This window comes from Caretta caretta, chromosome 4 (genome assembly GCF_965140235.1).
Source record: "Caretta caretta isolate rCarCar2 chromosome 4, rCarCar1.hap1, whole genome shotgun sequence".
In the NCBI taxonomy this organism is placed as follows: Eukaryota; Metazoa; Chordata; order Testudines; family Cheloniidae; genus Caretta; species Caretta caretta.
Window position 1 is genome coordinate 61,350,274 of NC_134209.1, and position 916,267 is coordinate 62,266,540.

The following is a 916,267-nucleotide window of genomic DNA, read 5'->3' on the forward strand; positions in this document are numbered from 1 at the left end:
CACTGAGGTCCATGCATCCAGCTTCAGTGTTATACTGTTGCGCTCAGAATAATTCATGTAGAATAGCACCCGTATTAAGGTTGTTATATGATTTTCATCTATGTGGCAAATATCTGTTAGCTCAAAGCATACTAACTATGGAAGATACGGCTATATGAAGCAATATTAAGAACATATATGCATAGCTGATTGCTAAAGGATAGTTTTTGCCATCCATATTCATGAGGAGAATTACCCTACTTTGACTATTACACCATGTTAGCTATTTAGGCATCCTCAGCATACGTGTAACAAACACAACAAGAATACTCCAAGCATTCCACTTGCCTGCCTTTCCTTGCTTATGCTCTACTTCATCTGCACCTGTATAGAGAGGGTATTATCCTGCAGTTCTATCATTTATGCGGTTAGTTACAGCACAAAAGTTCAGGACAATTTTTTTCCCCATGAAATATGTGTTCAAGACATGGGCAGCTCAAAGCTTGAAAACCACCAAGTCAGCAGAAAAGTTATGACAATTTTGACTTGACAATTCACCCAGCACAACATCAGTGTATTACTTTATGGAGTACACAAGACAGTCTGATAAGTGCAGATGCCGTATCCTTAAGTGAGCACAGTCTCCTCATTATGTTTCAATAGCCCAAAGGTATAAGAAATAGAGAGAAGGCTGGGTATTCTGTGCTTTGTTAAAGTGAAGGGACAATCAACATCGGGAACATTAGTGATGGCAGAACACAGGATTGCTCAACAGTGTATGAAAAGAAAACTAGTCATCTGAATTGAATTTTCAACTGGGGCCTGAGAGGCCAAATTTAATCATCCACCTGAAATGATCACACAAGTCAATATTCCCTCCCTTTCCTTTGCAAAAAAAAAAAAGGAACTGATTCTCTCTTATTCAGTCAAGCAGGTGGTCTTGAGGCAGCTAACCAGCTGGCTGAAATCTAAATACCTTTGCCAAGACAAAAGCTAGTAACATGATTGATTATCTTCCTCTTGTACTAGAAGTGGACCTTCCTGGCCAATCAGAATGGAAAGCTACTATCCACTTATCACACAGTGAAGCTATTCTTGGGAGCTGATAAGTAATTGTTGCCAAATCCCAGGCTCCAATTGGCTGCCACTTCAAATACCAACTCAGTTCAGTTTACTGAATTTACCAGGATAAAAAAAATGTGTTTGTTTCTAAATCTCATTTTTAGAGACTCTAGGTTAAAAATAGCAGTGATCACAGCCAGAGAGACATCCTGTTTCACCATTTAAAACACTAAGTTAGAACTACTGCACTTCATTCCCTATAATACCAGCCATAGTCAGCTCTAGGTTTTATGGACCCTATGTGAAGAAACATACATAGGGCCCCACCTGTCCTTCCCCTCACCCCATGACCAGATCCTAATCTCCATGTACACACAAAATCCCCCTGTCTACCTCCTTCCTATTTTGCAACCCCTCCCAGTCTGTGGTGAATCTACACACACCCCTGTTTGTGACGTTTTGCTGTCTGGTGATCCCTCACATCTGTGTTCACGTGCTCAAGCACAGGGAGGTGGAACCAAAGCACAATTTAAGGCATTTAGAGAATTCAATTTCTGTCAATCTTTTACTACCAGACAGACAGGAACACAGACTGGGAACCGCAGGGGGTAGTCTGGCCCTAGGCTAGGAGTGAGTAGTGTGGGCACCCTGAAAAAACAGGATTCCATGTGACTAGACAGGTCACCAAAACCTTACACCCTAATGAATTTCTGAAATTCGCACCCCTGACACTGTGTACCCCTTCCCCTCAAGAAACCTGGGAGACAAAGCTCAAACTAAAGACCCAATCTTAGTTCTTTGACTTTCTATTTACTGCCTTTCACCTACCACAACCGCATTCCATCTGGTCTCTTCTAATCATCCTGCTGACTGACTTACATTCGTGATCTGCCTCTCCAAAAACTGAACCTAGCATAATTAATCTCCAATTCTCCCACTCAGATGATCCAACTTGAACTCATGGCTGATGTACTTTGGAATCAATCTAAAGTACATCCCTCTTCCTACTCAGCTACCCTTTCTTTCCTACATGCATGGTCAAGTAAGCAGAGCAGGGGGAGTGTGTCAGGTCTTATAGAGGTAGAACTGGGTAGAGAAGCTGAGACCTTAAGCAAGGTACTTTTAATCTGTGCCCATGTATCAAATGTGTAATATTAATATCTATCCCAGAGGGGTGTGGTGAAAGTTAGAGGTTTGGGGGATTAAGCACTATTCAAGTGCAAAATATTTTTAAAAAATAATTACCTGAGTCAATTGTTGTCACATGTCACTGATCTCATCCCATCCAATCCAATTTTTAATCCCACTCTCTGTAGGGCCCTGCCACTGGTACTATCCACCATAGCCTTTATTCTCTGCTCAGGGATCCTGTTGCTTCCTAGATATGAGCACACTGTAAAGTATTAATGAACAAGTTTTTTGAGGTGTGGAAGCATTGCAGAATGTCTGACCAGGCAAAGGGCAATCAAATTATAGGTGCAGTGTCTGGGCCTGAGGGAACATGGATGAAAGGTAGAATGTACAGAACTGATAGAAGTAATTAGAAGCAAGAAAGGAAAATAAATTATCTTGGGGCAGGTATATTTGATAAAGATTTCCTTGAGATGCATAGACACAGCTGGGTACATGGAGGGAAACAAGTCAAGGACGGTTGTTTTTTCGTCCTTTATCTCATCCAAAACAAACCTTTAAAAACCCCACAGGTTTTGTTTGACATCTGTGATGTCCAATGACTAAGTCAGTTGAGATGTTTGTAGCTGCTACAGCATGGAGATTTATTTGTGTGTGTGTACACACATAACAAAAGATTCCATTTCACCCCATAGTGGGCCTGATCCTGCAAACAATGATACACAGAAGCGACACTGCTTAAGTGAGCAGTTCTACTGAGTTCCCTCAGTGCAGCTACTCATGAACAAAGTTATTCCCTGCATAAGTGTTTGCAGGATTGGGTCCTCTAAGGGCACAAAGAGTAGTGAGAGGTATTGCAAAAACTGCTGCCACAGTGCGTAAAATGCCTCTGACTGATGCCTGAGAATGCATCAAGGTCTCCGGAGGCATTTTCTCATACCAGCTCTCTTACTGTGTCACAGAAACATTGTTTACTTCATTTTATTTTTCAGATCAAAGGAAGAAACATTTCAGACATTATTTTCAGTAAGACCATCTGCAATTCAGGGAAAGAGTTTGCTGTACCTTCCATGTTATTTTTTCATTTCACAGGGGACAACAGCAGGATGCTGGGAATCGTGGAAACACAATGGAACCCAGGCAAGTCGAATCTGAAGACCTGGTTCTCTCTCTTTTGCATACTCTGCAGCACAGGCCTGTTATCTAGCTTTGTCTAAAAATAAGACTACAAACAGAGCTCCCAGGGTCAATCCTGCAAGGTGCTGAGCGCTGAAGTTATTGGGATTACTCGTGTGTTAAGCAACGACTTAAGTGCTTTGCTGGATCAAGTCAGGGGTGCTCAGCACCTTGCAAGATTGAGCTTCTAGTGAGCAGGGGGGTAGACTGTTGGGCTTGTATCTGACTATAAAGTTGAAGTACACAATATACTATAAGAGATAAGCTTGAGTAGACAGAGAATCCAAAAGGAAGCCACTGGGTAAATTTCTGGATTTGCTTTCCCTTTCTGTGTACATGTGTGATTGAAAGGTTAAGCAACTGACCATGCTGAAAGCTGAAGTACTTTGTTTATACACAGAACTGGTACAGTTCATGGACTGTGTAAGAGCCTCCATTTTATGCCCAGTCACTAACTTCCTTCAGTCACATTCCAAAAGAGCAATATCCCCTAATAGTGTTAAGTGAATTGAGCTCCATGCTTCAGCTGTGTGCAGAAGAGTATGTGAGCAGAGTGAAATAAGTCCCTATTGAAAAGTAGCTTTTTGATAGGTTACAACTGAATGACAAATGAATTTCACTAAGGACTAGTTTTCAAGGAGAGAGCATAAGTGTTTATGTATAGTAGGGTGAAGGAATTTGCTTATATTCTATGAAGGCCTGTAAAAAATATTCATAATGAAATTGAAAAATGTTGACATTTGAAGATTTGCATTTCATAGAAGTGACTGAAGTGGGCCTCCAGAATTTTTTTCCCCCTCCCTCCAAAATTAACTCATCAGGATCCCATTTCTGAGCACAAGCCTCAATTTTTTGGCAGTGTTGAGTTTCAGAATTTCACATTATCAAAAGTTAGAATGTGTGTGTTGTGAAACCCACCCACCTCACAAACATTTAATTGAAAGTACATTTTCTACATTCCGAACTGGCCCTGGGCACAAATATAAAAACACTGAAATATCCCAGAAGTTAAAATTCATTATTCTGCACACTAATAAATCCATGTTTATAGGAATCATGAGGACTCGGTATCCATAGTCACAGAACCTTTCCTGTCAAATGCTTTGTGTTTTTCTCTAGGTATAGTATCTGTAACAGCATGTACCTCAATACAAAAATTAGTCTAATAAAATCAAAACTATAAAACCAAAATGTGAGGATAATGCAACCCTTGCAAAATCTGGTAATACTTTACAATATGTAACCTAGGGAGCACTAGCCATTCACAGCAAGCTTGTGACACACACACACACACACACGTGAAAAACACCCTAACAAATTACACAATAAATTTTTTATTAGTGATCCATTATCAACCACCTTCTGCTACAAGGTCAAAGACCAAACCATACAACTCCAGAGGAGAAACATTCTTGCAATCCTCTGTTCCATTTCAGCTCCATCACATGGAAACGTTTTCAGAGTCTAAAGAGAAGAAAAGAATGAAATTGTTTATCAGAATAGCACAAATGGTTTGGGGACAAAGTGTGTGTCAGATGCCAAAAGGTGCTAACGCATCTGTCAATCATAAATTCAGATAGCAGAAAAGTAATGTTATACAGTACCAGTTGGCCTGCAGGCAGTGAGGGTAGGTGTTATCCAGAGAGTGCAGTATGCGCAATTACAGAAAATGATAAAGTATGTACTAAAAATATAGAAAAAGAAGGAATCTTTACATCTGGAACATCTGATTTTTTCAGGACGTGGCAAACACTGAGCCCATTTTGGGGATAAAAGAAATTAGGGGCCAGTATTATACTAAGAAAGATAAAAGGGTTGGGTGATTGGAGGTAGGGAGGAGACAAAAAAAAAAGAGTGGGAAAGTATTATGTTTGATTTTATCCAGAGAAGGAAAAGGAGATCAGATAATCAAAGTCAATATTAGAGCAAAGGTCTGAAAGGGCAAATTCAGTTATCTCCACGTATTGATGTTAATGGGGATGTACAGAAGTAGCTGGGGTTAGAATTTGGCCCTTTGCTTATATCATTCACTCTGGAGGTGATGGAATACCAGAGAAACAACAAACCTGATTCCAAAAGCAGATAATTCATGAACCTCTCTGGCAAACAAGACAACTTCTGGCCCACTAGCTAGCCAGAGTCAGCTTTTTTTCCTGATCCTGAAGAGATATTAGGGAACGGCAAATCAAAACAGACACCACACTCCTTCTTTTCATCCTTCACCTCACACTCACTCCCAAAATGTTTGTATTTTGAAGAACCTTTTTACTCATTAGATTTCATTTTTATTTATTAGGATTTATACAAATGCTACATGGAAACAGGGCTATCCAGGGCTGTAAACACTGTCACATATTGGAAATACACATACCAATGCAAATAAATCCCCTACATTCAAGAAAGAAAAAGAAAGCCCGTCAACTTCCAGTATGTATGTCCTAGTCATGTGCGTGTGCGCACACACACACGCACAGAGAGAGAGAGAGAGAGAGAGAGAGAGCTTTACAGCCATGCCTGAAAGTCAACAGATTTGGGCTAATTCAGACCAGCTAAGGAGAGACTTCCCAAGGTCTTCATAGACAATCCTGACAGCAGTTGAGTCAATACCACCTCATAATCAACCATATCAACAGCAGCTAATAATTCCACCAAAGTCAAAGATAAAAACTTCCATTGACTTCAGTGCGGCCAGGATTCTAACCCTGATCTTCATTCGCTGTCAAGACACCCTCTAGTAAAGTCACCAGTACAGTCTTTGAGCCATACACAAGCCTGCACCCAGATCGATAAATGTCAGAAGTATCTGAAGCATGTAAATACTCCGTAAAGCTTCATACCATTTGGGTGGAGTTCTGGGAGAGGGTGTTTAAGTAACTGGGGTAGCCTGGCCGGGGAGGGGTTAGCATTGGTCCTGGGGGCCAAGGAGCTCCATTTCTGAGAAGGGGTGGCCGGCCCAGATAATGTGCCAGGGGCCAATGAAGGAACCAGTGCTGCAGCCTGCTGAGGCTCCAGAAGCTTGGAATACCCAGGAATCCAGAGCAGCAGAGGCTTGGATTCCCCTCAGAGCAGTCCTAGTGGGTGACCAGGAGGAGACACTCGCTAGGTTCTGTGACAGTCCATAGCAAATACTGAGCTGCCACAGAAGAATCATCATCAGTGTAAACGCTGAAGTCACCAAGCACTGTCAGCCTTGAGTAGACTGTGCAACAACTGATTTTTCAGATCACGGGCTGATCAAAAAAAATTTTTTTAATCATTTAGTGTTAACCCAACTGAATTTTTTGGCAAACCCAAAAAAGAAAGAAAAATTGGGGTGGTGTCAAATGAAGTCTTTTGTTTCGTTTTCTAGTTTGCTTTAAACAAAGGGGATAATAAAATTGAGGCAAATTTCAAAATGAAGTCATTTGGAATCGTAAAAATCTAGTGTGTTTTTTTTATTTGAGGGGAGGTTGAAATTTTTTGTTAGTTTTCCACAAAAACAATGTGGCAAATTCAACACCAGATTCACAGAGTATTTCAGTCAACCCAAATCTGCCTTTTGTTCACAAAATATTTTATATACTTTTTTTGTTGGAAACATTTCACCCAGCTCTAGTCTTGGGTCACCCCAACACCAAAACATCAACCATTCAGGCAGTAACTTCACAGTGCAGAGGGACATCTATATATTTCTGCTCTCTGGAGTTCTGGCCAGGACTGGAAAAATAAGTGCCAAAATGCTACCAGGAAGGCTCATCTCAATATTTCCACCCTAACCAAAAATACAAGGTATCAGGAAGCTTTTAAAACAGCCTGTTTTGATGAGATTTCTAGACTGGCTTTAGATCTAAGAAGTTTGGACAAAAATCAGAACTTCTGGGTGGCTGTCCAAACCTTTTAGATTTTTCTCATCAGATTTGTTCGTTAATATTCATTCAGACAGTGACTTCACTGCTCCACCAATTTTATCAGCACTGAATCAAGGAATCACCTTAAGAATCAGAAATCACCTAATGAACTTTAGCTCAGAAGAACCCCAGATTATAAAAAAACAATTTTTAGCAGGTCTGTTTCCAGCAAATTGTGTGTAACGTTCGGTGTTTAACACCACTCACCAGGAATACTGCAGGAGGATATATCAGCAATGGCTTTCAACTGTTACTATTATTACTACTGCTGCTAAGAGCAATATGCTCAGAGCAATATTAATGCCAAGAGAAAACTGAAATGTGGTTGGTATAGGCCTTACTTTTATCTCCATTATCAACATTACTAATTTTTTTATATCACATTACTACTACCATGGGAGCACATAATGTGAAAGAGTGGCAAAAAAGCAAGAATCTGTTTCTGTCCTTCACTGGTTTTTATATCTAAACTCCCATCTAATAACGACAATGACAAAACAAGACAAAAAAAATTGAGTTTTAGTTTTCTCCTTAGCTATACTCCCATAATGAGGCAGGTTCTCTGCAAACCTTTCCCTCTTACCTGGATGTTCTGTCATAATGGATCAGCATGACAACATTTGTGACACGCCTATATGTTCATTTTTTAAGACAAAGAATAACTCTCTATATCCAGCCTGCCAAGACTGTGGCTTATGCGTTTTCATTCCCTCATGCTATCAGTCCTGCATTTTACTGCAAACATCACACAGATGTCTTGGTCAATGCACATTAAAGGCTTAGCTTGTCCACTTCTTGGAAAGGAAACCTAACGTTGGGAACATGCTAGATGTTAAAAAAAAAATAATAATAAAAATAAACAAATAAATAAAACCACCACACAGCTTCCTCTATTGAAAATGAAACTTTATATCTTAGGGAAAAATACAACATATAGTCTGTAGGGTGCATTATGAACCTGTTATTGCATATGGGATTTATGATCAAGATCTCTCTTCCACAAGGATCCCTATATGACAAACAATCTGCTTTGCAAAAGCCTTTTGTGCCATCTAGTGGCACTTCTTTACAAAACCCACACAGTCTTTTCCGCACAGGCTGTTTGGAAAAGATGAGCCAGGTTGGCAGGAAGAACAGCCCCTTAAGGCAGTCTCAGTAATGGATATTGAGCATCTTTTTACCATACCAAACCAGCAAAAGCTTATTTGTAAATCACAAAACTGTGCTGCATTTACAACAGATTGCCAATATGTTCATGAGATTCTGAAAGGAGAAGTCTGAAGTGTACTGTGTGTTTTTTCCCCAGTCACTGTCTCAACAGTATCATCTTGAAGCATACAGATAATGGCCAAATTCTGTTCTCAATTACAGTTGCATTGATTGGGAGTCGCACAGGTGTGTGGGAAGGACTTAGCCCAGAACAGCGCAGTGTATTGCAGAACAAAACAGATAAGAAGAGGTCTGGTGAGTTGAAAAGGTTTGATTTATCTTTGAGGTGAACAAATTACTAACTGAAGGAAGATACTCACAATCAGCTCTTAGAAATATGTTCTACAAGCAAGTAATTGCTATCTGCTAACTCTTAATTGCGGAAATGAATGCTAAGTTTGTGACTAACAATAATTTGTTTTTGTGGCATCTCCCCTCTGAGGATCTCAGTGTGCTTGAAAGACATCAGTAACTTCACAATCATGACACCCTTGTGACATAGGCAAGTATCATTATCCACACTTTACAGGGAGGGAAACAAGGCAAAGTGAGGTGAAGAGATTTGTCTAAGGGCATTTGGGAAGTGACATAGTAGGGAGTGGAACCCAAATATCCTGTCTCTTATCCCCAGATGATGCCCAAAAAGCAAGTTATTGATAGCAACATGCTTTACATTGCCTAAGAGAGGGGTAACAAATGAAAACCATTTTAAGTCCAATATTTATATAGTAACCAATTGGCTATGGGAAGAAACTTTATCAAATACACTTCTTAATATTGTATCACCTAGGAGCCCGAGTCAAGGACCAGACCCCACTTTTCATTGGCAATGTAGAAACACAACGACACTCCTGACTACAAAGAACTTACAATCCAAGTAATACCATGGAAATAGACACAAGACAAATGAGAAAAAATCAGAAGGGGGTAAGATTAGGTAAACTACAAGGCTATAATTCTCTAGCCCTTTTCTGACCTTTTTCTTCCCCTCCCAGCCCAGTGATCCATGTCATCTTGCATAAAGAATAGTTTAATTCTCTGAAGATATCTAGAAAGGAGTGATTTAAATGATTAAAGAAACCCATTTCCTTAAAACAGGAATTCGCTAAGAATGAATCCAGGAGCCTTGGAAACATTTGTTTCTTGAACAGCCTAAGCCCTTGAATCTTCTCCAAAAAGGTGGAATTTAGGGGTGGCAAAACCCTTTGCCAAACATCCCACCCCACCCCAAATTTGGGGTCCTAGAAACACAGAGCATCTCTGCTTTCATTTTTAAAAAATTTAAAGTTTCTTGAATTGAGGCCTATACAGCTTCCTGTTCCTGTGTTTTGGCCTTGTCAGTATATTATTTTTAACTGCTTGCAGACACATTTGCTGGCTAAATGTGGCTGGGGAAGGGAAGTCATCATGTGTTCAGTAGAATCTTCTGAAGACAGCAGCTATAGTTTTACTCTTAGTGTATGTGGTGGATAGAAAGATACGAGCTTTCCTGAGAATTTTAGAGCACATTCATTTACATTACTAATCAAGGTTAATGATCAAGAAATCACAGTCTGACTCGTAAAACTTTGCTATTGGAATCATTTTCCCTTTCCAGCTATTCTTTTTTAAACCTGTGGCTTGTCTTTTCCTGGTATTCCTACATGGTCTTATTTTTTAGTGCATACTTAAAGCATACATAAGCTTTTGACCCATGAAACACTGAACCCTAAGTGTTTTCTAACATAGGAATGCAGATGCTCTAACTAAGGTTTATAATCTTCCCCTCCCAGAGCAAACTAAATTATATATAAAAAAAAAAAAAAAAGATGGTCACAAGGCAGATCTCACACCTCCGTCAGCTTGTACCTGCATGTGCCTAGGTCAGATCATAATGATCTATTGTATAGATGATTAAGTGTAACTCCCAGAACGGAGAGGAATTGTATGGGATGGTCCAAGGTGGTTGGAGTGACAAAATGGATGCAATGAGGAGAAAAAGAAAAAAGGAAATTTAAATTGACTATCGAGAAACATTTCCTAACAATTAGACTGTAGAACAGCCTCTCTGGGGAAGTGATGAAAGCATCATTGCCTGTGTCATTTGCCTCAAAAATGGAAAAGCACTGGAGATTTGGCAAAGGTGAACTATAAAACTCAGGGCTAGACTGTCAGTTTATAACCTGCCTTGAGTACTGGGCAGCTGATAGTTGCACTACCCCAGGAGCAGACTAGGGAGAGAATTGTGACCTGACCTCCCTCTTACTTCAGGGAGAAGGAATCTGCTACCGATATATACCAGTAGCAGATTATGTCTCTGTCATTACTGGCTCAGCTATGCTGACTAGCACATAATAGGGAAGGAGAGTCAGGACTCTGCGCATACAGTACACTTGCTTGCCTACTCCATACCACCTGTGCGTGAATGGAGTAGCAGCCACTTGGGTTGGCCCATTGCTTAATAGTGAGGAAAACAGTATAAGATCCTATGTAGAACAGAACAGAACCCTGGAGTATGTTCTAGAGTGAGCTGCTATGCAGGCAGCCCACACACAGAAGTAAAGGGGCACCTTACTGTCCCTTACTCCTGGCTGAAGGTCCATAGGGTGAGCCATGGTCTTGCCCAGGTGACTGAATAGTTCCAGCTAGTAGACTCATTTCTCATCTCTATAATAATGTTTCAACTGTAGCATCACAAACAGCAACTAACTAAATATTTGTCATCACCCAGACAGTTGGATGAAGAGTGTGAAAAATTATGAGTGAATATTTGGGTAAGCTAAAGAGAAAGTCTGTTCAGTGTATTTGCACCACTTTGTATACTCACTTCTAACAGATATCTGTTAATCAAAGTTGTGTTTTACTTTTTTTTTCTTTTTTTATTAATAATTAGGCCCATCGCCAAAATGTTGTTTTGTCTCCAATAGAATGACTTTCAGGTGAAAGTATTAGTACTCAGTAAGTGGATGAAATTCTGTTGCTATGTCTACACACTTCACGCTGTGTGTGTGATCCCCAGTTAGAGGAGACCTGTTCCCATTAGCTCTCATTGATTTTGCATGCTAAAAATAGAGTGTCATCACTGCAGCATGAGAAGCAAGACAAGCTAGCGTCTCCAAGTGCATACCTAGGGTCTCAGACACATGTATACTCACAGCAGCTAGTCCAGTGGCTCTCAGACTTTTTTACTGGTGACCCCTTTCACATAGCAACCCTCTGAGTGTGACCCCCTTTATAAATTAAAAACACTTTTTATATATTTAACACCATTATAAATGCTGGAGGCAAAGCAGGGTTTGGGGTGGAGGTTGACAGCTCATGACCCCCCATGTAATAACCTCGCGAACCCCTTAGGGGTCCCAACCCCCAGTGTGAAAATCCCTGAGTTAGTCCCTCCAGCTACGCTCTATTTTTAGCATGCTAGCTCAATGAGAGCTAGCACAAGTATGTCTTCTCAAGCTAGGAAGCACACCCCTGCTCCAAGGGTAGACACACCTTGAGCTATGCAGGAGGTGAGACTAGATGATCTAATGGCTCCTTCTAGCCCCTTTTTTTATTATTATTTTTAAAAAAAACCCCACATACCACACACACAGAAATTTTCCCGACCAAGATAAAGCAGCTATAACAGGGTATCTTGCAATGTCATGCAAATTACCACCACTAGGCCAAGGGGCCAAGATATCTATGGGTTTTAGGGCTCATTGGTTACAAAGACAACCCAATGTTAGCATATAACTCCCTGGCAATATTTATACATTTAACTACCACAATTGGTTATATTTGTGTATGTAAATAGTCATTTAGCTGACCCAATGACAATTTGCATATTCCTCTTGCTATGGGAGCGTAATCATGATTCTTATGCTCACAAATTTAAGCTCAAACTTATGTATGCATTTTGCCCACAGACCTATAGCCTTCTGTAAAAATATGGCCCTTAAATTCCAGGGGTTTTACATTACTCCTGGCCACATGCAGCTATGAGTAATTATATCATTTTTTTCCTAAAAAGAGAGACATTTTAATTATGACAAAAACTGAAATTGGAAGACATAGGAGTAGGGAAATGGGACATTTTATGGAATATCCCAAAATATTAAACTAGAATTACACTATCGCATACTTTGTTGCTGATGTGACACTGTTATAGTCTTCAGGAGACCATTGCTCTAGTCTTTTCAGAAGATCAGGCCTACCATGGGAACACTTATAACCATTTGGTAATTGTAGAGATAAAGACATGCAAAAGTACATACGCAATACTAGAGGTGAGAGGATTATAAATAAGGCTAAATTTTTGTCAGATATTTTTAGTAAAAGTAATGGACAGATCACAGGCAATAAACAAAAGTTCACAGAAGCCAGTGACCTGTCCCTGACTTGCACTAAAAATATCCTTGACAAAAAGGATAAGCGAGTTCAGCACCCACCCAGCTGGGCAGCTGCAGGGAGTCCCCCTACCCCCAGGAGAGGGGCTGAGAACTGCAGCCCCAGAGCAGAAAATGTCACAGAGGTCAATGGAAGTCACAGATTCCATAACCTTCATGACACAATCATAGCCCCTTAACTATAAATGAATAAGATTATAAACATTGGTTTGAACTAGATATGAATGTGTGTCATAGGAATCACTACTGGGGCACCTCCTTGTGGCTGAATCTGGGGAATAACTCCACCCAGTCTGACACCCCTTTCTGTCTCTTGCTTGTGCAGTCGCCTCCTCTCACACTCCAGAGGTTGCAGTGTTTCTTGTTTGTGACTCAGGATGCTCCTTCTTTATGATTTGGCCCTCTAGCCAAGTCACTATAGTTTTCTCCTTCTGGGGTATCAAAGTCTCCCTGGATTGGCTGGCTAGGAATCATTCCAGGCAACCCTACACTTCAAGGCTATGCCACTTCCCCAGTGGCTTGTAGAGTAACTCAAGCCTCCCACTCCTCTGAATTCCAGCTCAGGGACCATTCAAATCAGTAGTCAAGATCTACACCATCCCATACCTTGCTGCTGTTTCTCTGAGCCTTTTGCTACTCCACCTCTATCAGGCTTCTACTCCACTATGCTTCTGAGTAAACTTTTCCTTCAGAACCTTATGCCTTCTATTCTCTCCCAGAATTTTCTCTTTTCCATCTCTAAGCCCAGAGACTAACTACAAGCTTCCCCACTTCAACCTCCTTCTGCCCTCATTTTCTGGCCATATGCCAGTTTCCCCCCTCCACCTCCTTCCTGTCCAGCTGGTCTCCATCCTCACTTAGTGCTTGCTCATCAAGCCTACCACTCCCTCAGGTGTGGCCTATCAGATTGTTTAACCCTTTCCAGGCTAACAGAGTGAACATCACAACATCACAACATGGGTGTGAAATCTAATGCCTTGAGTTGTCACACTGATGAATGTACTGAATAGACTAAAGTCTCTTTCAAGAACAACCTGCTGTATGATCAACTGGCTGGATTTTCTTGAAATCGTTAATGTACTATACAGATAATAAAATGTGTCTACATTTTCCATTTATAGTAAGAATATGTGCTATATGAAGATGCATCCTGAGTGATCCAAGACAAATGCATTAAAATGACAGAAGCGTTACTGAGCCACTCTGTTCCAAACCTCCATGAAAAAAACATTTACAGTCTGAAAAAATCAAGAGGGAAAGAAAAAGACTTCAGATTCCTAGTCCTGCAAAGACTGATCCTCAGCTCCAGCCTGTACTCTATTCCTTTCAAAGATCACAGGATATTTTCTCAGTTGCATGTTTTCCTTATATTGTCACACCAGGGCACGGGTGAAAGTAAAATTGAAAACTTATCGGTACGGGGCTGGCTCCCCCAGAGGGGGCGGAGCCTTAGGTGGAAGGGATGGAGGTCAGCATCCCCCAGCCAGCCCTTCCAGGCTGCCTGGCCTGGGGCTCCAGTGGCTATTTAAAGGGCCCAGGGCTCCAGCCACTACTGCCAGCGGCCGGAGCCCCAGGCCCTTTTAAATCGCCGGCCCCAGGGCAGCTGCTCCTTTTGCCCCCACCCCCATTGGCAGCCTGGGGGGGGGCAAAAGGGGCAGTGACAATAAAGCTCTGCTCCTTTTGCACTCCCCTTCATCGGCTCTTCTGGGTCGTCGCTGCCCCTTTTGCGCCCCCCTCCCATCGGTGGCCCTGCTGCTAGGGACCTGGCAGGGCCGCCAACTGGGGGTGCAAAAGCAGCAGCGACGTTAAAGCGCTGCCGCAGCAGGGTACTTAAAGTGCTGCCACGGCAGCGCTTTAAAGTAAGGCGTTAGGGGCCGGTACCGGCAGCCACTTTTTACCGGTACGCCGTACCGGCCCGTACCGCCTTACCTTCACCCATGCTCCAGGGAAATCTGTCCATTCAGTCTTCAGTGTCAATTGGTTATTCAGTCCTTGGAATATTTCAAGATCTCCCCCACATACACTCTTTTAGAATACCAAACGCGAGGACTAATAGTTGTTTACATCCATTTAAACATTTCTAATGACTCCACAGAGACAGATTTCTATAACCTAGCCCTCAGGTACTTGAGGAACAGTCTTGCCCCTAAGTTCCTCCATGGAGAGCAGCTGGCTCATCTTTACTCCATGTCCCCACATTCCAGTTGGACTGAGCTGGAAATGGAGCCTTTTCAGTTCACAGAACACCCTGCCTAAGTAGTTGCACCCAAATCCCTTCTTAGCTGCATTCAAGGCTCAGCAAAAGGCCTTAAGGTCAGTTAACTGTTCACTTTAGACTCCCTTTTTCACTAGAAGCAGAATCTTAGTACTGTGTCTGAATTCATTATAAGTGGACTTCTTTGTATTTACCTACATTATTTTAAGAAGGGTTAGGAAAAGCTCCTACAAAGATAAGGGTAGAATAATTTCTGGATTTTGTAATTATCATCCCTTATTGCCACGTTCTCAGCTTTTTTCTTGCAGTTAAAACCTCAGCTTCTCACAACCTTCAGACATACCGCAGAATCCTAATCTTTTGTGCTTGTTCCTCTGGTGCTTCAAAAGACTCACTGAGAGATTACATAAACAGTGGTTTATGTGGGGCTTCTGCCATCTAAGGAGATCAGTCATAAATGGCTCAGAAAGCAACAGGGAATGGGAACCACATTTCCCTCTCCTTCTTGCACCCCTATACTAACAGCTGCTGATGACCTCCTTTGGGGCTGCATAGCCCAGAGGTTAAAAAAATTGCTTTCTCACTATTCTGTTGCTATTTTCTTCTTCCATTTTAGATGGCATCTTTCAGATAATTTGGTCTAAACAGTATCTCCTCACCTGAGATGCCTACACACAAAATGATCCCTACAGAGAAATACTATGCTTTTTCACCGTGCCCTCTGCAGTCAACATTATACTTTGCATGCAATTATTTTGTGTGTATACCAGCCATTAAGAGTTTATTACCCTTTAAGAACCACACTCCCATGGGACCAAATGGTGAACCTCTCTTGCTCACCAATAGGAGTTTCACAGTCTAGCCCGTTACTGTTACTTTGAAATAACACACTGGAGGCACAGCCTTTCCTCTTCCTCCCAGCAGACATTATCCATTTTACCAAGTACCAAGACGTGGCCTGGTTCCAAACTTGAAATTCAAACTCAGCACCGGCTTTAGACAGCCTTTGCACATATTGGCAATGCTCCCTGTGTACGACAATGCACGACAAAGCCTGTATTCTCAAATTTCATTGTCTTAGGGTATGTCTGCACTGTAGTCAGATATGTGATTGTAGCACATGTAGACATATTAGAGCCAGTTTTGATCTAGATAACTTGGATACCAACAGCAGAGAAGTGAGTCTTAGGTAAGCTTCATCACAAGACAGCTGCCCAGATACATACCCATGTTCCCAGGCAGGATTGTACAGCCTGTACCAAAGTTTGTACTACCGTGGCTTCACTGTTAGTGGCATCCAAGTCTATGCATGTTGCCATCACACACCCTAACCCCAGTGTATACATATCTGTCACAGGGCAGCTGGTCTCTGTAGAATGACTGAGCCTAGCACCTCTGGACTGGAGCAGGTGAGCCTAATCCAGCTAATTAAAGAGGACTGGGCTACACTTGGGCCTATAAAGAGCTGCTAGTAGGCAGCTGGAGGGAAGAAGGAGTGAGACAGGCTGAGATCTAGGGTGCAAAGTTATGCTGGAGTGGAGTTAGTGCTTGGCGTGAGGCCCAAGGGTTCAAGAAAGCAGCCCCACAGATATAGCTCCAAGGGGGGAGCAGAGCTGGTGGAGGTGAGGAAGCTGCCAGGAGCTGGAGTGCTAGAGACCTCTGGGAGGGGTGGCCCTGAAGCCTGGTGGCCAGGTATTGAGTTAAGACTGTCTGCTCTTTGTTATAAAAAATAAACCTCTTTGACTGAAATGGGGCATGGCAGCACATGGTTGGAGCTGGGAAGTGGTAATCACCTCTGGTGGCACCATCCTAAATTAGAGAGACAAGGTGTGTGAGGTAATCTCTTTTATTGGACCAACTTCTTTTTGGTGAGAGAGACAAGCTGTCATGCTTGAGGACCTGAAGAAGAGCTCTGTGTAAGCTTGAAAGCTTGTCTCTCTCTCACCAGCAGAAGTTGGTCCAATAAAAGATTACCTCCCCACCTTTTCTTTCTAATGTCCTGGGACTGACACGGCTACACCACCAACACTGCATATCCTAATCAGGGGTTCCCAAGCTTGGTTTGTGGCTTGTTCAGGGTAAGCCCCTGGTGGGCCACGAGATGCTTTGTTTACCTGAGCATCCTCAGGCATGGCCGCTTGCAGCTCCCAGTGGCCGCAGTTCGCCATTCCTCGCCAACGGAAGCTGCAGGAAGTGGCGAACTGCGGCCACTGGGAGCTGCGAGCCACCGTACCTGCGGACACTCAGGTAAACAAAGTGTCTCGTGGCCTGCCTGGTTTACCTGAACAAGCCATGAACCAAGTTTGGGAACCCCTGTCCTAAACTAGACATTAAAAGATAAACAAGAAAGATGTTTAGTATTCTAGAAAGAGATGCTGTGAATCTTAAGACCACAGAAAGAAAGCTAAAAGGAGTTCTTTCAGAAGTTAAAATGTATGAGTATTTCGTTTTGGTAGAGAGGGAGAAGCAAGGAAAGGAGATGCAGAGATACGTTCTAGTGCTCCCTAGACTATGAAGTAGAATGCATGCTTCACTAACTAGTCACATGGCACTTTTCACCTTTCTAAGCAAGGATGCTTTTAAAGCTTCCATATCTGTCACTCACTGCTAATTCATGCACCCAAATGTGACACTGAATCTAGTGTCTTCTCCCCAGCTGCCATATGGTACCAGTGATAACTATCACCCACCCATCCCCCAGCATCCCTAACCATCATCTTTCCCTTATGAAATGATTATGTTTTTACTGTGCAGAGTAAACAAGTAACCGAGAAAAGGCATAGTGAAGAATTTCCTCCATTCTGATGTCCTTGACTGAAAGTTGAGATTCAATTGCTTTTCTTTCAAAGCATTCTGTATTTGATAAAGAACATCAGTGGCTGCAAATCCTCTCATCAAAGAGGCATTGACTTTTTAATTTTATAAATGTGGCTCTTTTCCATGAGGAATACAGAGAATTCATTAATAATCACACAGTGGAGAGTTCTTCCACCTACATATTCTTTTCCTCTGGCTATTGTATAATTACACAATCATTTCTTATCACAGAAACTTTTCTCTTTAACTTCTGTGTAATGTTTGACTGTGGCTTTTTCCTGTACGTCTCATGAAGAGAAAGAAACCCTGAAACATACATGTCCAGGGTATAGGTTTCAATTTTGTGTGGTTTTTCTTAAAATAAAACAAAGAGGACGCAGAGCGAGAGAAATAATATTCAGCAAAACATTCCAATCAGCTAGTGACAAATACACAGCTACTGGTGTAAGAAGTAACAGAGCCCTCAGGAAGCTGCAATCCTTTCTCTATTGGTTTCTCTTTTTTTTCTTAATTCCTTGTTGGTATTTTGTTATTAGTCCCCACACAGTAAACAATGGGTTGCAAATTCTGACAAAATAAACTGCTGAAATGATTATTCATTCCTTCATGAGATTACTCTGTGAGCCAAGGACTACATGTTCTGCATTCTGTGACTAAGATACAGTCCCATGTGTTTTCCCAGTTCAATCAAGTGTGCTAAGAACTGTCACAATAGTCCTTGATGCCAAGAAAATAAAATTTAGGGTAGAATTGTAAACCTGAGTTGCATTTTAATGGATTTTCATTTGCACCTGTTTTCTCCACTCTTTATTTTACACTTTTTAAATTTTTATTGACTATCCATTACATTCTTAGCATCCCTTTCAACAGCAAAAGAAAAGGAAGTTGTTATTTTACCTATCTGGATAATTGTTACTGAAATGTTGTCAAATTCTTAGAAGTGGCTATATTTCTTTCATGTCAAACTACTGGGACTGAAATAAAAATCCATTTGCAGGTTTGTTTGCATCTTTTGTTCCTTCTAGAAGAAGATGTTAAAAGAACAAATAAGTCAAAGTGATAAATTATGACAGAAAAAAACCCAACATTTGAATTGCATGATAATAGCAAGAGCATAGGGGTCTGAGGGAGGATTCTATCAGCATCAGAAAAGAACAGTACTGGAAGTTATTTAAAATTGATAGAAACCCTCTAGGATCCACAATCCCAGAGTTGTTTCCCTTTGGAAAAGCAGTTTTCAGAAGCTTCAATTAACCTTAATTGAATTCTGCCTTAGTAGTATCTGGAATTTTAATTGACTGGGAAGGTGATCATAAATCTCTGTTCAAAATACAGCTTGGCCATTAGCAAATCCCCTGATGACAAAGCAAAGTGTCATAGAGAAGGACTTAGCTATTCTGCAGGTAAGGCCAGCTTTTAGATCATAAAACAAACATTCAGAAGGAAAAATCCCCAGTAGTAAGAGCCAGTCCTATGAGTAGTCATTGTTCTCAGTGCTAATTAGCTATTAATAAGAACTAGTGACTTATTCCTGTGCACAGCATTCTTAAAGGAGTTACTTAAAAGAGTGCTTATCACACATTTTGCTTTTCCACGTACCTCTTCCTGCCAATATTCAATTATTCATCTAGGCCAGAGGTGGGCAAACTATGACCTGCGGGCCACATCCAGCCCGCGGGACTGTCCTGCCCAGCCCCTGAGCTCCTGGCTGGGGAGGCTAGCCCCCGGCCCCTTCCCCGCTGACCCTCCGCCCCCGCAGCTACGCTGCCGCGTGGGCAGCACAACTTTGCACCCACCCACCTCCCAGGCTTTCCAATAAGCCTCTTCTGCTGCTCTGAGCGGCATAGTAAGGGGGCGGGAGGAGGTGGAGATTGGATAAGGGGCAGGAGTCAGGGGACAGGGGGCGGTTGGATGGGGTGGAGGTTCGGGGAAGGGGGGCAGTCAGGAGACAGGGAGGGGGGGTGGATAGGAGGTGGGGTCCTGGGAGGGCAGTTAGAAATGGGGGTCCCAGGAGGGGGCAGTTGGGGGACAAGGAGTAGAGGGAGGTGGATGGGTCAGGCATCCTGGGGGGCCTGTCAGGGGGTGTGGATGGGGTCAAGGCAATCAGGGGACAGGGAGCATGGGGAGGTTGGATAGCGGGTGAGGTCCCGGGGGGGGGGGGCAGTCAGGGGCAGGGGGTCCCGGGAGGGGGCGGTCAGCAGACAAGGAGCAGGGGGTGTTGAATGGATCAGGGATTCTGAGGGGGGCAGTCAGGGGCGGGAAGGGGGAGGGAGTGGATAGAGGATGGGGGCCAGGCTGTTTGCAGAGGCACAGCCTTCCCTACCTGGCCCTCCATACCATTTCGCAACCCCAATGTGGCCCTTGGGCCAAAAAGTTTACCCACCCCGATCTAGGCTGTGGTTTTCAAATGAGTCCAAGGGAGTTAGGTGCCCAAATGTGATTGGGGTTCACGGGGATTTGAATGTCTAATTTCCTTGGACTGTATTGAAAATCCCCATCTCTATTATTTTTCCTTAGCATGAGCTTTAGCCTTGGAGACATCTCACAAATTTTGTGATCTCTGAATTGCCATAGGTCTTCTAACAGTATTGCACACTTATCACATACTACATTTCAGGCAGGAAATAAATATTTTTTCATGGTTAATTATGCACTAGTTAACCCTAAGATGAGTGTTCAGAGTGTGGTTGAAACTTATGATATGTCTATACTGTAGTTTTAGCCCATTCTCTTACACAGTGTTTTCCTCAACTACCCCTACCAGCTAAGCACAAAACCCTCAAGCAAATGTTTATTTGTGCATTATTTGATCAGTCATTAGGCATTTCCTATATAACATAATTTGTTGGTCTTGGTAAGCCAAGGATTTAGTGAAACTCCAGTGTTGGGTATGACAGACTGGAAGACATTTGGGGGGAGTAGCTAAAGCACACAGAGTGATTTCTCTGAAAGTCCATGTAGACCCCTAGACTTAAATGAAAACTTGTTACTAGAAGCAAAATTTAAACAAGGATATGTTCAACAATTAAGTTTAATTATCCATATTTAAATATTTAACTAAAATACCACAGTTTTGGTTTTCCATTTCAGAGAGTAGGAAAGAAGGTTCAAGATGGTCACCAAATTTTAACCAATTTTAGCCCCCTTTCTTCAAAAGATTGATTTTGAGAAACAAGAATTTTGTATGTAATAGCAAGGTCTTTAGGTCAAGGGTGTAGGCAATGTGGCATAATATACTGTAGTTAGAAGTGAGGATTTAATAGCCTATATCAGAGGTGGCTACATAAAACAGGGCAGCAGAGTGAAAATGTGATGTGTTTTGGAAAATGATCAAATGAATTACATTCCATACCTACAGCATATTCCAAACTTGATTGTAATGGTGTAAGTAGAAAAGGAGAATGACATTCATGATGGGCAGGTTGATGTTGAGTTGAGCATCTGTCCCCAGAGCACCTGCAATTTTACTACAGATTGATTTTATTGTTTTTTCCCCCTGTTTAAAGCCTAAGTGTCTTGCAGAGAACTCTGCCTTCTCTACAAGACTCATCAATAAGAAAGAGAAATGTGTCCTTGTCAAGGCTGCAGGACAGGTGTCTATACAATGGAGCCATCAGCAAGACTTCTCTGGCTTTTCAAACAGGTTTAGCAGTATTAATCCCTATTCCACCTCAGCAATGGAAAAAGCAGTTTAATGAGTCCGTTAATAGCAAGGAAGACAGGCTGAGAAGCTGTTTTTCATCTCTGCATGAGAGTAGGGATCAGGCCAGGAATCATCTGACTGGGTATGAAAGTTAGTTCTAGAACTGGACGTAGATAGATGATTTACAACTTAGTGATTATGACAAACTTAAGTTATTTTTTCCTAATTAAACATTTCTTGACTTAAGCATCATCATCTAATAGGTGACAAAGGATAGAATTACTGTGATTGCCTGATTGCCATATGCAGTTTACAGGGTTATACAATATGGCTGTGTGGTTTCTATAAGAGCAGCATTTTATGATGTTGAATTACACATGCAGATGACCAAAATAAGGAGGTATAGTGAATCTATAGAAGCATTAAAAATAGACTCCAAATACCAACAAAATTTAGGGGGTGTTTGAAATCTGGATCAGAATGTTATGGATTTGGTCCATCTGCCATATCAATTTTAATTTATACAAACATATAGAGTACACATACTTTTTAAAGACACCATAATAGAGGTTCAACTTAAATATATACCCCAAATTAAAAAACATAGTAAGAGAACCAAAAAAGTGCCACCGTGGCTAAACAACAAAATAAAAGAAGCAGTGAGAGGCAAAAAGGCATCCATTAAAAGTGGAAGCTAAATCCTAGTGAGGAAAATAGAAAGGAGCATAAACTCTGGCAAGTGAAGTGTGAAAATATAATTAGGAAAGCCAAAAAAGAATTTGAAGAACAGCTAGCCAAAGGCTCAAAAAGTAATAGCAACATCAATTTTAAGTACGGTATATCAGAAGCAGGAAGCCTGCTAAACAACCAGTGGGCCATTGGATGATCGAGATGCTGAAGAAGCACTCAAGGACGATAAGGCCATTGCAGGGAAACTAAATGAACTCTTTGCATCGGTCTTCACAGCTGAGGATGTGAGGGAGATTCCCAAACCTGAGCCATTCTTTTCAGGTGACAAATCTGAGGAACTATCCCAGATTGAGGTGTCATTAGAGGAGGTTTTGGAACAAATTGATAAGCTAAACAGTAATAAGTCACCAGAACCAGATGGTATTCACCCAAGAGTTCTGAAGGAACTCAAATGTGAAATTGCAAAACTAATAACTGTAGTCTGTAACCTATCATTTAAGCTTCTGTACCAAATGACTGGAGGATAGCTAATGTGATGCCTATTTTTTAAAAGGGCTCCAGAGCTGATCCCGGCAACTATAGGCCAGTAAGCCCGACTTCCGTAAAGAACAAAATTGTCAGCTACACAGATGAACATAATTTGTTGGGGAAGAGTCAACATGGTTTTTGTAAAGGGAAATCATGCCTCACCAATCTGCTATAATTCTTGAGTGGGAGGTCAACAAGCATGTGGACAAGAGGGAACCAGTGGATATAGTGTACTTAGATTTTCAGTAAACCTTTGACAAGGTCCCTCACCAAAGGCTCTTAAGCAAAGTAAGCTAGCTGTCATGGGATAAGACGGAAGGACCTCTCAAGGATTGGTAACTGGTTAAAATACAGGAAACAAAGGGTAGGAATAAATTATCAGTTTTCAGAATGGAGAGGTGTCATAACCATACAGCTAAGGGTAGCCTAGAATTCCTGCTTACCTGTAAGGGGTTAAGAAGCTCAAATAACCTGGTTAGCACCTGACCAAAAGGACCATTGGGGAAAGAAGATACTTTCAAAGTTTTAACCTAAGCTGGTAGAAGTAAGCTTAGAGGGTCTTTCATGCGGGTCCCCACATCTGTACCCTAGAGTTCAGAGTGGGGAGGGAACCCAGACAAGAGGTAAATAGTGGTGTCCCACCAGGGTCTGTACTGGGACCAGTCCTATTCAACATATTCATAAGAGATCTGGAAAAAAGGGTAAGCAGTGAGGTGGCAAAATTTTCAGATGATACAAAACTACTCAAGATCGTTAAGTCCCAGGCAGACTGTGAAGAGCTACAAAAGGATCTCTCAAAACTGGGTGACTGGGTAACAAAATGGCAGGTGAAATTCAATGTTGATAAATGCAAAGTAGTGCACATTGGAAAACATAATCCCAACTATGCATATAAAATGATGGGGTCTAAGTTAGCTGTTACCACTCAAGAAAGAGATCTTGGAGTCATTGTAGATAGTTCTCTGAATACATCCACTCAATGTGAAGCAGCAGTCAAAAAAGTGAACAGAATGTTGGGAATCATTAAGAAAGGGATAGATAATAAAACAGAAAATATCAAATCCATGGTATTCCCACATCTTGAATACTGCATGCAGATGTGGTCGCCCCATCTCAAACAAGATATATTGGTATTGGAAAAGGTTTAGCAAAGGGCAACAAAAATGATAAGGGGTATGGAACAGCTTCCATATAAGGAAAGATTGATAAAACTGGAACTTTTCAGATTGGAAAAGAGATAACTAAGCGGAGATATGAGAGAGGTCTATAAAATCATGACTGGTGTGGAGAAAGTAAAAAAGGAAGTGTTATTTACTCCTTCTTATGACACAAGAACTAGAGATCACCAGATTAAATTAATAGGCAGCAGGTTTAAAACAACAAAAGGGAGTATTTCTTGACACAACGCACCATCAACCTGTGGAACTCTTTGCTAGAGAATGTTATGAAGGCCAAGACAATTACTTATTAATGGGGTTCAAAAAGAACTAGATAAATTCATGGAGGATAGGTCCATCAATGGCTACTAGCCAGGATGGGCAGGGATGGTGTCCCTAACCTCTGTTTGCCAGAAGCTGGGAATGGGAGACAGGGAATGGATGTCTTGAATGCAGGGAATGGTCCTGTTCTGTTCTTTCCCTCTGGGGTACCTGGCATTGGCCACTCTCAGAAGACAGGATACTGGGCTAGAGGGACCTTTGGTCTGAACCAATATGGCTGTTCTTATATAGAATATATATGTATTATTGACTATATATATCATATACTTTTCTGTGTAGGCTATAGACAGAAAGATACAAAATAACATGTAGGCTTGATCCAAAGCTCATTGGAGTAAATGGAAGGATACCCACTGATTTCAGTGGGCTTAGGGTTGGTTCCTAAGGTTACCCAGTTAAGCACACAAAAGTTAGGATACCCAAAAATCTATGTTAAGTGTGCAACCTTAAATCTATCCCTTTGTGCCTACACATTACAAATAAGTCTTTAATTACACAATCATATACTGCTATATCATACAATTATCCTACAACCTTAGATACATACAAAGCATCTCATAATATAGTTTCATTCTTTGTAAATTTAAACAAATTTCCTTCCCATAATGACTAACTACATCTCTTTCAGCTTACAAATTTTACATAAATTTTCTTCCTTAAGGTATGGATTTGAATAATTATATTAGCACTGATGCATTATACATTCAACGGGATATTTTTGTTTTCCCTTGGCAACAGATAAATCTCTGAAGAGTAAACTATTATTGTATTATCTCACAAGCAGTTTCCCTTGGAAATACATGATACATATTATTGTATTAACAGTGTATGTGTTCTTATTTGATTAGATTTAATATAGAAGTGAAATAATTTGTATTTTCATGTTGCCTGTCTTCAGAGTTGGTCAGGAATTTTCTGTCAAATGCTTTTTTCATAGAAAAATGCAGTTTCTACAGAATAGAAAATTTCCACTGGACATTCTGTTCAGGTGGGGAGGGTAGATTTTCCATCAGAAAATCAAAATTAAATCTCTCATTTCAGATCATGTCAACCAAAATCTAAACATTTTGGTTTGTTGAACCAAATCAAAACATTTCTGGTCAAAGTAATGCAATGCATCATGGGAGTTCCGGGACCACAGTGCATCATAGGAGATGGAGTCTAGCCGGGAAGCATGGTGTAAAAAAAGGCAAGCTGGCATGAAGTACTTGAACCAAAGCTCCTATAAGTTCCCACAGCAGTTTAATATTGAATGAAGGTGAAACTAAAAAAAAAAAAAAAAAAATTTGGGAGTGTCAAAACATTTCAATTTCACATTTCAAAACCAAATTTTTTGGAACTTGCCTTTCCATGAAAAAACTTTAAGGTTTTGACTTTTTGTCCCAACTCAGGATGAAAACAAAATTTTGAAATATCAGAATTTCTCATGGGATGGAAATTCTAATTTTCAACCAGCTCTATTATTTTCAAGCATTGGGAGTGGGGGTGAGAGTACATTAAATATGGCTTGATACGTGCAAAGAATTAAGATTAGTCAAGGTATGATGTAGAAATAAAAACTCAAGACCACTTGCCTCCCAGCTTTGTGCATTAACAATGCAGAGATCACTGTGGCTAGATCCTCAGCAGAGAGGAAGGGATGCAGTTTTGTAGAAAGGGAAAAGTAGAAGAAGGAATTTCTCACCACTTTTGCTGTCTGAGTATCCAGGACTAGTGATGAGTCCAGTAAGAGCTCGAGCCTTTGTACTACTTTGATGTAGAGAGCATAAGTGTTTAATGGAGGTTGAGATGCAATGTCTTGGCTAGCTGCTCGGTTTGCTCCTCTTATTTCCAACCATTGTCACTTCAGTCTGGTCAGGATTTACTAAATTACAGCCCGATCATGCAAGGTGTTGCATGCCTTCTGCCTTAGGGCTGAATCTGTGGCCACGAACGCAGTCAGAACGTGGCAAGTTGCGCTGAGCACACTGCAGGATCAAGGCCTTAACATGACAATATAATTTAAGTGAACAAAGAAAAATTAGTGTGCCTGATCCTGCTTTCTGGTTTGCACCATTGTAACTCCACTGACTGTGGTGGGATTAGCCCTGGTTACACTGTTGTCAATGCAAGAAGGATCTTGAGGTTGCTTTAAAAATAAAGGGTGGTGGGGAGGAAAGGTGATTTTGAAAAATTGGTAACAAAATAATATACAAACTTCAAATCCACCTAAATTTGTAATCCAAAACAGCGCAAAGCTGCAATTGAATCTGAGGTCTGTAAAAGTAGTTGAAAGTCCTACATATGTTGTTAGACCACTAATCCACTGTACCTGAAGACTAACTCCCAGTTCCAGGGGAAACTTCAACATCAGAGGAACAAGTGATTTTATGGACCTTTATCATGCTGGCTTATTGACTGATCTCAGCAGCAAAGGCAGGTCACTACCCTGAGATGGAAGAGAAAAAAAATACACTGTTCTTTGGATCACTTAGTGTCTGTACCAAGAATATGAGATTTGCCAGGACTAGCTGCTTCTAATAAGTATCACCAAAAAGTAGTGGTGTAAAGAAGTTTCAGTATTAATATCAAGTGAAAATGGAGAATAATGGTGTCAGACATGTTGATTGGAAATTGGATGTAGCAGTAAAATCTACGTATAAATCAACCTGTGAGAATAAAGCAACGCTTCACATTTTTAATTCATTGCAAAAGCGGCCTGCAAAGGAAAAAAACAGGGCTGTCTTTTTTGTTCCTTTCTCGTGAATAACAGAATACCTGAAAGGCATTTACAAAACTAGGGATATTTTTCCGCTTCTTTTTTATGCAGATCTTGTTTACCCTGTTTTTCTTGAAAGACTTTATGGCCAACTGAAGAACTAGTGGGATGAGGACATCAGAGATCCCCTGCAAATGAAAGCTGGTTAACTGACTGGGAAAGTGATTTGTATTCAGAATGTTTAACACAATTTGGGTATTTTGTTTGTTTTTGTTAAATAGATATTAACTCAAAAACCTGAGAAATATTATTTATTATTTGTATTACCATAGCACCTGGGGACTCTAATCATAGATCAGGACCCCACTGTGCCAAGCACTGTACAAACACAGAACCAAAAGATGGTCCCTACCCCTTAAGAGAAGAGATGTCTTTATTAAAGATTCAACATCCCTGTGACCCTTAAGGGCTGAGAAAGTCCATGCTGCACATTGCTGATACAATCATAGAATCATAGAATATCAGGGTTGGAAGGGACCACAGGAGGTCATCTAGTCCAACCCCCTGCTCAAAGCAGGACCAATCCCCAACTAAATCATGCCAGCCAGAGCTTTGTCAAGACTGACCATAAAAACCTCAAACCTCAAAGGAAGGAGATTCCACCACCTCCCTAGGTAACGCATTCCAGTGTTTCACCACCCTCCTAGTGAAAAAGTTTTTCCTAATATCCAACCTAAACCTCCCCCACTGCAACTTGAGACCATTACTCCTTGTTCTGTCATCTGCTACCACTGAGAACAGTCTAGGTCCATCCTCTTTGGAACCCCCTTTCAGGTAGTTGAAAGCAGCTATCAAATCCCACCCAAGAAAAATCAGTGGAGACTAGATTGTATATCCCTGTAATTTATAAAAATAAAAAATACCAGGAAAGCGGGAGGAAGGGAGGGGACATTTCCAGGGCTTCTTTACACATCATAAGGAAGCAAAAAGAGGGATACACACAGTATTGTTTCCTTTGCTGGTGCTCAAATAAATTGGTTAGTCTCTAAGGTGCCACAAGTACTCCTTTTCTAGTGTTAGTGAAAAGTTCCAGATCGTCAGTCTATTTATCCAAAGAACAGACCCAGAAAAGACAGTGACAGCACAACCCTTCCCACACTCAGGGACAGATTTAAGATAAAGGCCCAGCAGATAAATGAACAGGAGGGGGAGGGCAGGTAGGCAACAATAACATTGAGCCTGGGGTTTGGAGAAGAGAAAGGGATAAGACTTGGAGATTAGGTTTTGGGGGTGGAGACCACCCTTCTTATTCCCCCATCCCATTTTGTGTCTCAGAGCCCTATTCCTTCCCTCAATCCCCAATCTCCCTCTCTCGATCTCTCCTTCCTTGTGTACACTCTCACGGGCAGCCGCACTCTCACCTCATCCCTTTCCCATTCATACATCATTCTATCTCATCTGCACCACATGCACCCAGTCTGCCACTCAGAGAGAGATGGCACCATCACCTCTGCTGCTTGGATAGCAGGGTGCCACAAACAAGATCATCACACCCCTCCAGCAGTGCTCAAATTACAGAGGAGTCAGAGGAGGCCAGGCCCCCTTGCTACTTTTAGGGCAGAGATGGGCAAACTACGGCCCAGGGGCCACATCTGATTCTCCAATGTTTTAATCCGGCTCTCGAGCTCCCGCCAGGAAGCGGGGTCCGGGGCTTGCCCCGGTCTAATCCTCCAGCCGGGGAGCGGGGTCGGGGTCTTGCCCCAATCTGCACGACTCCCGGAAGCAGTGGCACATCCCACTCCAGCTCCTACATGTAAGGGCAGCTGGGGGTTCCATACGCTGCCCCCACCCCAAGCACTGCTCCCACAGCTCCCATTGGCCAGGAACTGCAGCCAATGGGAGCTGCAGGGGCGGCACCTGCGCACAGGGCAGCGCGCAGACCCGCCTGGCTGCGCCTCCGCATAGGGGCCAGAGTGGGGACATACCGCTGTTTCTGGGAGCTCCTTGAGGTAAGTGCTGCCTGGAGCTTTCCCACCTGACCTTCTTCCGTGCCCCAACTCCCAACCCCAGCCCTGATCCCCCTCCCACCCTCTGAACCTCTCAGTCCCAGCCTGGAGCACCCTCCTACACCCCCAACTCCTCATCCCCAGCCCCACCCCAGAACCTGCACCCCCAGCCGAAGCCCTCATGCACTCCTGCACCCCAACCCCCAATTTTGTGAGCATTCATGGCTGGTCATACAATTTCCATACGCAGATGTGGCCCTCGGGCAAAAAAGCTTACCCACCTCTGTTTTAGGGGCTACCTCATTTCTGTCTTATTCAAAGGCGCTGCAGGGGAGGCATCTTTTGGCCTACTGACTTCTTACCAGTGGTGTAGTGCTGCTCAGCTGTGTGGGTGGCATGGCTGTGGCTGTGGCATGGATGGCAGCTTGGGCTAGCTGCCCAAAAGCCAGCCCGCCTCCCTGTGTCTGAGCTCAGGAAGCTAGCAGCAATGCCCATTTGTGCTCAGGAGACTACTATTGCCCTTGGGCTGCTGCTGCAGCCTTGCTCTTCATGGAGCTGTAGGGCATGGTGCCATCTCCCCCCTGCTCCTGCTGCTGATTGCCTCTGTGCTAAGGTAAGGGACAGATGGGTTGGATGCCCACTACCCGCTCCCATGTGCCAGAGCAGTGCAGGGGGAGAAACAGAGGGCTGTTTCAGGATCCATCAAAGGCCATTTACACTCTGCTGCTACTGGGCTGCTCTGTTAACTCAGACCTGGAACCATAAGCCCTTGTAGAGTGATGGATCCAAAGCCTAGAGGCAAATATATCCTGCCACTGTTAGTCTCTCTCCACTGTTTGTACCAAAGGCTCTGATAACAGGCACATTCCCTGCCTGGCTGCATATTCCTTGCCTTAGTGCCCCTTATACTTTCCCCAGGATTAATCCACCCACCGTTATAAGACTCAAACTTTTCATGTCTTGTCTCTTTCTAACAATCCCTCCTGCACCGTCTTAAAGTTTCACCATCAAAAGCTGCCCTGGAGGAGGGGAGAGGATAAAGCCCTGGAGACAGATGTCCAGCAGCCCCAGTGATATCAGGAGGGGCAAGTTGGTTTTAAGCCTTTTAAATGCTCAGAAAATGCCCTTTGCTTGAAAAAGGAGCAGCCCATTTTCCCCTCCCCAAGTTTAAGTCAGTGTGTCTAAGTCAGTTCTGATCCAGAGGGAGACTCAGGGGTGGTGTTTGCTGGGAATCTTTTATTGTGCTATGTGAAACAGTATCAAGACGAGTGCTAAACTCCTAGAAATGTGCTCTTCTTTGGTAAATTGATGAGGGGATTGACCCAGGAGCCCTCAATCCAGCGAACAGTCCCAACACTTGCTCATGTTCTAAAAATAACGTTTTATTTTTTCATTAAAGACCCCCCCCCATCTTTTTCCACCATCATTTGAGCATGGCTCTCCAGGCCTGGAAAGGGGTACAGCCCTCTGAGGAACTTGCTCCCTCCACACGCCAGGTCTAGCGTGGGGCCCAGGGGTGGAAACTACATTGCAAGAGCCTCAATTCCTTCCCCCCGCCCCACAATGGACAAGGAGCATTACTGTAGGAGGAGCTTCAACGCCCTCAAAGCCTGGGAGTCAGGACAGCTTTGGAGGGATCACCCAGAGGAGTAGGTTCCCAAACTGTTTACAATGTTTCCAAACTGCCTCTCAGATAAAAGGGCTGGAGTGTTTCAGGGATCCAGCTGACAAATGTCAATTATGCCACCTTTACAGCCACCCCTGCTTTCACTGTCCCAGCAATGGGCCACAACAATGGGACCTCTAGGGGTGATGGCATAGCTCAGACTCAGTGTCCATTCAGCCATGCCTTCCTTTTGATTTTGGGAGGAATCCTCCAGGAACCTCTAACTTCCCCACAAAAGCACCCCCAGTACAGCTGAGGAGAACTGGATGTGGTCCCCTTTATAGTGAATGAACCTCACTCAGAGTAGCAGCCAGATTTAAGTCAGCTGAAGTCAATGAAAGATGCTGCCTCCCCATTTTAGGGGCTGAACACATTTCATCTTCATGCTCCTGTACCTTGTTGACACAAAGCTTGGACGCCCCCTTCAGGACAGTCACTGGACATCCCTAAATCTGCCTTTAAATACAACATGCAGCTGCATTTTGTATAGGCAGCCTTAAGAAAGATGCTATATTTTTCACTAGCAGTTCACTCATGAGCTACTGAGAAATGAGCAAGTTTGCCTTCTTGAAGGTAACAACCTAACATTTATGACACAGGAAATATTGATTGCATCTCTATAGCGCCCAAATTCAGCTCCTTTAATAGAGGTTTTCTTGTTGTTTTACCAGCATATCAAGTGAGAATGTCTCTTTTAAAATATATCTAGCTTGTTTGGTCGCAGGGATGGTCTGTTTCTTTGGCAGTAAAATATCCACACTGTCATCAAGTTCCTAGCTGAAATCAATCCAGAAATACAATGGTTGTTCAATAATGACCCACTTCAGCCAAATAAATCAATGCTTACCTCACCGCAAGCATAGCTCATGCTGCAACCAGTCAATTATTTTGAATGTGTTATTTCCCATACAAGGCTGCGTACCTATTTTCAGGTTTGGCTGTTTTTATTAGGGGATTTTTTGTTGTTTTTGTTTTGGAGGGTGGGGTGTTAGAAGGGTACACACTGGATCTCCCCCTCTTTCTTTTAATTGTGTGTGACTATTTGATGCTCAGCTATAAGGGCCTTGTAATAGAAGCAATGCATCTTCAGAGAAGGAAAATGACAATCAGAATAAGACTACTAACCCAATTCGTCACTTAATGCAAAGTGTGATTGTGTTGCAACTAAAGCATCACACTGGGACCGATTACAAATGAGATGACACCTCCCACAGGGACTACCTGCAATATTATTATAAATAAAGACCCATTCATTTTGGAGTCTTTATTATTGCAGAGGATAAATTGTACGTACCTCAGAGCCTTAAGTACATCGCAAATATCCCACTGAGTACAATGTTCCTTATCTGCCAGCAAATGAGTTTTGTCTCACATAATACAGTTTCATAAACAAGATAAGGCTCTAGACAAGCACCAGGAGATCTAGAGAGAGCTTGATTGATATTAAGGAACTATTTCCATGAAGGACATGCTAAAAATTCAGTCAGCCTTTATTACAGGAAGCATGAGGAGTGCAGCAGCTGGAGAGGACTTTTGCTTGCTGACTGAAGGGGAGAAGGCCCTAGAGGCCTGTATTAATCCTTAAGGGTCATGTTTCCAAGACAGACTCAGTCCTTTTAATTTTCAAACATCTAAACATCCCTTGCTAAGTCTGCCCTGAATCTGTCATTCTGCAGCATTAAAATAAATAAATAATTTCCTAGGCAAGGAAAATAAAAGAGCTATTGAAAAACTGTAGGGTTACATTTGAACTGCCTGTAATAACTCAGATTTTATTTTAACCATCCCACCCCCTGACTTTCTCCTGACAGAACAGCTTTCATCTCTGCTGGGTGTAACACAAGCGCCCTCTGCTGAGCAAACACCAGAGTACCTTTGGACTCTGTTGGCACAGCCTGGACAATAGTACATATAGAGCTAGAGACAGATAAATAGTCTTCTGTCTCCTAGCAAACATGAGAAGCACTGTTAAAATGAATAATTTATTGACCCACAATTGTTTATCAACCACCGTCCTGTTATTTTCTCTTTGGTTTTTAAACACTTCACTATGTGGATAGTTGGCAGCTTTTAGCAACAGCAAAAATCCCCAACATGCACCACCAGCACCATTCTCCATCACCCTCTTTCTCAGCTGCTTTTGTTGGCTGAGGGTCAAGTTAAGCAGGGTGTGATAACCTTATCAATTCTTTGATTATATCCTGTCACTGAAAAAAAATGCCATCTGCTTTCCTATTGCCACTTAAGCTGTTTCGAATGATCTGCCAGGATTGAGGGTTATTTGTATAATGTTCTGTCAGTCTAGCACAGCTCGTGACAGCCACTTGAAGTCAAATGAAGAGAAAAAAAAGCTAATGGCTTTTATTAGTCTCCATTCCATACATCAGAAAACAGAAGACACCCATGCGAGGCTTCCCTTATATACAGAAATAGGCTAGGAAAAAATGTCACCTCCTCTATTCACAAAGCAATGAGCAAGATTAGAAGAACTGTTTTATGTAAGTATGGTAATTACACCTTTTCACCTTCCATGAGTGGCAATGTCAAGAAGTTTGGGGGTGGGGGTGACTTCTCTTTGATATCACAGGCATTTCTTCTCATTTAAAGGGACTGCAAAGTTCAGTATTTCTCCTCCTTTATTAGTTGCCAAGGTCCAGCTGATTCTACAGATGAGCTTTAAAAAACATGCATAGAGATGAAGGGCTATCGTAATGCCAGCAGAGTCTCTGACTCTACGCTAACAGAAAAGAGCACAGCATTTATCAGGATGTGAACATGATATGAGTATACACATGCACTGACTGACATCCGTTTACCTCTGCTGTGCCTCTCTGCTCTTTTCTAGTTCATAGACAGAAAAGCAAAACATTTACTAGATTTCCTCTTCATAAAAGAGTCCTCAGCAGGATTCCCTCCTTCAAAGGAACTCAAGATGTCAGTATATGGAGCCAGAAGGCACTGCAAAAAACACCCTATCCCACCAATGGTAAACTCATCAAAAAGGACAAAAGAAACAAAAAACTCCTCTATTTCTCCTGTTTTTATCTCAATTTCTTTTCATTGATTGGATTACAAAAGGAAGCAATAGCTATAAAGGCAGCTGATTTTCCCAAGTGAAATATTCTCACTTTCTCATTCAAAACCAGATAGTCTCACGCACCTCTAGCCGCTCCTGTTTTTCAGCTCACCTTTCCTCTACCCCAAATTGAACAGTTCAAATGGAGAGAAATTTTAAATGCTATTTTGGTTTTAACTTTAAAAAAATAAAAACAAAAAAAATCTCAAACTTTCCAAATCCCCTAGGAAGTAAGAAAGAATTATTGTCCCCATTTCTCAGATGAGGAAATTGGAGAACAGAGCAAATAGAAGCCTGATCCTGGTCCAATTGAAGAAGTAAATGGGCATGGGATCATCTGGCCCAAGTGTTTTCAAAGTCATACAGCAAGTCTATGGCAGAGCCAAGAATAGCACCCAGACTTCCCAGACCCCAGTTCTGTGCCTTAACCATTAGACCATCTTTCCCCTCTCTTTGGTGGTCCTACTGCAGCACCACCAAGTCCCTGTGATACTGAAGAAAACACTAAAAAGAAATGGCTTGTCTCTGTACTGGAGCTGGTCGACATTTTTTATTTAAAAGTTTTTTCAATGAACATTGACTTTTTGGAACAATACAAAAGATTTTAAATGTTTCTTCATTTAAAGTGATTTTTTTAAGTTCTTTTGTCCTCCCCCCTCCATTTTTCCTATTCCTCCCTCTTCGCTAGTGTAGGAACAAACCCCCAGAAAGAAAACCAAGCAAGGTTTTATTTTAAAGCAGGCAGAAATTTTTCCTTTTGATGAAAAATTCCAAACAAAATTAATATTGTACAGTATTACTTTGTTACACACCATTTATATGCAAGGCCTTTCTGGATGTTTCATGAAAATATTAGCGGATGTTCATCCCACATGGAGCTGCTCTTTCCAATTTTTTTCAGTTTAATAGACCAAAGGAAAGTGGCAAGAAGATCTTAGGCTGCTGTGTTTCACATGTTCCCCAATTTTTCTTTCTACTGTACATGAGAAATCTGTTAGTGAAAATATTGCATAAACACAGAGTAGATGCTTGTCAGGTTTACTTCTAGCCAGTTTCCATGCAGCTTCCCCTTCACATAAAGCACATCATTCTAGTGCACAGCCAGTGTTCAAGGATCATATTAAAAGTAAACAGAAAAGAAGATAGGAGTTCAGAGGTGTTATGGCTCAATGATTCTGGGAGCGGGAAAGGGAATGTATCACTTTCACGCTTACTATTCACTATGCTTTGATTAACTGTACTCTTGGCCAACTCAGATAAGGAAATTTTGGCCTGACCTTGTAAACAGGAGTTTCTGCATAGGGGGAGCACCATCTAGAACTGGCCTATTCCTCTTCATTGCTGTTTCCAGACTGGTAGCTCACCACTCAGAAATGAGCGTTGTTGCTATCCAGGGATTACGCTGGGATGAAGAGGGGGAAATGGTGGTACTCTATTCAAGCTCCATCAACAACCCAGGAGGATGTTTCTGCTAAAATGATCTTCAGCAAAATTCTTAATAATGATTTGCCATACTGCCAAACTCCTGTGTGATGTGGGACTTGGCTACACTGGAAAGTTCTGTTGCCTTATCAACTATACCAGTATACATATGCAGTTATAGTGGTATAAGAGTACTTCCAGAAAAAACTATACCCGTGTTTTAGGAATGCTAGGTCTACACTAGGAGCTCAGTGCTAGAATAGACTATACTATATACTATACCAGCAAAATGTTCCTAGTGTAGAGGCAGCTATATTGGCAAAGCTCCATTTTGTACAGATCTAGTAAAACTACCCTCCATGAGCAAAACAAGCTATGCCAGCAAAACTTAGTTTTTAGCCAGATAACTGTACCTCCCCTAGGGCTTCAGCCAGCACAGCTATGTCAGTCAGGGATCACACCTCTTTACACTACTGACCAACGTAGCTAAATTGGCAGATGTCTGTAGCATCAACCCACCGAAGCCAAATAAGCTAGACAGGTATAAGGTATCTTTATACCAGTAGAACTGCAACCCCACTAGGGCTTATACCAGGATAGCTCTACTGGTAAAAAATTACACCCCTAAACAACAAAAGTTATGCCAATACAATTTTTCGAGTGCAAACCAGGCCTTGGCGTTTTACTTAGAGCTCCAGCTCATGGAGACAAGTTATTACGTGGCATGATTGAACTGAAAACATCAAAGGGAACTAGATCATCTGGCCCCAATGACTTCAACTGATTACAGCTTTCATTTAAAATAAAACAAAAATAAATGTAAGTGTCTAGTGCTCGTGGTTGCAAGGAAAAGCTTGACACATGACCTGAGCACACCCTGAAGGCTCAAAAATCAGAAACCAGATAAAAAGAGCCCTTATTTATTTAAACTTTTGATTTTTTGAGCCCTGACTCTTGCTTTCTGAAAGTTTGGGGTTGGCAACACTGCAATGTCGACTTTCAATACTTATTATTGTTCAGAATTAATACCCCATGGAGAAGAAATCAGTGGATTTATATCAGGGAGGAGTTTGGCCCATAATATTTTTTTTAAAGACTAAACATTAATTGCTAATGTTACCACATTGTCACTTTTCTCCTATTGGATGTCTACCAATAGTTTCAGGTCTCTGTTTATCATGGCCATTAATATAACACAGAAGATGGCTGCCAGACAGACACTATCCACGTATCTGTTTATTTACCACATCTCTCCTACTCTGATTATAACCCTGAACTCCACTACTCTTATCTACACTAAAAAAGTGCAAAATTGCTTATTTGGTAAAGTGTCATTACAAATTTATTTGTTGAGAAGTAGTAATTACAATGAAATATTCAGGAAACAGTAGTGCATGCATAGGGCCTAGTGTTAATCAGAACTCTCCACGTTCATTCTGTAGGGTCTTATACTGATGAGAATCTGTTTACCAGTTTTGCCTTATCACTAGTAATTAAGTCTTGGTATTAAAATATATTTCTTGCTAAATTGCTAATATGAGAGTAGATATGGACTCTAGCAATTAAACTCAGATCCAGATGTCATACACCTCAAGTGTCAGGCGTGTTTGGGTTAGGATGACCAGATAGCAAGTGTGAAAAATCGGGACAGGCGGTGGGGAGGTAATAGGTACCTTTATAAGAAAAAGCCCCAAAATTCCGGACTGTCCCTATAAAATTGGGACATCTGGTCACCCTAGTTTGGGTTGAGTCTGGGGTTTTCTTTCAGTCCATTATAATAAATAATAATAATACCTAGCTCTTAAATAGTGCTTTTCATCAGGAGATCTTAAAACACTACGAATGTAGTCAATATCACTATCTCTATTTTATAGAAGAGGAAACTTAGGATCTCAGAAGCGAAGGGACATGCCCAAGGTCAGTGGCACACCAGTAGCAGAGCTGGGAATCTAACAGGTCTCTTGAAACCCAGTCCAGTGTGTTATAAAGATAAGGACCTTTTGCAAAATTTGGATCCAGATTCCAATTTCAAACAAATCCCCAAAATTGGGGGTGGGGTTGATTTGGTTTCAGCAGTGTGTAATAGTAACTTGCAAAACTGCTAGAAAATAGTGGGCCAAACAATATAGGTATTTTACTATCTGACCTGAACTCAGCAAAATAGACAACATAGACCAGGGATGTCAGTATACAGACTGTGGGACAAATGAGTGTAAAGGGTTCTACAATGCACGTGCACAGTTATCTTCAGTAAAGAAGTGCAGCCAACAGCAAGTACAGGCAATGCTTCACCATGCAACATCCCATCATGATCTGAGTAGCCATGATGAAGATGCAAGCAGCTGCAGTCTGTTTTCTGTCATACCAGTTTGGTGCAGCCTTCAGCTTCCTGGCAAGTTTCAATGTATCACTTCACTTTTTGGGCAAGATCTGCCTTTTTAGCACATTCTTACATTGTTATACCAATAAATTAAAAACCAGCAGGATCTTATTAAAGGGAAAAAGGCAAAATACCACACTTATTGTGAATACAGAAAGAATCATAGTAAGCAGTTAGTTATAGCTATAACATTCCATTCAATCTCATATTTATTCACACATTCATTCATACAAACACACACACACAGATTCTGCAAGATTGTTATCATAGTTACCAGCCTTAGAGTTGCTCATGCCAAGCCACTGGCCAGGTGGCCTGGACATGAGGAGGGAGCAGGGCCTTGTCAGATGCTCATCTGATGCTCCTGGAAGTTGGTTTGCAGAATCAGACCCCAAAGTTCTCACTTTCTAGAGTCTATTTTTATAGGAATTTCTTCCTATGTCAGTCTATGGGAATTGCTTCATCATGCTGTTGCTGAATCAATCAGCAGATGGCACATTCCTGACTGCTCCATGCTGCTAGATGTTATCTTGTTCTTTGGTTCTCCCATTCTTGAGGCTGTTGGGTGGATACCAGTCTGCCCTCCGGGGGGGTCCTCTGGTTATTTCCACTTGACGCCTTCTTCAGCCGATGGACACTGGATTCTTAGGCTGGCACCTCCCTGATCATTCAGTTATTATCCACACCAAGCATCCATCCACATACATCCTCTATCTCTGTTTTAATCACAATTGTTAATACAACAAAAGGGCGGGGAGTCTCTGGGTGCTGTTTCTGTTGTTACAGAGTATTGCTTTGAGTCCCTCTCTGTGTGAATTGCTTTGAGAACAGACTCTGTCTTAGAATGTACTAACACAATTAGCAGCTTGCAAGTTTCACACATAGAGGGAGAGAAACAGTACCAAAAACCAAGAGACCTCTTAATTAGTAATACCCTGGAATTTAAATTCTGGGGAATCAAACTCATTTGTGATTTTAATACAGAACTTCTTTAATATGATCCAACAACATGAGACATCACTGTAATGCACATAAGTGTTTTCATTTTGTCTTTTTAAATTTAAAAAACACAAGCTAAAATAAAAACACAGATAATAGGTTTACATGCCTCAGGCCTCCCCAAACTGAAATGAAGCAATATTCTCAGCAGAGCTCTCCACTGTTCTCTACTCCCTCTTAGAAATTTGAACTTGTAAGAATATAAATTCTGTAATTTTTAGGGGCCATCTTCGGTGCTAAATCCCACATGAGAAGGTAAACTGTAACAAAAGACAGACTTGCCTTGTAATCAATTCTGTCTAAAGTGCTATTTATTTATGTCACAACTAACCGTTTGGTGCTTCTTTAAGACTGATTTTAAAAAAAAAAAGTTACAGGAAGCCATAAAATAAAAGGTTGTTTATTCTTTTCCTTTAGACAACATAAAATCAAAAGCTAGTACAGCCTTTCAGAACTGTCTGTCCTCTGTGGTAATATTTTGTATTTCACTCACACTGTCATCTTAATTAAATGGTTTATAACATTTTGCTTATAATGGGGGAGATGAGGAAACATTAAAAATCAAGAAAATAGAGGGAAATTATGTCAGTATTCTTTCATTGCAGTCAGAGGGAGCTTTTATTATTTATTTATTGCTCCGTGCCTCAAGAGAAATACAATTAAAATATAATCAAGCCCACCACCTGTATTCTGCAGAAAGGAGAAGATAACCAGGAAAATATGTTTTGCAATCCAGCTGCACACCTGTCTAACTCCCCACTGCCAAAGGGGATGGACAAAGGAAAGATTGCCATGGTCTTTACTCTTCTTTCTTTTAATGGGTTTTGAAGGGTTTCATTTTACCGAAGCACTAATGAATGTCTCTCTTGCAAACTGTAGAGGGGGGGAAAGGTTCTTATTTGGAAGTAATTGAAAATGTGTTTTTGCAGCCATTTATGCACTCTCCAAATAGCCTTCCTTTTTAATTAAATTACCCGATCCACTGGCTTCTGAAATTCTTTTGTATGTAGAGTGACATCTAGTGAATGAAAACTGAATTCCTTGCAGAGAAGTAAAATGAATTGCACATGCAAAAGACAAAGATGGAGGTTTGGAAATAGAAGAATTTAGATTATAATATACTAGCAAAATAATAGGATCATGCTAACAGTACAGCAGACCTCACTTATTCCCACTAATTATGAGGAGCCTGATTGCAAGTTACTGAATTTTATTAACCTGTAAATAACTTTAAAAGCAAGGATAAGTATACAAAATGGACTTGTTCTTTAAGCCCTGATCCTGCAGTAAGCCCCATTGAACTCAATAATGGTGTGTCTGAGTGCCAGGCTTTCCCTGAACAGCTCTCCCTGCAAAACCAGGACCTTATTTGTCTGTTGTTTACATTACAGAGGTTGCAGCCGCTATAGTTAAAGTTGCAAAATGTTTCCATTTTGACCCTGTTTTTTCCAAATGCTCATAACACTGTGAAGCTTTGACCTTTGGGGCAGAAGTGTTTTGTGCTTTGTCTGTCCAAAGGCGTGTGTGCGTGTTTGTTTTTGTAAGTTTGACCAAAAAGTCATATAGGCTATTCTGGAGTTATGAGTATGGAATATTGTTATCATAAAAATAGTAACAGTAACTTCCTTTTCTACTCTTCAATACCCTGAGGTATACAGTATCCCTAAAGACAGCTGCTTTAAACCCAATACAGAGTCTTTCAAAGCTTTCGGGGGGAGCGAGCAGAGATGCCAGGCCCACATGGCAGGGCCTAGGCCAGCCACCGCCAGGGGCAGGAAAGGAGCGCCACCTCCACCCCCTGACTCACCTCAGCAGGCCACCCAGGTTGTGGGTCAGTGTCAACATCTGCCGTGGTTGTGCTGATTTCTGCTCCCAACACCCTTTGTTCCCAACACTGGCTCTGCCCCTAGAGACCGCCACCCGTGCCTCCCGCAACCCTGAAAACCTGATGGGGGAGGAGGGGCAGGTATTTGGCCCTTTTAGCAGTGCAGGTAGAAGCAGCCTGCTGCTGAGGAAGGCTTGGCTGTACCCGTGTAAGTATCTATGTATTTGAAACTTCCAGGTGTACATAATTTACTTAGCTGTGTTAGGGTCTCTGTTAGGTTGATGAGAAGGCTATCAAGCATACTTTTGTGTGTGTCTATTTTTGTCTGGGTTGAGGAGGTGCAACCAAAAATTGTAAGTCAAAGGGGGGGGAGGGGCTCAGCTCAAAAAGTTTGCAAACCACTGCCCTAACATATATAACCATTCTTAATGAGCAGCTGCAGCTTTGGCAAGTTCAAAAAAATCTCTGAAGTAATCAAGTTATAAATATTTGAAAGTGTGGGACTGAACAGAACAGTTAAATCATTGGCTGTTCACATAGAGCCAGATTCTTCAAAAGAGCTTAGAGCCAGATTTTTAAGAGCTCAACACCCATAACTGAGGGCAGATTTTCAAAAAGGCTCAGCACCCCACATGCTGAGCTCTCGTGAAAATCTGGCAGCTTACTCTGGTGCTTAAGTAGGACCTGAATTCTTATGCAAATTTGGTCTGTAGGGCTCAGGTCTGCTCCTCCTGACATCAATAGTAAAGCTCCGATGGGAGCAGGATTCAGCCCTAATGGTGGATGCAGCGCTCATGCATGAAGTGTTTGTTGAGTGTGCTGCTATACCCGCATTAGCTGAAAAGCAAAGGCAAATTGATTAACTCAAATATCTTAAGAGCAGCCCAGAAGGATCACTGTGACCATATAGTCTGACCTCCTACATAACACAAGCAATAGCAGTGTGGGAGAACAGTTCCATAGACTTCAGAATTGTGAACACTTGGGGACACTTCTCATACTCAGACAGATCGCTGAGCAAGGTCCATGATTTTCTTCTTTGCTTGTCAGGGTTGTGTGGGTGGAGGCAAGAGAGGTGTTCTGCTTCAAAGATTTTGAGTGCTAGAGAAATCACACAGTCCTAGATCCCTCCCTTATGCAGAAAAACCCACAATTGAGCCCACACAGTTCCTAATCCATCGTTCCCAGCAGATGGCTCAATGAGGAGAGAGAGACTCAATTCCCTCCCATGGAATGAGCAGGGGGGTTCAGTAGATTTCCAGAAATCAGCATGGATCCAGGAGTGTTGCTGATGGCCACAGCCATGTGCATAGAGGCCTCCTTCTCCTCTCTTCTTCCCAGCTGGGCTGACAGGGATTCTCCTACCAGCAACTGCCCTTTAGACCCTTTCCTAAAGGTGATGGGGGCTAAGCATTGAGGAAAGAGACCCTGTCAACCTGAGGTTTCAATAGTTCAGCTTTCTAATAGAGTGCCCCTATAAATGACATGTGCAGAAAAAAGAAATTTTTTAAAATCTCTTAAGAAACATTATAAGGCTCTTTGCATGGCTCCTTCTAATAAGCAGGGCTTCATACATTCTGCAGCTATGGAATTTACCATGGCATGCACCTGTTATTGCAGAACTATTTTCTGGATTCTCAGCTTTCATTTAAAATGAAACAAAAAAGACCCACAAACAAATGTTTCTAGCCTTCATGGTTGAGAGGGTAACTTTGAAAATGCAAACCAGGGCAATGCCATCTTCCTGACTCTTCACCCCTCTGGGAGCTATTGTTTCAAGTTGTCTGAACTGCCCTATTCATCTCAGTGGGTTTTGAAAGCTAAAAATATCATTAACTCTTTCACTGCTGATTATTTTAGAAGTAATATCCAGCTCACGGGCCTTGTTCTCATGTCTGTGATGGCTCCTATGCATCTCTCTGCTGGTGCAAAGTGGATGAACCCAAGAGGACAGAGAGTAGAGTATCTCTGCTATCCATCCTTTACAAATCTTAGCTCCCCTGTAGGAGGTGGAGCCAGGGAAAAGGGGGTAGAGGCTTAATTGTCTTTGTTTCCCAGATATTCCTGAATGGTGATATTGACCCAAAGGCCATAAGAAGACAGGCATAAGTTAAAACAGCCCTAAGACTGCTCTAACTTATGCTGTGGGGCTGAACTGATACTTAGGCAATCCCAAAATTAGGACTAAGATGATATAAAGTCATCTTTTCCCCCTTTTGGATCCTGTACTGAATACAGTTTGGCCATGCCCAAGAATCAGAATCAACATTTTTATCTCAACCTTGAACTCTCCCATGGGCCAAAAGCCCCAGCTGTCCCTACCCAGCTGCCAAAAACTCCAATTCCACCCTCCAGCCTCCTGTTCAATGCAGTTCTGCATTGTCAGCACAAATATCTGCAGCACACTGAAGAATGAAATTGTGGGGACAGCATAAATGTAATATACAAATAAACAGGCACTACTGTAATCAGAATATTCATAATTAATTTGATTAAAAACCCAAATTTTTAAAATGTAAATGAAGCTGCTGCAGAATGTACCATCTGCCTCAACAGAGTGCTATATAATTAGGTCCAGCTTGCTGTGCAGTACACAGGAGAAAATGGTGGGCCCAAGAGTAAAACCAAATCTGCTCAGGCCCAATCCTTTCCCCCCTTTCTCTCTCTATTTTCCTGCCTGCTATCTATTCAGTTTCATTGCTGTGTTTATAGGGGAAGAGTGTCCGTTTAATATCGCCTCAGGCTGTGGTCACTTCTCACTCAGTTGCCACTGGTTTCTGAGCGAAAGGGAACTCTGCACAGCCTGCTGCTTCTTCCTGCAGGTCTCATTGCATGGTCAGGGCAAGAGAGTAGGGTGCTAAAGAGGCACCTGACCCCTTTCTGTACCACCTGTTGTGATAATTGGGCCTACAGATTTACTTTAGTTGTGAGCACAACTGTACAAAGTATGTGAAAGTTCATGTCACAATAACCTAATGGGAAAAGGTATGAAAGAGACAGAAAAAATAAAGGAGTCTAAACAAAAAGGCCTGGGATGGGGTGCTTGCCCCCTACTGGCAGAGACAGATTTAATAGAGCGTTAAGGAGACAGCATGAAAAGCAGCCAGTCAGAGGGGCTGTGAGGAGCAGCCAATCAGGGCCCAGCAGGCCCATATAAAAAGAGCCTCAGGGGGCGATCAGGGTCAGTGGCTGCCTAGAGCTTGAGGAAGGAGAACTGTCTGGAGTAGGCTACAACCCTGTAGTATCATGGACAGCTTAGTGCGGGCAGGAACCCAGGGAAAAGAGAAGGAGCTGTTGAAACTGAGGAGGGTGTTGTGGCTGCAGGAAAGTGGCCCAGGGAAATGCAGTGATAGTAGAGGCAAAGGAGTGCAGCAAGTGACACTAGTTTTGAGGGTCCCTGGGCTGGGACTTGAATTAGTGAGTGGGTCTGGTTCCTCCATCCCACACCCCCACCCACTTTTGCCACTGGGGAAGTGGCTGGACTAGGAGCTATGCTCCCCTGGAAAGGGGGGGACATAGATAGTGAAACGGCCGGGGGCCACACCACAAAGAGGATCTGCAGTTCCTGACATTGCAAGAGGAGTTGCAGGCGGACTGAGGAGACAGAGTGAGGGGATGAAGACTGTGGACAGGGGTGTTGGCCTTGAGCTAATCCCTAGAACAACCAGAGGACCTGTCGGAACAGCAGTGAATGAGAGGCCCAAATAATACAACTCAAAGACTGTGTTAAGATCATACTTGATCAACAAGAAAAGTGAGATGCTGGAAATTAATGAACCAAAATTGGTGATATTAGGTCTAACTGGTAGACAAAATAATGAGGGGATGAACCATGTCATCCACTTTTCTCCTTTTTGGAGTTCTTAAAAAGAGACTTGAGGGAGGGAAAAAATCTCATCTTCCCTGACCACAAGACAGAGGGAGCAGACCAGACTGAAGGATTTTATTCCTGAATGGAAAGGCCATCAGGCCTTGCTCTTATTTAAGGAACTTTGTTTTTCACCCATGAATCTTGAAAATCATCATGATATCCCATCAGCAGGGATAGCTAATTGCCAGCACTGGGGAGGCATGCAAAATCCTGTTCTAGTCTCCTTTCCCTGGTTCTGTTACTTTCTGCACCCTAGCTACCATCTCTTACTCTCTTAGCTTTTCATCGAATCCTGAAATCGACCTCACTGCATTGGCACAGCAAGATGAGATGGCCACAATCCTGCCTTGTCTAAGGAGGAACGACCCAACCAGATGATGGAATGTGAACCAGGGTCCAAGCAACAGATGTTGTGGTTGACCTGCAAGCCCAAAGCATCCATTCGTGACTGACTAGCCAACCAGTGTTCCAAAGACATCAACAAAAGCCATATTTCCCCTGCACACACACTTTTCTATCCTCTCTCCTCCTTGTTCTTGTATCTGTTGGTTAGAAACAAAAGTGAATACCCTTCACGAAGCACAGCTGAAAGTAAAATTAATCCTTTTCATCAAAGAAAGGGTGTTAATGAAAATAAGACTAACATTTTGCCTCCAAAAGGAAATACACTTTAAAGGTTTTGAGTGTTTGTTTTGCATAATCACTCAATGTCCATTTCAATATAAGTGCTTGTTTTAATTTCCTGAGTTTGATCAAGAGACCCAACACTTACCCCAGATCAACCAGTACTCCAGATCTTACACCAAAGACAACAACATTGGCAGCCAATTTTATAGTAAACTATCTATAGGTTTATTAACTAAGAAAAGGAAATGAGAGTTATTGAGCAGTTAAAGCAGGTAATATACAACAGGTGAATCACAGTTTGTAATTCCCAATGATGGCAGTGATGTAATAAACTGCCAGGCTCCCAAAAATCTTTTCAGGGTACCCAGATTGTCTCTGGGGATCTCTTGTATCTGGTACACTTCCCTGTAAGAGTTCAAACAGTCAGAGATAAAGTATCTTTCTTTGAATCTATATTTAGTGTCTTCACACAAAAAGCAAGCTAACAGTGTCTCTACCCATACAGGCTTTTCCTTTGATGACCATGAGTGAGGAATGCACTTAGTCTTTTAACCTCTGACCATCATACATAATGGCCACTTGCTTTGAAATTAGCCTTTTCTGTTTAAGGTCTTCATTTGCATTTCAGAAGATTTCTTTGACTTATTTAGTTACAGGAGTATACATAATGTAAATGTTTGCTGTTACATTATAACAGGAACAGATAAGTTAAAACACTACAAATAACATCCCATTAGTTTTCATGAAGTTTAAACACCCAATACATTCGTACATCTAACCACTATTTTGATCTATAGTGATACACAAATAAATTGGCCTGTGGCCCTGATCTGCCAGCGTCACATCTCTGTTTTAAAGTTGGACAGCAAAAGAGTTTCTAAAACACATTTAACTCTTTTGGCCCTTGAGATCAGTACAACATCTGGATATCCTATGGGCCTTCAGCCCCTCTAGCCACAGAGAAAGAGGGGTGATTTGTCTCATCGAAATTAAAGATGGACAAGAACTATTGGGTCTTCTAGTCCATCTTCCTGCCATTTAAATATCCCATCTGATGGGGCTTCATTTCCCCCTGGAGAAAGCCAGCCACTGCAATCCACAATGTAAAAATGCCATTTATTAATATCAAATACTAGCTTTCCAAAGTTTACCAGAAGAGTCAATTTTGTATTTTTAGAGGATTCCTGCCACCCACAGTTACCGTTTTTCAGTCTGGGAAGATTAGCCTCTTGGTAAGTTAACAGTACCTCATATTTATCTTTGTGTTTGTCCTTGTAAGTATGTTTATTCACTCCAGGAGGCTTTTTCTGAATACAAGGTGAACAGTGAACCTAACCTCAAACTGTCTAGAATGTATGTCCTCAGATGATCAAAGATAGCATAATAAGTAACTTATACAGCCTGAGTCAGGGTATTCTAAAACTGCTGATTTGGATTAGAATCAGATGCTTATTTTGCTAGACTTTGGACCATTGAATCGAAATGCTGACTGGTTCAGGAATTAATGATGAGACATGGACTTTGCCCTCCAGGTCACTTGTTCAAATCCAGCACAAGGCAGTAACAATTCAGAGTCATTACCACCTTCTTCTCCAAGTGGAAGGTGCAGTCCTTTGACCTTGCCTTCTCCAACATAAATACATAGCAACATGAAAGAAAAGAGACACTCCACTGCCCGTATACCTCCCACTGCAGAGAAGATGAGAGAACATATAACACATGACAGATGTTACACTCTGGACAGATGTGCCTCCTAGTGGCTGAGTGTGGCCCTTGTCCTTCTCCCCTCTCCCCCGCTGACAGCCACATCTGGCCTCCAGTGGTCTGTTGCTTCTTGTGACCTAGCTGGAGTGCTGAGTCACATATAGTCCCACCCTTTCCAGGGTAAACAATAGTCCCACAAATCTCACAATGAGCCTTTGGCCCAACTCCAGACTCACTAGTCCTTACCCCTCGTATTAGGGGGCTTCAAAAGTCAGCACTCTGTGTGTCCAGAGGTTTCTGCCCCATCTTCCTCAGTGCACCAGTGAGGGAACCCAGGCCCTCCCTTTCCTCTGGGATCCAGTTTACAGAACTTTTAATATGCAGTCAAGACCTGACTCTACTGACCACTTGCTGCCCTCCCTGGACCACTTCCTACTGCAACCTGTCTTAGGCCAGTAGCCTCATCCTGGGATCACTGTTACTGGCATCTCTCAGCTCAGTGGCAAGTTTTGACTGTCCAGCTCAGTAGCCCAACTCAGCCCCGTGGCTCCAGCCAGGCGTCTCTCAGTGAGTGAGCCAGTATTCTGTAATCCTTTCTGGTCAGCTCCCACCTGAGTCATGGTCAGCCCCCCAGTGTAGTATCAGTCATGTTGCTCAAGAAGAGCTTATAGAGAAGACATGACACTCAGTCCAGTTCCAGACAAGGACACACATCACAGAAGCAGCCAATAAGTGATGATTCTGAAGGCTATCAGCAGAGAAAGATTAAGTGGGAATAGAGACTTGATCTTGAGAGGTTATTTATTCCTCAACATCAAGATTGAGGCACATTAGTGGGGCAGTCTGGAGAAGGTTTCTTGGCTGCTACCTACCACACTACCAATTAGGTGAATAGGGAATTTCACTCTTTAGGCCTACTACATTATTTTGTTTCGAACATATGGACCAGAGTGCTTCCATTCATATATATTTCTCTGAAAATATCAGTGGCCTACTGCATTCTACAAGACAGAAGCCAAGTATCCAAAGCCAGTACCACAGTGACTCTGACCCAAGTCGTTGCTTTAAACCTAAACTAGCTGGCATGGCTGGAGACCGAGACAAAAGGCTGGTAACTCATCCACTTTGCAGTGTGGACACAGGCTACCTCAGGTGCTGACAGTCCTCCAGTACCTTACCACAGTTCCCTCAGGGCCTTATTTTCTTGCCCTCTACCTACTCCCTTCTTTTGCATCAGAAGTCTTCTATGTATTTAGAAACATCAGGTTGGCATTTAATATCCACATCCTCCCGGTGTTCTGCCAGCTGGCCAGATGTTGACACCAACTTTCTGGTGGATCTTTAGTGTGAAAACAGTAAGGCCCACAATTTGGAGGGAGATGTACCCAAAATCTGCAGTTCTGCAAGGCCATCTCCAAGAAGCTAGAAGAAGAGAGGATTCAGTGAGTGGGACCTCACTTCTGGAACACAGTCTTGAGGGATTTGATTTTCTCCCTGAAGACCAAAGATCACAATGCCCTGTCCAGCAATTCACTGAGAATGTGCCATGGATAGTATCATGATTTATAATCCAAGTTGTTGTGAAGTGTGTTTATGTGGCTTGCCAATATTTTTACCAAGAAGCCAAAAGATTTAAAAACCACATAGATTTTCTTACAACTTTTCATCACCCTGGAGCACCCATCATCATGATTTCATACCATGCACTTTTAATATTATTGTGGCTGAGTAATATCAGGGCAAGATGTTTTCAAACTTCTATAGCTCAAGACAAAACTCTTGGCCAACATCCATTGTGTCACTATTCATTGAGAGTGTATGCACTAGTGAATTAGTCTGATCTAAAAATATACCTTAGAAGCTGTTTTGCATATTATGAGTGCTAGTTATTCAGACAAGAACTATTTAGGACTCTGATTTATAACAGTTGTAAATAGGTGAAAGTAAGTATTGTGCCCTAGCATTGGAAAATTGCTTTTTCTAGTTAATTGGAATTTATAGTGACAAAAGACTGGATGACTCCAGGAATTGTTAATAGGGTTGTGAGCCAAATAGCTCCTAACTACTATATATTTATCATACCTTTCAGCCTTCAAGCCTGCTGATGTGTGATCCAAACAAACCAAAACATGGAAAGATGTGCAACATCTGGGTTTTGGGGCACAGGACACCAGAATTGCCTTTTGTTATAATGTTTAACTTTACATTAAAAAAAAAAAAAAAAAAGGTAGGGATTCTCCCTTCTGCAATGCAGCCTCTATATGCCATTTGTGCTAGCTGTCCTTCAAAGGCTCGTGGCAGGGGTAAGGGTGAGAGGGAAGTCCTTGTAACATACACCACTATGCGAATGCTGGCCCTAAAGGTGCTGCCAAGAAGTAGAGCAGCCCAGATTCAAATGGATCCAAAGAAGGGTTAAAACTACCTTTGCCCTCGCTCCACCATGGTGCCATTCTGGCAGCAAAGAATCTCAGCCCATTTTTAGGATGTTTTCTCATTGTGATAAGAGCACAGCTGCTCAGGGCCTGCTCTATTCCCTCTCTCCTCTCCTACCCAAAAGCTATCTGGTCAACTGGGCTCCTTCAATCAGAGGCCTCTCTCTTCACCTTGGAGGGGAGAGAAAGAAAAGTATGAGGGGTCACAATAGCAGGAGAGGATCTCCTCCTCCCTGCATACCAGGCTGAAGCAGCCCTGAGTGAATGGAACAGCCCCTGTAGTGGGACAGGGAGGATGACTGCTGCTGTTTAGAACATTCTGTGAAATATGGTACATTTAAGAGTTCTGACACTCACTATAAGGTGTGCAAAGTCAACACATCTTAGGATTTGTTTTAACAAAAAACATTATTATATAAAATTCAGGCCAGGCACTTCCTTTCCCATGGAGCCTAACTTCCTCTTCCCAAAGGGCTCCACCCATCCTAAAGAGTGACTAAGTCACTTTTGAAATAGGACTTAGATGCTTTTGAAATTTGTACTCATCATGATCTATAGTCAGCCTATTACTATCTATACTTTAGATGTTAGACAACTATCCTCTGCTCCACTCTCTGCCATCAGGCGAGCCAACTAAGAACATAAGAACAGCCATATGGGGTCAGATCAGCGGTCCATCTAGCCCAGTATCCTGTCTTCCAACAGTGGCCAATGCCAGATACTTCAGAGGGTGTCACAGGGCAAGCATGCCCCGTCCCCTCATGGGGCAGGGTGAGGGTTATTTCCCCACAGCTGAGTCTGTACAATCACCCCTTGTCTTGGGATAGCATGGCCTAGGGGCAAAGGTCAATATGACTGCCCTTTCTTAGGGTCTGTGGCTAAATAGCCAGCATCAAATATGGCTGCCCTCTCCCTCAGGGCTCAATGGCCAGAGTGAATACAACTTCCCTCTTCCTCAGGGCCCTGGAACCAGTCAAGGGGGTGGGCCACCACCTATGTGTGAATGGAAGCCAGGTAGTGGGACCCGGGTCCTCCCAGCTCCACTGGATCCCAGCTCAGAGCCCCAGCACTGGCAAGTGTGTTCACGATTGGGTCAGCTAGGCATCAGTCTGAAACACACTGACACCACCCAGCATATTGACTAATTCCCCCTTAGCTACTTCCTACCCTGTCCCTGGTGCAGTAGTCCTGGAGTCTCCAAGGTCTTTGGGCATCTCCAAGGTCTTTAGGCTCCTCGGCCTCTGCGGATCTCGGCAGCTCCATCGCTCCTTGGGCATATGCAGAAGCTCGGGCATTTTCCTGGGTCTTGGCGTCTTCAGCTTCCGCCACCAGGAGCCTCAGTAGTTCCCGGGCTGGAGCCTACAGAATGCATCCTACTTCCTCAGCAGTCAGTCCCAAATGGGGCGAGATGCTCCTTTTTATGCCTGGTCTCCAGCTGGAGCATGCCCAGCAGGGCCGAGGGGGCGTGGCCTCCTCAGCCCAAAGGGTGGAGTTAATCCTTACAGTACCAGTGCAGGGCAAGCATGTCCTGTCACAGAGGGAATGAACAGAACAGGGCAATTACTGAGTGATCCATTCCCTGTTGTCCAGTCTCAGTTTCTGGCAGTTAGAGGTTCAGGGACATCCTGAGCATAAGGTTTCATCCCAAAGGGGCAGCTACCTACAAACCTGCTCTAGTCAGTGCATACATCTGGCAACCTCCAGGAGTCACAGCTGGAATTACTTACAGAGCTGCTAAGAATTCTGGTCACCAGGGGTCAGGAAAAGCACAGTTCTCTCTGCAGAATGGAGACAAAGGGCAGCAATCTTTTTCTTTTAATCCACAATTTACATTATTTCAGTGATTACTGCCTCCCATGTAAGGGTCATAGAAACAACATAAATAGTTTATTAAAAAAAAAAGTCATGTTCTCCCACAACTGGCACACAAGTGGTGACAGACTTGCTACCATAGCAATAATTAATGAGATTCAAGGTAATGACTGGCTAGGAGGAACTAATTGATCAAGGAGCAGTAAAGATCATTAACCCCAGCCAGTATTTAGTCCCAAGGATACACAGTGTGGGGAGATAATTAATTCTGTTGTATACTGAGGGGAAATGGGTATAGAGATTTTTTGTAAGTGGGTAGCACAGTTTCACAGATGTGGTATTTACATGGCATTGCAAGAGAGGTAGGACCCCTGTTATGTTAGCCACACTGATCGAATCATCTCCCAACGTTCTGTTCATCTTAGAATGGCTGTTTAAATGCAAGTTACCCAAGAAAGACATTTCACATAGTTTATCCATTTAACCAGCCTGAAAACCAGCCTTACTCAGGGCAAATATTCATTGTTCCAGGCTAGTCTGAATATTGTTCAGTTGTACCTCTGCTGGCCAGGTGTAAGGAGAAGAAAGAGTTTTTTTGGGCAAGCTAGGTCAAATATTTCCATAGTTAAAGGGGTCTTTTATACTGGCATGTAGGAATCCATTTTTGCTAAATAATATTATTGCTTTAAAAGCATCCCTCTGTGTGTCAACCAAATGCGGACTCATCTTTTGGAACTAAATCATAGTTCCTCCTGTCTTTATCAGAGGAAGTGGTAGGTGTGGAAAATAATTTGGTACATGCCAAAAAGCTTTTGTTTCTTTGAATAACGATAGATGCTGTCCTACTGATTTGTTCACGTACAGCTTAACAACCCTAACTGCATAGAATAACACATTTAATACAAAGAAAGTAGTAGGAAGCTCAGAAGACTCATATTGAGATAGTTTGGCCCATTTCCAACTGCCACCCTGTAGTGAATAAATTGCATAGTAATCAAATGTTTAACATTTAATCATTAATTATTTGATGAAAAATTAAATCTCATATGAGACACTAGACTGGGTTGGAGTGGTAGATAGGAGGTAGAGCAGGAGGGTTAGATGGAGTGGCAGCTGTGGGGGCTCAGTAAAAGCTAGGCGGACGCAGGGGCAACAGATTGGAAGCAATGGGATGAAGGATCAGATGCAGGCAGCCTAGAGGCCAGTGGGGCAAGGATTTCATGGAGTGGGAGAAACAGGGGAGAGGAAGAGACTGGCAGGCCCAGAAGTAGCCAGATGCAGGGCTAGTGATGATGTGGAGGAGAGATGACCAGGAGATACATGAGAAATAGCGCACGTTACAGAGAAGCAGCATGGTCTAGTGGACTGAGCATGAAGTTAGGAAGTAGAAAATTCTGAGTTCTAAGGCTGGCTCTGGTACTGATGACTTGCTGTGTGACCTTAGACAAATCATTTTATAGATATAGAAACTGAAGAGAGGTTAATGAGGATAATAATTATTTACTTCAAAGGAATTACAAAGGATTAATGTTTGTGAATTATTATTTTAAATAAAAGGTTGGAGTATGCAACCCATTGATTAGAAAGGCCACTTCTACTCCCAAATAGGCACAGGATTGTTTTTTAAAGGAATGATGCAATTTCAATGGTTATATAGTCAGGCCTTGATTTACACGGTACTGTATACAGACTTTACATTTATATAGCAGTGTCTTTTGCCTGAGGCTCCCAAAACACCTTACAAACATTCATTGTCACAGCATTCCAGTGAGACATCTGAAAATCAAAGCACTTATATTTACAAGCACTGAGCACCCATAAATCCAGGTACACAGCATCTTTGATATATCAGGCCACTTATAATTAGGCTCCTAAATCTATAGTTAGGTGCCTAACTTTCAGCAGCCTGGTTTATAATTTGGCTGTTGAATATAAATTCAAACTTACATGCTTTTTTTAAAATGAAAAGCCAGTGTCGAGAGCAGAGCACTAGGATGATGTGTTCACAGCAATCTGTGTTGCTTAGTACATCAGCTGCTGTGTTTTGTACCAGCTGGACCTTTTTGAGGGTATGTGGTTTCATTCCTAGATGAGTTGTAGTATAGACCTCCAGGCTCCAAATGTATGTATAACTGTGGCCATGTTCACAGCCATTAGGATGGAGAAATCTTCTAGCAGACACAAATGGAAATGGGCGATTTTCACATCCCCGGTTCTTGAGACATTCAAAAGCACTGAGGGTGCCAAGAGGACCTCAAGTTTACAAAACTAAGAATGGCCAGGGGCCTTCAGCAGAGGAGCATATCATGGAGGAGGTGAGCTCTTTGAAGCACTTACTTTCCTCTTCTTACCAGTATCAGCTCAGCCTTGTGGAGGTTCAGCTTCAGCCAGCTACTCTCCCTTCAGGTGCTGAGCTCTGCTAGTCACTGGGCGATCTGAGAGACGGTACTATTTACATCTTTTGTAAAAACATTAAAGAGGTGTCTACATATTGCTGGCATTTCAGCATACATTGTCTAACTAGCTCTCCATGGCTTCGTGTACATTTTCAGCAATATGAAGGGAAAGGGCTGAATCTTGTGGGCCACTAAAGGGGAGGGCTTTGGAGACAGTCATGAGCAACTCTTCCTCAACCAGTTGGTTCTGTTTGGAGAAAGAGCCTGAATTATTTATGGGGATTTCCATTCATACATGCAGCTGCTTGGAGGCAGGCCATGAGTATTTGGTGATCATTCCTGTTTTATGCCAGGCACAAGTCCAGCAAAATGAGTAAGGATGTAACTTCCCTGCCTATGAATAAGAGAAGGTCATCTGCTAGACCAACAAGAGCTGTATAAGTACCATGCACTGATCTGAACTCAGAGAAAAATCCAGGATACTGACAACTGACAGTGGGGTTGAAAGCTATTTTTGCTAACTTCTCAATTAACTTGCTTAGGAAAGGAAGTTTTGGTGTTGTGTGGTAATTGTCAAGATTACCAACAGCAAATGATGGCTTTCTTAGTACTAGCTGAGCTCTTGCATGCTTTGGAATGGAAGGTAGACTCCTGTCTTCAAAGGAAGTGCTGACAGTCTCTTTTAGTAGGGATCTTGAATATACTCTACTCTCTTTTTCCAGCCTGAAAGAACGGCTGTCAGAATCACACATGGTGGTCTTAACTGAGGTCAATGCTTCCATGACTATTTCTTGTGTCACTCATTGGGCTGAATTTTTGAAAGGAAGGCATTGTAGGTTGGATCTTGCAAGGCCATTCTGTACACGGATGATCTCCTTGCAGTGAGTGATGGGAGAAATGATAATTCCTTGTAATGAGAGATGGTAGGTTTCAGGGGTGCTGGAACAATTTTTATTGTGGGGGTGCTGAGAGCCATTGAACTGGACTGTAAAGCTTGTATATAATGGAAACCACTTCAATCCAGGGCATGCTGCAGCACCCCCAGCACTCCTACTTCCAGCACCTATGATAGGTTTTGAGGTTGAGTGGAGTCATTCCAGATTTACAAAATTATATAAAGTCAAGTGAAAAATGTTACAGAACAGTTCTGAGGGGCATGACTTTTTTGCCTCCATGGTAAAGGAGAAACAAGCTTTTTTCCCCTTCTTCATAGTTGCAGCACAGGTTTGTAAAAATGTCTTGTGGCAAATGCTGTCTGGAATGAACTGTGGTGTCCTCCAGCAAAGCTGAAGTCTTCTTCCTTCCCTTTTTGCCTGTCATAGATCATCTGCAGACCATGGGGAGATAGAAGGAGGCACTCTGACACCAGCAGTAGGCAGACAGTGGTGGTTGTGCTTTATTCGCTTTTCTATTTCTAGACTTCCTTGTTGGGTGAAGTTTCCAGAAAGTAATGTGGAGTCTGAATTTTCCAGGGTGAATTTTGGTTGTAGCTTCTTCCTAATGAAGGCAGGGAGGCTTCTTATTGTATCCTGCTTGGAGCTAGCATGATCATCTGCCTGGATGAGTTATTAGTAAATATTTTACACTGCATCTTTGGGCTCAGCTCTCGCACTAGAGCCAGTTGAAAATGTTCCTTCTAAATTGTTTTTCAGTAGAAAATTGTGTTTTCATCTAAACAAAAGTTTTCACAGAAAGTGTCTGCTTTCTGTAGGAACCTTCAAATTTTTATCAAGAATCTGAAACTTTCAGATTTTCAACAAAAAGTCAAAATTTTCTGTGGAAATTTTTTTTAAATGAGCTTTATCTTGCACTTATTTTTAGGATGCTACCGGGTTATCATGCATACATAAGGATTTAGACCCAGATCCTGCAATGAGCTCCACAGAGGCAAATGTCTGTGCCCACATGGAGTCCCCACTGACTTCAATGGGGGTCCACCCATGCTGAGCTCATTGTGGGACTGGGATTGTAGATGCTTAATTTTAGGCATCCAAATGTGTAAATTTAGCCTGTGACTCACCCAAAGTGACCCCGTGAATGAGTGGAAGATCTAAGAATAGAGACCATGATCTCTAATTTCCATTTCCCTGTTCTAGACAACACTTTGTACATTAGCCTATCAGATAGCTTGACTCACTGTCAACTTCTTGTTTTCCGTTCAGCTTTTAGTAACAGTTACACGCCTGATTAGATCAGGTGCAACAAGGTTTTAGAAAAGAGATTTACATTTTTTTAAATTCTTGTAAATTTTTACCGGGGTGTAAGCATTATTAGATGTGGGAAGGGGAGATAAGGATTTGCTATCAGTTATATTTTCTTTAACTAAAAAGGCAAAAAATAAAATGTTGATGAGATTTGTTTTATCTTTCCAATCTGATCATTATGTAAAGTTATATTTTCATTTTATTACTTTATATGGGCAACACTAGACTTGGCAGAAAATACACTCCTGTCCATATGAAGAAAGAAAGTGTCAATTATTAAAATCTCTGGAAGTACTTCAGCCTTTGGAGTGCTTCCTGCAGGGCCGGATCCAGGCACCAACTTTCCAAGCAGGTGCTTGGGGCGGCATTGAGAATGGGGTGACAGACGCAGCTCTTCCCGCCGCCGCAGCCTTTGGGCAGCAGCTCTGCAGCTCTTCCCACCGCCGCGGCCTTTGGGCAGCAGCTCTGCAGCTCTTCCCGCCGCTGCTATTGCGGCGGCGGCAATTCGGTGGCGACTGCTCAGTGTGGCAATATTGGTAGAGCCGCCCCTGGCTTCCTGACTGCAATGTTACCAAGATTAAAAAACAAAACGAAAACAAAAAACACCTCATGCAGTTTTACACTGAATACCACTGCATCTGCAAACAAAAATCAAATCCTATAAATGTGAGGACCCCACCACCACCAGTGCTGGCTTCTGACCCCAGGGTGAATTCTGTCAGAAGCACAGGGGTAGTTTGACTTCTATATTTGGAGAGGCAGCTCCAGTCAGGCCAACGGGGCTGCATACATTGGGGGAGTGAGGGGGACACAAATTCTGTGTTTGCCCATAGGGGCACCATTTCAGATGGGGGTGGGGGGCACGCAATTTTAAAGTGATTCCAGGAGGTACTTAGACAAATGAAAACTCTAGTGTTTTTGCAGATAATAACTTCAAAATATCTGACTGGAGCATTGTATCTAATTCCTATATCAAGAAAGAAAATTAAATAACTATTAGACCCACTCAGCTCTAATACTAACATGTTCTGACATCTTGTGGCAAGTCACTTATGGAACACTGGTTAGGTTTAAAATTGTAATATATATTCTTACTCAGATATGCTTATTAGAGTCAGAAGGGACCATCGTGATCATCTAGTCTGATCTCCTGCACGTTGCAGGCCACAGAACCGTACCCACCCACTCCTGTAATAGACCCCTAACCTCTCGCTAAGTTACTGAAGACCCCAAATCATGGTTTAGAGACTTCAAGTTACAGAGAATTCACCATTTACACTAGTTTAAACCTGCAAGTGACCCCATGCCCCATGCTGCAGAAGGTGAAAACCCCCAGGGTCTCTGCCAATCTGACCCAGGGGAAAATTCCTTCCTGACCTCAAATATGATGATCATGTGGGCCTAAGCATGTGGGCCAGACCCCCCAGGCAGACATTTAGGAAAGAATTCTCTGTAGTAATTCAGAGCCCTCCCCATCTAGTGTCCCATCTCCAGCCGATGGACCACACACCATTGTAGGCAGTCTTGTCTTACTACCCCTCCGTAAACTTATCAAGTCTGGAAGTCAGTTATGTTTTCTGCCCCCTCAGGAAGCTGCTCCAGAACTTCACTCTTCTGATGGTTAGAAATCTTTCACCTAATTTCAAGCCTAAACTTGTTGATGATCAATTTATATGTATTTGTTCTGTGGTCCACATTGATGCTTAACTTAAATAACTATTTTCCTTCCCTGGTATTTATCCCTCTGATGTATTTATTCAGAGTAATCATATCTCCCCTCACCCTTCTATTGCTTAGATTAAACAAGTAAAGCTCTTTGAGTCTCTTCTCATAAGGTAGGTTTTCCATTCCTCAGATCATCCTAGTAGCTCTTCTCTGCAACTATTCCTGTTTGAATTCATCTTTCTTAAACATGGGAGACCAGAATTGCAAACAGTACTCCAGATGAGATCTCACCAGTGCCTTGTATAATGGTACCAACACTTCCCTGTCTCTACTGGAAATATTTTGCCTGATACATCCTAGGACTGCATTAGCCTTTTTCATGGCCGCTCTGCATCACATCGATGGCTCATAGTCATTCTGTGATCAACCAATACAACCAGCTCTTTCTCCTCCACTGGTCACTTCCAATCGATAAATCCCTAGTTTATAGCAAAAATTCTCGTTAGTCCCTAAATGCATGACCTGGCACTTTACACTATTAAATATCATCCCATTTCTATTACTCCAGTTTACAAGATCATCCAGATCTTCTTGTATGATATTCTGGTACTCCTCGGTATTGGCAATACTTCCCAACTTTGTGTCATCTGCAAGTGTTATTAGCACACCCATTTTTTGTGCCACGGTCAGTAATAAAAATGTTAAATAAAGTTGGTCCCAAGACGGATCCCTGAGGAACTCCACGAGTAACCTCCCTCTAGCCTGACAGTTCACCTTTCAGGATGACCCACTGCAATTTTCCCTTTAACCAGTTCCTTATCCACTTTTTAAATTCTCATATTAATCCTCATTTTCTCCAAATTAACTAATAATTTCTCGTATGGAAATGTATCAAGTCCTTACTGACGTCCAGGTAGATTAGACCTACTGCATTTCCTTTGTCTAACAAGTCAGTTATCCTCTCAAAGAAAGATATTAGCAACTTTGTTAACACCTCTTGAATACAACACTTGAAAAAATTTGTAGAAAAATCTACAATTACTCTCTACCATTTAGGCTACTTACTGTTTACAATTCACCAAGCTTGGAGCTGATCATTTAACTTCAGGAATCGACCTATTAAGATAAGCCCTTTCTTATCTTAATCATTTGTTAATCACTCTGTTTATAAACAAAATTCTGACTTTCTGCCTCAGGGTGCCATCTGGGAGCAGAAAATCTCCTGTCTTCTCTGCAGAACTCCTTACATTGCAGGCTCAGGCTGCCTGCCTGAGGCTTGGGGGAAAACGCCCTCCCATGCCCCCCCCCCCCAACTCTGCCCATGGAAGCACTTATTATCACTATGGATGGACACACACAGTACCATAAAGTGTGCATGTCACTTCACTGAAAAACTTCAAAGGACTATTTTATGTTACTTTTTACAAAGGAGGGAAATCATCCAAATGTGAATTACCAAAATCCTTAAAAAAATGTATTAAAGCTAATGTTAAAAAAAGTATGTAATACATAGGGCGAGGAAAGAGAGTCTGTACATCTGGGTATAGTGCTTAGATTATCCACAAGGTAGTACTACTGAAAAGGGATCTGGCAAACTTAGATGCCAGCACTATAGAAGGATACTGATCAATATGGGAAGGGATCCAAGTCAGAGCATACACAGGAGAGAGGGCTTTGTTGTAACAGAACATTTGGAAGAGTTTACTTTTCAAAGTCAGCGAATTTCCAGGGTGAGACACCATTTCTCTTCCTTTCCATCTAGTCTGCTGTAGCGCCCCCGCCGCAGGCTCTTTATGCTCCCACCTTTACCCTACATCCCTCCCAGCCAGTCATTCCCCGCCGGGCCATCAGCTTCCTCTTTCTGTGTGGTTTTCTGTGTGATGTCAACTGCAGAGCATGGTTTCGGAAACCCTTTGCGAGCAAGCCCACGTCATCAAACGGCAGAGGGGGTGGACTGGAAATTGCCCAGCTCCAGGCAAGCTCACCAGCCCCCCTCCTCTCCAGCCAAAGGCCGCCTGAAGCCCGGTAACACCGGGCCACACGAGAGGAGTCCCAGCCCGTCGAGTCCAGGCTCGTTGTAGGGGAGCGGAGTCTGCGTGGAGCGTTCCCCGCCCCTGGGCTGAGCGCTGGCAGCTGCCGGATGTGTCGGAGGCGCTGGGAGCCGAGCTGGTTCCTTGGAGTCCCCGCCGCGTTGGGTGGGAGCTGGAGGCGCGGGTGATAACGGGAACTAGCTACTGCGTGGCTGGGGGCGGCCTTTGTTCCTGCCGTTTCTGCGCAGCGCAGCGCCGGCTCCTTCTCCCCCATGTGTACGTATGTGGCTTCCCAGTAACATCTGACCGGCAGCTAACGCTAGAGGAGGAGCTCGCGGCAGCCGCAGGTGAGCTAACCCCGCACGCCGCGCCGGCAAGCCTTCCACCCTCACCCGCTTTTTGGTGCCCTCGTCTAGCTTTTCTGGGGGACAGCGGGATTATGTATCAGAGCCCTGCTAGGTCCCTGTGTTCGGCCCTGTCCACTCTCTGCTGTGCCCCTTGCACCACCACCACCTCCTCCTCCTCGTCGTCCCTGCTGCTGCTCCGATCTCCTGTTCCGGTGAAGAGAGCGCTTTCCCCGCCTGCCCTCCTGGGCTCTTCCTCCTCTGCCGCGCCTCGCTGTGGTTGCTGTCACCAAGGGGCCTCGGCCGGCCAGTGCTCTGCAGCGGTAGGTCCAGGTGTTGCGAGTTCCCGAGCAGGTGAGTGTTTGGAATGTTGGGGGTCTGAAGCTTCCCTGGATGGAATGTGGGCATTAGAACGTTCTAATCCCGGCCAACGTAGGCTGGTTTTAAAGGAATACGGAGTGGATTTAAACAAAAACCTAATCTTTCTCTGAAAGATTAAAAAAAAAAAAGTGTGTTTTTTAAATCAAAAAGAAAAGGAATACTTGTGGCACCTTAGAGACTAACCAATTTATGTGAGCATAAGCTTTTGTGAGCTCCAGCTCACTTCATCGTATGCATACTGTGGAAAATACAGAAGATGTTTATATACATACAAACCATGAAAAAATGGGTGTTTACCACTACAAAAGGTTTTCTCTCCCCCTGCCCCACTCTCCTGCTGGTAATAGCTTATCTAAAGCGATCGCTCTCTTTACAAAGTGTATGATAATCAAGGTAGGCCATTTCCAGCACAAATCCAGGGTTTAACAAGAACGTCTGAGGTTCGCTTCAGGTTGGGGGGCTGCCTACTGTCCGCTATTCCTGCCTACATGCCTCCAGCTTTCACCCTGACCACACCACACGATCCATTGTCTACAGCCAAGCTCTGCGATACACCCGCATTTACTCCAACCCCTCAGACAGAGACAAACACCTACAAGATCTCTATCAAGCATTCTTACAACTACAATACCCACCTGTGGAAGTGAAGAAACAGATTGATAGAGCCAGAAGAGTTCCCAGAAGTCACCTACTACAGGACAGGCCTAACAAAGAAAATAACAGAACGCCACTAGCCGTCACCTTCAGCCCCCAACTAAAACCCCTCCAACGCATTATCAAGGATCTACAACCTATCCTGAAGGATGACCCAACACTCTCACAAATCTTGGGAGACAGGCCAGTCCTTGCCTACAGACAGCCCCCCAACCTGAAGCAAATACTCACCAGCAACCACATACCACACAACAGAACCACTAACCCAGGAACCTATCCTTGCAACAAAGCCCGTTGCCAACTGTGTCCACATACCTATTCAGGGGACACCATCATAGGGCCTAATCACATCAGCCACACTATCAGAGGCTCGTTCACCTGCACATCCACCAATGTGATATATGCCATCATGTGCCAGCAATGCCTCTCTGCCATGTACATTGGTCAAACAGGACAGTCTCTATGTAAAAGAATAAATGGACACAAATCAGACGTCAAGAATTATAACATTCATAAACCAGTCGGAGAACACTTCAATCTCTCTGGTCACGCGATTACAGACATGAAAGTTGCGATATTACAACAGAAAAACTTCAAAACCAGACTCCAGCGAGAGACTGTAGAATTGGAACTCATTTGCAAATTGGATACAATTAACTTAGGTTACCTTGCATAATGACTTTGGATACAATTAGAGACTGGGAGTGGCTAAGTCATTATGCAAGGTAACCTAAGTTAATTGTATCCAATTTGCAAATGAGTTCCAATTCTACAGTCTCTCGCTGGAGTCTGGTTTTGTACTGGAAATGGCCTACCTTGATTATCAGACACTTTGTAAGGAGAGCGATCGCTTTAGATAAGCTATTACCAGCAGGAGAGTGGGGTAGGGGGAGAGAAAACCTTTTGTAGTGGTAAACACCCATTTTTTCATGGTTTGTATGTATATAAACATCTTCTGTATTTTCCACAGTATGCATACGATGAAGTGAGCTGGAGCTCACGAAAGCTTATGCTCAAATAAATTGGTTAGTCTCTAAAGTGCCACAAGTACTCCTTTTCTTTTTGAGAATGCAGACTAACACGGCTGTTACTCTGAAACCTTTTAAATCAAATTTACTTTTCATACTGATCGTTGATTTTTTTATTTTCCACAATTTTGCCCGGTTGATTAAAATAATTTTTTCTTAGTTTTTTAGCTAATTTCCCTTTATGGCTGTCCATGTTCGAGCCAGGTGCTAATATGATTTTTAGTTGAAAACACTGTAGCAGAATTTATAAATCTTCCAAACTGTTATGTTTAAAAAAGGAATTTTTAAAAGATCCACAGAGACTTATGTTTCTTGGTCTCGCTAGAATCGTACTTCTTGCAACTTTAAATTTCCGGCCAGTGCTGCTCTTTAACATCTGAGTCACACTTATAAAACTCAAGATATTTAGAGTTAAAACTTCTTGGTACATCCTCACCCACTTCATGCCAGGGTATTGTGTCACAATATGGTTAAAAACATAAATGATCTGTTCTCAAACTTGATAATTCTTGTACACAAGCGGTGAAAGAGAAGATTAGACTGAATGCCCTACGTCTGAATTTGCTCACTTGAATGAATATACATATAAGACTTTGATCTAGCTTTTTTGCAGTTAGCATCCTGTAAAAAGCAAAAACAAAACATGTTTCTACATGCAATATTAGGCTTTGTTTAGACTAATAACTGTGCTGGTGTAATTAAAGTTACTCCAGTGGAAACTCCTAGTATAGTTGTGCTGCAGAGGTATAAAGTTTAATCAGGAAACAAATTATAGGAATGATATTCGGACTGTAAATCAGAGGTTCTCAACCTGTTTACCACTGTGGGCCGCATCCATACTATATATGCACACACACACACACACACTACCTCTACAAAAAACATACAAGGTTTTTCATCATACATCTGATGAAGTGAGCTGTAGCTCACGAAAGCTCATGCTCAAATACAAGGTTTAGTATTTATTATATGACAACAATACAATTCAAATCAATATAGTACCTTTCATTTAAACACTGGCAAATGTCTACAAAGAGCATTTTAAACTAGCAAAATAAGTCAAAACATTCACTATTCAAATTAATTTACTGTGAGGGTGGCATGGTATGGCATGATGTATTGTCACCCTCACTTCCATGCTGATAGCATGGCTGGGCTAAGCGCCCGGAGAGCGTGGCTGCGTAGCCTTCCTGCAAAGATGGGGAGCACTGCCCCCCATGCCCATGACAGTCCCCAGACTGCCCCCATCCCCAGCTAAGGAATACCCCCTATCACCCAACCCTCCTGGGACTGTCCCCCCAGCATCCAGCCCCCCAACACTGGGCTGGCACACATGCCTGCCCTGCAAAGACACGGTGCCCTGTCCAGGGCAGAACGGTTCCACCAGGAACTGCCACCTCCAGCATCCAGGCCCCCAACCCAGCAACTATCCCCATGCCCCCAAAGATTTGCCCCCCAGCACTCAACCCTCCCCCCCATCCATGGACTGCCCCCAGCCACTAGTCCCCAACTAGAGTCTGTCGCACATGCACCGGTTGCACCCTCTTCCCATGTCTCTGTGCCCCCATCCCCATGTTCATTGGTCTTCTATCTTGGCTGCATATAGCTCTGCCATGTAGCCCACTCTGCCCGCCTGCTGCTGAGGTCCTAGTGCTGGGGAGTCTACTCCAGCTGGGGTCACTGAACCTGCAATTCTGTGGGATTAAGGGGTGCTGAGCCCCCCAGCCTCCAGCCGATGCTTCTGGGCCCAATCCTGCCAGGGGCTGATGCTGCGCCACCCCATTTTGGCGCCCACGGCAGGTGTCCCTCCCCTAGTTCCAGCCCTCAGGAGGTCATATGGGCTGCAGTTGTGTGCTGCTTGGGCTGCGGGTTGAGAATCATTGCTGTCAATACTTAAATTCATCAGTTTTTATAGTATGCTTGTTAGGGGGCTTATTCCTTCACCCACTTACTTCCCTGGTCCTTCTCGCATGAACAGAGAGCAACAATACCCGAAGTCCAAAGGTGCAAACAATTCAATGTTTATTGGGGTGAACTTCCAGCAAACATGATTCCAGTTTCCTTCCTTAGTATCCTCCTTCCCAGCTCTGACACCACAGAGCCTTACACCCGTGTCCCTGTTCCCATTCCTGCCCTTAGCAAAACATGATTCCAATTTCCCCACCCCCATTCCCTGTTCCCATTTTCCACACACACACACACCCACTCACTTCCTGATTGACTGCAGACTATATAGTAAAACTTGAGTTGAGCTTAGCTATACCTTAACCAATCATTTTCCTGAAATTTAACTAACCAATCCTAACATATTGTAACGTGATTATGTAACCAATTATATCCCACCACCTTGATTAGTTTACACCCAGCAAAATTAATTATACAGCAGACAGAAACAATCACAGAACCAGACAGAGATTATACAGACAACCAATAGCAAAGTGGGAACTATAATGACAAAACAATACAGAAGTGAGGATTTCACATCCCAGCTATTGATAAGTGAGTTCTTGCCAGACAGGATGCTATCAAACTAAGTTTCCTTTTACATTTTCTAGGCACTTCCCTTTCTTTGGAGGTGATAGGCACTATCAGGACAGGATTGTATTCCTAACAGCCAAATAGTCACATTGAAATAAGGTGCTAGTTTGGTATGTGAGGATGTGACCGTTTACTTCCCAGTTTATGGCTGCCTCTGTTGCTTAGCCAAAGGCCTTAATCTAAGAACAGGGCCTCAGACTGTCACAGTCAGAGAAGGACCTTACACTGGCAGACAGTGATTTTGATTCTTTCTTTTATACCTCTAACTAGCCAAGTGATAAGAATACACCTAAATTCTTCTAGTACGGGCCTTTACCGACAAGCCTGAATATCTGTATCCTAACAATGCTGACTATTTCGCTTTGGAGACTGATCCAACTCCTGATTAAGTCTGTGTCTTTCCACTGACTTCACTGGCAGTTGTATCAGTCTCACTTGTGCCCCAGTCATACAACCGGTTCTACCCAAGTGGACCAGTGCACCTGAATGGAACCCCATTAGTGGAGTAAACCGAAGGATTGAGTCTTAATCTTTGCTAATGGTGGCACTTGGCATATATTACTACTTTTGCTGAGCCCTGAAGATGTTCTATAAATCTATGGACAATAACACATTAAAAACCTAAATATCCTGATTTTTTCCCCCTGTTAAATTAATAATATTTTGAATTATCTTGGATTGGGGGCACAGGGTTGAGTTCTGCCAAAATAGACACGTCAAGTCTTGATCCTCACTAGGATGTGGCCATTCAAGAGGGTCAGCACTAGAAGCTGATAGGTTGGATAAAAATCAATGTGTTTTTTTAATGAAAAAAATATATTTTTATTTTAAATTAAATACAAGCTTATTTTTAAAAAATAAACCTATTTAAAATTAAATTTGAAATTGACAGCTTATGCTAAGGCCTCAACTACTTATAATCTATTAATAATTTAAATACAAAAAATATTAAGCAGTATATAGTTGAGAGTATATAAGAGAGCTTTAAACTAGGAATTTGGGGGAGATGTCCAGGTAATCTCCGTGCCGGATTTTAGCATTGAGAGGAAAGAAAACGAAGTAAGAAAGGATACAGCCATGGGTAGGAGGAAGGGCAGTGTAGATACCAGTCTAATAGGTTATACTGGCTGTAGAATGACCATGCCTAATAGGGTACAGAATGTGAGTGAGGCCAAACAGCAAAAATTAGGATGTTTGTATACTAATGCAAGGAGCCTAGGTAACAAAATGGAGGAACTAGAGCTACTGGTGCAGGAAGTGAAACCAGATGATATAGGGATAACAGAAACATGGTGAAATAGTAGACATGACTGGACTACAGGTATTGAGGGGTATGTGCTGTTTAGGAAGACCGAAATAAAGGTAAAGGTGGTGCAGTAGCATTGTACATCGATGATGAGGTAGAATGTAAAGAAATAAGAAGCAATGAAATGGATATGACTGAGTCCGTCTGGGCAAAAATTGCATTGGGGAAGAAAACTATTAGAGCCTCCCCTGGGATAGTGCTTGGGGTGTGTTATAGACCACCGGGATCTAATTTGGATATTGATAGAGCCCTTTTTAATGTTTTTAATAAAGTAAATACTAATGGAAACTGTGTGATCATGGGAGACTTTAACTTCCCAGATATAGACTGGAGGACGAGTGCTAGTAATAATAATAGGGGTCAGATTTTCCTAGATGCGATAGCTGATGGATTCTTTCATCAAGTAGTTGCTGAACTGACTAGAGGGGATGCCATTTTAGATTTGGTTTTGGTGAGTAGTGAGGACCTCATAGAAGAAATGGTTGTAGGGGATAGTCTTGGCTCAAGTGATCATGAGCTAATTCAGTTCAAACTGAACGGAAGGATTAACAAAAATAAATCTGCAACTAGGGTTTTTGATTTCAAAAGGGCTAACTTTCAAAAATTAAGGAAATTAGTTAGGGAAGTGGATTGGACTGAAGAATTTATAGATCTAAAGGTAGAGGAGGCCTGGGATTATTTTAAATCAAAGATGCAGAAGCTATCGGAAGCCTGCATCCCAAGAAAGGGGAAAAAATTCATAGGCAGGAGTTGTAGACCAAGCTGGATGAGCAAGCATCTCGGAGAGGTGATTAAGAAAAAGCAGAAAGCATACAGGTAGTGAAAGAAGGGAGGGATCAGCAAGGAAAGCTACTTTATTGAGGTCAGAACATGTAGAGATAAAGTGAGACAGGCTAAAAGTCAAGTAGAGTTGGACCTTGCAAAGGGAATTAAAACCAATAGTAAAAGGTTCTATAGCCATATAAATAAGAAGAAAACAAAGAAAGAAGAAGTGGGACCGCTAAACACTGAGGATGGAGTGGAGGTCAAGGATAATCTAGGCATGGCCCAATATCTAAACAAATACTTTGCCTCAGTCTTTAATAAGACTAAAGAGGATCTTAGGGATAATGGTAGCATGACAAATGGGAAGGAGGATATGGAGGTAGACATTACCATATTTGAGGTAGAAGCGAAACTCAAACAGCTTAACGGGACTAAATGGGGGGCGGGGGCCCAGATAATCTTCATCCAAGAATATTAAAGGAATTGGCACATGAAATTGCAAGCCCATTAGCAAAAATTTTTAATGAATCTGTGAACTCAGGGGTTGTACCGTATGATTGGAGAATTGCTAACATAATTCCTATTTTTAAGAAAGGGAAAAAAAGTGATCCGGGTAATTATAGGTCTGTTAGTTTGACATCTGTAGTATGCAAGGTCAAGGAAAAAATTTTGAAGGAGAAAGTAGTTAAGGACATTGAAGTCGATGGTAAATGGGACAAAATTCAACATGGTTTTACAGAAGGTAGATCGTGCCAAACGAACCTGATCTCCTTCTTTGAGAAAGTAACAGATTTTTTAGACAAAGGAAACGCAGTGGATCTAATTTACCTAGATTTTAGTAAGGCATTTGATACCGTGCCACATGGGGAATTATTAGTTAAATTGGATAAGATGGGGATCAATAGGAAAATTGAAAGGTGGATAAGGAACTGATTAAAGAGGAGACTACAACGGGTCGTACTGAAAGGTGAACTGTCAGGCTGGCGGGAGGTTACCAGTGGAGTTCCTCAAGGATTGGTTTTGGGACCAATCTTATTTAATCTTTTTATTACTGACTTTGGTACAAAAAGTGGGAGTGTGCTAATAAAGTTTGTGGATGATACAAAGCTGGGAGGTATTGCCAATTTAGCGAAGGACAGGGATATCCTACATGAGGATCTGGATGACCTTGTAAACTGGAGTAATAGTAATAGGATGAAATTTAATAGTGAGAAGTGTAAGGTCATGCATTTAGGGATTAATAACAAGAATTTTAGTTATAAGCTCGGGATGTATCAATTAGAAGTAACAGAGGAGGAAAAGGACCTTGGAATATTGGTTGATCATAGGATGACTATGAGCTGCCAATGTGATATGGCCGTGAAAAAAGCTAACGTGGTCTTGGGATGCATCAGGCGAGGTATTTCCAGTAGGGATAAGGAGGTTTTAGTACCGTTATACTAGGCACTGGTGAGACCTCACCTGGAATACTGTGTGCAGTTCTGGTCTCCCATGTTTAAGAAGGATGAATTCAAACTGGAACAGGTACAGAGAAGGGCTACTAGGATGATCCAAGGAATGGAAAACATGTCTTATGAAAGGAGACTCAAGGAGCTTGGCTTGTTTAGCCTAACTAAAAGAAGGTTGAGGGGAGATATGATTGTTCTCTATAAATATATCAGAGGGATAAATACCGGAGAGGGAGAGGAATTATTTAAGCTCAGTACCAATGTGGACACAAGAACAAATGGATATAAACTGGTCATTGGGAAGTTTAGACTAGAAATTAGACGAAGGTTTCTAACCATCAGAGGAGTGAAGTTTTGGAATAGCCTTCCAAGGGAAGCAGTGGGGGCAAAAGATCTATTTGGCTTTAAGATTAAACTCGATAAGTTTATGGAGGAGATGGTATGATGGGATAACATGGTTTTGGAAATTAAATATTCATGATAAATAGGCCCAATGGCCTGTGATGGGATATTAGATGGGTTGGGATCTGAGTTACCCAGGAAAGAATTTTCTGTAGTATCTGGCTGATGAATCTTGCCCATATGCTCAGGGTTTAGCTGATTGCCATATTTGGGGTCGGGAAGGAATTTTCCTCCGGGACAGATTGGAAGAGGCCCTGGAGGTTTTTTGCCTTCCTCTGTAGCATGGGGCATGGGTCACTTGCTGGAGGATTCTCTGCTCCCTGAAGTCTTTAAACCACGATTTGAGGACTTCAATAGCTCAGACATAGGTGAGAGGTTTTTCGCAGGAGTGGGTGGGTGAAATTCTGTGGCCTGCGCTGTGCAGGAGGTCAGACTAGATGATCATAATGGTTCCTTCTGACCTAAATATCTATGAATCTATGAATATTTGCTGCCATTACTTTAAAGAAAGCTGAAGCACTGAACTAGTGGAAGTACTAGAACTGACTAAGCATCTGGAGCTAGAGTTCGTTGAATTAGTAAACCAGCTTTTGTCAGCAGTAGCTTCTTCTGCAGATGCAGAAAGAAGATTTTCTTCATTTCAGTTCTATGACCAGTTGATTCAAAGGTAAGAAACCAATGTGAGCTGAAAAAACAGGAAAGCTTTAAGAATCAAATGTAAGAATAAAACTGGGTGTGAGAGGATGAGATCTACTATTTCTAAAATTTTGAAGGACATGGTGAATAGAAATAACCAGTTAAGTTCACTAACTGCAGCTCCTACTTCCTTTGTTTAGTAAATCAGTTATTTTTAAATGCAAAACATGTTTTGATACTTTTTCTTATGTATCTAGCACATTTAAGGTAGTTTTCTTTAATAACAAAAAATTAAAATGGTGTTTAAGCATTTAAATTGAATTTGAATTTCCATTCATGCAGAACTTGACACAAATCAGAAGACAGAAAATAATCTAATAAATAAGAAGTGCATCATTCACTATTTTCTAACATAAAAAATGATAATCTGAATAAATAGAGATATAGTTACTTAAACGTGTTAAGATATAGTGTATCCTGGATTGTAAAAAAAAAGCACAAAATTTAGTTCAAAGGCTATATTTACTTACAAATCAGCATGTTTTAATGGTTACCAACCATGGAGAATCAGCCTTTCTTTAGAAAAATAAAAGTACTAATGCAAGATATGATTAAAATCAATTATGTAAATAAGGTTTCCTGCTTGCTGATTTAAATTGATGATTTAAATCACTTTGACTTAAATCAATCCACAATGGAAGCTGAAGAATAAATTTGGTATTGTGCATCCAAGGGCTGTGGGACTTTAGAGCAGTTAACTGTTTCCTGCTGTAAATAAGTGGCCAATACATAGTTCCTCATACTGTGTAATTCACAGAGCAGCAGTTGGTTCAATTTAAGCCTGGGAGAGGCCAAATAACCTGGCTTCAGTGGTGCCATGCTCTTGTTGGAAGAAACAAGAGCTCATCTCTAGCAACCACAGTTACCAGAGTTTTCACAGGAAAAGCTGATCTCCTTTTGAAAATTCAGATTATCAGGGGTAAGTATCCTTTTCCTTCTAGATCTGCTACAGAAATTGTGCCTCACTTCACCTGATAGGAGCAGAATTTGCATTATGACTGTTCTGAAATACACTATATTGCATAGTTGGAGAGCACTATAATTGCTCTCTTGCTGAAGACCTGGATCCTGACTGTTTCTCTTATACTAGTGTACCTCCATTGGCTTCAGTTATCCTAATTTACATGGGTTGCTGAACTGGGGATGAGGTGCATGATGATGTCCCCTCTAGTGGCACTGAGACCACTTAGAGATTAATGAGTCTGCTACAGCCTTAGCTAAGAGCCACATGGCTTTAGCTCATGCAGTAGAGGCTCATAGGCTAAGCTCCAGAGTTCTCAGGTTGAGGTAAAGATACTGAATTGGACTCTTATATACGAGATCAATTTTTCTGTGGTTGTTGTATGAATCCTTATTAAATACACCCTTAATAAAAGGGATTAATTGTAGTGGTAGAAAAAAGAGTGTCTCTTACACCACACTCCTTTTTGAGGTGAGATCTACTAAAAGGGAGCACTCTAATAAACAAAAGAGAAAACTTTGACAAGAACTAGAAGAAAAAGGAAGCATGTCCCACGCTTCAAAGGCTTCCCAGTTGATATCCCACACGAGCCCCACTTGTAATGCTGACAGACCCTGGTCGTTGGTGAGCAGGATTGAAGCTGGGACCTTTGAAGCTAAATGCATAAGCTTTGACTGCATAAGCCACATGGCTTTTAGCTAAAGCTGTCAGATTCATTAATCTCTAAGTGGTCTCAGTGGGGACAGAACACCACACCCAGGAGGTGTGTGGGTTACATGGACACTATGAAGACAACACCTTGAAAGATAATGTATGGCTTAGGTGACTTCAGCTGCGATCTCCTCACATACCCTTGCACAGAAAGCAGCAACGTGATTGATGTTTTGAATAGTTTTGCCCAGGTTTGTCATTTCTGAGGCAAACCGGCACAGACTTGGTATAAGTGGAAAGGATTTCTGAAACTGCAGCCAGTTACTTGTGGGACGGGAGACATTAGAGAGAGCTGTGAGTCTAAAGTGGAAACAAAGGTTTCTTGTGTGAATTAGTATTCTCAGTTTAAAGAAACATTTGCTTTAGTTAAACATGTTTCACTCCAAATAGAAAATCTGTTTCTTATCTCCAAATTATCCATAATAACTTGTGTAATTGGTCTTGCATAACTAGCTGCCTGTGCCAGTTTGCACCCCAAGAGGTGGTCTAGTAATTAAACTCAGCCTCTTACAGTACAGGAATGACTTTTGTATTAACAAGTGGAATAGAAGGAAGAAACTATTCAAATCCCTGGTCGTTTACCATAAGTGCTGTTGAATACCCTGTTTTTTCTCTGGGCGCTCTACTGTGTTCTGTCAGTCTTACTGCCCAGAGAACTAGATCGGTGGGCTGAGACACAGACTATATTTTCAAGTCCAGCGCTTAGGGTTAAAGTTTTCAAAAGGGCCTGAGTGACTTAAGAGCCTATTGGCTTAGCTGTGCCAATTTAACCACTTAGATTCTCCTCAAACCTTTTTCTTGTACATGACACATTGTCCATCATGTTCAATTTAGGGGTAAAATTTTCCAGGATGCTTGAGGGATATTTTACTTGTGGTCTGATAATGTGGACAGTGTGTTATGTACAAGACAAAGATCTGAGGAAAATCTAAGTTATGATCTGTGCATCGCATCACCGTGGAAAACACATCAGGGTAGATGTCAGGATAGTGATAGATATGTAAAATTATGGCTCTGGCTCTCAAATTTGAGACCAAGGATTATTTACCATTTTTTTCCAAAATTCACAAGACAGTCCCATTAAATGCTTTAACAATTAATCAGAACGTCTCTTTTTCTTTTCTTTTCGGCTCTGCTGTATTATCTCTGTCTGGGCTTCCCAAGGAACTCTTCAAACTATCAGGTTTCAGAGTAACAGCCATGTTAGTCTGTATTCGCAAAAAGAAAAGGAGTACTTGTGGCACCTTAGAGACTAACCAATTTATTTGAGCATAAGCTTTTGTGAGCTACATGCATCCGATGAAGTGAGCTGTAGCTCACAAAAGCTTATGCTCAAATAAATTGGTCAGTCTCTAAGGTGCCACAAGTCCTCCTTTTCTTTTTTCAAACTATCAGGCAGTTCAAAGGCAAAAACATTACATTGCAATTTAAAAGACTTTCTTGAAAGACATGATCAAAGTACAGCAAGAACTATGTTGAGACCTAAAATGCTGAATAAACATCAAGCAAAATATTTTGATATTGCCTCTAGAAAAAATGACTTGGAACTTTAAGATGTTGCGGTATCATTCTGCATACAATGTGTTTGTGGGGTTAGATTTGTTCACTGGTAAGATTTTAATTTATTATCCTAGACAAAATCTGTATACATTCTAGATCTCTTACTAGACACATGAACAGTATCTAATCTCAGCTACTTTTTAGGTTTGAACTCAAAAATAATCTCTTTTGCCCTCTTAAATCTGTTCACCTCTTTTGAATAAGTTTTCTCAAACTCTCCAAAAAATACTCACTTTGGGTCAAGACAAAACCTGAAAAACTTTCAGCCTAAGGTGACTTCTAAAAAGGTATGAATATATGTTCTGAGGTTATAATGAAAGTTCATTCACTGTAATCTCTATTGAAGTCATTTTTATGCCACTTTTTTCAGAGTAGCAGCCATGTTAGTCTGTATCTGCAAAAAGAAAAGGAGGACTTGTGGCACCTTAGAGACTCACAAATGTATTTGAGCATAAGCTTTCGTGAGCTACAGCTCACTTCATCAGATGCAACTCACGAAAGCTTATCCTCAAATAAATTTGTTAGTCTCTAAGGTGCCACAAGTGCTCCTTTTCTTTTTATGCCACTGTTATAATAAAGAATACTTTCTAACATGATGAATGTTCAAGTTGCTCATCTTTTGGTACTAAAGCTGTCCACAAAGCCCATATATTAACTAACAAGCATAAGAAAAAATTTCATTCAAGAATCTTTTTCTTGACTCAGTGTATTGGTCACTGTAATAGCTTATTTAGCTTAGCTCTTTACTATAAAAGTTCACTGTAACCACTTAACCAAAAATATTTTTCACCCTAGTCTTGATTGTTTGAAGCAATTCTGCCAGTGGCCACTAGATGTCCCTACTTGACTAGTTTGTTCAATAAAGAATGGTCATGTGATGTAAGAGCTTATATTTATGTACCTTTCACTATTTAACTTTGTTTACTGTATTGGCACTGGTGATTCCTAGCGGCTTAGCAGGTGCGTACGCAAGATAACTATTCTCTTTGTTTACTGTTTTGGAATTCTGTTGGAGTATTGCAAAACCTGTGCTCAACTTAAATGCTGAGCTCTTGGCAGTGCTTAATTTGTAATGAAAGAGGGGCCGGGACTCAAGCAATTTTCTTACTTTCATAACTGACACGCGAAGCCCATCAGGTCGGGGCTACAAACTGCCAGCCTAGAGGTGCTGGGTCTGAGTCCTAGCAAGCCCCATCACCAATTAAGCACTGTTCTTGGGTAATACTGGAAGTATTTAGAACCTTCCACATATGTACAAACTAGGAAATGTTTTATATAGTTAATCAGGTATCTGACAGCTGTAAGACAGCATCTCCATGTATTTCTGTGAGAAAGGACAGCATGTATAGATAACCAATTATTTTTGAATATATTTAAACTTGATGTTAATTTTAACAGCTGTATGGGGCTTTAAGTCCTACCAGAAGCTTTAAGTACCCAACCTGCTATCTTCCTTCTAAACTACTACTAAATATCAGAATTTAAAAAATATGTTGTGTAATCTTATTTATCTCAATGCTAAACAAAAAATGAGAGAGCCAGTTCTGCAAAGAATCTGTTGGGGGAGAGGCATCCGCTTCCTCCAGTGTAGAAGGTCAGACCACTTTCTTTTTTTATAATTAAAGTATAGATCTGCTGCTTGATCAGGAGAAGCAATGGCTGAAATCCTTTATAGAAAAGTATTTCACTATCCAGATAATAATACTATAAGTAGAGGAAAGGCACAGTTGGGAAAGAATAGATTTAAAAAACAACAACAACAAAAACCCAAACACCTAGACAACAGGAATGTATTTAAATAGGCAAGACATGATTTAAAATTTACACTGGAATGCTAAAGCAGAAAGTTATTGAAATAGTCAGCTTTTTGGATCAGGGACTGTATTGTCCTATATTTATACAGTGCTTAGTACAGTGGGACCTACTGTAGTAGAGAATAATAGTAGCACCAGAATCATTGGTGGTCATTCTAGAGAAAGTACAGAGGAAAGGTACGGTCAAAAAAAAGTGGAAAATGGTAAACATCATATCTACTCTTAGAGAACAAAAAGGGGAAGTTGTATTGAGGAATGATCCAGGCAGTGGTGCAAGTAGGACAGTATGGTACAGTATGCCGTAACATTAAGATATTTATTGCCGGTATGCCGGAAAGACACAGGAGCAGAACATGGGGCCTCCGGGCAGCCCCACACCCCATGGGGCCTCCGGGCAGCCCCACACCAGCAGCTCCTTTGGCACGGCTGTCCTGCCCCAGCCCCCAACCCTGTGTTCTGTGGGGCTGTACAGACCTCAGACAGGAGACGCAGCTGCATGGAAGGACTGGGGGTGGTACAGCCGCACCAGAGGAGCTGCTAGTGTGCGGCCACCCGGTGGCCCCATGTTCTGCTCCTTCGCTGCTGTGGTTCTGGAGAACGCTGCAGTTCCGAAGTCTGTATCCGGCGCAGTGGGAGGACAGAGATTCCCCCCAGCCCAGGTAACGTGGGATGGGGAGAACACAGGGGCCCTGGGCAGGGAGGAGTCACGTGGGGGAGTTATGAGCCCCCCCTTTAGCTGGTGCCCCCCATTTATGTCCCTCCCATGCATTGCCTGTGCACCACTGGATCCAGGAAACTGCAGACCAGTAAGCTTAATACAGTTTCTGCTCTGCAAAGGTACTGGGTGGGAGGGGATGGAAGGGGTAGGAGATTGTACCATGTTTCTCTCTGTTTCCATATCAAATACGATCAGTTTATAAGCTAAAAGGTGGGGAAGTGGGAGTTTTTAGTTGTCAGCCCTGCAGACTAATCCTGGGCTTTCAGAACCAAGATGATTTCTTTCCTTCTTGCACATCATCGAGGAATAAAAGGCTCTGCAGATACAATTATGCTGTTAGTGACCTCTTGCAATTCCATAGCAAGCCCATTAAAGCCATGGGTATAACCTATCTGAAATGACCAAAACCATTCTGTTGGTGTGAAAGAGAACAGAACCTTCTTAGCTGTTTTGACTCTGCAAGGCTAATATGAGTAGAAAGTTAACACTTTTTTTGTCATGAAAGACAGCAGGTGTGATTATACAAGAAGCAGATCTCATGGGTAAGAAGGTGCACTTTTATGTACTCTTAAGAGTAGAAGCACAATTTTAGTACTTTTTCTAGCAAGTAATGAAGCGGTCCCTTTGTAAGATCTGACATGAAAAAGGGTAGTCAGAGAGGTGAATGGCAACTAGGGCTCTAGTCAAGCAAGTCATCATGACACTCTGGTTTTATAACAAGCTGAACAGAAAGTGGGTGAACATCTCTAGCCATTTTGTTTGGTTCCACATGGCCCTGGGAGTCAACCTAAAGATATTGGATTAGATTAAACTAAAATACTCATTAGGATTTAAAGGAACATGGTCATCTTGGGAAATTAGTCTTTTTTAAAAAAGTAACATTTAAGATTACCGTAGACCTTAGTTCCTCTTGTGCCGCTGTCACATTGGGGAGTCCAGCTCCTCCGTTGATTATGGTCACTTGCTACTAGCGGTACTTCTTCCTAGGTGATGCCAGCACGTTCAGTATCCTCTGTGACGGTCTTCTGCCCATTCTTCCTGGGCCTTCCTCGCTTTCTTTCCTCCCTGGGTAAGTTCAGATGGGGGATAATATGTGACTTTTCCCCGCAAGTTGATCAGTTTGCCTAGACACCAGATGCTGTCAGATGTCCAGTGTAATTGTTCCCTCGTTGTGTTCCTGGGCACTCTTTTAAACATACTTATTGTGGTTTTACAATGGCAGTGGGACTCTGGCATGCGGGTGGCTTCTGACACGACTTCACACACCTTTGTTTGGGTCCTGTCACTACGGGGAGGTGCTGGGAGTACTGCCTCCCCAGTCAGAGCACCTGGCACGCTGTTCAGAATGCCTGCTATCCTGACCTCTTGGCAGCAGGCTCCAGTCTCTGCTTTCTGTCCCTGCACTGGGCAGAGCTGGGCCCAGAAAGCTACCTCCAAAGGAGCACCAAAGATGGGGAGGGTCTTCCATGGGCCATGTGGAAGAAGAATGGGTGGAGGGAGTGCTGTGGCTAGCCGTGGGACATGTGGGCAGAAGAGGACTGCAGGGCAAAAGGGGGGCACAGATTTTGCAGGGTACAGGTGAAAAGGCTGCCTGCAGGGATCGCGTTACTAGGGATTGTGGAGTACGGTAGGGTGGGAATCATTGGCGCTAGACGGCTGTTGGGGGCCTATGGTGGGGTAGTGAGAAGTGCTATGGGAGCAGAAGTAAAATGTTCACAATCAGAAGCGATGTGGGGGTAACTGGGCAGACAGACTTTGAGGGGAAAAGAACCAAAGGTGGGGAGGGGTGGGAGAGGGAGAGAGAGTCAATGAGAGCACCTAGCTGCCCAGCATTTCAGATCAAGTTAGGGTCTAACCTCCTACTCTGATCGCTGAAGGCTTTAGCCTGGGTAAATAAGTAACCCTACTCCTCGTTCTCGAGGCAGGAAGCCCACGGATTGAGTGGATCCATAACAGGCATAGGGCAGAGTGCATAATAAGCACCCTCTTGGTCAAAGGTACAGTGCTATGTATGAAATAAGCTCTGACTGAAATTTATCTGCTGGGCTTATTCCCTAGAACTCAGTTAATGGATTTCCGCCATGACCTCAGACTGTAATGGGGGAAAAATTCTAACTCTACACCCCTGAATAACACTCTTCCCTTTTCTCCCTCAGCCAAAACGAACAATGTAGCTGTCTAACCTGCAACTATCCCTCTGTTAATAAGCAAAACAGGGGGCCAACATCTGACAGGATTCCCACCTCCTGCTGCTTAGGTTCTGTCACTGCAGAGAAGCAGCACTGGCTGGGGAGTCAAGAGATCGGAGTTCTGTTCCTAACTGTGCCACTGACCTGCTGTGCAATCTTGGATGAGTCTCTTCCCCACCAACCGTCGGTCTGTCTTGTTTGTTTAGACAGCAAGCCCTTTAGGATGGGCTGCTTCTACAGTGCCCCGCACAACAGGCCTCAGTCTTGGCTGGGGTCTTCGGGGCTATTGTGATATAAAGTAACCTTGCCTGATAAAGTTCTGAAGCCAGAAATGTAAATTCTGTTGCTGATACGGTGCTTGGAAGGGGCAGGGGAAGATGAACTGTTTAATGAGCAGAAAGTACAGGGCCTATAAAGGAAGGTCCATCTCTCTGATCTATGTCTGAGGCTAGAATGGGTGAATTGGCATTCTTTTGTGTGGTTTTGAAGAAGGGAATATCCATCTGCATATTCACCCTCTTCAAGGTGGGTTTAGCTCCTAGTAGGAAATTCTTGAAAATAATTTACAGTACATGACGTGGTAGTGTACTAAAAGTACAGTCCTTTTAAAATAACCAATGTAGAGTTGGTTGTAAAAGACTGGAATACAAATTTCTTGTGGCCTCCAAATAGCATCAGTTCTGGTGCTCCAAAAATGAAGTACCTTTCGAACATGAACATTGTGCATGTAAATCCTGAGTACCCACTTTGGAAGGTTTGGCCCCTGAAACTTTCCTCTTCGTTGCTATAGAGCAAGATGCTGCTACTGGCTGCATCGTTAAAATAAAAGGACACCATATAAATACCTAGGTGAAAAGTATTTGACTTATCTGACTTTAAAATCTACTAAGAATTTTTTTTCTCTAATGGAAGATATGTAGGTGGTGAGGGGCTTGTCAGATGCATTCTTAATTCTGGAGAAGCTGAACTTTTCAGAGGTATATCTCAAAAGAATATGTATGAGACAGGAGTCCTAAAACAATAGCTGTCCTGAAGCTGTGCAATTCAGATCTCAGAGTATATGAGGAACTATGAATTTATCTGCTTCTCCAGTGCAGCTTAACTTCCACAGCCATAATTGCAGAGAGAGGTTATGTAACGTATGCTCATGGACTCCCCTCCTCAGAGGGAAGAGCAGAGACTACTTATTTAGAGGTTTCCACTGGTTTTGTTGTCAAAGTTTCCAGGAAGGGAGCAACAGTTCCTTAAATGGAATAAGTAGGATAGGTGGAAAGCAAAACTCAGTAGCTCTGTACAACGTAGGAGAAACATGATGGAAAATATTTATAAGAATTTTCATAGGGAACCCTGAAACATAGTAGGCTTGGTGGTTCTTTAGCCCATATCTAGGATGAAGGTTGGATATGCAGCTCATACTCAGGCTCTTCAAGCTTCTGAAGTTTTCAGTCCCTTCCCTGCAACCACTTTATTTTTGCTCAAGTTTAAAATGTACCTTCTCCCCTGAGGTTTGTGTTGCAAAGTGAACAATGCTGTCTGTACAATGCATTGGTGTGGTGACAGGGAGCTGGCTGGAACATTCAGAGTGATGCTCTAAATCTGGTAGAGCAGTGACTTGAGTCTGGGGTTCCCACGTACCAGGCCAATACCCCAGCCACCAGGCTATAGAGTGGGAGAGAGTGTCATCAGAAGTGACTGGTACCCCCCAAAACATCTACCTAAATCAAAGGCGCTGGTTTTGCTCCAAAATCAACCATTTTGGCACAATTCAGTTTTTGCAAAACAGTTCAAAAGGCTTTGGGTTTTTTTCTATCGCGGAATGAAAATACACTTCTAAACCTTAAGTTGCAGTGTCTTCTTCCAGCCAGCTCTAATGATGACACAAGTTAGTTGGGAAATTTATGAATGTCTTCTACCTCCCGAGGGAATCCCAGAATTTAAATAACTTCTGATGTAGCAGTTGCCATGTTAGCATAACTTTTCTCCTGAACATTACTAGGGCAAATGTTACATTTTTTCACACCCCGGGCAATCCCACTGATGTATGAGGTACAAGACAAGGCAGAACTTTGCTTGCACAAAGTTAGCAGCACCTTTCATAGCTACTGGTCCTTGCTGCATCTTCTGACGAAAGCATTTCACTTCTAAGAAATTTCCTATACTTCATTCTATTGCCTCTATTTTCTTGAATTGTCTGAGATGGAAGGCTACAGTATGGAGAATACTCTTAGCAGTTTGCACAGCTATGATAGGGTTGTGTGTTCACACACCCAACTTTTCTGTGGCTGGTTTACGATGGAGATCAACACAGTGAGTCAACCCTATTTGTCAGATTTTTACACTGTGCCCGCGCAATGTGAATAAAATCCTCTAGACAAAGCTACATAAGGAAATGGATGGAAAAATTGAAGATCATTTAATTTGGTCCTATTTGGTTCAAAAGCTGAAAAGAATTGTCATGACAAAACATTTTTGGAGAATCATGCTAATAGGGGGAGGGAGGATCTTGAAGCCAGTTTCTGCTGGTCTCTTGGTTTCTGTCCAAGAATAAATAGTCCCAGGAACCAGCAGACCTGTTCGTTACATACCTCGCAACCTGGTAAGACCCAGATATGGGCCACTATGTGACAAAGATCTACAATGAGGGACAAAAAATATGATTTATGCAGGAAACTTAAAGTGCTGTGGGATTCCTTGTTTATGAATGCATTTATTTGTAACTTAAATCTAACTATTAGCCGTAGTGTTCATTGTGGAGTTTTTAAAAATTATAGTGCCTAGTCAGTTCCCCTTAAGATGCTATGAAGATGTAAGAAAACATAACTTTGAGAGAACCCTAGCTGTCTTTTTTGATTATGTGCTGCAGCCCTTTGAAACATTCCCATACAGTGAGGGGCAAATGTCAGAAGTTTCTGGACTTTTTGCAGTACTACCATTGATTCACTAGCCTACTCTGATTTGGGAGGTGAAAGATCGACCCTGTATTTGAAAATAGGGAAGGGGAGTTAATCATACCTGATGCTGAACTGTCACTTCCTTCTTTCCAGCGTGTTCCATGGGAAACAGTACGAGCAGGCTATATAGCGCTCTTGCTAAGACGTTGAATAGCAGTGCTGCCTCCCAGCATCGGGAATACTTGGAACAGTCAGACTCTGAGCAGGTGGATCCCATAGATCCTAAAGATCTGCTTCAGGAATGCCAGGCAGTTCTTCAAAAACGCCCTCCCCGACTCCAGAGAGACTTTGTGGACCTGAGGGCAGATTCTACCAGCACCCATCGTCCCATTAGGGTCATGCAGTGGAACATTCTTGCGCAAGGTATGAACCTCATATAAATCTCCAACTTGAGGCAGTCCCCTTGTAGCTAGATGCTGTTAAAAATTAATTGTATATATTTTTTTAAATGTAGATATCGTGTGTTTGCACAGAGTACAAATATATGGAATTGGGAGGGTTAGGGTAGAGGCAAGTGTAATTCGGAAGAAATAGCAAAAATAGAAAACTTCTGGGTCTGAATTCATGTGACCTTCCCTGCACAACAGTCACACAAATATTTCCTTTTCTTGTACTTATAAAACTGAAGCTACTTCTCCTGTCTCCCCATCTTTATGTGAATACAAGGCATCTCCTATTACATTGAGACGCACCCCAGTATTGGATCCTTAGTGACCTCCAAAAAGTAGACTTGCCCTCTATAATTCTTCTTCTGAAGTTGACTTAACACATTCAGATCATCCTGTGGCAATGTATTCACAAAAAAAACTAGTTAAACTTGGTTCAGAGTTCCAGGAATTTTTTCATTTATCTTGATTATTGCTACTTGGAAAAGCACATTTGAAGTGGAATAATTGACAGGAATAATTATGTTTATAGTGGTATTTTCCACATTGTGCACTCAGTGCCGAGGGTTAAACTGGGCACATTGGCCTCATCTCCCCTTCTCTCTGCACAGGTTTTTTTTTAAACTTTTGAAAAGACTATATTGAGATTAAGAATATTGTCAAATAGCTCTCCTATCTGGAGTCCTTTCTGCCTTGTAACACCTTCCAGATGATAGAGTAAACGCAATAGCATGGAAGAGACTTAACAAGAAACACTACAAGGTGACGTAGCAGCCACATGTACTAATCTAGTTTAAAGCAACTTGTAATTTTTTGGGGTGCCCTGTGTGACACACTTCTTTACAAGGGCCTCGGTGTGTAGAGGTTGTTTATATTTTTCTTACCAGGCACTTCTGAAAATCACACCCCTTTAAGGCATCTCAGATTGGGCATCCAAAATCAGTAGTCACTCCTGAAAATTGTGGCCACAAGTACTTGTAACTGGGTATTTTGGAGCCGCAGCTCCAATCCAGTCTGGTATCCATGGCCTCGGTGAATGCCACAACTTTTGCACACATGTATCCTACAAAGCAAGGTAATAAATTCTCGTGGCAAAGTGAAGACAATAGGTCCTATAAATCACACTTAATTTTAACTTAACCCTTAAATCCATTTGGGGTTAGGTCCAGATTTTGAGTAGAAATATGCATACTACTTACCCGTAGCTGGCAGTATGTTTACAAGGGAGTCCCTTATTTTCACAGGCCCATGCAAGTCTAAGTTAGGGAGAGGCTGGTTTGCTCTGGCAATTAATAGGTACTGATGGATTTTTCATTCCAGCTCTTGGAGAAGGCAAGGACAACTTCATTCAGTGCCCCATGGAAGCTCTCAAGTGGGAAGAAAGGAAGTGCCTCATTCTGGAGGAAATCCTTGCATACCAACCAGACATTTTGTGCTTGCAAGAAGTGGACCATTATTTTGATACCTTTCAGCCACTCCTTAGTCGGCTAGGCTACCAGTGTACTTTCTTCCCTAAGCCATGGTCCCCCTGTTTAGATGTGGAACATAATAACGGACCAGATGGCTGTGCCTTGTTTTTTCTCAAGGACCGCTTTACATTGACCAACAGTGTTAATATCCGTCTGACTGCAATGAAGCTAAAAACCAACCAAGTGGCCATAGCCCAGACGCTGAGATGCAGTGAAACTGGGAAGCTGTTCTGCATTGCAGTCACTCATCTGAAAGCCCGTACAGGTTGGGAGAGATTTCGATCAGCACAAGGCTGCGATCTTCTACAGAACCTAAAAAATATTACCCAAGGAGCAGAGATCCCTCTAATAATTTGTGGAGACTTCAATGCAGAGCCCACCGAAGAAGTTTACAAGGAATTCTCTACTTCCAGTCTCAACCTGAATAGTGCTTACAAGCTGCTGAGTGTAGATGGGCAATCAGAGCCTCCTTACACTACATGGAAGATCCGGCCCTCTGGAGAGTGCAGGCACACACTGGATTATATCTGGTATTCCCAGCATGCCTTAAATGTAAACTCTGCTCTTGGCCTGCTGACTGAAGAACAAATTGGACCCAACAGGCTGCCATCCTTCAATTACCCTTCAGACCACCTGTCTTTGGTGTGTGACTTCAGCTTTAATCAAGACCCTGACAGGCTTTTATAACTTGTTTAAACTCCATATGGTATTGCAGTGTCTTAACTTGCCATTTTTAAGGAAACTTTTGATGAGGTTGGATTTACTTAAGGATGGGGGTATATGGATGACTTAATATATTTTCAGGCATGTACTTGTAAGTGACTTTGATATTCAAACCTTATAATTTGAAGCCTCCAAAGGAGGGGAAAGGAGTTGACTGCCAGTTTTTGAGTTGCGATGGTTTTGTTCAATGTGTGCTCTGCCACATCTTACTTTGAAAGTTGGAGGGGAAACTCCGTTCTTTCTCCTTTCATTAACTCCTTTGTCTAAGGACTGGATCAATCCTGAAATGAATGTTCAGGCCTTAAGTTTTCAAGCTAAGAATTCAGTGAATATGTAAACAAACAAAATTAGCATGCTGTCAGGGCAAGTTTTAATGTTTCCCATTGGTGCGCACACAAGGGTAAGAAGCTTGACTATATAAGTGTTTTTATTTATTTTTATATTGATGTGTAAGCAATGCAATTGACCAAGTTGTGTGAAGTCTAAATGTAGGAAACTTAATACATTTCAGACACCACAAGCAGATCTAGGAAGGCCCTAGTAATTCTGAAATGATTTTGAGATGGGAGAATTAATCTGTGTTTAAGAACTGATAGGAGCTTCCATAGAGCATGTAATGTGATGCAAAGCCTACTCCAGTAGAAGTGCCTAAGAGAGGAGACTTGACCAGAGTGGATGATGTAGTAGCCCCTTCAGTTCTGCAGAAAATGTGCCTGCATCAATGCATATATGGCCTATAGAGACACAAAGCTGGAACTACTATCTTCCCTGCACTTCCTTTCAAAGGACACACTTAATCCAGGAATATTTTGCCTGTCAGTTTAGTGCCACACATTGCTGAATGGTTTAAATTTAGAGTCTTATTTAGTCTTGTCATAGTTCTACTAACTGTTTGGATAAAGGTCTGATCTTCATGTTAAGCCCCACTCCCCCTGCCTTTTTTTGTGTATGTAGCATTGTATTTTGAAGACTTAACACTGACATTTTTAGAAAATGATAAACTTAATGTACTGAGGGGGACTGATGGCTCTGCCTCTGCCATTATAAAACACAGGACAAAAAGGGTTGGCAGCAGTCCTGAGTTGCTCTTTTCTGTGGGTAACTGGAACTCTAGCAATGCATTTGAACTATGGGAGGGAGAAAAATATTAGTATAAGCAGCTCTTGCCAGCCTTGGGGAGTGCTTTTCTTCACCAAGAAGGCCCTGTAGCTATGGGTTGTGAATACAGCAGTGATGGTTTTTGTTAAAGTAGGGGTGGGAAGGGGGGGAACGGTGGCTGGAGTGGGGAAGCCACGGGGCTGACTTTCGGGGGGATTGGGGGGAAAAGGAACCACACATAGGACAATTCCAAGCTAAAGCAGTATTTCAGTTCAAGTAACATTACTGGCCCATTATGAATTGTAAGTGTTCCAGATACATTAATAAACGGTCTTTTAAAAATAATTATCAACGCAGTGTCTTCTTGCTAAAGTGTCCAAGTATCACAACTTTCTATTAGACATATTTTTCAGAAATTGTCTGTGGTGGTGACATTTCCAGTCCTCATGTTAGTGTTACCACCACCACAAAACTATAGACTTCATTTGGTGAGGCAGGGACAAAAAGGCATCCAGAACCCACAAAGAAAACTCATGAGAAATTGGCATTTGTTTTTGCTGGCGAACTGCCTTCTCTGGTAGTACAGCCAAATGCATCTAAAAGTTACAATAGGCTATGGCTGTATCCTTCTTTTAGCGACCCTAATTGACGTACCGAATTCCACATTAGCAAGCCAATGGAGCTGGAGCAAACTACTGTCTTTTCCCCCCCTCCCAGATGACAGCAGGTATTTGCATTCTATCAATTTGAAAAAGCAAATGTGGCTACTTGCTCATGAGGTGAGCATTTTCACTTAGCGATGCTAAGTGAAATAGGGGCCCTCTGCTGCAGATATGTGCCCACTGGCTAGCTCCCTCCATTCCAAACAGGAATGGTTGGAGTGGGAGAGTAAACACTCCAATCTGATACTGAGTTGTGCACTGCTTTGTCTTACATTCCTACCCCACTACCTGCTTGCTCTGTGTTACCAGAATCACAGAAGCTCATTCTGCCCTGCCTTTCTCTGATTCTTCTCTGAAAAGTCTTTAAAGTTCTACTCTTCTGCTAGTGTCTTGAGCCACAATTTTGTGTGTCCTTAATCCCAGTGCAAAACATGCCTGGGTGTCAACAGAATTGTGTAGATCACAGACGTAGTATGACCCTTCACTTTCACTGTGGAGACTTACTCATGAATCACGGGTCGTTTAAACTTGGGCCATCAGCCTCAGCAATTTGAAGTTCCTCAGTGAAAACTCAACCAAATAACCTCAGAACTGTTTCCTCCTGCCCCTTGCAAGCTGCTGTATGAAACACTTCCATGTTTCCACTCCAAAGTGCTGTTTCAGAAAAAGGTCTCTGTCAATGTGTGACAACACACCTGTCTACGGATAGACTGAAATAGTGATGGGTATTTCTAAAAACAGTATTAAAACTGAGATTATTTATCTAACACTTAAACCTGTAACAAATTGGATCCTTTCAAAATTTCATCTTTCATTTCTTAATATTAAAATAATTTTAAAAAAACCACCACCCCAGTCTCATCAGAAGCCAAGCGCCTATTCTTCCCAGCTGGATCTTCCAGCAAATTGCAATTCCAAAAGTAGAAGTTGTTGCAATCAGGTATTGGCCTAACTTTTCAGCTGTGATATTACATAGTCTGGGTGACTTGCTATCATAGCTCCAGTCAAGCACCCACGCTTGGCTACTCACCAGGCTACTTTGAGGGGATCCAGATGCTGATCCCCATGTGTTAAGCGTCTGGAATCTGAAGAGTCTGCGCATTGTCCCCTGACTTGGGGATCCTAGGCAGGCCCTTAAGGTGCAGTTCCTCTATCTGGCAGCCCCTCCCCCGCAGCTTAAACACAACTTTTCCCAGAATCCCATTGCAGGTATGAGCCTTCTGGTTTACCTCTTCAAGGGGGCATGTGTTAAGTGTAACTTTTAAAACACACAGACCTTTTGCACAGGCTTCTCAACACCACTGCTCTTGCTTTAACAAATAAAGCACAGCGTGTTCAGATCACATAGAAAACATCCTAAGCGCAATCTCCCTCACCCGAACTCACCCTTTCCTTGAGACATGGGCTGAGTTCAGCTATGCAGGATTTCCCCTGCCTCAGACTCCTGCAACAACTTCTCTCTGCTTGAGCTGGTGAAAATGGGTAAAGACCTCAAATAGATCAGCAGCTCCTGCCCTTTTATAACCTGTCTGTCTGTCAGGTGACTCCTGGATTAGCCTCAAGTGATCAGACCTTTGCCACATGATCCACCGCCCCTGACAAACCAATTCTTTTGTGTGAAATCCAGCCTGTTGTCTCGGATGCTTGTATTTAGCTGGAAAACCTGAGTTAATGTCCTCTATTGTCAGTCCTGTATCACTACCACTTGGAGTTTCAGTCCAACAGGGAGGCAAATAGACACTAGAGATGACAACTAGTCCCAGCATACATAATAGAGTTTGCAGTCTGAAAGATGCAAAGATTTCATAATCTCACACAGAACTCAAATTGTGCACAGGTTCCCTATGTTATCACACATGCCACAACTGGAAAACAAATGATAGATCTTCCGTTCTGAGCCAGGTCCCAAAATGCTGCAAACCATCCTTTTTCTCCACCACCACCCCCTGCACTTTTGTTAGAAACATTTCCCTTCTTTTGTATGTTCATGCTGCTGGAAAAATTCTCTGGCTTTGCTCACAAATGCCTCCGCTGTGATTCCCAAACTCTGGGGCACTGAGCCACAGCACAGAGGCTGCAATACGTCTTGTTTACTAACAGGACCTAGGAAGCCAAACTATCATGCGGATAGGCCACAATGGCTTTACTGATTGATGGACTGCCTCTCACCCAGGAGGGGTGGGGGTGTTTCAGAAGATCCGAAGGATACTTTTACCGTTTTGTTTGGAATCTCACCATCAACAGTTTAATTTGTTTTTCAAATAAGAGTTAAAAACCACTGTCATATTTTTAACAACAACAAAAAAGTTACCTCCATTTGTTCTGTGCTTGATGGTCTGATTTCTGTGCAACTGTCATCACTGCCAAATCTTTATATGGTGATCCTTCGGGGATCGTCTGCAACTGTTGCATGTCCTTGGAGACTGATGATGAGAGGGAAGCAAGAGGCGGGGCACCGGATGCCAGAGGGCTGGAAAGCAACTCACTTAATTCTTGATTTAACAGGCCCAGAAAGTTACAGCTCTCTGGTAGACCTGCAAGAGGAGATTACAACTTCTGTAGTTGCAGATGTGTTGCATTCTCCCTCAGCGTACCTATTAAAGCTGGGCAGCATTTGGCAATGAACCACTGCAATCTAGGTCAGCTTCGGCCTCTTAACCCAGCTGCTGCCTTAAAGTTTTGTGGGTACCCGCCCTGAGGAAGACTAAAATGAAACATCGCCCTTGGTCTCTTACTATTCTGCAAAAGAAGAGTTTGCAGTGGTGAAAGTGCTTTTGTTCTTGTATTGATAGTCACTGGTCATTTATCTGAATGAGCAGGAGAGCAACGATCTTTGTTGTTGTTGTTTTGGGGGATGGGGGGAGGACTCCATGCCACAGCGTGACTGATTCTAAAGTACAAATGTCTTCACCACCCAAGTTCTTCTGGGACTGTGCCTGCTCTGTGAACACACACTACTCAATATCCAGTGTCACATTCTCGGTTTTAATCTTAGGTAGAGGCTGTGTTAACTTTTATCATCACTGAGCCCTTGTCCCCACCCCAAAGTTATACTGGAGGAAGTAATGATGAAGTTATTTCATTGTCTGAAAGTTTGTTTTTAAAAAACAAAAACCTGCTGCAAGTTCATCTTTCAACACACACAGAGCTTAAACAATTGGATTCAAAGTAAGGTCACTTGCCCACCCCCCATCCGCCCCCCCAAAAAACCCCTAATACCCACTAATAGGTTTACATGTGGCATAAACTGAATTTAACTTGTTCTGTCTATGATCATCTTTGTTTGAAATGGGCATCTACGTTCAACCAACTTCCAGTGAGTAAGGACTGAGATGTCAGTCCCCACAATACAGTAAATTTACTTTTTCTTAATATTCAAGTTGATATATGACACTGTCTTTTATCCACTAACTATACTGTACCCCTAATCAATCTCTGCTGTTATTCACCAAGCAGAGGAAGTGACAAAGAACATAATTTTTGTTGGGAGGAATTTTTCCTCCAAAGCAGCTTTTCAATATTGTTGAAGTCCTTGGATCAGTCTAGTAACAACTGACTCCTCTCCCTTTAATCAAAGCTAAGTGTAAGATGCTGGCAACTATCTGCTAGAAAAATGCAAACTCTTGTTCTGGACTGTTTCATGCTAAGAAGGTGGACTTCCTCAAACTGACAAATAGGATAGGTAACATGACAACCGATTGTCTGTTTCACAGTTTGCAGCAGTTGCCATGAGAACAGACAGTTTTGAGCAGATGGCATAGGATTCCGGTTTTGTAATTGATAGACCGAGGCCCCTGCCACAACAGGCATTAATAGTCTGATATTCAGCTCTCTATTCAAGGTCACAACACAGGAAAGGCAGCCCTCTATTGCCACTCATGTTTGACCTAGGTCTGGTAGTCTGGCTTACACAGAAATAGAATATCTTTGCTATAAAATGCAGGTCTCATTTGAGAAGTGACTTTGAACTAATGTCATTGTGGGATTCCAGGACCATGTCTCAATGGCTTCTGTATCAAATGTGCTCATTTTACAACTAAAGATGTTCTTTTGACCAGCACAGGCACCCCGGGCTCTGAGTCAAGCCTGGATTCTTTCTACCTCGAGCAGCAGCAGGCTCAAGAAGTTCGGCCGACCAAACCAGGACTGCGGTTACACAGGTCCAAAGGTATTTAGAGATGCAGATAAGCACCAGGATCTTCAAAGGGGTCTAGATGCCTAATTGCCATAGCTGCTTTTGAAAATCCCATTAGGCACTTTTAGAGTCTGCATGTTTAGACACCTAAATAACTTTGAAAATCTAACCTAAACCCTCTTGTCTTCAAATCATGTCCTCAACAACCCCTTCCTTGCCTCCAATGACGTTGTACAGGTGTCATTAACTGGAATTTACTAAGTAATATGGTGGAGAGTGGGGAAGGAGAATTGTAGAAGTAGTAAATTTTGAGCTTCAGTTAGGGGTGAGAATTTCTTTCCTTCAAGCATGATCTGTAAAAACCATCATCGAGAGGCTGCTGTTGCTCTAGTCACTCAGGGGTTTAAGTGTTAGTGCTACCCCCCTCTCCAAACTACCACCAGCCTAAGCTGCCAAACTGAGCAGAGTACTGTGTGGGTGCTCTGAGGAGCAACTTTCTTAATTTCAGGGTAGCTTAAGAGAGCTTCCTCCCGTAGCTCTCAGATATACAGTACCTTGATAGTGACCAGAGCCTGCCTATCCTTCTAAGAGGCAAGTTTAAAAAGAACTAGATAAAGGGACTGGATGTTTGAAGTGCACAGTAAGCATCCCTTCCATTTCAGCCATAGCATACTCATGGAGGCTTTCAGATTTTAACAGCATTTGCTGTGCTTCTGATGAGTGATCTGCAGCAGCATTCACAAGTGTGCCACACTCACTGCTGGAAAGAGGGGACAGCCAAGATAGTGGCAGCTCAGAACTTAACTTTAGGCTGTTGGGCTCAGAAGTACAACTTACATCTGCTCTCTATCCTTTTATTTTTATGATTGCATGAGGAAGAGGTAGAGGAAGTCCTGACTACAGTCTAGTAAGTGTCATCAAGTCTGGATCCTTACTTGTGTATAGAAACTTCACTCTAACTAGAGTTGTACATTAGGTGGAAGGGAGTTCCTCTGAACTCCACGTATTCAAAGGTTCATAAAGTTTCATGCTGTGGGCCATATCTTAACTGTCTGAGTGACGTCAACTTCTCTCAGGCATGGTCATGCAACATCCCTTTGGTTAGCAATTGCTTATATGGAAGACTTATAAAAGTGTTCTTTAAAAAATATGACACTCTCCATTGCATGTTCTCTGGTTCTTTCACCTCTGCCTCTCAACAGTGGTTCTAGGCAACTCCAACCCTACTGGCTCCAGTTGGCAAGGGCAGCTTTTTGTTTTTGATTCTCTCCTTCATAGTGGCAAGATAAACGAGACGTAGCGACTGTAGGCTGGGTGCCTTCTTTCCAATCCCTTCCACGCACCTCCAGGTTCTCGAAATAGGAGTCTGTGGAAGAGGCCAAGAGGAGGACACAGTCCCACTTGACATGGCAGCTCCTCAGGGACTAGTTGGCGAGCCTATCAACCACCTACCCAATCCCCTTCACACAAATAAGCTGACCAAGGGCATTGTATACAACGTGAGGATGCTGTCATTTTTTTTAATCCGGCCTCCTCTCTGGTACTGCAGCACTTCACCAGCAGCAGGGTTCAGCTTCTTCATCCTATAGGAACCTCTGATTCTAAGGGTTAACCATTAGGACAAAGGATGCCCGACATCCACACTGAATGCTGCTCCAGCCCTTTCCCTGAGTCAGTTCTCTGCCTCTCAAACCTCTCTTCTACTGTGAGTATATTCAGAGGGTGCTCACTATACAGCAGACTTTATGCTTCCTACCCACTGGCTTACCTGTATGAAGTCAATCTGGGTTCTGTATCATCTCTTCCTGCCTGAAGGGCTTGACTTGGTCCTGGTTCTGGCCTGACAACTCCCATTCTCCTTCACTACTTCCCCCTACAGACATGCAACCCGGATTAGCTGGCCTTTTTAGTTAAGGTGCAGCTTTCCTCTCTTTACATCTCCTTTATTGATCCACAAGCTCTCTAGACTATAAACTCAGACTGTGCTTAAGTGAATCTAGAGTCTGTACAGCCCTCTGCTCTCAAACTGTAATAACCATGCAGTATCCCCCTCTAACCACTGTTGTCCATCTAATTCTCATATGGATACAGAACTCTGCTACGTATTCCTGCCAACACCAAAAGTTTAAAACATCAGCTGAACAAACAAAGTGGACAGTGAGACATGCCAAAACCCAAAGTTAAGCTTAAGCCTCAAATTTTAATAAATGCTTTTTGCTGAACTTCTTCTGCCTGCCCAAACCCTGTCACCAGAAAATACAGTCTCTCCACCCTGCTAAGAGAACAGGTTTTGTAGCTGATCACCACTATCTGACTTCTGTGGGAAAAAGGGAAATGAGCCACTAAGTTATTTCACTGTTTGTGTGTGCACAGTGGTTCCACTGACATTGAGGGGCAAAATTAGGACTCTCTGAACAGCTACTTCCACTAAATCAATGATGCTCATGATCACAGGCTGTTTCTCACACCCTGCAGTGGTTCTTTCTCCGGTTCTGGTCTAAGAGGGCTTTCACTTAAAAAGGTTCATTGGAATTTCATACATCCGGTAGCACACAAAGGAAACAAGTGACAGAAAAAAATTTTAAATAGATTGTTCAGACACAAAAACCTTACCTGAAATCCTCAGACTTGTGCTTGAATCAGATGATTGACAGCCCTGTGTTGGCAAAATCCTCAATTATTCAAAGGGAGTTGAAAAATACCTTTTCCCTTTTGTTATTGACTGACTGCAGCACCAGAATCACCTATAGCATTTAATCAGAATAACCTAAGATCTCTTTTTTGTAAAGCTTCCATGTATTTTATTACATCATTTTGTTTTCCACCCACCTCCTCGGAAATTTGAAACAAATTGTCACCCCAATTTTCTTCTCCCTCATAAACAACTGAAAGAATCGAGTCAATGTGATCCAGTGTATAAGAGACCTGACTGGGAGTCAGAAGACTTAGATTCCATTCAAGTCTCTGCTGTTGTCTTGCATGTGACGTTGGGCAAGTCACCAAAAAACAAAACCACAAAATAAGACACTCCACTGTATACAGTTCTCCCCCTGAGGAGAGAATGAGAGAACAAATCGTGACAGTTGTAGTCATATAGCCTAATGAACTACTGGAAGGTGCTCAGATAAGAGTGATGAGCACAATGTAAGAATCTATATACAACAGAATTTAACAACTTAATCTCATAAAAGACAGAAATAGAAGGACAAGGACAAATGATTACAGCAAAGAGCCTAGATGAATAAAAGGGACAAGATAGAGGTATATAATATAAATGGATATAAAAGATAAGGGACCCGGTAGAATTCATGGGCACTGTTAGACATGTATATGGATAATGAACGTCCACAGAACTTTATAAGGAATATAAATCCTCATATTTCAGGGCATATGCCAGCCATTGACTGATGGGGATGAGGAAGGAAATCTCCCCTGGGGTCAGGCTGTTCCATAATCAGCCACTCTGGGATTCTTACACTGTTTTCCTTTGAAGTGTAGAGTACTAGCTACTATCACAGACAGAATACTGCACTGGATGGGCGGGTGGCTTGATTGAGTGTTTTATTCCTTATTACTGTGTTAAATCTGTTTTCTCTCTCTGTAAAATGAGGATAACATTCATCTAGGTTCGGTAAAGCATTTGGAGAGCTAAAGATGAAAGTGGCATATAAAAGGAAATATTTCCTTATTATTTTTTATGTTTCTAATCCAGAGAAAAAAAAGTGCCCAGAGAGGTGGTAGAGGGGACAGTGTGAGTAAGGCGTACTAACTAATCTATACTCTTCACAACCTCCTGCAATGAACCTAAGGGAATTTAACTTTTCCTTCAGCCACTCCTAGTTCTCACATTATGACTAAGCCCCACTTGTCCCTGTGTTATGTCCTTATCATTCACCCTCCTGTTTCCACTCACATCCTAACCCACTCTTTTCCATCTTCCCTTGCCTCATCTACTGCCCCACAGACCAGGTCCTCCAAAACACCTTTGCAATTCATTTATATATAACAGAATCTTGAAGGCATGCACATGACTATCCAAAGTAACCACGCTCTCCTTTTTGTAACCTTTGTTGTCCCCAGTCTCGTCTCAGTTTTATCATTCGTGTCTGATCTTAAGAACTGGAACTGTCTTATCAGTGTGTAAAAGTGCTTAGTAATACTTTGGACACTACATAAATAGTAAATAATAACTGCTGTGTTACCACTTAATGCTGTTACTCAAAAGTGTTCCGTTCAATCGAATCAATGTAATATCAGCTGTACTCTGCCAACAGAGGATTTTACACAGCACATGTCCATCAGCAGTCATTAGGTTAAAAAATAAATTGCCAATTATTCTGACGACCTGCCTCACAACACTATGTGTAAGGGAGCAGAGTTCTTCCATCAAAAGTGTAAGGGAGCTCCAAACTACCTGACTGTGTCACCGCCCTCTTAGCCTGGTGACTGGAGTATATCAAACAAACAGGTAAGTAGTTGGAGAGAGGGGAAACAAGTTATCTTCTTGTTTCCTTTTTTAAGAAAAACAAACACACCAAAATCAATTAAATTTCATTTCTATATTTCAGTAAAACCTACTTGAATACACTTTGAAACAAGAGTACAACAAAATAGAATATACTTCAAATGTTGAATATACAAACTATTATAGTTCATTCTGAACACTGGTACTTCCCTCTTAACTTCAACTAAGAAACTGTACAGGTTTAGAACTACCTGACAAAAATTCATGCTGAGCGTGACCTTTCAAGTGACAGAGTGGAGCTGAAACTGAAATGTATGCACAGATGTCAAGGCTAAGTGAGTGACATAGGCATGTTACAGCAAAAGGCCAAAAGCCTGCTGCTATTTTGTCCACAATTAAGAAATTTAGACAGACTTTAACTACCATACAAAATATGTTACATGTAATTCTATAACAATACTGTGCTAGGTACAAGATTTTTAAAAAATTTGTTTTAATAAAAAAGCTTTACACAAACAAGCCATTAGCTTATTTCAAGAAAGATAACTGAAAATCAGTCTAAGGCTTTCATTTTAAATCTGCTAAGCTGTATGATACAAAATCCCTCTAGGTCTCTTTGTCTTCTTTTAGAAGCTCTTAATCCTCTCCTTTAATTCACATTCTAGTATACCTAGTAGCAGAGTTTTTCACATAGCACCAGTTGAGTACTGTGCGCACACAGTAGTAATTGCTGGTATGCATACAAAAATGCATCAGATTTGCCATTTGTAACAATGAGACTCCTCTCCCCCTGAAAATTAAACCAAGACAAGCCTCTCACAGAACTCATTTTAGTGTTCCAGGTCTTAGTGTAACTTGATATCGTAGTGAACTGTTTGGTCCCTTTCAGTCCAGTCCCTATAGTTTTCCTTCTTCATAGGTTCAGTTGTTTCCCAACTGAAAGAGGCAGTTTTCTGTCAGCATATGAATGTGTGGTTCAATTCCCACTGAAACATGGGACAGTTAGTTAATTTCCAGCAAGTCTCTGATATACGCATGTATGTTTACATTTTTAAACTCTCATTTTTGACTTCTTGATCATGTCCATTCCCCCACCCCACCCCAAGTCTGTCAGAATGCTCAATCAATAAAAGTCAGGAAAATCCATGTTGGTAACTGCCTTTTCTTCATTTCTCACATGTTACTATTCCTTCTGTTTTCATTGTTACAGGAAGGGCAATGGCTGAGGGCGTACTAACTACTACAACATGCGTCACAGTCTTGCTTCCATCTGCTGGCTTTTCTTCTTGCACAAGTTGCAGTGTTTTCATTTCACGTTCCTGTTTTAAAGCCACTGTATCTGTTTTCACGTCTGGCCCTTTTATGACTGCACTAATAACTCTGGGAGGAGTCTGGCCAGATGCCTGCTGGGCAGGCATTGATAGTCTCATTACTGGTGTCCCATGAGCTATAGACACAGGGGTAAGTGCTCTCACAGCCAATGGGGTTCCGACTATGTTAATACTTCCTGACCCAGTCAGGCCTGTTTTTGTCTGCAACTGACACTGTGCGAGTTGCGTAGCAGGGATGGTAATGATTTTGGCAGGCTGCATTGTGATTTTATCTCCATTTTCAGCAGATGCTGGCATCACGGTAGGGATTGTCTGGATTACTACCTTTGGGGTTGTTGCCGTTGTTGGACTTGTGCTGGTTATTAATGGTGACCCTGCATTTACTGACTGTACTGCCACAGTTGAAATTTTCTGCCCCAGAGATGTCATTACGACAGGCACTTGCATCGCCACACGAACAGTCCTATTGAAAGATTAATATATATGTATATACATTCATTGTGTTAAAACAGCTGTCAGATCACCACAAAAATTAAAAGGGATAAAAATGCCAGGATTTACAGGGAGTTGTGCCAAAAGAAAACTGTACCATTTTTGATACACCCAGCAATCAGAAAAAGCATTCACATCCTTTTTCTTCAGTTAAATAAATCATCAGATTATTTAAAAAATGAGTCTGGTGGCAAGCATTCTGATAGCAGCAGCACAATGAGTGGGCTGCGAATCTGTCACAGAGGTCATGGAATCCGTGACCTCTATAGCGGCTGGTGCTGGCCCAGGGACTGCCCGTGTCGGGCAGTTTGGGTGTGTGGGATGGTGCTCAGGGCTAGGGCTAGGGGCAGGGGTTTGGGGAGGGGGCACTACCTGGGTTTGGAGGCCCCCTCTTCAGTTCCCAGGCGGCGGGGGGGGGGGGGGGGGTCTCCGCACCGCATGCTACCAGCGCCTGCAGACACTGTCCCCACAGCTCCTATTGGCTGCGGTTCCCAGCCAATGGGAGCTGCGGCAGCCGGCGCTTGTGGCAGGAGCAGCAAGCAGAGGAGCCCCTGCCCTGACCCTACCTCCACTGCCTAGGAGCTGCAGGGGCACAGAGCCGGGTAGGGAGCCCCGCCAACCCTCCTACCGCCCAGTACCAACGAGGGACACGTGCTGCAGCCCGCACTGCCCTCCCCCAGCACCAGCGGGGGTCCTGGGCTGCCTGCTGCGGCCTTTCCCCCCAGTACCAGTGGGGGTCCCGGCGTGTGCTGCAGCCTGGCCCCCACCTCCCCCGCACCAGCAGGGGTCCCAGGTCACCTCCCCCAGCACCTGCAGCATCCCAGACCGCTCCCCCCCGAGAGCGCCCCTGCCCAAGTTTTAGTCACGGTGGGTATTCTTAGTAAAAGTCATGGACAGGTCACGGGCCCATGGACTTTTGTTTACAGCCCGTGACCTGTCCATGACCTTTACTAAAAACACCCATGACTAAAACATAGCTTTAATGATGAGACATTATCATGAGATGCTTGCAATGGGCTCTAGTCCCAGAAGCTAGACTGGTAAATCAGTTTCCATCCGGTAATAATGCTATTTTGATAATCTCAAAAAATTCAAAAATTTTATGTTTAAAAACAAAATCTGTTTAAATCAGTGGTCCCCAAATTGTGGGGAGCGCCCCCCAAGGCAGCATGGAAGAACATTCGGGGGGGGGGGAACAGCAAGGCCTGTATCAGCCCACATGGGGGGCAGACAGGGAGTGCCATGCAGCCCTGCTCTGCCCCCAGCTCCTTTCCAGCCCCACCCCCAGTCACAGCTCAGGCCCCAGGAGCAATCTGTTTCTTGGCCACAGCGGTGGCTCTAATCCTGGCCCCGTTACCAGCTCCCAACCACGGCCCCCAGGAGGGGTGCGGACAGGTTCCATTATTGGTAAGGGGGGTGTGATGGAAAAAGTTTGGGGACCACTGGTTTAAATAGTAAGGCCAAAGCTTTCTAAATTAAGGGAGTCTAAAGTTTGACTCCTAAATAAGTGGTCTCATTTTTCATGAGCTGAGTACTTAGCAGGTCAGTCTCACTGACTTGCAGGCTTCTCAGCCCTTTTGATGAATCAGTCCACTTATTTAGGAGCCTAAATATGGACCTTGGGAGCCACAAAATCCTATTTTTGAAAATCTTGGCCTAAGGGCTTCATCACTGGAGACCAGTTTACAACCACCTATGCTGGGCTCCCATTACCACAAGTATTGTTTTAGCAAGGTGGCTGACACCAGCTTATCTGTAGGCACTATATTACAACAAAACTCAGCTTCCTGACTGAAGGGTTCAGCAGATGACAAACAATGTGGCACGAACCTGGGAGCTGCTGTTGCTGGAACAGTGGTAGTGGTGGTGGGAGGACGAGATGACGTTTCATGCCCTGGAGAGGCAATATTCACAACTCTGGTGACTGCCTTCTCTGCTCTTGTACAATTTAACAGAGAAGAATTTTTTCCACCACGTGCAGATGCTGCTGCTTTCAAGAGGCTTTCTGCAGACAATGACACTCGTTCCAATGACTTCTCATCTGTAGACATTGATAAATCTTCATTGCAGGATTCACTTTTGTCATCATCTATGACCACTATGTTTTTTGGCATCTCCTTAAACTGATATACCAGCCTTTGCCCCTCAACCTTTGCAAGAATTCCCCTTTGATAGTAATATCTGCAAGGAAAAGTACAATTATGAAGTAAACAACACTGATGGATGTACATAGGGACTCAACATTTCAAACTTGCTTGTTGACATAGATCAAAAACACACTAATTTCTACAATAATAGGAAAAAAAACTATCAAACATACTGGCTAAGCATAACTATTCAACAATCATGGCTTAAAAGTTTGGATTGTGGTTTTTTTTAAATCATGTTTATACAAAATATTTAAAAAATAAAATATATTCACTGGGAATATGAAAAAGCCATGAAAATGGCAGAGATTATGATTTATAGTCTACAGTTGCATTTTAACTCTTGTAAAGAGTTAAAATCTAGTAGCTATAGAGAAATTTAGGTCAGATGTTTATGATCATACTTTTTTGGGTTTTTTTTAAGTCTCCGATTTAAAATGACTAATTATATAATTGCAGATTATTTTGTAATTAAAGGAAAGCCCCAATATTCTTCTCCTTCATTTACCTCAGGGCCCTTCCCATTGTCTCATAGTTCATGTCAGGTTTGTTCTTGTGCTTTCCCCATAGCTTGGAGACCGCTTTGGAGTCCACAAGTTTAAAGATGCCCTTCTCTCGCTGAGTCCACTTAATGTATCTAGGACAAGTATTTTTGTCCTGAAGAAGATCCAGAAGGAACTCCCACAAATACGTTGTATTTCCTACAAAAACAGAAAGCATATGAACGTTAGACAACTTACACTTAAAGATATTAAAATCCTCTCCATATATAGACATACAAAAGTGCACTTCGACAACTATCTGATACAGAAACTCTGAATGACTACATTACATACCATCCTCTGCCTAACCTTCACTTGTAATGTGAATGTATTTGTTCACTCTGATAAATTTAGGAAAGATTTCATAAATATTTACATTCTGAAACTCAAAGGGGCTAGCACTAGAACTGTGCTATGCCGCATGATGTGGGAGACTCATCAAACCAAAATTAGCTTTCAACTGCTATAAGAAAGGGAGTGATGGAGTCCTACACCACCAACACTTCCTGGCTGCCTAGAGGACATAAACAATGCTCTGAAAGGAGTTCTGTTCAGCTCTTAAGACCGCAGATAGCAGTTCCAGAACATAGGCTGTACATTCTCGGATGGAGTCTGGTGATGAGAAGAGAAGAGGAGAGAATAGAGAGATTACTTAAGGAAAGGGAGACTTTTTCTTTGGCAGAGGACAGGGGGAAAAGATATCCCCATACAGAAGCCCCTAGAAACCACCTTCTTTTTGACCTGCCTCCATCCCTCACCTTTATTACTGGGAGTTCAGTGTTCACAAGGTGTCTTAGCCTGTTCACTGGACTCCATTGCTGCGCTAAACCTTCCCAACAGTAACATCAGAGTGCCTAAAACACCTCTAAATCTCCATGCCATTCCCCTACCATGTAATATTATTTGTACTGCAGTAGCCCACAGCCATCATAGATCAACACCCCATTATGCGATGCAGTATACAAACAGAGAAGAAAAAGACTGTCTCTACCCCAAAAAGCTTACAATCTAAGTAAGTGTATGCTCTCAGGTTTCAGAGCTGTAGCATATGTAATAGAGAAGACCCAGCACTGCACTAAATTTGAACAGAGAAGCTGCTTGGACGGTCCAATTAGACCACTTCCATCTGGGAGAAGGGGGCTAGGAACAGAAAAACGCAGGCCACATTCTGTTTATTACAGGTGGAAGGAAGTGATTATGTGAACAAATCATCAAAATAAGAAAGAAAAGGAGTACCTGCGGCACCTTCGAGACTAACAAATTTATTTGAGCAGAAGCTTTCGTGAGCTACAGCCCACTTCATCCGATGAAGTGAGCTGTAGCTCACGAAAGCTTCTGCTCAAATAAATTTGTTAGTCTCGAAGGTGCCACAAGTACTCCTTGTCTTTTTGCGGATACAGACTAACATGGCTGCTACTCTGAAACCTGTCAAAAAAAGAAAGGAGAACCTGCAGAATCATGCGATGGGAGAGCAGGGCAAGGACTGTTGAATGCTGAAACACAGTTAAAAAGTTTGTCAATTTTGAGATTTACTCACACCTAAAAAAATAAAATAAAAAGAAGCCCTTCAATGAGAGTACAGATTAAAATCTGACCATCCTATTAAAGGGACACTCAGTCAGAGTCCCCAGATTTTGAGACCTGACCAAGTTTTCAATCCTGGAGGAAAGCAGGAGCCCAAGTAAATAAACAAAAGCCCATTAAAGAATAAATCTGTTTGTGCAACATGCTGCCATATCAATTAACAAATACTCAAGCATTCGCTCCTGAAACTTGGGGACAGCATCACTGAGGCTAGACTATTACAAAGTCTATGATAAAAGCACTGCAAAGTACATTTACTTCCCTTAGAGGTAGTTTAAAGAGTGCCACAGTCCTCAAAATTCCTTAAAATTTACTAACCCTTATCTGGGGAAGCTATTATAGTTCCACTTTATATTTCCACTTTACAGAGATTAAATGACTTGTCTAAAGCAATACAGGTCCTGATCCAAAGCGCACTAAAATCAATGTGAAACTTCTCACTGATTTCAATGAAATTCATATCATTCCCATAGTGAGTAACAGTCAGGAACACAATCTAGGAATCCAGTTCTCAGTTCTAACCAAGAGACCACACTTCCGAGACACTCCCAGATCTAATCATTTTATTCTGACTTGCCAAATGAAATGGAAACAAAGTTCCAGTACTAAGTGCTGTTTTTTAGATATAATACTTAATAGCTGTTCTATCTGCCATGATAAAAAAAGCAAAAATGAGTTTTCAATTCAATAAATTGCTCCTACTAGAAAAAATTAAACCGTTAATTTGCCGTAAATTCTTTGGAATTCTTTTAACCATTATTGACTTCTGGTCCACCCAGATAGGATTTCTCCAATGCTCATTACCAACATGCTAAACCCCAGCTATCAATGCTATCTGTCTTTCTGCAATAGCTTCTGCACTGAGAAAATGAAAACCTCACAGCGTTAAGCGAACAAGAATTTCAACATTTGTTGTTTCCCGTGCAAAAACACATTAGATCCACAAAGTGCCAGATCAAAGGAAATGGCCCTCATTTTGCTGCAAGAAGTGGTACTGGTGATTCAGTAGGTGGCACTCTTCCCTCATAGTCTGCATTGAACTAAATATGTATATTTCCATCAGCAGGAGTTTGGGACAGCCATATTAATCACAAAAGAGTGCCAATAAAACTAGATTATACCACTGCATATACCACTGCAACTATAATCTAAAACTAGATTATACCACTGCATATTCTGTAGCTATTACATATTTTCTAAAATAGTGTTTTTGTTAATATTTAATATAAATTTTAAAACATTTCAATGGGATTTTTTTAATCCCTTCACTTACAAAGCCAGGATCCCTTAGTGAATCCAAGCATACAGACCTCTGAGGAAGAGGAAATAATGCCTGAAAACCTTTTTAAATGATCTAAACTAGGTTTTCTTTGCACAGAAGTGTCACAATGGTAAAGCCCAATAGGGCAAGTCCTTCCAGGGCTAACGCACATGCTGTATCTCACTGGAAAGCTATGAACGTGCTCTAATGACTCAGAACCCTATCTGTGATTCAAGAAAGATTTGTCAAAACCGAGTTGTTTTCACACAAACGGTTCAGTTTCAACAAATCAGCGTTTTCAAGAAAAACTGTTTCATCAAAATACTTCCAACGACCTCTAAGTCATTCTTTACCACCTAGGGATCCCGCCCCCCCCACAATAAGGACTCCTCAGGGGACCAATTAAGCCACGTTTACAGCTACTTTGCACTACCACAGCAGCTCAAAGCACCAGGGATGCACCAGTGAATCAGTCTACATCTTTGTGTGCATATTATATGTATAATATAATCTTTGACAGTTGTAGTCCAATATGAAACTGGTTGCACACCATCTGCTGTCACTCCGCTAGTCCCTGAGAACCTTGCTGTCAGTGCTGAATTGCGTAAGGAGTTCCCCAAAAGATGCCAAATGTAAAAACGAACCATAAACATGCAAGAAACTCTTGAATACACAACAACCCCACAATACATCCCAGACAATAAACAAAATATACATCTAGCCAGGCTCAGGAGGAGAGAGAACTCTCCCCAATAAATCTTGGAAATTGAGAATCCTGTGAGATGACCCCTTCAAATAAGTACAATTACAGGTTAAGTAATTGCTTCTTCTTTAAAAATTCCAGGACTGTCAAATTCTTATTCTTGGAGACTAAATATTTTGAGAGATGTTAAGTTAGCCAATACCCAGCAAGATACATGAATTGTTTTTAATATAAAAGAAGGGGTTAGAGACACAAGCAGAGTCAGTCTCAAAGAAAAGTGTCCTCAGAAAAATAAACTTTCAAAATATTGGTCAACTAAAGAAGAGATCCCAAATGGAGAAAACACTCAAGGAGACAGGAGTTTAGACATTCTTCAGAAACAGGTTCTCTAAAAGGCCTAGAACTAGGTCACTTCCCTAATGTATTCTTCAAGTAATGGAAAGCCAGCTCGAGTGAAGCCAGTAGAAAGGAACAAAGTACATCAGCTAAATTTTAATGGAAATTAAGAGGGCTAAGAGGATGTTGAAATGCAAAGTGCTAAAACACAACACAAATGTATTCTTTAAGGGCAACCAAAAATCTGTGACAATCAATGGGGTTCACTGGAATACCAACAAGTAAAGGGAGCAATTAAAGAGCATAAGGACACTGCAGAGAAGTTAAATGATTTATTTACAGTGGTTTTCACAACAGACTTACCCTGGTCACACTACTCCTCCCCCATTCTCCCCCAGACACCTGCTCGCAAACACCAGGCCTCTGGAGCTCTACCCTGATAAGGAACCAGGTAAACAGGAGGGGACTCCTGGATTAGAACAGAGCATGTAGAGTTCTCTATTCTCCAAAGGAGGAGATTCTGCACTACCAACTACACTAGAGCTGAAAACCATACATGTCTCATTCTGTATGTTGCTATTAAGTTCACTAAACCTTTGTCTCTCTTGAGTTTGGTTAAGACCTTTGCTACCAATTGTACTAGCGGACAGGTGTACAGGAATTTCTCTCCTTTTCTCTTCTTCAACATAAAGAAACAAAAAGAAAAGGAGTACTTGTGGCACCTTAGAGACTAACAAATTTATTTGAGCATAAGCTTTCGTGAGCTCACTTCGTCGGATGCATTCAATGGAAAATACAGTGGGGAGATTTATATACATAGAGAACAAGAAACAATGGGTGTTACCATACACACTGTAACCAGAGTGATCACTTAAGGTGAGCTATTACCAGCAGGAGAGCTGGGGGAGGGGGGACCTTTTGTAAGTGATATCACATTTGTAGTGATAATCAAGGTGGGCCATTTCCAGCAGTTGACAAGAACGTCTGAGAAAAAATGGGGGGGGGGGCGGGGGGGAGATAAACATGGGGAAATAGTTTTACTTTGTGTAATGACCCATCCACTCCCAGTCTCTATTCAAGCCTAAGTTAATTGTATCCAGTTTGCAAATTAATTCCAATTCAGCAGTCTCTCGTATCCAGTTTGCAAATTAATTCCAATTCAGCAGTCTCTCGTTGGAGTCTGTTTTTGAAGTTTTTTTTGCTGAAGTATTGCCACTTTTAGGTCTGTAATTGAGTGACCAGAGAGATTGAAGTGTTTTTTCCGACTGGTTTTTGAATGTTATAATTCTTGACGTCTGATTTGTGTCCATTTATTCTTCTACGTAGAGACTGTCCAGTTTGACCAAAGTACATTGCAGAGGGGCATTGCTGGCACATGATGGCATATATCACACTGGTAGATGTGCAGGTGAACGAGCCTCTGATGGTGTGGCTGATGTGATTAGGCCCTATGATGGTGTCCCCTGAATAGATATGTGGACACAGCTGGCAATGGGCTTTGTTGCAAGGACAGGTTCCTGGGTTAGTGGTTCTGTTGTGTGGTGTGGTTGCTGGTGAGAATTTGCTTCAGAAAACAGTATCCCTTACTTAGGGTGATCTTTTCCTTATGCCACAAGCAGAAGTCCAAACCACTTTTTGTTTAGTAAGCAGCAAAGGCATCCATGTTTTGTGTCTTCCACTGGAGGAAGATCTGATATATCACATACTGATTCTGAGGCAACTTGTGAATACCTACTACCACCACCTTTCTGCTGACTGGAGGGAAGGGGCAGCAAGGAAGGATACTCTATGCATCAGTGGAACTGATGGTGAAAGCATGGCTCTTCTGACCAATTGGTCAAGAAAGAACAACTGGAAGGCTCTAAGGTAGTGACAGTTGGCAACACAGGGGCATGTATGCATACACACAGATAGGTGACGGTGGTCGTGCACTGACAAGCATTGCCTCGCAGGGCCAAAACACTTCACACTAAAGGCATTCTCTTCCTGCCTCATCTTGTGGACACAAAACCAAGTCTTGTGATGTAAGAAAATATATAATAATTAGTTTTCCACCTAGTTAAGCCAACCACTGAACCTACTGCTAAGGAAGGGTACTTCCTTGTGTATATTTAAGCTACTGCAGAGGCTGAATCCACTACTAATGCAACAAGCTTCTCTGAACATTGAACAGGGAGTCCATAAATGTATTATTATACAGCATAAGTGCAGACACACTGTCTTGCTTGCTCTGCCCGACCACAGGCTCTCCAGTGGCAGCGTAACAAAGCATGCGTCCAGCAACAAGCCAACGGGGAGCACAACACCCAGCATGAAGTGAAGTCAATATGTGCAAACAGAATTTCAGATGAAAATAATCATAACGGCAGTCGTTATGATTATTAAATATTGATATTACAGTAAAACCTAGAGGCCCCAATTAAGGCTTCAATTTACTAGACCCTTTACAAACACATACTAAAACATGGGGTGGAATTCTGGCTCCGCTGACTTCAGCAAGGTATTTACAAATCTTGGTATTTTACAATATGTATTTAGTACCAGTGCATGAAAGATGTATTGGGATTTTTAGATAAAATGCACTACATTATTCTAAGACTTAATACATGGAAGAAATTACCTTTGCCTTCTCTGGGTTTCTTCTTTATACCTAAATCTGGAGAACCATTGGAAATGGCTGACTGTTGGGTCTTTGGTTTACGGCCAGCTGTATATGATATTTAAAAAGAAAATTGTAAGACATACATATAATAGAAATAATTAACATCTTATGTCTGAGTGGTAATTCATGTTTCTCATGTTATTTCCCTTATTACATTGTATGGACAAATAGGCCTTTATCAAGTAGGCTAATTTAAAATCTTATATTATTATAAGGTAAGATTATTTATTTTGCAAGTCACAACACTAAGTCACAAAGTAATACTAAGTTTGATTGTGGATTTCGTAAGTCAACGTAACTCAGTTCCAGATGAGTTAAATATAAGGTATGCACTAAACATAAAAATTAACACACTTACAAGTTTGCATTCCTTTGGTCTGATGTCAGTAATAATTATTGCTATATTAATTTAAATATCTTGTCCATTGTATTTTATGCTTCCTTTCAGAAGAACTAATTTGTTTTATAAAAAGATTAATAAATATAAGGAAAACAATTTTTTAAGAAATCTGACCATTGAAATTGTACTTTTTTTTTTTAAAAACCTATATGGAAAACAGCTCTTACATTAAAAATCCCTTCATTACTATGCAACTGTGGAGCAGAAATACATATTACAGTAGAAGAACATTACGACACCACTGAAGCAGAGGTCAAAACATGAAGTACTGCATCCCTTCATTTCTCTTTAACCTTTTGTCCGTTAAAGGGCTAGGAGCGAGAGTCTGTGCTGTACTTCTAAGAGGCGCAGCACCAAACTCACAGCGCACGTAGAGGGGGGGCTAAGGTGATTGTAAGCCAATTTTCTACTTTCTTGATGCTGGGCTGCTTTCCTTTGTGACTCTCAGAATTATTTAGACAGCCTTCGGGGCCTAAGTTATAGCATCCTCTCTGTGGCTGCCTATTATTCCCCTGCCTGAAATCTCTGCAGTGGTGCATGCTATGGCCATGCCCTGACATGCCTTTCCTGCCCCCAGTTATGCTCCCAACAGGAGGGCTTGCGAAGTGGGGGCCTAGGAAGGCAGCTTTACAGTTGATTTCCTCAGGTTCTTGTGCCAAGGGAATCCTTCCCCAGCCAGATTTGGTGCTTTCAGAGCCACTCTATGACCCTTTAACTCAGCATAAAGGGGCCAGAGCAAGGGGTGAAGATCTCACCTTAGGTCAGCAAGCTGAAGAGAGTCTGTGTTTCTGTTCAAGGCTAAAGAAAACTTCAACCAATACCTCTCATATCTTAGTAACATGAACACAAATTACTCCTGAAGAAAAGTATTGTGCATCAAACATTGAAATTTAACGACATGTATTTTTATGGAGGTGCCAGTTGCAGTTCCATAGTTAAGGCAGAATTGAGTTTTACACTTACAGCAGGGTATCAAACTCTTTGTAACGTACAAAAATAGAGCATATCCCTCCCAAAAATCAAAGAACTTACTCTTTGACTATAACTCTGCCTGGTAGCGACACAATAGTAGGTTAGGGAAAAGTGTTTTTAAAAAAGTCTGTTTACTCTCATCTGGGACCACAAACATTAAAATTACTTAATCATAAAGATCACTTCAGGAAGGAGCTACAGTTGTTTGGATGCCTTAATTCTGCATTTCCATACCATGTTTGCATTTCTGTTAAGTTAGCCATAATGAACTCCTTGGATTTATACCGCTTTATCCCTGTACTGTACTTTATCCTAAACTACTGCTGGGTCCTCCATCTTAATGTACTTTTTGTCTGTAAATCTTTACAAATCTCTGTCATACAGAAACATCTCTATATATGTGAATGATTCTGGTGCCTCAATGAAAACTGCTTATTTTACTAATTGCCACAGGGAAGACTAGCCTGCTGCCGTCCTCTGAAGGCAGTGCCACTTAGCAGATGCATATGAGTTTGGAGAATTTCAGTGTTTTAAGATGATTTACATTTGCTACATACATTTTTCTATTAAATAAAATATACAAAACTCTTCTTAAAACTGTACAACTCTCCAAATTCATGTATTCCCCTGCTGAGTAGCATTTCCTTCATCAATGGGTGTCAAGCAAACAAGCAAGAAAGTAACTTCTTCCTTTAATAATTTAATTCTTGTATTTATTTTTTAAAATTGGTGATTTATGGATTTTATAATTTGATACAATGGTTAAAAAATTTACAAATTAGAGTCCAGTTAGTCACATAATGGACCTGAAGCTTATAGTGACAATGGAATATTTACAAAAGACATATACTGAGGAGGATTACTGCCCACTGAAGGCAAATTTTTAAAGGAAAATACTTTGCTGAGGCTATGGTTTAGTCATGCCTGCTTCAACCGAGGCAACAGCTAAACTACTAAATTCAGAGGGGAAGCAGGATTTTTTTAAAAAAATAAAACAATAAAAATGAAAAAGTGGAAAGAAGAGACAGAGACATTCTGTGGAAAGAAGAAAGTCCCAAAAGGCGCACACACACAATTGGCTGCACTGCAGTTGTGTAAGGGCATGGCTACACTTGTAGATATAGAGCACTTTGAGTTAAACCAGCCTTCGTAGAGCGCAGTAGGGAAAGTGCTGCAATCTGTCCACACTGACAGCTACAAGCGTACTGGCATGGCCATATTAGCAGATCTTGCAACGGGCAGAGAGAGCAGTGCATTGTGGTAGCTATCCCAGCATTCAAGTGGCTGCAACGTGCTTTTCAAATAGGGGTGGGTGGGGTGGAGTGTGACAGGGAGTGTGTTGTGTGTATGTGGGAGGAGAGAGAGTGGGTTGGGGGGGGCTGAGAGTATGTCAGCATGCTGCCTTGTAAGTTCAGACAGCAGCAGACACCCCTGTCCCCCGCCTCTCTCTCTCACACACAGCATTCCACACTAATGTCTCAGAGCAGATAAGCATGCCGCCTGTCAGAAACGGAGCTTTCAAAGGGCATATCCGCATTCCTACAGCAAGTTCAAAACAATGACAAGAGTGGCCACTTGACTTAAGGGGATTATGGGTCGTTTCCGGAGGCTGATCAGAGCGCAGTAATGCAACACCTCGTTCACACTGACGCCCGGGCGTTTCAGCCAAGGCGCAAAAAGCGTTAATCTTCTCGCTGAGGTGGAGTACCAGGAGCGCTCTAGCCGTGGAGTCAGAGCACTCTACGTACCTTGCCAGTGTGGACGGGTAGCGAGCTAGGGCGCCCGGGGCTGCTTTAATGAGCTCTACTTAGCAAGTGTAGCCAATTCCTCAGTCTTTCCGACCAACAATTAGACATTCAAGTTACTGGCACCAAAAACTTGGCCTGCTTTAAGGTTAACTGCTAAGACAGCTTTAGTAACATGACCCAACTCTGGTAAATCTGACTGTTTGATAGAGAGAGATTTTGGAGGGTTGTAGATTTTATTTTTCACTGGATATCTGAAGCATCAAAATGGCTGAACAGAGTATTGTTGTAGCTACTGCAGAACTCATTATGGCATTTGGATTTTGACAAAGTTATTTTTCTCCTCATGGTGCTGACAGTAAGAACAATCTTACTACTATATTCAGAAAATAAGCCACAGCTAATGATGGCAAAATGGAGATACTACTGGAAGTTCAACTACAGTGTCTTAGGTGTTGTCTACACTAAAATCTTAAATTGACCTATATTAGGTCGACGTACAGCACACTACCCTCCTTGGGTCCGTGATGCGTGTCCTCACCGGCAGTGCTTCCACCAACCTCAGAGAGGCAGTGTGAGGAGCTGAAAGTCCAGTCTCTCAGCTCTGCTGGCAGCTCCCCACAGGCTACTGGGCTCCTGGCAGGCTGCACCCCACCTCAGCTCCTCATTCCCCACTGGGAGCAGGGGAAGCCGCCTGGGGAGGCTTCTCACCTCCCCATTCCCTGCTAGGAGTGCAGTGGGGGGTTGGGGGAGGGAGTGGGGAGGAAGCTGCCCGTGGCTTCTTGCCCCCAGAAGCGGGATCCAGCTGCCTCGGCTTCTCAGCCCCTCGCTTCCCCTACTGGGAGTCGGGCAGCCTTGTCAATTTGACAAGACAGCCAACAGCCAGGAGCAGGCACCCAGCCTCCTGTGCTTCTTGCCCTGGCTCCCAGCTGTGAGCAGGCTCCAGCTACCCAGCTCTCCAGGAAAGTGGGGAACAGTTGTGCTCTAGCTGCCCAGCTTTCTTGTCAATTTCACACTCCCATCCCATTTCTGCTGGAGAAATGAAAGCTCCATGAAAGCCATGACAAGAGAGCTAACAGCCCATGTAAGTAACAGAGTGTCTACACAGACACTGTGTCACCCTAGCTACACCATCATAAGCCCTATGCCTCTCATGGAGGTGGAGTTATTATCTCAGTGTTCTGGGGCACTTACATTGGAAGGACATGGCTGTAGTGTAGACACTGACATGATACGGTTGATGTAAGCTGCCTTACATCCACCTAACTGTGAATTGTACACCAGGCCTTAGCATCTAGTGTGAGCTGTGAACCTCAGCCCTAGGAGGAGGAAAAGGAGCATGTTTCAGCCTATAAAGTCACTGTTCACAAGGACCCACCCACAAACACTTTCAATGAAACACCTGGCGCTAATGTGCATTCTACAGTTCTTAAACCCCCCTCTCCACCCCAGGCAATAATTTATACAGATGTCATTTCCTCTCATGGTGGCCTGAACTTGTTTCTGATGTGGCATTTGGAATGACTTGAAATGGAATTTAAGGCAACCATATATTAAAAACAGTATCTTTAAAAGGGCCCTTAGATAAGCAAGAATGTCTAACACACCAAGATTTTCACAGGTTTCAACTATTAAAATGTTTCAAGAAACTTAGAATTTTATTTATATTTGAGATACTCCTTGTGACTTATGGAAGAAATTACACATATTCCAGAGAATATTTACAGACAAATTCTGTCTTGAATCCTTTAATTTTTTCCAGTGTTGCCTCCTTTTCTTAACCTTATTTTTTCAATCTTTTTTCTTATGATTTAACAAACCATATTCTTTTGCTTATGCTTTCCCCCTTCTTTTATTGCATGCTCACAGCTCAGAGTTCACTTTGTACACATTAGCATATGAGTGGGGATACTGTCAAAACTACCTCCACTTGAACCAGAAACTTTGCATACAATACTTTGGACTAGGGATAAAATATGCTTAAAATCTCTTACTTTAAATAAAAGTCATGTGTACCTTTTTTCTTTTTCATTGGCTCACGGATATCAGGGGATGTTGGAACAGGAGACATATCCATTGGTTCAGACTCCTCGGTTGACACCTCCACTACAGTCTCTGTTATCACATCTGGCCTCATCGCAGCATGGATAAACTCTGGGGTTGACACACAGGGAGGGACAAAGACTTCCACTAAAGAAAAAAAATGCACAAGATAAAGTTTCTACCCAGCTCCTTTATTATGTCGTAAATAAAATTATTTACAGCAAAGAACCTGGAAGGGACCTAAGATTCAGGTACCAAATCATGCAAACTTTACATAATTTGTCACTCAGGAGCTCAATCCAGTCCCCAAAACATGCATATACAAGTCAATGTTATTAGACATATGGCAAGGACAGGTATCTAAAAGTCCAATCTAGGTCTCACTAAAGTCAGTAAGAATGTTGCTATTCACATCAGAGGGAGCAGCAACTTGTCTAAAGGGCAGAAATAAGACTAGAGACTTAAATAAACTGTTTGCTGCAAGGTCAGTAACATTCTTTATTAACATAGTAAGAAAGCATTCTACAATATTAAAAATAAGTGAAAGATAAATGGCTGCATTTTAAATCAGATACGTTTAAGTACTAGTGAAACTTTCCACGTTCCTCTTTAAAGCCCAAATTTAATTTTTTCAAAAATGGGTAGGAGTTAAGATGCGGAATTTTGATATTTACTGACGTTAATGGCCCACCAGCAGTTCTATCATACTCCTATTTTCATAAGTTTATAACTTATCCATGACAGGTTTCAGAGGAACAGCCGTGTTAGTCTGTATTCGCAAAAAGAACAGGAGTACTTGTGGCACCTTAGAGACTAACCAATTTATTTGAGCATGAGCTTTCGTGAGCTACAGCTGCTCACGAAAGCTCATGCTCAAATAAATTGGTTAGTCTCTAAGGTGCCACAAGTACTCCTTTTCTTTTAACTTATCCATGATTACAAATTCTACCATAGAACTCTACACACCATTAAGTTTAATCAAAATGTTACATATGCATATAGGAGAGTCCCCTTTGTCCCCACTTAAAACTATGAAACTGTTTATTCAGCATATTAAAAAAGAGATTAGCTTAGAATTTTAGTTGTATTTTTGCCCATGTATTTCAAAAATCGTTTTTAGGTGAATTTTTGAAGACTGGTCATCTAAAACGTACATTCAGGCTTATAAGTATTTTTTGTTATTTATTAAAAGTAGCCAGATTACCTTTTTACGGCTACTGGACATGAACTATTGTCCTCACTTGATTAACTGATTTTCATGTATAACTTGTATCACCCCCTAGCACAGGTTGTATGCTACATTATATCACCCAACAAACTATATAGTACATAATGTCTCCAAAGGAGCCATTATGGTTTACCTGGTTGGAAATCCATTTTTTTTAATAAATACAGATTCAGCCAAGGAGCCATAACTGTTGTAAATAGGACTCTAGTAGAGTTAGGGGGCAACTATACATTCGTTATATATTTACACGATAGGAAAATTTCTCGAGCAAACATTAAAATATAGCAAAACTCATGAGAAACTTATAATCCTTAAATATTATTACAGTACTTGAAAAAGGGATAAACTTAGCTACTAAGAACTATGGCCCCAATCCCACAGAGACTTAAACTCATGCACAATTACACATGAGTAGCCCTAATGAAGGGAACAGGGCTAATCACATGCATAAAGTTGAGTACATGCTTATGTTTTTGCAGGATATGTTATTATGGATTGGATTTCAACCAGAAAAACAAAATTTAAAGTCAAGTTGCAATTAATGAGTTATACTTTTGATATATACATATTTAAACAAAAAATATCCAAGTTGTATTAAATATTTTTAGTTGATTTTAGAATGGCCTAAATTGAGGGAACAAAAAAAATCATCTCACATCTTTTGAAAGTGGCTTCTTTCCCAAGCATTCAAATGATTTCTACATTCACCAAGTATCCAAACTTTATAATGTGACAGATTCCCATTTGTCTTTATTACAGGTGGGGCTCAGAGCAGTGCCTATTATTAAGGTTGCCCACACTTTCCAACTGTTTTCAGATGCTTATAACTTTGCAAAACTCTTAACAGTTTGGGCTGAAATTTTCATGCCAGGTGTCCAGATCAGGCTGAATTTTTTTGGAATATTTCAGCCACAACAATTCAGTCATTTCCAAAAATAAGGCTATGGGGAAATATGCTGTTTTGCCCATATAAAAAAAAGATCTGGCAACTTTTTTGTTTTCGTAGCTCCTGTGCTCATCCACTTTGGAAAAGCGACTTGAAATTTGGCAAGGGGTGGGGGAGGACTTTATGTCAGGGACGTGCCTTTTCTATTCCTGTGAAAATACACCCAAATTTGGCCAAGTTATAAATCTCCAGAATCGTGGTTCACAAAACTCAGTAGAGACTTGCTAGAGCTTCACAGTTAAATTCCCTGAAGATTCCACCTGCACTGAGCATGCTCCAGCCTGGGTTCCGGCAGGACTTTCCCTGCAATTGCAGCTGAGTTGCCACTGGAACAGAGGTCAGAGAATCTGTCTCTCCTGTGCACTCAATGCTCCACATGCTGGGCCCAGGAAGCATGGAGGAGGAAACTGCCCTATTCTTCTAGTGCAGAGGAGACAAGAGCCAGAACCAGAGGAGGGAGGGGAGTAGACTGAGACCAGGACCCTGGGGGCAGGGAGAGAGCAATCTTAATTAGGCCTCCATGTGCATAGGGATTATGATACAGTCTTTAATTATGACCACATGCTATTTTTTCCACAAGATCCCTGCCTCATTCAGTTCACCAAATGAATGGTGCTCGTTTAATAAGCAGCTATTCAATATTTTGGTTTCAATGTATTGTTTAAACGAGTGATCCCATGCCTTACTTACTATACACTATTCAAACCCAACTCCAAAGACAGAATTATCTTTGTGGGCTTTCCTATGGCACTCATCATTATGCTGAGTGCTTCACAGATATTAAATTATTTTCACAACACGCCATAGACATGAGGAAGTATGGTTATCCACATTTTATAGATGGGGAACTGAGGCACAGCAAGATTAACGTCAAAAGTATCCACTAATTTTGGGTGCCCTAGGTGAGATGCCTAGGACCTGATTTTTCAGAGTGCTTAGCATAATATAGCATTTTATAGATTCAAAGCACAGCTTCTATACATGTGAGTTGCAGCTGTGGGCACTCAATACTTCTGTACATCAGACCAAAGGGTCGGAAGTCAGGCACCCAGAAAATAAGGAACACACAATTAGTGAATACCTGTGCAACGTTTGGTTAAAGTGATTTGCCTAGCATCACAGAGGGAGGGACAGAATCCAATTATCTAGGGCAGCATTCAACTGCCTTAACCATGAGATCATACTTTCATCTCCTACAATCCTCTGCCTCACTAGCTACACACCTTCCAACTTCTTCAACTTGAAGCAGGAGTCCTACAGACAACAGACTCCTTCATTATACAACCCTGATTTATCTCCAGAGTAGGTCCATCCTGTGCAAAAAAAAATAGTAATGATATGACCACATAAAGACTGTATCATAACATATACACACAAGGGGTCCAAATTAATATGGCACCGACAACTTACATTCTGGCATTTCCTAACTTTTGAGTGCTTGACTTTGCAGCCTCACGAATGTTCTTTTAATGTAGTTTGTGTGGTTGTGTAATTATACTAAGATATATCGGTAGCTACTTTTCAGAGGTGCTGAGAACCCTCAGTTCCCACTGAGTTCAACAAGAGTCTTAGATATCCAGCACTTCTGAAAATTAGACCCACGCCTTCTGTGTATGATTTAATCTCCTTTGTAATAAAATGGAAAAGTTAGACTGGAATTCTCTTGTAGGAATGTAACTTGGTTCTTTATCAGGCAAATTAGGGGTCAGGCTTAGAACAATTTATGAAACAAACTAGAAACAAAGCTGACTGGTGTAAGTTTCATGTCTGCAATTTTTCACGCCCAAAAAAGTTTTATGTATAAATCTAGCTAAAAATGTCATACTTTAGCCTTTATAAAAGAGAAAAAAATCATCATGTATCTCCATTGTGTGTGACTGAAGGGATAACCTATTTAAAGACTCATGGACACTGAACGGACCATGTCTAACAGAAAGCACTATTTACAATGGTTTTAGAACTACCTCAATGCTTTTGATCCTCAGCTCACTAGGATGAGAAAGTTTCTAGAAGTGAGACAGTCCATCTGAAGGAAGAATTCACTGTCACTTCGTAAAAGTACCACGGTGCCTATTGCTTTGCAAGGAAATAAGCGTTAGGCAAAGACTTTTCAAAGCTATCCTACCATTAAAACTAACTAATGTGCCAAGATCCTGCCTCAGAAGGGTGAAAACTGTTAGGAGTATATCCCTTTCAGGACAGAGACACCAAATAAAACCTCTCACAAACCTGGGGAACTAAAACAAATCAAACAATTGTTTTGAAATGAGAAAACAAATGTATTTAACATCTTACAGTCCTCAATATAAGCAAGCTCCTTGTAAATCTGGTTATTAAATTAGTGAAGGGAGAAAGATCTTATATAATATGCAACTGTGGTTGACATACCAGGACTCCTGGCATCTCTCAAGCAGGTAGGAGACTCCATATGAAGCAAAGCTTCTGCAGCTTCAATTGTTTTATCTGTGCAGTGCACATTGCTGCCATGAACGGATGCTTCCACTGCAAAATAATACAAAACATAATCATACAAGGTTATTTATAAGAGGGTCACAGGTGCTGTAATACAACCTCCTTACATGATTCAACATACATTTGAATTGTGTTGTACAAGGTGAAACCCAAGAGAAATCTGACAGATGTCATTACACCAAGGGCTTCATGCTAATAACAATAAAATATGTTTTAGATAGATCAAAGGCAACTAGAAACCAATGTCCCCACTTCTTAAACTGGATTTTGGTTAGTCAGTGAGAATACAGTTCCTGGTAGGTAACTAAGGGATTACAAGATAGGCCTTTGAGATTTGACTTCTGCCTTAATTTTAAACCAGACAAAACTGATTTTTAATAGGGATGGTTATAGATAAACCATTGTCTACACAAGGAGTTACTATTTAGATGCATAGCCAAGCACTGTCCCATTAAAGCCCAAGGGTCACCTAGTAATGTTTTCAGTTCATTTGGGCAGAACAGGTAAACAACAAAATATTTAGTTTGCATAACAGATCTATCTGGTTCTATGTTCTATTACCTCACCTTAACTACAACTTCACAGAGATGGGGGTTAGCAGTTTTCTACTATGCAGCTTTACGCTCTTAAGTGAGAGCTGGGAAGAGAGAACGAAGTACTGAATATTTCACTTTCAACTTAAATCTTGCAAACACCAAGTTATTAAACAAAAAGTTTTAAAATTAAATCTAGCTGTAGCATACATTTCAAATTATACCTTGACACAGGACACGTGTGTTAACATGAGCACAGCAATAGCCTTTTTTCTAATAATAAGCAAGCTGAATTTTAAGTTTAAAATATCATTACATTCAAGGCCAATTCTCTACTCCTCTCCCTTGGACAAGGTTTTTAAAACCAGCAACTCCATAAACACCTGTTGCACATCATTGACACTCTCACCAAGGTACTCTGTCCCTCTCCAGTTACTCTTTCCATTTATGGAAATCTGCTCAAAGCTAAATCGTTCCTGCAAGGCAGCCAATGTCTGAGCGAATCTATCTTTAGAGTAAGCAGAGTCACCTATCTCCAGTGTCAATGAACTAAAGAGGATTCAACTAGTAACCCTACTGGAACTTCAAGACACCTATCCAATTACTAAACATTCTGGTGAACAACCTGACATCATTTAACTAAAAAGTAGGGAAAATACCCAAACTATGAACTATTACATCTGGTGCAGGAAAAATAAATTGTTCAGATATATACAAAGTCATGTGATACATGGGGGGAAGAAGGTGTCTTTCTAGCATGGTCTCCAGTTAATGTTACTAAAAGGCAGGGACTGAGAAATATACCGAACACCTACTTGCCAAAGGACTAAACATACTAGTCTAGAAGCACATACAAGAAGGGCATTATCAGCAAGGCCCTGGGACAATGCAGTGCCTTGATGAAAAACCTCTCCCCCCAATCAGCTGGCTACTGACATTTCTAAGAAGGAACTGATCCTGGACTCTAGTTATGGGCTTATCTTTTTGCAGTAGTAGGTGCCTGGTAAATTTGATGTTCCATCACTACTCTATAGCAGCCGGAAAGAAAAAAAAGCTCACTCCAGAGCATCCAGATTGCTGTGAGTTGAAATAGTCTCCACTACTTACTCATCCCCCCTCAACCTTAGCCGCTGTAAGAAGAGGAGGAAGGAATTCTCCAATTCCCTCCCCACCTTCCTATGGCTGCTATTTTTGGATCTTCCTGCCTCTGCTGCTGCTCCTGCTAACATTTTCCCAAGCAGCAGCAACTTGAAATTGACATGATTCTGCCAGTTTCACTGGTGCCCAGCATTCTGAAGAGCAGCAATGAAAATTGACCAGTTTTGCACTGTCACTGTCCCTACACACGCAAAACAAACCTCTGTGTAAAAGCTTCCATTATACAGAAGTTGATGGCTCAGCCCCCACACTCAATAGGTAAAACTTTCCTCCAGTCAGTCATAAGTAGAAATAAGAAAAGGAGTACTTGTGGCACCTTAGAGACTAACCAATTTATTTGAGTGTAAGCTTTCGTGAGCTACAGCTCACTTCATCGGATGCATATTGTGGAAAGTACAGAAGACGTTTTTATACACACAAACCATGAAAAAATGGGTGATTATCACTACAAAAGGTTTTCTCTCCCCCCACCCCACTCTCCTGCTGGTAATAGCTTATGTAAAGTGATCACTCTCCTTACAATGTGTATATTGAGGTGGGGGTATTGGGGAGGGGGGGAGAAAACCTGGATTTGCGCTGGAAATGGCCCACCTTGATTATCATACACATTGTAAGGAGACTGATCAATTTACATAAGCTATTACTAGCAGAAGAGCGGGATGGGGGGAGAGAAAACCTTTTGTAGTGATAATCACCCATTTTTTCATGGTTTGTGTGTATAAAAACGTCTTCTGTACTTTCCACAGTATGCATCCGATGAAGTGAGCTGTAGCTCACGAAAGCTTATGCTCAAATAAATTGGTTAGTCTCTAAGGTGCCACAAGTACTCCTTTTCTTTTTGCAAATATAGACTAACATGGCTGTTACTCTGAAACCTGTCATAAGTAGAAATGCTATTCAATCAACTAATTATACAATTTCAATTCCACACCAGTCTGGAAACTAAAAATGCAAAGTTATATTTAATGGCATGTTGCAGCAGCGTTGGTCCCAGGATACTAGTTATATTTTAGATAAAATAGACCCTAAAAAGCTTCCAAACAAGATCTCAAAATTATTCTGATACTTTCCCCTGTGGTCAGCTGTGAAAATTTTCATTTTGTTTTCATTTGTTTTGTCTTAGGAATTATTGTTTGCAGTATTGCTAGTTAGCAGCCTATACCTTTTCAAGATTTATTGTTCTGTACATAAATGCATTATATGAATACAAAACAATTTATGATGGATTTAAGTTCTAAGTAAACTAATTTATACTACTTCTAATTTAATAAAATTGTGTACATCTGTATAAATTTCACATCTGAAGTTGTTAGTCATTTTTTACAGGTGGTACTGGGTTCTGCTCTGCAGCTGAGGAGCACTTGACCTATCACAGGAGCAGAGGCACAAAAAATACCTTCAAATCACTTTTGCACATCCCCAGTACTGAGGCTGTTTGGGTGCCAGTATAGTCCCAGCTGTATGTAAGAGCAGAGGTTCTCAACCTTTTTCTTTCTGAGTCCCCCGCCCCCCAAAAAAATGCTATAAAAACTCCACAGCCCACCTGTACCAAAACAACTGTTTTTCTGCATATCCAGTAAATTAAAAGCTGTATTAAACGGCTAGTTACACAGTTAAACACACACAAACAATATTTTAAAAAATGGACAACAGAGGCACAAAAATTAAAAAACTGAATTTTTTTTTTAAATTCTGTGAAACTTGTTGAGGGTGCTAATCAACAATTCTGTCAAGACATGGGGGAGTATCTTTGACATGCACAGGTCATGGTCAATGTTCATCCTGATTTGGTACTTCATTTTCATTGATGTCATGGCTGAAAATCTGGCTTTGCATAAGTACATGGTATTAAAGGGGATCAAAATTTTCAGCACAGCAGAAGCAGCATTGATGAATACATCAGAACACTCATATCAAAATGTCTCCAGCAGCATGTATTTGAACCTGGTTCTGAGGGAGCTGTCTGACAAAATGTCAGTGAGCTCTTCTAACAGTTCTGATGGCATGGGAATGGAAGTTTATCTTCAATGTTCTCATTGTAGCCCACATGTGTGTAGCCGTTTCTTCTTTTGTGAGTTCGGAAAAATAATCATTAAATTTGTTAAGCAGACTAGACAGAGGCGCTGCTAGCTGAGGTTTAATTACGTCCAAGTCAATGTTTCATTCCTGAATAAAAGAAGGTATGAGCTCAAACATATCAGTAGTGCCCTTCCAGACATGAACTTTCTAAAGTTGTAGTTTTCTTTTGAATGCCTTAATTCTTTCATGGTGGGCAATAAAATTAATATTCCCATCTTGCATAGTTTCATTCATCTTATTCATTGAATATGTCTGTAAGGTAACCCAGTTTTGCCAGCCACACGTGATCTCAACAAGTTCAGGATTCTTATCATCTAAGAAAGTACGTAACTCTTCCTTGAGATTAAATATATGGGCAAGCATTCTGCCTCAAGATAGCCATCTCACCTCTGTATGCATGACCAAGGAATGGTGCTCTGTACCCACTTCCTCACAAAGTGCAGCAAAACAGCTGGAGTTTGTTGCTCTGGATTTAATAAAATTAATGAGTTACTGCTGCATTCAGAACACTGTGAAGACTTGGTTCAATATCTTTTGCAGCAAGCACCTCTTGGTGTAGAAAGCAGCGTGTCCAAATAGCGCAAGGTACAAAGGCTTTTATTTTTTGCATAACACCAGACTGCTTTCTGGTCACTGCTGTGGCTCCATCAGTGCAGACCTGAATGCAATTAGTTCAACTGATTTTGCTGAAATCATAAAGTCATCTAACAGTCTGAAAATGTCATCTGACTTTGTTGTTGCCTTGAGCTCTTTGCAAAACAAAAAATCTTCATTTCCTTATTCCACACACACCCCAAACACAGGCAAGTAAATGGGACATTTTCTAAATGTCTGTGGATTCATCTAGTTGTATAGCAACATCATTGTCACGCAGCCAATCAATACACTGTGAGACTATGTCTTCTGACATAGAAGTGATCCGTTGTTTGACAGTGTCATTTGACATTGGCATTTTTGTCAGTACCTTGGCCTTCTCCTCTCCAAACACTTCCTTTGTTATTTCAGTAGCACATGACATTATCAAAGTCTCAGCAGTTGTTTGTGATTTTTTTGTTTTAGCAATTTTCTGCGCTACTATGAAGGATAACCTTAAAAGCTTTTCATCCACAGTAGTTATGGATTTCATTACTGCTTTAGTACCAAGCACTTCCTTGGCCTTTCGCTTATCCTTATATAGTTCATGTTTTGTAATTAAATGTTTCTGTAATTTGGAGGGCGTCAAACATTCATTGGACAGTACTTGTGCACAAATTTCACACTACTGTTGAGGTACATCTCCACTTCAAGAATAAAACCAATATTCAAATAGATGTCTTTGTATTTCCTAAATTTTGCAAGGCTAATAGCTTTAAGTTTCTTAGTCACATCACCTCCTCTGTGTTCTTCACCCCTTATGGTAGCTGAACATGTTGAAGGAAGTTCAGTATTATCACTCTGTGGGTTTTGTTGTTTTGAAGCTGATGGTCAAATTAAAAATGTATCCATATTTGATATATATTGTTTACATTTACAACAATTTTCCCTGTCCTGTGTAACTTGTCCTGCTCCCACTGAAATAGATCCTTTACACCTGGTAAATGGAGCTATGTAACCTGCAAGGCTGGTGTTAGACTCACTGGGCCCAGGGAAGAAGCAAACTGGAGTGACCCTTGCATGCTCGTCTCTGGAGGAGGAGCAAGTGTTGGGTGAGAAGACACTGAGGCTGACCTACAGGCAGGGTTGCCCCCATCCCAGGGGCTGATGATGAAGATTGAGCCCCACCTCCCAGGGGCACAGGCTTTGGATTCAGCCCAATGTCAACTGTCATTAAATAATAACTGTCCTCTCCCATTGTCTGATCACCCCCCATAATTTCCCCAAACTGAAAATTGATAAAAATATAAAAATTCTTAAAAATTAACACTGATCAGTTTAAATTATTAAAAACAAAAAACCCTGAATTCTGCCAACCCTAAGTACACTATTTTTTAAAACTCCTCTCATCTACCTCTGCATACGTACTATGTGTGTAAAATTCTGTAAAGTACTTAAGTAACCATATAAAAGCATCAGACCAAACATTACAATGTCCCCATCTTGATGGACAAAAAGGGTGTGTTTTTCAATCATGTTAGTTTAATCAAGTTATCTTAAGATGATCTAAAAGCCCTTTTAAACATTCGTTAAGACAGAGGCCATCACCTTTAAAGCCATGTTAACTAGCCATACTCTTCCCTAGGCTTCAACACAGCCACCTAACACAGCTTCAAAACTGTTAGTCTGCCTAAAGAGCATTAAGAGGGCTTTTCAAACATGCAAAGTTAATATAACTGAACACACACAATTGCAGGGAGAAAAAAAAAATCACCCTATATGGTAATTTTCATTTCTTAATGCCAAACATGTACATTTGTGCTTGATCTCTTAAGAGGCACAGTCCAGAACTCACAGCCCAGGCGGAAGAGAGGTGCTTTTTGTCCTCCTCCCAGGCATTTCTGGGGAGTTGGAGAAGCCCTTGTGGTAATTCAGATAGCTCTGATGACCAGTCTCAATTACAGTAATGTGTCTCAATCTCTGCAGCACTCCCATTCCAACCCCTTCTTTGGCACAGGCTTGTGAGAGGTCCCAGGATGGCAACTTTATGGCTATGTTCCACGGTTCCTGTGCTGGAGGAATCCTTCCCTTCCTGAAACCATTTTAGAGCCCCTTTACATCTCTCCAGTCCCTTTTACACTAGACCAGTTTTGTCAAAGTCTATTCTGGAAAGTCTTTTTAATTCTCAAAATTGTAGTGTGTGTCTGGCAGGAACAGAACCTGGTGAAGCTTTGTAACAGAAAGGGGAACTATAAGAGATATCCTGGAGATTTAATTGGGGAGAAGACTCCCTTTGCCAGCACTGCCATTGCTGCCAAAACAGCAGATGAGACAAATAAGCCAGTTGGCTGACCTTGAAGACACCAAGAGATCTGGGTGATAAAGCAGAGCAGGTCATTAGACTGCACTCCTCACCAACACCACCACCTTTTTTATCATGTCACCAGGTAAGAGTGGTAAAGAAGGGAGGAAAACAGGTGCCCCAATAAAATCCAAAACCAGTCATAAACAAAACAAACACTCTCACAGGGAAAAATAATTTAGAAGGCGCTACACAGCAAAATGCCTTTCAACAATATTGAATGACTGTCTGGGGTAACCAACTTCTATTACGTTAGAAACCTCAATTCTCTCTCAACACCTATCATCATAATACATAAGCACTGACACCATAGTAAGACAATCTCCTTTTATTTGAGGAAAAAAATACTTCTTTACATTTTTAACGTACATGCATAGGTACCTATTCAGCGCAAACGGAAATATCTTTATAACTATACTACTCACTTGCACGTCTGAAAAACTCAATGTAATAAATATCAACTGTACTGATTAATCAATTCAATAAAGACCTAGCTCTGATACCTTAAAAAAATCGCCTATGAAGGAATTACTACCTGCCCAAAGGAGACTAAATAATTCGCTCATGTGGAGATAAATTTTGTAAAACTGGGTAACAGAATCACAGGAAATGACACTTACCTATTTGGAATAGTTAAAAACTAACATGACGCTCACATTCCATTCTTTACACCAAGTTTTATCTTACTACGTATATGAAACAACTTGATTCTCTGGCACCTTTTAGACAGTTTATAAAATGATGGCATCTACTGAAATGCTTTGTGGAGAAAAAAATTAATTCCTCTTAAAAAAAGAAGTTATGAACAATCCAACATGCCGAGTGGCTCTTTCTAATCCCTCACCACTAGGAGAGTTAACAGAGTAAAGAAATCAGGAGAGTTTTAATTATTAAAAAGTAGTAAGTACGTCAGTGTTTCTGTTCACTATTACCTAAATGTCATCTTATTTCATTTCCATCTTTCTAAACAAACATTATGCACAGTAGATTATACAAGGCTCTCAACAGCTGTTACAAAACACCAAACTTGGTAAGTAAGTCTGACAGTGCTGTGCTTCAGCATTACAGAGCAGAATACTGGCAATGTATCCAGTTTTAAAACTAAGAGCAGTTACAAATAATATATAGTAACAAAATGAGCTAAAGCAAATAGAAATAAAGCCTGGATTTTTTTTTAAGGCTAGTTTAAAAAAACAACAATTATGCAACAGATCCCTTCCAGTCTTTTTATCTTGATAGCTATCATTACATGGTCAACATTTAACTGCTGCAGCTGATTTACAATACCTTATTATTTAATACCATGTCGCAACTAGAGCAATACTTTAGTGAAGAATTCATAATTCCAAGCATTGAAAATGGACAAATACATGAATGGCAAATGTATTCTAAATGATTTCATAAAGTTCTACAGAAGAACATTATTTTATTTCAATATTTCATATAAAAGAGAAAAACTAAATGTTAGTATTTAAATGATAATTTAATTAAATAGCTAAACTGTGTCTAGATGTATTCATTTAATACTCAGGAACTTTCAGAACAGAATATTCCCACTTGCTGACAGCAATTTTAGACTATTCGGTGGTTCTTGATAGAAATTTGTTCAGAAATCTAAAAGGGCAGTTTATTTGTAGAACATTTTGAATTCTAGTAATCTGAATTAACTACTTTAAGATTGTCATCTGAAAAATACTTCAGAGTGATAATGAAATCACTGCAGAAAAACAAAACTGAATAGTAGAAACAAGAATAAATGTTTCCAAACACTAATTTTTGTACAGATATTAGCAAATTATCAGGCCAACATCGAGAGAAATATTTTGCTCTTATGGCCACAATTTTTTTTTAAAAAATTTTAAGATCAATTCATACCACCAAAGATCAGGATGAACTTGAGTCTTGCCACTTTTGGGGTGCGTCTTTGCCCAGGCCTTCATATAGTAACCATAGACTAGCTAGAAATTTTTGATCTCAGAAACACGTATTAGAAGACCTCCTGAACAGAAAAGCCAAAGCACTAAAGAGTACAATTTCTTAGGATAAAGGCTTCGTTTTCCTAAATCAATTTGACATCATGTAGATACATTAAAATAAGTAGATAAATATGGTGTCTATATACTATGGTGATGAGCATACTAGAATTGTACAAATAAAAGAAGTACTTGTGGCACCTTAGAAACTAACCAATTTATTTGAGCATAAGCTTTCGTGAGCTACAGCTCACTTCATCGGATGCATACATAGCTCACGAAAGCTTATGCTCAAATAAATTGGTTAATCTCTAAGGTGCCACAAGTACTCCTTTTCTTTTTGCAAATATAGACTAACACGGCTGTTACTCTGAAACCTAGAATTGTACAGATACTCATATTGCAGTCGTGGAAATGGCTATCAGTTAGTTAAAGGGTAGATAAAGACAGATGTTGTGCCCACCACTTCTGCTAAGTAAGGAAATACCTTGCAAACATCTAGGCCTATTCTACTCTAAAGAAATTAAACCAGTGAAAGGTCCCAGCACATTTGTAGAACACTATGTCCACACACAAAAATACCCCAGACAGTCTACCAAGATCTAATAACTGGTTTAAGACACTTTTTAGCAGGCTTAATAAAGTCAAGTCAAAATCATCTGGCTGCTACTGTGGATGCACATAAACTGAAAGCATTCAGCTAATGCTCCCACAATTGTCCTCGTGGCTTTGTGAAACCTGCCAGAATGCACTACTTCTGGGAGCTCAGCTAGGATGAATACCCAGCAGGAATTGAAAAATAAACTCTTTAGGACAGGGCTTCTGTAAATGTGAGGCAAAATTTATATTCAGGATGGCTAGTGTGAACACACTGTTTATGCTTAAACTGATTCAGTTACAAACAGTTCAATTCTCTAGTGAAGACAAGGTCTTGGGCCACAACCAGCTCACCCTAGTCACCTTTCAGAGTAACAGCCGTCCTTTTCTTTTTGCCTGTTCACCTTTGTAAGTCCCACTGAAGTCATTCGGCCTACTCTACTTGCCTAAGGCAACAACGATTTAATCTTCAAATTGCATCTTTCTAAATGATTTAACACCATTAACAGCTCTAGTATTAAGAACAAAAGATAAAAGAACACTAAATTTAAATACACCACTAGTGTTCATCAGGCAATCCTATCCCTACTATTCTTTGTATTCTCTTGGCATGCTTAAGATGATTCAGACTTCAGTTGTTCCTAGTTTCATACTCTTTTTTTCCCCACTAGTGAAAACTGTGGTAACCATTCGGATTTAACCAAATTTAGGTAATTTTATGCAGAATATTTTGGTTAGCAAGGGGCAAGTTCTGTTGGAGGTGAGCTGCTCTTTTTCCTGCATTTTCTTCTTCTTCTAACTCCTATTGGAGTGTCTATTGCTTTTGATTGACAGTGCTTTTTATTATAAATCCAAACACAAATATTGCTCTTTTAAAAATCTGAATTTTAAGAAATTAAATGAAATAAACAAGCTCATCTTAAATAGTTTGAGGTGTGTGTTGGGCACAGGAGAGACGGGGAGTTCTGTGTACAATAGAAGAGATCTGATTTTACCAAAAACATTTTAATATTCCTTTAGTACACTGATAGACAACAGAGCATTTACATATCAAATGTGTCCATTGTAGTTGTCTCCCAAAGTAAGCAGTAACAATTATTAAATAACATTTAAAAAAAATCAAATTAATATTCAACTTGTCAGAGTCTGATTGAACTACATGGTGGTGTCTAATTCAAACTCAAAATTCCAGAGACTTCTTGACTCCATCCTGCAATCCATCCCGCATCAATTGCCTCCAGTTTTAAATACTAGGCCTCTATGAAACCTTCTATGTGACTACTCATGAGTAAGGACACCAGAATTGTATCCTTAAGTTGTAAAGGAAGGACAATGAAGAGAGAAGCATGCCAAATCAACCCAACTGCCTTCTCTGACAAGGTTAATGGCCTAGTAGTGGGTGGGGTGATGCAGCAGATGTTATGTGTCTTGATTTTAATTAAGCTTTTGACACAGTCCCATATGACATTCTCATAAACAAACTAGGGAAATTACAATTAGGTGGATATACAACTATTAGGTGGATATACAACTTGTTGAAAGACCGCACTCAAAGAGTAGTTATCAATGGTTTGCTGTCAAACTGGGAGGGCACATCTAGTGGGGTCCCACAGGGGTCAGTCCTGGGCCTGGTACTATTCAATATTTTCATTAATGACTTGGATAATGGAGTGGAGAATATGTGTATACAATTTTCAGAGGACACCAAACTTGGAGGGGTTGCAAGCACTTTGGAGGACAGGATTAGAATTCAAAACAACCTGGACAAATTGAAGAATTGATCTGAAATCAACAAGATGAAATTCAATGAGGAAGGAAAAATCAAATTCACAACTACAAAATGGGGAATAACTGGCCAGGCAGCAGTACTGCTGAAAAAGATCTGGGGTTCATAGTGGATCACAAACTGAGTATGAGTCAGGAATGTGATATGGTTACAAAAAAGGCTAATATTCTGGGCTGTATTAAGAGGACTGCCATATGTAAAACACAGGAGGTAATTTTTCAGCTCTATTCAGCATTGGTGAGGCCTCAGCTGTCCTTCACTCTTGGCAGCATACTTTAGGAAAAATCCATACAAACTGGAAAGTCCAGAGATGAGCAACAAAAATGATAAAAAGTTTAGGGAACCTGACCTATGAGGAAAGATTTAAAAACTGGGCATTTTAGTCAAAAGACTAAGGTGGAACCTGAGAATGCTCTTCAAATATATTAAGTGCTGCTATACAATTGTGATCAACTGTTCACAAGATTCACTGAAGACAGGACATAAAACAATAGGCTTAATCTGCAGCAACGGAGATTGAGGTTAAATATTAGGAAAATCTTTGTAACTGTAAGGATAGTTTAGCTTTGAAATATGTTTTGAAGGGAGATTGCAAAATCCCCATCAATGGAAGTTTTGAAAAACAGGTTGGACAAACACCTGAGAAGTGGTGGTCTAGATTTACTTGGTCCTGCCACAGTGCAAGGGGCTGGACTTGATGACTTCTCGAAGTTCTATCCAACCCAACACTTCTATGATTCTATACCTGACATCACAGCCCTAATGATGAAGTCAGCAGTAAAATGTTTATACTGTATCCCATCTTTAGTTTGTTCTTAAAATGCTAATGAACATAGATTAATCTTTGTTTTCAAATATTTCTAAATACATTTCCAGAATGTTTTTGTATGGTATAATTTTGTTGTCATTCATGAAATATGTTCCAAAAGGCATGCAACACCTTAAAAATACTTTAATTTTAAGTCAAAATTTGTACAATTTACATTTTAATCAAAAAAACAGGGACCATTATGTGGATTTATGCCTGACTTTGTATACATTTAACAGCATTCCAGACAGGTGTGAAGTCTCCAGTCTCAATACTCTAACAGTGGATTCTGTCTATACATCATGGTTTTACAGATAAGGAGAAGTTATGGGAATGAAGAAGAAAAGTGTTAATACTGAACCTCTACAGACATGCAAATAAAATTTATTTTTTATAGACTTATAAATGAAAGAACATTAGCATCCTACTGCTGGTTGTGCAGATAATTTCTTGGGACAGTGGTTCTCAATTTTTTTCCAATTCTAGGACTCTTTCTATACAAGGAAACTGCCTTCCCCTTGCTTCCCAGGTTCTCCAACCCATCTTCCTGGGACCCTGTTCTCATTTAGCAATATTGGAAGGGCAATGTCACAACCCTGTTACACCTGTTTGAGACATACGTATACACAGACAAGTTGAGAACCCATTATTTTGAAAAATTATAACACTGCTATATTTATAATTATTTGCAAACAAAAAGTAATAATTTCATTCAGATCCTCTGTCACCCTATGCAGGTCCAACCACTTTTTTCTCTATTCTCCCCACCTCCACACTGAATATACAGAATGGTGGCTTCAGTGTATAACTGATGACCAAATGGATTTTCCCTGGGATATGTCTAGTTGACTGGAGGCATCATTGTTGAGCTACATAAGATTACCTCTCTCAGTGGTCTGAAGATGCTACTTCATTACATTCCCAGTATCTTTTTTTTTTTTTTTTTTTTTGCTTAGGAGCCACAAGAACCGATGCCTTCTATACAGCTAGGGGTGAATAAAGGTAAGAATACATGGTTCTGGGCCAGGAGAACGCAAGATTTGTATCCAAGGGGGGGACCCACAACCATCCTCCATAAAAAGTGGGAAGCAGGACAGCAGTGGCAGCAAGGCAGTAATGCTTGGAGAATTTTGATTTACTGTAGAAGATCCTTTGGTTGAAATGAATGTGATCCCCTTAATCCATCCCTGCAGGTGGGACGGCAAAACCACTCAAGTGATATTTTAATCACAGGGATGTTAAGGAGACAGCTTTCAGTTGGGCTAGACTACAGAGAGAGACTTAAGTTTGCAGGTTACTCTGTTAATGTAACTGTAGAAGCGTGTTCTGTACGTCTGTGTAGCACACCCTGCCCAACTCTTTCCATTACGTTCAGTCTGCTACAGACCACCGTAGCCCCTGCCGCACATATACCCTGCTGGGGGGCGTGGCGGGAAGGTCGAGTCTTCCTTCCGGGCCGTAGGGGGAGGGTGTTGAGGCAGGAGCCCCACGCGCGCTGGTGGAGAAGCGGAGCTGCCCGCTGCAGAGCCAGTGCCTGAAGCATGGGTGCATGGACCCAAACCCGGGCTGGGCCCGCTCACTGCAGCTCCAAGCGAGGAGCAGGCAAAAGTCACTCCCACCCCACGAGGAGACTGTCCGCTTCCCTCGCCTCTGGCCGGCTTGACATTGAACTTCTCCCGCGGCCAAGCAGGGAGACGGCCCCGTCCCAACCGCGCTCCCCCCAGCACTCAGCCATCCTCTTACCCCCCCCCCAACTTCCGTGTTTACAACCCTCTTCCCTCCAATTCCATACGCGCATTGTCAGCGCCACGGGAAGCTGCCACTCACCCTCCTACGCCGCTCGCATTGGTCCGGCCGGGCCGAGCCCCGCCTCCAAAGACCTTAGCGTTCTGATTCCGAACGTCCCCGGTAGTTGATTGGTGAGCGGGGCTCTCACTCCCCCCGAACTCGGGCCCCTGAGGGTGCTCGGCGCTTCCGCTATGGGGTTTTGTGGGGGAGGGGGAGACCGACTTTCCTTTATCACCCCCGTGCACTGCCCCCCCCGGCCGCACACGTGGGCCGGGCAATCTCCCTGCAGCTCCCGAGCCTGCCCCGCCGCAGCAGCACAGATCCCAGCCCCTGCGAGAGGGGAATTTAAAGGGCACAGGAACAACGGGCTCAGGGTACAGCACCGCCGGGCCGCACGAAGCCCGCCAGTCCGAAGAACGGGGCAACTGCCCCCACCCCGACCAACGCAGGGAGGGGACAAGTGTTTGCGCGGGGAAGCGGCTGCCCACGGCCTCTCTGCTCAGACAGCGTGGCGGCAGCGGCGGGAGGAGGGACGGGAGGGAGGGAGGAGGTCGGACAAACCCACACACTTCCTGGTTCTCTCCCTAGCAGCACAAACCCCACAAAACTCCGCTACGCGCCCCGCCACAACTTCCCCAAAGGCAGGGGCTCCCCTACACAGACACAGGTGCCCGCCGGCCTGCTGCCCAGCCCCATGCCAACCAGGTTGCTACCCAAGGTGATCACTTCCTGATTTGTCCTCCATTGCTTCAGCACTGCAGCCACCCCCGGCCCAAAGGGTGCGCAGCTACCCGCGCAGCCCCCGGCGCGCACCCCCGAGGCGGAGAGGAAACTTCTGCGGGGTACCTACCGGCTCGGATGAGCAGGTCGAGCTGGTTCGTGGGCCCCTCATGCAGAGAAGTCGCCATGTTTATGGGGCTGGAGCAGCTTCACATTGACTCGCAGGGAGCGCAGAGCGGGCGGGCTCGGTCACACGCGGCCCCAACGCGGGGTGGGCACACGGCGCGGATCCTTCCGCACACCGAGCGGCCCGCCAGCCAGCCCAGCGCGGGTCACCCCCACAACACAACGCGGCGGCTCGGGAGCGCTTCCTCCAGCACAGCACACGCGATCCTTCCGCCGCCAGCCTCAGACAGGAAGTGGCGGGCTGCCACTCACAGCAGCAACAGAGAGCAAGCGACGGAGCCCGCGGCGCGGGAGGGGGCAAGGGCAGGCCGGGAAACAGACACCTGCGGCTGGGGAGGAGGCAGGGGAGTGGCACCGCTGCTGGCTGCACCGAGTAGCTAATGCCGTGCCCGGTTCCCCTCGACAGGCTCCGCCAGCCCGGGGCAGGTCCCAGCATTCCCTTTACTAACGCTGCAGTCGCAGCGGAGGAGCCCTGCACAGCTCGCCGTTGCCCCTGTGCAGTAGGCAGGACTCCGCACTAACGCAGCGGCCCTGCCTTGGGTGTCTGCGGACTGTGGGTAGCGGAGGCTCGTGCCCATTGCACTGCGGAGCATCCTCTCCGCCCTTCTCAGCTCAATCGGGAGCAGGCAGGTGAGCGACAACTGTCTTCAAACGTCCCCGCTGCCAACGAGGTGGCACCTGCTCGGCAGGCGAGAGCCAGCCCGGAGGAGGGCCAACGGCGGGTCCCTGTGCGGAGAGAAGCGAGTCCGGGGCCGACAGGAAGGATCGCGCAGAATGGCAGTAGGCTCCTCACCCGTGCTGTCAGCGAGGCGGCTTTCCTCATGCAACGCACCTTCCTCCGAGGAGTCTAGCCTTTATATGAAAGGGAGGGAGCTTCGTGCCATTAGGTGTCCAGGCTCTGTCTCCCCATTCCTCCTGGAGCACAAGCCCCTCGGGCCCTGAGGAGTTGGAGATCATGAAAGGCTTCCCAAACGTCCACAGACCAGAATCAGGAAGACCTATGAAAGTCAGCCGCAGGCTAAAATGCATTCTTCCAGCACTGCGTTGTTGCCAGTCTCCACTCCAAAGTAGTTTAACAAAGAAACTTTGCAAGAGATTGGTAAATTAGGTTGAGATTCAGTTCCACAAACAAATTCTGGATGAGCCTTAGCTACTGCCATGGATGTATTAAAAAAAATTAAGCTGACCCTCAACTCTAGCCTAACTGCTAAACTCTGTTTACCTTCACCTTTAACTCAGCCACAACAGTTGATTATTTCAAGAGAACTGGGATTATATTATAATTCACTGTAGTCTCACACTTCATAAATACAATGAGTTACTCATTCAGATTTGTCAGAAATATTTTTTCTGGACCAGCTAGCTCTGTGAAGTCCATCTCTAAGACTTGTTGATAGAAGATGTGCCAAGGTATAGCATTTCTCCCACTGCATGTAGAATTCCTCCACCTGACAATAATTCAATCACAGCATCTACTTAAGATTCTGATTACTGAGAGAGAACATAGATACACTGAGGTTGCTAGCTTCCATCAGTCTTAGAACTGGAAGACTCCAACAGCTTTATAACCTTCCCTCTAGGAATTGTGAAAAGTTCCAGGTCTTGTCCTAGGCAAACTCCAGGTCTTCATTTAGACAAATGAAAGGCAGCCACTGTGCATTGAGTTTTCTATGAGAAAGATCATGTGCAAACACGGTTAGGTCTAGCTACTAGTTGTCTACCAAATAATGGCATGACTCTTTCTTAGGAAATTTTAACCCTTCCCACCAAATCAGGTTAAACCTCATAGCAAATGAGCTGTACTTATATCAGATTAGCAACTGTAGGCACCTTGATCCTATATCAATAAGCATTTTGACTTTAAGTAGTGTGATTCTACTCTAAAAACTGAATAACTGTTCTTTAATATCTAGAGAGCAGATTACTTAGTGGCAAAATCCAGCCTTCCACTGCCTGACATGAAAGGAAGTACCTACAGAAGCAATACTGAGAGAATTTCCATCCTTTGTTTACTGATAAGAGTCCACCTATAAACTAAACTGTAATCTAGCTGAAACTGAAACAGTGTGTACTGGGAGCAGTTATCAACATCAGCAAAATTATGCTACATATTGAAGTTTTTTCAACAGTGTCTCACTGTGACTTTAAAAAGTACCCAACTGGGTATAAGCACTATATCCAGTGCACTGGGACTTTTCAGAAGGAATCTTTATCTAGACCAAGGGTTCTCAACCTTTTTCTTTCTGAGGCACCCCACAACATGCTATAAGAATTCCAGGCCCTGGCCAGGTTGGGGGGAGGGACGACTCAGGCATAGGCATAGTTAGACTTCTATTTTGGGTAGGCAGGGGCCAGCTCTGCACAGCAGCATCTGGGGAGGGAGTGCCACTTCTTCTCCCTGACTCACCTCAGCAGACTACCTGCCTGTTTGGTGGGGTGGGAGGGGGAGGACACAACCAAAAATTATAACTCAAAAGGTGGGGGGCTCACCCCAAAAAGTTTGAAAAAAGTTCAAGGAGAGGGATAGCTAGGGGCTGTGTGCAGGCAGGAGGGTAGCTCAGGGTGCAGGAAGAGGGGGATGGCTGGGGCTGTGTGCCAGGAGACAACGGGGGGGAGGGGGCGGGAAAAGTGTGGAGCTGCCCCAGGACTGCCATGCTTTGTGCTGTAGTTTTTTTGGGGGGTGGGGCAACAGTCCCTGTGCCCCACAACTCTACACATGGGCTCAGGGCTTCTGCCCCATGGAGGGCACTGTGGCTTGGGGCTCCCAGATTCAGCCCCGCTGGGGATACCTAGGATTGGAGCTTCAGCACCACGGGAAGTGCTAGGGCTCAGGCTCTGGGTTTTGGCTGTGGGGGCCCATGGTCCCCCAGAAAGGGTTCATGGACCCCCTGTTAAGAACCGTTGATCAGGACAGTATGTTTTGCTCAAAGCAGCTTCTTTCATACATCTGCCAGCTACACAGGGCCCCATCATGTGTAGAGTAAATGTCCTCCTATGGCTTCCTTTAACTTTTTTAGAAGGGGTCTCTATTCCTTCTATCAAGTTTTTTTTTTTTTTTTTAAATATAGCAGTCACATCAGCCAGAAAGCTCTAGAAAGTCATAAGACCGGCCCTACTGGGTCAGACCAAAGGTCCATCTAGCCCAGTATCCTGTCTTCCGACAATGCCCAGTGCCAGGTGCTCCAGAGGGAATGAACAGAACAGGTAATCATCAAGTGATACATCCCCTATTACTCATTCCTAGCTTCTGGCAAACAGAGGCTAGGGACACCATTCCTGCCCATCTTGGCAAATAGCCATTGATAGACCTATCCTCCATGAATTTATCTAGTTCTTTTTTGAACCCTGTTATGGTCTTGGCCTTCACAACATCCTCTGGCAAGGAGTTCCACAGGTTGACTATGCTTTGTGTAAAAAAATACTTCCTTTTATTTGTTTTAAACCTGCTGCCTATTAATTTCATTTGGTGACCCCTAGTTCTTGTGTTATGAGAAGTAGTAAACAACACTTCCTTATCTACTTTCTCTACACCAGTCATGATTTTATAGACCTCAATCATATCTCCCCTTAGCTGTTTCTTTTCCAAGCTGAAAAGTCCCAGTTTTATTAATCTCACCTCAGCCGGAAGCCATTCCATACGCCTAATAATTTTTGTTGCACTTTTCTGAACCTTTTCAAAGTCCAGTATATCTTTTTTGAGAGGGGGGTGACCACACCTGCATAAGTATTCAAGATGTGGGCGTACCATAGATTTATATAGAGACAACATGATATTTTCTGTCCTTTTACGGAAAGTAAAAAAAATAAAATAAAATCCAAACGCTAAAGTATTTAGGAGAGTTAGCCCATCAGAGTTTGCATACTGGCAGTGAGGGATCTAGATACTGAAGACCTTTTGTTCATCCATCGGATGACATGAGTCACACAAGGCAAACAGATTCTCTTCTGCACATAGATTATCTATGTATTAGGGGCATTTGAGGTGGACACATCCCCTTAACAAGCAACCTGCAATACAGCCACATGGTCCTTCATAAAACACTTGTTGAGATGCAGGCCTCAACAGGGGAGGATTATATTGCATACTCTAGTGTCTCACTCACTCCACCAGGAAAGCCTACACGCCTTGTTTTTTCAATTTTCAGATATGTATTAGGGAGGAAAACAATTTAACCTGTTTACATGCTGCTGCTAAACTCAACTCTATGAACCTTTCTGTGCTGAAGAACAGGAAAATGGGCATGCCTACAGAAACTTCCATCTTCAATTAGTGACGTCCACATCTATAACCAACTCTTAAGAAATAATTATTTAGTAGCTAAGTCAATAATAGTTCACATTCCCAATGTGCTATAGGTATATTAATAGATTATTATTAATATTTTACTCTTAAGAACTTCAGAGTAGTAGAAAGCTGGGAAATCATCTCACCAAGATAATCTTTCTTCCAATAAGTAGAGACCTTGTGGTTTTTATATATACAATCATCACTTATGCTGGGTCCAGAAACCTGTACAGCCCTCTTGATTAAGGGCCACTTTTATACAAGCAGCCCACCAAACACCAGATGACAGCTCTGAATGCCACCCTGAGCCTCTAGGTATGCTCTAGGAGCTAGCAGCCCTGCCAAGGTCCCACCTTCTAGTAAAAGAAGTCCCTCTAGCTTTAAGCCTTTTTCTACTGAAGCTGAGCCATCACCTTCTCACCTGTGTGGAAGGAAAAGATCCAGGGCAGATGTGGGAAACAATACTCATGTAAATAGAGCAGTACAGAGCATATAGCAGAAGCAGCCCAATGATACACTTCATGTTCGATACGCTGTCCATACAAGTAAAATTCTAGTTATGCCAAAACTACAAGTTTGAAGAAATGTCTACTTTAAAGCTTGAACCCACAACAGACCGCTCCTGGAAGGTGGATTTACAGCAAGTTACGTGGCAAGTAGTGCTTACACAACGAGAATACAATTATCCTGTGTCTGAATACTGTCATCCATAAACAGGAAAAGTAGCTCTTTAGATAGAAGAGTATTGTGAAGATGCACTGCCTAAATTATAGCCCCATCTATTATCATGCAATGTAGTAAGACTTTGTAGGGGCACAAGCAGGTATGGACTAAAACTTTCACATGATAAAGCCCTGTGATTTCAGCTCAGCCTGGCTGCTTACCAAAACTCTCTCTCCACTACTTGTCCAGTTAGCATTTAGAACACTAATGTATTCATGTAGTTAGATCTAGGGGAAAACAGGGTTCACAGACTGCATTTAAGCACCAGTTCAGCTATCTTACATAAGAATGGCCATACTGGGTCAGACCCAAAGTCCATCTACCCCAGTATCCTGTCTTCCAACCGCAGCCAATGCCAGGTGCTTCAGAGGGAATTAGCAGAACAGATAATCAAGTGATCTATCCCATCGCCTATTCCCAGCTTCTGGCAAACAGAGGCTAGGGACACCATCCCTGCCCATCCTGGCTAATAGCCATTGATGGACCTATCCTCAATTAATTTATCTAGTTCTTTTTTGAACTCTGTTATAGTCTTGACCATTACAACATCTGGCAAAGAGTTCCACAGGTTGACTGTATGTTGTGTGAAGAAATACTTCCTTTTGCTTGTTTTAAACAAGCAGCCTATTAATTTAATTTGATTCTTGCTTTCCAAGAACTAGCTCCTTAAAGGAAATGGATCGCTGTCCCTTGTAACTCCATAAAATAAGATTTCCTTGTAATAACTAAAACAAGAATAGGCTGTTATACCCTATCCATTACTGTAATATCTGAATAGGTACTCTGCTCCCTATAGTTATGTAAACCTTTACTATGATCCTGCAGCTTGCTATTAATCATGGCCTTAAAATGCAGCTCAACTCTGAAATATGATTATTTAAAATGTATTTTTATAGATCTACTGACTTTAGTGATTAAAGTAAACTGTTTAACTATTTAAGTCCATTTAGTACTGCAGAGCCCACCAAGCTTTGATAGTGAACTGGATTTTATTCTGACTCATGCATCAATTGTTAAATAAGTTCCAAATAAAGAAAAAATGCTGCTGTGTGTTCACCTATGAAATACTGTGGGACTCAAGGGATAGGATGCAACTTGGACAGACAGTATGAAATTGGATAGGTATAGTAAAAATTTGGCTTGCAGAATTTTATTTTATTTTTTTTTAAATACACACAGGTAGCAGTACTGCCTGAACCAGAAAGAACATAACTTGACTTTTCAGATCCCAAGTGGAGTCTTCAGTATTTAAACAAGCAGCTTATGCCCCAAACTTTGACTGCCCCACAATGCTATTTTTGCAGTTCTATGCTGGAGAAAGACTATTTGAACAGGAAGACGCTGCTCAGCAAGAGGAACTATTAACAGAGAGCTCTAAGGCAGACATGTTATGTTCTATTCCAAAAGCTTCCTTAGAGTATCCTTGTAGGCTTTAGATTCCAAAAGTTGACTGTTTAACAATGGTGAAGTACCACAAGGACAACGGTCGGGGCTGCTTCTTCCTGACATAGAAACAAGATCTAAAAGTTACATTGGTTATGTTGCTCCCTTTCACTCCCATTTTAATTTACAACATGATTTGAGTAGTCTTATCACAAACAGACATTTGAATGCAGGAGTTTCAGGCTTTTCCATTTCTTCTATAGCAGTTTGAATTCAATTTGGGAGTTGAGGGGATATCTTCCAAGTTAGAATTATCTGAATTTAAGGTCTAGCATTTCAAAACCTATACAGACCTAGTAGAAAAGACTACAAGAAATCATATTCTCAGCCATAGAATGGCACATAGTTTAATTTTCCATCCCTGAATACTTCTGAAATTAGCTTTTCAAGTCATTGCGGACACATGTTGCCAGGTCAAAAGACAAACCCCGGACCTGTAAAAGGGATAAAAAGAACCCTTACAGGACTGCTCCTACAAGTGCACTTCAAAGAGATGAAAAGGTGCAGATATAACTATGGCACCCAATGTCTTACTAGACTATTGCTTGTTATTTTCTCAAGGAAGGAAACACACCGGAGTTGCATGGCAGAAGATGGCATCAAAGATTTCAGTTTTAAGGGATGCCTGCTGTTTATGAACTGAGAAAAGAGAATTCACCAGTGCATCCATCACTCTTTGGTTAGTATAACTGAAGGTGTAGAATTAACAATTTAATCCCCATTTTCTTATTTGTAGATATAGAGATAGAATTTATGTTCTAAATAACTTGTGTATATACTAGGGTTGTTAAGCAATTAAAAAAATCAATTGCAATTAATCACGCTTTTAAACAATACTTACATATTTTTGGATGTTTTCTATATTTTCAAATATATTGATTTCAGTTACAACAGAATAAAAGTTGTACAGTGCTCACTTTATTTTTTATTACAAATATTTGCACTGTAAAAAAAACAAAATAGTATTTTTCAATTCACCTAATACAAGGACTGTAGTGCAATCTCTTTATCATGAAAGTTGAACTTACAAATGTAGAAATATGAACCAAAAAATAACTGCATTCAAAAATAAAACAATGTAAAACTTTAGAGCCTATAAGTCCACTCAGTCCTACTTCAGCCAAATCGCTCAGACAAACAAGTTTGCTTACAATTTGCAGGAGATAATGCTGCCTGCTTTTTATTTACGTCACCTGAAAGTGAGAACAGGTGTTCGCATGGCACTGTTGTAGTGGCATTGCAAGATATTTACGTGCCAGATGCGCTAAAGATTCATATGTCACTTCATGCTTCAATCACCATTCCAGAGGACATGCATCCATGCTGATGACGGGTTCTGCTTGATAACGATACAAAGCAGAGCAGACCAAAGCATGTTCATTTTCATCATCTAAGTCAGATGCCACCAATAGAAGGCTGAGTTTCTTTTTTGGTGGTTCATGTTCTGTAGTTTCCGCATCTGAGTATTGCTCTTTTAAGACTTCTGAAAGCATGCTCCACACCTCGTCCCTTTCAGATTTTGGACAGCACTTCAGATTCTGAAACCTTGGGTTGAGTGCTGTAGCTATCTTTAGAAATCTGATATTGGAACCTTCTTTGTGTTTTGTCAAATCTGCAGTGAAAGTGTTCTTAAAACAAACGTGTTGGGTCATCATCAGAGACTGCTATAACATGAAATATGTGGCAGAATGTGGGTAAAACAGAGCAGGAGACATACAATTCTCCCCCAATGAGTTCAGTCACAGATTTAATTAATGCATTATTTTTTTAACGAGCATCATCAACATAGAAGCATGTCCTCTGAAATGGTGGCAAAGCATGAAGGGGCATATACTAAACATTCGTATCTGGCACTTAAATACCTTGCAATGCTGGCTATAAAAGTGCCATGCGAACGCCTGTTCTCACTTTCAGGTGACAGTGTAAATAAGAAGCAGGCAGCAGTATCTCCCGTAAATGTAAACAAACTTGTCTGTCTTAGCAATTGGCTGAACAAGAAGTAGGACTGAGTGGACTTGTAGGCTCTAAAGTTTTACATTTTGTTTTGTTTGAGTGCAAATTATGTAACAACAACAAAAATCTACATTTTTAAGCTGCACTTTCACAATAAAAAGATTGTACTACAGTACTTGTATGAGGTGAATTGAAAAATACTATTTCTCTTGTTTATCATTTTTACAGTGGAAATATTTGTAATAAAAAAATATAAAGTGACTACTGTACATTTTGTATTTGTGTTGTAAAAGAAATCAATATAATTGAAAATGTAGAAAAACATCCAAAAATATTTAATAAATTTCAATTGGTATTCTATTGTTTAACAGTGCGATTAGTTACAATTAATTTTTTTGAGTTAATCACGTGAGTTAACTGTGATTAATCGACAGCCCTAGTATATACATATGATGTGCAGTTTGGGAAAATGGGAACTTAGGCCAGTGCTGCTGCAGCATTAAGTGTTCAAAATATATTTTTTTAAATTCAAGTTTCAAAAATTAGTTCTTAATCCCCTCTTACGCTTAAACATAAAAGTTTGATTTATTCATTAAAATAGATACACCATCTTTTAGCCAAAGTTTTTAGATAAATAGAAAAAGTTTTGTAAAGTACTACATTTTTGCTCCCTGATGAAAGGGTAGTAACTGATATTAACTTTGCTCGAAAGAGCTGAGTGCTTAAGCAATTTTGTAGAGCTAACAACTGGACAGCCTCGTCAGTGCTTAGATCTTCCACAACAAGCAACACTCGGTTTATATTTTTTAAACTATTCTCAGTCAATTCCAGGAAACAGTATTTTCCTACTCTGTCTGAATTCTGTCAATGGGATACATCTCAACCACTAATTCTAAAGGGTTAAGGAAGCAAATGTTTCCTGAAAATGTAGGCCAGATGTCCACATTAGAGTCTTGCTAGTAACACAGCTTAATCAAATGTCTGGACAGAATGGAGGATAATGTACTGTTTTATCTTGTCTCCTCCTCTTCTTCCCCCTCCCCCAAAAAATCAATTCTAATCCAACTACAAGGTTTAAACCTAATTTAATGTTCAGTGCTAAGCATACAATGTATCAAAACTAATGCAGACATATCCAGACCACTGTAATACTGCTTGGAGACTCAGAGTCAGAAAGGTCAAAAGTAGCATTTTTAATTAAAATGGAAAAAGGTCTAGGAACACAAACAGGTAAAAACAATTAAAGACTTGAAGTGGATGTACAGAATTGGTTCCCACAGCAGTAGTAGTGTATGTAGTAATCTGAAATTTCATCTGTGAGAGAGAGAGAGAATTTGTTTTAAAATAAACAGTTTAATGTATTATATTGTATAAAGGGATGGGGAGTTCTAAGCTTTACTCCACTGTTTACTATTCCCCCCTCACTTTTTAAGGATAACCATGAGCATTTATAGGATAACTTTAAATAACTAATCTTCCTATCTAGCTTAATTTCTAAATAAATTATAAACAAACATACCAGCATCGTTGTCTTTCTAGCTCAATATTTTTGATCACATGGTAATCTTGAAGCGGCTCCTTTGCAGATCCCAGTTTTTCAGGTAGGTCTTCTACCTCCCATGGCAACGATATTTTTAAAATTAAAACATTCACTTTTTGCCACAAGGAGGATTTCTGATGGAATGCCAAAAGCAAAAAGGAGCTGTCATAGTTCACAATGAAGTCAAATGAAATCTCAACTTCTCTTTAAAAAAAAAGTTGGGTTTCCTCTTGATTGTGATCTGATTGTTCTGTAAAATCTCAAACCTGTACTCGCTTATTTTCGCACATTTAAAAACAACAAAAAACAAAAAAACTGCATGCATACAACTGATTAGTAGATTTTTGTCTTGAATTACCTGAAACACGATACATATTAAGTATCAATATGTTCTTAAAAAGAAAAGGAGTACTTGTGGCACCTTAGAGACTAACCAATTTATTTGAGCATAAGTTTTCGTGAGCTACAGCTCACTTCATCTGTAGCTCACGAAAGCTTATGCTCAAATAAATTGGTTAGTCTCTAAGGTGCCACAAGTACGCCTTTTCTTTTTGCGAATACAGACTAACATGGCTGTTACTCTGAAACCTGTCAATATGTTCTTAGTTTACCTAGTCTTTGAAAAGGACTTGGAGAATAAACATTTTCTTTATTCATTAGAGCAATATTTTTCAAAATAGCTTATTTAGTTTACTGCACAGCAAAAGGTATTTTAAACACAACCTGACACGGTTTCTGAAGACTCAACATGCAATAGCAAACAAATCAGCGCTGACACTATTTTCATGTTAGCATGATCAAACAAGGTTCAACAAAATAATAAAGCAACTTTCCTGAAGTATTCCCAGAGATTTTCTGTTGTTGTATTTTTGAAATAGCATTATTTTAGTGTTTTATCTTTACTTAGGACTGTCATAACAGTGTGGCATTTTACCAAGCATCCAGTATACCAAAAGAAATTTAGTGATGTTACATGAATATAAACCTACTTCAGCAATGCAAGAATGGTAAATTAAGTTTGGGTGTTCTACTGTTATTAAGTCTCAGACTTAGTCATAGCCATATAATTATCAACATTCAAAATATATGTACGATCAGCAAAGAGATTTAGGTAAACTTTATTTCAGAGAGTGGCTACATTTTCTTAAATGGAAACACCTTCTGCTCCTACTAAGGGTGAACTGCAAAGGTTTTGCTGAAGGGTATACAGTTTAACAGAAACCACCATTGCATTTTAACAAAACTTTAAGACAGCAATGTCTACACTGCAGCTGGGAGTGCGCCTACCAGCCAAGGGTAGAGAGACACGCTAGATCAGGGGTCGACAACCTGCGGCACGCGAGCCGATTTTTACTGGTACGCTTCTGCCAGCTGTGGTGCCAGCTGCCGGCTCCGCTCAGCCCATTGCTGGCCTGGGTGAACGGAACCCCAGGCCGGCAGCAGACTGAGTGGGGCCAGCGGCCAGGACCCCGGCTGGCAGGAGCTGGTGGACAGAACCCCAGACCATCAGCAGGCTGAGCCACTGCCGCTGGTCTGGGGTTCTGTCTGCCGGCCCTGCTCACCTCGCTGCTGGTCTGGGGTTCCAGCCACCCAGCCCCCTGCCAACCGGGGTCCAGGCCTCCGGCCCTGCTCAGCCCTCCTGCTGGCTTGGGGTACCGGCAGCCAGCCCAGCGCTCTGCAGACCTTATCAAAAATTATACTACAATTAGCTTAAAAACTTGAAAACTTAAAAACTTTGTATATTACAGTAATCGTTAAAAAATGTATAATGTTAATAAATACATAGATTTGATGACATAAAAGTAGTTGTACTTATGTGCCTGTGCTTAATTTGTGTTTTTGATGATTTACCTTCAAAAAAAAAAAAAAAAAAAAAAAATCTTGCATGTCTCACACCCCCAGAAAGGGCATCTCGCACCACCCACAGGGGGTGCGTGCACCCGAGGTTAAGAACCACTGCACTAAACTGATAAGATCTGCATTTTAATTTAATTTTAAAAGAAGCTTCTTAAACATTTTAAAAACCTTGTTTACTTTACATACAACAATAGTTTAGTTATATAATGTATAGACTTATAGAGAGAGACCTTCTAAAAACGTTAAAATGTAGTACTGGCCCGCGAAACCTTAAATTAGAGTGAATAAATGAAGACTCGGCACACCACTTCTGAAAGGTTGCCAACCCCTGCGCTAGATCTATTTGAACCAGTGTGCTAAAAATAGCATACCTGGGTGGCTAAAGCATGTACTGCAATGTCTACGCTGCTGTTTTTAAGCGCACTAGCTCAAGCAGAGCTAGCTTGTGTCAATCTATCTGAACTGGGAGGCATGCTCTCAGTGGCAGCAAAGCCATACCCTGTGAGTCTAAAGAAATTGGATTGTAGGCTCCCAGGTTCCTCCACTAGAGTGGCACCACGTCTATGGTAAATATAAGTTAAGTCAATCTAAGCCCTACGTTCTGGCTTTGGAAGCTTACATAAAGCACCCACTGACTTCAGTGGAAATGCCATGTGTGCATAAAATTTAACCCTCAGCTACTTTCTTATGGTGTTCCTGAGGGCTGAAATTTTTCTACTCTCAGTCAACTGGTGGATATTTCTGGAACATTCAGAAAAATGTCATTTGAGCTGTTCTTAAATTTTTCAAGAGTATGAAATCCATGTCCCTTTTAAAAAAAAGGAGATGCTTTTTTGGTTGTTGGTTTTTTTTAATACCCTGATGATTTATGCTGGTCATGGATGGAATCCTCAATAAGAATTAGTATCTGATGTTTAAAGAAACTTGGTATGACCAAAATAAAAAACAAACAAACAAACCCAACCCGTACTGCTAGCATTAACTGACAGTTAAGTACTACGGATTTCCATTCTTATGCTTTGTTTAGTCGAGTCAGTACTTATTTGAATCACATTCTTCAAATTCATCAAAAGCACAGTCCTTGATGACTTTTTGCTAGAATAAGCCCGCACCACAGGCTGTGATAGTACAACTGGCGCTGCACTGACAGACACGAGGGTCCACACAAGCAGATCTGATGCCTGTAGCCTCTGTCTTGTAACCATTCTTCACTACAAGGTATAAACTTCAAATTCTCTCTCAACGTTACAAGTCCATTGTGTAAACCTTACCCTTAACCAACCCATTATATTTGGTAAAAAGGAGATTGTCCCATATCACTGAAAACAAGGAATTTGTGTTTTAATTATATGCTTGTGAATAGATTAGTTTCGAAGTGGTTCAGAGCTTTTAGGATATTCTGTGCTATTTACATCCTGTGTTACCCTACAGAAGTCAATGAATTGCAGTGGTTTGGAATCTAGCCCACTGATTACATTAGGCACTCAGATACTACAGTGAGTACTACAGAAATACTTACAGACAAGCTATATATAATATTCAGTAGTGCAGTTGTATAATGAAATGTGAACTTAATGCAATGTTTAATTTTAAAGCCTGTATGAATTTTAAATATTGATTTTCTATCCTCTAGTACCAACACCCACAGTTGACTAGTAAGATGACAAAACAAGTTCATTATACAGTGGATTCCAAAGCTGTACAAGTGATTTCTGTTAAACTTTACTCCTACAGCATTATGTTTAATTTTATCCAAAGAACTACTGTATATTTAATGGTCAACATATCACTGAGCAGTCTTCTTTGAGAAGTTTAAATAATTTCCACACATTAGTAAGAAATACATTTGAAACATTAAGTTATTTGAAGTCTGCTCAGGCTAAATTATTCTGTCAATTTATAATACCTGAAGTTTTATGTCTAGTGTGAAAAGTCAAACCACAATATTTGTACTCCTGGTTCAAGTACATCAGCATAACTTAATCATATGATCCTTGGGAAGCCAACATGTACTCTTTCTTCTACTCTTTAAATTAGTATTATAGACTAACTGCTGCTGTCGTCTAACAAGTGCTTTCCTTGTTATTTAATGTATTGTGTTTATCATTTAGATGCCTGCTTTATCATTCAGTTTTGTACACAATACCGGTCACCAACTCCTGCAAGCAGCTATTTTCCACTCAAAGCCCCAAATCCTATCCCCTGCACAAAAACATTCCCAAGGTTACAGCTTACTGCATCTCACTAGTTACTCTTACAGGTTACCACCTTTGGTTTACCCTTCTTCCACTGCAGCAAGTTTCCCAGGCCCTGCACACCAGTATTCTGAAAGAAGTACCTACACTTACCTTAACATTGGATGTGTAATATGCCTAACAGAAAAGATTAAATGACAACAATACTTAACAGATTATCTTTACATAACTTTGTTAAACTTGTATGTCTTGACTTAATTACATGAATTAAATGTTGAGGAAGCTAGTTATTGTAAATATTAACATCAAGTTACAATCATTGGCCTATATCCATTTTAATGGGCTGATGCTCCCTTTGGAGCAGTTGCCTGAGGGAACTAAGGCCCAGATTCTCAAAAGGTATTTATGTATCTAACGCCTACAGATTTCACTGGAAGTTAGTGAGTAAATATCTTTGCACATCTGGGTATAAGTAACTCTGCTTTTACTGAACTACTTTAACATCAGGGTCCTAAGTTTATTCCCTCTTAAGTTAATGGAAAGACTTCTATTGACTTTAATGGGAACTGCATAGGACCCCACGTCAGGATCTCTTCTTGTGGGTGAATATAAAGTCACATTCTTCTGGGAGTGCTCGCCCTGAACTCATGGGAGGAGAGGGAGAAGAAAAGTTCATTAAAAACATTTAAAAAAAAAAAAAGTCTACCTGTTTCCACAGTTTCAGTCTCAATTTCTTGTTCCTCTGCTACATCTTGCATCAGGTAAGTTTCATCATCATAAACCAGGACTTGAGCGGCATAACCCTGCTCTAGTCTCGCACTAGGAACTGGTTCCACAATCACTGCTGGGTATTCAGAGACTGGCTTATTTTCCTATAGGGAGAGAAAAAGTCTTAAATATTGAACCACCAAATCTAAACTAATGCTTTCCCCTTCTTTTCTATTGTTTTTTTTTTATATATTTTGTGGAATACCAATACAAAATATTTGTAAAAAGTTATTTTTTGTGGAAGTTAAGGTAAAACTTTTAAAACAAAATTAAAAATAAAGGACCTATCGTAAAAGAAGAGATACTACCAAATCATAACTTGTTTTATATTTAAAGCCAGACGATAACAGCAGAGTTTTAAAATATTTCTATTGTGACAATAAATTTATTTTCCATGAGAATGTTGGCAGAGTGTGTTACGTTTTCCAGTAAAAAAATTCAGATATGAGAAGTAATTCTCTCTCTCCAATGAAATAATTTACATGAATCAGTTTTAGACACGATATTTCCTTTCTGGTAATGTACTTGTTACACCACAGGGTCTTTGGTCCCTATCTTGCAAACACATATTCGCATGCTTATCTTTATGCATCTGAGTGGTCACAATGAAGTCAACTGAACTACTCAGATGTTTAGAGGTAGGAACATATAGAAGTGTTACATACTTAAATCCTGAACCTGCGAACATACTTAATGAGCCAAATTCTTCTTAGTGGTGGGGCACAGGTATAACTGAGTGGAAAATCTGATTAATTATGAACACTATACACAAAGTTATTGCGAGCCATATGACAGTAACACACCTCATTGCTTAACAATACAAAATATGATGATTTAAAAAGTCTTTGGAGCTGGCTAATTTTAAAAGCCTCTGGTCTTCTCTCTTTATATTATACAAATATCAAATTGGAACCCAAAACCCTGTTTAAACTTTTAAAAATGCATTTTATATACAATTCTGCAGTTTAGCAGAAAGTACAACTCTCCATTTCTTCTCTGTGATAAGAGAATATCTAATAAAGGATACTTTTAAAATTGACTAATATCCTGCACTCTTCAGCAACTACTAACCTATTTTACAAAGCAAGTTTACAGTAACCCTTGTTTTTTATATTCAGAGTGATATGAAGTTTGTAGGCAAATAAGTTCTATACAGATTTCTAACCTCCTGATTTTCTACTCCACTGTTGTCAAACTCCAGGCCAGAACCTCCACTGTCAACCACTGCAGATGTCATGGTGCATTCCTTGGAGGAGCTTTGAAAGTTGTTAGTGATCCCAAAGACAGTAATGCTGAAAACTTGAGGTACCAGAGGCTTAAATTCAGTATCCAAGTAGCATGTATCCAGAACACCAGGTTTTTCGTACTGCTAATCAGAGATGCTGAAAAACAAAACGATTTGAGAGAAAGGTATAAAAAAGGAAAATACAAGTTTTGTAAATTCTCAGTTTTGCATTGTTTAAATTTACATTCAGTGCCTTTAAATTGTTACTACTCTCTTCATCAAGAGGGCACCAGCGAGCACTCTACTTCAGACACAATGCACTGATCTTGATAGTTCAACACTCTGAACAAGTAGTCATTTACCATCACACACACAACAGTATTTCCATACCAGCTTTTAATGCTGAGGGAATAAAGTTTAGTTACCTGGAAATTGACAAATAGTTTTACATTTACCTTAACTATATGCCATCATGTGCCAGCAATGCCCCTCTGCCATGTACACTGGCCAAACCGGACAGTCTCTACGCAAAAGAATAAAATGGACACAAATCTGACATCAGGAATCATAACATTCAAAAACCAGTAGGAGAACACATCAACCTCTCTGGCCACTCAGTAAAAGACTTAAGGGTGGCAATTTTGTAACAGAAAAGTTTCAAAAACAGACTCCAAGGAGAAACTGCTGAGCTTGAATTAATATGCAAACTAGATACAATTAACTTGGGTTTGAATAGAGACTGGAAGTGGCTGGGTCATTACACATATTGAATCTATTTCCCTATGTTAAGTATCCTCACACCTTCTTGTCAACTGTCTAAATGGGCCATCTTGATCATCACTACAAAAGTTTTTTTTCTCCTGCTGATAATAGCTCATCTTAATTAGCCTCTAACAGTTTGTATGGCAACTTCCGCCTTCTCCGTATGTATACATATATCTTCTTACTATATGTTCCTTTCTCTGCATCCGATGAAGTGGGCTGTAGCCCATGGAAGTTTATGCTCTAATAAATTCGTTAGTCTCTAAGGTGCCACAAGTACTCCTGTTCTTCTTAACTGTTCACTGTCACTGTCCTTAGCACAACGGAAACATTCTCTCCTTGAAAACCAGAGGTTCAATTCTTTTGGGGCTACTTGTATGCATCCAATCAAATATAGTTTTAAAAAGTTAATTTATGGGACAAGTAACTGTCAGAACAAGTATTTAATAAGATTTTTCTATATTACTCTTTTTCTTTATTGTTTCCCAATACAATAGGGAAGGAAGGAAAGGAAGACGTAAGGTGAACTGATTTTGTAGAAAATGTTGTGATTTTGTTACATGATTTTGGGAAGGAAGCAAATATATCCTATTGCTCTGGAAAGTTTTAAGAGATGATTTATGACCTCAGTAAATACTGTGGTCCAAATCCTCTGGTTTGGCTAACCTATGCTGATCATAAGTCAAGATGAACAAAGTGGTTTGAAGACATTTCTACAGTCCCTAGATTCTGAGGCTGGTCCACTTCCCAGTGCAAGGTAGAATAACATTCAGGCTACTTATTTTACCATGTGTCAGCTCCCAATAGCATTTACTAGCAATTCCTCCATGTCAGGGGCTACAAGGAGGAATGACTCTATTCCACCTGGGAATTCTCTTATGCAGCTGGAATCCTCCAGTGGATGGAGCCACTGGATTTAGTGTTGCCTTGTATTACCCAAGTGATACAAAGAAGCCCTATCACTCTACAGAGCTCGGTCTAGTGTGTGTGTTTCCCTTAAATTATTGTGATAATCAAACCCTTACTAAATACATCAATAAAATTCTCTGACATGGGAAGAACACAGACTGCCTGGTTAGGAAAATGGATCTTACCAAGTCACCAAGCCATTTAATCTCTCACAGAAGACACATCTGACAGCATTAATATTAAGGAATTATCAACTCCCTCCACTTATTAATATCAGTACAACATTTTTAAAGATTGGTAGTGAGCAATTAAGGGAATTAATGATAGGTAAGGAACATGGTATTCAGGTGCAATTACATCTCAAATGGAGTATGAGAATTTTTTAAGTGTCTCTGAAGAAGTGACGAGATTAAAAATAGGATTCAGAGGTCATTTGACATGGATTGCATCAATTTTTGAGTATTTAAGGTTATGTCTACGTGGAGGATTTGCTCACTCTACTGTTGTTGCTCTAGAGCCAATGCATCTGCAGAGATCACTAGCAACAACAGAAGCACTAGTCTCAACTGGTCAGAGTTTTTAGAACTGCGTCACCTAACTAGGCTCAGAAAGGGTCCAGATGATAACAGAAGTAAAGACACCAGTGAGTGGGTCTACATAAGTGCTATAAGGAGGGCTTTGGGATGTATGGTCATTGGGAGGCATTCATGGATAGAGAACAGTTCTCTCGGGATGGACTTCATCTGAGTAGGGAAGGAAATAGACTTCTAGGATGGAGGTTGGCACAACTGATTAAGAGAGCTTTAAACTAGGAATTTGGGGGAGATGGTTGGGAGATGTCCAGGTAATCTCCACGCCAGAATTTAGCATAGAGTGGAAAGAAAATGAAGTAAGAGTGGATACAGCTGTAGGTAGGAGGAAGGGCAGTGTAGATACAAGTCTAATAGGTTATACTGGTAGTAAAATAACCGTGCCTAATAGGGTACAGAATGTGAGTGAGGCCAAACAGCAAAAATTAAGATGTTTGTACACTAATGCAAGGAGCCTAGGTAATAAAATGGAGGAACTAGAGTTACTGGTGCAGGAAGTGAAACCAGATATTATAGGTATAACAGAGACCTGGTGGAATAGTAGTCATGACTGGGCTACAGGTATTGAAGGGTATGTGCTGTTTAGGAAAGACCGAAATAAAGGTAAAGGTGGTGGAGTAGCACTGTATATCAATGATGAGATAGAATGTAAAGAAATAAGAAGCGATGAAATGGATATGACCGAGTCTGTCTGGGCAACAATTAAATTGGGGAAGAAAACTATTAGAGCCTCCCCTGGGATAGTGCTTGGGGTGTGCTATAGACCGCCGGGATCTAATTTGGATATGGATAGAGCCCTTTTTAATGTTTTTAATAAAGTAAATACTAATGGAAACTGTGTGATCATGGGAGACTTTAACTTCCCAGATATAGACTGGAGGACGAGTGCTAGTAATAATAATAGGGCTCAGATTTTCCTAGATGCGATAGCTGATGGATTCCTTCAGCAAGTAGTTGCTGAACCGACTAGAGGGGATGCCATTTTAGATTTGGTCTTGGTGAGTAATGAGGACCTCATAGAGGAAATGGTTGTAGGGGATAATCTTGGCTCAAGTGATCATGAGCTAATTCAGTTCAAACTGAATGGAAGGATTAACAAAAATAAATCTGCAACTAGGGTTTTTGATTTCAAAAGGGCTGACTTTCAAAAATTAAGGAAATTAGTTAGGGAAGTGGATTGGACTGAAGAATTTATGGGTTTAAAGGTAGAGGAGGCCTGGGATTATTTTAAATTAAAGCTGCAGAAGCTATCGGAAGCCTGCATCCCAAGAAAGGGGAAAAAATTCATAGGCAGGAGTTGTAGACCAAGCTGGATGAGCAAGCATCTTAGAGAGGTAATTAAGAAAAAGCAGAAAGCATATAGGGAGTGGAAGAAGGGAGGGATCAGTAAGGAAAGCTACCTTTTTGAGGTCAGAATATGTAGGGATAAAGTGAGACAGGCTAAAAGTCAAGTAGAGTTGGACCTTGCAAAGGGAATTAAAACCAATAGTAAAAGGTTCTATAGTCATATAAATAGGAAGAAAACAAAGAAAGAAGAAGTGGGACCGCTAAACACTGAGGATGGAGTGGAGGTCAAGGATAATCTAGGCATGGCCCAATATCTAAACAAATATTTTGCCTCAGTCTTTAATAAGACTAAAGAGGATCTTAGGGATAATGGTAGCATGATAAATGGGAATGAGGATATGGAGGTAGACATCACCATATCTGAGGTAGAAGCGAAACTCAAACAGCTTAATGGGACTAAATCGGGGGGCCCAGATAATCTTCATCCAAGAATATTAAAAGAATTGGCACAAGAAATTGCAAGCCCATTAGCAAGAATTTTTAATGAATCTGTAAACTCAGGGGTTGTACCGTATGATTGGAGAATTGCTAACATAGTTCCTATTTTTAAGAAAGGGAAAAAAAGTGATCCAAGTAATTATAGGCCTGTTAGTTTGACATCTGTAGTATGGTAAGGTCTTGGAAAAAATTTTGAAGGAGAAGGTAGTTAAGGACATTGAAGTCAATGGTAAATGGGACAAAATACAACATGGTTTTACAAAAGGTAGATCGTGCCAAACCAACCTGATCTCCTTCTTTGAGAGAGTAACAGATTTTTTAGATAAAGGAAACGCAGTGGATCTAATTTACTTAGATTTTAGTAAGGCGTTTGATACTGTGCCACATGGGGAATTATTAGTTAAATTGGATAAGATGGGCATCAATAGGAAAATTGAAAGGTGGATAGGGAATTGCTTAAAGGGGAGACTACAACGGGTCCTACTGAAAGGTGAACTGTCAAGTTGGAGGGAGGTTACCAGTGGAGTTCCTCAAGGATCAGTTTTGGGACCAATCTTATTTAATCTTTTTATTACTGACCTGGGCACAAAAAGTGGGAATGTGCTAATAAAGTTTGCAGATGATACAAAGCTGGGAGGTATTGCTAATTTAGAGAAGGACAGGGATACCCTACAGGAGGATCTGGATGACCTTGTAAACTGGAGTAATAGGAATAGGATGAAATTTAATAGTGAGAAGTGTAAGGTCATGCATTTAGGGATTAATAACAAGAATTTTAGTTATAAGCTAGGGACGCATCAACTAGAAGTAACGGAGGAGGAAAAGGACCTTGGAGTATTGGTTGATCATAGGATGACTATGAGCTGCCAATGTGATATGGCTGTGAAAAAAGCTAATGTCATCTTGGGATGCATCAGGAGAGGTATTTCCAGTAGGGATAAGGAGGTTTTAGTACCATTATATAAGGCACTGGTGAGACCTCACCTGGAATACTGTGTGCAGTTCTGGTCTCCCATGTTTAAGAAGGATGAATTCAAACTGGAACAGGTACAGAGAAGGGCTACTAGGATGATCCGAGGAATGGAAAACTTGTCTTATGAAAGGAGACTCAGGGAGCTTGGCTTGTTTAGCCTAACTAAAAGAAGGTTGAGGGGAGATATGATTGCTCTCTATAAATATATCAGAGGGATAAATACCAGAGAGGGAGAGGAATTATTTAAACTCAGTACCAATGTGGACACAAGAACAAATGGATATAAACTGGCCACTAGGAAATTTAGATTAGAAATTAGACGAAGGTTTCTAACCATCAGAGGAGTGAAGTTTTGGAATAGCCTTCCGAGGGAAGTAGTGGGGGCAAAAGATCTATCTTGCTTTAAGATTAAACTCGATAAGTTTATGGAGGAGATGGTATGATGGGATAACATGGTTTTGGTAATTAAATATTCATGGTAAATAGGCCCAATGGCCTGTGATGGGTTTTCAGATGGGGTAAGATCCAAGTTACCCGGGAAAGAATTTTCTGTAGTATCTGGCTGATGAATCTTGCCCATATGCTCAGGGTTTAGCTGATCGCCATATTTGGGGTCGGGAAGGAATTTTCCTCCAGGGCAGATTGGAAGGCCCTGGAGGTTTTTCGCCTTCCTCTGTAGCATGGGGCACGGGTCACTTGCTGGAGGATTCTCTGCTCCTTGAGGTCTTCAAACTACAATTTGAGGACTTCAATAGCACAGATATAGATGTGAGGTCTTTTTTAGGAGTGGTGGGTGAAATTCTGTGGCCTGCATTGTGCAGGAGGTCAGACTAGATGATCATAATGGTCCCTTCTGGCCTAAATATCTATGAATCTATGAATCTATAAGTGGAGCACTGGTTTGCCTCATTAATATTCACCAAGTACTGATACGGGGGAGAGGCAAACATATAACATATTAGAGTCTAGATAGTTATCTGAGATACTCAGCAGGAAGGCAGATATCTCAATTTTTTAAAAAATGTTTCCAATTTTGCAAACTTTATCAGGACAGGTTTTTTGGTTCTGGGCTTTTTTAAAAAAAATTCTCTATATACAATTATGTTCTTCTCACTGATATTTATCAGAGACTAGTCCCTAGCTGTGAAAAAATTAATTTACACAAATGCAGTGCTCAAACAGGTGTATAGTACTTGATCATGTCAACACCTGATAAGGTATGAAAGAAGAAATATACTTACTAACTTCTACTAACAACATTTTTTGGCTTTAATACAGTTAAATACTAAATTACTCCTAAACATAAATTAATGCATTAGCCTTAACATATGTTTCCAGGAATATTGTAGATGGGAAGATGTAAAGACAGAAGGAACCACCAGATCATCTGACCTCCTTTCTGGATTTTTCCCTAAATGGACAGTGAACTTGAAAAAAAAAAAAAAAACATGCCTCAAATTTTTTTCACCTACTGTAGTAACAATACCTACTATTACTATAATTTTTTAAAACGTTCAATGTTTGATTTGTACATTTGACAGCACACTGCGCATAGTCAGTTTCACTGGTTCCCTTGGCAGTCAGCCTTTTCTTTGGTGAAGAAGAAGTGAACCTCCAACACATAAGCAGTATCCACTGGAGCCATGCACATCTCTTCACCACCCAGGTTCTGTGAATATAAAAAGTGCCATGTCCTCACCTGTCTTTCAGCTCCTTCACTATTCAGAAATCCTTAACTGAAAATTTTGAAAAAAAAGTGGCCGAAGTGGATGAAGAGTAGATCCATTAACACGGTCCTCTAGGAGAGCCACATTTACCAGGTAAACAACCATTTTTAGCTTTTCTAGAATTTCCTGTATGGATCCACACTTGGGAGATTAACAAGCAATAGTGACCCTCAAGGAGGGGTCTGAGTTTGAAATTGATTGATCTGGGCATCAGATCAAAAGGCCAAATTGAGGAAGTAATGCCATGTAAAGGTATATACAGAGCACCAAGTAGAAACTTTGCATATTTCAAATGACACATGCACCATGAGGACATGCCATAAATCTATTTATATTAATATAGTGCCTAGAAATCCCAGTCATGGACCAAAACCCCAGTGCTGACGGTACTGTAATCCCCCAAAGGTGGCTGAACAGCTGCCAAGTTCTAGCAATCAGGAATACATAGATAAATTTGGACAACGTACACTGAGATACTGACCCCAGTCTTTTCCTTCTATGGCACAAGTAGTCTGGGGGACTTCTAGATTGGTTTGGTCCTATTTAAATAACTAGGGTCCTTCTTAAAATGCACCTAACCTGGCTGTCAATGAGGTGAAGGAGAAACAGGAAGAATGGCAATGGCCTGAGTGTGATGGTCTTTGGTTTCCATCTCAATGAGAAATTCAAGGGGAAGACACAGGACCACCTTATTCTTACTGAACACAGTGTACACATCGGGCCCTGGATCTCACTAGCCCTTTGCTGGGTTAATTTATAGGTATGATGAATGCCATCTTCAGAGAAACAGTCGGGAGAATAGTGAACGAACAGTCAGGTTGATAAACAGATCTGACTGTTTTAAATCAAGTAGAAAGACCAAAATTAAGAGAATACAGGACTGTTGCATATCTATCCATTTCTGAGCTGCCCTGGTGAAGATTTTTTCCATTTCATTAAGACAAATTTTCTTGTAGAACACTTCTTGCTTTTCAATAGAATTTTTGGACCTCAACAGAACACTCAGTCTCGTGACCCCACCAGTTCAGAAACTGAACGGTCAGCCTGCGACTATGGCTCCAAGAATAGAATCTCATTCCAACCCTGAGATAAAAGATCCGGTAGACTGGGAAGCAGGACTTAAAGCTCCAATATAAGTTCCACAAAGTTAGAGAACTCAGACTGTCAAGCCCAGGACAGGAATATTAACAACATAAAACTCTGTCCTGTTTGGCTTTCTGAACAATAAGGGTCAGAGGGAATGTGCAGAGCAACTATTGTCCTCCACCTAGGAGAAAGGCACCCATTAGAGATGCTGGATCCTGCCTACCCCTGAAACAAAGATGGGGGCATTTAGGTATTTTCCTAGCTGGTTTACAAATCTAATTGAGGCCCTGCCCCATTTACAGAACATATAACAAACAACTAATTTATGAAAACTCATCCCCTAGATTATAATTTCTGCTCTTGATGGAGAACTATCAAGGTGATCAGATGGTGATTATTTCCCTCCCAAATCAAAATCACTGGGGACGGCTGCTACTAAAGACCCTAGAGTCACATGTGGGTAAAAGTACTCAAAACTTTCTAAGGAACTTAATATTAACGGTTTGCCTTCTTTGAGACAGGAGGCAATAAAGAGCCCACACATTCCATCTCCTCTATTACTGACCACTCAGTCTGAGACTACAGCTATGGAGATGCCAAACTGGGAGCATAAGATTAAAGGCTAGATCATTTTCTTAGAATGATTCTCAATCTTTTCAATCCCAGGACCCTCCTCATCTAGCCATAATTCCACTTCCCACTTAACAATATGGGGAAAGCAAGGTGATTGCAATGCCCTAACACACGGGTCGGCAAACTTTTTGGCCCAAGGGCCACTTCGGGGTTGCAAAACGGTATGGAGGGCCAGGTAGGGAAGGCTGGGCTTTCCCAAACAGCCTGGCCCTTGCCCCCATGTGCCCCCTCCCACTTCCTATCCCCTGGCTGCCCCCCTCAGAACCCCCGACTTATCCAACGCCCCCGCTCCTTGTCCCCTGGGACCCCCCTCCCCTAACTGCCCCCCAGACCCCACCCCCATCCAACCTCCCCCCGCTCCTTGTCCCCGACCGACCCGACCCCCACCCACACCCCCGCCCCATGACAGGCCCCCCAGGACCTCCGTCCCATTTAACCCCCAATCCCCCCCCACTCCTTGTCCCCGACCACCACCCCCCAGGACCCCTGTTCCTAACTGCCCCCAGGACCCCACCCCCTATCCAACCCCACCCCGCTCCCTGTCCCCCGCCTTCTGGGGCCCCCCGACCCCACCCCCTATCCAACCCCGCCCCGCTCCCTGTCCCCCGCCTTCTGGGGCCCCCCGACCCCACCCCCTATCCAACCCCGCCCCGCTCCCTGTCCCCCGCCTTCTGGGGCCCCCCGACCCCCCCCATCCAACCCACCCCGCTCCCTGTCCCCCCCTTCCGGGACCCCCAGACTTCACGGGACCCCCACCCAATCCCCCCGTTCCCTGTCTCCTGACCACCCCCCTCCCCGAACCTCCACCTCATCCAATTGCCCCCTGACTGCCCCCCGGGACCTCCTTCCCCTTATCCAACCCCCACCCCCTTATCATGCCACTCAAAGCAGCAGAACAGGCTTATTGGAAAGCCTGGGAGGTGCGTGGGCGCAAGCCATGCTGCTGGTGTGGCTACAAGGGAGGGGGACAGCGAGGGAGGGAAGAATGGTCCCATGGGCCGTAGTCTGCCCACCTCTGCCCTAATACCTGTTCAAAACTCCAAGGCTGAGAACCCCCGCTTTAAAGGACAGGCTTCTACGTAGAGGAGAACTCAGCCTATTCCTCTCTGGAGATCAGGCCCCTGGCTCTCATTCCCCAAGACTGAGAAGGTCACAAAAGCCAAACAAGGCCAAAGGCTCATGGCTCCATAAGGAAAAGAAGGTGCAGAAGGTTTATAAGACTCCAAAGAACCTCTAGAGATACAGTTCAGACAGGGTAAATGCTGGTCCAGGATAAAAATTGTGTTGAATTCAGACACAGTGCAGCCAGAAAGATAAGGCAAAGCTTAATTACTCCCTAGAGAAGTGTGTGTGCCAAAGCTTAAAGTGGAGTAAAAAGGGGAAAATCCATGCTAGAGTCTATGGGGAGGAAGACGACAAAACCACTGTAACTAGTATTAACAAAGGCACAACCGGCATCATCTCCTCAATCTTCCTGGTTTACAGAGTATCAGCAACACTGAAGCTCCCAGAGCAGAGTTAGAATACTAACATTGCGGGAGCAACAATGAGGCATCATCCCCTTGGTAACAGAAAGCAGCTCGGAGAGTGACTTGGTACCATGTCTTCTGTGACAGATAAGTAGAAATGGGGAGGGGAGAAACACCTGTTACCAGAGCCGTCCCTTGGGTAGGGCAAATATGGGCAACCACTCCAGGCCCCGTGCTTTGGGGGGCCCCGCAGGCCAGTGCGATTGGCTGGCATGCTCGGTCCCAGAAGAGACGAATCCATCACTTCTGCCCGGGGCCATGCACCCCCATTGGGATGGCCCTGTCTGTCGCACTGTACCTCTTCAGCTTCTCCCTCTTGCCATGAAATACTGAGTCTAGATGCCAAGAAACTGCGTTGGAGTTGCAAGTCCATTTAGCTGGGCTCAGCATCAAGGAGCTCCTGGCACTGACATTTACACTCCTCATAGACAAAGGCGAGACTGTGATCTTTGTTGCTTTTGGTGGTCCAAAAAACCACTTCTGGCAAGGAGATAAGTCTCAAGACTAAAGGCTACTTGTCACAGATGGTGTCAGATGTTAAGTACCAGACTTAGTCAACTAGGCCTATCTAGATATATTTATGGCCCACATCACTATAGTATCCGAGCATCTATCCACAGGAATTTGAGACAGCCCCAATAATATTTTGAATACTGTTGGAGAAGATAAGAAATTTAGCAAGTCTAAACACTAGTCTTCTCCCAGTCACTGAAGTCAATGAATCATCAGTGACCATCATCACTGGATCACATGAAGCCCAAGGCTTTCAGTCTATCCTGGTAGCCATGATGCTACTTGGCAACAGACCACTAACAAGGCCCAATTAACCCAACAGAGCAGAAAAAAGAAGAAAAAGGAGCATTAGAGGGATGGACCCTGAATGACACAGGTACTTCAAAACCGAGTTGTTGGGTTTAAAAACAAACACAAACCACACAATCTAGACAAAAGCACTGCTTAGAAAGGCAGAAAAGGAACAGCAGCAGCAACAAATAAATTAAACAAGGGAAGCTTTAAGGATACTGAGCTGTGCTCAGACATCTACTTTTGCAGGAGACAGAAGGAACTTTGGGTAGTTGAAACATTAACATCTTTTATACCCAGAGTGTGGGAGATGGATTTTGATCGGTGCCCACATGGATGAAGTCAGCAGCAATGTAGTATACTACTTTTCAAAACAGCAGCAAAACTTCCACAGATGCAATTCACAGGATGGGGCAGTCAGCCAAGAAACTAAATTAGTTACAAATTCAGGCCCAAATCCTGCACTGGGATCCACTAATCCAGACCCCCTGAAGAGTCTCTTTACCTGTAACAAGATTTCACATCTGCACAGGGGTCCAATTTAACAAATACAGTGGTTTCTGTATCCCAGCAAATTTTCACTATTACTCTCTGCTACACCTGCTATAATTAAAGTACTTATGAGAGATTTTTCCCCAGATGATATTCAAACTCTGGTTTAAAAAAAAATAAAATTGGCATTTGCAGATGAAAATTTGGATCATTGTCATTTGCTGTGAAACTCAGAGAATCATTACCCAGAAAGAGAAGATGTGTTGTCGCGTCATCAGCGCTGGGAGAGAGCTCTCCCAGCACTGTAAAAAAACCACCCCCACAAGGGGAGTAGCTCCCAGCACTGGTGCACTGTCTACACTGCCACTTTACAGCATTGAAATTTGCATCGCTCAGGGGGGTGTTTTTCACACCCCTAAGCAAGAAAGTCTCAGCACTGTAAAGTGGCAGTGTAGACAAGGCCTTAGATTCAGGCTCAGATCTTCCGTTACAGCTGCTGAGCACCCACCACTACTGCTTAAGTTAGGGGATGCAATAGTGGTCTTCGCAGTCCCCAGTCCAAGGCCATCTGTCCGCTGAGTCAGTCCCTCAGTGAATTCAGAACAGCCCAATGAGTTGTCAAATTATAGCAGTTGCCAGTTCCAACTTGCTAATACAAGAACTAAGAATCACCAAGGCAAAAAATCCTGGCCACATCCCCCACACCAGAAGCTCTACGCCACCAATGGATCCCCCTGCATTGGGGTAATCTTTCTGTGGCCAGTTACATAAGAACTGCCACACTGGATCAGACGACCAGTCTGTCTCATCTAGTAACCTGTCACCAACTGCGGCAAGTACTAGTACCTTCAGAGGAAGATGCAGGAAACCCTACAGTGTAGGCAAAGAGTTTCCTCCAAAATCTCAGTAGTTAGAGGTCATCTCAAGCTCTGAACCATGAGGGTTTCTATCCCGTCAAACCTTTTTTTTGGTCAGTATTTACTATTATCACTGGATATTTTTGTTATCCATACAAATGACTAATCTCTTTCTTCATCGAATGCATCCGATGAAGTGAGCTGTAGCTCACGAAAGCTTATGCTCAAATAAATTTGTTAGTCTCTAAGGTGCCACAAGTACTCCTTTTCTTTTTGTGAATACAGACTAACACGGCTGCTACTCTGAAACTAATCTCTTTCTGAATCCTGCTAAACTCTTGGCCTCCATTATGTTGTGTGGCAGCAAGTTCCACAAGTTAATTATGTGAAGTTATTTCCTTTTAACTGTTTTGAATTTGCCACTTTTCAATTTCATTGAATGTCCCCTGGTTCTTACTTTCTTAGATAGATCTGAAGCTTTGATTCACCCTACCTTTTCTGTACTATTCATTATTTTGTATGCTTTTATCAAGTCCCTCATATCTCCTCTCTAAGGTAAATAATCCCAATCTTTTCCATTTATTTTCATAAGAGTTTTTCCATGCATCGACTAAACCTTTCTCTGACCCCCCCACTTCAGCAATATCCTTTTATACTGATCTTAAGAGTTGTTTTTGCATCTGCAGTGTGGTACAAAATGGCCACATCATAGCATTTAGGCCTATATCGCTTAGAGCAAAAGAAATACTTGATTATTAGAATGTTGTTTCAAAGCTGTTTTCTTGCATTTCAGATTTCCACATACCAGAATATCACCTAAATTTGTGTCTGAATCCTGATTTCATGCCCTTTGTCTCGACTAATTATGATATCAGCATAGAACTTTGAGACTATGGGTGCACCAAGAAATACCTAATAACCGTAGGTCTGATATTATGATCCAAATTTACTGTAGCATTGATAGCGGGAATACTAAATTTAAATTCTGAATAACTCAGCATACATTTAAGAAGTTGACTCTTAGATGGTACGACAAGGACATAATACAGTATATCCTGTGGAAAAAATTATTTCACCAAAATAAGGCTCTTTAGACTACTTTAAAAAGTTGTTGTTGCTGCTGTTCTTTGTAAAAGAGATAAAATAGTTAAATACTGTTTGTGGAGGACATGGTAGTGACTAGTCATAGGTAGGGAACAGGAAAGAAGAAATGAGGAATTAAATTATTTTAATGAAAACTTTAAAGGGACTAGTAAGTAAAAACAAATACAAAATTGATAGATCTTAATATATTTTACAAAATATTAATATATACAGTTCTATATAAGCAAGAGTTCAAAAAGAACATAAATGGACAATCTTAGAAATGAGCCATGATAGTTTAAAAATAACAATATTTAATTACTGTTACAATAAGAGAACACGATTAGGAAAGGAAGGGTGGCAGAAAATAAATGTTTTTTAAAAGTAAACTTGGGAAAAGGCTACTAGCTAACCAGCCATCATAGAGCAAGCTAAGGCTGCCATCTTACTTAGCCCATCCTGTGTAAACAGAAGAACGTTTCTATAATATTTTTCTAATACCCTTTCAAGTTACTATGCAAACATGGAGATGTTCATATTTATCAATCTGAAGTTCTGCTTCTGGACTGGCAAGTAACATGAAGAAACATGGAATAGGTATTTTCATGAAAGTAGGAAACTAAACATACAAAGATTCCTGAGGCTATGTTTATACTGACAGCTAAGAGAACTGCCATCATGCCTGGCTGAGAATCTCCCCTCCCCTTCCAGGATATAAGCCCTCTGGTGATGACTCCCTAACATTTCTGTGTTTAGTAGGTCATCAACGACAGGACGGGAATCCCCATGAACAGCACCACCATAAAACCAAGCAAGACACATCAAAGAGCTAGAGCAGCATAGGAACTAAATCATAGGGAAAAACACAGACTAGATGGTCTCAGTTACGGCGCTCCTACCCTGGAAAACATTCGTGTGTGGACTGCAGGCTGATTCACGCTGCTGTTCTCAACAGAAGTGAAAAACACTTCCAAGCCACCAACTCCTCGGCCCAGCACGCACGCACACACTCACTGTTTAAAAACTGACTCCCAGAACTAGTATCACACAATCCACAGCTACTCACAGCCACGAAGAAAGGCAAATGCGATTATCAAGCCCCCTGCCTGAGTGACGGTTCCCCGAGGAGTTACACGCAACGCCGAGCAGGGAAGGGGGCGAGTAAATACACATGAAACTGAAAGTGCAGGCGGCTGCGGGGGAGGGGATGGTGTTGGTGTAACGCCGACAGCTCATTCGCCAAGGACCGATTCAAACTGCTCCATTTCAGTCCGCTCGGCTGCAAAGCAACACGATGGCCTCAGTCAACCCCAGCACGGAGCGGGCAGGCTGTTGCCTTGCAGATCACTCCGGCTCTCCGGAGACGTCTCCCTCGAGCCTGTTTGTTTGCATAGCACCAAACTGCGCGAGTGAGAGCGGGGCAAGTTCCCCCCGCCAGCGCCTGACTGCCCTTCCGCGGTGGTAAATACCTACAGCACCTGCCCCCCCCCCCCCGTCTCCTATTGCTCCGGCTGAGGGTGGAAGCCGCGCCGCTGTCCGCGGGGGCGCTGCCCAGGCAAGTCCTTGTTCCTGCCCACGACACACGTCCGTAGTGGGGGGGAATTTACCGAAGCCTCCGGATAAACAGCGGCGGGGCTAAGCACATCCCAGCCTCCCCCCGGGGAGGGCGAGGTAACATCCCAGCCCCGCTGGAGAGGGCCACAGCGAGACCGCGCCGGGAACCGGCTGGGCGCAGGCAGACACCAATCGGCCACCTGAACCGGCCCCTCCATCCCGCCCACCATCAGCCCGCTCCGGCCCGCCACGCAGAGCCGGGGAGAAGGACTCGCCCGCCCGCACCCAGGCCGGACTCACCCCGAGTCGCTGCTGCCAGGGTCGCTGTCGCCAGAGGAGCGGAGCGGAGGTGGCAGGGTCCGGCCCCCTGGCGCACACGGGGAGGCGGCGGCGGCGGCAGCAACACCCCTTCTCGCCTACCTCGTTTGTGTGTCGGGGCAGGCGTCGCGTCACCCTGTCTCCCCTAGGCCGAGAACCCGCAGCCGCCCGGAGACTGAGAGCCGGGGCCTCCCCAGCAGTAGCAGCCGCCCCGGGGGGTGGGAGGGGGCTTGGCCAGTGTAACAGCAGAACCTGCCCTGCCTCAGAACGTGCCCCGTTCCCTTCTGCACATGCTCGCACGCCGGACGGGGCCCCAGTGGGCATGCGCACAGCCTCCGCACATGCCCACTGGCGACGTGAGGCTGCTGCCCTCACCCTTTGCCTCTCTCGGGCTCCTGTCCCTGGCCAAGGTAACGCCCGCAGCGAGCCGGGCAGGAGCGGGCTGCAGCAGCGAGCACCAGCAGCTCACCAGAGTCCGGCCAGATGGGTGAGTGGCTGGGGAGAGGAACGGATCAGGAGACAAAGGAGGAAATAGGGGGCCGGAAGGATGAAGGAAGAGGTCGGGGTAGGTGTTTAGGGAGCAGAAGTGGATCGGAAGGAGAGGAGGAACAGATCGAGTTGGGGGACGGAGGAGGCTGGAGCAGCTTTTGGTGATGGAGCAAAAAGCTGGGGTCTGGGGGAGAGAGAGAGGGAGAAACAGATCGGGGATCCGAGCGGGTGGCAGAGGAGAGAACGGGAGTGGGGGACAGTGAGGCAGATTTTGGAGGATGGGGGTGATGGAGGAGATCGATGGGATGCAGAGATGGGTGAGCAGATGTAGGTTAAGGGAAGGAGGAGCAAAGGAGGGAGAATATAAGAATAATAAAATGATTTTATTGGATTTGGATTGTCATTACTGGAACAGAAGGAATCTAGATTGACGGGAAAAAACTAGAATACAAATATTCAGTGTCCGTTGTATGCTTGAGCGGTTTCCTCATTGCTATGATTAATTGATAGTGCCTGTGTATTTGATGTCCATGATTTCCCCTGAAGATGACCCAGAAGATGCATCCGATGAAGTGAGCTGTAGCTCACGAAAGCTTATGCTCAAATAAACTGGTTAGTCTCTAAGGTGCCACCAGTACTCCTTTTCTTTTTCCAGAATTAGGTATGATTTCTGTTCTGATAATTTTATAATCTACATTAACCAGATGTATCAGTTAAAACATAATAAAGTGTCTCACTTTCAAGTGACTTTCAAATTAGATTTTGCTGTGGATTTTTTTCTTTCTGTATTTCCATAGTTATTTGGTTTTATTTATATTGGGTGATGTTTCTAGTCATATATTTTCTCTCTCAGATTAATAGCCCTCCTTTTTCAGAAGTAAAAAAATATGTTTAAATTTCAGTGAGTACCTATCATAAATATAAATTGTCTTGCTGAAGAAGTACTTTGGCTTTTCCTTCCAACTATTTTTGAAAAAAAAATCAGTAAACATGTTTTGTTCTGGTAATGTGTGATATTATAACATGTGTTGTTGTTTCTTTGTTACAGAAGGCATCTATACAAAACAATGTCATATTAATGGAAATGGAGATGTACTGGTAAATTTAATGATATCAGTGTAAAAAGAAAAAAATCTGAAAGACTTGTATGGGGTTTAAAGCTCTGATGTTTGGGTACCCACACATTTATAGAAACTGATTTCTGCTACAATAAAACAATGATTCTTCGTCGCAAGAGCAGCTGTCACTTGCAAAATAGAGGCTGTACATTAACAGTCCACTTACTATTCATGCTTGTGACAATGAAAATCATAAAAAGAATACTTTCAGTGACAGTTTCTGTAAACATTGCTGAATCAAATAGTGACTACTTGCACTAGGCAAGATAAACACCTCCATATGTTTGTAGGATTGGCACTTAGGCAGTTTGCAATAAGATGACATAACAATCACATTTGGTTCTATCAAGTTTGATTAGCATTCAACCTAAAATAATGAGATTTGTTGTTTTGTTGGTCAACAGCTTATATTGAAAAATTCCCAACTTTCTCTTCTCTCCCCTCTTCCTCTCAAAGCAAGTTCACAGAACTTGAGTTGGTGGTTAGTTTTCCATTTCTGCTGTGGTGCACATTGATCAGATTTTCCCCTGGATAATTTCCAATGTAATAACCAAGGGAAAAAATGAGATCTTAGTGGAGTAGTATGACATTACAAAATTATTGCATTCAGACCCTTGTGGTGATTCCCTCACAGAGATCTCCCTCATGTCATCCTGGCAAGGAAATGGGGATTCCCCTCATCCAAAGGAAAGGGTGTGGGACTGTCTCCAAGCCGGAAGGTTCCTCAGGATCCACAGCATGCCTTTGCACCAGCAGCTTGGCACTTCTGAAAACCAGGCCACTTTCATTTAAGTACCTAAATATGTATTTAGGTGCTTAACTTTAAGGACCAAAGTTTGAAAAGAAACTTGAAAAGGTCTTAAAGAACGAGTGAAATGACATATGAAAAGAAATTAGCACATAAGGCTATATACTTTCAAAATCTTCTCTGTCAACATTTTTATATTGGCAAAAAACTCTCTGAATCGGCTGAAAAAAATATAAAAAGTTAATAAATATAGAACTAATGTATGCTTATTTCTGAAAATGAAGGGAGACACAATGTAAACACAAACTCATGTAATAAGAGTTCCTTTTGAAAACAGTTATGTTAAAAAATGGCTTAACAGATAAAATGTAGTGACAGTGTTGAAATGTCCATTCAAGTTTTCTACAAATAAAAAAACCACACGATTGTTAAAATAATCCAAATGTATAATACATTTATCATCCCCTCAGTGATGTGGCATGTCAATTCTTGGCCTGATTTTGCTTTCATACTAGTGTGTATCAGGAGTAACTCCGCTGATGTCAATGAGTTACACTGGTATAAAACAGCTGTGCGCTCCAAATTGAACCCTCTGTTTGCAAATATTAAGCTTTAGCCAGGCTAAAATGCCACGGTGTTGGCTGTGATTTAAGACCTTGAATAGAATAGAAATTTATGTACAGATTACACACACAAAACTGTGTTAAAATAACTTTATTAAGATTGCCTGTGCAACCTTAATTCAGCCTCCTGTGTTTGCATTATGATACAGTCTTTAATTACATGATCACATACTATGTTTTCCACTAGTCCCTTCCCCTTCCTGGCTCCTTGTCCTAATCCTATTCTCCCCACCTGGCCAGTCCCAATCTACACTGCTCAGGCTGCTCATCCCAGTCTCAGTCTCCTTGCCCTACAATCCTAGTCTCCCTTTGCAGATTCCTGGTCCTTTTGCCTAGCCATTCGCAGTCCCTTTCACCTTCAGCTCCTTGCCCAGACAGTCCCACTTCTCCTTTTCAGCGCCTCATCTGATCCATCTTTCTCCCCAACCCTGGCATCCAGTCACCCTACCCCAGTAGCTCCCTCTCCCAATCTCCCTCCCCTGGCTCTTTGTCCCAGTCTTGTTGCCTGGTCAGTCCCAGTTTTCTCCCCATACCCTGACTCCTTGTCAGATCTGTCTCTTCCCCTTAACTACTTCCTCCACCCCACTGGTTCTCAGTTCCAGTCTCCTTACCCAGCCAGCCAGACTGGCTCCCAGTCCCAGTCTCTACTCCCAGCTCCCAGTCTCTTTACCTAGCCAGTCCCAGTCTCCCCCCACTTCAGCTACCAGTTCCAGTTTCCCTCATTCCTACCAACCTCCAGTCCCAGTTGCTACCACTCACGCTCCTTTTCCCTAACTCATATCATCACTAACCTCCCACAGTCCCAGCTCTTGGACTCTCTACATTCCAGTCCAGCAGTTTCCTCCTCCACACTGCTTAAAGTTTGGCAAAGATATAAGCAACAGACAGCACGATCTTACAACTGGCAGTGTGGAACAACTTTAATGTTAGATGGTGATACCAGCCCCATCTGTAATGCAGCCAATTTACATGAAATCGCCACTATTGAGGCATATACTTGGTTAACAGTTGTTCGTAAAATATACACACTGTCTCAGGAAAATTAGGTCTTAGCATCTACAACTAGCCTGCTAGTACTTCAACTAGGCGTGCACTTCCATATACGTGATCAGGAGACTTACACTGAATATTTTAATGAATAAATTAAGCACAATCAAATGCATATACACAGTTGTGTGTGTGTAACTTTAAAAATCTGACCACATCAGTTTTCAATGTTATGATCAGTCTTAAAGAGAAAGATTATAATAGCAATCAGTAAAGAATTCAGGAAAATAGTTCAGAAATTTTTCGGGACATAGATTCCAGTTTTCTGTTAGAAATCATAAGAGAGTTTCCAGTGCTTGTATTATTGTGCAATGTATTTGTTTATGATGTTTTAAAAGATAATTGAAATGCTAATTGTGTAGACAAGGATATACAGTTAGAACCCCACTGATGATGCATTGAAGATAATTGCCTTCTACAACTGTAGAATGAAAAGAAACAATATAATTTGCATTTCCTTCAAACTGCAGTTAAGCTTCAAAATCAAGCCAATTTTCTCCAGTAAAAACCATAAATTATTCATTTTTGTCTGCATTGTTCAGCTTCAGGTTTTCTGTGTACTGGAAGGATCCTCTGTGATACTTTTCAGCAACCTTGATGCCTTTGATTTAGTGCCCTCTTCTGTTTGATAGTGTCACTACACATGAAGCCAATGGTTTGTTGTCTTCATTTAGCCTAAACAGAGATAATGCTACTAAAAACTATAGGGAGTGGAAAGAGGCTGAAATGTTTTAGAAGTTGAAAACTACAAGAGCACTAGACATAGGAAGAAAAGCTCCCCTAGAAAATTCTATTGTGGAAAAAGCCATAAAATCATTGCAAGCCTGTATGTCCCTTTCTTTTAATGTAATTACAATCCTTCAGAAAATGCCCTTTTTTGGAGTAATCTTTGCTGGCTATATATTGCATACTTGACAAGTGTTTGGGCTTTCTCCTTTTCCACTTGGTCTCTCCAATTTATTCCTATGTCGTTTCCTTTTGTTTACTCGTTTGCAGAACTGCAGAATTTTTGCTGAGACAAATTACAACTCATACCACCTACTGAGCTGAGCCAATGAAGCAGTGGCAATATACAGTACTTTCCTTGGTGGGACATCTGGGTTCATGTTTATATCATAACCATGAGGTAAGGAGGCCATAGGTATTTGGAGTGGGGAAAGCTAATCACCAGTACACTACCAACCCTTTGAGATATTTAGGAACACTTAATCTGTACATGAAGCTGATACCTTGGGTTTATGTCCAGCAAAATATAATTAGTTGGCCAAGTACAGCAAAGTCCTACATGCAACTTGATGATATTTTTCTGTTTGTCTGTGTGTAACATGGTAACTTTAGAACACTGAATCTGATCAACTACAAAATTTCAGGGAATGTTCTAGGCATTAATGGGCAGAATCCTATTGAATTTGGTAAAAAAACAGATGGGGAAAATGGGACCAGCTCCTTTTGTCGGGTTAGCAGACCAAGCAGTTTCATCGACATCTGTAAGTGTCTGTAGATCAAGGAACTGGTTCATGGGATCCATTAACAGTTTCTGGCAGAATAATACTCCAGATCAGCTCTCCTCACCATCCCAATGTTAAAAATGTTGACAGGTAAAAATAAAAGAAATTAGAATGGTGGAGGAGAAGGGGGGGGGGCATGGTAGGGACCCAGGAATAGGGAGGCACAAGGAATAGGATCCACAAAGGTACTTAGACACCTAAGTCCTGTTTTTGGCCCCACTATAATCCACAAAACTCCCTCCTGGCTGCTGCCTATCCCTGTATGTGCCTAAATTCGCTTGATGTCTAAGTTTTTGCCTCTGTGCATGTGCACTGCAGTCTCACTCTAGATGCCCAGATGCCTATCTCCTGCCACACAAACTGGGAAAGATAGGTGTGCAGCTGCCCAAGTCACGTGTGGGTGGGGGGCGCAATCCACTAGGCTTGCTCAAAGGCTGCCTACGGGATTGGGCCTCTCAGGTGAGCTTATACAATAGCAGGTGCAGTGGGGAGGAAGGAACTCCCTTGTAATCCTTAGTGGACAGGGTACTTACCAGGATGTGGGAGACTCCCGGTCCAAGTTCCCCCTCTTCCTGAGGGGGAAGAAGGGATTGGAACAGGGATCATCTACCTCTCAAATGGGTGCCCTAACCACCAAGCTAGATAGTCATTCAAATGCTTTCTTTAGCCCAATTAATGTTTAGATAGTCCGTTGTTTAATTTAAGTGGACCAACTTCAACAGAGATTGAGGGAGCCCCACATCAGAATATCCTATAACCTAGTGATTAGGGCACTCACCAGACTGCAATGAGTGATGTGTTTAAGACATACAAAAATCAAGGCCAGATAAGACCACCAAACTTATTTGGGCTGATGACCTGACTTTAACTTTGAGGAGATGAAAAGCTAATGCATTAACCCACACCAAAATATGCCCCCAGCTATTTTTTAATATTTTTGGCTATTTTAAGGATTAGAACTTGGATGACCTCATTCTAATTGCTGCCCGCAGCCCCTTTTATAGGCACAAAATGGATCAATTCTTGGTGTTCATGTTATATTGATCCTTAAGGAATAATAAAATGATGCTGATATATGCCTGAACATAAAGAGTAGACAGAGTTACAATATAGTATTTGATTCTGTTGGTATTGGAAAAGTAATGGTTAAGAGAAAATAATTTCATACAAATCCCAGTACAAAGTACTAGCTCATTATTGCTTGTAAATCTGCTAATCATGCCATTGTACCCTAGCTGAATGTCTTTTCTATTGATATGCATGAGATCTAAATTTGATTCTCACTTGACCACCAAAGAACTCAGAATAAAGCAAGGAAATGCACTCTGCCCCTTTCAGAGAGCATTTTAAGTTACTAAACACTAACCCTTCCAGTTAAACAGTAGCATTGATGAGCCGCAAAGACAATCCCATCCATTCTTTCTTAGGGGGAAAGATGCTGGGTGAGATTCAGGGCAGCAGATTCTGTGCTTCCTATTAGCCATGTTGCCACGGTCTAGAAAGCTGCCAGATCTGGCCAGGCTCCTTATTCCAATCTACTCCCTCCTCTAAACTCTTGTCCCATCTCCATGTTTCTCCTCCATGCTGCCTGGGTCATTTCAAACACAGGAGAGACAGGCTCCCTACTCTCAGTTTAGGTGCCTGTGCCAGGATCTGAATCTGGATCCAATCAGCCCCTGGCATCCAGGGCTTTATTGCAGGGAAAGTTCTGCTCAGCCCTATGCTGGAGCATGCCTAGAGCAGATGGAATCTCCAGAGAATTTAGTTGCTAAAATCTAAGGTCTGGATCCATAAAGGGACAGAGGCGTTGCAATGCTCAGTGTCACAATGCTTAATTGTTAGACACCTAGAAAATCACAGGAACAACACTGTGATCCACAAAACCTGAATTAGGCACCTTGGCTCCCTATACAATGAATGGGGAGAGATAGGCACCTTAGAATGTGATCAACAAAAGCCAGCAAGTCATTAAATTAGTCAATGGGAGATGCCAATGACAGGGGGAATGCTGTTCCATTGTCTCTAAATACTTAAATAGTAATGGGCCGAGAGAGAGAGAGGCACCTAGGAGGTGGGAGACCAAGGTCCAGTGCCCCCTACTCCAATCACTCTTTCATTATTTATCCACAGTGGAGCAGCTTACACAAGAGAGATTGAGAGAGACCCATATCAGAATAGCCTATAGCACCATAGTTAGAGCACTGCTGAGTGGTGGGAGACTCCTGTTCAAATGCTTTCTCCCCCATCAGCCAGAGGGGGCAATTGAACCTTGGTCTCCCACATCCAAGGTGAGTGCTCTAACTACTGAGCTAAAAGTTATAGGAAGACACCACTGCCACTGCTGAGCACATGTACCTGATCAGCTGCTGCCTGGAGATGGACGAGTGAGTGAACACCTATTTCCCCCCAGTTTGTGGATCACTTTGGGGCTTAGGCAGGAAATAGGCATCCAGATGCCTAGGGTGAGGCAGCAGCGCATGCTCCCAGTGGCAGAAACACAGATGCCTAGGGAACATTTACCCTGAAAACTTAGGCACCTGGAGCACCCGGATCACAGTGGAGCCTAAGATTGGGACCAAGATTTAGCTGCCTAAGTAACTTTGTGGATTGGTGCCTGAGTCTCTACGGAGCATATGCAAACTATGATTTTTTAAAGGCTTAGAACTTGGCCAAATTTGGGTGGGTTTTGACAGGGGCTGCCAAAGGCACGTCTGTCACACAAAAGCCACCCCCTGCCAAATTTCAGATCTTTGCTCCAAGCAATGGAGGTGCTAGAGATTTTCAAATAAAAGTTTACCAGAGTTTATTTAGATGGACAAAACAGCATGTTTTCCCCTGACCTCACTCTCAGAAACAGTTGAACTGTTTTGGCTGAAATTTTCCAAAAATAAATAAAAATAATCAGCCGGAGGCAGACAACTGGAACAGAAAGTTTCAACCCAAATGGTTACAGTTTGGCAAAGATATAAAGCCACTGAAAACAGGGCCTCAGAGTATTACATAGAAAGACTGTAAGCTTTCTGCAGCAGTGTCTGTCTTTTTGTTTGCTGTTTGTACAGCGCCTACCACAATGAGGTCCTGGTCTATGACTGGGGCTTGTAGATTCTATGGCAGTACAAACCCAGAGTTAACTCAGGTCTGGGCAGTCAGGGAACCTGGCTTAGCAAAGCCTGGGTCTGAGTGTCCACACTGCTAAGCCACCTGTCCTGCCTGCGTAGTCACATCCCTACTGGCACTGCCCTAACCCAGGTTAGGACTTCTGGGGGCATATCCCATGGTTCTTAGCTCTGCACTAAGCTGCACCACTCTATGAATTGTTTCACAGTGTGTTGTGGGAGAACTTGTCTGTGCTTGCCTTCCCCCTGTGTAGAAGGACTCTTAGCCTGTTAACTCAGTAAACTGAAGTACTTCTAGACACTTGGAATGTGGGTTTAAATACTAAACTGGTGTACATAAACTGATAGGTGACTTCCAGTGCAGAAGAAGGGAGTAGGTAGAAGGGCAGGAAAATATGGCCCAAGAGAATTGTGGGAAGGCATTGGAAGACTGTCAGTACCCATGTTAAATAACTGGTTTACAGCCTGCATCCATCCTGCAAAGTACATGGGTTACAGCCCAAGTTCAAGCAGAACCCAGGCTCTAGTCTATACCCTCAGCTGGGTAAGTTAGCTCACATTCAAAGCACCTCCAAACCCAAGTAAAAAGTTTTCATATGTGAATAGTCAGGGACTCAGGGCTAAAGCCCAGGCAGGAGTCCAGGTTAACCCTACAGTGAAGGCACACCCAACACTTCCAATGAGAAAGATAACCTTAATAATAGGCACTACTACCAGCTCCACCTATAAGTGTTTTTAAAAATAGGTGGGGGAAACCTTGATGCATTACGGTGGTATTAATAATAGTGCACTGTTTTGATAGAGAGGTCAAAGACAACCATTAAATGATTCTGACATTAACTTTCACTTTAGTTGAGGTTTCTCCAAAATCTCATTGTTAATTATGTTTGTGGGGTTTTGGTAACTGATGTATCAAGACATATCAATGGAAGTCATCTCTTACACAGCAGCTCAGCCAGTATAGACACCAGATATTAATGATTCAACCAACAGCACATCACCATGGTAATCTGCACATGTATAAGTAAGGAAATTTTATAGACACTCCAAATTCTCATATTCCATCATTTTTCAAGGCCTAGTTCATCCTTTCTTGACACAGCCAAATGCACAGATGTATACAGAATATCTCATGTATTTGTTAGAATTGTGGAAATGCCTGGTTATGGAGACTCCATAGTTAGGGTAATGTTCAAAAATAGGGCATAAATTCCTGTTTTTTCTCCAAAAGTGTATCGCCAGTTAATGTGAAATTTAAGATTGGGTTAATGTTTTTTCTCTTTGAATTTTCTATGTAGTTTTTGTTTTGTTTCTTGTATTTTTAATGGTAAGGGTTTGAAACTTGGGCTCTGGCTCAAGATCTCCTTGGCAGTTCTACTTATAGTTTATCCACACAAAAACTTGGTAGAGGTGGATCCTGCAGAGAACCGGGGCAACAGAGAAAATGTTTTAACCGAATGTGGGATTTAGGGTCATTTTTAGCTGCTACTAACATTGTAACTGAAAGTTCATATGTACTGTGCACACAAGCATGATCGATGGAGTGCAAGTACACGATAACACAATTGATTGTGGCAGTGAGGGTGTGGGGGGAGGATGTGCACAATATTGATTGATTGATGGTGGGGCATGGAAGCCTGATTATTCTGAGGAGGGGAGGGCAGAAAGGGGCATTCACACAACCCTGCTTGGTTAATGGGGTAAGGCAGGAACACAGAAGGCTGATTGGTTATTTGGGAAGGAGTGAACGCAGACAAAACATGATTGATTGATTGGTGTGGGGGCATACAAAAGTCTGATTAATTAGAGGAGAGTTTAGGGGTGGGCACATGCTATCCTGACTGATGGTGGGGCAGCAGTGGGGGCAAGCACAACCAAACCTTATTGATTGATGTTAGGGGAGACATAGAAACCTGCTTGAGTGAGGGGGAACAGGCATATGCAACCCTGACCAAAGGGGTCAAGAGTCCAGACACACTTAAAACTATCTCCGGGAGGAGCTGACTTTTCTGTCAGATTTTTGTCCTACAGCAGAAAAGGGTTTGTGTGCACAACTGCTGGTATGGGAGGGTTCAGACAGAGCTAATGCCAGATAAAATATTTTCCTACTTCATTTGTAGCCCCGCAGGCCCACTCCTCTCTGCTCATCCACTGCCCACCCCATTAAGCACAGAAAAAACCTTGGAAATTAATACACAGCATACTGAGCATCAAGTATCTGGTGTGTTGTTCTTATTAAGACATAAAGAGCTTAATAGTTAAGTTAGTTTTATTTAAATGTTCCCTAACAGCCATCTGAGCCAGCTATAGGCATCAGACTGCCAGGCTGTCTGCCCTCTGCCTTCCAGATGTCCGTGTTCTAAAACCTTAGGGTTCTGGACTCACTCCCACATCCTTACATAACCGTGGCAGCTACTCCATACACAGCACAACTGATTCAAACCCACAAAATCGAGGTCATGAAAAGTTAAGCCACTTGACAGCAACCATTATTCTGCCCCCTAGAGTTGCCAGCCTTCAATTACCCCCTTCAGCTGCCCGTCTGTATGCAATCCTTCATCAAACTATCTTCTCTTAATGTAATCACCTACTACATCAAACATCCACAACTAGTTGTGTTGTGGGAAAATAAGCTGGTAGGAATGTGTACAGAAATGTGAAAATGGAGCAGTGTTACGGCTGCTGTGCATGGTTTGTGGTGTATGACAGTTGTAATGATACTTAAAGTGAGTGCTTGTGGGTGGAGGAGTAGAGGGTATGTACTGTTAAGTAGCTTATCTTTTAATTTCCTGCCTTTTGTGTGTACAGCAACCCTGCTTCCCAATGAAGTTTTGTGTATTAATATATTAATAATGCTAGCCACTTTAGATTCTATAAACAGGTAGAAGATTGGAGAGCGGGGGATACAGGCATAAATCCACCAGAATACTCACAGTTCTCTGCTTAGTGAGGGTCTAGTAGCCATCAGCCTTGTCTTATTTGGAGATTTGTCCCTTGATAAAAATATTAGATGCTGACAGCTAGCCAAGGCCCCCAGTACAAGCGTATGGGCCCCACTTCTCTGACAGTAGACGAAGCATTTTCTTTAAAATGGCTCAGTTATGTGTATTAGGGGGGCCCAGACAGGTCATCCTAAACTCCCAAAGTCAGCTGTGGGAGCATCACAGGATTTTGTGAACTGTTCTGTTTACAGACATAATAGAACTTTTTTGCACCTTTCAGATTTGTTCAGTCTCAGGTATTACCATTTTCATGAAAGCACTGCCTTCTGTTGGAGGGGGGAAAGCCCTTCCTTCTTCTCTAAATGTATTCTGTAATACTTACGACCAAAACTAATTTCATGCAACCAGAACTACCTCGATGCTAAGAGAAGCCCTTAACTGGCTTCGCTTGATGCCTAAATACTACACTAATGAGCACCCTCCACTTACTCAGAATAGGTATGGATCTTATCTGGAGGCAACATGATCCAAAACCAACGAGGACCTGGACAGGAATTGGTAAACCTGTGTTCTACTCCCTGCTGTACCATTAAGCTGTTGTGTGACTTTGACCACCTCAGTTACTTCAGCCACCTCAGTCTCTGTTTTCCTAATCTACAAAACAGGGATAATTATATTTACCATCCTTTGTAAAGCACTTTGCCACCTTCAGATTATAAGCACTAATTATTATTCTTGCTGTTGTAGAGAGTGGTGTGATCATATACAAGGATACATTTTATCTTTACATTCTAAAACTTCTTTTAAGTGCTTTACATGTTGTAGTTTGCTATTCTATATAGAGCACCACTCTACATACTATGAAATACCATCACACGTCAAATCCATAGCTATCCAGGTGTTTTGGTAGGCAGTACTGTATGTTGTGCTAACATGTAGTCACAGCAAGACTTTACAGTACAACCCTGGATTTCTTGTCACATAGGTTGCAGAAGCACTGTGGACATATTTTCAAAAAAAGAGCTATGACAAGAAGCAGCTGTACAATTTGCACTGGAGTGATTAGATTCTTTAGTTTGGTTAAAAAGCCTCTGGAAACCCTAAACAAGTCCTGGATTGAGGTCTGCTTCTAAGGACCTTTCTTCTTGAAGGCTGACAGACTTCTCACTCTTGTGAAAGAGCAGCTTCAGAAAGCAACTGAGCATTCTCCAACACCGACTTTTTGAGAAGTACAGTCAGCACTTCCTGAAAAATAAGTCTTTTTTTAATTTTTAATGTTTAAAAATAGGTACAGCATGTTTAACATTTGAAGTAAGTTAGGGTACAGATCACAGCCACAGAAATATCAGATTAAGACTTTTATTCAAAACACGTCTTCCCACAATAGTATTTGTTTCTAATCAGAATAGCACTGTTTTAAAGTGAAAGTTTGGGGTATAGATTATTGAAGTTCAGAAGCCCCATTCTGCCTCTGCATTATACAGGGTGCAGAGACTGAGGCCATATATTCATCTTGACATCATTATATGGGTGGTGTGGGGGAGCGATAACTCAGTGGTTTGAGCATTGGCCTGCTAAACCCAGCATTGTGAGTTCAATCCTTGAGGGGGCCATTTAGGGATGTGGGGCAAAAATTGGGGATTGGTCCTGCTTTGAGCAGGGGGTTGGACTAGGTGACCTCCTGAGGTCCCTTCCAACCCTGATATTCTATGATAACTTGCTGCAGGATGTCAGGGAGGGAGCATACATTCGTATGTAATCAGAAGGAAGAATTCCACATGTAGACTACACTACATTGATTTTTGATTACTACAACAAAAGGCTTCCCCCCCCTCCCCCGCTTTCCTGCTGGTAACTCCTCACCTTACCTGATCACTCTCCTTACAGTGTGTATGGTAACACCCATTGTTTCATGTTCTCTGTGTATATAAATCTCCCCACTGTATTTTCCACTGAATGCATCCGATGAAGTGAGCTGTAGCTCACGAAAGCTTATGCTCAAATAAATTTGTTTGTCTCTAAGGTGCCACAAGTCCTCCTTTTCTTTGGCTGCTACTCTGAAACCTGTCATTAAATCTACTGTTTTTCTTGGTAAATAGATTTAGTGTGTACTGTGTGGTACCTTGACCTATATTACTGTATGCTGTGTCTCTGATTCAGAAAGAAGCATATCCACTGCAAAAGCCTATTGCTCTCGGACAAACTATACCATGTTAGGTTGTCTGTTGTAAGGAATGAATACTGATCAAAATATCAAATGCTAGCCCTAACAAGCAGTTTTAGGTGCAACAACCTGCAAGATTTGTTTTACATCTCCAAAGAATAACATTAGGTTTCAGAACATCAGCTGGTTGATTGTCATACATATTTCTGTGAAACTCTTCAAAGGCGTCACTGTTGCTCACTGGGAAAAGAGAAAAAAAATACACTGACGTTTTAGAGAGAGAAGAGTAACTTATGTTTAATGGTAATAAACCTGATGCACCATCACTTCCTGTGCAGCTATTAGAAGTACCACTGTATGTTTAATTAAACTGGCTTAAGAACATAAGAACAGCCATAGTGGGTCAGACCAGTGGTCCATCTGGCCCAGTATCCTGTCTTCTGACAGTGGCCTGTGCCAGGTGCTTCAGAGGGAACAAACAGAATAGGGCAATTATTGAGTGATCCATACCCTGTCATCCACTCTCAGCTTCTGGCAGTCAAAGGCTAGGGACACCCAGAGCATGGAGTTGCATCCTGACCATCTTGGCTAATAACCATTGATGGACCTTTCCGCCATGAACTCATCTAATTCTTTTTTGAACTCAGTTATAGTTTTGGCCTTCACAACATCCCCTGGCTATGAGTTCCATAGGTTGACTGTGCATTGTGTGAAGAAATACTTCCTTATGTTTGTTTTAAAACCTGCTGCCTGTTAATTCATCGGATGACCCCTTGTTCTTGTGTTATGTGAAGGAGTAAATAATACTTCCTTATTCACTTTCTCCACACCAGTCATGACTTTATATACCTCTATCATATGCCCCCTTAGTCATCTTATTTTCAAACTGAAAAGTCCTAGTCTTTTTAATCTCTCCTCATATGCAAGTTGTTCCATACCCCTAATATTTTTGTTGCCCTTTTCTGTACTTTTCCCAATTCTAATATATATTTTTGCAGATGGGGCAACCAGAACTGCATGCAGAATTAAAGTGTGGGCATACCATGGATTTATATAGTGGCATTATGATATTTGCTGTCTTATTATCTCTCTCTTTCCTAATGGTTCTTAACCTTGTTAGCTTCTTTGACTGCTGCCGCACATTGAGTGGATGTGTTTAGAGAACTATCCACAATGACTCTAAGATCTCTTTCTTGAGTGGTAGCATCTAATTTAGATCCCATAATTTTGTATGTAGAGTTGGGATTATATTTTTCAGTGTACATTACTTTGCATTTATCAACATGAGTTAGCTTGTGCAAGCTAACTGACTAAGCAATAACTAAAGAAATCTTGGGACCTCATGCCTCAATCAGGAGCTAGCTACACTAAAGATTTGCAGAGAATAGGTGTACAGTTTGGTGTATGGATGGGCTCCACCTAAACCAAAATGGAACCAGATTGATGGTACTTAACATTAAAAAGGTCATAGAACAGTTTTTAAACTAAAGGCTGGGGGAAAGTCGACAGGTGTGGAGGAGCACATGGTTCAGACATCCCTTAGGGGAGGATCTATTAAGAGAGAATCTCTATGTCCTAGTGAGGATGAGAGGATGGAAAATGATAAAATACAGGCAGGGTCTGATCAGAAATAGACAAATAAAAAAAGAGTCCCATTCAATTACATCATGTAATGACAGACAGTCTAAAGGAGACAAGTTTTTATAGTGCTTATATACCAATGCTAGAAGTCTAAATAATAAAATGGGTGAACTAGAGTGCCCCATATTAAATGAGGATATTAATACAATAGATATCACAGAAACTTGGTGGAATGAGGATAATCAATGGGATACAGTAATACCAGGGTACCAAATATAACGGAAGGACAGAACAGGTCGTGCTGGTGGGGGAGTGGTATTATATGTGAAAGAAAGCGTAGAATCAAATTAAGTAAAAATTTTAAATGAATCAAATTGTACCATAGAATCTCTACGGATAGAAATTCCATACTCTAATAAGAATATAGCAGTAGGCATAAATTACCGACCACCTGACCAGGATGGTGAGAGTGACTGTGAAATGCTCGGGGAGATTAGAGAGGCTATTAAAATAGAAAACTCAATAATAATAGTAATTAATAATGGGAGATTTCAATTATCCCCATATTGACTGGGTACATGTCACCTCAGGACAGGATGCAGAGATAAAGTTTCTTGACACCTTAAATGACTGCTTCTTGGAGCAGCTGGTCCTGGAACCCCCCAGAGGACAGACAATTCTTGATTTAGCCCTAAGTGGATCAAGGGTCAGGATCTGGTCCAAGAGGTGAATATAGCTGGACCTCTTGGTAATAGTGACCATAATATTCTTAAATTTAATATCACTGTGGCAGGAAAAACACCACAGCAGCCCAACATTGTAGCACTGAATTTCAGAATGGAGAACTACACAAAAATGAGAAGGTTAGTTAAACAGAAATTATAGGGTATAGTGCCGAAAGTGAAATTTCTGCAAGCTGTGTGGAAAGTTTTTAAAGACACCATAATAGAGGCTCAACTTAAAATGTGTACCCCAAATTAAAAAACATAGTAAGAGAACCAAAAAGGAGCCACCATGGCTAAACAACAAAGTAAAAGAAGCAGTGAGAGGCAAAAAGGCATCCTTTATAAACTGGAAGTTAAATCCTAGTGAGGAAAATAGGAAGGAGCATAAACACTAGCAAATGAAGTGTAAAAATACAATTAGGAAGGCCAAAAAAGAATCTGAGGAACAGTTAGCTAAAGACTCAAAAAGTAATAGCAAATTTTTTTTAAATACATCAGAAGCAGGAAGCCTGCTAAACAACCAGTGGGGCGACTGGACGATCGAGGTGCTAAAGCAGCGGTCCCCACAGAGGGGTGCGCAAGACAATCCATTGGGGGGCACGGCAGGAGGAGCGCCACCGGAGAAAAAGGTGCGGCAGGAGGGGCACCACTGGAGAAAAAGGGGGGGGGGCCGGAGGAGCGCCACCCTAAGATTGGCTGGAATGCCGCCCCTTACAGTGTGCCACCCCAGGCACATGCATCCTACGCTGGTGCCTGGAGACAGCCCTGTGAGGTATCCTGAGGGAAGAGTGGGAGTTCCACAAGTAGAGGGGTTGACAGTGGCGCCCTCACTCGTTCATTGGCTTTCAGCGTATTGCGACGTATTGCAGTTTACATGTGCCCGGTTAAGTGGATTTACGGATTATATTATTTATTTAGTTTTAACTAAAACTAACCCTCACAAAATGGACAAGTGGCTTAAAAAGATTCCTGCAAAGAAACCGCGGATTGAAGAGAATACTAATAATGCGAGCACAAGCAAACAAGAAGAAAATGGCAGAGCTGACAGTTCTCCTACTCCTAGTACGAGCTCTTCGTCAGCCACATTATGAGGTGAAAACAACAACGATATAATCAGATCTGACAAGAAGTCAGCCAAAAAAATTTGAAATTATCAAGAAGACTATTTGAAATATGGATTTACATCCACTATATTAACTATGAACCTCGCCCTAAGTGTGTATTGTGCCTTGAGATATTAACTAATGATAGGATGAAGCCCTCACAATTAGCAAGACATTTAAAAACTAAGCCTCCAGAACATGAAGACAAACCTGTACCATTTTTTCAGCGATGTTTAAAGTCATGCGATACTCAATCCAGTACTTTACAAAATTTCACTAAACTTAACGATAAATGTTTAGAAGCCTCTTTTGAGGTTTCTTACTGAATAGCAAAAGACAAAAAGCCACAAACCATTGGGGAAACACTTGTTCTTCCTGCTGCGGTAAAAATGGATGAAATAATACAAGAAAACAATATGGCGACAAACTAAAATGCATTCCTTTGTCAGCAAATACTGTTGGAAGACGCATAGAAAACATTGCTGAAGATTTGAAGAAACAAGTATTAGAACAAATTACGCAGTGTGGGAGGTTTGCTATACAGTTGGATGAAAGTACAGATGTTTCTAAGGGTATGTCTACACTACGGAATAAGGTCGAATTTATAGAAGTCGGTTTTTTAGAAATCGGTTTTATAAATTCGAGTGTGTGTGTCCCCACAGTAAATGCTCTAAGTGCATTAAGTGCATTAACTCGGCGGAGCGCTTCCACAGTACCGAGGCAAGCGTCGACTTCCGGAGCGTTGCACTGTGGGTAGCTATCCCACAGTTCCCGCAGTCTCCGCTGCCCATTGGAATTCTGGGTTGAGATCCCAATGCCTGATGGGGCTAAAACATTGTCGCGGGTGGTTCTGGGTACATATCGTCAGCCTCCCGTTCCCTCCCTCCCCCCGTGAAAGCAAGGGCAGACAATCATTTCGCGCCTTTTTTCCTGAGTTACCTGTGCAGACGCCATACCATGGCAAGCATGGAGCCCGCTCAGGTAACCGTCACCCTATGTCTCCTGGGTGCTGGCAGACGCGGTACGGCATTGCTACACAGTAGCAGCAACCCCTTGCCTTGTGGCAGCAGACGGTACAGTACGACTGGTAGCCGTCATCGTCATGTCTGAGGTGCTCCTGGTCGCCTCTGTGAGGTCGATCAGGAGCGCCTGGGCAGACATGGGCACAGGGACTAAATTTGGAGTGACTTGACCAGGTCATTCTCTTTAGTCCTGCAGTCAGTCCTATTGAACCGTCTTATGGTGAGCGGGCAGGCGATACGGACTGCTAGCAGTCGTGCTGTACCATCTTCTGCCGAGCAGTCATGAGATGTGGATGGCATGCAGTCCGTCTGCTGCCAGCCAAAGATGTAAAAGATAGATGGAGTGGGTCAAAACAAGAAATAGACCAGATTTGTTTTGTACTCATTTGCTTCCCCCCCCTCCCCTGTCTAGGGGACTCATTCTTCTAGATCACACTGCAGTCAAGGTGCAGCGAGGTAAATCTAGCCATGTATCAATCAGAGGCCAGGCTAACCTTCTTGCTCCAATAAGGACAATAACTTAGGTGCACCATTTCTTATTGGAACCCTCTGTGAAGTCCTGCCTGAAATACTCCTTGATGTAAAGCCACCCCCTTTGTTGATTTTAGCTCCCTGAAGCCAACCCTGTAAGCGCCCCTCCCAGCGTCAGAGCAATGGCAAACAATCGGGCATCTGAGAGTGCTGTCCAGAGCAGTCACAATGGAGCGCTCTGATGGGGCTAAAACATTGTCGCGGGTGGTTCTGGGTACGTGTCGTCAGGCCCCCGTTCCCTCCCTCCCTCCGTGAAAGCAAGGGCAGACAATCATTTCGCGCCTTTTTTCCTGAGTTACCTGTGCAGACGCCATACCACAGCAAGCATGGAGCCCGCTCAGGTAACCGTCACCCTATGTCTCCTGGGTGCTGGCAGACGCGGTACGGCTTTGCTGCACAGTAGCAGCAACCCCTTGCCTTCTGGCAGCAGACGGTGCAATACGACTGGTAGTCGTCCTCATCGTGTCCGAGGTGCTCCTGGCCGCGTCGGCTGGGAGCGCCTGGGCAGACATGGGCGCAGGGACTAAATTTGGAGTGACTTGACCAGGTCATTCTCTTTAGTCCTGCAGTCAGTCCTATTGAACCATCTTATGGTGAGCAGGCAGGCGATACGGACTGCTAGCAGTCGTACTGTACCATCTTCTGCCAGGCAGGCAAGAGATGAGGATTGCTAGCAGTCGTATTGCACCATCTTCTGCCAGGCAGGCAAGAGATGGGGATGGCTAGCAGGCGTACTGTACCATCTTCTGCCAAGCAGCCATGAGATGTGGATGGCATGCAGTCCTTCTGCACCGTCTGCTGCCAGCCAAAGATGTAAAAGATAGATGGAGTGGGTCAAAACAAGAAATAGACCAGATTTGTTTTGTACTCATTTGCCTCCTCCCCTGTCTAGGGGACTCATTCCTCTAGGTCACACTGCAGTCACTCACAGAGAAGGTGCAGCGAGGTAAATCTAGCCATGTATCAATCAGAGGCCAGGCTAACCTCCTTGTTCCAATAACAACGATAACTTAGGTGCACCATTTCTTATTGGAACCCTCCGTGCAGTCCTGCCTGAAATACTCCTTGATGTACAGGCACCCCCTTTGTTGATTTTAGCTCCCTGAAGCCAACCCTGTAAGCCGTGTCGTCAGTCGCCCCTCCCTCCGTCAGAGCAACGGCAGACAATCGTTCCGCGCCTTTTTTCTGTGCGGACGCCATACCACGGCAAGCATGGAGCCCGCTCAGCTCACTTTGGCAATTAGGAGCACATTAACCACCACACGCATTATTCAGCAGTATATGCAGCACCAGAACCTGGCAACGCGATACCGGGCGAGGAGGCGACGTCAGCGCGGTCCCGTGAGTGATCAGGACATGGACACAGATTTCTCTGAAAGCATGGGCCCTGCCAATGCATGCATCATGGTGCTAATGGGGCAGGTTCATGCTGTGGAACGCCGATTCTGGGCTCGGGAAACAAGCACAGACTGGTGGGACCGCATAGTGTTGCAGGTCTGGGACGATTCCCAGTGGCTACGAAACTTTCGCATGCGTAAGGGCACTTTCATGGAACTTTGTGACTTGCTTTCCCCTGTCCTGAAGCGCATGAATACCAAGATGAGAGCAGCCCTCACAGTTGAGAAGCGAGTGGCGATAGCCCTGTGGAAGCTTGCAACGCCAGACAGCTACCGGTCAGTTGGGAATCAATTTGGAGTGGGCAAATCTACTGTGGGGGCTGCTGTGATGCAAGTAGCCCACGCAATCAAAGATCTGCTGATATCAAGGGTAGTGACCCTGGGAAATGTGCAGGTCATAGTGGATGGCTTTGCTGCAATGGGATTCCCTAACTGTGGTGGGGCTATAGATGGAACCCATATCCCTATCTTGGCACCGGAGCACCAAGCCGCCGAGTACATAAACCGCAAGGGGTACTTTTCAATAGTGCTGCAAGCTCTGGTGGATCACAAGGGACGTTTCACCAACATCAACGTGGGATGGCCGGGAAAGGTGCATGATGCTCGCATCTTCAGGAACTCTGGTCTGTTTCAAAAGCTGCAGGAAGGGACTTTATTCCCAGACCAGAAAATAACTGTTGGGGATGTTGAAATGCCTATATGTATCCTTGGGGACCCAGCCTACCCCTTAATGCCATGGCTCATGAAGCCGTACACAGGCAGCCTGGACAGTGGTCAGGAGCTGTTCAACTACAGGCTGAGCAAGTGCAGAATGGTGGTAGAATGTGCATTTGGACGTTTAAAGGCGCGCTGGCGCAGTTTATTGACTCGCTTAGACCTCAGCGAAACCAATATTCCCACTGTTATTACTGCTTGCTGTGTGCTCCACAATATCTGTGAGAGTAAGGGGGAGACGTTTATGGCGGGGTGGGAGGTTGAGGCAAATCGCCTGGCTGCTGGTTACGCGCAGCCAGACACCAGGGCGGTTAGAAGAGCACAGGAGGGCGCGGTACGCATCAGAGAAGCTTTGAAAAACAGTTTCATGACTGGCCAGGCTACGGTGTAAAAGTTCTGTTTGTTTCTCCTTGATGAACCCCCCCGCCCCTTGGTTCACTCTACTTCCCTGTAAGCTAACCACCCTCCCCTCCTCCCTTTAATCATTGCTTGCAGAGCCAATAAAGTCATTGCTGCTTCACAGTCATGCATTCGTTATTCATTCATCACACAAATAGGGGGATGACTACCAAGGTATCCCAGGAGGGGTGGTGGAGGAGGGAAGGAAAATGCCACACAGCACTTTAAGCACAGCACTTTAAAAGTTTACAACTTTAAAATTTATTGAATGACAGCCTTCTTTTTTTTGGGCAATCCTCTGTGGGGGAGTGGCTGGTTGGCCGGAGGCCTCCCCACCGTGTTCTTGGGCGTCTGGGTGTGGAGGCTATGGAACTTGGGGAGGAGGGCGGTTGGTTACAGAGGGGCTGCAGTGGCAGTCTGTGCTCCAGCTGCCTTTGCTGCAGCTCAACCATACACTGGAGCATACTGGTTTGGTCCTGCAGCAGCCTCAGCATTGAATCCTGCCTCCTCTCATCACGCTGCCGCCACCTTTGAGCTTCAGCCCTGTCTTCAGCCCGCCACTTACTCTCTTCAGCCCGCCACTTACTCTCTTCAGCCCTCCACCTCTCCTCCCGGTCATTTTGTGCTTTCCTGCACTCTGACATTATTTGCCTCCACGCATTCGTCTGTGCTCTGTCAGTGTGGGAGGACAGCATGAGCTCGGAGAACATTTCATCGCGAGTGCGTTTTTTTTTCTTTCTAAGCTTCACTAGCCTCTGGGAAGGAGAAGATCCTGTGATCATTGAAACACATGCAGCTGGTGGAGAAAAAAAAAGGGACAGCGGTATTTAAAAAGACACATTTTATAAAACAGTGGCTACACTCTTTCAGGGTAAACCTTGAAAGTTAACATTACATACATAGCACATGTGCTTTCGTTACAAGGTCGCATTTTGCCTCCTCCCACCGCGTGAACGGATTTTGGTTGAATGCCAGCAAACATACACTGCAATGCTTTGTTCTACAGTGATTCCCCAGTACGTGTTGCTGGCCTGGAGTGGTAAAGTGTCCTACCATGAAGGACGAAATAAGGCTGCCCTCCCCAGAAACCTTTTGCAAAGGCAGAACCGCAAATGCCAGGGCAAAGTAATCCTTTCACATGCTTGCTTTTAAACCATGTATAGCATTTTAAAAGGTACACTCACCAGAGGTCCCTTCTCCGCCTGCTGAGTCCAGGAGGCAGCCTTGGGTGGGTTCGGGGGGTACTGGCTCCAGGTCTAGGGTGAGAAACAGTTCCTGGCTGTCGGGAAAACCGGTTTCTCCGCTTGCTTGCTGTGAGCTATCTACAACCTCCTCCTCATCATCTTCTTCGTCCCCAAAACCTACTTCTGTATTGCCTCCATCTCCATTGAAGGAGTCAAACAACACGGCTGGGGTAGTGGTGGCTGAACCCCCTAAAATGGCATGCAGCTCATCATAGAAGCGGCATGTTTGGGGCTCTGACCCAGAGCGGCCGTTCGCCTCTCTGGTTTTCTGGTAGGCTTGCCTCAGCTCCTTCAGTTTCACGCGGCACTGCTTCGGGTCCCTGTTATGGCCTCTGTCCTTCATGCCCTGGGAGATTTTCAGAAAGGTTTTGGCATTTCGAAAACTGGAACGGAGTTCTGATAGCACGGATTCCTCTCCCCAAACAGCGATCAGATCCCGTACCTCCCGTTCAGTCCATGCTGGAGCTCTTTTGCGATTCTGGGACTCCATCATGGTCACCTCTGCTGATGAGCTCTGCATGGTCACCTGCAGCTTGCCACGCTGGCCAAACAGGAAATGAGATTCAAAAGTTCGCGGTTCTTTTCCTGTCTACCTGGCCAGTGCATCTGAGTTGAGAGCGCTGTCCAGAGCGGTCAGAATGGAGCACTCTGGGATAGCTCCCGGAGGCCAATACCATCGAATTGTGTCCACAGTACCCCAAATTCGAGCCGGCAAGGTCGATTTAAGCGCTAATCCACTTGTCAGGGGTGGAGTAAGGAAATCGATTTTAAGAGCCCTTTAAGTCGAAATAAAGGGCTTCATTGTGTGGACGGGTGCAGGTTTAAATCGATTTAACGCTGCTAAATTCGATCTAAAGTCCTAGTGTAGACCAGGGCTAACATGTCTTAGCTTATGGTATTTGCTCGATTCTGTTTCAATAATGAAACACATGAAGAACTACTTTTTTGTGAGCCATTAAAGGAAAGATGTACCAGAGAAGATATATTCTCAACAGTAAATGACTTCTTTAATAAAAAACAATGTTTTATGAAAAAATTGTAAGTGCAACCACTGATGGAGCAGCTGCTTTGACTGGAATAAAGAAAGGATTCCGGGGTAAGGTTACAGAGATAGCACCACACGTGAAATTCATTCACTGCATCGTTCATAGGCAAGCTATTGCAAGAAAGAAGTTGGAGCCAGAAGTGCACAAAGTGCTATAGGATGTCATCCATGTGGTTAATTTTATAAAAACAAGACCTTTAAATAGTAGAATCTTTACAATACTTTGTAATGAGATGGGGAGTGACCTTGAAAACATTTGTACCACACACAGACATTTGCTGGTTAACTCGTGGCAAAGTGCTTAAAAGAGTTGTCAAACTTAAAGATGAGTTATGCATTTTTCTTTTAGAAAAAGACAAGGGTTCCAAATTTGCTGACCTTTTCTGTGATGACAAGTGGCTGTCAGTAGTGTGCTACCTAGCAGATATTATCGAAAAAATAAACACACTTAATCTGTCCCTTCAAGGTAAAGGGGACGTTTTAACAATGAGTGAGAAAGTAACTGCTTTTCAAAAGAAACTCATGCTATGGAGAAAGAATTTTGAAAACAGATGTTTGGAAATGTTTCTATCGTTATGTAATTTTGTTGCCGAAAACAATCTAAGTGTGTCACCTATAAAAACCTCTCATATCTGCACACTTAAAAAACTTGGAAACAGAATTTTCTAACCTGTTTAAAAATCTTCCAAATGAAGAGGTTCAGTGGGTTTTGAACCCATTTGTTAAAAATATAAAAATGTAACACCTTCCCATTAGTTAGCAAGAACAACTGATTGACATCAGGGAAGATGGAAATTTACTAGCCGAATTTCAACAAAAACCTTTGCATAATTGGTGGATGGGATTGAAAAATGAGTATCATGATTTAGTAAGCACAGCAAATGATGCGCTTCTTCCATTTGGATCTACGTATCTTTGTGAGGCATCTTTTTCAGCTATGACAGCCATTAAAACCAAGGTGCGAAATAAACTGAATTTAGAACCAGACCTTCGAATCGCTGTATCATGAAGTGTTAAACCAAGATTTTCAAAAATAATGAAGCATATTCAATCACATTGCTCTCACTAAAAATATTAATAATATTTTTTTAGTGAGAGCAAAAAGTTTTTTTGTACTGTTAATAAAATAAAAAAATATTTAAAAATATTGTTTATTTAATCTCTCATCCTTTTTTAATTTCTATTTTTGTGTATGTTTTATAATGTACATAATAGTGCAGTAGTACAGGTATATAATTTATACATAAATATACATATATTGGGGGTGCGTGCTCAAACATTTTTTACTGATAGGGGTGCGCGATCAAAAAAGTTTGGAGAGCACTGTACTAAAGGAGCACTCAAGGACGATAAAGCCATTGCGGAGAAACTAAATGAATTCCTTGCATCAGTGTTCACGGCTGAGGATGTGAGGGAGATTCCCAAACTTGAGCCATTCTTTTTAGGTGACAGATCTGAGGAACTGTCCCAGATGGAAGTATCATTAGAGGAGGTTTTAGAACAAATTGATAAATTAAACAGCAATAAGTCACCAGAACCAGATGGTATTCACCCAAGAGTTCTGAAGGAACTCAAATGTGAAATTGCAGAACTACTAACTGTAGTCTGTAACCAATCATTTAAATCAGCTTCTGTACCAGATGACTGGAGGGAGCATAGCTAATGTAACACCAATTTTTAAAAAGGGCTCCAGAGGCGACCCCGGCAATTACAGGCCTGTAAGCCTGATTTCAGTACTGGGAAAACTTGTTGAAACTATAATAAAGAACACTATTGTCAGACATATAGATGAACATAATTTGTTGAGGAAGAGTCAACATGGTTTTAGTAAAGGGAAATCATGCCTCACCAATTTACTAGAATTCTTTGAGGCGGTCAACAAGCATGTGGACCAAGGGGACCCAGTGGATATAGTGTACTTAGATTTTCAGAAAACCCTTGACAAAGTCCCACACCAAAGGCTCTTACGCAAAGTAAGCTGCCACAGGATAAGAGGGAAGGTGCTCTCATGGATTGGTAACTGGTTAAAAGATAGGAAACAAAGGGTAGGAATAAATGGTCAGTTTTCAGAATGGAGAGAGGTAAATAGTGGTGTCCCCCAGGGGTCTGTTCTGGGACCAGTCCTATTCAACATATTCATAAATGATCTGTAAAAAGGATAAACAGTGAGGTGGCAAAATTTGCAGATGATACAAAATTACTAAAGATAGTCAAGACCCAGGCAGACTGCGAAAAGCTACAAAAGGATCTCTCAAAACTGGGTGACTGGGCAACAAAATGGCAGATGAAATTTAATGTTGATAAATGCAAAGTAATGCACATTGGAAAGCATAATCCCAACTATACATATAAAATGATGAGGTCTAAATTAGCTGTTACCACTCAAGAAAGAGATCTTGGAGTCATTGTGGATAGTTCTCTGAAAACATCCACTCAATGTGCAGCAGCAGTCAAAAAAGCGAACAAAATGCTGGGAATAATTAAGAAAGGGACAGATAATAGGACAGAAAATATCATGTTATCTCCATATAAATCCATGGTATGCCCACATCTTGAATACTATGTGCAGATCTGGTCACCCCATCTCAAAAATGATATATTGGAATTGGATAAAGTTCAGAAAAGGTCAACAAAAATTATTAGGGGTATGGAACGGCTTCTGTATGAGGAGAGATTAATAAGACTGGAACTTTTCAGCTTGGAAAAGAGACAGCTAAGGGGAGATATGATTGAGGTCTATAAAATCATGACTGGTGTAGAGAAAGTAGATAAGGAAGTGCTATTTACTACTTCTCATAACACAAGAACTAGGGGTCACCAAATGAAATTAATAGGCAGCAGGTTTAGAACAAATAAAAGGAAGTATTTCTTCACACAACACTGTCAACCTGTAGAACTCCTTGCCAGAGGATGTTGTGAAGACCAAGACCATAACAGGGTTCAAAAAAGAACTAGATAAATTCATCGAGGATAGGTCCATCAATGGCTATTTGCCAGGATGGGCATGAATGGTGTCCCTAGCCTGTTTGCCAGAAGCTGTGAATGAGCAACAGGGGATGGATCAGAGAATCATAGAATATCAGGGGTGGAAGGGACCTCAGGAGATCATCTAGTCCAACCCCCTGCTCAAAGCAGGACCAATCCCCAGTTTTTGCCCCAGAGCCCTAAATAGCCCCCTCAAGGTTTGAACTCATAACCTTGGGTTTAGCAGGCCAATGCTCAAACCACTGAGCTATCCCTCACTTGATTATCTGTTCATTCCCTCTGGGGCACTTGGCACTGGCCACTGTCGGAAGACAGGATACTGGGTTAGATGGACCTTAAGAATGGCCCTACTGGGTCAGACTATGTTCTTATGTTTGAAAAGCAAACAGTTAGTTTTAGCAATAGTACTGGATTCTGAAAGGATGGATAAATCTAGCAAAGTTATTTCAGACTTATATGAAAGCACATATTAAAAATTCCTGTCAAAAATGAACTCCATGCATTAATAACTGAGCTTTCCTTTTATAACAATATCTTATGAATTAGTTAAAAACACATATAAATATTATATAATAGTCATTAAGTTGTAAACAACGCCGAGAGTCAGGTATTCAGTATGCATTGTGTTAAATCAAATCATCATATATGTTTTCGGAATTTACAAGCCACCGCTTCCTGTCAACCCCGTTTTAGATCATCTGATAGGGAGGATTTTATCCAGCAGTAGTATTTGTATACTATAGATCTCTTACATGCTGGTTTACAAATTCTTTGACCGTTAGCACAATTAAAACTGCCAGACCTTCAAGGAATGTTTAAGTTGATAAGACATTCATGTATTTTGATACACGCTATGGGCATGCCACTTAAGCCCAGATCCTGCAATACACACAACATTAAGCATTTAAGTAGTCCTATTGTCTTCAATGGGACTATTGATGGGGTAAAATTACATATATCTAAGTGTTTGCTGGATGGGGGCCTTATGCAGTAGCCCAGTGCAGCGATGCCAGTCAGTGACCAGCGTAACTACCCCCAACACCGCTCCCCCCAGATTTTTATTTTAAAAAAATAACTGTGGATTCTAACACCTAAAATCAGTTGTGAAGCTACTGTTCTGCTGTGTCTCTATAATGTGCTTCTGCAAAGCTATATAAAGCAGATATTATGACACCCTTTTTGTTGGACCATCAACTAACTTAAGAGAGACACTTGGTGAAGGCCAAAAGAGAGAGGTGCACCATTTCCCTTGTCAAAGCTAAAGTAATTGGGACTTTGTGCCAGGACCTATACAGGGTTAGGGAGACTGATTCAGTCTCAGACCCCAGATAGGCTGTGGTGCTGCAACACCACCCCATCACTGTGCTTGCCCTTCTTCCCCACCTCTCAAGGCACAGTTTTGGGCCACTGGAACCACTGAGTGTGGAGCCACAGGCTCTTCTCCATTACACCCTCTTTGGCATCATCCTATTGGAAGACAATACAGATTTCCCTCTGCAGTGTGAGGGGTTGTGGATGCATGCCTTGCCCCAGAGCCTCTCCACCAATGGTGTCCTGCATGGATCTATCCAACCCACAAGGCTTAAGCAGAGTGAAGGGCCTGTTGTGATAATTGGGCCTACAAATTAACCCTGATTGTGAGTTCAATTGCAAAAAGTGAAAGTTCATAAACTGTCACAATAACTTATAATAATAAATGCTGATGGGAAAAGGTGTAGAAAAGAGACAAAGGCTGAATTAGTCCAAACAAAAAGGCCTACTGATAAAACTCAAGCACTGTGTTAAAATCATACCCCATAACAAAAACCAGAACAGTGTGATACTGGAAATCAATGACCCAAAACTGATAAGTCAGACATTAGGCCTAACTGGTTAACAAAATAATGAGGGAGATGAGCTATTCCACACATCACTCCCTTTTAGGGTCCTCAGAAACTTTGCAGGGAAAACTGACTCCTGCAAAACTGGCTGACAAAGAGGAGAAAGGATGAAGCAAACTCCACCATGATGGCTGCCATCCCCACTGCATCCTGGACCCTTGACCTTCTTCATCCTAATCCTGAACAATGTCCTGACCAGACCATGGAGAGGGAACCAGATGACATTGCCACCTTCACTGGCTCTGACTAAGTCCTGAATACCACTTGGAATGTGAGACTTTGTCTCACATACACACACACCTCCCGCATGTGTTCTTTTCCTTCCCTACCATATTTCTTCTCTTTCCTATCCCTCTCCTTTTTCCTTCTGTCTAATACGAGTTTGGCTTAGTCAGTCAAGCCTGTATATTGTGCAACACTGTTGAAACCCTGTGACCAGAAAGAGGCTGCTACATGCAATGCCCTAAACAGCCCAAAGCTGGTACAAATTTGCCAGGTCTCTGAGTGGCTGATAAGACGCCTGTGCTGTGCCTGTGTTTTTCCAGCAGTCAGATTGCAAGTGAGAGTCAACATCAGAGACAGAAGTCACATCGGCTATCTTTGCAGTTCTTTGCCCTCCTCCTTTTAAGTGTGTTTGTCTTGTTTTGTCTTCTAGGAAACAGGATCGGACTTTAACAACAACAGCAACTCCAGCCCATCTCAATGGCTTCTTCTCGTTTCCCCAAAAAGATAGTTATTACCATTTAAGATGGTCAAACACAGGGGATTTTTCCTTCTAAAGACTGTCTCCAGCTAAGTGGAAAAGGAACAGGGGATGTTCTTAAAATTAAAGCCTTACTTAATACTTTACATTTCGAAGGCTTGAAGTGTTTTTCTTTCCCCCTCTCCAAACCTCCCCAGAATCTTTAATAAAGGTTTAAAAGGTTTGTAATAATGTGTTTGCCAAGACAACATGCAGGATGAGGTCTCTGTATTCCAAACCCCAAACTTTGTTTAAAAAACAGGCCTCATATAAGCCTCTTCCACACCTGAATGATTTTACTTTGGGGCCAAACTCTCACCCAACAGGCATATATTGAAGCATGGCTCTACTTTGAAAAGTAACTGTAAAAGTTACATCTTTCAGTGTCTATTCAGAGCCATAGCTAATGACTTCATCAATTAAAATAAAAAGCTTACCATCTTGTTAACTATGTCCCGAGTGGAGAATCTTTATTGCTAGTGATGCGTGGGGCAGAAAAACCCAGCTTGCCTTTCAGATTTCATGCTGTGTTTGCAGCACTGGCAGTTAGAAAAATACATCCTTTTATTTGTAAACTAAACAGGATTATATATGGAGTCATTTGGATCCCCATGATGCTATTTTGTAAAAGTTGCTTTTTGGAGTAGAAGCACATTTTAACGAGTAATATTTGCAGCCATATTCTAGTTGGTAACAACCACATGCACAGACTCTCCCTTACTGCTCAGAATAATTTTTCCTTTAAATTTGGAGTTAGTTCAAAAACGGATCATTTACAGTTGTGTGTGTTTATTATTCCTTAACAAATGAAATAATACTGTTACTACCTCTACATTCATTAAGGTGACTATGTTTTCAAAATCAAAACCTGGGACACCTTTATGGGAACAAGTAGTTAGGATTGCAAAATCTTCATGTAAAAACCAAAAATACATTTCCTTTTTTAATCTATACTAGTGTTGTTGCTGTCGCCTTATGATTCAACAATATGTTCACATTTCTCGGCTTGCAGGATAAATTCCAGTAGGTTCGTATTCTCAATGAATTTGTCATGACACACTGTGTCCACTTTGAACAAAAGAACAGCTTTGCCTGTGTCAACACTCATTCAGATTTTTTCTGCACTCCCAACATGTGCATCAAACAGAATACCTGTTCCACTGCACCATTTTATTCCTGGTAAGTAGAGAGCAATTTCTATTTGGAACAGCAATATGTCCTGAACAAACATTGTGTAGTTATTAAAAAATGTTTGGATCAATGAAAGGAAAAATACAGGACATTTCAGATGATCCAGAAATGGTTTTCGGGACATATCAGATGAAAAACCAGAACATATGGCCTCTCTATTACAACAATACAAAACAATATTTGCCCTTTTAATCACAAGATGCTGACAGGTATTGAGTGATATTACATAGTGCCATGTAATGGACTGAAATTACTGCATAGTATTTCTCTAAACAAAAACTCACTGTTGTAATGAATATCATTTTGTCACTGACATATACATAGCAATGATTTATAAACCTGTTAAAACTTGCTAAATAAATAGATAAAAAAATTATGAGACCATTGATAGTGTAATAAAGCTATGCTTCCTCTGGCTCCAATCAGATGTCAATAGAACCACTGTGATTCTTGAGCTATTCAAGACACTTCAACGAAGTTATTTTTTACCATTTTCTTTTATGGGGGATGGAATGTGAATTCACAATCAATATCTACGTGCAAAGTTTCAACATGGCCTGATTGCAAATAGCTGAGAAAGCTTGCAAGTTGGAGGTTAAAATGAAAATGGCGTGCTTGAATATTCAATATACCTTTAAGAATCCTTAAGAATTTCTTGAGATCCCGTTGTTGCCGAAGAAGCTGGAAGACAAAATACAAACAGTTGGAAATATTTCTGTTCAGTGGTTTAACAGTGTAGCTACAGAATAAAGCAAACCCTGTTTTAGAAATAAGAGAGGTACTTTGGATTCATGGATTAAAATTTTCAAAGACATCTAGGGGATTTGGACACATACTGGTCATTAACTTTATTTTGTTTCTAATTTTAATGGAAGATGTATTTACCCCTCTAGACTGCTCAACCATGACCCATTCCTTCTAGTTTAGTTATATCATATTACTGTTTAAGATAAATGAGAAATTAAAGGTACCATGACTGTATTAAACATTACATTGCTTATAAACAATAATAAAATACCCCTTTAGCATATTGGTCTTTTCATCAGCTTCATGTCAGAAGATTTCTCCTTTCAAATTCAGTTAGGTTAAAAATTCTTTATCACAGCATGTGACAAAAGTCGAAGTTTTCTTTAGGCAGTAACTTTTCCATCAAATAATTTTGCTACCTGTCATGAGGAAATTGCAGTATGCTACCCCCAAAAAGCTCTGGGGGTTTAACTTATTAGCCAGAGCTTAATAAAAGCTATTTTCAATATGTGGTGATGATTTAAAAATTAAATTGACCTACAAAAGACATTTTAAAATGTATGGTATATTCGTTAGCATATATATGGCTCCACTTAATTTTTCTAGACAACAGTGCAGCTAACCCAAAGCAAACAGCCATGACTTTATTTTTAAAATAAAACATTTTAGATTAGACAATACTCTGTACCTTCTGAATCCTGCCCAGACTCACCCTCAACAGCCTCTTGGTTCCTTGAGGATGTGTCAGGCATCTCTTGAGCTGCTGAGGCTGTTCCTTCTTGAATACCGTCTACATTGTCCTCATGAGCAGAAGGTGCTGCAACATCCAAGCCTTCACCCACAACTTCTGTGAATTAGAGAGATCATTGTCTTTTCTTTTTTCTCCATTTGCCAGTACAAATGAAGCCCCATTTGAGCCCCAATTCAGTAAGCATGGTTCTAATTTTAAGCATAAGCTGTTGAAGTAGATAAGACTATTCAAGTGCTTAAAGTTTAAGCATGTTCATAAGTGTTTGCAGGACTGGAATTTAAGATACTATCCACTGTTTTTCGTTGAATCCGCCTACCCTTAGGGCAGAGAAATATAAACATTGATTAACTATTTTGCTAATTATTTATAATATTTTTCTAGCCTGACATGTGTACTTTTGAGAAAGTGTCTCCTGGTGGGTCATTTTATTTTCAATTTTTTCTAACCCACATTGCACAATGCTGATACTTAATTTGGGTGAAGAAGCTTCAGTGCAAACTGGGTGGGATTGGATAATCTACTGTTTGGGGATTATATACGATGTATTTCCACTTTCCCATATTTTATGGAAAATGAAGATACTGTTGAGCAGTTCTTTATGTAAACTAGCCCTTTTAACAGCATGCTTGGGTGATTGGTTTGAGATCTGCCATAGCATGAATGCTATTTAACCTTGATGGGCTGTATTCCTTTGCCTCTTTCGGGCTTGTCCACAGGGAGACTTACTTCAAGGCTAGCCAGGGTGTAAATGTACAGCACACCAGCCTGTCAAGCACTAAATCGCCATGTGGACCCTACTGCCATGCACTGAAAGTTCTGTCATGTGCTTTGACCTACTGTCTGAAACAGCAGTACATCAGTGCGTACTACAAAACTTAAACACCAAGACCAAGATGTTTAACAAAATAAGCTCTAAAGGCAAAAGACCCACCATTAAACTCAGCAGTATAAGCTAACTTGAAACACCTTAATTCACTGTATTGACACCTTAAATGAAAAGGTTCCTTATGGAAAATGGGGATGCCAGATTGCTGAAAGGTAAAGTATGTTTAAAGCTCAAGAGCCTTGTGTCTTTTCCCCTCCGTCTCCATCCCCTTCCATATGGGCTCATCCCCAGAATGACAAAATACATGTAACCATTCCAGGTTTCCATGACTTACCTCCCTAGTCTCTTACTAAGACTTTTTTCTCCCACATGAAACTGCAGTTGGGTGTGACTATTTGAGGCTATTTGATCACATTTGTTTCTTAAGAACATCACCTTGTAGATAAGACTTAACAAGTTCAAGCAAGATCATAATTTATGTCCCATAAACATCACTGGCATCGGTTTTGTAATTGCAAGTACTGCATTCCTATAGGCCACTAGAAAATTCACAGTCTCGTGTTGTAAGGTACTTTTATCCGAGCTATAGCACAGTTCATTTGCTTGAGTATGTCTGGATAACTTTTCCAGTAATTCATTTGTGGTAAGATGGCAAGGAACTGATGTAAGACATTTGATACCATTTCTTTTGACAAACAATTGAAACTCTTCAGATGTGAATTGCATTCCATTGTCACAGTCTGTTCAGGAACTCCCACACATGAAAACAATAGTCTTAATACTTATACCATCTATGTTGATCAAGTTGAATTCAGACAGAATACTTAGACTCATAGAAGCATAGGACCGGAAGGGACCTCGAGAGGTCATTTAGTCCAGTCCCCTGCACTCATGGCAGGACTAAGTATTATCTAGACCCTCCCTGACAGGCATTTGTCTAACCTGCTCTTAAAAATCTCCAATGATGGAGATTCCACCACCTCCCTTGGCAACGTATTCCAGTGCTTAATCACCCTGACAGGAAGTTCTTCCTCACGTCCAACCTAAACCTTCCTTGCTGCAATTTAAGCCCATTGCTTCTTGTCCTATCCTCAGAGGTTAACAAAAATTCTTCTCCCTCCCCCTTGTAACAACTTTTTATGTACTTAAACTGTTATGTCCCCTCTCAGTCCTCTCTTTTCCAGACTAAAAAAACCCAGTTTTTTCAATCTTCCCTCATAGGTCATGTTTTCTAGACCTTCAATCATTTTTGTCTCTCTTCTCTGGACTCTCCAGTTGGTCCACATCCTTCCTGAAATGGAAAAAATACTCCAGTTGAGGTCTAATCAGTGCAGACTAGAGCAGAAGAATTACTTCTCGCGTCTTGCTTACAACACTCCTGCTAATACATCACAGAATGATGTTTGCTTTTTTTGCAACAGTGTTACACTGTTGACTCATATTTAGCTTATGGTCCACTATGATCCCCCAGATCCCTTTCTGCAGTACTCCTTCCTAGGCAATCATTTGCCATTTTGTATGTGTGCAACTGATTGTTCCTTCCTAAGTGGAGTACTTTGCATTTGTCCTTATTGAATTTCATCCTACTTACTTTAGACCATTTCTCCAGTTTGTCCAGATCATTTTGAATGATTTTGAATGACTTCCGGCCATTTAGAATGGGCACCTATTGCAATCATAGATGTCCCAAAAACTGTCCAGCCTTGGCTATGTGGATTCATTGCCACTGCATAGGGTGCTGTCAAGGCTGATTCCCAACTCTGGCAGTTGGAGTGCAGAAGGTGAGGGCCCGCAATGATTTTAAAAATTAATACTGGCCACTCTAGGCTTCTATTAAACTCCCAAGGTTACAGCTTCTCTCTGACCTTGGATGGGTAGATGCTGCCACCACCCAAATGCAAAACCCCTGAGGACCCAGGAAGGTGTACGTGGGAATTCCTTCCTGTGGGGTACCCTCAAGCCCTTTCACCCACCGTCTGGGGAACAGCTGAGAAAGAAGACAGAGGAAATTAGCCATTGCCCCCAGCTAATTAAACAACATATGCACAAACCTCTTAGGACACTAAAAATCCAATCCTGTTCTTTAAAAAGGTAAATTTTATTAAAAACAAAAAGAAAGAAAATACATCTGAAACTTAGGCTTTGCTAGATTAAAAAAACACATTTACAAAATTAACATCAAGAATAACCTTCTTGAGGTCCAGCTTAAAGGTTACAAGCAAAACAAAAGCATTTGGGGTTAGCACAGCGGAGTTCACAAGCCAATAAGAAATAAACAGAAAAACTTAATTGCATCTTTCTAGACATTTTCTGATTTATGAATAGGTTCTAGGTATGATTTGATGATTTCCATACCTGACAAAAAGCTTTTTACAGCATAGTCCCAACCCTGTCTGTGCTCTGTCCCCTCTGGAGAGCGACAGCAGAACAGACAAAGGGAAGTTTTTTCCCCAATTTTAAAAAGTTCTAGCCCTCCCATTGGTTCTTTTGGTCAGGTGCCCACTCCTTTCCTTTTACCTGTGGGCTTTTTAACAGGTAAAGCAAGTAGAGAACAGCTACTAAGAGGGATTTTATAGCTAACTGGCTCACTCGGTGTCCATAAAAGGGAGCTCCCCCCCCACCCCCCACTTCATTTATCACAGGTGCAAAGGAGCATGTTTAAGCATTTATTGACAATCTCATCTGTGTTTTCACCATTTCCTCTATTTGTGTATCAGTCCCTGGCCACCACACAAAACTCCTGCCCAGGACTTTCATTTTGACAATTCCCAAATGGCTTTCATGTAACTCTTGGAATACCTATGACTTGAGATTCATAGAAGTAATCATGCTGGTGCCACAACTTAGGGAACCATGATGTACACTTTACTATTCTTTTTAAGAAAATAAAACTGGAAGAGTTGTTTGTAGGCATATGTCAATTCATTCATTGTAATGTCATATACTTCAGCTAGCAGTGGATCATTTTTTGTTTTGTGTTGCACCATGGCCTTTGTCACTGCCAAGGGTTCAGTTTGTACCACAGAAGTCATATCTACTGTCTCTGGTTCCACTTCAGTATCCTTATCTGCTATTGCCAATGGTAGCTGTGACAAGCAATCTGCACTGGTTCTTTGAACTCAGTATTGTAACAATGAATGCCCAAGGTATCACCTAGCTCTGTAACTGTGCTGCAGCCATTGCCGGTACTCCTTTCTTTGGGTTAAAATTTTAAAGCAGCAGTTATGCTCTGTCTGCACTCAGAGTAAAATTTTTCCCATACAGATATTGGTGAAGTTTTTTAACTCCCCAGACAAAATTCAAAGCTTCTCTGTCAAGTTCAGTATAGTTACATTTGACAGAGGTTAGAGAGAATAGGCCTTTCTGTACAACCTTCCGTCATATGAAACTATTGCATTTATTCCATGTTGGGAAATGTAACAAGCTAACGTTTTATGCAAAGATGCACTGTGGTACGTAAAACCCTTTCAGATGCTAAAAGCTTATTGGCTTCATCCAGAGCTTTGGTTTGGCGTAGACCAACGCCATTTCTGTCCATTGTGTAACAGTTCATTCAGAGAATGTAACGCTGTTATAATGGTAGGCAAGAGTCTATAGTAATAGGTAATCATTCACAGGAAGGAACATAATCATGACATGTTTTGTAGTTGTAGTGCCCGGAGGAGTGCCTTTGGCTTTATCTTGCGATTCATGCAAACCATCTTTGTCAATGGTACAGCCACAATATGTAACAATCTTTGAAAAATTCACATTTTCCCTTATTTGCTTTAAGGCCACACTCAGCCTTCCAAGTGGAGATTCTCAAGGTGTTCATCATTAGCTTCTGTGAGCAATATATCATCCAAGTTAACATGAAGTGCCAGGAATCCCCTGTAATACCTGGTCCCTGGGTCACTGCCAAATAGTTGGTTTGGAAGCAAGCCACACACTAGCCTGTTATATTGAAATAAGCCCTTGTGTGTGTTAATCACAAGGTTGTACTTACCACTGTGTTCAATCTCCATTTGTAGATAGAGTTGGGCTAGGTTGATCTTGGAGAAATGCTTTCCACCAGCTAATGAGGCAAATATATCTTCTATTTGCGATAAAGGATATTGATCCTCCTGCAACACTGGGTTAGTGGTAACCTTGAAATCACTACTGGTAGGGACAGCCACATTCTTTTTCATTACTGGTACTACAGTGATGTTCTAGTCTCTCCTTGGAAATAGTTCCAGAGTCCTATAAATGCTGATGCTCCACCTCTACTTTTGGCTATATTGCAAAAAGTACTGGACAAGCTTGGTGAGATTTAGGAATTGCTCCTTCTTCAAGCAGAAATTTTTGCTTTCATATGTTTTAAGGTTCTGATACCACACTGAAAGACATCAGCTGCCTTGTCCAAAAGTTCATCTAATTTTTCTTTTGTGCTGAAGTTTATAAAATTAGATTTGGTTTTGTTAAGCCGGCAGACAATTCAGGTGTTTCTAGACCAGCTGAATCTCTTTCAGCCCTTCACTTCACAACATAAAGGTTTAGCACATCTTTAATATAAAAAGTGATACTTTTACTGTAACAACACCCAGGGAAGAAAGGATTTCCCCTGTATATGTTTTAGTAGCAGTGAGATTTTCTGCAACTTTACCTCTCGGTAGCCTGTGATAATCCTACAGGAACAGCAGACCCTGTGTTAAGGTTTAAAATGGAGCTTATTCATTCCACTTGTAATGAAATCCAAATGACACTTCATTTGTCTTAACAATTGTAGTGACACTAACATTCTCTGTGGATTCTATATCAGTGGTTCTCTAACTTTTGTACTGGTGAACCCTTTCACACAGCAAGCCTCTGAGTGCGACCCCCTCCCTTATAAATTAAATACACTTTTTTATATACTTAACACCATTATAAATGCTGGCGGCAAAGCGGGGTTTGCGGAGGAGGCTGACAGCTCGCGACCCCTCATGTAATAACCTTGTGACCCCCTGAGAGGTCCCTACCCCCAGGTTGAGAACCCCAGCTCTATATTGTCATCTGCCAGCTGATGACTTTGAAATCCTCTGATATTGCTCTTGTGGGGAGGTGATTATGCTTTTCCCAAAACCTGCACATTTTCTGCATGCATCCTAATTTCTTCCAGTTTCTACAGATTGTGCCCTTAAACTAACAATCATTTTCATTTTGAGACTGTTTCCCACAGTGAAAGCCCACAGTCTTTGAGCATTTTCTGTTGTGCTTTCTGTGTGACCCTCAGTTTATTTGTTGCACATATAACATGATGCTGTTACAGCTCCATGGCATCTTTGATAGCTGTCTTCAGCAATTTTTGTATGTTTTAGAGTCAAATTAGCCTTGGTCAACTGGTGTTTTGGGATTTCTTCATGTTGAACATCACATACTAACAGCTACCTTAATTCATTATTTACAGTCTTTCCAAACTGACAGTGCTTTTTTAGTTTCCTTAATCCAGCCCCAGATTCAGAAATTGTTTCATTTTCTTCTTGAATCAGTTTATAAAAGCAGAAACACTCTGAAATCACTCATGGCTTTGGGGTTCATAGATTCCTAGATATTAAGGTCAGAAGGGACCATTATGATCATCTAGTCCGACCTCCTGCACAACGCAGGCCACAGAATCTCACCCACCCACTCCTGCGAAAAACCTCTCACCTATGTTTGAGCTATTGAAGTCCTCAAATCGTGGTTTAAAGACTTCAAGGAGCAGAGAATCCTCCAGCAAGTGACCCGTGTCCCATGCTACAGAGGAAGGCGAAAATCCTCCAGGGCCTCTTCCAATCTGCCCTGGAGGAAAATTCCTTCCTGACCCCAAATATGGTGATCAGCTAAACCCTGAGCATATGGGCAAGATTCACCAGCCAGATACCCAGAAAAGAATTCTCTGTAGTAACTCAGATCCCACCCCATCTAACATCCCATCACAGGCCATTGGGCCTATTTACCATGAATATTTAAAGATCAATTAATTACCAAAATCATGTTATCCCATCATACCATCTCCTCCATAAACTTATCGTGTTTAATCTTAAAGCCAGATAGGTCTTTTGCCCCCACTGCTTCCCTTGGAAGGCTATTCCAAAACTTCACTCCTCTGACAGTTAGAAACCTTCATCTAATTTCAAGACTAAACTTCCCAATGACCAGTTTATATCCATTTGTTCTTGTGTCCACATTGGTACTGAGCTTAAATAATTCCTCTCCCTCTCTGGTATTTATCCCTCGGATATATTTATAGAGAGCAATCGTATTTCCCCTCAACCTTCTTTTAGTTAGGCTAAACAAGCCAAGCTCCTTGAATCTCCTTTCATAAGGCAGGTTTTCCATTCCTCGGATCATCCTAGTAGCCCTTCTCTGTACCTGTTCCAGTTTGAATTCATCCTTCTTAAACCTGGGAGACCAGAACTGCACACAGTATTCCAGGTGAGGTCTCACCAGTGCCTTGTATAATGGTACTAAAACCTCCTTAGCTCTACTGGAAATACCTGGCCTAATGCATCCCAAGACTGCATTAGCTTTTTTCACGGCCATATCACATTGGCGGCTCATAGTCATCCTGTGATCAACCAATATTCCAAGGTCCTTCTCCTCCTCCGTTACTTCTAATTGATGCATCCCCAGCTTATAACTAAAATTCTTGTTATTAATCCCTAAATGCATAACCTTACACCTCACACTATTAAATTTCATCCTATTACTATTACGCCAGTTTACAAGGTCATCCAAATCTTCCTGTTTGATATCCCAGTCTCTCTCTAAATTGGCAATACCTCCCAACTTTGTATCATCCACAAACTTTATTAGCACACTCCCACTTTTTGTGCCGAGGTCAGTAATAAAAAGATTAAATAAGATTGGTCCCAAAACTGATCCCTGAGGAACTCCACTGGTAACCTCCCTCCAGCCTGACAGTTCACCTTTCAGTAGGACCCGCTGTAGTCTCCCTGTTAACCAATTCCTTATCCACCTTTCAATTTTCATATTGATCCCCATCTTTTCCAATTTAACTAATGATCCCCCATGTGGCACGGTATCAAATGCCTTACTGAAATCTAGGTAAATTAGATCCACTGCGTTTCCTTTGTCTAAAAAATCTGTTACTTTCTCAAAGTGTGGGGGGTGGAGGGTGAGAAAACCTGGATTTGTGCTGGAAATGGCCCACCTGTTGATCACTTTAGATAAGCTATTACCAGCAGGACAGTGGGGTGGGAGGAGGTATTGTTTCATATTCTCTGTGTGTATATAAAGTCTGCTGCAGTTTCCACGGTAAACATCTGATGAAGTGAGCTGTAGCTCACGAAAGCTCATGCTCAAATAAATTGGTTAGTCTCTAAGGTGCCACAAGTACTCCTTTTCTTTTTTCTCAAAGAAGGAGATCAGGTTCGTTTGGCACGATCTACCTTTTGTAAAACCATGTTGTATTTTGTCCCATTTACCATTGACCTCAATGTCCTTAACTACTTTCTCCTTCAAAATTTTTTCCAAGACCTTGCACACTACAGATGTCAAACTAACAGACCTATAATTACCCGGATCACTTTTTTTCCCTTTCTTAAAAATAGGAACTATGTTAGCAATTCTCCAATCATACGGTACAACCTCTGAGTTTACAGATTCATTAAAAATTCTTGCTAATGGGCTTGCAATTTCATTTGCCAATTCCTTTAATATTCTTGGATGAAGATTACCTGGGCCCCCCCGATTTAGTCCCATTAAGCTGTTCGAGTTTCGCTTCTACCTCAGATATGGTAATATCTACCTCCATATCCTCATTTGTCATGCTACCATTATCCCTAAGATCCTCTTTAGTCTATTAAAGACTGAGGCAAAGTATTTGTTTAGATATTGGGCCACGCCTAGATTATCCTTGACCTCCATTCCATCCTCAGTGTTTAGCGGTCCCACTTCTATAGCCATATAAATAAGAAGAAAACAAAGAAAGAAGAACCTTTTACTATTGGTTTTAATTCCCTTTGCAAGGTCCAACTCTACTTGACTTTTAGCCTGTCTCACTTTATCCCTACATGTTCTGACCTCAATAAGGTAGCTTTCCTTGCTGATCCCTCCCATCTTCCACTCCCTGTATGCTTTCTGCTTTTTCTTAAATCACCTCTCTCTCTGAGATGCTTGCTCATCCAGCTTGGTCTACAACTCCTGCCTAGGAATTTTTTCCCCTTTCTTGGGATGCAGGCTTCCGATGGCTTCTGCAGCTTTGATTTAAAGTAATCTCAGGCCTCCTCTGCCTTTAAATCCATAAATTCTTCAGTCCAAACCACTTCCCTAATCCACAATCTCAGCAAATGTTTTGTCCTTGAGCTTAGCAGGACCCGTTAGCTTACACAGCAGATTGTAAAATTTTAGCCCCCCCATTACACTCCATAGAATTGCCACCTGTTTTCCCATCAGGTATTTCATTAGCTATCATAGTGTTCCAGTATAGTTGGGCCAGTCATCCACTGAGTTATCAAAGAAGTCTGTTTCCCTCAAACAGCCAGATATTTCAATTTTTCTCTGAGTGAGCAGTTAACTCACAGTTCCAGCAGCTGCAGTTTCCTTCTCAGTTTCATTACTTATTAGGCCCCTGTAGTCACACTTTGTTTCACTGTATTCCTGGACTAGGGGCCTGTCCTCGTCCCCAATTGACTTGTGTGCTTTAAAGAACAGAAATGTAATCTGAAGGAACCACAGGGCTCAGCGGGGTCCAAGTATCTGTTTATTAACGACAAACAAGGCCTACCTACTTCTACACACAGCTGCTCAGTCTGGCAGGGTTCCAGTGGCTTTTAAAACACAGAAGATACCGAGGGCCATTAGAGTGCTCAAACTTTTTTAAGGGATATCTACTCTGTTCCTCTCCAGTCTTTCACAATTTAACTAAACGCTTAAACTACACTAGTTGCTTACATATCACACTGCTGACATCTAATGAAGATATTTTCTATACCACACATTTTTTGTTGTAGTATTGTCCATGCTGACTAATTTCTGTCCTGTTCTTGGTATAAGAGGACAACTATTTTGGGAAGAAATATGTCCTTCCAAGCTAATTTTATAGACCTAGGGTTGCAAACACAAAACGTGACTGAGCAAGTGCCATCAGTGCCCTTGGACTGCTATCAAAGCAGGGGATATCAAACTATTCGTTATAAACACAAAATTCTGTAGGTAGTTATGTGGAGGAGAGGAAATTGCTTATGAGAACAAAAGGAAATGGCAGATTATGACTGAATGCTTAGGAGACGGGAACTGTGATGCTCCCAATAGCTTAGTTCCAATGGAATGAACATGGTATGAATCTAAAGCCTGCTTCCACCCTGAGAGCTGGGTTTATAAAAATGCCCCTACTTACTCAATTGACGATCTGCTCCCTGGATATATGAAGAATCAAATCTGCTGGATTTAAAGACGTTTTTACTCCTAGAATCATTGAGCACCAGCACAGTTAAAACTGTGACAGAACAGGATTCTCTATTCTTATGTAGCACCCACAGAATTAATTTGTTTCATCAGCCACAATTGCAGTCCTATTGAAAGTAATGGGACTCAGGCCATGATTGCAACAGAATGGCAGGCAGAGGTGTAACTGAGGGCCTAATCTGACCTGCAGAACCTTTATTATGGGTGATGACACATGAGAGAGAAAGAACCCAAACTAACTTTTAGAGTCAAGGTTGAGTTTTGAGGGCTAGCCGTTTGGAAATAGATTTACTCAATTTATTAGTACAGTATGAGATATGGAAATTTTTGTCAGCTTTTATACATACCAACAACATCCTTACAGCCATGTTTCAGGTTACAGACATACTTTAAACTGGCAAAGATTTCTTTCCTGAGTAACCTGTGTCAGTCTTTTAATAACACTTACATAGCATCTTTCCTCTGAGGATCTCAAACTGTTTTACAAACAGCAGTGAATTAAGCCTCACCTTTCTTAAAAGATTAGATACTAGCCCCATTTTACAGATGGGAACTTGAGGCAGAGAGGTGAATTGACTTGCTTAAGGTCACAGAAGAACAGGATTATGAAAAATCTTCTCTCTCAGGAAACAACGCCGTCCGATAGGTTTTTCCTACTTCTCCCTTTATTTTTTTAACTTGTCCCTCTGAAGTAGTTACGTGAATTGTAATATTTATGAAAGTTTTTTGACATTAGAAACAGGCTGGAATTTCTATCCATGAATAAAAACTTTATTCTACAGCGTTAAAAAAAGTGGTGAGGACAGCAAGGCACTTTTACCTACTGGGAAACAGCGAGTTATCGAATTGTCTATTAAGTAACAGGTGAAGGGGGATGGGTACAGTGAAGGCCATGGCAAGCATGTGGAACAAACTCTCAATGGATGTTGTTGGAACTGGGTGGATTTGAGAACGGTTAGGGACTTGGTTTAGTTAATTAATAACTTTCCTGAGTGTCCACATTTAGACAAGCCCTGAGAGACCACAAAGAATACGAGTGCTCAAGGTCAACTGTGCCGTTTAATGAAGCTTTATCCATTAAGCAGAATAGAACAGAACATTGGTGAGCTCGACAGTTCTGGAAGTGAACTGTTTTCAACAGCTATGTTGTAATTAAAAAGTATCCAGGATGCTAATTTAAGGCACTGTTTTAAGCCTTGCAGCAACTATTCAACAACACCAGCACCTGTATTTAGGGGAGGCTCTGTACATGTTCAAATACCCCGACTCAAAAAAAAAAAAAAAATTCTGATTATGCTATAAGGAAAACTAAAAAGGCAAATACTTGAAGGTTTCAACTTTCTTCTATAACAACAACATGACCTTAATTTAAAAAGAAATAAAGGTGACACTTTATCCTGTGGAATTAATAATGAATTCCTTTCCTTCTTAGCATTTAAGATGGAAGATGGTGGCAGGGAAGGTTGTGTCACAATTAGTTACAGCAAAATGATGGAAGTAAAAATAGGACTATTGAATTTGGAATTGTCATAGTGTACAAAGTGTTCAGCACTTACCGTTCTGCCAGCTCGGTAGCAGTTCAGCATGTTTATAGCACATGGGGATTGCTTTGGTTGAAATTTAGTAATAGTGTAGGTACTGAAAGAAGCAAACAAGTTGCTAAAAGTATTGCTTTCTAGGGCCAGATACAAAAGAGCAGTCGGCCTAACTATCTAACTTAACTTGGTTATTGTGTTCTTGTATCTTACTTACGGGAGTGCAAGCTTTTCAATGTTTGAGGAATAAATATATTCACAACATGATTATTATGTATTTTCTTCTTCCTCCCACACCCCTTAAAACTTGGGGCTTATTCACACATTTTCCCCCCTCCAGAGAGAAGAGAGGGAAATTTTTTTGCAGATAGGGAGAAGTCACAAACAGCCAGAAGTGGAAGACTGCAAATAATTCAGGAATAGAACTCATACTTCAGTTCACAAGTTCTTTCTGCTATTACTTGTAAATTCTTCCTAGGTTTTCTTCCTGCTTAATAGGAAGCAAGGTTTAACTGTTAAACTCAAAGAGTGATGTTAAGCTAGAAATAAACCAGGGGACACAGAGGGGGAAAGGAATCTTTTCAGAAGTAAGAATTTACACTGCTTAGGTATTTAAAGCAATGTTTAAAAAGCAAAGGAAACGCTATGAAAGAGACTGACTACTTCACTCAGAACCACATCTTCCATTTAATCAGTTAACTTTTCAACCAAGAGAAGTCTGCTCTTTCTAATGCAAAATGTCATGTTCAAATAGTTCTGCAAAGAGTCTTTGCAGAACTTATGAAGCTAAAATAATACAAGTTGGCCAGCATAATACAACAGGAATCTGCCTGGAGCTATGCATGTGAACAAGAGCAGGAGTGCAATGCAATGTCTTTCACGATTTAATCTATCTACAGTGTATCCAGTGCGTGCTGCACAGAGCAATGCAAAAGAAAAAGATTCTCTCATAACAAACACTTATGAAAACAGAAGATAAAATATTCTGTTAACAATTGTTGAACACTGTAGCTAAAAACCGTCACATTCTAGTGCAACATAGAAAACAATCCTTCAGTCTAATCTCATGCCTTAAATACGAGTTTGCTGAACACATTAAAGGGGCAAAGCCTCAGGGTAGTTTCTATTTATGAATGAAAGCTACATATAAATTAATTATAAATAAAATTTACAGCAGAGCTCATAAAAAACGGAAAGTTTTCCCACCCCATCCCTTCAAAAAAAATTAAGAAAACTTTTGTGCACCCTTTGAATTGTAAAGATCGGCAAATTTTATGGTAAGTATATTTCAAGAAAGTTGATTTTGTTCTTTTTTTAAAGGGTAATGCCATGTCTACACTATGGGTGCTACAGCAAGATAGTCATGCTGCTGTAACCCCATAGCGTAGATGCAGACTCCAGCGACAGAAGGAGTTTTTTCCATCTCTGTAGGAACTCCACCTCCCTGTGTGATAACTAGGTTGATGAAAGCATTCTTCTTGTGACCTAGCTGCATCTACCCTGGAGTATTTATTTTCAGAGTAAGCTACTTTTCTTGCCAAACATATGCCAGATGTAGTTTAGGTAGAGGGACCCCCCCCAAAAAAAACCTCCAAAAACCCCAACACCTCCCAATTCTGGATACAGTTGAAACTTGGAGTCTCCTCCTTTTGGCACCACACTAATTTCATAACTCATCCTGAGCACAATGCTCAATTAATGTCCAAGGGGTTCTGAGGAAGTGAAACCAGAATGGAGAAGGCTTGGGATTCCTGACCCTTTGTGCCCCTATAACTCAGAATGCCAGCCTTTTCTTTTATAATTCATCCATAAACCCTCAGAACAGAAACTTGAGGAAAGGCTCCATCCAGAGACAACTATCTCTGGATCCTAACTCCAACAGTTTAGAAGTACATTTAAAAACAACAAGCAAGGAGTCTGTATTTCTAAAAGTTTGAATTTCTAAATCCCTGTGTAACAATGAAATTGGTTTTCCAAGCAAACATCCTGCATGTTATTAGTCCCTAAGGTAGGTCATTAGCTCCTACACACATACACAGCCCTCATTAATTCACATGAATGACTAGAAGACCCATGGCAAACTGGTGAATTTTGTGAGTTAGCAAGTGAGCAATTAAAAACCCAAGGATACAGCATTGTAAGATATACTTTATTAATTTGATAAGTGTAGTTTAACGTTATTGGTGAAAATTCATATTATCACAAATTTAGTAAAAGTAGGAAGTATTTTCATTGTTAGGAACTCAGGTTTTTAGGTTTGTTATGTTTTATAGAAATAAGAGAACTCACATCTTAACTGTTCTTGTTTTAATAAAATGTTTTCCATAGTGGTCTATTCTGATCTATTACTGACAACTTAATATCTAAAACTAGTAACTAAAATTCATGTGGCTCTAACAATCAAGTTAATGTTACATAGTTTACATCTGAAAGTGGTCAGTAAGAAATAATAGGATTTATGAAATCTTTCAAAAGTTTTTATACCATATTTCCCCTCCCACCAAGATGCATTTATTTACTATAGTACCAGTCAGACTCAAGATATACAAGTGAATCCACTGAATTACACTAATGTGGTGACTGTTTCCAAAGGAGCAACCAATGTGCACTTGTTACAGTAACTCCCATGCAGTTTTGAAAATAACATTTACTGCAAGGAGAAATGTTGGCCTCAAATATTTCCCCCCAATTATTTAGAAGAAATATCATGGGATTTTTTAACTTGCATTTGAACAGCCACTAGAAATGAGCAGAAAAGAATTGGTTTTAACATTGTTCAAAGAGTAGCATCACTAATATTCCCCAAACACTGCAGTGCAGTAGTGTCCCTAGATGTAGCCCATGTACTGTTCAGTGTAAGGTAGACATTAGCAGAGTTTAGGTTCATCCAGGATAAAACTGTTTTCTATTCTTTAAAATAGTACAGTTATCCCAGGCTCAGTCTTGGCAGGAGTGTCTATATCTTTTATAGTTTTGTTAGCCTAGATAATGTAACTGCAGATGATCATTTTATCATTAATTATAAGCCATTTGTCTCAGTATGATTCATGGCCATGAGTTTCACATGTTAAATCATTTTGTAAAGCTATTTCATCTGAATTAAATTATCGTCTTTTAATTTCACTGCCTGTCCCCTTGTTCTTTTCTTATAAGAAAAGATAAATAGAAGCACCCAAACAACCATCTCTGTACAAGTCATGATTTTATACCACTATCATTGTAGTACCTATTGGTCTTCTCTTTAAACCAGAAAGCTCTAGCCTTTTTAATATTTCCTCACATATGGTTTTCCCCATTCATCTAATATTTTTATTGCTTCTCTCTGACCCTTCTCACATTCGATTAGATCATCCTTTTCTGAGATCTGTTCAGTTCTGGGCCACCATTCATCCAACTTATAACTTCAGATTCTAACAAGCTCTCTGTTTTAAAAAGCCTTCCCTAGAGTCCTCCCCCAAGGATTTGGAACTTTGTTATACTACAATCACTATTACTCAGTGGCTCAACTACAAGGGAAAGAGAGAAAAGAAATAGGTAAGCAGTGGTCAGTGTATTGCAGTAGCACAGATGAAGTACAGAGGTGGTAAGAGAAGAGAGGGGGCACATGAAACAGCTTGAAACTGCCTAGGCAAGACCTTTGGGGGGAGGAAAGAGAGAGGCACAGAGACAGGAAGTGACTTGCCCAAGGTTAGATAGCAGGAATCGACCCTAGGTCTCCTGAGTCCAGTCCAGAGCCCTCTCTGCCCCTCACCATAACATCCAATGTGGAAGAGATCCCAAAGTGCAGGCAACTGGGTTTTCCCTCCAAGTCACACTCACCTGATTAGGAAGACACATCCTCACTCTATTGAGTAGACTGAGGGTTTTTTTTAAATTGCTATGAAAGACATCAATAGTTTCATCAACTAATATTCTTCAAGCAGTTCTCAAATGCCAGTTTATCCTTCTCCCATTATTAGGGTTGACATTAAAACAAAGGTGGACATGCACACGGGGTTGACATCACACCAGACAAAAGGATAACATTTACTTAGATAGGTTTTTTGGGCCATTGTGTACAGAGATTTTGCTGAACCTTATTACAAAAAAGCGACTCTCCAGTCTACTGCAATCTAGCCCCATTGCTTTGAATGGAATCAGTGCACAAACATTTAACATGGAAAACACTGGCACATTCACACACTAATCCTCTCCAAACCCACTTTACTCACCCTCCCTAAACCTCTTCATGAAGGACAGTACTCGAAACACCAAACTGACAAGAGAGTCTGTACTCAAACATTTGCAAGATTGAAAATTAAATTACTTCCACTGTCTAATTCAGAGGCTCTCAACTTTTCCAGACTATTGTACCCCTTTCAGGAGTCTGATCTGTCTTGCCTAACCCCAAGTTTCACCTCACTTAAAAACTACTTGCTTACAAAAAGAAAGGAGGACTTGTGGCACCTTAGAGACTAACCAATTTATTTGAGCGTAAGCTCAGACAAAGATACAAAAGTGTCACAGCATACTGTTACTCACAGATTGCTTACTTTCTCGTTTTTACCATATATAAAATAAATTAATTGGAATATAAATATTGTGCTTACATTTCAGTGAATAGTATATAGAGCAGTATAAACAAGTCATTGTATGAAATTTTAGTTTGTACTGACTTCCCTAGTGCTTTTTATATAGCCTGTTGTAAAACTTGGCAAATATCTAGATGAGTTGATGTATTCCCTGGAAGATCTCTGCATGCCCCATGGGGTACGCATGCCTCTGGTTGAGAGCCACTGGTCTAATTTACTGCTTTAGAACTCACAAAATTCTGCAAAATGCCTGTTCCAGGGGAAATGGTTTTGTTGCTGCAGTCATTAGCACAAAGAGATCAAGAAAAAAAGTGTATACACAAGATGTGTTGGGCAATATTTTCAGTAAGTTATCATTAAACAGTACTCAGATTGGAAGGAAACATAAGTGTGATGTACCTATTTCATTTGTACTTTCATAAATATTTTGGGTGCTGTACAAATAATTATGATAAGCAATTTTTAGAATTTTTCCTCCTATTTTCAGTCAATGAAAGTAAGAGGAAGTATAGGATAACTACCTACAAGCCTCCCCCAACCCAGTTCAAGCACTTTGAAATACACCAAAGCCTGCAACCCATAAGATATTTAAGACTGTTAGGGTACTCACCTTTTATGAAGAACATAACACTGCTCAATCTTAACAGGTAGGTTCAGATTAAAACATTTAGCTTTTGTAGTTTACCTTCGCCACTTTTGCCAATTCTTAGACGTATGCTCTCAAGCATTTCCTGCCCCATAGCCCATAGTTAATCTTGTCCTCCCACTTGATCCCAGATTGAGAGCTGTCCTAACAATACTTAGTTACAGATATCACAATCATTTCTATGGTAAGAAACTGAGAAGCCTGAAACACAGGATTACAATTCTGTGCAAGATCAGGAAGTTAGGTTAAGAGATCTTATACGTAGGTCTGCAACAGCAGCCAAGTACAAGAAAACACACTTTTTATTCATCAACTTTTTGCATTTTTGTTTCACTGTGAAAGTACTCAAGTGTACATTTTTAGTTAGCTACTTTAATAAGTTATCTTAAAGTCCAGCCGCTGTTTACGTGGCTTTCAGTTTATGTTGATTTTCAATCTGTTTAAGAATCAGGTTTTGATTAAAAAAATAAAGCTTAGAGATCCACTGATGAAGAGTGCTAGATAAGAGTAAATATTTTTCTTTATACCATCACAATAAATATATGGAAGTGCTTTGTACTATCTGTCAATAAAAGTGGTGCTAAACGGGTATGCCTACAAGCAGCTGTGCCAACGTTAGTTATCTGACTCTGAATCTACAGATAAATAATGGGAAGGAAGTAGGTATGTCAAAGCCTAAAATACATAGTAACTAATGCCTATTCTGAGTTAACAAAACATGTTTCTGCTCCTGTGCTATTAATACCAGAGTGGGAGTAAATATTTATTGCATAAAAGCAGTCCAAATGCTCTCATAAATAATGAGACTCTTAGTACAAATGACAGGTTTCAGAGTAGCAGCCGTGTTAGTCTGTATCTGCAAAAAGAAAAGGAGGACTTGTGGCACCTTACAGACTAACAAATTTGAGCATAAGCTTTCGGAAGTGAGCTGTTAGTCTCTAAGGTGCCACAAGTCCTCCTTTTTAAATACAAATGGTGTCCTATCAGTTCATGCATTGTTTAATATCTATACTGCAAGACTAATGGACCTTATTTAATGGCCTCTGAACACCTAATGCATGATTGTAATATAGACTGATACTAACAAGTTTCACACAACAATATGGCACTTGGATAGCTCAACTTCTATGATCAGCCATTACTATGCAGAAAACTGGAGTTCAGAGTAATTTTCAATCTCAGAAGAGTAACATGGAGGAGCGATCATGGCATCTCTAAAACATTAGGCCCAGACCCCAAAAGATTCCTCTTGACTACGGTGGAACTAAGGCCCGCATCCTGCTCTCATTGATTTAAATCAAACATAATCAGCTCTTCATTGTGGCCAAAATCATTTGCAGGACTGGGCCAGAGAAAGCAAAACTTGCAATGTGAAATTAGAGGCAACATATTTCATAGTGTTATCTTGTTAAATATACAGACTGACTGTCCAGTCTCCATGTATCACAGGTACCACTCAAGGGTTACGTTGGGGGTGTGGAGAGAATTCTGACTGGTAACTAGCTTTCATTTACTTGGTAAAATTGTAATTATCCTAATCACTTGAATCTAGCCCCTTAAATATCCCTTTTTACACCCTAGACTAAAAGATGGATGTTCACAAACTGGATTCTTTATATTTCCAATTATATGGCAGAAGAACTTGATTTATCCCATGGTAAGTAGTGAAAGTTGGTTTGTATTTAACCTCCTAGAAAAAATACTTGCAACACTGTGCAGAGGCATGTCGACCTACCAAACACAAGCTTTGAAAAGGGTACTTCTTACTAATAATTTTTTAATATGCAAGTATTTTAGTAAGTCTGCCTTTTCATTATCAGTAGTAGACACCTAAACATTTGAAAGGAAAATATTGCTATATCTGATTCAGCGAAAGCTTGTCAAAACCTAAGTTGTTTGTTTTTAAATAAAAAGGCTACATTAAAACACTGCAGAGGATGGTGTTACCAGAACTTGCTTGATAAAGCAAAAGAAAAATTAAATTTAAAAAAATGCAAACTGTTTGTTTACTGCAGGTAAGTCCCTTGAGCAATAACATCATTACCCCAGTCCTTGATCAGAGATCTGTTTGAAATTGACAGCTATCAACATGAGTTAGAAAACTTTCTCCTTGTAACATTTCAAATAAGGGATCAGTGTTTTCTGTATCTTCTGCCAGGAAAGAGGGAATTGCAGTTTTTATACAATTTCAATTTCATGTTATGTACTCAAAGAAGAAACTAATATTTAACCACTGAATATCCTTGTGATCCAGTGTATAGTTCAGCTATATTGGCCAAGGGTCTACATAGTGACCAGTGGAGTTTGGCATTATCTAACAGTTTGCAGATAAAACTGGTCTCTAGAGATGCATTCAGTGCCAAATTATAGTAAAGGTAAAGATCATAATGTATCAAATTCAAGAGGGGACAGGCAGTTGCTACATTGGACAGGATATACCCTTCTATGAGAGCATGACACTATTCATAGGGACTGTAAGAACATGGTGGTGAGCTAAACTTTCAGCTACCATGTAATATTTTGTGACTAGAGTTTAGCAGAGAGAGGGCTGAAAATTGTGAAAGGCTTTTTTTCCCCCTTGAATGGTTCATGCAGTTTCACATCCCAAATTCTGAAACCCTTGCAAAAACATTACATTTTTTTCCAAAATTAAACAAGATCTCAGTCCCTCTTAATCAAACATTTGGAAGGCTGGGTTTGCATTGGTACCGTTCCGCTTTAGGCCTCTTGAAAAAGATAGGGCTGCAAGTCAAGAATACTATACCTGCCTCTGATCAACTTCCATAATAATTTGCACTTACATAGTACTTAAACATTTAAGTATGTCTCATAACACACCATGAGGAATCCAAAATTACTATGTCCACAATTAGACCATCAAATTCCAGTCTCACGCCCCATTCACTAGAGAATAATGCCTCCCAGATAAGTACCTGGATCTTAGTTTCCACATCTATAATACAGTGGCAATTACATTTACCATAGGTAAGATGCACAGTATTTAAGATGTCTACAGCTATACATAGGTAGGTAAAACAGGAAAATGTATGAACTGCATCCAGATAAAGGAAACAGCAGAACAGACTTAAGAGAAGTTCTGTAATTATTCTGCAACAGGACAGGGCATATACTAAAAGGGGGGAAAAAAGTTATACAACTTCTAAGAAGAGCTATGTAAATATTTTGCTGAACCCTGTGTGTCTTGAGCTCTAATCTGCCTATGTTATTATAGGTTGCACTGTATTTCCCATGGAATTAGAATACCAGTCTGCTAGGATTGTATAGCAATGGAGATTTTGAAAGATTCTCGGCTATTCTTTAATTCTGCTTTATGATTTCCTTAACTTGCTACTTCATATGCAGAATGTAAGAATCATTGCAGACATATTCATCAGATGAGAAAAAAACTTAAAGAGAAGCCACCACATCTCAGTGACACAGGTAATATCTAACAGTACACTATTATTTTGAGAGCTTGACTACCCCACTGAATTGAAGATGAATGAGTAATAGAAAACTGCTTTTTTGTTTTAAACTACATTTATTACTCTATACATATACTTCATAACTGATTGCTTTGCAAACAATTGTCTGTAGACACTCTTCAAACATGAAAGAAAAATCCATACAGATCCAGAGATTTTACAGAAGTCTGCAATTTGAAATCCTATGCAAAATGTACCTCTCTGCTTTATTTAGTAATAGGCAGTTAACACACACAAACTCAGCATTCTGTTTGTCAGTAAAAAATGCTCTATGAGCCAAAGTGGGTAAGCAGATGCAACTTGCGAGGTCAAATGAAGTTGTGTCTGCTTATAGCAAAGCTGAAAGTAGCCCTGGTCTTATACTAGTCACTTCAGTATTGTGAATGCAAGACTTAGCCGACACACCTAATTTATGGAGGGCTTTTCATAGTCATTACTAAAAGTCCATTTCAAATCACCACAATTGACAACATGGCAGTCATTTAAAAAAACCTCTGAAATCTGCTTTAATGTATTCCATTAGGCTGATGCTAGCTTGTTTGGCTGAAGAGGTACCATGCATACTCACATCGCATCCAATGAAGTGAGCTGTAGCTCACGAAAGCTTATGCTCATATAAATTGGTTAGTCTCTAAGGTGCCACAAGTACTCCTTTTCATTTTGCGAATACAGACTAACACGGCTGCTACTCTGAAAACAGTACAAGATAAGTTCCAGGAATAGTACAAATAATACTCACTTCTCCTATCCACCCAAGATATTCCTAGACTACATTGCAAATCATATTGAAAGCTGTATCGATGTATTTTTCATCCACGTTACATTCACACTAAAGACTAAAAAAAAAATTCTTCCCTTCAAGACAGGAACTGAGACACTGCACAACAGATCAAGTGCATATGTCTGTTTTTTTACAAAAGACCTTGGATTTACGTGGATGTTACTTTCCTATCCACCATAAAATCATGATTGCTTTATGTCTCCCTACTGATATTAGCTGTTCCTTTATGGAAGAACAGGACAAATAGATGCTCTATATTTCCAGCCCAATCACAAGATTTATGTTACTAAAATCAATTTAAATTATTTCTGTAGTTTTTAAATAAAGTCTCATTTTAAAATCATTGCATTTCAACAATGTACTTGTTGGTTTGCATTTGTATTGCTTTATGATAAAGAAAATAAAACGTGTTAAGTGAATAACTACTATGTCCCAAACAGGGAAAAGCTTCAGAAGACTTGAAACTTAACGAGATAAATAGCCTCCAACAAACCGTTTTTTGCCATCCGCAGCAAAGTCATTAAATACCTAATTCTGATATTTTTTACTGCACTGTAACATATGATCATCAAACTGACAGTTGTATGTCTTCTTGTGAATGTTTTAAGGTGGTATTTTCTTTAAGTCAATGAGGGAGAAGTTTATTTTTGGATGACAAGCAGTGTAGTAAAAATATAGTTATTTATTTACATAAAAACAATTAGATGCTTCATGTGCAAGCCTAAATAGTAACCAACGGAGTATTTAAATTCCTTATGAGGGAGCGCTAACACATCTGTATTCCTGTCACGCTATTTGCCAGTGTTACTTTAAAAACATGTGGAAGAGACATGGAATGTAGAAGTAGTAAGGACCAGTCATTCTAATGGTCTTAAGCACCAACTCTGGTGCCCCAGGTGCTATGCTTTTAGAAGAAAAAAAAAAGATTACTGCAGTACACTACTTGAGAGTACAATTAACAAAGCTCGTGATTTGTCAAGCAGATGATGGAATTAGTTTTCACTGCAGGTTAATTCCACTAGGAATACTACACTATTCGTTGTGAACAGTACAGAACTCCCTGCAGTAAAATATTTTTTTGTTTTTGTTTTAAAAAAATAATAATAAATTAACCTTGCATTTGGGCAGCCTCCAAGCTAGCAGTGGCTTCCTGCCGTGCTTCTTCCACAGCAGAGGATGCATCTGCAACTGGTGATTCTTTTTGCCCTTCAGCTTCAGTGGATACCATAGATCCTTCATTCTGTTCTGTTGATTCATCAGCAGTTAGTCCTCCAGCCTCTTCTGTAGGTACCTCTGTGGCCTGCTCGCTTGCTTCAGTGACTTCAGCCGTCTCCAGTTCATCACCTTTTAAGGATTTATTTAATACAATAAAGCAAGTGTAAAGTGTATGCATGCAACAGGAAAACAAGTTCACCAATTGCTTTCGCCATCTTATTTAAACTTAAAATGAAAAAATTTTGTTTGTTTTGTGGTTGAAATTTTCCATATAAAAGTCAAGGAACTCAAAGTTATGGTCCCCACATCAGATAATGTTTAAAATATCATTAAGCCATATTCTCAATCATTAGCTTAGCTTTACTACCATGTCACTATAATGAAAAGGAAAATATGGCTTAAAGCAAGTGGTTGACAACAAAGAAAATAATAGAATGAGCGTGCACACACAAACTGAAACCATGCCAGAGGGATGTAAGATTTATGAGTCCAAACTTGTTCTCATTAAAGGACTCAATAGGAAAATGGTTATTGACTTCTTTGGGATTAGGATCAGAGTCCACATTCCAGTTGAACCCAGTGATGAAATTATCTAAACATCGAATACAACACATTAACTTTCGTGCTTAGAAGCTCTTATGCAGTTTAGCACCATTCAGAGTTTCAGTTCAAGAGGAATGGCATTCATAAATAATTAAGGAAAGTAAAGCCCACTCTATGGGACAAACAAAAACAACAAAAGACACTTATTAAAAAACTAGGTGTGTAAAATGGAGAAAAGTTGTAAACACTAAACCATAGTTGATCATCCAGAGACACTGGAGATGCATGCAGCCACTTACAACTGGTCATTTTCTTGTTTGCAAACCTGAGCTCTCTCTGTTTGAGGTTTGCCAGCATCTCTGCGTATAAAATTGTTCAGAAGCAGTGAAACCCCATGTTGTCTCATAGAATGAACTAGTTAAGCCTCAAATGGGATTAAAAAAATAATTAAGATGAATACAGTCCAAGGTAGGAGGGCATGCAAAGGAGAACACACACATGTACATGCACAAAAACCACACAAACATGCATACACATCACACAAGTTGGCAAAATGAAAAAGTATGCCATGTGTTCGTTGTTAGTTAACCCTCACACCAAATTCATCAGGTGCAGAACAGAACTTGAAAGAGTTGTATAATAGTTACAAGCAGGAAGAGAGAAAAAATAAAAAAGCTTAAAGAGACATTGTCTGGCTAAAAAAATAATCCTGTTTTTAAAAATGTTAGTACTTTGGATTAAAAGGGAGGACCATATGCCATTTACTTACTCTTTGCATTTCACTCAGATAGGAGAATGAGAACAGGTGCGGGGGAAGGGGTGAATGAAACTGACCAGTCAGTTTCACTCCCTGGTTCTCATGCACTTGCACAGGGAGGCATTGTTTGGGTTTAAATTCAAACAAAATTTGATTCCATTGTTTAAAAAACAAGACAAAAAAAAACCCCTTCACAATAAATAGGATCAAGTTACCTGACTGTGTCCCTTTAAGTGTCCCTCAGTATCTTTCCAACAAACTAAGCTTTATCACACAAAGACCAGAGTAACAGGCAAGCTCAACACTTTATTGGACAGTCAAATAATATACAAGTGCATTCATTCAAAACAGTCAGCTCCTTAACAATCTCAAAGTTGCCTTCTACAGGATATATTCAGTAGCTCAATATGGTTGAGCCTTGCAAATGTAAAGATAGTATTTTTTAAGTCTCACAAGTGTGAAGTTTTACAGTAGAAGGCATAAAGTCATCCCAAGGTAGGCTGCGAGGTATGCAATGGTGAAGGATTATCTCTTTGTTTGTATTTTACATCCTCAGGTTTGGAAAGACAGATTTCCCTTGTATTTTATTCTGGAAAGTGTAAAAGTAGAGTAATGATTAGAAAGGCTGAATCAGCTTTTACAATTAAAAGTTAAATTAAGAGAAAATTACCACTAAAAAGCAGATCAGAAACAAGTTTGAAGAAGGGGGCACATTAGAACAAGAAAGGAGGACACATAAGCAAATACATGCACTCAGAGGATAAAAAATGAAGTGTATTCTGTTGCAGCAAACATTCATTTCACAATAAGTTAATTCCCTAAGATTTTCCACCATTGTTTCTATTCATGCTCCTCCCAGAGACTTTAAAACCCACTATTACATTCTGTGTTTGTTAAAGTTTGGTTTATAGATCAATAGGAGTTTAAAAGGTTTGTTATTAGAGCTGGTTGCAATTTCTCAAGTTTTCAAATAACCAAATTAAAAATGAACTTGAAAAAAGCATTTGATATTTTTGACCATTCTGTAGGTTTTTTTGTACAAATTCTTTTTGGGAGGGCTGTGTGCCGTCTGAGAATTGAGTATTTTTGGAAAAAAACATTTAACAGGGAAAATGACATTGGTTACTTTATGGAAAAGAAAAGACAAATGCCTGGGAGAAAGTGAAGGAAATTCTCCCTCTAACCTAACCATCCATTCCCTGGTTGTAAATTCCAGTCCTTCTAGCCACATGGTTGCCCTCTCCATGTTATATTAATAATAGTAAGTAAATATAACTATTATTTGTATCATGCTAAGAGTGTGTACTGGGATGTGTTTACCTCTGTCCACTGTTTTGTACAGTTCCCCAACATCCCAAAAAAAGCAGAAATTTCTCAAATAAGTCACTACCCGTAGCATCACCTAGCTTTAAAGGGTTAGATTTTATGTTCTTCTGAGTGGCAGGTTCACCAGTTCTCTAATTAGTTATTTCCACAACAAGCACTGTGAAAAATAAGTATGACTAACTGCACTCAAAGGAGGTGAGGGTGGCGAAGCTGTGGGCGCTGATTCTGTGGAGGCAGGGAGGGGAAGCCATGTAGCACTGCTCTGTGATGAGACACATGCTAACTACAGGATTAGGACTACACGTAGAAGAAAAAAATGAGAGAGAGCAAAGACATTTGAGAAAATGAAAAATGTTAATCTAGGGGATTCTAAGATAGAAGGGAACAGAAGCCAGTTTAGGGAACATGGGAGAAGAATTTGGGGGGGCATGGAGAATGGAAGGGGAGGAACAATTTTAAAAGCTATAGAAAGGGTAGAAATGCGAGAGCTGATTCAACGGTGGATTTGTGTTATAAATTGAAGTTACCGCTATTTGAATGCTGAATTAAAAGTGAAAATCCCAAGGCTGACATTCAGAGTCAGGAGTGTGATTCTGGGAAAGAGGTTGGAGAGAGGTTTCAGAATGTAAGTTAATTTATTAATGGGCATGGTCATTAAAGAAGAGGACAGTTGTGAACTGACAAACAATAGAAGAGAAGTATCTGAGCATCCTCCATTGATGGTCACTTTACCGCTTCATCAGATCTTTGTGAAATACATCCAGGAGATGAAAGATATTAGGTATTATATAGTACAGATTTAAAGCTGTGGGAAAGAATCTTGAAGATAGTTACAAAATCAAGGCTTGATCCTACATGGTATAAAGTACTCTGACCCCAATCCAAATACATGCTTAACTTTAAGCATTGAAGTGGGCCCATTCACTTTAGTGGGATCACACTCAAGCTGAAAGTTAAGCACATGCATGCTCTGCTGGATTAGGACCAAAAGCCCCAGCACCTTGTAAAATCAAATCTTCAGAGAAAGAATCCAGTTAACTACCTTATGAAGTTCTACTTGCCACTGCTAGACTGTCTACCCCTCTGTAGAGATATCAGGCTTTTCAGGATAAAATTACTCTAAGACCATCCCAATATTGTCAGGAAAAGGCAACATCTTTTTTGGTCTCATCACAGAAGTATTTTAAATTCTCACACATTTATCAAATAAAGACTTACATTTTGGGAAGAGCCTGCCAATGTTTGTTTGCTTTTTGTATTTAAACTAACAAGTCCTAACACCTAGAGAGGAAATTTAAAAACTTACCATTTCCAGTTGTTTAAGAATAGGAAAGAAATATACATATTTGATCATTTATAAGAGTAGTGTTAAAATCCTTTATTCTTAAACTTTAGAACTAGTGAAGGAAGTAGGATATAACTTTCCCTCGCAAAGTAATAGCAATCCAGTACAATTCAAGAGGGGAATCAACCTTTACAGAAGCAATCAGTTTTAAGAATGCCTCTGTTCTGAAATAAGAAAAGGAGTACTTGTGGCACCTTAGAGACTAACCAATTTATTTGAGCATGAGCTTTCGTGAGCTACAGCTCACTTCATCAGATGTATACCGTGGAAACTGCAGCAGACTTTATATACACACAGAGAATATGAAACAATACCTCCTCCCACCCCACTGTCCTGCTGGTAATAGCTTATCTAAAGTGATCAACAGGTGGGCCATTTCCAGCACAAATCCAGGTTCTCTCACCCTCCACCCCCCCACACAAATTCACTCTCCTGCTGGTGATAGCCCATCCAAAGTGACAATTCTTTACATAATCAAGTCGGGCTATTTCCTGCATAGATCCAGGTTTTCTCACATCCCCCCCACCCCCATACACACACAAACTCACTCTCCTGCTGGTAATAGCTCATCTAAACTGACCACTCTCCAAGTTTAAATCCAAGTTAAAGCAGAACATCTGGGGGGGGGGGGGGTAGGAAAAAACAAGAGGAAACAGGCTACCTTGCATAATGACTTAGCCACTCCCAGTCTCTATTTAAGCCTAAATTAATAGTATCCAATTTGCAAATGAATTCCAATTCAGCAGTTTCTCGCTGGAGTCTGGATTTGAAGTTTTTTTGTTTTAAGATAGCGACCTTCATGTCTGTGATTGCGTGACCAGAGAGATTGAAGTGTTCTCCGACTGGTTTATGAATGTTATAATTCTTGACATCTGATTTGTGTCCATTTATTCTTTTACGTAGAGACTGTCCCGTTTGACCAATGTACATGGCAGAGGGGCATTGCTGGCACATGATGGCATATATCACATTGGTGGATGTGCAGGTGAACGAGCCTCTGATAGTGTGGCTGATGTTATTAGGCCCTGTGATGGTGTCCCCTGAATAGATATGTGGGCACAATTGGCAACGGGCTTTGTTGCAAGGAACTGCTGAATTGGAATTCATTTGCAAATTGGATACTATTAATTTAGGCTTAAATAGAGACTGGGAGTGGCTAAGTCATTATGCAAGGTAGCCTGTTTCCTCTTGTTTTTTCCTACCCCCCCCCCCCCAGATGTTCTGGTTTAACTTGGATTTAAACTTGGAGAGTGGTCAGTTTAGATGAGCTATTACCAGCAGGAGAGTGAGTTTGTGTGTGTATGGGGGTGGGGGGGATGTGAGAAAACCTGGATCTATGCAGGAAATAGCCCGACTTGATTATGTAAAGAGTTGTCACTTTGGATGGGCTATCACCAGCAGGAGAGTGAATTTGTGTGGGGGGGTGGAGGGTGAGAAAACCTGGATTTGTGCTGGAAATGGCCCACCTGTTGATCACTTTAGATAAGCTATTACCAGCAGGACAGTGGGGTGGGAGGAGGTATTGTTTCATATTCTCTGTGTGTATATAAAGTCTGCTGCAGTTTCCACGGTATACATCTGATGAAGTGAGCTGTAGCTCACGAAAGCTCATGCTCAAATAAATTGGTTAGTCTCTAAGGTGCCACAAGTACTCCTTTTCTTTTTGCGAATACAGACTAACACGGCTGTTCCTCTGAAATCTGTTCTGAAATGGGACTTTCAAGATGGTGCTTTCTTACTCCAGAAATCTGCTCTCTGTATGTATTCAGTTGTATTCAGCAAACTTTAGCCACAAAAATCACATATACCAGCTAAGTGCCATCTCTCTATTTGTGAGCTGAGCCCATTTGGCAATTGAAGCAATATATATATATATATTATATTATTATATATATATATAAATATGGATCCCTACAATACCATTTTACAGTTACTTTTAATAATGGAACTGCATTTAAAACCTCGGGTCATTTTTAGCCTAATTTCCCTCCCCACCATCTTTTTTTTTTTTAATTTTAGTAGTATTAGGTTGCAATATACATTGTGCGAACCCGGGCATGTACAAATAGGCCAATATCTGAAACAGCACATATAAATATGGGCAAAGTACACACCAGGGGAAAAACATAGTCTAATATAGATGGAAAACTAACTGATTAATGAAAAAAGACTATAAACTTCTGTACAATAATAATGTTAAAGAACAAGAAGAATGATGTCTCTGCTCAACCTAACAGACCTCTGTAATCCTCTAGTTCACTTAAATTGGCTGTAAATTTAAATTATGTCAGTTAGTTTAATGTTAAGATTAAGCCAATGCTTGGGAGGCGAGAAGGCAGGAGGAAGAAATGGGTTTTATACACAGTATTTTGAAAACTTAAACAAATTTCCCTCCCCCCAGCCTGCTGAGATCGGACTGTACAGCAATTGTGTTCACTAATGTATGGCCTGGAGCCAAACTGTTGACCAGGACAAAGACATAATTTTGCTTCACAAACAAACAAAAGGACAGAACTGGTTTTGACAGCATTATTCATTTAGACTTTAATTAAGCTTTCAGTCATCAAGTTCTATCACCCTGTCTGCTATTACTGGTTCCTCTGTTAACCATTTCCTTTCAAATGGATTTTTTCTAATGGGGTACCTACCAGATTCACTGTCTTCTCATTAAGTTTTTTTTCTCTGCAATTTAAACAGCAGCAGAATGATTTAAACTGATAAAGCAAGTAAAAAGCTACGGACTGTGGAGGAGACAGAGTATGGTAGAGGTCTGACTGTCTAGTCTAGAAATAAGCTCCATTTCTTGCAGAATTCTTGTGTGCTGAAAGAAACATGGTAAAAACTAAAACAAAACAAAAACACCACAACTTACACTGGGGTGGCCAGGGTTTTGGTTTCCACTCAGCTGTATTACTCTGCTGAATAGCATGGATACGTTCATTGTACCTCTTTTTGTCTGACTTGATTGTTCTGTAGGCCTGAAAATAAAATTACATACCTGCACTTATTTCCATAGCTCTACTACTAAGTTAAAAAAAATATATATCATACTTTAACCAAGTGTTCTTCCCTATATTGAAAGGCCACCTTAGATTATTTTTTAAAAAAAGTAAATCTGCTTTAAATAGTTAATCATACAAATTTTAGTTTTAAATTTTGCATTTCTCTCCCCTTGCAAAGTGGAAACAAACTAGTCAGTCTCACGTTCACACAATACTGAATTGCTTAGGAATTGGAGGTGACTATTTAAAAACAAGAAAATATTTCTGTTAATCTTTATGCTTTATAAAAACGCTAAATGTGGGGGTCAAAATTGACTCAGTCTTCATTTAATAAAAAATACTTGTCAATCAGCAGTAGAAATCATTACAAACCACTTGAAGTAGAAAATTAAGCCTAATGAAAATAATAAAATGAGTATATTTTTGAATACTCATTGAGTGATAGATTCCATTCACCCACCAGAAGCTGTTATATTTGGAGGCAGAAATTAGTGGCTGAAGAAACTGAGAAATGAAGGATTTAGCGAGATGAAGTGGAAGAAAAAAAGCGTGAAAGACTGAGGGGGCGGGAGGAGACTGACTTCGCAAAAGGGGGAATAAAAAAAATGCATCACTCCATCATGAAAATGCTACACATTCACAGAACTGAAGTATTTAGAAGACTGTTATAGTCTGACATCGGTGCTTCAAAAAAAATGTGTCCTCAGGGAGCAATCTATTCAAAGGAGAATGGGTCTTGAACTGGGCCCAAACATGGTTCGTTCAGACATGCCTGTAATCTTTATACCTGTTTTCTTATTAGCCAAGAACACAGAAAGAGGAAAAAGCTTGCTCTCTCTGCTTCTGTACACCTCTTTTACATTATCTCACTGCCGATGTAGAACAGCATAATTTGGTATGAAATTCCCACTTCAAGAATCTCCAAAAGAGAAATTCAGCTTTACTTTGGGACAAGAGATTTCCCTCCCTTCCCCCCGCCAACTTGAAATTTAATTATCCAGAACCCATCATCTCATTTCTCTGGTATGGAAAGAGAAGAGGTGCTTGATTCACCAAGGAGCTCTGTTTTCATATTTTAAGTCCATGTTTGATTACGTGATCATGCTACATCTCCCCGTCTTTCATATACTCTTAAAACACAAGGCACTTACATAATATCCACCAGCAGTGCACGCCACACCAGCAAACAGATAGTAAATCAGGTTCTCTCCAGAAGAGCCAGGGACGCTGCCAGATGACATCTGGCGAAGAGGTGCTGTATAAAACATTAGATATTTTCTGTTATTTTATTAGCACTTTATTTTAACATTATTTTAATCTGAGATGCAGAGTGATGAATCTGTAGAAAGTTGAAACAAAGTCAGCTGGCAAAAACAAAGAAAATTAAGCAAGTACTTTAACTAAATGTAGCTTCACACTTGCTAAGAGGAGTATCTCACTATGAGAACATTACATGTGTGGTCCATGATGTGCACTGGCTGTCTATTAATTTAAGCTATGAAGCCCTAAATGGAACATACTTATGTGTGAGAATGACTGTCCCTTTGTGACTCTGCCATAGTTGTAATCAACAGAGGCACTGGGCCCTGTCACTTTAAAGAGGAAGGATTACTGGCTGTGCATTCTCTGGGAGGAGTCCTTGGCTTTAGATTTACATATTCCTGGTCCCAATAGCTCAAACTTGGAGGTCACTCCAAGAGTCCTAGTCTGGGACATCCCGCAAGGCCTTGTCTCTCAGGCATTTGGGAAGGGTTAAGAAAGGGTGGGGTATTACACCACGTTATCAGTAGTGGTTGAAATTTATTTTGTTATAGGGAACAGTAGCGTTGTTAGCTGGGTTTGTTTTTGTCTGTTCTGGTGGTTTGATGCTCACCCAGATGTAGATCCAACAGGCACCGCCAAGGAATTCTATTGCACATCAGTTTAAATGTCAAATAGAGCTTAGAAAAAACCATACATACTACTGTGACCTAATGAAGATTTTAACTGCACTCTGTAACTGCACCCCAAATTAATAATATATATTAAGTGTTATGTTCTTTAAAGATCTTTCAATAAATATAAAGCTGTTCTGTCGTCAGAGTTGTAACTAGGGTATTTAGGGAGGCAAAATGGACTCAAGCCTCAAAATGGACTCAAGCAATATAATCATACATTCACAGGGTCTATTGCAATTCAAAATATATGTATATTGTCCAGTCATTTCTGCAGCTGTATACACACCAGTGTCTGGAAGAAGAATCTATAGCCTCATTCTATAATAAACTATTACCATCATGTACCAGATTATGTCTAGCAGCATTTGTCTCATCACATGCTATGCTGACTCTTCTCTTGGTGCAGGAATCTGATGCATAAATATTGATGAAGCTCTGTTGCAAGCGGTTGCTGCAGTGTTCTGTGGGTAGGGATTCTCAGTGTGGCTTGTGTGTTATTTGTATGAAAGTATACAGTTAGGATGAAAATATTCAGTATCGTTGAGAGGCATTGCTACGGGTTATACACCTCCGGAAGTGTCAAAAAGTATCACTGCTATGTACCAGACTGAATTGTATTGTCATATTCAGAGAGAAAAGCTGAAGTTTGGACACTACTCAGAGCCTCTTCTTGACTATTTTCATTCAAATTACAACAAAACAAACAAAAACCATTCTAATCTAAATATATAAATGCATTTTCTTTTGAGTGAAGACGAGGAATACACATTTGAACCACTGACTCAGAAGATCAAGCAGCGAAGTGCACTATAGGAAAAAAGTCAAGAATAAACTGAGTTTTGTTTTGTTTTTTATGAAGACTTGGTCATCTTCAATAGACCAGTTGTTTTTAAACACAGCAGTTACTCTACACAAAATATTTGTCATTACTAGAGAAGACTAGGGGAATGTATTTTTCAAAGCAAACTTTTGCTATCACCTTTGGCTACTTGAATCTTAAATTTCTATCCTTATCACTTATTCTCCTTCCCTAAGCAAGCACCAAGGTGTCATCACTGAGTTGCTAATCATTACCTTTAAAAAATTAAAACAAGTTTTGTTCTTCCAAGATAACTTTACATGGACTTTAGAGACATATGGGGGAAAGATAAGGTTATAAGGCCAAAATATAACCTAACATAGCAAGTGCATACACTCAGATAAACACAGAGCTTATTGCAATGCATCTAAATTTTCAGGAACAACAAATGAAATGGATCAACGCTGGCTGGAGGCAGCAGGTTTTGGTGCTGAACCACATGAAAATTCTGTTCTTGCTCGTTATTCCAACCCAGCCACATTCAGAGCTCCAAATTATTCACAAAATCGTTGGACCTTGTTTGCAATCTCCTGTATTTGTGTCAGCTGGTTACACCGAGGATCCCTGTAGGGCGCAGACTGAGGACGTCTGGCTTCAATTGCACAACACCCTCACAATGCTCAGTTGGCATGTTTATAGACTCGTGTCCCCCCTTTTCTTCTTCAGCAAAAAATAGCCCAACCCACCCTACCCTCAGTGTTCAGCACGACATAGAAATTAAAATCAGCGCAGAAGGATCCGGTAGCTCAAGACTGAACGACACCTCTCGGTCAGGCAAATAGCAACGGTACAGGGAGAGGCGGGCGACACCTAGATATGTCAAAGGAGCAGCTTCCAGGCCTGGAGCCGGTTGTTTCGTTCCTACCTCTGCCTGGCATTCCTCCTCTGCAGGACCTGGCAGGAGGATGGCGGGGCTGAGCTGTAACTTACCCCCGGCTGGGCTCCATTCCCCACCTGTGACCTTCACTTCTCCTCTCCCCGGGCATTTCACCAACAGGCACGCGCGGGGCGCCCTTCACCAGCACGATTTCACCTCCTCGCCCAGCCGGGGGCTGCAGATGACCGAATGGAGCCGTGACTATGAATTGCTGTTGTCTGACCGCTACCCCAACCTGCCCCGCAGCTCAGCCCGTCCGCGCCCCGTCCCCATGCGCTCGGCTGCCCGGCGCTCTTACCATGCTTCCTGAGAAGGGTGGCCGTGGAGGACACGCTGGCCAAGCGAGCGGCTAGCGCCTGCCAGGCAGCCCTCCAGACGTACATGGTGGCTGCACTGCGGCGGCTGCACGGAGCGACTGGGCAGAGCGAAGCTGCGGGATTGAGCGAGGGAAGGAGGCAGCGGTTCCGCATGAGTGGGAGGGGAGAGAGCAGACCCGGCCCACTCTCCTCCTCCCGGGGCAGGGCCCCACCTCTCCAACCAGGGCCCGGCATCCCTTCCTTCTGACCGGCACCTCGGCTCCTTTCCTCCTCTCTGCTGTCCGTGAAATGACCCCACGACGGCTGAGTCACGAGCCACGCACGGACCGTGTGGACCTACCAGTCCTTGGGGGATCGGGAGCTCTCCCATTGGGAGTCATTTATATAACTAAAGGGCTAGGGTGATTAGAGGAGAGGTTTTTTAAAAAGTTGTAATCTGAATAATGCGCGCACACACACACAAATCCTCCAGCACACAAGGGATCTCTCATGTTTGTGATGTAGGATTTTGCTAGTCGGGTCTAACCGATTTAAAAGCCAGGAATGCAAGATTCTTGAAGACCATAGGTTTACTTATTGTGAAGAAGGGTTTTGTGGTCTTTCCAGTTTCCTATCTTACTTTATTTTAATCCTCTGCTGCAATTTGTTGCAGTCAGTGCTAGAGAAACAAAATATAGTTTGAAATTTTCCCACCCTATGATTGCTATTTATGCCACAGTAGGTTGAGCAGTACTGTGTTCCATCAGCTAAATCAAGGGTAATCTATTTTTTGTCAAGGTCCAGACTCAGAAAAATTTAAAGATTTCATGGTCTATTCAAAAGCATCTGTCCATCCAGATTTGGCCCCCAATCTTCTTCTTAACCACCCTTGAGCTAAATACTGTCAGAGCAGAACTTCAAGCTGGGCCCCATACTGCCAATTCTCAACCCTCGTGGTCAAACTTAATTATTGTCACCCTTTGAGAACTCCACACCTTCTGGAGAAGTCAAATATCTGAAAAAATTTCTATAACTTTAGTATAGGGACCAATGCTGCTTCATGAACACTGACCTGTAGTTAAAAGGAATAGAACATGATCTAGATCTATGGCTCCCAAACGCACAGAAGATTAATCTCTATTAGGCCAGGCTTCTGTGAATGCTGAAAGACAGTGATGATCAGTTTTAGGGGTTGATGCAGCAGCCCTTGCGAATGGCCCAAATAGGAAGGTCCCTTGAAGATTTTTCACTGGAGAACCATCTTTCCCCAGTGTCCCTCATTTTGAGTGATAGCACTCATTTTAGTCCCAATTTCCTATATTTCACACAGATTTGGTGTCCTCTTTATTTGTAGAAAATTTACATTAAAATAAAGGTTATTTTAGTAAAGAAAAAAATCCCACAGCATTTTAAATTTCATGCATAAATATTATATTGCAAGTCTTTGTCACATAGTGTCCCAAGTTTGGGTCTTGGGAGGTTCAGAGGTATGTTAGGAACAAGGTAACAACTGCTGATTTCTACACTTGTATCTGATTGAAAGAAACAGGGCACAGAAGAAAGAGATTAGCTGGATAATCACAAAGGAGTTGCTGGAATTTTCAGTAGGGTTGAGTAGTCTTCATTTAAGGCAATAGAGCTTGTCACACAAATAAGGTCATTAACTATGACCTGAAAAGGAAACAAAATAGCTCTGTACCCTTTGTTGCTCTGTGATTAATCAAGCAAACTTAAAGCCCTTTCCATACCCCCAAAAAGATTTGTTCCACTTACAGAAATTCAGGTTTTGTCTGACCTTAATTTCATAAAAGGCTTGGTGGCTGACTGCAAAAATAGTAGGTTTATGACAACACAGGTTTAAAGGAAATAAGAACTGGATTAGTTGAAACAGGAAATTATTTTAATTCAGTCTGATTAACTTCTTAATGTTAGCATCTATTTAACTCAAACAGCTAAAATAACAGCTTTCTCGGAGACTTGGCATCCTTGCTCCTTCAAGGGCTTTCACTGCAATTCTTTTAAGACTGGACTAGATTAGATGTATGCACTGGTGTAACCAGATAGATTTTAAATCTATCTAGTTACATTAGTTCAAACCCTTAATAATGTTGATGCACTTAACCAGTTTAAATCATGCTTAAACAGATTCACTGATTTCAAATGGTTACATGCATCTACAGGCAGCATGATCCACTGGATTAGGTGCTGGACTAGGACCCTGGAGCTGGGTTCTATTCCCTACTCTGCCTCTGGCCTACTAGGTGATCTTGGGCAAATTACTTCACCTCTCAGCCCCAGTTTCCCCATCTGAAAAATGCGGATAATGATACTGTGTAAAGCAAAAGGTCTAGGTATTATACTAACCATTTGCACCCCAGTCTAATAGATAAATTAAAAATTGATGTAGTTACCCTACTGTAATTTTTCAAAGAAAGACAATCCCTTAGTCAAAGGGAGAGAAGACTTAATACAGTAAAGAAAAATCAAGTAGAAACCATAACCCCATTCCTTTTTCTCTTTTAAATGAAAAAACCATTTCACACTTTCTCTACATTAAAATAAGTTTTTTAAAATAAAAAAACCCTCACAAACCCATTTTTACCCTCAGCAGCCTTTAAATAGGAGGAAACTATTCTCTTACATAAATAGAGGTCTTGAAATGTTTTATCATTTAATGCAAGAACATGTTAACAATTACAGACCACCAAATATCAGTTTAAGACTTCTGAGTCACCATCCTATCTCAGAGAACATGTGATATCTTTAGGGGTGGACTGGTATGCAGAGGTGAAAGTAAGCCAGTACAGCGTACCGGCAAGAGCCAGTGCGCCATACGGGGGCAGCCCGGCTTCCCCAGGGGGCAATTTAAAGGATCTGGGACTCCACATGCTGCCCCCGCCCCAAACGCCTCCCCTGAAGCTCCCATTGGCCGAGAACTGCAGCCAATGAGAGCGGCAGGGGCAGTGCCTGCGGACAGGGCAGCCTGCAGAGCTGCTTGGCCACACCTCTGTGTGGGAGCTGGAGAAGGGACATGCTGCTGCTTCTGGGAGCCGCTTGAGGTAATCACTGTTCAGAGCCTACACCCCTGAGCCACCCCCCCACACCCTAATCCCAGCCCTGATCCCCCTCCCGCCTCCAAACCCCTTGGTCCCAGCCTGGAGCACCCTCCTGCACCCCAAACTCCTCATCTCCAGCCCCACCCCAGAGCCCGCACTCCCAACCGGAGCCTGCACCCCTTCCCGCACCCCACTCCTCCGCCCCAGCCCGGAGCTTCCTCCTGCATCCTAAACTCATTTCTGGCCCCACCCCGGAGTCCACACCCACAACCTCCCACACCCCAGCCCCAATTCTGACCCCCCTCCCACACCCCAGCCCCAATACTGTAGCATTCATGGCCCGCCATACAATTTCTATTCCCAGATGCAGCCCTCGGGCCAAAACGTTTGCCCACCCCTGTGCTATATACACTCATGAAGGGGAAAAACATGGAAGTATGTTTCTCTTTGCACTATTAAACTTTTAATTTAAGAGCTTGATTTAGTGTGTGTTTCAAATTTTATGATTCAAGATAAATATTATTTATAATCAGTCTCCAAAAAATTAGTGTAAAAAAAATCATCAACTCCCTTTCCTCCCATACAGAATTGTTGAAGGCTAATTCTGCTTTCATGATTCTCAATGGAGCACTTCTAAAACAGGGGATGTAGGGCAGATCAGACTAACTTCAAAGTTAAGACTAACCCTTCATTCCATATTGCATGACCTTCAAAAGAGACACTACATAGCATTTCTGTAATTTACATAGCATTTCTCAAAAAGCCCTAGAAAGCAAAAGCTCCAAACATCCACCACACCAAATCCAAAGGCTGACTATACCTCTGGTTTTTCTCTCCTAGCTGAATGAAGGTCTACATCTTTGCTATAGGGCAATGAACCCAGTGTGCATCTTGCAGAGCAGACAAGATTGGAGAAGCACACTAGTACTCTAAGAATGACTTCAAGCTTGTATGCAGATGTGTAAATGTGAGTTGCAGTAGCTCCTGAAGCAACTCTTCCAAGGCCAACTGGAATTTCAAACAAGACTTATAAGAAGAAATTATTTTCAATGTACAATATTCACAAGGTTAAAAACCCTGAAATGCACATTTTAGCATTTATATACAGATTGCAACTTTGTTAGTGCTCTTCTTTCATGAAGCATGATTCACTTTTTCTAAGTGAATCCCCGACACTTATGAAAGTCATATGGTTTATTTTCTGTACTTTTAAAGGTTAGTGACTGAAATGATTTAGTTAATGACTTCAGCAATTTGCTACATATAAAAATTCAGAGAGAGTGCTATTTGAACTCCACCTTTCAGAATAACTGAGGTAATCTCAAAAGCACAATGATTTCTTAAAAATTAAAAATCATTAACTCTGAAACAGTAACACTGATTTTATGCAAAGGTGAAATATCAGTTGAACACACTTTCTGCTAGTCTTCAGAATAAAACACATACAGCAAGAAAAGAGATCAACCACTTTCTTCCATATTAATTGCTGTTTATTTCACAGTGCTCTGTACAAAACATTCAGAACAGATAAATATCCAGATATATTCTGATACCCTGTTCATCATTTCCTTGTGGATTACAATTATCGCTCAATCACTTCTTAGAGCATATTGTCAACCTAGGAAAAAAACATACTTGTAAGGTTGACATGAAAAATTAAATACGTTCAGTAAGTGTGATGAAATGTTTTCTCTATGTTCATTCCATTTTTAGCTGCATAGTAGAGGCATTTATAGAAAATTGAAAGAGTGACCATCAACTGTGGGGTTTCCCAACAAAAAATGTTCTTTTAAAGCTGCATATTAACTGCTCTGAACCCATAGTTGTCAGTTAATTATGTGTTTTGTAACAGTAAAGTAAATAAATTACATTTAAACACAGATTATGAGTGAAATATTCTGATCACCATTATGAGGGCTATTACCTTTATATTTAAAAAAATCAAATGGCCCAATTCATATGCATTGATTTAGAGTTTTGGTATCCTCTATGTACCAGGCTATATAAAATACAAGGCACAGGAAAATTCTCTGATATGTGAAATTAAGAAAATATTGATTTCTATTATGGGCCTGATCCTACAATAAGCTGAACAGCTCCTTCGGACACCTTATTATCAAAACATATATATTATGGTACTGGCCATAGGGCTCAATAAGGACTGAGGCCCCATTGTCCTGACCATCATACAAACGCTCAGACACATACATGCACAAAGAGAATTCAGGACTTGGTGGGCTTACAATCTAAAAGCCAAACACAGATGAATTGGCACAGGTATCTTAGTTATTATTTGTGTTGGACTTTTTTTCTTTTTTAAAATTCTTAATGAGGGGTTGAGTTAGGGAATGGGGGATAGTGAGTAACGGGTAGAAAACAAGGAAAGAAGAGGAACAGACAACTCTCATTGTTTAATTGGCAAGACAGGCCAGTAAGCACCTTGCAGGAGGTAGGCTTGTCTAAAAAGAGATATATCAGTCTATGTATTACCAGTCTGTATTTGTATACTTACTATGAACATCCTGTACATGCATCACGTTTCTCTCTCTCTTCTCTTCTCCTTTCATATTCCATTACATCTTCATTATGTTGCTTGAAGAGCTAGAAGGTGACAATATGATTAAAAAAGCCATATGGGGAAGCAGCAAGCTGGAACCAGCATTATTGTAAAAATAAATAAAAGTAAGTTTTGGAAGAGAGAAAATCTCCTGATACAGGATGTAAGTCGGTGTTTGACAATCGAAAGATAGGAGGAGACTCCCTGGGATGAAAGATTATCCCACTACTACCCACAGGGAGGTTTCTTACACCTTCCACAGCATCATCTTGTGCTGATCACTGATAGACAAGACACCGGATACTGGACAAATTGGGAACAGTGAAACATTTCTCTGACTGCTGCTTATTCTGCATAACATGTTCATTTTACCGTTACTACATTCTCCCTCCACCTACTATGTCTTGCCACTATCCTGGACTATGATGCCTCTCAGGAAAGAAATTTTAGTTAAGAATTTGCGCAGTGCCTTGCACAATGCTGCCCTGATAGTAGACAGGACAAAGCTTTAAAGTAGCAAAAATAGGAGTGTCTGATCCAGTCATAAAATTATGATTTTCCTAATATATTTAAAAGAAAAATAACGTTTTATTACGGCCCCTCCCTAAAGCATGTCTAGTTTTTCTTGGAGCAGAAAAGAAAATGCTGTTAAACACATCTACACAAATATATACATGCCCACCCCTTGTCTGGGAGAGAAGTTGGTAGATCTGTAGAAAATCAAATCTTCAGTGTATGGTTGTTTGGAAAGTTGTAGCAAAGAGGAATAGCTTCATGAATTTCTAGTTTATAAAGGAATATTACAAACTACCTGGGGCTTCAGAGAGACATATCTGATCTACGTGTATTTCTTAAACCTTGACGTTTCCTTTGGTTATCTTATCCATTACAGCAAATGAATCGGTATTCATATACAACCTTCTCTTAACAGAAAGAAAAGGAGTACTTGTGGCACCCTAGAGACTACAAGTACTCCTTTTCTGTTTGCGAATACAGACTAACACAGCTGCTACTCTGACACCTTCTCTTAACAGTAGCCTCTGTCTTAAGATTTCTCTAGTGACTAGTTAAGTATAGTGTAACAATGTGAGAATACTTACTAGGACCCACAGAGCTGCAGCAGTGCCAAAAGTCAGTCCAACCTTTCCCCAGTTTGGTTTAGTATGGTCAGGTTTTCTTGCAATGAATGCAGAACGAGTCAATGCTAAAATACAGGAATTTCATACACACACATTAGTTTCTGTCAAGTCTATTAGATTATCAAACCAATTCATGACAGTCTTGTCTGATCTGTATTATAAAAGATTCTCTGAAAAACTATATTACCAATGTAAATGGTTTTCCAGCCCTCTCATTTCACCCATTTCTGCAAAGATCATTCATTGAGCACAGGGATTCATCAAGGGAAGGATGAGCAGCAACAACGATAACACAATTCCAACTAAATTACCTATTTCCATCCCTCTGGGAATATAGGATTGTACCCGACTATATTTTACTCAATCAGTTGTCTCACTTTAGAAGTCCTAAGCAATGGGTCTTCCACCACTTCCCTACATATATCATCACACTGTGTATTAGATCTAATCATCACAAGGAGGAGAAAGGGAAAAAGTCTTTATTATGGTGAAGATTATTTAATCAGGACTTCAAGAGTCAAAAAGTAAAAATGCAACCAAGAGTGAGAAGATGTGCATTTTCAGGGGGAAGGAATTTAAGATACTCAGGGAGAGGTTAACCAATTATTTTTGATGATAAAAGTAATAAAACCTGGCTAAGCTAAAGGATGATAACAAAGAAAACCTTCCTAGAAACAAATGTGTGTGTGAAATAAAAACAGCTCCATGTAATACAGGCAATAATATTGTGCATTTCTATATAAGTGCCTTGTTGCTATTAGGGTGACCAGATAGCAAGTGTGAAAAATTGGGACAGGCGTGGGGAGTAATAGGCACCCATATAAGACAAAGCGTCAAATATTGGGACTGTCCCTATAAAATCAGGACATCTGGTCACCCTAGTTGCTCTGGTGATTGGTGCTCAACAAAGTAATAAAGACAATAAATAAGTTATAACTTCTTTCATCCAGTTTTCTCAAAGCACCTTAAGTGTTTCAATATAAAGGGGGATTAGGATAGGGATTTCACTATTATAAATGTTATATGCAAAAATTAAAAATATTTTTAAAACTTAATCCTAATATTATGAGATAGGCCGTATTGTTAACCTGAGCCAGCTCACAGATGGCAGTAAGAGGTTGAGGGCAAAAGCAGGTTAAGATTTGCCTCTGTCTGTTCTAAGGTATGTGTGAAAATATAGAGGAAGGACAGTCTGGCAGGGAGTTGGTACAGAACTTCTCTGGGATTTACAGGCACCAGAGGAGAGGGGTCAGGAGAGGTCGTTTGTTTGTTTGTGTCCACAGCTGGCCCCGGCTAGCCCCATTTAACAGATGGGCTCATGGGCATTGAAACGACACACACAGAATAAATATAACGGGCAAATCCCGTCAATGCGCACCCTCCCCAAACCTCTTCCAAAGAGGGGACCCCCAGTCTGATCACCTACCTTCGGAGGCAAGAAAGGGCTAAATCCAAGACAAACCCTATGTCGCGGGCAGGCACCTACCGTGCAAACCCCCTCCATCGCGGCCGCCCTCCGCTGAGCCGATACAGGACACAAGGCACCAAATGGGGGGAATCTCCCCACACCGATCCTGCCAGCCGCATCCCGCCTCCGCCAGGGACAGGGGCGCGCGCTGGCCCAGCGAGAGGCTGAAGGTCACTCCCAGCCCCAAGCCGGGGGGCCGCCAGCCCTCCCCGCGGAGACAGCGGCCGGGGAGGGGCCCGCCGCTCCTCTCCCCTCCCCTCCCCGCGGCTGCGGTCCGGTCTCCCCAGCCGCCATGCCCGCCAGGGCGGGGCCCGCGCGCACTCACTGTGGCTCAGGCTCCCGGATCTCAGCAACAGCCGCTTCACCAGCCCCAGCGGCGGCGCCATCTTCCCGGCCCAGCTTCGCCCGCGCCGCCGCAGCCCGGCCTGAGCCGCCCAGAGGCGGGGCTGGGGCGCTTAGGGCTCCCCCTGCTGCGGAGAGGCCCTAGCACAGCGCCCGGAAGCGGGAGAGCTGTGGCGGCCCGCCCAGGCCGTCTCCTCTCGCAGGGACCCTCACTCTTCTCCTTGCCGGGCTGCTGAGGCAACAGCCTGCCACTCTCACTGCGGGGCTCATGGGCTGCCTGGCGGCCCCGCCTCACTCGGTGGATGGGTGCAGTGTTTAATTTGTGCCAGGGCTCGGTAGTTCATAGCCCCGCCGCCTCTGGGCTTGCTGCATCATATGTGACTGTACAAGCAATTGCTTGAGCCCTGGCACCTGTTTCATTACAAATGAAGCACTTGGCAGGTGCCCAGCAACTGGCCCCCAGGAATGCCCTTCGCGGGCTGCACACTATATAAAGCAGCATTGATTTCCATGCCCCCCTATTGTTTACCCTTTCATTTACCATTCAAAGCAGAGGGACAAATCAATGTTCACAGCACCCTTCCTACTTTTGAGTATCTCTTCTCTAACTCATCACCTACTTGGTGTTAAATCATCCTCATTTTTTGGCCTCCTTTTGTAACCTACAAGTCTCATCCTCTAAGCACCATCTCTGCACCTTTTCATTTTCTTCTGTATTTTTCCACTTGAAACCTTCAATTAGAGAGTAGCAAATTGACAGAATTAACCATCCAATGAGAAATAATTTCCCAGAATAAAGTGGGAGGCATAGCAGTGCCAAACCCAAGCATTCACAAATCATGTCAGGCCCCCCAAAATCTACTACTGACTTAAAAATCATTACATTTACAAATCTCACATAATCGCATGGCTCTAGTAGCTGGGGCCTTAGGGAAAACACCAAATATCATGATACTCATCATAAAATCACAACAGTCTGGGTGGTGGAAAAAAGGTATTTGAGGGACAAAAGTCAAACAGATGGAGTATAGATGGGGTGTTGAATGACTTTGTTTGGTGGAATATGCCATTTAGCAACTGTAACTTACAGTGGGCTAAGTATTTTGTGTGGAGATTTCCCAGGTTTTTAAAGAATTGTGCATCAATATATAAAAATGAGTCACATGGGTCCCAACCCTGCAAACACTTATACATGTGCTTAACTTTATTACCAGGAGTAGTCCTATCAAAATCAGTGGGACTATGCATTGTAACTGTGATGCTGGCAGACCAGATGTCAGCTTGTGCCAAGTCCCAGGGCCTCACTGAATACAGACCTAAGCATAGTTGGAAACTTACCTGTGGGTTAGTATAGTTAAAATAGATATTAGTTATAAGGAAGTGTTTATACTTTATGGAATGCTTGTAGGATGCTACATGTGTTAATCCTACTCATAATATCTGTATCCCACTTATAAAGTGCTCACCAAACAGGAAAAGAAGCATTAATGAAGGTAAAGTGTTCATTCTGTACACAAGATGGCCCACTGAAAGCAAATGAGGCATCGTGTAGTACCGAAGGGTAGAGAGACCTTGTTGATTGTTTTCCCAATCCCCTCCAAGAACGGGAGGCTTGCACATGAACTCATCCCATCAGCTTGGATTCTAGGTTCAGGGGCAATACAAATCCCTAATAAGGAGAAACTGGGACTCTTTATGCCTGTCCTGAGCCCCCTGCCGCACCCCACACCCCTGACCCTGCACCCTGACCCCCTGCTGCACTCCGAACGCCTCCTGCACCCCCTGGGGTGCAGGGAGGGGGCGGAGTGGGGGTGGGGACTTTGGGGAAGGGGTTGGAATGGGGGCAGGGAAGGGGTGGGAAGAGGCAGGGCGGGGGCAAGGCCTCATGGAAGGGGTGGAGTGGGGGCGGGGCCGGGGGCAGCGAGTGGGGGGGTGTCAGTGATGCGGCCCTCAGGCCAATGCACCAGTCCTCATGTGGCCCTTGTGGTTATTTGAATGTGAGGCCCCTGCTTTATGCTGTCTGGACTCTGAGGTTACATCTACACTGCAATTAAAAACCTGTGGCTGGCCCGGGCCAGCTGACTTGGGCTCGCAGACCATGGGCCAAGGGGCTGTTTAACTGTGGGGTAGATGTCTGAGCTCAGGTTGCAGCTCAGGCTCTAGGCCCTTGCAAGGTGGGAGGTCCCAGAGTTCAGGCTGCAGCCCGAGCCCAAACATCTACACTGCAATTAAACAGACCCTTAGCCCAAGCCCCGTGCGCCTGAGTCGGATGGTATGTGCCATCTGATTGCAGTATAGACATACCCTAACCAGCCATGTAGCCAGGTGGAGGGAACAGGGGGAGCGATCCCAAAAAAAGGTGCTTTTACTCACCTGACAGCACTCCGGCTGCTGGCCAGGGTTCGGCAGCAGGCTGAGTGGGGCCGGTGGCTGGGACCCAGCAGGCAACAGCGTGCCATTAAAAATCGGCTTGCGTGCCGACTTTGGCACGCATGCCATAGGTTGCCGACCCCTGATCTATCACATAGTCTATCTTGCCTGGATGGCAAGATAAATTGGAATGCCCAAGGGGACTATCTACGACTCTGTGGTAAGACTATTATAGTGCTTCAGGAGTTCACACTTGTTTTTAGGCTGGTGAAAACTAATTATAGAACATACAACCAGTTTGGGATTTTTGCCCTGTTTTTTGACAGTCTGCCCTGAGGATGGCATTTATGGTCGTGAGCTACTCCAGTCAGCATGACAACAGTAAAGTTAAGCATGTGCAATGTGCATAAATCTTTACAGGACTGGGATCTTAATCTTTAGTTCCTTCTGAAAGCTTCTCAGAGCACTCTTTAGTCTCTTCATATGCAAATTTTGTGTCCCGGTGTCCATTCCTTTTTCCAGATAATTAATACATATATTAAACACCTCATACAGCCTTATCCAAAACCCACTGAAGTAAAAGGAAAGAATCCCATTGATTTCAGTGGGCCATAGATCAGACCCCTAGTGCAGAAGCAAGGCACCCCATTGTTAACTTTTGCTATGTTGAAACTAGACTGTTTCTTCCTATTGTTTGTTTTCTGTTTCTTAGCAAGTTTCTAATCCATAAAAGTACTTTAACTCTCATCCCATTACTAATTTGGATGTTAAAAGCAGTTCAAGACTTTTCATTATTTAGGGTACAAAACCGTTTCACAGTATCATCGGCTGAAGGCTTGTGGCACAATAGGTTGAATGTAAACTTTTCATTAGACAATTGGGTTCAAATCCTGCTGAAGTTATCAACAAAAACTGAGGATCTCATCCTAATTTGCATTTAAATACCATACAAAATTCTAACACTGCACATAAGAATTGCTTTACAGACTTCCAAAAGTGCAACAGTTGTGTTTTCTGTGGTTCCATGGCCCAAGAGGGAAGCAGAGGAGAGCAAACAGTGGCCTGAACCACTGTCTTGGGGCAAGAGTTGACTAGCTTCTGAGTTGTTTTGCTGGCACAGCACTGTGAAGGCGGGACCCAAAAAATAGCAGTCATTTGCCTTTTTTGTAACTGGTTCTGCAAGGTTGGAAGATAACAGGGTGATGCTGCAGGTGGAGGTGGGGTGTCAGAGCCGTGTAAGGGGAGCTGGCACTGCACCAAATGCCCACATATGGTAGCGACTCATCACTTTTGGTAAAAAGCCAGAGAGGGAGGTACGGTATGTTCCTGAAAACGGCATCCACCCAGGCCTGATCTACAGTAGGATTTAAAGGCACAATGTTAGCACGAGCTAACAATCTAATAATTCTAATGTAGCCAACGCGCAGCCCCCCGACTTTAGCCCCACCAGGCTGACACCTTACAGGGAGCGGGCCTTGTTTACATTAGGCTTCTACAAAGTGCTGGCTAACTCAGGCGATCAGCACAATTAAACCCTAGTCCAGCCGGGCCGGAGCTGTCCAGCCTCTGGTGGGAGAGACGCGCCTGCAGCCAGCTCGCGGGACCCGTAAAACCTGCCAGCAGAGGCGGCCCCGGAGCCGCTGCGGGGCGACGGAGGGCTGGTGCCGGTTGCTGGGCTGGGTGCATAATGGGGCGTGCAAAGCCCCCGAACGGCCTCATTCCACCCTCGGCTTTTGCGGCTGCGGGGGCTGGAGGCGAGTCACGACAACGCCGGCCGCTCCGCGGGGGACGCCTGGGACGGGCTCTGAGTCACCAGGGCGGACCACGGGAGCGGCCTCACTTCCCAGCATGCCCCGCACCGACTCCCGAGCCGTGCTGGGCCACGGGGTCGCGGCGCATGCGCGTTGAGCAGCGTGACCCGGCTGGGGAAGCCGTAAGGGGCGGCGGCCATTTTGGCGGTGCCTCTCTCCGGCCTGTTCAGTTACCACGTGAACTGTCGCCTGGGACTCGGTGCGGGGCAAGGGGGAACCCAGCGCGGATACGGCGGCCTGGAGGAGCCGGGCCTGGGACGGAAACGAGGAGGGGGCGGCCCGGCAGGGAGTCCCGGGAGGCGGCGGTGACCGAGCAGTGGCAGGATACACCCCGCCCCCCGGAGCCTCCAAGCGGAGCCGGAGCCGGCCGCGGCAGCAGCAGGAGCGATGCCGTCCGTGAGCCTCCCGCCCAAGGAGAACGCGCTCTTCAAGCGTATCCTGGTGAGTGAGCCGGGCGGGGAGCCCTCGGGGGCGCCTGGCCAGGCCCCTGCCCCTGGTGAAGCGCAGGGAGCTACAGCCCTCGCTGCTTCGGTGGGACGGGACCTAGGGAGCCCCCACACCTCTGCCTGGGCCCTGGCGCCGGCTCTCGTCACCCCCTGCTCCGCTGGTTGCTACATCCTCCCCGCTTCGGGCTCTGTCTTTCCCCCGCTGCCCCTGAAGAGGATTGGGAGGACGGTCGAAAGCCCCCCTGCTCCCCTGGTGCTTGGGAACGAAGGACTTCTTAAAGCATCCCGAATTCACTAATTCTGTTCCTACAATAGTTGGGGGCCTTGGGATTCCTCTGGGTTTTTTACAAAGTCAGATTTGGGGAGATTAGTTCTTGCTATTCAGTGGGGAATGTGTCTTCGGCAGGAGGAAATGTAAAATGGTGAAGGTTTTAGAGTGACTTTTCCTAGACTAACTGAGCAATTAAGCCTTGTCTACATAAAACATTTTGACAGTTAACTTTCCCTGGATTCTAATTCTGGCATGTGTCAATGAAACAAACTCTGCTCCAGAAAATAATTACTGAGAGTACAAACTAAGACATTGTACTTTCCTTTTAAAGTATGCATAAAAGGAATACATAATTCACTGTACAAAGCAATATAATAAGTGCACATCAGCTTTGATTCAGTGCAGTATGAAATTTGATTATAAGGCACTTGATGTGCATGGAGTATTGTAAGGAGATGGATACTACTGAAATAATGAAAAATATCCCTTTTAATATACGCATCTTAAGGTTTTTTGTGCAAAACATTCTTACAATCTTCTATAAACCTTTGCTTTTAATGTATCATATGTATTCTATTACTGAGAGTTTAGTTGAAAAACACTACATTGGAAATAATGTACAGAAGTGTAGATAACTGCACAATAGTTAATAGTGCAAAGGTATGTATTATCATCATGAAACACATAACTTCAGTTAGTACTCAAGAACAGAAGTCACCACCCAAATGTGGACACAAGTACATTCTAAATCCTTGCTATGTAGTCTCTTCAAACTTCCTTCAAAAAGTTCCTCAAATGTCAAAGTTGTCTTGGCATTCCACTTTGAAAGGTGTGGCTTGGAGTGTTCTGTCATAGCTGGAATTTAAAGAAGATGGCATTAAGGAACGAAAAAGTCAGCCTAACCCAGCTTTGAAAAAGTCAGCCTAATTTGATCTAGCTCAGAAAACTTGGTTTTAGGCTGAGGTCTGTTCCAGACTAAGCAGATTTTGTTTAGCCTGTTGTTTTTGTTCTGTTTTTTTGTTTGTTTGTTTTAACTGGAAATTCTGTTGTCATCAAGTTGTGGAGGAATGTTTGTAACCTAAATAACTTCAGTTCCTGTGTGATATACAATTTTACATTTACACCTCTACACTGATATAACGCGGTCCTCGGGAGCCAAAAAATCTTACTGCGTTATAAGTGAAACCATGTTATATCGAACTTGCTTTGGCCTTGAGCATTTCCGTTATTAATAGTCACTTCCCACCCCCTGATTGATCTCTCAGAGCCCCCAACCCATCCAAACCCCGCCCCCGCTCCATGTCCCCTGACTACCCCGACCCCTATCCCCACCCCCTGACAGGCCCCCCAGGACTCCCACGCCCTGTCCCCGTCCCCTGACCACCCCACCCCCAGAACCTCCGAGTCATCCACCCCCCCCTGAACACCCCGCCCCATGACCCTCTGCCCCAATCCAACCCGGCACCCTTAACATGCCGCTCAGAGCAGCGTGTCGGAGCCAGACACACTGATCCACTGGAGTGCGGAACCCCGTCCCCCAGAGCACTGCTTTACTGCGTTATATCCAAATTCATGTTATATCGGGTTGCGTTATATCGGGGTAGAGGTGTATTTTGTAATGCTCCTCACTCTTTCTGCACCTTTCCGATTCATGGTATTTGAGCCCACGACCACGGTTCACGTGTGTAGACCGCTCTGTGGTTTTCTACTTTGTTGCAAAATAAAATAGATAGATTGAAAAATAAGTTTTTCAGTATTCCTATTGAAAGCTTGACCAGTGAACATATGGAACATGCCACCTTGTTTCAGGTATGTCATTTTTTCGTATATATCAAGAGGTGACTTATAGCTTCAAGACTTTTTCAGCAGACACTGATGTGGTCTAACCTACAGGGTACCCAAAAGAGGCATATTGCCCTTCAATAGATAATATTGTTACACAAAACTTTTATCAGAATACAGAACCATCTAAACTGCAGTTCTCTCGGCTGTTGTAAACTCAGTAGTTCAAGCAGGTAAACTGCCATTTTATTTTTGTAAGCAAAGGTTAAAACAGACAGACATTTTGGAGACTAAACCAATTCTGTATACTTTGGAGAGGGGTCTCATTTATTCATAGTGTTAAGAAAATTTACTCTTAATTCAAAACTTGAATGTTATGCTTTACAGAAACAGAACAAAAAGAAAAGGAGTACTTGTGGCACCTTAGACTAACAAATTTATTTGAGCATAAGCTTTCGTGAGCTACAGCTCACTTCATCGGATGCATGAAACAGGACAGGATCTCATCAGTCTGTTGGGAAAATAATTTACCTTTTAATCTTTGGAGGTTTGGAGCAGTTGTCAGTTTTTTAAAGCTGTCAAGATCAAAAATCTGTTACAGAAATCTTTATGTAGAAATCTGCTTGCAAACCAGTTCTTCCACTTATCTGTGTCTGTCCTATCACTGTTTGCTAAAAGAACTGAATAGAGTAAGATTTTCCTAATTTGCTCATAGATGTATGGCAGTTTTACTGGGAATGTGCTCTGTCTGTAGCTCATTTAACATTTTGGCACTACTGTAATACAAACAATCAAGGCTTGAAAAATCCACTCACCCTACTCAGTATGAGTAAGAGAGACTCTCCCAGGAAGTTACCACTTTCTGCTGAGCTTAAGTTCATTTTTGAATATGTTTCTCTAGCCCTTAGAGATATGAAGGTATACAAGTGCAAACCAAGGTTAAACTAATTCACTGTTGTCTTAAATCTGCAGACAGAGCGCTCCAGTACCTCTGCTGTTGCTCAGGGCTTCCACAGGGTGCAGAAGAGGGAAAGTGGATTTCCTAAGTTGTCACTTTTCACTGTTTCTTTTTGATCCTTGTGGGCATCAGTGAAACTGACATGAATTGGATATATTTCATTCAACTGTACTTGGACAAGCTATGAGCAAGGGCAGAGGCTAACACTGGAGCTGTTTACTGAAAGGAGGACTCAAATTGGGGTTGAGAAGAGGGAAGAGTAATAAACACCCCTTTCACCAGCCAGAAAATTGCGGGAGGGATGAAAAACCATACACCCCCTTTGCGGTTGCTGGTGAGTTGTAATGTAAGGAAAGGAGAAAGTGGAGTGAAGAAAAAGACAAAAAAAGTGAAACAAAATCAAGGCATGTAGGAGGAAGGACTGGTTGAGTTGTAGTTTACAAATGACTGGTGAATTTTACACGTTTTTGGCAAATATTCAGTTAATACTTATGCTATTTAACCAGCTTTCGTGGTATGACTAGCTGGTCAAATACAACTCAGCAAAGGTATTTAGATTAGTACTAATTTGATATGTCAAATATTAAATGAATGCTTTTGTTTGACCAGACCTTGTATGCATTTAGTGGGGGAGGGAAATAAACAGAGAGCTGATTTGCAATGATAGTTAAATATGGTACATGATATTACAAAACTTTTTTATTCTTTCAAATTGCAGAGGAAATAACTTTGGGGAACAATATCCTTTTGGGAAAGCATGGTGTCACATGTACTTTTCACCCTGGCTAGTATCATAGGCTTACTAGGTGTAAGGTAACTTTTTTGAGCCTCAAATATAACAATATTTAATTTCAATTTTGTAAAGAAAACATTTTCAAATGAGGAAATTACACCTAGGCCATGTCTACTATAGGGATTATGTTTTTCCAGTGCTTCAAAGCTTTGTACTAGATGTGCTAAAATAAGTATCATATTAAAAATATTCCAAGTATGTGTTTTAGATCTAGTATTAAGTACATACTGTGTGTTGTTCAAGATATATTCTTTTATGCCATGCAGCAGCAAGCTGGTCCAAGATTAAAGATTGTGATAATTCCAACTTCTAGTGATAACCCACTGAGTTAATATGCTATACACCAACGATGATGATTGCTACACCATAATGTTACTGGTTACTTGAGTATGCTGAACTCTGTAGTTTAACTCTATGGATCACCATGCTTCAAATGGGTAGGGATAACAAGATATTACTGTATTGGTTTCTGGTTTTCCCTGCTAGGAAGGGTATTTTACTAATATATCTTTCCAGTAATTAGGTGGAAGTATGGTCTTGTGGTTGAGGCAGTGGGCAGGAACTCAGACCTAGGTTCAGTTCCTGTCTCTTACACAGCCACGTTTGTGACCTGACTGCTTCTGTGAAAATGGGAATATTATTTCCCTACCTCATAGGAATGTTGAGGATCAGTTTATTAGTGTTTTGAAGGTCTTGGGGACTACAGGTCATGTAAGTACTTAAGTAATTTAATAAGCTTGTTTACCAACTGAAATCGCTGTCTAGCATCAACTGTATCATGGATTTTATGCACAAAATTCCCTGCTCAAAAGTTCATAGTATTTATCATCATTTGATTCTCTGTTTTCTTAAGTGTGAAGGAAAAGACCGTTGCTTGTGATCGAAGAAGCTTCTACCTAAGGCCCTTACCTGAAAGAAATAGAAAAAATCTCCTAGTCAGCCATAGCTGTAAATACAGGAATCTAGGAGCAGATATGAACTTAGCAGAATTCAGAGATTGTGCATTGCATTACAGTCTGAAGTGGGGAATAGTCTCAGTGAAGGAGATACTGTACAAAACTGGTTGAGTTTGGATCTATCTTCTGTCCACAAATACTACCTTCTCTCTTGCTCCAATTGAATCTAACCTAGCAATTTTTGTTCCAGTACTTTGGTGTCAGAAGGGTCTGCTGGTTTTGCTTCTGGACATAGTTTAGATAACCACATTGATTTATTGTGTGTTATCACTTTTAAATGTGTCACAGACATTGAATAAGAGCAGTAACAAGACTGAACTTTTCTGGACTTGGCAGATTCAGGTTCTTGGAGAAGGTGACCAATCATGCATTGCTACTCTTATGGTGATTCTGTTCTCAGACCTAACATGTTTCCATCTACTTCTGTAAGAGTCTGCATTTGAGCTAGCAGAACCTTGTAATCCATGATGTTGAAGAATGCCAACAGATCTAGTAGTATGGATCTTCATCCTCCATTCTGAGAGAGATCATCCATCAGTGCTACCAGTGTGATCTTTGTGCCATATTCAGTCATGAAGCCTGATTGAAAAAGATCTAGAGTATTGGATGGAAGTCAGCTGTTGTTGTTTGGCCCGCTGCCACTTTTTGAATAACTTTTCCAAGAAGGGAACACTAAAAATAAGGCAATAGTTGCTAAGGTAGTTGATGCTGAAAGATTGCTTTTTGAGCAAGAGTCACACTTCCATGATTAAGGATTATGAGGAGTTTGTCTTTTGTCAGCATCTGTTCCTCACTAGATTTCACCAACAATGAATGGAGGAACAGTTCAGATGTTTGTACAGATTCTTTCTACACCACCAGAAAAGAAACATCCACTTCATTTCTTAGACTCGCCTGAAGTTAGTTGGTGGGGAGGGGAGGGAGATTTTTTTCCCCCAAGTGATTCCGGTGGACCTGTGATACTTTGTCAGTCTCTTCTGAGGAGTAAGACACAAGGTTCTTTGCAGCTGGAGGATTCTTTAGGCTCTGGGACTAGTGTAGACTGCTGGGACTGTTTGCGATCCAGAACAATTTGGTCTGCCAGGATTTTTCCATCAGTGGCAGAAGACTATTTCTAGTGTTTTATCTCTGTAGCATAGGATTAATCAGGTAGTTTGCACAGCTGGTTCAGATTAAACACATATCTTTCTGCTGAGGTGCTCTAATCTCCAATCCTCCATTTTATATATGTCATTTATCATTGAACCAGGATCCCCTGTTAGGATGGTGTGGGGGTATCAGATGCCATGGGGCTACTGTGTTATTTGGTAGAGTCAGGGCTCAAAAAATCCACTTGCTCATGTGTAGTGGTTTTCATATCAATGTCACCAACTTTTTCAGAATCTTGGGCTTGTCTTCACTGCCCCAGGGAGCTTGAGTTAGTACACTGGAGTTACTCCATTTGAGCAGTTAGAGCAGTGGTTCTCAACTTATTGACCATTGTGGGCTGCATATGTGGTCCACAATGTGTTATGTGGGCTGCATCCAATACTACTTGTATGGCCCTGAGAATGTCACGTGGGCCGCAGCTGTATGCTGTTTGCGCCGCAAGCAGGACGTGTGCCGCAAGTTGAGAACCACTGAGCTAGAGTGAGTGACCACATTGCAAAACACTCAAGATACACTGTGATATTAAGAGTGACTGGATTAGCAGCAGATGATTTGTTGTAACTTGAGCTACAGCGTCTCCACTGCATTACTAACTAGAGATTCTTGTATGTGGATGGAAGTCGGGTTGGGGCAAAACTCAAGTTATAGCTTGAGTTAATGATGCAGGGAAGACAAGTCTGACACTTTCATTTAAAGAAAACCTAGTCTTTATAGTTGCAAAGAGATTGTTCCCAACATGACCCAAATGTAAACTGTTTAATTATCATTTTCCTATGATATGTCATCACTGCAAAAAAGTGTGTTCTTAACTCTCGTTAGCTAACACATATCAACTAACTCAGGTTAAAATAGAGGTTAAGGGCTTGGCTACACTTACATTTTATAGCGCTCTAACTTGCTGGCTCAGGGGTGTGAAAAATCACCCCCAGGAATGCAGCAAGTCAGAGCGCTTTAAAGCGCTAGTGTAAACAGGCTCCGAGCACTGGGAGCCGCGCTCAGAGCTAATCCCCTCATGGAGATGGATTACCAGGAGTGCTGGGAGACCTCTCCCAGTGTTCGCGTGGGACCACACTTGCACTTCAAAGCGCTGCTGCAGGAGCTCTCCCGCGACAGTGCTTTGACGTTTCCAGTGTAGCCATGCCCTTAGACAGGGCAGCGCTGCTTTCAACATGGATTAGCAGCTCAAATTCAGCCTAAGGCTGCTGTTTAGGCTTCAGCTCGAGTTGCTAACCGGAGTTTAAAAATGTGACCATGTCTTCACTGCTGTTGTAACCCAAGTTAAGACCGCACTTTTCTTTTGCAGAGAAGATAGACCTTAAGGCTCCAGTGTCATTGCTGCTCACAGCTTTTCAAGTGGCAGTAGAATGAAGACAGACCATTGTCCTGTCAGTTTTTACTACTCCTCTTAGTACCATTATGGGCAGTAGTGGAAACTGACAAGAATCAGTGGCTCTTTGAGAAAGCAATGTACAGCAATGGAGGCAGGCACTTGAGCCATTTGGGGAGGAAAACCCAAGAACAGAAGTTTGGGAAGAGGTAAATTAGCAGAGACCCTCCCACTACCATCATCATAGTAGCCAACAAACCACAAGTCTGAGGGGTATAAATGGTGCGAGTATTGAAACTGTTACTGCTTGCTTCAAGCAGCCAGAGAGAGTCAGGTTATGTCAGGTTAACACTGCAGTTAAATACCTGGGGCTGGCCCATGTTATCTGACTCTGGTTTGGTCTATGTGGCTGTTTAATTGTGTAGATACTCGGGCTTTGGGACCCTGCAATGGGGGCATAGAGTTACAGCTACTGGTAGTGTGATCATTAGTGAACATGGAAGAGCTTGTTCACTGACTGAAATTTCTAGGCAATAAACTGAGTTCTTAAGTGAGGACAGCTGTTGAGTGTCCTGTCCAAGGGATTGAATGCATGCACAATAGGAAGATTGCTGGTACTTTGTGGCAGAAAATGACCTACAGCTGTATCTTTTTCTTTGAAGCAAAGATATATGAAATGCATCATTGTCTTAGCAGCTCATGCCATATCTTCGACACTATGATTCACACTCAGATATTAGTCCTTTGCTTGATTTGTATCCTTATGCTTTAGTAGAGAACATACATACATGGCCATTTAAATTAAAACTCAATTTTGAGAGAAAATAAACATATGTTGGATGGGTAAGTTAGGGCCAGAAAAGTCCATTTGCCTACTTGCCTCTGGTGAGAGGGAAGAGGGAGAATTAGTGGAAGTAGCTTTTGCAGATTATTTAAAAAAAAAAAAGTTTATAGGCTTTACAGGTGTGAAGATAAACTTTCCATATTAATACCAAGTGTAAAGTAGTACATTGTTGTCTTATATCTGTAGACATGTGACTTTAGTGCTATTGCTGCTGCTCAGAGCTTTCCGAAGTTGTATCAGAGTGATCGCTGACAAGACCTGTCAGTTTTCATTGTGGTTGTTTATAACCTTGTGGGTACATAGTGAAACTGATGAGAACAAGTCAAGTTTTATTCTGTAGCAGTTTCTTTGGGAAGCTCTGAGCAGCAGGTGAAGGCACTAGAGATATTAAATAGAGAGGAGGAACTTAAATTGGCAGCTCTGAGAAGGATAGAGTAATAGAAATGACCCCGTTGCATCAGCCAGAGTAGGGCTGGGCATTTGAGCAGTCAAAAATAATTGGTCAATTGCAAACATTGGTTAAATGTGAAAAATGGTCAAATATTTTAAAGCACTGATTTGTTAGACAATAACAACTATAACAAAAGGAGTAAGACTTTATGGTCTCCAGTAGGCTTAGCCTTAGATTCTTATGCCTAATTACAAAAAAACAAGTTTTGTAACTGCATTATTTTAACTCAGAAAAATGCAAAACATAATTAAATGAAGTTCTAAAAAATGAAACTGTTCAGTCTTGAATAATTGTCACATTCTTTCATTATTGCTATGTTTGCTTTTCTTTTGTAACAGAAATAAAACAAACGTAGCAACTATAAAGGAAGTCATTTTTAAATGTTGTTCTGTGCAGGCAGTAGTAGTATACAGAAGTATTAAAAGAATTTCTGCTGTTGCAGCTAGACTGCAAGTTGGGCATGACCCTTTCCACCATGATCGAGAAAGTTGTTTTCATTCAACTGCTGGGATTGCACTCTGGTTGTTTTACAACTGAATGGGATACTTCTTGCTTTATAATTTGCTACTTCCATCAGACATGTTGGTTTGTGTGCATGTCCTTTAACACTTGCAACAGCCACTATGAGGTCACCAGATGAATCAAATTAATCATCAGAAAGGTCTTGGCCCTAGTAGTGTGGATCAAGAAGATAGGCAGCATTATGGGCAGGACTGATCACCTGATTTTTTTTTCTGTGATATTTTGTTTGTCTTTTTCCCATCAGCTTTTGTATGTGTACTGCGTTCAGTATTCTCACAAATGTTTTTCATGTTCAAGAATCATCCTTGGCATCAGACAATATAGAACTAGAATTTTCTGTATTCTGAATGGACTGAGCTCCGAGTCCAAATAGTGAAATGAATTTTGGATATGCATCCAAAAGACTGCATCATCAAGAACATGAGTGACGATTACTTGAGGGTAGCACCCAGCCACCCCTTTTTGAAGTCTGCTTGCATATTGGAAGATCTTTGAGGCATTTAATAGAAGGAGCCCCATTGAGTATGCAAGACTTACTCAGTGTGGATGAAATTGAGTGCTTTACTAAATGATGCAGAGAATGGCTGCTGGTACTTTATTTTTGAAAAACTTGACAGTGCTTTTTCACTTTTCTCATATGTGATGAGAAAGTTGTCAAATCTTCAACATCACCAATGAAATGCTGCCTCCTCAGAGCAGCGTGCTCATAACACAGAATATGTGGATACTCATTTATCAGCAAAGACTAAGCTGCTTTCACATTAGTCATGTTCTCAGTCACAACTGAAATAGCCTTCTGTGTGGACCCAATTCATTTATTGTATTGTCAGCAATATTGGGCTGCGTGATTATGCCCAATTGTGCATTGGAATGAGTAAAACACTGGTTGTGGAGTTGTTACCGTGAAGTTGATGATGATCTCACTGTGAATATTGCTTCATCCATCAGATACTAGAGACACATAAGGAGCTTGAGGAATAAGAACACCAATTCTTTTTCACATCCACTTTTGGCATTCAGAAGACTTTCCTGAAAGCTGTTTCCTACTTCGTAAATTGGACACAACTTATGAAAAAAATCTAATATATAAGGATTTTTTTCTATATGAAATGGTTTATTGCTGGCATTAATACCTCTAGCGAGCGTATGGTCAGGTTTGTTTTTCTGGTCCAAGGACACTATCAAAAAACCTTTTAATGCCAATTTGATGAACATATGAAGACTTTCCAGGAGTAAGGAATTTTTGATGCTAAAAAAGATGGAGTAGCAAAATTCTTAATATGAAAAAATGGAATTCGCTTCACTTTCATTGTTATTTGTATCACTATCTTCATCAAAAGATGCCACGCTCTGTGATGCAGCTGCTGAGGACAAAGTAGAAGAAGAATGCACAGAAGAGAAATGTTGATGTAGACCAGTTTTATGTTTCTTGCTGTTTAACTGCAATAATTCTTCTTTGACAGTAGCTTTACGTATATCACAAGAATTTAACAAGCACTTCTCCTTTCTATCTACATGTATCACATAATCAGAAGCACAGTAGTTGTGTTTAGCTTTAATTTTTTTCAAAGTTTGTGGAGTAAAAAATTTCCATACAAATAATTTTTGGCTTCCACTGACTCTGTGTATATTATGATGTCACTGTTAGCATTCCAGAAGTAGTGAGACATTAATATCTACATTTATGAAGTATCTCGTGGATTTCAGTCAACCGGTAACCGTGCAGTTCTGTTTCTAATGGCTGCTATATCAGAAGATTCTAGGCATTCAATGTTTTTGGGCATGCTGCCCTCTCCCTCCCTCCCAGGAGCCTTACAGATTAGATGGAGGGGAAAGGTGGCGGGCAGTCCATCTTCTTGCAGCAAATGCAATGGACTAATAAGCAGCTGCAGGAAGAGAGGGTCTTTACAGAGATGTAATGTTACACCTCCTTCATTAGCCTAGAACTTTGCATATTATCAGCAAAGTATTGCTGGGGATACACGTGCGGTATGAAGGGAATTCTTGTTGAGGGGGAGGAGTGAGGGTTTTCTTACATGGGCATTTAATGTAGGTTATTGGGGGAGGGGAGTATTAGGGGGGTTTAATAGCTGTGTTACGTTTGTTTAAGGGAGAAGCTTAATCGCTGCACATCTTTGCGTAGAGGAAGGAGGTTTAGTGACTGAACGCCCCACTCCCTTTTCAGTTAATTTCTGTATGTTTGCCTAGTCACTTTAGATTGTAAACTCTTCAGGGCAGGGGCCATGTCTTACCTTGTTTAATGTGCTGTTTGTAAACTGCTGTGTGTGTTGATGGCATGGTATTCAAATAAATCTACACATACGTACAATGTTTGTTCTAGTATATTGCAGCCAATCAAGATGCTCAACTTTCAATTAGTTCACCTTTTTCCCAACAGGTGGCATTAGTATGTAGTATAGTAAGTGATCCAAACATTTAAGTAGGGCTTCTTAACAGATGGCACCATGATTCAGTCAAAAATGTAGGTCACTACCTACATGAGGGTATTCTTGCTGGAATACTTAACTATTTGACCATGCTCAAATAATAGTCAATTGACCAGTTTGCCAAGCCTAATCCAGAAAGTTGAAGGAAGGGCACACCTTCCTTCAGTCCCCTGTTGCAGCAACCAGGAGTCTGAGTGAGGTGTAAAGAAGCGAAGTCCCTCCATCTTATCCTGCTGGCAGCCAGGAGGCTCTGAATGGGAAGAGGTTGGGGAGAAACAGAGAGAAAGCTTCTTCAACCTTTTAACATCTGGAGGGTTGATTGTGGGTGGTGGTAGTAAGGATGTATTTATTGTCCATTTGTTAGATGAAAGGTGATTCAAAAGGGGTGTCCCTAAATCCTGCTTGAGAGTCTCTACCCATACAGGGATGTGAGTCCTTGCCCGTTCTCAACATGGGGGTGGAGGATTGGACTTCTTACTAGGATATTATAGGTTATAGATCCCACTCAATCTGTTTTATATGGCTCAGTCTATCTAGTACACATCATACTTCCAAAGCCCTGGAATAAATGTTTCATGAAAAAATAAATCAATAAAAATCAGGCTGAATAATTTAGTGTTTAGAGCAGGGAACAGTAGGCACTGTGAGTTTTGTTCCCATTTTTGCCACTGACTCAATGTGTGACTTTGGACAAGTCTGCCTCATCTTATATATAGTGGTGTCCCTTACAGTCTCATGAGCAGATACCTCAGTTATTTTCATGTAATAAATATAGAGAATTAACTGAGATGTATCAGATATCACCATATAATGGTAGGTAACTTAAAAAGTTTAAATTTTATGTCCATAGCACTCATAGAAAGGGATATCTACTCATGGCTGTAAAACCCTTGGTGATTTATTGTTTGAAAAGCCCTGTATAAGTGCAAATAATTTAACGGATACCTGGGGAAGTTTCAGCATTTCTGTGCCAGTTGATAGTTTTTTATTTATTTTGTATAAGTTGCCTGCAAACTATGGCTTGGAGTCTGCCAACTAGAGTGCCCAGAACAGTGGGTTGGGGCCTGTTGGCAAACTTCAATGAAAGGACATTTTCCCATTTATTTAAATGGGGGGAAATACATCTCCCTTAATTCCTCCCCTACCCCTTCCCCCATTCCAAATGGAGTGTGTACAGACAGACACAGGGATTGAGAAAGCTCTTCATAAAGACATGTTTTTAGGGTGGATGATACTTGTTTGTCTCTAAAATTCCTGAACACCATCTGCCTTTGAAATAAACAATTTTAAATAAAATCATTTCAGCGTGCATTTAAAAATATGCAGATAAACTTATTTATAAATATTTTTCCTATTCAAGGGTACTTTGCTATTTTTATTTAACTGGTTCACAGGGAAGATGGCAGTCTCCATAAAGTCAATGTATCTTTCCATTTTTATTAAAAACAGATTTAAAAAAATGATTTTACACATGCTAGTCAAGTTTCAGAATTACACAATCACTGAAGTTTTCCTTTTACAAAATGAAATAGATTGGAGAATGTGAACCAGGAAGTTCGGAGATATTTCATGTAGGAAATCCGTGTCAGACCAATTATCTTCCTTTGGCCTACCAACATCGGAGAAAACAAAAACAGCAGCCTAGAATTCTTAACTACCCTATCTATAATCAGTTTGTTCATTTCCCAAGAAAGCAAGCAACTACACCGGACCGTCGCTAGAACACGGGATTTGGGATCCATGCGCAGTACCACTTTAATGCAGGGACAGCGTTATAGCGGGGACCACGTTAAAATTAATTGCAATTAAAGTATTTAAATTTGGGATCTATGGCCGCGAGCGCGTTATATGCGAATTCGCGTTATGTAGATGTACGTTCTAGCAAGGATCCGGTGTATTACTGCTGGGTCCTCAGTTTCAGCGCCTCAGGTGTCAGTGTTTGAGTTAATTTGTAACAAGCTCTTAGGGTCTTACCAAAGCTCATTGAAGTCAGTGGGTGTCTTTCCTTTGACTTCAGTGGTCATAGGATCAGGTCCTTAGTTGTCTAAAAGAGAAAATTTGCTGTCATTCTTAACTTGTGTTATGCTGGCCATCATAATAATTTTAGAAGATGCTGAAAAAGTTTTATCTGGACATCTAAAACTTGTGTAGACATTTTCCTACTTCTCATGAGTATAATATGCATCTTTGTTGACTTGCCTTAAATGTCAAGATAAGACTTCTGTCAAAGCACATACAACTAAACTGCCAAGAGGTAAGATCCAGTGTTTCTAGCAGGCAAAGTAGTGTAACAGTTGTACTTAAAGCTGAACTGCAAAGCCAAAAATTTGTCCCCTTCTCTTTATGGTGTTATCTGTGTTACTATTGCAAGCTGCACTTTTAGGCGCCCCCGCGCACCCACCCCCCCTTTAGTCCCTTTGATGACGGAATTAGAATGGTCAGTTTATTTGCTTTGTGTCATACATAAGCAAACTATTAGGTTTGGATTTTACAAAACTGCAGAGGAATGTTTAAATATTTCAAAATAAAAATCTGTTAATGCATTTAAAATTCGTATCATAGTCTTTGTTCTAAACACATCCTAAATTTCAAATCTAAACTAAATAACAAAACCCTTCAAACTTTTAGGTACGAAAGGGGAACATATATTAATCCTGACTCTTTTTTTTAAAGTGCTACTGAAAGCTATGTTCTCATCAAGATGACCACTTCAAAGAAAAAAAGGGAGAAACTGGAGAACATCTGCAGCTTTAGTAGATTTCAATAGCATTTCCATCATGGTACTGTTAAAGGAAAACTCCAATGTAATAAGAGCAATTGCATCATGTAATTACAAAGAAGAAATCAAGTGTCTTGTATATAATAAAATAAAACACACACACAAAAATAACATCCTCTGTGTAGTGATCAGCTTTTGCTGTTAAAGTGTTCTCTTATTTAATTAACTGCTGTCCAACATATTACAAATCATTGGTCTTTTCCTTCACACTTTCTTATTTCACAGTGCATCTTATACAATGATCTCTTACGATCTATTTAAATAGCAGATTCGGGAAATCCAATTTGTTATCCTAGTTAGACATTTAGGTAATGTCTGTAGATACAGCGTTGCAGCAGCGCATATAGTGAAGATGCTCTATGCCGATGGGAGAGAGCTCTCCCATCGGCATAAAAAACCCACCTCCACAACATAGCACCGTGCACATGGATGCTTATGTCAGTGTAGCTTATGTCAATCAGGCAGTGGAATGTTCATACCCCTGAGTGACATAAGTTCTGCCGACATAGGCTATAGTGTAGACAAAGCCTTAAAAATATCTTGGATCCTCTCCTGCTGAATATGGCATTCTGAAACATCTCTGGAAAGGTCACAGGTTCCATATCTGTGGAAGGCTATTATACTAAGCAGGAAAACTACCTTGCTCAGTTTTTTTTAAAAAAAGAACAGTTCCACAGCTCAAAGCGGAGTAGTTTCACTTGGAGAGCTTATTTAAATAATTTTTTTTAAAAAAAAATAATAAAAAAAAATAATTTTTTTTTTGGAGAGTTTCCTGCTCCTGTTACAGAACCTCAAGGATTGCATTCAGGTAATTGTTTTTGTTGGAGTCATGAGGAAATATAGTATAAGCCCCAAAGGTGTGAAGACTTAAGCATATGTGTAACTTTGCACATGAGTATTCCCATGGGCTCTCTGCTCCAAACTACTCCACAACTTGAATCAGTGGGGCTGTTCTCACTGTTTATATTGGTGAAACTATACCCAAGTGTTTCAGGTTGCTCGTGTACATGTGCCTAAGTCTTTGTGGATTTAGTGCTACTGTGATGAAAGTATTAAAAGAAGCAAAATGGATCTGGTGTTATCCTAGTATTCCAGAAAGGAGAAAAAAATGTGTACAATTTAGTATTTGAGTCTTGCTAGTGGTTTCCCATTTGCTGAGAAAAAATCTGTTTCAAATATGTAGTTGACTGTAAACATCTTAGTAACAGTTTTAGAAAATTATATACCATACAAATAACATTTATTAGCTACATTCAAGTGAATCTAATTAGCAAGAACAAGATAATAGAAGGGAGAATCGGAAAGGAGGTGGAGAGAACAGGAAAGGATACCATATGCAATCCTCATGATACAGACTAACACCTTATTGCTGTAGTGCGTCTTTACTATATACTTCCAGGAATGAAGACCATATTTCTTCAAAGGAAGCCAAGCTCTGACTTACCAAGAGGAAAACTCTCAAGACTTACTAGGTCATTGAACTTGTACCAGACACTAATAGGAAACTTCAGTTTTCTGCTTTCCATTTCTTTGCAGTATGATTTTTTTGTGATTTGTGTGGGTTTGAGAAGTAGATAAGTCCCTCAGTTCTCTGTTATATCCAGGAATAAATAACAAAGGATCACATGATAAACTGAAGATCAAATTCAAATTAAACTAGATAAATATTGCCGGAAACCTTTATCTAATAACCACATAGCATATATCTGTGGCCTGGTCTACAACTACAAAGTTAAGTCAACATAAGTTGCTTTGCGTCAACCCTATTTGTGTATGTGTCTACGGACTACGTTCAAATTTGTCTCCGGCCAACATAAGTGCCCCGTTACAGCAACACAGTAAAACCACCTCCCCCTACGGCATTGAGTCCCAGTCGACCTACTGAGTTTGATGTAGTGCGAGTGTAGACAGTGTGTGACCTGTGTTGATCCTAACAGTCTTCCAACAGCTGTCCCACAATGCCCTGTTCCCTGCTGCAGTAGCCACTTCAGTCACAATTCTGAACTCGACTGCCAGGGTCACAGACTGGAAGCCACCCCCACACCCTATTTAAAAACACCCTTTGAAGTGTCTTTTCCTGATTGCCCAGCATGATGAGCACACCTAATAACTCTCCTTTGAGTGTGCAACTGCCCAACCGACCATGCTGGTGCCCCACACTAGACTCCTCCATGGAATAGACAGGATGTATGTATCTCCTGGGCCTGTGAGGAGAAGAGGCTATGCAAACATTGCTGTGGACCAGCTGTAAGAATGAGAACATCTACGAAAAGATTGCACAGGGGATGCAGGCAAATGGGTATGAAGTGCCATGTGAAAGTAAAGGAACTACAACAGGTATATCACAACAATTGATCTTGTGCTGAGCTGCTGACCTGCCACTTTTACACCAAGCTGCATGCCATATTTGGCAGAGAGCCCAGCAGCTGCAAGCAGACCACCCTGAAAACTTTGGAGGAGTCTGAGACCCCCTGCCCATGAACAGTGAGGAGAAGGAGTGGGGAAGTTGCAGTGGAGGGATCCAGTCATGCCACGAGTCAGAACCTGTTAGTCTCCTCCACCATCTAGCCAGTCCTGCCAGCCAAACACAGATGAGCCCAGTGAAGGGGAAAGAACCCTGGGTAAGTGTGTGCATCCATTTTCCCTTGCAATGTTTTACATTTAAAGATGGCACCCTGCCAACAAGTTAACAAGACACAGGTATCGACTTTGCGTTGTTTTACTCGTAAGAGAGGAGGTTGTGGTACAACAGAGTAGAGTTGGTATCTGCTTTTCATTTCCTTATTGGTTTAGGCGGGGACAACCTGGTGGAGCAGTTTGTTTATGTACATAGGGTATCCTTGCATGACATCTCAATTAAACTTTCATGCAGATACTCTGCAATCCTCTCCCAAAGGTTTCTATGGATGGCTGCCTTATTTTTCCCTCCACAGTAGGACACTTTCCTATGCCATTATGCAATGAGTTTGGCTGGCCACCAGTGCATTAAACAGGCTAGTGGCATACAGGTCGGGACAGCAGTAGCAGCTGTGCTCTCTGTGCCTTTGTTACCTTCAAGAGTGAAAGGTCAGCTAAAATCACCACCATCTGTAGTAAATAGTGCCAATATTCAGTGCCATTTCCCCTATACTTGTACCCATGGAATAAGGACCAAAATTTTGATTCAGACAATCATAAATCTTTACTTCCCCCCCACTCTTTTCATGGTGGCTCATACTCACCATGGCTGGGGCTGGAGGTCAGTGCTGTGCAAAGTCGCTCCAAAGCTAAAGTGTTAATAAGCATGTCATTAAGTTTTTTTTAACCTGGAATAAGGGAAGGGAGTTCTGAAATTTCTTTTTCCTTTTCCATTCTGACTGCACATCCAGTGATACGCTTCTCTGTTTTAATCACAGCTGCTGCCACTTTGGCCTTGATGGGTGCCCCTGCTACACTCTCAGAACACCTTAACTTGATGAGAAGGAGAAAGAAGAGGACGTGTTCGCAAGATCCTGCAAGCCAGTACTGCATCAGACCATGAACAAAGGGCGTGGAGGGCTGACATTGCAGACAGCAAGAAGAGGGATAGAGTGGAAAGGAGACAGGGCCAGGAATCCCAGCAGGAAAAGGAGAGGGAAATGCACTAAGACATAATGGGGATTCTGAGGCAGCAAACACAAATGCCACAGAGCCGATGCTGGTTGACATACAGGTCCAGCAATCCTGGACTCCCCACCCTTTGCAGTTGTTTGAGAATTGCCTGGTACCGGCTCCTTGCCTTCCCCAACATTCCATCTGGTCTCATGGGCCACCTATTTATCCCTACTATTCCACGCTAAGGGACAGCAAGGAAAACCACAGCTTCGCATATGCTGACCTATGAGAGCCATGGTTGGTGTATGTGTAGCCACAATTTTAATTACATTGCTATTTTTTTGCACATTATTTTTTCTGAACTGTTTTTACTACTCCAATACATTTCAATTTTTTTTCCAAATAAAATGTTCTTTATTAGTTCACAATACATAGTGCAGAATACATAGTGGTTCTCTAAGCACCCAGTACTTGAGCTCTTCTAATGGCCCACTTGTCTGGCTGTCCAAACTTGTCTGCCTGTCCAGACAGTCTCTCCACTTCTGCCCTCCACTCTGGGTGCAGATTTTCCCCTTTACCTCACAGTTACTATGCAAGACACAACAGGCAGTTCTAACCATTGGGATATTTTTCTCACTGAGATCCAATTTAGTGAGTGAACACCACTCGTGTACCTTTAATCTATCAAAAGCACATCAAACTGTCATTCTGCACCTGCTGAGTTGGTAGTTGAATCTTTCCTTGATGCTCTTCAAGGTGGCCTATGTATGACTACATGTGGGTACTTCTGGAGGGTAGGCACAATGGTTGAATTTAGTAGTAAAAGCTTTAATCTCTGTCCTGTAAGATCAGAGAGGGTGAACATGTGGCTTACCCAGAGGCTCATCCCTTATGTCATTGGACATCTGCAGTGGCATTTGGCAACCTAATTTAGAAACTCTTTACTTTCAGAGAGATTATAGAGATCTGAACCTTGCTGCTTTTCCCAATCTTTTCTGCCTACATGGCCAATAAAGATTACATTTCACATTATTAACTTCTGTGACAGAGGCTCATTGGTGACAACTGGCAGAAGGGTTCAGTTTTCTCCACAGGCTACTCCTCTCTCAGACCTGACAAACTCACTGGACCTAATACATCACTTTCATGGTATTTCTCAATGAAGGGTGAGGTCTGTACTGCACGTTTGTAACTTACCAGTACTCATAATCATTATGAGAAGTATCAGAGGAACAGCCGTGTTAGTCTGTATTCGCAAAAAGAAAAGGAGTACTTGTGGCACCTTAGAGACTAACCAATTTATTTGAGCATGAGCTTTCGTGAGCTACAGCTCACTTCATCAGATGTTTACCGTGGAAACTGCAGCAGACTTTATATACACACAGAAATCATGAAACAATACCTCCTCTCACCCCACTGTCCTGCTGGTAATAGCTTATCTAAAGTGATCAACAGGTGGGCCATTTCCAGCACAAATCCAGGTTTTCTCACCCTCCACCCCCCCACACAAATTCACTCTCCTGCTGGTGCTAGCCCATCCAAAGTGACAACTCTTTACATAATCAAGTCAGGCTATTTCCTGCATAGATCAAGGTTTTCTCACATCCCCCCCACCCCCATACACACACAAACTCACTCTCCTGCTGGTAATAGCTCATCTAAACTGACCACTCTCCAGGTTTAAATCCAAGTTAAACCAGAACATCTGGGGGGGGGGGGGGTAGGAAAAAACAAGAGGAAACAGGCTACCTTGCATAATGACTTAGCCACTCCCAGTCTCTATTTAAGCCTAAATTAATAGTATCCAATTTGCAAATGAATTCCAATTCAGCAGTTTCTCGCTGGAGTCTGGATTTGAAGTGTTTTTGTTTTAAGATAGCGACCTTCATGTCTGTGATTGCGTGACCAGAGAGATTGAAGTGTTCTCCGACTGGTTTATGAATGTTATAATTCTTGACATCTGATTTGTGTCCATTTATTCTTTTACGTAGAGACTGTCCAGTTTGACCAATGTACATGGCAGAGGGGCATTGCTGGCACATGATGGCATATATCACATTGGTGGATGTGCAGGTGAACGAGCCTCTGATGGTGTGGCTGATGTTATTAGGCCCTGTGATGGTGTCCCCTGAATAGATATGTGGGCACAATTGGCAACGGGCTTTGTTGCAAGGATAAGTTCCTGGGTTAGTGGTTCTGTTGTGTGGTATGTGGTTGTTGGTGAGTATTTGCTTCAGGTTGCGGGGCTGTCTGTAGGCAAGGACTGGCCTGTCTCCCAAGACTTGTGAGAGTGTTGGGTCATCCTTTAGGATAGGTTGTAGATCCTTAATAATGCGTTGGAGGGGTTTTAGTTGGGGGCTGAAGGTGACCGCTAGTGGCGTTCTGTTATTTTCTTTGTTAGGCCTGTCTTGTAGTAGGTAACTTCTGGGAACTCTTCTGGCTCTATCAATCTGTTTCTTTACTTCTGCAGGTGGGTATTGTAGTTGTAAGAAAGCTTGACAGAGATCTTGTAGGTGTCTGTCTCTGTCTGAGGGGTTGGAGCAAATGCGGTTGTATCGCAGAGCTTGGCTGTAGACGATGGATCGTGTGGTGTGGTCAGGGTGAAAGCTGGAGGCATGCAGGTAGGAATAGCGGTCAGTAGGTTTCCGGTATAGGGTGGTGTTTATGTGGCCATTGTTTATTAGCACTGTAGTGTCCAGGAAGTGGATCTCTTGTGTGGACTGGACCAGGCTGAGGTTGGTGGTGGGATGGAAATTGTTGAAATCATGGTGGAATTCCTCAAGGGCTTCTTTTCCATGGGTCCAGATGATGAAGATGTCATCAATATAGCGCAAGTAGAGTAGGGGCTTTAGGGGACGAGAGCTGAGGAAGCGTTGTTCTAAATCAGCCATAAAAATGTTGGCATACTGTGGGGCCATGCGGGTACCCATAGCAGTGCCGCTGATCTGAAGGTATACATTGTCCCCAAATGTGAAATAGTTATGGGTAAGGACAAAGTCACAAAGTTCAGCCACCAGGTTAGCCGTGACATTATCGGGGATAGTGTTCTTGACGGCTTGTAGTCCATCTTTGTGTGGAATGTTGGTGTAGAGGGCTTCTACATCCATAGTAGCCAGGATGGTGTTATCAGGAAGATCACCGATGGATTGAAGTTTCCTCAGGAAGTCAGTGGTGTCTCGAAGGTAGCTGGGAGTGCTGGTAGCGTAGGGCCTGAGGAGGGAATCTACATAGCCAGACAATCCTGCTGTCAGGGTGCCAATGCCTGAGATGATGGGGCGCCCAGGATTTCCAGGTTTATGGATCTTGGGTAGTAGATAGAATATCCCAGGTCGGGGTTCCAGGGGTGTGTCTGTGCGGATTTGATCTTGTGCTTTTTCAGGAAGTTTCAATATTTAAGGATTAATATAACTATATGGAAAAATATTCCGTTATGGTCTTGGAGTAAAAGTTAGTCCCCAGGTAACCATGTGTCTTGATGATGACCCATTCATGTGGGAGGGAGTTGTCACCACACCCTGGGTAGCCAATTATGTGACATGTTCGATTGCCCACCCTTACCCCATCCAAGAATAGTCACTGGAAAACTACCAAAGACAACTGCAAACAATCAAAACCACTTGGAGGTAAGAAGAAGCATTGTAACAGACAAGCGCTCGCCCTGCCTGTGAATAAAGACAAAAAAACTTGATTCAGTATATGTGGGGGTGGAGAAAGACCCTCTGCATCCATTCACTGAGGAGAAAACTTGTTGAAAGGGGGTGTATTTCATGAAAGATTAGATCTGCAAGAGAATAAACTTTGGGATCGGGGGGAGAAAACTACTTTATTTGATAGGAAAGTAACTTAATTGTAGGCCCTAGTTTGTATTGTATGAATTTATTTTATATTGTAACCATCTGTTTTCATCACACTTTCTTGTTTTTAGTGGAACCTCTATTCTTTTTCACTTAAATCTTTTTTATTCTGAGTGCTCACAAGAGCTGTGTGTTACAGAGGAGTGGTGATTTAAGGTAAAACTGGTAAACTGGGCTACATTATTCCTGTGGGAGCAGAAGACCTGTCATTTCTATGAGCTGCCAGTGTCAGGAGCTGGTTATCACACGGGAATGCTTCAAGGGGGCTCAGGAACTGGGGTGCACCACTTGTTAACCTGCAAGGTGAAGTGAGGTCTGGCATAGCCTGGAGGAGGTAAGGAGCTAACCCGGAGCTGCCACAGGCAAGACTCACTCCCGCTGTAACAAGGTGACTCTCAGCTCTGGGTACCCCAAGAACCATCACAACCGCCCTTCTCCCCATTTGTCCATCTAGAATATTTGTGTTATGCTATATCCCCTTGTGAAGAGGCATTATGCCAAAGTTGATTGAACACTTGTAAGGCATGTTTTTTTAATAAAAAAGGTAATCTGTTTTAAAGGAGTTGAATAGGTCTGATATGGCTTTCATAATGTAGAGTCTGAACGAATATCAGTTGTTATACAGGAACATTATCTTCAAATATGAATCACTTACATTGTGATAAGTATTTAGATAAACTACTTAGCCTGAGTATGGGTACAGTATGAAGATGTTTTTTAATTTTGATGAAGTGCCACTGATTCCTATTGTAAGGTTAATAAAATTGCCAAGGACATGAAATACTAGCTTTTACCGCTAGAAAAACTATATTGCTTAATGACAGGTTACAGAGTAGCAGCCGTGTTAGTCTGTATTCGCAAAAAGAAAAGGAGTACTTGTGGCACCTTAGAGACTAATGAATTTATTTGAGCATAAGCTTTTGTGAGCTACAGCTCACTTCATCTCTAAGGTGCCACAAGTACTCCTTTTCTATATTGCTTAAAGCAATAATATCCAATATGTTGGTACAAATGACTGATATTCTTAACATTACAATGGTATGTTAATGGACATAGCCCATTTTTTTTGAAGTCCAAAACTGTCCACACAGACATTTCAATATCTGAAATTATAGTGCTTTAGCTTTTTGTTTTAACATTGCATAACATTTGTGAATTAAATTACTGACTTTGTTGTTCTTCTACAGAGGTGTTATGAACATAAACAGTACAGAAATGGGCTGAAGTTTTGTAAACAGATCCTTTCTAACCCAAAGTTTGCAGAACATGGAGGTGAGGCTTCAGATGGAATATTTTAAAACTACCATAGCCTGCTTATTATATGCTTTAAGACAAGTAATACATATTTTAAGATATTTTCCATAAAACTTCATAAGTCTTTCAGCATCTTTTTGTTCATCCTTTTGGATAAGTAATTTTAAGGGGAAACCGATGAAGTACAAAGTGTAACTTTTGGAAACACTGCATCATAATGTGATACTTTATTGCTGATGTAACATTTTTAAAATCTGTCCTTAATCTTTTTATTTTTTCTCTGTCTCATATCTGAACAAGCAGTACAGTATTTGGGGAAGGGGTTGGGTCGAACAACACACACAAATTGCGGTTAGAATTATCTTCATCCTCCAGTGAGAGGGACACAGTTTGGAAGAGAAAAAAGGGTTTTTTGCCACCCAACTTTTTTTTTTCTTCTTCACTCTTTCGGTTAAACCTCTTTCAAGTACTCAAAGGAATTTCCTTTTTACCTGTTAAACTGGCATGACTGTCCTTTTCTGGAATCCACTTTAAATGACTCCCTTTTCTGTTAAAGAATGGACTGTTTAAACAGACATGGCACTCCTTTCCAGTAGAGAGAGACTATGTCTGCCTACCAGTGCATACAGGGAAAACCAACGTGCTTTAAAGTAGAATACTGGTTCCTTTTTTTAACTGATTGTTTGAGCCTCATCTGCTAACTGAATAAGCTATAATGTAATCTTTTGGACCTGAAAATAGAATAATTGGAATCTTTGTGCTACTAACTTTCCTGAGTCTAAAGTCTTATGTATGAATATTTATATGCATTAAGTTATTAGTTTATATCAGGGGTGGGGAACCTACGGGCCAGATTTGGGTCTCTGCTTCATTTCATCCAGCCCGTGGCAAGTCACTGCACTGTGGGCTGGAAGCCTCCTCTCCCCCCGTACGTTAAAAGTCCGGTCGGCTCCCAGAAGCAACCGACATGTCCCTGTAGCCCCTAGAAGCAGAGGAGATAACAGAAGCTCTGCGCGCTTCCCCCAGTACTGGCTCCGCAGCTCTCCTTGGTCGGGAACCGTGGCCAATGGAGCTGTGGGGGCGGCGCCTGCAGACGCGGGCAGCATACACCATATATATACGCCAAGGGGACGGATATAGCAGCCCCTTTGGGGAGCAGCGCGGAGCCAGGGTAGGCAGAGAGCATTTACTAGATAAACCCCCAGCCCTGAGCCCGTCTCACACCCAAACTCCATTCCAAAGCCCACACCCCGAACCTCCTCCCAGCCCTGAGCCCCCTCCTGCACCCCAGAGCCCACCCCCATCCCAGAGCCCACACGCTCAGCTGGAGCCCTCCCTCCCTCCCACATCCCAGCCCAGAGCCCCTTCCCACACCCTAAACCCCCTTTTCTGGTCCCACCTGGGAGCCTAGAGGAAGCCCTGAGTCTCCGCACCACCCCGCGGGGCTGTGTGGCCCGCAACTGATTTTTTTCTGTGGGTCAGTGTCCCCTGATAGAAAAAAGGTTCCCCACCCCTGATTTATATAATGTCTCTTGTGTTTAATAAAATAATAGATTGGTGTCAATTGAATCCTAATGTTTTTTAGAAACTCTGGCAATGAAAGGACTAACGCTGAACTGTCTAGGGAAGAAAGAGGAAGCATATGAACTAGTGCGTAGAGGCTTACGGAATGATTTAAAGAGTCATGTCTGTATCCTTTTTGAATATACCTTCCATTTGTGAATGCAGAGAAGGCTGTTGTTGGAGTAACTGATTATTTTATAGAATGTGAACAAGAGCTAACATCTATCACTGTTCCAAAACTGAAAGTGTACAACTGGTACTTTTAATATGCATATACATATACAAGTACATTTTGTTTAAACTTTTCTTGAACAATTTCATACCTAAATTTTGTGTCAAAGCTATCCTTCAAAGCACAAGCAATTAAATACACATTCTTGCTTTTGTGGGAAGAATTATAGTTGTTGAATCAAAATCATGCTGTTCTTTTCCATTGTATTTGCAAGTGTAAACTTTTTCCTTCAGAATTGCTTGCTATGGCCCTGATTTAAGCATGTACTTGAGCATGTGCCTAACTTTAAGCACACGATTATCCTATTGATGTCAGTGGGACTAATGACATACTAGAAGCTTAAATACATACTTAAGTGTGTCCCTGAGTTGGGGCCTGTATTAGGCAAGTTAAAAAATGCAGGTAATACAAGTTGATAGTCCTGTCAAACAGTAGGAAAATGAATTGCGATAATGTCCGTCCATCTCTCTCCTTTCCACCCCACACCGTGTTCCTGTAATATCAATTGGTGAAAAGCTTTATATCATCAGTTTGAATGTTCTGGTGGTGTTACTGTCTGTTACAAAGCTGGATTGATTATTTATTTATTAATTATTATTTTATTTTATTTTACCTAGTAGGCACGCTCTTTGTGCCTTTCTGGATTGATTTTCTTCACCCTCAAATGCAGTAGTACCCTTAACAAAGTTTTCCAGGCTGGCATGTCTATGGTCTTCTCCAGAGGTCAGACAAGAAGTATGATGAAGCTATCAAATGTTACAGAAATGCACTGAAATGGGATAAAGACAATCTTCAAATCTTGAGAGATCTCTCTCTGCTACAGATTCAAATGAGGGATCTTGAGGGTTACAGGGTAAGTAGAGTATTTATGTTGTTATTGGTTTCCAGGGAAACAGAGCAAAGGGTTAGTGCAATAATTAGTAACTTGCATACGGTTTCCTCGGGTTAAAGACCATAGGAATCAAAACATTAACCCTTATATGCTTAACACTTAGACATTCATACTCAGATATGCAGAAGACTACTTTCATATAAAGAATATAATTTGCTAGGTTATCTTTCTATTAAAGCAGAATTGTTCACTGGTGGACACTTTGAGTGTTGTCTAGTCTATAAGTGTCCCAGGTGTTGATAGGGCTTTTACCACTTTCTTTTGAAGACTGTTCTGCTGCCTAACAAAGTTTACTATCAGGAAAACTGTCCTGATATTCAACCAAAGTGTTTTCCTTTCATAACTTTCTCCCATATACTCATATAAGCCTCTATCTATTCCTCTCATTCCTTGGTTTTAGATTTTCAATTATTCATAGACTGTTACCATGTTTCTCCTGTTGATTATCCTGTAGCCAAACTGAACATATTTTAGTTTTCAACCTTCTGTTTTCCTTTTAAGCCAGTTTCTTCAGCCCCTGACTAAATGTGTTGCTGTTCTCTGAATTCATGTCAGTTTGTCAATAGTTTTCTGGTAAAATGTTGCTTAGAACTGAACATGCTATTCTAGGTACAGTCGCACTATGGTGTTTTGTTTCTGTGGACAAGGACTACAACCACTGCTCTCACATCTCTGCAAATGCATCCCCAAATTGAATTGCCCTTTTTTGCTGTCCTGTTGCATTGTAAACTCATGTCTGATATGCTGTAATTAAGAATTACTAGTTTTTTATCTCCCCATGTGTGTTGAAGGTGGAATATTTTCCAGCAAACATATGTGCTCATATGTTTCAAGTTGAATCTCATATGCTGTTCATGTTTCTAATTTCTCCAAGTCCCTTTGTATTTAATCTGTCTTGACTGAAGCTCAAAACTCATCACAATTTTGAATCTGTGAATGTCATCATGCAGTTTTCTACTGCTAGGTCATTTAATATAAAGGTTAATTAAGAGTGGACATAATGCAGCTCCTCCCAGTTTTATGCATTACTGTTTATTATTACTCTTAGCTGTTCTTCATGATCCCTTTCTGTTTATTGCTCATGCTTGTTACCCTCTATGTGTATAGTGACTTTTTAAAAATATTTTTAAATTACTTGCTGTTCCAGAAATCTGAGTCAAAAAAATTCATGACTCCCTGAAGAGTCATACAGCTAGGTTCAGAAACTAATTAAAGGCCATTTGCAGATGCAACTGTAATCACCATAAAGATGGATGCCATTTACACTAGCCATTCTTCATGCAAACACTTTTATGTTGAGTTGGGTAGAATCTCTGATTGAATACATACAGGCTCCTTGATAAATCTGAAGTGTCATTACAACAAGAACTTTTCCCTAGGTCCCAAACTGAAACATCCTGAATGATGCTTTTTATTTAGTAGTTTTAGGATAGAGAAGAGCATGCCTTGATACCTACATTAATGTTAGCCTGGCTCATGAGGACCGCTTAGTTGGAAATAGGACCTCTTTAGTACTGTTTTAGTTAAATGTTATCTTTTTTCACTTTATCAAACTTCAAGCTTTTTAATTTGGCACAATTGCTATTTTTTCCTTTGTACTGTGTCAAGTAGTCTTACTAAAATATATTGAAATGTTAAAGCTACAGTATTTTATGGAGAACTTTAGCATCCATGAGAACAGGAAAATTAGTAGTTATAACTGTGTTACAGGAAACCAGGTACCAGTTACTTCAGCTCCGACCTGCACAGCGAGCCTCGTGGATTGGTTATGCTATTGCTTATCATCTGCTGGAAGATTATGAAATGGCAGCAAAGATTTTAGAGGAATTTAGGAAGACTCAACAGGTATAAAAAAAGAAAACATGGAATTCTTCGTTTTGATTAGTTGTGAGCCAAAAAAAGTAATTGTCTTTCAAACACATAAACAATTTAATAACATTTAGATTTTTAAAACCAAATGAATTCAGTTTACCTTAAGTTTAAGTATATGCTACAAGGGTGAACACTCATCTGCCTTGTTTACATTCAGACGTCTCCTGATAAAGTGGACTATGAGTACAGTGAGCTGCTGTTGTATCAGAATCAAGTCCTCCGAGAAGCAGGACTCTACAAAGAAGCCTTGGAACACCTTGGTACCTATGAAAAGCAGATCTGTGATAAACTGGCTGTTGAAGAAACTAAAGGTATTTTGCCTCTTCAGGATGCTGTCACTCTTTGTGCTTATACATATCTGCATTATGGAATCTTGTGTGTGGTTCCTGTATATGCTGTTTGAGAAACGAGCTATTTTTATATGACTGAATTATGAAGTATACCAGACAGGCCAGTTTAGGTCTACAAGAGTTAGCATTGGGTCTACTGTTTTCACTGGACTTTCTAATGTTCTTGGCAGAATTTAGCTCTCTTCTGGTGAGATACTACTTCCTGGTCCTGTCATGCTGGTGGGTGGGCCAGAGGTGTCTCTCCATGGTTTAAGATTATCTAAGGTGGCTGCTATGTGAAGACCCATAGCCCAAGTTAACATTTCTGTAGTAAGCACTAGCTTGTGCTGTGAAAGTTGCTGGAATAGAGGAGAGGGGTAAGACTTTGCTCTTTTCTTCCTTTCTGTAGAGCAAAATTTCACTAAGTTATTGAGACTTTCCTCTAAACATGATTCCTTCTTAATTACCAGATCACCTCTGATGAATTCAGTCAAGTGTGCTTACTTGAATGGGTGTGTGAGGGGGAGGTGTCATCAGTTACGTGATGTCTAGTTACTTTTAAGTGTGTGTGTGTGTGTGTGTAAAATTACTTTTACTGTTTTTTAGCACTGCTAAGTCAATGCAGCTCTGAAATAGGTGGATTGTGTTCTGGCTGTAGCATCAACAGAAATGCTGGTTACACCTGCTGGTCCAAATTCTATCTTTGTTATCACTATGCCATCCCATTGCCAGCTGTCAGTGAGGGAAGAACTTGCCTGCAGAATCTCTCAGTACAACTCACAAGTTAGACAAATAGCTGATGTACAAATCTGAAAAGATGATTTTTCACACTCACACTTTGTAAACTTTTCCTTTTACTTGCAAACTGAGCATATTTGATTTTGACATCAAGAAACTATAAACATGGAATACCACGTACCATTTTTAATTACTTTCCATAGTAGAACTGTACTTAGTTCTTCAAAAATTTTAATCAAGATACATCTAATTTTTGTTACTCACTCTTAATGAAGTAGCTTCTTCTACCTATATAAGTCTTCAACTAAAAAGCTTAATGAGTTGTTGGCTATGAACATGAAAAATTGTTAAACCTCAAAATTGAAGTTCTTGTCAGTCATACCATTGATACTCATGTCTAGGAAACGTAGATTAACAAAGAATTGAGGAATGTCTAACAGTCAAATTAGCACTACGGATGTTTAGCTGTTGCATTCTTCCTCACACTCAGTGTATAACTTTATGAATTTTAAACAGGAGAACTTCTGTTACAACTCTGCAGGCTGGAAGAAGCAGCTGAGGTGTATAGAGGATTGCAAGAAAGGAATCCTGAAAACTGGGCTTACTACAAAGGCTTAGAAAAGGCACTTAAACCAGGTAATGATTTTACAGCTTGTAATAATAGAGTATCAAGAATCTGTTTTTGCTCAGTTGTCATTTACTTATGCATTGAAAACATGCATTAAGTACGTTCTTAAAGGGACACATATATTTGACAACTTCTAGTCTAGTTTTTGATATGTAGTAGGGATTTATTATGTTTTTGTTACTAACATTATCTTGAAAAACTTGCATGACTTTTTGTCCTGATGTCCTGTTTGTCTTCATTGGGTAAAAGATAGATAAATAAAAAATGGCAGATGGTAAGAGCTGTAGTCCTTCTGTTTGTATGAATGGTAGAAATAGAAGGCAAAGTCCTTTTTTTAGAAGGGACACTATCAATTAAATTTTTTTCTCTGATCTCATTTATGGTAATCTTGTGTTTACAGTCAATATAATTTTCAGGCAGAAGTATGATTTCTTTGTTTATTTACTTTGTGCCTTTGACAGCACTTCAAATACAATCAGTTTAATTGCTCCATCTGTATAGTTGGTTTTCCTCTGTGTGGGTCATTCACCCAGCAATGGAGGATAGAAACCTTTTTTTAAAAGGGGAAAATGCAATCAACAAACTTGCAGGGGGACTCATAACCGTTGTACCTGAAACTACTTTTTAATGACCTTTCAAAATGGACTACATTGCAAATTAACTATGTTACTTAAAGTATACAGCTACTACTTGCTATGCATTCTGGGGAGGGTGTAATTTAATTACCAGAAAAGATTCTTTTTAGTAGTTCCAAATTTTGTTTTGTTGTAGCCAATATGCTTGAGAGGCTGAAAATCTATGAAGAGGCCTGGACTAAGTACCCAAGGGGACTAGTTCCAAGAAGACTGCCACTAAACTTTTTATCTGGTATGTGCATTTTTGGCAAGCAAATAAAAATAATTTCACTTTTTTATTTCTTTTGCTAAAACTTCCTATTTAACAATATAAAAAGTTAAAATCTCAAAGTAATATTTGGTAAAAACAAAATCAACAGATCTTTTTCCCCCAAAGGTGAAAAGTTTAAGGAATGTTTGGACAAGTTTCTAAGGATGAATTTCAGCAAAGGCTGTCCACCTGTTTTTAATACTTTGAGATCATTGTACAAAGATAAAGAAAAGGTAAATGAATCTTTCCAACAATTTGGGTTTATTTTTATACACTAAAGGAATAAAAGCAACTTTATATTAAGTTGGAGCCTACTTTGGCCTGGAATTTCAGTGCTTAGACTGGGATCTCCCAGCTGACATTACTCTATTACTGTCACTGACTTGATTTTTCTCATTATTCTAGGTCACAACAGCAAAAATCCAGTTCTACATTTCCTATTGTGCAAATTTACATAGCTCTTTTCCAAGTCAGTTGTACCAAACCATGAACTACTTAACAGAAATCAATTAAGTGTATGTGTACACAAAATTGTCAGGATTTCTCTCTATATGCCAACAGGAGAGATGGGAATTGAGCACATTCCCCTCTGTACTAGGACTTAGTATATTGCAATAGTAGATCTCTTATTGTCCGTGTGGATAACACCAAGGACGTTCATGTTAAAGTGAAATAACACCTGGATCACTAATATTTCTTGTTTTGTCTTTGCATGTGGAGGTGGTAATTATAGAAGAGTTGGTGGTAGGTTATGAAACTTCTCTAAAAAGCTGCAGGTTATTTAATCCCAATGGTGAGTAACAATGATTTAATACTTTATGAAAACACTGTGCCAATCATATGTTATATGTAACAATTCAGGCAGGGGTGAAGGAATAGAAAAAAAACCCTACAAACTTTTGAAAGTGGAGAAGTGAGCTGTAGCCCTCCTTACAATTTGAGTACCATAGTATGTTCTCAATCTGTACTCAGAATGTATGCTGTTTTAGCCTAGGCAGCAGTCCGCACTCACTTCAAGATATCATACGATGGGACACCCTTAAATGTGATGAGGAAAGAATTATAATTATGGCAGCTATGTGAAATAAAAATGGATTATGTTGTAACTGTATTGATAGTATTTAGTATATACATTGTTCATGTTACAATAAAACTTTCTATTTACAGAGAAGAACTTGAGATGTAAAATTCCCATATTTAGATATCTTGGCCAGTCTGTCTTTTTCCAAGAAATGATGACTGTTTCACAATCTTGTAAAGACCTTCTTTGGGCAGTTAATTAAAAATTCATCCTTCCTTGAATGTGAAAACGTTGTCTACATGTAAACTTGCACCAGTTAACAAAAGATTTGTTTTTCAAACCAGTGCAAGTAGTGTGGAGATGCTCTTTAGCTAAGAGAATGGCTTACTTTATTTTGGCTTGGTTTTTTTACAATATTAAGCTAAACTGAAATAAGCCAATCTTTCAAACTGAATTCAAAATTTAAACATAAACTTGTATTGGTTTTTTAAAAAAAACTTTAAATTGGGGCACATTTGTGTGGACATGGCTGAACAAAACTCAATCTGTTTAATTTTCATTGGAGAGAAAGTATTAAAAGTAAAAAGATGACTGTGGGGTAAATCATGTCATATGTAAGGCTGTTTTAGTCATGGGTATTTTTAGTAAAAGTCATGGACAGGTCATAGTCAGTAAACAAAAATTCACAGCCTGTGACCTGTCCATGACTTGTACGATATACCCCAAACTAAAACTTGAGCCCGGGGGCCTGCGGGCGCTCGATAGGGGAGCGGTCAGTGGCGCATGGGCCGGGACCCCCACAGGTGCTGGGGGGAGCAGGTGACAGTGCACAGCCAGGACCCGTACTAGTGGGGGTGGGCAGGTGGTGGCACACAGCCTGGGACCCCCCGCTGGGGTGGGGATGGGTGGCCTGGGACCCCTGTTGTTGCTGGGGGAGGGTGCGGGGGGCGAGACGGGGTTGGAGGGGCTGGCAGGCTCCCTACCTGGCTCTGCACAATTCCCTGGAAGCAGATGGCATGTTCCTGCAGCTCCTCAGGGGAGGGAAGGCCTGGGGGATGCCGCACACTGCCCCTGCCACAAACTCTGGCTCTGTAGCTCCCCTTGGCCAGGAACCGCAGTCAGTGGGAGCTGCAGGAGCGGTGCCTGCAAGCAGGGGCAGCACGCAGAGCCCCCTCACCCTCTGCCTAGCAGCTGCAGGGACATGCCAGCCGCTTCCGGGGAGTACCATCCCAAGGTAAGCACCGCCCTCCACCCCAGCCCCCTGAGCCAGCCGCAACGGCCGCCGCAAAAGTCACAGCGGTCACAGAAAGTCATGAAATCCGTGACCCTGACAGACACGCAGCCTTAGTTATAGGTACAGTAACTCCTCACTTAACGTTGTCCAGGTTAACATTGTTTCCTTGTTATGTTGCTGAACGATTAGAGAACATGCTTGTTTAAAGTTGTGCAGTGCTCCCTTATAACATCGTTTGGCAGCCGCCTGCTTTGTCCACTGCTTGCAGAAAGAGCAACCCGCTGGAGCTAGCTGGTGAGGGCTTGGAACCAGGGTGTACCGGCAGCCCTCCGATCAGCTCCCTGTTCCCCTAAGGTCCCTGTGCGACAGCTGCCCAGCAGGCTATCAATTGCCAGCAGTTCAGCTGTCCCTTCCCGCACTGCCATGTGCTGCTCCTGCCTTCTGCCTTGGAGCTGCTCCTGGGAGCCTTCTGCTTGCTATGCAGAGGGTGCGGGGGGGAAGAGGGGTGCTAAAGTCAGGGTGTCCCCCTCCTGCTCCCCACTCCTGCCCTCCATCTCTACAGAGCAGGGGGGACACGACAGGGCTCAGGACTAAGGGAACTTGCTGGCAGCAGCTGCTGTCTCAACTTTCTGATCTACTTAAAGGCAGGTTTCAGAGTAGCAGTAGTGTTCATCTGTAGTCGCAAAAAGAAAAGGAGGACTTGTGGCACCTTAGAGACTAACAAATTTATTTGAGCATGAGCTACAGCTCACTTCATCGGATGCATTCAGTGGAAAATACAGTGGGGAGATTTATATACATAGAGAACATGAAACAATGGGTGTTACCATACACACTGTAACCAGAGTGATCACTTAAGGTGAGCTATTACCAGCAGGAGAGCGGGTGGGGGGGAAAACCTTTTGTAGTGGTAATCAAGGTGGGCCATTTCTGGCAGTTGACAAGAACGTCTGAGGAACAGTGGGGGGCGGGGGTGATAAACATGGGGAAATAGTTTTACTTTGTGTAATGACCCATCCACTCCCAGTCTCTATTCAAGCCTAAGTTAATTGTTTCCAGTTTGCAAATTAATTCCAATTCAGCAGTCTCTCGTTGGAGTCTGTTTTTGAAGTTTTTTGCTGAAGTATTGCCACTTTTAGGTCAGAAACTGAGTGACCAGAGAGACTGAAGTGATCTCCGACTGGTTTTTGAATGTTATAATTCTTGACGTCTGATTTGTGTCCATTTATTCTTTTACGTAGAGACTGTCCAGTTTGAGCAATGTACATGGCAGAGAGGCATTGCTGCACATGATGGCATATATCACATTGGTAGATATGCAGGTGAACAAGCCTCTGATAGTGTGGCTGATGTGATTAGGCCCTATGATGGTGTCCCCTGAATAGATATGTGGGCACAGTTGGCAACAAGCTTTGTTGCAAGGACAGGTTCCTGGGTTAGTGGTTCCGTTGTTTGGTGTGCGCTTGCTGGTGAGTATTTGCTTCAGGTTGAGGGGCTGGCTATAACCAAGGACTGGCCTGTCTCCCAAGATCTGTGAGGGTGATGGATCGTCCTTCAGGATAGGTTGTAGATCCTTGATGATGCATTGGAGAGGTTTTAGTTGGGGGCTGAAGGTGATGGCCACTAGCCATCACCTTCAGCCCCCAACTAAAACGTCTCCAGTGTATCATCAGGGATCTACAACCTATCCTGGAGGGCGGACAGACACACACACACACACACACACACACACACACACACACACACACACACACACACACACACACACACACACACACACACACACACACACCCCTGTTTCCTCAGACGTTCTTGTCAACTGCTGGAAATGGCCCACCTTGATTATCACTACAAAAGGTTCCCCCCCGCCGCTCTCCTGCTGGTAATAGCTCACCGTAAGTGGTCACTCTGGTTACAGTGTGTATGGAAACACCCATTGTTTCATGTTCTCTATGTATATAAATCTCCCCACTGTATTTTCCACTGAATGCATCCAATGAAGTGAGCTGTAGCTCACGAAAGCTTATGCTCAAATAAATTTGTTGGTCTCTAAGGTGCCACAAGTACTCCTTTTTTTTTTTTATTTTAAAGGCAGTGTACTTAGAGTGGGGTCAGCATACTTAAAGGGGCAATGCTTGTCTCTCTCACACAGGGTGTGTGTGTCTGTGTCTCTCTCTCTTTCTCTGCCATGCTGTGTCTCCTCCCTCCATTACTGCTACCTTGTAGAGTGTGAGGCTACATTAACAACAATGTGTTAACCCTTGAGGGCTCAGCCAAGTGCTAGTTCATCATTTAGCAGTAAGGCATTCCCTGGGAAATATCCCACCCTCTGACTCCACCACCGCAACCAATCTTCACAATCATCATTGCTGTGTACAGTATTAAATTGTTTGTTTAAAACTTATCGTGTGTGTGTGTGTGTGTGTGTGTGTGTGTGCGCGCGCGCGTGTGTATTTTTATATATATGTATACACAAAGTATTATGTCTAGAAAAAAAAAATTCCCTGGAATCTAACTCTAACCCCCCCTCCCCCGCCCACCCCCGCGATGTACATTAATTCTTATGGGGAAATTGGATTCGCTTAACATTGTTTTGCTTAAAGTTGCATTTTTCAGGAACATAACTACAATGTTAAGTGAGGCGTTACTATACTGAAGAATTAAAGCCTTTGGACTTGTTCTGGTACTGGGCACTCCATTCCCAATTCAGAGTGAACTTAACTTTAGGCCTTGAGTAGTCTCTACTGACTGGTGCTTAAGTGCTTTGCTGGATCAGGGGCTCAGCGTGTTGCAGGATCAAGTCCTTTCAGAGTCATGGTTTGTGTTGCACACAAAGGAGATATCTTATGATTTAGGGTTACTTTGGAAAAAATTGGAATACATTTATCTATTCAAGGTGGGTTTAATCCAACGCCAGCTATGTCCAAAGCTTTTTAAAGATATTTATAATGAGACCAGAATAGATTGGTGCCACTTAATCTGAGCTAGTTAAATATTTAAAGTGCTTTAAATTGGTGTATTGAAAATATACTGATGTAAATGCCGAACACAATGATATATTTCAGTTGCTAACATTTGCAATTGGCATACTATGTCTTTGACCTAAATCAGTAATTTACTGTAAAGTGCTAAGATTACTCTCCAGATAAAGTAGACATGTTTCCTACTTTTGTTTATCAGTGGGTTGAGAGGTAGATATAGAGATAAACAATGAATTCTGTACACTACATCAATAGGATATTCCTTGTGCTATATGCTGGTTAAATGGAATATATGACATCTTTTCCCCCCATAGATGACGGTAAAGAAGAACCTCCAACCACTTTACTGTGGGTCCAGTACTACTTAGCACAACATTATGATAAAATTGGGCAGCCATCCATGGCTCTGGAATACATAAATGCTGCTATAGAAAGTACTCCCACCTTGATAGAACTCTTCCTTGTGAAGGCTAAAATCTATAAGGTAATCTTGATTTGTTCTTAATTATCAGATATGACTTTTCTCTTTTATTTTGCAGTGAAACCTTTAATCATGACTGTACTTCCCTGTAGTGGTTCAGCACTAATATTGGTTGAGGAGTCGGGTTTTGTATGAGCAGACTTTTACAAAACCTAAGACCCATAGAAATGTTTCCATGAGTTCTTAAAATTCCATATAGTAGAACCTCCCTAAATTTACATCAATTAGTTTATTGCAAATTAGTAATCATTACTAATTATTAGTAAAAAACAATTAGAAAGGAAAAGTGTTATCACAAAATGTACTTGGTTGATTGACGGTTATTGTAATTTTAGTTTACTTTGCTAAATCATAATAAATTAGTAAACTTATTAATTATTTTTAAATAATCATGTCCTAAAAACACCCTAATCTGACCCCAATTCTCTGTAACAACTCAGAAAGTGCTGTAGTGAGGCCTAGTTTTATTAAGAGGTCTTAGGCTTGTGAATTAGCAAAATATGGATTAACAAGGTCTGTTTGGAGACAGTAGTGTCAAAGGAGGGAAACTATAATATTGAGATGCAGTTGTATCGCCGCTTTTTTGTTGTGAGGTATGGTTTTGTTTGTTGTAAGAAGACTGTTTCATAAAGTTTTTGGTACCTTGTTTAAATTAACCCTATTTTATAATATTTAATTTGTTAATGAAGAGTGGGTGGATAAGGCTAAACTGTATGCATTTTATAATTTCCTTGCTTACTTGATTTGAATTTTTCTTTTTAAGCATGCTGGAAACATTAAAGAAGCTGCGAGGTGGATGGATGAAGCCCAGGCTTTGGACACAGCAGACAGATTTATCAACTCCAAATGTGCAAAATATATGTTGAAAGCCAACTTGATTAAAGAGGCAGAAGAAATGTGTTCTAAGTTTACAAGGGTTTGTTCCAGTTACTATAGTTTTTGATGAATAAAATGTAGACATAATCAAGTGTAAAGTATGTTGCATATTTTAGCTGTCCTTCTGAGCCTCTATTTTGGTCAGTAATTTCTTTCCCTGTTCTGGCTGAGTTATGAAGGTTGCTCACTTCACTTGTAGCAGTTTGTAGCTAAATTTCATTTACATGGTGATAATGGCTCCATAGTTAAGGTTAAGCTGAGTTTTGCACTTACAAGGATTCAACTTCTTTGTTACATATGAAAAATGCAGTACATCCTCCCCAAAAGTACAGCACTCTGAGTACAGAAGTTTCTGCAGACTTACAGATTAATCAATTTAGATTTTAAATTAATTCTTAAAATTCCCTTACAAAATTTAGAATCCTTTGTCAAATCCTTTTTTGTTCCAAATGATCTCAACAACAGAGACTATTTAAACTTTCCTCATAGAAGTTCCATATAGTTGGTAATAGTATTCTTTGAGGTCCCTTATCTCTGGAACAGGCTATCCCCATCCCATATGTCTGAAATATCCTGAGTATAACGATTTCCAAGGCATACTCCAAGGTGCATCTTATTTGTTGGGCTGCTGGGGAGGTGGACTTTTGAGAGTAATCGGAGTTGTGGGGAGGACAGTTTTGTGTTCTGCAGGTTGTTTAATTTTATTTCTTCTTGTTTATGGCAGAGGCATCTTTAGCCTTGGATAGGCGCTCTGTTTTTGTTTTATAAATTAGAGGCTAAAATGCACTGAAATCTTGATCATGGGCTACATGTGAAGAATTTTTGAGAATTGACGGTCACTTTTCGCCAGTGTTCTTCATAACTGAAAGTTTATTTTTCAGCAGAGGCTGGCATAGTCTTTCATCAGCTTGCTCCCTTTCAAAATGGTTGCTCTCTTATTGTTTACAGAGGCACTGAGGCCACAAGCTGCCGTTAGTTATTGCCTCCATTGCTCTGTTCCCCTCTTCCTTCAGGGAAGGCAGGAGGGAGGAGAAAACTGAGGTGTGCCTGAGCAGAGAAATGTTTTTGGATTATTTCTAATATTTCTGTTTTGCTTTTAGGAAGGAACCTCAGCAGTAGAGAACTTGAATGAAATGCAGTGCATGTGGTTCCAGACAGAATGTGCCCAAGCTTACAAGGCAATGAATAAATTTGGAGAAGCACTTAAGAAATGCCATGAAATCGAGAGAGTATGTATCTAAGTAATTTAATCTGTTAAAATTTCCAGTTTTGCTTTACTGTCATTGCATGTTTTCATCTAAACATTAACATCTCTAGCCTGGCCCTTAGAAACCTTGTAATTTCCTGTGGCATGCTGTGGCCTTCCAAGTGTGAAACAGCAGCCTATACCCATGTCTAATTGTAACTGTATTAAATAAAGCTCTAATCCTGTAAACACACGTGTTTAATCTTACTCATATGAGTAGTCCCATTGTGTTCAATGAAAGTACTCGTATGAGTAAAGTTAAACATGTGCCTAAATGCTTGCGGGATTGGAACTTAATCTGCATGGGTCTTGACAAACAAGGCCATTGTAATGACTTTTTTAGTCCTAAAATGCCAGAAAGCAGCCAGAAGCTCAGAATGATTTTTCTCTGGTTTAATTGTTGGAGGAGAAAAATTGTGCCACAAGTCAAAACTTTGTTTGGTACTCTGAAACTACTCAACTTGTGTGCTTAAGGCTCGACCACTCCACAAAGTCTTCCATGGCTTTTTTCTTTAAAATTTATAGTTCATGTTAAATTCTTTCTCACAAAATAAATATTCTTTTACAAGTTTGTTTGTTTTCCAGCACTCTCCTCTCCTCTATTCGCTGTAGTAGTGTCTGAAAGTATTAAACTTGTGCTTTTTGGTCCTGACTTGTTATACTCTACATTGATCCTGGAGTAGTTCCTTTTTTGACGTTGGGTATTAGGCAGTTCGTGGAATTATTTTTGTCAGCTTTTAGGAGAAAAACGTCATTTTGTAACTTCACCCATAACTTCATACATTTTTCTTAAGTCCAAGTACCAAAACTTGAATGACACTCACTAGTTGAGTATGTAAGGCACTGATCCATTATCAGTTGGCCGGTTTTTCTTCAGTTGCAATTTTTTTCCATAGCTGCGTCTAAGAAAATATGTATTTGAATTTCAGGTTTGTTTGGTTCTCTAACACTTGCTAAAACTTGCTGTTTTCTGTTAGCATTTTGTAGAAATTACAGATGACCAGTTTGACTTCCACACTTACTGTATGAGAAAGATTACACTTAGGTCTTATGTGGACTTGTTAAAACTAGAAGACGTACTTCGGCAACATCCATTTTACTTCAAGGCTGCACGAATTGCCATAGAGATATATTTGAAGCTTCATGATAATCCTCTAACAGATGAGAATAAAGAACACGAGGCTGATACAGGTATAAGAAATTTCCTGGATTTATTTTGTGTGCAGTTTATGTATTTGGGGTATATTCTGTAGATATAGATATTTGTATGTTTGACATTGATAGTTAGACTGGAGCTCCTAATTCAGTGGTAAAAGTTGCAAGCCAGAAATTGACTTGTAACAAGTGTATGCTAACTTAAAAATAGAGGCAGTGTATCCCAGTGGGTAGAGAGCTGGACTGAGACTCAGGAGATCTGGTTTCTATTCTGTCACTAGCCTGCTTGGTGACATTGGACAAGTCACTTTAACTCTCTGTGCCAGTTTCCCCATCTGTAAAAATGGGATAATGATACTGACCTCCTCTGTTCAAGTGCTTTCAGATCTACAGATTGAAAAATGGTGTTATTACTTCTACGCATTCTGTTTATACAATACAGATTTAAAGTTAAAATCCAAGTAGGATTTTGATGGGATAATTCTAAAACACTTTTTCAAACCCTTTTATAATTTCCAAAGAAAACCATTCAAATTTCATTTGAGACTGATCAAGAAAATGCTGCATATTCATGGTCTCTTGTCTCGATGAAGCAGATCTCAGGGGTTGCATTTGAAGCAGCTGTTCTTCCAACAAGTTTCAGCACAATTCGAAGGTGACCTGCAAAAGGTAGAAAAATTGAGTTGTGCTGTTGTGACATTCCCCAGGGTACAATCTAGACTGATGGACAGCTGTGACCCTGCAATTCTCCGGTGCCTTTTACACTGTGTAGCTGTGACAGCATCCACTTGTGGTCAGCTCACACACTGCTTCCAGCATGTAAATCGCTTCTGGCTATACTGTATGAGTGCTACAGCCACGCATTAATTACACTGCAGGGCAACACCAGCAAACTCCTGGTCCCAGACTTTCCCCCAGAACTGTGCGTCTTGTACTGCCCAGCACCTTCCTGGACAATACAAGTTTGGTGTAAAGTCCATCGTTTCATTAATAGAAATTTATATGCACAAATCTTGTTATCTCAGATGAAGTTTCTGAAATACTTCAGTCCAAACACACACTGGTTTAGATAAAACAATAAAACAAGTTTAGTAATTACAGAAAGATAGATTTTAAGTGATTACAAGTAATGAGGCATAAAAGTCAGAATTTGTTACAAAGAAATACAAAATAAAATGTAACTGACACCTACCTTAACAAGCTAAGTGATTTCAAAGCAAAAGTCTCTCACTACATGTTTTAGCAGTCTTACGGACTGAAATTCTTTCAGCCATGATCCCTCCCCAGTCCATTGATGCTTCCTTTGTCTTTCAAGTGTTGATGATGCCGTCAGTAGAGATGAAGGGAGAGATATTTTGAGGACAAGAACCTCTAGCTGTTTCTTTGCCAAAGTGTAAATTTCTCACTCACACCCTTCTTCCTGCTGAACAATGGTCGTGTAACCAGGTGATAGTTCATTTGATTTTGTTTACACCTGGCTGAGGCATCAGTTTGCCTTTTGTCTTTGAGGAACTGGTTTGGGCCTGCTTTTCTAAACTTGGAATGTGTCTCAGTAATGTTAAATCTTATAACTTTATATATAGTGTTGCCACGCACAATTTACCAGGACAATAATGATCAGGAAATTGAGTTTTCAAATAATACCTCACAAGGCATACTTTGTACAAAATCCATTATAGTTTTGTAAAAGGGGCAAACATGAGGGTACAGACTGTCACAGATGTCTTCTGCTTTTTGATCTATAAAGTCCTCAGTGTTAAGTATTTGGTGGGGGGCGGAAGGGTGTTTTTATTATTAAAATGTCAGTCTGGCCTTCTTAACTGAAGGACAACTTGGATGACTTGTGGACTGGGGACTTAATAGAGGAGTTGAAAGGAAGGGTACTGAATCTTTGTTAAAGAAATAGGAATGAACAAAACTAGACAGTTTAAAAAGTTTAGTGAAAATTGCTTCTCATCTCAGTTTCACTTGCATAGCTTCAGGTCTAAAGAAGCTGGAAAGGGCACAAATGCAATATGTTTTTACAGATTAATTTTTGGATTTTGTTTCAAACTTTCACAATGCCTTGGTTGTTACAGAAATCCCAAATGTGAATCAAATGTAAACTGATGCAGTGTTACCTCTCAATTCTGCCTATTCATCTGTGTAGGCAGTTAAAAGTTAAACCTAATCACACCATATATTTAAAAATTTAATTGTTTACCTCAAATATTTTTGCTAAATGTTTACGTAATTTGTTAAGCAGGTGCTTTCTTTAGTTGTTAGAACTCAAGGATCTGTTCTCTGCTCTGAGTTCTACTCCCAGCTCTGCCACTGACTTGTTAAGTCAAAACTTTTTACAAATGTAATGGCAGCATTACTTAATAGGAAAAATATGGGTTAGAAAATAGACGTGGAAACTGGCAGTCGTTTGAAGTAGAGTAAATTCAAATATGTAGTTTTAAAAAAATCAAATCTGTGTCATCACCCATTTATTGAAACATTGTCTGTGTGCAGCAAATATGTCTGACAAGGAGCTAAAGAAGCTTCGCAATAAGCAGAGAAGAGCACAGAAAAAAGCACAACTAGAGGAAGAGAAGAAGAATGCAGAAAAAGAGAAGCAGCAGAGAAATCAGAAGAAGAAAAAGGATGATGATGATGAGGAAATTGGTGGTCCAAAAGAAGAACTTATCCCTGAGAAACTAGCAAAGGTACTTGCCTGACTGTGTTCAGTAACTGGCTATCAGATTAAAATCAGCTTTGCAGCATATTATCTTGAACTCCAGAGAGCCATTAAATTTTATTCTTGCATAACTTCTATTCAGAAGTGTCACCATTTCAAAACAAAGGTTTCTGGAACAATTTCTTACCTGGTTTGTAATCTACAAGTTTTATGGAGGAACTGAGTTTGTCTCTAATCCTTCAAAGACCACATGCATTGCAGCAAGAACTGTTGTTCAGTCACTCACAATAAGTAGAAATATCTTCATAAATGTGTTGTACTAGGTCACTAATTAGATTTATCATCAAGTTTAGCAGGTTAAAAATCTTCATATTCTGAAGGTGAGATCGATACATTCATTTTTACATTCTTCACATCACATAGTAATTTGTATTTGCAGTTTGTCAGGCATTGTGGAATTTGTAGGAATCAGGAGGTAACTGAAAAAGTTTCAGTAAAATGATTGAGAAAATTGGGTGAAACATTTGTTTGGAATTACCTGGAGGATGAGTTTGAGGTTGGATTACAAGTTATGGAATAATTTACACTCAAAGAAACTGCAGTAGGTAGAGGGAGAACAGCGTATGAGAAGAATGTTCTATGCTTCTGTTCTTGTGAAACATAGGCTTTGAGTAGGAGGAATAGAAAAACATTTGAAGTGTAGGGAACAGCACGGAAGAGTTTAGGTTGGACAGGTAGGGAGAGCAGACTAATTCCATGAGGATCTTGAGTACTATTGTAAAAAGAAAAGGAGTACTTGTGGCACCTTAGAGACTAACCAATTTATTTGAGCATAAGCTTTCGTGAGCTACAGCTCACTTCATCGGATGCATTCAGTGGAAAATACAGTGAGGAGATTTATATAAACACAGAACATGAAAAAATGGGTGTTTATCATGCACACTGTAAGGAGAGTGATCACTTAAGATGAGCTATTACCAGCAGGAGAGTGGGGGGGAGAAAACCCTTTGTAGTGATAATCAAGGTGGGCCATTTCCAGCAGTTAACAAGAACGTCTGAGGAACAGTGGAGGGGGGGGGGGGAATAAACAAGGGAAACAATTTTACTTTGTGTAATGACTCAACCACTCCCAGTCTCTATTCAAGCCTAAGTTAATTGTATCCAGTTTGCAAATTAATTCCAATTCAGCAGTCTCTTGTTGGAGTCTGTTTCTGAAGTCTTTTTGTTGAAGAATTGCCACTTTTAGGTCAGAAACCGAGTGACCAGAGACACTGAAGTGTTCTCCAACTGGTTTATGAACGTTACAATTCTTGACATCTGATTTGTGTCCATTTATTCTTTTACGTAGAGACTGTCTGGTTTGGCCAGTGTAGATGGCAGAGGGGCATTGCTGCACATGATGGCATATATCACATTGGTAGATGTGCAGGTGAACGAGCCTCTGACAGCGTGGCTGATGTGATTAGGCACCTATGATGGTGTCCCCGAATAGATATGCGGACACAGTTGGCAACAGGCTTTGTTGCAAGGATAGGTTCCTGGGTTAGTGGTTCTGTTGTGTGGTGTGTGGTTGCTGGTGAGTATTTGCTTCAGGTTGGGGGGCTGTCTGTAGGCAAGGACTGGCCTGTCTTCCAAGATCTGTGAGGGTGATGGGTCGTCCTTCAGGATAGGTTGTAGATCCTTGATGATGCATTGGAGAGGTTTTAGTTGGGAGCTGAAGGTGATGGCTAGTGGCGTTCTGTTATTTTCTTTGTTGGGCCTGTCCTGTAGTAGGTGACTTCTGGGTACTCTTCTGGCTCTGTCAATCTGTTTCTTCACTTCAGCAGGTGGGTATTGTAGTTGTAAGAATGCTTGATAGAGATCTTGTAGGCGTTTGTCTGAGGGGTTGGAGCAAATGCGGTTCTATCGTAGAGCTTGGCTGTAGACAATGGATCGTGTGGTGTGGTCTGGGTGAAAGCTGGAGGCATGTAGGTAAGCATAGTGGTCAGTAGGTTTCCGGTATAGGGTGGTGTTTATGTGACCATCGCTTATTAGCACCGTAGTGTCCAGGAAGTGGATCTCTTGTGTGGACTGGTCCAGGGTGAGGTTGATGGTGGAATGGAAATTGTTGAAATCATGGTGGAATTCCTCAAGGTCTTCTTTTCCATGGGTCCACATGATGAAGATGTCATCAATATAGCGCAAGTAGAGTAGGGGCATTTGGGGACGAGAGCTGAGGGAGAGCTGTCACCTACTACAGGACAGGCCCAACAAAGAAAATAACAGAACGCCATTAGTCGTTACCTTCAGCCCCCAACTAAAACCTCTCCAACGTATCATCAAGGATCTATAACCTATCCTGAAGGATTACCCACCGCTCTCACAAATCTTGGGAGACAGGCCAGTCCTTGCCTACAGACAGCCCCCCAACCTGAAGCAAATACTCACCAGCAACCATACAACACAACCACTAACCCAAGAACCTATCCTTGCAACAAAGCCCGTTGCCAACTGTGTCCACATATCTATTCAGGGGACACCATCATAGGGCCTAATCACATCAGCCACGCTGTCAGAGGCTCGTTCACCTGCACATCTACCAATGTGATATATGTCATCATGTGTAGCAATGCCCCTCTGCCATCTACATTGGCCAAACTGGACAGTCTCTACGTAAAAGAATAAATGGACACAAATCAGACGTCAAGAATTATAACATTCAAAAACCAGTCGGAGAATACCTCAGTCTCTCTGGTCACTCGGTTTCTGACCTAAAAGTGGCAATTCTTCAACAAAAAGACTTCAGAAACAGACTCCAACGAGAGACTGCTGAATTGGAATTAATTTGCAAACTGGATACAATTAACTTAGGCTTGAATAGAGACTGGGAGTGGTTGAGTCATTACACAAAGTAAAACTGTTTCCCTTGTTTATTCCCCCCCCCCCCCCACTGTTCCTCAGATGTTCTTGTTAACTGCTGGAAATGGCCCACCTTAATTATCACTACAAAGGGTTTTCTCCCCCCGACTCTCCTGCTGGTAATAGCTCATCTTAAGTGATCACTCTCCTTACAGTGTGCATGATAAACACCCATTTTTTCATGTTCTGTGTTTATATAAATCTCCTCACTGTATTTTCCACTGAATGCATCCGATGAAGTGAGCTGTAGCTCACGAAAGCTTATGCTCAAATAAATTGGTTAGTCTCTAAGGTGCCACAAGTACTCCTTTTCCTTTTGCGAATACAGACTAACATGGCTGCTACTCTGAAACCTGAATACTATTGGGGGATTTTTAACTGAAAGCTGATATGGTGGCAGGAAGCCAGTGATTTGAAAAGATTGATTTGGTTTTTGGTATGGAAATTAAATAAATACAGATTGAGCAAGTTGAATTTTAGAGACAAGGCTGAGCAAAACCACAGAGAAAGGAATTACACTAATGCATATTAGTTCTGATGAAGACCATGGATAAGAGCTGTGGCAGAGGAATAGTTGAGTGACCAGTTCTGATTTTGTATGAAGCTTATCTGCGAGGAGTGAAGCAAAGGAAGCTTTGTGTGGCAAGTGAAATGCCAGCATTGAATGCAACAAAACGTTGTCTAACTTTAAAATTCTCAGTCGGGTAATCTCTGTTGACAGACCTTAATTAAAACTTAATATTTGGCTTTTGGCAGAAAATGACTTTGATTCTCCTGTTTTTGAAAGAGTGTATTACCAGTGATAAAGGCAACAGCTGGCTCTTGTTTAAATTGCTTCAGTCTCTAAACATTAGACATCTGAGGCTACCATGAGTGTTCAGTAAGTGTTTTAGCACCAGGGCCTCTAACTAATCCCTAAACTAACCTGCAGTAAGGCAGACTTTCTGTTTTATTAACCATCAGAGAGGGATCTCTGGTAGAACAAATCCTTCAAAATGGTGGATACTGCAGATGCCTTGTCAGAAGAATGCTGACTGCACTAGTCATGTTAGCTGAGCTAACGGCAGCTGCTCCCCATGCCTTTTTTGGGCCTCTCTGCTCATAGAAATGTCAGTATCTCCATATGCAGGCAGATACTGTGGGATTAGTAGAGGTGTCTCTTGTCCCTGGGCTAATATGTATCAATATGTTTTATTTCCTGCTCTGAATTTATCTTTTGTTCCTTTTCAATTGGAAAAAACTCTCCTTGGGCTCTGAGAGATTATATTAAGGGTCCGCCTCAGAGAAACAGAAGTGTACAACTACCACTCTGTTTCTGCTATGATGAGTAAGAGGAGCAATGGCTGCAGATAGTGATTTCTTTTCCACTGGCACTAGCCGAGTGAGGCAAAGCCCCTCCTTTGGGTGCATTACATACATTTATGAAGAATCATGGTATCAGGGAAGCAGTGTTTGGGTATGTGATCTGAGCTAAATGTATACACAAGCTATTGTTGCATCAGCAGAATTCCCTTCTACTGAACCACAGGAGGTTTGTCAGGTGGAGTACCATTGTGTTGCTTCTGTATTGTCTTGCAGCCCTGTGTAGTTCCTGAGTGCCCTTCCTATTTGGATCTTTCTGCTCCTGTGACATCCAAGTAAGGTGCTCCTCAGCCAAACTTCAGCTTCTCCCCCAAGACTCCCTTTTCCCACCAGAAATGTGGTGATTTGTGGAAACTGCCAGTAGCAGGAGGAGTGAGGACATTAGAGGTGCTTGGGAGCAGATCAGAGGAATAGCTGGAAGAAGTGGGGAGGAAGCAGTAGCATTTCCTGTCTTTTCCACCTGACAGACTTCCTTTGGTTCATTAGAGACTCCTCTTATAATCCCAAGATAGTTGGAAGACCTCAGGAAGGTTGGAAGACGGGGACGGGAGGTGACTAACTGAGAACATAGGGCTTGGGGCAGTGTGAGAGGAGCTAGTCTTTTGGAATGGACTTCCTAAAAGGCTTCAGGAGAGAGGAGAACCCCCAGTGAATCTTAGGAGACTCAGCAGGAGCGCTCTCAAATCTTTTGGAGAGGAAATTGTTTTCTACTGATGAGCCCCCCCTGTTGGCTAGTGAAATTTTGAGATCCATCTCTATAAGGGAAAGGGCTAGAGAAGTTTTTAATTTTTTTTAAGTGAATTAGACAAAAGATTCCTAAATTATGACATCCAGAGTTGTTCAGAAATCCCAAAGTAAAATTGTTGCACTTCTTAGAAAATAAACACAAAGCAGGAGAGAAATAAAACTTTGTTTACTGGACTGTTCTAGCTGGGATCTAGTGACCAAGATCAACATTTAGTCACTTAAAGTCTACCTTAAAGCTTATCAGTGTCTTAATTGGGACTGGTGCTATGGGTTGACAGCTCCAGTGACTGTCGAGTGGCATGTCAACTGAGTGCTAGATACCTGAGGATACTTTTTTTTTAAAAAGGCCACCAAAGCAGGCTAATACTTTGACAATCCATGTTCTTATACCAATATATGAATGCAATATCTGACATGCAATATATGAAATAATATACTTTCAGGGCATCCAGTGTACATCACCCTATGAGAGCTGTCCTATTGCTGGTTTGATTTCAAACTAGAAAGTTCATATTCCTATTGGTAAAGAAGAAAATTAATCTTAATTCATTTTATTCCCATTTGAATTGCATATTTCTTGCCTTTTTAGGTTGAAGCACCTTTGGAAGAAGCCATTAAATTTTTAACACCGTTGAAGAATTTGGTGAAGAACAAAATAGAGACCCATCTTTTTGCTTTTGAGATTTACTTCAGGAAAGGTAGGTGAGAGAACTAATAGAATAAAGAACTTTGTAGTTATCACACTAGAATAATTTTCATAGATATTACATTAATCATCACTGACCTATACTGCTGTAGTATCACTAGTTGATGCAGATTGCTTTTAATTGGACACATCCCCTCCCCTGATTGTTCTGTGGAATAACAAGGACCACCTTTTTCACAGATCTGGAAGAGCTGGTGTTTATCCAGTTTTTTTGCTGTATTCTTTAAATCCTTACGAACCAGAGATAAATACGCAAACTTTCACATTCCCAGTGTGCTTGCTTGCACCAATAGTCATTCATGCATGCAAGTTAAAGGTATGCAGATTTTTACATTTGGATTTAAGTGTCCTAATCTAATTTCAGGCTCATGTTCTTATGTAAATATAGGTGATATTCAGGTTTCTTTCACTCTGATGTGTTTTGTAGCAGAAAGATCCTCACTGTGTTGAATCAGGACACTCGTAAGTCAAAATGGGATATGCTCTTAACATCTGTCATAAATATAAAGGGAAGGGTAACCACCTTTCTGTATACAGTGCTATAAAATCCCTCCTGGCCAGAGGCAAAACCCTTTCACCTATAAAGGGTTAAGAAGCTAAGGTAACTTCGCTGGCACCTGACCCAAAATGACCAATGAGGGGACAAGATACTTTCAGATCTGGAGGGGGGGTTTGGTCTGTCTGTGTGATGCTTTTGCCGGGAACAGATCAGGAATGCAGCCTTCCAACTCCTGTTAAGTTAGTAAGTAATCTAGTTAGAAAATGCGTTAGATTTTCTTTTGTTTAATGGCTGGTAAAATACGCTGTGCTGGAGGGAATGTATATTCCGGTTTTTGTGTCTTTTTGTAACCTAAGGTTTTGCCGAGAGGGATTCTCTGTTTTGAATCTGATTACCCTGTAAGGTATTTACCATCCTGATTACAGAGGTGATTCTTTTAACTTTTCTTTAATTACAATTCTTCTTTTAAGAACCTGACTGATTTTTCATTGTTCTTAAGATCCAAGGGTTTGGGTCTGTGTTCACCTTTACCAATTGGTGAGGATTATTATCAAGCTTTCCCCAGGAAAGGGGGTGTATGGCTTGTGGGGGATATTTTGGGGGAAGACGTCTCCAAGTGGTCTCTTTCCCTGTTCTTTGTTTAAAATGCTTGGTGGTGGCAGCATACTGTTCAAGGACAAGGCAAAGTTTGTACCTTCGGGAAGTTTTTAACCTAAACTGGTAAGAATAAGCTTAGGGGGTCTTTCATGCAGGTCCCCACATCTGTACCTTAGAGTTCAGAGTGGGAAGGAACCTTGACAACGTCCATATGTGATCAGTACAGTTAAGTTGCACTTAGGTCAGGGCTCTTCATTGAGGGGTTGTGGGCAGTGTTCTCTTCCCTCCTATTGGGTCCAGACTGAATAACAAGTATCCTATTGCTGCTTAGGATTCTGTGACACAGACCACGTCAGTGTTATCTACACTTGCCTCTGTGGTGACTTCAGCACTGATACCTCTGATGTTGTTTTTTTTTCCTGCCTTTCAGTTTCAGCTAAGAAAAAAAAAATTGTGATTTGAATGCCCTTAGGCATTTCTGCCATGCACCAAAACTGAAATCTGCAGTACCTTCTCACCATAACCTTAATTTGGCCATATTGTACTGTATTGAGATACTGTACTACCTGTACAGTAATATGAAACACTACAAAAAGAACAAGATACTCAATTGATGTCCAAACTAGAAAATTTGATTGCTTAACTTTTGTACATTTAAGTTATCAAATAAAACATTGTTTTAGTTTGAATAGCTTGTATTTTCATTCACTCACTAACTTTAATGAAGTAGGGGTGAATTACTTGCAAAAGAAGCAAAGGTAATACATTCATCTTTGATTTGTTCTGGTCATTGACATTTCAGATATAATTTTCTTTCTCAATCTTAACATCTAAAACTTAATTTGATGGTTTCATTTAAAAGATTTTCAGAGAGAGTTCTATAACCACCCACCACCATTATTTCATTTACAGAGAAATTTCTTCTGATGCTGCAGTCTGTGAAGAGAGCATTTGCTATTGACTCCAGTAATCCTTGGCTTCATGAGTGTATGATTCACCTCTTTGGCAGTGGTATGTATCTGTCGTATATATCTCTACGTAAAGTATTCCTAGAGGAATTCTGCACCAAAAAATTAAAAATTCTGTGCCAAAATTTTTTATATTCTTCACACGAGTTGTTAAAATTATGCAAAATTCTGCATATTTTATTTGTCAAAATAACACAATATAATCATGTCAGTTTCAATTATTTTAGTAATTTATTTCAAATTAAGGGATGGTCTAGATAATATTTAGTCCTGCCATGAGTGCAGGGGACTGGACAAGATGACCGGACAAGATGACCCCTCGAGGTCCCTTCCAGTCCTATGAATCTATGATATCTGTCAAGAAGTATGTCTATAACAATACAGTCCACAAAGAAGATTCAGGAAATGTTTTTTGACAAATACATTCCTTATTAGGCATATTAAGACACAACTTTGAGTAATAATTCATTTAAAACTACAATACAGAAACTTATTTCCCCATTCCCCTCAGAAGCAGTGAAAAGGCTTGGGTGGGGAGGCAGAGGTCAGGGTACTGGAGGAGATGAGGGAGAGGGAAGTAATTCCTGGGAAGAAGCTTAGAAGTGAACTTGGAGGGTTGTTGAGTGTGTGTGGGAGAAGTATGGAAGAGTTTGGGGTAGGGAGGTTAGGGGGTGGAATTGCTAAGGAGTTGGGGAACCTCACCCATGCAGACTGTGGCTGACCCCTAACCTCTTTCATTTAGTCAGACACATCTGCCCCTGTCCCCATGTGTCCCTGCACCCCACTCCCATTCATCCCCCACCTGTCTGTCCCACACTAGCCCTTCTGAACCCAGGTCTGACACCCACCCAGAAGTCCCATGTGCCCCATACTGTCCGTCCCCTCCATATTCTGTGCCTCCTCACTTGGCCCCATAGGCAGGGTGCTTTGAGGAATGCAGCTTTTTCTCCTACATATCCATAGAGGGCTGCTCCCACCTGGGAGCAGCTGCCCTCTGGTCTGGTTCCACAGCAGCCTCTGGTGGGCAAAAGAATGTATTTTCTGCGGAGAAAACAAATTTTGCCGGGGACATGAATTCTGCACGTGTGCAGTGGTGCAGAATTCCCGCAGGAGTAATATGTATGCTGTCTGCAGCTATCTTTTGTGGTAATCTGTTTCCGTTTACAAACTATCAACACAATTAATTCAAAATATTTAATATCAAATGTACATGCATTAGAATGCTCTTTAAATGACTAACTTCATGTTGCTAAATTAACAGTACAGTTTTGGCTACTACAGAGTGACTTAAAGGAGCGCTGTGATATTAACAATCATATTCTGTAAACAAACTTCTTAACCAGTGCTATTAAAAGTAAGGAATTTTAAGTCAAATTTACTTCCTGCTATGTAAGTTCTGTTGCTTTTTTGCATTTCTTGCAGCTATGATAATGAAAATCAGTGAATACAGATTTACCTTTTCGTAAACATTTTACCTTTTCGTAAACATTTTACTTTCATGTTTGTAATGCTGCAGTCCTTGGGTTACAAACGCTCCATGAGAATACTACTTTGTTTTTTCAGAACTTTAATTTTGGCCCAAACTTATGTTGACATTATCCTTTTAACTAATGTGATTTCCTCAGTTTTAGAAAACCCTTTGATAATTTTAGAGGTTTTTTTCCCCCATTCTAAGGCAATGGTACCTAAAGCAATTGGTTTTGCAGTTAAATGGCTATGGGGTTGGAGAGAGGTGTTTTCTTTTTTTAAATGTGGCATAGCCAAAGTACTTGTTTGTGTTTGGTGGTATAAAAGATTTTGTGGGGATCTTGTATGTCCTGCATAACTTGGGAGTGGTTTTGCCAGTTCTTGGCATCAAGTGAAGTCAATTGTGAGTAGTTGACTAAAGTGGCCATCTGAAACTCATATCAGCATAGTTTTATACCACAACATGCCTTCATGAATTTTGTATAAAATGTATACTCAACACCTAAATCTTGCTATTTGTTAAGAAGAAAACATTCTGAGACTTTTTTTTTTAAACTTTTTATTTAGGCAAAGTTGCACTAAAATGTTAACATGCTACATCTTACATTACTGATGACTTGTTCAGGTTAATACTTTTAAACTGTTCAGTAAAATATTTTTAGGAAAGCCTCCTGTGTTCTGTGCACTTATCCATAAAATAAAATATACAAAAGGACTGTCCACTAATACAGTTTTTCAATGGCCCTGATTAACTTCTGCTGACAAACTCTTTAGATGTGATCTGCAAAGCGGGGGAGGAAAAATTGGGATTGTGCACTTCTGCTTCTTTATGTTTTTAGGACACCTAAAGGCTAATTTACATGCTGCTAAGAAGTTTGTTGGAACCCCACCTCTTCTCCAATCCTGCTGGAAGAGTAGAACTGTTATATCATAGGGCAGGCAATTTCTCCAGTTAGGAGGTGTGCTTATACAAAATGTTGCTTAGAGTACTATATGCCCGAAGTCTACTTTGGTGAAAGAGTCTAGGTGAATTTAGAAATGGTTGAATGTGTGGGACAAAGAACAGATGGTGGTCCTGTGGCTCTATACTTCCAGCAGGATGTGGGAGAAGAGGACAATGGATCTGTACTTTCAGCAGGATGGAAGAAGATGAGGATGGGTCAACAAAGGCTTTTTATTTCTTTTAATTTTTTTATTTTTTTTTTTACATCGGGAACACAGGTCTTGTTTTGAGAAGAACTGCTTATTTGCTGTATTTAAAACTTGTTTAAGATGAAATACCTGAGCAAAGAGTTAGAAGAAAAGTTCTTTTTTGTTAAAGGTTCAGCACTCCTGCACTTTTCGTTAAGGGGTCCCAATCTACATCACTGCTTTCTGAAAAAAGACCCATAAGCAGAACAGGGAAGCTGTTTAAGGGATCCCGTTCTCTGTACCCTCCCTGACTGACACACATCACAGATGCTTCAGGGACAGCCAGGAGTGCCCATCTGAGCCACCTGCAGATGCAGGGGACATAGTCTCAGGATAATCTGAAGTTACTGATAGAAGTCCCGGAGATGAGACCCATCAGGCTTCCATGCATAATGTTTCTGCCTGTTCTGCAGGAGTGCACAGTGGTGCAAATCCTGACAGTGCATCCAAGATGTACTATATAAGCAGAGAGGAGCTTGATCATGCTTTGTCTGCCTGGAAGCCATTAGGCTCTGGAAGTGGAGTCATCAACATAGGATAACCCCGCTGGCTCTGGGCATCCCACTTTCCACTGGCAGACTTGTTAATTAGACATGCAGTGACCAACCATAAGTGGCCAATGAAGAAATTTGTCATAGATCCCATATTTCATTTATGAGGAGCTACCATAGTAGACTTGTTTGCCACAGGGGACAACACCAAATGACAGACTTCTCCAGAGGAGGCATGAGGCAAGGACCATTGCTGGACACCTTTCTTTGGTGGTATCAAGGACTCCCCTTGTCTTCCCACAGATTCCCCTGATCTTCAGAATAGCATCCAAGATCAGGAGAGACCACACTACAAAAATCCTGATAGCTCTTTACTGGCTGAGACAGATTTTTGGTTGTTGGATCTTCTGTAGACATTCACATGACCTCCCGGGCACCTCATGGCCTACTTTGGACATAATATCTTGGAATCACAGTCAGTTCTTCTTTGAGTAGTGTCCCTATGGATGCTCCACTTCAGGTGTGCTTGTGCCTCTTGAGCCTTGATCAGAGATTTTCCATTAGCAGCATCTGTTCAGCCCACATATATGCATGCCACACACCAAGGGTATATAGAGTTGCGCTGGCAAACCGCCCTCAGTTTCTTCACTACCACCTTGGTCTGAGGCAGAGCTCCACCATGCCTTAGTATGTTCTTCAGTTGTTTTTTTCGTTAATTTAGTGTTTCTAGTTAACATTAGTTGTTGCTGTTAGTAGTGAGAGGTTTGGGGGTTTTTTCTCTCCCTTTTCTTGGGAGCTTATATGGCTTGGCTGGGCATGCCTTGCTAGCCAGGTTTCATATGTTGCCTCTGTTGTCAGGAGGCTGTCCCAGTCAGCGAGAGCCACTCTAAGTGTATCCATTGCTTGGAAGAGTCCCATATGTCCTAAGAGTGTAACTTTTGCCTAGCTCCCAAATCTAGAGCACAGAAGAATCAGGAGACCAAACTGAGGCTTCTGATGATGGAGTGCTCCCTTCGACCCACTTCTGAGTCAGGACAGGAGTGCGCACACACGCCGTACATCTGTCTCTTGCCAGATCCATTGCCCCTTTGACCTCAACCAGGTCTCTCCTAAGAGGGGCAAGATTTCAGAGAACTCTGGGAAAGCTCCAAAGAGGAGGAGCTTGGTCTCCCACCACAAAAAGCTGGCTCCCAAAAAGCTCCAATCTCACACTGAGTCTATGGTGTTGGAGCCCTCAATGGCTTGGCTCAGTACTCTGGAAATGAAGGACTTTTCTCTGGTACCAGCAGATTTGTGAGATCCCAGAGTGCTTTGGAGAAGCACAGCTCTAGGAGGCCCGCCGTTATTGTCTGTGAAGGACAGGGAGGCCTAGGACATACATTCCTCTAGAACGGCACCATCTGCATCAGACTTACTATCAGTGTCTTCTCATTCGGCACCGTCGGTCCCAGGAAAATTGAAGCACCAACAGTTTTGGTCCTGGCTCCAGATCAATGGTATCACCCACCTCAACTGCTCCATCAGTAGTGACCCACTCGGTACTGCAGGAATTCTGCTACTCCAGAGACATGCCAGTTTTAGATGATCCAGAGTCCCCACTTCTTAGGGATACTGAATGACTCCCAGTACCGGGGCCCCAGTCTTTGGACTATCCTTCCTTCCTGGTATTTTTCTACTGCCCCCCGCCTTCCCATTGGAGGATGCTGAGGGGGAGGCTGAAGACCTTCAATCAGTCTCCTCATCAGTGCAGGGCTCCCCTCCACATCCATACAGTAACCCATACTTTGACAAGGATCCTCACCCACAACAGGGATGGAGAGATCAGTATTGCGTGCCAGCCCCTCTCCAATATGCCTCCCCGCCCCCCATGCCATACTGGGATCCTTGGGATCAGCAACAGTTTGCCAGATCTCTAGCTCCATTGCACTGAGAAGCTAGGGCTAAACAGTGTGTTCTATCAAATCCCCAACATGAGATGACCTTTGAACAGCAGGAGACTAGGGTGGATAAGGAGGCCACCCTTTGAACTCTTATTTCATCCTCGACTCTTAGTGAGGCCATCTTGCTTACACCACTATCAATGGCCAATGATTTCTGACAGTTCAAAAACCTTATGAAGAGGGTGGCTGCCAACCTTCTCAAGAGGTATCTGAAGGATAAAGGCCCACAACACAAGCTCCGTCCAGCTCTTTCAGTCACCACCACCCACATGGGTTGTGCTATCTGTTTAATGAAGTGCTCCTAGATCCAGTAAAGACTGTGTGGCAAACTCATGTCACCATCCCACCAACTTGCAGATAAGAAATATTATGTCTCTCCCAGGGACTCAGAATTTTTGTTTTCCCACTCACTCACCTAATTCCATGGTAATGGAAGTAAATGAGAGGGGTAAACAGGGGTAAACTCACTCTAGGTCTACCCCTTATGAGGACCAGAAGAGGTTAGACCTCCTTGGCTGAAAGGTTTACTCATCTGCAACCCTCTAGTTTTGGATAGCAAACTATCAGGCAATCATGGCCAAGTATAACTTCACAAATTACATCAAGTTTGCAGCAATTAGTGAACGTTTTCCATAGGAGCATAATAGAGAACACTGCTTATCCTATGCCCTCAAGATTTATTAAGGGTTTAGGGAACCTTTACCCCCCTGGTTAAGGATCCTACTCTTTCTTGGGATCTCAACTTTGTATTTAGCTACCTCATGGGGCCTCTGTGTGAACTTACGGCATCCTGTTCCTTGCTTCACTTAGCTGTGGACAGGCCATATTCATAGATATCACATCAGCCTGCAAGGTTGGGGAGATTGGGGCATTGTTCACAGACCTCCCATTTACGGTATTTTTCAAGGATAAGGTCTTACCTAACGTGCTGTCAGATTTTCATCTTAACCAGGCCATTCATCTATCAGTATTTTTCCCTAGTCCACATAGATCTCAGTATGAGACCTTCTTTCATACTTCGGATATTATACAGGCGTTGGCCTTTTATCTAGATGGGACCAAACAATTTTGGAAATCACCTAGACGGTCTCCATCGCAGAGAGATCCAAGGGGTCCACGATCTCTACACAGAGGCTTTTAGGTGGATCTCTGGATGTATCATCGCAGCTGGTGCTCTGTCTCCCCAAGCGATAATACCACACTCTACCTGGTCACAGTCAACTTCCCCAATTTTATTCAAGAGCATTCCAGTGTCTGAGAGATGCAGAGCTGCTGCATGACCCTCATTGCATACTTTTTCTAAACACTGTTCCGTGGTCCATGCTGTCACATCTGATGCAGTTCTTTGTATTGCTGTACTGTCTTTAGTCTTGGACTCGATTCCGAAGCTCCCTTCTCCCTGTGGGGATACTGCTTGGGAGTCACCTGTAGTGGAGCACCCATAGAAACCCTACTTGAAGAAGCAGTAGTTACTGACCTTGGGCAGTAACTGTGGTTCTTTGGGATGTGTGTCTCTATGGGTGTTCCACTACTCACCCTCCTTCCCCTCTGCTTCAGATTTCCTTGTTGAACATTCAAATAGAGAAGGAACCAAGGGTGATTCGCACTCACAGCTCTATATACACTCAGTGCACAGCACAATGTTGTGTAGAGCGCACACACGGGCAGAAGAGATGCTGCCAACGGAAAATTTCCAATCAAAAGCTCAAGAGGTGCATGCACACCTGAAGTGGAGCACCCGAAAGGACCCACTTCTCAAAGAACCACAGTTACTTCACAAGGTGAGTATCCTCTTCATCTACCATACAGACCTCCAGTCATTGCACCTGGCAGCTTGGATGTTGGCTGGTTGAGCAGTACTAATAGGTTGCTCCCTTCAAGTTTCATTAATTCTCATACAAAATAGAAGGTCCTCCATCAGGAAGACTTACTCTCAAAGTAGAAAAGATTTTCCATATGGTCAGCCCAAAACAACTTAGACTCAATTGAGGCACCAATACCAAAGATACTAGATTATATGCTGCTCCTGAAGCAAGTGCTTGGTTCTCTCAAGGTTGAGCTAGCAGCAGTATCCGCTTGCACATCCGTCCATAGGATCTAGGCGGTGCTAAGACTGCACCCCAAGTTCATCCCTAAGGTAGTCTCAGATTTTTACCTAACTTTGCCAGTGTTCTTCCTGAAATCACACACAATAGGAGAGAAGAAACTACACACACTGGACACCCAGAGCATTTACAGTATTACCTTAATAGGACCTGATCCATTTTAGCTGTCTCCCTGCCTCTTTGTGGCCCTTTCTGGTCCATCCAAAGGCCAAGCCATCTCATCACAAAGAATCTCCAAGTGGATTGTGCAGTGCATTTCCATTCTGTATCATGCTCAAAGAAGGAGAGAATGATACTTACCCAACAGTAACTGTGGTTCTTTGATGTTGTAGTCAGTGTAGATCTGATAACCTGCCCTCAATCCCTGCTTTTCGGTGTTAGACACTGGCTTCGAATTGCGAGGGAACTGAGGGAGGGTCATAGCTGCCCCACCCTTTATGTCTTTGTATGACATGCGCACCCTTGACAGACACTGCTACTTAAATTTCTAGTCTTGGGTGCATGAGATGTATGCACACCGTACAGTAGGATCCACACTGCCTACAACATCTCAAAGAACCACAGTTATTGTAGAGTAAATCGCTGTTATTTTTGTTAATTTCTGGGCACCAGCAATTGTTACAGTATTTGGCATCTCTATAACGAGGTAACCTTTACCCTCAATATAATCTGTAAAAGCACAGTTTGCAATGCTTCGTCTGTAAAGGCTTATTAATGATAAAGTATAAAGAGGAAAAAATAGAACTTCTTGGTTATTTACCTTTTTTCATCTTAATGAATTTTCAGTTGATGCTGATTTCTTTCAATTACACTGATACAAAAATGGTGGGTGATATTTTTCAAGTCAGTTATATTTTGCTGTGATTAATGGTAGAAAGTATCTATATTTGTGTTAAAGATTTTTTTTTTCCTTTTTACCCAATAGTATCTGAAAGTAAAGATCTACCTGATACAGTTAGAACAGTGTTAAATCAAGAAATGAATCGGCTTTTTGGGGCAACAAATCCAAAGAACTTCAATGAAGCTTTCCTTAAAAAGAACTATGACTCACTACCACATAGGTTATCAGGTACTTTGTTTTTGTTGTTTCTAAATTATGTTTCCTGTTTTTGTGGATTTATCTCAAGGACCCATCTCTTTTTCTTTCCCACTTCCTATGCTCATGTAACATTGGCCTCTCTCTGTTCCCACGCTGTCGGTGTGATAGGCTGCTCTTTCCATTTGGAATGGCTTTCTTGTATCCATTTAAATTCTCAGTTGAAAACAGCTTTTTCTCTTTGCCTATATATCTTAATAATCTCTCCCTCTATGCCTCAATTCTTGGCTGCACTGTGTAAAAAATCTTTGCATCATCTCTGGCCCATAGACATTTCTAGTGTAAGTGAAGTGTCATGAAAGATCTTTTAACGCTAACTGTTGTTTAACTCTGTAAAATGTTTTGGGATACGGTTTATCTGAATGACACTTGACAAAATAATTGTATTTTACTGATTCATTAATTTTAAAATAGCCTGGTGATGGGAAGTTTCCATAAAATGGAAAAACTTAATATTGTGAAACATTTTTCCAGCAAGCTTTCTTTCTAATTCTAGCAATAATTAATTGATTTTAAAATCAAAGTGATCCTTCAATGCTGGTTTTATGTTTCTGAAATTGTTGGATTAAATTTGGTGCAAATCCGAGATTATAACTGCAAATGGTATTGGCAACAAGTGGTATTTGATCAAAATAGATAATAAATAGTGGGTCCAGTAGTCTAGATATGCTGCACTTAAACATTCAGGCAACTGCCGTCTCTACTGGCTCAACATAAGTGCTGTTGTGTCATGGAAAAACTTCTGCTTCAGTTTGTACTCAATCATTGTCTGAACTGGTTGGTTCCAATAGGAGGGCAGAAACCTGTAGAATGGTTTGTAGCCACTAGAGAATACTCTCTTCCTTTATCTGGAGTTGCAGCCAGGTGTCCTGAGTCTGTATATTCTTCTGCTGTCAGCAAATAACTGTGAAACTCACTGGCAAAGTGTCTCATCCTCTTTAGTGGCTGTTTCATGTAGACAATAACAGTCTACTATCCTGCTACCAGTTACACCATTAGCTGAAGAGGTTGATGTCTGTGCTGTGTGTCTAAAAGTCTCAGTCTTTCTGATGACCCAAGTTGAGGATCAGTGTGATTCCAAGTGATAGATTTTCTGTCTTTAAGAGGTGTTTTGTTTTTGTTTTTAATTACAACAGTTTTGCCCTTGATCTCTTTGTGTCTCAGTTCCCCAGTTGTATGAATGCCACCTAATCTCACTGGGGTGCTGGAAAGATAAATTAATTGTTCGTAAAGTACTCAGATAGTATGGTGAACTCAGGATCAATGTTCCCTCTAATTTTTGACGGGCCGTTTGCGCAAAAAATTTCTTCGGTGCAAATTGTGCTTCTGTGCAAATTTTTGTGCGCGTGGTGTTTCGCCATGTGTGTGGGGTTTAGCATCTGTGTGTGTGCGCGCACACGCACAGCTTAGAGGGAACAGTGCTCAGGATACACACTCACCAGGAAATTAATAATAATTTTTTTTATTCAGTGCAGGATTTAGATGGTTTACAGTCAGTGTGTGACCGATCCCTTGTTTAATGAGGAGGATAAATTAAAATACACTATAACTACTCATTTACTGTATGAAGCCAGGGTCCTGAGGAAAATGTAACATAATCATGATAAAAGGCTATCCTGTATATGCACAAGAGGCCAAACTAAGGTTGCATGGGTAGCGTGGATTCTGTCAGTTTGGAACTTCTGAGTGCTTGACTTCTGAACTGAAACATTCTTTTAATGTAGTTTTTAAATATTATATTAAAGCATTAAAATTAACATTATACATGACGATAGAAATGCTACATATAGACAAGTGGCTGATTTGTAATAGCTGTGGGAAGCCAAATTTGAGTTTCTTCATGTATGTCTGAAATGTCAACCATAGTATTATATTAATGCAGGTTTCCTAAGATGTGTTAAAATGTTCAGTGCTGGTGAAACATCTCCAAGGTGCAGACAGTAATTTGAAGCATACAAACCTCCACTTTTCCTGCAGAGTTGCATAAAGGATTGGCCTTCTCATCAGGGCATTGTTCCCTTGACCTCACAGAACCCAGTGTTGCTGGAACAATTTTTATAGTGGGGGTACTGAAGGCGGAAACCATGTATTTGGGTTGTTATTACTACTTGAAGCCAGATGGTGGGGCAGCACCCTCACCAGCCCTAGTTGCAGCACCGATGGTAGAACCTTCCCTCTTAATCTCCCATGTTTACTTCAGCCTAATAGTTTGTCATCCAGTTATTAGGTGTTCTCATTTTTCAAGTCATGGTTTACCATAGCACCCTTTCCCAATGGTGATTACGTATTATAGTGACTACTGCATTACAGCCTGGGCAGTGGTGACGCAAGGTTCCCAACACAGCCCTGACATTGTGCCTCAGCTTTGATCTAGAGGGGCCACCACTAGCATTTAGAGGTTAGTACATTCTCCATGCCTATTCTGTATTTTGAAACCACCACCAAGTGTGCCAATCTTAATTTGTTTTATGTAGACTCTTACGCATTAAAAAGTAGACAGAGAGCACCATCTATTTACTCTAATCTGGAGAACATGGAACATAAGACTCCCAAAGGTAATCCCTTTGGGCCAGTTTTGAATTTTGATCTAGAACTCAGTATCCTATTTTTTTCAGAGCTGTGCAGTCTTTATATTGTGTAATACAGATTCGTTTGACTTGATATTATGCTGGAGAAAATTATTTTTCTCTTGCAGCTGCCAAAATGGTGTACTATTTGGATCCTTCCAGTCAGAAAAGAGCAGTAGAGCTGGCAACATCCCTCGATGAATCCCTTACCAACAGGAATCTTCAGGTAAAGAGGGTAGATTTTTTTTATTTTTTTGGACCTTGCGATTTGCCTCTTATAGATAATTGGAACCAGGAGTGTTGTTCCTATGTTTTGTCTCCCTGCTGTATTAGCCCCCTTCAACTTTTTGGTTCTGTAAGCAATATCATTTTGGTTGTTTGGGAAGTTTTGGATTGTATTAGACAGTTGGTACATCCATAATCTGCACATTTAATGGTATTCTGCAGATGGGCAGAAATCCTAGTTTTAGGATGTTTTTGTCAGTCATAAAAACTGTTAAAATAGCTTTTTTCCCATCTTACCTGCTTTTGCCACAGACTTAGGAATCTTTTTATCCTGCCCTTTCGGGGGGCGTATGGACTTCAAATCTGTGAAATACTCTCTCTCTTTCAGGAAGAAATAATATAGGAAAGAATTAGGACAACGTGTATCTGATGAGTGAAAATCTAGTATTGAGACCTCAAATAAAGGTCATTATAGTTGCAGCTATTTTGAACAAATCAGAATGGACAGATCAAAACTGTCTGGATTAATGTACAAAACTCCTCTGAATTTCCTCTTTCTCCTCCCTCCTTCAATGCCAATGACACTTACTAGACGCTTGACACTTACACGTAGGTGTTGGAACTAGAGATGCGGGGGGTGCTGGAGCACCCCCTGGCTTGAAGTGGTTTCCATTATATGCAGGGTTTACAGTTTGGTTCAATGGCTCTGAGCACTCCCACTATAAAAATTTTTCCAGCACCCCGAACTTACTAGAAAATGTGGTTCTTCAAAGGCTGTTCCTTTTCAGTATGCTCCTTGGCTCTTGCTCCTAGTGCTTGACTGGAATGCCCATAGCTCAAAAAGCTGAGCCATTAGGCTCTAGCATTGTATATAACCCCAACTGCAGAACCCAGGTGTCTCTTGTGCTGCCAGCTGTCCAGTTCCTTTCTTACTACCGAGATCACTGTCCATCAGTTGTTGTAGCAGACCTGTTTCCTCTTCACATTCTTGGAAGAAAAAACTCAGGTTTTCTTCAGCAGAATTCATATACTTACTATATAACTTAGTGCTGTTTCATGTTAAACTAAAAATAAACCATTTATCAGCATCACATGTTACCAGTTTCTTCTTCCCAGTATAGTAGACTAGCTGTGGAGTCGGATTTTTTCAGTATAATAGACCTAAAATAGAAAATGTTTTTCAGTGATACTTTGAGAACACACTTTACAGGGCTGCTAGCTGATGGAGCTGTTGATGCTTTCCAGCATTGTGGTACTATTTTCTTAACCAGTGAAAGGAAGTCTGATTCTGAATTTTAGTGACTTAATGATTGCTTGCATTAAAAACAGACTAGGAAAACATTGAATAGCCACTTGAAGGGTGGGATTAATTATAGCATTCTCATCATCCAAGAACCACTAATTATCAGGCAGTCACACATCTTAAATACCCTTAGCCTGACAGTTCCAACAATTAGCAGTAAATAGAAATTAGATTTTGAGCTACTTTGTGTAATCTTGGACTCACATGAAGATCTTTATTCTTTGCAGTGACTGCAGCCTGCAGAGAATGTGGATCAGTTCAAGAACTGTTGAATTGCTTTGTAGACCACTGAGCTGGAGCCCGGGCTCTGGGACCTTCCCCCCATGTGGGGTCCCAGAGCCCAGGCTCCAGCCCAAGCCCAAAGGTCTCGACCACAGTTAAACAGCTCCATAGCCTAAGTCTCTCAAGCCTGAGTGAGCTGACATGGGCCAGCCGTGGGTGTTCAATGGCAGTGTAGACATACCGTTTGAATCTATCACTATAAAGCAGGTTTTCTAATCCTTTAATCATTGTCGTGACTCCTCTCTGAACCCTCTCTAATGTATCAACATCTTTGAACTGTGGGCACCAGAACTGGACACAGTATTCCAGCTGCAGTCACACCAATATCAAGTACAGAGGTGAAATAACCTCTCTACTCCTACTTAAGAATTCCCTGTTCATGCAAACCAGGATTGCGTGAGCTCTTTTGGCCACCACATCACAGTGAGAGCTCATGTTCAGCTGATTATCCACCACAACCCCCAAATTTACTTGTCACTGCTTCCCAGGATAGAGTCCCCCATCCTGTATGTATGGCCTACATTCTTTGTTCATAGATGTATACATTTACATTTAGCCATAGTCAAATGCATATTGTTTGTTTGCGTCCAGTATATCAAGAGATCAAGACCACAATGAATCAGTGACCCATCGTTTTAATTTTTTATCACTCCCTCAATTTTTGTGTCATCTGCGAACGTTATCGGTGATTGATTTTGATTTTCTTCCAGGTCATTGATAAAAATGTTAAGTAGCACAGGGCTAAGAACCAGTCTCTGTGTGATCCCACTGGAGAAACACCAACTTGATGACGACTCCCCATTTGTAGTTACGTTTCGAAACTTCTCAATGAGCCGGTTTTTAATCCGTTCAATGTGTGTCATGTTCATTTTATATTATTCTAGATTTTTAATCACAATATTGTGTGATACTAAGTCAAATGCCTTACAGAAGTCTGAATATATTGTGTAAACACTATTATCTTTATCAACCAAACTTGTAATCTCATCAATAAAGATACCATATTAGTTTGACAGGATGTATTTTCTGTAAACCCCTGGTGATTGACATTAATTACATTACCCTTTAACTCCTTATTAATTGAGTATCAGCTGCTCAATTATCTTGCCCAGGATCAATGTCAGGCTGACAAGCCTATAATTATCCAAGTCGTCTCATTTACCCTTTTTAATAAATGTAGGGAAACTACATGGAGTTTTCAGATGCTCAAAGTATTATTGCTTGGATTCAGCCGCATAGTAAAAATCTAGATTTTTGCCACCAATGTTGTAAGTCTTTGGGTTATGGATGCTCCACCTGTTATACCTCCCAGATGTTTTATTTATTTAGTAGATGTCTTTATAATTTGTAGATGGTTCTCCACAGTTTTCTCTAAACTATGTCATTCTTCTGGTCGAGTATCTTTTCCCTGTGTGGTTATCAAGGTGCCTTCAAGTATTCTTTCCAAACTCTTCTACTTGCAGGCCCAATTTAATGCAGAGTTCTATACCTTTTTTTAACAAAAGGCACATGATTCTTGTAACTCTTTGAGTCTCCAGGGACTTGGATCTATTGCAAGGCATCTACATTTGATAAAAAGAAAATATACTTCCCTGTAATTTTTGAATAGTATTTTTCTGCCTGTAACTTGACCTCTTTTTGCCTTAGAGTTGGGGATTCTGTAACAGTTTTTTAAGAATCACACCTTTTACGTAGGAGCTAATACTTGGAAGCACTGTGGCTTATGTAGAGCTCCGCTGCACTGGTTCCTTCTGGAACCCATTGGCTGAGGTTTTTGAGCAATGAGGTCCCACTAGTTATGTGTGAGGAGTGTTATTGCAGGAATATGGATCTCTTGCAGTGCAAAACACCTATACATGGAAAAATAACGACTGATAAGTATTTTCTCCTTGGTTTTATAAACCCTAGGGAGTCCTAGACACAGTCACATAATGGTACGGTCCAAATATTTAGGAAAAAATACTTCCGATTTCATCTAGAATCATTGTGTAGGTAAAGCTAGAAACAAAATTTAAATCAAATGCTTTATCACTGGAATTGCTGACCTCTGGAACTGTGTGGTATTGACCCTTTGATACTCTTCCAGTTTTTTCTCTCAGCAAAGTCAACAAAGTGAAGTGATAATTATTTGTGTTAAAAGACTCTGCAACTACTTGATGCTTTCACTCTAGAGAGTAAATTTAGTATTTTTACAATATGCTATCAGAAGGCTTTTGCAGTAATGCCCTTAAACTAAGTCTATAAATGTTCATACAACTTTCTCAAATATGCATAATGTTCTGTATATGTATTTATGTAGAAAAATACACATTTGAGAGTAGGGCAGAAGCTAGAAAATAACTATATATTCAGAAGTATTATATCTTTTAATGAAAAAAGAAAAGGAGTACTTGTGGCACCTTAGAGACTAACCAATTTATTTGAGCGTAAGCTTTCGTGAGCTACAGCTCACTTCATCGGATGCAAGTACTCCTTTTCTTTTTTGCGAATACAGACTAAGACGGCTGCTACTCTGAAACCTATCTTTTAATGAGTGTCACAGATGAATATAAGAAGATTTAACACTTTGTTCTTTTGTTTTAATTAGACTTGTATGGAGGTATTAGAAGCTTTGAGTGATGGTAGCCTGGGAGACTGTAAAGAAGCAGCTGAAACTTACAGAGCGAATTGTCATAAGCTTTTCCCTTATGCTTTGGCTTTCATGCCCCCTGGATATGAAGAGGATATGAAGATCACGGTTAATGGAGATAGTTCTGCAGAAACTGAAGAACTGGCCAATGAAATATGAACAACTTTGTTTAAAAAAAAAAAAAAAGAAAGAAAAGAGAGAGTGGAATAACATTGGTCCATATCTGGTGTATAATATTTTTGTCACGCACCTGCTGAATTGTTCTAACTTACACAGAGAAAGGAAGGAGTAAAAATGTTGCCTTCAAATAGTTTTACTTTTTTTATCCTGCTGACAAAGTATATATATAAAATATCTAACATATTACTGGATATAGGTTGTTCAGTTTCTTAAGAAAAATTAAAAGCTGCTAAAATTGAAGAAAAAAAACCCCTTATCCTTACCTACCTACCCCATGTTTTTAAACTAATTTATATGAAATCTGGAGGCTCATAACCCTCAGAGCAGGTGTGTGGCAGAAATATTACTTTAAATTTGTCTTGTGAGATTACTATTATCTCAGACAGCAAAAACGCTGTTTTAGCACTGGATTCTTTCACTGAGCACAAAGAGTTGTTGGGGCTTTAGCATCTGACTGATTTTGATACGGAGATGATTCTATTCATAGGAAGTATTCATTGTGAATCACTATTTACAGAGAAACCTACAACATACATGTGATGTTGTAGAGGCTGGGACATATAGATACCAGCCAGAATTAAGAAACATAGGGTGTTCAGTAAGCTTGTTGCGTCTCCGAAGTTCACTGTGCATGATTAGTTTGGTGTTCTTGCACCACAGGTTTTAACTGAAGGAAACCAGTTAGAACAATCTCTTCATTTTAATTAAACTTGAAAAGAAAAAACACTGCTGGTTTTTGAGATGAACCTCACAGCATAGTTTGGCCAAACTTGTTAAAACTGTAATGCAAGAACCAAATGAAATCATGCACTGTGATGTGGCACCAACTAATTAGAAAGATAGTGTGCATTTTTCACAGAGAGTGAAAACAAAATGAGAACATACTATGGCTTGAAGTTACAAAGAGCGGAACTCCTGACTACCATTTTATGACTGATCAAGAGACTAATAGTTTAAAACCTCAGCAGGCCTTGTTCACGTTATGCAGAGAATAACAAGTGCTGCAGTTTAGATACCTCTGGAACTTTTCCACAGTGTCACAGGTTTGTAATACTTGAAGCCCTACATTTCTAAGAATATATTTCTTGCTCAGTTGTTTCAGGCAAACACAAGACTTTGTAACTTTTAAGGGGCCCAAGATTTTTTTTTCAAATAACAGACCAGATTCTTATTCCTGCAGTTACAGATGTAATTTCCTTTGTCAAACATAAGGTACCAAATATAATGCAATAAAATGTTTTGAAAAACAGTTGTGTGAATATTTTAACCAGTCTGTGTTGGACTTTGTAAATTACTGGCTGAAGAGAGAGGTGCAGTTCAGAGTTGATTTAATATGCTGTTCAGTTCCACTGTTAATGTGTCACTGCTGATGGGTGGACTTTGATTGTATATTAAATGCTAATGCATTATATTATTAGTGCTTCATATCAGGGAAATCCAATAATACAAAATGCATTACTACTTGGCTTCAGAATCCCAACAACAAAGATTATGCTGACAGCTATTGTGGACTGCAATTCGTCACTTGCAAAATAAAGTTCAAGCAACCTGCATTAATGGTATAGATGAGAGAAGTGCCCAATGCTTTTATGGACCATAAAGCAATGAAAAAATTGACCACAGGCTAAAAAGTCAGTGCCTTCTTTGCAATATTTCAATTATAGAATATCATAATGAAGTGAAAGTATAAATTGTATCTTTTTTCATATTGTGGAATTTAATGATTGACACTTTTTATAATTGTGGCCTTTAGGGGGGCTACTTGTTTCTCTAACCCGCCTCTTAAAATAGGAAGGGCAATTTTTACTATTGATTTTTGTCCATGTAATGCATTCAGCATCACTTATAAGCATGGTTTTCATGGATACAGACTTATTCTTGTGTATGCAAATGGTCTAGTTCATATTGTTAATGTAGTGAAATGTAAGTTGCATTGCCATATATGTGTTTTAATCTGCCAGGCTTTCAGGAACTCAAATACCTTGGAAACTTTTTAACTGACTCTGCGACTGGTGCTGATGTATAGAGCCTGACCCGTCCTTCAGTCCCAAGACATTTGGACTACACCTCTTCTGCAAATACTGAAGGCAATTCAGCCTTGTCCATAAGGGTCTGAGTTTTGGCCATGCTGCTTCAACTATCATGCCACTTTCTCTGCCTCTGGTACTGTAGGCAGGCAGTTCTGTGCTCCTGCCTTTTTGTAGTTAATTGTGAGTCAGCAGAGAGCAAAATCTTTCCCCCCCTCATTCTCTCCGTTCTGGGGCTCTGCTGTATGAATGGGACCACCCTCTAAACTCATTCTCTGTATTTGTTCTCTCTTCATCATGATGGATCAGGCAAAACAGGGAATGCCAAGAGGCACTCCATCACCTTCACTCTGCCAAGTGACTCAATCAATAAGGCTTGTTTGGGCCTCTGTCTCACCCCCCTCCCTTTCCCCCCCCCCTCCCCAAGCTGTGGTTACTAGAGCCACCGCCACACCCTCTCTGTTCAAAGCTTCACCCCGATCAATCCTTCAGGCACAGTGGTTCATGATAAAGAGTTCTTTGATCTGCTCTGGGAGGACTGTGCACTTATAAGGCTAGATAAGCTAAAGTAATTTTCCCTATGTGAAGAAGGCTTTTAAGATCCCAGCACTGATCTTTGAAGTATCACATGGAACAAGTGTGTCATCCATCCATCTTTACCTTAGCTTCTGTATGTTCTTGTTTCATGCATAGAGCATACTTCGTGGGCAGGAATGTATTGAGAACTGCTGGGATTCAAGTTTTGGAACCATTTCCAGCAAGAAATGCAGAGCAATGTGAAACTATCATCCAGAATAATTCATTCCTTCAGCTGGTGGCAACAAAGCCCCCCTGATGGTAGGAGCCTGCCTTCCTATTCTGAACCCCAAAATACTCGCCATTGACACCAGTCTTTGAAGGTGAGGAGCACACTAGGGGCATCACAATACACAGAACATGGTCAAGATCAGGAGGACTTCAGAGCCTCAGCTTCCTAGAGATGGTAGCAGTTGAGTTGGCTCTTTGAGATGTCCGATATCACCTGAGGAAGGAGCACTTCCTCGTTCAATCAGACAATATTACAATCACAGCATACATGATATAAGAAGCTGAAGTCTAAATGTCAAAGCCAATCAGGCTCTGTCCCTGACAGAAGATCACCTAGTGTGCCTCAGGGTAATCCACATAAAGAGGAGACTTGCTACAAAAGGTAACAAAGTTGTCAGCAGATAAAGTGGTCCCTGAACCAAGATGGTATTTAGGGAACTAGCCCAAGATGCAAAGGGTGAGACTTTCCATAGGAGATGCAGACCAAATTTCATTGGGAACACAAATGGCTGAATGGGTTCTCTGTGCTTTCCCCTCCTCATTTTGCCTGAAGTTCCAATACCCAAAAAGAAAGCACAAGAGAAGAGCAGGAAAATATCTTAGTAGAACCAATCAATTCAGGAGTCCATCTTTGTTTTCTTTGGCCTTAAATGCCTGCCTTTGAAAGCATCAAAGTAATGCATAGGTAGGTGCATCAAGCTCTGCAATATTGAGTTCTATTACACCACTGATAAATCAATTTGAGAGAAAATCAGAGCCCATGCAACACATTCTGTGGTGGCATCCTGAATAAAAATGGTATTTTCCACCACAGAGGCAATACATAAAGTTTCATCTTCCATCAATTCTTGCAGTACTACATTCTTCAGCAGGGAGCTGCTCCAAGCAGTGATCCCAAAATAGACTAATACTACCAATTGTAAGGAAACATAGAACATTTTCCCCTGTTTATCTCTTTCCTTCCCCCCCTTCATTTTTTTTTTCTGCTTGCTACATAAATGTATATGACTAGGGCAGATAGAGTGGAAAAACTGTCACTTGATTATCCTTTCTGGAATTTACCCTCTCCTGTCGGTCCTATCCACGTTCTTGAGATATCTGTACCATGCTTTCTTTGCGTCTTGTACATATAATTAACAGTGCTATTTAAAGTTTAATAAGTAAAAGGTTCAAATATAAAGCTAAGACCTTTGATAAGATGTTTTCTTATAAGGCCACTATAACCAGTGCCAACTTCACTGCAAAATTACCATTCCAACAAGGATGGTTCAGCTGGGGTTGCATGCCACCAGCCACACAAATCGAAAACAGTTTGGTACAATACTGTGATCTAAATGTACTGAATTAAAATTAAACACTGAATTGAAACTCGCCCTTGCATGACTGGTTTAAAAATGGCTTCAGTTTGAAGTAGTTTAGAACGGTCTCTCTTTCTGTTCCGTGGGAGTAGGAAAAAAAAAGACTCATTACTTGTTTTCATAACTCATTTTGAACTGGGATCTAGTCTGCACTGGCAACATTGAGTAACTCTACAATTGACTTTTTGAGTACTCTAGAACAGTCCCAAACTACCTGTTTATAAAGTTTTTGGTGAGGGTGTATTGCTCTAATACAGCTTTAAGAGGAGATGCCAAGGTCATTCTTCCAAGGACATTGATCATCTTGAGTACTGGGCATGAATAAAACCTACTTACTTTAGCAAGCTCAACAACTATGGGGTAAAAGTAACGTACATATACTGCTGCAGGCATTTAAATGTCTGTTCACTTAAACCCTCTGAAAATTAGGTTGATATAAGCATTAGTGAGAAGTAGTTTGACCTGCCTTGCTATAAAGAGATTAGAAGGAACATGGAAATTGCCATAGTAGATCAGACCCAAAGTCCATCTAGTCCACTATCCTGTTTCTGACAATGGCCAGCCCCAGATGCTTCAGAAGAAGGTGCAAGAACCTTGCAGTAGATGGATGTGGAATAATCTGCCCTGTTCCCACACACACATACACACACATTATATCTCATTTTAATCTCTAACAGAGATTGGCTTAAACCCTAAAATAGGTTTAATATCCCTTCCACAAAACCACACAATTTTTGTGATAATTAGGATAATTTTGGATATTCTTAAGATTCAAAAAGGGATTTTTATAAGGATCTCAAATTCTTGGCTTCAATGACTAGTAGCTGATTTCCTTTAAATTAAACTTCAGTACTATGAATGAACACCAAACCTGTGTAGGGTGTTGAAATTTAAGGACTAACCTCAGTTCCTTTCTCCAAACACTCAAATCAGTATTACAAATATAGCCTATACCTGACACTGACAAGGCAGGTCCGTTTTGAAGTGAAATAGTTTAGTTGTACATGATGTTAGTAAACATTTTTTTTCAAATATCAATGGCCAAGTGCTGTGGGATCCTCTGAGGAGAGGTGCTGTAAATGTAGACAAATGGTAATAGCAATAAGGTGCAATTGTTAGGAGGCTTATTCCTTCACCTACTTACTTCCCTGGTCCTTCTCGCATGAACAGAGCACAACAATACCCAAAGGTGCAAACAATTTGCTGTTTATTGGGGTGAACTTCCAGCAAGCATGATTCCAGTTTCCTTCCTTAGTGTCCCCCTTCCCAGCTCTGACACCACAGAGCCTTACCTGTGTCCCTGTTCCCATTCTTCACCACTTAGCAAAACATGATTCCAATTCCCCTACCCCTGTTCCCGTTCCCCCACTTATTTCCTGATTGACTACAGACTATATAGTAAAACTTGAGTTCTGCTTAGCTATACCTTAACCAATCATTTTACTGAAATTTAACTAACCAATCCTAACATATTGTAGCATGATTAGCTAACCAATTATATCCCCACCACCTTAATTAGTGTACACCCAGCAAAATTATGCATACCCAGTTTCCACGGTATGCATCCGATGAAGTGAGCTGTAGCTCACGAAAGCTTATGCTCAAATAAATTGGTTAGTCTCTAAGGTGCCACACGTACTCCTTTTCTTTCTGGAGGTGATAGGCATTATCAGGACAGGATTGTATTCCTAACAGCCCAATAGCACCTTATTTCAGTGTGATTAGTTTGGAATGTGAGGATGTGACCGGTCGCTTCCCAGCTTACGGATGCCTCTGCTGCTTAGCCAAAGGCCTTAGCCTAAGAACAGGGCCCCAGACTGTCACAGTAAGGGAAGGCCCTTACACCAGCAGACAGTGATTTTGTTTCTTTCTTTTATCCTTCTATAACTAGCTAAGTGAGAAGAATACACCTTTACAGCTTTCCACACAAAGATGGACTACAAGCCGTCAGGAACAGTATCCCCGATTAATGTCACGGCAAACCTGGTGGCTGAACTTTGTGACTTTGTCCTCACCCATAACTATTTCACATTTGGGGACAGTGTATAACTTCAAATCAGCGGCACTGCCATGGGTACCCGCATGACCCCACAGTATGCCAACATTTTAATGGCTGACTTAGAACAATGCTTCCTCAGCTCTTGTCCCATAATGCCCCTACTCTACTTGCGCTACACTGATGACATCTTCATCATCTGGACCCATGGAAAAGAAGCCTTTGAGGAATTCCACCATGATTTCAACAATTTCCATCCCACCATCAACCTCACCCTGGACCAGTCCACACAAGAGATCCACTTCCTGGACACTACGGTGCTAATAAGCGATGGTCACATAAACACCACTCTATACTGGAAACCTACTGACCGCTATACTTACCTACATGCCTCCAGCTTTCATCCAGACCACACCACATGATCCATTGTCTACAGCCAAGCTCTACAATACAACTGCATTTGCTCCAACCCCTCAGACAGAGACTAACACCTACAAGATCTCTATCAAGTGTTCTTACAACTACAATACCCACTTGCTGAAGGGAAGAAACAGATTGACATAGCCAGACGAGTACTCAGAAGTTACCTACTACAGGAGAGGCCCAACAAAGAAAATAACAGAACGCCAGTAGCTGTCACCTTCAGTCCCCGACTAAAACCTGTACAACGCATCATCAAGGATCTACCACCTGTCCTGAAGGACGACCCATCACTCTCAGAGATCATGAGAGACAGGCCAGTCCTTGCTTATAGACAGCCCCCAACCTGAAGCAAATACCAGCAACCACACAACAAAAACATTAACCCAGGAACCTATCCTTGCAACAAAGCCCGTTGCCAACTGTGCCCACATATCTATTCAGGGGACACCATCACAGGGCCTAATAACATCAGCCACATGATCAGAGGCTCGTTCACCAGCACATCCACCAATGTGATATATGCCATCATGTGCAGCAATGCCCCTCTGCTATCTACATTGGCCAAACTGGACAGTCTCTACGTCAAAGAATAAATGGACACAAATCAGACGTCAAGAATTATAACATTCAAAAACCAGTCGGAGAACACTTCAATCTCTCTGGTCACTCGATTACAGACCTAAAAGTCGTAATATTACAACAAAAAAACTTCAAAAACAGACTCCAGCGAGAGACTGCTGAATTGGAATTAATGTGCAAACTGGACACCATTAAATTAGGCTTGAATAAAGACGGGGGGTGGATGTGTCATTACACAAAGTAAAACTATTTCCCCATGTTTATTTTTCCCCCCTACTGTTCCTCACATGTTCTTGTCAACTGCTGGAAATGGCCCACCTTGATTATCACTACAAAAGTTTTTTTTTCTTTCCTGCTGGTAATAGCTCACCTTACCTGATCACTCTCGTTACACTGTCTATGGTAACACACATTGTTTCATGTTCTCTGTGTATATAAAATCTCCCCACTGTATTTTCCACTGAATGCATCCGATGAAGTGAGCTGTAGCTCACGAAAGCTTATGCTCAAATAAATCTGTTAGTCTCTAAGGTGCCACAAGTCCTCCTTTTCTTTTAACTAAAGCTGTGATCAAAATTTGGGTAGGTGGTATTGAACTTGGTGACATTTTTAGAAATGTTTCAATTGCAGAATGTCTATTACTGGATCATTTGAGGGACAAGAGTATACATTGTCTTATCTGAATCTCATCATTTACTTGGAAAGTAAAGCTACAGTGCATGAGCAAATCTGGTAAATGGTGGAGGGACTATGTGCATAGGCTCTTCCTCTCCAGAACATACAAGCAGCAATGAGAGTGGAAGAGAGAAGTTGGCAGGCAAGGGGAGACTGAAAGCCATGGCATAAAGTAGCACAGTCAAGATCCAGCTTTTAGGCTGATTTGTAAAAAATGCATTCTCAGTGTGTGTGTTGATATGAAAACGTAACTAGATCTGCTGGACCTGTAAACTTAGCCATGTTGCAGTAAGAAAACTGCAGGAGTGTGTACCATTTTTCAGTGGTGTGACAAAACCATTCACACAAATGCCTGCTTTCAATGTTGGTCTTTTGAGATTTGTTTTTAAGGTTAAGAAGGGGGCTTGATCACCTGCAAGTCACATTATGGAGGGGGGCTTACGGAAGATAGAGAGTAAGACAACCAGCTGAATTACAAGGCCATACATCAACAGGTTTGTAAGAAAGCTACACGACCACGATTCAAATGGGTTGCAACATTATGAGACAAATCCAAGATGGTTTAGAATGGCATTCCTAAGCTGCTTATAGTCTAATGCATTAACAGGGCAGTTAAAATTGAAATACAAAAATACACTTTAAAAAACAAATATATACCTTAAAAACAATACACTAACTCCAAATTCAAACCCTGCCCAGCACCAGTCCCATTCTCGCATGGATTTCACAAAATTTTAGTCCTTTATACTTTAATTCACAAAAAAACACAATGTTCATCCGCCCGTCTTGTGACAAGGGTTTATTTGGCTTATTTTCGTTTTTGAAAATTGAATGCAATAAAAATCTCACCTATTATGTCCACTGCAAGCTTCATAGTCTGTCAACTGCAGCAACATCTGCAAGGTGCATGCTAAACTGCAAGTTCTTAAGTTGTAAACTCTGCCAATTTATTCACAATTGTACTGATGTTTTCCTTTTTTGTCAGCAGTGTTGCAACCTGTTTTTTACCCATTCTCCCTTGTGAAGGCAGAGTTTATATTTGACATGAATAATAAAAGCACTGACTGTGACCTTCATGGGGATTTGAAGTACAGGGGCTAGGTAAGGTACCATTTGTACAGTGCTTTGAATATGTAAACGGCCAAGTCTTCTTGCTCCTTGGTATATCTCATTTCCATCAAGTATGAATGTCTCTCCAACTTGTACATATTTTTCTAAGTTGTTTTGAGGGTTACAGACCCTCTAAAAGATTAATAAATATCTGGTCCCTTTGATGTCTATACAGACCAAAACTTTTTTGTCTATGTCACTGCATCTTTTCATTGTTTTTATGGATATTCTGGAGAACTCTGCAAATATCCAACTACTTCTTCAAGTAGTGTCCCTGTGGGTGCTCCACTGTAGGTGTGCCTGGGTCCCTGCGTTGCTGCTTGGAGAACTTTGCTAGCAGTGTCCATTAGGCCCACGCATGCGCTGTTTCTCCTCGTGCCTGCCACTAGGCTAGCAAGTGCGCCCAGGCTAGTCCCCCTCAGTTCCTTCTCAACCACCCCTGGCTAGAGAGAGAGCCATTAGCAGTCTGTTTGTGATCATTAGCTTCTTTACCATTTCTAGTAGTTGGTTAGCTTACAACTAAGACTAAGGAGACTTTCTTCCTTTTATGTTCTCTAACCCCAGTCAAAACAACTAAACAAAAGTCTTTATTCATTGGGGACCATTTCCTCCAATGGGAAATGCCTGGTTCACCAGGCTTCAAGAAGTGCCTGTCATGCAAAGAGGCCATCCCTGTGGCAGATAAGCATTTACACTGCCTCGGGGAAGGCCACATCACACAAAAGTGTGGTCTCTGCCAGCAACTTAAACCCAGGTCTCAAACGGACAGGGAGTTGAGACAGAAGATCATTTTTATGGAAGCCGCCCTCCAAACTTCCCTAGACCCACGCTGAGTGTCATCTGGCAGATGTAAGTCTTCCCCACAGCCCTCAACATCCAAGGATTGTGGGTCAAAGAAATCAATGGTGGACCCCTCTCGTAAGTCATTGCAGAAGAGCATGGTGAGCCCCAAGCTAGCTGCACAAGATCTCTAGTAACATCAATACTGTCAGCACCAAGACAATCCCAGGCCAGTACCCATGGCTCACAAAGATCTGGAGCGGCTGGCACCATTGACATGCCTAAGGACCTGCTGGGCACAGGCATTCAGACAACAGTACTGACTGACAAAGACAGGCGTGAATGGCATACCAGTATGAGGACACTGCCAGTATGCAATGTATCGTCAGCACCACCATCAAAGCCTCATTTGGTGCCGGAGTGGTTGGTATGGGCGAGATCCCCAACGCTTTCTGTACTACCATTGGTACCAGGTCGGTCAGCACCACCGGAATTCCAGCATTCAAGAGACCTGTAGCTATCTGACATACCAGAGTCTCTCCTCGGCACCAGGACCTCAGCACTGAGTCTCCTCCTAATGTGGGAGTCTTCTCTCGTACCTTGCCATGCACCTCCACTTTCAAGTGCAGAGTCAGACAGTGAGCCAGAGGAGACCATTTTCCACTACTCCTCCTATGCTCCCCACTACCAAGAGGGTCCTTGAGTATAACCTCAGACAGCCCCACCACCACCTTGATATGCTCACTCAGTTCCACTGCCCCAGTGGCCACACTGGGATCCCTGGACTGCATATCGCCCCCACGCTTCTCGAGCTTCCAGCCATCGCCTGTGAACCCTCAAGATGTGCTCCCTCAGCTACAGCATCTAGAACATGGGAACCTCTAGAGATTGCTGAGGAGCAGGAGGGTGAAATTGAGGAATAGGTGACTCCGAGGACAACATATTCTCCTCCTCCCCAGATGAGGCTCTCATGCCCCGGCACTGTCTTTAGCCAAGGATTTCCAGCTTTTCCAGGTCTTGGCAAAATGGGTTGCAGATACACTGTAGATACCCTTGGAGGAAGTCAATGAATCCCATCACAAACTCCTTGATATATTATTACATGTGTATTTGAAGATTTTTAACTGACTATAGACACTTCTGTAGCACAAAAAATAGTCTGTGGCCTAAAAATCACTACACTATATATGAGTGGACAACTAATTTCTTATCGGATTTGTAGACACAAGTGGCCAGTTGACACAAAAGACCTGCTTCAGCTGTGACTTGTACAAATACTGCCTTTCTACAAATGATATAAATAGACATGTAGTGTCTTTTCAGAAAAAATTGGGCATATCAAAGGTGGATCTGACAGTTAATTGATTGGTTATCACTTTTGTCTAAAAGCACACCTACAACTAGACCATGATCTCTTCCTACCTTGTACATTTCCACGACCTTTGTGCTATTTGATTCGCTCCTGAGCCTCTCGGAAACGAGAGCGATGCCTTCTCATCTGCACCAGAACACCACTATGGTGGCAGATCTGTGCTTGCTAGTGTAGCAACTTAAAATGGGAAAGCTCTTCCTAAGTAATTGCTTTGATCAAATGCATTGCTTGGAAAAAAGAAAATGTAGAATCAAAATATTCTTAATCTCCAAAACTGTCATTACTCCATTATATTTGTTTTTCTTGCAGAATAAATAATTGGGTTTTTTATAAGGTATCTTTTTCATTTAATTCAAAGCCTTTTTGTAAAGTTCTAGACTTTTAGCTGTTTGGATGATTGTTTATGTAGAGCTGTACTAAAAAAAATGTTTTTGCAGGATTCCAATCAGCAACATCCATGAATTAGCATTTTCACTTAATTTTATTTGCAGTGTAGATAATTTCAATTTTGTAATAGGACACTTATATTTTGACACATTTTAGCTGTGAATGTATCTTTGCTTTACTGCAAAATGGACCTTTTTGGCTTGGAAAAATTCCTGTAGTTTATTTTTCCTTACAAACACTTGTCAGGGATGGTCTAGATAATATTTAGTCGTGCCTCTGTGCAGGGGACTGGACTAGATGATCTATTGAGGTTCCTTCCAGTCCTACATTTTTAGGATTTTTCCATCACGTCACTTGTCTTACACTTTAGTTTGTAAATTCTTCAGGCCAGGGACCATCTGTTATACTTGTTTGTACAGTGCCTGCCACAATAGGGCTCTGGTCTCTAGGTGCTACTGAAATACAAAAAATAACCTCTGATATCAAGTAGATGTACTGGTTGAATTGATATGGATTATTTAACTAAATACTACAAACCCTTGTTCATGTGAGTAGTGCCAGCGATCTCAAGGACTATGTGCATAAGTAAGAGTTTGCAATACCAGGGTATAAGTTTGTACTTTGTGCGGTTCAATGTTTATTTTGTGAATTACTTATGAGACAGCCCTATCGTGTTCTTATTTGTTACCTTTAAATAAGCAGGCTCTGACCCTATCTTTATAATTTTCTCCCCAGATATGCTAACAAAAGAATCAGAATAATCCCCACAGTCCAACTCAGCAGAATGATTTTTCTACTGTTTTCGGATTTCAGCCTATTTTAAAACAAAGCCAAAATGCTCTTTCTACTAATAAGGCAGCTTTCGTGCCAACTGGCAAATTCAGCTACAGTAAAATTAAAATAGTAATAAAACAAGTTTAAAAGACTGCTGAACTGGGGGAAATTTCACCTTGAAGATTAACATATCTGTACATAATCGTACAGCTGGTACATTGTCTATATTGTCAGACTGCAAATAATAAAGTTCTCTCTCTTTTAGGAAAATTGCCTCCTATTCAGTATATCTGGGATTATAAAAAACATATTGTAACAATCAATCAAAGCCATTTTAATCACTCTAGATAAATAGAATGTAAAGGCACACAGAGTTCAGAAGAAAGCTATATCTTTTTTTTGGAGCCTGATCTTCAGAGCGCTCGAGCTAGAACAAAATATGATTCTGTATTAACTGTCATCACTCATGCCACTTCATAAAATCCCAATTTAGCGGCATGATAAGACTTTAAATATTCAGATTATCAAAACACCCTATTAACAACTACTCCTCAGTTTTCCCTTGCTAGAAGGCATTCTCTATACAGCTAAAACAATGGAGCTTATCGATGGTGCTTACGTTTGCTTGTGGCCCATCTGCTTTCTATCGCTATTTAGTTCAACCTGTGTGTATTGGACCAAATTACATTATAATCTTGCTTTAGCCTATCCTCAGTCTGGGCTAGAACAAGTTGTTTTAATACAGTTTTGACATTGTTTAGCCCTGTCCACACGTGTTGGAACTGTATTTTACCACAGTGTATGGGTTTGTTTGAATACCTAAGTGTGGTATACAATTGTGTTTTCAAATGCCTGCGTCAATGATTTGGGTTAGCACAATTCTCAGCAAAAGGCCCTGTTCATGCCTCTCAGAGAACCAAATGGTGAAAAACCTGTGGAAATTGTCAGGGAGGGGCATTCCCAAGGATACAAAAGTGTTCCATACCATGTAGTTGCCTTTTATCTCATTGCAGCGAAGGGAGGCAGAGGTGGGGCAGGGAGTGACTGGTCAGTGGGGCATGTTCTCTTTTTAAGGCTGCAGCATTGCTGATTCATTCTGACAGCTTACAGATGGTGACAGACTACAAGAAAGTATAGGCAGATGGCTAGCAGAAACTGAGGGGGCCCAGCAATGCCAATGGGGGCAGAGAGAACAACTATGGTGTGATCAGACTGAGGGTCATAGGACATGGTTCTGTTGTTCTCCCAAATCTCAGCTGCTTGTGACAAATGGCAGCCTTGCTTCTTCCAAGTCCATTTTGCTGTTGACCCTGCTTCCTAGAGGGGGCAGTGCGGTTGAATGGCAGCCCAATGAGGAGCATGTAACTGGGGTGGGGGGAGGAGGAGGCCACTTTTATGCCTGAATGGAGCCCTTGGCCTAGTGTTGCAAATCATCATGCAGAAACCTAGCTCGTTGAAGACAAAAACCAGCCCTTCCCTGTCCCCCACTAGCTTCTGAGTTCATGTTATTTAGGGAAGCAAGTCAGAATGCTGCTGCTGCAGGTTTCCTCAAGTGTATCAGATGGCTGTAGCAACCTGCATGGAACTTGGCGGGAGAAGCATGGGTGAAGGAGGGAAGACTGTTGCAGGCTCCAGGGAGTCAGTCTGTGCGCCCAGGCTTAGGAATGCTAAAATACAGCTGGCGCAGCTCCATAAATAGTTGCTTTAACACAGAGAGAGAATTCAGTTTAATCAGAATTGAGTCCTCCCCCATTATGACACTGCATTCAGTACATTACATGTGGTGGCAGTGGTCAGTTTAGCAAGACCCACAGCAAGGAAAGATTACAAGGTAGTATGGAGGCATGCAGCCCACCAGCAAAGCCGGATTCCAGATAAAGCATATGAAACAATGTCTGCAGAAATATATCTAAACCTCTGGCCTGCCTGGGAAAAAGGGGGCCAGGGCAAGTGAGCCTGCTGTCCCTCACCCTTTTGATGAAGTATTGATAGGCACACAAATGTAAACATGAGTGCAAATTACTTATTGTGCTCTGAAAGTACACCTGAGGGAAGAATAAATGGGGATGGAGGAAAAGATCTCTACCGGGATTCCATAACACTGAGTGAACAAAATGGCCAAGCACAGGGTCATATATCTTGTGGTCTCTCAATGCAGGATGTTGCTGTTGACAATCTGTTTAGGGGAATGGTTGGCAGCTGAAAGGCTGACATAGGTTGATGGACGGGATGATGATATGAAGAAAAGGGGAAGCGCTGGATAGAGTCTGATGAATGTAAATCCGTAATGTACTTGAAAGACAGGCAAAGGTGCGGGGAAAATGATACTGTATTGAATATTTTTCCAGATAAACTAATTAAAGCCAAAACTTCTTGCCTCTTCTCCGTTTAGATGCCAGTGTGGAAGGGTATTCCGACTCTGACATCAGCACAGCCAGAAATACCGTTTCTTAAAAAAATCATGGCTCTATCCTGCAAAACCTTACTACTTACTGATTGTGATGCTCACTGCCGGGAGTAGTCCCACTGAAGGTTAATCCTGGTAGCAAATGCCAGGAATAGTTTAAAAAAAAAAAAAGTTTTCATCAGGCCCTATATCTTCATTTTCCCCATCTATGTTTTTAATCTTTACTTATCTTAAGCAATTGTTTCGGTAGGAGATTGTGACCTGAACAGCACAAATCTGCACCAGAATTTGTTTCCAAACCTCCTTTCGCTACATCACTTTCTTGAAACAAATGCAATTGTGTGTGGATGATAGCTGTGAAGACTGCTGTTCTGATCAGACCAGATGCACTTCAAGCCACATCCTGATCTGAAGGGAATGGGCTCTCTAGGTAATAAAGTAGTTCTGTCACCGTAGCCCATGCACTTCCTAATGCCTCTAAGGAGAGTTGCCAACTAGTGCCACTTGTGTTGGGGGTGGGTTTGGGTTTTTCTGAGAACATCATTTTATTAAATTGTTCATATGGGCCTCCATCCTGCTGTCCTTGAGCCAGCAGCAAAACCCCTATTGACTTTGGTGTCCTCAGAATTGGGCCCGAAATGAAATTAAGGAATTCGAAAAAGAAACAGAGAAAGTTCAGGTCTCAGTCTTGTTCTCATGGAAATCAGTGAATGTTTTTCCATGACTAACATGGGAACAGGATTGTGCCTTTAAGTAACAAATGGAAGATTGGTCAGGCAGGGAAAAAGTTTGCCAGCCTAAGTAGAGTGATTAAAATATATTCTAATATTCTTGCAATACTTGTATTGGCAGCTGTTGACTAACAGGAAAGGAGATGATAAAACTTCAAACCAAACAAAGTAATGAAAATACATTTCATGGGGATCAATATCCTTAATGAATTGGGAACTTAGAAATTTGGCCTAATTGGTGGCTGAGCACTGTGCTACCAAACATGATTTATTAATGGTTGTAGGACACACAGAGATAATTATAGATGGCTCTTGACATTACTTAAAACTGTCTGCAGTGCTCATGCTGCATACAGAGAGAGCCTTCTGCACACAGTATACAGAATTGCATGTGGTCGAAAGATACTGGGAACATGGGTTTCGATTATAAATGTATTTCCTGGATCAAAACATTCTAAAATAGCTTTAATGGCTCATTGTCAAAATTGTTCAAACCTATTGTCTAGGTGTTTAAAATAAAGTTGTCCCATCTCCCTTGGTTCAACATCACACTAAAACCACAGGAACCACTTTGGGGAGATTATTTATAAATCTAGAGGTTGCATGAGGTATGCATACAATTTTTGTCTATGTTGATGACATATTGGCCTAGCACAACTAACTCCTTTTCCAATAATAATCTGTATACATAGAAGTGATTTGGTTACCACCTATACTATAGAAACTCACTGACTAGCTAATTATTTTAGTCCTCTTCATGACAAGTTTGCCACTACACTGCCTTTAAACAGACTTCTGTAGCACAATATTGTATTTAGGCACTAAGGACCCGATCCTATAACCCTTATTCTTACTAAAAGGAATAGTTCAGTTTGCAACTACTCCAATCAGGATTACTCACGTGAGTCTGGATTGCAGGACTGGAACATGAATTCTCTCTCTCAGTCTTTGCTGTGCCTTTACATGGGCAAAATTCCGCTTGAAGCAGGCTTTGTTTGTGTAAGGACTGAGTAATATCTGCAGGATTAAGCCTATTAATACCCATAGCACTTGAGAATATATACAAATATGAAGCCCCTTTGCTTCAACAAATGAGAGTTAAACACCTTGTCACTTATCTAGAGTACTTGTGTTTATAAATATGAATATCTTATCAGATTTCTCTCATGTTCCAGGCAAGGCATTGTCACCAGCTAAACAAAGGTTTTAACTCTGAACTTCTGTGGTACCTTCTAAGGATTTCAATGGGTTTTATAAACATTGCTTAAGTTTCTCAGAATGCCTATGAGCTGGTAATTTCACAGATGAGGAAACTGAGGCACAACGGTTAGACTTGCCCAAAGTCACACAAGATGACTGGCAGAGACTGGAATAGAACCCAGGTTTCCTGACTGCCTATCTCAATCACATAACCATCCTCCCTGCCAAGGAATCATAGATTCATAGACTCATTGAGTTTAAGACCAGAAGGGACCAGTAGATCGCCTAGTAGTCTGACCTCCTGTATGCTGCAGGCCATTAAACGTCACCCAATTACCTCGTATTGGGCCCAACAATTTGTGTTTGGCTCCAGAAAGGCAAACCATGATGAAGAACCCATCACATCCCTTGATAGTTTGTTCCAATGGTTAATCACCCTCGTACTTAAAAACCTGTGCCTCATTTCAATCAGCCAACTAATACATTGATCTATATGGAATAATAAAAACAGAATATTTAGTTCTTAGTTTTTTACCCAGAGCTGGTTTCTCACATTTTGAGTGAGATTTTCAAATGAGATCAACTTTAGCCTATTGAAGCCAAAGGGAATGTGTCACCACTGACTTTGATGGGACCCATTCTAGGCCAAGACGGAGTGTTTTTGATACTTCCATCCTAACATATGATCAGGTACCACTTTTTTAAAAGATTACAGAAATAGATGATCCTGGGAACAAATAGCGATATATGGAACCTCTATAACTGAATTGTTATAAACAATTTAAAAGCTTAGATCAAATTACGTAGGAAAAGAGGGACTGTTTGGTAAGTTGAATTAAAAAAAACAAGAGCTAATCAGTACATTCTCAGCCTGAACCCTCTTAGTAATATTTGTCTGAATTTCCAGTATTTTACCTTTTTTAAAAACTGACCATAAAATTTCTAGGGATTCCTCTTTCCTATCACCATTTTTGAGCATTTAATTTTACTCAAAATAATCTTTGAATAAGAATAAATACTCAGCCCTAAACATGAGACAGTAATGTTCCAATGATGCAATATGGCTCATCATCACTTCTTCACAGAATCCGCATCTGGGCTCCTTTTTTTTTCACTCCCTTGGAGGACCGACAGCAACAGCAGTGGATCTGCCAGCAGGAGTGAAAAGTTAATGCTCTCAGATTTCTGTAAAGGGGGTTTCAAGTGATCTCAGATATTGTACTGTCCCTGTAATATGCAAATCCAAAATAACCTTACTAAATATACTGTACTGCCAGAATTACTTAGCTACTTCCATTTAGATGGCAAATTAATACATTTATTTTTGGCATTCTATTTACAAAAGCTGCATGATTAGAACGGAGATAAGTGAGACTCTCTTCCACGTTCCAAGATTGCCAGATGGAAATCAATTATTCAATGACCATGGAAAATGAGACACGATAGTACATAAGAAAACTGTGTGAAGCAATGTAATCTTTCTATGTGGAATACAAATATTTTAAGGGAGTTGTATTTCTAATCTATAATAGCCTCTCAGGATACACAAATGGCAGACGTAATTTTTGCTCATCTTCTACTGACTATTCCCCTATATTCCATAAGTGTTTGCATGTACCATAGCTAGGGAGTGAAACTATATGCTTCACTGATCCAATCCTTTTTTTAGATCCTCATCTCATCAGTCAAAGGGAGGCCTGAAGGCCTTTGCCATTTAATACAGCATCAAACTTTAGATTGCTGGTATTTAACTTTGTGTGACACCCAGGCTGCTTCATTATTCTGGCCAAAAATAGGCACTACATATTGCCGAAAACCTGTTTGATCAACCAATAATTAAAAGCTGCAAGACAATAATGAGCTTAAAAAGACATATTTGGAGGTAAACAAATATTGGAAATGACAGGTTTCAGAGTAGCAGCCGTGTTAGTCTGTATTTGCAAAAAGAAAAGGAGTACTTGTGGCACCTTATTTGTTAGTCTCTAAGGTGCCACAAGTACTCCTTTTCTTTTTGCAAATATTGGAAATATAATACAAAAATGTGAATAAATCCATTATGGAATTGAACAAAATTACTAGTAATAAACAACAAATAGAATCATAGAACCATAGAATATCAGGGTTGGAAGGGACCTCAGGAGGCATCTAATCCAACCCCCTGCTCAAAGCAGGACCAATCCCCAACTAAACAGGGAATGAACTATTGAAAAAGGGTGACCTTTCTCTACTAGCTCCAAGGATTTGTTTTTAATCTCTCTACAGAAGATGTTGTTCTCACCAACAGAAATGTCTACATAACAGTAGTTTTGTGTGTCTCGTGCCAAGGGCATTCAGAAAAGGTCTAAGCAGTAAATGAAGAGATTTAAGAAGGTTCACAGTGGGCTGACGATGGATTGATTTATAGACAGAGATAAGTGGGACTGTTCACAGGACCCTCTTCTAGGTACGTTGTTGTATAAAATACAGTGTTATTATACTTCCTAATGTTCCATCAGGCAAACACTTTACTACTGAGCACAGTGGTTACTATCATGAAGTTCAGTGGGACTCTTCATGGTAAAAACGCACTATGCTTGATAGTCAGTTTTTTCTGGATTGTGCCATTAGTTTGTTTAAAAACAAAACAGAAGTTGTAGGAATATAGACACACATTAGATTTGGGTGAACCGTCGTATTAAATTGAATTGGGATATTAGCATTAGCAATAGGCCCCAAGCATGTGAGTCAAAAGCATGAGATCATGAGAAAAAAGAGTTGTTTTAAACTTGTAATGACCTTTGAAATACCACTGTTATCTTATTTAAGGTTTGAGCTATAGTAGTAGAAATAAAAAAGGGTTAAATAGGTACCAAATGCAGTAAATAATTGGCTATATAAGAAATTCCTTCATCTGGCCTTAGCTAATGTCTGATAATTGGCAATGACATCACTTGTTTGTTAAAGGGTATAAAAAAGTAAACTTTTAAAGGCTTCAGGGCTAATACCTGCCTGACCACATTGGAGCCAACCAATATGGGCTCCCTGGTTTTAGCCCATTTGTAAGAATCTTGAGCAAAAACTTATAAATATTTTGTTGCTGTTAGGATGTAGTAAACTGCTTATTATTTAGGCTTTTGAGCATGTTTAGAGCAATTATATAAAACCATTTGGCCTTTAGGTTTAATAAAGGAATTTATGGTTAAAGTGGTGTCATGGTAATACTGTGCACAAAGAATAATTCCACTAGAAAGTACTGCAAGTTGTCACAGGGATCTGGAGGACAAGGCTCTTTAAAATGAGGACTTTTTATGCTATGGCAGATAATTGTATTTTGTTTGTAAATGTAAATATCATTTACAATGTTGGGAAAATGAGTTTTAAGACTCCATAAGCATGCTGCAAAAACCTATGAGACTTTTCTTTCATTAAGGATTGGGGGGTGCAGGGCGAGGGGGGGGGGGTTTCCCTAAAGTGTACTTTCAAAGATTGGGCCAGATTAATTTCTGGCATAATGCCATTCAACTAAATGGAGAAAAGATTATTATTATTACTGCACAGTTACAGTGCCAAGCTAGGATACAGTAGATGTCATTTTTTTAAAAGTCAGTGATATCACAGTTATCTCATGTCATAAGTAGAACTACTGCAGTATCTCATCATATACCACTCTGCGTCAGCTGCTGGTTAAGTGTTGACTTTCTCGTGGCAACCGCTGCGATAATTGCTACCTATTGCTTGAGTTTTGGTCTCTGCTATTTTGCAGAGCACTGAGACTTGTCTAAATTAAAATAAATGTACATTAATCTAGTATTGTTTACTGTATCCATATTTTAAAATTGTGCAGCCTTGAAGGAATTGGAGTAATTGGTTGTAGAATAAATCACGCACTGTCTAGAAATCAGTAGGGTCATTGAGCCTTTTTACTCTGGAGATCTGAGTTTCAAGATGATTTTGGAGCCATCGTTATGAGCAAAACTCCAACTGATTTCAATGGGAGCAGGTTCAGGCCCTTAATTAGCAGCGCTGTCTAGCTTTCTAGCATGCTTGTTCAATTTGCACACCACCAAAGAATTTGCTAGAATCTCTGATGTAGATAAACCCAGTACTGGAATACTCTGGATTGAGAGCCACACAAGATCTGTGGCATACACAGCACCTGCTTGAATTGAATTTGATTCTAGCCAGAGTTAACAAAGTCACTTTCACAAATTCAAAAGGGTTATCACCTACGGAGAGTTTTCTGATTCCCCCCTCAGACAATGACAGTGGAAGAAAGATACTCCCATATTTAGTTTTTAAGTGTAAATTTATTCCTTAATTTTCCGCCAAAAAACCCTCTAGACGTTAATTTTCAGATGTAAACACTTTCTTCCATGTTTATATGACTGACAAGTTAAAAAGTGTCTCTGGGAGAATAATTATCTAATCTTGCAATGATGAGCAAATCCAGAACATTTTGTAACTGTAGTTTCAGGAAGCCTCTTCCTTAGAATTCCTCTACCTCTGCCAAAGAAGACTATCAGCAAACTTATGCTCTTGCACATTTGCATACTGAACACATTTGAATGCTATATTCAAAGCATTAGTCTCTGTAAAGAAGAAAAAATGCTTTCTCAGATGATTGAGTAACAAGAAACATTTAAATGTATTCTCTTATTTCTGTGCATTGTTTTCTGTGTACTTGGAGGTTGGTAAATCTTAAGAGGCAATACAAAGTTAAATTTAGTTATGAGTGCTGAAACAAATGTCAGTGATTTAATCTTCATATTTTAAACTTTAAGCTACTACCTATCTGAAATGGAAAATACTGGAAGATTACAACAGAATGGTCAACATGGGGATGGGGCTGATTCTTGGAGGTTTTGTTGAACTCCCACTAATTTGATTTCTGTGGGAGTTATGGTGCTATCTAGCTGCTAGTATCAGGCCCAAATTTAGAAGAAAACCCAGCAGACAATTCCAATCTTAAGAAGTGATAAGCCCCTCTTGGGAACTGCTGAATGCCCTTATAAACTTTGAGGCCAGAAAGAACCATCATGATCATCAAGTCTGACATGCACATTACAGGCCACAGAACTTCACCCGCTACTCCTGTAATAGGCCCATAACCCCTGGCTGAGATACTGAAGTCCTCAAACCTTGATTGCAAGGGTTCAAGTTATAGAGAATCCACCATTTACTCTAGTTCAAACCAGCAAGTCATCCATGCTACACACTATAGGGGAAGGCAAAAAACAAACCCCATGGTCTCTGCCAATCTGACCTGGGTGAAAATTCCTTCCCAACCCCAAATATAGAGATCAGTTACACCCTGAATATGTGGGAAAGACCCACCAGTCAGACTCCTTGGAAAGAATTCTTATAGTAACTCAGAGCTCTCTGGAACTATTGTCCAATCTTTGAAAATATTTGCTAATAGTAGGTCCGGATGTAAGGTGTAAGGCTAAGTTTTAGTCATGGGTATTTTTAGAAAAGTCATGGACAGGTCACGGGCAGTAAACAAACATTCATGGCCTGTAACCTGTCCATGACTTGTACTATATACCTCTAACTAAAACTTGGGCTGGGGGCTGTGGGTGCTCTGGATGGGGGGCGGTCCAGGGGCTGTGACTTCCTCTGGTTTGGAGGGGGAGGTGGGTGCCGGGAGTGGCCTGGGACCCCTGCTGATGCTGGGGGAGAGGCAGGCAGTGGCACACAGTCCGGGACCCCTGCCGGTGCTGGGTGCTGGGGGGAGAGTTGGCAGAGCTGGTAGGCTCCCTACCTGGATCCATGTGTCCCTGCAGCTCTTAGGGGGAGGAAAGGCCAGGGGGCTCCCCGTGCTGCCCCCACCATGAGCTTCGGCTCTGTAGCTCCCATTGGCCAGGAACCACAACCAATGGGACCTGTGGGGCGGCGCCTGCAGACACGAGCAGCATGTGGAGCCCCCTGGCCCCTCCACCTAGGAACTGCCTGGACATGCCAGCCACTTCTGGGGAGCCCCCTGAGGTAAGTGCCGCCCCACACCCCAACCCCTTTCCCCAGCCCTGAGCCCCCTCTCACACCCAAACTGCCGCAGCAGCAGCCAGTGCTGCTGGCCCAGGGGCTGCCTGATCTGCTTGGGAAGCCCCAGAGCCAGCCGCACCGGCTGCTGTAGAAGTCACGGAGATCACGGAAAGTCACAGAATCTGTGACTCCCGTGACTTCCATGACAGACACACAGGCTTAGCCATATGCCATTGTAGGCAACCTCATCATATCATCATCTCCATAAAATTATCAAGCTCAGTCTTGAAACAAGTTTGGTTTCTTATCCCCACTACCCCCCTCCCCCTTGGAAGGCTGATCCAGAACGTCACTCCTCTGGTGCAGGTGCTCCAAAATAAATAATGAAAAAATGTTAAAGCTTAAATTAGAAAGATGCTTCAAAAACCAAATGGTTTATTTCACTTTCTAATGAGTGGTGGTACCTCATGTTTGTCTCCAAAATTAGTTGATCTTAATTTACAGATGAGGTAGATTAGAAATATTTGTTTTTATCTAACAAATAAAACAGGGGAAAGAGCCTCATATTTCACAAGAGTTGTGCAATCCTTCTGATATGAAACTCTAAACAACACAGCTTGGTGCCTGGTTCTGCACCCATTGAAGTCAATGGGAATTCTGCCATTGACTTCAGTGGAAGCAGGCAAAGGACCTTGAAACTTAGGCCAAGCTTGCTGGAAAGTTTGCAAACCTGTTGTGGAAATTTCAAGCAGAATTGGGATGATTTATAGCTTTCCCATCAAAATGATATAGTTTAGGGTTTGCATGGTTTTCATGCAAAATCAAGTGAAATGCAGAAGTTTTGACTGAGTTTGGAATTTGGGGATTGATTTGAGGAGGAGGAGCAAAGCGGGAGCGAGGGTGTTGAGGCAGAGGAAGACACCCCGGAATCCTTAGATGCATGCAACCAGGAGCTGTTCTCAAGCCAGGAGGAAGGTAGCCAGTCACAGTGGCCGGTGCTTGGGGAAGGACAAACACCAGAGGAGGTCCCGGTAAGTGGCTTTTATTTTGAGAAGGAAGTTATTCGATGTGGGATCTTGGGGCGAGGAGGGTTAGGGCTGCATGCATGCCGAGATGCGGAATAGGGCGTTGATGTGGTCTCTCACATCACGGTAATCGGCCTCAGTGATCTCTTCAAAGGTCTCATCCAGAACTTGGGCATTGCGCTTGCGCAGGTTTCTCGGGAGAGCCACTGTGGTCCTTGTCCCAGTAAGGCTAACTTGTCCACGCCACTGTGCTGTGAGGAGCAGGGGGACCATTGCTGCACACAGGCAACTGCATATGGGCCAGGGCGGAAGCCACATTGCAGTAGAAGACCCTCCCTTGCTTCCCAGGTCACCCTCAGCAGCGAGATCTCTTCCAGGATGAACTCCTGTGGAAAATGTGGGGACAGTGTTCAGTGTAGAGGCCCCCTGCCACTGCTGGCTCTCCTCAAGGCACAGAAACCCAGAGGACAGCACAGCCGGGAAACAATCAGTCACACTTGACCCTGTGCTTACTCACCATTTTGGGGTTCCCGTGGGTTATGTGTGCTCGCTTTGGGATGGGCAAATTATGCTATTGTGTAGACTGTGCTTGCTCTTAAGTATGGGGGAATCATTGCTCTGTCTGGTATGAACAATGCTGCCTCTGTTAAGTGTTGCATTTTGCCTTTACAGATGCAACCTTGAGATCTCAGCTGTCCATGTTATCACCAGCCGAAAGACTCCAAAGAATCAGAAAGAGGCCACGCAGAAGCAAGGAAGACATGTTGCATGAAGTAATGCAGCATTCAAGTAATGAAAATCAAAAAGTGCAGGAGTGGCAGAACAGTGAAAGGAGGATCCACCAGCAGAATGAGGATTGCCCCACAAAAGTGTGGTGCTCCGGCAGCAAAGCACAGATCGGCTGATAAGCATAATGGAGCGCCAAGCAGACTCTATCCAGACGCTTGTAGCCATGCAGGCAGAGCACTACCGTGCCCACCCCCCTAGCCCCCCCACAGCCCTTGTCCCAAAACTCTTTCCCTTGTGCCCCCATGTCACCTCCAACCCACTTTCCCCAACATCCGGGTTCTTACTGCCACCAGCTGCCCTCAACACCTGTAGCTTCACCACCGAGCCCTGAAAACTACAACCCTTACCCACTGTACTCAACCCCCATCACCATGCAGTATAGCCATCCTGAAGTGCTGCACTCATTGCACAGCACTCCAGACAGGAAGACTGAGTATGATAAGAGGACATACGCAAATCTATGACTGTACTGTTCGCCACCTAACCCCCTTGCCCTTTCTGTTTCCCAAGCAGTTGTACTTCTTTTCAATAAATGAATTTTCTTTTCAATAAATGGATTTTTTGGCTTTGAAAACATTCTTTATTATTGCATAAAGTAAAAGATACCTTAGTCCAGGAAAGAAACAGGCACTGCAAGTCAGCGTAGCAAACACAGATTCCTACTAACATTGGAACCACTGCAGTTCACTCCTATGCAGGGCACCAGACATTACTGGTGACTTTCAGCCTCAAATTGGTCTCTCAAGGCATCCCTAATCCTTGCAGCCCCGTGCTGGGCCCCTCTAATAGCCCTGCTCTCTGGCTGTTCAAATTCAGCCTCCAGGTGTTGAACCTCTGAGTTCCAAGCCTGAGTGAATCATTCACCCATCCCTTCACAAATGTTATGGAGGGTACAGCACGCGGATATAACCGTGGGGATGCTGTCATCAGCCAGGTCCAGCTTCCCATACTGAGAGCGCCAGAGGCCCTTTAAACAGCCAAAAGCACACTCCACAGTCATTCTGCACCAGCTCAGCCTGTTGTTGAACTGCTCCTTGCTGCTGTCAAGGCTCCCTGTGTAGGGTTTCATGAGCCACGGCATTAACGGGTAAGCGGGGTCTCCAAGGACCACAATGGGCATTTTGACTTCCCCTACAGTGATCTTCTGGTCTGGGAAAAAAGTCACGGCTTGCAGCTTCCTGAACTGGCCAGTGTTCTGAAAGATGCGTGCATCATGCACCTTTCCAGGCCAGCCTGCGTTAATGTCAATGGAGCGCCCACAGTGATCCACAAGCGCTTGGAGAACCATAGAGAAATACCCCTTCCGATTAACGTACTTGGAGGCTAGGTGGGCTGGTGCCAGAATTGGAATATGCGTGCCATCCATCACCCCTCTGCAGTTAGGGAAACCCATTTGTGCAAAGCCATCCATAATGTCATGCATGTTACCCAAAGTCATGGTTCTTCTGAGCAGGATGTGATTAATGGCCCTGCAAACTTACATCAGCACGAGTCCAATGGTCGACTTTCCCACTCCAAACGGGTTAGCGACCGATCGGTAGCTGTCTGGAGTTGCCAGCTTCCAGACTGCAATAGCCACCCACTTCTCCACCGTCAGGGCAGCTCTCAGTCTTGTGTCCTTGCGCAGTAGGGTGGGGGGAGAGCTCCTCACACAGTCCTATGAAAGTGGCTTTTCTCATCTGAAAGTTCTGCAGCCACTTCTCGTCATCCCAGACTTGCATGATGATGTGATCCCACCACTCAGTGCTTGTTTCCTGAGCCCAGAAGCGGCGTTCCACAGTGGTGAGCATGTCCGTGAATGCCACAAGCAAACTCATATGCATTACTCGACTCAATATCATCGTTGGAGCCTCACTTTCACTTTGGATCATAAGGAATAACTCGACTGCCAAATGTGACATGCTGGCGAGACTCGTCAGCATACTCCTCAGCAGTGCAGGCTCCATTCCCGCAGACCGAAAGGGAAGACAGAGTGCCCAGTACAAAAAACCTTGAAAGATGGCGCCAAATGTGGACGGAAGCACAGGGATTGCTGGGATGTGAACCGATGCATCACGGGGTGTTGGGACAGGACCCAGAATGCCCCGCACCCTTCCCACAAGCCACAGAGCCAGAATAGGAAGACACGCTCTGTGGGATAGCTGCCCATAATGCACCACTCCCAATGCTGCTGCAAATGCCGCAAATGTGGCCATGGCAGTGCACTTGCCGCTGTCAGTGTGGACAGACTGCAGCGCTTTCCCTACTGCGCTCTCTGAAGGTGGGTTTAACTCAAAGCACTCTACATCTGCAAGTGTCGCCATGCCCTGAGTGTAGACAAGCCCATAGGCAGACTGGCTTGCTGGAGATAGCAGCAGCAGGCAGGAAACTGTGCAGCCTTAAGCCCGCCTTCCTTCAGAGGGGAGTGGGACAAGGGTCTTTTCCCAGAGACAGGCTATGGCTGCAGTCCTGACTGGAACTCCTGGAGAGGGCCGCACAAGGGGAAAATACTGGAGCAGTTACTCTGCAATGACAACTAGTACATGGATTAAAAGGAATATCAGGCTTTCTTACCACTCCCACTCCCAGTGTCAAGAACATCTAATGTTGATACTTCTGTTGACCTTGTTGTCAATAAAACAAAGGTTTAGATTACTGGCTTCTCCCTCATCTCCAAAGAGCTTGCTGACAAAGCATTTAAGGACAAAGTGTGAGGAGTCCAACCCAGTTGCTGTAAAATTAAAATTGAGTCAAAAATTCTGTGGCCACTAGATGGCCTACAGATACTGTAATTGAAGGATCTGATAGATGCTGACATTAAAACCATGTTTAGAACTCAGTTTAAGCAACTGAAATCTAATTATAACACAATTTGGCCCTGTTCCCATATACCAAAACAAATAGTGTTAACTGAGGTATGGTCAAATCATGCTGAACAGCTGTTAAACTCTTGTTTTAGCAGGGTAATCAGGGCTCCAGATCAGAGCTTCTCAAACTGATCCATGGAGATTCTTTCAGTGGTCTACAGAGTGATATGGTTGGCTCAGCCCTCAAGTGAAAACCCAGCTGCCATGTTTAAAAGCTACAAGCATTACAAGACTGAAAAGTGGCCAGGCTCAGGATCAAGAGGTAGCTGCTACCACAGGTACCCCTTGGGACTCCTCACAATCATGGAGGCAACAGCAGTGAGGTAGCTGAGCATCAGTGCCAGTGGCATAGCAAGGGTGCCCTATATTGCGGCTGCTTCTGTTCAGTGGGGATGCAAAGCAGTAGCATTGCTACAGACTCCTTGGTGCACAGGAAGTCAGCTCCCCCTGACCCCACATGCAGAGCTCTGGATCTCCAAACTTTAGCTCCCTTCCCCTTCATGCATTCCTGATCTCCATCCATCCCCATTCAAGGAAGTGCAACTCTGTGGGCAGGTGTGGGAGGGAGAGAGCAATTTAGCAGGGAAATAGCATGTGGGAATGTGAAGGGAAGTAACATGGAAGAAAAAGTGAGGCTTCAGTCAAAAGCTGGGATAAGCAGAGCAGAGAGGATCCCTGATGAATATCTGGTGTTTTATCTGCAGCTGCTCTGATGAACCATGGGACGAGATTTCACTTCTCCCACCCAGGTTCCCACAGAGCCCAATCCTCCTTTCTCCCCTGTAACACTGCCTCTGTGATCTACATCCCAGATCTCCCTGGTCAGTAATGTACCCTGACCACATCACTGCTTCCCACCATTCCCCGCTACAGCATTCAGCTTTCTGAAGTTATGTAGCAATGTGGTCGTGGGGACATATAGAGGGGGAAAGGCTGAGTACATGCATGTAGAACATGAGGTAACAGATGGAAGGGTAATGGGGCTCTGGAAGGGACATGCTAGAGGAGCACAGCTATGTGATGGGTTGGTAAAGGAAGTGGGCCTATAACAGAGACTGTGAAACACATGAAGGATAACTTACTCTAATGTTTATAGCTATCCCTATGAACACTGTCTGTGTTGATATACATCCATTGTGCAATTCTCCTCCATTCAAAAACATTAACTTAGAGTTAAGAATGTTCGAGGACAGATCCCACCATAGCAATTATTAAAAATCAAGACAGTCAACCTTCTTTCACATTCCTTGTTAGCCAAACATCGCAATACCCAAACAAGCTCACAGACTCCTTTCCTCTACATAAGTCCCTTGTGCTTTCAACATATGATCAGCCGTAATGCACATATCATCAAACTTCACTAAATCACATGGAAATGCACAATCTGCACTCTGGCTGCATATTTTTCTGTGTGCACATATGCTCAAATAACACTTTCTCTACTTTACCAGAATACATATATCTGGACAGACTACATCTTAATCTAGCTATGGTAGCAAATAAGATTGTGCATTTGAGTATGATGTAAAGGAATTGTGACACTTACTGGCTTTTAGATCCTTGGACGAAATGTGCTATATTGGTGCAAACTATTATTTTAAAAGGGGTGGGGGAGAGAATGTTCACCAGACTTCCACACAGTCAAAAAAAAGTTCAGATTGCTGGAAAAGATCAATTCTTCAACGTGAGAGAAATGAGACACACAGACAGACCTATTTCAGAGTAGCAGCCGTGTTAGTCTGTATCCGCAAAAAGAAAAGGAGGACTTGTGGCACCTTAGAGACTAACCAATTTATTTGAGCATAAGCTTTTGTGAGCTACAGCTCATTTCAGCGGATGCATTCAGTGGAAAATACAGTGGGGAGATTTATATACATAGAGAACATGAAACAATGGGTGTTACCATACACACTGTAAGGAGAGGTTTCAGAGGAACAGCCGTGTTAGTCTGTATTCGCAAAAAGAAAAGGAGTACTTGCAGGTAAGGTGAGTTATTACCAGCAGGAGGGGGGGCAGGGGAGAACCTTTTGTAGTGATAATCAAGGTGGGCCATTTCCAGCAGTTGACAAGAACATCTGAGGAACAGTGTGTGTGGGGGGGGTGGAATAAACATGGGGAAATAGTTTTACATTTGTGTAAATGTGTCAGTCATGACACAAAGTAAAACTATTTCCCCATGTTTATTCCCCACCCCCACCCCCTACTGTTCCTCAGATGTTCTTGTCAACTGCTGGAAATGGCCCACCTTGATTATCACTACAAAAGGTTTTTTCCCCGCCCCCGCTCTCCTGCTGGTAATAGCTCACCTTACCTGATCACTCTGGTTACAGTGTGTATGGTAACACCCATTGTTTCATGTTCTCTATGTATATAAATCTCCTCACTGTATTTTCCACTGAATGCATCAGATGAAGTAAGCTGTAGCTCACAAAAGCTTATGCTCAAATAAATTTGTTAGTCTCTAAGGTGCCACAAGTCCTCCTTTTCTTTTTACGGACAGACCTAGGATGTTTTTTATTTGCAGTATCTACACTGTTCCTATTCACCATTAAATAAAGATAAAAATAAAATAAAAACAGCAACAAAACTTATCTACAGAATTTCAGAACTTCAGCTAAACATTTCCTCCTTTGTGTTCCCTAACTCACCTTCTCTTAGTGCTCTTTCTATACTGCTTCTCTCAGTTGTAAGTCTTTGTACCTTATCTCTATCCCAAATGCATTGAGTTTAGTCTGTCACTCGGGGAAGGGAGGCGTCATTTAAAACCACTCCCCCTCAACCAGGTAGCTAACTGTACAGTGAGAGCCAATGTCCAGCCAAATTCTCCTTATCTGAATTCTCCAATCAGATCATGACTGGGGGAGGCGCTGGTTGTTCACCACCACATAAACAATAGCTGATTTTAAAACAATAGATGCCAGTGTGGCAACTAATGTGTAAGCATCTTACCCAAATACCTGTGCAGGATTCTGTGTAGGGTAGGTCAGATATTTTTTAATGGTTTCATTTCTCTACTCTCTTTGCCACAATAATATTTTACTTCTTCATGTGGTAATTTTCTTTGCAGTTTTTACAGATGGAGTTTGTTTGTAGATGATGTCTACATAATACCCCCTCCGAGGCTGGAGGACCTGGGGTGCCTCAAGCATCTGCTAATAGACAATGCCCTGTTTCTCATCTCATTATGAGATATGTCACTCATTTTAGGCCTAAATGTATCTCTGTCACAAATCAACTTGTTATCTCATTTGTTATAGAAGATGACAGGAGAACACTCAAGTGCTACATTGTGAGACTTTAATGTCAAGCTTTACCTTCCCCCTTCTGCCCATACACAAGAATGCAGCGTTGACAAAATGTCAGCAATGCCATGATACCACACTGACTGCCCCAAAGCTAACTCAGGGCTCGGAGAATTTCAGCCTCAGATAGACTTGTTGCCTGCTTGAGAGAGACTTGTTCTGATTACATATGACTTGATAGGCGTGTTGCCTAGTATCAGCAGAAATGCTGAATCGTGAAATTATTGGGGAAAATTTTCTTGTTAAAAATAAACCCTAATGATTTCAGGCTTCGCCTTATTGCTGATATCTTCATTGCTCTCAGTCCAAAGGAGAATCTGACTTTTAAAGTTTAAGCTACTTCACTTTACATTTATTTTACTGTTCCCTAAATTTAAAAATTCCTGTGGTAAAAAAATTTCCTGTGACCTAATATACGCAGCTAAAATAATTGAAAGGTAACCAAAAGTAACAATTCAAACTGGTTTGTCAAAAAAAATTTACACTGATCAAAACAAATGAGCAGAAGCTTGAAGGAAAATGATATATTATATTTAGTTAGATGTTCAAATAACAGCAGAATGTATCATTACCAGGGAGTGGCACACACACGATAACACTATCAGATGCACCAAAAAATAATCTCTGTGGACTCTCTTCAGCACTTACTTGTTCCTTACTTAGACTATGCAGGGACACCATTTAGAGAGGACAGGAGGGGGGACCTGCCCCTCCCCCACTTTCGTACCACCAGGGATGGCCTTACGGGTGAATAGGGTGACCAGATGTCCCAATTTTATAGGGACAGTCCCGATTTTGGGGTCTTTTTCTTATATAGGCTCCTATTACCCCCACCTCGTCTGATTTTTCACATTTGCTGTCTCGTCACCCTACGGGTGAATGATGTGGGGAACTGTCCAAGGCAGTGCAGTGTGCAGCACAGAGGTGTGCGCTGCCAGTGGGCAGGGGAGTGCCTGGAGCACTGAGTGACAGTGGGGAGTGCTGCGCTCTGTTCCGCAGAGGCATCAAAAGGGGCACCCATGGGGAGCCAGGAGTGGCCAGAGGGCTGAGGATTGACCATGGACTCCAGCAAGATTCAGCCCCTGTATGACAGCACGGAGCCCGCCTTGAGCCACAGGCCGAACACCAAGCACCACGAGCCACAACAGTAGCAGCAGCAAATGCAGCTGTGGCAGAAGCTGAGGGAGCTGCTAGCGCTTCTGCAGAGCAGCTCACGCTGTGGAGGAACCCGCCACTGGGGGCTGGATGAGTGACCCACCGACCCTGACCTGCCCTTCAGCAGCTGCCCCCTTCCCCAGCCACTGTAACACCTGAGGGAGACTAGTGGCCTCAGTCCCACTCCCTAAGGTAACTGCTTGGGTAGAGGAGTTCTGAATAATTACCCCTTTCCTTCCCCTGTGCAGGAGGTCAGTTTGACTCTGGTGCTTGTGGCCAGGAGGCTGCTGAAGGGGGTGGGCTCTCCCATGAATCACCAGTGCAGGTGTCCTGTTCCTAGAGACGAGCATTTCTTGGAAGAGGTCTGTGCCTTCTACCGCTCCTGAAATAACCAGCTTTGGAATATTCCCTCCCTGCCTCTGTGATCTACAGGAAAGTGGGGTTTGCTGCATGGTTGAATGGCGGGGGCTGTGTACAAATGCTGGCCAGGTCTGGTTTTCTTGGTGTATTCTACCTGAGTCTAGTGTAAGCCCCACCAACAACCCCACAGTAGGGATGGCTTTTTGGACAGCACATTAGTCAGTGAACCCTCTCTGCTTGAGTAATGCTTCATATATGCACGACAGGAATTATTCTGAAATGTATAAGTACGGCTGGATGGGAAATAGTTTTCCCATCCTGCAAAACTTCAAGATTTCAGAATGTTTTCTGTTGGGACCAAACAAGGCATTTTGAAATCTCTTGCAAAAACCAAGTGGGGTGCAGAGAGAGAGACACCAACCCCAAAATAGCTAATAGTCCAGTGGTTAAAGCACTTGTGGGAGACTCAGTTTCACTGTCCTAATTTAGTCTTAATTAATTTGTGAGATAGTGATTTATTGTTAATTCCTATTTTGCCAGTGGGGACATCGAAGTATAGAAAGGCTAAATTATTTTCGCAGGTTCACTCAGCAAGAGTTTCTCAGGTCCAGGATGGAATTTCTGGTCAAGGAGAGAGACCCAACCTACTCGTTGCTCTCCTTGCTTATGAAGCTGTCCATTGGCCATCTTGACAGCACTAAGGAACAATTCAACTACCAGCTCAGCAAGTGCAGAATGACAGTTGAATGTGCTTTTCGTCAATTGAAAGGACAGTGGCATTGTTTACTCACAAGATTGAATCTTGGTGAGAAAAATATGCCAATGCTTATAGCTGCCTGCTGTGTTTCGGCATAATATAGGTTAAGCAAAGTGGGAAACCTTTCTGCTGGGGTGCAGGGTGGAGGTGGAGTGGTTGTCTGCTGCGTTTGAATATAGATATAAGGTCTAGTAGAAGATTTCAACTTGGAGCTAGATGTCTCAGGCAGACTTTAAAAGACCATTTTAACAGTTAGCCACAGTAACGCATTTTGTTGTACTGTGTTCTAACTGGCCCTGCTCTTTTGTGGCCTGTTAGGAATCGTATGATGATTATTGAGCAAATAGGAATATAACATTGTCAATACATCTATTAATTTTGTTTGTGGCTTACCCTATGAGTTGTGTCACACTGTCAGTAACAAGTAATTGGTTGTTTTCAGACCTGCTAAGCACGCAGTAGCAGATGTTGCAAACTAATAAAGATGAGTTAATATAATAGACAGGTTTTTTGCAACAGAATTCAGTGCAGAAAAAAAGAAACCATGACATTTTAAAACAAATATATTTAAAACTTAATAAATCAAGAGAACAGACTGTATGAAGAGGAAAGAACGTTCACGTCCATTTCAGCTACATCTTCACCGACGATGGCTTTCACAAATCAGTGTATGTGAAGCTGTGATTGTCTTTACTGTCCCACGAAGTGGAGTGGGGGGTAGTGCAGTGGCCCCTGATGCCACTTGGAACATTGGTGGTGGTACAGGGAGGTCCCAAAATTAAGTTTTCAATGGGCTGCAGAGGGAGGCAAGCCCAGTATTGTTGAATTTGCAGTTTCACCAGAATCGGCAGTATCTGTGTTTGCTGCCCAAGAAGCCCCATTATGTCCAGGTGCATCTCCCTCTCCTTTTCCTGCACCTTTCTCCTCTCTACTCTTTCCTTTTCCAGGCTGTCCTCAATGTTCATCCTCCAGGCGCTGTGCTCACAGTCCAATGCAGCACTGGCTCATAGGATCTCACTGGACATGTCATAGATTCATAGATACTAAGGTCAGAAGGGACCATTATGATCATCTAGTCCGACCTCCTGCACAACGCAGGCCACAGAATCTCACCCACCCACTCCTGCGAAAAACCTCTCACCTATGTCTGAGCTACTGAAGTCCTCAAATCGTGGTTTAAAGACTTCAAAGAGCAGAGAATCCTCCAGCAAGTGACCCGTGCCCCATGCTACAGAGGAAGGCGAAAAACCTCCACGGCCTCTTCCAATCTGCCCTGGAGGAAAATTCCTTCCCGACCCCAAATATGGCGATCAGCTAAACCCTGAGCACGTGGGCAAGATTCACCAGCCAGATACCCAGGAAAGAATTTTCTGTAGTAACTCAGATCCCACCTCATCTAACATCCCATCACAGGCCATTGGGCCTATTTACCATGAATATTTAAAGATCAATTAATTACCAAAATCATGTTATCCCATCATACCATCTCCTCCATAAACGTATCAAGTTTAATCTTAAAGCCAGATAGGTCTTTTGCCCCCACTGCTTCCCTGGGAAGGCTATTCCAAAACTTCACTCCTCTGATGGTTAGAAACCTTCATCTTCCTGAGTCCTCTTCTTTCTCCGCCTTATCTGGATTGGGCATTCTGCAGGTGCAGACGGGGAGACCCTCAAGGCCACAATGGCTGCAGCTGCAGATAAAACACAGAGGTACCACTGTCAATATATTCAATATGTAAAGCGAAACTTAGAATGCAGAACTCACTCCTGTTGCTCTCCTAGTGTTTTAAGTACTACGTTCTCCTTGTCAATTCTGCTTGGGAACGCTTGTGCACTGGGCAAGTCATGGTGAGTATGGCCCAGCAGGGGTTAGGCAAATAAGAAGGGAATGGCTGGGTTGAATGAAACTAGTAGCACAGGGCAGTGGCACCGAATATTGGCATCATTATCCACAGAGCATGGTGATTTTAGTTGATATCTCACCCCTGAGGGTAACAAAGGCACAGAGAGCACTGCTGCTGCTGGCATCCTGAAGCTGCACAGGCCGGTATGCTGCTAATCTGCGTACTACAATAGTGCCTGCTGAAATTAACGCTGACTGACGTGGGAAAGTGTCCTAGCATGGAGGAAGAAATAAGGCTGCCATCCCCACACACCTTTCATCGCAATCTCTCAGGAGGATTCAAGGGACATCCCTATATACAAACCCAAACTGCTCTGCATGGCCCCCCTGTCTAATTCTAGAGGGGACTGAAAAGCAGATAGCAACTCTACCTCTCTTGGTTGTACCACTATCTCTTACAGCACAAGTAAATTAATTAAAAGTCAAACCCTGTGTCCTGCTGCTTTGGAAGCGGGGCATTCCTCTAAAGGAAAATTTATGTATACACTTACCGGAGGCTTCTTCCCCTAACCCTGTGCTTGACTGACTGGACTGTGTTGGAGTCAAAAACAGTTCCTGGTTTACTGCGCAGCTGGCTCCCTCGGTCACCTTTCCCTGATCCACCTCCTCCTGCACTCTGTTCATGCCGGGGGCCTGTGATTTGGGCTCCTCAGAGGTATCGCTTGTGGTATGTGGGGTTGTAGTGAGGTCTCCACCAAATATGGCATGCAGCTCATTGTAAAAGCAGCAGCTCTGTGGCTCAGCACCAGATTGATTGTTGGCCTCTCTGGCCTTAGGGTATGCTTACCACAGCTCCTTGGCTTTCACATGGCACTGTTGCAGGTCCCAGTTGTAACTCTTCTCCTGCATCCTCCTTGCAATCTGCTTGTAGTTGTTGACATTTGTACAGTGGGTTCAGAGCTGTGCCTCCACAGCCTCTTCTCCCCACAGACCCAGGGGATCCAATATCTCTTGTCTATTCCAAGCCAGAGTGCATTTGGAGCATGCAGCTGGCATGGTTAGCCAGGCAGTTGCACTAAACAATGGAGAACTGCTATGTGTGGTCACCAAACTGGGAAATCAGGAAAAGGAATTTCAAAAATGTGTAGGGCTTTAAAGGGGAGAGTGACCTTCTGGTCTACATGACCCTGGGACAGTGTGTCGGGATATATAGATATATATATATATATGCATTGTGATTCACATATCCATGCAATATGTTATAGGTCACTGAGGCCTGGTATGAATGAAGCATGCTTGACATGAATACATGCATTGCAAGTTGGCAACCAAAGTAAGAACTTAAGGTCAAGAACTATTAGAACTATCTGTGCAAAAACAATCTTGTTATGTTTCGAGAAAAATACAGAGAATCAGCAGAAAAGGAAACAACACCAGCTGGATTGATATAAAATTGTATAAGAATTGGAAGAAATGGCACGACTTGGATCATGGCAGCCTGCCCAGGATTGTCTCTATGGAATTGTGTGGGTAGAAGGCCTAGTAAACAAAGGCAAAGAACAGATGACGTGATGGAATGGACTATAAAATATTGCCAATGACTTCCGCAAATAAGAGTAGTTTATCCCGTGTGGATATAGATGTGGTTTTTGCCAGCTCCTGGCATTTTATGATCTTATGGATGGAAGGAATCTCAACTGGCCATCGGGACCATTCTGACCTTTGGACTCTGGTATAGTATGTTTGGTGTATGAATGTGGAGTGAATAAGGTTTGTTTTGTAATCAATAAAGAGCATTTAGCGTATTATATACCAACACTCTGTCCGGTATCTGCCTGCTCCCCATCCCATAGGAAGACCTCTATTGCGGGTCTAACAAGTGAAGTTCACAATGGTGACCAGAGTGGTCAGTGTAAGGCATTGTGGGAGAGTTGCTGGAGGACTGCTAGGCTCCATAGGTAACACAGTCTCTACAAGCAAGATGTGTCGACCTCATAAACTTTGGTTCCCCACTGCTTGGAGAGGTGGTGTAGTATGTTGGCGTAACAGGGCACTTACACTGGTGGGAGACAAATTTAAGTGCACAACTAGGTTGACACAAGGCAGCTTGTGTTGGCCTAACGTTGTAGTGTAGATCAGGCCTTAGAGCAAACTCTTAAAGGCTGGACTAAAAAGGGGCAGAGATTATTTCAAAGTGACTGTGAATATGTATAATTTCTGAGTATGTTATTTTTTACAAAAGCTATCATTTCAGCTATAAAAAAAAAAACTGTGGGCAGATTACAGATGAAAAGTAGTCAAAGGCAGGGGGAAATGTTTCAAAGTTACCTTGCCATTATCAGTGACATGTAATATTAAAAAAATACTGTCATTTTTAAGGGGGGAAGGTAACTTTCACAACCTCATGCTCTACCCACCTCCTCGGCCCCGCTTTGCATGGGAGCCCCGATGTGGCACATGGGGGGAGGCGGAGGCTACGGTTGCCAACTTCGGTTGGCTGTATTCCTGGAGGTTTCATCACATAATTCCTGGAGATGCCAGGGCAATCCTGGGGGGCTGGCAACCCAACGGCCCTGGCGATTTTCCGTTCGTGATTTAGTAACCGTCAGGATCAGCCGCAGCTGGCGACTCGGGGCATTATTCCAGGGGGCAGAGCGCGCGGCCTGGCTCGCGCTGGCCCGAGGCGACCCAAGCCACGCGACCGCCCAGCGGGCGAGGGCAAGGGGAGGGGCGAGAGGAGGTGCAACCGGGCGATGGGCGGCGCCGGCGGGGGGGATGGGGAGGACGCGGCCTGCGTGGGCCTCGTCTGCCCCGTTACATTCAAGCTCCCAACGCCGCCCTACCCTACCCACTCTTGAAGAAGGGGCCGGCAGCGCCCCGCTCGTAATCCCACTTCTCGCGATATTTCTAATACAACGGTGCTGTGGCTACCGAGGGAGGTTCTCGCGGGAAGTCTCCTAGTCCCCGCCACTCAGAGGCTTGACCTGCCCTCGGAGGGAGTGGCACAAATTACCGTACGTGGCGGGCGCGGGCGTTGTTACTCCGAGCCTTGGCCTGCCGCGGCAGCGAGGTGCGGACGGTTGAGCGGCTGCTGCTGCAATGAGCGCGCGCCAGTGAGGAGCCGCGCTGAGGCTAACGGGTGGGCGCGCGCCCGCCAGCCAGCGAGGTGGCTCCGTCCCCAACCGTTCCATCCGGGAGGAGATGGAGGCGGCGGCCGATCTGGAGTCCTCGCTGGAGCTGAGCTACTCCGGCGCGGGCCCTGGGGGGCTGCCCCCTGCGCGCTCCCGCATCTTCAAGATCATTGTGATCGGGGACTCGAACGTGGGCAAAACGTGCCTGACCTACCGCTTCTGCGCGGGCCGCTTCCCGGGGCGCACGGAGGCCACCATCGGCGTGGACTTCCGCGAGCGCGCCGTCACCATCGACGGGGAGCGCATCAAGGTACCGCCGGGCCCCGGCCCTGCGCTCCCGGACGCCGCGGGGGGAGCGGCCCTGCTGTGCTCGGCGCTGCACGAACACCCGGGACCTCCCCGCCCGCTCCCCCTCCGGCCCTGACATCCCGGCGGCAGCGGCTCCCTTCTGGCGTGGGGGCTTCAGGGCCGGCCGGCCCCCCGTGCGGCCCGCGGGGCTGTCGGCGCCGGCGGGTGAGAATGCGGCTGCCCTGGGGCTCCTATTGCCGTCGGGCTGATTGCCTGATAGGGTAAATAGGAGCTGCCATCCCTCGGTGCAAAGGGGCAGGCTGAGCAGGTTAGGGAGCCCATCATACGGGGCTGTCGTGCCGCCTAGTTAAAGCTCGACTCTTGCATGCTGGGATCTGTAGTCCCTTCAGGTTACATTTCCATAGCAGGTTTCAGAGTAACAGCCATGTCAGTCTGTATTTGCAAAAAGAAAAGGAGTACTTGATGCATCCGTTGAAGTGAGCTGTAGCTCACGAAAACTTATGCTCAAATAAATTGGTTAGTCTCTAAGATGCCACAAGTACTCCTTTTTTGTTTCCATAGCAAAGCATCAGGGGACCATATTCTAGAAGTCCAACCATTGTGGTATAGCCACACCTGCTTCACAGCTTTGTGCACAATTCCTTGTGAGAAACGTGCATTGGTGTAACTAAACTGATAACCCCTTAGCTTGGCCTCTGACTGGTGTTAAAAAGGACAAGACTAGCCCTTTAAAAAGTGTCTTGATTTCCAAACTCATCTACTGAGAGATGTCAGTGTTTACTGTGACTTTGCTTTAGATGCATATTAACAGTGAAGCCATGTTTCAGTGTAGCACCACCAATCTTCCTTGTAAAGTGCAAACATTCACGCCATATGGGTGCGTGCCACTGTTCTGGAATGTGCATTTGGGGCTTTGGCTGTCAAGTTATTCTGGCAGTGGTCTGAAATGTTTCCCAAATTAAGCTTCTTTTGTAATGCAAACATAAATCCCAAAGGTGATGTGCAGGAGGGAGAGGGAGAAAGCAAGATTCTGTTTACTGGGACACTTTATCTCTAGTGTCAGTTTCAAGATTTATCATTTCTGATACAAACAACTTAACCGAAGTGAGAACTCTACAAATATTCTATATCAAAATAAGAGATGTATCTAATAACAAGACAGTGGAGAGGTGTGAGCTAATGTGGATATTTTACATGTTAGCTCAAGGTGTTCAGTGTCAGTTTTTAACAATCAAAGAATGTAATGTTCTTCAATGACAGATGTACTTCATTCAGATTGTCACACTGCTAGGGGCAGGAAGGAGGGAAATTGAGCTTTGGAATGTGGCAGGTTGGATAGCTAGATCACATCTCTCTCACTTCTGAATCTTAAATTTTGTTTAAAGATTATTCTTACAAACCTAAATTTAGGGTGAAATTTGACTCAAGGGTGAACCTTGGCCCTCAAATTCCTAAAAGCAAAGGAACTGAAATATACTAAATTTATCTAATAGGTAGGCACAATGAGGCACTGAAAGGCGAGAGTTAATTTCAAGCTCTGATGATAAGTTTGTGTTAAAAAAACAAACAAACATATTGTTGTTTGGATATAGGAGTTGATCTTAATGTTTTGTGGAGGGAAAAAAAACATACCCTTGGGATTGCTCCATTGAATTAAAGGACAGTAAACCCTTTATCCGTTAATATGTAGCTGATGTTTATGCTCTGTACTTACGTGCATTTGTTTGCACGGCTTCTGATTTAAAAAAACACCTGGGAAGTCTCCAAGTCTTTCTGTTCTCTCTGGTTGTGTGTGTCTCTTCCCTTCTGAGGATTTTCTCTTCACTTCATGTTCTGTTTTTTATTTTCCTACCATTTTCTCTTCTGTAGTCACACATCCTTCTGTTTACCAACACCAGGGGTCTGCAACCTAAGGCACACGAGCCCCCAGCAAACAGCAGCATGCCATTAAAAATCTGGCCTGGCCCGGTCTTCTCCCCCTTCCCCTGCCTCTTCCCCCAGCTTGCTGGGTTCCTGCCCCTCCTCCTCTCCCTCCCTGCGGCCAATCGGCTGACGGAGGTGGAGAGGGAGGTGCAGCATGCTCTCTGCTCCGGGGACCTTGGGCAAGGGGGTGGAATTGGCATATCCCCTCCAGCACCCCCACGACTCCAGCCCACACCCCCAGCCCTCTGCCCTGAACCCTCCTCACAGAGCCCCAGCCCCGTGCCCAACCCTGAACCCCCCACACCTCCCAGCCCTCTGCCCTGACCCCTGCACCCCCCCACAATCCCAGCCCTGACTCCAGCACCCACCACACATACCCAGCCCCCCTGCCCTGACTCCTGCACCCCCACACCCCATGCCTTGACTCTTGCACTCCCCACATCCCCACCCCCAACCTGAGCACCAAACAGGAGCTCCTGCACCCCCACCCGCCACACACACACATTCCCACCTGCACCTCTTCCACCAAATGGGAGCTACCCAGGTAAGCACTCCACACCTAAACCTCCTGCCCCAACCCTGAGCCCCCTCCCTCATTCTAGCTCCTGGCCAGACCCTGCACCCCAACCTCCAGCCTGTTCCTTCATCCTCAGCCCTGTTCTCAGCGCACTCCCACTCTCATCTCAGTGCAGAGAGAGGAAGAGAATGGCTAGAACCAGGGAGAAGGTAGGTACTTACTCTGTGTGGGCAGGTCCGGGACCCCAAGCCAGCAGCCGGGACCCTGGCTGGTGGGAGTCGGCGGACAGAACCCCAGACTGGCAGCGAGCTGAGACGCTCAGCCCACTACCAGTGTGGGGTCTTGGCCGCCAGCCCCACTCAGCCCGCTGCCGGTCTGGGATTCTGGCTGCCGACCCTTTGCCTGCCAGGGTCCCAGCCGCAGGCCCTGCTCAGCCCGTTGCCAGCCTAGGTGAACAGAACCCCATGCTGGCAGCGGGCTGAGCAGGCCGGCAGCATAAAATCAGCATTTTAATTTAACTTTAAATTAAGCTTCTTAAACATTTTGAAAACCTTGTTTACCTATGACAATAGTTTAGTTATATAATATATAGACTTATAGAGAGAGAGCTTCTAAAAAACGTTAAAATGTATTATTGGCATGCGAAACCTTATTCACTTTAATGTAAATGAAGACTCGGCACACCACTTCTAAAAGGTTGCCGACCCCTGACCTGCACTATTCTGCTTTGGTCCCTTCCTTTTTTATGGGAACTGCAGAATTCTTTCCTTTAGCTCTTCTTTATTCTGAGACTGTACATTTTTCTTCCCTAAGCTGAGAAACTGGATACTGTGTTCTCTGGCCTCTTGATATCCATCTCTTGTCATGAGGTGGCCTCTAAAGGGTTATCTACCTCCCCCCAGCACCATGTAAGTTGTGGATGTGTTTACTGTTGATAAGGTATTTGTAGGTGCTGAGGAAATGTGGGGGATCCAGCCTGGTCCTCAATTCTGAGATACTTCTAGTAGGTCATAGGGCCATAATATTATCGTATATATATTTTAGAGGAGGCTACCTACAGGGGACACCAGTTCCTTCAGTCCTCCACCTTCTTCGTCAGGAGACTCCTTCTGTTCATTCCATTCCCATAAAGCTATATGATGATCTGCTCTAATTAAGTCTTTTCCACTTGTCATGAGTCCCAGTGTTCTGGCTGATAAGGGATTGCCACATGCAGGAAGGGTGCCATGTGCAATCATACTGTGCACATCCATAGGACCCCAACTTCTTATATTTCTTTCTTTCTTCTTTTTTTTTTTTAATTACCTAACCTCAACCCGTTTCTCTGTTTTCTGGCTCCTGCCCACTTATTTTCTTGTATATGGTGGTAACACCTCTCAAGCAATGCCTGCTGGAGGATCAGAGAGGGAAACTGGTGAGCCTAATCGCTCTTGGGCCATGTCTACACTACAGATTTAAAGTCATGCCAGCAGGTTGGTCCCTGGTGTGAAAAGGTGAGATCTGACTGACAGTAGCTGTGCTAACAAAAGCATCTAGTGCAGACACAGTTGTACCAGCAAAACTGTGCTTTTACCATTCTAGCTTGTTTCACTGGGGGGAAGTAGGCTATGCTGGTTACAGGACAGCTTTACTGGTATAAGCTGTGTCCGCAGCAGGAGTGCTTTGCAGCTCTCTCCTAGACTAGGCATGGCTGCTGTTCTTGCTGGGCCCTGGAGGAGCTGCTAAGAATAGAATTCTTACCTTGTTACTCTGGAAGGGTTTATTACATATAAGTCTCCCCTTCTTCTCTGCTGCTGTTCTCCGCTCCTCCAGGTAGCTGGATGGTTGGTCTTTTGCTGGCTACTCATGCACAGAGCACTTCCCTTGCAGCTGTGGAAATGCTGTGTCATTGGTAGTAAGTAACACAGGCACAATTCTTTTCTGCAGGGTTTTGTTACCTGGGAATTTAAAAAAAATATAGGGGCAGCCAGTGTTCATGTTACATTTGTATTGTAGACTAATGACCTTTAGGTCTTTTTGAAGCAGCAGTGCTTAGATGTGATATACGCACTAAAGCTATCTCAGAAAATGAGGATCTTCTCAATTTTAACTTCTTATCTGTTTGATTTGAGCTCTAGAAACCCATTGTCTTAACTCTTTTTATTTAATTGAGGTAAATAATGACACAAATAAAATAAAAAGGAGGAAATCCCATAAAGCATATCCCATGCCTTAGAGCGCCTCACTGATTTGCAAAGCAAAATGAGGTGCAGAGAAATGTATGAATTATCTTAATCAAAAGGCCATTTATATTTTTAAATTGGTGTAAACGGTGCATACAGATTGTTCATGGTGAAGAAGCCTTTTTTAAGAATGCTCATCCCATCTAATTCAACCCCAAGTCTCTTTAGTTTAGCTTGAGGGGAAGGTGTTAAGTCAACATATTGTTTAAATACCTATCCCTCAGCTTCAGTAGTTGAATCATGTTGTTGTTTTTGCCTCAAATCTAATGTCCCAACGGGGTCTTGGCTGCATTATACTTTAAACAAAAATGCAACCCCTTGATGGACGGTTTATTTAAATAATGATTGAATCATAGTCTCAATGTCAGTCTATCAATATGCATTTTTCAAAGTGTGTTTAATCATCTGTGTTGTGTTTGTGAGGAGCCAGGGAGGGGGAAAGTACAAAAAGCACTCTGAGTATAGTCTGCAGAATCTCAGATAAATACTGGAGTGTCTGTAAGAGTTGGCTGGCTAACAGAAGAAATGCATATATAAAAAGTGAAAAACTTTGTGCAGCACTAGAGAGCGACAGAAAGCTCATGAAGCAGATAAGTGGCTAACATATCAAGAATATATCATAGAATCATAGAATATCAGGGTTGGAAGGGACCCCAGAAGGTCATCTAGTCCAACCCCCTGCTCGAAGCAGGACCAATTCCCAGTTAAATCATCCCAGCCAGGGCTTTGTCAAGCCTGACCTTAAAAACCTCTAAGGAAGGAGATTCTGCCACCTCCCTAGGTAACCCATTCCAGTGTTTCACCACCCTCTTAGTGAAAAAGTTTTTCCTAATATCCAATCTAAACCTCCCCCACTGCAACTTAAGACCATTACTCCTCGTTCTGTCATCTGCTACCATTGAGAACAGTCTAGAGCCATCCTCTTTGGAACCCCCTTTCAGGTAGTTGAAAGCAGCTATCAAATCCCCCCTCATTCTTCTCTTCTGCAGGCTAAACAATCCCAGCTCCCTCAGCCTCTCCTCATAACTCATGTGTTCCAGACCCCTAATCATTTTTGTTGCCCTTCGCTGGACTCTCTCCAATTTATCCACATCCTTCTTGTAGTGTGGGGCCCAAAACTGGACACAGTACTCCAGATGAGGCCTCACCAATGTCGAATAGATTTAAAAATAATGGTAAAATCATAGATTTCAGGTCGACAGTCTGAATAGCTGCAAGTAAACAAACTGTTCTTAAATTGCAGCTTCTCATAAAACTTTTTTTCCCCTCTTCTAATGCATCAGCAAATAGTAGTAATGCTCTGGGTCTCATCTTTGCTGAAAATCTTCACTGTCACTTTATTATCACTTAGTGTAGTTTTTATAATCTCCACTTTTTGGGGCAGAGTTTCTCTAAGTTCTGCAGCTGCCCAAGTAAATAAGTCAATTTTAAAATCTAGTATTCAGATCGTGTATCATAAGGCTGTTCTGTAACTCCTCAGCCGCACACTGTCCCTGCATAGGAGCTACCTATTTTATCTGCCCTTATTCTGAATTGAAGAAAACCCTCCCTAAATCTCTTGGCTTTTCAGGCTTTCTTTCCAAATCTCTAGAATCAGATCCCAGGAAAGATGAGAAATATCGAGTAAAAATAGCTTCCTTTGAGCCAGCCTCTGGGAAAAATGAAGGGTAAGAGAGAACAGGGTGGGTCCTCAGCTGGTGTGGATTGTCATAACTCCATTTACTTCAGCTGAAAATCCTCCCCCTGGTCTGTTATTTAGTGAACTTTGTGTTAGAGAAAGATGCCAGACTGAAGTCCTTTAATTGTGGTGAAAAAAAAATTATTTAGGTGCCTCAGTTAGGTATCCAATTTATATTTAGTCACAAAACAGATATAGCTCTGGCAAGAGCAGTGCAGCCTCCTTACCCCTTGATACCAGCTAGAGGAGAATTGACAGCAAGGAGTCTGCTGCTCCTGGTGCCTGCTTACCACAATGGACTCGGAAGTGGGGAGAAGTAGTTGCAGGGGCAGTCCTATTCAGCCCCTGTAGCCCAGGGGAATGTTCTCAGTTGAACTGTGGGCATGGTGCGCAGTCAGTCTGTTCAGCACGTAGAAGCAGGGTGGGGATGGAGCATGCTCAGAGCAGGTAGACTCTTGGAAGAATTGAGCAGCAAAGCTCTTACTAATCTCTGCTGAGCATGTGCTGCTTGGAATTTTTTGGAGGTTTATAACTTGGCCAATTTTGGGTGAATTTCCAGAAATGGCAAAATGCACATCTCTGATGCCAGGGGGAGCCCTTCCCCCACCTTCCTCCAAACTTCAAGTCTCTGTTCCAAAGCATGGAGGTACTAGGGCAGGGGTGGACAAACATTTTGGCCCGAGGGTCACATTGGGGTTCTAAAACTGTATGGAGGGCTGGGTAGGGAAGGCTGTGCCTCCCCAAACAGCCTGGCCCCTGCCCCCTGGCTGCCCCCCTCAGAACCCATGACCCATCCAACCCCTCTTTCCCCCTCTCCCCCCCGCTCCTTGTCCCCTGACCGCTCCCTGCCGGGACCCCCTGCCCCCCCCCCCGGGACCCCCTCCCATCCAATGCCTGCTGACCCCTGATTTCCCCAACCCCTAGCCACACCCCACCCCCAGATAGGCCCCCTGGGACTCCCAAGCCTAGCCAACCGCTCCCTGGGACTCCCTGCCGCTTATCCAACCCCCCCGCCCCACCCCCTTTCCATGCCGCTCAGAGCACCAGAACTGGCAGCCGCTTCGGCATGGCTGGAGCCAGCCATGCCAACGCACAGTCTAGATCACCGGGGCAGGCCAGCAGCTCTCACAGCTGCGCTGCCTGGCAGGAGCTTGCAGCCCTGCCACCCAGAGTGCTGGCCGCACAGCAAGCTGAGCTGAGGCTGCAGGGTAGAGAGGACAGCAGGGGAGGGGCCAGGGGCAAGCCTCCCTGGCCAGGAGCTCAAGGGCCGGCCGGATGGTCCCGCGGGCCATAGTTTGCCCACCTCTGTACTAGAGCTTCTCAATGGAACAGTTGTAAGATTTTTATTTTGTAACATGGACAAAATATTTTTCAGTAATCTTTCTCAGAAACAGCTTGAACAGTTTAAGTTGAAACTTTTCAAAAAGTTCAGCCTGAGCAACCTGGCATGGAAAATTTCAGCCCTATTAGCTAAAATTTGGCTTAAGTTATAAGTAGCTATAAACAGGGTCTCTTAATGGAAAGTGTTGGGCAACCTTATCTGCCTATAATGGTGCTGGTATTTTTTCTTTAGGAAATGGACTTAACATGCCAACTTGTGGCCCTCTGAATAGACCTCCCACACAACTTCTTGGTCACCACTTGTTCACACTGGTTTAGTTTTAAACTAGTATATTAGAGGTGTAAAGCTGATAGCCTAATCTCATGATTCATCCAGTTCCTTTCAGAAGAGGATTCTTGAATCTGCAGGGCCCCATGTTCTTTTCTCTGACTCTTAATTGCAAATCACTATCATAGTTGGAGGGAGAAGGAAAGTGAAATAATTTTAAAAATAGCTTTTTTGCGTTTAATTCAGGTGCTAATTGCAATAATAGGCTCCTTTCCAAGAATACTGTGCATATATCAGGAAAGCAGTTAAGAGAAACACTGAAGTAACATCATAAAATGTGACAGATATCAAGTGATCTCTCGTTATGCTCAGTCCAGTCTCCCAAAGCTGTATGTTCCCATAGCTAAAGCAAAGTTTTATTTATAAGTAACATTAAATAGTAAATTTAAACTGGACATCTTTTATTAGCAACAGCATAAGATATTATTATTCCACATAGTGCACCTCATAGATTTGTAGAGAGTCTGAAAGTCAAGTGCCATTGACCTCTTAAGTGTCCTACTTCCTGCACAACCAAACTCTTGGTTGTAAAAGGCATTTTATAGGCGTTTTTATAAAGAAATGCTGTGTAAACTAAAGACACTTTAAGGGATGCACGTATAAAACCTAGTCAATTTAAAAAAAAAATTAGTTTCCAGTACTACAGCTGCACCTTAATCACCCTGCCAAATCTTAGGGTTTCCGATTACATCTCCCTATTTTGAAATTGTTACTTTCCCTTATTGCTGTGTGAAAAACGTCTGCAAACAAGCACAGCTTACAAAAGTATTGTCAAGTGGACAAAGTAAACAAACAAGGTTAAAAATAGAAAATCTGTTTTTCTGCTGGAAGAAGTAGTTTTTCCAGAGGAATTTCTGAGAAGTTAAAGGAAGAAAAAATATTAGTCCAATTTGATCTCCTGATGTTGACCAAAATTTAATTATAGAGCACAGAGGAAGTCCACTTTCAGTGTAGATAGACATGGTGGGAATTTGTTCCAGAGTTCCGTTTCTCTGCTTTCTTTTGTTTATGTACACTACTGACAAATGTATTTAAAAAAAAAAAAGGGGGGGGGGGTGACACATTTACAGTTAACTCATCAAGCTATACAATTATCTGCCATTGTGAATAACTTGGCCTTGTGTGCCGAACTTTGAAACCCCCAAATCTCCTGAAGTCCATACCTTGAAAATGTTCCCTTATTCAATTACTGAAAAGGTTGTAGGTGTGGAAGCATGTCTGGTGCAGAGCTCTATCCTCTGACCAGCTCAGTACTATCAGTGCTGAAGAAACCCTCTTCAGCAAAATGAGTGTGCTAAGAGATGTCTATTTGTTGCTACTTCAGTATCCTTTGGTGTAAGATTTTACAAAATATCAGTGTCCGTAAACTCTTACAGAAATCTGTAGTGGTGATCAAGCAAAACACAACACTAATTTTTTCATATCTTTGATTATGAATAGGTGGCTCTGAAAACAGTATTTATATAATATTTTGGAACCTTCAAAAACTATGGTGAATAGCCATAGAATTTTCTTCAAGAACTAAACTTCCCAATATGACTAATACAGAGATGATCTATGTGGTTTTCATAGTTCAGAATGATTTATGTTGTTGTCTAGCATGAATTGAAATCAGTTCTGCTTTTGTTTTCTCTGTTCCTTTTTGCCCTTTTAGATCCAGCTGTGGGATACAGCAGGACAGGAACGCTTCAGAAAGAGCATGGTGCAGCATTATTATAGGAATGTACACGCTGTTGTGTTTGTGTATGACATGACCAACATTGCCAGTTTTCATAGTCTGCCATCATGGATAGAAGAATGCAAACAGCACTTGCTTGCCGGTGATATACCACGGATTCTTGTTGGAAATAAATGTGACCTAAGAAGTGCTATTCAGGTGCCTACGGACTTGGCCCAGAAGTTTGCCGATACTCACAGTATTCCACTGTTTGAAACCTCTGCTAAAAACCCCAATGACAATGACCATGTGGAAGCCATATTTATGACACTGGCTCATAAGTTGAAGAGCCACAAGCCATTAATGCTTAGTCAACCCCCAGATAACGATAAGATACATTTAAAGCCTGAGCCAAAACCTGCCACGACCTGCTGGTGTTAGATCACAGTATTCATGCAGTTATCACCTCGTCTTGTTTGCAAATACTCTAAAAATATGATCTTGGCAGGTTTTAGTATCAATTATGTATGATCCCTTTGGCACTTTAATGTGTGTTTTTTCTTGTGTAGATGTGCCCCACTCATATCTCTGCACTTTGTGTTTTCTCAATTACTGAAGCTTCACTGTACATATACAGAAAAATAGACTTTCTAATGAAGTTTTGATGCAGCAAGTTCACTTAAGTTACTTGCTGCTTGAGAGCATTTCCATCACTGATGGTATGGTTAATAATCCAATTTATTTATTTTTGTTTGTTTGGTTAGCATTTCGTTGGTCCTCCTGCATTATACCAGAGTTTTGGAGTAGCCAAAGGACTCACATCTTTGGCTAGCAGCGGATGAGTGTTGTGAATTGTTGGTTTTGTGGGTGTCTGGGATAATGACACAGAAGACTTAGACGTTTCCACTGCATCTCAAAGTAGCTAGAGCTGTAGATGTGTGCTATGAAAGGAAGGCCATCAATAAAGATCAACCTAGAATGTGAATGTAGGGGAACACCATTGGTCTCAGTAGTTTGTCATTCCACCTCAAATCCTGGCTATTCATACATGGCAAAGGTGGGAGAATCCACAGATTGTCCTTGCCCTCAGATACTTATTTAAACCCTAAAACTTGATAAATTCTTTGTAGTTCACACATTTTTATCCCACAGGCATCCTTCTTATGAAAGATAGTTTGGTTAAAGCACAGGGATGGGATTTGAGGGAGGATCCAAGTTTCTAATCTCGAGTCAGGACTTCCTGCACTCATATGCTGCAGAACAGGGAGGAGAGCTCAATCAAACTGCTCTCATAGAAAGTGAATTGGGTTTGGAGAATGTTGTTATGCAGTAACATCACATGAGCTCATGTTGCTTCTGTGATTTCAGTGAAAAAGTTCAGCTCCACGCAGCACTTGAATAGTTGTAGAGTTAGAGGCATCATTGCAGCATGTTCCCCTCTCAAAGTAGCATAATGTTATGGTGTATTGTACGTCTGGTGGCAAGCTAATATCAACAGCCATAACTCTCATGACATCTTCCAACCTAATTCAAATTTCTTCACTTGGATCATTTAAGAACAAATGCTGTCTCTGAATTGTGTATCCCAAGGTAAATAAATGTACTCCAGTAGTCTAAAATTTTAGTAAGGTTGAGAGAAACAAATACTGACTTTTTCAGATTATTTTAAAAACAAAACGCAATTTTGAAGAGGAAACTTATTATGCGTTTTAGGGACTAAAGAATTTTGGAAAAAGTGCTAGTTCCGATGCCCAGTTGCCACATTCAGACCTGTGCCTTAGCTTTTGAAAATGTCAAGGTCACTATGTTTTAATGGTAGTAAACTGGTCTCTGCCAGAAAAATGTGAAGGCAGATGTTCTGGATAATTGAACTTCAGGATAAACTTCCAAATAGTGTTCAATTCATTCCCACTTGCCCACTATTATAGTAGAATGATATATTCTCTTTAAAGAACAGAGAAACTGGAAATCCTTGAAAACATACTTAAATACAGAATCGTGTAAATTAAGTATGGAGAAGACCTACCATGTCATTTTGTTCATCCCCAAACAGATTTTCCTTAATAGATCTTCAGGTTAAATCCTGCTTGGGTAACCCCTTAGAGTTCTTTTGCAGAAGAAAGGTGAACTGGGTTGGATTTTTAGAATCCTCTGCTTCACTTGGTATTGAGAAAGTATTGCAACCATTTCATTTCAGTTGTTTTTTGTATGCTGGTTTGAAGGTCATGTTTCATATTCGAAAGCATTCTGGATTGCACATAACTGTATGGTTACATCAAAAGGGAATGTAAGCCATAGAACTTAATTCAGCATATAACATTCATATGCAGTGATACAACAATAGCATGCTTGATTATTATGTGTTCAAAGAAAAGACTTATAAATGAGGAACTCTGCTTACAATATATGTATTGTAGGATGCTGACTGGAAACTAAACACAAAGGTCATTTTAGAGCTTTGTCAACTATTATCCTGATGGTCATATTATAGTAACTAAATAACTGAAACAAGGTAATTATATTAACCAAACTATGAAAAGTAATAAAGGATGTAATTATTCTATTACACACTGCATTGGTGAAAGAGAAAATCCACTGGCTTTATTCTAGGTTTAGAAAGATCTATTTGGCCTAATCATATTGGAATTAGGATTTTTAGGATTTTTTTCATTTAGAAACTATTTTTGTAATGCCACAGCTGTGACCGTTTTATTTATGCAATACTTGAAAAAGGGAACTCTGTTTTATCTGTTTCAAACCCTAAATAGAATTTGATTTACAGTCCTTCTAGAAATAAGAGCTTTTTAACACTAAGGACCTTAATGATTTTTAAGAAGGGATTGATCTTAAATGTATTTTGTAGTACTACAAATAAATATGGTTTACAGTCCTCCTGAAGGATTTATTTTTTCACTCATGTCCTTAATCCTCTTTCAAAGGACCGATCTGAAGTGTTTGTATAGTATTAAAGTATTTCAACAACCTTTCTAATCTTATTTTTTTATTTTTTAATATTCCAAAGTAAGAGAACTGGAGTAAGGTAGTAAATCATGTAGACACAATATAAATGTTCAACTCTCAGTAATAAGCAGCTGGGAATCTAGCATAAGTTTTATTTAAGCAAATTACTTACAATTTGTAAATAAGGGCCCTGAATCATAACCACATGAAATAATGTTTAGCTATGTAATCTAGTCTTTTCAGTACCAAACATGTTTTGATTTTCCTGCCCTAGAGACAGTGTGGTCTTTAATTCAGGATCCAGTATGCTTCCTGGAGTAATGTTCTACTCACAGAAAGGATGTCAAAGGTACTGAATATTTTGTGTATGTATTTTCATCCTACCAAAATAAAATCATATTTTGTCTGTTTTTATAAACAAACACTGGCACAATCCCAGCAACCTAATAAATTGGCTTTGTCGTAAATAATGTCCTTGGTCTTCATTTGTGTTATATGGGGGACATGATGAAGCTATTTGTTGGTATCAACAATATAACCAGATAAAAAGGAATCCCTAGTCTTCACTGATCTGGACAGCAACCTGGTGAAAGAGACTTTCAGTGCTTGGACTTCTACTTCCTGCTCCCTTGCAGAGTGACTTTCTCACTACATGAAATAGACATGTCTGGATTTACCCTAATCTCGGCTAGTGCACTCAGTCTGTTGTTCCCTTAAGTGAATAATATTCTGCTCATTACCTTAAATGGAGTTACCTAGACACTTCAACTTAAACGGGCTGGATCAGATAAAACAAGTTTAACTACAAAGAGAGAGATTTTGAGTACAAGTAATGAAGCATAACAATCAAATGGTTACAAGAAAAAATATAAAATACTTTCTAGTGCCTGCTTTAACAAACAATATTAGATTGAAGCAGTTTCTTACCACATGCTTCTAGCAAATTTACTGACCAAACTCTGGGCCAAACCCCTCCATCAGAGTTAAAAGGCTGTTTCTTTTGTCATCCTTCATGCAGAGAAGGTGATAGGTGGTTAGAGAGGGGAGAAGTCTTGGGGTGTTTACCCCTCCTTTTTATAGTTTCAGTCCTCTTTGAAAAGCATTTCTATCTTGAGAACCAAGAGACAGGGAGTGGATGTGGAAGGATGTTCTCTGCCGCTTCCTCCCTCCCCCCACCTGTTTGAACTTCATTTGTTTTCTTCCTGCTTGATAACTCTGTTTAGTGCTTAAATGCAAATTAAGGCAAGCATGCATTCTTTTGTTGAGGACAGAGCTGTTTGCTGACTTCAACCTGTGGGGTTTGGAACATAGGTTAATAACATCATACAGGGGAATCTAATAACTTCGCAATACAATGTTGCCACACATATTTTTATCAGGACAATACTGACCAGTGCAAGACACACTTTGTACAAAGATTACTCCAGTAGCGTGTAGGGTGTGAATACAGGGGTGTATTCCATCACACTCTCCCCAACCCCTCAAAATACACTGTAGCTGCTAGTTTTTCATACACATAGCCCAGAGGGTTGGGGGATGGAACTAGTTGTTATAATGCTGAGAGGTGTGCAACTTCTGGCCTCACTCCTGCTGCAGGAGGAATGGAGCAGGGGACTGCACTTTTGAGTGGAGCTAGATTTCTCCAGTCATAGTCTGCGCTGTCTGAAGACTGGCATGGGCAGTTGGGCTGCTGAGATGCTAGTGGAGAGCAAACTCCCTCTCCTGCCTGCTTTGGAGTGCAGCGGGGGCTTGTCCCTAAAGCTGCCTCTGGAGCTAGGGGTGCCAGCTCCATTCCAACAGCTAGAAGCACTGTAGCCAGAGTATACCTCCCTTCCCTCCACTACCACCATCCTCTCCAGCTCCCTCCTAGTGTAGAGCTGGGGGAGGGGAGGAGGGTCTTAGGAAAGTGTGCTCAAGGCTTCCACTGACTCTGTTAGTGGTGCACATATGACTTCATTTTGTCCCCAAGTATGTCCTTAAAGGGCAGTGTGAAAGATATCCTGTCTCTCTCTTGCAAGATGCCACCGCTGGCTCCTTGCTTACCTAAGGGTTTTATAAAAACACTATTTTTGAAAATCCATTAAATAAAGGATCAGTTTCAAAAGCACTAGGGCCACCTTCCTTGCTCTGTAGAGGCATACCTGGGGCCCATGGAATCGTCTCTGTCCCCAGCAACCCTTATGTACCTTTCAGGCTGTCAGAAGCACAGCTGGTAAGCAGAACCTCACTCTTTGAGTGTTTGCAGACATGTATTCTACTTGGGTATGCATGCATCCAGCACACTGAAGCTGGAAAACTTAGTTTAGCAGTACCCGTTGGAATAGGGCCAGTGGTAACGAAGGAGCTACTCTAGGTGGATTGCTTGGAAGGGTTCTTGGGATCAAACAGGGAGACATCTCAGGTAATCATACCTGATGATCATCTCATCAAGACCTCTTCGAGATCACCTTCATTATTGGGACCGGTACCATTCCTGCAGTAGGGCCAAAAAGCTTCCTGGGCTAGTTCCTACTGGCCACTGATGCCTAACCTCTGCACAATGGCCTCCTTGGAATCCCTGTGAGGTTCCTTGTTCAACAAGGTCACAATCATCTGCTCAGTCCAGGGCTATATCCTCTGTTTCTCTGGTACTCTCTCTACCTGGGCCACATCCATAGATTGAGGAGACTCGCTCTGACTTCTTGCAACCTGAACCCTTGATGCCGTCAGATGTGTTACCATAAGAGATTCCGATGGTTCTGCTTCCCTCTTCCCCAGATGATGCTATGGTTCCCAAGTCTTCATCTCTGATACCAGAGGACTTTATATCTTCTATGACCACCTGAGATGAATGGCATCATCCTTGGGTATGCAGGGTGAGTTTGTTCAAGAGACCACCCTAAGTTAGTGGATATTCCACAGTCCTAAGCTCCTGGTGGAGGTTCTACAGACCACAGAGAACTTACCATTTGGTGCCATTTTTATAAGGATTCCTAAGTGACTTTTGAGGTTTTTACACCCAGGCCCCAAAGAGGTGTCATTTTATGGGTGAACAACACCACCATCAATCTTGCTCTCAGCAATACTTCTGTCAGTCATCCTATCCTGCTAGGCAGCTACACTTCCCTAGAAAAGGACATAGCCTCATAGAAGAGAATCACCCCATCCTCCTCCACCGTCAGGCAGGCAGCCTATTTGACTGAGAGCAACATTCCAGTTGTGAATGTCTCAACTCTGTCTCCTCAGTTTCAGGACAGGGTATCTTGTTTCTGCAAGTGCTTGGGAAACAATAACATTGAACAGATAGGTCCTAATCACTTTGGGATCAGGTTATACTATTCAGGTGCAGATTCTGTGTGGTCTAGGGGCTATAAAGGAGGTTCCTCATCATCATATGGAAAGGTGAGTCTACTCCTGATACTGCCTGATCCCCAAGTCCAAGGGAGGGATGAGACCTAGCCTCCATATTCACGGTCTCAACAAGTATATCAAGTATATGACATTCCATGTGGTTACCCTGACTATGACTATTCCCATATTGAACCACAATGACTGATTTGCTGCGCTTGATCTTCAGAGCACCTATTTCCACATGATAATTTTCCCAGGTCACAGGAAGTTCCTGAGCCTCTTTGTCACTGGTCAAAACTATCAGTACATGGTTTTTCCCTTTTGGCCTATCATCAACCTATATTTCTTTACCATATACATGATGGTGCTAGCAGTCTTTCGCAGAAGGAGGCGATTGGCTATACAATTGGTTAGTGAGACGCAGATCTGAGGAAAAAGTCCTCAGTCATGTCCAGTTTACACTGGACCTCTTGAATCAACTGGCATTGATTTTGAACAAAAAGCTGACATTGAATCCAACTCAAAAAATTCAGTTCATTATGGACCCTACTAGGTGTATGAATTCAAGGGCCTTTCTCCTCCATGAACAATTCCAGTCAATTCAGCCCCTTTGTCTGGACCTTCAATGTCATCCTTTGGGCACGGTCCATGTATTCCTGAAGTTAATGGGCCATATGGCTGCATAAATTTACATGGTTCAGCATGCAGAATTGCATATTTGCCATCTTCAGTCATGGTTGGTCTAGCACCAGAGTTGCCAGTCATTGGACATGCTTATCCAATTGCCTCCAGAGATCCTGGACTGTGGGCGCTCTACAGTGGTGGCTAAAACAGAACAATATGTGCCAGGGTGTTCCCTTTGCCCATTCTCCACCGACCAAGACTGTGGTCATCAATGCCTCCTCAGTAGATTGGGGAGCACACATAGGGACATTAAAGGTCCAAGGTTTGTGGTCAGAGCAGGAAGCATCTTTTCATAATGGCATATTGTGACTTTGAACCATTTACAATGCATGGGCAATCGGACAGGGAGAGCAGTGGTTCTCATGCTCACTGACATCACCACTGCAATGTATTATGTGAATAAGCAGGGAGGAGCCCACTCCAACCAGCTTTGTCAGGAAACAATAAAGTTTTGGCATTTCTTCAGGAAGGAGGATGACAATCGCACAACAGCACATTTACTGGGCTCTCAAAACCAAATTGGCCAACCGTCTCAGTAGGACATTCTGCAACAACTGCAAGTGATTGCTAAATAGCAGTGTGATGAGGTTTCTGTTAGGGAATGGGGCATCCTGTCACTCACCCTATTTGCAAGGAAAGACATGAAGAAGTGCTGTCAATTTTGTTCCTGATGGGGACTCAGTCCAGGATCTCTAACTGATGCCTTCCATCTGAACCTGATGTATGCCTTTCTCCTAGCCCACTCATCTCTCAGCTTATCCTCAAACTGAAGTTAGACCATGCCATTCTTACACTGGCTTGGCCAAGACAGTGTTGGTTCTCCAACCTTCTCAGTCTGTCTGATCTCTTCCTCCCTTCCCAACCTGATGACTCAGCATCCTGGCCAGGTTGTTTAGCCTTTGCTGAGCAACCTACACTTCACGGTCTGCATGGTAAAAGGCTTGAGGAGGAGGAAGGCCGATGTTTGGAAGCAGTTCAGAGGGTCCTCCTTAACAGTAGAAACCATCTACTAGATCTACTAAGTGGGGTATGTGTTGAAGCCGAGCAACAGCCAGCCAGCACATCAGGGATAAAAGCGATCCTATGGGCAGAACTTACAAAATTTTGTATCCACATCCGAGCCACAATCTGCAAAAAAGGTCTGCAGATATCTGCAGGTATCCACAGATTTTCAGGGCTGTACCTGTGGGCTCAGCTAGCCCATCCCTTTATACCTGCAGCCAATGCCAGGCTTGGAGGGAGGGAAAAAAGGAAAGAGTCTGGCTCAGTTTGGGCCTGACCAGTAGAGGGGCAGCAGCTAGCCACCTCGCTAAATGTGGGGAAAGAACACTAACCTGCCCACCAAGGCAGCCACCTGGGAGGAAGCACTGTCTCCCCAGCCAAGGGAGACTCTGGAGCAAACCTAGGCTCCTCCACCTCGGAAGTCAGCTGAGTGGGTGAAGCCCGGGGACATTGTGGGACTCAGTCTCTGTGGCGGATTGGTTCACAGAAACCACCTTGGACCTGCCACCTGATGTGCTGGGACTACCTCTTAGCCCATTTTCCCTGACAGCTTGGGACTTCGGTACCTTGCCTGGTTGTGCCAGACATGCTAGCCTGTACAAATACAAATACAGACCAAGGTCTGAACCACGTCCCCAAAAAGCTGCAGGCTTAACTGAAAACAGCTTAAGAAGTGTTCCTGTCTCCAACACCCAGACACCCAGTTCCCAGTGGGATCCAAACCCCAAATAAATCCATTTTACTCTTTATAAAGCTTATACAGGGTAAACTCATAAATTGTTCGCCCACTACAACACTGATAGCAAGATATGCACAGCTATTTGCTCCCCCAGGAATTAATTGCTTGCTCTGGGTTAATTAATAAGTAAAAAGTGATTTTATTAAATATAAAAAGTAGGGTTTAAGTGGTTCAAAGTAATAACGGACAGAACCAAGCAAAATAAAATAAAATAAAACACGCAAGTCTAAGCTTAATACAGTAAGAAACTAAATGCCGGTAAATCTCATCTTCAGAGATGTTCCAATAAGCTTCTTTTACAGCCTATACTCCTTCCTAGTCTGGGTCCAGCAATCACGCATACCCCTGTAGTTACTGTCCTTTGTTCCAGTTTCTTTCAGGCATCCTTTAGGGTGGAGAGGCTATCTCTTGACACAGCTGAAGACAAAATGGAGGGGTTGCCAGGGGCTTATATAGTCTTTCGCTTGTGGGTGGAAACCTCTCTCTTCTCCAGTGTAGAATCACAGCTACAAGATGGAGTTTTGGCGTCACATGGGCAAGTCACATGTCCATGCATGACCCAGTTCTTTATAGGCCGATATCATTGTTTACATATTAGTTTGACCGTTCCCAGGAAAGCTCAGCTGTGGATTGGCATCTTTCAGTGTTCAGTGTTAGTTAAGTATGCCTAATTACTTGAATAACCCCTTCACACTTTATTGACCAAATCTGTCTTATCTGTCAAATCTGTCTTGTCCTACAGCAAACACTTTAAATACAAGCACAGAGCCAATGCTCATAACTTCGGATATAAAAATGATACATGCATACAAATAGGATGAATCCATTCAGTAGATCATAACCTTTGCAAAGACATGGTTACATGGCATATGTAGCATAAAACTTATTCCAGTTATATCATATTTACATTCATAAGCATAGTTCTATAAAGCATTATGGGGGGCAATGTCACAGCCTCCCCAAACTGTGGCCACCTCCCTGAAGGAGCCTCAGACTATGACAAGGTGCTACTCAAGACCCACAAGAAAGACCCTATGGGAAGCAGGCCCCCCCCAACTAAGTGGACTAGACGGGCCATGCACCAAAACGAACAAGACTGGTTCGAATTTAGACTCCCTACTAGGAGGGCTGCGCCTGTTCAGGAATGATGAAAACAAGGGACCCATCAGACAGGGAGGGTCTGGATTTCCCTACCTCCCTGCCCTTAAAGACTGATGCCTGACAACCAAGCAGGGGACCGGGAGCCAGGCACTCTAACCACGAGGCAATCTGGCCCTCCATGTTTTCAGTTTGATCATTATCTAAGGGGATATTACACCTCAGTTTGTGTTCAGGCCATTTTGCAGTACCTCTTATATTTGAAATCATTGGGGGGGGGTCACACATGGATCATTGAGCATGGGAAAAATCAATTCGGGGGGGTCAGCCAGGATAACATCAAGGCTGGAGGGGGGGGTGGGGGTTCCCCGCAGGAATCAATTAAGAAAAACTTGGAGGCATTTGGGGGTCATGCAAGATCAAGGACGTTCACAATCAACAAGGTGGCGTCACACAGTGTGAATGATTGGAAGGTGGAGAGGGGTAATACAAAGGTCAATGTGGAAAAATGTGAAGGCAATTTGAGTGAATTAGGGTAAATAGGAAGGCAGTGGGGGTCATGCAGGGTGATAGCAAGTGTAGAAGTGCTGGGGTTTATGCAAGGGTCAATGAGGTATAGTTTGGGGGAAGTCATGGTCAATCAGAGTGAATAGCAAGGTAGAGGGGTTACACAAGGATATGGAGTGCAAGTCTTCAAGTGCTTGGTGGTCATCCAGGGGTCAATGAGGTGTAATCTGGAGGCAGTCAGTGTCAATTAGTCAATCGACTAGGTGTCATGAACAGCAGGACTTGAAGAGCTGGGGGGGTTGTACAAGGGGATCAATGAGGCATAATTTGGAGAAAGTCTTGGTCAATCAGGGTGAATAGCTAGCCGGTGGGGGGGGGGGGGTGTCACACAAGGTCATTCACAGCAAAGCCCTTGACATGCTGGGCCGGGAGGGGGGAGGGGGCATGGTCATACAGGGTTCATGAGGATGAATAACAAGCCTAGTGGGGGGGGGGTCACATGAGGTCAGGCACAGCAAGGCTCAGAGTGCTGGGGGTAATGCAGGGAGTCAATGACACATAATTTGGAGAGCGAGCGCGTCAACAAGCCTGTCGGGGGTCACGTGAGGTCAGGCACAGCGAGGCTTGGTGTGCTGGGGGATCATGCAGGGGTCAAAGAGACATAATTTGGAAGCTGTCAAGCTCAATCAGGGTGCATAGGAAGCCTGTGAGGAGAGGGGGGGTCACACGGGCTCATGCAGTGAGGCATAAGTTGGAGGCCCCCCCCCACTGCCTTCTTGTTCACCCTGGCTGACTGAAGCAGCCTCCAAATTATTGACCAATTTGATGACCCCCCCTCCCCCCAATATTTATAGTCTCATTCAAGACAGCAAAAGCAACACCAATTGCATGTCTCCATGTTCTTTGAATAGTGAATATGTCCAGCGCTGCTCTGTTGTCTTCTGTGCAGACTTTCACCAAATATCATTACTGCCAAAGCAGCTCAAGCTGAGTCAAACTTTGGGAAGTGCATTCTGCAGACGCTGTACAAGTGGAGGCTGAGCTCCACCGCCTACTGGAACTGCTTGTGAGTCAGCTGACTGAAATGCACATCTGGAACCAGTCCAAGCAAAGATGTCTCCTTGTCTGTATTGTAACTGTTGTTGTTTGAGTGCACGTGTGTATTCCACATCCGACCCTTTGATTCCAACATTGGGGTGTGAAGAAACTGAGGAAGTGCAAGGTGATGCTGCCCTTATATAGCCCTGAGGACCTGACTGCCACTCCGCTGACTACTGCTAAAGCAGAGCTCTCTGGCTTTGCCGTTCACACATAGCTGCCCTTTGTGTGCACCCCTATCCCAAATAACAGCAGTTACAATGTATGGAAGGAACTGTCCTTTATTATTTGGGTTGCAGGAGTGCCGAGGAGCTCCCATGAGGCCCTAGGTCCCAGGCTCATCTGTGCCCCACAAGTTTGTTATAGTCTTCTCCTGTTATTGACAGCTGCCATGCCTTTATATCCAGGGTCACTCCTCCTTCCTGCTGCTGCTCCCCAAACTTCCTGCCTTTGGTGGCTCAGGCTGATTGTGCTGGTCTCCTCTCCCTGCCCCTAGGATGGGTTGGCATGGGGGAGATATGGGTTTGTCACTGAGGTGAAAGGAAGAGTACAGGGGCAGTTGGAACAGGCAGTGACAGTTGGGGACAGAGTAGAGCCTAGGAGGAAATTTGTGAGGGCAAGGGCAGCTGAGGTGAAGGTAGAGCAAGGATGCAATCTCTACCCATCGTGAGTGACAGATGGCCAGGTAATCAAGGGCAGGGGTGTAGGGCTGCTGGACTGTGAATCATGGGGTTGCATGGGTTCTGAAGATCCAGCGAACTGTTGGGAAGACTCAGATCTGAAGAGTGAGGCAGCCCCTGCTGCTGACAAAGTTCCCTTCGTTTGCTGAAAAGGAGTTCAACTTCTGATGAAGCAGGAATTCTGTCAGAGCCGAAGGCTGCCTCACTTCTCGGCTCCGCATCTCCTCAGCTCCACAGAAGTTGATGGCCTCTGACATGTTCCCCAGACCTTGGAATTCTCACACTGTGGTGCTTCACCTGTCCACAAGGGTCTTCTTCAGCCTGTAAGACAGGTGAGTCAGCCACCACCTTCCTCCTAGCCCAAGAAACCGAGCACGTTCACATGCACACACTTCTTTATGGTGAAGTTAACATGACTGCCCAACAGTGTATTCTGTTCCCCATACCCTTCTGAAAGGATGGACTTTCAAAATCAAAACTCAAACATTAAGGGCGGGGAAAGGTAAAACTGAGCTAAGATCTACTGCATATCCCCAGAACTAATGTTAGTGTTAACAAAAACAAAACACACGCACAAACACACCAAATGTCATGAAAACCAGGACATGCAGAGCTGTGGTGGTGCTTAACACAAAAGATAGCCACCTACCCTTAACTCTACCCCTTTAAGATAGCAATAGGGACTGGAATGCTCAGAATGGACCTGATTTTTAGATATATCAAAGCTCATTTTTGCTGCTCAGTGGATAAAAAAGGGAATTAGTGTGAGAAGCAAATCTAAAGTCTCACTTCCCCTTCAGAAAAAATGCCATTTTCTCTGTTTGCACTGTAAATCCAAATCAGGACTCCTTGTCAGAGGATAAATAGAATCATCAATGCAGCTTGTGAAGCACCATGAATATGGAGTGTAATTGCTGCTAGTTTCCAGTAATCACATTTGACATCTTTTCCTTGCTTTTCCCAGCTGCACAAATCTCAATTAAACAACATATTGGAGAATTTCCTAAAATCTGGTCCCTGCAGTTTAGGCAAATATTCTCCACATTTGAAAGAATGATGCATAATGTGCTGGTATAACAGTGATGCAACCCCACTAGGTTCTAACAATATCTGGACTGCTTTTATGCTGCATCTATGTAATCCTCTTGTTAATGAGACTGTTGAATGAAATAACTTCCTTATTACTAATAGGGGGTGTCATAAATATAAAGGGAAGGGTAACCACCTTTCTGTATACAGTGCTATAAAATCCCTCCTGGCCAGAGGCAACATCCTGTTACCTGTAAAGGGTTAAGAAGCTCAGCTAACCTGACTGGCACCTGACCCAAAGGACCAATAAGGGGACAAGATACTTTCAAATCTTGGGGCGGGGAGGGGGAAGGCTTTTGTTTGTGCTCTTCGTTTACGTGTTTATTCTCTCTTGGGACTGAGAGAGGCCAGACGAGAAATCCATCTTCCCCAACCCATCCTAATCCAAGTCTCCAATATTGCAACCAGTATAGGTAAGCCAGGCAAAGTGGATTAGTTTATCTTTTGTTTTATGTGAATTTTCCCTGTGTTAACAGGGAGGTTTATTCCTGTTTTCTGAAACTTTAAGGTGTTGCCCAGAGGGGGATCCTCTGTGTTTTGAATCTGAATCTGTAAAGTATTTTCCATCCTGATTTTACAGAGGTGATTCTTTTACCTTTTCTTTAATTAAAATTCTTCTTTTCAGAACCTGATTGATTTTTCATTGTTCTTAAGATCCAAGGGAAAGGGGGTGTAGGGGTTGGGGGGATATTTTGGGGGAAGACGTCTCCAAGTGGTCTCTTTCCCTGTTCTTTGTTTAAAACGCTTGGTGGTGGCAGCATACGGTTCAAGGCCAAGGCAAAGTTTGTACCTTGGAGAAGTTTTTAACCTAAGCTGGTAAGAATAAGCTTAGGGGGTCTTTCATGCGGGTCCCCACATCTGTACCCTAGAGTTCAGAGTGGGGAAGGAACCCTAACAGGGTGTAATGTAAAAGGAAAGAAAAATTTTCAATTATTTCAATAATTACTCAATAGAACGTAATCAAAACACTCACTCTCTCTGTTCCCAGTGTCCCCACTGCTCCTCAGTCTTTGGGACTGTTTATAACAAGTGCAGTTTTCAACCCTTCCAAATCCAAGAAGTTTGTAGTTGTCTCAAACAGCATCCTTCACAGACCAGCAAGTAAGGACACTGGTGAGATCCCCTCTCTTAAAGTCAAGGTTAACAGGCATATACACTCAGCTCTAGGAGATCTCAGATCTCCAACAGCCTGTTTTTCTCTGCCTCGGTCCACCCAGCATGCTCGGTTCATTGTGAGCTGCCGAAGACAGCTAGGTTCCTTCTGCTATAGCACCCTAGACAAAGCAGGTTACACGAGCACCCCACAGGGACAGAGTTAAAGTTATGCGGCTGCAGTGCAGGTGAAATAGCACCCTAGCTGCTCATTGTATGGTTTCTATAAATTTGTATTTTGTTTCTCTTGTAACTAACATTTTAATCAAGGCATGCAGAATATAGCATATGGAAATTGGGAAGCATCCCTCTAACTAGGTTGTGAGCGCGCTCCAGTGGCCTTCACTGTAATCTGTGGTTTAGCACCCACCAGAGTCCTCTCATAGCAGCAGTGTATATGCACTGCGAGGAATTGCCAGTTGTATACGTCTTTAGTATACACGGTTATTTAAAGCCCACCAGGCCTCAGTGGTTCCTCTATACTACAGATGTTGTGTAAAGAGCAAGAGACACATTAGCTCAGCCTCTCCTTGTTTTCTATCATTTCAGTTTTGGTCATCTCACCTTCCAGAAGGGGGAATAAAGGCAGCACTGGTGCGAGGTAGCAACCTAAATTCCACCTTCACAACGTTGGCTGTTTTTGGTTTTGGTAAGTGAATTTAAACAGTTCTGTAAGCAAACAGGGAACGCTATCAAACAAAGGCCATTTCTACACTACACCGTAACCAAGATGCACAAGCAGGAAAAGCAGCATGGCTGCTTTCAAGAGTGTCTGTATAAAGAAACCAAGAACCATCCAGCCATAGCCTGTGATCCTTTTCTGCTGTCTTTCATAGTGCAGCCTCTGTGTTTACTTTGAACGGTCCAGGAAGGGAGAACACAGTATTTTACATACAATAGCTTTTCCTTCTCTCTACTACCACACACTCAATCAACCCTCTCAGAAATTGGAGACAGCAAAGGTTTCTAGACTGTCATGGCTGAACACTCAGCTGCAAGAAATAGCCCCGCAACCGGGCAAATGTTTCCTTGTTTCCCACCTTTAGATTATTCATTCTCACTGTTGCTATGAAGTGTTAGTGTGGGTGTTGCAATAGCACAGTCAGGCTACCTACAGCACTATTTTCAAATCACTATTGCCAAATCCCACCCTTTTATCAGGAGTGTTGCAATTCTTGGTGCTTTTCATAAAGTTCCAGCTCCTGGAGGCAAGTGAGGAGGACAGGACTTTTATTATTATTATTTTTTAATTAAAGTTTCTAGGCAGCACAACTGTGGAGAAAAACTTGTGACTTGCGTTCACAACTTGAAAGGCAAAATTAAAAGAACTCCAGCTGTATTTTTTTAAAATCCTAGGTTTTAAGTAAATCTCATTTTTGAACATTTGAACGCAATCCCGGAATGTACTCTTTGAATAGATATTAGCACTAAAGGAGAAACTGATCTATGCAACATCTGTATTTAAAAGTCTCACATGACAAATGGAAGAGAGAGAAAATCATAGAATATCAGGGTTGGAAGGGACCTCAGGTGGTCATCTAGTCCAACCCCCTGCTCAAAGCAGGACCAATCCCCAATTAAATCATCCCAGCCAGGGCTTTGTCAGGCCTGACCTTAAAAACTTCTAAGGAAAGAGATTCTACCACCTCCCTAGGTAACCCATTCCAGTGTTTCACCACCCTCCTAGTGAAAAAGTTTTTCCTAATATCCAACCTAAACCTCCCCCACTGCAACTTGAGACCATTACTCCTTGTCCTGTCCTCTGCTACCACTGAGAATAGTCTAGAACCATCCTCTCTGGAACCACCTCTCAGGTAGTTGAAAGCAGCTATCAAATCCCCCCTCATTCTTCTCTTCTGCAGGCTAAACAATCCCAGCTCCCTCAGCCTCTCCTCATAACTCATGTGTTCCAGACCCCTAATCATTTTTGTTGCCCTTCGCTGGACTCTCTCCAATTTATCCACATCCTTCTTGTAGTGTGGGGCCCAAAACTGGACACAGTACTCCAGATGAGGCCTCACTAATGTCGAATAGAGGGGAACGATCACATCCCTCGATCTGCTGGCTATGCCCCACTTATACATCCCAAAATGCCATTGGCCTTCTTGGCAACAAGGGCACACTGTTGACTCATATCTAGCTTCTCATCCACTGTCACCCCTTGGCCCTTTTCCGCAGAACTGCTGCCTAGCCATTCGGTCCCTAGTCTGTAGCGGTGCATGGGATTCTTCCGTCCTAAGTGCAGGACCCTGCACTTATCCTTGTTGAACCTCATCAGACTTCTTTTGGCCCAATCCTCCAATTTGTCTAGGTCCCTCTGTATCCTATCCCTACCTGCCACTGTATCTACCACTCCTCCTAGTTTAGTATCATCCGCAAATTTGCTGAGAGTACAATCCACACCATCCTCCAGATCATTTATGAAGATATTGAACAAAATAAGTGAACCTAGACTATTAAAATACTTGAGCAACTACAGATTGGTTAAAGAGCATCATCTCAGATTTGTAAGTGTGAGAAACTTGTAAACACAAAGACAGTCACAGCAGAGCTGATGGTATGCACAAAGTGCTGGTGAAACCCCCATTTTGGAAGTCATATTAGATAAATTAGATGATTTGTTCTGTCCAAAATATTTAAGGGGCCTCCTATTGTAGCTGCTGGGGAAGACTAGGAAATAATTTCTATTTATCTGAAAAGGGAAACCAGAATAAGCCCACATGATTTCATTGCATACTTTCCACTAACACAATCTTGATTGTGCAGAGAGCGCATTGTAATAAACGAGATAAGGCCACTTCAGCCCCAACACCGTACATTGTTCTTTGGACAGACTGGCTGGATCCTAAGCCTAGGTCGCTACGTAAATCTACTTACATTTAAGATATCAGCTACCCCTCTAAAGTTCAATGAACAATTAGGAAATACCGCCTGAACAAAATACCTTACTTTACCCAGCCCAGTAGCTGCCTTGACAGTTCAGGCAGCTATCCACCTCCCTTTCTTAGGGCAGACTACCAATCTCACTGGGTTTTAGAGTAACAGCCATGTTAGTCTGTATTCGCAAAAAGAAAAGGAGTACTTGTGGCACCTTAGAGACTAACCAATTTATTTGAGCATAAGCTTTCGTGAGCTACAGCTCACTTCATCGGATGCATGAAGTGAGCTGTAGCTCACAAAAGCTTATGCTCAAATAAATTGGTTAATCTCACTGGGGTTACTGCTGTACTTTCCCACCCTCTTTCCGGTAGGGCCAGCTCTCTCTGCTCAGCCTTTGTGGCCCAGCTGACACCACTTTCAGTTCTGCATGTGTTACAGATTATGGGTAGGAAGGAGTAGCCGTCATGCTTGTGTGGGGATTGTAGCAACAGAACTACAGGGGCCAAGAGAGACCTTGGTGCTAAATGGCCTTATTTATTACACTCCTGTAAATGTGCCCAACCATGCAAATATAGAGCTTGTTTACCTTTCACTTGCACACTTCTGCACCCCTATATAACAAGCGGCCTATATTTTTTGTCTGGTGAGGCACAAACAACAAAACAAAAAAATAAACCCATTGGTCATTTACCACCTTCAGTATCAGGGGTCAGTTTATGCCTGCACAGGAGCCTGACTTTAGAATTACTACACCACACAAGGACATTTAGTCAGGTCATCCCTCCCTAAGTGTTACACGTTCAAATTTATGAGCATTTAATCACAGTCAGCCACTGGACAAAGTTCCATGCTATCATATCCAACCAACGTACACCCTCCTCCCCCAGCCAACCATGGCAGAAGTCTACCTTACCAAAGGTGGGCAGGGAAAGATTTCTGTACCTTCTGGCTTAGCGTACAACAACCTTGTCTGTCTGTCAGCATAGCCAAAGGAGCCAGGGAAGCCAGTTCATGAGGCACAGGAATCCGCTACCTTGGAAGAGCCTAGAGGGAGCAAATGAAGCTAGAGGAAAGGGAGTTTCTAGCAAGGAGTGTATGTGAGGATCCCATCAGAGAAAGCGAGGAAGGAGGAAAAACATGAAATGTCAGAGTTCTGTTGGAAAGGAGGGATAACTAGCATGTAGAATAGGCTACTCAAAATAGGACTGGAAGCTGCAATCGTGAATATATTTTGTGCAGTGCAAGGCAATTGGGGGAGGAGGAGGTGACACTGAATGGGTACTAAACTTACGCAAAATTTCTGCTGCAGCTGTTCTCCTTTGCTTTAGTGGAAAGAGATCACTGTCATGCATCACTGACTGTGGGGTAGTTAAGAGAGATTTCCATAGCAATACCATAATAACCATGTTGAAATTATACCCACCGGCAATGAACAGATGTAGAAAATCAGTTACACCTTTTTATTTATGAAGTAGAGAGGACCTAATTCTCTTTTACACGGACATGCCTTGAAGGGTGTTAGAGAATAATTTACATCCAATTTAAACCCTCTTTACATTACCAGCAGATTGTTAAGGAGCCTTTGTGTAAACCAGAACCAGGCTTAGAGTCCCTGCAAAGCCACCTGCAATGAGAGGGCCAGATCCCAAACTGATGCAAACCAGAGAAGCTCCATTCACTCCAATGGAACTACACTGATTCACAAGAGCTGAGGCACTAGCCCAGTACGTGTCTTTTCTAAGAATCTGCTTCTGATAACATTAATTTGATGAGTAGTTCCCAGTTCCATTTCAATGTGATCATTTCTGATCAAATTATATACAGGTGTTACCAATAGCAATGTATTGCAATTGCATGTCTGTACCTTTAAGTTTCCCTTTGTTAGTTAATGTTCTACCAAAACAGTATTAATTATAGAAACAAATCAGTGTTTAATTGCTTGGAAGACTAATTTTAACATAGTTAGTTGAATTACTCTATAGTCAGAAAGAAAAGGTGTACTTGGGGCACCTTGGAGACTAACAAATTTATTTGAGCATAAGCTTTCGTGAGCTACAGCTCACTTCATCGGATGCATTCAGTGGGAAAAAAAAAATTCCACTGAATGCATCCGATGAAGTGAGCTGTAGCTCACGAAAGCTTATGCTCAAATAAATTGGTTAGTCTCTAAGGTGCCACAAGTACTCCTTTTCTTTTTGCGGATACAGACTAACATGACTGCTACTCTGAAATCTATAGTCAGAGATCCCCTTTGACCATTCATTAGGTTAAGCAGCTTCTGGATGGGATTCAAAACTTCCAAACAGAGATGACAGCTGTAGCTAAGCAGTGCTTGTTTGGGGTCCGGACTTTCCAATATGTCTCTTCCCTCTACAGAAAAACATCCCATTTTAGAATAAAGGAGAATCAAGGCTATGCACTTGCTCAGTTTATTAAACACCATTTTTTTCAGGGACTCTTATTCACTTCCCTCAATGGATTTGTGGTAGCAGCTAATACGGACTACAAAACAATAAGTGGAATTTATCACAAACTAGATGAATTGTTTTGAGCTCTTCCATAACCTTTCTAGGACTATAAAAGTAAACGCTTCATGCTTTGTGTCTACTGTTAACATTGCTCGTTGCCAATATTTGGACTGAAGAACAAGGCACAACACATCATATTCTGTTCTCTGCTGGTAGCAATTAAGTAATTAAAAAGCCGAGACCCAAATAGTCATTTAAGGGTCAGTCAACTTAAAATCTAGCTAGTTTTTAAAATTTAAAGGAGATTCAGATGTTCAAGTTGCTTCTAAATCAACTTGTGTGTAGCTTTATAACGATATATATTTATTTTAATTAAATGTTTCTTTCCTGTGTTACTGAGGAAAAGATCTACTCAAGCCAGGAGAATGGGGAAACTAACTGAAAGCATCAGAAAACATGATTTTTCTTTGATCTATTAGTTATGATAATCTTAGGATTCACTTGTGACAATTACATTGAAGGTCAAATTTGAACACACAAGTATTAAAGTTCGCTGTGCCCATTTGTAAAAATACTTTCATACAATTAAAGCTGCTAAAGCAACAGCTTTGGAGTTTTCAGGTCTTTATTCACAGAACAAACGCAATAGAGACAAGAATGCAAAGCTCCAGTGGTTGAGATAACAATAGATCTTAATCATTATCTTGAGGATCTGCCTTTTTGCTCACTCTCTGGACCTATTCATCCCTTTGGCTCTGCTACAACTGCTAGCAAGTTCGGCAGTAGTGTTTACTGCATTAGTGATGCAGATACCGCTGCACTTACAACCTAGACTGAAACCATCAAATCCATTTAACATAAACCAGCAGCTGGATGCAACCTTCAGTCACTGCTTCTCTAGCCTGGATTTGAACCAATATTAAAAAGTTATTATCCAGTCTCCTGAGATATCCCCATTAAACATACACTTCAAACAACATAAAAAATAATTATACAACCTTAGGTAGAAATGTGATTTCTGAATAGTCCAGATCCAGTTAGAGTCATTACTCAAATATTTTCACCTGCATTTTAGTTGCTTAAAGCCTGCAAATCATAGAAATGTAGGACTGGAAGAGACCTCAGACAGTCATCTAGTCCAGTCCCCTACACTGAGGCAGGACTATGTATTATCTGACCTGTTCTTAATCTCCAGTCATGGAGATTCCACAACCTCCCTAGGCAATTTATTCCAGCGCTTAACTACCATTACAGTTAGGACGTTTTTCCTAATTTCTAACCTAAACCTCCCTTGCTTCAATTAAAGTCCATTGTTTTTTGTCCATTCTCAGTGAATAAGAACAATTTATTACCCTCCTCTTCATAACAACCTTTTACGCACTTGAAGACTTATGTCTTCCCTCAGACTTCTCTTCTCCAGACTAAAAACCAATTCTTTTCAATCTTGCCTTGTAGGTCATGGTTTCTAGACCTTTAGTCATTTTTGTTGATCTCCTCTAGACTCTCTCCAAAATCTGCATTTTCCCAAAGTGTAGTGCCCAGAACTGGACACAATACTCCAGCTGAGCCTTTATCAATGCTCATTGGAGTGGAAGAATTACTTCTCATGTCTTGCTTACAACACTCCTGCTACTACACCCCAGAACGATGTATGCTTTTTATTTCTGCAAAGTATTACACTGTTGACATTTATTTTGTGATCAACTATAACTCCCAGATCCCTGTCCGCCGTACTCCCTCCTAGGCAGTCATTTCCCATTTTATATTTGTGCAATTGATTATTCCTTCCTAAGCGTAATAGTTGCATGTGTTCTTATGGAAATTCATCCTATTTATTTCTGACCATTTCTCCACTTTGCCAATATCATTTTGAATTTCCAATCGTGTCCTCCAAAGTGCTTGCAACCACTCCCAGCTTGGTATCATCCAAACTTTAAGTGTACTCTTTATACCATTATCCAATTCATTTATGAATTTAAATAGAATTGATGCAGGACATATCCCTACAGGTCCCCACTTGATATGCCTTTCCAACTTGACTGTGAACCATTCATAATGGCTCTGAGTATGCTTTTCCAACCATTTGTGCACCCATCTTATAGTAGATTCACGTAGGCTATATTTCTCTAGTTTGTTTAAGAGAATGTCATGAGGGCCAGTACCAAAAGCCTTACTAAAGTCAAGATATCTCACACCTACTTCTCCCCACAAAACACAAAGCTTGTCACCCTGTCAAAGGAGGACATTAGGTTGGTGTGATATGATTTGTTCTTGACAAATCCATGTTGGCCATTATTTATCACCTTATTATCTTCTAGGTGCTTATGTATTGTTTGATTTACACTCTTCTTTCTGGGTACCAGTGTTAAAATGACTGTTATATAATCCCTGGGGTGTCCTTATTCCCCTTTTTATAGATAGGTACTATATTTGTCCTCTTCCAATCCTGTGGGATCTCTCCTGTCCGCCACAAAGTTCTCAAAAGTAATTGGTAACAGCTCAAGGACCTGGTTGAAGAGATCTTTAAGTATTAGGATGCATTTCACCAGACCCTGCTGATTTGAAGTCATCTAACCCATGTAATTCTTAATGTGTTTTGTCCTATTTTAGCCTCAAATCCTGCTCCATTCACATTGATCACTATTTTAGTCATCCCATCACTACTAACCTTTTTGGTGAAAACAAACAAAAAGCATTTAACACTTCAGCTATTGCTGCATTTTCTGTTGTCGTCTTTTTCTCCTCATTGAATGATGGGCCCACCTTGTCCTTGGTCTTTCTCTTGCTTCTAATGTATTTGTAAAATGTTTTCTTACTACTATTTATGTCCCCTACCTAGTTTAAGCTCATTTCATGCCTTGGCCTCTTCAGTTTTGTCCTTACATTGTTGTGTTTTTGCTACTCATGATGTTCATAATTTAACTTCATTTTCACATTTTGTAGGATTTTTTTTCCTTTCCTTTTTTTTTTTTTTGAGTTTCAGATGGTTGATGTTCTCCTGGTTAAGCCAGTGTGGTGTCTTACCATACTTCCTATCTTTCCTACACATTAGGATAGTTTGCTCTTGTGCCCTTAACAACACCTCTTTAAAAAACTGCCAACTCTCAACCATTGTCCAGCTGAGAAGTATTAAGTGTCCCAACTTCCTGAGCACACTGGAGTTCTGCTGGCGTGATTGCCATTTGAAACAAGTCTTATGTTGAAAGTTCCAACCTTCCATACGTTAATATCAACTATCACAATGACGTTCTCCTGAAGTTAATGTAGAAAGTAACCCCTAGAAAAGTCACCATAGAGACCCACAAGGCATCACGCATCTTGGTATTGATGTCCACCCTTCTATTAAACAACAAAGCCCTAAAGCAGTAATGGTATTACCCCACTATACAATACACTTGGTTCCAAAACCTGACTGCCTTCTTAGCCAAAGGGCAAGTAATAAGGTCAACCTTCTCTCTGCTCCAATGATTCAACTTCCATTCTTTATGAAGGAAGTGGGCAGGGATGTCACTAGCTCATTCATAACTATTATTCCAGGCCTGGGTCAATTGAACCCAGATTGACAGCCACTGCAACCCTTAACATGATTATAACTTAGGTAAGTGATTGATACTAGGATCAGACCTGTCAAATACCAACTAATGACCCAATTTTGCAGTTACAAGGCCAGTGCACTAACCCTATAGCACCACAGAGCAGAGTGATTTTTTCTAGCCAACTCCTTAGCTGTTGCTAGCCTAAGAGGTTTGGCTAGGGACTAAAGCATTTATCGGAATTTGTGTTCCACCCAAGAGTACTAGCCAATCAGAAATTAGTACACATTGACCGGCACTTTGTATAGACACTGAGTTGTTAGTGATGGTATTGTAAATAACCAGAATTAGGTGCATTTTTGTTTGACAAACTATGAAATACCTCAGGGTGAATGTAGAGGGCAGGAGAGTATGTACCAAACCCCCAAATATATGCGGATTAGATGGTCATGTTGAAAGAGAATGATGTTAGCCTAGCAACAGCTAGGCTGGGTTCTCTAAGATAGAATTATTTAGAGCATTAAACCACTTCACCCACTATAACATTAAAATCTTATATGAATTTAACATCCATTTTCTTTAAAAGTAGCACACTGGAATTATAGTCATGCTTTTTGGGCTACAGCTTTAGTTAGTATCTGTTCTTGGTCCTATGTACTTAACAGACATTATATACAAAAAAAAGCAGGACTTATAAATGAATATCCCTTTTTCCTCCAACCAAGGAATTAGGACCATAACTCCCCAGTAGAACTGAAGATGCACAGAGATGCTAACAGTTAAACAGGAAGTTGTAGCACTTCACAAATAGGACTGGCTGTTGTGAATAAAACTCCCATCACGTTAAGACACTGATGAGCACAAGCCAGAAATCTAATTAAAATTCTGTTTTATTAGGTGTCCATTGATAAAACATAAGATTTTTTTTAAAAAAACACAAAACTGTTTGACAGCGGCATTTCAAGTTTTAATTCCAGACATTTTAGCCTGTTCCCCAAGAAAGATGGAAGAAGATGGTTGAATATCCAGTGCAGTCTACAGAATATAAGAAATTATGTCTAACCATAAGTGGCTCCTTCATTCTAGTATAACTTGTTTAAAAGGCAGAAAAAATACAAGTTATATTTGAGAAAAATATAGATGTATTAACAAACATTTTAAAACATTCAATATGATTTAATATTTGAATGCGCAAAGCTAGCACTAATAAACTGAAGCTGCAAGACAATTCCATTGTCTAGACTTAAAATATGGATCTCATCTAAATGCTGCAGAAGACTGGTTCATACATCCCAGAAGAGATGAGGTATTTTAACTGTGCAAGATCTAAATCAGCTTAAGAACCTGTAAGATCTTTTCATCCACGAGTGCGTAGACAATTGCACTGCCATCTTTGTTGAACTTTCTGTGCATTCAGTAATTCCGTGTTTAAAGAATCCAAGAAAAAGTGCACAGATTTTGTTTTTAAAAAAGTCTTTAAAAAGGTAGCAAAATATAAGGTAAGGTCTCCAGTGTATTAGCATTAAAATTCTTAGTCATTCTTCAAGCAAGTCTGATATAGGGAGGTGGTTTGGATAGTTCTTCCTCTGCATCCAAGTCTTGATCTGGAAACTGCACTGGGGCATTAAAGATTCTGTTCCCATGACCTATGTGAGGGGGAAAGGAAAAAAGACAATATCTCAACATACTGTGGCTGCTTGGGCCAAATTACTTTGTTTTCAGTCACTATCAGGATTTGGCTTGTAATACATATTCAGTAGATGATACTGTATGGAATGATCACCTTAAACCCCAATGATCTATCTAGGAGTTGGAAGGGAGGAGAAAGTTACTTACTTTGCATAGTGCAAACCAGTTCCACAGTCTGCTGCGGATCCTCAGCAGGTTGTAACCATTCCTAGAGATGAGATTTATATTTATTTTTTCATTGCTAGTCAAATATGGATGTTCTTAAGCAAGTTTATAATCCAGTTTAGAAATTATCCTTGAAAGTAAACTTTGAATTTGTATGTACAATAGAACCTCAGATTTATGAACACCAGAGTTATGAACTGACCAGTCAACCACGCACCTCATCTGGAATCAAAAGTACAAAATCAGGTGACAGCGGAGACAAAAAATAGCTTACACAGTATACTGCCAAGTTAAACTACTAAAAAAAGGGAAAGCAGCATTTTTCTTCTGCATAGCAAAGTTTCAAAGCTGTATTAAGTCAATGTTCAGCTGTAAACTTTTGAAAGGCCAACCATAATGTTTGTTCAGAGTTCGTAACTCTGAAGTGTTCATAACCTCCGTTCCCAAAGGGTTCATAACTGAGGTTCTACTCTAGTTTATTTGAAACGAAGCTAATTTTAATGTACTAGATTTAAATTTCATTATCACTTTTTCTCCCAAAGGAGGGCATAGTTTAACACGTGGAATTAAATAGTGACATTCACCACTTTTGATTTAAATGTCATTTTTGACATGTATATATGATAGTCTGATACTTTATACAAATTCCTTTTCTTGATATGTGATGTAGTCAATTTTTATTTATATTCTGATAAAATAGGAAAAAAATGTGATTTTGTACAAGTTGTTTATTGAATCCACTAGCAGTCCTCCTTCCCGACACTAAATTTAAAAATCAGGAAAGCGAGCTAGAGAACTGGAGTCACAATACTCAGAGAGATTTTATAATAAACAGCTCAGATCTTAATGAAATCCGCTTGGTCAATTATAGTGCTGGTCGAACGTTTTCAAAGTTTGCAGTTTTTACACAAGAGGGAGAGTTTTCCTGAAAATTACTCCGTTGTCCCTGACTGGCTCTACTGTAGTGCATGCACACAGACAAATAAGCTGAGCGAGGTATTTAAATTTAAATCTAGAACGTTAAAACACAAGAAGTGTTACTGGTATGTGTTTGGGATGACATTTTACTCATAATTTATGCAGATCATCCCAAACAAGTACTAGTAAAACCCTTATACCTCATGATGGAGTTTGTATTTGCTATAGTTTACAGGAAGTGCAGAGTTTAAAATTAAGGGGTTATTTTATTCATCGGTTGGTACTTCAATTGCATCTGTAAATCAAGCTGCCCTAATACAGGCCTCAAAAGGAAGAGAGGTGATTATTAAGACACTTCAGAAACCTCTAAAATTGTTCTAAAATGCCTTTCCATATCTAGCATTACAAGTCTGATGTCTTGTGATCTACTAGGACTAGGAAAAAGGTCTTAGAGCATTAGGACGAGGCATCCCCAGCTCAAGGTCACAAAGGCACATCTTACACTCTGGGGGTTTAAAAGAAGATATCAGAACTTCTGCCTTTCATCAGATCAGGGCTGTCCCACATCTCAAGGCCAAAGTAATTTTAAGGAGCTGGGGGTGGTGGGGGAGGGAAGGAAGCAGGAAGCTTTGACAGCTCCATTTTTGAAGAGGGAAAAAAGGTATGGCACTTTGACAATTTGAATTGTTAGAATTAGCCATAGTGGAGCTAGATAGCATAGAACTCAGATAAACCAGTCAGATAGATGACTAATGCATTTACCCTAATCCACACAGTTTTCCCTATGTACCACATGTGATGCAATAGAATTAGAAACTATGTTCAAAAAGTCAGCACTTACATACCATTCCAGTTACACCGTCATAACATGAACAACGTGGAAGACTTCGGCAGCCCATGTAAGCAATAATTAGCACAATGAAAGCACTGCAGGTAGATGCAATTAACATTGCTACATTGGCTCCTTTGACAAGTTTATTAAGCACAAACTTCTGAAACAGAAACAAAGGAAATGTCAGATGGATAAACAATGCAGGCTTCAACTTTAACTTAACTTCCAAAACAATGTTTTGATTAGTGACTGAAATTCTTATCTGTAGTGTATTTACTCTTTCCATTGTAAAATCTTTCCTATTCCTTTACATGTCAATGGGGGAATACAATAGTAGTTTTTAGTATTGAGGTACTCCAAGTACTTCTCATTTAAGATTAATTCAGTAACATCACTGATGTCGATGGGAGACATTTCCCTTCTGTATTTGTGTTTTTCTTTGTACTACCCTCTGCAGAGGCAACAATAATTTCTTATCCATTTTGTACTATATAGTCAAGTTTGAAATTAATAGGCATTTTGTTTAAAGTTCATTGTATTTAACACCTTGTCCCAACACGAGTGCATACCAACATTGACTAATGTCAGCTTTGGAAATTGCTGTACCCTTTGCTGCATCAGTAAAACTAAGTAAATACTGAAGGACCATCCTCTTAGATCAGTGGTCTCCAATCTTTTTACACACAGGATCACTCTTTGAATTTAAGTGCAACCCAGGATCTACCCGTCCCCGTCCCCCTCACTCCCATTCGCCCCCCCCCCCGCTGCTCTCCATCGCTTGCTCTCTCCCACTGTTGCTCACTTTCACCGGGCTGGGGCAGGGGGTTGGGATTCGGGAGGGGATGCAGGCTCTGGGCTGAGACTGAGGGGTATGGAGTGTGGGAGGGGGCTCCAGGCTGAGCCTGGGGTACGGATGCAGAAGGGGATGAGGATTGCAAGCTCTGGGAGGGAGTTTGGGTGCAGGAGGGGGCTCCAGGCTGGGGCAGAGTGTTGGGGTGCAGAAGGAGGTGTGGGGTCTGGGAAGGAGTTTGGATGCAGGAGGGGGAAGAGTGGGTAGGGGGTACAGGGTGCTGGCTTTGGGAGGGGGGTCAGGGGAGGGGATACAGCATGCAGCAGGGTATGTGGGGTGCTGGCTCCGGGAGGGGGCTCAAGTGTGGGCTCCTGCCAGGTGGCACTTACCCAGTGGTTCCCAGCCAGTGGCGCTGTGGGATTGCTGCTAAGGCAGGCTCTCTGTCTGCCCCATGCTGCTCCCAGTAGGGGTCAATGCGCCCCTGTGGCCCCTTGGGGGGGCGGGGTGCACTTGGCTCTGCATGCTGCTCCTGCCTGCAAGCACCACCCCTGCAGCTCCCATTGGCCACAGTTCATCATTCCCAGCCAATGGGAGCTGGGGGGGGCGGTGCTTGCAGGCAGAAGCAGCACACAGAGACCTCTGCCCCCGGCCTCACCCCTCCGGGGCTGCGCTCGCCACTTCTGGGAGCTGCATGGGGCCAGGCCAGGCCGGGAGCCTGCCTTAGTGGCAGCCCTGCTGCGCCACTGGAGATCACAGTTGACTAGGAGAGTCTCCAGGATCGACCGGTTGGTGACGAGTCAACTGCCTTACAATCATCTTGTTCTACAGTGAGACACATCACACCTAAGCAGCATGACATCAGAAAGTTGGCCTGCAGTGCATGGGTCTATTTGCATTTTTTTCATAAATATATTAATCCCAACAAGCTATTATTGGTACCAAAAGGATTTTGTATCAAGAGACCAGATATCAGCAGAAAATTTGCAAAAGCAAGTATCTAAATGTCAGCACCTAAATCTACGTCTAGGTACCTAAGTGGGCTGATAATTCAGAAAACGTTTACACGTTTTACAAATATGCAAACTGAGGTGCAGAGAGGTTAAGTGACTTGCCTAAATCATATTGCAAGCTTTGATGGAGTTGGGACTCAGTTCTTTCCTCAAACCCCTAGACTATACTGCAGTTTAGTGAAGTTGCTGAGTTATCTTGTCGTTTGTTTACATTTGAGTCCCCAATTTGTTTTATAGTAACTCAAGCCAATGGCATCCCTTCCTGTCCCATTCAAAGTTATTCATTGTTTGAAGTTGGGACAGATATTCTAATTTCTCAGTACTTCCTAGCACAATGGGCCTCAGTCTCAGTTCGTGTTCCTATTTGTCGCCATAATCCAATAAAACTGTATGAATAGATTCTGTGGCCAAGAGGCTAACGGTTTCAGATCAAATCAAGTTAGAATGTTGACGGTTTTGATCTTAACTCTTCCTGTTCTAATTCTCCTACACTCAATTTCATATCAAGAACTGTCGGTACCAACTCTCCAGTTATATAGGCTACATGCTATAATAGCCACCAAGTACTCCCACCTCATGGGAAACATCTCCAAAGCATTTATGTTCTACAAGGCAAGAACCCAGATCTTCACCACTGAATGTTCTCTCTGTGGGGAAGACCCCATGTTCCTAACATATTTTGACCACCAGGTTCCTTGCTACTCCTAGGATAGGAGTTCGGTATCTTAAGAATTTCCACATCAGAGGAAACCAGTGGTCCACCTAGTTCTGCATTCTCTCTTGGACGGTAGCAAGTACCAGGAGAAGATTATACCGTGATTCTTCAGAGAATCACAGAGCTTCCTGCATTCAGCAATAATAAACTGATTTTAGAATTGTTGGTGTATGCCTAGTTTGCACATACTGAAAGGAATTGCAAAGCCTGGATTACATTCCTACAAAAGGAAGCACAATTTTGTCACAAAATACTGCCACTTACCGTATGAACAACATGAACTGGCTCATGTGTGAACATCTCATCATCTTCACCATAGCTTAAAGTTAGGGAAGCATAGACAACTACAATGATGATGGCACAACAAGAAAATATAGAAGCTAATATCATTGCATTCACCTGCATAGGAAAAAATTCAAGGAAAATATGGGAGTGGGGACAGGAAGAGTTAGTGCATTGTCTATTTTTCCTTTAAAATTAATAAGCCACTCTGAAATATATTAACAATCAAACTTGAATAATTTCAAATGCTCTGACCACCACCCTTAATGCTGCAGTGATTGTATTCTATTGAGGCTGGTTTGAGAGATAGACTGAAGCCATGTGGAAGCCCAGTGACTTTGCAACAAGATATCAGTGCATCAAGAGCTCCCCACAATACTCATTACTGTGTTTACCAGTTGTTTTTCTACTCCCCTCTTAAGGGATCCACAAGTCAGGAATCCCTTGTCTAATTCACTTCCTTTTATAGAAAAAAAAAAGTCTACCTTGCCCTCCAGGTCTCTCTTTCCAACTTTGAGTTTTTGATATTAAGAGGGGCAAAAATCAGGATCATAATAGAAAATCATTTGCAGCAGCTCCTAAAGCTTTATAGTGATAGATCGGTAACAAAGGACAGTAGCAGGAAGAATTATTATGAAACCATGGTCAAGTTCAACATGTATCTCCAAGCCACTACCACCTCTATATTATATATGCCCTATAATCTCAAATCTTGACCACAGAGATGTTTGTCTGTTAAAGCAATTAGATTAAGTAAAACCCCAAGGGTCTTTTAGCAGTTCACTCATTTACAAATAAGAACATATCCTTTTGGAGTTTAGCTGGCCAGAAAGTCAAGAAGCAAGCTCTTTACACATTCCATTTTAATTCCTATCGTACTATATAGTTCAGCAAGCAGATTAAATTTGTGGAAATATTTCTCTAGTACATTCAAAAGTAACTGCTAGAAAATAGAGCTTGAAGGAATCTAAAATCAGTTACGAAAAATCACATGTTCTGGAATAACTGATCAGTAAATGCTGCCAGAATTCTCATTTTTCTACAGAATTTAATACTGCTACATAGAACTCAGAGTGAGGATCTTGCAGCAAGATTTAGCACCAAGTACGATAAAGTGAACCGGGCCACTACCAACTTAATGTTGTTTACAAAAAATGTATCTGGTCACCCCTTCGCCTACCCCTTTAAAAAAAAAATTCTACAAACTTACAAGAACTGGATTTTTTTTCTGGGAAGAAAATAAAGCCAGAATTCCAGGAACACCCATGACCTGCATGTGAAAAATAAACAGATTATTTTGCAACTGGAAAGAAACCATGCTAATCAGTTATGCTACTATATTGGGTATGACAAGTTTCAGAAAATATATTCCATAAGGAGCCATTTTAAATTATAAGCACTTAAAGTTATTTAAGTTCATAGTGACCACACAGAACTTGAACCTTTACACCCCACTTTATAAGAAGAATGAGCCTATGAAGAGAGCAGACATTTTATGCCACAATAACTGACGTGGTTTTAACGGTGAAGATCCTCGAGTTTAAGAAATGGCATTCTGTCACTTCTTTAGACAATGAAACATTCTGAGAGTGAAAGTTAATATCAAATTAGCAGTTATTCCAGCCTTGCTTTATAATTTTGGAGTCAGATTTCACATTTCAGCAGCGTTACATTTCCGCTAGTGTGAAAAGTGTGTAACTAGCACATAATATTCCAGGGAACTAAGGACATTTGTGTTTGGAAAACAGACAGCTCTCTTCAGTACAGGAAAACTTATCACCACATGTCTAGCAAAATTTACCACGTGTCGACACATTTATAAATTATATAGTAGTTTAAATTTCATCAACCTTTATAGCATATGCTGAAGGTATTACAGAGAGACTGTAGATAGCTGTCCACTACCACAAGTTTTGATGCTCTCCCTAACTTTGCTAATGCTCAGCTAATCCACCTGAAATATCCCATGTATACTCCTATCTTGAGAATGTGTATAGTGGGCTGGGGGAGAGGCATATGAATTGGGAAGGCATTTATCAAAGTAGTATTTTGCCATTTTAATATTGGTTTGTCATTGACATGTCATCTTAAGTGTCTTGGCCGAGAAACTCCAAGCTTGCTTTCTTTAACTGGACTCAGCGAGGACTGGTTTCTCTGACTATTTTTGGTTAAGCCTGTCAGCTATTTGAGTTATTTAGGCTGATTTTGTAGACCTACAGTCACAGTGTCTGCAACTATAACTTAAAGCTTGCCACTACCTACCTACCCACCTACCATTGGTCTGGAATTCCTGTTTTCTAAAGTTCATTCCATGAGGCAGCCTTATTCGGCTTAATTTCTGGAAATTAGGACATTTTCTGTCATTTATGTAAATATGGTAACATCAATCAAAAATGCAAATCAGGACATTAAGTTACTTTCTAAAATCTCCAGTTTTCTGAACTTTCAGTCTTTAACAGCAAGCCAGTGCTAGCATTGGAACCCAGATCTTCTGATTTCTGGATACATTGTTCTTCAGTGTCAATCACTGTGACCCTGAATGGGCAAACAGATGAGGATTGCAAGCACAGACCTGCTGAAGTCACAGATGACAGAGCAAGGCTGTATTCTGGCAATCCCAGTTTGGAGCAGCAGAGACCAAACAGTTCTACTACCCTTCATAGTGTCCCAGAGACCAAGCCCAAAGTGGTGCACTCTGGTAAGAGTGACAAAGATGAGGATGGGGCAGAATATTGGCCAGGTAGGGCTGAGGTAAAGGTGGCAAGCCTCTTGTTTCAGGACTTAAGCTTGTCTAACTAGTAGAGATCAGGATGAGACATAATTTGTTGGGTGATTATCTTACCGCTAAGTTCTTACACCTTCCTTTGAATCTTCTGATGTTGGCCACTGTCAGCGACAGGATTCCAGACTAGACGGGCCACAGTCTGATATGGTATTGCAACTCTTGTATTGACAACCCCAAGAACAGCTTTGAAGCTGCGCAATAGCCAACATGTGCCAAGGCACCAGTGAGCTACTAAAAAGTTGCTTACTCCAACATACATTAGTAGTTCTCTGCTCCTTTTGTGAAAGGAAAGAAGCTATGACTCAGAAGGTAGGTATGAGTCCAAGATGAAAGAGGATGCTTTGGGTCAGCAGCTTCCTGAGTAAATTGGCTGGAGTACATGGACAGTGAGGAGTGGAGATCTGGGGACATGTGAGGAACAGGGAGAAAAACTAATGAGTTTTGTACTTTTAATATTTTGTTTGTATTTTTAGGCACTATGGAACAGAAACATTCCCCTAATAAAACTTTATTAAATGTGAACTGATGTTGTCAATGTGTGCCAGTAACTTAACGGATAAAATCTTAACATAAAGGTGCAGTAAAAATAATCTGGTGGAAGTCAAGAAACTCACAAAAAGGAGCAGGGAACTACTAATGCATGTTGGAGTAAGGTTATGTTTACCCTCAAACATTGGAAAGCATGGAAATAAAGAGTTTGCATACACCCAATGTACCTTATATGGTGGCTGCACAAGATGGCAGGAAAGAAAGAGCAGAGTTAAAGTCGTTTGTGGTACCCTAGTGCAGTGGTTTTCAAACTTTTTTTCTCACGACCCAGTTGAAGAAAATTTTTGATGCCCGTGACCCAACGGAGCTGGGGATGAGGGATTTGGGGTGTGGGAGGGGCTCAGGGTTGGGGTGTGGGGGTGAGGACTGCAGGGTGGAGCCAGGAATCAGGGGTTCAGAGTGTGGGAGTGGGGCTCTGGGCTGGGGCTGTGGGGGGTTTAGAGCTGTAGCAGAGGGTTAAGGTGCGTGAGGGGTTCAGGGCTCTGGGTGCAGGAGGGGGCTCAGGGCTGTGGTAGGGGATCAGGGCTTTGGGATGGGAGTGCAGGCTCTGGGCTGGAGCTGGGGATGAGGGGTTTGGGATGCAGGAGGGGGCTCCAGGTTTGGGGGGGGGCACTCAGAGCATGCAGACTCTGGGGTGGGGATGAGGGGGGCTCAGGGCACAGCGCAGTGTTGAACAGGTAGGGACCAGTTTGCGTTAGCTGGGAAACACCGCCTATGGGACTTTTAATGCCCCGGTCAGCAGTGCTGACCAGAGCTGCTGTGATCTAGTGCATTACATTCTGGGAACCAGTGCTGGGTCGCGACCAACAGTTTGAAAACCACTGCTCTAGTGTACTTTTTGAGGAAAGCTTTCTGGCTTCCATTCCCATCCCCCTCTACATCATCTCTCCTGCCCTCCAACCTTAAACCCATATTAAAAGATATGCATCTTTGGGTTATCTACACTTATCTAGAATGAAATCCTGGCCAAACTGCAGTCAATGGGAACTCTGATAATTACTTAAATGGGACCAGGATTTTACCCCCAGGGTACAGTTTATTTAAAGTTTTACACAAGTTGCACTTTAGTAACCTGACAACCTGCTCTGACTAGATAACAGAGAACCTATTCTTCAGAAGCAGTCGACAGACAGACAACCCAAGAAGGCACCACCACCGTGCAGCAATGACTCCTGATCATATTATGCTGTAGCAATGGTATGTTACTTTTGAATAGTAGGAATATTTTCATACGGGAAACCTTATGAATCTGAGCTGCTCAGAACACCTATAAAGCTTTGATGCAATTATTAAGCTTTCATCCCTAACATCAATGAAATGGTGCTGCCCCTAATAATGAAGTTAAAACCAATTAGGGTATTGTTGTACTCTTACTGCAATTCATTTTCAGTGAAAAGTTCAGCTGTGTTATATGGGCACCGAGTCAATCTTATGAAATGAAGGGGTCCTCTGTGTCCCACCACTACACTGAAGCTCAATACAATCATTAGCTTTATACATTTTTCTTTTGGTTACAACTTTTAAAATGGCAACTCTCCACAGCCTCATTTTCTAAATCATCCCATGCCTGATGAAATAAAAGCGGAATTACAGTGTGTCTTGTTATTCTAGTCCTCGCTGAAGGTCTCCGCCCCTCACCTCGCAATATCCCCAAATCTTTTCCCGGTGCCTCTCCACTCTTGTGCTTTCAGAGCTGTGGACAAATACCAGATTCCAAGAGAGGTGCTGGAGAAGAGTCAGCAGAAGTTCTCCCAGAGGGAGCCATAACCATAACCATGAACTATAACCCCCAATAGGATAAGTAAACAGAAAAATAAGATATGCAACTTTACCATTCCAGCCCAGACGGGTGCTCTCGTTTTACTCAGTGCTGTTTGTGTTCTGAAGGTGCCATCCATTAATCCACTGATGACACACACTGTAGCAAAGGCTATCTGCAAGAACCCCAGCACAACCATACTTTTCTGGTTAAAGATGAAATATCTGTAGCGATCCATTATAATGAATCCACACGTGAACTTGTGTGTGTACACACTGTGTGATCTTAGGAAGAAGCACAGGGATCCTTCAGGAAGAGTCAGCCTAACTGTTTTTCCCTAAACAGAAGGAAGAAGGTGCAAGAGGATTAGCACTTCAACAAGCATCATCTGACAAATTGCTGACATACCTTGCCATTAATAGCATGAGGATCTGCTATAATAGCGCAGCGTCAAACATTCAGCTTTGCCATGTACATGGAACTTATCTTTTTATGGTTGCCAGAAGATGTGGGGAAAAATACAAGAATGAGAAAAATGGACGTCAAAGTCACTCACGCACCACAAAAGCTTTGTTTTTAAATGCACACAGTAAGGTGTTTCTAGATATAGAGAATTACCTAGACAGATAAATCTCTCTTACAACCTCTGCTGCAATTTTTTTCCCCTTTAAAATTATCAGACAACCAGTAGAACATGCAAGATCCAGTTTATTCTTAAGCTTTGTTTAGAAGCCAGGTTTTTGTTCCCTTTCAGCAATGACTTGAGTGGTCACTCCTTGGAGCAAGGATCAGGGATTATACTGCTCTAGTGTTTAAAATAAAACTGCTAATAACTTTGCTATAACAAGATTCAGATTGTAGCATGTTTTCAACATTTTAAATGTATTGTCTCCATATTAAAAAAAACCTAACTGTTGCCCCGGTATTACAAGCCTATCCTACTGTACGATTTAGCAATGTTTAATACATTTAAAAGGACAGGATTCCAGCTAGTTCATGACCTCCAGAAGTCCAGGGTTTAATCTGCTACTGTCCTAACCTCACTACAATTAAATAACATTAAGGAAGCTAAACATTTAAAGAAGTTTAGATGCCTCATATGAATACACACGTTAATGACATTTCAGCCTGGCAGCTTGCTGTAGAATAACATTAGTTGACCTTCCTAGTCATCCCCACAATACACACACAAATAAAGAACAGGTTCGCAAAAGTTCTCAAATTTTACAGTCCACATTTTGACAGAGTCTCATGAACCTCCTGTTCACAGTTATGCAGACTACATCCCATTCCTCTGACAACTACAGTAATTACTTATGTGGACATTTAACATTAAGAAAATAAGTGCTAAAGCTATCTTAATACAATTCTGTAACTGAAAACACAGAGCTGACCCATGTGATCAGCCTCCTCTCTACTTACAACCTGCAAGAACTCCGTGGTCTACAGTTGGGGAACTTCATTTCTGTAAGTCTTTGCTTTAGCTCAGTACTTCCAAACCAGGAAATAAACATGGATATTTGTCTGATCACATTCATATATATTCACCAACTATCATAATGAAACCTACAGTAAGGACCCGCTCCAGCAGCAATCCCCTCTTAACAATTCTACAGAGCCTACTTTAAACAAGGTTTCCAGTATAGTTTAGTTTGACCTTCAGAATCCACCACAACTAGACAACTAAATTTGGTCATTCTGGGAGCATCAGGAATATTACTGTACTACTGTGAGAGAAGCTGAAAATGAAACTGGTGCATTGCTTACTTCGTAATTTTCAGCTCAATCAACATTACAAAGTTACCGTTTTAAAAATCTAAAAGGTGTTAACATAAGTAAGGAATATTTTAAACCTAAGGACTTTCCTTTAAAGGAAAGTCACTATCGAATGATACAAACTATCCTTCTTGTCCCCAACACAGCGAGTTAGGCACATGGCTCAACATTTCCAGTCCCCACTAACTTAGGAATGGAACTGGGGGGAGACAGTGGATTCTCCTACAGTACAAAATATTATTGGGCCTGACTTATTCCCCCTTTAGCGTCAGTTGAGAGTGGTAAGGCATATGATAAGTTAATTTTGAAGAGGATCTTAAAATGGTGGTGCTCATACCAAATTGTTATCAAGAGTATAGTGCAGGTGTTTTGGACATTTATGTCATGTTGTTAAAAGATTAGTCAAAATTTAACTTGGAAAATGTATCTTTTTAACAACATTCATCTTTAAACAAAACTTTTTAGCCAATCAGTAGTGATGCCGAATTGCTTCACCCTACAGGTTTGATTTTTACCCCCAGTAGTTACACATATTAAAGTCAACAACAAAAAAGAAATTCAAAGGCTCACAATCTTTTTAACATATCTTGTTGGCCTAGGTGCTAGGAGTGTCTCCAATAAGTGAGATTTTAAGGCCCTGGTATGCCTAGACAATTGATTAAATCAGCTGTCCACTAGGTTTTCTGGCTCTTGTATAGAAAAGCTTTACTTCCAGAAGAGAGGCCTTCCAGCCTGGAAGAGTGTCACCCACACAAACAAAATGTTCGTCTAGAGTTTAACTCAGAATAAAGCAGCCTATCCAACATATGCTAAACCTTACTATACTGAAAATCTGTTAATCTCACAGAAAAGTTTAAAGCCTGGTCCTAAGGAACAGCTTCAAGGAAAAAGAACCATTACCCAGGAGGACTGGAAAGGTGACCCATGTTCTTCGTACTGTAGCAGAGAGTTTTCTTTTAAAGACACTCTTTCCTTACTTTAGCGTTAAGGAGAAGAGCAGCCCGGGTGAGCATACAGAGATGCAGTATCCTTAAGGCCACGCTGGATTTGGGCGGGTGTGTACTTTTTGGACTAGAACTGCGCCAGGAAAGAAAGAGGAAAATGGCACGATTGTTCCTGGAGGGATCTAACAGTCTGCTGGAAAACGGGGCCCCGCGCCCTCGGTGCGGTAATGAATTATTTTGCTCTTTTCTATAAGCAAACCCTGCGCGTGGCTGCCCGCCTCGCCTCCTGCGCGCGTCTTTGCGGGTTAGTCTTAGCGCAAGCCAAGGCCTTCGCGTCCGAAGCACCCACCCACACACACCCCGTTCACCTGCCCCGGGGAAGCGAAGAGGAGCGTTAGCCTGACAGCCCCAGACAGCAAAAGCCCGTCGGGGCCCAAGTAAGCCGGGGGAGGGGAGGGGAGAGGCGCGCACACGGAGCCCCCCGAGCCCTACGGGGAGCGGCCCCAAAGCCGGCCTTGCAGCTGGCCCGCTGCGCGTCCGGAAGGGCAGGCGGGAGCGAGCCCCGCCCCAGCCCGGGCCAGCCCCCCAGCAGAGCGGGCGGGCGAAGCGAAGGAGGCCGCCGGCCGGGGGAACGAACTCACCTGCGCCCCAGCCGCCGCCGCCGCCGCCCAGCGGGAAGCCCCGGGTGCACCTGGGCAGGTGAGTCAGCGCGGCTGCTCCCGCTGCGGTGAGAGCCGGGGCCCGGCCCCCGCCGCTGGCTTTAACCCCTGCAGTGCCGCCCCCGGCAGCCACGGGCTGGTGTGCAAAGGCGGCCACCCGTGCGAACAGCTCCCCGGGCAATGGATTGATACCGTCTGACTACTGCGGAGCTGCCAAGGCCCCGGAGAGCAGCACTGCTAACGTAACCGGCTTCAACAGGCCAGGCTGCGGTTCCAGGGCTGGGCTGTTGGAGGTGGAGCAGCCTGCCCTCAAGGCTGACACCTTGAATACTGGGTGCAGTTCTGGTCTCCCCCTCTCAAAAGAAATGTATTGGAATTGGGAAAGGTACAGAGGAGGGCAACAAAAATGATGAGGGATATGGAACAGCTTCTGTACGAGGAGAGGTTAAAAAGACCGGGACTTTCCAGCTTGGAAAATAGACAACTGAGGTCAAATGATAAGAGGTCAATAAACTCATGCAGGATGTGGAGAAAGTGAATAAGGAAGTGTTATTTACTGGTTCAGCTAACACAAGAACTAGGGGTCACCTAAGGAAATTAATAGGCAGCAGGTTGAAAACAAACAGAAGGAAGTACTTTTTCACACAATGGACAGTCAACCTGTGGATGTTGTAAAGGCCAAAACTATAACAGGGTTCAAAAAGAACTAGGTAAGTTCATGGAGGATAGGCCATCAGCAGCTGTTAGCCAAGATGGTCAGGGATGCAAGCCCATGTTCAGTGTCCCTGGCCTCTGCCTGCCAGAAGCTGGGAAAGGGACCACAAGGGATAGATCACTGCATGATTGCCTGTTCTGTTCATTTGTTCTGAAGCAGCTGGCATTAGCCAGTGTTGGAAGACAGGAAGGATACTGGGCAACAGGGACCTTTGGGCTGATGCACTATGGCCATTTTTATGACATTCTAATGCCACTGCAATGGGCTCCTCACAAGCAGCCTAGGGAGATTATGGCATGGGGGGGCTAGTGAATTGCTCGAGGCTGTGCATGTGGAGTGTTCATATGGAGTTGCTTTTGATAGCTTGTCACACACCCCTCACACCTCTCAGCTGAGCCAAGAAGGCCCCAGGCTAGTAAGGGAAGCCTTGAGAAGCTACTTTTGGCAAGAGGCAGGGCGAGTAAAGGGTGGTCTCTGCTTCTCGAGCAGCCTTACGGAAATTTGTGGAGCAGAAGCTAAAAGGCAACCATACCCCACCCCAGCAGACTGCTTCATCTCTTCACTGGCGCACAGCTACTGTCCCAGCAGGCAAACAGCAAATATATTCAGATTGTTTAGCAACGCCAGGTCTAGTTATTGTGCAAGAAAAGCTCTGCCCTGCCTGGAGGAGCACATGGCTGAAAGCTTTCACACGAGCGAGGTGGGAAGGTTAGAGCCTTGCTCTGCACTGCAGTCCTGTCCACAGCAGCCCTAGGCACCTGGTGAGGCAGGAGCCATGGCCAGCTGCTCTTCTCTCCACCCTGCTGAACACACACTTCTAGGCATTGTGGCTTGGTAATATGCACACAACCCTCCCCTGTGCATAGGGAGAGATCACCGTTCTTGTACATTTGGGACCCATGTCCACTTTGTGCCCTCAGCACTATTCAGGTATATCTTCTAAGGGGGGCAAATTCCAGTCCTCACGTCTTCCCCTTTCCTCCCACAGGGATTCCAGGTCTCCTACACCCAGCTGGAATCTCCTCTTCCCCCCCCCCCCCCAAACCAAATAAGTCAAGTTCTTGGCAGACTCCCCTGCTCTCCACCATATAGGAACAGCCTCCCCCTCTGCCAGAGAGGTGCAGCCAGGCCAAATTTCAGCAGCATTGGTGTTGCAAGCTGGTGCACAGAGGCACACTCACTGATGATCTGGCCATGCCTCCATTTGTATGGGAGGGGCAGCCGGGGCAAATTTCAGTAGCACTGTGACCACATCAGACAGCTCTGGCAGCAACCTTACTGATTCAATATAGGACCACTGCTTGTAAGTGATCAGGCCACGGCCCCCCTCAGCTCTGCAGCCTATGGAACTTTGAGCAAGTGCAGGAACTTTGGAGGGGGGTTGCTGCTGCCATCAACCTCTTCCTCCCCAATTCGCACTACTGCTTTCTACCTAGGTTTCCAGATTGAAGAGCTAGGGGGAAATATTACCTTAAAAAGATGTCAGCCTGGGGCTTTCACAATTCCATCCTCTCTTCTTTCTCTTACTTCTCTGATAGTCTCTTCCCATAGGATCTCTTCTCTCCCCTCCTCCCCAGCCTGCAGCTCTCTTATAGAAAACTCCATGTTGGGGTCACTCCTCTCCTCCCTCTACGCCTCCAGGTGACATCATCTGCTCTCACAGCTTCCAGTGCTATTTCTATGCCTGTCTCCCTCCAGTCAACCCAACTTTGCTTGGCCTCTCTAACATCTCCTGGATGTCTGTCAACTTAAAATTAATGTACCCAAACTGAATTCCTTGTATTCCCTCCCATACTCTCCCCATGCAATCAATTGGTTACTGTTGACACCACCACCCTCTTCCTTGTCACTCAGCCCCATAACCTTGGTGTCAACACCACCCTCTCTAAACCCACACATCCAGGCCCAGTTCAAATTTTTCCCTGCACAACATCTTCAAAACCTAGACTTTTCCATTACAATAGTTAAAACTCTCATACATCTTTCCAATTTCTCTTGATTAGTGCAACCTCTTCCTCCCTGGCTTTCTGTGGCTCCATTCAGAATACTGCAATTAGCCTCTTCCTCCCCCATAATTCTGACCATGTCATCCTTCTAAGTTCCTCTACTGCTCCGTCTTCTCCACTGTAACAAAAACAGGTTTATTTTTAAAGGATTGTAACCATTTCGTGCCTCCCTCCTTTTATCCACTTTTCCAATTTATTACAGCACCCTCCAACTTCCTCCACTTTGTACACAAAGGCAGTCTCCTTGACCTGTTTGTCCACTTTTCCCACAACCTCCTGTTGTGTTTTTCCCCCCCATATACCATCTCCCAACTGGACTCTAAAGCCATTATAATCAAGATTTCAGTGCCCTGTACCATAGTAATACAGTAGCAGTTTTAAGCCTCTATAGAACACCACCTAAACACTAAAATTGTACTGATTAAACTATTGCTTTAGAAAGAGATTTAATTAAATCAGTGCAATTCTCTTGTGTGAGCACTCTTAAAAATCCGTATCAGAATGGGTAATACTGATTTAGCTTAATTCTTAAATGGTATGGGGCTCAGATGCTCATTTAAGTTTTCTAATTTCTTCAGGCTACACCACCACACTAGTTGAGGAGTGTGCCAAATTTTAAAATAGGAATACTGATTTTAATTTTTTTTTTTTTTAAATAAAAGGCAGACCTTTTCCTTACATGCAGGAAGTTTGGGATGAATACCCGTACAAAACTGTAACCGACACATCCTCCCCAGTAATTGTGTTAAGCCAGTCCTTTTCCAAGTTTTGTCACTGACACAGTCTTCCAGGCGGCTTCGTTATCTGGGTATTGGTCAAGCGTGGTAGCAGCCCATTTCTTCAGTGTTATGATTATGGAAGTTCAACAGGCAGTGCAGAAGCCACACAGAGCAGAAAAAGGGCAGAGGTACAAGTAGTCTTCCTGTATACACCTGCACAGTGGACAGCATATCCACACAAGGACCAGGAAAATTTTTAAAAAGTGGAGATCTCACAAGGCTGAGATAGGACAATAGCCTGGCTCCTTTCCACACCAACCAGATTCAAAGATCCCAGCCAGAAGGGACTGTGGTGATCATCTAGTCTAGCTTGTATAACACAGGCCATAGAACTTCCACAAAATTCCGGGAGCGTATCTTTTAGAAAAACATCCTATCAGAGAATGAGCATCAGCATGAATGAGTGGGGTGTGCATGGGGGGCAAGGACGGATGAACATTTCAATGGGTATCCCAAGTACTTGTAGCATTCTGGCTACATTAGGCAGGAAGCTTGTGTGGTTCTTCCCCACCTCCCCCATGCACACCACATTGACTGCAGCAGTAAAGAGTTAGAATAGAGTTCCAGCTACAACCAAACACTTCTAAAAACATTTTAAAAGCTGTTTTGGGTAAACAAAAATCTGCTGTGTTCTTCCAATGCACAAGACACACTTCCTGTTACTTTAACATGAAAACCTAATTCCATGGGAAAGTGACTAGTACAAGAAATGTTTTCTTGTTAGTTCACTATTTTGTATTAGTATAACATAGCCCAAAAGACCGCTGAAACTGGGGCAAATTCTACCTATGCGCCACCAATAAATATGGTTGCAGGGATCAGAGCTGCATCAGAGTAATAGAAAGCACATAAAACAGGGCGGAGTGTTGGCAGTCCAAGATTTTATATTAAAAAAACACAAGAGAACAGAGATTGTTCTGTTTGAATATTTTAATACCTGCATTGCTTTCATCACGCAATTAAACAGTTTGTAAGATTCATTTATCACAAATATGTTTGTCAATATTTTTCCCCAGAAACATCTTTCCTACATCTGGGCACATGCACCCAAACACACTGTATAAAAAAACCTCATTCATAACATGAGAGGAAGGGCAGGCATCATTCATGTAAACATCTTTCTTTAGAGTTATCCATTGTTTTAAAAGTCATAAATAAACCTAATGATGTTCAATAAGGCTCACAGTTCTAGTACAAATGTCATAAAACACCTATCAAGTTCTGTATACAAGCTAATTATTGTGGGATTCACTTCTCAAGTCACATGTAAGCTTACCCCCAGACTGGATTCTTTAGCATACCTTAGAATTCAGAGACCGAACAATTGTGGCCTAAAAAGTGTAAAAATAGCAGAAACTGTCAGAGCTGGCAGCTTAGATAAAATGGAATGGTTTCCAGTCTCAGTTTTAGTTAACTAAGTACAGTAGTTATTTTGAAATAAAATTAATTACAGTTGAAAAAAGTTTTATAGGAGAAGACGGAGACTGAAGCTTTTATTATATAATGCATATAACTGAGGGAGAATTGAAAGGTTTGTCTTAAAGATGTGATTGGCCAGGGTATTGAAATGATTATGACAGTTATATGCAACACTACATACATATTCTCTCTCAATAGCTTATCTATTAGCTACTGTAAGGATAATATGCTGCATCTCCAAATTTTAAAAGTTTCATGTATTCATTTTCAGTTATACTCAGATCTTATAAAAAGACACCCTTGTAAATCTGATTTCAAATAAAGGGGAACTTTTTTTTTAAAATATATTCATTCTACCATGAAAATATTTCATACAAACATCTATTTACATACAAACACATTAAAACTTGTGAAAAGGGTTTCCCACACCTGTGGTTTTATGGCTTGAATTCATTGCTTTGAATTTATATACCTAGTTCCTTTGAAAAAAGAATGAAGTCTATTTAAAAATCGAATGTACCTGAAATAAAATTAGAGAAGGGCAGCTTCTGCTGAACTGGAGGGAAAAAGACAGACACAAGAAGGATCCACTGGATAGTTAGAAATCAGTGTTCAAAACCTTTGATCTATGACAGGTAAACATATAACCAATCGTGCAACAATTTTTTAAAAGTCATTTGGAATACAATTAATAATCACTACTTCCAAAATATAGTTCTAAGGCTGCTAGTTCCATAGAGATATCCCCAGATTCTCCACTGGTTTAAGTAAGTGCAAATACATTGATTCCAGTGGAGTGGTGTATGCTTATATCAGATGGGTGAAGTTGGTCCTCTGTCTCAAGTTGCCCATCCAAATACTCGAACATTAGGTTACTTATGATACTATATACATTGCCCCTGGTTTTTTAAGGACCATGTTTCAGCTAAATGGGAAATAGTGCTTTCCTTTTTTTAAATTTTTTTTTAAATAAAAAGTTATCTGGTACCATTGGACCAAATTGAGAGGTGGCCTCCAGAGGCATGTATGGGCAGAGAGCTTTAGGATACATCTGTTGTGCAGATGAAATAAAGCCACAAAGAATCTGATCTGGGGAATCTGACCACCATCAATGTCCTCTGACCAATGTCCTCTGACCACCACCAATGTCCTCTCCAAGGGGATGTCAAGTCAGGTGAAAGTGGTCAAAATCGAAAGCTTTTCAAGGCAGAGATAATGCCTTCCTGTGTTTTAATACAGCCACTAGTGCAATGGGGCTGCAAGCATCTTCGGGTTCGACTGCAATATAAGTGACACCCACAAACTGCAGCTGGGTAAATGGGACCACACAGTATGAATAAGTAGGATCCAAAGCCAATGGAAAAGGGAAGCAGATGGGCTACATCTACCACTACCACAGACATCCAGCAGTAGCTAGAAGCAAACTAGGTGCACAGGCTGTTCTGTGCCTGAAGCACGTGGTGGTGGTTGTGAATCTCCCTGGTAGTCCTGCTGAGTTCTCTTGCTGCTTTGTTCACACAGGAACATTACTGTGGCTCTGATCCTTTGTTTGGGATTGTATAATGATAGTCTCCCCTTTAATTTTAAGGCCTTTTAAGGCTTAAAACTCTATTCACTCCATAAATGTCTAAGTTCTCACACCACAGATCATCATGGAGGTGGAGATCATCATCAAACAAGGTCCCAGATGATCTTTTGACTGTCTGTTTCACCAGTGAGCAGTTAAAAGTAGATCAGAATTTCAGAAAGGCAGAACGAAGTAGAGAATTCATGTAGTCAAATCTTTCTAACCCATTCCACTTTCCACTCAGGTTGACTAATGGTCAGCAAAACCCAGCTCCAACATGATTTTGATTTTCCAGAATTATCCCAGCTCAGATTTGTCAGGTTGACTTTTGTGAATTAATTCCTCTTAACTTGAGCAAAGCTCAGCATGACACCCTCGTCAGATTTGTAGTTAAAATGGCCAAAACCAAAGGGAGGTTCAACAGATACAGGAATGCAAGGTGGCCAAATTATGGCATCAGAATCTCCTGGAAACCCCTCAGAATCCTTAAAAGGCATGTGTTGAGCATGACTAAGAAAACAGCCTAATCCCACTTCCATGTTCCTGAAGTCCACAAAATACACCTAGCAGCTAACATTACAGTTCAGAGCCCTTCTTCTCATGCTGCTTTGGCTCTTCTACAATTACTAGGTCTTTCAGCAACCTCAGGTTCCTCGATTTCTCTAGTTTCATAAGAGACTTGATGCTAGCTCTCCACAAACTACTGGACTCCTGATTACAATGACAAGCTGCTGTCTTGGCAGTGCTTGGTCCTAGCCAGATTACCTGGCAGAAAGACAAAGGCGATCTAGGGCACAAACCACCATAGTATTTAGGTTGAGGACTGATTTGCAAACTGCTTTATGTGCTGCTCCTTCATAAGGAGGAGCTGGGGCAATCATCTTATTACAGATACTTATTTATGGGAAGATTTTGCAGACCCTGATACAAACAAGGAGGCTGGAATTGGAGTCACCCAAATCACAATGAGCATCTAGGTGGGGACTACATATTCTGCTGTGCCATCCTCCAGGAATAAAGAATACTATGCCACGTAGTCAAGCAGTGTTCCCTGAACAGCATGTGTCCCTATCTGTAGTTCATCTGCCTTCAATTTCTTGTAATAGGACATGTCTTTGCCAGGCTCTGAGCACAAGAGTTTGCTGTCCTCATGTGAATCTAACTCTATTTAGATTTTGGTTTAATTTCATATTAGCAACACAGTAAATGTATCCATTCTCCTGTGGGCCACTTTACATAAAGACTACTTGCCTAGAACCAGAGAGAAATTTTCTGTATAGGTCTCTTAAGTGCCACTACTCACAACTCATTTCACAAAAATATTTTACCTGAAGGTTCCACAAGTTTATCTGCAAGGTCTAGAATGGATTAACAAATTAAACTGCAGGCTACCCATGTAATTCTGAACAATCAAAGGTTACTGAGCCAACAAGGCCATTGAAACACATGAACATATATCAGACTGCATTTCAAGCCAAAGTCAGTGTCCCCGTAAAAGAAATGGGTATTTACACCAGCAATTTCCAATCCCCAAGAGCCCACAGGAGAAATAAAAAAGAATCAGACCTGACTCAAAACAAAGATGTTGATGTTATAAGATGTGTAATTGGGGAAGAACCAGCAGGAGGATCAACAGATTCTAATGGAGCAGGGAGTAGTAATAGTAATGTGAAGAGAGAGACTAGGCTTTTGCTTATCATAATTATGGCACATCCTCAGACTTCAACATCCTTAAATCAGTACTTGATAATCTACTTGCCCAACACCAAAATGAATGGCTTTAGAAAAAAAACAAACAATTAAGACCATTATTTTGGCAACCTGCGGGCTTAATTCTCTATTTTTGCATTACAACAATCAAGTCTGTAAGCAGCAGAAAGCATTTGTCTAATGTTTGCCTTAAAAAACAAAACAGATCACCTCCATGAACAAAGTTCATGGGAGACAGCAGAGGCAGGAATCAAAGTGAAGCAAGAGGACTGTAGCAGACAGAACACCTTATACAAGATTTTCCAAGTGATATGGAAATGTAAGCAACCTCCCTATGGACAATTACCTAGAGTAAGTCAAATCAGTTTGCTATTCATTCATAGCAGAGTTCAGCCAGACCATTTTTGTTTCCCATTGAAACACAACCCTAATTTTCAAGATCCTTTCAACAGTTTAAAGGAAGACATGCCTCTAATAAAGAAGCAGTTACGCCTCAACATTGTGATGCTCTTAAAATGTTGATCTGTGTGGAGGCAGGAATAGTTCTAACATTCATATTTCCTTTTGAGAATCATCTGCTGAAGTGGTATTGTCAATCAGCCTTTGACAACTCTCCACTACGTGTGAGGATCAGTTTGGTCTTAGCATACCCAAGCTGAGTCACCAAAATATCATCTGTGTAGGCTACCTGCCATATATGAAGAAACACCAATGTGCCTACAGTCTCCAGAGTGAAGGAGTGGGTGTTGAGAAAACCTGCATTCTGATCTTTGCTGGGAGAGTGCCATGGAACCCAGGGCATAGACCCACCAACTGAAGATTAGCTTCTGTGCAAGCCTAAACGTCAAAGTCCTCAAAAGGCTTTGTGATCAACAATTGTATGAGCTAAATAAATAGAGCCCCAAATTAAAGAGGGCCTTACTTAAATTCCCTAACTTTGTATGTACACCACATTGAGGATCTTCACAGCATAAAATAGCAACATCATTCTTCTGTGTCTTTGGTCCATCCAATGCATTCTCTAAAAACATCTAGTTCCTATACCGTCAGATGCTTTTCTCTATTTGAATTGGAAACCTGTATTCATACTAGTTTTCAGATCCAAGAAAACTGGATGGGTAGCTCTCAACTCTTAAAGCAACAGATCAAAGATGCTACTGCTCTTGTAGAAATGTAGGTCTAATTTTCCCTAAAATCTTTGTATGTCACACACACATGCAATTCTATACTCATTTAAAAGTAAGCATATTGAAAATGCATTTTAACTGTTCCTGAACTACTTAAAACCCCCAAACACAAAGGTCAGCACGATTGTAGATGCCCAAGAAGGCCTGGATTATCTAAACTGAAATGGTGGCTTTATTAATCTCTTCTACAACATTAGGCGAGATTTGTTAATTTCCAGATGAATGTTCAGGAGCCCATTATCTGCTGAAGTAGATCTATAAACAAGAGAAGCTGACATTTTCTAAATGTCTCTTAACAATAGCGACTGATGTTTTTACATTAATTGTTTCAGTCTTTCCGTAAAACCCCTTTTGCAGTTGCTATTTGAATCTTAGTATGTCACCTATCATTAAACTCATTTACAATGCCTCAAAATGAACAAGACCAGTATGGACCATATTCTCTGCAGATGTTATACCAGTAGAGACGCTGACCCTCTATACTAACCCAGGACTACCTTCTGCCTGCAGATGCATATACTTCTACTGACTTCAAAGGCAGAATTCAGCCTTAAGAATTAGTAGCTCTGATAAGTGAGACATAGAAAGAAGTCCCCCAGACACCATCCAATGCTTCCCCCCTCCCCGAACATAGGTGCTGGAAGTAAGGGTGCTGGCTTAGAGTGTTTTCCTTCATATAGATGGTTTACAGTTTGGTACGATGGCTCTCCGCACCCCCACAAAATAGTTCCAGCACCCTTGTTCCTGAATGTCAATCTTAAAAATAATAAAAAATCAAATCCCACTTTCTCATCTTTGAACATCTTCATGCAAATACATGTTAATTCATGTGCGATAATCATAATTAAACAGTGTATCCCAGCCCCAAAGGCCAAACACGTGTTTGTTTTGGACATGAACATCACTAAAACTATTTATATAAAACGCCACAAAGATCTATACACAGCACTCTCTCTCTCTCTCTCTCTCAAGTACACAAACCTTTTTCACTGGTCAGAAAGGTTTTCTCCTGCAAGAGAGGATTTGTAAAAAGAACAACGCTCAGATAAGAGGACCAGGGAATTAAAAACCCAGCCTCCCATACACCAATAAATAAACTGCTCTATTGCAAGATTAAGATCAAAGGTTTAAAAAGGCAAATTACACTATTAGAGAATATCAAAATATTATCATCACAAATGGCATGTATGTAAAATGCAGTCACACAGTAATGCCTAGGCCATAGAAATAGTAACACTGAAGTCTGCTGACTAGAAGTGAATGATCTTTTCATTTTCGGTCTAATCTTTTGGCATCTTTGCATATGGTGCAGAATTAGATAAAAGCTACTAAAAATATCACGCTGCCTTGTATAGAATATTTAATAATTCTTTCAGATAAGACTGGTGCAACACTAGCTAATTTAAAATCTGCTATGAATAACGCAGTCAAACCTAGTTAGTACGCAAGAAACTGGTTTCTAACACTGAATGAGAGGTTATGATGCAACAGCATGAACAAATCCCTGGTTGTCCAGTTTTCAGTATAAAGGTAGTGCATAGATCAAATTTTCTGTTTCAGTTTGCTGAACTGAGAATTTTCCTGCATTTCACTTCTGCTGGGCAGCCTCGAAGGCTTTCAGTTCCACCTGGTACCATTCTGGTGCTTCTGGCCCATTCTGCCCGATGGGATTGTGATCATATCCATAAGCCACTGTTAGTTCTTCATCCTTCTCCACAGCCCTGATGGTGCGTATACACTTGACTGGGCCAAAACGAGGATGAACAAACCTAAACAATGAGGAGTATACACTGTAAATTTTAGCTCTTTAGTAAACTTTTTTTAAAAAAACACTAAACCTTCAAATGTAAATTCACGACCCCTGCCACACAGACTCTTTTTTAAACCCCTCTAATTAATATTTAAGCCATCAAATCAGTCTTGTGCCTCAAAGAGTTGTTTGGCACTTAGCAATATTTATGAAACCTTGATTTACATGAATTTTAAGAAATTGTTTAAGGAGTTACTGCCTTGAACTTCAAGACTTACTCTGGTGTAAGATTTAAAAAAGGCTTCAAATACTGTGTCATGTTACATCAAAAAAAACAACTCTGAAACTGACTTGGGTATTCTCAATATTCCTGTAAGATATTGATGGTCTCAAAAAAGTAGTGTCTGATTTGTGCAGGACTTACAACTACCTTCATAATAGGCCAACAATGAATATTATTTGCAACAGGGGAAGTCAATCATCCATGTTTATCTACTACAGGTTATTTACTAAATGTTTTACAAGAGCACACTTCTGCTCATCTTCCCCAGGGACTCGCTGTAAGCAAGGCAGTTTTTTAATCTGTAAGTGTCCAACCCATTATAGTTGTAGGTAACAAAAGAGTACTAGAACTTCGGGGGGGGGGAGGCAGAAACACCCCAAAACTAGTTTTTTCATTTTTTGTGGATTTTTTTTTTTTTTAAAAACTTTGACAGCACTTTGTATAAAAAAGATTTCACTGTTTCCCAGGAACAGTCGGCATTATCCAAAACTATTTTTAACTGTCAATTTTTTTTTTAAAGTGCCCCCCCGGGAACATAATGCAGAAGTTTAAGAACCAAAGGTCTTGGGCTCAAAATCAGGCAAAAGAGAGCCAAGAAAGCAGCACTATTGTTTTCACGTGAACAATGAATAAGCAAATATTGACTTGATGTGTAGAATTCACTCAAGAGATGTGAAAGAGTACAGTCATGAGTTTTTTAATTTGCCCTTCCTGTATACTATTTTGTGTCTAGGTAGGTTGATTCAATAAGTTCAAAATATTATCACTAAATTAACAGATTCTAAGGGTGATCATCTAGTCCAGGGGTTCTCAATGAATTGTTTTGTGGCTTCAGAGTGCAGCCATCAACTCTTGCCGGTGGCTGCTGTTCTAATTTTAACTAAAATTCCTAATTAAGTTTAAGACAGACAAATAAATATGCACATATACATGTCCATATCATTACAATTTATTTTTTGGGGATTTTTTGCAGACAAAAATATAACGTACACTTGTCTCTATTCTTTATTAGATCTAAAGAGAACAGAAACACAAATAAGGTGCTTTGCACGTTCTTGTCTTTTTGGTTGTTTATTTTGCTTTTTTGGTTGCTTTTTTAAAGACTTGCTAGCTAGTAAGTCTGCTGCTGTGAAAAGTGATATTAACAAACATCACTTTTCACAGCAGCAGATTCACTCAGCCCTGGCATGCCCAGGAACAAATCAAGCCCTGGATGGGGAGGTGGGTAGGCAGGCAGTGGGGGCCAGAGGTGATGGGGACAAAGGACGGGGGGCTGAGGGAGAGCCCAGAGCTGGAGCCTCCTGCCCACCCCAGGGAAGGTGAGAAATCCTACTCATCCAGCATTTGTCTCTCTAGATGGGGGGCAGGACCCAACCCCGGCTGGCAGCCTTGGTGGAGGTGTCACTGCTTTGCCTCCATCACTGCCCAGGAGGTTGTGGCCACAAGAAAAGCTCCTGGTGGCCACATTTGAGAAACGCTGATTTAGTCTGACTTCCTGTCTAACAGAGGCCATAGAATCTCCCCAAAATAATTCCTGTTTGAGCTAGAATGTATCTTATAGAAAAAAAAAAAATCAAAAAATCTATTAAAAATTGCCAGTGATGGGGAAACTCCCCACTTAAGTTGTTCTAGTGGTTAATTACCCTCATTCTTAACAGTTTGTGCCTTATTTCCAGTCTGAATTTGCCTAGCTTCAACTTTCAGCCATTGGATCTTTTATACTTTTGTCTCTAGAAGGCTAATGAGCCCTTTTATCAAATTTCTGTTCCCCATGTAGGTACTTACAGCCTGTGATCAAGTTACCTCTTAACCTTCTCTTTGTTAAGCTAAAATCAACTGAACTCCTTGAGTCTAATCACTATATGGCATGTTTTCCAATCCTTTGATCATTCTCAGTGAGGGTTGCGTTTGGGGGTGCGGGCTCTGGGGTGGGGCCAGGGATGAGGAGTTTAGGGTGTGCGAGGGGGCTCTGGGCTGGGTGGGAGAGTGGGGGGAGGGGTGCAGGCTCTGGAGTGGAGCTGGGGATGAGGAGTTTGGGGTGAAGGAGGATGGTCCAGGCTGGGATCGAGGGATTCGGAGGGCAGGAGGGGGATCATGGCTGGGGCTGGGGTGTGGGGAGAGGCTCAGAGGTCCAGGCTCCAGGCGGCGCTTACCTCAAGTGGCTCCCAGAAGCAGTGGCATGTTCCCCATCTGGCTCCTGCGCGGAGGTGTGGTCAGGCAGCTCTGCACACTGCCCTGTCCACAGGCACCGCCTCTGCAGCTCCCATTGACACACCGGAGGGAGCCATTGGAGCATGTAGGAGCCAGAGGAGGGCCATGTGCCGCTTCTGGGAGCAGTGTGGAGCGGCCCCCAACCCTGCACCCTGGCTGGAATGGGGAAGGCCCCAGGCCCTGCTCCCCAGCGGGAGCTCGAGGGCTGGCTTAAAATGGCTTGCCCACCCCTGTGTAGCCAGTGTTAATGGGTACCATAAAAATATTTGTATTTATTTATTTGCTCTATAGACCATTGCAGAGGCACTTGAGGCTGTGGCTGTGCTGAGGAGCTGGCAGGGGCTTCATGTATCTCCCATTTTCTCCCCCCCGCCGCCCCCAACATTAATAGGGTTCTGACCATTTATTTCCTATAAGATTCCCTGACATTTGGAACATAATATCATATGCAGTGATCAGAAGTGTGCAAAAATCATTGAAGACAAATAGGGAAACGTTGAGTGCAAGACCTTTGCAAGTTTGGCTGAAAATATATGTAATTATGTTGTTAAATTGGCAAGGTTTCAGAGAAGAGCATCCCCTCCCGCAACCTAACTCCAATTTTGTGAACATTCATGGCCCCCCATATAATTTCTATTCCCAGATGTGGCTCTCAGGCCAAAAAGTTTGCCCACCCCTGTGCTAGCATAACAATACTCCTATTTTATCTCTGCCCATTCTCCCAATGGGATTTAAAATGTTGGAACCCTGAATAACTTCTCTCAGATAGAAAGGTGGGGTGGGGGGAGTGAAGGAATGTGGGGGTGCACATACCTGTTGGCATGGGGGACCCTGTTGTGGGTGGAGGGGAGAGTATGGGCTACCCAGAACCCCTGCCATGTAGGAGGACCCTGGAATGAGTGGCACAAAACCTCTGGTGAGGGAGCCTGGAGACCCTGACATGGGAGAAAAAGGGAATAGGGGCCATAGAGAGTCACTGGTGTTTGGAGGAGGAAGTTGCGAGGAGTCCCTGGAAACAGAGCGGGAAAAGGGAGGGATACAAGGAGCCCCTGGTATGTGAAATAAGTTTGGTCTCTACAAGCTACAAAGCATACCCCCCCCACCCCTTACTATATTGTTTTAAAATATGTACATCCTTACACGTTTGTAGATGTCAACAGTTTTTCAGCTACTGAAGAGTACTAGAAAAAATTCTTATTTTTGAGGCTTCATGTTCCTAAATGATGCACTGTAAAACATTCTCTGTCAAATGCTAGGAGTGAGGCAGCCATGGCCCAATCCTTGGACAGCTAAGATTTATGTTTCAGCCAAGGATGCTGTATTTTGTGTATTTGAGAATCAATGGTCAGACACAAACGCATAATAAACATGCAATATAATTCTAAACCTGAACCTGCCCTCAATGTTTAGAGATGCTGAGCACCTGCAATGCCCACTTGGTGCAAGTCTCCGCTCCAGTACACAGAGACTGCATGTGAACCTGAAGAAAGACTCTTGGATCCAGAGAGTACATCCAGCCATCTCAAAACATTGTACAAGCACAGTGCACTATAGCGCAGCAATCTCACCTCTGCAGCGTTTGGTCTGAAAAACAGGCTAATACTTACGGGTCATAGGTGCAATTAGGAGTGAAGGAGTGGTTGGCCTTATGCCCCAGCGAGGCACAATACTTGGTGGCATGGTTGTAAGGCTCTGGCACATCTATGACAGTTTCATCATCCAGGGCTATTGTGTTTCCATTGAGGGCCCAGTCTCTGCTGTCCACCTGATTTGCAAGTTAAAAACCCAGCATGTCTGGTCACCTTTTATTTGTTTTCAAAAGTTCCAGTAAGCACACACACACAAAAATCTTACATGAAAACAGTTTAAAAAAAGCAATGAAAATTCAGACTGGTTATATTCCGCCTGCCGCCTTACCTCCTGGTGTGTAATTCGCACTCCATTGTAAAAGGACATAACCGTGCGCGATCCTGCTGCTATTTTAGAAAATAATCCTTCGCCAGCACTGGAAATGAGAGATGCATCAACATACACCCTAGAAAATAAAAAGAAAGGGTAGAAATTGGATATTTTCTTGTGGTCACATTTCAATCCTCTACACAGTATTATTACTACAGCTACTAGTGCAGAGGTTAGTAGTTCATGCCCTTTAGAAAATGCAAAAGCAAAAAGAACCCAAAACCTAATAACATTTTATTATTAGAGAAACAGGAGGACTTTTCTTGGGACATAGTTCTTAGGAAAAAGAAGTTACTTATAATTTAATTTTATTGTTCAGATGACCACCATTTTCCAGTCTCCCCCTAATGATGGTTAAACATGCAGGGACCTCCAATCCTCACTCCATGACTAGTCCAATTGAAATTCAATGGGACTACTCATGTGTGCAAGGACTACTCACTTGAGAAAGCACTGTCAGGATCAGGCCCTAGAACGCCACGTTTCTAAACAGTCACTAAGAACCTTTTGCTACATCGCACATTTAGATGTTTGTAATACCAGAAGAGGAAGATTACCATCAGGTATACAGCAAAACCTTGTAAAATGAATGGAATTAAGGCAGCGAAGACAAGCAGTTCTACATGCTGTACACTGAGAAACATAAAAAGGTCATGTTAGTGACTGACTGGAATCCAGCATTCTGTAGAGAAACATGGCATGTCAACAGTCTCCCCTTTCCCCAGGGCTTTGTACTTTATTACATAATAAACCCAATCCTGCTCACTTTATTCTGGTCAACAAGACTACGCAGATGAGCAGATTTGACCTAACCTGAATCACTATGCTTGGCATACGCATCAATTTGAGACTGATTCTGTGTTCTGAAAAAGGGAACAGTGTATTTGTGCCAGATCCTTTAAGAAGCTGAGCACCCTCAACTCCCCTTAAGCTTTACCTCGTAGATAGGGCCCTTAATGAAGGGTTGTGGACTTCACTGAACATGACTTTGCAACTACATTTTTTTAAAGTCACTTTCAAGACGTTACCCAGAAGTATATTATGTCCATGTTCGGTCTACTAGATTGCCAGTTTTTCCATGTAAATCCAAAAGAAACTTCAGTTCAATTAAGTCTGTGCTCCACATCAGTCAAGTTCAAGGTCCAACCTGGCAAACCCTTAGACACCTGACTAGTCCTGCAATTGTTCGTATAAGTGAGGGTTTGCAGGATCGGGTCCCTAAATGCACAGCAGACCAAGAAGTTTACTGAAAGATTTTTAAATGGGAAAAAGAAAAATTCTACCTCTCTGACTCGTAAGGATCAGGAAGAAGTGCATTTGTAGAAATGCAAGATGAAGTAGATTTATCAAAACTGTATACTGGGCCTAAAAATAAATCAATACAGGAATTAAATTAATGGACAATATTAAAAGCATTTCTCTCTTTTGTTAAAGGGACACGCATTCAAGACATTCAAAAGCAAATTAAGTCTGAAAGATGAGATGAACAAAAGAAGAAACATACTTAAAAAGGATATTCCATAGAGCTGCACTGAAAACAAAATACCTGAATCCTCAGCCAGTTACTCCTTCTAGATTTTTCTCCTCCCAGGCAACTGAAAATAGCATATTTTATATACAAGAGCTTTAAAAAAAAACAAAAAACAAACACAAAGAGGATCTCTATTATTAAAATTAGGGCCCATTTAAAAAAAAAAAAAAAAAAAAAAAAAAAGGACTAATGGTTTGTGTGCCCAACTTGGACACCTTACATGGGCCAGACTTTGAGGAAGTGCTGAGCATCCACCTTCTGACAATTAAGCCCTTTCTAAAGTCTAAATTCTTGCACACTTGTATAATCAACTGTCTGATGTAATTTTGCCCCAAAATAAGCAATGCAGGTGGAAAAGGCAGGGAAAAAGCCGAGTATTTGGAAGTTTGATAAAAAGCTGTTGTCCATGGTAACCAAGTTCTAAAAACGGAGCTCTTCTTTCAGCTTTGCACACAGAGTGTAGTTGTATCCTATTTACAAAGCACAAACTGTACCCTCTCAGCTGGATTTTCTTCTTTTTAATTGTGCTATGCAAAGGTTTTTCTACCATGTTTAAAAACAAAAGGTCACTGCTGTCCTCTGGCCTGTTTTCCCCCCTTTTTCCTAATCTTTAAGTTATTTCCAGACAGTTTAAGTACATAGATCTTTGGGGCACAAAAGTAACAGTGCTAGGATAGATCATATTTCTACTAATGATCCTTTCTTGTCCACAACTGTAAAAATATCTACAACAATTAATGAAACACCCCAAAACACTAATTGGTCAATTCACCATAGCCCTACACCCTTTGTAATCATTTACCGCAGCACTGAATTGGTGTAAGATACTATCATTCTTACGTTTAGCATTTTATGCCCACACACTGGTGTAAACGACGACACAAGTTGCAGGGAAATGGTGAATCAGATTCTTTCTTATCGAAAGAAACTCATTAATCCTGATGTCTATGTCCCATGCTCTCTATTTAATGCAGTATCTAAGGGCACCCAACAGTGTTAGTACTGATTTGTACAAACAAACAAACCCAACAGATAGCAATACAGTTAGGACTGAATCATGACCCTTCCTTGCTTGTTTGTTTGCTCATTTTAACAATATGTCTGTCAACACGAAGAGTCATTATAAGCTAATTTTCCAGCTGGCATGGGGAAAAAAGTGAATTTAAGGAGTGAACTGGATGGGGCAAATTTCCCAGACTTTTCCTCGACCGTAACCTCCCACAGAATGTCTGCATTTTTCAGAGCAGTGGACAACACTGGAAATACACACCCACCCAACCTAACTTATAAAAGTCCTCATTAATGTTCTGTAATAGAAAAAAAATCTGGTGTTCTCCCTAATTGATTCCTCCTTACCAGTCAGACCTTACAAACCCTCAAGGGGAATATTCAGAGTATGGGGACTGAGATGAAGAAAGAATGAGACATAGACCAAAGAAGATATTTTTTTGTCAGTGTACAAGCTGCACATCAACTGAACTTACTGCCTGGTATCAGTTCAAAGTGTGGCTTTCCTTCCTCTACAGATGTAAGAGTTGCCAGTTTTGCTTCTATCATTTCTCCATCTATGAACCTTCCATAATATGCAGTCTTCTCATCAGGGTACACATAGGCTATTTTTTCCCCCGTCATCTCCCCTTCTTCATTCACTTCTCCTACAAGGCTGCCTCCATCCTGAAAGAGTGTCCAAAAGAAAAAAAGTTTTTAAATTATAATATATAATAAAAGAGCTGGCTATAAAAATAAAGTATCGGAGAAGGTCCTTGACATAGTTGGGTTAAAACTGATTGGGTTAAAACTAGTTAGTAAGGAATCTATATAGCCTTGATTAAAATAAGACACTTTTATTCCAAACTAAACTGTCCACACACAGATGCACACTGAAAGAACGAAAGGTGTGAATTAAAACTCATTTCATTATTTCAGTGCCAGGAGTAATTCCAATCAATGGAATTACACCAGAAAAAAAAACTGGTGTAAAATCTGAATTAGGCCTTCTGTCCTGTAGGTAAGTAGAAACCACAAGGACTTCCCTTCCACTTGAAACAAACATTGAGATTTCAAACAAGTAGGGGTAACAGAGCTAGGCAGTGACCCAGGGCACTAAAAACCTAATGCATCCTGCCTTGTCACATTTTGCAAAAATGGTTCAGTGCTGGGGGGGTGGGGAGAAGAGAGAGAGGAGGAGGAAGAATAAGAAGTGCTGCTTTGTATATTGTTATATGATGGTACATCAGAGGACTGAAGCCTATAAAGCATTATGGATATATATTGGAGGTCTGGGAAGTAATAAGGAGTGGCACTGGAAGGAATGAACAGAATAAGAACTACAATGGAGACGGTGAGAGAAGAAACTAGAAGAAAGGCAATGAATTTGGGGAGAGAGAAAAGGGGACAATGGAAGGAAAAAACCATCAAGAAAACTGGAGAGGTAGGGAGAGAGTGGAATACCAAAACCCCAGAAAGAGAGTGCCTTGTCAGTTGCAGACTTTGAATCACCACTTCCAGCATTCAGGTGGAAAGAACTGGCAGGAGCAATAAATAAGATCAACTCACCTGAACAAAAGGAAAGAAAAAATGAAAAACAAGAGACTAAAAAGAGAGTTACAAGTAATTATTTCTTTTACTACCAATGCTTCCAAGCAGCATTTATTTTTCAAAGTTTTCCATGGAAAAGACCCCTAGCCACTCCACCTCCTCCATCTCCTGTTGACAGCTCCCAGCAATGTGAGCCCCTTTCCTTTTCAACTCTTCTTTCTTCCACCCCAACCATGTCATTTCAGCGCGAGAGACTGTTGCTGTGCCAGTCCAGAGCTACCTACTGGAGCTTACCTACTGAATATCAGGGAGCTTAAATGGGTTATAACTCCCAACTGTTGGGTATATTTTGCTCCTTCCATCCCCAAAATTACATCTCACCAATTTTGGGGGAAGACTTCTTCCTGGCTGCAGGAATGCCACACAGAGAGAGACACTGGATTATGTACCATACTGCCCAAGTACAATGGTTGTAGAGTTTCTAAGGCCTAGTCTTCAAGACAAAACTATCTTTAAACATGGGTACGGCTTAATGATGTTACAGGTTTTCTGTCCATAGAGGTACGAATAAAACATGTTACAGCATATTTTGACAACAGCTATGTTTAAACAGTTATTTTTGGAGCAAAAATGGCATCTTAGAGATCACTTCTCATCCTAAATTCCATCCTGACAATTAATGCTAGCCAGACTGTTAGGAATGAACTTTCCAGGACTTGCAGCAGAGTTCTATCATTAGGAACTTGAAGGAAAAGTATGTGACCTTCACGGTCAGGTGTATTTAATTTTTTGCTTTCACTTGCCCTCTGTTCTTGATCACAGATAATTGCTATTGGTATTTCCCTGGCAGCCTCAATTGTAGTTTTAGTTACCTAATTCACAGACTGGACAGCAGTAAGTTAGGTTTTTAATTCCTTTAAGAAATACCCAATGGTCACAGCATTTGAGAGGCACTAAATATGCATAAAGATGTAACACAGAAGGAGCTGCCTCTTGCCTCGAGAGAATTCAATCTACTGGGTAGATAATTGTGTACAGAAGTCTTCCACTCCAACACTGCCTTTCGTTTTCCACACCCGAAGTTCTTCGGGCCTTTGGTGGCATGCTACAGACAAATGTGCTGTACATGGTCACTTCAGGCCCTACTCAGCACTTACTCAGACAAAATTTCTATGGACTTGAGTGGCCTGAGCAGGGAGTGCTGAATAGGGCTATTCATAAGTTTAAAAAAAAAAAAAAAGGAAGGAACACTACTGTACAGTCTATAATTTAGCACATTTTAAAATATTCCCTAGAAGACAAAGATTCCCGAAGAAAAGTCCCAGCATTTACTTAGAGACAGGAACAGGAAACCCTTGCTATTTTCTGGAACTAGGACTTTTTACCCCTAAAGGAGCGGTCATAGGGAACAAACCTTATTCCCCCCCAAGCCAAGTTCATGGAGCCAGGTCTAGCAAAATGTCTTGAACAGCTAGAAAGAAGCTTCCTCCCTAGGCCACAGAGCAGTAACATATTTCAGCCTATACGGCTTCTGTGCCCTTCTTTTATTCTCCAACAAAGAAAACAGGAAATCAGGCTTACCGGGTAATATATCCAACACACGCCATGTCGATTATCATCTTTGTACTGCCCTTTGAATATCAGTCGTCCATCAATGTCATATTCCTGAGCAGGTCCATTAAGTTCTCCATCCACATGCGTTCCATGAAGAACCCCTCCATCCTCATAAGTATAGAGTCCCTGGCCTTGGAGAGCATCATCGACATAATACCCTTCTAGTGTGCTGGTAACAAAGAAAAAGACAGATGGTGCAGTTGTTCCCCTCTTTTAAACAGAGCTCTTGAGAACTGAACAATATACTCAGTACAACCCTCACCCTCTGTTTAAAATCTGGGCATACTGCATATCATTTTAAAACCCCAAATCAAAAAACAAACAAAAAAAGCTAGTCTCCACTGAATTCTCTAGTTAAATAACACTTAGCACTTGTATTGTACTTTCATTGTCCAAGCACTTTACAGATGTTAATCATTCCATTGTACTGATTCAGCATTCTTGATCCACACTGCTATATTTTATAGATGGGGACACTGAGGAATAGAGGTGAAGTGATTTATCCAAGGCCAAAGAGGGAATTCTTTTCAAAGCAGATTGCTTTTGGATTAGGATTCTCTCTCTTCTAACCCTATGCTCAGACCTTCAGATCCCATCTCTTCAAAGTCAATGTCTATACTACGCCCCGATCAACGCTCCGGGGATTGATGCACCAGGGTTGATTTAGAGGGTCTAGTGAAGACCCGCTAAATTGACCACAGATTACTCTCCAGTTGAGCCCAGTACTCTACCCTGAATGAGAAGAGTAAGGTAAGTTGACGGGAGAGTGTCTCCCGTTGACCCAGCGTAGCGTGGACCCCGAGGTAAGCTGACCCAGGGCTGGCTCTACTCAGCATTTACCAAAAAATCTGCCACCCCAAGCTGCGAGAGCGCAACTGCAAGAACTGCAAGCAAGAAGAAGAAGAAGAAAAAAAAAAAAAGGATGGATGGATGGATGGCCGGAATGCCGCCCCTGGAATTGTGCTACCCCAAGCACATGCTTGCTTTGCTGGTGCCTAGAGCCAGACCTGAGCAACATCGACTCCAGCTACATTATTCATGGAGTGTGTAGCTTAGGTCGACTTACCACAGTAGTGTAGACATAGCTTAAGTCTTGGGCTACACTACCAACTGACGTCAGTAAAATTATGGTGCTCAGGGTGTGGATATTCCACACCCCTGAGCAATGTAGTTATATCGACCTAACCCCTAGCGTAGCCAGCACTTCTCCCATCAACATAGCCACTGCCTCTTGGGGAGGTGGAGTACCTACGCTGATGGGAGAAGCTCTCCTGTCAGCATAGGCTAGCAGCTGCACTGCTGTAAGTGTAGACAAGCCCTAACATACTACCAGCCTGGTGTTAGTTCTTGTCAACAACGTATTTAACAGCTGCCTGCACCAAATTTTCCAGAATCACTGTCATTTTGTTCTTTATTAGGACTGTCAAGTGATTAAAAAAAATTAATCGTGATTACTCACGCTGTTAAACAATAATAGAATACCGTTTATTAAAATATGTTTGGATGTCTTCTACATTTCAAATATAATTGATTTCAATTATAACAGAATACAAAGTGTACAGTGCTCACTTTATATTTTTTATTACAAATATTTGAACTGTAAAAAACAAAAGAAATACTATTGTTCAATTTACTTAATACAAGTACTATAGTGTAATCTATCGTGAAAGTTGAACTTACAAATGTAGAATTATGTACAAAAAATAACTGCATTCAAAAACAAAACAATATAAAACTTTATAGCCTAGAAGTCACTTCAGTCCTATTTCTTGTTCAGCAAATTGCTCAAACAAGTTTGTTTACATTTGCAGGAGCTAATGCTGCCCACTTCTTGTTTACAATGTCACCTGAAAAGCGAGAACAGGGGTTCACATGGCACTGTTGTAGCCGGCATTGCAAGACAGTTTTCACATCAGATGCGCTAAAGATTCATATGTTCGTTCATACTTCAGCCACCATTCCAGATGACATGCGTCCATGCTGATGATGGGTTCTGCTAGATAATATCCAAAGCAGTGCAGACCAAAGCATGACATCTGACTCAGATGATGAAAATGAACAACATCAGAAGGTTGATTTTCTTTTTTGGTTCTTCGGGTTTTGTAGTTTCTGCATCAGATCGTTGCTTTTTTAAGACTTCTGAAAGCATGCTACACACATCATCCCTCTCAGATTTTGGAAGGCACTTCTGATTCTTAAATCTTGGGTCGAGTGCTGTAGCTATCTTTAGAAATATCACATTGGTATTTTCTTTGCAATTTGTCAAATCTGCAGCGAAAGTATTCTTAAAATGAACAATATGTGCTGGGTCATCATCCGAGACTGCTATAAAATATATGGTAGAATGCAGGTAAAACAGAGCAGGAGACATACAAGCTTCCAGCAGGGGGTTGGACTAGATGACCTCCTGAGGTCCCTTCCAACCCTGATATTCTATGATTCATATTCTATGATTTCAATCACAAGTTTAATTAACGCATTTTTATTTTAAACAAACATCAGCATGGAAGCATGTCCTCTGGAATGGTGGCTGAAGCATGAAGGGGCATGCGAATGTTTAGCATATCTGGCACATAAATACCTTGCAATGCCCGCAACAAAAGTCCCATGTGAATGCCTGTTCTCACTTTCTGGTGACACTGTAAATAAGAAGTGGGCAGCATCATCTCTTTAAATGTAAACAAGCTTGTTTGTCTTAACGATTGGTTGAACGAGAAGTAGGACTGAGTGGATTCCTAGGCTCTAAAATTTTGCATTGTTTTGTTTTTGAGTGCAGTTATGTAACAAAAAAAGTCAACATTTGTAAGTTTCACTTTCAGGATCAAGACATTGCATTGGAGGTGAATTGAAAAATATTGTTTCTTTTGTTTATCATTTTTACAGTACAAATATTTGTAATAAATAATAAAAAGTGAGCAGTGTACACTTTCTCTTATGTATTGTAATTGAAATCAATATATTTGAAAATGTAGAAAACATCCAAAATACTTAATAAATTTCAATTGGTATTCTATTGTTTAACAGTGCAATTGAAACCACAATTAATCGCAATTAATTCTTTTAATCGTGATTTTTTTTTAGTTAATCGCATGAGTTAACTGAGATTAAAAAAATAGGGCTGTCAATTTAAATATACACACACACACACACACCCCCTATTAAAAAGGAATGTACGTTGTCAAGCAAAACTCATACAGCATTTTGCTAGCGAGTCACTGATTTCACACAACTTTTCTCTTACAATACCTTTAAAAGAGTAGCAATGATACTCGGAGCTAGAATATGTTGTCATTTGTTTTCTTTTTTAGAAAACAATGCTGAGAGAAACTAACAATTAGGGATTAAAAAAATTCCTTATTATAATGTCTCTTTCCTTGCAAGCTAAAACTTTTTTTTTTTTAAACAGTGTCTACTTTGCCTCAATATATGTAATTAACATATTAGCTGTTTTCTACTTAATGTCTAATAATATTGTCTACATAATTTATGTTAAAATGCAATGACATCTACGGTAAAAGCATAACTGTCTATCTGGGAATATAAGACTCTGTGTTTCAGAAGACTTCAAATATTTGCTTTATTGTTGTTGGATATGGGTATCAAAGTGACTCTTGAGTTTTCTAAAGTTTCCCTTCTTTACTTTTACAGTGTTTTGTCCCACTGCAAGAAAGATGCTTTTGCGTTGTATCAACAAAAGTAAGATGCCCATAACTCAGTATTTCAGATCGCACTAGGACTTCAGGTTTATCTGCAAAAGGAAATGAACCTGTTCATTCCAAATGTCAGTTGAGGGAAGGCTAAGGAAAAGCGGTTGTGGACAACCATGCTTTGGCTACTAAAATGGACAGAGTTAAACTTTTTTTCCAGCAAGGACAGGACATTCAATACAAGCACAAGGGATCAGTTGTTGTCAACCACGGGCCATTTTCCTAGCGTATAAGGTGTTAGTTTTCCCTGCTTGTTTCTAGCTCCAGTAAAAATCAGCTTCAGAAATCTTCCTATGAAGTGAGCTGTAGCTCACGAAAGCTTATGCTCAAATAAATTGGTTAGTCTCTAAGGTGCCACAAGTACTCCTTTTCTTTTTGCGGATACAGACTAACACGGCTGCTACTCTGAAAAGAAATCTTCCTGGTAACTGAACATGCAAAGAATGCCTGCATGTTAAGACTGTAAGCTCCTCAGGGGAGGAGTCACCTTCACATTGTGTCAAGCACATTTTCAGCAGTTATTATTATAATAAATTAAAATGTTAAAGCCCCAGGTCACTGACATTACAACTGCCCTGTAAATTTTCGAACAATTTTTGGGAGGTTGTTTGTCTCCCCCCACCTCTCATTTTCTCCAACTCAGGTCTCTGGGATTTCTCTTAAAAATACAACTTAAAAATGTCAACCTCCCACCTTTCCTCTCTACGCTCAGGGATGCCTCAATCTTTCCCACTTCTAGTAATTCCCATACAAAAAGGCTTCAGACTTTCCCTTTTGTAACACTGTTCTCAGCACTTGCTAGAGAAGTGCCAGTTTAGAAAATGCATCTGAAGAAGTGGGTTTTTTACCCACGAAAGCTTATGCCCAAATAAATCTGTTAGCCATCGGACTTCCTGTTTTAGTTTAGAAAAAGTTTCTAGTTCTCCATAGAGAATAGCAGTTGTTCGATGACATCCAACGCTTTTCTGCTCACAGGGATTAATTCTCAAAATGCTCTCAGACAAATGTTAGTGTGAAAGTAAAAGTACCCAATACAAAATGTGGAGCATGCTGGAGTTGAAATTTCATTCTTTGCAAAACATGTGTTTTCTACAAAATGAAAATTTGATCCAATCTCTCTCACTTTTTTAAATAATCAACAGACAGGACAGCAATGCTGACAATATTTAGCAGAAGTAAACCTTTCTGCTTACCCAAGTGCTGGTTTGGACCATTTTATTCCCCTATCCAAAAAAAATTTTAAAAAATGAGAACATTTATAATGTTGCATATGGTCCCTATTCAGGGTTTGGTAGAAACAACCTACTCCTGAACAGGAGAGCTACAGTGCAGTTGTCAGCCTTCACTGGCAGGACTGCAATGGAACCTGGCCATGGAGGAAACGTGTCTGGGCTAAGCCAAAAACAATTAACTTGTGCTAAAGCACACAAGAGTATCAGGGGTTGGGTGTTTTGGGATCCATGGCAGAAAGAGCTGAGCTCTGATGAATACAGGGAGCAGGGAAATGACAGTTTTGATGAAGCCAGGGGAGCAGAAAATCTGGTGTAATTCCTTGTTTAAGAAAAAAAAAATCCTTAAAGAAACAAAAATCAACTTTCCCGTCCCTTCCACACCCCCTCCGCCCCCTGTATTTAAACCATGAACTTTTAGGTGCAGCATCCTTTTTCAATAGCTGTCCCCAAAGCTGTGCAAACTGCATCATCATCAGTTAGGCTGTCCAAAAGTAACTAGCAGCATGAGAGTCAACTCTACTTAAGTTAAGCTCAAACCTGTATGGGCCCTATCCACATTACAGAAAACAGTTTTAAAATATATATATAAATACACACACACACCAGATACTCAGACTATTGTGTTTAATTTTGGTCTGGTAGTTACCAAAAATGTACAATAGGTAACTGTTTTGTTTTTCAAAGAATCTGATGTTCATGAAAGGTGCTGTGTTGACAGCTCTGAAGAATTACAGAAGAGACACGGCATAAATACAGGGAAGCTCAGGCTGCCAATGCAACCCTGCCTGCACCCTGCCATTTGGCGGGACCACTTCTCAGAGTAAAAAACAGTAGCTCAGTTTCCATATCTAGACAATCTTTGGCCTCTCTGCGGAGACTTCCAACAAGTATGTTTACACTGAAGCCTCCTCTGAGAAATCAAACCTCATTTTACATATGCCAGCTGTTAGTAATATTTTTCAGTCACTCCCGACAGGCCTTGAAATGGCCAATTGCTACGGACAAATAAGGTTTCCCTAGTGAGCATGCAGGCCCATGAAATTCAATTCGGCAGAACTTATTCTTTAGAAAGATCATTTAGAAAAATAAGGTTACAGGCCCTTATAAACTTGCCAGTCTGAACTACGTGTAAAACAATGCCATGCTACACCCCTGAGTTAGCTGATAGGCAGCTCCAGTACCGCCGGCTGCTGCTCAGAACTTTGCCAAGCATAAGCAGAACGGAATTGACAAGACTTTGGGGGTCAGTTTCACCACCACTATTCATAGCACTACACAGCTGGGAAAATCAAGAATGATGTCATTTTGTATATCAGCTGCTCCTTCTGAGGAAATTGCTGAGCAACAGCAAAGAGAGGTACTAGACTGATTTGTGAGGAAAGGGGTGGGGTGGAGTGGGGGCGGGGAGAGAGAAATACGGCTAGGAACAGTGAAGTAATTGAGACCTTCCACTTTTTACAGATGAGGAAACTAGCCTGATTGTCAGAGCATAACTCCCACTGAAGACCGTGGCAATTGTAGATGCATTTCTGAAAAAGAGTCAGGTCATAAATGATTTTTACAAGATCAAAGAGCTGGGAATAGCCATATTTAATTCAGTCAGTATTTTAACCATCAGACCGCACAGTGTCCACTAAACAAGTTTCAGCACTAATTAGATTGTAAGCTCTTTTGTGCAGAGACCATTTCTTTCTATATCTTTGTAGTGGCCCCATATTGCTGGGCCCAAATCCCAAATGGAGCCTCTGGGCATTACCATAATACAAAAAGCCCACTGAACCAGCCTGGAAAATAGCGGTCAGCAGGTTTTTAAACCACCATGTATGGAGTTAAAATCATAAGACTTCCTTGAAATCTTGAATTAACTTTAATATTAAAGAGGACTACAGTGACTTGACTCTCATATTAAGGAGCAGTCCCTGGGGTCACTCCATTATTTTCAGAGTTCACAAACAGATGGAGACACTGTGTTACTCTAGCCAGCGCACAATGAAGAAACTATCCAACTAAAGCTCTCATGGGAAAGCAGCTGCTGGAACTAGGAACACATATATCCTCTCCCGCCAAAAATAGTTACATACTGGTGTAAACAGGAGAAAAAAAAAAAAAAAAGGAAGACGAGAAAAGAGCCAATGTTTACCTTCCATCAAAAAAGAAGAACTTGCCACGGCCATTCTTTTCTCCATGCACAAAGTTTCCCTCAAATCTGTCTGTGGACGAATAGGTGACTGTACAGAACCCATGTGGCAACCCATCATCATCCAGAAGCCCTTAAGCAAAAACAAAAACAAATAAAAAAATAGCAAAGATATCAGAACAGGTGTGCAATCACATATAGTAATCAACATATATCTCCCTTCCATACGTTGTTGCTCCCCAAAATATTTATTTCAACAGACCTACTACTCAAAATATTTTATTTAAAACAAAAAATGGACCAGAGCTCTTCAGGACTATTTGCAGCCAGTTATTTTTGGAACAACCTGTTCCAAAAATCTTTGGGGAGAGAAAAAAAAAAGAGCCAAGATAGAGTAGTTGATGGAATAAGACAAACACACTTCTCAACTAAGTACTGCCCATACTGTATTGTGTTCAAGTACCTTTACAAAAAAAAAAGAGCTACTTCCTAGAAGTATTTCTCCCACATGACACTGGAATGGATTCAAGGCTTTCCAATTCATACAATTATAAATTTTAAAAAAACAAAACAAAACTTGTACATCTTGAAAAACATGCTCAACACCTACTAGCCCAAAGACAAATCCTACTAGCCAGGGTGAAAAAAATCCCTTTGCGTCCAAACCACATCCCCTGAAATTTAAACAGGCTTTGTAATGTTTATTATTTACTCTAGTTGTAACAAATCAGACCACTTTCTATTTAACACACTTTAAGTATAGTTTACTATGTCTTGCTTGCTCAGGTTATACCTCCTTTCCCTTCCAAGCTTCATGTCCCTTTTTCCTTTATTGCAAGAGATCACAGCGCATCTTTTTCTATTGTTTTCAATATCTGTTTTTTCTCTCTTCCTTCACCCTTTGTAAGCTTCTCTTCCTACACTGTGTGCTTTTCCTCCTCTCCTGTATTTTCTCTTTCCCATTTCTCCTCAAAGGCTCTCCGCTATCCCTTCCTCTATTTCTTCCACCTCCCTCCTTAAGCAGACAAAAACCAAACATCTAAAAAGCCAAAAGATGATCACAGATGGCCCTGCTGTCTAGAGGCAATATCCAGGTGACAAACCCAAGTTCTCTCCACAGCTGCTGGGAAGTGGGAGAGTGCTTGGGAAGTTCACTGCTTTGTAGACTCCAGTTGGGAAGCGTCTGATTTGAACACCTCCCAGCCCGATCTGACCATTCCATTACACCTCTGCTATTCCACAGCTTCCGGTTGCTCATGGAGTGCTCACGGAGCAGGGAGCATGGCAAATCTCTGCTAATCTATACCTCCTCTGCTTCTGGGGTTCCTCTCTAGCAAACAGCTTCCGCATCTGCTTCCACTGTTGCTCTGAACTTTCTCAAGCAGCAGCATGAATCAGACCCGATTCCTCCCACTATCACTACTGCCCACAGGATTCAGAAGAGCAGCTGTGTAAACTGATGAAGGTCTGTCAGTTTTCACTCTTCTGTAGTTTTGGAAAACCAGGAGCAGCAGCAGCAAAGAAACCAAAGTCACTTGATTAAGAAAGATGATACTTCACTGGTTACCACTTGGATTCACATTCTGGAAGGTGATCTTCCCAACTCCACTGTTTTTCCCTGCCCTGCCCACCTTACAGTCTAGGTTAGAGAGGAAAGATGACACAGAAAGAGACACTGTAAGGGAAGGAAGGAGGACAAATGAAGCTTCTATCAGCTCAGGGAAAGCATGTTGCATAAGCATCAATCCCCCTTCTCTTGAGTCAGGACTTTCTGTGCCCTTATTTCCCCTTCTTTACTATTCCCTAGAGCTGAAAGCCCCATGTTATTGTTTATGTATAACTCTTCTACAAAGTACACCATGCAGTTCAGAAAAAATGTAACTACCTTTTTCCAGGTAACACACATATATACACTCCTACATCAGAGCTGGAAACAGTGTGGTCTAAGGAATCTCCTCTCAGTGTTAATAAGTTACATGCACAGACCAAGGGGGATGAACCAAGCAGCCACATCCAACATTTTAAAGCAAGCTGGTTTTCAACATGTCTCCTTAAAAGGATGCTGCCAGCTAACAGATCACACTGTCAACATACACATTTCTTCACCTTTGTTACCAACATCACCTTGAATTATTAAAGGCCTTAAAATCCATTTTACTGTCACTGCTGTTTACTGCTTGCATTTCTCTCACCTTGGATAATTAAAGTGCACAGAATCAGCGTTAGCTTGTGAGCACTGCAGCAGTGACTGTCTTTTTGTTGTGTGTTTGTACAGTACCTAGCACAACGGGGTCCTAGTCCGAGTAGGCTCCTAGGCACGATGATAATATAAATAATAATAATAATAATAATATTTTCAGGATGTTAGTGCTTCAATATTTGGGTTTCAAAAATTGCAGAGGAATGTTTATTTAAAAACTCAATTGTTTCCACTAGCATTTAAAAACACAAGATCAGATTCATTCCGCTGCAGGTGCCATGGAGAGGCAGTTTTCACCTCCCCTACTCGGGGGCTGCAGGGACCGATGTAGGCTATTATTCACTTTTGTGCTGCCCTAAGTCATGCCCCTGTTGCAATGGCCCCTATGGGGTTTTGCAGGGACAGAGAATATTCAGGCTCCAGTTTTTTGGGCTATACCACACTCCCTTGTGACTGCTTACACCCCATTTTCACACCATCCTCAGCACGCCCTGGAACCCCACAAGCCAGGATCTGCTGTGGAAGTGGTGCAGATGTGGCTCTCTGCCTGGCATAGGAGCCTTCTTCAACAGGAATACTCACAAGTGGTGCGTATGCAGTGTTCCCACCTCTCATGGTTTTGTCATGAGTCTCATGATAATTATTGTTTTCTTAAAGCACCAGCTCCTGGAGTCAAGGGGATGTGTGATTATTTCAGCCTTCATTCTTAAAGAAAAAGTAAGTTGCCAGCCCCCATGGCTCTGGAGAAAGTTTCAAAATGTGACCCGAGTGCACCCTAAAAGATCAAAAAGCAGAAGGCAAATAAAAAGACCACATCTATTATTTTTACATAGTCATGATTTTAAAGCAAATCTCATGATTTTTGCTGAGCATGACTCATGATTTTTGAACACTTGGGGATGGCAATACTGCCTATACTGGTCCTATGGACCTTTCACCCCAGACTAGCTCACACAAAGGGACCATAAGATAACAAATAATCCTGCCCATTGGGGAAAACACATCCATTGGTCTCAGGATTTAGGAAAGAATTTAAAAAAATATTTATTTAAACAAAAAAAGTTACCTTTTAAGCCAAACCCAAATGGATAGTGTCCCTTGGTACTCTAACATTGGTTTATTTCATTATTTAAACTCCACAATTGCTACAGGAAGAGTGACACAGAGGACTGTCTGTGCCAACTGACAAAGGGCTCACTGTTCTTTACAAGCAACTCCTGCCTCAGACCTAACAAACTCACTACACCTAATTCACCCTTCGATTGCATTTATCCATAAAAGGTAGCATGTGATATCTGTACTGAAAGATTGTAACTTACCAATATTCAATCATTGCAAGATGCAGGTACAAGTAACATTTAAGAACTAATGTAGCTACATTGAAAATTATGCCCTTATGGAGTGAAGTGAGTCACTAGGGAATCATATGGTTAGGTACTGGCCCATTCAAGTGGGAGAGTGTTGTGAGACCTCCCTGTCCAGCCAGTTATGTAACGTATTGTTCAACTGTCCACCTCTGCACTAAGGCAGGACAGTCCATGGAAAACCAAAGTTAAAAGAAATGATAGGACAGTGAGGGGATTGCCTTGTCTGTGAATAAAGCCATGAGTGATTCAGTATATCACAGGGTGGAGAAAGTCACTCCACCTCCATTGACTGAGGAGGCACCTTGATGAAAGACTGGGTCCTAGCTCCTTGGGGCTAGCAATGCTTCAAAAGACTGACTTGCGGGGTAAGAATCTATTTTACTAGACAGGATAGGTAATATTCATAAATTTAGGCCCTAGTTCAGATTTTATTGTTTCCACCACTCACACTTATTTCTACATAAATCTCTATTCTTTCTTAAATAAGTTTCCTTTTTGTTTTACTATAACAAGTGTTGTGTGATATACAGCAGTGGGCTAAGGTCAGACTGGTAAACTGGGGTACACTGCTCCTTTGGGAATGGAAGATCAGGGATTTCTATAAGTATCCAGTGATCGGGGCTGGATACCACAGGAGGACACTCTGAAGGGACTCAGGGTCTGGGGTGTAAATATTGTCAAGCTGCAGGGCAAAGGCAGGGCTGGCATAGGCCAGAGGAGAGTTCTTGAGTTGCTGACAGGATAGCTGTGTTAGCTCTAACACCCAGCTGGCACAGGCAAAGAAAACTATCATGCTGGAGGCAGGTGGCAACAAGCTGACTCACAGATCTGGGTTCTCCAGAGAGAGTCAGAGAGAGTATGGAGTCTAAGTTGGAAAGGAGATGTCCAGGAGAGGATTGCTGTGGGTAGAAGTTCAATTAAGTATGAGCAAGTTTGAAAAAAGCTGAAGTTGACTAAACAGAGCAGGTTATGTCATCTTCAAGCTGAGAGTAGTGAGAAAAGGTAGTGAGAGTGTAGGAACGATGAAAAATAAGTTACATTGTAAAAATATTTTGGTTTTAATAATCTAAGGTATTACTAGTAAGTAGGAGAGAATGTTTTTAAAACAGGCAAGCATGCTGTTCTCCAAACCAGTAGAAGAAAGGCAAGCTCCTGGCCCATTGTGTGTGGGGGGAGTATATGTGTGTGTGTGTGAGAGGAAAATAAGGGTTTGTCTACATGGGAAATTGTTCACTAGTTCCACCAGTATAGTTAAAGTGCTGTAGTTACACCAGTATAACAGTGTGGACACTCTGATTCCAGAATAAGAGTGGCTTTTTCCTGTTTACAAACTAAACCAGAAAAAAAGCAAAAAAAAACCCCAAAAACCAAAACCCTCTTATACCAGAGTAAAAGTGCTCACGAGTTATACTAGTGTAACTATATGGGTTTAAATTCACAACTTAGTTTACGTTGATTTAACTTTCCCATATAAACAAACTGTAAGAAAGTACAACTAATTCCTGACAGAAGGGCAAGATTGTTATAAAATACCAAGGAGAAAATATTTTCAGGTTAAGTCAAACTGTGCACACTGTACTGCAACAAAATCTTTGTTCAGTTTGGTGAGGATGCTACTGGAGTGCAAAAACAAATAAAACTGTCATTAATGTATGTTTACACAGATTATACATGCCAGAATTTTTGTGCAGTAGGAGGCATATTCTCCCAATGATTTTAACAGAGACCTGCAGTCTAGTGGCCTCTGTACAAAGCGAGAGCCATGAACTTGAGTTCTAACTTCAGACATGACAGAGAATAGTGGCTCTCAAATTTTTGTACTGGTGACCCCTTTCACATCGCAAGCCTCTGAGTACAACTCTCCCTTGTAAATTAAAAGCACTTTTTAATATATTGACCACCATTATAAATGCTGGAGTCAAAGCAGGGGTTGTGGTGGAGGCTGACAGCTCATGACCCCCATATAATAACCTCACAACCCCATCAGGGGTCTCCAACCCCCAGTTTGAGAACCTCTGACATAGAGGGTCCAATTCTTCTCACATTACTTTTACATCAGAAGAAGTGAAAGGGGAAAAAAATTAAATCCAGCCTGCCTTAACCTAAGGCAAATCAATTTTAAGCTTAGTTACACTGGTGCAACTTTTCTAATATACACCAGGCCTTACGATTCAGTCCAATTCCTACTGAAGTCAACTGCAAAAGTCTCACTGATTACAGTGGAACCAAAATGGAATACTTGATTTCGCCTCCTCAATTGCCCCTACCCATTTGTAAAAGAGAGAGTTTTTGCTTCATTCTCTTATTTGGACATTATCAAGATTCTTGTATCTTCTCTAGATAGTAAACTCTTCAGAGCAGTGACCTGTCTTTCTGTGGGTTTGTAAAGCATGTAGCACACTAGACCCCCAGCCTTAATTGAGGCCTTTATACCTACAATACAAATAATAATAATAGGGTTAATAAGAGACTAAAACACATGAAGGCCAGCCTGGTGGTCTAGTAGTAGTGGTCTGTATCGTAAGGCAACAGACCTGGGTACGATCTCATTCCTAGTTCTAGCCCTGGGGTAAGGGCAAAAAGGAAGTCCCTAATGTCACTCAAAAGCAATCCCTCTGCCAACCAATAGTTACCTTCAAAACTCACCCGAAAACACAGAGAAATAAGCCATTATATGAAACCATAACGTGCTGCAAAGGAACTAGCTATGATATCAGGAACCGTATCATCATGCCTAGCACAACTAAAAATAGCCCCCTTACAAGTATTTTTTGGCACGGATATAATACCAAGTTCCTAGACAGGTACACATATAGGCAGAGGCGGTCTACACATCACATCCACAGTATCCCGCACTTTCAGAAACCCCTCTATTCCCCCTTGCAATTTAAAGTTCCTGTATAATCTATGAGTTTTGCATAGCCCCCGTTGCTAAAATATCCAATCACTTATTATATCTAGGTCATAAGACCAGATTCTAGTAGTAGCTGCACAGCACACTCTATCACACATCTACTGCCATGCTGCCAAGCTAAGCTCAGTAACCTCTTCAATAAGTGATAATGCACACTGGGTCCTGTTTACCTGCCACAAGGTACAAGTAACCTGCCAATGACTGATGGGAGTTAGTTGTATCCTGCCACACAAATTCCAACATTGTGCTCTTAACCATGATATCAGAGTATCTAGGACTCCTCTTGGTAGTAGGAGCTGTGACCAGGAATTGTCAACTGGCAAATTTTACTTAAGAGCTTCATAAGGCAAATCCTGACTATATTCCTAAATGCCTAAAAGGGGAATGTATGTTGCTGACAGGGATGCCATTTGTGCTACTATAGGAAATTTTGGAATAGCTTTGACATCACAAACTTCTCCTTTTTAAGGTCTGTATCTCAGTCCCAAAACTCTTCTCTGGTCTTAAAAATGTGCCAACCAGGTGGTTCGCTTTGGGGAAGCACTAGGGCCCAAGGATAGAGCACTGGACCGGGAGTCAGGAGACCTGGATTCTATTCCAGCTGTGCTACTGATCTGCTGTGTGACCCTGAGCTTTTCACTGCCTGCCCCAATTCCACCTTCCACTCTGTCTCCCTTGTCTCTTTACACAGTAAACTCTTCAGGGTAGGGACCATCTCTCACTATGTGTTGGTATTTAGAGACTAGCGCACTGTCATCTGGGCCTGTGGATGCTCCTGTAATACGAAGAGTATCTCCGTGTGTGTGTGTGTGTGCGCGCATGCGCATATATATATACACACACACACACACACACACGTTAGTTAATAGTTTTGTCCTGCATCTTCAAGACAAAATGTCAATTTTTATATTGCAGAGAGTGTGTGTGTGGTGGGGAGGAGGAAGACAGTAATATTTTATATTTACATAGTGCCTTTCATGCTGAAGGACCTCAAATAACTTAGAGTCACTAGAAATATGGCACACTACTGCTAAAATGCAGTCACCTCAGAAGCAGGCAACTAACTGGTGCACACCATACAACACAAAAATGGGAAATATGAGAGTGGAAATGTTGGCTGTGGTGGTCTTTAAGTTGCACACTGAGCCATTGTTTTATACACTATCCTCCAAAAAATGTGGACGTGATTCTCTGTTGTCTTGCACTTAAGATAAGACACTACCAAATCAGACACAGGATAAGACACTACCAAATCAGAATGCAAGTGACCACACTAGGTGCAAGGCTACAGAGAATCAGATCCAATTACTTTAAATTAGACACAAAGTAGATGCCACATACACTTATTTCTTGTTTCAGGTCAAGTGTGTCAAAACAGAATAACTCCACTGAAGTCAATTCAGATTGACTGGATGTAAACTGTTGTAATACAGTACCAAACAGAATCTGGTCCTTAATTTGCCATGCAAACTAGGTCCTTTCTGGAAAGTCTCCAAGATCTTAACATTAGACAATTAGATTTAAAATGAAATGTGTGTATTACCACTGTGAGTGTGCCTACTATGGAACACCAAGTACTCGGGGCCCAGACCCTGAAACACTTAAAACACGGAAGTAACTGTACTCACTTAGCCCTGTCCCACTGAGTAGTTACTCGGGTCCTTAAGTATTGGAAGGATCAGACCCTAAAGATTTACACAGCACCACGTACTTATGAACAGCAACGATCTATTTAGCTGAAAAACGAGTGGCTGCTCTCTCAAAAAAAAAAAAAAAAAAGTATAAATGGGCCTGCAACAAACCAGGCACGAACCGTTCTTCTCCATGGCACTGCTAAGTTTTCCAAGGCATCAGATACCATCTGAAACCTTCTGCCCCACCAGAGATCTTGCCTCGCTATAAAAAGCTGCTTCAAGCACTTTTTTTTAAAATGTCGTGAAGACAAAAAGCGGCTCCTTACAAAGGAACCACCGCCCCGCTGCTCTTTACGCATGGGGGGGGGGGGGGGGTCGGCTGCGGCTCGGCGGGCCGAAGCCGGTAGCGAGAGGCGGAGCAGGGGGAGCGCACCAGCCTGGAGGACGGGGCAGCGGGGCCCGGGCTGGGAGGTTGCTGGGGGGCGGCGCGCGGCCCAGGCCGTGCCACGTGCTGGCCCCTGCACGCCAAGGCGGGGGGCGCTCGCACTGCGCAGGCCGGCGCTGCCCGCCCCCAAACTTGCCCCCACCCCCGCGGGAGCTGTAAGGCCCAGGGGGCTGCAGCAGGTTCCGGGCCCCGGCGGCTGCAGGCTGGGGCGGGCAGAGCCGTGCCTGGGGGGCAGAGGGCGGCCGCTCGGCAGCGCGGGGCTGGCGGCGAGCCGCGGTGACCCGGGCTACCCCCGCCGGACGGGGCTCGGTTACCTTCCACGGTCTCCTCCAGCGTGTCCTCATCGCTGTCCATGGCCGGGGCCGGGGCCGCTGGGCGCCCGTCCGCGCTCTCCCGCCCTGTCTCCCCCTAGAGCCCGCGGAGCGAGCGGCTCCGCGCACCCCGACCGCGGCGTCTGTGCGGGCGCCGGCCTCGCTGCGCTTTGTTATAGAGCAGCTGATCCGCTGACATCACCCAGGCAGGGCCGGGGCCGCCGCCTGACTGACAGCTCCCTGCAGCGCCCGGCCCGCCAGGCAGGCCCACCCCCGCCGCGCACACAGCCAGGCCCGCCCCGCCGGGAGGTGGGCGCCGAGACAGGGCGAAACCCACCCGCCTAATGCACGGAAACCGGCACCCAGGCAGGCCCCCACACCCAGCCCGCGGGCAGCCAGCAGCATCAGCAACCCCCCATGTTCCACAATGGTGAGTCAAGGCACCCAACATCAGGAGATTGATTAAAAATCATGAGATTTAAAAAACAAAATCAATTTTAGATTATTTTTGTCTTCCAACAGTTGAAGCTTTAGGAGACATGCGGCTCACAATTGTGAGTTTCATCAGCAGAAAAAATGAAAGCTGAGATTCTCATGAGACAACATGATTCCTGTAGCCAGGGGCTTAAGAAAAACACCAAATATCACAAATCGTGAGAGCTGGCAAGATACTGAGTCAGCACAAACTCTGAGAAAATGGCAGACACACAGTGGTGGCCTGGCATGCAGACATCGGCAGGCTCCCCAAAAGAACCCTGCACACACACACGGCAGGACTGAGAAGGTGTGAATCTGCACTGGATTCTTTTTGAGGGATGTCCCCAACTTACTATGAATCCTACATGACTGCAAAGGAATAAAGCAGAACCTTTCTTGCTTTGTAGTCTTTGACCTGCTAGAAGACCTTAATCTGGTAATGCTAAAGAAGAGTTTTCTAGCTCAGGGCTTCTCCAAATTTTTCATTCAATAGACCGCTTTGTAAAGAGATCCTCTTGGATGCATCTCCCTACCCAGCACCTATCCCCCACTCCTTGGTACTTAGAATCTTGTGTAGTCCATCAGGAAGACCTCTAGTAGCCCACAGACCAGTTTGGTGTGGTCTTTTTCACTGGTTCTCTGTTAGGGGAACAGACAAAACAGCTGTGGATGATATTCTGGACAGAACTGTAACTACTACAATATTTGAATACTATTTCTCTTACGTTTACTTAGTCTAATAATTGTTAGAGGTGTTAAATTTAACTGCATGGCAATATAGAGAATGCTGTGTTTAAGGGTCAATGTATTGTTTTAGCAGGGGATGTGGAGGCTTCTTGCAGAAAGTCCGTATTGCCTATAGAACAGCTCCTCTTCCACAGCAAGAAAAAAACCAACAACCTTCAAAGCATGGAACAATGCCTGTCTTATTTGTAAATTCTTGTCATCGGTATCTAGGAGTTGCTTTCTTCTGGACACAGAGTACAAGCTCTTTCATAGACTTTCAAACATTTAGTAAATAATACAGACTTCAAAACACCACAATGAGGTAGTTATTATTACAATTTTATAGATGGCAACACTGAAGCAAACAGTTAAGATCAACATTTATTTAAAAACTTGGGTGCCTAAAGTTAGGCACTTATATCCAAATATGGTAATTACATAAAGGAGGCCTAATTTTCAGGGTACCCTGAGTTCCTACTCACTGACTTCAATGTGTGTTCAGCACCACAGAAATTCAGGGCACTTTTAATTAGATATCTAACTTTAGTCAACTAATTTTGAAAACTTGGCCTATATCTCCTGACACCCAGCCTTGTGTTTTGTCCAGCCTTTACCTAGTCTGTGTTATATCAGCTTATGCTGCAGGTCACTTTTTGAATATGTACTCATAGTTTGGCCTACTTTAATCAAGTTTAGGAGCCCCCCCAAAAAGGTGGGGTAGGGTTTCCTTCAAATCATTCAATTGGAGTGGTGGAGTATGCCTCCTCTCCAGGTCCTCAGTATCTCCAGGGATTCCCTGCACAGAGGCCCTATGCCTCTACCCCCACTCTGGAACCACAGATTTCCCTGATTCCATGTTACCAGAGGTCCAAGACTTTTTTATAGGGGCTTTCCCAACACAGAGGGAACATTAGGTTTAGCCTGTATTAACTCCTGAGCGAACATCCTATGGTTCTGGGCATTAACTATGCACATCTTTCCTCCCTAGCTCCTCCCCACACAAAAATCCCTGAACCCACTGAGTGCCCAAATCCACTTGAGCTGTTTAATGGTGGAACCAGAAACGGAACTCAGCAATTCCTACCTCGCAGAGCTCAATCCTCTTGTTTGCTTTGAGGCAGTGAAAGAGGAGAGCAGATAGGACATTGTGTCACAAATACTATGGTGATTGATGCTATAGAAAAACCTGAATGCCTTAGAGATTCTCCCTGCCAAGACCTTGAATTCATCTCTAGTAAAAGATATTCTTTCCTATGGTCTCATGTCATGTATTATTTTATTTGCCTGGCTGTAGCAAAGCTTTTGATCTCAGGGTTCAAAACAGAGAAACACTGCAAATTATTTTATGGAATAAAGTGCAAGGAATGTGTACCTCTAGAGAGGTTGTATTTGATCTGTTATCTTTTTTATAAGTCTTGAAAGATGATAGGCTAACACATTAGAGTTATAAATGTATTGAGAGATTACACCACCAAAAAATATTAACTGGTATTTTAAAAACAAATTTACCCCTCCGGCTGCTTAAGTTACAAGCTTTATGGCAGTCATGCTTTTGACACATGGTTTATGGAAAACTGCTACTTTGCCAGTTAGAGCTATTACTTCATTTCCTGGCTGGAGGTATGTTCCTATTATGACAAGTTTTCATCAAAAATAAACTGAATAATAGGGAAACAAGGAAACATTTGAACGTTTTTTTCAGCTCTTTAAATGTAGTGCAGCAGTTCCACTATAATTAGTATGTGATTCTCTCTCTCTAGAGAGAGAATATATAGTGATGTGGTATAAAGGTTTTATTGACTTGATTTTAGGATGGCTAAACTGCCAACTTGCTCCTGTGTATGAGATGACCTCTTAGGATTGGTCCACCAAGACACTAATCGCTCTTCACTCAAATCCCTCTTTCCAGAAAAAAAAAAATTTAGGCATCTCCTTACATCATAAAGGAAGCAAGAAAGGGCACAAATCCATTTTTCTCCTTTGCAGGTCACCTTTAAGGTGTTGCCTCTCTCTGCAAAATTCCCATTCCCTCCTAACCTGTGACAGAACTGTCAAGCTTGGATCACTGAGTGATAGTACTGGAGGTAGAGTATCAGTCCAGTCCGGTGTACAATTTGTTAGAGAGGCATCCCAGCTAAAAACCCTCTTTCAGACTCCATCTGGGACTTTAGAAACCTCTGTGGTCACGCCTGTGCACTAGGATGTGGAGGGATAGGGATGTGCTGTAAGCTTTGGCCAGTGTCAGAGCCAGCAAAGGAAGAAAGCCAAGGTTCAAAAGTGGTCTTTTTAAAAAAGTCCTTGCTGCTCTTTGCACGGCTGAGAGTGAGGATTAATTTCAGTCACCCAGTGAAAGGGAATCATCGCCCATTGCCACCAGCTTACAGGAAGATTTTCCAAGAGGTACGTCTATGGATTTGTCATTTCTCTATTGGAAGGCGTTTGTGCTCAATAGAATGCTTTGCTTTCAAAAGCCTTAGTTATATTATTTGTTGTGTTATTCTGCATCACATTGCAAAGTCTGACATTTTATGTTACTATGAGGCTTTGATTTCAGTTACATAACCTGTGTCAGTTTGAAATGAGTCCAAGCTGCTATAACACGTGAGGCTGGGCAGGTATCTAAAAAGGTATGACTAGCTCAGCATAAGAGTTTGTCTCTCCTTTTTTCTGAAACATTTTGAAAAAAATTGTTTATAAAAAATAATAAGGTCCTGGCAATTGAGTTTCAGATTTCTATTTTCCCACCTGTGTGTGTAGAGGGTCACGTGGTAACACCCAAATTGAAGCTTAATTTACTTATTTGGTGCCAAGCAACATCATATCTGGGATCTTACACTATTTTAAATAATAAATATATCTACACTGTTTGCAAGAGGCAGCAGGAATCAGGGCCTATTCCTTATCTGTAATTATGCTTCTTTGAAGGTATCGTCATATCAGATTCCCACGGCTGAGTCTCCAGTTGCTAGTACAGAGAAACTGTCCTAGCTCTGAGTTTTGAGGCAGCTGTTGTTGAGCACATCTCTGCTTCATCATACATACTGATCATCCGTCAATAGCTTACCTGTCTAGAATCTTCCCAGTTATTTCCTCCACATGAGCCAGCTGGGAAACAAAGCAGGAAATGCACATACATTCTAAATAAAAAATAACAGCTCCTCCTTGGGGCTGTACAGAAACATATCCATAAAGGTGCCTTAAAAACCAGAACGACCAAATAGTGCAGGGACACGGCTGGGTAAACAGTACTCCTGTGACATCCTATCACTTTAAAAATCAATCTTTCATACAGCTTTAACACTCTTGGGCCCCACTCTTGCACTGTGGGGGTCCACATAGATGGACCGCAGCATACACACAGAGCCCCCCCACTGAAGCCACTGTACAGCTGTCCTCAAGGGTGGATCACAATACACGATCAGGGTCTTAAAGACTGCAGTTTGAAGAGTATCTCAGAGTAGAAATGGATACCCAATACTGTCACAAACAACACAATGGCAACTCATTAGAAAGCAGTAATGAATAACATGAAAAGTTTAATATCTATATCAGTATCTTTACATGCTCACCTCCTTCATCTCCCTCCTCAAAACCCACCTCTGGCACAAGGAGTTAAAGAAATCAGGCAATTAATGATAGCTCAATTGAGGAACAGATGGAGGTAGTTGGCACTTGCTTTATTGATAGTAATAAAATATCAAGTGTTTTATACACACACAGTCTATATTTGATTGTATCTCCCTAACCCCACCCTTCACACATCACTTAAATTAAGTTCTTTGGGGGAAGAGATTGTGTAATTCTACATGTCTGTAGCACAATGAGACACTGATCCTGACTGGAGCCTCGGGCGGGGGACTACCATAATTAATATTGAACAATAATAATAATTTTTCCAAATAGAGAAGAAGTATGTGTGGTGCATAGTGGAGAAGATGTTGAATGGCTACTGCACAATGAGCTGAGGAAGCATGGCCTACAGCACCAATAGGCTTTGAAAGATCATGCTACTCTAGGGCCACTTTCCCTAGAGTGCTGAAATGGACCCAGGCAGACTAAGAAAGAAACAGAAATGTACTGGGCCTAGTTCTGGATAGAGCCAATACAGCATTCCTGGTGTTGCTATGAAATGCAGCAAGTTGTTGGCAGAGCTGGAATGGCAGCCGCTAAAGTTTGGTGTCCAGCCCCATGAAGCAGCCCCTTCACTGACTGCGTTCCAAAAGGAACTGACTGAGAGGATCCTAGAGAGCTCAAGTACTGGAAGTTGTCAGCACCCAACCTTGAAAATGTTGGCCACAGCATCCACAGGTTGATATGATCTTCTGTTCCTGTTCTAAAGTAGACTGACTTCCAAAGTGTGGTGTCTTCACACTGGCACCGATCTACTTTCAGTACATGTCTCCAAAGAAGACTGACTCCTCCAGCATGGGTTTGCGTGGCTGACACCAGCCACCATTCCCTGCTCATGCTAGGGGTTGGCTGACTCCAAGAACAGATTGTGGTATTCACTAATCACTCTGAACTACACAGTCTGACACAGGTCTTCTTCATTCAGTGTCTGGCTTCTAACTGATCAGCATTACATGCCAGGCAAGCTGGCTCCCTGGCATTTTCTCTCTCCTTCAATGCACATAAATTCTCTTTTGCTGCCTGGGTCATGCCCTTTCTGCAAATCCCTGGGCTGCTTTGATATTGCATTAGCTCAAACGAGGACCAGCTCTAGGCACCAGCAAAGCAAGCAAGTGCCTGGGGCGGCACAATTCCAGGGGCGGCGTTCCGGCCATCTTTTTTTTTTTTTTTGCTTGCTTGGGCAGTTGCACTCTTGGAGTGGCAAAGTTTTTGCTTGGGGCCCTGGCTCAAAGCTAACATTAATGCAGGCCTGGAATTTGCAGAAAACTAAAGCTATTATTGTGGTATAACAGCACTTGCTACCTTGTTTCAAGCATGGTGGAAGGAACTTGCTTCATTTTGTTAATTATACTTACATTTTCAAAAGGACACTGCCAATTTAGTGTATGGATTTTGCATCTATATGTCTGCTGTAGGGAGTGTGTTCTCATCTTGGTGGTCAGAGATTTACACATATAATTCCTATTTGTGTTAAATGAGTTAATCCTTTTGGCAACACACACTGCTGAACTAAGCCCTCCATTCAGGGTGCCTATGTCACGTTAGTGACAAGGAACAGATGTTTACAGACATACTCCTGAACCAATACAGGGTATGCCTTAAATATTCAAAAGGTTGGGACAGATCTTGATAAAAATATGTAGTTGTTTAACCTCTTTTGCATTGAACTAGACTGGAAGTGTTATGATAGAGAGCAGGAAGGATGCGCTCATAATTAAGGTATAGAATTACTTGTCAGACGACCTGGGTTTTATTCCTTGCTGTGTGACAGATGTCCTTTGGAGTCTTGTGCAGGTCACTTTAAAAGAGCTCAGCATTGGCCTAACTCTCTTCCTATTACCACTGATTTCAGTTTGAGCAGAAGTAGCCAGTGCCAACCACTTTTGAAAATCCCACACCTGCAGTTTCCACTGAAATCTGTGCACCCAAACTCGTGAGTGCTCAGCACCTCTGAAAATCAATGTATGATTGCTCCATGCCTCAGTTTTTCACAGTCTATTGTGAAACTAAATTAATGTTTGTAAAGCACTTTGAGATCCTGGAATCCATAAATCTTAAGTGTTACTAGTGGTTTGGGACTTCCTATTTATGTCTGGGAACAAAGCAGAAGTACGGAGATACACAATTATTTTAAGATTGATTAGGTTTTGTCTGTATCAAAGATTCATTTCAGTGTTTATTCTAGAGTAGTTAGCCCATTCCAATACTCCCCTCTCTGTCATTGGCCAAAGCAAAACCCTCGTCCATGCACTCCCAAACTCTGGGGAAGTGTAGAGCCAGATCCAACCTTTGGAACTAAGCTTGACTACACTTCAGGGAAAACTGACAGTATGAGTGTTGCTCAGAGGGAACCAAGTCATTCTTCACAATATTCCTGGAAAGACTGTGATCAACTGTAATTGCTTATTATGCAGAGAGAGAGAGAGAGAGAGTCACCCATCATTTCCAAAAGATTACCTTTCATTGCAGTCTGGTGAGATAATCCTCACCTCTTATAACCAGCTCAGTCTTAAGGCGGATTTCCTCTTGTCCCAAAGAGACTAAAAGAAGCATGGAGGTTGAGAAGTGTATATTTCTAAAGTCTAAAATAATTTTGCAAACTTGGTAACTGGCTACAGAAAAGATGCATAAGGTATACAACACAAACATAATAGACTTGAATGCCCTACACCCCAGTTCAGGGAGCATTATATGCACTCGCTGTGGGGGAAGCTGTACTTCATGGCAGATTCAACACCTTGTCCTGTCAAGGGAAGGCTCTTAGACAGTCGGCATTTGGATACCGTGGTGATGGGTAAGAACCTAGATAAATAAGAACCCTAACTAGAGGTGGCTTGAGAAACACTGAATCAGTTCATCTCCTTAGTGTTCTGTCCCATAGGCGACGACTTCTGCTGGCGCTGGTGGCTGCTCGACCCCCCTCTGCCTCCGGCCCCGCCCTGACTCCACTCCTGCCCCGCCCCCATTCCAGCCCCTCCTCCAAAGTCCCCACCCCAACTCCACCCCCTCCTTGCCCCTATTCCAACTCCTTCCCCAAATCTCCATCCCGGCCCCACCTCTTCCCTGCCTCCTCCCCTGAGCGTGCCACATTCCCTCTCTTCACCCCCTCCCCCGAGCTTGTTACTCTGTCAAACAGCAGTTTGGCAGCGGGAAGCACTGGGAGGTAGGCGGAGGAGTGGGGATGCGGCACGCTCAGGGGAGGAGGTGGAGGGGAGCTTGGCTGCTGGCGGGTGCAGAGCACCAACTAATTTTTCCCCATGGGTGCTCCAGCCTCGCTGCACCCACGGAGTCAGTGCCTATGTTCTGTCCACACTCTCTCCCAGCCAGGGATACCCTGTGAATACACAGGGACAACTTGCTCTTCACAGCACCTATCATGAGTAGCTGGCAGGCACCTTGGGCATGTTTGCTGAGGTAAAGGAGGAGGATGCCTTTCCACAGGCAATCCAACAACTATTCCAGCTAGGGTGACCAGATGTCCCAATTTTATAGGGACAGTCACAATATTCAGGGCTTTGTGTTACATAGGTGCTTATTACCCCCCCGCCTCTAGTCCTGATTTTTCACACTTGCTATCTGGTCACCCTAATTCCAACCCTTGGGATGGAGTAGCTTCTGCAGCCCTTGACCTCCCTATGTGGATGTTAAAAGTTGGTAGATCCACATAGGCACACATGCTCCCCTCAGCCCCATCTGAGCAACACAGAACTGAGGGTGGTGCAAAACATTTGTGTGTGCTTCTGAAATTCTACATCCTTTGCACAACTATCACACTGCAGGGGAAGAGGTGGGAGATGTTGCAGCCTGCACACGCAATTCAACTGTTTAGCTGCAGTGCGTAATTGTGCTTTACAGTAGCAAGCAGAGTTACTAATTACAGCAGGTCTCCATGCACATGCAGCTTATATAATCATCATACTAGTGCCACAAGCCCCTCCGTAATCAAGGCCCTGCCACAATTTTCATTACATTTCATTTCTCATAGGTTAATAACTAAACACATTCTTCCCATACTGAAACGTGGCGGAGAAAAATCTCAATAGGAGTGAATTGTGAAGTTTTTCCTTCAAAATTATTAATACTAATTTTCTGTAGGGAGTTAAAAAAAACAAAGCACAGGCTCACTGGGCTTGTATAACTACAAACTGACATTCAGTAAAAGAAATTTCAGACAGTTGCCTATACCGTTCTGGCAATTCAATTTAAAAAACCCCCAACTATATCATTCACAAACGCGTCACTCAGCATGTTGTCATCAGCCCTATCCATAACATTATGATGGTCCCATAGCGTATTTTAACATAAGATAGTTGGGAATGGATAAGCTATAACATTTTGCAATCTGTACTGAGTATGCAGTTTTGAAAATTAGGTAAATAAGCATTTCCTAGGGAGACCGTTTCCTTTCCAAATACCAACCAAGCAAACTTATCACTGTCACCTTTGGATTTACTCTCTTTCCCCCTTTTTGTCTATTTAGTACCCTCATTTGTGAGACATCTCAATATAGGCACCAGTCCTGCATTTGGATCTCTGAAGGTGAACCCGTACACTCAGATGTAGTCCTCATTGGTTCAGCAACATCCGGCTGCCCTAATGGTCCCTTGGGGCCAGCCATTGTACTGCTGAGCCAGGACTGGAGGAGTCGAGAGAGGGCTTAAAGCCACCTTTTGTGCACAAGGACATTCTCTCTTCCCCCAAAGTTGCTCTGTGTGCTCCTTGTCTGCATCCTCATCAAGGATCAGAACTAAAGTGTTTAAAGTATCAGGCTAAGAAGCATTGGAGATTCCCAAGTTGTGCTGTCTCCAGGGGATGCATATTTTGCACTACTAGAGAAATAATGTAGTCACCATGGAGAGACAACAGAAATGATCACGTGTATTAAATCTTAATGCAGTAGAACCTCAGAGTTATGAACTGACCGGTCAGCCACACACCTCATTAAGAACCAGAAGTATGCAATCAGGCATCAGCAGAGACCCAAACCTCCCCCGCCCCCAAACCAAATACAGTAAACTACTGTGTTAAATGTAAACTACTAAAAATAAAGGAAAGTTTAAAAAAAGATTTGACAAGATAAGGAAAACTGTTTCTGTGCTTGTTTCATTTAAATTAAGATGGTTAAAAGCAGCATTTTTCTTCTGCATGGTAAAGTTTCAAAGCTGTATTAAGTCAATGTTCAGTTGTAAACTTTTGAAAAAAACGATACATTTTGTTCAGAGTTACAAACAACCTCCATTCCCGAGGTGTTCGTAACGCTGAGGTTCTACTGTAAGTGAATTTAATTTGCCCAAAATATCAGTATTTGCCTGAAACTGTTAAATGTGTGTTATGTCCCTGGTGTTACACTACTGTATACAATAATAGCACTAGGCCTGACCTGCAATGGCAGCTAATTAGTTCCTGTCACCAGAGGGCATCAGAGGACAAGCTGATTTTTAGATAGCACAAGCCATATCTTCCTTTTAGGTTTCGGAGTAACAGCCGTGTTAGTCTGTATTCGCAAAAAGAAAAGGAGTACTTGTGGCACCTTAGAGACTAACCAATTTATTTGAGCATGAGCTTTCGTGAGCTGCAGCTACTCCTTTTCATCTTCCTTTTAGTTACACCAGCACAACTTCAGTAAGGTCAGCGGACCCGTGTCTCCTCTCCCATTGTTTTGACACTGGTGTAATGTCATCAACTTCACCTACCCAGAGTGAGAGGGGAATAAGGCCAAGTGCTCAAGGATGCTCCTTAAGGGAGTTGGTCATTTGGAGCCTTCCATTAGGATGGAGCTGGTTGCTCCCTGCACTGTGCCAGCCCTGCTCTATGGGCTGAAGCCATTACCGCACCTCCTACCTGCTCCTCCCTACCTTCTTTTTCTGCACCCTGCTTCCTAAAAGCACATAGACCACAGGGACTGTCTGCTATTGTGTGCCACTCATGTGCAGTTGTGCAAGGGAGAGGGAATCTCCTTGCTTGCTCCTCTACATGGACTACACACAACCGGGCACAAAGGCTTCAGCATAGTTCAGGAACATAATTAAACTGTGCTTCAGTCATGCCTACATTGCAAGCCAAAGCCTTGCTGGAACAGTGTTAGGAATTATCTTTGTGGTAGGCAGGCTCACCAACACCATACTAATAATATTTAGCACTTCTTGCCACATATTCTGAAAGTGCAATACAAAATACTTAAGTCTTATCACACGACAGGGAAACTGAGACCCAGGGAGTTTTACTTACCCTGGCCACGTAGCGAGCAGGTAGCCGAGCTGGGAAGATACATTCCCACATGACTTCCCCTCTGTTTGCTTTTGTAGTGTGGGTGAGACCGTAATGTACGGTGAGATTAGATGGCTCTTAAAGTTTCATATGGATTCTCACTACCACTTGGGAGTGATTCGTGGGATTTGTTTTTACATTAAATGCAGGTTCAGTTGCTCAGTGTGAGAGGATTTTTTTTTTTTTAGTCTTGACTGAGGTGTACATTTTAAAGTTAGTTTTATTTCCCACATTAATTATGAGAATAGATATAGCATAAGAAATCTGCAGTTTGTCTGGTGGTGTAATAACAAAAGCAGACATATGTCAGTTAAGCAGAGAAAGATACTGTCCATGAAAATAAAACCACCAATCTTTATGCATTCTGAACACATTACATTTAAAATGGAATGGGGCAGGCCAAGTGACTTAATTTTTACCACTTTTGCTTCTTCTTAAAAATAAACTTTCATTTAACCTTCAAAATTATGACCAATAACAGAAACTACAAACCTCAAATAATAAAACAATGATAATAATAGTAATAGTCAAAAATAAAGCATTTGTTAAAAGATTTTAAAACAATTTAAGACAATTAGCCATCTTTTTTTTTAAATAAAAAAAATTAACAATTTGCTTTGCATGCTTATCTCAGAACAAGATCACCACATATGAGAATTTTAAAAACAGTATTTTGTTTTAAAGTAACTTTGAAAACAATTGTTGTTTGCCAAGGTGTTTGTGAGTATGTATTAACCCTTTAGGCCCCAACATGGGACACCAAAAATGTTGTAATCATCTAGATGGAATAAGAAGTCGGTAAAGTATAGGTAGAATTGAGAGAGAAACAGTGAAACATAAGAGTCCCATTTAAATATAACACGTGAAGGTGAGCAACTGAATATTGACAGAATGATACAAGTGCTTATATACAAATGCTAGAAGTATAAATACTAAGATGGTAAACTATAATGCCTGGCATTAAGTGAGGATATTGATAGAGTAGGCTTTGAGGAAACTTAGTGGAATGATGATGATCAGTAGGACATAGTAATACTAGAGTACAAAATATATAGGAATGACAGAGTAGGTCATGCTGATAGGGGAGTGGTGCTATGTGAAAAAGCATAGTGTCAAATAAAGTAAAAATCAAATTGTACCATAAAGTCTTTATGGATAGAAATTCCATGCTTGAACAATAAGAGGATAGCAGTAGGAATATTCTACTGACCACATGACCAGGATAGGAACAGTGATTGTGACATGCTCAGGGAGGTTAGAGAGGCTAAAAAAGCAGAACACACAATAATAATGGGGTATTTCAATTATCCTCATATTGACAGGGTATGTGTCACCTCAGGATGGGATGCACAGATGACATTTCTAGACACCATTGACGACTGACCGTTTCTTGTAGCAACTAGTCCTGGAACCCACAAGGGGAGAGGTAATTCTTGATTTAGTCCTAAATGGCACACAAGATCTAGTCCAAGGAGGTGAATATAGCTGAACTGATCAGTAATAGTGACCATAAATTAAATTTAACATCTTTCTAGGGTGGAAAATGCCAAAGAAACTTACCACAATAGCAGTTAACTTCAAAAAGGGGAACTACACAAAAATGATGAAGCTAGTTAAAAATTAAAAGGAACAGTCACAAGGATGAAATGCCTGCAAACTGCATGGAGACTATTTTAAAACACCATCAAGGCTTAAACTAAATGTATACCCCAAATTAAAAAAACACAACAGTAAGAGGACCAAGAAAATGCCACCATGGCTTACCAGCAGAGTAAACAAGGTAGTTAGAGGCAAAAAGGCATCCTTTAAAAATTGGATATCAGATTTTAATGAGGAAAATAAAAAAGGAGTATAAACTGTGGCAAGTCACCTATAAAAGCACAACAATAGAGTCGTTATCAGTGGTTCACAGTCATGCTGGAAGGGCATAATGAGTAGGGTCCCACAGTGTTCAGTTCTGTGTCCAGTTCTGTTCAATATCTTCATCAATGATTTAGATAATGGCATAGAGAGTACACTTATAAAGTTTGCAGACGATACCACGCTGGGAGGGGTTGCAAGTGCTTTGGAGGATAGGATTAAAATTCAAAATGATCTGGACAAACTGGAGAAATGGTCTTAAGTAAAATAGTATGAAATTCAATGAGGACAAATGCAAAGTGCTCCACTTAGGAAGGAACAATCAGTTGCACACATACAAAATGGAAAATAACTGCCTAGGAAGGAGTCTGCAGAAAGGGATGTGGGGGTCATTTTGGACCAAAAGCTAAACGTGAGTCAACAGTGTAACACTGTTGCAAAAAAGCGAACATCATTCTGGGACGTATTAGCAGGAGTGGTGTAAGAAAGACAGGAGAAGTAATTCTTCCACTCTACTCTGCGCTGATTAGGCCTCAACTGGAGTATCATGTCTAGTTCTGGGTGCCACATTTCAGGAAAGATGTGGACAAATTGGAGAGAGTCCAGAGAAGAGGGACAAAAATTATTAACGGTCCAGAAAACATGACCTATGAGGGAAGACTGAAAAAATTGGGTTTGTTTAGTCTGGAAAAGAGAAGACTGAGAGGGGACATGATAACAGTTTTCAAGTACATAAAAGGTTGTTACAAGGACAAGGGAGAAGAATTGTTCTTAACTTCTGAGGATAGGACAAGAAGCAATGGGCTTAAATTGCAGCAAGGGAGGTTTAGGTTGGACATTAGGAAAAAATTCCTAACTGTCAGAGTGGTTAGGCACTGGAATAAAATTGCCTAGGGAGGTGGTGGAATCTCCATCATTGGAGATTTTTAAGAGCAGGTTAGACAAACTCCTGTCAGGGATGGTCTAGAGAATACTTAGTCCTGCCATGAGTGCAGGGGACTGGAGTAGATGACCTCTCAAGGTCCCTTCCAGTCCTATGATTCAATAAGGCAGGCCAAGAAAGAATTAAGAGCAACTAAAGACATTAAAAAAATGTTGTTGTTAGTTGTTAAGTACACCAGAAGCAGGAAGTCTGCCAAACAGTCAGTGGGGCCACTGGACAACTGAGGTGCTAAAGGAGCACTCAGGCAAGACAAGGCTATCACAGAGAAGCAAAATGAATTCTTTGCATCAGTTTTCACTGTAGAGGATGTGGAGGACATCCCCCCACCCGAGCCATTCTTGTTAGGTGACTACTCTGAGGAACTGTTCCAAATTCAGGTGTCAGTAGAGAAGGTTTGGGAACAAACTGATACATTAAACCGTAATAAGGTCACCAGGACCAGATGGCATTCATCCAAGAGTTCCAAAGGGACTCAAATATAAAATTGCAGAGCTACTAACTGTGGTATGTAACCTATCACTTAAAATCAGCCTCTGTACCAGATGACTGGCAGATAGCTAATGTAACACTGATATTTTTAAAAAAAAGCTTCCCAGGATCACCTCTAGTGCCTAACTTCAGTACCAGGCAAATTGGTTAAAACTATAGTAAAGTATGGTAAAGAACATAATTATCAGACACATAGATGAACACTATGTGTTAAGGAAGAGACAATGCAGCTTTTGTAAAGGGAAATCATGCCTCACTAATGTACTAGAATTTTTTGAGGGTACCAGACAGCAAGCATATGTACAAGAGTGTTCCACTCAATATAGTGTACTTGGACTGTCAGAAAGCCTTTGACAAGGTCCCTCAAAAGTTCTTAAGCAAAGTGAGCAGTCATGGGATAAGAGGAAAAGGTCCCCTCATGGATCAGTAACTGGTTAAAAGATAGGAAACAAAGGGTAGGTATAAATAGTCAGTTTTCACAATGGAGAGAGGTAAATAGTGGTGTCCCCCAACATTCATAATGATCTGGAAAAAAGGGTGAAACAGTAAGGTGGCTAAATTTGCAGATGACACAAAATTACTCAAGATTGTTAAGTCCAAAGCTGACTGGGAAGAGTTACAAAGGGATCTCACTAAACTGAGAGTCTAGGCAACAAAATGGCCAATGAAATTCAATGTTGAGAAGTGCAAAGTAATGTACATTGGAAAAAAAATCCCAATTGATGGGTCTAAATTAGCTATTACCACTCAAAAGAGAGATCTTGGAGTCATCGTGTATAGTTCTCTGAAAACATCCCCTCAATATGCAGCGGTAGTCAAAAACCTAATAGAATGTTAGGAACCATTAGGAAAGAGATAAATAATAAAACAGAAAATATCATAATGCCACTATATAAAGGCATGGTATACCCACATCTTAAATAGTGGTGCAGTTCTGGTCACCCCATCTCAAAAAAGATATATTGGAGAAGGTACAGAGAATGGCAACAAGAATGATTGGGGTAATGGAATAATACAACAAGAGGTTAAAAAGACTGGGACTGGTCACTTATTGAAATTAACAGGCAGTAGGTTTAAAATAAACAAAACACACAAATACACAGTCAACCTGTGGATGTTTTGAAGGCTAAAACTATAACTGGGTTCAAAAAAGAATTAGCTAAGATCATGGAGGATAGGTTCAGCAATGGTCAGGCACTCAACCCCATGCTCCAGGTGTCTCTAAACCTCTGACTGCCAGAAACTGGGACTGGACGACCAGGGATGGATCACTCAAAATGGCCCTGTTCTGTTAATTCCTTCTGAAGCAACTAGCACTCGCCACTCTCAGAAGACAAGATACTGGGTTAGATGGACCAGTGTTCTGACACAGTAAGGCTAGTCTTATGTTATATACGAATTGAACCAAAGGCTCCTGATGCTTACGCCTATGCTCTATCCTAGTGCACACTGCCTCCCATGCATTGAACAGAGATATTTTAATGAGATAGGCTGTTAACAATCTCTCCCACATCCATCATCAAGTGCATAATTCCTGCCATCAGGAAACCTAAGCACAAGTTGAAAGCTAAAGCTACTTGAAAGTTGAAGTGCCACTTTCTTCAGTCATGCAATTCCAGGACCTCGATGGGTATAATCTAAGCTGCAGTTTGCTTAATATTTATTTATTGTTATCTTTCCTCCAGTCATTTTTCTCCTAGCTGAATGGGGAAAATATTTTTAAAGGGGCACTGCCCTTTAAAATCATAGGCCAAATTTAGCTCTGGAGGTATTCTACCAATGTCAATGCAGCATACCTTCCCAAACTCCCCAGTGTGTGTAGGGAGAGCTCATCCTCTGACACTAAGCATCCATTCTTCTCCATGTGCTGGGGAGGGGAACTCCAGAGTCAGGGAGGGCCATAGCCCCACCTCCTTCCTCACTCCCTTTGTGGCCCTGGGTGCTCTCAGAGACACAGGAAGGGTACAGCCCATGATACAGAAGCTGCAATGGCACCTACACAAGCCACACAAGTCTCCTTGTGCCCTTTCCACCTTCCTGGCCACCTGCATAAGAGCCAGGCATACACTAGCCCTTAATGAGTAATTTTTAAAAGCAGCAAACACAGATTTAAGCATGTGTGCCTGTGATGGGGCAGGCTGCTTCTTAAGGTCAGTATTCCAACTGGTCAGTCCACCTTGCCACCTGGCATGGCTCTTTAAGCATTGAAAGGTCGGATTATAGATGTAAGGATCTGGGAGATATTGGGAAAGAGGAAGTGGTCCCAGGAGTAAGTAGGGGTTGGGACAAAACCCTGGTACTGTTTCTTTAAGGGCAAGGAGCATTGCAGAGAGGGGATGAGCTGGGAGAAAGGGAACAGCATAATGCTGCCTCCCTCATAGCAGGGCAGACCCAGGATCTCAGAGCATGGAGGGGTTGTGGGCAATGAGCTGGCAGAAAAAGTGGCAAAAAAAATGTTTAAAATGAGCAAATTAATTTAGAGCTCCCTTCAAGGAAACTGGAGTTTAAAAATATAATTAAAATTGAGTTGAGAGCGGAATGGCAGGATCTATACCCAAAAGAAAGGAAGGGAAAAATATTCCATGAAATATGCTCAAGAGTAAAAAAATGCTGATATACGCCAAGGCCCTGAGAGACAGAGTGAAGTAGCTCTGTTTAGAATTTTAACTGGCCATTGCGGCTTAAATAGTAATTTGTTTTTAATAAATAAACAAAGATAGATTAAGTGGGACGAGCAAGGTCCAGGAAACCGTTGATCATCTCCTTGGGGAGTGCAAAGAGTGTACCATAAAAAGGAGGTATTTTTATGAAAAAAACGTAGAGGCCTTAAAGTAGTCCCATTAAAATATTAGGTTTGCCCAATTAAAATTTAGTTGGTTAGAAATAATGTCCAAGAAACTAAGCATTTGTGTACAGCTCCCACTAGTATTCATGGGAGTTACTGCTCATACAAAGGGCAGAATAATTTTTCTGTATCAGAAGAATGCCAGCTTACAAAATGTGTATGCAAGACCTTGGTCACCGAGGGTTAAACAAACACAGTAGCACACCAGTTTCAGGATACATTTGCACTGGGAACAAAGAGATGATGAAGAACCTGATGCTTCCTTGCGTCTTGTGTAGTCATTTACACCAGTGCAAAGTGGGTGTGCAATGTTATCATTCTGATATGGTAGTAGTTTGCATTCACTCTGCACTAAACGAGATGTAACGCAATGGAGAATTAGGCCCTTGAAATCCAAGGAAATGAAGTGTATAATATAATCTAGGAATAGGCAATAATAGGACATTTCTACTTGATATCACTGCAACAGTTAACATGCAGATTCCCTCGAGTATTCCCCCAGTCATCAGGTAAAGAACTAATGGACTTTGAGCTAATAGGACTTTTTGTCAATGGGGTGAGAGAGCACCGTGGAATGGGAGGAAATTATTTCTTCAGCCCATTGTTGTCATGCACAGCAAGGCGATTTGCTTAAACACGTCAGAGGCCCAGTATCTCAATGGAACATATTTATAGCACTGTTTTTGGAGATGAAAATAGTTCTGCCACTGAGAGAGGGAACAAAAAGTGTTACCTAAAAATAAATATCCCAAGTTGATGTTACCTGTTTCATTTCCTTTTTTAGAGCTGGATAAATGAAATACATGAAGAAACATTTGGATTGTGCAGGCAGAACTAAGGCCCTTTTGGAGCCGGAACAGTTTTCACTTTCACACTCTACTAATTTATCAGCAGTTATCCATTTTCTCCAGAACAATCTCTCTGTTACTAAGAAAAAAGGCAATTAAATATGCACTGGGAAATTAGCCAGTCTAGGCAAAAAACAGGTTGGGAGTCATTGGGATAGATGCACATTTTCCTTCACATACACTGTGCTCTCACAAACTGGCATGACTCTCAGTGGCTTCAATATATTTCACCTGCTTATGCTGGGGCTGAATGTGGTCAGTATTAGTAACTTCTCTCTTTTTACCCAATCAGAGGTTAAAATAAAACAGTGCCAGATCCTCAGTTGGTGAATATTCGTGTTGTTTCATTGACCTAAATGGAGGGGATTTATACTAGCTGAGGGTCTGGACCATCAATTCTGCCCTGAGTTATACAGCTGTAGTTTCCATTGACTTCAAGAGGAATAGCATTCATGTAGTTGAGGGCAGAATTGAGCACAAGTAGTTATATTATTATTAGCTTATAACAATATAACTTCTATAACTCTAATTCCATCTAAGAATTTCAAGCCACTGGCAGATCTTACACTTCCATGGTAAGACCATTTGTCTCTCTAAAGGGCCTGAAGTTAAAATATTTCTAAGCAGACCACAGTTCATTTAAAAAGGAGAGTGCCCAGGAGAGGAGTCCTTCTTATCACAGCTCATTAGCATGCTTTGGATTTCTATATGGATAAGCTAAACTAAAACCCCAGATCTGAACCCCAAAGCCTGATCCAGGTTTAAATCTGAGTTCATGTCTCAGACCCTTTTTCAATAATGGGCTGAATTCACAAACCTATTCTGAATACCCCAAAGTTTGGGGAAAATTAGATTCATATCTGTTTTGGATCACTAGTTTGAGACTATTCAGATCTGTTGCATTCCATATGTTTTATGGAAATATGCTTATGAGTGTGAATATGATGTAACTGGAATATGCTTTATGCAAAAGGTCTCTTGTAAGGTATCATTACAAAGTTTAGAATCTACGGAGTGTGTTCATCCTATTTGTATGCATGTATCTTTCTTGTATCTGAAGTTAGAAATATGAAGTATAACTCTGAGGTCCTATTGTAATTATGCAAAGTGTGGGCCATTAATGGTGGTTTAGAATCTTGATGGCTCCCATTGACTAGGACAATTGGTTGTAAATGGTTTATTTACCTGCAAACCTTCCTGTGTTCATGTGAGCCAGCCCAGGAAGAATGGAGGCTGGGGTCTCACAGGACATGTGAATATGTCACCTGATACTGGAATCCATTTTAAACCTGGTGCTTTTCCATTTAGAAGGAGGGGTAGGGACCCAGAGAGAAAAGATTTCCGCTTTGTGCCAAAGCTATAAAAGGGAGTAGAACAGAACAAAGGGGCTGCAGTCATGAGAAAGCCCCTCTTTTCCACCTAAGATGTCTGTTGGAACTAACAAGGACTGTATCAGGGAAAGGATTGGACCCAGACTAGGAAGGAGTGTAGTCTGTGAAAGAAGCTTATTGGAACATTTCTGAGGGTGAGATTTTACCTGTAATCAGTTTCTTAATGTATTAGGCTTAGACTTGCATGTTTTTGCTTGGTGACTTACTTCGTTCTGTCTATTACTTGAAACGACTTACATCCTACTTTTTATACTTAATAAAATCACTTGTTTATTAATTAACCCAGAGTAAGTGATTAATACCTGGGGGAGCAAACAGCTGTACATCTCTTTATTAGTGTTATAGAGGGCGGACAGTTTACGAGTTTATCCTGTATAAGCTTTATCCAGAGTAAAACGGGATTTATTTGGGATTTGGATCCCATTGGGAACTGAGTGTCTGGGTGCTGGAGATACGTGACCTGCTGAGCAGTTTTTGGTTAAAGTCTACAGCTTTGGGGACGTGGACCAGATCTGGGTCTGTGTTGTAGCAGGCTAACGTGTCTGGCTCAACAAGGCATTGTTCTGGAGTCCCAAACTGGCAGGGAAAACAGGCTCAGAGGTAATCTCAGCATGTCAGGTGACAGTCCCAAGAGGGTCTCTGTGACCGAACCTATCACACTGAGATTCTGGTTCTCTCCTGAAGAAGAAATTAAGGGCAGGAGATCTGAAGATTAGGTCAAGGGCTTGGTTTGAGCCTCTCTACATTTAACTGCATAGAGATATATGAACTATATCCAGATACACCATCCGAAAGGTTGGTTTAGTAAAGAAGAGAAGCAATGAGTAGCCCCACATGTACTCCCCACATTGGTGGTGGCACAGTTGGTTAGAACCAAAGCTCAATGGAAAAATATATACCAAGAGAAATATGCCTTCCTTCTGTGCTCCAGTGCTGGGGCACTCACCTCCTATGAGCGCTTCCTGTGAAGTGTGTGTGCCCGCCCCTGTACTTACACACACATTCTCTCCCTCTCCTTGCGGTGACTCCTGCTGGCAGTTAACATCTCAGGCAGGTTTTCAATGACTGAGCCCTCCAGCCGAGTCACACACAGGCTTTAGGTGTACAACAAAACAACCCCCTTCCAGAGTACACAGTCCAACACGGCCTATCCCAATAGCCTCAGTTAGTATCTTTAGCCCTCTCTCCAGGCTTAGTGCTCAGCCGCCATCTGAGCCAGGTTTCAAATGGTGCTTCTCCAATGGTCCCTGCTCTGGGATGGAGCAGCGCTTGCCCCCTCCCCCCGAACTCCCTACTTGGAGACTCTTCACCTCCTGGCAACTGACCCTAGCTGAGTAGCTCTCTCAGTTCAGTCCCCTTCGGAATATCAAAGTCCACAATGCTGACCCTCTTCAGGGTCTTCAGCCCACTCCCTGGGCCTGTGCGAACTCCCTTTCCTCAGGGCTTTGGCTACTCTGCCAGTGGGGAGGGAGGAGGCATGGTACCCAGCCCACACACTACTTTGGGTCCCGACCCAGGGATCCTATAAGTGGCAGCTGCCTGCTGCTTCCCTTTAACTACCTGCTGCTTCTGTTTCCTGGGCCACTTTCCTGCATCCCCTTCAGCTTTACCTTCACCCTCAAGTTTTGGCTGAAGATTCCCCTTGCACCCCCATGGCTGGCCAGGAACACCTTCCAACGTGCAGAAAGAATAGCAAATATGGCAGGCAATCAGATTGGCCTAACAGAGAAATCTTTGGTGAGCTTAAATACAAAAAGGAAGTTTACAAGAAGTGGAAACTTGGACAGATGACTAGGGAGGAGTATAAAAATATTGCTTGAGCATGCAGAGGTGTAATCAGGAAGGCCAAAGCACAGTTGGAGTTGCAGCTATCAAGGGATGTGAAGGGTAACAAGAAGGGTTTCTCCAGGTATGATAGCAACAAGAAGGTGGTCAGGGAAAGTGTGGGACTCTTACTGAATGGGAGAGGCAACGTAGTGACAGAGGATGTGGAAAAAGCTGAAGTACTCAATGCTTTTTTTGCCTTGGTCTTCACAGACAAGGTCAGCTTCCAGACTGCTGCATTGGGCAGCACAGTATGGGGAGGAGCTGAGCAGCCCTCAGTGGTGAAAGAACAGGTTAAGGACTATTTAGAAAAGCTGGACATGCACAAGTCCATGGGGCCATTATCTTCGAAAAGTCATGGCAACTGAGGGAGGTCCCGGACAATTGGAAAAAGGCAAATATAGTGCCCATCTTTTAAAAAGGGAAAGAGAATCCGGGGAACTACAGACTGGTCAGCCTCACCTCAGTCCCTGGAAAAATCATGGAGCAGGTCCTCAAGGAATCCATTTTGAAGTACTTGGAGGAGAGGAAGGTGATCACGAACAGTCAACGTGGATTCACCAAGGGCAAGTCATACCTGACCAACCTGGTTGCCTGCTATGAGGACATAACTGGCTCTGTAGGTATGGGGAAAGACGTGGATGTGGTATACCTTGACTTCAGCAAAGCTTTTGATACGGTCTCCCCAGGACTGTCCTTACCCATACACAAAGTACGCAGCTGTGTAGGGCATGAGGAAATCTGGGGCACCACATTTCCTGGTGTCCTGCGCAGCTGCGTACTGCTCCAGCCCCTGCTCCACCTCTTCCCCATGGCCTTTGCCCCTGCTCTGCCCCACCCTGCCCCGTCTCTTCCCACCCCTGCTGTGCCTCAGCCTCACTCCCACTCCCCTGAAGACTGCAGTCAGGCCCAACACTGCACTCACTGCATGGTAAATGGAGCGACCCAGCCCCAGCCTGCTTCGCTCCCCTGGCTCCCCGCTGCGCCGCTGGCGAGTGCTGGGGGGGCGGTTCGCCACAGCCCTCCAAGGCTGGGAGCCAGCGGAGCAGAGTGGGCTGGGGGGGCAGTTTTCCCCCTACCACCCAGCCCCCACCGAGGCCTGGGGCCCCACACAGCCCCCCCGGGTTGGGGGGAAGACTGTGTAGGGCACCACAATGGCTAGGGACGGCCCTGGGTCTCCCACAGTATTCTTGCCAGCAAGTTAAAGAAGTTTGGGCTGGATGAATGGACTATAAGGTGGATAGAAAGCTGGCTAGATCGTCGGGCTCAACGGGTAGTGATCAACGGCTTGATATCTAGTTGGCACCCAGTCTCAAGCGCAGTGCCCCAGGGATTGGTTCTAGGGCTTGTTTTGTTCAACATCTTCATTAATGATCTGGATGATGGGATGGATTGCACCCTCAGCAAGTTTGCAGCTGACACTAAGCTGTGGGGAGACGTAGATACATTGGGGGGTAGGGATAAGGTCCAGAGAGATCTAGACAAATGGGAGGATTGGGCCAAAAGAAATCTGATGAGGTTCAGCTAGGACAAGTGCAGAGTCCTGCACTTAGGACGGAAGAATCCCATGCACTGCTACAGGCTGTGGACCAACTGGCTAAGTGGCAGTTCTGCGGAAAAGGACCTGGGGCTAACAGTGGACGAAAAGCTGGTTATGAGTCAGCAGTGTGCCCTTGTTGCCAAGAAGGCTAACAGCATATTGGGCTGCATCAGTAGGAGCATTCCCAGAAGATTGAAGGAAGTGATTATTCCCCTCTGTTCGGCACTGGTGAGGCACATCTAGAGTATTGCGTCCAGTTTTGGGCCCCCCACTCCAGAAAGGATGTGGACAAATTGGAGAGAGTCCAGTGGAGGGCAATGAAAATAATTAGGGGGCTGGGGACATGACTTATGAGGAGAGGCTGAGGGAAATGGGGTTATTTAGTCTGCAGAAGAGAAGAGTGGGGGTGGGGGCGGAATTTGATAGCAGCCTTCAACTACCTGAAGGGGCGTTCCAAAGAGGATGGAGCTCAGCTGTTCTCAGTGGTGGCAGATGACAGAACAAGGAGCAATGGTCTCAAGTTTCAGTGGGGGAGGCCTAGATTGGATATTAGGAAAAACTATTTCACTAGGAGGGTGGTGAAGCACTGAAATGGGTTACCTAGGGAGGTGGTGGAATCTCCATCCATAGAGGTTTTTAAGGCCCGGCTTGACAAAGCCCTGGCTGGGATGATTTAGTTTGGGTTGATCCTGCTTTGAGCAGGGGGTTGGACTAGATGACCTCCTAAGATCTCTTCCAACTCTAATCTTCTGGGATTCTATGATTTCCGCTCCTCTAGCTTTAGCCTGGTCTGTCCAGGTACTGGAACTGCTGCAACCAGTCAGGAGCATCATCCTTGCTCCGCTGGCTCCAGCCTGCAACTGATCTGCTCTGTCCAGCAGCTCCTTTTAGTATGAGCCTGCTGGGCTCTGCTTGGGTCTCTAGGCAGGCTGGAGGAACCACCTCTACTGCTCCCTTTTTGGGGCAGGCTGTGGTAGGACTGAAAGGCCTCCAGCAGGGGCCTCAAAGGGCCTGATACATCCTGTCATACCTCCCTACCGTATAAAAATCAATTAATTTATAAATGAAATTATGTCCTTAGCCTCCTGCTCAGTTTGAGCCTTGGGAAGAACATAGTTCCTCTTGTTTATTAGTTCTTTTCATCACTTATTCCACTGATTTGTGAACCTGTATCTGCTACAGAAATAACATGATGATCAATGGCAAAATAGATGCAGATATGATGGTTGTCAGTTAGCTACATGCAAGTGACTTTGGGATTAAAATGGAGGTTTTGGTCCATTAGACAAAGGGCATACTCCTATTCAGGAAGCTAAAACAGTTCAGTAACTGTAGAGGGCACACACCAGCAGTTCTGATTTATTCCAGCAGAGGGCAATGGTGTGGATATATATATATATACACACACACACTATGACACATCACAATTACAGTATTAAAAAAAAGCTCTCTAACCTGTCAATTTCTTATTTCTCAAATAGCATGTCCATCACATCTAACCAGGAGAATAAATCTTCTCTTTGTGACATCTGGAGGCAACATTTACCATTCTGTGTCAAACAGTTTGTCCACCAGTCCAAACCAGAGGGATGCAGATAGAAGTGGGGGGTAGAAGAAGGAAGAGAGAGAACAGATGTATTGAGGAACGGGGTGTAACAGCATAGCACCCATCACTCACAAGATCCCCCTTCTAGTCAGGTGAGCGTGCAGTCTTTAAACCCATCCCAGCCCTGGTATAAGGCCGTATCTCCAAGGCTTCCCACCTGTAGGCAATGGTTTCGCCCTCTTAGTCTGTTCTGGCCCCAGCTCTCCAGCTGGGCCTACTGACTGTTTGGCCCCTTTCTGGGAGTTTACTGCTGTCCAGTTGTAGGCCCTTCCCCAGTGGTCTATGGAGGGAACCCGGGCCCACCCACTGCTCCAGGTCTCAACGCAGGGACCCTAGGAATAGCAGCCATGCACCACTGCGTCCCTTTAGCAAAATTGTCTTCAGTTCCCTGGGCCTCTTTCCCAGGACCTTAGCCTTCAACAATGCCTTACCCTTAGCTCAGGGCTCTTCTAAACTCAGGCTCAGCAGCCAGGCAGGAGCTCTTCCTCACTCCCTGGGTTCCTACTAGCACCGAGCTGTCTATTTGTGCTGTAGTTTCCTTTAGCCAGCCAGAAGCACAAGCAGAACTCCTCTATCTGCAACAAGGAACTGACTGTCTCTGACTCTGTAGCTCCTTTTTATAGGGCCATCCTGGGCCCTGATTGGCTACTTCCCCTGCAGCCACACTAGCCCACTTGGAGGACCTCTCCACTGCTCCTTTCCTGAAATGAGTGTGGCAGGACCCTGAGGCCTCCAACAGGGAGTCTCTGGGCCTAATCCACCCTGTCACAGGGGGATACAAGCATCAAGGAGTTAATAGAATCATTTGGGTTCACTCTGAAATCTTAATGTTAGCACTGATGTACTTTTTCTGTAGACAGAAAGAGTTACAGAGCCAAATTATTGAAAGTATCCACTAATTTGGGGTGCCTCAATTTTTAAGTGCCAAATTTGAGGCACCTAGGGCCAGATTTTTCAAAGGTGGAACTCCATAGTTCCAAGTCAGTAGGAGCTTCTGGTGCTCAGCACCTATGAAAATGAAGCTATGAGTGTCTCAGTTTGGGGACTGAACCACAGAGGCACTCAAAATTAGTGGCCACTTTTGAAAGTTTTTTGAAAATGTTGGCCAAATGCGGTAAATGCACATTAATTATGAAAACATACTACAAAGATAAGCTCTGTATTAAACAAGGCAGGGCATGAAGAAATCCGTATAAACCCCTTCATAGCAATAATAATAAGTAAATACTGACAAGACCAATTGCTGCTGTAATATTACTTTCATTTGTTGTGCTTACATCAGCAGGCAGCGGAGTAAGGAAATGACTGATCAGAGAAGACAGAAATGTGTTGCTAAGCAACACAACACTGGATGGGAGACCTGCTCCCATGTTATGAAATTGACATGCTGGATGGGTTGCTGGATTTTAAAGTACAATAATTCTGAAAGATAGAAGAGGTTGGAAGAGTTAGCATCTGTCAGAGCAGAGGAAAATGACAGTGAACAAGAGGGGTCAGTGACTGGGAGAGTGGGGTTGAATAAAAGAGCTATTGACTGAGGAGGGGAGTGCGTGGAAATGGAGAAAAGAAATAATAAATATGAAAAGAGAGAAAGGCAGAAGGGAGAGGAGAAGAAAAAGACAGAAATGAAAAAAGAACTATGGAGACAATTACAGGCTATTAGAGATGGCACAGAGCCAGAATGATTTAGATCCAAACTTCCCCAAAATATGAAAGGGTTTGAATCTGGTGGTGTGATTCAGGCCCATCTTGGCTGATTAGAAGAGGAAAAGAATATAAGAGCAAGATGATATTTTAAAAAAAGTGGGGGCGAAGGGGAGGGAAACAAAAATTAGTAGCAAATGTTCAGTGTGGGAAGTCTGGCTTGAAAGCATGTCAGCATCTGAAAAAGTGATTTCTATAAGGAACCCTGTCACTACTGGTGGTACAGCCATTGTACAGTCACGTGATCTGAGGTCCTAGCAATAGTAGCAATTGAAAGGAGGAAGGATGGACTTGCAGTTAAAGCATTGGACTAGAAGTCAGGATACCTGGCTCTGTCTCAGACTTTCTGTGGGTCCTTGGGCGAGTCACAAGCTGGGATTTTCAAATTAGACAGAGGCTATGTCTACACTACTGCAGTAAATTGACCTAAGTTTCACTACTCCAGCTATGTAAATAACGTAGCTGGAGTCGACGTAGCTGAGGTTGACTGACTGCGATGTCTACACCACGCTGGGTCGATGGGAGGCACTCGCCCATTGACTTACCTTACTTTTCTTGTTCAGGGTGGCGTACCAGGGTCGACCGGAGAGCAATCTGCGGTCGATTTGGCGGGTCTTCACTAGACCTGCTAAATCAACCCCCAGTGCATCAATCCCTGGAGCGCTGATCCAGCAGTAGTGTAGACGTAGCCTAAGGGAATTAGATACCCAATTATCATTGAAATTTAATGGAATTTGGGTAGACTCCATTAAGTTTCTTCAAAAACTTTCAGTTTTTCAGATACTCCAATCATTGTTGGAGCCTTTAAGTATCCAGATACATACCATGGTGGTCAGACTCACGCATGTATAGGACAGGTAGTATGCCACTCAAGCATCATGATACCAGCACTTAACATTAATGTCATGCATAGGCACAACATAAAGGTTGCAGACTCAGACCATAAGTAATGTCACATTTGTAATGTCACAGTTTTGAAAAGCTGACCACATGTAAGGGCCTGGTCCAACCCCAATGCTAAGACTCCCACTGACTTCAGTGGGCATTGGATTAGGGTCTACATGTGCGCAACTGCCTTCCATCTCCCACCCCCCTTAGCGCACCTGATTGACTGGATAAAAAAAAATACATCCACATGAGTAACAAACTGCTGGAAAGATCCCTTTGATTGGAACTGGTTCACTAATTAATTCAGCTCTCTCCATAAGGTTAGAAGTTAAAAAAAGTGAATCCTGTAATGCCACGAGTCTATCGTGTGTCTGTGAAAAGAGATGAGAGGTTTACAAACAGTGCAGTTCTTCAGATCTCACGCCGAATCTTCTTTAATCCACAGGATTAAAGAGCAAGCAGGATGGGTTCAGGATCTGTCTGCAATTGGTCAATAGTAACAGGAAAATCTTTAAATCTTCTTTTGATCCAAAAGGTAAATCATAAAGGATCTGGATCTCAAACAACAGCCATGAGGGCTCTAAAGATTATTCACTGTAAACTAGAGATGCTGTATAGAGAGAGAAGGAAATATTAGTAACTCTTGGAAACACTAATAACTCTCAGCTCCCATAATTTATTAATGGATTACAGTATTATAAATTATTATTCACCTATGAAACACCGACTTGTTATAAAGGAAGTCAGATTAGATGATCATAATAGTCCCTTCTGAACTTAATCTATGAATGAATCATTGACTATACCAGCTAAAAAATGACCAAGTCAGTTTTATTTTTAACAAGACATAATCATAACTGATTATAAAACAGTTTATTTTTCTCTCTCTCTAATCACCGAGTAGTGCCCCCTGAATAAGTGGCCCACATTGCCCATCCTCACTGTGCCAGCTTTCAGATCAGTCATTAAACTTCTCACAATTAAGCCAAAGGAAAGATGGGCTATAGCTTTGTATTTTGCATTAACTCTTTTCCCTCTGAAGAGCAGAGGGAACTCTGCAGACTCCACATTCCCACCTTGAGTTAGCAATAACTTTGCAGAGAACAGCCAGACTCTTCAAGGAGAAGCCTTCAGATTAGTAGTAGCTCTTGGGACACAAGAAGTGAGAGATCATTGGCTTCTAGCAAATGACATGCCGCAGCAGGTAGACTCTGAACACACTGCATCCTCAGCTTTTACATGGCTGAACAGATGTGCTTGTGCACCTTTCTGCTAGAAGGATTTGATAATCTCTCCAAAGCCTCCCCAGTTGTGGACACTCTCAGAGCAGAAATCAGACCTAACACTAAACAAAATGGGACATCTGGCAGCTTTCTGGCTTTTTTATACATGATTTAGACCTCTCTCTGAACTGGTACAAGGAAAGCTTTGTAATGATTACTCTGAGATGAAACATAGGGTTGGGATAAGGCTTCTGAGATGCACATGGTCTTTCAATTTCCAAAATGAAAAAGCATAATGATGTCCAAAAAGCCACAGAGAAACTGAATGGACCTCTGGGTGTGTAGGCGTGGGAGGGGAGAATTTATGTACAAACAGTAACTCATAGGTGCCTAATTCCATCTATGTTATAAATCTTTTATATACGCAGGTGGCCATATTATGAGCCAAATTCTTTCCCAACTTACATCCATGCAACCTAATAAAGTCAATATGTGGTTGCATTGGGTGTAAATGAGGGAAGAATCTCACCCCATAGTTTATCTAATGCCCTTTAAAATTATATGTTTATATACATACATACCTACCTCTCAGTGACAGAGTATCTCATTCCACCAATGTCTAGTGGCTAGGATGTGTGAATAATAGAAGATAGTATTTCTTCTGTATTATTTGGTGAGAATTGAGGGGGCACTGAACAACTAGAGCTTGAAATGGATCAGGTGCCCAACATCTATTTTTCTCCCTGAGGTCCTGTGTAAGTTCTCTATATATAGTACCATGACAATCTACAGCGCATCCCTGCAGTATTGCCATCCACAAATATTGAAAAATCCTGGATTAGCCCCCCCAAAATTATGAACTTCATGATTTTTAAGACGTTATGCATATAGTTGCCTGATAGGTTTTGTGCCTTTAGGGTGCACTTGGATCACATATTCCAAGCTTTTCTTCCTGCAACCATGAGGACTAGAAACTCTCTCTTAAATGAAAGCTGCTATTCACTTATAATCACTTGTCTCCAGCAGCAGGGGCTTTATGCAAAATCTCAAATATCAAAAGAATCTCAATAATAATTGGCACCGTTGTTTCTATCAGTTATATCAGCACAATCAGAAACTGAGTTTGTTCAGCTTGCTCCCTCTGCTGTCTATTTCTGTAGCACAGATAAATCAAAGTGGAAATATTATTGTAAGTGACAGAGTGGAGTGTTTTTGGTACTTAGAATCTGGAATATATGTAATTTTCTCCCTGATTTGAGTAATTTCAGAAAAATTAGTGGGCCAATTTCTGATGTCAGTCACACTGGTATAAATTCAGAACAATCCCAGTTTTTCGTAAATGTTTATTACACGAGGGGCCTAATTCTCCACTCTCTTCTGTGGCCAGTAGTGTTTTACACTCACTTTGCCTGGGTGTAAATGCCTACACTAGAGCACAAGGTTGTGGAGAATCGCACCTCAGGTGTAATTTTGCTCTGATTTATAACCTGTTCTACCCCAAAAATTACTTCAGGGCAGTGGTGCTTATACCTCTGGGGGTACGCAGAGATCTTCCAAAGGGTACATCAACTCATCTAGATATTCACCTAGTTTTACAAAAGGCTACATCAAAAGCATTAGCAAAGTCAGTGCAAACTAAAATTTCATACCAACAATGACTTGTTTATACTGCTCTATATACACTATACACTGAAATGCAAGTACAATATTTATATTCCAATTGATTTATTTTATAATTATATGGTAAAAATGAGAAAGTAAACAATTTTTCAGCAACAGTGTGCTGTGACACTTGTGTCTTTTTATGTCTGATTTTGGAAGCAAGTAGTTTTTAAGGTAGGTGAAACTTGGGGGTATGCAAGGCAAATCAGACTCCTGAAAGAGGTATAGTAGTCTCTATATAGGTTGAGAGCCACTGCCTCGGGGTTGTAGGTTGTGTCAGTCTCAGATCTGAATCTTAGGCTCTAAGGAATGTCAAGCAGGGCAAAAATTGTCCTTTGTTTTTAAAATGGTCATATTGTTGCACTGACAACTATGTTAACAGAAACATTATCCAAACCATGTTTAAACACAGGAACACATTTTTATCTCCTGTATAAATTAGAACTAAATTTAATCAGGCTTCTAATTGTTAAATTCAACAGACTAGAGGGATCTTGGGCCAGCAATAAGTGAGGACATTCACAGTCAAACCAGTTCCTTAATGCTCAGTTATTAAATAAAAAATTATTACTAATATTAATATTTACTTTGCTCAAGTGCAGAGTAAGAAGTAGCCATACAAACAAAATCGGTATTCCAGCCTTAAGGAACAAAACATAAAGAACTCCATGGAAAAAAAACAAAACAAATCTGATTGTCTAATATATATATCACTATAAGAATAAGATAATCCATTGTCTCCAGAACTTATTAGTGTACAGTCCAAAACACTGGACTACAAGAATAGATTTTCTTTAATAGCAGCTGCACTGTTTCAGCTATTATTGGGCTTTTAGGACATTTATACTCTCCCAGTACATTTTAGAAATGGCCTTATCCAAAGCTCAACTCTTTTCTGCTTTTCTAGAGGCAAAACCTAACAGCTTTGACAGTATAACACCACTAAAACAGATTACTTGATCCTACATGAGTTATACTTAAAATGCTTTTGGCTTCATTACACCAACCATCTGCTCTCTTACGGCAGGAGTTCAGTACCCTGCTGGGATTTGCCTTCTCAGTGGGGTCAGCAGGGAATTTCTATATAGATGGAACCGACAGAATCTCTTCAGTAAGAATCACGTAGGGAGATGCAGGGGATGGAGTGAGAAGGGAAAAAGCATAAAAGAATAATTAGTTTGTGATAAATCACTGCTCCAATGCACAGGGGACTGAACTGGGCATCATGAACTGTGGATTCCATTCCTCATTCTGATACTGACCTGCTGGCTGAGCTTGTCAAGTCACTTGACTGATCCGTGCCTCAGTTTCCCCATCTGTAAATTGGGGATAGTAATACCTGCCTTCCCTTGTAAAGTGCTTTGCAATCTCTAGATGAAAATTGCTGTATAAGAGCTATGTATTATTTCCATAGAATATCTAAAACTGCTAAGCTAGTGTAAAATGCATGTTTCTCAGCGTAGTGCATTTCCAATGCCTTTAAAAAAAAAGCTTCCTCAGTTATTGTTTGAACACTGCTGCAAATGTCTGGAAGAGAAGACAAATTGATATGCTTCTTTATGGCCTTTGATACATCAGCTACTCCTGAGAAAATTCTGCACCACTGTGCATATGCAGAATTCATGTCCCACTGCAGATTTGTTTTTTTTCTCCACCGAATAGAGATTCTGCTGGCAAGGTGCTGCAGTTACACCTTTCACCCACAAGGGGTTGCTGTGGCACCAGAAGAGAGGACAGCCAGCAGACAGAGGGAAGGGGAAGAGGCTGCATTCTTCACAGCAGGGCCAGGTGAGCAGGCACACGACAGACAGAGCGGGGCACAGGGGGCTGCTGTGGGAGGGGGTCAGAGACTGGGATTCCGAAGGGCTAATGGGGTGACAGCATTGGGCCAGGGCCTGAATGGGAGGGGGGCTGCAGGGCCACATGGGGAGGGGACAAGGCAGTGCAGGGACAGACATGGATGGGGTAGGAGGGTGCAGGGACAGGCAGGGACAGGGGGTGTGCAGATGTGCCTGACGGAGGCTGGGGTCAGCCCCCGCAACTCCTTAACAAGCCCCCCCAAAAAACCCCCCAAAACCCCCAACACTGTTCCATACTTCTCCTACCCACACCCAACAACTTACCCGGTACTCTTGCAGGCTCCTTCTGTCAGCTCCTGCATTACCCCTGATTCCCACCAAAAAACAAAATATATATTTCCTGATTATTTTTTTAAATATGTATTGTTACAGACATACTTGCTGATTAAATTATGTTGGTAATTTATTTCAAAATACCTATTTAAACTGGCATGTTATATTGTGCTATTTTGAAAAAAAAATATGCAGAATTTTAAAATATTGCACACAGAACTTTTAATTTTTTGGCACAGAATTCCCCCAGCAGTAATCAGCTACAATAGACCAAAAACATCACAGCACATTTCACTGTACAAGATTTCTATTCTTGCTTTTTGACTCTGGAACTAACTGGATCGTGTATTTAATGTGGCAGAGAGAAACCAATGTCAGATCCACAGGATCTGTGCCATGCCCAGCCTTTAAGCAGTCCCTTGGGAGAATCCCCTCAGTGTGCTAGACTCCCTCAGGGTCACTGCTACAAGGGTAGCCTCCAACACCTCCTAGACTGAGCCTTGGGCTCCTGCACTCATTTCTCATTGTGCACTTTGCCCAGTGAGTCCTACTGAGATAGACTCCTGTTCAGAAACTTATCAATGCACTCCCACAGGTATCTGCAGCAATTCCATGCCACCTTTTCCAAAAAGAGTAGGGTTTATTAGACACACAAGGTGTGTGAGGTAAGATCTTTTATTGGACCTACTTCTTTTGTTGAGAGAGAGAAGCTTCTGAGCCACACAGAACTCTTCTTCAGGTCAACTGAAATATTGGATCGGGAAGTCCTTAGATGAGAGAAGCAAAGGTTAAGACGTAGTCCATGTTGGCTAAAATGAGAGCTCCCACGAGCCATGCGGCTGGACGAACCATCTTGGTTTCCTTTCTCTGTCTCACTTTGTTCTTTTTGTCTTAGCTTCAGGTAAGAGACCTGTGCCACACTGTGTGTGTGTGTGTGCGTGTGTACGTACACACTGTAAAAGAACAGCTGTGGCTGGCCCAGGTCAGCTGACTTGGCTTCCCAGCCTGAGCCCAAACGTCTACATGGCAATTTTACAACCCTGAAGCCTGACCCCTGCTCATGGATCAGCTGACTAGGCCTACCACTGGTGTTCTGTTTCAGTGTAGACATACTTTGACACAATTCCTAATCACCACCTCCTCCATCCATTGTTCTCTGGCTGTAAAACCATGTTAAGTTCACACGTCTTGCTTGCTGGAAGCCTGCCATGGATGTATTAATTGTTCAGTCCTTGATGTTTCCATTCCATTCCAGTATGCAGGGTCTTCCATTGCTATGGGTTGGTTCCAGCCAATCTTTAAACAAACCATTCATATCACCCCAGACAGCTATGTGACAAGACACCTGCTTTGCCCCAGGAGCAGGATTTTAAACCCTTCTTCACTCACTGGTTAGCAATACCAGAGTGAAAGGTACAGTCATACAGATAGAAGTGGGAATTGTCTAATATTTTTATGAACTGTTGCAACATACACAAGAATATGTGCAAGTAGCAAAAACAAATTCCACACCATGCACACTAAGGGGAAAACAGAAACAGAAGCTTTGACATTTAGTAAATGTATAGCCAAGAATAGACCCAGCCTAAGAGCTTGGTTTTGCATACGATCCAGCTTCCCATTCCCAGTTCAGGTGGTAGTAAGAGTAAATCCAGTTCAAACACGTAATTATGAGTTATGGGAAAGGAAAATAGAAATCTATGGGCATGGTTCAAAGTCCAATGAAGTCAAGAGAAGGACAGCCACTGACTTAAATGGGCTGTGGATCAGGCTCAGTGTGGGGAATTTACACAGTCCATGGATTTCAGATCCCCCATACATTTTATCCTTGCCTTTTTACCCCATAATTGTTTTAATTTTTAAAGTCAAATGGAATTACTGTACACTGAACTTACATCAGCTGAAGTTTCTAGCCCTTCTGATTATAAAGAAAACCTTCCAGATAAGGCCCAATACATCAGTACTTAACAGTAGCCAGACAACCTCAAACAGCAGCTCTAACAGATGAGTGAATTCCCCCATCTTAATAGGATGTTAACTCTGAACCCTACTGAACAAGCCTCTGGGAACACAATGGAGCTGTGCTGCCATGAAGCAAGTCCAACAGTAATAACTATAATTAATAATGCCAATTTAACATTGTTGGAAGTTTATTGACATCATTGGTTATGCAAGCTATTATCATGGCCCAAATTCAATCAAATTCCTTTATTAAATCTAAAGGCCAAATGGTGTTTGTACATTGCACTAAACATGTGTAAAAGCCTAAATAATAAGCAATTACATCCACATAGTAACACACATTCATAAGCATTCTCATGAAAGTGTTATACCAATAAAATAAAAACCAGCAGGATCTTATTAAAGGGGAAAAGGCAAAATACCACATTTATTGTGAATATAGAAAGAATCATAGTAAGCAGTTAGTTATAGTTATAACATTCCATTCAATCTCATATTTATTCACACATTCATTCATACACACACACACACACACACAGAGGTTCTGCAAGGTTGTTATCATAGTTACCAGCCTTAGAGTTGCTCATGCCAAGCCACTGGCCAGGTGGCCTGGACATGAGGAGGGAGCAGGGCCTTGTCAGATGCTCATCTGATGCTCCTGGAAGTTGGTTTGCAGAATCAGACCCCAAAGTTCTCACTTTCTAGAGTCCATTTTTATAGGAATTTCTTCCTATGCCAGTCTATGGGAATTGCTTCATCACGCTGTTGCTGAATCAATCAGCAGATAGCACATTCCTGACGGCTCCGTGCTGCTAGATGTTATCTTGTTCTTTGGTTCTCCCATTCTTGAGGCTATCACCCCATGGGTGGATTCCAGTCTGCCCTCCAAGGGTCCTCTGGTTATTTCCACTTGACGCCTTCTTCAGCCGATGGACACTGGATTCTTAGGCTGGCACCTCCCTGATCATTCATTTATTATCCACACCAAGCATCCATCCACATACATCCTCTATCTCTATTTTAATCACAATTGTTAATACAACAAAAGGGCGGGGAGTCTCTGGGTGCTGTTTCTGTTGTTACAGAGTATTGCTTTGAGTCTCTCTCTGTGTGAATTGCTTTGAGAACAGACTCTGTCTTAGAATGTACTAACACAATTAGCAGCTTGCAAGTTTCACACATAGAGGGACAGAAACAGTACCAAAAACCAAAGAGACCTCTTAATTAGTAATACCCTGGAATTTAAAACTATGGGGAATCAAACTCATTTGTGATTTTAATACAGAACTTCTTTAATATGATTCAACAAAAGGATCAGTTCCAGGGATAACCCTCTCCTCCTGGCTTGCTCCAGTATGACCAGATAAGTTCTGATAATACCCCTCACAAGCCATATACACTAACAAATAAGTGATGTCATAATGAGTTACAATCTTAGCTAAACCCAGGTTTTGGCCAGGTTAGGGTTGATCCCTTTCCTGGTCTTGGCTAAAACAAAATATGGCAATTTGATCTTTCTCCAAGATAATGTTGGGGCACCACAATCCTCCTTTCTTGTTCAAGCTAGGTAGAACCAGTCGTAAGAAAAGGGTCCTAATTATTATCAACCACATTTTGAGCTCAAAGAAAAGGAGTACTTGGGGCATTTTTACAATTTATCTTGCCAATTGCATGGTTACCTATATTTTCAAAACCTTTCCCATGGCTGCTAAAACACCTTTATTTCCCTTAAATAACAAAACATTTTCCTTTAAGAAGCTATGCTAATTTAACCCTTTATGTACCCATCTAATCCTACAAATGTAAACATTAGTAACTATTTCATTGTGGATTTGCTTAACAGAACCATCCAGCTCATGTGCTTAGTGCTTATCCACTGAGCCATTCTTCTGAAAGAACATCCCCCTGAAATAAAGTTGCAGGATTTCAAAATGTAACCGCTTTAAAATCAAATATTTGATTTAACATTAACATTATTTTATTTTTGTCCTCAGCTAGAACCTCCTCCCTTTAAAGGAGGAATCTTGGTTTACCAGAGGAAAAAATACACTGAGGAGGGGAGGGAAACCCCAGTGCCCAGGCAAATATTGAAACTATTTGCCCTAGTTGTTTTAGGGAGCTTAATCCCCATTAAGGCTAAAAGAAATTAGTGAGAAGGAGCTATTATTTCATCTAGTCCATTCCTTGCCAACTGAAGACTGCTCTCTGATGTACGTTTCCCAGTTTTGTCTAGTCTTAAGCAACGGGACAGCCACAATTTAGTGGACTTACCTCAGATCATATCATTAGAAATTTCCCCCTGATATTCTGCCTCAAAATTCCCTTTAATAGAATTCCATTATTGTTATTTTTACTCCTAAACAATTCCTCTCCCTTAGTGTTTACTCCTACAGACAACCAGAGGCAGTTATCATGTCATTCCTTAGACCATGCCTACAATGTTGTGGCTAGAACAACACAGCTACAGCTGTGCCGTTGTAGTGTAGATGCTTCCTACATCCCCAGAAAGGGTTTTTCCTTCAATATAGTTAATCCCCACTCCACGAATTCTTCCTTCAACCTAGCTGCTCCGACAGCGAGGAAGAGGTCAACCAAAGTACCTGAGCCTCACACAGGGCACTACATTTTTCACACCCCTAAGCCACAAGCCAGGTCAATCTAATTTTTAGGTGGAGACCAGCCTGCCCAATTAGTCTGCATTTAGCTGCGTTGCTCAGCAAGAGCCAGAAAAGAATCCTACGGCTGTTACAATGCCCTCCCTCCCCACAAGTCCCCCACTTCCTAGAGAGGTTGTTTTTGCTCTGGGTACTTCACAGATTTCTAGGAGAAGCCGGTGGACAATTTTCAAGGATTCAGCATTTTTCACCCAGCTCCACTTCTTGGTTACTTGATGTAAATAAGCTCACTCCTAAATGCAGCTCTTGTTAGTAGAGCACCACCTGACTATTCAAGTATGAAAACAATTTTCAGGTCAAGGAAACAAGAACTGGCTAAGCAGCCACTGCTCATTTAAAAAGGGAAAAATAAAAGTTGCCTTGTTTTCTTCCTAAGGCGTGTCTTTGAAAAGCATTTTCACTCCCTGCCCCCAACCTGCTTCTTTATCTGTAGCTCTCACACACACACTCTGACACAGTGCCCTGGCTGCACAGAGAGACGGAAGCTGCTGGAAACATGGCTGGTGATTTAATTTTGCTTGCTGCAGTATCCCTTCTTTCAGCCTGCCAGCAAAGTAAGGCCTGTGGGGTTTTCTGGCTGGGGCTGAGGGATAGTTTCCATGGATCCTAGAACACTGGAGATATTTTATACTAAGCTAGTTTTCTTGTCACTTGAGTGTCTGAGAATTCATAAAAAAAGTTGTCACCAACTGGAGCATTAGGTACCCCTTCTCTGTCCTCTGAAGAGGATGTGGTACAGGGAGACTGATTACCTTGCTAGGGGGTGGGGGGGGGGTTTACAATTTTTCCCTTTTATGTTTTGTTTGTAGATTTTTGGGATTGTTAAACTGTTGCTAGAGAGTTTGTAAGCTGATGCAGACCCATCCTTCTGCTATGTTCTGCGCTGGCTTCGGGTTTTTTAGACACTTACACAGCTTGAATCCTCAAACTACCAACTCCTAAAATCACATTCTTGAAGCCTTGAGCCAAAAGCTCTTTTAAAAACTGTCCCCTCAAGCAGATGGCAAAGTATCTAATATCAGAAAGGAAAAAGGACAAAACCTATTAAGTTACAAAGAAGGCACTTGCAGCATGTGGATGTTTCATAATATCCTCTCATCAGGGGTTCCTAAATATATAGATTTATTTTATCCACTCTGGAAATACTTCTTAGATTCACATACAGTATGTGGCTTTCCCACCACTTTGCAAACTACAGCTATAGTAGATAAATGGAACGGGAGCAAGAAGAACGACAATAGTGTGATTAGATATGGTACAGTGACAGCATTTTCAACACTAGCAATTGTTTTCCTTCAGATAATATGGTTGTGTCTACAGCAAGCCATAGGATATATATGCTGTATGGGTTGAAGGAGGACTAAGCCTGAGATAAGGAGCAGAGGTTCAAGTTTACGGCTTTGTCAGTACTTGTAAGCTGACTGCTTTGTCTGCAGCAATGCCAACTCTTTATATTTGGTGTTTTCTTAAAGCCCCAGTTCCTGGGTCATGTCATTCATTACAAAAAAAGTTTCTAATTTGGGGAGAAAAGCTTAAAAATGTGAACCCTCAAGATTAAATAACCAGAAGCAAATAAAAAGAACCCAACAATTTTTAAAAATCTCATGACTTGAGGGGGGCCTGGCTCATGATTTTTGAATGTTTGAAGTTGGCAACACTGCTTTCATTCTTGAGTTGCGTGTGACAAATGGGGCTCTCCCGAACAACCTATGTGGCTCTTAGCACAGCGTTTATCTCCTGCGACAGTATTTACCATGAGCTTCCATGAAAGTTCATCCTGCTGCAAGGGCTGCTGTGCTTTACACTGTTTAAAGTGAAAACAGGAAGAAATGTGACAAGGAAGGGCAAAGAGCCACTGCCGAAAAAGTGAATACATTCTGAAAACTCTAAAACACAGGGGCTACATCGACACTAGAAATGCCACAGTGACACAGTTGCAGCACTGCAGGTGAGATGCTATAACACTGTCTTGTAGCCACGACAGTAACAGAAGGGAGTAAATCCCTCCCTTCAACAAGCGATAATTAAGTTGGCAGAAGAATCATGTTGACCTAGTGGTGTCTATAGAGGGGTACTTAGATCAGTTTAACTGTATCATCTGATCAATCAGGGTGATTTGTCACAGCACCGAGGGTGTGGTTAGGTCAACTGAACTTTATAATAAAGACCCACCCAGAGTCGGTGAGGTTAATCAGAAAATCCAGCCCTGCCCAAGCCTCTGCTCTTCCGTGTATTCTGTTAAAGTGGCAGTGTAAGAACCTGTTACAACCAGTTCTGGTAGTGGGAGCAGCCCATTGTCCAAATGTTTGACAGCTGTCAGCACAAGACACCTAGCTATTAAACATCTAGTGGCTTGTCTGCACTCCCATTTATTCCATTACATGTACAGTTCTGTGCTGGGAGTGAACAACTAGGCAATAAGACCCCTCTGCAGCAGCGCTGGAAGCTATGCTTCACCTTAGAATGGCTAGAGGCGTGGTAGGACAAACTTTCAGCCTCCCAGAATCACATGGGTATTCAAGGAACCAGGCTGGGCCACGGATTAAGCCAAGCAAGAAGTGGTCTGTGATGGAATGAGCAAGCAGAAACCTTGCACCAAGTGGGTTTCCAGCAATGTCTTAGTTTTTAAGACTTGCTGCAGGAGAGAGAAGGGGAGGTTTTACAGACCCATTAGAAAAACTAGTGGGGCTCCAGACTGAAGTAGAATGAATTTGAGTCATGGCTGCTTGAAGATGATTCTGTAGAGAGAATAGATACAGTGTCCCCTGTCCTGTGTTTTATTTGGTGCCTAATATCCTTTTATCTGCATCCAGTCAGGTGCTACTATGAGGCATCTGATTTGTTTTCAAATCAAGAATAGTTTAACACACCATTGACCGTGATACAAATGACTGATTTTACACTGTGCATGATTTTTGCACCAGGAATAAGACATCTGAGGTGCTGTCCCTTGTACATAAGCTTTGTGCTATATTTTCATAGCAAGGAGACAGTCTTGCTAAATGTGACTGCCAGCTGAAATCAGAAAAAGACCAACTCAAGCATACTTCTCAGCTGCCTCAGATGTGACTGGAGTCCAGTGGTTGAAGTTGATTGGATTTGTGCTGGATTGTAATCCAAGGGGTTAAACTAGGGTATATAAAACTGCTTTCATTTCTATTTGCTTTCAAAGAGTTAAGATGCAAATTCTAACTGGTGAAAAAAGTATATGTGGTAACTTGTTCCACCGCAGCTGAGGCCTCATGTCACCTATTGTATAATTCAAAGCATCTAGATGCATCTTCTCTTTTAAGAAAGAAGCGATGTAAATTCTCCAGTAAAAAAAAATGGTTACAACTGGTTTTCAAAGGGAAAGGCAACTTCCTGTCTGTCTGCAAAAGATAGCAAGTTATGAAAATTGTAGTTGGGTAGGTATAAAGTTACTTGCTTCTTTCAGGGGGCATATAAACCCCAATCTCACCGTCCTGAGTTAGGCAAAGATCCCACTGAGTTTGGTGGAAGCTTTTCCCGATTAAGGAATGGGCCATTGTCAGTGCAGTACGATCACAAGAGTCTGGATTTTTGCCCATGGTGAGCCAAATTCACCCCGTAAGATTTCACTGAAGCCTCTTAAACCCAACAATAACTAGAGGCTTGTTAAACCACCAGTGGCAAGTGTACACTTTATTACAGCTAAGGCCTTGTCTGTACTAGAGCACATTTCAGCTGGCTGTACTGCACCAGCTGAGGCACAAAATTCCATGCTAGCCGCCCTAAATAGGCTGAGATTTTTCCCTGAGTCCATACCAAGGTTGTTCTAAACCAGTTTGGGTATGATGGGCTGCTCAGCTGGCCAACTTCCTTTATTTCATCAGCTGAGAATCCTGTCCCAGCCTGATAATGCCCCCCGGCTCAAAGTACAGCCTGGGGACCAACCAGCTATGGTTTGCTAGCTGCAGATGGTGGTCCAGTGAAACATGTGGTTTGTCAAATTGGCCCTTGCAGCTGGTGAACCAAGTAGGGTTTGGTGGCTCTAAGTAGCAGCAGGAGGAAGAGAGCATTTTGAGTGGGTGGTAAGGGAAGGGCCAGAGGGAGACCTTTTGAAAATTCCCTCCCCCACCCCCCCGAAATATTTCAAAAAGTGGCCATCTTGTCCCCCTGAGCACAATTACCCTGAAATATGCTCCTCTGCCTCCTCTAATGCCACCCTCCCCCTCTAAAAGAATTCTGTGGTAGTGAATCACAGCTTGGTCATCAGCTACAATGTAAATGAAGGCGCATTAATGGAGGCAGAGAGGCCTTTCTAGAGGGGAATCCTGTACAAGATCTGGCAAACCTGCCTTACAGTGAGACTCAAGAAGCTCAGTCTAGTTAGTTTATCCAGAAGAAGGTTATGGGGTGATTTGATCATGGTTTATAATTAAGGTTACGATTTGGTCCCAGATTCTGTGACTTTAACAGATGTGCACGGACTTCTTTGGCTTCAGCTTCAGCCCCGGGGCTCTGGCTTCCGTGATTTATCATCCATTGCCTGTGCCTTTTACTAAAAATACCCGTGACAAAATCTTAACTTTATCTAGAATTACCTACACGGAGAGAAAAGGAGTACTTGTGGCACCTTAGAGACTAACCAATTTATTTGAGCATGAGCTTTCGTGAGCTACAGCTCACTTCATCATGCTCAAATAAATTGGTTAGTCTCTAAGGTGCCACAAGTACTCCTTTTCTTTTTGCGAATACAGACTAACACGGCTGTTACTCTGAAACCTACACGGAGAGGAGATTTCAAATTGTAGAGGGCTGTGGACTAGTGGACAAATAAAATCCAATGGCTGGAAGTTGAAGCTAGACAAATTCAGTCTGGAAATAAGGTGCTAATTTTTTAACAATGAGGATAGTTAACCATCAGAATAATTTACCAAGGTCTGCGGTGGATTTTTCCAGTCACTTGAAATCACCTTGAAGATTATCAGACTGAGAGTATCAGGTCATTCCTGAACCGGAGCCTCCTACAGAACACCATGTTGTCCTGTCCTGTGGCCACTATTAAATAAATCAGATTTGCTTTTCTGCATGTTTAATTTTGTATCAAGTATGACCTGGCCATCTCCATCAAAATCTGATAAACTTTTTAAATAAGATTCACGTTTCTGAGCTGAAGGTGGCAATGAAAATAGATTTTAGGTACACACAGAGGAATGGAGATTATAGAAATACTGGTCACAGCTCCTTAGTTAAGACTTTTGCATTTACAGCAGGTATTTAGTCTATTTGTAGTAATAATTGATAATAATAATTAATAATAATAATAATAATACCTCTTATGTAATACTGCCTAGCTCATGTATAGCACTTCCGCAATAGATCTCAAAGTGTTTTACAAAAGAGGTGAGTAGAACTCATTTTATAGCTGAGGCCACTGCGGCACAGAGAGTTGAAGTGGCTTGCCCAAGATCACCCTCTAGCAAAGCCAGGCATAGAACCCAGGTCTGAGTCTTAGCTCAATGTGCTATCCCCAGGGCCACATAAAGGGTAGGTCTGAATGACACCTGGGAGCATGCTTCCTGATATGGGTAGATAGACACATGCAACCTCTGCTTGAGCTAGTGTGATAAAAACAACAGTCAGGCGGTGGCCTGCCTGAGCTCAGCCCATGTTACTCCTGGCTTGGCTATGCTGCTATTTTTAGCATGCTATTTGGAGCAGAGATAGCCCACATCTGTAGCCCTGCACTGGGAAGCACACTCCCAACTGCAGTGCAGGCATACCCAAAATTACAGCACTTACTCGGAGTACAAAATGAATTGCTATGGATGGATGTGTAATACATGTGTGTACACACTCAAAATACTAACCATTGCCAAATGTATCAAAACACATTTGGTACCCAGCTCTTGTTTCCAAAATATGTAATGTTTTCTCTCTCAAAGGTTATACAGCGGAGTTGCATCTTACGCGGGGGTTAGGTTCTAAAGTCAGCGCGTAAGGCAAAAATCGCATATAGTCAAAATTACCCTTGAAAAATCCCTTAAATCGCCCATAAAGTACAGTATACTGTACATGGTTGTGTACACAACCCTGTACAGTAATATGTATAAACATATAAAGTATACAGTAATGTACAGTATATAATAAAGAATACATATGCAAAATATAATTTTACAGTACTGTATTTTTAATTACAGGAGGTAATTACAGGGGAGTTGTCAGGGCTTGATGTCGATCCAGGAGATGGAGGCGACGGAGAGCTTGGGTGATGAGAGCGAGTAGTAGACGAAGTGGTTGGCTCTGGTTCAGCTCAAGAAGTTGATTGCATAGGCTCATCTGCTGCTGGTTGTTTTTCCCTTGAAAAACATGGTGATCGGCAACTGTAGCTGTTGTCTCTTGAGCTTCTCAAACATTTTTTGATACGGTCTCAAATAATCTGTAATACGACATGTGATTTTGAGGCTTTGTTCCAGAGGGATCGTATTCTGAAGTTAAATCATTCAAGTGTTTCGCTGCTTGGAACACTTCAGCAAATTTATGAAGATTCCAACCTGCTGGCTCTTCCTGTTCATCGTCATCATCTTAGCCTTCTGTAGACTATTTTATTAGTTCCTCTAACTCTTCGTTAATCAATGTTTCTCTATGGCTCTCAATTCTTCAATTTCTTCCTCAAGAACATTGACGAAGCCATCACCACCCACTTGCGTGGCCACTTGAACAATGAGTTTCACTTCATCAATGGTTGGGAAACCCTTAAAATCATTCACACGTTCTTTCCATAGGTTTCGCCATCATGCATTGACTGTTTCAGGCTTGACTGCATCCATTGCCTGTTTAATATAAGTGATGCAGTCGGCAATGTTGAAGGACTTCCAACACTCTTCCAACACTCCATCACATTAAGATTGGGATCAGCATCCATAGCGCTATGCATCCGTGAGAACGTAAGCCTCGTGTACGTGAAACGGTGAATCACGCCTTGGTTGAGAGGTTGGAGGTGGTACTGGGGGGGGAGAAAGACGACTTCAACGTCGTTATGCACAAACCGGAGTGCTGCAGGGTGGCCAGGAGCATTGTCTACAATCAGCAACAGTTTAAAGTCAAGTCCTTTCTCTTCGAGGTACCGCTTGACCTCTGGAATGAAACACTTGTGGAACCAATCCAGAAATAATGCTGCTGTCACCCAAGCCTTTTTACTTGATTGTCAGAACACAGGCAGGAGATTTTTGTTCTTGCCTTTTAGGGCATGGGGATTTGCAGCCCTGTAGAGCAAGCCCGGCTTTATTAAATGCCCAGCCACATTGCCACAAAACACAGTCACACGGTCTTTAGCTGCTTTGAAGCCAGGGGCTTGTCTTTCTGATTTCCAAGTGTAAGTGCAGTTGGGCATTTTTTTTTTCAATTAGAGCCCAGTCTTGTCAGCATTAAAAACTTGTTCCGGAAGATAGCCCTTTTCTTCTATGATTTTCTTTAATTGTTTGGGGTAGGCTTTTGCTGCCTCTTCATTGGCAGATGAGCTTCACCAGTAGTCTCCACATTTTTGAGGTTGAAGCAGTTCCTAAAACTGTTAAGCCAACCTTGTCTGGCTTTGAATTCCTTCTCATCGGAAGGCTGTCCCTCTTCGGCGGGAGGTTTGAACAGCGCATAGCGGCTAAGAGCCTTTTCTCGCAACGTGTTGCCATTGATAGGCACACGTTTACGGTTCATGTCTTCCAGCCATAAGTTTAATGCCTTTTCAGTCTTCACTAAAGTCGTATCACGCACCTGGCTCATCAACTTAGCAGTTATTGGAGAACTTGATGCCATGGCTTGATGAATTCCTCTCTCGAATCTTGATGGCACGGATGCTAGATTCGTTGTGGCCATATTTACGCGCCACATTGGAGACCGACATACCATCTCTCAAAAAGTCCAACACAGCCAGTTTTTCCTCCAGCATTGGAACAGATCTGTTTCTTCGGTTGAGCACCAGATGAAGTAGTTGGCTTGCGTTTAGGGGACCATGTTGTACAAAAAAATATGTACAGTATCTTTAAACACTAGAATCACACTCAGCGCGGCGAGATGCTCAGACTATGAGAGGCATGCGGGAATCGAGACCGACTGAGGGAACAGCAGATTCATGTTTCCCATCTCATGCTCACTCTGGGGCATTGCTCATTAAGTGGAATGGTTGCCAGAATCGCCCGCGCTATTTACAGGTATCTTGTTATTTTTCTTTTTTTTTGCCGAGTGCACATAGTTGAATTTGCGTAAGTTAAATGCGCGTATGATGCGACTCACCTGTATATTATTACAAAATTTAATACTACTCCAGCACAAAAATGCAGGACCTTAGGGCTGGCTCCACATGGGTTAGGGTGGTGGGTGTGAAGTCACTAGCATAGTGCTTATGTAACCTTTGGGTGGGCTACAGTTGGCTTCATTGCCCTTCTCTAGTGTCTAAAAAACACAAGTCCCACAGAAAAGCACCTAGAGACCCAGAATTCAGTCACTGAGGTTTTTCACCAAGGATCATACAGGGTCAAACTCCTCACAGTCAAGTCCAAAAGAACAAAAGAAGTGAACTTAAGAATTAAGTACCAACTTTATAAAATCTTATGATAGAGGAAAAAAAATAACTTAATTTTTACAACATACCATGGCTACTCCATAAACCATATATATTATCTTCACAGTTCAACATTGTCAAGGTTCCTTCCCCACTCTGAACTCTAGGGTACAGACGTGGGGACCTGCATGAAAACCTCCTAAGCTTACTTTCACCAGCTTAGGTTAAAACTTCCCCAAGGTATAAATTAATTTTATCCTTTGACCCTGGATCTCCACTGCCACCACCAAACTTTAACTGGGTTTACTGGGAAACGTAGTTTGGACATGTCTTTCCCCCGCAAAATCCTCCCAACCCTTGCACCCTACTTCCTGGGGGAGGTTTGGTAAAAATCCTCACCAATTTGCATAGGTGACCACAGACCCAAACCCTTGGATCTGAGAACAATGAAAAAGCATTCAGTTTTCTTACAAGAAGACTTTTAATAGAAGTAAAGGAATCACCTCTGTAAAATCAGGATGGTAGATACCTTACAGGGTAATTAGATTCAAAACATAGAGAATCCCTCTAAGCAAAACCTTAAGTTACAAAAAAGACACACAGACAGGAATAGTCATTCTATTTAGCACAGTTCCTTTCTCAGCCATTTAAAGAAATCATAATCTAACACATACCTAGCTAGATTACTTACTAAAAGTTCTAAGACTCCATTCCTGTTCTATCCCAGGCAAAAGCAGCATACAGACAGACACAGACCCTTTGTTTCTCTCCCTACTCCCAGCTTTTGAAAGTATCTCGTCTCCTCATTGGTCATTTTGGTCAGGTGCCAGCGAGGTTACCTTTAGCTTCTTAACCCTTTACAGGTGAGAGGATTTTTCCTGTGGCCAGAACGGATTTTAAAGGGGTTTACCCTTCCCTTTATATTTATGACAAATATAAAGAAAAATTAAACAGTCAGTGCCCACAGAAACAATGAGAAGAACTCAACAGTTCCCAAAAGCTTAGATTGAGTTCACCTGAGTCTCAGTTAGAGTCTGCCAAGTCAAAAGCAACATCTTCCCTCCACCTGCACGTAGAAATCTTCAGTTGAAATCCATGCAACTAGGGTGACCAGATGTCCAATTGTATAGGGAGAGTACCGATATTTGGGGCTCTTTCTTATATAGGCACCTTTTACCCGCCACCCCCATCCCGATTTTTCATACTTGCTATCTCAGACTCTCTCTCCTCCTCTTGCTTTCTCGGACTCTTTCTCCTCCTCTGCTGAAAGCAGCTAGTCAGCTAACTAATTAACCAACCACTCAGTTAAGTACATATCCCAACCCTCTGCCCCAGACCAGAGCCCCTTCCTGCACTCTGAACCCCTCATTTCTGGCTCAGCCCAGAGCCTGCACCCACAGCCTGAGCCCTCATCCCCACACATACCCCAATCTGCTGCCCCAGCCCAGAGGCCCCTCCTGCACCCTGAACTCCTTTCTGGTCTCACCCCAGCTGGAGCTTGCTTCCCCTCCATTCCCCAACCCCCTGGCCCAGCCTGGGGTCCCCTGCTCCACCCCAAACCCCTCATCCCCAGAGCCCGCACCCCCAGCCGGAGCCCTCACTCCTCCCACACCCCAACCCCATGCCCCAGAGCAGTGAAAATGAGCAAATGAGTGAGGCTGTGGGAGAGCGTGCAGTGGAGGGAGTGGGGAGGGAGGGAGGGAAGAAGCGGGGCAAAGGTGTTTGGTTTTCTGCATTTAGGAAGTTGGCAACCCTAGGCACATGGTCTTTTGTAAAGCAGCTTCCCTGACTACTTGCCCTCATGGAGTCTGAGTCCAGCAGCAGGGAACCTATTGAGCATTCCCAAAACTACCACACCCAATTCCAGAAACTTCTGGATGTCTAGTGCCAATTGTGCATCTGCCTAGCAACAATGAACCAGACTCAACTCATTCCTACCCCTGCTTCCCTAGATCTCATATTGGGTTCTGGGAAGTGGGCGGGCCCCCTAGATCTGTTAAAGAGATCTCTCACTATTAGGTAGGTGGGCTACACATGCTGGGGTGTCATATGGAGCAGGAGCCAGCCATCCTCAACATCATGCTTTGCCAGAGGAGGAACAGAATATTAAGTGTGTAGACAGTTTTACAAAAAGAAAAGGAGTACTTGTGGCACCTTAGAGACGAACTGGTTAGTCTCTAAGGTGCCACAAGTACTCCTTTTCTTTTTGCGAATACAGACTAACACGGCTGCTACTCTGAAACTAGACCGTTTTAGTGACTGAATTCTCTTGCTTTGGGGGGCATTCAGCACGTAACTGTAAAGTTACTGAAGTTGGATTTTGTAATAAGGTTCAGGTCACATTTGAAGTTAGCGTGTGAATTTTTATGGGGGAAGCTAGGGGAGCTGCAAGAGGTGTTGGTCCTTTTCATTCAAATTTAAAAGCAAAACCTGAGGAATGATTATTTCCATTTGAAAAATTGAGATTTGTAGAGGATTGACAGGGCCTGCTGCTTTTCTGAAAAAATAAAGACTCTTTAATCCTTGATCCATTACTTTTACTTGCAGGTCATTTTGCCTGGCTTGTAGAAAAATCAAGAAAGCAGCACACGATCATGCCCCCAGAAGTCACCGGAACCCCAGAATTTGACAGAATATTCCGTGCACAGTAAGTTCTAGTGTCATTAAAACAGTGGCAATGAGAAACTTCTCATTCATTTAATTAATTGGACACTACAGAGGTCTAATTTAGCCATTCAAGCGTGAAGCAATTTTTTTTCCAGGGTATTTATGATCTTCTGCTGTATGCTATGAGCATAGATCTTAACTCTCAGTGACCTTTCTCTCTTACAAGATATGGGTGTAACAATTGTGGGCATCTCCACAGAACAGAATTTACTAAGACTTTGCACTAACCTAAGGCCTTGCATGACCAAGGGCTTCTGTCCACCACTTGTGAGTGTTTGGTCTCCTCGTAAGAGTAATTGCATTGCATATTCATTCCATGTTCATTGGGCCTGATTCTCCCAGGTACACTGGTCTTCAACTCCTGGTTTACACTGAAAGGAGATTCAGTCATTGTGTTTCTCTACAAACTATATGGAGAGGTTCCATGTACTTTTTCTTTCTAGTTCAAGATACCTAAAATCACAAACTCAATATTTATTAGACTTAGAAATCTTTGTGCTCAAATATTCAAAGAAATTTTTAATTTTCCACAAATACAAAAGCAATTTCAGTCCAGAAGAAAAGGGAAATCACAGAAAGCTCAGACAGACAATACACTATGGCTACTCAACATCTCTAGAGAAATTGAACAACAGATCAGAGCTATTTAATGTGAATATGCTGGTCAAAACTTCACACTTAAGGCTGCTTTGAGTTTATTTTAAGCAGGGTTTTAGCCTTTTTGTTTTTATGAAGATTACAATGTATATTCCCCAAATTTATAGGGCATCTGTGATGAAAGACTGAAATTTCTGAGAATATACAGGTAAATTGGCTAATTAGTTTGAGTTAAAAAATTAATGAGCATTTAAGAAACTTGTCCTGGTGAGTCACCTATTTTTGTATCCTTTTACCTAAAAAAAACAAAAAAAACCAATAGTTGTCACAAGTACCAAACTAGTAACTACACACCTATACCCACAAAAGTGTCTCAGACATAGGACAAACCATTCAGCAATTACTTTTTGAATAGAGTACACTAGATGAACAATGCAACCCACTTACTTCACTCCCTGTGAAGATTAATTAAAGCTTCAATTGTCACATCATTTAGCTTCCAGCTTTTTATTTAGGTTTGGTTGGTTTAACATAGAAACTGTCATACTGGATCTATCTAGCAGTTCATCGAGTCAAGGAACTTTTCTCAGAGTGGCAAATACCAGATACATCACCATCCCTTGATGCAAGAAAAGCCAAAGTGGATCAGTGGACAACTGTGGAATAAACTGCCCATGGAGAAATGTTTTCCTAGAGCAGTGATTCTCAAACTTTTTTTTTTCCCGCTGCAGACCCCTTGAAAATTGCTGAGATCACTTAATGATCTTTCCAAATCTTGTTTGTACCATTAGCTAACTATTGTAAAAAGAAAAGGAGTACTTGTGGCACCTTAGAGACTAACCAATTTATTTGAGCATGAGCTTTCGTGAGCAGCTCACGAAAGCTCATGCTCAAATAAATTGGTTAGTCTCTAAGGTGCCACAAGTACTCCTTTTCTTTTTGCGAATACAGACTAACACGGCTGTTACTCTGAAACCTAACTGTTGTAAAGCACTTTGGATAAAAGCACTATATTAAAACAAAAACTTAATAAACTTTTTGTTCTACAAATAAAAGCACACAATATCAGTAGTCTTACCTTTCTAACGTGATGGATGTGCCCTGTCTCCCCTGCTGTGGCAGCCCCCGAGCTGGGGCTGGGAAGGAGCGGGGGGTCTCTCCACAGTTTGAGAACCTCTGTCTTAGATCATTTCATTTAGTGATTGGCTTATGCCCTGAAGCATGAGATTTTAATGTGCAATGTAAGGGTTATTTTAAAACAATCCTATCTAATGTAACTAACATTACTGGATAATAAAAATATCCAGTTATAGAAAGTTGCCTTAAGTAAAAAAGAAATACTAAAATTTTGAATATGAGCAAAGGAAAAGAAAAAAACAATGTGATATCAGGTACAACTGAAAGTTGTGTTTTCAAGCCATTACTGTTGTAATCATTTAGAAGTTCTACCATGTGCTTGTCATGCTTGATACTATAGTCATAGGAATAGTCAGACCAAGGCCTAGTATTTCAGTCACAATGATAGGAACAGAACTGTACATATTTGAAAAGACACAGAAGAGTGAGATTTTTCAAAAGTGCTCATTGTTGGCCTCCCTCTGCTCCCATCCAAGCCAATGGCATGAATTTCACTGGGAACAGCATTTGGCCAAAGCGAAGAGCTTCTGAAAATCCCACCCATAGTTTCTTTCTTGCTCAGGTAACTTTTTTATTTATTTATTCCATAGACAAAACTGTGTGGAGTTTTATTCAATCTTTCTGGTTGCTCTTTGGATTGCAGGCTGGTTTTTCAAACAAGGTAAACACAATTGTTGTTTTATTTTGGCCTAAACAATGTTTTATCAGCTATAATAGTTTCAGTTGTACCCTGAGGTTAATTTAGATGTCCTTTTATTGGCTTTAAATGTTACCTCTTTACGTCACTGAGTGCCCCTTGTTCTTGAGTTATGAGGAAGAGTAAACAGGCTCCAGAATGATCTTGGTATTTTACATGTTTCTGTTCTACCAACTTTTACTCATTGCAGACTAAGGATGCAAACCTTGATGTTCTTACCACTGACTTCTTTAGGCCAGACCAATATGTGAGGACTTCCCATTAGGAACCCAAAATATGCATCCAAGGGCAGAATTTAGCATAAATAGTCTTTCCTCTTTTTCACATATGGAATCCCCTCCTAACACCTACTGCCACTAGTAAGTAAATAATTATTATTAATATTTCAGAGGAGTGTTCGGAAGGTAAATTTATTAATCTGTATAAAAACCTGTGTTGTACATTGTTATCATTAACAACAGTTTTCATTATGTTTCTCCAGAGAGAAAATAAGCCTCCACATATTCAAATGCACCCCCCCTCCCAAAAAAAGATAAAACGCTTTCTCCTTTTTTTCAGTATTTAAGCTCATTTTCTCCATTCATTTCAGAAAGTAAAATTCTCATTTCCCCCTCTAGCTGAGAACCTGATTCTGAGGGTGCTCAACTCACCACTGGGATGGCGCCTCCTCCTGATCGTTCTGGGGAATAGCTTGCGAGGTTGACACCCCTTCCCACATTTGCATGCAGTCCTCTGCCTCTCTCTGGGTCTGCATCTATTTCACTCCACGAGCTGCCGCTGTCTCAGCCCTACGGCCAGTCATTCCATGTGTTTCCCCCTTCTGGGATACCAAAATCTTCCTTCAGCAGTCCTAGGTAGTCTACTCATTCACTGCCTTGTAGTGTCACTCCCTCAGCATCTGGCAGGGGAACAGGGGCCTGCCCTCTACTCTGTGTTCCTGGCTTCCTCCTTTTTCCAGCTTTGCCAGCCCAAAGGCACCTCTCTTCTCCCAGGAAGTGACTGCAGACTTTCCCAGCAGCCCCTTTCTGCTGCCAATTTCCTGCCTTTAGTCTCAGCCCAGCGCATTCCTCCTCAGCTGGGTTTCTTCATTCAGTCAGAGGATTGCTTAGCCACCTCATTCCTCTCTACTGAGGCCTGTTTTGTTAATTAGTATGCATTAATGCTTTCAGGAAAAGTGTGGGATGAACATCCCGTCACACTGATACATGGAATGAGTCTTGCAATAGGAAATGCAGTGTGATTCTGACTCATCCCCCAATTGTTCTCCCACAAATACAAGATGATCAGGGAGTAAAAACTGCAGCAAGGGGGAATATTCTAGAAATAAATATAAAGGAAATGCCATTGGTGTAAATAAAAACTAGATGTGCCTGGTTCTTACCCTCTGATGTCTGCTGGACAAAGGCAGGCCACAATTTTTTTATTGTATATATATAAAATGCATAGGCAAAAGGGGTTGCACAGGCAACGTTAACTTTGGCATTTCTTAACTTTTGAGTACTTGACTTAAAATAACATTATCATGGTAGCAAAGTCAAGTACTCAAAAAAGTTAAGAAATGCCAGAATTAAGGTTGCCTGTGCAACCCCTTTTGCCTATGCATTATGATGCAGTCTTTCATTACATCATCACACACTCACTTTTCCACATGTCCCCCTGCCTCATTCAGCACATGGACTGGATGGTGCTCACTTAGTGATCAGTTATCCAATATTTTGTTTTCTCCTCACTGTTAAATTTGTGCCTCCAGTCTGGAGCATGCCTAGTGCAGACAGCATCTTCAGTGAATTTCGCTGCAAAAATCTAAGGAATCTCTGCAGAGTATATATGAATTGCAGTTTTTCAAAGGCTTATTATGTGGCCAGATACAGGCAGATTTTCACAAGTATGGCAAAAGGCACATCCCTGGTACAAAAGCCACCCCCGCAATGCCAAATTTTAAGTCATTGCTTGAAAGCCTGGCAGGTGCTAGAGCTTATGAAAGAAAAAGTTGCCAACTTTTTTTTTTTAGCATTGGCAAAACAACATATCATTCTTGGAAACCACCACCATTTTGGCTGAAATTTTCCCCAAAAAGTTCTGTCCGAGACAAACACCTGACGGAGAAAATTTTAGCCAAAATGTTTAAGTTTGTCATAGTTGTAAGCAACCGAAAATAGAGACATAATAGGGAGTGACAGGCAACCTTAATAATAGGAGGTGCTATCATAATCTTGCCTGTAACAGATCCAGTTTTAAAAAACAGATTGAAAAACTCTGGACTAGAAGGGCCTCCCAGAATTTAGGGTTAAAGTCCATTTTGACAGCCTAAGTGAAATGGGATTATTAATGCCCACTTCATCTCCGGGGAGACAGAGCCACCACATGCCATCTAGTAACTTTTCCTCAAAAGAGATCCAAAACTGAGTGCATTAAGGCAGCCAAGCTTGTCAGAACACAGACGTGAATATGATAATAGCTACAATCATATGTTGCCCTGTATGGTGCCTTGCATCGAAAGGTCTCAAAGCACTGTACAAACAGGATGCCCTGCACCTCCCCTGTGAGGCAGAAAAGTATTATTAGCCCTGTTTCACAGCCTGGAAAACAGGGGCACAAACTGCTCAGGGTTTGACCTTGACTTCAGTGGGATTGTGCATGTTTGCCACTTTTCAGCAGCAGGCCCTAAGGCCATGTCTACACTGGAACAGTTGTGCAACGTGATGAGCACTATTGTAGATGTGGCCTACATGGGCTCAGGCATTTTCAGCACCGTGTCACGAAAAATCTATTTGGGTTTTGAAGATCTTCAGATTGAGTCTGTGGTTAAAGTAGATTAAAACAACAGCAGGAACTCTGCCTGTACTAGCTGAGGAGGAGAAGGGGAGAGCAAGCCAGGGAGAGAATGGGAGCCCCCTTTTTCTTTTAGCAGAGGAGAGAGAGCTGTGCCCCTTCTTACTTTAACCCCTGTATTTAATACAGCTGAGAACAGGGAATTGAAGAAACCCTGTCTATACTAGCACTTACAACAGCATTGTCAGCACAGGTGAAATTGCACCAGTGCTGGAAAGAGGGATTCAGAATTAGAACTGAGCAAATAATTGATTTTTCAGTTTGGTGATCAAATCAGAAACTCGGGGGGGGGGGAGGATGGGATTGATTTGGGTCAAAACATTTTCTTCCAACCTGAAATGAAATTTTCCCCTCCATTTTAAAAAGTGTTTCATATTCAGGTTTCTTTCACTCTGCCCACCCCCGCTTTTAAAAAAAATACATCCAGCTAACTTTCAACACCATCTTTTGAAACAAAAAATATTAAACGTTTAAACAAAGTGACTTTTTCAGGAGGGTTTTGCGGGGAAGGGGAACTATTCTTCAGAGTCGACCCAAATTTACATAGCTTTGGTTGACCCAAAGCCACATTTTTGGGGGGCAATCTGAAAATATTCGCCCACCTCTATTCAGAATGCGTTCACATGGGCAAGGCTTATGTGGCTTTCCCAGTCACCCAGGAAGTCCTGTGACACTGTCCAGGGATCTCCTAGTGATGACAACATTGGCTCAGTTTGGAGCTGGATCTCTTGTGACTGCTCCTGGTAAAACAATAACCCTTGTTCTCATCTCTATTTTCTTATTAACTCTTTCTCTGGCTGGTGTTCTGGCCTAGCAGAGTCAATGTGGCTGGAGAGAAGATGCATAAGTACAAGTGCCATTTAGTTTCCTCCCCTTTTTGGCTTCTCTTGTCCCGGCTACTAATTTTCCCTCCATTTATACAGTCATTAAAGGCGCTAATTTCTCTTTGTTTTACAGGTGATATGTGATTTCCTACAAAAAGGCACCTTCTGGAGGCTAACTTCTTCCCCACCCAGATCCTAATCTCATTTTTGCCAATATAAATCCAGAGTAATGCCATTTAAATCAATGGAGATACTGGTGCCACACAATTGTATAAGTGAAATCAGAGCCAGGCCCTTGGAAAAGACAGAAGTGTTTGCTAGCCAACGGCACAGCCACCTACTGTAGTATCTCCCTTTTGAGAGGAAAGGAGAGGCGAAAGGGACCAGGGTAACTTCCCATTTTAATTATTTTTCCCAGTCAGCATGCCCAGTAAGAGTCTCTTCTTCACTGACATCATTGTGGAATATAGTAAAAATTATTTTTTCCAAGTATTTTGTTAGACTAAAAGAATAGGGGACTCTACCTGTTGCCCAGACAAGCCCAGGACAATGTGGCTGATTTTAGGAGGGCTGGCTAGGGTTAAATCTGAAAAATGCAGAAAGATACTGCAGGTATTTAATTTCCTCTATTTAGTTCCCTGTGCTTTTGCTGGGCTCGCCCAGGATGGTATAAAGGCATCCCAGAGCAATAGGGATATTACTTTTGGGACTGCTGTGTGATTTTACTGATTTCATTACATAAGCTGATTCAGGTCTACCATGCTGATAAAAGACTCCATAAAGGGGAGGAGTGGGGCCACACAGTTTCCTCTTCTCCAAAGCATCAGGGTCTGGGCTCACAAGGATCTGATTCCAGTATTTCTCGACACCAGGGTGTGACGTTGCACTCCATATGATTTTATGAAAATATGCTAATGAGTGTGAGTATAATGTAACTGGAATATGCTTCAAGCAAAAGGTCTTTTGTATCATTACAAATCTTATAATCTACTGAGTGCGGTTATCTTATTTGTATAAATGTATCATTCTTGTATCTTATATTTCATATTTCTAGTTTCACTCTGAGGTCCTATTGTGATTATTCAAAGTGTGGGCCATTAATGGTGGTTTGGAATCTTGATGGCTACCACTGACTAGGACAACTGGTTGTAAATGGCTCTGTTTACTTGCAAGCCTTCCTGTGAGTTAGGCCAGGAGGAATGAAGGCTTGGGGTCTCACAGGACATGTGACCATGTCACCTGATAATGGAATCCATCTTAAACCTGGTGCTTTTCCATTTAGAAGGAGGGGTGGGGACCCAGAGAGACAAAAGATTCCTGCCTTGTGCCAAAGCTATATAAGGGGGTGGGTTCCAGTAATGAGAAATCCCCTAATTACCACCTGAGCTGGAGCTAACAAGAACTGTACCAGGGGAAAGGATTTGGCCCAGACTAGGAAGGCCTCTAGCCTGTGAAAAGCTTATTGGAACATCTCTGAGGGTGAGATTTGCCTGTATTCAGTTTCCTACTGTATTAGGCTTAGACTTGCATGTTTTGTTTTATTTTGCTTGGAAACTTATTTTATTCTGTCTGTTATTACTTGGAACCACTTAAATCCTACTTTTTATACTTAAGAAAAATTACTTTCTTATTATTGAACCCAGAGTAAGCAATTAATACCTGGGGGGGAGGGGGGAACATCTGTGCATGTCTCTTTCTCAGTGTTATAGAGGGCAGACAATTTATGAGTTTACCCTTGTGGCAAATTGCCGGCACTACTATGATGGGCCTCGCGCTTTCTCTTCTTGGGTGGGGGTTCAGGGTACCGTTTCTTGCCCCTGAACTGGAGTATTAACTGCCCCACTAGTGTCCTAGAGGAGGGGAGTGGAGAGGGAGGGACCCAGGCCCACCCTCTACTCCAGGTCCCAGCCGCGGGGCCCTATAGGGGTATGTCTGCACTACGGAATTAGGTCGAATTTGTAGAAGTCGGTTTTTTAGAAGTCGGTTTTATATATTCGAGTGTGTGTGTCCCCACAGAAAATGCTCTAAGTGCATTAAGTGCATTAACTTGGCAGAGTGCTTCCACAGTACCGAGGCAAGCGTCGACTTCCGGAGTGTTGCACTGTGGGTAGCTATCCCACAGTTCCCGCAGTCTCCGCTGCCCATTGGAATTCTGGGTTGAGATCCCAATGCCTGATGGGGCTAAAACATTGTCGTGGGTGGTTCTGGGTACATATCGTCAAGCCCCCGTTCCCTCCCTCCCTCCGTGAAAGCAAGGGCAGACAATCGTTTCGCGCCCTGAAGCTGGACGTGCACAAGTCCATGGGGCCGGACGAGTTGCATCCGAGAGTGCTGAAGGAATTGGCGGCTGTGATTGCAGAGCCATTGGCCATTATCTTTGAAAACTCGTGGCGAATGGGGGAAGTCCCGGATGACTGGAAAAAGGCTAATGTAGTGCCAATCTTTAAAAAAGGGAAGAAGGAGGATCCTGGGAACTACAGGCCAGTCAGCCTCACCTCAGTCCCTGGAAAAATCATGGAGCAGGTCCTCAAAGAATCAATCCTGAAGCACTTGCATGAGAGGAAAGTGATCAGGAACAGCCAGCATGGATTCACCAAGGGAAGGTCATGCCTGACTAATCTAATCGCCTTTTATGATGAGATTACTGGTTCTGTGGATGAAGGGAAAGCAGTGGATGTATTGTTTCTTGACTTTAGCAAAGCTTTTGACACGGTCTCCCACAGTATTCTTGTCAGCAAGTTAAGGAAGTATGGGCTGGAAGAATGCACTAGAAGGTGGGTAGAAGGCTGGCTAGATTGTCGGGCTCAACGGGTAGTTATCAATGGCTCCATGTCTAGTTGGCAGCCGGTATCAAGTGGAGTGCCCCAAGGGTCGGTCCTGAGGCCGGTTTTGTTCAATATCTTCATAAATGATCTGGAGGATGGTGTGGATTGCACTCTCAGCAAATTTGCGGATGATACTAAACTGGGAGGAGTGGTAGATACGCTGGAGGGGAGGGATAGGATACAGAAGGACCTAGACAAATTGGAGGATTGGGCCAAAAGAAATCTGATGAGGTTCAATAAGGATAAGTGCAGGGTCCTGCACTTAGGACGGAAGAACCCAATGCACAGCTACAGACTAGGGACCGAATGGCTAGGCAGCAGTTCTGCGGAAAAGGACCTAGGGGTGACAGTGGACGAGAAGCTGGATATGAGTCAGCAGTGTGCCCTTGTTGCCAAGAAGGCCAATGGCATTTTGGGATGTATAAGTAGGGGCATAGCGAGCAGATCGAGGGACGTGATCGTTCCCCTCTATTCGACATTGGTGAGGCCTCATCTGGAGTACTGTGTCCAGTTTTGGGCCCCACACTTCAAGAAGGATGTGGATAAATTGGAGAGAGTCCAGCGAAGGGCAACAAAAATGATTAGGGGTCTGGAACACATGAGTTATGAGGAGAGGCTGAGGAAGCTGGGATTGTTTAGCCTGCAGAAGAGAAGAATGAGGGGGGATTTGATAGCTGCTTTCAACTACCTGAAAGGGGGTTCCAAAGAGGATGGCTCTAGACTGTTCTCAATGGTAGCAGATAACAGAACGAGGAGTAATGGTCTCAAGCTGCAGTGGGGGAGGTTTAGATTGGATATTAGGAAAAACTTTTTCACTAAGAGGGTGGTGAAACACTGGAATGCGTTACCTAGGGAGGTGGTAGAATCTCCTTCCTTAGAGGTTTTTAAGGTCAGGCTTGACAAAGCCCTGGCTGGGATGATTTAACTGGGAATTGGTCCTGCTTCGAGCAGGGGGTTGGACTAGATGACCTTCTGGGGTCCCTTCCAACCCTTATATTCTATGATTCTATGAAACACCACACGCATTATCCAGAAGTATATGCAGCACCAGAACCTGGCAAAGCGATACCGGGTGAGGAGGCGACGTCAGCGTGGTCACGTGAGTGATCAGGACATGGACACAGATTTCTCTGAAAGCATGGGCCCTGCCAATGCATGCATCATGGTGCGAATGGGGCAGGTTCATGCTGTGGAACGCCAATTCTGGGCTTGGGAAACAAGCACAGACTGGTGGGACCGCATAGTGTTGCGGGGCTGGGACGATTCCCAGTGGCTGCGAAACTTTTGCATGCGTACGGGCACTTTCATGGAACTTTGTGACTTGCTTTCCCCTGCCCTGAAGCGCATGAATACCAAGATGAGAGCAGCCCTCACAGTTGAGAAGTGAGTGGCGATAGCCCTGTGGAAGCTTGCAACGCCAGACAGCTACCGGTCAATTGGGAATCAATTTGGAGTGGGCAAATCTACTGTGGGGGCTGCTGTGATGCAAGTAGCCCATGCAATCAAAGATCTGCTGATATCAAAGGTAGTGACCCTGGGAAATGTGCAGGTCATAGTGGATGGCTTTGCTGCAATGGGATTCCCTAACTGTGGTGGGGCCATAGACGGAACCCATATCCCTATCTTGGCACCGGAGCACCAAGCCGGCGAGTACATAAACCACAAGGGGTACTTTTCAATAGTGCTGCAAGCTCTGGTGGATCACAAGGGACGTTTCACCAACATCAACGTGGGATGGCCGGGAAAGGTACAGACGCTCGCATCTTCAGGAACTCTGGTCTGTTTCAAAAGCTGCAGGAAGGGACTTTATTCCTAGACCAGAAAATAACTGTTGGGGATGTTGAAATGCCTATATGTATCCTTGGGGACCCAGCCTACCCCTTAATGCCATGGCTCATGAAGCCGTACACAGGCAGCCTGGACAGTAGTCAGGAGCTGTTCAACTACAGGCTGAGCAAGTGCAGAATGGTGGTAGAATGTGCATTTGGACGTTTAAAGGCGCGCTGGCGCAGTTTGCTGGCTCGCTTAGACCTCAGCAAAAGCAATATTCCTACTGTTATTACTGCTTGTTGTGTGCTCCACAATATCTGTGAGAGTAAGGGGGAGACGTTTATGGTGGGGTGGGAGGTTGAGGCAAATCGCCTGGCTGCTGGTTACGCGCAGCCAGACACCAGGGCTGTTAGAAGAGCACAGGAGGGCGCGGTATGCATCAGAGAAGCTTTGAAAACCAGTTTCATGACTGGCCAGGCTACGGTGTGAAAGTTCTCTTTGTTTCTCCTTGATGAAACCCCCCGCCCCTTGGTTCACTCTACCTCCCTGCAAGCTAACCACACTCCCCTACTCCCTTTGATCATTGCTTGCAGAGGCAATAAAGTCATTGTTGCTTCACATTCATTCATTACACAAATAGGGGGACGACTACCAAGGTAGCCCAGGAGGGGTGGTGGAGGAGGGAAGGAAAATGCCACACAGCACTTTAAAAGTTTACAACTTTAAAATTTATTGAATGCCAGCCTTCTTTTTTTGGGGCAATCCTCTGTGGCGGAGTGGCTGGTTGGCCGGTGGCCCCCACACCGTGTTCTTGGGCGTCTGGGTGTGGAGGCTATGGAACTTGGGGAGGAGGGCGGTTGTTTACACAGGGGCTGTAGTGGCAGTCTGTGCTCCAGCTGCCTTTGCTGCAGCTCAGCCATACACTGGAGCATACTGGTTTGGTCCTCCAGCAGCCTCAGCATTGAATCCTGCCTCCTCTCATCACGCTGCCGCCACATTTGAGCTTCAGACCTCTCTTCAGCCCGCCACCTCTCCTCCTGGTCATTTGTGCTTTCCTGTACTCTGACATTATTTGCCTCCACGCATTCGTCTGTGCTCTGTCAGTGTGGGAGGACAGCATGAGCTCAGAACATTTCATCACGAGTGCGGTTTTTTTTCTTTCTAATCTTCACTGGGAAGGAGAAGATCCTGTGATCATTGAAACACATGCAGCTGGTGGAGAAAAAAAAAAGGGACAGCGGTAGTTAAAAAGATACATTTTATAAAACAGTGGCTACACTCTTTCAGGGTAAACCTTGCTGTTAACATTACATACACAGCACATGTGCTTTCGTTACAAGGTCGCATTTTGCCTCCCCCCACCGCGTGGCTACCCCCTCAACCCTCCCCCCTCCCAGTGGCTAACAGCGGGGAACATTTCTGTTCAGCCGCAGGCAAACAGCTCAGCAGGAACGGGCTCCTCTGAATGTCCCCTGAAGAAAAGCACCCTATTTCAACCAGGAGACCATGAATGGTATCTCACTCTCCTGAGGATAACACAGAGAGATAAAGAACGGATGTTGTTTGAACGCCAGCAAACATACACTGCAATGCTTTGTTGTACAATGATTCCCGAGTACGTGTTACTGGCCTGGAGTGGTAAAGTGTCCTACCATGAAGGACGCAATAAGGCTGCCCTCCCCAGAAACCTTTTGCAAAGGCTTTGGGAGTACATCCAGGAGAGCCACGAATGCCAGGGCAAATTAATCCTTTCACATGCTTGCTTTTAAACCATGTATAGTATTTTAAAAGGTACACTCACCGGAGGACTCTTTTCCGCCTGCCGGGTCCAGGAGGCAGCCTTGGGTGGGTTCGGGGGGTACTGGCTCCAGGTCCAGGGTGAGAAACAGTTCCTGGCTGTCGGGAAAACCGGTTTCTCTGTTTGCTTGCTGTGAGCTATCTACAACCTCATCATCATCTTCTTCGTCCCCAAAACCTGCTTCCGTGTTGCCTCCATCTCCATTGAAGGAGTCAAACAACACGGCTGGGGTAGTGGTGGCTGAACCCCCTAAAATGGCATGCAGCTCATCATAGAAGCGGCATGTTTGGGGCTCTGACCCGGAGCAGCCGTTCGCCCCTCTGGTTTTCTGGTAGGCTTGCCTCAGCTCCTTAAGTTTCACACGGCACTGCTTCGGATCCCTGTTATGGCCTCTGCCTTCATGCCCTGGGAGATTTTGACAAAGGTTTTGGCATTTTGAAAACTGGAACGGAGTTCTGATAGCACGGATTCCTCTCCCCATACAGCGATCAGATCCCGTACCTCCTGTTCGGTCCATACTGGAGCTCTTTTGCGATTCTGGGACTCCATCATGGTCACCTCTGCTGATGAGCTCTGCATGGTCACCTGCAGCTTGCCACGCTGGCCAAACAGGAAATGAGATTCAAAAGTTCGCAGTTCTTTTCCTGTCTACCTGGCCAGTGCATCTGAGTTGAGAATGCTGCCCAGAACGGTCACAATGGAGCACTCTGGGATAGCTCCCGGAGGCCAATACAGTCGAATTGTGTCCACAGTACCCCAAATTCGACCCGGCAAGGCCGATTTAAGCGCTAATCCACTTGTTGGGGTGGAGTACGGAAATCGATTTTAAGAGCCTTTTAAGTCGAAATAAAGGGCTTCATCGTGTGGACGGGTGCAGGTTTACATCGATTTAACGCTGCTAAATTCAACCTAAAGTCCTAGTGTAGACCAGGGCTAGGATAGCAGGAAACCATTAGAACTAGCAATTCCTTCCCCTGGGCTACTTCCCTCTCCTGCCCTCCCTCTGCACAAACCAGGTGTCCCTTTACATAGGGTCTTGGTCTTCTTAGCCTACCACAGCACTTCTCCAAACTCTCCTCTGCTTCTCTCCAAACTGCTCTTTGCTCTAACTGCAATCCACTCTGTTTCAACCCCTCCAAACTGCTCTTCGCTCCAATGCAATCCACTCTGCTTCAACTCCTCCTTTTGTCTGATTGAAGCAGGGATTTTTTATCATGTGACTGGCTTCAGGTGCTTTAATTAATTTATAGCAAACTTTCTTCCCTCTACAGGGAATAAGGCTCCCTTCTAACACTCTTCTCTGCCCTCTGGCCATGCTGTATCACACCCTGTATAAGCTTTATACAGAGTAAAAAGGATTTATTTGGAGTTTGGATCCCACTGGGAGCTGGGTGTCTGGGTGCTAGAGACAGGAGCACTTGCTAAGTCTTTTCCAGTTAAGTCTGCGGCTTTGGGGGGTGGGTCAGATCCTGGGTCTGTGCTGGAGCAGACTGGCGTATCTGGCTCAACAAGGCAGGATTCTGAAGGCCCAAACTGGCAGAGAAAACTGGCTCAGAGGTAGTCGTAGCACGTCAGGTGACAGTCCCAAGGGGGTCTCTGTGACCGAACCCATCACAGCAGGGTAAATCGGGAATAATTCTGCTTCAGTCCTTGAAGTTGCACCAACGGAAGTGAGATCAGGCCCTGAACAGCTCAGAGTGAATCGAAGAGCTGTGAAACCAGTTGGTGGCACAGTCCCATAGGTGGGGGACAAGGAGACTTTCTATCAGACTTTTGCCTCATTTTGCCTCTTTGAAATATAGTTCTATTGCTGTTCAGCAGTTGTTGAACCCGTTTCTTTATCTCTTATGGACAGTGCATCATATTTAGACTCCTCACCATTGTTTTCTGGCTAGTTGCTACTGGAATTGATTCACCCCTTTCTCGGTTTACTCCACAAATGTTGGACACTTATGTTGAATTGTGATCTCTCTAACTAAACAGGTCCCGTGGTGGGGGACTGATCTACCTCTTATCTTTACAGAAGAGTGGTTCTTCTAGGTCATGGCTGAGGCCGTTGGTAAGGCAGTGAAGTGAAACACCCCAAGGAGAGTATGCTTATGAATTGCAGAAGAAAAAGATTTCACTGCTTCCAGTCCATTAACTCTCCTGTACGCTAATAATCAGCTAGTTAAAGGCAGGACTGGGGAGGCTTGTGGGTACAAGCCTAGAACTGGAGTAGAACAAGAGATGGATTCTGGGACTAGCTCGGATATTGACTTCCTTGTGACCATTGACAAGTTATGTCCCTTCTGGTCTTCAATTCCTTCCCACTGTAAAATGGGGATAATATTTTTTCTACCTCAGAGGGTTATCACATGAGCATAATTCCTTACAGTGTGTACCATACTCCCATCCTTCACCTAAAGATACTATATAAATGCAAATTATTAATGGCAACAAATAAAATAAGTAGATAAAAAGTCTTCTGTTTCAGAAACAAAATGTGACTGTTTACAGCAAGGGATTGAGATGTCTGTGAAATGCCATGAAAACCCCTGGAACCACAAAAATAAAATAATCACAATGAAACTGACTAGTTCCTTCAAATCCTAATTTTTAAATTCCCCACTAACTTTCTCCCATTAATTTCTTTTTTTCCTTCAGAATTGGCTGCCCTTCTGGGTCTGGTGTACATGTACACCCATCACAAATACTTCCATGGATATGCAGAGTCTGCAAAAGGAAGGTAAGAAGGACCCACCATCTGTGCTTAAGTTGAATGCTCCAGTTTGTGGCCTGAAGCTGGGCTTACCACCAACGACTGGTAGTGAAAAGTTACTATTATTGAATGCAACATGTGTAAAGTGTCAGCAAGAGGTCTGAAATGAAAACCCGCAGGGAAGGTAGCTGGCTGCTGCAGCTGAAACCTAAGGTTAAAGCGTGAATGTGCTACTGGTCGCAAGAGACAGGAGGTTTGATGGTCTCAGTGCAATGCCTTGTGGGTGCCTACTTTGCACCCTACAGTCTAACAGGGTTGGCATATGTGCAGTGAAGAGGCCCAGAAATAGAAAGCCTAGAGATTTGCAGGTCAGGATTGCCCTACATTGGAGACTGTTGAGGCAAAGCTTGCACACAACCTGTCTGGCTTGTACTACTGCCAGCATTTCCTCAGTTCATTAATAGTAAAATCATTGTATTCACGTATTTATTATGCAGACCACACAAAGTACACAATGGGAACGAGCAAGAAAATTTGACCTTGTAGCTAGAGGAACTTTCACCAAACAGATGAGGAGGCTTTGGATAAGCACAAGCTTACAGTGTTTAAACTGATCCTCCAAAGGCTTGAGATTGCAGAAATGTGCAATAATAGCTTTGGAATCCATGCAAGATCTCTCTACCTGCCACTCTCCATTTCAAAATCTGATGCTGCCACTGATGGGACGCATGCGCACTCTCACAAATTGTTTCCTCTTTCATCTCAGTACTGTATTAACCCAGATAGGCTAAAGAAACAGCCTCATCTGTGATGCCAATGTTCTTCTAAACCTCAATACAGTGTGTAAGACAAGGAAAAGACAAACTCCCCATCCCTGGAGGGGTTTACAGTTAGACTGAGGGGCTGGGGGCGCGCACTTTAACACACCTTTATAGGGAACAATCCTCTAGTCCATTCCTCCGCTCCTAGAGGAATAACAAAATGTTTTCCAGCTCTACTTTCCTGAGTCAGTGCACCAACGCTAACCTCCTGCCTCTTCCCTGCTCCTCAAAATACCCAGTGCCAGTTAGTAGTCCGATTTTGCAAGGCTTCCTTCCTTTCTGCCCCTAAGGAATGAGAAAGAGAGAGACTCCCAGATAAAATTATACCCTAAAATTTGCCCTTTGTTAGGGATGCAATTGTCAGGATAACCCTCTGAAAAACCAGAAAGGACCACAGCTATAAAAGACCACAGCTATAAAGGAATATCTAGGAGGGAATGCACATTTTGAAATTAAATATCCTTTTTGTATCAACTAAATAAAAAAAGCTTCTTTGTTAAGAAACCTTTCCCCCTCTGCAACTCTATGATTTTAAAATTATACCATCAGCTCCTGAAATTGCACTCAAGGAAACAAAGGTATTGCCTGGGTCTATTGTTGTACTGGGGTTTGCTCTTTGTTACTTGGTGGAACTCTTTTTCACTTATTTAAGCTGAGTTCAGTGCTGCTGTCAGGGGCCAGACTGGTGCCCTGGAAAACTGAGTGATTCACAAAGGCCCACATCTTCAAGGCACCTAACGGCCATTGAGATGCAAAAGGGCCTGTTTCTGCAACCCTTGCCCATGCTGATCAGCCCCTTACATTTGGTGGGGCTGTTCATGGAAGTACTGCTCAGTACAAGTAAGGGTTGGAGAATTGGGCCCAAAACATGTACTGGACAGGCAGAGGCAGTGCCAGTTTGCCCACTCTGCCCTGTCAATAGATCTCAACCTGGAGAGGACAGCCCTATCCGTGTGAAGGTAATTCCATCTTCAGCGCGGGCTGACAACAAAGGTGCCGGCTGTAATGAGGATACCTGTCCACTAGAAATTGTACTGAGACCACCCATATATTTCACATAGACCACTGAGTGGTCCTCAGCTGGTGATGAATTTTGGTCATTCCCAGTCTGACCTGCATTTGAAGCAGTAACCTGTTATAATAAGCTGTGAGACTATGTATCCAATTAGCAACCCCAGAGCAATCCAGTTGTAGGACACTCTGTACTGTTCCAGTTCAGACTGCCAGCATCCAAGTTCCTTTTTCCATCTTGCTCCTTATTGCTAGAATCCTTCTCCATTGACCACTGCTATTTGGATCCCAAAACACTGCACAACAACGTTCTTGGAAAAATGTTTGGGGGCCTCCTACTGCATCTAGCCAATGCTTGATTTTTCCAACATTTCTCAGCCTGCTGGGGATATTTCACTCTTTCTGAGGAGTGGAAAACTGGTTTTTAAAAGAGCCAACAAAAACTTTGGCTTAACATTTCCTTCCCATTTGCATTTTCTGCCTTTGGTGGAAACCCGAAGTACCAAAGGGCCATGCGAGAATGTTTTCTTGGTATTTTCAACAAAAGCCACCTTCAGTAAGTATTGATGATCTATCTCAGCCAATACTGATCTTACACAGGGCCCAGGGCTTGGGAGAGAGCTGTGGTCAGGGGACCTGTGCACAGGGCTGTGAACCAAGAAGATGAGAGTTTTAATTTCAGCTGTGACTCTGACTCCCTCTGTGAGTTTGAGCATGTCACACAATCTACCTTTGCCTCAGTCTGCCTCTCTGTAGGTAAATGGAAATAATTATTTCCTTACTTGCCTACTGCACAGGACGCTTTGAGCCTCCCACATGTTCCCATTGCAGCTGCAAAACCCCACAATTGTGTGCACAAATTAGGTGACACCACATTAAGTCATAGAGCTCATAGCATGTGTAGTTATCGGACTTGAACATACCAACCCCAGTTTGCATGTGATAAGGCTGCAATCTGTAAACATAAGAGGTGCCTGGGCAGTTCACCTTTTTCCCAGGCCTTGACAAGTGTGCAACCCCCCCCCCAACACACACACACACACACACCTGCAGCAGAGCAGTGCCAACCTCCCAGCTTTGTTTGCATGAAAGATTTTTCACATTTTCCTGAGAATTAATAAATTAGGTAACTGGTGACTGTCAGAGTCCACTCACCACAAGCAGTGCCTCCTGCTGGCTGTCCTGGGATTAGCTCTTCCAGTTTGCACACTCCTTCCAGTATTGTCTTCTCCAATCTTGTCTCACTCTGCTGGCTTGCTCACTCCCAGGTCTGCAGCTTCCTCTTTGTGGCTTGGCTCTCCTGCCAGGTCACTAAAGTTCTCCCATTCTGGGGAATCCACAGTCTTTCCAGACCTGCTGCCCTTGCCATTCCCCAGTGGCTGGTAGGGGAGCCCAGGCATGCCCCCAACACTGGATTCCAGGCCAGGAACCCTATAACAAGCAGCCACAGTCCCACCTCTTGCTGCTGTTTCCCTGGGCTGCTTCCTATCTTGCTTCCCACCTCTCTGGGCTTGCCAGCCTCCAACTTCCTCCACTCCTGGAATGACTGCAACCTACTTCCCTACATCCTTTCCCAGCAGCCCCCCTACAGCCAACTAGCCAAATACATGCCCTGCCTGTTCCTGTACAGGTGAGTCTGTCCTTAATTAGCTGCCTCCAGCCTAAGTCTCCTCTACAGTCTAATTAGCTGATTGGGCCTACCTGGCCTAATCCAGCTCTTGCAGGGCTAGTGTGAGGAGTCCACCCCGTCACAGTGACATTTTTCCATTTCCACATCAGTGACTAATTCTTCATGCTGTGATCAATCCCACTCTGGAACAAACTGCAAATTGTCAAACACAACTACCTCGGGGGAACATCACCATTTTCAGAGAGGAAAATTTACTAATTTTTCCTGCAAAAATCACTTTCTGGTGAAAAGGTCATTTATTTTTCAAATCAGTTTCATCAGTGGCTGATTTTTCTCTGGCACAGCTCTGATCAGCTGGTGTAGACTGAAAAGTTTCACAACAAACACAGCGTGTACATCTTGTCATTGTGTTTCTTTCCGTTTTTGTCCTCTAGGATAACATGTTTTTACTGGAGTGTGGTGGTTCTGCTCTCACTGATGGCCCTGGCTGCAGCTGGGATTACTAATAGCTTTCTGGAAGAATACTTGGACATCAGCATAGGAAAGAAATTACATAAATTGCTCTGACGATTATTTATGTATAAATAAATAAAGCAGATGCTTTCCCTGGACATTAAAAGGCAGATGAGCTGCATCATGTGGAATGAAAGCATCCAGATTTCTTTATTAATTGTCCATTGCAATGTAAAGTGCATGTCTTTCCTGACCATTTGTTTACACTGTTTCTTTCCTATACCACAGAAAAGCAGGCACAAAGAATATAGCGAATGTGGCTTCACTTTTTGAGTTACGTGTTCAATGAACTGGTCTTGTGTACAATATCGTATGACAGCAAAAATTACATTGAATTCAGACAATGTTAATCCAGGGAGTGGCTTATTTGAAACAGTTGCACGTGACAGCTATTTTACCCAATGTCCTTCGGCTCTGCTGTGGCTGTTGGATTCTTCCTCTCTGCATCGTGTTTGGGGCTGAACATAGAGAAACACATGGCCCGTGCACAGAGGCATTTAGAAATCTGTGGCCCCAGTCCTGCAAGCGACTCCAGCCCTGATTCAGGAGAACATTTAAGCATGTGTTTACAGTGCTTTCCTGAATACAGACAGACTTCATTGACTTCAAACACATGATTAAGTCTTTGAAGTTAAGCACATGCTTAAAATCAGTATGTGTTTAAGTCCCACAAAGCGCCTTTCCTGAACAGGGACACTTTCCTGATTTGCGGCCTCTCTGTGGGCAGACCCCTGTTTTCGCAGAGAACCCCACTGAAATCAATGGGTCTTCATGAGGGACCAGAGGTCTACCAATCTGAAGTTAGTGGCAGGATCAGGACCGAAACTAGACACAGCTAGGCACAGATGCTAGTCAAGCAACTGAATCTATTTCAGTGTTTCTCCATAAAGCACAGATGGCTGATGTATAGGAGAGACGAGACAAACGCTCCAGCACAGCCAAAGCTCACAGAGAGTCATAAAATAATAACGAAAGCAAACTGACTGTGAAAACAGTTTTCATTAAAAGGGGGTGGGGCAGAGAGAAAAATCACTGCCTGGTGGGCTTTCCGGGCATGGTGCTGAGGTTGAATTGAAACATCACTGTAGAAAGAAAAAAAGCAAAGCTGTTAAATGTCTTTAAATAGGTCTAAATAAAGTTACAGCAGATTCCTGATTACTCAAACTATTTGGGTGACACCAAATCTGTTCAGATAAATGGGAGCTCATAGGCAGAGATTCCTTCTGGCACACATCTGCAGCTGGGGTTTGGCCACAAATATTGTATGCACTTGGTTCTGGTCATTCTGGGCACTATGTGGCATTTAGGAATCCAAAGACCATTGACTTAAACAGATGTTGAGTCAGACCACTGATCATCTTCCACATGATGATCGACGATAAAGTTGAGGCTGAGGCAGTTCATAGCCACTGTAACTAGATCACTTGCCATATTCTAGCATCTGTGGTGCCTGAATAGCGATGAGATTGCTAACTACGCATGTCCAAAGAATTAAAATTCAACATGGGTGGGGCAGTTATGGTTGCAGAGGGAACGATGATGATGAATAGTCTGGCTTTTGCGCTTTTAAAGGAGACTTGCCTTGAAGCCACTGTGGCCAGAGAGATTCCCAAACACCATGGCTCCAGGGGGAAAAACAGGAGATACAGGGCCTGATCTCACACCCACTGAAGTTAATGAGAGTCTTTCCATTGACTTCAATGGGCTTGGATTTGGTCCACTAAGAGGTAAGAAAAGAGACAGAAAAATCTATTCTAGCAGAAATGATGCCTCTTGACAGTCACAATCAGAGGTGCTGCCTCCAGGAAAATTGAGAGGGGATGGTAATAGGGAACCAAATTAAATCATAGTAATGAAGTACTTTCAGAGGATCCACAAAGGCCATCTTTAAGCAGTGTTCAGGCATGCTAAACCTTAGCCTTGCATTGGTACGTTTATAGCGAATCTGCCATCCCAAGGCCCCTAACGACTTTACAAAAAGAGCAAAGTGATATACCAACTCTATGTACTACACGCCAATGAAATGCTGCCACTTCTGGGATGAAACACAGCAGCTGTTTAACAGCACAGAGCAGCAGTGCTAAAGGAGAAATATGGGACCAAAATTATGGGAGTTACACCTGCTCACTACAGAGCTGAGGTGGGCTACTTAAAATTAGAGAGGCTACCACATTGCCTTTTACGCAATTTACCAAGCACTGGACAAATACTAACATCCCTCTGAGGTAAGTACGTAATATCATCTTCATTTTACATATGGGGAAACATAGTAGGTTTATATCAGTAAAAAGAAAAGGAGGACTTGTGGCACCTTAGAGACTAACCAATTGGTTAGTCTCTAAGGTGCCACAAGTCCTCCTTTTCTTTTTGCGAATACAGACTAACACGGCTGTTACTCTGAAACCTGTTTATATCAGTGTAATTCCATTGACTTTAATCAAAAAAAGAAAAGGAGTACTTGTGGCACCTTAGAGACTAACCAATTTATTTGAGCATGAGCTTTCGTGAGCTACAGCTCACTTCATCGGATGTATACCGTGGAAACTGCAGCAGACTTTATATACACACAGAGAATATGAAACAATACCTCCTTCCACCCCACTGTGACTGACAGGCCTGGAGACTTTCTCAAAGCCACATAACTTGGCGGCAGTGCCAAGACCAGAATTCAGCAGGGTTCTGAGTCTAGCAGTAGCACATGTTCCTTTCATATTATTTCTTCTCCCTTTTACAGGGTAATAATCAGATTCTCGACTGGATAAACTCCAGTACAAATCCAAAGGCTGACCACTCACTCACAAGGAAGGAACTGAATTATTGCTGAGAGCAAATTAAATTGCTACCATCATAATACCAGCTTAAATACACTTAATATAAAATGACGGCCTGATCCCAGGAGATACCGAGCACCCTCAACGACAATGAATCTGATTTTTATTTTTTTTTTTCAATTTTTTTCCCCACTCAAAGAAGGCAAAAGCACTATACCTCATTGCGTGCTAAGTATGTGCCAAATATCACGTTTCAAACCTCAGCTGATTTCACTGTCACCCTTTTCGAAGAGTGATTTAAAAAAAAAATTTGTTTGTTTACAGTGGGAACACTGTGTCTTTTTTACTCTCCCATACCTCAAATAGGACTGAAGCAATTTTGCTCAAACTTTTAATTCAAATAAAATTAAAAGAAAACCCTCAGCACAGCCCAAACCTGGAAAAAAATTAAGACTTAAAAATGATTTCTCCGGAAAGTGTGAAAATGACTTATAATGAAAACATTTTTGCAATGTTAATTATAGCTGTTGTTACTGGTGATCATGACAGCATACCACAAAGTGAATGGTTCACTCTTGTAATCAATAAACCCCAACAGACTTTGCCCCTTTCTTCTCACTGACTGTTACTTTATAGCTAGCCGACTGAAGAAAATAACCTTCACGCCCATTTTAAACTCGATCCCTCTTCTTCCTTTGAAGCCCCAAAGATAATAATGATAATATCTGGATATCATGGTTGGATGAATGTGAGGTGCCATGAGTGAGAGTCCTCTAAATCAGTCTTTTCTTTGATTCAGATAACAATCTTTTATTTGTTTTTTTGTTTTTTCTTTAAAAGTGGTATGTTAACATCAGGTCATTTCTACATTTTCAGAGCTCTGTACAGGTCTCAAAAGGAAATAAGCAATGCTTAATGTACAAAGTAAAAACAGAACACTAGAAAAATCTGAATAAAATGGAGCAAGTTGCTGTCAGGGATACAGTACAAATTAGTAATTAGATGTCATCTGAAGTGCAATACCACTGCAGTGAGGATGAGTTAAGGAATGAAATAAAAATACTCTATTTTAAACAAACAGTATATATATATTTATATGTATATATTTTACAGATAGTAGACCCAGTGATATCTGCAGAATTGTAAAAACCTATTTACAAATAACCTTTTTTTTTTAAACATTACATATACATCAGCACCATAGTAAGAAAAAAACCAAACCTATTAAAATCTACCTCTCTATTACTTGGTCCCAGTACGGAGTATTTGGAGGAAGCTTTACAAAGACAACAGCGACTCAGCCCTCATCAGCAAACTTCTTGTCACCATATATGAGCTAATTCCTGTACCCTTCCAATAAAAATGAATTTCCATTACGTCACTTTTCTCTGTGTGTGTGTGTGTGTGTTTCTAAATCTAATTTCCCAGTTTGCCTCTCCTAGGATACATCTACAAAGCAAAATCAGACTCGTGGCAGAGAGTCTCAGAGCCTGGGTCAACTGACTCAGGCTCACAGGGCTCATGCTGCGGGGCAAAACAAAGCAGTGTAGATGTTCCGGCTCGGGTTGCAGCCTGGACTCTGAAACCTGGCGAGGGAGAGGGTCCTGGAGCCTGGGCTCCAGCCCGAGCCCAAACATGTACAAGACTATTTTCAGCCTCGCAGCTCGAGTCCAGCGAGCTCAAGTCAGTTGACCTGTGCGCTGGGACTCAGCACCGTAAGGTTTTGGGGTTTTTTTGCTGTGTAGATGTATCCATCGTTGACAGGGAACCCTTTGTTACCAAGGCCAGGAAATAGTGACGCTGCCTGGGAGATGCAGACCAGCCACTCCATCCCCACCATGCTTGGCGTCCTCACTGCTGTATGTGACCCTTGGTTAGCATGGTGCAACTGTTTGACACAGTGAAGGACAAGCATGTGCCCCACCCAGTCCCATAACATTTACACATACCCACACCATTTTCCCTTGCGGGTGCCAGTTCTACCCCTTCATCTATCCCCCTTTTATGCTAGTATGACTAAGCTCCTACTAGCTATAAAATGCTTGTGGTTGAAATCTTCAGTTGGTGCTCACTTTTACAGGATTAGGGCCCACCCTGACGTCCACTGAAGTCAGTGGAAAGACCAAATCCCATGGACTTCAACGGATACTGATCAGCCCCTTCAGGTATATTATTAAAATGTGTTGGGTAAAACATTTTTACTAATGCATTTTAAAACTCTGGTGTAGACAGGACACGCTGCATTTTAACACAGATTGTTTGGGAGTTACCTTAACCAGCTAACCCATGTTAAAATACAGCTTGCCCTGTCTACACCCTTTGTCCTAGTCTAGACAAGTCCAGCAAAGGGTTACCACACAAGAGTGAACAAGCAGCAGGGCACTGAGTTCCCTGATGCTGCGTCTATACTGCAGCTGGAGGTGCGATTCCCAGCACAAGGTCACAGACTTGCATTAGTTCAGCTCAAGCTAGCACATTAAAATAGCAGTGTGGCTGTTGTGATGGCTCAGGCTACCAACCCAAGCTCAGACCCAGGGAGCGGGGTGATGGCTAGCTGGAGCGGTTGCCAGTGCCACAATATCCATGCTGCTAATTTTTAGGACAGTAGCTCCAGTCTGTCTACCCAGCTGGGAATCACACCACCTGGCTGCAGTGTAGACACACCCTCAGGAGATAAAGGGACCATTTTACTCCCATTTCTTGCTCCTGCTCAGACCTGTGCTCCATGCAGAAACAAAGGGCTTGAACCTGTGAGGTACTGAGTGCCCATCCTCAGCTCCCACAGATTTCAGTGGGTCAGCACTTCACACCATGGAGCCTAAACCAAGCCACTGAAGACAACTCAATTGGTAGGTTTGGATCATTTAAACAATTTTCACTTCAGCAAATGTTTTGGCTCATAGAGATTGGTTTCAGACATTCTGAAGGGCCGGGTTTTATTATTTTAAAAGCACCATTTTGAAAGATATATCACAGTTTTGTTACCAGTTCAGCACAGATCTGCTTTTAACTTGTCAAGAGATATGTCACTGCTACTGCCTAGCGAGCTTGTCTGGGTAGACCCTGTATTTGTGATAACCAATATACAGTCATTTGCCCCTCCGTGGATGATCATTACAACCAGTCCTTTCTTGATTCCTGCTGTTTGGATACCCCCGCGAATTTATCCCAGCACTAGGAAGTTTACACTGAACATCTGTTTAGGACAGAAAAACAGGCTGCATGTAGTATTAAATCAACTGCATGGGCATCCCAGCCCCAAATAACACCTCTAATCTTGTGCATTCAGGAGAAGAAGGGAAACTCATTCAGAGTTCCACACTCTAGTGGGGCATTTTAATGTTCTCAGACCTGCTTCCTTTCTTCTTTGTCCCTGTTTGTGGGGGCTCCTGCTCAGATGAAGAAAAGTGAAGTGCAATGGCCTTCTGTTACAGTGCATATTTCTCCCCATGGTCAAGGGAAAATCATGAAACTCATGAACATATTGGGGGAGGAGGAAGAGAAGGGGACTTGAATTCGATCTGCACAGAACTCTACTGTAATCTGTTCACTCTGCTTAGTCCTTTTACACTTTCTTTAGCTGCTAGCCAACAGTACACTGCTAGGCAGCACAGATGTGCCGAAGCGCCCAGATACAGAAGCACAGACATGAGCCTAAAAGAGTATTAATAGCTCATTAAGTTAACCCACGCACCTAAGCAGTGGGTATGCCCACTCATATCCACAGACAGTCCTGCACTCAAACTGTCCTGCTCTTTGTATTGCCAGGTTTATGTTCTGCTAATCTTTTATTTTAAATTTTTTATCATGCTACAGTGAAAATGGTAACCCCTTTATGATTGTTTAGGCTAATCACATGTGCTGGACATTCTTGCACAATAGCCTAGAGTAGGCTCCATAGGCCTTGTTCTGTATCAAATCAAAGAGAGCGGTACACTTTGAAATCTGGGATCTGCTGACACCCAGAGTTCAGAACATTGCTGACCTGTGCACATGGGCTGCGCAATCACCTGGCAACCCCCTTAGGTTTTGTTCCCGGCCCAAGGGATCTAGCTTTTCACACGCCCTGAAAGCTGCAGTGGTTACACTAAAATAGAGTGGGAGAGACTGGGAACACCACATCGCTGTGCAACAGTGCCTCACCGCACAGAGCGTGCCAGCTCTTCCCAGGGACAGAGAGCAGGTGCTTTCCCAGCCCTTCCCTCTCTCTCACAGATGGACAGAGCAGGTACTGCTGTGCAGTGGAGTTTGCTATGTGGAAGTTTTGTGAAATCGACACGTCGATGTTTTAACCACCACCTGACTCTTCCACCGTTGGCTGCAGTTCAGCTCGGTTTGCACAGATTAAAAAGCAAAAAACAAGGATGGGGGGACATCCTGTTTTCTTTTTTTAACGTAACTATCAGAGTTTAAAACTATACAAGCCCACTCACTATGGGTTTCCAAACAACTCGTCAAGTTCTTGCATCCACTCATCACCTGGTCCACCTTTAATGATGGAGTCCACAAGGTCTGCACCCTCTGCTATACTTGAAAAGGAACCTCCAGCTCCTTCATTACTGTAATTGTAAGATATGTCCTGAGTGGGATTCCTCTCATAGGCCTGACCTTGGTTGCTCTGAGCAAAATTCCCACCTGGCATTTGTTGTGCAGGGGGCTGATTGAAACCAGGCATAGTGGGAACCCCCTGACTTATGGCAGGCATAACCATTGTCCTTGCTTGGCTGGTTCCTTGCTGTGCAGGGAGCTGTTGCAGCATTTGTCTTCCCACTGCTGGATTTAGGGCTCTGACTGTTCCACTCGTGTCCACGACTGACTGGTTAATTCCCTGTGGGAAATGTTGCTTGGGCAGCCTTGGTTGCCCAGACTGCACTGGGTACACTGTGCCGTTGCTGAATGACCCCATTTCACTGCTAGTCCTTCCAGGGATACCTTGTATGCCTCGCTGCTGCCAGCTTTGTGCTCCTTGAGGGACAGTTGCCATCATGTTTTGAAGTCTAGGGGCTTGTGGCCTGGGCAGGACCTGGCCCACAGGTCCTTTCATCTGCTGATGTTGCTGGGGAATAGAGTTCACCAGAATACTTTGACCAAAACTACTGACAATTCCAACCCCTTGTCCAGACGCGGGCTGTCGTGGTCCCTGGCCTGCACTATGTGCCAGGGTCATGCCACTTTGGTTTGGGTGCTGCAACATTTGGCTCATTCCTGTGCTCATATTGTACATTCCGGGTTGGCTGGTAGATGTGTTGCTGTAAGGAGTCATTCCCATCTCGGACTGACCAGCTGCTGTCGACATTGTGCCAGGGTTCGGGGAGGGCCCCATTGCCATCATGCTCGCATTCTGGGCCATCATTCGGGAGGTCCTCATACTCTGAAGCGCTGCTTGGTTTCTCACTGCTGCTATATCCTGGGGAGAACCTACAGCAAGGAGGGGGAAAACTGTAAGTGTTAAATCATACATCTTTGCATACCAAAAAATTTGTAGGAGCCTTTCAGATTGTAGGAGCCTTTCAGATTGCTTTGCTTTTTGGGTGAATAAATTATTCTTTCATGCGAGAGTTAAAGGAGAGAGGAGAAGGTTACCCATCCCGGGAAGGAAAACTCTAGTCCTCCTGGTATTCACATGTCAGACAGGACATGCTTCCCCACAACATTCTAGCTGTGACCTGAACGCCGACCTGCAAAGTCTCCTTTCCTTGAAGGTGAGAGGTGGTACATCTCCAGTGCTACCCTAAACAGGAACTGCTGATCATATTAGGTATTCAATCTGTGAAGTGGAAGACTGCTAGCAGAGAATACTATCAATACAGGCCATTAGACTAATTTCCCTGAAGACCTAAAATAGGGCTGGAGAGGTTAAAAGCCAATGATTTACCCGCTAAGCAATTCTCATTTATGACAATTTTTGGAGATGTCCCCCCAGAGATCCAGGGGCTTTTGGTTCTCCGTTCATCTTTAAAATATCAAGGCAAACTGATTCTGTGCATGACCCAGCCTAAACCATCAGAGCCTTCTTGATAATGTACTATACAAGCTCCTCTAGTAAAACTGTGAGGCTTCAAAGCAGCAGGTACACTGCAGAGCCATGGGAGCAGCAGTGCTGAGGCAGAGTTGCCCTTCTATTAGGCAGTGACTGACGACAAAATGTTCAGAAGGCTCCTATGTCACTTAGGCGCTAAGTCCCATTTTAAAAATAATGTAGGGTGCTTTTGAAATTTTTACCCTAAGTCTAGAAAAATTGTAAATTACATACCAATATATAACACTAAATCATCTCCTCACTGGGAAAAACGGGACCCAGGGACATTTTTAAAAATTACACAGACAAAGGTCTTCATTTTTCTAGCACTGTATGCAGCTGCGCATACGCTATTCTTTTCAGACATGGGGCCCAATGCTGCTTCTATCAAAGTAAAAGACAAAACTCCTATTGGACTTCAATGGAAGCAGGATCAGGCCCATCATAGTGCATGTGATGGTTAGAAATCTACTTTGTTGGACTGAATTTCAATGTAAATAACTGAACTTCAGCCAACCAGTTAAGACTCTCTTCTAGATATCTCCATTGTCTTTCAAAACTGAGCCATGAAAATGGAAATGTCAGACTCAGAAGGCCAATCAATTTTTTAATAGCTCAGGAGGCATAAATGAATGGATTTTCTATGTCATTGTTACTGATTAAGTCTACGGAAAGAAGAAAAATTGTTTTTTCTGGACATGTAGAGCAGAGAGAGTGTATTAGTGAATCAATATTATAAACACATTTTACTCCACCTTGGACCAATGATGGGAAGCCAGAAAATCCTAACCTTGTTAAATTCCACACCATGGCAAATAACTGCACCATGCTTGTGTCTTTCTGATGTGGGATTATCGATTTCTGGGAAGCCAATATGCCTCTGTATTTACTATCTTTATTTAAAAACAATTACAGGAATTCTGATTACGCCACAGGTTCATTGTGGTTTTGGGTCAATACCATACCGAACTAAAACAATCAAATACTCTGCAGATGAAGCTCGAACAGGATCACAGAATGAGGCAGACAATTATTCCCAGATCAAACATTATTAAATTTAAATTAAAAAAATCTGTAGTAAGAGACAAACTAAACAACAAAAGCAAGACATGATGTCCTAACTCAGTCCTCGTCACCATGGCATACAGCACAGATGAGTGTCAGTCTGAAGGACACAGAACACTGTCCTGTTACGTAAGATGGATGGTTCTTCTTTGTGAGTATATAGAAAACGTGTGCTAGAGAAAGCACGTCACATATTATTGCACACATGGCTCAATGGGATGGCCCCATCTCCTTTGCCTGGTGCCTGGGATTGGGTGTGGAGTGACGTGCAAAATACAGGTAAGCGAAGTGTTTTGGAGAGTGAACAAAAAACCTATAAAAACCAGATAATCCAACAGCTTTTACTTAGCCTATGTTACTGACACAAAACAATATTCTCAATGTTATACATTAGCGAGTCTCAGTTGTTTACGGTGCTCCCCCATTTATGACTGGGCAACCATCTCCCCACCCATTGGCAAGCCCATAACATTTTTATTGTGATATCTGCAAGTGCTTAAGGAGAAAAATAGTATTAGGAAAGTATACAATGCATTCTTAGCTGTCTTTTAACTCATGTTAGCAACTGGAAACAATCAGAAGAGTCAGCACCAGCCAGTCCCAGTCTGAGCAAGACTACAATCTGAGAACCACAGTTTTACCTGCATAAGATACAGGAGCTCAGATAATGTGGTAGTTTAGAGAGACAGGAATTTTAATATACTGGTGAAGTTCTGCTGTCAGCTACATCCATGCAACACCCGTAAAGTCCTTTGGATTGTGTGTATATAACCAGAGGGCAGAATTTGGCTAAATATTTCTATTTCATAGATTCATAGATATTTAGGCCAGAAGGGACCATTATGATCATCTAGTCTGACCTCCTGCACAATGCAGGCCACAGAATTTCACCCACCACTCCTAAAAAAGACCTCACATCTATATCTGTGCTATTGAAGTCCCCAAATTGTAGTTTGAAGACCTCAAGGAGCAGAGAATCCTCCAGCAAGTGACCCGTGCCCCATGCTACAGAGGAAGGCGAAAAACCTCCAGGGCCTCCCAATCTGCCCTGGAGGAAAATTCCTTCCCGACCCCAAATATGGCGATCAGCTAAACCCTGAGCATATGGGCAAGATTCATCAGCCAGATACTACAGAAAATTCCTTCCCGGGTAACTTGGATCTTACCCCATCTAAAAACCCATCACAGGCCATTGGGCCTATTTACCATGAATATTTAATTACCAAAACCATGTTATCCCATCATACCATCTCCTCCATAAACTTATCGAGTTTAATCTTAAAGCAAGATAGATCTTTTGTCCCCACTACTTCCCTCGGAAGGCTATTCCAAAACTTCACTCCTCTGATGGTTAAATTAGTTTATTCATGAAAACTAATCCCTTCATTGGTCAAGTTAGACTAATTCTTCTCTCTATTTTCTTCTAAACAATGGAGCTGGTGCAATATTTCAGAAGATTAATAAAGAAACATTTTGGGCAGGATTCTCAGCTGGTGGATACTGGTGAGCTCTGCTCAGGTCAATGGAGCTGTGCCAGTTTACAGCTGGAGAGGATGTGGTTCTTTGTTCACATGGCTATATGCTGGTATCAATGTACATAAGAACACAAGAACAGCCATACTGGGTCAGACCAATGGTCCATCTAGCCCGGTATCCTGTCTTCCAAGAGTGGCCGATGCCAGGTGCTTCAAAGGAAATGAACAGAACAGGGCAATCATCAAGTGACCCATCCCCTGTTGTCCAGTCCCAGCATCTGGCAGTCAGAGGCTTAGGGACGCCCAGAGCTTGAGGTTGCATCCCTGACCATCTTGGCTAATAGCCACTGACGGACCTATCCTCCATGAACTTATCTAATTCTTTTTTGAATCCAGTTATCTTTCTGGCCTTCACAACATCCCCTGACAATGAGAGCCACAGGTTGACTATGCGTTGTGTGAAGAAGTACTTTCTTTTGTTTGTTTTAAACCTGCCACTTATTCATCTCATTGCGTGACCCCTGGTTCTTGTGTTATGTGAAGGGGTAAATATCATGTCCTTATTCACTGTCTCTGCACTGTTCATGATTTTATAGATCTCTGTTGTATTCCCCCCCCCCCAGTCATCTCTTTTCCAAGCTGAACAGTCCCACTCTTTTTAATCTCTCCTCACATGGAAGCTGTTCCAAACCCCTCATCATTTTTGTTGCCCTTCTCTGTAACTTCTCCTATCTTTTTTGAGCTGGGTTGACCAGAGCTGCATGTAGTATTCAAGGTGTGGGTTTACCATGGACTTATATAGTGGCATTATATTTACTGCCTTATCCTTTTCCTAATGGGTTCCTAACATTCTGTTCGCTTTTTTGACTGTCGCTGCACATTGAGTGGATGTTTTCATAGTACTATCCACAATAATTCCAAGATCTCTTTCTTGAGTGGTAACAGTTAATTTAGACCCCAACATTTTGTATGTATAATTGGGATTATGTTTTCCAATATGCATTACTTTGCATTTATCAACAATGTAGTATGCATTCCTCCTTTACACAGTCTGTGTATGCGTTCCTCACTTATAAATAGTCTTTTACTGTTACTCCACACTATCACAAACAGATACAACAACGATCGTGCTTTAGTCCTTTATATATTTACACTGCATCATTAAGGGAGCCATTAAACTGGATCTTCATATTTTAAAAGCTCAAAATTAGTTGTACCTAAAACAGGATATTTTCCCTAGGTTTTTCGACAACATACAAATGTCCTGAAAAAGTCCTTGAAGCTTCAGACTTGTAAGCTATCTCTCCTAGTATCTAAGATACTTAACTTTTTTCTATAGCTGCCATTTCTGGCATGACTAAATCCATTCCTTGTCTGAATTAAGATGACCTCTTCTGAAGGATAATCATTGAAAATCCCTTTCCAAAAAGGGAAGGAGATGGACTGAAACAAAGGTGGGGAGGAAGAAGAGAAGAACCAAGAGGGAGGGAGAGTCACTGGTTGAAATAATTTATAATGGGGAGTGGGGAGAAAAGATAAACTCTCAAAATCAAAGAGCCAAAGAGGCAGAACAGAGGTGAAAGAAAAAAGTGACTGGGAGAATTTTTAAGGGGCAGATTTTATTGGAGAAAGCTAAAAGCCACTCAGAAATACAACTCTCCATGTAAAATTGTACAACACCCTTCTGTGAAAGTGTGTTATATAAGTGTACATGTGAGCGTGCAGGAGGCAGAGAGAAAGAGAGAGAGGGATCTTTTCCCTCGATACCCCCCAGCCTCCCACCTACACAAAAGAAATGAGCGCCCAGATGCCTGCTACAAAGGACAGCACCGATTTGCAGGGTGTGAAAAGCATTTATAACTTTTACCTGGATACTGACCGGCTTGTTGCACTGGATACGAGCTCCGCTGCTGCTGGAGATGGTGCCGAGGCAAATGGGGCTGCTGCTGCTGCTGCAAGTGCTGGAAGCGAACGAGAGAAGGAAAGACGGCAGGGGAGAAAAAGACGATTAGCGAAAGAATGACTGAACGTGACCGTTCTGAGACCGGCCGAAACGACACACAGCAGCTCAACTGCAGCACTTCCGCTAGCAGGCCGTTCTGGGTGTCAGCAGACAGGCGAAGTGCGCCGCAGCCTCACGTGAAGAGTCCTACTGAGAGGAGCTAGAGCACATGGGCTTCTTTTTGGTTCAAAAAGGAACCAGCACTTTGACTCCCATGACCTGTCCCTACTCATCAGCACTTCCTAAGTAGCAGTATGATTGTCTCCAACCTAGAGGGAGGGGAAGCGAAGAGGGGATGGGAGGGAATATTTTTAGAAATGTCTTTGTCCATCAACATGAGAGGTGGGTTCGAAATGAAACTCTGGATCCCAAATCCCTTGAGCTCTGGCAATGTTCCCTTCCGGATCCAGACTTAGTGGCTGGCCTTGCTCTTTAGAATGAGAACACACACTCCGGATTCATACCAGCCCCAACTATGAGGATTGTTGGTTCCAGACCTGAACTTTGTGGCTCAGGCCCATCTCTATCCAAACAAAATGAGCTGCTGGGGCCCAATTCCCCTACTGTTTCCCCCCCCCCATCCGCCCCATTTTTTGGCTTTGTTTTGTTGTTTCCATTCACTTGTTTTATTTACCACGTACAGTAGCACCACAGATGTGCTGATAACTCTTTCAGGACAAGTGAATCCGTCTGAGATAGCGAGTGATTGTGCAATGCCTGTGTGTCCCGATTTGTTGCACAGCTGTGTTGAGCAGTCTCTCATATCTGCAGTATATGAATATTCTTCATTTATTTAAAGCACACTCAAATGCTGATTGTGAATATAAGTGGAAGCCAATGATGTCTGGGTTTATATGTGCCTTCAAAAGACTAGCGGGTGCTCTGCAAAGCAGCTCTCATAAGACCCTGAGGTTATCTGGTTGCTTCATCAATGTATTGTAAACAGACAGTGGCAAGAGAGGGAATGAAAACTGACCTCTTGTACCTTGATTCCTTGTCCCACAAATGTTCATTATAAACTTCCTGGTCACAATATATAGATTCCCCCAGCTCACAAAAAGAGCCTTAAGAAGAGCCCGCTGCTGAATACAAAATGTGTAGGAATCACAGCACAACTTTGAAAAATGTATTAGCAAAACACAAAGGAAAAATTGCTTGATACAATTTCCAGTGCACCAGAAAAAGCCAGGAATCTAAGCGGACCATTGGCCCAAGAGGCTTTTAGTCATGTGTGATGCAGCTGATCGTATAGCTGCTGTTTCCCAGTACTTTTAGGGTCTGGTTCTCCACTGGCTTCCCCTTGGGTTGCGATGACCACCTGCGAAAGTGGGTGTAAAACACCACCATTCTCAGTGGGCAGCTTAACATGCATTTTGCACAGGCACAAGTGATGACACAAAGGGCAAGGCAAGTGAGAATCAGGCCCTAACACTGAATTCAATTTCAGCCTCTATTACCGGAATACAGAGGCACCATTTGCCATTCTACTACAGAAAAGATGGAGTCAGGTGGTGTCTCCCTTACAAACTGAGGTCCTGATTCTGATCTCCTGCACAGCAGTGTAAATGGGGAGCAGCTCCAGGAATCAGTGGGAGTATACAGATGTGAAACTGGCTTGAGTTCGGAAGCAGCGTTTGTGCTTTTCAAATTTACTTTTCAGTTCACTCCAGGCTGACAATTCAGTGTACGCTAATTCTGTTCGTACCAGTTTTACACCCGCATACCTCCAATGACTTCAGAAGTGTAGCTCCAGATTTACACTGGTGTGAAATCAAAGTCAAGGGCAAAGTATAAGCCAGGGGACATGAAATTAGTTTGACCATGTGTTTACTACAGCAATCACAGTTTGCGCATGTGAGCATAGATGAGGAAAGGCAGTGCTGTGATGCTTCCGTTGCCCCTGTTCTCATGTGTGCGGGTATTGTACTGTCTGAAATACGGAAGAAAAGCTACAGTACCTGCTCTGCCAGGATCTGCTGCTGCTGCCTTTGCTCCCTTAGAAACTGTTGCTTCTGTTGCTCCATCACATGGAGCTGAGCCCTTTGCTCTATCAGCATCTGCTTCATGATGGCTGCTTGTGGCTGATTTCCCAGGAAACTGGGACCTCCTGGGTTTGCACCTGTGGCCACGTTGCTGGAGCCTGGTGGGACAGAAGGCTGCATAGGGCCTGTGGTCCGAGAAAGTCCCACCGAATGTTGTTCCTGTACAAGGAAAGAGATACAGCTTTACTACTCCATGTACTTCACATACAAGGGGAAAGTATGAACCAGGAACAGTAAGTGGTGGACTCGCTTGTGAACCTAACACACCTCAGAAAAGGCAAGAGATCCCTGAAAACCCCCCACACCCAACCAACCAATTTCATATAGTACATTCCAAATGGAACAGGAATTAGACTGAATTATACTTAGCACCCACATAAACTTATGTTGAAAGCACTGCACAGAAATTAATTATCAAGATCCTTACAGCTGCCTTGCTACAGAGGGGAGAATTTACTATTTCCATTTTACAGATGGGGAAAGTGAGGCAGAGAAGTGATTTGCCTATCACATGGTGAATCAACAGCAGTGCTGGGTTTAATAGGACTTCCAAAACTCCAGCTCTGAGCTCATCAGTATTGCCAACTGCAAGCATTCAAAATACATGAATTGGGACCCGAAAAATAACGAGATTTTCTTTAAAATCATGAGAACAATAACAGTTTGGTTCTTTTTATTTTCCTTAAGGTTTCTGGGCCTTTAGGAGTCATATTTTCAAACTTTTTCTCTGCAATCATGAGGATAAGAAACTGTTTTTAAAAAACAAACAAACAAACAACCAACAACAAAAAGGAAACTGAGATCCTCACATCATTCAGAAAATCACTAACTACTGTGAGATGCATTAAATCTTGAGAATTGACAACACTGATTCCTGTAGACCACAGCATGGTTCAGGATTTAGCCACAAAATAGAATCATTTAAGGTTCATACCTCAATCACATTGTGAGAGCTTGGGGCTGAGGAGGAGAGGAAGCAGGAAACCATTGTGACAGGGGTACTTCTGCCTAAAATGACCCCATAGCTCCCCTCTGTCTCCAATCCAATGTGTCCTACAGTTGTGTTGGGGTAGGGACTAAAACGGGAGAGGCAGGCTGGATTTCAAGGTCATTCTGGCACCTATTCACTCTTAACCCATCATCCTGTCCCCTGCCCTCATTTCCCATGGAACTGCACACAGTGTTCGCCAGAGCTGTGGCGGGGACTGGTAGGATCTTCCTTATCAGCTCTGTGAGCAGCATCTACCCAGTTTTCCCAGGACGATCTTTTTGACTAGAAGATTTTGTTAGAGTGCCTTCCAGGAGGTCAGTGCCTAAGGGCTTGTCTACACTTACAGTGCTGCAGCAGCACAGCTGCATCGGTGGAGCTGCGTCGTTGTGGCCCTTAGTGAAGATGCTACCTACACTGACTGGAGAGCTTCTCCCATTGGGGTAGGTACTCCTCCTCCCTGAGAGGCAGTAGCTATGTCGATGGGAGAAGCCCTCCCGTCAACATAGCTCTGACTACACCAGGAGTTTGGTCAGTAGAACTATGTGCTCAGCGACGCAATTATACTGACACAAGTTGGCAATGTAGACCATAGCTATTGCCAAGAACCACACAAAGGGAGAGAGGCGTGTTTCACAAACACTGCGTCCCTCAAAACTCACATCTGTTTTATGAAATCTTTAGAGGCTGTACACGCCTCTAACAAGGTCCAACACTGCCCAAACCCCCACTGAAACCATGAGTCAGGGGCTTAAGTGCCCCACAGGACCCTCTCCAGGGGGGTACAATGCCCAATTTATTAATCTGTATGTGTCCTGTTACTACAGGCTAGGGTGACCAGATGTCCCAATTTTATAGGGACAGTCCTGATATTTGGGGCTTTTTCTTATATAGGCTCCTATTACCCCCCACCCCCGTCCTGATTTTTCACACTTGCTATTTGGTCAGCCTACTACAGGCGGACCCCCTGGGATGGGAACGCCTGTTTCTGAAAATGGCCAGTGCTGCTGTTCTGTCTCTACACCAGCAGATGGTGATATCCGCCTGATCCTCCACTATTCGGCCCAGCTTGGTGATTGCTGCCGTCTCTCTCCCCCACACCCTCTCCCCCCCCCCCCCCCGCACTTGCAGATGGCTTAATCATGACTACTGTTCCTCCTCCTCCCCCCCGCACACCCCCTCAGTACGTCTGGGATAATGCTGCTAACGTAGAGCTAGGCAGTCAAGTGTTACAGCGTAGGGCAGGTAGCCTGGCAACTGAGAGTATAATACTGAACAGATGGTGTTCGTACAGCATGATGGACATCACACACGACAGCCTGAGACAATCCAGGAATTCCCTGGTGATTTGAGGCCCTCTTTACACAAAATGAGCTCGCATCACCGTTGCCATGTATCTGTTGGGTTCCCCCCACCTCTCCCATTGACATCTAACCAGCAAACTGGCTCCCTATTATTCACTTTACCTACAGCCCAAAGGGCATGTTATTTGGTGATGGTGGAGGCAACATGCTGAGGTTTCAAATCAGGGTGCCCTGAACTAGACACTGAGGCGTAGCTATTCGGAACAAGGAGGAGGAGGAGGGAGCTTTCCAAATCTTTGTTTCAAATCAGGGCCCTGGCTTTCCCCAATGAAAATAATTTGAGGTGGGGGGGAGGAGAAGGGTGCATGACAGAGAGAGAGAGAGAGAGATACAGTCTTATGGCACACCAGGGTGTATACCTCTTAATGTAAAGACTTTAAAATACAATGGGTCATTTGTGGGACATTGTGATTCATGCCTGAATTATCTGTCCCAATACCCCTGGGTGTTATTTAGCCCTCTCGACAGCATGGATGTTTAAAGGAGCCCTTAAAGAAGACAGTAATAGATGGGAAACCTTACACCCCAAATCCCTCGCCCCACCCTGCTTTCCCAAACAAAGAAACAAACAACTCTTCCCCCTGGTGAGAGCTGCAGGCAGAACTGCAGTGCACCGGCTCAGACTCCAAATTCAGTGCGATACTGAGGGGACTCCTGACACTTCTTTTACAGAGCATGCTGCTATTTACTAATGAGCTCAGGAAGTGGAGACATACCCAGGCTGTCAAATTTTCAAACACCAAACAACACATAATGTATGTCTGTGGCTGTGGTTGGGAAGGAAGCAGGGGAAGAAGGAGCAAAACTCTAGAAGAATTTTCAGAGGGAGAAGAGAAAAACAAAAGACAATAGTCTTTCTGCTACAAAATGTACCGAGACATAACAATAGGTATATAAGAAAATCAAACAGTGCTCTCTCTCCCACCCCACATCCACTCCAAGTGAGGGTGCTGCTGAGTTTTATTCAATGACTAATGGGTTTATTCCATCTTTTCATATCTGACAATTTCCTCTGACACTCCCTCACTACCAGTGTCCCCTGCTAGCAGTGATTTATAGGTGAGGAAATAGGATTTCTAGGGCTGAGGTCAGAAGGACATCTGGCCTACAGGCAATGCCAGCTTGCACTCACTGAGGGCTTGTCTACACTTACAGCTGCAGTGGCCCAGCTGTGCTGCTGTAGAACTTAGTAACAACACTATCTATTCCGACTGGAGAGCTTCTCCCATGGGTGGAGCTACTCTCCCTCCCCGAGAACTATGTCTACGGGAGAAAAGCTCTGGTTGACAGAGGACTGTCTACACCAGGAGTTCAGTCGGGTACAACAGCATCGCTGAGTAGTTCGTAATTTGGACTAGGGCTGAGAAAGATCTGGGACAAGCATTCAAGACTCTTCTAGGGCTGGCCTGTGGCTCCCTGCACAATATGCATGCACCCTCCATCATGAAAACTACACCTACTTTAAGCCCTGCTTCAAGGGAGGGTATTGTCTACACGTGCCTAGAGCCAGCCCAGGCTCTCCAAATGGTGGCTGAATCCACACTGTCATGGGGATTTTTGTGCCTGTGAAAGCAGTGCCTAGAAGAAGCATGACACAGTAGTATTGCACAGCATCCCTGCTGGCTGTTATCATGTGCTGAATACTGCCAGGATAGCCTGAGCTGTGCAGAGCATAAAAGAAGCCTAGCTCCTGCCCTATGGAGTTTAAAACCTAAAAGCCAGGCAAAAGAGTCCCACTGGAAACGCCACACCAGCTCCCAAATCCTGTGGTGGTGGACATTAGGAGCAGGAGTGAGAGAATCCACTTTGAAGGCTGTAGTTTGGGAATGATTAGCGATAGCAGCAGACCCAGGCCAAGGAATGACCACCTGGGAAAAGACCAAACAAAAAGCAGTTTGAAATAAATGGATTGGGTATATGCTACGTATCAAGAACAGCACTGAGATAATAAGGCAACAAGCACATTATAAACAGGGAGATGCGGAAATAGAACCACATGATGGATATTATACTATGGATGTGATAATATTTTGAAAGCAGTCAGACACAGGTGCTGGAACTAGAGGTGGGGGGGTGCAGCACCCCCTGTGCTGAAGTGGTTTCCATTATATATATGAGTTACAGTTTGGTTCAATGGCTTTCAGCACCCCCACTATACAAATTGTTCCAGCACCCCTGCAGTCAAATACAATTGTCAGGAGCAGACTATAAATACCTAGGCAGATACAGCAGATATAGATGATAGATAGACAGATTAGAAAGAGAGTCTGAGTAGGTGAGGAATATTAAAGTAGAAAATACACCAAGGATCATGGTAAGTTCTGAAAAAAACACAAACCTTTCTTATAAGCCATTTGCCACCCTGAACAGGGAAGATCCCCATTATCAACTTCGGCATTTTTACAAAGGTCACAAAATGAGACCATATAACCATTAGAGAAAAAAATCCAATATCTCCCTTTGAAACCTGCTCAGCTATTAGGAACCGAGCTTCATCTCAGAAAAGACAGGTTTTTTAAAAAAATTAATTTCTGCTTTTGATTATAAAAGCTTCAGGATTCTCCCTCCTTCTCCTATGATCAAAAGAGATGGAGGATTTGCTGCTCACTTCCATATATCTATTTATATGGCTCTCATCCTGTCAGTGTCTGAGCATCGCACAATCACTCAGACATTTTATCCTGGGAGGTAGGAGAAGTATCGTACTCATTTTCAGATGGGAAACTGAGACACACAGTAGCTGAAGTGATTTGACCAAGGTCATATAGCAAGTCTGTGACTGAGCTAGGAATTGAACTCAGGTCTCCCAAGTCCCAGTACCCTAGCCTGTAGTCTATACCATCCTTCCTACCTTTTCGCTAGATTCTAACTCTATGGGCCTTGCTGTAGTATCCAAGTCCTTTTCAGCTCCACTAATGATCATTCTGCCATTTACTTCCCCATTCCTCAACACTTAATCTGTGACCAAGAAGGGATGTGTGTGTGTGTGTGTGTATAAATGTACAAAGGAATGAATTCAGAGGTGGAGGAGGGATGACCACAGTTGGGCTTGACTTGGCCTGGCTTCCCTTAAGATAAAAACTCTGCAATACGAGTCCTTGGCTTGTCTTTCTTCAGTGTTGGAAAGTGCCTGGAACATAATGGGAACGATTATAATTAAATAAGTAAAAACAAAACACTCTCAATCTTTACTGGGGCCTAAGCTTTAGACCTAATCCTTCAACCATGTGCGTAACAGGAATGGGCCCAATGTTCCCTCACTAGAACCTCTTTAATTGTTCCACACAGCAGCTAGGTCACCTGGTTACTCATTGCCCTACACAATTTTTGGCTCCTCTGTGAAATACCTGAAGATAACCTTTCGATTCACTTGCAAGATAAACACTTTGAGTTACGTCAGGGTCTGTGTGACTGGACAAAGAGAGTAAAATGAGAATATGACCCCATCAGCTCCTCCCCCACAAAAGCCCAGTCTCTGACAGGGTTAAAATCAATGCTGGAGCGTAACATGGGAAAGTAGGATCAGCCCTTCTGCACGAAGGTCAGGTTTGCAAGGACTTTTCTGAGAAAACAACAAGAAAATACAATTTGTCCACATCTCTACTTTGCACAGATATTCCCTGAAGGGCTCTCTGCTGAAAGGTAGCTCTTAGATTTTTAGGTTGGGCTTTTTTCCCCCCTTTTTAATTGTATGTCCTGGTTTAAAAGTTTCCTCCACCTGCACTTTCCCCCCGTCTCTTTCTCATGCTGTGTTTCAGAACTGGTTGAACACATTCGAAGAGCAGTGTAACTGTCTGAGCTGTGTCACCTGCACAGTGGAGCAGAGCAGCTGCTACAGTTTCTGAGCAGCCTGTGTCACTAAAATACAGCACACTAATGACCTTTCAGTTGCTCTGTGGATTGAGCCCTTTACCCACCCTATCTGCATGCTACCTCTTTCTTTCTTTGCTTGGGAAAAAAAATGTCAGCTGTCTCTAGCAAAGCTGATTACAAAGGCTTTTTCGTACCCTCCTCCCCAACTCTCCCCCGCCCCCGCCCTCAGTTCTGATGAAGTCATCAAGCTAAAGATTTCATAACTGATGCACAGGACGATCTTGTGTTATACTGGGAGATGGGCCAAGTGCTTCCATTTATAGACAAAAGCACCGCCATGCTGCCAAATGGAGCCCTTTGCTGCAGACATTACAAGGAAAAAGAAAGGGGGGGAAATCAGGAGCCAGAGGGCATGCTGTGAAGTGACATCACTAGGAGCTTCCTCTAACAATCCCCAGTGCACAGCTGCCTGCTGTGGCAGCAGCCTGAGACCAAACTAAACCTACTTCAAAAAGACAGTTATATAACTACTGTCCTAGCTCCCTTAAACACACACCACACATACTCCAGTAGGCCAAAATTAACTCTGGTGTACCTGCATGGACGTCACCCAATTCTGTAGCACAGAATCAAGTCGATTCCAGAATATTGTTCAAAAAGGCAGAAAGGTTTAAAATAAATCATGCCAATGGACATGTGTGACCGGGGTCCTAGTGGGGGCCAACTATGGTCACCCAATTAGGGTGAACTGCAAAGAATAGGGCAGACAATCCCCATCAAGCTGGTGGATATTTCCAATACTTAGCTTTACTAAGCCAGCATAAAACAGCTTCTTTACTACCTTACTGGTTACTCAGAAGTCCAAACAACACAATTCCCTTAAAGTGATCCATCCAAGTAAGTAAGTCAAATATGATGATTTCTGAAAATCTTATTTCATCATATAAAAGAAAAAGTTCTACCAATCCCAAAGGATCGGACACATTACCTCCCAGGTTATCGAATATTCCAGATTTTACTCAAATACACGCTACAGCCAATTCTTATTAACTAAACTAAAATTTATTAAAAAACAAAAGAGAGAGAGAGTACGGTTAAAAGATCAATATACATTCAGAGTAGCAGCCATGTTAGTCTGTAGCCGCAAAAAGAAAAGGAGGACTTGTGGCACCTTAGCGACTAACCAATTTATTTGAGCATGAGCTTTCGTGAGCTACAGCACGGATGCATCCGATGAAGTGAGCTGTAGCTCACGAAAGCTCATGCTCAGATAAATTGGTTAGTCGCTAAGGTGCCACAAGTCCTCCTTTTCTTTTTGCGAATATACAGTCAGGCATGAGTTCAATTCATTACATGCACACCAGCTTTGTTTTAAGCACAAATCTGAAAAACTTCTAGTATAGTTTGTTTAATTATTTATAGGTTCAAGAATTTAGATTTCAACGGAAGCTTCCTGTTGTATTGATATTTATTTACCAAGCAAAACCCAAATTAAGGCCAAACACCCCAATACACCCCAAAGCTTCACTCCTGGAATATTTCATACGGCTTTCTCTCTCTTACAGCCAAAGGCCAAATTTTGTTCCCAAGATAATTACAAAGCACCCAGTGACTTCAGCAGGTACAGGATAGGGCTCCAGATCCGGAAAAAGGCAGCACAGGCCAGGTCAAAAGGCTTTGCACACAGGAAAATGGACTCCAGTGTCTGAGACGGGGAACCAAAACCTCAGCTACAACATTTTATTACCTGCCAGCCAGGTTGTCCACACCTCTACTGTTAGGTTCAGAGCATAAGCAACAAGCCAGCTGCATGGTTCTTATAGCAACGTTGGGCTGTACAGACTTGTGCTGTGCACTCATCTCCCAGCTCAGCCCCAACACATGCACTTTCCTTCCTCCACAGTAAACTACCTAATCTGGATAGGAACACAGAGCCCCCATCCCCATTGCTGCTAGGAGCTGGAGATGAGCTAGGGTATGTCTGCCCTGCAGCTGGAGCCAGGAAGACAGACTTGCATTAACTTAACATGCTAGTCCCAGACCCTGAACCTGTTCCTGCCCCTCCAGGGCACGCTGCTCAGGGCAGGTGGAGGGTCCGGGGCTCCCCATAGCAGCATGAGCTCCCTGGTCAGCTCTTACTACTGCCTGGCTTTAGCTTCTGGCCTGGCCCACCACCACCACCTGGAAGAGGTTCAGTGCCACAGGGAATCCAGGATAAATGCTGTCCTGGAGTCATTCAGCCTGGAATTGGGACTTGAACTCTCCATTTTGAGACTGTCTCAACCGTTTGTATGGGTGGTCACCCTAGTCGGGGCGGTACCCAAAACATCAATGTTCCTTTTGGTTCCCAAGGGACAGGTATTTTTTTAGAAAAGCACAGAGACAGATTTTCAAGGCTCAGCACCCACAAGTGGAGCCAGATTCTCAAAAGAGCTCAGTTCCCATTGAGGTACCTAAATTAGGGACAGATTTTCAAAAGTGATCTGTAACTTGCAGCTTCCACATGCTACATATAGCCACATTTTTACAAGAGCACAGCAGCCAATATGCAGAGCTCTGGTGAAAATCTAGTCACCTATTTTGGTGCCTAAGTGGGAGCTGAGCTCTTCTGAAAATCTGGGCCTTAGCTAAGTCCGTAATAGGAGTTTACACTTGTTAAAAGTTAAGAACATTAAACATGGATGGCCTTACGAATAGGTTAAAGTAGAATGGAAAGATGCCTGTGTTTGTCTTAAGCTAGATCTCAAATCCTTTTTCTTTTCACTGTGTGATTTACATTATTCCTCCTACTGCATCATCAGTTTCTTCTGATCGGAACTAAAAGCAAGCCCAGGAAGAAAAGAACAAACACTTAATAACCCCACTGGGGCCTGGACTGAGGGTATCGATCAGAAGGTGTACAATGGGGATGACAACAGGTGCAACAAACCCTGCCCTGTGGATTCCTGTGCATGGACTAGATATTGAATATCCTGATTCTACCTCACTGAAGTTAATGGAAGCGGCATTGGCCTCCATGAGCAAAAGGACTGTTCAAAACAACCACCCCTAATGAGGACCATTATGCCCCTCTTGGTCCACTCCAACTAATGGAGGTGGCAGGAACCGAGTATCTTGTACTGTTTCAAAAGATACGCATTAAAAAAAAAGTGTTTTAATACAGCCACATGTAAAATTATCCATCTAGGCACAAGGTACCCAGGCCATATCTACAGAATTGGGGACTGCATCCTGGAAAGCAGGGACCCTGAAACGGATGTAGGGGTTATAGTGGACAAGAAACCGAACATGAGCTCCCATTGCGATGCTGTGGCAATAAAAGACTAATGCAATCCTTGGATGTATAAACAGGAGAGTAATGAGTAAAAATAAGGATGTGATTTTACCTCTGTATATGGTATTGGTGAGACCAATACTGGAATACTGTGTACAGTTCTGGTGTCAACATTTAAAAAGAATGTTGAAAACTTGGAGACATTGCAGAAAAGTGGCCTTATAGTGTGAGACTTAGAGAGCTCAATCTGTTTAGTTTATCAAAAAGAAAAGTGAGAGGTGACTTGATTACAGTGTATAAGTACCTTCACAGGGGAAATATATTGAGTACTAAAGAGCTCTTTAATCCAGCAGAGAAAGGCATAACAAGAACCAATGTCTGGAAGCTAAAGCCAGAAAAATCTACTCTGAAATAAGACACTTTAAAAAAAAAACAGTGAGGGTGATTAATCATTGGAACAAACTACCAAGGGAAGTGGTCGGTTCTCCATCTCCTGAGGTCTTCAAATTAAAACTGGCCCCTTCTGGCCTTAAACTCTATGAATCTATGGCCTGTCCTTCCCCAGCAGGCAATGGGCCTGCATCAGACATAATGCATCCTGGGACTCCCATTGGAGTAGTGAACTTCTGCAGCCCATGTACCATGGGCCTGTGACTTTATAGCCACTATCTCGTCCCTCATGAGTATAGAGTGACTGTTCATCTCTCATGATGCACTTAAGTGATACACTGAAGCTGTACCTATTTAGGGGGGAAAGTCTCTATTTATTTTAAAGCAAAATATTAACATTTATACATTCTATCCCACTAAAAAGTCTATCCACTCCAATGTATTTCAATGCAGGCTAAAAGAATGTCCCTCTTTTCCCCTGAAAATAGCCCTATTAATTGTTTTGTAATGCTGGTGTCTATCATAGTGCAAGGACCTTAACCTACACCCCTTCTATAAATGGGGCAGCCCTAATAGGCAGGCCACTGTTAGTGGAGTGGTACTGTGTGAACAACTGGGGGAACTACAAATGCATTCATTTAAGACATTTTGTCTTTAATAAACCAACATACGGCATGAACGGATATGCTGCTTTACAACACTGAAATCACCAACAGGCTCTGCAAAGTGGATTGCTTCACCTATTTGTTCTGTCATCTAATCTAAGGGAGGAGCTACAAATCTCTCCTCGTCTGTCTCTCTCTCTCTGGGCCCCTGGTTGCCATGGTCTTTCTTATAGTATCTGAGGGAACAAGATCCCTCTGACGTTTGACACTGGACCTCTGCATGCAGCCAATTTGTTTTCCTTTCACCTCCCTTCCCCTGCATCTCTCCCCTCCACGTCTTTAATACAGTTTATTCTTTCTGTAGAACAAATAGCATTTGTCAGACTATTATTTCTGTGTATTTATTTATTTATTGAAGAGACTAATTTCTTTATTTTCTTTGACAAAGTATGCAACAAAGGGTTCTAAACGAGCGAGTATTTTCCTATCATCTAAGAGCTAAAGAGTGTCAGAAGTTCATCGCAAGGAATGCAAGGCCAAATTGGTTCCTAATTTTACCCTGTGGCCTGAAGAGTCAGAAGCACTCTCTTTGAATGCTATTCTTGTATGTTAGTGTTATAGCACTGACTTCTGCATCAAGGCAGCCTTTGGAATCTACAGATCCTAAGCAGTTTGGAAATGCAATATTTTAAAGGAGCAGTACCTGGTTAAAAATCACATATTAAAATAGTTTCCTTGCCTATATTACTAGTATTATTTTTGATGATTAAAAGTAACAAAACAGTACCTTCATTAATGAAATTAGTCACTTTCACTTTTTTTGTTTCTGTCTCTAGTCAGTTTCACATTCTAGTTTTCAGGCACAAACAAAATGCTACCATGACTGGGTTGCATACACTGTAAAGGGGGTAGTTTAAAATTGCTGATTTGCATGGAATTAAAAAACTCTATTGGTCTTTTTTTTTTTTAAATGAGCCAAATGTAATCTGTCTCTACAAATATGCCTTTTAAAAGTATGGAGAGGATTCCGAAAAGAAATGAGCAGTGAAACATTAAAATACACATTGATAATTTTTTGAGAGATGTGACTACTGGTTTGAGTACAACCCAGGTCAGTACTGACCTAAAGTGGTTACTACCTGGTATCTGTTCTGTTGTCTTGGTGAACTAAGCATGATGGTGTCAGTGGAGACGCAGTGAACCGGTCCACACCATTAAAAACACCTGTTTGGCAACCTTGCTGGCATTCACACAGAAAGTCCAAGGACTGAATAGGCATGGACACTGAGCTACCCTCTCATCCATAGATGTAGTCCTTCCCTACCAGTACTGAAGAACGATTGTAGGTCATAAGGGGGAGCTTGTAATGCTTCTATCTGTGTGTCAGCTATTCTGTGAATCAGCCAAGTTCTTCTGACTCCAGTGCTTTCAATCCCACAACTTGCACCAGCATTAGATTCATATAAACCATTGATTTTAAGCAAAAACAACGAGGAGTCCTTGTGGCACCTTAGAGACTAACAAATTTATTTGGGCATAAGCCTTTGTGGGCTAAAACCCACTTCATCAGATTATTTTAAAGGAATAAATTCAGTGGGGTTACACCAGAGTTTATCTGCTCCTCCCACATCTCCTGTCCTTGACCAGCACTTATTATCTATTATGGGAAGTGACTTTTAACCCTAGCCTGTGATACATAAGGGTTAAAGGAGTGATACTATTCTTGAGAAACCAATTCCAATTGCACAGCTTTTACACTTAGAACATACCGTGAATGCTATAATTATTGCAACATGCAGCAATTATTGTAGGAAATGCCATCATGGTGTCACACATTATGTCTTACCATCCAACAAAAGAAAGTAACGATCTTCAAGGAGGAAAAAAAAAGAGAAGTTGCAGTTCAAAACTGGCAAAGCTCAAGACTTTCTCCAAACACAGCACCTCTGTTGGGACACTGTCTTTCAACGGTAGGTATGGACTAGGTCTTCAGATGGTGTAAGTCCACGTAACTCCATTGACTTCAGTGGAACTACGCTTATTTACACCAGCTGAAGATTTGGCCGACCACTTCACATGTCCAAGATGTTAATAAGTAGGTCAGCACTCTGGAAGCAAGCTACAGAGCAACTCAAACCCCCAGAGGAGTGTGGGGTACTAAGACGGGTGCCAGGCTGAGTTTCTCGTGTTGGAGTTTTAATGCCTGTCAATGTCACTTTCCAGGCTCAGGTGCAACTGGCCCATCCTCAAACTAGAAAGAGGGAGGATTGTGAAGAGCAGGGATCACCAGATCAGAGAGCTGAGAGCAAGAAGCAGGAAAGGCGAAAATGGAAAATGAAAGCAGGTGGACGGTTTAGACAGACACACAGGGCCAGTGAAAAGTGGGATGGACAGAGAATGACACAGCAAAAGGAAGTTCTATAAAGAAAAGAAAAGCTTACAGAGTATACAAGAAACAGTGCACCGCCTAGAAGATGCACAGTGCAAGGAAGGGTTACAAAGCCCTACTGGAGCTTTGCAGCAGCAATGCTATAGCTATGACAGACAAGGTCCAGCCCTATAAAGAACATATCACCTTCCACTTCCACTGCGTTCCCTGAGTGTTGAGTGCATGAGGCACTTTATGGCATCAGGCTCTAGAGTTAGGCTGAAATCTCTCATGGATGGTTGTGGCCCTTTTTTGTATTGTGATAAGTGAAAACTTGGCACTTACGCTAATGCTCAGTAAGGAGTGTGTGGTTTGCCAGGTCTGAAAGAATACTGGCTGAGAAATAAAAACATTGGCCCACAGGCTCCCTGTCCCGTGTGTGGAAGGCAGTTACCTCAAATGTTTGCTAGAGGCTGCAATTGCAACACATTGTCCCTGTAGATGCAGAAGATCCACAGGAAATTTCCCAGGGCTAAGACTATGGATCTTCGGATAATCATAAGTAGTGGCTGCCTCATGCCTCCAAAGGCCCCTCTGGCACCTTTGTTGTGTTGCCATTGGCCCACCTTGACTGCTGCCTGATGTGAACCCAGTAATGGGATCAGAGTGCAGATGCCAAGTTACTAATGCTCAGAGCAGAGATACATTGCCTTTGTCAGTACTTACGCAACTTTGTCAAAGGAACATGCCACATAGCACACTTGTTCCTTTGACTCCTCTCCCTCTCCCCACTTGCCATCGGACCATGCTCCTATGTGACACAGAGCACACACAAGCAACTGGTGGGAGTCACCCCCATCTCTCAGGATTTCTGTCTTTCTGTTCCACGATACGTTGCATAACAGAAAGAAGCACAACAGCCACTAAAAACAAATGAATATAGCGTCCCACATACTTGCAATACTTCACTTTCTTTACAGACATAAGCATATGCTAAGTGTGGCTGTCCGGTTAACATGCACTGAAATAAACACTTGTATTTACTACAAATGGTTACCCTTTCAAATTAAAACACAGATTTCCCCCACATGCTCCTTCCTCACCTGATACCCTCATACAAAATCAGAATAATTGGTCTTCATGTGAGGAACGCCACTGGATGCCTCCTGCCAACCCATGGCCAAGTACTCTTACGCAGAGACTTTGGGCCACTGGACCCAGACAAGTGTGGATCTAGTAGCCCATCTCCTGGGCCATCCCCAAGGTCCCTTCCCAATGGTTTATTTGGGGCTGATGCACAGCACGCTTCTGTGGCGCACAGTAGGTGCTGAGGCCCTACTGGAGACACAATGGCTACTCTGTGTATGCCTCCCTTCTCCACAAACTGAGGAGTTCACACGTTCAGGGTTTAAGCACTTGGAAGAATACCAGGCTGACTTCCTTCACTACAAATGCATTCACTCCTCCTCGGGTTCTACCATCTTTCTAGCTAAACAACTCTATTTCTCCAACTTAATTGAATCCTATGTTCTCAATCCGAGGTGCCTTTTTCCCACCTTTGACTCACTCCTCAAAACCTCCCCTCCTCCCGTCTCCCACTTATCTCTTTGCACAAGAGCCTGCCAATTATTGCAACTTTTCTCTGCCCTGCTCTTGTCCATTCAGAATGCTGCTGCAAAGATCATTTTTCTAGCCAGTCACTTTGGCCACATCATCCCTCTCTTTGCATCCCTGTGTAACCCACACACCTCCTGGGTGTGATGCTGTGTCCTACCTCGTGGCACCAAGACCACATAGAGAGAGATTAATGAGGTTGCTCTACAGCCTTAGCTAAGGGCCATATGGCTTTTAGCTTATGCAGTAGAGGTTCATGTATTTAGCTCCGGAGGTCCCAGGGTCGATCCTGCCTGCCGACGACCGGGGTCTGTTGGTGTTACACCTGCACTGGCTCCTATCTCATTAAACATGAACTACTTGTCTTAACTTTCAAGGTTCTACACAGCTAATCCCTACCCTACCTATCGCCTCTCATTCACTTTGGAGATGTCGATTCCTACCTCCAGTTGGCCCATGATGCCAGCCTCCATTTCCCACTTGCTAAATTTTCGAACATACACCTTTGTGCTTTCTCCCAGGCTGCCACTCATACTTGGGAGGAGCTCTCCATAAACATCCACAAAACTACCACGTTATCCTCCTTAAAATTCTCCTTTCCCATGATATCTACAAAAAACTTGACAGTGGCCATTGTTATGCTGAGAAGACTACCTATCACGATGACCAGTATTGTCTCAATGTTTGCTTGTACTCCCCTGTCTGTTTCCTTCTGTTGTCTCTTGTCTCATGCATAGACTGTAAGCCTTTTGGGCATGGATTCTTCTTTTTGTTCTGTGTTTGTACAGCATGTAGCGTAATGGGATCCTTGTCCACGACTGAGGTTCCAATGTACTATGATAAATAAATAAATAAATAAATAAATGATGATGCATTTATATGTCAGACATCTGGGACCACTGAAATTTTAACGTGCAATGGCTTTTTAATTAAAGAATGTAATATTAGTAGTGGGACTTTACATATATAAAAACCAGGACATGCAAAGTTATGGTTCCCAATTGTAACAGACTCAAATCTTAAGGCAGAAAGGTTATTACCATATACAATAATTGAGGATGCTGAACTCATCCAAAGGGACCGTGTAGCCATCATCGCAGGAACCATAACCGTGAACTTCCTGACTTTTGTGCAGATAAAATCTCAACCATTCACAGAGCTTTCTGCATTTAATTTTCAATATCAAAGTCAAATACCCTCCAAACAGAAATCAAAATTATGTTGTATAGCTAGTAACCAATCCTAGCAGTAACTCACAGCCCTCATCACAGAAACTGCTAATGGCAACAAGAAATATTTCCGTTCATTTATGTGCTCTGGTAGCTGTCAAGTGAGGGGGGAATCTGCCGATCACAGAAATCTGGGAAGACATCAGTATGTCAGAACAAGTAAAAAGACTTGACATAGAGGGCACATTTTTGTTGAGCAATTTGCATTAGCACTTCTGGACAAATTCTACATTTCACATGCAATTCACAAACCAACAGCAGCAGTGCTAATTGGTGCGGTTGCCACTCAAATGTGGCACCTTCTTTGAGCTATCACCAACGTGACTGAAGAATACTGAGTTTTGGAAAATGCAGTAATTATTTTACAGGGTTTGGGTTGTATTTTTTCCTCCCACCCATACCATTTCATTAACTCCAAACCTCAAATACAATCTTCTGTAGAAAAAACGCACACCTTAGCAACTGCTGTTATGAAGAGAATAAATGATTGCAAAGAATGACAACCCTTTCGTTAATATGAAGCAACTCCTGGTGCCACAATGACACTGAATTTGATTGTGCCCTAAAGTGTCAATAGGGTGCCAAATGGTACTCTGAAAAAAACAACAACAAATGGCAGAATGTTGGGTGATTCCTAACAATCCCAATCACCAATGTGATGTTGTTCTTTGCACATATCTAAAACATTGACAGAACTGACAGACACTCTCTGCCTCCTCTTATGTGGCATTAGAAGCCCTTTAACTTAACACAGGAAATATTTCTCATCCATCATTCTTAATCCTTTAGAAAAATCAAGTCCCCAGAGAAAACGAGAGATCTTCCATATTACTGCTTTCTATTACTACTACTTAAAATGCTCAGGCAGCGGCCGCTACTGATCCACTGGAAGCAAATTTGGCTGATCTGTAGGAAATGTCTATTATGTTCCCTTTGTATAGAAGTTGCATGGCTATTTTTAGGCCAACTTTCCTTTAGGCCTCTAAAGTATGGAATCCGGTTGAATATATTTGATAGGCAATTGTGTACATTATCTGTGACCTATGCAATCCCAGAATTCACCTTTCCCCGCCTATTGATTTAATGTGTATATTCTTTTACGTAGAGACTGTCCAGTTTGACCAATGTACATGGCAGAGGGGCATTGCTGGCACATGATGGCATAAATCACATTGGTAGATGTGCAGGTGAACGAGCCTCTGATATTGTGGCTGATGTTATTAGGCCCTGTGATGGTGTCCCCTGAATAGATATGTGGGCACAGTTGGCAACGGGCTTTGTTGCAAGGATAGGTTCCTGGGTTAGTGGTTCTGTTGTGTGGTATGTGGTTGTTGGTGAGTATTTGCTTCAGGTTGGGGGGCTGTCTGTAGGCAAGGACTGGCCTGTCTCCCAAGATTTGTGAGAGTGTTGGGTCATCCTTCAGGATAGGTTGTAGATCCTTAATAATGCGTTGGAGGGGTTTTAGTTGGGGGCTGAAGGTGACGGCTAGTGGCATTCTGTTATTTTCTTTGTTAGGCCTGTCATACATGCCATCATGTGCCAGCAATGCCCCTCTGCCATGTACATTGGTCAAACTGGACAGTCTCTACGTAAAAGAATAAATGGACACAAATCAGATGTCAAGAATTATAACATTCATAAACCAGTCAGAGAACACTTCAATCTCTCTGGTCACGCAATCACAGACATGAAGGTCGCTATCTTACAACAAAAAAACTTCAAATCCAGACTCCAGCGAGAAACTGCTGAATTGGAATTCATTTGCAAATTGGATACTATTAATTTAGGCTTAAATAGAGACTGGGAGTGGCTAAGTCATTATGCAAGGTAGCCTATTTCCCCTTGTTTTTTCCTCCCCCCCACCCCCCGATGTTCTGGTTAAACTTGGATTTAAACTTGGAGAGTGGTCAGTTTGGATGAGCTATTGCCAGCAGGAGAGTGAGTTTGTGTGTGTGTGTGTGTCCCGGAGCGGTGGGGGGGTGAGAAAGCCTGGATTTGTGCTGGAAATGGCCCACCTTGATTATCATGCACATTGTAGAGAGAGTGGTCACTTTGGATAAGCTATTACCAGCAGGAGAGTGAGTTTGTGTGTGTGGTTTTTGGAGGGGGGTGAGGGAGTGAGAGAACCTGGAATTGTGCAGGAAATGGCCCACCTTGATTATCATACACATTGTGAAGAGAGTGGTCACTTTGGATGGGCTATTACCAGCAGGAGAGTGAGTTTGTGTGTGGGGGGGGCGGAAAGTGAGAAAACCTGGATTTGTGCTGGAAATGGCCCAACTTGATGATCACTTTAGATAAGCTATTACCAGCAGGACAGTGGGGCGGGAGGAGGTATTGTTTCTCTGTGTGTATATAATGTCTTCTGCAGTTTCCACGGTATGCATCCGATGAAGTGAGCTGTAGCTCACGAAAGCTCATGCGCAAATAAATTGGTTAGTCTCTAAGGTGCCACAAGTACTCCTTTTCTTTTTATCAGTGACCTAAGGATCCCACACTCTGTCACTCCTTTCTCCCAACCTTCAAGGACTTTGCTTTAAGGACTCAATCTTGCTCCCATTGAAGTCAATGATAAAACCCCCATTTACTTCAATGTTACAGGATCCCTGCTCCGTTCTTTTGGATGAGGTGGGCTGGATCTAAGGAATTCACAACTATCTTGTTCCTGAATTAACCAGGGGGTTGCTGACAGACTGAGTACAGTGACTCCCAGTGCTCCCAGACTGGTACGAAATGGCTGAGTTTGAGTCTCAGACATGGACTGCACATAACTGTGCATTGTGCTATCACCAGACTGCTGGGCAAGCTCGTAATATATAATTCTGAGGCAATTAATACATCTTGGATTTCCTTCCTCCATAACCCAGCCTCAATGACTAAGACCAGATTTAGAGCCAATTATTTTGAGTGCCACTGTACAGTCTTCTTGAGGTGCTATTTGCATCCTCACTCCTCATGCTCCTGCAGTGATAGCTGATGAAGCAAGAATTAACTGGATGTTAACTCTTTGTACAGTGCCATATGTGCCCTGCCTGGCAAGAGTATTTTTGCTCATCTTTTCACACATTCCCAATTGTTTTCTTCATTAATCAGTCTAAAAAATTCCTTAAAGCCCATAAGATTTTCTCTTTCAAACTATATTCCACCTGTTTCGCAGCTTGTAAACTGAAGTTGTGGAAAACTGCAAGAGGCATCCAAAGATGGAAAATGAGTTTAGTATCACCATTATCTACACCTACTGATTTGCAGGAATAGAGATGTGTGGCTAGTGAACTCCTCTGGGGTATCAACTCCCTCTTTCCTCTCCATAGATACCTAAATAGTATTGGTTAGCTTGTCCAAACCTAAGTACATTCTCTCTCTCTCTCTCTCTCACACACACACACACACACAGAGGGAGGAAGGCACATTTGTGTGTGAGCAACACACCATGCTTCCTCCTCATTTTAAATCAGGGTACCAATCTATACAGCATGTAGGATGGTCATCACTTTTATTTCTCCTAAGTCTTCCCAGCAGATGTCATTGGGCTACCTCATACTGCCTTTTTATTAACATATTGAGTTTTGTTTTTTTAGGTGCAGCTTCTCACCTGCTTAAATATCATTCATTACAAAATATCTAGCTAATAAGTATGGCTCTTTGTAATCATCTTGTTATTACCTGCAGTGCTCATGTGATGCACACCTGTGGCATGTTGGCAATACACCTAGTTGAAGAGTGGGAGACTCCTAGGTTCAAAGCCGCCCTTGTATCTTTGCTTTCTATTGAATGGTTCTTTTGTTTAGTTTTTTTCTTCTTTATGTTGCTGCTGTAATTCTATCATTAACATCTTTAAAACCTTTTTCACACAAGTTACCCTTAGAACGAAGAAAGGTTGTGAGCATACCCGGAGGTATATAAATGGATAATGACCCTTACTTAAGACAAGTTTAACAGGTCCTGATCTCTGTTTCAGCAGCATCGTTGGTTACATAGCAGGGCAGGTAATCAAACAGTCAGTCACCTGAGAATCAACTAGGTTAGTCCTTCTGTACAATATTCCAGCTGGCAATATATGTTCGCAATATTTCCAGTAAAGAACGTATTAATTCTTAGTGAGATAATGATAAAGTGTTCAGTGATCCTCCATAAAATACTTCTGCACAGTAGGTGGGTACTACTGTTTGCATGCAGAGAGACACATTTGTGCATTCAAATCGCCATTTATTACACAGTTACTTGCTTGCATACACAAATGCAGCTTTTTGTGTGAGCTGGATGCTCCTGCAACTTTTTCAGGTACATTTGTGGAAGCCCACTGAAAATGCAACTCTGTATCTTTTAAGAAGTAACATTATATGAGCCTTTACTAAGTATTTCTTTCACATCTCTCCCAACCACCTCCATATTATACATGTTTCACACCACCAATGGGCATCAAACTGCCTAGGGGTCCTGGAAAACTGGAGAGAGACACCAAGATCAAGAGTTAAAAAGCATCACAAGTAGCCTCAGTTGATTGACAGCTGTTCACCTTTAGCCATTCATTTATTTTTAAATGAAATTCAGTGGCTTTTTATCCTCAAGAAAAACAACACTTAAAAGTAATGAGTGATGGTAAATTCAGTGGGCTGACTTGGCAAGTGCTCCTGTTCTTTGATTTCCAAAGTTATCAAACCTCTTCCTCAACATAGTTTAACAACTGTATAGGACAACAAACAAATAATAAGGGTTTCAGAGTAGCAGCCGTGTTAGTCTGTATTCGCAAAAAGAACAGGAGTACTTGTGGCACCTTAGAGACTAACAAATTTATTTGAGCATAAGCTTTCTAAGGTGCCACAAACACTCCTTTTCTTTTTGCAAATAATAAAGGTGTAAGCCAAAGAGTTTTCTTAGTGAGGAGAATAGAGCCAAGGAAAAGAGAGGAATGTGGTGTAATTGTTATGTGTGTCAGTACTCCTGGGTTCAAGCCTTCTCTTTGTCTGGGACCCCTTAGGCAGCTTAACTTCTGGGGCAATGCTTCCTCATTTTGATATCTGCATAACACCAGGCTGTAGTGAGCCACAATTAATACCTGTAAAGAGCTTTGAGACCCTCAGATGACAGGTGCTATGTGGGCCCAGTTCTGTGAGGTGCTAAGCAACCTCAAATCCCACTGAAGTCACTGGTGCTCAGCATCTTACAGGAGGTGCTCAGCACCTGAGAAGATCAGGTCCCAAAAGCACCATATTATTAGCTAGTCCTCTTCAACCTATTATGATATTATTTTGATTTAATTGTGGCATGTTTTGAGCGCTAGTGACCAGCTCCTATCCAAAAGAGCCGGTTGCTCTGAACTGAGGTAAAATCTTTGCTCACCACTTCTGAGAAGACATTTGTAATTTTTAAAAAATCAACATGCCACTATTTAAAGAGTGATGTAACGACAATACACAAGAAAAAAACTGAACCATAAAGCAAACACTCGCCCCTCCCCAATGATTTTACAGTATGTAATTATACAGAAAATGAAGCCCCAAGATGAGCAAAACTACATCACTTCAAGTAGGATGGCAAGCTATGGGACACAGCCAAAAAATAAGGCAAGTCAGAGTCTCTGCTCTTCACACAGGTTCAGACATACTGGGTTCTAGAAGGCTTCACAGAATGCTTCTTTGACTGGCCCTGCTCTCCTCCTATTGCTGTTGTTCTTTCCCATAACAGAGCTGGAACTCTGATAGCTATCAACACGGCTTGTAAGAACACAGTAATATCTGGTATGTTTACAGCTCACCTGACAGCAACCTCTCTTGTCCTGAAACCTAGCCACCACTAAGGAAACTCCATATGAATCAACCACAAAATGCAGCTGCAGAAGAGGAAGGCTCGCTGCATCTTCAGCAGACGCTATACACGCACACGTTGGCTTTCAAGAGGAAATGACTAAAGATTAAGATTTACAAAAGGAAGAGTGCTAAATATAGATAAAATACACAATTTAACTTTTTCCTTCCCCCAAAACTTTGTCGTCTTGTAACTACAAATACTACTTATGGAACAAGAAGATGAACCCAGAAACAGCTAATGGTGTAACCAAAAGAATTAGAACAATGTTCAAAATCATATCCGAAAATGCAGAAAGCAAGGACATTAAAAATTGCAGGGAAAGAATTTATGAAACTCCTTATACTTGTACTGATTGGGAATATGAGATAGGAAGTGGAGTAATCCAATTATTTACACTATTCGTACTACATTTGTACTTCTTAACTGCTATTTCCCCGAGCTGATCTTTGCTTTCTCCAAAATGAAATTGCTTAAAAAATAAAAACAAAAAAATTTAAAAAGTCCTTCCATTTGCCATCCAAAAGGCTGTGGCTAGATTGACTGGCAACAGTGAAAAGCTGCTGCACTATTATGAAACGATGGAAGTGGTTTCAGTACAGTGTGAAGGCTGGACCCACAATGGGATTCAATTGTTTTGGTAGCTGATGTGAAGTGAATAAAACTATTAATGAACCCCAAAGTTGGGGTGTTCTGGTCTTTACTCAGAGAATACAATTAATATTAGGTGTAAAAGCTGAGAGGCAACCAGAGATTACTTTAGTTGCAAAATAAATTAAATTGCTTAATTAATCTAACTAACCCCCCCCCCCAAAAAAAAAAAACCTGTTCAACACTGGAAAAAGCTCATGTCGATGCTGCCCTTGTTTATTTGGCTGTGTGCTGGACTGAGGGTATATTTAGCTTCAGTGTGCTTTCAGGATTGCATCTTGAAGCTCAACAGGAAATCTCTGGAGTCAAAGCTAAAGATATCACTGCATGCTCGAAAATTTACGACCAGCTGTAAAAGTGGAGCTGTGGTGGTCAGAGTGCTGGAACAGTCTGCTTTTTAAATGAGAGAGAAGGCTGAATTAAACACTTCAAAGTACTGAGTTCATGGCAGGCAGGATGCACCCAACAAGCTAAAAATAGCAATAGTGGAGGCTCTTCTACTTCTAAAGTAATATTGAATTGATATATACACACACACACACACACCCCAGCACCAGACACGAACTCACATAGAGTGGGCGGATGGGGTAAGAATTCCAGGGATGGGGGAGGTGGAGAAGGTATGTGTGTGAAATGTTGCTGAAAGAGGACAGAGATCTCCTCCTCTTCCTCGGAAGCTTTAAGAAACCTAATAATCCTCAAAACCATTTCAACTGAGAGAAAATTAATCAATATTAATCTATTAAATAATAAAATTATACACAAATTGCAGCACCAAAATCTGCGGCAAACTTCAATCCATGATCAGTCTTACAAATTTCTTTTTGTTCAGCCTTGCTCTGCCCTCTTCATTTTTGCCTGACACTTTTAAGGCTACTCGGTGTTTGTTGCCAATACAACTCGTGCTGGGAAAGGCTATGTTGGAATGGCTGCACGTTAACTTTGTGAGTAGCCCTCAGAGACAAAGGTTGTTATGGGGGGGTGGGGAGGGATTAAATTAGCAGGATTTTTGTGCTAAATGTTTTTTAAACCATTACAAACTAATATAACTATGCAAACTTAAAAATGTAAACAGCAATGGCTGGATTCTGCTCTCAGATGAAGTCAATGGAGTTTTTTGGGAGGAGAGAAATGGGCGGTTTGCCTGGACTAGGGAAGTTTGCACCACATTGATCCAGTTACACTAGTGCAAACCCTTAACCTAGACACCCTGCACTAGTGCAAAATGGGGCTTGTACCAGTGTGGTGTACAGTGGTAACGTAAAAGGATAAATTGTACTGGTGCAAGCCTACACTGGGGGTTTGCTCTGGCTCAGCTACACTAGAGAAACCCCCTCTCCTTCAAAACAAACAGACAAAAACAGAACAGATAGGGCCTAAAAGCATATGCTGGCCCTGAGTCTTTCATGGCTTAATCCTGCAAGGTCCTAAATGCTACTGAAGCCAATGGAGTTGAGGGTATTCAGTACATTACAGGATCAGGCCTTTATTTCTTAAGTGGAGTGAGATACAAACATTACCCAAGACTGTTTTCCATTGGGATCATAGGAAAATAGTACGAACAGAACAGCTTGTTTTCTGTTAGTAGGTTCCAACCACTATCATCGTTTTCTATGTGTAAAGCCCATCTGATTGAGTTTGCACCCCATCTTTGCTTTGTGCATCTTTCAGGGGCCCTGAGGGACACAGAATGCCCCTCTTTTTTAGTTAATTATATGACAGGACTTGTGTTTGGGGAGGTTAGTAACAAGACAAATATTAAATTTGCCCTCTTTAAAGAGCTTTTCAGGGTGTTTGGTCAATAGCTGTTTAAATTGCCTGAGAGTCCTCCTACCTTTAAGCCTTCCACGTCAATGATAACAAAGCAGCAACTTTGTTAACACAAATAAGACGATCTGAAAATGCCTGGTGCCATCCTGCCTTGAAGAACCAGCTGAGTAGTCTCACAAATACAAACTAATTTCCTTGCCTGGAAACAGTTCATTAATTCAAGAAGAGGGAGTGAACGGATGATCCAAGCCTTGTAGTGTGTGCAGGTTTTTATTAACCCTACATGGGAGGCAGTTTTTTTAAACGATTAATGCTGGAGATGGCAGTCAGGAGCCAAGCTCCATTCCTCAGTGCTACAGAGTCACTGTCTGACCTTGGACAAATCATAGAATCATAGAATATAAGGGTTGGAAGGGACCCCAGAAGGTCATCTACTCCAATCCCCTGCTCGAAGCAGGACCAATTCCCAGTTAAATCATCCCAGCCAGGGCTTTGTCAAGCCTGACCTTAAAAACCTCTAAGGAAGGAGATTCTATCACCTCCCTAGGTAACGCATTCCAGTGTTTCACCACCCTCTTAGTGAAAAAGTTTTTCCTAATATCCAATCTAAACCTCCCCCACTGCAGCTTGAGACCATTACTCCTCGTTCTGTCATCTGCTACCATTGAGAACAGTCTAGAGCCATCCTCTTTGGAACCCCCTTTCAGGTAGTTGAAAGCAGCTATCAAATCCCCCCTCATTCTTCTCTTCTGCAGGCTAAACAATCCCAGCTCCCTCAGCCTCTCCTCATAACTCATGTGTTCCAGACCCCTAATCATTTTTGTTGCCCTTCGCTGGACTCTCTCCAATTTATCCACATCCTTCTTGAAGTGTGGAGCCCAAAACTGGACACAGTACTCCAGATGAGGCCTCACCAATGTCGAATAGAGGGGAACGATCACGTCCCTCGATCTGCTCGCTATGCCCCTACTTATACATCCCAAAATGCCATTGGCCTTCTTGGCAACAAGGGCACACTGCTGACTCATATCCAGCTTCTCGTCCACTGTCACCCCTTGGCCCTTTTCCGCAGAACTGCTGCCTAGCCATTCGGTCCCTAGTCTGTAGCTGTGCATTGGGTTCTTCCGTCCTAAGTGCAGGACCCTGCACTTATCCTTATTGAACCTCATCAGATTTCTTTTGGCCCAATCCTCCAATTTGTCTAGGTCCTTCTGTATCCTATCCCTCCCCTCCAGCGTATCTACCACTCCTCCCAGTTTAGTATCATCCGCAAATTTGCTGAGAGTGCAATCCACACCATCCTCCAGATCATTTATGAAGATATTGAACAAAACCGGCCCCAGGACCGACCCTTGGGGCACTCCACTTGATACCGGCTGCCAACTAGACATGGAGCCATTGATCACTACCCGTTGAGCCCGACAATCTAGCCAGCTTTCTACCCACCTTATAGTGCATTCTTCCAGCCCATACTTCCTTAACTTGCTGACAAGAATACTGTGGGAGACCGTGTCAAAAGCTTTGCTAAAGTCAAGAAACAATACATCCACTGCTTTCCCTTCATCCACAGAACCAGTAATCTCATCATAAAAGGCGATTAGATTAGTCAGGCATGACCTTCCCTTGGTGAATCCATGCTGGCTGTTCCTGATCACTTTCCTCTCATGCAAGTGCTTCAGGATTGATTCTTTGAGGACCTGCTCCATGATTTTTCCAGGGACTGAGGTGAGGCTGACTGGCCTGTAGTTCCCAGGATCCTCCTTCTTCCCTTTTTTAAAGATTGGCACTACATTAGCCTTTTTCCAGTCATCCGGGACTTCCCCCGTTCGCCACGAGTTTTCAAAGATAATGGCCAATGGCTCTGCAATCACAGCTGCCAATTCCTTCAGCACTCTCGGATGCAACTCGTCCGGCCCCATGGACTTGTGCACGTCCAGCTTTTCTAAATAGTCCCTAACCAGCTCTATCTCCACAGAGGGCTGGCCATCTCTTCCCCATTTTGCGATGCCCAGCGCAGCAGTCTGGGAGCTGACCTTGTTAGTGAAAACAGAGGCAAAAAAAGCATTGAGTACATTAGCTTTTTCCACATCCTCTGTCACTAGGTTGCCTCCCTCATTCAGTAAGGGGCCCACACTTTCCTTGGCTTTCTTCTTGTTGCCAACATACCTGAAGAAACCCTTCTTGTTACTCTTGACATCTCTGGCTAGCTGCAGCTCTAGGTGCGATTTGGCCCTCCTGATATCATTCCTACATGCCCGAGCAATATTTTTATACTCTTCCCTGGTCATATGTCCAACCTTCCACTTCTTGTAAGCCTCTTTTTTATGTTTAAGATCCGCTAGGATTTCACCATTAAGCCAAGCTGGTCGCCTGCCATATTTACTATTCTTTCGACTCATCGGGATGGTTTGTCCCTGTAACCTCAACAGGGATTCCTTGAAATACAGCCAGCTCTCCTGGACTCCTTTCCCCTTCAAGTTAGTCCCCCAGGGGATCCTGGCCATCCGTTCCCTGAGGGAGTCGAAGTCTGCTTTCCTGAAGTCCAGGGTTCGTATCCTGCTGCTTACCTTTCTTCCCTGCGTCAGGATCCTGAACTCAACCAACTCATGGTCACTGCCTCCCAGATTCCCATCCACTTTTGCTTCCCCCACTAATTCTACCCGGTTTGTGAGCAGCAGGTCAAGAAAAGCTTCACTGCTTTGTGCTTCAGTTTCCCCTTCTGTATAGTGAGGATAATGATACCTCCCTACTTCACCAAACTGTCATGAGGCTTAGTTAGTTATTAGTTGTAAAGTGTTTTGAGATCCTGACAGGTGTAACAGGAGTGCAAAGTATTATTGCATGGTTAAAGAGAATGTCCTTTTGAAAAGAATCTGACTTTTACTTTCCTCTTTTGCATGTAGCCATCCTCAAATGAGCAGGGAGAAGTTTTACTCATAATGGATCATGTAATAAAGTATACTTATTGGGGCTGCCCAGTACATCAAATTTCTAGGCCGCCAGTAGCATGCTAAGTGTACCGCAACTTGGTCGGTGCTTCAGCAGTTAGGCCTCATAGGCGTTAGTCCTTGTGGGTCCCAGCAACCACTCAGACACATGGCTAAAGGAAAGCATATTTTATTAGGGCTGGCAGGAGGTACAGAAGATTGAACCGTCGGGTCAAGAGTCCAAAGTGAGCAATGGCGGCTCTTGTTTTGGGTTCTGGGCGCAGTCCAATTGAGAGTAAGGGCTCATCAGGCCTACTGTGTGAGGTACCCTCTCCAGTCCAGTCTCTACTCAAGCAAACCCAGGGCAGGCTCAGTTAGTGTTTCTCATTCTCTGCATGGGCTCTCTGCTGCTCCTCCATAAATTCCACACAGATCTGAGCCCAGCTGTAATGTCCAGCAGTCACAGCCTGTTCCACACGCTCCTCTGCATATGGTTCCTGGGGATTCCACTCTGCATTCAGCTTCTCTCTAGCTTCCTGCTTGCTATGAGGCCAAAAATGGCCTGGTGACACTGCCGGGTTCCCTTATCTGGCCTGGAGGAAGGGGATGTGCAGTGGGGAGGGGGCAGAGGGGAGCTGTAGTCCCCTGCTTAGCCGATCCATTGCTAAAGAAATGAGTCCCCCTCTTCCCTTGTTGTAATATTACTAGAAAATGCCTTCAAAAATGGCTAGGCAGAAGAGAACAGGGCTGTTTGGCTAGTGAGCAGGGACTGTCTCTGGTCGAGACAGCAACTAGTTTAGCTGAATTCTGACACAGCATTTGCTTACCTCTGGAGCTCAGTCAAAGAAAGTAAGCAGCAGAGGCTGGAGAATCTGTCACGGCTGTCGGGAGCTGACAGCTGTACATTCACTCTTCAACAATCTGTTTCCCCTTTGACAGGTGTAATTTGAGTGCTACACACCAACAGGCACATTCAGCCCCTTCATTACAGATGGCTTTGCAATGCCAGAGTGAGGTTCAGTCACCACCACAAGATTTAAGAAACTATCTCAAGAATGGGGCTGAGGACTCACAGAGATATTACAGTCCCCGAGCCAGCAGAGCAATGCTTCTGCAACAGGGGCAGTGTTTCACATGCAGCGCTGGCTTGTTACGCTATCAACATTAGTTTATTGCTGAACTCACTAAACAAATCAAAGTTTAGCAGTAACCAGAAGACTCCCTGCCAGTCATGGACTGCAAAGGCCCTGGAGTGGGAGAACGGGAAGAGTGGGGAGTCCTTCTGCATCAGGCAGTGTTCCAGAAGCATGACCTAGTATTAGGGTACAAGGCTGTTCAGGAACCTTCCCTCCTCAAGTACCTCTTCTGAGTGGTGACGGACCCCTTACAATAGTGCATTACAATCCCCAATGCTCAGAGTGTCAAGTCATGACCCGACAGGCAGATGATGGGACTCAAACCATGCTCTCCCGAGTACATCAGATGCTTACAATGCAAAACAGCTGCTTTGGTTAAGTTTTTATGCTTTCTATTATGTGAGGTGCTCTAAGCTAAAAAGGCTCTCCTTGGATAATCCCAGCATTTTACGGTTTTACCACCTGGAGTGCTTTCTAAGGGCAGTTTAGAGAGGTATAATGTACAGTAGAGAGTAAAGAAGACAGAATCACAGAAGTTACATATGGAGAAGATCAGCCAGTCCACCTCCCAGCCAACATCGGATTCTTCCCCATAGGACATTCTGTCCAATATACAAGAACTGCTGTAACAGAAAAACTCACAGCACCACCACCACTCTTTAACAAACAAATGAAAAGCCAGGAAAGGGCTGATCAAGAACTTTACATCAAATGCCCATTAGAAGACAGAGCCTTCTCAGCACAAACTGGAGTGTTCTTGTTAAAATCCCACTGGGCACATGCCTTTTTTTTTTTTAAAGAGATGCATGTTGCTTTTTACCAGCTTTGCCTGGCCCAGTTCAGACAATTATAGATTAACTTCTGGGAGTAATTTATTTACACTGTGTGTTAGAAAATGAGACATAAAGGGACATTCTAAACTATTTTAGGCCTTGAACTATCATGTGCTTAAAGGAAGGAAAAGCATTCTCTAAAGAGGCCCTTTTTGTCATTTGAAAAATCCCTCTAGTGTTTTTATTATTTTTTGAAAGAAAAAAAAAAAGTGTCTGTGAGTCCAATGGCCTTCAGCAACACATCATGCTGTGGGTGCTGGTTTGCATGGAAGCCTTATGGGGTTCTCACCTTTAAGGTCTACACAGGGAGGGGGGGGCACAGAGGGGGCCGGGGGGAGAGAAGTGTGGTCTTAGTTTGGAACCTGGGTTAAAATAGCCACAAAGACACAGCAACTCAGCTTTTAACAGCTTGAGTTCAACCCCAGGCTTCCCTAACCCTCTTGGTGCTAACCAAGTTTACAGCTGCTAGACTGGGAGTAGATGTGTCATTACACAAAGTAAAACTATTTCCCCTTATTTCCCCTCCTACTGTTCTTGTAAAGTGCTGGAATTGACCCACCTTGATTATCACTACAAAAGGTACCCCCCACCCCCGATCTCCCGCTGGTAATAGCTCACCTTAAGTGATCACTCTGGGTAACACCCATTGTTTCATGGTCTCTGTGTATATAAAATCTCCCCACTGTATTTTCCACAGTATGCATCCGATGAAGTGAGCTGTAGCTCACGAAAGCTCATGCTCAAATAAATTGGCTAGTCTCTAAGGTGCCACAAGTCCTCCTTTTCTTTTTACGGATAACAGACTAACACGGCTGCTACTCTGAAACCTATTTTAACCCAAGTTATCTAGCGTGGGTGAGCTAACATGAGTTAAGAACACACCTCCCTGCACCCCCCAGTGTCGACATACCCTATGACTTGCAGGGATAAAACGGCTTTGCCCCTTATGAAGAGGGGTCCTACCAGTAGCTTCCCTCTAGAATGCCTGCTGATGCCTGGGGAGCTCTGTCAGAAGAGTGACAAGGTGCAAGGCAGTTTCTCCTGGCAGCTAATGTGACCCCCGCAAAGATTCCTGCTGGCGTGGAGAAGACTCCGCCAGTCTCACACCCAAACCCAAAGACTCCCTTGATTGCAGAAAGTGAGACCTCCATAAAAATGACAGTGTGTGCAGTGGCACTGTTTTCCCAGCTTCCCCGTGAGAGTCCCACTGGTGCATGGACAGCTCCACTGGTAACTCTATGCTTTGAAGATATGCAGTAGTGTGGCAGGAGCTCTCCTCCTCTAAGGATATATCTGCACTTGGAGCTGGGGGTGATTCCCAACTTAAGGAGACATACTCCTTCTATCTCTAGTTTTAATCACGCTAGTTCAATCAGAGTGTAACCACTGCAGTGCAAGTGGCAGGAGACCCTACCGGCCCCGAGTACATGCCTGGGCTCTCAGATGGGTATGCACTCAGGGTATGAACTTGTCCCACCACCTGTGCTGCCAAGGCTATGCTCTATTTCTAGCGTGCTAGCTTGAGTCTCCTCAAGCTGGGAACCACACCACGAGCTCCAACTGTAGACATACCCTAACAAAAGGTTCCTGCTGGTGCTATGGGCATGGGGTGACTCTGTGCTCCTTTCAACTAGGAAATCCTGGATAAGTTTGGGAAATGTGCTATCAGTGAAGATGGAAGGTTGGTAATGGTCGGGTTGCAGAAATTTGCAGGATCTGGCAGGGAGGCATCATTCTCAGACATTTGCAGGGGTTGGAGAAATATTTAGATTTGTAATATCCTTACTTTTGTAACCGAAATAACATTAAATAATAATAATGACACACAATGCACCACCAAAGACATAACCTCCACTAATGCTACTCCTCCAAGAACTTGCATGAAAGGGCTTCCAGAGTTCTGCAAAAACTTGATGCTGAGCAATTGCCAACCCCAAACATTCCAAAACTTATGAATCAGGCCCTACAAAATCATGAGACAGGTTTAAAAAGCAGGAGACTTTAAATACTGTAATAAATTTAGGGTTCTTTTTATTTACCTTTTGCTCTGAGTCTTTGGGGTTCACCTTTTAAGCTCTTCTTTGCGAACACAAGGGCTAGAAACTTACTTTTTTAAAAACCTGAAAGCTGAGATGAATCGTGTAATCAGTTGACTCCAGGAGTTGGAGCTTGAAGAAAAAACACCAAAGATCACAAGACCCATGATAAAATCATGCGAGTCAGCAACACTATCACACCACTTGTGTGCAAAACTCTGCTCTTGGATGCCCACATAGGTCATGCCAACAACAGGAGACGTGGATACTCTTCCGAGGCACACTGTGTTCTCAGTGAGGGGGATTTTTTTGTGTGTGTTCTTTCCAAGGAGTTATTAAGCGCCTCTCTATGAAACAACAAATAACGAACATTACCTCAGCCACATACACGCACACTGTGAAAATTCAGAGGATTCATTTTGGAGAAAAAGGAGGAATTGCATGATGTGCAGCAAAGAAGGATTTTGTTTGTTTGTCTGTTTCTAAACATTAAGTAATCGGCTTCTTCTCTGGCCTACTTCTTTAGCTTTCAATTAATTGCTTTTCAGACGAATCTCTGCTTGCGAGGTTCATTTGGCCATTTTAGTTTAATAAGCAGGTCGAAAAGGTTTCAGGCACATGTAGGCAATTATGGAATGCAGCACTAAGTAGTAAACATCCAATCAAAGCAGTGTTTGTATGGAATTTTACTGCTGTGTACACTTCCGATACCAAGAAGGGGAAGGGGCGGCAGAGGAGAACCAAGTCATGTGTTCTGGGGAAGGAAGCCACAGTAACCTTTCTGTTCAGATCTTCCACAAGGTGTCTCTTTATGCTGAGTATACCCATGCTCATTCAACAGTTCCCTTTTTCAACATATGCCCTATATTTGCTCTCTCCTCCTTCTTGATATAAGGCTACAGTAATGGGGTAGGTATTCTAGGAGTGCTATTTATGTTTCCTTTTCCTTGTAAACTCTTGTTTGCAGGGGCTTACAGTATGGCCACGTTGATTCTCTTCTCTTTAACAATGGTTTTATATTAGCGTATCTCCATGTTGCTCCTGATTTACACTGCTATAAGTAAGAGAAGAATTAGACCCACTGATTTTAGGCCCCCAAGAGACCTCAGGCAGAGTGAGATCTGGTTATATATGAAAAAACACTCTAACATTTGTCATGAAATATATGAAAAAAGACTCTTACTTTTATCATTTTAAAGGCACACCGTAAAAAAAGCCAAGTAGGTCAACAGTATTTTTAAATCGCCCATACCAGTGATTTGCAAAAGGTTTGCTTTATAAAATGGAAGTTTGCTAGCAGGGGCCATTGCAGTAGCTAGGACATTTGGAGTGTCTGGAGAGAAGAGCTAATTTAAAATTATGTTTACAGAACTGGGAACATCTTTGACCTGCATGTTCTGAAATAAAAGTCCCACTCATTATTCGTGTTTGTGTACATTCTTAATAATCGGTTTAGAGTTAAGGTCTTTAAATAAGTACACATGTCAGAAGGCAGACCTGTGTGGCAGCATGGTCAGACCAAGGTTCCTAAAGAGTTCAGCAGCTAAAATGACTATGAAAAATAAGTGTCAGCATTTCTTTACAGACGCACAGACACCCTGCTTTAATTTCATTTTTGTCTGCAGTGCAACCTTCCACCTATGTTTTATGAAATGGGGGACGCATTTATTTTGGGGAACATACTCCAAAACCATTTGTTGGGGAAGGTTATATTCCTGAGTTTCTTTCAACTACTGATCCACTTAAATGTGCTTAAGTAATAAATAGTAACAGAAATAAATAAAATAAATAAATAAGTGCATGAACAACACTTAAATATAATCCATAGTGCAAAATTAAGCAACTCACTTCTATTTTTCTTTTCTCTTTCCATCTCTGTTTCTACCCTGGGTTTTTTTTTGGGGTCTTCCTCCACTTTGGTCTGTTCTTGTTGCTCCCTCTGCTTCCTCCTATCAGGGGCATGATCGGAAGCTGGTGTACAGAGCATCCTGGAGCCACTCCACTTAGGATGGACACCAGTTGTCAGTAGGGTATATTTACATACTCTGCTGCCTACAGCTGGCTAAGTTGAAGGCGACTCTACCCACTCTGCTCTCACTCTCATGAAGTTCGTGCCTTTCAGATCCATAACACAGAGGGAGGAATATGTAGAAATTCGGAAAGGAACATCCTCTGACTTCTATAGAGCTTACAACTATACTCCCCATCTGCCCTTATAGCAATTGGACTGAAAAGCAAATGTTACATGACATTATGTGATAGCTCCTCCTTTGAGCATTGGGTCTGTGCTCCAAAATATACAGCCTGCTGAGAAGTTACTTTTCCTTAGCTAGTCATATTGTAAACTGGAAAGTTTGCATTGTGATGTATTCTAGCCGACTCATCCCTTACAAAATGATAAATAGAACATAATAGCTCCTGCCAAGCCAATAAAAAGGCCCTAAGTTTGTGCATACATGTTATATAGCTCCAGAGGAGAATTATAGCCTGCAGAGAAAAGATGACACATCTCACAAGTCTAAAAAAGGAGGTGAGGTTTGCAAGAGTAAAGCACAAGGAGGATGCATCTGTGTGTGATCAGAAGTTGATCTGTTCATTGAAAAATCACCATCTGTCTATTCACCACCCCACTCCAATTTTGACTTAAAAAGTGAATGTAAAGCGGATGGTTCAGCAGGGGAGTTTTAGAGACTGAAATAGTGAATTTAGTGTCCATACTACAAGATGCCGGAACAGGTCCTGTGTGCTGTAGAGATAATTGGGTTTGATTTCTGGTTCTTTTCCCCCTGAAACAGTCACAACAGGGAGCAATGCAAAGGTCACGTGCTCAGCCTTTAAAGGAAAAAAGGGTGCCTCACTCAGAGACCTCTTTGGTCAATAAAAGAACAGCACTGACAGGTTCTACACCCAGTCCGCCACAGCTGGAAGAATAGTGACCATGACACCATGCCTTGGACAGGAAGCAGTTCCTCAGGGCAGTTTCACAGCTATGGAGGACCTAAGCAGAGAAAAAAATGTGTGCTTAAAAATTGGGGCTGATCAAAAACTTTCCTTTGAAACTTTTTCAATGGAAAATTGGGATTTCAACTAAGTGAAAATTTTTCAGGAGTAGTTTCTGCCATCTGTGGAAAGTTTCAAATTATAGTAAAAAAACTGAAAAAAATGGAAAATTTTCAGATCAAGGAAAAGTCAAAATTTTCCACAGAACAGATACCCATTCTCTGACCAGCTCTACTAAACATAAAACCGATGTCAATTTTTCTCCAGTCGCATTACTCTAAATAGTCTTCTTTACTGAGCTCTGTACAAACGGATGGACTTTGTTGACTGCTGAGTTTCAGGCTATAACTTGTTGAATCATCATATGCAAAAACTAGCAGAGTCCAAATTCAATCTGCTGATTGCTTTAGAGGATACAATTCAAAGCTTGTCTGTAAAAGTTAATGTGGTCTGTGACAGAAGTGCAGCTGGGCTGTAATAATTTATGAAAAGGGTATAATGATGCGGTTATTGGGATATTTACTGTAGGAATATATTGATTTAGTTTAATAGGAGGCTGTAAGGAAAAGCAAGCAGTAAGGAAACAAGGTCTCAAGATAAGCCACCCCTCAGTAAACCCTTTAATTTATTAAGAAACAATGCCCAAACTATTAGCTCCTGAAGATTCTACCTCTCGGCTCCAGCCAATTAAGAGAACTGATTTTGACAAGCAGGGCCCAATGGCGGATTAGCAAATGGGCCGATAAGGCCCATGTCCAGAGGCCTCGGCCAACTGGGGGGCCCCAGAAAAATGTGCACCACTGCGCCCCGACCCTGGTTCCTGGCAGAAGCACTGGGCGGTGGGGGAAGCCCCAGTGCCCAGACCTGGCTGTGACCTTGGGAGTTGGGGAGTTCTACCTCCCTGTTGTGGCCTCAGGGCTAGGGGAACTCTCACTCCCTGCTTTGGCCCCGGGGATGTGGCGGTAGACAGAGCTTCTCTAGTCTTGGGGCCACAGTGGGGGTGGAAGCAGAAAGGAGCAAACAGGTTGCAGGGCCATGGTGGGGAGGGGCACAGAATGGGTCAGACCATGGGTGGAATGAGGCGGTGGGGGAAGGGGCAGAATGGGGTGGGGCCATGGGTGGGGCCACAGGTGGAAGGGGTGGGGATGGGCCCCGCACTTGCTCTGGCCCAGGGCTCCACAAAACCTTAATCTGCCTCTGGAAGGGCCAACACCCAGGAAAGAACATGAACAAAGGACTATAGCAGTTTAAAAAGGGACTTCCTCTCAAGCGGTGGGTAATGTTTCAGGAGTTGTTTAGGGAAAACAGGGATGATGGTAAGCCTATAAGTAAGATAGACTGTTTAAAACCTTTTTCTCCAAATGCTTTTTCCCTACTGTTAAAGTAAAAAAACTACGGTTTAAGTGAAGGCGGCTGCCTGGTCACTATATTAACCACTGGCCACAGACTCCCAAAGGGAAGAACTGTAGCTGTCCGAATCCAGTAAGAACTGCTGGGTAATTGTGAAACTCCACTCCAGGAGAGGTAAAGGCAGAAGGCCTGCCATGTGAGGGGCTGCACTGAAAGATACCAGGAAGGGGACAGAGGTGCGGCTAGCCTTGTAACTATGACATGGTCGTCTCAGGTACAGAGGTCTGGATCTCCTCAATGTCAAAATACAGTCTCACCTCAATCTTTCCTTTGGTTTGAGGGCAGAATTTTAGCAAAGGACTCATGGAAGGGAGACCCCAAAAGCCCCCCTCCAACACATCACTCTATCCCAGCCTGGTCTAACTGCTGTACCTGTACTTTCTGTGCACGTATGGAGGAAAGCAGCATTTTTCCCTTTGCTGGACATAGAAAGTAATTATTTTCAGTCTGTTTTATACAATAACAGCACTTCTGAAACTTTAACGTATAGGTCAAGATATTTTCATGTGCCCTCGTCTGTCCTGACTTGCACAATTCAATAAAAACAGTTACAAAAATGTCCGTAATGACAGTTTTCATAATTTGCATTTTTAGAAGTCAGCTCATACACACGAGGAAACAGTCTGTCAATCCATGTACTTCCACTAGAAAATTAATACAATGTTCCCAAACCTATGTTTTGTAAACAGCAGGCTAGGAACTTGCCCAAGGACATCCCGAATTTCAAATGTGGATGTCTGACAAGAAAATATGGTTGGTACAATTTTTTGAGCCTGTAATGTCCCCTGTAGTACTGAGGATGGTAGGTGACAGACCCTGCAGTTTTCACTGGCTGTCTAGTTCCCAGAATGACTAAAATAATTTGTGTTTCCAACAAAGGACCTCTTTACAGTCTTGGCCAGGACCAACCTAGCAGAAACCATTCTGCTTCAGCCTGGGTGTCATGTCCCACGTGACTGGAAGTTCCTTAAGTCAAAGTACTGTACAGAGACCTGATACTTTATTCAAAACATCATGGAGCATGACTGCAGTAATGGGCTTCGTGAGGACCCACACTGCACTGATGTAAACTGTCAAAGTCCTATTCCCTTGCAGCAAAGCACTGTATTTTTGGGTTTATAGACCAGAAAAGTTCTGCATGATGTGAGTCTATGTGTGGGCTCTCTTTGCCTTCTTCATGACAGTAGCATATAGGCTTATAGAAAGACTTTGGACCTAGTCTGTATCAGATTGAGTTTTCTGCCATCAAACACATACGTATGCCTCCTTCCTATCTTTCCATCACAGGCCATCCAAAAACCACAGCGATCCGGTGTGAGTGCTGCGGTAGGAGAGGGCTATCTGATGCTACAATGCCTACAGTAGTAGTCAGGGAGCGTTTGTAGGGATGATGATTTGCTGGTTCCAAATATGAATATCTTAAGGAGAACGTGGTTTCTTTGGGCCTTTGTCATTGTGTAGAGCTAAAGTGCAAGACAATGGAACTGGAAACACCCTGCCTGTTGACATGTAAATATTTCCTTGAGGATACAGTCTCCATCAGGCAAACAGCTAATTTCTTTACTCTAACTTCATTCTCCAGTACTCCAGTGTTAGTATGATGTCCTGCCCCTGAAGTCAAGCCTTAATTACTGTCAAATGTTCAGAAGCGAAAGTGATGTCTACATATCATTCGTTCAAGTGTTGTTACTGGGCTGTGAATTAAGCAGCGGCAGCAGCAACAGAAACCTCTTGTCAATTTACTCCCACGCAAGCTGTTTTGCTCAAACAGGGGCTTACATTTTAAAAGCATCAAGGTTCAGTTTCAGTAAAGGTAGGACCACCAATAAAGGGAGGAATTCAGATATGTTTCACTGAAGTACCCTTAGCTGGTCCAGCTGAACCAGGCTTGCAAGGGTACAGGGATTTCTCTTTCCCCAGTCATTCACAAATCTTCCCATTGAAGAAAAATGTGCATTTTCCTTTGTCCTTATCCAAGAGGCCATTCAGTATGAAATTGGCACTGAGCACAAAGCCAAGACACAGAGTTCCTCATCTGTCTTATTCACGGGTAAAACAGATTTTGGAGCTGGCTAACTTTTTGCCTCCTGGAAACCGTACTGCCACTGAACAGACAGGTAATACTAATGGCCAGACGGGTGACAGTCAGTTATTGGTCATCTGATTGGATGCACATTCATCTTCAAATTATGTTATGTGACAGCACAGGCTGCTGAACACCATTTTAACATGCAGGATGACTCCTCAGGAGGCTCTTCATTATGCATTCAGCAGGCTATTTTCAGACTCAACAGCACATCAGGAAGCCCACTGGCTGCGTTTATCCCTTTCCACCTGGGCAGAGGAAACAGTGCCGTGTCCCTCAAGGGAATAGATATATTTCAAAACCCACACGTCAGCTCTCCTAACCAGACAGAAATGGCCAGACACATTATGTGTTTCCATCAGAAATTAAATCCCTAAATACGGTATCGCTAAGGAAAAAAAGTGTTCAAACAATGACCCTTTGACAAGCGGAGAGAAAATTTGATCCACCTACATGAAGCCTTTGCTCCTGCTGCCCCCACCCCCAGCCTGTTACACGTCCAATATCCTGCTTCTAAAACTGCCTCATAAAATATTTCACTTGTGTCTCCAGTAGAATTCCAAGCAGTCCTGGAGAGTCACAAGATGAACGGATTCAGAATGAGCATTGTGGCGCTTCAGACCTCTCTTACACTGTCCACAGCACAGCACAGTCGGCATTTGCAATGAGGCTCAGGGGAGCCTTCTCCCTCTCTCTCTCTGTCTCCTCTCCAGCGTGATTTACTTCCACTTGCTAAGAATACTTCATCTCCTGCCCTTTAATAAATTCCACCAGTGAGCCGTGCTGGTGACTTCCTGCAAATGGATTCATGCAAAGCAGTGACTGAATAGTGTAAACCTCCCCCTGATACTATTCCTTCTCTTGTTCTCTGCTTTACCTATTCACCATTGATGGGGAAAAAAACCCTGCCAGGAAGCTACTCTTACCAAGACTCAGATAATGCCTCTGAGTTTTACTGGAGCTAACAGGACCTCCAAATAACAATTAACAAGTTATGGATATGCTTATACTTTGATGAGTACTACAGAGGGGCCTGAACTGGAGCACTGGATCCCAAGCATTGCCCGAACCCAGAATTTCGATAAATGTGAGATCCCCAGCAGGGATCTGAATCCAAATCCAGACCCAGTTTCAGATCCAAACTTCATGACTTATTCCTGTCTTTATAATGGACTGAAACAGAATGCTGAAACTCAACACCCTCAAACTTCGATGCGGTTTGGATCCAGAGCTGAATCTGAACGCTGTGCAGTACGCCCACCTCGCATTAGCATGTCTTCAAATTTCTAGCGGTGCACAGCAGAGATATTTGGAAAGAAGGCTACACTTGTTTAGTGCTAAGCAGTGCCATGGCAGGTCACGAGATCAGAAGGACAAGATCAGAAGTTCCTATGTACAAATGTAAATTAAATTTGAAACAAAAGTTTGGGGGGGGGGGTAGGGTTGTATTAAAGCTGAGATTTCTAGGGTGACTGCCCAACTAATTAGAAGTAACAGCTGTGAAGCCAGCAATGGGAGTCCCAATATAAGATGCTGCAGTCACCATCCTGCATCACTACCAATTTAATAGTCACAGGAGGACATTTAAGGCCAGATTCTTTGGTCTGCTAAGGTCACCTTATACTGTGTAACCATTTGTAGTGCCAACCACCCTGCCCAACACTGATGACAGGGAAAAGGGGGGCGTGTCAGAAGTGTTCCAGGGGTAGGGCCAGGTGTGGTGGAGCAGACCCTCCACTCATACAAGATCTGATATGGACCTTATGATAATGGCAGAAGTTAGAGTAGGCCCCCTTGCTCCTCTAACCTTCTCCAGGGCTTCGCAGTTGAGGATTAGGGAACTGCAACTGGCTCCCATTGGCCTTCATTCTCTCATTTCTCCCAAGTCAGAGCCACTCTCTCTAACTAATAAACAGGAAAGTTCATTCCAATGTGGTTTTATATAGTAAATTAATATTGCATTACACTACAGAGGAAAAACTGAGAAGTTAAAAATCAAATGGTGGCAGGTGCATTTCATGTGATTACAGAATAAGCCTGGGAGCTGCATGGACAGCAGTTTCATTATGTATTTTAACTATGCAAAGTATGAAATCCTTTGAAATCAAGAGGACTTTAGTTGCAGCTATCGACTTAAATGTTATTGAGGGATACTCCAGAACACTATCGGGAAGAATGATGTGCGTGGTATAAGCCAGGAAGAATAATATGGCTGCCGTACTATCTTACAAGAACTGAGCAGGGATCCATCTACAGACATATCCCATATAGATTATTCTGTACTATTGTTAAAAAAAATACCAAAGAAAATTAAAAGCAATATACTATATTCAAAATGCCATTGCAAGTCTGAACTTTCTGTTTTAATACCTCTAAAGGCCTCAGAAGAGGGAACAGTAGTGCCAGTATACCATCATGAACTAACCCAGTTGTGCTCAAAACTGTAGGTTTAAACCACCATCCATTAGAGGTGACTCTATACAGTGTATCACATGAACCACAATAACAGTATTGAACCTTAGATTTATTTTAATGTTTTTTTTAAAACAGACTATATACTGTAATTTTACCTTGTTTCATCAGTACAGTGCCTGCAAAAGTACATCCACTTTTCAGTCACTGCTCATAATCCAGAATTGACAGCTTGAACCAAGGAGATGCTGTGAAGAACCCATATGACCCTTCAAATAAATCTTTGGATTCTTGTTGGAGCCAATCAATTCTGCTTTCCAAGTGTCAGCTGGTAACAGACATATCTGTCAATACCACAAGTGTTGCAGTCACCAGGCAGGTTGTATTCACAGTTGGAAACCTAGCTCAGCAATTGCTTACATTTAAGTAAAGGATAACCCTGGATTATGCATTTCACACACTTGAGGTTAAAACAGGGTTGGGGTTTGGGTTAATACCAATGCAATGTTTCCATCTGACATTGAGAGCACATCATGTTGCATTTAGTGATGTCTCTTCTCAGCGCCATTTCTAAACATGCCTCTCCCAAATGGCCATGAAAAATAAGGGATGCCCCGTGGATTAGACTTCAATTTACCTCCATTCCATATTGATCTGATATTAGCTCACTTTTATTATTGCAGATTATTCACACCAGAAATGCTAAATTGTGACAAAAATAGTTTAGAGAAATACATTTTGTTAATAAATAGGTACAGAGGCTTTATTTTGCTGGATGAGACCATAGGTCCATTTAGTTTGATATCCTGCCTCAGACAGCGGGCAGTACCTAATCCGTCAGAGGAAAGTGCACGCAAGTCATAGTACAACTAGCTAATTGTACAATGGGGGGAAGCGTGGGGTGGAATCCATTTCTATGCCCTATAGGAAACCAGTTTGCAGTCGCAAACATTAGGCTTGCTCACCTTCATATCATTACCTTAACTTGCATATGTACAAATGTTATTAATGCTCATAAAGTCCTTATTAAATTAATTTACAAATGGACCATTAGTCTGACCCCCGTATGGCTATTCTTATGTTCCATGTGAACCCCATCATAAACACACATATAGAGGGACTTGCAATAGCTGGTAATAAGATATGAGAAGCAGAGAACCCAGCTTGATTTTTAGATCCCAGGTACAGTAAGAAGGGCTGGAAGTTGAAAAAAAATTTTTTTAATTGCACTGAGTCTATCTGATATGCAGGTCAAAGAAACCTCATAAAGTCTTTTTTACAGACCTACTTTTCAGAGAAGAGTCGTATTTCAAAACATTATAAAGAAGGGCATTTCTATTATATACGCTTCCTGGAAGTTATTATTCCATGCTTCCAACTCCCAAATGAAACAAAAACAGAACAGAAATTATTTCTGGAACTTCAAATATGTTACTATCCATGCAAAACCATCCATTATAACTGGTGTGCACAGTATTACACTAACTCCTTCATTGCTGGTCCTCCACCACAACTCCCATGCTGCAGTCATCCATTGACATTCTACAGAAATCTATCTACATGTTTCTTACTCAACCCCTCACTGCAGAGTTTAAGAACTGAACAATACAAATGCAATGGCGTGTTAAATATATTCAGCAACACAGCGGGTACATTCTTTGTGAAGTTATCTAGAACATTCGACAAAAATCAAGCAACTAATGGACCTCAGTAGTGCTTCCCTGTGAGTCAGAAATACATCCATAAAGTACAATTGAGAAATTATGGAGAAACCTCTACACACAATGGTAATCTGATACACAGTCCAGCTGAGGGTTAGCAACAATGTAAATCTTACATATGTTAGGTGATGTGCTAGAATTGCCTGGAAGGCACCAGATTTTTTCATTTCCCCCTCCTCTTCTCCCTGATCAGGAGGATTTCCCGGCTCTCTCACCCTGTCAGTCTTCTTCCTATTTGAAACAGAACAATTTTATTGCTGTCACTCCCAGCCTGCGAAGCATAGCCACTGCGGGATGCCAAGGACAAAAGCATGCAGTGACTCCCATGTCTGACCTTCCCTGGGTTGACTCTGGTGCATACAGGTGAACATAGGGCATGCAACAGCAGACAGCCTTGATTCAGTGACTGTGAACAAGAACTGAGACAGCTCAACTTTCCATTTCTGCAGAACAGCTGCTTTCACCCGCTAAGTCCTCACGCTCAATAAGCCATTTGGCTGTAGAACAGCCGGGATTGCAGAGCTCAAGCCGATGATTCTGTCTGCAAAAGACAAGGGGCCTCACCACCTCTCCAGGCAAGCACTTTAGTGCAGGAAATGGCTCTTCCCCCACCTCCCCTCATTCCACAAGGGAACTGCAAACTTCTCCACCAAGTCAATTGCTTCCATGTAACTGGGGCTCTCCATGAAGTAAGTGAGCAAGAAACAGATATTTTAATTCCATTTTATGATTTTTAACAACTTTGTCTCAAAAGCAAAGCTCCCTTCAGTTCTCTGGTTCATATTTAAAACAGTAGGAAATGCAGTTTAATATGTTTTTCACAAGTGGTAAAAACAGAAGGGAGAAAATAAAGGGAATAGGAGATAAATGAAACAGGAAACTGAATGTTATATTGCCAAAACAAATATTCAATTTTTAATACAAAACACAGTAATGTGAACCACAGGCAGAGAGCAAACTATAGCTCACAGTGGGGAAGGCTGATTTTGGGGCTAAAAGGAAAGCTTTGAGACACCAGATCTCTGTTACATTCTCAGTTCTTCCCCTCACTTTGTGTGTAACCTCTGGCCAATCTCTTAATCCTACTGTGCCTCAGTTTTCTCACTTGTAAAAAAGGGGATAGAAATCTTTATTTCCTTCACAGGGATGGATAATTCATTACTGGGCCAACTCCAGACACACTGGCACAGCTACCACTGACTTCAAGGAGAGTTTTGCGGCAGTAAGATCTCTAGGATTTGGTCCTACTCTTGAAGTATGTCTTCACTACCCGCCGGGCGATCGATTGGCCGGCGGCGATCGATCCAGCGGGGATCGATTTATCACGTCTAGACGCGATAAATCGACCGCCGAGCGCTTTCCCGTCGACTCCTGTACCCCACCGCTGCGAGAGGCGCAAGCGGAGTTGACGGGGGAGCGGCAGCAGTTGACTCACCGCGGTGAAGACACCACGGTAAGTTGATCTAAATACATTGACTTCAGCTACGTTATTCACATAGCTGAAGTTGCGTAACGTAGATCGATCCCCCCCTCCAGTGTAGACCAGGGCCAGGGCTGGCTCTAGGCACCAACAAAACAAGCAGGTGCTTGGGGCGGCACATTTCTAGGGGCAGCATTCCGGTGCCAGCCATGCTGCCCCTAGAAATGTGCCCCGCTGCCCCAGCTCCGCCTTTGCCTGCTTCCCTGAGCACACTGCTGCCGCTCTGCTTCTCCCCCCGCCCTCCCAAGCTTGCCATGCGCAAAACAGGAGGGAGGAGAAGCCGAGCGGCATGGTAGAGAGGAGATGAGCTGGGGTGGGGGGTGGTTCCTCTACCTCCCCATTACTTCCTGCGCTCCCCCCCACCCTCACTCACCTCCGCTCCGCCTGCTCCCCTGAATGCACTGCCTCTTCCTCGCCTGAGAGGGAGGGGAGAGAAGCGGAACGGCGGTGTGTTCAGGGGAGCAGGCGGAGCGCAGGTGAACTAGGGTGGAGGGTTGCGGGGGGGGGGGGAGCTGCAGGAAGCAATGCGGGGGGGGGGGGGGAGAACGGACAGAATGCAGCACGCCCCGGGGGAGGAGGTGGGGACAGGATTTTGGGGAAGGGGTTGGGCCGGGGAGGAGGACGGGGATTTGGGGAAGGGGTTGGGACGGGGAGGAGTTGGGGCGGAGCCGGGAGGCACGAAAAAAAACAGGGGTGGCCAAAAATTTTTTTGCTTGGGGCGGCAAAAATCTTAGAGCCGGCCCTGACCAAGGCTTGGAAAAGCATGCTGAAACCCTTGGATAGCAGTGCAAGGCATTATCATCCAGTATTCTGCAAATTTGTCTTTTCTAGAGAGAAAAAAAAGAAGGAAGCTAGTACTGCTAATCTGATACTGTATGATGGACTATATTACTCATGATCTGTGCTAATCTGGAAGCAATTTCCAAGTACAATTAAACCTATGGAGTATTACCAACTTTATGTTTTTGCATTTTGTTTAGATACATATTTTGGGATTTCAGGATGGAAGAAAGCCAAGATGTGTATCTGCTCCTATCCTCCAGTCTTGTGTTCACACCCTGTGATAAATGTTTCTCTCTCTCTCTCTCATCTAAGTGCTTGTTTGATTATCCTTTTAAAAGGGAGAGACAGATGCAGAGCCTATATGAAGTTCAACATCCATGTTACGGTAATATTAGGGATCCATGACAAATTGGAAGAATTAAACTCCCTGTGCCCAATCATCCTTTTTGGCACCAAAAGGCAAGCAGGAGAAAATTGCCATGCAAGTGCATGATTCGTCTCCTCTGCTCTGCCCAGAGGCTACAAACAATTCCCACTGAAGTCAGGGAGAGTTACTTGTCTCCTGTGGGGGAGAATCCAGCCCCAGGAAAGCGTCCCTAGCTGCACACTGTTGTTTCTCTGAATCATTGTCTTCAGGACATGTGTGGAGGCTGTTGTGAGTATGGTTAGTAGCAGGACTCCATGACCAGAAAGGAGTGAGGGAGGTGCCTGAAGTAAGTGCCATAAAGTCAGCTTTGCAGCAACTCCCTCGGCAAAGAAGGAAAGAGGTGATGTCAACTTTGACGCTGCACGGAAGTCGGAGATCCCCCAATGGAGGCCAGTAAGCTAACTGGTTGCCAGAGGAACAATCAGTTCAAGATGTATTTTAAAAATTGGAATAAATACTAAATAACCTTATCACGGATCCATGACTGAGATGGAGGGTTCAGGACTATAAAGAGGTACAGCGAGTATGCAATAGGTGCAAAACGTAAGCCGAGGGCTAGTAATACCACAGAACGCGGCACAACCAAATATGCTGCTGAGGCTCAGGGCATAGCACCGACACTGCCATACTGCTCCTCTGCAAAGCTGATGGGCTTTATACTCCTGCGGGTGCCAGTTTGGTGAAACTGGCACCCTTTATCGTTAGTATGCTGCACAGCCAAGAGAAGGGACCAACAGCCACATCCTGTTCTACTTGAGCATTGGTGCATCTACTTAGGTACATTGTCCACCGCTGGCGACGACTCAGAGAGAATCATTTTAGGTGCAATGTGCAGGCACAACAGAACCAAACTATAAAATATCCTGGGTTTTGTGGATTTGAAATACAGATTAAAATATTATTTTACTATTGTCAGGGTCCCTTTTAAATATATCTTTAGGCCTTTAAACCTGTGCAATGCCTAGAGATCTAAGACAGAGCTCAGACAGATTGTGTGCGTTTGTACGAGAGAGAGGAGTGGGGGACTTAGGGAGCTGGGGTTTGGAACGGGATTAGTAGATGAGTGGAGATGAGATGGTTAAAGGTACAAATAAATGTAGTTTATCACATTGTTCCTGGGTTGATCGCAGGGTCTCCCTACCATAAGATATCAAAGTGGTAAGCATGGAATGAATTCCTAGATAGACAGACATACAGTACAAATAAATATATACCAGACTAACAAGCAATGCACAACCAAGTATGCTCTTATACCGGATACAAGAGGTACAAGAGTGAATACACAGTGGCCAAGTTTTGAATCATGAGAAATATATCCTTACAGTATTGGACTCTACTGCTTTTATCACTTTTTAAAGGGTTACAGTACTTTATTAAATGACATGCCCTGTACCTGTAACCACTGGCTGATCCCATATGTCTGTTAAGTGAGAATCTTTTTTAGCCATTCTGACTCCTCTTTTTATGACATCCGTCTTCATAACAATTATAAGAATAATCAACTAGTCAGGTGCAAAGTAGAGTCCACCATCTCCAGGTAGAAGTCAATGGAAGGAAGAGGCTATAGAACATCTTTCAGACTTGGGGTGATGAAGGTCAAACACCTGCATCTAAATTTAGGCACCTAAATAAAAGTAGCAAGATATAGATATCACTTTTCATCCCCAAAAGATCCCACAGAGACACTGAACACTCACAGCTCCTATTGACTTCAGCCCTTTTATGTAGGTATTCAACTTCGAACATCCAAGTTTGTAAAATCTGCCTAAGGGATTAAATACACTCATTTTACTTGGTCTTGTTAAACACAGCTTGGGTCACAAATGACAAGTCTTGTAGGCCCAGTTTAGCATGATTGACAAGCTATGACTGGGAGGATGGTGCTATGGGCTAGGACTGAGACAGGTGTGGGGAAACTTGACCCATGTGTATCTGCAACAGAACAGACCATAATCAGATCTCATTATAATCCGCACCAGAACATCACCAAAATTAAGGAAAAAACTGACTGATCAGAACCCTTATTGGTGCTAATCTGAGTTGGAGGGAGCAGGGGATCTCATGGGAAGAACTAAGGTCCTTGCATAATCAGGGCTCTTTCTGTATGTTTAATGAAAGCGGGTGTGTGAGATGTTACTGTTATTATTTGACAGTAGCACCTATTATCCATTATTTTTATTACAGTAGTGCTGAGAAGTCACAGTCAAGATTTAGGCCCCATTGTGTCAGGCACTGTACAAACGCACACATGACAATCCCTGCCCCAAAAAGCTACATTTGAATGGCGGAGATGGGAAACAGAGGCCCAAAGGCAGCGAAGTGACTTGCCGGCAGTCACACAGCAGGTGTGGCCAAGCTAGGAACAGAATACAGGTCTGCTGTCCAGGGCCCTACTCACTACGCCATGCTGTCTTCCTGCTATTCTGTGCCCCTTGTTGCTAATATTCCTATCCTTGTTTGTGTATATGGGTTTTCTTTAGTATTTAATTTACATATTTGTATGGGGTACTGGCTAATACCCCAAAACACTAGTGTATCATAAACGTTCAACACAGGTTCAGAAAGGGCCACTGCGATACCAGCAATTATAAATACATATAAAATCCCTCTGCTGCCACTATGAAAAGAAAGGAGCAAATTAAGAACTGCCTCCTCACTAGTTTGTGGCTGGTGGCTGCTACTACAATGCTTCTTTGGAACCCAGTTATTTTATTATCACCATCTTTACGACTACCCAGGGAAAGAGCTATCTCAGCTTTGCGGCTTTCACAAGCAGCTGTCCTACTGCTCCACCGAAGCCAACAAGCTGACACCAGACCACAGCACTATCCTTTTTACGGCAATTCCACTTCTAACCTGAGAGATGAGGAGCATGCAGAGTCATGCAATGACCTAAGGAGATATTAGCTCATTGAAACCATATCACCAGTGCACTAAATGCTAGTCACTCAAATCGTCTCTCTTCCTTCCCCTGCCTTGTGTGCCTCCCGTCTCTGTATTACCCTCTCCCTTGCCCCCACTCCCCAAGACCCTGGCTACATTCTCATCCCTCCAGGGCGATTAAAGCAGAATCAACAACAAAGGGAAGGTTACATGGAAACCTGTTATTTATACTCGGTGCTATGCTCTTTCGTTCAGTTCACAGAGCCCACCCCTGTGCAGGTATCCTGGTCCTCCCAGGAGCAGGGGGCTAATGACCTCCACCAGCTGGGCTACCTGAGGTGGTGCGCAGTCAGAAAGGTTTTTTTCCTGTGCCGAAGAGGCACTCTTCTTTCTCAGAGCAATTACTACGAATGATTTATGTGGCCAGTCAAGAGGGCCCTGCCAGGGTTCTTATTTCATCTATGAAAAAAGGAACTCTGCTGGAATTTTATCAGGGAGCTTGGATTAAATTGACAGCTGCCTTTTGTTTTGTTTCTAAAGACCTTCCCTTCGGAGCATTGCATTCTGTTTCGAAATGGGGAAAAAAACCAAGAAAAAAAAGCCAGAACAGAAAAATCCATTTTCTTCCTTTCTCTCCGTATACATTTTAAATGGGGCCGTTTTTAAGAAGCTGACATTTGAGAATGATCCTGGCTCACAGTGACTCGAAACAGCATTTCATTTTACTCCCCTGAAGCCACCAAGGCAATAGCTTTTACTCCCTGGTACAAGTGTCTGTTAGGCTGATGGAGAAAAATGACGGCATCTCCATCTCAACAAGAGAACAACCCACGAATTCTGTTTAAAATGCTACCCTCCCCTACTGCACACAAAGACATACAGGTAGATAGACACACAGACATGCAGAGACAGACAAAGGCAGGAACACGCACAGTCACACGGAGACACAGAAAGACAGACAGATAGATACACACAGAGAGGCACCCAAATGTACTGACAGATTGCACACACAAACACGTCAACAGAGTCACAAACACACACACAAAGAGATAGACACACAGTGAAACAAAAGCTCTTCCAGACATGCACAGATGGACAGAGACACATGCAACACACGCACCAAGGGACATGCAGTTATAGACAAAAAACACAGGCACACAAGCACATTGACAAAGCCAAATGCAAACACCAGAAGACAGAGATGGACACACAGACAGGTGCATTAAAACCTCAGACTCACAGCAAAAAGTACAAAGAAGCATTTAACTGCCACCTAGCCCCTTATTTCTGTCAGTTTCTCACTGGGTGCTACAACCTCCAAATATATGTGACAATCTTTTGTTTTTGATTAAATTATTTGGTTTTTATTTAGGAATCAGAGCCTAACACACATACATAAAATCATCAAAAACACAATTAGCTAAAGCATCAGTTCTAATGTGTTTAGAACTAGATTTATTACCATCAGAAAAAATTCTATTTTTGATACACAGAACCATTCTTCCTTGGTGCCCTCATTTTTGGAAAGAAGGGTATTATAACTTTTGATTAAAACAGTTAAAGAGAGAGAGATGAACAGCCCAATAACTAGTGGTGTAGAAGGTATTTCACACAAGGGATGGGTGTGCGTCATTTTTAAATCTTAAAGCTAGTCAATTTCAGAACACAAGTTAAAAGCAGTTTCACTGAATACACCTGCCATATACCTCCACTAACTTTTGTTATTTTATGGTCAGATCCTCATATCCTAAAGATTATTCTCTCTCCACTGTTGCTGTATGACAGACTGAAACAAGCAATTGCGGAAACTAACTGTCATAAATATAAAGGGAAGGGTAACCACCTTTCTGTATACAGTGCTATAAATTCCCTCCTGGCCAGAGGCAACATCCTGTTACCTGTAAAGGGTTAAGAAGCTCAGCTAACCTGACCGGCACCTGACCCAAAGGACCAATAGGGGGACAAGATACTTTCAAATCTTGTGGGGGGCTTTTGTTTGTGCTCTTTGTTTACGTGGTTGTTCTCTCTTGGGACTGAGAGAGGCCAGACAGAAATCCATCTTCTCCAACCCATCCTAATCCAAGTCTCCAATATTGCAACCAGTATAGGTAAGCCAGTCAAGGCGGATTAGTTTATCTTTTGTTTTATGTGAATGTTCCCTGTGTTAAGAGGGAGGTTTATTCCTGTTTTCTGTAACTTTAAGGTTTTGCCCAAAGGGGGATCCTCTGTGTTTTGAATCTGAATACCCTGTACAGTATTTTCCATCCTGATTTTACAGAGATGATTTTTACTTTTTTTTTTTTTTAAATATAAAAATCCTTCTTTTAAGAACGTGACTGATTTTTCCATTGTTCCAAGATGCAGGGGTTTGGATCTTTGATGATTTTTTAACAAATTGGTTAGGATATTATTCTCAAGCCTCCCCAGGAAAGAGGGTGTGTAGGACTTGGGGGGATATTTTGGGGGAAGACGTCTCCAAGTGGTCTCTTTCCCTGCTCTTTGTTTAAAACGCTTGGTGGTGGCAGTATACGGTTCAAGGACTAGGCAAAGTTTGTACCTTGGGGAAGTTTTAACCTTACGCTGGTAAGAATAAGCTTAGGGGGTCTTTCATGCGGGTCCCCACATCTGTACCCTAGATTTCAGAGTGGGGAAGGAACTCTGACACTAACTATACAGGAGAAACACTGAACTGATTATATACAATATGCTGTCAAATGTTGAACTGGAGAAACAGGAAAAAATGTCATCTTTAATCTCTTTCACCTCTAGTCACGTTAGATATTGCTATTAACAAAAGTCATTAAAATACAATTTTAGACAAATATTTTTAAGTTGATGGTCTCCCTTTAAGGTGCCAAAATCTTTTAAGATCCAGCTGCTTCTTACTATTCTGACCATTCCCACAGCTGTATGCCCTCCAGACCCAGGTGTTAGAAGCATTGTGCAGCTGATGGAGTCACATCAAGCACGCTGCTAATTCAAGTGCGCTGCTCTTCCAGGAGCATTTCAAGTGTGTTGCTCTTCTGGTTCCCCCACATACCTTTACTAGTGGCTTCAGTGGCATTAAATGTGCCACAGAACAACCCCCACAACTGCCCCCAAAACAAAACCAACAAAACTAAAACATCTACCAAAACAAGCCACTCCTGGACACATACTTCTCCTGGGGAGAGGATGAGAGAACAAACAATACATGGCTGACATTAATCTTGTTGCTTAATGAACTAGTAGTGGAAGGAGTTCAGATACTTCAGTGATGAACATGGTATAATAGAATAGAAAGGAAAACGTTTTTAAGAGGTGCTACAACCATACACTTTACAGCAACCCTGTTGCCATTCTGTATCAATTTTACCTACTTTGGAGAGGCAATGTTGATGAGGGGAGGAAAGGAGCTGAAAAAAACCCCAACATGGCCTCTTTGTAAGGAATAAAGTACCAATATGCCAATGCTTTCCTGGATTCAGCATTATGAAACCCATGACTCATCCAGGATGGCTTTTAAGGCTACCTGATGGTGTGGTCAGCTAGTGGTGAAGTCCCCGTTACCTAACATTTTGGGTGGCTGTTATAGCCACTAGTGGCTTCTTGGACCATAGAACTGGAAGCCAAAGAATGTCCCAATCAGCACAATTCTTTGAATTTGGGCAGAGAAGAAGATGACAGGATCAACTTTGGAGCCCAGGGGAAGATGACTGCTTTGGATCACCCAGGCACACTGCCAGTGAGACTGTTTGCTTTAAGTTCTTTTATTGGCTGTTCAGGGCACCCAGTTAATGCCCTCTGTTCAGTTGAAAGTAGCACATTTGGCAACCTAACAAATTCCAAAGCTACTTTTCAGATTTTGGTGTCTAAAATTCAGCATCTAAATAAAAATTACCTGCTTTTTCAAGGTGGTGACCATCTGCAGCTCCCACTGATGCCTATGGCTGCTGTGGGCACTCAGTGTCTTTGAAAACCAAATCACTTAGGCACTCAAGTTTGAAAATGTGAACATAGGCCTTGTACTGTATAAGAGAGAGAAGATGGGTAAGATAATACCTTTTATTGGACCAACTTCTGTTGGTGAGAGAGACAAGCTTTCGAGCTACACAGAGCTCTTCTTTGGGTAGCTCGAAAGCTTGTCTCTTTCACCAACAGAAGTTGGTTCAACAAAAGATATTATCTCACCCACATGGTCTCTCTAATATTCTGGGATTGACATGGCTACACCAACACTGCGTTATATTGTATAATTAATTTGGCACATACACATATAAATAAAAGGTGCTTTGTGTTTTTTTTCTTGGAGTTAATGGTTAAAAATTATTACTTTTAAAAGCTGATCTAGTATTTTCATCACTCTAGTTTCTAAAAGATTTTATCAAGATCAATCATTCCTTTTTGGGTCTGGTTAGGCTGCTTGGATCAAGATGGAGAACAGAATAAAGAGTGTGGCTGCAATCTGCTCCATCTTATCCAAATTAAGTGTGTCTTTGGGACTACTGGTAAACTGCCATTTTGGTCCTCATTTGGGTAAAGTTTGGCTACCCCACTCTAATGCACAAGAAGCTCAATAACCAACCCAGGGCTTTCTTATTCCTCTAGCACTCAACTCAGACCTTGGGGGCAAACTAACAACAACAACAACAAATAAAAAATTAGGAATCCAGCCTCACTAAAAGAAAAAATATAATGCTGGAATCTTCATTGTTTTGTTCCATTTGTGGTTCTTTTTTCCACAGTCACAAGACTGCCAAGCTCTCAGACCCAAAAATAGTGAGTCAAGCAGTAGAAAAATCAGAGGGGAGGGGGAGTCTCAGATAAAAATAGAGAGAAATCTTGATTGCATTGTTACTGCTTCAATTAAGCTCAGATGCACCAGCCTGATGAGTCAACAGCAATGACAAGAGGGCACTGAAAACGAGAGACTGCAATGCATAACCAGTTACCAGCACCATTAAGTGGAGGGACCACTGAACTCCCAAGCCAATGACTTTTACAATCAAAGGAGAAACAGTCATGTGACAGTCGTGATATCCCTTTGGTGTGAGAGTTTGAAAACAACAACAAAGGCAAAGTTAATAAGCAGTGACAGCTAATGCTCTGTTAAAGAGCTGCCCTAAGTGTGCAGTGACAGGGCTGTAAAAATTAAAACCTCTCCAACGCATCATCAAGGATCTACAACCTATCCTGAAGGACGACCCATCACTCTCACAGATCTTGGGAGGCAGGCCAGTCCTTGCTTACAGACAGCCCCCCAACCTGAAGCAAATACTCACCAGCAACCACACACCACACAACAAAAAGACGAACCCAGGAACCTATCCTTGCAACAAAGCCCTTGCCAACTGTGTCCACATATCTATTCAGGGGACACCATCACAGGGCCTAATCACATCAGCCACACTATCAGAGGCTCGTTCACCTGCGTATCTACCAATCTGATATATGCCATCATGTGCCAGCAATGCCCCTCTGCCATGTACATTGGCCAAACTGGACAGTCTCTAAATCAAAGAATAAATGGACACAAATCAGACGTCAAGAATTATAACATTCAAAAACCAGTCAGAGAACACTTCAATCTCTTTGGTCACTCGATTACAGACCTAAAAGTGCCAATTCTTCAACAAAAAAACTTCAAAAACAGACTCCAACGAGAAACTGCTGAATTGGAATTAATTTGCAAACTAGATACAATTAATTTAGGCTTGAATAGAGACTGGGAGTGGATATGTCATTACACATTACACAAAGTAAAACTATTTCCCCTTGTTTATTCCCCCCCACTACTGTTCTTATTAAGTGCTGGAAATGGCCCACCTTGATTATCACTACAAAAGGTCCTCCAGGGGTAGTCTTCCAGGGGTGGCAGTTTTCTTCAACTTCATACAGTCTACACTTCTGCCCACACCATACCACGCCCTATAAAGTGCTCTCCTCCTGTCATGTTTTATGACGGAGAAGGAGAAAAAGAAGAGCTCTGTGTAGCTTGAAAACTTCTCTCTCTCACCGACAGAAGTTGATCCAATAAAAGGTATTACCTCACCCACCTTGTCTCTCTAAGATACAGTATCAGCATTTATTGCACTGTCTATAAGTGCTCTCCCTTGTACAGTGAAAACCAAGACAATCACTATCAAAAGGATGCTGAGGAAGTGGTGGATGTGACTTACAATCAGTGGCAGTTCCACAGAGCTGCATTCCATAACCGGTGCAGGCTCAGTTATCTCACCCAACAGGTGCTTACCCCACCCTTGCCCTATCCCTCCATTGAGTGGAGCTCAGGAGGAACCGACTATTTGGCCCTCTGTTGTTCAGAGGAAATGTACAGTTAATCTAATTAATCAACTGTGGTAACTGCTGCCTACTGAAAGTACTTGTTCCAGTGGTCCTGGGGCCAGTTTTGTTCAACATCTTTATCAATGATCTGGAGTGATGGGATGGATTGCACCCTCAGCAAGTTCGCAGGTGACACTAAGCTGTGGGGAGAGGTAGATAAGCTGGAGGGTAGGGACATGATCCAGAGTGACCTAGACAAATTGGAGGATTGGGCCAAAAGAAATCTAATAAGGTTCAACAAGGACAAGTGCAGAGTCCTGCATTCAGGAAAGAAGAATCCCATGCACCGCTACGGGCTGGGGACCAACTGGCTAAGCAGCAGTTCTGCAGAAAAGGACCTGGGGATTACAGTGGACAAGAAGCTGGATGAGAGTCAGCAGTGTGCCCGCATTGCCAAGAAGGCCAATGGCATATTGGGCTGTATTCGTAGGAGCACTGCCAGCAGATCGAGGGAAGTGATTATGCCCCTCTATTCGGCACTGGTGAGGTCACACCTGGATTACTGCATCCAGTTTTGGTCCCCCCACTACAGAAGGGATGTGGACAAAGGAGAGAGTCCAGCAGAGGGCAACAAAAATTATTAGGGGGCTGGGGCATATGACTTATGAGGAGAGCCTGAGGGAACTGGAGTTATTTAGTCTGCAGAAGAGAAGGGGGGGGGGGGGGGAGAGTTCCAAAAAGGATGGAGCTAGGCTGTTGTCAGTGGTGGCCGATGACAGAACAAGAAGCAACAGTCTCAAGTTGCAGTGGAGGAGGTCTAGTTTGGGTATTAGGAAACACTTTCACTAGGAGGGTGGTGAAGCACTGGAATGAGTTACCTAGGGAGGTGGTGGAATCTCCATCCTTAGAGGTTTTTAAGGCCGGGGTTGACAAAGCCCTGGCTGGGATGATTTAGTTGGCGTTGGTCCTGCTTTGAGCAGGGGATTGGACTAGATGACCTTCTGAGGTCCCTTCTAACCCTGATATTCTATGATTCTACGATACTTTTGCTGTTTCTACTGCATATTCTTTCCTGTATATTAAACGTTGCCGCACTTCAACCTTACAGGTGAAGTGATCTCTGTCTGTTTGTAAAGTGACTTGAGTTTCTTGGGATGAAAGGAGATACCTAATTTTAAGACAGCTTATGTTTACAATACTAAATTTTATTATCCTAAGTATGAATATTTTATTATCCAAATGAAGGCTACAGCAAGGCTTATCTAAATTTCAGTGCAGGATGAAGGACATGCCAACAAATAACTTCCCTGGGCACTCCAAGAGCGTAACTGGGAATTACATATTACCTTTTTAATTGTGACACAGCCTGGGTTAAAAAGAAATACACGAGGGACACAGCCATTATAGCCTTGGGTGAAAACCTGCAAATCCTACTGAACCCTGGGGACAAAAGCAATTGGCTTCTAAGACATGAAACTGCTCAGAAAGGAAAAGAGTTGGCAAGGGATTAGAGTAAGTGAAGTTTGAAAGTCCTTAGATCTAGTGTTTGCACATGCATGGGTCTGTATCCAAGGTTCACAGTCTTTCTGGTAGCTATTCATCAAAACATTTGCATTGCCAATTTGGACTACTCTCATTAAATTTATGTTTCGTTTGTAAGTATCAGGCCAGACTGTTCAAATAAATGACCTAGCAAATTAATCTCCTTTCCTAATGGTATCTCCTGATATTTAGGATGACTTAATGCCAGATATTCTGCTAAAGAAAAAGAGTGATGTTTTGGTGGGGGGATGTGTTGAGGAGAGGAAACTTACTAACATTCATTCCATTTCTCTCCCCTGTGAGCCCCTTTTCATGATACCACCAAGCATAACACAGTTCGTGAAAAGGACCCACGTTTCCTCTAGGAACCAGGGTCCCAAAAAGGTACATCTTCAACATCATTAGCAGTTCATCTTCTTAAACCTCCAGGCAGCCCCTAGGCAGATTCCCTCATGCAAAACCCCTCACCCTCCTCTTTTTAGTGTCTGCTTATCAAACTAATGAAGCACATCTAGACTGAAAGGTCTTGGGTGGAATACAGCAGCTTAACAGTGATTCAATACATGCCCCTTTCCCTCTTCCTCTTTATCATATAAAGCAAGCAGAATTTCCTACACTTAAATGGGAAGGGGGAGGGAAATGGGAGGGAGTCGTTTGTCTAGTAATTCCCTGCAGAAGGAGATGTCTGTTTACTTTCTTTGACTGAGCATTTGCATATTAAAAAGGCTCAGCTCCTTTGCAGATGGGATTTATCAGTGCCACATTTTCTTCTTGATAGGCCAGTGCACACAATATCTGTTCCAGGTAGAAGGAGGATAAAGCAACTTCCTATGACCTTCCTCCTGCCCTTTTATAATTCCTTCCCGTCCAGTGGAATGTGCTTGCCATCAAGAGTAGGCAGAGATTTTAGTGGTTTGTGTGAATGCAGTGATGTGTGCTGAGAGGAGTGAGTAGGGAGTAATGCCTCTTGCATTGTAGACCTAAAACAACACCACCACTACAAAAGCAATGAAAGCACAACAAGGATCCATTAGGGTTTTTCCATTCAAAGATATTCGGAGAGGCAATTTCCAGCTTTAGGTTAAAAACACATAAACATCTCTTATCACGTCAGTGACCTAAATATAGACGATTACTTCAAGGCGGCGAGTGGGTGGGAAGGTAGGGGGTGGAATCATATTCTTATACCTTCAAATGCTGTGAAGGCCTTCAAGCAGACTGTGGTGAAGAGGAGCAATAGATAATCAGTCAGTTGTGAAGAGAGAGAGAGAGAGAAAGAGAGAGAGAAATGCATGTTCTAGAATGATTGCCTGATTGATGATTACATTTCTGAGCAGAGCACCCATCTTGTAATATGGGTCTCCCCAGTGAGGGGTTTGGAACCTTCCACTGCACAAAGCCGATTCTTGTAATGGGCCCAGAAGGCTTTAGTACAGGGCATCCTTATCCCCCATCAGCACTCATGCAGGACTTCAGTTTTACCAAAGAGCCTCCGCATTTCAAATTTACATTGACTACAGGCCCTATTATATCTTATTTGTAACTCTACCCTAAAGATAATGGGTAAATTTTTCAAAAGGACCTAAGTGACTCAGGAGCCTATGTTCCATATCCAAAAGTGCCTAAGTCACTTAGGAGCACAAGTCCCATTGAAAGTCTGTATGATTTAGGTTCCTAAGTGACTTGGACACTTTTAAAATCTTACCCCCTCAGTCACTGTCACACTATAACAAGATCACTTTCTCCAACCTAGGAAAAAGATAAAATGGATTTTGCTTGCAATACTTGGGCTGATACGCAGCAATCTTCACTGACAGGGTAACAACCTAACAACCATAGGAATCACCAGTCAGAGCACTGCATATGGTAACTGGTAACCAGCAGCATGTGGGATTGTGACCCAAAATTGGGTCACCAGAATGTGTCAAAGAGTCTCAAGGCTGGCTGGGCTTGGCTCCTTGCTCCGGGCATTGCAACTTCGTGCACAGGGTCACAGCGCTGCTAGGGTTTGGCCCAGCCATCCCTCTCTCATGATGGCAGGAGGCTAGCCAGGACCAATTTGAGTAAGAACACTGTGACCCCACGTGCTAGGTCACAACGCCATTCACAAAAATTTGGCCCTGGCCAAACCTGAGTGGTGCTGCAACTCCAGAGCAGGGAGCTGAGCCATGCCAGCCCTGTTGGACCACAGCCAAGAGGGAAACTTTGGTGTCAAGTTGTCTTGTAAGTTCCAGACCGCCAATGTACTCCCACCCTACAGCTGGACAACACCTCATCTGCAATACCTCCTGTCCTGCCCCTGGGCCTGGGAAGGGAACTATACCCCCCTCTCCCATAGCTGGGCAACTCCCACTCTATCATACCATCCCATGCTGGCCTCCAGATATTCCCCCATTGCACCCCAAGTCCTTTCAGCCCCTATAGGCTTCCCCCAGCCCCCAGCACCCCCACCACTCTGTCCCCAATTCCTTCCCCAGCAGCCCCCAACTTCTTCCTAACTACACCCCAGGGCCCTCAATCTTCCCACTTCACCAAAAGGCAGGGGTGCTGGAACAATTTGTATAATTGGGGTGCTGAGAGCCATTGAACCACACTGTAAACCCTGTATATGATGGAAACTAACACCTATGTCAAAAGGCCCCAAAATCCCACATCCTTACCCTCTGCCTCCCATGGGCCATGTGGAGGGGTTGTGTGTATTTTTGGGGTGTCTTGGCTCACCACCTCTCCCCACAATTGGCAGTGGGGGGGATTCCATGTCTGGAATCTTAGTTCTGAGCTCCACCCCCAAAGGACTCCCATGGGGGGAAAGGAGGCTTGGATTGAGGGGCATCTCCAGTGGGTCTGTGGTTTGCAACAGGCCATCAAGGTTTACAAATAGGTCCTGAGCCCAAAAAGGATGAGACCCACAGATGTAGAATGTTCCCATATGCACACTTTTATTGTGAACTACACATTATGTGGTAAACCGGTAGTAGACGATAATGCAGGGGAGAAGTGTTATGTCTGCTCTTCAGGGAAGTGAATGTCATATCAGACCTTAGCTGCCATGCATTTTCTCTGTACACGTGAATGTATATGGAGGCTGGTGTCTGACCTAAATGCTACACAAATCTGGTTGGTTTGACCAAACTTTGAGGCCAAGTGTACACTACAAACTTACATTGGTATAACTACGTCACTCAGGGGCATAAAAAATCCACACCCCTGAGCGACGCAGTTACTGACCTAACCCTGAGTATAGACAGCTCTGTCAATGGAGAGCTTCTCCCGTGAACATAGCTACTGCCTCTCACTGAGGTGGATTAACTATGCTGATGGGAAAAGCTCTCCCCTTGGTCTAGTAGCATCTTCACTAAAGCGCTATGGGGTGTAGCTGCACTGTAGACCCACCTGCCCTCTTAACTCGGCTCAGGATTATGTCTTTAATTGCTCTGTGGCCCAGTTTACCTAGATGTGAAAGTGTATATTCTAATATATACAAACTGCTATATATAAAATGTATCTCACAGAGATGTTGTGAAGCTTAATTAATAATTGTTTGTAAAGAACTCCCAGATTCTTTGCTATAAAGTGCTATTCATTTTCATTGCAAAGCATTAGCAGTTCTCACTTTGTTTCTGCTCAATCCTGATTCCACTGAGTCAGTGGTAGTTTTCCCTGTGTAAAGACTAAGTAAAAACTGAGTGAGGACTGCAGGATTAGGACCACTATAATTATTATTGTTAGAGAGTTGAAACCTTGTCACAAACTGAATATATTCTGAAAAGTTTACTGAATACTCTTTTGTCATAAGTGCTGTCTGCTATATAGTCTCCCTGAGTGTCACATAATTACCTGCTGTTAAGGGACAGACAAGCCACTTTTAGTTTAAGATGCCTTTCTTTAGAATGAAATAGAAATTCCCTCATGCTCCCTAACACAAGCAATGATCTTGCATTTGCTGTATTACTTTGTGTCTTCTGAGAAAAAGTAAAGGCAAAGCTCAGTTGATCTGCTTAGCTAGCACTTGTTTGGAAGCTCTAATTGTATTTCCTGGAATTAAGCAACTCCTGCCTCTTGAAGGGCAGGAACTAAACAATAAAACAGGACATATGGTAATAGACACTGAATTTATGGGTTACAACACTGAACAGAAAACAAGAAAGAAGGGGTGCATTTTTTAAAAAGTGTCAACAGATGGTTGCTAAGAACTAACAAACTCTGATATCAAACAGATGTAAAGTCACTCCACAGAAGTTGGCACCGGTGCTAAATGTAGTCCAAAGCTCTCAAAGGAAAAAAAGTTCTGGATAAACAGAATCTGGAAGATAAGCACCCCAACTAAGTCCTCACTGATTGAAACGAGGCTTGTGGTGAACCAACCCAGACACCAGCCGATGGAACTCTGCCCAGATGTCAATGCATCCACAGCTACAGTGACCCTCCCATACTAAATCCTGTTTCCAGACTGACTGGACAGCAAGAATGCAGAATTGCACTCTGGTGTTATGTCACAAGGTTTTGCTTTCTATTTCTACACAGAAATAAGCAGTAACAAAAAATAACAACCCCCCCCCCCCCAAAAAAAAAAAAAGTGGTGTAAGACAGCAAGGTTCTGTACCGCTTTGGGAGAAATGCACAAGCCTTTCACTTCCGGAGACCAAAGTTCGAATCCTGTTAATTCCACAAGTGAAAATGAACCTGATGCTTTATTCTAGTCTCCCTTGGCCCCCATCACAAAAACCATTATGGACCTTGTCACAGCAATGATTGGCATTCTTTCTGAGAAATTTAGGCCTAGAACAGACAGAGGGTATGATGTTGCATATATATGCTTTATGAAAATATGCTTGAAATGTAACTGGAATATGCTTTGTGCAAAAGGTCTCTTGTAAGGTATCATTACAAAGCTTCACAGTAACAGCCGTGTTAGTCTGTATTCGCAAAAAGAAAAGGAGTACTTGTGGCACCTTAGAGACTAACCAATTTATTTAGTCTCTAAGGTGCCACAAGTACTCCTTTTCTTATTACAAAGCTTATAATCTACGGAGCGTATTCATCCTATTTGTATGTACGTATCATTCTTGTATCTAAAATTAGAAATATGAAGTTAACTCTGAGGTCCTATTGTAATTATGCAAAGTGTGGGCCATTAATGGTGGTTTAGAATCTTGATGGCCGCCATAGACTAGGACAATTGGCTATAAATGGCTCTGTTTACTAGTAAGCCTTCCAGTGTTCCTGTAAGTGAGGCTGGAAAGAATGAAGGCTTGGGGTCTCACAGGACATGTGACCATGTCACCTGGTAGTGGAATCCATCTTAAACCTGGTGCTTTTCCATTTAGAAGGAGGGGTGGGGACCCAGAGAGACAAAATATTCCAGGCTTGTGTCAAAGCTATAAAAGGGGGTGGAACAGAACAAAGGGGGCTGCCAGTCATGAGAAATCCCCTAGGTACCACCTGAGCTGAAACTAACAAGAACTGTACCAGGGGAAAGGATTGGGCCCAGACTAGGAAGGAGTCTAGTCTGTGAAAGAAGTTTATTGGAACATCTCTGAGGGTGAGATTTACCTGTATTCAGTTTCCTACTGTATTAGGCTTAGACTTGCATGTTTTGTTTTATTTTGCTTGGTATTTTACTTTGGTTATTTCTTGAAACCACTTAAATCCTACTTTTTATACTTAATAAAATCACTTTTGTTTATTAATTAACCAGGAGTAAGTGATTAATACCTGGGGGAGCAAACAGCTGTGCATATCTCTCAATCAGTATTATAGAGGGAGGACAATTTATGAGTTTATCCTTTATAAGCTTTATACAGAGTAAAACAGATTTATTTGGGGTTTGGATCCCATTGGGAGCTGGGTGTCTGGGTGCTGGAGATTGGTGACTTGCTGAGCAATTTTTGGTTAAAGTCTGCAGCTTTGGGGGCATGGCTCAGACTTGGGTCTGTGTTGCAGCAGACTAGCGTGTCTGGCTCAACAAGGCAAAGTTCTGGAGTCCCAAGCTGGAAGTGGAAAACGGGCTCAGAGCACATCTTCAGCACAATGGGTGACAGTCCGAAGGGGGTCTCTGTGACCAAACTCATCACAGAGGGTATCCTAAGTCAGGGACACAAGTCCATTGGGAAACCGGCATGGGAGAAGCTGGTGCAGCATCTGCCTGTGTTATGCCTGGCTTGAACCAGTACTATTAGGGGTAGATGACAACCTTTATGTGGTCTCCCCTGTTACGTGCAAAAGCACAATGAATGTCATCAAATTGGTGATCAAATGTCCTTAAAGGACCCCCTGATCAGAAAAATAATGGCAATAAGGGCCCATGTCAGGGCCAAACCTTCCTTCAAATAGGCCCATCACTGCAAATTATGCAGCTCAACATCGAGGGCCTATCCAAAGCAAACTGTGATTATATTGCAACGATCCTATGGACTGAAAACTCTGATTCCTGGAGTTACAAGAAACACACATAGAACAAAGGCCACCGATCAAAGATAAATGGGTCCTCATATCTGCAAGCCTCCACTCTAAATATGGACTTGTGATATACATAAAACATGACCTTAAGGATTCTACCCAGGTCATGTCTATCACAAACCCCTACTCAATTGCCATCAAGATCAACGATCTGACATAAATATGTACAAACCACCATCAATTAAACAGCCACACGCCAATGTTACCAACATTAAGCCATCCCACCATCGAAGTCAGCAATTTCAATAGCCACCATAGCTTATGGGGCTATAACAAGAAAGACTGTGCTGGAGAATAGCTGACATCCTTGGCTTTCAAGAAGACCAGCACCTCCTCTACAATGCCAAAGACCGTGGTATGTTCAAGTCAGCCCAGTGGAGAAAGAGCTACACTTCTGACCTTGTTCTGTGTTGTGTAACATCAGCAGCCAGTCAATACCTTCTGAAGACTCAGTTCTCAATAAGAAAAGGAGTACTTGTGGCACCTTAGAGACTAACAAATTTATTTGAGCATAAGCTTTCGTGAGTTACAGCTCACTTTATCGGATGCATTCAGTGGAAATTCAGTGATTTTTCCATTGAATGCATCCGATGAAGTGAGCTGTAGCTCACGAAAGCTTATGCTCAAATAAATTGGTTAGTCTCTAAGGTGCCACAAGTACTCCTTTTCTTTTTGCAAATACAGACTAACACGGCTGCTACTCTGAAACCTGTCAGTTCTCAATGTCTTCCCAACAGCCAACACCACCCAGTCGTGATTTGCACAGGCCTACAAGTTCCACTCATTCAATCCCTCCTGAAACTGTGCTGGAATCTACAGTCTGCTGACTCACCTTGCTATGTGGTGATCATAGAGGGTTCAATAAAGTGGATCACACCATATCTGGCTCTTTACCACTGCTTTGTAGGCTCACTCATATTGGCCACCAAATTGAGCATACCTAGGGATTTCAGAAAAGCATTTACTTTGTGCTGGAAAAAAGAGAGAGAGAGGCACTCTTCTGACAATTTCAAGCTGAAAAACTGCAAATGGTACTGCTTCAGTCTTTGAACTCAGCAAGAAAAAAAGGTGGTGTGAAAGTGTGTGTGGTGTGATGGCACTTGACTTCACAATGGCAAGCCAGAAAGTCCGGAAGCTCCTTCGTTATTTAGGCAGTGTGGCTCCAGCAGCCTACAAGCCATCTCAAGTAAGTGTAGATGCCATCTCCACAGTCTTAACTGCCAACTCCCATGTATCAATGGATAAATACACGAGACGGCAAGTCCACAAAGAACTTTACCACACACTAAACCAGCGCCAGTTGTCTTCACCACTTTCTGTCCCCTACACAGTAGATGAAGTGGACAAGAGTCTCTTCAACACTAAGTCTGGGAAATTGGCAGGAATGGACAAAAAGTATTCAGAATTCTTGAAGAACCTTGTCTGAAGGCAAGAAAGGGGCTGGTAGACTTCTTCAGCAACATCTACTCTTCTGGCATAATACCAAAAGAGTGGAAGGTAGTCAAGATCATAGCCATTTTGAATCCCGGAAAAGAGACCACTGACCCAAAAAGTTACTGGTCCACACCCTTCCTTAGCAGATGCTATAAACTGTGGGAGCGGCTCCTAATTCAAAGGTTACAGACGATGCTGGAGAACTGATCCCCAAAGAGCAGACCAGAATTAGAATCAGTCACAAGTGCTGTGACCAGGTGCTGGACTTAACCAGCTACACAGAATCTGGCTACCAGCAAAAATTAAAAACAGCAGCTGCATTCATTGACCTTTCTTCTGCATCATTAGTTTTCCCATGCCAATCAATCATCAGACTCACCACGTGATGCTGCGTAACAGAAGAGTCACCATACACCTTGGTGAGTCTGCCAGCAAATTACAGAGCTTGAACAATGGCCTCCCACAGCAATCTATTTTAGCACCTGCACTCTTCAATCTCTATACTAGCAACATTCTGGTCATATCATCCCAGAAATTCATATATGCGGATGACGCAACACTAACAATACAAGCATCCTTTCTGAAGGCCATAGAAAAGGTCATGAACAATGACCTCTGGACACCTGAGATGTATTTCAAAGCTTGGACACTGAAACCCAATACTTTGAAAATGCTCATCTCTGCCTTCCACTTGAATAATCACAAGGCTAAAGTGCCACTGAAAGTGGACTTTTGTGGTCTGCCTTTATTGCATGACTACAATCCATGATACCTTGGAGTTACCCTCAATCAGACACTGAGCTATCACCAACACCTTGATAACACCAAAAAGAACATAAGACAAAGGTTGACATCACCCAGAAGCTCGCTAGCACATCCTAAGGGTGCGATACATGCACACTTCGAACATCAGCACAAGTCCTGGTCTTGCCAACAGTGGAGTGTTGTGTGCCAGTCTGGGACACCACTCTTGTTGACAGTGAAATCAATGTCATGCTTAGGATTGTTAACGGCTCTTGCAAATCAACTCCAATACCATGGGTCCCAGTTTTGATGGGCATTGTGCTAACCTTGCCAACATGAGGCAAGATGCTGCTGTGGTCCGGGAGTACAACAAGATCCTGGCTGTTCCAGATCTGCCAATACACCAAGACAGCAATTCACTGCCATTTTCCCGACTCAAATCCAGGAAGCTTTTCTAGATCCATGTGTCAACTATACAGGCCAACAGAAAGGACACCAGCACTTGCTGGATGAAATCCTGGGCCACTTATAATGGCCCAAAGAAAGATCTGATTGAAATTACAATAAAAGAAGTCCTGGGATTCTGCCTTCCTGGTAGGCAGTGGACTGTACTTAACTGCATTTGGACAATGTGTGGAAGGTGGGGTGTCTCCTGCACAAATGGAAAATCAAAGTGTCACCAAATTGCGACTATGGTGCGGTACAAACCATGTGACATATCAGAGACTATGCCCTATTCACGCTTGTAGTGGCACAAGGGGGATTCACCTAGCTATCTCAGAGACACTGGAACAGCTTTTGAATCTCAAGATTCAATTATAATCCCAGCCTGTTGCTTTTCAAATGCCCTACAAAAGAAGTAATCTCTCACTTTCCTGAGCACTACATGCAAAGATGGAAAGATTTAAACAATTGTTACTACATGTAACTCTAAAATACATAGCAGTCTAAATGCCTGGAGATCACAACAAAGATAGTGGCAATAATGTGGAAGAATTGTTCCTTGCAGAGCATTCCTGTTTGTTATACCATTTTCAATCCAGAACTGTAATTAATAGATTGCCAATGAGTGCTATAAACAGTGCCAGAGCCCAGTATTTCCTTCCTCACAAAATACCTCCACCAACCTAATTCCAGAGAGAACCCCGCCCTTCCATGACCAAAATTGTAGTAGAGACCCATGGATATTCTTGCACTTTACGTTCCTTTCAATTTTCGATAACGACATAGTCTTTGGTACACAAGTCTGTTCAGTATCCGGTTTGTAAGGGCATGTCTACACTTGCCATTTAAAGTGGAAAAAGTCCCCTTTTTGCACAAAAAACATGGGAGTGTCTACACTTGCCAATGACTTTAAGAAAACCACCTCCACGAGAGGCGTACAGGTCTTACAGGTGATGCTTTTGCAGTGATGTGCAAGTGAAGACACATACTTCCTGTTTACAGAGCTTTTAGCCTCCGCAGGATATCACACAGTGCCTAGGTGACGACTCTGGCCAGCAACTCTGCTGCTCTGATGCCAGGTAAACAGAGGTCCACCCCTCCCCCTCTAAAGCCCCAGGAACTTTGAAAGTCCCCCTCCTGTTTTCTTGGCAAGTAGTCACTTATCTTCTGACCCGGTGACAATGCCTGCTCCACGGAGCAAACAATCCCCTGCTTGGAGCAGTGCTGAGGCCTTGGCTACACTTGCGAGTTACAGCGCAATAAAGCCGCCCAGAGCGCTGTACCTCACTCCCCGTCCACACTGGCAAGGCACGTACAGCGCTGTGTCTCCGCGGCGACCGCGCTGCTGGTACTCCACCTCCCCCAGAGGAATAAACTTTGTACGCTGCCACTGGTGCGCTGCGGCACCAGTGTAACTGCCCGATGTGCTCCGATTGGCCTCCAGAAGAATTCAGAAGTATCCCACAATGCCTGTTCTAGCCACTCTGGTCATCAGTTCGAACTCTACTGCCCTGGCCTCCGGTGACCAACCATCAGACCCGCCCTTTAAATTCTCTGGGAATTTTGAAAATCACTTTCCTGTTTGCTCAGCCAGGCGCCGAGTGCTCTCAGCGAATCTTTCCAGGTGACCATGCCTCCACGCGCCAGGCGAGCCCCAGGATGGAGCAATGGAGAATTGTTGGACCTCATCAGTGTTTGGGGGAGGAAGCTGTCCAGTCCCAGCTGCGCTACAGCCATAGGAATTACAATACCTTCGGGCAGATATCAAGGGGCATGAGGGAAAGGGGCCATGACCGGGACGCACGGCAGTGCAGAATTAAAGTGAAGGAGCTGCGGAGTGCCTACCGCAAAGCCCGCGAGGCAGACGGCCGCTCGGGTGCTCCCCCCGCGACCTGCCGATTCTACAAAGAGCTGGACGCGATACTTGGGGGCGACCCCACCTCCACTCCAAGCACCACCATGGACACTTCAGAGCGGTAGGAGGAGGAGCAGGAAAGCGGGAGTGAGGGTGCTGGGGCGGGGAGAGACACCCCGGAATCCCTGGAGGCATGCAGCCAGGAGCTCTTCTCGAGCCAGGAGGAAGGTAGCCAGTCGCAGTGGCCGGTACTTGGTGGAGGACAAACAGAAGAGCAGGTTCCTGGTAAGCGGCTTTTTTTTTTGGGAAGGAATTTTTTCGGTGGGGGCTCTTTGGTCAAGGAGGGTTAGGGCTGCATGCATGCCTAGATGCGGAATAGTGCATTGATGTGGTCTATCACATCGCGGTAATCGGCCTCGGTAATCTCTCTGAAAGTCTCATCCAGAACATGGGCAATGCACTTGTGCAGGTTTATTGGGAGAGCCACCATGGTCCTTGTCCCAGTTAGGCTAACCTGTCCATGCCACTGTCCCGTGAAGGGCAGGGGGACCATTGCTGCACACAGGCCAGGGCGGAAGCTGCATTGCAGTAGAAGACCCTCCCTTGCTTCGCAGGTCACCCTCAGCCACGAGATATCTTCCAGGACAGACTCCTGTGGAAAATGTTGGGACAGTATTCAGTGTAGGTGCCCCCTGCAGCTGTTAGCTCTCCCCAAGGCACAGAAACCCAGAGGACAGTACAGCCGTGAAACAATCAGTCTCCCTTGACCCTGTGCTTACTCACCATTTTGGGGCTCCCATGGGTTATGTGCTCTCTCTTTGGGATGGGAAAATTATGCTATTGTGTAGACTGTGTGTGCCCTCCTTAAGTTCAGGGGAATCATTGCTCTGTCTGGTATAAACAATGCTGCCTCTGTTAAGCGTTGCATTTTGCCTTTACAGATGCAACCTTGAGATCTCAGCAGTCCGTGTTATCACCGGCTGGGAGACTTCAGGAAGAGGCTACGAAAAAACAAAGAAGACATGCTGCAAGAAGTGATGCAGCAATCTCTTAATAAGAATCAAAAAGCACAGGAGTGGAGGGAGAGCGAAGGCAGGATCCGCCAGGAAAACGCAGTGCGCTGGCAGCAAAGCACTGAGCTCCGGCAGCAAAGCACTGAGCTCTGGCAGCAAAGCACAGATCGGCTGATAAACATCATGGAGCACCAAGCAGACTCTATCCAGGCGCTTGTAACCATGCAGGTGGAGCACTACCATGCCCGACCCCCTGTCCTCCGCAGCCATTGTCCCAAAACTCTTTCCCTTGTGCCCCCATGTCACCTCCAACCCACTTTTCCCAACATCCGGGTTCTTATCGCCAGCAGCTGCCTCCAGCACCTGTAGCTTCACCACCGAGCCCTGAAAACTACGACCCTTACGCACTGCACTCAACTCCCATCCTGAATTATAGCCATCCTGAAGTGCAACACACATTGCACAGCACTCCAGACAGGAAGGCTGAGTATGAGAACAGGACATATGCAAATCTATGATTGAACCGTTCCCCACCCCACCCCCTTGCCTTTTCCGTTTCCCAAGCAGTTGTGTTTCTTTTCAATAAATGAATTTTCTTTTCAATAAATGGAGTTTTTGGCTTTGAAAATATTCTTTATTATTGCATAAAGTAAAAGATACCTTAGCCCAGGAAAGAAACAGGCACTGCAAGTCACCGTAGCAAACACAGATTCCTACTAACATTGGAACCACTGCACTTCACTCCCGTGCAGGGCACCAGAGGTTACTGGTGGTTTTCAGCCTCAAATTGCTCCCTCAAGGCATCCCTAATCCTTGCAGCCCCGTGCTGGGCCCTCTAATTGCCCTGCTCTCTGGCTGTTCAAATTCAGCCTCCAGGTGTTGAACCTCAGAGGTCCATGCCTGAGTGAAGATTTCACCATTCCCTTCACAAATATTATGGAAGGTACAGCACGCGGATATAACCGCAGGGATGCTGTGTTCGGCCAAGTCCAGCTTCCCATACAGAGATCGCCAGCGGCCCTTTGAATGGCCAAAAGCACACTCCACAGTCATTCGGCACCGGCTCAGCCTGTAGTTGAACCATTCCTTGCTGCTCTCAAGGCTCCCTGTGTAGGGTTTCATGAGCCACAGCATTAACAGGTAAGCGGGGTCTGCAAGGATCACAATGGGCATTTCAGCTTCCCCTACTGTGATCTTCCACTCTGGGAAAAAAGTCCCGGCCTGCAGCTTCCTGAACAGGGCAGTGTTGCGAAAGATGCGTGTGTCATGCACCTTTCCGGGCCAGCCTGCGTTGATGTCAATGAAACACCCACAGTGATCCACAAGCGCCTAGAGAACCATAGAGAAATACCCCTTCTGATTAATGTACTCAGAGGCTAGGTGGGCTGGTGCCAGAATAGGAATATGCGTCCCATTTATCGCCCCTCCACAGTTAGGGAAACCCCTTTGTGCAAAGCCATCCACAATGTCCTGCACTTTTCCAGAGTCACGGTTCTTCTGAGCAGGATGCGATTAATGGCCCTGCAAACTTGCATCAACACGAGTCCATCGGTCGACTTTCCCACTCCAAACTGGTTCGCGACCGATCGGTAGCTGTCTGGAGTTGCCAGCTTCCAGATTGCAATAGCCACCCACTTCTCCATCGTCAGGGCAACTCTCAATCTCATGTCCTTGCACTGCAGGGTGTGGGCGAGCTCCTCACACAGTCCCATGAAAGCGACTTCTCTCGTCTGAAAGTTCTGCAGCCACTACTTGTCATCCCAGACTTGCATGATGATGTGATCCCACCACTCAGTGCTTGTTTCCCGAGCCCAAAAGCGGCGTTCCACGGTGCTGAGCATGTCCGTGAATGCCACAAACAATCTCGTGTTGTACGCATTACTCAACTCAATATCATCGTTGGACTCCTCACTGTCATTTTGGATCATAAGGAATAACTCGACTGCCAAACGTGACGTGCTGGCGAAACTTGTCAGCATACTCCTCAGCAGTTCGGGCTCCATTTCCCGCAGACAGAAACGGAATACAGATCACGCTGCACAGAAACCGTTGAAAGATGGTGCCAAATGTGGAGAGAAACACAGGGATTGCTGGGATGCGAAGCGATGCATCACAGGGCGTTGGGATGGGACCCGAAATGCTCCGCACCCGACGCCCCCTTTCCACAACCCACGATGCCAGAATGGGAAGAGGGATACCTGTGGGATACCTGCCCATAATGCATCACTCCCATTGCCACTGCAAGTGCCGCAAATGTGGCCACAACAGTGCGCTGGCAGCTGTCAGTGTGGACAGACTGCAGCGCTTTCTCTACTCAGCTGTACGAAGGCGGGTTTAACTCACAGTGCTGTACATCTGCAAGTGTAGCCAAGGCCTGAGCTACTGGAGCTGATCAGTGTTTGGGGAGAGGAGGCTGTGCAGGGACCCAGGATGCGCTGCGATCACACCCCTCCCTTCCCACAAGACCTATTGTCAAAGTGAAGAGAGCTGCACTGTGGGATAGCTTCCCTCAGTGCGCTGCTCTCATCAGCGATGGAAGTCCTGCAAATGTAAACACTCATTGATGCTTGTGGAAGTAAGTGAGTACACAAACCAGTGCTTTTCTTTCACCAGTTCACTATCACCGTTGAAACTGACAGTGCAAAAACTCTGCAAGTATAGACATAGGCCAAAACTTGCTGCCACCTTGAAACTCTTCACTGCTGTCAGAAACTCCCTGAATTGTCTGAGTATTGAGAATGTATGCTTCTGTCCTAAATGCAAAGGCTGTTGAAGAGGTGAAATGCATTCTGGGGATGGAAGCATGTGGAAGCATGGGGTATCCATGCATGCCACCTGTCACGCCGTCTGGAGTGGTTCATGACTGTGAGCGCCAACCTCAGAGCAGACTGTCAAGCAGGGCAGAAATCCCACACTGGTTGTATGTTCTATAATTAGATTTTACCAGTAACAAATGTGGACTCCTGAAGCACTAGAACTGTCTCACCATCAAGTCACAGACAGTCTCCTGGGACATTCCAGTCTCTCTTGCCACCCAGGCAAGCTGGACTTAGGGATAGTTGATTGCTATACACCAAAGATCACAAAAGGTTTAGGTTGCTTCCATTTCCAAGGCACCAGCACTGAACCAGGTCAATTTCTATCTCTGATCTCACACCACAGACAACACTTGTAGCCAATCCTACAGTAAACTAACTAAGGATTTGTTAACTTGGAAAAAGAAATGAGAGAGTTATTTACAGGTTAAAGCAGGCAAACATATACACAAATGAGCTACAGTCTATGCTTCCAAAAGGTAACAGGTTTTAGAAATCTATTGGCACTGAATATCTTTTAGGGCTAACCCAAGATCCTGGGGATCCCTGCTTCTGTTTTGTAGCCTTGTGAGAGGCCAAACAGCAAAACAGATGAAAAATTTTCTTGTTCACTATCTTTATTGCCTTCTTCCAGAATTCAAGTTGATGGGACGAGCCCTTTTGCATGTACCCTGGGCAGGGGCAATTAGCAAGTCTTTGTATCATGATGTCCAACAATGACCCATTTAGTTCTGACAGTCCTTCCTGAGGAACTAGAGAGGATCCCATCTGACGGGATGGCTGTTTTAGGGCAAACATTTTTTAACAATTATAAAACAAAAACTTAAATATTACCTTATAATGTGTGATAAAGAAATTATAAGTGAGATTAACGCATGCAGCAATTTACAAGCATTTTATGAAGTCTAAACACTAAACACATTGCTATAAGCTCAATATCCATCTTAAACATGCTAACACAGAGATGAAATAGACTGGTTTCCAGCAACGAATTTGTCAGTGCTTGGCTGAGGCCTAAAGCCTTGGCAAGAGCTGGCACCTGGTTTGCCAGCATCACACCAACATCCATGCAAGCATGGGGACTGCATGCAGCCCAGTACAGGGAATGTACATGTGAGCACACCTTTGTGTATATGTGGTAGGGAAGAGAAATCGATTGTACGAGAGAGAGAGTCTCCCAAGGAGGACTACCATCTCTGGATTACCTGCTTTCGCTCATCTTTAATTATAGCCGCTGTATTCATGTAGTATATACGAAGTGCTAGAAAGGACACAAATATTTACACAGTCTAAAATATCGTATTAGTCACAGTAACTGGAAGAGAGAAGAAGGTAAGAGGCCGATGGCCTCTGCAGACAGCTGGGCCCTAGTCTGGGTGTTCAGTGCTAGAGAGAATTCTCCCACAACACAATAAAATGTGATATTTTCTCCCACTCTATCTAGTTTAATCTCATCAGTGTATTAATACTGCTCTCCCCACCATGATATGTAACCCAACCTTGTAATTCCTGAAGCTCTCTTACCTGCCGTTAGCCCCAGTATAGTTTCAGCTCTTGAAATAGCGACATGTACCCCCCCTTATAGGAACTCTGCTACTTAGTGTTATAATTGTATGAAGGCCGTTGCTTCTAATTCTCAACAAGCCATGCACTATGGAGATAATCACTTTGGCCAAACTCTGGTCCCAGTCAGACCAATAGGAATTTTGCCATTGACTGCACTTGAGCCAAGATTTAGCACTTTATAAAGTAAGTGTATGAAAAAGCTTAAATATGCACACACACTCACAGACAGCCTATACAAATAATTTGGCTCTGAGTGCCTTTGACACACAAAAATATCTGTAGAGTGAAAATAACGCTTAGGCTGTGTCTGCAACAAATATTTTTTCTTAATATTTTCCACCATTACTACCTTGGCTGCCAGTCTACCAGTGGTAGCAATGGTAGAAGATCTAATGTATACGAGAAACCAACAACTAGCATTAGAATTACTGTTTCATCTAGATCTGCTCTGAGCAGCTCTCGATGGTAGGGTAGTTAAAATGCCAGCAGCCAGTCTAGCCCTCTCACAGTTGCTACTACTAGTGATGCTGCACTGGTGCTGGCCCCAGCCACGGGAAACTTGAAGACGTAACTGCAGCGTAATTAGCGTGACACAGTCAATACATCTTAAGAGCCACCAAGGAAGAAGCTGTACAGAGCCTGGGAGCTGCAGAGACACAGAGTCACTGGAGAAGAAAATACGTGCAAATAACAGGGACTAAAAACGTGGCTCAATTTTTAAAAAAGTGAGAAAATGAACAAAGTCTATGTCACGTAACAGAGATGGGCCTGTGCAACACAATGAGGATTGGGGGCTCACGTCTGGATTTCAAGTGCTCCCCGAAGTTCGAGGGTGTTTGGATTTGGGCTTCTGGTGAAGCCAGGCACATATCTATCTGACACAGCCTGTTTTGTTGATCGCTTTTGTGTGTAATCACATTGTCATCAGTCCAGTGCCCCATCTCCTATTTAAATGTAAATACTAATTGGAGGGTTAAGGCAGAATATAGCTATTTTATTTTCAGTTAAAAAAAAAGTCCAGGCATCATAACAGCAATTTATGATTTTACTGGTGTATTATCATTGGGTAATAAGTGCAACCCGAAACTGCCAATTATCTTATAAGAGGGGGTATCACCTTTTCTGTTTTGAATGACTATCAATAAACGCAGGTTCAGCTTGCTCTAATGTTGTGTCACGCAATCAGTGGCCTTACAGCAGGAGACAAGTGAGAGAAAGAGAGGAAAAACAAAATAGCAAATACAAACACTTCATGTTAGCTAAGCCCTTGGCTCAGAAACGGGGGTTGGGGAGGAATAGCCTGCAGCAGTCAGCAGGTCACACACACAGAGTGTGCAACAGCAAACTCAGTTTACAAAGAGACATCTGTTCCATTACTTCGATGCATTGTGGCTAATTACATCCTGGCCCGTCTGTGAAATGACAGCCACTTATTCTCCAGTGAACCATAAAATCTGTACATGTTCGATTTGGGGAGTGGGGAGTACAAGGAGTGCAGAAAAGGAGTGGGGTAGGGGTGGGAAAGGGAGAATGGGAAGGAAAGGGAGAAGAGAAGCACCAAGAAAATGTGTGATGCTTCTCCTACCAATTCAGCACCAGAAAGTCAGTAACCGGCAAGAGAGAGAGAGCCACTGGCAGAAAGGCCCTAACAAAGCACTGCCATTCTGAAATAGGGCTCAGGTGCCCATTCTAACTCGAGAGTCTTCTTTCCCTTTCATTGCTTTCTGATTAGGCAATGAAGTGTTGCCAGCAGAAACTACACCAAACATGCATCAATATACTTTACTTTCAGATTCCCTCAGGGTTCCTGTTGATACTGATGTTTAAACATTTCTTTTCTGCTCCTTACTGCTCTTATCCTCTATCCCATTTGCATTTTAAACTTAGCTAAATGAAAAACCAGGCCCTTCCCCTCCCCACATTTTTGGGAGTCTGAAGAAGGGAGTGGCAAGAAAATCAAACTTGTCTGAATGACTGTGTCTTTGAGCAACTGAGTGAGATGACACAATGTGTCTTAGTGATCCGTGTAGACCAGCCAGTGTAGACAAATGGCGTTTAACCACAATTAAATCCCGATCTTGGTAGGTTTGCCAAAAGAACACCAAATCTTTCAGCAAACCTGGGATGAAAATCAAGGAAGTCTGGGGCTGTAATGACTGGAAAGCGATTATAATCATGGGAATTAAATGCTAGCAGCTTTGACTTCTGCCTGCACAGAACTATCATGACAGCAGCAATGCAGCTGTTCGCAGAGCACTTCTGTCCCCACAGCCCACCACTTATCCTGCTATAAGAGCTTACTGGCCAAGGAGGCTTGCCAACAGACCACTGGAGCTGCTTAGATTGTGGGGTCAAATCCTAAAGTTGGCAATTTTTTTTTTTTAAAAAAAAGGTAACATCGGAGGTGGGCTAGTTCTCAGGAGGCAAAGGAATGGGGGGAGTCAGTGCTAGATGAGAGAAGACCAGCTCTGCTAGAAAGATGTGTGATGCTTCTCCTACCAATTCAGCACCAGAAAGTCAGCGCTGCTGTCACATTTGTTCCATGCTAAACGCACCAAGAAATGCTAGCAGAAGTCTCCCATTATTACAGTCACAGCTTGCGGTTTTGGGTGGAAACTAAGTGGAACTTCGTAGTTGTGACTGAGCTTTGCTGACCCAAACCACATTCAGTGGAGGAAAAAGATTTTTGTTAATCTTTACAGGTCAAAGCTGCTGAAATCTGGTGCAGTCTAACAGCAATAGCTATGCTCTAAAAATTTGTCACAACACTGAAATGCTTGGGGAAGGGGGGGAGAATTTTTCTTGTGCTTGGCTGCAGGTGTGGGGAATAAGAAGTGCATATTAATCCAGCTGAATCTCTGGCCACACCATAGCCTGCGGTGTTATGGCTATTCAAAATAGCCATGTATGGGGGAAGGAAAATACAATTAATCTATGTTCACTTATGGGATGCTGAGACAGCTGTAGAAAAGGGAAGTGCTGTAGGCAGCTGGTTATGTTTACTGCCTTAAAACAAAACCACCTAGGGCTGAAGCATCAGGAAGCTGGTATGTGCAGCCATGCTTTTGTTTCAGCATTCAAACTGCCTTCTGTAGACATCTTCCCAACAGCATGCTTATTCGGGGGATGGGATGGCTGAGAGGATTGGGATCTAGTGCCCGCTACAAATTGGCATCCAGGCCAGGTTGGCAGTAGAGTTGGTCTGGAGTTTTCTTGCAAATATTCATCATTTCTCCCCCATTTTTAATAAACATTTTGTGATTTTTTTAATTCCTCATTTTTGACAAAATTTTCATTAGGGCTGTTGATTAATCACAGTTAACTCACGTGATTAACTCAACAAACTTAACTGCAATTAAAAAACTTAATTGTGATTAATCGCAGTTTTAATTGCACTGTTAAACAATAGAATACCAATTAAAATTCATTAAATATTTTGGATTTTTTCTATGTTTTCATATATATTGTATTCTATGTTATAACTGAAATCAAAGTGTATATTATTGTTTATTACAAATATTTGTACTATAAAAGTGATAAACAAAAGAAATACTATTTTTCAATTCACCTCATACAAGTACTGCAGTGCAATCTCTTTGTTGTGAAAGTGCAACTTACAAATGTAGATTTTTTTGTGACATAACTGCACTCAAATGCAGAATAATGTAAAACTTCAGAGCCTGCAAGTCCACTCAGTCCTACTTCTTGTTCAGCCAATCACTAAGAGAAACAAGTTTGTTTACATTTACACAGGATAATGCTGGCCTCTTCTTATTTACAATGTCACCAGAAAGTGAGAACTGGCATTTGTATAGCACTTTTGTAGCCAGCATTGCAAGGTATTTACGTGCCAGACATGCTAAACATTCATATGCCCCTTCATGTTTTGGCCACCATTCCGGAGAACATGCTTCCATGCTGATGACACTCATTAAAAAAATAATGCATTAATTACATTTGTGACTGAACTCCTTGGGGGGAGAATTGTATGTCCCCTGCTCTGTTTGACCCGCATTCTGCCATATATTTCATGGTATAGCAGTCTTGGATGATGACCCAGCACATGTTCATTTTAAGAACACTTTCACTGCAGATTTCACAAAACTCAGAAAAGATACCAATGTGAGATTTCTCAAGATAGATATAGCACTCGACCCAAGGTTTAAGAATCTGAAGTGTCTTCCAAAATCTGAGAGGGATGAGGTGTGGAGCATGCTTTCAAAAGTCTTAAAAGAGCAACACTCTGATGTGGAAAATACAGAACTGAACCACCAAAAAAGAAAATCAGCCTTCTACTGGTGGTATCTGACTCAGATAATGAAAATGAACATGAGTTGGTCCACACTGCTTTGGATTGTTATTGAGCAGAAGCCATCATCAGCATGGACTCATGTCCCCTGGAATGGTGGTCGAAGCATAAAGGGACATGTGACTCTTTAGCGTATCTGGCATGTAAATATCTTCCGATGCCGGCTACAAAAGTGCCATGAACATGCCTGTTCTCACTTTCAGGTGACACTGTAAACAAGAAGTGGGCAGCATTATTTCCTGCAAATGTAAACAAACTATTTTTTCTGAGCGATTGGCTGACCAAGAAGTAGGACTGAGTGGACTTGCAGACTCTAAAATTTTACATTATTTTATTTTTGAATGCAGGTGTTTTGTACATAATTCTACATTTGTAAATTCAACTTTCACGATAAAGAGATTGCACTACAGTACTTGTATTAGGTGAATTGAAAAATACTATTTCTTTTGTTTTTTTTACAGTGCTAATACTTATAATAAAGTATACATAAATAAAATATATAAGTGAGCACTTTATATTCTGTGTTGTAATTGAAATCAATATATTTTAAAATTTAGAAAACATCCAAAATATTTAAATAAATGGTATTCTATTATTGTTTAACAGTGCAATTAATTGCGTGATGAATCGCGATTAATTTTCTTTTATCGCTTGACAGCCCGACTTTTCATAGATTTTAAGGTCAAAATGAACCATTATAATTATCTAGTCTGACCTCCTACACAACACAGGCCAAAAAATCAGGCCCAAAACTTCTTGATGAGTTTGAGTATATCATTTAGAAAGACATCAGGAGTCTTGATCTAGAGAGTTTGAGTGATGAAGACTCCACCATTTTCCACCAGCTCTCGCTGGTGGTAACAATGTTATTACCCTCTGATGGCTATTGAAAGGCCTCTGGGAAATTAAATGGTCTCACACTAACTCACATTGGATGTATCTATATCACAAATCCCACTGCATTGACAGACAGTCCTGCTGGCAGTCCCAGCAAGAGAGGTTTTCTGTCTCGGCAGAAAGGAGGGGGGTCTCTGCAGGTCAGGGTTGGAATGCCCTTGTGGGGAAGCTGCTTAGGGCAGTTTGGAGGAAGTTTGCACTACTTCTGTCTATGCTGGCACCTAGTCTGTGGATAAACAGAGTACTTCATTTTCCAGGGGATCAGGACTCTTTTCACCAGCACTAGATTCACATGCACAGAAGAACAGATTAACAGAAAAAGGAGCTCAGACTATGTAATTCTCCAAAGATCTTATTGGAAGGATTTGTAACAAATTAATACTCAACAGCAGCCATACAACTGTTTCTAACCTTTCTGAGTAACTGTGATTTACTTGAGTAATACTTAGGTGTAACACCCAGCAATCTCAATTACCCCTTCCCCTTCTCCTTCTCCTGTGAACTTCCTCCTCCCTGCACCTTAATGGTGAACTCAGCCTGAGCCTAGTCTCTCACATAGGCATTGGGTCCATCCCTTTTCATCTCATAACATACCATACCTTGGCCTACTCTCCTCTGGTGCACAGTTTCAGGGTGGGTTACAGCATACACCACGGGTAGGTAATAGGTGGACCACAGGCTAAATCCAGACTGCCAGATGCTTTTGAACAGACCCCAAAATATTTTTATTATTGGTTTTTTTATTATTTTCTCTGGAGTCTGGACCTTGACTATACTTTGACCAAAAAATTTGGACCTCGACAAAAAATAATTTACTACCCCTGGCATACACAATATAATGGGAACTAGAAACAGCACATCAGACCCCAGCAAAGAGGCTAGATCCTGAGTTCATCCTGATCTCAAAAGGTTAAAAATAAATTGTGCCCCTCCTCACCCCCTTTTTTTCTTCCTCACCTTGTATATTGAAGGCCTCAATGGATTTTTCCTGTCTAGCCTAGAATTCTATGATGACTGGGGAAGTAGAAAAATGGTGATATCAAAAGACCCGAGAGTGAAAGTTGCAGAAATGAGAGGGGAAGGGATTTTTAGTCAGCCTGTTTAAAATGCCTGCTTTTTTCTTTTAATTTAAATTTCTTTTGTTAACACCTATTAAAATTCATTGATGCATGAGAATTTTGGAGAAAGGACATCTTAGTCACAGATGCAACACTCCCAACCCTTTAATTAAGGTGCAAGCACTCTCTGCGCACACCACGAGACCCCCAGGAGCCACTCAGCCAAAGGCTTGGAGGACCAGATTTGACATTCCCGATATTTATAAGGTAAAAAACCCAAACAACCGCCTTTCCTCTTGTCAGCGTCTGCCCCCTCCCCTCACCGCCCCTTTGTGAAGGGAAAGGGGTACTTCTAAAGCTATCTTTCCAAATCATAAAGATGTAAAACAACCTGCAGAGGATTTTTTAAATTTGGGTCTGTGCCGTTTTTTTAGTAGTAGAAGGGAGCACCAGCTGAATGAAGGACGAACACGTAAGCACCAGCAGCAAAAACTGTAAGGACTAGTATTAATAAAAGAATCAGAATACAGATCAGCAGCTGGGAAGTGGGAACCACTGACATACAGGTTGAGAATGGTCTCTTATGTGCAAGACAGATGCCCATAATCGCTAAGCTTCACATTTCTCTCTCCCATAGTGCTCCTAAAATAACACTCATCCCCCATGTAACCCAGACTACATGTGTTAATTTACATCACAGTGGGAGGAGAGCAGAACAATTGTTGCTTGTTCATCCCTTATTACTTGGTAAACAAAAGGCCAGGTTAACCAGAGCAGCTTGAATGAAGGAGGGGAGTAATCATTTTAATTTTAAATAAAGAAGGATTTTTTTGTTTCTTTGTTTTTGGGCATCTGAAGGTACAAACAAACATTCAGGGCTGGTCAACACCTCAATTATGGATTTATTGATTTCTAACCCAATATAGCTAAATCAGTACAAAACCCAGGTGTGGACCAGGGCTCAGACAGATGGGGGGTAGGTTCAAAAGAATCCATTTTAAAACCACATGAGGAATACGGAACATTCTTAGAAAAGGAGATATTTGCCCAATCTATTGTGTTAGAATTCTTTGAAATAGACAAATTAAGTGTGTGTGTGTCCAACTGTGTGCACTGGTGCAAATTAGGTAGTTAGATGGCTACCCAATCTCTACTAGGGGCAACTTGTGCTTGCAAAACCTGATTTGCATCTGCAACCATGTGGTAAGAAGAGATGCATATACTTACATTTATGCCCACAACTGGGTCATCTCTACAGCTGGATTGCTTTGCTGCTGTAGCTGTATTAGTATAGTACACTGGCAATGTGTTCCTAGCGTGGACACAGTTTTGCTGGCATAACCGCATTTACACTAGGGGATTTTGCCAGCATAGCTATGTTAGTCAGGGATCACATCTCTTCACACCCCTCACCGACCTAACTATGCTGGCAGAAATCTTTAGTGTTCACCTGCCCTGGCCTTGAATTGGGAGCACCAAATGCACCCACCACCATCATTACCCTTTTGGAAATATGGACAAGGTGTAAACCTTTCATTTGAGGCTCTCAAAGTGTTTAATGTTATTTAATGAAACCTCACATCTTTGGGGAGCTAGGAGTTAAGAATTATGATAATTTCTCTTTTACAGATGGGCAAGCAGAGGCACAGAGCAGTCCCACAGTAAGTCTGTAGCAGTGACTGGAACAGAATTCAGGAGCCCGAACTCCCCCAACCACCTTGGCAATAGTGATCACTCAACTTGGTGTTTCAGGTATCCAAACCATGAGACCAGATCACTAAAGTGTTCCCTGGCAGTACAAAAATTTAAGCCCCTGGGTGAGGCTGACATACAATAGTTTAAACTGCCACTTCCTGGAGGCCAAGTGAATATGCAGCTGGACTTTTAGTCTGCTGGCTCTGAGTCATTCAGCAAGTACCTTGGTCCCAATACACCAGCCCTTAGGACTGGTCACAATTAGCAATGCTTGCTTGGGAGAGACCCAACTCATTAGCTAGCATAGAAAGTTAATCACCTGTCCACCCTTACAAAAGTGACAGTCCCTTCAGGAGCCAGGGTCGGTATCTGAAATCACTCAAGGGACAATGTCTGTTCTCTAAATGGTGCCCTATGAATAAATCAATCTCCAAATCCCCCGGCTTCTAAACCTTTATCATTATAAACACTCAGAGAGGATATACATTTAAAGAACCCTTCTTCCACTGAACCCCATGTTTCAAATGGGTTGTTCTCTCCCATCATTGCTGTTAACCCCTCCGCACTCAGGTAATCTTGTTCAGCTGCACAGAGTGCATTTTGTTGTTCCCACAGTAGGTTTGTTGAAATAAATATGGAAATAAGGCTGAGCAAGCCAGCCAAGCCAGCCAGACTGAAATAAATTCATCACTCACGGGCTCTCAAGGGAAGAAAACTGTGCATTTTTTCTAAATGATTATTTCTGAAGCACTGAAGGAATGGCTATATCACTAATGAGGCCAGTGCTCCATGACTGCTGATTATAAATGACCTAAAAAGAGACAAGGGGATGGCGCATGTGTGTATAGGGGGAGGGAGAAAGAGATGAATTGTTCTTTAGGATCTAGAATCATCTCCCTTGGCTCCTCAAAAGTACGAGAGCATTTGTAGTTCACCACAAACACAGAACATGGCATATTTACAGAGCCACATGATGAAGTCTGAGCCAGGGGGCTGCACTATTCTAAATGTGTAAAAGCATCACCACCACATGCCCCCTCCTCTCCAGATCAGTCACTACGTACAAGCTGCAACAAATATTAAAAAGAAAAAATCACTATGTTTGCCTGTGGTAGGTCTGAATTACAGCACTGAAGGTTGCACGTGATGCAGCTGGATTCCAGGATGAGGGTGGAGGCAACAGCCATGAATAAGACTCACTTGTGTCTTCCTTCACTCACTAATTCCCATGGAAACAGAAACTCACTGCAAATGACTAAAATCCACTTGCAAAGCCTTACTCACATGTTTTGCTCACTCCAGGTTGAGGCTGTGCTGATTACAGATCCATTATGCATGCAGCTCTCCTGCACACAGCCAAGTTTTGAACAGAATGACCACGTGGAGAGGATTTGGGAACGGAAGCAAAAAGCGGCAACAAAAGGCAGCTTGAAGTTAAAAAGTAATAAAGTGACTCCAATCAAAAAGCTGCAGCTTTCAGATTCTTACTGAACCAGATTATTTAGATCACATGATATGTACACGTAACAGTGACAGGAAGAAAAGGCTTGGCAAAGGAGATACCTCTCAACACACAAAATGACCTGTTACCCAAATGTGAGGTCACCAAGAAGAGGGTTTTTTGTTTTTTTAAATGGGTTTATTATTTTATACCCCTGAATTACCCAGCATAGTCTTAAAGAACGGAGAGATCTGAAGGTGAGCTCCGGCAGAAGCTCAGACAAAGGAGCCTTGACAGATACGAGATGGATTATAGTGATGAACCAGTGCCAGAGGTTCCCTAACACATACTGAAGACCATCCCCTATCTCTGCCCTTTTGCAGTTAGCAATGTCCTCTCAAGACAACCTGATGGGGCTTGGGAGTTGCAGCTTCTGTCCTGTCAAAACAGTTCCACTTGCAAACTGATTTATTGTACAAAATAATACGTACTAATAGCCAAGGCTCATGCTAGGGCTCCTAATGCAACTTACACTCTCTGGTTCAGCTTATCAGATCAGCTGCTCGCATAAAGGTTATTATAATCTCAATGGTGGGTTCTGGAAGATTTTTATCCCCTTGATAGAGAGACCATTGCTTGGGAGCCTAGCACTCATATCATTATTCCCCTTAACACAAAAGAAGGTTTAAGGCACAGTAGCATCAAAGGTTACACTTGAGATGGCTTATGGTAAGTGATGACCACAAAAGAAAAAAATAAAAAGAAAGTTTAGCTAGGTTTTTTTCCCTTTTCCAGTTCATGTCATAATCCCTTACAGAAAATTTGTATAGTTCAACAGAGAACAACAATATTTTTATGAAATTTATAAGCCATATGACAGAATTCTATAGCAAGGAAATAATTCTGTTAGTCTCTGTAGAGTGATTCAGAAATCCTACAGAAATGTATAGTTGTCTATTAAATTCCACAGGTTTCAAATGTATTGGTTTAACTCTTGTTAAATTCTCTAGGACTAGATAATTGCAAGACATTAACCTATTCACTGCTGTCAGGTGCCTTGAGAGCTGTTTTCTCAGGACTATTCATAGCAGATAATGTCAGTCAGCTACATTCAACCAACACCATGGGCAAGAGTGGAAACTGTTTGGCCCCAAAAGGGTTAAGGTTCACTCACCTCCCATTACTCCCCCCCATTTCGGCTTACAGCAAAATATGTGCACAAATGAAGCATCTCACTTGCTCACCCAAATGCCTTGATTCATCTCAAACAAAAATAAAACCTGGGGAGACACTGAAAATTGTGCCTTGAGCTATGTTAATTCCCTCCCCCTTCCTTAGAGCAGGGAGCAAAAGAAACCAGACCAGATGCTGTATCAGTATTGTCTCTGAAGTACTCTAATGAATCTGACCCCAGGCTGCTTCTTTAACAGAGTGTAGTGGTGTGTCAATGTAAACAGCTAAAACTAGTGTCATGTCAAGTGGTAACAAGGCCACTGCCGTTTTTACAAGCGCTGTGCACTTAGCAGATAAAAATGAGCACCCTATCGCTGCTCTCCACAAGTCGCAGTTATCAACAGCGGGAAGAAACAATGCCCCATATGATCGGTGTTACTTGGTGCCAGTGATAGGAAGTCAAATTTCTTACAAGCTGTCCATTACTATGATGAAGAGACGAATAACCACCACATATGGTTTTTTATCTTTTGTTGTTGCTGTTGTTCTTGGTCCACTGGCAACTGCTAATAGCTTTCAGTATTCCTTTAAATAAAAGAACTAATTAATCTGCACAATTCCACCCAGGCTAACACACAACTAATTATGTTGGGGAGGGGTTTCAACAAACATACTTATTTGCAGAACGCCAAGTCCAGCACCAGACAAATCTATTTATGCTTTATATCAGCCTGGTATCAAAATACACACTGATCCAGATCACAAAACTTTAGTAGGCAGCACCACTGGCTAGGTTACCCGAGGCACCCAAACAGGGACACAACATGGAAGATGCATATTGTACATAATACATAGCAGTGTCATTGTTAGCCTCACACACATACAGTGCAATGCCATGATATAGTGCTGAAATACTTGTGTAAATAATGTTCCCAGTTCCCTGCTCCAATAACCCCTTTTAGCAGACAGGCGCAACAAACTGGGAAAAAATACGTTAGTACATTTTTGAGGGCAGAAATTCAGTTTGCCCGTTTTTAACAGACAAAAATCACAAAAAACAAATCACAAATTAGAAGTCAGGGTGATGAAATGCCTCTGAGCTGCTGCAAATCAAAAATGACTTTGTTCTTTAAAGGGAAACGTTGGATTAATATCCCTTGAGTACAATCAGCTCCTCCCTAACTAAAAAGCAAAACAAAAAAACTACCAAAAGGAGGCTGCCAGACAACGCTCCAATACCAAATGCTACAGGCCACTTTCCTCAGATCCCACTGAGGAATACACTAAGAAACTGCACCATCTACTCAGGACACTCCCTACACTAACACAGGAACAAATCAACATACCCTTAGAGCCCCGACCGGGGCTATTCTATCTAGTACCCAAGATCCACAAACCCGGAAATCCTGGACGCCCCATCATCTCGGGCATTGGCACTCTTACTGAAGGACTGTCCAGATATGTGGACTCTCTACTCAGACCCTACGCCACCAGCACTCCTAGCTATCTCCGTGACACCACTGATTTCCTGAGAAAACTACAATGCATTGGTGATCTTCCAGAAAACACCATCCTAGCCACCATGGATATAGAGGCTCTCTACACAAACATCTCACACACAGATGGAATACAAGCTGTCAGGAACAGTATCCCTGATGATGCCACAGCACAACTGGTTGTTGAGCTCTGTGACTTTATCCTCACGCACAATTATTTAAAATTTGGTGACAATATATACACCTCCAGACCAGTGGCACCGCTATGGGCACCCGCATGGCCCCACAATATGCCAACATTTTTATGGTTGACCTGGAACAACGCTTCCTCAGCTCTCGTCCACTCACGCCCTTTCTCTACCTATGCTACACTGATGACATCTTTATCATCTGGACCCATGGGAAGGAAACCCTGGAAGAATTCCACCATGATTTCAACAGCTTCCACTCCACCATCAACCTCAGCCTGGACCAATCTACACGGGAGGTCCACTTCCTAGAGACCACAGTGCAAATAACGGTGACGGTCACATTAACACCACCTTATACCGAAAACCCACCGATAGCTGTGCCTACCTTCATGCCTCCAGCTTCCATCCTGGACACACCACACGATCCATTGTCTACAGCCAAGCGCTGAAGTACAACCGCATTTGCTCCAGCTCCTCAGACAGAGACCAACACCTATAAGATCTTCACCAAGCATTCTCAAAACTACGATACCCGCACGAGGAAATAAGGAAACAGATCAACAGAGCCAGATGTGTACCCAGAAGCCTCCTGCTACGAGACAAGCCCAAGAAAGAAACCAACAGAACTCCACTGGCCATCACATACAGTCCTCAGCTAAAACCTCTCCAACGCATCATCAGTGATCTACAACCCATCCTGGACAAGAATCCCTCACTTTCACAGGCCTTGGGAGGCAGGCCAGTCCTCGCCCACAGACAACCTGCCAACCTGAAGCATATTCTCACCAGCAACGACACACCTCACCATAATAGCTCTAACTCAGGAACAATCCATGCAACAAACCTCAATGCCAGCTCTGCCTACGTAGCTACATCAGTGACACCATCACAGGACCTAACCAGATCAGCCACACCATCACCGGTTCATTCACCTGCACGTCCACCAATGTAATATACGCCATCATGTGCCAGCAATGCCCCTCTGCTATGTACATCGGCCAAACTGGACAGTCCCTATGTAAAAGGATAAATGGACACAAATCAGATATTAGGAATGGCAATATACAAAAACCTGTAGGAGAACACTTCAACCTCCCTGGACACACGATAGCAGATTTAAGGGTAGCCATCCTGCAGCAAAAAAACTTCAGGACCAGACTTCAAAGAGAAACTGCTGAGCTTCAGTTCATTTGCAAATTTGGCACCATCAGCTCAGGATTAAACAAAGACTGTGAATGGCTAGCCAACCACAAAAGCAGTTTCTCCTCCCTTGTTGTTCACACCTCAACTGCTAGAAGAGGGCCTCATCCTCCCTGATTGAACTAACCTCGTTATCCCTAGCTATCCTCGTTATCCCTGATTCTTGCTTACATATTTATACCTGTCTCTGGAAATTTCCACTACATGCATCTGACGAAGTGGGTATTTACCCACAAAAGCTTATGCTCCAATATATCTGTTAGTCTGTAAGGTGCCACAGGATTCTTTGCCTCTAAAACAAAAAATGTAACTTTCAAAAGTTTTAGAACTGGCACTCTGCATGAACAGTAACCTTCCAGCTCCTGGAAGGATGTATAGCATAGACACTCAGGGGGAGTTCACCTCTCCATATGCACACACAACTCCCATTAGCATTAATAAGTTACATGCATGCATAAAGAGCAGCATGTACCCCTTTAAGCATGTATGAGTGGCAGTTGCAATGATACAAGAGAACAGAATAGCTTCTCTGGAGCCATTAGTGGTCTGTCTGGAAAAAAAAAAATCTGTATACAAAGATGTGCCCAATTAGATACACAGTAGACCTCTAATCTCAAACCATAAGAGACACCAAGCACAGCTACACACAATAGACAAAGGAACTGCAGCGTCAATAGATTGCCTTTAAAGAAATCCCTAAGTCAATCATTCTCAGATTTTTGTATTGGTGACCCCTTTCACACAGCAAGTGTCTGAGTGAGTCCCCCCTTATAAATTAAAAGAAACCGTTATTTAACACTATTATAAATGCTGGACGCAAAGTGGGGTTTGCAGGTGGAGGCTGACAGCTCATGACCCCCCACATAACAACCCTGCGACCCCCTGAGGGGTTACAAACCCCAGTTTGAGAACCCCTGCCCTAAGTATGATTTTCTATATACAGACTGCATTTGAAAAAAGTTTCTAAAGCCCTTTTATAAAGGCAAAAGCATATAAAATGGTAGTCTGCATCTTAAACCTAAGGTTGTCTTCACTGCAAAAGCAGTGTGTTTTGACACCAGGATAGCTAACTGGAGAGAGCTATCTTGCTGAAAAATCCTAGGGGAGACAAGGCACTGTCATTTTTACCTCAATGGTGGCTAGTCAAGATCTGACCCATTGAGGTACAAACTATCTATGCCCTGTCTCCATTACGATTGTCATGTAAAAACACTCCTTTTTGCAATGAATACAAAAGCTAAGAGTTTTTTCTTTTATAAAATGTGCCATTAAAAGAAGACAAGATGTGCACACAAAACTAAGCAATAGTGAAGTTGCAAAAGAAACCAACAACTGGCATGAAATCAAAAGAAACCGCTGACACGCCTTATCTCCCTTCCCTTGGCCTGCCCCGTATAAATAGTACCGCACAATACTATACTGGAATGGGACAGAACACAACAGCTCAAACAAGTGATGCTGCAGCATTTAGAAGTATTACAGAGGAATATTGTAGGGTTTTGTATTTTTTAATAAGGGTGAGTGTGGCAAAACAAACCAGTTGAGAATCCTGTAATACCAGCCAGAAATGGGGTAAAGTAGGGACAGAATGAATAACCTTGACTTTGAACTTCCTGATTTTGGTTAGTGCCATGTGACAATGGTAAAGAATCACAGAGTTGCTTTCTTCTAACTCTGAATAAAGAACTTTTCCCCCTTATTCTAATACAACCCTCTAAAGCTGCTCTCTCTTTCATTACTGTAGAACTTCTGCCTAGAACTTTCCCTAGCCCCTTCCTGATATAGATTTAAAGAAACATTATATATATCTTCACAGTCAGCCTAATATAGAATCTGATCACTCATTCCCATAGGAAAAGCAATTGGTAGGAAGGATTTCTCCCTAAGGTCTCTGCAGTGTTTTCTCTTGACTTGCCCCCAAAATCATGAGATTTTTTGTTTTGTGCTTTATTTATGATACAATTCAGGGACTCTGTCTATATACAGCCTACGACTTCTGCTGTTTATGAAATTGCTCTATCATGGAATGCCTCAATGTGTAGTGAGTCAACTATCAATTGACAGGGCTGTGTCATGTATCTGCCAGACAAGGGACAATGGTAGGTTGATAAACCTTAATGGAAAAAGAAAAGGAGTACTTGTGGCACCTTAGAGACTAACACATTTATTTGAGCATAAGCTTTCGTGAGCTACAGCTCACTTCATCTGATGCATTCAGTGATGAAGTGAGCTGTAGCTCACAAAAGCTTATGCTCAAATAAATTTGTTAGTCTCTCAGGTGCCATAAGTACTCCTTTTCTTTTTGCAAATACAGAATAACATGGCTGCTACTCCTAAACCTTAATGGTCACCTATTCTCGTGGAAATCTCTTGGGACAATGGGTTGGCCGAAGGTAAGAGAACGAGTTCCTCCAACTTCTCTACAGGGAGTGGGGAAGTGGAGAAAGGAGAATTCCCAAACAGGACAAATGGATAGATGTGACAAAGCAGGGGCTTTAAAAAGTCTCATGGAGGGGAACAAAAGCTCAGGCTGTTGGAGGGAGGAGCAGGAGAGAGGGGGCAGCTTTCATAACAGAGGAGACCTTGTTTAACAGTGGCACCAGCTCAGGTCAAAAGAAGCTGACGTGGAGCTTAAAGAGAGAGAGAGAGAGTGTGTGTGTGTCCATGATAGGGAGGAGAAGCCATGAGCTTCAGGAGAAGGATCCTGGATACCCAGAGGACTCTGTCCTAAGCCCAGAGAATACTCCAGAGTGGTGAGGAAACTGAGGTGGGGAATTGTGTACAGGTAATTTTGTCTAAATCTGCATATCTTCTGTGCTAAATAAAGAATAATTTTGTTCAGAAACCCTTAAAAAGTCTGTGTCTGTTTACTTTACCTACCACATACCCAGGAAGAGATTAACATACATTTAGAGTTCCCACAAGACTGGAGCTCTGGGATGGGGTGTACTTAGCTTACTAAGAAGCTTGTCTAGTCAGCACTGGTCCTAGGGGCAGCTGGGCTGTGTTGCCTCATTTCAGCGAAGGGGTAACAGACAGAGTGCCTGTGTCTAGGAAATGTGCCAGTCAGGCTCAGGGAAGAAACAGTACTGGAGCCTAGAGAAACCCACGGAAACTTAAGAACACATGGTCCTAGTATGGTGTGACACAGACAGCACCCAAGTGAATGCTGAGCAGAAAAAGCTCTACCAGGACTGGGTGTGACAATTTGCCTTCTTGATTTGAACCTTTCAGTTTTGGGTTTTCAAGCTCTCCTCCACTAGCATCAGGGCTAGAGACTCTTTTCAAATGAAAACTGAGATTCTCATATGACCACATGACTCCAGGAGCTAGGGCTTTACACAAGACCCCAACATCATGACATTCAGGATAAAATTGTGAGAGCTTATAACACTGGTTGTCTGCTGCGGCATAGACTGTGGGGCCCACCCTGTGCCCCTGCAGATCCTGAGATGCCCATTGATGTAGGGATATCAGCAGGAGGCCAGGGCTAAGGCCCCTTGCCTCCACGGTTTGGCTCTGTTTCCTTGGCAACACCTTCCCCTACAATGAAGTCATGCTGCCAGGGCTCCTGCAGCCAATGGCTCCTCCTGGAAAAAAGGAAGTAAATAGAGGGTAATATAGGCTGTATTACACCTCTGTCCTTAGCTGCGGTGGGCTGGTGGCAAGATGATGCACATCCCTTCCAGCCCTTCTCCTGGTCTATCCCACAGCCCATTCACTCCATGCTCTCTTCCTCCTTTGCAGAACCTGGCAGGCTCACGGGGACGATACCACACATAGGTGACTAAGCACTCCTTCCAAGCAGGAAAGAGGAGGTTGTGTGTGGAGGTGCCTCTCTGTGTGTATGGATCTAGGAACCATGCCAGGGCCCACCACTTTTTTTTAAGTGGCCTGTGAAACATCTTTCTGCAGTGATATATGCTGAATGTTCCCATTAATTAGGTTAGGAGCGCATTCAGTGGGCACAGACAGATGGCTCTGAAATCACACCAATGCAGTGATTATTTACATAGTGATAGCACACACAGCATGGTAGGTGCTTGGCCCCAGAATTCAGCATTGTGGGATGGCAAAGCTACCCAGGAAGACCCTGTAGTCTAGCATGGTGTTCTCCCATACATAGCACGTGAGAAGTGGTGGAGCGGGCTTCACTCAGGGGCCAAGAGGCCTAGTGGCCAGGTTGTGACCAAACTGTCTGTCTGAGTCTTGGGATGGCTCTTCCAGGCAACCCAGGGGGCCCAGCAGCCAAATCACAGTTTGTGTCCCACCTCCCCCTCCCACTGGAGCCCTCTGGGATCTCTCTGGTGGCTGGAAAAGGAGGAAAGAAGAGAGGAACCAGGACCCTCCCTCTCCACCAAGTCCTGGTCCAGGGCCTAAGGGCAGAGAGCAAGGGGTAGCTCAGTTCCTTCTGGCTACTACTCCAGACCAGCCTCCACTGAGCTGCTTCCTACCTTCCCTGTTTTCCCTTTGGCTTGGGGCATGGACCCAGCCTTCTGCTTGCAGTCTCTGCCATTCAAAGCATCAGCTGGTGGGGAGGAGAGTCTTCCCAGCTCATTTTCAGAGTCCTGTTGCTCCCATGCTCAGGGAGAAGGAAGGAACAGGAGAGGGGTCAGGCTCCCAGCCGAGCCTTACTGTCAGTCCCAGTCCTTCCCCTGTAGATCAGTGGTTCTCAAAGCCGGTCCGCCGCTTGTTCAGGCAAAGCCCCTGGCGGGCCGAACCAGTTTGTTTACCTGCCGCGTCCGCCAGTTCGGCCGATCGCAGCCCCCACTGGCTGCGGTTTGCCGCTCCAGGCCAATGGGGGCTGCGGGAAGGGCAGCCAGCACTTCCCTTGGCCCATGCCGCTTCCCACAGCCCCCATTGGCCTGGAGCGGCGAACCGCAGCCAGTGGGAGCCACGATTGGCGGAACCTGCAGACGCAGCAGGTAAACAAACCGGTCTGGCCTGCCAGGGGCTTTCCCTGAACAAGCGGCGGACCGGCTTTGAGAACCATTGCTGTAGATCACTCTGTCTCAGTGGCTACAGCCTATCTGCCTTCTTGGAGCCTCCTTCATTCTCCCCTGGGCTGGGCTGGGACACCCTTTTAAGCAAGGGGAGGTGCCTTCTTGGCCCAACACTGATCCACCACTCCTAAGTGTGGAAGTTTACACTCCATCAGACATAGTTTAACTCTACATAGTGGAATCTTAAAGGATTTTAATTTAACCATAATTTTATATCCCAAATGGGTCCTGAAATGGGTAATACATTATCATATCAGCTAATTAAGAAATCAGTTGTCCTTCATGACTGCCTGCATTTATCTGAACCACAAGTGATATCCTGCATGAGGCTAGAGTAGACAATCAGTATATGCCATACTACATACTGCAACATGGGTAACTGATATAAAATGAGATTAGTGATGGCCTGAGACACAACAATTTAGAACAGATTCCAGATTTTGAATACTGCAAAATTCAGGAGTATTTGGATCCAGGGCTATGATTCTGTGCAATGTGGGCTAGCAGACAGCTGTGGAATTTGGAAGGGGATTCTGAAACGCCCCTTAGCTCCAGTACAAAGCTTCCGGGTGTTCAGATCAGGATTTTGGCAGTGTCCTATTTTTAATTCATGCACAGGAAGACAGAGGTCAGAGGAAGAGTAAAGACACATAATCTAATTTTCATTTCACCCATTAACCATGCATGATTCCAAATAGCCATTTAAGAAGGTGGTATTCTAAAGAGATCTCTGCACAGACAGGGAAAAATTCTGTGTTGTTCTTTTGGTTTGAGTGCGTCTCCTAGTAGCCCCCTCCCCACATACACCACCTGCATACATGTGCCCTGGGAATAACTACATTCCATTGCTGCTTTCCCAAATCCTTTTGTTAAATCTGCAATGGTTGGGTGCACATCTAGTATCATCCCTCACAATTCAAGCAGAAAAGAGCAGCTCTGCAATTTTAATCCCACCTGATCATGAAGTTCTGAGTAAGGGCACAATTGCCAATATTACAGCTTCACAAATAGGGACACAGACCTTGGGCGAGAGAAATTCACTGTGTCTGGAGGAATACAAATTAAAGACACCCTTCTCCACACTTCCGCTGCAACCTGTCAGTCTCCCAGTGCCCTCCTCGGAAACCCCTCTCTTCGTCCTTAATGTGAGCAGACTTAAAATGAAAAATAGGAGCATCTGTCCCAGGGGAGCTGGGTCAAGAAGGCTTTTGACATCTGTGGGTATGGGAAGGAAGGGTGCCCACTCACTCACTCCCTCCTCCCTGGCCAGCGTTAACTAACACACTAGTAGCCACTGAAGCCTTGTCTACACTATGGCTCCTACTGGTGCTACTACCAGTGCAGCTGAACTGGTTGTAACACCCCTGGGAATTCTTTGCTAAAATGCCCTAGTGTAATCTCAGCCAAAAAGTCTCTCTGTAAGGGTTAAGAATGGTCTAAATGAGGTGGACTGAGGACCAGGGCAATGAGCAGCGCAAAAAAACTGGTCAGGGGCAATGAGTAGTGTGGAGTAAATATGTTGCCTCTTCATGTCTCACAGCTATTTAATGGGAGTAGATGTCACTTCCACTCCTACCAAGGACTGGTAAGTGATAAGTAAGGGCTTAAAGGAGCATCCTGAGGGGTGTAGGAGGAAATGCTCTGCAAATTTTTTTTCACCCTCTTTCATTCCTCCCCCAGGAATATCATCACAGACACTAAAGGCCACATTTTCAAAAGAGCTTTCTGATTTGGGTGCATCAATTTTTGGTGCCACTTAAAGATACCCAAAACAAAAGTAACAACCACTTTTCATAATTCTGGCTTAATTTCAGTCCGAAGAGAAAAGGTTAGGAGTTTCTGCACTGTCAGTGGTGCTCTGTCTATTGTTTAAAAGAGGCAGCAGCTGAGAAAGAAGATGAAACTCACCCTTCCCCCCCGCACCCCCAGAGCTAAGCAAAATGTCTCTACAACATGTTAAGCGCCTGGAAGCCATACTGGTTCAAACTGGCTGCTGGGAGGCATGAAGGGAATCACCTTGTGCTGGAGTTGGACCAGGAGATGAATATATAGCAAAGTATTTACTGAGAATTGATTGCAGCTGTGCAGTAAAGGAGCAACCCCATCAATTTGTTCCCATAAGGCTGCTGGTAGTCACAGGACTGAGTTGTCACAGCCACAGATTGTGAAACCTTCTGCTAGTTATATCTGAGTAGATTTATTCAATTTAGTCACTGAATATAACATATTCCCAAAGGGTTTAGAATCTGGATAAAGTTGTTCCTAGTTTAGATACTGAAATCTTAGTGTAGAACCTTTTCATATTAGTTAAATCTTGTTCATCTGTTTAGGACACTACAGAAGGCTGTATGATAGTTTTGCTGCTTCAGTCCAACATTCTGAGAGAAAGAGAAATTTTTAATTTCTAATTTTATAAGTGACCTAATTGAACACTGTGACTATGTGAGGTTTCATCTGTGCATATTACCATTCCACACCACTGCAGATCAAATGCTGTTGTAAAAACTGTGTCACTGGGAACATGGGCTGGATTTGGTATATTATCTCTCAGGATCAACCCCCCCAAAATATTAAGAGAGACTAAAGCATAAGCGCAGTTCTCAGATACCTCCCCCCTGCCCCGACTGAAAATGTTAAAATATTTGGTTGGTATAATAGGAAAATTATCACAGGGGAATATACTAGAGTAAATAATACAATATAACGTACAATGGTCGCAGGCAAGTTATAGTATAGTATAGCTGACGATATTAGATTCTTCTAACATGGTTTATTCTGCTGCTTTTCCTGTCCATTTGAAGAACCTGGATACAGTTTTCAGCCTTATTTGCTCATTGCTGATTCAGTATTATTTAACTGTGCCCCTTTGTTTTCTGTATAACCAATTGGATTAACGGTCTCCTGGCAAATGTCATTGTCTCTTATGAGTACCTATGGATGAGTGCATCTAGGATCATAGTAGTTAGACAGGGCTCAAAAAATCCAACTTACCCCGGGCGAGTAGAAATCTTTTCTGGATCACTACCATCAACTTCTGCAGAATCTAAACTTCCTTTAAAATAAAAGTAATAATGGGCCAGATTCAGTGGTGTAACACGCATTTACAACAGCTGAGAATCTGGTCCTAAGTCTCTAAAGGTATGTCTACACTGCAATAAAACCCCTGCGGCTGGCTTGGGTCAGCAGACTTGGGCTCATGGTCTTGCACTCTAGGGCTATAAAACTGCAGTACAGATGTTCGGGCTCGGGTGTCAGCTAACACGGGCCAGCCGTGGGTGTTTTATTGCAATGTACACATGCCCAAACGCTCATGGCTGTGAAGAAAGCCTTCCAAAAATGAACCAAGTGTAAATTGATTATGTGATGTCATCCAAAGTCTTCACTGGAACTGCTTCAGCGTGCTGACTTTGTGGAGGGCCCAGTTACCACCAGTGTTAGGTCTCCGGGGAGGAGGGGCTCCAGCTGCTGCTGTTAGGAGTAGGTTGCCCTGGGGGTGGCCATGTTGGATAAGGGGCTGCTCTGGAGTAAGGGCCATTAGGGGAAGTACCACCACACAGGGCCCAACTACTCCAGCAAAGCGCTCTCCCTGTGCGTATAGGGCCCTGGGCAACATGATACTGCTGCTCCACTAGAAAGCTCTGTGTCCACCACAGAGTTCAGCCAGTGGTTTTCAGGACCAAGAGGTGGGAATAACTGACCAGTGGGAGACTAGGTAGGAGGCAGTATGACTCAAGGCACTGGCATATTTCGGTCCGGTAAGTAGGGATAGTCCTTGCACTAGTAGGTGTTGGGCATATTTTTCAAGCTGTGGTGGCTACTAATGGAAATGACATTACATTTTTGAATTCACACTCTGGTAATCATGCCTATGTTCTCCTATAGATTAGATATTAAAGTGAAACCAAAGACCTAGAAGATCAATATAATGGTACAGAAAACATTTCAAGCCACAAATGAAATCTCTACTATACCTATGAGATAGCCCTGTGCATCTCTAGCAACATTTCCTATAACTCAAAGTCCCTGGAATACACCAACACCTTGCAACATGTGACACTGGTCAGTTTTAATCCCCTGATCCTGCAACAATTTATGCACACGCTTAACTCTGAGTAGTCCCATTAACTTCACAGGGACTCCTGGTGTGTAAAGTGAAGCACACGTGTAAGCCTTTGCAAGACTTAGTCCCTGGACAGCAGAACTGAAGTTGTGTTTTTTCTCCATTGGCTCCTGCATATAGATTTTCTGTAGGAAACAAAGTTCTATAAATGTGCACAAACTTTTGGTGGATTGGATACTATTATGACTAATGCGTGCACACAGCAGGGCAATGATGAGTACCCCGAAAGGCCAAATAATAAAGATGTAAGGGGAAATTTTCAAAGGCACAAATGGGAATTGGAGGCCCAAATCCCATTGATGTTCAGTGGGAGTGGGATGCCTCACTGCCCTTTCCACCTTTTAGAAATCTCCTCAAAAGCCATGAGAAGAAGACTGTGTGTTCTGACAGACTGTACCTGCAGTCAGGAGGACAGAGGAAGAGTAGAGCCACTTGGTCAATTTTATCCTCTTTATTAAATACCTTAACTGCATCTTGAGCCAAAATACATACAGGGAAACCCTCTGATGCAAACCCTGATAAACTAATATACCTAAAAAAGAATGACCTTCCAATCTTACTGAAAGACAAGCAGCTTTTGATAAATGGTGTTTTAAATTAATACAATTGTATGCCAAACCAAGATATAGTTCATAAAGAGTTGTTATGAGAGTCCAGTGGAAAGAATAGCATTCTGTTGTTGTTTTTGTTCACTTGCTTGATCTACAGGAAGCAGCAGACAGCTGAACTCTCAGCGGTTTGATCGGTTTTTCTTCTAAGTAAGAGTGCTTAGCAAACTACACATTGTAAGCAATGCCAGGGTGAACAATCCAAGCTCTGTTAATACACTTTTGGATTTTGACAGGGACCTCAACAACATGGAATAATCCTCCTCAATTTACTGAAGAAGTCCCCAATTTCGAAGTTTTTAAACTATTAGTGGCTGATCACTTGCAACAAATATGCTGCTGCTCCTCTGCTAATGATTGCATTTTTAAACATTCATGATAAATAGGGCCCTACCAAATTCATGGCCAAGAAAAACACGTCACAAACTGTGAAATCTGGTCTCGCTCTGTGAAATCTTTGTGTGCTTTTACCCTGTACTATACAGATTTCACAAGGCTAGACCAGCGTTTCTGAAATTGGGGGTCCTTACCAAAAAGGGAGCCGCAGAGAAGTCGCAAGGTTATCTTAGGCGGGGTTGCGGTATTGCCACCCATACTTCTGCGCTGAATTCAGAGCTGGGTGACCAGAGAGCAGTGGCTGTTGGCCATACCGTGCCACCCTTACTTCTGCACTGCTGATTTCAGAGCTGGGTGGCTGGAGAGTGGCGGCTGCTGACTGAGGGCCCAGGTCTGCAGGCAGCAGCACTGAAGTAAGGGTGACAATACCATACCGTTGCACTCCTTACTTCTGTGCTGCTGCTGACGGTGCTGCCTTCAGAGCTGGGATCCTGGCCAGCAGCAGCTGCTGCTCTCCAACTGCCCAGCTCTGAAGGCAGCACCGTCAGCAGCAGCACAGAAGTAAAGGTAGCAGTACCGCAACCTCCCCTACAATAACCTTGTGACCCTCCATCCCCCCTCAACTCCTTTTTGGGTCAGGACCACTACAATTACAACACCATGAAATTTCAGATTTAAATAGCTGAAATCATGACATTTATGATTTTTAAAATCCTATGACTGAAATTGACCAAAATGGACCGTGAATTTGGTAGGCCCTAATGATAGAGGCCATTCTGTGTGTGTAAAGAAGATGTCTACTGCTGCTTTTCTCAGGGACACCATTGAAAATGAGTGGGGTAGTTCCTGCTTAAGTATTTCAATCCAATTTTAATATTTCCCCCACACTGTATGAATCTAGAATAATAATACAGTCCTATTCGCAAAAAAGAAGCAAGTGATGGGCGGGAAAAGCGTACTGAACTTGTGCAGAAGGCAATGTTTTTAAAATTAACATAACCGTTATTTTAATTTAAAAATACAAAAAGAAAACCAACAAAAACAGTAAAAAAAAGACCAGCTCAGAAGAAGCCTCAACCTCTCTTCAGAACAACTTACAAGCCTCAGTTTCTCACAAACCCTTCTATTAAACAAAGGCTCATACAGTGTTGTAGCTAGATCAGTCCCAGGATAAAAGATACTACCTCACTCACCTTGTCTCTCTAAAGGCTGATAAATACATTTTAATATAAATAAAACAACTAAAGCAGCTAAACCTAACGGTTGCAAAGGTCCTTGAATCTCTCACAAGTCTTAATTTTGTATTTGACACCTAGATACTATGGTGATGAGCTCAACAGAAATATATAAAATAAGAAAGAAGAAATGACAGACTGAGCTTCACAGCTGACCAATGACCATCCAATTCTAAAATTCATAATCCTATTTTTTTACGGATGAAAAAAAAAAAAAGGAAACAAAATGTTGTTGGTGTTGGTCATCTGTAATGCCCAGAGGGGCCAAATGGATCTGACAAAGAATTTCAAAAGTTTATTCTGCTCCCAGGCTGAGACTTTGTGCTTAGCTCCTGTCACCCAAATCCAAGTGGTTTTATGCACACACTCAAAATATCTTGGTCCTGATTCTCCACTGCATTACATCAGTTTTACAGCAATGATACCATTAAGAATCAGGCACTGCTTAAGAAACAATCCAGCCTCTAGCCTTGTTTTCCCCCCTTGAATAAAGCTGTTCTTCTTGGTTTTGGCTTGGTTATTTTCTATTGTCACAATTAAAACCTATTCAATGTTAAGTGTTTTATTTATTTTAGTTGATTTAGTAATGGCAGGGAGAGATGTAGGCGTGTACACTGTTTGTCCAACTTTTTCATAGAATCATAGAATATCAGGGTTGGAAGGGACCCCAGAAGGTCATCTAGTCCAACCCCCTGCTCGAAGCAGGACCAATTCCCAGTTAAATCATCCCAGTCAGGGCTTTGTCAAGCCTGACCTTAAAAACCTCTAAGGAAGGAGATTCTATCACCTCCCTAGGTAACGCATTCCAGTGTTTCACCACCCTCTTAGTGAAAAAGTTTTTCCTAATATCCAATCTAAACCTCCCACACTGCAACTTGAGACCATTACTCCTCGTTCTGTCATCTGATACCATTGAGAACAGTCTAGAGCCATCCTCTTTGGAACCCCCTTTCAGGTAGTTGAAAGCAGCTATCAAATCCCCCCTCATTCTTCTTTTCTGCAGGCTAAACAATCCCAGCTCCCTCAGCATCTCCTCATAACTCATGTGTTCCAGACCCCTAATCATTTTTGTTGCCCTTCGCTGGACTCTCTCCAATTTATCCACATCCTTCTTGTAGTGTGGGGCCCAAAACTGGACACAGTACTCCAGATGAGGCCTCACCAATGTCGAATAGAGGGGAACGATCACGTCCCTCGATCTGCTCGCTATGCCCCTACTTATACATCCCAAAATGCCATTGGCCTTCTTGGCAACAAGGGCACACTGCTGACTCATATCCAGCTTCTCGTCCACTGTCACCCCTTGGCCCTTTTCCGCAGAACTGCTGCCTAGCCATTCGGTCCCTAGTCTGTAGCTGTGCATTGGGTTCTTCCGTCCTAAGTGCAGGACCCTGCACTTATCCTTATTGAACCTCATCAGATTTCTTTTGGCCCAATCCTCCAATTTGTCTAGGTCCTTCTGTATCCTATCCCTCCCCTCCAGCGTATCTACCACTCCTCCCAGTTTAGTATCATCCGCAAATTTGCTGAGAGTGCAATCCACACCATCCTCCAGATCATTTATGAAGATATTGAACAAAACCGGCCCCAGGACCGACCCTTGGGGCACTCCACTTGATACCGGCTGCCAACTAGACATGGAGCCATTGATCACTACCCGTTGAGCCCGACAATCTAGCCAGCTTTCTACCCACCTTATAGTGCATTCTTCCAGCCCATACTTCCTTAACTTGCTGACAAGAATACTGTGGGAGACCGTGTCAAAAGCTTTGCTAAAGTCAAGAAACAATACATCCACTGCTTTCCCTTCATCCACAGAACCAGTAATCTCATCATAAAAGGCGATTAGATTAGTCAGGCATGACCTTCCCTTGGTGAATCCATGCTGGCTGTTCCTGATCACTTTCCTCTCATGCAAGTGCTTCAGGATTGATTCTTTGAGGACCTGCTCCATGATTTTTCCAGGGACTGAGGTGAGGCTGACTGGCCTGTAGTTCCCAGGATCCTCCTTCTTCCCTTTTTTAAAGATTGGCACTACATAAGCCTTTTTCCAGTCATCCGGGACTTCCCCCGTTCGCCACGAGTTTTCAAAGATAATGGCCAATGGCTCTGCAATCACAGCCGCCAATTCCTTCAGCACTCTCGGATGCAACTCGTCCGGCCCCATGGACTTGTGCACGTCCAGCTTTTCTAAATAGTCCCTAACCACCTCTATCTCCACAGAGGGCTGGCCATCATCCCTCAGACTAGTTTATAAGTGAAAAGCCCTGTCTCACAGATGCTGTTTGGGATCCCTCCAATGCCCCATTGCTAAGGTCACAAAATATTTCATTCTACACACCACCAGAAAGGGCTTGGTGGATCACTGCTGATCCCCGGATCAGACCAGCAGACCGTAGTCTGGAGGTCGGAGCAGAGAACTGGGAATCTGGAATTCTTGAGTACCAACTCTGACACTGACTCTTTCTTTGGCTTCAGGCAAGTCACTAATGCCCATATTTTCAAATGTGTCCAATGATTTTCATTGTTTGAATTTTTTGGTGCCCAGTTTGAGCAACTGAAGGCCAGATTTTGCTGATAGCAGTTAAAGTTGTGGGTGCTCAGCACTTCTGAAAATCAGGCTCAAGCTGGTATCCAAACACTAACAGACCTGAAATCATTTTGGAAAATGGTAGCCTGAAACGAATTACCTCAAAAAGAAAAGGAGTACTTGTGGCACCTTAGAGACTAACCAATTTATTTGAGCATAAGCTTTCGTGAGCTACAGCTCACTTCATCGGATGCATACTGTGGAAAGTGTAGAAGATCTTTTTATATACACACAAAGCATGAAAAAATACCTCCTCCCACCCCACTCTCCTGCTGCTAATAGCTTATCTAAAGTGATCACTCTCCTTACAATGTGTATGATAATCAAGGTGCGCCATTTCCAGCACAAATCCAGGGTTTAACAAGAACGTCTGAGGGGGAGGGGTAGGAAAAAACAAGGGGAAATAGGTTACCTTGCATAATGACTTAGCCACTCCCAGTCTCTATTCAAGCCTAAGTTAATTGTATCCAATTTGCAAATGAATTCCAATTCAACAGTCTCTCGCTGGAGTCTGGATTTGAAGTTTTTTTGTTGTAATGTCGCAACTTTCATGTCTGTAATCGCGTGACCAGAGAGATTGAAGTGTTCTCCGACTGGTTTATGAATGTTATAATTCTTGACATCTGATTTGTGTCCATTTATTCTTTTACGTAGAGACTGTCCAGTTTGACCAATGTACATGGCAGAGGGGCATTGCTGGCACATGATGACATATATCACATTGGTGGATGTGCAGGTGAACGAGCCTCTGATAGTGTAGCTGATGTTATTAGGCCCTGTGATGGTGTCCCCTGAATAGATATGTGGGCACAGTTGGCAACGGACTTTGTTGCAAGGATAGGTTCCTGGGTTAGTGGTTCTGTTGTGTGGTATGTGGTTGCTGGTGAGTATTGCTCTACGATACAACCGCATTTGCTCCAACCCCTCAGACAGAGACAAACACCTACAAGATCTCTATCAAGCATTCTTACAACTACAACATCCACCTGCGGAAGTGAAGAAACAGATTGATAGAGCCAGAAGAGTTCCCAGAAGTCACCTACTACAGGACAGGCCTAATAAAGAAAATAACAGAACGCCACTAGCTGTCACCTTCAGCCCCCAACTAAAACCCCTCCAACGCATTATTAAGGATCTACAATCTATCCTGAAGGATGACCCAACACTCTCACAAATCTTGGGAGACAGGCCTGTCCTTACCTACAGACAGCCCCCCAACCTGAAGCAAATACTCACCAGCAACCACATACCACACAACAGAACCACTAACCCAGGAACCTATCCTTGCAACAAAGCCCGTTGCCAACTGTGCCCACATATCTATTCAGGGGACACCATCACAGGGCCTAATAACATCAGCCACGCTATCAGAGGCTCGTTCACCTGCACATCCACCAATGTGATATATGCCATCATATGCCAGCAATGCCCCTCTGCCATGTACATTGGTCAAACTGGACAGTCTCTACGTAAAAGAATAAATGGACACAAATCAGATGTCAAGAATTATAACATTCATAAACCAGTGAGAGAACACTTCAATCTCTCTGGTCACGCGATTACAGACATGAAAGTTGCGACATTACAACAAAAAAACTTCAAATCCAGACTCCAGCGAGAGACTGTTGAATTGGAATTCATTTGCAAATTGGATACAATTAACTTAGGCTTGAATAGAGACTGGGAGTGGCTAAGTCATTATGCAAGGTAACCTATTTCCCCTTGTTTTTTCCTACCCCTCCCCCTCAGACGTTCTTGTTAAACCCTGGATTTGTGCTGGAAATGGCCCACCTTGATTATCATACACATTGTAAGGAGAGTGGTCACTTTAGATAAGCTATTACCAGCAGGAGAGTGGGTTTGTGGGGGGGTGGGGGGTGAGAAAACCTGGATTTGTGCTGGAAATGGCCCAACTTGACTATCATACACATTGTTAAGGAGAGTGATCACTTTAGATAAGCTATTACCAACAGGAGAGTGGGGTGGGAGGAGGTATTTTTTCATGCTTTGTGTGTATATAAAAAGATCTTCTACACTTTCCACAGTATGCATCCGATAAGTGAGCTGTAGCTCACGAAAGCTTATGCTCAAATAAATTGGTTAGTCTCTAAGGTGCCACAAGTACTCCTTTTCTTTTTGCGAATACAGACTAACACGGCTGTTACTCTGAAACCTAATTACCTCAGTTTCCGAAGTGCATAATGGCAATAGCACATATGGGGTTTTGGGAGGCTTAACCTTCTTCCCTTCAAGGTATATGTGCAAGCTGGAAAGATCAAATAGACAAATGTCTTATAAAATCACAAAGAAAAAAGAAAAAGAAAATCTCAAGGTTTTGTTGCATGTGCTGGTGTAGACAAGCCTGAATGATTCCTTCGGTTCTACTGAGCTGTTTTCTTTAATGATCAGCACATACAATATGCTATCTACATAACACTTCTGCAACAACAACCTCCAATGGTTTACTGTTCCTGTTCTAGGCCACCCTCATGCCTTGACATCTTCACTCAGTTACACACAGCACTGTTTGGCAGCAGATGACCAAGAATTCACTGCTATAATAGGGATTCAGCCCCTATAATCTACACTTACTAGCAGCATGCACTTACTCTGTGCTTCATTAGGACACTGGGAACTTACTGGAATTATTCTGTCCCAGAGTTAAACTATATGCAGTCTTATTTTCTTGCCTGGGATATCTTAAAGGCTAGGACTTTGCTGCTACCATGACGGTAATTACCCAATTCACTAGGACTAAGAACCGAACCACTCAGTTAAAGCAAGTTCCACAAACAAATTCTTTGCTATGCCAAGGCACAGGCTCTGATTTCCTAACCTCAGAATGTTATCTGGCTACAGTATAGGATTACCATTAGCTCCATACGTCTGTCCTTACAGCAAGGTCACTCTCATGCCATATGGTACCTGAATAACCTTCCTCCTTTCATCATTTTTTTTTAAACTCACACTGTTCATTTGGAGAAGCTTGGATTCCCTTGGCTTTCAAAATCTGCCGACAGCCTTGTGTATTAGCAATGCAAAGCAAAGAGGTATTGTTTGCTGAAAACCAGTTGAGATATAGAATGTCTTCAGGGTACTCGGCTCTTAAATACTAACAAACATCATGGAGAGTTTATTTAATTTCTCTTTTCCAAACAGAGGCCCTGATTCTCCTCTTACACTGGTTTTACATCTGCGTAACTATTAACTTCAGTAGTTACTCCTGAGTTGGACCAGAAGGAAGGCTAGAATCAGACCCAGAAAGTGCAGATTAGGCTCTGCAGGGGCAGGGGACTAGTGTAAAGAGTAATATTATTACTACACAGAAGGAGTCTGTACAGTTTGTTACAGCAGGGAGGGTCTTTTGTTAAACTTGCTTTCACAGAATTTCCTCCAGTGTGGGCCAGTGAAGACAGAAAATGTGGCTGTTGTCTCTAGCATTGTGTTAGGAAAAAGGGGTCGTCAATCGTGGAAGTGACTGTTACTCCCTGAGTGGAACAACACACAAAACAGCAGAACAGCTAGAGGAGGAGTTTAAATGACTGGGCTGCTCTTAGAATGGTGGTTGGTCTTATAGTGTATTAGAAGTATTTTCCTCCCGAAGGCGCTCCAAGCACCTTACAAATTGAAATATAAACCATGCACAAAGATCACTTCATCCATCGTAAGGCAGTCTCTTCTGGTGAGAAATATACCAGCTGTTTAACAGCGCACAGCAACACCAGCCAGTGCCATCAGCGTGTAGAACTGTACAATACACAGAAGAGGATTTAGTTTCTGCCCTAGGGTTTTATAATCTGAGGGCCAGACTGTGTGAATTACAGAGTTGCACTGTCCCAGGAGGAGCTCAAGGAGAAATTATTCCTCAGGAGAACAGGTAGGGCATCTCTCAATCAGGGTGGCATGGAGAGAGCTGTGTGCTTCCAGAGGGGGTGATATTGTTCTGGCCCTTAATTAGACACGCAAAACAGCATAAACAAACACTAGATGATTAGATGCAGTTAGGCTCATGATGAGCACAGCATCAGAACCTACGGGCTTGTACACATTACCACTTACGTTGGTATAACTTATGTCGCTCAGGAGCGTGAATAAGCCACCTCCCTGAGTGATATAAGTTACACCGACCTATGAGCCAGTGTGGGCAGCGCTTCTCCCACCAACACAGCTATTGCCTCTCACGGAGGTGGTTTTATTATGCCAGTGGAGAGCTCTCTCCTGTTGGCATGGAGCGTCTTCACCAGGTGCGCTACAGCAGCACAGCTGTAGGCTTCTAGTGTAAACTAACCCTAAGTAGAACAGAACAGAATCCAAAATGTTCTTTAAATGTCATTTCCACCTCTTCCTTTGGGGAGTTAATGCTGAAAGGTATAGTTTGCTTTAAGGAAGGGTCTGAATTAAGTCAAGGTGGTTGTTAGGCACACAAGAGGGAGTCTGTTTCAAGCACAAGGGGCTATAGGAAAGACAGTATGAAGGCAAGAGTGAGAAGAGGATACAAATAGGTGTTGGGGGGAGCCTTGTGTAGCAGGGAAGGACCAAGAAGAAATGACAACAGAAATGCAGATAAGACAAGAGTGAGGCCCAAATTTGCTGGTGAGGATTCACACTTGAACTAAATGCAGGACGCGAATGGAAACACTACACAGCCACCCAGGGGAATAAGTGAAGAAGACAGTAGCAAATTGAAACTATAATTTAGTGACTGTTCCCTTTAGTGACTGTTCCCTTTCCAGCTGAAGATAATGAGAGATTTTCCATCAGGTTCAAACGGAGTAGGATTGGCAGGCTTTTGGGTAAGAATATCTGACTTGGACTTTGACTGAGGCCAGGACAGGAGGGCAAACATCAGTCCTTTATAAAAAGTACTATGAGCTCTATGATTCACTTTTAGATTTAATCCCCCCAAAATGACCATTCGAGCAGTACAATGCCCGCTAATGCCACGAGAGGTGGCGCTCTGGTTCAGTATAGACTCGGAGGAAAGGGGGACACCAGCTGAATCATCAACATGGCTTCCTGCAGCACATAGGTCTTCCTTAAGGCAAGTCCTACCACAGTGCCAGATGCTACTAGTCTTCCATAGCTTGTGCAACCTGAAAAGACTAGCACCAAGTGGTAAGGCTGCAGTAGAGATCTGCCACTCCACAAACCTGACAAACTCCAAAACAGCTTTGGAGAGCTCACATCCCTACAAATGTTTAATTGGTCACACAACTCCACTGAAGTCAAGGGAGATATGATAGTGAATACCTGTCCCCTGATGCAAACATACACAGCTTGACTTCCTGACTCTCCCATTTTTGATGCACAGTATTAAGCCTCCATCACCTCCATGATTTGCAGGCATATCAGTGGGATTGCCCACGATGAGGTGGTGTGGTAAGTGGTAAGTCAGGAAGAGGCTGGTGCCACTACAAGATACCATGCATTCTGCATGATTAAAAGTTAACAAAATGCAATCACATTAAAAATGATCATGAAGTGCACCATGATTTACTGACCAAATAAATGAGAAATTTATCTGAATAAAATAGTCCTAGACTTACTGCAGTGGCAATACATGATGAATTCCTGATTCTGAGAGGACCATCTCTTGCTATTGGATGACATATATACATTGATTTTTATAACAACATCAATTAGCATAATGGTATCTCCACATATATTACATAAGGTTTTCCCTTTGGAAGAGAAAATTATTGCAAGCCTGCAGGTCCAAAGTTGCAAAGAGCAAGGAAGGAAAAAAAGGACTGCAAACAGAATCTTTGTCTTTGATTATGTATATCAAAAGTCCCACCCCCTGGATTTTATGTAATTTTGAAGGCACAGGAGCAAAGTTCAAGGAAGTGCAGGCATCGTGCAGTTAAGTGGCAGTCATAGAGGTTTGGTTCTTACGTGGTTGCTGAGCTAATTTTGTGAGGAAGGAAAAAAATTACAAAGAGGACTCTAAGAACTCGAGAAAAATGTTTCTCCAGTTTCATTCACACACACACAGGGAGCTAGACTGTGCAATCCTTAGTTGCACAAGTAGTCCCACTGATTTCACTGGGATTACTTCTGTGCATAAGTGCTTGCCAACATGAAAAAAGAATGCACAATCCAGCACAGGGACAGTAAAAGTCGTGGGGTAAATTGGGAAAATGAACAATTTAGGGGAAGAGAGAGGGAGATTTTCCAGTTACCTGGGAATCAATCAACTAAAATTATCTTTACTTAAATAAATCCCTGATAGGCGATAAAAACCACACAGAAAAGAAAACAGTACATCACTGTTTAGTACTCATGGAAGTGTTGGGAATTCAAGCCAATTACCTAATGACTTTCCAAATCTTCATATCCTTCCAGAGAAAGAAACTGCTATGAAAACCTGAGGATTTGCATGATAATTGTTGGTTTCAGAGTAACAGCCGTGTTAGTCTGTATTCGCAAAAAGAAAAGGAGTACTTGTGGCACCTTAGAGACTAACCAATTTATTTGAGCATGAGCTTTCGTGAGCTACAGCTCACTTCATTGGATGCATACTGTGGAAACATCTGATGAAGTGAGCTGTAGCTCACGAAAGCTCATGCTCAAATAAATTGGTTAGTCTCTAAGGTGCTACAAGTACTCCTTTTCTTTATGATAATTGTTGTTCATGGCCGAAGGCTTGTCTCCATTAAGGCTTTTTATAATGCAAACACCACGCTCCAGTCACCCTCCACACAGTGCCGATGTTCTCACCAGGATACACCACGGCTTGCACCAGTGCAGTTTACAGTGTTCTGAGAAACCCGTAATGTAGAGGAGCTCTAAATCTACACTAGCCGGCTTCATAGCCATAATTCACTACTGGAGCCAATCCACGAATAATAGCAAAAGTGGATGCTAGAGTGTAGACAGGGCACAGGTACTTCTGCCATGGTGTCATCTAAACTGCACAGTGGTAAAAACACACAAACCCTGTTTACACTAGAGCTTCCAGCAGTGCTGACGCTAGTTGGAGATGCACAAGTAGTGAATTATAGCTAAGAAATTTGCTAGGGTAGATAAGGACTATTTGGCTATATAAACCCAGACATAGGCTATTTATAGCCAAATAGTCCTTATCTACCCTAGCAAATTTCTTAGCTATAGTTCACTAATTGTGCATCTCCAACTAGCGTCAGCAGTGCTGGAAGCTCTAGTGTAGACACGGCTTGTGTGTTTTGTATATATATGAATGTGTATGTCCATTCGTACTGAAATGGACAGGATACAAATTATAATAAAAATAATTAAAAGTAATGTTTGTTGGCACAAAATCATGGATTCACTCACTAGACAGAACTCTTCTCTATAAGAAACGAAGCAATCAGTGGGTTTTCCACGAGGGCAGTGGTGCAAGGAAATCAAGGATAAGGCAGAGTGGGTGGGGGAGGAACAGCCAGGATTAGTATTTCAAATAAGAAAAAATTACAAAAAAGAATCGGGTCTGAGACATGACAAATGATGTCAGAATTACTATCAAAACAAAGTGAGAGGGAATTAAAAAATACGCTCAGTTGTGAGACTATTAAACTACAGTCAGAGAAAAATGATAGATGTGAAAAGGCACAGAGAGAGAGAGAGAGAGAGCGCGAGCAGGTGAAAGAGCCTCTTCACAAGAACACAAATAGTGGTGCATAAATCTTGTAATGTAAGACAACAAAAGAAGCCAAATCAAACAAGTAACACAAATCCCAGTGACAAAAAACACGGCGAGGGAAGGTGGAGTAAAGATCTGCTCACAAATCTGTTCTAGTAGTGGCTGGTGTGGGTAGAGGTTTGAACAACACTCGAGTGAAATGTTTATGAATAATAAGAGATCTGTGTTCAACTGGTCTTTATGTGACTGCACACACCCAGTGGGAAGTATTCTGGTTGAGTGACTATGCGTGTCTGTGCGTGCACGCGCACACACACAAAAAAGAAAGCGAGTGAGTGAGGAGTGGAACTTTTCTCTCCCAGGGAGTAGAGCTGTAAGGGCCTCTCCATTTTTCATGGGTCCCTTTCTCCTAGCGACTGTGCTTTCTCCCTACCCCCCCTCCCACCCCCGTCATTGCCATGGCTGCATTGTGACTGACCTTGAGCCTTTTCTGCTGCTTCATTAGCATCAAAATCGTATGCTCACAATGCATCTGCCACGTCTACCATTCGTAGCCAAAACAACTTCACTCAAGCTGTGACTGGGTCTGCAGGTGACACCTGTGCCCGTTTCAAGGGTGCCCTTGGAAAACATCCTACCCTTTATGTAATCAGAGTCAATGATTTTTTTAGAGTAATAGAGTTAGTGCTTCTCTAAGCACTGGGCAGAACTGGAGATGTAATCCCATTGTTATCTGCAAAGCAGGTGCAGTAACTGAGCAAGGGAAATAGAAACTTTTGAATCACCACTGTCAATGTATCATGAATTTGGTCATAGAAAAGACTGCTCTGTGCCCAGACGATGGGAATAGCTTGTCTGTCTGCCTAGCGCTGGATCGACCGTTCTGGTGACTGAAATTTTCTGTTTATCCTTAAAACAGGTACAACATGTTCATATGACATGCAAGCCTTCTAAGACCACCCTCTGAGTGTGCCACGCCATACCATCCTGTATTTCCCGCAGCTCCCCTTGGCCGGGAATGGTGAACTCCGGTCACTTGGAGCTGCGGGCGGGCATGCCTGGGGACGGTCAATGTAAACAAACTGTCTCACGGCCTGCCAGCAGATTACCCTGATGGGCTGTGTACAGCCATAGGTTGCCCACCACTGCTCTAAACAGCCTTTCTTTGGGCCCTTAGCCCTTGTGGGGTTAATTTATGCAAAAACCTTCCCATGCCCATAACAAGTCCTAAAACCACAGTGCAGACAATACACCAGAATCTGCTCAGGTGCCCCTCATCCCCCACTATGCCCCAGCTCTCTAGCCTCAGCCTTCTCTGGCCCTCAGGCTTTGGCTCTCTGGCTCTGAGAGCCAGCAGGCATCTCCCTCTACTGCCCTCAGCCTTCAGCTCTCTCCAGCCTTCTCCGGCCATAGCTCTCTGGCTCAGAACAGTCAGCAGGCTAACCCTTCCACTGACTTCCTTGCCTTCAGCCATGTTCAGCCTCTTAGCACTAGTTTTGGCTCAGGAAGGTCAGCAGGCTAACCCATGCATTTGCTTCCTGCTAATTCCTTCCTCTGTTTTCACAGGGAGGGGCCTTTAGAGAGCTTTCTGCTCTCAACATCTTTCCCTGAAGAACTTCTCCAGGCTCCTGACAGCACCAACTCACCAGGCTGGCTTGTCAGCCTGCAACGGGCAGCATGCTCACTTCCTCATTACATCTCTCTCCTTCTTAAACTGTCCCTGGACTCTTTTATTATCTCCCAGGTGCTGCCCCACCCTCTTAATTGATCAAACTGGGAACACCTAATCTGGCATAGGGGAGCTGGACCTGCTCCATTTCTAGGGACCAGCCACCTTGTGACAAGTCTTTAAGGGACTTGTGATTGTTAAAGGTTTCAAGGTTTCAGAGTAGCAGCCATGTTAGTCTGTATCTGCAAAAAGAAAATGAGTACTTGTGGCACCTTAGAGACTAACAAATTTATTTGAGCATAAGCTTTCGTTAGCTACAGATGCAGCCGATGAAGTGAGCTGTAGCTCACGAAAGCTTATGATCAAATAAATTTGTTAGTCTCTAAGGTGCCACAAGGACTCCTTTTCTTTTTTAAAGGTTTTAAGGTATCTTACTGCCTTCTAGGGCTAGAAACAAAGCCCTATACTATGGGAAATGGGAGATTCCATACTATCTAATGTATAAAGCTCTTATTTCTAGCCTTGAGGGATCAGGATTCACTGGACCAAGAATGTTGGCAGTGTAGTTTTTAGTGAGAAAGAAACATTTCTCTCACAGTTTTTCCTCTGTCTCATGACTGGTCAAAGACAATGATGTGACAACAAATATTTAATTCTATTTCCACTGAGCATCACAGTGTCTTGCACCAACTCCTGCAAACTGTGACCAGCTTTATCAGCTGCCACGAAAACTACAGTGCTAAGGAACAGATCCCCACCAATAAACAAATAAGGCCACAAAGAGAAGGAGCTGGGGAGGGGAAAGTAGGATGAGGGGCTAGAGAGGTTAGAAGTGGGGGGATCAGAGGGAGAAAGAAAAATGGCAGGGGAATCAAGGAAAGACAGAAAAGGGATTACAGAAGCAGAGAAACAACAAGGAATACAATAAAACAGATCTTGACTGACTGCAGACTGACTGGACTCTAAGAACTGCACCTAAGAAAAATATTTCCCTTGACTGTGCATGTTGCACTAATGGTTCAGGAACTATCTTGGGAACTATTTCTTTCCTCCAGGCAATATTGAATATAAATATTAATTTAGAATGTAGATTCCTTCAAGGATGTTCTGCCTCATGCCTGTAAGCAGTAGAATGTCACAGAAAAAGGATACATTTCTCCAGGGCAGACATAACCTGCTTTTCAGGCTGACCTTTCTAAAATCTTTTGGTTTCTTTTTCTTAAATAAATTATGTTCTCTTCACTCTCTCCAAAGGGGATAAAGAAAAAAAAACTCAGAAATACTTTTATTGCTTAAAGTAGAAGTAGAGCATTTACCTGTAGTGAGAAACTGGGATAACACCTAACAAAACAGTATTTTAACAGCAGTGTATTTGCTTGAGCAGACTCAAAGATGAGACTGAGATCCTGTAATGAGCACTGAATGCATCCGATGAAGTGAGCTGTAGCTCACAAAAGCTTATGCTCAAATAAATTTAGTTTAGTCTCTAAGGTGCCACAAGTCCTCCTTTTCTTTTTGTAATGAGGAACAAATTCCTGTCCTGGGTGAGTGTGAAATGTCACTGAGGAACAAAGGCAAAACCTTAAAACAAATGTTTGGTGTAGTAGGCCAAGCAAAAATGAAGTTACTTCCCCCTCTGTAACTTGAGGTTCTTTGAGATGTGTGGTCTCTATCTGTATTCCACTGTGAGTATGCATGTGCTCAATGCACCCAGAGCTGGAGAATTTTGAAAGCAGTGTGTGTTGGTATGTGCATGTACCCTTGCTCTCTTCGTACCTCAAACCAAGGAGATAAAGAGCGGGGTGGACCAACCATCTCTCCAGTTCCTTCCCTACCATGAATCAAAGATGATCTGAAGCAAAGTGGAAGGAAGCCGGGTAGTGGAATACAGATAGGGACTACATATCTCAAAGAACCTCCAGTTACTAAAGTAAATAATTTCCTCTTCTTTGAGTGCTGGTCCTTATGTGTATTACACTCTGGGTGACTGAAAAGTAGTTCTCAAGTAGGAGGAAAGTGCAAGGATGGAGATTGCAGAGCTGAACCAAGGACTGCCATGTCATTCGAAAGGAAGCATTAGCGGAGGAGTCCTGCACCAAAGGAAAATGCCTTGCAAGTATGTGACTGGAACTCCACAGAGCTGCTTTGCAAATGTACATCTTGAAGCAATGTCATAGACTGCTTGTGCTCTCATGGAATGAGCCATCACCTGATGAGTGTGATAGAGATTAGACAGCTGATAGCTGAGCAAAATACAGTCCCAGATCCATTTAGAGATTCTTTGCAAGTTCATAAATTCAGACTCATTCATAGACTTTAAGGCCAGAAGGGACCATCATCATCTAGTCTGATCTCCTGCACATTACAGGCCACAGAACCTCACCCACCCCCTCCTGTAATGGACCCCGAACTCTTTCTGCTATGGCAATAAACAGTCTAGCAGATTTTCTGATTATTTTTGTTCTTTGTGGGTAAAAGGCTAACACCCATCATATATTGAAGGAATGGAGCCTCCTTTCTTCTGAGGATGTGTGTGGTTTTGGAAAGAACACAAGTAAGTGAATTGAGTGCTTCAGGTGAAACAAACTACTTTGGGGGTGAATTTAGGGTGCAGACACAATGAAACCTTGTCTCTCTGGAATATGGTATAAGGATGATTTGCCTCCAGTGCTCCAAGCTCACCCACTCTCCTGGCCGAGCTGATGGCCACCAGGAATGCAACCTTCATGGATTTGAGAGATGCCTATGTGCTGGGGTGCAGTTCAGACCAGTGAGAGGTTGTGTCATGACTTTGTACGATAACCCTGAGTGCCCCAAAATGTTTCTGCTACTTGTGGCTCCTCACCTGGGACATACACACAGCCAGCAGCCAGTATGCACTTTGGGTTCTATATACTATACGGCTCTTATTCGAGCACTTTGAATCCAACAGCCTCCTAGCAGTTATCACAGATGCAGTCTTATCTTTATCACACTCGGTTAATGTTAGCAGGTGACCCCAGCACATCTCCAGTCATAAACTTCCCCAGACCTGTGTGTTCTGTTAAGTCTAGTCCTCTCCTGCAACATTCAGAGGAATAAGAAGATCCATTTGCTCCTTTAAGGAGACAAAACCCACCAGTTTCTCACTCACAAGTCTTCCAGCAAAATGGTAGCTGACCTCCCTTCTTAGTCGGAATCTCTTCCAATGGCCCACAGATGCTAGTTCCTTTATCTTCTTGGGTGCAAGAGATAACTTGGGGGTTTCTCCCCTTTCTTTTCTAGTTCAGTGAACCTTAGAAATGGATTCTTCTGAAGCTTATCCCTCAAAGTAAAGTTTATTCAAGCTGTGAAGAAGGCGACATGAGTCTGATGGTAAAAGAAAGCTCCATGCTTTTTTTTCCCTCCCACTCATGTTTGCTAAAATGCGAATTGTTTCGTTTCCTGCAATCCCCTCCCAATGCTGTCTTGATGGGTCTGTTTATTAGTTATATGTAAACTGAGGTAAAACCACATTTCTTTATTTAGGATAGGTCTGATTAACAACTTTTGCCGAGGCAGGGCTATGTGGTTTTGAACAAGTAACATCATTCGGGGGGAATTCATAACTTTACATATAATGTTGCTACATACATTTCACTATGACATTATTGATCAGTGAGTTATTAGTTTTCAAGTGACACCTCACAAAGTTTATTTTGTACAAAAAATATTACAATAACGTATAGGGTGTGAATACCAGGTGCTTTGACTAACAAGAAACATAGAATATCTAGCTAATGGTTCGAAGTGGGGATTACTGAGCACAGAAAGAATAAGATTCAAGTCCCATTGAGGAGTGATCTTTTTTACTGGAGGAAAGGTTTTGATTAGGCCTTTCCAGAATCTGTTAGTCACTGGGTTAGCAAAGATCAAATAACCCTGTGAAGATGGATGGAACACACAGATTGCTGCCAAGTGGACCCATACATAAGTGATGGACAAACATGTTGTTTTTAGGGGGAAAATATAGTCCAAAATAAAAGGAATATCCCCAGAAGCTGTGGAGATAAGTCTTTGTCACGCCCAGACAGAGAAACACCTCTGCTTAGTTAACTAACATCTTCTAGTGGAACCCTTTCTACTGTTGGTAAGGATGCTTTGAACAGCTTCAGAACATGATCATTCTAAGGCCAACACCCATCCAAAAACTACACTCAGAGATGGAGTGGTTGGGATGTTTGATTTTGACTTTCCCCTGAGTCAGAAGATTGGAAAAGGGCTCAATGGTGAGTGGTGGTGAAGATGACGTCCATAGAAGGCTTGGGAACAAAAACTGTCTGGGCCAGTTGGGAGTGATGAGGATGACCCCACTCTGTCCTGACGAATCTGCCGTAAGACCGGAGAAAGGATTGGTAATGGAAGGAAGGCATAGTTCAGATGATCTGATTGTGAAAGAAATAATAGAGCAGGAGTGGGCAAACTTTTTGACCGGAGGGCCACATCTGGGTGGAGAAATTGCATGCAGGGTGGGACTGGGGGTTGGGGTGTGGGAGGGAACGCGGTGTGCAGGAAGGGGCTCAGTGCAAGGGGCTGGGGCAGAGGAGGGGTGCGGAGTGTATGAGGGGGCTCAGGGAAGGGGGTTGGGGTGCAGGAGGAGTGTGGAGTGCAGGAGTGGGCTCAGGGCAGGGGTGCAGGGAGGGGTGCAGAGGGTTGGGGTGCAGGAGGAGTGCTAGGTGCAGCAGGTGGCTCAGAGCAGGGGGTTAGGGTGCAGGCAGGGTGTGGCAGGGGGCTCAGGGCAGGGGGTTGGGGTGCAGGAGGGGTGCGGCAGGGGGCTCAGGGCAGGGAATGGGGTGCAGGGTGGGTTCAGGCTCCGGCCTGGTGCCGCTTACCTGGAGTGGCTCCAGGATGGCAGCGGCACGCACCTGGGCCAGGGCAGGCTCCCCCTGCCCTGGCCCCGTGACGCTCCCGGAAGCGGCCGGCACCACGTCCCTGTGGCCCCTGGGAGGGGGTGAGGATGGTCAGAGGGCTCTGTGTGCTGCCCTTGCTTATGGGTACCTCCCCCGAAGCTCCCATTGGCTGCGATTCCCCGTTCCCGGCCAATAGGAATTGCGGGGGGAAGCGCCTGGAGGCGGGGACAGTGCACAGAGTTCTCTGCCCCTCTCTCCCAGGGGCCGCAGGGTCGTGGTGCCGGCTGCTTCCAAGAGTGGCGTGGGGCCTGCAGCACCACGGGGGTGGCAATCCCACGGGCCGGATCCAAAGCCCTGAGAGGCCGGATCCGGCTCATGGGTCGTAGTTTGCCCACCCCTGTAACAGAGCGTCACCCTGAGAATGGCATCCTAGGACTCCTCTGGAGCAATATATGCTGCATTTTCTGTTTGTCTGCAAGGTGAACAGATCCCTGTAGGGGGTCTCCCATAGAGCAAAAATATTGTTCACTACGAAGTCATATAACTCCCACTTGTCGTCAATAGCAAAACGTCTGCTAAGGGAATCCGCTAGCATGTCCTGGTTCCCTGAAAGATAGACTAGCGACAGGGTGATCTGATTGCTGATGCACCAATTCCATAGACTGACTACTTTTGCACACAGGGGGATGGGTCTTGCTCCTCTTTGTTTGTTGAGATAAAAGACAATCATGATATTGTCTGACGTTATGAAGTGTGGTGACCTTGAATGAATGGGAGAAAAGCCTTGCAAGCCTTTTGGACTTCCCGCAATTCCAAAATACTGATGTGCATCATGGACTCTTGAGATATCCAAGTGCCCTGCACTGTGAAGTTGCCTATATGAGCTCCCCAATCTAAAAGGGAGGCCTCTGTAATGATCGTCCTGCCCAGGGAGGAGGAAAGGAAGGGAACACCCACGGGTACCTGGTGGGGATCCTTCCACCATAGCAGAGATGATGTTACTTTGGTGGGAACAGTTACTATGACATTCATGGACTGCTGATTTGGTGAGTACAGTTTCAAGACAGACTTGCAGGCAATGAAGATGGAGTCTGGCAAATGGTGTGCATGAAGCCATATGACCCAGTAGAGAAACACAGATTCTGCTGTGCCTGAGGTTGCTTATGACTTCGTCCATTAGGAGGACATTCATCTCCTGGAACCTGTTCATCAGCAAATAAGCTCTTGACATGATTGAGTTTAGGGATGCTCTAATTAAGTCTAAAGTCTGCTTTGGGGTTTACACTGACCCCAAGGAAGACAGGAGTTGAAGCATTACCACAGTCAACCTGTAGGCTTCTTGATGCATCTTGGCAACAAGAAGCCAGTTGTCAAGACAGGGGAAGATGGTGAAGTCATGATGCTTGATATGATTTGCTATTACAGAGAATACCTTAGTAAAGACCCTGGGCGTGGTAGTAAGGCCGAACGGGAGCACTCTGTATTGAAAGTGGTTGGAGCCCATCATGATTCTAAGAAAACATCTCTGAGTGGGGTGAATATTTATGTGCAAGTATGTGTCCATGTCGAGATCTGCAAACCACATGTCTTTTTCTAGGGATGTGATTATACATGCAGGTGATACCAAGCAAAACTTGAGTTTGCAAATAAAACAGCTGAGATGGCAGAGATCGAGACTGGGTCTCCAGCTGGCCTTCTTCTTGGGTACTAGGAACTACATTGAGTAAAAACCCTTCCCTTGGTACTGAAGAGATACCTGCTTTACTGCACCTTGCTGTGAGAAGAATTCTACTTCTTGTTTGAGACTCTCCTTATGAGAATGGCCATTAAAAAGGGGTGGGATAAGGAGTTGTGGAGGGTACAGGGAAGTAAACTCAATTGCATAGCCAGAATGGATGATGTTAGCACTCACTTGTCTGTTACTGCGTTCCAGATGTGGAAAAAAAGAGTGCTAGATGACCCTCAAAGCATATATAGGAATCAGCAGGTGGTGGTATTATTGGTTTACAGTTCTCATGCTCCCATCAAAAATGATGCTTAGTATGGGTCTGGGGCTAGGATGCTGCTGCTGCCACAGAAGATGCAGGGTAATGGGACTTTTTAATCCTTTGCATCTACCATAAAGTGGTAGAATTGTTGAGCCATCAGCCCAGGCTTGTATGATTGCCTATGGAATTTCCTCTTCGGGGCAGGTATATATATTCCCAGGGAATGGAGGGTGGTCCTGGAGTCCTTCAGGCTGTATAAAGACTCATCTGGCTTTTGGTTAAACAGATGAGTTTCATCAAAGGGCAGTCCTCCACAGTGTTTTGGACCTCCCTGGGAAACCTCAAAGTGTGAAGCCATGGTTCTGGATGCATTATATTGGAAGTAACCATTGCCTTCGAAGATGTGTCTACTGCTGACTGAAAAGCAGTCTTGGCAACCATCTTGTCCTCTTCTATGAGAGCCTGAAATTGAGTTCTATCCTGATGTGGAAGATTGTCAGTAAAGTCTGAAAATTTTGAATAGTTCAGGAAATCATATTTAGCAATCAGTGCGTGGTAGTTGGCTATCCTGAATGGAAGAGAAGAGAAGAGAAGAGAAGAGAAGACCCTTCCTTCCCAACAAGTCGAGATGTCTGCCTTCTTTGTTAGCTGGAGAAGTTCAAGGATGTTGCTGTCTAGAGCGCTGTGGCAACCTGATGGAATAGTTAGAGCAGAACGGGAAAAAAGAAATTCCACCCCTTTGGCTGGAACAAAATACTGTAATATTTTTCTGCCCTCTTATAGGTAGGGGCACAAGTAACTAGCATATGCCAGACTGCTCTAGCTGGCTCCAGGATGGCTTTGTTAATAGGAAACACTATTCAGCTGGAACCGAAGACTGAAGATGCCTGGGAGCTTATATTGAGGATCCTGAACTTCCTCAAGAGAAATCTGTAACTCCCCTGAAATTCTGTGCAACAGTTCCTAAAACTGCTTACGGTCATCGTGTCACTAAATCACAGCCTGGTACCAATGGAACCCTAGATTTTTGGGCTTTCTTGTCATGCCCCTGAGACCTAGGACATTCTAAATTCTCTTGGGTGGAGCTAGAAGACACGCTCAATTTAGGCAGGGCTGTATCTGACTTCTAAGTGGATTTGGAGGAGGATTTACTTTCATGTTTATGAGAATGCTCCCTGGTCTCCCAACAAGGGATCTGTGGGGGTAGACTCCCTCACTCCTGAGTTGGACCTCATGGCAAGTGGCAGGAGATGCCCTCTTTGCTGAGTCAGGCTGATGTACAAGGGGAGAGAGGGAGATCCCCTGACCTGTGTCCACCTGAGGTCTCAATGCCTTTTCCACTAGGTGCTTCTTAAGGCAAAGTTCCCACCCTTCCTGGGTACGACTGGGGAACAAGTGGCAGATAGTGCACTTTGCTGTGATGTGGGCTTCCCTGAGGCAGTATAGAGTATAGAATTGATGGTTGTCGCTGACCAAGAAGGAGCACGGATTTTGAAGCCCTGAGTCCTAGGCATTGTCCAGTACTCGTAATGAGGCTAGTGGGTGGGGGAAGGGGGAAGAAGCTCCCCAGGATAGGGAAGCTATCTAACTATAACCCAGTAAAACTATCATAGAATTCAAACCCAAAAAATTCTAAAAACTATTTACAAATACGTATGTTTTACACATAAATGGGTCAAGACGTCAAAGCTCTGGCCACTGGAGGTTGAAAGCCTGGGCATGTGGTGCTAAAAAGGAACTGGAGAGTTGGTCGTTCTGCCCTGAACTTTATCTCAATTGGAGGCAGGAGGAAAGCGAAGACACATGCATGGACCAACGGACACTGCTTTCAAAATTCTTTGGTTTCAGGGCCTGGAGTGCATTGTACCCACAGATGAATACACATAGGGACCAGAACTTGAAGAACCACCACAGGTCTTGGGCTTTCAGACATATGGTGTACTTGATCTGCTCAAGAAGGCATACATCATAGCCAGAATAATACTGTAACTCTGCTAACAAACTTCCACCACGTTGCCTAGTCTTATATATGATTGGTGACAGGACAATGCAAAGAATGTTATTCATGTCACCCAAAATGTCCCACAAATGTTGAAAAACAGACTAGATGAAGAGGTGCAGTATATGATAGCAGAATTCACAGAACTGAATAGCCAACGGACTGGGTACACTCCTCAGTAATTGTGAAGAAAAGAGGTTGCTGACTCAGATGCTGCATTGATTCTACGGAGTTGAACACGAACACAAAAAGGCAACTTTTCCACTTGCCCATAAGAAATGAAATGTTTGCTGAGAGCGAAGAAGCCAAATTCTTCAGCAAATCAGATGCATCATCCAGATTTTGGCAGAATCTCCTGAACGTGGAAAGCGCCAAGATTTGCACTTTCAGTACAGTATTTGGCAGATACTGCTTTTTATGTTCAGCACCGCAAGTATTTCACTGCACTACCTCCCATACGCTAGAAGATCTTACAGGAATGAACATGCACATTCAGTGACATAACAGACTGGGGCAGCACTGCTACTGAACGTCAGGAAGGATTGCAGACTGTACTTAAATAACCTTAAAATGAATAAAGGCAAATGCCACTTTAAAACAACTGGAATCAGCTACTTAGGGAAACTGACCACAAAAAATATAATGCCTGCTGATTCCAAGATTCAAGTGCATCTGGCACAGAGATAGAAAAGAAATTCAGAAACTGCAAGACATGTTGCATTATTATGTCAGTATATTCAAACCTAACTATTCAGCCTGGACAACTCACCCAAGAAAACTCCTTCACAAAGATACAGAACAGGCATGGATATCAGAGTGTGAAAGAGAGTTCAAGGATTTGAACATGTAGTAATATCAGCACCAGTGCAGCAATTCTTTGACCGCAGAGAGAGATCAAGTTCTTCATAGATGCTTCAAAAGAAGGGCAGTGAGCTGTACTGCTACAAAGCCATGGGATTGAATGATTGTTTGTGAATTATGCCACAAGAGTTATGATAGCACCAAAGAGAATGTATACATACGTTGAAAAAAAGCTACTAGGACTTGCACATGGATATACAAAATTTAATGATTTTCTCTGGCCACAGTTTCAAAGCTGATGCAGACCATAACTCACCAATTGCTGTACGCGCACAAAGTCTGGAGAAGCACCATCAAGGATACAGCAATTGCTTCTGAAAGTATAAAAATATGACCCCATATTTCTAGCCAGGACATCACCTTGTAATTGCACATACACTAGTAAGAGAAAGATCTAAGTTATTTCATGCTCTTAGTTAAGTAAATTATTTAAAGCCTGTTTCAGTCAGCACTGAAATAGTACAATGGACAGAACGTGGCAAAGTTTGTGAAGCAAAACCTCAGTAGGAGGCAACAGTGGATACCAAGAAGCAAGAGAATTGTCAGACAACTCCACCAAAGCAGATTATGACGTCAATGGTAATGGGGAGCTGGACTCAGCAGCTTCATAGAGATGGATAATAAGGGGCAAGTGTGATGCAGCATTTAAGATATCTGGGGCCACAGGAGTATGCTCAAAGTGATCAATGCTACTGCCATATCATACATCCATATACACTCTGCCATATACAGGTAACCAGAAGCCAATGGTAATAGGATCCTGTTTGGTGGATACTGGCTGTGGCCCTATAGATCTTGGGCTTGTTGTGTCCACTGGTGTGATTTCTCCCCTCTGAAGTATAACTGTGCCTCTGGGCAGTTTTACTTTATGCTCATGCGGTGCCTTTTCAGGATGCTCAGTAGAGAGGGGAGCATAATATGGTGCTTTTCCTTCTGGGCATGCATTCATTTCCTTCGGCCACACCCACTTCCATCATGTTGAATAAGAACTGAGCGCTGCTTGCATGTCATGCTACCCTCTCCTCACTGTGCGTGAGAGCAGCATAACTACTATCAGTCTCTCTTTTTCATCACCTTCTTCATTCACTTGTGCAGCATGCAACAAAGGGGGAACCATTAAGCACCCAGTTTTAAACCGTTTTTGTCTTATAGCTTCTTCCAGCCCTGACTGAAACAGTTACCTATTTTCAGGAGACCATCCCGCCCAGCCCTTCCTACTCACCCATGTGGGTTCAGGGAGAGGCCATTTAAAATGTCTAGGAAAAATCCTCTACGAAGGAAAGGCTCAGCAGCAATGTCTGCCAGCAGCATCACTGGGCACGGGGTAGCCATTACCCCTCGCATCCTCATCATGAGAGGACTGAGGGCACATGGCACCAGGGAAACTTCCCCTCCCCTGCAGCAACATCAGAGCAGGGCTCCTGCACAGCCATTCCGTCAGCAGCTTCAGACCCTATGAGCTGTGTGAGGTGGTTCGGTGGTGGGAGAGTTGGGGGAAACAAAGGTAAACAAGGACAGAGTTAGGAAATGGGCAGGCCCAATGGCAACTTCACAGCCCTGAACCAGTGGTGCTGGAACAATTTTTATATTGGGGTGCTGAAGGTGGAAACCATGTATTTGGGTTGTTATTACCACTTCAAGCCAAGGGGTGCAGAAACACCCCCAGTTCCAGCACCTACGTCCTGAACCTCAGCACATACCCTCCATAACTGATCAATAGACTTTCTTTCCTCTTGTACTCACCCCTGCCTCACTCAGAGTGGGTAGAAAGAAGCCTCAGAGTTCCACATGGGCAATCTGAGGCAAGAGGATTACAGAGGGTGACCACTGGGAGTTGTGGGAATACTTTATATTTAAATGGAGAGTTTCACTTCTCCAAGCAGTGGGAGTAGAGAGGGGGCAAATGCCAACAGAACACAGGGGTGCACAGTATGATAAAGGATTTTAAAGGATTTTTTTTTAAATGTTTAACTTGCATGGAACCATCAAACTGTGCACATTGTTAGCCTCTGTAACTGCATAATCCCCTCAGCTGGCATTTCCTAACTTCTGAGTGCTTGACTTTGCAACCTCAATGTTCTTTTAATGTAGTTTTTTATATGCAATCTTTAATTAGCTTGCAAGCTCTTTCAGGCTGGTATTACATCTCCCTAGGTGTTTCTTCAGCTGAACAGCATAATGGGGCCTGATCCTGTCTTGGACCTTTGGGCGCTGCCGTATAGAAAGAAAGAAGAATGATTTCCTTTCCTGGCAGCTGCTTTTTCATCAGCTTGACCAGGCTTTACAAGAAACTCTAGTGACTGCTTTCACAAGCAGCTAGAAAGGATCTCAGTCCCAACCCCTGCCTTCCTTCCCACTCACCAAAAAAGGAATTTCCTCATTACTTTAATATTCTACTGGTTTCCTCTTCTGCTGTCCCCCTCAGGTTATCCCTGCTCTTTTCTTCCTGTGCTTCCTCTACATTCCAACACTGCCTATCAATGTTTACCAAAGTCCAGGCACTGAAATGTAGTAGCAGCCCTTCTATGGTCTTCCACAGCCAGAGCCTTCACCAATTAACATGTAAACAGGAAAGAGGAGCTCCTTGTGTGAGACAACAAAGAGGGATTCATAGAGAGCACTGGGTGCTGCAAACATTCCACCCACAGGAAAGCAGCAGGCAGGGAGGAATACAGGCCCATGGTGACATTCTATAATTTACCCCCATTTTGGAGTCCCTTTCTTCCTCAGTTTATCTGACAATGTGCTTTGGGTAGGGGTTAGACGACCACCTACATTTCACAGAAATAAAGAACAACTGTGAAAAATATAAGTCAAAGCTTGTTTTTAAGGGACCCACAATGTTTAATCCATAGTACAAAGCCTGGCATTTTAATGAGGGGGTATGATCTTTTTAATGATTATTGCTTGAAAATAGTGCTTTTATTTCATCAACTGCTTGTCACTAGCTCCTGACTGCATATGGATCATAGAATGTCTGAGCACCAAAGAAAGGATGTTCCTTAACATATAGGGTAATCAACCATCTAGAGTGGGCTTGAGAGAAGAAGAGGTTGAGTGACGAGTCTGCCAGACAAGAGAGTAAAACAGCAGCTGTCCCAATGTGAGGCTGGCTGATACTAGTGGTCTGAGCACAATTTTGTTTTTTTTTAACATGTAAAATTAACTTTTTCATCAGCTACTAATGAAAGAAACGATACAATGAGTTGGGATGATAGCCCAGCTTGTATGGCCATCATTACATGGGGCAGCTTTCTGAGTCCAATTTTTGTCTTTCTTTAGAAAACATGTGGAGAGATACAGAAAACAAATGCTAACTGAACAGTAAACTCTCTGCATGTTTGGAAAAGGGATTTCTGACAAAAGAATTTATTGCTGTTTAGTTCCAAGCCAGGTGATATTGTCAAAGGAGCCCACATAAAACAAGAACGACTTATTTAACATCATCAACACAGACATATGAACTGACAGGTACAGTCCAGGACTGAAACAGTGACTGAAAGGCAGTCCAAGTATAATTATCTATGTTCAGCCTAATAAGCATTGAGGCTCCAGTTCTCTCAGAAATCTAAAGCCCCTTACTAATATCTAAAGTAGGATTAAAGCCTTATTTATTATTTTACAAATACATTAAAAAGCTGGGGGGAAACCCAGTATAAGTGGGTCTTCCATCTCAAAACAGGAATTACTATTTCATTGTTAAAGAGCACAAACATAAAAAGTGTAGAAACCCTTCAAAGTAAATCCCTGCCCCTCCATATAATATAGACATTCTTCCATGTTTGCTACTCCTTATTGGTTTATTTGAAGGTGATAACCTGGTGGGATCCACACATACCAGATATGGGTAGACAATTATAGAATGTTCCCTGCTCTTTCCATTGTAGTCCTTCACATACCAAAGTTGCTTTAATCATATGGGGCTCAATCCAACTTTTATTTGCTTCAGTGGGAAGCCCCCCTTTAGAATTGAATGTGCAGGAGTTGGAGATGGTGATGAAAGGAAGAAGAGAATTCTGCAAAGGGGCGAGCTTCTTTAGATCTGCAACTTCATTCTTATATCCAATCAGAAAGTGGTGACCATTTTATTATTATTGCTAGCAGAAGTGTCTAGTTAATGCATAAAATGCTTTTTTCTTGTTGCCCAGATGAAGCAAATCAGATCCACCCTCTATCTGTCCATTTGCTGAGCAATTTCTTCATCCCTGTCCCTACTGAAGTCAGCAACTTGGAAACAATACAATTTATTTTTATATAGTATCCTTCATAAGTAGTAACACAAAACAGTTGAGAAAGAGATGGAGAAACGCTTTCCAGAGACAGGATCAGACATGCGGACAGGAAAAAAGGGAAGAAAAGATATGTGAAGACAGAATAGATTAGTCAAAATAAAAGAAAGAGAGAAAACTACAGATGACCTTACGGACTAGTGAAGTGAGAATGGAAGACACAGCAATTTGTGGAGTGAAAGGTTAGTATCAGTGCTGCCATCTCGAAGTTTTATCATAAGTCTTGCAATATTTGGACAAGAAAGAAAGAAAATGTTTCTGTCCCACGTATTTGTGGAGAAAAGCTTGGAAACTTTAACCCTAAAGGCAGAGGCAAATAAAAAAAAATGCCATAGTTATTATTTTAAAAAATTCTCATGATTTGAAGACAATCTCATGATTGCTGAACACTTAGGGTTGGCAATACAGTGTAGCACAGGTGAGCTAAATTTTAGATACATTCAGATTTGGATTTTTGATTCAGATAAGGTATTTGTGAATCTGAAAAAAATGGTAATCTAGTTTTGTGACTTGAATTAGTGTGTCCAATAATGATAAGCAGTATGGATAAATTCAAAACATGGAAATGCCCTGAAACTGGGCTAGGAAATTAGAATAAGGAAAACAAAAACAAAAAAACAGGCAAAATGAAAAATTGTAAATGTTGTGAACTTTTTCTCCCAAACAAAATGCTAGTTAAAAAGGACTCTGACTCAAGCTGTACATTCAGCTGAGTATGGAAGTCATGTTTAAAGAGAAAACAGAGTCAGGAGTCTGGAGAGTCAGGAAAAGAGGGGAGGGCCAAGAATGGGAATGAAGAGTGAATTGGTAAGAGGGGGAAACAGCAGGTGAGCTGCATTCTCACCTTGACACTAATGATCTGAACATAATTCTGATCACAGGAATGTATTTTATTAAGTTATATTAGCTTTTCCACAGACTTCCTGCATGGCTTTGGGCAGGTCATTTAACATCTCTTTGCCTTATTCCCTCCCTCTGTAAAACAAAGATATTAATACTTTCCTATCAGACAGGGGTGCTTCTACGGTTTAATTAATCAATATTTGTAATGCAAATAAAGATCCTGACATGAAAGCTGCCACTGAAGTGCAAAATATTATATGCTGTTTTCCTATGCTCCCCAATCCTTGAATACACAGTCAGAGAGGTAGAATGGAGCAAAGCCATGGAGAGTGTTAAAAAAACAGGAAGGCAGTTTTGAATTAGAAACCATGATGGCCACTTGGAGGGGTAATATGGTCAGGCTTCCTAAAACACAAGTGAAGAGTGGTTACCACTTTTTGGATCCTCTGAAGTTTTCAGAGGAATTTGGAAGATGTTGTCTCTTTTGCTCTTTACACAACAGCAGCAATATGAAGAAACCGTGGGAACACTTCCATCCCCAAAACAGTGTTTATGAAATATAAACAAGCATGCTATGTCCAGATACGTACATACTACTGATTTGAGGCAGCTTCTACAACAGAGAACACAGCGAGCATGACTTGAGGACTCAGAAACTATTTTAAGGGATACTACCCTATCCCTATGCTCTTCCGTAGTAAATAAAAGAGGGAATTGCAACAATGGAGATGGAAAACAATTGGAGAAAGAATACAGATTTCAGTAACATTAGGGTTAAGGATGATTTCCAGCAATGTTCTGGAGCTACTGATAAGCCAATTTATAGACAAGGGAGATTTCGAAGGAAAATCCAAGTCTAGGATCAAGAACTCCTTCTAAATGTCTAGCCTGGAGTAAAAGTTAAGAATAGTGATAGAGTTCATGGCTTGAGACAAAGAGTATAAAATCTTTTTTTACCGAGAACAACTTCAGATTTTGAAACACTGTCTAAAGTTGTGATTTAACTGGGAGCTGAGTCAGACAGGATGACAGACAGCAGACACAGGGATCAGGTTAAGTCAAGAGAGATACACAGGCAAGAGTTATGTAAAATCTTGAAGTCACCAATGAGACTTCTCAGAAGTACATACAGTAACCCTTCACTTAATGTTGTAGTTATGTTCCTGAAAAATGCAACTTTAAGTGAAACAATGTTAAACGAATCCCATTTTCCCATAAGATTTAATGTAAATGCGGGGGGTTAGGTTCCAAGGAAAGTTGGGGGGGGCAGAAAAAGGCATTATATACTGTACAGTACTGTGGTGGGGAGGTGCCCCTGGCTTACCCCACACAGGCACAGCCTGCTGCAGGCTAGGAAGCACCTTGCAAGCAGAGGCAGCTTCCGTCCAGAACAGGCGCAGACTTTGCCGGGGGATGCTCCAGGCTCGCCTCTTCCCGTCCCCGCTCCACTCTAGGCCCACCTCTTCCCACCCCCACTCCATCTCCTCTCTGGAGCACGCCGCATCCCCGCTCCTCCTCCTCCTTCCCAGAAAGTCCTAAGCGTTGCCAACCAGCTTTGGCGGCGGGGGAAGCGCTGAGAGGGAGGGGGAGGAGGCGGAGAAGAGGAACTTGTGCAATGCTCCCTTATAAAGTCGTTGCTCTTCCAGAGACTCCTACAAGCAGTGGACAGAGCAGGCAGCCAAACGACGTTATAGGGGAGCACTGCACAACTTTAAATGAGCATGTTCCCTAATGGAGCAGTGACGTAACTTCGAAACAACGTTAAGCAGGAGGACGTTAAGTGAGGAGTTACTGTATGTGGAGATGGTGGTGCATGTTGGATAAGAGGAGGAGAAACTGTGAAGCCTTAACTACAAATAAAATGGGAACATGTAGAATTCAAACCAGGAATTTAACCAGTCCATTCTTGAATATGAAGGTTCTCAAATGCTCCTTGCCTGCTCACTAAACACATGTAGATAGGTGATTTTATGTTACCCATATAGCTCTGCATCAATGAATTGTTTCCTCCCTGTCTGTGATTTCTGAAGAGTGAATTTTAGTTGAATTTTGGTGTTTGTAAAAGCGAGGCCCAATGAAGATAACAGGAGACTTTCTTGAAAGCTGTGGCTGGAGCCAAACATGAAGTCTCTACATTTCCTCAGGTTGTTTGGCAAGTGCTCCTCAAAATTCCAAACTGCCAAATTTTTGCTATTCCAATCGTATGCCTCCTTGGAGCAGAGTCTGCCTGTTGTCTATGCTATCCCTGGAAGCACCAAGAGCAAGTGTGGGGACCTTCTTCTATAATTTCAGATTTCATAGAAATTTGAATGACTGTTTTGGTCTAGGTATAAAAGGCATTGTATTCAAAACCAAGACAATCTTAAAAGAAAGCAAAGATCTCTTTCACAGTTCTATGGGTTTTTTTCAGTTAAAATAGTAGAGCTAGTTACATTTTAGAAATGATCTATGGATACAAAGGCCGTTTTCTCACTCACACACAAAAAGACTGACTGAATCAACTATACCTCTTCAAAGTTAAAACAAAAAGATAAAAAAGCAAATCTCAAGGGATTCTTTCTATGCGGTGTTATTTCTTCCCTCCTCCCCCATATACTTCTAATTTCAAACAAGGTATCTGATAGAATAGCCACAGCATCCTCACAACCTCATCAGGGTGAAGAATCAGAAGTTTATAAATTTTTTGTACATCCACAGAGAATTCTCTTTTGCTTTGGCCTCCTTCCACCTTCTCATACTAACTTCTGACAGCTCTCTCAGTTCCAAATGTTTGATTTTGTACTAGTCATACAAGATCTATTCTGTTATGCTTATTTCCCCTATACAATTTACATTTATACTGAAGAGTTCAAAGCTTTTTTTTTTTTTTTAATTTCCAAAGAAAAGGGAAATTTAATGATTCTGAAATACAGGCGTGATTGACAATCTTCCCGATACACAGGGTAAAATGGCTCAGAGTACACACTGGTTTTGTTAAATCCCGATTTCAGGGTAATCTGGATTGTACGCCCAATCAAGATCATCACTGAAGTTACTTGACTAAAGCTACAATTCTGCAAACACGCACAGGTTTAACTGTGTTACCCTGAAATCAATGGGTCAGCTCTGCAAACCCGGATTACCCAGATATGTAAACATCCTACTAAAGTGAATATGGTTTCCCCCATCTTTTCATGTTCTCTGTATATATATATCTTCTGACTGTATTTTCCACTCCATACATCTGATGAAGTGGGTTTTAGCCCACGAAAGCTTATGCCCAAATAAATTTGTTAGTCTCTAAGGTACCACAAGTACTCCTCATTCTTTTTACTGTTACCATATTTCTCCTCTTTAGTCATCGCTACCCTGCACTTTGGCCCCAACTCAACAAGATAATTAAGCACATGCCTAAGCTGAAGCATGTGAGTTGTCCCACTGAAATCAGTGGAACTGCACATGTTCTTAAAATTAGCTATGTGCTTAAGCAGCCACCTGAATTAGGGCCTAAGAAATTACTTTATCCTGAAAACCAGTGCAACTGCAGAGTTAGCATTTTCCTACTACTAAAATCTCCTTATATTAAAAGCAGGCCAGGGAGGTCAACCTTTTTTTGGAGGAGGAGGGGTATAAAATGGAAATAGGACTGCAGATAATCTTGAGGCTGTCAGGTGAAGAAAGTCTGACTTTATTAATTTGCAAAGTCTCATTGAACTCTACATGTTATAAAGGACTGAAGAGAAATTTCGCTCTTAATTTACACCAATTCCTGCATAACAAGAGCATATCTCCACTGTCCTGGCTCAAAGTAAAAAGAAAATATATAGAATGAGCAAAGGGGTGGAGAGCCTTTGACTCAGTACCAGCCTGGGCTGGATTATGAACTAGGGACCTAGAGATCAAAAGTATTACCATTAAAGGGTTTCTGGTGGTTTACATGTAATAGGTGAGCAATCTCAATCTAATTCCCAGTAAACAAGCCTCCCTATAAACCATTATCATAACTGGCACTGATTGTCAATCTTGTTAGCAGTCACAGCAGAACCCAAGGAATTAAGTGGCATACAGATTGAACTAACCTCTCACCCCTAAAGTAGGGCTTCACTGCAGAGTTTGCTCAGGTGATCGGCACCCAACTTAGCCGAGCCTGGGTGTCAGCAGTCACAATGAGTTACTCCTCAACAGAACTGAACTCCCTTGTGTGTGTTGCTCTGATTTCTGAGGCCATACCCCATGGTTCTTTCTGCTGCAGTAAACTGAGGCACTCTGTGAACCTTTCCCAACAAACTGTGGGAGAACTTGTCAGCCCTTCGGGGTACTGTGGGGGAATTGTGGGAAGGGACTATCAGCGTGAGAGTGGTTTAGCCTCTGTCCTCACTACAAAGTGGGTGGGTTACCAGCCTAAATGAAAGTGGTACCTGGGATTTAGCCTACAGCCCCAAGTGAGCCAGCTAGCCCCAGCTAAAAGCACTAAACTCAGGTGAGAGGATTTTGTGTATAGATTGGAGTGGAGTTAGGAGTAACACCCAGTAAGAGCCCCAGTAACTGTAGTGAAAATGTATACTTAACAGGTGGTCCCTCTGGGTGAGGCAGTTTGGGGGGAAGGTAGCACTCTTGCAACCCAATACTAGTTAGCTTTAAGAAAAATACAAAGTGCCCATTATAACAGAACTAGGACTAGTATAAAACATAGGACTTGAAGTGCCAGAGTGTGTATGTTCCAAGGATTATGACTTTTTCAGCTTTGGTGGCAGTTTGTTCCAAACACTACTACTGCCTGCTTCAGGCTTTTAACTGCACAGTGAATCATTACTAGTACACTTACCAGGAACAATATCCAATGGTGTTGTCACATACACAGCCCTGATAGAGCTCCCACTCTGGCAGGACACTCCCTAGGCTGTTGTGTTTGGAGCCCATCTCAGTAGCCTTATGTGCTCTTTAAGCCTCCTGAGTCTGAAGAGAGATCAGGCGCTGCCCCTGGCTGGGGTCTCTAGGCACATGCTTGGGGTGAAGAGCCTCTGTCTAGCACCACCTCCTCCTCGCAGCTGAGACCCCATGCTCCAAATGCCCACCTCCTGGGACCACTGATAACCTCTCAGATTTCCCCCTACCTTAAACACACCCTCTCCCATAATACCAGACTTGTGGGCACTCTGGGTTCACAGTTTTGCTCTTCAGGGGCACATGAGAATGAAACCAAATAGACAGACTTTGCACAAGATTCTAAAACACCTTTACTCTGTACTTGGTAGCCCAAGAAATACACAGATCTAGACAGAATAATAAACACACATATGCATTTTCCGTGCCCCATGTTCCTCATCACTCTGGAACATTCTCTAGGATTGGGCAGAGTCTTCTGGAGTATCCAGGATCCTTCCCCTGCAGCTCGTTGCTTTTCTTCAGGATCACTGAACCTCTCTAGGTCAGCTAGCTTTCTCTGACTTTGGCTTCCCCCTTTGTTAAACATTGCTACAAAAGCATGCCCCACTCTCTCCTGCCCAAAGCTTCCTGTGTGGCTTTGTGAGATTCCCTTGAGTTAAATGTCCCCCTACCAACACCTGGGGTTTGTTGTTGTTCCACTGGTGATTTTCCACTGTCCATTTCATCAGCCCCCAGCAGAGAAACTTGGTCAAACTCTCTGTATTTGCTACAGCCCCCGTCAGCAAAGGTTGGATTCCACAACCACCTAGAGGCATTCTGTAGTACAATTTCATAACAAAAACAGAATTCTTAAGTTATACAGAGACAGATTCCCCAAATCATCACAGGTGGTAAATGCAGAAATGGAGGAGCTCATTAAGAGAAGTTCTACTGCCTTTGTGCATGCAAGAATGTTTGTTATACGTAAGTTTCTCTCACTACCACCAATTTAACACTCTGCCAGTTGTCCAATTACTCACGTTCATGTTGAGCTAAATGGATTCCTCTCTAGCTGCACACCTTTTCTTCTAAACATAATTAATAAGGTTCATCAAAGCCTAGAAAACAGGGCCAGAGCACCAGCCAGACTGACATGTTAATAGAAAGGTCAGATAGGCTTGTGACCTCTCCACAGAATGCTTATTAGCCCCAACTTTGCTGATAAAATGGTGTACATGTTATGAACAGTGAATGATGCAAGTGGTAAATATGTGTAGATGTTCTATTTATTATAAACAGAATTACATAGATGCAGATGTGTATGGATTTAAGCCTATCTATATACTCTAATTTTATGCCAATATAGAAATAATACTCAAGATTTTTGTATGTACATAATCTGTTGAATAAACTTCTGTACCAGTCGTGCTTAATTTATAATGAAAGAGACGCTAGGGTTCCAGTAATTTTTTTTACTTTCATAACTGACATGCCAAGACCAGAGGTGCCAGGGCTATGAACTGCCTAGCCCAGAGGTGCGGGGGCTCAGCCCTGGCAAACATTGTACCAGCCATGCAATATGAATATAAGCTCATGTGACCCAACTAGTATAGCAGTATCTCTTGTCCTTTGTTTTTAAATAATCCTGATACACACACTACAAAATATAGATCTATAAAACATATGAATACATGCCAGAGGTAAAAAAATTACAGTCAGAGAGTACCAATTATAAACTCACAGAAAGATATAGGCACACATTTATTTACATTTTGAAATTTGTTTCAAACAGCAACATAAGAGTTTTTCATTATGTTTACCTATAATCTGGGTCTGATCTAAGATTCTAGCACCTTTGTCTCTCTCTGTATCCTGGAGTCTGTAGCAGTAGCTCAACATCTGGATTTGGCTCAATATTATCAACAGATCTTTTCCCATCATTGTGTGAAACAATCCACTCCTGAATGAGCAGACCTCAGAATAACAACAGCTTTCCAGTTTTCCATAGAAAAGTTATCTTCAGGGAAGCAGTAAGGAAAGGAGTAGGGAAATACCTTTCAGCTGAAAATCTATTATTTTACCTTCCCCACCTCTTTGAACCTTTTCTATACATGCACCTTAACTGGCCCATGGGACTGGAGGGACCTTTCAATATGGAAGCAATAGGTCTCTATTTCTGGTCAGGTCATTTAAAGGTGAAACGCAAATGTTTTTTTAAAACATTTCTGGTACCCCCCCAATGTTGCCTTCTTCTAAACTACAAAGATGCCTTCAGTGCTTTGTTTGTTAAAGAGGGTTTTCTGAATTTTTTAAACCATAACAACAACAGGAATATGAAAACTTGACTTCCCTGCTCTTGCTGGAGAACTGTAATGAGAGAGTGATATATTTGTAAAGGTAAAATCTGCACTACAGATTTCTCAGCCTTCAAGTGAAGGGATGTTAAATCTTTCACAGTGGCAGCTTTTCTCCTAACTGTTTGATAGGTGTTTAATTCAAACAGGTTTGAAAACAAACCAACAAAGAAAAGAAACCACAAAGTATTAGACAGTCTGGCTAAACATCCCTTTCCCTCTCAGTGAAAGGCTGGAAAAGCTGTAGCTCAGATTTCAGTCTGTTTTGATGTCATTATCCCACTATTTCTTTAGACAGGCCTTCACCAAAAACAGAGAAGTTGGACCTGTAATTTCTAATGCAAAAGACAAGCAGAAGAACAAACCTTTTAACTATCGTCATGAATCATGAACAACATGAAAGGCACCAGCACATTTCTTTTAGCTTTGCAGTTCACTTTAAACAACATGTGAAGGGCTCTATGGTGGAAAAGATATGCTCCCCCTGTTGGTAGATTCCAGAACTCATCGGGTTAAGGAAATGTAAAACCCCGCTATATTCACATGTGCATTAGCAATGTGAGTCACAATTAATTATCTCAAACTATGCTGAAAAGGAAGCACTTATTGTAGGTGGTTGTGGAAACAGCTAATTTAGTAAAAGCTGTTTGGACTAAAACTAACAATAGACAATTCTATTAGCATATCATTACATCACAATTCCTGACACTCTTTGGTGGCATACCTTCCATGAAATGTATCACATTAACTGTAGGCCTGGACTGGTTATAAAACAGTTGATTATTTTCTGTAGTTCTTTTTAAAATTAACAAAACAACACTCAAACATGAACAACACTCAAATAGTCACTCTGGTGAACACTTATGCACAGCAGTAGTTTTACTGAAGGTTTTTAGTGTGAATGAAGGGCTCTCAATCTGGCTGACCCATAATGTTACTTGGTCTTTCTATTGTTGGTATTTAACTCAATTATTTTAGATCCATCTGCTTGTGTATCCCCTAAACCTCAGAACACCAGCCCCACAGGGGTTTAAAGTGAGAAGGTAATGGAAACTCAGTCAAGCCAAGTAGGTAAAGCTTATCCCTAAGAGCTAAATCACTGGGCAAGCCACTGGAGAGGACTTTATGCGAGACATTGGAGACATTGGAGAGGACTGGAAAACGAAAATACATTAAAAAGGGGCAATTGAGGATCACTTCGAAGTCACGCCATAAATAACCTCAGTTTGGGCATGATCCCATGAGGTGCTAAATACCTTCAACTGCTATTTACTCCCTCAAATAGGAGTTGAGGGCATTCAGCATCTTGAAGGCTCTTCCATTGCCAATTCATGCCACTTGGCCACATCCTTTCTAAATACTCTGCTTCAAGACGGCTTGAGCCTCCCTTTACTTGCCCACCATTGAGGGAAAAGTGACACTGCTAAACCTCCTCTTAAGATGTTAACATTCTAAAAATTAAACAATACAAGGGTACCGGATGCAAAGGTACAAAGTGTCCCATTACACAGAGGGTGTGACAAGCTCTCAGAGGAGATGAGACTTTAAAACTAATCTTCTCCATACCCTCCCTGCCAAGCCCTCATCAGCGGATACACAGACAGAGTATGTCTGCTCACAATAAAAGCATTAATTTGATGTCACACTGAAAACAAGAAGCTGCTGCAAAGAAACCCCTCCATTTAAAGAAAGAGAACATAGACATATGAGGAGCTGTGAACGCTGAAGCTTTGTGCTACTCTCTCCTTGCTTGTCTACAAAATGCTACACGTGCATTATTCAAAGTGTGTCCTGTATTCGTGCTTACCTGGCCAAGGGAAGGAAGTGTTGCATATGCAATTGGTTGATTCATCATTCCTTTCTGCTTCATAATAAGCATTCGTTTCTGTTCCTCACTCAGGTGTGTCATTTGAGCTTGCATCTGTGGCTGCTGGGACTGTTGCTGCTGTATGTATGGCATCATGGGGTTCTTGCTGGGATTGGCCACTGGTGGGGTCATTCTCTGACTCAATTCAGCATTAAAATGAGTCAGAGGTTTAGTGTTGCCATAAGTAAGCATATTGGGCTGCTTGCTTAAAGAGTTTGTACCCAAATTATTTGTCTGTTGATTGATCATATTCATGTGATTTTGAGGGAGGTAGTTATTCATTGTGGTCTTCTGTGGATTATTTGCCATAGGAGGCACTATAGGATTTTGGTTGTTAAAGGCTTGGGGATACATCATTGGACTATTTGGTTTGTCTGCACTGAAGGGTCCTCCATACGGACTAGATGGAGGTCCCACAGGTGACCAGCTTGATGCTTGATTTGGATGCTGCTGCTGCTGCTTCTGCTGCATGAGTTTAGCTCTTTGTTGCTGCTGTGCTGCCATTTGTTTGAGCTGTTCGGCTGGAGACAAGTCAGCACTGGGTATAGCCACAGGACCAGGCCCTGAACCCGCGACAGTCACTGCTGCTGGATTAATAAGATAACCATTTCCAGGTCGTGACTGAGTTTGACCTGGAGTATGGGCTTGGTTGGGAGTTTGGGGTGACTGAACAACACAATTTGCTGGTGAGCTGGCAGGGATAGGAGCTGGTGGAGCACTGGATACAGAAGTTATACTAGAAGCTGTGGAGACATTTGAAAATGGAGGGCCTGACGAAGAAGGCCTCACCTGAGGAGACCCCATTGGTACGTGAGCAAATGGAGAATGAGATGGATCACTCTTAACGCTTGCACTTTCTTGAGTATCAGCGGTAGGCCTTGGAAATTCTGGTTCCTTCTTCTCTTCAAAGTCTTCATTGAACAAATCTTGTATGTCATCTTCTGGTACAGTGTTGGCCAGCTCATCTATTAACTCCTGCCACTCTTGATCATTCAGATTAATGTCTGAGAAAAGCTTGTTTTGATTCGAAAGGGATGTTTCAGAAGTGTCTATGCAGGTGGGGTCATCCAAAGGTTCTTGTTTTAGTTCCTTGTTTTGCAGGATGTTAAAACTGTCCTCAAGCTCACTGCAACCATTAACTGGGAGCTTTATCTCTGGAAGTCCACCATTTTTACCCAAGTCTTCCAGACCACTAGCATGAGTTCCACTCTTCTGCAGGGGTAAGGAAGGCTTCATGTCAAGCTGGTGAAGAGGAGAAACAGAAGGCAAAGGCAAGTTATTGGGCAAGCTATTGATTGTATCGATTCCTGGTACATCCTTCCGTATCCGCTTGCTGGTTGGAGAGAAACTACCATCACAGACACCATTCTGCTGCTCTCCATTGAGGGGTGAACGCGCTCCTTCCAGTTTCCTCTTTACTGTCTCTTGTAGCTTGAAGGAAGAAAAGAAAGAAAAAAATAAAAACCAAATAAGCCACTTACACAAATTTATCTTTCATACAACCATGTTATGAACTTTGCAACAGTAGCTTTCCCCCTTGCATCCTACAGATTTTAGAAATGCTGAATTGGAAAAGTCCTTGGTTTTCGCCTTATGCCTCAGAGGTCAGACAAATTGGAAAAGAGGGTTTGAAACAAACAAAGAAACCTGATCCTGAATATGAGGTGCAGAATCCCACCTATTGGTGCACTGCTGTTTAGTTTGCCGTTCGAGGGGTTTTACTATAAAGGTTAGGCTGCTATGTTAATCACTAAAAATAAAGAGACTGGCCAACATTTTCAAATGTGACTAGGGATTTTGGGTGCTTCCATTTTTGGGTGCCCAAAGTAGCGAGACACCTTAAAGTAGCTTCATTTTCAAAAAGTGCTAAGCATTTGCCCCCTGAAAATCAGGCTCCTGTAAGCTAGCCTCAAGTTGGGCACCCAAAAACTGAGTCAAAAAAAAATCACTAATCATTTCTGAAAATCTTTGTTTCTAGAAAATTATTTACAGTATAAATACTGCCATTCCAAACACATGAACTGTTTTCTTTGATGTTTTTAGACAAAACTTTTAAAATGAATCATTTGTCTAATCAGCACTTTGCTCTATTGCTCTATCTATTAATCAGAGATATATTGGAAGTTGGTCTTAAATATAGTAAAAAATATATGAACTTTAAAAAAAGAAAGATCGTTAGCACTTTATATGACATTGAACTGATTCAGATACTCAGAGATAAAAAAAATTATATAAAAAAAAGTTTGTACAGCACCGCTAGGTACTACCATAATATAAGTAATAAAGAACAAATAAAACCAATAAAATAGCAATATTCGCTTAACAAAATAAGTCCACAAAAGCAGCCAAATTAGCCTTTTACATAAAAAACTAACTCGTTAACAAGTATTTTAACTCAGATTGATATATTTATATTCCATCAATGCAACTAGCTACAATTCTACCCCATGCTACACCAAATGCTAAGTCTGTTGTTTAAGTGCCAGGCTAAAAAAGCAGCCCTCTTTGGCTAAAGCAAAAAGAACAGGGAGTGGACGAAGTGAAGAGGTCACAATTCCAGAGAACTTGTTCAGGACACATTTGCATCCTTGATAGTAAAACAATGGAGAACAAAATACTGAAGATTTTATCAATTTTTAACTATTTTACTTTTACTAAGATCATGGACATTCATCTCCCAGCCCTTCCCCACACTAGAGGTTCTCAACTTTTTTCTTCCCACAATTCCAAATTCAGACAATTTTTTTCTCCAGTGACTTCCCATCCCAGAGTCCTCTGTTGGTGGTGCTTGAAGGAAAGTTTGGTCACCTCAGCATATCAAAGAATTCCAGGGGTGGGGAGGGGGGGCTCGCCACACTCCCTCTTCCCTTGTCCTTCCTGCTGCTCAGAGGAGAAGTACTGCATTCATTTCTTCTCATATCCCTCTGGTTATCTGGAATGGGAAAGTGGGAGTTCCAATCTCCTTCCCTCCCCAAAAGTTCATCCTGGCTGTGGAAAAGTAAGTAACGTGCCACTGTCTCTTCTCCCTTTATAGAAAGATCCTGCTGACTCACTCTCCCTCTCCAGTCTGTGTACACTCTTCAGAACCATTTATTTACTGGGAGTAAAATTCTCAAGACAAGGCCTATGCATCACACAGTTCCAGTTAAGAGCTCCACATAGTGTGTTAATGGGACTTTAGCAGTGCCCAGACCTTGTGCTGGTCCTCTACACAGGAATAATGTCACCTTTATAATATGGAAAGGAAAGTCTATGAGTCCCCAAGCAAAACATCAGCTTCTTCTCCCCAGTCCCAGCTCCTGACTCCACTGAAATGTATTAGAGATTTTTAAAGGGACAGAGTGGGAAAGTGATTAATATGTTGCTAATTAACATAGAGGCTCTCTCTCCTAAGTAAGGGTCTGTTGACATATAGACATGGGAGTTTGTTGCCTGTTACCCAAGAAGAAAGAACAGTGTATAAATACCACAGTCCATGTCCTATGCCTTTTTACAACACATTTTACCAGAAAGCATGGGTGACATAATAAGGGAACGTATAATGCAACAGGCAGATTACACAATCATCCACTGTAATCTGTCAGCAGTCCTAACATTTCCAACTGGCTAACCAGACAAACCTCTTTATAAATAAACAAGATAAAACATCAGCCAAAAGCCAACTCTAAGCTCATCGGGGTGAGTTCCACAGGATGGACTAGATTAGGGTCAATCACTCTGGTATTTTTCTTTTTGCACACGTCTGGGTTACTTTTGGTGCAGCTACCCCCAGCAGGAAGAATGGTCTGGAGTGTGTTCTGAGGTTCCCTAACTCCTTAATTCTGGGGTCACCATTCCTATAGTTTGACTCCTCCCCAACAGTCTCACTGCAGCTCTCTGTGAGCAAGCACCCTCCTCCAAAACTAGTGCCAACAGAAAATCAGGTCCCATAAGGAGGCTTTATAACAGAATAACCTCTAAAGTTTAAAGCTAGATGATCACCACCATGTGACATCAGAGCTCCAGGCAAAGAGTGAGTCCCCAGGCTGTTCTTGAACTGATGTCACTAGCGTGTGGCAGTGTGTTACTGCCATTGAGCTTGTTTGACTGATCTTTATATATCCTTAGTTCAGACCGCACAAACCAACAAAGGATAATATGGATGTGGTAATACTACCTCTTCTCAAGTACAAAAACAGTCATTTCCAAGTTTACCTCCTTCAGAACTTGAAAAGAAAGGTCATAATCTCTTTTGGCTCCAAGAGTTGATCTTCAATAAAACAGCTGATAGAGTAACTTAAAATAAATACTAGAAGCTGCGAGAGTATCTGATATTATCAGGCCATTCACACATCACGCTCTGTACTCAGTTTCTACACATCTTCATTTCAGCTATTAAACATTCAGTTAACAAGTACCTCTCTGTCTCCCCTTTACCAGCCTCCCTCCCCTGCCAAAATCCCAACAAACAAGTGACCCTAACTTGCTGTGCCGATAAAAGAGCAATAGAGGACACTGGAGTAGTAAGCATTTCAAAGAGCTGGAAGTTGCTGTGCTCAAAGACCCACAAGAAAATTCTCCATGGGCCTTAGCACTGAGTGACTGCATGCTTAGTACTTGGGTCCATCTACAGTGTACGAACAACCTTGCTGGAAGACCTGCTCACTGTACTAATGGTCCTTGGAGAGAGTTTACTATATGGTTTGGTCCGGTAGAGTAGGCAGAACCCAGCTGTGTTTCAGCCATGTCCCTGCAGTATGCAACACCCTTAGGCAATGTGATTCAGAGGCAGGATTACAACACAGTTGGGTCTGATGTACATTTGCGAGATTGAAGTATGTTTTTAACAATGCAAAGGGACAACCCTGTTCTCACCAGGTTCCCCATCATACTTATTTCTGTTGTAGAGCTGGGCCCTTTGTTCCCCGAGAATAATCTTATAACAAACACCTGCATTAAGAATAGGGCTATTATACTTAGGGTTTGGGTTCCAACCCCGCCCCCGGAGATTAACTTGTCAAGTAGTCACTCAAGGTACCAAAAATATGTGGCTTAATAGAGGTGGACATGTGGTGCTGAACTGTACTCAGTCCTTTTAGAAAGACTGAAAGTGGTCACTTAAAACATGAGTTTGCTAATAAGGAGATCTATTTGCAGGTTTCACTATATCATTAAATGATTTATACTGAACCCATCATGTATTATATGGACATGTTTATGAAAACTAACACAAATTAGTGCTAAACGACCAGCAACAAATCGAACCCATTCCTGCCAATACCAACTCTTAAAAGATTTCCTAATGTTCCTAAACTTGGCTGTCTGACTATACACAAACACTTACTGACTTCAGCGGGAGCAAGAGCACGACCAGTATATGAATATTAATGACTACATTTATTTTTTATTGCAACAAAGAGCCACAAGGAAACCATTTCCCCCCACATGTCTAATGTGCAGAAAGCATGTACTGTTGCACATGAAAACAAGTGGACACTATTCTAAGTTTGCATCTAAAATTGTTTGATTTTTCCTAATGCAATTTCAGGATTTTGGGATATACACAAATTGCACAATCAAAAGACAAAAAAATAAAGACTTGAGTGGTTTCCTTTGTTTGCACTTTGAAATAGGGTGACCAAGATGTCCCATTTTATAGGGACAGTCCCGATTTTTGGGTCTTTTTCTTATATAGGCTCTTATTACCCCCCACCTCCTATCCCGATTTTGCTGTCTGGTCAACCTACTTTGAAATCACCTTAACAACAGTTACATTAGACAGAAACACCATATGAATGATGCACTCAAAGTGAATGTGCTGGTCATAAACTTTGAAGAGGGTAAAAGAGAAAGCTGAGACTGCCTCAGCTGGGCTGGAGAGGAAATCTCTCTTCTCTTCTGGTATAAAACCAAAATATTCTCACAAGACCATTTTAGTGCAAAGGTTCATTTTCATGTCCTGACTGCGGAATGGTGAATGGCTGAGAAGTCTTGCATTGGCCATAGACTGGCAAAAACACCCTGCTTTTGTATAAAATTGCAGTATGTCCCCTTTCCCCTCTGAAAACAAAGCCTGAATAAGATATTCTATTATAAAACGCCTTCCATCTTCCTCAAAGAAACAATATGTTGCGTGGACATGCAATCTGCAGTTTGCATAAAGCGGTTATTTGCAGGAGCTTGGAGGTTTCTCTCTGAGAGCAAAAAATTCTTGATGCATAAAATAAAATAAAAACCTCTTCGTGCTGGTAGGACATTATTCTTATTAACAATACCTCACTGATGGGATTCCATTTCACAGCAGGTTTCTACCACAAAGCAGAAAAGCAGAAGGCTTGGTGATGCAGGACTCAGAATTATTTATATGTCATTAGAGGAACTTTGTGGAACAGGAAAAGGTCAAACTTAGTGGGTTGGTTTCTAGAGTGCGACTCTAAAGGGTGTGAGTGTGTGCTCACAAACACGCACAAATGCATGCACACGCTCTAACGGCCTAATCTAACCAGTCTTGAAATTTTCAATAGGGCTGCAGCAGGCACAGCACAAGGTATCCAAAACACAAACAACAGGCCACTTGAGGCTGTCGGCAGAGCTTTCATCTGCTGGGAGAAGCTGCTCTGCTTCATCCCACCAGCAGCAATTCATTTTTCAAAAGAAATTAGACCAAGGTGCTGTTGTTATAGCAACAGTCAGAGCCACTTATACCGCCCCATCCCCCCAATCTCACTCTGACTTCAGTGGGCAGCTATTTCAATTATGTATGGGGAGTGACCAGGACGGCTGCTGTTTAGTCCTTTTATTGCTCTTCCAAAAAAAGCTCAGAGACTAAATTCTCTTTCTGTTTCCTATCTGGCTGTAAAAGTCAAACACACTTCAGAGTGTTTAACACAGTTCCCCTTATGCTTGATGGTCAGATGATCAGTGAGGCCATAGACAAGATGGCTCCAGTTGCTATTACAGATGTTTTCATCTACCAGCTACATAATGGTCATGTTGACACTGACTTTTTCTGTTGTTAACCCAGCTCTGGCCATTTCAATCCCTATGTTACAAGGCATGAATGACAACTATGGCAACTACTGTGTGCATATCCAGAAGTTCTGCTGGATGCAGTCGGATGAGGCTCTGTTCTGTAGCTGTCCTTTGTTCTCAGAGGAAAAATAAACAAACACTCAAACCCCAAAGTAAAGCTTGCAGGTGGAAGAGGTGCATCTAAACAGAACACAGCTTAATATTCCCTTCAGAGCACTCTCATAACTCAAGCTTTTACAAATATATATATATATATATAAATTGACCTTTTCCATCCCCCCTTCCCATCTCAGATGAGCTGAACTGTCATCCATCTGCCCTCAAGTCTGAAGCAATGACTAAATTCTGACCTTCCCTGCAAAGGGAGTCCTACTTCCCCTCTCATCTGTTTGGCTGTCCCACCATCTCTCTTTCCATGTTTTTCTGCGCTTGCCCCACCTTTCCTCTCTCACCATCTCTGCAGTTGCAGCATGCTGCCTCCCTAGCTGGGGCGAGGTGAACATGACTTTCCCGTGAGATCGCCGGTAGCTACGCCCAAGCATGAGCCTGATTCAGTCACCTCCACTCTGTATCTCTGTCTCAAGAGTGAGAGTCCTGAGTCTATAACCTCCATTGCTGCACCCAGATGCTATGGATAGCTCATTAAAACATCACAGCTGGTAAAGGTCCCTTGCCCTGGAGTGACATTGAGTAATTTTATTTGATATGACTGACTCCCAGGCAAAGGTGTAATAGTCCTCGTTGTGTCCTTTGATGATCAAGATGGCATAAGCATTCTTCTCTTTTGTTTTATTTGACCATTTGTGTGTTATGAGTTCAGCTTTAGCTTGTGAATGGACTTCTCATTCCTTCCACATTCCCTCTACTACACATGCAGTGATGGCTATTAAAGAAAGTCAACAGTTACAACATGCTGGTGTTTGAGAAAGAGCAGTATTGCTCTGTGTGGAATACAGAATATGAAATAAACTGCTGTATCTCAGATTCGGGGTGTGTGTGTTCGCTTTTGACTAGCAATGGCTGCAGGTGCAATGGGGGCGGGGGAGAAAATGTGGAAGGAATGAGATAGCCTTCCACAGATTAAGGCTAAACTCTTTACAGAAAAATGGTTGAGCAAAGCAGAAGTGCATTACATAAGGCCACTTCTAACTAATTAAGATATTTATCACCTCCAACCCCTCCCCAAACTATTTATATTTTTCTTTCTCCAGCCTTTTGAAGGCGATGCCCCCAAGGCTGAGAGATCATCACTTGAATCCTGCTGTAGCCAAATGATTTTGGATTGCAATTGCACATAGAAAGCACGTCATGCTCTTCCATCTTGGGCCTTGTGAAAAGAAGAGAGATTTAAAAATCCACTTTGTGAAACCTGTTTTAAGTCAGTAACATCTCCAATGGTCCACCGAGACACTACCCCATTAAGCTTTGCGGGTTCTTACAGAAACTTTGCTTCCAGTGACTAGACGTCACACCTGTGTGTTTGATCAATCCTGCTAAGTTGTGCAGCAGTGCAGGGCAGTAAAGACTCCAGCAGAAGTAAACCAGGCAAATAATGTGACTATCAGAGGACTCGGATGATAGCAAGGATTCTAGTCCGAGGTAAGGTGGCAAGGGCAAGGTGTAAGGTGTCTTATTAGGAAGAAGGAAGAGCAGGAGAGAGGATAGAGACACGGTTTCTGTGGGTGTGGAAGAAGAAAAGGACAGAATACTGTAGATAAGTCTACTCATCCCTAGCCCCTGGCTCCACCAGTTCAGAGTTAAGATACATTGGAAGGGCAGCGTAGAGAAGTTTGTTCTAGCACAGCCCATGCTGTGGATAATAAATAAAGGTCTTCAGCATCCAGGGCTTGCACTTCAACAACTTTTATGTAAATATTAATTTTATTACAATAAATGGACAAACATTCATTTTAAACAATATTCTTCATATTCTTTTTAACCACAGAATGTACCTGTCTTTTACATATCAATACAGTAAAGAGTGCACAGTTAGTGAGCTAGACAGACAGATAGGCAGGAGTAAGTGCATTAAAAATACACCAAATATGATGCTCAAATTGTTTGTGTATATAACATGCACACAAATTTCATGGCCAACGCTGAATTACAGGTGCATACATCTTACCTAACAACCTTGATTTTTCCTGCAAACATTTTCATTACATGTTTCTATTTATCTCCCTCTTTATTTAACATGCAGATACAAAGCAAATGTGAATATAAATACACTAAAGGATACGTTTCTGAGGAGACTCAGAATGCAGTGTCCCTTGGGCATATGTTGAGCAAAAATGGGCAACAGAAGTGCAATCAATTTTCTTAGTCCTAAATTAGCCGCATGTCAAATTGGTCCTCATCATTTCATGGATGAAATTTTTTTTTATAATTCTCACATAGCCTTCACCACTTTCTGACTGAGTCTACAGTGCTTCCTTTCTCTTTAGGTCCATTCAGTTTTATCCTTAGCCCAAATAGCTAAATACTAGTAAAGCAGCAACCTAGCTACTGCTGCTGCGACTGTACATTTCAGATTGTGCAGAAGTCTTAATCAAGGTGCTGAGTGCATGAGGGTTAAACCATTTAGACAGCAGTGGCTATTCTTTTCACACAGAAAACAGCTGAGTTACACTCTTCCTACAACTGTCCTTAGAGACAGCAGGAGTTACACTGTCAAAGCATGGAATGAGGATTTAGCCATGAAACCTCTATTGACTTGTATGGGAGCTGTGCAGCTAAACCTTTAGCCTTTGAAAAGATACCCTAGTCTGTTTTGTATTTGAACAGCAAATAAACTAGAGATAAAAAAGAAGTCATACAGGATTACTAAAGTTTATCTCCTGAAGAACCTCCTGTTAGCTAGAGCACAAATTCAACAAAGAGGTTCCCATTTACCTAAATGATTATTTCACCAATAAGAAAAGAGCTAAGCAAAACAGTACTAGATATACTCAGAGGTTATGATTTCTTTCCCATATTAGATTTACACTAGGGAATTTCACGGTCTTCAGTAGAGTTACTCCTTCTGTGTATGAGAGATGAGAAACAGCCCAGTTGGTGTGACTTTGTCCCAACTTATTAGAGGATAAGCAAAAATCTAATAACCTAGTGAAGGGAGCGGGAGCCATCCTGATACTGTGGTGCAGGATGGCTCAGAGGGTGCTGGAAGGAAGGACCAGCATGTTCTCCCCACAGCAACTGCTTCCCAAGGCAGAATTTGCAGAAGGGGCGAGAGAGCTAACACTGCCCACGCCTTCTCAAACTGGCAACAGAACATGCTCCCTACCTACTGCTGTAGAGAGCAACAGTCTACAATCCTGCCTTACTGCTGCTGCATCAGTGTGTTGGGTGTGAGAAGAGGCTCCTTGTGCATCTGCATAAAACAAGGCAGGATTTCGGATTGTAGCTCCTCGGGGCAGACAATTTATCTTCTTATGTGTATGCTAATTCCAATGCACATCTATGGTGCAATCTAAATGAATAATACAATCATTAATAACATACTCTGTTAAAATTCACTGATGAGAGAGAGAAGAGTGCAGCCAAAGCTGGATTGGCACAAGAGGCACCCCATGCCAGCACTTCTCTGGTCACTCCATCAGTTCCTGCAAACTATACAGTTTCATTTAAAAATATTAAGTTTCCAGGCCATATGGTTTTGAAAAAAACCTTTCAAATGTGAACCAATTCAGCACTGTATGACAATCTTCAGACAACCGGAAAAAAATAGTTCTAAGAATGGTGTCAACTGCTCCCATTCAACAAGTGGGAGTGCTAACTCTGAAACCTAATGATGATCACTTAAATGGTTACTTATTTTTGTGGCTGCTAGTTTTAGTAGAACCAGCCAGCTACTCTGGAATTCTATAGAGTGAGGCACAACCATTCACACTGCCTCCCCCCCCAACCCTACCCCACTCTGTAACAATTCAGCCCCTGGGATAAGTGCAAGATCATGCTTTTAAGAATCTGTTCAGCAAAATCAAAGAAAGGAGAAGTTGAAAAAAAAAAGAAGTGTCAGACAATCAAAATCAAACACTAATGTAGGTTCAAGCCCATATTTCATTGGTGGTATACAGTATGACATCAGTGAGAAACCATCACTGGAGTCCAGAATAAGAAAGAAAAAAAATGTTTTCCTGATCTCTAATGGAGTACCAGCAGTTTTCAAAGCCCTGATTTTTATTATGGCACAAAGCAGTGTGTTTTAGGGGAAGAAAAGAAAGAACAAAGATCTGAACGGTCCATGCCACTGAATGCAGCTTAAACTACACGACAACTTGCATTTTAAAAAACCCCTCCTCTTGGTCACTACTTTTAACAACAAAAATAATTATTAAAAAAATCAAACGTGAAATTCTAAAAAATGAAAAAAGGCACTTGGAAATGTTCAGAATGCATCTAGATCTCTTTTTTCTTTCCTCCACACTCGTTCCTGGTCACGGCAGTCAGCCCAAAGGAGATTGACTGAATGGCTAGCAGGCTGGTGGTGTTAGAGAGCTGACCCCCAGTTAAGCATATACAAGCCTCCCTCTTGCTGCAAGTGCGGGAGGGAGGGTAACAAGTTGGCTCTCAGTTCTGGGCACCCCAAGAACCCACACACCTTGGAAACAAAACACTCTCAAATAGAATAATTCAATCTAAAATGTCTCCTGTCCTTTGCCCTGTAAATGCACGACATGCTCAGACTAGTTTTTTAACATTTACCTGTTAGTGATGGAGAAACTCCTATGTATTTTTCACACATGCAAGCATGCATAGCTGCTGCCTGTTACAGTCACATGGGCTTTCATCTCAGAGATCCATGTGTACTAAGCATATGTTACTGGCTAATAGAAATTAAATTTAGCTTTCAAGTCCCATGCACCACTGAGAGCTTGTTGCCTTTTAACAATGTTGAATAAACACATGAAGAACAAAAGAGCGTTTTCTATTGTTAGATGCTCTCGGTAAACAAGATCTAAGGCTGAGTCACTGAGAGCTCCACAGTTCTTTATTAAACCCCTTAAAGGCATGAAGCACAAGATACCAGTTTGCTTAAGACTCTGGAACTACACAACAAACCAGCTGTGCATTCACAGAATGTCTTCCAATGATCTTATTTTCTTCCTTAAAACACAGTCATTCCCACCTTTTCCTCTTGCAGCAATACCAATGATCCAGCTAGCACTGACCTGCTTTTAATTTGTTAGTCTGTAAACAAAATGCTCCAGGGCTAGAACCAAAATTATTGGGACTTGATCTTGGGGGAAAACAGGGTGTATGTGTGAGAGCAGGAGAACTGAAGTGCAGAGGGGTTAAGTGCCTTGCCCAAGGGCACATATCAAATAAATGGCAGAGCCAAGAATAAAACCCTAGGCTCCCACTCCTGTCCCCAATCCATAGGAGCACAGTACCATATTTCTCTGCCCTCTCTGCTCCTATTAGGAAGAGAGAAATAATTTGTAAAAAAGACAAAGATCCCAGGAGCTCTTGAATGTGCCATGAGCCACCTAGTGGAGACAGAGAAAGATGGAGAAGAATGTAGAAGGGCGGAGCCTTTCATATCAGTCTCCCAGGGATTGACAACTCTAGCTGCCTTCCTTCATTGCTTTAGGGGCCAATCCATATGTTCAAGCAGAGGACATTTGAATTTAATAAGGGTTTCCTTCTTCACAGCATTGAAGTCGGTCAATCATGTGGGGGCCAAACTCTGTTGAGGATCTTCCCCACACTGCTTTTTCACTGACTTCATCATTCAGAGTTTTGCCTCAATAAAGGCTGAGAAAAAAGTAAGCAAGGTCTTCATGGTTTAGCCTGCAATTATAACAACACACGCAGTTAGTTATTCTTATTTTCCTGCAGGGCCAAACAACGGAAGACAGATTATGAGGTACCAAATCCTTGTTTAATTACCTAGATTGTAAATTCCTGTTGGATTATTTAGATGAGAAACACTTTGGGGCGGGGACTGCATGTCCTTTTTGTCTATGAAGTGCTTTGCATTCACTGGATGCTAGATAAATAATAATCAGCTTTGCTAATTAGCAAACATGGTTAGGTAAATGAGGGAAAATCATATGAAAAGCATCTGGTATTATGTATAAATCTGCTATGTGAAAAAGTTTCCTGCTATATGAAAGTTAAAAAGAAATTATATGGACGACATCAGGTTGGGATTTTTCCTCATGCTGTTTAGCAGATGTATTTTTCCTTCCTTTTTCTGGACCTTCTCAAACTGTCACATGAAAAAAAATGCTGATTATCAGGATACTTCAAAATAAAGTGAAAGGGCTGACATAGCAGTCCCAAAAACCCAAGAGTTGCATTTTGCAATGCAAGGTGGAAGATGCAGATTTGATTCACAGTCCTGCAGTTTCTTGGTCTCCAGACTAGCAGGGATTAGGGATGCTGGGGAAGCCAGGTACTCAGCCGAGGGTGGGGAGGGGAGGAGTTCCTTGCTCTGCTGAGCAGCAAGTCCTTCCTGGATGATTAACCTGACAAATTTAGTCAGGAATTGGTCCTACTTTGAGCAGGGGATTGAACTAGATGACCTCCTGAGGTCCCTTCCAACCCTGATATTCTATGAAATTCTAAATCCAGTCGCCTTCAGCCAAAAAGTCCATGGCCACAACATGGGGCCTTAAGGAAAGGGGTGCAAAGCAGAGGAAAAACAGAGGACTCCTTTGGGTGCCATTAATAAAGTCAGTCTTATTCGCCTCACCCTAATGAGAAGAACCCAGGACATTTTGAGTTAGAGCAGAAATTCTTTCCTTGAAGTGCTCCTTATGTGTCTGTATATTACAGTACCCATTGTTCTGAGATTTCCCCTGTAATACAGGGTTTGGAAATTTTACCAGACACCTACATACCAGAGGCCTAGGACGACTCGCAAGAGGCTGGGAAGATAGCTGGGAGGGGACCTCACCAGGGAAGCTGAGGGGCAATGCCCTGGTGAAGCGTCCAGCAGAACACCAACCTGTTGGGATTCTACCTATCACGGGTGCTGACTGGAGCACTCATGGGGAAAAAATGGTGGGTGCGCAGCCTCCCATCAGCTGCCCCCATCCCCTCCCGCCCACCAGCGGGCCCTACCGAGCAGCGCTTCCCCCTCCCTCCCAGTGCCTCTCGCTTGCCGTAATCAGCTGTTTTACCATGTGCAGGAGACTCGGGGGGGGGGAGCAGGAGGGACGGTGCGTGCTCAGGGGGGTAGAGTAGGGTGGGAAGGAGAAGCCTTGGGGGAAGGGCTGGAGTGTGGGTGGGGCCTGGGGCAGAGCCGGGGGTCGAGCACCCCCCAGCACATTGGAAAATCGGCATCTGTGCCACCTATTTTTGCATTTTCCAGCGAAAGCCAATGGCAGTTGATGCCTACCTTTTTTAGATGCTTTTGAAAACCCCACCATTAATTCTGCAGGAAATTGTGTCCTAGGCGCTCCCAAAGTTCCAAGTCGCCACTAGTGAGAGGATTTTGCATGATTTTCCCTTATGCCTGGTACAAGCTAAGGACAGAATTTCCTGTAGAAACTCAACATTTCCTGACTTTACTTATTTTCATCCTCTCCCTCAACATTCTAATTTAAAAAAAAATTCTTACCAAAAATAATGAGCGAAAATGAAAAACTCCTCTCTAGATGCATAATGGCTGGACATATACATATTGTCTTTCTGGAGCTTCTGTTGGCTGCTGTACACAGAGTCAGATTAATTAAAGAACCAACTGGTTTATGACCAGGAGCCCTAGAGCTGTAGGCCCTGGCCTTTCAGAACACCTTTATAAAAGTACTCTAGTATTCTACAGGAAAGGTCCCAAGCATGCTGTGTCATGACTGGAAGATGCAGTGTTTGGGACCATTCCTGCAGGATTCTGCATAGCATGGGCTAAAATTATAAAATGGAAAAAAATACTGAAAAATGTCCCTTTTTGAAAACCACTTTTGCCAAAAATAATTTCAAAATTTTTTGTATTGTTCTGTTTTTTTTTATTTAAAAATACCCCCCAATTAAAAGTGTTCTGGCTTTGATGATTTCAGTGTTTGGTTTTCCCCTTTCCTCCACCTTTCGCCCTATTTTTCAGTCAAAGGGGGGAAAAAGGAAAAAATGCGAGAAAGAAACCAAAAAAACTGAAAAGATGAAAATTTCCCAAACCAAAATTTTTTAAGAATAATTATCTCAAATGCATGAAAAACCATTTTTCGCTGGGTTTTTGTGTGTGTGGAAATTGTTAAACCATTTTTGATGTGATCTAATTCTGAAGTTTTTTTAAGCCAGGGTATAATTTAATGGAGTAGTAGTTTACTGGACACCAAATGCTTATTTTACATGTTGGACGTTGTGAATACAAGACATCCTTTCTTTTTCTAGAGCAAAAGTTAAGAAAAGAATGGTAAAAATGAATCTTATTAATGAGGGGAAATGAACAGAATGTTAATAAAAATACTACCTCAGCGGAATTTGAACTCCATCCCTTGGAAAGATTAGTTTGGCCACTGGAGGGCTCCATTATTGTTCCATGAAAGTAACAGACAGATACTGGGAAGATTGAAAACATTAAAAACTGGAATGTCTGACCATTAAAGTTCAAACATAATGTTCAGTCTGAACGAAGATCTATGGGCACACAAATATCTAACCCAAATATTTAATGAAAATCAGAACTAATTTACCTGTTTGGTTCATATGGTACAAAAGAAGTTAAAGGAGAATACTCTTCTTATAGTTTGGCTATCAATGAAGCGTAACTATTAAAATGATGCTTGTATGTGGTATTAGAGTGATTAGGTCTGTGCAAAAACAAAAACTGTAATAACAGTGAGCACAGGGAGGAGACCTTGTTCTAGAAGTGCCCCAACATTTTTGTTAAACAGTCATTGTGAGCCATAGCTGTTTTCTAAAGGGTGTAACTTGGGCACGTATAGTCACTTAAAGGGTAAAATCCTGGCCCCACCTGAGTTTTGTTATTGACCTAATTCGAGCCAGGATTTCACCCAAAGAATTAATACAATCGTCAGTATAGGCCCTAATGTGTTACCAGTTAATGGACTACAAAAATTCCAGTTTAAAATGAAATGAAAGCATTTTCAAGTTACAAGAAAATTTAAGTCAAACCTCACTCACATCTATGGCTTCTTGTGTGCGCATGTAAGTTCAGAATTTCTCAGTCTATTTTTTCCCCGTCAGGTTTTGTCGGGGGGGGGGGGGGTGAGGGGGGGGGAATTAAACCTGAGATCCTGAATGCTAAATTTCACAGAGCCAGATTTTTGCAGCTGAGTTAAGCACTCCTGAAAATAAAGAAAAGGAGTACTTGTGGCACCTTAGAGACAAACAAATTTATTTGAGCATAAGCTTCCGTGAGCTACAGCTCACTTCATTGGATCCATCATGAGCTGTAGCTCACGAAAGCTTACGCTCAAATAAATTTGTTAGTGTCTAGGGTGCCACAAGTCCTCCTTTTCTTTTTGCGGATACAGACTAACACGGCTGCTACTCTGAAACCTGAAAATAAAGGAGGTTTATCAGAAATAGTGTGGGTATTGCTATGATAAACCCAATAGGGCACTGTTCTTGTTTGATGAAGTGTACTGTACTGTATTAGGCTGATATACCAAACATCATAGGTTTTTTTGGCTTCTTGCCTGCACAAATGATTTCTTTTGGTGCTTAAAACACCGCCCTGTTCCTTTCAATGCAAATGGAGAAAGAAAAAAAGAGCTTGTGTTGCTTAAAACATGCCTGCTGCGTTTCTGTAGCCCTTCCTCTGGCACAGCACATGTTAATGCTGATCTGCTGGGAGATTGCAATTCTAACATAATGAGATATTAATGAGCTTTGCACATGTCCCTAGCCGCAACAGTTCCCCCCTCCACCTTCCACAAACCTAAGGAGAATCTCTGCTTGTTTTCCTGACGCTGCAATTGTGCCTCTCCCTCCCCCCAGCAAGCACTACTGCACCATTCACCTTAAGCTGCCAGCACTAAAGAGCACCAAATGGGCTGGCACAGTCTTGTTTCCTGGCCTAATGGATGCTTGTTTAAACACTGGAGCTGTTTGCATTGCTGTGGCTCACTGCATGTTAAACACAGTCCTCTGAAACCCTACGCGAATCCAATAAAGGTATCAGCAGTTCAGCGTGGGGAGGCAATTACTATAAGGTCCCAAGTGTGCCTTCTAAGCTCTAGGAAGGAAAATTTGATCGAACAACTAAAAGGAAAATCTGATTCGGCTCAGTATCACGTGGAGGACACAAGGCTTAACTAGAGCCTGGCCTATGGAGGGCAGGAGGAAATCAATAGACGAGCTAGCAAGAGCAACTGCACATTGTTAAGAGGGCTTTAAGCTAGCCTGTTAACAATGCTGGCTGCTGCATTTACCAAGCGTTATTTTAAGAGGTGCCTTTAAAAAAAAATTATATACTGCCAATTTTTTTTCTTCATCAGTCCTTGAAACAATCCTCTTCTGGGAAGGGTCCCTTCCCTGTGCAGAATCATTGTCATATCAAAGGGGAAGAGAGAAACACAGAAGGGACAGAAATGACAGAGGGCTTGCAGAAACCAAAAAAGGCCTGCCCTTCAGAGAGCATGAAAAGCTAAATCTCAGACTAATGATAGTCAATATTTCAGTGGATCAGCTCTCTATCTGGGCGAGGGCAGGAAATCAAGAGATGCAGAAACTGCATTTCAATTCATTTTATACACTGAAACAAAGGTTTTCTAAAATGTCCCACTTCCTCTGCTTTAAAGTGAGGGACAAAGGGGTGGTGGTGGTGATGGTGGGGTCTCCTTCATTATCTAACAGCTTTAAACTGGGCTTCACTCACAGGGCAGCATTGCAACTTATGTGGAAAGTTTTCTAAGCACTTGCTGTGGCCACATTCGCTAACAAGAATCTAGGACTATAGGATTTGCCACACCAGATCAGACCAATGATCCATCAAGTCTGGCATCCTGCCTACAGCAGAGGCCCACACCTGCCACTGTAGAGGAAGCTGATACTCCCCTCCAGCCCCCATATTGCAACTGACTGATCATACAGAGCTGCAAATTAGGGGAAATATCCCCTCTGGAAGCTGCAATGATCGGCTTATGCCTTGAACTTGCTGAACCCAGTCCATTTTAATGACTGACATGGCAGACAGGGCAAGAGAAAGAAACTGTCTGCATATGATGCTATCTGCCATCAACAGTGGCCAGTGGCAGTAGCCATCAACAGTGGCCAGTGGCAGTAGTTGGCTAATGGGCTTAAGGATCAAGCTGTCCCTTAAAAGCATCTTTGGCAGCGTTCTCCTGGGTCAGAAATCCAATGTGATTCTAAGAATTGCTGGCTGAAAGGTAGAGGATTCTGCCAGTTAACTGGAGGATAAATTACTGGAGGATAAATGTCTTGTTGAACTGCAGTCAGCCCCATCTAAAGACACTGCTGTCCTCAAAACAGAAGGGGGAAATGAGCATTTTGTTGTTTAAAAACATGGGGTTTGTTTATTTGTTTTCAATGGGCTTGCGGGAGACTGGGAGGAAAAGACTGTTGGGAAATCCCAAAACTTCACCGTGGGGACCTGGAATTACCCTGTGACTCCATTTTCTCCTGGGATTCAGAATTCAGAGTAGGCGGGGGTCTGTGTGTGCGCAGTGGGGGCAGTCTCAATACACTGAGTTGAAATTTTTGTCAATAGATTTTTTTTTCCAAACAAACATTTCCCCCCCCCCCCGCCAAAAAAATTTTTTGACAGGAAAACATCAATTTCTTGTTTCCAATTGAAAAAACGACAATGCAAAAGCCTCTCCTGTTTGATTTTTTGATAATCACTGAACACCAATTTTAAACAAGCCAACATTTTTATGAACAAGAAACTATTTTTGTTTTTGTTGAAATTTTCTGAAGGGGGGAGGGAATTCCTTTCTTGATCACCTGTAGATATGAAGCTGTGATCTTGTAACTTCCAGTAGACTGAATTTCCCATTTAAAGCACCTCTCAACAGGGATTGTTACTGATAGGTCAGAGCAAGCCCCTATAAAAGAGCAGTGTCCTCCTCAGTCCTTCGGTTAGACCCATGCAACAACCAGATGAGAGAAACAGACTGCATTCACAGGACTGGAACCCACTCACTTCAATGAGGCTGTTGTGATATCAAGCACTCTCTGCCTCTTGGAGCTAAGGATATCACTTCTATTAAGGCTTGAAAAACCCATTCATTTACCCAGCAATGGCACGTGGGGTGATTTCCTGGTAAGGCTGGGGAAAGAGGTGGCTGCTGAAATCATCGGCTTCTGCAGAATCTAACCTTAAAAAAAAGTTTCTAGCCCTGAGGATCGCATAGATAATCTTCCAAAGGTTACTCATGCCAGTACTGTCTCTCTGAGTCTGCAGACATGTGTCGCTCCTGTGGGCCCCAAGCAGCAACACAGTGAAATCAACCAGATTCATTAATGATCATTGGATCCCTGTGGGCAGCAGCAAAACTGACAAGAATCATGCCAATTTTACATTTCTGCTGTTACTTGGGGAAGCGCCAACCAGCAGCAGAGGCAGATTTCCTACTTGCTCTCTTTCAGCAACAATAGGAAGTCAAAAGCTGATACAAAGGATGGAGCCCCTAAGAAGGGTCCAGACACAACATTCCTGTAAAAATCCATGCATTCATTCCCATCAATGTATTGGTCCATCTATGCAACCAATTAGGATTAGAACCTCTTTTTTTTTTTTAATTAAAAATTGGATATTACAGAAATTGATGATTTAGCTGTCCTCCTTCAAGCACTCCAAAGTAAATGTTCCCATTTTCTGTTCCACTGGCAGGCAGGCAAGCAAGCCAATGTTTTCAAGCCCAAATGGAAGTGATGTCCTCAATTCAGATAAGGAAGAGGAGCTATATGATGGTGGGGAACTAGATTTCTCACCAGTGCAGTGCCTTTGGACATCACTAGTGCACCTCTCCGTTTCCATATTCCCTCACCCCGACTAATAGATATACTTGTATGATTAATATACATCTAGAAAATTTTCAAGCTCTCACTTCCCCACCAGTTGATTATCTACTAAATAAAGCCTCCTTCTTCATGAGAAAATCCATGTTAATTGGCATAGTCCTAGTATCACAATACCTTATTTTACACAGTGCCATTAAAGCTGCAGGATCCTAAAGCCCCTCTACAAGCCATATATATCAAAATCACTTCATCTGCCACTAGAATGCAATCACTTCTGGTGGGGAACACTGCAGTTATTTAACAGCAATATCACATGACAGTTTAGGACAGGAAGTGAAGAATATCATATCCTATTGAAATCCGAGGAGAATTTAGGAAGTAGGGTATAATAATTCACTAAGTCTCAAAAACAGACATTTGAGAAAAAACTGCAAATTATTAAAAAAAAAAAACTAAGTATTTCACTGTTTGATTTACAAATGCCATTTCTACCTCAGAGGAGCCTGGTGTTTCCCATCCTTGAGATCTGGCTGAAGGAGATAGGCAAAAAACACATTAAGATTTAAAGCAGCACAGCATATAGTTCCTCTTTCTTGTCGTCTCTGAGGCCTGGTCTACACCAGGAGTTGAGGTTGAATTTAGCAGCGTTAAATCGATTTAACCCTGCACCAGTCCACACGACAAAGCCCTTTTTTTCGACTTAAAGGACTCTTAAAATCGATATCCTTACTCCATCCCCGACAAGGGGATTAGCGCTGAAATCAGCCTTACTGGGTCAAATTTGAGGTAGTGTGGACACAATTCGGTGGTATTGGCCTCTGGGAGCTATCCCAGAGTACTCCATTGTGACCGTTCTGGACAGCACTCTCAACTCAGATGCACTGGCCAGGTAGACAGGAAAAGGCCCGAGAACTTTTGAATTTCATTTCCTGTTTGGCCAGCGTGGCAAGCTGCAGGTGAGTGCTCATCAGCAGAGGTGACCATGATGGGGTCCCAGAATCGCAAAAGAGCTCCAGCATGGACCGAACGGGAGGTACGGGATCTGATCGCTGTATGGGGAGAGGAATCCGTGCTATCAAAACTCCATTCCAGTTTTCGAAATGCAAAAACACTTGTAAAAATCTCCAAGGGCATGAAGGACAGAGGCCATAACAGGGACCTGAAGCAGTGCCGCTTGAAATTTAAGGAGCTGAGACAAGCCTACCAGAAAACCAGAGAGGCAAACGGACTCTCCGGGTCAGAGCCCCAAACATGCAGCTTCTATGATGAGCTGCATGCCATTTTAGGGGGTTCACCCACCACTACCCCAACCCTGTGCTTTGACTCCGTCAATGGAGTGGGACGCAACATGGAAGCAGGTTTTGGGGACGAGGAACATGATGAGGAGGAGGTTGAAGATAGCTCACAGCAAGCAAGCAGAGGAACCGGTTTTCCCGACAGCCAGGAACTGTTTCTCACCCTGGACCTGGAGCCAGTACCCCCCAACCCACCCAAGGCTGCCTCCCGGACCCACCAGGTGGAGAAGGGACCTCTGGCGAGTGTACCTTTTAAAATAGTATACATGGTTTAAAAGCAAGCATGTTTAATGATTAATTTGCCCTGGCATTCGCAGCCAGTACAGCTACTGGAAAAGTCTGTGAATGTGTCTGGGGATGGAGTGGAAATCCTCCAGGGACAGCTCCATAAAGCTCTCCTGGATGTACTCTCAAAGCCTTTGTAAAAGGTTTCTGGGGAGGGCAGCCTTATTCCGTCCACCATGGTAGGACACTTTACCACGCCAGGCCAGTAGCACGTAGTCGGGAATCATTGCAGAACAAAGCATTGCAGTGTATGTTTGCTGGCATTCAAACAATATCCGTTCTTTATCTCTCTGTGTTATCCTCAGGAGAGTGATATCATTCATGGTCACCAGGTTGAAATAGGGTGATTTTCTTAAGGGGACATTCAGAGGTGCCCGTTCCTGCTGGGCTGTTTGCCTGTGGCTGAACAGAAATGTTCCCCGCTGTTAGCCATGCGGTGGTGGGAGGGGTTAGCCACGCGGCGGGGGGAGGCAAAATGTGACCTTGGAACGAAAGCACATGTGCTATGTATGTAATGTTAACAGCAAGGTTTACCATGAAAGAGTGCACCCACTGTTCTATAAAATGTGTCTTTTTAAATACCACTGTCCCTTTTTTTTCCTCCACCAGCTGCATGTGTTTCCAGGATCACAATATCTTCTCCTTCCCAGAGGCTAGCGAAGATTAGAAGGCGAAAAACATGCAGTTGCGATGAAATGTTCTCTGACCTCATGCTGTCCTCCCACACTGACAGAGCACAGACGAATGTGTGGAGGCACACAATGTCAGAGTGCAGGAAAGCACAATATGAACGTGAGGAGAGGTGGCGGGCTGAAGAGAGTAAGTGGCAGGCTGAAGATGATAGGTGGTGGCAGCATGATGACAGGAGGTAGGATTCAATGCTGAGGCTGCTGGAGGATCAAACTAATATGCTCCAGTGTATGGTTGAGCTGCCAAAAGGCAGCTGGAGCACAGACCGCCGCTACAGCCCCTGTGTAACCAACCACCCTCCTCCCCAAGTTCCATAGCCTCCTCACCCAGATGCCAAAAACGTGGTTGGGGGGCCTCCGGCCACCCAGCCACTCCACCCCAGAGGATTGCCCAAGCAACAGAAGGCTGGCATTCAATAAGTTTTAAAGTTTTTAAGTTATAAAGTGCAGTGTGGCCTTGTCCTTCCCTCCTCCCCCACCCCTCCCGGGCTACCTTGGCAGTTATCCCCCTATTTGTGTGATGAATTAATAAAGAATGCGACTTTATTGCCTCTGCAGGCAGTGATTGAAGGGGGAAGGGGAGGGTGGTTAGCTTCCAGGGAAGTAGAGTGAACTGGGGTGGGGTGGGGTGGTTTCATCAAGGAGAAACAAACAGAACTGTCACACCATAGTCTGGCCAGTCATGAAACTGGTTTTCAAAGCTTCTCTGATACGCAGTGTGCCCTCTTGTGCTCTTCTAACCGCCCTGATGTCTGGCTGCACGTAACCAGAGGCCAGACGATTTGCCTCAATTCTCACCCCGCCACAAAAGTCCCCCCTTACTCTCACAGATATTGTGGGGTGCACAGCAAGCAGTAATAACAATGGGAATATTGGTTTCACTGATGTCTAAGTGAGACAGTAAACTGCGCCAGCGTGCTTTTAAACGCCTAATGCACATTCTACCAGCATTCTGCACTTGCTCAGCCTGTAGTTGAACAGCTCCTGACTACTGTCCAGGCTGCCTGTGTATGGCTTCATGAGCCATGGCATTAAGGGATAGGAGGGGTCCCCAAGGATAACTATAGGCATTTCAACATCCCCAATGGTTATTTTCTGGTCTGGGAAGAAAGTCCCTTCCTGCAGCTTTTGAATCAGACCAGAGTTCCTGAAGATGTAAGCGTCATGTACCTTTCCCGGCCATCCCACGTTGATGTTGGTGAAACATCCCTTGTGATTGAAAAGTACCCCTTGTGATTTATGGACTCGCTGGCTTGGTGCTCCGGTGCCAAGATAGGGATATGGGTTCCGTCTATGGCCCCACCACAGTTAGGGAATCCCATTGCAGCAAAGCCATCCGCTATGACCTGCACATTTCCCAGGGTCACTCCCCTTGATATCAGCAGATCTTTGATTGCGTTGGCTACTTGCATCACAGCAGCCCACACAGTAGATTTGCCCACTCCAAATTGATTCCTGACTGACCGGTAGCTGTCTGGCGTTGCAAGCTCCACAGGGCTATAGCCACTCGCTTCTCAACTGTGAGGGCTGCTCTTGGTATTCTGGAGCTTCAGGGCAGGGGAAAGCAAGTCACAAACTTCCATGAAAGTGCCCTCACGCATGTGAAAGTTTTGCAGCCACTGGGAATCGTCCCAGACCCGCAACACTATGCAGTCCCACCAGTCTGTGCTTGTTTCCTGGACCCAGAATTGGCGTTCCATCTCATGAACCTGCCCCACTAGCACCATGATGCCCACATTGCCAGGGCCTGTGCTTTGAGAGAAGTCTGTGTCCATGTCCTCATCACTCTCGTCACCGTGCTGATGTCGCCTACTTGCCCAGTTTTGCTTTGGAAGGTTCTGGTGCTGCATATACTGCTGGATAATGTGCGTGGTGTTTAATATGCTTAAAATTGCCAAAGTGATCTGAGCGGGCTCCATGCTTGCCATGGTATGGCTTCTGCACAGGTAACCCTGGAAAAAAGGCATGAAACAATCGTCTGCCGTTGCTTTCACGGAGGAAGGGAGGGAGGGAGGGCCTGATGACATGTACCCAGAATCACCCACGACAATGTTTTTGCCCCTTTAGGCATTGGGATCTCAACCCAGAATTCCAATGGGCAGCGGAGACTGTGGGAACTGTGGGATAGCTAGCCCCAGTGCAACACTCCGGAAGTCGACGCTAGCCTCGGTACTGTGGAAGCACTCCACCGAGTTAATGCACTTAATGCACTTAGAGCATTTTGTGTGGGGACATACACAATTGACTATATAAAAACGATTTCTAAAAAAAGACTTCTATAAATTCGACCTAATTTCGTAACGTAGACATACCCTGAGTAACATTTGCCATGTCATGGTTACGTTGCTGGAGTTTGGGTGATTCACTCCTGAGAATAAAGTGGCCTTTTCCAGCACCCAGGATGACACAACGGGGAACATTTTGCACATTAATCAATTTAGTTTGAGGGTAAAGAATTAAATTTATGTCTGTACAATCTGCTTAGATTAAAAATCCTGAACGTTCTTATGATTCACACTGTCAAGAGAGACAGAAGGATTGATAGACCCTACATTTGCTACGAGAAAAAGGAAGAAAAAAATCCCCCCAAGTGTTTCTCACAGCATAATGTCATCTCATCAAATGATGCACAGGGGTGATGCTGAGGTAAAGGAAATGCAGAAAATGCAATTTCCTGCATCATTTCCTCAAGAGAAAATTCAGAGAGAGATTTCATCAGATTAGATATCCAAACAACTATATGCAGATTAAATGTATGTTCTGCAGCTCCATGGCCCAAAGGGAAGTACCCTGGAGACAAGCAGGCAACAAGACAGCTCTGCCTCAGCTGAAGCAGTAGCAGGAGGAGAAGAAGCAGGGAAGAGGACAAAGAGTTGGGGGGAGAGAATAAAGTGGTGTCCATCACCCTCTTCCTTGGTTTCAAGCCCTCAGCCCCCACAGCTCAAGCAGATGCTTCTAGTTCCATTACAAAAGACTAACGTGTTTGAGCTGTTTGTATTTGGTGGCTATCTGAAAACACGCCCACTCCAATGATAGCTGTCGAAACAGGATGCTAAAGATATAACCTTATATTTCTAAGTGAGTAATGATTTTGGGTACTCAACGTGCAGCATTTTAAAGGGACCTGATTTTCAGAAAGTGCTGAGTGCCGACCATCTGAAATCAGGCCCTTTAAAGATATCTCAGCTTGGGCACTCAAAATCACTAATCACTTTTGAATTTCTCCTCCCTCTCACTCCAGTGTAAATCAGGAGTGATTCCACTGACGTCAATGACATTACACTGGTACAAAAAAAAAAAGTGAATGAGAGGAGAATCAGTCCCATATATGTTGTATAAAAATTGCATCATTATTATCAGCTGTATTTTATTTCAGTGAAACATTATCATATATACATACACTGACAAACTCCTGGCAGAAGCTGCTAACTACACCCATTTTCTGTTGGGTGCTTTAGAAAGCTTACAGAATAAAAATAAGGTTGATGCCATTCATGCTTAAGATAGTTAAGCAAAGCACCCTGGATTCTGGTGGTGAGGGGTAGAATTTTCAAAAGGGTTTAAGAGAATTAAGAGCCTGCGTCCCATTTCCAAGAGAAACTTTGGGCAAGTCTACACTACAAAATTAAGCCGACCTAAGTTACGTCGACATACAGCCACTGCAATAATTGAATTACTTTTACATGTCCACATTATGCTATTTGTGTTGGCATCCTCACCAGGAGTGCTTGCACTCATTTAATTGCCAGTGTGGGGCACTGTGGGACAGTTTCTGAAAGGAAGCAACAGTCGATGTAAGCAACACAGTGTGTACACTGACACAATGTCGACCTAACTATATTGACTTAAGCACTATGCCTCTGGCAGAAGTGGAGTTAAGTCAGTGTAATGGGTGAATTACATCGGTAGGAGCTATATTTTAGTGTGACCAGGGGTTTTCAAACTGGGGGTTGTGACCCCCTCAGGGGATCACAAGGTTATTACATGGGGGTCATGAGCTGTCAGCCTCCACTGCAAACATTGCTTCACCTCCAGCATTTATAATAGTGTTAAATATATTAAAAAAAGTGTTTTTAATTTATAATGGGGGGGTCACACTCAGAGGCTTACTGTGTGAAAGGGGTCATCAGTACAAAAGTTTGAGAACCACTGTTGTAGACGCTTACAGAATTAGATTGACGGAAGCTGCCTTATGTCGACCTAACTCAATAGTGTAGACCAGGCCTTGGACACTTTACATACTTTTGAAAGGGAGGTTCTGAAGTCACTAACATGCTTTTACTTACACTGAATGTACAGAGAACCATCATGTGATCAGCAAGAATTCACATAGTCCTGGACATTAGAACTTGGTTTTACTGAAAGAGTTAATGCTGACCACCGCTCAGCCTCACTTCAGGAAAAGGAAACTATCCTTCCACCGCCTCACCAACCACCTCACCATGTTTTGTTAAAGACCTATCAATCTTAATTTATACAACTACTGCATCCCAACAGTAGATTTCCATAGTATGTGTTTCGTTTCCTTTCCTTTCTTACATGGTTAGACAGCAATAGTGACCAATACTGACATTAAAGTATCATAACTGACATGTGAGTTACCAGCCATTGAGGCAGTTCATACCTATTGTTTCAGGCTCTATGTGAGCTCAGGCAGACATTTCTGTATGTGTTACACTTGCTTCAGTCTTGAAGGTTTTTGTTAGCAATTGTAGCAACCAGATACTAATTTTTTTTTTTAAATGAAAGCTGAGATTTTGATGAACAATTGTGACAGGTCTATTTTTCCCAGATAGCATTTCAGCCCTCCACCATGGTCATGGCCCAGCCTTTGGGAAACATTGCCTCAATCTCTCTTAAAAGTATTGGGAGATCTTTCATTTCAAGAAGCACAAACAATCTGAAATTAATTTTGATGGGATTATTACATCACACCAGAAAGGCAGGGGAAGAAGGATGACATAAAAAAGGCACTTCCTTCCTGTGGAGTAGGATGACTGCTAAATGCCCCAGGTCTGTCAGATAAGAATCAGCTCGCTGGACTTTATCAGAGTGACACTTTTGCTTTGTCTTGTGGGATGCTTTGGAGTACAGAATTTCAAAATTCAACCACAATATCTTTGTGAGCTACACTCAAACTCCAACCTAGAACACAGACTTCAGATTCTAAGTGCCTAGTAACTCACAGACAACTCATAATGCTGTTTGGAAGGGGCCATATTCTAGCTTTGGATACTGGCACACAACTACTATTGAAGTTAACAGAAACCCGTACATTTATCGTAAACCAGACTATAGTCCAAAGTGTTCTACTTTATGTTTTCTTTAACCAGGAAGTCAGGACACTGTTTCCATAGACGAAATATAGTAAATTACCCTGTTGCCCTTGAGATGCTACCCTCTCTCTCTCTCTCTCTCAATCCGTCTCAGCGCATGGGAAAGGTCATGGATAGGTAAGAAAGTTCATTATATATTTCAGATCTTTGTTAGCTTTCCAAAATTGCATTTGTTCAGTTGCAGGGTATTTTTGTCTCTAGTCTGCTCTCTGGTGCAAGAAGAGACAGTGTAGAAAACTTCAGGCAAAAGACAGGTGGATATGTTTCCCCTCTCTTGGCCCTTTCAAATTACCATGGTGGTTTATAGTTTGATTTATGCATGTCTGCTACTTGATAAGTTTCGCTTTGTTGTTAAATTTTGTATATTTTGCTGTTCTCCTTAGAAAACATGCACACTGATTCCAGCAGCAGCAGCAGGTGGGATGTACAGATTATAAAGAAGGAGAAGAAGAGGAGGAATATAAACACAGTCAAGGACATTCACTGAAATTAGCTTTAAAATGGAACTTGAGAACATTTTTATTAATGATGAGCCCAAACTGAACACCGGATCCAAACATATCCAGACTTGGAGAAATTTGGAATATAAACCTGAACTTCATAGCAATGTCCCATTTTTGTAATAGCTCCAAACAAAATCAGAGCCAGCCTTAGGGGGTAGGTTCCATAGGTAGCCACCCAGGGCCGGCTCTAGGGTTTTTTGACACCCCAAGCAAAAAATTTGCTGCTCCAAGCGCGCAACTGCCCAAACAAAAAAAAAAAAAGGGTGGCCGGAAGAACGCCGCCCCTGGGATTGTGCCGCCCCAAGCACGTGCTTGCTTTGCTGGTGCCTAGAGCCAGCCCTGTAGCCACCTAATTTCTGTGGCAACTCCTGCCTACGCATCTGCCACTGGTTAAGATGACCTCAGGAAGTCTGCTCCTTTAAGTGCAGACCCTGCATTGCTAGGAACAGCAGCAGTGGCCAGGGCCAGGAGCCACCAGAGATCTGTAGTCCAGAGCACCAAAGTGCCTTGTGCTAAGCCCTGACATGAGATCATCATGAAAACAGAAAGCACAAATCTGGATCCGCACTTTGTGGATAGGTTTCAGAGGAACAGCCGTGTTAGTCTGTATTCGCAAAAAGAAAAGGAGTACTTGTGGCACCTTAGAGACTAACCAATTTATTTGAGCATTAGTCTCTAAGGTGCCACAAGTACTCCTTTTCTTTTTACTTTGTGGATAGGCCTCTCTCATTTAGATCATAAAGTCTTCAGGACAGGGACCTTGTCTTCAGACCTGCTTTTAAAGCGCCTACAGTAGCACCCTGTTAGTACTAGATAAATATTTACTAATCATCTTTTGTTTTTACTCAGGAAAAGCTTCTCAGGAGAATAACTGACATGAAGGCAAAAAGGCCCAATGGCACAAAAACATACAAAAGCTGGTGACTAGTTCTGCTGTTGTCTCTCTCACTAATTGTTCTTTCTGAAATGGCCTAAAGTTAATGGAAATGTGATCGGACCTTAATGGTAAAATGAGAAAGAAGGGAGCCCCCAAAAATCTAGATTTTAAAACCAGCCTTCCCCCACTCTCTTCTGTAACTGGGACTCTGCCGAAGAGGCACTGGCCCTAGCTCACGTAGTGAATGCCCTGTACTGTTGCTTGCATTTTCTGGGCCTTTTGTCAACTATTAGTGGTTGAGCCTCTTTGATGTGCAGAGTCAGGACAGCCCATGCCTGCTAAATATTTACCTAATCCAATTTGGCCAACCAAACTTCAGGTCTGATAAATGTATTATAATAATAGACTGCTCTTGACCTTTGCGCCCTTTTGCTTCCTAAGGTCAGCTTTGGGTTTTGTTTGAAAACAAGAACCTAGCAATCATTGTGTTGGGGCCGAGGTCGGGGGGCAGCTGCGGGAGAGAAAGACACAGAGACTCTCATCAGAGTGCTTTACAATTCACACCCCTGCTGGAAATACATTTACAAGGGATAAAATTGCAAGAGGTTTCCAGCACTCCCTTTCATGATAGATAGAGGATCATTCCCTAGTGCTTTTCTCCCTTTACTGTCCACACATCCGTGCTTCCCTAGAGAAGAGAGGACAGCACTTTCTGAGGGCTTTTCTACACTGGCAAGTTTCTGTGCAGTAAAGCAGCTTTATGCGCTCAAACTGCAGACGGGAACACACTGCCAAGCCACTTTGTGCGCAGAAATGCCTAAGTTGCAGTGCTGCAAAAAACCCAGGTCAATGAGAGTTGTAAGGCTACTCGCACAGAGGCTCCAGCGCTCTATTGCTAGTGTAGACACTTGATTGCCTTCTGCGCTGCCGTTGGCCTCCGGAGCTGTCCCATAATGCCTCAAGTGACTCAGCTGCCCTGGAGACATGTGCCCCTCCCTTTAAAAGCACCATTTCTGACAGCCGCTGCGTGCTGTGCTGAGCTGCTCCGTTGCTTCCTGACACTGTCTGAACATACAAGACAGCATGCTGACACCCTCTCTGTCCCCCAAAACACACAGTCTCTCTCTCCACCTCCATACACACACACACACTCCCTGTCACACACTCTCCCCCCACTTCGGATGAAAAGCAGCTGGCAATGTAGTAGGATGCCCCTGGAACAATGGGATTGGGAAACCTGCATCATGGGACACTGTGCCTGCCCCATGAGGCATTGCAAACCCTTCCCAAATCATCCTGCGGCCAGTTGCACAGTGGGATAGCTACCAGAATGCACTGCCGTCTTTGCTGTTGCAAGAACGGCTAATGTGGATGCGTCCAGCATCACAAGGAGCATAGCTTGGACACGCAACCGCGGTTTAATTCCAGCGTTTTAATAAAAATGGTACAACTGGTGGTGCAGAAACTTGCCACTGTAGACATATCCTGAGATGTTCTATTCCCCATGCCCCACCACAATTCCTGTCAGGCAATGCTCTGATTAGCTTTGCAATGGAATAGGGATATATTGAAGAGACACTGAATAAAATTAAAATGCCCCTCCCTGAAATGGCAGATCGTTGTGGAACTTGAAAATAAGATATAAATTGCCTTCAAGGGAAAGGAATACAGATATCGGGTCTAATAACAGTTTTTTTACAAAAATATGCTGCAGAATTCTTTAGGCAGCAGAGAGGGGAACCAATGGTATGTAACAATTTTCTGCCTATCAATTCTTGTGCCCAGTTTGTCTCAATAAGCAAAACATTTTGCAGCATCAACCAGCCCAATTTATAGTGCAGGGACCTTCATGAAAGTGGAACAACGTTTAGCAACAGATTTCTCTGCTTAATGTCCTGGGCAAGGTATTAGTGCCAACATCTGTTTTATTAGGCTGTTTTATACCATCCATGTCACTGAAGTGCCCTCTCTTTAGCAAGCAATAGCCCTCCTTGGCCATAAGAATTTCTGAAGAGCTGCTGTCATATGACCCACACAGACGAGATTCTTTTTTTGATCAAATATTAAAACCCTTACAAAATCATTAGTTCTGACTCTCAGTAATCCATCACCCATAATTCCAATAAGCAATGGATGCCTACAGGTTAATGCTTAAATCTCAGTGGTGGAATTTATTTATTTTTACAAATTAAATTATATTTTAAGAAATAAATAAATAACAGATAAAAGCTGATTTATGCAAAACGTTCATTATATTTTCCCAGATGATGCTCTTTTTATTGCCATGCTTCCCCTTTGAAAAACAAACATAAAATTATAAAGACCCGAATCCTGAGGTCTTGACTCTGTTTTTACTAAGGCTCTGTCTACACTTGCAGAGTTTTTGCGCTGTCAGTTTCAACGGTGATAGTGAACCAGTGAAAGAAAAGCACTGGTTTGTGTACTCACTTACTTCCACAGGCGTCGGAGAGCGTTTACATTTGCAGCACTCCCCTCAGTGAAGCTCTCTCCATTTTGACGATGGATCTTGTGGGGTAATCAGGGGGCATCCTGGGTCCCTGCACTGCATCCTCTCCCCAAACACGGATCAGCTCCAGTAGCTCAGCATTGCTCCAAGCAGGGGATCGTTTGGCATTGTCACCTGACCAGATGATAAGTGACCACTTGCCAAGAAAACAGGAAGGGGAGTTTCAAAGTTCCCGGGGGCTTTACAGGGGGAGGGGGTGGAGGTCTGATGACCATGGTTTGCAGCTAGAACCTTATTCTGCAGGGACTTTGCAAATGCCACTTAGTGGCTCCTCTACCCATAAGGTGAGCTGCCTCAATAGTATCCCTGCACCATGCTAATTGGAGCAATTTTTCTACCCCATGGGATCAGTATAAATGGTTTACTTTCAGACATGTGAATATATGTTGTTGTATTATAAAAGCTTTGCAGGGGGGGAATTTCCACTGGGTGTCACACTGCTGTACTGCATAATCTATCACTAAATCAGAAAACATCTGGCTCTGGAAAAAAAAACGGTTGGGGGGATAAAAATTTATAATCCACACTGCTATTTGAAAATAAAAATGATGTTCCCTCTTGTTAGGTACATTGTATCTATTTTTAATGTATCATATTGAAAAATTAAATCCTGGGGAGAATTTTTTTTGCCCCCATCACTGAGCTGATGTGTCTATAAAAAATGGAGCACCAGAGGTATTGGTTACTTGAGCTAGATTGTTTCTTTAAGGCAGAGCCCATTGTAAGAGCCTGTATGGAGGTGCACTGCCTCAGAGGGCGCATCGGGAGGCAATCTGCCAGAGAGAGGCACAATGTTTCCTGGAACTCCCTGGCTTTGCTAGTACTGTGTGAGATCCATTTGAATGGCAAAGCACACCTGAGCCTAGGGAGCATGAGGGCAGACACAGAGAGAGTGATTTGCTCCCAGGCAAGGCAGCAGCTCAACAGTAGCTTCCATGCTCACACTGGGCCTAGTGGATAAAGCCTTGGACTAGATGTCAGGAGACTGGGGCTCTTTTCTCAGCTCGGCCATGGATCTGCTGCGTGACCTTGGTCAAGTCACTTCACCTCTCTGTTTCCCATCCCCTCCTTTGTTTAATTAGATGGCCAGTTCCTCAGGGCCAGAGCCATAGTCTTTTACTATGTGTTTGTACCATGTCTAGCACAATGAGGCCACGATCTTGGCTGGGGCCCTGAGGCACAGCTGTAATACAAGTAATCATCATAAACAGGGCGGCTGTTATGCCAGTTACACTGGTTTTGGAGGACTTCTTAATCCCACCTTCCCAGCTGTATCTGGCTGTAAAAGGGCCAAATAAAATCTCATCAAAAATATTAATTAGCTGCAATTTTAAATTAATTTTTCTTTAAACCATTGTGACTATGCTAAAATAAATAAATAAATAACATCCTTGTGACTACTTGTGGACACTCCTGCTCAGAGTGATCTCAGGATTACTTCTGAACATGTCATCCTATCATATCAGCATGGGAAAATAATGCTATTTCATTCTTTAGCTTAAAGACAGGAAAAAAGGCTTCTCTGAAATCCAAATCACCACTCAGATCCAGTGTCACTTCCTCATTATCTCCTGATTTTCTTCTGCTTTTCTCTATCGTGATTTGCTCATGTGAGCAAGCCCTGAATTTGCGTGAAATGCTTTTAGTAATTACAACTCCCTTTTCTGCAGTTCGGAGGACTTAGCAGCAAACTAACTACATAGATGTTCCAAGGGTTTAGGTGTTCAAAAGCCAGCTAGCTATGGAAGTCAAATGTGCCTGACTGATATGAGAGACATAGTTTCTCTCTGCAGTGGAACCTGTTTACTATAGAGAAGTCATTTTTTCAGAGAACAACTTTACCATGAGCTCAGCCCTGCATTGCATTTTAGCACTTTCTGCAGGATGCTGAGTGCCCTTAACTCCTACTGACTGGACTCCAATGGGAACTGAAGATGGTTACCTACAGGGAACACTCAGAATCTATAGGAATGGGTCACCTAAGTAGAGAGGTTCACTATAAATGGAAATGCCTCTTCCACAAGTGAGATACAGAGTCAATTCAGGACATTCAGGTTACTCAAAAATAAATAGAACTTTTGACTATATCTGAGTTCATGCTGTGTGGGTTCCCGCACATGTGTATCAAGTATAAGGAGACAGACAATCGCTGCACCGAATGAGGTGAGGGTCTTGAGGAAAACAACATTATGTGATTAGTGTAATTGATTCCCAGGAGGGGAAAGATTAAGGAGCCACACAAAGACTACATTTGTCAGTGCCTAACTTCTCAGTGTTTTACTCTGGAACCTTAACATTCCTTGTTGTTTAAAGTGCAGCACTGTACAGATTCCAAGCGTTCTGCCACTGTCCTTCAGCCCTACCCTGCAACAGTTTAGCTATTATCTGGAGCACAGAGTGGTTACATCTTGTATTGAGTATTGTAAAGAGCTAGTAGTTATCTCTTTAAGGGAAAGAGTCTGATCTGCATGTATTTTTTATTGTTCACTAATGCAAACTTCCCAATTTACCAGACTTATTTTGCTACCATAATCCTCTAGCAGTTGAACAACCACCAACACAGCCGTGAAGGAGTCTTCCTATTAAAGGCTTAACAGTTAATTCTGGTACAATGCAAAGGTGAACAGTAAGTTACCAATAAATTAATTAAATAAATAAGTCGCACACAGCTATAGTAAGCAACATTCCCCCCAAAAGTACTTTCATTTCACTTAGCAGAAAAGCTGAAAGTAGGGTCTATTGTAAACAGCATAGCTGCTATCTTTGGTTCTTGAAGGAATTCCTCTCAAGTTGCATTAAATTTACTTTAACTCCTGCTGCGGTTACAAAAGCAAAACAAAAATAGCAGCAAAACTCCTTTACCCGAAGTAAGCAAAGTTTGCAGCATGCTATAATTAAGCTCACATCCTGACAGTGGGAGCATGAAGTTTTATTCTAAATATAGCAGAAGTCTCCTCATTGTACAAAACCCAACTTTTTTTTTTTCCAGTGAAATTTATAAATAATTATGTCATCAGTGTCCTCCTTACAATGAACAACTGGCTTCTTTTAAAAAAATACAGGGTACTTCACAGCAGGGTTTTAATGTAAGCATTAATGTCAGGAAATTAAGAATTTTTTGGTTTACTTATTATCTACATACCACTTACAGTGTGGATGGGGCATTATACAGACAACCAGGAAGATGTAGTCTCTAACTTAACCAGGAAGATGTAGGTTTCAGAGGAACAGCCGTGTTAGTCTGTATTCGCAAAAAGAAAAGGAGTACTTGTGGCACCTTAGAGACTAACCAATTTATTTGAGCATGAGCTTTCGTGAGCTACAGCTCACTTCATCAGATGTATGAAGGAAGATGTAGTCTCTCCCTTGAGCAGATAGCCTATACAGCAGACAAAGGGTAGACAAATCCCTGAATTTTCCCCTAATATCAATCTCTTTCCCCAGCTACTAGCTGCTATTTCACATGGCACTTTACCTTTAGCTGGCAAGGCATTAAAGATTCCATCTGCATGGGGTTGGGAGCCATTTTTACTGAATAAATTAAAAGCACAGTTTTAAATCCATTCAGACTAACTCATTTTAAATGCAGTTTGGCTGGCTAATGTGAAAGAGAGTAGACCATGTTTACAAAGAGTTTGGAAATCATGTTTTCGTACAGATCCCTAAGTTATCCCAGGCTCAGATTCTGATCTCAGGTGTACCACTGTAAAACTGGGGTAACTTCACTTCAACAGAGTAACACTGGTGTAAAACCAGAGTAACAAGAAAAGGCGTACTTGTGGCACCTTAGAGACTAACCAATTTATTTGAGCATAAGCTTTCATGAGCTACAGCTCACTTCATCAGATGCATACTGTGGAAACTGCAGAAGACATTATATACACAGAGACCATGAAACAATACCTCCTCCCACCCCACTCTCCTGCTGGTAATAGCTTATCTAAAGTGATCACTCTCCTTACAATGTGTATGATAATCAAGTTGGGCCATTTCCAGCACAAATCCAGGTTTTCTCACCCTCCGCCCCCCCCCCCCCCCCACGGCTAACCTGGTGGCTGAACTTTGTGACTTTGTCCTTACCCATAACTATTTTACATTTGGGGACAATGTATACCTTCAGATCAGCGGCACTGCTATGGGTACCCGCATGGCCCCACAGTATGCCAACATTTTTATGGCTGATTCAGAACAACGTTTCCTCAGCTCTCATCCCCTAACGCCCCTACTCTACTTGCGCTATATTGATGACATCTTCATCATCTGGACCCATGGAAAAGAAGCCCTTGAGGAATTCCACCATGATTTCAAGAATTTCCATCCCACCATCAACCTCAGCCTGGTCCAGTCCACACAAGAGATCCACTTCCTGGACACTACAGTGCTAATAAACAATGGTCACATAAACACCACCCTATACCAGAAACCTACTGACCGCTGTTCCTACCTACATGCCTCCAGCTTTCACCCTGACCACACCACACGATCCATCGTCTACAGCCAAGCTCTGCGATACAACCGCATTTGCTCCAACCCCTCAGACAGAGACAAACACCTACAAGATCTCTATCAAGCATTCTTACAACTACAATACCCACCTGCGGAAGTGAAGAAACAGATTGATAGAGCCAGAAGAGTTCCCAGAAGTCACCTACTACAGGACAGGTTTAAAAAAGAAAATAACAGAATGCCACTAGCCGTCACCTTCAGCCCCCAACTAAAACCCCTCCAACGCATTATTAAGGATCTACAACCTATCCTGAAGGATGACCCAATCACAAATCTTGGGAGACAGGCCAGTCCTTGCCTACAGACAGCCCCCCAACCTGAAGCAAATACTCACCAACAACCACATACCACACAACAGAACCACTAACCCAGGAACCTATCCTTGCAACAAAGCCCGTTGACAACTGTGCCCACATATCTATTCAGGGGACACCATCACAGGGCCTAATAACATCAGCCACACTATCAGAGGCTCATTCACCTGCACATCCACCAATGTGATATATGGGGTGGGAGGAGGTATTGTTTCATGGTCTCTGTGTATATAATGTCTTCTGCAGTTTCCACAGTATGCATCCGATGAAGTGAGCTGTAGCTCACGAAAGCTTATGCTCAAATAAATTAGTTAGTCTCTAAGGTGCCACAAGTACTCCTTTTCTTTTTGCGAATACAGACTAACACGGCTGTTACTCTGAAACCAGTAACAAGATATAATCTGCTCTGTGTTCCAATTTGGGGGTTTTGGCTCAGATTCTGGGCCTCAATCCAGACTTTATGCCACTCCTGGAGTGGGAAATTCCTATGGCTCTACACCACCTAGTTCTGAAGCCCCTGTTATAAGGCTGTGCCCCCGGGATGAGGTGACATGTAGTGGCAGAATGGGTGTGGCTGGAGCAGTCTGTGCTTCAATTATTTTGGTCCACAGGCAGCTAGGGGAAATTGATATAAAAGGTAAAGCAGGACCCCAGACAAATCCAGAATTCATGGCGTAAAGCCACTTTTGCCCCATCCTGCAACCCTTCCGGGCTATGCCTCCTGTGAAGGGCAACAGAGACTTGGGGCCTTTGGGCCTAATTCTGATTTCATTTACCCTGATATTAATCATCAGTGACATTGGAGTTACTGCAGTGCAAGATAAGTATCAGGTTTTTAGGCTGGAAATGGTTTCCAAAGTCAACTTACACACAGCTTGGCCCTGTGCACACTGACTAACCAGACTGTGTTGAAACTCAGTTAGCCTGAGGCAGTTCAATGGTGTTTTAAAGCAAACACATTTCCTGGCTCAGTGTAGGCAGAGGCCCTGTGGCACCCTGCTAGATACATCTACATTGCAATACAAAGCCCAGACAACAATAAGCAATAAAGGCAATAGAGCTGTCTCTCATCCCTTCCCCATCTCGGTCCAGAGGCTGAACTCATCCATGGTACAAGCACTCTGCCATCTAGTCAATTTACAAAAAAAACCCAGTGTGAGGTCATCTCAATATGTATTTTTGCCCTACCTCAGGGCACTCAAAATTTGCCAAACTAAAAGCCCACAGTGACAAATTGCCAGGAGCTTGAAGACAGCCCCTAATTACCATAAAATGGAGTAAACAACAGACAGGCCCCAGCATGCAATTCTCCATATTGATTGGAGCACTCTGTAGTGTCTGCAGGATTCATCTCCATATTAAAGATGAAGGCAGAAAGGGACCATGACGACAACATTTTGTGAGCTCTATTTTTGTCTTGGGGCCACTCTATGGCCTACCAGGGACAACCAAATACTATCACCTGAATAAAAGGAACTGGTACACACTGCTGCTTTAACAATCCGTGTCAGCGGCTCAAATGGGATTTTTAATGCCTCTCCTATTTTGTACAACATCATACACAGTGCTCTGCTCTCCTACTGCACATATCATACCCACAAAGAAAAGCTATGTAGGTTGTGGGTCATATCCATTCCCATAAAAAACTACCCCAAGCCCTAGATTTTGCAAGAGTCTCCCTATTTTGCCTGGGAGCCGTGAACATGTCACAATGAGCAAATCCGCCATTTACTCTAAGCTGTTTTCCTTGTGGTTTCTTCAGTAGCATGCATGCATGCCTTCAATGTTTACTGTCAGCAATTTTCAACATGCTGACATGGCTAAAAGTGACCACAAAGCCAATGCAAGCAGGCAAGAAGGAGAGACAGAAGTGGAAATGCCAGAACTTTGTACTTCTGCAGCTACAACTAACCTGGTTCCCTGATTATCACGGAGAAAAGATTTGATTAGTGCAGCTTGGAACAGCATCACCTTTCTCCTCCTTTTTTATTAGCCAACAGAGCATTGTTCCTGATGTTGCTATTTTTGTGGCTGACGCATGGAAAGTGGAGGAGGAGGGAGCCATTCCCTCTACAAACGTTACATTTCTCTCCCTGCTGTTGGCTCAAACAGGGCTGTGCTGCTTTTCCAGCAGCTTTGTGAACTTCTCCTCCCAAGTTTTGCTCCAGAAGGGGATATTTTTCTCAATTTTTTAAAAACAGAAACTGAAAGCTACATAAACAAAAACAGTGCCTGAACATAGTTAGGGACTAATTAGTGGGGACATGTACAAACAGAGTTGAAAGGACAATCATCAAAAAGTTTAGGTCCCGAATTTGACCCACTTTCAAGCCATTGTAATCTGTTGAGAACTGACATCCAGATTCTAAATAGCTATTGTTGATTTTTTTTAAAGTAAAATATCTATAATAAAATATTATTAATGTAAGGACTTGTAATGTTTTGTGCATAGCTGGCCGAGGAAGCAAAAATTAACAGGTCCTCCTTCCTTAATTTTGCTGGAATAGATGAAGCAAGCAAATGGAACTAAACCCTCTGGGCTGCTGTTTCCTACAAATCCCAGGAATAGAGAGAGTCAGTTTTACAAAACAGAAAAGGTCAAAACCAAAAGAGGATGTTCTCACCATTCCACTGGAAATGGCACATTTGTATGACAAGGCTTCACTACAAGTAACCTATAACAGGACATCCAGAAAGCTGTCCATATACAGGAGTTTTTGCTTCTCCATGAGTTTTGTTATTTCTCCATGTTCCATTTCTGTTATGATGGATGTTAAATGCCACCTGTAGGTGAGCCTCCAAGAAACTGGCTCTATGGTATTAATGTTCTCATGGAATTTCTTGAAAGCCTAATGTATGGACTCCTTGGTTTTCCTATGCTTGTAATTTTTTCAGGGCCTGTGGGCATGGATATATGAAGAACAAAGTAGCCAAAAATGGTCAAAGCACTTATGGCATTCAAATAAGTGACAAGCAGCAGAAAAGCCTTGGCACCTGAATACACACTCACAGGGTTTCAGCCAATTATAGATTCAACCCATAAAGAAAGACAACAAATACTTAAGTGTCAGCATTTAAAAATATTAGATCCAGCATTCCACAGAGAAAAAGAGAAGAATGCAGAATGAGAGTGAAATTCATTCTTTATGAGTATGGCTGTATAGAGAATGCTTGATCCTTTCAGTGTTTACAGACTGGATTCTGCTCTTACAAAATTCCCCCATTATGTCTGTCTCCCTTTGTAGAGAACTGAATAGTACATCCCATGATGATGAAGCATTTGAGGTCATGGGGCTATTAGGCTCCTAGGTTGTAATGGTCATAATTTGTATTAGCAAAGAAATAGCAAAGCAGTACAGATTAGACCAGTGGTGGGCAACCTGTGGGTCACATGCAGCCCACCACGGTAATCTGGTTGCGGGCTGTAAACTCCTCACAAATCCCTGTCTGAGCTTTGGTTTGGTGTTTTACACAGTGCCGGTGTTGCCTGTGTACTGCCATGTGAAAGACTTGAGGCCAACCACGACTGGGTAAACCAGGGTGGCAAGAGACCACCCTGGCTCGTCCAGGAGATCTTCAACAGTCCTACAAAAAGTGGAAACTAGGTCAAATTACAAAGGATGAATACAAACAAATAACACAAGTATGTAGGGACAAAATTAGGCCAAGGAACAAAATGAGATTAAACTAGCTAGAGACATACAGAGTAATAAGAAAACATTCTAAAAATACATTAGACGCAAGAGGAAGACCAAGGACAAGGTAGGACTGTTACTCAATGGGGATACAAAAACAACAACAGAAAATGTGGAAGTGGCAGAAGTGCTAAATATTTTTTGTTTTAGTTTTCACCAAAAGGTTTAGTAGCGATTGCATGTCTAACACAGTGAATGCCACTCAAAACGAGGTAAGATCAGAAGCTAAAATAGGGAAAGAACAAATTAAAAATTACTAGGTAGATGTCTTCAAGTTACCAGATCCTAGAATACTCAAAAAGCTGATTGAGGAGATATCTGACCCATTAGTGATTATCTTCGAAAAGTCGCAGAAGACAGGAGAGATTCTAGAGGACTGGAAAGGGGCAAATATAGTGCCTATCTATAAAAAGGGAAATAAGGACAACCTGGGGAATTACAGACCAGTCTGCTTAACTTCAGTATCCAGAAAGATAATGAAACAAATAATTCAGCAATCAATTTGCAAACAGCTAGAAGATAATAGGGTAATAAGTAACAATCAGCATGGATTTGTCAAGAACAAATCGTTCAAACCAACCTGATAGCTTTCTTTGACAGGGTAACAAGCCTGGTGGACAGGGGGAAGCAGTAGATGGGGTATATTTTGACTTTAGTAAGGCTTTTGATATTGTCTCGCATGACCTTCTCATAAACAAATGAGGGAAATACAGCCTAGATGGAGCTACTATAAGGTGGGTGCATAACTGGTTGGAAAACTGTTCTCAGAGAAAAGAAAAGGAGTACCTGTGGCACCTTAGAGACTAACAAATTTATTTGAGCATATGCTTTCATGAGCTACAGTACCTCTTGTTTTTTCCTACCCCCCCCCCCAGATGTTCTGGTTTAATTTGGATTTAAACTTGGAGAGTGGTCAGTTTGGATGAGCTATTACCAGCAGGAGAGTGAGTTTGTGTGTGTATGGGGGTGGGGGGGATGTGAGAAAACCTGGATTTGTGCAGGAAATAGCCCGACTTGATTATGTAAAGAGTTGTCACTTTGGATGGGCTAGCACCAGCAGGAGAGTGAATTTGTGTGGGGGGGTGGAGGGTGAGAAAACCTGGATTTGTGCTGGAAGTGGCCCACCTGATGATCACTTTAGATAAGCTATTACCAGCAGGACAGTGGGGTGGGAGGAGGTATTGTTTCATATTCTCTGTGTATATATAAAGTCTGCTGCAGTTTCCACGGTATGCATCCGATGAAGTGAGCTGTAGCTCACGAAAGCTCATGCTCAAATAAATTGGTTAGTCTCTAAGGTGCCACAAGTACTCCTTTTCTTTTTGCGAATACAGACTAACATGGCTGTTACTCTGAAACCGTTCTCAGAGAGTAGTTATCAGTGGTTTGTAGTCAAGCTGGAAGGACATATTGAATGGGATCCAGCAGGGATCAGTTCTGTGTCCGGTTCTGTTCAATATCTTCATCAATGATTTAGATAACAGCATACAGAATACACTTATAAAGGTTGCGGATGATACCAAACTGGGAGGGGATGCAAGTGCTTTGGAGGACAGGATAATAACTCAAAATGACCTGGACAAACTGGAGAAGTGGTCTGAAGTAAACAGGATGAAATTCAATATGGACAAATGCAAAGTACTCCATTTCAGAAAGAACAATCAGTTGCACACATACAAAATGTGAAATGACTACCTACGAAGGAGTACTGTAGAAAGGGATCTGGGGATCATAGTGGATCACAAACTAAATATGAATGAACAGCATAACACTGTTGCAAAAAAAGCAAACATCATTCTGGGATGTATTAGCAGGAGTGTTGTAAGCAAGACACAAGAAGTAATTCTTCCGCTCTGCTCCACACTGATTAGGCCTCAACTGGCGTATCATGTCCAGTTCTGGGCACCACGTTTCAGGAAAGATGTGGACAGACTGGAAAAAGTCCAGAGAAGAGCAACAAAATGATTAAAGGTCTAGAAAACATGACCTATGATGGAAGATTGAAAAAAACTGGTTTCTTTAATCTGGAGAAGAGAAGACTGTGAGGGGACACGATAACAGTTTTCAAGTACATAAAAGGATAGGACAAGAAGCAATGGTCTTAAATTGCAGCAAAGGTGGCTTAGGCTGAACATTAGGAAAAACTTCCTGTCAGGGTGGTTAAGCACTGAAATAAATTGCCTGGGGAGGTTGTGGAATCTCCATGATGGGAGATTTTTAAGAGCAGGTTGGACAAACACCTGTCAGGGATGGACTAGATAATACTTAGTCCTGCGACGAGTGCAGGGGACTGGACTAGATGACCTCTCGAGGTCCCTTCCAGTCCTATGATTCAGGAGCCTGGAATCCTGCCTCCAGCTAGTAGAGCTTATAACTCTGCTCCTAGCACAGCTCTTAGTTCCTTGGAATAAAAAAAGGAGGAAAATCCTGGTCCAGAATGACAGGCGGTGAAAGAGTCCTTTATGCTCACCTAGAACCTGGAAAAAATGGCCGGAAAGGAAAGAATCCCACATTGTGTTCTAATATCTTCCTTCTGTCGAATGTATCTAAGCCACACTATCTCCATAGTATGACTGTCCTATTTCTTAGGACCTTCACACACCCAAAGGAAAAAATAGACAGGAAGAGTCTTTTATGGGAGGACAATGAATAATAATATCAATATAGTTTTTGATAAGTCAGAAGTAGACCTGAATTAGATAAATTCAGGAATTATTTTACTTGTGGCAGGTAATCACATAGAATGAGGAGGTTACTTACCCGTAACTGGAGGTTCTTTGAGACATGTGGTCCCTATTTGTATTCCAAACATGGGTGCACATTCATGCAATGCGCTGGAAGATTTCTGTTCCAGTGTCCATTGACCCACATGTGTGCCATATGTAGCCTCATGTTGCAGATGAGGTTATATGAGGTGTGCGGGACAGCACCCCCCAGTCTCCCTCGTACCGCTGAGCAGCGCGGACTGCATCAGAGGGGATGGAGAGCAGGTACTGGAATACAACCAGGGACCACACATCTCGAACAACCTCCAGTTACAGGTAAGTAACCAGCTCTTGTTCTGAGAGTCATAGTCCCTATATGTATTCCAAACAAGAGTGAGTAGCAAGGAACGATCAGTGCAGAAGGGGGTGCGAGGATGCAACAGGTTTTTTGGTATTGCGAATAGCAGAGAGGGAAGGTAGGGCAGGTCTAGGTGCACCACTGGAATGAGAGGTTCAACGTGTCCAGGAGTCTGCAGGGACATCTCTAGGACCGCATCCGTGGTGTGGAGTGCAGAAACACTGGCGGTACTGGTGGCGAGATCCCCGAAGAGCAATCCCGTCAGGCACCCAATGCATCCACCCTCGGAACGGGGAAGCTTAGGTTGTGGTGTGGTAAGGTCCATAAGGTCCCTGGCTCGGGGAGGGAATGCTGTGCTTGGCGTCAGTTCGCAACGAGGACTTCTTGCAGTGCCCAGAGAGTGTTTGTGACTCTCATGCTTGGGCTTGTCCTGCACCAGCCCTTGATCTGCAATGCGGGATGGGATAGGCTAAGCGAGGCACTCACCACTAAGGGTAGTACATTGCTGAGTCCGATGGTCCCGGGTTGAACTGAGCGCGAAGCTGGAGAGCCTCCTCTAGGAGGAACTTATGGAGGTAGAGCAGACGAGCCTCGTGGGTCTGTGGTAGGAAGGATGTACGTATCTCACAGTGAGTGGCAAGATGTACTGAGGCAGTAAAGACAACATTGGTGCTCATCGCTCACTGAGAACGAGTGAGGGTACAAAGCACAGTTCTTGAACTCCGGAATGCGGGGCATAGTCCCCCAGGGAAGTTGGGGGCGAGATGGGCCCCAAACAGGGTAATGGGAAACTAAGTACACTAACTAACTAACTAAATAAGAAAACAAGAACAATGATTATATACAACAGACTAGAATGCTCTCGCAGGTAAGCTATGAGCATGGAGGAACAAGGGTTCCAACTCCAACCATGCAGCCGTAAGAAGGAACTGAGGATGCATCATCCCGCACAGCATCATATAACCACTCCTGCCACATAAGACTACATATAGCGCACGTGCGGGTAAACAGACACGGATAGAGAAATCTTCTGTCTCCAGCATGTGGTGCATGTGTGCACCTGTGTTTGAAAATCATATAGGGAACCATCACTAAAAGAAGAACTGCTGTTTTTACAGTGACTTTAGAGGACCCACACGGCCATTTTCATTCCAAGACACTAGTAGCACAGCACTTGATCTCCTTCGATTTACTGTGCCCAAATCCCATTTAAAGAGTTGAAAATCTGACTCAATTTCAATTTAATGCTCCCAGCAATCCAAAATCAACATTTACAAATGACTGATCTCTATAGCTTTGGCTCCATAAATATTCACATAGAGATACTTACAAACAAAACGCAATGAAAAGTAGTGGGAGTATTTCAGTCCACTGCAGGATGAGTTGGGGGGAATGATAGCTCAGTGGTTTGAGCATTGGCCTGCTAAACCCAGGGTTGTGAGTTCAGTCCTTGAGGGGGCCTTTTAGGGATCTGGGGCAAAAATTGGGGATTGGTCCTGCTTTGAGTAGCAGGTTGGACTAGATGACCTCCTGAGGTCCCTTTCAACCCTGAGATTCTATGAGTACATTTTTGTAGCAATGAAAGAGGAACAAGGAATTATGGCTTTTTATGTGCTCTGGGCCAAATGGACTTATGTCTAGATGGACAGCACTAGGGAATTAAAGCAGTGGAAAAAACCTGTGCTGGGCTGCTGCACGGGGATGAATTTCACCCCCCATGAGGATGATGAGCTACTAACGCTTTGGCAAGTCAGACAAGCTACCATTCAGCCACGAGAGCTCCCTGGCGCTGTCAATCCAGACCCACTGGACACATGTGAACATGCCAAACAACCTGGAACATGTGGTCACTTTAGTCTAGTCCATGGAAGTTGCCCCTGATTGAAGACTTGAAGACTTTTCACCACTTCCACCGAAGCTTTAGTGGAAGGAGGATATTTTGCTTTGTAATGTATCTTGTCTTTGTCAATGACATGCATAAAAACAAACAGAACATACTAGACATATGATAGATTGATATTGCTAGAAAACATTAAGCTCTTTTTCTGCTGCCTCTCCAGTTTTGATTTAAAAACTACCATTATAATCACAACTCCACACATTTTAAAGGTATGAATAATTAAATAATTGTTGGTTGTTTTGCTGTTTGTTTTCTTTTACATCCTTTTCTAAGTCACAGTTAAAATGTTCTCCCAAATTTAAGCCAGAGAGGGGAATACAATTACGATAGAGCTGCAAAATATAATCATTTGCATATCCGTGACTGACACAGAAGATCATTAATTAGGCATTCTGAGTATAAGTATATATGTATAAATTAGCATCTATTCATCATTTAAACTGTAATAGATTTTTCATATCTGAATATTAACTATGTAGGAAAATTACTAAGTTTTCTAGGTAAGGGCATCAAACAAGAACTGTAGCAGCAAAAGTAAAATGCAAATTAAAAAAATCGAAATGTGAGAATAGATACTGAAGAATTTGACATCAATAGCTGCCAACACACCCCAGTTTAAAATTACTTGTTGCAGGCTTTTTGGTAAAGATCTTTTCCGATCTCCTTCTACAGTACCTCTCAAAACACACACACAGAGAAATTTATTTAAAGCAAAAGCATTTCAGGATTACTATTTTACTTGTGTAAAAAAGGAATATTAAGAAATTCAGACTTCCACATAGTTAATTCATGGAATTTATGAAGCTACAAAATAAGGTAGCCCTAGAAAATATTTGCAGATACACCTCTGCTTACATGAGTTCCTGATGACACACTTCTCTGTCCCAGGAATACATTTACTGACAGTCCTAAAATCCAAACCACACCAGGCTTCTAAAAGATAGAACTGGCTATTGGATTTAAATATTGAAGATGATTTGTACCTAAAACAAGCTAAGAATAAATAGCTTACCCTGATTCACTCTGATACACAATGATTCTTGGTGCAGAAAAATAATTTTAAGCAAGTGAGAGATTTAAAATGAAGATAAACACAATTTACCCTCCTTCACAAATATTTTAAAGATTGCACCTTGAGGGATTAAGGGAATCCTGTGATTGCTGGAGGTGCACAAGAAAAATCAGGAAACTACCACAGTTCATGTGTTTGGACATAAAGAACCATGAATTTTTGGAAGAAAGTGTTAGACACGATAGGGTCAGTACTGAAGATGGAAATATTAATGATCGTATCAGCATCTTTGTTTGCAGATACAACAGGTTTAAAGGGAATACACATGTTCCTCCTACTCAGATAAAAATGTAGGGCCTGATCTTTAGCTGATGTTAACTGCTGCAGCTTCACTGACGTCAGTGGACCTCTGCTGCTTTACAGCATTTGAGCATCTAGCCCATAATTCTCAGAAATGGGAAGAATGCAGCAATGAGGAGCAACAACAGAAAGAGCATCCTCCAAAGTCTGATATTCAGGGTATATCTATGTTACAACCTACAAGTGCTACAGCAGCATAGCACTGTGGCATAGATACTTGCTACAGCAACAGAAGGGGTTCTTCCCTCCCTGTAGTAAATTCCCCTCCTCAAGAGGTGGCAGCTAGGTGACCTACTGGTGTCTGCACTGAGGCTTAAGTTGGCTTAACTAGGTCTCTCAGGGGTCTGAATTTTTCACACACCTGAGCAACATAGGGCAACCTAACAGGCCTTAGTGTGCAGGATAATATTTGATAGATTTCATACATATGAAAACCATTATAAGACCACAAAAATCTAACAGAATTAGTAGATAAGACATAGAAAATGTAAAGCACACTAGTAAAATAACTTTGTACAAAAACTCTCCAACTTTCCCCTTTCTGCTTTCTCTGCCTTTCCTACCCACCTTTATTTTCCCTTTAGTTTTCTGTCAGGAAAACAGATAATGTTGGCTGTTTGTTACTATCAGAATGATGGCCTTCAAATGCAATGACTTGGCAGCTGCTGTTCCAGCATCTTCTGAATTGGTTGAGATGGAAAAACCTGTAATGCCTGCATGTAATATAGCCTTGTGTGATATAACTTTGAGTAATGCAACTGTGTAACTGATGTATCAGTTGTACAATAAAATAATGTAGACGTAACGAAAAAAAAGATGAGCATATTTTCCCCAATTTGAAAAAAACAGGCCCTTGAGATTAAAGTTTCCTGAATTCAGTACATTCAGATTCAGAGGTACAGAACATACACTACACTTTGACAAAACCAACTACAACCATTCCACATCCCACAGAACACCAACTCTGGGAGACATCATGGCACTAGTACCCACCACATGGACATTACATGACACCAGAACATCATCAATTGATCAAGATACCCCTAACTGGAGCTGAATTATCTGTAGCCTGTAAGGGATTCTGCCTTACCACAGAATCTGATACCAAACAAACATGTGGCGAACTAGAAGAATTCTTCCACTGACAACTCCTCAAAAATTCTCTCACAACGACAACATCACCTACAATTACCACGTCCCAACCAACAATAAGAAATGAGAATCATCTGACTGAACATCACAGAGTGGACGAAACCACACTCTTGATCATTATATTTATTGCTTCAGGAAAAAATTGACTGTGAAACTCTTTACAAACATCACATCCAGCACAATCTCTCCACCACTGAGAGGACAGCACTCTTACTGAAGGAATATTGATAATCATAGAAATCATCCTCAAACCACTCACCACACAAAGGCCCAGCTTCTCCCATGACACAACCGACTTCCTCCACAGACTCCGCAACACTAACAACCTTCTACAGAACACCATCCTTACCGCTATGAATGTCACTTCCCTATACATCAACATCTCTCACCGTGACAGTATACCTTTTTGCCTCAAATATTTAAAGACCATGGACAACTCTCAGCTATCCACCCAAAACACATCGCTGAACTCATCCATTTCATCCTCACCCAAAACAATTTTACGTTCAACAACAAACACTTTGTCCAAACAATGGTAACAACACTGGCTACTAAGATGGCTCCCTAATATGCCAACCTCTTCATGGGCTATCTTGAACATAAGAACAGCCAATGGTCAACAGCCAATTGGGTCAGACCAATAGTTCATTCAGCCCAGTATCCTTTCTTCCAACAGAGAAAGAATAATAATTTGTGGACAAATGCACCACAAAACCAATGATATATCTGAGATACATCAATGATATTTTCATCCTCTGGACAGACAACTTAAACTCCCTCAGATTTCCACCACAACTGCAATAACTACCACCCATCCATTAAAACTCTCTCTGGACACTCTCACATTAGCATCAACTTCCTGGACACCACGATCAGCTTCAACAATGGAACTCTACAGACAACTATATACAAGAAACCCACGTATCACCACACCTACCTTCACAGATTGATGCAGCTGCACCGCTGCAGAGTGTCTGGTGAAGATGCTCTATGCCAATGGGAGAGCACTCCCTTGTCGGCATAATAAAACCACCTCCATGAGCAGCAAAAGCTCTGCTGGCAGGAGAGGCTCTCCTGCCGACATAGTGCTGTCCACACTGACGCTTATGTTGATGCAACGTATGTCACTAAGGGGAGTGGTTTATTTACCCTCCTGAGCGACATAAGTTCTGCAACATAAGATGTAGCGTAGACACAGCTCTACGCTACAGGCACTCAGATATCAAAGAATATGTTCTGAGGAGAAAGTCCGGGACATACATCTTAACACACTCAAACCTCCATTCACCAAACAAGAGCACTCCACCAGAGAAGTAGATCGCATCATGGATTGGGCCACCGAAGTACCCCGTCAATATAGAAATAAAACGCCCTCTAACTGCACACCCCTGGTTGTCACCTACCATCCCACACCGAAACCCATACAGGGTATCATCAAACAACTATAACCCATACTCGATGAGGACCCCATACTGAAAGAAGTCTTTCCTGAACCTCCTCTTCTGGCCTTTAAACAACCCCCAATCTCTCCAAGCTCATCACCAGAAGCAAGCTGTCCACAGACCAGGATGCACCAAATCAAAGCAGCACCCTGCCAGAACAACAGATACAAAACCTGCAGACATATCTCCGCTGCTACAATGATCAACATCCCCCACAACATACCTTTCAAGATCCATGGGTCCTATACATGCTTATCACAACATGTGATGGACCTTATCCAATGCACTAAATGCCTCCATAACAATTATACAGGTGAAACCAGACAATCACTACTCTCTCAAATGAGCTCACACAGGAAAATGAAAAAGACAAAAACACCATATCACCTGTGGGTTAACACCTTTCACAAAGTGATCACTCTATAGCTGACATATCAGTCCTTACCCCCCAAGAAAACCTGCACAACACTTTTGAAAGATGAGTCTGGGAGCTTAAATTCATAACATTTCTAGACCCTAAAAATCATGGTCTTAAAGACACTGGATTTAGGGCTTATTAAAACAATCTGTAACCCACTAACTCCCCTTTTTATCCTATGACTACAAGAGCATTAACAGGCCACTTCACCTTGAATGGTCCCTTAGAGTATGTGCTAACTACTTATGCTAAACCATCTGTTCAATCTTGTATTTAGCTGGGACACTCTGAGTACCTTTCCCAGACCCAAAGAAGATCTCTATGTAAGCTCAAAAGCTTGTCTCTTTCATCAACAGAAATTGGTCCAATGAAAGATATAACCTCACCCACCTGGGACTAAAACAGCTACGACAACACTGCATAAAACTCTGTCTTTCTTCCCAATCCTTCCCCACCCTGCAAGCCCCCCAATGTATCCATGCACACTGATCGTGTTTGGCCTCTGCTTTAAATTATATTACAAGGTTAGTTTACCCATTTCTTTAGATTGTCAAAGTAGAGAAAGTAACAGATCGAGTTTACTTTTAAATAAAAGTTGGATGGAGACTGTGCTTCTCCTCTTTGGACAAAAGACATTGGCATGAGACAGGCCAGTCCTCGCTTTCAGACAGCCCCCCAACCTGAACCAAATACTCACCAGCAACCACACACCACACAACAAAAACACTAACCCAGGAACCTATCCTTGCAACAAAGCCCGTTGCCAACTGCGTCCACATATCTATTCAGGGGACACCATCATAGGGCCTAATCACATCAGCCACACCACCAGAGGACACAAATCAGACATCAAGAGTTATAACATTCAAAAACCAGTTGGAGAACACTTCAATCTCTCTGGTCACTCGATTACAGACCTAAAAGTGGCAATACTTCAACAAAAACTTCAAAAACAGACTCCAATGAGAGACTGCTGAATTGGAATTGATTTGCAACTGGACACCATCAAATTAGGCTTGAATAAAGACTGCGAGTGGATGTGCCATTGCACAAAGTAAAACTATTTCCCCATGTTTATTTTTTCCCCCTACTATTCCTCACACATTCTTGTCAACTGCTGGAAATGGCCCATCTTGATTATCACTACAAAAGGTTTTTTTCTCTCCTGCTGGTAATAGCTCACCTTAACTGATCACTCTCGTTATAGTGTGTATTGTAACACCCATTGTTTCATGTTCTCTGTGTATATAGAATCTTCCTATTGTATTTTGCACTGCCTGCATCCGATGAAGTGGGCTTTAGCCCACGAAAGCTTATGCTCGAATAAATTGGTTCGTCTCTAAGGTGCCATAAGTCCTCCTGTTCTTTTTGCGGGTACAGACTAACACGGCTGCTACTCTGAAACCTATCTTAACTACTGTACGTGCATTTCTGTAGATCCAAATCTAACTATCATCTACTGTCTCTGCATTCTGGGGTTGTTTTAGCTTGAGGCTTTAACTGACTCTTAGGGCACATCTTCACTAGCAACTAGTGGCTTGTGTAGTCATGGCATAGCGCTGGGAGAGAGCTCTCCCAGTGCCATAAAAAAACCTACCTCCATGAGGGGAATAGCTACCAGCACTGGTGCACTGTCTACACTGGCACTTTACAGTGTTGAAACTTGCAGCACTCAGGGGTGTGTTTTTTCACACCCCTGAGCGAGAAAGTTGCAGCGCTGTAAATTGCCAGTGTAGACAAGCCCTTACTCTGATCTTGAGAGCTGCTGAACACAGACAGCTCTCACTGAATTAAATGTAAGAGTAGGGTGACCATATTTTCCCAAAGGAACAATGGGTCACCCCATGGGCTGACCCGAGGCCCCCTCACCGCCCTTCCACGTGCGGGGGACTGGCCAGACCCACTCTCCTGAGCCCTCCCTCCCGCATGGAGCTGGCGTTGCTGCCTGCCCCATCCAGAAGTTCCTCCGTGCCCTGCTAGGGGTTGCACTCCACTTTTTTGGCAAAACTGTGCCTTTGTCCAGTTTGCTCTTGCCCAGTTTTGCCAAAAAAGTCAGGACGGCTGGGACAGGGCTTAAAAAAGGGATTGTCCCGGCAAAAATGGGACATATGGTCACCTTGCATAAGAGTGAATTTGACTTTGCCAAAACTAAGCAGGATACTCATAGATCCTTCTGAAGCAATTCAGAATGAACACAAGGGATGTGGATTTTCTGTATTCCAGTTTTCTATATAAGCAGAATTTTATCTCTCATAGCACACAGAATATGTTCCAAAAGGGTATTTTTTCTTTTTGGGTTCAGAGCAAAGCTGTGTAAAACAGTATCCTGATGATGATAAAAGGGGATCACACTTTTGGAAGCAAAATAGGGCACAGGTACTGAACAACTTTGTTTATCCATGTATGTTTATCCATCAAGCCAAAGGTCACAATGGCCAATTCTCCCACCTTGAAGACAGCAATTATAGCCATTAATACTGGCCCTACACCAGCCTTTTCCCCCTGTTTCCTGTAATTGCTACCTCTGTTGCAGTTGCACTCATGATAGCAAAGCTGCTGCTGCTTACATAAAAGCATGCACTTACTCATACCACAGAAGTTTGGGAACTCCATCGGAACCAGTGACAGAGCCACCAGCCACCCCCATTGGGGGAAGAAGGTATCCACAAAGGAATGGAATATCCTCATTAAATATGTAGGGCAGGACTTTGAAACTTGTTCCTTTGACTGAGAGAGAAAGAAAGAAAAAATATTCTGGTATCTTCATCAATGTAGGCCAGAGGACGACAGTGGAAAGTGAGGAAGAAAAGGGCACAAACATCAGAGTTTTCCCACTGGTTGCATCAGGGAGGAACTTCCCTGTGGATTGTACTAGTGGCAATCCAGGGCTCAGAGACATATACTAAGACAATTCTGTGCTACCTGTAACCACTGAACTGTCTTGCCATTTTGAGCTCTGCGGTGGGGACAGGTGCATTTTTTCCTTTTTAGCCTAAATCTTTGAGGGATCACTTCATGCCCACAGCTGAAGCAGGAATTTGTAAAAATGGAAACAAGGACCCAAAATATGAGAGAAACAAAGAAAAAGATGGGATTTTCCATAGTGTGACGTGTTTGATGAGTTCAATTTAAAGGTAAGGTTATTGCCAGAAGTATCCATCCACCAATCTGGATTTACTATTGAGATGTAACAAGCAGTAGAGATGACAGGGGATAGAAGAAGGAATAACAGAGAAAGGCTTATCGGTTTCCATTTAACCTTTGTGACATGGTCTGGCCAGATGGTTACAGGAGATTGATAGAAGGCAGATCTATTAGCCCCAGGTTAAGTAGGTCCCTTTTCCCTGGGTAAGGTAACAGGGAAGGTTCCAGAACAATCAGGAACTTTCTGGAAACAATTAAGGCAGACAGGCTGATTGGAACATCTGCAGCCAATCAAGAAGCTGTTAGAATCAATTAAGGCAGGCTAATTAAGGCACCTGGGTTTAAAAAGGAGCTCACTTCAGTTTGTGGTTCATGTGCAGGGAAGCAAGAGGCACAAGAAGCTGAGAGTGAGAAGGTGTACGACTGGAAGACTGAGAAGTACAAGCATTATCAGACATCAGGAGGAAGGTCCTGTGGTGAGAATAAAGAAGGTGTTGGGAAGGTGATGGGAAGGAATAAAGAAGGTCTTGGCAAGTAGCCCAGGGCGTTGTAGCTGTCACGCAGCTGTTACAGGAACCACTGCAGACAGCTGCAGTCCACAAGGCCCTAGGCTGGAACCCGGAGTAGAGGGCGGGCCTGGGTTTCCCCCATCCCTCAAACTCCCTACTTGATACCGGAGGAGTTGAACTGGACTGTGGGTTCCACCTGAAGGGAAGGTCTCTGGCCTGTTCCCCAATCCACTAGGTGGATCAGCAGAGACTGCGGGGATTGTTCTTCTTCCTTTCCCCATGCTGGCCAGTGATGAGGCTAACTGAGTGAATGGCAGATTTGAGCCACGAAAGTGGCCAAACTGAGGGTTGGCGTGAACCTCTGAAGTGAGAAAATCCGCCAATAAGCGCAGGACCCACCAAGATTTAGGAGGAACTTTGTCACACCTTCTACAACATTTAGCCTCCTACATTGTGTATTAACCCTAATTCTTAATAATCTGTCCCAATTTGTATTTAGTTCAGACACTGATTTCATTCCCCAGACCTGAATAAGAACTCCATGTAGCTTAAAAGCTTGTGCTTTCCATGCACAGGAAGTTGGTCCAATAAAAGATATTACCTCACCTACCTCATCTTTCCATTTAACCTAACAGGTAAAGCTTTGTACCAAGTTCAGAAAGGGTGGATTTTTTAGTATGATTAAATAAGTATTGATAGGAAGGACAGTCTGCAGGATCCAGCAACCAAAAGAAGCACCAGAGGAACTACATACCTGGTTAGTGAAAGAGTGAAGGGAGGTACAGGTCATGGCCTTGCAGATTTCTTCATGAGCACCTGTTCTTCTGTGCCTATGAAGCTGCTAATAAGCTGGTTGAATGGGCGTGAATCCTTCAAGGAAATGTGTTCAAAGATAGGATAAGATTGTTTGATTGAAACTTTGATCTTGATAAAGTGGGCTTTAGACACGTTAGAACAAATTCTGCTCTCTGAGCTGCTGTGCAGAGCATAATTTGGTGCACCTTACCCCAAGTCCTTTTTTTGTAATATTGTATGTATTGGCTTCGGAGATAGCAGCTGATTTCTTTGAAAGAGTGGTCTTGGTGGGATGGTGTAGGTCAGAAAAAAGGAAGAGATATCTCTTCATTGACATGGAAGGGGGAAGACCACCTTTAGTGTGAAATCCAGAGATGTTCTGAGCATGACTTTGTCCAGGATGAATTGCAGAAAGCGTTCCTTGCAGTAAAAAGGCCAGAGCACATGGATTCTGCTGGTGGTGGTGATCCTGATGAAGAAACCAACTTAACTGAAGAAAGGAAAAAAAAGAAAAAGAAAAAGCCTCCCACAGGGTTTAATGGGGGGAAGGGGAAGAGTGTTATTTAAAGCTTGAGGGTCTAGGTTACAGTTCCATTACTGTCACTCTACAATGCCCTTTCATGAGTTTCAAAATGGACTTTGTCAGAACTGTTACAGCTCCAGCTAGAGCAAAACTACTTACACAACTTGATCTTAATTGAAATATTTGGTGCCTGCTGATATGTTCAAACAAATTCACCAGATCTTGATTATGCGCTGGTAATTAAAGCCATTAAGTCAGTAGACAGACAGCAGGTTATTTCACTGCTATTTGACAAAGCCAGTCTCTTTCTTTCCCTCTTCTATGTGACAGCACTGTAATTAGCAGTAATCAAATACTATTTGTGCTAGGTGCTGGGAGTTTGCTTCCTTCGCCAGGAAGGTATCTCTGCCAGCCAACTGCAGAATGTGGAAATGTATCTCTGGTCAGAAGATACACAAGATACCAAAGGGTGAGGAAAACAGTGCAGTATTAGGAAGGACTTCTTGCTTACTCTAGCTTCTGCAGCTTGTGTTTGAGAGCCAGGTTCAAAACTGAGAACAGGCTTAATATCTGCAAGTTAGATTTAAAAAATAATAATAAAGTTAAATTACAGAAGGCTGATCAAGTAATATTGTGCAATATAATGTATAATTATAATTATACTTAGCATTTATATATTCTCTGCTTGAGAAATGCTTGTAACCACCATTAGCATTAATGGGAGTTCTGCTCATGCATCAAGCAGAGACTAAAGCCTAATAGTGCATTACATCTTCAAAGTGCTGTACAAACATTAACTAATTAATCTTCATAACCACCCTGTGTGGTAGGTGAGTAAATGGCATATGAAATATATATCTGAGCTAGCCCAACAGCAAGACAGCACCACGCTGTGCCCTTCGATGGAGACCAGATATTCATCATGTTTATACTCATACCAGCTGTACATTATAGACCTGAGAGGGGTGAACATGGTGAGCCAAGTTCACTAAAGCTGGCATAGGAAGGAACAAATCACATCTTTTTCTGCCAGGCTGACCCCTTGTGTTCCGGGGGTGGTTCACACACAAGGAGGGTAGGTGGTATAGCTGCCACCTGCCCCACCTGGGTGGGGGGAAATGATCCTTTGGACCCTTGCCAGTGGAGGCTGCTGAAGGGATGCACTGATTTACAGCACCCTTTGGCCTCCCTTTCCACACTTCTTCTCAGTTGATGCCATCCATTATTTGGCCCCTACCCCCACTTTCTGCTGCTGCACAGCTGGGTCCATGTTCCTTCTGGCTGACTTTCGACCTCAGAGACCCTCTGACAGCTTGGTTAGCATTCCAAACTCGTGGACCAGGAATTTAATAATAAAGACACTGCAACTCTGATAGTGTAACTTTATTAACATGAAACTGTTTTCATACCAGACGATAAGGTCCAAGGAAGTATTAGTCTGTCATATTGGTTCAATAAGTAAACTATTCTGTTTTTAAAAGAAGTCAACTACAAAACATAGAAATTCAGCAGCCTTGGAAAAAGAGGTTGAAATACTAAATGAGAAGGGCAAAACCAGAATTGCAGACCAGGTTCTTGATTAAAATATTACAGTATAGCACTTTTCATCTTCATTACGCTTTACAATCTTTAACAAGACATTACTCATTATGCAACAACACTGTGAGGTAGGTAGATGCTGTGGGAAACTAGGCATTATGTAGCTTTCCCAAGGCCTCAGAGAGAATCAGTGTCAGAGCCAAGACTGAATTGAGATTCGTGGTTCTTTGACCCGTTCTCAGACCACACCAATCCCTTACAGACTTAATAATTAAAGGGGCCTCAACCCAGCCTCCATTTGTGACTGCACAACTTTGCTCTCTCCAAAACCCACCTGCATTTTTTAAGTACTTTGCCCAGCATCTATTGGTGACTGTAAGAGAATTCACAAGCGAAAAACTACACCTGTGTACACAGGTGTTTGGAAAGTGTGAACATAGGAGTTTGCACAAGCAAAACTGTGCTCACATAAGTGGACGCTGCTTTATAAAAATTAGTTTAATTATTTTCTGTTACATCAAACACCAGAATACCCCGACAAAAATCAGAGGAACTTCTTTTGAATAACATATACAGCTTTCCTTTAAAAGTGGTCTACAACATGTGAATGCAATTCATATTCCCATACTTCTGTACATACGCTATTCAGAAGATTTTATTCTGACTACTTATCAAAGCAGAGGTCAGCTAGAATGTCAGCAGTAACTAACTGTATGTAGCAAAAAGAAAAGGAGGGCTTGTGGCACCTTAGAGACTAACAAATTTATTTGAGCATAAGCTTTCGTGAGCTACAGCTCACTTCATCAGATGCATCCGATGAAGTGAGCTGTAGCTCACGAAAGCTTACGCTCAAATAAATTTGTTAGTCTCTAAGGTGCCACAAGTCCTCCTTTTCTTTTTGAGGATACAGACTAACATGGCTGCTACTCTGATAACTGTATGTAGGTTACTCAGCTGATAGGTTTGGTCTTCAGTGAAGGGGATTTATATGAAATATCATGGCTTTATTTTGCCATACTCTGCCCAGAATGTATAAAAAATTCTCCTAAACAAGTAGGTATTATTCTAAGCAATATTAATGAAATTTCAACCAAGCTAGGACTAATCTTCCTAGAAAATGAACTGTCTTATGCCTTGAATTTTCCTTGTTAATGTCTTAACAACATTTACTCTGGTAACAGTCAAGCAACATCATGGCAATAGCAAGGCTTCTGATAGTTTAGAATGCAAACAAAGGTTTCTGAATTCAGGTCAGTAAATAAGAACATAAGAATGGCCATACTGGGTCAGACCAATCAGACATCTAGCCCAGTAACTTGCGACAGTGGCCAATGCCAGGTGCTTCAGAGGGAATGAACAGAACAGGCAATCATCAACTGATCCATCCCCCGTAGTCGACTCCCACCTTCCGGCAATTAGAGGCTAGGGACACAGAGCATGGGTTTGCATCCCTGACCATATGGCTAATATGTCCATTAATGGACACATCCTCCATTAACTTATTTAAGTCTTTTTTAAACCCCATTATAGCTTTGGGCTTCATAACATCCCCTGGCAATGAGTTCCACAGGTTGCCTTTGAGTTGTGTGAGAAGTACTTCTTTATGTTTTAAGCCTGCTGCCAATTTCATTGGGTGACCCCTGATTCTTGTGTTACATGAAGGAGTAAACAACACTTCCTTATTCAATTTCTCCACTTCATTCATGATTTTATAGACATCTATCATATTATAGTCAATATAATTAAGTGAGTATGCCAGAGATCTGCGTTTGTGTTTTGGGGGAAAGGGGAGGGGTAGAAGTTCTAAATGGGTAAGGCTGAACCTATGTAATCTAATGAGACAATATGTAGGAATGTGATCTTTTATTTCACAGGACAAGTTACAGTATAGAAACCCACACAACAGAGTACTTGAATCTAGACTGATGTATATTGGGTGGAGACCTGAATTTGGTCCAGATTTTCAAACATGAGTAGTGCTTTTGGGTGCCCAATTGGAGATATCTCTTTAAAGAGTTCTAATTTTCAGAGGGCACGTACTCTGAGCCTTCTGAAAATCAACCCCCTTTAAAGTGTCTCAAGTTGAGCATCCAAAAGCTGAGGCACCCAAAATCACTAGTCACTTTTGAAAATCTGGGCTCTTTAAACTTTTTCATTGTGTTTCTTTATAACTGGAGTTCTTCACAACATGGAAAGACCTCAGCTCATAGGGCCAAACTTGCTCTTGGTCATACTGAGATAAACACGGAGTAACTTGACTAATTTCAATGGAGTTACTTCAGATTTATACTAATATACCTGAGAGTTTAATATTGACTCACATTTTCTCCCCTCTTTATTCTTATTTAATATTTACATGATAGTAGCACTCTAAGCCTCTGATCAGGATCAGTGCCCGTTGTACTAGGCACTGTATAGTCAGAGGCAGAAATGGTCTCTGACCCAAAATAATGCTTGTGTACCTTTCTCAGAAAGGTAACCATGTGTCTTTCTAGATTTAAGTTTAGGGGATATGTTACTTTTATCTGTTTTTCCTCCAAAAAAGATACGGTTTCTCCAAAAACCTTACAATGGCTATTCCTTTTAGCTGACAAAAGAAAGAAATCAATTCACGAAGAGCCTCAGAAACACCAGCAAATATTTTAATTCTGTATTTTAGGATGTCTGCAGAATTTCCTGCACGTTGAAAAGGATGCTAATGAACTGATCACATAAGGGCCAAGCAACAATTAGCACAAACATGTTCAGCTGATTTCACTCCATCAGTGTTTCTAAATCCACCCCAGACCAGACACATTGTAACACAAGGTTGCTCTTACTTTGCCTGAACAAATGAAAGTTCTGAGACAGGCAAGGTTTAGGATTCCTCCCAGCCCTCCACCTGCCGTTCTGAACGGTCTTTCCAAAATAAAAGAAACCAAAGGAAATCTCTTTCATTCTTTCCCTAATCCTACTGCTTTACCTGAAGAAAAAAACAAAACAAAACAGAATGGAGAAGTGGGACCTGGAATATGGAGGCTCATTTCAAACACAGCCTGCATAACACTCCCTGTGTTTTAGTAAAGGTTCAACCAATGGTGTAACCACTTGATATCCATCTTCTCTCTCTCCCTCAGCCAATGAATATCATTTCCAAGTATGCTGAGGAGATATTCCCTGGTCAGATGATATTTAGTGTAGACAAGTGCAAGGTAATGCACATAGAAAAGGAATAATTTACTCATACACATTGATAGATTCTAAATTAACTGTAGCCACTCAGAAAAATACCAAGGCATCAATGTAGACAGCTCAATGAAAACATCTGCTCAACAGGGAGTGGCAGCCAAAAACGCAAACAAGATGTTAGACTTTATTAAGAAAGGGAAAGAGAGCAAGAATTAAACTATTATAATGCTTTAAATAAATCTAGGGTATACCCTCAACCTTGGATAATCACTATCTCAACTCAAAAAAACATACAGCAAAACAAAAATTATTATAGCTATGGAAGAATTTTCATATGAGGAGAGATTTAAAAGCTTATAGCTATTTGGTTTCGAGAGGAGTGAAACAAGAGGTGACAAGATACAGGCATATAAAATAATACATAGTTTAGAAGAGCTCCATCAAGTGTTCCTACTTACCTTATTTTTAACTGCATGAAATGGGGAGAGCCAGTTAATTAAAAGGCAACACATTTCAAACTAATTCATAATTAACCTGTGAATTTCACTGCCACAACATATTATTGAGGCAATGTTCCTAGAAAGATTATTTAAAAAAAAGACTGACATCTATGTTACAAATATCCAGTTTCACTACTTGTGTTATCCATTTACATGGGATCCCAACCCCCATGCTTCAGGACATACAAGACATCCACTAACCGCCTGGGTAGGAAAAATCTTCCTCCACAGGCATCTCCTTGCATAATTTTTCATTATGTTTCATTAAACATTTTCCAAAGCATCTAGGGTCAGAATTTTAAAGATATTTAGAAGCCTACAATTAGAGATAAGTGTGTAATGGGATTTCCAAAAGCATCTAAAAAAGTCAGCCGTCTCACTTTCATTAAAATCAATGGGAATTAGGCACCTAACATGTTCAGGAGCTCTTGAAAATCCCAGTGGGCACCCATCTACAATTACAGACATACAGCAAAGCACCATAAAGTCACATCACAATGAACAGTAAACACAACACATAAGAGTCATTGGCCAGCAATCCTCCCCCACAGTCTTCACACAGCCTTGAGAAGTGCACCATACTGCATCTCATCCAGTCAGCCACATTGTCGAACCACATTCACCATGGGCTCTCCTTGCCCCTGGCACCCGTCCCTGCAATCTTCTCGCTCATCCGAGTCACATGTCCCACAAACTCAAGTTATCTTTGATCATCCTGATGATGTCAGGTGTCACTCCAGTTATACAGTAAATCTGGCTGATTTACTCCTTGCTAACATGCAGCCATCACCTGTAGCATTTTAATTCAAAGGCCGAAAGACTCAACGTCCTGTTTCGTTAGTGTCCATGTCTCGCATGCATATAGCAAAATGCTGAAGACAAGAGACTGCAGCAATTTCATTTTACACTTCATGGTAATACCTTCGCTTCCCCAAATGTTGCTATGTGTCGCTAGAGCAGCAGTCCTGAGTACAATTCTAAGTCCAGATATCTAAGTGATGTTTAGTGTCCCTTGAAGTCACACTACCCAGGTATGTGAGGTACTCAATGTACTTCAATGCCGCTACAGATTTGGATAGGGATATCTTTGCCTTTTCAACAGACTTAGATATCCCCATTGTCTTTTTGTATGCTGCAATGATAAGCTTCTAAATGCCTTTGTAAATCTGGCTCCTTGTTCTGGCCACCACCGAGGCAGAAGGACATGGACTTAGATGGGGCACTGGTCTGGTCCAGCTAAGACAATTCCTGTGTTTATATCACACTGCTGATAAGCAAAGTGAAGAAACAGAGACGTCAAAGTTTTGAAACTCAAACTACCTCACAGGTAAGAGGTATCCACTTCAAAGCCAAAAATTAGTTTTATCAAGGTTGGTTTTCATTTGATTTCCCAGACACTGGGCCAGATGCTCCTCTCACTTAGATCACTCCACTAAGATCAGTGATCAACTCCAGATACCCACTAATGTAACTAAGACTATTGCCCAGAAATTGTACTAGACCTTGTCTGCGTTCTTTCTTTCATTCCATTAATGCCAGTCAGTTTCCTTAATTTTTGCAAGGAAGCCAAGGCAAACAAATGTTACTGATACAAATTATATTACAGAGGACACCATAATAAAGAGCGAAACAAGTAGCAGAATTTTAATATGGCAGTTTCAAGTTGTCTTGATTTTAAAGATCCTTCATATTGTTTGTTATAGAGGGAAAAAAATCAGAAAACTGAAAAGAAACCCCTGCTAGGGTTTGTTTTTTTGTTTTTGTTTTTTTGACAACCCCATAGTCTATATAATTACAAGACCATATAAACTAAGCAATTTGGCCTAACAGGTTGAAAGGTCAGAATTTATTTCACATAATTCAGAGCACTTCAAAACATTGCTGTGCTTTCTTTTTACAGTACTGTTCACTTCCTATCCCAATCTATTTATTTCCTGTTGCTAATTACTCCTTACCCAACCCTCCCCCACCCTGACTGCACTACAGAGACACTCGAATTTTTACCAGGTCTATAGCTTCCCAAGCTTATTATCATTACAATACTGCCTTAGGGCCTGATCCTGTAATGAGTTCTCCAGGGACGGACCTTTGTGCCCACAAAGAGTTCCCCTGGAGTCAATGGGGCTCCCCCCATGGACAGCTCATAGCAGGGTCAGGCCCTAGTCCCTGAGCTTGTATTTTAAGGTAAACAAAAAAACCCACCTGCTTAAAAAATAAAAATAACGAGCCTTACCTCCCCCCCCCCCCCCGAAACCCCACAAAGGGGGAAAACTATTGAATATCTTAGTGCACAGAAGCCAACTCATCCTCCCTGCAGGGGAGAGGGACTAGCAGCTTCAGAGAAGGGATAAAGGACTCAGGCTCTCAACTATTCACAGCAAGAGTATTAATGAGGCATCCTGGCCCCAAACCTGTGGCTCTCAAGTCACCAGCACATCAACTAATTCCTTTGTATGACATCAGCCACCCTTTCCTCAGGCAGCATGACTGGCCCTGCAAGCATGTACCCATTGGACTCCAGTCCATAATCACAGACCACTTCTGGAGTTACAGAAGCACAGATCAGAAATTAATGTTGCAAGGAGTCGCATTACATTACAAGGGGAAACCCACAGGAAACTGAGCAGGTTTCCAAGGGGGGAGCTGCTTACAGCAGCTGTCCTACTGAATTCCCTTTGAAACCCAAGAGCATCAGCATAGAGGGCTTCTGTCAACCCAGGAGCAGGGGGAGGCATCCAGTAGGGTCTGCTCCCCTTATCCTGCAATATTCTGACTTATTTGACTGCAGTTACCACACTTTTCTACCCTCTGTGCCTTGTGGAGGGGACCATAATACCCACTGTTCTGGAGCAAAGGGATTTAAGACTGAAAACATTCCACAAAGTCGTGCTCTCACACACAGTGTTCTCTTTTTTCCTCTTTAAATTATGCAGGATAGTTCTATTAAGATTTATTAGCAGATCTTTATGAACAAGTACACCTTCTTACACACAAAAAGAAAAGGAGTACTTGTGGCACCTTACAGACTAACCAATTTATTTAAGCATAAGCTTTCGTGAGCTACAGCTCACTTCATCGGATGCATACTGTGGAAAGTACAGAAGATCTTTTTAAACACACAAAGCATGAAAAAATGGGTGTTTACCACTACAAAAGGTTTTCTCTCCCCCCACCCCACTCTCCTGCTGGTAATAGCTTATCTAAAGTGATCACTCTCCTTACAATGTGTATGATAATCAAGTTGGGCCATTTCCAGCACAAATCCAGGTTCACCCCCCCACCACCACCACACACACAAACCCACTCTCCTGTTGGTAAAAACCTGGATTTGTGCTGGAAATGGCCCAACTTGATTATCATACACATTGTAAGGAGAGTGATCACTTTAGATAAGCTATTACCAGCAGGAGAGTGGGGTGGGGTGAGAGAAAACCTTTTGTAGTGGTAAACACCCATTTTTTCATGCTTTGTGTGTATAAAAAGATCTTCTATACTTTCCACAGTATGCATCCGATGAAGTGAGCTGTAGCTCACGAAAGCTTATGCTCAAATAAATTGGTTAGTCTCTAAGGTGCCATAAGTACTCCTTTTCTTTTTGCGAACACAGACTAACACGGCTGTTATTCTGAAACCTGCTTACACAGAGCATACTACAGTATGACTCATAGTGAAAGAAAGTTACAGTTCAAAGGGTGGGAAGTGAAGACACGTGTGAAAAATGTCTGGCAAAGTAATGCGATTAATGTGAGCGATAATGTTTAAAACATGATATTGCTGGTGTCTTTTTGCCACTACACAAGCTAAAAGCAATAAATCAAAAGCAAAAACAAGGCATCTCCCCCAGTACAAATAACATTAAAACAGTAACTGACTAAGTCAGGCTGGGGGTTGAGTGGGGAATTAAATTAAGGTTAATACAGACTTGCAAAATTTTACTCACCCACTCAAAGTAAGTAATGTTTTTGATGGACAAGTAAACTATCATATATTTTTTCATATCATATTTTTTCATATGAGGGCAACTGAGTTGTTTTGTTACTGGGCTAGTATATTTTTGTGCCTGGGCTGGTATAGTTTTGCTGCTTTAAAGGGAAGGTGTCACTAATATTCAGGTGTTGGGTTTTTTATGCATTCATATTAATTTTTGTATTGTGACGTAACTCCAACTTGTGCTCTCATCTACACACGTATAGGTCTAGAGTAACAGGTTTATCTGAGACTTTTACACTTAGGACATATGCTGCTTTAACACAGCAGAATTTGGCCCAGTAACATTCCATAGAGCACCCTCTATTCTTCAGAGGATTGTATGTGTTATAAAAAGGGGGAATCTGTGTTATTGAAGGTAAACAGAGAGAACACATTCCTGCCTCTGCCTTTTGTGGGATGCATTTAACTTCACTGGCATCGTCTCTTGTTCACAGGAATGTTAACAAGAGGAGCTCACTATTTAGATGACTGAATTTGTCAGCTCCAGTACAGACTATCCTAATGATGGAATTTCTTCACCGGTCATGTGTAGAATAAAACTATTTCTGAAAGGTTCCTGAACTCTGTGTGTTTTCTCACTTCTACACAGTTAAAGTTCTTCCAGAACTGGATCATGGTACAGTAACTCCTCACTTAACATCGTCCCGGTTAACGTTGTTACGCTGCTGATCAATTAGGGAACATGCTCCTTTAAAGTTGTGCAGTACTCCCTTATAAGGCCGTTTGGCAGCAGCCCGCTTTGTTCCCTGCTTGCAGGAAGAGCAGCCCATTGGAGCTAGCTGGTGGGGGCTTGGGACCAGGGTAGAGCGGCAGCCTCCCCATCAGCTCCCCTAAGTTTCCTGTGCGGCAGCTGCCCAGCAGGCTATCAGTTGCCAGCAGTTCAACTGTCCCTCCCCACTGCCATGTGCTGCTCCTGCCCTCTGCCTTGGAGCTGCTCCCAGAAGCCTCCTGCTTGCTGTGCAGGGGAGGGGGGAAGAAGGGTGCTACTGTTAGAGTCCCCCTCCTCCCCTTCCCCCTCTCCACTCCTTTACCCCATCTCCACGGGTGGCGGGGGGGGAGGGGACAAGACAGGGGACAGGGCTCAGGGCAGAGGGAGCTTGTTGGCAGCAGCTGCTGTCTCAACTTGCTGATCTACTTAAAAAGGCAGTGTACTTAAGAGTGGGGTCAGAGTACTTAAAGGGGTAATGTGTGTGTGTGTCTCTCTCTCTCTCACCCAGTGTTCGTAGTATCGAGGTAGCAAAGTTTGCAGATGATACTAAACTGCTCAAGATAGTTAAGACCAAAGCAGACTGTGAAGAACTTCAAAAAGGTCTCACAAAACTAAGTGATTGGGCAACAAAATGGCAAATGAAATTTAATGTGGATAAATGTAAAGTAATACACACTGGAAAAAATAACCGCAACTATCCATACAATATGATGGGGGCTAATTTAGCTACAACTAATCAGGAGAAAGATCTTGGAGTCATCATGGATAGTTCTCTGAAGACGTCACGCAGTGTGCAGCCGCAGTCAAAAAAAGCAAATGGCATGTTAGGATTCATTAAAAAAGGGATAGAGAATAAGATGGAGAATATCTTATTGCCCCTATATAAATCCATGGTATGCCCACATTTTGAATACTGCGTACAGATGTGGTCCCCTCATCTCAGAAAAGATATACTGGCATTAGAAAAGGTTCAGAAAAGGGTAACTAAAATGATTAGGGATTTGGAACGGGTTCCATATGAAGAGAGATTAAAGAGGCTAGGACTTTTCATCTTGGAAAAGAGGAGACTAAGGGGGGATATGATAGAGGTATATAAAATCTTGAGTGGTGTGGAGAAAGTGAATAAGGAAAAGTTATTTACTTGTTCCCATAATATAAGAACTAGGGGCCACCAAATGAAATTAATGGGTAGCAGGTTTAAAACAAATAAAAGGAAGTTCTTCACTCAGCACACAGTCAACCTGTGGAACTCCTTGCCTGAGGAGGTTGTGAAGGCTAGGACTATAACAGGATTTAAAAGAGAACTGGATACATTAATGGAGGCTAAGTCCATTAATGGCTATTAGCCAGGATGGGTAAGGAATGGTGTCCCTAGCCTCTGTTTGTCAGAGGGTGGAGATGGATGGGTGGAGAGAGATCACTTGATCATTACCTCTTAGGTTCACTCCCTCTGGGACACCTGACATTGGCCACTGTCGGTAGACAGGATACTGGGCTGGATGGACCTTTGGTCTGACCCAGTATGGCCATTCTTATGTTCTCCCTCTCCCTTCTCCGCCCCTCCCCCCCAACACACAAGAGTGTGTCTCTGTCCCTCTCTGCCATGCTGTCTCCCCTCCCTCCATTCATGCTGCCTTGTAGAGTGTGAGGCTACATTAACAACATGTTAACCCTTGAGGGCTCAGCGGAGTGCTAGTTCATCATTTAGCAGTAAGTCATTTCCCTGGGAAATATCCCACCCTCTGACTCCACCACCGCAACCAATCTTCACAATCATTGCTGTGTACAGTATTAAACTGTTTGTTTAAAATGTATAGCGTATGTGTACATTATATTATATACAGTCTTTTCCCTGGAACCTAACCCCCCTCCCCCATTTACATTAATTCTTATGGGGAAATTGGATTAGCTTAACATCGTTTCACTTAAAGTAGCATTTTTCAGGAACATAACTACAAAGTTAAGCGAGGAGTTACTGTAAATGACTGCATCAGAGACCCCCTGAATTCCCCCATTCATGCACAGTAATATCAACCAGAAGCCAGGTGTCACTGAATTCCAAAGGACTAAATGCATTTAGAATTTAAAATGCAATTTTTCATTAAAAAAAAATCCATCTATCCATTTTAGGTAATTCCAAGGCACCCATCTCCTTGGCAACTATCCGATACTTAAATGAAATTACATACAAAATAAAAATCTGCTTCTGTGGTTAATGGATGATCAAAATATCGTTTCATCCAGCCGCTTTAAAGAAGAATATCAAGTGGATGTAAACACAAAACAAGCTTAGTCTTTCAGTCCCTACTGGAAAGGAAAAAAAGCACAAGCAAAGAGTAAGAAAAGAGTCTAGCTACCACCTGAGTTTGCAAACTCTCTGTAGCCAGGTCTACCCGAGAAAGGGTTTCCTGGTATAGCTACCAAGAGATGCAGCTTATACCAACAAAAGAGTTCTTAAGCTATACTGGCAAAAGGACTTTTTGCTGGTATAAAAAAGTGTTGTAAATAGTCACACCCCAACTGATATTATTAGAGAAGCAAAATTTTTACTGTAGACCTGGCCTTGTGTTTGTCTGGATTTCCACCTTTATGTAGATGCCAATGTCCATTGGGGGCAGCCCTTACTTACCTCCTACCCCACTCCGAATTCTACACCAGCTTTGCAAAACTATCACAAACATGTACGAGCTTGGAGGGGTGAGGGGTGTAAACAGTGTGTGGTACTTGTATTGGCAAATGCCATGTTGGCAATGCTGCTTTAAATCACTCTTATTTCCAATCAGTGAGAACATAAGAACAGCCATGCCGGGTCAGACCAAGGGTCTATCTAGCCTAGTATCCTGTCTTCCGACAGTGGCCAATGTCAGGTGCCCCAGAGAGAATCAACAGAACAGATAATTATCAAGTGATCCATCCCCTGTCGCCCATTCCCAGCTTCTGGCAAACAGAGACTAGGGACACTATCCCTATCCATCCTGGCTAATAGCCGCTGATGGACCTATCCTCCATGAACTTACCTAGTTCTTTTTTGAACCCTGTTACAGTCTTGGCCTTCACAACATCCTCTGGCAAGGAGTTCTACAGGTTGACTATGCGTTGTGTGAAAAAATACTTCCTTTTGTTTGTTTTAAATCTGCTACCTATTAATTTCATTTGGTGACCCCTAGTTCTTGTGTTTTGAGAAGGAGTAAATAACACTTCCTTATTTACTTTCTCCACACCAGTCATGATTTTATAGACCTCTATCATACCCTCCCCTTAGTCTTCTCTTTTCCAAGTTGAAAAGTCCCAGTCTTATTAATTAAATTAAATTAAATTAATGAGGGGGCAGAAACAACAGGGCATGGTGCTACCTCAATGGGGAGGCCCCAAGTATAGATGTAGGGCTTCAGGGGGCTGCCTCACATCTTGTCTAGATTAGGGGAAAAGGTGTTCTTTTCCATAGAGCTAGCTTAACTCGATGGAAAACCCTGCTTAGCACCAGTGTAGACACAGTTTAATCCCTTCAAGCAGGTCAAGTTAGCTAGATGGATTTAATAAAAACACCTTTTTCCTTGTCTAGACAAAGCCTCAAAGAGCAGGCAACTCCATTTTGTTATAAGCCCTGTGGCATGGAGGATGGTTTGCTGGAGGACAGAGTGGCTTTAATAGGAGCTGATGCTCAAGCACCTGTGAAAATCAGGTCACTTATTCAGGTGCCTAAATATGAGTTTAGGTGCCTAATTTCAGATATATAAGTTAGAAAATTTTCACCATAACTCTCTGCCCCCATTTCCATTGCTTTAAAATGGAGACAATATTTACCTTACCTCAAAGGTGATGTAAGTAGGAGAATAGCTACAAAGCATCTCTAAGACAAACAGCACTAAAATTCAGGCCTTTTAGCAAAGCACATGCAGCAAGCTGTAAAGTGGTAGTTTTCAACATTCTTTCATTTGCGGACCCCTAAAAAAATTTCCAGTGGAGGTGCGGACCCTTCTGGAAATCTTAGACATAATCTGCAGACCCCCAGGGGTCCGGAGACCACAGGTTGAAAACCACTGTTGTAAAGAAACAACGTTGACAGTGTATAGTCATTTATCAGCTATTTGCTAGAGCCCTTTACTTTTAAAAATCATCTACACAAAACCTTGCCTTGCTTTTATTTCCTATGGTTTACCTCAAAATGCTTTCAATACCCCCCATTTATATCTTCTCTGCTGCTTTGTCAGTAACTTCTTGGACAGACACCAAGTTTACATGGTGGAATCAGACCACTGGAGATAAACTACTAGTTACAAGTCTAAACCAAACGGACATTACATGTGGCAAGTAAAAAATAAACTTTCAAATTTCAGAAGGCTCCGTGACAGTATTTAAAAGGCTGCAGCATACACGCTGCCAAAAAGCCTATTTGGTGCAGCTAACACAATGAATCCACAAACTGCACCGCACAATAGACAACACGAAGAGGAGGCACAGGGGGAGGGGGCAAGGAAAACCCAGAGAACTGCTGGAGAGGGCTGCAGACACAGGAGCTGAGTCAGCCACAGACAGCAGCTCTGAGCTCTTTAGCTGAGTAAATGAGAGGCTGCGGGAGAGTTCTCTGTGGGCCCTGCAGTGATTGATTCCACTAATGACAGGGCTTTGTGACTTTTCACTAGTCAGTAATAGCTGCCTGAATGGGCAGAGGAAGAAGCTTGCTGTGCGAATAAATGACTAATGATCTGCTAACCCACCTCCCCTCCCCGTTTCCCTGATCCAGGACAATGCTGGCTCCGGTCTCCCTCTTTTCAGCCTGTTTTACACATCCATGCCATCATGAGGAGTGAAAATGCTGCGTGTTTAAAGGCATTCTTCTCCCACCACCCAAACAAACCTGCTCCCTCTGATCTCTGTTCTCATGCAGAGCACAACTGAAAAATAAATTACACGATTTGTTTCACTGGCCCTTTCTGTGATCATCAATACACAGAATATCTGTCAGGAGAGGCAACAAATAAATTAAGGAAGCTGTTTAAAAAAGAAAAGAAAAATGCCTTCTGTTCTTGACAGTGCTGCAGGCGTGGCGAAGGAAGATCTGTTTAAGGCTCCCTTTGTCCTCTGCTCTCCCCATTTCTGTTTCTTTCTCTAAATGTCACAACATTTGATGCCTTCATCTGAAAACGAAGATAGGTATATTTCCTTGTAACACAGCACTGTGCGAAGAATTCATAGGTTAACGACATTTCCCCAATATTGTTCCATAAGCAGGGATCCGAGTCTCACTAAAGACTTAAGCCCAGTCTACCGGAAGGAAATTTGCACCAGTGTAATTGTTGATGTAGCTAAACCATTGCAATCCCCTAAAGGAGATGGGGTGTGTCACCACAAACAAGGGGTTATCCGGGGTACCTTAATCCAGTCACATGGTGAACTAAACTATATTGGCATAAATTCCACTTTGCACCAGTTAAGCATATCTACATTAGGGGTTTGCATTGATGCAACTACATGAATATAATTACACAATCTTAATACAGGTTGGCTGGGCCTTCCTACTAAGGCCTGGTATACACTTAAAACTGACATCGGCATAGCTCTGTTGGTCAGGGGTCAGAAAAAAGTCCACACCTTTGATTGACATAGCTATGATGACAAAGCCCCAAGTGTAGACGCAGTTTTGTCAACAGAAGAATGCGTCTGCCAGTACAGTTAACATTGTTTGGGGAGGTGGTGTCCCTACATTGGCAGGAAAACTCCTTCTATTGGCATACACTGAATCTACACTAGGGGGCTATGCTGGAATAGCTATGTTGGTATAGACTCTGTAGTATAGACATGGTCTACTCTTAACATTTAGGTTGACACAGATATGCGCCCAGGGTGTGAAAAATCCACCTCCCTGACTGATGTAGTTATGCTGCCCTAAACCTAATACAGAAGCAGCTATATCGACAAAAGGTTGCATCTATACTACACGGTTATGCCACCATAACTACGGCAATATAGCTATGCCAGTACAGTCCCCATAAAGTGGACTTACCCTTCGTGTAGTGCTTGCTACCAAGAATATTTCCACTTACTTTAATATCCGCAAGAACAGACTCAAATTTCTGATTTGGATTGTAAAATGTTAAAATGTAAACATATTAAAAGCTCTTTGACAACACAGCACTCAATAGTTGTGATGTAAATTTTAAAAATATACATTTCATATTGCATTATCTTTTAATCTTTATTCCCACTTCTAACTAGGCCTGATCAGCAGCTCTTAAAGCATGTGTGACTTGAACAGCAGTCAAGGGGAATTTTGTGAGCATAAGTACAGCAGTATTAGCTTTGAAATTCTTCATCAGAATATTAAAATGTTTATCCTTAAATCAGTGCACACACTAAAATCCCATTAATGTTAAAAGGAGTTACAGAAAAAAACTTTATACATTAGTGGGAATACAGAACCCTTGACAGATAAATTAAGCTCTCCAATTCCTTTGGGATACTGTAGGGGCAATTCTGATCTGTTATACTTGTATAAATCCAGGGCAATTTCACTGAAGCCAATGAAGAAACTCTGAATTTATACGAATGTTATTCAGAGCAGAATCTGGTCCAGGGGTTACAACTAACAAAGTGGCACTTACAAGACCCTAGAGATATATGCCATACTCCCTCATATTGCACAGAATTTAATGACCACCCATTACAATAACCTGACTTATACCTCTCACAAATAGACAATGGACAGATCAGAATAGATTTTTTTTTGGTCTCGGTTATAAGAAAATAGTAATAGATTTACTGTTAATATTTACAAGGATATGTGGAGCAGTGCTGACACTGGTTAAAGCAAGGGACTTCACAGTGAAGGGACTTCAAATCTTTTTCTTGTTCTTCTGCTAAGTCAGTGTATGAACTTAGGTAAGTCACTTCACCTCTCTGTGTTTGTCTACCCATCTCTAAAATGGGGTTAGTCATATATATGTGTCAAAGGTCTGTAGTAAGATTTAGCTAAATTCATGTTTGTACAACTACTTTGAAATCCTCAAACAGCCCTTATGGAAAATATACAGAATTTAATAAATATGAACATAATAATGCTTTAGAGAAATTACTCTTAAGTGCTATTAAGTTCATAGAATAATATTCTTTCTATAGGCTTTGTGAACCATCCTACAAAATTCTATAGCAGAGATATTCATTGATACTTGGGAGGCACTCTCCTACTATGCTGATGGGGGTCAGTTAGGAACTTAGCAATAATTCTCTATTAAATTCTGTAGGATGATTAAAAACAATAGAAAACATCTTTCCATCAAGGAAAAGGTGCTTGATAAAAGCAAAATTGTTTCCCCCCGCCTCAGAATATTCTATATTTGGGTGGGTGGGAGATCTGCAAGGTGGAGCTGCTGAACATTTAGACTCTGTCAAAAACAAGAGTTTTCAGGTTCTGGGTTTGTAGGTAAAAGGTCAACATTTTCAATGGACAGCAGACACTTTTCATGAAAAATTTTGTTCAGTTGAAAACCAAATTTTGACAGAAAACTTTCAATCAGCCCTTCATATATATATATATATAAATTGACCTACCTCTTGGCGTTCTCTGTGCCCCTGCACTTGAGGCATTAAATACAATAAACTTCCCTCCGGAACTTTATTTAGAAACCACGCTGCTCACCGCTGAAAGAGGAACCTTATCATCATGCCCACATAGACCTATGTTCCATGCTATTATTTAAAAGACAAACTTTACAACAGTTCTATGTCAAATGATAAAAATGGCTTCCTGAAATTTTTCTGATAGGCTGCAAACTTCTGTGGAGCTTCCAAAACTGGGTTTATATAACATGGAAGAGATATGCAGATGAACTCCACCATAAAGGGCCTATTTCTGTTTGCATCACTCCAATGAGTAGTCTGAACGGTTTCAATGGAACTAATTGTGCAAGTATGAAGAGCCCTGCACAGACACAAAATTTGTATCCGCATCCAATCCGTGACCCACAAACATGGTCTGTGGATATAAAGCGGATATCCACAGATTTGCAGGGCCCTACAAGCATGGAGAGCATGATTGGACACAAACATAAACCTATAAGAAACGTAAAAACAACATGCAGTCTGAGGACTTGTCAGGAAAGTGCCACTTTCTTGAAAGAGGTTTGGGCATATAGGAGAAAGACAAACAGTGAAAGAGAAAAAAAGCTTGATTCTGATCTCACAAGAATTCTGTGATAGGTCACTATATTGGTTTCAGTGGGGTCACCATCTGATTTAGGTTCTGATTCATGAAACCATTTAAGCACATACTTAAAGTCTACCTTTGTTCAAGACAGCACTTTAGCACATGGTTAGCCTGTAGTCCCAGCGAAGAAGCAAAGGACTGAATGAACCCAGAAGGAGCACCACTGTACCTGTCACTTTTAGACCCTACTCAGGTCAAGATTGGAAAACACTGGAGACACACTGTAGGGAAACGTGCACAGCTGCTGCCTCTGTTGTACAAGTTCTGTGGATAAAGGACATTAAGTCTTCACTGCCGTCAGGGTGGTACCTTTCATAAATGTAAAATTCAGTTAAAAAAACTAAAAACCTGTGACGGGGTGTACCAGCCCAGCACTGGGCCGCCAGAGGTGGACCAATCATTGTGGGCCCAGGAGGCCACACCTCCTCTTCCCTGCTGCAAATGCTCCAAGTGGAGAACTCAGATAAAAGGAGGCAGTCCAGGCCGGGGGGGGGGGGGCAAGAAGGAGGAAGGAAGCACACTGCTAGCTCCTGAAGCAGTAGCGCCCCTGATGGTAAAGCCTGCTTGCTGCTTCCCCCTGACCAGGGGGCTAATCCCACAGACTCTTTGATTGTTAGCTGCCCCAGCCAGGAGGCTACCGGGCTATAGACACTACTCGCTTACTTTGTCCCACCCGGGGCTGCAGCCTGCTTGCTGCTTCCCCCTGACCAGGGAGCTAATCCCACAGACTCTTTGATTGTTTTGCAGCTCAGAATCCATGGACCACCTGTTTAAGTGACCCCGTCCAGGGGCCGGGCCACACTTGGCACAGATCACCCCGCTTAACGGGGAAGCCCACGACTGAGCGGCATAGCAGGCCAACCCCATGCTGGACTGACAGGGGTACCCCAGCTCAACCAGCAAGGACCTGCCCATCACAAAACCCATAATAAAAAGTCACAAGATTCCATGATGACTTGTGTGTCTCCAAACAATTCCAGCAATGAAAGACTGCCCTAGAGGTAAAGGTCACCACTGGCAGCTGGTCACTTGTAATCAACCTTTAAGCACTGGTCCAGTAATATCTCTTTTCTGCGAAAATAAAGAGCCCCTTGTCAGTCAAATACTTGTTTTATTTGAGAGGCGGCATTGCTACAGTCCACTGAGATGCTGGATTAGCAGAGCCACAGGTTATTTTTTTTCCTTTCTGTTCATTACTATCAGTTTTTGAAACCTGATTAGCTGTGGTTGTTATTCATTAGTCACATCTCAAATATCTGAATTAGAAACACCTTTATGAAGTCTTATTCTAATCAACGTATCTCAAGTCTTGCAGTTAATACTAATACCACCAGAATATTAGAGCATCGTGTTATATTTTAAAAAACCCAACTAAATCCATTTGAAAAAGAAGAGGAAAACGGAACCACAAATGGCCTAATGGAACACAAGGTTCTGTTTTCCCCCCATGCACACAGCAGAGAGTTCATCTGTTTAAACACAGGAAATACAGTGGGTACACTGTAACTGCACACATGAAGCAGCCATTAATGATATGCCTGGTGTGGCCAGATATTATGTGGCTGATAGATCTAAGGAGAACAAGAACATGCAGGCATGATGAATTAAGAGATTGCCATTGGCTATGTGCTTGCCCTGAAAACTTTGCTATGGACAATAATCAATTACTGGGGACTGGTAATGATGCCGATCAAAAGCACTTAGCACTTCTGCACTATCAACCTGGGGGCTGCAATCCTGTCAGTTTTAAAACACATGAGCACATATTCAAGATGAAATGTGATGTCTTCAAAAACTTCAAAACCTGAAAGGAACACTGGTTTTTCTTCCTCTTATTAATATAGGTTTGTTTAAAATTAAGCAAAATTTTTCCCATAGGATGACACAGTTTACATATGTTCTAGCATAAAGTGAAATGTCTGTGTCAGCGGTTTCACATGAGCAGATATTCACTGCTGGAGCAGTGAGTAGTTAGGAAGCAAAAAGCCCATTCCCGCCCTACATGTCTGCTTCCAGCAGTTCGTGTATTATACAGTCCAGTTCCTGCCTAGTCTGATGTCACTTCCCAAGCTTTTGATCTCTGACCAGTAACATTTTGCTTCATCATCATGATCATTATTATAGAATGTTGATTTTTTTCCTTCCAGTTTTTATGACGGAAGGAAATAAAATTTTGACACTGGCTTCAGTGAGAGCAGAATCAGGCCAAAAGTTTCTGATTCTGTTCTAGGCATCCTGAGCTGCAAATTAACTCAGTTTCCCGTCACTGTAAGCTCCCTTTTTCCTAGGTACCTTTTCCCAATTAACGGCTTATCTATCGACACACAAAAGTTGTACCACTTTAAATATACCAAAATAGCTATTCCCATATAGGAAGCAGAATAAGCTATAGAAGAATAAGCTGGCACAAGACAATTTCATACCAGTATAACTGTGTCCATATTGGGGGTTCATAGAATCATAGAATATCAGGGTTGGAAGGGACCTCAGGAGGTCATCTAGTCCAACCCCCTGCTCAAAGCAGGACCAATCCCCAATTAAATCATCCCAGCCAGGACTTTGTCAAGCCTGACCTTAAAAACTTCAAAGGAAGGAGATTCCACCACCTCCCTAGGTAACGCATTCCAGTACTTCATCACCCTCCTAGTGAAAAAGTTTTTCCTAATGTCCAACCTAAACCTCTCCCACTGCAACTTGAGACCATTACTCCTTGTTCTGTCATCTGCTACCACTGAGAACAGTCTAGATCCATCCTCATTGGAACCCTCTTTCAGGTAACTGAAAGCAGCTATCAAACCCCCACTCATTCTTGTCTTCTGCAGACTAAACAATCCCAGTTCCCTCAGCCTCTCCTCATAAGTCATGTGTTCCAGTCCCCTAATCATTTTTGTTGCCCTCCGCTGGACGCTTTCCAAATTTTCCACATCCTTCTTGTAGTGTGGGGCCCAAATCTGGACACAGTACTCCAGATGAGGCCTCACCAATGTCGAGTAGAGATCATGTCCCTCAATCTGCTGGCCATGCCCCTACTTATTCAGCCCAAAATTCTGTTAGCCTTCTTGGCAACAAGGGCACACTGTTGACTCACATCCAGCTTCTCGTCCACTGTAACCCCTAGAACTGCAGAACTGCTGCCTAGCCATTCGGTCCCTAGTCTGTAGCGGTCCATGGGATTCTTCCGTCCTAAGTGCAGGACTCAGCACTTGTCCGTGTTGAACCTCATCAGATTTCTTTTGGCCCAATCCTCTAATTTGTCTAGGGCCCTCTGTATCCTATCCCTGCCCTCCAGCATATCTACCTCTCCTCCCAGTTTAGTGTCATCTGCAAACTTGCTGAGGGTGCAGTCCATGCCATCCTCCAGATCATTAATGAAGATATTGAACAAAACCGGCCCGAGGACCGACCCTTGCGGCACTCCACTTGACACCAGGTGCCAACTAGACATGGAGCCATTGATCACTACCCTTTCAGCCCGATCTAGCCAGCTTTCTATCCACCTTACAGTCCATTCATCAAGCCCATACTTCCTTAACTTGCTGACAAGAATACTGTGGGAGACCGTATCAAAAGGAATAACATGTCCACTGCTTTTCCCTCATCCACAGAGCCAGTTATCTCATCATAATGGGTTGTACTGGTATACCTATTTTGGCAGTAAAATAAAATAAAAAATATCATACCCATAACAGACAGTGTTATGCCAGTACAATAACTGTGTAGACCAGCCCTAATTTCCTGATCGGTTGCTTTCTATCAATCAGCTGGGCTCCTGACTTCATATGATCTTATCCTCTCTTCATCCCCTTTGCATCTCTACCTTCTGCCATATGGCAGACTGTCCCATAATAACACTCTGAGTGACCCCACAGGTTTGCCAACCACAGGGACCAGTCAGCAATCTGGAGCACAACTCAGAACCATTCTTACAATCATGTTGCATTTAGTCAACTTGACAAAAATAAACTTTCAAATTATTACAAACTGTAACTGTCCAGGAGGGAATCTGTAGCAATTATTTCTGCAGAAAAGCATATGTTCTATAGCAGTGCTTCCTTTGAACACAAGGTGTATGCTGAAAAACACATCTTATTTTTTTATAATAAAAAAAAAGAAGAAATAAGAAATTACATTTCTATAGCAGCAAAAAGTGTTTTTACAAACTATATCCAGGGATCACCTCATCCACTGCTAGTTTACACAGAATAACTCCTTACCAGCTTATAGTGATTCAGGACAGGAAGTAAAGAAACCTATTTTCAATGGAAACTGCAGAGGAATTTTAAATAGAATGCAATTACTCAATTTGCATGTTAGCCAAGATTTACCCATCTGTAAAATGAAGATAATGACGCTTCCCCAACTGCCTCACAGGTGAGGGAGGATTCATTAATTAGTTAAAAAGGAAACTTGGGTTGTTAACAATTCGGCTCTGTTACTAACTGTTTATTAAGCAGTAAGTGCTAAGTATGATGATAATGATGCCAGGTTAATTCCCATTCTTGAAAAATTGTCACAGTACCTTTCACAACAACAAGATTTTATAGCTTCAGTTTCATATCTCACCTCCTCCCACCATGCTGGGTCACTACTTCATACAGATTCCAAAAGAAGAGTGCCACCTACTGAACTGCCACCAAACATCATAATCAGCAGAGGTTTGGTGATCCTTGGAAGTCTCCTATGCAAGTGCTGACCCAGCCTGGCCATGGATAGATAATTAGAAGAATTGGCAAAATCGCTGCACAAAGCAGTATGGCTTCAGGCAAATTAAATTTGGCCTTCGTGAAATGAACTGGTGTAGTGTCAGGTAGTTCCTAAGGTACAGGTGTACACTACACAGAAACTGCTACCCACAACTGATGTAAGTCTCGGCAGAGAGGCCCAAGTTTAAACAGCCATGGAGTCTGAATTACACTCTCACCTCTAGAGCTGGTCTCCAGCAGAGTTGAGGCACATTGGTGAGGCAGTATGGGGAAATTTGCACTACTATTGCCAATGTTCAGATGGTACACTCTTTGGAGCCGGGACTATCTTTTTGTTCTGTGTTTGCACAGTGCCTAGCACAATGGGGTCCTGGTTCATGACTGGGGTTTCTAGGACAAACATACACAGAGAATTTCAGTCTCCAGGACTGTTAGACTGACACCTTTCATCAGTACTGAATTAACTTCAAAATATAACTTAAATAAACCAGACAAACCCAAACAATAAATGCATTTAAAATGCATTAATAGACAGAATATGGAGCACAGAAGGCTTCCTTTCTTGGAAAGAAATATCAAACAAATGAGACGGTTTGCACAATACAAGATGCAATGACTTCTCAGCTAGTTCTTTAGCCAAGCACTTCTGAGAACAGGCTCTGGAGACTGCTGTTTTACTGTAATTTGCCAATGCTGTGTATAAAACTGTTCTGTTCCTGCTCCATCTATGGGCTGTTCTGAGGCAACTACTGGCAACTTGTTATTCTACAGTATTCTATTTTATCATTTGGGTCTCAATAAAAAACCAAAACAAACTGATTTCTTCCTCCAACCCTCACAATCCACCCCTTGTCCCATTCACTCCACATGCCCAATCCAAAGATGCAAAGAGAGAACCATCACCACTTGAGGAAATTAATTAACCATCACCACCAATTAAGGAAACAGAAACCTTAACTGTGGAGGCAACTGCTTTGGTGGCCTTGGACAATTAATATTTTGAGTAAATTAAGCAATTATCAGGAATAAAAAATAAAAACTTCTCTCCCTCTACAATCCTTTCTAATCTTTCATTCACCATGGTGTGCATATTATTCCCCAACTGACTAGTTTAAGAATCCAACACAGCTTTCAGCAACCTACCTACTGTGGCCATACACCTCTTCCTGGTACTAGAATATATTACTAGTTTTGCATATTGAATAGTTATTTATTTACATGTCTGCTTCTGGATTCCTTTGAAAGCTCTCTCTCACTGATTAGGATAAATTTTCTTTCTAGAGGTGTTGCCAAGCTGCCCTGATTCTCAGACGTCAAAGGATGTAGTCTGCAGAATCTATCAGATGTAACTCATGGTCTAAGGGCTTTGAAAATTACAATTGATACAGTTACCGTACAGTGGCTTCAGTTAGGTATCACTCCCACCCAGCATCACCTAATCCCTTCTCGTCTTCTGAGATCTCCTGATAACCATGGGGAATTATCTATCTGAGAAGCAAATTAAGAGAGAGCATTGATACATCCTTTTCTTTTTGGAGGTCAGCGATCAAGGTCTTGTCTGTTTTACCGGGGAACCTCACAAGAATGTTTTTCACTTACGGATTCTGCAGAGACCAATGTGAGGATCCCTAGAATTTGTGTACACTAAGGCTAAAAGCAAACAAATAATAATAATAATAATAATAAAAAAAAAAGCAGGTTTATTTTAGATTTAAAACAAAACCAAAAACTTAGTTTTCCCTGTTGCAGTAGTTCTGGACTTTAGCAGTGATTACTTTAGCTGGAGCCTTGCTCTGAATCTCAAAGTGGATATTCTTTTTTAAAAAGATAAAAATAGTACTTAGATGTTGAATGAGGTTACCACATCAGGCCTGATTCACCCTGCAAGTGCAACAAGGTGCAATTGGCATCCCCTTGTGGCTGTGGGGGCAGCTGCACCATCGGGCAAATTCACTCCCTTGTAGAGGGTAGCTCTCTTGAGGATGCACTAAATCAGAGCACCTCTGGTCTCACCTACCTGAGGGCTGAGCCAGCCAACACAAGAATCTTCCACTGCAGAGCAGGAATTGTAGGAAGCTTTCACTGCAGTAGCCCTGCTTCAGGCAGATTCGTCATCTTTGGGGATGCCAATGAAACACATGAGGTTCTACTAAGTGAATTTCTTCCAGACAAAAAACTCATGACATCATGCTTTAACTGCAAAACGTCTGTTAATGAGAAGGAATGTAGGGCAGTGTTTTTCATCATGTGCCACCATGCCGGCTGAGAGCAGTAGGGATAACAGTCCTTAGATAAACATCTAGGGGCTGGCAGCAGGGTACTTTCAGTATGATTCTGAAAATCATTTTCTCCACTGATCCACCAGAGCTGTGTCCTGTCAGCCTCCATGGCCCAGCATCAGACTTTCATCTGTGAAGGGCAGCAAAAAGTTCAATGGTGGATGAGAGTCTACCCGTACTGATAATATTTGGTTAATTGTTCAGAGAACTAGACGGGCATTTTTATAAATAATAATAATATAAGCAAATGATCAGCCCTATTTAAATATTTTGGACCCATAAAAAGGAAGTTGATGCTTCAGTCAGGGCAGGTCTATACTTAAAACTGGTGCCGCTGTAGCACTTCAATGAAGATGCTATTACGCTTCTCCGGTCGGTGCAGTTAATCCGCCTCTGCGAGAGATCAGTAGCTATGGCGACAGGAGAAACCCTCCCATTGACATTACCATGGTCTATACTGGGGGTTAGGTTTGTGTAACTGCATTGCTCAGGGGTGTGGATTTTTCACACCCCTGAGTGAGGTAGTTGTACCCATGTAAGTTCATAGTGTAGACCTAGCCTCAGAATTTTTTTAAACCAGCAAAGATTTGTGTAGTGTTTAGGTCAGAAACCAGACTCCATATACATTCACACATATAGAGAAAATGCATGGCAGCTAAGAGTTGATATGACATTTTATCTTCACAAGTGAGAAGATCAAGTGGCAGTGGTACTTCAGAATTATCCAGTGTCTCCTTACAAGTGGCGATAAATATCGTGCTTATATCAAATCGGAGCCATTTGTGCATTGCGTATTTTACAGTGACACATTTGGTCTGCACATTTTTCCAGGATGCCCTCTCACCTATTTCCCGCCTCTCGCCCCCCCCAGTAATTAAACAAAATGGCTCAATAGGGTCTTTAGACATTTTTATTTTTTCAGTTTTCCCCCTTTAAGCAGCTACAGCAGGATCCTGTCACAGCAGGATCAACATTTCATCTTCTTGTTGTTGTTGCTTATTAGTGAGACTGAGTAAATGGACACTTGCAAGCTACTTGCTGCGATGTTTCTATGATAGGTATTAATGCCCTTGAATGGATGGATTTCAGAAGTGAATGTGGACACCTTTACCCACTTTAAATGAATGGCCACCACTGGCTGGAGCAACTAACTTTACCAGATGGAAGTCTTTTGATGAGGATGTGCCCACAAATTAAATAAAACAATATAAACGAGAAATAAAGTCTGGTAGATGGTCCAGATGCAGAGGCTGAACTATCTTCTCTTTCCTAAAGGTTTTCATACCAGGTCATGACCAGGGAATTGTTAGTTTGCACCACTGCTCCCCACTCTGTTTCGTACAGAGCCAAATACTGGAAGAACAAGATAGCCGACGTGCACTAGAATCACCCTGCTTGCCTGCAAAGGGACCGCAGCCGCAGCAGCAGGCAGGCAGGGTGATTCTAGTGCACGTCGGCTATCTTGTTCTTCCAGTATTTGGCTCTGTACGAAACAGAGTGGGGAGCAGTGGTGCAAACTAACAGTTCCCTGGTCATGACCTGGTATGAAAACCTTTAGGAAAGAAGAAAAGGAGTACTTGTGGCACCTTAGAGACTAACCAATTTATTTGAGCATAAGCTTTCGTGAGCTACAGCTCACTTCATCGGATGAAGCTTATGCTCAAATAAATTGGTTAGTCTCTCAGGTGCCACAAGTACTCCTTTTTGCAAATACAGACTAACACGGCTGTTACTCTGAAACCTGTCTTTAGGAAAGAGAAGATAGTTCAGCTTCTGCATCTGTAACTTTCACTCCATGCATCTGAAGAAGTGAGGTTTTTACCCACGAAAGCTTATGCTCAAATAAATCTGTTAGTCTTCAAGGTGCCACTGGACTCCTTGTTGTTTTTGTGGATACAGACTAACATGGCTACCCCCTGATACTTGACACTAGTTACTAGTTACCCATGGCAGCTGGGGCACAAATTTGGGCAGCCCTCAGTGCTACCCTAACTTGCGCTGGTTTAAATGGTGTCAAAAGTCCCAACAAAAGGAGTTCTATACTCCGCCCAGAGCTCTGTACAGACAGCAATGAATTGGGGCCATATCCATCTTAATGACAGATTATTGAAATATATCCTAGACAGTCCAATGTTACAAAGAGTGAACCAAACTGCAGCCTCTCTCATCAGTGCAATCTTTCTGAGGCCAATGGAGTGGGTCTAACGAAAGGCAAAATTGGCCCTATAGATATTTAACGAATACCAGGCCAAACTGAGCCCAACTTATTTGGGGTTGCAATGGTATAAATGAGATCATGAGAGCAAAGTCTGACTCCATGCTAGCCGTTATTAGATATTGCTTTACAAGCAGGACCCTTCTGTGAAGTGATCCCACATAGCACTGTGAAAAGATCACTTACTCAAATAGTGCATAAATACATTGTCCTCACAGCTATAAAACCCCACATGATTTGTTATCACTGCTAAGAATAGGATCAACCTGTGTCGTACCTGCAGTAGATTACCCTAATTTTCTCCACCAAAATATTCCCATAGCACAGCAGCCATCAATTCCTAACTGGTGAAAGTGCAAGTTTACAATGCTACTGTTCACATAACCTATATGCTCTCAGCCATATGCCTTAGTTATAATTTTAACTGGCTATGTCATCTGCTGCACTGTAGTATGTCTGTAACAGTTTCTAAACAGGTGTTCCAAGGGTAACAATAATGTTCCTTAATATGTGGTATGGAAGGCTGGTGGGTACTACATGTTAATTTTCTCATATTCCTTCCATTGAGTCAGACCATCTGAATATCCCATAGAGTTCTAGAGTACATGCTCAAAAGATGATGGGACACCTAGATATTACTGCAGTCCTTTGTTGTCAGCAGCAAACTGGAAAAAGAGGGTACATTATAGTGTCCTGCTGTGTCTTTATTTACTTGGAAATCTGTTAAATATTATGCAAGACACGGTGCTTGTAAATTAACTACTATTTATTTCCAACAATGTCTTGAGGAAAAGGCCTTTGGCTGCAGCAGGTTAGAAGACATGCTAGCAACTCAGCAGATATTTCTCAAGAGGCCATTTTGGGATTTCACCCTGGTCTTTCTGGGTATGTCTAGACTGCAATTAAAAACCTGCAGCTGGCCCATGTTAGTTGACTCAGCCTAAGGGGCTATTTTTAATTGTGGGGTAGATGTTCAGACTCCGGCTGGAGCCTGGGTGCTAGGACCCTGTGAGGTGGGAGGGTCCAAGAGCTCAGGCTGCAGCCCAAGCCCCAATATCTATGCTGCATTTAAACAGCCTCTTAGCCGGAGCCCCTTGAACCAGCACATGCCAGTCGCAGGTGTCCTACTGCAGTGTAGACATACCCTGTGAGGTCCTGAAATTTCAATTATGAAATTAAAGACAGAATTTAGCACTTCTGGGACTGAATAAAACTAGGCACATGGCTCAGTAGTGAAAACTAATATTTTTTCTTTATAGCCTTTCTCAAACTGCAAAATAAACATCACAATTCCTCATGATCATGAATGCAAACAAGAAGGTAAACTTCTCTATCATACAGCAAGCGCAAATGCTAGGAGAATTAAAGGGACAAGGGCTAAAAAGGAAATGTTAGCTTTCTAAAAAAAAAAGCACTCAGAGAGCCACATTCATCTCTTGTGTCATGCCACTGACATCATTGATTAATCTGGGCTGCTGTATTTAAAGCAAGAGAAAAGGAGAATGGACGTCTGTTAAAAACAAGCAGAAGGAGGAAGTCATTTAAATCAGAGACAGAAAGAACATTTTGGTCTCAGATGGGGATGGACTCATTTCTAGAGGGTTTGGATACTGCCTACTGGAGAGGGAGATCTTCGAGGCACAAACTGCAGTTAGGTACCCAAATCCCATTAAAAATCAAAGCAAGTTAGGCTTTAGAAAATCTCCCCTGCAGCCATGTATTGATACAGAGACACACTTGACTTGTATTATGTGCAGAGACTGCATGTGCTCAAGTCAGGTATGAACACAACTGCACCTTTGAAAATATAGCTGTGGAAAACGAGTACCACAGCAACCATATTAGTGGGTCAAAGGCAAAGTGTCTCGCCCTGTCTCAGATCCGCCACTAATACTAGTCTAAACACCAACAGACTTTACAGTTGGGCACAATTGCTGTTTAATCACAAATTACTAAGTAATATGAATTAAAACTTTCAATTTATAATCCCCTCTACCCCCCCAAATTAGGATCTACATCAAACCTGCAAAGACCCTTAGCCTTGGCGGCAATGGCAACTGCTGCCGTAAAACCACAAATTATGTTACTAATGTGATCCGGCACTTTTACTTGTGTCCCACAGCTGCAGCTTAATCGTATTTTTGACACAACTAAGTTGTCAGTCAACATTGGGATCTGTATCTAATAATGTTGCTGTAAAAATAAACCAACTCCTGTTTTCTAAAGAGATTATGAAAGAGACAGATTTATATTAAAGGGATGACATCATCTTAACCATCCTTCTCTCTGAAAGTTCATCTTCTATTGTCACAAATAACTGATTTGTTTATATTATTATAACTGAAATGGGTTAGACAAACTTTGTGTATAGTCAGCTTCACTGTTGCCCTGGTGCAGTCAGTTATATGTTACTCTTTCTGTTTTGTTTAATGCAGCAACAGGAGAGAAGAAAAACACTTAAAAAACAGGAAAATGTGATTGTACAATCACAATTGGCAGTGGGGACTCAGGGCAGCTGTATTGAAACTGCTTTTAACTACTTTCCTAGATTTCAAGTTGACAGTGTCCCTGGAACTCTGCTCCAAAATGCTCCACCTCCAAATCTTAAAGTTATTGCATGTGTTCCATGCTAATCAAAGCATGGCCAGATTTAGACCGGTATAAGTACGTGGCAATTACACTGAATTCAGTAATACCGAACCTGCTTACTCTGGGTCTAAATATGGTCCAATATTGTGAATGTATTTGTAAAATCTGGAGAGGTAATTCTGCCATTGTGTGGATATGTATGTTTTGGAAGATAATATATTGGATAATTATGAGACAAGTCAAAATCTTTTATCTGACCTGCTTCCTCTATCTCTTATCAATCTGCCAAACTTTTGCAATTCAGATCCAAAGGAACTCAGATCTGAACTGAAAATATTGTGCAACAAAAAGTCAGCCTCTTCAGTCTATTTCACTAAAAAAATCTAAAAGAAACAAACAAAAAAAGGCACACATCTAAGGGGAAAGACAAAGAGTGTTTTGTTTGATTGGTTTGGGGGAGGAGGGATTGTCTGTTTCAGTTTCGGATATTCACTAACATTTTTTTCTCTTTGAAAATTTTTACTGTACCATCAGTGACAGAAAAAATTTTAAAAAGAAAAATGGAACAGACAATCCCTAATCTTTAAAGTGATACATATGCATTAATAAAACCATGTCTGAGCTAAGCAAGCATTAATATACCCATTTTACAGGTGGGTATACTAAGATCTCCATACTGCTAAATCAATTTCTTCAGTTTAAAAACAACAAGATTTTTTTCCAGCTACCAGCCACGAGGGTGAAATCCAGGCCCCATTAAAATCATTAGAAAAACTCCCATTGATTTCAATGGGGCAAGGATTTCACCCTGAATCAAACCAGGTTCTTTCCTCTTCATATCATCATCTAAAAATTGTGCAGGTCAAATTATGGCTTCAGTTACATTTGTTGTAAGGCCAATCCCCATTGTCTTCAAATGATACTTGCATTTGCAGCTGTGCAATAAAAATACCATTTTATTATTAAAAAGAGCACATCTGATCCAAGGGGGCATAATAAACATAATAATAAATAATAATAATAACAACAATAAATAAATAATTATTAAATAATAATGATAATAATAATAATAAATCAAGGGGGCATAATAAACATAGAACCCCCACAGTGCCATTTTTACAGTCACCGTTCAGAGTGGAATCACACTTCAAAGTGCACCAAAGAATTTATTTCAATAGATTGTAAAATACCAAGGTATTTCACAATGGATTTATCATCATATTCCTTCCTTTATTAACCATGGCACGTAAACCAAGAGCACAAAGGCAGCTCTCAGAGATAGATATCCCAGAATCCTTTGGGGGAAAAATCTAAACAGAACTATTCTGCTGTTCTCTGATATGTTACCAAGGCGCCCCCCTCATCCCTCACCCCCAGAAGTGTTCTTAATTAAATAAGAATCTATTAAAGAATACAGTGCCCCTCTGTGTAAACTCCCACCCCCATCCTTGTCTCTCAGTTCTAAAAGCCTGCTACCTTGCCTTCTAACTTCCTAGGAGCTCATTAGAAACAGCCCCTTCTGCACGTATACATCACCATAACACTCACAAATTCTGAGAGAGAGACAGAAATAAGAAGCTGAGTGAGAATACTGGGCCTGTGACACAAGCAAATGCAGACAAAGAACACCCTGATATTCACAAGGAACAATGAAGGCTCAGAGAAGTACACTGGGAACATGGGATTAAAATACAGGCTACTGCTCAGTTCTGCACCAGAATTACATTGCTCCTCTAACTAGGTCCAATTATCAACAATAACCATAGCAGACCAGACAGATAAATCACACCAATTTCTGTGGGTGGTAAAATGTTTCAATTAAATGATCCTTACACTTCACATGGCAGTTTTAAACATGGGCACAGTTCCAGTCACATGCGCCACTCCAACTTGTTACATCTCCCTTCAGATATTAATTTTCCTCTTGTGGCTTTTGGCTGTTCATTATGTAACACTTATCAAAGCACCATTTTGTTTTCTGACACTTGCTTCAAAAACTAGCCCTTTCTTGTCTGAAACATATGAACTGTTCAAATCAAGAAAAGGAAAGAAAATAATGAAAAATGTGCATATGACGTCCCTCCCTGTCAGCCACATGGGTGATGAACACAGTAACACAAATGCTACTGACTCTTCCATCCCTTCTCAACAAGGGGCAAATTATTCTAGGAAGTAACCCCGTCATCTCATATTAAAATAATTTTGGGCCATTTTGGCTTTCTCACATGCAGGCCATGTTCAGCCAGATGCCTTTGGAGCAGGGTGACATGTCAGGTGCTGGCAAGCCATCCCAAACTGGAAACACCGTAACAATCAATAATCTTAAGGCATGAGACAGCTTGATGACAGAACACATAGCATATCCACAACCTCCTTGACACAGACAGGAACAACACGGGGGAGGGAGGATCACAAAGAGAGTCATGGGACAAATCCAAAATGCAGTAGATGAACAATCTGCCTGCCTTAAAGTTCAAAAGAAATTAAAGGTAATCCTTGTAAACGGCTCCTATTTAAAATACATACAATAGTAAAACAGACACTCACTCTGGGCGCAGTTTGGAACAGGGCCTTCCACTCAGTCCGCCTTGAAGCACCTTCATAAAAGGTAGTTTAACCTCTAAATGATACCAGTTTCTCTTGCATAGGATTGTGCAATGATATGTGTCCAGAGAACTGCAAGTGCAAAACAGGAAGTTCTACACATCTAGAATAGTACAACCAGTACATCTAACATTACAAACACTTCACCTACAGAGCACGGAGTTTAATACGAAGTATTTCAGCAAAGATTGCAAATGAAAATTGCAAGTCACCTTGTAATTTTCCTGGATGCACTACAAATGCTCCTCTAATTGACCCTCAGGAGTTTTTCTGAGGGCAGATCTATAGGCTGCTCAACCTGTACTCTCACAGTCTGTGACTTCTGTAAGATGCTTCAAATGAACTAGATTAGGGGTTCCTACACACAATTCATTGAATCCTGCAGCCATCTCATCTTTAATAAGAAAGTCCATTGGGACCATGAGGATCCATGGGATTGTATACTCCCACCTGTGATCCTACACCTTAACAGGCCACATTGCCTACTGGGACTTTTTAGTTTACCTGAGTCATACTTTGGTAACAAACACGAGAATGGTTTCAATCTGCTCCACTCTATGAGAATTATGGGGGCTTTTGGGCTCCCAGAATGTTACACATTTGGCCTAAATGGGAAACATTTGGAGACTATTAAAACAGAAAATCAGAAAAGAGATAACTGCAGAGAGAATACAGGATGTCTAATTTACTCCAGGGCTTCCAATGTCTTCCAGTGAATGAAGAGGAGCAATGCCCCCAAAGAGTGAATTAAGTCCAATCTATTTACTGCATTCATGCAAAAAGAAGATTTTTGACTGGATTTTTGGTAACCTTATACATTTTTTGTAACTCTCTTCAGGAATGTTGTGGTAGGACTGGACAGACCATTCCTCTCCCCACCCCCGAAAAACTGTGCCAAAAGAGTGGAGAGCGGGGAGGAGATACACATCAGGGACCATAATTGTAAGACAGATTACAGGGTTGTTTTATCTGGAATGTCACTGCAATGTTTTTCTCTTTCATATATTGTGGGCCTGCACTCTATTGAGGGCCTTGTATTCTTCTGACGAAATTATATCAAAATTCTAGAACATATTCTGGTAAAATTTGCAGCAGTTAGCCCCAGCTTCAAGACAGTGCTTTCAGAGAAAAGATTGCAGGGCTTTTCCAGGAACATTACTGGGAGATTCATTGTATCTGCAAGGAGAAACAAAACAATGCCACCATTAAAGCGTCCCACTGATCAGAAGAGAGGAAAGATTCAGTTAATCTTCTTCAAACACAAAGACTAAATGTTCACACTGATCCTTGTTTCTAAAATTGCGTGATCATCCACTCATCTTAATCTCAAAATCTGCTTGGTGCCACCTGTACGCGAGGGGTCTTCTAGAGTAGAATTTCCCCTAAGATTTTTACAGTCAGCTGCTGAAGCACATGTACATGTAAGAGGGAGAGAGCGCGCACAATCCATACATCACAATGCAGTACTAACATTCAAATAGTAAGAAACTGAATAGCAAACTTGACTGGATCTTCATCATATTGTCAGTAGTAAGGCCTGTAAATTGAGGAGGAGAGTGATGGTAAGAGAAATCTTTAAGAAGTCAAGCAATTAGACATCAGGTGGCTATTTACCTTTTTAATAAATCCTTTCCCAGTTTGGGAGAAGGAGGGGAAACCCCTCCATGAGAAACACACTTTACAGATTGAAAAACATGGTACTACATACTCTATACAATTCATGCCAGTCCTGAGAAAATAATAATAATAATAATTTTAAAAAGAGGTGGGACAGGGGGGAGTGCTAGGGAGCAGTATGAAAAAGGTCTGGTGACTGCATCATGTTTGAGTACCTCCTACTGATCAGTTGACAGCAGTGTTAGTACAGTTTTGGTAGAAACCCTCCAAGGCAGGGGTGGCCAAACTGTGGCTCACAAGCCACATGAGGCTCTTTTACAGTTAAAAGCGTGGCTTGCAACGCTGCCCCCACCATTCTTCACTTGCAAGACTTGGGGTGGGAGGAGTTTGGGACCTCTGCCTTGCAGCAGGGTGGTAGGGTAGGGGCTTCTGCCCAGTGGGAAAGGAGGGTCATGCCTGCCAGGGCTTGGACCTTCAGCAGCAGAAGGGCTGAAGCCCCAAGCCCCAGTAGGTGCCTCCTGCCAGCTGAAGCTCGGAGCTCCGGCTGGTGTACCCTGGCTCTCAAACTTCTAAAGATGGTCATATGTGGCTCAGAAGGTCAGTAAGTTTGGCCACCCCTGCTCCAGGGTGTTAGTACACAATGAAAGAGCCATGAGGCTTCAGAAAACTAGCGTCTTTGGAGGAAGGGTGAAAAGTGATAGTTAAAATTCACACCACACTTATATTTCTTGAATTAATACCTAGGTGCAGGTGGAGTCCTTTCAGCATATTGTGGGCCAATTTTTGAAAGGCACCTCAACTCAGCCTCCATTTTCGCTGAGACCATCAGTTTGTTAGATGTCTTGATGCTAGCTACAGCTGATAACACCCACAAAAATTGAGGCAGTTGTTTAAAAAATTAAAACAACTGTCCTGTGTGTTCTTAGTCCGGTTGTCCAACAGGGAACCAGATGAAAGGAAATCAACCCAGCCATTCAGAGATTCTAAACTTCAAATAAGTTAGTTTTAGATTTCCATTGCTTTCCTTTTGTACACAGAAACATACTATCATAATGATCCTAAACCCTGCACCTTACAAGGCTTTCAGTGCAGTATTTAGATTGAACCTTTGTTGTAGAATACCGTGGGGAGTTTTTTCTTTGTATTTTTTTAAATAAGGAACTTCAGCCTTCTCCCTCATTTAACCCCAATTCAGCAAAGTACTTAAGCACATGTTTACCTTGAAGTCAATGGGACTTAAGCATGTGCTTAAGTGCTTTGATGAACTGGGGCCTTAATAGGGAAGTACCAAAGACATTTACTATGACATCTAACCCATAGGCCCAGGTCACATTGTGAACAGGGCTGTCAAATGCCAACAGGGAGCAAAACTTCAGAGACTGAGCTTATCTAAAGGGGATCTACGTTCACCCTCCTCTGGATAGTTGTGCAATGATCTACCTCCCCAAAAAGAAATGAGGTTTCAGGGTGAGAAGTAGGGTCACTGACGTCATATATGTTTTCTCCTTTAACGGTGGTGAGGCTGAGAGAAAGGATACCATCTTTAGAGTCAGAACATGTGCTGCTTTCACTAATTTTCAACTGTTTTTAACATATATCATCAGCTGAATGCCAAGTCACAAGGTAAAATACAGTCACATTTTTTATTAAAATATATGCCTAAGACACACTGGGCCTTGATTCTGTTTCCATTGATGCCAATGGAGCAGAATCAGGCCTGCAATGGCAAATTTTGTCCTCTGATATATTATCAGTTCTTACTAAAATTAATAGGAGTTTAACATGAGCAAGGATTAAGTAAAACAAAATCTATAATAAACAGAAGAAAGAGGGAGTTGATAGTAATGAATATAAACAGAAGTTACAAATTGTAGAAAATCGATAAGGGAAGCAGAGGGACATAAGGCAAAATCTATGGCCAGCAGAAGGAGTTTTTTAAATATATCAGGAACAAAAAGTTTCCTGACAATGGCACTAGTCAACTACTAGATGGTAAATGGCAGAATCATCAACAATAATTCAGAAAAGGTAGAAGTGTTCAATAAATATTTCTGTTCTGTATTTTGGGGGAAAAAACAGGTAATATAGTCTCATCATATTGTGATGATAATACTAACATCCTCCAGAGATAGTAGTGGAATGGAAACATGGAAGCTACTAAAGTCAGACATTTCTATATCAGCTGGTCTAGATAACTGGCATCCAAGAGTTTCAAAAGATCAGGCTTGCTGGAGCATTAATGTTGATTTTCAGTAAGACTTGGAGCACTGGGGAAGTTCCAGAAGACTGGATGAAAACTAGTGTACCAATTTTTAAAATGGGTAAACAGTATGACCCGGGGTAATTATAAGCCTGTCAGCCTGGTATAGATCCCGGGCAAGACAGTGGAGTGGCTGATATGGGACTTGATTAATAAAGAATTAAAGGAGGGTAATTTAATACATGCAGATCAACATGGGTTTATGAAAAATAGATCCTGTCAAACTAACTAGATATTTTTGATGCGATTACAAGTTTGGTTGATAAAGGTAATAGTGTTGACTGCTTTAAGGAGTTGACTTGGTATCACACACCATTTTGATTAAAAAACAAGAATGATATAAGATTAACATGACACAAATTACATGGATTAAAATCTGGCTAATTGATAGGTCTCAAAATGTAATTGTAAACAGGGAATCATCATTGAGTGTGTGTAGTTCCAGTGGGATCCAACAGGGATCAGTTCCTGGTCCTATGCTATTTAACATTTTTATCAGTGACCCGGAAGAAGACATAAAATCATCACTGATAAAGTTTGCAGATAACACACAAATTGGGAGAGTAGTAAACAATGAAGAGGACAGGCCACTGACTCAGAGTGATCTTAATGGCTTGGTAAACTGAGCACAAGCAAACAATATAGGTTTTAATACCACTAAATGTAAAGTATACCTCTAGAAACAAAGAATGTAGGCCATACTTACAGAATGAGGGACTTTATTCAGGGAAGCAGTGATTCTGAAAAAGGTTTGGGGGTTATGATGGATCATCAGATGAACATAAGCTCCCATTGTGATGCTGTGGCCAAGAGAGCTAATGTGATCCTGGGATGCATAAAGAGGGGAATCTCAAATAGGAGTAGAGGTTATTTTACCTCTCTATTTGCAAAATCTATGAAAAAACAGAGTCATGACTTCAAGTCACATGAGTGTGTCTGTGTGCAGGATTTGGCCCATTCTGTATCTCATGCTGAAGTACAAAACCTTACATTTTGTTTTGAGAAATTCAACAGCTTTTCAGCCATCTACCACATAATTATTATCCCAGGAAGTCTGCTTCTCTCTAGAAAACAAATCTCTGATATTTATGTGTACCCAGAAAGAAGGGCATAGAGTATTGTATTCCCAGTTATATGACTATCCTGAATACTGCTTTTATCTCCTCTTCAGTTCAGTTTGTTAATGAATATAGGCAGTGAAGTTCTCTCTAGCTGTCCAACAGGTTCTCTTGGTACATTCCCTGCTACAGTAATGAAAGGGAGATATCAGCACAGCAGCGGCTACATTTGCCTAACCTAACAGGCAAAGCAAGGAAAGAGATCCTAGATACAGTTTGTTTGTATGCATGCATATACAAGCACAAATAAGGTATTAATATGTATTGTAGCTATTGAGACTTGTGCTATTTAAAACGACTTGTTTCTATCTTATGGTGAAGGCCAATTGATATAAACATATTACTAATCCTGGTACTCTTTATTTAGGTTGCATCAATAAATATGTATTAAGAAGCAGTACGGAGCACAGGTTCATCCTGCCAGATTGTATGCCATGTTAGCTTGTTATCTGCTTCTTCATTATGAGTTGCCATTTCCCTCTATTAAGTCCTCTTAGTCTTCCCAGTGAATGTTACCCTACACATCGTTTCCTTCCCTCCGTCTGAATTCTTGATGCTTATTTTAAAGAGGAAAAGTGTGAAAGGTACTTGCAGCCAGTGATAATATATCAGGTAAAATTTTCAAAAGCACTTAAGGAACTTAAGTGTCACTGAAAATCAAAAGATACTTAGGAACCTAAGTCCCAAAGTTGCTTTTGAAAATGGGATTTAGGCTCCTATGTCACATAAGCACTTTGAAAATTTTACTCAGCATGGATAAGGGAAGTTCTGATACAGCTCCTTCCCTTTTTGACAATTTATTTTATTCAGATCCCTCAAGTGATTTAATTCCAAACAACAAAGTCTTGAAGCATGGTCGTATTTCAAAGCAGGTTAAAATAAATGTGGAACTATCTCTGTACTGGGCTAGATATTCCCAGAGTTCACCTTAATAACATTTCCCGTCAGTTCTTGTAGCTTCACCTTTATGAGGGGTTCTCCTCTTTTCCTCTCTGCTGAAAGGGAACTAACAAGTCACACTTGCTCTGGCTGCCTAGAGGAGTCAGCACAGTAGTTCTGCATTTCCCATGTAGCATTGATGTTTCTTCTCTTTACAGAAAAAGGCCCAAGATGTTCTTCAGAAGATCTTGTCATACTTGTATATGGGGTTAAATACACAAACCATAAAATGCTTTAAGAAAGGTCCTTATAATGGCCGTTTATTTCAATACATGATGATGTGGTGTCATCATATTATGCCTCTCTTGTCATCACACAATGACTAAGTGACACAACATAGCATAACATCATGTCTTTTTAATGTGTCACAGCAATTTAACAATATCTAAAGCTTGGTTTTCACATATATTTACAGCCACACAAAAAGAAGATGGCCTACCTTTTAGATGGTCTCTGTCTTTTCCAAATAAACAAATACAATTGATGGGAGCTGTATGAGAGATACAGATCTTTAACTTCAAGCAAAACGAAAAATGCAAGTCAAGCTCGTGCACAACCAAGTCTGTCCCAGAAGGAAAGTGGAACTGCTGATAAATTGCACTTTTCCTGATGCACTGTTTAAGCCTCTAGATCCATGATTACTCAAGAGATCTTTTCTTTCAAAACCCTTCAGGGTATGTCTACATTGCAGCTGCGAGTGTGCCTCCCAACTCACACAGACAAACTCACGCTACCTCCGCCCTAGCTACTGTACTAGAAAAAGTAGTGTGGACCTTACAGCATGAGCAGTGACATGGGCTGGCCACCTGAGCTTGGACCCAGGCGGTAGGACAGGCTTGGATTCAGGAGGCTTGCCCAAACCTGTGCCACCATGTGGTTCAGAGGGTATTCTGTAGCTGCTTGTGTTCTCTCCCTCTTGCACACAGACACACACAAAAAATAGATTGTCCAACTAAATGCTAAACCTCAACATTCTGCACCGCATCTTCAAAATTTATCCAATAATTAAAACTTTCTAGAAGAAAAACTACCATTTATTTAAATGTTTATAATCATTTCAACTATTTATAAAACTATTTATATGCCAGTATCTTATCCCAATATAGAGAATGTTAACTAAAAACTAGATATCTTCCATATGTCTTACTTGTCTAGTTTGTGATAAAGAAATGTTATTCAAACATCTGAATACGAGACACTTAAGATTGCTGTTTTAGGGTAGGTTTTTATTTTTGAGTTGATTTTTTGTTAATTTAACTTCAGTGTGAACATTACTGATACAGCTTACACAGATCTTCTCCTACGGAATCAGAGAATGGACTTTCAAACACTGAAAATCTCCACCTTTTCTCATGTATCTGAATGCTGATTAGAACTTCTTTTAGCACAAACTACAAGCCAGGGGTACTGAACAGCAGCAGAGCTGATTTTCGTTGTTTAGGATGATGTTGGAGATATGTGGGATGTGGAAAGGAGGCAGCTGAGGGTGAGAACGAGAACCGATGAGTGGAGCAGGGATGGGCTACTGAATGATTTATCTGAGAGATTAATTGCTTTTTATAGTTTTCATTAGTGGAATATGCAGTCTAATTCAAATTAACCTAGGTTTTTGTGCAGGAATATATAAACATATAAACACAAACAAAGACATGCACACAGAGTTGTTTCTAAAGAGAATGGTTTCTGCAGTTGTCCATGAGACATGCCTGATCATGACATAAACGTACAGAATTGTACATGCGCTACTTTGGCACTGCATCTTAGGAAAAGATAGAAACCTCAGCCTCCTGTATCCCTGCTTCAACATAACATGACAGTGTAAATGCAACTCTTACCACTTCCAGACATAGCACCTCAATCTTTCCCTCCCAAATTCTTTCTATGTCTTTAGACCATTTTAAGATGCTTACCTACTTCCCCCACACCCAAGACCTCGCCTTCAGCAAAGTAATATGTGCATTAGCTTAGCAACCTGACATAAATATCCAGCCAACCAGCAAATAAACACCGGCTCACTCCTAGTTACCATGTCCCCATGCATAGCCTTATTACAAACAAAACATGAAATACAGGATAAATTCATTATTTAATTCAATTCAAGTTATCATTTAAGGTTTGGGAAGGGGTAGGAGGGCATCTGCTTCCTTTTTGTTTTGCCAGAAGTATACTCTTTAAGTCTCATACTATTCACTGATTCACTATTGTAAGAAAATACCAGGTACCATGTCTTTCTCTGCTGATTTGTAATTGACTAGCCAGATATCTTAGCCAGCATAAGAGGGGCAGGATGCTGTGTTTCAATGGTAAGCAAAAGGTAATATATTAGACAAATGTAGTTCACTCAGAGCCAGACCCTGCGGGTGCTCAGCAGCACCTCTCTGCTCCCAATGAAATCCCAGGGCACTCAGCTACCCTACTACAATGGACACAACCTAAGGAACTAGATAGAGCTCTTGTTTGTAATTTCAGTAATAACAGATCACAAATGTTGCGGGAGCAAGGGGAAGAGCGAAGAAAAGCCACACATAAAATCATATGAGATTTTCTTTTAAAAGTTCCAGCTAATCTTGGTCTTGGTGGAAACCACAGTGCCTTCTCACATTGTGACAAGACTATCTGTTCTGAGCAGTTCCTGATGTCTGAAATAGTGACTAATGGCCTTCTTCCAGCTCGCTTTCAGCAGATAAAAGGAAGCATGCCCAGTGCAGAGATCATGGCTGCACACAAGAAGAATCAGGTTTGCCCATCAGTCCTCTCTGAATGTCTAGTATGTGATGAGTATTCAGAGGGCAATGTGCTCTCCAAACTCCACAGAGGCAGAACTTTAATGCTGAATGTTCAACAAGAACTGCTCTTCCCATCTGCCCTCAGCTTATACTAACACTAACTATTTTATAAAACACAAGGCAATTTTATGTTTCCATCTATCATCCCTACATGAAAGGGGTGTGAACCAATTTCAGAGGGGATAAAAGTGGGCAATGTGTATATCCTGAATGCAATTAAATTATTAGCAGCCAAAAAAAGATTGCTTATGGTAGAATTACAATTTACAAAATTCAAGGAAAAAAAGAGGACAGTTTTCCACTCCAACCTTAACTATAGCCATTGTGACTGCATCAGCTAATGCAGAATCTGAGATCTATTGGTCAGTACACCAGAGTCCAAACTGGTGATTCTGGCCTTTAAATGTGTGACAAGGCCAAAGTGAGAGACTCCCCTGCAATAAAAAAAAAAAAAAAAAAGGTGATATTTTGACATGTAATAAAAGTCGTCTTCACCCTCACTTTAAGGTAAAGCATTGTTAATGTCAATAATTTCCAGTAACAAACAAGGAGATAATACCCATACCAGGTTTGTGTGGGATGAAGGTAAATTTAAATGACATGCCTTGTAAAGAGGAACAAATTGTGATTAGTACCCAACAGAATGTTCCACATGTACTGTACTGCAATAGCTAAGTACAATGGCAAGAGTTAAGGATGCAGTGGAAATCTTAACCCTTAAATTGCTGTAGTTTTCCAGCCACCAAGTGAATGCTTAAAAAAGTATATATAGACAGAGAGAGAGAGAGCGCGTGAGCAACTTTAATATAGAGTTAAGATTGAGACCATCATAACACCTTCATATGATGTCCTTTAAAATAACACTAATAGTCAGGTCTTAAAAAAAAATCCCTAGACGCTACAAACTTGGGAAATTCACAGTTAAAGTTTGAGATCATAACCGTAACTCTCCTTTGGATCTCCAGTCAGCTTCTGCCTACAGGATGGAGACTGTCCCCTCCCTCCATTAGCTACAATCCCACCCTTAAAACTGTCCTAAGTATATGAATTTCATCAGCATATGCTTTAGCCATGTCATGGTTTAGCACACACAAATCTTTCCAGCCCACAGATCTTTGCTACTTATTGGGATCATACTGAAGCAGATATTTGTATACTTAGGATTTACGTATGGAGTTGAAAAGGACCCCTCAAGACTGTAAGCTCATGTTACATGTAGGATTGTTGATGTCTGTTTACCTGGTGCATATGCAATGTGCTGGACCCAGAGTAAGTGGTCAGAGGAACAAGTGATTCAATGGGTTTTCCTTGAACCCATCAAGTTGCTTCATGTGACTTGCTGATTAAGTTGAGGGATGGCAGAGTAAAATTGGCCTGAGGTGTAAGAAGACCACCAAGCAGAACCTGCAAAGTTGGCTCATCTCCCATCTCCTCAGCGAGAGGGGCAGAAGTAACGTGAATGGCATCTCATCTTGGCATCCTAAGTGGGCCGATCTGGGTTTGTAAGTAGAGCTTAGCAGAGAATTACATTTTTCCCTCAGTTCAACTTCCAAAGCCTGGATACCTGGGTTCTCCTTGCTGTTTCTCTCTCTAACTTGCTGTAGGACGGTGAATAAATCATTTAACTTCTCTGAGCCTCAGCTATCCCCACCCCAAAAATTAGGGTAATCTAGTTTTCCTACCTCAGATATCCGGCTCCCACTGATATTATTAGGAGGTTTTCCATTGGTGTGAGTGAGAGCAGAGTCAGGCCCTAGAAAACACGGTGAGGCCTAAACAAACAAAGTTAGTAGAAATAAGGGTAGCTTTTATATGTATAATTTCTATAGCTTTATGAGTGTAAACAGTGCATTATCAATAGAGTAAGTCCTGGTCTATACTAAGTCACTCAGGGGTGTGGGAAATCCACACCTCTGAGCTACCAGTTATACTGACCGAATCCATATAGACAACGCTATGTCTACAGGAGGGCTTCTCCCAGCAACAGAGCTACGGCCTCTCGGGGAGGTGGAGTACTTGCGTCGATGGGAGGAGTTCTCCCGTCAGTGTAGGTAGCTTCTTCACTACACTCTATGCAGCTTCAGCACTGTAAGTGTAGGCCCGCCCTAAGATAACTTGCCTTGTCCTGAAGAGCCTCATTTTACACCCTACTGTATTTTATAAACCGTTATCTCTACAACTTGTGCAATAATATGCAACAATATTCAGCAAAACTAATTGGTGCAACAATCTACAACTGGCTTTTTAACCTTAGAACCAGAAAGACTACAAACATTTTTTTTTTAAACAAAAGCTGAGATTCTGTGGGAGATCTCAAGACCCTCAGGAAATAAGTCTGCTGCTCACGCTTGGGTGAATGTTGAGGGATTTCTTTATTATTTTTAAAAAAAAATAATGAAAAGAAAAATATAGAAATGTCACATGTCAAACACCCAAATTACACAGCATCTTCTGAAATCTGACACACAAACTAGTTCATCTGAACATACTCATGTTACAGTTTCGTCGGATGCCCTATGGAAATCAATAAAATGAGGGCTGCAAGCACTTACTCCATACTCTTAATTACCAAGACCTTCATAACTAAAACCATTCTGTGAAATCCGATAAAACAAAGACCCCATGTAAATGTTGAAGTCAGATGCATGTTTGCAGTTATATGGAGCAGTCACTCATTGTTCCCAAGCCTGGGGTTTTGGTTTATCATCTGGCACTCCTCTCAACTGAGCAGAATTTTTATTGTCCTGGGACTAGTCTCATAATAATGTAGGTGGCCTTCAGTTTGGAACTCATTACTTACTCCTCCTATTGGTCCATCCAAACTGGGCTAAATGTATTGACAGGTACTCTGCAAAACCTCTCTTTGTGGGGTGAGTTGACTGGTCAGATATTGGGGAGGGAGTGGCTCCTGTTTAGTTTTGATTTTGAATGGATTTTATTGAATAAGATTGGAATTCTAATTGAAGGCAAGGACACCTAGCACTAAGGACAAATATTTTTTTTAATGTGCTGAATTGAAATAAGTTAATAAAATTCATGATACAAGGTGCTTCACTTCTGATGCTTTAAGTTCCCATGGATGCTATAACTTGTTCTACCGTGTTCTCCTCCTAACACCAGTCACAAACTGCTTGTGTCTGACAACAAAGACCTCACAAAAACGTACGTGAGTGGGTATCAAAGTGCAGCAGCTTATCAAAGAAGTAACAAAACAACAAAAACATTTAAAGGAGGAGATTTATTGTGTTCCAGGAAAATAAAACCCAAAGAATCAATTCCATTAAAAAAAACCCAACAACAAAACTCTGGGTCAATTTGTATTTGTACATGGATAAAAAAAATATTAAAAAAAATATAGAAGTAGTTGCCAAGTTAATTTAGTAGATGAAAGCCTCAAAATAAAGCTCCCCATTATAAGATTACTTCATTGCAAGGTTCCTGCTGCTGCATCTTCGTTCCCAATTTATTTGCAAATCATTCATTACACAAAACTTTTCAGTTGGACAATACTTTATTTGGACAATGCCAATCTTCAAGGGTGCAGGGCCCTAGTATTTCCATGTCTTTTGTTTCAGGAGATTTCCACTTTGCAGACAGCAGAACTGTTTTTCACCTGACTTTTGTCAGCTAACATCACTGCACTGCACTTGGAGGTAAGTAATAACAATGGATATGACCTGCCTTATTTATTCAGTGTTAAGTATTAACAAGGCCTGCGCTATCTCATCCACTGCCATATTTCACTAGGCTAGAACTGCGTACATAAGTGGCCTTACACAAACAGTGGCCCAGCCTTCGGGAAGGATAAAGCATCCCTCAAATTGAAAAAGAACCTTTCCAACTTTTTGAAAAAACTCAACTGTAAAATAAAACTGTGCGCGTGTGTGTGAGAGAAACTTTGCTGTTCTGCAGTTAAATGATCCTTATTTCTACCTTTTCTACCATTTGCTCTTTTAGCTTAATAATATTTTGACTCTGCCTTCTCATTCATTTAATTTTTTTTTAAACCATACCTTTATTTACCTATACAAAAAAAAAATTAGTTGTAAGGAAAAAAACACTCTAGGAAATTCCAGAAACAAAAACTTTGTTTACAAACAAATAAAGGCTACTAAATGACAACAACATACTCACCTATCACATTTACAAAACCCACATACTTAAAAGCAAGGAAATGAACAGTAAGGCTAGACGAGAAGTCTGTTGAAATTCTTCAAGCATATTTATAAAATGCCAAGATTACTACCTGGCAGACATTACCAGTAACCAAGGGGTTAAAAACCAGGAACTTCCCTAGTCTGCTCTTAAGGCAAATTAAAGGGGCAGCAGCTGCTTTCCTAAACCTGCAACAAAATCTGTAACAAAATATTCAAACACTGTTGGCCCAAATGGGGCTTGAGGCAAACCTGATAATAGGTTCAAGTGTAGCCTACAAGGAACTCTTTCCAACAGCTGTAGTGAATATATACCACCCATGTCACTCTTTCTTCCTTCAGCCTGCCTCAATCGCTTCCATGCATGCACACACAAAATTAACACTCACATACACCCACACACTTTGTAAGTGCAAACACTTAACCACACACTAAAAATATTCTAACAGCTGGGGATACATAAGTGGTAGAATTTGCACCTGGAAATTCATTTAGGATGAGTGGGTTTTGTTGGTGCAAGTTCTAACAACTGAATAATATTCCTCACACCTGCCCATGCAAAAGAGTGAACAACGTTTGTACTTGCATGTGACACTTCTCATGCACAAGTGCAGGGGTGAAAATAAGGCTCTTCAAATCTGTAGTAAACTACAATTTCAAGTTCCCCCAACAGCTGGTTCTGCATTTTTTCATTCTCACTCTCCTTCTGTCCATCTAAATACAAAAGATGACACACTCCATGTTCTCATTTATTTTATCCTTCCACCATCCCTCTGAATTATCAAATTCCATCTTGCTAATTTTGTAAATACATTTGACTTTCTGTGACACCCCACCCCAAGTCTTTCTTTTCTGTCTCCCCTCTATAGCTTGCACCCATCCATGTTGATATGTCAGTGGTGAGAATTCTCTCACCATGTTGCACTTACACCCACAAAAATTAAACTCTCCAGCATTTAGTATCACTCATGTATTTCCCATACTGCTTACAACCTGGCCTCTAATGCTCCTTTCTTATTGTTTTTGTTCATCTGCACTTATAGTACCTATATGGCCTATGACAGCCACCAGTTACAGCAGCAAGGAATAGTGCTCCGGGGCACATATAGTAGCACGATAACGCGTGCCATGTTAACGCATGCAGTTGGCAACAGGTTCTTACAAATCAGATATCTTAGAAACTAAAGTATTAGGAAATCGAACAACTAAAAACTGAAGAAAGAGTGAGAGAACTGCTCACTATTACATTATTAACCCTAATACAATTTATAAACACTATATCTATCACTTCAATTGTACATTTCTAAACAAGACAAACAAGATACCCATAATTATACTGAAATGCAATTTTTCCATTAGCCCAACAATTGTATGTGTTTTTCCTCACAAAATGCAATAAGCAAACCACCAATTTATTATTTTCTGTAAATTACAGACAGATGAATCAATCTAAATACTTCTTTTGTCACAGATTTGATTTTTAACCCAGAATTCTGTTTTCTTCAGATAAAACAAAATGCAGCAGGTGTTCAGACTCATTTCTGCCTCCTCTATCATGCATCTCCCCCATACACTAAGTCTTTCAGGCTGGCAGGCTTATACTAGTAGCTAAAAAGTAAAATTTAACCCATCTCATAACAGTGAGCAATTCATGTCTCTCTCCTCTTTTCTTCCATCTTCCCAGTTCTCTCTTCCCCTCTTGGAATCTGTGAAGCATTTCCACAACAACCCTTTATTCCTACCAGTCCCCCCCTTTTCTTCCACATTTCTCTTCTCCCCCAACTCGCTTTGTTTTGTCTTCTCCCTTCTCCCCGTTTATGGGAGAGTGTTCTGACTTAGATACTCTCTCCTCCTTTTACCCTCCCGCATCCTCAAAAGTGACCTGTAACAGTGACGTTCCCATTCACTGTCACTGAGGAGCAATGGACGTAGAGCCCATTGATGCTGCTCCTTTAGTTGGCCAGAAGTGATGGCGAGAGAGCAGTATGAAGCACCAAGACCGAGTTCCCAACATCTGCTGCACAGGATCATCCTCAGAGCTGATCTTGGATGTGATGCCATGAGACGACATTCAGTTCGTGTGGTGCTCTGTGCTCTACATCCTCTGCTTGTTTCTTCCTCACTTGCTCCATTCCACCCCACCTCTCTTCCTCCAACCGTTTCCCTTCAAAGCAGCGTTTCTCTCTCTTCCTTTCTCTCCCCTGCTGTTGATCTCCACTCTCTCCCCTAGCCTCTTCCTTCACTGGGGGACTGTGCTGCTGCTAGCCATCTTGCGTGCTGCTGTATTCCCACCACCACGAGGTGGTCAAAGTGCACTACAAACAGTAAATATAGCCTCCACAAATTACAGATGGGGAAAACTGAGGAACAGAGAAGGGAAGTGACTTGCCCAAGGAAATATTTAACAGATGCGGGAAGAGAACCCCAGACTGTCCGACTCCCAAGACTGTTTTAGTTAGGAAAAGGAGAGTTTTGAGGAGGAATCTGAAGGAAGACAATGAGTTTTGTGGATGTGTATGGGAAGCTCCACCCAACCATGAGGAGCAGCATCAGGAGAAAGCACAAAGGTGCTTGTTAGAAAATTTAACTAGTGGGTGATGGAGGCTGGCACAATCGGAGGTGGGAGTTGACCTCTTGATACTGAATGAGAGATGATAGGCAGGGTGGGGGTAGACTGTCAAGGGCCTCGGTTATGAAGACAAGTAGCTTGTTTGATGGGATACAGAAGGCTGGGCCAGTGGAGAGATGCAAAGAGAGAGGGGACATGGTCAAAGTGATGGGCTAGGAAAATGCTCTTTTTATATCATTCATTGGATTTCATCGACCTTTCCATTTTAACAGCCTTTGACCTTAAAATAATGATTTTAACATAAACAAAGGGCCAAATTAGTGTTGCGATTAAGATTACTGTGCATTTGACATGTATTTTTAAAAGTATGGGAGGAAATGATTTGATGGAGGGGAACATCTATATCACTTCTGCATAGAGCATTTCCCTAGCTACATTGGGATTAGGGAAGAAAGCATATTTGCTGTGACGCCTACAAAAAACTTGACAATAGTTAGGCTGCTGCTGTGCTGCACCACTGCCAACCACGTTGAGCAGTACTGTCTCACTCCCGCATCGGTCTGTCTGTATACAGCTCTTATCTCTTGTCTTATACTTAGATTATAAGGTCTTTGGGGTAAGGACTGTCTTTTTGTTCTGTTTGTACAGCGCCTAGCACAGTGGGGTCCTCATCTATGATTGGGGTTCCTAGCTATTATGGTAATATAAATAAGTAATAACCACCAATATACTGGAGACATAAACCAAACTGATCTTTCCTGTTACTCTTTACACAGCTATCATGTACCTTTATATTTGACAGTGATTTCTTACTGAAAATATGGATTAATAATTTATTATAAATGTTGCCAAACAGAATATAATCAATCATAATAAAGACTGAAATCTGTACTTGAAATGAACAGCAGCAGCCAGGGATGACTCTTGGCATTTTGCTCGCCAGGACGGAAAACGTTTTTAATCAGTGGAGTAAAAAACAACCCAGGGCCAAACAGTACAGTGGATGGCCCTTGTATTTGGCACCCTGGGCAACCACCCTGCTCACCTGCCCCTAGAGCCAGCCCTGATATTTAGCATGGTAATTTATCTGTCAACATATTTTAATGGATGCAACTGGCTTAAGTTACATTGGAGCTATTTAGCAATCCAGGAGGTAATTAACATGTTTGAGATTTGACAATACCACTGTAAGCCAGTGGGCAGGTACACCAACCAGAGAAGATAAAATAAAGCTCCAAACTGCAGTTCAGTCCAAGTCCCCTTCCTCAGGGCTGACTTTAATAACACTAAAAGCGTCAAAAAAAGAAAAAAGAAAAAAACTAAAAAGGAAGGAACTCAGCCTACTTGTAAGGGGACACGCCCTCTACCTTAGGTAGCCTCTCCTTGCAGCTGCTAAACCTGTGCTCCTCTAGCCCCATCCCAAATCACTCACCTGATAGGCAGGGAACCTGGGTTCTCCTTGTAATCACTTTTATGCTGAGGTTCAAGGAGCACCTTCAGGCCTTGTCTCAATTATCAGTTGACATTTTTATTTTGGATTTAGTAGAGTGAGCTAACAAATAGATAAGATATGTAGGGTCTTGCCCTATCAAGCCCTTTGCTTCCTTTATCCACTAACATCTCCACACAATTTTTCTTGGTGTCCATTGTGCCTGGAAAAGCCTCTGTGATCCAGTGTGCCTAACGACCTTGCTTGACTGAAATCCCTCTGTTCTACTGATTAGTCTTCCACTGCTAACCACCCTCTCTCTTTCTCTTGCCTACAATAACATAGATACTAGTATTTTATATTATTTAACATACAAATTAAAAAGAAACATCATGGAATTACTAAAAAAGAAACATCGTGGAATTACTACAAGCCAAGTGTTGTCCACGTATTTACATGACCTTTTATTACATCCAATCGCTCACACTTTTTGACCGATTACATAATTTAAACTGTAAGCTTTGCGGTCAGGGATCTTGTCTTCTTTTATTTGTTTTTAAAATACCATGCCACTGTAAGGCAGGTACTGTAACTAATGAATATATTTTAAACTAGCGATCAAGGCCAGACTGATCTCAGTTTTAGCAGTATAAATCTGGATTTACTCCTACCGCAGTCACTAGAGTTATTCCTAATCTGGACAGGTGTATGTGAGGGCAAAATTTGACAGCACCTTTGTGTATTGGGTTAAACCAAGGTTCTCAAACTTCATTTCACCGCGACCCCCTTCCGAGAATAAAAATTACTACATGACCCCAGGAGGGGGACCAAAGCCTGACCCCAACCTAGCCCCACCGCCCTGGGTGGATTAGGCCAAAGCCCCACCACCCTGGGACAGGGAGCCAAAGCCCAAGGGCATCAGCCCCAGGAAGGGGGCCTGTAACCTGAGCCCTGCCACCCAGAGCTGAACCCCTCTGCCCCAGATAGTGGGGCTCGGGCTTCAGCCCCGGACCCCAACAAGTTTAACACCAGCCCTGGCAATCCCATTAAAACGGGGTCGCGACCCACTTGGGGGTCCTGACCCCAGTTTAAGAACCGTTGGGTTAATCTAATTCTTATAAAGACAGTTTTTAAAATAGAGATCATTACTTTTAAATAACTTTTTGAGACAATATACTTTTTCTCTGTGCATGCCAACCTCTTTATTGTCCCTTTTGTTTTGATTTGAATAAATAATGGAGGACAATTAATATTTTTCACTCTTTTCTCAGGCTATGAAAGATGTAGGCTGTGGGTTGGAGGTGATGATACTCAAGGACAGGCCTTCTGTGTTATTTTGAGCCGTTATTTTGAAGTTTCAGAACTCATGTTACATCTGTATTGAGAAACCATCACAATTCTCTTAAAAAGAAAATTCCCGTCAATGGACTGATAAATATGCTAGAATTATGCTACTAGCAAAAGTGTCCTTGAAAAAGGTTTTGGGCAAAGCTGGTGCTAGCAGAGTTATAACTATAGTGAAGATAAATTTAGAGAGACAAATTGACTTAGAGAATTATAATGAAAACTAGATTCAAATTAAAGATCTTTTTTATCTGTAATAATTAGAAGCTATGTTCACACTACATAAAATACCACTTTATATGTACATGGCTCACATGTAATCTTGTTCTATTATTAATAGGTGAATGACACAACAAACAGACCTTTGTTGGCTGAAATTTTAGTCTTGGACTAAAACTCCCCCTTCTCTTCACTCAAAACCATAACTACAGTATCCTGGGTAGCATCTTTTAATAAAATATAGCTTTTAAGAGCCAGACCATGTCTTTCCTGCAGGGAGTGCCTGGAAAGTCTTTTAATTAAAATGCTAGTAGAACAATAAAGCTTAACACCAACTTTCACCATTGGAGGTTGAGAGCGAAAGCTTTGGTAGAATTCCTTTCCGAACAATGTCTACTTTTTCGTTCAAGTTTTATTCTTATCTATTATTGATGAGCCAATGAGGAGTATCATTACATTCAAGAATGAACTCAGATGAACTCAAACAAGAAACAAAGCCTGTCTATACGAGGGAATGAACAGCATAAGAAATTAAGGGAGGAGGCTTATTGCGTTTCTAAATGGTTTGTCACTATAATACAACAGTACTTTGTTGTTGTTCTTGGTGATACTAACTGCACTCACCCCTCTGATCTGCTTTTATTTAGTGTACTCATTAAATAATAAAGCATCAATGCTTAGAATATGCATTCATGATGTTTCTTAGATCATAGGAAACAAATGGTTATATGTCCTAATGTGAAAGGACACGTTTTGCAATATGAAAAAAACCAATCTCGTGTTGTGTTACATTTTCTTTGGTTCTCAGAATGTGGGGCGTGAGGAGTAGAGACCTTGATGTCCAAAAAAGAGGGACAAGAACATTTAAAGCATCGAGTGCCCTTGTCAGTCAGTGACATATGACAAGCATGAAAGAAACAGTTTCAAACTTTTCCTTCTTAAAGTAACTGCAAAGCTGCAGTGCACAATGCCCCTTTTACTTTACTACCAAGATGGGCCCAAACCTACGTCTTGTGGGACAGACACATAGGAGCACGGGAGACTGATGAGACTTAGAGAAGAATTATCTGCTCTACACTCTTCCCCCTCCCTCCAGTCAAGCACCTTTCGTGCTCCCATTAAAAAATAAAAAGATTAAAAAGCAACCTGTTACAAGTTCTTAATAAAACTTCACAATGAGAACAAAACATTCCCTGGAGACGTATGTACAGTCACCTAAATAGTCAGGTGATCTTCTCTTTGCAAAACTTGTGGCACCTTAGAGACTAACCAATTTATTTGAGCATAAGCTCAAGAGAAGAATGAGGGGGGATTTGATAGCTGCTTTCAACTACCTGAGAGGTGGTTCCAGAGAGGATGGTTCTAGACTATTCTCAGTGGTGGAAGAGGACAGGACAAGGAGTAATGGTCTCAAGTTGCAGTGGGGGAGGTTTAGGTTGGATATTAGGAAAAACTTTTTCACTAGGAGGGTGGTGAAACACTGGAATGCGTTGCCTAGGGAGGTGGTGGAATCTCCTTCCTTAGAAGTTTTTAAGGTCAGGCTTGACAAAGCCCTGGTTGGGATGATTTAGTTGGGGATGGGTCCTGCTTTTGAGCAGGGGGTTGGACTAGATGACCTCCTGAGGTCCCTTCCAACCCTGATATTCTATGATTCTATGACTAACTACGCCTTTTCTTTTTGCGAATACAGACTAACACGGCTGTTACTCTGAAACCTGTCTTTGCAAAACTGTCCTTTCTTCCCTCCCATCCCCCCTTTTGTCTTTTTCTGTATTCACTTATTACATCTCTCTTCAGACTGTCAACTTTTTACAGCACAGCCCATGTCCTTTCTAACTTCTGGAAGAACCTAACACACTTTGGGCTGTCCATTAAAAAAAATAAAAATAAAAACTAGGACTAAGAATGCATCAAGAAGCTACAGAAGAAGGAATAAAGCATGTGCACTCTTTCCTTTGTTAGCCAAAAAGAAACCTACATTCTCCAGTATGCCTTTATCTGAGAAATTTATTTTCTGCTGATTCTCATTATATTTTTAATGATTCAAGAAGAGCTTATTTAAAGTCATTCCATTACAGATGAGATGCTTCCTTCCTTCCTTCCTTCTTTCTTACTTTTTAAAGTACTGCAGTACTGGAGGTGATCTTTATTGTCAGATGCATATTTTACAGAATACCACAGAGACCGCAACTCATCATTTTGATCTAATAACTAATACCAAATCTCTGGCCCCAGCCACTCCACAAGCATGGAAGAACCAGAATGAAGTGGACATGTTTTGTTTCTGTTTCACATGGTGGATAGACCAGAGAGTCAATGAAGGAGGATTCTGCAATGCCCTGCACATCATAATGTAGAATTCCACAGCTGCTATGTTGGACCAAGAATGGGCTTGGCTCGTGGAGATAGTATAAAACATGGAGCCTGCACTGAGGGCCTTGGCCACTCTTTCTGCCAATAGACTGCAGTAGCAGCCATGGCCAAGTTGCATTGGTATTCTCTGCACCCTTCCTGCCAGTGAGGAGTGCGGATTCAGTCCCACGCCCCAGTGAAATCCTTTATTCAGGCTTTACATCGATGACCAGAGTTGAATATACAGCATTTACTCTTCTTTCTACATCCAGCATGCAGGACTGACTAAAACTTTTGCAATGAACTGATTTGTAACACACTGAGGCTGTGACAAGCACAAGATTCCTGGACAAGGATTTACATACTCTGGCCTTGCCTGGGAACACCTAGAGCGGGATAGGCAAACTTTTTGGCCTGAGGGCCACATCGGGGAATGGAAATTGTATGACGAGCCATGAATGCTCACAAAATTGGGGTTGGGGTGCAGAAGCGGGTGGGCTCTGGTTGGGGGTGCGGGCTCTGGGTGTGGGGCTGGGGATGAGGAGTTTGGGGTATAGGAGGATGCTGTGGGCTGGGACCAAGGGGTTTGGAGGGCAGGAGGGGATCAGGGGTGGGGCAGGGGTGCGGGAAGGAGTGACGCTTCCAGCTGGGGGTGCAGACTCTGGAGTGGCGTTGGGGATGAGAGGTTTGGGGTGCAGGAGAGTGCTCTGTGCTGTGATCGAGGGGTTTGGAGGGCAGGAGGGGGATCAGGGCTGGGGAAGGGGTGCGGGAAGGAGTGAAGGTTCCAGCTGGGGGTGCAGGCTCTGGGGTAGGATTGGGGATGAGAGGTTTGGGGTGCAGGAGAGTGCTCTGTGCTGAGATCGAGGGGTTTGGAGAGCAGGAGGGGGATCACGGCTGGGGTAGAGGGTTGGAGCTTAGGGAGAGGCTCAGTAGGCTAAGCGGCTTCCGGAAGCAGTGGCATGTCCCTTCTCCAGCTCCTAGGTGTGGAGTGGCCCCCGATCCTTGGAGGGGGGCCATGCAGCTGCTTCCGGGAGCCACGTGGTGTGGCCCCCGACCTGGCACCCCAGCTGGAGCCCTGGAGTGGGGCCGAGCTGCATGGTGCAGCCCCTGTCCCGGCGCCCTGGCTGGAGCCCTGGAGCAGGGCCAACCCACGTGGTGTGGCCTTTGACCCGCACCTTGGCTGGAGCACTGGAGCTGGACAAGCCTCAGACCCTGCTCCCCAGCAGGAGCTTGCAGGCCGGCTTAAAACAGCCATAGTTTGCCCACCCCAACCTAGAGTGAGCTTTAGTGATAAGCTGGTTTGTACCACACATACTGTACTGCTGGTTCAGGGACTAAAAACAAGAGATTACTGAGGGGGAGTCACCAAGCAGGACTGGTTTCAGAAAAGGAGACTTTGGAGCCATGAAAATGTATTCCAACACAAATAGAAACCACTTCAACTCTTGGCCCTGGCTTTGGGAAAATAATTAATGTTCCCAAAGTTTTTTGAAATGAGGTTTTTAAGAGAATTGTAACATGTTCTTTCCCCCTCAAAAATTGGCCTTTACATTTCAGACAAATACTTCTAAAAACTAATGCATTAACTACAAAGGAATAACTCTTCATTTAAATTACTGCACAAGCAGATGGCTCCTTAAAATGGCTAGAGCAACATGAAAGGAAAATAAGCAGAAAAAGAATTTGAATAATGCCCTATGTCCAAGGCAATGGTTCCCAAACTTGTTCCACCGCTTGTGCAGGGAAAGCCCCTGGTGGGCCAGGCCGGTTTGTTGACTGAACCTACAGACGTGGCAGGTAAACTGCGGCTCCCAGTGGCTGCGGTTCGCTGCTCCAGGCCAATGGGAGCTGCGGAAAGTGGCGCAGGGACTGGCTGCCACTGCCAGCAGCTCCCATTGGCCTGGAGCAGCGAACCGCGGCTACTGGGAGCCGCGATCGGCTGAACCTGTGGACGCGGCAGGTAAACAAACTGGCCCGGCCCGCCAGGGGCTTTCCCTGCACAAGCAGCAGAACAAGTTTGGGAACCACTGGTCTAAGGGTTACTGTCTAAATAGTTCATGTCTCAACCGTGTTATGATCATTCAGGTTTAAACTTCCCCAAAATTATGACTATTTTTACAGAGGCCTCATCTACACCTACATCTTAGATCAAGGTGTGAAAAATTCATACCCTCAAGAGACATAGTTAAGCCAACCTAAATGCCTGTATAAACACTGCAAGGTTGATAGAAGAATTCTTCCACCAACCTGAGGGGATGGATTTACGACAATGACAGAAGCCCCCGCCCCTGTACACTACAATGCTACAGTGGATAGCCGTGCCTCTGCAGTGCCTGGTAGTGTAGACATAGCCAGAGCGTTAGCTCCCCATCTGGCAGTGTCTCCATTTGTTTTTTCATAATCCATCATTCATGGTATAATACAATACTAGCAACTTTAGGAGTTCCACAATGTAGAAAAACAGCAAGACAATCCAAACTGCGCTTTTAAAAGAAATCATTTAGTCGTTTCACAAAATCTCAGCTGGCACTGTGACTAGACATAATCCTATAACGGTCTTTTGTCTCTGCCTGCAATCTTCTGGTATATAGCACTCTTTGCTGTGATAATTGGTTTGGCTGTCCATTCCACCCATCAGGTGATAGAAAACTATCAATCAGGCTAAATGCAATGTGAGAGAAGTCTCTTTAGCCAATTAGTTGGTAATGAGAACATTAGCCACAGTATCTTCTGCAGAGGGCACCTTAGCAATTCTAGTGGAGCCCACGAAGATGACAGTTCTATCTATGTGATTAATAGAGATCATATGATACTACAGGAATTCTACACAGTTGTATAAAATCTGGGAGGAATTATCCACTTCACTTTGTTAAATATTTGAAAAGCCACAGATGATCTTATACTTCAGAAATAGTCTTATTTTTGTCTTGAAATTAACTCTCTTTGTACCAAACATAGATTTGAACACTTTTTGAAATCCTCTGCATGAGCAGAGCTGTATAAATTCAAGTCATTATTACTACTATTCACAGAATTAATTCATTGCCCTGAGACAATGCTGGTTGGAACTCTAGGAGAGTGCAACTAAGTAATCCGGATTCTTTACTAACTTGCACCTTGAGCAGTCATTTATACCTATACAAAATGGATGTAAAATGCTACATTCCTGATCTGGTAGCTTTTTACATTCTCTTTTCACCTACATACATAAGTATGCAAGGTGTGAGGAAAATCAGGCCAATGAATACACATACACTTTTTGTTACATGTCTCCTTAGAATGTAAAATTTTTGGGACAGAGACCATATCTAGTGAGTGTCTGTAAAGTGCCTGGCAAATGAGTCCTGTGAGTGCTACTGTAACGTAAATCAGAGGAATAAGATGCTAAAATGGCCTGGCAATGAGTATGGTATTAAAGTATAGATAGATTAGATTACCACAGCAGGAGTGGGATATACCACTATAGTTAGGCAAAGTGAAGAAAACAGAGTGCGTGTACAATCTAAACAACAATTAAATTCCATTTTCATAAAAATCAAAAGCAAAAAAAATAATTAATTAACCCTCACAACACACCTCCTCAGCAGGCAAGTATTCTGCCAACTTTAAGGTGAACAGAGATTAAGGCAAAATTGTTTGAATGCTGGTATCTAAAGCTTAAAAAATATAGCCTAAATGACTTGATCACAGTCACCAAGTGAGACAGTTGGGAATAGAAACCAGAGAACTCCAGTGCCCTACTCTAGATTACAGTGCCTCCCACATGTACAAAACTATAAAGGGAATGCTGTACTTTCTCATAGCATGTGGAATTCACTGCCACAGGATGTCACAGATTTAAGGATAGATCCGTTTAACATAGATATGCTATGAGATAGTTTTAGAAGGTGGGATTTTCAAAAGAACTTGACTTCCAATGAAAGTTAGGTGAATAACTCCCTTAGGTGCTACTGAAAAGACCATCCATAACTAATAATGTGTCATACTATAAACTAAAATAGAGGGACTCTGATACTATGCCTCAGGACAATACTGATCACTGCAGGAGTTAAGAATTCCTTGACTACCACCATGTACATGCTACCCAGAAGACCAGGTGCACTGCAGTAAGGATGTAAATATCGCTTAAAAAGTAACAGTTTAAACGATTAAAAATATTTCATTTAAATGGTTAACCAATTAAAGGACTGGCCAGCACAACTGGGTTTGATCTGGCTGGCTGGCGCGGCCGGGGCTGCTCTGGCTGGGGCCAGGACTACTGGGGCTGCTCTGGCCAGGGCCGGTGTGGCTGGGATTGCTCCAGCCGGTGCAGGTGGGGCCGCTGGGGTCGGTGGGCCAACTTGCGTGGGGCTGCTGGGCCAGCCAGCCCCGGGGTTAACGGTTAAGGCAAGTTAACATTTTACATCCCTACACTGCAGTACTTTTAGGTATCCTCTAAAACATGAGACGTGGGTCACTGCCAGAAGTATGCTACCTAAATTGATTGACCAATGGTCTGATGCAGTATATTGCACTCTGTGCCTATACTGTTGAACTGCATGAAACCTTGCCTACATTAAGAAAATTTACACTAATATATAAAAATTGATTTAGTTACACTGGTGCAAACCTCTAGTATAGACACGCTGCAACAACATAGTCCAGTTTAGTTTAATTTGAATTACCAAATTAAGATAGAACCAGTTTAACCACTCTGCACCAGCATAGTGTCTATATTGGGGTTTGCAACAGCGTAGATACATGAATTTTGTTACAGCGGAGCAAATTTTCTTAATATAGACAAGGCCTGAGTAATCTGTGTTGGAGACTGGAGTGAGGTAGAAGAGATTAGTGATGATGGGAAGTGACAGGGCAATCAATAGGTCTAGGTTCAGAGGGTAAATTGAACTGACAAAAGTCATCCTTAATTTGCATATCAAAATTTCATTTGTATAAATTCTTCTTGGAAATCAGAGAATAGGAGAATGTAACATAACTGTTGGGATGATTTAAACCTATTTTTCTTCTCTAACTACCCTTTTACAATGTTATTTCTTCCTCGGCCCTTCCTCTCATTCAGGTCCTGTTAAATTTGAAACACATGGTGAATTTCAGATGGAATGTATTAAAAAGTGCTTAGATACCATAGTGATAGTCACATTAGAAATACCGCAGAACAGAGGAGATGAGACAGACAGACAGATTTAAACACACAGTGAATTTCATATGAGAGGCATTAAAATAAATCTAATTTTTTTTAAAAAAATCAAGTCTACTGGGGGATTTTGCTTGCACGTAAAATAGTAAAATTTCAGGGCTGGATCCTGCAGGCACAACTTCCAATGACTTCTGTAGGAGTGAAGCAAGCACAAGTATCACAGGTCCAGGCCCTTGATGCGTAAAACAGTTTTCTGAGGGGAAAACCCCATTCTATGTTACATGGAGACTTTAATGAGCAGAACTCAAAATCCAAGGGAAATATTCTCCATTCACATCTGCATGGATCTCTCCCCCCTGCCCCCATCGATGTCAATGGGAGAGCAAGGCATACATGGCAAAATTAACCTTTTCACAAGGGTCAGTGGAGACCCCCAAGCAGAAGTGGATTAAGGTTTCCTGGGGCCCTGGGCCAGAACAAGTGGGGGACCCCCCCTCCCCACCCCTTCCACCTGCAGTCCTGCCCCTGTTCCACTTTTGGTCCACCCCATTCTGACCCCACACTGTGACCCCTCAACCTGTTTGCTACTTTCTGCCCCCTTCCTCTGTGGCCCCAAGACTGGAGAAGCTCTGTCCCGCCACCATGGCCCCGGAGCTGCAACAGGGAGTGAGAGCTCCTCCAGTCCCAGGGCCGCAGCAGGGATCCGGGTGCTGGTGCTTCCCCTGCTGCCTTGTGCTTCTGCAGGGGACCAGGTTCGGGGTGCTGGGGCTTCTCCTGCCCTATCCACCCAGCACTTCTGCTGGTAACCGGGATCAGGGCATCGGTGCTTGCCCCACCCCACACTTCTGTCAGGGACCGGGGTTGGGATGTGGGGGCTTTCCCTGCCTTACCCGCCTGGCGCTTCTGCCAGGGCTCTGGGCTTCCGCTACCGTGTGGTGAATTTCTGCTGGGGCAGGGTGCGAATTTTTCCGGGGCCCCCCAATTGGCCAGGGCCCCTGGGAATGGGCCCCGTCTGCCCATTGGATAATCCGCCACTGCCCCCTATGCAGTAGAACAAAGAGTTTCTGTGAGAAGGGGGCTGGGTGGCTGGAGTATGCCAAGAACCAGTGCCACAGAGCCCAACAGTGAAGAGGAGTTTGGGGACAGGAGAGAAGAGCATTGGGATGGGATATGACTCCATTAGCCACAGTCCCAGAAAAGGACTGCTCAGTGGTCATACCCCAGTGTTAGTCCAGGTGCTGGAGGAACAACCACACAAGCGCAGCAGAACTGCTCCATGCACTAGCTGCAGGTTGGAGTGGATTCCCTCCTCGTCCACCTCCTGTACAATTTACTTGGGCTTTATGCAGGGGCCTTATGGATAACAGAATATCTGAGCAGAGATTTGCTATGTAGATCTGAGAGGAGAATTTTGCCCACACAGTTTTATTGAAGAGTTAGGGCTGAAATTATCAAAATGCACTTTTCTTTAGTTAATAAATATATGGGTGTGTGTGCATGCGCAAAGGATTTTCTATCTAAGGAGAGTTACTCTGAAAAGAATATTACCATGGAAGTTGTTCGAGCACTGGGAATTAAAACTGCTCTGTACTATTGTGGATTGACAATGTGTCATTTGTTAATTAAAGTAATTGACGGCTGTAGCATTAGATTCCATTGCACAGAGCAAGATTACTGAGTGTGGTAAGGTTTCCCTAATTTGTATCTACTTTACAACAGTCTGTGGAGTTAAAGAAGTAAACAGAATGCTAATTTTGCAGTGCATTAAACAAATTTGCCATCTATTTACTAACAGACGGTTTCTGTTGGCTTAAAAGGGCCAGTGTCATGTCCCTGCTTAGTGGCACAGCAGCAGCTGTGAAATGTCAAGGCAAAATGACATGAAGGATCCACATGGTGCCTGAACTGTCGACAGAATAAGCTTAGGTTTAAAGAAACATTTACTGAAGCCATACTGACCCTACATAAAGTCATCGCATCATGCTGACCCGCTATCCAAATTTCAATCTTTCGTACTAAAGTCCAGCTCTCTTTTTATTTTATTTTTTGCACTAAGAAATCAGAACTGTTTGAATCTCTTACAGTCATGAAATACACAGCTGTGGCAAGGTAAAGCTAGAGAGGAAACAACAGTTACTGTGCAGTACTGCTCCTCCTGACTGACTGTTCCCTGTTCTTTGCATTCCTAGCTCCCATTAAAATTTCAGGCACAGGGAGCAGAAGAGGAAGCCCCTTTGGTGGGCTTTAAGGGAAAGTAAAACAAAATTAACTACTTCTCTTATGCTGTGGTTGTGCAGAAGCCGCAAAGTTTCCATTGGCAGAACTATTCCAAATGGTTAATAACATTGATTAATCCAGGTGATCTGCATCTGGTGACAGGGTGGAGTATTTTTCCGTTTGAGGAGATTTCAAATTATTTTGCAGATAAGATCACTCAGAGCAAGAACTCAGCTTCTTTGGTAGCAAAATCAGTTTTTGGAGGTACAAACACAGCCTCTTCTCTGTTCTGAGTTGTACTCTTCGATGCTTTGGAGGTCCTCCTAGTTGATGAAAGTCAGCAAGGTGGTATGGGGGCTATTGTTAGTGCTGACAGTCAGTGCCTCCCTGTGGTCTCTTAGAGAGACCAGTGTAAGACCCTTGCTCAAGAAATCATATCTTGCACAGCAAGTCTCTCCACCTATTGCCCCATATCCCATTTCTGGGGTAGACTATCAAGCAAAGCACCTCCAACAGGACCTGTACCCCTCCGGTGTCTGTGATCCCAGTCAACTTGGTTTTAAACCCTAGCATATATTAAGAGTTTACTGATGTTACTTCTGGTGACGGATGAAAAAGAGGTGTCTGTGAAGATTCTTTTAGATTTATTAGCTCCTTCCGACACCGGACCAGAAGGTATTATGAAACTGTCTCTGGACCATGATCAGAGGATCCTGTGGTGGCTCAAGTGACTCTGTTACCAAGAGTTCCTAGAGGTGGTATAGAGCAATGGTTTCTCTGTCCAGTGTGCTCTTATGCTGGGCTCCACGGTGTTCTTAACAGCTCTCCTTCCTTTCAATATGTACATGAGGCAGTTTGAGGGGTTCATTGTGCTCATGACATCCAGCTTTATGTTCCTAGTTCTTTGGACTCTAGTGATGCAGTGACTTATCCATTGTCTAACAGAGACAGGTGTAGATGAGTGCTTGCTGTCTGAGGCAACTCACACAACACTGAGGTAGCGCTCAAAGGATGGGAGAAACAAACAGCAGAATCGATACTAGTTTCTTTCAAGGCTTGCAGCTAGCGGATCTTGTTGGCTTCGGGATATCCACACAATAGTAGTGGCTGAATGTGTCGTCTATCATTTGCACTCAACAAGAAGGTTATGCCCTTTTCTTCCAGATCCAGACCTCACTGCAGTTATCCGTGTCTCTATCGTTTCAAGGCTAGATCAGTTCAATGCACTCCACATGGAGCTATGCTTTAAAACCATTCAGAAAGTGCAGAGCGCAGAGGCCCACTTATTAAGCAATGTTTCACAGAGAAAATGCATTACACCTGTGCTCTGTCATCTGCACTGTTGATTTTGAGGTGAAGGGTGAAGTGTTGCTTCTGTCCAAATAAGCCCTAAATGATTAGAGTCCATACCACAGCAGAAGCAACCCTCTGGCTGAACTAACCACCCCAAGGTTTAAACAGGAGAAGGCTGAAGGAAGGGCATTCTTGGAATCAATACGTACCCCCTTGATCTGTCAAAGTCTGGATTCAGTTACCGTTATGACATACTGTACGAATGACCTGACAGGCTTTTTATCAGGGAGGAGAAGATTGATTGGGAAATGGGGTATGAGGGACGATGTATGTTGCAGGATTGGGAAAGATTTTTTTCTTCAAAAACCTTTATTTTATTTTATTTTTTTTTTAATTTCAAATGACTTTTTGTCTGGTGTATGCTTAAAGCGTGTCCTTGTTAATCTCTATACTCTGCCTAGAGAACTGTGATGGGGCAAGTGGAAACGAACAGTTAAAATAGTGAGATATTCAAGACAGAATCTAACTTACCCCCAGACTTAACAGTATGTTGAAGTCAGACATTAAGCCATCAGCAAATAAAAAATTTTATTTAAACATTTTATTCAGGAAGATCCGAAGATCCTAAGCTCTGTTTGTGGCTACGTCAGCCATAACCTATCTCACTCTATGGAATGTTACTATAAAATGCCTAATTCTTACACACACAATAACCAACAGCTTATGTGGTTGTTTTGAATTGACTCATTCCTCCACCCCCAAAAGCTAGATTTCAGCAAATACTGTATGTCTCACAAGTGTTTCATGTCTGTGCAGCACTGAGCCCCCCATCTGGCACACAATAAACAAGTAACTGAAAACAATAATTATGAGTTGATTTAAAATACGTCGTTGCTAGTTGGGGGGTGGGGAGGGTTCACGGATTCCACTACATGTCTTATGCTGGGTTCAGTCTCAAGACCTGTTTCATAACAGTAAAAATTGATAGCTACACAGTCCACAGCAAAGCAGCCACACAGTCTGAACACAATTCTTAATCACAGATTGGAGTTTACAGCACAAGGGAAAACAATGCACTTCCTTGTCGCTTGTAAATACACGGGAGCAGCATGTTTTTTCTCCTTCACAAGGAAAAATGGCATTTATCTCCAGCACATCAGTGGCTATTAGGAGTTATCTCCCCCATTTTCTCTCTTTTCTCTCTCTCCCACCTCACCAGCCCCCTTCAGAAAAAAAAATGAAGAAAGTACAGCACATTAGAGTCTCTTTCTTCAGCTTTTACCAGCCTTTGGAGGTCAGGATACTATTGGCTCAGCTGTGTGTGATATGGAGCTGCTCACTTAGCAACAGCAAGCAGAAGAGCCAGACAGCAACACTAGCTGGCTCAGCAAGTGTGAATGGTTTAAAAGCTCTGCTCTTGTATTGCACACAGAAGGTCCAATCTTTAGAAGTGCTCTAAGCCTTGGACAACAGTGGGAGTTGTGAGTGCTCCACACATTTATAGGGTCCCATCCAGTGAAAGCAGCCTCAGGGACTTACTCAGAGTGTACCAAGAACAACAAAAACAGGAAGTCTTGGTAGAGCGTATATTTAATGTGAGTTGTAAAGTGTGTGTTCTCTGTGTCTGAAATAAAAAGGGATATAAACTGTGATGCAGTAGAGGCAAAAGACAAGTGAGAGAAACCAGAGCTCAGATTTATACGAAACACTACAAATGACTTATTTACTTTCATCTGCCTTTTTACCTACTATTTCTCAAGGCAAGAAAATGTAAAACTGAACAGACTTGAGTGAGCAACTGGCTATGATAATATTCAGCATACAATAGGATTATCAATTACTGCAGCTACTTCTAAAGCAATCAGTTCCTTACATGATAAAGAAGAGAAAGAAACGAGAAAGGCAATGGAGAGGGGGAACTTGTACTGAAGAGTTTTTGTTTTCTTTATGAAAGAGAGGAGAATGTAGGGAGATTATCTAGTGAAGAGGTTAACTGTCATGTTGCCACTCAGGTTGATATAGGGACATAGGAACTGCCATGCAGATCACACCCGTGTCTGGTGGCATCTAGTCCAGTATCCTGTCTCCAATAGTGGTCAATACCAAATGCCTCTGAGGAACGAGCAACAAAACCCTCTTTACTTCATGCCAGAGCCAATGGCATGAAATAAAGCCTCTAGAACATCTCTGGGGGGAAATCATCAGCTTTTACATGAAGTGCCACCCAAGAAGTTAATTCTGAAAGTTAAAATAGAAACTTTAACCTAATCCTTCACCCAAATTGCTGATGCATTTTTAACCTGAATTCTAAAACTAAACTAAATTTGTCCCTGCCTGTAGTCTACCACTTTTAGACTATCCAAATTTGATCAGGGTCTAAAGTCTTAAATTGTCTTTAGTTACTGCCATTCACTACAGCAAATTGTAATGAGAAGGGCAGAGCTGAACAGTTTTTACTTTCCACGGTTCCCCTCAGTTAAGTTAAACAAAAAAATACTCCAGCCATTTAGATCTTGGGGTTTAAATTCAACCAAGTATGTTGTTTTATCCCTTTCACCCCTCTGTGTGACTAATCTATGGGATTTTCCCTATATTCAAAAATACAACAGACACATAATGAAGGAGAAGAAATATGACTTTCTCAGATCTAAATTATTTTGGATAAAATGTGTGATTATTAAAGGAAAGTCTATTCTTTCCTAGAAACAGAACTACAGTGCTGGTTTCAGGCCTGATGTAATAGGAATTGACTTTCCCAACAACCCCCCTGGCTTCTGGCCGTAAGGTTTGAATGCTAAGGCAGTTACCAAGAGTTGCAAGTTGGTACTAAGAGAAATTATCTGGGGTGGGGATAAGACAGTTTCATATATTTCAGGGTTTGTTATATGTTGACGGTTCATGAATGAATGAGAGTGGAATACAGCAACATAAGGAACACAAACAGCAAAAGGTGTTGGAATCTATTACTTAGGAGCTACCTTTACCCAAAAGCATAGCTTCTCTCTCTCTTCAGCATTCAGTACAAAATAAATTAAATGAAGCATGTAAAGTAGCCTATTTTCAGGATCCTCCCTTGTAATCATCACAGCTAATGAACAGGAATAGGAATCCACAAGGTAGAGCCCCGTTAGGAAGGCCAGCAAGTCTACTTTATATACAGTGTGGGGATCTTCCAGTCACTTTTTGTTCTGTTACAGACTAAGTTAAGAAACAAAACTGTGTGGAGGAAGCTGCCTACCTCACTGTACAACTTCTTTCCTGTACAGTATCAGCCTCTGCAACCACAATGCACAGCTTCGCTTCCGAATGAGAGTTTTACAAAAATGTAAAATTAAATTCCTGATGGACAGAAAATAGAACTCTCCCAATTGTGGAAGGAGGTCCTTGGACATGCTCTCAAAAGGGTCACATTTACCTTCTTCTGCTCAGGGGATACATAAGAGCAGAGGTAAAATGGACCTGTTGGCTCGTTTAATCTTTCACAAATATCTATTTCGCATTTAACTATTTGTTTTTTTAATTTGATCTTTTAATCTCTCTCTACCTATTTTTTTCTAAATTTGCACTTATTATAATTTGCTTTTTCACTTCGTATTTGAGTTAGATGGGGTTTTATTTCTGTTTCTCTCACTTGCTTTTTTCATTGAGTTTGGGGTTTCTCCTGATTAAGGCAAAATTCAGGACCTGAGCTAGTTTTTGTACCAATACCAATTTACTGTTCTGGATTACCATAGGTACAGTTCTGTATTTGTAATATATTCCTGAATATGTACATGTCAAAGGTCCTCCTGTTTTTCTTTTAATTTACTTATTCTTCCTAAAATTTTACATATTTTTTTACCTTTGACTATTTAATGTACAGTTCTTCAGTACAGAATGTATCCTAATAAAATTAAGCTACTGGCATCATTACCTGTTTTAAGGCTCAGTCCAACTCTCATTGAAGTCAGCAGGAATTTGGATTATGTCTTTATAGTAAAGTGGTTATTTATGTAGATTCTGTAATTTAAACACACACACACACACAATAGAACCTCAGAGTTATGAGCATCTTGGAGGCTGTTCATAACTTTGAAATGTTTGTAAGTCTGAACAAACATTATGGTGGTTCTTTCAAAAGTTTACAATTGAACATTGACTTAATACAGTTTTGAAACTTTACTATGCAGAAGAAAAATGTTGCTTTTCCTTTTTCTTAGTACTTTACGTTTAACACAGTTCTGTATTTGTTTGGGTTTTTTTATTTGTTTTTTGTTTTTTTTTTGTCTCTGCTGCTGCCTGATTGCACACTTCTGATTCCAAATGAGGTGCGCAGTTGACTAGTCAGTTCGCATCTCTGGTGCTCGTAATGCTGAGGTTCTACTGTACTGGTTTTGTTGGTTACTTACGTGAGATGAATAATGCAGAAGTAAATAGTAACCATGTTAATCCAATGGACAAAAAATACATCTATAACAAAAGGCATCACATAATTGTCGCGATAGCTTTATGTTAGACTAAAACCCTTCCATCTCTTTGGAAATCACATCTCCTTGGCCTGCCACAGCCTGAATTTAATGACTTCAGAGAACACTGCAAGACGTTCTCATTCTCTCTCTGAAAGGCCTATTCTTTCTTACTTACTTGTAGGTAGTATCTTACTCCCCCCGCAGTCTCACTGACCTCAATAGGAGATGGACTGAGCCCTAATAGTGGTGATTGTGCCAGCAGTTCATTTGTATGGTCCTCATTGGGACTATGCCTGGAGCACTTACCACTAACGGTGGCAGAATTAGGCTGCAGAGGCAGGAAGTATGGATCAGGGGCATGGGAATGGGGTGGTCTCTCTTTTGGAGTTAGGTGGGTTGTTTAGAAGACTTGTCTTTCTGACTTTTTTTTATCATTGTGAGTGTTTTAATTCACACTTTTCTATTTGTGCCTAGAGAACTGATAGGCACAACTAGAAAAACTGAAATAAATTAAAAGATGAAAATGTGAGCTTTGGGGACTAGGCGAAGATCTACAATCCCACGCCTCCATATCTAGTCAATGTTGTCATCATCTGAGGGGTGTGAACTTAGCTGGTGGTATCAATCCAATTCATAGTGAAGTGTCCACATCACAATTATTGTTGTTATTATTTAAAATTGCATAGCATTTTACATAGAGAAAAAACAGCATGGGCAATCAAAACAGAGAAGTTAATGAGTCTAATCTACTATCTTACCACTAGAGTTGATCCTTCCAGGACAGAGCCTCATCTACACTGGCAGGACAACGTGGAAGGGAAGGTTGGATGGCCACAACTCATGCTGTGAATAGAGGATTTTGACTTCTAAGGTACTTTATAGGAGCACTAAGACCCTCATTCTGCATGGCCAGACAAGTCACTGGGGCTCCATGTGGATGCAAAGGTTGCACGTGTGCTACATTTTGTTTTTTTCCTAAATTTTTTTTTTAAGTAAGCTTTTAAGTGCCAAACTCGGTATTCCCATGATCTGATAACGAGACTATTACTGCTCTAAATTCACCTTTTAATTTTTATTTACTGTTACTCTAATAAATGGGGGTCCCTTGCCATTTAGTGATTTTTTTTTCTAACAAAATGACATCAAATATCCTGTACACTTCAACTATGAGAGTCTAGTCCATGCCCTTCTGTTTTGAGCTAAGGACTCTTGTTCTGTAAGGGAAAATGAACGTTGTGATTCAGCTAAAACAAATACATATTTTTTAGAAAGAAAAAAATAATTAATTCCCTCCAGCATCCATTCTGCTGATATAAACAAAACTTACCAAAGAAAAGGTTTTTGCTTATAAACAAGACTAGATGCTTGCAGCTTCCAACTCAAACGAAGAAAAGCAGAAAGGTATCCTAAGAACTCAAGAGACAACCTAAGGGACAACAAATACATCCTGGAAACTGCCTCTATTTCTCTCCCATACTCCAACTATGTATCTTTATTTCTCCCGCACAGCAACTGAGAAACACTTCCAGCAACAGAATGCTACATTAAACCACCAACAAAAGCATGCTTCCTTTCTCCCTTTTTGGGTGATTCTTTTGAAAAGACAGCCCAGTATGTGCCCATATAACGCTGGTAACATGAGACTTCCATACATATTCTGAACAAGCTACCCTTTCCCTGGTCTCCAGCTTTTTGATGCCACCTAATTTCAACACAACTGTTTAGATACTCCTCTAAAGATTTTCAGTGTAAGTAATCTCGGAGTTCCAGGCAGTCAAAGGAATTTTCACAGCTTCTAAGACTGGGGGTTATTTTTATTTTAAATGGAAATTTTAGCAACAGAGTCTGCCTGCCTTTAAAACGTCCAGGCTGTTTCTGCTCTCAGAAATGTAATGTGACCATGGAGCAATCAAGTTCTGTTATTAGACACAGACAGGAAAGCAAAGCACTACAATATGACTTTATTAAGCTAACACATATTGTAAACAGTATCTCTGAGAGCTTCTTAAAATGAATACTACTACTTAGCACTTATACAATGCATTATGAGCCTAGTTCTCCACCCTGCTACTTCTCTTTTACATCAGGATATCTCCATTCACTTCAGTGAAGTCACACCAATTTAAAACCCACACAAAGGAGTGGAGAATCAGGCTTATATGACCAATGCACTTTACAGGCATTGACTAACTTTCACAACACACCCTTGTGCAGGAAATGCAAGTGGGTACTCCTTAATTTACAGATGGAGAAACTGAGGCAGAAAGCTTAAATAACTTGGCCAAGATCATGCAGCACATCAACAGCAGAACTAGGATTAGAACCCAGGCATGTTTGACTGACAGCCCTGCACTCATTCCTCTAATTGCTTCAAAAGAGCACCACCCAACCCGCCCCCCCCCCCCAAATTACAATTACAATGTAATTACAAACAATTCTGAATCCTTTGGTAACACAGCTACTTCATGTGACATCAGTGGTAACAGAATACAAGCTGAGAAAGCCAAGCTGCTAATGTCAAGTGGTTAAACAAAAAACAAACAAACAAACCAAAAAGAAACTTCAGTTTCCTTTTTTAAAAAGCCTCAATAGAATAAAGGCTCTTATCTCCCTAGAAAGAGAATTTTCCAAGGCAGAAGAATAATGGTAACATGTACTATGACTGGCAGAGTGAAATCTAGCCCTATAGTAAAGCAGCCTCAGTAGGTGGTTATCAAATCAGATTCACCAGACAGTCCAAGGCCATGCAAAGCTTTATAAATCAGTACAAGGAGTTTACAACTGATACGCCATTGAATAAAGAACACGAAAGAGCCTTCACCAGTTCTGTAAGGCAGATTTTTGGCAACAGTCTAGCTGGATCTTTTTTAAATTGCTTCCAAGTATCCAAGAGCTGAAGCAGAGAAAATGAAGTAATCCTGTCTAGTAGTCAAAATAGCATGAATAAAAATCTGTGTCCATTGCTCAGAGAAATTGTCTAACACTGATAATACTCTTTAGATAAAGGGCTGTCTGAGAAAGAGTCCAAGTATTGCATGAGAACAACAAATAATCAAGATCCTAAAATTTTGTGACATTCTTTACTATCTGGAAGTTGGTGTGGGCACCCCCATCAAGTCATATGTTATCACTATAAAGACACTACGTGACAGTGACTACATTCAGTAATACGTAACTTTTCTTTTAGTTTCAAACTGAGCCAGCTATTTGGCCACCTAAGCCTGGATCTCAACCAGACATTGCCATCAATGAGAAATTGGATTGAGATCTGGTAATAGATATGTAGATCTGTGTATCACCTACACAGCAATGGAATCCATTATTTTTAAACCCAATATAAACTTCCTTCAGTGGCAGCATAAAGCCATAGAGAATGTAAGTCACTGAAAAGAATGGAGACTGAAATGAATTTCGGATGGAGCACAGCAAAAACTGTCAATGGCGATTTATTGGCAAGACAAGTGAAATCTTATAAACAGACAAGTATGATCTATCCCTGCAAGCTCCAAATTCAATTCTAGGGACTCCAAAAAAGATTCAACAGTCCAATGTGTCCACAGCTGCAAGATCAAAAAAGGCAAGAATTGACAAGGAACCTTAAGCCATGTTAGCAACTAGATATATTACCCAGCCCATATCTGAGCTCTACTTTCATTGAAATTCAGACTGGAATTTCTGAAGTAAATTGTAGTGAGGTTTGCAAGCAGCAACCATCTTGTTTGACACTGCCCTAAAAAATTGAATAGAACAGCTTCAGTTTAAAAACAATTTTTACCTAGAGGGAGAGATTATTTAATTCAAGTAACCCAATGAACGTGGCTGTTTGATGCAGGACATATGTACTTTGTTATTCCATCATTTACAACTGAAGTGTGATAATACAGAGGCACACACAAAATGCTACATTGGCCAGGGTTGCAGGAGGAAAGGCAGGACTTCTTAGGCTCTCATCATTAGGAGATTAAACTGAGCAGGATGCACATCACAGAAGACAAATGTGGTTAATCAAATTGAGTTATTCAGGTGAGAACAGCCATTAAACAGTCCCAAAGAGAACTTCATAGAACATGCTTTGTTTCTAGGATTCAAAATATTTTCCTCAGCCTTGAACAGTGCACCAGTCTATTTACGCCCTGTGCAATTTGCCTAGAAAAATACAGAAATGCATTTTTCATATTAATAACCTGACTCTTGGAAAAATGGACCCTCCAAACAAGACACTGAGCACCCAGACCAGACATTCTCCAAGGCCACACAAGTCTATGCCTAGTTCTTAATACTTCATTGAAAGCTGGGATAAAGCACCAAGTCTTGGCAAGGCATAGAGGGAATAAGATTGTAATGTGGTTGCTGTGTGTGACAGCTCAACAGCCTTGTATTGATCAAACCTGATTAGTTAGGAGAACCTAGTTAAATCAAGCAGTTGATGTGTTATAAAAGACAGTTTCGGAAGTAATCTGTGTGCAAACAAGTCTAAAAGAAGAAAAGAATGCAGTAATCAAGAAAAAAAACACAAAACAGTGAAGTAAGAAGCACAGAGCTTGTAAATCACCTTTATAAAAAGTATGAAATTCCCCCTCTGTAACAAATGTCTGGGACAGTGTGTAAGTGAATTATTAGTAATGGCCATCTCAATGTGCTAATCGCTTAAGGCCAAGAAACAAAGACAGCCCAATACCAAATCTTTCGATAAAAACGTGAGAAACCTGAAAGAAAATTTGAACCAGGACCAGGAGGGCGACAAATGACCAAAATTAAAAGAGGATTTATGATGTCACAAGAAACCGTAATGTGTTCAAGAGAAATTATTGTGAACTGAATGCCAAATGGATCCATTTAAGGAACAGAGAAGCAAAACTGAAGTGCTACCATTGCACCAGAAAGTAAAGATTTATGAGCAGCCTAGACATTAGGGAGAGCATGCTTTGGCTATTATAAATCACTCTTTCTTCTCCAGCAAAACAGTGTTCTGGATTTCACCGTGATCTGACGCACGTAGGGCCAAATGGAGCTACACCAATTTATACCAGCTGAGGATCTGGCTCAAGAAGTTAGATGGAGCTATGCTGATTTACATCCAGCCCTGACTGTGTTTGCAGTTTTGTTTCACTTCCCACAGAATGTCGGGGAGGCTCAGAGCCTGACTAGCTGGGGAGAACATAAACTGTTCACAGCCTGGAGCAACAGGAGCGTCCTCTTTCACGCTAATACCAGTCCCCACCCATCCCTAGGGGCCAAGTTCTGTCCACTGAAGGAAATGGGAGCATGAGCTTCCATGGGGTGAATCTGTTCCTACAATGTTAACACAAATGAATTTACTTAGAATATATGATACACATGAATAAATTAAGCAGTAACCCAAATGAAATGTGATCTTGCTAAGTGTCTAACCATCAGAACAGCCTAGAGACACTCCTGCACCCTTAAAGCAGTTCACCTTAATACATAATCTCCTCCAGACCTAACCAGTTCTCAATTATACAGACTTTAGTAACACATTGTTCCATGAACAATCCCATCAGATAAGTTTTTACCAGAAACTGATCCTATTTTTACTAATACAGCTTTTGCTTTACAAAGCATCTCTCATTAAGTACTCAGATGAGGCTGATGGAGGGGTCATTTTTTAGAGGGGATTCCTCTAGCCATTAGAATTCTTTCACAGGTTCTCTAGTTTTTCACTAGAAGCTGGACTTTTAAGGCGAAGTTCCTGATTCTCCCAAAGAGACGCATTATGAGTTGAGGGAACAATATTTTCCAGCTAAGGGACTGATTCAAAGCCTAGTGAAGTCAACAGAAGTCTATTGATTTCAATGGGCTTTAGGTTGGGCCTTCACTAATGTAGAGGGTAGGACCCGGTTAAAATTTCAGTGACACAATCAAAATTTGTTCTATATAAAGAGCTTTGTTTCATAAACAAACTTTTTTATGTGGCCCCTTTCGGAAGCTGAAAGTCCTCTCTGGTGCTGGTTCGCTAAAAAAAGCACCACCTGTAGGTTGCTGGTTCAAATCCAGATCAAGTCAATAGTAACTGACAGCAACGGGTCAGCATCCTCTTTGGAAAGTGGCATAAGTCCAGTTTTTACTGAACAGTTTGCCCACATAATAAAAGCCATCACAGTTGTCACTTATTTCTAGTCTGTTTACAGACTCAGCATAAAGTCTCAGCATCGAATGGTCCATGAACTAGGAGTCTCTCAGCCCTCAGGCTGCGGCAGTAGGAGAGGCTTAGTCTGTTGCAGCCTACACTGGACCTGTTCTGTGGTGAGTATCCTTCACGGCTGTCAATCCGGTTCCTCCAGAAACCTGTTTTTTGGTTTTTTTTTCCTATTTAAAGAAAAAGCATCCTGGGAAATACACCACTGCCCCAATGCCTAGGGACCTAGAATTCTCTTCTCTGCTTCCCACGCCCCAAAAAGAAGAATCATTGTTACAAAATGTGGCTCAGGCACCTTCTTCCTGGGAGAAGTTGTTAATGTAACGGACTCTTCTGGAGAGGGGTGCCGCACCTGGTGTAAGAGGCACTCACCATATATAATTTCAGAGAAAATAAGAAGAAGAAAAAAAAACTTCCCTGGGTTTAATGTGAGTTTGTGAGAAAAGAGCTGTGTTCCTTGCAAATGGCTTAAGCACCTGTAAAATGCTTTTTCACTCACCCAAAGAATTACAGGTTTGATTAGCACAAGGACACCAACATACAGGCCAGATGCCAATGAAGTTACAAAATCAGTTATAACAGGAAGATACATCTGTTACAAAAGGCTGTAGCTCTCAGTGTCTGTAATTCACATGCTGGAAATTGGCCCTATGTTCATAGGTAAGTGCATTCTCCATGTGAAAACTCCACATCAACAAACTAGAGAGTATTCAATGCACCCACAAGCAGCCATAGTAAGGGGAAATGCGACTAACAGCGTGACCTTCACTCCAATCAATGAAACTGTTCAAAATGGTTTACAGCTTAGTGAATCTAGTCTGCCTCCAAATGGAACTGGAGTTGGAATTCTTTTGCTGAGAGGAATTTTCCCAACTACTTTGCAAAGAGTGACTGGATTCTAACATCCGCAGTTGCAGATAGATGTCTGAAGGGGCCAACAGAAACCTGTTCTGTGGAGTTTCAGCCTCTCTCACTCACCAAGTTTCTAGAAGCACTAAGGAAATTACAGATGGGCAACCTGCATGCTGGTCCCTAGCTCTTTAGGATTAGTAAAATGAAGCAGAGATGGACTGGGTCTTCTGTGCATTTAAATTGTTAACCCTGCTTCATAATTAGCAAATTAGGTACTGCTCCTGGCAAGTTGCCAAGAAACCCTCAGATGAACAAAGGTGGGGCATCCTTGCTCTGATTTTTTTTGGCACCCAACATACAGTACATAAGCATTACCCAGTGAAATGAAACTACACCAATACTCTCACCCTCCTTCCATTTTGACTGTGGCAAAGACTAGTCACTTTTCCTGCTCTACATAAGCTTGATCAATCATCACATTACCAAAAATAGCATAACAGTTGTATACTATAATTAAAGTGGGGTTTTTAATTAATAAAAAAAGCACAGCTGTTTGTTACTACTGGAACAAAGTCAGTCATTTGAAGGACTGTAGTTTATTACTCACTGTGGTGGAAGTAAATGCTTGACAACACATCATATGTTACTCTGCTCTACCAAAAGGTTACACACTTCCTTCCCCTGATACAGAGAGATCCCATTGTACAGTCGATATCAAGAGGATACTTCTTTTTGGAACATTCTGAGAGATCTAAAGTTTCTGCACCTTCAGCTGACTCAAGACTGACCCAACCTTAAAAATAAAAGGGTGTGTGTGTGTGTGTCATGCACAGGTGTTATAAATACTGGCCCAGTATTTACATTTGAATGTACACACCCACACATTCATAGAGAGACTTATTTGTTTCAAGCCACAGCACCAAGGATGCAATCAGAGAAAAGTGGAGAGATTTTGGGAAAACAGAAAGTTAACAGAACAAAAAGAAACTCCTGTCTGAAACTCCACTAGCAACCATTGACTATGAAATCTGTGAATCTGAACCCCCTGGCTGGTGGTTTCTTTTAACTGTCCAGCACAATCCTATCGCAGGGATCTCTCATCTACCCATCCTTGGCCTCAGTCACACTTCAAGAATTTAGCTGCATTCAGGCCCATAGAAACCTGGGAATGGAAAATCCAGGACTCCTTTGCCTTTGTTATGTGAAAAGAAGTGTTAAAATATAAAACACAAAATTAGGACAATGCGCAGAGCACAGGGCTTGAATACAAGTGCACTCCAAAGTGACTCACTCAGAGTAAATGTTCCTATTCTGTACTATTGTCACACTGAGAGCTTGTCTCCAGAGTTAAGAATGCTTCGCAAAATACAACCCTGGCTCTTTAATACAACATACAATATCCTGGCCTCCATTGCTGTTTAATACCTCTCAGTGGCAGAACTTTACTCTCATTGCATAGTTCAGACAAGGGAAAGAATTTATTACTGGAAAAGTCAGTCACTTGAAGGATTGGTGACTCAAAGTTTATTAATTTCCTCTAGCTGGTGGTCAATTGTAGGTTGTGGTATAACCTGTAAATCATGTGTCTGTTGTGATTATTTTGTATATCAAGTCATATTTCTCCAATGAATTGTCCAAACTGTTGCAGGGTGTCAGTGCTGAGGAGATTCAAGAAAAAACACACTGAGTTATTCTCAGCTCATAATAACTGCAAGAAAGTAAAGTTGCATCTGTTTCCTCAAAAACAAGGAAATGGGACACGGGAAACAATGAAAGATCTGGACCTCACTCTCAATTTGCTATATACATCATGGGTGAAATCATTATCCATGGTTGTCAAAAGGAGCTTGGCCATCAACTTCAACAGAGCCAGAATTTCACTCTCCCATGCATGCACTGATGGCTGTAGTCTTATCCAGGGAATTAAACCATGTTAGGTTAGTGGAACTAGTTTTAAAGTAGCTTTAAAACAGTTCTGGCTAAGACTGTGTTTAAAACTATGTTAACAAGCAAGTCCATGGTGCATTTCAGTCCCCAGCATATGCAAGGCCTTTGCTAACCCAACTTGTGCTCAGGTGAATTGTGAAAACAAAACAAACTACCTTCCTGCTAAGAAATTTTCCTGACCTCCTAGTTATGCTAACTGGTCAGCAAGTGACTGATTCGTAAAATCACAGCTGCTTTTGACACCTTCAGAGCATAATCAAATTATTAGGACATGGCTCATCCAAATCAGCTAGGAATGAAAGATGTTTTTCAATGGCCAGAAAGATAGATAAAAATTTTCTTATAGAGATTCTGCCACCCACTCTCTTCCCAGGTTAGGTAAGAGTATGTTTTGTGTGTTTGTGCAGGTATGTGTAGAGTTGGGCAGAGGCTGTGTTGGGAGAATGTGGTTAAATGTGTTTCACCCTTTCCATTCTCTCTCGTGACCTCCTTATCAACTTTTGCTCACTGGATTAGGTGACTGATTGGGTCTTACTGCCACCATTGCTAACTCAACATGGAATCAAACCCAAGCATAAGACTGTGATCTTGCAGGTCCTCCCATGTCCATAGGAAATGCAAAAAAACAAAAACAAAAATTAACTCCTTTCTTACACAAAGCACACAACCCCTTTCTTAGCTGACTGAGAAATGTGCACTGCATTATCAGAGGAATGCTACTAGATAAAAAGAAGCAGATAATTAACCAATTTGTGTTCCCACTTACATCTTTGCCAGCCCCACTGAATTGAGCTAAGGGAAGAATGTGGCTTCATGGTGTATGCACTCGATAATCTGTAACACTCATGTCAGATTTTTTATTATATCTGAGAGGCCCAAGAGGGAAAAATATTGGGCCAAATTCTGGGCACCATTAAACCCAGTCAGCCCCAGTGAAGTCAACGGAGTTGCAAGGTGATAATTGAGATCAGAATTTTGCCCAGTATGTTTGAATTGGTTTTAAGCTTAGTTCCTGGTTCACTGTAGATCCCTGCAAAGGGGAGACATAAAAATAATGTTGGGCCTTAATATTCTAAAATACTATATTAAAAATGTGGGTTTTTTCCATCATAGTATGGTTGCAATCAGAAGAGTGACTACATAGCACCCTCTTCTTCAACATATCTTCTCCCTGGGCATCTGACAAATCAAATCTAATCATTTTCATGACAAAAATCAAGATTTTACTCCTGCTAGCACTGCCGAGCAACAGAGCAGCAAGCTGGATTTTCTTCTGCTTGATGCATTATCAACAAAATTGTTGATTAAATTCTGTTATTGCTAAGCATTTATTAGCAGGTGAGATGTAAAAGACAGTGAGAAGTCAGCCTTGTGTAATTCCTGCTCTGCTACTCACTTGCTGGGTGATCTGGGACAAATCACTTCAGTATCTTTCAGAGGAACAGCCGTGTTAGTCTGTATTCGCAAAAAGAAAAGGAGTACTTGTGGCACCTTAGAGACTAACCAATTTATTTGAGCATGAGCTTTCGTGAGCTACAGCTCACTTCATCAGTAGCTCACGAAAGCTCATGCTCAAATAAATTGGTTAGTCTCTAAGGTGCCACAAGTACTCCTTTTCTTTTTTCAGTATCTTTGCTTTTTGCTTCTTCTCTCTCTCCTATTCCATTGCTTCCGTTAATTCATGCCTTCCTGTCTTCTTCTTCATCCTGACCTCATAACACATTTCAATAAAAATAATCAAAGCAAAATGGAAATAAGACATTTGCCAATCAACACGGAGCACTTTGCTTATATGTTTCTTTCGCTTTGTCTGTCTTGTCTACTTAGGCCCCAGTTGATCAAAGCATCCCTATTCAGGTTAGCACTTAAGCACATACTTAAAATTAAGCATGTGCTAAAATGCTGTCCTAAATAGAGAAGGCCTTAAGTACTTTACTGCATCCGGGTCTTTGATTATAAGCTCTACAAGGTAGAGACCATATTCCCATTTATGTTTATGCAGAGTTTAGCAAAATGGTCCCCGATTCTGACTTAAGGAGATTCTGAACGTCAAATTAGGCCTCTAGCAGCACCTGTGTGTCTGATTAAAACTTAGTAAACAATTCTGTAGATGACACACACAAAAAGAAGAGAAAGCAGCTGCCTCCCTCAGAGTTGGGTAACCTCTACCAGGCTAATATGGGTACTAAACAGTATAACCTTTGTTTGGTAACTAATCTCAGCAGACAGAACTCGGCGCACACCCAGGGTGCAGACCTGTTGAGTATGAAGGTGCCATTTGTACAATCACTTTTTAGAGTAGAACTACACTTTAGTCTCTCTGTGTCAGAGTTTCCATCTATAAAATGGGGATAATATAACTTGCCTGACTCAGCTATTGTGAGGATTAATTGCTTGTAAAGTGCTTTAAGACAGGAAGCTCTCTATCTGCTAAGCATTTCAATTATCAGGTGTTATAGTAATACACATAATAAATAATACATAGACTCCTCCCAGACACACTGCAACTGTTTTGATGAAGAAGGCTCAATGCAGTTCCCACTGATGCCTATCAATGCCACTTCCGCATTAGCTAGAGGAGTCTCTGCAAAGCAACCAAGATAATCTCTTCCCCTCACAGGGCTATTCAGACTGTGGCCTCTGCAGCTCTCCTAGGCCTTGTTGGCCTAAACAAGAATGTGCTTGAGTCTGAATTTAATATATTTGAATTAGAAATTGCATTTTCACCCCCTTTCCTTTCAATCTTTTAATTAAATCTTTGGTAAAACAAAAAGTGTTTTTACAGAGAGTCTCAGTTTTCAAGGCAGAGAGTGCAGCACATTCTGATCAGCTCTCCTCCCTCATAACTGGAGTGAGTTTAAATTCATGAATGTTGCAAGGACACAAACAGTGTGTACATATTGTACAGTCCTAAGCACCTGAGGACTCTGATCACGGCTGCATATTGTGTCATTTTAATGATGCACAACTCTGGTAGCTTTTTTCAAAGCTTTATGTAGGAGGCATAATTATGTAATAAAATTCCTGTTTCTGCAGCATTCTCCCTACACCAAACAAGAAATGTGGGCTTTATTATGCTTCCTAGCTAGTAGGCACTGAATTACCAGCATATTAACCCACTTTGCACTAAACCCGCAGTTTGATTTCTGACTCCAGCAGCAGGAGAAACAAACACTGATCATTTCTGTTCTTTTACTTGTGAGTTGATTCCTGGCCTTTGAGATCATCTTTATCAGCTCATAAACCACCTGCTTGTTAAGGATCTGATCTGCTTCCTGGGGAAACTCTTAGTCATCATGGTTGACTTGTTTCCAGGACTGGTATGCTACAGCCTCAGGACAGAACTGCTTGACCCTATTTCACTTCTTGATTGCACTGAGAAGGATGGCACACATCCTGTGAAAGGGCATAGGTACAGAGAGTACCACATTATGCTGCTCAATTATGCGTCCACCTTGGAGGCAAAGCTTTAGGTGTCATTGATAGTAAAGGGGTAACTTCTGCTGACATTTCATTTTCATTCTTTGAAAGACAAGGATCAGAGGCTCACATCAAGCATCTCTTCTTGTTTTGATGGCCCTGATTGCTACGTGTTCTTTGTTTCTAATACCCAGTCATTTTTTCCCCTCTTAAAGACCCAAATCCAGCTCCCATTATTCACATGAGTCATTTATGTGACAAGTTTTACCACAGCCATTAGAGGAGCAGAATTTGACCTAAAAATCTCACTTAGAGAAATGTAGGCAGGCCAGTGACACAAAGCACCATATGGTTCTTTTTAATTACAAGGGACCAACACCTGGAATCAACACATGTAATGAGCACTGGACACAGACACATAGCCAGAATATCAAATGCTTCCCTCATGGCTGGCTCCAGCAACATACCACCTGGTACCTTCACAGAGTTAGGAAAGCGTTCCTTTAGCTCAAGTGTTAACAGCCTGAGTTTTTTGCTGAAGGTCTCAAGTTCAGTTACCGCTGACTTGGTGTCTCTATGTACAAGCAGCCATAGTTCATTACAAACCAGTAGCTCATTTGGGACCTGAACTCCTGTGGCTCTCAGATGCTCTGGAACGGGGTTATGGAACAGGGGGAGTATATCTACTACATCAAATGGCCTAGTGCATGTGATCATGTCTCCCTCTAGTGGCTGGCCCCTGTGACAAATTGTTACTATCTGATAAAGTTCTCCATGTAGCTCAACTGGTAGGACTCTTCATAGGGAGTGTGGGGGTGGGGTGAGCCCTCTCCCTCAGACCACGAAGTGTCTGAACCAGTGAAGCAACACCACAGCTCTCTCAGGGTTGTATTAACCTCCGGCAGCCTGTTCTTCTCCCATCTATGAAGATAAATGTCCAGTTGTAATCCACATAATCTCACGTCCACTGCCCCCAACATTCTCTGCATACTGAGGCACAGAGAAGACACCAATGACCAGCGGTGTCCCCAAATCCTAACCCCCTCCCTTCTTTACCATGCCGATTCTGGTGGGTCAAAGCTTTCTGTGGTTGTGAGAAGGGGGAAGGATTTAGTTTAAAAAAATCTGTAAACTAGGGTAATTCTTACAAATAAAGAGGATCGGAGTATTTATTTTAAAATAATTAAAAAGGGGCATGTTGGTATGGAAATATATATTTATATTCATCTTCCTAGGTTATGGCCACAACCCTACTTTGCGAGCCATGTTAAAGTAACGTCATTTCATCTTTTTCATCTTCATATTAATGCCAAAACAAAAAACAATGAGGAGCTTGGGTTAGAAAAAAAGCCACTAATTTCATCAGCCTTTTTGTCTTCACCAGCCCTCTGCCATGGGGCTGATGAGGAAGAAGATCCTGTGGGCTAGTGGTGTTCCATGCCAGCTATCCAGCTTAGCTCGTGGACTAGTCACCTGTCTACACTGTAAATACACAACAGCTCCCATCAGCAACTTCCTTGAGGTTCAGTGAACAAACTTCCACAAAGCACGAAGACTCAACAAAGTTCTGTTTATTTTGTTTTGCTGAATAATCTGGTCCATTTTAGAGTTAGAATTGTAGCACTCTTGAACCAAGTGATACAATCTACCTCCTTCTCTGTGCCCCCACTAGGGTGATCAGACAGCAAGTGTGAAAAATCGGGACGGGGGTTTGGGGTAATAGGAGCCTATATAAGAAAAAGACCCAAAAATCGGGACTGTCCCTATAAAATTCGGACATCTGGTCACCTTAGCCCCCCTGCCATTTGCTTTGCTCATCTAAAAGCTTTTAATTTGGAGGGAGGGTTGGGGTGAGGAGGAGGTAGAGTGTTGAAGTAAAAATCAGAGACACTAGTTCTGCTCTCTCCCATTTTTGGTTTCCCCCTGAAAATAAACTCAAGGTTCACACATTTAATAGAAGAGATTCCTTTTTCGAGAGGTGAGAGTGTAAAGGGAAGTAGTGTGTGGGGAGGGACATACAGAATTAAGAAAAAAGAAAAGGAGGACTTGTGGCACCTTAGAGACTAACAAATTTATCTGAGCATAAGCTTTCATGAGCTACAGCTCACTTCATCGGATGCATTCAGAATTAAGAAAGATGATCTGACCTTTGTTCACTGATGGATGTAAAATTAAAAAGCTCAAGAAGGTTTTTCTCCTGTAAAGTTTCAGGCAGCCACAGGAATGTATCTCTAGGAAAAAGCTGGCTGAGTAAACTGGATAGAACAAGTTCAGGGCAGTGTTGCAGCGTGCTCTGACGCCATTCATGGAGGGGGAGAGGGAGGGAGAACATTTAAATAGCAGCTGCGGGGCCACTTGCTTCTACACTGAACAGCAGCAAGGCACAGTGTGAATTTTAGAGGAGTGGATGGGAGAAGAAAGGGGGACGGACGGACAGGGACTAAGGATAGAAGAATTACAAACAAATGTTTTCTTTCCTCAGCAGATGTGTCTAGAGGTGTTGCATTCCTGATCCCAGGGAACAGTGTTTGTTGCTAAAAGTTTGGCAGTGGCCATAAAGAAGCTAGGGTAGTGCTGGGATCACACTAAAATACAAAGCTGTGCCTGTCACAATAAATGGGACTGGTGACGGGACAGCCATATTTCCACTTTCTAATGATGGTTTCATGAATTTAGTGTAACCAGAAGATCAGAGTGTGGGTGTGTTCATTAACCTTTTGTTGGAATTAAGTCAGTTTAATTATTTAAAGCAAATAGTTGCTTTTTTGTATGCTGCACTGTAAGGTAGCAGAAACCGCAGTTAGGCTCAGTTATTGAAGAAGGGGTGCTTTTCATCTTTTCAGTAGTAGAGAAAAAAGTGATTTTCTTTATTCAAATTCTCTCAGAGAAAAGATTTCAGAGTCCACTGACTCAAACAGAAGCGACACCTATTTAAACAAGGGCACAATTTGGCCCAGTCACTGCAAATCCACACACACAAAGAGGTCTTACTGTGTATACTGTCCTTGGTTGTGCAATACTGTGCAACCTGCCTACGCTGACTTTTTATAGAGTGAAACTTTTTGTAAAGAAGTAGGATTAAAGTCCTGGATTGTTCGGGACAACTCCAGAGTACCAACTGCAATTCCAAGGATAGTGAGCCTCCTACTTATACTCACAATCCTGAAATGCTAATGCTAGCAAAAACCTAGGGCCTAATTCCCCATTGCCCTCCACATTCTGGTTTGATAGCATTTTAACCTCACTTTCTCTGGTGTAAGGGAGCAGGGCAACAACTCACCAGGCCCCTACTGAGTACAGTAGGAAGTTTTCCTACTTGCAGACTCCAACAATGGGCCCACATCTAGTTGTACTGTGGATATAATTTTCACTTTCAGAGGGTTCTGCTGTATATCTTTCCTAGCTAATTTTTTAATTATTATGGTGAAAAACTTCTCTGTTTATTTAAATACACTAAAGATTTCTGCAGGGGAGTTGCTACATACATACAACTTATTTAACTAGGTAATAATATTGCCCCATCACTGTGGTAGCTGAGCACCTCACGAACACTAATAAATAGAAGAGTCAGAAAAAATGGCTGGGTTTTGCTTTTCTGACTCAGAGAAAAAGTCTCCGCAAGAAAAGTTGGCCTTAGAAGTTATTAACTAAATGGAGCAAGTTTCCGAAAGACAAAGGGTTACATTCTGTAGATAGAAAAGGAGTACTTGTGGCACTTTAGAGACTAACCAATTTATTTGAGCATAAGCTTTTGTGAGCTACAGCTCACTTCATCGGATGCAACGAAAGCTTATGCTCAAATAAATTAGTTAGTCTCTAAGGTGCCACAAGTACTCCTTTTCTTTTTGCGAATACAGACTAACACGGCTGCTACTCTGAAACCTGTCATTCTGTAGATATTTATTATAGTATCAATTCTCAGCATTTCCATTAAATGAGAACATAATCCAAGTTTTTATTTTACAAATACATTTGTGTGCAAATACATTTCTCTAGCAATGGTTAATACACAGGGAAGAATAAGCGAGCCCGTGTAATTAGCACAAATGTAATCAGCATAAAGGATGGGAAAGGAAGACCATGAGAGTGCATCGGAAAGGCTGTTAGCAAGGGTAAAGATTCCACCTTGCTTCCCTCCCTTCTTTTACTACCACACCTCTCTTTATGACACGAGTTTAGAAACCCTGGGCCAAATTAATCCATGATGTAATTCCACTGGGGCCAAAAAGATTATACCTCCTACCAGGCCAAATTCATTCTTCATTTACTTCATTGGTAAATCTGACTACGAGTGAAGAAACTGGAGAATAAGATATAGAATAGCTAAAGAGTTCTGAAAACAATGGGACAAATCCTTCAGTTCTTAATTAGGAAAATGGGAGATGTGCCTAATTAAAGAGGCACAGTTAAAAAAAAAATCACATTTCTGCCTATGAGTTTTTGTTTTGTGATTTTTTAAAAACTTTCAATTCTTACAATTAAAACCTAAGATCAGTATAATGGAAAGAGATTAGAGATAAAAATATTTCTCTTTAGTTTTTCAGTTTGCCCACTTGACAGCAATGTGTATATAGTCAGTTTCACTGTTGCACTATAGTCAATTTCCTCTGTTGTTACTGAAGGTCTTTCACAAAGCAACAGACAGAGAAAACATTTTTAGACATAGGAAAATGTGGTTGCAAAGCCACAAATTGGCTGGGGCGCTTGGGCAGGTGCAGGACCTGAAACTACTTGTAACTTTCTTTTTAGTTACAAGATTTCAAGTTGTCAGTGTCCCTTTAAGGACTGCAGTTTTCAGCTGATTACTTGGTTGTTTGTCTCCCCCCCCTCCCCTTTTGTTTACCTATTCCAGATGCTCCTGCCTGCATGCTCTCTATAAAGGCCACTTACCTAGCAGTAGCTAGGGGATTCTTTATTGTAAGAACCACACAGAAGACAGACAGCATTAGAATTGTAAGAGTTTTTTCTCCACCTGTATGAACAGGTCCTACATAACCTGTGCTTTTAAAAAGTGTTCTACTGAAGTTTTTAAAAAAGCAAGTATTAAACCTCCAGGATACCAAAATATCAATTGACAATTGAAAGTTCCCAGTGTTTAATTCTGGCTGATCTTTGACAGGCCTGATAGTTGTGAATAGTTAAAACACTTTAAAAAAATCTATTTCTTTGCTTAAAGTAGGTATACTAAAATCAAAGCATTTATTGGCTTTTCTAGAATATTTAAGTACCATTCAGCATACCTTTTCCTTCCACTAAGCATACATATGCACCCCAGCTTTTGAAAAGAATGAGTTTAGTTATAACCAAGGTGAAGACTCAGAAATTACAGCGGTGAAAACAGTAACACATCATATAACAAAATAAAGAAACACATACGGCTAGATATTGCCCTCTGATGTAATTCAAACAGGCAGCTCTCATTCAGAGGTCAGCATTTGGTCCTGAGGATTTAAGTGGATAGATCTACAATGTAAGTAAGCTTTCGAGCTACTCCTCTACAGGCAGACACAATGGTAAGGAACCAGCTATATTTAAATGCACATTCTGAAGGATCAGAAAGCAGTGGGAGGAGAGAGAGCAAGAGGAGGGGGACTAAGTCAATAATTATTCTGTTTGAGAAACTGTAGAAGTAAACATCAAACTCTAGCTGATCTGATTTCATCATGATTTCAAAAAGAAAAGGAGTACTTGTGGCACCTTAGAGACTAACCAATTTATTTGAGCATGAGCTTTCGTGAGCTACAGCTCACTTCATCAGATGTATACCGTGGAAACTGCAGCAGACTTTATATACACACAGAGAATATGAAACAATACCTCCTCCCACCCCACTGTCCTGCTGGTAATAGCTTATCTAAAGTGATCAACAGGTGGGCCATTTCCAGCACAAATCCAGGTTTTCTCACCCTCCACCCCCCCACACAAATTCACTCTCCTGCTGGTGCTAGCCCATCCAAAGTGACAACTCTTTACATAATCAAGTCGGGCTATTTCCTGCATAGATCCAGGTTTTCTCACATCCCCCCCACCCCCATACACACACAAACTCACTCTCCTGCTGGTAATAGCTCATCTAAACTGACCACTCTCCAAGTTTAAATCCAAGTTAAACCAGAACATCTGGGGGGGGGGGGGGTAGGAAAAAACAAGAGGAAACAGGCTACCTTGCATAATGACTTAGCCACTCCCAGTCTCTATTTAAGCCTAAATTAATAGTATCCAATTTGCAAATGAATTCCAATTCAGCAGTTTCTCGCTGGAGTCTGGATTTGAAGTTTTTTTGTTTTAAGATAGCGACCTTCATGTCTGTGATTGCGTGACCAGAGAGATTGAAGTGTTCTCCGACTGGTTTATGAATGTTATGATTTCAGTAAACAACAAAAACATGTTCTGTTTCATCTCGTCAGAAGACTAAGGAACCAAACTTACCCATTCCAGGGTACCAGAGACATGAGTAATATGTGCCCTTCCGCACCTCAATAAACAGGGCATATCTTCCTCAAAGGCTTTTCTGGAATGGGGTTGAAGTTGTTTAAACTATTACTCCTTCTATCAGATTTACATTTCCCACACTAAACCCAGCCACCTTTATTGCCAACAGGGCTTCAACAAAATGAGACCTTCGGCTTTGAAGACCCACTTTAAGAAATCTAGAGGGGCAGTAAAGTTAAAGCAGAATCCATGGCAACAAAATGGGTTAAACTAAAGCTCTTGATCAGCTCCCATTAAAAAAAAAGGGCTCAAAGTAGATGTCCAATAAGGTTTGCTAAATGAATGTAAGGAACAAACTGGGAAGTTGCAGAATATAAAGAATTCCTGCTGTGCTTTCCCAATGCATCTCCTTTATGTTCAAGAGTGTTCAGTAGAACAGGTTTTTAATACACTAGCTTTTCACATCTTGAGACATGGGTTCAAACTTGTGTTAGGTCGTAAGTCTCCATTTCTTCCCCACTGGACAAAGCACACACATATGGATAAGTTGGTACCCAGGAGAATACCATTACAAAGGCCATGGAAAACACATTCAACACAGATAGCATGGATATGGGCTAGACCTATAGATTTCTGTCATTTTCCTATGTTTTCTGAAGAAAATCTCTCTCCTAGTTTTCAAGATAATCCTCTAAATTTGACATAATGTGGTGCTGTCTGAGTGGTACAGAGAGACAGTCCTGTCCTACACAACAGCTAAGAAAAGTATGGAGATGCCTGCCAATCATCCCAGCTGAGCATTACCTCTGAAAGCTAACAGCAGCAATCAAATGTCTTGTCGAAAATGACACTTAGAAAATGACACTTTTTCTGCCAATATCTTCAATACAGCCAATCTTCATTTTTTTCCCAGATAACCCATATCAGAGGGCAAGAACAGTTTTCAAACATTGCTTTTAGAAACTTATGCTCCATCCAAAAAGGCCAGTAAAACTGTGTTAGCCAAAACGGTATTCAAAACATAAAAACAGTTTCAGAACTTGCTATTTTTTCAAGTGTGGACAGGGCTTAAATGTCCAGACTGTTAATTATTTTGCTTCTGAGCAAAGAATATGCTTTTGTCCCAGTGCAGTTGAATTTTCATGGACCAGAATTCCACACGGATGTGGCAACAAGTTTTTAAGAGGCAAATAAGTGAATACCTATCAAATATATTGTGACATTACACTTCATATTCTTTATGGAAATATGCTTATGATATAGATATGACCTAACTAAGATATGTTTTATGCAAGATGGGTCATGTGAAATATCACTGAAAAGGTTATGATTCACTGAATGTGATTATCCAATCTGTATGCATGTATCATTTCTGTATCTAAAGTTAGGAATATGGACTATATAACAATTACAACTGGATGTTTATTTAGAAGACACAGACCAGACAACAGGCCATCAGATTTGATGGGCCATTAGGAAGAAACAACAAGACTGTGATGATACTAATACTAATCTCCTTCCTGAGAGGGAACAGTGACTGCTACTAGGTCAGGTGGTCTTGTCACCTGGTACTAAGCATTATCTTGGACTTCTTGTAACTTTCCACTAAAAGGATAGGGGGGGTCAAGTTTGGAAAACAAAAGATTCCTGCTCTATGTAAATCTTATTTAATGGTGGGGAGGAAGGCAAACGGGACTCTCCTCCATTGCCTACCCAAGGAGGGCTGCTGAAAGAATCTGAAGGGACAAAGGAAATAACCTGAAGGGAAAGGCAAGGCAGAGCCCAGACTAGGACAGGGGCCCAGTGTGTAAGAAGAAATAACTGGAACTCTGAACTATAGCAACTCTGCATCCTGCCTATTTCAACACTTGGGGTGAGAAATTACATTTTGTAGCCTGTTTCTTTAGTGAAACTTAATTCGTTTAGTTTGAGTGTTTTGCTTTATTTGCTTAGTAATCTGCTTTGTTCTGTTTCTCTCTTATATTCACTTAAAATCTACTCTTTCCAGTTAATAAACTTATTTTTTGTTTATTCTGAAACCCAGTTTGTGCAATTCATAATTGGAAGGGGGGGTGGAGGGAAGGGGCTGTGCATACCTTCCTACACGTTGAGGGAGGGGGCGGATTTCACGATATACCTTTGGGTCTGCACTCCAAGGGAGCTGGGCACCTGACTGCTGGGGCAAGTCCCCTAAGCTGAGTCTTCCCAGAGCCGAGCTCAGTGTCTGTGTCTTTCTGCAGCGGGGTGTAGCCCTGCCTGTGTGTCTGCTAGAGGAGGCTTAAAAGCCTGCCTCAGCAAGACAGGGTAAAGGGGGCCCATGCTGGCAGAACAGGCGGGCTCAGTGGTATCTCAGCACATCAGGTGGCACCATGAAGGGGGCAACCTGTCACATATATATTATACACACATCTCATGTGTGTTTTGGGGTATTAGCTAGACTCCACTGAACACACTTTCATGCTTAACCTTAGTTAGTTTTTTGCTTGCGTATAAATAAGGTGCGGAAGGCTTCAACGTACGAGTCAGGAGGAGAAGGGAAACAAGAACATCTCAATGGGAAGAGAGGTTCTGAGAGGATTGGGAGATCTTCTTCCCCTGGAATTTTCATGCAGAAAGATCCCAGAGAGGCCTCAGTAGCTTTAATTTTTTTAATCAAGAGTGGGTAAAATAAAAAAGAAAATTTTGTTTTAAAGTACTCAAAAACTCAGTGGTCAACAAGAAACTCTACATTTGCCACATGCCTGTTATCAGACTCACCACGGTTATTTCCTCTTCTAAATATGGAAGGACTGAGGCATCTCAGATACCAATGCATACTAACGGACATCAGATGGTTACTTTTTAATGGTAACCACTATACTGGTGTTTTCATGTGTGTCTTGGAGTGTATTTACTTCAGGCAGTAGCACAAATTTTCCTGGAGTTTCAAAATATGTCTGCAGAGTCTGGGGAAAATTATAAAGAATTTGCAAGATTTCCTACAGATTTCTTGTGGCCTTGACCCAAAAATGGAATAGCAGAAGTGAAATAAAGAAATTGTCAGAATGGAACAAAACAATAAATCATGTTGTCTCATGACCAACAGGGCAGAGGAGTGAGTCTTCCACCCCCACCTCCATAGTGGATCTAATTGTGACCCCCTAGGTGGCAATTAAACTTATGCCCTGAAACACACACAGCCCGCATAACATCTTACCCTTATTCACATCAGGTGAGAGTCATTCCCTTACAAAGGACCAGCACAAAGAATATGCACAACTTAAGTCATCAAAAGAAGGGCTAAGGGGGTAAATGGTGTGTAGACTTTATGGACAGTTTTCACTGGGTCTAGCCCCTTATTATTAAATCTTACTAAGACATTTGCTTCAAAATATCCTGCAGCTGAGAGTTCCATGAGTTAATCATGCATGCAAACTAATAGATCTTTTTGTTTGTTTACATCTTTGGCCTTTTAAATCTGAGTGCCTTCTTGCTCTTGCATTAAGGGAAAGAGTTAATAAGGTGCACTCAACTGGCCCTCACCAGGGTAGTCATTTTTACTGATTCCACTCACATACTTAACTCTTCTTTCCAGAAGTATTGCATTTTTTCATCTCTCTTGTTACGGAAGTTCTCTATCTTCTCACCCGCCACTTTGTTGCCTCCAATTATTTTTGTTTCTCTTATTGAAACTTTTATTTCATTTTATTTTTTTTATTTCCAGTATGTCTTTTGCAAGACAAAGTGAACAAAATTCAATACAACATGGAAAGCAAACTGTGTAAAAGTAATTTACATTGCTCCCTCCAATGTACATTACACCTTGCACTCCTGTATGGCAAACTTTGTTTGCCATTGTGTTGCCTTTAGGTTTTATCATGCAAGTCCTCGAAGTTTAATCAGAATTTCTCACAAAGGGTTTGCAGGATCTGGCCCTTACTTAGCGCCTTCTGGAAGTATCTCATCTTTATTTTTTATGGTCCTAACCAGCTAAAAAATGACATCACATTCCCAGCAAATGTTGGGATTTACTTACTTTACTTACTACTCTGCCCTTCGTCTAGGTCATTAATACAGTGAATGATAACAGACCTAGTACAACCTATAGGGTGCTCTTCTTTTAACCTTTTCCTCTGATGAAAACTTTCCCTGATGAGAATTTGCACTCTTTGCTTTCTATCCCTTAAACAGTTTTTAATTCATAGTAGGACTTTGCATCTCACCTACTCCTGGGGGAATTCTGTGCCAAAAAATAAAATACTGTACACAATATTTTAAAATTCTACAAAAATCTGAAAATTTTATTTGTCAAAATAGCAGTACATAATCACACCAGTTTCAATTATTTTGGTAATTTATTTTAAATACCTTTCAGCAAGTATGTCTGTAACAATACAGACACACACAAAAATTCTCCCAGGAGTAGAGATTTAAAGAAACCCCTATGACAACCTAGTTCCTGTTTCTCTGCCCCCTGTCACCCAAAGATCAGCTGTTGCCTCCCCCGCAGCCAATACACCCAAACTCCCCACCCCCCTCCAGAGCCCAGGTGTAGGGCTTCCCCTTGCCCAGATACCCAACCCCTCCCTCCCAGAGCCCAGCTGCAGGGCCCCCACCGCTGAGACACCCACCCCCGCTCTCCCCGCAGAACCCAGGGCTCCAGAAGGAGAAACAGCCTGCTGCTCGGTCCCAGGCTTGTGTGGAGTTTCCTGCGCACTGCCATCTCCTTCCCTCAGGGGGTGCAGGGAAGCGCAGGCACTGGGAACTCTCTACTCTGTCCTCCCCATCCCCTGCAGTGTCTTCTATGTGCAAGCTGGGCTCTGCCAGGTCCAGTGGCCCCTAGTGGAGGCCAGCAGCACTGCAGCCCATTTTTGTGGGGGAAAGGAAATTCAGTGCAAAAACATTAATTTCTGCAAAATTCTGCATTTTGCAGTGGCGCAGAATTCCGCCAGGAATAGTCTCACCCCATGATTACCAGGTTTTCTTAATAGCTTCTTGTGAGGGACTTTAATAAAAGCCCTTTAAGAATCTAAATAAATTATAGTATCTCCACCAATTCTCCATTTTCTGCTATTTTAACTTTTTGAAGAATTCTAATATATTAGAGAGAGAGAATTTCAACTTACAGAAGCTATGTGGTTGTGTCTATCATATAATACTCAGGTGCTTTATAATGACATCTTTAATGATTTTCTGAACCATTTTTCTCGTTACTTAAATAAGGGTCATCTGTCTATAATTCCTAGGATCATCCTTAGCGCTTTTTTAAAAGTAAGAACACTGGCTACTCTCCAGTATTCCAATATAGTTGCTGTAATGATAAATCATTCCTTTTTTTGTTCATAGCTCAGTCTTTAGTTTATTCCAAACTCAAGGATGAATACCATACAGTCTAAATGGCATCTTACCACTTAGGTTGATTTGTTCCATCCTTATTAACTCTTTTTGATGCCTCTACCCTGACAATACCTCACCTTTACTGGAATTAACATTAAACTCAGGAGGTAGGCACCCACTATAGGAGAGACCAATGCAAAGAAATTATTTAGTGTCTCTGCAATTTTCTCATGTTCTTTGATTGCCTCCTGAGTACCTTTGTGGTCTAGTAGGCTTATTAGATCTTCAATATATTTCCTACTTCTCACATACTTCTGTAGAAGAAATCACTGTGTTTTTGTCTGTTTGTCCTTTTCATTTCCTCCCATCCCTCTAGGACTCCATCTTTCCTACCAAAGTTTATGTTCCATTCTACTAGCACTACTTGGGCTGAATATTCTTTTATAAAGGCTACTTCTTTGGCTGGAATAATCATTTGCACCTTTTCATTTAACCATAGCGTTTCATTTTTCTCTACTTTTTCTTCCTTTTCCCCTCTTGGGTATACAGACAAGCCTTATAATTTTGTGTAAGATGTTATCTTTATTCATAAAAATGTTTAATCCTTATTCAATTTTACTAAGCTGTTTGGTTGAATAATATTGTGCAGCTCTGAGTTCCACTGATTATTTTTTAACTTTCTAGGCCAGATCCTCACACAGTGTAAAAACAGTGTTGCTCCATCAGAGCCAATGGAGGAATGCCACTTTCCCCCCCGCTGAGGAGTACTTCTTTCTATGCAGAGTCTATAGATTATATTATTTCCTAACTTTTTGTTTCAGGCTCTTTCCAATTAGTTTCCTCGCTGCTCTATTCCAGTATGTTCTTTCATTCCTGTTCCCTAAAATCCCCCTTCTTGATTGTAGGCATCAAAGTAACATTAATAGCTTACATGTACATAGAATCTTTAATCTAGAAGCATCCCAAAGAGCTTTCTTTGATGTGAATCATCCATGAGGAGGAGGAGGAACTACAGTAGCTGTTTACCAGCAAACAAAAATGCTACACAATAGTTTATGAGAGGAAGTGAAAAAGAATACCTTCTCCAACTGAAACTGAAGGGAGACTTTAGGCAGGCAAAATATAATTATCCTCTCTGGAACTGGGACAGACATCACATGGTAAATGGCTGTTCTCATGAAAATAGTGACACAGGATAGTTACCGTAACATTGGTCAAAATCTTGAGTATACATCTCACTCAGAATGCCACCGGTGAAATCCTCACACCGTCCCAACCCCTTTACACAAGGTAAAAGGGTTGGATTGGCATAAATGGGCTCTAAAATCCATGGCTGAGGTTGGGTGAGGATGTCCCCTGTGCAGGAGACAGTTGTATGGCTGACCTCTGAGAACCCCCTGGCAGAGGCACAGGACAGAATCTCACCCAGCATCTTTACTAGCACAATTTGCACCCCTATGCTTAGGTATTGGCTCAGTATCAATTTATCTTAGGCACCTGCACAGCACACCACAGCCTAGTATCTAAGTGCAATACTTATCAAGAGGGTACAGTGTCACCAACTCAACCACCAACAATACTTGCTGCAGCAACCTGTAGTCTTGGAAATCTCCCGCTCAAATACTGACCTGCCTCACCCTTAATTTCAAAATCTTGTGTTTTACTCAGGACCAAATCAAAAGTGGACTCTTCTCATGAATGCTCTGAGAATAAACTGTTCCAAGAAGTAATTATTTATGGTATTGACATTTTTTCCTGCAAACTATGTCCCAATATAATTTTCTATCTATTTATATTTGAATAGCTTATTATTATAGTTCTCGCAGATTCTGATCACTCCCTAACCTCTGCATTTGTTATCACTGCTCTGATCTAAAGACTGACAGCATCTCTCTTACTGCTGTACCTTTATTCCTATGGCATAGGCTTTTTAATCCAGCCAGATTCGACTTTATGGTCAGGGCCCTACCAGATTCTACTTTATGGTCCTTCACACGGAGATACTCTTTCAAGAGGGTCTATGGAATCCCTTAAGCACAGCATTACTTCTCTACTTCTACAAACCAACCAGTGTTTCCTATAAAGTTTATTATATCCAGAAATTACAATATTGATCACTCTCATCCCCCTATGTTTCAGAAAGGCCAATTCAGTCTACACCGGCTACAATGCTAGGTAGAGTGACCAGGTAGTATGTGCGAAAAATAGGGACGGGGTGGGGGAGAATAGGAGCCTATAAAAGAGAAAGCCTCCAATATCAGTTTCCACGGTATGCATCCGATGAAGTGAGCTGTAGTTCACGAAAGCTCATGCTCAAATAAATTGGTTAGTCTCTAAGGTGCCACAAGTACTCCTTTTCTTTTTGCGAATACAGACTAACACAGCTGTTACTCTGAAAAATATCAGGACTGTCTCTATAAAATCGGGACATCTGGTCACCCTAACGACGGGTATTCCAGTTCATCTACTCTTCTGTGTCCAAGCTTTTCAATTTATGAAACTGGGATATTTTATTGTCCATCTAAACATGGTAGACCATTTTTATTTGTTACAACTAAAAGTTAAGATGGTGCTTTGGCAAAGCCATTAGGGAAACTAATCCAGTGCCTTTAGCACTATAACTAGTGCTATCTCCAATTCCCAAATTAAAAGATACATTATATATATTGCCAAAAAAAAAAAAAGCCTTATTTGGTAAAGTATACCTTTACATCTTCCACTCTTTTAATCTACTGCTGCCAGAGTTTCTCTTCAGATGAGACAGAAATCTGGGATCCCAAAACTGACTAGTCTGACATGTTCATTTGTTATCTTTGAGAGAATTAAGCCCTACTGTTTAAGAGACCTGCTGAAACCTACTCAGCAACTTGCAGCTAACACAATATCCACACACTGAGAATTATTTTTAAACAGCTTTTAAGTTAAACAAAATGTCAGTCCTTGGGAAGGATGTGGTGAACAACAAACATTTCAATAAGATTTAACAATAAAAAACTGAACAAAGAAAGGCCCTCGCCCTCCCCCACTCCCCCTACGCCAAAGCAGAATCAGACAAGAAACTAAGTGAGACATGTTAACAGAGAAGCACTCCAATTAATGTGTTACAGCTCCTTTAAAACAGAGAACAAACGGCACGGCTGCTCATGATACTGGAGGATACAGAGCAATAATTGTCACTTAGCCACTTAACTCCCTGCTGCATGGCTCACTCACTCATTGTGGTTTATCTCTCAGCCAATTACTACTGTCATTTGCATTTCAATGTGTGCCATCAGGAACCAGTGCAGAGTCAACAGCGGAACAGGAAATAGAAGCAGAGTAACTTGAGGTTGTCTTAGACAACATTTTATAATTTGGGGGCAGGACTATTCTCTGTATGTGGCCTCATGATGTTGCGCATATATTTTTCCTTAAGACAAGTTCAGAAACCTGGCAAAAAGTCAGCTTTTGCCAGATGGGGTAAGGCTGATGAAGATTCAGAAACAGGAAATAAAACCAATGGAAAGTAAGTTTAGACTGACAGCTGACAAGACACAGCAGAGGAATTTTTTAGGATGATTTTACAGCTAAGGAAAAACATATTACGCAAATGCAGGAGTCCCACTTACGATGCAGCCACTATGATGTTCTGGAATTTTTTACTCAAAGTTCACCTTTTCTCAGTCACTTTAACTCTACAACACATGTAGAAAATGTGTACAGCTTGCAACTCTGTTTTCACAGTGCATGTGTCCCTTCTCTGTTGTCTTCGCTCTAGAACAGGGGTAGGCAAACTTTTTGGCCCGGGGGCCACATCTGGGTATGGAAATTGTATGGCGGGCTATGAATGCTCACAAAATTGGGGGTTGGGGTGCAGATGGGGGTGAGGGCTCCGGCTGGGGGTGTGGGCTCTGGGGTGGGGCTGGGGATGAGGGGTTGCAGGTGCAGGAGGGTGCTCCAGGCTGGGACCAAAGAATTCGGAGGGCGGGAGGGGGATCAGGGCTGGGGCAGGGGGTTGGGGCGTAGAAGGGGGGCAAGGGTGCAGGCTCCGGGTGGCGCTTACCTCAAGCAGCTTTGGGAAGCAGCAGCATGTCCCCACTCCGGCTCCTATGCAGAGGTACAGCCAGGCAGCTTTGTGCCCTGCCCTGTCTGCAGGCACTGCCCCTGCAGCTCCCATTGGCTGGGAACAGTGCTTGGGGCAGGGGGCAGCGTGCAAAGCCCCTTGGCTGCCCCTACGCGAGGGGGAACATGCCACTGCTTCTGGGAGCCACGTGGAGCGGGACAAGCCCCGGACCCCACTCCCCACCCAGTGAGAGCTTGAGGGCCGGATGAATACATCTGAAGGGCCGTAGTTTGCCCACCCCTGCTCTAGAAGCACAGTGCAATCACTTGATTTTATATGTTAATATTCAGACATTTTTGCTGAAATTAATACTTGCTAATTGCAGAAATCATAGGCGCCGACACTGTGGGTACTCTGGGGCTGGAGCACCCACAGGGAAAAATTAGCAGGTGCTCCGCACCCACAGGTAGCCAAGCTCCCCCCTCCTCACCTCCTTCTCCCTTCCCGCCCCGAGTGTACCGCGTCCCCGCTCCTCCCCCTCCCTCCCAGAGCTTCCCCCCCCCCCGCCTAACAGCTGTTCGGCAGCGCTTAGGACTTTCTGGGAGGGAGCGGGAGGAGAGGGAACTGTACACTCAGGGGAGGAGGCAGAGAAGAGGCAGGGCAGGGGAGGGGACTTGGGGGAAGGGGCGGGGCTGGGATGGGAAAAGGCAGGGTGCGGCAGGGACTTTGGGGAAGGAGCGGAATAGGGTTGGGGCGAGTGCAGTGCAAGAGGTGGGTCAAGCACCCACCGGGCAGAGGGGAAGTTGGCGCCTATGGTAGAAATGATTAGTGGTTTGTATTGCAGTAGGTTTAAGTCTATGTATTCACAAGGTATCACTGCTGGTGTTTACTACCAAGGTTCAGCCACATTTTAAACAGCTTAGGTTTGTCACAATATTTGGTGTTCAGGGATCAGATTCTTAGTCCTAGCTGACAAGTAATGCTCAGCTTATCAGCATACTCCCTATAACATTCCATCACCACATGTTGTATAGCAGCCACCCAAGGGGATAGGGAAGACCTGCTGTAGCTGGATCTAATTCAATGTGGTCTCTGAAACTGAAATAAGATTTCTGACTTCTTCAGCCAACAAGAACCAGATGATGTACAGAACAATCAATTTTATTTGCTGACAAGATACATTTCCATGGGTTTTTCCATGAGTGAGAGAAAAACATTTAGTGGGCAATTCAGACTATCCACCCACTATGCACACAGAGCGGGATACAAATAGCTGGCGAAGTGCAAAACAAATTTTACCCTCCTACTTGGGAGTATGTTAAGGAAAGCTGGTTTGTCATTGGCTAACTGCAATCTTCAGGCTATAAACTCCCCACATAATATTTGAAAAGGATTCTGTTCAATGTTTACCTACAAAACTCAGATACAAAACAAATTCATTGAGTCTTCTTTTTAACTAGTAGTCAGAAAAATGATAGGTGACTTAAATTCACCACGGCACCTAGCCCGTTGCTCCTAATTAAGAAAACCTTATACTTATTTATATATATATACACACACACACACAGTCAATTTCAAAAAGCCTTCATAATCTGCCTCTCACAAAGACAGTACTTAAATAAATGATCCAATGCAGCTCTTAAAAAGCAAGTAGCCAGAGTGCGAACCTCGGTTAATTAAAGGCCAACACAAAAGTAACTTACCCTTCCTTTTGTCTCTTTTTAAGTGTTTTTAAATGCTTTTTTTGGCTGACCAAATTACTTGAAACTCTCTATATTAATAAGCTGATCAGTTACTGGCTCCCTGTCTGCTAAACTGAGCCAACAAACTGCTCTTTTTCTTTTGTCTCCAAGCCAAAGGAAACTTTATGCAGAATGAAATCTCTCCCTCCCCCTACAGTGAATCACAACACAATGGTGATTTGGAATCCTGCCATGTATCACTAGGAACAAAAAAATGCTAAGCCAAACAACAAGTCATGATTTGAAGCAAGGACTCTGAAACAAGAAACTCCCTTCACCACAGTCTATAGAGCTACCGACTAGGGCCTTTACCCTAAACACCACCACTGTGCAAGGTACTGCTACCCTTCTGTATACCAGCTAAAGTTGCGCTTCGCTGGGTTCATGTGCTTTCACAATTATATATTACAGTTCACTATGCTACAAAATGGAACAAAATCTTTTGTTCTTTGATTTACCAATCCACATCTGCCAAACTTATATACAGTACTCTTGGGGAAATTCTGTGCCACTGCACATGCGCAGAATTCATGTCCCTCACAGATGTCTTTGCTTCCCTGCAGAAAAATTACTTTCTGACAGCAAAGCAAAGGGAAGCTGCAAGAGTGGCCACGCACCCCTCTCTAGCAGGGCAAGTACATCGTTTTGGGCACCCGGAGGAGAGGTAAATCACCACGGGGCTGGTGGCTCCTACCCTGTGCTGGGATCAGCTGCTAGTCCTGGCTGGGCTGGAGGCGGGGGAGGATGGGACTTCCTCTTCCCCTGCAAGGAGTAGATGGGGCTGGGTCAGACCCACCCCAGAAACTTCCCCCATCTGCAGGAAGCTCAGCATCCTCCCCAGCTTCTGTCCCCATTGCTCCTCTGCCAAAGGGGGAGGGGTCACTGTACAGAAAGATGCTCCTCCATCTGCCCAACCCCCATGCATTTGGACCCCCCGATACCCAGACCCCCACACCATGCCTCACCCTGTACACCCAGAACTCCTCCCAGCCCTCCATATCCAAACCTCACCCTGCTGAACCTCAACCCCTGCCTCTGGACCCCTACTCCTGCACCCAGACCACTCCCCACTGAGCCCCCTGCACTCAATCCTCCATCCCAATAAGCCCCACCCCCCTGCACCTGGACCACCCCAACAAGCCCCCCCACCCAGACCTCCACCCCACTGAACCCCAACTAGCTGCAACCAAACCCCCAACCCACCATGCTCCACTCCCTCAGCACCCAGACCCCCTCGCTGAGCCCCAACCTCCTTCACCAGGAACCCCCTGCACAGTCCCATTGCCCCTGTACCAGGAACTCCCCCCAATGAGCCCCTGTGCATCCAGATCCCCCCACACCTGGATCCCCCCACACTGAGCCCCTCCAAACTTGGATCCTGCCTGGTTGAGCCAGTCTGCCCCACACCTGGCACACCGGGGTGGAGGGGCAGAACCCAGGGTGTTTCTGGGGCAGGCCCAGCCCTTACGCTGTGTCAGGGTTGGGTGCAGCCTCACTGCCGAGTCCATGTCCCAGAGGGGGCAGGGCTGCAATGTGATCTTCCACCTCTATGTAGCCAGTGGCCTGTGCGCCCCACTGTCATCCTGAAGCCTCCACATTTATTTATTGAAAAATAAAACTTGCAGATTTTTAAAATGTCGTGTGCAGAATTTTTAGTTTTTTGGCGCAGAATTCCCTCAGGAGTAATATAGACAGAAATCAAGTCAACTGTGTGAGTGGAAGTTCTGCAAAAGGAAAGGCAGGTTGAATGATGGCCTGTACAAAAAAGTCCATAGGAATCATCTGGGGTGAATTTGCTGACATTCAGTGCTTATGAAAGTGACAAAGTGATATAACGTGGACTGTAGCCAAGAACTATGCTAGTAGGCTTAAGAATGCTCTGCACACACAGCTCTGCCAATCCAGACCAGTAATACCCTGTCATTCTTATCCAGAGCAGAGAGCAAGTAGCTTTGTGGTTTTGGGAAGTGCACAACATGATCAGTTGAAACCACATGCATTTCACTTGCAATAATCAAAATTTGAAATCAGTTCACCAGAAATGAAAGTTTAATGCATTAATCCACTACACTCTGCTTCCCAACCCTCTAGATTTTGGAATGTTTCCTACCCCCAGGGGAAGGGGGTAGTGTGACAGTTCAGAGCACCTGGACTCTGTTTGCCAGGCACTTGCAGCCAGCCTGTGCAACCTGGTCCAAAAAGGGGGAGCAGGCCTGGAGGTGGATGGGACATGACCAGGGTAGCTAAAGCAGTGCACACCTGAGGCAGTCTATGCCAGATCTGTGGAAACCCAATCACAACTTAAAACTGCCCTTCCCTTGATGAAAGAAAAGGAGGTACTTGTGGCACCTTAAAGACTAACAAATTTATTTGAGCATAAGCTTTCGTGAGCTACAGCTCACTTCATCGGATGCATTCAGTGGGGTGGGGGACGACACGGGGGGAGGGACCTTTTGTAGTGATAATCAAGGTGGGCCATTTCCAGCAGTTGACAAGAACATGTGAGGAACAGTGGGGGGTGGGGAATAAACATGGGGAAATAGTTTTACTTTGTGTAATGACCCATCCACTCCCAGTCTCTATTCAAGCCTAAGTTAATTGTATCCAGTTTGCAAATTAATTCCAATTCAGCAGTCTCTCGTTGGAGTCTGTTTTTGAAGTTTTTTTGTTGAAGTATTGCCACTTTTAGGTCTGTAATCGAGTGACCAGAGAGATTGAAGTGTTCTCTGACTGGTTTATGAATGTTATAATCTTGACGTCTGATTTGTGTCCATTTATTCTTTTTCGTAGAGACTGTCCAGTTTGACCAATGTACATGGCAGAGGGGCATTGCTGGCACATGATGGCATATATCACATTGGTAGATGCGCAGGTGAATGAGCCTCTGATATTGTGGCTGATGTGATTAGGCCCTATGATGGAATCCCCAAAGCAAAACACCATCTACCCTCCGCAGTACATGACCTTTCTACAGGGCACAATACCTACCTTCGTCCACCAGCATAGGTGAATCACATCTTATATGTAGCTTCCAGTAGGATTTCTCATTAAGTCAGTCTAATTTACTGCCTAGGGTAGCTCACTAACCTTCACCACCATCTTCACACACTCCACTACACAATCCACCTTTTATGCAAAGTCTCATAGACTCAGACTATCAGGACACCATGTAGCAGGTGCTACATCTAAACATTGGCTAATCTTGTGGGGGCTAACAGAAACAAAACATTTGCTGATTAGCACTGATTACTTGCAGCTGAAAGGTGAAATAAAAGCTAGACCTAAATGACGTTGAAACACTGGGCCACTTTGAAGGAGGATACTTGGTACAACTAGTTTCTTTTCTGCCTCCCAAAAGAAGAAAGACAAAGTGCGAAATAGCGCACAGCTCCCAATTTTCAGATGTATTTATTACATGTAGAATTCCTCTTAGATCTTATGTCCAGCATTAGAATAAGACTGGCAGAATTACAACAAAACACTGTATTCGGGACCAAATACTGTTCTTATAGGGCTTTGATTTCATTTTTGCTTATGAGGGAGCTCTCTCACACACACAAATGGTGGAGATTGCAAACATTTCAGGTTGGAGGTTGTATTTCTGCATTTCTTTGGTTACCAATCTAATTAACTCTGACCACTAATTGGATAAACAGCCAAGAGAAACTTGAATATAATTCCCATCCTAAAATTAAGCAATCAGCCAGATTTCTAGAGGTAGCAAGCACTCACAGATCCCATTTACAGTAGAACCTCAGAGTTACAAACTGATCAATAAGCCACACACCTCATTTGGAACCAGAAGTATGCAATCAGGCAGCAGCAGAGACAAAAAAAAAAAAGGGGGGGGGGGCAAATAGTACAGTACTGTGATAAACGAACTACTAAAAAAAAGGGAAAGCAGCATTTTTCTTCTGCATGGTAAAGTTTCAAAGCTGTATTAAATCACTGTTCAGCTGTAAACTTTTGAAAGAACAACCATATGTTTTGTTCAGTTACTAACAACCTCCATTCCCAAGGTGTTCAAAACTCTGAGGTTCTACTGTACCTAAATGGCAGTTTTGGGTGCTCAGGCCCCCTTAAAAATCAGGCCCTTTGCTTCTGTTTTTATTTCTCTCCTGGTGTCTCTCCTCTATCTGGGGAATTATTCTGGTCTCCTCCCACATCCTAGAATATTATTATTGGTTTCCTCCCATTTCATGGTTCACCTACTTCCTCTTCTGCCTGAGGTTCCCACTTTATTTATGTCTTCTGTTCCCTGCTCTGAGTGCCTACTACTGCTCCTTCTCTCCCTCCCTTATTGTTTCCCTTCTTCCTGCTACCCTCTCTCTATTTACAGTGGAAATGTAACTGCAGCTTTGCAGCTAAACTGGGTCCAGATGGAGGATCTCACAAGGCACCATGACCATACACAACCATCTTCTGGCTATGTGGAGCAGAGCAAAAGGCTGGACTCCTCCATCTATCTGGCAGGAGAAGCAGTTACTGAAACTATTACCCCAGTCCTAGACCCGTAAGGTATGTCTACTCTGAAGTTAAACACCCACGGCTGGCCCATGTCAGCTGACTTGGCCTCATGGGACTCAGGCTAAGGGGCTGTTTAATTGCAGTGTAGACGTTCAGGCTGGACCCCCTTGTGAATCCCAGAGCCCAGATTCCAGCCCAAGCATCTACACCAGTGGAGGGCAACCTGTGGTCCATGGGCCACATGCGATTCATCAGGGGAATCGGATTGCAGGTCGCAAGACATTTTGCTGACGTTGACTGTCTGCAGGCACGGCCCCCCACAGCTCCCAGTGGCCGCGGTTTGCCCTTCCCGGCCACTGGGAGCTGCGGGGGGGCCGTACCTGCAGACGGTCAACATCAGCAAAATGTCTCGTGGCCTGCAATCTGATTACCCCGTGGGCCACAGGTTGCCCATCAATGGTCTACACCATCATTAAACAGCCCCTGAGCCCAAGCTCTGAAAGACCAAATCAGCTGACACGGGCCAGCTGTGCGTGCTTAACTGCAATGTACACAAACCAATAGAGAGTAAGATGATTGTGGTGGAGTGGAGGTCCCTGGTCAGCAGTGCAATTCCTCCCTTTATAGAGCAGTTCAGATCCTCATCTGCCCAGTTGATTATCCAAAGCACTGAGTGAGGCACTGATTCTGGTTGAAGGGTAGGATTCCCCCTTGTTAGGAGAAGTAGAATTGTGAAGCATACTTTGAAGCTACCTGTGTAACTTTATGACCAAGTTTATAGAAAATTAATGTTCAGAGTCAAACTCACAAGAGTTAAGAAATGCAAAGAAAAGATTTCCTCATTTTCATTTCTGCTTGTTCTTTCTCCTCTTCCCCTTTCAGTGTGCATGTACCTCCTTCCTCCTCCATTTCCACAACATCCATATCTCTGACCCCTTTGCATTTATAGGCATTATGATAAGCATTAGGTGAACCTGAGAAAGTTCAGCTAACCTAATCTGGACATTTCAATCTGCAAAACTTGAATTAAAATCTCAGGAGAACAGCCTCTCTTACAGATATCAGTGATCTATCACAAAAGGAGTTCAGCTGAACAACAGAGAGAGAAAGTTTCAGGTCACTTCTTATTTTATCAGGATTAGCTCAGCCATTCCCAATGATCATAGGGCAATTTAACAAATAACTTTACTATAACTAGTATATTAAATACATCTGTAACTTCAACCCAGCTACCCCATTCTTCTTTTCCCCCTCTCCAGATAATTGCCCTTTTTTAACTCTCTTTTTTTACAGAGAGAAGAATGATGAGGGCTTAAACCAAGAAGAAAAACAAGCCTGGATGTCTCTATATTTCCACACACACTCCCCAAGTTTTTGGTGCTCAGCCACTGGCTACACTTTTCTTCCTCCTGTTTGTGCTTTGTGGGTGGACCTGTAGAACACAGACCAGCTGCTTCGTGGCAATGCACTGACATTATCAAGGCTCGACATATTTCTTGGCCCATTTGTGGAGTACATTGGCCACTGCTTCAATGAAATAGCAATTGCTATGAGTACACATTGAAAAAGTTTCTTATTTTTTATTGTTCCAAAATGCCTAATTAAGCAGAGATAACGCTCCTGTGTTTCCTCAGCTTCTCCCCCACGGGCACTAAGGAAATGAGCTTTTTCCAGCAAATAGAACTTTTTTAGCTTTTAAAAAGCAGCCATATATAGTGGACTCACTTGCAGCTGTCATTTGAAATGTAACATATGAGTATCTTTCATGACAATCTGACCCTTCCATTAAATACTATATATATATGTATGCTGAAATGCATTTCAAAATAATTGCAGCTTTACGATTCTATTTTGAAATACTTTGGACAAAATATTCAAATATGGGTACCTAAAGGTAGGCCTCTAATCCATATTAGGCACCTAAATGAAAGTCTTTGTTGAGAGAAACACTGAGCTACATGTTGAGTGAGGGGAGAGACAATGGACTGAAAAAGGGTAGCTTGAGGCGCCACAAAATTAATCGTAATCACTACAGCTCAGGCCTTTTCTTCCCTTCTGCTATTGCAGTCACAGGAGGTGAATACTCTCTGCTACCAGACTCCCTCCTCATCCACAGCTCTGAGAGCAGAATGATTAATTATCACGATTATTTATTCATTATTCTCAGTACCACATGTAAAGAGTCAGGGCAATTCCAAATAGAAAAGAACAAACCGTTCTCTGCCCCAAACAGCGCACAATCTGAAGACAGAAAGAGGGGAAGGGGAACAACATAAAATTAGAGAGATGCAAAAGGCAATTGGCCCTGTCTTGGTCATACAATATGTTAACACAATGTAGCAGAATATACACTTTACACTTGCTATTATCTGTCAGTTAGTTTGCCACAAGCATCACAGCAGGGGATGCAAAACGAGACAAAGACTGCTAAGTTAGGAGGGGAAGAGTTTTACTAGACTTTGGAGGGAGTGGCAAAGGTAAAACTTGATGTAGGGGGCGGGACCTTAAGTTGAATTGGAGGGGGATTCCACGGTAGTTGCTGCCTTTCTGGAGCCAAGAAATTCAGGGCCCCACATTCAAAAGCCCAGCCTGCTTTATCATTCTGTATATAACACCACAGACTTGGTCAATGAAGACTGATCCAGCAACACATTTGCTATGTCAGTACAACCTTATAAGTGTATGTACTGGCTTATCTCTTTGTAAGCAAACTAAACTATACTGGGCTAAGTGTGCAGGAAAGTACACTAATCATGAGTGGATGTAAGTTTTTTGGCACTAGAAGCAGCCACTTGGTTTAAGTGGCACATGTCTTAGTATTAAGACTCATACTGAACAGTTCAAAATGTGACAGGCGAATGACACACACAACTGTCTATATTCACCAGTTTGTACATTGTGATGCAATGTACACAGCTGATTCCAATGTACACAGCTGATTCCAGAGAGTGAAGGAGATGTATTCAGGAGGGAGATCTCAATTTTTTCCCCCTAAAATTCCCCAAAATTGTCTCTGGATACACCCATTTCCAAATGTGTGCTGACCTGCTCTTATGAATGCATAGTCTCTGTAACAGCTAAACCAAAACCTATTCTATCCACCAAATCAATTAGTCGAATATTGCATTTTAGTGCAGCAAGAGCCAGCCTCAGCTGTATGGAAATTGTGTACGTAAGTACAGTGACTTAGGCAAATATGTCATTGCTCTTAGACATAAGATTTCATTACATAAAGCCAGCCCACTGAAAGTAAATGTTAGAGAGGAGAGGGGAAGGGAGACTTTCAGTAGAGAAAAAAGCCTGTGAGATCCACAATAATTGATTCTTGATTCACAGTGAGCCAGGAAATACAGCTCACACCCAAACACAGACACTCCTTCATGGCAGACAAGCATCCTGATGGTTGCTGGCTTTGTTGTAACAACAGGAAACCTCCCCCTCCCCACTAGGCACTATTGGATTGTCTGAGGCAGTCACTAACTTGAGGCTTTTGCTCTCTTGTCCGAGCCCCTGACTACCAGTTACAGGACTAAGAAACAACTCAGAAATGCATCATCTATCAACCACAACACAAATATCTTTTTGATTCAGAAGGACTGAAAGGGATCAAGACATTTTTTAAAAAGCGTGTTTTTAACCTAACACATAGTATAATGCAAAAGCAGTTAACATGGCTTTCTTCTTTACAGTAATACACATTCATGTACAGTATTAGCAATTGCAATAACCATGTCACTGTTGTAGCCTGTTTGTACAAGGATTAATGTTAAACTGGATGCTCATTAATTATTAAGGTCCAGTAACAAGTATTATATTTGAAAACCTGAGAGTAGAGTAATTGCAGCTTTATTTTTTTATTTTTGTTCTGTTCATGACTAAACAGCTTTTGAGAATCAGGGGACCTTACGTTTTCCAGGCAACTTAAGATGTGGAAAAACATTGCTAATCTTTAAAAGCAATTTAAAGCAATACATGAGCAAGCTAATAAAAGACTACAGCACAAAATTTGAGAGGGACATTTTTATACAGAGCATTAGCACGGGTCAGTATTGTGAGCAGACCCTTTTTCACAAGAATATACAAAACCAGGGAGGTCTGTGATTCTGCAGTGAACTGCTAACTCAGTCAGGATACCGCTTTGAAAGATGTAATCTGTATTGTCCATTTCCCTCCTCCTCCTCTCTGCATGAGTACAGATGTTCAAATCTTACAGCTAACCCTCAGCAATGGATAATGAGGTAATAACTCTGCTCAGACTAAAGCCTCTGTGCTTACCTTCACATTAACTTCCAAACTACATTATCAGATTCACCATACCAGAAACAAAATTTGAGTTCACCAGCCAGACCATCCTGTTGGTCAGGAAATGGTCCTAACAGCTACATTTCTGCATAGTTTTTTACCCTTCAAAGTTGTGTACAGTTACTGTAAACTTATGCATCAAACCACCTCCACACTCTAGCTTTGAATAAAAAACACACACACCATAGACTATTCCTGAATACTAATGACGAAACTACTACAAATGCTAATTTGGCACCAACAGCCTATGATTAAAAAAACAATAAAGGACCTTAAGTACAAGAATTAAGGCATCATTGTAAAACACCCTTTCTTTTTCTTACCCAAAAGGACACTTACATTTACTTTTTGCCTTTGAAGATTTTAGAGTTGCAGTCCCTTACATGAGATGTTAATCCAACACCCTTTTTGTTTTTTCCTGGTCTCTCTCTGAAGGGACATTAAGGATCCCTAGCACTCTGGAAAAGAGCAGGCGGTCAGCCTGGTGTCTCAGTTAAAACTCCCCATTACAATAAACGGATTTTAATGTCCTAGGCAGTAACTGAGACCTAATAGTTTCTTGGTGTCCCTGTTCAGTTACTGAATTATTGGAACTTAAAATTCAGCATTCTGTAAAGAACTTTAGGATACTTTGAATGCCTATGATAATTCAATAAATAATACATGTGCCCTTTTATAACACTGCCCAGTCAAGGTTTTGAGATCTCAAAACGTTTTATAAACATCAATGAATTAATCTTCACAGTGCTTGTTTTAATCACAATTTCACAGACTGGGAAACTCAGGCACAGCGTGGTTAAGTAACTTCCTGAAGGTCAGACACCAACTCAGTGACAAAGCTGGAAATAGAATCCTTACTGCTCAATTCCCTTCCATGTGCTCTCAAAACCAGACAATATTCCCTCACAATACTATATAAAACCACATTCTATTCTAATCTCCCATTTCTGCGCAATGTCTAGCCCACACAATATATTTCATCAAAAGAGTGAAAAGGCAGATAAAAAATAACCTTGGAGAACATACTAGCCAAGATTAAAAGAAAGAAAAGATAAAATAGGTATCTCCCATGTAGGGTCTGGAGGAGTTTTGCACATCAACCAGCCATATGCTAAACTAACTTAATAAAGGACCCACCTCTCCCTCCTTCACCCCCCCACCCCAACGTTCGCTCCTCCAAAACACTAGGAACTTTAGGATAAGGACTAAAATAAATATGCTTGTTCAAGGAATTTCTCTGCAACCCAACAGTGGTTTCTGTGGGTAACAATCAGACACCAGAAATACTAAGGATCTAGTAGGTCATAGTGTCCATTCTTCTACCAGTGCAGGGTTGTTCCTGCTAGATCTTTTTATTTTTCTGCTTGCAAAGTCAAGTATTTATGATGTACCGTAAATATCTGCCTGCATTAATAGTTTAATGGACAGATTTATATGTGAACAACTGGCTAGTGGAAAGATGCTTATGAGGAACAGAGTGAAAAACAAAAGTTCTTCCTGTTGTCAGTCAAAAGAGTTGTAAGAGATGTGCAATGTAAAATCCCAATGATGCATCAATAGAGACATCTAAAACTGGGTTTGGGAGTCTTGAGAAACAGAACTCTAGATTAGAAAGCACCTAGCCATGCAATTCAGAATCAGTTTCTATCATTTGACAATTATTCGCCCATCAGATTAGTCATAGTTTTCAAATGATAAAAATGGATACTTAATTGCTTGGCTGGGTGTTTTGTAATCCACAGTTCAATGCCTCAAGACTCCTGAAACCCAGTTTTAGATCCTTGATTGATGTACCATTGGGTTTATATTGGGATGTTGCAAAAGAAGATATAATTAGCTGGTAACACAAATGTGACCCTTATTCAAGTACAAACTGAAGACCACTCTTTAAAAAGCTGCCTTTATTCAAGCCTATATTTTCTAGCAGTTTTAGCATCTAATACTTGCTGAGGAAGAGAGTTCTGATTGCTTTTCTTTTCATTCATTTCTTTTCATTATTTTCCATGCTTTCCTATACTGTATATGGTGAGACTTGCCCTGTTTCCACGCAGGAAGGACTGGATGACAGTTAGTCCTGCTATGAGTCGTTATGTTTCTTGTGCTACTACCTCTGAGGCCTGGTCTACACTACGAGTTTATGTCGGATTTAGCAGCGTTAAATCGAATTAACCCTGCAACCGTCCACACAAAGAAGCCATTTTTTCCGACAGAAAGGGCTCTTAAAATCGATTTCTGTACTCCTCCCCAATGAGGGGATTAGCGCTGAAATCGACATCATCGTTTTGAATTAGGGTTACTGTGGATGCAATTCGAAGGTATTGGCCTCCAGAAGCTATCCCACAGTGCACCATTGTGACCGCTCTGGACAGCACTCTGAACTCGGATGCACTGGCCAGGTGTACAGGAAAAGCCCTGGGAACTTTTGAATCTCATTTCCTGTTTGGCCAGGCGAGCTCATCAGCACAGGTGACCATGCAGTTCCAGAATCGAAAAAGAGCTCCAGCATGGACCAAACGGGAGGTACTGGATCTGATTGCTGTATGGGGAGAGGAATCCGTGCTATCAGAACTACGTTCCAAAAGACGAAATGCCAAAACATTTCAAAAATCTCTGAGGCCATGAGGGACAGAGGCTACAGCAGGAACGCAGCACAGTGCCGCGTGAAACTTAAGGAGCTCAGACAAGTGTACCAGAAAACCAAAGAATCAGACATACCGCTTCTACACTGAGCTGCATGCAATTCTAGGGCGGGCCGCCACCACTACCCCACTCCTGTCCGTGCACTCTGATAATGGGGTACTCCCCACCATGCCTGAGGATTTTGCAGACGGGCAAGAGGAGGAGGAGGAGGACGAGCTTGAGGAGAGCACACAGCACACCATTCTCCCCCACAGCCAGGATCTTTTTATCACCCTGACTGAAATACCTTCCCAACCCAACGAATCCGGAGAAGGGACCTCTGGTGAGTGTACCTTTTAAAATATAATACATGTTATAAAAGCAAGCGTTTTTTAATGATTAAGTAGCCCTGAGGACTTGGGATGCATTCGTGGCCAGTACAGCTACTGGAAAAGTCTGTTAACGTGTCTGGGGATGGAGCAGAAATCCTCCAGGGACATCTCCATGAAGCTCTCCTGGAGGTACTCTAAAAGCTTTTGTAGAAGGTTTCTGAGGAGAGCAGCCTTATTCCATCCTCCATGGTAGGACACTTTACCACGCCATGCTAGTAGCAAGTAATCTGGTATCATTGCATAACAAAGCCTGACAGAGTATGGTTTCGGTGTTTGCTGGCATTCAAGCAACATCCGTTCTTTATCTCTCTGTGTTATCCTCAGGAGAGTGATATTGTTCATGGTAACCTGGTTGAAATAGGAGAATTTAATTAAAGGGGACATTCAGAGGTGGCTGTTCCTACTGAGCTGTTTGCCTATGGCTGAAAAGAAATGCTCCCTGCAGTTAGCCTCGCAGTGGGGGTGGGGGGGCCATTGGCGCTGAGTTGTTCGCGTTTGGCTAGCAGGGATCTTCCCTGATACCAGCCAGGCGGTGGGGTAAGGGGTAAAGCAATCATCCCAGACAATTGGAGGGGAGGGGGGTTAGTTTGGTTTCTGCTGCTGCACGTTAACAGGAAAACCGCAGCACTAAATGGCCAACTCAACGTGCTTTGCTTGGTATGAGAGTGGAGGGTGCTGCTGTTATGAAGGTTGCAGAAGCCAAAAGACTATGGCTTACCAGGCCGCCTGCAGGCCGAATTCTGTTGCCCAGCACCGTGTGTGTGATCTCTAACACCAAAGCCGCAGGCACTCAATATAAGATGCAAAATGCGACCTTGTACCAAAATCACATGTGCTATGTAATGTGAATAGTGTTGTTCACCATGAAAGAGTATAGCCATGTTCTGTAAAATGTATCTTTTTAAATACTTCACTCCCTTTTTTTCCTCCAGCAGCTGCAAATGTTTCAAGCCTCCCTCCTCCATCCCAAAAGCTATCTCAGATAAGGCAGCGAAAAAAACGCACGCGCGATGAAATGTTCTGAGCTCATGCAGTCGTCCGGCACTGACAGAGCTCAGCAGAATGTGTGGAGGGACACAATAGCAGAGTACAGGACGGTGGCTGATGAAAGTGAGGAGAGGTGGCAGCAGGAAGATCAGAGGAGGCAGGATGCAACGCTGGAGCTACTGCAGGATCAAACGGACATGTTCCGGTGTCTGGTGGAGGTTCATGAACGGCAGCTGGATCACAGACTGCCGCTGCAGCTCCTGTTTAACTGCCCTCCCTCCTCCCCAAGTTTCATAGCCTCCTCACCCAGACGCCCAAGAATGCGAGGTGAGGAGAGGCTCCAGGCACCCAACCACTACCCCCCAGTGGAGACTCTCCTCACCTCGCAACCTTCTGTTGCTTGGGCTGTCACTCAAGAAGTTTTAAAGTGGCCTTTTCCTTCGCTCCTACCCTCCTCCCAGACCCCACCTGGGCTACCTTGTGAGTGATCTCCCTATTTTTATAATCAATTAATAAAGAATACATGTTTTTTAAACGACAGTGATTTTATTTCCTTTGCAAGCAAGCTGTGATCGAAGAGGGGAGGGCGGGTGGCATACAGGGAATTTAGAGGCAACCAAGGGGGCGTGTTTTCATCAAGGACAAACAAACAGAAGTGTCACACAGTACCATGGCCAGTCATGAAACTGGTTTTCAAAGCTTCTCTGATGCGCCGAGCTTCCTGCTGTGCTCTTCTAACCGCCCTGGTGTCTGGCTGCATGTATTCAGAGGCCAGGCGATTTGCCTTAACTTCCCACCCTACCATAAACATCTCCCCCTTACTCTCACAGAGATTGTGGAGCACACAACAAGCAGCAAAAATATGGGAATATTGGTTTCACTGAGGTCTGAGCAAGTCAGTAAACTGCGCCAGCGACCCTTTAAACGTTCAAATGCACACTCTACCACCATTCTGCACTTGCTCAGCCTATAGTTGAACAGATCCTGACTACTGTCCAGGGTGCCTGTGTATGGCTTCACGAGCCAGGACATTAAGGGGTAGACTGGGTCTCCAAGGATAACTATAGGCATTTCAACATCCCCAACAGTTATTTTCTGGTCTGGGAAGTAAATCCCTTCCTGCAGCAGTTTAAACAGACCAGAGTTCCTGAAGATGCGAGCGTCATGAACCTTTCCCGGCCATCCCACGTTGATGTTGGTGAAACGTCCCTTGTGATCCACCAGTGCTTGCAGCACCATTGAAAAGTACCCCTTGCGGTTTATGTACTGGTTGCCCTGGTGGTCCAGTCCCAAGATAGGGATATGCGTTTGTCTATTGCCCCACCACAGTTAGGGAATCCCATTGCAGCAAAGCCATCCACTATGACCTGAACATTTCCCAGAGTCACTGATGATTGCGTGGTCTACTTGCATCACAGCAACCCCCACAGTAGATTTGCCCACTCCAAATTGATTTCCGACTGACCAGTAGCTGTCTGGTGTTGCAAGCTTCCACAGGGCTATCGCCACTCGCCTCTCAGCTATGAAGGCTGCTCTCATCTTGGTATTCTTGCACTTCAGGGCAGGGGAAAGCAAGTCACAATGAAAGTGCCCTTACGCATGCGAAAGTTTCGCAGCTACTGGGAATCATCCCAGACCTGCAACATTAGGTGGTCCCATCAGTCTGTGCTTCTTTCTCGGGCCCAGAATTGGCATTCCACGGCATGAGCTTGCCCCAGTAACAACATAATCTCCAAATTGCTGGAGACCGCGGTTTTAGAGAAATCTGTGTTCATGTTCTCATCACCGCGCTGCAGTCGCCTCCTCCCCTGGCTTTTCAGGTGCTGTTTCTGCATAAACTGCACAATAATGCGCGAGGTGTTTACAATGGTCGTAACTGCTGTGGTGAGCTGAACAGGCTCCATGCTTCCCATGCTATGGTGTCTGCTCAGGCAATCCAGGGAAAAGGGAGTGGAATGATTGTCTGCTGTTGGTTTCATGGAGGGAGGGAGGGTTGACTGACAACATTTACCCATAACCACCTGCAACAAATTTTTGGCCCCATCAGGCATGGGCGCTCAGCCCAGAATTCCAGTGGGCAGCGGGGACTGCGGGAACTGTGGGATAGCTACCCTCAGTGCACCGCTCAGAATGTTGACGCTTGCCACGGTACTGTGGACGCACACCACCAAATTAAAGTGCTTAGTGTGGACGCATGCACTCTACTTTATACAATCTGTTCCCAAAAATCGACTTCTGTAAAATCGGAGTACTTTCGTAGTGTAGACATGGCCTTAGAGACTAAACCACTTTCCCCCTCATCTTGTTTCTAGCAGTCAATTTCACCATCTGCTGTCTAGTAGAGCAGCTGAAATGTATGATATATCTCTGGAGAGTAAGTCACTCTGTACACTCTTTAAAGCAGTGTTGATTTTTCTACCTACGTATTTGCATAAAGATATATTCTTAGTGGATCACAACATCAAAGTTGTGGACACGGTCCCAAAAGCATACTTCGAGGTAATATATACCATATTTACTTCAAAATATGAGAAAGAACCCATGTATGCATCTCAGAACATGAAAAACTACTGAGACCAAAACCGTCAGATTAATTTAATGGAACCCACAACAAAATTCTTGCAAAGACTAATGTATTGTGCCCGGAAATGACATCAAACCTGAATACAGTAAAGTTTAACTTTTCTACCATCATTATTATTCTCGTTATTATTATAACCACTTGTGAAGAGTGTGTCTCTCATCAGAGCACAAAGGCAGGTCACTACCTAGTGTAAGGAAGCAGTACTTAGCAAAATTACAGAGATTTAGCTCTGACATTAAATTAGTTCATCTAAATTCCAGAAGCTGGAAAGGTATGGAGGGGGTGATGAAAAATAATTTATTTTTGATCATCATGCAAGAGACTAGAAAACCTATTAAATATGCAACTTCTCCGAATAAGAGACAAAGTTATAGCAGTTCTGACAGGCATTTGCTTTAAGACATCGTGACTTTAAAAACAGGCTGCTTTACAACATAAGTTTTGGTCTCCTATGTACTCCTTCAACATTTCCACATTAGGTCAACTTTCTCTGGGTGATTATAGTACTGTACATCAGTACTATGTAAAGGTAAGAGACCCATCTTTTCTCATAGCAGCAGTGTGTTCTGATGTTGTATGGTCTGATCCAGCTGTCAGCTCGAAGGTATTTTGTCCTTCTTTACATTTCAGCATGATACTATTATGTTCTCTCAGCCATTTTCCCAAAGTTGAAATAATTATAAAAACAGACAATGAATTTATTTGGCAGTTTCTTTCTTTAAAAATATATTTTTCCCTTACAAAAAAGGAAAAATTCTAACTAACAATTTCTAAGCTACCAAATGCTTCTACAAAAAACTGGCTAGCTCTCCTCCACCTGATCCTATAAACACTGCTGGCATTTTTTTCCTCCCAGTGCCTCTAACATATTTTCACTTAGCACCAGTTTGATGTATAAGATCTGACAGCTAGGCAGTTATAGGCCACCTGCATCACTGTCGCCATGACAACAATGAAAGACAATCCATGATCCCATGCCCTGGTCACACGTTTCAATACAGCTTATCTGTCCAAAGCCACAGAGTCTAATGGAAGAGAGTAATTACAATCTTCCATTCATTATCAAAATTCTCACCATATAATGCTCTTCAAAATTATTTTATTCCTCTCACATGGCTGCTTTGCAAAAAAAAAAAAAGAAGAAGAAAAGAAACCTTAAGAGAGTGTGGGGAGGGGGGAAGAGGAGAGAAAAGGGAGACTGTGACTGGTATAAAAATGTAGCAGAATGTGAGCGAACTGTCCCCTTGCAGTGTTAAAGGACTAATCAGAAGCAGAGGAATGTACCAACCATGAAGAGGGATAAATTAAATTCTCTCTCTTATTCATAGATCATCACTCATGATTCTTTTGGCTTTGGCTGCCAGGGAGAAGAGAGAATATCAGCTGCCTCTTCTTTCTCCTCCCCTTCCTGGGTAACGCCTCCCTATGAAAACTGAACAATCACAGTACTGTACAGTGCAGCAGCAGCCCTCCACTGAGCAGCCTGGCTGTTCAAACAAACTATATTGTCACGATGAACAGAATCCTGAAAATCTGTATCAAGAGATGGCTAGGTGGCAAAATCCCCAAAAGGCCCTGGCTATCCTCTCATTCTTAATACCTTGGCCTTTTAAATGAGGATACATGCTCCTATGTGTATCCTTCCTGACCACCCTTGGGACATCATGCCCCACAGACTTCACAGCATGCATGTGCCACAGGGAAACATTACAAGACACTACTCCTTTGTCCATAGATCCACACGCAGTTCTGGGAGGTCCAGAAAGAAAGCTCTGTCCCAGTGAAGGCTTTAACGGAATATTGGTCTCAGTTCCTCATCTGGAAAAGGGGAGATAATAACGCTTCTCTACCTCACAGGTGTGAGAGGGTAAATACATTAAAGATGTATATTCTTATATTTAGAGGAGGCTGATAAATAATAAATGTATATTCTTATATTTAGAGGAGGCTGATAAATAATAAAATTAAGAACTGAAAACTGAATGAATAAAAGCAAAATTAAGCTGATAAAGTTGCTCTTTAGAATCAAAGTAACTGAAAAGAAGCATATTGTGTGAATAAAACCCTGATCCTGCAGCAAGCTCCACGTGGGTGCAAGCACTCTCTTGCATGGACCACACTGCAACATAAGGGGCATAAGCAGAAGGGAAGAATGAATTTCCCTGTTGCTGTTACTATCCATTACCCACTCCTCCTACAGAAAGCAGCACATTACCATCTACCAGTCAAAATTCCAAAGCCCTCTATTCCACAGTCAGACATATCACTTTGATCAGTGAAACGTCTCCTTTCCAATAATGAGCTAATGGATAAACAAGAACACTTTATTAGCCTCTTTCATCCAAGGGTACCAAAGCACTTTGCACTCATTAGTTAATTAAAAGTTGAGACACCCCAATGCGGTCAGTGTCATTAATATTACAACTGTGCCCATTTTACAGATAGCTGTTAGCCACCAGTTTAGGATCACATTGTCAGCTAGTGACAGAGCTGGGAACAGAGTCCAGGAGTCCTAACACCCAGCTCCAGAGCAGCAAGTTAAAACATAAAATTCAAGGAATTACAATACCTGCATATCTTATATAAAACCACAACATTTATTGGACTCTGAAGCAGTTTAACAGGATCTTTCACCTGAAGGGGGGAGATTTTCCCCACCATTCATGACAGGATTACCTCAAACATAAGTGAAGTTATATTTGTGCTTTAGCAGGTCTCGTCTCACGTGAACTAAATAAAACATAACAACAATAATAATAACAACTTAAATAGCATCTTTATATTTATAAAGTGTCTTTTATCCCAAACCCCTTTACAAACTTTACATGTGTACCCACCGTTGAAGTACAGCGACCTCAAGAGTTGTTCTACACCATAAGACTACACAGCAGTTCAGGGCCAACAGGGAAGAACACCATATCCAACTGAAAATGTAGGGGGACTTTTAGGTAAACAAAATATAGTGACAAAAATTGGATTTGAGCCAAGCCATCAGGACTCTCGAGAAACATGTCATGGGATCTTTGATCTTTAATGACAAGTGGTCAAAAACTTGGTTTCATGTCTCATTCAAAAGACCGGACCAGACTGTCAACTGGTATAAATCAGCATTGCTCCGCTGACTTCAAAAGATCTAGGCTGATTTACACCAGCTGAGAATCTGGCCTGTAACCGCACAGTGCCCCCTACCATTCAACTCTGGCATTGGCTCAGTGTGATCTCAAAGGGAAGAGTGCCACCTACAGCACTGCCAACAACACTTCCTGTAGCACCCTGGGTTTCCCCTGGTGGTCTCCCACTGAAGGACTAACCAGATCCAGCTACTTAAAATGAGAGGCTGACAATTCCTACAAGTGAAGGTGGTATGATCGCAGACTGTGCCCTTCATCCATTTGTCACTTTAAATATGCAGAAGTACAGTCTCTCAGAAAGAACAGATTTTGTGCTATTAATTCCTATAAACTTTCCAGCCTGTGTCATTCTTCCCTAGCAATGAACTTGAATATTAGAGTACAATTGATACGAAGAAAATTCCATTTGTTAAGAGAACAAAATACCTGTTGTCTTTCTATTCTGTTCAGGAAAACAGTGTCAAACCTGTCAAAATTTTTGCACTAGAGACAGTCCCTACTCCAAAAATTTCTCCACCACCTGCCCTAATTTTTGCCCCTTGTGTACATCCAAAATATCTATTCACTAGTTATGCAAAGACAGTTATTTTCACTGTCGTGAAATTGCGGCTTGTACTTGTTCTGGAGTTCCTGTACATTTAATAGTCTGACCTCCAAAAATGTATTAGAAGTGGAGTACAACTTCCTGTTTTTAATCCTTTTAAACCACTAATAATTCATACACTAGACACATAACCAGTATCTCTCACTCTCTCAAAGTATTCTAACTGGATCCGTCTATGATAATCTAAGGAATTCAAGGCAAAAGCCTCTTGTGGAATGCAAAGAATAGACACAGAAAAATCCAAAAGGAAGAAAAGGAAGCTGGGCTGAATCTGACAGGACATCCACCATTCTTCATGCTATGACATATAAATGAAAAGCTAATTTACAACCATACATACTGCAGAAATTAAAAGTAGATTTCAGAACAGCACACATGTTTCTTTAAAGTAAGAAGTAAGTTTCTTCAAAGTAAGGCTAAATTCTTCTCTCCAACCCACACTGCAAATGAATTCTCCATAGAATTTTGCCCCCATTTTCCCAGGTATTTTTTAAAAATTATTATTAAAAAGACAAAAACATATGATTGCAAATTGTGCTCCATGTTGATGACAACAAAGAAGTAAAGATTAGAGCTAGGTTTTATCAAAAATTCTCTAACACAAATTTCACAAGATATACACTGGCTATATCCCCAGCACCTACAATCAGAAAAGAGTGAAATCAGAATTAATTTCTCACAGCTTTAAAAGGAAGAATCTCTCATTCATATTAAGTCACAGTATTCCTTGCAATGGGGTCACTTTTGCCTGGTGTGGACCCCTATGGCCCTGATCCAGCAGAGCTTTTAAGCAATCTCACTTAAGTCTCATATGTAAGCAGAGAACGGGTATACAGGGAACCACAAAGCCACGCCTATTAAGGGGCTGTACTTGGAAGCCTGCTGGGGGAGTACCTATGCAGGAATATCTGCACCGCCCAATTTTGCATCACAGACAGGATCTGTGCATGAGTCCTGCATAGTCAAGAATGAAAGGTCACACTGAAAGCAGGCCAAGGAATGGTCACAGATCCATCTTTACAGAAATCCAGCCATCCCAGTACACCGTACATCTGGAATAGTGGCCACAGGGGGCTCTGCACCCACCATGAATCTTGAACCTAAGTCAGAAGAGAGGATTTCACCTCCTCAGTGTCTCCACATTCCATGTGCATAAAATCCAAATATTCAGCTTTGTGTACATGAAGCTGATTTCACTCTAAATCCTTTACTTAGCGACTACAACTACATCTTAAATTGTTAGCTAGCATTTAGCTCTTTACCCAACTGTTATAGCAGAGGGAAAAAAAAAGGACAGCAACTAGGATGTTTTTGTTTGGGTCTGTTGCATGGCCAGGATTGCTCAAGATTTTACACTACAGCTCAGTGGCAAGGAGCCAACTGGAAAGGAGCCGATGGAGAAGGAAGTCTGGTGGCCTGACAGCAGAAACACAACACAGAAAGATGTTAAAGCATAAAAACTAACTTCTGACATCAGAACTTGGGCCTGGGTCTACACTTAAAAGTTAGGTCGACACAGTTACAGCGCTCAGCTTTACACAAACCTCACCACTGTAGCTATGCCAACCTAACCCTTGGTGAAGGTACAGCTAGGTCAAGGGAAGAATCCTTTCATCGACCTAGCTATCACTACTGGAGAAAGTGGAGTTCCTACGGTGATGGGGAAAAAAAATTCTGTTGCAGTAGGAAGCATTTACAGCACAGTGCTACAGGCTACAGTGACACAGCTATGATGCTGTAGCCCCGCTCATGTGGGGCACTGGACTAGATGACCTCTCAAGGTCCCTTCCAGTCCTGATTCTATGCAGACATGACCTTAGTTATGCCACATATCCTGCACTCAATATGTTTGCATGTCTACCTCAGGAGCTAGGATGTCATCAAGGATATTAAGCATAAGTGGAAGCCACTCCAATCCAATGAACCTTTAAGCCCTGTTCACACTCTCAGAGCCAACATTTGCCATCAGAAAAACCACGCAGAGCAGAAAGTGTAGTGAGGAAGGTTGAAAAGGGCTGAAACTCCCCTGTGTGCAGTGACGTTAACTTCACAAGATAATCCAGTGAAGCCAGAAGTGATTTGTTTGTGCTGAGCAACAGTTAGGTGATTTTCAGCTAGGCAAAGGAAAAATCAAAAACAAAAAAACAGGCCATGGCCTGGGGCAGAGTTCAGGAGTAAGGAGAGACTGTTGGAGAAACACTGAAAGCAGTAAGAAAAGCATCCAAAAAGGCATTCAAAACCCCTGAAACTAAGGGCATGTCTCCACTACAAACTTTTCTTCTCCCTCCTCCCTGTAACAACCTTTTATGTACTTGAAAACTGTTATGTCCCCTCTCTGTCTTCTCTTTTCCAGACTAAACAAACCCAATATTTTCAATCTTGCCTCATAGGTCATGTTTTCTGGACCTTTCATCATTTTTGTTCCTCTTCTCTGGACTTTCTCCAATTTGTCCACATCTTTCCTGAAATGTGGTGCCCAGAACTGGACACAATACTCCAGTTGAGGCCTAATTAGCACGGAGTAGCGCGGAAGAATTACTTCTCGTGTCTTGCTTACAACACTCCTGCTAATACATCCCAGAATGACGTTCACTTTTTTTTTGCAACAGTGTTACGCTATTGACTCATATTTAGCTTGTGATCCACTATGACCCCCAGATCCCTTTCCGCAGTACTCCTTCCTAAGCAGTCATTTCCAGGAGTGGCAGGTTTGTATAATTTTTGGTGGTGTCCAGAACAGGTCCAAGTCCCACTCCCTCACACCTGCCTTATGAACCCATATATATATATATTTAAAAATAATATAAAAATGTGAGGGCTCTGGGGTAGGGCTGGTGATGACGGGTTTGGGGTGTGGGAGGGGCTCAGGCAGAGTGTTGGGGTGCAGGGGAGAGGGCTGTGGGATGGGGCCCTGGGATGAGAGGTTCACAATGCAGGAGAGGGCTCAGGGCTGCGACAGAGGGTTAGGGTGCAGGGAGATCAGGGCTCTGGCTAGGGATGAGGGGTTTGGGGTGTGGGAGGGGGCTCAGGGCTAGGGCAGAGGGTTGGGGTGCAGGGGTGAGGGCTGCGGGGTGGGGATGAGGGGTTCATGGTGCAAGAGGGGATTAAGGGCTAGGGCAGAAGGTTGTGGTGCAGGGGGGTGTGGGCTCTGGGTGGGCCGGGGCCGGGGATGAGGAGCTTGGGGTGCAGACAGGCTGCCCCGGAGCTGGGACCAGAGAGGAGAACTCCCCCCAGCCCTCTCTCCGCTGGCAACAGTGAGCTCCAAGGAAGGGACCCCCTTTTTCCTCCCCGGCAGCACACTCACCTCACACCATTGTCCCCGCACGTACTCCTAGGGCCCCTCTCAGGTCCAGGGGTCCTAGGGCCCCTCTCAGGTCCTTCGCTTCCCCTGTGGTGGGTGCCAGGGGGGCCTGCGGCTGCCATCACATGTGCGCCTCCCTCCCCAGCTGCTGCCCCTCACTGTAGCCGCACTAGGGGTGGGGCTGCCCCTTCCCCAGCATGGGGCATGAGCGGTGACTGCGGGCAGGGGGGGCCCTGTGCTGGTGAAGGATCTGAGGCAGAAGGGCAGGGGCAGGGTCAGCCTGCCCTGGCACTAGTGGATGTGGGGCACTAGGACCCTGCAGCGGCAGTTGATGCCAGGAGCCAGCAGAGCGGAGCGCAGTCTGGAGCTGCAGGAGGCAGCTGCCGGCTTGAGGCAGGGACACTCTGGGGCCCAGGGGAGGTGCGTCGGGACAGCAAGTGGGGGCCAGGGGACACTCAGGGAGGCAGCAGGTGGAGCCGGGGGAGAGACCCGGCCCCAAACATTGGTGGACCCGGGCCCTGAATATTGCTGGAGCCCAGGCATATAACTCGCCGCCCCTGATCATTTCCCATTTTGTATGTGTGCAACTAATTGTTCCTTCCAGTTTGTCCAGATCATTTTGAATTTTAATCCTATCCTCCAAAGCACTTGCAACCTCTCCCAACTTGGTATCATCCGCAAAATTTATAAGTGTAATCTGTATGCCATTATCTAAATTATTGATGAAGATATTAAATAAAACTGGACCCAGAACTGATCCCTGTGGGACCCCACTTGTTATGCCCTTCCAGGATGACAGTGAACCAGTGATAACTACTGTCAAGGTTCCTCCCCCACTCTGAACTCTAGGGTACAGATGTGGGGACCTGCATGAAAAACCTCCTAAGCTTATCTTTACCAGCTTAGGTCAAAACTTCCCCAAGGTACAAAATATTACACCCGTTATCCTTGGACTGGCCGCTACCACCACCAAACTAATACTGGTTACTGGGGAAGAGCTGTTTGGATGCGTCCTTCCCCCCAAAATACCTCCCAAAACCTTGCACCCCAATTCCTGGACAAGGTTTGGTAAAAAGCCTCACCAATTTGCCTAGGTGACTACAGACCCAGACCCTTGGATCTTAAGAACAATGAACAATCCTCCCAACACTTGCACCTCCTCTTTCCTGGGAAATGTTGGATAAAAAGCCTCACCAATTTGCATAGGTGACCACAGACCCAAACCCTTGGATCTGAGAACAATGAAAAAGCATTCAGTTTTTTACAAGAAGACTTTTAATAAAAAAATAGAAGTAAATAGAAATAAAGAAATTCCCCCTGTAAAATCAGGATGGTAGATATCTTACAGGGTAATTAGATTCCAAAACATAGAGAACCCCTCTAGGCAAAACCTTAAGTTACAAAAAAGATACACAGACAGAAATAGTTATTCTATTCAGCACAATTCTTTTCTCAGCCATTTAAAGAAATCATAATCTAACACATACCTAGCTAGATTACTTACTAAAAGTTCTAAGACTCCATTCCTGTTCTGTCCCTGGCAAGAGCAGCATATAGACAGACACAGACCCTTTGTTTCTCTCCCTCCTCCCAGCTTTTGAAAGTATCTTGTCTCCTCATTGGTCATTTTGGTCAGGTGCCAGCGAGGTTACCTTTAGCTTCTTAACCCTTTACAGGTGAGAGGAGCTTTCCCCTGGCCAGGAGGGATTTCAAAGGGGTTTACCCTTCCCTTTATATTTATGACAACTACTCTCTCAGAAAAACAACGAGGAGTCTTTGTGGCACCTTCGAGACTAACAAATGTATTTGGGCATAAGCTTTCGTGGGCTAAAACCCACTTCATCAGATGCATGGAGTGGAAAATACAGTAGGTAGGTATAAATACACAGCACATGAAAAGATGGGAGTTGCCTAACCAAGTGGGGGGTCAGTGCTAACAAGACAATTGAATTAAGGTGGAAGTGGGCTATTCTCAACAGTTGACAAGAAAGGGTGAATACCAAAGGAGGAAAAATCACGTTTGTAGTGCTAATGAGGTCATTTTAAACAGTTGACAAGAAGGTGTGAGTATCAGCAGGGGGAAATTAGTTTTTGTAGCAACCCATGCACTCCCAGTCTTTATTCAGGCCTAATTTGTTAGTCTCTAAGGTGTCACAAGGACTCCTCATTGTTTTTGCTGATACAGACTAACATGACTATCACTCTGAAACCTACTCTCTGGGAGCGGTTTTCCAACCAGTTTTGCATCTACCTTATAGTAATTTCATCTAGGTTGCATTTCCCTAGTTTGTTTATGAGAAGGTCATGTGAGATCGTATCAAAAGCTTTACTAAAGTCATATATACCATGTCTACCACTTCCTCAATATCACAAAGCTTGTTATCCTGTCAAAGAAAGCTATCAGGTTGGTTTGACACAATTTGTTCTTGACGAAAAGTTAAGGTGACTGGTCTGTCATTTCCTGGGTTGTCCTTATTTCCCTTTTTATAGATTGGCACTAAATTTGCCCTTTTCCAGGCTTCTGGAATCTCTCTCGTCTTCCATGACTTTTCTAAGATAATCGCTAATGGCTCAGATATCTCCTCAGATAGCTCCTTGAGTATTCTAGGATGCATTTCATCAGGCCCTGGTGATTTGAAGATATCTGATTTGTCTAAGTAATTTTTAACTCGTTCCATATCTATTTTAGCCTCTGATCCTACCTCATTTTCACTGGCATTCACTACCAACCTTCTTGGTGAAAACAGAAACATAGTGGATGGATTTTTAGCACTGGGGTTCCTGAATTGCAGTGAAGTGACAGACTGCACATATATCCCTATTTTGGCACCAGACCACCTTGCAACAGTGTACATCAATAAAAAGGGCTGTTTTTCTATGGTTATGCAAGTGCTGGTGGATCACCGGGGATACTTCAGTGACATCAATGGGGCTGGTCAAGGAAGGTGCATGATGCTCACATCTTTAAGAACACAGGACTGTTCTTTCCTGACCAGCAGATTACCATCGGTGATGCTGAAATGCCAACAGCGATCCTAGGGCCCCGCCTACCACTTCCTCATGAAGCTGTACACCCAGGGGTGAAAGTAACTTAAAGGACTTACCGGTACACCAGAGTCCTGAGTGGGGGCGTGGCCTCAACCGGAAGAGGCGATTTAAAGGCCCCGGGGCTCTGGCTGGGAGCCCTGTGGCCTTTAAATCACCCCGCTGCTGAGGCAGCTGGGAGCCCCGGGGTTCAGGGGTGAATTAAAAGGCCCGGGGCTCCAGCCGCAGAGCTCCGGGCATTTTAAATCCCTGCTGGAGCCTAGCTACCAGAGCACTGGGGCTCCGGCAGCTGGGCTCAGGCGGGGATTTAAAGGGCCCAGTGCTCCGGCCCCGGCAGGGAGCCCCCGCCCGAGCCCCGCTGCCAGAGCTCTGGTGGTGCTTTAAAGGGTCTGGGGCTCCCTGCAGTGGCAGGAGCACCGGGCCCTTTAAATCCCTGCCTGAGCCCGGACCGGACTGGCTTACTTTCACCTCTGCGTACACCAGTCACCTCGACTTCACCAAGGAAAATTCAGCTACCAGCTCAGCAGGTACCAAATGACAGTTGAATGTGCTTTTGGTAGAATGAAAAGAGCTGGTGGTGTTTATCCACAAGATTGGATCTCAGCAAGAAAAATATCCCAACAGTTACAGCTGCCTGCTGTGTCCTGTGTAATATCTGTGAAGCAAAGGGGGGAAAGTTGGCACCAGGGCAGAGGTGGAGCAGTTATCTGCTGAGTTTGGACAGCCAGATACAAGGGCGACAAGAAAAGCTCAGTGCGGAACTATACGGCACAGGGAGGCTTTGAAAGAGCACTTTAACAGTGAACCACAGAAATGCATTGTGGGCTACTATGCTCTACCTGGCCCTGCAGTTTGGGGTCCTGTTAAAAAATTATGTCATGTGATGAAACCTCCAGGAATACGCCCAACCAAAATTGGTGACCCTACTCCACAGCAGTGTGCAGGGTGGTGAGGGGATCTATGGCAGGCAGCTCTTTGCAAAAGTGGCAGGTCTGTGGCTCTGCGCCAGATAGACTGTTGGCCCCTCTGGCCTTCTGGTATGCCTGCCACAGTCCCTATGCTTTCACACGGCACTGCTACTGGTCCCTGTTGTACCCCTTGTCCTGCGTCCCCATCAATCTGTTCATAAACGTCCATGTGTCTGTGGCTGATCTGTACCTGTGCCAGCACTTGCCTCTTCTTCCCACGGGGGCCGGGAAACACCCAATATCTCCTGTCTAATCTGAGCGGGCGAGAGCAGCCTGCATGGGCAGCTGGGCATCTTCACACAATAGCGCAGAACTGGTAGGTGTGCTTGCCAAGAGGGACGATCAGGAAAAGGCACTTCAAAAACATATGGGATTTTAAAGAGGAGGGCGGGACTCCAATTTCCCTGACCCTTGGACAGTGAAGTTCACAACTGTGACCAGAGCGGTCACTGTCAGGCATTGTGGGATAGCTGCTAGAGGGTTGTTAGGGTTGACATACGTAACACAGTGTCTACATCTGTGCTGCACTGACCTCAGTACATTGACCGTGACTTACCACCACTCGGTGAGGTGGCATTACTTTGTTGGCATTATGGAGAGTCCACATTAGTGCGGGACAAATTTAAGTGTAGACACATGCACAACTAGTTTGGATGCAAGGCGGCTTACATCAACCTAACTTCATCGAGTAGACCAGGATGTTTTACCATTAACATAGGCCAAAATATTCTCACACTCGTAGATCTGGTAAAGAGTGCAGCATTGCGGTGTATGGATGCATACATACATATACTACAGAAAACGTGAAAAGATATTTTTCAACATGTGCACAAGGGTATGGTCAATCTCATAAAACCATCACCCTTCAAAGTAGGATGAAAATGAGAGGTACACTGAATATAAAAATACGTAATTAATATATTTATGAAATTGGTAAAATGTTATTGTGAACCCAATATAATTAACCTCAGATGTATAGATTTTCCATTACTTGATTTGGTGAAATAGCTAACACATAAGTCATAGGCTCCACAGGGTTTACATATTTACCGTGTGTATTCAGGCACATCTTGCACCCCCTCTTCCACAAGTGTAAGGATCCCCGTGAAGAGTTCCACTGCACCTGGGGCTGAAGGACAATGGAGAAGGGGGTCTGAAGGTATGCAGAGATTCTGGCTGTGCCCTGAAAGGGAGACTCTGAGACTTGAAGCCTGCAATTAAGTTGTCAGAGTGTGTATGTATTTGCACACTTAATGGGACCATACCTGCACAAACTAGCCAGTAACTGGGCTCACAAAGAGCTAGTTACACATTCAGCTGGATATTTGTCCATAAAAATATCCAGTTTTGCAGTTCTGGCATGCATTAACTAAGCATGCAATTGCATTTTTCTTCATGTAATTATTTATTCACGATTACCTGCACATGCCTAATGTAGAAAATAAGACTCATAAGAACTATTTCAGAGTATATGTACATTGCCAGACCCTGTATTGATACTGGCACTGTCTGCTGGGCTCTTCTGCAGATTCCATTCCGCCTCCCCCCGCCACTCTGTTTCTCTACAGTTAGCCACTTTTATTGGCAAGTCCCCTTGTGACTCAGGCATGTTTGATTGTGCCCTGAAGTTGCCCCTATCCATTTTTAGTGCACTAGAAGGATTGGGCCCTCAAAATATTCATATGAATGGAAGATTTTTTTTAAAAAGGCTTTATTTAACACAAGTTAAAAATACTTTGCCTGCTGGCCAACGTGGAGCAGGTAAAAATGTGTTAAAATTATTTAAGAAAACAAATTCTGGAAAAAGAAAAGGAGTGCTTGTGGCACCTTAGAGACTAACAAATTTATTTGAGCATAAGCTTTCGTGAGCTACAGCTCACTTCATCGGATTTTTTAGATTTTTTACAGACCATTTTTAGGTCTGTAATCGAGTGACCAGGGAGACTGAAGTGTTCTCTGACTGGTTTTTGAATGTTATAATTCTTGACGTCTGATTTGTGTCCATTTATTCTTTGCCGTAGAGACTGTCCAGTTTGGCCAATGTACATGGCAGAGGGGCATTGCTGGCACATGATGGCTATATCATATTGGTAGATGTGCAGGTGAACAAGCCTCTGATAGTGTGGCTGATGTGATTAGGCCCTATGATGGTGTCCCCTGAATAGGTATGTGGACACAGCTGGCAACGGGCTTTGTTGCAAGGATAGGTTCCTGGGTTAGTGGTTCTGTTGCGTGGTGTGTGGTTGCTGGTGAGTATTTGCTTCAGGTTGGGGGGCTGTCTGCAAACAAGGACTGGCCTGTCTCCCAAGATCTGTGAGAGCGATGGGTCATCCTTCAGGATAGGTTGTAGATCCTTGATGATGCGCTGGAGAGGTTTTAGTTGGGGGCTGAAGGTGACGGCTAGTGGCATTCTGTTATTTTCTTTGTTGGGCCTGTCCTGTATAGGTGATTTCTGGCTCTGTCAATCTGTTTCTTCCCTTCAGCAGGTGGGTATTATAGTTGTAAGAACACTTGATAGAGATCTTGTAGGTGTTTTTCTCTGTCTGTGGGGTTGGAGCAAATGCGGTTGTATCGTAGAGCTTGGCTGTAGACAATGGATTGTGTCGTGTGGTCTGGATGAAACCTGGAGGCATGTAGGTAAGTATAGCGGTCAGTAGGTTTCCGGTATAGGTAGTGTTTATGTGACCATTGCTTATTAGCACTGTAGTGTCCAGGAAGTGGATTTCTTGTGTGGACTGGTCCAAGCTGAGGTTGATGGTGGGATGGAAATTGTTGAAATCATGGTGGAATTCCTCAAGGGCTTCTTTTCCATGCGTCCAGATGATGAAGATGTCATCAATGTAGCGCAAGTAGAGTAGGGGCATTAGGGGACGAGAGCTGAGGAAGTGTTTTTCTAAGTCAGCCGTAAAAATGTTGGCATACTGTGGGACCAAGCGGGTACCTATAGCAGTGCCGCTGATTTGAAGGTATACATTGTCCCCAAATGTGACGTAGTTATGGGTGAGGACAAAGTCACAAAGTTCAGCTACCAGGTTTGCTGTGACATTATTGGGGATACTGTTCCTGACGGCTTGTAGTCCATCTTTGTGTGGAATGTTGGTGTAGAGGGCTTCTACACACATAGTGGCTAGGATGGTGTTTTCAGGAAGATCACCAGTGGATTGTAGTTTCCTCAGGAAGTCAGTGGTGTCTCGAAGACAGCTGGGAGTGCTGGTAGCGTAGGGCCTGAGGAGGGAGTCTACTTAGCCAGACAATCCTGCTGTCAGGGTGCCAATGCCTGAGATGGTGGGGTGTCCAGGATTCCCAGGTTTACGGATCTTGGGTAGCAGATAGAATACCCCTGCTCGGAGTTCTAGGCGTGTGTCTGTGCGGATTTGTTCTTGTGCTTTTTCAGGGAGTTTCTTGAGCAGATGGTGTAGTTTCTTTTGGTAACCCTCAGTGGGATCAGAGGGTAATGGCGTGTAGAATGTGGTGCTGGAGAGCTGCCTAGCAGCCTCTTGTTAAATGAAAGCCTCTGAAACCTGACATTCTGGAAAGGATCCCAAAATACTGAACCTAGCTAAGTTAGAAGACATAGGCTTGGCATGCTTTGCCTAGTCCACACTGAACTTGGAGACATGTATAACTTCGGCTATCTGTCACTGTTTGGGGGGGTTTTGTTTTTTAAGTTCTCATTCAACACAGGTAATTTCTTAGGTCCCTAACCTGTGGATGTCTGTGTCTACACAAAGACCGACTTGAAGTCAGTTGGGCTGCTCACATGGTTCTGCTTGCAGAACTGGGGCCTTGGTGTGGGTGGGGACATATTCATTATAATTTTCTCCCCATTTGTTTCACCCATGATGGGCACAGTATCCCTGGCTACGCTGATCTTCTTGTGTAGCTGAGAAATGCGATTGTTTTAAGGTTTTACAGGAAGCCTTTTGTCCGAGATGCCCTTATGGTAGCATTTTAGCAGTTCTTGTTTCTTCCTTCTCACATGTATAAGGAACAGCTCTTGCTAATAGCAATGACCATTTCTTTACCATCAACTAAAACTATCATTAGCTGATTTAGCGAAGCAAATTAATAATTATTACTTGGAAAAAAGAGCCACAAATCATAATCAAATATGTCTCCTGAAGTTAAAAGCTAACTAAAGTGAAATGCCTACAATGTGGAGCTGGATCTCTTTGCCAATGGGTAATGAACAATATTAAATTACAGGTTGCCACAGATACCTCATATGAAAAAAGACCCACTTCCAAGCAAGGTGAAGTCTTGTACAAGGAACTATTACTACCAACAACACCTTTTCTATTAACTGATATTACTCCACCCCACCCCACTCCACGATCTACTATGTATCTGTTTCTGTCAGTTATTGCAAACTATGGGCCAGATTCTGTAAAACCATAACCCTAAATTTCTATAAATAAGTCTCTTTTTTGCCCCTCCCTCCCCGTTTCATGGAAGTCATATGCTACTAACAGACTCCCTCTTGTTTAATAACAGTGTTATACTGTCATTCTAATGCATTCTCACATTTCCTGTTAGTGCTACTGTATTAGAACCCAATCCTGCAAATATTTAAGTATGCGAATAACTTTGCATACGTGAGAAGACCCACAGAATCTCAGGTACATTTGGAATGCACAGAGTTGGGCTCCTATAACCTACATCAGGCTGCTCCTGAACCAATGGGATTTACTCACAATACACAAAATTACATAAATCTGTGCAAGAGAAGGGCCTTAAATCAGATTACCTGGGAGTTAATGTGCATATCAGAATCAAGGGATGGTTTTCTTTTTAACTAAAGTCTCAAAATTTTAGAAAAAGTCTTTCCAACAAATTCTGCAATAGTTTCTGACAACTAACTTATCACTGCAATTTTTTTGTAGGAGAGGAAGGGCAATTTTTTTCTTAGTTACACCACAGTTAATCTAGAATTACTCCACTAAAGTTAATGGAGTTACTCTGGTTGGATTTATAACAGTGAAACTCTCAGTAGAATTTGCCCAAAGGTTCTGGATAGGTGCATAGACTTTCAGTGACTCATGAATGGAAGTCTGATTTGGGTCTTATGCCGCCTGCATTCCAGATGCAGCTAAATACATCCTGCAGATGTTTCTTACAAGCCATGATGCACTGCTGTTTATTCCCACTGTATGCTCCTCCATTAGATATTTTATTTCATTTCCTATTAAAGAACTAATAAGGGCTAATTTTTTTAGGCTTCAACTCATATACAAGACTTGTGCCAAGTCAGGCTATTGTAACGAAACAGTCTAGATGCATCTATCTGTGTTCTGATATAAAATTATGAGAAAAGGAGACCTAGTCACATAAATGCTGCTACACTAATCTGTTGCATTTCATCACTTTCCCATCTTTTTCCCACAGTCCAATTTTAGAAGAAGTATTTTTAGTCCACTCGTATTTGATCTTTTTCCATGTTCAGAAACGAAAGGTTGGTCACAGCCCAGATTTGCTAATTTATTCCCAATTTTGATGTGCAAAGAGAAAAGTAAACGTAGGGTGTTTTTTTTTTTAATTGTTCGACACCAAATTTCTATCTTTATATATGAAAGTCTGAGAGAAATTCTCTCTTATCTATGTCTGATAATCAACGGTCATCGTGTTCTAATTAATAGCTTCCAGCCAAGCACTCTCCAGTACGGTCAGAATATTCTTTTTCTTAAAAAAGGTATTACCGTTTATAACCTATCCTAAAATTATTCCTGGAACGCACTTAAATGGGAGAAGTCTGCTCCTGATTCAATGTAAACCTTTTTTCTACAAAAAGAAATAGGTGTTGACTATATTTGCTAGTAGATCTCTGTGGACTATTGAGCTGTCAGCACCACAGACTTTATTTTCATACGTGTAATGTAGACTTACCTAGTACTTTTGCTAATAATACTATCTGGTGCTTTACATTGCACAACCTCAGAACACAGCATTATTTTCAGTCAGTCATCTGGACCCTGATGAACACAACTTCAATTTCTTGGTTTCTTGCCTTTGTTTCTGTGGGCTCTACATCAGTGAAAGAGTGTTGCTGTTATTATTCATTCAGATCAAGATAGCACCCACAATGTGCCAGTCACTTTCCAAACATAGCAAAAGACACACACCCTGCACCAAAAATAGTCAGAAAAGGTTTAAAACCTGAACAATACTTTCCTTTGCTTTCCAGTTGAGCAGAAATTGGATAGTCACAGAAGTAAAACAAAATAATCTGCCAAGCACCCTCTCTCTCATCTTTCAAATCCTTTCACAAATCCACTTCCTCATGCAGTCCTTCTGACATTTTTATCATCAACAATTCTCACACCTCCCCTACTCCTGCTAAATCCAGTGGAGAGCAGCTTGAGACCCCTGAGCTATAGCACAAAGCTTTGCCTTTGTCACGTTTTAAAGAGTGTAAACTTGTTGTTGCTGGACACCAGTTTTGATCTATACTTGTAAATTTACTAGGCTGACTGACATACTACTAAAATAGTAATAATCTTACATTACAGGGACGCTAAAGGACCCATCCCAATAAAGTATGCTAACAAAAACCAGAAAGCAGATATAATTTTGGGGTTTGAATTCATCTTTCTGGGGGTCTTTTGATATCTTCCAATTAATTACTCTCCATTAAGACAATTAAATTTAGCAATCTTGTAGTGTAGACACCAAAATTAAGATTCTGGAGAGATCACTGTCATCATAAGGTTCTTAAATCCATAGTCCCATTGCCTTTAAATTACATGATGTGGAAAGAAATTTGGGACATTACTCCTGTACAAAAACACAAACTATTCTTTCACTTACAATGCCTGCAGCTTTGCTACTCAGCTGAAAAAGCGAGAGCTTTTCTGAGACTCTTCTATGGAATCATCTTTGTGTTCATAACATCAGAATGAAATAATGGACCAATGGTTCACAATGGATGTTAAAAGTCCCATCAGCGGAGCTGCCTGGCTAAGATAGGCTAGTCCCTACCTGTTCTGACACTGCACTGTGCCCCGGAAATGGCCGCAGCAGACCTGGCTCCTAGGTAGGGGGCCATGGGGCTCTGCACACTGCCCCCACCCCAAGCACTGGCTCTGCACGCCCATTGGCTGGTTCCCAGCCAATGGGAGCTGGGGGGGTTGTGCCTGCGGGCAAGAGCCACGCGGAGCTGCTTGCGCGCCTCTGTCTAGGAGCCGGACCTGGGGCTAGCCCGTTCCAGGGAGCAGCGTGCTCCGTGGTGCCAGGACAGGCAGGAAGCCTGCCTTAGCACCCCCACTGCACCGCTGACCGAGAGCCGCCCAAGGTAAGCCTGTGCCCCAAACCTCTGCCCCAGCCCTGAGCCCCCCCAACCTGAAGCCCCTTCCTGCCCTTAAACTCCTCACCCTGGCCCCACCCCTGAGCCTGCACCCCCTGCCCAGAGCTCTGACCCCCCTCCCACACCCAACCCCCTGCCCCAGCCCTGAGCCCCCCCCACACCCCAAACCCCTCATCCCCAGCTCCATTGGGTCCCAGGCATCGACACTGAATCACAAGGACATGCTAGGCAGAGCATTAGGCAGCACAGGAGGCACACGCGTGTTATACATTTTCTTACTGTTTGCTCAGCAGGAGCAAAGCAGCTCAATGAACAGCTGGACTTCAGCCCAAGGAAAAAAATGCAGGTATCTGGGCCACATTTTTATTCTGCAAGTTACATTTTAATTGTTTGAAAAATAAAACAGACAAAAGTTTCCCTAGTTATTTCCAAATCATTTAAAACGTATGCCTCAGAAACTATCTGAAAATAATATTTAGAGATGTTGTACAACACCCCAAAGCAAAGTAACCCAGTAAATTAGTAAATTCCTAATATAAAGATAAACGGGATGCCATCTTCGGCCTCAATCCTGCATGTCACATACAGGGCTATTCAATGAATAGCCTTTGTAGCTGCCGGCTTGCACTCTACTGCCAGTGGACAAGGAGGTCGTGTGATATGGAAATGGCTACTACACATGCTGCACTGTGTGGCACAGGGGCTGCTTATCCCCAGTGCCGGCTATTGCACGAGCAACAGTGAACTAGGCATAAAGGAGGAGAGTCCACAGCAAAGAGGAACTGATCTGCATGTCGGATTTCAAAATTGGCTGTTACATAACTTCACATTTTGCCAATAGCTTCACTGGGGTTCTACAGGTTGGCAGGACAGCAGAATGTACTGCCTTCAGTAATTGATGGTGTACTTTTTAGAGGGATTTGTACTTGTTCTCTTTACATTTGTCAGACTGTACTTCTAGCACCGGCTAAAGATTAACTAAATGTAAAAGCCAAAAACAACAAACACAACCTAGCAAAAAGTCCTCTGCATAAACTCAGCCCCAGTTTATGAGCTGGCTATTGGCATGACAAGCAATGCACATTAGGAGAGTGTCCATCACCTCCTGCTTACTAGGCCTTCTCACAGCCCCGACATCTGACTATTTTTATGTCCAGGATGGTGTGTGAGCTCAGAGCTTATTACCAGGTTTTCTCTGCACACAGTAGTAATCCCACAGATTTTCTCAAGTGCAGGAATAGGACCCAACAATGCTATCCACGTCATACCTAGGAACTGAGGTTTAATTCCAGATTGAAATATTTTGATTTTTCTCTGGGTTTATATCACACCCATAATATTCTCAGAAAACACTTTAATAAATCATTTTGAATTGCTTGGGGGTAATTTCTGAAAGCTCTTATGTTGCTCTACTTGTCTATGTGACTTCAACTGAACTGTCTGTGCCTTGGTAAAAACAGGAGAAGCTGCTGCATTACAGCTCACGCCTTTGAGTGATTTAATACTCTTATCTGTCCTTTGAAAGAAAAAAAAACCTTGAAATTATACAACTGAACAGTACCTGACCACTTCACCCCAGGACACAGTAAAGCTGATTGTCTGGTTTCCTTGTTACTGACTGGGGTCTGACTCCATGTGCCAGCTTTCTTTAAAGTTAATTTTAGTGCTCATCAGAGGTGCTGGTTTGACAGTCCTGGCGAATGAGTATCACCTTTAGCCACGAATGGTACAAAACAGCAAGCAATGACAGTGCAAGCTGCTCCAGATCATTCCAAGTCTAGAGTGAGAGGGCAATTCAGTCTCTATTCTCCGTCAGCATTTGGCCTCTCTGATCAGACTGTCACACGGGGCTGCTGCTGCTGTTTAACTACTGTGATGCTGGGATCTTTTTATAATATAGAAACAGGGCCGGTGCAACCACTAGGTGAACTAGGCGGTCGCCTAGGGTGCCAAGTGGTTGGGGGCAGTGGTGGAGCGGAGGTGAGCTGGAGCAGGGGGGGCACGGGGAGGGCCGCCTTCAGCAAGTAACGGGAGGAGGGGGGGAAGGGTGGCACACAGGGGAACCGCTCCCCGCCCCAGCTCACCTCTGCTCCACTTCCTCCCCTGAGCACCGCCCTGCTCTGCTTCTCTCCCTCCCAGGCTTGCGTGCCAAACAGCTGATTGGTGCCGCAAGTCTGGGAGGCGGGAGAAGCGGCGGCGTGCTCGGGGAGGAGGCGGAGCAGAGGTGAGCTGGGGCGGGGAGCTGCTGCACGCGGCTCCCCGGGCCGAGGGCGGCGCAAGGTGGAAGTTTCGCCTAGGGCATGAAACCTCCTTGCACCGGCCCTGTATAGAAACCTATCTACTAGGAACTGGACTGAGACTACTGAATCATTAACATGCAATAAAAACAACAAGGAGTCCTCGTGGCACCTTAGAGACTAAAGGCTACTATACACAATCATTACATGTGTCAGATTTGACCCAGAGGTGGAAGGCTCCTATTCCATTACCAATCACCTGCCCTTTCAGCCCCAACTACAGAAAGGCTTTCTCAGGGTCTTATGTAAGTAATGTATACAGACACACAGAATGGTAGTAACTTCATTCTCCTATTTTGCTTTGGCTCCTAAACTGATATGCGAGAGTTTACTGCTTTAGTTCTAAATTAACTTAAACCAAATTATAAGTTCAGAAACATATATAGTGATCAACACACATCCTCCCTAGAGGTAAAGGGTAATTTCCTAAGTGATAATTTGGTTTCTCAGAGTCCTCCTATATTAGCCAAGCGGGTGGGCCTACCTAGCAGGTAGAGATTGGACCAAAAAATACAAATAAAAATTAAAAAAAAGGTTTGATAATATCAATCCATTACACAGGGGCTTGTTGACTACATCAGTTCAGTTGAACACTTTCTATCAAGTGTTCCATCCAGACTTGTTGCTTCATATCCAAGAAGTGCTGGACTGTGTGCTGATGGAAACCCTCTGGAAATCATACTAAAGTTAGCCAGGAGAGGATCCCCTTCTGTGTTCTGGCTCAGGTTTCTCATCTTTTAACTAAAGGTTAAAACCACCTTTTAGAAGAGAGTCTTATGTCTTCTATTAATTAGTCAGGCTTTAGTTCCTCTTCAGACCGGATCTCTCTTCCTTGGGGATAGGGGGGAAAAGACCCACTTCCATAGGGAAAAGGGCTTGGGCAGAAGAAGCCTGCTAGAGTGAGGGCTTGTCCATACTGGCACATTAAAGCACTGCCGAACGTGGCTGTGTAGTCATGGCAGAGCGCTGAGAGAGCTGTCCCAGCACTCTAAAAAACCCATCTCCACGAGGGGCGCAGCTCCCAGCAATGGCGCACTGTCTACACTGGCGCTTTACAGCGCTGAAACTTGCTGCGCTCAGAGGGGTGTTTTTTCACACCCCTGAGTGATACAGTTGCAGCACAATAAAGTGCCAGTGTAGACAAGCCCTCAGTGTCTTCATACGATGGGCTGCACTCCAGTCAGACTTCCACAGTCCTGGGCTTTTCTGACATTTCAAGGGCTGTGCAGCATAACAACAAAATAAAATGGCTGCCACAGAAAAAGCTTAGGGCTATCACTACTTGGTAGGTCCAAATATTTTTCCCCCCTACCATGGAACCAATTTCTTTAGGCTACCACTAGGATCCCCAGAGATGCGGGAGCACCTTCTAATAGGATTGCCAATTTTGGTTGGATATATTCCTGGAGGTTTCATCACATGACAATCTTTAATTAAAGATTATTTTTTAATTTCTGGAGACTCCAAGGCAATCCTGGAGGGCTGGCAACCCTACCTTCTAATCTCTGTTGTGTGGAACTGGTACTCAACACTGCACCTACCTTCAGAAAAACAGCTTCATCTTACAGCTTACTATCATGGGAAAGAGATCAAACTCCCCCTTCCCCAGCACACCCATAGCACTGTTTCTGCTCAAGAAAGAAGGATAAACTGCAATACAGGATTCACAGGAAGGTCACTATATCTCCCAACCACGGCAGAATCAGGAAGGAGAAACCACTAAAGCCAAAATGAACACAATACAAAGATAAACTTAAATTAATTTTAAAATGTAGCCTAATTCTCTGAGTCTTAACCTGTAACAGCTGCTCACAGCAGCAGCCAGCAGAGAGGTCTATCCATATCATCAGAGCAGGGAACAGTTAGTTGAGCAGAAGGAGCCAGTAAGACCCTGTTCTAGGGGGAAGAGAGCTTTCCCCACTCCCACTCTCCCCCCCCCCCCACACACCTTTTTTTTGTTGTTGCCGCTATTTCCACCTGGAGGAATTCTTGTGCCATCATGACAGGCCTTTGGAGAAAAATGATTTTGGAGGAAATAAAGACTATTTTTCCAAGCACATAATTTTTTTGAAGCATCAAACCTCCACTTCCTCAAATTTCCATTTTACAAATGGAAATTAAAACATGGCCCCAGTTGTCAAAACCTGCATTTACCATAAAAAGACCGGTTAGTAGCTGCAAGGTTCTCTCTATATGAATTATATTGCCTTATGAGCAATTTGGATATCAGGCTAAAGAACTGTAAAGTGTAGCTGAATATCTCCTGACATATGAAATCTGAATAAAGTAAAAAGAAAAGGAGTACTTGTGGCACCTTAGAGACTAACCAATTTATTTGAGCATGAGCTTTCGTGAGCTCTCATGCTCAAATAAATTGGTCAGTCTCTAAGGTGCCACAAGTACTCCTTTTCTTTTTGCGAATACAGACTAACACAGCTATTACTCTGAAACCTGAATGAAGTAAGTACCTTCTAATTCAATGAATGACAACCTTGGAGCAAAGTGATACGCTTATTATAACGCACCTATGATGCTATCTTTCTCTTAATAAAAATAAACCACCACAAGCTAATTTCTACTCTGAATGAAATCTTAGGTCTATTGGTAGCACATGAATTCACTGACAATTCTGAAAGTATGGACAACTGGACTTTGAAGAGTTAGAGATAATGAAGCTATGTGCTGCCTAGGTCGGACATAATGTCTAGAGCAGTGGTTCCCAAACTTGTTCTGTCGCTTGTGCAGGGAAAGCCCCTGGCGGGCCGGGCCTGTTTGTTTACTTGCCACGTCCGCAGGTTCGGCCGATCGCGGCTCCCAGTGGCCACGGTTCGCTGCTCCAGGCCAATGGGAGCTGCGGGAAGCAGCACGGGGACTGGCTGCCACTTCCAACAGCTCCCATTGGCCTGGAGCAGCGAACCGCTGCCACTGGGAGCCGCGATCGGCCGAACCTGCGGACGTGGCAAGTAAACAAACAGGCCCGGCCCGCCAGGCACTGTCCCTGCACAAGTGGCGGAACAAGTCTGGGAACCACTGGTCTAGATAAATCTCACACACACATGCAGAGAAGAGATACAATGTTCTTCCTTCAGCTCCAGAAACACAGGCCTCTGCCACCTGAGCTAGAGGAGATCTCCCTCTAGCTAGCAATAGTAAATGCTTTATCCTCTTCCATTGGGCCAAGCACTAGATGGTGACACGATCTCAAACACACATAACAAAGCAGTACATTGCAATAGTCACTCAAAAATCTAATTTTCCCTAGATTTGCCATAATGTCTTGGATTGGACCTATGGCTTTTAGACTGAAAGCTCTATAGCACATGGACGGTGTCTCTCCTACATTCTGTACAGACCCAGACACAGAGTTTACACTCAACAATAAATAAGTAGGCATGGGTTAATAATAATCTCCATAGAATATATCTCAAATCTAAGCAATGAACCCACATTTTTGTAGACTTGCTATGAGGATTCTCACCAGTTGTTTCTACAAGTGCGGGATTCTGCCCAGAACGTGTGGCTTTCAGAGAATTTCCTTATTAATTTGTTTTAAATGCTGCCACAAACACTCACTTTTGTTGTCTCCTTAGGGCAGAATTTGACTCCCTGATTCCCTCCAGTTCTTTTTTTCTTTCAAGTAACATTTCCCAAAGATGAACCAGATTAGGCTAAATGACCTCTTTTTTATAAAAACAATATATTCATCGGGTAACAAAAATACGTGATTGATTTATGTTGGTATTTACAAAGCAACAACAAACAGAACAAAAATAATACACGTAACAAACAGCAATCAACAGCAAAGAAACAAAATAAACAAACTGCACCTTAACAGCATCACAACACACATGGTCCTCAATTATCCACCATTTACAAAAAGGAAAAGGTGTCTTTTGTGACACAGACTATCCAAGCAGTCCTCAGACCTTAAACTTTCCTGTAAGGTGCTTTTGAAACACTGGAGATTACAGGAATTACGGGAAACAAAAACGTTTCATTCTCCTTTAGAGCTCACGCCATGAGTTGAAGGCCAAACCCAAACTTCTCTGACTGAAGTCAACCATCAACTGAAGTATGTCCCAGTCATCACCATCCCCATTCTAGAACTCTCCTAACTCAAGAGGATAGGGCTTGGGACGAGAGTGGTAATGTATATGATTTAAATTCACTCAAACTGAATACAACTATTCCTTGGACAGGTAGCTCAACATACTTAAAATAAGCACATAACCATTTCTTTCCTCCTGCCACCACTTCCATTAAGACTAAATAGTACTGACCATTGTTATATGTCACGTTACCCAAGGAATCCTTTATTGGAATTACAGTAATAGGCATGTTCAGCTAATCAAGTATTACTAGCCCAGTATCCCTTAGTGTATAGTATATCATTACATGATCCCCAGAAAATACTTATAACTGAAATACAGAACATACTGTGAATGGCCAGGAAAGTAGAGGGGAACAGTTTCTTTGCAGGTGTTAATAGGACACCCTTTAAATCGGTTCTGAGTACCCCCTGGAAATCATACAATTGTATTAGAAAACAAGTTTGAGAAATTCATATGTAAAGCTAGGGTTTTTCCAAGAATATTAAAAACATACAGTTTAAACATCATACAATTGTTTAACTTCATTGTCTGAAATACAGTAACTTACGTATAAAAAGTCCAACAAGCTTCAATAAAGCACTCTTGCAAAAATTTTCAAGCTTGGGTGCATAACAGTACGCAATCTAAACCCAGGGCCTGATTTTCTGAAGTGCTGAGCACCCACAACATCCATTAAAGTATAAAGCTTATTCTGCTGATGGCAAGGTATGATTGTTGCTATCACTTATTGCCTTATGAAATCTGTAACAAACCTCTTGGACATCTTGGCTTTTGAGCAGTTTACAGCAACAGCAAAGATAAAACTCAGCTCCTCATCCCCTAAAAATAAGAGATATTACTGCCTGAGTTAAAAGGAACAATCTCTTTTAGCTTTTTAAGCAGTATAGCGCTGAAGGTGCACAGGTGGGCCGTTCTCAATCAATCCATTAAGAGAGCAATGATACACACAGGCAGTAGACAGTACAATTACAAGCTACTTCAAACATGGTTCACCTGCTGAATATCATTAATGGGTTTGGCAAAAACAGAATACCCAGCATCAATTTCTCTCTTCCACCTCCAGTTGGAAATCCAAACCTTGTGTAGATTGTATGCATCAGTTCTGGTTGTACAGACAAAGAGAAGAAAGTAGTGGAATGTTTGTTCTAATAATGATAATGGGTAACGCATCAAAGGTGAGGGAACCCCATAATTTAAGAAATTTTAGAAATGTATAAGTGGGTTTTGGCATAAAGCACTTGAAAAATACATACATGTATTTGTTATAATATATCAGAGGTGATGTAAAGATTTAATCTACTGCTATCAAACTGATAAGTGCATAAAAGCAGCACTTGCAACATACAGTAAATCACACACTGTAAATCCAGTGGTGGATTTAGAGTTAGTAGGGCCCCGTGCACAGCTTCATGTTTGGGGGCCCTCCCTGGGGACCCAACCAAGAAAAAGAACATTCTCTCTTATCTCCCCCCACCCCCCTGTTTTTCACTTTTTTCTTCATCCGCCTCCTATATTATAAGTAATAGGAAGCAAACGAAAATAAAGTGAGGTACCTTGATTCGGACAGGGCTTTGGGTGCAGTCTCTGGGGTGGAGCAGGGGGTTGAGGTGTGGGAGAGGTGTGGGCTCTGGGTTGGGGTGTGGAAAGGGGTGAGGGCTCTGGGAGGAAGTTTGGGTGCAGGGTGTGGGCTCTGGGCTCTGGCAGGGGGTTGGTGTGCGGGAGGAGTCAGGGGGTGGCGCTTACCACGGGCAGTGCGGCTCCCAAAGCGACCAGCATACCCCTCTGGCAGCGGCTCTGGGTGGGGGGCAGGGTGTGTCTGTGCACCGCTGCCCACAGGTGTCGCCCCCACAGCTCCCATTGGCCACATGCCTGGCCAATGGGAGCTGCGGAGTTGGCACTCAGGACAGCGGCACCGCGCAGAGACACAAGACACCCTCCCCCCTCCGGGGCCGCAGGGACATGCTGGCCGCTTCCGGGAGTGGCACGGTATGGAGGGAGAGAGGGAGGGAGGCAGCGCAGGCAGAGAGCCGCCTTAGCCCTACTACTGGCACATCTCTGTGTGCCCCTTAGGGGGAGGGAGGCAGCGGGTCTCCGTGCACTGCCTGAGGTGGGGGCAGCGCATGGAGCCGCCTCCCCCCCAACCAGGGGCACGCAGCGATGTGCCAGTAGCCAGCCACTTCCGGGAGCAGTGTGGAGCCACCGGCCACAAAATGCAGGCAGCCAGCCTGCCTGAGCCTTGCTGTGCCACCGGCCAGGACTCGGGGGCAGGCTGTCACAGGATATTTGTCCTGCATTTTGGGGGCTCCCTGTGACTGGGGGTCCTGGGCCACCGCACTGTTTGTTTCATGATAAATCCACCTTTGCTGAAATCTACATCATGCAAACTCATGCTCTTAACTGTTACCATAAATATGTGAACATATACTATATACAGACATGGCAAAGTTTTTTCTACATGGGGGAAAATACAAAGTTGTCGTGCAATGTGGGGGAGTGTGGTGTGTATTGTTCACGTTTGTATGCTGAAAATCCAAGGGAGTTTGTTGCAGAGGTAAGGCACCTGTGAGTGAATCTGGTAGTGTAACACTTCTGTGCTAAGGCATGAAAATTAAGTTTGCCTTAAATGGTGATTTCCTTAATTTTTAGTGATTGTGTTAGTGAGCCTTGCACTCAAGCTACCTTGATTCTGAAGTTTTCTTTGGTGGTGGAGAAGGATATATGTGTATGTGTAAAATTACATTCATAAAACAATCTTAGAAGGATGTTGAGGTTGCAAAGTCAAGCAATCAAAAGTTAGGAAAAACCAGCATTAAGGTTGCCCATGCAACCTTAATTCATCCCCCCTGTGTATATGCACCATTATATAGTCTTTCATTACTTCATCACATACAATTCTAGGCTCTGCAGGGGAGTGCATTCTAGTAGTTATGGACTGTTCTACCTCTGTTCCCCCTACCTGTCTCTATCCCCCTCTGCTCCTAACTCCCAGACTCAGTCCTGTTCCCCTCTGCTCCTAGTATTCACCCCAAACCTGGCTCCTGTCCACCCTCACTCTGCTCCTATCCATCACCTCCAATCCAACTCCTGTCACCCCTCCCCCACCTTCCATCTCCCTCTGCTTCCTGCCAGCTCCTGTCCCACCTTTTCTCTCTGCTCCTATCCACTCTCCAGCTCCTGCTACTCATCTCCTCATCCACCAATTCCTCACCTGTTTGCAAGCCAGCATGGCTGCTTCCTCAGTCTCCTTCACACTGCCTGGCACCAGCAGGGAGACAAATGAGAGTACAGGCGAGACATTCCCCCGCTCTTAGTTCTGGTGCTCAGAGCCACTGCAGCCCCTGGGAGCTGTGAGGAGCAACTGCAGGGAAAGTCCTGCTCAGGCTCTGCACCCCAGGCCTGAAGCAAGCTCATTCACTCTGTAGGAATAGTGCACGTGCAGTTCAATCAGCACTTAGCAGCTGAGAGGGGATGGAGCATGCTCAGTGCAGAGAGACTCCTTAGAGTAGCTGCCAAACTCTAACAAGTCACTACTGAGCATGTGCAAACTGAAATTTTTCAAAAGCTCATAACGTGGCCAAATTTTGGTGAATGTTCAGAGGGATGACAAAAGGAATACCCCACCCCACATGCCACCTTTCAAGCCCTTGCTCCTAAGTATGGTTATGCCAGAGCTTCTCATTGACATGGCTGTAAGAATTTTTTTACCATGGGCAAAAACATATATTTTCTCCTGATTTCATTCTCAGAAAACAGCTGAATCATGTTATTTGAAAGTTTCCCAAAAGATTCAGCCTGAGGCAGCCAGCAGGCATGGAAAAACTCAGCCCAAACCATTAAAATTTGGTAAAGTGATAAGCAACTGAAAACAGGATCTTCAAAAGCATTAAGCAACCTCAACTACAAGCAGTGCTACCAGCTCCATCTATAACAGGGGTAGCCAACCTGTGGCTCCGGAGCCACATGCAGCTCTTCAGAAGTTAAAATGCGGCTCCTTGTATAGGAACCGACTCCAGGGCTGGAGCTACAGATGCCAACTTTCCAGTGTGCTGGGGGGTGCTCACTGCTCAACCCCTGGCTCTGCCCCTATTCGACCCCCTCCTGCCTTTGCTCCTGAGCCTGCTATGCCCTCGCTTCTCCCCCTCCGAGCCTCCTGCACGCCATGAAACAGCTGATCAGGAGGTGCTGGGAGGGATGGGGAGGTGCTGATCGGCAGGGCTGCCGGTGGGCGGGAGGCACTGGGAGCGGGGTGGGGGGAAGCTAATGGGGGGCTGCTGACATATTACTGTGGCTCTTTGGCAATGTACACGGTAAATTCTGTCTCCTTCTCAGGCTCAGGTTTGTCACCCCTGATCTATAATTACACACATACATACATATATATATATACACACACACACACACTACTTATAGTGATGGTATCCAGATGATAAATTACAGAATCTTGTGATAAACGACACTGACCGTCTCACCTCACTTGGCCCACTAATCCATTTCCACTGGGACTACAATTCACTCTATACCTTTAAGCACCTTCTTGCAGTCCCTCCTTTTAAAAAATAAATCAATAAAACACCAGCAATAAAAGTGTTTTCTGCTTTCCCACCAAACGTGGAATTTCTCCAAAAACTCTCTACTGGTCTGAGGTGTAAGATGAATAATATTCAGACCTTGTCCAGCAACAGATTTAAGATCTGAGATCTTGCTATCCATCACTATGAGAAATGGGAGTTTTGTACAACTAGACTAGTGAGAATATGCAACATGATTGTGTATAGAAAAGATGTTTTAGATAACTAATACACTTTAGAAACCTCTAAAATTATCATATTTCTCCCTCAGAGCCCTGTACAGTTCAACTCATAACTAAGATAGCCTGACTTTACAGTTAGAGGGCATATGAAAAACAGTCCCAATTTAAAAAAATATATTAAAAACACCCTTAAAAGATTTAATATAAAAAACAATGTGGAATATACATAAGGCATTATGATGGGCTATGGTACATACGTTTTACTGGCACTTATATGACATGGTTGGCATAACTCATTCATGGTAATGTGGCCAGCCCAAATTCATAATGATAAAACATATATGCCACACCATCCCACCATATGTCCCTCGTTCATATCAGATATTTCATGGATTTTAATAGTAGATAAATCTGACACTAAAACAATGCCCTTTCAAGTAAACTAGGGTGATTTGATGTGTCAGAAACAATGGTATCGCTAATAGTAGAGTTTCTTTGCTGAGCTTGTAAGTGATTCTAAAAATCAGGCAGTGTAACATAATCCTCCGACCCTGACAAACACTAACTTGTTTGGTTTAACTAATGCCAAATATTATTATTGATCATCATTCAAATGACCATTTTGCATGAAATCCATTGAGGGAATCATAATTTACTTCTTCAGTATCAGCTGTCCCATGAGGAAACAAAGTTAACACAAGATGCCCTCTAAGAATACTTTTAAATAATTCTTACGCTGGCTGTCCAGAACACATCTCACACATAAAACTGGACTGGGCTGTCCTTCAACAGTATTCAAATTACACCAGAGACAGGCAGCTACTGAAGGAGCAGCTCCAGCAGTTTAACTGATGGGAGATAAGGCAAAATGAAAAGGCCCAAACCCAACTCTAGAAGCTGAATTCAACACTCTCCTCTGGTCTACTCAACAACTGCAAGGCACTGCATCCAAGGGATGGTGACAGAAAGCCTTTTCTTAATTATTGTAGCTGTTTTGAATTCCATGTAAAATAATGCATCAGTATGACTGCATTTGGGTAGCTGAGAGAATACTTTTGAACCCATTTAGTGACAAAAAGCTGTCATTTTTCTTTTATCTCTCTCTCTTTTTTAAACATCACAGAGTACTGCATACTAAGTTTATCAGATTCACAGAAAGACAGACAGAGAACAGAAAAATATGAATGCAACTCATTTTTTCACAGGAGGAGCAGGGTTGGCCAACATGACAATGATCTACACTCTGACCAATGTGTTGTTCTCCCCAGCCATCCTCACATCTCAGATCATTATTCGGGTCCCTCCTCCCTCTCACAGATACCTACATCAGTACCCCCAAGTACTGAGTCCGACTGCTGAGACTGACAGTGACAAAATCTACCTCACTCTGCCCAGCTGTCTATATAAAACTGTCTAAATATTTAACTGCAAAGTTAAATTCCCCCAGATAGGTCCATCTTACCTAACCACCAAAGGAGGTCCCCAAAGACTTATCTTTATTTCCAGGTTTTTGCTAGGGTTGGTAATAGGGCGGCTGAAAAGCAGGGTGACAGAGATGCTCAGATGGATAGCATGTTAGGGCGTTGGAAAGAAGTTGTCTTATTGAGCTATTCCAATGGAGTATTGTTTTGGTACCTATATGTTAGATTTCAGAGTAGCAGCCATGTTAGTCTGTATTCGCAAAAAGAAAAGGAGTACTTGTGGCACCTTAGAGACTAACAAATTTTGAAGTTGATAGATTTCCACTCCATTTGTTAGTCTCTAAGGTGCCAGAAGTACTCCTGTTCTTTATATGTTAGAATACTGTTGTTATCTATTCTGTAATGTGTCTAAATGCACAGATATTACAGCCAAATAAGATTGGTAAGCAAATATGCTTACATCAATAAATTGAAATGACATGAACTTTATGGTAAAAAGGAGGGAAAAACAAGCTAACCACAACCGGGGGAATAGTTCATTCCCAGTTCAAACTGTGTAGTATTTTGACTAACAACAGGACAGAATATTCCTCATACTCAAAGGCCCAAGGCAACTTAAAAAGCAGCGTACACTCCACATTCCACCTTTGGCTGTAGCTAGAGAATCACATGGATTTTTAACACAATAATGGCTGAGGCTGGGGAAACCTTTTAACGCCGCTAGTCAAATCTATTTTGTTTTTGCTGCTCTGCTTTCACAAGCACTCCCATTATCCATTATCACTCCCCACTGCAGGCATTTCCCACAACAGAAATATTATTAAGGGGGGAAAAAAGAACACCAAAGATCAGATAATGAAGAAAACATCTCAGGGTCAGCAGGACACAGATCCTCTTGTACCTATGGCCTGCTACACACAATGAATTCGTGCATCCTAGCATTTGTTAAGAATTCGTCAGATTATGATTTGCTCAGTATTTGTGCTGTAATCCTTTCCACAGACAATGCACTTACCCTCTTGCCCCGGTACTTCTTGTTCCCCCTTTTCTCACACCACTTTTCTTTCCTGAAACAGCCCCAAACATGATCACCTCTCCCTCCCAATTCACCGCACAGATATACTGGAAAAAGTTGGGAACAAATCAAATGGGAGAGAGAAGCATAATAACTATTTCAAAGAATCCCCCTCACCACTTCTCTTTTCAAAACGGTGTGAAAACTGCATAAGGAAAAAGTGAGCATTACACCAAAGTCAATACCTTTATTCCTCAAATACAGCAGTCTAGTTAAGCAAACTTGAACTTTTAGTAAGAGGTACCAACTAACTCCCCCAAGGTGATGACTGGTGAAAGACTGTAAATTGAATCCTCTCAAATGGGTTTGTGAAGCTGCGACAATCTGAATGATAAATGAATATTCAGCCTACCAAACCGGTAACACAATGATTCCTGCCATCAAAGAAGGAATGAACGTCACATACTAACAGCAGCATGCCTATCCACACACCTGGTGGAACCAAATCAAACATATTTCCCAATGCACAGACTCCAAGCTGAGCCAACCAATTTACCTTAATAGAAGGAGCTAGGGATTATTTTGAACCATTACTTCAAATCCAATCATGGATTACACGCCAGAAATGTTTCAGCCAATTTTGAGCTCAAACAATGTGGCTGTCACTCAGTTACAGAAGTCTGCACTTCAAAGTTACCATTGCGTGAGTCAATGCAAATTAAAAATATATGTTATGGCTACAGATGCAAATTGCCAAAACAAACTTTTCAAATGGAATTATTTAAATTTGTGACAGTTTCCCCAACAGCCTCAATCATTATTTGGATCGGAACACAGTGAAATCAGAACCCAGAATCACAGCCACCCACTTCACTGATAAATATAAACTACTTTGGAAATTCACTGTTAAAATTTAAATTTTGTTTTCTGCTGTTCAGCCACAATTATTCCTAGCTAAGTTACTTTTTAAAAGGTCATTGTCTTAAACAAACACTAGAGAATAGTGAGGACAACTCTGCATGAAAAGAAGTAGTATAGAAATGTTACAATTCCTCTCCTGAGTTAGGTGCTGATTTGCACACAAAGATGTAAGGAAATACGTTAAGTGATTAAAGAAACACACGTGTAAAGCTTCTTCTAGCCAGTCATCTGCCATAAGCACCTCCCTTCTTCCTGTAGATTACACACTGGAAGAAAGAGCTAAAATACCACAATGGATTAGAAATGTGAACCAAAGGAAAAGAGAAAAGAAGTTAGGGGAGCACAAAATGGACCTATATATGTTAGCTCTTTGATGTTAAATGATAAATCCCACGATTCATATAATGTAAGGGCCCAATCTAGTAGTTCTTACTCAAAGAAAATTCTGAAATCAGTTGCTTAATGGATGTATGATCAGGCACTAAATATTCCCAAGCTACAAAAAAAAAGGAACAAAAAGATGACAAGCTACAGAATCTTAATTGTACGGTTTAAGGGACTGATTTGTTTGTTTGTTTTAATGTAAAGCCTGGAGGAAAATGAAGCTATGATCATTTTATAAACCCTGAAATATTCCAGCCTGGCAGCTGCTTGGAGCACCAGAAGAGGAGCCTGAAGTCTGGAAGTAGGAGGAGTGAGTCTCCCGTACCCCAACAGCAACTCCTTCAGCCAATTTTAGAGCAACACTGACAGACTCTGACAGTAATTTAGTTCAGTCCTCCACTGCCAAAAAGATGGAGGCTGTGATACAGGGCAATTAAAGCAGATGGGGTGTGATCCACAAAGATATGCAGGTTTAGGCCTAAGTCCTGTTTTTAGGCACCGCTGTGATCCACAGAACGGCTGGCCAGCTGCCACCTAAATTCACTCAGCACCTAAGTTTTTGTCTCTGGGCATATGCCTCAGCAGCCTCATGCTATGCATCTGGGCGCCTATCTCCCATCTAAGCATGTGCACTGCTACCCCTCAATAGGCATCCGGAGGCCTATTTCTCACCTAAACCCCAAACTGCGGAAGACAGGCATTCAGCCACCTACGCTGCTAGTTGCATGAGGGAGCCTGATCCAGTAAGCGTGCTCAGAGGCGATCTACTAGATGGGACCCCTCAGACAAGTTCAGGGGACAAGGACGTGCTCCTTTATAACTTTTAGCCTCATGGACAGGGTACTTACCCAGGATGTGGGAGATTTAGGCTATTCTGACTGAAGCTATTCCGGGAGATTTTCCCCCCCAACATGATATTTCTTAAAATATCCTACAAAATCTCCCGGAGTGCTTTCGATTGTCACCAGGAGATCAGTGCCAATTCTGGGAGACTCCAAGCCAATCCTAGGCAACCCTAAGGAGATTCCCAGTTCAAGCCCCCTTTTTCCTGAGGGGGTAAAGGGATTTGAACAGGCATCAGCCACCTCCCAGATGAATGCCCTAACTACTAAAATATGGAATATGCTGATGTGAATCTCCCTCAATCTCTATTAGTTGTTTCACTTTAATTAAATAATGAAATATTAATTGGGACAATGAACAAGTGAGAATGACTCTCTAGCCTAGTGGTTCGGGCACTCGCCTCAGAGGGGGAAAATCCTTTCTCTCCCTCTGGATCAGGGGGCTTGAACCAGGGGGTCTCCCACATCCTGAGTGAGTACCCTATCCACTAGGCTACAGGTTATAAGGGAGGTCCCCTGGCCACCCCCCCATTTTGTTTCAGACTATATACGCAACTTAGGCAGCTGAGAGCCGATCTTCCCCCAGTTCATAGATCACTAGCACAGATAGGCACCTCCCTGCAGCCCAAACTTAGGTGCCTATCTCCATGAAAGGGCAAGGCTTAGCATCTCCCATTGGCTAGTTTAGGCAGCTTCCCGCCTGCTTTGCTGGGTTTGTGGATCCCGTTCCTAGGCACCTATCCTCTCCATTGGTTGTATAGAAGTCTAGGCACCTAACTCAGTCTCTGTGGACTACAGAGTTGTTCCTGTGATAAGTCAGGTACCGCAATGCTGAGCATTGCAACATAGGGATGGGGAATACCCTCCTACCCTTGAGGAAAACAGTCTTGAAAAATTACATTTTACAGGAAAAGTAGGACATATTCTGCACATTCCATATGTTACAAAAAACCAAGTTCCGTTATTTTTAAAGTCATATGCTAAAACTTCCCTTTTACTCTCTGTGTTCTGGGGTTGTATGGAAAATACTAAAGGCAGACAGCAAAGGCCAGGTCTGCTATCACCAGTTTAGCAGCATCAGTGTAAATGCTCAGGGGAACCAAATTGTAGACAGAAGGTTCTCATAGTTGGACCCATTTTTATCACCATTTATCACCAGGTCAATTAAACCTGCTGAGGCACTCCTATACCCATGTCAATCTACATTTTATGTGATGCAGTAAAGTGAATATAAAAGGGGGCAATCTTAAAGGGAAACTATATCTTGTTTGTTCAGCCCAAGAGTTTAAAACTTCAGAAGGTAAAAAACGTATGATATTTTTAAGCTTTCAATTACATTTGGCACTTCTGAGGCTACTGATGTTGGTGGCTGATGTGATGTCATCTCTGACATGAGCAGTGTAAGGACCCTGAGGGAGCGATCATAAACCACTTCCTAAAATAGTTTAACATTAGCAAAATAGAATGAAAAACTGGTATACCTAATATTAAAATATTAAACATTTTGTGTTATTTGTTCTTTGATTGTTAAGCAGTTATTAAAACAGTTGGGACTCTACAGTCTCTTACTAGTCCAACAAATAGAATCCAGCAATAAGTATGCAACCAACACCAAGTTTAGAAATACATGTATTCATGGTGAAAAATAATTAGTATCCTACAGACTTTTATGTCACCTTCAAAAGAAAATGAGAGCTACAGTAAGTGTTCAATGATACTTTTTTAGTTATTTAGATGCTCATACCTGAAAGTCTCTGAGTGCTTTAACTAAAAAGAATATTCAAATGGAAACATACCCCAAGGCTGAAACAACACAAGTGCCTTCATCAACATATTTAAAGGACTGTACATACACAGACACAACCAAACAGAAAAGGAAATGAAAATAATCATGAATCCTTAACCAAAATAATGGCACAGGGAGCCTCACTATTCACCAGCGTGTATGTGACTGGCCCAATGTCACACAGAGAGTTTAGTGGCAGAGCCACAAGGATCCATTTTTCCTTTCAGGACCTATGTTTAGAGAAGTGTACTGGCCCTGACAGTATTTGTGGTGGTTCATCAAAAATGGGCCTAGATCATAAAATATCAGACACCAAGAAAATTTGATACAGTATCATCTTGTGTGTCTCCCACCATGTCAGTTAGGACAAGATTTCAGCATCTGATATCTTATGAACTGTCAAAGAATTAAACACAGATGATTTAGCTTAGCCCATTTAAAAACTGGGTTTCAACCTTGCAGAAGGCAAACAACTACAGCACTGGTTTCTAGCTCTAGTGATCTTTGGGATATAGAAGCAACTGCTAAAATAATTTTGGAACTGAAGTGAGTGGTACGGAAGCAAGAGAGTAATCACAATGATATGATGTTATGATTAACTATCTAAACAAACAAGGGCTAGAAACAAATACCCATATAGCACTGAAGAGCTGAAATTCTCAAATTCCCATTGAGTATATGGCATGCTTCTCATCTTGATGGTTTGCTAAATCTTAGACTTGAAATCTGTTACTGGTCAGTCAGTGCTTTTTGGCTGTGGCCCAGGATTGGACATATCAAGTCTCACACCTCAAAGCAGCAGAATTTATTAATCCTGCTCTGTAGGGAATGAAAGTCAGAAGTTCCTGGCTCTCGGACCTGTGCTTGAACCACTAGACCAAAGCATCTCTCTCATATAAATCACACCTACTAAAGCATAGATAACAAAATGTTATACAACATATGCTCAAATCTTAGGGTGTTGGCTACACTGCAAAAGAAAGGTGTGACTGTAGGATGGATAGGCATACCCATGCTAGCTTTGATCTAGTTTTGATCTAGCTAGCACAGGTAACAATAGCAGCATAGATGTCTACACTACACATGTGTAGAGTACGTGTAGCTACATGCCACAGTGCAAAGCAGGTGTGTTTCCTCACTGAGCTGTGTAGCTGTACGTGTCAGTGAAAGGTTCTAGCAGAGGGGAGGCAGCAGGGAAAGGCTTCAGCAGCTCCCAGAGCCTTTTCCCATTGCCATCTCCCCATTGCCAAAGTCTTTCCCCTCTGAGGGAGTCTTTTCTGGAGAAAGATTCCAGCAGTAGGATGCTATAAAGAAGAGCCATGTAAGATGGAAGGCACGGCTTAGGGAAGTAGAGAGCTGTATACAGTATGAACTCGGGTACATACACACCACCCTTCACGCATGTCTTTTCTCACCTAAGCCATGCCTCACGGTCTATGTTGCTATCTATACCTGGGCTGGGGGGCTATGCATGTATGTACCCTGCACACCGCCAAAAGAAGTGTTCAGCTTAGATGTACCCTTAGTGTCTTGTTTTGTTTAAGTGAAATTTAACTCTGACATCTTCAATGACTTTTAAAGACCCTCCGAAAATCCCAGTGTCTATGTGAAAGAATGGAAAGGCATGTGAACGCTCTGAAAACTGAAACATAGTAAAATGTAGGGTTTTACTTGACTAGGACAAAAGGTGTGTTGTCAGCTAGCACATTGTAACTAATGTGTTCTGGGGTCTTGTCTGTACTAAGGTAAAGGTTAAATTTAGATCAGGCTTAGCATAACACAAGGTAGCTAAGTGAAACCTAAATTTGACCAATTTTCCAATCACATATAAACGGTAAGACCTTTAGCTCAATTTTAGTATGTTTAATTGTGGCCTCAGCACGAGCTCAGCCACTCTTTTTAGTCTAGACAAAGCCTAAAACTCTCTTGCATACAATACTTTTAACATGCGCTATCTGATCAAGTTGAAGCCTAGGGTTCACCATGACCAGCTAACACAGGGGTGGCCAATCTGTGCCTGCAAAGGAGCCAGAATTTGCCAATGTACATTGCCAAAGAGCCACAGTATTATGTCAGAAGCCCCCCTCAGCTCCCCCGCCCTGCCTGTCAGCCGCCCCACCAATCAGCGCCTCCCCTTCCTCCCTGTGCCTCACACAGGATACAGGAGGTTCTGGGGGCCGAGGAGAAGAGCGAGGGCGCGGCAGGCTCGGGGAAGGGGGTGAAGTGGGGGCAGGGCCTGTGGCAGAGGCAGGGGTTGAACAGTGAGCACTGGAAAGTTGGCACCTGTAGCTCCAGCCCCGGAGTCGGTGCCTGTGCAAGGAGCTGCATATTAACTTCTGAAGAGCCGCATGCAGCTCCGGCGCCACAGGTTGGCCACCCCTGAGCTAACACATTAAAATACAGCTTGCCTTGTCTACACTAGGATTTATAAACATGTGAGTTAAAACATGTTAGCTAATATATTTTAAAAATACCTTTTCTATCATAGTGTGGACAAGGCCACAAGTGGCTAGAAGACTTGAGGCACTGCCCAGCATCAGTCTAAACAGCCATCCTGTCCAGCTGTTACGCGAAAGCCTGTTGTGCCAACTAGCTTCAACAAGAGATCCTGTCCACTCCTCCTGCCCCAACAGGTGATGATCACACAGGGGCATCAAGTGTAAGGGGGTACGAGATGGAGAAGAAAAACTGGGAGAGGGTGGGATAACTCTGGGTCCGACACAGGAGCCGCTAGAGAAAGAAATTAAAATCCACCCTTTGAGAAACATCAAAATGAGTTCTACTTCAATAGTACAATCACTCTTTCCCTGCTGCAAATTAAATGAAGGAGCACTGCTGACCGTGAGCCTGATTCTGGTCTTACACCAGTTTTACCAGTGTAATTTCACTGACTTCAGTAGAGTTAGGGCTTGTATACACTTGAAACACTACAGTGGCACAGCTGCAGCTGCACCACTATAGTGCTTCAGTGTAGACACTACTATGCCAATGGGAGGGGTTCTCCTATTACTGTAGTTAATCCATCTCCCCAAGAGGCAGTGGCTAGGTTGATGGAAGAATTCTACCATTGACCGAGCACTTGTCTGCACTGGAAGTTAGGTTGGCTTAACTATGTCGCTGTAAGGTGTGGATTTTGCACTACCCTGATTGACATATCTGGGCTGACCTGACTTTTTAGTGTAGACCAGACCTTACTTCTGAATTACCCCAGCAAAAGTGAAAGCGAATATGGCTCATTATGTCTAGCATTGACTTAATCTTGAAGTTCCTACTTAGTCATCACTGAGTAAAGACTGAGAAAAGACTGCAGCATTTGATTTTCTGTGGAAAATGTCTGCTCTTCATTTTCATCTGCGTGAGGTTGAGAAATGTACAATTCCTGTAGTGTAAATTGCATATAGCTAGGACCCTGAAGCAAGTTTAATAAATTATATTACAACATGAGGGGAAAAAAAAATCAAGATTCAAAGAGGAGGTGTGTGTGTACATGCCCACACACAAATGTTTAATGTAACAGATATATGTTTAAAAAACAAACTTGCCTACAAGTATTGAAAGCAATCGTTTGCAGTGTTTAACAGTTATCCGCTCTACTAACACTGATATCTACAGAAACATCACAAAGATAAACAAGGAAGTCCTGATTTTCAAATTCCAATTCAACAAGAGGAAAAGTCCTCTTGGAAAAATTCTCCTCTTTAGTGATGGAATACTTCCAAAATAGGCAGAGAGCCCCTTCAACAACTAACCTGATCTTTATATTTTTGTGCCTACCATTTTGCTCCTATGCTATGTCAGCTGAAACAGTGAGCCTGCTCATCTCCTGTACCCCAGGTGGAAGAGTGACAAGATTTTTAACTTCTGTTAGGAATGCACTGTCCGAGGGAGTGTGAAAAAACAGTATTGGAAGATGTTGTATTTATAAGTCATGTTTACACTCGCTCTAAACTAACCCTGAACTGGCATAGTCTGTCTTGGCAGGGAAATAAAAAAGATTATCTAAAGGGTCATTTGACTTCTGTCACGAATTTCTATGATCTGAATAACATTTTGTGTTATGATGTTTAATTCTAGTGCCGCATCCTCTTTGATTCTTAGATGTCAGTCTTTGGAATAGGAACGTGTCAATATGATAATAATGAATAAATAATAATGTTAGATATATACAGCTTATTTTAATAAAAAAGGTCTTCAAGGACTTTAAAACTAGGACAAAGTAAACCTCAACACACTTAAGCCCCAGTGTAAAGTTAAGATTCTAATAAATGAGTATAAGAAAGTCAACGTGATAGTTATGGGAGTGGCATTTCAATGGACAACAAATTATAAACCCATCCTCCAAGAACAGCAATACAATGGGATCAGATACAGAGGTGGTTTAACTTGGTAGAGATTTCAAGATGGTATGTAACACTGAACAAAGGTCACTAAATAACAATGAAGAGCCAGAAGAATCTTGCAGCTAATGCAGTGGGAAATGGGCAGGCAGATTAGCTCACAAAGAACTGGAATAATGTGTTGATGTTTCCTGGAACCAGTCTGAAGATGAGCAGCAGAGTTTTGGATGGGTCGCAATTTTCCCCAGTACGTTCTTTGAAAAGCTAACTAGTACGGCATTCAAATAATCCAGCTCAGAGGCACAGAAAACAACTTTGGCCTTAAGCCAGGTTGAACTGGGAAAAAGAAAAAGTACTTTCATCCATTTACAAATAATTTAACATTTTGTGGGAGTCCAGATTTTTCATTATCTATTTAATGCCTACATATGGTGTCTGAATTTCACATCTATATACTGTTCTACCCAAATTAAGTACATTTAAAAAACAAAGTTGTCAATAAGACTTAAGAGACTTCGTAGCCCAAATTCATCCAGTGAAAACTGTGTACCTCTGCTCCCTCCCAGTTACCATAACTATTTTCTACTTCTCATGTTCCAGGGCATAAGATAACTTCTAGCTACAGTATTTGGGGTTAAGAGATTTGCCCTGGCACAAGTTTATTCCAGACCCCTTTTGTACACCTCCTCAGAAGCATCAAGGACTGGCCCCTATTGCTGACAGGATACTAATCTAGATAGACCACTGATCTAATCCAGTATGGTCACTTCTATACTCCTCTGTTCCTTGTTACTATTTTAAAATAGCCATTCAGTCATAGCTGCTCTTCAGTGGACACAAAATCTCTGAACATTGGAAATGGCATAATTCCTCCCTTGAGTTTAGGAATAGGGTGTTTTGGTGTAAATTGTGGGGGTGGGGATGAGAAGCATCTTAAATGTTCAATAATTCTTATTCCCCTCAAAAGAATAAAATCAGGATGCATGTCTTTAAATGGCAACACTCCTTTTAAAACCTTGACATTTGCTGCCCAGCTTGCTGAAGGGCAGATCGGTGTATGTGTCAGCACCACCTAGTGGGAGGGCTTGATGGGGCCCAGGCTACCTCCTAACAGCCTTAAACCAACACAATCTCTCTTTCTCCCTTCCCCCAATGTCTGTGAACTTGCAAAGAAAGAAGGGGAGAGAAACACACTGAAAATTACTAGTTCTCCTTGGACTGTCTCCCTCACTTGATAAGAGAGAGAGATTTTTTTAAGTGATCAGAAGAACAAAAAACCAATAATAGCAACAAGACAGAAATACTGTTCCCTCTTGCATTTGTTTATTACTTGATCCTAGTTGTTCATTTCTCTAATGACTGCATCACATTCAAAATCTGCAGCCTAATCTAAGGGCTGAACTGAATAATGGCTCTGTGTAAAGATAGTGCTACACTGTAAAATATTAGGTGAGACGCGAGATTATGTCAGTGTTTTTGCTGTAAACTCCTATTTTTAAAAAGATTTAAAACTTAAATTCCAAATGAGAGTAAGGGAGTAACACATTTAAAGAAAAAAAATCAGTTTACCTATTTTCACATGCCAACAACAAAAATCAAACCCTAAACAACTTTGTGTAGTTTTTGTAACTAAAAATATGACACACATATGAAACATGAACTTGGCAAGTGATTATTTGAGAGTATTAACTATTTTCTGCACAACTGAAACACGCACACACATCTCTAAACAAAGATTTTAAAGTTTGAAAAGTAGCTTTGAAAGGATCAATTTATCAGACAGAAAATCTAACTCTTTAATGTGCATATTACACATACTACAGACCACAGTGTATTTTCAGTCTTTGGGCAAAACTCACCAGCAATAATATTCTGTGAGTGAAACAAAGCAGAATTTGTCCCTACTCTTTGCCATAACAATTCTCTACAAATGTTTAACTTGACAAGAACATTTTAGCAAATAAGTTCAAATTTATCTTTTTAAAATATTGCACATAAAAACATTTAAATTATATGATTTAACAGAAAAACACATCTTTATCTTAACAATGGATTTAATAGCTAACTCCATCACTACATTAAGCCACTATTTCTTTTTAAGTTTTCCATCATGAAACAAGTTGTTATGAGTGTGGGCTGCAACGGAGTTTCTTAGCTTTTTGCTGTGTGTCACGACTTTCACAATTATCAAAACACCCTTTTTTATTTCTGTCCTATATATTCCATGCAAAACCAAATAAGCATAAATGAAAACCCAAAGGTTTGGTGCTTTTGTGTACTTTTGGGAAGGGAGTTGCTACAACCTAGGTGCCTAAGAACCCAGTCAAGAGAGGTCAGACACTAATTTTGATCACAATGTTTGCACAACCAACCTCCTACATCATAGTTTTCTGGTGTCAGGAACCCCCAGAAAAGACTCCTACCCTCTGAGGTTAAAACCCCTTCCACAGCCTCTGGACCTGCAAAATGGAGAGTGTGTTTTGCGAAAGACAAACCAAACCCTAGGGTCTAGGGAGACTCTTTTACAGGAAACAACATAAACTCCACAGCTGAGCAGAGGGGGAATCGAATTAACCGAGTATTTAAGAGCCCGAAGCCTGTGGCAAGGAGGAGACCCGGAGGAAGGGGGGGAGGGTTTACAGAGACATGGTTGTGTATTTCTGGTGGTATCAGGAAAGCTACACTGGGTCCGTGAGGCTTTTCAGCTTCCTGTTTGCAAAGCAAGAGCCTCTCCCTGTGTGTCTCTCTGGATCTTCCCGGCTGTCCCCTGTACGTGCTCCCCCAGGTGGGGGGGACGGGGGGACAGGGGACTGACTGACGCTGTCCTGGGACGCTCTGGGCCGTGGGGAGACAGCGGGTGCGTGTCTGTCTCCCAGGCGCACCCCCGCCCCCGAGCCGGGCCCGCCGGGCTGCCTGGGGAGCGCTTCCCTGGGACACACGGCGGCGGGGGCGGCCGCTGTTGGGTCATGCCGGGCGGGGGGAGGGTTAATTCCTCCACCTCCTCGTTTTCCGGCTGCTTATCCAGCGGGCCGTGGGGCGGACAAAGCGTCTCGGTCGCTGGGAGGGAGGCGGCCGGCGGGCTGGGCAGCGGGAGCGGGAAGGGGCTGCCCGCGGGCTGGCACGGGCTCGGGGACCGGGGGGAGGCGGGGAGGGCTTGGTACAGCCCAAGATAAACAAATGGTCCCTCTTCACGTGTGGGGCGCCGGGGAGCGCGGCGGCCCCGCCCTGCCCCCGCTTTGTCACTGCCACCGCCGGAGCCTCCCAGGGCAGGGGCGGGACGTGAGCGGCTTGTAAACCGCACGGCGTGATCGCGGCTCCCTCCGCCGCTCTCCCGAGAGCCGGCCAGCGCCATGCGAGGAGCAGCCGCCCGCTGCCGAATGGCTAACGCGGGCGCGTCTCCCCGCGCGGCTGCGCCCGGCAGCGCAGATTCACGCTCAGGCGCTCATTAAAAGTGCGGACTGTCACCGGGCACACGCGGGGGGGGCTCGCAGCAAACCCCCTGCTCTCACTCAGCCCGAGACCAGGTCCCGGGCTCCCCAGCACCCCTGTTATTACTCCTCACCCGGGCAGGCTGGGAGTGGGAAACTCCACTTCCTGCTTGTAGTTACACTCCTGGCAGCTCAGCGCCCGCCCCCTTCGCTGTGCGCTAAGCCTCTCAAACACAAGGAAACTTTAGCACGATATTCAGCTGAGTGGCGGCTGCTGCTGAAGGGACTTGGGCTCCTGCACCCTGTCTGGCAGCGGAGGCGAGAAACCTGCCAACTTTTCTGCCTGTTGTCTCCAGCCTGGGAAAGCCATCTCTTACCTTCCCCTTCTGCTGGGTTTAAACAAGCAGCCAGCATCTACGCACGCACACATACACACACACTTACTTTTTCGCTCCCATTTCAAAGCTGATTCACAAAACTCTTAAGACTTTGTAAAACCCCAGGGGCTGGTCCATTACATGCTCCATACTCTTCCCCTTCTCTTCTTCTGGACTAATTCTTCCTGCAGGGAAGAGCTATGTCAATTTCCCCTTCCCGTAGTGGATCTAATAACCTGGGTGGGTTTTGGAGAGTGGAGCAGTGTTATTTTAGAAATATTTTTCATCTGAAAGCGAATCATGGTCTCAGCTATCATGGGAAAGTTTCCCCTCCCCACTTATTTTTACAGTCTTAAGAGTCTCAGCCAGCTCTTACCAGCCCCTACATTTCTCCGACTTGCACTGTGCGAAGAACGCTTGGGTCCTGTACCTCACTACGTAAGAGTAAAGTTTACTCTCCTCTCTTTGCTTTAGCCAAGCCCCTCTCCATCCCCCCCACCACCCCAGTCATAGCTCCTGTTCAACCCAGTCAGTAACTCCGAGCGGACAGCGACAGCCCCATCCCCGTCCCTTACCATGATCAGAGTGTGGTTCCTCTGCTCGGCCGTGGCAGACTCAGCATCTTGCTGCTGTTTGCTCTGATGCTGCTGTTTGCTACTCCCGCCGCCGCCGGTGCCCGATTTCTTGGCCCTTTGCTCCAGGGTCCTCTGGTAGAGGCTCACCGTGTCTCTGCGTTCCAGCTCCAGCTGCTCCGCCTGGGCTTGCTGGTACCTGCTCTCGCAGTTGATATGGTGCCTCCTGCAGCCCTCGATGCGCTGCCTTAGCCTCTCCACCACGGTGCTGTGCTTGGGAATGCCGCCGCCGCCGCCGCCGCTATTAGTATTGTTACTGGGAGCAGCAGCAGGAGGACCGTGGGGAGTGTTATTAACCCCGATACCGGCACCACCAGCCCCGCTGAGGCCGCTGTTCAGGTTATTGTTGATGCAAATACTGCTGCCATTCGCGGCGGCAGCGGGGGCTGCAAAATCCCCCATCCTCTTCCCCGGGCACACTATTTTGGAAGAACTTTTTATCCTCCCTTTCACACACACACACGCACGCACGCAGCCTCCTCTGGGGTCCTGAGGTGATACTTTTTAGTGAACCATGGGGGGAAACACCAACAAGTAGAAGGGAAAGAGCGATCCCAGGTGAATGTTTTTCTCTTCCCCCAGCCGATCCTCTACGAAAATCTCCAGTATTTATATAAAAGAGCAAAAGAAAAAAGTGCTAAAAGGTTATCATCACCACATACACAACCGTAAAAAGAATCACAACAAAGTGAGCAGCAGCAATTCGGGTTGCAAACTCCAAGAGAGCTCAGATCAGTTCCTGCCCTCCCTTTTCTTTCTTATAATCCATTATTTCAAAATAAATTCCAGGAGTTTTCCGGAGATTTTGCCAAAGACTTCTCTCCCCATGTATAAATATAGAGAGAAACACACGCACCCTTCCACATGCATGCACACACAAACACATACACACATCCAGCAAAGGCATACGCTGGTCACACACAACACACGCACTCACACTCCACAGCATCAAAAGACAGGCAAAGCTGCTTTCTTATTGTATTTTCCTTCCAGAAAAAAGTTTTGGTGTTTATGCCGCACCGTGTTCTCAGAGTACTTTGGCTGCTCAGTTGCATTTCAACAGGAACCTAAATAGCAAATCCTCAGGGTGGGGGAAGTAAACACATGAACAATCCGGGCGATCTGAAAAAGTGGATCGCAAAAGTCTTTGCAAATCGCCGAGCTGATACAGCCTAATGCTTTGCTTTGCTTTGCTTGCTGCTGCTCCTGCTGCCACCATCACAATGATCAAGTGCTCTCCTCCTCCACCTCCTCCTCCTCCATGCCAGCGGAGTGATATCAGGACAAGAGCTCTCAGTAAACACAGCAGCAGCTCCTCCAGGCCGTGAGGCAGACCCGGGGACAAGGTGCAAAACCCGGTGCGGACTCCAACCCAGCAGGAGCGGACATGGCAATCCCCCATCTAATTCCCCCCACATTTAGTACTTATTACCTTGCACTAGACGAGAAACCAGGGCTGCCAGAAACAAGAAAGATATGGGAGGGGAGGGGGATTGCACGGCCCTCAATCAACTTCTGACCTCTGTGTGAGAATGTGCCTTTGTGCTTGATTCCCTTATTCAGTGCGACCTACTGTCTCAAGCAAGCCCAAGTTGTTATACATTTATGCATTATATTGCAGAACTTGTGCATGACCACGCAGAAACACTGGAGTTTCGCAGCCGTTGTCTATCGTCCCCATCCATGTGGGAAGGAAAAGGTAAATAAGCGAATGTTTTTTAAAACGATCCAAGCAACAAAGTCGTCTCTCCACACACACCCCCATCCACTTCCCCTCCTTTAAAAAAATAGTCAGGGGGAATAGACACTTAATGAAACTCTGTCACCTCCTAGGAAGATATAGGAGATAACCTGCACTGAGCTAAGGGGGGATACAAATGAGGGCAACTAGAAGAAAATTATTTATTCTTAAAGCCCAGGTGTATTTGCCCCAGAAATATTCAAGATTAAATACACAGGCTATTAGGTTAGAATGATAACAGATGTTAATAAAATGTTGTGGACCTTAAAGGCAATTGACAGCAGAAGTAATTAACAGCAAATAACGCAAGCAGAAAGATTGCAGATTTCATGGACTAGAACTGGAGGAAATACACAACTCTGCACAATCTGTAGTGGACAAACAATACAAAACAAGTAGTAAACAATTCAAAAATTGTTTGTGATTTATGTCCCTCTTATGTTCAAATTGCTGAACAATGAATGCAATTAAAACAAGGAATGCTGACCCTCCAATAAAGACATCTGAACTTTCTATTTTAAAACAAGGAAAGAAACATGACACCTTGAGCAGAAACATTTTTCCAAGCGAACAGTGGATGCCTCCATATTCAGCACTGATGATTAACGGATCAAAAATAACATCCCAGGAACCTGGTTTTAAACCATTTCACAGACACAATAGTATTCAATGAAATATTTTAGCTAAATATCCTATTTTATTATTAGCTAGCAGCACAAGCCATGCTTTAATTGGAACCAGAACACTAATGTCCTTCTGATTCCATATTTTTCAAAAACAATACAGAATAATTTATTTAAGGTAAAAAAAAAACAACTCAAGTTCTAAAATGTAGCTGGAATTAAAGAAAATTTGGATTTCATGTATTAGTCATGAGATCTGATTTAAACCATCTTCATTTCTGGCCTTTCTGCAGATTAGCATAGGATACTATTTCTAAACCAGTATCAGAAGGAGTTTTCTTTCTTTCTTTCTTCATTAAGCACTTCTGCAATATGAAATTTGCCTTTTGAATACTTACTGTTCTCTGTAATTGCAACATATTATTAAGATGGTATAAGAGTATTTCATGATGGACAAATAAAATACAAAATTACTGCAGTAATTATTCCCTTCTTGCAGAATATATAGGGCGATGGGGTAAATGAGCGTAGTTTTTTCTCCATATTAAAACTTCAGCTCCAGAAATAACTTGAGAATCAGGCTGAAACTATTTACTACTCTCCATGATCAGTAGTTACATGCTCTAGAGCATGTAATCAGTTGTATCTCTGCTCTGAAGAGACCAAGGAGTCAGGTGAGAAGTTGAATTCCCTTCCCATTTACAAATAGCACTTCCTCTATCCATTTGGAAACACTGTATAACAGTAGACAGGAAACTCTGTTATGGAGGTCTTTATTAGTATTTCTCTGCCATTAGCCTCACAGGAACACAATATACTTGCAAGCATATGCCATAGGTGTGGATTGTGTCTTACAACAATATGAAAAGATAGAAAAGAACCAAAGAAAAGTGTCTGAAAAATCCATTTGTGAAAAAGTTAAGAAGTTTTGTAGTAAAATGGCAGCCTAGCAGGCCAAGGACCAGGAAGGGAGAGGGCCCTGCTCAGCTTCTGAACAGTGCTTCAGGCACTTCTCTGCAGCATCCCCTACAGCTCACAGACCTGCTTATTGAAAGATCTACTGAAAAGGGGCCTGATCCAAAGGCCATTGAAGTCAATTAAAAGACTACCCCCATTGACTTCAGTGGACTTTAGATCAGGCCAAGAAGAATGCTGGTAGCACACTGACTACCACAAAGCTACACTGTTTGCTGGTCTAAATTGCTTCTGTTTACTTCCAAAGGGTAAATAGCTCATTCAAAAAAATAGAGTGAGAGAGAGAGAGATGAATGGAAACTGGGAGGGAGGGTGGGGAATTATCAATGTTATACACATTTAAAATAATAAAAAACAGAAAAGAAAAATGTATATATTGCTTTGCCTTTGATGAAGCAGGCCAAATTCAGAACTATTCTAAGCAACTGCAACTTCAGTGACTTGAATGGGTCCAGACTAGATGTGGCCCATTATGTAAAATGTGTAACACCCCTTCTTAATAATACAGTAGTTCTCCATCTTTAAGTAATTTAAAGACGGAGAGATTTTATTTAGACTTGGTGAATTATTGTTTTATTTAATTTCAGTGCTTATGTACCATAGTACTAGGTGCTATACAAAACCTGAGACAGATACATTAATGAAAAAAGAAAAACAATGTGCTTGTTTTTTATTTAGTAATTTAGATCCTGATCCTATAATAAGCTCCACAAAGTCAGATCCCTGCACCTAGGCAGAGCTCCAAATTAAGTCACTGAGGACCCATGTAGCCAGCACTCATTGCTGGAGTGGGGCCTAAGGTGAGAGTTTCTTAGAGATCACCTTTTTCTGGTGTACTTTATAGAGGATTTCTTCTCTCTTTTTTAAATAGCCACTTTAAAACTATGCAGAACATTAATATATTTCATCTTTTAATATACATCTTTTGGTAGTGAACACATTCTTTTTAAAGTCTATGTTGAACTGTTGTAGAATTAGACTAGCATATTTGCTGTTAGGAAGTTTTTGAATTTTTCAGCTGTTATATCTTGGTCCTGATAGGCTGTATAGCCTGAAGGCTGATAAGTTGAGTAGCATAATTTGGGATCTAGTTTATGCTAACTAGCTTTCAGTGTTAAAAGTTTTGCAAGTATATCAATCATGAGTATAGTGCAAAACATCTGAATAGAATCAAAATAGTGGATGCTGCTCTTAAGAGATTTTTTTGATTTGGGAGAGGTTTAACTGGAGCTGAGTAAATGTATATCACTATATTTCCTCACTCATTTCAGCACCAACAGTTGATGTGTTTATATTTTTCTGCATTATACCTATAAGAAAATACAGCATTATCTTCATATTTTAATATGGTCAGTTGAATCTAAGTTCCATCAGAAAATAATTGAAAACTGCTACCTAAATACTGTCCTATTTTATACTTGTGGTAATTCAGTGACCAGATTTCAAAAACAAACTATTTTCAGCTGGTGTTTTTGTTAGGGATTAGATTTCTGTATTTATTTTTTTGTGTAATTTTTAATCAAAGGATATTTATAAAGAGGAGTACTAACTTCTATAAACACTCAGGGCAAAGTCCTGAAGTTTTTAAACTTAATTTTTACTCAAGGCAAAACTGCTGGTAAGCTAATGCCTATGAGTGAATAAAAACTGAAAAAGAACTTTAGGATTTGGCCCTGATAGCACAAAACCTGAGAGGTCTCAGAGTGCTGCTCTAGTACTAACTGCTGTCATTAAAACAGATGTTCTCCATAACCTTGACCAAACAACTCCATTCTCTAATCAGAAAGGAGCACAGACTTGTTTATGGATTTATGATAGATGTGTGTGCCAGAACTAAGTCTATGACTGTGGACTTACTTTGTATGTAGTAATTTAGCTCGTGTGATTTTAAAATCTGCTTTATACACTTTCATGCAAATGTTATCATCTTTAGAAAGCCTTCTTAATAACTGGATAGTTCAAAGAAATATATATCACAATTATAAGTGATATGATGAATTTGCTGATGTCAGCAGTTGAACACTAATGCCTACTGATAGCAACTGACAGGACACTAATTACTAGTTATAGGAGACAATTGCCAGTTAAAGGAGCTATTCAGTGAGTTACAATTTTGAAAAATTATAAAGTACACGCCTGATTTGCAAAAAGATATATGATATGAAAATACCACGCAAGTTCTCAAGATGATTATCATGACAGAGATTTGTCTAATTAGGAAGAATCTATTTTAATGCTGAAATATGAAAGAACCCAGCTGGGAGAGGAATTTAGGGGAAGACACAAAAACAACACAACACTGACAGCAAGTACAGCCTAAGCTTGTTCCAGTGGCAGTTTCTGAAAAAAATAACTCATCTCAGCATTTAATCAATAATGGCTTTAGAACAATTACATCCTTACAGATAATCTATCTAGTCATATTAGTAGGAGGAGCTTCATAAATAACATGAAAAATGTGTTGTGTAAACACTCTTTTGCCTGCTGAGCTGTCTGCCCAGTAGTTGCACAGCATTAAACATACGATAATGCAGTGAACACATGCATCACCCCGTACTCAAGAGACCACAGTTTAGTGCCCAGTGCTCCCAATCGGGTTGGGACCTGCAATTGTTATGGCTGCAAGTTTCAACCCAGAGCAGGCTGCCGATTAACCTTCAGTATGGTTGCTTGGATAGAAACCTTTCTGAAGGATTCTGCAGTAATTAAATGGCTTATGTCTAAATCGGTGGATGACATAGTAAGGGCTCCTCTGCTGGAAGACTAAAGTGGTATCAACAACTCAGTGCAATCACTGAATATAACTCCAAAAACCTGTTAACAGAGACATTTGGGAAATGTGAAAAAAAACTTTACTACACACAGAGAAATGTTCTGTAAAGATTCCTCCAGAAACATCATTTGGCTTCTGCTCTGTTTAACTGAACAGATCAGAGTTATCTCAGTTATTGCTGAAAACTATTTTACTGTGTGTTCCTTAAATACAACTCTACCGAAAAGGAACAATAATATCCACTGGAGAGCAGGGGAAATGCCACCATAAAGCTGGGGATGGATAAAAAAAATACTTCAGAAAAGTATTTGTGAAACACAACTACAGTTTAGCAACATGGCTGAGACTCACAAGACAGCTGGGCTAGAAATGAGTTCTGGCTTCCAGAACATCAAAAGCTGTAGGAGTTCTGGAAGTGATGAACTAAGTATGGTGCAAAAGAAATTAAAGTGTTTAGGGGAAAAGGCTGAAGTAGCTGAAAAGGAGAACAAGAAAGTGAAAAAACAGGCAACAGAGAAACCAGAGGTAGTTAGATTAACCATCATAAAAATAAAACCTTTAGCATGATAATCTAGAATCTAGCAATTCTTATAATTTGATGTAAATAGTAGTGCTTTTAGGCAATTATTGGCATGTCTGTCTACCCATTAAGAAGACATCATACTAGAGCAGTCAAAGCAATGCCAGGTCTTGAAGACCCATATTGTCCCTACTCTACAAAACTGAGACCTTGATCTGGTTTATCCCTGCACCTTCAGAGAACCCGAGAACCCCACTGATTGACGTCTGTAGGGCTTGGTATAGGCACATGGTCTGCCTGCATGCATCTCTTTGCAGAATTGGCACCTAAGAGTTTTCTGAGTTTTTCCATTTGTTTAGCTCAACATTACTACCTAAGGTCCCAATTCAAAAAAGGTTCTGCAATGGGACAACTCACATGCTTCAAGTTAGGCATGTACTTAAGTACTTCGCTGAATTGAGGCCTAGAGGAATAAGGGGAAGGAATACAAAATAGAATAGAGCTAGTGGCTCTATTCTGACTAGAGAGAGGCCACAACTGGAACTTCAAATCCAATCTCTAAATATTTTTTTGTGGGGGTCTCAGATTTAAATCCTCAGATTTAAATCCATCCCTATGTTGTTTGCTTCAAGGAAAGACCCAAAACGAAAGGGAGTCTGTTATCTAGATTTTGTTCCTATATGGTCCAAGGCAGAAGTCTCATAAGAACAACAGATCTCATGAGATATTCAACTCAAGAAAGGAGACACTCAGCAAGATCAGCTGCTCTTACAAGGTTTCCACCACCTGGTTCTCCATGTCGTCAGATGTGTTTGTACAGTGCCTAGCACCTCAGGACCCTAATCTTGGGTGGGACCTCTGAAAACTAATATAAATATTACATAGTCATAAATGAGTAGGTGCAATCTGGCAAGACTATTTGTGTTGTGGCTCCTTACATTTGGTCAACAAAATTAAAAGATTGTTCAGATTTATTACTGTACTCAAGGCAAAAATCCACGAGAATAACTCAGACTGGTTAGAAAAAGCCAAAATAAAACAGATATTTTAAAGGGTGAGTTTTTATTTGCAATACTAAGAGACCTGATAGTATAGGGAAAAACAGCTATTTAAACACTGTTGATGTGAAGATTTAGAGAAGACTATTTTTCATTTTCTTCTTTTTTGGGGGATTGGAGCTAGATCTGAAAATCCCAACTATTTATTTCTTTATCACTTACTTATTTCATGTAGCAATCAAAGTGAAAACTATCTAAAGCGAGCAGTGAGGAGAGCAATGAGCAAAAAGGATTTTAAAACAAAACTAAAAAAATGACTGCTTTTATTCTTTACTGCATGAGACACTGTTTCAGGCAGATTGGATCGATTTAAAAAAATATTATTTATTTATACAGAAAGTTTAATAGGTTTACAAATCCTTGCCAGCTTAATATCAGAAACAAAAACCAACAATTATTACAACTATGAGCTTTTGTTTAAAGAGACATTATGCAGAAATAGAGATATCATTACAACACCCATGACATGTCATTTTTAGCGATTTTATTAAACTGAGTGAAATCTCTGATTACGCATATTTAATAGATGAGGCATGTCTATCAGATGTTAATATTCAAAAAATTGGACACATGCTGGAGGTTTTGTGTTTCTTTTTTTACAGGTGAATGTACTTTGTCCGAGTACTGACTAAACTGTAACCACATATCTAAGTATCCATTTGTCCTCTGTCTATTTTGCTGGGTATGTAATTGGTGCATTAATTTTTCCATAACCTCCCATATTATTTGAGCCGTTCCTCTACAGTTGGGACTATTTTTCTTTTTCCAACAAGAGGCTAGCAGTAGCCTACCACATATGTGCAGATGAGAGATTAATTCTTAATTTCCTTTTGTGTGGCTATTTTTAAACCTACATTTTACTGAACCAAGAGTAGCAGCCACAAGACATCACATGACATTTCAGATAGTACTACATCACACATGATAGTTCTTCTAACCAGAACAAACAAACAAATAATTAGAGCTATTATAGCAAGACTTTTCATGTGCTGGTGGAGTGGGAATTTCTGAATGAGCTTCAGAAAACAGTTGAGGTTGTCAGGTGACCATTAATAGTAACCACCAGTTCTGAAAAGGTATAGCAAGTGACCAACTTCTCCTCACCTACAAAGCATCACTAGTGCAGCACCAGAGGCCCAGGCCCAAACCCTTATGGGAAAATGTATCAAGTTGCAATTTTGCTTTCTATCACAATAGCCCAAATTCAAAAGCTACCTCTAACTCTAGACCTAGCATAATATTAACACAAGGTCCCATAAATTATATAAACAGTAGGACTGCACAGGACATGGAGACAGAGGACAAAAATACAGTGGATTCCTGCTGGGGCCCAGGAAAGTGAACAGTACCATTCTGTGGTGCTCTGACCCCTTTACCCAAGCTGCACGGAAGCCCCTAGACAGTATCTCTACAGGGATGTGGAGCAGTGAGATAAGGTGGAAGTGGACCCAGACTGGGCATTTTCATCCCATTATTCCATCAAAGTTAAACAGTGTTAATGCAGTGCTTCCCTACAGCTCTGTTCTGAACCCCATCCTTCTGGTGAGATTCTGGCTCTGAGGCCACCAGCTGGGGCAGATGTCCCTGGAAAGGGCTAACAGAAAGCCAGGAGAGAAGAAGAAACAGTCACAGGCATCCATGTGGCCCAACCCCTGTCAAGATGCACTCTGAGCTCAGGGGATCCTCTGGTTTTGGGGGGGCTCAACATTATGCTTGGAAAGAACAATGCTAGGGACACCCTACAAGGGACACTTCATAGGGTTTCCAGTATCTTACAGTAGATATTCCCACACAAGAGCAGATCTGGCCTTGTTTGGAGGCCCTAGTTGTCCTCAATACATCCTCCCTATATTTTAGCCCATTGCTCCTCAGGTCTCCTGGATAAAACCTTCTGCCCATTTCAGTTTAGTTAGACTCTTGTTTAAACAACAACAGACTTTAAACAATTCCAGCCTGTCTAGTGAATAAAAAAGCCAGGAGGGAAGATTAACTTCATTTCCCTTTATGGCAATTGATGCTAAAGGTCAGCCATTTACAATAGTTTTAGAGTGAGAATGTGACCATTTTGAAATTTCCAAGCCAGAATATTGACAACCTATTCAAAGCTACTTTCCATCCTTCATATAAAGGACTGGTAATTGTGCTGTGACTCTTGGCATAGGCAATCAAATTTAATTTTGAAACAGGACTTTTTTTTATTTTTAAATTATATGGAACTGGAAGTAAAGACCATTTTCCACAGTGGCAATTCTTTGGAAGATATATATGCTCATTCTTATGGAAAGGTAAGTGGTATATTTCCCTTATCCAGCCAATGTGCTGACTGAGAATATCACTGTTTTGTTGAAACTGTTATAGATAAAAATCAATAAATAGAGATATATATTACATACAAAAAAGCTACATTAAAATAACTTTGTGAAGGTTGCAAAGTCAGGTACTCAAGAGTTAAGAAATGCCAGAATTAAGTTTGTCTGCACAACCTTAATTTGGCCTCCTTGTGCATATGCATTATAATTAGAGCTGATTTTTTAAGTTGCTGGCAGTTCTGAAATATCAGAAAAAAAATCTGTTTGTGTCAAACTAAATCAGAAAATTCAGAAAGATTTCAGCAAATCAGAAATGTCTGTTTCCGGTCAAACAAAATGTTTCATTCAACCTGAAGCATTTTGTTTCTGAGGATTTTTAAAGGGCTAAATTCAGAGGAGAAAGAGGTTGTGCCCCCCCTTATAACTTTTAACCCTCTGGTTAGGGCACTCAGTCAAGATGTGAGAGACCCAGGTTCAATTCCCCTCTGTAACTGACGTAGATGAGGATTTCAATTTGGGCCCCCCAGCTCAGCGGCCAAACCACCAGGCTATTGGCTATTCTTTGGGAGTGGGGGTGGTTCTCTCAATCTCTCCTGTTGAAGCTGTTCAACTCTATATAAACAATTAAATATTCACTGGAGCAGAGACTTGCACATGGGTCTCTCCCCTCCAAGGTGACTGCCCTAGCCACTGGGTTATGGAGTCAGTCTCTCTCTTGCTCTGGCCCAATGACTGTTCCATTTTGTATAAAATACTTGATTAGTTTAACAAGAGAGACAGAGAGAGAGCCTAGAATAATCCATAGCTCAGTGGCTAGGGCACTCACCTGGGGAGGAGGGAGACCCGAGTTCAAAATCATTCTCCACATCACATAGCAGGGGGAACAACTTGGGTCTCCCACATCCACTGGCCTAAAATTTATAGGAAGGGCAACCACCACCACCTTTACCTCTCTTGCTAATCGAGCCTGATTTTGTTATTGTTGTCTGTAACTATTCAGCAAATTTGTGTCACATTTGCTAACAGTTTCAGGTCAACTGAAATGGCATTTTTTTCAGAGAATAAACTATTTGTCTGAAAAATTTTGCCCAGGTCTAATTATGATACATTTTCTAATTACATCATAACATACTGGTTTTTCCACAGGACCCCTATCTTGTTTAGTTCACAGAATGGACAGTGCTCACTTAATGAGCAGCTATTTGATATTTTGTTTTCTCCTTGTCATTCAATGTGTGGTCTCATGCTGCGCACTATTTAAACCCTGCTCTGAGTGCCAAATTTTTTTTTTCATGGGCTTTTCTGTGGCAGCCATCACTACTGTATCCGAGCACTTCTCAAACATTAATTATTTTATTTTCACAGCATCACTGTGAGGTGAGGAATATTATTAACCCCATTTTTCAGATGACAGGTTTCAGAGGAACAGCCGTGTTAGTCTGTATTCGCAAAAAGAAAAGGAGTACTTGTGGCACCTTAGATAAATAAATTGGTTAGTCTCTAAGGTGCCACAAGTACTCCTTTTCATTTTTCAGATGGGGGAATTGAAGCAGAGAGAGAATAAGGTAAAAAGTTTCCACTATGAGACATCTAGGACCTGATTTTTTGAGAATACTTAGCATTATATAGCACTTTTGTGAAATGGACAGTTTCAAACTGTGTTCAAAGAACAGCTTCCACTGACTTCAGCTGCAGTTGTGAATGGTCAGCACTTTTGCAAATCAGACCCCAGGGTCTCTAGTCAGGAACCCAGAAAATAAAGGAATACATAATAAGTGACCACCCATGAAAAGTTTTGTTTAAATGACTTGACTAGATAGGTACTCCGTGGCAGAGGTAGGGATAGAATCCAATTCTCCAAGGCAGCATTCAACTACCTAAACCATGAGACTATCCTTTCTCTTCCTGCAGTCCCCTGCCCCAGTCACTACACACCTTCCAACTTCTGCAACATATAAAGCAGGGATCCTACAGACAACAGCCTCCTTCATGACACAGCCTTGATTCATCCCCAGAGCAGGGCCATTTTGTGCAGTGAATGAAGCAGGGGTCCTGTGGAGAAAATAGCATTTGGTCATGAAATTAAAGCCAGTATCATCACATATATGCACAAGGAGGACAAATTAATGTTGCACAGGTAATTTTAATTAAGCATTTCCTAACTGTTGAATGCCTGAATTTACAACTTTTATGTTCTTTGAATGTATTTTGTGTGGGTGTGTAGTTTTGTAGATTATTTTTAATAAAGCAAAGAGCAAAAACAGAAATTCCATCTTGCGGTATCATATTGACATCCATATGGGTCATCAGCAGGGCTGGAACCATTAGTTGCACCACACAGGCCTCTGCCACTTGGGCTAACCATGTAAATGAGAGCAATAGCAGACATTCCCAGCCTCCCCCGCCCCCCCAATCTTCTTGTCCCCAGTCTCCTTGCCAAGCCATCCCAGTTCTCCCATCCTAGCTTCTCATCCAATCTGTCTCCTCTAATAGCCTCCAGTTGCCCCCAGGCCCACGTTCCTTCTCCTCCATGGCTCCCAGTTCCAGTCTCCCTCAATCTCAGTGTTTCCTCCCTACCCACTTTCTTGTCCCAATCTCTTTGCCCAGACAGTCCCATTTCTTCCCCCACATTCTAGCTCCTCTGCATATCTGTCTTCTGTCCCCTCATCTCATTCCACCCATGCCACTTGTTCCCAGTCTCCTCATCAGCACTTCATCTGATCTCGGTCTCCCATCAGCTTCCATTCAAAGAAAGGTCGTAATGTGGGCAAAATAATGTCTTATTCCTAGCTTCATTCTCAGAAACTATTAAACCATTTTAGCTGAAATTTTTCACAAACATTCAGCCTCAAATAGACACCCAGCATGAAAAATTTCAGCTCTAAGAGTTAAAGTTTGGCAACATTATAAGCAACTGGAACAAGGTCTTATTATGAGAAGTACTGGACAACCATAATAATATACTGTGCTTCCAGCCTCACCTATAAGATATTTAAAGAGAGGTATTAAGTCCCGTTTTGCATTAATTTCTCTCTCTCTCTCTTTTTTTTTTTAAATTTAAAGGACCCACCTTTGACAGGCATACCTTTCAGATAGCTTTCACTGCAGTGTGTCGAAGCATTGCTGTGTTTGGAAAGTGCTACACAGGGAAAGCTTCCCTGCAGATAGAAAGAACCACAAGAGAAAGACATCAGAATAAGATGGGGGAAATCACTGAAAGGACAGAGATGATCACTTTCCAATGCTGGGTCAGATTAACCAAAATGTGATAAACTAATTAACCACATACAAACCAGAGCCTGCTCTCATACTCCTTCCTCAGCTACTGCTGCTACCTCAGGACATTCAGCAGCCGTACAGGACTCCTACCATCTTACCTCAATTTTGCAGTACTTAATGCTTTAAAACAATAGCTTATTATTTAGGGGTTTTGAAAACTATAAATACATTGTCCATTTTTTTCCTGTTTAAAAACAAATCAAACCAAACCACACCTGGCCTGATTCTGATCTCACTAGTGCAACTTCATTTACCTTACTCCTGACTTGCTCTGGTGTACATCCATGAGATCAGAATCAGGCCCAACTGTTTTATAACAATAGTATTTAGCATGTATGTATAGATCTCAAAGCCCTTTACAAATATAAACAAGCATTATCATCCCTCTTTACAGGGAACCAGAGAACAGCTAAGTGAGAGCAAGTTAATGGCAAAGCCGATATCAGAACCCCGTCTGGTACACACATTGGCACCTCTTTTATTCACAGTCACATGTTTTGGTGTTATTTTCAGTCAAATAATTATTACTTTTAATCAAATAAATATTGATGAGTGAAGTAAATAGATCATTATTTTCCACCTGCCTCTTTCATATATGTATAATTAATATTTATGTTGTGCTGGGGGAGGGTTCTTATGGGTCGTAACAGTGTAACATAGCATGTTTTTATGGGACTAGATATTTTCGGCTAATTTGTTTAGTTTCTACAGCTTGGTTTTGTATTTCATAGCTCAGTAGGGCACCCTAATTGAATAATGCAATACAAACATGAGGCCATATGTTCCCATGGTTTGCATGGCACATATCCTGGAGAAATGTAGCAGTATAGACTGAAAAATACCAGCAGCACCATCATTGCTTAAACATGTGACCTATCAATAGTAACAATAATTCTCCATAACATGGAAAACAAGATAGCTAAATATCTGCAACTTTTCTGTAGTATCTTTACATGGGTGTGTGTTTAGTTTTTTCAAAAGCAGGTATCTTATTTCAGCTTTTTCATTGTATTTGATGCACAGTCATTCCTCTCTCATTTTCTCTATGCGTTCTGTCTCCTCTTTTCCACCTCTGCATTATGCCATTTGTTCTGTATTTAGTGACACTCTGCCTTACTTTTGCACATTTCATTTTGGTGAATCGCTCTGCTAGTATGATACGTCTGCGTGTGGAGATACAGAAATCTAATTATTTGTCTTTTTTTCCCTACAGCGGCTTGCATATGCATATTTGCATTTTAGAAACTAGCTTGTTTCTCAAGCATGGTTTGGTTTGGGGTTATCCGCGTCACTAGTCAAATTAATGCTGTTGTGATCTATGAGCGATGTGGAGTGCACTGTGTTTTCATTTGGGTTTGGTATTTTATCCTCGAGCACTTTGTTCTTTTGGTTGAAATGGCACCAAAAGTTGGATGTTCTTGTCTTTAAATTGGCTGAGCGGGTGGCATTATCATAGTTCTGCTCTGTAGCCATTGATGCTGAACCCAGATTTTGTTTGCAAGTCTGTAGTTATAGAGTTTCCTTTAACTAGGTTCATGTCCCAATTGACATAATTATCTGTTAAACTTGGGTTCCAAACTTCACTCTCATAGAGAAGAATGCATTGAAATTTTTCTCCTGAATCGTTTAAGCTGTGGTGTTAGCAGCGAGTTGCACTTATTCATGCTTTCAGTATTATGGTATGGTAGACAGACATAACTTTTTCTAGTAATGCTTTTGTATTTAGTCTGAAACTCCCTGATGCATTTCTTAGGGAGCCTGGATATCTATAAATTAGTGTGTGTTCACTGTGTGTTCATCTTGACTGTTTTGGTCCAAGTTATGTTGCTCCTTTAGCAATACCACTGCCAGATGCAACCAAAATTTCCCTCTGTATACGAAGGCATGCGAGGCCTTAACTCCTTCACTAAGTGTTTGTCACAACTTTCAGCTGACACTTGGGCTTAAGTACCTTTTAGCGGAGAAGGGCATCATGTGATCCATGAAAAGGTGTTAGTCTATCACTAGTTAGCACAGGTATATAAAGGCATCTAATGCTGTGCATGTATGGGAAAGACAAGGTGAGACCTCAGAAGGACAGAGTATTATTCCCAAATGAAAAACATTTAACTGTCAGTTATTTCTCTGGAATCTATACACAGTTCTGCTACTAAATGAACAGACCATTAGAATGTGTATTAGTTGTAGAGATTTGTTTACACATCCCTTTTGGTTATCACTTTGTAGCAGTAGCACTGAGAAGCCAAAATCTGGGTGCACAGACTCCCCATTTCTGGTTTTATGAGCCAGAAAGAAAACTGCCATCTGTACTGAACCACCTGGTTGAGTAACATAATGGAATTTCATCTCCATGTATTTAGTAACAACACAAGTTTGGTACTGTACCAATAGTTAAAATTCTCTTACAGTCATTGCTAATTTACTGATTCTTAGTGCTGCTGAATCAGCATAACTGAAAGCAATGTCTCCTCTTAATCAGTGACAGAAAGCACTGCCTCTGCAAGGCAAATTCAACAAAGAACAGGATGAGGATAGTCTGAGAGCAACTGTGTCCCCCCTTCTATTGGGGGGAGAGATAGCTCAGTGGTTTGAGCATTGGCCTGCTAAACCCAGGGTTGTGAGTTCAATCCTTGAGGGGGCCATTTAGGGATCTGGGGCAAAAATTGGGGATTGGCCCTGCTTTAAGCAGGGGGTTGGACTAGAGGACCTCCTGAGGTCCCTTCCAACCCTGATATTCTATGATTCTATGTAATCATTTTTAAATGATCTAAAAATCACTAACCTTTAAGAACTTCTGGAGCACTGGGTTCAAATCCTGTGTCAGGCCATGAGTGAAAATGTATTCAATGGTCTTATTTTGGTCTCCACAAAACCATCTCATAATTTGTCATGACTGGCAAATTCTGCTAAGAAGAAGGGAAGAATATGAATTAGGAAATAAAGTAGAGTTTTAGTCAGGTAGAAAAATGATCATCAATAAACCTGAATTGGTCAGGATCACAAATACAAATTCAGACTTGAATGTCGAACCTTTGCACATCCCTAATATAACGAGAGCCAAATCTTAGAATACATGGGAGGATCCACCTTAGACTGAGGGTTTGTCTTCACTACCATGCAACATAATGTAGTGCATCAGGTGAAGACACACTATGTCAACAGGAGAACACCTCAATGAGAGGCAGAAGCTATGTTGGCAGGAAAGCATCTAGCACAGTGTAAACACTGCTTTAAGTTGCTGTAACTTACATTGCTCAGGGGTCTGGCTTTTTCACACCCCTGAGCGACATAAGTTACATCGACTTAAGCAGTAGTGTAGACAAGCCCCCAGTAAGTGGGCATCATACCAAAGGAACCTCATTGAAACAGCAATGAAACTACCAGGATCCGTTCTGAACCCTCCTACATCTGTAGAGCGTATGCCATTCCCACAAGATGTGTCCCTATTACTGCTCAATCAGGTGTAGCAGGCAGCTTTGAGTCTCAAACATGCCCTAGAACTTTCTGATGCCAGCAGCATTTTTTAAAAGCACTGCTTCAACTGGTGCAATGAATTTGGAGGTGCAGCTGAGATCCAAGGGTTGTCTGTCCTTTACTGAGCAGTAACGGGGGCTCCCTTTTGTATTGGGAAGCCACACAGCAGTTCCTGCCAACAGAATACCTGGTTCATGTCGGCTACTAGTCCCCCTCCTTCACGAACATGAAATTCACAGTAAAAAGCATAATTTTAAAAATCCTATACAATAGAAGATTGGGGACAGATGGGAAAACTAAAAGTCAGAAGAAAGGGATAAGAAATGAGAGTGAGAGTGAGACAGAAAGTGAAGAAAGGCATCCCCGTTTGTCATTTATCTCTTCTCACTTGCTTTTGGTGACCACCTTTAGGTCCTGACCCTGCAACCTTTATGTGAATAGTCTCACTGAAGTCCACTGGGCTACTTTTGTCAGGGTTGCAGGATCAGTCTCTTAGCTCTTACTGTACACTTATCTGCTGTGTGGATACATTATATCATCTCTTGCATCATTTCCATTGCTATTTTCTTTTTGTCTAATTCCAAACTTGGTGACAGTTTAGGAATTCTTTAAGCCACTTCTTACATGAGAGTACCTGCACAACAATGCACTGTCATTTCAAAATGAGGAGAAGAGAACTGAAAGAAGATGCACCCTTTTAACATCCTGGGGTCCAAATGAAGACTCTACTTGTATTGTACACAGTTTAAAGCACGAACCATGTTTTTGTGTATGTTTGTACAGCACCTAGCACAAACAGGTCTCAATCCTGACTGGAGCCTCTGGACATTATTGTGTTATATGAATATTAAAAAGCTTAATTATAGCTGTCAGTGCCAGTTTGGCCTACAATAACAACAACGACCCAAAAAAGAGGAAGATTTCAAGGAGGTGGGATTAAGCGTTTTAACATAAATAGTAAATGCAGCATCAGCTGTAGGATACAGATTTTTCAGATGTAAATAGTTTACTGTAAGAAAAGTGAGAAAAGCAAGTTTGTGAACGACAGGATTGTACTGAGCACTCCCCAGCCATCTGGGAACATGGGGGCCTAAACAAATAAAACTATTGTAAAGTCACACAGGTGGGTGAGGTAATACCTTTTATTGGACCAATTTCTGGTGAAAGAGACAAGCTTTCGAGCTACCCAGAACTCTTCTTCATAACTACACACAGAGCTGGCTCCTGCTCCCACGGAAGTCAATGACAAAGCATATTAAATTCAGTCAGCCCCATAGCACAGATCAAATACACACAGTAAGCTTTGTGTACAACAGCTTTATAACCTAAATAAGTGTATTTTGTGTTTAAATCTGTAATAATGACATTCTGAACCTATGTATGTGTTAAATTGTGTAACTGTTTTAATTACACTTCTCCGTTTTTGTCTTTGTAAAAGTTTGCCTTGTTTTGTGTCTAGTGATATGTATTCAGGCCAGGCGGTTTAACCCATAGGATGGATAGGTAGCTATTGTACATAAGATGCTACATGTCAAGGGGGAACCATGTCTCTAGGAGAAATATCGCTGCCCGAAGAAGCTGTTCAGTTGAAAAGCATTGCAGTCAAAAACCCATCCCCAGAGTGGGAGCTGCGGATAAAGATCATTTACTCAGAAGATTCTGTACCCCCGGATCATATTCCCCAGATTTGGGGTTGAGGAAGGAAACTGATCTGTCAGAAGATGAGTTCCCCACCTTCGCAAGGGGAAAGAGAAGAGAAGCAGAGAAGTTGGGGAGAAGAAGAGTGATAAGCGATGAGAGCTTAGCTCTAGGAACAGAATATAAAGAGATGAAGGACTTGCTGTTTTGAAAGTTAGGGCACCATAAAAACTCTGCCTAGAGCACCAGTACAGCTAGGGTCAGATAGTATAGAGCTGGCCTTGGCTGTATTAATCATTGTAACATTTCTAGAAGGGGCTGTCATTCAAAATGCTTCCCTTATCAACTGGAACACACTTCCACACCCTTAGCCCCCGATCCCCATTTTTCCAGGGGTTCCAGTCCCTGGCTCCTCAGTTAATGCATTTTGCTTTTGGGGAAAGATTGGAAATGCCTCTACTGTTTGCTGTAAACTCCCTAGTGACAGCCCTGCTTAGTTTAGAAAAGAGGCACCTTTTGGCACACATTTCAAATTTTTCCAGTTCTACTTCTGGAACTCAACTCTCATGGTCAACAAAGCAAAGGGTTGATAGAGAAGTCTAATTTTACTGTCCATTTGCTAATCTAAAGACATATTAGAAATTAATTCACTGTAGTCTATATGAAAGCATTGCTTTAAAAATGGATACTTGAAAGATGCTCTATGATTTGTAAAAATAAAGAGCAGATTCTCTCAGAAATGAATGCCAAATAATTCATTACCTGAGTTATCACTTTTCAGTCAAAAAGTATATGAAGAAACTATATAACTCATTTAGACAGCAATCACCATGGAGTTATGCTGGCCTTTCATGCAGGTGATGAAACAGCCACATTCCCTGACAGTGGTGAGTTATTCCTTTTATCACTGGCAGTGCTGCCAAAAAAATCATCAAGGCCACAGGCATGGAAAACATGAGGCCTCTTCAAATTCAAGTGATAAAAAGACATGTTTTATGTTTGTTTTAATCTCTATCATTTAAGTTTTAAAATTAAATTACAGTGATGTTAAACATAGCCAGGGACCAACATGATTAATTTAAATTCAGTATTTAATTTCTATAAGTACGCTTTCTTTCAGGACAGGGCCTTTGGACTTCTGTCTCCAACTCCCTCTGCCCTAGTCCCTCTTGTAACTAAAACATGTGTCTTTCAAACCTGACAACGTATGTATAAAATATTGGGTGTTTTATTACAATTTATAATTCAATCATTTTGGAGGTGGATTTTCTCTGTCTCTCTCCATAGTTACAGTAATGATCTGGTATAGTAAATCAATGATTTTTTTGTTGCAGCTTTATATTGCTAGAGAGGTCATATATTACAAGTCAGAATATAGGTGATTAGAAATTTCTCTGCACAGCCTGGTGAATTTTGAAAATCCTAATGAATGTAAAATTATACTTAATTCTTTTGTCCAGTTAAAAGTTTTTATTGTAAAAACCTAACATACTGAGGATCAGTCAAGGCAGTAGGCCTGATTTCAATTTGAACAGAATTCCAGTTAATAATGTCGTACACATAAACCCTCTCTTAACAGTTCATAATGTTAAACTGAAGACAGGATTGCTAAAGAACTGTTATTTTTTCTCCCTATTAAATCAGCATTACAGACTTTCAACAGATGTCTTTAATAGACATTGTTATTAAAAAGAATATTACATAAAATAGATTTAGACCATTTCTCCACCATTATCACTCCTACCACCAAAAGGAAAGTTTTTCTTGTATCTTCAAATTATTAAATTTATGTCTAATGAGAAAAAATAACTCTGGATATTATCAACCTATAGCAACATCCATACCATTGCTACAGTTAAGGCTTTGTCAGTGCTTCCATTATACTGTAAACCCTGTACTTTGAGGACTTTAGAGGTTGGCTGTAAAAACATGCTCTAGTTAAAAGGTTTCAGCCTAGGAGCAAATTCTTTGTAAAATTGTGTGTGTGGGGGGGAAATCCAGCTGTTTAAGTTCTAAGCTTGCCAACAAATAAATTGTCTGGTTTCAGGTTCTTTTCTGAACTCTCATAACTCAAAAATGTTATGTTTTAAGGCAAGGTTTTACAGGCTATTAGTCAATAACATGGATTTGTGCCTCTTGGATTCTTTGGAAAAATGCTAATAAAAACAACAATTATGTGGTTGGAAAACTGCCAAATTTGTCAATATTGACTAAAATTAGGCACCTAAATTAATATTTAGATATAATATTGTAAATAAGTCACCAGACTTTCAAAGGTGCTCAGGTACCCACAGTTCTATTGACTTCAGTGGGATATCATAGAACCATTGAATATCAGGGTTGGAAGGGACCTCAGGAGGTCATCTAGTCCAACCCCCTGCTCAAAGCAGGACCAATCCCCAACTAAATCATCCCAGCTAGGACTTTGTCAAGCCTGACCTTAAAAACTTCAAAGGAAGGAGATTCCACCTCCTCCCTAGGTAATGCATTCCAGTGCTTCACCACCCTCCTAGTGAAAAAGTTTTTGCTAATATCCAACTTAAACTTCCCCGAATGCAACTTGAGACCAATACTCCTCGTTCTGTAATCTGCTACCACTGAGAACAGTCTAGATCCATCCTCTTTGGAACCCCCTTTCAGGTAGTTGAAAGCAGCTATCAAATCCCCCCTCATTCTTCTCTTCTGCAGACTAAACAATCCCAGTTCCCTCAGCCTCTCCTCATAAGTCATGTGTTCCAGTCCCCTAATCATTTTTGTTGCCCTCCGCTGGACGTTTTCCAATTTTTTCACATCCTTCTTGTAGTGTGGGGCCCAAAACTGGACACAGTACTCCAGATGAGGCCTCACCAATGTCAAATAGAGGGGAATGACCATGTCCCTCGATCTGCTGGCAGTGCCCTTACTTATACAGCCCAAAATTCCGTTAGCCTTCTTGGCAACCAGGGCACACTGTTGACTTATATCCAGCTTCTCGTCCACTGTAACCTCTAGGTCCTTTTCTGCAGAACTGCTGCCTAACTATTCGATCCTAGTCTGTAGTGGTGCATGGGATTCTTCCGTCCTAAGTGCAGGACTCTGCACGTGTCCTTGTTGAACCTCATCAGATTTCTTTTGGCCCAATCCTCCAATTTGTCTAGGTCCCTCTGTATCCTATCCCTATCCTCCAGCATATCTACCTCTCCTCCCAGTTTAGTGTCATCTGCAAAGTTGCTGAGGGTGCAATCCACGCCATCCTCCAGATCATTAATGAAGATATTGAACAAAACTGGCCCCAGAACCGACCCTTGGGGCACTCCATTTGATACTGGGTGCCAACTAGATATGGAGCCATTGATCACTACCCGTTGAGCCCGACGATCTAGCCAGCTTTCTATCCACCTTGTAATCCATTCATCCAGCCCATACTTCTTTAACTTGCTGGCAAGAATACTGTGGGAGACCATGTCAAAAGCTTTGCTGAAGTCAAGGAATAACATGTCTACTCCTTTCCCCTCATCCGCAGAGCCAGTTATCTCGTCATAGAAGGCAATTAGATTAGTCAGGCATAACTTGCCCGTGGTGAATCCATGCTGATTGTTCCTGATCACTTTCCTCTCCTCTAAGTGCTTCGGAATTGATTCCTTGAGGACCTGCTCCATGATTTTTCCAGGGACTGGGGTGAGGCTGATTGGCCTGTAGTTCCCCGGATCCTCCTCCTTCCCTTTTTTTAAAGATGGGCACTACATTAGCCTTTTTCCAGTCATCCGGGACCTCCCCCAATCACCATGAGTTTTCAAAGATAATGGCCAATGGCTCTGCATTCACATCCGCCAACTTCTTTAGCACGCTCGGATGCAGCGCATCCGGCCCCATGGACTTGTGCTCGTCCAGCTTTTCTAAATAGTCCCGAACCACTTCTTTCTCCACAGAGGGCTGGTCACCACCTCCGCATGCTGTGCTGCCCAGTGCAGTAGTCTGGGAGCTGACCTTGTTCGTGAAGACAGAGGCAAAGAGAGCACTGAGTACATTAGCTTTTTCCACATCCTCTGTCACTAAGTTGCCTCCCTCATTCATTAAGGGGCTCACACTTTCCTTGACTTTCTTCTTGTTGCTAACATACCTAGGGGGGGAGGGATAGCTCAGTGGTTTGAGTATTGGCCTGCTAAACCCAGGGTTGTGAGTTCAATCCTTGAGGGGGCCATTTAGGGATCTGGGGCAAAAATTGGGGATTGGTCCTGCTTTGAGCCAGGGGGTTGAACTAGATGACCTCCTGAGGTCCCTTCCAATGCTGATATTCTATGATATGCAGTTGTTCACCATGTCTCCAAACAGGGCCTTTAATTAGGCAAATTTAGGGGAATTTGTATAAAATTCCATGGGTGCCATGGGTCTCTACCAAGTTCTCTGTACCTCACTTCCCCAACTGTATAATGGGAACAATAGTACTTCTCTACCTCACAGAGGTTTTGTGAGGATAAAGTACATTAAAGATCATAGTGCTCTCACATACGGTAGTGATGGGGGCCATAAGTAACACAGAGAGATGTATTTGTTTGAATTTTTTTACTCCCTGGCAGCACTATAAGAAAAGCCCTGAACAGTTGCTTATAGCTTAGTAGCTGTTTTAATCTTTGCCTTGAAGATTTGAAGATGTTCCAAGCTGCTCCAAAGTGCATCATGGCTCCAAGTACCTCAACCCAACTTCAAAGCACCACTACATAAATTGTTGGTGCACTATATGAGCTATAAAAGGTCTGTTGCTATCTGTGCATTGTGAAAATCTTTACGGAGATGCTCACAGTACCTTCATTGACACAAATATGTATTCCAGCTGTAGGCCCTTAAGAGGCACTGAAAAGAACTGCCTTCAAAGGGCACTGCTAAGGGTGGTAGGACAAAATTTAGACTTGCTGGTCTTGTTTTGTTTTGTGGACACACGTACTTGCAATCAAACAGCACCTGAGGCTTGTGGTTGGTGGGTCACCCGGCTGAGATTGTAGCTATGCTATAGTCCTTGTTTTTAGATAAGATAATGGAACTTCAGACTGAGGATGACTTTTTTTAAAGTAATTGTTATTAAGGTTACATTTTTGAGTTGCTGACAGTGTCTCTTTAAAAACTGGCAAACTATCGTTAAGTACTCACCAGCTACTTTCCTTTATAACTGGATTTAAAAAAAACCTGACTGCATGGGCATGCTCTGATTATTACTGTCATTAACTACTATGCTATTTATCAATGAAGATAGACTTCTAGATGGAAGAAGACACATCTTTGAAAAGGAGCAGGAAATAAAGGAAAGGATGGAGCTTGCCCAAAAGACCTCATGTGAAGAGACAACAAGCTGAAGTAGGGACAAAAGAGGCAATTACATTAAAGCTATTCCTCAGCAACTATAAATTCCACACAGACACTGGGGCCCATTCAGACATCCCCATTGTACGTCTCAACTGTGAGACTATGGATAGGCACAGTGAGGTGATCTTGGCAATCATAAATATAAGGACATCATTTATTTTCATAAATCATTAAGATACATTATCCATATGCTAATATTACACAGTATGTGTTTTATGTTTCAGCATTTATGTTAAACATAGTCAATCACTAAAAGTTATGTTACCCTATACAAAGCAACGAAAAGAAAGAATGAAATTGCCTCCCTATCTAGTCTCAAGCCAGTTACGTGTCTGTGACCAACCGTGTCCAGCTGCCTAACACTGTACCTGCCTTAGAAACAGCCATGATTCTGATCATTTGTGTTCTACATGTAAGCCTCAAACTATTTCTCTCTACAGAGCTACGCTGTATGAAAGTGCCTCTCTCAGTTTGCATGGAAATAATAAAGTACCACTAAAGACAGTGCTTAGAGCGGGGTGTGCAAACTAAGGCCCGCAGGCCAGATCCGGCCCACAGGATTGCCACCCCCATGGTGCCAAGGGCCCCGCGCTGTTCCCAGAAGTGTTTGGCACCATGTCCCTGCGGCCCCTGGGGGGACAGATGGCTCCGCACACTGCCCTCACCTGCAGGCACCGCCCCCTGCAGCTCCCATTGGCCAGGAATGGGGAACCACAGCCAATGGGAGCTTCGGGGGAAGTACCTGCAGGCGACGGCAGCACACAGAGCCGCCAGCCCCCCTCCAGGGGCCACAGGGACATGGTGCTGCCTGCTTCCCAATGCAGCACGGTGCGGGGCCAGAGCAGGCAGGGAGCCTGCCTTAGCCCTGCTGCGTGCTGCTGCCACCCTGGAGCCACTCAAGGTAAGCAGGGCTGGGCTGGAACCCGCATCCTGAACCCCTCCTGCACCCCACACCCCAACCTCCTGCCCTGTTCCTCCAATGCACCCCTCCTGCACCCCAACCCCCTGTCCTGAGCCCCCGCCACATCCCACACCCCAACATCCTGCCCTGAGCCCCATCCCGCACCCCTCCCTGCACACCTGCCCTGAGCCCTCTCATACACCCTGCACCCCTCCTGTGCCCCTCCTGTGCCCTGAGCCCCTTCCTGCAGACCGCACCCCCTCCCACATCCTGCACTCCCTCCTGCAACCCAACCCCCTGCCCCAGCCCTACACTCATGGCCCTGCATGCAATTTCCCCACCCCGATGTGGCCCTTGGGCCAGAAAGTTTACCCACCCCTGGCTTAGAGTCATTGGGGCAAGTTCTTTGCTGTGTACAGATTTTGCTGAGAGCAAAAGTATGGGGGAGTTGGTTAAGGCTCCAGATTATCTATCTTAGGCAGTCATTGCAATGCATAAGCTAAGACATCATGAAGGCTGCTTCAATTAGCACCAGCTGGGTATGGTCCTCTAGGAACAGCTGGGGATTACTGTAGTACACTGCATGCTGACCACTCACCCATCTTTCTTCCATTATGCTCCCTGCTTTGAGTGTTACTGGGAGGAAGGTGTGTGAGCTGCCTCTCTGGGCTTATGGCTGGTGAGGACTCCCCTGTGTCAGGGTTATCTTCCACAGAGATTTAGCAGAGGTTTCTGCTCTCTTTGCACCATGTGAGTAGCAAAAAGGGAGCAAACTGGGGACTCTGTCCCATTAGCTCTCCAAAAAAATAGCTAATGGAGATCCATGCAAGACTTGGGTAAATTAGTATTTCCAGTTATCATCTGCTCAGATGGTCATACATATGGACACAGTCCTGCCTTGTGATGTGACCCACAAACTGAACCACCTACTTGACACCTTGTCCTCAACCCCAGGAAAGTAATTTTGACATGTCCAGCTGACAATATAATTCAGTCACTCCATCAGGACACAGATGAAATCTGTGAGGTTCACAGGGAAAGTCCATCTAAACTATCCATACAGAACAGCACAAACTCACAACAGCTAAAATAGCTACTGATATAGTGAAGCAGTCTGGATTAATCAGATTGGTTACAACCCAAGAGAGTTCAGTTGGATAATTCTTTGAAGTGCTGTTGCTGAGAAGTAACATTTATTGACTTTAGTCAGAGCTCTGAGGTACATTTACCTCAGAAGATAACCAGGCTTCTCTTGTCCACACAGATATCTTGAGTCCAACATGAACCTCAGCTGCTTCAAGTGTTCAAGGTCACTGTTGGCTCATGGTTGCCTCTGGAGGCCAAAATCTGCAAGGTTGCAGCCAGAGGCCAGGGAGTTGATGATTGCCTCTAACAACGGAGAATAGCCATGGATAAGATGTTTCTTCTCTATCAAGAGCAAGTTGGTGGCTCTCACCCTTTCCAGACTACTGTACCCCTTTCAGGAATCTGATTTGTCTTGCATACCACTCCCAAGCTTCACTTCACTTAGAAACTACTTGCTTACAAAATCAGACATAAAAATACAAAAATGTCACAGCATGCTATTACTGAAAAATTCCTTACTTTCTCATTTTTACTGTATAATTATAAAATTAATGGGGTGTATGGGGGACTAGGGGAGGGGTAGTACCTCTATTGGAGGAACATGTCGTGCTCCTTTGGGAGTAGTTCATCCGCTTTGGTCCACATCTACACCCAGCTCTCACCTGTGGCTCCAAGTAGCTGCTTGCATGCAACAGCGGCCACACCCCAGGAAACCGCTTTGCCGAGTGGGCCAAACCAGGTGAGGGTAGCCAATGGGACTTTTGCCCTTGGTGAGATAGGGAAACTGCCTCTCTCTAGTATGCAAAGACTGTTTCTGTGGACTGAGCGGAGAAAATCAATTTGTGATTCAGCGGCCATGAAAGTGGTTCAGCAACGTGCTGTGGGGAACAGGGAGCATGACAAGGCTCTGAAGCTGTCCTGGTCACCCAGTGCAGCTAAGGAAGTCCCCAGCCATAACGATTTTTTGTGCCGCTGGAATCTGGCTTCCACAGCTGACAGAGTGGGACTGCCCCTGTGCAACAGCTTTCTCACTTAAAAATTTCCCACGTAGGTTTTATTATTATTATTGTCATAATCATCAGCGATGGACTACCAATAATAATATAATCTAAAATTAATCAACTGGAATATAAATATTGTACTTACATTTCAGTGTACAGTATATAAAGCAGTATAAACAAGTCATTGTCTGTATGAAATTTTAGTTTGTACTGACTTTGCTAGTGCTTATGGGCCCTGTTGTAAAACTAGGCAAATACCTAGATGAGTTGAACACCCACCCTGAAAGACCTCTGTGTACCCCCAGGGGCACGTGTACTCCTGGTTGAGAACCACTGATCTAGATCAGTTGCTCCAGATGTACAGATTTGATAGCAACACTTTGTTGCTGCTATGCTCTCTACTTAAGATGTATTGGTCACTTTAATTTTAAATGCTGTTTTCCTGAGGTTTATAACCAGAGCTTTTGTTACAAAGTCCACAGCCAGACAAAACTTGCCTTATTTTTGTTTTCATTACAAAACCAAGACTTTGTCCAGATTCACCAAAGGGACTGTATATTACAGGTGAATCTAGGCCAATTCTAGATGATCCTAGAGCAGTGGCTCTCAACCTTTCCAGACTACTGTGCTCCTGTTAGGAGTCTGATTTGTCTTGCATATCCCCAAGTTTTACCTCACTTAAAAACTACTTGCTTGCAAACTCAGACATAAAGATACAAAAGTGTCACAGCACACTATTACTGAAAAATTGCTTACTTTCTCCTTTTTACCATATAATTATAAAATAAATCAATTGGAATATAATACTATACTTACATTTCAGTGTATAGTATATAGAGCAGTATAAACAAGTCATTGTGGGTATGAAATTTTAGTTTGTACTGACTTTGCTAATGCTTTTTACGTGTCCAGTTGTAAAACTAGACAAATATATAGATGAGTTGATGTACCCCTGGTAGTTCTCTGTGTACCCCCAGGGGTACGTTGAGAACCACTGTCCTAGAACAATAAATGGGTCGGAATCTTGCAAAACTCTGATTCTGGCTGAATTATTCTTTCAGTTTTTGGGTTCTTTTGCATTCAAAGCAAAATCTGGGATGAGGTAGGGGGGTGATGAGAACCCAGGTGGACTGAAACAAACAAACAAAACCCTTGTTTGCATGAACCCATGTGAAAAATCAAAATAGCTGCATTTTGCACAGCTCTATTTATAACTCTGCAATTTTTAATGGTAAGGCCAAAAATAGTCATTACAATATGTCAGCCTGATGCAGTTTTTTCTTTCCAAAAGGCTTAACATAAACTTTTTTTGATGCAGGGTAGTAGGAAAAAACAAAAAAGAATAGTTTTTTGGGTGGATTCAGATGCTTGTTTTTTAGTTTTAGTCCTTAGTGGCAGGAGTTCTTGGCATTTGAATGTGACTTTGCCTCATCTGACTTCATTTGGGGGATACATATGTTATGTCAAGGGACTTTCACAAACATGTAATGACTCAACAAGGGAGCCAGTTCAAGTGGGGGATAATTAGGTTTCCACCCTCCCCTTCATTCTGTGCCACTGTTTTTACTCTGTACATCTCCATTGTACCCTTAAGAACAGCAGATCTGCAGCCAAGCACTGCACACTCCCCACAGCCAGCAACTTCCTCTGAAGCTGCAATACATAATTACAACCAGCTGCTAAGTGTTGCTTGAGAGCAGTACAAACAGCATCCTCATACCCAGAGATTGAGAGTCAACTCCCAGGCTTTGCTGCAGTGGATAAGCTGAAGGAAGCTCCCGCACCCTTGCAGTAAAAGAGAGCAACAATTCCTTTTATTTCCTGTACCCACAGAGGTGTTAAGAGGACAGGGCATTTCTGACCCCTCTCTCTTCCCTGCCTTCCCCTTTGCCCATTTGTTTAAATGAAAGAAAGCCTCCTTCCATGGCCTCTGCTGCTCATCTGGCTGACCCACTACTGTGTTGCTCTGAGTCTGCTCTAACACACATAGCGCTCCTTCTTAATGACTGACAGGAGGCACTGCCTATGCTGGAGTTGACTCGGTCATGCAGCTGGATAAGTGATAGTGACAGCAGTAGGAGATTACCTCTTTTTAAATCATGTTCATTGGCTCCTGTGAGTCTTATCTTCAGTGTAGGATTTTAACTTTTAAAGTTCAGGGCCCTTGTTGCCAGTCTTGAAAGTTCCCTCCGAAGCCAAGTCCTCTGAGCCCCTTGAGCTCTACCACAAACACACACAGTTTTCAACTATTTAATTTTTTGCAATACTGGACTCTTATTTTTTTGCACTATTTGAAACAAAAAGGTTGTATAGCTGTGAGAAACCGTACAAATAATTAAATGTGATTTACCCACGGATACTGAGTTATCGGACTCTCCCCAAGCAAGCAAGAGAAGACCACAGCTTTAGAGTGGGAATAGTTCAGGGTGAGATTTTCAAAGGCACCTAATGGAGCTGAGAGGCCAACTCCCTGTGACACAGGCAGCACCAGTGGCCGACCTTAATAACATTTTACAATTACAGAGGACCAAAATCTCACAGCACTTCACAAACATTAATGAATTCAGTCTCCTAAGCATGAGGCAAGGATCCCACTTTAAAAGTTGGGGAAAGAGAGGCACAGAGACAAACTGATTTTCCCAAAATCACAGCAGAAATCGGTGACAGAGCTGGGAAAAGAACCCAAATCTTGTACCTTCACTGTGAGACCATCCTTCCTCCTGTGCAGCCACTTTTTTTTTCCTCTTTACCTCTACCTACTGACCTTACAGTTAATCTAGCAGGGGGGAAGCAGCAGGAGAGTAAGCTAGACTGTTTAACAGTGTGGCTGGTTTTTTCAGGTAGTCTCTATTTATTAAAACTGTACTTAATATGGAATTGTAGGGCATATCTGGATATGGCTTGTTTAAGAACCAGAATACAAAAATGAAGTCATATTGCACTGCTATTTCACAGATCAACTCCCTGGTGGCTTCAGCATAGCAACGATGGGGAGGTATCAGCAGTGTCATGCCTCCTTAATTAACCTTTGGCTAATGCTCCAGAACCAGCAAAACCAGGAGTACAAAGGGTCATATTCACACTTGGCTGATATAATAAAACCACAAATGTTGTTGTAAGTGTCTATTGCATTTGTGTCAAATTGTTAAAAATATTGTGTAAAAGTCTCCAAAAATGCCTAAGGGTTTGGCTACATTGCAATAAAAAACCTGCAGCACCGAGTCTCAGAGCCTTGGTCAATTGACTAGGGCTCGTGGACTGTGGGGCTAAAAATTGCAGTCTAGTACTCGGGCTCTGAGGCCCTCCCACTTGTGGTCTCAGAGCCCAGGTTACAGTGAAGCCCAAACATCTACACTGAAATGTTTAGCCCTGCAGCTCAATCCCTGCAAACCCAAGTCAGCGGACACAGGCCAGCTGCAACAGTGCCCCATGTCTTTCACTGCAGTGTAGATGTACCTTAAATGACTTAGAAGCCTATGCACAGTTTTGCGAAGCCACTTGGGGATTTAGAGAAGAGACTTGACTTAGATATATTTTAAAAAATATGAAAAATCACCACCACAAGGTTGTGTTGGTTACCTGTGACATTGTGGGAAAGTTCCTTGCTTAACTCTATGGGCCTGATTTCCCATTGGGCTGCACTTTGTGTTGTCACTCACAGCAGACCGAAGTGGGTATAAAATGCTACCATTTTGATCTGGGAGCATTTTAAGCTCACTTCGGACTGGTATAAATAACAGAGGAGAGGGTGAATTGGACCGTATACATGTAAATGACAATGAGCTACAGTGTGTCCATTTCCTTCCCCTGCTTTTTTTGTTCAGATATTTATTTCCTTAACAGTGTTCTTTTGGTGATCAATTCACATTTCCATTTCTTTGACCATCAAGGTTGGATTCATGCACCCTAATAAACAAATCAAACATTTGTAACAGGATCCCAGTGCAGTATTTTCAGTTGGAATGTTACTTGTTGGTTTTAGCAGCTCACCCGACTCTCTAATTTAGAGCAGTTTGCATTTCCCAGGACGTTAGTTATATAATTTTCAGCTGACTTTTTGTAGAGTTCTAATAATGAACAAGCTTGCCATGCAACATAAAAGTACTTTAGGGTCTCCATACTGTCACATATCTAACTTCGTAAAATATCGAGAGTGCGAGCTTGAAGGATCTCATCACCTATAGTCTATAGGCAGCAGATTACTACTGATCTATCTTATCTTTTCTGAATTTTATATATATGGGGGGGGGGAATCATAATATAGGAAAATATAAAGGAATACAAGAATCTGCAAAACAGTTCTATATCAGCCTTAGAAGATGGCAGGTTAATATTTTTCTGTTCATGTTCATTTTAGTCAAGGTACTGTTTATCTGTTTGTCTGTGACACAGTATATGTTTCTCTACCTGAGAGGTAACCTTGCAGGGGTTCTTATGGTAATCTAACAGACGTTAACTATTTTCCAGCTACATGTATGCAGGCTGAGTTCCATTTAATCCTTTCTTCTGACACTTCTTCACCCATATTATTTCAATGTGGAACGAAGTGACCAATCATGTTACCAATTAAATCATCAGCAATACACCCAGGACTGGACCTCCAACCAGCAAATATCTTCCTTTTGGACTCCTGGTATATAAAAACAAATTCCCTTAACCTTACCTTCTAAAGAAAGCATGATGTAGGCTTCAGGGCTTCAGATTTTAAGAATAAGATAGTAAGTTCTGTCAAGATTTGCATATGTAGCAGCAAGTCTCTCCAGAGAGTCTGAAGTAAAAATTGATGGAAAAGTTTTAAGAGGCACCTAGAAAAAGGTATCTTATTTCAACATACATTGTTTAATCACAAAATCCAATCTTCATACATTTTGTATCACTATCCAAGGGAAAGAAAAATACAATCATGATTTTTTGGAGGCCCAGCAGTTAAGAACTTTTTTAAGCTGATGGAGTTTTAAAAAGCCAGAAATCTTCCAAAACCTTTGGAATACTTTTTTCATCGCCATAGTGTTCACTGGAGAAAGTGTCCACAAGGTGAACATTAAAAAGGACTTCCATTTGGAAACATGGCCATGTAAGTAAGATAGGTTAGCTACCCACACAAAACTGCTCTCATCCCCACATGCACTCATTGTCATTTTTGCTTTACTTCACTGAGCAAAATAAGCTTTTACTACTTTTTAGTAGAATAGCCAACACAACTATGGTATGAGAGAGTGAGCCGGATTCTTTTACTGCTTTTGCATGATGAACAGAACATGATTCTAAGTTCTGATTCCAGAATTATTATTAGTGTAATATATGAGCCGGAAAGAACTCAAGTTGACTGTCTGATTCCAGACTGAGTTTGCAGGGCTGTCAATTAGAGAAAACAATCTTTCACTTGTAAACTGACCAGATTTGACTTAGAGCAGGGGTGGGCAAACTTTTTGTCCTGAGGGCCATGAATGGGTATGGAAATTGTATGGTGGGCCATGAATGCTCATGAAATTGGGGTTGGGGTGCGGGAGGTGGTAAGGGCTCCGGCTGGGGGGTGCAGGCTCTGGGGTGGGGCTGGAGATGAGAGGTTTGGGGTGCAGGAGGGTGCTCTGGGCTGGGAATAAGGAATTGGGGCATGGGAGGAGGTCAGGGGTGCAGGCACCGGGCGGCGCTTACCTCAAGCAGCTCCCGGAAGCAGCAGCATATCCCCCCTCCGGCTCCTACGCAGAGGTGCAGACAGGCACTGCCCCTCCAGCTCCCATTGGCTGCAGTTCCTGGCCAATGGGAGCTGTGAGGGCGGCACTTGCAGTGGGAGCAGCATGCGGAGCCCCCTGGCTGCCGCTATGAGTAAGAGCCGGAGGAGAGACATGCAGCTGCTTCCGGGAGCTGTGCGGAGCCACGGCACATGCGGAGCGGGGCAAGCCCCCGGACCCCGCTCCCCCGCTGGAGGAGGGCAAGCCCCAGACCCCGCTCTCCCGCTGGAGCTCGAGGGCTGGATTAAAATGTCCGACGGGCCAAATGTGGCCCGCGGGCCATAGTTTGCCCACCCCTGACTTAAAGGGACAAGGTGGGTGAGGTGTAATATCTTTTATTGGACCAACTTCTTTTGGTGAGAGACATAAGCTTTCGTGCTTACAGAGAGCTCTTCTTCTCTGTGTAAGCTCAAAAGCTTATGTCTCTCACCAACAGAAGTTGGTCCCATAAAAGATATTACACCTCACCCACCTTGTCTCTCTAATATCCTGGGACCAACATGGCTACAACACCACTTCACGAAGATTTGACTTGTAATAAACATGGAGCCCTATGATGCCGCTCTCCTTTTTCAGGGCAGAACTGCAGTTTAATGGGGACAAACTTTACAAAAATCACTTCCAACATGGAAGTTCAAAGAAGAATGGGAAAAATGGTTAGAGGCCTGGAGGGACAGAATAGCGAGGAAAGAATAGAAGACTTAAACATCTATAGCTGTACTGACAAAGGAATAAGGTGTGGAGAAAAGAACACAGCCTGTTTGAGGGGGTCAATATCAAGAAATGACCAGAATTATTTAGAATGGTACGAGGTGATAAATCTAGGGGAAACTGAATGTATTTAAGAAAAGAGAAATTTAGGTTAAACATCAGGAAGAGAGTTCTAATAGTACTATGTGTAGGCTGTGGAATATTTGCCTATGGGATGAGACGGAAGCCCCATCCCCGGAGACATTTAAAACTGCACTGGACAAAAGCACTACAATATCTGGTAAGGAATAGTCCTATACTAGCAGGGAGATGAACTAGATGATCTAATTGAGCTTTTCCAGTTCTATTTTACATGATTCAATTATAATTCTACAGTACTAAACAATTATGATTTCAAATACAGAAGTCCAGCATCAAGGGAAACATGCTCAACCCAGTTCAGAAATAAAAGTTTCCCTATTTTGAATGGAAATTCTGCAGATACTAAATGAGGATAACAATACTACATAGCATGATCAGCTGTCAAGAGGTAAGCTAATAAAATCTTCACTTCAACCTTCCCCCCTGCCCCTCCAAAGATACCAGATGAAAGAACATACAAAACAATTAACATTTTGAAGATGTTTTACATGGAGCCCCTAGAAAATGCTGCCATTTCCACCGAGATAGACTGTGCCTGGATTTGATCCCCGGATTTGATAGAAAGTAGCAACTAACTAGCTCTATGAGAATTCACCAGAGGGGCCGATCTCCTTTTAAGGTCCCTATTCTTCAACTCTTGGTAATACTGAGTAGCACTTGTGCCAATAATTCCTCTAACTACATGGGAATGAGGACTTGTCTACGCACTATTCAGAGTGAGTGAGGCTTGAAGGATCAGGCTGGAGAAGTGCTGCACTAGAAAAACAGTAGTCGTCTTGTAAATAGAAGACTCCCATGAAATACTGATAGGTTAGCTAGTATGTTTGTTAGCCTGGGAGTTCATGTAGTGGCCTATGTCTAGACCAGAGATTCAGTAGAGTTTAGCTCTTCTGCTCTATTTGGAGCGCACCTGCTAGCTGTATAAAGTGAGCAAGTGTTACTTCAGAGAATTCCAATTTGTAAATGCTTTATTTCTTAAAGAATGGATCAGCATTTCAATTAACCCAGGTCATGATCCTGTTGGATGGATTTCCATCTAGCATATCACTGCTGAATCTGGGGTGATAAACTTGGCTACAGAAAAAGGGATACAGAGACTTTTCCCCCGCACCCTCCCCAGTCACCAGCAGACAAGAACTGGGCAAATACTGCAAAAAAGTCCTCATAAACGCTAACTCAATACAACTACAAATTAATTTCAATGGTATTTGCCCCACTTTTAGGTCAGTGAACTCTGTACTATTCAGTGAATGTTCCAAACATGTGTGTGAACTTGTATTTGCATGAGTATTTACACTTGAAGTGTTTGCCTGGCCATCTTGAAAGCTCTTTGTGGTTTGGGACGCATCTAATCGGGAACAGAAACAATACCCCATGTAACTTAAATGACCAATTATACAGCATAAGTAGTAAACAAATAATTTACAAACAGCAAACATTTGAATAAATTGTTCACTGTGAATAGCTCACCGGGTTCTAATGGAGGGAGAGGAGAAACTTTATTAACTTGGAGTTAAGGTGGAAGACTCTCTTTGTTACTTAAGCTGAAATCTTAAATAAATTATTGGAATTTTCTTAAAAGATTCAGACATTACAAAGCTTAGAAATTTTAAGTATTCAAAACTCATGTAAAGTGGAACTAACTTCACTCTGCTCCCTTTGCAGTGAATGCAATGCCACAACTTTTAGAAAAATTTGCACAACACTGTTCCCCACAATACAAGTGTAATTCAAGTATATAAAATGTAATTTTATATCGATATAATTCACTAAATACTTTTAAATCTAAAAATAAAAGCAGAAATAAAACTTTTTAAAAAAACAAATGCTAAGAATCATATCTAAACTGAGAACTGGATCTCAAAGGATCTGGATTCTCTTCATGTAGTAGTGTTTTCTGCTTTCAGCAGAACTGGGAACTCTGTCTAGATTAATTCGTTTTCCATAGGCACGGAGATAAAGCTGTTTTATTGTTAAATCTACCAATCAAATGCTACCAATTTACAGCTGTAGTGAATCCTAAAAGGGTTGTGCCTTTACAGATGTGCACATTTCATACTGGTTTTGAAAACTTATGAGAAATTTATGTGTAAGAAATGAGCTATACTGAATCCACAAAAGATGGTTCCCTGCTTCTGCAACCAGTGGGCTAGGGCTGTCAGCTACCCACTACTCAAGTCAGGGTGGGATCTTTGTGGCACAAGCAGCGTCTCCTGTTCAAGGCTCGCTCCTCAAACCAAACTCTCAGGAGCAGTAACCCCCCAAAAGGATCGTATCACTTCAACATTTGTTGGAACACAGATCATTTGTCAAGATCAGCACCCAGATATGGGGGCCCAATAGCACCCAAGCAGCAGAAAAACTTTTCCCTTCCCACCAATGGCAAGAATTCTGTTCCCACTTGCAGCAACTGGAGGTCAGCCCAGTAGCTAAAGGTCTGCCCCCACCAGCCTCCTTTCAGCAACTGCTCTTCCCCTGCCAGCCACAACAGCTCTGCCACTCCAGAACTTCAGCAAGAGCTCAGTCCCCACCCCTCAGCAACAGGGGCCTTGTGCCGCAGCACTGCTGCTCTACAGGCTCTTGCCACCCCCCTCCCCGCCCCGTCTTCCCCAAGAGTTCCCCTCTTAACACCAACAACACACATGCACCAAACCTGTTTCTAACAAGACCGCTGTAGCCTTGCAGCTTGGGAACTAAAGTAAAGTCTGGGTGTGGGCATGCAGAAGCCAGCCTCTGTGTGGCAACAGCAACAGCGTGAGGCCTGTCTGCTCCTGCTTTATTTGTTGATTGTCCCCAGTTGTCTGTGAGGCAGGAGGCAGCCATTCTGAGATTTCCACCTCTCCTTGGGTCCTACATCCATTTACACAGGGAATAAACAAAACACCAGCAAACAGCTAAAGCCCCTCAGGCTGCTGTAGGCTTTGGGATGAGGTAGCTATACTCTGCAAGGGGGATAGGACCTCCCCTGACTACTTCCTTCTCCTCAATGGCTCCCTCTCTCCGACTGGAGCGGTCACCAGCAGGACATACACTCTGTACTGGGAAAAGCCTCACTCAGCCTGCCGCTGGGGCCTTTGTGTTGAAGGCTGGCTCAGTGCCATTCCTCCTCCTCTTTCCCATGTTGCTCTTTTCCCCCTGTCCCTGTCAGGCGCCCAGCTGCTGACAAGCAAGGGGGGAGTCACGGCTGCGAGGTGTCTCTGCGGTCGTCATCCCTTGCCTGGCCCGCATAGACTTACTGCTGCCTGCTGCAGGTACGCCATCTACTGGCCAGTCACTATTACTGCATGGCTACAAGAACTACTCAGCCAGGTGTAAATGTCAATTTTAAGTGGATCGTGATCTCCAGTGGACAGTAGAGTTTTCCTAAGTGATTCTTAGGGGGTGGCAGCATGTGTGTCATCAGTGTGAAATCTATTTTAACATCTTTTCATATTCATTATATAAAGAACAAGAGAATCAGATTCTGAGACTACCAAAGAAATATTTTCAATGTCCATTAATGACTAACATTTAAGTGTTGGAAGAGCAGGCACATTGTAATAATAAGAGACTGAAGTGGTGGAGGTGTACAATCTATATCTGTACATCAGAGGAAGCATAAGATAGTGGTTAAAGCACACAATTAGGAGTCAGGAGAGGTGGATACTATTCCTGGGTTTGCTACTGACTTGCTGCGTGACCACGCCGAGCCCACAAATATCTCTGTCTCATTTCCCTATTGATAAAATGCAAGTTGGGATACCTACCTTACAAAGATACCTACCTTACAAGGATATTGTAAGGACTCATTTGTTAATGTAACCTTATAGATCTTCAGGTAGAATGTACTATAGAAGTGCAAAATATCTCCCAATCCTCCCAGTTTAATTTTCAGATTTGTGCTGCTCTAAATATTTTCCTTCCTTCCTTCCTGAAGTGCTTTACAGACTAAATACATTAGAATCTTTCACTGATAGCTGAAATGCAGATTTTCATGCAGTGGTATGTAACAGCAGTTTAACAGCACAACTCTGCACCAAATTGTGAGTTTCTTACCCATAAAAATCCAACCACCTCCATTCATTCCATTGGACATTTTATTACGTTAAGATGGTTGTGTTTTGTGTTTCGTTTTTAAACAAGAACAGAGTTGTACCTCAGGAATACTGGTCCTTCCTCCTGGCGCATGCATATCCTATGGTCTGCCTGGAAAAACTTAACCAACATGCTACAAAACAGTCAACGTGTAGTAAATATTAATGGGAACTACACCAATAAGACAGTGCTGATGCCCCTTATCCTCACTCCACTTCCAAAATGGTATTGTGTATCCCATTCTCTAGGACTTAAAAATATTCCTTGAAGTTATGAAGTATGGTACTACCATAGAACGCACCCTTGCGAGTCTTTTTGCAGACCTCAAAGAAAGTCTGGTCTTCCAGGTTAATATTTAAAAAGTAAAGGTAAACACAGCAAAATCACAAAACCGGAGGCAGACTAAAGCCCAGATCCACCAAAATGTTGGCTCCATCGACAAACTTACAAGGATCCATTCAAACACTTCCTGTCATCTCATGACAGGAACAAATTATCCCTTCTTTCTTCCATCCCAGCCCAGAAAGAGTCCTTGCTTTTCCTCCCATCAAGGCTACCAAGTCATGCTATGACACATGGCAGTCCATCACTGCATTTAGCATGCTGAGTGTGTGAGAGAAAGACTCTCATACCGCACACACACAGAGTCCAGATTTCACAGTCTGTCCTCTTCCTTCCCCTCTCTCACTCAGGTCACTCATAAGTCAAAACAAGACAATGTGCTATAGCCACTTTTCCTTTGCCCAAGCTCCTCCTCCTAACTTTTCTACCATTGTAGGCAGCTGGCTGGAAACAGGCAACTGATGTACTTTGACTCCTCCTTCCTCTTATCCATCTTTCCCTTGGCGCATAATATAACTTGAAATGAGGAGTCAAGATTGCAAGATAGAAATGCATTTCCTCTTCTCTTCTGCTGGAACTTATCCTGATAGAACCATCCTACATCACTTAATGGGAATGAAATCAATAGGGTTCTACAGAAATGTAAAAGGCTTCTGTACAAATGACTCTAAAAACCTATAACATTTGACAGAGAATGATATACGTTCTATATTATATCTAAACCATCCTATAGAACTCTATAGCAGGAACATGATTTTCTGTCTAATTCTGGCCTTCTACAAAATGGGATACTGAACCAAGACTGTGCTGGGTGCATTGGTCCTCCTCAGAATGGTTGAGATTAGATCTTCATGGTGATATTATCAAACCTATCAGCTTCCTTCAAGTTGATTGAGTGTGTATGTCTAGTCCCCCTATTATTAAGATTACCTGACAATTTCCATTATAAAACACTGTATCCAATTGCTTACAACTTTGCCAAACTTTAACAGTTTGAGCTGAAGTTTTCCATACCAGGTGTCTACTTCAGGATGAATATTTTTGGGGAAATTTAATTCATAATGGTTAAATTATTTCACAGAATGATACTATGGAAAAATGTTGTTTTGACCATGTTAAAAAAATCAGGTGACCCTTATTTTTGTATGCTCTAGCACCCTGATGCTTTGAAACAGTGACTTGAAATTTGGCAGTGGGGACTTTGTGTCAAGGATGTGCTTTTTGCCACCCCCATGAAAATATGGACAAATTTGGCCAAGTTACAGGCCTTTGAAAAAAAAAAAAATCAGTTTGCACGTGCTCAGTAGAGACTTGCTAGAGCTGTGCAGCTCAACTCCCAGAAGAATCCATCCATGCCAGGCATTCCCCCACCAAGGGCTGAGCAGCACTATCCTAGCAACTGCAGCTCTGGACTCCTGCAGCATGAGCCAGGGTCAGACTCTGGAAATGACAGCAGGGAACCTCTTTATTCTGTGCTCTCAATTACATGCCTCCTGCTAGGCTAGAGCAAAGAGTAGGAGAAAGTTGCCTGATTCGAATGATGGAGGGAACAAGAACAAGTCTCGATGGAAGGAGCCTGGGCCTGAAAGCTGGCATGAGAGAGAAGAGGAAAACTGGAAGATGGAGAGGAGACTGGGACTGGCTAAACAAGGAGAAACGGACCAGGAGCTGGGGACAAGGGGAAGAATGGAAGTGGCTGCCAAGGAGACTAGGACTGGGAGACAAGGAGGGAAAGTGGAGGTAAGGGAGAGACTGGGAGCCAGTGGGTTGTGGAAGACTGAGGCTGGATGAGGAGCTGGGGGAGAGACTGGGACTTGGACTAGGAACCAGTGGGCAGAGGGAAGGAAATGAAGGGTGAAGAAAGGCAGCTCTGATGAGACGTCAGAGAGAGCAAGTGGAGAACTGGAACTGGCTCGTGAAAAAGGCCGGAACAAGGCGTTTGGGGGGGGGAGGCACTGAGATTTGAAAAAAAGAGCCCAGGGTGGAAAGAGACTGGGACTGAGAGCCAGTGGGGACAGGAAACATAGGCAAGAGAGTGCAACTGGATGCCAGTGACGAGGTGAAAGAGAGAGACTGAATGAGGAGCCAGAAGGATGGGACCTGGGATTGGCAAGGAGCCTGAAATTAGCATGAGAAGGTTGAGGGGAGGCGTCTGGGACTGGCTACTTGAAGAGAACAGGACTGGGACAAGCAGCTGGGTGGGAAAGAGACAGGAGTAGAATATGGGCATGCTTCAGGGGCTGGGAGAAAAGGAGTCAAACTTTGGGGAAGGGTGGGAGAGCAGAAGAGTTGATGTTTGCTAAAGCACACTTTCCTCCAGGGCCTGGAATAGAACCCAAGATTCTTGAGTCTGAGCTTTCCTCTGGTGTCAGCAAACATCCTGTGAAAGCCACTGACCAAGTGTCCCATCCCCCTGTAGTGCTGATCCATATAGGGGATGACAACCTATTAGTTACATCAATAGCTCAAGTGATATAGTGTAGTGGATATGAAGGTTCTAGTCGTGCTGATGACCCATGTGGGCGTCAGTGATAACTCATGATGAAATCTGGGGGTTTTTTAGGTTTTTTTTTTAAAACCTAGAAAATTATACACAAAAAACAACAATAAAAGAACATTAATAATGTCGCAAAGTCCAGCACTCAACAGCTAGGAAATGCCAACATTAAAGGTGCCTATGTGCTCCTCATTTTTTTGGGTGCCCAACTCGAGACCCTGACCTTCATAAGTGCTAGCACTCAAAGCTGCAACTGAATGTGGGGTGTACTTTGAACATATAAAGTGCTATATATAATGCTAAGTATTCTGAAAATTCAGGTCCTAGATATCTCAAATTGGGCACCCAAAATTAGAGGATACTTTTTACTTTCATCTCTCCACCTCAGTTCTCCATCTATAAAAGGAATATTTCATCTCACAGGGGTTTTGTGAAAATAAAATGTGTTAATATTTGTGAAATGGTCAGATACCATAGTGATGAGTGCCACAGAAAAGCTCACAAGGAAATTAATAATTCTGTCTTCAGAGCAGGGTTTGAATAATGTGCAGTAAATAAGGCATAGGTACACACATTGAACAAGGAGAAAACAAAATATTGAATAGCTTAGCTGCTACGTGAGCACCGTCCACTGTATGCACAGAACGAGGCACATGGAAAAAATAATATGTGATGATGTGATTAAAAATGGCATCATAATGCATACACACATGGGGCCAAATGAAGGTTGCACAGACAACCTTAATTCTGGCATTTCCTAATGTTTGAGTGCTTGACAGTGCAACCTTAATAATATTCTTCTGACAAAGTTTTTTGTGTATAACATACACACGAGTTTTTCTTATACCCAGGTAGTGTCAACTATTCCCATAATGTGCTCAACCTAGCTATCATTAGCATTATCTTGAAATAATGCTAAAAAATTGTGAAGCAAATAATTAATTAATTTATTGCATTACACCTTCACATGGCGTTATGCTCATTTCTGTCCCAATTTTCATTAACTGGTATTTGCAATTTCAAACATTTACTGAGTATTCATCATTCTGTTAGCTGAAAATGGGTTCATAGATAAAACTGAATGTCTTCTTTGTCAGATACATAATTTATAGCGAGAATCTCCTTCAAACGGATTCTTAATTCTTAGTTAATAACCTGCTGAAGAACAGTCAGTAAGCACCATTCAGGAGACTGGGAAATGCCTTTAGGGAAGGGTTAAGATTAGGCTACTGGTAATAGGATATTACCAGTATGGGCTCAAAATCAGCTTGCTCAGGTTTGGTCACTGGTTAAGAACTTCTGTCCAACCAGTCAAAGATGACGACTTCTGGAAGCACTGCAATGCGATGGTGCAGGTACACTTAAAATGAACACACATTGAAGAAGAAAGTAGATGGTGGGATGTAAACTTCCAAGTTGCATGTGTACTGATGTCGACTTGCCTTCTGAATTCCTGTTTATGGGCACTATGTTTGAGTCTGCGAGGTCCTGGGAATATTCTTATAAGGTAATGAGCACCCTCAACTAAAATCAAAGTGAATTTAGGGCACTCAGCACCTCTTGAGGTCTTTGCAAGATTGTGTCTTTTGTTTCAGTAGTTCAAGGCAACATCCTTTGGGGTGGAATTGAGATTAGACTATTAATTACTTGTTATAATTTACATAGCACTAGCAATGTACCATTGTACTATTTATATAAAACTATGAATAGTTTGGTCTCAAACTTGGAGTAGAGTTACCTGGGAGTTATATGAAACAACAACCTTGCTTTCACAAGTTCTGAAGTATATGGTGGAATAATTCACAATAAATTAGACACAAACCCATGTCAATTTTAAGGATTAGCTATTCTGTAGAGTTGGTGGGCTTTCAGAGAGGCACCAACTAAGCAGCTTAATTAAGTGAACTGAGATTTCTTAATAAAAAGCTGCTAGGATTGTTTAGAAATGAGTGGAGAATGTCTTAGTAGAAAAGGTAGATGATACTAGAATCAGAAGCAGGATATTAGCATGTATCTGTGAACAAACTGTTAAATATGGCATTTTAAGATAAGTAAAGATGAAGAAAGGATTGCAGAGCCTCATGACAACGGAGAAATCTGTGTGAAGGTAGAAAGTTATGACTCGTTTTCTAGTTCAGTTATAGCATCACAGGCATGGATGAAAAGGTCAGCAACCTAGGATAAAGAGTAGGAGTAAGACAGGCTGAAGAGGCAGAAAGATCATAGCCTCAGGCTTGGACTGCGTCTAAAATTTACGTTGATTCAGGGGCATGCACGGTGGGGGAAAGGGGGCACCAAGCAGGGGCACCCCCTCCTCCGCCCCCAATAATTGTCAGGGGCACAGAACTCCTCCAGCCCCGGGCCATGGTGGCAGGGAGAGTGAGCTCCTCCTGGCTCCCAGGCTGTGGGAAGGAGAGCAAGCTCTGGCCGGAGTAGGGAGGAGAAGGGAGGGAAGAGCGAGCTCCTGCCCAAGATATATCACTGAAGACTGTGAAAATTTTCATGTGCTGTGCGATACAGTTAGTTGCATCCAACCCTCACTGTAGGTGCCCCTAACTTCTGGCTTTTGAGGGGGTGGATTTACTACAGTGACAGAAAAAACACTTCTGTCATTGTAGTAAATGTCTGCGCAACTGCGACATAGCTGCAGCACTGCATCTGTGCTGCTTTAGCACTCGTAGTGTAGATATACCCTTTGATGAAGCAAAAAAGTCCAACCGAAACACTACTACTAAAATTTTGTCCATATAAGGAGAGAAAGTTAACCAGGTCTAGAAAAATGTAGAGGCCATTGGCATTCTTGGGAGCTTCAGAGTAACAGCCGTGTTAGTCTGTATTCGCAAAAAGAAAAGGAGTACTTGTGGCACCTTAGAGACTAACCAATTTATTTGAGCATAAGCTTTCATGAGCTACAGCTCACTTCATCGGACGCATTCAGTGGAAAATACAGTGAGGAGATTTTCCACTGAATGCATCTGATGAAGTGAGCTGTAGCTCACGAAAGCTTATGCTCAAATAAATTGGTTAGTCTCTAAGGTGCCACAAGTACTCCTTTTCTTTTTAAGAATTCCAGAGTAACTTTAGCAGAGAATGAGGAGTAATAAAGCCAGGAAGCAATACCAAGGAAAAGCACACACCAGGAAAGAAGAGAAGCCAAGGATGCTAGTAGAGGTTGTCATAGATCCTAGTAAGCACCCCCTCTTGGCCACCCACTAGGACTGCCGTGAAGGGAATCCAAGCCTGTGCTCTAGATTCCCAATTGTTTCAAGCTTCTCTGGGTCTTGGCAGGCTGCAGCACTGGTTTCTCCTTTGGCCCTTCTGGCACATCTTCTGGACACTGACTCTCAGTCTGCCACCCATTCTTGGAAATGGAGCTCCTTGGCCCACCTGCTCTAGGCCCCCAGGACCAATGCCGACCACCCCACGGTACCCAGTTACTTAAACACACCATCTCCCAGAATTCCACCCAAACAGTGTGAAGCTTCTGGTTACAGTTTAACTCTTGTAAGTTTTGAAGAAGTTACACACACACACACTTTGCACAGCGTCTAACTCCTTTATGCTCTTCTACTTAATCATACAAAGCATAGGAGAGTCCAGATCATCCAAAATAATATACACCTGACATCACAATGTCCCTCTCACTAACTTACCCATCCCTTGTGAGTCCTTGGGGACCGTCTGGGTCCAGTAAGGCTGGCAGGGTGACCCCTCCTCATGCAGGCTACTGCACACTGGCAGGTCTTTCTCCTTCACAGAACACCTTCCCAGCTTCTCTTACCTTCTCCTTTCCTGCCCCACATTTCCTCCTCTTTTCTTACTACCCCATTGCTGTGTGGCTCGCTATTTTAAACCCACATTGACTTTCTTTGTTCCGTTTTTTGGGTAGCTTTCCGATGCTTCTCCTTCCTTATCCCCTCCCTTTAGAGGAGTCAGCTAAATGGTTTTTTAAGAATGCAGCTCACCCTTGTTCCAAGTGTTTGAACCTGAATAGGGTCATTGAGGTCTAACCACTCCCATGGTAACTGTCTGGTTTGTTCCTGCTACAGTCCCTGTCAGCAATAGTGGATCCACAAAGTAAAACTATTTCCCCATGTTTATTTCCCCCCCACCCAACTGCTGGAAATGGCCCACCTTGATTATCACTACAAAAGGTCCCCCCTCCCCGCTCTCCTGCTGGTAATAGTTCACCTTACCTGATCACTCTTGTTACAGTGTGTATGGTAACACACATTGTTTCATGTTCTCTGCGTACATAAATCTCCCTAGTGTATTTTCCACTGCATGTATCCGATGAAGTGAGCTGTAGCTCAAGGAAGCTTATGCTCAAATAAATTTGTTAGTCTCTAAGGTGCCACAAGTACTCCTTTTCTTTTTGCGGATACAGACTAACATGGTTGCTACTCTGAAACCACATACATATAGGCACTCATGATATAGTGGTCCCTCGATTACAGACCTAAAAGTTGCAATACTACAACAAAAAACTTCAGAAACAGACTCCAGTGAGAAACTGCTGAATTGGAATTAATTTGCAAACTGGACACTATTAAATTAGGCTTGAATAAAGGCTGGGAGTGGATGGGTCATTACACAAAGTAAAACTATTTCACCATGCTTATTTTTTCCCCCAACTCCTACTCACACCTTCTTGTCAACTGTTGGAAACGGGCCATCCTGATTATCACTACAAAAGTTTTTTTTTTTCCTCCTGCTGATAATAGCTCACCTTAACTGATCACTCTCGTTATAGAGGGTATGGCAACACCCATTTTTTCATGTTCTCTGTGTGTATATATCTTCCTACTGTATTTTCCACTGCATGCATCCGATGAAGTGGGTTTTACCCCACAAAAGCTTATGCTCAAATACATTTGTTGGTCTCTAAGGTGCCACAAGTACTCTTCGTTCTTTTTGATGATATAGCAGTTTTTCCATACTAAAACTTCATATATCAGAATTGATAATTTGGAGAATGGACAATGTAGAGAGGTTTAAAACCTGCCTGCAGCATAATACATTCAGAACAGGAATCACTTTTAATTATAATGCTGACTCTTGGTAGATTATCTACATTTACTTTCTTTACAAGGCCAGAAAGACTTCCTGTCCAAAGAAGAAAATGTGTGACCATGAGGTAAATTTTGAGTAAAAAGGCACAATGAAGTGGATAGAGGTAGTGGAACCTTTTGTAAGAGGTAGAACTATTGTTTGTGAGGGAATCTTCAGTAAACAGCTATAAACCATCACTCAAGATAATGAAATCAAAGGAAAGGAAGGTGGCAATGCCTTCTAAAAGATGAAGCTCTGCTCAGAAGAATGAATTTATGGGTACACAATGGTGCACCACAATGACAGAAGACACAAGCTGAAGTCAGTTTTCAAGCTGAGTCCTTGGGAAGGATTTTTGTGATATAATTAAGATGACCTAAGAGAGAAAACAATTACATATGGAGTAGATTTAGAGCACCTAAAAGGTGCCTAGGAGCAGGTAATATAATTGAGTTGCCTAGAAAGGAAGAGGCTTTACAATGAAAGTTAAGAAATGACAAGAAAACAAATAAATTTCAGTCAATCACAACCCAACTTTTTTTCTTATTTTGAATGTACAAAGTCTTGCAAGGAATGTGGAAAGGCTTTGAACAAGACAAAAGTGAGATTAAATATTAATTATTAGAAATTTGTCTTGATATATAAAGCCAACAATGGTTGTTGGTGCTGCTTTAATAGCTGATGGTTAATCATACTATAAAATAGAATTTATTAGGCCAACAAACTTTGAGATGCTGTGAGGGAAAGGATTTATGGATATGCTTTTGAAAGGTAGTTCTATCTGGTTTTGACCTACCATCTTGAGAAAAGAGTTGTTGTGGTTAGCTGATGGGTACTGGTCAGAAAACTCTTCACTATATACTAAATTGTTAATGGTAGGTATTAGTTGACAAGGGTGAAGAGATTAGGGAACCATCACTTTTATCCAGAGCCTTACAGGTGGTTCCCTTAAGTGAACTGACATATGGGTGAACATCTTTGCAATCTACAGCACTTTTCATATGAGGATCTCAAAGCACTTTGCAAATATTAAACAATGGGAACTTGCAGCTCCCATTGAATACAACTGGAGTTATGAAAAGTTTCTAAGTGTATAGAGGTAGGCACCCAAAATTAGTGTACATTTTTGAATACTTTGGCTTAAGTGACTTGCCCAAGATCACAAAGTGAATCATTTGCAGAATAGATAATAAAACCACCTCATGCTGTATGTGGAGAAAAATTAAAGCAATTAAACAAACCCCAAGGATGAAACTGCAGAAAATCTGGAACTCATCACATAAAGGGTAAGGAAAACTTTGAATGTCTAAGAATTTAAGTGATCATATTATATACACATTCAATTCATTCTGAGAAATAGGTGCGTAATATGGGGGAAGGAGCAGCAATAGCAAAATGGAGATACATCCAGGGCTCAGAATGAGATACCCAGAAAGGCAGTTCCCATTAAAAAAAAAAAAAAGAATAGTAAGAATGAATAACCCTAGAGAGAGACAGAAAATGAAAGATTAGGCATCCTACTTGTTAAACTTATTACTGCAGCCCAGGGTATATAAAGAAAATAGGTCTTAATGGACCAAAGAGCCACAAAGCAGCACGTATGGAAATGAGTGGGCCCTGGGAAGATGTAGTTCTTTCTCAGGAATACTGCAGATGGAAATATAGGGGGGATATATATTAGAAGCTAAAAACACATACCACTTAGAAGCAGGGGAGATGCAAAAAGATCACCTTAGGAGTACAGATGCTTGCCTCTCCTAAATTAAGGGACCAACTATCTTAAAAGCTTGCTGAAAGATCCACCTGTAAGAAGGTGATCCCACTGTAAAACTCTATTAAATCAGAACAGTAGCAGTTTACACCCACTTAGCATAGCTGTAAATAATCATACATGGTGCAAGGCAGTGGAGAATCAGGTCCTATCCTCGTTAAATCCCGGCCCTCTATGTTGAAACTGCCAGCAAGCATGTTAATGAGTTCCAGTTGTGATAGTGGTCCTTCTGTTGCAGACATCCATCTTCTAGAGACTGGACTGAGATCACCATCTCAAAATCAAGCACTATGACCCCATTCTACCTTTGGTGACTGTGTGTAATTCCCAATGATACCAGTGAAAGGCAGGGCTGGCCTTACCATGAGGCGAACTGAGGCGGCCGCCTCAAGTGCCAGACTGGGGGAGGGGGGGTGCCACTAGGACTCAGAGTTTCAAAGTTTTGGCCCAAGCGAGGGGGCGTCATTTGAGCTCCCTGCCTCAGGTGCCAAAATATTGTGGGCCGGCCCTGCTGGAAGGGAGAGTTCCATGAAGGGACTGAAAGAGGTATATGGTTCTAGAACCTGATCCTGTGAGGTGTGGAGCAGAACCTCTCTCTGGATGCTAAGAGCCCTCTTATAGGAGATTCTCAGTGTTTTGCTGAATTAATCCCTAAGGCAGTAAAACATCTCTACATTTATTTTCACATGAATGTACGTGCACTTCCTCTTGCTCTTGGAAGCCTCATTTTTGAGATTTCTCTGATTTAGATTCTTAGCTCTAATTTTCTTAAATACCCATTTCCTCTAATTTCACTGTCAAGATTTTAAGAAGCCTTCTTATGGTTTTAAAGAGACTATTGCATAATCTGTTCATGTTTAAAGAAAGAATTACATTGTTAAATAAATTTGGCTCTCCATATTCCAAAATAAAAAAAAAACAACAAGTGAAGTTACATCATGTGAATTATGAAGTGATAATGTCTTCAGTTCTGCCCCAATCAGAAGTGTAACAGTTTAGGGCTTATAATAATCATGTTCAAACATATTCAGATTATAATTACTTTTCTTCTGATAATGATAGCCCGTCTGATTGGATGATTACCTATTTGACTTTGATAAGTCTCAGAGGTCAAAGAAGAGATAATTACAGACATCTGTTTTCTATGAAAATAAAATCTTGGAAAATAGTATTTAAAGTGACATCTGCAAATATGTGTTTTACAAAGATGCATGTTGCACATGTGAAAATCAAGGCAAAGAAAAAAGCAGCAGCAATTTTTAGGACTGCTGAGTTATTACATCTTCTTTGTAAATAGTGCACAAGTTTAACTTACTGTTATTCATGTATGATAATTAATCTCAGCCAGACAGGAATATATTCTGAGTAGGTGTCATTAGGAATCAAAATAAATTATCCCCTCAAAAATGAAAATAATCTGTGTTCTAGAAATCTTTACACCACACATACAGGTAGGTCTGTTTATTATAGTACAAATTCTAGTAAGCATAATTTGTTAGAAAGAGAGAACTTTTTTTTTTCTTTTTTAATGAGGCAGGGCAAGCAGACCATGCATTCTGCCATGCTTTTTCTTCCAACAAAGGAAGCAAGCTAAGGCATTTTCAATTCCCTAAACCATGGACCAATCAGAATAGATGCCCCCACTTTGATTCATACTGTCACTATGCCCTCCGTTGGCCATAGGTTCATTGCCCAATAAATTACCACCTAGGGGACAATCTACTCCCAGACTGTCACAGAGTTATTAACCACTAAGGGGTGTTCTAATATCACCCTCTTTGGCTGAATATGTGCTCTCTCTCCTATCTTCTTCCAGAGACTGAGCCCAAACCCCTGATCTGAGCCTTCCAGCCCCTAATAGTTCCTAAGTCACTAATAGGTTAAGGTTCTACAGTCAGATAGTCATAGTCTGATAGAGGATAGTCTGATTTACAGCATTATGGGGTGGTTCTGGGAGTTATACAGTGGTTCCCAATTAGCCCAGAGGGGTGGCCCATGTGACATCCTCAGGGCCATATAGTATTGTATACGGCCCACATAACACATTGTGGGCCACATATGTGGCCCGCAGTGGTAAATAGGTTGAGAACCATAGGCACCAACTCCGTGGGTGCTCCGGGGCTGGAGCACCCATGGGGAAAAATTAGTGGGTGCTCTGCACCCACCGGAAGTCAAGCTCCCTGCCCTGCCCCACCTCACCGCCTCCTCCTCCCCTGAGCATGCCACGTCCCCATTCCTCTGCCTATCTCCCAGTGCTTGCTGCTGCCAAACAACAGCAGCAAGCTCCAGGAGGGAGGGGGTAGAAGCGGGAACGTGGCACGCTCAGGGTTGGAGATGCGGAAGAGGCCGGGGCTGGGGCGGGGATTTGGAGGAGGAGTAGGAATAGGGGCGGGGGGGAGTTGGGGCAGGGACTTTGGGGAAGGGGCGTATGTTGGGAACCACTGTACTAGACACTAGACACTTACTTGTTTAGAAACAAGACATATTTCCACTGGCAAGGAAATGAGAACTTTCATTCCAAGAAATGCTGAGGAAAATACACTAAAGAGTTTTATGGGAACACCCGATGTTCATACCTACACAATGAAATTTAGAAGAACAGTAACAAATGCCAGTTAGTATTCTTATCGATATTGGAATAGGAAAAGTAACCAAAATTAAACCTAAAACAATCCATGACAAATGGTTGTGTTACAGGAATAGTTATTACTATTTGTATTACAATAGCACCTAATAGCTCTAACTGAGATTGTGAATCCCTGTCCAAGAAAGCTTACAATCGAAATCAGTGATGCTCAGACCTCAGTGGTTCAGGAGCCAAATTAGCAATCAACATTACCCAAAAGAGCCACAGTAGTGTGAATTCATTGTTTCATTTACTCTATGTGTATATATATGTGTAATCCTTCTGCCCATCAGAGTTGGCAGCAACAAGGGCCGGGTTCAGTATCTAGGGGTTCCGTTCCAATAACAAAATGCAAAACTGGCTTGAGGCCCCACTCAGTGACCTGGGACAAATATATACCCCACCCCGGTCGCCTCTAAGAGGCAATGCTTCCCCCCTCGCAAGCACAGAGTCTGAGTGTAGCAAAAGCCTTTTAATAACAGAGAGAAACAATGTGGCATTATGTTGGAGAAACAACACCAACAGGATTCATAACACAAATCATGAGCAAAAACCCACCCCAAGCAAATTGGGCCATGTCCTTTCCCTTAGGTTCTTGAGTCCAGCAAACCCAAAAGTCACCCAAAGTCCTAAAAGTCTAACAACCCTGAAGTCCAGCAACCCAAAAGTCTCTGTCCCTGGTCAGTGCAGCCACAGAGTTCAAAAGTTTACCTGCAGAGTCTTACCTACCAGCCTCGGTGAAAATGGGGGTGTTAAGGGGCCCCTTACATGGTCCGAGGCCGACTGCCCCACCTCTCCGTGGAATTCTGCTGTAGTCTTCATCACGAGCCGCTCCGCTCCAGCCGCCCGCAATCTGCTCCGCTCCGCCAGCCGCTCTGCTTTGCCAACCATCCCGTGAGCCGCTCCAGCCATCCCGCAAATTGCTCTGCTCTGCCAGCCATCCTGTGAGCTGCTCCAGCTGTCCTGCAAACTGCTCCGCTAATGACTCAGCAATATATCTTCAGGGCCCCCACTACTTAACACAGCACTCAGTGATTTCAGCTCTTAGTAACTTTAGCTCTTTAGGGATTTCACCTTGTAGTAGGGGAGCCTCAGCGCTGGTACACCATTGGCCCAAAGTTAATTCAGCTCAGCAGTCTGTAACTAGACTCCTAATAGAATCAAAATTAGCTCTGATGTTCTACCATGAAGAGAGGAGGAGATAAAGTTGGCATTTAAAGCCATCAGAAGGGGCCCATACCACAAGGGCAAATGTCTATCCCCAGCTTCTCTCCATTCACTGGGTTTTGGAACCCAGGTCCCTTGTCTAGCAAGTGCTACTTAGTTGATGGCGAGTCCCTCTGTCATAAAACAGTTCCACTGTCCTTGATCCACATAATCAGGGTAACAACACTTTATTCTTCCTGCCCCAGTAACAGAGAACTGGGGATCCCACAGCAGCCAAAGTGACCATTTGGGCAGCTGTGGGCTCACGCTAGGCAGGGTGGGTGTGCGTGCCTATGCAAACAAGATCGGCCCCTGAAGTTCTTTTCCACAACTCACCACAATTCACCACCGGATGTCAGGATAGAGCTCATCCTGACTCTGCTTACACACACACACACAATTTTCACAGCACAATGACTGACCAACTATTTTTTTTTATCAGCTACAATTGGTTGATAACATAGTAAAAGCATCCTGAAAAGAAAAAGGATAGGAGAAAGGAGATATTATCCCCATTTTATGTAGGAGCAACTGGAGCACACAGAGAGTAAGTGACCTGCCCAAGGTCACACATGAAGTCTGTAGCAGAGCCAGAATTTGAATCCAGATCTGCTGAGTGCCAGTCTTGTGCCTAAATCATTCAGAACCACCTGTGCCTCACATCCAATATAGCATAGATAGAAAGCTGAAAAAACAGGTACAAAATGTCCCAGTGTAGAGAAACATTTCTTAACCAGAGGGGCATGTCTGAGGCACCTGCTGGATTGCACCCCATTGAGGGGGAAAATCTGAAGTATTCTGCAGTTGCTAGGACCCAGGACAGCAGAAGGAAGAAACAATTGCATCACTGCAATCCCAATCGCACTCTTCCCACTCCCCCATGGCACTCAGTTAGAAAGCAGAGGAAGTGATACTTCTAGAAAAGCAGTGCTGGCCAGAGCTGGGTGGGTGAGAAGGAGCTAAGAGAGACGATAAACACCTCCAAGTACCCGCCTCCCCAACAGCCTTCAAACCCAGAACACACCATTCTCCAAGTAGCATCCTCACCAATTCCAAACCCAGCAGCATCCCCCATGTACCAGTTTTGCAGCCAGCCCTCAGCATCATCCCTAACCTCCTAATACCCAAAACCTTCCTGTAACCCAACTCCCACTGTCCCCATATGCTAAGTCATGGGGCAATTTTGGTGTCACTTTTCTTGGACTGCTACCCCAAAAATATATGAGCCCCACAGAGGGCATAGATGCTACCTCAAGGTAGTCAGCAGACTGAGCCTACAGTCAAACCAAATCACTTAGGGCAAGGGTCATAGAGCCTTCCCAAAAGTGGGGGGCTAGGGGTCCTCACTCTCAAAGCCCTGCCCCTTCTCCTCCTCTTCCTCCCAAGGCCCCACCCCTGCCCTTCCTCTTCTCCCGGAGGCCCTCCCCCAGCCAAGCTGGAGCAGGATCGGGAAGCCCGGCCCCCCATCCGGTGGGGCAAAAAATCATCCCCTTCCTGTGTCACTGGCCCCCTGCCCAGAGCAGGTGGAGGGACCCAGGCTCCCCACAGCTGCCCGCGCAGGTTTTACTATGGCCAGGCTGAGGATCCAGGATCCCACCCCTCAGCTGGAGTCAGCTCGGGATAAGAGCCACGCAGGCAGCTGTGGGGAGCCAGGGCGGACTCTCCACCTCCATGGGCCGGGAGCCCGGGGGGTGGAGACATGAGGGAAGAGGAAAGGATGGGTCCACTATAGCAAAAAGTGGACAGGACAGGCCCATCCACTTTCAAAAAGTGGGAGGGCCATGGACCCCACATTCCAGCACAACTGATTTAGGGATAGACAATACAAGAACTTGGGAGAAAGGGGACCTGAAACAACCTGCCCACGCCGCAAAAAGAAAAACTAGCACATTAGAGCTAGTACCACTGTCTCTTCAAATGCAGGATCAAGTCCTCTTTTTCTTAAGTACTTACGCTCACTTTTCCTCCCCCTGCTCTCAGTGGCCTGGTTTGCAGGCTCCTTGCTTCTGGAGGAACTAAACTATGGAGAGCAGAGAGTAGAGGAACAAGTCCAGAAGAACTTAGAAGAAAAAGGGACCTGCACCCCCTAAGTAAAACAGAACTATATTTAACAATACTGTACTGCTTTCTCTGGGAGAAGAGGAAGGGCCCCTTCGAGCCTAAGTGTGTCTGGATTTTTCCCTTCTGTGTCAGTAGAAACAGGAAGGCTCTGCCTAGCTAGCCCCCTTTGATCTTAATGGAATTAGTAAAACGCTGAAAGATTACCTTGGGGTATGCTGAAAATGAACAGACATTGAGACAAAGTTAAGATTCCACCCCCTATCAAAGTGGCAGACCCATAATGCAAATCACAATTTATAATTCCATTAACCTTATTACCATTATGCCAAACAATTTTGTTTAAGACAAAAATAAAATTAATTACTTCTGAATGACCCAAAGTACACACATTCATAGAATGAGATTCAATGTGGCAACTTTCCCTAGCCGACAAGATGCATTTAAAAGACTTAAAAAGAAACAAACAAGGCATATCAATTTTGTCTTAATATTGTGATAGACCCAGGCCAGTTGGGTATAGCAGAGGAGCCTTATTGGGATCCAGGAAGTGGGCGGGCTGCTAAAGGATCCCCCCCCAGCCCAAGCGGGGGGTTCACAGGACCTGGAAAACCAAGTAATTACGGGGGACAACTAATGAACAACAGGGACAGGAGTGCGGTCAAAGGGTCAAACGAATGGAATCGGACGGGGACACCGAGCAGAGGACCCCGGACAGCGCCCACTGCTCCTCAAAGGCGTCAAGGGAGTCAGTGGATGCCGCCCAGAGGAACTCTGCCCGGAGGCGTGAACGGACAGAGGATTGGAAATAGGCCCCACAGTCGCAGGAGACTCCATCAGCCACCCTCCTCACCCTGGTTTTATAGATGGCCACTTAAGCCAGGGCCAGGAGGAGGTTGACCAGGAGGTCCTGCGACTTAGCAGGGCCACGGACAGGGAGTGCATAGATAAGGAGGTGAGGGGAAAAGTGCAACCAAAATCATAACAAAATATTCGTGAGGAGCCGGAATAGGGGCTGCAGCCTGGCGCACTCCAGGTAGACATGCGCCAGGGTTTCCCTCACGCCACAAAAGGGGGGTAGGTGTCCGGGATTGGGGTGAACCGCGCCAAGTACACGCCCATGCTCACGGCCCCATGAAGGAGCCGCCAACTGATATCCCCGGCGGGCCTCGGGACTAAGGTGGAACATAGGCTGGCCCACCAGGGCTCCTCACCCTCTAGAGGTGGCAGGAGGTCCCGCCACTTTGTGTCAGGGCGGGACGCGAGGGTGAGGACGTGAAGGGTGTGGAGCACGAGTGTGTACAGATGTTTCCTTGGCACGGTCTGGAACTGGACCGGCTGCTGCTCGCATAGCCGGCTCACGGTGAAGGGGCGGAGGGGTTGGTCGGATCCATGGGGCAGGGGCCCGATGGAAAGGTCTGGAGGGCCTGGGGTGGAGGATGGGCGCGGCACGCCCTCTCGTAGGACCTGGTCGAGGTAAACCCGAGCAGCAGGCGGCAAAGCGGCCCTCACCTCCTGAAGTACGCACAGGGGAGTACGAGGTCTGGAGAGCCTCATGCACTGAGCGAGCGTCAGGGGATCCAGCCAGTCTCCCCAGTCGTAGTCCAGGAGGTCTCCGACTCTGGTAACTTCTGCCAGGACCAACCTCTGGCGCACCGACGGGGACTCCACCACCTGCACACAGAGCTGGGGGTTGTGTAACAGGGGCTCTGTGAGGAGGTCTTCCCCCACGGACCTGGTCGCTGTGAACAGTTTCCAGGTCCGGAGGAGGTCCTGGTAGAAGACCGGCAGCCCAGAGAGGTCTCGCGGAAGACCCCTCGGATGGAGATAAAGGAGCTGCCGGTCATATTGGAGCCCTCGGAAGCAGCGCAGGAAGGCGTGCGCCAGTACCCTCCACGCTGGACTACCTGCACCATAAAGGAGCCTCTGCAGGGCCTGGAGGCAGAAGACATTGACCTGAGTGCAGAGACACTTCAGGCCCTGCCCTCCCTCCTCCACGGGTAGATGGAGAACCCCTGCAGAGACCCAGTGCAGTCCTGACCAGAAGAACTCCAGAATCAACGTCTGGAGGTTGGCCAGGAAATTCGGGGCCAGGACCAGGGTGTTGAGCCGGCCTCAGAGCATGGACAGGACTAGTTGATTGAGCACCAGTGCCCACCCTCAAAAGGACAGACACCGGAGTAGTCCTGTCCATCTCCGGAGCCGCTCTACCACCCTGCCCTCTAAACCCTGCCAGTTCTCCGGTGGAGACGGATGCGTGGCAGAAAGGTAAACGCCGAGATAGAGCAGGGGACCCGTGCTCCACCGGATGGCCTGAAGCACGGGTGGGAGGGAGCTCACCTGCTGCCAGTCCCCTACCACCAAGCCAGAGCTCTTGACCTACTTGACCCAGGCGGAGGAGGCTGCCGAGTAGACGGCCTGGCAAGCCTCCACCCACGCCAAGTCGCCCGGGTCCTGGACCACGAGGAGCACATCATCGGCGTATGCCGACAGGACCAGACGCAGCTCAGGCTCCCGTAGCGCCAACCCCGTCAACCTCCTGCGGAGGAGATAGAGGAAGGGCTTGATCGCCAGAGCGTACAGCTGGCCTGAGAGGGGGCACCCCTGCCATACTCCTCGCCCGAAGCTGACCAGTTCGGTCAGGGTCCAGTTGAGCCTGACCAGACACTCTGCGGAGGCGTACAGCACCTGGAGAAAACCCACAAACTGGGGTCCGAAGCCAAATACTCGCAGAGTGCTCAGGAGATACCCGTGATCCACTCTGTCGAAAGCCTTCTCCTGATCCAGGGACAGGAGGGCAAACGACAGACCATCCCTACACTCGAGTTCCAAGAGGTCCCGGACAAGATACAGGTTGTCGAAGCTGGTGCGGCCCGGGACGGTGTAGGTCTGTCTGGGTGGATCACGTCCACCAGCACGGACCCTAGCCGCAGCGAGATGGCTTTCGCTACGACCTTGTAGTCTGTGCTGAGGAGCGAGACGGGACGCCAATTTCATAAATTGCAGAGGTCCCCCTTCTTTGGCAATAAGGCGAGCACGGCTTGCCTGCACGAAAGAGGGAGGACCCCGCTGTGCAAAGACTTGGCCCAGACGGTTACTAGGTCTGGGCCGAGGACGTCCCAGAACACGTGGTAGAACTCCACGGTCAGCCCGTCCATGCCCGGAGATTTATTAGTGGGCATGCGGCGGAGGGCTTCCAAGAACTTGGCCAGAGTGAGAGGCAGCTCTAGCCAGTCTCGCCCGCGCTGACCATTGGGAATTCGTCCCAGAGCACTCTGCAAGCATTAGGATCGGTCGGATCCGGGGAGGAAAGGCCTGCGTAGAAGGCCCTGGCCCTCCCGCACATCTCCGTCGGATCCGTGAGGGGGGTGCCATCCTCTGTGAGGAGGCAGGTGACATGCTTCTTGGCCCCCCTCTTTTTCTCCAGGGCGTAGAAAAAGCGGGAGCCGCGATCCATCTCCCGAAGGAGGCGGATGCAGGATCTAACAAAAGCACCCCGGGCCTGATGGTCCTCGAGGGCCCGGAGCTCCTCCTGCTTCTCCCGGCACGCCCCACAGAGGGATGGATTCTCGGGGCTGGCGGCCAGAGGCCTCTCCAGCTCTAAGACCTCCCGTTCCAACTGCCCTATCGCCGCATCCCTCCGTCGGCTGGCGCCCCGGGTGTAGTCACGGCAGAAGAGCCGGGCGCGCACCTTCCCTAGGTCCCACCACTGCCGCGCTGAGGGAAAGGCACGCCGCTGCCCTCACCAGGCCAGCCAGAACTCCTGGAAGGACGCCACGAAGCCCACATCCTCCAACAAGCTGTTATTAAAATGCCAATAGGCCGGCTCCGGCCTCTCTGCGCAGAGAGAGACCGTCATGGTGGCCAAGTGATGATCGGAGAATGGGGCCGGCTAGATGCTGGAGAGTGGGCCTGTGAAAGGTGGAAACGTGATAAATAGATGCGGTCCAACCGGGAGTGGCGCGACCGATGGGCCTCCACCCGGACAAAAGTGAACGTCGAGACGTCGTCCGGGTGGTGGTCGCGCCAGATGTCCACCAGGGAGTGATGGTCAACTATCTCCCGGAGGACGTCCGTGGCGGCCGGGCACTGCTCGGTCCCTGAGCGGTCCCGCTCCTCGAGGGTCATATTAAAGTCCCCGTCCAGGACCAGGCATTCGTGAGGATCCGAAGTGCCGAGGAAGGCAGACGCCTGCTGAAAGAAATGCAGCCACTCTGGGCCCGATGTCGGGGCATAGACGTTGACAAGATTGACCACGAGCCCCTCCAAATGGACCCGGAGGTGCAGCAGGCGGCCCGGCACAGCCTCGGCGACCCCCAGCACCTCGGGCCGTAGGTCGGGGGAGAACAGGGTTGCCACTCCAGCTGTACGAACTGTGAGATGGCTAAAGTAGACCCTGTCCCCCCATTCCAGCCGCCAGCTAGCTTAGGCGGCCGGATCCTTATGGGTCTCCTGCAGGAAAATCACAGAGTACCCCCCCTCCCGAAGGAAGGAGAGCACCTGGCACCTGTGGAGACCCATCCTACAGCCCCGGGTGTTTAACGTGGTGATGGTGAGAGGTGCCATGAGGAGGGCTGGGGGGGATCCTCGCCGGCAGTGACGCTCGCGGTTCCCAACGGGCCACGCAACAATCCGTGACCTACCCCGTAGGTAAGTAGGGAGTCACGGAAGAGACGGACCCACTGGTAGGCCGCGGCGGCCTGCTTCCCGGTCCTTTTACCCTCCCCCATGAGGGCCCTCACGGCCCGGAGAATTAGATGGAAATCCCCCCCATCGCTGCAGGGCGAGCTGCACCTTATTACGGGAGCCCCGGATGTACTCAGGGAACTCCTGCAGCTCCTCTCGCAGCGTATGGAGGGCCGGGGTCACTAGCCCCCGGCTGTGTTCCAGAGGGACCACTGACACAGCCCCATGGCCCATCGAAACAGGCAGGCAAGGGGCAGATCCCTGACGTGGCGCCTGATGGGCTGGCGCCATGCAGCCCCTCTCAAACCCTGGCTCGATTGGGGGCAGCGGAGGGAAGGTAGCAGCCCCTAGTGAGTCGGGACTGGGAAATACAGAAGCCGCTCCCTGGGGGCTATCCTCTAGGAACGAGGAAAGAGGAAGAGGGGCAAAGGCAGGATCCTGGGCCTCAGGAGCCAGGCTGTTGAGAAATGGCCCCTCTCAATCCGGCTCAGGGAGCTGGGGGCAGGGGAGGGGGCCCTCTGTGATGCTGGGCCCCAGCACCACGGCCAGCGTAGGAGCCACAGCATCTTCAGTGGGGTCCCCGCCCAGGAAAGAGGTCGATCGCCCCACGCCCACGAGGGACAGCCCCTGGGGCTCGGGTCCCAGCCGCTCGGCACCAGCCGTCGCCTCGGTGGGCTTGGCGGCCAACGGCAGGGTGCCACCTGTGGCCGGGCAGATGGAGGAGCCCAGGGAACCCTCGGAGGCGGGAGCAGAGGCAGTGGTTAGGGGAAAGGAGCATGGGGAAGGCGGGGCCGGGGTGAGGTCACTCAGATCGAGGCCCGCTAGCGGAGGGTCGTCCTCCCCCTGGGTGACTGGGGTGAGATCCAGGGCCTCGATCTCCTCGTAAATGGAGGGGAGCTCTCCTTCCACCACCCTGGAGATCTCCCCGCCCGTGCCCAAAGTGACGCTCGCCCTGGAGCTCACGGGGGTTCCGGATGGTAACGGGACAGGTGGGGCTCCATTGGGGTCCTTGGAAGGAAGGGACTCCAAGGGAGGGAAGGTACTGCCCTCCCATGCTGCCACGTTTTCCCGAGCCGGCACCAGGGGATGGTACACGTCCGCGGGCAAGGCAGAGGGCTTGGTATCGGCACCCTCCGTTCTGGTCTTCCAGGGGGCTTCCGCATCAGTGGAAAGGAGCAGAGCTCGAGCCTTCCCCTTGCCCCGCTTCCCCTGGACTAGGGCCCAGCCCTCCATGGCATCATCAGGGGGCCGGCTAACAGGGGTCAGGTTGGGGGGTAAGGACGATGGCTCAGGGACTGTGGAAGGCAGCGGTGGGGCGGAATAAGGGAGGGAAGATTCCCCTTGGGGCGGGCCTTCTCCCATGCTCGGCGGTATCCCTGCCGCACCCTCCTCTAGGAGCCCCGCCGAATTGTAGGCAGCAGAGGCGGGGCTCTCCCGCTCATCTGGGCGTGTTGGGGGGAGCGCCCCTTGGGCCCAAGCAGGAGCAGTGATGGACTGAGTAGGAGGAGGGGCGGCTTCGGGTGCCGGGCAGCCAAGGGCGCCGGTGATGACAGGGCCAGCGCCCTGCTGGGGCTCGGGGGTCCCGGATGCCTCTCCATGCCGGGCCAAGGGACAGTCCCTCTGGACGTGCCCCATCGCCCGGCAGAGGTAGCACCGGGCCTCCCCCATGGAATAATGCACCCGGTAATGGGCCCCTGGTAGGGGATCAAAAAGGACCCCTCAAGCGCCTCTCCATCACGCGCCGCCGGCTGCAGTTACAGCTGCACTTGCTGGCGGAACGAGAGGACGTGACGGAGGGCGGGGTCCTTGCAGCCCAGTGAGAGAGGGCTCAAAACAGAGATGGGCTTCCCCAGAGTGGAGAGGGCAGGTAACAGGGCGGCATTGGGAAGGAAGGGAGGCACGGAAGTCAGGACCAGGCGGACACCCAGATCGTCCAGCGGCTCCAGGGGGACGAACACACCCCCCACCGCCAGGCCCTTCTCCACCGCCTCCTGGGCGGCGGCCTCTGATGCCAGGAAGAAGACCACTTTCCCGTACATTTTGGAGGCCGCCACAATGGCTGTGGGCCCCACCACTCTCACCAACGCCCGCACGTACGTCTCCACGTGGGGCGAGGCGGGCACCAGGAGGCAACGGACGCCGTGCTTCCTGGTCATGGTGGGGAAGGAGCCCCGGCCGCTGTAGCTGGTAATGGAGGCGGTGGGTGGGAGAGATGACATAGCGGCAGGCGGGGGGGGGGCTGCCACCACCTGGGCATACGCCCTGGGGGCCGGGGGAGGGACACACGCAGAGCTGGTGGAGGGAGGAGCGGGGCGGGACACCGCGGCCGATGGCGGGGCCGTGGCAGTGAGGGCAGTCCTTGCCATGGAGGTCCTGGTCTTTTTAGCAGGGCCCTTCCCCTTCTTCCTATCCTGGCTCTTCCCGCCGGCTGGGGGGGCTCCCCCAGAATCTAAGGGGGGGAGGGACGTGGCAGCAACGGAGGTCATCCCGGTGCCTGCAGCTGCCAGCGCCCCAGCGGGGGCGGTGGCAGGTGGTTTGGCAGCGGCGGCTGAGGTAGAGGCTTGTGGGGGAGACGGAGGGACAGGCGGGGGAGGGGTATCTAGGGCTGCTGGAGGGGCCCCACCTGTCATGTCCCCCACCATAATGAGCAGGGAGGGAGGGAAAAACACCAGAGAGAGGAGGGGAAAGGGGAGGCAGGTCAACCACTCCTCCCCGCTAGGCTGCAGGCAGGGGAGGAGGGCACCAAAAGGGGTGGGATGGACAGGGGGGCTATCAAGGGCTTGTGGGGGACAGTCACCGACTCAGGATAGGAATCCAGCTTCTCTAGCTGCACTAGGGGAGGGGGGTCATAACGTTTGGGGAGTGCAGTAAGATTGGGGCAAACTCAAACAGGGGAAGGACACAAGCGCATGGGAGAGGGCATGGGCGCACTGAGTAAGGGGCCAATCAGGGCAGGGGTACCACTTGGGGAGGGGGGAGAACCAGGCTGGAGGCAGGACAGGGAACCAAGGGGTCAGCTTCAGAGGCAGGGGCGGGACAAACAAGCACAGGCTACAGAGGGAAAAGGGCGGGGCAGACAAACTGAAGCCTGCGAGGTGCTGGGGTAAAGGGGAAGGCAAAAAGGCTGCAAGGGGCAAAATGGGGCAGGGAGCCAGGGACAAAGCTGGGGGCTTGCTGAAGGGGGTCAGTCCAGGATGGGGTGGGGGGGGGACGTGCACCCACGTGCGCTTGCAAAGAGTCAGTGTGGGCTGGCTGCTGCTTCAGGCCCAAAAGGTGGTGAAAGGGGGCAGCAGGCCAAGCAAGCAGCGGAGTCCCAGAAGCAGGAGCTTGAGGCAGACGGTAAGTGTCCACTGGGGGTGGTGGAGAGGGCAGCGCCGACAGTGGTGGTGGGGGTTGGGGGACGACGACACACAGATGGACTGGGGGGCAGGCTCCACGCCACACCCCCCGTGTCCCCACAAACACAGTCAGAACCCCCACCACAAGAGCACAGTTCAAAAGTTACTCAGCCTTCAAGCCCCCTCCACAGTGCTCTGTAGAGTCCCTGTGCGCTCCCCCAACAGCAGATGGCCTCGTCGTCTCCTCCGTCGGGGTCCAGCAGCTCTCAGGCAGTAGCAAGGGCAGCAGCAACCCCAGGCAGCAGCCCGGTGGCCAGGCAGGCAGAGAGGACTCCTCACAGGTGGTGATGGTAGCGGTGGTGGTGTCCACAGCAGCAGTAGCAGCAATGGCTGGGGTAGGGGTCCTTCACTCCCCCCCTCTGGGGAGCGGACGAGCAGCCTTTTCCCCCCAAGGGGCTGTAGTTGGAACCATAACAACAGCACCCAAGGATGGGTGGGGGAGTCCAGCAGCTAGCCAGCAACCAGGTAGCAGAGAAGGGTGGGTGGGTGGTGTCTGGCCCAGCCAGGGTAACGGCAGGGGCAGGGGCAGTAGCAGTAAGGGCCAACAGCAGCAGTCTCCCTCCTTCCTCCAGGCCAGTCAGGTTCAGCAGAGGAACCGAAGGCAAGTCTACTGGCCACTGGATTAACAGTTTTCTGTTCCCTGACTGACCAGGGCAGGGGCTGCTCCAGGCTAATATGAGAACACTTGACTCCGATTAACCTGCAAAGAGTCAGGTGAGGCCATTAAGTTAATGTGACTACCTGACTCTAATTAAGGCCCCTCTGATAATATAAAAGGGCCAGAGGAGAGGAAATGTGGATGAAGGGCTGGTTAATGAAGACATTCTCAGGACTTTGGTAAGGGAGCCCTAAGATAAGGGTGAAGAAGGGAGAAGCAGGAGAGCTGTGGGGAAGTGGCCCAGGGAAATGTAGCAACTCTAGCAGTAAAAGCTTGGCTGCCAACAGCTGCTACCATTACGGTCCCTGGGCCGGAACCTGGAATAGAGGGCGGGCCTGGGTTCCCCCCAACCCACCACTACAGATACACCTCCTGGGAGGGGAAAACAGGCCCCTGTCAGGACAGGAGGCTAAACTGTTTTGGCATGAGGCCATAGGAGCAACAGAGACTGTGGGAATTCTCTCACCAACCTCCATTGCTGGCTTATGATGAAAAGGGCTCAGCAGACTGTATCCCTGGCCCTAGAGAGAGAAGGGCTACGTGGAGGGTTGCAGTGAGCCTCTGAAGCTAGCATAAACCGTCTGGAAGCATAGAGACCTCATCCCAGCCAGTCAGAAACCAACTTATCTTAATGAACACATGAAAAATACACTTTCATTACTGAAGAACTACATTTGCAAATGGCATTAGCTGCTGGCCTGATTACTGCTGAAAGAGGAGGAGAGTGAGGGTTGATCACCTTTCATAATTTGTTTAAAAGATAATAATGATTTTAACATCACATGTGTGTTTCTGCCACAAGAAGACATTTCAGGATGGGTTTGGTCTTGTTAAAATTCATTCAATGGGGGATGGCCATGTACCTGTGAAAGCAGAATTTGACCCAGTTTTTCATCTACTAGGAAAGCAGAGGATTGCTTTGCAGTAAAACTGTCATCAAAGACTTCAGGAGCAGACAACGTGTGATGCCAATTAATATCCAGCATAATGAACCCTTTGCAGTTGGTCCACTATTTTGGAGCTAGGACCACATCTACTCATTGGTGAAAGGGTTATGGGGGCCTGGGAGCAGTGACTTCGGACCATCTGAAGGAGGATGGAAACCTTTTTTATTTGTTGTGAGATTCCCCTGTAGAAGCGCCCTTTCTCTCCTAAAGATTTCTGATTCCTCCCCACTCCCTCTGCAACAGCACGCAGCAGAAACATGGAGGCTCCGCCAACCCTGGCTGGCTAACTACCTCTGCTATTAATGGTGTGCCAGCCCAACTGGAAAAATGTTTCAACTGCTATAGATAAGAGAGAGGGGATTGCTTTGTGCTCCGTGAGGCATGTGTTTAATGCGGCAAGTTCACTGTCCTTCAGGTATGGCCGGCACTACGTACAGTCTTATCATGTGACCCAAGTGGAAAACGTCCATAAGCTAACTGAAGGGTTTGAATGCTTGTGAAATTTCCCAAACTGTAGTGGAGCTACAGATGAAGAAGAAGAAAACTATTAGAGCCTCCCCTGGGATAGTGCTTGGGGTGTGCTATAGACCGCCAGGATCTAATTTGGATATGGATAGAGCCCTTTTTAATGTTTTTAATAAAGTAAATACTAATGGAAACTGCGTGATCATGAGAGACTTTAACCTCCCAGATACAGACTGGAGGATGAGTGCTAGTAATAGGGGTCAGATTTTCCTAGATGCGATAGCTGATGAATTCCTTCATCAAGTAGTTGCTGAACCGACTAGAGGGGATGCCATTTTAGATTTGGTTTTGGTGAGTAGTGAGGAGCTCATAGAAGAAATGGTTGTAGGGGATAATCTTGGTTCAAGTGATCATGAGCTAATTCAGTTCAAACTGAATGGAAGGATTAACAAAAATAAACCTGCAACTAGGGTTTTTGATTTCAAAAGGGCTGACTTTCAAAAATTAAGGAAATTAGTTAGGGAAGTGGATTGGACTGAAGAACTTATGGATCTAAAGGTAGAGGAGGCCTGGGATTACTTTAAATCAAAGCTGCAGAAGCTATTGGAAGCCTGCATCCCAAGAAAGGGGGAACAATTCATAGGCAGGAGTTGCAGACCAAGCTGGATGAGCAAGCATCTGAGAGGTGATTAAGAAAAAGTGGAAAGCATACAGGGAGTGGAAGATGGGAGGGATCACCAAGGAAAGCTACCTTATTGAGGTCAGAACATGTAGGGATAAAGTGAGACAGGCTAAAAGTCAAGTAGAGTTGGACCTTGCATAGGGAATTAAAACCAATAGTAAAAGGTTCTATAGCCATATAAATAAGAAGAAAACAAAGAAAGAAGAAGTGGGACCGCTAAACACTGAGGATGGAGTGGAGGTTAAGGATAATCTAGGCATGGCCCAATATCTAAACAAATACATTGCCTCAGCCTTTAATAAGGCTAAAGAGGATCTTAGGGATAATGGTAGCATGACAAATGGGAATGAGGATATGGAGGTAGATATTACCATATCTGAGGTAGAAGCGAAACTCAAACAGTTTAATGGGACTAAATCGGGGGGGCCCAGATAATCTTCATCCAAGAATATTAAAGGAATTGGCACCTGAAATTACAAGCCCATTAGCAAGAATTTTTAATGAATCTGTAAACTCAGGGGTTGTACCGTATGATTGGAGAATTGCAAACATAGTTCCTATTTTTAAGAAAGGGAAAAAACGTGATCCGGGTAACTACAGGCCTGTTAGTTTGACATCTGTAGTACGCAAGGTCTTGGAAAAAATTTTGAAGGAGAAAGTAGTTAAGGACATTGAAGTCAATGGTAAATGGGACAAAATGCAACATGGTTTTACAAAAGGTAGATCGTGCCAAACCAACCTGATCTCCTTCTTTGAGAAAGTAACAGATTTTTTTAGACCAAGGAAATGCAGTGGATCTAATTTACCTAAATTTCAGCAAGGCGTTTGATACTGTGCCACATGAGGAATTATTAGTTAAATTGGAAAAGATGGGGATCTACATGAACATTGAAAGGTGGATAAGGAATTGGTTAACAGGGAGACTACATCGGGTCCTAGTGAAAGGTGAACTGTCAGGCTGGAGGGAGGTTACCAGTGGAGTTCCTCAAGGATCGGTTTTGGGACCAATCTTATTTAATCTTTTTATTACTGACCTCGGCACAAAAAGTGGTAGTGTGCTAATAAAGTTTGCAGATGATACAAAGCTGGGAGGTATTGCCAATTTAGAGAAGGACCAGGATATCATACAGGAGGATCTGGATGACCTTGTAAACTGGACTAACAGTAATATGATGAAATTTAATAGTGAGAAGTGTAAGGTTATGCATTTAGGGATTAATAACAAGAATTTTAGTTAGACGCTGGCGACGCATCAATTAGAAGTAATGGAGGAGGAGAAGGACCTTGGAATATTAGTTGATCATAGGATGACTGAGACGCCAATGTGATATGGCTGTGAAAAAAGCAAATGCGGTCTTGGGATGCATCAGGAGAAGTATTTCCAGTAGGGATAAGGAGGTTTTAGTACCGTTATACAAGGCACCGGTGAGACCTCACCTGGAATACTGTGTGTAGTTCTGGTCTCCCAGGTTTAAGAAGGATGAATTCAAACTGAAACAGGTACAGAGAAGGGCTACTAGGATGATCCGAAGAATGGAAAACTTGTCTTATGAAAGGAGATTCAAGGAGCTTGGCTTGTTTAGCCTAACTAAAAGAAGGTTGAGGGGAGATATGATTGCTCTCTATAAATATATCAGAGGGATAAATACCGGAGAGGGAGAGGAATTATTTAAGCTCAGTACCAACGTGGACACAAGAACAAATGGCTATAAACTGGCCACTAGGAAGTTTAGACTTGAAATTAGATGAAGGTTTCTTACCATTGGAAGAGTGAAGTTTTGGAATAGGGAAGGGAAGCAGTGAGGGTAAAAGATCTATCTGGCTTTAAGATTAAACTCGATAAGTTTATGGAGGAGATGGTATTATGGGATAACATGATTTTGGTAACTGATCTTTAAATATTCATGGTAAATAGGTCTAATGGCCTGTGATGGGATGTTAGATGGGGTGGGATCTGAGTTACCCAGGAAAGAATTTTCTGTAGTATCTGGCTGGTGAACCTTGCCCATATGCTCAGGGTTTAGCTGATTGCCATATTTGGGGTCAGAAAGGAATTTTCCTCCAGGGCAGATTGGAAGAGGCCCTGGAGGTTTTTCGCCTTCCTCTGTAGCATGGGACACAGGTCACTTGTTGGAGGATTCTCTGCTTCTTGAAGTCTTTAAACCACGATTTGAGGACTTCAATAGCTCAGACATAGGTGAGAGGTTTTTCGCAGGAGTGGGTGGGTGAAATTCTGTGGCCTGCCTTGTGCAGGAGGTCAGACTAGATGATCATAATGGTCCCTTCTGACCTTAGTATCTATGAATCTATAAAGGCACCATTCTGTGCCCACTCTAGGAAACAATGGACTATATTAAGTGAAAACTACTCCATTGTGATACAAGTTGCAGTGGATGCTTAAATAGGCTGGCCAGGAAACATGTAAGATACATA

General features: G+C 42.7%; 10 protein-coding genes and 3 long non-coding RNA genes across 41 annotated transcripts; 4 read left to right on the top strand and 9 right to left on the bottom strand.

Moving 5' to 3' along the window:
- Window positions 1–4,666: 4,666 nt before the first annotated feature.
- Window positions 4,667–86,276, bottom strand: LOC142071871 (uncharacterized). The gene is made up of 2 exons (XR_012668087.1): window positions 86,135–86,276; window positions 4,667–4,812 (listed from the first exon to the last, which is right to left on the bottom strand). It is a non-coding gene; the product is annotated as an uncharacterized LOC142071871 (long non-coding RNA).
- NOCT (nocturnin) lies at window positions 59,241–83,506 on the top strand. Of its 6 annotated transcripts, XM_075127652.1 has the most exons (4): window positions 72,430–72,773; window positions 75,333–75,414; window positions 79,579–79,848; window positions 81,192–83,506. In XM_075127652.1, exons 2-4 carry the CDS (start codon window positions 75,336–75,338, stop codon window positions 82,025–82,027), a joined length of 1,185 nt encoding a protein of 394 aa, XP_074983753.1. In that variant the 5' UTR covers window positions 72,430–72,773; window positions 75,333–75,335; the 3' UTR covers window positions 82,028–83,506. The 6 variants fall into 6 exon arrangements, with proteins under 6 accessions (XP_074983755.1, XP_074983750.1, XP_074983754.1 ...); XM_075127654.1 differs by lacking the exons at window positions 72,430–72,773; window positions 75,333–75,414 and adding an exon at window positions 59,241–59,366; XM_075127649.1 differs by lacking the exons at window positions 72,430–72,773; window positions 75,333–75,414 and adding an exon at window positions 59,325–59,717.
- A 6,222-nt stretch (window positions 86,277–92,498) lies between the features above and the next one.
- ELF2 (E74 like ETS transcription factor 2) lies at window positions 92,499–159,160 on the bottom strand. Of its 9 annotated transcripts, none has more exons than XM_075127658.1 (10): window positions 159,044–159,159; window positions 144,295–144,362; window positions 143,780–143,996; window positions 142,553–142,718; window positions 113,204–113,317; window positions 108,615–108,788; window positions 103,440–103,526; window positions 96,902–97,094; window positions 96,077–96,427; window positions 92,499–94,217 (listed from the first exon to the last, which is right to left on the bottom strand). In XM_075127658.1, exons 3-10 carry the CDS (start codon window positions 143,849–143,851, stop codon window positions 93,590–93,592), a joined length of 1,785 nt encoding a protein of 594 aa, XP_074983759.1. In that variant the 5' UTR covers window positions 143,852–143,996; window positions 144,295–144,362; window positions 159,044–159,159; the 3' UTR covers window positions 92,499–93,589. The 9 variants fall into 9 exon arrangements, with proteins under 9 accessions (XP_074983759.1, XP_074983757.1, XP_074983758.1 ...); XM_075127656.1 differs by lacking the exon at window positions 159,044–159,159 and adding an exon at window positions 158,924–159,033; XM_075127657.1 differs by lacking the exon at window positions 159,044–159,159 and adding an exon at window positions 158,136–158,246.
- Window positions 159,161–171,877: 12,717 nt separating this feature from the next.
- On the bottom strand, window positions 171,878–224,435 carry MGARP (mitochondria localized glutamic acid rich protein). 5 transcript variants are annotated; one of them, XM_075127668.1, is made up of 7 exons: window positions 224,168–224,435; window positions 221,348–221,451; window positions 220,067–220,172; window positions 213,122–213,352; window positions 190,691–190,846; window positions 189,888–189,936; window positions 171,878–172,936 (listed from the first exon to the last, which is right to left on the bottom strand). In XM_075127668.1, the coding sequence occupies exons 1-6, from the start codon at window positions 224,418–224,420 to the stop codon at window positions 189,890–189,892; spliced, it is 897 nt and encodes a 298-aa protein (XP_074983769.1). In that variant the 5' UTR covers window positions 224,421–224,435; the 3' UTR covers window positions 171,878–172,936; window positions 189,888–189,889. The 5 variants fall into 5 exon arrangements, with proteins under 5 accessions (XP_074983769.1, XP_074983767.1, XP_074983770.1 ...); XM_075127666.1 differs by having other exon boundaries at window positions 190,691–190,849; window positions 224,168–224,429; XM_075127669.1 differs by having other exon boundaries at window positions 190,715–190,849; window positions 224,168–224,426.
- Window positions 224,436–228,689: 4,254 nt separating this feature from the next.
- On the bottom strand, window positions 228,690–232,977 carry NDUFC1 (NADH:ubiquinone oxidoreductase subunit C1). Of its 2 annotated transcripts, XM_075127672.1 has the most exons (4): window positions 232,711–232,971; window positions 230,879–230,982; window positions 229,734–229,822; window positions 228,690–228,839 (listed from the first exon to the last, which is right to left on the bottom strand). In XM_075127672.1, coding segments are annotated over exons 1-4 (255 nt in total). In that variant the 5' UTR covers window positions 232,772–232,971; the 3' UTR covers window positions 228,690–228,838. The 2 variants fall into 2 exon arrangements, with proteins under 2 accessions (XP_074983773.1, XP_074983774.1); XM_075127673.1 differs by lacking the exon at window positions 228,690–228,839 and having other exon boundaries at window positions 229,733–229,822; window positions 232,711–232,977.
- A 4,045-nt stretch (window positions 232,978–237,022) lies between these two features.
- NAA15 (N-alpha-acetyltransferase 15, NatA auxiliary subunit) lies at window positions 237,023–303,611 on the top strand. 2 transcript variants are annotated; one of them, XM_075127674.1, is made up of 20 exons: window positions 237,024–237,349; window positions 260,248–260,332; window positions 261,900–262,004; window positions 262,805–262,962; window positions 264,712–264,846; window positions 265,031–265,184; window positions 266,457–266,576; window positions 267,340–267,435; window positions 267,580–267,686; window positions 268,174–268,246; window positions 273,004–273,173; window positions 273,934–274,086; window positions 275,147–275,275; window positions 276,270–276,483; window positions 278,944–279,137; window positions 284,706–284,814; window positions 286,831–286,929; window positions 295,006–295,149; window positions 297,872–297,969; window positions 302,141–303,611. In XM_075127674.1, the coding sequence occupies exons 1-20, from the start codon at window positions 237,296–237,298 to the stop codon at window positions 302,339–302,341; spliced, it is 2,598 nt and encodes an 865-aa protein (XP_074983775.1). In that variant the 5' UTR covers window positions 237,024–237,295; the 3' UTR covers window positions 302,342–303,611. The 2 variants fall into 2 exon arrangements, with proteins under 2 accessions (XP_074983776.1, XP_074983775.1); XM_075127675.1 differs by lacking the exon at window positions 297,872–297,969 and having other exon boundaries at window positions 237,023–237,349; window positions 302,141–302,377.
- A 32,117-nt stretch (window positions 303,612–335,728) lies between these two features.
- LOC142071877 (uncharacterized) lies at window positions 335,729–339,744 on the bottom strand. Its single transcript, XR_012668088.1, has 2 exons — window positions 337,874–339,744; window positions 335,729–336,874 (listed from the first exon to the last, which is right to left on the bottom strand). It is a non-coding gene; the product is annotated as an uncharacterized LOC142071877 (long non-coding RNA).
- Window positions 339,745–340,227: 483 nt separating this feature from the next.
- On the top strand, window positions 340,228–353,563 carry RAB33B (RAB33B, member RAS oncogene family). Its single transcript, XM_075127676.1, has 2 exons — window positions 340,228–340,467; window positions 350,130–353,563. Exons 1-2 carry the CDS (start codon window positions 340,228–340,230, stop codon window positions 350,571–350,573), a joined length of 684 nt encoding a protein of 227 aa, XP_074983777.1. The 3' UTR covers window positions 350,574–353,563.
- Window positions 353,564–374,225: 20,662 nt separating this feature from the next.
- Window positions 374,226–388,469, bottom strand: LOC142071878 (uncharacterized). 2 transcript variants are annotated; one of them, XM_075127677.1, is made up of 8 exons: window positions 387,936–388,090; window positions 387,524–387,700; window positions 384,921–385,184; window positions 380,965–381,024; window positions 379,737–379,871; window positions 376,971–377,117; window positions 375,190–375,250; window positions 374,226–374,999 (listed from the first exon to the last, which is right to left on the bottom strand). In XM_075127677.1, exons 3-8 carry the CDS (start codon window positions 385,083–385,085, stop codon window positions 374,896–374,898), a joined length of 672 nt encoding a protein of 223 aa, XP_074983778.1. In that variant the 5' UTR covers window positions 385,086–385,184; window positions 387,524–387,700; window positions 387,936–388,090; the 3' UTR covers window positions 374,226–374,895. The 2 variants fall into 2 exon arrangements, with proteins under 2 accessions (XP_074983778.1, XP_074983779.1); XM_075127678.1 differs by lacking the exons at window positions 387,524–387,700; window positions 387,936–388,090 and adding an exon at window positions 388,209–388,469.
- Window positions 388,470–392,638: 4,169 nt separating this feature from the next.
- On the bottom strand, window positions 392,639–425,621 carry SETD7 (SET domain containing 7, histone lysine methyltransferase). 2 transcript variants are annotated; one of them, XM_075127684.1, is made up of 8 exons: window positions 425,446–425,621; window positions 416,575–416,704; window positions 409,463–409,664; window positions 406,828–407,017; window positions 405,096–405,177; window positions 403,771–403,888; window positions 403,461–403,618; window positions 392,639–399,378 (listed from the first exon to the last, which is right to left on the bottom strand). In XM_075127684.1, exons 1-8 carry the CDS (start codon window positions 425,483–425,485, stop codon window positions 399,198–399,200), a joined length of 1,101 nt encoding a protein of 366 aa, XP_074983785.1. In that variant the 5' UTR covers window positions 425,486–425,621; the 3' UTR covers window positions 392,639–399,197. The 2 variants fall into 2 exon arrangements, 1 of the variants encoding a protein (XP_074983785.1); XR_012668091.1 differs by lacking the exons at window positions 392,639–399,378; window positions 405,096–405,177 and having other exon boundaries at window positions 403,480–403,618.
- A 135-nt stretch (window positions 425,622–425,756) lies between these two features.
- On the top strand, window positions 425,757–492,740 carry MGST2 (microsomal glutathione S-transferase 2). Of its 3 annotated transcripts, XM_075127685.1 has the most exons (6): window positions 425,757–425,872; window positions 457,028–457,153; window positions 473,200–473,299; window positions 475,644–475,714; window positions 488,446–488,527; window positions 492,397–492,740. In XM_075127685.1, the coding sequence occupies exons 1-6, from the start codon at window positions 425,860–425,862 to the stop codon at window positions 492,527–492,529; spliced, it is 525 nt and encodes a 174-aa protein (XP_074983786.1). In that variant the 5' UTR covers window positions 425,757–425,859; the 3' UTR covers window positions 492,530–492,740. The 3 variants fall into 3 exon arrangements, with proteins under 3 accessions (XP_074983786.1, XP_074983788.1, XP_074983787.1); XM_075127687.1 differs by lacking the exon at window positions 457,028–457,153 and having other exon boundaries at window positions 425,758–425,872; XM_075127686.1 differs by lacking the exons at window positions 425,757–425,872; window positions 457,028–457,153 and adding an exon at window positions 462,569–462,688.
- Window positions 492,741–495,270: 2,530 nt separating this feature from the next.
- MAML3 (mastermind like transcriptional coactivator 3) lies at window positions 495,271–886,373 on the bottom strand. 5 transcript variants are annotated; one of them, XM_075127681.1, is made up of 6 exons: window positions 850,017–850,069; window positions 849,509–849,626; window positions 639,470–640,960; window positions 507,766–508,008; window positions 505,673–505,766; window positions 495,271–500,664 (listed from the first exon to the last, which is right to left on the bottom strand). In XM_075127681.1, the coding sequence occupies exons 3-6, from the start codon at window positions 640,763–640,765 to the stop codon at window positions 499,679–499,681; spliced, it is 2,619 nt and encodes an 872-aa protein (XP_074983782.1). In that variant the 5' UTR covers window positions 640,766–640,960; window positions 849,509–849,626; window positions 850,017–850,069; the 3' UTR covers window positions 495,271–499,678. The 5 variants fall into 5 exon arrangements, with proteins under 5 accessions (XP_074983782.1, XP_074983783.1, XP_074983781.1 ...); XM_075127682.1 differs by lacking the exons at window positions 849,509–849,626; window positions 850,017–850,069 and adding an exon at window positions 886,026–886,373; XM_075127680.1 differs by lacking the exon at window positions 849,509–849,626 and having other exon boundaries at window positions 505,685–505,766; window positions 850,017–851,360.
- On the bottom strand, window positions 861,557–866,521 carry LOC142071879 (uncharacterized). Of its 2 annotated transcripts, none has more exons than XR_012668089.1 (3): window positions 866,134–866,521; window positions 863,158–863,230; window positions 861,557–862,124 (listed from the first exon to the last, which is right to left on the bottom strand). It is a non-coding gene; the product is annotated as an uncharacterized LOC142071879 (long non-coding RNA). The 2 variants fall into 2 exon arrangements; XR_012668090.1 differs by having other exon boundaries at window positions 863,143–863,230.
- Window positions 886,374–916,267: the final 29,894 nt, after the last annotated feature.

What these genes read in the sequence shown, in the direction of transcription:
- NOCT (XM_075127649.1), top strand. Translation starts at nt 59,459, where the DNA reads ATGTATCAGAGCCCTGCTAGGTCCCTGTGTTCGGCCCTGTCCACTCTC. An exon ending in TGTTGCGAGTTCCCGAGCAG is followed by an intron (nt 59,718 to 79,578) that starts GTGAGTGTTTGG and finishes CCTTCTTTCCAG; the next exon opens with CGTGTTCCATGGGAAACAGT. An exon ending in GTGGAACATTCTTGCGCAAG is followed by an intron (nt 79,849 to 81,191) that starts GTATGAACCTCA and finishes TTTTCATTCCAG; the next exon opens with CTCTTGGAGAAGGCAAGGAC.
- ELF2 (XM_075127662.1), bottom strand. Translation starts at nt 143,851, where the DNA reads ATGACATCTGCAGTGGTTGACAGTGGAGGTTCTGGCCTGGAGTTTGAC. An exon ending in GTGGAGTAGAAAATCAGGAG is followed by an intron (nt 142,719 to 143,779) that starts GTTAGAAATCTG and finishes CTCTCCCTATAG; the next exon opens with GAAAATAAGCCAGTCTCTGA. An exon ending in CCAGCAACAGCAGCTCCCAG is followed by an intron (nt 94,218 to 96,076) that starts GTTCGTGCCACA and finishes ATCTTTCAATAG; the next exon opens with GACTGTTCGTGTGGCGATGC.
- MGARP (XM_075127666.1), bottom strand. Translation starts at nt 224,420, where the DNA reads ATGCCGGGCCCTGGTTGGAGAGGTGGGGCCCTGCCCCGGGAGGAGGAG. An exon ending in CACCCTTCTCAGGAAGCATG is followed by an intron (nt 221,452 to 224,167) that starts GTAAGAGCGCCG and finishes TGTTTTATACAG; the next exon opens with CACCTCTTCGCCAGATGTCA. An exon ending in GCACTGCTGGTGGATATTAT is followed by an intron (nt 220,173 to 221,347) that starts GTAAGTGCCTTG and finishes TTTTATTTTCAG; the next exon opens with GCCTACAGAACAATCAAGTC.
- NDUFC1 (XM_075127672.1), bottom strand. Translation starts at nt 232,771, where the DNA reads ATGGCGCCGCCGCTGGGGCTGGTGAAGCGGCTGTTGCTGAGATCCGGG. An exon ending in ATCCGGGAGCCTGAGCCACA is followed by an intron (nt 230,983 to 232,710) that starts GTGAGTGCGCGC and finishes CCTGTATTTTAG; the next exon opens with CATTGACTCGTTCTGCATTC. An exon ending in CTGCAGCTCTGTGGGTCCTA is followed by an intron (nt 229,823 to 230,878) that starts GTAAGTATTCTC and finishes GTCACCTTCTAG; the next exon opens with CTCTTCAAGCAACATAATGA.
- NAA15 (XM_075127674.1), top strand. Translation starts at nt 237,296, where the DNA reads ATGCCGTCCGTGAGCCTCCCGCCCAAGGAGAACGCGCTCTTCAAGCGT. An exon ending in AAAGTTTGCAGAACATGGAG is followed by an intron (nt 260,333 to 261,899) that starts GTGAGGCTTCAG and finishes AATGTTTTTTAG; the next exon opens with AAACTCTGGCAATGAAAGGA. An exon ending in AATTTAGGAAGACTCAACAG is followed by an intron (nt 264,847 to 265,030) that starts GTATAAAAAAAG and finishes GTTTACATTCAG; the next exon opens with ACGTCTCCTGATAAAGTGGA.
- RAB33B (XM_075127676.1), top strand. Translation starts at nt 340,228, where the DNA reads ATGGAGGCGGCGGCCGATCTGGAGTCCTCGCTGGAGCTGAGCTACTCC. An exon ending in TCGACGGGGAGCGCATCAAG is followed by an intron (nt 340,468 to 350,129) that starts GTACCGCCGGGC and finishes TTGCCCTTTTAG; the next exon opens with ATCCAGCTGTGGGATACAGC.
- LOC142071878 (XM_075127678.1), bottom strand. Translation starts at nt 385,085, where the DNA reads ATGGATCGCTACAGATATTTCATCTTTAACCAGAAAAGTATGGTTGTG. An exon ending in CAGTTCATGTTGTTCATACG is followed by an intron (nt 377,118 to 379,736) that starts GTAAGTGGCAGT and finishes TTTCTGTTTCAG; the next exon opens with AAGTTTGTGCTTAATAAACT. An exon ending in ATGACGGTGTAACTGGAATG is followed by an intron (nt 375,251 to 376,970) that starts GTATGTAAGTGC and finishes TCTCATCTCTAG; the next exon opens with GAATGGTTACAACCTGCTGA.
- SETD7 (XM_075127684.1), bottom strand. Translation starts at nt 425,485, where the DNA reads ATGGACAGCGATGAGGACACGCTGGAGGAGACCGTGGAAG. An exon ending in GCTGGAGGAGACCGTGGAAG is followed by an intron (nt 416,705 to 425,445) that starts GTAACCGAGCCC and finishes TTTTTGCTTAAG; the next exon opens with GGCTTCTGGATGATGATGGG. An exon ending in CTTTGAACTGATACCAGGCA is followed by an intron (nt 405,178 to 406,827) that starts GTAAGTTCAGTT and finishes ATTTATTTTTAG; the next exon opens with GCCCAGTATACAGTTTTGAT.
- MGST2 (XM_075127685.1), top strand. An exon ending in ATTCTTCACAGCAGGGCCAG is followed by an intron (nt 457,154 to 473,199) that starts GTGAGCAGGCAC and finishes TTTTACTTGCAG; the next exon opens with GTCATTTTGCCTGGCTTGTA. An exon ending in GACAGAATATTCCGTGCACA is followed by an intron (nt 473,300 to 475,643) that starts GTAAGTTCTAGT and finishes TTTATTCCATAG; the next exon opens with ACAAAACTGTGTGGAGTTTT.
- MAML3 (XM_075127679.1), bottom strand. Translation starts at nt 850,475, where the DNA reads ATGGGGGATTTTGCAGCCCCCGCTGCCGCCGCGAATGGCAGCAGTATT. An exon ending in CACTTCCTTCCCTTGGCCAG is followed by an intron (nt 508,009 to 639,469) that starts GTAAGCACGAAT and finishes TTCCTTGTACAG; the next exon opens with GAACAACATTCGGTGGGACT. An exon ending in AGCAGATCCTGGCAGAGCAG is followed by an intron (nt 505,767 to 507,765) that starts GTACTGTAGCTT and finishes GTTCGCTTCCAG; the next exon opens with CACTTGCAGCAGCAGCAGCA.